Raw genomic sequence first — 1,153,433 nt, forward strand, 5'->3', positions numbered from 1 at the left:
GGCCATCCAGGGAAAGAGGAGAGAACCAGAGAGAGGAGGGTTGGAGAAGAGGGTGCATCCTCCGTTTACATGGATGGAGGCGGGGAGGAAAACCAGAGAGGCTGAAGAAGAACCAGGAGAAAGGTCTCAGAAGCTAAGGAAAGCATTTCAAGAGCAACTGGGAGATCATCAACGCCAAGTGCTGCAAAAGGTCAAGCTGGACAAGACATGAGGAAAGGCTTCGGGATGGCTAGTTAGATGGCAGGTGGGTGAACCCAGGGAAGCAGGGCTGGTTTGGTTGCCAGAGGTGAAAAAGAGAGTGAATGGTGGGAAAACGTCGAAATGGCTGTAGACCACAGATTCTTAGTCTTGACCCTACTGACATGTTGGGGGCTGTCCTGGCTATGGTGGAATGTTTATCAGTGTCTGTGGCCTCAGATCATCAGATATCATTAGCAACCCCGCCCACCTCCAGCTGTGACAATCCCAAAGGTCTGCAAACATTGCACAATGTTCCCTGGGGGCCACATTGCCCCCCAGGGAGAGGTTGAGAATCACTCTATACACCGGCCTTCTTCCAAATTAGTTGCCCTGGAGATGCTCCTGTGAAAAAAGGCTGCATGGTCGTTTCAAACGGGTGGACAATGCTGACTGAAACAGGTTCATCCGCTGTAGGAACGCTCAGAGCCTTACGACACCAAGATGTACCATAGCTCTCTTTCACACTGTGGAAGACTAGCTTGGAAGCAGGGATACCTGAACATTTTTATAGGACAGTGTTACATGGACCACAAGGAGTGTTCTGGCGAGTATACTTTGGGAGACACTACTACAGACAGTATTTAGGGGAAGAAGTGACTTAACATGCCCACTGTCACTCAGGTAGTCAGCCCTGGAAGGCAGGAGGGGACCTAGACTGTTTCTGCAGTCAATCCCAGCGCTTCCCTCTCCACTGTTCACTAGGAGCTTGCAACCCCTGCCGGCCCCCTCTCACAGCACAGGGCAAAGCTGAGATGGTTTCCCTTCACCTCTTCTCAGGCACCCAGAGGGCCTCAGGCTTTCCACAGGTAGGTTACATTCGGGGGTCTCTCCAGCTCATCGAGCCAGGGTGGCACTTACGAGTGGGCTCCAGCGGAACCTGTAGGGTCGAAGGACCCGAGCATCTGAGCAGGAAGGCTGCCTCCCCACAGGGCACTCATTCGGACAGGGCACCAGACAGGGGACTGATGGCATGCTCTGTGAGAGGGCTGTTCTGTTTTCCGCCGAACCAACATTTACTGAAAGCCTTCTCTGTGGGGTCTCTCTAATTCTCTGCCTTTCGATTCTCTCTTCTAGCAAAGAAAGGGGTTCATTTAAGAATCTGTCAGACTCTGCCCAGCAGCACCTTCTGTTTTGTTTTTCCCTCTGCAAGGGCCAGGCAAAGCCTCATCAAGGCAGTGATGGCTGGGAATGGGCACTGACAATGAATGAATGAGTTCTAAGCAAAAATCCTGAAAGAAGAGGATACAGCCTGGATTCTTCTCTCTCTTATCTTGTGGATTAGCTTTTAATGAGGGATTGCTTATTTGCTCTTTGGGAACTTTATTAATTGTGTGTTCTCTGTGGCAAGCACTTTTTGAGGACAGAGGGGAAAGCGAGGAGGATGAGGGTTGAGAGTGAGGCAAGGGAAAGTCAAGGTCTTTTGAAAGCATAGATTACTTCTCAACAGCTACCGGGGATGAGCCCTTGGAGAGCCAGGGTTCACTGCTGTAACTTCACTCCGTTATGGACAGAGAGTCCTCTGAAGGCCTCCGCTCTGTGTAGGGGCACCCCAGGGCGACCAGCTCAGAGCACCTGCTTGACTCTGGGTGATGCAGGGAAGGTGAGTGCCACTCTGCCTTCTGAGGCAGCACCTCCGGGTTCCTGGCCTGCTGATCAGAGCACTCTGCAGGCAGTCCTAGAACAGGCCTTCTCCCCAGTGTCTCTGTCAGATGCAGAGAGGCAGCTTGACAATCCTCTCATCCGTCCGTGACAAGCCATTGGTACCCTGTGCCTGGGGTGGACTTCTGATCTCAGTGTGGGGCTTATTGATGATCCGAAGCCTGCCGTTCTCACCGAGAGCCAGCGGGACACGGTCAGATCACTGTTTGAACATGACAAAGGGATGAACCGTGCTCATGTTTATTCCGTGGTTTCAAAGGCAGCCATCTAATGTTGAAGAGCACAGAGACATTTCAGAGAACAAACGGTCTGGTGGAGAATAGAAGCGATGGGCACCACCATGATTTGCTACCTAGTAGACAGACTTTATTTTCTTTTTTATGGCTCAGGTGCATAGCTTTAAAAGACTCCAAAAGTGTAGGTAAGATTTGGAAAGTCTCAACTGTGCTCCACATTTGTGAAGCAGTCCCTTATGCTGATGACATTTTTGTAAGAAGATGGTCTCCTTGTCATCACCAGATTGTCCCTTAAATTAGTTGAGGCCTGGGGGCCTTAAATTAAAAGCAAAAAATTACAATGCAGCAGATTGAATTTAGGTTCATGTGCTGTGTTTGAAATACATGAGCGGCTGTTGCAAACATAATTTTAAATGAATAGTGGGTTCCTTATGCAGCACCCCTCAAATGTCAGATTATTTGCATTGAAAGCCCAGTTTCCACCCAGTTAGTGCTGTGAAAAGAAGGTCTTCCTGTCCCTTAACCGCTACTATGGCTGTCTGTCCAGGCCAGCTGGAGCTGGCAGGGCCACCCTGGAGCCTTTGCTGATGCCAGTCCACCTTCTGGAAACTATTCCTAAATTCCTAAGTCAGACAAGGCAGAGCTAGGCCCTTGGGGTCCCAACCCCCTCTTGGCCATCAGCAAGAGAGGTGCTCAAGGAGGAGTGAGAACCGGAAATCTTTACCAGCCTAGGGCTCAGCATCCTCCCTTTCTTCCTGGTCTGAGTCTCAGGGTGCTTGGAAGGCAACATTAAAGCCTACCGTTTCATCCTGCATTGTCAGTGAAGCTGTGCTCTCTGGGCAAGGACCCACTCCTTCATGCAGCAATTTTTAACCCTGGATGCATATCAGGGGGCTTCCCAGGTAGTGCCAGTACAGGAGAAAAAGAGATGTGGGTTCAGTCCCTGGGTTGGGAAGATCCTTTGGAGGAGGGCATGGCAACCCACTCCAGTATTCTTGCTTGGAGAATCCTATGGGCCGAGGAGCCTTGCGGGCTACAGTTCATAGCTTTGCAAAGAGTTGGACATGACTGAAATGACTTAGCATGCACACATGTGTATTGGGAACTTTGGAAAAATACTAATGCCCAGGCCCTGACCCCTAGAAAGTTCTATGTAATAGCTCTGGGATGGGTCCTGAGGACTGATTGTGTGTGTATGAGTACATAAGCTTCTCAGTTTATTCTCATGTCCAGCCAGAATTAAGAACTGTTGGTTTGAGGGAAAAGGTTATCCATTTTCACTGTTAGAAGCAGACATATTTTCTTTATTCAGTTTAAGCAATGTGATGGGCAGACAATGCAAAATTGTGCAGAGAGGGATTTCAAGACTCTAGGCACTCATGCAATAGTGAGCCATGACCTTTTCCCACTGTAGTCAAAATAAGAGAGATGAAAAAGCTCAAGCTTACAGAGGACAGGAATAGAGTCTTTAGGGGCTCGAGCAGGACTAGAAAATAAGCAGCTTCAGAGCTAGAGGCTTGTAGAGTTGCACAAATTTCCTCAAAATCAAATTCATTTATTCCTTCAAATTCACTCACTCTAGTCATGCACTGCCTATTTCTTAAGTACTTGTTGGTGTCCAACAGTTTAATAGGTTCCAGGGGGTGCAAAGATGAATATTTTAAAGTTAGGGGCTCTAGAAGTATTGGAAACACAGGAGATTCGGGTTAGTTTTCTTTATCATAGATTCTTGGCTTTTCATCTGGGCAAATGCCAGAACCCAACATCTGCCCTTGAATTTCCCCAGGACGGTGACAACACCCACCAACCCCCTCCCCAACCACCTCCACCTTTCTGCTTCACCACTTGCAACATCTTGCTGCTGACGCTTTCTCCAGGACATTTCCGTATGATGATGAGTGGCATATGGGCACCTCTTTGTCAGACACACATCACCCTCGATCCATCCTCCTCCCCATCCTGCCTGACTCATTCGGTGAGTCCAGAAAACTCATATGAATAGCAAGGGTGTGGGGACAGGGGAAGCATTTAGAATATATCAAGGTTGAATGCTGGAATATATATATATACACACATATTCATTAGATCCAGTACTCAGGCTCCAGCTCATGGTTACTTCACACTTGGGTGCTTGGGCTGGAGTTATTACCCTCATTTTAGGAAACAGGAATCTGAGACTCAGACGCTTGCCGGAAAGGATTTGGATCTGGATTCCTCCCCCTGTGGATGGTGGAGATATATATATATATATATCTAGGATTGGTACCTGAAAGTACTTCCCTCCCCAGCTTGAAGCTCCCCTTTGCAGAGACCCCAGAGCAGCCTTCTCCACCTCCAAAAGCAACAGAAAAGCCTACCTTCTTATGGGCACATCTCAGCCGGCTAACTAGCTGTGACCACAAGGGGGCACCAAAGAGTTTCCATTACTTTCAGCAATTTCACTCGCTCAGTCCTGTCCGACTCTCTGCAACCCTGTGGACTGTAGCCCACCACGCTTCTTTGTCCATGGGATTCTCCCGGCAAGAATGGAGTGGGTTGCCATTTCCTTCTCCAGGGAATCTTCCCGACCCAGGGATCGAACCCAGGTCTCCCATATTGCAGGCAGACGCTTTGACCTCTGAGCCACCAGGGACGTTTCTTCTGGGTTTTCTGCTGCGTATAGTGAATGGGGACACGGTTAGAAAATACCGTGAATTTAGAAAAAGGGATGATGTTGGGAGGTAAGGCTTAAGCCCCAGGTAGAAAACTGTGACTGGAGAGCAGAGACGATGCGCTTAGTTTCTGCTTTGGCTGGATAAGTGGGCAAGTGCTACGGGGCAGTGTAGATGTCTGATCACTATCAGGACGACTGTGAGCACGCGCCCGGAGAATGCTTCCATTTTTCCTTAAGCACAGGAAGTTGGAGAGTAACGCGTAATATATGAAGGAGGCATTTGTTCACGGAGTGCGGTAGGACGTTAAGTGTGAAGGGTGAGCTGAGGATTAGCAGGACCACGTGGATCATGGGAGGGAGTATAGATTTTATCTCAAGTGCTGGGGTAGTCACTGGGGACATTAAGCTAGGGAGGGAGTGGTGTGACTTGTTCTGCTGTCTTCTCTGGAGGAAGGGAAGCTGGGCCATAGGCGTGGACACATCAGAGAGGCCTATTCCAGAGACACTGGGGTGGGGAAGAGAGCACGTGCACAAGGGACCTCTGTGGGAGTCAGAATCTGCAGGATTCACTGGTGGATGGTCACCATGGGGATGAGCGAGGGCAGGGCATCAAAGATGACGCTCCTGTCTGGGTCTGGATCTGTGCCCTGGCTGGGTGGGTGCTTAGTCCCTCAGTCGTGTCCAACTCTTTGTGACCCTATGGACTGTAGCCTGGCAGGCTCCTCAGTGCATGGGATTCTCCAGGCAAGAATACTGAACTGGATTGCCATGCCCTCCTGGAGGGGATCTTCCAAACCCAGGGATCAAACCCAGGTCTCTCGCATTGCAAGCAGGTTCTTTACTGACTGAGCTATCAGTGAAGCCCTGGCTGGGTGGGGGTGAGATTTATCGTGGAGAAGGGCTGTGGGAGGGCGAAGCTAGGTGGAATGCGGGGCTTATGGCTGACCCCTGGGGCAGACAGGGCTGCCAGGTCCTCTGATCAGAGGGTTCTGGGTGGTTGTGGTGCAGGGAATGGGGGCTGGAGTGTGAGTAAAGGCAGGATGGAAGGTCTGAGGGGCTCATTCTCATTAGGGGCTAAATGTCATCATGAGCTGAGGATCAAGAGGCTGAGCGAGGGGTCTTATTGAGAGGAGAGACCTAGCTGGAGGGAAGAGAGGGCTGCCAGACAGAGAATGAGGCAGGTGGGTGTAGACTGACAGGGAGGTCTCCCCAGGGACCTAGATGGGGAACCTAGGGAAACCTTCCTGGGGCCCTTTCTATGGGCAGTGTTCTCTGTCCTCCCCCAAGACTGGCCCTTCTGGGGCAGAATAATCTCACATGTAAGCACTTGACGAGGGGTCAGGAAGTGAAGCTTCACATCTGCATCTGATTTGTTCCGGATGACCAACCAGGCAGCTTCGGACAGAGCAGGGATCCTCTTGGATGGTGATGAATTCTAGCTCAAGTAGGTGCTAAAACGCTGAACCTGCTTGTACTTCAGAAAAACAGGGTGTGAGAACATGAGGCCTAAAAGGAGGAAGCCAGAAGTTATTTCTGGGCCCTGAGATTTACAGAGTGGCTTCAGAAGAAAGAAGGCACAGGGTGGTTCTGTTCAGACAGAAAAAAAAAAAAAAAAGCCTAAAAAGAAAATAGGATGGGAGATTACGTGGAGATGGGCATGTTAAGGCCTCCTTAAACCAGGCCCTGCTAAAACCTGTCCAGTCAGCGGGAAGGACACATCCGTGGGCTGCCCAGGCTCACCCTGTGTGTCTGGTGGAGTCTCTGTTGCTCTCTGTTCTGCAGAAGTCTGCCGGCCTTTGTTCCTTAAGGTCTGTGGGTGAGGAATAAAATCAAGGTCCCCATCAGAGCCTGGGCCCTGAATGGCTCTCTGAGCACTTGGCTATCTTGACCCCCCGTGTCAGTGGTGCTGGCCCTACCACTGCAAGCATGGTTTCAGTCTGCCCATGTCAGCCCCTTTCTTGGGTGGTTATGGGGCTGCTCATTGTGTACTTCCTTTGCCTTACCTTAAATCTGTTGGGGGAAACCACGGTCAGAAATGGGTGACTCAGGCAAGTAAAGAGTCTGTCTGTAATGCAGGAGTCATGGGTTTGGTCCCTGGGTGGGGAAGATCCTCTGGAGAAGGGAATGGCTACCCACTCCAGTATTCTTGCCTGGAGAGTCACAAGGACAGAGGAGCCTGGCAGGCCATAGCCCATAGCATTGCAAAGAGCTGGACATGACTGAGTGACTAACACTTTGACTTATCCTGAGAACACTTGGTAAGATGTGTGCAGGAAGCAGACCCCTGGGAAGTGGGAAGTGGATTTAAGGTGCTGTTTTGAGCAGGGGACAGGGACTGGGATAGGGGCTCCAGAGGAGAAAGCAGAGCCACCAGCAGCTTCCTAAGGGGTCAAAAAGCTGGGGTGTCCTCCCCCTCCTTCTAAGGTCACCTTGAAGCAGGCTGTGTTTTGCCCACCTGAGTGGAACAGAGATGGAGAATGAAGAAGGACAGAGGCATTTTGCACCAGAAGGATGCCCCAGGGACTCTAAATAGCCATCCTGTAGCGATGTCGGCCGCTCCCAGAAGAACGGAATGCACACATCACCGCAAAAGACGTTTTTCAGGAGAATGTCATCTCCGTTCAAGCTAGCTAGGGCCATTGTGTACCCAGAGAGGAAGCAAGATAGATAAATATTTGGGGGAATGAGTGCGTGGGAGAGATGAGCTGTCAGGGCGAGTGAACATTAGGTAGAATGGATTGCGTTTTCTTTCAGCTTTCCCCTAGCTCAGTAACAAGATCGCTCCTGGGTCTGGGTTTCCTGGTACGCATCTCCCCAGTGCCATTCATATTCATTGAGTTCCTTCCAATCAGTGTCACCTGGGGAAGGAAAGGTGGGCAGAGAGCAGGGGAGCACATTTCCTCCGGGGAAGCGGGGAGAGGAGGTGGGTCTTGCCTTAAAGACTCATGATCTGTCAGTTGTCCCAACACTAGACACATAGCAGACAGGTGAAGGGAAAGAGTGTGCAAGTCAGTGAAAGTGTTAGCTGCCCAGTCGTGTCCGACTCGTAGCGACCCCGTGGACTGTAGCTCTCCAGGCTCTTCTGTCCGTGGGATTCTCCAGACAAGAATGCTGGAGTGGGGAGCCAATCCCTTCTCCAGGGGATCTTCCTGACCCAGGGATCAAACCTGGATCTCCCATGTCGTAGGCAGATTCTTTGCTGTCTGAGTCAGCAGGGAAGCCCTGTGCATGTCAGGTGCCCCTTTTATTTAAAGGGCATGAGGAGTCGAGAATGTTTGAGTCAGATCGTAAGCCTCAGACACATGGGGGATTTCAAACCATTTGTTAACCTTTGTCAGGTAACCTTTGGGATCCTTGCTAACCTTCCTGGCCTGGTTGCTTATTTTCTTGTTGCTGGTGTTTGGTCACTAAGCTGTGTCTGGCTCTTCCATGTGCCCCCCCGTGGACTGCAACACACCAGGCTCCTCTCTCCATGGGATTTCCCAGGCAAGAGTACTGGAGTGGTTTCCGCTTCCTTCTCCATTGTTTGTTTTTATTGATGTCTAATTCACACACCAGAAAATTCACTCACTGTGCATGTACAATTCAATGAGTTTGAGTGAATGTAGAGCATTGCACAGCTACCCCTGCAATCCTGTCTCAACACGACGTTGTTTTCATCATCTTGTTTCTCTGAATGATTACCTCCCCAGGTTATTAAAGGAGATTGTAAGGTTTGGGACGAAGCTGCACAGCCAGTCTTGGGAGAAGAGTGAACCTAAGCCGTGGAGGTGGTGGAGCAGCATGGATGGAAAGGTTCCCTCTGGGAAGGAACGATGTGTGTGGACCTCGTCACAGCAATCATCATATCAGCAGTAACTCAGTGAGCTGGGCGGCCTTGTTATTCCCATTTTACAGATGGAGAAAACTGAAGAGGCTGAGTCGCTTGTACAAGGTGTCACTGCCAGGGAGTGGCTGAGCTGGGATTTCAACCCATACCTCTCTGCCTGCAGAGTCCGCACGCTCAAACTATTATAGCGGGGGCATTGAAGACTCCAGTCTAGAGCATAGACTGAACTGTACGATGATGACCTAAGATGCATCAGGTCCTGACTGCACACTCAAAACCTCTAATTCTGTGACTCTTATCCAAGTTGTCTATTAAAGAGGAAAAGGAGCTTCTGCCCCAATTGATTCTAATCCTCCCCCACCCCCGGGTTCACTGTCATTTTGGCTCTGCTTGAAAAGATAAACACTAACCACTGGACTTTGCCCTCTGAGGATCCTGCTCTGCAGGAGAAGGCACCCAATGTCTGGTTCCCTCGCCTGTGCTGAGGAATAAAGGAACCTGAAAGTACACTGCCATTTCAAAAAGAGCCTGCCTGCCACAAAGGTAATAGTGTTTGATGATGCCACTATCTTTCTGTCTCCCTTTCAAAATCAATCTTTAGATTGTAGGCCTGAAAACCAGGAGCCACCATCTTCTAAAGGTATGCCAGGGGTTAGAAACAGGATACTACACAACACTTAGCATGTGAAATATGAGTTATCTGTGCGGGCATATATGAAAAGAAAGAAAAACCTAACAACAACCGTCCTGTTGAGTTTTGAAATGTAAATGTTTGCTAATGGTTTGCCGAAGAAGACAGCTTCACTTGGGCTGAGAGCTGTGTGTAAAGAAGCATTAAAATGCATCATTTGCTCAGGGCTAAAAGTCATCAGCTTGTGATATTAATGCCCTTTAAAAAATAATTTGTCGGCATGAAATCAGAGCATGCCTTGTGCAAAGCATTGGCTCTTGTCAATTTCCTCATGGATCTACTGAATTATAATTGCATTTAGATCTTGCCCAGGATGAAAGAGAGCTCGCTCGCTCGCTCTCTCTTTTTTTTTAATCTCCACCTTGGTGTGTGTGTGCTGGAAGAGAGCCAAGGAGGTTAACTAATTTCATCTAGGGTGAAGGACCCCTGCCCTGCAGGCCGGGAACGTGCTGGTCAATAGATGGTCGCAGGTTTTTACTGCTGCTCCTTCTCCATCCTCAGCCCACAGTTTCCCAGTAGGGCTCATGGGGGTGATTGCTGGGAAAAGATAAAGGCTTAGGGGCTCCTGCGACGGCATCCACACAGATCGGCTAACTTTATTAAGGCTGCTCTGGCTACAAGTGACAAAAACCTTCCTCAAACTGGCTGAGGCAGCAAAAGAGGACATAGGAGTGTGACTCACGGAGGCCAGGGACCCAGGGACGGGAGATGAGCTTCGGCCCCTAATTGATTCACTTCCGAAATAAGTATCACACCTGGAAACAGGCTCAGTGGTACCAAGACTCTTATCTCTCCGGGGAGTGTCTGGATTGGGCTGTGGCCGCAGACTGTTCCTGGGATGGGGGCTGCATGGTGGTGGGGGTGCAAGGAGGAATAGAGGGGCAGATGAAGAGGTTGATTCCACAGAGCGCCGCCTCATCTGAAGCAGCCCCACTCCTCCGGCGGCATGTGGTGGAAAACGCCATCTGAGATAACGGTTCTGTTATGAAGAAGGAAATTGAAAATGACTGGGCCGGTTAATTCCTTGGCCCCCTCACTGATGCTATGGTTTCGATGCATCAGCCTCCAGGAGAAGCCCGTGGAAAGCATTACAGTGACAGAATACGGGCAGCAGACACCTGCCACACCAGACCGTCACCTCTCCACTGTGTGGTCATTCATGCAGCTACCCTGAGCACCTATGAGGTGGTGACCTCCTGGGAAGTGCTGGGGTGACACGGATAAGTCACAGCATCGGCCATCACGGTGCTTCCTGTCCAGCTGTGATTCTGGAAAGCTGAGTGTTCCTAGGGGTGAAGCACCATCACGGTGCTTCCTGTCCAGCTGTGATTCTGGAAAGCTGAGTGTTCCTAGGGGTGAAGCACCATCACGGTGCTTCCTGTCCAGCTGTGATTCTGGAAAGCTGAGTGTTCCTAGGGGTGAAGCACCATCACGGTGCTTCCTGTCCAGTTGTGATTCTGGAAAGCTGAGTGTTCCTAGGGGTGAAGCACCATCACGGTGCTTCCTGTCCAGTTGTGATTCTGGAAAGCTGAGTGTTCCTAGGGGTGAGGTTTATCACCTAGGGCATCTAGGCTTTTCTGTTTTCTTTCTTATTTTTTTTTTAGCAGGTTCCTTAAAATATACCCCGGAGTCAGGGAAGATCCCGTGGAGAAGGGAATGGCTACCCAGTCTGGTGTTCTTGCCTGGAGAATTCCATGGATAGAGGAGCCTGGCCGGCTACAGTCCATGGGGTCGCAAAGAGACACGATTAAGCAACTAACCCTTCACTTCCAAAATAAGTAGACACATGTGTTTATTTTATTCATTCTCTCAACACATGTTTATTGAGTGCCTACCAGAAGTTCTCCTACCTGCGGATGGAGCAGTGAGCAAAACAGAACCCAAGCCTGCCCTCATGGACTGTGTGTTCTTGCTGGGGAGACGGTGGCGACTGCTCTGCTTTTGGTCCCCTTGGTTTGCTGCTTATTCTCCCACTCTTGTCACCAGTGCCAGAGCACCAGGGTCATTTCCCTCACAAGATCAAGTGTTCCTTAGCCAGCTAGTCAGCCCCATACGTACGTCTGGTAGGCTTAAATTAGTGATTCTCAAAGCGTGCTCTGGGAACTCCCATGGGTTTCAGAGACCCTTTCAGAGGGATATGTGAGCTCACATGTGTTCTTGTAACAACAGGGAGGTATTTGTCTTTTTCAGTCTTTGTCATGAATGTGCAATGGAGTTATCCAAAATCTACAAGATATGTGGTATCAAAACAGATTGAAGGGAGAAGCAGAGAGATGATAAGCTGTCTGCTATGAAGCCAGCCATTACCGAGACCTGCAGACTCAGAAAACAGTGCCATTTCATGCCACTAAATTTTTTGGGGGGGAAAATACAGTTTTCATAAAACACCTAATTTATGTTAACATGTTGTACATTTGGAGAAGGAACTGGCAACCCACTCTGGTACTCTTGCCCAGGAAATCCCATGGATGGAGAAGCCTGGTAGGCTACAGTCCATGGGGTCGCAAAGAGTCAGACACGATTGAGTGACTTCACTTTCACTACAAGAACTTAATTATTATTTTTAAATCATTACTATCTTTTAAAAAAGTCTCACTTTTAATTTCTAATGCAGTAAATATCAATAGATGTAATGAAATAAACAAAAGCTCTTGAGGATCCTTAATTTTTAAAGTGTGGAGTGGTCTTGAGCAAAAGTCTGACAACTGCTAGTTTAGAGGCAATGGGTATTGTGTATACACAGTGTAATGATCGTGTAGCAGCAGTGGAAGTTATTAAAAAGATGTTAAAGCGGGAACGATAGGAAGACTGCAGAGTCAGCCTTGGAAAGCCAATATCTCCAGGAAAACTAGGAGACCTGTGGTTTCCAACAGCCTGGTGAGGACATTGCCATGTCTGCTGGACACAGCGGACATGGGGTTTACCCTGCTGCTAGAGACTGCAGTCCCACGGCCATTCTGGAGTCCTTGTGTTCCCAGGTCCTGGGTGAGGTCTGGTGTGCGCACATCTCCTGATGGAGCTGGGGTCACCTGTGCAAGGTCCTGTAGTCTGGAGCCTAGCGGAGTGTGCATGACTCCAGGTTCCTGTAGAGGAAATGGTGCTTTCTTACCCAAGAACCCAGTGTAGAAAGTGATGGGCAGCCAAAACATCTGGCCATTTCCCTTCAGCAGAGCATGTTTCCAAGATTCTGTTTGTTTCCAGAGCGTGTTCCTGGGGCTCTGGGCACCCTCTCTAGATTCTGAGTGGTAGGGAAGCTGCAGATCAGGGCAGTCATGTGTTACCAGTTCTGGTTCCATCTCCCAGGCACTTCTGTCTCTAAGCCTTGGTGGCTTAGTGTTGTCGTCTTTGTGTGTGTGTGTGTGTGTGTGTGTGTGTGTGTGTGTGTGTGACTAGATGACAAGCAAGGTGCATGGAATACAGAAAAAGGTGAGGAGCGTCTTTTATGTTCTTGGGTCTGCCTTCTTTCCTAGGTGAGGAGTGGGGGGAAACCGTGCAGGAATTAGGAGCTATTTCTAGAAAGAGCAGACTAGGTCCCAATCTTGGGTCTGAGCTTTGCTTCCCTAGAGTTTCTGGGCAGGAACCAGGTAGCCATGTCAGGGAGCCCTGAGAGGCAGAAGGGAGACAGAAGAGCTTGCTGGACCAGGGCTCATCCACTTAGCAAAGTGGGCATGTTCTATGCCAGCGGTCCCGAACCTTGTTGGCACCAGGGACCAGTGTCATGGAAGGAAATTTTTCCATGGACTGGGCGGGGTGGGGTGAGGCTGGGATAGTTTGGGGATGATTTAAGTGCATTACATTTGTTGTGTACTTTACTTCTTTTATTATTACACTGTGATAGATAATGAAATAGTGATGGGATTCATCATAGTGCAGAATCAGTGGGAGCCCTGAGGTTGTTTTCGGGCAGCTAGATGGTCCCATCTGGGGTGATGGGAGACAGTGACACCTGAAGTGTGTTGCTATGTCCAGTCTACTCTGGAATCTCATTGCTGTCACTGCAGAAAGCCCTGCTTCACAAAAATCAGATGTTGGAAGTGGAAGCAGGCTTTTCAGTGCTTTTGTGGCAATATCAGGATATTCCGCTTTGACTTTAATCTGTGGAGATTTGAAGCTGTTTCAAACACACCCTAAACCTAACCCTAATCTGCTGTGTGACTCCACCAACTGATATTGGTCCATGCCCTGGGGGTTGGGAACCCCAGTTCCATGCAGCTGTCTCCACAATGCTCTCTCTCATGTGGTTTTTCTGGTTCAGAGCAACAGGTAGGCTTATGTAGGTGTAGGAAGAATTAGCATGTGGCTTAGGAAAAGGAGCACGTCAAGGCTGTATATTGTTGCCCTGCTTATTTAACTTATATGCAGAGTACATCATGAGAAACGCTGGACTGGAAGAAACACAAGCTGGAATCAAGATTGCCAGGAGAATTATCAATAACCTCAGATATGCAGATGACACTACCCTTATGGAAGAAAGTGAAGAGGAACTAAAAAGCCTCTTGATGAAAGTGAAAGTGGAGAGTGAAAAAGTTGGCTTAAAGCTCAACATTCAGAAAACGAAGATCGTGGCATCCGGTCCCATCACTTCATGGGAAATAGATGGGGAAACAGTGGAAACAGTGTCAAACTTCATTTTTTTGGGCTCCAAAATCACTGCAGATGGTGACTGCAGCCATGAAATTAAAAGATGTTTGCTCCTTGGAAGAAAAGTTATGACCAACCTAGATAGCATATTCAAAAGCAGAGACATTACTTTGCCGACTAAGGTCCGTCTAGTCAAGGCTATGGTTTTTCAAGTAGTCATGTACGGATGTGAGAGTTGGACTGTGAAGAAGGCTGAGTGGTGAAGAATTGATGCTTTTGAACTGTGGTGTTGGAGAAAACTCTTGAGAGTCCCTTGGACTGCAAGGAGATCCAACCCGTCCATTCTGAAGGAGATCAGCCCTGGGATTTCTTTGGAAGGAATGATGCTAAGGCTGAAACTCCAGTACTTTGGCCACCTCATGCAAAGAGTTGACTCATTGGAAAAGACTCTGATGCTGGGAGGGATTGGGGGCAGGAGGAGAAGGGGACGACAGAGGATGAGGTGGCTGGATGGCATCACTAACTCGATGGACATGAATCTGAGTGAACTCCAGGAGTTGGTGATGGACAGGGAGGCCTGGCGTGCTGCGATTCGTGGGGTCGCAAAGAGTCGGGACTGAGCGACTGCACTGGACTGGACTTGAGATGAAATGAGCTGTAAGGCTCTCTCCCTTTACTGCCGCCTGCCAGTGCTTCCCAGGGCCAGCACTAAATCCCTCATGGTGATCAGGGAGCTTGGGGTGACCCATTTGTTAGAGTTGGTGATCATGGCGGTTGGAGGTGGGCAGGAAGGTGCAACCCACTCCCCCTCCTACTAGGAAGAGTAGTCACAGAAGAAAATCATGGATGAGAGGGCCTCATGGGTACTGGGACTCGGGGACAGACAGCTCTCAATAGGTGTAGCAAGGCTGTGGGCTGCTAGAGGATGGGCACCTTATATAACTGCTTCCCTGGCATATGGCAGAGGGTCTCACAGGGTGAATGATGGATGAATGGATGGCCACAGCATACAGGGCACCCACCCAGTCAGGCTTCTGGCTGCTGCTTCCCCTCCCAGGACTCTCTCCCTCACCCAGCGGCCTTACGCTAATAATACCTGGTGTTCAACCTGCAGGAAATTGCCTACTCAACCAGGACTCCCATGAAGATGTTCTGCTGAATGTATTTTTTTTCTCAAGGGGGTTTGAGTTTTTAAAGATGATAATGACGAGAGGGCAATGCTTTATCTAGGTTGGTGATTCTCTAATGCAATTTTCTCTACCTGTTTCCTCAAGATTTTAACTAATGTTCTGTAAAACTTTTGATTAAACCTTTTGTCAAGTGAATTTGAAAAACCCTGGCCATATCTGCAGCTCTTTCCTGAAGATTTAAAATGTACATCAGTGTCCCAAAGGCTCTGAAACATCTTGTGGTTTAAAAACAACCTGTTCAATTGAAAAAAAAAACACACACACACAACAGTATTCTTGAAGTAGGGTTTACATGCAATAAAATTTGATCATTTTAAGTTGAATGAGTTTTGATGAATGTATACACTTAGTAACCAGTAGCACAATCAAGGTATAAGACATTTCCATCAGCCCCTGAAGGTCACTCATAACCCTCTGTAGCCAATCTGTTTCCCCAGCTCCCAACCCTTGGCAACCAGTGGTTTATTTTTCTTTAACTATAGCTTTGCCTTTTCTAGAGATTCACATAAGTAGAATTGACAATAAGTAGTCTTTTGTGTCTTTGGTTTCCTCCCCTTAGCATAGTGCTTTTTGAGGTTCAATCCTGTTGCGTTTTGGCAGTTCGTTTATTGCCAAGTAGCAGTCCATTGTATGCAAATATCTTTGTTAATCCACCCACCAGCTGATGGACATTTGGGTTATTTCCAGTTTTAGGTGGTTAAAAAGAAAAGTGCTGTGGATCTTTGTGTACAAGGGCTCCTGTGGACATACATTTGTTTCTCTTCGGTAAACACCCAGGAGGGGAATTGTTTCATTTTATTTGCTCTTCTAAGAGGAAACTCAGCCCCTCCCCATCTCTGGTCTCCCCACAGTCGGGCAGCAGCGACTCCGGTCTGGAGCCAGGCTCCGAGTCCCCTCTCGCTGCTTCAGAGTCCAGACGGGACGGAGCCTCTGTTGCTGAATGCCATCGTTGTCATCAGCAGATGGTGGAGGAGAGAGGCTAACTGAGAACTCCCATAGCATAAAAACCAAAAACCAGCCAGAGGAACCCGCGAGGAAAATGATATCGTTATCAGGCAAAATAAAGGAAACAGCACCTGTCCCTGCCAGAACCGGAGCTGGGCTGCTTGGGAGGTGGCAGCTCCCTGAGGTGAACCTTTGGGGAGGTGTCTTTCATCCCGCTGCGAGGGAGCTGACAGCTCGGCACAGGCTCCCACTGACCTCACCTGAAGAGAAGAAGACTGCAAGGGCTGGGCTGGGGCTAGACTTTAAATGCTTAGTGAGCGACCCAACTTCCTTTTGTTTATTGTTGTCAGACTATCATACCAGGCTCTTGTGATCAAGCTTGTTAATAAACAGAGTAAGAAAAGGCACGTCCCATATCCCACCCTCTGCTTTGTGTGGGGCGTGTACGTGGCACCACCTGGGATAAGCGTATGTGGGCTGCCAGCTTCTCTGATGCGAGGACTGGGGCTGCAGGAGGCACATGTCATTTGCAGTCAGAACCAAGAATTTAGACTCCTTCCCTCCGACTTAGCTCCACTTGGCTCTCAGGCCATGTTAACATCTGGAGAAGAACAGGGAAGAGACAGCTGTGTTTTGCAGCTACCTTTCACAGGCATTCTGGGGTTTTGTGAAAAGAGCAGAAATTTCTGGAATCAGACAGACCCAGGTTCCTGTCCTGACCCTGTCACTGGCCAGCTGAGGCCGGGCCGCTCTCCTGTGACGTAGTTTCTTTGTCTGTAGAGTGGTGTTGGGTGGGGAGTATACCTGCTTTTGTGGTGTTGAGAGCAGTTTATAAGACACAGCATTTCCTGTGGATAAATGAGTGCCCGGGGGATATCAGGTGGAAATAGGACATTGTAATCCTGAACTCCTGGGCCCACCCCTGTACATCCTCCCCCCAGCAACAGTGTGTACCTGGCCAGGAGGCAAGACAAAGCCAGGAAGGAGGAGAGTGTTTGGGGGAAAAGAACCTGTGGTGAACCCCCTCTTCCAAACACCACACGCAAAATCCTGGGATCTGGAAACCCCAGGTTATGAAGTTTCCTCAAAGATCCTTTAGTCAACTGTCCACTAGATGCTGGAAGTGGTTTCTCAAAGTCCGTGCTGAATGGTCCTTTGACTTTCCCTGGACCGTCTTCAAAATACAGCAGTGGGTGAGAGCGAGGTCTCCCTCACTTTCTAATCCTCAACCTTGGGCTAGGTCCTTGCCCCCTCCCTGCCTTGGTTTCCTCATCTGTAAAATAGGAACACTGAGAGTACAGACTTAGACTGCTGTGAGGATGAGGTGGTCTGTATAAAGGGCCAAAAGCGGCCCGTGGTGAGAGGACCCCCTCAATATATCACCTTTAAAGACTTGCCTTACTGTGTAGGGTGTTTTCAGGGATGAAGACTTGATATGGCCAGTGATACCCACACTGTCACCTGGCACCTCAGGGTAGCTTTTGGTCCAGGAGGGGAAGGTCCCCCTGCTCTACTTGAAATTTCCACTTCAGAGAGTCTATTTATTATCCTTCTCCTCAGACTTTCAGTGTTTTGTTTTTATTTTTTCCTCCCTTAGAGAGCGATTATCTCTCCTCAGGGTCTTTTCCTTGGTTACAAGGAACACCTTATACTCAAGAGATTATCATTCAGTTCAGTTCAGTCACTCAGTCATGTCTGACTCTTTGCAGCTCCATGGACTGTAGCACGCCGGCTTCGCTGTCCATCACCAACTCCCAGAGCTTGTTCAAATTCATGTCCATCAAGTTGGTGATGCCATCGAACCATCTCATCCTCTGTTGTCCCCGGCTCCTCCTGCCTTCAATCTTCATCAGGGTCTTTTCAATTGAGTCAGCTCTTCACATCAGGTGGCCAGAGTATTGGAGCTTCAGCTTCAGCGTCAGTTCTTCCAATGAATATTCAGAACTGATTTCCTTGAGGATCGACTGGTTTGATCTCCTTGCAGTCCAAGGGACTCTCAAGACCCCAGTTCGAAAGCATTCATTCTTCGGTGCCCAGCTTTCTTTATGGTCCAACTCTCACATCCATACATTACTGCTGGAAAAATCATAGCCTTGACTAGATGGACCTTTTCCGGCAAAGTAATGTCTCTGCTTTTTAATATGCTGTCTAGGTTGGTCATAGCATTTCTTCCAAGAAGCAAGTATCTTTTAATTTCATGGCTGCAGTCACCATCTGCAGTGATTTTGGAGCCCAAGAAAATAAAGTCTGTCACTGTTTCCATTGTTTCCCCATTTATTTGCCATGAAGTGATGGGACCAGATGCCATGATCTTAGTTTTTTGAATGTTGAGTTTTAAAGCCAACTTTTCCACTTTCCTCTTTCACTTTCATCAAGAGGTCTTTTAATTCCTCTTCACTTTCTGCCATAAGGGTGGTGTCATGTGCATATCTGAGGTTATTGACATTTCTCCCGGTATCTGGATTCCAGCTTGTGCTTTATCTAGCTTGACATTTCACATGATGCATATTATTAGCTCAAAACATATGAAATTGCCATTTTGTATTCAAGAGCTCCTGAATGTCAGCAAGTTCATATGGTCTCACCTAACAGGAAGTTGGGCTTCCCTGGTGGCTCAGTTAGTAAAGAATCTCCTGCAATTCAGGAGACCTGGGTTCTATCCCTGGGTTGGGAACATCCCCTGGAGGAGAGCATGGCAACCCTCTCCAGTATTCTTGCCTGGAGAATCCCCATGGACAGAGGATCCTGGAGGGCTGCTGTCCATGGGGTCGCAAAGAGCTGGACATTACTAAGCAATTAAACACTGCTGCTGCTACTGCTAAGTCGCTTCAGTTGTGTCTGACTCTGTGTGACCCCATAGACAGCAGCCCACCAGGCTCCCCCGTCCCTGGGATTCTCCAGGCAAGAACACTGGAGTGGGTTGCCATTTCCTTCTCCAATGCATGAAAGAGAAAAGTGAAAGTGATGTCGCTCAGTTGTGTCTGACTCTTCGCGACCCCATGGACTGCAGCCTACCAGGCTCCTCTGTCCATGGGATTTTCCAGGCAAGAGTACTGGACTGGGGTGCCATTGCCTTCTCTGAACTAAGCACTGCACAACATCAAGTCACAGAAGCAGCCCTGCCTTTGGGATTTCCTAGTTACTTTGGGCACCTGATTCTGGGCCCTATCCCAGATCTGAGTGGGTGCCCAGGAATCTGCATTCCTAGTGGTCCACTGATACAGCGGAAAAGATCCCAGCCTGGGAAACAGGACATCCAGGTTCGAGGAGCCATCCTGTGTCTGGCTGGTCATGCAACCTTGGGCAGGTCACTTTATGTCTTTTGGTCTTAGCTCTGTTACCTCCACACAGAAATCTCCAGAAGGTGATCTCTAAGATCACTCCCAACCTTGACCTTCTATAGTTTGTAAAATATTTATTGGGTGTCCACTAGGATCCAAAGGTCACCAAAAATTACGTTCCAAACCTGCAAGGGGTTTACACTGGTTGGGGAGATCCAAGGCCATGAGATGGAGCAATATCACATGGAATATAATACAATGCAATGATGGAGGTGATTTCACTCTGGAATCAAGGGTGAACCATAAATGTCAGTTCAGTTCAGTTCAGTCACTCAGTCATGAGTCACGCCAGGCCTCCCTGTCCATCACCATCTCCCAGAGTTCACTCAAACTCATGTCCATCAAGTCGGTGATGCCATCCAGCCATCTCATCCTCTGTTGTCCCCTCTTCCTCCTGCCCCCAATCCCTCCCAACATCAGAGTCTTTTCCAATGAGGAAACTCTGCATGAGGTGGCCAAAGTACTGGAGTTTCAGCTTTAGCATCATTCCTTCCAAAGAACACCCAGGGCTGATCTCCTTTAGAATGGACTGGTTGGATCTCCTTGCAGTCCAAGGGACTCTCAAGAGTCTTCTCCAACACCACAGTTCAAAAGCATCAATTCTTTGGCCCTCACTGATGTAGAAACTCACAGGAAGGTAGGGCAGTCTTCCTAAAGGAAAGGGGGAGGGACTTTGGCAAGAGTTGGAGCTGAGACAAGGAAGATCACCTTGCTTTCATTTCTCTGGGTATTCCCAGCACACCAGCTCCTAAAATTTCAGTAGCCTTGAGTTACTTCTTTTTTTCATTTACTTATTCATCTGTCTATTCATTCACTGTATCCATAGATACATGTTGGATGCTTACATATAGTGAACAAGGTAAATCAGTTCTGGCCTTTATGGATCCTAACCATATAACGGAAGGATCCAACAGAAATGAACACACAACTCAAAGTAGGAGATGCGGCGTGAATGAAGATAATTGAACTAGCAGGAAACAATAGTGACTGTGGTGTCTTGGGTTGGGGGAGGTCAGTAAAGGCTCTCCAAGGACATGGCATTGAAGCGCAGATCTGAATGTCAAAAAGGAGCCAGCAGGATCTTTCAGAGAACAGAGTGCCCTACCTAGAGAGAACTGCTGATGCAAAGGTTCCGTGGTGGGGATTAACTGGAAGAAAGAAAAGCCAGGTAGTGCAGGAGGAGTGAGGTGGGAGATGGGCGGGTGGTACAGATCTATCTGGTGAAGCAGGCAGGGTCAGAATGTAAAGGGTTTCATAAAAAAGGATAAGGATTTTATGGTTTCTTCTAAGTGCAACAGGGAACCACTGACTGGCTCTAAGCAGAGGAACATAATTTGACTTATAGTTTTGAGAGATCTCTGCAGCTACAGAATGAAGAATGATGGGGAAGGAGGCAACAATGAGAATAGGACGCTGGGTGAGGTTAGTGCAGTGGTCCAGATGAGTGAGGGTGGTGGTGTAGACTAGAGCAATAGCTGAAGAGTGGGGTGCAGGTGTTAAATCCTCAGGGCGGGGAGAGTGGGGTAGAGAGAGGCCAGGAGGTAGGGGAAGGTCTCAGTATTTAAAGCAGTATTTCTCCAAGTCTTTTTCCTGTCCTCGAGGGGAATGCTGTGTACTTGCATCAAGAATGTAAACACAGGGTGTCAGTTCAGCAGTGATTCTTGTCTTGGTTGCCCTTGGAAAGTGAACAGCACATTGTTGCTGGAGGAATGTGGGGGACATGCTCTCCTCTACCGATGGACACAGGATTTTTGCGTCCTGATTATTCTACAAATCCTGCCTGTGAGGGAGGGTGGCTGCCCAAGTGATAGGCACCATGTATAACTACAGCCCAATGTGACCTACTCAATGCTCATTCTTGCTATTTTGACCCCCTAAGGACATTTTGATTCCATGTTTATAAATAAGATCATTTTAATTGGAATTAAAAAACAGCTATTTTTGTCCACACTGTGTCTCATATAATCTTTGTTCCATCACCAGAGATCAAACTCAGGCCCTTGACAGTAAGAGCGTGGAGTCCTAACTACTGGACTGCCAGGAAATTCCCCAAATTTAGCTTCTTGATCATGTTTCACGATCTGATAATATCTAAAAATTTCCAATAATTTGGCTTTCATTTCCATTTCATTATGAGAAGTTCTATTCCTTATATATTGTACAATAAATAAATATTTGATTTATTATGCAAGTTTCCTCTTTTGGGACCATTTCAAATGTTAGTTCTCGCCATAATAATTTTATTCTTTTCAGGTCCAGTTTTCTCAGGTTCAATTTTGTAAATCTAAATTTGGTCAAGGAGCTAGGACTCTTAAGTTGTATTTTAATTATAAGGAAATTTATCCTGTGCAGTCTGAGCTACTGTCAGTTTTAGGTTCTGCTCTCTTTTCTCCCAGTCCTAGTTACTATAAATTGAGAAGAGTTAATAGCTGTATTTGTATTCTAGCTTGTCTACGAGGATCTTGCCGGCTATTGTCTCAGGTATATCAGAATTGTTCTTGTACCTCAGCAGCCCCGGTGGGCCACGAGTATCTAGGCTCTGGAGATAGGCTGACGGGTTACAAGCCCCGGCTTCACCACCTTCAAGCTGGGTGGCCCCGGGCCTAGTTTTGTCGCCTAGAAAGGAGAGTGATGGTGGGAGTGTCCACCATGTAGGTTTCTGCTGCGGTGAGATTCGAAATGATGAATGTGCAGCAAGCTCTTGTCACTGCATCAATCAATGAACCCCATTCACTATTCTGGTGAAGGCAGGATCTAACGTGTCAGGAAGGCCAGAGTGTGTGGAGGGTACGTCAGCTGCCCCATGTCCCCTTGGTATTGTTTTCCTCTATTTTACTGTCAGTTTCCATCACCCTCAGAAGCCTCTTGGGCTCTCATTCCCACTGAGTTTTTTCCAAATGGGATCTACAATCTGCAACAGAGTCAAGTGGAAAGTCTTTAAAGTGCGGATTTTCTGTTGAGCTAGAATCTCTTATTTCTGGCCCATGAATCTGCATTTTAACACAGTCCCAGGTGTTTCTGATGCACACTGGGGTATGCAAGAGATTTAGACCCTCATCCCTAGATGTCCTCTATGGCTGAAGAGTAATCTGCTCTACCTGTCAGACCAGGTGTCCCACCTTCAAGGTAACCCTGAATTGCTCTCCGCCTAAGGTTTTTAGCAATAGCTTCCAACTTGGAAGCACTCAAGAAAGGCCAGAAGAACTTGACTACTTTCCAGGGCTCCTAGGGTCTGAAGGCCACCATCTGTGTCAGATCCATAGGCTTCATCTTACCCATAATTTTAATTGCTGCTGAATAGAAGCAGTTCTATCATTGTTAGCTTTCTAAGGTATAGTCCAACAAAATTATCAATGAGTGTTCTGGTTTCACATCAATGGTAGTTTATTGAATGGAAAACAAATCAATGTACACATATCCAGTATCAATGTATCTGAGGTTCACCCTTTCTATTTGCGACCAAATTTACAGTGCTTACAACACAGGAGTTTCTGGTCCCATGACCGACCAAGGACAATGTGGATTCTTTAGAAGGTCAAGTTGGCAGACATGGAGAGAAAATGTTTGACAAGGTGCTGTGTTCTCCTTTGCCTCCTTGTAAGGCTGACACTGCTAATCCATTGCTGCCCAGTTCCCATGAACCTGATGCACAGGCAGAGCTGATACTTTACATGTAATACTTTACCTGTAATCATACTTTATATGTAATCATCTTCTGCGTCAGTTGGTAAATAGCTGCTGCTGAGATTTTTTGCTTGGACCTCCCAAAACTGACCTAGCAACTGAAGAGTTAACATCCAGACTATCAGGGGGCCAAGAAGAGTTGATTGGTGGGTTGTTAAATATTTTGAATACCCCCCTGGGGAACAGTTTTAGACTCTTTCTCAGTAGAATACTCCAGGCGGTCATTACCAATTGATCAAAGTTGGTAGTTAAGATAAAATTTATTTACCATCCAGGGATTAAGGTCTTATCTCCCCCCAGGGTATTTAGTTTTATACAGTCTGCTCTGGAAGTTAAAAAACAAGGCTTCCAGGACTGGACCTCTAATGCTCTAACTTCAAGAGCTGAATGTGAATGGAACTGGGGGCTGACAGCCTCACGTTTCCTTCTCTGACCTAGACTGGTTTTGACCCTTGAGCATGAGATAGGACTATAGAATGTACCTCAAACCCTCAGCCCTACCAAGGCTTCCAGCAGAGCAGAGACATCTCTTCCAGGTCTGCATTCACCCTCAGCACACTCCAGTGTAGAAGCCAGGGCATCAGCAGTTTCTCTGAAATACATTTTGATTTTTAGGGGAATGAAGGGACCTGTGCTGCCTATAGATGGCAAAGGTAGCTTAGCATCTAAACAGTGTAACTTGTGCCCTTAAAAATCCTAAGTAAAAATAATTCTTCCATATTAAATCATTTTTCTTTTCCATAAGTAGCAAAGTGCCCCCTGGTTTTAAAATGAATATGGTCATGTTATCCCCAGTGACAATCTGGGGAAAAGTAGAGCTGCTATGAAGAAAAGAACTGTTAGGGGTATGAGTAGAGAGGACACGTTTATACCTTTGGCATAAACGACCATATATGAATTAGATGGTCCATGGGAGGAACCCCATGAGGGCTGCTGGTACTGTTGCAGTGGAATGGGTGGGAATAGTTACTCTCTCCAGGATCTCTTTGTTTGCATGAAAGACTTAGAGTTGACCCAACCCTCATTTCATCAGTGAGATGACTGAAGTCCAAAGGGGTTCACTGACTTTTCCAAGATCACACTGCCTGGCCAAGACAGATGCAGAATCAATAGCATCCTGACCGTGCATTCTGTTCACTTAGACAACACGGCAAGGTAATTTATCCTTTTCTTGATAACCAAGAGGTATCATTAGAAACACTAATTACCATATAACATTGCAATATAAGACTGACTGGGGTATGTGGGTCTGGTTGCTTCTCTACTAAGGGGGCTTATTTAGTGCTATTTTGGGGTCTTCTCTTGGTACTTCTTAGGTCTGTCTTTATCATCATCAATCAATCTCTGCTTGTGGCTACTTCAAACAAATCATCTAAAGACTACCCCCCCACCCAACGGTGTTGATTGCAAAAGTACAACAGCAATTTAATTTTACATAATGACACTCCCAGCATGGCTGTTGGCGATTTTCCCAGTTCAGTTTGCATTCTTCATGTTCTCAGCACCTCTCTTGGGCAAAGCAGTGTTCTTGGAGGAAGCCTCTCAGCATTATGGAAAGAGCAGGGTTCAGTCCTGCAACTAGCAGTGTGACTGTGGGAAAGTTTCTCAGCTTCACTGAGCCCTGGATACTCCCTTGGTCTTTCAGGAAGAATGTGAGGTTCAAATACCTGCATAGAGTTGTCTTTTAGCAAAGTCTAGTTTCCTTTCTTCATTAGAGGCATGTTCTACCTTGCCTTTTATTAGGGTTGGTTATGGGCATATCTGGAGAAGGCAATGGCACCCCACTCCAGTACTCTTGCCTGGAAAATCCCATGGACGGAGGAGCCTGGTAGGCTGCAGTCCATGGGGTTGCTAAGAGTCGGACATGACTGAGCAACTTCACTTTCATGCATTGGAGAAGGAAATGCCAACCCACCTCAGTGTTCTTGCCTGGAGAATCCCATGGACGGAGGAGCTTGGTGGACTACAGTCCATGGGTTGCAAAGAGTCAGACACGACTGAGCAACTTCACTTCACTTAGTTCTGCAGAAGAACTCAAAGACATTGTTATGTGTATCCCTTGAAGTGGAACCAGGATCTTGTCCTAAGGCTTCTCTATTATCAGATATGCAGATGACACCACTCCTATGGCAGAAAGTGAAGAACTAAAGAGCCTCTTGATGAAAGTGAAAGAGGAGAGTGTAAAAGTTGGCTTAAAACTCAACATTGGAAAACTAAGATCATAGCATCTGGTCCCATCACTTCATGGGAAATAGATGGGAAAACAGTGGAAACAGTGTCAGACTTTATTTGGGGCTCCAAAATCACTGCAGATGGTGACTACAGCCATGAAGTTAAAAGACGCTTACTCCTTGACAGGAAAGTTATGACCAACCTAGACAGCATATTAAAAAGCAGAGACATTACTTTGCTGATAAATGTCTGTTTACTCAAAGCTATGGTTTTTCCAGTAGTCATGTATGGATGTCAGAGTTGGACTGTAAAGAAAGCTGAGTACCAAATAATGGATACTTTTGAACTGTGGTGTTGGAGAAGACTCTTGAGAGTCCCTTGCACAGCAAGGAAACATAACCAGTTCATCCTAAAGGAAATCAGTCCTGAATATTCATTGGAAGGACTGATGGTGAAGCTGAAACTCCAATGCTTTGGGCACCTGATGCGAAGAACTAACTCATTTGAAAAGACCCTGATGCTGGGAAAGATTGAGGGTGAGTGGAGAAGGGGAGGACAGAGGATGAGATGGTTGGATGAGGATGAGCTGGTTGGATGGCATCACCGACTCAAAGGACATGAGTTTGAGTAAACTCTGGGAGTTGGTGATGGACAGAGAGGCCTGGCGTGCTTCAGTCCATGCAGTGGCAAAGAGCTGGACACGACTGACTGAGCGACTGAACTGAACTGAACTCATTGTCTCTTGACTGCCCCTCCCTTGTTTCAGCATCTCCTCTCTTCCTTGATTAGCAACTGTTTGAAACTGCCCTTTGGAACTCTGGGAAGGTCTTGGAGACTGAAGCCTATTTCCTACAATCAAGAAACAGGGGACACAGAAAATTGTCCATGCCCAGGATCCCCACAGGGTCCTGCTTGGTTTTGTTATCATCTCTTTTTGGAAAGTGGCCCCGTTGCAGAGAGTCCTTCTCCTCAGGGAGAATCAGACTCAGAGGACCAACTTCAAAGCCCTTGTAAAATAAGCCAGGCTGCTCCTTCCCCGGGGGCACAGCAAATGGGACAAGGAAGTCTCCAAGGCATTTAGTCCATCCTTCGGAGGTAATGACTTTGAGGACTCTGAGAGTTTCTCAGCCTTCAGCCAGTCTCTCTGTTCCTTAGCAGCAGGTTTAGTTGCCTAATCAAGGGTCTGCCCATTCTACACACTGCTGGTTGTGTGGATGCAGAGGGGGCTGGTGGAGAGGTTAAGATGAGGTAAGAGAAGCCTCAGAAAGAGAGTTGAGAGAGCAAGACTGGGGGGTTCCAGAGAGAGGGAGAGAGAGGAGTCTGCTGTGCTCTCTGCACCCGGGTTCCTCAAGATGCGGCTCTCGACAACAAACCTCCTCTCTCCTCCAGTCATTTCCAGTGGGCTTTCAGTTCAGTTCAGTTACTCAGTCATGTCCGACTCTTTGCAACCCCAAGGACTGCAGCACTCCAGGCCTCCCTGTCCATCACCAACTCCCGGGGCTTGCTCAAATTCATGTCCATTGAGTTGGTGATGCCATCCAACTATCTCATCCTCTATTGTCCCCTTCTCCTCCTGCCTTCAATCTTTCCCAGCATCAGGGTCTTATCTAATGAGTCAGTTCTTTGCATCAGGTGGCCAAAGTATTGGAGTTTCAGCTTCAGCATCAGTCCTTCCAATGAATCTAATGAGTCAGTTCTTTGCATCAGGTGGCCAAAGTATTGGAGTTTCAGCTTCAGCATCAGTCCTTCCAATGAACATTCAGGACTGATCTTTAGGATGTACTGGTTGGATCTCCTTGTGGTGCAAAGGACTCTCAAGAGTCTTCTCCAACACCACAGTTCAAAAGCATCCATTCTTCAGTGCTCAGCTTTCTTTATAGTGCAACTCTCACATCCATACACAACCACTGGAAAAACCATAGCTTTGACGAGACGGACCTGTTTTGGCAAAGTAATGTCTCTGCTTTTTAATACGCTGTCTAGGATGGTCATAACTTTTCTTCCAAGGAACAAGCATCTTTTAATTTCAAGGCTGCAGTCACCATCTGCAGTGATTTTGGAGCCTCCCAAAATAAAGTCTGTCACTGTTTCCACTGTTTCTGCATCTATTTGCTATGAAGTTATGGGACCAGATACCATGATCTTAGGTTTCTGAATGTTGAGTTTTAAGCTAGCTTTTTCACTCTCCTCTTTCACTTTCATCAAGAGGCTCTTTAGTTCTTCTTCATTTTCTGCCATAAGGGTGGTGTCATCTGCATATCTGAGGTTATTGATATTTCTCCTTGCAAGTTTGATTCCAGCTTGTGCTTCATCCAGCCTGGCATTTCACATGATGTACTCTGTATATAAGTTAAATAAACAGGGTGACAATATAAAGACTTGATGTACTCCTTTCCCAGTTTGGAACCAGTCTGTTGTTCCATGTCTGGTTTTAACTGTTGTGTCTTAACCTCCATACAGATTTCTCAGGAGGCAGGTATGGTGATCTGGTATTCCCATCTCTTGGGGAATTTTCCACAGTTTGTTGTGATCTACAGAGTCAAAGTCTTTCGGGACCCATTATAAACAGACCTCAGCTAATTTCTTCTTTGAATAACCTATGGGTCACGTGGTAGATTTCTTGAGAACCAGAAGTCAGTGTTTCCATTCTTATCTCCAGACCTGTGCACACTACAGGGTAGGGCAAGGAAGAGATGCTGGAGGGCTAGTTGCTGGAGGGCTAGTAGGTGATGTTTAATGACTGATGAGCTTGGGTGGCACCAGACTGGGCATGGGGATAGTGTTTGCCCACAGAAATGACAACATTGCTTGGACATTTTAGGGACAAAACACCTGTATATGTGTATATTTATGAGTCTGGTCCCTTAAACATATCATTTATGGCATAGTTTGCAGTGGTTTTGCAAAGGAAAATCCATTTGAATACAGTATTCTCAGATTGCCCTGTTCACTTAGTAATTAAGATATATTACCCTTGTAGATTACTTGAACCTTATAGTTTTTGGGTTTTCAGCCCTCTCCAAAGCTCCTCCAGACCCCTGCCAGTGAGACGTGTGGGGAAGGTTGTAAATGCCTTTGCTGTATCTTTCTGCCTAAGTATTTGCAGCAGATTTTATGGAGCTTGTAAATAGGAACTGATTTTCTTTTACATATGTGAGTCAGCCTTATTTGGGTCTAAAGTGGACTTTATGAACCTGCACGGATTAGAATAAACACTGTGCCCAGCAATCAGTTCTATATTTAGTTCTTAAATAGGCTAGGCTTTTTTGTACGTGTGTATATGTATGTGTGTATATGAGAACTGCATATTAAGAAAAAAAATTAAGTGTGAATACTGCCGGCTTGCGTGAAGCTGACTGATCTAAGGATGGGCCTGGGAGAATTCCTGGCCAGGTGGAGCCACAGCCAACAGCTAAGGGATCTCTTTTTCTCCTGGAAGTCATTGTTTCTTTACCTATAAAATGAATAGGATGGGTCCCCACAAAACCCTAGGATGGTTGTGCAGATCAAAGAAAGCAGGAAAGCCCAAGATTCTAGCAAAGTGGCGGTGTCTAGCTGGGACTCGGTAAGTACCTACTGCTTATGGAATCTCAGCCTGGAAGGGACTGGAAGTTCCTGGAGGAGAACGTTCCCAGGAAGCCCAGGGTCAAAGACATAATAATAGGTTTTTACATTGAATGAAAGTATCAAAGTCCTGCTAAAGAAAAGTTCCCATTGAAAACTGTTGTCCTGGCTCATGATCAGTAATAGAGGAGTGAGATGGGGAGATAGGAGGGATGGTAGAGGACAGGGCCTCTCAAGCTGGACTGCTTGGGTTTGTGTCTCAGCTCAGGCACTTTAGAGGCTGGGTGACCCTGGACATGTCATTTAGCCTCTCTGTGCCTCAATCTCTTCACCTGTAGGATGGGTATAATCAATACCAATGTTCTAGTGATAGCGTATGGACATGTATTATAGTTACAGATGTAAAATGCTTAGTGTGCCTGGCACACAGTGCTTGTTATTATTATCATTATCTTTATCTGTATTAATCGTGGTTACAAAAGGGGATTTTGTTGATAGAGAGACTTGGACTTGAGTCTTAGCATTGCCACTTACCAGCTCCGTGACTTCGGATAATTACTCAACCTTTCTAAGTCTCTGTTCCCTCATCTGTTATTTGGGATGTCTCTTCTCCTGGGGTTATTAGGAGCATCAAATGAGATAAGATGTTTAAAGTATTGAGCCTTGCGCCTGTCATAGAAAAAGCACTTAATCAATGTTATCTATTTTATTATCTCAAGAACTACTTGAATTCAATACCATTCATTCAACAAATATTGGTGAAGCTGGTGTGGAGTGTAGGCCTGGTATGGATTGAGGTTTCTTCCTTCTCTAATGAGGGAATATGGACATCTTTTCTGTTTTGGATGAATATTTGCGTCTTCCATTGTAGTTAGAACATTGTAAGATTGCACGAAAAAACCTGGAGGAGAGACTAAAGGTGGGGCAACTTGAAGCCTCAAAAGGCAGCTTGGCTCTGAGGATTAGTGCTCTGGTGGGGAGATCCAGGTACGAAGCAGTTGCATGTCAGGAACCTGGGACCAGAGCCTGTGGGGACTTCCAGGGTGACCACCCATCCTGGTCTTTGCCACTTACCGGTAACTGTGCCCCCTTTCACTTGAAAACTGTCCTAGGTTAGATGTTAATTTATCTGATTTCTCATACTTGAGCTACTTAAGAGAAACACCCCCCTACATCTCAAAAGGGTGTGGCTGGAAGCACCAAGAGGCCCGTTCTGACTTTGGGAAGGCAGCTTGGCATTTTGTTGGGTCGAGGGGGTGAGGGGGCTTCTCAGGTGTGGTAGGGGAGGCCGCAGGAGGGGAGATCATGGAGAACCCATTTCCTTCCCTCACCTGGAAGCATATGGATGTTTCCTTTTTCCTCTCTTTTTCCAGGTCAGCACACACTTTGGGAACTTTGTCATCTTCCTAGATTCTGAGAGTGAGTGGCTACTTGCCAGAGGGAGCGTGGTACAGAGAGGACAAATTAAAATGACAACGGAGCAACAAAAACCCACATAAAATAAATAAGCCACTGGCTCCAGGGAAGAAACTTCTGGGCTGAATTTGCATCCTGTTCTCTCCTGATTGTTGCCACGGTTGTTATTGGGGGAGGGAAAGCGGTTGGTGGAGGGGTGCTCGCCCGCTCAGCTCTTGAGTTCTCACTTCTGCTTTTCAGCTCAGTGATGAGGACAGCCTGGATGGAGGGGGATGGGACCACAGGAGAGGAGGCATTGACTAAATATTTTAGAGCAGTGCTCACTAAGACTCTTGTTAAAAAATAATTACATATAAATAGCAAACTAGAGATCCCCCAAGATTTCTGCAGTGCTGATGTGTTCCTTTTAGTAGCAGGACAAAAAGATTGTTTTTGAAGACTAATAAGATCCCCTGGAGGAGGACAGGGCAACTCATTCCAGTGTTCTTGCCTGGAGAATCCCATGGACAGAGGAGCCTGGTGGGCTACAGTCCATAGGGTTGCAATGAGTCGGACACGACTGAAGAGACTTAGCATGCACGCAAGACTGATAGTAAAGCTTATATAATGATAACAGTACACCAGATTTTCATCAGAGTGTTTCACATGTGTTTACTTCTCTAATCCTCACAGCAAACCTCCGGTTGGGCATATCATCATCCTCTGTTTCCAGATGTGGACCCCGAGGCACAGAGAGCTTCAGTAACTTGCCCAAAGTCATATGTCTGGTCAGTGGCAGAGAGTCTACCTGGGAAGCCACTCTCCAGAGCTAAGTTCTTAAGCAAACTCTGTATCACCTTCTGGGCTGAAAGTCAGGCTGAGAACAGGAAACTGAGGCACAAAAAGGTGAGGCTTAATTTACACAGCTAGGAGGTGAGAGCAGGACCCAAGCTCAGCTGTGCCACGCTCCAGAAGTGTTAATGCTTAGCAGTTATTAACGCTTTTTCTCTTTCTCCTTGGGTTCCCCAGAGGATTGTCGTGAAGGTCAAGTGAGACACAGTACATGGTATGTGGATGTGTTTGTGTGTCAAGCTGCTTAGTCGTGTTCGACTCTGTGTGACCCCATGGACTGCAGCCCGCCAGGCTCTTCTGTCCATGGGATTCTCCAGGCAAGAATACTGGAGTGGGTTGCCCTGTCCTCCTCCAGGGGATCTTCCCAACCGAGGGACTGAATCCAGGTCTCCCGCATTGCAGAAGGATTCTTTACCAACTGAGCCACCCAGGAAGTCCGTTGTAAAGCACCAAACAAGCTGTCATTCAGACACTAGATCTGAGGACAAGGGGGAAAGACACTTTCCTTGTGTCCAGGGATGGCTTAGGCAGAGGCTGGCAGAGAGAAACCTGCACATTTGCAGCAAGTGGACCCAGCAGTGGGGATATAAGGTGTGAAGGAAAACTGGGTGGGGTCCTAAAACTGGACAGACAGGAGGAGGGGAATGTTCCCCCTCCAGTGCTAGATGATCGGGCCAAGAGATCCAGCCCTCTCTCATCTGTGCCCATGGCTCAGAGAGCCCAAGGATAATAAAGCAACATCACCACCGGGGACAATGACAGCAACTTTCTTTTAGCCAAAGACATTCGATCTTCCTCTCACCAAACTGTCCTTTCTTCAGGCTGTTTCCAAGCCTCTCCCCAGGTTATGAGCTCTTTGCAGGCACCTCTGCAGTGGGGTCCTAACTTGCATCTCATATGGACATCTTTATCTTGAGCTACAGGGCTCCTCTGAGATGCAATTTGCCTACAGAAACACACTTACTGTGGATCTTGAAAGTGGCACGGAGACTGACGGCTCCTTCCCTCCTCCCTTCCAACCTTTACCCCACCCCCCCCACCGCCTAGTTTTCCCAAATCCTGGAGCCTGCTAAAGGCTCAGTTGTTTCCCAGGGGGGCACATATGCCTGTCTTTCTCTTCAGGCTGACTTATTGTACACGCCTTTCATCTGCTCAGAATCTGATTTAAATATGAATCCATAGAGCCCAAACACCCAGCCCTCAGAAGAGCTGTAACTTTGTTATATTTTATTTTGCCCAATCATAGCAGTTATCTTATTCTCCTCTGCTCCGCAAGGTCCTGTCAAAAGAGACTAAATGACAACCTTTGGAAAGAGAGCAACCTTAATCACGTGAAAGTAGTTTATTTTTAATCCGCCACACTGCAGCTGTCCCCTAGTTGTTTGTGAATATGTATCAAGCCCAAACTTTGAAATTTTGATAACTGGCTTCTTGCCGTTTCATTATTTCTCCTTCTCTTCTGTATCTGATATGTGTGAAAAGTTTCCCAAGAATATATCCAGTAAATGCATCCTAGACTGAAAGATAGGCACAGTAAAGTGCAATATAGTAAAGCCTCCGTTATGCACTGATTTAATGAATGTTATTTGAATGTCTTCATTGTTTCAGGTACTGGATGCGGTGCTGGCGACACAGTAATAAGGAAGGCCAGAGTCTCTGGCCTCACAAACATACTGGCTAGTGGAGCAGAAGTCAATGAAAGAGCAAATAAAGGCATTTTACACATTGTGATAAATTCTGGCAGTGAAGCAGGTGGAGATATTATGATCCAATATGGCCGTCCCAGTACCGAGCATGGTGAACGGATCAGTGTCTGTTTTCCAGGAAACATAATTCTCTGAATGCAGCCTAAAACAGCATTTGGGTTGTTTCTTTTTTTAGCAGCCACCTTACACTTTTTATCTGTATTGAGCCAAAATAAAATTTTTATTATACAAAGTATTTTCAGTAAATGCTTTATAATACAAAGTAACTGCAGTAAATATGTAAAACAGAAAGAAGGTGACCTGAATTATCACCACTGAGAATTACTGCTACCTTTTGGATCTTCTTTCTATTAATAACTGTGTTTGTGTATGTGTCTTATAAATTTTATGAACTGGTTTGATCGACTTAAGAAAATGTTACATGTTATTTTCCCCCATGTCAGGAAGTATCCTACATTATCATGCATAGTGGTGACATCATATTGCACTCTGTGGTCAAGCAAAATACCTCATCTCTTTTGGATGCGAAGCAGTTAAACCAGGTCTTCCTCCTTCTGTACTTGTGTAATTTTTTTTTTCTAACCTAAATATAGGACTTTACATTTTTATTAAAAAATCATATTGTTGCTTTTAAGATAAATTATTAGTCTGTTATGATCTTTTAAGTCCTGATTTCATTAACCAATCTCTCCCATGTTGATACAATTTTAAAATCAATAAGGATCAAAATCACTGATACATCATTTTAAGCAGGATAGAGCCTCATAGTATTCCCTTGGAAACCCCCCTACAGTTACTCCATTGATCAAACACTGTTTAGCTCTGATCAATTAATAATTTTAGCTGTACTATCCCGTGGCTTGTTTCTCCACTGGAAAATAAGAGCTTTCAAAAACAAGAAAAAATACTGCCAATCACCTTACCATTTGGATTCATTATATCTGCCATATTCCCTTTTATGCTCATCTTATAATTTTATTAATGACAGGAGATTGGTTTGGTATTCCTTGCTGTTTTTGAATTCATGCTGTTGTTCTGGAGGGAAAGAAATTGGTCAAATACTAAAATCCAATTCAAATTCCTTGTCATTCTTGAATGTACAGATTGGGCTTAAAGGTCTTAATCTTGATACATCCCTCAATTTTGAGATTAAAACTATTTTTTTCAGACTAAGGTGTTATTGTTGTTTCTCTTGTTATGTACAATTGCTGGTGAAACAAAATGGGACTAATTAGTTCCTTTAAAAAATATTTAATTTAAGAAATGAACACATTTTTCTCCTGTGTTAAAAAACCAACTGTTTAATTTTTCCAAGGATTAAATACAACTCACTGGACTGTAAATAATAAAATTCATTAAAAAATCCAGACAATTTTTCAATTCCTCACAGTCCTTCAGAGAGCATTCCCTGTGGCTTGGCATTCTCATCTTAAGTCCTGTAAGCACACTTCAGTGTAGCTCAGGTGGGCCAAGCAATGTGGACTCACTCAAGGCAATGGAGAGCCTTTTTCCATCTTCTCATTTATCTCAGATTTCTGAGCCCTGAAAAAACATTTGTTCTACCCTCTCCATATGATGTTTGCTTTTCTTGAAATGATAGAGGCAAAATACAAGTAGAATAATTAGTTGTGCCTTCTACTTCCTCTTCCAATAATGTCACCAGCTTCAAATAATGGAACCATTTATTTCCTCTCTCAATTGAGAGAGAAGAATTTGCTCATCTTGAGATTCTCCATGGTGCCCAACACAAAGTCTTACTTGTTATGGGTGTATTAGGTAGAACCTTTTTTGGGTGCAAGGGATAGAAATCCAATACAAACTTTCTTAAACCAAAACATAGAAACACACACAAACGTGTGTGTGTGTGTGTGTGTGTGTGTAGGGGGGTTGTTTTCAATGAGGTCTAAATGCTGTGTTTAAAGCAAGGGCTTAGAGTACAGAAATTCTATCATGGAGGTGCTGAACACAGAAAGTTCTATGATGTGTTGGGAGTTATGAGCAAAAGAAGTATTAAACTGAATCCCCAAAATATAAAATGTAGCCAGGTCTAGACACCATGTTGTATCTGAGTAATTTTTGTGCCAATAAATGATATCAAGATTAAAAAAATCAGACTGTTTGTTCGATATATATATATATATATATATATTGAATTGGCTGAAAAGTTTTTGCCATCCCAATGTATTTCAACAGCACACTAACTTAACAGTAACTGGATAAACATATGCAAATTATACCATCAGGACCTGGATTCTCTCTCTCCGTTTTTCCTCAGTGTGTTTCTCTTTGATTTTACTCAGAGTCTCCCTCCAAGTGGGAATTCCAGGCTTGCATCTTCACACCTCTAAGCTGTGAGAAAAAGAAATTCTTTCTTGATTGCTCAAGCAAAAGTCCCAGGATTAGATCTATTTGACCTGATTGGCTTAGATTAGATCATGTGCCCGTTTGGCAGTCAATCAGTCACCTTGGCCATGAGCATTGATGCTGATTGGCCTGACCTGAGTCACATGACTCCCCAGGGTACTTGGGATATAATCTGCTCTATATAAAGGGCAGGCTTCCCAGGAGGCAGAGTGGTAAAGAATCTTCCTGCCAATATAGGAGATGTAGGCTAGGTGGGTTCAATCCCTGAGTCAGGAAGATCCCTTGGAGAAAGAAATGGCAACCCACTCCAGTGTTCTTGCCTGAAAAACCCTATAGACAAAGGAGCCCAGCAGGCTATAGTCCAGTGGGGTCACAAGGAATCAGAACTGAGCACTCGTACAGGCATATAAAGGGCAGTGGGAGAGTGAGGCACTGGCTTCCTCCAGAGGAAAATCTGAGTTATCATTGTCAGAAGAATTAAGGAAGGATGAAGGGTAGGTAAAAAATAACACAGAATCATGACAAGTTTTTCAATTTGATACTTTCTGAAGTAGCTAATTAGTCTTATTTTTTTCTACCAATGATTGTATATGACAAAAAGAAATAACAAAAAACTTTGTCTGAGAAAAATGTTGGTTTTAATCTCCAAGTGGAAGAATATCTCAGGATTAAGACCTTTAGGTCCAACCTGTATATTCACGAATCATAAGGAATTTGAATTGCATTTTGTATTTGACAAATTATTTTTTAGTATCTGATCAATTTTTTTCCAGAATATATGAGTTCATTTTTCATTTTATGAATTTCCTGGAAGCAAATGCAATACTTCCTACCATTTGCCATTTAAACAAAAGATTTCTTACTTTTAACTAAAAGAAAATTTGTTACAAGACTACTGTATACATGGCATCACTGACTTGATGGACGTGAGTTTGAGTGAACTCCGGGAGCTGGTGATGGACAGGGAGGCCTGGAGTGCTGCAATTCATGGGGTTGCAAAGAGTCAGACACGACTGAGAGACTGAACTGAACTGAACTGTATACATCAGAAAAGATAGTCTTCCTAGCTTGTGGCGGCCTTGGTAGAGAGTTGGGGGGTCTCAAGGACGTTATCATATTAATGCATTGCTCCATAGTTTGATACTACCCTCTATGGTGCAATCAAGAAAAGGAGGCTGGTGCTCTGATGATGAGGTCATCTGAGATAGCCAGTATCCAGTCAGAGAAACAGAGTACATACTCGTACTCTGAACAGGTAGTCAACAGAAGGAATCAAATACGAAGAATCGATTATAAAGGTGTTGGGAGAGTTGAGTCAAACAGGACCATGCAGCAACCCAGAGATAAACAGAAGCAAGAAACCTCTGCAAACTTTAAGACATAGGCAGTAAAGGGAGAAGATGGTATGACCAGGGCCAGAGAGCTGGAGTTCAAGCTATTCAGCAGGGTCTGGATCTACAGTAGCCTGCCTGATGGGAGCTGGGACCACAGAGGAAATGCTAAGCACAGCAGAAAGAAGGGGGAGGAATACTCTGACTTCTCCCTCTTTTCTGCCCAGTGATCTCCCAACATTTTCTCTCATTGGCTAACCCAGAAGGCAGCCTGCAAGGAAGCCAGAGAAACGCATTTTTCCTGGGCAAAGGATAGGAATGCACCTGAGACAAGAGGGACAAATGAGTGACGCGTGGCCTGGGGCAAAGGTGTGAAGCTTGAGGCCGTTTTCATGCGGAAAATTAACAGCTTTGTTCTTGATTGATTTCTTTTCTGTAGTAAGAGGATTTGAAGCCTTTCTGCTTAGAGGAAAGAGAAACTCACATTGGCTGATTCTGGGCAAAGGACAACCATGGGCAATGAGGATCAAGGAATAGAAGGAAGTGGGGAGTTTTCAGAGGAAAGAGTTAAAAGAAAATGAAGTGATTCTCTGGTGTAAGCAAAATCTTGGAGAAGCAGTGGGGAGGGTGGAGACTGTCCTTCACAGAGAAAAGGTAGGGGGAGAAAGAGAAGAGAGACCAGATGGGTCCTGCTTGCTACTTCCCAGCATTGCTAAAAGTGTGTGATGTATCTGGACTGTTGAAACCACAGACTGCCTTGCCAAAGGCCCCTGAGCCCCAGGCATAGCACGAGACTGAAAGAAGATCACTAAGAGGGTCCCATTTGGAGGGACCAGGAGTCATCTCACAGGGCAGATAACGATAGCTGACCCTTCTCTGGCTCTGTGGAAGATTTCATTGGTTGGCTCCTCACCCGCCTAGGGCCACTATGGGAGAAGTGCTCAGTAGAATCACTAGATCCTGCTCTCCTCTCCACCTACCAAGTGTGGGCATAGCCACCTTGCCCAAGAAAGTGAGGCTGCAGCTCTGAGTACTTAGTGTGGGTACCGAGTTTGTATAGTGTGAGTTTAGATACTGAGTTCAGATAACATGAATACCGAATTGTCTAAATCTTGTTAGCTTCTGGGCATCGATAACAAGAGTTGAGACAGTGGTAGAATCCTAGTATTTCAATATTTTAACAGCTGGCACACTTGTGTGTCCTAATTGAATAACACCTCTGCCCACCATCCTCTCTTCTCCAGGAAGACTTGGGGTATTATGGTCACTTATAGACATTCTTCCCGATCCCAGGTTGCTCTGTAACACAGTTGGGGCAGAATTCCTTATTGAGATTTCAATTTGTCCTTTCTATTGTAGTTATAACCCACAACACAGCTTCCAAGAACATAAAACATAGACAAAAATTTGTGCTCCTTTGCCTCAGGAGCTTTTGTGCTTGCCAGACTACAGCAGACTTTTCCTTTGTGTTTGAAAGCTCAGGCTTTCTGAGACCATTTGTGTCTTACGCAACTGGTCCAGGGCTGAAACCAGTGAAGAGCTATGTCCCGTATGCCCTGAGCAGAATCATTGTGTATGTGTATCGTGTGTGTGTGTGTGCATGCACACGCATACATGCTCAGTCATGTCCAACTCTTTGCGACCCCATGGACTGCAGCCCGCCAGGCTCCTCTGTCCATGGAACTTTCCAGGCAAGCATACTGAAGTGGGTTGCCATTTCCTACTGCAGGGCATCTTCCTAACCCAGGGATTGAACCTATATCTCCTGAGTCTCTTGCATTGGCATTTCAAATCTGATTGTTTTTAAATTTTTTAAATGAAGAAATTCTGTATACAAACCCAGATTTTAAGCTTTTCCTGGGATATCGAGTGCCCAGTCCCTATTGGCTCTGCATTTTAAGGGCCAGCAATGACCTTGTCTGCTTTAGAAGACCTGGATGGTTAGCTACAATCCCTATCACTCTGTCTTGTCTTCCTCACCCAGACTTGAGAGTCAGTTGCTGTTTTATAATCTCCCAGCTGGTAGATACCACTCATTTGCCCAGGTACCTGCTGGTCATCTTAGGTATTTAAGTTTCTGACTTGAGCTGGAGAAGGGCTTTTGGAGGGGAGAGACAGAGACAGCTGGAGGGGAAGTAGAGCTGAGATTCTTCAAAGTTAGGTGATGACTGACTTTCATGGGTCCTGTGAGGGGAAGAGACTGGCTTCCAACTTTGGTGTGATTGTGAGGTGGGTTTGCAGATGCTTGGAAGTTGAATACTGTGGCTTTGGTCACTGGGTTGGGAGATTTCTGGACTATGCCTCGAATCTACCACCTCAGATGACCAGACTAGCTTAAACCAGGATCACCTTGTCGTAGCCATGGGGACCGGAGACAAGGATTGTCCTTTGAACATTTAGAAGGTACAAGAACCCTGGGACTTCTGAATAGCACTAAAAGGAAGACCCACAGGATTATAGAAATGAACATCCTCTGGCGACATGGGAGAGAGTTCAGAGCAGAGTTCTGACTGAGTGGCAGACAGCAGCAGTTTTGTATCAGCTTTGGGGAGTGTGGCTGTCCCCTCATGTCTCCCTGTACTGAGAGCTGTGATGAATCCCATTCTCCTCTCTGCAGGGCTGGATTAGTGTGGTTTGTTTCCATGCTCTCACCAAGGAGGGCTTTCTCTTTGTTTTGTCATTGTGTGAAGTTGCACATCTGAAATGATGTGGTGATGATTTTTCAAAGAGCTCCAAGCACAGAGCTCAGTAATTTTTTTTTTTCCTTTAAGGCAGCTGTTCTAATAGTCTGTCTCCTGTTTCATGGAATATGAAGGAGATGATGGAGCCACCACAGATTTCTGAGCAGCAGTTAATCTTCCTGTGGGATCTTGTGTTGTTATTCAGTTGCCCAGCTGTGCCCAACTCCTTGCGACCCTATAGCCGGCAGCCCACCAGTCCTTCCCTGTCCTTCACCAGCTCCCCTGTCTAGTTACTTCCTAAGCAGTCTCCCACATTCTGCTTTCCCTGTTGACTCCATCCACTAGCTTCAGGGTCCTTTCCCCAGCTCCTGGGGCTATTCTGGCTACACTCACTCTTTCACAGTCCATTTCTGCTTCCCTATATCTTCATCTGGTGGCACAGCGGTAAAGAATTCCACCTGTCAGTGCAGGAGACTCAAGAGATGTGGGTTCAATCCCTGGGTTAGGAAGATCCCCTGGAGTAGGAAATGGCCAACCACTCTAGTGTATTTGCCTGGAAAATTCCATGGACAGAGGAGCCTGGTAGGCTACATTCCATGGGGTCCCAAAAGAGTCAGACATGACTGAGCATACATGCACACACACACACACACACACACACACACACACTCACACACTCACATACACACACTCTTTAATATGGCTTTCTAGACTCTTCCTGCATAGTCAGCTTCATCCCTCCACCATCATGTGCTCCTCCCAACTCCCCGAATACTCTGTTCTCTGCTCCTCTCTAGACCTCTTGCATATTCTGGTCATTTAACCTGAAGGGCCCCCCCCCCCTTTTTTTCCAACTTTGCTTCTTAAACTTGTGTCAAACTCCTGCATTCACAGCTCCCCTTAAATGCTGCTGCCCCCTTCCAAAGTCAATTCTGGCATTTGCAGAAGCATCACAACATTTTGGATCTCTGTCCCAACACTGTCCCTAAATTACAGTGTTCATGACGCCCCCTCCACCCCTCTAGTCCAGAACTCCATAAGGGCAGAAGTCCAATACCCTTAAGGAGAATTTGGACAGAAGGAAAATCAGGTAAATCTTCTGAGAGTTAAACTATAAAATTGGTCTATCAGGCCAAAAAAGTCGGATAGAAAGACAACTTAAGTAGTCAGAATGATTTCTGGTTCAGAATGTGATTTGATGGAAACTAATTTGAAAACAGCATTCAACAAACTTCGATCTGGGGGTGGGTGGGGACAGAATTCATTGTCTTATTGTATCTTTCTCTGGGTGGTTTGCATCATGATTTGCAAAGTCAATGTTCTGGGAAGTCCTGTAGTAATGAACCCCTTTAAATTTTGCTGAATCTAGTATTTTTGAATTAACATGGCTATTTTATTTTTCATAGAACATTATGAAATGTAATTTCTTTATAGAACACTATTAATATCTGCTAGGCTAAAGAAATACTGTACCAATCACAAGGATAATTGTCTGTATTAAATATGGAAAAGAGAATATCAGATGGCCGGATGCCATCAGTGTCCATCCAAAGGCCACATGAAGGAGCTGATGTCTTGGCCCAAGGTCTGGGCTGTTGGGTTCTGGCAACTGGTGGGTAGTTTCCAGGGAGGTGAAAGCAGTGTGTCCCTTGACCTGATACCATCAAATCATTTGAGTCAGGTAACTACTTTCCCTTATTCTCACTTTATACTCACTAGATACCTGATTATACTTTATTTTCCAAAGTAAATTTCTTACATGGAGGAAATAATCTGGTCTGTGGACAGAATGTTTAACCACTTTGCAGTTTTATTATGATAGTAAATTGTCATTCTGGCTTGCACATCAGTCCTTTGTGACCTCGATTAGTGAGAGTCCATCCCCGATTTACTGAGTCATTCTTAGTGGAATAAAACAAAACCACATTTTAGAACCTGAAAGGCTGTGGATGATATCCTAGCAAAGTCAAGACCTAGCATTTATGAAGCACCATTTCAGTTACCTGTTGTAATAAATCATCACTTAGTGGCTTGAGTCAAGAACAATCATTTTACTGTTTCATACTGTTTTGTGGATCAGAAATCTGGAGAGATTCAGCGAAACAGTTCTGGCCTGGATTGTATTTGAACAATGACCAGAGAAGTTGGGGGTTGACTGGCATTTCTCTCTTTTCCTATCAACTCAGGACCTCCCCACATGTTCTTTCCATGTGAACTGCTCAAGGCTTCCTCACAATATGTTGTTTCCAGGGCTCCAAAAGCAAAGTTCTCAGTGAACCAGGTGGAAGCTCTAACAACTTTAAAATTTTTTTATTTAATTAATTTTTTAAATTGAAGCATAGTTGATCTAATGTAACCTCGAAAGTCACGTCACCTCCAATTGCCTGCCATTTGTTACAAGAGAGTCAGAGGTTCACCTAGCTTCAAAGGGAGGGGAAATAGACTCCTCCTTTGATGAGAAAATGCCAAGTGCAGTGGGAGGAAATATTGTGGCTTTATTTGAAAAAATACAACCTGCCACGAGTACTCTTGCCTGGAAAATCCCATGGACGGAGGAGCCTGGTGGGCTGCAGTCCATGGGGTCGCTAAGAGTCGGACACGACTGATCGTCTTCACTTTCACTTTTCACTTTCATGCATTGGAGAAGGAAATGGCAACCCACTCCAGTGTTCTTGCCTGGAGAATCCTAGGGATGGGGGAGCCTGGCGGGCTGCCATCTATGGGGTCGCGCAGAGTCGGACACGACTGAAGCGGCTTAGCAGCAGCAGCAGTCACAAGCACTTACTATATTCAATGCCACTGCTAAATACCACTCCCATCTCTCTCTTTCTCTCTCACACACACACACATATTTATTCCTCACAATAAATCCATGAGATAGTTCTTACAATTCCACATTTTTATAAATGATGAAACTGAGTCATACCAATGTTAAGTAATCTGTCCAGGGACTTGTCGTTGGTTAGCTGTAGGGTTGCATTCTTAAGCAATATGCTCCCTACTTCCTGAGGCACCAAGGTAAATGCCACCTGGAGAAGTTCCTGGCAGCCTGTCAGCCAGCCTTCCTAGTGACTTCCACTTTGCTGTGAATGCAAAGTGTGGTGGGAGAATTTTTCAACGTGTCGATCAAAATGACTTCTCCCTTAACTGCATTTCTTGACTTGTGCCCTGAGGGTCTTTTCCTTGGTAGAAACCTTATCTACTTCCTACCACCTCTGGTCACCCCCTTTATGAAACCAGAAAATGAAGGCTACAGAGACTTGTCTATAAAGTTTCCAAGCTGCTTGTTGACTAGATAAAAATATCCTAGTGTTACTGACAGTGTTGGTGCTTTGCTCGGATGTCGTCGGATCCTCTTTCACCATTTGTGAAAGTAAAAGTGTTAGTCTCCCAGTCACGTCTGACTCTTCGTGATCCCATGGACTGACTCACCAGGTTCCTCTGTCCATGGGATTATCCAGGCGAGAATACTGGAGTGGGTTCCATGCCCTTCTCCAGGGAATCTTCCTGACCTAGGGATTGAACCTGGGTCTCCCACATTGCAGGCAGATTCTTTACCATCTGAGCCACCAGGGAAGCCCTTTCACCATTTATGGTCCCCCTCAACCCCTCGTCCTTTAGCTCCCAATAGATCCTGTGGCTCTTTTTCAAAGACCTACCCTTGGCCACCCGGCACTCATTCTGCTCAATCATAAAAGAAGGTAGAAGGGCCTGGGAACTTATATATCACCAGTGCATCCTGAGCCAGTGACTGCAGGCTGGGACTATGAACTCCCAGCCTCTCATCCTCTGGTTGGGATAACTCCCAGTGGTGACTTACACTCATGAGCATCCCTCCAGGATCATAATGAAGCTACCTTCCATGGGATTTTTCGTGAAATTGTGCCCTTTTTTGGCTTCTTCCCTGTTTTTCTCCTGTCTCTTCCACTTCTCTGGGAGGATCACCTATAAAAATTACTCAAAAGTTAGCTTCTAGAGAACCTGAACTAAGTCACCTAGGTTGGGAAAGGAGAGAGGAGGGGAGGAGCTGGAGGAACTTCTTTAATACAAACCCTGTGTCTCTCAGGATGCTACAGGGAGGCTGGGCCAGCCTGGCCTTTCTCATTGTCCTTCAGAGAGTACACCTGCCCTTGCTCCCAGCCCAAGTAACAGCAGCTGGCTAGGCTTCCAGCCACAAGTACGTGTTCTGGACTGGAGCCTCTCCTTAGCTCTCCACCTAACTTGCCTTCTCTCACCCCGTTCAATGGGACAAGTCTCTCTGGAATGGAGCTTGAAGCGTGGCCATCTAAGGAAAGTTGCTCCTAACATCCTGTCCCTTATACCTGACCAAGGTGATACTTGATGGGACTTGTTCAAAACCTGCCACCGATCCAGGGTTGGAACCACATTGAACTGTGAGTTAGAATGATTGAACTCTAGCCCTAACTCAGCCCCAAACCAGCTCTGTGACTGGTGTTTTCTCATCTGCAATATAGTCTCTGAGATCCCTCCAGTTCTAAATGTCTATTTGCTCAGTATGACACGTTCGATGCCTCCCAAGAGTTTATAATCTTGTTAGGGAGACCTGACACAATTAGAGGGCTGTATATGACAGACTGTAGTACAAAGCTGAAATCAGTCCAATTAAGGAGGAAAATGTCTGGTGTAGAGAACAAGTGTGGCTGATTAGTACGGGAGGGTTTCTCTGGGGCAGAGTCTTTAGGAAACGGTTGAAGGAAGAGGTTGAGAAGGGCCTTAGAGGTTGACAATGACTTGGATGGGGTCAAGGGGAAACGAAGCCACCATAGTCCTATGCATGTGATTGTTACCTGGCTGTGAAATGAGGATAGAGGCAAGGGAGGGCAGAGAATGCAATCCTGGTTATCATTTAATTGCTATTCCAACTCAAAGTGATTACAATACACACATTGCTCCAGTTATAATATGCTAGTTATTTACAAGACTGTATTTCTATTCTCCCAGGCTTAACAAACATCATTGGAAAGCTGACATTCAGAATTGCCTTTTCCGACCCCCTAAATTTTAATTAAAGTAATTATGTTACTAACAGAAGCTGTAATTTAACTTCTCCTTGCATTTACAAAGAGGAGAGAGGCAACTTTGGCCAAACACATTTCCTCTGTATATTTTGTCTGGTTTGTTCCTTTTGTTGGTGGGGATCGGGAGTGGGTGTATCTCTGGTCTGGGTGGTCCAGAGACTGTATTGCTCATTGCTGTCTCCTCAGTGCTATGTAGAGGGCCCTCTTCAGGCTGTTTGGAGTAACTTTGCCACTAAGGGCCTCAAAATGGTTTGATCTGTGTCATTCAGAAGCAGCATCTGAACTAAAGGACAAACCTATCTTCTGACAAAACCCTTTTAGCACAGGACCCTCTGTGTGTGTGTGTGTGTGTGTGTGTGTGTGTGTGTGTGTGTGTGTGTGTGTAGGTATGTGTTTTAGGCACTGGTGGAAATAAAGACACTCAGTGATTTAGCTGAGAACTTTCCATGCAATTAATTTCCTCCAGACTACAGCAGGTGCTGATGGGAATCACTGGGCAAGTCTGCTTAGTAAGGACCCATCCCCAGATGTAGAGCAATTCAATGGAAATAATTACACCAGGTCAATTAAGCAGAACTCAGACCTCCTCCTGTTAGCCTGTTAGAATTTTTTATTTCTGTGAGCCAGGTTTGCTCAGGATGTAAGCTGCTTTATACCTCTGGAAAAGGCGACCTCTGGGCAAACATCACTGGTTTGTGTGGTGGTTGTTATTACTAAAGAAGGTGGTCCCACTTCTCAGGGAAGAGTTCTTGGCCTCATTCAGGCCTGGGATGGAATGCTGGCCCGAGTACCTAGGAGCTCTGTGACCTTAGGCGAGTTACATAACTCTCTAAACCTTAGTTTTCTCATTTGATAAGGGGGTGTGAGAGGGCCTATATCCCTGTTCTTTCACGAGGATTAATTGAGAACCTGAATATAAAAAATGCCCCATGAGCTGCAGGTACTGTTATTATGATGAATTACTATCAATGGGAAAAAATAGGTATTATTATAACTGTGCCACCTAGGATGATCCCATGGAAAATCTCTATAAAGTGCAGCATGTAAGCACAAGAGTTAATTACGCTCAACTTCCAACATGCAGAATTCAAAGAAGCCAATATGTGAGTCTAGAAAATGGAACAATTAGGGGGTGATGTAAGGGCTTGACAAAAGAAGGAACACCAGAATTCAATGAATTCTAAAGACCTTTGGCTGCACTGACCATCAGTCCATTTATAGATTACCAATGGCCTGTCACAAAGGCTGAGAGGGAGGCTGAGAAACTAAGCTTTGGGAACCATTGTCAGGTTGAAAATGAATCAGAAATGAAATGACATCACCTTTAAAATGATAAGGAGAATCAGTGAGAAGTGCAATCTAACTGACAAAAATTCAGGGTATTTTTTCTTGCCCAGTAATAGTATTTGTTGAGAGCTTACAATTTGACAGAAGCATTTCTTAGTGCTTTGTGTGGATTTCTTATTTAATCCTTACCATAACCTGCAAGGTTGGTTCTATGATTATCTCAATTTTACAGATATATAACCCTTCAGGGACGTACTTGCTACAGAAAACGGAAGGCCACCTACTTCTTGGAGGCCCCTTTATAGCCTGGGCAAGCATGGATCCATAGAAAAGCTCACATGTAGGATGAAGGGCTTACTTAAACACTGGAGAATTTGGATTTGGTTGTATACGTACATTCATTGAAGATCTATTAATCTGTGCTAGGAACTGAGTTTGGTGTTGAACATATGAGTACAGTTACTCAGTCGTGTCCGACTCTTTGCGACCCCATGGAATGTAGCCCTCTAGCTTAGGCTCCTCTCTCCGTGGATTTTTTCCAGTAAAGAATATCGGAGCAGGTTGCCATTTCCTACTCCAGGTATCCTCTCAACTTGGGGATTGAATGTGCATCTCTTGGGTCTCTTGCATTGGCAGGTGGATTCTCTACCACTAGCATCACCTGGGAAGACTGTTGAACACATGATGATGAATAAAATAGGTATGATCAGCTTCTGGGAAGATGAAGTAGCTGTACTTTTCTTATGCTTCCTGCTATGTATTAATACAACAAACCACATGATATTATATGTAAAATAAATATAATAAGACTCTGAAGCATGGAAATAAGGCAGATCAGCCAGGGACCTGGGACTCAAGGAATGATGGGGTGAGATCCCTGAATCTTCTTCATGCCTTATGTGTCCCAGACTTGGAGATGAAGAAACAAGAAACTTGGAAATACCAATAAGCAAAAAAAAAAAAGATTACCAATAGGCAATAAGAAATCCTCCTCTTTCTAGCCAAAGGACCAGGAAAGATGAAGCTTGGCAAGACAGAGAACTTTTAGACAATGATAGATCAACTCTGTCCAAACACCACTAAAGAAATTGTGGCTTCACTTCCACCTAGACTTGCAAAGCCTGACTGAAGATCCTAAAACCACCCTTTTGTGGTTTTAACAGGGTGCTCCAAGCCCCCGCTGCAGTTATGTTAGAGGAAGGCCAAGTATAACAGGAAGCCAAAACTTTGATCTACTCCAGGTGGTCATGAGGCTTCCCCCATCTCCATCTGTGATGTCAGTAGAAGCCATTTCTGCCCTGACCCTGCTGGAGTGGTGTCAGAGTATGCCTAGTGGAGAGTCAGGACTTTAACCTCTGCCCAGGGGTAATGAAGTCATATCTCACCGCCACATTTTTGTGTTAGTAGAGGCCATAGCGAAGCAGTAATGAGCTACAGTCCTACTCCTCCTAGCTAGAGAGGTATCAGTGGAGGTTTGTTTGGGATAGGGAACTCAAACCTTTGCCCAGCCTCATACCCCACTTGGTGTCAACGGAGGTCAAGTAGGGAATGTAGGCTAATACCCTTACCTGGCAGTAATGAAATGATATCCCTTCCCCTTCTGCCAGAGCTATATCAGAAGAAGCCAGTTAAGACATGGCTTTACATAAAATTCAGTCTCATATATAATATTCATAATTCCAGATTTCGGTGAAAAAACCACTTGTCATACTAAGAATCAGGAAGTCTCAAATTGAATGTAAGAGCACAATCGATAGACGCCGGCACTGAGATGACAGGGAAGTTGAGATTCTCTGACAAAAATTGAAAAGCAGCTGTAAAACACTTCAACAAGTAATAATAAACACGTTTGAAAGAAATAAAAACGTAGAAAGTTTCAGCAAGGAAATAGAAGATACAATGAAGAAACAAATGGAAATTTTAGAACTGGAAAGCATAATAATTGAAAAAAAAAAGCTTCCTCAAAGGATAAATTCTACAGCAGAGTAGAGTGGACCAAGAGAAGAATCGTTGAACTCAAAGGTAGAACAGTAGAAATTATCCAACCTGACCAGCAGGGAGAAAATTGACTGAAAGAAAAATGAACAAAATCTCAGAGGCCTGTGGGGCTGTAACAAAAGATTAACATTCACGTCCTGGGACTTAAAGAAAGAGAGAAGGAAAAAACAGGAGGATAGAAAAGTACTCACAGAGATAATGACTGAAAGCTTCTCAAATTTTGCAAAAGACATACCTACGTATTCAAGAAGCTGAGTGAACAGTCAGAAAAACAACACGAAGAAATTCACAGCAAAACACATCATAATCAAACTTCCAAAAACTGAAGACAAAGAAAACTCTTGAAAGTAGCAAGTGAACTACATTAGCTATAGGGGAAAAACACAATTCAAACGACAATAGATTTCTTATCAAAAATCATGGAAGTCAGAAAGAAGTGACATGGCATTTGTTCAACTGCTGAAAGTGAACAAATGTCAACCCAGAAACCCATGGCCAGTGAAACCATCCTTAAAGAATGAAAGGAAAATGAAGTCGTTCTCAGGTGAAGAAACGCTAATAGGATTTATTACTAGCAAACCTACCCTAAATGAATTACTATAGGAAGTACTTTATTTTAGCATTTAAAGAATTAAGACCAATTTTGCATAATGTTTTCCAGAAAATAGAAGAAGAGGGAACATTTCCCAATTCATTTTATTAAGTTAGTATTATCCTGATACTAAAATCAAACAGTAACAAAAAAGGGAGGGGGAGAACCACAGACCAATATTATTCATGGATAGACACAAAAATGTTTAGCAAAATATTAGCAAATAGAATTCAGCAATATACAAAACGAATTATATATTATGATCAAGTGGGGTTTATTGCAGGCTTCTAAGACTGCTTTAACATGAGTACATCAATATCAATAGATTAAAGAAGAAAAATCAACTGATCATACCAATCAATGCAGAAAAAGCATTTAACATGTGAATTCCTGCCTGACAAAAAAAGAAAAAGCATTTAACAAAATTTAACACCTATTTGTGATTAAAAACTCAGTATATTAGATATAGAGGAGAACTTTCTCTTTGATAAAGAGCACTACAAAAAAACAACATGTGAAACTGTATTTAATGGTGAAATACTGAGTGCTTTCCCCCTAAGTTCAGAAACAAGGGAAGGATGTATACTCTTACCACTTTTATTTAGCACAGTTCTACAAGTTTAATCCTGTGCAATAAAGCAAGAAAAGAAAATAAAAGGCATTATGGACTCAGTTCAGTTCAAATGCTCAGTCATGTCTGACTCTTTGGGACCCCATGAACTGCAGCATGGCAGGCCTCCCTGTCCATTACCAACCCCCGGAGTTCACTCAAACCCATGTCCATTGAGTCGGTGATGACATCCAACCATCTCATCCTCTGTCGTCCCCTTCTCTTCCTGCCCTCAATCTTTCCCAGCATCAGGGTCTTTTCAAATGAGTCAGCTGTTTGCATAAGGTGGGCAAAGTACTGGAGTTTCAGCTTCAGTATCAGTCCTTCCAAAGAACACCCAGGACTGATCTCCTTTAGAATGGACTGGTTGGATCTCCTTGCAGTCCAAGGGACTCTCAAGAATCTTCTCCAACACCTTAGTTCTAAAGTATCAATTCTTCGGCACTCAGCTTTCTTCACAGTCCAACTCTCACATCCATACACTACTACTGGAAAAACCAGAGCCTTGACTAGACGGAACTTTGTTGGCAAAGTAATGTTTCTGCTTTTTAATATGCTATCTAGGTTGGTCATAACTTTCCTTCCAAGGAGTAAGTGTCTTTTAATTTCATGGCTGCAATCACCATCTGCAGTGATTTTGGAGCCCCCCAAAATAAAGTCTGCCACTATTTCCACTGTTTCCCCATATATTGGCCATGAAGTGATGGGACCAGATGTCATGATCTTAGTTTTCTGAATGTTAAGTTTTAAGCCAACTTTTTCACTCTCCTCTTTCACTTTCATCAAGAGACTCTTTAGTTCTTCTTCAGTTTCTGCCATAAGAAATATTATTATTTCTCCACTGATCTCCAGTAGCATATTGAGCACCTACTGACCTGGGGAGTTCCTCTTTCAGTATCCTATCATTTTGCCTTTTCATACTGTTCATGGGGTTCTCAAGGCAAGAATACTGAAGTGGTTTGCCATTTCCTTCTCCAGTGGATCACATTGTGTCTGACCTCTCCACCATGCCTGTGTGTCTTGGGTGGCCCCACAGGGCATGGCTTAGTTTCACTGAGTTAGACAAAGCTGTGGTCCTAGTGTGGTTAGATTGACTAGCTTTCTGTGATTATGGTTTCATATGTCTGCCCTCTGATGCTCTCTTGCAACACCTACCATCTTACTTGGGTTTCTTTTACCTTGGACGAGGGGTATCTCCTCATCACCACCCCTCCCGACCTTGAACGTGGAATAGCTCCTCTAGGCCCTCCGACGCCCTCGCAGCCACCGCCCCTTGGACGTGGGGTCACTCCTCCTGGCCACCGCCCCTGGTCTTGGACTCGGGGTCAAGAAACACCTGGAGTAACAGGCAAATTTGGCCTTGGAATACGGAATGAAGCAGGGCAAAGACTAATAGAGTTTTGCCAAGAAAATGCACTGGTCATAGCAAACACCCTCTTCCAACAACACAAGGGAAGACTCTACACATGGACATCACCAGATGGTCAACATCAAAATCAGACTGATTATATTCTTTGCAGCCGAAGATGGAGAAGCTCTATACAGTCAACAAAAACAAGACCAGGAGCGGACTGTGGCTCAGATCATGAACTCTTTATTGCCAAATTCAGACTTAAATTGAAGAAAGTAGGGAAAACCACTAGACCATTCAGGTATGACCTAAATCAAATCCCTTATGATTATACAGTGGAAGTGAGAAATAGATTTAAGGGCCTAGATCTGATAGAGTGCCTGATGAACTATGGACGGAGGTTCGTGACATTGTGCAGGAGACAGGGATCAAGACCATCCCCATGGAAAAGAAATGCAAAAAAGCAAAATAGCTGTCTGAGGAGGCCTTACAAATAGCTGTGAAAAGAAGTGAAGTGAAAAGCAAGGGAGAAAAGGAAAGATATAAGCATCTGAATGCAGAGTTCCAAAGAATAGCAAAAAGAGATAAGAAAGCCTTCCTCAGCGATCAATGCAAAGAAATAGAGGAAAACAACAGAATGGGAAGGACTAGAGATCTCTTCAAGAAAATTGGAGATACCAAGGGAACATTTCATGCAAAGATGGGCTCGATAAAAGATAGAAATGGTATGGACCTAACAGAAGCAGCAGATATTAAGAAGAGGTGGCAAGAATACACAGAAGAACTGTACAAAAAAGTTCTTCACAACCAAGATAATTACGATGGTGTGATCACTCGCCTAGGGCCAGACATCCTGGAATGTGAAGTCAAGTGGGCCTTAGAAAGCATCACTACAAACAAAGCTAGTGGAGGTGATGGAATTCCAGTTGAGCTGTTTCAAATCCTGAAAGATGATGCTGTGAAAGTGCTGCAATCAATATGCCAGCAAATTTGGAAAACTCAGCAGTGGCCACAGGACTGGAAAAGGTCAGTTTTCCTTCCAATCCCAAAGAAAGGCAATGCCAAAGAATGCTCAACCTACCGGACAAGTGCACTCATCTCACATGCTAGAAAAGAAGTAATGCTCAAAATTCTCCAAGCCAGGCTTCAGCAATACGTGAACCGTGAACTTGCTGATGTTCAAGCTGGTTTTATAAAAGGCAGAGGAACCAGAGATCAAATTGCCAATATCTGCTGAATCATGAAAAGTCAAGAGAGTTCCAGAAAAACATCTATTTCTGCTTTATTGACTATGCCAAAGCCTCTGACTGTGTGGACCACAATAAACTGTGAAAAATTCTTCAAGAGATGGGAATACCAGAGCTTCTGACCTGCCTCTTGAGAAACCTATATGCAGGTCAGGAAGCACCAGTTAGAACTGGACATGGAACAACAGACTGGTTCCAAATAGGAAAAGGAGTACATCAAGGCTGTATATTGTCACCCTGCTTATTTAACTTATATGCAGAGTACATCATGAGAAACACTGGGCTGGAGGAAGCACAAGCTGGAATCAAGATTGCCCGGAGAAATATCAATAACCTCACATATGCAGATGACACCACCCTTATGGCAGAAAGTGAAGAGGAACTAAAAAGCCTCTTGATGAAAGTGAAAGAGGAGAGTGAAAAAGTTGGCTTAAAGCTCAACATTCAGAAAACGAAGGATCATGGCATCTGGTCCCATCACTTCATAGGAAATAGTTGGGGAATCAGTGGAAACAGTGTCTGACTTTATTTTTTGGGGCTCCAAAATCACTGCAGATGGTGACTGCAGCCATGAAATTAAAAGACGCTTAGTCCTTGGAAGAAAAGTTATGACCAACCTAGATAGCATATTGAAAAGCAGAGACATTACTTTGCCAACAAAGGTCCGTCTAGTCAAGGCTCTGGTTTTTCCAGTGGTCATGTATGGATGTGAGAGTTGGACTGTGAAGAAAGCTGAGCACCGAAGAATTGATGCTTTTGAACTGTGGTGTTGGAGAAAACTCTTGAGAGTCTCTTGGACTGCAAGGAGATCTAACCAGTCCATTCTGAAGGAGATCAGTCCTGGGATTTCTTTGGAAGGAATGACGCTGAAGCTGAAACTCCAGTACTTTGGCCACCTAATGCGAAGAGTTGACTCATCGGAAAAAACTCTGGTGATGGGAGGGATTTGGGGCCTGAGGAGAAGGGGAACGACAGAGGATGAGATGGCTGAATGGCATCACTGACTCGATGGACGTGAGGCTGAGTGCTGGACAGGGAGGCCTGGCGTACTGCGATTCATGGGGTTGCAAAGAGTCGGACACGACTGAACAACTGAACTGACTGACGAACTGACTGGCAGTCCAGTGGTTAGGACTTGGCACTTTCATAGCCATGGACTGGGTTCAATCCCTCTTCCAGGAACTAAGATCCCGCAGGCTACATGGAATGGCCAAATACACACACACACACACACACACACACACACACACACACATTAAATATTGTTTGCTGCTGCTGCTGCTAAGTCCCTTCAGTTGTGTCCAACTCTGTGTGACCCCATGGACACCAGAGTCCTCCATCCATGGGATTTTTCTAAGCAAGAGGACTGGAGTGGGTTGCCATTGCCTTCTCCGAAATATTGTTTATAGTGACTCAAAAAAGAAATATTTAGGTATAAGTGTAACAAGACCTGTGCTGAAATTTTATGCTAAGAGCTACAAAATGCTGATAAGAGAAAGCAAAGGATATAAATAATTGAAGAGACATACTGTGTCCATGAATGGGAAGACTCAATAATTAATATTAAAGAAGTCTGTTCTTCCTAAAGTGGTATACAGTTTTAATATCAATTCAAAATCCCAGCAATATTTTTGTATATATATACACAAGATTATTCTAAAGTTTATATTAAAAATAACAGTTTACATCAAAAGTTTTGAAAGAGGTAAAACAATTTTGCAAAGAGGAATAAAGTGGAAGATATCAGTCTATCTGATTTCAAGATAATATATAGCTGCCATAATGAGCTCTGTGTGGTACTGGCAGAAGAATAGGCAGATTTGATTTTTCAGTTGAATAGAACAGAGAACTCAGGCCCACACAAATATGCCCTACTTATTTTTGATGGAGGTACAAAAGCAATTCAGTGGCAGAAAGATAGCTTTTCAACAAATTGGAGCAATTGGATATCTATGGCCATACAAATGAACCTCAAAGTATCTCATACCTTATACAAAAGTTAAATAAAAATGAATCATGACACATACATGAGAACTCTAAAATATGATGCAGATGTACTTATCTATAAAACAGAGGACAGACGTGTAGTTGGCACAGGGAAGAAGAGGTGGATTAGCGATGGACTGGGAGTTTGGGATTAGCAGACACAAACTATTATGTGTGGAATAGATAAACAACAATGTCCTACTGTATAGCAGAGGGAATTATATTCAATATCCTGTGACAAACCATAATGGAAAAGAACATGAAAAAGTGTGTTCAGTTCAGTTCAGTTACTTAGTTGTGTCTGACTCTTTGTGACCCCATAGATTGCAGCATGCCGGGCTTCCCTGTCTATCACCAAGTCCTGTAGCTTGCTCACGCTCATGGCCACCGAGTCGGTGATGCCATCCACCCATCTCATCCTCTGTCGTCCCCTTCTCCTCCTACCTTCAATCTTTCCCAGCATCAAGATCTTTCCCAGTGAATCAGAAAAAGCATGCGCATATATGTAAAACTGAATCACTTTGCTGTACAGCAGAAACTAATATAACATTGTAAATCAACTATACTTGAATAAAATAAATTTTAAAAATTGATCATGAACTTAAATGTAAAATGTCAACTGTAAAATGTTTAGAAAAAATCAGAGTAGAAAATCTTCAAAATCTAAGGCTAGGCAAAAAGTACTAATGACATTAAAACTATGATCCATAAAAGAAAAAGTGATAAATTGGACTTCATTACAGTTGAAAAGTTCTGCTCTGTGAAAGATCCTGTTAAGAGGATGAGAAGGCAAGCCATAGACTGGAAGAAAACATTTCCAAGTGACTATCCAGCAAGGACAATCAAGAATACATACAGAACTTTCAAAACTCAACAGGCAAACAAACTAGTCCAATCAGAAAATGGGCAAAAGATAGGAAGAGACATTTCACCTGAGTGAGCACGCAGATGGCAAACAGGACATCAGAAGACGTTCAACAGCATTGCCGCTAGGGAAACGCAAGTTAAAGCCACAGTGTGATTCATTACCCACCCGCCAGCATGGCTAAAACGAGGGAGACTCAGGAGAACACTAAATGCTGGAAAGATTCTGAGAAACTGGATCCCTCACCCATTGCTGCTGGGAATGTAAAACAGTACGGCCACCCTGGAAAACACTTTGGCAGTTTGTTTAAAAAAAACGGAAAAAAACCCCCCAAAACTAAATATGCAATCACTATACTGCTGCTGCTGCTGCTGCTGCTGCTGCTGCTAAGTCACTTCAGTCGTGTCTGACTCTGTGCGACCCCATAGATGGCAGCTTACCAGGCTCCCCTGTCCCTGGCATTCTCCAGGCAAGAACACTGGAGTGGGTTGCCATTTCCTTCTCCAATGCATGAAAGTGAAAAGTGAAAGTGAAGTCGCTTAGTCGTGTCTGACTCTTAGCGACCCCATGGACTGCAGCCTACCAGGCTCCTCCGTCCATGGGATTTTCCAGGCAAGAGTACTGGAGTGGGGTGCCATTGCCTTCTCCGATGCCGCCACCATAGGATTGAGCAATTGTACTTTAGGCATTTATTCCAGAGAAAAGAAAAATTAACCTTCACAGAAAAACCTGTACATGAATATTTATGGCAGCTTTGACCTTAAAACCCAAACCTGGAGAAAACTCAAATGTCCTTCAATAAGTTAAACAGATAATGATACATCCATTCCATAGAATACAACCCAGCTATATAAAAGAATAAACTATTGACACAAACAAATAACAACTTGCATGAAGCTCCAGAGAATTAGGCTAAGTGAGAAAAGCCAATCCCAATATGATTCCATGTATACAGCATTCTTGAAATGACAAAGCTACAGTATTGAGAACAGTTTAATGGTTGCCAGGGGTTAAGGAGAGATTGGAGATAGGATGGAAATGGGTGTGGCTCTCAGATGGCAACTTGAGGACCCTGTGGTGATGGAAATATTCTGCAGCTTGACTGTTTCAGCATCAACATGCTGGTGATGTTACAATGTACTTCTGTAAGATGTTCTGGGGGGACCTGGGATCCCTTTCTGTTATTTCTAACAACTGCATGGAATTCTATAGTTATCTCAAAATTAGAAGTGTAACTAATAATATGTATGATCCCTTTGCTGATGGGGTTTACAGTATTCTGGAAGAGAAAAGCATTAATTTAATCTCTATACAAACACAGCATAAATTCAACTATGCCTGCCTGCTCAGTTGCTTGCAGCAGTGTCCGACTCTCTGTGACCCTGTGGACTATAGCCCGCCAGGCTCCTCTGTCCATGGGATTCTCCAGGCGAGAATACTGGAGTGGGTTGCCATGCCCTCCTCCAGGGGGTCTTCCCAACCCAGGGATGGAACCCAGGTCTCTTGCATTACAGGCAGATTCTTTGCCACTGAGCCACCAGCAGAGCCCAAATTCACTATAATAATGCTTTAAAGAAGAGGCAGATAGTCCTAGGACAGCCTGTAATAGGTAGGGTGGGTGACTTACTGCTCAAACTGGGACACTTCTGAGAGTGAACAGGCGTACTATTACAAATTAGGCTGGGAAAGTGGCCTGAGCTGGGGCATGTGGTCACCGTAAGGAGAAGCAAAGGGGCTCTTGAGGTCAGGGGAGGCTCCCTGAAGGAGGTGAAGGTTGACCTAGGATCTGAAGGAAGATGGAGAGTGGACTAGGTGGGCAGGGAAGGGATGAGTAATATCGGCAGAGAACCTGCGGCAAGAGCGAGCCTGGGCCCCAGGGCGCAGGAGCAGCGCAGGGAACACCCTGCGTGGTTTTCAGTGGGGGAATCTCTGGTTGCTGTGACCTCCCCTGTGGTCTCTCTTCTGGCCGGTGCTGGGTTGGTAACCACGTGTTTGTTTTGAGGCTATATTTAGCTCCAGCTCTGCTCTCTCTGCCACGCTTGAACAATTTCCCCAGAACCGCCAGCTCTCTTAGGGCTCGGGCTGGCTCCTGATTCTGGCTCTGGGATGAGTGAAAGGGTCATGACCCCTGAGTGTGGGGGCGGGAGGACCACAGGCCATCCGCCGTACATCTTCTTCACTTCTCAAGCACCCTCGGGTCATCCTTGAGGGTTTCCTGTCCTTCCCGGTGATGCTTCTGAGCTGCAGCCTCATCTCTCTTTGACTGTTCAAACTCTGGGGGGCTCTTCCCCCTTGGTTTCTCCACCGAGACCACTCTTTTTTCCTTCTCTTGGATCCTAACTTGCTCTGAGAGAAAATCTCCTAGTCCTCCCTCTTCTTAGCTTTGGAGGGTGGGTTTAAGTTCTCTGAGCATTAGGGGGTCTGGATCTGACCACCTCCCAGGACTCTGGGAGGAGGGGCGGTGCACACCATTGTTCAGAGCCACAGCATGGAGGTGGCCCCTGAGGCCTTTGGTAAGAGATGATTTGCCCTCTAATTCTGCAGTCTCATCATGGGAATAAAAGCTTTGACTTCTCAAGAAAGAAATCATCATTGGGCTGATAGAACATATGTTTTTTTGGCGGGGGGGATGAAGAGAGGAATTAGAGAGGGGAGGTTAAGGGGGTCTAATAGTAATTTATAAAGTGCTACTTATGTGTCAGGCACTATTCAGGCATTGTCTCATTGGATCCTCAAAAACTCATTGAGATAGGAACTATTGACATCTACAGATGGAGAAACTCAGAAGGGTTACACACTTTCCCCAGGGTCGCACAGCTAGAAAGGCAGAACTCGGATTTGAACTTGTTTGGATCCAGAATCCTTGCTTGCCCATTGGACTCTCCCAGGAAATCATGTCCCATCTCCAGGACCTGAAAGCTTATTGTTTAGTCTTTTTCTCCCCAGTATTCCACTACCACCATCCAGGGACCTCGTCTCTCTCTCCTTTTCTCGCCCTTCTCTTGTCTTGTCTTTGCTTTTCCATTTCACCTCCAGTCCTATTTTCTTCCCTGCTCTCTGGGCCTGAACCCAACAGTGGTATCCCTGGGAGACAGGACAGCTCTGCTAGGAACCCCCTGTCACTGCTGCCTGGAGTTTCACGTGCTGGTCTATTCCCCTTGTTAAACTTGGTAAACATCTGCTGGTGTCTTTTTAAAGGCAAATATTATACTCCCAGGAAGGGGACATTAAGACATCATCATTGAAGGATGAATTAGATGCTCTTTCTGTATAAAATTCTTTGGAGAGCACAGAACTAGAAGTCATGGGAAAAGAAAGGGAGGCTGAATGCAACAAAGAGTCTCTCTAAGCAAATACTGGGTTCTAGAAATCTGAACTGGGGGTTGTCTTGGATCCAGTCTAAAGAGATGAGCTCTGTAACTATGTGGATGTCACCTACAACAGCAGGCCACACCTTTCCTTTTATGTCACTCTGTAAGTTTGCTTGTTACTTCCTTGTATGTTCTTTCCTTTAATCCTCAAATCCAGTGAAGTGGATTTTCTTTCCTCTGTCATAACCAGGAGACTTGTTAAAATTTCTCAGCTAGCGCTGGGAAAGCCAAGACTACATTTTAAATCCTTTCATATCCTCATCTCCACCTCTCCTAGAAAATTCCCTGCCTTTCTACTGTAAGATATTTTACTTCAAATTACTCAGATCTCCTTTCTATCTTCTGTTCATTCATTCAATTACTCTTTTAGTCATTTGACAAGCATTTAGGAAGAGCCTGTTAGGTTCATCAGGCACTAGGTTAAGCGTTTACATATATTATTCATTGACTTCTCAAAACCACCCTGTGGGGATAATGTGAGAATACCTTCTTTTAGAATGAAAAGCTGAATAATGCCTAATTGACCAATGCCCCAGCAGTGGCGCTCTGAAATCCATTACCACATTAGTGCCCAAGCTGTGTTTCCCAGAGGCCGCTCCAAGCCATGGCCAGGTGTGGTGTGGATACCATGGCAGGCCTGCTTCTGGGAGCTAGAGAACTCCTCAAGGGGTGACTCCGACTTGGGGACTCCCCTCTGTCTTGCCACACTTTATAAGAATGCACAGTAACCAAAGATTCTTTCACCCATCTTTCCTTCTTCCCTTCCCTCTTTCCTCCATGAGAGTCCAGACATGCATCTTGGGCTGGTGGCTTTGTCAGCCACCGCTCCTGGCTCCCTCTCTTTTCCCCTTACAGGGCTTGCAGGTCTAATCCTGTTGTGTCATCTGCTTCTTGTAATACCTAGATTAACACACTTGCCTTAAAAAAAATACATGTCTGGTCTTTGTGGCCAAGGTCAGAACTTGGGTCAGGAGGCTGAGGTGGAAGCAGGTGTCCTCCTCCTGGTCCCCTTGTCTAGGATGGTATTAGATCCAGCAGGATGCAGTCTGTTCAGAGCTTGGGGGCTTGTGAGCTGACCCAGGAGCACTTGGTAACACAGCCTACTCTTTATAAAACTCTCATTTCCCTTGCTTCAGTGATGCCATGCTCTATGGACTCCCCTCCAACCTCTCAAACTGTGCTTTCTCAGGCTCATATGCTTGTTCTCCTGGGTTATCCTCTCACCAGTGCCAAGGGTCTTAGTTGGAAGCTTTCATTTTCCATGTTGTTTTACAGAGACCAATTTTTCTTTAAGAAAGACAGCATTACTTTTAGAGCAATGGGGAGAATAATAATAATAAAAAAATCCCATGTTCCTTCAAACCTTCTTTCCCAGTTGCATTCACCTCCTTAGATTTTTGCCCTTCTTTTCTTTTGGAGGCATGACTTTGGGGAAAATGTTGACAAAGTTGTTGATGACTTTCTGTAGCTTAATGGGTATGTGCTTTCCTGAATGTTCTTCATTTCCCACTTGTTGACTTGACTTCTTCAAATCTGAACTCACTACTTGAATGCACGCCTGGAATTCACTGACTACCATAATCACTTCTTTACTAGGGAGTGCCATTTCAAGAAAAGGACACCACCAACCAAATCACTAACCTCTTCTTAAATTGCTAGGCATGTTATGGGAGCCATATGCTCAGTGAGTATCAGCTACCAGGGTTAGTCCTCATGGTGTGTCCTTAGGTGGGAAGACAGGTGATGCAGCAGAAAGAGCACAAAGCTTTGCAGCCAAATAGACCTGAATACAAGTATTTTCTAGGGCATGTTATGAGATCTGCCTGGGGTAGGAAGACAGTAGAGACCACTGTGCAAGAGCTTAGCCTTTATGCCAAACAGATCTGGATTCAAACCCCTAGTTCTATCGCTTACAAGGTATGCGACCCAACCTGTCTGAATCAAAGTTTCCTCATCTGTAAAATGGGCACAAAATACTGGCCTCCACAAGACTATTAAGAAGAGTAAGGACATTTATAGCCAGACTTAATAAAGCACTGTATTGGTACCGCACTTTGTTTAACTGTTGTATGTACATTAATTCATTTAATCTTCACTAAGGTTCCAAACAGGAAAAGGAGTACATCAAGGCTGTATATTGTCACCCTGCTCATTTAACTTACATGCAGAGTACATCATCGGAGAAGGCAATGGCACCCCACTCCAGTACTCTTGTCTGGAAAATCCCATGGATGGAGAAGCCTGGAAGGCTGCAGTCCATGGGGTCACTAAGGATCGGACACGACTGAGCGACTTCACTTTCACTTTTCACTTTCATGCATTGGAGAAGGAAATGGCAACCCACTCCAGTGTTCTTGCCTGGAGATTCCCAGGGACGAAGCCTGGTAGTCTGCTATGGGGTCGCACAGAGTTGGAGACGACTGAAGTGAATTAGCAGTAGAGTACCTCATGAGAAACGCTGGGCTGGAAGAAGCACAAGCTGGAATCAAGATTGCTGGGAGAAATATCAGTCACCTCAGATATGCAGATGACACCACCCTTACGGCAGAAAGTGAAGACGAACTAAAGACCCTCTTGATGAAAGTGAAAGAGAAGAGTGAAAAAGTTGGCTTAAAGCTCAACATTCAGAAAATGAAGATCATGGCACCTGGTCCCATCAGTTAATGGCAAATAGATGGGGAAACAGTGGAAACAGTGGCAGACTTTATTTTGGGGGCTCCAAAATCACTGCAGATGGTGATTGCAGCCATGAAATTAAAAGACGCTTATTCCTTGGAAGGAAAGTTATGACCGACCTAGATAGCATATTTAAAAGCAGTGACATTACTTTCCCGGAAAAGGTCCATATAGTCAAGGCTATGGCTTTTCCAGTGGTCATGTATGGATGTGAGAGTTGGACTGTGAAGACAGCTGAGTGCTGAAGAATTGATGCTTTTGAACTGTGGTGTTGGAGAAGACTCTTGAGAGTCCCTTGGACTGCAAGGAGATCCAACCAGTCCATCCTAAAGGAGATCAGTCCTGAATGTTCATTGGAAGGACTAATGTTGAAGCTGAAACTCCAATACTTTGGCCACCTCATGTGAAGAGTTGACTCATTGGAAAAGACACTGATGCTGGGAGGGATTGGGGGCAGGAGGAGAAGGGGACAACAGAGGATGAGATGGCTGGATGGCATCACTGACTCGATGGACATGAGTTTGAGTAAACCCCGGGAGTTGGTGATGGACAGGGAGGCCTGGCGTGCTGCAATTCATGGGGTCGCAAAGAGTTGGACACAACTGAGCTACTGAACTGAACTGAACTGAAGATTCTATCAGTAAGAATTTTCACCATCCCTATTTACAGATGAGCAACTGAACAACAACGATAGAGGTGCAAAGAGGTTAAGGCATTTATTTTAAATCGCACCATTGGTGTTTGGTATGGTGGAATGTGAACACAGAAATCTAGCTCCAAAGTCTGAACTCTTAAATCACTCTGCTGGAATGCTGATGGGTCCTTACCACACATCTGGTTCAGAGTTATCTCATCATATGTTAATGCTCATCATTACCATCACCATGACCACTTCCTCATCACTGCTTTACCTGTATACATTTTTGCTTCTCAGTCTGTTGATTGGAACTGAGAAAAATGACTTTGTCAGAATTATATGAAGCAGTGGGCATAGAAGACCTAAAGCCTGCTGTAAAGAAAGCCTTGGCTAAATGTCGGTTTTTAGGTTGTTCTTTCCTGCCTTCTTTCCTCTGCTTTTCTTCTTTCTTTTCCACTTTCCCTCATCATAAAATTTTTGGTGCCTTTTGAGGCAAGATTCCTAATGTACTACCCACACCTGTGACTGCTGGGCAGATGGTCACCTGTGGTAGGGAACAGTGTTAGTCAAATCTCTGAGCTTTTTGCTTCTTTAGAAAGAACGCATATGCTAAAAAGAAAAGATGATCCATAGTTGCAGCAGAAATGTTATTATCTACATTCACCTGTTTTGTCTTTTATTGCACATTTACTGAGGGTCAGTGCTTTGCCAGGTATTGGGCCAGGTGCTTGAAGATAGAGCAGTAAGCAAAACAGGCAGTTCTTGTTTTCTGCACACTTCTTCCTACTACTGTGTGAAGTCCTGATGTCAGTGGTCTTCTAACTGCTTTCATCTGCATTTCAGGTTTTGTTTTATAATCATTTCCTCTGTAGAAATCCAGAGTTACAATGTGAACTGTTGTTTTGATGTTAATCAATTAATTAATTTCCTATTTAGTTCTTAAAAGGATATGAAGTGGCTTATCAACAATGCACAGATATAGTATGACCAAAGGATATCAAACAATAAAAACAAACAGGATTTCATAAAAGGGGAGCAGAGGATAAAGATCTTGTTCTGAAGACTGTTAGAGCAAGTGAACATGATACTCAGCCTGCCTAGTGAGACAAGAGGACAACAGAGTGAGAAGACAAAGCCACTCTAAGGAAACCTTTAGGAGATGGCATGTCAGCTTCACAGGAGAAATCCAATGTTTTCCTGGCTCTGAGTTTTATGAGGAATTTGTCTTTAGATCCTCAAATGAGTGCTGAACATGTTATAAAGTATGAGAAATAGGCATAATTGCGATGCTTCCCTATATGTGCCAGCTGTGGGTGCTGGTGGCAAGATATTTGTTAGATTATTAAGGGGTTGGAAGACTGTGTGTGAGCATGTGCACGTGTGTATATCTGTGATGGGAGAGAAAGTGCAATTTCCCTGAGTGTTATTTCACTGTGATGGTTAAAAAAAAAAAAAAAAAAAAAAAAACCTGAAAGAAGCCATATTAGGGTGATGTTTAAGATACTCTCATGGATAACTTATAGCAAACAATTTATTTTCTCCAGTTGTTTGTAACAGGCTAGAAACCCAGAGGGAAAATATATTCTTCATGAGGGCTTCTTTGCTCTTCCCACTGGGACTGGGTTAGGGCTAATCTTAGCTCCCAACTGGCCTTTCTCAGCTGAAATAGGCATTATGCCAGCAAAGGACATGGGAGCCCTCTCTTTTAAATTCCAGATAAATATTTAACAACTCCCATCTTAGGGCAGGAAGACAAAGAATTTGGTGATGATGACGATGAAGATGACGCAGTAATGATAATGATGGATACAGTATGAGGCATTATGGGATAGTGGGGGCTGGGTTCATGGAAGAGCTGGCATTTAAACCAAACCAGAACAGAAACTGTGGCAGAGGACAGATTACAGGTTTAAGAGAGAGAATAATCAAGTTCCTGGAGGTGAGGGAATGCCTGGAGTGTTGGGCACCATTCTAAAAAGTTTGGACTTCATGGACAATTTTTGAGGAGAGCAATCCGTGACATCATCTTCCTTCTGTTTAAGAGTTTATTTCCGCCAATAGCATGGAGCTTGGAACTGTGCTGTCTAAAACAATAGCCATTAGTCACATGCAGTTACCGAGCACTTGAGATGTAGCTAGTCTGAGCTGGGATGTGCTATAAGTATAAAATGGGACTTCCCTTGTGGCTCAGCTGGTAAAGAATCCATGTGCAATGCAGGAGACCTGGGTTTGATCCTTGGGTTGGGAAGATCCTCTGGAGAAGGGAAAAAGCTACCCACTCCAGTATCCTGGCCTGGAGAATTCCATGGACTGTATCGTCCATGAGGTTGCAAAGAGTTGGACACAACTGATAGACTTTCACTTTCATAAGTGTAAAATACACACTGGATTTTTGAAGACTTAGTACAAAAATATGTAAAAATACTTTAATACTTTTTCTGTTGATTATAAGTTTAAATGAAAATATTTTGGATATATTTAGCTCATTGAAATATACCATTAACATGAATCTCATTCGTTTCTTCTTACTTTTTAAAATGAGGCTACCAGAAAATTTTAAATTACCTTTGTGGCTCAAATGTTTATACTGGACAGCACAGATGGACAGTGGAGAGGTTGGCTTGGAGAAACAAAGTGCTGAAGAGCAGGAAAAGACAGGAAAGTATAGCAGAGTCCTACAAGAGACGATGAAGTTCAGATCTAAGGCAGTGACCCTGGGAACAGACAGAAAAGGACAGGTAAAAAGGTTTTTTAAATAGGACTTTGCAGTGATTTTCCCGGATGTGGGGATTAAAAGAGGGAAGAGCTAAGGTTACATGTTAAATGTCTAGTCTGCATAACTGAGGTACTGGGGATGGTTTTTAGAAATTGATGCAGATGGTTTTCAATGTGGACATGCAAAAGGGAATTTGGATAGGAAGCTCACAGGAGAGGATGGAGTAGGGTTGTATATCCAGGAGTTAATGCACTGGTGATTTTTAAAGTAGCACAGAAATGGATGAGAACGTGGGGCTTATTCATGGAGAGAAGGTGGAATGAGAACCAGGTACAGAGAATTGGGGAGATGATGGAGATTGAGGCTCCACATTTAAGATGTGTAAGGAAGAAGAGAGGCTGGTAAACTTGACTAAGGTTGGTCAGAGAGAACCCAGAAGAACCTGGGTACCATGTAGACCAAGGGAGATCTTTTCAAATGGAACACATTTGCAAATGCGCGAAGCAGAGGCTGCTGGGCCCGCTGTCTCAGGGAGTCACTGGAGGTGTACGTTGGGATAGGGCTTTGATGAGTCACCTGAAGGCAGATGTCAGGTTGCAGAAAGTCCAGCAGAGAGAGGTTGGCGAGGAAGGAGAGACCTGCAGAGGTCTGGACAGTAGAGAAGGCTGATGGGAAATGAGCAGCTGCAGAGGGAGGGGCGGCACAGCGCAGAGGGCAAGGGTTGTTAGGCAAGGGGTGAAGCAGGGAGAGACAGAAGATAGGAGAGGCTGTGCTAATGAGTGGAGAAGGCTAAGAGGAGGGACTGGTGCAGGAAAAGACATGAAAATGTTGTACCTGGAGTCTTTTATCCATTTTTCCCCAAACAAATATTTCATAGCCACATATCCACAAGTCCACCTTGAGGATGGGACCTTTCTGTGGGCTGCATCTGTGTGGGAGAGAAAGAGGAGAGACCCCAGCTTTGCTCTTGCAGACAACTGCCCTCCACGGGACATGCAGGGGGCTTGGACAGCCCACCTCCCCTGTGGGCCTGGGGCTTGGAAGGCCGGACCCTCCCTGGGCTATGTGAGCTTCTGGTCTGGCAGCCCTACCTAACAGTCCAGATCCAGCCCTTCAGCTGCTCTGACATCTACCAGCTTTGCTCAGAGCCCAAGCAGAGGGGAGGCTTCCCGTCCCTCGCCAAGCCCAGAGCTTCGGCTCCGGCTGCAGTGCCAGGCCTTCGCCGGCAGGGGCGCTGGGAACCTGCGGATTGCCGGCTCGGGTCCAGCGCCTGATTCTGAGCCCATCTCAGCCTTCAGCGCCGGAACTTTTCTTGGGGCGGCTGATCGACGTGGTCTTCGGAAACCCACAGACTCCAAGGACCAGTCTCATTCTGAGTGGGACGTACGTGGTCATCGGTGTGGTTTTCTGCCCTAGCCTCCTCCGTTCCCAGTTTCCATTTCAGCTCCTGGCGGGCGGGCGTTAAAGCAAGTTCACAACGGGTCTGGTGGCGGCTCCTGGGAACCGCAGGTTGTCTCCATCCTTGGCAGGCTCTGATCCCAGGCGCCTCTGTCCTCCGCATCCCTCTTGATCCCCCTGTGGCTCTCTTTTGCCTCTTCTTTGCTCGCCCCTTTCTTTTTGCACCAGTATTTCGCCCTCTCTCCACCACTTCGTCACCTCCCCGCTGTCTTTGTCCGCAACCCCCCTGCCCCTCCGCCCTTTTTAAACCTTTCCTTCCACCTTTCCTTCACTCTTTCTTTCCTTCCCTCTCCTTGCAGCCCCCTCCCCCGATAGAGAACTCTTGTATCGATTCCAGAAGTCTCCCTCCATCCTACTCCTTTCTTAATAGCCCCTCCTCCCGTTCCACGCAACTAGGTCTTTTCAACCCGTAGAAATTCCCGGAGCTCCTCGCTGCAGCCGCTGCTATACTTGCCCCAGGGCCTGTAAACTACATCCTCAGATTGTCTTTGGGTCTAGGTTCCTCTCTCCAGCTCACCCCGAGTCTCCCCTTTCCTTCGGTCGGGCAGAGTCCCAGCCAAGGCTGAGTTCCACGCGGCCCGGCTGTGCTTCTGCAACTGGGGACAGTGGGGACTGATCCCCATGCCTGCGCGGCGCTGGCCGGGACCCTCTAATTGGCAGCCCGACACTTTGAGAGAACTGAGCCCTTTTAGTAATGAATCTGGGGAGATGAGGGAGCAATCTCATAATCGCAGGCGGAAAGATGGGCTCTCGTCCTCCGGGTAGGAGCAACCGGTCTGGACGACTGTCTTTCCCCAGCTCCAGCTGGGATCCTGGGAAGAAGAGCTGGCGAATCGGGGAGGAGCTGGCAAACCCCAGACCGGGCTGCCAGCGCCTCCTAGTTCTCTCCTCCAACCCTCCCGGAGGTTCTAGCAACAGTCAGCTTACGTCCGCAGGCGATGGGGGCCTATGGGTGAGCTGGGCGCCTTGGAGGAGCGGGCGGTCCAGAACCACCGGCCTTGCTCTCAATATTGCCTTTCTGATGACTCACAGGTTTATGGAAATGCAAACACAGCCCGTGCCTGATCCACACGTGCCCACAGCCCGAGCGCACCCCTCCCTGCCCCACACTCCATTGCTCACACTAACACGCACAAATACGCGTGCAAACGCGCACGCAGAGAGTCGCGCGCCCCCGCACACCCAGGCACCCCTGATTCAGCCAGGTACCCCCACCCTGGGTGCCCGCCCGCCAGCCTCGGGCGCACTCCTAGCCTCCCCTCACGCACGCGCACGCACGCACTCCCCGCGCCCCCGCACCGGGCGGAGGCACTGGGTAGAAGTGGGGGTGGCGGGAAGAATAGGCTGGGGAGCCCGGAGCGGAGTCCATCCCGCGCTCGGCTTCCGCAGGCTGTCTCTGCACGAAGAGTCCGGGCTCCCCTTAGGCTCCCCAACCTAAACAGTTGGCGCTGAAAACACTTCACTCCTCCTCCTCCCGCGAGACCATCCCCCCCAACTTTCCCTGCGCGCCATCTCCCGCCCCCACAGCATGCCCGAAGAGTAACCCCCCTAAACGCGGCCAGAAGCGGCTCCCAACTCTTCGCCGAGACGAGGTTGGAGGCTGGGTTTCAGAGAGACTCCGGACTAGGGTCCGTCGCCAGCCTCTCCTCCTGGATTGGGGTTGCTTTTCATATTTTAAAAGAGGATTTTCTTATTACCTTTGAATACTCCTTTTGACAAAATTTCTGAAGCAGCTCAGCGGGGAAGATTTTGGGGGAATCTTATTTTAAGAAAATGAAAAAGCACCTACGGGGTATTTATTAATTTTTCTCGGGTTTTGGAATCACCCTGTGGAGGAGAGAGCCAGCGATCGAGAGCCAGGAGCGAAGAGTGGAGAGGACCAGCAAGGCGCACCAGGCCGAGCCACCTCCTTCCCGGCCGCCCCCTCCCCACTCCCCCGACACACACTCATTTTGCTCGCTCGCCGGCGCGCGCAGCGCACACCCCCCGCGCCGGACCCGCACCTCGGCTGGCGCCACACACTTGCCAGCCCGAGCCGTGGCAGCCGCAGCGGGATGGAGGCGGCGCGCACCGAGCGCCCTGCAGGCTGGCCCGGGGCGCCCCTCGCCCGGACCGGGCTCCTGCTCCTGTCGACGTGGGTCCTGGCCGGCGCCGAGATCACTTGGGACACCACGGGCGGTCCTGGGCGCCTAGCGGCTCTGGCTTCGCGGTCCCCGGCGCTGCCTCGTCTCTCACCGCTGGCAATGGCAAGCCAGTGGCCGGAGGAGCTGGCGACTGTACGGAGAGGCGCCGCACTGGAGCGCCGGCCGGGACCAGAGCCGCTGCCCCAGCCAAGCAGTGGCAGCGGCAGAAAGAAGCAAGAAGCCGGAGGGCTGTCTCCAGCAAGCTCGCGGTGGGGACCGGGCATCTCGACTCCTGGCAAGCCTAGCGGCGTGAGGAGGAGTCGTCGGGCGCAGCCCCCCAGTGCCCTGGAACACGGGGATGCCCGGGCTACTGTCTTAGCCGATGGTTCCAAAGGAAGCCGCCCTCTGGCCAAGGGTCTCCGGGAGGAGGTGAAGGCACCACGGACCGGGGGCTCAGCGACTGAAGAGCTCCGGTTACCCAGTACCTCGTTCGCGCTGACCGGGGACTCGGCTCACAACCAAGCCATGGTGCACTGGTCGGGACACAACAGCAGCGTGAGTATCCGCCCGGCTGCGGAGCTCACAGTCTCCCGACAGCAAAGGAAAATGAGGGGTGGGCTGGGGTGGGCTGGGGTGGGGTGCGGTGGGCGGGCGGGAAGGAGGGGCAGATAGTTGCCCTGGGTTGAGGTGAAGGCAGGAGCAGGGGGCTCCTCGACTTTTGGCCTGGTGCATCCCGCTTTCCCCTCGCCCCCAACAGGTTATCGGAGTTTGTTGTAAGACTGTGAATTTGTTTACCGGAGACCCTAGGATTGGGGCAGTCTGGAGGAAAGAGGGGAAAAGAGGTGCCTTATCGGGATCAGTGATCACTTTCTCTGGCACTCGGCTTGGGGAGTCAGTTGTCCTGTCAGGTGTGTGTGCGCGCATGGATTCTTGGGCGGGGAAGTGTACTGATTTGGGGAAAGAACCGCTGGACAGGCTGACTGACTCCTGTGACTGCCCGGGGTTCCCCTCTCTCCTCCAACCACAGGAAAGAACCAGGAGATGGTGCCATTCGGACTACTTCTGCCCGCCCCACTTAGGATGCTGCCCTGGGCCCCAGGCACACTTTGTCCCAGTCTTAGCGGGAGGCTGGGCCAAGTTGGCCCAAGTCTGGGCCTTTCTTGACATCAGTTTTCCCCTTCAAAACCCAGGCAGCTGCCCTGCAGAGCTATAGGAGAGGCAGGGAAAAAAAGTTTACAGTGTGAAGTGAAATTCAACACCCGTCCCGCACCGCTTATTCTCACGCAAGCAGAAGCACACTTAAGTCACTGAGCACAGAATCGCCCCTGCCGCTGCGTCCTGCGACTGCAAACTCGCCGGGGCTTTCTACGCGCCTCTCCACGCCTTTCGGCTGCCAGGTTACCCTGGGAAGCTGCTGTACCGACAGGTGGCGCCCTGGAATCCACTCCGGCGGCTCCAGAGCCTCCGGGCGGCCGCGGGCCGGCCTCAGGGCGCAGAATACGATCTACCCCGGCAGCTGCTGCAGCCCGCAGCGCGTGCCCGGAGGGCTCCCCACCCCGCCCCCAGCTGGCCGCCAGAGCGAGCAGTCCAGCCCAGGAACCGTGGGGGACGGCTCCAGCCATTTACCCCACTCCCCTGCCTTCCTCGGGCCCCACTTCAGCCAATCCTGCAAAAACCCTTTCCTCGTCTCTGGTTCATAGCATCAGCTCAGAACCGGGGCTCTGGGCAGAATCTGGAGGATGGTGGATGTCCCTACCTGCAGCTTTGGGGAACTCACTCGATGGGAAAGCACCGCCGCCGCTCCCTTTGTATTTCTCATGACTGACATTAAAGGTTTCCCTAGGAAATCCTCGCCTTATTTTAACAGCGCCTGGGGGGTGTCGCAGGGGTGACTTGTAACAGGAAAGCGAGGAGTCCTTACAGAGGGGCTCATCAGCAATACCGAGCACAGATTTCCTGGTTCTTATAGACATACAGCACCAAGCAGGCAGCCCAGCCGGGGTTGCAAGCATTTGGGCAGACCAGCTCCTCAGCAGCGTGGTGGTGGCTGCATCTCAGTGAGGGCCCCCCACAGCTTCAAAGTGGTCAGCTCTGGGCTTAGGGGGTGGACATGTACGAGGGATGGGTGATCGAGGACTTGCAGGTGCTGGGAGGATTGTGTGTGTGTGTGGTGGGGGGAGGTGGAGGGAGAGAGACAGGGCGACATGTGGTTCTCTGACAGCAGGGTTTGTGACTCTCAACTTCTCTTGGTTTGAGAATGAGCAATCGCGTGTATGTGCATTATTTTGTTCGTGTTCTTACTCAGTGAGGAGGATGGACTGGATGTGTGGAAGCAAATGTATCCCTAGGAGGAGGAGGAGGAGGAGGTGGAGGAGGTGGAGGTGATGTCCTTCGATTTTAGCGTGCCACACAGGGACGATATAAATTCACTCTGCCGAAAGAGTTCTCTTACGTTTCTGCTTTTAAGGATCATTTCTGTGTGTTGACAGATTCCCTGAAGCTGGGATGTTAGAGCATGCTCTCTGCAGATAGTAGTTACATGTGCATGGCCTTCTCTGACTATCTTCAAGGCAGTTGTACAGCAGAGAAAGTGAGGGGGCAAGTCTAACCCTATACCCTCCTGGGAAATGGCTCTCCGATTAAAAAGGCTGGCCCAAAGGGCCTGAGGAGCGGACCAGTTGGCCTTGGAGTTCTTAGTGATAGCGATAAGAGTTGGGCAGTCCAGGAATAGCCCCCCTTGGGGGTTCATTGGTTGTGCTCCTGGCCAGACTTACTGTCTGAGCAAAGGATATTACGGCAGCACAGGTGAGTGCGGGGACCCCGTGTGTCCACTCTCTCTGCTCCAGAGCGGGACTGCCTTTTTAGACCATGCTTCACAGGCATTTCCAGTGGAAGAGGCTTCCTCAAGTGTCAGTCTGTTTCGCCCTGAGGAAGATGAGCAAACAAGCTAACCCAGCCCTGCCTCTGGGAGACTTTAAGGAAACAACCCCTGGTGAGGGGGAGTAGCTAGAAAAACAGTTTCTGCAACATTACCCAGTTTCTTTCTTTCTTTCTTTTTTTAAAATCTAATCAATTTCTTGCTCCTCTCCTCCTTTCCTGAGGTCAGCAAAAGAAGGTGCTGTTAGGAAAAAAAAAAAGGCAGGGTAAGGATTGATGGAGAGGATGTTCCTTCTGGAAGGTCCCTTTATCATTGGTTGGAGAAGTCCTCAAGGCAGAGAACATGGATCCTTGTTTCAAGCTCTTTTTGCATGAGAAGAAAATTCCATCTTCCCTTCTGACTTGAGTGTTAACTATGTCCTTCTCCAGGAAGGCCACCAGTTAACACATTGTGGGGCTTGCTGCTCTCCCTCAACTGCCTCTGGTGGACCACATTCCTCCTGTGAGTTCCTTCTGGAGGAGAGTTTCCAGTTACTCCGTATATCTGAAAATTGAACTCTACTCTGGCCATTTGTGGTCAGGCATGAGGAGATGGGGCTTCCCAGGTGGCTCAATGAGTAAGGAATCTGCCTGCAATGCAGGAGACGCAGGAGATGTGGGTTCAGTCCTTAGGTTGGGAAGGTCCCCTGGAGGAGGGCATGGCAAACCACTCCAATATCCTTGCCTTGGAGCTACTTGTGGGCTACAGTCCACAGTGTTGCAGAGAGTCAGACAAGACTGCGGCAACTGAGCACATATGCACGCACAGGAGGATATGCAAGTGAAGGTCTCCACCCCCTTCCCCACATGCCCAGCATGTGCCCAGGGGCTGAGAGTCTCATTCCAGGCTTGAATCACATATTCACTTTGGTCCCAGGAGGGGCTGGCATGACTTGGTGGGCAAGAGAGGAAGTGCCCAGCAGGTCTGAGCCAGAAGGAGATGGAGTCCGGGTTCCCCTCTGGCCTTTCTTGCCCTTCCAGGTATTTCGGGGGGAGAGGAGAGTGAGCTTGGGCTTGAAGCCTGTACTCTGGAAGAGCGATTTGCTTTTCTCTTTGGTTGTCTCCAGCTGGGATTCTGGTGATTAATGGGCTAGAAAGTGTTTCACAAACGCCCAGAGGGAGTCCAGACCCTGGGGCTTACAGGGATACAGAAAATCACATCAGCCTGCTCTTCTCTTTTGAAAGAAGAAATACGCCTTCCTGCTTGGTTAGTGAGTTGGCAAAGGACCCTGGAGAGAGGGGAGCTGTGAAGACAGCCCCCTTTCCAGGCCCCCTGAGCATTGTAAAGCGGGATGGGGGAATCCCTCGTGTGTTCACGGCGCTGGCATGCGAGAGTGCTGCCTCCTCCCTTAGACTGATCCCCATGCCTTTCCGGCGGCTCACTGAGTGTGCTGCCCTGCGGTGTGTCTGGTTGGGATGCTTTGCCAGATAGTCTTTAATTCTTGTGCCTAACGCTGCACCTTGGTGAAGAGAAACAGGAAGATGCTGATCACTCGAGGTCCCTATCCTGCCCCGAGCACACCAGCAGGTGGAACACCCAGATGCTCCCAGGCATGAGTTCATGCTCTTAACTAATTCAGCTGGACAACGCTCTAAAATATTTACTCCTAATGTGCAAAATAGTGACAGATTTGATCAGATTAATTGTGTCTCACTCACTGGAACATCTAACTGTGGCTCCCAAACAGATTTTTCAAATAGCTTTTGGCTGGGATGTCTAGCCTTCTCGTCCCCCCTCACCATCCCCGTGTCACAATATCTTAATGCATTTTGTCTTCTCAGAGGCTTAATAAAGAAGCCTGCCACTGGAGCCATTCTTCAGGGGTTTGCCAAAAAGAATCTGTTTTTAATTAATATTACAAGGGAAGCCATCTCGGTGGAGACAGAGCTGGGAAATGCAGTGGGACAGAGCAGCACTAATTGCTCCCGGTCACTCACTGTCAGCCTGGGGGTGGGAGGCGGGGAGTGGAGTGGCCACACACAGGCTGTCTGCTCTGCATTTTCTCTGACGGCCCAGTTGGTTGGTTACAGGGCGTGATTTGCTTCCCAGATCCTGCAGTGATTTCCAAGGTGAGCAGAAGTTGCAAACTCCTTAATTGGGAGGCCTGATTTAATGATTGCAGAAATGCAGCGGTTGGAACTCGCTTTGTAGTTGGCAGAGAAGGCACACAGGAAGTGGCTTCTCTGATTGTGTTGGATTTAAGGGGAGGGGATGGTGAAGGCTCAGGGGGCCGAAGGGAGAACTGCTTCTTCCTAGGGCTAGGTAAATCTCTTACTGTAACTGGGGGAACTTTGGAACTGGATGCTCTGTGGGCCCTGAATCATCCTACAGGGCGCAGAGAAGTGTGACAAAGCTGGATGCTGAAATAGGAGGTTGTGTCCGAAGGGTTTATCCAAGGCCAGGTACTCCAGGGCCTGGGGGCTTCATTTAACTATTGATTTTCTGCTTCCTTTGACCTCTTGGCTCACTTGAAGTGTTAGTTGCTCAGTCATGTCTGACTCTTTGTGATCCCATGGACTGTAGCCCACCAGGCTCCTCCATCCTTGGAATTTTCCAAACAAGATTACTGGATTGGGTTGCTATTTTCTTCTCCAGGGCATCTTCTCCATGCAGGGGCCGAATCTGGGTCTCCCGTGTTGCAGGCAGACTTTACCATCTGAGCCACCAGGAAAGCTCCTGGCTGGCTTGAGACACTTTCCTATGAGGAGAAGATGTCAGAGGATTAGTTTGCAGCAAGTCTGGGGGGAAAGAGGTCTTGTGAAGTTGGAAAGTGAAGCATGCCAGTGCCTGGTGGGCCACTTTGGGTAAGCATCACTGGTACTGTGGGATAGATGGCCTTCAGCTAACCTTGGTTATTCCTCTGGGTGGTGGGTTACTGAAAGGTCTGGATGCTGCTCGGACTTCGTTGGTAGAGAGTGGAGACAAGAGAGCTCTGCCTTGTGTACAGTAGAGAAACTCAACTGGGTTTGACTAAGTCAGTGACTGAGTGAGTCCCAACTCTCATTGAGCAGAGGCTATGAAGGAATTGGAAATCCTTGTCCCTTGGGATAGCAATAATTTTCTCAGGTTGTTCATAACTTGACAGCTGCTGTATCCAGGAGCATTTCATCCAGTAGGTCTCCATTCTAGCTTGAGACCCTTTAGCTTCTTGAATTTGAATTTAAAGTCAGTTAGCCTGGCTTTCACGGAGAGGGTGGTGGCACCCCTCTTGCCTGGAAAGTCCAATACTCTTGCCTGGAAAGTCCCATGGATGGAGGAGCCTGGTGGGCTGCAGTCCATGGGGTCGCGAGGAGTCCGACACTGCTGAGCGACTTCACTTTCACTTTTCACTTTCATGCATTGGAGAAGCAAGTGGCAACCCACTCCAGTATTCTTGTCTGGAGGATCCCAGGGATGGCGGAGCCTGGTGGGCTGCCGTCTATGGGGTCGCACAGAGTCAGACACGACTGAAGTGACTTAGCAGCAGCAGCAGCAGCCTGGCTTTCAAGGCCCCTCACTGCATATGTCCTGGGCCTGCTTCTTCAGCTCTGCATTTGACTGTTCCCTGATAGACCCCTTCACTCTAGCCAAGGCAGCCCCTTCATTGTCCCCATCCCCTTCTTCACTCCAAGCCTTTGCTCTTGAGGTCTTCTCCACTCAGGATACCCCTCTTCCTCTATGGAGACACACACATTCCTTATGGTTCAGTTTAAGATCCAAACAGGATTCTCTTTAGAAGCTTTCCTAGCAGCCTTTATTTTCCTGTTTATAGAATTTACAGTGTGTACCACACTCTTGATTATACTTAGGTTATCACTTGGTTGTTTTATGAGTGTTTCAAAGGTGAGGGATGAGGGCTAAAATACTTGCTACAGCACCCCACGTCCCACACCTCCTGCGAGTTCTGCTTTTCTCATGTGGTCTTTGTGACATGTGGTCCAGTGCTTTACACATAGCTCAGTCCGTACTTGCTGACCTGACCCTGGGAACTGGACGGTGCCCTAGCTGATCCGGGGGGACAGCTGACACTGTTTCTTAACAGTGCGAGTTTATGCACTTGGTTTATTACTTTATGTATGACTTTTAACAGAAGATGTAGAGACCTCTCCACCCCACTTAATGAGAGGATGGAAATAGGTACTAGTCAACCCTCCTGGCTTTTTCCTTATATACTTGAGAGATCAGATGGACTCACATAAGATATTCAACCATTTGCCTAGTGTTCACTGGGTGTGTGGCACGGTTCTGGGGATTGTGGGGTTGGTAGGACTGTGATGGAGAGACAAAGAAGGATAAGATGGCATTTGCTTCATGGTCCTTCTAATATGCTTTGGGTATGAGGCTGGTCTTCTGTAAAGTTTAATAACATATGACAATAAGACAGATGCCACGGGGTGATGTGTGATTATTTGCCAAGTGATCGTTTCAGGATGTGAGCTCAGAGGAGGAGGGTCATTGTGGGAGATGCTGTGGGCACCTTAGACCAACAGGATGTCAAGGCTGGCTGTGCTGTTGGGAACAGTCTTCATCACATCATTCAGCAGAGAGATGAAGGGTATGAGGCTCAGACAGAAGCATGGCAGGCTACAGTGTGGACTCTCTCCTGGTCTTTCTTTCTATAGCTGTCCTCTGCATGCTCCTGCTTGTCTCTTTTGTTTTTTGCTTTTACAGACCATTTTCTGTTATATTCACTCAAGTGAGGTAGGGTGCTGCCCATTTTACAGGTCGGATAGAGTGAGGCATAGCATGAGTACACACAAGGCTAGCCGGAGAGACTGAGGAGTAGATTCCTCCCTCTTGCTCCCTGGCTGTATCCTGTGGCCACCCTGCCTACGCACTGCAGTGACTGCAGACAGTAAGGACCAGCTCCTTACTGGGAAGTCTGTGTCTTACTAACCATTGTTAATGGAGACCTCTTGTGAGACACCTCGTCATTTGAGTTAGTGAGTGAACCAAGTCTGGTTGCATCACCAGGAACATTTTGCTCGTTTGTTTTGATCAGTGTAGTTTGGGTTTAATTATTTATGGAGATGCTGTTCTTTATAGTATGCTAATAAATGTGCTATAGTAAATTTCCAAAAAGTAATGGAGTCTAAGAACTTCAGGATTGCACAAGTAGCTTCCTGGTATGAACTCCTTGCTGGGAGGCAGAGGAAACCATCCCTACCAGGTTGGGGTGAGAGGACCCGGAGCACAGTAGGGCCAGCCGTTCAGGGCTGTTGGTGACCAGATCTGTGCCTGTCGCTAAGCAGGGGCCTGGTACTTGACCTGTGCTGGAAGAAACCTACCTTAGGGGAAAAGCTGACCATCGTTATATAGGATCATCAAGGCTCCTGTTAGGTTGTAGGTTATTTAGCCTGGATATGACTGTGTGACTTGTGTGAATGCATACTTGAGAGTGTTCATCATGAATGCAATCAGGATCATACTTTTCAGTGTATACTAGGAATAGAAGTAAACTAGCTAAGAGTTGGACACGACTGAGCGACTTCACTTTCGCTTTTCACTTTCATGCATTGGAGAAGGAAATGGCAATCCATTCCAGTACTCTTGCCTGGAGAATCTCAGGGATGGCAGAGCCTGATGGGCTGCCATCTATGGGGTCGCACAGAGTCTGACACGACTGAAGTGACTTAGCAGCAGCAGCAGCAGCAGCAGCAGGAGCAAGAAACACAGCCATATAGGAAACAGGAGCATAAGTTCTGAAGCCAGATGCCTAGCTTTGAATCCTGTCTTTGTTTCTCTCTCTTTCTTGGGTTAAGTTCAATTTACTCTTTTTAAAAATTAATATAAAGTTGCTGTACAGTATTATATGTTACATGTATACAATATAGTGATTCACAATTTTTGAAGGTTATTTTCCATTTATAGTTATCATAAAATATTGGCTATCTTCCCTGTGTTGTATAGTATATCCTTATAGCTTATTTTATATCTGATAGCCTGTCTCTCTTACTCCCCTACCCCTATCCTCCTCCTCCCCACTTCCCTCTCCTTATTGGTAGCCACTCGTTTACTCTCTGTATCTGTGAGTCTGGTTCTTTTTTGTTAGAGTTACTAGTTTGTTATCTATTTTTATTTTTTGTTATATATTTTTAAATCCTACATATAAGTGATATCATACACCCTTAGTCTTTCTCTGACTCGTTTCGTTTAGCATAATGCCCTCTAAGTCTGCCCATGTTGCTGCAAATGGCAAACTTTCATTCTTTTTTATGGCTGAGTAGTATTCCATTGTGTGTACACACATACAGACACATACCACCATCACATTTTCTTTATCCATTCATCTGCTGATGAACATTTAGGTTTCTTCCACTTCTTAGCAATTGTAAATAATGCTGCTATGGCCATTGGAGTGCATGTATCTTTTTGAATTAATTTTTTGTTTGGTTTTTGATATATGCCTGTGAGTGCAATTGTTGGGTCAGAAGACGGTTCTATTTTCAGTTTTTTGAGAAAACTCCGTGTTGTTTTCCGGAGCGGCTGTACCGATTTACATTCCCACCAGAAGTGTAAGAGGAGCCCCTTTTCTTCACATATTGCCAACACCTACTTCTATTCTTTTTGATGATAGGCCTTCTGATAGGTGCAAGGTGATATCTCAGTGTGGTTTTGATTTGCATTTCCCTGATGATTAGTGGTGTTGAGCATCTTTTCATGTGTCCGTTAGCCATCTGTCTGTCTTCTTTGAAGAAATGTCTGTTCAGTTCTGCCCATTTTTAAGTTGGGCTGTCTACCTCTGTCTCTTAATAGCTGTGTGACGTTAGGCAAGTTGTCACCCTCTCTTGTCTATTTGTTATATCCATAAAAGGAGTGATAAAATAGTACCTCTCATATTGGGCTGTTTTAAGAATTAAATAAGATGCTGTGCTTAGCAAAGTGTTGAAAAGAAGCACCTGACCTATACTTAGTCCTCCAGACATTTAATTGGTTTAATTGTTATTCTTATAGTGGATGGGGCTTCCTCTTCATTTTCAGAAGGAAACATGGAAGCAGAGAAAGGAGGTGGATGCCCAGTTTCCCAGTGAGCTGATCCCTAAGCCTCGGCTAGAACCTAGTTCTCAGTGAGGCACTTGTTTCAACTGCCAGCCATAGTCCACGTCCTGACCCAGACAAGTCTGTGTTATCTGTCTTCTGTGTTATACTGAAGGAGACAGTGACATACACGGAGAGAGAGAGAGAGGGAGAGAAGTGTGACTGGCTGGGGACTTCGCTGCTTGAAGCTCATGCTCAGAATTTTCTTAGAAATGATTGGAATCAGATGGGTAGGGTCAACTTAACGATTGCACTAATAGCTAACTAACAAGTAGAACTTGTTTTCAGGGCTTTCATTGAGTGGAGTTTTGAGAAAGGCATCCAGAAAGATGCAGAGTAGCTTCTCTTGGCTTGGGCATCCGTGATTGTACCTCACAGCTAATCATGGAAGACTTCTTGAAGGAAGTGAGTGAAACGTGTGGCTTTAAGAAAAGAGGACGCAGGGCTACTGGAACTGGCAGACAAGAAGAGTCTAGAGTACCAAAGACTCATTTCATCCAAGTCATGGGGTGGACCTTGATGCTCTGGGTTTGTTTTTCCTCTCTGTCTCCTATCTCTGCTCTGTGCCTGGCAGGAGATGGGAATATCTGTGGCTGGAACTTGTTGCAGAATATCTGTAGCTTCTTTCTCAGAATTATCCCATTGGCCAAACCATGAATATCTTGTTGTGACCCACACGCATCGAGGTGCAGGCTTGAATTCCCTTTTTTGTCTGCACCCTGCGCAGCAGGAATGGGACCTGAGATCCCTACGCAGACACTAGAGGGAGTGTTGCCCTGGGAAAGAAGTGAAAATCAGTAGAATGAAATAATAAAACAACTACTGCATGAGGAATTGTTTCAAAGGAGTGAGGAAGAGCTGTAGTAACCTGCGAGTTCACTGTGGGAGGGCTTGACCAGTAGATGAACATTTCATTAACAACCAAGGAGTTGAGTCCTGGGGGGCTGAACATTCAGTCCCTTCCTGCAGAAAAAAGGGCACGGATGTTTTGTAAAATGCATCCATTCTGCAGTCCATTCAACCCATAAATGATTCAACTAAAACTCTAGATATAAATTAATCCAGAAGAGATGCTCAGGCTTGGTTCCCCCATCTCTTCTGCATTTTATGACTTGGTGCCCCTCACTTTCTTGTGCACGGTAGTCAGTCAATAGAAGCTTACTGAGCTGAATGACGTGAATAAATTCTTAAATACGTAAAACTACCTGGGTAAAGAATGACTGTCTTGGGCATGGGGAAGGGTCTGATTTCTTCCTGCTGCCTCCAGGCACAGGATCTACCCCCTGGGGGGCATTGCAGTCCTCTCTCCCTGGTTCTCCGGCCCCACACACCTGACTCAGTCCTCTCAAAGCCTTCTTGGCATTTATGGTGAGGGAGGCAGTTTTTCTTCCGGATGGTTAGAATCAGGTTAAAGATCACACTGCTGCATAAGAAATGAACTTTTTCCTTTTAAAATCTGTTCTCAGTGGGAAATGGAGAACAATTACAGAGTAGAAATTTTTTTTTTTTTTTTGCAGTCACTCAAGCTGCCGTATCTGAATGTGATTACACGTATGGAGGGAGCTTGTTATGATTTGGAGGCCCTGGTACTGGAGATGCAGAGAAGCTCGCGTTCTAGGCTAGTGGCAGGTAGAGGAAAGAATCTTTAGAGGCAAAAAGAGTTGCTTACATCACTATGTTGCTTTCAATGTTATTCATGCTCGAAAGAAAACTTTTCACTGGAAGATTTCTCAAAATTCAGATTTTTTTTTTTTTCTCTTATGAGAAGGTACCCAAGCAGCAGTGATTCCAAGTAAGTCTCTGAACCTTAGTTTCACTGGCTGTAAAATGGGGATAATCCTGAACTTGTAGGGATGTTGTGAATCTTATAGGTAATACTGTGAAGGGGGTAGTATTGATAGGTATTACACTGGTTAAAGATGTTAGTCCTCATTATCACTTAGGCAGGAGATGGGGTGGATTGAGTGTCTGTCCTTGTAGCAGATCTGTTGGCACCCTGCTCTCTGCACCTGCCATTAGTCTGCAAATGGGGCTTACTTCTGACCACCAGCACCAGGGACTGTGTGCTGCCTGGAGCTTCGATCACTCAGGCGCAGGTTGGAAGCAGGGAGTTGATTTCTATCAAGAACTAGGGAGCAGCCACCTGATAGTGACTACTGGAAGTTGGTGGATAAATACCCCAGCTCCCTTTCCCTTTGGGGTGGGGTAACTCTGAAGCTTGTTTCCTACACTATCTCCCAGAAGCCATCACTGGGATTAAGTGCCAGATGCCCAAGGTGGTAATTTGCCTGTTTTATTGGCTACCTTCCCATCGCGCTCTACTGTTTCGAGCTCAATCAGTGTTTCCTGGGATCACCTCCCAAATAAGTTACATTTGACCCTTCAGTAATGTGGGGGTTAGGGGCATGGCTCTCCATGCAGTTACAAATCTATGTATAACTTTGCAGCTGGCCCTCCGGTATTCAAAACTCCATGTCTGTGGATTCAACAAAGCACACAGATCCTGTAGTATATGTTTACTGAGAAAAATCCGAGTATAAGTGAACTCACGCTGTTAAAACCTGTATTGTTCAAGGGTCAACTGTACTTGAACTCAAGGCTTTGTTTCAGAGTATGTTTCTGGAGGAAAAGGAACTAATACCTTTGGTTATTTCTGAGTGTGTTAGCCTGGGTCTTCAGTGAAACAGAGCCAATAGGATATATATCTCTCTCAAAGTAAATCTTTTTCTTTATTTGTATATATATCTGAGAGATTTAGGTAAGGAATTGGCTGATACTGTCATGGAAGGTGAGAGTCCACAGCCACCATTAGCAGCTGGAAATCCGGGAGAGCTGATCCTGTAGTTCCCATCTGCATCCATGTCTGAAGGCAGGAGGAGGCCAGTGTCCCAATTTAAAGACAGACAAGGAGGAGGACTCTTCTTACTCAGGCTTGTTGTTCTACTCAGGCCTAGAGGGGGTTGAATGAGGCCCACCCACGCTGGAGGGCAATCTGCTTTACTTAGTCCACCAATTCATATGCGAAGCTCCTCCAGGAACGCCTTCAGGTCATTTCAGTCGCTCAGTCTTGTCCTACTCTTTGTGACCCCATGAACCACAGCACGCCAGGCCTCCCTGTCCATCACCAACTCCCAGAATTTACTCAAATTCATGTCCATTGAGTCGGTGATGCCATCCAACCATCTCATCCTCTGTCATCCCCTTCTCCTCCCGTCTTCAATCTTTCCCAGCATCAGGGTCTTTTCAAATGAGTCCCCTTCACAGACACGTTACTATTTTGTTGTTGTTTTTGTTCAATTGCTCAGTCCTGTCTGGCTTTTTGTGACCCCATGGACTGCAGCATGCCACCCTTCCCTGTCCACCATCTTCTGGAGCTTGCTCAAACTCATGTCTGTTGAGTCGGTGATGCCGTCCACCCACCTCATCCTCTGTCATCCCCTTCTCTTCCTGCTTTCAGTCTTTCCCAGCATCAGGGTCTTTTCTAAGGGGTCGGCTCTTTGCATCAGGTGGCCACATATTGGTGCTTCAGCATCAGTTCTTCTAATGAATATTTAGGGTTGATTTCCTTTAGGATTGACTGGTTTGATCTTGCAGTCCAAGGGACTCTCAAGAGTTTTCTCCAACACCACAGTTCAAAAGCATCAATTCTTTGACACTCAGCCTTTTTATGGTCCAACTCTTACATCCATACTTGACTCCTGAAAAAAACCACAGCTTTGACTAGATGGACTTTCAGTATATTGTTTGTCAAATATCTGGATACCCCACAGCACTGTCAGGTTGACACTTAAGATTATCCTCAAGTATTTCCCTTACCCTTTTAAAGTTCTGCATCCAGCCCCACCATGGTACCGACTCGGTACCGAGGGGGAGATGGAGGCACTGATCGTGGTTCTGAGAGGGTCTCCCTTTTGGGTTGGCTCCTTCCACAGGTAAGGAGCCCAGGTTATATTGAGTGGCACGAATATGGTGTTGGGGGTTTGAGGAGGGGATGCATACCTGCAAATTAGCTTTCGCTGTCACTTCTGAAGCTAAGGAGCCCCACCCCACCCCAGGGCATCGGCTGCTGCTGCTGCTGCTGCTGCTTCTCTGTTTTTTTAAACAACAATGTTGTGATAGTTTCAGGTGAATAGTGAAGGGACTCAGCCTTACATAGACGTGTATGTCATGGCCTTGCCCTTCATGAAATGTAGTTGTTGTTCAGTTGCTCAGGCTGACTCTGTGGCCCCATGGACGGTAGCCTGCCAGGCTAGTCTCCCTCATATTTGGACCCATACCTGCTGGTGTATGGTCTCTGGCCTAGGAGTGAGATGTGATCCTTTTTTTCCTGGACTTTGTCAAGATTTTGCCAGGAAGTAGCTGAGCTTACAGTTGGTATCTCCCCATCTGAGATATCCTTAGTGTGGGGCATCTTGAGAGTCTGGAAAGCACACTGGCCTGGGAGTTGGAATGTGTAGCTGCCTTCTGATTCACATTTACTCTCTTTTGCAAGTCACCTGTTTTTTAGGTGTAAGAGAATGAAGACCCTTCCAGGTGTAGTAGCTTATTTATCTGTGAATAAAACAAATTTTAATGGGTACATTAGTAAGGAAAGGGTCTAGAACTATGATTTTAAAACATTGGAAGATGCTTTTTTTAAACATGTATAAATTTGGTCTTATCCAAAACAGATGTACTTTCATGCATTCATCCATTCAATAACTTGTTTGCTTAGTATGATGGTAATAAGTTACTTGCTTATTCTGGGATCCAGTTTTCTTATCTATAAATGAAAGAGTTATGCAACTCTTGATGCAGACCCATATCACCACAAGCTAGAGGTAGGATCAGCTCAGTCATTTCTTTACGTGTGAAATGGGGACAATGCTGTTTGCTCCGCTATGTCACAGTTAAATAACGAGCTACTGCAGCCTTTTGAAAAGAGTACTTTTCAAAGCGCTGTTAACAGAGGCAATGTGATCTCATGGTGTTAGTTCACATCACCTCTCCTTCATTCTTTGAGTAGCTGGAGGTCCTTATGCAGCAAATTTGAAACCACGCATTTCTTTTGCCTTCTCCCATATCTCCCAGCACAAATGAAACACTTTCATTAGCATGCATACCATGCTGCTAAAAAAAAAACCAAAAACAAAAACACCTTGGTATTCTTATTCCAGGCATGATGTACAATTTATTTCAAGTCACATCTGATATCATAAAATTCTCAGATAGGAGTGTAATTTGATGTCTTTTAAAAAAACAGCATTTGTTCTAGGACTTGACCTGTATTGATTGCTTTATACTTTTCAGATAATATTAAGTGTTTGGGAGAGCATCTACTATATACCTAGTGATGCAGGATGTGCAGAAAAGTGTATGATGCTGACTGGATACCCAAAAGTTATGGTCTTATGTGTGGGACTCACATATTAGACAAATATTGCAAAGAAATATGTGAGATCATGCAAAATATGTGCTAAATTTGAGCATTCTTAGGAAATACACTGAATGTAATCAAGACCACAGTAAATGGAAACTCATAAAATGTTTAAAATATTATGATTGTTTTATTATCTACAAAAAAGTTCAGTAGCATGATTAGAAATAGATGTAGTCCTAATGACTAAATCTGTGTCCCTCAATGAGAATGTTCCTCATAGGAAGACAAAAGAAACATCTATTTTTTCACCATAGTACTAAGATAGTCCAGCTTCTTAATTGTATCATTAATGGATATTCTAATTTGAACTGATTTCCTTCTAGGCCTGCCTCCTTGTTGTCATCTTGATATTTCTATTTATTTCTACTCCTGGATTCGTGCCTCTATTTCTTGAATTCCATTCCTCTTTTTTTTTTTTTTTTGGATTGCATTTCATTTTTCTGTGGTAGATCTTCAAGTGTTCTTTCTCAGAGAATGCAGAGGAATGTCCTGACTTGTTCCTGTGTCCTGACATAAATATTACTAGGTTCCTTTTAACTCTCAAATGATCCCTCCTTGGATGGTATATTATGTAGTCACCCAGTGCTTGAGTGATACTTTTATTTTCATTGTGGATATGTCTAAAGTTTATTTTTATCTCACATGGCTTTGATGGCTCATCTGGACATAGAAATGTAAGGTCAAAAAAACTCCCCCTGGGTCTTTATCATTCTTAGAGTACTTGCTGATTCTGTGTAGTTTGCTGTTTTCCCCCTCAGGGAACAGAGGAGCATGGGGAAAGGGGATGCCTAACATGGGACATCATGGCTTTGTTCCTATTGTTGAGGCCCAACCCTTTAAGGGAACCTCATGCATTAAAACCACATTTATACAAATCAGCAGTGTGGTGTGGGGAAATTAAATTCTCTCTGAAGCAATTTGCCATAGACACACTATCTGAATATCTTTAATGTATAGCACAACCAGATGAGGTACTCTTCAGTTCAGTTCAGTTGCTCAATTGTATCCGACTCTTTGCGACCCCGTGGACTGTAGCACGCCAGGCCTTCCTGTCTATCACCAACTCCCGGAGTTTACTCAGACTCATGTCCGTTGAGTCAGTGATGCCATCCAACCATCTCATCCTCTGTCGTCCCGTTCTCCTCCTGCCTTTAATCTTTCCCAGCATCGAGTCGTTTCAAATGAAAGTTCAAATGAAGTTCTTTGTATCAGGTGGCCAAAGGATTGGAGTTTCAGATTCAGCATCAGTCCTTCCAGTGAATATTCAGTAGTAGTATATATTCAGATATATATCAGCGAATATTCTTTTAGGATAGACTGGTTGGATCTTGCTGCTGTCCAAGGGACTCTCAAGAGTCTTCTCCAACAGCATAGTTCAAAAGCATCAATTCTTCAGCGCTCAGCTTTGTTTATAGTCCAACTCGCATATCCATACATGACTACTGGAAAAACCATAGCCTTGATTAGATGGACCTTTGTTGGCAAAGTAATGTCTCTGCTTTTTAATATGCTGTCTAGGTTGGTCATAACTTTTCTTCCAAGGAGCAAACGTCTTTTAATTTCATGGCTGCAGTAACCATCTGCAGCCATCTTTTATTTAAAAATAATTAAAATAGCTTTAAAAAATGTTGTTGATATTCAGCAGATATTTGTGGTGTGCCGTCTATGTGCCAGGTGCTGCTGGGTTCTGAGTACATAATGGTGAGCTCTGAAGGAGGGGTTCATGATACTGTCAGAGGTTCACCAAGAATGTTTATCTGGGAGAGGGCAGAGAGGCAGAAGCAGATGAGCACAATCAGTTAGATGAGGAGGAACGGGCAGAGTGTCTTGGATACCCAGCTTCTGTGGCATGAGAGACTGGGGTTTCTGAAAGGAACAGGAAGAAGGACAGAGTGACTGGAGCAGAGGGTTTGTGGGCTAAGGGCTGGTGGGAGGTGAATGGAGATAGACAGGCATGGATTGGACCAAGAAAGGCAATATAGGCTCAGTGGAAGGAGTTTATTCTTTATCCTAAGAGCAAAGGGGTAAGCCTTGGGAATGTTCAAAATAGGAGAGTCATATAATTAAATTTGACCACCGTGTGGGTTGGGTTTCCGAGGTAGTTCAAATGGTAAAGAATCTGCCTACCAGTGCAGGAGATACAGGTGGGAGATGCAGATTCATCCCTGGGTTGTAAAAATACCTTGGAGGAGGAAATGGCAACCCACTTCAGTATTCTTTCTTGGAAGATCACATGGACAGAGGGGCCTGGCAGGCTACAGTCCATGGGGATGCAAAGAGTAGGACATGTCTTACCAACTGACTGACTGACTGATGGGTTGGAGGGAGAGAAGGCTGGATTCGAGGAGATCAGAGTGTTGCAATGGCTAAAGAGGATGGTGGCTTGGGTGGTGGCAGAGTAAGTGGTGAGAAGAAACCAACTGAAGAGCTATTTAGCAGGCGTGGTTGGCTGTGTTGTTGGCTTCTCTCTCTAATTCTTCACTCTGTCTCTAACTCCCTTAGTACTGGGCTTTTGCAATGCCCTTTCTCTATGGGTGGGACCTTCTTCCTCATCTCCTAACCCTGAGTTTGGCCTTGTGACTTGCTTTGGCCAATAGAAGTACTGCTAGTTCTAAGCTTAGTTATCAGAAGGCATTGTGTATCTACCTGCTGCCTTGCACCTCTGCAGTAGCCATGAGAAAAACATGCCCAGGTTGGCCCACCAGTCCTGGGTAGAGAACGCGAGACAAGTTGTCTGTAGCTACTTCCATCCAAGCCCAGCCTAGATCAGCCCAGCCCAGCCCTGCCCAGCCCAGCCATGGGCAGCAAGATTGCCCAGCCAAGCCCCAGCTGCCCTGTATACTTATGAGAATAAATGACTGTTGTGAGAATAAATGATTGATTTTTTTTTGAAAAAGATTGATATTTGAGTGATTTGTTCTGCAGCACTTTTGCAGCGAAAGCTGATACAGCAGATAAAATCAAGAACTTGATAGACTGGATGCAGCAAACATGTGGGACCATGATTACAGTGTAAAGGGAGGCTTGCTTGTATTTCAAGGCCATGAGCCTCATACATGTTCAAGGCTATACTTAGGTGTGTCTTTTTGGTGGTTTCCTGCCACTCACCTCTCTTTATAGTTCGTGGCTTATTTTCCTGGAGCTGAATGAAGTAGGTCAGATTCATGGTTCAAAAGAATTCATCTTCCTCTCTCTTTCTTTCTCCTTTCTCACTATCTCTCCAACAGCTTGGGCAGATTCCAGCAGAGTGTGTGAGCTGAGCAGTGCTCAGGTCCTTCCATGAAGGCCTTCCAGTCTTTACACTCAGTGTATTCTTGATAGAGTCAAAGTCAATTTCTCCTCTAGCCAGAGAGATGGGGTTTCACTTAAACAGGGGAGTAATTAGGGCCAGGGATTTACTTGGTCTTGATGGATTATTTAAAATATATTCTGATAAAATATTTAGCTTTTAAACAACAAATTTAATACAGGGAATTGTGTTTTATTTATTAATGGCAGTTGCAAGATTGGTAGGAGTTGTGCTAAAGTGCACTGTTGTGATTTTGCAAAGTATAGTAATTACTGTAATATTTTGTTGAATTATTAATACCTACTATGCCTGCAGGAACATATGCTTCTTCAGTCACGTGGATTTCAAGATTGCCTTTTCCCTCTTCTGGTTTTGTTTTGTGTTTTTCTTTTCTTTTTTTGCACACTTATGAATTTTTAAAGAAATGGAGTTGGGGGTAGAGCTGATGATATGGTATGAAACACCACCAAGGCGACCGTGTAACTGAACATAGGCAGGCAGTAGAGAAGCACTGTTGCTCATTGACGATCCCCTGCCTCAGCCAGCCTCTCCACGGTTTGGACTGGGGGAGACTGAAATCATCATGTCTGGGATAAAATACTTCTCAGTGGGCCTTTTCAGGAGTGGAGAGAAATTGTGGGGAGGTCATGAGTGTGTACATGTGAGTGTTAATGTGCACATGCCTCTAAACAGAGCTGATTTGACCTGGAGATGGAGTTGGCAGATTTTCAGGTTTATGTGTTGAAACAGTACTAGCAATCCTTTATTAGTTATTTCAACAACTATTACTTAGTGTCTGTTATGGCCTCAAAAGAGATTGATGGGGATGACGTTGGTCATAGCTTAGTGGTTGTATGAACAGGCTCAGGCTGCAAGAGGACTCTGGATCCAAGTACAGGGTATACTCAGGAGCATCCCTTTTGCTTGTGACTAAAAACTGGAACTGGAAAGCCAGTCTCTATATCATCTTCTACCAGCTTTATGAAATGGTCCAAATCAGTCAACATGGAGACTCATTTTCTCATCTGTGTAGTAGTGGGAGGGATCAAAATGAAATCATATGTTTGAAAGGGCATTATAAACTATACACTTCCAGACATGTGTGAGGGAGTGCTGTGGCTACCAAATCATAAGAAAAGTTGCTCATACTTGTGATGTGACTTTGGGAGGCAGAAGAAAGGATTTTGTGCTCAATCTTTTTTTTTGGCGGGGGCAGAAACTTGACAGTTCAAGTCATTCCTTTGGGTTAAACATGGTCCTCTCCAAGATTCTCTAAGAATATAAATAGTTCAGAGGTCATATTTTAAAGCTAGAAAGAACACTTAATGACCTAACCATATGCTTTTCCAGGTATGAAAAATATGGCTAAGAGAAACTGCAGAGTGTTTAAATTCACCAAGATAGTGGAGGAGCCCATACTAATGTCTATCTAGCTGATTCCTAATCCACTGATCTTTTTTGGCACCTTGAGGTTCTTGTTTCCCATTAAGTTCTTAATACAGTCTCAGGCTTTTTTCTCCCAGTAGGATGGAATGAATAAATTAGATGACTTATGGGGAGACAGAAGCTGGGGTGCTTTAGGTGGCAGAGTCATGCTTAAGTAGATGGGCCTCACCTTGATTCTTAGCTCCATCCTTGACCAGCTCTGTGACTTTGGGCAGTTTCTTTTCTGAAACCTAGTTGTCTCTTTTATTTAGCTGAATTATAATCCTTATTTTGCACGCCAGTGTGGGGATTTGGTGAATTTGAAATGTTTGACAAGGTGTGTATTTGAAAATGGGGGTGATTATTAGGTAATAAGAGGTCCTGAATATTAGCTTGGTCTGCCTCCTGGTTGGGGCTTCCCGGGTGGCTCAGATGGTAAAGAATCCACCCATAAAGCAGGAGGCCTGCGTTCAATCTCTGGGTCAGGAAGATCCCCTGGAGAAGGGAATAGATATCCACTCCAGGATTCTTGCCTAGAGAATTCCATGGACAGAAGAGCCTGGCGGACTACAATCCATGGGGTCACAAAAAGTAGGACACAACTGAGCGACTTTCACTTTCACTTTCACCTCCTGGTAGATCTGCCTCCTGAGAGCCGTTTTCGCCACTGTAAGGATGTGTGTTTTAAGGGGAGGGGAAAGATGCCACTTCCGTTCCTCAGGGGTGGGGGAGGAGGGACTCATGAAATGCTCCAGCAGAGAAAAGCCCTGCACAGTGGGGAATGATCCTGTAATGGCTAGGGGGGTGAACTAAGACTTATCAATAGCCTTCTCTTTCTCTTTAATCTCAGATTCAACCCTATTTAAATTTCTCCTGAAGGGAGTGGAAGTGGTAAGAGGGTAGAGATAAGTGTCTTTAAAGAGCAGCAGGTGACCCTGAGGATGAAACGCTTGTGTCCACTTGCCACACAGCTCTGTTTTGTGGAACTCTCTCTTACAGCCCCCTCTTCTTGTTTTAAATTTAAGTGGTTTCCTAAAAACAGGCTTTTAGAGAGAATTTATCCTGCTTTTAACAAGTCTATCCTGAATCCTTTGTGAATGGATAGGACCCATTGTTTCCTGTGAATTTTAGTATTTAACGTGGGGTCACCCTATGGGTTAGCACTTGAGTAGAGGATGAAATTTCCAGGGGCAGGAGGAGATCTCAAATGCCCCAGAAAGTGAAGTCGCTCAGTGGTGTCCGACTCTTTGCGACCCCATGGACTGTAGCCTACCAGGCTCCTCCGTCCATGGAATTTTCCAGGCAAGAGTACTGGAGTGGGTTGCCATTTCCTTCTCCAGGGGGTCTTCCCGACCCAGAGCCCCTGTTAGCTCTCAGGCCTGGGGGCTGGACCAGTGTTTATTAAAGAGAAATAAGAAAAGAAAGTGATGCTGGGAAAACCACCCTGGCTCTTACCCTCCCCTCTGCCCAGCACTCTCCATGTTCCTCTCTCTTCTCCTCTGAGAGAACCTTCTGATACTAGTCCTTTATTCTTCCCTTCATTTTCCTGAGATATTTGCATTGTATTGGATTCCCACCCCCCCAGCTTTTTGGAGGTATAATTGATGAATAAAGATTGTACATTTTTAAGGTATGCCGTGTAATGTTTTGATGCACATGTACATTGTGAAATGATTACTACGATCAAGCTAATGAACAAGCCCATCACTTCACATAGCTACTCTTTTTATGTGGTGAAGACATCGAGGATCTATTCTACTAGCAAATTTCAAGTATACACTACAGTATTGTTAACTGTCCTCACCATGCTGTACATTAGAACTCTTAACCGAAACTTTGTATTCTGGCCAACATCTCCCCATTTTTCCCACCTCCTAGCCCTCAACAACTACCACTCTACCCTCTGCTTCTGTGAGTTTGACTTTTTGAGATTCCACATATAAGACAGAGCATACCGTCTGTGTCTTTCTGCGCCTGCCTTATATCACTTAGAAAAAATGTCCCCAGGTTGCAGATGGTAGGATTTACTTTTTTTTTAAAGGCTGAAACATATTGTGTTAAATATAAATACTACATTTTCTTTATCCACTCATCAGTTGACAGACACTTAAATTGGTTATCTTCGCTGAATTCGCTTTGCTGTCTGAGCAGGTGGGCTTCCCTGGTGGCTCAATGGTAAAGAATTCGCCTGTAATGCAGGAGTCTCAGGAGATGCAGGTTCAATCCCTGGGTTGGGAAGATCCCCTGGAGGAGGACATGGCAACCCACTCTAGTATTCTTGCCAGGAGAATCCCACGGACAGAGGAGCCTGGCCAGCTACAGTCCATAGGGTTGCAAAGAGTCAGGCATGACTGAAGCGATTTAACATGCATGCATGCATCTGAGCAAGTGTTGAGACTTGCAGTTTGTTTCTTTTCTGCTTTCTCCTACCCCATCCCTAACTCTTTTCTTTCCTCTCCTCTCACTGCAGGGGCCAGTGGAGCTGAGAGATGGGCTCCAGCAGCTGCTGGCCACCCTCCCTCCTTGCCCTGGGTCTGTTCTCTTCCCAACAGCAGGACTTCTTGCCTGCACCCTCCTCTCTACTGTGAGCTCTGTGCAGGAGCGGCCTCTCCATCATTAGAGGAAGCAGTGGGGTTCTGCTGTAATTAAAGCAAGCCAACGGGAGGAAGCAAAGCAGAGCAGGGAAAAAGCAGCCACCAACAAAACATCTCATTTCCCACACAAATTCCTGAACAACTGCTGTCTATCGGCTTTCATGGGAACCTGATTCCTTTAAACACAGCAAAGGGAAACCGCACAGGATGGTGTGGGGAAAAAAGTTATCCTCAGGCTGCTAGAGTGGAGATTCAGTCCTTTCCCCCACTCCCTACCCTGCAGAGCAAAACTGATCAAATGTTAGAGTCGAAAGAGACCTCAAAGTTTATTTAGTTCAACTTCTCCCCCAAGACTGGGGTTTCCTTCATCACCTACTCCTCCTAAGATAGCATCTCTGACACATTGTTACCTGCCTCCCACTCTTCCCAGCTCCCTAGATTTGCTGGACCAAAGCAGAGGCAAGTATCGAAGGTACTTTACTAGCAGAAAACTGGCCACCCAAGCCTGTCGTCATTTATGGCACTGGCTCTGGAAATGTCTAATTAATTCATTTATCCAATTAGCCCCTTGCTCTCTGAAATGCTTTTTCTTGGTTGCTGAGCAACTAGGAGAGACTTTCAACACATGCCTGCCGCTGGTGAATGAACCATCAGTTTTTCCCTTCACCCTGGCACCCCCAATTTTCTTTCTCCTTTTACTTGTCTGATGCACAGTAATGAAGAACATCTCCACCAATCTCCAGTTTTCTCACCTTCCCCAGGCCTCTGGATATGCTTGCTGTCTGCCTTAACACATTTCTGAAGGTAATTTTTATGCCAGACGTTTGTCATGGACAAGGAGAGTGACAGAATATACAGGTACACAGAGATGTGTTTGCAAAATAATGGAATTAGCCCCGCTCACGCAAGACTTGAGGAGAGCTTAGCTGGTGCCTGGGACCTGGCCAAGGTTATGCTCAGAAGTGTTTGGGCAGAGTGGGGAGACTCTCTTCTGGTGATGTGGCATTAACAAGGGCAGTGGTTCCATTTGTCTTTATGGCCTGCCCTTCCTGGGGAATTGTCATCCGTCTCCAGCCTACAGTGCATTGTGAGCGCTAACCAGGAGTCAGGACTTTAAGAGAGACTGAGAGAGACAACCAGGAGGGCAGTACAGTGCCTTGAGGAATCATCCTTGAAATGTAACATGCTCTTGTTGCAGGATGTGGAAGTGCCACATGCTGCCTCATTGTTAGAGTGTTAGAACTGGACTTTGAGCTGAGGCTTCCACCCTTTTCTGTCTTTACAGATGAGAAAATTAGAGGATAAACCTTCCGGAGGATATACCATCTGGTTGGTGTCTCAGAACCAGAGTATGTGGCTCCAGAGTCCCAGCCCTTCTCATTGGACTACCCTGCTCCTCTTTGATCTTATGGAACTTTGTCCATAAAATTAGTCACTGGAATCACCAAAACTCGATTTTAAAAATCAACTTTTATTTTGAAGTTGGCAGTGAAGATTTGCAGAACTCCAGGGTCTTGGTTCTTGTTCCCCCATCCACCTGGGCATATGTCTATTGCAGAGGCTGGAGCATGTTTTCAGTATGAATAAGGAATGGTTCTTGCCCTCAAGAGCTCCTGCTTGTAGGGGAGGAGATGGCAGTGAAGGAGGGAGGGACTCCTTCTTGGAAGGAAACATTCAGAAAGGAGGATCTGGGCCATTTGACAAGAACCCAGATCTTATAGTTGAGGGGGCTGTGACAGTAGGATGGGGCTGAGGGACATTCTTGGTCAAGAGGGCAGCATGGGCCAAGCTTAGGAGGCATGAGAGATTATGTTTAGGGACTGGAGAGTGGTCTGGAAATGGGGCCCTCAGGCCACTTGACTTTCTCTGAGACAAGATAACTGGCTCGTTGCTGCCCTTACTGACATCTGGAAAGCATGGCCTCCTCCTATCCAGAATAATAAGCAAGCTCTAGTACTCTTGCCTGGAAAATCCCACGGATGGAGGAGCCTGGTAAGCTGCAGTCCATGGGGTCGCAAAGAGTCGGACACGACTAAGCGACTTCACTTTCACTTTTCACTTTCATGCATTGGAGAAGGAAATGGCAACCCACTCCAGTGTTCTGGCCTGGAGAATGCCAGGGACAGGGGAGCCTGGTAGGCTGCCATCTGTGGGGTCGCACAGGGTCAGACACGACTGAAGCGACTTAGCAATAGCAGCAGCAGCAGCAGCAGAGTTATCTGAACTACATGCATATGTGGGTATAGGAAAGCATATGTTAAGTTTCCTGGATAGATACGACTTCCCTTTGAATTTAATTCATAAATAATGATGAAGGTCATAAAAGTACATGCACACGACACATGTATTTAGCTACTGCTGTGGACCAAACTTGCCAGGAGCAGAGCATTCAGGAGAAGCAGCTGCCTAGAGAAGGAGAAGGGGACTCTGCAGTGGCTAAAGCACTGGCTCCCAGAGCCTACTGTGGGACCAAAGGAAACCTTTTACTGAGAAGAGCCCGTTCCTTGTTGTGTCAGTCACTCAATCTGTAATTTCAAGGGATACACACAGAGGGACCTGGCCTTGACAATGAGCACCCTGACCAGGCCTTTCCAATGTGACCAGTGCTTCTGTACTTGCAAGCGTTGCTTTTCTGGGTAAAGGTCTCCTTCCTTCAGCTGTGCAGACAAGACTGGGCTTGCTTTTGCAGAACCTAGAGATGGCATTACAGGATGCTCCTTTGAATAAAATCTCCTCTGAGAATTTTCTTAATAAGATGGCTTGAGTTCCACTTAGGAATTAAGCTGACGTTGGTTGCTGTATTTCTGGTAAGACTTTTTACTTTCAAAATGCATGCTGGGCTGACAATCACCATGGTCTGTCTTCGGAGCAGTCAGACTCACATGACAATTGAAGGCTCCGGCAGGGAATAGTTAGTAGCTTTTTACTCAGTAAACAGTGCAGTGGGCTTTGGTGGATGCAGCCTCTGTGAGCTTGGGTCTTCCTAGACCAGAAGGTGGAGTCTTCGGTAGTTGCTGCCTCTTGTTCGTTCCTTTTGTTTTCTTTGGCGAAACACGATTCTTGTCTTAGTGAGGTCTGTTAAACCCGTTCTTTTCCAAATGGGGCTGCTATTGTGTGGAAGGGATTGGAACTTTCTCTCCCTCTGGTCATCCCTTGCCATCCCTCGGGTGATTCGGTTTCCCATTTTCTGAGAAGTGTCCACGGGCTTGTCCCCCACCCCCCCCTTATATAAGGAGGCAGGGTGCATCTGGTGCCAGATTTCATTCAGCCCTGTAACAATCCCCCCTTTATGACATCACTGCTCATCACCATGGAAACAGTCCGGAGTCACAGAGACTGGATTGTAGCATCATAGCATCAGACAGGACGAGGGGGAGAGGAGAGGAGGGAATTGAGACTGTCTGGAGAGATGAAATTCCAATAAAATACCATGTGATGGCAGGATGTGGGATTTTTCTGTTTGGATTCTTGCACAGAAAGTCTAGCCATGGGTTGCCAGAATAAACCTCATCTAAGATAAGGAGGAAGAACTGTTGTGGCAGGTGGACTCTGGACCCTTTGTTCTTGCTCGGTAATAGTTAGGTGAAGTTGATTAAATTTAATGAGTACTCTGCTATATTTTATATGCATTTCTCATTTGAGCCTCACAAAACCATGTACTACTGGATCAGAGAGGTTCAGTAACAGGACTCAGATTACTTAACTGGAAAAGGCAGAGCTGAGAATTAGAGGCAGAAGTTGTGGTCTGTGCTCTCATGAAGCTTAAGTTTGTGTGTGTGTGTGGATATGTGTGTGTGTGTATTGGAGACAGTTATTAAGCAAATAAAATAGAAATAGTTAAAATTGTGCTACAGGTAACATGAATGCATGGTGCTTCAGTGAGGAGGTTTTGGCGAGTGAGTAGAAACTGACTTATGTTCATATATTATGAGATTTGGAAACATGGTTCTGCATATGAGCGAAAGTGAAAGTCACTCAGTCATGTCTTAACTGTTTGTGACCCCATGAACTGTAGCCTACCAGGCTCCTCTGTCCATGGAATTCTCCAGGCAGGAATACTGGAGTGGACTGCCATTTCCTTTCTCCAGGGGATCTTCCCAACCCAGGGGAGAGAAGACATTCTCCTCTAATATAAAACATCCCTGGCTTGCCCAAGGATCAGGCTAGAGTATCTCCTGCAGAAATAAAGGAGTAGTGGCCTTTTTTTTAATAGGAGAAATAAATAATGGCTAGATTTTGCATGATTAGAAAATATTCTCTTTTAGACTTGTTAAACTCTGGCTGATAAATGAATGAACAAGTAACAAGCGAACATTAAAAGGGGAAATCCCCCAAGGAAATGGTCAGTCATGTTTAATTCAACAGCTTGTTTCTTGTTGTGGTTTGCATGGTTCCCAACAATTGCGATTACCTGTTGTAGTCATGTGGTCTGGCCATATATTCTCTTAGTGAAATTGGTCCAAGTTTGTAGGACTGATTAGCTTAGTCCTTCTCAGTGTTCCAAGGGCTTTGAGGGCTTCATTATGGATCACTTCTGGGTGCTGATGTCTTGGTGCACCTCCCACCCCGGCAGGTGGATAGGTCTAAGGAAGCCCATTCCTCTGCATTCGTGCCACCCTGCTGAGCTGTCAGGAGTGTTGGTGCCCTTCATTGCACCCCTGGGACTTAGAGTGGACAGCTGTCTGTTTGGTCTCCTGAGCTGAGGTTGCCCGTCTCGGCTGAGCACCTCACTGGTCGGAGCTCTGCTGTTATACTTTTGCAGTGGCAGGCCTCTGTGTGTGTCTGTGCGTGTGTATAGATTTTAATTAGTAAGCCAATGAAGTGCAATTACAATCCAAGCTTGTTCTTTCTAAGACCTAGAGGATGCCAGTCTAACTGCTAATGTGGCCCTTCTGGACCTGTGCTGTTGATTCTCTCTGAACCATTTATGACACACTGGCACATACAGAACTAAGTGGCTTTTTTAAAAGTCATGCATGAAGAGTCGTATAATGAATTAGCTAAGATCACAGACTTGGAAAAGACCCTGATTCTGGGAAAGATTGAGAGCAAGAGAAGAAGAGGGTGGGAGAGGATGAGATGGTTAGATAGCATCATTGACTCAGTGGACGTGAGTTTGAGCAAACTCCGGGTGATGGTGAAGGATAAGGAAACCTGGCGCGCTGCAGTTCACGGGGTTGCCAAGAGTTGGATATGACTGAACAATGATAGACTTGGGAGCAGCATACACAGCAGCTTGGCCTCACTTGGTTGGGCCTCTTACTAGCCAGATAATCTTGGGCCATTTGCTTATATTCTTTACATATAATGTCTTCATTTACAATGTCGGTGTGTATCTTAGTTCCTACTTCAGGGTGCTGGGGTTCAGATTCAGTGAGATGTATCTCTAACATCTGATTATGATGTCATTCTCATCAAAATCAACTGTAATTAAGTAGGCCAAATGTACCCTTTATGTTTTCCCCCAATAACTTGTTAAATAAACACTTTTTTGAGCTCAGCACAAAACTTTGCCTGTTACCCAGATCACATCTAGATTTTCTCATATTTTGAGTTTGAAAGATCAGAATAATTGGCATTTTTATTGTTCATCGTTTTCAGGCACCATAAGTGAAGAGGGCCCAGAAGTGTAACTCCTGGTATGGAACTGATTTCTGAGAACTTTGTCAAATAACAGAGATATTTTCTGGAGTGTAACCTTGACCTTAGCGCTGGAGGAGCACATTACACAGTTTAGCCTCTGCCTCTAATTGCGAACAGTTCTCTTCACATGGAACTGCCAGAGGGAAAATCCAGCCAGCGGCACGTGTGAGGTGACATGCACACACTGACCGTATGAGAGAGGCTAACCAGGGTTAACCACTCACAACTGGCTCTCTGACCTCAGGAACTCAGATCACCTTTTAATATCCTCAGATACAGAAGGGAGAAGATAGTGGCTACTAGATCCTTTAATTCTTTTTAATTGATGTGTAATGTACATGCACTGGAGTGCACAGATTTGAATAGTACATCTCAGTGAATTTTTTTTATGTGTGATTACACTGGTGTTACCCCACCATGTAAGTGAGATCAAGATATAGAACATCTTTAGCATCCCAGACAGCTCCTTCATTTCTCCTTCTCCTCAATAGCCTCTCCCCATGGAAATAATCAATATTTTGATTTCTATCAAGATGTGTCTGTTCTTGAAATTCATGTACATGGAATAATGTGTGGCAGGCAGCCTCTAAGAGGGCTCCCAATCATCTCTGCCTCTTGATAATCATGCGTTTGTGTGATGTCCTCCCTTGGATGTGGACTGGACCCTGAAGCCTGCTTCTGATGAATAGGATATGGCAAGAATGATGGGATAGCACTTCCAAGATTAGGTTCCTCAAGGCTGTGACTTGCATTTTGCTTGTACTCTCTCTGGTTCTTCTAGTTTGCTCTGACAAAACCAGCTACCATATTGCGAGCTGTCCTCTGGGTAACAACCGGTGAAGAACTGAGGCTTGTTGCCTAACAGCCGTATAAGTGAGGCTGGAAGCAGATATTCCCCAAGTTGAGGCTTGAGACCACCATAGTCTGACTGACACCCTGATCAGAGCCTTGTGAGCAGCTCTGAGCTGGAGGACTCAGCTAAACTGCACCTGGATTCCCAAACCACAGAGTGGATACAATAAATGTCTGTTATTTTAAGCCACTGAGTTTTGGCCTAATCCATTGCATAGCAGCACATATGTGGTATGTGTAGTATGTTCTGGTTTTTTTTCCACTTAACTTTATGTTTGAAATCTATCCGTATTTGACATATATAGCATTATTATTTAAAAAAATTTTCCAGTATTACAGTGTAGAAATGCACCCAACTTCTTTACTCATTCTATAATTGATGGACATCTGGTTGTTTCTATTTTTTTTTTATTGTATGAACATTCTTGTACATCTTCTTTTTGGTGGATATGTACGCTCATTTCTCTTGAGTGTATGCCCGGGACTGGAATAATTGGATCATAGAATTCAGTTCAGTTCAGTCGCTCAGTTGTGTCTGACTCTTTGCGATACCATGAACTGCAGCACTCCAGGCCTCCCTGTCCATCACCAACTCCCGGAGTCCACCCAAACCCATGTCCATCAAGTTGATGATGCCATCCAACCATCTCATCCTCTGTCGTCCCCTTCTCCTCCTGCCCTCAATCTTTCCCAGCATCAGGGTCTTTTCCAATGAGTCAGCTCTTCACATCAGGTGACCAAAGTATTGGAGTTTCAGCTTCAGCATCAGTCCTTCCAATGAACACCCAGGACTGATCTCCCTTAGGATGGACTGGTTGGATCTCCTTGCAGTCCAGGGGACTCTCAAGAGTCTTCTCCAACACCACAGTTCAAAAGCATCAATTCTTCGGTGCTCAGCCTTCTTCACAGTCCAACTCTCACATCCATACATGACCACTGGAAAAACCGTAGCCTTGACTAGATGGACCTTTGTTGGCAAAGTAATGTCTCTGCTTTTAATATGCTGTCTAGGTCGGTCATAACTTTCCTTCCAAGGAGTAGAATAGACTTTAGTAGATAATATCAGACAACCTCCCAAAGTTATGCCAACTATTCTCCTTTGAGCATTGTTTGATTCACATTTGTGCCACTTCCTTGCAGAGGCTTATGTGGTGATATTAACATATCTCATGTGGTTTTAAATTTGATGATTGATGGATGTTGACCATTTTTTATATGCAGCATGGCCATTGGATATCCTTTTCAGTGAAATGCCTGTTCAAATCTTTTGTCTATTTTATGTTAAATTCTGTATTTTTAAAATGGATTTATGGGAGCTCTTCATATTCTGGATTTAAGTTGTTTGTCCGATATGTTTATTGTAGAATACCTTCTTTCAGTTTGTAGCCTGCTTTGTTATTCTGTTAATGGTGCACTTTTTATAAAGGGATGCTCTTAATTTTAATGAAGTACAATTTATCAGTGTTTTTAAGCTTAAAAATCTTTGCCTGTTCCTGTATCAGGAAGGTTTTAGTCTGTGTTTTCTTTTACATGTTTTACTGTTTTAGCATTCACCTTTAGGCCCATAGTCCATCTGGAATTTCTTGCTTTTTTTTTAATGTGCAGAATTCTGAAGAAGGAGGTCAAATTCATTTCCTTTTCTCATATAGAATTTCAAGTGACCTAACATCATTTACTGAAAATACATCTTTGTTGCAACTCAAGTGTCTTTATTTGTGAATTCTCTATTTGGTTCTGTTGGCCTCTTTTTCTATCCTAATACCAATGCCGCACTGTCTTAATACTGTAGCTTTATAATCCATCATATTATTTGGTAATTTAATTTTGTCAACATTTTGTGTTTTCTTCTTGGCTCTCGGCATTCCCATATATATTTTAGAATCAACTTGCCAATTTCCACCAAAAAAGCCTGCTAGGATTTTTGGCTAGGGTTATCTTATATCAGTTGGTCATTTGGATGAAAATTGACATTATTTGGTTTTCCTTAATTTCTTTCAGCAGTGTTCCACAGTTTTCTGTGAAATTGTCTTGAAAATCTTCAAATACGTTTATTCCTCAGAGTCTGATGCTGTCTGATGCTATTTTAAATGGAAGCTTAAAAAACTTTCCTTTTCTAATAGCTGATTGGTAGTATTATCTTTAGATTCTTTTGAAGTTTCTTTTCACACCATTACATCTTTTGTGAATGGGTGTTTTGTTTCTTGTATTTACATCCTTTAATTCACTTTTTTGTCTTATTAGCCAAATTATAACCTCCCGAAAGTACTGAAAAGAAGTGGTAACAGCTGACATCTTTCTCTTATTTCTGAATATAGGGGAAAAGCTTTCAATATTTCATAGTGAATCACTGTGTTTGCTGTAGGTGGTTATATATACCTTTTATCATATTAGGGGTAAAAAAATATTTTTCAAGTATAACATTTTATGATTGTTTCTGAATGTATCACTTTTTAGTAAAAGCTAATATGTAGAAGGGAATGATAATGATGATAATATGAGTAAGAATAAGAGAGACAAGAGAGAGGAGGAGATGAAGAAGTATGCTGAAAAGGAGAAGAATTTCCTGGATGCTTCCTATGTACCAGGCACTCTGAGGGTTGTAGGAAGTTATGATCAATGGGTCACATGGATAATCAAGGCTGGAGCTGGGTGAGAGTCCAGCTCTCCTGGGAAGCAGGAGAGAGAGCAAACAAAAAGGAAGACCTGTAAGGAAGAGAGCAGTCCTCCTAGGGCCTCTGTCTTTACTGTCTCTTTGTATCTGATTTTTTTTCTGTCTCTTTTTCAATCATTATCTTAAAAATATTTATTTTGGTTATGCTGAGTCTTCATTGCTGTCCTGGGCTTTCTCTAGTTCAGGCGAGCAGGGACTAGTTTTTGTCACAGTGCACTGGTTTCTCATTGCGGTGGCTTCTCTTGCTGTGGGGCACAGGCCCTGGGGGGCATGGGTTTCAGCAGTTGCAACTGGGGGCTCTCGAGCACAGGCTCAGTAGTTGCAACGCACAAGCTTAGCTGCTCTGTGGCGTGTGGAGCCCTCTCGGATCAGGGATCGAACCTGTGTCCCCTGCATTGGGAGGCAGATCCAGGGAAGTCCAATCTATCTCAGCCTTGATCTTAATCTTGGACTCAAGCTCAGTCTCATTCTTCTTCCAGTGGAGAATGGTGGTGGGTACCACCTTTTCTCCTCCATCAGTTGGTATGAAATCTCTTTTTCTAGACTCCCTCTTATTTTAATTCAGTTTTGAGGTGCCCATAACATAATACCAGCTTACCTGGGTCACTCAGATCACAGTGTCAGGCAGGAGATGATGGTGCCTCCTTGGTGTCTCAGCGTCAGCTCTCTGTGAATAATGGCCATCCAACAGTAAGTGGTACACACACAGAGTAAGTGAGATGGCCATACTTCAGGCTGAAATAAAGCTGCAACCACCCTCCTCATCCCAGACAAGCCCAACTCTTGTGGCGACAAGCCGAGCTCATCTCCTGTGGGCTGAGGTCTTTGTCCCAGACTGACCTAGGGGTGTCTGTATGCCACGAAGCTGCTGTGTTGCCTGAGCCCTCTATAGCTGGCCTGGTTCCCCTGTGGGTTTTGCTTTCTGTTTTGCAAAGTCTATCCTATCTTTTGTTTGGTTTGTTTGCTATTGTTTGGGTTTCTGGTCCTGACTGAATTAGGATGGTTTCATTTATGGTGAACACAATAGAAAACAATCACAAAAAAAGTGCTAAAGAAGAAACAGAATACAGAGGGTTTTTTACTCTTTGAAGGACGAATGCAAACATGTTTTGCAGTGTTTTAATACTTTCAAGATGCTCCCTCTCACGTTAGCCAATCTCTCACTACCTACCTGGGGAAAGCTGGTGTATGTATGCGTATTACTTGTTGAGTTGTGTTCAACTCTTTGTCACCCCACAGACGGTAGCCCATCAGACTCCTCTGTCCATGGAATTCTCCATGCAAGAATACTGGAGTGGGTTGCCATTTCCTTCTCCGGGGGATCTTCCCAACCCAGGGACTGAACCCGAGTCTGCCACGTTGCAGGCAGATTTTTTACCATCTGAGCCACTAGGGAAGCCTGATGGTTGTGTGGCAGGAGTTTATTGGGGGAAGAGGCTGAGTTTTGGGCTAAGAAGTTGCCTGCATGCAGGCTCCCGAGCCATCATCATCATCACTGAGACATGAAATACCACTGGTCCCCAGGGATGGTCATGAGGATTTGGTGCAGGGGTGAAATGTGGTGGGAATGAGACCATTGTTATCACCTTGCTTGGTACAGGTAACCCCAGGGCTACAGCCAGTTTCCTAAGAGTGGCCAGTTGTCTCTAAGTGTGTCCTTCTGGGGAAAGTGTGGCTCATTTGATACCATCCGTTCCCCATTCCTGAGGACAAACCATGCAGTGCGTGTGTATTTAGCAAAAAGGACCACTGAAATTGCTTTCATTGCTGAGATTTTCTACTTTTTTCTCTCTTACACAACATTTTCAAGAGGGATGGTTCATGACCAGATATGTGTTTAGAGCAATAGGCACACATGTCCTAGGAACATTCTAGGAGCAATAGAATTGATGTCAACGGTAGACACAACACGTGCATGGTCTGAAAACAGAAAATTGTGAAGATGCCAAAATTAAATCTCTTAACTGAGGATAGAGCCCTTGAGAATAAACACTTTGAGAGTAAACAAGGAGGAACCTCAGCATTTCATGTCTTCTACCTCCTGCCCTCAGGTCGTGATGTGCTACAATGACCTGCTAAGTAGCTTCAGTTGTGTCTGACTCTGTGTGACCCCATAGACGGCAGCCCACCAGGCTCCCCCATCCCTGGGATTCTCCAGGCAAGAACACTGGAGTGGGTTGCCATTTCCGTCTCCAATGCGTGAAAGTGAAAAGTGAAAGTGAAGTCGCTCAGTCGTGTCCGACTCTTAGCCACGCCATGGACTGTAGCTCACCAGGCTCCTCCATCCATGGGATTTTCCAGGCAAGAGTACTGGAGTGGGTTGCCACTGCCTTCTCCAACAGTGACCTGAGGCTTTAGTAATAAGCCTTGTTAAAGTGAGGTGACACCTCATATTTGGAGTTGATTAGTTGGGTGGCCTAGACCTAGTGCACACGGTGACTTCCCAAGGCAGAGAGCAGAGCTGCAAAGGCAGTTAGTAAATGAATTCACACAAGAAAAGCTCTTACACATACCTGGGGCATAGTAAGTATTCCATCAATGTTAGTGTATATAGTTATTATTGCTGGGCCATGTCTACAGTGATGGCTTCAGGTCTGGATGCCCAAGATAAATGAGAATATCATTTGCTGAGAGAGACCAGGATGGGGGAAGGACATTGGAATCCTCTTGTAAAAGAAACTGTGGAAAATATGAGCTTTGTTTAACCTGGAAAAGTGATGACTTGGGGGATGGGAGCACCAAATGTTTGAAGGAATTCTATGCAGAGAAGGAAAAGAATTGTTGTTTAGAACCTTAGAGGGTAGAAAGTAGACTGGAGATGAGAAATTGCAAGGAGGCTGATTTTGTGGCACTTTGAGGAGGAACTTGGCCTGGGAGAAGACATAGGTGGAGTCTAAGGCAGCTGTAGAGGGGTGTGTGGAGGACTTTGAACTGTTTCTTCCAATTTCCTTCTAAGATAGAAATCAAATGAGATGAAACTGGCTTCTCTTGCTTGTGGAGAAGGAAGGAAAAGCTGTTGAAGTGGCCCATTTGGGCCAACCGTGGCTGGTGAGAACTTTATCCATCTTGAAAGAGAAAGGAAGGATCCATCATTTATTGAGCACTGACTATGTATCAGGAGCATTGCCAGCTTCTCTCTTTCTTTTCTTTTTCCCCCTTCCTTCCTTTATTCCTTCATTCCATTATAGGCTATTGTAAGATATTGGGTATAATTCTCTGTGCATGCTAAGTCGCTTCAGCTGCGTCTGACTCTTTGCGACCCTTTGGACTGTAGCCCACCAGACTCCTCTGTCCATGGGACTCTCCAGGCAAGAGTACTGGAGTGGGTAGCCATGCCCCCCTCCCTGAACCAGGGATCGAAGCCAAGTCTCTTATGTTTCCTGCATTGGCAGGCAAGTTCTTAACCACTAGTGCCACCTGGGAAGTTCATAATTCCCTACACAGTAAATCCTTGTTTATGTGTAGTAGTTTGTATCTGTTAATCCCATACCTTCAATTTGTCCCTCCTCCTTCCCCCTGTGGTAACCATAAGTTTGTTTTCTAGCTCTGTGAGTTTGTTTCTGTTTAGTATATACATCCATTTGTATTATTTTTTAGATTCCATTTATAAATGATATAGCATTTGTCTGTGACTAATTTCACCAAGGATAATATTCTCTAGGTCCATCCACATTGCTGCAAATGGCAATATTTCACTTTTTAATGGCTGAATAATATACCTGTGTGTGTGTGTGTGTATGTATCATGTCTTAATCTCACTGTCTGTTGATAGGCACTTGGATTGCTTTCATATCTTAGTTATTGTAAATAGTGCTGATATGAACATTGAGGTGCTTGTATCTTTTTAAATTAGGTTTTTGGTTTTTTCCATATATATGCCCAGTAGTGGAATTTCTGGATCATATAGTAGCTCTGGTTTTAGTTTTTTAAGGAACATTTGCCATACTGTTTGCCATAGTGGCTGAACTAATTTACATTCCCGCCACAGTGCCCGGGGGCGCCCTTTGGCCAGATGCATTCATTACATGACTGACTTGTCTCAGAACACCTTCAGTTCAGTTCAGTTCAGTTCAGTCGCTCAGTTGTGTCCGACTCTTTGTGACCCCATGAACTGCAGCACGCCAGGGCTCCCTGTCCATCACCAACTCCCGGCGTCCACCCAAACCCATGCCCATTTAGTTGGTGATGCCATCCATCTCATCCTCTGTCATCCCCTTCTCCTGACCTCAATCTTTCCCAGCATCAGGGTCTTTTCCAATGAGTCAGCTCTTCGCATCAGGGGGCCAAAGTATTGGAGTTTCAACTTCAACATCAGTCCTTTCAATGAACACCCAGGACTGATCTCCCTTAGGACGGACTGCTTGGATCTCCTTGCAGTTCAAGGGACTCTCAAGAATCTTCTCCAACATCACAGTTCAAAAGGATCAATTCTTCGGCACTCAGCTTTCTTTATAGTCCAACTCTCACATCCATACATGACCACTGGAAAAACAATAGCCTTGACTAGACGGACCTTTGTTGGCAAAGTAATGTATCTGCTTTTGAATATGCTATCTAGGTTGGTCATAACTTTTCTTCCAAGGAGTAAGCATCTTTTAATTTCATGGCTGCAATCACTATCTGCAGTGATTTTGGAGCCCATAAAAATAAAGTCAGCCACTGTTTCCCCTGTTTCTCCGTCTATTTGCCATGAAGTGATGGGACCAGATGCCATGATCTTAGTTTTCTGAATGTTGAGCCTTACGCCAACTTTTTCACTCTCCTCTTTCACTTTCATAAAGAGGCTCTTTAGTTCTTCTTCACTTTCTGCCATAAGAGTGGTGTCATCTGCATATCTGAGGTTATTGATATTTCTCCCGGCAATCTTGATTCCAGCTTGTGCTTCCTCCAGCCCAGAACACGTTCAGGTGAGCGGTAAAGAAGGAAGAAACACTTAGGCAGCTGAAGTGACAGTGCCTTTCTTCATCTTCTCCTGCAACTCTGTGTGCTCAGCTGGGTTCTTTCACACCAAGTCCACTTTTTCCTCATCTAAATAGATGACTTCTGGGTAGAAGAGCCATATTACAAACCCTTTTGGAACTTGCTCTGGGGGCTGGGATGGCCCTCTAAGCACATGCTTTTGCCTTGTCAGCTGAGATCTTCCCTTTCCTGCAGAGTCCTCGCCCAGGGCTCCCCATCAGTGTCTATTCTTCCTCTTCCTTTGATAGAGAATTCCAGAAAGCCTTCTGTTGACCTTCTTTTAATTGCTAATAGTTATCAATAACCTCAGATATGCACATGATAACACCTTTATTGCAGAAAATAAAGAAGAACTAAAAAGCCTCTTGATGAAAGTGAAAGAGGAGAGTGAAAAAGTTGGCGTAAAGCTCAACATTCAGAAAACAAAGATCATGGCATCCGATCCCATCACTTCATGGCAAATAGATGGAGAAACAGGGGAAACAGTTTTCAGACTTACTTTTTTTTGGGCTCCAAAATCACTGCAGATGGTGACTTCAGCCATGAAATTAAAAGATGCCTACTCCTTGGAAGAAAAGTTATGACCAACCTAGATAGCATATTAAAAAGCAGAGACATTACTTTGTCAACAAAGGTCTGTCTAGTCAAGGCTATGGTTTTTCCAGTGGTCATGTATAGATGTGAGAGTTGGACTATAAAGAAAGCTGTGTGCCAGAGAATTGATGCTTTGAACTGTGGTGTTGGAGAAGACTCTTGGGAGTCCCTTGGACTGCAAGGAGATCCAACCAGTCCATTCTAAAGGAGATCAGTCCTGGGTGTTCATTGGAAGGACTGATGTTGAAGCTGAAACTCCAATACTTTGGCCACCTGATGGGAAGAGCTGACTCATTTGAAAAGACCATGATGCTGGGAAAGATTGAAGGTGAGAGGAGAAGGGAATGACAGAGGATGAGATTGTTGGATGGCATCACTGATTCAATGGACATGAGTTTGAGTAAACTCTGGCAGTTGGTGATGGACAGGAGGCCTGGTGGGCTGTAGTCCACGGGGTTGCAAAGAGTCGGACATGACTGAGCAACTGAACTGAACTGATTCAATTTATATAGCCCAGAGTGATAAATATTCATGCATAGCACAGTACATCCAACATTTTAACCTATTTGTTTTTGTTCAATATCTAAGACGTGTTCGAGTCTTTGTGACCCCGTGGACTGCTGCATGCCAGGCTTCCCTGTTCTTCACTATCTCCATGAGTTTTCTTAAACTCATGTCCAGTGAGTCGGTGATGCCATCCAACCATCTTATCCTCTGTCGCCCCCCTCGCCTGTCCTCCATCTTTCCCAGCATCACGGTCTTTTCCGAGAGGTCTTTAACCTTTGTGTTTTTTAAATTAAACTGGAACATTCAGTTAAATTCAATAAAAGGAAAAAAAGGGAGAGCATCTATATGTAGCTATTTTATTCTTGCTGTGGGACTGGAAGGGAGGCAAATAGGAAATGACCCAAGTGTCGCAATATTCTATCTGAAAGTTCCCTAAGGAGACACCTGAGACATCTGGGCCTGCCCACTTTTGTTCATTTCTGCTCATGCCTACTTATTAACCGGAGAAGGCAATGGCACCCCACTCCAGTACTCTTGCCTGGAGAACCCCATGGACGGAGGAGCCTGGTAGGCTGCAGTCCATGGGGTCACTAGGAGTCGGACACAACTGAGCGACTTCACTTTCACTTTTCACTTTCATGCATTGGAGAAGGAAATGGCAACCCACTCCAGTGTTCTTGCCTGGAGAATCCCAGGGACGGGGAAGCCCGGTGGGCTGCAGTCTATGGGGTCGCACAGAGTCGGACACGACTGACACGACTTAGCAGCAGCAGCTACTTATTAACTTCCTCTGCACAGAGTGCCTTTCTGTGGGATGCGAATAGACTAGAAAAGAGCTTCTGCAGCTCACAGCCTAGTCCCGGATGAGACAGACACATGATCAGATGTGCCAGAGTCACCAGGGAAGTGTAAGGAATGTGTGAAATCTGGTGTTCCCAGAGGAGCACAGAGCACTTGCCGGCACAGAGATGGGACCCCCATCAGGACCACGTCATTTCCTGATCCTGCCTCCAAGGCGTCTATTCTCAGTATAGTGAATCTGATCTTGGGGCAGGTCCTTGAAGGACTCGAGTCAGACTGCTGCGGTTCATATCCCAGCTCTGGTTCTTACCATGAATGAACTTCCTGAGTTAGTCATGTAACCTCCCCATGCCTCAGTTTCCTTATCTGTATAGTGAGGATAATCACAGACTGCACCTTGGGGTTGTTGTGATGGAGGCACTGGTGTGTATTTGTGAGGTGCGGAGACACAGCTGAGCTGAACTGCATGACCTTGGCTGCTGTTGCCACTTGCTTACAGGCCCTGATCTGTGAATTCCTGGGGCTTCCTTGTGCTGTCAACCTCTGGGTTCTCAAAGGTTCTTGTGAAGGTTTGCAGTGAGAGGACGCAGGCACACCATGGGTGCTTGGTTGCGAGAACTGAGCCCTTCTGAGGGCTACTTGAGAGCCTTCAGGACACCTTCCAGAAGCCAGCACCCAGGTCAGAGAGGCCAGTAGGGCAGGCACCTTGGCAGTGGAAGGGGAAAATAGCAAACCTTCCTTTGATATCCCTGCCTCTGCTGGATTCCCTCTTTCATGGGGGGAAACCTGCTCACACGTAGGTGTGACTGTGACACACGCTGCACCCTGTGGGTTGTGTCCCTGCTTTACAGTGGGAACTAGGAGCTCTTCCTGTGTAGTGCACACGTGAGAAGATGCTCCTGAGCCTGGTAGGGATTTTCTCCAATAGAGCCCCTTTCTGGAGATGTTTTTTTTTTGATAGCCCGAGGAGAGAGAAAGCTCACCATCACCAGACGTTCCTAGCACCTGGCTCCCTGTCTCTTCCCATTTGAGCCACCAGGGAAGCCCCTAGCCCTGTATGGCTTTTAACAAATCACCAGCCTCTCTGAGCTTAGTTGTGTCATCCATCATGAAGGGATTGATCAGATTCAAGGCCCCATGACTGGTCCTTGTCACTGCCCTCACTTCCTGCTTGCTTCCCTGCTTCACTTGATCCAGCAAACACTGAGTTCTCTGCTCCCCAACACATCAGCAGAGCTCCTGCCTCAGGGCCTTTGCACTGACTCTTCTCTCTGGAAGATGCTGTTTCCAGCTAGCTGCATGGGTCACTGTCTTATCTCCTTCTGGTTTTTGCTTAAAGTTACTTCTGACGGAGGCCTGCCCTTGCCACCCACTCTAAAATTATGCATCTCTCCGATTCAGCTTCCTTCCCTGCTCTAGTTGTCCCCCTTGTAACTGTCTTGCATATTATATGTTTTACAAATTCATCTTATTTATTGTCTCTCGTCATGAGAATGCATGCTCCATTTAAACAGTTTTGCCTGTTTTGTTTCCAGCTCCCACACTGCAGTGGAGGAGGATCCTTGAGGTGGGGAAGCTTAGCAAAGCAAGGTGGGAGAAACACTGTGATTGCAAGCTCTCTGGCTCCCCTTTATCTCCTGAGCTGTGAAAAGAAATGGCCTCTCCAGAAGGCAGTTTGTTTACTTGGAAGAAATTCTATTTGGTGCCTAATAGATATTTGCTGAATGAATGAATCCAAGGCCAGGCCCTGGTGCTATATGGCCTAGACTCCTCCACTTAGCAGCTGTGTGAACTTGGGCCTGTTCCTTAGCCTCCCTGACTTTGGCTTCCTTTCTTGTATAAAGGGGATAATGGTATAATTACCTTGTAGGGTTGTTGTGAGGAGTCCATGTGAGGCTGAAGAATGACTGAATCTAGTGAGTGTTCAACAGGCCAGCTGTTACTTTTTTAATGCACGTTCAGATTTGATATTTTAATTGCAGGCATAGGGACCCCTCCTTGATGGAACTTGGGTCAAGCATTCAAGAAATGACTCTGTAGACATGGATAAGGTGGAGGCATCCTGCCTCCAGCCTGCCCTGGGAAGGAGGGTGGGGGTTACTGGACAGGTTGCATGGGGAAAACAGCATCCAATGTTTTTATGTTTCTTTTGCCTGCCGCCTCCAGCCCTGGCCCACCTTCCACACCTCTGAGCCCTTCTGAGTGAACTGAGTGAGGGAAGTCGCTCAGTTGTGTCTGACTCTTTGCGACCCCATGGACTGTAGCCTACAAGGCTCCTCTGTCCATGAAATTTTCCAGGCAAGAGTACTGGAGTGGGTTGCCATTTCCTTCTCCAGGGGATCTTCCCGACCCAGGGATCAAACTTGGGTCTCCCGCATTGTAGGCAGATGCTTTACCGTCTGAGCCACCAGGAATGCCTGGCAGTTTGGTGTGGCTCTAAGCAATATTTTAAAAATAGTGGGCACATTGGCTTTGGTGGGCAGGGAAAACGTCCTTTCTGGTACCAGACTGTCATGGGCATGGCCAGACTTAGCGTCCCTGCTTCCAGCCCGTCAGATCAATGTCCTTAGTGTTCTCCTTTCCGGCTCCTCATGTCTTCTAAGAGATGGCACCACCCCAAGTGAGACTCACTGGAGTTGAAGCGGAGAAACTTTGTTGATGTTCCTGCCTCTCTGGGATTGGCTGACCCTTCTCTTGGCTGACCTGTTGCTGCTTATGGTTAGGGGCCAGTGAGGTCCAGCAGCCCTGGGGTGAGGAGAGGGGAGGGCAGGGGACTCGGGAAGGCAAAATGGAGTGAAGGGAGGTAAGAGCAGGCAGGGCAGGGGCGCAGGACGCCTCTTCAGGGGCCCTGGGCTCTGACTTCTCTTGTAGACTCTTGTTAGCTTCTCAGTAGTGAGAGGAGTCAGGCAGGAGGCACCGCTGTTTATATGGAAGGCAGGCTCTGAGCAGGGTCTGGGTTCCTAAGGGGCAGGCAGGCAGGGGCTCTGTAGGCATGCTCTCTGAGTCTCAGCTGTTTTAGGGGCATCAGTAGCAGTAGTGACTCCCTTGGGGCTGGCAATGGGAGCGCAGGTGAAAGAGCTGCCAACTGCTGCAGCCTCAGACTGCAGCGATGGCAGCCTTACTCACCCCTTGTACCAGCCTCCTGGGTAAATAAAGTGGCGAGTAACCAATCGTCGTGAGCTCTAGAACACCCACATGCAGTAAATTGCAGAGATGAAAAGCTGAGGTCCCCACAGGGACATCTGTACCTTGGTGTAACAGCCTGGAAGGTTCACGAAGCTTGTGAGGGAGCCAAATGAATTCAAAATGCCACCCACCTTTTCCTTCTCCTCTGTTTTCCTACCCCACTTCCTCCCTCCTTACCTCTTCCTAGCTAGTCTGTCCTCTTCCCTTTCTCCTCTCTCCTTGTGTTTAATCCTTTCACTGTACATTATGGAAAAGACCCAGGCTCCCAGGAGGAGCCCCATGTGGTCAGTGGTCTCTCTAAGAATCACAAACCCACCTCCCTCAGTTCCGCATACATTCAAACATCCATCCACCTATTCATCCATCCTTCATATACCCACCCACACACATGTCCATCCATCTACCCATGTATCAATCCATCTATCCACCCATCTACTCACCATTCCTCCATTCATTCAGTCTCCATCCAGCCTCCAGTTTCGCACTTACCTACCCATGCACTCATCCATCCGTTCATCCATTCAACCAGCCTTGCCGAAAATCTTCCCTCCATCATAAGAGTTTCTTCTCCCTAGCTGGACAGTAAGCTCTCTCAATTAGAGCATGTGACTCAAACTTTTAAAAAATCATCCAGCCAGTCTGGGCTGGAGGATAAGGTACTGCCTGAGACACTTGGAATGTCTCTGGGTCCCTTGCCTCTTCCTGCTGCCTCCAGATAGGGTTTGGCTGGGTGAATGGGAAACCCCTTTCCCAATACCAGATACCAGTGATTGAGCTTCCTTTCATGGTGAAGATCTTTATTATTAATGCTTAATAGAGATGACTCTAAGTTCAAATGTCTGGTAGAGGTCACAGCATATGTAAGTACACACTAAGTGTGAATGACTGCTGAAGTTCTTCCCTGAGTGTGGCTGTGCACTGAGAGCAAGGGCCAGGAGGGAGCCCAGGGTTGTGGGTGGGTGGGTACCGCATAGTAGAGTGTGGAAGGAGAAGTCTCTTGGGATTCTCTGGCTAAGTGATTTCAAACCCAGGTGTAGTAACTGAGCAGCTGAGCACACAAGAACTCTTTGGCTCACTGATATCTCCTGATCTGCTGTGTGTCTCAAGATGTTGGTGGGGAGCTTAGGGCACAGGCTCTGAAGTTTGATTCTGATGTGTCCAATCTTAGCTCCCACTTTTCTGGCTGTGTAGACTCAAGCAAGATCTAAGTCTCAGCTTCTTCATCTGAAAAATGGGGATAATAATCATACTGATCTCATAGGGTGGCTGTGAGGATTTGATGGAATAAGACATCATTTTTCAGAGAAGAATTTGGAGCAAAAGGAAGAGGAGTTTGCTTGCCTGAACCATCAGTCATAGCATTGCCAGATTTAGCAAATATAAGTCCAAATCAATGTGGTGTTTATCTAAAATTCATATTTAACTAGTGTATTTTATCTTTGGATCTTAACCAATTGAACCATTTAGAAGCAGGATCTGGATCCCCTAGGTCAGTCCCAGAAATAGTTAGGGAGTCCTTGGAAGACATGGGGGCCAGAGAGGCAAGGAGACCTGCCCAGGCAGAGGCTGTGTGTGTGTGCGTGTGTGTATACATGTATATGCATGTGTATATGTTTGCATGTGTGTACATATGTGTATATGTCTCTGTATATATACATGTGTGTATATGTGTGCACGTGTATGTATATGTGTATGAGTATATGTGAGTATGTGTGTATAGGTATGTGCGTGTGTGTGTACATGTATGTGCGTGTGTGTGTGTAGGGGGCACTTGGGGGAGGACTCAGATGTGTCACAGAAGCTGCGTGCTTGGTGGATGCGGAGGGCCTTGTGAATCAGAGCGTGCAGACTGGGCGCCTGCCAGCAGGCCGTGGGCAGGGAGAGTAGCAGCGTGTGTGGAGAGACCACGCCGTAGTTCCCAGCACCGGGGACGCAGTGGAGGGGACTGCTTCTGTTTTTTTCTTCAGAGAAACAGCCAGGGCGCTCGGAGCTTTCCCAGCCCAGGGGGTGTGTAGCCCCTGCTCCAAGCCCTCCTGTTCCTGCTCTTTTCGCCTCCTCCCTGTCCTCTTTCCTTTCTCTCTTCTCCTTCTCTCCCTAATCCCCCGCTTACCAGCCTTTCTGAGAGAACTGGTGTGGGTGGGGTGCTGACGCATCCTTATCCTTGGGTACCTGCTGTTCCACACCCACAGGCTTCTGCCCTGCCACGTGCTGACCTGTTACCTCCCCAGCAAGGCGGGCCTTTGGCAGCAGGGCCCTAGATCCCCTGCAGTGAGGAAGTGCCCCATTCTGAGTGTGGCTGGGAGTGACCTGTTACCCAGTGTTACATTTTGTTGCTCCATCTATTGAGGAGTCTCCTCCTCCCTCCTTCCTTCTCCTTGCCTTGGCACACGAGACTCTTCATGATTTAAACTGTTGGATCTGTTTTTTTTTTTTTTTAAATGTGGACTGTTTTTAGACTCTTCATAGAATTTGTTACAGTATTGCTACTGTTGTATGTTTTGGTTTTTTGGCCCCGAGGCATATGGGATCTGATCTCCCTGACCAGGGATCAGACTTCACCCCCTGCACTGGAAGGTGAAGTCTGTTAAGACTGCCAGGGCAGTCCTCTTTATCTGTTTCTTGCTTCATCTTTCGTCTCTCCTTTCCTCCCACCTGAGGCTCCAGGAGCTGCTTGTGGCAAGGGGACCTGCCCAGGCAGAGGCTGTGTGTGTGTATAACTGCTTGTGGTTCAGGGAAGCTCTGTGTCCCTCACCCCTCCAGCTCTTTGAAAATTGTGTTTCTCCTGCCTTGGCAAAATCCGCTCATTTCTCAAGATTCAGATCATATACCTCCTCCTCCAGGAAGCCCTCCTGACCTGCCAGTGCCTGGCCACCTTGGCTTTCAGGGGCTCTTTCCCGTCTCATTTTGGTTCCACTCACTTTGTTCTTATGAACTCATGGTTGTTTGTTTGCATATCTGTCTCTTCATCCAGATAGGAAGTTCCTTGAATTATTCCTTTAATTGTTTCTGCCTTAGGCCCTTTGCACATGCTGTTGGTGTGTCATGAACACTTACATCCTCTCACTGTTCATGAGACTGACCTCACATCATCCTTCATATGTCAACTTAATGTCACTTCATCAGAGAAACCTGCCCTACCTCTCCTTCCCCTTAGAAGATTATTTTGTTTAATACAATGTTTCCTCTCACAAGAGTTTATTACAACTTGGAATATAATTTCTTTCTCTTTCATTAGTCTTCACCACTGGATGATAACACTTGTGAGGCAAGGGCCTTGTTGCTGGTTCTCCATTGCCCCCCACTTCCCAGCCCAGGGCCATCTGTGGATAGGCTGTGGAGTGAGGTGTGTGGAAACAGTGAAGGCCTGGAGCAAAGGAATTATGGATCAGGACTCCCTAGATGTGTTTAACAGAGAGGAAGGGCTGTAGGGGCTGATTCTGCTGTGAACCCTATCTTCCCAGCTTGCATATAGCTGTACTGGTTAAATGTGGAGCAGATACTTTCACTCTGTGACATCATCACATTCCCTTCTTTTGGATGTTTTAGTTTTCAAGTGAGTTTCCTTGGATTTCTTCAGTTTGGTTGCTGTGTGGCCAGTGGAAGGGATCTTTGGACAGTTTGTGTATGTTTGACAGGAGCAGCTACAGTGCCTGGGTCAGCTCTGAGTTCCCACCCTCCAAGGAGGGGCTGGAGTAGCTCTTATCCTTTGCCTGCAGGTGGGAGAGTCCTTTTTGAATGCCTCTGCCCCAGGGTGGCAGTACTACAGAGGCCTGTTCTTAGTGGTGAAGCCCTTCGCTGGCCTTGGGACTCCTTGGGACAGGGGATGGGGCATGAATTCAAGGATCCAGTCCTCTGTGGCCTGGTTTCTGCTGCTTTGCTCCTCTGAGGAGGGCAGACTCAGAAGTCCCATCCCTGGAGCCCCCATTAATAGTGAAGTCTGGCCACTTGGGTGGAGCCCAGGGAGATGATCTGCTCAGGAGTAAAACTCATGGAGAAGAAATTCTTTGCCCAAATCACAGGGTTGAGGCAGGATTAGAACCCAGGTCTCTTAGGTGCTTTGCTGTCATCAGAGCTGGACGGACCCTCACATAACCCATATTAATTCAGAGGTGTGTGCATCCGTGCAACACGAAGTTTATTTTTATTCTCACTGTACAGAGATAGCATACTGAAAAGCAGAGACAGTACTTTGCCAACAAAGGTCCGTCTAGTCAAGGCTATGGTTTTTCCAGTGGTTGTGTACGGATGTGAGAGTTGGACTGTAAAGAAAGCTGAGTGCCAAAGAATTGATGTTTTTAAACTGTGGTGTTGGAGAAGACTCTTGAAAGGTCCTTGGACTGCAAGGAGATCCAACCAGTCCATTCTAAAGGAGATCAGCCCTGGGTGTTCTTTGGAAGGAATGATGCTAAAGCTGAAACTCCAGTACTTTGGCCACCTCATGCAGAGTTGACTCATTGGAAAAGACTCTGATGCTGGAAGGGATTGGGGGCAGGAGGAAGAGGGGACGACAGAGGATGAGATGGCTGGATGGCATCACCAACTCGATGGATATGAGTTTGAGTGAACTCCGGGAGATGGTGATGGACAGGGAGGCCTCAGTTCAGTTCAGTTCAGTTCAGTCAGTCATGTCCGACTCTGCAACCCCATGAATCACAGCACGCCAGGCCTCCCTGTCCATCACCAACTCCTGGAGTTCACTCAGACCCACGTCCATCAAGTTGGTGATGCCATCCAGCCATCTCATCCTCTCTCGTCCCCTTCTCCTCCTGCCCACAATCCCTCCCAGCATCAGAGTCTTTTCCAATGCGTCAATTCTTCGCGCCTGGTGTGCTGCAATTCATGGGGTCACAAAGAGTTGGACAGGACTGAGCGACTGGACTGAACTGAACTGTACAGAGATGAGTCTTTTCTTCTTTCATGTCCCCCCTTCTCCCCCTTCTCACCTTCCTGAGAACACTGAATGAAGGCCAGGTCTTGGGTTCCAGGATAGAGGGTGGACAATAGCTGTTTCCCAGTGATCTGTGATCCAGACAGTTAGTGCCCACCCCTGGGTGTGCCTCTAAGGGCCAGGCAAGATTTGTGCTAAGGGTTCCCCTCTGTTACTGATGACTCCATGGTTCCTTTACAAAACAGAGCTCCACGTGTATTCAGAGCACTTTTTTGTTTTTTGTTTTTTTTTCCAGATACAGATCTTAAAAGGCTGTTTCTGTGTAGCTAATCTTTTGAGGGGTTACACTCTTCTGCAGGTTGCCTTGGTTCAGGTGTGTGATTGCCGCTGGCTCTGACCACTGGGTCCTTTAGAACAATGTCCAGGGAGATGGGCTTGGCCAGCAGCCTGTGGGCAGTTATCCTTCAGTGCTGTTCCCCCCTGACATGCGGTAAAGGATGGAGAAGGAAGGATTCCATGGTAACAAGGCTGGAAAGTCCTAGCTCCATAGTGTCATAGCAACCAAATGGAGGAATTCCGTCTACATAGTGACAGGGGACCCCTGGACCTGTCAGACTGGGCTGGCCCACAGCATTAGCAACCAGGCTATGATGTAGTGGTGGTGGGTGGAGAGTGAAAATGACTAGGGTGGGAGGGTTGGAAGAAATTGTTTTGTGTGGGTTTAGAAAACTAAAAAAATAAAAAGAAACAGAAATAGGGAAGGCTCTGCTGGATCAGTACCAATAAAAGAGAAAAAAATCACATCCCCTAGAAAGTATTTCCTGATTCATCCCCCTCCCCGCTTGGCCTGTTTAGTTTTCCTATTCCTTGTCTGGTCTGGAGCAATTGACCTTCAGCTTTGGGACAACACTCACCTATGGCTTTCCTCTTCTCTCTTGTAACTTCTCTGTTTCTTACTGCTTACTTCAGATATGGAGTAAATGCTACAGTAACAATCGTTGACTGCTCTTTTCCTCACCCTGTATGTCTTCATTGCCTGGCTTATGATGTTATCTCGTAGGTCCATTTTGCAAATTAAATGGTCTGTGGTGTGTGTTGGAGTTCACCTTTAAACTTGACCTCCCATTTTGGACAAGTGTGTGATTTCTCAGCCTGCAGTGTGGACACATGAAGACACTTGTGAGCTGATCATGACTTGATTTAAGGGCAGGTGCTTGGCTTTTGAGGCTGGTGTCTTTTAGTAACCTGGCAATCTTTATGAGGTGGGACCATCTCTATATGGGGCTGGAGGAGGAGTTGAGTCTTCATCCACCTTTCTCATCATTTGGGGAAGAGAAGGGAGAATGGAGGATATGGGAGGCCTTAAGGAGAAAGAAGAGAAGGAGGGATGGATGGCAGAGGACGGTCTGTGTCTGCAGCAGCAGAGAAAAGAAATATGGGCATTGGCCTTCCAGAACCAGGTCTGGATGAAAGGTGCTTCGGGGGTCAAGGGCAGCTTTAGATGCAGAGTGTCTCTGAAGCCTTAGGCCACAAGGTGGATGGAGTTGGGTGTGTATTCACAATGAGCTCCTGAAAGGCTGGCCCATGGCTAGACGTCTCTATATCCTGTGGCACCTGTACATGGATGGGCAGCCATATTTGGATGCCCCGTATTTATTGAATGAGTCCTCTTTCTTATTCTTGTCAAACTTGCACTCTACCAGAGATAACAGAACATCTCTCCATAGATTGCTGAACCCCAGGGACATCAATAGACTACACATTTCCAATAAGGGTTTGCTGACTGCGGAGTGACTATTTGGGACGTATGGAGCCAGGGAATGGGGAAATTAAAAAGAAAAGTCATCATGACCATGGCAGGTGATGTGGACTGTAAAGTGTAACTGTATTTTAGCGGCCTTCAGATTTTCAGTTCAGTTCAGTCTCTCAGTCGTGTCTGACTCTTTGCGACCCCGTGGACTGCAGCATGCCAGGCCTCCCTGTCCATCATCAACTCCCAGAGCTGACTCAGACTCATGTCCATTGAGTCGGTGATGCCATCCAACCATCTCATCCTCTGTCTTCCCCTTCTCCTCCCACCTGCAATCTTTCCCAGCATCAGGGTCTTTTCAAATGAGTTAGTTCTTCGCATCAGGTGGCCAGAGTATTGGAGTTTCAGCTCCGGCATCAGTCCTTCCAATGAATATTCAGGACTGATTTCCTTTAGGATGGACTGGTTGGATCTCCTTGCAGTCCAAGGGACTCTCAAGAATCTTCTCCAACACCACAGTTCATAAGCATCAGTTCTTCAGTGCTCAGCTTTCTTTCCAGTCCAACTCTCACATCCATATGTGACTACTGGAAAAACCATAGCCTTGACTAGACGGACCTTTGTTGGCAAAGTAATGTCTCTGCTTTTTAATATGCTGTCTAGGTTGATCATAGCTTTTCTTCCAAGGAGTAAGTGTCTTTTAATTTCAAGGCTGCAATCACCATCAGCAGTGATTTTGGAGCCCCCCAAATAAAGTCTGTCACTATTTCCACTGTTTCCCCATCTATTTGCCATGAAGTGATGGGACCGGATGCCATGATCTTCGTTTTCTGAATGTTGAGCTTTAAGCCAACTTTTTCACTCTCCCCTTTTACCTTCATCAAGAGGCTCTTTCGTTCTTCACTTTCTGCCATAAGGGTGGTGTCATCTGCATATCTGAGAGTATTGATATTTCTCCCAGCAATCTTGATTCCAGCTTGTGCTTCATCCAGCTGAAAATTTCTCATGATATACTCTGCATATAAATTAAATAAGCAAGGTGACAATATACAGCCTTGATGTACTCCTTTTCCTATTTGGAACCAGTCTGTTGTTTCATGTCCAGTTCAAACTGTTGCTTCCTGACCTGTATACAGATTTCTTAGGAGGCAGGTCATGTGGTCTGGTATTCCCATCTCTTGAAGAATTTTCCACAAATTTATTGTGATCCACATAGTCAAAGGCTTTGACATAGTCAATAAAGCAGAAATAGATGTTTTATAGAACTCTCTTGCTTTTTTAATGAGCCAGTGGATGTTGGCAATTTGATCTCTGGTTCCTCTGCCTTTTCTAAAACCAGCGGGAATTTCACGATTCATGTATCGTTGAAGCCTGGCTTGGAGAATTTTGAGCATTACTTTGCTAGCGTGTGACATGAGTGAAATTGTGTGGTAGTTTGAGCATTCTTTTTCATTGGAATTGGAATGAAAGCTGACCATTTCCAGTCCTGTTTTCCAAATTTGCTGGCATACTGAGTGCAGCACTTTCACAGCATCATCTTTTAGGATCTGAATCATCTTGAGATCTGTTTAAATATGCAGCTTCTCACCCAAACCCTAGAGATTCTGACTCAACAGTCTTGGGAATATGCTTTTTTAAAATTATTTTTATTGAAGTGTAATTGATTTACAGTGTGTGGTAGTTTCAGGTGTACAGCAAAGTGAATCAGTTATACATATACACACTCTTTTTTAGATTCTTTTCCCATATAGGCCATTACAGAGTGTTGAGTGGAGTTCTTTGTGCTATATAGTAGACCCTTACTAGTTATCTATTTTGTACATAGTAGTGTGTACATGTCTATCCCAATCTCCCAATTTTTCCCTCCCCACCCCTTACCCCTGGTAACAATAAGTTTTTTTTTTTTTTTTTCCTATATTTGTAACTCAAAGAATGGAAACCTGCATTTTAAGCAGGTTACCTGCATTTGTGACAGGTGTCTTTGGCTTGGTAGCTTCCTTTTATCATTGAATTCAAGAATTCTTTTCTTCCCTTCCTTTTGGTGGGAAATGGCTTTTCTTACTGTGTAAAAGATCAGATTTGAATGGTGAGCTGCAGACCAGAAACTACCTTTCTCTGAGACCAGAGGCTCCATGTGGGTAGGTGCTTGGTTTGGGGAGGCAGCATGGCATTTGTTCAGTTGCTCAGTCATGTCCGACTTTTTGTGACCCCACGGGCTGTAGCACGCCAGGCTTCCCTGTCCTTCACCGTCTCCTGGAGTTTGCTCAAACTCATGTCCATTGAGTTGATGATGCCACCCAATTCTCTCATCCTCTGTCACCGCCATTAGGGAAGGAGTTTTGGAAGAAGGAATGCCACATTGCCACCCCAAACCATGTCTTGCACTGGTGATTTAATTTCTCTGTTGCCACACACTCATTTCTGGAATGTGGATTTGATCATAGCTTGTGCAGTAGATGCTGGGCTGCATTGTGAAGACGTGCTGTTTCAGGATCAGTCTTCATCCCCTAGCTTCTGGGAGTGTTGGCAGCTGAGTCCTTCTTAGAAATGGCCCTCAGCCTGAGAGCTGCCTAATCCAAGGTCATGCCCGCTCCCTTGAGGTAGGCTGTGTCCATGTCAAAGGTGTAAAGGCCTGCCATCTTGATGCAGGGGGAGATAACTCCAGAGCTCCTGGGGTGGGCTGAGGGAGGCCTCTGTTGTGGCTGCATCGTCCCTCTGTTTTCATGGAGGGGGGGCTTCATTTCCCTCTGCTGAGTCCTGCAGCCTTCCCTTCCCCACGGATGTTCATCTTGAGCTTCCCCTTAACTACCCCCTGCCCCACCAAACCCTCCTGCATGCAAATCTTGGTTTGTAGAGACCTAGGGTCTCAACCTAAGAACACCTGTCTTGCAATAATTACTTGAGATCATTGATATAAGTGCTTAGTGCAATGCTTAAAAAACTGTAGGTCCTCTGTAAATGTAGCTTTCATTTTATTAGCTTTAAAACTTCATAAAATATATAGCTATAAAATTTCAAGGAAGTTTTCTGTATTTGGGGAACATATTGACTACACAGTCATGATCGGGGTTTAATAAATTTCAGTGAAAGTAGGAATGCTTTGAGCTATGAAGGAAGCCCTCTTGGTGATTCATGTCAAACTTTGTTATAAGATGTGGTCTGTGATATTCAGATCTGCTTTGTTTCCTGGAATTTTATCATTGTGGGTCTTTAAAGTTTTGCTAGAAATCATAGGCTCTTTCTCACAGACTTAGAGAATGAATTTATGGTTGCCAGGGGGTGGGGGAAGGATAGGGTAAAGGGATATTTCGGGAGTTTGGGATAGACATGTACACGCTGCTATGTTTAAAATGTATTATCAACAAGGACCTACTGTATAGCACAGGGAACTCTGCTCACTGTTATGTGGCAGCCTGGATGAGAGGGGTGTTTTGGGGAAAATGGATACATGTATATGTATGGCTGAGTCCCTTTGCTGTTCACCTGAAACTATCACATTTTTACTTGGCTATCAGTTCAGTTCAGTTCAATCGCTCAGTCGTGTCCAACTCTTTGCGACCCTGTGAACCGCTGCACGCCAGGCCTCCCTGTCCATCACCAACTCCCGGAATCTACCCAAACCCATGTCCATCGAGTCGGTGATGCCATCCAACCATCTCATCCTCTGTCATCCCCTTCTCCTCCTGCCCTCAATCTTTCCCAGCATCAGGGTCTTTTCCAATGAGTCAGCTCTTCGCATCAGGTGTCCAAAGGATTGGAGTTTCAGCTTCAGCATCAGTCCTTCCAGTGAACACCCAGGACTGATCTCTTTTAGGATGGACTGGTTGGATCTCCTTGCAGTCCAAGGGACTCTCAAGAGTCTTCTCCAACACTTATACCCCAATACAAAATAAAAAGTAAAAAAAAAGAAATCACATGTTCCATGGAGGACCTTCACAAAGATATTTTCACATTTAGGAAGAACTCAGTGTTTTAGTGAGGAATTAATAAGGAAAAGAAGTGTTCTAAATCTAGTAAGGAAGAGGGAAGAGGGAAGAAGGAAGAGGGACAAGGGAAGAGGGAATGTATTATCCTTTAAACCGGGTCTTTCAGTCTTCCAAAGACTGTGTGTGTGTGTGTGTGTGTGTGTGTGTGTGTGTGTGCCTGCACATGTGTGTGTCCCTAAGAGTGTATTTGTGGTTTCTTAGTGCTGGAGTGTTAAGGAGCTTGGGTGATGGTTACCAGTGGGAACGGTTATGATGCTGGAGAAAACAGTTTAGTACACCATTTAAAAAATTGAAATATAATTGACATATAACATTACACTGACCCTCGAACAGTGAGGGTTTGAACTTTCCTGGGTTCACTTATCTGCGGATATTTTTCAGTACTATAATACTATACAGTTATGTGATTGAGTGAATCTGCAGATGCAGAGTAACCATGGATACAGAGTGAAAAGTGAAAGTGTCAGTCACTCAATCATGCCTGACTCTTTTCGACCCCGTGGACTGTAGCCCCTCAGGCTCCTCTGCCTATGGAGTTCTTCGGGCAAGAATACAGAGGACTGACTATAAATTATATTGAGATTAACCCCCACATTGTTCAAAGGTTAACTGTATATTAGTTTCAGGTGTACAACATGATGATTTGTTACTTGAGTATAGTGTACTGATGATCACTACAATAAGTCTAGTTAATGGTGACTAAGCACAGCACAGCACATACATAGTTACAAGCTTTTAGTATCCTGTTTTAAAATAACATCTTTGTTGGATGGTTATAACAGAAGTATAAAAGGAATGGGAAGAAATTCAACATTACTGAAATGTATAATATAAAAAGTGAAAGGCCCTTCTCCATCTCTGGCTCTCAACACAAATTCCACTCCTGCAGGGTAACCACTATCACACATTTAGGACATGTAGCCCTCCACTTTGCTCTATACCTGTATGATCAGGTGCATACATATTTATAGCAACATATGTGTGTGTATACTCATGTATATATACTGAATAAGGTAAGATCCTATTATTGAAATGCTGGGCTGAATGAAGCACAAGCTGGAATCAAGATTGCTGGGAGAAATAACAATAATCTCAGATACACAGATGACACCACCTTTATGGCAGAAAGTGAAGAAGAACTAAAGAGCCTCTTGATGAAAGTGAAAAGGAGAGTGAAAAAGCTGGCTTAAAACTCAACATTCAGAAAACAAAGATGATGGCATCCGGTCCCATCACTTCATGGCAAATAGATGGAGAAACAGTGGAAACAGTGAGAAACTTTATTTTTTGGGGCTCCAAAATCACTGCAGGTGGCGACTGCAGCCATGAAATTAAAAGACTTTTGCTCCTTGGAAGAAAAGCTATGACCAACCTAGTGAAGTGAAGTTGCTCAGTCGTGTCCGACTCTTCGCGACCCCATGGACTGTAGACTACCAGATTTCTCTGTCCATGGAATCTTTCAGGCAAGAATACTGGAGTGGGTTGCCATTTCCTTCTCCAGGATGACCAACCTAGACAGCAGCATATTAAAAAGCAGAAGCATTACTATACCAACAAATGTCCATCTAGTCAAAGCTATGGTTTTTCCAGTAATTGTGTGTAGATGTGAGAGCTGGACTATAAAGAAAGCTGAACACTGAAGAATGGATGCTTTTGAACTGTGGTGTTGGAGAAGACTCTTGAGAGTCCCTTGAACTTCAAGGAGATCCAACCAGTCCATCCTAAAGGAAATCAGTCCTGAACACTTGTTGGGAGGACTGATGCTGAAGCTGAAACTCTACTACTTTGGCCACCTGATGCGAAGAACCGACTCCTTGGAAAAGACCCTGATGCTGGGAAAGATTGCAGGTGGGAGGAGAAGGGACGACAGAGGATGAGATGGTTGAATGGCATCATCAACGTGATGGACATGAGTTTGAGTAAGTTCCTGGAGTTGGTGATGGACAGGGAAGCCTGTCATGCTTCAGTCCCTGGGGTCGCAAAGAGTAGGACATGACTGAGCAACTGAACTGAACTGACTGATTATTAATTCTACTGTGTATTGCCTTTTTGCACTTATGTAGTTGAGTATCTTTTCAGACCTGCACATATAAATCTACTTCATTCTTTTCTGATTGTGCATCATACCCTCCTGGCTTCCCACGTGGCGCCAGTGGTAAAGAACCTGCCTGCCAAGCCAGAGATGTGAGAGATGTGAGTTCAATCCCTGGGTTGGGAAGATCCCCTGGAGAAGGAAACTGGCAACCCAGTATGCTTGTCTGGGAAATCCTATAGACAGAGGAGCCTAGTGGGCTGCAGTCCATGGGGTCGTAAAGAGTCAGAAACGACTGAGCTGTACACGTACACAATACTCTACTGAATGGTTTCAGTAAAATTTATTTAAGATGACTATGATTGGTGGATATCTGTGTTGTTTCAAGATTTTCGATACAGTAAGTAAAACTTCAGTGAATAGCCTTTGTTCAAACACCCATTATACCATTTAAACATGTGATCCTCAACTTGCACCAGTCTGAATACACAATAGGGGCTGAGTTATCAATGGCCGAATGGAACTGAAGGCAAAGTACAGCTTGATGAGAGATTATAGGTGCATGACTCTCCTTGGCACACAATTCGGCACTGATTTTTCAGAAGAGATTGAACATCATGAATACATTTGGACTAGGATTCTTTGATGTCCTTCTTGGTGAAAGTTTGTTCAGGCCAGATTGTCTAGGTCCTGCTGGCCATTCCTTTTTATGTCACGGAGAACTTTTCCTGGTGGTGTGCTTTGCCTGTGTGCTGAAGATAGGGTAATCCTTTTCTTCCTTTGTAGTTTTAGGGTATGGACTTTAACCTGAGCCCATTTGCAGATTATCACAGGGCTACTGCCCAAGTCTGCTAAAATGTTCACAGGTGTTTCAGGCTTCACACAACAAGGGGGCTATTCAAAGAGAAGAGGTGCATCACTGGATGCTAAGCACCCAACATGTAAATAAGCATCAGAAAGGATCCTCTATGAAGAGTTAATTTTCAGATGCATCCAGGACACTGTCCATGACATAGTAGGTGATCTAGCCCTATTAGTGTATCTAGGTGAAGGGCCTAGTTAAATGTTGCTGTTCAGTGTATTCACAGTCCTGTCTGTCGTTTAATTCCTTCACCCAGAAGTCTGAGCGAGCCCAGTGTCTCCAGTATGCTCTAATGGAGGTCAACTTTTAAAGGGTTTAGTGCACTATGTTGCCTCGAGTTCAGGGGACCTCGAGTTCATGAGGACCATTAACTGGAGCAACCCATGGGTCATGCAGTGTGGAGCAGGGCAGGCACTAGTAGCCCCAGTTTAAAGATGGAACTCTGAGGGTCGGAGTTGCCTGGCTTATGCAAAGTCATACTGGACCAGTGATCAGACCAGGATCTCAGACCTAGACTTCCTGTTTTGTATGAAATTTCCTTTCAGTCTCTTTCTACAAATAACCACAGGATATCTCAAAATTGTGTCCACACAGCCTGTGTATGCTTACATACATCACTTTGAGCACCAAACTAAATCTGTATGTGCCGATTTCTGGGTGATAATTTTTAGGATTTTGTTTTGCGTTTGATTGTCAACAGGCCTTGACTGTGTCTCCACCATCACAGTGAACCATTGTTACTCCCGTGGTTCAGACTATTGTTGGTCATTCTCTTTAGCAGAGGTACCCATATACCCTCCTTTGTATCAGCTCTGCCAAATTAGCCACAAGCCTTTTAGGAAGAAAAAGGAGTAGTTTCACTATAAGGCAACATAATTAGACTTCTCACTGAAAAAACGTCTATTGAATGCTTACCTTGTGTGACTCTGGACTGGACAAAGGGAAGGATACCAAGCTATGGAAGGAATTGTCCCTGCCTTGGGGAACCCGCAGTCTAGTTGAGAAGATGGGAAGACAATTAAATAACACAGGGAAACATGGCATTGGTTATCCATCATGGGCCATGAACGTTCTCCTTTCAGTATGATTTTGGAGAAAGTGGGGTCGCTGTGGTATGAAGGAGTCAGGAAACAGCATGGGTCTTTTTATTCTCACAACAGAAAGATTTTGGAGGCTAGGTAGCGCTTGGATGAAGGGAATGGGAAAAGGAACAATCTTCTGGGACCTTTTGAACTCCAAGTGTTTGAGGTTCTGTGAGAAATGTTGGGCCATTGTAAGCAAATGTGATCCATCTTGCTGCTTTGAGTCCTGTTTATTAGTTTCTGCTGCTGCTGTTGTCGCTTCAGTCGCTTCAGTCGTGTCCGACTCTGTGCGACGCCATAGACGGCAGCCCACCAGGCTCCCCCATCCCTGGGATTCTCTAGGCAAGAACACTGGAGTGGGTTGCCATTTCCTTCTGCAATGCATGAAAGTGAAAAGTCAAAGTGAAGTCGCTCAGTCGTGTCCGACTCTTCGTGACCCCGTGGACTGCAGCCTACCAGGCTCCTCCGTCCATGGGATTTTCTAGGCAAGAGTATTGGAGTGGGGTGCCATTGCCTTCTCCATTATTAGTTTCCAGAGTGCTGAAATCACTGGTTACTGGGACCCCTTTGCATAGGAAAGACCCAAGGGTTTAGGTGTAAAAGGATAAAAGCCTGGACTCCCAAATTATCTCATAGGTGGATCGTTTGGGCTTTAGCTTTGGTCTCTGATTACCTGATCATCATCCCTATGTCTTCATCATCATTATCACCACTGGCCATGTGTGCAGAGCTCTTGAGGGAAAGTCTTGGTGGTGTGAAAGGAAGACTTGTACTCAGAAGCCTCCTGAAGACTGTAGAACTAATTATGCATATGGGTCACTGTTCTACCAGATATCTATAAATGTCAGCTAGGAATCAGGTACACACTCGGAGATGAGAGAGTTAACTGGGCTAGGATGTCTAGTACTGTTTCAAAGATGACATAAGACCCAGCTGACTCTTGAAGAGAAGCTAATCTTGGGATCTCTAGATGAATGAGTGGAAGGTGAATGGGTCAAGAGAACTGTCTGTTCAGATTCAAAGCAGCAGGAATGTAATTGTCTGGGATAAAGTGGACTAGTTTTTCTGGAAGGCAGGGCGCTTGTGGATATCAGGTAGGGGGAGCATAAAGGGGCTTTAATATGGGAGTCTTTCATATCAGTTTAAAGGCTTTAAGAATTTGGGTGCAAAGTATTAAGAAGTTACAATCAAGAAAAGCAAATAACAAAGATAATCAGGAAATTGATGATTATCAGAAAAAAGTAAGAACTAATAGATTTTTTAAAACATAATTAAAAATTATTTTAATTGGAGGATAATTACTTTACAATATTGTGGTGGTTTCTGCCATACATCAACATGAATCGTCCACAGGTATACACATGTCCCCTCCCTCTTAAAGGATGAGTGTTTCACTCATTAGGGTAATTTTATCTGAATGCAATATGAGCTTTATTCTAGAACTAATGTATTCTGAGATACTTACAAATTATTTTCTCACTCAGTTCTAAATGAAAGTGTAATAAATACCCATTCAAGAGGCTGTTGACAAATTGCAAATGTAACATGCCGTGAAACAGAATGAAGTGAAAGTACTGCTTTAGGTGTTTCAGATACATGGATGGCTGGGCAGATGCTGAGCTGTGATTTCAGGGGTGGGATGGTTTGCCTGAGCCACCCACAGCCTATACCTTGATCCCTTAGTGAAGGTAAATGAGATGACTTGAAATGTACATTCACCATACTGGTCCGGAAGCTTTGGGTGGAAGCTACATAAACTAAACTCAAAATTAGTTTAATCCAAAGTATTTAACTGGACTAAAAACTTAACCTTAATTAAGGGCTCTGGAGTGGATGTGGCTTTCCGTTGAGGTTAGATCCAGTGGTTTAGCGGGGTTGAGTCTGTCTTTTCCTCTCTCTTCTTCCAAGTCTGCTGTCCTCCTTCTCAGCTTCTTTGCTTTGTAGGAGGCGCTCTCCATGCAGTAGGAAAGATGGAATTTTAGAGCTTGCAGTGACTGAAGGAGAGAGAGCCTCTCTGTTCCTTCCCCTCTTGGTTCTCTTCTCCTTTTTTTAATTTTTGTCTATGAAAAAGTTGCCCATTTGGTTCATGTGTCCCCCACCCCAACTTCTGGACCAATGACTGGTCAGCTTGAAGAGTCAGACTCCTTATTACAATAAAATAGAATGAGAGGAACAGTTTTAAAATGCAAGGGGTGCTGGCCAGACCAGAGAGAGAGAGAGAGAGAGAGACTGGGAGAGGGGGAGGGAGAGGGAGAGGTTCAGATCAAGGTGGTACCAGATGATGCTGGCATCTTGAGGTGGGACTCTTTGATCTTATGGCCTTAGCTGTTCTCTGCTCCACACTGTCAGGCTCAGATTTCATTTTAGCCTGGACTGCAGCGAAGGATGTGGCCATCAGAGACAGGAACCTATTGTATCTCACAGCCAACCACAACCCTAGCCCTTTAAGGCTGGAGAAAGTGACTTAACCCTTTGAATTTCTATCCCAATTTCCAAAAAATGTTATTCATCCTGATAGAAAGCAACAGTTGCTTAGCCTTTGGAGGATGAAGATGCTGAAGTTCCTTCCTTAGAATTTACCGGAAAGCTTTCTTCTTGCGTTTCCACGCTTGGAATAAGGTGGGAGATGAGTTGATAGGTCATTTGCCCTTTAATCTCTGGAAGTTATTCTACTGCTTCATGTTTGTATTTGCTGAGTTCCACCTCCCTGGAAAACAGCCTGGGCTTGGAGAGCATACACGTAGCAGTGGTTTAGCACTTACCTGAGAAAGTCTTTTAAAAAGCTCGTAATGAATGCTGTCTTATGCATCCTTTCTTAAACCACTGGTTAGGAGGAGGCAGATAAGGGGTAGAAGATGGATATCATCTTCTTCATTTAATAGTTGTAGGAAAGTAAGGCATAGGGAGGGTTAAGTGGTTTACAAGGGAATATCAGTGGCAAAGTCTAAAGATAGAAAATCAGTTCAGTTCAATCACACAGTCGTGTCCAACTCTTTGCGACCTCATGGACTGCAGCACACCAGGCTTCCCTGTCCATCACCAACTCCTGGAGTTTACTCAGACTCATGTCCATTGAATCAGTGATGCCATCCAACCATTTCATCCTCTGCCATCCCCTTCTCCTCCTGCCCTCAATCTTTCTCAGCATCAGGGTCTTTTCAAATGAGTCAGTTCTTTGCATCAGGTGGCCAAAGTATTGGAGTTTCAGCTTCAGCATCAGTCTTTCCAATGAATATTCAGGACTTATTTCTTTTACGATTGACTGGTTTGACCTCCTTGCAGTCCAAGGGACTTTCAAGAGTTTTCTCCAACACCACAGTTCAAAAGCATAACTTTTTCAGCAAATTTGAAATCAGTCTTCCTAACAATTGGTCTTCGTCATTTATGGTTCCAATATGCAATTTCCTTTCAAAAGAGTAACATCTTAAACATTCCACTTTCACTGGAGAATCCATTCAGATCCATTGGTGAGCCCAAAGGATAATAGCCAAGGAATCATTTAATGAGACCTAGAGCATTTTACAAGGCACGCTGAGTTTCCATTTATTGTAGCGTTGCATTCAACATGCACTTTTCCTATTTTTTTCTTTTAAAATACAGTAAAAAAGTTTGCTTTCTAAGCTTCTCCACTGATTGCTGATCCTAAATATAGTCAAACTGAAGGGAGTAGGTGTCTGGTTCAAAAGCTCAGGCAAGAGTAGATATTATTGACAAAAGGCTTCTAAGTATCAAGGATGTGAGAATGTGGATTTTATTTTTTGGTGTTGGGTAAAAAAATGATGCTTCCAGCTCTTTGAACATCAGTAATATTTTATTTCAGTTCTTCTGCTGCTGTTGGTTCTCACGTTGTTATTTCTGGAGTCTATACCAGGAGCTGGCAAACTTTTTCTGTAACAAGGTAAATAGTAAAGATTTTTGGTTTTGTGGGATATAGGGTAGACTACTTGACTTTGCTGTTGTAATGTGAAAACCCCCATTTACAATATGTACATGAATGGGCAAGCCTTTGTTCCAATAAAACTGTATTTACAAAAACAGATACCCACTCCAGTATTCTTGCCTGGAGAATCCCATGGACAGAGGAGCTGGGCAGGTTACAGGCTGTGGGATCGCAAGAATTGGACACAACTGAGCGACAGCACACACACATGCACACACACACACACACACACACACACAAACAGATGGAGGTCCAGACTTGGCCCCTGGGAAGTTGTTTGCAGATCCTTTGTGTACACAGTCTGCTGGAGTCTGTGTGGACTCCTCTGCCTGGACACAGCTGAAACACACTGCACTTTCAATATTTCTATAGCCTCCATCATGATCCATTTCCTTTTCTGGCAGAGTTCTGTTACAGGATTCAGTTTTAAGTGGTGTTTCCAAGAACCCCTTTTCCAGTGTCTTAATTTCCTTCTTAAGAGCAGTGGGTCTTGGACTGGACTTGGGGGACTGATTTCAGCTCTGCAGAAGCAAAAATCTTCCTGTTCTATTGGTGGAACATGCTGGAATATGGTCTAGTAAAATGGCACCAGACAAATGTTGATGGGGTCCTCAAATAAGGGAGCCTAAACAAATTGCTTCACTTGAATGAATCTATCCTCAACTTGCCTCAACTTGCTTACCCTGCAGAATGGTTTTGAGGATTACCCTTCATTCAGTTTCTCTGTATTGAGCACCTGCTTCTCACTGTATCTTTTGCTTGGCATTGGAGATGTACTGGGCTTCCCTGGTGGCTCAGGGATGGTAAAGATGGTAAACAATCCACCTGCAATACAGGAGACCTGGGTTTGATCCCTGGGTTGGGGAGATCCCCTGGAAGAGGGCATAGCAACCCACTCCAGTATTCTTGCTTGGAGGATTCTTGTAGATAGAGGAGCCTGGTGGGCCATATTCCATGGGGTTGCAAAGAGTCGGACACAACTGAGTGACTAAGTGCAGCACAGGGGATGTACTGGTAAACCAAATGCTTACCAAGCTTATCTTCAAGTGATCCAATTCACTAGCTCCAATACTTTGGCCACCTGATGTGAAGAGCTGACTCATTAGAAAAGACCCTAATGCTGGGAAAGATTGAGGGCAAGAGGAGAAGGGGGTGACAGAGGATGAGATGGCTGGATGGCATCATTGACTCAATGGATATAGTTTGAGCAAACTCGGGCAGATAGTGAAGGGCTGGCATGCTGCAGTTCATTGAGTTGCAAAGAGTCGGACACGATTTAGGAACTGAACAACCACAGAGAGAAAACTTTGTGTTGATTGATTTTACATGAGTTAGATTTTCCTGACCTTTTAAAACAAAGATTGTCCCAAAGACCGAGGAGAAATTTGGTCTCTTTATTTAGAATTTGAACTCTCAAGAAAGCCAGTGGAATAGTAGCTTAGATCAAATGATAAAGGTTGGGGGTGAGGGCAGGCAGAGAATGAAAACAGAATGTTTAAGAGTAGCCTGATGAAGCTACATTCTACCAAACCTCACTTCTGAAGGAAATCAAAGAGATTTTCTGCTCCATCTGGGCTATAAACCTTACAATTAAAGTCAGCTAGTTGAGGGTAAAAATAAGAGTGTAGGAGGATTCATTTTGAAACGTTGTCAGCAACCAACTGGAAAAAAATAGCAGCTACTCTGATTACTAGGAAAGTTCTTGGAGGGTGTAGAGGTGTATCACATAATCTAATCTGCCACCTATTTCAGTGGTGTTTGGGTGGTTGGATAAGCATTACAATTTAGAAGGAAACAGCACCAGCAGAAAAGAAAATAAGATGGTTATTTTCAATTCTGGCTCCTGTTGGCTAGTGTGAATTTATTGTTGGTCAGATGTGATAGCCTGTCCAGGTTCATTTTGATGGTATTTACTGAGGAATAAGTTTGTGCTCTGCATTGGGTTGGAAGTCAGAGGTGGGGTAGAGGTGTGTGTGTGTGTGTGTGTGTGTGTGTGTGTGTGTGTGTGTATGTGGTGGTGAGAGGGGGGCGAGTAGGACCAAAAGCAGAGGCAGACCGAGTTCTAACCTTCTGAGGGTCAGATTTCTGGAGAGTGTACATAGAGAAGCTTTGTGCAGTGTGATAGATCCGTGTCTCCATAGAGCAACAAGACAGTATGTTGTACGAGCGCAGATCTTAGTACGGTGCCTGGCAAACAGCAAGCGTGGAAAGAATCAACTTTGCTGCACATGTTCAGTGTTCCAGCCACACCAACTCACCTGGGTCCCACACATGCACCACCTGCCTGACGGGTGCTGCTCTGTGGGCTTGGAATACCTTTCGCCTCCGCTTTGCCTTCCGTGCCCTTCTTCTTCAAGACTATACACACATGTTCCTTCTCCTGAAGGTGTTTCCTTTTCCTCTTTCCTTCTTCCCACTGTAAGCCTGGTTGAGATTCTCCATCTTCCCCCCTCCCTCTCCTACTCTGCATGCCTCTCTTACAGCCCACACTCACTGGATTGTGGTTGTTTGTATCTTACAATGGAGACCAGTTGCTAGTAATTGAAACATTTGTCTGGCATTTGGGGGAAATCACACAAAAAAATAAAGTTCATACATCTGCTGAATATATTATTTTACCTGAAAACTGAGAGCTGTATGTTCATTGATCCATTATTTGATATAGGCAGACTCTGTCTTATATTCTGCTGACTAGAGTCCTAGATCACATTTCTCTTTAAAATCATACCTCTAATACGTTATCTGTAATTTCTAGTTTCTGATTTTTGTTTTTTATGATGTGTGAAGACACTGGGAAAGCCATTCAAAGATACTAGGTTCTTCCCCACATCCAGTATTTTATTCTTCTCCTCCTCACATGTAATTAACCTGTATTTTTTAGTGACTCACCTTTATCAAATCTTTGCAAAACATTCAAATAAGTATTTATGGAGACATGGATTTTGTGGTACTCTTTTCTGTTGATTTACATACTATTTAATTAAATAATATAATAACAAGTATGACAGCCATACAGTTTTGAGAACAAGCACAGTTAGCTGTTGCAAACACATATATCGGCTGGTGGGAGAAGCAATGGTTGAGTGATAACATGTGATTCACTTAGTAGGTGGGCATCACAGAATGGAGAATGGCAGTTAATCCAGCAGGTTGGTTAAGCAAAACTCAGTGGAGGGAGCATACACCTGGTTGAGCTGGTCCAGTGGTTGGGTCAAGTATATGTTGAATACTTTGTTAAATGGATGGATATGTGAACAATCCAGTAAGAGAAGGAGAGAACTTTGATGGATATGCATTTTTCAGGATCACTGATGCTTGAACTCATAGTTTGGCATCTCTATCTATAGGGAAAAGTGTGTTAGTCGCTTAGTCCTGTCCGACTCTTTGCCACTTCATGGACTGTGGCCCCCCACGTTCCTCTTTTCATGGGATTTTCCAGGTGATAATACTGGAATGGGTTGCCATTCCCTTCTCCAGGGGATCTTCCCAACCCAGGGATCAAACCCGAGCCTCCTGCATTGCAGGCAGATTCTTTACTGTCTGAGCCACCAGGACAAACTAGCTATAGGGATGCTGGGCTCAGATCAAAAGGCCGGAACTTTCCTACCATTTGCAGAATATTACTGTGAAGAGAAATCTCTCTCCAATGAACAGGGCACAGATTTCTGGATGAGCCTGCCAGCTGGCTCCCCAAACCCCTGCCCTACCTTCTGACACAGCTGCTGTCTTGCTGATGAGCGAACGATAAAATGTCTCCTGCACTCCCTTAGGGGCCCTCCTTGCCATTGCTTCTTATTTCAGCCGCTTCTACTTTGGCTCTGAAACCTGTGAAATGTTCAGGGACTAGAGTTTCTAGAGAGATAGACCACTGAAGGACATCATTTGTATTAAAATTCTGTATATGTAAATCCCTTTAATGAATCTGGCTCCACTGCAGCATATGGTACGCCAGCTGGCAAGGGGTGTAGTGTATACATCAGGGCCCCATTTCTGGTGTAGGCCCTTTTCCCTGTAGATAATTTTACCTTACCTGTATGGAGACAGCCACAAGAAACTGATACACATGCATACGTATGTGCACTTTGTTTTTATATATACGTTATGTATATATATGTATTTACTGTATGTATTTACTATATACCTTGTATATAAAGTGATTTTTTTTCCCTAAACATGAGACAGATTAGTGTGGGCACATGGAAAATTGTTGTGGATATAGGGTCAGCTATTGCAAAGGAAAGGTTATGGAGAGAGAGAGAGACTAAAGCTGTGTGTGTGTGTGTGTGTGTGTGTGTGTGTGTGTGTATGTGTGTGTGTATGTGTATGTGTGTGTGTGTATGTGTGTGTGTAGTGATTAATGAGTTAATAGAAGGAAGATCTGTCTGACCCATGGCCAAGTGAGCCTGGGTCTTGAAGGCTATAGTCTTGAAGAAGAAGTCTTGAGAAGAAGAGCCTGTCTGACCTAGTGGCCAAGACAGGCCACTCAGGGGCTTATCCACTAAGTGATGCAGTCTGAGGTTGGATCTAAGAAGCAGAAAGTTTGCATGATGCAATGGCTAAGAGCATATATTCTAGTTGCAGATGGGTGTTGGGTTCAAGTCCTGGCCCTGGTACTTAACTCAGTATGTGTTCAGGGAATGTACCCTATTGCTTCCTTCTTAGTCCTTAATAAGAGTAATAGGACTGCCTTCACTGAGCTGGTGGGATGATTAGATTTTTATTTGGAAAGTAATTCACACAGTGCCTGCCAAATGGTAAAACACTTTAAAAATGTGATCTTCTCATAAATATTCATTGTATTTCAGGACAGCACACTCTTGTCCTGCTATGGGGGTGTTTCTTTGGATTATTTGGGATCAGTAGGCCTTTTTGAACCAGACTCTTGCTGATTAAGACTGGGTGGTACAAAGTGTAGTGCTGAGTACTTTGGGGGTGGGAGGATCGAAAAAGTAGATTTCAAGATTGCTGTGATAGAGGTTTGTAATATAATAGGACAGAGGGGCCTAATATCCCCAGAGGAAGACAGAGTCACAGTCAGAGAAAACGTATACATGACTGTCCCTGATGAGCTTCCATCCTGAGCAGGGATCGAGATGCTTTGGCCAGTTTGTTCCCTCTGCTTTTAATCACTGAGATTGTTAATACTCAGGGGCTGAGAGCTGCTGAAGATGTAGCCGCTTCGTGTCGATTTCAGAAACCAGACTAGAACGCCTGTTGCTTCCCCTCCCCTCTGCCCAGCCCAGTGCAAGCCTGTTCTGCTTTATCCCTTCTATTAGGAAGGATTCTTCTATGACAGTCCTGAGACCTAACATCAGACACACTTGGGATGCTATTCTTTTATTGCTGACAAGGTTGAGGCTTTCCACGTGAGAGGGGGTTGAGATGAATGAGTTTCCACTGTATTTATAGAAACTCAGTGCAATATCTCCCAAGGTATAAATAGAACAATGAAGTGTTGACAAAAGGGCTGGTTTTTCTGTAACTGTGGAAACCCTGCAATTATTCCTAGAACTATACTTATTGTTTATCTGCATCTAAATTTTAATAAACAGGGCTCTTGCTGCTTATTCATGAATTTTCAAATGGAAATATATCTCCCATTATTATCCCCTCCTTCTGAGTCAGGCCCCAACTTGCAAATTTGCAGCTGAGTAAATAGAGGGAACATTAGCAGCAATTAGATAATTGGCACCCTGGATAAACCCGCCCACAGCTGTGAATGAATATGGACCACGCCAGTGTCACCTGCTGCAGTCTTTGTGTCCCGCCATAGCCTTTGCCCTTGAGCATAGAAGTTTACCAGCTCAAGTCCTGGCCCCTCCTCTTCCCAAGAGGCTCAAGGGAGCAAAGTAAGGGAGTTTCCCTATAGTTCAGGTGAGCCATTGTGCAGTGAAAGATGTATGGCTAGAGAATTTAGTGAAAAGGGGAGAGTGAGTCCATTTATCTTTGCTCCAGTGGTTGCTAAATTGCTTATGATAACTTGTTTGGTGCATACAGCCAGCAAAAATTAATGCTTGGATTCTGAGCTGGAGAAAAAGGGTTTGGTTCTGACTTATGCTTTTTGGTAAATCCCTCCTGCCCACCCCAAACTTGCTAGCTTTGAGATGACCATTTTTTAAACTCCATCATCAGTCCCTGCCCCCCTACCCCCGAATGACTTGGGTTTCCTTTAGTCACCATATTTTCACTGGTTCCCAACCTTTTTGGCACCAGGGGTTGGTTTCATGGAAGACAGTTATTCCACAGACTGGGGGGGCGGAGAATGGTTTTGGGATGATTCAAGCACATTACATTTATGGTACACTTTGTTTCTGTTATTATTGAATTATATATAATGAAATAATTATATAATTCATCATAGTGCAGAATCAGTGGGAGCCCTGAGCTTGTTTTCCGGCAGTGAGATGGTCCCATCTGGGTGATGGGAGACAGTGACACCTGAAGTGTGTTGTTATGCCCAGTCTACTCTGTAATCTCATTGCTGTCACTGCAGAAAGCCCTGCTTCACAAAGATAGGATGTTGGAAAAGGAAGCAGGCTTTCAGTGCTTTTGTGGCCATCTCAGAATATACGTCAAGGCTGTATATTGTCACTCTGCTTATTTAACTTATACACAAAGTACATCATGAGAAATGCTGGGCTGGGGAAAGCACAAGCTGGAATCAAGATTGCTGGGAGAAATAACAATCATCTCAGATACACAGATAACACCACCCTTATGGAAGAAAGCGAAGAAGAACTAAAGAGCCTCTTGATGGAAGTGAAAGAGGAGAGTGAAAAAGTTGGCTTAAAGCTCAACATTCAGAAAACTAAGATCATGGTATCCAGTCCCATCACTTCATGGCAAATAGATGGGGAAACAGTGGAAACAGTGGCTGACTTTATTTTCTGGGCTCCAAAATCACTGCAGATAGTGATTGCAGCCATGAAATTAAAAGAAGCTTACTCCTTGGAAGAAACGTTATGACCAACCTAGACAGCATATTTGGAGAAGGCAATGGCACCCCACTCCAGTACTCTTGCCTGGAAAATCTTATGGACAGCGGAGCCTGGTAGGCTGCAGTCCATGGGGTTGCTAAGAGTCGGGCATGACTGAGCGACTTCACTTTCATTTTTCACTTTCATGCATTGGAGAAGGAAATGGCAACCGACTCCAGTGTTCTTGCCTGGAGAATCCCAGGGATGGGGGAGCCTGGTGGGCTGCCATCTGTGGGGTTGCACAGAGTCGGACATGACTGAAGTGACTTAGTAGCAGTAGCAGACAGCATATTAAAAAGCAGAGACATTGCTTTGTCAACAAAGGTCCATCTAGTCAAGGCTATGGTTTTTCCAGTGGTCATGTATGGATGTGAGAGTTGGACTACAAAGAAAGCTGAGCACCGAAGAACTGATGCTTTGAACTGTGGTGTTGGAGAAGACTCTTGAGAGTCCCTTGAACCACAAGGAGATCCAACTAGTCCATCCTAAACGAGACCAGTTCTGGGTGTTCATTGAAAGGACTGATGTTCAAGCTGAAACTCCAATCCTTTGGCCACCTGATGGCAAGAGCTGTCTCATTTGAAAAGACCCTGATGCTGGGAAAGATTGAGGGCAGGAGGAGAAGAGGACGACAGAGGATGAGATGGTTGGATGGCATCACCGAGTCAATGGACATGAGTTTGGGTAGACTCTGGGAGTTCGTGATGGACAGGGAGGCCTGGCGTGCTGTGGTTCGTGGGGTCACAAAGAGTCAGACGTGACTGAGCCACTGAACTGAACTGAAGAGAATATTGTGCTTTGACTTTAATCCAGAATGTGTGGAGATTTGAAGCTGTTTCAAATACATCCTAAACCTAACCCTGAACACCTGCTACATGGCAGGGACCCCTCCCTGTTTTAATTTTTCTTGATTTGGGAGGATTATATTTCTCCTGGATGGAAAAGGATGCCTTTTCCAGCTCATTCCTTACTCCTGTCCCTCAGGCAATCATGAAGCCCTTTAATTGCTGGTGACTCCAGGGAAACAGAGTCATATCACAAAGGGAGAGTGACAGTAGGGCTTGCCCGTCCCTTTGAATCACCACGAGGGAGACACATTGGAGTGCAGTGGGCTCATCCACCCATCCTCCTCTGTCCCACCCTGTCTGGCCTGGGTCCTCACTTTTACTTTGGGGTTGAGAGCAGTTCTGTCTAGACCTCCAGTCTCTCACTCCTGTCTCCCTGGATGCTTTCATAAATCCCTTCTTTCTTTCTTTCTCTTTTTTTAATTGCATACACCTTCTGTGGGTTTGGAAGGAGGGGGATGGGGTAGGAGTTGGGTGTAACAAGAGTGGGGAGGTTTGGATTGGGTGTGTGGGTCACTGAATGAGTCACATGGAATCCATTAGTCTCTTAGGGATCACTCCAGTCCATCTCACTGTGTCCCACTTAGAACAGGAATGTCACAGTGGGTCTTGAACAAGGCTCTAGGAGAGCTCCAAGAGAACCATAGGCCCCTATGAGATTTCTTGCCAGACCTGTTCTGTGTTTTGATATGTACCATCCCCATTTATAAACTTGAGAGAAATTACCTTTTATGTTTATTATTGCTATCATTATTTTTAGCATTTCTGGCATTAATGGTATTGATATAATGATAAAAATGTATTTTACATTTTGAGCACCTACTTTGCTTTATGTATCTAAAGCATGCTAAATTGCTTCAGTAGTGTGACTCTGGGCGACCCTTAGCCCACCAGGCTCCTCAGTCTGTGGGATTCTCCAGGCAAGAATACTGGAGTGGGTTGCGGTGCCCTCCTCCAGGAGATTTTCCCAACCCAGGGATGGAACCCGAGTCTCTTACATCTCCTGTATTGGCAGGTGGGTTCTTTACCATTTGCCTCACCTGGGAAGCTTCATGTACAATTATACATTATTTAACAATCCAGGAGATTAAGTTTATTATCCCTATTTTATAGGTGAGGAACTCAAGGATCAGAGAAGTTAGTATGTATCCCAAGACCACACTGATAGTCAGAGGCTTATCGGAGAAGGCAATGACACCCCACTCCAGTACTCTTGCCTGGAAAATCCCATGGACGGAGGAGCCTGGAAGGCTACAGTCCATGTGGTCGCTGAGGGTCGGCCATGACTGAGCGACTTCACTTTTCACTTTCATGCATTGGAGAAGGAAATGGCAACCCACTCCAGTGTTCTTGCCTGGAGAATCCCAGGGACAGGGGAGCCTGGTGGGCTGCCGTCTATGGGGTCGCACAGAGTTGGACACGAGGGAAGTGACTTAGCAGCAGTATCTAATTGCAAAACCCATATTCTCAAATACCATGCTAAAATGGTAGAACTCAAGTCATTTGGGGTAACAATTAATGTCTGAATTCTGGTCTTGAGAATGAGATGTTAACTGGATAGCCTGCATTTTAGGTCCTTAAGTCATAATCATTTGCACATTTTGGAGAAGACATTACAAACACAAACTTGGGTGCAGTGGTTGCTGTTGTTGCTTTTGATGGTGATGGTGTATTTTTAGTTTTCCTTATTTTATTTTATTTTTTTTACCTTTCTTAAATCTTCCCTTCCAGCTAGAAACTGGTTTTCCCAATGCTTCCCTCTTGGTTCTCACTGCTGCCAACACATCAGATGTATCAACCACCTGAAACTGGGCTGCAAGGGTAGGATTTATTTGCAGACATTTTAATTTCCCTGGTGATAAGAAATTAATTTTGTTGCAACTCTTTAACTTTCTAATTGAATGATGGAATGTCATGGCATGTGTTTTCCAGATGAAGGCAAAGTCTTATTTTCCACCTGAAAGAACTGAGTTGGGACCTGGGTTTGCAGGTTCCCTTTGCCCTACAACCCAGCTCAGCCCATCCTTCTGGGCTTGAGAAAAGTCATTTGGCAGAAGGGTGTCAACTCTGCAGTCCTGCCCAGACTGCTGGTGGTCATGTCTGCCAGGAGACGACCTCTGCTTCTTTCATTCACTGAGCAAATATTTCTTGAGCACCTCCTGTGTGTGTCAGGCACTGTTCTAAGCTCAGCAGAGAACAAAACAGGTGAGTCTCCCTGCCTTTCCCTTGGGGAGAAGGCAGATGAGAAATTAATCAGCAATTGTCATGTAAAATTCTATGAAGAAAAGCAAAGCAGGATAAAGGATGGAGAATGTTGGAGCACTTAATTCAAAGAGTGTCTCTTGGGAGGTGACAGCTGAGAAAAGCTGGAATGAAGTGGGAAGAGCATTGAGCTGGAGGAAACAGCAGACCCATGAGGTTTATGCTCATCTTTGAGTTCAGTTCAGTCATTCAGTCGTGTCCGACTCTTTGCGACCCCATGAATCACAGCACGCCAGGCCTCCCTGTCCATCACCAGCTCCCGGAGTTCACTCAGACTCACGTCCATTGAGTCAGTGATGCCATCCAGCCATCTCATCCTCTGTTGTCCCCTTCTCCTCCTGCCCCCAATTTCTCCCAGCATCAGAGTCTTTTCCAGTGAGTCAACTCTTCTCATGAGGTGGCCAAAGTACTGGAGTTTCAGCTTTAGCATCATTCCTTCCAAAGAAATCCCAGGGCTGATCTCCTTCAGAATGGATTGGTTGGATCTCCTTGCCGTCCAGGGGACTTTCAAGAGTCTTCTTCAACACCACAGTTCAAAAGCATCAATTCTTCGGTGCTCAGCTTTCTTCACAGTCCAACTCTCACATCCATGGATGGCCACAGGAAAAACCATAGCCTTGACTAGATGGACCTTAGTCGGCAAAGTAATGTAATGTCTCTGCTTTTGAATATGCTATCTAGGTTGGTCATAACTTTTCTTCCAAGGAGTAAGCACCTTTTAATTTCATGGCTGCAATCACCATCTGCAGTGATTTTGGAGCCCCCCAAAATAAAGTCTGACCCTGTTTCCACTGTTTCCCCATCTATCTGCCATGAAGTGATGGGACTGGATGCCATGATCTTCGTTTTCTAAATGTTGAGCTTTAAGCCAACTTTTTCACTCTCCACTTTCACTTTCATCAAGAGGCTTTTTAGTTCCTCTTCACTTTCTGCCATAAGGGTGGTATCATCTGCATATCTGAAGTTATTGATATTTCTCCCAGCAATCTTGATTCCAGTTTGTGTTTCTTTCAGTCCAGTGTTTCTAATGATGTACTCTGCATATAAGTTAAATAAGCAGGGTGACAATATACAGCCTTGACGTACTCCTTTTCCTATTTTGAAACAGTCTGTTGTTCCATGTCCAGTTCTAACTATTGCTTCCTGACCTGCGTACAGATTTCTCAAGAGTCAGGTCAGGTGGTCTGGTATTCCTATCTCTTTCAGAATTTTCCACAATTTATTGTGATCCACACAGTCAGAGGCTTTGGCATATTCAATAAAGCAGAAATAGATGTTTTTCTGGAACTCTCTTGCTTTTTTGATGATCCAGTGGATGTTGGCAACTTGATCTCTGTTTCCTCTGCCTTTTCCAACCTCAGCTTGAACATATAAAGCCTGGCTTGGAGAATTTTGAGCATTACTTTACTAGCGTGTGAGATGAGTGCAATTGTGTGATAGTTTGAGCATTCTTTGGCATTGCCTTTCTTTGGGGTTGGTATGCATACTGACCTTTTCCAGTCCTGTGGTCACTGCTGAGTTTTCCAAATTTGCTGGCATATTGAGTGCAACACTTTCACAGCATCATCTTTTAGGATTTGAAATAGCTCAACTGGAATTCTATCACCTCCACTAGCCATTGGCTTAGAAACAGATTTTATGAGTAGATGGAACACACCAATGTGGGGAGATTAGAAGTCCCCAGAATCATTCCCTGAAAATGTTGATTAATTTCCTATTATATGCTAGTGCGTGTGTGCATGCTAAGTTGCTCCAGTTGTGTCTGCCTCTTTGCGATCCCATGGACTGTAGCCCACCAGGCTCCTTTGTCCATGGGATTCTCCAGGCAAGAATACTGGAGTGGGTGGCCCTGCCCTTCTGCAGAGGATCTTCCCGATCCAGGGATTGAATCCGTATCTATTATATCTCATGCATTGGTAGGAGGGTTCTTTACCACTAGCGCCAGTATGGGCTAAGCCAGGACTGTTTTGGGTTTTAAACACCATCAGCAGTCATTTACTATTATTATCATTTATTTTTATTAAGCAAATATTAGCTGTCACAATTGAGTACTTAGAGTATGCTGGACTCTGTTCTAAGCACTTTACATGGAGTAATTACTTTAATCCTCACAACATGCCTAAGAGGTAGATTCTTTTATTATTCATATTTGATTGAGCAAACACAAGCACAGAGAAACTGATAATTGATATACCCTCTGAGTATCCTGTCTGGGTTTGGAACCTGGGCAGTCTTGGATTAAACACATACAGTTTACCACGACATGGGACAGGCACCATGGGAAGAGTTATAACCAAAGGGTTCTTGCCCATCCTCATAGGAGAAAACGGAGGCTCAGAGAGCCAAGCCTCTAATTCAAGGTGACATAATTGGGCAGCTGTGCAGAGGCCAGAGTTTAACACGGCTATCTCTGACCTGAAATCTGTGTTTTTCAAGCTCTTCTAGGCTGGCCCTCACATGGCAGCCCAACTCAGGCCACACCCACTGCGTAGGGTGCAGATGTGACCTAGGCCAGTGGCAGCCTCGGACAGGTCTCCAGCATCGAGCCGTGCCTCCTCTTCACCCCAGCGATTCTCCGGAAATTGGGATCCCAGGTTAAGGCTGTCCTTGGGGATGACCGTGGACTTGTACTGGAAGCGTTTTGGAAGCATCATGGGCTTCTGAGCTCAGAGAATCTCTCTCAAGTCCAGGTCCTCATGTCTGGCTCTTGGATACTTGATGGTTCAGAGATGAGGGTGTTTGAGTCAGGGTGCTGCCTTTTAAATTCTGGGCTTAGAGGAGATGTGGAGGGAAGTGGGAGGGGGCAAATCTTTGTGTTTCATCTGCTTTCCCAGGCTTGTTGTGATGGGCCTGTCATGCAGTTCAAATTGCCAAGTGACCATTCATGGCTAGGTTTTTGATCTCCCTGCATCTCCAACACCTAAATTCCCCCTCATTCTTACTCTTGTGGCTCTTGCAATAATAACAATCATAAAATAGTAACAAGTCTATTTGGGGAGTGCTTCCCATGCCACCAAGCACTTTTCATAAGCATCATTTCCTTAAAACCAGATAGCAGCCTTGTGAGATAGCATTATGTTACTCCTCTATTAAAGATGAGGACGTGGAAGGTTCAGAGAGGTTGTTTGTCCTGCCAGATGCCACACAGCAAGTACTGTATAACTGTGCCAGAATCCAGTCCTAGGCACTTGACTCTCCCCCACAGCTCTGCTTCACCACCTCTTCAAACAACTTCCTAGTTAGTGTGCTTAATGGCTGTCTGTCAGTCTAGCTTTGGTTGGCCTTAAAAGACAAGCTTCGGTGAAATCAAATGATTTTGCTGCTGAATGAAGACATTTGCACAATGCAGTTTTCTAGGCCACCCTCATGTATGGTTCTCTCAGCTCAGTGAGCCCGGTTGGGAAGGGCTAGAGAGGCTGAGGAGGGAGAGGCTGTCCTTCTGGTCCCAGGCGAGCTGGTAGCAATCCCAGAGCCTGGCGGCATGCTCCTTGCAGGATGAGTGGGTTTAGGGGTGTAGGACACAAAGGAAGCATCTATTGTGCTGTAGGAAACCTTCCTCTCTGAGAAGATGCCCACAGCTGAAAGATGACTGCTGCCCTGCTGCTTTCAGCCCAAGACTTTCACAGTGTTCTTGGCCCATGAGTAACCTAAAATCCCTGGAGGCCCAAATTGATTCATTCATTCAGTGAAAGCAAGCACCATGTGGTGGCAATATGGCAGTTATTAAAACAGCAAAACCCCTGGCCCCGTGGAGTTTACTCTCTAGTGGACAATAGTCAGCTAGAAAGTATATTCATCGTACAGCATGTTAGAAAGCGACAAGGGCTGCGGAGCAAAAACAGAGAAAGGGTGTGGGATGTGTGATGGGTGGGTCTCCAGGGAAGGGTTTTATCATCTCAGCTCCCTTTCCAGCACTGCATGTCAATTATCGTGTTATCATTTCAACATATAGATATAAAATATTAATGATGCTTTTATATTGTTTTCTTCCATACTAAGTCTTCGAAATCTGGTGTGTATTTAACACCTGCAGCCCATCTCAGTGCTGACTAGACACATTTCTTGTGCTCAGTTAATACACACGGCTATTGTATTGAACAGCTCAGATCTAGAAGAGTATCTTTCTCTAAGTCCCCATTCTTTTATTTCTTCATCGATAAAAGTGTCACTTGGTTTTGTGTGCCCTTTGTACTTGAGTGTTTAGTGTATATGTGCCCACATGTGGGCTGGTTAATTTAGGTTTTAGGTTTTGTCAGTGTGGTGGAATGTAAGTAATTTGAGGCTGGAACTACATCCCTTTACTTCTGTATTCCTTGACTCAGGCCCTCTCCACAATGGGGGAGGTTGCGGAGAATGATGGTGGATGCAACACAGGGAAAGTCATTATTATGTATCACTGTCTGGTCTTAGGCTAAATTGCTTCATCTCTCCGTTTCGGTTTCCTTCTCTGTTAAATGGGGGCGGTGGGATCATTTATACCTGCCTCCAGGATTGTCATGAGGATAAAGGACAGCAGATATAAAGGACAGTGGAAAGGGTAAACACACTACACAGGAAAGGGTGAAAAGCTGGGTGTTTTTGTTATTTTAAGTCGGCAGAAATCATCTGGGTCTTCTCCTGGTGTTTGCACGAAGGTAAGCTTGTTGGGAGCAAGAAACCATGGGAATTATACTCATATTGAGATTGGAGGAGTGTGTTTGCATGTGTGTTGGGGTGAGGGAAACCCATGAAATTGGATCTTAGTGTCCTTAGGGCCGGGGAAGTCACGTCTCACAAAAGATCTCTCTTTTCCCCTCTTGTGCATAAGACAGTGTCAGAAAGATAATCAACCAGCCGAGCTCTCTGTGCAGAGAGGTTTTTAGAGTAACCAAGCCTGGCAGTTCAAGCCAGCAGAGGCCAGTTTACCTCCCTCAGTGCTCAGTGGCTCCCAGTTCCAGGAACCCCTGCAGTGTGGAGAGCGCCTTCCTCTTGGGGACTCTCAGAGGACCACCTGGTCGGGTCCTCTCCTGAGCGCTTGTGCCTGGTGTTTCTTCATGACTGTGAAGGCACTTGCTGGCAAATAGAGTTTTACTTTGTTAGACAGTCTGCTTTTGCTGGGAATAAAAACCACACTTATTCATCCAGACTCTTGCTTTCTGCAAATATGGTGAGGTGGTGGAGGGGGGTGGTGGTTTGAGAATGACAGCTGACATGTGCATTAGGAACTGTGGAATCTGATGTAAGTTAGAGCAACTATTTTGCATGTTTTGCATATAAATGACCTTAGTACCATCCTGCCACACACTTCCCCTAAGACAGACTCCCTTGGGCACCTTTCTGAGAACTCACCTTGATTCCTTCTCTCCTCTAGTTTGCCAGGTGGACTCCTGCCCAATTATTATTCCCAAATTGCTACTCCTCTGGTTGCCAGATGGACTAATATCCATCTCCTCTGACTAGACTTTGGAGTCATCCACAGCTTGGCTCCTATTCACCTTTCCTCTAGGTGGGCTGCCTTCCGTCTACTGAGAAAGCTTTGCCTGATCCCTTTCTCCTGCAGAGAGCATTTCCCATTGTGGGTTACCAGTTGTCTCAATTCTTCTGGGCTGTGGGACTTTTAATGCTCAAGCTGGTGAAGTGTTGGTGAACCAGGATGGGTTGGTCATCCACCCCCTACACCATCTTCATCTGTTGGAATTCAGCCCGATTTAAGGGTCCTGCCCAGTTCCCTGCTGGGTCTGTGAGCTCCAGTATTCGTCTGTATATTCATGTGGCACTGGCTGTTTATAGTGTCTTTTGTTATAGGTGTTTGTGTTCACTATTGTCTCTTCATCAAAAGTGTGATGAAGGTAGGTGTTTGGATCTCATTTGCTGATGAATGAATGGAGAATGAATTATATCCTTGAAGTGAGAGGATATGTCATAACTACACTGGTGGGTTTTCATTAATTTCAAAATGATAAACCTCCATTTTGTTTTCACAGAAAAATGTGTAAGAAATAGAAAATCACACTCATGTTCTTGAAAACCCACTATCCAGAAATAGCCACTATTAATATCTTTTTGCCTGTCCCTCCAATGTCTCCTCTCTCTCCTTTTCATCTGTCTCTCCAGTCATCTTCTATCTTTCTGTCTATATATTGCTTTAAGATCTTATGTACATATTATTTTGTAATCTGATATTTCCCTTTACAATATATCATGAACATTTTTTTCTCATGCAATCAAATATGCTATGATCAGAATCCTTAAAGGATATATGCTTATATATCATATATTTATCCTTATATATAATCTGTCTGTCTACATCATTCCATTTGTGGCTGTACGAGTAGTTTTTTTTTTTTTAAATCAATCCCCCATTCTTCAACATGTAGGTTTGTTTCATAAATTTTGTTCATGTGGCTTTGTCTTTTTTTTTAACCATCTTTGATTATTTCCTTGAAATCCTTAGGGAAAGAATTTCTGAGTCAAAGGCTTCTGAGTGATTTTAAAAGTCAGGGTGCAGCTTGTATTTCTCAGGTTACCTCTAAAAGAGAAAGTGAACTCTAGAGGTTAAACCTTGCTTTGATCTCAACTTTAGCCATGACCTTGTGCTTCTAATGGTTTTCTTAGACTTGAACAATGAAAGTTTGAGGGGACTGAGTTCTATTGCAGGACTGAGAAAACCCAGGCAAGGCTGAGAATTCACTCTGTTTATGGTGGATCTGGATGTTGGGAGCATGTGTACCTGAGATGATAATATGAAGATGGCTGAGACCAGAAAAGGATTTGGGACCAGGTTAGAGCAGTGTGAAGAGTCAGACTAGGTCAAATCAGGTCAAAGACCCTTGAATTTTTGGATTATGTTACACTGCATACGAGGACCTTCATACAGTGATAAATACTACCCCAGGCAGAAAGCCTTTTACACCTGTCCTGCCAGAAGTCAAGGACTGGTTTCTGTGATGGGGCTCTCTCGAGGCTTGTAGGCTCAAAGAATGTCTCAATATAAGCCCTGGAAAATCCTAGTATCTGGCTGATCTTTCCTAGCTCCAGCTTGTCTGAGCTTAGCAAGTGACAGCAGAAGTCCAGGCTCAATGGAAGACAAGTCCTGTGGGTCACAAGCCTGGGGGAGATTAGGACTGTTAAGAGTGGGCCACCAGCCCTGATGATTCGATTAGAATAAAGCTCCATCTGCTTTAAATGAGCTCAAGTCTCTCGATCTCAAAAGATCCCATCCCGGGTTAGATGTCAGATTCTGGTGTAATACAAAATTGCTGATGATATTTGAGGAAATCATTGCAGAGTGGGAATGTTCCAGAAGGAGACAAGGAATTATTCAGATTTTCAAAATGGTCTGTATAAGGTAGTTTACAAATTCATGTGCTAGTTGAAAATCCTGGGCAAGAGTCTAAAATTGAGTATTTAAAAGAGGGATTGTGTAACCTTGGAAAAACAAATAGTAATCACTAGGAATAATCATGTGCTGAGGAGTGAGTCTTTTTTAGCTAACCTCTTTCCTTCTTCGCAGTAGGCATGGTATGTCCTGATTTCAACAAGGCATTGGAAAGCCTCTCAGGGTACCTTGGGCTCAAGACAGAGGGCTTTGGGCTGGATCAGTTATTCATGGAATGGTATCCTCAGTGTATTTTTTTTTTAATTTAGTTTTTTAAATTGAAATATAGTTGATTTACAGTGTTGTCCTAATGTCTGCTGTATGGCAAAGTGATTCAGTTATACATGTATATACATTCTTTTTTAAAATATTCTTTCCATTATGGTTATATGTGGAATCTAAAATGTAGCACAAATCAACCTATTTACAAAACAGAAATAGACTTGCAGACATAGAGAACAGACTTGTGGTTACTAAGAGGGAGGGAGAGAAAGAGGGATGGACTGGGATTTTGGATTAGTAGATGCAAATAGTTAACATTTGGAATGGATAAACAAGGTCCTACTGTATAGCATAGGGAAATGTATCCAATCTCTGGAATACTTCGTAATGAAGCAATTCTCAAGCCAGAGGCAGGTTTCTGGAGTTAAGAGGTTCTATTCTTTATCCTGTGTTGTTAACATTTCCTTTAATCAATGACAAAGAAAGATGGGAGAGATAATAGATATGTTGGATGAAAAGATTCAGATCTAAAATGATTAGTTCAGGCTTGGAAAAATGAACTTGATTTAACTTAAAATGATGGTTAATAGGGTCATGTGCTGAGTTTTAACCTTGCATTAAAAAAAGTGAAACAGCTGCACAAGGCCAGGAGGGGGAGGTTTGACTACTCGTATTTCAGAAGATATATTTTCAAGTTCAATGTGTGTCAAGTGGCATGAATGGAACTACAGAACCTGTGATGAGGCTGGAAAAAGTCCTTCCCCGTCACTGGTTCTGGAATGCTTGGAATGAGGTGGCTCCTTCTGGGCATAGCACTTTTGAGAGAGATGAAAGGCTGACAGCATGCTAGAGGGCAAAGAACATGGGGACTTCCCAATCCACCAGTGACAGGCTATGTGGACCTTGGGGAATGTGTTAGTCTCACCGAACCTCAGTTTCCTTATCTGTAAAATGGAGCAGTAAAGAGCTATCTCTATCATGTTTTGTGAGAACAGTATAATTCATGAATATCAGTTAGAACAGGTCTTCATTCAGACTTACTGCTTGGCACATCTTGGACTTCTTTTTGTTGTCCTTGCTATAGGAGAGTGGTCAAGATTCTAACAGTTGAAATTCATGTCAAGCCCAGATTTGCAGTCTGGAGAAGCGTGGACTTGGAGGCATGAGAGATGAACAGGTACTATCTGCCAGACATTGCTCAGGGGGCTTTACTTGGATTATCTTATTTGCCCTTCTGGATAGCCCTGTGAAGGAGGGAACTTTTTTTTTTTTTTTTTTTTTTGGCATTTCACAGATCAGGAAACTGAGGCTTAAGGAAATGTGTTTAGACTGAGGCTCCATAGCTGGGAAGGGACAGAGTTGATCTGGAACCTGACCTTCTGCCTCCCTGTCTAGACTGCCATGGTGCATCTCTTGCATCCTAGAGCACTGACACTTGGCAGGGGGTCAGGGGGGCATGCTTTGTGGTCAGTGGAGAAATCCATCTGAACTGGGTGCCGGGAGAGTCTGAGTCCAAGACCAGCTGCAGACCAGCTAGGTTGTATCTCTCAAGGCACCTCATCGGCTTCCCAGTTTCCTCACCTGTTTTCCTCAGCTGCCCTTTAGGCGTTTTGCTGGACAGTCAATAATATCCTTTCCAGATTAGAAAAAAAAAAAAAGTGGTGAGTCCAGCTATCTGTTCTACCCAGTAAAAGGGTGATCCCAGGGTCAAGGGGCCAAGATTGAGTTGGATGTGGTATGTTTTCATCATGATTGGGATGGCAGTGACTAGATGGGCTTTGAGTGAATGAGTGCATTCCCAGGGCAGCTGGGTGCTGTCTGGCTATCTGGTAGAGCACCTCGTTTATCCCCCTCATTCCTTGGCTCCTGCTGAGCTGACTGCATGGGAAAGAGGCCTGGAGGGGGCTTGGAGAAACATCAACACAATCCGCATATTCACTTCTGCCACCATAATAAGTGGTCCATGGGGGCATCATGGCAACCTTTTCAAAGGGTTTTCTTGGGTCCCAGCCAGAGACAGAGATACTAATTGATGTATCTTCTTAGTCTGTGTCTTCATTTACTGGAGTATTGTTTATTTTGGGAGAAAGAGAAGGGCTTGGGGTCTAATCCTAAACCGCCTCCTTCCCAGGAGTCACTGCTCAGGATTTTTCCAGAAATGGCCACCTAGTCCCTGAGTCTTTCTCAGCTCTGGTACTAGAAGCCTCAGTTTCCCTGTCACCTTTCATCTATGAACATTCCAGCCTCTAGGACTTGGCTCCCACTGTTTCTTCCACTGTGATCCCTTACACTTTTGTAGTTTTCCAAGTCTTACCCTGGAGTCTTCCCTCTTCTGTGGACCTGCCTGGGTCACTAAGCCTGTACAGATTGGCTGAACTGAGTAACCGAAGGGCAGGGATATTGCTTCCTGTGTCTAGAATGTGGCTGGCACTCTGAAGATGCTCAGTAGATATTGTAAAAGAATGAGTGAGAACAAATGAAGGGATGAATGCTGGCTAGCACCATTTAGCCCTTCAGAATTCCCTGGTTGCTTCATGTTGGTGCTTCACTGATGCTGTCTTCAGGATGTGGGCTTAGAAATCAGAGGCCGAATTCAAATCTTAGCCCTTCCACTAATTTGGGTACGTTAGTTAAATTCTCTAAAACAGTTTCTTCAACATTGCAGAATGTCTCATAGGGTTTTAAGGAGGTTTAAATGAGAGAATGAACATAACACTCTTAACTAGTTGCAACAAGTGCTCGAGAATCCTAGCTTGCTCTAGTGTGTATATCAGGAGGGCAGGACCCTGACTTATATTACTACTGCTGACTTGGTGTTGCCTTGTCCCTTGGTGAATCCATCTTGATTGCTTATTGGATAAGGACCCTAGGGGTCATAGACAAAGAGAGCAAGAAGGGACTCTGCATAGGGGTCTGATACACTTGTAATAAAATAGGATATTGTTTTGCTTTAGCAGTATTGTGCTAGCTCAGAGGCTTCATAGCAGACGTTATGGCTACAGAGAGACCCAGAGGAACATGACGTCAGGGCCATTGTTACATCAGTGTTCTCTGCTGTCTCTGAACACAATGTTCCTAAACTGTGGCACTTGTATTTGAAAGGCGAATCACTCACTCCAGGAAGACATTGCTTTTAAAGATGGTATTAGATGCCTGTGAGACAGGAGCACATAGAACCAGCTCCACTGCAGGAAGTTAAACACGCCTAGTGCCAAGTATCTCTGCGGGGGCCCCCAGAGGAAAGAGGGTATCAAATTACTAGAAAGACCAACCCCAGTCTCAGTCGCCTTAACTTCGGACCAACCTCTGCTTTTGCACACACGCTGCTGTTGGCTGCTGTTTAGAAGCCTTTATCTTGGGCTAAAATGTCATATTGTAGAGCAGAGATATTTCTCTGCTTCCCTGAGAATAAATAGCTGTGGAATGAGCAGGACAGACAAGGAAGAAGGGTTGCAGCAGCACTTTGACACCCAAAGGGGCTGTCGAGTTGGGAAGCTTTGTGTAGGCATTCTGTGCACAGCCTGGTGTAATCAGAATGGAGGTGGGTAAGGGGTCGGGGTGATGGACCCCATGCAGGCGGGACCTACAGGGGAGAAGGAGAGGCCCCTCCAAGCCCTATTTCTGGCTCTAGTGTCTGAAGGTTGAGGGGCTGAGCAGCAAACAGCGGAGAAGAGTGCCCTGGAGCCAGAGTGGGGGCAAGTCAGGCTACCATCAGCCTGCAGTAAACAGGCTGATTAATCAGGGATGAATTCAATTTCCCTACAAGAGCAGCTATGGACTGCATGGGCATCTGCAAAAGAATCATAACAGCCCTTGAACTTACAGAGTGCTTTATGCTTCTGAAAATGCTCTGGAGTCCGTGAGCTCCTATGCTGCTCCCAGGGGTCCTGACAGTGGGGAGGGCTGGCACTGCTACTCACTCAGCAGAGATGAGGAGGGCGGAAGGGCTTGCTTAAGACCACGCAACTATACCCTTAAGAACTGGACCCGGTGCCTCCCTGATTTCTACAATTCATTCATTCATTCAGCAAATATCTTGCACATTTCTGGTGTCAGGCATTGATTTAGGTTTAATAAATATGGAGATCTGAGGCTTGCCTGCAGATAATCCTGATAGTTTATGCATTTCAATAAAGCAGCTTTGCAGTGTTTCCCCATCAGTTTCTCTTGGGAGGCACCAACTCGGTGCTTTGCTGTAATGTCCAAAGGTTTCGAGTTTTTCAATCCCTGTTTTGTAGTGGGGGAGGAAGAGAGGAGCCCCCTCTTTTGAGTGAGTTTGCAAAGGTAACACCATTTACATGGGGCTGCTCTTTGTTTTTAGCATCTCCTCAAAACCAAAGGGGGCTTCCCTGATGGCTCAGTGGGTAAAGAATCTGTCTGCAATGCAGGAGACACAGGAGACATGAGTTCAATCCCTGGGTCAGGAAGATCCACTGGAGTAGGAAATGGAAACCCACTCCAGTATTCTTGCCTGGAAAATTCCATGGACAGAGAAGCCTGGCGGGCTAGAGTCCATGGGGTTGCAAAGAGGCAGACGTGACTGAGCGACTAAGCACACAAAACCAGAAGACTGGGGCTGTGATGTCCCCTCAGCGATGCCTAGATGGACGTCTGTCCCCAGACAGATGATAAATTTCTTAAGGATCCTAGTATCTTGCTCATCTGGGCAGCCTACCTTCATGGCTCTCACTACAATAGTAGGCTCTCAGCATATGCTAATTGGATTGAGCTGGAGTACAAACATTAGTGTATTTAAGTTCATATTTCTCTGTGTGCCTGTGCACGTATGTGTGTCTGTATGAATATGCATGTGTTGGGTTGGCTTAATCTGAAGTGTGGAAAAAAAATTGTTTACTGCTGTAGTTTGTTTTTATGGATGCTAGAAAGATCTCTTCCCTAGAAATGTATTTTTTTCCTAGTCCAGCATGCAATGATAATTTTTATCATTAGAAATATACTTGTTTATTATAAGGATGAACATCTGCAGTTCTGTGCACTTGATGTGAGTTGGTCAGTGGTCTTTTCTTTTAGCTCTAGGAGCAATCACAGCCGTGAGCGTATCCTGCAGCCCTTGAAGGTGAAGAGGAGACACGACAAGGCTAAGGGCAGAGGAAGTGGAGAAAGTTGAGGCACAAATGGCAGGCTGGTTTTTCATAGTTCAGTTAAGAGCTGACCGTGGTCCTATCTTCCCAGGTAGATTGAAAGAGCTTCAGAGGCAGAGTATGCATTTCTCCCTAAGAAGCAAAATTCTTAAGAAGCTGGAGCACAGGAGACCCCATGCCTGTGTACAGGACCCCAGGAAGATCTATTGTCCACTGTGTGGGTTGCACCCTTATGCAGGCAATGATGGTCTTAGCAACCATCACTAACGTGATGAATGACACCTGAGGGTCCACATGTGGGCAGAAGAGTTCACCTCTGTTAACTTTCTCCATCGCCTCTACTGATCCCGCTCAGGACCGCTTGACAGGAGAGATGACATTCTGCAATGAAAAGTACATCCATAGGCTTTGAATTGGAGAAGGCAATGGCACCCCACTCCAGTACTCTTGCCTGGAAAATCCCATGGATGGAGGAGCCTGGTAGACTGCAGACCATGGGGTCACTGAGAGTCAGAAACGACTGAGCGACTTCACTTTCACTTTTCACTTTCGTGCATTGGAGAAGGAAATGGCAACCCACTCCAGTGTTCTTGCCTGGAGAATCCCAGGGATGGGGGAGCCTGGTGGGCTGCTGTCTATGGGGTCGCACAGAGTTGGACACGACTGAAGCGACTTAGCAGCAGCAGCAGCAGGCTTTGAATGGAGCTAGCTGGGTTTAATCCCAACACAGGTACTCTTGAGGCTTCCCAAGTGGTGTTTGTGGTAAAGAACCTGCCTGCCAATACAGGTAGATGTAAGAGACGTGAGTTTGATCCCTGGGTTGGGAAGATCCCCTTGAGGAGGGCACAGCAACCAACTCTAGTATTCTTGCGTGGAGGATTCCATGGACAGAGGAGCCTGGTGGGCTGTGGTCCATAGGATCATAAAGAGTTGGACACAACTGAAGCAACTTAGAACACAAGTACACAGATACTTTTGAGCTTTATGACCTTGACTGAATGATTTAACCTCTCATCATCAGAGATAAAAGCATCAGTGACCTTGTACATGTGATAGGAGTGTTAGGTGACATATGTACAGGGTCTGTTACTAACTTATTAATATGCCTGGCAAGTTAGATTTCTCTTTCTTAAGACTTTTTAAAAATATATCTATATAGTTAGTAGAAGAATCTGCCCCTTTAAGGTTGTCAGTTAAAAAAAAGTCTTTCCCCAGAAAGGGTGGAGTACAAATTTAAGAGTTGGTGAAGAGCATCAGGAAAGAGAAGGGCTTCCAGAGGGGGCTGTCCCCCTGCAGCTTGCCTTTCACTCGGCCCTCCTGCCTGGTGAATGTCTGCGGCGGGCAGGGGGCCCGGCAGCTCTGGTGGAAGCTGTGCCACTGCATTGTTCTTGGCACTTATGCCAGCCATTCAGGGCTCTCAAAAAATTGGCTTAGGAAATAGTTTGAAAGTTATTGCTCGGGATTCAGGAAACTCCAGGTGGTTTTTGAGAGCTGCCCCCGAATGCAGCCGGAGATGTATCCTCAGCTGTTCATTTTCAGGACTTACATTATTTTTCATGTTTATTTCTGGCTGGAGCCAGAGCTGGGGTATTCATGAGCTCTCATCGTCTGCTTTTTTTTTTAAAACCCATCCCTTTGTTTCTTTGGGAGAGAATGAAGCTTGCTACCCAAGCCCCTCTGCCCCACTGTAGGGTTCAAGGAAACTGGCCCTTGTAATTTAATTGTAAATTACCTATGAAAAAGACAAAGCCTGCAGCTCCCTCCCTGACTAAAGCTGCAGAGATCAGTGGTGATGGTGGAAATTAATGAAAGCCATAGCTGAGTTTTTGGCCTGTTGATGACTGCTGAGATGAAAAGACAGCAATTGAAGCTGGCTTTGGGGATGAGCATCCCAGTAAGGATTTCTTTTTGGGACACAGTTATTACATGTGCCACAGACTCCAGCAAGGCTCCAAGTTTCTTGAAACCAGTTCTGAAATGCTCCCTAATAATCAGTTTTCTTTTCTTTCGAAGTGTGGCCTCTAATCTGACCACCCCCTCCCTCAAGGAAAAATACAGTCTTTGAAGCACAATACAGTTGTAGCTCAAAGTCAAGTCAAATACATTTGCTCTCTCTGTTTCTTCTTTTTAATAGCAGAATGAGGCTTGGTTGAACTCATTTTCTTTTTCATCTTGGCTTATCCCCTTGGGCTGGTGTTAAACAGCTGTCATACTTGGGCTGCCCAGGAATCCACTTATGAAACAAACCAGTCAGCCTTCCTAATTGTCCTCCTGTGACTGGACTAAATTGTCATCTTAATTTTTCAATGTTGAGTTCCTGGGCCTCGGGCCTGTGAGTGTCATCTCTCACAGGCCAGTCATTTGCCCCCAGCCAGACCCTCCTGTGAATTGATTGGGTGGAGCTGAGACAGCCTGAAGTTGGGGGTCTGACTTCAAATGAAGAAGGAGGAAAAGGAATAAGGCCATGGGAGTGGGGTGAGCTTGTGGAAAACAAAGCCATTTCTTGTTCGTGTGAAAGGTTTGTTTTCTTTATAATGTTCCTTATCTTCCTAAGAGAAGTAAACACCCAGGTATAATGAATACCCTCTAAGTGCGCATGCCTGGGCAGACACATCCTGGCACCTGTACACATGTATTTGGTTGCAAGTGAGGGCTTCATTCTAGAGAGCACACTGATGCTTCATTATTCTGTCAAGATTTAGAAACATATTTCAAATTGACATTGATGAATTCAGCATTCATGTTTTCGGTTATTATTGGTGGCATTCTGAAAGAGCTTTGGCATTATAGTAATTTTTATGACCTTGGTGATTTTGTAGTTTATTCTGTTAAATAGTTGTTATATTCTCTTTTGGGGAATGAGTCCTTCTGAAGACTGTTTCCCTTGTACTGTTTACACGGGAAATTTTTCTTCTAAAATATTCCCCTCTCTTAGTCTTCTTTTGACTTTTTAAATTGGAAACTTGCTTTACTATTTGTTGTCTTGCTTGGTGTTCAGGCTTTTAACATGATGACTTCTTCTTTGTTCACAACTCATCCACACATCTGTAACTCATCCACGCGTCTGTAACCTTTGACAGCGTTTCAGCCCAGGCACTCTCCAGAAGCAGGTTCATCCACCCCACTTGCACTGACAGTGATCCTGGTGTCTGCTGATTTCACTGTGCATTTCTGGCTTGCAGGCTAGGCAGTATCCTTGTGATTGCTTTTCTCCTGTGCTCCGTTCTCGTGGTGTTTTCTTTCCTTACTTTCCAAGTTTTCTTCTTTGATCACTTTTTATTTTCTGTTTCAAGAGCTTCCTTTAGTCCTTCTTTTGTAATAGGTCTACTGGTAAAAAAATTTTTTTTTCTTAGTTTTCTTTTCTTGGAGAATGTTTTCATTTACCCTTTCATTCCTAAAAGATGTTTTTGTTGGATAGAGAATTTGGAGTTGACAGTATTTTATTCTTTCAGCTCTTAGAAAATGTCATGCCATTTTTCCTGATGTCACTCACTTCTCATGAGAAATTCACTGTCATTTAAATGGTTTTTTCCTTGTAGGTAAGGTGTTTCTCTTGCAACTTTCTAGATTTTTTTTTTTCCACTTTTTCTTTAGATTTCAGTAGTTTGTGATATGTCTTGGTATGTGTTTCTTTGGGTTTATCCTGTTAAGAGTTTGCTAAGTTTTTTGAATCTTTATGTTTGTGTCTTTTTGCCAAATTTGGGAAAATTTTCATCCTTATCATTTTTGTGGTTAAAATATATCTTAGATTAAAAAATTAAATGATTATAAAGCAAATACTAATAATCTCCACTATCCCTCATCCACTACATATATACTCTTAGCCAATCCCACCTTCCTTTGGTAACCAGTAGTAGCATTTTGGTACATTTCTTTTTTCCCCCCATCTTTACTGAAGTGCATATAATTCGTATATGAAATACTGCACATAATTAGTTTCTGCAGTTTGGTGAGTTTGGGCATCTGTATATACTTACGGTCCATCACCACAATCCGGGAACTAAACATTCATCACCTGCAAAGGTTTTCTTGCGTCTCTTTTTGTCTCATGATAAGAATGTGGCATGAGATGTGCCCTCTTAACACGTTTCTAGTGCACAGCACCATGCTGGTGACTAAGGTACTGTTGCCCAGCAGGACTCTGGGACTTGTTCCTCTTGTGTAACTAACTTCATACTCATTGAAATGCAGCTGCCGTGTCGTCTTCCCCCATCCATGGGTAATCACCTTCTGTTGTCAGCCTCTCTCTGTTTGACTATTTGAGGTGACTTGGGTAAGAGGAGTCGTGCCGTGTTTCTCCTTCTGTGACTGACCTAGTTCACTTAGCTTCATGTCTTCCCGGTGCATTCCTGCTGTTGCAAATGGTAGGATTTCCTTCTTTTATAAGGCCCAATTCCATTCCACTGTGTGTATAAACCATGTTTTCTTTATCCCATCATCTGCCATTGGACCCTTGAGTTGTTTCCTATCTTGACTATTGTGAATAATGCTGTCTTGAATGTGGGAGTGCAGATATCAGTTTCTAAGATCCTCATTTCAATTCTTTTGGATACAGACTTGGAAGTGGGATTTTCTGGGTTGTACAGTAGTTTTATTTTAATTAGTTTAATGAATTATAATTTTTTGAGGAATCTCTGTACTATTTATCACAGCAGCTGTATCACTTTACATCCCCACTAACAGTGTACAAGTGTTCCAGTTCTTTTTCACGACCTCACCAACCCTTGCAATCTTTTGATATTTTTTTTAATTTTTCAAATTAAGCATCTGCCATATGCCCATAATCAAGGTTGGGTATGGAAAAGCCTTTTTTCTTCAAATGGCCTCTCCACTCAAGGGTGTCCTGCTCTGGGGTGAGGGGGAGGTTAAGCTTAAAGTTTGAATGGTGTAGTGGGAGGCAAGGCAGCGGATGTATTATGAGAGGCATTGACCTTGTGTTGGAGTTCCTTGACCAAGTGCCTCACCATGGGGGTGGGGGAGTCCAGCAGGAGCTGGGTGCCTTATAACCTGTGTCCAAGATGTTCTCTTCAGTAAGTCAGTATTATTGAGAGTGGGCTCTCAGGAAGTGGTGGATTCGATTCTAACTTCCTGAGAGGGGATGAGTTTGTTCTGAGCTGTCTCTGTGCTGTCCTAAGTCCCTTTGCACACATGAGCCTGCTCTGGTGAGGTAGCAGGCTAGGAATGGAAACCACAGGAAGTCTGCCTGGTCCGTACAGATGTAGAAGTGGAGGCTTGGAAGAGAGGTTGGGAACAGGACAGTGAGAAGCATCATTTATTCAGGCATAAAGGCTAGGGCTCCAAGAAAAGGATCTCAGAATGGGCTTGCCTAAACCTTCATTCATTCATGGTGATGACAATGATGCCAATAATAATAGTAATAAACTCTGATCATGATGCTTTCAACATTACCCGTTTCATCACCTCATTTGATCCTCACAGCACTGTGAGATAGATATTATCATCTCCATATTACAAATGAAGAAACCAGCTCTTAAAAGCTTGATGGGCTTGTGCACAGTGGCTGGCAGAGAGTGATGGAGCAACCTCCTCATGCCAGTGAAAAGTGAAGAGAAAGTGAAGTTGCTCAGTCATGTCTGACTTTTTGTGACCCCATGGACTATAGCCCGCCAGGCTCCTCTGTCCATGGGGATTCTCCAGGCAAGAGTACTGGACGGGGTTGCCATTTCCTTCGGTGCTCCCCTTTGCCCATTTCCACCCTGAGCTCTAAACTCAAACCCTAAAACAGTCTTATTCAAAAAACCCCCCAAACAAAAACTGAAAACAGTCAGAGTTATCTTTGCATTCCCTTCCCTATCTCACTCTTAGACCTCTGACATACTGGACCTGCCTGGGGGATATTTATTTATGCCAGTGCTTTCTGTCGAATGAGATTCCTAGCTGTAATAGCAAATTTTCTATTATACTTATGGTGATCGTTATCAATTATAATAACATTGCTTTTCTATTAAAGCACAAACCATTTGCTGAGAATAGTGAAGTATTTACCTTTTCTTATTAATCCTTACAACTATCCTATGTTATCTCTACTGTTACAGATGAAGGAGCTGAACGTTAGAGAGATTGATTGACTTGCCTAAAACAATACACCAGCTAATAAGGGGCAAAACTGGGGCTTCCTTGGTGGTCAGATGGTAAAGAATCTACCTGCAATGCGGGAGACCCAAGTTCAATCCCTGGGTTGGGAAGATCCCCTGGAGAAGGGAATGGCAACCTGCTCCAGTACTCTTGCCTGGAGAATTCCATGGACAGAGGAGCCTCTCAGGTTACAGTCCATGCGGTCACAAAGAGTTGGACAGGACTGAGCAGCTAACAATTTCAAGGGGCAAAGCTAGGATTTGAAACCAGATCAGATTCCAAGCCCAGTCTTTAACCCCCAAATTCAATTTTCTCCCACGCTGATGTGTTCTAATGCTGTGCTTGCAAAACTTGAACTCTGCCTGCACCCCCAGAATGCATCATCCTGAGAAGGGAAAGACACTTAGACTCTTCTTCCCGCAATGCCTCTCTTGACATTTGCCTTCCGCAGGCTGTTACTCTGCCTGGAACCCCTTTTTAAGGCTGTGCTGCCTCAAGATGTGAGTGGTGTATTAAAACTGAAGACTCCATGTTCACTTCACAGGCATTAATCAATGGCAAATTAGAATGGAATTGATATATGCATATGACATGCACATTAATTCCAAATGTGTTTATCGTAATTAGTGCTATTACAATGAATACCAAAGGAATCAGGAAATGATTAGCTACACTTAGTATTTGTTACGGTTTGTTTAAAAAAGTTAAACATAAAATTAGTTGTGGTTTGAAGAGTGATGTTTCATTTGCTCAGTGAACATGGCTACAAGCCTTTGGTTTTTGTGACTTGAGAGGTTTCAAGGGGGCTTCCCATGCAAGATTTTACAGTAAAATAAATTAATGAGTCTATCATCCTCAGTTAATGATGTGGTTTTTCTTTTTAATCATTGTTGTCGCCTAGCTGTTCCCTATTGTCCCCCCTGCATTGAAAAGTCTACTGACTCAGAAAGGTGAAAACGGAGGAGGTAGAAAAATAGATCATAAAACGTCTAAAAGGATCCGTGTATACTTTTAAGAGATATGTTATCTTCACTGGGGGTGGGCTATTCATATTTATTGATCTCTACTGTGTTCTGGCACTTTCATTTGTGTGATAGCCATTTAATCCTCCAGATGATTCCCTAAGGTGAGTATTTAAGTGAGAAAGAAGATCAAGGCTCAGAGAAGTTTGCTTGTTCACAGTTACCCGTGTGCTGGGTGGAGATGCAGGCGTTCACCTCTATGTCTGATGCTTGCTCTGCTGAGTGGGACACTTCACCCTAAGTGACCGAAGACCTAAACTAGTGATGCTAGTGCCATGAGTGTGGTTCACCAGGAACCTTGCTCTGTGGTCCTGTGGTTCAGCTGCACCAGGCATCTGGCTGGCCACGTCCCGGTGGGGAAAGCTGTCAGAAAAGAGACAGGAGGAAAGAGTACAACTGGTTTAGAACAAGCTCAACTCTGCCAAAGGACCAGCTGCTCAGAGCGCTTGTCCTGACATGACTTTTGTTTTCAAAGGATGGCCTTCTGGAGAGGTACTAGTTCACCCTAAGGAGTCCATTCATACAACAAACATTTGCTGAGCACCTCCATATGCTGGGAATTCTTCCCGGCCCTAGTGAGGCAGGTGAATAGCGCAGTCATATGTGTAAATAGCTTATATTGTAGCGGCCTGAACAGACACACAGATATTTCCAAAGCACTGTGGGAAATCTGTGATAGAGACACAAGGTCCCTAGAGAATTTGTGAGGGGTGCTGACATACCTGGAGTTTGTAAGAAGGTGAGAAATGCTTCCCATGTGTGGAGCATAGGTTATTTCTCGAAGATTATTGAATGCCTACTTAGTATAAGATATTGCACTGTATATACTGTGCCCATAAATAGACTGTGCATACATCTTATGACTCTGTGTGTATGTGTGTTTACAGGCTTGGTCATGTCAGACTCTTTATGACCCCAAAGACTGTAGCCCGCCAGGCTCCTCTGTCCATGGAATTTTCCAGGCAAGAATACTAGAGCGGGCTGCCATTTCCTCTTTCAGGGGATTTTCCCCACCCAGGTATCGAACCCACACCTCTTGTGTCTCCTGCATTGGCAGGTGGATTCTTTACCACTGTACCACCTGGGAAGTCCTGTAACCCTGGGCACCATGTTTTATAAGGGAGGTGTCATTGGGACTGTTCTCAGCACCTAGCACAGTGCGTGGCAGGTAGGGAGCATCAGGAAAAGCCTGCTGAATGAATGAACAAGTTCACATGGATAATGTCAGACAGCTCCTGCCAGAGAGTTTCTTCTCTTTGCCTTTACATTTCTGCACCAAAAATGCCAGCATCAGCAAGAATGCAGTCAGCTTGCAAGATGGCCCACTGCCATTGTTAAGAGCATTGGGTTTGAAACCTCCATCTGCCACTTTTTAGTCATGAAACCTTGGGAAGATCCTTTACCTCTCAATCCCTGAGTTTCCTTCTCTTTAGTAGCTCCATGTCAGAGTTGTCATGGGGGTGAGTTTATGCACATAAACCACTTGGGGCAGTGGCTAGCATATAGGAAGCACTCAGCCAGTGTTGGCTCTTATTTTGCCACATAATTTTGATTAATTGTCTAAGAAAAATATCTCTCTCGGAAAATTCTGGCTTTTTTCTGATTTTATGTGATCTGAGTTCTAAAGTCTATGTCTCTTATGGATCTTGAAGATACATTTTGCTCATGTGATTCCATAATCTCTTTCCTAAGTTCTATTCATTCTGTTCTAACACATTAGTAAACTATTAGATCTTGTTTTGGTTGTTTGTATCCATCAAAAGCATCTATAGCCACAGGCAAGGCCAGGCTGATGGTGTAACTGGGATTCTTTCTCTTCATTTTCCTCAGTGTATTGGTTCTGTTTTCATTTTTAAACTAAAGGCAACAGAAACCATCTGAAATTCACTTAAGCAAGAAAATGAAATTCATTGAAAAGATACTATAGTACCACAGGCATTTCAGGGAGTGACCAGACTTGAAAAAAAGGATGGGGATTAAGCAAATCCAAGGCTTCAGAGCCAGGAGTTTGCAGACCCTCCTTCCACATCTCCACCAAGAGTGTAACTAAATTCCTAACAGACCCTCAGGAGAGAGAAGCCAGTTTTCCCAGCTGTCCACTCATGGTGGTCAGGTGTCCACCATGAAACCTGTCTGCTGTGGTCAAAGGGGCAGGGTTATGCAGCAAAAACATGACTGCAGGGAGGCCACCTCCTGATGTGGGCGAGGTGGTTCCCAGGGAAAGGGAACCTGGGTATATAGCATGTCTACTACAGTTGGAAAGCAAGGAAATCAAACCAGTCAATATTAAAAGAAATCAATCCTGAATACTCTGCAGAAGGACTGATGCTGAAGCTCCAGTACTTTGGCCACCTGATGCAAACAGCTGACTCATTAGAAAAGACCCTGATACTGGGTAGGATTGAAGGCAGAAGAAGAGGGTGACAGAGGATGAGATGTTTGGATGGCATCACTGATTCAGTGGGCGTAAACTTGGGTAAACTTCAGGAGATGGTGAAGGGAAGCCTGGCGTGTTGCAGTCCATGGGGTCAGAAAGAGTCAAGACACAACTTGGTGATTTAACAGCAACTGCAGTCGATTTGTATGTAGCCTGAAGTGTTGTAAATTTACGTCTTATTTTCTGATGCTGAGGAGCTCACTGCTCAGTCAAGCATGGTTACTTAGCACTTGCCATGTATCTCACTCTGTGCAAGATGTGGCTGTGTGTATGTGTGTGTGCATGCACGTGCACGCATGGTGGTCACAAAGAAATGTATTTCAGTGACCTTGTCCTTTAGGAAGTTATAGTGCAAGGCCAGAACCGGACAGATATGACTTTATCAATTTGAACATGATTGTGTTTTCTGTGTCAGCTGTTTTCCTAGTTTCTTTTCTCCTAAGCTATTAATATCTACCTCATATTTCATGCTCCTTAAAAAATTGGGGCATCTTTGGCTCAAGTAGTCAATATTAAAAGTGGATTTTAAATGGGAGCATATAATATACTGTGCAGTTAGTGAGTGCTTGTTGTACGTCAATAACTGAACAAATCGGTTATTTCTTCTTTTTCACTGAATCCTCCAAGCCCCTTAAGTGGGAGGCACTAGGATTATCTATATCTCACAAATGAGGAAGATAGGGTCTTGGAAAGAATAAGTAAGTATCTCAAGATTACACACTTAGGGTGAACTGAACAAAAGCAGTTGAACTCAACTTTGTTAACCCCCAAACCAATGCTCTTAAGTATCGATGCTGTGCTATCTTCAGTTCAGTTCAGTCGCTCAGTCATGTCCGACTCTTTGCGACCCCATGAATCGCAGCACGCCAGGCCTCCCTGTCCATCACCAACTCCCGGAGTTCACTCAGACTCACGTCCATCGAGTCAGTGATGCCATCCAGCCATCTCATCCTCTGTCGTCCCCTTCTCCTCTTGCCCCCAATCCCTCCCAGCATCAGAGTCTTTTCCAATGAGTCAAGTCTTCGCATGAGATGGCCAAAGTACTGGAGTTTCAGCTTTAGCATCATTCCTTCCAAAGAAATCCCAGGGCTGATGTCCTTCAGAATGGACTGGTTGGATCTCCTTGTAGTCCAAGGGACTTTCAAGAGTCTTATTGAACACTACAGTTCAAAAGCATCAATTCTTTGGCACTCAGCTTTCTTCACAGTCCAACTCTCACATCCATACATGACCACTGGAAAAACCATAGCCTTGACTAGATGGACCTTTGTTGGCAAAGTAATGTCTCTGCTTTTGAATATGCTATCTAGGTTGGTCATAACTTTTCTTCCAAGGAGTAAGTGTCTTTTAATTTCATGGCTGCAGTCACCATCTGCAGTGATTTTGGAGCCCAGAAAAATAAAGTCTGACACTGTTTCCACTGTTTCCCCATCTATCTGCCGTGAAGTGATGGGACCAGATGCCATGATCTTTGTTTTCTGAATGTTGAGCTTTAGGCCAACTTTTTTGCTCTCCTCTTTCACTTTCATCAAGAGGCTTTTCAGTTCCTCTTCACTTTCTGCCGTAAGGGTGGTGTCATCTGCATATCTGAGGTTATTGATATTTCTCCCGGCAATCTTGATTCCAGCTTGTGCTTCTCCCAGATCTTAGCTTTCATTTTTATAGGATTTAGTAAATTATAAATTATTTTGCTTATTTTTTATATATTTGATACTGTCTGTTGTCTTTCTTTGATTTCCACATGGAAAGATTTTTATTGTTTTTTAAAACATATCTTCACTGATATTTCCTGAGCCTGAACTAAGTATAGGTCCCTTGCAAAGAAATGAGAATGAATATTGTTCTTTGAAAATCATCAAATGACAAAAATTACATTATTACATGGCCATATAACTTTATTTTGTCTTGATCAGCATCAGACATAGTTTTTAAGCAATATGTTTGAAAATGTGTTCAAAGGCCAAGTGTGTGTAATATACACGAGTGGGTGACATGACACTGACCTAAAATAATCATTTGGAAGGCCAAATTTTAGAATATTTTATAGTTAAAAAATACACAAGGGCAAGAGTGAGATTTTTGTAAATATTAGGACATAGATATTAAGGAAGTTATGGATAACAGGGAGAAAGCAGAGTACATCATTTTCCACTTTAATTTTGCCTTCTGGGTCAAGGTAAATGTCTGGACTCAGTGGTGTAGAATGAACATGTGTAAATGAACATGGAAAAATGAGAAAAGCCATGTAAGGTATGTGAAGAGACTGGTAAAATATCATATTGATTTAAATAAATCCAAGTCTTCTATCATGGAGCATTTTTATGTCAGTGCTCTGAAAAACATTACCTTGGAGATCACTGGTAAAGACTGACTAATTTCAAGCATGAGCTAGACAAATGTCAGATGATGGATGTCACACTCTGGAGCAGTGGGCTTGAAAATGACCGTGAGCAAGATTTAGAAGGTTATATTAAAATAATGAGGAGGATTTGATGATAACCAGGATGCTGCGAGGGTCTGAGGCAAGCAGTCAATTTTGCTTATTTTGTAAGGGTCAATAATCTATTATGTGAGGGAAAAAATAACATGAGCAGAAAAGATCTCAGGAACATATTTGAACAGCTTCCTTGTGATATTTTTGTGATTAATACAGATTTTTAAAAATTTGTTTACTTATTTTAATTGGAGGATAATTGCTTTACAATGTTGTGTTGGTTTCTGCCATACAACAACACCAATCAGTCATCAGTTCAGTTCAGTCGCTCAGTCGTGTCTGACTCTTTGTGACCCCATGAACCGCAGCACTCCAGGCCTCACTGTCCATCACCAACTCCTGGAGTTTACCCAAACTCATGTCCATTGAGTCGGTGATGCCATTCAGCCATCTCCTCCTCTGTCATCCCCTTCTCCTGCCTTCAATGTTTTGAATGTCAGGGTCTTTTCAAATGAGTCAGCTTTTCACATCAGGTGGCCAAAATATTGGAGTTTCAGCTTCAACATCAGTCCGTCCAATGAACACCCAGGACTGATCTCCTTTAGGATGGACTGGTTGGATCTCCTTGCAGTCCAAGGGACTCTCAGAGTCCTCTCCAACACCACAGTTCAAAAGCATCAATTCTTCAGCACTCAGCTTTCTTTATAGTCCAACTCTCACATCCATACGTGACTAGTGGAAAGATCATAGCCTTTATCATAACTGTATATATATATATACACACACACACACACCCTCCCTCTTCATCCTCTCTTCCACTACCCCCCATCTCACACCTCTAGGTCATCACAGAGCACCAGGCTGGGCTCTTTGTGTTACATAGCAGCTTCTCACTACTTATCTATTTTACATATGGCAGTGTATATATGTCATTGCTACTTTCTCAATTTGTCCCACTCTCTCCCTCCAGCACTGTGTCCACGAGTCTGCTGTCTATATCAGCATCTCTATTCCTGCTGCAAATAGTTTCATCAGTACCATTTTTCTAGGTTCCATGGGTGTGTGTATGCTAATTAACTACCCTTCAGTCATGTCCAACTATGTGACCCCATGGACTGTAGCCTGCCAGGCTCTTTTGTCCATGGGATTCTCCGGGCAAGAATACTGGAATGGGTTGGTTGCCATGCCTTCCTCAAGGAGATCTGACCCAGGGGTCAAACCCACATCTCATATGTCTTCTGCACTGCAGGCGGGTTCTTTACCACTAGCGCCAACTGGGAAGCCCCTAGGTCCCACATAGATGCATTAATATACATAATTTTTCTCTTTTATGGATTTATATTTGTATCTAATGGAAACTGAATGGAGTAATAACTGTTCAAGCAGTTGTTCTCAAGGGATATTGACCATGGTTGTAAGTTAACCTGGAGATCACCCAGTTAACGGGCTGTAAGCTGCTGTCCTTGGTCTTGCTGTCTACTCTGCCTGAGATGCAGGCATCGTTTCCCTCAGCTTGGGGAAGATACTGGTGGCAAATTCATCCAATGTTCAAATAATACAAAGACAGGAGAGACAGTGAATACTAAGACAGAAACAGGATATAAAATGATATTTATAGACCAGCGATCTGGGCCAACTCTAACAGAACAAAATGTAGCAGGGATAAATGTAAAGTTCTACAAATCCCAAAATTAAACTGCACAAAATCGGATGAGGGAGATGTTTCACAGAATTAGTAGCATGAGTAAAATGTTATCAAGTGGCTTGAAAAACAGTAAGCTCATGGCTCACTATGAGTCAACTCTGATATATAATAAGCCAAAAAGCTCATGAAACCTTAATCTCTGTTATAGATGTATAATCTACAATGAGAATAGGGGTGATTACTTTGTACTGTGCACATTTAAGTTTGGAATATCATGTTTGTAATGGTTCAGTTTAGAATAATTTTCCTGTTTTGGTGGATACATAATAGGACATGGACAAATTGGAGGACGTGTAGGAGGAAAACCCTATGACCAAACTTCAAACCCGTCATATAGGGGATGTTTGAAGAAACAGGGGATTATTTATATAAAAAAGAGAAAGAGAAGGCAAAGAAGAGCCATGATAGCAGCCCTCAGATATTGTAAGAGTATCAAATACAAGAGCTATTAGGGTTGTTTAATATGGTATCAAATTGAAGAATTCATGCTAATCTCTGGCAGCCATAGGGAGACAGATTTGGGTTCAAAACAATGAATACATTCCAAATAGAAATGCCTGGTCATGAGATGAGTTTTCTTGGGAGGTTATGGAATTTCTGTAATGGGAAGTTACCAGTCCTGGGTTGGAAGACCACATGGGGTGAATCTCAAAAGACATTCCTGTAAGATTACTGGTGTGTCCTGCAATGTGGGGACTAAGCATTCGAGTGTCAGAGACTCTCAACCCCCTGTAAGACTTATGCTGCCATGCAATCAGGGAGGCTAATTAGGAGGTTATTTCTGATTTTCCAGGTGATATAAAACATGGCAACTGAATGTAAAGGTTAAGTAGATGCAGAAGAAGTAGGGTGTATCTATTTCTCCAAAGCCCATATAAAGCAGAAAGTAAATAAGATGACTGTAGCTTTCTGTGTGATCTAGGGCAGATCATTAAATGGCTGTGGTCTTTAGCTTCCTCAGCTGTGAAATGAGAGGCAAGAATCAGGATCTCTTCATTCATTACATCCTGGGGTGAGAATAAGCTACAGTAATCCTGTTTTAGGGAAAGTGCATTTATACTTCTATGAATTCCCTCTTAAATAATGTGAGATGAGGAGGGACATGAAGGTGGCTCCTTCCCAGGTAAATTCTCTCATATTCTGGAGTGACTTTATACAAAAATTGGAATTTCACCCTTCAGGTTTTATTCGGTTGAATTAAGTCCTCATCCTCTTTCTTTAAATATGTTCTCATAAAAATGCTAATGGAAGGTCCACATGTTAAACTGCAATTGATAGAGAATTAGGTTTTTCATTAATTTCCTATACAAGTTCCAGCTAAACGCAGGATTTTAAGAAATTGTTGGTGTTAAGGAAAGGAAATATCATTTTCTAGCATGAGGATATTGGGTTGCAAAGTTGAGTAAAGTTCAATAACTGGCAAATCTAGGGGGATGGAGAATTACCATAAGCCTTGTTTTTCTTTTTTAAAAAGTGGAAGGACCTCAAGGACACATTTAAATTGTTTTGCTGTGCTGTGGCCCAGGCCTGCTTTCTGGCAGGATCATAGATTCATTTAGTTACCCTTTTCCATTTATTTTTTTTTTCCCTTTTCCATTTCTTTGAGAATAAGATCTCAACGGTATTCGGTGCGTTCCATTGTGATTATTCTTATATCTGTTCAGTGATTGAAACATATCTTCCTTTCACTAGTATTTGATTCCTTTAGATGGAATTAATTACTTGCATTTGAATATTTCATGTTAAAAATAAAAGCTCATAGTGTGGAATGGGGCAGGGTATAATAATGAAGTTACTCTTGGGTTTCTGATAGTTACTATGGACTTTAGAGAGGTTATGTATTTTACACTGATCTTGAATGCCTATACTGTTCATGGGGTTCTCAAGGCAAGAATATTGAAGTGGTTTGCCCTTCCAACAACACAAGAGAAGACTCTGCACATGGACATTACAGGATGGTCAATACTGAAGTCAGACTGATTATATTCTTTGCAGCCAAAGATGGAGAAGCTCTATACAGTCAACAAAAACAAGACCAGGAGCTGACTGTGGCTCAGATCATGAACTCCTTATTGCCAAATCCAGACTTAAATTGAAGATAGTAGGGAAAACCACTAGACCATTCAGGTATGACCTAAATCAAATCCCTTATGATTATACAGTGGAAGTGAGAAATAGATTCAAGGGATTAGATCTGATAGACAGTGTGTCTGAAGAACTATGGACGGAGGTTCATGACATTGTACAAGAGACAGGGATCGAGACCATCCACAAGAAAAAGAAATGCAGAAAAGCAAAATGGCTGTCTGAGGAGGCCTTACAAATAGCTGTGAAAAGAAGATAGTCAAAAAGCAAAGGAGAAGAGGAAAGATATACCCAAAGAATAGCAAGGAGAGATAAGAAAGTGCAAAGAAATAGAGGAAAACAATAGAATGGGAAAGACTAGAGATATCTTCAAGAAAATTAAAGATACCAAGGAAATAGTTCATGCAAAGATGGGCACAATAAAGGACAGAAATGGTATGGACCTAAAAGAAGGAGAAGATATTTAGAAGAGGTGGCAAAAATACACAGAAGAACTATACAAAAAAGATCTTCATGACCCAGATAATCACAATGATGTAATCACTCACCTAGAGCCAGACATCCTGGAATGCGAAGTCAAGTGAACCTTAGGAACCATCACTACGAACAAAGCTAGTGTAGGTAATGGAATTGCAGTTGAGTTATTTCAAATCCTAAAAGATAATGCTATGAAAGTGCTGCACTCAGTATGCCAGCAAATTTGGAAAATTCAGCAGTGGCCGCAGGACTGGAAAAGGTCAGTTTTCATTCCAATCCCAAAGAAAGGCAATGCCAAAGAATGCTCAAACTACTGCACAATTGTACTCATCTCACACGCTAGTAAAGTAATGCTCCAAATTCTCCAAGCCAGGCTTCAACAGCATGTGAACTGAGAACTTCCAGATGTTCAAGCTGGTTTTAGAAAAGGCAGAGGAACCAGAGATCAAATTGCCAATATCTGCTGGATCATCAGAAAAGCAAAAGAGTTCCAGTAAAACATCTCTTTCTGCTTTATTGACCATGCCAAAGTCTTTGACTGTGTGGATCACAATACTGCTACTGCTACTGCTACTGCTGAGTCACTTCAGTTGTGTCCGACTCTGTGTGACCCCATAGACAGCAGCCCACCAGGCTCCCCCATCCCTGGGATTTTCCAGGCAAGAACACGAGTGGGTTGCCATTTCCTTCTCCAATGCATGAAAGTGAAAAGTGAAAGTGAAGTCACTCAGTTGTGCCCGACTCTTAGCGACCCCATGGACTGCAGCCTACTAGGCTCCTCCATCCATGGGATTTTCCAGGCAAGAGTACTGGAGTGGGGTGCCATTGCCTTCTCCAGTGGATCACAAGAAACTGTGGACAATTCTTCAAGAGATGGGACTACCAGACCACCTGACCTACCTCTTGAGAAATATGTATGCAGGTCAGGAAGCAAGAGTTAGAACTGGACATGAAACAACAGACTGGTTCCAAATCGGGAAAGGAGTACGTCAAGGCTGTATATTGTCACCCTGCTTATTTAACTTATATGCAGAATACATCACGAGAAACGTTGCAGTGGATGAAGCATAAGCTGGAATCAAGATTGCCAGGAGAAATACCAATAACCTTAGATATGCAGATGACACCACCCTTAATGCAGAAAGTGAAGAACTAAAGAGCCTCTTTATGAAAGTGAAAGAGGAGAGTGAAAAAGTTGGCTCAAAGCTCAACATTCAGAAAACTAAGATCATGGCATCTGGTCCCATCACTTTCATGGCCAATAGATGGGGAAACAGTGGAAACAGTGACAGACTTTATTTTTTTGGACTCCAAAATCACTGCAGATGGTGACTGCAGCCATGAAGTTAAAAGATGCTCACTTCTTGGAAGAAAAGTTATGACCAACCTAGACAGCATATTAAAAACAGAGACATTATTTTGCCAACAAATGTCCATCTAGTCAAAGCTATGGTTTTTCTAGTAGTCATGTAGAGATGTGAGAGTTGGACTATAAAGAAAGCTGAGCACCGAAGAAGTGATGCTTTTGAATAGTGGTGTTGGAGAAGACTCTTGAGAGACCCTTGGACTGTAAGGAGATGCAACCAGTCCATCCTACAGGAAATCAGTCCTGAATATTCATTGGAAGGACTGATGCTGAAGCTCCAATACTTTGGCCACCTGATGCAAAGAGCTGACTCATTTGAAAAGACCCTGATGTTGGGAAAGATTGAAGGCAGGAGGAGAAGGGCATGACAGAGGATGAGGTGGTTGGATGGCATCACAGACTCAACGGACATGAGTCTGAGTAAACTCTAGAGTTGGTGACGGACTGGAGGCCTGGTGTGCTGCAGTCCATGAGGTTGCAAAGAGTTGGACATGACTGAGCAACTGAACTGTACTGAATGCCTATGGACAGTGTTTGTCTTTGATTATTAAGCAACCTGGAAAGATCTTGCTAGTGGGATTTAGTGAGGATTTTTTTTTCTTTAAACCTTCATGGAAACAGGGAGTTTGACTCCAAAAATAGTTTATTAAACTCTTTCTAGCAATTAAATGCTCAAGCAGGAGTATGTCCACCCCATTGCCTGACCTTCCTTTAATTAAATGCTGTACCTGGCTAGGTATCTTTTAAGAATCTGGCACGGACTATAGACAACCATGGGGAATCTATCCAAATATGATTTGCTTGGGTCTCTCCCACAGAAAAAGCTTTAGGGCACCTTCTAATATTTTAAATTAAGAGTGAGGAATCTATTTGATGGATGGAACCAGGGCCACCTTCACTATTTGAGAAAGGTTAAATGATATTTACCAGCAAATTTTCTTGCCAAGAAATAAGTGATCTACATTCATGTAGAGTGACTGGGTTGAGTTATGTCAAGAGGAAAATTAAATGCTGAAGTCTTTCACACCTTTCCTTTAAGGCCAAATTCTGAAAGGTACTCTGAATACTGAATGTATGTAAAAAACAAGAACAGAAAGAATATAAGTGTTTGCTGAAGGAATGCAAGTGTTTGCTGATAGCAACACTTAGCTTTAGTGAAGAACCCATTTCCTAATACTATACAAATGATTAACCTTGATAATGCCAAGTATAAGAACCATTGTAATGTGCAACTTCATTGATCTTTTGGTCTTTATCCCCTCTGTTCCCTCTAAATGTGGCTTTTAAAGATACTAACTTTTATTACTCTGTAGTAGACATTTTGAAGGACGATCTTATTTTCAAGTATGACATTGTCCTTGGAGTTTATGTTATGGTCCCATGTTATGAATGAGGTGCATCATTATGACATTCTTCAGAGATCAATGATCTAAAAGTCCAAGGCTGAGGCAGTGGAATTCTGTGCTGTCATTATGGTTGACTGTATTTTCAAAAACCCCAACTGTACTTTACTCTCATTGAGAATTTATGCATGTGAAATGATTAAATCATACTTACATCCTAATACAGAGCTTTAATTTGGTAGACCTAATATGACTTAGTGACATTTGGACTGGCCAGACTGCCCAGCTCTCTTTGTGGGCAGTTTCTATTTACAAAAATTCTGCCACAGGTCTGGCTCTACACTGCTAGTTTGGGGAGTGTTTTGTGCTTAAAAGCCTACAAGCAGCTTTCTGAAGAAGCTTCTCTTACCCAGAAGTTAATTAACTTCTTCCCCACTTTGCAGTATATAGTAGAGGTGAGACTTCAACCTAGACCACCTGACTCAAAAGCACCTTACACAGTGTTTCCATTTGTTTACCAGTCTACCTAATAGGTTGGTTTCTGGGGGCTCTTGTTAAACTTCAGATTGTCAGACTCCACCCAAGACCCACTGAGTCAGAATCTATATAGCTGTTGTTAGCTAACTCTCTAGGTGATTTGAACGTGTGGCCAGATTTGGGTCCTCTGTGCATTATTGCCTGCCTTAGATGTAACCCTGTAGAGCAGCGGTCCCCAACCTTTTTGGCACCAAGGATCAGTTTCATGGAAGACAAATTTTTCTGTGGACTTGGGATGGTGGGGATGGTTTCAGGATGATTCAAGCACATTACATTTATTGTGCCCTTTATTTCTATTATTATTACATCAGTTCCACTTCAGATCATCAAGCATTAGAGCTCAGAGATGGGAGATCCCCTACTGTAGAGAGAAGGATCTTTTCTGTCTCATACCTATCAGCATATTTTAGAGATAGAGTTCAAAATAGTGGGGTGAAACTCTTTTCCTGTGGCATTTCTGGTTTTAGGTGCTGTAAAGGGAGAAGTCAAGAGAGACATCATAAGATCGATAAGCTTCCCTGGGCTTGGTGGTGAGAGCAGTGTTTGGGCTCATGGCCTTGTTCTTGTATGTGGAAATTTACCCAGGAAATGGTTCCCATCCAGACCACTTGTAACTTGGGTTATTCAGAGAGGAATGAAAACTGATTACAGAAATCAATCTCTGCTGGGGCCCCACCAGGCTGGACTCTGACCTCCATGCCCATGTTCTGCCATGTTTATTAGCATCAATAAAGATTTATTCCACTCAGTAGAGGATGGCAATTTGAACCACTAAATTATACTCTTTTCCTGCCAGCTCATTTTCTCCTTTTCCCCAAGCACTAAAAAAAAAATCCAGATGGAGTCAGGGCAGGATGGAGGGGGATGCCAAAGAAAAAATTAAATTAGAAGAGGTACTATTGAAATAATCTGGCTGATCTTAGCAGAGATCTGTGGCTAATGCATTCCAGGTGAACTCATTCTGGCTGACCCAAAAGAGTATCATGCCTCCCCGTGTTTATGTATAATAGGGAGGTGAGAAGACTGCAAGAGGATAGATTTATTTGGAATTCTTGACAAACAATTGAAACCTGACTAGTAATATGACACATTCATTTGCTTGTGCCTTTATTCTGCAAGGAGATATGCTGATTTCTTGCTGTGTATCTGAGAGTTGCCCATATGTGAATTTTCTTCAGAAGAGAACTTGAGACCTACTATTAAGGACTTTTGAAAATTTAGATCAATAATAAGATCGCATGAGAGTTAAGTAAGGACATAAGAATTGGACAGGAAATACTATAGAGACAAAATAAGTGCTGCAAAAAGGAAGTGGTAAGGTAGTTAAGGAGAGCCTGGATGAAAAGACTAATCCTAAAGGTTTAGGATTCAATTTGAAGCTTGGGTTTCTGAGATGTATTAAATTTACAGGGGAAGTGAGGACATTTTGGGTGAGGAGGGTGGGATGGAAGAAAACGTAGAAGCAGAGGTGTGCTGGGGACTTTGGCAGATAGTCAAGCCGTTCCGCCTGTGTTCACAGGGAACATACTGCTGAGTTGAGAGACATATGGAGTTTCGTTTAAGAATCTAGAATGATACTCCTTTGCCTTTTCTCTGTCATCTCACTTTGTCACATGGAGTCATAATGATCTGTGTTCCTGTCTGTCTTCTTCCTTAGATTGAAAGTCAAGAGCAAGGACTGTCTTTTTTGACTTTCAAGTACTGTTACTTTATACACAGCTGGGAAATAGCGTGTACCCTGGTAGTGTGTGGGGACTGAGTAGAGATCTCTCTGGATGAAGGTGAGGAGCCAATCTCTCTTCCCTCTCTTGTTGCCTGCTGCCTTTAGAACAACAGCCAAAGTGGCTTGCTCTTCTATAAAGTTATTAGGTTGTTACATAGCTCCTCATCAGTGGGTTAGAAGAAGCCAAGGTCACTCTGAACCCCATAGTACTCTTCCTGGAGTTAGGTCTTCAGTGGACCACAGAGGAAAAGGACCAGTGTTGGGCAGACATTTATTAAGGATCTACTTCCATGTATTCTTATGTTAAATACTATGTGGTTATATGAAAGACTAATGTATAGGATAATGTAGGAGCTCTGTCTTTAAGATATAGAAAGGCGTATAAGACCCATGAGATTCCCATACATGAATCCAAAATTAACAAAAGGATGTCTAGATTAGCTAGGTTACCTGCTGGGGGTTTGGTTGGTTTATTTAATTATTTTAATTTTGTTTTTCTTTTTTGATTGAGATATAGTTGATATACAAGGCTTTAGTTTATTTTTATCTACAAAGTTGGGCTGGATTATTCTAAATACCCTTTGGGCTTGGAATTGACTGAGGGCTCAAAGAGTTCAGCAGGTAACTCACTGTGAAGGGCAGGTGATGCTTGTTCAGTGCCTTCTTCATAAACAGGGTTTCCTGGTAGATAAGTGGGGTGTGGGGCAGGAATAAGATGGAACTTAGAAGGTACCAGGGGGGGTTTGACTGGAACAGGAGGAAGCATTCCAAGAGTGGAGAGCACCAGTGAAGAGTTGGAGGCTGGAGTGAGCAGGCAGAATGGAGCATGCTGTGAGTCAGAGTGGACCTCACCTGGCACCAACCCTCTGAGTGGGCACAGTGATATAAGTCAGATCCCTTAGGAGCTTAAGCACCTCAGTTTCCCAGGCGGCTGGCAGTGCATTGCCTGAGCCAGGATGTTCATGTCCTGTGCTGGTGCCTGGGGAAACCTTCCTGACTTTCAGATTAGTGATATCTGGAACTCAGTGCTGAGGACTTGACCTCCTAACAGTTCCACCTGCTCTCAGGATCCTTCCTGAGATAGTCTCTTGGTTTCTAAAGCTGGAAGGTCTGAATCCACGTTCAAGAACAACTTTTATACCTTCACACCTCTCACTCACTTCAGCACTGAACAGCTGCTGTTATCCAAGGTGAGGTGTTGGAGCACAATGACATTTCACAAAAGTTTGTGCCTGCTCTGTCCAGGTGGGTCTGCCAAAGGCCCAAATGGTCTGTCCCCACATCACGTGGCAGCAGAGCCCAATTACAAGTGACCAGGGGAGTCACACACTTAATTTTATGCAGTTAACACCTAACCCTTGGTTTTCTTGGCAAAGCAAAGGCATTGGCCTTTTGGCCTCTACTGGTCTGCTCAGCAATTACTCAGTTATTAAAACTCAATAATTGTCATTAGCCCTCGTCCTCTGGGCCTGCAGAGTCCCACTGCAGCCTGCTTTGCATCTCATTTGCAAAGTTCTCTGAGGCAGGACTGGGCACGCTTGTCCTTCAGACACTAAGCAGGTGCAGCAACAGAGCTGGCTTCCGGGGCCCACTTTCTCTGGCTGGTTTTGCTCCCAGAGATTGCGCCTCTTGTTTACACTTCAGCTCTGGCTGCACTGCCTATGTATCTGTGTTCCTGCATGTTTGGAGGGCTGCAGCTCATTGTCGGGAGAATCGACTTTCCTCTTGGTTTTCTGAGCTGGCTCTTGCTTTGTGGTGGTGGTTTGAAATTCAATTTGGTGGGACGCGTGAACTCTCTCCATTTCTTTCTCTTTCCCTTTTTTCTTTCGCGTTCCTCATCTCTGAAGAGATTTCTTCTCTTAAACTCTGGCATTAAAGGGAGGCACTTTCATTTTATGTGGGCAAGGTCTCTCCACACAGGTGTCTGCCTGCTCTCTGCACGGGGAGTTGTTTTTTTCCTGCCGCCTTGATGCTGATCGCGGTTGTCTGAAGTACAAAGGGAAAGTTAAGATTACAGGTTGTCCTTCTCTTTGATTGTATTCTTGGCTGTACCTTCTCAGTCCTTTGCGGGAAGAACTCACATTAGGCTGGGATGTGGAAGCAGGCGAATTCTTGGCCCCAGAAATAATATAATCACTTCTTGGCCTGGATTGTTTGGGAACCTCAGCACTAATGAATCGATTGAGACTAAGCCCCTGAACAGACAGGTCCTGGTTGGGGAGAAAAGGTCTGAGATCTGTGTTTTGAGGCAAAGGAAATTCTGGCTAGACCTATGTGTATATGTATTCAGAAGTCTAATTAGATCCTGGGTGTGATTGCACTGCTCCGTTGCAGTGGCTACAATATTATTTGATTTTTAACTACTTCCAGAGGGCAAGGATCTTTACCCCAGATTTGTTTCTGATCCTTTCTTTTCTTCTTTTTTTTGATTGAGGTTAACCACTGTGATGGCTATTGCACCTTATCCTTATCGTCTTGACTCTGGACTCATTCATTTATTTCTTCTGTCATTCAGCTCTTTGATAAATGTTCATCAAGGGCTGCCAGGTATGAAGTACACTACAGCCTGGAACCATTGACCAAGACAGCAAGAAGGGTCCAACCTTACATTTCGCAGATGAGCAAACAGTGTCAGTTTCCTCATCTGTACAGCCTGTGTCCAAGGTCCAGGCTCTGGGATCTCTTATCTCCTGAGTGTCCTGGACCTCATCACTTTAAAATGACAGCTCAGACCTCAAGGAGCTTTTAAGCTGTTAGGAGAAACAGCCTGGTACTCAGGGGACTGTGGGTGTGAACAGAGCTCACATCAGTCCTCCAGATCTTCTCCCAGGCGGCTCCTCAAAGCCAGGGGCCTGTTGGCTTTGTGCTCCCCGCTTAGTGGCCTTGGTGGCGCTAGTGGTAAAGAATCTGCAGGAGACACAAGAGATGTGAGTTCGATCCCTGGATTGGGAAGATGCCCTGAAAGAGGAAATGGTCATTCACTCCAGTATTCTTGCCTGGAAAATCCCATGGACAGAGGAGCTTGGTGGGCTAATGACCTTAGGGTTGCAAAGAGTTGGACATGACTGAGCACGTGTGTGCATGTGTGTGTGTGTGCATACACGCATATACACACACACACATGCACACACACATGCACATGCACACACACACGCACACGCACACACACACTCTCACACTCTTAGTGGCCTGACAAGGCTAATATGCCTCCACAGGGTTCCTGGTTGGACCCCAGACATGTCTTCATCCTACAGACGCAGACCCTGATAGGGAAGCTGGTTTCCAATCTGAGGTTCTGCCGTGGGTTGAATTGTATCCTCCTAAAAAAATATATATGTTGAAGCCCGAATCCCCAGCACCTTAGAATGTGACCTTATTTGGAAATAGGGTCATTGCCAACATGATTAGTTAATGTAAGGTCATACTGGAGAAGGTGGACCCCTAACCCAGGATGACTGGTGTCCTTGTTGAAAGGCAGCTTTGGACATAGAACTCCATGTGAAGATGAAGGCAGAGATCAGAGTGAAGAAACCCAGAAACACCCAAGGTTGCCAGCAAACCACCAGAAGTGAGGGGAGAGGCATGGGACAGATTCTCCCTCCCAGCCCTCAGATGGAATCAATCGTGTTCACACCTTGATCTTGGTCTTCTAGCCTCTGGAACTGTGAGGCAATATATTTCTATTGTGTAACCATGCAGTCTGTGGGACTTTGTTCTGGCAGCCTGAGCTGACTAATCCAGGCTCCATGTGCAGTGTATGTGTGTGTGTGTGTGTGTGTGTGTGTGTGTGTACACGTGCACTCGCTCCACTTTGAGAAGGGAATGCATCACCCAGAGGGAGATGGTGGTGGAGGGACTTCATCTTCCTCACTGCCCATCCAGCAGTGTGGAGGAGTTTGGGGCAATATTTAAATCATTAGCCTGAGATTTTGTGGAGGGATTATCTTAATACTTATTTTTAGTATGTTTATTACCTATGTTCTTTTTATTAAAAAAACTTTTTATTTTGCATTGGGATATAGCTGATTAACAATGTGATAGTTTCAGGTGAACAGCAAGGGGACTCAGCCAAACATGTTTTTGTATCCATTCTCCCCCAAACTCCCTCCCATCTAGGCTGCCACATAACACTGAGCAGAGTTCCCAGTGCTATACGGTAGGTCTTTGCTGGTTACGCATTTATTTCATGTGTCCTTTGGTCTGGAATACCCTCAGTCCAACTCAGATAGCACCTCCTTGAGCTGTCTTTTCCTCCTTCCAGGCTCAGGTGGGTATTCTCTGCTCTCCTTATCCAGAACTTACCCTGCTGTTGTTTAACCATTTATGCTGCTTAGCTGGGTCACCAGGTGATCCGCAGAGGGCCTGGTGCTATCCCGGGGAGCCTGGGCTGCTGGCTGACACCACGGAGGCCCTTGTGCTGGGGATACTTGTGCAGAAGTGGGACAGGTAGACACACAGGATGTTAGTGGATGGGATCATGTCAGATCATGGAGGGTTCTATGGAGAAGATTGTTTTTGTTGTTTATTCACTAAGTTGTGTCCCCATGTCCCCAAATTGCTAAGTTGTAACCCCATGGACTGCAATGTGGCTGGTTTCTCTGTCCTTCACCATCTCCTGGAGTTTGCTCAAGTTTGTGTCCATTGAATTCATGATGCTATCCAACCAGCTCATCCTCGGCCGCTCTCTTTTCCTCCTGCCTTCAATCTTTCCCAGCATGAGGGTCTTCTCCAAAGACACAGCTGTTTGCATCTTCTTTGTGAAGAAGATAAAACACAGAAATGTACTAGAAGGGAGCAAGAGGCAGTTGGAGATGGGACCGTCAGGGAGGCCTCTCAGACAGAGAGATTGCTGAGTGAGACCTGTGAGCATAGGAGGAGTCAGCTCTGCAAAGACTTGTGGGAAGAGAGCCCCAGGGGAGGAAAGAGCAAAGTCTGGAGACCCACAGGAGGGAACGGTCCTGGTGTGTTCAAGCTGCAGTGGTTGGAGAATGGCTGCAGAGCAGGAGAGTGTGGGTGGGGTTGACGAGAAGTAGTAGACTCCTACTAGCCTGAGTTCATGTGGGGAGGATTCCGTACCTTTGTCAAGACCATACCTAGCAGTCAGTGCTTTATACACGCACACACACACATGCTGAAGGAATGACTAAACACCTGTATGTACACATGCTAATAGAAAAAAATCTCTAAACAGTAACATGTTTATCTAAGTATTGCTTCTCAGGCAAACCCTACTATCCAGGCTGCATCAGGAAGCAATAAATAAGTAATCGTGGTTCACAGATGTCAAGGCAGGATGGCTCAAGGTCATATAACTTACATAGCCAACACTGTCTTTGGCCCTTGCTTGGAGCCTATTAACTCTCTTTTTACATACTATTGTAATGATGTTGGTTGTTAAGTTTCCCAATTCCTAGAAAATTTAGAGCAATGAATTATCTGGGAAGTAAGTAGGGGTGGGGAATTGACACTGGAGGCAAACAGAACTCATCAGTGTGAAGCAGTTATTTTTGGGGCAAGCAGCCCTAAGCGTGACAGTAAGCTGGGACATCACGTATTAGAGCAGAGTGAAGATACAAGCCGTTTACAATGAGGATTCTGAAGTACATTTTGCTTCACGTATTTTGTCTGAGAAAACAGGGAAGTAGGTACCATTCTGAAATTATTTGCATTTGAAATGGTTAAAATTCAAAAACAAATCTAATGCTTAAGGATAAGCTTCATTTATCTGAAAAAAAAAATGTACGTCTATGCAATTCTGCCTCCTTAAATGATGCCACACAATTGAAAATGTGATTGTTTAGCCCTTTGATCTTCAAAAGCCTTAGTACAAGCGGTAGATGATTTCCTGCGACCTCCCAATCAGAGCCAGGAATTATTATTTCTGTTTTTTTCCTCCCTAAGAGTCAGGTAGAAAATGACGAGTGAACAATGACATTATTACAGTGGCACTTTAATAGGTGTTCAGGGAACTAAAAAGTCAGCTGAGGCACCATATGAAATATTCATGAGTATTTTTCCTTTTTCTCGCCTTTCCCTTCTCCAGTCACCAGAGCGAAAACATCCAGGACAAAAGTTCTGAGTACAGGAATCTTGTAGAAATGGCTCCTGCAGGCTTGTCCCTGACCTTTTGGGGGAGGGACAGATAGACAAAGCTCTTCCCCTCCAATTCCAACATTATCCTGTCCCTTATTGGAGATGCTAAATTTTGGCCCACACCCCGGACCTACTGGATAAGCAACAAGGAGGAGGAGAGGTAGACCAGCAAACTGTGGTCTAATAAGCCCTCCAGGTGATTCTGATGCATGGTGACTGTGAGAACCTCTGTCATATGTCTCCTGAATCCTTATTAGAACTATAGACAGTTATAGGCACACAGCTGCACCCAATCAACACTTGTTGATTAAAATCTATTAAGGAGTACATTTTCATGAAGCAGGCTATTTTTTTCCCTCTTTGTGACAGGATTTAGTGCAGAGTACCTTAAAATAGAGTTTCTTCTTGCACACTGAGTCATGTGGCTCACAAATATTCAAGGATCTAACACTTAATGTTCATTCAGCTGTGCAGAAATGTACCGTTTTATGAAAGAAAAGCACAATGACATTTGTTCAGTTGTTCATTCAACAAATATGTATTGATGGCTAGAACCTCATGCTGCTGCTGCTGCTCCTGCTAAGTCGCTTCAGTCGTGTCCGGCTCTGTGCGACGCCATAGACGGCAGCCCACCAGGCTCCCCTGTCCCTGGGATTCTCCAGGCAAGAACACTAGAGTCGCTTGCCATTTCCTTCTTTAATGCATGAAAGTGAAAAGTGAAAGTGAAGTCGCTCAGTCGTGTCCGACCCTCAGCGACCTTATGCACTGCAGCCTTCCAGGCTCCTCCGTCCATGGGATTTTCCAGGCAAGAGTACTGGAGTGGGGTGCCATTGCCTTCTCCGGAACCTCATGCTAGGTGTGAATAATTTTTTATTAGTCTGTCTTTCCGTGTGATGGTGGTCAGCATCGTGACAGCACAGACATGGACATTTCTGCTTAGTCTGTCACTTATGAGCTGGGTCATCTTGTGGGAGACCCAACTTCTCTAGACTTTAATTTTTTCATAGTTTATTAATATTTACATCGAGATTTCTGCTTTAACTGATACTGGATAGCTGTCAAAAACTTCTAATAAGCATCATAAAGTGTTAATTGCTCAGTTGTGTCTGACTCTTTGCAATCCCATGGACTGTAGCCCACTAGGCTCCTCTGTCTTCTCTAGACAAGAATACTGGAGTAAGTTGCCATTTCCTTACTCCAGGGGATCTTCCCAACCTGGGGATCAAACCTGGGTCTCCTGCATTGTGGGTGGATTCTTTACCATCTGAATAGATACCTTCTCATTACAATCAGCAAAAATAAGGAGAGCTTTACAATTTCTGTTTTTTTAGTAGGTGGTAGAGCAATGCTTGGGCTTCCCAGGTGGTGCTAGTGGTAAAGAACTCTCCTGCAATGTAGGAGACATAATGAGACACTGGTTTGATCCCAATGTCAGGAAGATCCCCTGGACGGGGGCATGGCAGTCCACCCCAGTATTTTTGTCTGGAGAATCCCATGGACAGAGGAGCCTCACAGGCTACAGTCCATAGGGTCACAAAGAGTCGAACATGACTGAGATGACTTAGCAGGCACAGAGTAATGTTTCTCTCATTTTAATGTGTGTGTGAATCACCTGAGGATCATGTAACTGCAGATACTGAGAATTTTGAGATGGAGCCTAAAATTTTGCTTTTTCAGCCAGCTTCCAGGGGAGGCCACTGCTGCTGGTTCATAGGCCATACATTGAGTAGCGAGGCTCTGAGAGTCTGGCTGGTGCAACAAAATAGGAAAATAGAAAGGAGGGGCATGAGACTTGTAAAGGAAATTACTTGCAAAAATGATTTCCTACTTAAAAAATTTATGAACCACTAAAACTGCTAAGAATTTAATGCTTTATGCATTTACAAGGTGCCCAGCTGTCTGGTGAGGTAGTTTTGAGAGCAAAGTGATGCTGCTTTGTAAATCATAAAGCATTCTAGAAGTTTAAGCTAAGAAAGCAAGGACTTACTAGTTTCTCAAAGCACAGCTAATTGCCTTCATTGCCTGGCCCCATGGGGTGGGGTGGTCTTTTTTTTCTGTCCAGAATTTTTAACCAAGTTCATCCAGCAGGTTCTAGGAATGTATATTTTCACTTTTTTCCTCTATCCTTGTCATTTCCTTAAGTAGATTGTCCACACTTCAAAGACAGGGGACTTCTTCGACTTCTTTTGATAGCATGGTGAATAGAAGGAATGACAAATAGATTTTATCTAGCAGTCAACTCTCATTGATTGGCAGGGCTTCCTGGAGTCTGAAGGCTGAAACTCTTTCCAGGCCTAAAGGCATGAGTGCTGTGGTCGATTATTGATGTCCTTTGACAGAGGACAGGGTAAGTGGTGGGCTGGTCCTTAAAGCCAGATTGACTGAAGTTTGAATCTCTACCAAGAATCAGAGATCTTTCCAGAAATTCCTCTCATGAAGCTCCAAGACTTCTTTCTAGGCTCCCCAACTCCACCTCTCTTTCCTCATGGCTCCATGGAGCCTAGTCTTTTCTCTCTACCCTAGCCACACTTCCTCCATCTTCTATAATTTCTTTCTCTATAGATTTGGACAGAGAGGAGGGCAGTCTCCCCAGCTCCACTTTTCCTCATAAGCCCCATTCTCTCGTGGACCCGACTCCTACTCTTTCTGTGGAAATAGAGGAACAATGACATGAAGCAGTTAAGAGGTTTATGGACCCTTGCAGAGCTAGAGAGTCATGGAGCTAGGCTCTAGTTCCTCAATAGGTCAGAGGAATTTCTGAACCTCTGTCTCCAGCTCTGTGAAACTGAGGATAATGATTTTGATGTCTCAAGGCTGTTGGGAGATTGAGTGGTATATAATGTATGTGGGAATACCCAGCCCAGCGGGTGGTACACAGCAGGCATTTAGTCAATGCTGGTTCCTTCTAGCTGACACTTTGCATGCAATACATCTTTTCTTTAAACAGTGTTGCCATAGCATGAGGGTTATGACTAGACTTAACATGGAGTTTCCGATAACCTTCATACATGCTATTGGATGGGGAGAAAGAAGGATCTTTTTTAACAAAAACTTCTAAGACTCTTTCTCTGTGCCAGCTGTAATTCAAAGTGTATTATAGATATCAGTTCAGTTAATTTTCATAATAACATTGTGAATTAAGTACTGTTTCCCAGATAAAGAAGTAACCGCTGAGATATTAAGTATGTTGCCCGAGATCCTCCAGCTAGTGTCAGAGCTGGGGTTCCCACCCAGGGAGGATGGCTGTGCAGTCTGTGTTTCAGCCACCATGCCATGCTGCTTCATCTAGCCCTGCGAGGGGGGACACCCTAGTATCCACAGCCATTAACTTCCCATTTGAGTTCACAGATGTTAGAAATTTGCTTTGTTTCCTGGAGGATTCCTTGTCTTCTAGAATTTCTGGAAGCAGTACTTCTCCTCGATTCTGGTGTCATCCTGCTGATTTTAGGAGAAATGACCCAGGAAATAGTCCAGATGGGAGAAAGTGAGTGAGATGAAGCCTGGGGGAGGACCCGCTAATGCTGTGAAGTCAAACCAGAGAGAATCTCAAAGGTGAGGTGTGGTCTGATTGCTGTGGCATCCATGGGTGGAGCTGAGAGTGGTCAGGAGGGTGCCGGTGGAGTAGATGCTTTCCCCAGATCTGGTCAGTATTTGCCTCCTTAAGCCAACGATGGATGCACACCCCAACTCTCATGTGTGGACTGGTGCTTTGTGGGCAGTGAGTGAAGCAGCGTCTTTACATGCCTTTGCTCTAGGACATTACATTCACAGTGCTTGTTCACTTGTTTATGTCCTGTCTGAGCCGTGTGGGAGGAGCTGGGGCTGTGTCATCTTGTCCCCTCTTGCATGTCAAGCACTGGAATAGGGCAGGGCATGTAGCTGCTATATGAACCATGAATGAATGAAAGAATGGTTGCAGGAAGGGCCCTTCATACCTCTGACTGTTGGAGGAGGCTTTCCTCCTTCATGGTGGCAAGTTGAGTGCTCACCTTGACTTTCTCTTGCTGTAAGGGCCATGATGGAGTCAGGATTTGGGGAGGTCATGGATAGAAGGAGGAGTAGATGCTGCACAATGGGATCAAGAAGCTGTGGGGCCGTAGTATATAAAGAACATAACTCTGGATTGTGACTTGAATTATTTGCTGAAAGGTGGCTGCTTCCTTTCTGTACTTTCCTCAGAGGAGGGTCTTTGCTTTCTGTGACACGTTCTCTCATTATTCCATCTACTATGACTGCCTGCATGGGTTTGATGTAATGTAAATACTCCCTATACTCCAGTATTATGGGTAAGACCCATTATTTCCTAGGTAATGACTATCAGGTTTCTAGTTTTTCTGGGTTTAGAGGAAAGATGCAAAAAGTGGCCATTCCTTGGATTCATGTTTTTCAGTATTTTTGGAGAAGAGTGTCCCTGGGTCCTCCCTGACCACTGATGAAATGTGATTCTGACTCTCAACATCTTATTTCCCAACTTAAGTGTAAGTCTGCACAGAGCTGGTTCCATGCCTTGTTCTGACACAACCCAGGATTTCTACAGAGCAAATGATGCGTAAATACTTGCTGAGTTAGTGGGCAATGTTTGTATACTTCCTGTGCTCTGGAGCAGCTAAGAAAATGATCTTCCCCAGAGGCTGACAGGGTTTGCTTTCTGAATCACTGAGTAAATGAAAAACTCTGAGGTGCTTCGGGATCTCAGGCCTATACCCTTGGCATGCTTGATGAAATCCCACCTTGAGGTGCAGGTGAAACCCTATCCGCCAGCCCTGCAGAAATAACACCTTTTGTAATGCTGCATCCAGAGGACTTGCCTGTGGCAAGCTTTTAGGTTCTGCTCTGAAAGCTGAGTGTCACTACTTCTCTTTAGAATGGTGGCCCGAGGGGCGGTCCTAAGATGGCAGAGGAATAGGATGGGGAGACCACTTTCTCCCCCAAAAATTCATCGAAAGAACATTTGAACGCTGAGCAAATTCCACAAAACAGCTTTTGAATGCTGTCAGAGGACATCAGGCACCCAGAAAAGGCAGCCCATTGTCTTCAAAAGAAGGTAGGACGAAATATAAAAGATGAAAAGAGAGACAAAAGTGGTAGGGACGGAGATCCGTCCTGGGAAGGGAGCCTTAAAAAAGAGAGAAGTCTCTTTACAACATTGTAAAGTAAAAATAAATAAATAAATAAATAAAATAAAAAATGAATGAATTAAATTCTTTTTTTTTAAAAGAGAGATGTTTCCAAACACCAGGAAACACTCTCTCTGGCGGTTCTGTGGTGAGCTTTGGAATCTCCAAAGGGCAAAATAACCTGGAGGAAAAATAAATAAATAATTAAACCCCACAGATTATGTGCCTAACAGCAACTCCCAGCGGAGCAGCAGCCCAGAGGCTTGCATCCCCCACTCGCAAGCGGGGCTGGACAGGGAGGCGAGAGCTGCATTGCTTAGGGTAAGGACCGGGCCTGAATGCCCCAAGGGCAATCTGAGGGACCTAGCTTGAGATAGCAATTCAGACTGTGGGATAGCTATCCTGCATAAAGCTCTAACCTAAGACACCGCCAGGCCCGCTCACAGAACAAAGGACTGAGCAGAGCTGGCGGGCTGTGGACGGGCCCATCGCCCGCTGGAGAAGGGCAGGCGAGGGCAGCCACAGCCGGAAGGGGGCAATTGCGGCCCCAGGGAGGCATCCTGTACCAAACTGCAAGCAGGCTTCATTGCTAACCAAGACTTCTTGGGTTTCTGGATGGTCGACACCTGCCGGGAGGGTCGCAGCCAGAGATCAGCTCCCCAGAAGAGACACAGGCACACCTGAGAAGGCGCACCTGCTGTACATCCAGAAAACCGAGCGGCTGGGACGGGGGAGGCGATAAGTCGCAGCCTTCAGCTGGGGGCGACAGCGCTCGCCAAGCACCTGGTCACCTGAGCTCCTTCGACCTGGGACGGGCACAAAACGCAGGCCCAGCAGAGTCTGCACCTTTGTGGAGTACCTGAGAACCTGAACCTGAGCGGCTTAGACCTGGGGAGTTCATGCAACCCAGGGCCAGCATCAGACAGTTCCCGGCAGAGCAGCCTAGAGCCTGAGCAGTGTAGACTGGGAAAGCACACACGCCGTGAGTCGGGGCAAACCCAGTGTGGCCGAGTCACTGCGAGCACATGCCAGGGATATTTGTTTGCAGTGTTCCTCCCTCCCCAAAGCATGCCTGAACAAGCGAGCCTAAAAAAAGTGACCACCACCCCCCCCTTGTGTCAGGGCGGAAGTTAGACACTGGAGAGACCAGCAAATAGAATTGTGGCCCTCTCCTCTTTCATTTTTACAAAAATTATTCACAATAGTAGAGCTTGGCTGTAATATAAAAGATGGTCAGCAGGCGCCGCTCTCTGAATCATTTTACTACTCGTGAGGAGCCCATCAAAGCTCATGGCATTCCAGGGCAGGACAGATTCAGGGAGCTAGCACCCAGGGGTTAAACTGGATGAAGCAGAATTAGCACTTACATCAAATGTTTTCTGAAAATAAACCTCTAAATAATGTTCTCCTCGACCTGGCTCGGAACTGTTATTTGAGGAGAGCTTCTCCAGGTGTGACTCAGAGAACTGCCTCAGAATTACCTGCCTTGCTTGTTATAATTATGGTTGCCTGAGCTCAGAAGCAGAAGCATAGAATCTGAGTCTGTTGGGAAGGCACTCTGAATCCACACTGTTTTACAACCTCCCCAGTTGATTCTTATGTGCATTAAACTTTGAGAGTCATTTAGTGCGGGCGCGCTTCCTTCTTCTAGGGGAGGGAAGTAGGCACATTGGATTGGAGTTAAGTAGTGAGGAGGTGGAGAACAGGCAGTTTTTGAGAACTCTGAGAGTGTTATATTAAAAAGCCCAGCAGCCTACTTTTTCTGTTTGTAAATTATATTTTATAATGCAAAGAATATTTAAAGAGAAGTTGTGCTTGAGATGGGGCTAAGGGAAGTGAAAGGAGGAGAGGAGCTCTTGATACATAGAAAAGAAAAAAATCTTTTTGCCTATTTAATTTTCTGTTTTGTTTGACCGTGTGGTCTCCATGGCCACTAAACAGCATCTATATAATAAGTCATTGGGGCACTTGAAGGCGATGGTGTTTAGTTCTCTTGTGGTGTTTGTTAACCATTCAGTGCTTGTTGAAGCTTCCGGTGATGGAGAATTTGCTATTCAGGAGCTTCATGAATCAGGAGTCACCTCTTGCTCCCTTCAATCCAGTTTTCTATGCAAGAAGCATCTTCTTCTCTGCCTAATTGGAGGCTCTCCTGCTCCTGAGTGACACTGAAGTGACCTGATGTGGAGGCAAAATACGAGTTGCGCAAAGCGTGTAGATAAGTGTGTAAGGACTTGGGCACAGAGGTGAGGGCCGAGGGCAGCTCATAGATTCCTGCTGACTGTGCAGACAGAATCCACACAGCTTGAGAGAGTGTCTCAGCCTAAGGAGACACTCAAGTGTGGAACCTTGACCCTGGGCTTCACTTAGTCGCTTCCTTGCTACTGCATCTCCTGCCTGCCTCCCTGCCCATCTTCCAAGCCTCCCTGCTCTCCCATTTTCCTGAGTGACAGGAGGGTCAGAGAACCACTAATTTACTTGGAGTTAAGGAAGTGGATCTCTCAGGGGGCTTGAGAAACATTGTGGGTTCATCAGGAATGAGGGAGTCACCAGCTGCAGGCTTTTTACTACTCCACCAGGAAGAACAGAGAGAGTGGGAGCAGTGACACCCTGGGGGTCTCTCCATTGCCACCAGCATATAGCTAGAGGGAAAGCCGGGGTGAGGCTAGTTCACAGGACTGGCTCCAGAGGCCTTCCCGGGCACTGTGCCCACAGGGTTGCTGCCGGCTGTCTCTACTTTTGGAAAGATTTTTAGAACATAAATGTCTGGTAGGGTATTTGGAGTGCTGCCACGGACATTCCTACCCCAAGGAGTGATGCCGGCTGTGGTCCTTGCACTGGGGAGTGTGCCCAGGTGTGGTGAGATGCCTGCTGAGGAGTTGAGGCTGGCTGTAAGATTCAGCACCTGATGGGAGAGGCTGGCAGGCATTACCAGGGTTCCAGTCTGGTGCCTAAAGGGAGCTGGGGCACGGGGAGGGGTGGCGTGGTCCTCCAAGACAACTTGCTGGAACTAAGGGAGGTCCACCAGGAACTGGAGCCAGCCTCCAGCAGGGCTGGGATTTCTGGTCAAAGCCAGAGGGGTTTTGGGCTGCAGGGGTCTGAGGCAGGGCTTCGGGAATTAGCCACTGATTCCGAGTTTGATTCTGTCCATGTGTGTGACCTAGCATAGGATTGCCCTTCTGCCGTCTCAGTTCCTTATCTGAAAGACGAAGGGTTTGAGGTTGGAGAGCCCTCAGTCCTCTAGATTTTAAGAGGTACAGTTTGGTCAGATGGCTTTTCTTTGGGGGGCCACTTGGGATAATGATAATGCTGGTAATAATATCACCAGTTGGGGTAAGGATTGTTACAAGAGTATTAGCTGCCCCATAGTGAAGCTGGCTGCCTTATAAGGTGATGAGCTTCTTATTTCTAGGGGTAATCAACAGCAGTCAAAGGATTCTTATTGGCCATTCCAAAGTAATGTTATAAGAACCATCTGATTATTAAAAAATTGATTCCTGGACCCTACTTCCAGAAACTCTAATTTGGCCAGCTTGGGATGGGACCTGGGAGTTTACCTGATAAGTCTGAAGTCATGTGCTTCTACAGAGAGAACAAGTAAGTCTGGGAAATACTGCACACTAGACCCTTTGTTCTCAAGTGGGTCTTGTGAAGTTCACAAAGCAGAGGAACCAAATAAAGGAGGGGTTAAATAAAAAGACCCAAATAAAAGAGGAGCCCAATAAAGGTTTTGGGGAATCTGATGAAGAAGGAAGCAATTTGATTTTGATTAACCTAATGTTTCCAGCAGAGAAGGCAATGGCAACCCACTCCAGTACTCTTGCCTGGAAAATCCCATGGATGGAGGAGCCTGGTAGGCTGCAGTCCATGGAGTTGCTAGGAGTCAGACATGACTGAATGACTTCACTTTCACTTTTCACTTTCATGCATTGGAGAAGGAAATGGCAACCCACTCCAGTGTTCTTGCCTGGAGAATCCCAGGGTCGGGGGAGCTTGGTGGGCTGCCGTCTATGGGGTCGCACAGAGTCGGACATGACTGAAGCGACTTAGCAGCAGCAGCAGCAGGAGCAGTGTTTCCAGAGTGGAGTGTGGGACTTTACTGGACATGGGAGGAGAGGAGTACTCCTCTGATGAAGCTGCAGAAGCACTTCCATGGATGCTGCCTTTGTGGAGTTTCCTGTGTTCACTGGGAGGTTCCGTGACAGCATTGTCCAGTAGAAATACAGCATGAGCACCATAGGGAATGCACAGTTTCCTAGTAATTACGTTCAAAATAGTAAAAAATGGGTGAAATTATTTTTAATAATTTATTTTACTTAACCTAATCTATCCAAAATATTATTTTAATGTGTAATCAACATAAAGTTATTGAGATATTTTTCGTCCTTTTTTCCTACTAAGCCTTCAAACTCTGGTACAGATTTTGGGACTGGTGGGAGCCCTTTGGGACAGTGCACATCTCTGAGATCTGTGTCACTCCACCTATGGTCCAAAGGCCAGCAGCATCAGCAGCACCTGGGGACCTGATAGAGATGCAAAATCTCACACCTGAGGTATGAATCGAAATCTGCATTGAATTATTGGAAGGAGGATATCCCCTGTTCCTATTTACTAATGCCCTATTTCTGGGGATTCTGTACACCTTAAAGTTTGAGAAGCTGTACACCTTAAAGTTTGAGAAGCTGTGTTAGTTGAGTTGTCTTCTAATTCCAAGATTTCCTGTTTTTCAAATTCTGTGAGCATACAGTTAGCTAATAAGCGCTGCTGATGTGAGAAGTGGGGATCCCATGTGCAAACGTGGATACAGTTTGGCTCAGGCAGTGGCCTCTTGGCCCCTGACCCTGTAAAGGAGTCCTGGGATCCCTGGGCAGAGGGCAGACATATCATATCATAATGAACAGGTTGTAGTTTGAATCTTGGTGCTATTGGAATGCTTTCCAGGGAGACCTGGTGTCAGGCAAGGCTTTCTTGAAGAAGCAACGTTTAGAATGAGAATTGAAGGGGCTGCGAGCTAATCAGTAAAACAGCATAGTTGTGAGCCTGGAGGCTTCTGGAAGGAGGTGAGGCCAGAAAGGTGGCAGGGGTCAAGTCCTGCCAGTCCATGGAGGCATAGCTTTTCACCCCAGCACACCTCTCTCCTGCATAGCATCGTGTGTGTTAATCTGTCCACATCTCCTAACCGGGCCGTGGGCTCCTTGCAGGCAGGGGCTGCACCCGGACGCCTCTGATTCCTCCTCAGCAGCAGTGGTTGCTGGTGCCAAGTGGCTTTGTGAGCTGAAAGTTACATTTTGGGAAATTTTGTGAGCTGGTTAATGCACATGGATGGTTTGAAATTGGCCACGATGACAATATTTACACTATGGAAATTGGTGAATGCTATATAAATCAGGGTTCTTATTTTTCCTCTCAGTGAGCCTGTGTTTAAACATTTCCCAGCACACCCCTGCCAGCTGACTCAGGGTTGGGCATAGGCATACACAGCAGGAGGCAGCGGCAGGGGAGAAGCTGGAACTCAGAATTGGAAGATGAACTCCAGCTGTGTGTCGCCAGTCAAGTAGCTTAGCCTCTCTGAGCTCAGTTTCCTTATTGGTCAGATGGAAATTCTGAAACAGATTTGAGAGTATGGCTACCAGAAATGTGTCCCACGAAGTGTCCTCGGTTCAGGGCAGACAAACCAAACCAGGCTGGTTTCTCCTATCTCTCAACAACTGGAAATACCTACTCTCTTTTCCTTTTGCATTGTTTTTGATTATTCTTTAAACTTTTTTTTTTTTTACTCTGTAATGTGATATTCTCTATGGTGGTTAATTTCACAAGCCATTGCCCATCCTTTCGAAAGAAGGTGGGATGTATACCTTCCTGTACAGGGTAAACTCCAGGAATAATTGTTCTGTTGGCTTATGTCATCCCTCCCCCTCCCTACCCTGGCTATCAGTGCTCTCAGCTGGAGATCATTTTTTCCTTTTGACTAGACAGACCGGCCCAGCTTGTCCATCACAGCAGAACAAGGGCTGTCCTTCTCCTCCTTGGAGGCTCTCTGAAACTGATGACTGGATCTTGGAGGCTGCACTGTTACCCCTCAGCCTCTGAGCGGGTGGCAGTGAGCAGCAGCCCCTTCTTTCTCTGCAGGCTGTGCTGATATCAGCGTATCCTCGGGAAAAGAGGAAGGCAGTCTTGTGCCTTGAAGGGTATCTGCTGTGTCTTGATTATTTGAGGATAATATTTCTGGCCATGGGGCAAACGATGTGGGAAATGGCTTTTGCGGGTGATTAAATGCTGGGGTGATGTGGCAGCTTCCATCTGTGGCTGTGAGTCCCAGTCACCTGACCACAGAGAGAAATCTGGCCAAGAGTCCATCTGCGAGCCTGGATACTGAGGGTGGTGGGCAGTGAGCAGTCACACCCAGGATATTTAAAACTTCCCCGTGACTTAGACGGTAAAGTATCTGGCTGCAATGTGGGAGACCCAGGTTTGATCCCTGGGTCCTCACTTCAGTATTCTTGCCTGGAGAATTCCATGGACAGAAGAGCCTTGCAGGCTACAGTCCATGGGGTCATAAAGAGTCAGACACCACTGAGCCATGAATACATTCATTCCCAGGGCACAAAGGGCACCACGAGGGACCATTCAGAATTCTGGTTCTGTCATTGCTTCACTTTGACATGCTTATGACATTGAGCCAGTCATTTTCCATCTCTGCTTCCATGTACCTTTCTTTAAAAGAAGGGTGGATTTGAACTGGGTAATCTAACTGAGGTCCCCCTTAGCTCTGAGGTTCTGTGATTTTATGAACTTCATCAACAAGCAGAGACATTCCTATTTAGGCTTGTTTTATGTTCTAATTCCCAAGGACATATTTCTAATGGACTGTACTCCAGAGACTCTAATTATTTCTTGTTAGCTAAGAATAATTTTAACAAGCAGCAGTAAGCTGTGAGGAGCCTGGTCTGCGTGTGTGTTCCATTTTAGAGTGTTCTGGGAATTGAGTTTAACTCAACAAGCATTTATTGAACGTCCACTCTTGGGATGAAGTATTCTACACTGGAAGCAACATAGGAATTTGAGTCGGAAACCTGGATTTTAATCTACGATTTGCTGTTAGCTGTGGCCTTGGGCGTGTACTTAAACTCTCTGTGTCTCAGTTTCTCCACCTATAAAATGAGGAAATAAAGAGTCCCTTCCTCTTTGAGGAATGCATGAGAGAATGAGTCTAGAGCCTATAACATATCATGCTTGAGACACAGAAATGCCGATAAACGTGCCTCCTTTCCCTGTTAGGTGCCAGGCTTTGATTAGGTATTAGGAACACAAAGATACATGCAGGTCAGGGGTTTCTTGCCTGCAAGACACTGTCTAAGCTTCAGGTAGACAGACATCCAGTCTGTGATGGGGCATCCATCAGCACTTGGGATAGGAATGCAGTCATCAGGACCTCAGCGTAAACATGTTCAACTTCTGGAGTCACGAACTAGAAAGCCAGTGGCTGGTGTGCTCCTGGTGATAGGAAATAGAGACGCAATGAAGCCAGACCAGCTCTGCAAACGCAGGATGACAGGCTTCAGTGCTACCTTGGGCTTGGGCGTGGCATTGAGACCATCTCTCTCTTGGAAGCACTGAACTTGAAGTCTTTTGGACGGAACAGCGTTGGTGTCCATCTTTCCAGTGCTGGGCTGGCACCAAGGTGGTGTGCTGGGCTTCTTTCTACAGGTGAGACTATACAGCCCCTGAAGCCAGGAGTCGCTACTTAACTGGGAGACAAGGTGTGCTCACCTGAATAGCAAGAACCGAGAGGCAGAGATACATCATGGCTTCTCCGACCCCAGCAAGTACACGGTCACTGTAGCGCTTTCCCTCCTGGCAGTCTTTCCTTCCTGTTCTTTCATAGAGTAATTAGATATTGAACACTTGCTAGTGTTGTATGCTACGGGTCTTTGAGTGACTGAACCTGGTTCTTGCCTCTGGAAGCTTCTAGTCTGAAGGGGAAGCAGACATATAAGCTACTGTGCTCAGCAAGGTGTTGTAGGTACTAAGGATGCTGAGACAGAGTATGGGAGCTAGGGTTGGGGGGTAAGAGGTGATAGCATGCTTGGATGTGCAGGGCAGGGGCTGCACCAAGGTGTATGAAGGAGTTCATGGAAGTCCATGGTGGTCGGGGGAGGTTTTCTGCAGGAAGAGAGCTCTGTGCTATTTCTTCAAGCCTTCCTTCAGCCCATAGAGTACTAACACTCCCCAAGGTGGGGGAATTTTCCTGTCTGTTTTTGGATTCTTTCTGTTCATGCTGCTCGCATGTTGACGGAAAATGCAAGGATAGTCGGTGTTGGCATGAAGCCCTCATCTAAAAGTCAATTGCATTTGCCTTTTGAAAATCACACATTTTTGCTTAATAATTTGGGTATTTTTGTTGTTGGCTGCTTTTTAAAACCTTTCTTTCTTTTTCAGGTCACACTCTGCTCATGAAATAAGATTAATTTGAAATGGAATTAACTGTGTTCCATGCAGGACACTCTTGCCAAAAACTTATATCAAATGTAGTTTGCAGGGAAGGTTGTCTTTTTATCTTTTCTTAAAGGGCAGTCCAGGATCCAAACACATGCCCACCTCTAGAACCAGCCTGTTCTTAGGTCTTTCCACAAGATTGCTGTCTTAGCTCATCCCTCTTTGAGATCCTGGAGCAGGCAAAACTGTAATTATCTTACATCTCAGGTCTCAGAACTTTTCTGTATGGTCTTTGCTGAAGGTATCAACTATAATAAAAATAAAAGTACCTGGGCTTATTCCACAGCAAAGGAAAAAAAAAGAGTAAAGCCTCGCAAAGTCCTGCATAGTTCCTGTTTGTTATATGGCGGTGGAGACAGAGAGGCAGAGAGAAAGACTTACAAGGACGGAAAGAAATGGGGGTGGTGGGGAGTGGGGCTGTTTCTGGTTCATTGCACGTGCCCAGGTCATAGTGATGAGCCCTGGGTGGGTCGGTGGGACAAGAACTCTACACTGTTGATGCCCAGGTGATGCACTTCCCAGTGCCTCGTCCTCACCTGAGCTGACCAGTGACCCCAAGTCTCTGCAGGCAATGACTTTGCTGTCGTAACCATTCTTTTTGCCATCACCCTTCCCCTCATCACAGTGGTTTCCAACCAGAGGCAATTTTGCCTCCCAGGGGACTTTCAGAGATGTCTGGAGACATTTGTCGTAACCGAGGGGAGAGTGTTATTGGTATCTAGTGGGTAGAGGCGAAGAATGCTGTTGGGTATCCTGCAGTGCACAGGACAAAATCCCAGAACAAAGAATTATCTGGCCTCAAACATCAGTCGTGCTGTTGTTGAGAAACTCTGTGTATCTGATTTTGTGTGTAAGTGTGTGTGTGTGGCAAGGAGTTGTATTTAAAAGAGATGAGAGCTTCACTGTGACTGCAGGGAGGACCCTGATATTATTTTGGGGGTAAGCTGTTGTTATTGTTTAGTTGCTAAGTCATATATGACTCTTTTGCAACCTCATGGACTGTAGCCCACCAGGCTTCTCTGTCCATGGGATTCTCCAGGCAAGAATACTGGAGTGGGTTGCCCTTTCATTCTTCAAGGGATCTTCTGGACCCAAGGATCAAACCTACATCTGCTGCATTGGCAGGTAAATTCTTTACCACTCAGTCACCATGATAAGGCTCCTATTTCATAAATTTGCCCAAGCATTTAAATTATACATCTAGTTTGTTAAAAGATATATTGCAAGCCCAACTCAATATAGACTTAGTCAGAATCTCCAGGATTGGAAATTTTATTGCTACTCTATTTCAAAGGTGATTCTGACCCAGAACCCATTTTGATACATAGTGGGTTAGGTAACAGTATTGGTCAAATATTTATTTTTGCCCAAATCTGAATCTTAACCTCAGCTCAGCCATTTGTCAGCTGTGTGACCCTGGACATGTCACTTACTCTCTGAGCTGTATTATCTCATCCTCTGAAGAGGGATGACCACATCCATCTCAGGGTTTGCAGTGAGCATGCAGTGAGATGAGGTGCGTCAAAGCTCATGGTTGACAGTGGGTGTTCAGACCTGTCTGACGCGTCGACTGTGTCGGATAATAAGAAGACCTACCAGTCATCAGCAGCTTACCATCCAGACATCATGTTCAATGCTTTTATCATATCTTTTCTATGTAGCTTCATAGCAGCCTCTTTTTTTTTTTTTTTGTTTGTTTGTTTGTTTTAATAGCTGGGGCACTTTCTAGGTACTCTAAGGACAGTAGGCTGAATACTAGCTCCCCTCCAAGATGTTCGTGTCCTTATCTCTGGAACCTTGTAGTGTTACCCTACATGGTGAAAGGGATTGTTGTTGGTGTAATTGGGTAAGGGTCTTGAGGTAGGGAAATTATTCTGGATCATCTCAGGGAGGGTGATATCACAAGAAAGCAAGAGATGAGAGGAACTAGGAGACAGGACTCTGGAAGTCAGAGGTTGGAGTGATTTGAGGAAGGGGTCATGGACTGAGGAGGGCTGCCAGCCTCCTGAAGCTAAAATAGGCAGGGAAGTGCTTTCTCCCCTGGAGCCCCCAGGAACCAGCCCTGCAAGACCCACGTCAGGCTCCTGACTTTCAGAACGTTAAGGGAATACATCTGTGTTATTTTTAAGACTCAAAATGTATGGTCATTTGTTAGAGCAACCATAGGACAGTTATACACTTACCATGGTTTTCTATCCAGAAGTTCTTAAAATTTTTTTATTAAAATAAATTTTTGTTGAATTAGAGTTGATTTACCATTTTATACTAGCTTTGAGTGTGCAACATAGCCATTCAATAGTTTTATAGGTTGTACTCCATTCAACAGAGAAAGCAATGGCAACCCACTCCAGTACTCTTGCCTGGAAAATCCCATGGGCGGAGGAGCCTGGTGGGCTTCAGTCCATGGGGTCACTCAGAGTCGGACACGACTGAGTGACTTCACTTTCACTTTTCACTTTCATGCATTGGAGAAGGAAATGGCAACCCACTCCAGTGTTCTTGCCTGGAGAATCCCAGGGACGGGGGAGCCTGGTGGGCTTCCGTCTATGGGGTCGCACAGAGTCGGACACGACTGAAGTGACTTAGCAGCAGCAACAGCAGCGGCAGCTCCATTCAAAGTTATTACAGATAATGGCTATATTTCTCTGAGCTCTGTCTGTAATATATCCTTATTGCTTGCTTATTAATATTTTCTACACAGTAGTTTGAATGTCTTATCTTAATCCCATATCCCTTTCCCCATCTGATAATATCAGTTTGTTCTGTGAGTTTGGTTCTGTTTTACTATATACATTTGTTTTATTTTTTTAGGTTCCACCTGTAAGTGATAGCATAGAGTATTTGTGTTTCTCTACCTGACTTATTCTACTAAACATTACTGTTTAGGTCCATCCACATTATTTCAAATGTAGAAATTGAGTGGTAAAAGGGAGGTCAGATGTCTGACGTCTAGCTGGTTAGAAGAGAAAAATACACAACTGAAAAAGCAGGGGGATTTGCATCAAGGAGCAAATAATAACACTGGAGAGAAACAGTTGAGAATAAGAAAGGTTCCTTCCCATCTGGTACTGGTAATCTGGGGGAATTCCTGGGAGGAAGCTGGAAGGCAGCTGGGCCCTTGACATTGTGGTATCTTGGAAAAAAAACCATCTCTCTTGCCCAGTGATCCTTTGACCCTTAGACACTGAGCCTTCCATCTGATCTCCTGCCCTCTCCTCTTCCCACATGGCGCAGTGGCTCCTGCTGTTGGCTTTCGTGTTCGGAAGCTGCTTCTGTCTCCCCTATGACTCTGATTAAATAGGATGGCATGTGAGGTCCCTCTTCATTTCCCGTCTGTGCCATGCAAGCCTCTACTCTCCCCAGCCTCCACCTGCACTACCCCACATCAATTGATGGGCTATGTAAGTGCTGACTAACATGGTTATTAGAAGTATGAATTATTTAAGGAGATGTGCACATCATTAACCTGTTGTTCATTGGGGGAAGTCTTGACAGGCATATTAACCTTAAGCACAGTGCAGTTTTACTTGTGGGAAGGCGGAGGGAGGCAGGGGTGGGGGTGGTACAGAGAACTGGCTGTATTGTGCAGCATTGAAAAGAGTTGCCCTGAGAAAAGAGGCAGATTAAAAAAAAAAAAAAAGAAAAGAAAAGCTGAACATCTTCTGAGAGCGGAGTATTTTTGGCTCCGGGACACTATGAATTGGAAATGCAGGAGAATTAGCACGTCACACGTTCAGAGGCATCTGTGAGCGTATGTACCAATATGATCACTGTAATTATAATAATAATAAATGTTCCGTCATGCTGTGACTTATGGAGGTCACCCTGAGATGAGAGAGAGAGAGAGAAGAGGAGGGATGGAAGAGAGGGAAGTTATTAATAAATCTTAGGCCCAGCCCCCCATGTTCTCACCTCTTTCCCACACTGAACCCTTCCCTGCATAGTCCCTTCATCCAGACTGGTGACTTGAGCCTGCCTGGTTTAGAGACTTGAGCCCTCGGTCCCTGACCTTCTTTCCAAAGGGGCTATTTCATTAGATAAGGAGTCCTGTTCTGCTCTGGTCCCTGTTTCGATCTGGAAGGGCTTCTAAGCCCAAAGCAGACTTTCCTTTTGTGGGGTAAGGGGATTTGAAACTGGATCTCTGGGTGCGATGGAGATGAGAACCATCTCTGCTGGAATCTGCTGTGCTCAGGCTCTGAAACCAGTTACCTTTACGGGGAGGCCAGGCCAGAGCCTGCTGAGATGGCATCAACCAGGTTTGCCTGCGGCTTTTGTCAGTCATCAAACGTTTGCCAAATGTCTGCTGGGTGATCCTCATCTTACAGGGACACAGAAATGTCAAATAAGACTTCTGCTCATTAGCTCACTGCCTTCTTAGGGAGAGAATAATAGCACACTATAGAATATAGAATATTCTAGCTATAGACTACTGCTGTTACCAGTGCTGCTAGGAAATATATTGTTCTCCAATACCATAGAGCAGTGTATAATTTTTATGAGGTACATTACATAGCTTTCTCTTATGTGCATACCACTGTTAGCTGGACTTCCCTGGTGCCTCAGTGGTAAAGAATCCTCCTGCCAATGCAGGAGACTTGGGTTCGATCCCTGGGTTAGGAAGAAACCCCTGAGAAGGAAATGGCAACCCACTCCAGTATTCTTGCCTGGAGAACCCGATGGACAGAGGAGACTGGCAGGCTCTAGTTCATGGGATTGCAAGAATCGGGCACAACTTAGCAACTGAACAACAGTAACAACCACTATTAGTAGCAATGAATGGAGAGCACACTTATACCAGTGAGATATGTTTTGGACATAAAATGAGTATCCCTGGGGATTACAGAGCAGAGCGCTCTAGAAGCAGCTGTGGTAATTCTAATATCTAATGCAACGATGTTTTATACTACATGTGTGTTCAGTTGCTCAGTTGTATCCTGATTCTTTGTGACCCCATGAACTCTAGCCAGCCAGGCTCCTCTGTCCAAGGAATTTTCCAGGCAAGAATACTGGAGTGGGTTGGGTTGCCATTTCCTCTCCAGGGCATCTTCCTGACCCAGGGATTGAACCTGAGTCTCTTGCATCTCCTGCATTGACAGGCAGATTCTCTGCCTCTGCACCACCTGGGAAGCCCATTTTTATCTCTCGTGAACTTCACAATGGTCAAGTGCATCCTGGAGAAGTTAACTAGCTTGCTTATATCACGGCTGGTACGTACAAGAGCTGGGGATTGAACCCCTTGTGATGCTGAGCCCAGGACTTTCCCCACCCGCCACAGCTGCCTGCCCTGTGGAATCGTGTATATTCCTGTGCTTCATAGTGCCTTATACTTCAGAGTCCTTCCACATCAGTCGCTTCCTTTGATCCTCACAGAAAGGCAGCATATGAGGAAGAGCTGGGTTTATTCTGGGCCTTTCAGAGGCACCAGCTTGTTGGAGGACATAGCTTTGAGCCACTTGTCAGCTTATGTGTGAGGAGGGCATCGTGACTCCTGGAGAAAATGCAAAAGTCACACACACACACACACACACACACACACACACACCAAAATAAAAAGATGAAAAACATACGGAGCAAACAAGACAATAATAGAAAGTGCAAACCTGAGGAACTTTTGGCTGTCACTGTGCCTCCCACATTGCCGAATATCAGATGTCCTTTCCTACATTCCAAAAAGGCTGAAGCTGAAGCTCCAGTCCTTTGGCCACCTGATGCGACGAGCCGACTCATTAGATGATATCTTGATGCTGGGAAAGATTGAGGGCAGGAGAAGAAGGGGAAGGCAGAGGATGAGATGGTTGGATGGTATCATCGACTCAATGGACATGAGTTTGAACAAACTCCAGGAGATAGTGAAGGACAGGGAAGCCTGGCATGCTGCAATCCACGGGGTCACAAAAAGTTAGACGTGACTGAGCAACTGAACAACAATAAGATATCCTTTCCTAGATTACAGAAAAGCAATAGAAAATGCTGACAGGTTCACTGGGTGCCCCTGTTTCCTCCTGCTAATCATCAGGCCCAGGTTGGCCACCTATCGCTATGCCATGCTTTGGCCTCAATCAGGGCGGGTCTTCCTGCCTCTTTCCTGGTCCACTGGGTCTGTCTCACTTCTCTGCCATCACTTGTCTCCTTCAGGTAGAAGAACTGAGATGGAATAAGGCTACAGTTACTGAGTTTTGCAGACACAATTCCAGCTTTGTTTCTATGTGTATTGTGAGGTGCAGGTGTGTGTATGTGCCTGTGGACCACCCCCCCCCCCTCCCAAATACACTCACAGAGATGCCTCCACACTCAGTAATCTGGAGCAGGGCCTGCCATCTTGTGCATGGATCATTTGTATTAGCAGTTCCAAGGCAGCTCTATTATTTTAAACCTCTTTTATGATATTTCCTGTGATTGACAGTCGCTGTCATATTTCTGCCTGATACACACTGAGCCTGCAGTTGTTGACTTGGTTTAGGGATGTGTCACCTGGCTGTCTAGCACCGCTCACCCGCGCCGAGCCCCACACTGTTCATTTCAGCTGGCCTGCTTCCATCAGGAGGAGGCGGGAGCTCGGGAGCCAGATGGGATGGGCAGTGATCGTGGTCACTCTTTTCTCTGGGGCTGTATCTCTTCTCTAAGAACAGGCTTCCCCATGCACCCTTGTTGCTAATGACAGGGAGGACAGGGCAGGGCTAGTGAGACTTTAAGAAGAGATTGCAAAGATGTCTAATTCATCTTTCACATGAAAGATTCGCAGTGACCTTACAAGTGGTCATCAGCTATTCCTGAATACTTGCAGAAATGAGGTGATCGCTGCATTCCAAGGCAGCTTGTTCTCTGTTAGCACCCAACTCAGCATGCAGGGAGACAGGAGGCATGCTGAGCTCACCCGGGTGTGAACCTGGGTTCCGCTCCTTACTCTCTTACCCGGAAGCTAGGACCTTAGGCAAGTGTCATTGTCTGTCTGGGCCTCAGTTTCCTCTGGCTGTGAAGTGGGAGGGGGAGGGACTATGTTTCAGATGGTGCTCCAAGCAGCTTGGGGTTTCTGGAAGGTTCTTCAGGGGCTGCAAAGAAGGTTGAAATGGGGGTTAAGTGTTGGTGGGGACACAGTCATGCTAAAAAAGAATTGTCATGATTTTGCATTTTGTGTTTTTGGCTTTGAATAAATGACTTTTATAGATAAACACATTAAAAATAAATAGAAATAGAAGATTCAAGGATCTTTCTAGCTCTAATTTTTCATGGTCATGGAAATCTGTAAAAATTACCATGAGATCTGTTTAGTAAAATAATACTACTGTAAATCTATTTTACAAAACAGCTCAACCCCCTCTTACAAGACAGGCTTCCTACTGTCTCCCATCTTTTTAAAGTCCACAAAGGCACGTTGTGATTATTGCATCAGAGAGAGCCCTGGCCAGAACAGTGAACTGAAAGATGTTTGTTCTGATGTCCTCTTTCCTTACTTTCTTTCGTATGTTACTTTCTTTTCTACTCTGAGTCCCTCTGTGGTTTCCCGTTCTCCACAGACCATTGGACCCAGCCAGCTCTCACCATTGGGAGATTCTCTGATAACCTTACCCTGCTTATGAAGCATTAGCTGAGGATGTTTTAATAGCTTCCAAAATATTTGGCACTTCTGAAGCCTGAAAATCTAAACCTGTTCTCAAAAAAATGAATGTCTAATGATGGAGTCTGGGGTTCTAAGATAAATTGCATCCCGAAAGTCATGGTGTGTGCACAGCCTGCTCTCAGCATCTTCAGCTTCCCCATCTCTTCCTCTGGGTGTGTTTGCCTTAGAGGTATATTTCCAATTTTGCCTTACAGAAGTGTTTCCAAAAGTAAATCCCCCAGAATACTAATCCTGAAGGCTCTGAGATAAAAGGATTCTGCAGCCAAATGCCTTTGGGAGAATGCTGGGTATTATGTTTCTCTCTTATAGATTCACGGTGCACCCTGATCTATTTCAGACTCTGAGAAATCCATCGTGGAGGAGTCCTGGTTTATCTTCGTTTAATCCAGGGTTTCCCAGATTGTTTGACCACAGTATCCTGTTTTCCTCTAAGTAACAGCTGTTAACATCCCTCAGATCTGATGTTCCCCAGGACCCAGTGGGAGCACCAGTTCTCACTGTGGATGATGTTGCTCTCTGGGGGACTTTTGATAAAGTCTGGAGACGTCTTGGGGCTATTCCAGCTGGTGGGGAGAGTGCTCCTGGCATCTACTGAGTAAATACCAGGGATGTTGCTGTTACACATCCTAAATGCACAAGGCCAGTCACCCGCAATAAAGAGATATCTGGACTCAAATGTCCATAGGGCCGAGGCGGAGAAACTGTTCTAGAGATACGCAAGGATCAGGTCTGTTTAAATGCAGGGCAAGACGCTGTAAAATCTGATACTCAGCCAGGCATTTTATGAGGAAGGATGTTTACTGGACAATGCAGAAGGAGATGCACCCAGGTAATATTCCCCTAACACCACCGAACAAATCCAGAGCTGAGCACTCCTTCATGCCCAGAGGAAGCACTCAGCTCCCCCAGTACCCCGTGTGGGCAGAGATGAAAAAGACGCCTTCTCACTGCTGAGCTTCTGGGATCTGAGCTGACAGGGCACATCACCTGTTCTTGTCCTCCCTTCCAGAATCAAGCGATTTAGCACCATTATAGGATGAGCCTGTTTTCCAAGCTTGCAGATTGTGGTTTATTTATTTCTTTAATCTTGCTCCAAGCTTCTTTTCTTTTTCGTGAACCAACAGGGCTTGGCTGCACTTTCTGGAGATGTTGACTTGGTGGAAGAAAATGTGCTTGCTGTCAAGCACAAGAGCATTCCTGGGACTGAGCTTCTTTAAGTCCTGGTGATTTATCTGTTTCCATAAAGCAGAGCAATGATGCTTGTTAGTCAGCAGAACTCACACCTGCAGCCTCCCCCGCTCCATTCCCGCCCCCACCCCTCACCTCCACATCAGGGAGGGCAGAAGACTGCTCCGTGCTTTCTGATTCTGTAAGTCAGTGAACAGCAAGCTCTTTGGGGATATGGATCCCTTTGAGATTCTAACTGAAACAAAGGAACTTCTTGCAGAAAAATGCATACAGATGCATATACACAATTTTGCATGTGATTCGAGGTGGTGCATGGTGGTCTGTGTTTACAAACTCAGGATTTGACAGGGTTCATTTTGGGGACACACCTTAGAGATGGTGGCTACTTTTGTGGGTCTGCATTGAGCCTCATCACTGGGGTGTACAAGAAAAGGAGCACCTCAGTTCCTCACCTCAGAGAGCTGTTGTTGTTAGGGAATCATAATTTAACAGAGTAAGTTAGTAACGCCTGTTGTTTTAGCTCATTCATACATTTAACATATATTTATTTTGTTTCCGAGGAACTAAATACCACCTACTGGGAAGTCAAAGATGAAAAAAAAAAGCTCTTCTTTCTCTCAGCAATAGGGGATATAGGGAAGGGCACTGGTCTAAGGTCCAGCTGCTGGGATGGAAGAATTGTGCAGGGTTGGCAGGGTCCGCTTGATGCCTGGTATTTTATTCTGGACTCACGCTTGACCTGAGAAGCACTTTAAGAAATTGTCCCAAACCTTCCAGGGCCCCAGGGCAGCACTGCCCATTTTCTCTTTTCAGTGTCCTCTGCTGAGCTGAATCCACTTGAGTGACTTTCCATAGTTGTTATAGGTAAAGTACAGAGGACACAGGGTCTCACTTTGAAGTTTTAGAAATTGTCTCACTGGTTATAGTCCACAGCCTCACAGCTCCTACCAATATATTTGGTAGGGATTAAGGCTGTCTTTTCTGATCACATGTCCTTATTGATGGAGCTCACTGATGTGTGAGTCTTTGTAGAGGGAGAACTTTGCAGAAAGATGAACATCTTTGCAGTGAATCATGTTAATGCCAGTTACCTCTGTTTCCTATATCGTTTGGGCTCCATAATGAATCTAATAAAATGATTAGCTTCCTTCTTTCTTGCTAGGACACGTACTATAGGCATCCTGGGAGGAAGATGAGTTGATCTGTTTGTTTGAGCCAGTGAGTACTTTGAACTCAGCTACAATGCAGCCTAGCCATCTGACACTCTCACAGGACAGGCAGGTGGGATTTCTTTTTCCAGAAACAATCTGTGTCTGCACAAGGTTGTGATGTTCTCACCTGAAGAGGGGCAGTGAAGTCCATAGCAGTTGGATTCAAAAGAAGAAATCGCTTTTCCATAATTGTTACCTTTTCATTCTCTTTTTCAAAATGCCCAGCACCACTACTGCAGCTCTGAATTCCCAGTGAACCACAGGGTAGGGAAAAAGACCACACAGAAATTACAGTTGTAAGCAGGTAATGAGAAGCAGCTACAAGCAGGCAGCTCTCTGCCTGTGAGAGTAGAGGTTACAATTACAGACTCATATGGCTCCATTTTCTGCTTTCAGTATAGCTGTCGACATCTCAAACTGAGAAGCCCATTGCTGCGGCCTGGGCAGCTTCCTTGCAGCTCTTGTGTCGAAAGAAATTTATTATTCTTACAGGTTCTTCTCATAGTGACTCCCTCCAGATGGGTCTTTGGAGAGAAGATTTTATTTTATTTCATGTTGCTAAGAACCACAGCTCTGCAGAGACTTTGTTCTGTCTCTCGGGTGAGGCTCCTGAATCTGGGTGAAGAAGGTAGAGAAGTTGAATCGGGCAGTAGCTGCATTGAAAGAAATGAAAATGGAGCCAAAAGACCATTTATTGCTGCCTTGTGGGGTCAGAAGACTGGAACAATAACCATAATGTCCATCAGTTGGTAAATGGCTAAGTCAGTTATGGTCCATCCATAAAATAGAATACTATGCAGCTGTTAAAAGGAATGAGGGAGATTTGTTTCCACTGATAAGGACTGGTCTCCATGATACAGTTTTTTTAAAAAAGGTTCAATACGTTGTATATAGCATGCTACCATTTGTATAAGAGTGATCTCTAAATATGTACCTTACATCTACAAGGATGATTTCTGAGATGACTTATAAGAAATTTATAATAATTTTTACCACTAGGGAAGGATTTTATGGAGAGACCAGGGAAGCAAGAAAGCTGGTTGTAGAAAATCCTTTTGTGCTTCTGGATTTTTTCCCCCTATATGCATGTATTACTTTCTCAAAAATCACTTAAGGCTAAAAAATGATTTTCAAATCTAATAATGCCTAGCAAGGTTTGCTTTTGGAAGGATGAGCAAATTGTGGTTTGAATGTGACTAACCAAAGCTACCCAGAAATGAAAAGTTGTCTCCAGGAATTCCCATTATTGTGTGGGATTTATCACTGCTAATGATAAGTAAGAACTAGAACCTGTCAGGTGAGGTACGATTTTACCTTCATTTATGGGAATGAATTGAGTACATTATGGTCCACATAAATTGCATTTATACCACACCAATTTGTTATGTGCCATTTATTAGAAGCTCAAGCTTCCTTCCTAATGACATCATTGTTTCCACCACCCGGGCTCATTGCCTCTTCTGTCCTGCTGTTTTTCAGCAGGTATAGGGTGGGTGGTCTATTTCTTGGGAGCTCTCAGCGTTTCTTTCCTGTGAATCAGGGGTCAAAGGGGAAACACAAATGTTTGGAATGGCCAAGTCGGACGCAGTAGAAGTGGCTAGGTCTTTGGCAACCAGAGTGGCATGCCCCTCTTGGATCAAATTCAGCTTGAAAAAATCTGCAGGTCATATCTTTTCAAGGTCTGGGGGATTCTACATCCCCTTTGCTAATGATTGACAGTAGCCTTTCTAGGGGGATTCTATATTCCCTTTGCTAATGATTGACAGAAGCCTTTCTAGTCAGAAAGCATCCTCCAGGGTGTTGGTGTAGAGTCCATAGAGGAAGGTTGACCAGATAGCCAGGAAACAATCTGATTTCTGCCTGTCTGTGTATTCTGCCCCAAGTTATTGAAGAAGCATCTTGTTCTTGTATTGGACACCAGATTCCTAGAGATTGAGGACTTACTCACCTTTTAATCAGGGCAGAGATGAACATATCTTGCCCTGGGCTGTTCTTCAAAAACTGACATCATACAGGGTTTTACTGGTTTAAAACATTGCAACTGGGATGCTTTCTTCTCAGGGTATATTTCTGTGACAGGAAAAGTGAAAACTAGAACAAAATTGCTGAGAAAATGAAATTAACAAAGGAAATCATTCTTAGTACAACATGTATTCAGAATAAGAACTTGATAATCATTAAGAGCGTAATGATTGCCCTTCGAAAGTGTAGTTGTAAGTGGAAGTGAGTACTTTAGATGGTCCTGCTCTGAGCCTTCTGCTGCCTCCTCCGTGTAGAGAATATCTGGCTCTGTGGCTTTTGGGGTGACGTTTCCTCTGTCTGGCTTCCTTTGACTAGTGGGAACCTTGGCTGTCCCAGTGGTCAACTTTGTCAGATAATTCAGGACTTTCTCCCTTATCCTGTCACTTCTTAATGGTTTGGCGTGACTCAAGGGATTCAGTGCCAATGCTGCCATAACTCTCCTTGGGAACTCACCCATACAGGAGCTTTTCCCTCAGAACAGGAGATCAAGAGTCCATCCAAGTTCCATATAACACTGCTTCTCCCTCCCGCAGAAGACCAGTGTGCAGACTACACCTGAGAACCACACACTGTACTAAATAACACAATGCAGCCGACAGCCGTTCCTATAAATTACTGAAAACAATGCTGAAAAGACAGTGTAAGGTGCATAAATTCAAGTATTTAGCCAGAAGCCCATTAACTTAGGGTGGACAAGAAGAAAATTAACAAACCACTTCCCAGGAGGAGTTTGCAGTGGGTGGGGAAATAGGAGAGGGTAGCAGAAAATAGGTCATACTGGAAAGAAGTCCAGAGAAAAGGAAAAGAAAAAAGGACATAGATCCTTTTCAGGACTGTGTGAGAGGAAACCCTATGGTCTTGAGTTGTAATCCCCAGGTAGACTGATTACCATCGGAGGATCCACCCGTTGCCTTATTGGCACAGCTCTTCCCTATCTTTGCTGTCTAATGGTTTACTCATTCAGTGGCTTATATGCCACCTCCTCCAGAAGCCTTCCCTGATGTTCCAGATGAAAACAGCTTTTTCTCTTAGGAGGTAAGTACTTAGATGAGTGCTCTGTTTCAGTACTCATCTCTTAGTTCTGACCTTTTATGGTGATTAAATAGATGGGGAAACAGTGGAAACAGTGTCAGACTTTATTTTTTGGGGCTCCAAAATCACTGCAAATGGTGATTGCAGCCATGAAATTAAAAGACACTTACTCCTTGGAAGAAAAGTTATGACCAACCTAGACAGCATATTCAAAAGCAGAGACATTACTTTGCTGACTAAGGTCCGTCTAGTCAAGGCTGTGATTTTTCCTGTGGTCATGTATGGATGTGAGAGTTGGACTGTGAAGAAGGCTGAGTGCCAAAGAATTGATACTTTTGAATTGTGGTGTTGGGGAAGACTCTTGAGAGTCCCTTGGACTGCAAGGAGACCCAACCAGTCCATTCTGAAGGAGATCAACCCTGGGATTTCTTTGGAAGGAATGATGCTGAAGCCAAAACTCCAGTACTTTGGCCACCTCATGCAAAATGTTGACTCATTGGAAAAGACTCTGATGCTGGGAGGGATTGGGGGCAGGAGGAGAAGGGGATGACCGAGGATGAGATGGCTAGATGGCATCACGGACTTGATGGACGTGAGTCTGAGTGAACTCCGGGAGTTGGTGATGGACAGGGAGGCCTGGTGTGCTGCGATTCATGGGGTCGCAAAGAGTCGGACACGACTGAGCGATTGAACTGAACTGATCTGATGGTGGTTATTTGTGTCCATGTTAGGGAGGAGCCTGGTGGGCTATAGTCCACAGGGTCGCAAAGAGTCGGACACGATTGAGCGACTTTACTTTCACTTTATATAAGATCTCGGAAGGAAGGGATTATGACTTGGTGAGCAACAGCTTAGCAACTGTTTTACTGAACGCTTATTATATACCACTCCCAGTGCTTGTGGGGAATACTTTACATGAGAAAAATGTGGTCTTAGCACTAAGGCATTTAGCCTTAGGAGAATCATGTGTGGGTCTTTGCACTATGTATGTGCGGTCCCTATTGAGTGAACGAGACTGAACCCTCTCTGACCTGTTTTAAGGATTAGGAAATTGAGGCCCGTGACTACTTGACCTCCATAAGATGACATTCCTAGTTTGCATAAAGATTGAAACTCAGGCAACTGTTTTATTGCTTGATTTTATAGTCTACAAACATCATTCTCTTGGCCGGTCATCTCATAGATGAATAAGTAGGGTTTGGAGAGTCTGGTGGTAGCCCTGGCCCCTCAATATTGGGTATGTAACTCCTACGTGCACTGAGAACTAAAGAAAGAGCATGCACAAACTATTCAAAGCAAAGCCAGTGGAATGGTAGGTATGTCTGAGAAAGGTTAAGAAAGGAAATATTGAGCCTGTGGAAGGAAGGAGGAAGCCCATAATGGAGTGAGAGGAATGAGACTCGGGCTAGGTAGATCTTTTTTAACTGGTTACTTTGCATTTGGAACTGGTCACTGGAGGCAACATGGACTCAGAGCTCTGCAAACAAATCTATGTGCGTCCCTAATTAGTTTAAATCAGTCCCTTGTCAAACTTGAAAGCCAGCCTTTGCTTTTGTTGGTTGCTAAGCTGATGAGTTAGAACTAGAATGTATCTCAGGAAGCTATCTGATCCAGTCCTTTGCCTTCATACCAGTAGGATATTATCTCCATTTCAGTTCAGTTCAGTTGCTGAGTTGTGTCCTACTCTTTGCAACCCCATGGACTGCAGCACGCCAAGCCTCCCTATCCATCACCAGCTCCCAGAGTTTATTCAGACTCGTTTCCATTGAGTTGGTGATGCTTTCCAACCATCTCATCCTTGGTAGTCCCCTTCTCCTCCTGCCTTCAGTCTTTCCTAGCATCAGGATCTTTTCAAATGAGTCAGTTCTTCACATTAGGTAGTCAAAGTATCAGAGTTTCAGCTTCAGCATCAGTCCTTCCAATGAATATTCAGGACTGATTTCCTTTAGGATGGAGTGGCTGGATCTCCTTGCAGTCCAAGGGACTCTCAAGAGTCTTCTCCAACACCACAGTTCAAAAGCATCAATTCTTCGGCACTCAGCTTTCTTTATAGTCCCACCTCTAGCATCTATAACGTGACGACTGGAAAAACCATAGCTTTGACTAGACAGACCTTTGTTAGCAAAGTAATTGTCTCTACTTTTAAATATGCTGTCTAGGTTGGTCATAACTTTTCTTCCAAGGAGCAAGTGTCTTTTAACTTCATGGCTCTACACATGGACATCTCCAGATGGTCAACACCAAAATCAGATTGATTATATTCTTTGCAGCCAAAGATGGAGAAGCTCTATACAGTCACCAAAAACAAGACCAGGAGCTGACTATGGCTAAGATCATGAACTCATTTGCCAAATTCAGATTTAAATTGAAGAAAGTAGGGGAAAGCCACTAGCCCATTCAGGTATGATCTAAATCAAACCCTTTACGATTATACAGTGGAAGTGAGAAACAGATTCAAGAACTATGGATGGAGGTTCATGACATTGTACAGGAGGCAGGGATCAAGACCATCCCCAAGAAAAAGAAATGCAAAAAAGCAAAATGGCTGTCTGAGGAGGCCTTACAAATAGCTGTGAAAAGAAAAGTGAAAGGCAAAGGAGAAAAGGAAAGATATCTCTATTTAACTGGTGACTTAAGAGAGGCTCAGAGGGGCTTAAGGGTCTAAAACCACTCAGAAGAGATTGCTGGTTGATGGTAGCCCAGTGGTGATCCTCAGTGTGCAGAGTGACCATTTCATGAACATTCTTTCTGATGAAGGCGCTTCATTCAGTTGAAACTCAGGTCCTCAGGGACTGACGCTAAAGCCGCCCCTTTGGCCTTCACCTTGGAGCATGGGAATGTTGGTGGCTAAGCCTTTGAATTCTGGCTGCTATGCTTGGGCAATGCAGGAGGACTTAGAGGGGTTGCCTGTGCTGGTCTCAGAGGGTCTGGGGCTGGAGCAACCGCAGACGCACAGACTCCAGAGTGTCTCCTTAGGCCTCCTCTCTTTATTCATCACACGTAAGCTCTTCTGTTGATAGCTAATGGATCATCCAGAGTTCTCTAAAACTCTGGGAAAACTGAAGATCTTTTTGAATTGGGAGTCTTTTGGTGGCTGTGGTCAGAACAGATATTTATATTTTTTACACCTTGTTTCCGTAATACAACCAATGTTGAAAATCTTTTGTTGAGGCCAGAGTGCTATATTTATGTTTGAGAATCAAATAAGAAAGAAGGGAGGGAAATAGATCAGAGGCATAAGTGTAGAGGGAAGCCTGGACTAGTGTCTACATTCCCTGTAAGAAAAAAAAGCTCATGTTTGGGGAATGGTTCTGATGTGAATTCAAAACTCAGGGATCCAGAAAGTCTGAGTTATCCTTAAACATCATGGGCCTGTCCTGTTAGAGTTACCTGGGCAACAGAGCTCAGTGGGAAAAAGAGAGAAAGTGTGATGGAACCGCCACACTCACACTCCTGGGGCTGCCTGTTTATCAGTGTAGCTTGATGTTATTTATAGTCTCATCTTCCTGTGGCATGTGGTTAGTTCTTCTCAACTGCATCCCATTCTGCTTTGCTTCACTGGTTAAGCAGGTTAATTACTTTGTAAGACCGTTTGGTCCTTGAAGGCATTGAGTATTTTATTTCCCTTGGATTGCATATAGCATTTATGCTGTTCCTGGCAGTTAGAAGAAATACAATGGATGTTTAATACTATGGCTTTTGCAACAATTCTTGCTTTGGAAAGTGAACTTCTAAATATTCTTGGTATCAGAATGGCTACAGTTCTTCAGTTCAGTTCAGTCACTCAGTCATGTCCAACTCTTTGCAACCCCATGACTGCAGCATGCCAGGCCTCCCTGTCCATCACCAATTCCCGGAGCTTGCTCAAACTTATATCCATTGAGTCAGTGATGCCATCCAACCATTTTATCCTCTGTTGTCCCCTTCTCTTCCTACCTTCAATCTTTCCCAGCATCAGGGTCTTTTATAATTAGTCAGTTCTTTACATCAGGTGGCTAAAATATTGGAGCTTCAGCTTCAGCATCAGTCCTTCCAATGAATATTCAGGACTGAGTTCCTTTAGGATTGACTGGTTTGATCTCCTTGCAATCCAAGGGACTCTCAAGATTATTCTCCAACACCATAGTTGAAAAGCATCAATTCTTCAGTGCTCAGCTTTCTTTATGGTCCAACTCTACATCCATACATGACTACTGGAAAAACCATAGCTTTGACTAGATGGACATTTATTAGCAAAGTAATGTCTCTGCTTTTTAATATGCTGTCCAAGTTGGTCACAGCTTTTCTTCCAAGGAGTAAGTACCTTTTAATTTCACATCTGCAGTCACCATCTGCAGTGATTTTGGAGCCCAAGAAAATAAAGTTTCTCACTGTTTCCCCATCTATTTGCCATGAAGTGATGGAACCAGATGCCATGGTCTTAGTTTATTGAATGTTGAGCTTTAAGCCAACTTTTTCACTCTCCTCTTTCACTTTCATCCAGAGGTTCTTTAGTTCTTCTTTGCTTTCTGCCATAAGGGTGGTATCATCTGCGTATCTGAGGTTATTGATATTTCTCCTGGCAGTCTTGATTCCAGATTGTGCTTCATTCAGCCTGGCATTTTGCATGATGTACTCTGCATATAAGTTAAATAAGCAGGGTCACAATATACAGCCTTGACGTACTTCTTTCCCAATTTGGAACCGGTCTGTTATTCTATGTCCGGTTTCTAACTGTTGCTTTTTGACCTGCATACAGATTTCTCAGGAGGCAGGTAAGGTCACCTGGTATTCGCATCTCTTAAAAAAATTTCCACAGTTTATTGTGATCCACACAGTCAAAGGCTTTAGCATAGTCAATGAAGAAAAAGTAGATGCTTTTCTGGAATTCTCTTGCTTTTTCTATGATCCAACAGCTATTGGCAATTTGATCTCTGGCTCCTCTGCCTTTTCTAAATCTAGCTTGAACATCTGGAAGTTCTCAGTTCACATACTGTTGAAGCCTAGCTTGGAGAATTTTGAGCATTACTTTGCTAGTGTGTGAGATGAGTGCAATTGTGCAGCAGTTTGAACATCCTTTGGCATTGCCTTTCTTTGGGATTGCAATGAAAACTGACTTTTTTTCCAGTCCTGTGGCCACTGTTGAGTTTTCCAAATCTGCTGGCATATTGAGTGCAGCTCTTTCTCACCATCATCTTTTAGGATCTGAAATAGCTCAGCTGGAATTCCATCACCTCCACTAGTTTTGTTTGTAGTGATGCTTCCTTCTCCAAACTCCTACAGTTTGTAGGTTGTGCATTATCTTTTTTTTTTTTTTCATGTCTTCCAGCTTCAGTAGAATGTAGGATCCTTGGGTCTTCCACAAGGGCTTTGTGGAAGCAAGTGTCCCTGCTTTGGCACTGAATGATTTTTGTATCACTTAAATCCCAAGTTTTATATCTTAAAAAGGAGTTTCAGGGCTTCCCTAGTGGTCCAGTGGTTAAGAATCTGCCTTGCAATGCAAGGGACACCAGTTCAATCCCTGGCCTGGGAAGATCCCACATGCCATGCAGCAACTAAGCCTGTGCTCCATAATTACTTAATCCTGTGTGCCTAGAGCCTGTGCTCTGCAACAGGAGAAGCCACCACAGTGAGAAGCCCGAGCACCATAACAAAGAGCAGCCCCTCCCACTTGCCACAACTAGAGAAAGCCCACACTCAGCAATGAAGACCCAGCACAGCCAAAAATAAATAAATAGATAGATACATCTTTCTTAAAAAAAAAAAAAAGCATTTCATGGTATCAGTATCTTGTTGGGGCAGATGAGGAGAGGAGCCTTGGAACTTGTGCTCTAATATAGATAGATATAAAATGTATATGCATATATGATATGTTTATATAAATGCATATGCATATGAACATATATGTTTATGAATATATGAATAAATGTATTATGTGATATATGTACTCTGTATATATATATTTTCTCTTTTAGTCCTTAAAACAGATTTATAATAACATTGCTATTATCTCTGTTTTTGAGAGAAGAGAGATTCCTATCACTTTAGAAGCAAGTTACTTTGAATATCAGACAACATAACCCCATCACATATGGGTGAATTTTTTTTTTTTAACCTTGAGTGGCTGAATAGGAAGTTGAGCTCCATGTACAATAAACACAGGCTCTACAGTTAGAATAATTAAAATAATGAGTCTGAACTCTCATTCTTGCCCAAGGTCACAGAGCCAGTAATCTGTGAACCTTTTATTCCATCTCAGGTCTGCCTGATTCAAGTGCTTCTAGTCCTTCCTGATTGAAAGGGAACAATAATGGAAGGCTGTGTTTAGGAATTTGGATTCTGCACCACAGGTGACCTCTGAATGCTTGATGAGGGGCCAAGTGTGAGATTTGACAATATATTTTATTAGGACATTCTTGTTGGAAGGTTGAGAGATGGGTGGGAGGCTGTGAGTAGAAAATCTATGGTATTACAGTATTCCAGGTAAAAGATGATAACAATCAGGATGGAAATTGTGGGAACACAGAGGATGTGATAACAAATTATCATCGCCAAGGTAGTGTTGTTAGGACTTAGCAATGATTAAGTAAGTATGGGGAACAATTCGATCAGTAATATGACTTTAAGGTTCCTGCTGACACTGTTAATCCAAACACGAATGCAGATAGAGGAACAGGAATTTTCTTCAGCAAGGGTGAGGGAAGGAGAACATGTATGATTCTGACATGCTATGGTTGAAGAACCAGTGGTTCACCGGGCTTCCCTGGTGGCCCAGTGGGTAAAGAATCTGCCTACAATGAAGGAAACTGCCTGCAATGCAGGAGACCCAGGTGCAATGCTGGAGACCCAGGTTCAATGCCTGAGTCAGGAAGATCCCCTGGAGAAGGAAATGGCAACCCACTCCAGTATTCTTGTATGGAGAATCCCATGGACAGAGGAGCCTGGCAGGCTACAGTCCATGGGGTTGCAAAGAGTTGGACATGACTTAGCAACTAAGCCACCCCCAGTAGTTCAAAAGTTTGGAGGTTTCAAGAAGGCAGTTGGGTTATAGGACCAAAGAGCAGGAGGGCGCTCTGGATGAAAGAGGGAGTTTTTGGATTCATTGGAAGTTAGGTGGTAATGAAGCAGTCAGAGTGGATTCAGTTCCCCAGGAATAGAGTATGGAGAGAAAGAGATGGTTGAAGATAGGACTCTGGCAGTGACAATAATTTAAGGGGGTGGAGTGAGGCAGGTCAGCAGTGACAAAGCTGGAGAAATTGCCCACAGAGTGTTAGAAATGCAAGGACTGGGCCTTTGTCTCATCTCAGTTTCCTGGCCAGAGAAAAGTAACATGCAGTTCTGTCTAAAAACTTCTAAGACTTCCCTGTCAGGATCACTCATCCCTGAATTTCTGAAACAGTCATGATTCCAGATTCTCTGTTCTGTTGTCAGAATTCACGCCCATACTTTTGTCAGATTTTCTGTCCAGGTTTTTGGCCTGGAAAATGTTGTACATGGATTGCTCATCAGCTCTATGGAGTGAAGCATATGATATTCCCCAGTGCCCTGACTTTTCTTCAAAGGCTGATGGTTGGGACATTTTCTTTCACAGGCTGCTGTGGATGGGAAGGACAAATAGAAATACAGGGAGTTCTGGGGCTCAGAGTAGATGCCTGTGGTTTGAGGTGGAGAGTCTTTTAGAAACCCAGAGGGGAAATAGCTACAGGAATCCAAGGGGAAGTTGACATGAAGAGCTTCCATCAGAATGACTTAAGCAAAAGTTTAAGGTGGGATATCAAGATAGATTGTGTGTGTGTGTGTGTGTGTGTGTGTGTGTGTGTGTGTGTGAGAGAGAGAGAGAGAGAGAGAGAGAGAGGTAAGGAGGTGGCGGCGGGGGGAGGCAGAAATTGATTCTTATCCAGCATAGTTGAAGAGGAAAAGATATGGAAAGTTACTTCAATAGACAATATATACCTACATATCTTATTCAGGTTTTTCTGCCAGGACAAGGAGATTCCTGTGGTAACAAGAGGATTCAGGAGGGACCACTCTGATGCTGAATTCCCTGGCAAATACACTGTCCTTCTGGATGTCATAGCCCAACACCCACTTTGGGCTTAGAGAGGATTAAGAGCTTGCTTTTATCTACCCTCAGAAAGGCTCTTGATGGGCTCAGTGGGGGACATGGAGATGCTTAAAACACACCACAGTGGGCCTAATGTCTGAGAACAACATTCTCAGGCATATCAGACCTAGTTTCCCTTTTTGTAAAAAATATTTTGAAATCCTTGCTTTACAGTACTGAAATGAAATTCAGAGAAAATATAAACTGCCTACACACATAATTAAAATCAACACAATTCCCTAACTGTAATGTAAAGGAGAAATAGATGGATAGAAATTTATAACGAAACAGTGTGTGTTTCACTAAATCCTGAGGTATGACTATGCTGGAAAGTTTAATGACATCATCACAGAATCACCATGAATAAGACAGCTACAAAAGCAGTCTGACACAAGTGTGTGGTATTGGAAATTCAAACACTATAAATGATGTTTCCATTTATTATGATGATTTTTTAAAAATGATGCCTAATTTGGGTAAGTTCTTTACAAAACAAAAGGCTATCTTCCCTCAACCTATAAGGTAGTTTTATACCTAGAAAATTTAGTCTATTGATACTGTACAAAAATATTTTCTTCTTATAGACAAAAAGAATTTAGGCTGTGGGCTTGGTTAATAACCAACAGGGTCTTCTCTGCAAGAATGTCCAGTGACTGTTTTCTATTCAGGGATATGGTATAACTTTTCCATGGTACAGTATAGAGTGGTTAGCTTTTGTGCCTCTGTCCACTAAGTCCAGTATTGCCCATCTCCCACCAAATTTTCAAAATGCCTCCTAAGGGTCAGTAGCTCTTCTGTTGGAATCATATTTTAGTCTTGGTGGGATCCAGAAAAGACTCCCATTTCTGCTGGGAACTGAAGAACTCCAGTTATCCCGTATGATTAATGCTTGGTACCACTGAGGAGCTGTCCATGGTCCTGCTTAGTCATTCATTGCTATGAAGTGAAGTTGTTAGTTGCTTTGCGGCCCCATGGACCGTAGCCCATCAGGCTCCTCTGTCCATGGAATTCTCCAGGCAAGATATACTGGAGTGGGTTGCCATTCCTACTCCAGGGAATCTTCCTGACCCAGGGATTGAACCTATGTCTCCTGCACTGGCAGGTGGATTCTTTAACACTGACCCACTAAGGAAACCCTGATTACTATGAATTTGGTTAATTTCAAGTCCTACTTCTGCTATGACCCTTGTTTCATTATGGATTCCTGATCCAAGACTCTAGTTACTAAGTTTAGTTTTACCTGCAATAAGAATTATGTCTGCAACAGCCAGGCTGACAGCTAGATCTGGCCCTGCTTTGAATTGAGAACCAACCTGATCAGTGATGTTGCTTTGGCTGAACCTTATTGGTGTTATCAAAAGGAGGGCAGGATATTTACTTCTAAGATGTTTCACTGAAAAGTCATTAAAGAAGGATTTCACTAGTTGTCTACCCTTTAGCTGGGTAGAATGCAGTTGTTTTCTCAGATTTGGATTTAGCATGGCCTGTGATTTCCATAGCTGGTTCTGTATTTGTGAAAAGCCTGTCAGTGTGATGCTTTCTGTAGCCAAAGTGCTTAACAGTATTTCCCAAAATGTGATGCTTGTAGGAGTTCATCTGGTACATGGATGTGGCAGTAAGTAACATTGGCTCATTTGGTGAGATAATTAATCCTTTCTCAATCTGCTTTCAATCCCTTTAGGATATCAAGAAGAAAATCTCAGTTTGGGGCTGGCATGTCTTTAACACCTTTCTAACACTTGATAATCTCTTATTTTAACAAAGAAAGGGCAAGCTTCAGGCTCAGAGCCCACAGCAGGGGACAGTATTGACTAGACTTTAATGGCCATGCTTTCTCCGCTTTGTAATTATTTTCATGATTACTCCACATTTATGGAAGGTGATACTGATTTTCCATTTTGGTAGTAATACCAAATTTTCTCTCAACATCAATTAATTTTAGTAAAAAGAAGAGCCAGTTTAAAGAAGTACATTTAGCACAGGTGTTACACAGATGTAGTTCGAAAAGAAGGTGGTGTGTGTAGAATTGAATTTTAGGAAGTATTGCCATCTTGTATCAGTTGAGGGTCTGGTGCCTGGGTGTAAAACAAGTTCAGGGGCAGAGGCAAGCCATACTCTCAGGATATTGGCTGGTTGTCAGTTCATTAAATTACTGGTTTCTTTCACAGACTTACTTCAGATTATTTACTATTCTTGTTGGTGTCTTTGTCTCTGGGTAGGGAAGCAGCATGTTAATGCCTCATATAATCGGTGATGGATGGCCCCAGCCTGTCAGTCTCTGACACTTTGAGTGTTCAGTAATTTCATTATCTGCCCATTTCTCTACTCTTTGCAGCCTAGCACTTATGACAGGGTGGCATCCATCCCTAATGACATGGGATGGGCTGAGATTCCCAAGAATCATTCTGGTTTAGTAGAGGTAAATTTCCATGAAAGAAGGCATTTCCCATTCCACAACACCCCCAACCCCCGCAGTCTAGAACAAAGCAAGAAGCTGGACCAAGAGTATTTGCTTCTGTAAGAAATAAAAAGAGAAGAATAAGTAGCCTAGCTAAGAAATCTGTAAATTGAAACCTTTAGTGACTAATGACAATGATTGAGGTAAATGTTTTCTAACTCAGAATGAAGCTAAAAGTGTTTTTCCCACCAAATATGTTTTTGTAAAACAACAAATGTCAATGTAGATCAGATGCCCATCAAATAAATAAGATCAAAGGAGCTGCATTTGCCGTTGGTTTGATGGAGCCAAGCTGTTTGCTAAGCCAACCTTTGCCAACTTTTCTTTTCTGAGAAAGCTTTGAATCAAACCTGATTTAAAAAAATAGAGAGAGAGAATCTAAAAATGTGTTGGCTGTAAACATTTGACTAATTTCTATGTGCCATATGCATTTATCTCACCTAGTCTCAATAGCAAACTGTAACTTCAGAGAACTTAAGCCTCGGAGAGTTTAAGGTTAATTGCTCAAAGTCACACAGCAAGCAAGGTGAGACAAGGATTGGAATTTCATATCTCCAGCTATTCTCTCTACATCCAAAGTCAATGCATTTTGGACTTAGTTGCCTTTTTCTAGCCTGGGTGTAAATATCCCCTTCTCCTTTTAATTGTAAAATTCTCTCAATGACAAGAGAAGATTGTCACTTGGGAGATTGCAAAAAAAAAAATCATCTTAGGTATCAAAAAAAATAAGAGAACAAACATACACAGGTTTCTGAGTCCCAACTCAGATCTTCTGAATCAGCATTTCTAAGGGTCAGGCCTTATTTTTTAAACAAGCTCAGCTAGTGCTTATAGTCATCAGGAATGTTTGGGAAGCAGTGCATAATCTCATGGGGCAATCCCATGGTTGATATTAGTGGATATTAAAAGTATTCAATGACCAGGGAAGGGCTGTGCTCTGCCTAATCAGAAAGGACCTTTGCTATAGCTGAAGTGGAATCTTAGAGATCCTCTCATGCCAAGCCTTAGTGACTTAGTTATAGGATATGAGTAAAGCTGAAAGGTCTAAGCAGCATGTCTGGATGGTAGCTTGGAGCAAAAGCTTTTTAACTAATGGGGCTGAGAGTATGTCAACATTTTAACTGGTGTGGCTATACCAGTGAGTTCCTGTTGAATATCAGCCCTGGTAACCTTCATATAAGAAAGTATAAGCAAATAGTCAGAGCTTCTTTTTCTATAAATTACATATTTCTCAAAACTTTGAGCCATCTGCATGTGAATCGCAGGGAAGCTCTTTTTAAAATGCAACTTTGAAACCACTACACACCTATGAGAATGGCAGAAATCCAACACACTGACAACAGCAAATGCTGGCGAGGATGTGGAGCAACAGGAACTCTCGTTCATGGCTGGTGGGGATGCAAAGTGGTACAGCCACTTTGGAAGACAGTTTGGCAGCTTCTTACGAAGCTAAACATACTCTCACCATATGATTCAGCAATCATGCTTCTTGGTACTTAACCAAATGAGTTCAAAGCATATGTCTACACAAAACCCTGCATATGCACATTTATAGCAGCTTTGTTCATAATTGCCAAAACTTGGAAGCAACCACGATGGCCTTTAGGAGGTAAATGGATCAACAAACTGTGGTACATCCATACAATGGAATATTATTTGACATTAAGAAGAAATGAATTACCAAGCTGTGAAAAGACTTAGAGGAACCTAAAATGCATATTACTAAGTGAAAGAACCCAGTCTCAAAAGGCTGCATACTGTGTGATTCCAACTATATGACGATTTGGAGAAGGCAAAACCGTAGAGACAATAAGTAGATTGGTGGTTGCCAGAGGTTAAGGGGAAGGGAAGAAGAAAAGATTTTTAGGGCAGTGAAAGAATTCTGCATGATATTATCATGGTGGATACAGATCATTACACATTTGTCAAAACCTAGTGAATATACAAAACTAAGAGTAAAGAAAAGCAATGGTTTTGAGGCTAAACTGAGTCAATCACTGAAAGAACCTGACTATGTAAATTTCCTTCATCACTTCTGGTTCCCCTCATGGCTGTGCTAATCATCCCCTCATGCCTTTACTATGAAGCCTTCCCTGATTCAGCTAGCCAGGACTGACTTCTCCCCTAATTTTAGGAATTAGTGACTCTTTTATTACCTCCCTTCACCTCGTGTTCATGTCTTTTTACTTCTTTTAGTATACAGAGGCAGCTTTAATGAGGTGGTGAGGGGCACAGTCAGATGGCCTGGGTTCAAATTTCATTTCAACCACTTGTTGGTGTCAGCTTGGGAAGTCACTCAGCCTGTCTTCCTCATCCCAGACTTCCTCATCTGCAAACATGGGGTTATTAAGAGGGACTGTCTCATGTGGAGCTTTAGTTAGGGCAGATCAGCTTGTATTATTCTTTTTCCACTTTCCCTGCTCCCTTGGAAGAAGATAGAGTAGGACAGAGGATAGGCTCTGCAACCTTGAGGACCTTTGATTTTGATCTTAGAAAAATTAACCTTTTCAAATCATAATTTTCTCATTTGTAAAATGAAAGGAAAAATACCTACTTTGTCATGTAATTCTGAGGGCGAAAAATATCACCCCTGGCTCTGCCAGCACACTTTTTCCTTTTCTATCGTCACTCATGCTGCCGTAAACATGACTGTGTGAATGAATGAATTATGCATTGCCATGCAGCACAGAGGGAATCTTTGAGGGTAAGATACAAATCTGTTGTGAACATAATTTTTACATCTTGGAACTTTCATCTGGTCATGTTTGTTTTGAAGCAGAGCCTGAAAGGAGGAACTAAAACATTAAGGGATGCAGTTAGTTCTAATAGCAACATTGTACACGAATTTACAAATATGTAGAAGTTTACAGAGTCATTGTGATATATGTCAAGGGCAAGCTTCAGACACACTTAAAAAATTCAAAAGTTTTAGCCACTTCTGACAGTCTTAAGTTCACTGATAAGAATAGACTTTACAATGATTTTGAAAGATCCTGGCTGCTTTGATGCTAAAATGGGAATTGTATTCTCTGAGATCTACTTCCCATTGCCAGCGCACTGAAGTAATTGCTCACATTCTCTCTTTTCACTCTATTGTATTTTAAGACATTTTAAATATTTGGGTGAATGATTCTTCTTGGTAATTAGATGTAGTATTAGAATAGCTCTTATATTCCAATGCATTACGTTTCTTTTATATACCTCAACATCATCATTTTCAGTAATGACCTAGTATTTAATGGTGGTTTCACAAAGATTATGGATTCCTGAAGCCAAGAGAGGGTGTTGGAGGACCTCACATCTCCTTATTCTGCCTTTGTTTTACAATTGGATCATCTAAGAGGAGAAAATAGGAAAGAAGAAAAACGAAAACAGCCTCAGCAGAGATAAAACCTTATGGGGTTTCTCAACATCCTGTAATAGTTCTTAGAACTGAGATGGCACTTTTCAGTCAGAGCTGATAGATCACTTTGGGATTTAAAGAACTAGATACTAGGCTGTGGTTTCCTCTAGGAAGTAATAGCTCATCCTGAGACTAGCCTGGAAGCAGCAGTGTCAGGAAATGGAGAGTGAGCAGGACTGTGAAATCCTAGTTCCAGTTCTGAGGCCCTGAGTGAAAGCAAAGGCGGGACAGGAACTCTGTGCTGCCATAGCCCGGTCTAAGGGTCCAGCTGGGATCTGTTGTGCATCTTCAGAATACTTTTCCCCGAACAATGAAGCATAAGCAGAATCTGCTACCATTTAAAGCTGCTGACGACTTCTGAAGGTCAGAGAGGTCACCATTTTGGTCTTAGGGCTGGAAGTCATGTGCTCAGAGAAGATCTTGGAGGTGGATAGGAGGCACCAAATTGAGTTTTTGGTGCGTGGACCTGGTTAGGTCCTGCAGACGTGGTTAGTTAGATCATTGACAGCTGTTACCATGGTACCCAGAGTACTGAGGCTTGGACAAGGTGGAGATTTCTCTCCCATGTCCAGGTGTTGGGTGGTTCAGGGAGGGGAGACGACTCTGACCACAAGGTCATAGAGACCCAGACTTGTTCCATCTTGATGCTCTACTGGCCTCTCTGTCTTTCCCACATGCTCGAAGCTAGCTACTACTATGTCTGTATTGGTGGTGAAGAAGAGAGCTGTCCATTTCTTTTTGAGGAACTAATTCAGAAATTGCACATGTCACTTCCACTCTCATTCTCTTGGCAAAAAAAAAAAAAGAAAAGAAAACAAAAAACTTAGTCTCATGATCACTTCTAGTTGCAAGGGAAGCTGGAAAATGAAGTTTCTAGTAAGATAAAGGCTAAAATGTGGTAAGAGGGTTTCCAGTTCTAAAAGGAAGAAAGGGAAGCACATTGGTGTTGTTACAGATCTCGTCCCTTATTCAGTCAGTGGCCATCTAATTCTGCTGTCATATTCCTCAGGGTTCCTCACATTCCTCACAGAAGCCACCTAAAGGGGAACAGAGAAGCTGTGGGATTGCACCTTCAGGCTCCAAACCCTTCCTCAAATGCCTCATCTTGATTTTACTTTTTTTTAATGCATTGGATTTTCAAATCAGTTTCCTTTAAAGAGAGATTTCCTAGGCTAAAATATTTCTGAAAACCTCTGCAGTAAGCACTTTTCATAATCCTCTGTACTACCCATCACTAGCAGTTTTTCCCCTCTGTCTCATCACCTCTCTCCCTTTCTGGGTGTCTCTGGGTTGCTGTTTGTGAAGAACACATTTCTGTTCCCCTGTGAGTCCCCAGGCTCATTTACTCACTCAAGCACTTACTACAGGTGAGTGACCCCATTTTTGCTTCTGGATTTTCTTGAAAAGCAGTATTTTTTTCCCTTAATCCTTTTCTCCTCCAGCTCTTCCTTGGAGGGTCCTCTGGCTCCTTCAGGACTCAAGGTCTCCCTCCTTGACTAAATTTACTGCTGTCACAGAGATCGTCTCTAACTCCTGGCTAAAGCCTGTTTTAAACTCCAGGGAAAGAGCCATTATATCATTATTTACCACCCAATGCTAGGACCCAAATCAATGCCAAGAAATTGCTTTGGGATTCCAGTCCCTAAGTTTCTGGGTATACATCACCCATTTATTTCTAGTTATCTGGTTACCTTGTAAGGGCAAAGTGTTCTTCTGTTTTAGTAATGATACTTTGAAATTGCTTAGTGCTTTCCAATTTCCACATATTTCCAATTTTTCTCCCCACATAGAGTATCTTGTGTGATTCTAACAAGCACCTGGAAGGTAGGATTTTCACCATCCTCAGTTTAAAGATGAGAATACAGGTGGTAATCAAAGGTCAAGGGACCTGGCCCAAGGCCTCACAACTGCTAAGTGGCAGAATCAAGATTTGATTTCAGTTCTTTCAACCTCACCCTTCATGTATATGAACTCTTGGTAATATGGATTATAGAAAGGATAGAACAGGATGTTGAAAGTTTCTTTCATGGTCCTTGCTCCAAAGGAAGAGTTCAAAGTAAATTTTAGTTTCCCTCCTCTATTATTATACCTGATACTTTTGTCAAGTGACCTCACTTACATTATTTCATATACTGTCACAGCCCTGGCAGTGGACAGGGCATGGTTCTGTGTATTATACAGCTGTGGATACAGAGGCTAAAATAGATGAAGTGACTCTACTGTTGTCGTATAATTAACAACAAAATCTGAAGCTTAGTGCCCTCCCTTCCCATGAACTGCATCATGGAAGGCGGCACATTAATGCATATATTTTAAATGTTGATGTTCAATCTTCAGATTGTAACGGAGATCCAATCTTTTCTCTACTGGAGAGCCCGGTAGAGATAGGATAAGATTTGAACACTGATGTCATTTCCTGAAGCCAGAATAGGGGCCAAATCATATGAACTGGGCAAATGTATTTGATTTCTACCAGAAATGGGCAGAAGGGTAGGTGTGAGCTTCTTGTGTGCCTTAGGAAAGGTCTGAGTCTAGACACTCTGAAGTTTCATCCTTTCATTTGCACATTGATTTATTCATTATTCAGTCATATAAGTAGGGTTTAGATAAGGAGATAGATAGATAGGGAGAGACAAACCCTGAGTATCACCCTTAGCTGGTTCTCAGGTGCTATGTGGAACTGTTTTTCAGGAAGTCCATCCAGATGTAATAAGCACCTACTCTGTGAGTGATCAGGGTGCTACAAACTTTGGTCCTTGCACTTCAGTTTCTTACCCTTGAATATAAGGAAAGTGACACGCATACACAGAACTAATACAACTAGAATGTGACTTCTGTATAGAAGAAGCAGAAATGAAATTGTGCAAAGTCACGGAGGACAATGAGATTAAGGTCAGAAGGAGGGTTTCTGGAATAGGAGCCATATCAAGAGGGAACAGGCGCAAGGCTCAAAAGAGGAAAATGCAAGGAATAGTCAGAAAAATCTCAATTTTCCCAATGTTGTTCCAGAGTGGTTTTGGCTAGAAGACATTAGTACCGAACATGAGTTGGGGTCCATTTCAGGGATTTTGAAGTGGGCTGAAGAGTCACCCTAAGGGGGTAGGGCTTCTCTTGGAGCAGCAGGGAGTAAGGGGTAATGGGAGGTGAGAAGGCTCTAAGATTGAAACCGGTCACAATCACTTTCTTCTGGAGGGTGGAATTTGGGTCAGGGAGTACACAGAAAGGACCTAACGTGATGGGTGAGCACAGTGCCCTTCCTTCTAGCTGACACCCCATTCCCGTCGCCTCCCACCCTCCACATGGCCATCATCCTTCACTTTTAGCAGCCCAGGGCCAACCCCCCCATGCCCTCTGCACCCCTCACCCTCTCTTCCTCCTGGTCCCTATCCCCTCTCACCATGTAGCCTTTTCTTCCTCTCTCTTTTTCATGAGTGCACTTCAGATTATTTTTTAAACCTCTGTCTCAGACGCTTTTCTTACTGCAGATGGTCTCAGTCTCTATTGTAAAGGCCATGGAATGAGGGTGGTAGTTGGGAAAAAGTTAAGAGCATTTGCAGATGACTATGATAATTTTGTTTTAATCACTTTTAAACTTCCTGTAAAGTAGGTCAAGTTGTCTTTAGCTTCTGGGTGAGGGAATTGCGGCACAGAGGGGCCATGAATCCTTGCTAAGATCGCACAGCTAGTTATTAGTAGCATTAGGAATCTAAGCAAAATATTTGTGACTCAGTCTCAGGCTAGGTGTTTCTTCCATTTTGGGCTGTTTCCTCTGAGTCAATTTCCTATGTGCCCAGAGGGTAAGTCTAGGCATAGAGAGGTGGGAAGCTTAGTTACAAGTGAGACAGTAGGATTATGAATAATAACCTCAAAGAACAGCAGCATGATGTCTCTGACTGGCTAACGGTATTGTAAGCTCTAGAACCTCTTCAGTAGCAGTACAACTGGAATGGTCTTGCTGGTGACACTGTAAATCAAACCAACTGTTTTGGAAAGCAGTATGGTAGGATATACCCAAAGCTATAATAAGAATAATGACTTTTGATTATGATTAAGTAATATCACACATTGGAATTTATCCTAAGGATTTGTCTGACAGTGAAAAGATGCTAAATGCATGAAAAAAAAAATCACGTTTTTAAAAAACGAAACATACTAAGGTGTGTTCCCTGATAATAATAGTGATCATTATGAAGACTTCAGGGTTTCCCTGGTGGCTTAATGGTAAAGACTCCATCTGCAATGCAGCAGACCTGGATTTTATCCCTGATCAGGAAGATTCCCTGGAGAAGGGCATGGCAATCCACTCCAGTATTCTTGCCTGGAAAATCCCGTGAACAGAGGAACCTGGTGGGCTACAGTTCCTGGAGTCACCAAGAGTTAGACACGACTGAGCAGCTAACACGTGGAGACTTTGGTTAGGGCGAAGGGGGAGTATGATAGATTAGGTGAAAACGCAAAGAGAGCTGAAAATGCTGCGTGTGCGTGACCACAAGTCTGTGCAAAGGTGTACGTTTCATCCTACCAGAAGAGAAATAGGGATAGAAATAGGAAGGGGCTAGTGTGCTTACGATCCTGGGAAAGAGTGAAGGTGGGAGGAGAAGGGGACGACAGAGGATGAGATGGTTGGGTGGCATCACTGAGTCGATGGACATGAGTTTGAGTAAGCTCCAGGAGTTGGTGATGGACAGGGAAGCCTGGCTTGCTGCAGACCATGGGGTCACAAAGAGTCAGATATGACTGAGCGACGGTATTGAAGTATGCTTATAGATGCTTTTTCTTCTTCCTGAAATTGTCATTGGTGCGCTGTGGTTTTCATAATGAAGCATATGGAAGAAAACTAAGGGTTTAGGGTTTGCTGGGAGCTGTTGAGATGAGCTTAGGTCTCCCTTTCCATGTTGGATGTTGACAAACACTGGAAAAGTCCTCTAAACCTCAGGAGCTTTTTGGACAGATCCACGTTCCACACAGCTGACACCCTACACCTTTTATTCTTCTTGCATTCTGAACACCTCTGTGAAAATCTCATATAATATGCATTCAGAGGAAGCATTTTCAGACACTCTGAATTGTTGCCCTTGAGAAACTATCTCCCACTAATAACCTTTTAGCTAAGTTTCCTCCACAAAGAGTGTGTATGTGTGAAAGAGAGAAAGTGGGATGTGTGTGTCTGTGTCTGTGTGTGTTATGTGTTTGTTGCTCTGCTTGGTGTTTGGAGACTTCATCCTACCACTATTTCTTCTTTCAGTCTCAGCTGATGGCCAATATAGAACAAATTCTATTTTGAAGTTTCTTGGTCCATAGAGAGGCTTTAGGGAATGCACAAATATCCTATTATTGAGTAGAAAATTTTATGTGAAGTATATGTTTCTGTGGAGACAATATTTATCATTTAATCATTTTCTCTAAGAGCTCCTCTTTGAAGCTTTAAATTTAAGAGAACTGACTTGAAGTCATCATGGCAAGGACAGAAAGAGCTGCCTAGACCGGAAGGGGGAGGAGCAACCTTCTGAAAGTTCAAGAATCACGTGTTGGGAGCATCTCCAGTTGTTTTGGTGGGAAGCAGTCCCTGTCCTCCAAGTGCTTTCTCCATCTCTTCTCTCTCTCGCTCTTTTTTTCACTTGAGGTTGATTTTTATAGCTGAACTTTTTAAATATGAGGGTGACAGCCCAGAAGTTAAAAACATTCTGTGGCTCCAAACACTTGCTGCTCTCCCAGCTTGCAACAGATGGATTTATAGCTATTATTCCATAGAATATGATGCATGATGAGGTTGTCCTCACACGAGGAAAAAAGCCTTCATAATTTACCTTCAAATAAGAGTTTGAGTGAGTGCTGGGAGGCCCAGCTCTGCCATGGTGTGAAATGGATTCCTGGGAAGGGGTATGGCTCAGTTGTCTGACCTTTACAGCATATTTAAATACATATTCTGGTGTTTAGGGTAGTAAATGATGCAGCTAAGGTTATGTGCAGAGGAGAGCGGAGGGAAACATTTGCAGCAAAGCTGTGGGCTGCCCTGGCAGGGAGACAGGCACTTGGCTTTGAACTGGAATTTGGAATCTGGGTGGGGGAGTGACAGCAAATATTTTCCACATGGATGCCAGTTACTTTGGCACTGAAAGGACTAAGAATCCCGAGGCAGAAGTTGGTTCTGTTGATTCAGGGTAGGTTTTGCCTTTGTGAGCTGGTGGAGAGTGTACGAGTGGATTTTCATCTATTTATTCATCCATTCAACAAGCATTTATTTAGCACCTACTGTGTTGTTATTGTTCAGATTGCTCAGTTGTGTCTGATTGTTTGTGATCCCATGGATAGCAGCACCACGCCAGTCTTCCCTATCCTTCGCTATCTCCCAGAGTTTGCTCAAACTCAAGTCCATTGAGTCGATGATGCTGTCTAATCATCTTATCCACTGTCACCACCTTCTCCTCCTGCCCTCAATCTTTCCCAGCATCAGAGTTTTAACATATTGTGTATTGGGTACTGTCTTCTGTGCTGAGGATGTGAAGACCTTGACCTCTGCCTTCAACTAGCTTACAGTATAGATGGATGGGAATGAATTAGCTATGATAATGTACAATTCAGTAGAAGCATGTATGGAACAGAGATTACATATAAGAGGGACTAATTAGAGGGACTGACTAACTCTACTGAGGGCTCAGGGAAAGCTGAAAGTATGGGGGTAAAATATGGCTTGGGTTTTAAAGGATGGATAGGAGTTCACTCATGATAAATAGTGGGGTAGGACATTCCAGAAAAAGGGAAAAGCATGTGTAAAGGCCTGGAAGGAAGAGAATTATTAGACATGGGTGAAGATGCTTTGCTGTTGCCTTTGTGTAAGTAAGCTGGTAGGAACTGTCAGTAGATAAGAAGACTGAGGCCCTAAATAAATGGGCACTGTATGATACATTATTAAGGAAAACAGACATTTACTGAACACTTACATTATCCTAGATTTTCTTTTACGTACCTAGATAATCTCGCTTAATACACACAGCAACCTCTGAAGTAGGTACTAACACTATTTTCATTTTATAGTCAAGAAAACAAAGGCTCAGAACAGTAAAGTGACTTGTCAAAGGCCACACAGAAATGAACTGACGGTAACTTGAAAAAGTGTTAATAATAAAGACTGAGAGAAATAAATGGATTTGAGAAGTATTTAGGTGGCAAAATCAACAGAACTTAATGATCAGTTGGATATAGAAGAATGTGGAGGAGGACAAGAAAGGATTTGAGGATGATTTCTAGATTCTTGTCACTTGTAATGAGAAGGCTAGTCATGACATTCAGAGAGTACTAGAGGTCCTGGGAGAAAGAATGTGAATTATTTAAGAATGTGTGCCTTTAAGATACATAAATAGAGATTTAAAAGCAGAAATGAAAGTCCATTTGTCATTCATCTCCTAACACTTCATAGTTTAAGAGAACATTTAATTGCTTTGGGATTCTGTGAGTTGGCAGGCTGGGCTGGGCCAGGTTGTTCTGGTCTTGGTGAGCTGGGTGGCTTTGTTCCTGGTGGGCGGCTGGCCCTGAGTCTCGTCCCCAGGTAACCCAGGATGTTCTCATGGGGGCCAGGCAATGTTCTAAAGGAGCAAATAGAAACAAGCAATGTCGGGAGACCTGGGCCCAGCACTGGAACGCTCTTCTTCTGCCGTGGTCTTCTTGGGCATGCGAATCACAAGCCACCCCAGATCCAAAGGCTGGAGAGGCAGACCCTGACTTGTGATGGGAGAAGCTGCAGGTCACAACTGGAAATGAGCCTGGGTACCGGCAGGTGTGACAGTTGGGTCTGTTGCTGCAGGCGTTTGGCCATAAATGTGTCCTCCAGGGAAGCAGGTTGACTTTATGGTCTCCGATTGCATCTCCACTCCTCCACCTTCAGCTTTCACTCTTGTCTTGCTCATCCTTGTGTAACAAGTGTTATCCTGTTGTCTGTTGCGGAGGCTGCCACTGCTGGATGCTGTGAATACAGAAGTGAATGAAGCATACTCCCAGCTTAACTTGAGCTTAAAGAAAGTTGTGGTTCTTTTAGTGGTGAAGTTACTGCACACGTCCCCAACCCTGCGTGGTGTTCTTTATCTGACATCCTCCTGCTGTAACGACTGCTGAAGCCTCAGCCCTCTGGGACAGAGGCTGCTTCCTGTAGGTGTGCAGGAAGTGTGTCACCCACCAGTGGGACGGGCTATTTCTGAACACGCTTCAGAGAGAAAGCACGTTTCCCTGTAAGCACAGCCATATGCCACATCTTGAATGTTAGAATTTAGCCACCGCTGAATCATCTAGAGATGAAATAAAGGTTATGAGTGTTTTTTAAAGTAGAAATAAAGGCCTTTCAGCTCTATTTTTATAACTTCCTTCTGATTATAAAAGAAATAGGAGTATCTATTGTAACAAATTAGAAAATCTGAAATGTATGATGAAGGAAATAAAAATCACCTATTGCTCATGAATGGTTATATCAACATGCATGTGCATTAATTTTGTAAAATATACTTGACACTATATAAAAATTTTAATTTAACATTGTCATTATATAGACTATACACATATGCATATATTTAAGAAAATTTGTTAGTATTATGTATTATTTTATAGATTGTATTTTGCACTTGACACTATATAGTGATACGTTATATACAATATTATAAAATGATGTTATGGAGATGTGACTTTATCTTATATGGAAATATCACAGCTTAATTAACCTTTCTCTATTGTGCAGTATATACAGTGTTTCAGATGGTTTGCTACTATAAATAATGCTGTTATATCCTTCCTGTGGGCATCTGACTATTTACTCTGGACATAGTCTTAGAATAGAAATACTGGGCTGGAGGGTATAAGCACGTTTTAAAAGATTTGTAATAGATACTAAGAAATAGCTTGCAGAAAAGTGCCATAGCAGTTATAACCTCATTTTCTGAATTTTCTTTGATTCAAAACCTATCTGGGTGGCAATTATGGAAACTTTCCCAGCAAGCATTTGTTCACTGTTTCCTTCCCTCAGTGACTCATTCATTTATTCATTAAACATTTCTAGAGAGATAAAGTACCCAGGAGGAATAGGAGGAATAAAAATGTTTAAGGTACTTACACAACTTTATGCATTTGTCAAAACTCATAGAACTGTGCACCAAAATAAGTTAATTTTACTGTATGTAAATTTAAAAAAGAACTTTAAAAAATGACTAAGACATGCCCATAGCTCCAAGGAACTTAAAATTCAGTGAAAAAGATAAGATATGTGTATGATAATTACAGCATAAGACAACATATTAAGATACCATAGAGGAAGGGAAAATATGTATCAGCATGTTTTATGCCCTAGGAGCTGGGCCAGGTGTTTTACACATTCTTTCATTTGTTCATTTCCTGGGAATACAAAGATGAAGGGCCAGAGTGCCTTTTCTCTAAGAGACCCCAGCAGCACGAGAGTCAGACCTGCAGTTACCACCAACATGGTAATTATTGTAACATGCATACGTAAGAGGAAAGCGTCTGCCTGGGGGAGTTGAGGTTAAGAGAGAGTTTGATGTAAGACATGAAAGAAAAATAGCCTCATTTACTCCTCACAAGTGCCTGGAAAGGCAGGGGCCTCCTGCTTGGTCTACGGGGGAAGAAGTTGAGACTTCCAGAGGTTTGGAAAGTGGCCCGAGGTTATCCAGCTTAGAAGTGGAGTCACAGCATCCATCTAGATCTGTGCTCACTGTCCCAATCACTGGATGTCTGGAGAGGCACTGGAAGTTGGGATGAGCCTTATGGAGTGAGGAGGAGGGAGAACTGGAATGACCGAAGCACAGCATCTCCTGGGAAGAGCTTTGGAAGCAGAGCTCTGGGTAGGAGGCCTGATGTTCATTTGGGGAGTGATGCAGGGAGGTGATGGGGAGCCAGATGTCAGAGGGCCCTGTGTTCTAACCTCAGGACTCCGGGCCTTAGTTGGCTGGTAGAGAAGCCATTGATATTTTGAGAACAAGGGAGTTGCCTGCTGGGAGGTGTGCATCAGAAAGGATTAATCCCAAAGTGACACCTTCAGTGATTAGATGAGGGGTAGGTGGAGACCCCGTTCCCCTTGGAGAGCTGTCCTGCTTCCAAAGATGGCATTTCCATGTTAAAGAAAGGAAGCTGGTGCAGATAGCCTGGTGCTCAGTTCTTGACTCATTAGACCCATTCCTAGTTATTCCAGGGTTTTGTTGGCTCTAGCAATTCTTTGGTCCAGTCAGTCACAATAGAAAAAACTCTGACCTAGATTTTGTTATATTCTTTCAGTTAAAATAGCAAATAAGCAAAACCTCTCTGACTCAAATATTATTTCCTTTCTACTTTCTATCTCTACTCTCAGTTTGCAATTCCAAAAATAAAAGGTCTGTTTTCTTAAAAATAATAGCACTCAATGTTGAAATAATCCAGTGAGTGTTATAGTGGTGCTAGTACAGTAAAGATGGGAAAGAAGGGGACCCGAGAGGCCCAACCCCCAACCAAGGCTGTTCTGGTGGGAAACAGCTTTCTCTCTTTGATGGTCCAGCTTCAGCTCAGGCCCGTAGGTGGCTTGTGGGCAGGGGTCGGGTGAGGTGGTAGCAGGGAGCACTGCAGTGCTCCCTGAGAATCAGCTGGGAAAGGGGAGCTTGTAGAGCCTCCCAGAGAATGAGCAGAGTGGTATTTGGGGGAAGTATGGGCCAGTTCGACTTCCAGTTCCTTTTGATGAGGGTGTCATAGGTGCGTGGTGGGTATCTGAATTTTCTATCTCTGTCTGTCTATCTGGCAACTGAAGGAAGAGCCCATCTCTTTCTTTCCTACAGAACCATGATTATATTCACCTCTAACTCCAGGACACCGATCCTTGGTCTTTAGCTCCAAAATCATCCTTAGGATAGTTTTCTTGCTCCATGTCCTACACGGCCTCTGCCTGCTTCACCACCTTCTTAACTCCAGCTCACACTGATCTGCCATGCTCCAGCCTTGATGACTTCCTTTTTGATTCTTATCCCAAGGCATTGAGTATTTTCAGCCTGAGTCTTCACCACTAGTGTTCCATGTGAGTTCAGTGATTTTCCTTCTTTTCTTCTTCAGATGGCTAGCTACTTCTCATGATTCATTCACCGTTTAGAAAGAACATTTCTGACCTCAAAAAGTGAAAGATATAAAGATTATATTTATTTTATAATTCAGAGAACATCATTATAATTTGTAATTACATATTCATTTCTTTGACAAGGGCAGTATATTTTTTATATATATTAATTATGTATATTTATATAGATATATTTATGCTTCCCTGGTAGCTCAGCTGGTAAAGAATCTGCCTGCAATGTGGGAGACCCCAGTTTGATTCCTAGGTCGGGAAGATCTGCTAGAGAAGGGATAGTCTACTCACTCCAGTATTCTTGGGCTTCTCTGGTGGCTCAGCTGGTAAAGAATTTGCCTGCAATGCAGGAGACCTGGGTTTGAACCCTGGGTTGGGAAGATCCCCTGGAGAAGGGAAAGATACCCACTCCAGTATTCTGGCCTGGAGAATTCCATGGACTGTATAGTCCCCAGTTCCATGGGTTCACAAAGAGTTGCACACGACTGAGCCACTTTCACTTTCACACGTATTTATATATGTGTGCTCAGTTGCTTCGGTCATGTCTGACTCTTTGGACTCTGTGGACTGTAGTCTGCTAGGCTCCTCTGTTAATGGAATTTTCATTAGGCAAGAACATTGGAGTGGGTTGCCAAGCCCTCCTCCAGGGGATCTTCCTGACCCAGGGATCTAACCTACATCTCCTGTATTGCAGGCAGTTTCTTTACTGCTGAGCCCCTGAGGAAGCCTACATATATTTATATGCTTTTGAACTGTGGTGTTGGAGAAGACTCTTGAGAGTCCCTTGGACTGCAAGGAGATCCAACCGGACCATTCTGAAGGAGATCAGCCCTGGGATTTCTTTGGAAGGAATGATGCTAAAGCTGAACTCCAGTACTTTGGCCACCTCATGCAAAGAGTTGACTCATTGGAAAAGACTGATGCTGGGAGGGATTGGGGGCAGGAGGAGAAGGGGACGACAGAGGAGAGATAGCTGGATGGCATCACCTACTCGATGGATGTGAGTCTGAGTGAACTCCAGGAGTTGGTGATGGACAGGGAGGCCTGGCGTGCTGCGATTCATGGGGTGCAAAGAGTTGGACATGACTGAGCGACTGAACTGAACTGAACTGAACATACATTAATATATACATATATAACACACACCTGACTCAGTGGCTGGAACATAGAAGAGGGTTGATTAATATTTACTGAATGGTCAGACCCGAGGCATCCCATTTCTGTGGCCTCATCAACACATTTCCAGGGTGAATTGGGTGTGAGCACACCACATATCCTGGGGGTAGGGAAGCTTTGTCTTCAGGGTTGACCATGTCAGTCCTTTCTATAATCCTTGGCTCTTTCCATGAGTCAAACTAATGGCCCCAAATGAGAATATTTCACTGATGATGCTCTGGGTAGGAAGAGATTTCATTAAAGATAAATAATTCATCTCTGAAACAAAATTAGTAATCAGGACAAAAGCATTTTGATGGGTTTGCTGAGAAGATAATTTTCTTCTATCATTTTCACAAACATTTGGGGAATTTTAAAAGTTATTTCTTCGTACAGGAAAATTCTCTCACTGATAAGGTATATTTGGGGGAGTCAGTTTTTTTTGTTGTTGTTGTTTCTAGAAGTAATTTAAGAAAACTCAAGATTATTTTTCACTGTGTTCCAGAGTAACTTTGCAACTTACCAGGTAGAAATTTGTATGTGTTCTCTCCCATCTTAATCACGTAACACTCCACTAGGACATCTCTTATCTGAATAGCTTCCGAGTTGCTAGTTCTTCACTGCAGGGGAAGTGGTGGTGTTTTGAGTGTCCCAGCATGTTGGGGAAGTGGAATCTACTTTCCTTTAGATTGGAGATGGGGTTCAGAAAGTTCTCTTTCTGCCTAGCTGCAGCGAGGTGTGTCACTTGCTGTATTCCTTTCTTTCCATCTTTCTGCTCTCCTTTCCCATTCCTAGGACACATACTACCCCAGATAATCAAGCAAGACCCTTCTCAAAAGCCAGGCGTTTGTAGTCACGCAGCCTCAGCTGCCCTAGACTCAAACCCTGTGTTTGAGATCTGTTTGTTCTTAATCCTCATGCTTCTCACTTTGCCTGGAATTCTGCCCTCATCCTGCTCTTCCACCACCCTCCTCCCTTCCATATCTTCGTCCTTAATCATCCTCTAGAACTCAACCCAGATGTCACTCCTCCTCCTCCCGGAAGCCTGACCTGACTGCCCTTCTCTGTTCCCTGACAGCACCTCATGCTGAATAACCTCTATTAAAGGCATCCTCTTTTGATTACTATTGTTGTGTTCATGTATCTAACTCACTAGTTGTGAAACACTCTAGAGGAGGGCAGGACTGGGTCTAATTTATCTTTGCACCACTAGGGAATACTAGATGCTGCTTATTGATTAATGGATATGGAAAGCATTTTATTTGTTTCAAGTCCTATGCCAAAATAAAACACAGCAAGTTGCTTATTTGTAGTGAGATCCTATTTTCAAGTTTCTGGAGAAGGCAATGGCACCCCACTCCAGTACTCTTGCCTGGAAAATCCCATGGATGGAGGAGCCTGGAAGGCTGCAGTCCATGGGGTCACTGAGGGTCGGACACGACTGAGCGACTTCGTATTCACTTTCCACTTTCATGCATTGGAGAAGGAAATGGCAACCCACTCCAGTGTTCTTGCTTGGAGAATCCCAGGGACAGGGGAGCCTGGTGGGCTGCTGTCTATGGGGTTGCACAGAGTCGGACACGACTGAAGTGACTTAGCAGCAGCAACATTATTATAGATTTAAATACAGTTGATAATTATGGTTCTCCCTTTCCTCTTCCTCTATATCATTGAATTCTAACTGATAATCCAGTCTGTGAATGAGAACTTCAAAGATGCTCTCTATGGATACACTTGGAAGAAGCGGGAAGACACAATCCTTTTTTATCAAAAGCCTGCAGTTTGAAGGAGGAGGCAGGACAGACAAACAGTGTTAACAGACGAAGGATCTGTGTACATGGTTATTGCTGGCGCGTCTTCTAAGCCTCAGGGATTAATAATAACTAACCACAGTAGCAAACAATAATTAGGAAGTCAGTCATTGGGTATCCTGGAACATAACATACTTGAATACACTAAGCTATAAATAAATAAAGGTTTTAAATTAAGATTCAAAGTACAGTCATCTTGATCCTAATGATCAAGATGTTATTCTGATTATCACTTCTGGCCATGTGTAAAGGGAAATATATTAGCATTTCCCCAGTTACATGTTAGTTAGATCTCAGGCAAATCAATGCATAAAACAAAAACAATTTTTCAGTACATATATGTGTGTGCATGCTAAGTTGCTTCAGTCATGTCTGACTCTGTGTGACCTTGTGGACTGTAGCCCACCAGGCTCCTCTGTGCATGGGATTCTCCAGGCAAGAATACTGGAGTGGGTTGCCATTCCTTCTCCAGGGGATCTTCCTGACCCTTAGATCAAATCCGTGTCTCTCATATCTCCTGCATTGGGAGGTGAGTTCTTTACCACTAGTGCCACCTGAGAAGCCCATATATATGAATGTGTATATGTGTGTATGTGTAATCTCACTGACATCAAACACCAGCATTGGTGGACATACATATCTGCATATAGCTCTAATAACCCTGAATGCACTCTTTGGTCTAATTTGTAATTTAAGTATGTTTCTACCTTTTCCACCTGTTTTAAAGTAGACCATGTAGTTTTAGTTTTTAATTTGTAATAGCAATGTGGAATCCATCATAGAATATGCTATTAATTGCTTGAATATGTCTGTGCTGTGGGGTTAATTGTTGTGTGTGTGTGTGTTTTCCTATGATGGAGAGCAGTGTTGTGAACATTTCCATACAAATAGCTTTTTTTCTTTTTCTTCCTGAATGCGTTCCTTGGAATATGAGTATATTACCCAAAGTGGAATTAGCTGGTTAATGGCATAAATAGCTTTGTCATTTGGCTAGAATGGTCTCTAGCAGGCTGGGCCAGCATCCCCAGGAGGGTTTGTGTGCTCAGTCATGTCCTACTCTTTGTGACCCTGTGGACTGTAGCCCATCAGGCTCCTCTGTCCATGGGATTTCCCAGGCAAGAATACTGGACTGGGTTGCTATTTCCTCCTCCAAGGGATCTTCTTGACCCAAGTATTGAGCCTGTGTCTCCCGCATATCCTGAGTTTGCAGAGACCACAAGACAGCACCTAGTGTGCTGAGTAGCTCTAGGACCACCCACTCTCTCAATTTACTTACAAAGGCCACTCCCAGGGCCTTTAGCCCATCTTCAGGGAGAGCAGGGCGGGAGGTGCTTGAACCCATGTGCCCAGACCCTGCTCCAGCACTGCTTGTCCGAGTGGCCCTCAAGCAAGCGACTCAACCACCTCTCAGCTTCCATTTCCAAATCTGTATGATGGGGGAATGATAACTACTCTCATCCTGAAAGGTTCTTGTGAGTTAACTCATTCCAACTGCTGAGGCCAACCCAGATAGAGACAACTCAGTACTGCTACTGTCAACTGTTATCACTCAGGTTGGTGTGTGTTGAATTTTGTTCTCTGGGCTCAGGAGGATATTCTTTCTTTTTTTTTTTTTTTTCAGTATGTCTTTTTTTTCCTTTTTTTAAAATTTATTATTATTTTTTACTTTACAATATTGTATTGGTTTTGCCACACATCAACATGAATCCGCCACGGGTGTACACGTGTTCCCAATGTAAATTCAGAATTAACTTTCACTAATTCAAGTGGTACCCCAGCTTTTCAGAAGTGAGTTAATTTGCTCTTCTAGAAATTGGCTGAAGATGGTCTGCTGGGCACTTGCTTTTCTCCCCTTCTAAACTACCTCTTCTGTGCTTGCAGCCGTCTCTGTCTCTCTCTGGTGTCCGTAAGCACGGCTTCCAGTCTTGGACCACAGATGGTTATCCTTTCCAATATAAGGAGAAACAGCCAAGCTTCCTTGCTTTGCCAGTCATTTTCCTTGTTCTTGTATTTGCTCTTTCCCTGACAGCATGTTTCCACATTATAGGAATGACAGCTACTCGAAGGCAGGGAATTGGTAAATTTAATGGATTCCCAACTGTGCCCAGGGGGCCAGGCAGGACCTGGTTCTCCTCAGGTCATCTTCCAGACCCACCAGAAACTTTTAAAAACTACACTGAGGAAAGATCTATGGCCTTGAGGTTCCACCTGGACTTGAGTCTTGACTCTGCACTGTGTAACCTGGGGAGATTTCTTAGCTTCTCTGAGCCTGAGCTTCCTCAGCTGGATGATGGGGAGAACAGGCCTGAACTTGGAGGGTTTCTCTGGAATATCTTCTCTCCTCTACCTCTTAAGAGAACTGGGACTTTCTGGGAGCTAATTCTAATGCCAGCTAACATTGCCTAACTTCCTTCTATGTGTTAGATGCTAGGTTCTGATTGACAGTTTTTTTTCTTTATTCCTCACGGCAGCCCTATGAAGGCTGTGTGCCTGTGTGCAGAGGCAGAAAGGGAGGCTCTGGGGATTAAATAACTTGCTCAAGGATATGCAGGAAGTGGTGGTGCTGGATGTAACCCAGGATGTAAGCAAACCCAAGGGTGTTCACTTTCTGTGATTTAGGGCTTGACTACTATGCACTGGGGCTTTCCTGGTGGCTCAGACAGTAAAGCATCTGTATGCAGTGTGGGAGACCTGGGTTTGATCCCTGGGTTGGGAAGATCCTCTGGAGAAGGAAATGGCAGCTCACTCCAATACTCTTGCCTGGAAAGTCCCACAGATAGAGGAGCCTGGTAGGCTATAGTCCATAGGGTTGCAAAGAGTTGGACAGGACTGAGCGACTTCATTTTCACTTTTCACTTTCTAGCATACATTTAGTTTCTTGGGTAATTCTTCTCTGTTAAATAATATCTATCCCAGGAGCTCATTAACCACCTGTGACTTTGCTCCTGCCTTCATTCAGCCAACTTGTTTGTTGAGTATCTCTTTCATGCCAGTCCCTGGTCCAGGAGCCAGGATACAGCTGTGCTGTGATGACGGGCTTGCCTCTTCCATACTGGCTGTGAGAGAGCCTAGGACTTAATCCTGAGAACTCTGTCCTCCTCAGCATGCAGGGGGCCTCAGCATGCAGGCCTTGGCTGCATGGTGGGGGTGAGCTCCTCTGGTGGGGCTGTCCACTCTTCAGCGCAGGATGTATCATAAATGGTGGCTTGTAGGTGTCCTGTGGCTGCATCCTGCCATACTGGTTATCTGATGTGATGCTTCCACTGCTCAGGGCTGGATTAATTAGAGGCTACTGGAGAATTTGAGTGAGGCTTATATGTGAGAAGGGAGGCTCCTGGCTGAACCAGAGATCTTGACTGCATAAAGGCCATTAAAAGGGGGATTCATCTTCCTTGTTCTGGGCCCATTGGGAATAAACATTAAAGTCATTATAAGACTCCCATCACCTTGGCCCTACTCTGGTATTTCCCATACCCCCCAGCCCCAGTATCTTCTGGAAGGACTCCTCATGTATTAATAATTCTTGATTGTCTTGAGTTACTATAGTTCTAGAAACAAATCCAGTTTCCAGAGGCAGTTGTGTCCTCTGGCCTCCTCTGCAGACAGTTTAGGTCTGTGTGGGAACAGAGCCCTGTAACAGCCTGCAGCACAGATAGTTGCTGAGGAAAGGCCTCCCCCAGGTCAGCCCTGGAGGCACTCAGCTGTCAGAGTTGCAGAGCGGCCAAGCCTTCAGCTTGGGTACCAAGATGTCACATTGCCCAGATTCCAGGTGAGCATCTCTGTGTGCGGCTTCATGGACCATTTTCCCTGCCCTTGGGTGCAGTATGAGTCCATTGCTCCCAAGCCCGGAGGAGGTTTGTTATTTCTGCGAGAGTCAGTCCGGTGCTGCCTGGGCTACAGGCACGGCCTGTGAAAGGCAGATGACCAGTCCCAGCTCTCAGAGATGTTACTCAGTGTAGAAAGGGTGGGATCCAGAATCTGTATATTTGTAAGTTGCTCAGATGAGTCTGATTCATATGGTCCACAAGCCACACTTATAGAGGTTCTTACATGTTATGTGTTGTACACAGGTGTGCGCACACACACATACGTACACCTGCTTCTTTCTGACCCTCTCCCACACATTCTCCCATTCCCAGCCTTCCACTCGCTCACCTGTATTAGTGCACTCCCTGCCTCCTAGGCCTACAATACCTGAGAAGCTAGTGGCAAGTTTTAGGTATTGGCACCTGCCAGCTGGTTGAATGACATCTCTGCTGTGATTCTGGGTTAATTTCTGCTTGAAGTGGAGCTGAACACTCTCCACCTGGACCCTTCGGAGTCCTGTACAGTGATAGTAGGCATGCCCCTTTCCTTTCCCCAGGTCACCTCCTACTCACAGGGAACCTATTCTCTTGAGTCAAAGTTCCAACTTTAGAAGAAAAACCAGAGCCTGTGCCCAGGTAGGTGGCCTGGAGGAAGAACCTGAGTGTGGGGTGTGATGCAAAGTTTAGGGTGGAGCTTAGGTTTCAGGAGAGTGGAGAGGTGGCCAGACCTGTGGAAGGAGTGTCAATTCTCACTCCTGAAGAGCTGAGCTTGCTCAAACAGCTCTGGAAGCCCACTTGCCAGTTCCTGTGTCTTCCTGGAGCCCTGAGCTTGGAATAAAGAGTTGGCTTGAGGTTGACTTTGTGGTCCTCTCTTGAGAATTTCATTGGGTTTACTTTGAACTTAGTCTTGCAGAGATTCAGCAGAGGTTCTAATGTACCCCAGCCGCCTTGGGAACTTTAGTGGCACTGATATTGCTGAGTTAATTGATGCTCTTAATCAGGAAGGAGGTGGAATATAAAACATTGGGAGGGAACAGGGCTAGATTTTTCAGAGGAAAGAATATACCAAGCACTACCATTTATATATTGTGGGACTTTACATAGTTATTTAATCTTTTAAAGACTCTGGTTCAGGACTTCCCTGGCAGTCCAGTGGTTGAGACATCACCTTCCAATGCAGGGGGTATGCATTCAATCCTTGGTCATGGAGCCAAAATACCACATGCCTCATGGCCAAAAAACCAAAACATAAAACAGAAGCTACATTGTAACAAATTCAATGAATACTTTTAAAAAAGACTGGTTCATCCTTGAAAAAAAATGACAATAGGGGTGGTCACATTTCATAGGGTTTGGAGGATTAAAGGTGAAAATGGATGTGAATATTGACTTCTATTTCTATTATTATTATTAGTTGAAATTTGTCAGTTGACTACTATTTGTCCTCTATTTACTTGTTAACAGATATTTTAAGCATCTATTATATATCAGGTAGGGTTATGTTAGGGTTTAGTGAGTTTATTTATTTATAATACTCATTAAGAGGCTCAAAACTTGCTCTCACATATTTCATAATATAGAAAGAAAATAAAATATCAGTAATACAATTCAGTGAAACATTGGTGTAATGTTGGGATGCATTGAGGGACATATAAAAGAATGAGTAGCAGAGTCTGCTGAAAGAGTCATGGTAGGCTTTATGCAAAAGATAACTTTGATTTGAGGCTTAAAATATGAGAGTAGTATTTCAAGTATGATAGTTAATGAAATATGTGTGCTGAAACAAAAGGAAGATTTATTGACTGATATAACATAAAAGGTTAGAGGTCAATAGCTTCAGGTCAGGATTGATCCAGCAGCTCAAATGATATTACCAAGGAATTAGGTTCCCTTAGTATTTCTACTGGGTTGTGCGTTGTTGGCTGATTTTACTTTGTCTTCCTTCAGCAACTTCAGAAGCTCCCTTCAAGACAGCAAAATGGTTGTAGTTATTCTGGAACTCATTTCTTTATTCAATGTTATCAAAAGAAGTGGGGTTGTTAGGGTGTTTCCTGAAAGAGGATGGTCCTCTCTACCAGAAGTCCCAGCAAGACTCAAGCTGAATTTCATTTCATTTCGTTCTAGTTAGGTAACATATTTTTTCCCCCTAAGCCAACCACTGTGCCATAGGAGTGAAATAGAGCCAAACAGAGCCTACTCCTTAAACTTAGGATGGATCAGTGCATGGTCCATACCGTCTGAACCACATGTCTTATCATGGGGAGACTTGCTTCCCCAAAGTGATATTGTTCCCATGAGGAGAGAGCATGGATTCTGGGCAGCATAGAGAATCTTATTGTTGCTTAGTTGCCAAGTCATATCTGACTCTTTTGCAACCCCATGAACTGTAGCTGTCCAGGCTCCTCTGCCTTGGGATTTTCCAGGCAAGAATACTGGAGTGGGTTGCCATTCTTTTCTCCAGGGGCTCTTCCAAACCCAAAGATCGAACCCACATCTCCTGCACAGGCAAGTGGGTTCTTTACCTCTGAGCCACCAGGGAAGCCCATAGAGAATCTGGCTATCTATTATACCAGTAATTTGGATGAGAAAAAAAGTGGGGGGCAAGTGAGAACAGACTATAGTTGAAGAACAACTCTTAGCTGAGAATCTCTAGAGCAGCACTATTCAACAGAGCTTTGTGCAATGATAGAGATATTCTGTAATCGACTATTTGTAGTATGGTAGCCACTGGCCACATGTGACTGTTGAGTGTTTGAAATGTGACTAGTGTGACTGAAGAACTGAATTAGTGATAGTTATTTTTAAAATTTAAGTGATTGCTGTGTAGCTAATGCCTATAGTGCTAATTGGAAAGCACAGGTCTAGAGTCTAGATAAGATTATGAAAGATGATTGAGAGAGAGATAAAGAGAGAAACAGAGAGAGAGAGAGAGAGAAATAAATTAAGCCAGAATGCCCTGGTTATATATTATTTGGGAGAACTAACTGAAAAAGTTGCAGAAATAGTTTTCTCCATTCTGTGGTTCAGAGTAATACAGAGAGTAGAAGCCAAAGTAAAGAGCTAGTGACAGAAAATGAGGATAGAGGCCTAGGCTGGGCAAGGTTGAGAAGGCCTTTGTGCCATGCCGGTCACTTTAGATTCTACCCTGTAGGCAGTAGGGGGTCACTGAGGATTTGTAGAAATGACATGGTCTTACTTGCTTGTTGAGAAGGCAGCCTGGCACCTGTGGAAGAAGGACTTGTGCAACTAGAGACAGGGATCCCAGTAAGGAGGCGGATAAAACAGAGCTCATGAGAGAAGATGAGAATTGGAACTTGGGAAGGACTGGTAGCCACACACGGAAGAGTGAGACACAAATAGCAGGGGAAGAGTAACGGAGTGGGTTTGCGTGTGGTGTGCAGAAGAATATAGCAGGATTCACTTTTGGCCTGGACGACAGAGTGGGTGATCATGCCCTCTTTGAGATGTGGCATTCCCAAAGGAGGGGCTAGTCTGAGTGGTTCTTGATGAACATGTTTTAGGGCAGGTGGTATTTAGTGTACCCATTGGAAGTTGGCTGATAGGGTCTTAATCTGTTCTCTCAAGGAGTTTATATTCTATCTATGGAAATTAGATCTACATAACTTAAGTCATTAGAAAACTAATTCCACATGCACAATGACTGGAAGCCTTAAATGGTGCATGTGGTTTATGCATGTGTACCAGGTACTTTTTCTGCATGACAAACCACCCCAAAATTTAGTAGTGCAAAAGGAAAACATGTTCATGAACATACTATGTTCATGATTCTGTGGGTCAAGGGTTTTGACAGGGCACTAGGTAAACCTTGTCTGAAACCTCCACTGGAAGGAGCCAGAACTGAGGCTTACCCAAAAGTGGGGGTTGCAGGCTCTGAAGATGTCCCCCCTCAGAGCTGGTGGCCGATGCCTGCTCCCCACTGGGTTCTCAGCTGGGCTGTGGGCTGAAACACTGTGGCCCCTGTGTGTGGTGTTTCCCACTGTGGACCAGTTTGGGCATCCTCACACATGGCATTGGGACCTTGAGAGCGACCATCCTGAGTGCACAAGCTAGCCTTGGAGGTCACTTAGCACCAGTTCCCCTCTACTCTGTTGGTTAAGGTAATAACAAAGATAGGTCCACTTTCAAGGGAGGGACATGAACTCCCTCTACGTCAATAGGAGTGTCAAGGTCAAATTGTAAGATAAACATGTAGGATGGGAGATCCCAGGAAATATGTTGACCATTGATGGAGAGATGAGTGGGGACTGGGGTAAGGAGGGATGGCTATCTGCTGGGGGTGAGATTGGAGCTGACATTTGAGGGTAGGTAAGGGGGTGCTTGGAAGAAAAGTTACAACCAACCTAGATAGCATATTATAAAGCAGAGACATTACTTTGCCAACAAAGGTCTGTCTAGTCAAGGCTATGGTTTTTCCAGTGGTCATGTATGGATGTGAGAGTTGGACTGTGAATTGACGCTTTTGAACTGTGGTGTTGGAGAAGACTCTTGAGAGTCCCTTGGACTGCAAGGAGATCCAACCAGTCCATTCTAAAGGAGATCAGCCCTGGGTGTTCTTTGGAAGGAATGATGCTAAAGCTGAAACTGCAGTACTTTGGCCACCTCATGCGAAGAGTTGACTCATTGGAAAAGACCCTGATGCTGGGAGGGATTGGGGGCAGGAGGAGAAGGGGATGACAGAGGATGAGATGGCTGGATGGCATCACCGACTCGATGGATGTGAATTTGAGTGAACTCTGGGAGTTGGTGATGGACAGGGAGGCCTGACGTGCTGCAGCTCATGGGATCCCAAAGAGTCAGACATGACTGAGCGACTGAACTGAACTGAACTGAAGAGGGTGCTGGCAGGGAGAGAAGGACACATGCATGTTGTTGGTGACAGCAGAAAGGATTTATGTTTCTTTGGGGGCTACCTAGGGACAGAGGAGCCTAGTGGGCTGCCGTCTATGGGGTCGCACAGAGTCGGACATGACTGATGCGACTTAGCAGCAGCAGCAGCAGTCACTGTTATTAATGCTGAGGGCAGCTGAATAGGCTGAAGAAGAAATCCTACCATGAGATAAAGCCATCTGTAGCAAATGGCTTACTTCTAGATATCCATTCAACATATTCCACATCAAGTTTAAAGATCCTTGTGTCCACCCAGGTTGCTCAACCTTGTTAAAATGCATGCCATTTCTCTTTATTTTTCTCGGGATTTTTTGTTGTATTCTGGAGTAAGAAGAGCCACTGCACCATGAAATTATGAGTCACAGAATTTTTTGAGTTAGTGCAATAGGTAGTACACTAGAAATCACATTAAATAAAATGCTTACTTGCCTTTTTTCCCCCTTCCACTAGATTGAGAGTTTCTGGAGGGAAAAACAACAAACAAACAGCTGTGTGTAAACTTTTCCAGCTTGTGGAGCAGAACCAGGCACATAGTAGATGCTCAGTACAACATTATTTGGAAGGAATAATCTCCCAAAGCAGGGGCTTCCCTGGTGGCTCAGTTGGTAAAGAATCCAGCTGCATTGAAGGAGACTGGGGTTTGATCCCTGGGCCAGGAAGATCCCCTCGAGAAGAAAATGGCAACCCACTCCAGTATTTTGCCCTGGGCAATCCCATGGACAGAGGGGCCTGGAGGTCGCAAAAGAGTTGGACATAACTGAGCAACTAACTAGCATGTGAGATGAGTGCAACTGTGTGGTAATTTGAGCATTCTTTGGCATTGCCTTTCTTTGGGATTGGAATGAAAACTGACCTTTTCCAGTCCTGTGGCCACTGCTGAGTTTCCCAAATGTGCTGGCATATTGAGTGCAGCACTTTCACACCATCATCTTTCAGGATTTGAAACAGCTCCACTGGAATTCCATCACCTCCACTAGCTTTGTTCGTAGTGATGCTTTCTAAGGCCCACTTGACTTCACATTCCAAGATGTCTGGCCCTACATGAGTGATCACATCATCATGATTATCTGGGTCGTGAAGATCTTTTTTGTACAGTTCTCCCATGTATTCTTGCCACCTCTTCTTAATATCTTCTGCTTCTGTTAGGTCCATACCATTTCTGTCCTTAAACTACCGCACAGTTGCACTGATCTCACATGCTAGTAAAGTAATGCTCAAAATTCTCCAAGCCAGGCTTCAGCAATATGTGAACCGTGAACTCCTTGATATTCAAGCTGGTTTTAGAAAAGGCAGAGGAACCAGAGATCAAATTATCAACATCTGCTGGATCCTGGGAAAAGCAAGAGAGTTCCAGAAAAACATCTATTTCTGCTTTATTGAATATGCCAAAGCCTTTGACTGTGTGGATCACAATAAACCGTGGAAAATTCTGAAAGAGATGGGAATACCAGACCACCTGACCTGCCTCTTGAGAAATCTGTATGCAGGTCAGGAAGCAACAGTTAGAACTGGACATGGAACAACAGACTGGTTCCAAATAGGAAAAGGAGTATGTCAAGGCTGTATATTGTCACCCTGCTTATGTAACTCATATGCAGAGTACATCATGAGAAACACTGGACTGGAAGAAACACAAGCTGGAATCAAGATTGCTGGGAGAAATATCAATAACCTCAGATATGCAGATGACACCACCCTTATGGCAGAAAGTGAAGAGGAGCTAAAAAGCCTCTTGATGAAAGTGAAAGAGGAGAGTGAAAAAGTTGGCTTAGAGTTCAACATTCAGAAAACGAAGATCATGGCATCCACTCCCATCACTTCATGGGAAATAGATGGGGAAACAGTGAGAAACTTTATTTTCTTGGGCTCCAAAATCACTGCAGATGGTGACTGCAGACATGAAATTAAAAGGCACTTACTCCTTGGAAGAAAAACTGTGACCAACTTGGACAGCATATTAAAAAGCAGAGACATTACTTTGCTAATAAATGTCCATCTAGTCAAAGCTATGGTTTTTCCAGTAGTCATGTATGGATGTAGAGTCGGACCATAAAGAAAGCTGAGCACTGAAGAATTGATGCTTTTCAACTATGGTGTTGGAGAATAATCTTGACAGTCCCTTGGACTGCAAGGAGATCCAACCAGTCCATTCTGAAGGAGATCAGCCCTGGGATTTCTTTGGAAGGAATGATGCTAAAGCTGAAGCTCCAGTACTTGGCCACCTCATGTGAAGAGTTGACTCATTGGAAAAGACTCTGATGCTGGGAGGGATTAGGGGCAGGAGGAGAAGGGGACGACCGAGGATGAGATGGCTGGATGGCATCACTGACTCGATGGATGTGAGTCTGAGTGAACTCTGGGAGATGGTGATGGACAGGAAGGCCTGGCGTGCTGCGATTCATGGGGTCGCAAAGAGTCGGACACGACTGAGCGACGAACTAAACTGAGCAGCTAACGGAGAAGGCAATGGCAACCCACTCCAGTAAGCAACTAAACCACCACCACAAGATTATCTGGATGAATAACCTTCATTCAAGCTTATGTGAAAGTTGTGCTGAACATCTGGGCACTGAGTCTCACATGGGGTCCAGACCTGTTTCTGCCCCTTATTTTGCATTCCTTCTCTTTGTCTCAAGGTCCAACCCATCCCTCTGTGCTCCTTGTTCTTCTAGAGCAGTAATCTGATCTGGCACTGATTTCTGTTTTTGGATCTGATGGTCCCTGTCCCAGAACTGAAGCTTTAATTTTCAAGCACACCTTGTGTGTGGGAGGGAGATTGTTTAGAACAGGGTCAGCACACAAGGAGGCTGCTGGCTCCTTTCCCCCTTTTCCTTGGCAAGCCTCTCTGACCTGACTCTTCTGCTGTAGCTAAGATATGTGAGGAACTTATTTTTTACAGAGATATTTTGTGAAAGATAAATTTCTAAGGGCTGTGGCCATGGATTCTTAGCCAAAAGAATGACAAAGAGATATGATCAAATGTGTGCTGGTGAATCAATACAAATAAATTGTGTGTTCTTTGTTATTATGTCCTAGGCTACACACAAGAGGGCTCTTAAATCATCCACCATCAGCCGTTGGAGGTTCTGCTCCTTTCCAAGGTGTTATATGGAGACGAAGTCCAGGCTGGTGTTATTTTAGGCAATCCAGATAACTTTCTAGTGGGAATATTGGTTTGGCTGCTAGAGGAATGTTGGCCACTATAGGAGACTGGAGGAGAACAATTCTTCTCTAGGTCTGGCATGGCCCTGATTATACCCTAAATATTTTTTACCTCTAGTGTCTAGGATTTATGAGCATTCTCTTGCCTGAATGGATGGTCCTTTTACTATATGATTTAGAACCTGGGGTTTTGATCAAGTGCTTGTCCAGGAGCTTGAATGGATTAAAATCGGCACCCCCTCCTCATTCCCCACCTCATAAATGCTTCATCTGTTAGGTCTTGGTATTTGATTGCCACGGTCCATTCTCTTGACAACCCATGGGTAAGATCCAGGCAAGCAGTCTGCTAAAGCAGCTCAAGAGGTAACCAGCCGTGTGAGTGAGGCCAGGAAATGTTAATTGAGGGAAGAAGATTCTCAGAAGTTCAAGCATTGAGCAGATAGTAATTAACAAACATGGCCTTCAGTCCCCTAGGCAGATGAACAAGAAAAAGGTGAGGCAGAAGGAACAAATTGGTCATAAACATGTTTCCAACAAAGAGAGAATGCATAGGTGCGGGGAAATAAGCTAAAAACCCATTCAACCAAGCAGGGGCATGAGAGGGTTAGGCCGTGGAAACATATTAGATGGTCCTCCTGAAAGTGTTGGAGCTGGATTTCAAGCCCAAGCCTTTGAATTAAAATGAAGCACATTAACTTCTTGTAAACGTCAGAGGTATCTTCGACTCGATGCTTTTCTATTGTGCTCTGTTTGCAATTTTTAGCAACAATTTTCCTAGGGCTCCCACCCTCTACTTTCCCTCTTTCCTTTTCTGTCACCATTGTCTTAGTTCAATTCTCTTATCTCTTATATTGGGACTATTGTAATATCCTTCTTACCTGACTTCCTGTTTTTCATCTTCACTGATTCACCCTTCATATTCCTGACTGTTTTATTTCCAAAATGCAGGTGCCAACTGATTTTTTCACCTGCTCAAGCACAGTAGACATTTTTGTGTTATTTCCTGAGAAGAGTTGGAACTCTTAAAAACCTGATGTACTAGGCAGAATAGTGTCCTCCCAAAAGATATCCATATCTTAATCCCTGGGACCTTGGATTACATAGCAAAGGGGAGTTAGGATAGTAGATGGAAATAAGGCTGTAATCAGTTGAGTAAAAGATAAAGTGAGATCCTGGGTTATCTGGTTGGGTCTAATGTAATCAGAAGAGTCCTGCAATGAGGGAGAAGGAAGAAGAAGAGTCAGAATTAGAGTGATGCAATGTGAGACTCAACCAGTCATTGCTGGCTTTGAAGATGGATGGGGACCAGGAGCCAAGGAACACATATAACCTCTGGAATCTGGAAAAGGCAAGGAAACAGATTCTCCCTTAGAACCTCCAGAAGGGATATAGGAATACAGCCCTGCAAACACCTTGGTTTTAGTCATTGAAACTCATTTTGGACTTCTGATCTCCCAAGTTGTAAGATAATACATTTATGTTGTTTTAAGCTACTTTATTTGTAATAATCTGTTACATCCAATTGGAAACTTACATACCTAGTAGTTAAAAGAATTGTTGTTTGACTCCAACCTGGTCTCCATCTCCTTCTCCACACACCTGAAGCCCTCAGCAGACACCCTGCCCCACCAATTCCACCCCAAACCTGGAACATGACAGGAAATTTCAGCCCAATTGAAATTTCCCATGCTTATCCTTAGCCTGAACAGCTCATCTCCTTCTTCACCTACTAAATTAAGCCAGTTCAAATAGTACTCTTGTAAACATTTTCACACAGGGTAATCCTCTACATCATCCCTGTTAGGAAATCACTCATTTCTATCACATATCAACCTTGCAGGTTTAGTGTGAGACTCCCAAGAGACAAAAGGTGAAATGACTTACAAGCGGGTGCAAGTCAGAGTGGTTGCAACTTTCTCTGAAGGTGGTTGCATAAATGTATATCTCTGGTTGCACTGAAAGTGTCAGGAACATTGTGTCCTTCATCCTTACATCCTCCACAGCATTTAGTATGGTACACTGCCCATAAGAGGGCTTCCCACGTGGTAAAGAATCTGCCTGCCAATGCAGAAGCCACAGGAGAGGCAAGTTTGATCTCTGGGTTGGGAAGTTCCCCTGAAGGAGGAAAATGGCAACCCACGCCAGTGTTCTTGCCTGGATAATCCCATGGACAGAGGAGCCTGGGGGGCTACAGTCCCTGGGGTCACAAAGTGTTGGACACAACTGAGCGACTGCACATGTACACATTGACCGTGAGAAACTGTGTAGTAATTTGTCAGGTTGAGCAGAGAAATATCAGATCATGGGATTATATGGTAGGTCTTTCATTCCACGCTTCTATACGGAGAATCTGGGACATGTCAGGTACTGTCCCAGGTGCTGAAGATATTGTGAAAAATAGGACAGACCATTGTGTTGCCCTGAGGCATTTTACATTCTAGTCAAGTCCCTACTATGGGTCTCTTGGGGTATTAGCTACTTCCAATCTGAGGACTTGCTTATCCCTTGTAAATCCCCTTTGGTTCAGCAGCTACAATGATTTGGCTGAGAGCTCTTTCAGTTCCTGAGCTCTAAGAGGGAATGATGCCCCTTGACAGGAGTGGTGGAAGGAAGGGGAGTGTGCATTCCTGTAGGCCAGAAAAGCAGAGAAAGACCCTGAAATGAAAAGTGACAAGTGGGTAGGATCACACACTAGTCAAAATGGACTTGATGAGCCTGTGATCTTCCCATTGCTGAGGCTGTCAATGTATGTCCACTCAAAGTAAGCACCAGCACCCAGGGAGCGCTCCAGGCTTTCATCTCTACATCAGTGAGAGGCCTGGTGAAATTGCTCTTTATTTTCTGAGCTTCAAGTTGTCAGCACTAAAGAAGTGACATGCTTCATCTTGTGGCATGCCATTTTCCTACTTGGGTGGTCAAATGACCTGGTTTGCTCAGAGATGAACCTAATGTGTACTGAGGCCTGACCATGTGCCTGGAACATAATTCTAATCCTCACATCAATCCAGTGAAGTGAATGATATTGGCTTCGTTTTCCAGATAAGGACACTGAGACTCCATAGGGCAAGCTACTTGCCTTAGGTCACACAGAGAGTAAATGGCAGAGCCTGAACTCTACACTAAGACTGTCTGGGTCAGAGCATTTGCTCTATTACCAAGGTAACAGATTACTTATATTTTCCTCTGTATTGATGATTATCTCTAGAAGTTTCACACCAGTGGGCTTAGAGCCACAGTTTCATCTTTCATCTGTTTAGACCTGTTACTGCCCTTGGCTTCCCCATGAGAGTGATGCTGGTGGTGGTTGGATGGAAGGAGTGATGGACATGTAGGAAGGTATGGGCTCAGAGTCCTGTTTAATGGTACACTTTGAGCTAATTAACTCTAGTTTTGGTGATCTCTCATCATGGAATATGGACATTGGCAGGGAATTCTGGGGTCATTTGGCCCCACCCCCTTACTGGGCTGCATGCTACCTAAATCATTTCTAAGAGATGGCTGTCTCCTTCCTTTTCAGTGTCCCTTAGGAAATGAAAGTGAATGGATTTTTAATTCATTTTTAATGGCTCGTTACACAAAACCAGGACAACCTCCCACTACTCAACAGCCATTTTTCACAAGCTCCTAGTTTCAACAGAGCTGCATTCTGCTTCCTTGATCTGCCACTTGCCTTGTTCAGCTGCCACATGCTGCAAAGTTCCTTCTTAACAATGGTCCCATTTTAATTAGGGATGACTAATGTCTATTAATTTCTCTATCTCGTATCTCTTTCTTGGATCATATAGGAATAGACAAACCTGTGTTTGGCTGTTGACTCCTACCTCTCTCCAGCAGCATGGCCAGGACAGTCTCTTCATCTGGACTATGTGGATGATGATATCTGCTCTTCACTGTGGTTATGCTTATTACCTGTGTAATGCACACAGAACACCAAGCACAGCGCTTAGCATTTTGTAGGTGCTCAGTATATACCCCACTCTAGTACTCTTGCCTGGAAAATCCCATGGATGGAGGAGCTTGGTAGGCTGCAGTCCGTGGCGTCGCTAAGAGTCGGACACGACTGAGTGACTCACTTTCACTTTTCACTTTCATGCATTGGAGAAGGAAATGGCAACCCACTCCAGTGTTCTTGCCTGGAGAATCCCAGGGATGGGGGAGCCTGGTGGGCTGCTGTCTATGGGGTCACGCAGAGTCGGACACGACTGAAGCCACTTAGCAGTATGTACTAGCATTGCCACCTCTCCCGTTTCTGTGTTTGTTCTTCTCTTGTCTGAATTACCCTACTTAGTCATGTTTCTGACTGTAAACATACTGTTCTGTTTCATCTACATCCAGTCAGGTATAGGTATATATCTTTGTCATCTTTAGAAGTTCCTAGAGAGTAAAATCACGTTAAAACTTATTATGGTCATAACGATATCCCCAGTGGTCCAGTGGTTAAGACTTTGTCTTCCAATGCAGGGGGTGAGTCTTTGATTCATGGTTCAGGTATTAAGATCCCTTATGACTCATGACCAAAGAAACCAAAACATAAAACAGAAGCAGTATTGCAACAAATTCAATAAAGATTTTTAAATGGTCCACATCGAAAAAAATCTAAAAAAAAACAACAACAACAACTTCATGCAGTCGTATAGGAAGGTTGCTTTCACCATCTTCCCTCCTTGGCCTTGTGTTCCTTTTGTTTTATCCTCTGGACCTTCTTGAAGTTCTTTCACAGTCACTTTGAATTCTTCCTTTTGGGGAGACTTAGCAGACTAATTTATCCAGGAAAAAGATACCTTTGAAAAACTACATGAGATACTCCAGAAAGAAGACATCTGGGAATTTCCACTTCCACCCACCTATTATGACCTTACTTACGCCTCTCATCCGTTATGAGGACATCTTGCTCACCCCAGCCCAGACTCATTTTCTCCTCCTTTGAATGTCTGTGGCAACACTTTGAATTCACTGAATGCATCATATCTCTGTTGGCTAATAGGCAGCATGCTAATGGAGAGTGTGATAATAATCTTGTAGTACAATGATGAGAAAAACGACGTCTGTCCTGAAGGAGCACATACCCTTATGGTGGAGATACCTATGCAAATAGACAATTATAATCCACTGTGAGTAGCATAGTTGGAAGTATGTGCCACAAGGCAAGGGAGCATGGATGGGAGGGGGGATCTTTCCTGTCTTGTATTTGAGCTAGGCCTTGAAGAAAAAGATCCTCAGGTGAAGAGTGAGAGAAGAGCTTTCAGAAGATGGAAAAGAGCTTGTGTGAAAGTGTGGGAGCATGGAACAGGGAGAAACATGGATATTCTGATGTGGCTAGAAGCTAGATGTTGTTTTGGGAAAGTGGCTCTAGAGAGGGGTTACAATGTCAATGGGGGCCAAGTTGAGAAAGACCTTTTATGCTGTGCTGGGGAATTTGATCTGAAAGGCAGCCTGGAGCCACTATAGATCGTTTGACAATGTATAGGCAATGGAATTCAGCCTCTGCTTTAGAAAGGTCATTCTGGTGTAAGGATGTAAGAAGGGGGAGAACTTAAGTCAACCAGTTATTTTGAAGGCCCCTGAAGTCAGCTAGTAGCTAATCCAATGGTTCATCTTCCTTGCACATGAGGTGTCAGCAAGATTTCTCATGGCTGATCACTCCTTCCTTCTTGAAACCCATTCTTTTCATGGCTTCCAGAACACACACTCCCCTGAGTTTCCTCTAAGCTCACAGACCATTCTGTCAGTGAGGGTCCCTGACTCTAGGTATTTCTAGAGAGAAGCCATCAAATACAGGAATTGATTGCAAGTGTACCAGCAGGACTGGAGGAACAAGAAGGAGAAAATGTATTTTCTCAACTTTGCAGAAACTATTAACCCCCTTGCCCGGGAGGAAGAAAAGCAGTACAGAAGGCCAAGGGTCTCTCCCACTGCGATTCCTGTGGGTGTGCTGAGCTGCACAAGGAGGGCCCAAGAACCTGCCTCACATGTCACTGGGACCCCGTGTTGCTGCTGGTGATCTGTTGCCTACAGAAGTGTGAAGGGAGTAGCTTCTCCCTTGTCCACATCCCCACAAGTACCCCGAGCCCCACTGGCAGAATCAGATGCCACATGACAGGAGAGTCTTAGAAATACAGTTCTCAGGGTCCTGGTTACCTTCTATAATTAGGCAAGAAAGTGGGCTGAGCCGAGAGTAAACAGCAGCATAGTCCACCCCTTTAGCTACTGTGAGTGTACATCTCCATCCCCTGTTTGTAAGTAGCCTCCTCTTTTCCTGTTGGTTCACTGGTACCACATGGCAAATGTGGGCAAAGGTTCTCTCTCTGCCACAGTAGCCACTGTACACAAGAACCCATGGAGCAGATGGGGGCATTTTGGAAAGAAAGGCTTACCGGCCTCAACAGAAGGCCTTCTTGTTCCATCTACTTATTGAGAGATTCTTCTGTAGTAAGTACCATTTGGTGAATATTCGTACAGGACACAGATATTCACTGTGACAGTTTCAAAAGGTTTAAGCACATACTGGTTTCCCTTCTTCATTTCCCTAATCTCTCCATACTGAAATGCCCCAACTTTCAATCTTCATCTCTCTATTCAAACTCCATGTCCTGGCGATCTAACCTAGTCTCATGTCTTTAAATACCATCTAATCACTGACAACCTAGTTATGACCAACCTAGACAGCATATTGCCGACTAAGGTCCATCTAGTCAAGGCTGTGGCTTTTCCTGTGGTCATGTATGGATGTGAGAGTTGGACTGTGAAGAAAGCTGAGTGCCGAAGAATTGATGCTTTTGAACTGTGGTGTTGGAGAAGACTCTTGAGAGTCCCTTGGACTGCAAGGAGATCCAACCAGTCCATCCTAAAGGAAATCAGTCCTGAATATTCATTGGAAGGACTGATGCTGAAGCTGAAACTCCAATACTTTGGCCACCTGATGTGAAGAACTGACTCACTGGAAAAGACCCTGATGCTGGGAAAGATTGAAGGTGGGAGGAGAAGGGGAAAACAGAGGATGAGATGGTTGGATGGCATCACCGACTCGATGGACATGAGTTTGAGTAAACTCCGGGAGTTGTTGATGTACTGGGAGGCCTGGCGTCCATGGGGTCGCAAAGAGTTGGACACGACTGAGCAACTGAACTGATCTGAACTGAATCACTGACAACTCCCATATTGATATTTTTAGCCTGGACTCTCTGCCCTGAACTCCAGACTCATTAATCCAGCTATTTGACTCATCCACTTAAATTCTCTTAGGCATCTCAAACTTAATGTCCAAAACTATACGTCTCAACTTTCCTCCCGACCTCCTCCTGCTATAGTCTTCATCTCATAAAATGGCACCTCTATGCTTCCAGTTACTTAGTCCCAAATCTGAAGGTCATTTTGGACTCTTCTCTTTTATTCACAGCCCATATCCAAATTTTCACCAAATCTTCCTGGCTTTACCTTCAAAGTATGTTCAGACCATGTTTCTTTTCCTGTCCACGCTTGTTTGGACCATTTTCACCTGGATGCTTACAACACAATACAAATTCGCATTTTTCCCCACTCTGCCTTTCTTAGCACAGCAACTGGAGTCACCCTGTGAACACTGAAGTCCTCTGTTATAATCCTCCAGTAGAAATGGCACCCCACTCCGATATTCTTGCCTGGAGAATCCCAGAGACAGAGGAGCCTAGTGGGCTGCCGTCTACGGGGTCGCACAGAGTCGAACACAACTGAAGCGACTTAGCAGCAGCAGCAGCAGCTCCTCGTCTCACTCAGAAAGAGCCAGGATCTTCACAGTCCTTCACCAGTCCCAGCAAGATCTAAGCCTCCCCAAATCTCCCGGACTTCATCTCCTTCTGCTCTCTCTTGTCTCTCAGCTGCATCCTCATTGGTCCTCATGGTGTTGATTGAATATGAAAGGCCTCAGCATCTTTGCATTTGTTGTCTCTTACATGGCTTCATCCCTCACCTCATTCAGGATTTTGCTCGAGTGTCAGTTTTTCATAGTTTTCCTGGGCTTTTTTTTCTGCTGCAGCTGCATAGCCCCGGACTACCCTGCATGTTAGGACTTGCTCTTCTCCTTTTGTTTATCCGCCTGCCCCTCCCCATCCCTACCCCATAACACTCACCATCATCTGACTACTATGTTACTTACCTACCTGTTTGTTTATCTTCCTTTCCAGAATGTAAGCTCTCTGAGGGCAGAGAAGCTGGTTTGTTTTCTTCACTGCTGAACCCATAGCCCTTGGCCAGTGGGAAACATTCCATACATATTTGCTTAGTGGGTGAATGAAAAAATTATGAGAATCAGAAATTGGATGATTCAGTGGGTTATCGTACATTTCAGAAGATTTTGTGTTTGTTTGCTTATGTGGGATGAGGGTGGGATAAGGAGTCATGCTGAGGTTCTTTCTTAAACCACAGAGTTGACAATCTGCCCTTTAAAACATAGGGAAGGGCGTAGCAGTTTTGTGAAATTTCATGCCCTGGAACAAGGTAATAAAGTTAGTATTTCTTGTACCATTTCTTGTCCTCAGCTAGACTGTAAACTCGTGGTGGGAGCACCATTTATGTTATTCTGAACTTGGCACATACCTAGCACAGTTTGGGATATCAAGTTGGTGCCCAAACATTGTTAGATCGGGGATCAGTTGGGCTGTGGACTTGTTCAGTCACTAAGTTGTGTCTGACCCTTTGTGACCCCATGAACTGCAGCACACCAGGCTTCCCTGTCCTTCACTGTCTCCCAGAGTGTGTTCAAACTCATGTGCATTGAGTCAATGATGCCATTCAACCATCTCATCCTTTGTCACACTCTTTGCCTCCTGCCCTCAATCTTTCCCAGCATCAGCTGTGGACTACAGATGCTCAATTTCTGTTCCCTGGGGGGAGTGCCCCATAAGTTGGGATGAGGGCTCCAGGATTTAGACTCTGCTGAAACTGAAAAATATACTCTTATGTACAGTCCCTGAGGGGTATGTTTTAGCATCCTTACTACATTACCACTGTTAGTCACTTTCAGTAAAGGCCATGGTCCCTATTTTAATTGGCTGGAAACAAAGAACTATCAGGTAGGGGCAGGAATGAGGTGGTGAGACATGACAGGGAACTTCAGGGGGCATGCATAGAACCTGATGGATTTAAAGACATCAGGGCTTCAGGAAGGTTTAATGAACTAAAGTAATTTTCCTTCAGAGTAAAATTTTACAGGCATTACAGGTCCTCACTTCACTGAATGTGCTCACGGGCCAGAGCGTCCCAGTGATTTATGAATTTGCAGATTATGCATTATCCTTTCAGAGGACAGGACTCCCCCAGGGCTTCCTGCCTTCCTTCTGAAGCTGAAGCTGAGTAGAGGAGCCCAGAGAACACATCACGTCTGATTTGTAGCGTCCTGTATCACAACTGGGGTCTAGAACGTGTGGGTATTTTTCAGAGGGAGCTTAGCAACTCTAGTATCTGAATCCTCCTTCCCCCCATCAATAAGGATAACTTGGAAGCCTTGCCTCCTGAAGAATAATTATCATACTAATAACTCATATTTGCATAGTACAGCTTCTAAAGCAGGTCAACTTTCCTTATTTGATTTGATTCAAAAACCCTGTGAGGTTGGCAGGGGAAGGAGAATCATTATCCCCATTTTAGGAAATTGGAACAGATTCTGAAAATGTAAAGAAGTTGCTCAGGCTTGCCCGGTAGCATATGGTGAGACTGGGTTTTGAGTGCAGCCCTCTAGTGGCAAGTGCTCTTTCCATGCTGCCAGGAGAGCCCCATCCAGGAGGCAGACAGCTGGACCCAGTGGGTTCTGTCTTCATGAAATATGCAGTCTTACTAAAGGAGGAGCCATCTCTCTTCTGATCACTTTATCACCAAGAATCTTATGTTGTGTTTGGCATAGGCAGGAATAGAAGAATGAAAGGGAGAGGGCATGTGACGAATAAAGACATTAGTTACTGGCACTATGTGTGTCTAAAGACCAAGTAGTTGGCTGAGGGCTGGTCTGAGCATCTGGGGCAGTAGAAGTCATCAGATTCCTAGAGACAAGGAGATTGGATGGTCAGCAAGGGCAGCACCTCTGATTTTGTCAGAGGCAAGCCATGTTCCTTACGGCCAACTAATTATATGAGTCTCAGTATTCTTGCTTGGAGACTCCTGTGGACAGAGGAGCCTGGCAGGCTACGGTTCACAGGGTCACAAAGAGTTGGACACGACGGAAGCTACTTAGCACACATGCACTTGTTTTTGCTCATAGGCTTCCCTGGTGGCTCAGTGGTAAAGAAGCCACCTGCCAGTGCAGGAGATGTGGGTTCAGTCCCTGGATTGGGAAGCTCCGCTGGAGAAGGAAATGGCAACCCACTCCAGTATTCTTGCCTGCGGAATTCCATGGACAGGGGAGCCTGGCAGGCCACAGTCCATGGTGTCACAAAAAATCAGACATGACTTAGTGACTAAACAACAGCAACACACACATATATATATGTATATGTATATATATAATATATGTGTGTATACACACACACATACACGGTAAGTCCCTTGTTATACTTTAGTCATCTAATATACATTATATATTAATATTATATATGTTATGTGTTTATGCATAGTAAGTCTCTTGTTATAGTATAGTCCCTCTATGTAAACACCCTCTTCATTTTTATCAAACTTTATCAACCCGTAGTTGGCGGTAGGTTGGACTTCCTCTGTCCCTCATGCATGATTCTGTCATCCTTTGTGCCTTCTTTCCCACCTTTGTGCAGCTTGACTGTGTCTCCAAGTGGCTGGTGCCCCCATGACATTGCACTCAATGCATGACTGCTCTTGCCTCTAATGGCCCATTTAGCTCCACCTTCATGCTGTCTTTTCCACCAAGCAGGGTGAAAGTGGCACCTTTCCACCCTGCTTTTTTCTATCTACTGCTGTCCAATTAAAACACGAAGGAAAGAAAGAGAGGGAGGGGGAAATAAAGAGGCCAGACAAGCCAGGGAGAGAGCTTCATTTCTCTATATCCAAATTCTTGATACTTCGAGTTTTGGCTCATATAATCTTTCCCTCATAAAGACTTTGCTGACCACGTTTTTTGATTTAATTGCTTCCTCCTCCTTTCAACTCTTATAGCACATTATCTGTACCTCTCAGATACATTTATCTTCTCACCCCTCCTGTTATTGTCATTCATTTATAATTCATTTGCCGGACCTTGTATAGCACCTGCCATGTGTCAGGTGTTGTGCGAGGCATTGGGGATGCAAAATTGAATGAGACCTGACTTGTGACCTCAAAGAGGTCACAATCTAACAGATGAGACATATGGAGATGTCACATTAATCCAATTTGATAAAAACTATAAGAGATGTATGAGCAAATGTTCTTCCAGAGATTATGTCTGATGCTAATTTAAGGTTATATGTGCCTGTACACAGGAGCTTTTATTTAGGTGGCTTTACTACTCTGTGTGTGTGTCTGTGTGTAGCTTATATTAAGAGAGAGGTGCTATTTACTCATGAATAATTCCAATTTATTTTAATTTCTCATCTGTCTAAAATCCCCCTAGGATTATAGCCTGTTGGTCACAAAGGAAATTTTTTTAATTTATTTTTTTAATTAAAGGATAATTGCTTTACAGAATTTTGTTGTTTTCTGTCAAACCTCAACATGAATCAGCCATAGGTATACATATGTCCCCTCCCTTGACAAAGCATATTTGGCAAACCTGGGTCTCTCAACAATTTGTCTTGTCATTTCATTACACATCTCTGTTTCCTATTTCTTTCTCCAAAAACAAAGAAAACAAAAGTTACTTTCATCTGTGGGCCTTGAGCTCTGGCTCTTTCTCTGATTCCCTGTGTTCAGCAGGTGTCTGATTCACATAAGAGGAGCTCAGTAAATATTTGTGGAATTCATGATTGAGTGATAAACTCTTTGAGGGCAGGAATGTGTTCTCTGCTCAGTTTGCCTGCTCATTGCCTTACACACAAAAAGGTCACATAAACATTTGCTAAATGGAGGATGCATCGTATTAGAGCAGAACAAGCATGGGTGGCAGAGTCTCATAGCCCTGGGTGGGAATGCTGGCTTGGGCCCTTGCTAGTTGTGCACATTGGGGAGCAGACTGCTTAACTCTTAGGACTCACTTTCCTCATCTGTAAAATGGAGTGCTAACTATATTATGTCTTCTCAGTCTCAACAGTTTGTTGTGAGAATTGAGAAGCACCCAGTGTAGTATTTAGCACAGAGCAATGGTTCGGTTAATCTTTGTTCCCTGCTTTTTCTTCTTTGAATTGGACTGGCACCTCTCATCTGGGGACACCTGCTGGAGAGGAGTCATGTCAAGCTTTGCCTTGGACCCCAGGCTAGCTCCTCCATCCTTCTTCATCTATCCACTGGTGATTATTTGGTCACACTCACTTCTTTCTGATCTGAGTCCTCTCCCAGGTAGCCTGGGGCTTGTTAGTGGGTTTTCTGCATCTGCTTTCAGTTTTCTTCCCTGGTGATTCCCTTCTCAGAGCCTTTGGAAGGCTTTGATTGGTGAGAGAAGCAAGGATTTGGTGGGCTTTTTTTCAGTCTTGGTTTTCTTTGCTAGGCACAGGATATGTTGGGCTAAAGGTTACATTATCATCTCTTCATAAGTTTATTCTTGTCCTTCTTTGCTGGCTCCAGGGAAAAGGAAGCTTCCGGTCCTAATTCTCTGTGTTTGGACTTTTCCTCTGGAGGAATGCCTGGGTGATTTTGTTGGGAAGCATCATCCTCATGCATCTCCTATGACCTGTTTTCTTTGTAAAATTCAGCTCAGTTTAAAGGTAGACTGCTTTTCTAGATCAGGAATCCACCACACTGGAAGGCAGTGTCACTGCAGCCCGAACCTGGGAGAGGAATCATGGTGTGATGGAGTCTTTCTCAAAGCTTGGTCCTCTAATAGCCACAGGAAGATTTCTGGGTCCTCCCCAAGACTCACCAAGTCAGACTTGCAGGGAATCTTCATTTAGCAGGCTCCCCAGTGACAGTTAGGCTCCAACTTTGCTCATAATGTGGGAGGAATAGTGCCCTGGGCCCTTGACCAAGGCCACACACTGTTGGAACTTTAACTTGAGTCACTTTGTCTCTCTTTGTCTGTTTCCTCATCTGTAAAACAGGGATAATAGACTGGATTGACACCATCCCCTTCTGAAGACTATGCTTTACAGCTAAGACACCATTATCTTTCACTGACTCAAAAATAATGATCTTTGGGAACCTTTGATGTACTGAGCCTGTCTCTTGGGAGACAGAGTAGAAAACGTGAAACCCGCCTCACGGTGTTCAGAATCGAGCTGGGAAGGCAGATCCTGTGACATCCAGAAACTATCTAGATAGTGTTTAACTCTGTGGCAAATTATGTAATGCAATTTTGAATGTAATAGGACTTCAGGCTACTTGAGGAAGATGGATCCTGAGCTGTTTCTTGAACAAAGGTAGGCACGTTCAGGCAGTAATGAAAGGACTGTTCACAGGCAATGACACAACAAGACAGCAGGAAAGAAGGAAAGCAGAGATGTGAGAATGGGTTTCCTTATCTGCAGCACCTTGGGGACTTGGATTGTTAAAGCAGAGGGCAGTTTCTTGCCATCCATGGAAAAGTGCCTGGAGACAGTATGTGAGTCAGACTGTAGGGTGCCTTACATACCAGGTAAGGAATCCGGATTTCAGCCTTAGGCAGAGGATCCAGTAAAGGCTTCTAACCAAAAAAGTATGTGTATTAAGAGCAAAATTGAAACTATCTATTATGAAGGCAGAAATTAAATTCATGGAGTTGTGGAAGGATGTGTTTATTTGGATCCTCTGAGAAGCAGACACCAAAAAGAAATTAGATATGTAAGAAACATAATAAAGACTGAGAAGATGGTGGGAGGAAAGGAGAGTGGTCTAAGCACTGGGTAAAAATGCTGATAGAATGAGAACAGCTCTGGGTTCTTAGAAGGGTTCTCAGTTGTTTGTTAGACCCTCTATTAAGTAGTAGGACTCTTATCCTCAACATCTCTTTTTTCTCCCCTTATGGGCTTTGCACTTTCTGGAAATTGCTTGGTGCCCCAGAAAGCCTGATATTGGAAGACACTGATGTAGTCTGACTTGCTCCGGCAGACACTAAAGGGGTTCTGACCTGTTTCTAGAAGAACATAGTTTTGGGTTTCTCCAGAATTTGGGATGGTCTACACGTAGCACTCATGTTTTACCTGCTAAGTCACTTCAGTCGTGTCTGACTCTGTATGACCCCAAAGACAGCAGCCCACCAGGCTCCCCCGTCCCTGGGACTCTCCAGGCAAGAACACTGGAGTGGGTTGCCGTTTCCTTCTCCAATGCATGAAAGTGAAAAGTGAAAGGGAAGTCGCTCGGTCGTGTCCGACTCTTCACGACCCCATGGACTCTTCGCAGCCCACCAGGCTCCTCCATCCATGGGATTTTCCAGCCAAGATTACTGGAGTGGGGTACCATTGCCTTCTCCACATGTTTTACCTAGTGACTGTGAAAGAATGATTTCATCAATGCAAGCAGTAAAATGAAGAGAAATCTGGTGTGTATGCATTTGAATTAATTTAACAAATAGGAATTATTGGCACATTGCTAGGCATTTGGTTGGAGAAGGTTTGGACAAATCCTGTCTCCATTAGCCCCTGAATTTAACAGATGAGGAAGCAAATGGGAAGGGCATGGAGTGCAATACTTTGCATAGGATACATGCTCCTTGCTTGTTGGAGAAGACTCTTGAGAGTCCCTTGGACTGCAAGGAGATCCAACCAATCCATTCTGAAGGAGATCAGCTCTGGGATTTCTTTGGAAGGAATGATGCTAAAGCTGAAACTCCAGTACTTTGGCCACCTCATGAGAAGAGTTGACTCATTGGAAAAGACTCTGATGCTGGGAGAGATTGGGGACAGGAGGAGAAGGGGACGACAGAGGATGAGATGGCTGGATGGCATCACTGACTCAATGGACGTGAGTCTGAGTGAACTCCGGGAGTTGGTGATGGACGGGGAGGCCTGGCGTGCTGCGATTCATGGGGTTGCAAAGAGTCGGACACGACTGAGCGACTGAACTGAACTGAACTTAACTGAACTGAATAGTGTAATAGAGTGGGGGCGTGTGCAGCCCTTAGCACAAGGCTGCTGCTGGGTGCCATTACCTCAAGACACATTACCAGGCAACGGTTAGTTATCTAATTACCAGAAGACCTGTGGGAGGTTAGAGTGGCAGTTAGAGGTCCCGCTTAGCCATTGGTCAGCACCACAGTTGGCCCCTCCCCCGAGCAAGCATCTGTCAATGAGCGACTCTTGGTGGTTCTGCTCTGCCATTGGTTAGCACCACAGTGGGCCCCGCCCACAAGTGGCCAGTTGTCAATGAGCGAACTTTAGTGGGTCATTCAGCCAACTGTCAGTGGAATGGTGGTCCTCAGGTGGAGAGTGAGGTAAGAGTTGGATCCAGCCTTCTCCCTTAGAGCCTGCCAGCGCTCCTGGTTGCCGGTCAGCAGGGAAGCTGGGGGGGTCCTAGGGAACAGCCTTGGAGCTGTGTCTTGCAGGGCTCCAGAGCCCTTGCTGGGGACACCCATTGGCCTCATCCCAGGCCTTGAGGTGACCATGAACCCGCTCCCCCGTCTCCACCTTTGTGACATAATGGCAGCCGCTGTCCACATTGGATGCAGTCTACAGGACCTGCCCCCACCATTGGGGTTGCCTGAGGAGCCAGAGGATCAGTTGGGTTATGGGTGCCTGGCTCCTTCAGCAATGAAAGCTGGGCAGGGTCTGGGGACCTGGCCCTGAGGGAGTTGCTAACTGAGGTCTGCCTCTTAGCCAGGACCCGGACCTCAGAGGGCAAAAGCTGTGCCGTTTCTTGTCAGAACAGAGAATAACTTTCATTTGGTAGAGATTTACAGGAACGTCATTACCTGACTGTGACCTGACCTCAAGAACAAAGGATCCAACACCAGAAAGTCTGCCACAGCTAACCACACCCCTCCTTCACCTTTGCTAGAAAAGCTAGGTTTTGCTGAAAGCTTTCGGCGAGTTCAGAGTTTTAAGGGCATAAACCACCTATCTCCTTGCAGGGCCCTGCAGTAAACCTTTCTCTGCTCCAAACTCAGGTTATTTGGTATGTTTGGCCCCATTGTGTGTCGGCCACACAAACTTGCGTTTTTGGTACCAATAGGTAAGGTGATTTGGTAGATTCTACTGTTCTTAAAATAGTTGCATCTTTGATGTTCTTCTTGGCTTGGCTGTTTCTTTCCAACCTACGACTCCTCATCACAGGACAAAATCTGGGAAGAGACATAAAGAACCCTCCAGTCATAACCTTGCAGAGAAGTTGAAGTTTCCAAGTCAGGTTTTACAGGGACTCTCTCTGACCCATAAATGGGACATATCCTTGCCTCTAATTTTTTCTTAGTTTACATAAAAGAGATGGAAATGGTGCTGACCGACCCCATGGGGTGCTGGATGAGAATAAATCTCAAAATGAGTGTCTTGTAGTTGGTTAAATGCCATAAAAATGTTCAATATAATGGCTGATTATTTTTCTTTAATCTTAAACGGATACCTAGCATGCAAGAGTCCCATCTTGGTAGCAGAAATTCATTATCTTGGAAAGAGTTTAATGGCTGCTGTGCAAATGAACTGGAGGAAGTTAAATTGTGGAATGGGAAGGAGTTGAGAAAAGTGAAATGAGTTGTGCATTAAATTTAGATAAACACAATTATGTGTAACTGGATTATCACGTGTGCAGGCAGGCACTGTATATTAGGCACCTGTGTTTTGATTAAAATAGATTCAGGTGCATGCACTTTGCATCCTTGTAGATATGGGATTGTGCCTTAGCCACCGTCCAGGCACATGAGGGGGCAGCAGGGAAATGGCTGAGATCCAAGTCCTCAGCTCTAAACGTTTAAAGGGACTGGGAGTAGTCTGGCCAATAAAAGTTCATTTCAGAAAACTGCTGACCCTTTTACGGGCTGTCCAGCTGTTTGTTGTGTGCAGTTTTCTTCTGGGTTTCTTTTTACTGGAGTCAGGAGAGTGGTCCTGGAGTCCAGTGGAGTCTAATGTCTGCTTGGATGGGACACAGAGAAAGACAGATGGCATCAGAGAGCGTTGGTGGCTGGGCTTGCCTGTTGTTCGAGATTTTATGGTTGTGAGGTGCTAGCGGTGGGGTGGGAACATGAAATCTCTTTGAACCCGTCTGTAGACAGACAGAATCAGGCCCAGTTCTTTCTTACCCTTTTAGGTCCACGTCTGTAAGTCAGAGTCATCTCTAGATCAAAGGCAAGCCCATCCTCTGATCTCTGGGTGGCCATCTGAGTGAACAGAGCTAGCCAGCCTGTGCCTGACCTTGAAGGAGGACAGATGTGGGGAAACAACTGTAGATATCCAGTTAATTCCTGTTGCCACGTTTTATTTCAAGTGCAAAGCACTGTCAGGATTAAAATAAATGCTACCAGTTATGAGGTAGCATTAAGTTAATAATTTTTCCCCCATGCTTGATCCTATAATACCCCTCAACTCAACGGATAAATTCTAAGTTCTCCTCTGGGTGATTTGAGATGCAGTGAATATTGTTGCACAAACTAAAGTTGACTTCCTCTTTTTTTTTTCCCCTTCTCATTCCTCTCCTGTGCCCTTCTCCGCATCCCTCTCTCAGGTTATACTTATCCTGACGAAGCTGTATGACTTCAACCTGGGGAGCGTGACAGAGAGCTCACTTTGGAGGTAAGTGGCTTAGAGGTCCTTCACTAGCTTCTCTGGCTGGGCTCACGTGAGAAACACCAACTGAGCTGCTGGAGAGCATGTTTTGAAAGGAGCAGAAGATGCTCCTCCTGGATGCCCACTTTAATGCCCTGGTGGCAATGATGGCCTCCATCTGTGAATTCCTTAGCACTCTGCTGATCTTGCTTGGGGCCTGTCACACATTCTCCTTGGCGTTGTGTTGCTTCTGCATTCATGCTGTGTCTCCTTTGGCTCAACAAACATGAATGAAAGATAGATCAGAGCATGTCTGATGCAAGAGGAGACTGTGGATAAGGGAGCCTGATATAGGAAGGATGCTAGCCTTGGCGTGAGTCTCGGCCTAAGGACTGTTTCTCATTGTCCTTTGCTGTGACTCTTGAGAAGCCTGTGCTTCTGGGCATAAACACACATGAGAATTGGATCTGTGTGATGACTTTTGTGGTCCCTAGCCTTCCTGGACTTCTTCTTTCATAAAATAATATTAAAAATATATTTTATAACTACATTGGAGTAAAAACAAATATATTAATATTGTATATTAAAACCTGTTTTCAGCCTAACATGCTCATTCTTTGGTTTTGACTTTAAAAGAAATGACAGCATTTTTGTGAACCTTAGGCTCTATGTCTCTGTGCCTGTTGAATAAATCAGCCCTGACAGGAAGCTGGGATGGGGAGAAGGATGTGAGTGGATTAAGTCAGAGAGGGCTTTAAGGAAGCCTTGAACCTGACAGTTTCTCTGGACAGGAGACACCACACACTCACCCTTGCATACATCTCCTCACATGCCAGTTTGCTATTCCAGCCATGCTGCTGGCAGTCACCCAGGGCCCCAGTGAGTTTCATCAGCCTTTCTGAGTCGGCGCTTCATGCTCTGCTTATTACATCCGTGGGCCTCAAGAGGGCTGTGTGTCTATCCTGTTTACTCTGTCATTTGTAAACACTAGAGAGAACATGGTCACAAAAGGCCATTCACTTGGTGGTGTCTTTCATCCCAGCGCCTGTCCTGAGGGTTTCTGAGGTCTTGGAGCAGAGGGCTCTGGGGCATGAGTATCTGTGAACCTGGCTGCTTCTTTATCTAACCTGTTTGCAGAGGACCAGCCAGGAGCCTCTCTCTTGGGAGGGGAGCAGTCGAAGCATCTATTAAATATTTAGGGGTTAATTGCTCATATCGGTGGGGCCTGCCTCCATTTGCACAGGATGTCCAAAACCTAATTTGGTGCTCAGTGGAAATTGGCAGAGGTAGAAGTAACCAGGCTGCCTCTCGTAGATGAAAGCATGCCTGTTTCCACTCACACAGGACTCCTGGGGAACGAGAGCCTCAGAAACCATCCCCTCAGGCCCTATCACAGTGATGCTGTGGTGATCCTTTAAGCCTGACTCCAGTGCTGTCTGCTTGGTGCAAATAATGAAATAAGCCAGAAAATCCTGTCCTTATAGTGAGAGACAGCTATACCTGGCAGCCCATATCATATTTCAGGAAAGGTTTGGTAGTTCTAAGGGTGAACCAGGCAAAGCCAGGAGCCAAGGCCAGATGCTTAATGCTGGAGGCCCAGTAAGTGACAGAGTGTGTGCCCCATGGACATAAGAGTCAGTATATTCACTAATGTGTGTCAAGGACAGCAGATGGCCGAATGGCCCTAAGGGCACCCTGATGTCCCATTGCTAGGATTCAAAATCTAGCTTGTCCTCCCAAAGAGCTCTGTGGCTTTGGGCACTTTATCTAACTTCTCTGGATCAGTTTTTGGGGATGCTGGAATCAAGGACCACAGACTGAGTGGCTGCAAACTGCAGAAATGTGTTCTCTTTCAGTCTGGAGGCCAGAAGTCTGCAATCAAGGTGTCTTTGGGGCCCCCTCCCTCTGGAGGCTCTAGAGAGAATCCTTCATCACCTCCTTCAGCCTCTGGTTCCTGTCAGCATTCCCTGGGCTGCGGTATTCCCCTCTCTGTCTTCTCCTCTTCTGTCCCTTAGAAGGACACTTGCCATTGGATTTAGGGGCCAGCCCCATAATCCAGGATGCTCTCATTTTCAGATTCTTAGCTTAATTACATCTGCAGAGATGCTCTTTCAAGGATAATTCCATTGCAGGTTCTGGGGGTTAGGACATATTTTGATAGGGGCACTGCCATTCCACCCACTTTGCTTATAAATCTCAGTTTCTCTGAATGTAAATTGGAGACAGTACAAATCCCACTTTTGCTCCAGCCACATTGTCCTCGCTGTTCTTCGGACAAGCCAGCATCTTCCTCAGGACCCTTCCACTCGGCTTTTTCCTGGGTCTGAGCTCCTTCCTCTCTGCTCACCTCATCAGTAAGGCCTTAGTCTCAGGACTTGGCATTTCATCACTGGGCTGCATTTTCCTCCCTGGAGCCTGTCACCCTCTAGCTGCTAAATATTTACTTATTGATTTATTTATATTCAACCTAACACCTACTAACATCTAAGCTTGTAAAGATAGAATTTTTTTTTTTCATTTTGCTTTAGTGCTGTATCCTCAATACCTCAAATAGTATCTGGCACAGAGGAGGCACTTAATAAATGTTTGCTTGATGAATAAATTCATGGATGGATTGTAAGGACTAAATGAAATATTAAATGTGCAAACATTTAGGACAGTTACATGTGGAGAGGACTCAGTTAATTGTAATAATTAATGATTATTGTAACCCTGTGTATTTGTATAGTTTTGTTTGTAAGAATCCACTAATGCAGGGATCCATGGGATGGGAACTATAAGTGCATGCACAGGGTTGTATTCTGTGCTGTCTAGGAATTATCACAGACCTTCCAGGGTGTTAATAGGGGGATAGGGAGGGGAGAACCGTGATTTATGATGTTTTTCCTCATGCTGACTAGGGAGGGGGAATTGGAATAGCAGTTTCTACCTAGTTGGAGATGTGATTTTGCAAGAAAGATTCTCTGAATGGCTACTGGAGTGATGGGTGAGCTACAGTTTGGCAAATGGAAGGTGGAAAAATGTCCCTCGCACAGGGCAAAGGCCAGGCAAAGCAAGGCTGTAGGAGATAAGGGGACCAGGAAGGAGGCAGGGAGAGCAGCTGAGTGCTGGACTAGGTAGGGAGGAGCGTCGGAGGACTCATCAGGTTCACAGGAGGGGCCGAACCAAAGAGGGTTACTTAGCATAGGCTGTAGATAACAGGGTATATATGGTGTGACCTTTCAGGGATTTGAAACAAGCTGGTAGATGTTATAGGCATTCCCTATGGGTACGCATTATGTGAGTATGTATTTGTGTTATCCAGAGGGTTCACAGGTCTGATAAAACCCAGCTTAGGAACCCCTGCAGAGAGGACAATTGAGGAAAGGGACTGATCCTAAACTTTGTGGAAACTTTCCAACTTCCTGGGCCCTCACCAGGTGTCTTCTTGCTTCTTATTGTTATCCTTATCCCTAAAGATCCGTGCCCCTATCCTCTTTTCTCTACTGTTAGTGATGTATTTTTCAGTTAGAGCCTAGAGCACTATGATCTTCCTTACTAATACAGTGAGCAGAGAAAAGAAACAAAATTAAACACAAACCTTTTTATTTCTGTGATTTGGTCCAACATGCTTAACTAAGTTGAAATTGAATTTGGTGATTCTTCTTCAATTTTCTGTACAGCAGAGGCGCCTGGAGCAGCAGCTGTCATGACAAGATGACGCGCCCTGCCAGGTTGCAGTATGACATAATTATTTGTCTCACTGAATTAATAATTCAGAAGCCATCTACTTCTGAATAGACAAAAGGCTGTTTAAAAGCAGTCTGTAGCATAGTGGTAGCGTGTGTCCTTGGTGACACCCTTTTTGGAACTCCTAGGTGCCAGTAACTGGGGGTGGTCAAAATATTTTCTCTCCACCAGCACAAGAATGGGTGCATAAATTGGTCATTTAGCACAACCATCTGTTGGCATCCTTTAGTCAAAGGACATTTTACATATGGAGTGTCAAGCCTGTAGAATTAATGAGGCTGGGGAGTGACTTTTTACAAAGACCCAGGGATTTGTTTTTAGGGTGTTTTCAGTCCGCAGTGTGTCAAGCCTGGAGGTTGTCCATCCGTCAGGAGTGATACTAGAGACCTACTCTATCAGACTTTATAGAGGCCAGACCCAAGGAGGAGCAATGAGTCCAGATCAGGAGGCTCAGATCTAATCAGCTTCCTCCTCATCAAGGTAATTAAAAGTGAAGCCCTGGGACTGATGGCCACATTCCTCCACTGAGCCACTGAGTCATCTTGAACACATTCGTTCCTCTCTGTGCCTCTGTTTCCTTATCTGGACCATGAAGGTTGTATCCACACCTACCACATACAGTTGTTTTGAAATTTCATTGAAATGAACTATGTCAACTGCCTTGAAACATACCTGCCCTGCAGCACCTATGCATGGGAGGTGCTCAGAGAGAGTTAGTTGTCATCGTACGATCTGCAACTTGAGCTGCTTCTCTCTATGAGTTCCTATACCTGAGCTGTCTTGTTCTATCTTTCGCGAGAAACTTGAGAGTCGGGTATCACTGGGCTCAATTTGCAGATGGGAACATTGAGCACTGCAGAGGTTAAACAATGTGCCCCAGATTGTGAAACTAAGAAGTAGGGGGAATCCTACTGAACCCTGAGCCTGTGCTTAGTCCACCCTGTGTGCTGGCTCTGGTGCTGGGCAAGAGTGGGTTCATGGACTCCTCCAGAATAAGATAATTTTTTATGAGTAGAAGATTGGGGTGATATGGAAAGTGGAAGAGGGAGAAGTTCCCAGAGTGGGAAAATTGCCCTCGAGTGGTTGGGCTGGGATTTCAACTTCTAGGCTAAAATATTCCTTCTGTAATTGAGATGGATGCTCTCTAGTCCAGCACTGTCTGATTAGAAATATATAGGAGCCACATAATTTCCCAGCAGTCAATAATGTGAAAAGAAACAGTGGAGCTTAATTTTACTAATAAATTTTCTTTAACCTAGTTATATAGAACTGTCATTTCAATAGACAATCAATAAAATTATTAATGGGCAATTTTGCATTAGATTTTTGTAATAAGTCTTTGAAATTGAATGGGCATATCTCAATTTTACATACAAAATGCAGCTACAGTTTGTTTAATAGTTAAATATGGCTGTTGTATACCATAGTGCCCAGTAGAGGTCTAGTAATCTCTCTTTCAAATATTATCAGTTCATTGGGTGAGGTGGGGGAGGGGGGCGGGAAACTTTTTTCACTATAGAAATGCATGTCTGTTTCATCAAAGGACAAAAGGTAAAAACTTCCACCTGTTCTGGAAGGAAATTATTTTATAATGTTATGATACTTGGAATATGGGCAATGTCAAGGGCTAACCTGATCCATATTAAAACTCTGATCATTTAAAATGAAACGAGGGCTGTGGAAACCTGTCCACAGAAACAGAAAACTTGTCACCAGAACTCCTAGGTCTTTGAACTGTGATTCTTGGTAATTCTGAAATAATCATGGCTATTGACCGTAGAGTCGAAGAGACTTGGGGTGAGAAAGGATCATAGCAAACATTCTCCTTGAGCCCCAGAGTCTCATCATTTCAAAGATAAGGACGTGAGTTCAGGGAAAGGAAGACACTTTGGCTGAGTTTCTTGGATAAGAAGTCTAAGAGTGTTCCCTGGCTCCTCTATTATGCAGAGCGAAGTAAGTCAGAAAGAAAAACACCAATACAGTATATTAACGCATATATATGAAATTTAGAAAGATGGTAACGATGACCCTATATGCAAGACAGCAAAGAGACACAGATGTATAGAACAGTCTTTTGGACTCTGTGGGAGAGGCAAGGATGGGATGATTTGAGAGAATAGCATTGAAAGGTGTATATTATCATATGTGAAATAGATCTCCAGACCAGGTTCGATGCATGAGACAGGGTGCTCAGGGCTGGTCCACTGGGATGACCCTGAGGGATGGGATGGGGAGGGAGGTGGGAAGGAGGGTCAGGGTGGGGAACACATGTACACCCATGGCTGATTCATGTGAATGTAAGGCAGAAACCACCACTATATTGTAATTAGCCTCCAATTAAAAATAAAGAGGGTTCCCTGGCTCCTGATCTCCTTCCATGAACACACACATCCCCTAAATGGAAACTCTGGAACTGGATAGACAGCCCTCTTCTTTTTTCTTTCTTTTTTTTTAATTGGAGAAGATTCTTGAGAGTCCCTTGGACTGCAAGGAGATCCAACCAGTCCATTCTGAAGGAGATCAACCCTGGGATTTCTTTGGAAGGAATGATGCTAAAGCTGAAGCTCCAGTACTTTGGCCACCTCATGCGAAGGGTTGACTCATTGGAAAAGACTCTGATGCTGGGAGGGATTAGGGGCAGGAGGAGAAGGGGACGACCGAGGATGAGATGGCTGGATGTCATCACTGACTCGATGGACGTGAGTCTGAGTGAACTCCGGGAGTTGGTTATGGACAAAGAGGCCTGGCGTGCTGCGATTCATGGGGTCGCAAAGAGTTGGACACGACTGAGCGACTGAAATGAACTGAACTGAACTGATAGTTGATTTATAATGTTGTGTTAATTTCTAATGTATAACAAAGTGACTTGGTTTTATGTGTATATGTATATCTCCTTTTTCACACTCTTTTTCATTATGGTGTGTCAAAGGATATTGACTATAATTCCCGTGCTATATATATGACCTTGTTGTTTATTCTATGTATAATAGTTTACATCTGCTAACCTGAAATCCCACTCCATCACTCTCCTCCCTCCTTTTTCTCCCCCTTGGCAACCAAAAGTTTGTTCTCTCAAGTTTGTGAGTCTGTTTAGAGAGTCTTCACGTCTCCTCCATTGTCAACTGAGAATAGACCATTGTTGTATGGTGTGCAGGCATCACACATCCAGAGACTGGTCGTATTCTCACTTATCCCTATGACAGTGGCATGCAGCACATGCTTTGGTGTCTTCTCATGCCCTTCTGCACACGTGGGTCTGTGCATCTGTGCTGAGCTTGGTGGCATTCCTGGTCCTTGATTTGGGAGCAAGGGTGCCACTTTTCTTTGGAAGTGGTCCCTGTGAAAAGACTGATTAAGCCACTGCTTGAGGTTTTTGAGTCTTTAGTTTTGAATATAAGTCATGGTAGGGATTTATGTTTTGGACTGGCAAATTGCTTCTTGGACTCAGTTCTCCATGTCCTAAACATTAACACTTGGATTGATAAACCCATTGCCCTCTCCTCAAACAATTTGCTCTTAAGGTCCCATTTTATGGAGGTAGATGAGCTAGCAGCCAATCCCCCAGCTTCCATTTATCCATCCCAAGCACTAGTCTCTGGCAAAGGTCTGTGAGTGGCCAGCTTCTGATTGGGTGTGAGGTCCCCACATGAGCTTTCATCTAGAATTCCTATTGGATTAGGGGTCCTCACAGAGCTAAACAAATTTGCAGTTTTCTGAGCATAAGAAGAACCAAGAGTCCTTTGCAGTAGATGGTCCCCTGGTATTGCTATTTCCCCTCAGTTTCCTCTTCCCCTCTTACTCCATTTCATCCACCGCCCCCCCCCCCCCCCCGCCCCCCGGCAGTGTGAGAATTAATATGCTCGTGGAAAAGCAGCAAGGATGCTCAGGCCTTCCTCCTATATGCTTGGTCTTGGGGCCCACACAGCAAGGGGACTTCAGATCAAGGGGCTCCTGGTTAGGGGTTTACGTGCCCACTTCCTGGGCACATCCTCCTGGATGCCTTCCCTCTCCTTCCTCCCTGGGCCGGGTGCCTCTCCTCTGCTTCCCACTAATGTCTCATCCTTACACTGTGTTCCCAGCCTGGGAGCCTCTTGAGACCAGGGACCAGTGCCCTTTCTGTTTCTGGATCTACACTGCCAGCACTTGGGCTACACTAAATAAAGGCTGAAAGAACTGAACTGACGTTCCAATTGCCCCAAACCAATCCCAGCCCCAGCCTTGCCTTGTCCTGTTGCTCTCCTTGTATTGAGTTGTCTTATGCCCCCTGCCACTGGGGAATCCTGTGACTCTTCATCTGCTTTGCAAGCTGTTGTCTGGACCATTTATTTCCTCCTCTAATTGTTCTGTCAGTGACCTTTCTGGGGGATGTGTTTTTTTTTTTTTTTAATAGAAAGTGGAGACCTTTGGATTTATTAATTTTTTTGTTTGCCAAGAAAACTCTGATAATAATTGCCACGACTTCCCAGAAGTTATTAGTTTACAAATTTTAATGACACTCATGATTTATTTATGTACTTCCCTCCCTCTACATCTGTTCATCCCAATTCCTTAGTGGAATTCCTGCTGAATCTGAGTGAATTAATGGAAACAAAACTGCAGAGTGGAATGACATTTTTTTTTCTAGGCTGTTAATTAAAAGCTTTCCATCCTATTCGCTAGGCTTTTCATATGTGAGGTCCTGAAGACTGGGTGGATACAGGCTGTGAAATCCTCCCTCTAGAACTGGGGCCTTTTTCTGTTTGTTTTCAGTGGTAATGAATCTGGTGAAAACTCCTGTATTGGTCACAGAGCATTCAACTGAACAGATATTAACTGAGCATTCTTTATGTAAGCAGCCCTCTGCTTATTGCTGGGGGATGCGGAATAAGTATGTTGTGATTGCTATTCTCAAGGAATGTTTAGTTCGGTTGAAAGATAAGATTAATGCATACAGGGAACAGTGTCAGGCATATGCAAGTATATATAGGTACATGCAAAACACATTGTATTCTGTGATGAGTGGCCCTACTGCAGAAGTACTTATATTTTTATTATTATCACACCTCACTGTATGAGGATGTAAAGCAATTCTAGGAATGAATTAGAGGAATGATCAATGCTGTTCATATGTTTTGTTTTGCTGTTTAATATAAAACGTCTTATTTCTCCATTCAGTTCCATTCAGTTCATTTGCTCGGTCATGCCTGACTCTTTGTGACCCCATGAACCACAGCACGCCAGGCCTCCCTGTCCATCACCAACTCCCAGAGTCCACCCAAACCCGTGTCCATTGAGTTGGTGATGCCATCCAACCATCTCATCCTCTCTCATCCCCATCTCTTCCTGCCCTCAATCTTTCCCAGCATCAGGGTCTTTTCAAATGAGTCAGTTCTTCACATCAGGTGGCCAAAGTATTTGAGTTTCAGCTTCAGCATCAGTCCTTCCAATGAACACCCAGGACTGATCTCCTTTAGGATGAACTGGTTGGATCTCCTTGCAGTCTAAGGGACTCTCAAGAGTCTTCTCCAACACCACAGTTCAAAAGCATCAGTTCTTTGGCGCTCAGCTTTCTTTATAGTCCAACTCTCACATCCATACATGGCCACTGGAAAAGCCATAGCCTTGACTAGATGGACCTTTGTGGACAAAGTAATGTCTCTGCTTTTGAATATGCTATCTAGGTTGGTCATAACTTTCCTTCCAAGGAGTGTCTTTTAATTTCATGGTTGCAGTCACCATCTGCAGTGATTTTGGAGCCCATAAAAATAGTCAGCCACTGTTTCCATGGTTTCCCCATCTGTTTGCCATGAAGTGATGGGACTGTATGCCATGATCTTAGTATTCTGAATGTTGAGCTTTAAGCCAATTTTTTCACTCTCCTCTTTCACTTTCATTAAGAGGCCCTTTAGTTCTTCTTCACTTTCAATTAAACTAAACTTCTCCATTAGGATACGAAACTTTTAAGAGGAAAGACTGCTTCATATGAGAACTAGTGATTCCCCTAGTTCTCAGAAACACCTGGTCACAGATGGGATAGTGCATGTGTAGTGGCTAAAGGTTCTGATTTCACATTGCCTGGTTATGAATTTGAGATCTACTGCTTGCTAACTGTACCACCTTGAGCAATGTCTTCATTTCTCTCTGTCTAGGTTTACTTATCTGTATAGTAAGATGACAGTAAGACAGATCTCATGGAAGCTTTGTGAGGATTCAGTGAGATAATGCATGGAATGCAAAAAATGCGTATTATTTAGTTAGTACTTTATGTAGTAATTATTGTTTGTTTGTAGGCCCATATCCTCCTAGCCCAGCAGCTTCTACCAGCTCCAGAGGACAGTTGTGCTAATATTTTTTAGGAGATTGGGGTGCAGGACATGCTTAGAATCCTAAGCATGTGGTGCCTGGAAATGTTACATTTCTTTTGAGAGAATGTTCTGGAGTCTTTTCCTTCAGATATTTATTTGTGCTTGGCACAAGGGGGAAGGTTAATATATTTATTGGTTTTTCTACATCAGCTATTGCTGCTGATTTGGGGTATAGGATGCAAAGCACAATCTGATTTAAGTTCCCTTAACATAGTGTTGAGTTAACTCATCCATTGCTGGTTATTTTTTTTTTACTGCAACTATTGGGGGGATATAAGCCTCTTGAAGCGCTTTCTTACCTCCTACGTAGTTAATATGGAAGGCATTCTGGGGTCATCCGGTTTCTCAATTTGGTGTATCCTCAGCATTACTTGTGGACTGTGTTAAAAATCTAGATTCCTGGCCCCTAACCAAGGGATTCCAGTTTGGTAAAGCTGGAGGTTACTCAGGATGTATACTTTTAAAAGCCCCATGATTGTTTTTGATTTTCAGGTAGGACTGGGAGCCACTGAGCTCAGAGGAAGCTTGGGTTCTAGGACTGTCTCAGTTGCTAATTCAGTTCAGTTCAGTTCAGTCGCTCAGTCGTGTCCGATTCTTTGCGACCCCATAAATCGCAGCACGCCAGGCCTCCCTGTCCATTACCAACTCCTGGAGTTCACTCAGACTCAGTTCCAATGAGTCGGTGATGCCATCCAGCCATCTCATCCACTGTTGTCCCCTTTCCTCCTGCCCCCAATCCCTCCCAGCATCACAGTCTTTTCCAATGAGTCAACTCTTTGCATGAGGTGGCCAAAGTACTGCAGTTTCAGCTTTAGCATCATTCCTTCCAAAGAACACCAGGGCTGATCTCCTTTAGAATGGATTGGTTGGATCTCCTTGCAGTACAAGGGACTCTCAAGAGCCTTCTCCAACACCACAGTTCAAAAGCATCAATTCTTCTGCGCTCACCTTTCTTCACAGTCCAACTCTCACATCCATACATGACCACAGGAAAAACCATAGCCTTGACTAGACGGACCTTTGTTGGCAAAGTAATGTCTCTGATTTTCAATATGCTATCTAGGTTGGTCATAACTTTCCTTCCAAGGAGTAAGCGTCTTTTAATTTCATGGCTGCAGTCACCATCTGCAGTGATTTTGGAGCCCAAAAAGATAAAGTCTGACACTGTTTCCCCATCTATTGCCCATGAAGTGATGGGACCAGATGCCATGATCTTCGTTTTCTGAATGTTGAGCTTTAAGCCAACATTTTTACTCTCCTCTTTCACTTTCATCAAGAGACTTTTTAGCTCCTCTTCACTTTCTGCCATAAGGGTGGTGTCATCTGCATATCTGAGGTGATTGATATTTCTCCCGGCAATCTTGATTCCAGCTTGTGCTTCATCCATCCCAGCGTTTCTCATGATGTACTCTGCATAGAAGTTAAATAAGCAGGGTGACAATATACAGCCTTGACGTACTCGTTTTCTGATTTGGAGCCAGTCTGTTGTTCCATGCCCAGTTCTAACTGTTCCTTCCTGACCTGCATACAGGTTTCTCAAGAGGCAGGTCAGGTGGTCTGGTATTCCCATCTCTTGAAGAATTTCCCACAGTTTATTGTGATACACACAGTCAAAAGCTTTGGCATAGTCAATAAAGCAGAAATAGATGTTTTTCTGGAATTCTCTTGCTTTTTCCAGGATCCAGTGGATGTTGGCAATTTGATCTCTGGTTCGTCTGCCTTTTCTAAAACCAGCTTGAATATCAGGGAGTTCACGGTTCATGTATTGCTGAAGCCTGGCTTGGAGAATTTTGAGCATTACTTTACTAGCATGTGAGATGAGTGCAATTGTGTGGTAGTTTGAGCATTCTTTGGCATTGCCTTTTTTTAGGATTGGAAAGCAAACTGACCTTTTCCAGTCCTGTGGCCACTGCTGAGTTTTTCCAAATTTGCTGGCATATTGAGTGCAGCACTTTGACAGCATCATCTTTCAGGATTTGAAACAGCTCAACTGGAATTCCATCACCTCCACTAGCTTTGTTCATAGTGATGCTTCCTAAGGCCCATTTGACTTCACATTCCAGGATATCTGGCTCTAGATGAGTGATCATACCATCGTGATCATCTTGGTTGTGAGAAGTTGCTAATTAATCATCTGCTAATTAATCAATTCATGCCATCTTCTATTTCCTCATAAATAAAGATATTAGATGAAATGATCTCAAGTCCCTTTCCACTCCAGGTCCACAGATGCTGTCAACCTGGGAATTTAAACAAGAAACACACACAGGATTTTTGATGGCCAACAGGTACCTTTTATGAGCTAACATTGTGAGCACAGCCATCCCCCTTAAGGAAAACTAATGTGCTGTTGTTCATGGACAGATAGTAGCCAGGGGGCAGGTGTTAGCCAGAACACCTGTTCTAACTACTGAATTTAAATTCATTAAGCATAAATAGCATCATCCAAGCTGTAAACTCTTTTCTCCCCCAAAAAACAGAATGAAAAAAGAGTTTGCCCTAAATATTGAAACCTTAGACACCTTAACTTTGCTGGAGAACTGGGCCGTGTGAACACTGGAGAAACAGATCTGGTTTGCAGATTTAATATTTTCCTATTTATTATGGGAAAAAGGTTTCTTTTTATGGCCTAGTCTTTTTTCTTCCATCCTGACATGTATAAATCTTGATTTTTGTCCAGTGGCTGAGAGAACGCAATCCTTTCGTACGGATTGTGCCTGTTGATTGTTATTTTATGTTGCTTTTCCCTTCCTTCCAAATGTGGTGCTGTTTTATCACAATCATAAATAACCTCACCATTGGGAGAAGGGGTGTGAAATTCTGCCCATCCTTCTCACCCTGAGCTCCCTCTCATTTTCTCAGCAGTAGATTCATTAGCCTTCTAATGAAGTTAATAAGTAAACAGGATCAGACAGTTCCTTCTAAAGTAACATTTATAAATGGATTTTCCCCCCAACTCTCTCAGGTAGTGCCTTAATTTTTTTCCTGCCAGATGTCCACGTGTGTAAAACTATGATGGGTGGGCCCTTGGAATGTGATTTGAAGCCCCCCCCCCCCCCCACAAATAAAGGGAAAAATTTCAATACACACAGAGCCTAGCTACTTTCAAGTTTATAGGAGAGTGAATTTTTATATACTCCATTCCTGCTTATATATTGATATATAATGACTATAAAGATTAGGTAGTCAAGCTTTCATAGTTACTTTCTCATCCTTTGGAAGCCAATTACTTTATTGGACATGGACTGTAAATGTCATTAGGAGGCTTCTGGCAACTTCTCCCATGAAGACCACTATCCTAGACTTTATTTGGGGAGCCATAAAGTGGTTAAAAAGACCTCTTCTTTATGTTATGTGTCTGTGAGCTTTCTTTTCAGAAATCACTGAACTTATAAGGGAAACATTTCACTGCTTACTTTTGCTTCCAAATGGTTTGTGCCCAAATTAAAGCTAAAATGTGAAATCAGAAGGAGAAAGACAAATATCTTATATTAATGCATTTATATGGAGTCTAGAAAGATGGTACTGATGAAACTATCTGCAGGGCAGCAGTGGAGACATAAACATAGAGAACAGACTTGTGGGCAAGGAGGGGAAGCAGACGGTGGAATGAACTGAGAGTTCATTGAAACATATACATTACTGTATGTAAAATGAGATAACCAGTGGAAATTTACTGTATGATGCAGGGAGCTCAAATCTGGTGCTCTGTGTTAACCTAGGGGTGAGATGGGGTGGGAAGTGGGAGGGAGTTTCAAGAGGGAGGGGACATGCGTATATCTATGACTAACTCATGATGATGTATGGCAGAAAGCAATACAATATTGTAAGCAATTATCCTCCAACTAAAGACAAATTAAAAAAAAATAAAGCAATACATAGTTATCTTTTAAAAGATCTTCCTTTCAATGGCTCTAATATCTTAAATTGATATAATATTTGTAGTCATTGCCCACATGAATACATAGCATGTCTCATGTTTCGAGGAGGAATGGGAGGCCTGTGTAATTTGACAGGTGGATTAACTCAATTTCTTGAGTAGGTTGGTGGTCAGTGATTTCAAATCTGGTACCCAGATCTAGGCCTTCCAGTTCTCAGCAGCCTCATGATCTTGCTCTTTGATTAGTAATCGCTCTCTCCTGGCCTTTCCAGCTCAGCAACCATTCACATATCATATGAGATCTATGACCAAGGGACTACTTTGGGGACCAGAAATGGGTTTCCTTGGACACTTGTCTCAGTGACTTTCATTTCTGGTTGTTCATGAGAATCACCAGGGAAATAGAAGAATATCCAGTTTCCTGGGCCTTATTCCAAACCTACTGAATCAATTTCTGGGATCAAGATCTAAGAACTTACGGTTTTAAAGAGCTCACCACTTGATTTTGAGATGACCACTGACCTCAGAGACTTCATAGCTATTTTTATTTCTTAAATGCTTGTGAAGACTTATTTTTCAGAATCTTCTCCCTAGCCCTCTTGCCCTCTTACCCATTTTTCCTTCTGGCTGGCTCAGAATGACAAATGCAATCATTCATGCAAAAATACATAGTTGTACCCTCATCTTCATAGATGACAACCATAAAGGTTAGTAATTGGAATGAGCTTTGGCACTTACTAGTTAGCTCACATTCTGTCAGCATCAGGCTTGTTAATTGGGCAATTAACACTGATTTCAGAGACTGGTGCCATAGGAGAATGGTTATAAGGTGCTGCTCTCCATGGAATTGTGTTGAGATAAATCTGTAAGGGTGAGTTGGCAGCTGCAAGTCTAGGCTTTGGATCAAAAAGTGCAGCAAACGGGGATGGTTTTCAGGCAACTTTGAAAGGCTTTTTATTCATATTTTTTGTTTACAAGCAGCAGAAATCATCACTGGCCTTGGGCCACATATAGGATTTATAGGAAACATACTGGTATAGCTCAACATTTGGAGGAAGAAATAACAACAAAACCACAGGAACAGCAAAATCCTAGGCGTCTCCAGAGACCATAGGATATCATGGATCTGTACATTTCCAGGGACCATGACAACTGGTTTTAGCCATTCCAGTAGATGGTCTGCTGCTAAGTCGCTTCAGTTGTGTCTGACTCTGTGCGACCCCATAGATGATAGCCCACCAGGCTCCTCCATCCCTGGGATTCTCCAGGCAAGAATACTGGAGTGGGTTGCCATTTCCTTCTCCAATGCACTTATGCATGCTAGGTCACTTCAGTCGTGTCCGACTCTGTGCGACCCCATGGACAGCAGCCCACCAGGCTCCTCTCCTCACAGGATTCTCTAGGCAGGAATACCGGAGTGGGTTGCCATTTCCTTCTCCGAGTAGATGGGCAATAATAGCTTTTTATGGTTTAAATTTGCATTTCCCTGACAGCCAATGATGTTGTACAAGTTTCCATGTGCTTTTTCCTCCATCTGTGTATTTTCTTTGGTGAAATGTCTGTTTGTATTTTACCCTTTTTTTAAAAAACACATGAGGAAATATGATTGAAAATAGACATATTTAATGTATACAACTTGATGAGTTTGGAAATAAGTGTATATCCACAAAGCCATCTCCATAATCTATGCCATAAACATATAAATGACCTCTGAAATTTTCCTGTACTGCCCTCTTTATTTTTATTTTCTGTGATGACAACATTTAACATAAGATCTACCCTATGCCTTCCTCAGTGATCAGTGCAATGAAATAGAAGAAAACAATAGAATGGGAAAGACTAGAGATCTCTACAAGAAAATTAGAGATGCCAAGGCAACATTTCATGCAAAAATGGGCTCAATAAAGGACAGATATGGAAGCAGAAGATATTTAGAAGAGGTGGCAAGAATACACAGAACTGTACAAAAAAGATCTTCATGACCAAGATAGTCACGATGGTGTGATCACTCAACTAGAGCCAGACATCCTGGAATGTGAAGTCAAATGGGCCTTAGAAAGCATCACTATGAACAAAGCTAGAGGAGGTGATGGAATTCCAGTTGAGCTGTTTCAAATCCTGAAAGATGGTGGTGTGCAAGTGCTGCGCTCAATATGCCAGAAAATTTGGAAAACTCAGCAGTGGCCACAGAACTGGAAAAGGTCAGTTTTCATTCCAATCCCAAAGAAAGGCAATGCCAAAGAATGCTCAGACTACCACACAATTGCACTCATCTCACACGCTAGTGAAGTGATGCTTAAAATTCTCCAAGGCAGGTATCAGCAATACATGAACTGTGAACTCCCAGGTGTTCAAGCTGGTTTTAGAAAAGGCAGAGGAACCAGAGATCAAATTGCCAACATCCGCTGGATCCTGAAAAAAGCAAGAGAGTTCCAGGAAAACATCTATTTTTGCTTTATTGACTATGCTAAAGCGTTTGACTGTGTGTATCACAATAAACTGTGGAAAATTCTTCAAGAGATGGGAATACCAGACCACCTGACCTGCCTCTTGAGAAACCTATGCAGGTCAGGAAGCAACAGTTAGAACTGGACATGGAACAACAGACTGGCTCCAAATAGGAAAAGGAGTACGTCAAGGCTGTATATTGTCACCTTGCTTATTTAACTTATATGCAGAGTACATCATGAGAAACACTGGGTTGGATGAAGCACAAGCTGGAATCAAGATTGCTGGGAGAAATATCAATAACTTCAGATATGCAGATGACACCACTCTTATGGCAGAAAGTGAAGAAGAACTAAAGAGCCTCTTGATGAAGGTGTAAGAGAAGAGTGATAAAGAAGTTGACTTAAAGCTCAACATTCAGAAAACGAAGATCATGGCATTTGGTCCCATCACTTCATGGCAGATAGATGGGAAAACAGTGGAAACAGTGGCTGACTTTATTTTTATGGGCTCTAAAATCACTGCAGATGGTGATTGAAGCCATGAAATTAAATGACACTTACTCTTAGGAAGGAAAGTTATGACCAACCTAGACAGCATATTAAAAAACAAAGATATTACTTTGTCCACAGAGGTCCATTTAGTCAAGGCTATGATTTTTCTAGTGATCACGTATGGATTTGAGACTTGGACTATAAAGAAAGCTGAGTGCCAAAGAATTGATGCTTTTGAACTATGGTGCTGGAGAAGACTCTTGAGAGTCCCTTGGACTGCAAGGAGATCCAGCCACTCCATCCTAAAGGAAATCAGTCCTGAATATTCATTGGAAGGACTGATGGTGAAGTTGAAACTTCAGTCCTTTGGCCACCTGATGCAAAGAGCTGACTCATTTGAAAAGACCCTGATGCTGGGAAAGATTGAGGGCAGGAGGAGAAGGGGATGACAGGGTGAGATGGTTGGATGGCATTCAGTGGACATGGGTTTGGGTGGACTCCGAGAGTTGGTGATGGACAGGGAGGCCTGGTGTGCTGCAGTTTCTAGGGTCACAAAGAGTCAGAAATGACTGAGTGACTGAACTGAACTACCCTCTTAGCGAAATTTTAAGTATACAGTACAATATTGTTAGCTATAGCTCTGTGCTGTAGAGTAGATTTCTATGACATAATCATCTTGTATAATTGAAACTTTGTACCCTTTAATACCTCCCCATTTCTCATCTCCACCAATAACCCTTGACAGTCACCAATGTACTCTCTGCTTCGATGAGTTTCACTAGATTCCTCATGTAAGTTGTATTAATACTATGTAGTATTTATCCTTCTGCGTCTGGCTTATTTCATATAGCATGAAATCCTTCAGTCTCATTCACTTGAAGGCTGGATTATATTTCATTGTACAAAGGGTGCAAAGTTTCACATTTTAAAAATCCATTCTTTTGTTGATAGACAATTAGGTTGCATCCACATTTTCATGGTTGTGAATAATGCTGCAATGAGCTTGGGAGTACAGATATCTCTTTGATCCTTTCAATTCCTTTGGATATATACCCAGAAGTGGTATTGTTGAATATATGGTAGTTCCATTTTAAATTTTTCGAGGAACCTTGTTACTCTTCTCCATAGCGGCCCCAGCGGTTTACATTCCAACCAATAATTTCAGTGTTCCCTTTTCTCTGCATTCTCACAAGCATTTGTTACCTCTTGTCTTTTTGATAACAGCCATCCTAACAGTGTGAGGTGCTATTTCATTATTGTTTTGATTCATATTTCCCTGATGATTTGTGATGCTGAGCATATTTCCCTGTTTAATGTTGTAAATCCTCTTTGGAGAAATATCTATTCAATTCCTTTGCCCATTAAACATTTCTTTTGCTCTTGAATTGTGGAAGTTCCTTATATTTTGAATATTAAGCCTTTATCCTGCTGATCTATGGTTTTAAAGTACTTTCTATCACTCTGTAGGTTGCCTTTTCATTTTGTTGATTGCTTCTTTTGCGGTAAAGAAGGTTTTTGATGTGATGTAATCCTGCTTGTCTGTTTTTGCTTTTGTTGCTTATGCTTTGGTGCCATATGCAAGAAATCATTGCCAAGGCCAACGTCAAGAAGTTTCTCCCATTTTGTTTTCTTCTAGGAGTTTATAGTGGTCTTACATGTAGGCCTTTAATCCATTTTTGAGTGGTTTTTTTATTTTTTATTTTTATTTTTTTGTATTCTTCTGCATGTGCATACCTAGTTTTTGCAACACTATTTGTTGGAGAGACTGTCATTTCCTCGTCGTATGTTTTTGGCACCTTTGTTAAAAGTCAGTTGACTGTGTTTGTGTGGGTTTACTTCTGGACTCTCTATTCTAATTCCATTGGTCTTGTGTTCAGTCGCCAAGTTGTGTCTGACTTTTTGCAACCCTGTGGACTGCAGCGTGCCAGGTCCCCCTGCCCTTCACCATCTCCTGGAATTGGCCCACATTCATGTCCACTGAATCAGTGATGCCATCCAACCATCTCATCCTGTCACCCTCTTTTCCTTCTGCCTTCAATCTTTCCCAGCATCAGGGTCTTTTCCAGTGAGTTGGCTCTGCGCATCAGGTGGCCAAATTATTGGAGCTTCATCTTCAGCATCAGTCCTTCGGTTTAATACATGACTTTTTTTTTTTTTTTTGCCAGTACTTATTGTTTTGAATACTGTAGCTTTGTAATGTATATAGAAATCAGGAATTGTGATTCTTCCAACTTTGTTCTTTTTGTTCAAAATTTTATTGGTATTTCATTGGCTTTTCAGGGTCTTTTATGGTTTTGTATGAACTTCAGAATTTTTTCTTTTGCTATGTAAAATGCCTTTGGGGATTTGATAAGGACAGCAGTGGTCTGTAGATCATTTTGAGTAGTGTGAACATTAACAAAATTTGGGGTTATAGCTGTGTTTTAGAGAGATATGTTTAGAAAATATGATTTAATGTGGGAAAAAAGCTATAGGCAAGGATGATCTATTCTGAGACTGCTGTGACATTCTTACTGCTTTTTACCTCTATCCATCCATCCATACACACGTTTGCTTCTGTGCTTATTTGTTTGCTTACCTTGATAGAATGCCCAATATTCTAATGGTATTTAATGGGTCAGGAATGAGGAAGGTAGGAAACTGAAATTTAAAATCCCTTTGCTTGAAGGAAACTAGAAACTTCCTCTTCACCCCCCTGAGTGTCTGACTGGCTTTCAGATATATAAACATAAGTTCTATACCATTGAGGTTAGAGTCCGATGACTGGCTTATCAAGTTGGACCTGATGAAGAGCCATCAGAAGCTAGACATGCCTTACTGGCTTCCTGTACTCAAACAGAGTTCAAACTTTTGCATTCTGAAAGCATGGGGCAGAGGACAAAGGAAGTGATTGACTTCCTAAGATTATTATTCCATTTCATAACTTGCTGTTGGGGATATGGAAGACTGGATAGTAACAATGCAGACTGCAAAGAATTTGGAATTGGATCAAATTCTGATTTACTCTGGTGCCTTATATTGGCATTCTCTTTAAAAACATCTGTCTGAATTCTCTAGGACTTGAGAATAGAGTTGTTATACAAGATTTTGTGTGGCCAACAAGGAGGTAACAATGAGCCTCCTAAGCTTCTATGGTTTTTTAAAATAGTTTTTACATATTTACATTATCATGCAATAATTTCACTAATAAAATATTTTTCAAAACTTAAAAATGAAGAGTACTATAAAAACTATATACAATCCTGTTTAAAACTATTGTTAAGTTTTAGCAAATATACTTAGCCATTTTTTACCTATACAATTTTACATAATTGTGATTCTCTTGTATAAACAGGTTTGTTTCTTATTTTCTTATAACATTTGACTAAGCATTTTTCTATGTTATTCAAAATGGTTTGCAAACATAATTTTGATGTTTACATAATAGTGTATTGTATTGCTTTTCTGTAATTTACTTAACTATATTTATTCCTCTATTTCTAGAGATTTAGATTGTCATACAGTTCTTCACTATTTAAAAATGTTGCCATGAATATCTAGATACATAAAGCTTTGCCTTTGTCTGCATTTTAGATGATTTTTTTAGGGTAGACTTCTAGAGGAGAAATTATAAGTCTCAGCACACTTGAATTGGTTATGAAAAAGATGCATTTCTGAACCTCTTATGCTGAAAAAGAAGCCTCTGAAATTTAAAGAGAAAAGTTAACACAGTTACCGGGTGCATATATATGTATGTAATACATGAATATTGCGTATATATTTACTTGCCTTAGGATAATTAGTGTGCCTAAATTATTGTAAAATTATTGGAATAAGATTGGATAGTAAGATCCTGGGAAGTGATGTATCCCAGTCTCCAAGAAGAATATACATGTCTCTTGCTCACTGAGCATATTCAGACCCATCTGCATTGATAAGATGAAAATAGTAGCAACCACAGTAAGTAGCTACTCATACTTAGCACTATGTGTCAGGTACTGATTGAAGTGCTTTACTTATGTTTAACTCAGCCTTATAAAAATTTGGTTAGGTAAAGAGTGCTGTCATCCCCATTTTACAGCTCAAGGCCAGAGAATTTAAATGACTTTCCCAAGTCATGCACTTAGCAGATGGTAGAGCTGGGATTTGGATCCAAATGCTTGGATGCTAGAGCCTGGGCACTTCATCCTAGTCTAGACAGCCACTAAGGATGACCTGACTGAGGTTGGAAGTTGTTACAGAGGTTCCACCCAGTCTAAGATTTATAATGCTCTTAATGCAAGATCTTGGTGCAAGATTCATGTGGAGGAGGGAGACTACAGGGAGTTCCAACTGGATTTTACCTACAGCTCCTCCAACTCAGGGCGTGATCTGTGATGGAATCATCAAGGGTGGGAACACTGGAGGGCCTAGTCTCTTCCTTTCTGTAAAGGTTTGAAATAGGTCTCATGTCCACAATTTTCTTAATAACCCTTGAGGGACTTGCTGAGCAGAAACTTATATGTTCTGTTCTGTCTTTCCTATTATCTGTACCTGCTTGCCTCTATATTCTTGAGAATCGCTGTACGCAGAGGTTGAGAGCACAGACTCGAGTGCATACTGCCAAGGTTCACGTCTCAGCTCTTTCCAGTTGTGAGCTTTGGGCAGTAACGTCTCTGGGCCTCACTGGGCCCCACTTCATCATTTCTGAAGTAGGAGTGACGACGGTGCCTACCTCACTGGGCAGCCGAGAGCCACCGTGTCACTCGTGGTGACATGTTTGGAAGAACCCTGGCTCACGGCACATGCGCTCTGTGAGTGTTCAGGCTTGGACCACTCTGCCTTTTGTCCTCATCCCTCAATCCAGTCTCCTGCCTGCCAGGGCTTATTTGCGTGTTTCCCAGACACAGTCAGCAGATACTCGTGCGGAGCGCCGCATACGCGATTCCGTGGGTGGAAAGGGAGCAGAGAGGCCTGCTGCCTGCTCCTTCCCTGCTTTCCTCCAGTGTGGAGGCAGACAGTGACCCAGGATTCTCCACAGAGGGTGAGAGAAAGCACGGGCTTCCTGAGGCACTGCGATGGCGGGAGCTGCTCCAGGGGGAGGGATCATGGAGGGCTTTCCTAGGGCCGCTGAAACAAATATCACAAGGTAGGTGATTTAACCCCAGAAACCTATTGCCTCATCATTCTGGAGGCTGGAAGTCTGAGAACAAGATATGGGCAGGGATGGTTCCCTCTGAGGTCTGTGTGAGGCTCTGCTCCATGCCTCTCCCCTACTTTCTGTGATTTGCTGGCAGTCTTCAGAGCTCTGTGGCTTGTGGGAGCATCACCACCCCGTCCCTTCCATCATGCTCACATGGCCTTCTCCCTGCGTGCATCCAAATTTCCCCTTCTTATAAGAATACTAGTTATAGTGGATTAGTTCCTCTCCCCTGCTCTAATCTGACCTCATCTTAACTAATGACACCAGCAACAAACTTGTTTCCAAATCAGGTCACATTCTGAGGTACTGGGGAGAGGACATGAGTATGTGCATCTTTGTGGGGGATATAAGTCAACCCATAACATCTGGGAGGTGCCCATAGCTGGAGCTGAAAGATGAGACAGAATTAACTGGGAGCTGAGGGCTTGGAGAGGAGAGAGGGGAAACATTCCGGGCAGCCCTGTGCAAAGATTCTGTGGTGGTTGGGGGTTTCCCTTTTCAAGAAGCCAAAGTAAGCCAGTGAGTAAGTGAGGAGTGGCCTATCAACTGCGGGGAGGTGACAAGAGGCACACCTGTGGTGTCTGGTCAGCTGTTGAAAAACACGGGTTTTACTTTGGGCACATGGAAGATACCGAGAAGGCTTTAAGCAGGAGTGCGCCATCATTTAATGAATACTTTGTATGTGTGCTCAATTGCTACATCATGTCCAACTTTGCGACCCCATGGACTGTAGCCCACCAGGCTCCTCTGTCCATAGGATTTTCCAGACAGGAATACTGGAGTGAGTAGCCATTTCCTTCTTCAGGGGATCTTCCCAACCCAGGGATCGAACCCAGGTCTCCTGCACTGCAGGTGGATTCTTTACTACTGAGCCACCAGCGAAGCCTTAATGAATACTATTATTATTGGAATTTTGTTTAATTTTTTAAATTACAGATTCTGTATTATTGTGAGTAGAAGTTTTTTCTTTGTTTTGTTGTTCACTTGTAATCCCTTATGCATTTTTCTTTGTATGCATTTTGTATGTTTATCTATTGTTAGGTTGCTTGCCTTATCATTTATACATCTTTTAATACAATATATAAATGGAAAACTGTTGAATCTTATGCCAATATTTCCCCCATCCTCTTTTTTCCTGTTGTCATAGTTTTGCTTTTCATGAACAAGTTTTACATTTTGTAAATAATCAAATCTGCTAATCTTTATTAAAAAACCACATTCCTTCTTACTTTTATTAAGATTGAAGAGCTCTTACCTTTTTAATCTATTCTTATGAAATAGCACATCTATCTCTTATTTAGGTAATGTGTGCTAAAAATGGTGTGCTAAGCTGTGACGTTCAGTTGGGGAAACATCTGCTTGTTTTGTGTTCAATTATCTCATCCAGTCCTTCATCAAAATTTACGAAGTAGCGACTGTTATTACTTTTCTTTTTCGAAGGTGGGGAAAGTGAGTTTTTAATAAAATGAGTAATCTGCTTAAGTTCACACAGGTAATTTTCACTTTTAACCAAGAAGAACAGACTCATGACTTATTCATAACTAAGGAATTTTTCCACTACAAGCTTCGAGTGGTATCTTGGGTGGCCTTCACCCTATCACTTGAGAGCTTAGTATCCACTTCACAGATGGAAACTAGGAAATTCCCAGCAGAGAAAATGCTTCCATAGATTTTGTTCTAGCCAGGTTACTACCTCATTTCCCAAGAGCCCTGCTTTTATTTATGCCCCATCTGTTCTGGGATTCCCTTTTCTCTCCTGCTAACCACTTTCAGGATGTATGCTCTGTTTTGTTGAGCACCCTAGCCTGGCACTCTTTTCTCTCTTGAGTCTGTCAGAATCTACTTTTCCCCCCACTTACCTGCTACTTGGTCTTACCATGCATGGCTTCCTAAGACCACCCACAGCACTTGGCTATGTGCTCTGAGTGTCTGTGTGCTGAACAGATGTCTTCTGGGTAGTCAGAGGACCAGGACCTACCTGGGTGTGCTTGATATTGGTGCGGGTCTATTGAAAACCTGGCTGCGCCCGGTAGCCTCAGGTCCTGCAGTGACTGCAAGTGCCAGGCAGACCCCAGCAGACATTAGGTTCCTGGTGCCTCTTCTACGGTCACCAGCTTTGTAGTAGCAGTGTTTTCGGCTCTGGAGCCTGTCCTTTGTCACAGTTAGATGGTGTGGGATGGGATAAATGGCTCTTTTGGAGTGACAGCATGTGTTGGAAGCCAGCTGGCTGAAAACTGAGAATGACACGCACAGAATGCCACAGTTATAAAAATTCACTGGCCATTTTGAGGCAGTGGCCAGATTGTTTCATCGGGCTTGACAAAAGGAAAATTTCCAAGAGAGTGGGGGATTAAGTGAGGGCAGTATATGTTTAGGGGCTGTTTCCATATTTGTTAAGATATCTGAATGGCTGCTGTGCACCAGAAATAGGTACTTTCTGATATTATTTACAATCTAAACATCTTGATGGCAAGATGTGTAGAGAAGTGCTGGGTGTAGTATGAGCTGAGCAGGATGCTCTGTGTGTGTGGGAATGGAGTTCTGGGTTTGCTATCTTGCTCAGAGATGTCAGGAATTATTACATGTGTTTAAAAGTCTTAAGTTTAAAATTTTTTAAAAAAAGATTCTCCCCTGCTAGGACTCTGCAGGAGTTGGGAAGTGCTTAGTGCTTACTGCAGCCATGGCCTCAGAGCCCTCACAAGCATGGCCTCCCTGCAGTCACTGGATGGACGCAGCACAGAGGGGCCTGTCCAGCCTCTGGCATCTAAGCAAACCTCAGTGACATTTCATACACATTGGTGCCAAAGCCACATGCAGTCCCTTCAGGGTTCGGCTCACTCCCGTGGCCAAGACATGCTGGAGTGGTGCCTGGTATTAAGCTCCAGGAAGTTTGTTCGTTAGGATCTCACTGGGCTGTACTATCTTTCATGCCCTTTGGTGTGTGTTATGATGGACAGCCTCAGCCAGTGAGGGCTGGACCAGGGTACTCCCAACATCTTTGCATCAGAGATAGTATTGGACCTATGATTTTGCTCCTCATTGTCCACTATTACAGCATCAGTGATAAAATATGAATGCACCAAGTTTTTCTAGACCTTAAGAGCAATTAGTGGAGTGATAGTGAATGCCGCCCCATCTCACCACAGGCAAGCTGGTGCTCTCTCAGATGCTTTAGAACAAAGCGTCCTTCTTCCTGCCTGGGGAGTTCACATCTGTCTGGAAAATACTGTCATTTTCCTTCTGCTTCCAGTTATACTTTTTGCAAGTCTAGTTCTTCTTCACCTTTTTATTTCTTCAATCTGAGCATCTCTTCTCCAGAGAGATGTTACTCGGCCAGCCTCTCTAAAAGAGGTTTCCGGGCTGGCCTGTCTCTTAGTGTCTAACAATTCTAACTATTATACAACTTCATTTTGCACAGCAGAATTTGGTTTTATGTCTTACGTAGCGGTTAATTATTTCACTTTTGTGCTACCTTTCCCACTGAACAGAGCTTCACTGAGAGCAGGAATGTGTTTGTATCATACAACGTTCTCTCTCACTTCCAAGCATTGTGCTTGGCACATGATGGGAACCATGTGAAGGGAGGGAAGCGAGAAGGGAGATGGGAGGCAGAAGCCAAAGCGGACAGGTTGGCGTGAGATTCTCAGCTCCCTGGATGGCAGTTCTTGATGTAACTCCTTGCAGATCTCTTCCTTCGTGCATTCTCTCAACTAGATGGCTGATACTTCCTGTAGGAGAAAAACACATCATTAAGCCTTCCCTCCTAAAAGTGAGGTTCAGAGAAAGGAAGTGACTTACTTCATGTCACTTGGTTGGAGCAAGACATTGGACCAAAGCTGAAACCAGCACACTTTCAGATGGAAGGCAGACATCCCTGTAAGGTCTTAGGAGTCCAGTCTTTAGGGGTTTGTGACTAAACCCTTTGCTTTTGAATAGAAGTGGGAAACTGAAGACATGGAGGTAATCAAACGCTGGGGCTTTCACCCAGGAGAAACCTGTGGGTCTAAAAGGCCTTTCTCTGAGAGGATCTTGGCTTTTTTTCTTTTCCCTGAAGTGAAGCTATAAGCTGAGCACAGTGAACCTAACCATGAAAAAGTCCGGCTCTGTCCCGGAATTGACCAGGTGGCAAGGCTCCTGCGTCTTGTACCTTCTCTGCAGGCCTGTGCTCAACTTAGAGGCTGACTGCGCTGCTCCTGTCCTTGCTCACGAGTCTTCATGGGAGGCCGATGTGTAGCATGAGTGCATGCTTAATTACTCAGCCCCTTCCTACTCTTTGTGACCCCATGGACTGTAGCCTGCTAGGCTCCTCTGTCCATGGGATTTTCCAGGCAAGAATACTGGAGTGGGTTGCCATGCCCTCCTCCAGGGGATCTTCCCTACCCAGGGACTGAACCCATATCTCCTGCATTGCAGACGGATTCTTTATCACTGAGCCACCTGGGAAGCCAACAGATGTGTAGGGATCAGACAATAGTTCTCTGCTCACTTTTGATATTCATCAGCTTGTGGTTGACACCTCATATGTATTATCCGTGAAATTTGAAAAGGGAGGGAGCAAGAAAATACGTTTAAAATACAGCTAAAACAGTGAACAGTGAATTTGAAAAGAGGTCTGAGAAGGAAAAGGGACACAGTTGTTGGTGTTTTCTTTTGAGGGAGTTTGACCTAACTTCATGGTTACTTACTTGAGGCAGAGAGGTCTGATCAAGAAGAAACAGACACAGATTAAGGCAAGGCAGACTTATATAGTAGAAGTTCTTGGAAATTATGGTGGAAAGCAACAGATATTTAAAACATGTAAAAAGATATATACTTCCAAAAAATTTTTTATCTCATCATGCTGACTGCTCTTTCGGGATAGGCTTATTGGATTTATTGATCCAGGAATTCTTTAGAATAACCAGAGTTAGGAACAGTCATGACTAGCTGTGTGTGTGTACTAAGTTGCTTCAGTCCTGTCCAACCCTTTGTGAGCTGATGGACTATAAACCTTCCAGGCTTCTCTGTCTGTGGGATTCTCCAGGCAAGAATACTAGAGTGGGTTGTTATGCCCTCCTCCAGGGAATCTTACAGACCCAGGGATGAAACCCATGTCTCTTACATCTCCTGACTTAGCAGGCAGGTTCTTTACCACTAGGGCCACCTTCGAAGACCATGACCAGCAGAATATGTTATGTTTATACCCTGAGTCCTTGAAGTTAGATCAATCTAGATGCTTTTTGCAGCCATGTGAAGGAATAATTTTGGAAACCTGGATCTGAACACTGGATACCTCAGTTATCCTCTGTAAAATCATGGACAGGTTACGTAACCTCTTTAATCTTCATATTCATGTCCTCAACTGGAAAATGGGAACAAAGTTTATTTCAGAGGGTTAACGTGAGCATTAATTGAAATAATCTTAAAGTGCTTACTATGAGTGACTGTTCATTCATTGTTTATTTTCTTTCCTGTCAACATTTTGGGAAAATGTGACTCTAATGCTTGGGAAGTTCGTATTTTCTGAATTGCTCTTTACTAACTCGGGTGCTTCCCCCACCCTAAGTCCCTTTGGGAGTATTTCAATTTTGTGCATGCACCCACACCACTAGTTCCTTCTGTAAACTTTAATATGAGAAGAAAAAAAAAAGGATTTAGGAGGGTTTTGTTGGGTTGTCTAGAGTCATTGGATACCATTCTCTTAGGAGGCTTTAACATTCTTGTTTTATTCCCATTTAACACATACATTCCCAGCAACCTCCTTACCATGCGCTGGACACAGTGAAGCAATAGGGACTCCTGGCGAGGGTAGAGAAGACAGACAGACCATGTTGCTGCTCTCATGGAGTGGACACAAGAGTGGGGACAATAGGAAGTAGATGCGTAGCAGTGAGAACTGAATACAGTGAGTGCCACAGGGGTGTGTGGTCAGTGGGTAGAGGGGAGGAGAAGTGAGGGGACCAACTAAAGAATGTTGCTCACCATCAGTTTCTCCGAGAATTAGTTGCTAGTGACTGCATCAGCTGATGTTTAACACACCCTGAAAGAAGATCAGGGTGGAGGTCAGGAATGAGGTACTCTGTGTTCTAGAAAAAACTGGCAGAATAGGCTTTCAGATCATTATGAATACTTTCAGGAGAAAATTTTGTGAATTTCATACACGCATTTCATACCTAGAAAAGCTCTAAAATCAGTCAAAGAGACATCTGCTCCTTGTGACTAGCAGTAACCTTCTACCAAGATATGTGCTTGGTTGCATGTATCCTCTTCACTAAACTCATATATATTGGCCTCTCCTCTTACCTCTTTGGAGAACTTCCTCAGAGCTATCTGAGAGGCTGTCTGCCAGGCTGTAGTCCTCAGTAAGCCCCAAATAAAACTGAACTCACAGCGGTCGTAGTGTGTGTGTGTTTTCAGTCAACAAGGGGCACTTTTATTAGAATGGTCAGAGATGACCTCACCTACAAGAGGGGCTGGGACTAGGATGAGACAGAAGAGGCAGGTGAGGTGCCCAGGGTGCTTTATTTAAGGAGGCATTCACTTTTAGGGTCCTGCATGGGCCTCCTTACATTTTGTGCCCTAGACACCCTGTTTGCCTATCTCCTGCTGGTCACAGCCCTGCCTACGGATTGACATTTGAGCTAAGACCTAAAAGCTAACGAGCAGGCAAGCTTTCAAAAAGCTGCATGCTCATCAGCTAAGCATGTGAGTGAAGATTGCTTTTGCTGTGGCTTATTTCAGTGTGGTGCAAAGATAGCCGCGTAAATCCTGTAATTGCCAAAATTGACCCATCAATGTTAAAGACCCTTTTTAAGTGGATCATTTTCTTCCTTTTACACAGCCATCAAATGCAGCACTAATGAGGGGTGGTATTCATCTTGTTTTACAACTCAAGCTTCTCTGCATTCATTAGCTCACAGGGATCTGGCCCTGCGTGGTTCTTAGAAACACCACCCCACTGCCCCCGCCCCATCCTAGTTTCCTCTTTTCATAATATGGTTGCTTTTAATTGCTGAGGAGCCTTGTGGTTCTATCCATTTTTTCCTTTACTCTAACTTCAGAATGCTCCAGGGGCTTGTTCTCTGACCAAAGGAAAATGTCTTGGCTGCTTTCTTGGAGAAATATCTCTTTATAAATAACATGTGCAGCTAGAGATCATTAATTTAAAACATACCAGTGATATTAACACATCATTGAGAAATGCCACATTGCAGTGTTCTAAAACTATGAGGAAAGTTCTAACTCCTGAGCTCTGTCTGATGTCTTACTCTGTCTGATGTGGACTCTGTAGGAGTTCATCCCCCAGTTGAATCTCCTGCTGTTGTAGAGCTGTTTTCTCATGGGACTGCCCACCTCCCATGCTTCATGCAGTTTGCCAGGGATGCTCACTTGCATCTTTCACTTCATACAGAGGTCCCTTTAACCTGGCTAGTCCACGGCCCTGGCTTCCAGGACAGACTTTGCCCAGACAGTCCAGCGATCTTTCCCCTGCCTCTGACTTCCTGATGGATCTCTCAGGCCCTTCTAGGCAGTGCTACCAGCCGTCTTTCCTCAAACCTGAAGCAGAACATACCATGTGTCATGTTTGAATGTGTTAGATTGAATGTCTAAACTCAGAACTCAGTTGGGCTATCAGGAAGCGTGATCACCGCACATGTGGCGTAGTGCTGACTACGCCAAGAGCCGCGGTGCTCTTGCTTGGCCTCCTCATTATTAGCTGCACATCCTTTCCCATTGTTCTATTTTGGTGTCCTCATCTGCACAATGGGCATAATGATAAAGGCATCGACTACATAGAGTTGTTTTCTGGAGTAAATAGGGGGTTCTTGTTAACACTGCCTGGCACATCAAAAGAGCTCTAGTAATGTTATAGATTCTTGTCATTGTTATCGTTGTTGTTAGTATTCCTATTATTATTATGGTTGATGCATAGTAGATGCATGTCCTAAGCTGCAACAACTCTCAAAGGATGGCATAAATTTTACCCTATTTTTATCTTTCAGATAAAATATGTATAAACAAAAGCACTCAATTCAATTTCTATTTATTTTTTTCCATATTGATCCTATCATCTGCAACTCCCCTTGTTGGCCAATCTAAATCCTTGGGAAAGAGAAGTACTGAGCCACCTTTAGTAAGTGGCAATGAATGGGAGCCATTCATTCACTCATGCATGCATGCATTTATTGAACACATTGTTAAACCCCACTATGTGCCAGGCTCTGTGCTATCTCCTTGATGAAACTGATGGATCATTAGTATATCTAATAAATATTTTTGTTCTTCTTTAAAACTATATTAATTCAAAGAAAGTAATACCTATAATTGCTGTCATCTCCTGGCACCTCAGCGTGAGGGAAAGTTTTGAGAGAGACTTTGATGAGGTACCGGGAAAGGTGTGAGGATTCAGGCTACCTTTGTCCTGGGGATAGCAAAGGGCATAGGACAGCTGGCTGAGAGGGCAGAGCTCAGAGTGACCAGAGGAGCAGAGGGAGAAACAAGTTCACGGTGGAGAGGGATAAGCTGGCCATAGTGGGGGTGGTGCCTGCCATGTTGAGAGTGGCCCTGCAGGGCTGTGCCCAGCTTGATTTGGATGAGGCATGCCTGTCCCACACCCATCTGCTCTAGCCACTGCTCCTCTTACCCTCCCTGGATGTCTGACTTGGAAGGAATCTTGTAAGGAGCCCACCTCTAAGGCATCCTTCTAACTCTATTGCCGGCCTGTCTTCTGAGCAGCTTATATAGTGACAGGCCAAAAAATTTAAGGCTGCTAACCCTCACGGAGCCTAGAGACCAACACAAAGCACAGGAGTGAGCAGAGATCAAGGTGACCAAAAACAGCCCTGCATGCTCAAGGGATCCTCTGTGTTCTTAGGGACAGGAGTAGTCAGAAGATGTGAGCCAGTGTTGGCCAGAGGAGTAAGAGGATAAAGCAATAGTCGCATCTGTTGAGAGATGACTATGTGCCATGTGCTGTTCAAAAATTACATGTAGATTAAGTTCTCACAACAGTCTGAGGAGGTGACTACTCTCATGATCCACATTCTGCAGAGAAAGAGATAAAGGCACCGAGATGGCTTCACAGAGAACCCAGCTCCAGTGTGGATTAGGCCTTGCTGGATGGCTAGGATTTAATTATGCAAAGAGATTGGTGAGAGCTTTCCAGGAAGGGAGGGGGAAAGACATGCAGTCTATGTATGTTATCCCCTTAACTAAACTGGTGATGCCAGCTGATGTTCAGAGTCAGGATTCTTCGAAGGTGCAGTGTCTTCAGTAGAGTTCGGTTCCTGTAGAAATGTGGGGTCCCTGCTCTCAGCTCCGCTGTGTGTGCTGGCTGCGGGCCTCTGGCAATACAGGTGGATCCTCAAGTGCAAATCGCCAGGAAGATAAATGAGAATTGGCAGCTGTATTTAATTATGTAGCCTGCTGCAATGTGCCTACAACAGACATTTTTCTTACGGAGAGTAATTATTCTTACCGTGCCCATCTGAGTGAGATTATACTTTGGTAATTGGTTTTGAATCCTTGATCCATTTTTATTTGAGCCATCTTGCTGGAATCCTTTCTATCAGTGTTTGTGAGCTGAAGCCCAGATGCGCCTGCCCCTAAGACACAATTGAACTGGAATCTTGCTTCTGCTCTTCCTGGAAACCTAGGGGAGGGGAGTGTAGGGAGTGCCCAGGGATGCACAGACTCTGGATTGTGGGATATGCTTGCTTGGCACTCTCCCACCCTGCTGAGAGGTCTTAATTTTATTATTTTGCCTCATATTTCTGATTAGAGTCTTAACTGATTGGAACACAGCTGTACTTCAGGCAAGGAGGTGACTTCTGCTCTGTCCCACACTAACTGCTCTGCTCACTGATCATTTGATTCAAATTAAAATCATGTAGCCAGACACTGGTCTATGTGGCTGAATAAAGCAAAGTTTATACACTGGTCAGCCACATCCTTCTCCAAGTCTCTGTACCCAAATGTGTCATATAAATATAACTCCTGCATGAAACTCATAAGATGCCATGAGCAATGCCTGTGATGGTAATTGGCAAAGTGCTCTTAAATTATATGTTAACTTATAAATGGCAGAGATTGTTGCCAACCTGGCTTGAACTCCAGCAATGACGCCTGTGTGACCTTGGGCAAGTTGGTTTTCCTTCCTGGATTTTGGCTTCATTGTCTGGAATATGAGGGGACTGTGTCTGATGACACTCCTACTTAAGTATTTTTGAGAATATATCTGCATATTGGGGTCTTTTGTCTGGACAAGGAAATAGATGATTGCTTTTCAAATTGAGTGTCCATCAGTATCATCGGGCCATGACAGACCACAGTCTTGCTAAGATTTCTACCTTCTGACTCCCATCCTCCAGGGACTCTGGTCCAGGAAGTGTGAAATTGGACCTCAAAATCCTCATACTTTTGCAAAAATCTCAAGGGGTTAGTCCACAAGTCATCATTTGGGAACCCCAGAAATAGGAGAAGAATAATACAGGAGTGAAGGAAACAGCTAATTGCATGGACACCTCCTTTTGGGGTGTCTGGGTTTCTGAGGAGCGTCCTTTCTTTAGCTCCATTTCTTTGTGTGCATCTCATGTGCTTGCCCAAATGTGCAGGCGCACGCCCACTCCCATGCACTATTACAAACAATATGGGTTGAAAAGTTTGTTTTCTGAAAAGCACAATATGCTGGAATCTTGGCAGAAAGAAAATTGTGTTATGCGCTGAAAGCATCATCATTTGCCTTGCGTGAGCGCTTATGGCTCGAATGGCTCGAAGGACTGATATTCTGTTTGCAGAACGTGATTTATAATCACATGCACACACAGGCACACAGACACATACACTTGAGTATGCTCCCACACAACAAATGTGGTAAGAAAAAATCCAAGGAATCTGTGCCCTCTGCAGCAGGGAGCAGGGAGCAGGGGATGCCAACGTGTCAGTCATTTTCTCAAGAAGGACTGTTGCTTCCTCTTTTCAAAACTAAAAGAAAATAGAAAAACATAGCAAGGGCTTCTTCTGAGGCAGAAATGCAGTCAGGGGGGTGGAATGCTAGATGTCTTTTTCTCCTGGACCACTTTCCCTCTGTGGAATAAGACCCCTGGCTTTCCGTTCTTCCTTAGTTGCTGGGAATCCATTCATTCCTAAATTAACTTGACAACCTCCACTTACTCCAGGGTACCCCCCACTGAACAGTGTAGGTTCTGAGCAGTGAGATCCAGTTCTGAGCACAGAGTAGAGACAGTCAAGAGCCCCATTTGACTTTCACCTGACTGTCTTTAGAAGTACTGTTTGGCCTATTCAGAAAGAAAGTGTGCCTGAAAAGTAATTTCCTCCCTTTTTTTCTTTAGAGCAGAAACAATTGCTTTTTGCAGGTAGGGCCCCAGCATTCTCTTTTGGATGCAGTAGTCATACAATCACTGTTTGCAGATGCACAGTCTCTCATTTTTATTATAATTGTGGCATATCTTTTATTTGCGTGGCATAATGCACTTAATCCATAATTATAAAATATGTGACTAGCCCTTGGCCTCATCCTGCTCTCCCACCACAGAGGCAGCTTGGTGTATTTATTAATTTAACTTTGTACACGCTAACAGATTGCCATAAAGGAAAACAGAATTTCTCAACCAGTTCAGCTAATAGCTGTGTTCCGGCAAAGGGCCCTGTGGAACGTGCTGAACAATAACCACCTCTCTCCAGCACTACTTGCAGCTTCTAATTGAATTTCTATCCTGTGGATATCATGTTGCACCTATTCATCTGCTCCACTAAGTCTTCCGATATTAAACAAGTTCTTCCAGGTTATTATTGTAGTACAAATACTGTTGGACAGTTGACTTGCATTAAAAATTCACTGCTGTGGTGAGGTGAACACTGCAATGGGAGTTTGTCCTGAACAAGGCCACGCAAAGAAATCACATTAATAGGGGTGAGGATGCCATGGGCTTATCTGATTTGCTTCCTCCAAACCCTCCTTCTTTGTTTGAGTGAGAGGGTTTGGCCATGCTGACAAATTCTGATAAACGACAGAATGCCAGACATTTCCATATAGTTCCTGGTTTGGCTGTAGGTATCTGCCATTCTGATCTGCCACTGAGAGGCATAGACATCTTGCTGAGTTTCTCTTTTACCTCTGTTTACCCTTTGCTATCTTGTCTCCAGGACACACAGGTCTTTTCTGGTGACTCCGATGGTGGGGAATGTACCTGCAATGCAGGAGACAAGGGTTGGGAGATTGATCCTCTGGGTCAGGAAGATCCTCTGGAGGAGGAAATGGCAACACAATCCAGTATCCTTACCTGGAGAATTGCATGGACAGAGGAACCTGGTGGGCTACAGTCCACAGGGTCACAAAGAGTCAGATATTACTGAGCGACTAACACTCCAGCTCATGTTGCTATTCTGGTTGATGTTGGGAATATGTGCTGCTGAGGGCTATTTTAACTATTATGATTATGAGAAGGATTTTAAAGGTCTTACTGTTCCCTGGACTATGTATCTTGGTCCCTTTCCAATGTTTATTACCTATACTTTTTGATTATTGTAGGCTGGCTAATTCATCAAAGTTTTGGGGCATCAAAACTATGGAGGGCTTCTAAAACTCCCAAGAGGTAATTTTCTTAATAAATGAAAACAGACCTGATATGTAATTCGGATGGGTGATATTAGGAATGGCTACTCATTCCAGTTGAGCTATTTCAAATCCTGAAAGATGATGCTGTGAAAGTGCTGCACTCAATATGCCAGCAAATTTGGAAAACTCAGCAGTGGCCACAGGACTGGAAAAGGTCAGTTTGCATTCCAATCCCAAAGAAAGGCAATGCCAAAGAATACTCAAACTACCACACAATTGCACTCATCTCACATGCGAGTAAAGTAATGCTCAAAATTCTCCAAGGCAGGCTTCAGCAATACGTGAACCGTGAACTCCCTGATGTTCAAGCTGGTTTTAGAAAAGGCAGAGGAACCAGAGATCAAATTGCCAGCATCCGCTGGATCATGGAAAAAGCAAGAGAGTTCCTGAAAAACATCTATTTCTGCTGTATTGACTATGCCAAAGCCTTTGACTGTGTGGATCACAACAAACTGTGGGAAATTCTTCAAGAGATGGGAATACCAGACCACCTGACCTGCCTCTTGAGAAATCTGTATGCAGGTCAGGAAGCACCAGTTAGAACTGGACATGGAACAACATACTGGTTCCAAATAGGAAAAGGAGTACGTCAAGGCTGTATATTGTCACCCTGCTTATTTAACTTCTATGCAGAGTACATCATGAGAAACGCTGGGCTGGAAGAAGCACAAGCTGGATTCAAGATTACCGGGAGAAATATCAATAACCTCAGATATGCAGATGACACCACCCTTATGGCAGAAAGTGAAGAGGAGCTAAAAAGCCTCTTGATGAAAGTGAAAGAGGAGAGTGAAAAAGTTGGCTTAAAGCTCAACATTCAGAAAACGAAGATCACGGCATCTGGTCCCATCACTTCATGGGAAATAGATGGGGAAACAGTGGAAACAGTGTCAGACTTTATTTTTTGGGGCTCCAAAATCACTGCAGATGGTGACTGCAGCCATGAAATTAAAAGACGCTTACTCCTTGGAAGAAACATTATGACCAACCTAGATAGCATACTCAAAAGCAGAGACATTACTTTGCCGACTAAGGTCCGTCTAGTCAAGGCTATGGTTTTTCCTGTGGTCATGTATGGATGTGAGAGTTGGACTGTGAAGAAGGCTGAGTGCCAAAGAATTGATGCGTTTGAACTGTGTTGTTGGAGAAGACTCTTGAGAGTCCCTTGGACTGCAAGGAGATCCAACCAGTCCACTCTGAAGATCAGCCCTGGGATTTCTTTGGAAGGAATGATGCTAAAGCTGAAGCTCCAGTACTTGGCCACCTCATGCGAAGAGTTGACTCATTGGAAAAGACCCTGATGCTGGGAGGGATTGGGGGCAGGAGGAGAAGGGGACAACCGAGGATGAGATGGCTGGATGGCATCACGGACTCGATGGACGTGAGTCTGAGTGAACTCCGGGAGTTGGTGATGGACAGGGAGGCCTGGCGTGCTGTGATTCATGGGGTCGCAAAGAGTCGGACACTACTGAGCGACTGGACTGGACTGGACTGGACTATCTATCCCAACTCTGTGGAAGTGTCGTAATGGAGGACAACTACTGCCTACTGGCCCTTCAGCTTGTAACAACCTCAAGTCTGCTTTGCCATGTTCCTTCCCATGTCCCTGCTTACAACTCTCCTTCTCATCATTGTCCCTTAATATCTATCCTCTGTGATGACTTCTCTGTTTATAATGGAAGTCACTATCAGTGCTTTGACCTCATAGTCATAGTTCTCTTTCAACCATCTACTAGCATTACCAAATCTTGGTTCTCATCATCATTTGGAGCTGCTTTTTTATAATAATGTTAACCCTGAAATTTGCCTCTCTGATCACATTCTCTTTCTTCTACAATTTTCTCATACTTTTATGTCTGCTGAATTTGTGTTTTTATTTGAATACATGATGTCTTTCATTTTTTCAACTCCTCCTTACCTTCAAGTTCTCAAGGCACATGGCCTATCATGCTTAAGACACTGTCTTCTTCAAAGACAAGAATCATGTTTTCTACATACACAGTACTTTGCTTAAAATAAATGATCAATGAGTGTTTGTTAATATGTAAATTTTTCTCCCAGAAAGTCAAGAACATTTGACCAATCAAGAAAATTATACCCTTCCTTGTATTTTAGGATGTACATTGGGTCAAGATGCCATCTTGGCACGTAAACTATTATTTGCACTTTTTTTTCCCCAGCAGTGGTTTACATGAACAGTCAATCTTGAGTTTAAGTCCTGGCTCTGCCACTAAATAGCTGTGTGACCTTGGGCAAGTTACTCCTCTCAGCTTCAACTTTCCCATCTTCAAAACGAGGCATATTTGGAACCTGGATCTCAGAGACCAGGTTTACACATTTGTAACAATTCCAAGATCTCCTCAATCAAAATAATTCCTAATTGCTTTTGAAGTTGGATTTTTGTTTTTTTAGGATAAAATTAGGACAGAAACAGGTATGCCTCTTTGGATACATTTGTGTAATTTAAAAGAATGTCATCAAGCTTTTGGGTTCTCTGTAACACATGATTATCCATAAAGGAGATGCAGTGTCCTTCCTGAAATCATTATGTTTAAAATCTTTTTAAGTGTGTAGAGGGATGGGATGGGGAGAGAGGTGGGAGTGGGGTTCAGGATGGAGAACACATGTACACCCATGGTGGATTCTTGTCAATGTATGGCAAAACCAATACAATATTGTAAAGCAATTAGCCTCTGATTAAAATAAATCTATATAAAAAATAAGAACAAATAAAATCTTTTAAAATGTAGAAATAATACAGAAGCTTTGGTCTTATGTATCTTAAGTACAAATATCTGCACATTTTTTGCACATTGGATTAAAGTTATTTCCATCAGCAACAAACATCAGTCTGTTTTTAACCAATAGTAAAAATTTTCAGACCAAATGTTTATGTTTTTGAAGTATATTTCATCACTGGCTACAGTTTTAAATGGAACTTGACTACATTTTCATAGCCATAAATGAAACTATAAGTGCTGTTCCAATTCTGAGGTATGAAACTTCTTTTTAAATATTTCTTTAAGAATATATTGAAATATTAATACCAACAATAGTTTGAATTATGTCCTATAATAAAGTATTAATTCTTTTAGAATGTACTATCTTCCCAAAATGTCTATTTTTAAAATTTATTTTTTGTTGCTAGGATTTTTTTTTAAGATACATTAATTGCATTTTCCAGCTCATTGCATTAACACTTATTATTATTGTGAGATAACTTTTATTTTTTAAACTAGTGTATGTGTTATGCCCAAGATTGTAGGATGAAGATGGTACCTTTTTAAGAAACTTATTAACTGGTAAATGTTTAATTTAGTTTAAGACTAATTTAATTTCTTTTCTTAAAAGATAATTATTTTCTCCTAGAAGTAGTCCTATCACTGTGTTTATATGCTATTTATAGAAGGGGAACTGATTGTCATTCCTAGACTGTTTTAACCAAAGCAAAGGAAAAATAGTTTAATGTCTTGTGGATGGCTACTTCAGCAAATCATATTTGAGGTCTTCATTTTGTGTATAAAAGAATATATGCTTCTGTCATTCCCGTTTTCATTTTTTCCTAGCAACCTGTCACATACCTAGCTTTCTCCCCAAGTGCATTTTCTATGCTGTCTTCATCATGGTTGCAAGTTCCCCATGTGGCATTAACCCTCATTCAAACCACATAATCACGGTGGTACCCCAAAGAGAAAACTTAATTATCACCACTTTATTTGCATCATGTAAATGTGTGACATTTGTCCTAAGAAATATATTTGTGTTGTAATTAAAAAAAATGAGGCATGATGATAGGGTCCACCTTGTAAATTAATTGTGTTGTTTACATTAATAAATATTTGTAAAGTGGTTAGCATAGCTCTTGGAACTTAGTAAATTCTTTAAAAAATGTTAATTGTTATTACTAGAAGTCACTGACCTGTTCAATTTTCAAATCAGGGTTTGCCTAGATGCACCTCTGAAATTTCAGATTCAGCTCTAAAGTGTTGAAGATGTTTGAGTCTATAAATTGTGACTGAGACCCAGCTGCTCTAATGAAATTCCTAGTTAGTTATTGCGGCTGGCCTGCCCACGTCCATGAAAAAATAGATGGTCTCATGAGCTCAATGGCACATATTAGAAATGCTTCCAAATTGTAAAACCTACATGCCTGTCTGAGTGAATAAGTGCCAGGCTGATGGTCAATGCAGAACTTTACAGTGGACATAATTATTAGTGTTTTTGAATTTCTAGACACTATAACAGTGATGGGAACACTTTAGAATGGCTAGGCTCACATAGCAAAAGGAAAGTGGCTGTTTTTCACACAACACTGCCAAACATAAACTGTAGACTCCTCAAGTTTATTGGGGAATTTTTGAACCATGTCTTTTCTCTCTCATTAGTATTACTCCATACATCAAGGTCAAATGCCAATAAGTAGCAGATTGTATTTCTCACCTTAATGTGGTTGTTAGACCTGACATTTCTTAAGAAAAACAGCAAAGCTGCTGACGAAGGAGGATGTGGCTTCAGTTGTTTTAAGTCACAAAGAGCAGGCAACATTCCTGAAAGGGAGTGTATTCTAAGGATTGTAATCATCTCCTATTGTAACCAGTTTGTCCTGGATAACGTTATCATCAGATGTTAGTTACTTGCTTTGATTTTCCTGGTCAATGGGGAGTGGTGCTTATTTTCATAAGGTTATTCTTTTTCTTTGGGTTTCTGCATTTTCTTGTACCTATTAACAAAGCAAGTCAGGTTCTAAAATATTTTTTTAGTTATGTGCCCTTCAGATTAATCTGTCAAATGATAGAAATTGCATGTCAATTAAAAACCTGTTTCTATGAGCATGATACCAGAGACTCCAAAAGGCCTTCAGGTCCTTTTAGAAAATAGTAATACTTTCAGTTTGCCGTAGAAGAAAGAGCCTGAGTTGGAGGTTAGGAGGCTTGGGTAGAGCTTTCCATGGCTCTGACTCTTGCAGATTGTGGAATGAAAAGAATGCCTCCTCTGTATGCCACCCAACTCTGCATGGCAGTTGAGTGCTGGCATATAAAATGCACACCACACCCTAGTCCAGGTCCAGCTGTTCTGATCACAACATCTACAGTTTCTCAGTAACTCTAACCCCTGCTTCACCACCACCACCCACCCCCACCATCCAGCATGCCCTGTCGTTTCCCACATTATTGTTGACCTTGAAATGTCTCGCATTCCTTTCTTCGTCTTTTTCACTTTCTCCATCTTTCAATGCCTAGCCGCACTTCTTTCCAACCCGTAGTGATATATGTGACCTTGGACAATCTTATTGATCCCTCATTTCCTCATCTATAAAATGGAAACAATTTTATCATACCTTTTATGAGGATTAAGTCAGTAGTCAGTACACAGGTATTTGACTTATTATAGATATTCAATATAAATAATTTCCTGTCACTGTTAATTTAGCTTATTGTCATTTATTCCCTCAAGTCTTGTGTGTAGGGACGTGGACTGGGCACAGGGGATAAATTATGATCTGAACACATCTTCAAGAGTCTCAGAACCAAGGAAAGAAAGATGTTCACAAGTAATTTCAAGGCAAGACCTTATAAAGAAATGCTATATAAGGGGCAGAAAACAGGCTAAGAGAGGAGACGAAGGCTAATTATACAGGGAGAGGGCAAGAAAATCTCCTGGGAAGGAATCAGATACCACACAGGATGCCCTTGCTCTATTGTTATCTACAGTTTCCAGTTTCAAAAGGTAATTTTGTCATTATCATTGACTTTGAAAGTCTTCTATAGTCTCTGTGTTATAAAGTTAGTTTTCTTAAAAAGAGGTCTCTTTGGTAATAACATTTATATTTTGACAAATTTTTGCTTGTTTATAACTTACCATTTTTACAGAAAGGACTTCAGATGACCTGATAGTATGTTGACTGTCATCAAGATAGTCATGTTGATCTAGCTTTTAAAGAAATATCAGGTGCATATATTCATGAAATTCTTTTGTCTTTTTATTGAGCACTAGCTTAGGGACAAGAGTATAGCCTTGGAGATTTCCATGGAGAACTGTATTTCTTTATTTACAAGTATGTTGTGCCTACACTCTGTTGCTGAAACTGGGCTGTGCTCTCGGGATGATGTTGGACAGAACATTCATGGTTTGCCCCTGGCAAGCCAATGTGCTGGTGAGGGAAGCCTGTAAAACTCAGGTAAATTAATAGGCAATGTAAGGAAAGCTGGTAGTAAATGCTGTGAAAGAAATGAAAAGATACTTTGATAAGGAAAGGGATGTGGTGAGGGTAGGGCTGTGGAGAATTCCATTATACAAACATTTTGAGCAAAGGACTTGGTACTTGATGTTCAAGAAGATTTACTTAAAACCTATGAAGAATTTGTGGAGAAGGCACAAATTCCAGTACTCTTGCCTGGAAAATCCCATGGACGGAGGAGCCTGATAGGCTGCAGTCCATGGGGTCGCGAAGAGTCAGACACGACTGAGTGATTTCATTTTCACTTTTCACTTTCATGCATTAGAGGAGGAAATGGCAACCCACTCCAGTGTTCTTGCCTGGAGAATCCCAGGGATGGGGGAGCCTGGTGGGCTGCTGTCTATGGGGTCTCACAGAGTCAGACACGACTGAAGTGACTTAGCAGCAGCAGCAGCAGCATGAAGAATCTGAACTATTGCCTCTTGTGTTTCTTGTCTTTAACTGTAAACATCTATGTGTGTGTGTGTCTGTGAGTGTACACATGTATGCATTATTTAGGAAAAGATGAGAATTCTCGATTAAAATGGTTAAGTAACTTATTTTATATAATGTGATGAAATATTATGAGACCGTTTAAGTGATTTGACAAAGGGCTTTAAATAATGATAAAATACTTGTGTAAAAAAATTGATAAAACCATATGGGTTAGAATGTGAATGCATAAAATTTGCCTTCCTCATTCATATTTTAGTCTTTGTGGAATATACTCTATGTGTTACAAGTATCGACAGTTTTCATACAGAGAATTGGAGGGATTTACACAACCTGTTGGAAGATTTTAGGGCAGGGGGAATTGGTCAGAGATGCTACCATGAAACCCTGACTGCAGCACCATCAGTTCAGTTCAGTTGAATACAACCTTTTGCGACCCCATGGACCCCATACATGCCAGGACTCCCTGTACATCACCAACTCCCAGAGTTGACTCACACTCATGTCCATTGAGTTGGTGATGCCATCCAACCATCTCATCTTCTGCTGTCCCCTTCTCCTTCAATCTTTCCCAGCATCAGGGTCTTCTCCAGTGAGTCAGCTCTTCCCATGAGGTGGCCAAAGTATTGGAGTTTCAGCTTCAGCATCAGTTCTTCCAATGAATATTCAGGACTAATTTCCTTTAGGATGGACTGGTTGGATCTCCTTGCAGTCCAAGGGACTCTCAAGAGTCTTCTCCAATACCACAGTTCAAAAACGTCAATTCTTCAGTGCTCAGCTTTCTTTATAGCCTTAACTCTCACATCCATACATGACTCCTGGGAAAACCATAGCTTTGACTAGGCAGACCTTTGTTGGCAAAGTAATTGTCTCTGCTTTTTAATATGCTGTCTAGGTTGGTCATAACTTTTCTTCCAAGGGGCAAGCGTCTTTTAATTTCATGGCTGTAGTCACCATCTGCCAGTGATTTTGGAGGCCCCAAAATGAAGTCTGTCACTGCTTCCATTGTTTCGCCATCTATTTGCCATGAAGTGATGGGATCAGATGCCATGATCTTAGTTTACTGAATGTTGAGTTTTAAGCCAACTTTTTCACTCTCCCCTTTCGCTTTTATCAAGAGGCTCTTTAGTTCTTCTTCGCTTTCTGCCATAAAGGTGGTGTCATCTGCATATCTGAGGTTATTGATGTTTCTCCCGGCAATCTTGATTCCAGCTTGTGCTTTATTCAGCCCAATGTTTTTCATGATGTACTCTGAGTATAAGTTAAATAAGCATGGTGACAATATACAGCCTTGACATACTCCTTTTCCTTTTTGGAACCAGTCTGTTCCATGTCCTGTTCTAACTGATCCTTCCTGACTTGCATACAGATTTCTCAAGAGTCAGGTCAGGTGGTCTGGTATTCCCATCTCTTGAAGAATTTTCCACAGTTTGTGATCCACACAGTCAAAGGCTTTGGCATAGTCAATAAAGCAGAAATAGATGTTTTTCAGGAACTCTCTTGCTTTTTCCATGATCCATTGGATGTTGGCAATTTGATCTCTGGTTCCTCTGCCTTTTCTAAATCCAGCTTGAACATCTGGAAGTTCTCAGTTCACATACTGTTGAAACCAGGCTTGGAGAAATTTGAGCATTACTTTACTAGCGTGTGAGATGAGTGCAATTGTGTGGTAGTTTGAGCATTCTTTGGCATTGCCTTTCTTTGGGATTGGAATGCAAACTGACCTTTTCCAGTCCTGTGGCCACTGCTGAGTTTTCCAAATTTGCTGGCATATTGAGTGCAGCACTTTCACAGCATCATCTTTTAGGATTTGATATAGCTCAACTGGAATTCTATCACCTCCACTGGATTTGTTTGTAGTGATTCGTCCTAAGGCCCACTTGACTTCACATTCCAGGATGCCTGGTTCTAGGTGAGTGACCACATCATCATGATTATCTGGATCATGAAGATCTTTTGTATAGTTCTGTGTATTCTTGCCACCTCTTCTTAATATCTTCTGCTTCTGTCAGGTCCATACCATTTCTGTCCTTTATTGTGCCCATCTTTGCATTAAATGTTCCCTTGGTATCTCTAATTTTCTTGAAGAGATCTCTAGTCTTTCCCATTCTATTGTTTTCCTCTACTTCTTTGCATTGATCACTGAGGAAGGCTTTCTTATCTTTCCCTGCTATTCTTTGGAACTCTGCATTCAAATGGGTATATCCTTTTCTCCTTTGCCTTTTACTTCTCTTCTTTTCACAGCTATTTGTAAGGCTTCCTCAGACAACCATTTTGCCTTTTTGCATTTCTTTTTCTTGGGGATGGTCTTGATCACAGCCTCCAGTACAGTGTTATGAATCTCTGTCAATAGTTTCAGGCACTCTGTCTGTCAGATCTAATCCCTCTGGCAGGGCACAAGCAGAACCTTGTGTGTACCAGGACCCAGGAGAAAGGAGCAGTGACCCCACAAGAGACTGACCTTGACTTGCCTGTGAGTGTCCAGGAGTCTCTGGCAGAGTCGTTGGTTGGCGGCGGCCTGCTTCAGGTTTGGGAGCACTGACTGTAGCAGTGTGTGCATGGGACGTTTTGAAGGAGGTCACCATTATCTTCATAGCCTCACTGTAGTTTGGCCCCAGATAAATAACAGGGAGGAAACACAGCCCCACCCATCAACAGAAAATTGGATTAAAGTTTTACTGAGCATGGCCCCACCCATCAGAACAAGACCTAGTTGACCCAGTTTCCCTGTCAGTCATTCTCTTCCATCCAGAAGCTTCTATAAACCTCTCATCCTTCCCCCTCAGAAGGCAGAAGAACTGAAAACCACAATCACAGAAAACTAACCAGTTTGATTACATGGACCACAGCCTTGTCTAACTCAGTGAACCTATGAGCCATGCCTTGTAGGACTACTCAAGGCGGATGGGTCATAGTGGAGAGTTCTGACAAAACATGGTCCACTGGAGAAGGGAATGGCAAACCACTTCAGTATTCTGCATCAAGAACCCCATGAACTGTATGAAAAAGCTAAAAGATAAGACACTGAAAGATGAACTCCCCAGGTTGGTAGCTGCCCAATATGCTACTGGAGATCAGTGGAGAAATAACTTCAGAAAGAATGAAGAGATGAAGCCAAAGCAAAAACAACACCCAGATGTGCCTGTGACTGGTGATGGAAGTAAAGTCCAATGCTATAAAGAGCAATATTGGATAGGAACCTGGAATGTTAGGTGCATGAATCAAGGAAAATTGGAAGTGGTCAAACAGGAGATGGCAAGAGTGAACATTGACATTTTTGGAATCAGCAAACTAAAATAGACCGGAATGGGTGAATTTAACTCAGATGATTTTTATATCTACTACTGTGGGCAAGAATCCCTTAGAAGAAATGGAGTAGCCATCATGGTCAACAAAAGAGTCTGAAATGCAGTACTTGAATGCAATCTCGAAAACGACAGAATGATCTCTGTTCGTTTCAAGGCAAACCATTCAATATCACAGTTATCCAAATCTATGCCCCAACCAGTAACACTGAAGAAGCTGAAGTTGAACTTGTAGGTTCTATGGAAACCTACAAGACCTTTTAGAACTAACACCCCCAAAAGATGTCCTTTTCATTATAGGGGACTGGAATGCAAAAGTAGGAAGTCAAGAAACACCTGGAGTAACAGGCAAATTTGGCCTTGGAGTACAGAATGAAGCAGGGCAAAGACTAATAGACTTTTACCAAGAGAATGCACTGGTCATAGCAAACACCCTCTTCCAACAACACAAGAGAAGACTCTACAAATGGACATCACCAGACGGTCAACACCGAAATCAGACTGATTATATTCTTTGCAGCCAAAGATGGAGAAGCTCTATACAGTCAGCAAAAACAAGACCGAGAGCTAACTGTGGCTCAGATCATAAATTCCTGATTGCCAAATTCAGACTTAAATTGAAGAAAGTGGGGAAAACCACTAGATCATTCAGGTATTACCTTAATCAAATCCCTTACGATTATACAGTGGAAGTGAGAAATATGTTCAAGAGATTAGATCTGATAGAGTGCCTGAAGAGCTATGGATGGAGGTTTGTGACATTGTACAGTTCAGTTCAGTTCAGTTCATTTGCTCAGTCGTGTCCAACTCCTTGCGACCCCATGAATCGCAGCACGCCTGGCCTCCCTGTCCATCACCATCTCCCAGAGTTCACTCAAACTCACGTCCATCAAGTCCGTGATGCCATCCAGCCATCTCATCCTCGGTTGTCCCTTTCTCCTCCTACCCCCAATCCCTCCCAGCATCAGAGTCTTTTCCAATGAGTCAACTCTTCGCATGAGGTGGCCAAAATACTGGAGCTTCAGCTTTAGTATCATTCCTTCCAAAGAAATCCCAGGACTGATCTCCTTCAGAATGGACTGATTGGATCTCCTTGCAGTCCAAGGGACTCTCAAGAGTCTTCTCCAACACCACAGTTCAAAAGCATCAATTCTTCGGCGCTCAGCTTTCTTCACAGTCTAACTCTCACATCCATACATGACCACAGGAAAAACCACAGCCTTGACTAGACGGGACCTTACTTGGCAAAGTAATGTCTCTGCTTTTCAATATGCTATCTAGGTTGGTCATACCTTTTCTTCCATCTTTTAATTTCATGGCTGCAGTCACCATCTGCACTGATTTTGGAACCCCCAAAAATAAAGTCTGACACTGTTTCTACTGTTTCCCCATCTATTTGCCATGAAGTGATGGGACCAGATGCCATGATCTTCGTTTTCTGAATGTTGAGCTTTAAGCCAACTTTTTCACTCTCCTCTTTCACTTTCATCAAGAGGTTTTTTAGTTTCTCTTCACTTTCTGCCATAAGGGTGGTGTCATCTGCATATCTGAGGTGATTGATATTTCTCCCGGCAATCTTGATCCCAGCTTGTGTTTCTTCCAGTCCAGAGTTTCTCACAATGTACTCTGCATAGAAGTTAAATAAGCAGGGTGACAATATACAGCCTTGACGTACTCCTTTTCCTATTTGGAACCAGTATGTTGTTCCATGCCCAGTTCTAACTGTTGCTTCCTGACCTGCATACAGATTTCTCAAGAGGCAGGTTAGGTGGTCTGGTATTACCATCTCTTTCAGAATTTTCCAGTTTGTTGTGATCCACACAGTCAAAGGCTTTGGCATAGTCATTAAAGCAGAAATAGATGTTTTTCAGGAACTCTCTTGCTTTTTCCATGATCCAGCGGAATTGGTATTTTGATCTCTGGTTCCTCTGCCTTTTCTAAAACCAGCTTGAACATCAGGGAGTTCACGGTTCACATATTGCTGAAGCCTGGTTTGGAGAATTTTGAGCATTACTTTACTAGCATGTGAGATGAGTGCAATTGTGCGATAGTTTGAGCATTCTTTGGCGTTGCCTTTCTTTGGGATTGGAATGCAAACTGACCTTTTCCAGTCCTGTGGCCACTGCTGAGTTTTCCAAACTTGCTGGCATATGGAGTGCAGCACTTTGACAGCATCATCTTTCAGGATTGAAACAGCTCAACTGGAATTCCATCACTTCCACTAGCTTTGTTCATAGTGATGTTTTCTAAGGCCCACTTGACTTCCCATTCCAAGATGTCTGGCTCTAGATTAGTGATCACATTATCGTAATTATCTGGGTCATGAAGATCTTTTTTTGTACAGTTCTTCCGTGTATTCTTGCCACCTCTTCTTAATATCTTCTGCTTCTGTCAGGTCCATACCATTTCTGTCCTTTATCGAGCCCATCTTTGCATGAAATGTTCCCTTGGTATCTCTAATTTTCTTGAAGTGATCTCTAGTCTTTCCCATTCTGTTGTTTTCCTCTATTTCTTTGCATTGATCGCTGAAGAAGGCATTCTTATCTCTTCTTGCTATTCTTTGGAACTCTGCATTCAGATGCTTATATCTTTCCTTTTCTCCTTTGCTTTTCACCTCTCTTCTTTTCACAGCTATTTGTAAGGCCTCCCCAGACAGCCATTTTGCTTTTTTGCATTTCTTTTCCATGGGGATGATCTTGATCCCTGTCTCCTGTACAATGTTACGAACCTCATTCCAGAGTTCATCAGGCACTCTATCTATCAGATCTAGACCCTTAAATCTATTTCTCACTTCCACTGTATAATCATAAGGGATTTGATTTAGGTCATACCTGAATGGTCCAGTGGTTTTCTGCACTTTCTTCAATTTGAGTCTGAATTTAGTAATAAAGAGTTCATGATCTGAGCCACAGTCAGCTCCCCGTCTTGTTTTTGTTGACTGTATCGAGCTTCTCCATCTTTGGCTGCAAAGAATATAATCAATCTGATTTTGGTGTTGACCATCTGGTAATGTCCATGTGTAGAGTCTTCTCTTGTGTTGTTGGAAGAAGGTGTTTGCTATGACCATTGCATTTTCTTGGCAAAACTCTATTAGTCTTTGCCCTGCTTCATTCCACATTCCAAGGCCAAATTTGCCTGTTACTCCAGGTGTTTCTTGACTTCCTACTTTTGCATTCCAGTCCCCTATAATGAAAAGGACATCTTTTTTGGGTGTTACTTCTAAAAGATCTTGTAGGTCTTCATAAAACCGTTCAACTTCAGTTTCTTCAGCATTACTGGTTGGGGCATAGACTTGGATAACTGTGATATTGAATGGTTTGCCTTGGAGATGAACAGAGTTCATTCTGTCATTTTTGAGATTGCATCCAAGTACTGCATTTCGGACTCTCTTGTTGACCATGATGGCTACTCCATTTCTTCTGAGGGATTTTTGCCCGCAGTAGTAGATGTAATGGTCATCTGAGTTAAATTCACCCATTCCAGTCCATTTTAGTTTGCTGATTCCTAGAATGTTGACGTTCACCCTTGCCACCTCTTGTTTGACCACTTCCAATTTGCCTTGATTCATGGACCTGACATTCCAGGTTCCTATGCAATATTGCTCTTTACAGCATCGGATCTTGCTTCTGTCACCAGTCACATCCACAGCTGGGTAATGTTTTTGCTTTCGCTCCACCCCTTCATTCTTTCTGGAGTTATTTCTCCACTGATCAAGACCATCCCCAAGAAAAAGAAATGCAGCACCATAATGGGTATTTTTAAGGGCTCACTCTGAAATGATGACAGACATTTAGGAACCTCTGGGAAACACCAACCTGTGTCATCAGTTTGCATCGGCAAAGTTGCTGGTTTTCATGGACAGCTGCATGTTGCAAAAGACTGTTTGGGTCATGTTTTCCCCAAGACTTCTGCTGCACATTGGGACTCTGTTTGGGGAGTTTTAGGATAGGTACACTATGATGGATCAAGCCTTTATTAGTTACGTATTGCTGCTATAACAGCTTATCATAAATTTAATGTCTTCAAACAACAGATGTGTATTATTTTCACAGTTCTGTGGGTTAGAAGTTGGAGACAGATCTCACTGGGCTAAAAGCAAGGTCTCCACAGGCTGCGTTCTATTCCAGAGGCTCAACAAGGGCAGCGAGGCATCTGTTTCCTTGCTTTTCCAGCTTCTAGAGGTTGCTTATATTCCTTGGCTAATGATCCTCTTTGCCAGTGTCAAAGGCAAAAATGGCACATCAAGGCTTTCTTGTGCTCCGTTACCCTGAATCTACCACAGCTGGGTAAAGTTCCCCTCTTTTAAGGACTCATCTTAGGTTGGGCCCACCTGAGTAATCCAGGATACTCTCCTTATCTTAAATCTGTAGATGCATCTGCAAAGACCCTTTTGCAGGTGATGAATTCATGGATCCCAGGGATTAGTGCATGGACAATTTATGGACCATTATACTTCCTACCACAATGTACACGCAAGGGATGGTAGGGTTAGGCCACTACTGTCCTATCGTCTAGCATACACATTAGTCTAATGTGCACAGAATTACTTCCTCTAGTTGGACACAGCCCTTTGGTAAAAAAGATAGAGTGTGCACGTGAATTGGAGAAGTTCCTCTAACCTTAACCCCAAGCCTGTTCCACTGAACAGATTCACAGCCTGCCTAGCAGAACATACACTGGGCCCACTCTCCCTTGGCACAGTGTCCTTAAGCTGCTGAACACTATACAAAGACTGTAGGCAAGGTCAAAAGATGGAGACATCCAGAAAAAAGTGTTGAAGTCCAGTGAATTTTACCTACTACCTCTTTCTCAGGACAGCGGTGGTTGTGGCGGTTAGCCAGGGTAATGCCTTGGGGCAGGTGAGGAGTCCACAGCTCAGATCCTTTACCCCAGGGCCCAAGCCACCCTGGATTCACTTGCTCTTAGTTTCATCTATACTTTTAAATAATTTTATATCACCTCTCCAACCAGGCTGGAAGTTCCTGGACGGCAGCATGCCTTCATTCTCTTCTCCTTGCATTCACTGTAGCTCAACCTCATTATTAGATACTTAATGACATGGGGAGCCTAAATGAACCAATGGCTGAGATAAAATGTGGTAGGACTTGGTAAAGACCTTTGAGACTTACCAACACACGCTGTCATTATCTTTTTCTAATGGCAACACAGAGCTTATCTGCCTTCCTTAAACACTCCTTTTCTCCCTGAGGTCTCTCTTCCTCTGGTTTGGCTGCTGCATGCCCTCTGCCTTTCCTTTCCTCTGTCAAAATCTGCTAGCAGTTACTGAGTCTATCGCTGTATCCTTTCAGGATATGTGTCTTTGATGCTGAATTACAGGATTCAAATTTTTGCTTTGTGTTAAAAGATTTGTCAGAGTAGGTAGGAAAAGCATGCTGGGGTCAGGGGCTTCTTGGTGCCTCCAGCACCTATCCTTGTGGTTGTCACCTCCTCCACCAATGCTTCTAGCAGCCTTTCCCCCTCTACACTGCCCCTTCACCCGCCGTGGGGAGAAAAGCCTTCCTCCAGAACACTGAAGCACAGTCTCCAACCCCTTATTAGAAATCCCATTTTCCGCCAGCCTGGCCTCCCTGCTTTGCTCTGTAATATTGTAATGCAGATGAGCTGAGAGGTAGCTCATGTTGATGGGGTCATTACTAAGCGGATCTCCAATTACATGCTGTCCATTTTGCAGTGGTAATGTCAGGATGTGAACCACAATTGGATTTCAAAACCACATGTTTGTCACTCTTCATACAGGGGAGAAAGAGATTAATATTTTAAAATTCTTGACATGGTTCTGTGTATCTGACTTGTTAAAATATATAATCTCTGTAGTCTGAGAGATAATGTCTTGAAGTTGAAACTGTGATTATTTATTTGCTCCACCTTCAGCATCATTTATGCAGCAAAGTATGAAAAAAGTTACACTTCATAATCACATCACTAAACCCATTTTTAATGCAGATTTAAAAGGATAGCTGCTAGTTTACTGGTCCCCCTGATCAGTATAAACACACAGAGGTTTAGCAACTGTGGAGCTGTGTGCAGAGTACAAAAGTGATTTGAATATGGGTGGGTGCATATAGATTGTAGTTTAATCTGCCAAAATATTTCTACTGATCAATTACTATAGCATTGTGATATGTAAAATTTCCCCTTTTAAGCCAAAATGACCTGCCTATTTGTGAACTCCAGCTCTGTTCTTTGCTGAGGGAAAGAAGTGGGAAAGAAACATGTTAAAAATGCATAGAGCAATACTTTGTAATCAGAATATTAACATTTTGATTGAATTGATGGAGCATTTAAATGGAAATATTCAGATGCAGAGACCAAGCTTGGGAGGGAACCTACAACATGCAGACAGATTCTAAGCCTTTTTCTTTGATTGAGGAGAATTCTTTCAATAGGGAAAAAGTAACAGACTAAAGAACTTCATATTAAGAATGGAAGGATGGGCAGTGTTCACTTTTTCAGTTGCTTACATATATATATATATATATATAAGTATAAGTAAGCACATTGACAGCTATAAAGGCAGAAGCTTTGCTTCACTGGTGATTGAGGAAGAGTATTGTAGTTTTGTAAAAAAAAAACCAACAACAAACACACAAGTAGAGTAGCGTAGCAGAAAGGCTATGGAATGGGTTGTATCATCACAATGCATGGTGCTGGATGCACTTGAATGCCAGATCTACCTCCATCCCTAGCTTGCTCTGTGACCTTGGCCGAGCCACCACACTGTTTGGGCTCAAGTTTTCTCATTGGTAAAATGGGAGCATCAATACTTATCTTAAAGAATTCATATGTTTTTCAGGTATACTTAATGTGATAAAAGCTCGTTGCCTCTTCAGCAGTCAGCAGGTATCTCTGTTTCTCATTGGGAAAAAAAGTGAGTTTCCATATGGGATCTGAAGCCACAGGTGATGCACAGTGGATGCACAATGGAATTTGGTAGGTAGATTTCTCTTTGAAAATTTTAGGTTCTCCTTTGAAGAATTTTAACAGATTACTGTCACTGATTAATACCCTAGTTTTGTAGAGTTAAAGGAAAAAAAATCTGAATTTCCATTTGCAATAAATTGTGGATGGAGATCCACCTGATTTACTTTCTATCTCTGCTTTTTCTCAATCTGACCACTTGTGAAATGCCCAGATTTATCATAAAAGTGGTTCCCAAATCACTTTTTTCAGTTTGGCTTTGATACAAGATGGAAAGTGTGACTATGTCCTGAGTCAAAAGAAACCTCCTGTCTTCAGACACTCTTGGGTAAAGCTTAATATTTGGAATGGGAAAGGAGAAATGAGTATGAGAGCATCAGCTAATGAAGCAAGTATCCTCAGAATGCTATGATTTTGAAGGGAAATCCTGATGAATATGACCTCATTGTTTATGATGGTAAAGAGCATGGCCTCCCAGAACTGTAGAATTCTACGGAACCATTTTATGAATCAGTATCCTGAAGCCTGAAGAGAAAAAGCCCACTGGGAAACGTGTTCATGGATCTGACTCAACCCTCCTATTTAGAGAAGGAGCATCCAGATCAAGATCATGCTTGAGATCAAGAGCATCTCCCTTGTCCATAATATACACTGTGATTTGTAAATCTCCTTGGACAACCTTCCAGTTTGATGCTGCCTAGTCCCAAACTATAGTTGCCTATAATAACCTATCCCAGTAGCCCCATCCACTGCCCCCTCCCAGCCTCAGCCTTGAATGAGAGAATCTTTCCCAGTATCACAAAGGCCAGTGAACAGTTGGATTAGAGAAAAGAATGCTAATTCACCATTTCATTGTCAGACATCATTTACCCTGTTGACCCATCTCTTCTACTTCAAAGAGAATGCTGCTGATTTACAGTGAAGTCAAGAAGAAAGCGTCGGGTCCTCAGGAGAGCAACATCACAGAATCACAGGGAGGAAGGGCACACGTTTTAAGTTTACAGGTGGCTGTGCCATCTGCTTGGTTCATTCTCAGCAGAAAAAGGAGAAGCTTCCTTTATCTACCCCAGATCAGAACAGTGAGTGTGGGCAAGTTTCCTGGACCTCACTGAAGTTGCTTGCCATAGGGCCTGGGGAGCCCAAGAGTCTCCACTTTTGGGTGAGTGGGTTTGACAACAGAGGCAGGGTGGGAGTCTACGGGAAAGAGTTACCTAATTAATCATAAGCTATCAGAGCCTGTCGACAGACAAAGTCTCCGAGGTCTTAATGACACCCCTCAGTGATGTTAAAAACCAGCTTGGTATGACTTCATTTTCTTAGAGACACATGATTGATCTGGCTATTGGTGAATGGAGACACAGTGGCTTCTCTCTGTAGACAGTGTCATTAGATGAGAAGATTAAGTGCCTTTGCGCAAAGGCTATGAGAAGCCTGTTAAGGATTCATCGGCAATGAAGGGAAGCTAAGAAAACTCTGAAATATGTATTTTTAAAGGCAAAACCTTAGACTCGACCTCATTTATTAGTATCATAAAAAGCTTGGTGGAGAATCTGAACTGAGAAAAATGGCTCTTTGGGTCGTCTTGCTGAGATGTTGCACAGAGCAGCCAACTGGGGCAGGAATCTATGGGGGACATCTTATTTCTCTTTTTTAACTTTTCATTTTGTATTGGGGTATAGCTGATTAACTAACAATGTTGTGATAGTTTCAGGTTAACAGCCAAGGGATTCAGCCATACATATACATGTATCCATTCTCCCCCAAACTCACCTCCCATCTGGGCTGCCATGTAACACTGAGCAGAGTTCCATGTGCTATATAGCAGGTCCTTGTTAGTTATCCATTTTAAGTATAGTAGTGTGTACATGTTGATCCGAACTCCCAGAAATGTCTTATTTCTTATTGGTGATCCTACTAAGCATTAGAAGACTCTAAAAGGAGGTGGACATCTTTTTACCTGGAGCTTCTCAAGTATTAGAGAGCCAAACTGGGGCAACTTAACTTCTATTCCTCTGAGAAAACTGGGAGTTGGGTTTGTTACTGTTATCCCTGAGACCAGTGCTCCACTATCCCGAGCTTCCCTGAACTTCTTAAAGAAGGCATGCCTTCTTTCCTGTGAGCAGCCAGTAATTATACCTTAAGTTCCTTCTGTATATGAATCACAGCAGGGACCAGCCTCTACTTTTGTTGATCCAGCTGTCCAGTTGGGGATAATGCTAGCACCACTGAATTATTAAATGCCTAACACCAGGCCATTACTGTTGACTTTCAGATTGTTTAAATGCAGTAGTACGTGAAAATCCGTGGAACAAGTTCTGGCACAAGTGAATATCCAATAAAAGTCAGTTGTTGTCATAATTCAAGAGTATATAAACTTGAAGTCAAATATTGCAGAATCAAATATTTGGAGGAGAACAAATGGATAAATCAGAACAGATAATAGAGGAGGGTAGAGCCTGTGGTCAACAGGAGCATTTACATTCCCCCTGAAGTCATTCAGGTTCTGATTTTTAAATACTTCTTGGCAGGCTAGATCAAACACAACCAGGAAGACTTAGGCCATAAGCTTCCAGTTTGCAATTCTACAAGTGATACAGATCTTCAGAAAAGAGAGGATATATTTAACACAAGTATGCTTTGATGACTTAATTATTTAATTCATTCCTCAGACATGGAGGGCTACCACCTGCTAGGTTACCCTGGGGCAGATAAAAAGATAAATAAGATGTAACAAGTGACATAAAGCAATCTAACATCTAGGATCTGCAGTGTAAAAATCAGTATGTTCTATCAGAGACCTTTAAATACTGTGATGTTCAGAGAGAAGCTAGGATGGTGAACTTTGGATAGCAGATTAAGGAAGCACTCATCAGATCTTGGGGGGCTGTTGACATTTTTGAGGGGGTGTAGGAAGATTAGAAATAGAAGTTAGGAAAATAATCAGGTGATACTGTATGAGATGTATGTAATAGGTTGGTCTTAGAAAAGAAGGAGTAGAGTCCATTGGATATAGACAAGAGGTGACCTTTTTGAGAAATAGAATGGAACAAAATCCATCACACTTAATGGGACATTTAGGTATAAGGAAAAGAAGACATTTCCAAAAAGAAGTATTGAACTCCTATAAGTATCAGTTGAGGAGAAAGAAGGTGCCCATCAGTAAAGCTCTCCAGAAAATGGTTCTGTAGACATTTCTGGGTTTTCTTTCTCCCACTTTCCTCCACAGATCCTTGCTACTAATTATAGTAGTCCTGCACTGGGTGCTTTCCCAGCGCATCTCTTGTATTTCTTGTTTGTAGATTTTCTAATTCTATTTCTTCTGTTTCATCAAAGTTGGTGGGAAATCAGGAAATTGTGGATGGACTAGTAGTAAATTTCCAAGTCTGTATTTTAACAGAGCTTCTGAGAATCCCCCAAGTTCTGGGAGCTGGGAATACACTGAATAGGCTAATCTCTGCTTTAAAACCCGGACCATGAAAGGGACCTGAACTGCTGCTTGCCCATGCAGGAAGCATCATGTCCATGTTCCATTGTGGGCGCTCATAGGCACAGCCAATGCACTGCTGTCTCCTATGGCAACAATGTCTATTATTGGACTTTTTGGAACCAAAACCGTTGCCTTTATTAGGATCATGTAAACAAAGATCTCAAGGACAACAGATTTCAGTTTATGCTGCCAAGGAGACCTAGATTTCTGAGGGCACACACTTATGTCTCAAGTGCCCAAGAAGCACTTTAAAGATGTTCAAAACATTTCTTTCTATTCCAGAGACTCTGCTGTATAGGTGGTCCTTGTGGCAATATGGTCTTTAATACTCAAGCAGGATTTTATTTTTTAAATTTTGTTGGCCTTATAAAAAAGGTTAATGGTCATCATCTTTTAAAATGCTTGCAGGTTATTAAGGCTTAGGAGAAAAGGTTCTCCCTCAAAAATAAAACGCATAACCAAGAAATTCCTTTTTGGTTTGTTTCTTTCTATTTCTCTTCCACTTCCATACCAGCCTACTTACATGAAGTGTTTGCTATAAAGCAGATGCTCCATCAAATTTGACAGAACATACATAGGATGGCTATCCTGATATCCTGGGAAGGTTTTGAATGCAACTTAATGCAAAAATATTTCAGCTTTACGATTTCTACTTTTTTTCTCAATATTTCCAAGAATTTTTCTTAGTTTGCATGATATGAAGTGAAATAGCAAAGATAGCAATGTCAGCAGAATAGTGAGAAAAGAGAGAGCATAGCTATAACTAGTCACTGTGACAGGTGATTTGGTAATGTTCACAGTAAAGCAAGAACCTCAGAGTCAGAAAAGACATCACAGTTCTTCCTCCTGTTTAACAGACTGGGAAACTGAGAGTTCAGAAATATCAGGCAATGATCTCATAGATTCCTAGCTAGATAGTACTTGTGTAAGGACGTTTATGTCTCTTGGCTCCCTGTTCCATAGTCTTTAAATACATCGTTATTTTTTTTTTCCCCTAGTAAGGATTACTTGATCCAGAGTTTTATATAATGGATTGGGGGTGGAGGCTTTTATTTTGGGGATTATGATACGTAATGATTGGTCATCCCTGTATGGAGGCAGCAAAGTCTATTTGGATCCCCTCGTTCTCATCAGCAGTCCCAAAATTCTTGTCAAATATGGCTTCTCTCTTTTCAATATTCTTGGAAATTGAATTTAAATATCTTTGTTACAATGATAAATGGTGAATTCATTGCACTTACTTTATGGACTTAATTTTACATAAATTTCCATTTGTTCAGAATAGGCACCTACACAGAATGTGCCCTGGCACCATATAAGTAAAAAATTGCATATATTTATGTATATGTATAGTGTATATTTTATACAATAATGTATGTGTATATGGTGGTGCTGTGTGCTCAGTCATGTTTGACTTTGTGACCTCATGGCTCCTCTATCTGTGGAATTTTCCGGGCAAGAATACTGGAGTGGGTTGCCATTTCCTTCTCCAGGGGACCTTCCCAACTCAGAGATGGAGCCTGGATCTCTTGTGTCTCCTGCACTGCAGGCAGATTTTTTTTACCACTGGTGCCACCTGGGAAGCCCAAAAAGCTGAATTCATTCTGATGGTGGTGTATATATGTACATTTTTTTCTCTAGATATAGATTAGGAATTATAATATTTTTTGCATTAGAACTCAGGGCAGTAGTTAGGTATCAGCTAGAAATGACATGTTAGATAGAGTCTATTTACTATTGCGCTATTTGTTTAAAATAATATATAAAATTTGTAATATAGTGGAGAAAATATTTCTCCCTAGATTTCCTGAATTAAAATGTTTACACTTTTATCTATGGTGATAGCTTTCAGTCTTGCTTAGAAGTTTGTTTTTTTTTTCTTCACAGTTTACCCACCATCTTCTTGGCCCAACTTTTTGAGTAATCTGATTGGTATTTGTAATATATGATTTTTTTAAAATTTTCCTATCTGTGAGCTTAGGAGGTACAGTGCAGGTTGACAGCAGAATTTTCCAAAAGTAATATTTAGGTGGGAACATCTGAGTAATCCTAGATATTCAAGTTTCTTCATTTTGCAAGTAATTTAATGAATATCTCCCTAAACATAGTAGGGAAAATTATTTATTTTAGAGTGTCTGTTTTATAGGAATTTATAATTTAATTGGAGAAGGAAATGGCAACCCACTCCAGTGTTCTTGCCTGGAGAATCCCAGGGACGGGGGAATCTGGTGGGCTTCCGTCTATGGGGTCGCACAGAGTTGGACACGACTGAAGTGACTTAGCAGTAGCAGTAGCAGTAGCAGTGATTTAATTGGGGCAAGCTAAAAAATTCACATAAGCAGTAATTATATGCAAATGGAAAACATCTATGAACAAATGGCATAGACACTTTACTGTTTGTAAATGCTAACGGACTACAGAGTAAGAGGCAGTCATTACAGACTGAAGTGCTTGGGAAAGGGAACTTGTGTGGGAGCAGCTTGAGCTAAGGCAGAAAAGATGGCTAGGAAAGAGCTGGGCATGGAAGTCATGGAGGGTATTCTAGAAAAAGATTTGGCATGAGAAAAAGCTTGGATCAGAAATGAGCATGGCTTTATGGTTACTTGGACTCACTCATTGCTGCTGGTGTAGAGAGGGACTGCAGAGGAATAATCAGAGACATGGTTATAGACATGGAGGTGGGAAGATGTATGACCTAGAGGGCTTTAAAAGCTCCACCAAGGAGCTTAACTTGCTGCTGTAGGCTTGTGACATGGAATACAGCCCCTATACAAGAGTCCAGTGATAGGAAGGGCTAGACTTGCCACTGTGGGTTAGGTGATGGGTGCTTACCTCAGCATCCTCTCTGCCCCAAGATCTCCAAGTGGTAATGGTAATGTTGATGACATGCAGCTTTCATTCAGAAAATTACCTAGATTTCGTGTGAACTGAATTATTTTCAAATGGTACTGCTTTTGAGAGTTGTGCTTATATCTTCTGAATCTGTTACCTGATTGCTTTACTTGTGTTTCTGTGTATGTTTTAAGCTCTGTTGTATCTGTCATGATGTACAGTGGCCAGATCTGCATGGGGTGTACAAGTACAGATGCTTGCACATTTAGTAAAAGCCAGGCTCTCTCTCCCATCTCCTGTGCCCTCCCAGCAACATGGAGAGGAGTGAGCCCATGGAGACAGCCTGAGACCTATATGAGTGCTGTTAAGAGCTGGGAGTTTATGCCAAAATTGGAAAAGACACACGCATCCTATTGTTCACTGCAGCACTATTTGCAGCTACTAGAACATGGAAGCAACGTAGGTGTCCATCAGCAGATAAATAGCTAAAGAAGTTGTGGTACATATACACAATGGAATATAACTCAGCCATAAAAAGGAACATATTTGAGTCAGATCTAAAGAGGGGAATGGACCTAGAATCTATTATGCAGAGTGAAGTAAGTCAGAAAGAGAAAGATAAATATCATATTCTAAAGCATATATATGGAATCTAGAAAAATGGTACTGAAGATCTTATTTACAGGACAGCAGTGGAGAAACAGACATAAAGAACAGACTTATGGACATGCGGAGAGGGGAGGAGAGGGTGAGATGTATGGAGGGAGTAACATGGAAACTTACATTACCATATGTAAAATAGCCAATGGGAATTTGCTGTATGGCTCAGGAAACTCAAACAGGAGCTCTGTATCAACCTAGAGGGGTGGGATGAGGAGGGAGATGGGAGGGAGGTTTAAAAGTGGAGGGGATATATGTATACCTATGGCTGATTCATGTTGAAGTTTGACAGAAAACAACAAAAGTCTGTAAAGCAATTAATCCTTCAATTAAAAAATAAATTAATAAAAAAACAAAAAAAAAGAGTTGCGGGTTTATGGTCACCTTTTCTGAGGTGGTTGGGAAGCTATGCTTTTCCTCAGCCCTCTTTTCTTCTTGCTTACAGCATTGAGACATCATAGATTTCTTTTAGAGAGCACCGTAAAACCGTTCCCCTCACTTTCACTTTTTAGAGTCTCATACAATTGTAACACTTAACCTCTTTTAAACGATTTTACTCTTTCATTCCCTTGGTACTGAGAATAAAACTGAGAATTAAATGTTGAAATCAAATCCATAAATCCCAGAGCAAAATGACAGTCTGGGTGGTTGGGCAAAGAGACTTATGTGCTGGTTGATACCAAGAATTGAGCTGAATTTTATTTTCCTACAGAGCACCAGACCTTGTAGTGTTTAGTGAGAAATGTGAAATGGAGGAGGCCCTTGTTTCATATTTCTCTAAACTTGTATTCTACATTTACCACCAGTGCAAAATAAAGATGCCCATTCTTGTTTCTTTGCTCTAATCACCCCTTCAGCACCTGCTCTTTTCTCTGTATTGAGTCAACTTGAATACCTGGAGTGGTAAAACCTTATAAGAGGCAGGAAATTTGGATACTACCTTTATCTAAGCTCAGAAATTATATTTAAAATACTAAATCAATCAGAGTAGATGCAGGCAATAGGGTTGGAACAGGGTAATGAGGCACCATGTGGTACAGATGTTCCTCTTGTACAGAATTGTGTGAGGATCTTAGGGGAGCAGCAGGGATGGTTGGGGATATTTAGGGGGCTTGGGAAAATCATTAATTTACCAAATTCCATTATTTTAACATATTATGTTTGAATATTAGCCCTGCTTATGCTTTATTATGCTTCATCTATTTTGAAATTCTATTAGGAGGTGCATAAACGTAGGATTCTTATGTCTTCTGGAGAGATTGGCTACTGTACTATGATATAATGGTCCTCTTAATCCATGGTAATATTCTTTACTCCAAAACCTACATTTCATGATAATAGTGTATCCACCCTGGCTTTCTTTTGATTGGTGCATTTTTTTTTTTTTTTGCATCATTTCCCCTATCATTAGCTTTTAATCTATTTGTGTCCTTAAAGTATTGTCAGTCAGTCAGTTCAGTCGCTACGTCTTGTCCAACTCTTTGCAACCCCATGGACACAGCATGCCAGGCCTCCCTGTCAATCACTAACTCCTGGATCTTGCTCAAACTCGTGTCCATTAAGTCAGTGATGCCATCCAACCATCTCATCCTGTCATCCCTTTCTCCTCCTGCCTTCAATCTTTCCCAGTAACAGGGTCTCTTCAAATGAGTCAGCTCTTTGCATCAGGTGGCCAAAGTATTGGAGTTTCAGCTTCAACATCAGTCCTTCCAATGAATATTCAGGACTGATTTCCTTTAGGATGAACTGGTTGGATCTCCTTGCAGTCCAAGGGACTCTCAAGAGTTATCTCCAACACCACAGTTCATAAGCATCCATTCTTTTGCGCTCAGCTTTCTTTATAGTCCAACCTCACATCCATATATGACTACTGGAAAAACCATAGCCTTGACTAGATGGACCTTTGTTGGTGATATCTCTGCCTTTTAATATGCTGTCTAGGTTGGTCATAACTTTTCTTCCAAGGAGCAAGAGTGTTTTAATTTCATGGCTGCAATCACCATCTGTGGTGATTTTGAAGCCCAGAAAAGTAAAGTCAGGCGCTGTGTCCACTGTTTCCCCATCTCTTTGCCATGAAGTGCTGGGACTGGATGCCATGATCTTCGTTTTCTGAATGTTGAGCTTTAAGCCAACTTTTTCACTCTCCTCTTTCACTTTTATCAAGAGGCTGTTTAGTTCTTCTTCACTTTCTGCCATAAGGGTGGTGTCATCTGCATATCTGAGGTTATTGATATAGTCCTGGCAATCTGGATTCCAGCTTGTGCTTCTTCCAGCCCAGCATTTCTCATGATGTACCCTGCATATAAGTTAAATAAGCAGGGTGACAATATACAGCCTGATGTACTCCTTTTCCTATTTGGAACCAGTCTATTGTTCCATATCCAGTTCTAACTGTTGCTTCCTGACCTGCATACAGATTTCTCAAGAGGCAGGTCAAGTGGTCTGGTATTCCCATCTCTTGAAGAATTGTCCACAGTTTGTTGTGATCCACACAGTCAAAGGCTTTGGCATAGTCATTAAAGCAGAAATAGATGTTTTTCAGGAACTCTCTTGCTTTTTCCATGATCCAGCAGATGTTGACAATTTGATCTCTGGTTCCTCTGCCTTTTCTAAATCCAGCTTGAACATCTGGAAGTTCATGGTTCACATACTGTTGAAGCCTGGCTTGGAGAATTTTGAGCATTACTTTACTAGTGTGTGAGATAAGTGCAGTTGTGCAGTAGTGTGAGCATTATTTGACATTGCCTTTCTTTGGGACTGGAATGCAAACTGACCTTTTCCAGTCCTGTGGCCACTGCTGAGTTTTCCAAATTTGCTGGCATATTGAGTGCAGCCCTTTCACAGCATCATCTTTCAGGGTTTAAAACAGCTCAACTGGAATTCCATCACCTCCATGAGCTTTGCTTGTAGTGATTCGTCCTAAGGCCCACCTAACTTTGCATTCCAGGATGTCTGGCTCTAGGTGAGTGATCTTCTTTCTTCTGCTTCTGTTAGGTCCATACCATTTCTGTCCTTTATTGTGCCCATCTTTTCATGAAATAATTTTCTTCAGTCATTTTAGCCATGAATTTTATTTCTTCTGTTATAACCCTCATAATACATTGTTATTATTTTAGCTTTAAGCAATCATTTATCTATCAAAGGTATTTAAATAATGAGAAACACTTATATTTAACCATGCATTTACCATTTCCATGCTCTTCATTCACATAGATCAAGATTTCCATGTGGTATAGCATTTGTTGTTGTTGTTCCCAGTATTTAAAAATATTGCTTCACTTCCTTGTCATTTACATTGTTTCTAACAGAAGATTTGCTAACATCTGTATCTTCATTCCTCTCGCTGTGACATACCCTTTTTCTCTCTTGCCTATGTCTTTATTATTGGTGTTAAGCAATCTGATTATGATGAGCTTTGATATTGTTTTATTCATAACTTGGGATTTTTTGTGTGTCTCTTGGATGTTGCTTTATAGTTTTCATGAATTTTTCAAAATATTCAGCTATTACTTCTTCAAATGTGTTTTGTTCCCTGCCTCTTCAGGAACTCTTTGTCACACCTGATGTCCTCCAGCACACTGATGATGCCTTTCCCCCCCATTTTTCTCTTGTGTTTCATTCATGCAGTTTCTGTTATTATGGTTTTACTTTCACTTGCCTTTTCCTCTGCATTGTCTAATTTGCCATTAATTCCATGTAGCATACTTTAGGGTCAAACATTACAGTTTTTCTCTCTGAAAGTTTGGTTTGTATCTACTTTTTATTTTTTGCATGTATATAATTAACATATATGCTTTTTCTTCTAGCTTCTTGAACATATGGAATATAGTTTTAATAACTGTTCTAATGTCCTTATTTATTCATTCTATAACTTGTATCATTTCTGAGATGGTTTTGAATAATATTTCCAACACTAGTAGTAGTGACACCTTAGATTGGCTAACTTTTTGTTATTGTTGTTGTGGGGGTATTTCCTGTGTATTGTAGGGTATTTAGTGGAATCCCTGTTTTCCATTCACTAGATGCTAGTAGCATCTTCAGTCTTGACAGTTAGATATTTCTCATCATTGACTAATGTTCCTTGATTGCCAAATTGGAGAGTGTAGGAAATCACCCCTAGTTAAGAGTTAGTAGTTTAGATTGGTTAATTTTTCTCCTCATTATGGGCATGCATTTTTTCTGTTTCTAAAAATGCCAGATAATTTTTATTCAATGCCAGATACTAAGATTTTTGTCTCACTGGTTGCTAGATATTTTTGAATTCCAGTGAATATTGTTGAGCCTCGTTCTGGGACACTTGGGGGTGTTTGAATTCTTTCAGGTGTTAATTTTAAGCACTATAAGCTTGGATCAGAACTTCATTTTGTTTAGGATTGATTTTGCCCCACTACTAAGGCAGAACTTCTCTGAGGTATTCATTCCATGATTTATGAGGGTTGCCACCCTGGCTGGTGGGCACAGTGATGGTTATTGATGTTGTGTAAACTTCTGGGGTATCACTAGTGGTAAAGAACCTGTCTGCCAGTGCAGGAGAAGTAAGAGACACAGGCTCAATCCCTAAGTTGGGAAGATCCCCTGGAGGAGGGCATGGCAACCCATTCCAGTACTCTTGCCTGAAGAATCCCATGGAGAGAGGAGCCTGGTGGGCTACAGTGCATAGGGTTGCAGAGTTGGACATGACTAAAGCGACTGAATACAACGAGCTTCTGCGTTTGCTCCTTCTGGTCCTTTTAGGTGATTCTTTCTCCATCCTTTGGTTTGTTCATTTTTGTGAACCAATTAACACTCAGCTGATGACTTGGAGGGGGGTGCTCTGCATTACTCTAGAGTTTTCTCTGCTTCTGTAGCTGTCTCTTCTCTAGTACTATTTCTTGCAAATTCTAGATACATTTGCCTGGCCAGATCCCCCATTTCATCAACTCAACTCAGGGAGATCACTGGGCTTCATATGAATATTTTATTTTGCATATAACCATATAGCCCGGAAACTTTTTCCATGCAGTGATCCAGGGCAATTGTAAGACTAACCTATTTGTTTCCAATCTCTTGGGGATCCCTGGTTTTTGTTGCCTGTTGTCCAGTGACTTGGAAGTAATTGTTTTGTTTATTTATCTTACTTTACAGTCATTTCAAGTGAAAAGGTAGGTTCAGCTCTGGTTCCTCCATCATGTTCAGCACCAGTAGTGCCTATTCCTTGGTTTGGAAAGGCAATGGCAGCCCTCTGCAGTGCTCTTGCCTGGAGAACCCCAGGGACAGGGGAGCCTGGTGGGCTGCCGTCCATGGGGTCGCGAAGAGTTGGACACGACTGAGCAACTTTACTTTCACTTTTCACTTTCACGCATTGGAGAAGGAAATGGCAGCCCTCTCCAGTGTTCTTGCCTGGAGAACCCCAGGGACAGGGGAGCCTGGTGGGCTGCCGTCTATGGGGTCGCACAGAGTAGGACATGACTGAAGCAACTTAGCAGCAGCATCCCTTAGTTTATACTGATAAATCAACGTCTATAGAGGTGAGTGGTACTTAAGGTTTATTCAACTAGTCTAAAGGCAAAGCTGACTTTGGATCCCAGATTTCTTTCTTCCGTATTTCTCCTCTTTTAGTCATTTTATACTCTGCAACTGTTACCTCCAAATGTAATTATTTGGCCACTGGATGTTTAATCGTCTAAGCTTGAAATCCTAGACAGAATCTCATGGAATTCCTACTTCTTTGATTCTTGTTTGTCAAACACATGTTTCTGTAGACAGGGTTGTGATTCTCAGGAAGAATATGCAGACAGTGTGTCAGCATGAATATTTTGTGAAGATTCTTGCTTTAAATTTTACAGCTTTATTTGATGTTGTAAAAATATGTACGTGTTGTTGATGTGTCCCTTCAAAAAATTTCAGTTTGATGTTTAAGATATCCATTCAGGGTTCTGTCCATCACTGTTGCTAAGAAACTTACATTTTAAGTATATAAAAAACGTAGTAAAACTGTGTTTAAGGAGAGGCATCAGGGTAGTTGTGATTGTTATTTTGCCTAAAGGTGCAAAATGAGATTGTGTCTTATCTACAAGTTCTCGCCAAACCAAGACCAATGAAAACATCTCCATTGTGATTGACTGTGTCCTTTCTATAAGCTTGTGCAGGCAAAAACAGAAACCATTGTCTGTTGTCTTCGATCACTGTGGGTTGTCTTCATCCCACATAGAAGACATAGAAGGCAATCAATACATGTTATTTTCTCCAATTTTGTGTCGTCCCAGTGTGGAACATGAGACTGGACAACAAAGGTGCTTCTCTCTCCCTTGCTCACTATGCCCTAGCCTTACTACCTCTCGTTAATTCCTTAAACTGGTCAGCCTCTTTCCTGCCACAGGACCTTTACACATGCCATTCTCATGGTGATGCTTTTTGTTCCACACTTTGCATGCGTGTATGCTTCAGATCCAGCCTAAATGACATTTCCTCTTAGAAGATATTGCACCCTACTGGTCTCTCTCTCTAGTCCCTCTTGATTTCTTCAGCATCCTTCATAATCTTAGCTTTTGAATTTATTATTGCACTGGCTTGTTGTTTTTATTTTAGATAGCGAGATTGATGAGAGCTAGGATCTTATTTGCTTTATCCCTCCTGGAGTGGTTGATTTAGATGATGAGACAATGGGAAAATGTGTGGTTTCCACTTGTTGGGATTTGTGTTTATAAATAATGTCGTAAAGGCTGATGGAGATACTCAGTAGGAACTTGTGGAGTAGAATCTCCATAGGCAGTGAGTCAGTCTTCTGGGCACCACTGGGTACAAAGCGTAACCTCATTCTGGGTATAGAGCACTTGATGGCAATGCCATCCAATCCCCACACTGTCTGCACTGTCAGCTCTGGCAATCAGAACAAGGTAGGGCATAGTTCACTCGAGCTTGATGTCACTCATAGTGTGATTTCCTGGTTATCAGATTTTTTTTTTAATTTTTTGGTTATCAGATTTTATCAGTGCTACCTACCAGATGTTTCCAATGCCTCTGACATGTGACACGCCTTGTGTCCCTCTTGTCCCCTTTTGTGTCTTGTCCCATTTTGGTTGCCCAGTCTCCCTGTGTGAGGCCTTTAACAGGTGCTTCTGTGGAGTCTGTTTCTCTGAATTAGGGGTCCTTTCCTTCCAGGTGCCCAAGACTCCTTGCCATGCCTGCTCTGCATGCCGAGAGGAGCCAGCAGCGTCCGTGGCGGGATGAATAGCTCTGTGCTCCCTCCAGTTATTTCTTTCTCAGGCAGGCCCTGTCAACTTAGTAGTCTGGTCAGCCTTCTGCTCTTCGGAGACACCCCTTCACCCATTCCGATAAGGACTTTGGGTTTTCTCCCATGGCAAATTTATGCCTTTCCTCCCGCACCTGTTCCCTCCTCCCTTCCTGCAACACTCCTCCCCGACAAGTTCATTTCATTGTTTAGCTACATCTACTCCTTATCAATAAATTACTTCTCCTCACTCACCCAGGACCTTTTGTTTTATTCACAGATCTTTTTGGGGTCTTGCTTTTAATTATTTGATCTGCTTACCAACTAGGCTGCCTCCCTGTTATTTGTCATGAACTCTGGTGTATTCTCCTTTTTTCATCCACCCTTTGCTTTCTTGTCATTGTTTTACACACTTGTAACTGTCAAATCAGTTCAGCTTTATAAGCCAACAGATCCTCTCAGTGGCAGCATTTCTCCCAAATGGTCATGGAGGGGAAGAGAGAAAGCATTGCTCTTTTGCGTATTGTCCATTCATCAGACGCCATCAGGCAATTACTGAGATTCAGCTGTGTGGAGCCCCTAGAGTTGGGGTGAACAGTGGTGATTAACAGTGAGACAGAATATGGAACCAGAATTATAGCTTTTAGTAACTAGAAACCATGAGGTTCTTGAGCTGGAAAATGACTGCCTATAGCTATGCTGTAGGAAGGTAGCCTGGACACCACTGTGAACCCCGGGCTGAGGAGAAAGATGTCTAGAGGTGGGACAGCGATCTGGTGGAGCATTATAGCTGCCCAGGCAGCCCATCCTGTTAAACTTCAGTTGTTCAGAAAGAGAGAAAGAAGGACCAGTGCAAGAGAGATTTCTGAAGCACAGTTAACAGGACTTGACAGCGATTAGAGGAGAGTGAGGAGGAGAAACTGTCATGATGACTATACGCTTTCAGACCTGGGAGGGTTCCCATTACAGAAGCGGGCAATGGAAGAGCAAAGGGAGGGAGGAAGTGGGGAGCGGGAACAGTGTTGTGGTGGAGGAGTGCTGAGCTCAGATTTAGTGTCCTGGAACTGAAGTGCCAATGGCTCATTGCACAGCATTTGGAAATGGGAGACTGGAGCTCACAGGAGAGGCTGGAGCAGGATAAGTTTTGGGAATCATCCAAACAGAAGTGGCAGGTGAATCAGGAGAGCAGTTGTATGCATATTAAAAGGTAGCTAGTATTGCAGGCAGCAGAGGTGGAACCCTAGTGTGGTGTGAGTAGGTCCTCTGGGTTGTGGACACTCAGTGGATGGAGCCCCATGGACAGAATCGTCAGGGAGGATTTTCTCAAAAAGGTGAACTTTTCTTTGCCCCACTGGGTCATTTGTATCCTTTTCCATGCTTTTCAATCCCATTTTATATCTGGCCACTATTTTCATTTGTATTAATCATCTTTAGCCTCATTGTTTTCCTTTCTTTCTGTTTGTCATCATTCTGAAAGGGAGGGTAGAGCATGGAGGAGGTGAAGGTGTCCTGTGCAAACTTGTGTTTGTTTGTTCCTTAAAGGCAGTGAGTGATTGCCTTTCTGTAGAGCACGCTGAGCAGCAGAGATGGAATCAGAAATTTCTGCTTATTTCTCACTAACATGGAGAAGGAAAGTGACCAAACAGAAGTGTAGTAGAAAGCTGTGTGTACTTTGCCTTCCCGAGAAACTTTGTGTGCTGTGCGTCCTCTTTACTTATCCAGAAGATTGGTTGCTCCTACGTCTCTTAGCCCTCACCCTCCTTTCCGGTCTGTTTCTCAGTATCCCTTTCTCTGACCTGTGCTGGGATAGAGAAATGAGTCTGTCCTTCTCAGCTGAGCTCATCAGCTGCTCGTATTCCCACTACACTATATTGTGGGTTTTCTGGTGAGGGAAGGCTCCCTCTGCTCTCTGCATGCAGGCTTCCTCGCCTGTACACGCTTACACATGTGTCGGAGGAAGAGTTTGGGATGCTCTCTCTGCCTGCTAGCTTTGCCAAGACCATTGAATTAAGCAGGCAATTCCCTCTCACTTTGTATCTCTGTAAATTTCCCAACCATATGGTATGAGAAGAGTTTTTGGATTATAAATAAACAACACTGCTCATAAATCTCAGGGTTTTTGTTTTTCCCTCCAATGGGAATAAATAGAAACCATTGATTTGTAACTTCAGAAAAATGTGTTGGAGAAGAAGATAATGTCTCTCTCTCTATGGATATAAATATTTTCCCCCCATTTCTCCTTATGCAGAGTCTCTTTTTTATTGAGAATCATCTCTCTGGCTGAGTTCCATTATATTTTTATTGCTGCCATTTTCCAACGTGGAGGTAAACTGTTGCTTTAGGCAACATGAGTTTAGCCACATGGGCCTGGCCAGATTGCACTGACCAGATGGGTTTGGTGCATCTTTTCCCCTGCAGGGGTTGTCACTTCCCCTCCTCACAGGACACATGCTTCATCCCTGGGCTTGTGGCAAAGAAAGGGAAGTGGTGGATGCTTCCCGTTCACTTTTGGAAGAACCCCAGCTTGGGCATCCTGCATGTTGGTCCACTGGGTAAGCTGCAGCTTGGCCACTTTTAAAGTGCAGATCTTTTGAAGGCATGAAGAATCACAGCATTTAGCAGCCCTTTTGTTTGCTTGCCCACTACTAAAGGTAGCATGAGCCAGATGAGCATTCTAGCCACGAAGGACAAAGTCCAGGATGCTGCCCTGGGACTGGGGTGGTTCAGGCAAGGCACAGCTCAGAGAAAGCATGGCTTGAAGTATGAGTGCAGATTTTGGTCTGGGAGGTAAGCTGAGTGTTGGTGCCTCTAGGTCAGTAAGGTGTTAGGGAGCTAATAATGGGGAGGGGGCAAGAAGGCAGGGGCCAAAGGCAGAGGTCAGCAGACTGTAGCCCATGAGCCAAACCCTGCCTCCCTTCTGGTTTATGTGTAGCCTGTGCGCTAAGGACAGCTTTCACGTTTTTAAATGGTTGAAAAACAGAAGAATACCAAATGTTGAGTGGAGTAGCCCCACTCATGCCTGCCAGCTAACCTTTGGGGACACAGATTCAGATACGTGCCGCCTATCCTGACTTCTCACACTCAGTTCAGCTCATTCATTTTCATGGAGGTGGAGAACAGAGGGCAAAATCTCCCTGGTCACACATATGCTCCTCAGCACCATTGAGGAGGAGAGGTAGGATCGGGCTCTAATGGCCTCTTCCAAGTCGTCTGCCGGTCTCTTTGGCTCAGAGAATGACTTGTGTTCTAAAGTCAAGGAGACATGGCTCCAAACGCCCACGCGGCTTGGCAGACACGTGACCTAGAGCAAGCCACTTGGGCTCATCGAGACTAGCTGTTTTTCCCTTTCTTTCTAATGAACATTTTTTTTTAAATCATGGTAGAAATATACATAAAATGTACTACTTTAGACATTTTAAGGGCATAATGCAATAGCATTATGCATATTCACAAAGTTGTACAATAATCACCACAACCTATTCCCAGAACTTACATAGATTTTACAGCGCAGGTTTCTAACTGCATGGGGGATCAAGTTTGTTGAATAATTTTATTATTATTATTGGGTCAGGACACTTAAATTCTACTTTCTTAGCAAATTTAAATTGTATAACACATTATTACCAGTGGCCATAATATTAGATCCTTAGACTTGACCTTTCAGTCTTAAAACTGAAAATTTGTGTCTTTTTGCAAGCCTCTATCTCCTTTACCTATAGCCCCTGACAACCACTATTCTACTCTATTTCTATGAGTTTGATTCTTTTATTTATTTTTACTTTTTAGATTCTACATGAAAGTCATATCATGCAGTATTTGTCCCTGACTAGCTTATTTCACTTAGTATAATACCCTCCAGCTTCATCCATGTTGTCACAAATGGCAGTATTTTTTCTTATTTAAGGCTAAATATTATTTCATTGTTTACTTGTGTGTGTATATATATATATAATCAAATGCTAATGGCTCAGATGGTAAAGAATATGCCTGCAATGCAGGAGACCCGGGTTCAGCCTTCAATCGGAAGATTCCCTGGAGAAGGAAATGACAATCCACTCCAGTATTTTTGCCTGGGAAATCCCATGGACAGAGGAGTCTGGTGGGTTACAGTCCATGGGGTCACAAAGAGTTGGATATGACTGTGTGACTAACACTATATACATATATATATCTGTGTGTGTGTGTGTGTGTACATCTATACATGTATATGTGTGTGTGTGTGTGTGTGTGTTATTGTTGTTGTTTAGTCACTCAGTCATGCAGAGGGTGAGATGGTTAGATGGCATCATTGACTCAATGGATATAAGTTTGAACAAACTCCCGGATGTAGTGAAGAACAGGGCAGAGCTTGGAGTGTTACACCTCAGGGGGTCGCAAAGAGTTGGACATGACTTGTGATTGAGCAGCATTCCTTTCCTTAAACGTAGGCATATGACTGAATCCTGGCCCACACAGAGAGAGGCTGGGAAGGATGGATGCCGCTTCCGTTCATGGAAAAAACAGTTCTCACTCATATCTCTTTCCACCAGTTCAACTGAAAATTCCTAATATATCTAGAAGATAGCAGAATTTTAATATGAGAAGAGCCCGGGTTTCTGAATCATGGTGCAGAACAAGCGCCTCTTCCTGCCCGCGCCTCACTGCTAGTCTGTGATAGACTATGAAGTGGATCAGAAGTACACTAACATAGTGTTAGGTCACGGACATGTTGGTGGTGTTTGCTACTGCAGCTAATGCTTCAATGTATACACTCTCTGGGATGCACATCCAGCCTTTCTCTTCCTATATTCACTTTTGTTCTCTGGCCAGAATGTCTTTTTACTATTCCTAAGGTATACGGTATCTAGCATAGTGCCTGTCACACTATGAGCATTTGATAAACATCTGTTGATTTCTGGGTCAAAGACTGAAGCCCAGCTTCCAATAGAATGCAAGCATGTTTTCTGTTAGATCTTAGTTTCAGAGGAAATACACATTTGGGAGTGATTCTCTACTACAGGATTTAGTATACAGCTCTTAAACAGAGAGTTCAGCTTGACTGGAACATTAAAACTAACTTTAAATGTATGCACAGCCTTTCGGAGAGATTCCTACCACACACAAGGGAAATCCAGTCATATAGAATTCAAGATGTGTTACAGCAGCATTGCGGATGGGCTCCATCCAGAAGAGACGGCTCTAGGCCAGGTATATATGAACTTGAAGAGAATGTTAAGGGCCCAGAGGTTTTCCCATTCATATTCAAGTGCTTAAAATAGAAACAGCCTATCTTTCCTCCACTTTTAGAAAGCCTCACCTAGCTTTTCTTTCATGCTTTTGCACCCGTGATGAATTGTAAGACTAATGTTGAAACTCTGGAGTATGACAGCTACTAGGCTATCTGCTGCTTACACAAAGCAGGTCAGAAAATAAAGGGGAAGTGATATTCTCAGATGGAAGTTGTATAGAGGCAGGGGACTGTAGTTGCCCAGTGTTGTTTCCTTTCATTCATCAGTTTGCTGGATATCTTGCCATCTTCTCAATGCTAATAATCTCAGTAATGATAGAAGGCAATTGCTGAGAGTTACATGCTAATAAGCCTTAGGTTAAATTTAGGTTAACATTCCCTTTAGGCACTCATCAGCTGCAAGATGTGATGACTTCCTCCAGAGGTCACCACTTCCCACATCTGGGATGGCCAATAACTGGCTGGTGTGGAGCACAAAATCCTGGCCCCTTGCCTTAGAGTGGGTCAAGTCTATGGAGAGAGTTACCCATTGGAGCCCCCTGTGGATCAGGCTTTACCTGGAACCTCAACCCCAATGATCTGCTGCCCCTTCCCTGTCTTGCCTCCCTCTCTTTCATTAGGTTTTGCCTACAAGCATTCCCTCAATCAGGGCTTCCCTGATAGCTCAGTTGGTAAAGAATCCGCCTGTATTCTGGGAGACCCTGGTTCAATTCCTGGGTCGGGAAGATCCGCTGGAGAAGGGATAGGCTACCCACTCCAGTGTTCTTGAGCTTCCCTTGTGGCTCAGCTGGTGAAGAATCTGCCTGCAATGCGGGAGACCTGGGTTTGACCCCTGGCTTGGGAGGATCCCCTGGAGGAGGGAAAGGCTACCCACTCCAGCATTCTGGCCTGGAGAATTCCATGGACCGTCTATGGGCTTGCAAAGAGCCGGACACAACTGAAGGACACTCTGGTTTTAGGCAACTGAGCCTAGAATGTTTCCCTGTTTTCTCATAAACCCTTTATAAGCTGCTCCAGAGATGTCAGCTCCACTCTTGTTTCTGTCGGTGGCAACAGCATTCTCTTAGGCACTCAGGCTTGGAATCTTGAAGCTGTCTTTACCTGTTTCTTCTCCTTCATCTCTGCCCCAAGTGAGTAAACACATTATGCTTCTTCTGTGTCCCTCTTCATTTCTTACAACCTACTGTCATCAAGCTAGTGAGATGGATTCCTAATAATTCTTTCTACCTCTAGAAGAACATGGTTCATCAGCCCATCATATCCATCAGCGACCAATTAGTCTTTCCAAATGGACTTCTGTTGTGTCTCTGCCAGATTCTAGAACGTTGGGGGCCCCTGTTGTTTGTAAGATAAAGTTCAAGCTCTTTAGCAGATATTCAAGACCCTCTACCAAATCTTATTCTACTTATAAAAACTTATGTTCATTTATGCCTGTGTAAGAATATTTCTTTCAGATCAGGCTCAATTCCTAATTATTTTCTGAAAATATTAATGTGTTTTAGGTTCCAAGCCTTTGTCTTCCTCTGGACTCCTGATTCTCCATCTTTTCCTTCAAAGCTCACCTCTTCAATAAAATCTTCCTTCCTTTTCTCTGAGCCTGCTAGCACTAATGAATATCATTATCTGCATCATTTTCGTCATCACCATCATATGCCAAAATCAATATTAAAAACCTAAGTAATCATAAGCCTAGGGCTTCCCAGGTGGCACAGTGGTGAAGGCTCTGCCTGCCAGTGCAGGAGCTACAAGAGAAGTGGGTTCAGTCTCTGGGTTGGGAAGATCCCCTGTAGGAAATGTCATCCCACTCTGGTATTCTTGCCTGGAAGATTCCATGGACAGAGGAGCCTGGTGGGCTACAGTCTGTGAGGGTCTCAAGGAGTCAACATGACTGAGTGAGTGTGGGCTACAGTCCATGAGGTCTCAAAGAGTCAACATGACTGAGTGAATGAGCACACACACATGTAATAAGCCTGATGTTGTGATAAATGTTTTATGCGCTTTTCCTCACTGAGTTATTGCTAAGTTCTCAAATAACCCTGTGCAGTACTTAGTTTAGTTTGTTTGCTTCCCCAGTGGCTCAGCAGTAAAGAGTTAACCTGCAACGCAGGAGCCACAGAAGATGCAGGTTCAATCACTGGATTGGGAGGATCCCCTGGACGAGGGCATGGCACCCACTCCAGTATTCTTGCCTGGAGAATCCCAAGGACAGAGGAGCCTGGTGGGCTATAGTCCATAGCGTCACAAAGAGCCAAACATGACTGAAGCAACTGAGCACGCACATTTATAGGTCTCTGTGTGTGTGTGTGTGTGTGTGTGTGTCTTAGTCACATTCGACTCTTTGCTGTGTCTCCGACTCCAAAATGTGTTCATTTAACAACACTGTTATCCTATTGAATTTGTTCTAACTGCTTCCTACTCATTTGTCCTTTATTCATTTATTTATTGAAAATAGTGATTGAGGGCCAGGGAGTGGACACTGGGGACTTAGTAGGACCTTTGTCCTCACAGAGTTTTATCTAATTGCTTTTTTGAATCCCTTTACTAATTGTCCCTCTCTCTGAGCTTCTGCCTCCTCCCTAATCTTTCCAGGAGAGGGCTGTATCAAAATTTCACTGATATGCTATATTATTTTGCCTATCATTTCATGATGGTTCAGATGTTGTGTTTAAAATGACACATATTATCCCTTGGCTTCCAAGACTGACTCATGCCATGCTTCCTAGTTATTTAGTGAGAAATGATCTTGTCTCCCCAAGACCACATGACACTTTCTGAGAGCATTCCTTAGTTGTCTAGATTAGGTGACCCATAGGCTCGTAGACATTTGGGAAGCTGAACACTTATTCTAGGGACATGCCTGACCTCAGGCAGTCTTTTGCAGGACCTCAGTGGCCCTTGGTGATGACAGATTTGCATGCTTAGAGCATAGATCTGCATTTTGAAAGCAGCCAGAAGCCATTTGGAGCTTGATCAGATGCACAGAAGTTTGAAGATGGCAGAATCTTTGAGTTCATTGATTTCAACCCTCTCATTTTACAAAAGAGAAAAGTACTCAAACTGTGGATCATTGTTTTTGGTTAGAAACAAGGAGTGTCGATAACCACAGGATTCTGGAAACCCAGTCAACCATAACTTATGGGACTTGCTGAATGCTGAAGTTTGAGCCGCTGGAGATAGTCAACACACTGTGTTGTTGCCAGTCCTGGTATTTGTTACTGGGCTGGGAGGCACTGTTCCCAACCTGGCCTCTGTCTCCTCTCAGCATCTTGACCTGACCAACTGAGCACTACCTTTTCCCCAGAGAAGCAACCTATGTCCGGAGAGGTACGGAGTTCCAGAGACTCCTAGGGGACATGAGCTTGAGGGGTCTATGTGTATGTTGAGAGGAGTAGGCTGGCTTCCAGAGCTAAGACCCACACAGTCTCTCACATGGGTTGGCAGTGAGTGTCCTTTGGTACAAAACACTGTCCTTTCTTTCCAGTGATGCTTTTGGCCTGGGCTTCTGCAACCTCTATGTTCCAAAGACTCCAGACCCAGGTGTCTGGGATGAAGTATTTTCCTGTTCAATAGATTGCTTAGGCTCTAGGCAGTGCCTATCTTCATTTCATGAAATCCTTGTTTTCCAGAGGGGAAATAAGGGATGATGGTGATGGTTTTAGGAAGGAATGGAAGTGTATCCAAGAACGAAGCTGATTCTTGCACTGTACTTTATGTAGATTTTCTCATTGGGTTCTCTCAACAACTCTGCCTGGTGGCAATTATGCCTATATTAGAGATGGGGAAAGTGAGGCCTAGAAAGCTAAGGAAATGTGCCAGTGTGATATTGCTAGTAGGTGGGAGGATAGGAATTCCAATTTAGTTTTGACTTCAGACACTCTTCTTTTTAATGGTTGTGTAGTACCTCCTCTTAGGAATGTCTTTGGCGTTCCCCTGAAAGGATGAGTCTGTGAAATCTCTACTCTGTGACACTTTGTGGGGCTCAGTCACCACTGCTGCCAGTTAGTAGCCAAGCACTGGGGTAGAGTGCATGGGATTTGGAATCTGTTGACCAAGGTTTAAGTTTCCGTGTTGCCATTTGCTTTAGTCACTTAACCTTTCTGAGTCTCTACTTCCTCATTTTTATGACAAAGATAAAATGTCTATGTCAAAGGGTCCTTGTTAGAATTAAAGAAAATATCTCAAGAGAAAGCGTTTTGTGTAAAGTATCATGCAAATGTTAGTTCCTTAAATGCCGCAGTGACTTAGAGTAGCTCTCTTCTGAGAAATCAGTTATTGAGCCCAAGTGTGTGCCAACGGCTTGATCCCCAACCTCAAGAAGCTTATGGTTTTGGTGGGGACAAGAGGCTATGAACATCAGAGGGTTCTGCACATCAAATTGTTCTGCAGTGATATAAAAGCAGTAAAGAATCAGAGAAAGGGAATATCACTGAAAGGCAGGTTAGATGAGAAGGCCTTATGCAGGAGATGGGATCTGAACTTTACAGGGTCTGGTGGAAGAAGAAAGAAGGGAGAACATTTGCAAGAAGTCCATAGGTTTTATTAAAATTAGAAACGATCTCTTTGTAAGTTGCAGTCCTCTTGGGACCCAGTTTGAGCTGCTGTTGCTACTGCTGCTAAGTCGCTTCAGTTGTGTCCGACTCTGTGCGACCCCATAGACGGCAGCCCACCAGGCTCCCCCGTCCCTGGGATTCTCCAGACGAGAACCCTGGAATGGGTTGCCATTTTCTCAAAGTGTGATCCTGGGAACCCTGGGGAATGTCCATGACCCTATCAGTGGATTAATGAAGTCAAAGCTATTTTTAAATTATAATAAAATGTTATGGGCTTTTAAAAAAATTCTCATTCTCAAATGTACAGTGGAGTTTCTAGAAGTTGTATGACATATGTGATATCATAATGATTAAGCACAGATATAGATATAATCCAACTGTTTTCCGTTAAGTGAGATATTAAGGGACTCGGCAAAAAATGTAAAACAGTGCAGTGCTTTCTCACTAAATTATTTTTGCTTGGGAAACTCTAGTTTCTTTATCATAAAAAACTATTTATTACTTTAAAATAAATTAATATTGTAAAATTTTGCCAGATGTAATTTCTAAAATTGCAAATTTGTGAATGTAATGTATGAATTAATTTTTAAGAGTATGAAGGAGTCCTGAGTCATAAAAGTTTGGGAACCACTGTTAAAGACAAAGCATTTTAGTGTGAAGACACGATTAAGGGCTTATATTTTTGTAATACATTGTTGCCAACACACCTATGTCTGGAGATTTTAAAATAGTTATGCCCAATATTGACCAGTATTCAGTGAAACCAGTACTTCCATGTACTGTTAGTGGAAGTGCAGATTGACCAGCATATTTATGTCATATAGAATATTTTATAACAAGAATGTTAATCTTTACCCTTTGAACTGATAATTACACTTACATGAATGTACTTTAAGGAAACAGATAAAGATGCACATAAAGATTTATGTAGAAGAATACACACTAAAGTTATTTAATGTAAACATTTGGCCAGAAACCAACCATCTGACCAAGAAGGCAGTTAGAGTAATTTATGATATGTTTGTACATTGAGATGCTGTAAGGCTTTGAAAATTATTTTGGAAGGCTATGTAGCAGCATGGGGAGATATTTAAATATTATGTTAAGTGGAAAAGTAGGACAGCAAACTGTATACAGAGAATGACACATACACACAGATTAGAGAAAAAAAATATTAAAATATTAAGTGGATTTCTCTCTGTATAGCATGGCTATAATTGATGTCCATGTTGCAGATTATTCTTTTCTGTATTCTACAATATTTCTATCATTGCTTTTCAGTCCTTTTATATATATTCTAAAAATGCCAGAGTATGGCATTCATTTTCCCTAAAGCCATGGGCACCAGTCTGATGAGGCAGTCCGTGTCACCTGGACTTAATGAGCCCTGCCTCTGGTCTCAGAGGAGCATTTCTTTAAGGGCTGCAGGATGGTTTAAGAAGTACTCTGTGACTTGAGAACAAACCCAACTTCTGGCTAATTACTTATTTTTCTTACTTAACCTTTCTAAGGAAAGCTTTAAAAAACTGAGATTGGTTTTCAAGCCCTACAGCTCTGATCATGTCAAGGGCATGTGGAGTGTAGAATGTGGTGCTCAACAGGGTGATGTTTAAATAATACGTAGGGAGCATAGCCATTAACATATAATTCTTTTAGAGGAAGAGATAAGTGAGATTTCAGATTTCTGGGCCCATGAGGAGATGGAGTGCCTGTGGTTCCTGAGATTCACTCCTGGGTATCTGGGAATTTCCTCTTCTTCCTTGGGCTGGGCAATGTCAGGTGCGGCATAACTTTAGTCTTCTTTCTTCCCCAAATGACCAGTAAGATAAACTGATAGAACCAGCTCTGCCTGAAGCAACATCTGCTTAGCTGTCAGTCTCTCCCAGGAGAACCTTTCACAAGCAGCAGGGAATCTGAGTGTGACTATTTCAGTCCCTGGGACACATTTGCTCAGCCTGAATATCTAAACTGCATGGCATTATTCAGCAGGCAGTAGGGGTTAAAAGAGACAGGCAAGTAGCTCCTTGACCTCAGAGGACTGATTCTTTCTGGAAAAAGGAGCCTCATGCACAAAAAGTTAAATAATGACATAAAACAACAGCAGAGGAGAAAAGAGGTGTATCCCCAGGGAGTAGATACGGTGCTCCCTGACAGTGACGCTGATGCTGAGTGCTAGGAAACCAGAGGCAGGAAAGGTGAGAGGTTTCTCGGAGGAAGATGGAAGCAAGAGGAACCACTGTCTTCTCTACAGGGTTGGTTGTTCAGAGAAGAAATAGACTGTTTTGACTGATTAATTAATGCCTTGAGTGCTTACCACATAGAAGGTATAATGCTTATGACAGAGAAGAAAACGATTTACAAATGAATGAGGCACAGAGTTTAGCTTTTCCAGGGTAGAGGGATGGTCTGAAGGCTCTCCATGAGTTCACATCTCTCCATTAGGCAGCTACCCATTTTATCCTGGGGGTTTCTAGTTGTGCACAGCAGACATAATTGCGTGCATGTCACAGGGACTCAACTGGTTGCATGTAATATTAAAGGGAAATGGTAAACATCTACTCCCCAGATAGAAATGCCTTGCTAAAACTGTCCAGAACCTTCTAGTTTGTGCCTCATTATTTTTTTCCTCAGGAAAACTTGCTGAAAAAAAGTGAAGTCTGTTTTCCCTGGACTTTAATTTCTACCTGCTGGAGGCTATCTTTGATTATGCGTAGCAACCCCTCCATCTTCCCATGTGCCTTATGGTCGCTGATTGCTTATATAGTGGGAATGAGATGGCCTTAGCCTGCCCACTGGTGCTTATGTAACTACAACTTACCTTCTATTTGCTGAGAGATGTATGAGACGATTTCTCCTCCAATGATCACATTATTGTTCCACCATGAGGTCTCCTAACAACTGATAGTGAACTGCATGATATTAGGGCTATTTAAGCTTCATGGTAATCCTGTGAAGGCGATATTTATATTCCCATTGAGCAGATATGAAATAGGAGACTTATGTAATTAGTCTAAGGTTGCACAGGCTGGATTTGAAACCAAATCTGCTTGACTCTGAAACGAATCCTCTTATGGTTATGCCAGGGCTGCCTTTTAGAATGCAAATGCTTATCTATAATAGAGTTTCTCTACAGATGTGTTAATTTACTGATCTGCCTTGGAACTGTTCTGTAACAAATCACTTTATTGTGATTACTTTTAACTGCATGAGTGATACATGGATATATTTTTGTTTTGAAAACATTATAACATTATAAATAAACTCTAGTTCTTATAGCCAACCAACCCACCCTGGACCCCTAATCAGAGGTAACTTCTATTACCATGCATTTGTGTTGTCTTCTAGAAATTTTAAAATGCACTTGTATACGCACTTCTAAACCGAATGGGAATATATCGGTTTGTTTTGTCTGGGTACACTGTTTGTGTCTTTAATGCATTATTGTCCAGCAGCCTTTTTCATTTAGTTATGTCTTAGAGACGTTTCTAGGTCAATAATCTTGATATTACCTGCTTCTTTAATGCTATTGTATAGTGTATGTGTATGTGTGTTGTATAAAATACACTATACCCATGTGAATAAAGGTGCGATCAATGGGACACCACCTCCTCTCAGAGCTCTGCTCATGCGCTTTCCTTTCTCTGGAGGACTTCTTTCCTCCCTTCACCCATATGTCACAAGCAGGCCTCTTGGCTGATAATGTTGAGGTCTGTCATCATTTTCAGTCCTCAGAATAACAATCCAGCCTTATTTTCTGAACTGAGATTCTTCAGTGAGAACTGAAGTGTTCATACTTCAATGGGAAAGACCAAAGATCTGAATGTTTTGTCTAACTCCCCACACCCCATCCTTCCCTCCTAGATCTGAGCTGGAACGGTACTGCTGGTGGGTCTACATTTTGTTTTATATAAACTATGAATTCTGCATGATCTGGTCTGCAGAGTCAGGTAACCTTCAATTCCCTGTACTTGGAACACTATAATGGCTCTCATTCAGATAGCTGGGGCAGGAGAACATTAATTATTTTGTATCATTGTGTCTCTCTTTGTGAAACGAGATAATGAGGCTGTGGAGTCAGATGACATGAAGAATTATGGAGAGCTGTGTGAGCTTCTGCCTGGGCTTCAGCCTGTCTGTGGTTTTTCTGAAGTAGGGGATAGGGCCAATACCCACTTAGGAGGGAAGCTATTTAAATCACTTGCCTTTGGCTTGAAGTCTGGAATTAGTTTTCTGGCTGGTTATTTGTAGTCAGGTTGGGCTTCTGCCACTGCAAAGACATGAATGAATGTGGCTTTAGACACTGGCCCTAAGACTGGGAGTGGAACAGGCTAGAGGGGAACATCAGTGATTTTCCCATTTGGATGGTAAAGACTCTTTGGGAAGCCATGGGTCTGGAGCTGCACTGTGGAAACTCCTGACCTGCCTGCAGAGTGGGCTGAGGTTCACTGCACACTGGAGCCCCTCATTGCCTCTGGTGTTTGATTGTTGACTGTTCTCAGTGTAGTGTAGGTCAGTGGAGCACACTCAGGCGGAATGGTTGTGGGTGGGGCACTTCCCTGGGTCTGGCACTGGGAAGCATGGGCCTGCCTTTTGATTCCCCAGCAGCTGGGCCATAGTGTATTTTCATGGTACAATTGGAAACAGTAGCCAAAAATTCCTTAATGATTAATTGGGCATCCATGTGCCTCACCCCCTAAGAGCAAGGAATTTATAAATCAAGGAAAAAAAACAAGGTGATTGTCCTTGAGAAAAATATAATCTGGGTGAGTAGTCATAAAAATGACAGCCATACACATTTATGCACAGGGTTTATCAGGTGCTAAACTAAGTTTCTCACTATTCTCTACGGAGTGCTTACAATAGCGACCCTATTGTTCAGAGAAGTGAAGAGCGCATGGTCTAGTTTGCCCAGTCCTGTGTAGAGCTGTCTTTGCCCTGCTTCTGTCTTCCTTGTTTTCTCTACTTAGTGCTCTGCACTTTCGGAGTTTCAGAATATATTTATTTTATTTGTTATTTTTCTTTTAAGGAGCTTTTAGTCATTTCTGAAAAGAGCACATATGCGTATTCAGAGAATAAATATGGAACTCCTAATGCTGTTGATATATTCAGGGGAGAGTGTGGGCTGAAGTTGTAGGAAAAGTCTCCACGATGTAGTTAGTACTAGACCTGGGAGTCAGAAAGGAGGAAATCCGGACACTTGCCAGCCGTAATCTCACTGGGAGAGTGGGAAAGGGGAGGAAAGGGGGCAGACTACACACGTCTGAGTGCCAGGCTGAGGCAGACACTTTGACCTGATGGCAGCCAGGCAGGGAATGGTGGGGCAGGGCATCAAATACCTTGGCTGAAATCTTGGGAAGCTGTCTGAGAGACAAAAGTGAGATGGAAGCCTGGCTGTTGGTAGGGATGGTAGGGGTTGATATTGCAGTCAGCTAGACTAGTGCCCGACAAGTTATGCCCTGCATGCTCTTGTAAATATGCTTTATTGCAACACAGCACACCCATTCAATCAGCTATCCTGCTTGGCTTGTTTTGAACTACAAGAGCAGAGCTGAGTAGTTTTGACAGAAATCATCAAAACCTAAAATACTTACACTCTGGCCCTTTTATAGGAAACAGCTCACTGCCTGTGCTAAACTGCCTCATAAGTGCCCCTGACTTGGGTGGAGCAGAGGGCAAGGCCAGTATCTAGCACATAGTCAATGCCATAATACAGATAGATATGCATGAAGAACTAAGCAAAATAAAATAAAATTGCTAACAGGAAAAGGAACTATCAGGACTGAGGTGGTTTACTAATTTTAGATAATATCACAGAGAAGGGAGTCCACTGAGAAGATGAAAGACTTATAAGAGAATCGAAGAGTGAAAAACTTGATATTTCGTAGTTCCTTCTCAGGGACAAGCCTTGGAGGGGGAGGTGGGAACTGAGGAGCACAGGTGGCAAACAGGGGAAGGCAGCTGGCATGATTAGGAAAGCAGTGTGTCCGCCCCATCCTGAACATCTGGTGGCCCCATAAGAACTGGCAGCATGCCCTGCAGAGCTCTCTCACCTCAGGCAGGAACGTGGTGCTGGGAATGCAGAGTGGGCTGGGGTGAGGGCGGGGGTGAGTACTGAGCTCCAGCTCAGTTCTAATGGGAAGCCGACTTGGCTGCGTTGGCCAGAAGTTTTTCTTTTCTGTTCTTTTACTTTTAAAATAGCAGCCCATATGTTTGTTGCCACCAGCCTCTCCACTAGAAGCTCATCAGAGGAATGGGAGCTTGCTGGGTGGATGAAAGTATACTATATTCACAACTCAGCTCTGGAAATTGTCATTGAGAAAGTGGCCTTGGGTAGCTACCTGGGTTATGACAGGTTAGGTTGGTGAGGTAAGAGGCTGCTCCCAGAGCGTATTGGCCCACATGGAAGTCTTCTGGAGGCTTATCAGGATGGGACAGGAGCTCCTAAATAGTTAGAGGAGTCAAACCCCGGAGTCCTGGGGGAGTTGAAGAGGGTGGACGTCTAGTCTACCAGTGAGCCTGGGGTACCTGGGGAGGAGTGTGAGTAGTTGGCAGCTGGGAGGCTCAACCTGACAACAAGCAGGTCCCTGGGCAGGGTGGAGCCACAGAGCAGATGACCAACAGTGATGCAAATGGGAAAACAAGAGATGGTAGAGTCTTGAGGCCAGGACTCAGGGTCCAGCTACTAACTGGATTCAGTTGCTCTGGAATTGAAGATTTTGGACACAGAGAGAGCTGGGACAAGACTGGTCAGGAGCTGTGGACTCAGACCCTGGCAATAAAGAAAGACTCAGTTTCTGGAGCTGGAGACTAAGGGAGTATCTTTTTGAAGGTACAGTCCCCTTAGAGAAAAATCTGTCAATAACCAGCAGAGAAGTTAAGTGTGGGGTATGAGAGTTGTGCATGGGGTATGAGTCGTAATTTCACATCAAGGTGTCTCTCTAGAAAAGACTTGTGTAAAAATGGTGATTGAAATATTTATCATAGCAAATTTTAAGAGACAAAATGTTTATCAGAGTTTGAAACGATAAATAGACAATGGTTTATTGGTAAACTACAATGCTCCATAGCAGTTAAAGTGAATGGATTATGGCTAAGTGTGTCAACATGCATAAAATCCTCCAAACTGAATGTTGGACAAAATAAGCTAGCTGCAGAATATATATCCTGTGGGATAACATTTATGTAAATGTAAAAACACTTGAAAAGATCATCAAATATTTGTGTTGATGGACAACATATATATCTAGTGGTAGATTTATGATTGGCATCTTATAGTTTTCCGTGTGTTGTAAATAATTCATAATGAAAGACAACAGAAGAACAAGAGGCGCACACACACACACACAGAGCAGTGGAATAACCTTCTGGAACTGGAGGAATCTGAGCACAGACACAGAGGCTGGGAGCGCTGTGGCTGGGCACCTCTCACGTGCTGCCTGCCAGGTTAGCTGTGTGTTCTGAGCTGTTCCAAATGGTAACTGGCCCAGGGCCCAGCACATGGCAGGTGCCCAGTGTCTCCAGCTTTCTGGACATTTCAGCTTTAGGAATTTAGCATCAGGATTTGGGAAGTTAGCTTTAAAATAGGGGAAATGAGCCTGCTTCCTCTAAGTGACCCTGCCGGCAGATGTCTCGAGTCATGAGGTGAAGGATGATCTGCTTTTTTGTCAAGGTGACTTCTCCTGGCACTGCTGGCTCTGGCAGTGGTGCAGAGGCTTCTGCCAGCTGCCCCTAGCCCACAGGAAGGAAGCCCACCACACGCTGTGGTCAGTGGAGTGTGCAGTGTCCATGCTAGAAAGGGCAGAGTCTAGGCTTCCTTAGGCCCCAGGGCCCACTGGCTCCTTGAGGGGCCCTCACTGAGTGAGACTTGCGTCTGTGTGCCTGCTTGAGCAGCCGCTGCCCCAGAAGCGAAGGAAGCTGAGCCATGGCATATCATTTGTTGGGAAGCTCCTACCCTCAGCAGCCACTTTTGGAAAAGAGCAAAGACAATGTGAATTGGTTGTGCAGCTTCCAGAAAGACAGACTATGTGTCATGTTAAGTACACTACCTTTGATGAGGGTTATTTGGATTCTGGAAGGAAGTCTGTTGTGACATCAGTCATGAAGGGAGACCTGAGAATTTAGCTCTTACAGGCAAGATGTTTGCTATATATAGCATGAAGAAAAGTCGTTAGTTGGAAGCAGCTTAGCGCTGTGTTGGTGGGATAATAAGATTTAAAGTCCAGAAGAGGCCTTATGATTATCCAAGTTAAACCTCTTGTGTTGAAGATAGAATGAGGCTTGGCAAAGATTCTTTTCTTAACCAAGCTCCAGTCAGGATCCTCTGAGCTCTTTTCACCTAGGGCCAGTCCTTAGATATGTCCTCAAGAGCCCATTTTTTAGCAACAATCCTGCTAAGTGAGTTTAGCCAGAATCCCCACCACCCCTTACAATATCTCATTGTAGTCCATATCTGATCAAAGTCCTCATCCCCAACCATAACCCAGGTGACATCTGATCACCTCAGCCTGCCTTCAGCAAGAATCTTGCCAGTCAGCAAACAATTTCCATACCTTCTTAGTAATGTTCTATCCACTGATCCCCACCCTTCTCTTTGGCTTTGAGTTCCTACGTTTTCTTTGGTGTATTTGAAGTATGGCCTAATCTCCCATCTCTATTTCAAAACCTCATTACTGTGGTCCCTATACCTGTTGCAATAGTCCTGAATTATGTCTGCCTTGCCATTTTAAGAAATGTCAGGATGATTCTTTCTTTAACAGACGTAGAGAAGACTTTTCCAGGGTAACACTTTGAGTACATTTCAGAGTCAGTTCTTTACTCTAGATTCCAAGTTCACTGTTCTTTCCCCACCTGGTGCCGTCTTTGTGCCCTCAAGACTGTAGAATCAAGAAGCAGTTTGTTCTATAAAAATTTTTTATTTGTGTTAAGAAAAATGTACTATTGATAGTCTCTCGAGATTATGATATGTCTTCTCCCCTGCCCTGGGTAGGATAGGAGATCAGAATGACTGGTCATTTAACCTTACTTCTAGTGTCATTTAAGCTGATGCTAGATCCTTCCCTGGTACCAGATGCTAAAAGACTTTAGCATTCTGCAAATTGTGCCAGCATCTGAAGTATCAGGTATGTTTTCTAGGTGTGGCTCGCTGTTGAGTTGTGATTGGACATCAGCAGGTGTTTGAGAACATGTGAGTAGATTTAGACAGATTCATGTATTCATTAACCCTTGCAAATAAAAACAAAGCAAAAGAGTGCAGAAATCAGTAGATTTTCAGCGCTTACTTAGTACCATGTATGGTGCAATGCACTGGGCTGCTATAAGAAATGGCTTTTTGCTCTTGGGGAAGTATAGTTGAGGAAAATGTTACAGAATAAAAATAGTGTGATCACAATAGGATAAACACTAGAACAGTAAAATGCGTGAGGCAGTACAAGAACACAAAGGGAATGATGATTAATTCCCCAGTGAGGAAGTTGGAAGGAGGGTGATAATAGAGTTGAGAATAAAGATTAGAGAGAAATTTACTAAGTAAAGGAAATAGGGGGTAGAGATAGTTCAGATAGAAGGGAATGCTGTGCCAGAAACGTAGGCAATAAAAATTCAGGACATTCAGGAGCTGAATGAGGCTGGAGAGGAAGGGGCAGAGGAGTCAGTGGCTGGAAATGGGTCTAGTAAGGGAAGTTACACCCAGACTTTACAAGACTAAGCTTGAAAGATACAACTTCACTGTGTGTAGGCAGTGGGTGATTACTACCAGGCAGTAAGGTGGACAGATCCGTGTGGTTGATATATAGCCTGATGACAGCATGGAGATTGGTGGGAGGGGGAGAAGGTTGAACAAGAGCATCTGATTGGGGGATTGTTGTAAAAACGATGATGCGCTAGCCACTGCATTGGAATGAGGATGAGACGATCAGAGGTCTCAGTTATTTAGGAGATAGAATCATTAAGACCCAGAGACTAAGCTGGGTTCGAGAGATAAAGGCAATGATTTCTCTCATTGGCAGTGATTCCTAGTGCCTAAGGTAGACAGGAGACAGAAGATAAGAATTCAGTTTTGGGGGGATGCTGATTATTAAAGTTAGCGTAACCAATGACCATGTGGGGCCTGTAGCCTAAGGAAGGATTAGAAATACTGACGTTTTGTTTATTCAGTAAATGTGCCAAGTGTGCACGATGTGTAAGACGTTCTGTACATTTTGGAAGAAGACATGAAGGTCCTTTGTATTTTCATTTATATATATATATATTTTGACATTTCAGAATGCCTGTATCCTGTTAGGAAGTTTCCAACACGTTGTATTTTTTATCCTCGTAAATGCCCTGTAAGATTAGATTATCTGCATTTTTTTGAGTAAGAAATTTGAGGCTCCAGCAGGTGAAGTAACCTGCACTTGGTCATGAAACCAGGGATCTGCCCATCTAAGAATGAACTAGAGTTTGCTGTGCCCCAAGTTCATGTTCTTTCCTCTTCCCATAGCATTCTCTGAATTTCCTCGTCCTTGAGGACCTTATGTTGTGGTGAGGGAAACAGAATATAAGGAAACTAATCATGACGATATCAGAAAATCAAAGAGTACATTTCATGTACAGTATGTGCCTTGGGCGTACAACAGATGGGGAACTTTGTACTTGTGCAGAGAAATGTGCAGCAACTGGGAGAAGGCCAGTGAAGCCTTATCAGAGGTGAGGGTGGGTCTTTAATCCAGGCCTGGGACACTTGGCTTATAAAGCTAAGCTGTGGGCCAAGGCAGAAGCAGATTAAAGTTAGAAGGTGGGAAAATCAAGGGAGATTAGATTAGAAGGTAATCAAGGAAAAGGCAAGGGCAGATAGTTGCTGTTACTAGGAGAGCACAGGGCCGGAGTTGGAATGCAGGCACCCCTGGGGTCACCTGACCATAGAGATGATGAGTAGTCTTCTGTGGCTTTCTGAAGCTCCAGTGGGAGAGATTTCCTGAGTCTAGCTAAGGAAGGTGATGGCAGACAGAATGAGAACCTGATGATACTGGTCCTGAAAAGGGAGGGAGGTGTGTGGGGTGGGGGAGGGGAAGAGAGGCGGGAGCAGCAGGAAGCTTGGCTTCTTGAATCCACTTTTGGGTACTGGCTCTCCCTCCAACATGGGGAGAGAGGCGGGATGGAAAGAAAGGAGCCTGTGGATTGGTTGGCCTGCCTTTGTTCTCAGAGCCCTGGCTCGTGGTTTTGGTGCAAGGTCAGAGCACCCAAAGGAGGAACAGGTAGGCAGCAGGATCACTGGCATGCGGAACGAATGGTAGCCGGTCAGTGTTGCTGGCTCTTCCCCCTGATGCGCCATTGCTCCTGTGGGAAGCATCGGACTCTGCTGGGTGTGGCCGGTTTGGCTGTTGGATCCCATGAGGCTCCTGGATGCGCACTTCCTGCCTCTCTGAGGATCTTCTGGTTTCAGGCTCAGTAGAGGGGTGTGAAGGTGGTTGTACCTCAGGAGAAGGTCTGGCCTTTCTCCCTACTGTTCCCCCGGCAGGGACTCAGGCCTCTCCCCGCAGAGCTCTGGGAGGACAGAGCGCTGAGCACCGGAGGCAGCCTACCTGTCACCGCACCACTTCACAAAGGGCAGGAAAGTAGGTCTCTGAGAAAGACCGGGAACAAAGGGGAGCAAGCTTAGGTAGTAAGCAGATGCATTATTAGTCTAATTGCTGTTCTAAAATCAATGGGGCCTTTTATCTCAGAGGAACACTTTTTAAGCACTCATGTAATTTGGGAACAAAGATGCAGGTCAGGGTAGAGCTGGGCTCCTCTGGAAACACAATCCCCCATTAAAACAGTCTTTTCCTTTCTTTCTTCCTCTCTTACCTGCAGATCAACAGATTATGGCACCACCTATGAAAAGCTGAATGACAAAGTGGGTTTGAAGACTGTCCTCAGTTACCTGTACGTCAACCCCACCAACAAAAGGAAGGTGAGAAGGGGGATCACTGGGTCCTGAGTACTCCCTGTGGAGTGGCAGGGAAGCCAAAGGCCAAGAGTTAAGAAGAAGACAGTAGCCATGGAGTCACTTGCAGAATGTCTATTTTATGTCAAGAACACCATAAGCACTATAGTTCAAACAACTGCCTTGAGATAATAGTGACAATGGTAACAACAACAGCAATGGTAAAACTATGTAACTATTTTAGGAGCTTCTCTGTGCCAAGGAGGGCTTGTGCTGTGTGCTTTACACACTTTATCTCATGCAACCTCACAGTGAATCTCTAGGGTACAAATGATTACTATCCCCATTTTACAGAGGAAGAAACTGAAGCTCAGAGAGTTTAAGTAACTTTCTAGCCTAAAGCCAGACAGTAACAGATAGTATGGTGATTAACAGATCTGGGATTTGAGAATGGGTTGGCTTGACTCTGGACTTCCTAGGTGGTGCAGTGGTAAAGAACCGATCTGCCAGTGCAGGAGACATGTAAGAGATGTGGGTTCTATACCTGGGTCGGGAAAATCCCCTGGGTGAAATTGTATAAGGTCAGACTTTGCTCACAGAGACCTCTTGGAAGAAGGGGGCCTGGGTTCCACAGAATGACGGATGATTATAGAAAATAAGTGCTGTACGATCTGTTGGCTGTGGGGAGATGTGATCTTTCCCCAGCGAGGGGGGCACTCCTATTCAGAAACTTAGGCAGGCCTGGCCCCAGGAGATACCCCACAGTTACGAAAGGCCTTTTCAGGGTTTCTAATTTGCCAACAAAGGTCCGTCTAGTCAAGGCTATGGTTTTTCCATTGGTCATGTATGGATGTGAGAGTTGGACTGTGAAGAAAGCTGAGCGCTGAAGAATTGATGCTTTTGAACTGTGGTGTTGGAGAAGACTCCTGAGAGTCCCTTGGACTGCAAGGAGATCCAACCAGCCCATTCTAAAGGAGATCAGTCCTGAGTGTTCATTGGAGAGACTGATATTGAAGCTGAAACTCCAATCCTTTGGCCACCTCATGTGAAGAGTTGACTCATTGGAAACGACCCTGATGCTGGGAGGGATTGGGGGCAGGAGGAGAAGGGGATGACAGAGGATGAGATGGCTGGATGGCATCACCGACTCGATGGACATGAGTTTGGGTGAACTCCGGGAGTTGGTGATGAACAGGGAGGCCTGGCGTGCTGCGATTCACGGGGTCGCAAAGAGTCGGACACGACTGAGCGACTGACCTGGAAGGACTGGAGATGGCATTGCACTGCCTAGCTCTCCCCTTGTCATCTGATTTTACTCGCCAGTGGTTTCGCAAACCTTTTCTTTAGCGAGGTAGGCACAGGGGTGATCTTCAACCCATTGTTCAGGTGTCCCTGATTTCTGATTCCAACCTGGCAGAGTCCAAGCTGTGACTGAGAGCAATGATTGCCAGTGCTACTCAAAGCAGAGCAACTTGGACTCAAACCCTTAGCATCATAACCCAGGGCCAACCCTTCTCACTCCCACCTAGCTATCCCCAGTGAAGGGAGGAGCAGAATTGGTGACAGCCTCCTGGCTCAGCATTGGTGGCCAGCAGCACCTGGGAGTGTGCCCACCAGCCAGGTGCCAAAAACCTGGTAATCAGGATGACTGCATACATGCCTGTTCCTGGTTTTAGCTGAGTAGTTTCTCTCTCTCTTTTTTTTTAATCACAAAGGGTTGTCATTTTTCCATTTTTCAATATTGTTATTTGAATTATTGAATGTTAGACCTGGGAAGGATCATAGATTTCATCTGAACAAGCAGTTATTGATGGGTTTTGAACTGCAACTCCTCAGCAAATATGTTTAAAGCTCTAGATTTCCTCTTAGACACATACCCACCCCCCCCACACACAAAATTTTGCTAAGAATTTTTGGATGTTAATGAACACCCTTAATCCCATCTCTTGACCCAAGATGTCCATGGAGTCTTGGTTAAGAATCTTTCATGTATAACAATAGTCTTAATTTCCAGATGAGAATCTGAAACCAGAAAAACCCCCAAAGCCAGGTAAAAAAAGGAGCCAGAGTAAGAGCCGAGGGCTCCTGATGCTCAAGTCCAGGTTTTCTGGCTTCAGAGCATGTTTCGCTCCTTTTCCTTCCATACGGTCACAGCCCTGGGCTCTAAAATTAATGGTCTAGTCCTGACCTGGGAGCTTGAGGCAGCTTGCTTCATGATCTGGAATTTAAGCTCAGTGCCATGTCCATGATGGACACGTGATTAAACTTGACTGAATCAAGTCAGCCATGATCCATCTCCACTCTGCCTTATCCTTTTATTAAGAAGGAAGCTGAGTGCAACGGAAGACAAAGGTCCTTCCCATGTCGCTCAGATAGTCAACGGCAGGATGGGCAGTTTGTTTTTGACTCTCAACATAAAGCTCCTCCCACCCACACAGTGACTTGGGGTCAGGTGAAAGCACAAGGAGTGTCTGCACTCTGGGAGAAGAAAGAAGTAAGTGTTTGACACATGGCAGATGTCCTTCAGCAATGATCTCTCACCTATGTCTGGACCACAACAAAAGTAATCATCTCTTCATGGAGATGATAGGTCAGCTATCTTTGTGAGGATTTTCCTAAGGGGCATATGAAGAGTCACGCCTGTTTGCATCCATTCTGGTAGTCATCTGCCACATATGTTTTCCATTAGCCTCCTACTCATAACATATCTTTCAGTCTTCTGCCATTTTTCTCTACTCCTAGTTTATCTCTTCTTAGTGTAACCTACAGGTGGTCAGTCGTGTGGGAGACAAAGAGAGGATGAGACAAATGCTGAGGGTTAGAAAGGACATAAAGCTAGGCTTTGATGCCCACTGGGGCAGAAGGCACCTCCATTTCCCCATCCCAGAGATGATGTTCAGATCATGGGCTCTCTGGAACCATTTCTCAGAGGAATTATTGCCCAGTTAACAAAGGTTAAGCCAATCATGGGCTTCCCAGGTGGTGCTAGTGGTTAAGAACCTGCCTGCCTGCCAATGCAGGAGACATAAGAGATGTGGGTTCAATCCCTGGGTCAGGAAGATCCCCTGGAGAAGGGCATGGCAACCTTCTCCAGTATTCTTGCCTGGAGAATCCCATGGACAGAGGAGCCTGGTGGGCTATCATCTGTACGGTTGCACGGAGTCAGACATGACTGAGTGACTAAGCACGCACACACGCACATATGTTTTAACTTCGTAAGAAACTCCCAAACTCTTTCCAAAAGGCCATTTTGCCTGTGTTTTCAGAGAAACACCACCAAAACGCAGTTAAATCCCACGTAAGAGGCACTGCCACCCAGAAAGCTAAAAGTGCAGATATTTTCTGCACTCAGATCAGGAAGAGACAAAAAATAGGCTAGTGCCATGCATTTGCTGATTTATTTATTTTGGAACCAGAGATAGCAATTGACTTCATAAGGAGACTGGCTGATCCCAAAGTGCTTTCTGAATCATCCAGGGAGGGATGAAACTAAATTCTGTTTCATTTTATTGTTAAGTGTTTTTGATTGTATCCTGAGCCTCAAGATGTTGGCAATGCACAAATATTCTATGTGTTGACTTTCTCTTAACCAGAATGTTTAGGTTTACTAGACCTATGCTTCTCAAGCCACTCAGGAAAAATGATAGATGTAAATGAAAATACCCTTGTATACTTCTTTACTGGTCTAGTGACATGTGGGTCATTATGACCTTGTAATGCAACTTTTTAAAAAGGTTCTGTCTTACATGTATCTCAGAGTTTAAACCAGTGGTCATCTGAATTCTCATCTGTTTCAATTAAGCAAGATTCTTTTGATTCTCTCGGCATTCAAATTATCTGTAGCTCCCGTTGTTCATCAAGCGGCTAATGGCAGTAGTCTCTAGCAGATTTTTCAGTTAATCTTGTTGAAGTAGTGACTTTTCACCTAATGAGTTACTTATGTAACAGATGGCTACTGCTTTCCCTGGAGGCTGTGAGTTCATCAGAGTTCTGTCACCCTTAGCAAGACAGTAAAGTGTGCTCGTATTTATATAGTTGTTCCCAAAGCTAATTGTTGATGTCTTAATATTTTTTTGACAACATAAAATTTCCCAGTGTAGATAGCTAATAAGCTATTATGTTGAAAGTAGAAATATTGATGTGTGTAGAGTCTCCTACTAGTATTAATCTTAGTTAGCATTAATTGAGCATCTACTATGCTCAGATTCTTTTTAGGATCGTTATCTGTATAATTGCCAGTCCTCTCAACCACTTTAGAAAGCAGGCAAGATAAGGAAAGAGCCTTTCTGTAAATCACACCACGCTTGCTATACTTGTAAATGATGAGTCTTCAAGAGTCTTCCCAGGTTTATTTATAAATAAAGGTTTATTTGGGGGACGAATTTGGGGGACGAATTAGGAAACATCTGGCAATGCTGCTGCTGCTGCTAAGTTGCTTCAGTTGTGTTCCGACTCTGTGCGACCCCATAGACTGCAGCCCACCAGGCTCCCCCAGCCCTGGGATTCTCCAGGCAAGAACACTGGAGTGGGTTGCCATTTCCTTCTCCAATGCATGAAAGTGAAAAGTGAAAGTGAAGTTGCTCAGTCATGTCCAACCCTTAGCTATCCCATGGACTGCAGCTACCAGGCTCCTCCGTCCATGGGAATTTCCAGGCAAGAGTACTGGAGTGGGGTGCCATTGCCTTCTCCGTCTGGCAATGCTAGACTCCTTTAAAAGTGAAAGTGAAGTCACTCAGTTGTGTCCAACTCTTTGGGGCCCCATGGACTGTAGCCTACCAGGTTCCTCCGTCCATGGGGTTTTCCAGGCAAGAGTACTGGAGTGGGTTGCTATTTCCTTCTTCAGGGGATCTTCCCGACCCAGGGATCAAACCCAGGTCTCCCACATTGTAGGCAGATGCTTTACCATCTGAACCACCAGGGAAAAATGCTCCCTTAAGGAAGCTGCAATTTGGACTAGTTGTATCTAAATAGAGTATAGATGCGAAATGCTGGGAGCTACTTGAGTTGAAGTTGTTCTAGACCATCCTGTGGTGGCACCAGCATTGTTTTAATGGCATTGATCTGCACTAGTTGCATTTGATGTGATTCTGCATTTCTTGCTGTTTGCCTTTCTCTGATCATTTCCTGGGTGATGTCTGAGCCTGCCACTTTGAGCTTGAAGACCAGTGCATTAGTTTCTGATGCGTGTGTGTGAGGTTTGCCTCTGGAGGAGCCCTCTGTTCTGGTGGCATCTGAGCTCCAGCTCACAGCCTACCCTTCCCTTTGTAGGAGATAAACATCGCTGGGTTCCTGGAACTCATTATTGTCAGCTGACTCTGTCTACAGACCCATGCAGAATGACACATGTCAAGGTTAAAAGCCTGCATTTACCGGCACTGTGCTTTGTAAAGCAGGCTGAAGTCTTTGTGCCTCAACAAGAGAGGGGCTCAGCTATCATGGGTGTCTATTTAAGAACAAATCTTTGAGTGAATGGAGAAATGCAGGCGGGTTATGGCCTAATTGCTCTGGCTCGAAAGCGGCTGCCACCTGCAGATTTGGAAACAGTGTTTTGGAAACGACAGAGAGCACAGAAAGTCCTGACTGCCAGGAAATGTGATCAAATTGCTGCAGGGAAGAGGTGTGTGTGCCTGTGTGTGGGGATGGAGTGAGGGGGTGTGTGGGAAGGTGGCAAGCACTGATATCAGAAGAGAATGAAGACTTTTTTAACCTGAGCTCCTAATAAGTTCTGGGCACTGGGCTAAGCTCATTTCTACATTCAGTTTTTAGTGTTTCTTTTAATCCCCTGAGCCCTGGTAGTTTTATTCCCATTTGGCAGGTGAAGAACCTGAGGCTCAGGCAGATGAGCCATTTTCCTTCTCTAAAGTAGCTGGTAAGAGGGGATTCAGGATCTCTGCTCACCTCTGTCTGACCACACAGGCCATGCTCTCTACTCTGACCTGCTTCAGCTTGGCTGCCCCTGCCACAGGTACAAAGACCAGATTGCTTTCATCCCTGGATGCATAGTAACTCTGTTGCCTGGAGCTTTCTGCCCATTACTGTTAGAGGATTATCAGTTTCTTGGAGGAGGAGAGGAGTATTAGATCCTCCTTTCCTAATTGATTTACCAGTGAGAAGAATAATTACTTCCAGGCTACCCTGCAGAAATACAGTGGGAATCACCACTCAGATTTCTCTGATGAGCCAGCTGTCTCTGTCAAGCTGTTAAGAGGCATTGTATGTCTGATCAGATGCTGGTTATTTCCATGTCAGCTTCTCCATACAGCAGCATAACCCTGAGCTCTCTTTGACACAATGGGAAACCTCTAAACAAAACACAGAATCTTAAAATCTTGGACCCCCTGCTTTCCCTGACCATGTCTCCTGAGATTGCTGGAGGGTCAGGGAAAATCAGTTCTAAGGTAGTATGCTTTCCATTCACAGATATTAAAATCTCTTACACTAAAGCAAAGCAAAAGAGGAATGCGAAAAAAAGGAAGGATAATTTTAGTCTATTAAACCATCTGTTAAGTGTCTTGCTCTGAGCAAAGTATTTTGGCTGGGAGGTTCCACAGCTGCACGCATAGACCTAGGGTCTCAAATGTGAATGCAGACCAGGGCCAGACAGATAGTGCCCAGGAGAGGTGTGGGCCAGGTGGGGGCTGCCGTGGCCACTCGGTAATCTAGGCTCCTGGTGACTGTCCTCATGTGAGGAGAAAGGCTTAGGGCAGCCACACCGTCATTGTCACTGTTTCCTGATTTCCTTAAGAGATTTGTCTCTGCCTATTTGCTTATAAATTTATTTATTTTGAAATGTTTTACATAGGCTAAGATGTGGAGTTCAGTGTGTGGGACCTGGCAGGGTGTCCCAAATTTGCTTGAATCCCTTGGACCCAATTGGCCTCATGTGTCATATTCTGAGTAGTAAGTCTCCAGATAAAAAGCTGGTATTTAGTGTGGTCCTTGGGGCAACAGGATAAGGACGACACATAGAAGCTGCTCTTGTTGGGGCCCTACGGTGCTGCTTTTATGATCTGTGTGAGAGAGAAACTAAGCTGAGCAATGCTCACGGGGCCCTCCCTTTGACTCAAAGGACTCACATAGTAGGTTCGGCAGGGCAGAGGGACTTTTACATCAGGTAAGGGTAAGACCATTAGGACAGATGGAGGAGGCAGACATCTTCTTCAGGGTCCTGGTTCTCCACTTGGGTTACAGAGTGTTCTTGAATAAGTGAGCTTCCTCGCAGAGCATCTGCTGGGGTCCAGCCCCGGTGGATCCAGGGAATTCGAAGGTGGGGACGGAGTCGGCGTCCTGGAAAAAACTTATTTGATTATAGATATGGAGGGAGATTAGGAACAAATAGTGTAGTAGAAAAAGAGGCTGAATTCAGATGGGAAAACGGGGAGCGAGAAAAGACGACACGGGGGAATCAGTCTTTCCGGAAACTGATCCGATTTCTTTATTTTTCAGGTTTGTTTATATACCTTTTTGTTATACATAGGGATGAATACAGAGTCACGTGGGGGTCAGCAGACCTGACCCTTGTCACAATCAGGTGCTTCATATAAAATTATACAAAGGTCTTATGAGTTTCATCATCTTTTGGCCATGAGGTCTGCTGACATTTTATGGCTCTTTCTGATACCGGTCAGTTAACCAGAAAACTTATTTTTCCAGGGGTGATTTTTTCTTAAATTAATCAGGCACCACCCTCCAAATTATAGGGTGAGGGTGTAGTGAGTTACAATCAAGAAAGGAATTTACTTAACCTAAGGTTTAACATGATTAATCTTAAAGGTTAATACTTATTTTTCTTATATGCTAGTTATATTTATTATAAGGGCAGGAATATGGAGATTTAGCAGCAAATATTGGCTCAACAAATGTAAACCCTTCACCAATGTTCCCCTTAAGATCTATTTTGTTTTAAGATAGAGATAAAGTTACATTTTTGCATAGCAAGGACACAGTGATATAGTGATTTATAACAAAATACAGTGATCTTATAACAAAAGAGAAGATTCATTATCTCAGAAAGGCTAGCATTGCTAATATCAAAAACTACTATATTTCCTTTTCTATATTCCAAATACATTGATTAATATATTCCCAGGTGCCTAAGGATATGGAGGCCTGATGGCAATCATTGACTCATCAATGAAAAAAGCCCTATGCTAATACTCCAAACTCTCTGTGCTGTTTATGGCTGAGAGGCTGTCACACAAGCTAGTCTGTCAGCAGAGAGGTTTGACCTGAGACATCCTTGTCACACCCAGGGCAGGGAATCAGCAGTAATTATTGGCAGGACAAATGAAAAAACCCTTCACCAATATAATTCCTAATCATCCTACTAATACTATACTAATGATCTTCTAACTTCTCAAAAGAGTCTGTTTTAGAGAGTTTTAAAACATCCCGTGCCTATCACAGTTGGGAGGCTGTAAACAATCACATGCGGCCGGACGAGCCTGATCAGGCAGGCCAGAGAACCTCCAGAGTTCGTAAGTTGAAACACTCTAAACACGCCCAGGAATTTTTATTAACTGGAGCTGCAAGTTAACTCCTTTTCTGAGAGAAATGGTTATGGGGGAGAGCTCCCCGTAAAGTACTCTGGTTTTGGGGGTAGACGTTCGGGAACAGGGGGTTTCCTGAGGCTTGATAACGCCTTTGCGTATGCCAAGCTTCCTTCCTCATGACCTTTGCCATGGGCGGAGTTCCTCACGCTGGCCCCCAACAAGCATCCATTTCCTTAGTGGCTAGGGTGGGGCCTAAACTTTCTGAGGCTCCTTCCTGCTTAGATGGTCTGGCTGGCCACCAATTGGACTATGCCTCTCAGAGGGCTACATGATGATATGTGACGATCTGTGGACTTTGGGTTTGGTGGCAGTCAGGTGGGTAGTCCTTGGAAGGTGTGATCCCCATAGCTCTTGGATTTATGGCCATGTATTCAGGAAGATGCCCTAGAGAAGGGAATGGCTACCCACTCCTGTATTCTTGCCTGAAGAGTTCCATGGACAGAGGAGCATGGTGGGCTGTAGTCTGTGGGCTCACAAAAAGTCAGACACGACTGAGCGACTAACACTTTCACTTCATTGGCCAGCTAAGCCCTGTCATTCAGGCCAGGTCTTCTGAAGTCAGAGTTCCTTGTTCAGAAGGTGGCTGATTCCCTGCAACCTACTGTCTCTGCTGGTGGAACTCAAAACGGCAGCATCTTCCATGGCACAGTTGAGGAACTCCATCAGCATGAGCTGATGCAATTTTCATGAGCATCACTTTCTCAGCTAGGCATGCACAGCCCTCCTCCAGCAGGAAAGGGAGCTGGAGAAGCTGTCTGCATCTGTTCTGGCAACCCAGGGGCGAGGACACCGCATATCAAAATAGCAGGCAAGGGACGAGCTCTTCTGTGTCATACTTCTTCCTTCATAGCCACCTACTTCCTGCAGTCTCAACCAGGCATCTCATCTCTGTTGACCCTGCTTTCTTCCTTCAGAATAAGAAGCATAATAAGCTATATTTTAAAAGCAAATAAGAGAAATTCCTCTTAGAGCTAATATTTGTTTCTGTTTCGAAAGAATCTAAAAAAGAATGGATATATGTAACTGAATCACTTTGCTATACACCTGAAACTAAAAACACATTGCAAATCAATTGTACTTCAAATAAAATAAAAATTTAACAACAATAATAACTTAAAAACAAAAGTAACAAGTGTTTATGATAGTAATAAAATGGCAATAATAATGACGTTGATGATGATGATAAGAAGGTGAAATACCAGCCAGCAGCTTTTGAGAAGTTTCACTATGTGCCAAAATTATTCTTAGTGCTTTATATAAATTAACCCATTTAATACTTCACCAGGAACTGTATGATGTTGGTACTATCATTAGTCCATTTACAAACGATGAAAGTCTGACACCAAGAGGTCAGTGACCTATTCAGATTTGATTGCTGATGGTCACTTACCTTGGTCTAATGTGCTCATGTAACTCACTTTTACTCATGCTTAATTCTTAGACTCAATGTGTATCAGGGATAAAAGGGCCCTCAGAGACTGTCTAGGAAGGCTGTCACTAAACAGAAGAGACCACTCGGGAACTTGCCCAAGGTCATGAAGTCATTTGCAGCAGAGCCATGTTCTCTGCCAAGCCTGGAAGCTCTTGACAGCTAGAGCGCACAGATCTGATGGAGAACCCCGACTGGGTTCCACGGTGGGTGCAGGTGGGGAGCAGTTGGGAATATGTACTTCCTACCCATCTCAGTCAGTGTGTGTTACAAACTACAGGCTTCATCCAAATATCTATAGCTTGTCACATCTCTGGTCTCGAAGCCTGAGGGATATCTCAGCTGGAATTCTGTCTCAAATGAACCTGAGTGAGAAATCAAGGGTCTGGAATCCAGGCCAGCTCTAGCATGTTGGAAGCACAGAATGGTTGAAAAGTATGCCCAAGGCAAACAGTTATCAGAGAAATTAGACTGGGTCCTTCAGGGCAGAGTGTCAAGAAAAAAACAGATGGGATTTCTGGTTTAGGCCTCTCTCTGCAGTAGCTGGGGAACTTTGACCAAGTCACTTAAATTGCATGAGCCTCTGTTTCTTAAGCTGTAAAGTGGGGATAAAAGACTGTTTACTTGTCCCCTCCTCCTAGGACCATAATTAGAATAAAATGAGAAAGGTAGTATTGTTTTGGAGGAAACCAGCTACAGAAAAGGAGCCCTCAGAAGAAGCTGCCCCCCAGGACCACACCCTGGAATCCAGGTGCCCTGTGAGCTGGCTGTAGGGCTCCTGAACCTCCACTGCTGGGCTGCCTGCTTCTTGGCTTTGGTGGGGAGGAAGCAGATCCCAGAATCCTGGTTTTTTGAAAGCCTTACTTCCTGCCCTGTTCAGGAGGCACACCACCACCTGTGTTTTTCCAATCATCTTCCCTGTCTTTTAAAACCAAATCTGCTGCCTGCCTGAGAGAGATCGATTATTCTGCTGATGGAGAGAAATGGTCCCACTCTTGTTAATTCACAACCAGCTCGTTTTTCTTGCCTCATAAATTAACAGTTACTGAGAGGCTAGAGCAGTGTTTCGGGAGATGAGTTTAGGGGAAAATGTGTGAAAGGAAGGAGTGAAAAAAGGAGAAGAACGGAACTTGGACCAAACTGTCTTCATTTATAACTGATTCCAACTCCAAACCTTTCTTTTCTTGGTATGTTCAGAAAAAGAACCAGAAAGTAAAACCTCAAGAATGAAAGTGTCTAACTTCAGGGACTGAGAAATCAGGATAAAGGAAAGAAGAAATCAAAAGAGAGGTGAATCAATGAGGGGAAAGACACTGGTTTACAGGTTTCCGTTTGCCTTTGCAAGTGTGGCTCAACGACGGGGTGGATGTGAAGTGTGGTTCAATTCAAGCTAATCACTTAAAGGAAAAGAATCGAGAGTGATTCTTGGAAATTCACTCTTTAGTCACAAAGTCCCTTTCTCAGCAAATATATGCATGTGGTCCCCTGTATAAATTTCTGCAGTGTGCTCTAGCCAAAAATTTATTTAAAGGGTCATTAAAATGATTACTAGTTTTTTTTTTTCTTTTGCATTTTACTTGAAAATGGGAAGAATATAAACCTATAGCCTGGCTTCTCTCCAAAGTGCCCTTTGAGGTTTGCATTGAGTATATCATATTTTTAAAAATAAAGATATGATTTACACTAAGATTATTCATGCATTTAAGAGAAATAATAAAAATTAGCTCTTTACTGTACTTCATCATGATTTATGTTTGCCTAACCTGTTTGTTTTTTGTAATTTTGTTTTTGTTGGTTTTGGGTTTCTTTAGATGCATATATGCATCTATGTGTGTATAGACGATGTTCAACAAAGAACATCATGCACACTTTAGAAATAACTGGAAGAATTAATACTGTGCCGAACTTGAAGAAAGATGCTATCCTGTGGTACAGTCTGAGCCAGTGAAAGATAAAGGTGCAAATCAGGTAGACTTCTGGAATAAAGCTTGGGATTTGAAGAGGAGAGAAATTACAATCTCATAGGGGAAAGAGGGTTTGGAGGTCTTGAGAGGCATATTGTGTTTAGCAGTGTGGCAAGTCTGGAGAGGGATGGATGGGGCTAGATGTTGTAGACCCGTCGAAGCTCAGGAATGGAGTCAGAACTCGGTGCAAAAGGGCATGGGGAGCCATAGCAGGCTTCTGAGCTGGGGGCTGATAGTAAGAGAGCTGCGCATGGGAAAGGCTTACAAGAACCTCTTGGGCTGATGAGGTGCCCATGTCGGGCATCCTACTCCATCTCTTCTCCCTGCCCTGTCCTCCCCGGACCTTCTGGGTGTGTTTTCTGAGCATCACGGACAAGAGACAATTTTGCAGAGAGTCTGGGAAGCCAGGACGATATATTCTTCCTAATGTTCTGATGCACAGTTACATAGCAAACGGGTCTCACTGCCCCTAAGGTAGAGATGTCTGTGACAAAAACAGCCATCACCACCAGTGAATGAGATGACTATCGTTTTCTTTCTTGGTGTGCTCAGCCAAGCAGAGAGATTGCTCCTGGCACACATGCCTTGCCCCCAGCCTGTCCCCCCGTTACCAGCCCAAGGTCAGAATGATAGACATCAATGTTCAGCACACGCTCAGCTGGCAGGCATGTCCAGGCATGAGGGGCGAGCATCCTGGGATCCTCTGGCTGCCAAATAACTCCAGGGCAGATTGGGAGGAAGCAAAGCCCGGCCCCTGCAGTTGGGGTCAGACCAGCTAGTGCACGTGAGACACTGACCTCAGTGACAAACGGGCACCCAACTTGTGCTGGCACCTCCATGTGGAGAGCCCTGGGTACAGGAGCAGACAGACAGCCTGTCCCTCTACAGCATGAGCATAACCTGGAGGAATGGCCCAAGATGTCTTATGATGACCAAACTGAGGAAAGAAATGAACCAGAGAGGACAGAGGTGCGAGAAATGTACATGACGATCTCCCAGCTGTCAGAGTGCAGCTTGGTTTAGAAACTTACTCACTGTTCCTATTCCTCCCTAGTGCCCAGCAAGGAGCTCTGATATGGAGAAAAGGGCTTCAGAGTGCACTCCATGCCTGGCTGTGTGACCCTGGATGCACTGTTAACCTTCTCTAAATCATAGCTTTCCCATCTGTAGATGGGGCTCACAGTGGGGTTAAAGAAGCAAACCTCAGAAGGAAATAATTTACATAGAGTGCAAAGAGTAGATGTTCAACACTGCAACCCCCTTCCACCACCACCCTACTTAAAGGAACCTCAGTTTGGCTTCCCCTCTGCTCAGCAATGCCTCCCAGTTTCCAGGTAGCCCATCTCTGATAGCTGATTTTTTCATGGGAAAAGGAATCTCTACCTCTCTCAAGCCAGCATTAGACAAAATCTGTTCAACTTCTAAAACAGCAGTAAATGTCCCCCCTGCATCCCTTCTATTTCTCCCTCTATCCAGCCACCTGTCTTGTGTACTTTCTCACTGATCCATTGATTGCTTCTATCTCTCTTAATGGAGTATAAATTAAAAGTGATGGTTGCCTGCCTTGGGCAGTATGTGCAGAGCAAGTTTCCACCCATTATTACCCAAGCCCCATTAGGCACATAGAGCTGGTGAAACAGGACTTTACATCCAGGTCGGCCTGGCTCCAGAGCCCCAGAGAGCCCTCCAGCGTTGTAACCCCATGGAAGCCATCTCCATCTGTGCAGACGCGCACGCAGTCTCATTGCTCCCTCTTGGTGGTGTACAGATGATCTGTCTCAACACTGTGCGTCTGGGGAGCTCTTTGCTTTGTGGGGGCTCTGTGCCAGGCCCAGGGAGCACACAGGCACTTCAGGCCTGGACCCCACACAGGCAGAGATTGTATTTAAGTGGAACTTTCATTTAGGACTGAGATTTGGGAGAGAAGTGGGTGGTGTAAGACCTCAGGAACTGCAGTTATGGCAGCAACTGCTAGAATGGAAAATTGTCCCCATTTTATGAGAAAGTTGGGAAGGCAACAGAGTGAGAATGAATGTGGGTGTTCACAGGGGGAGAAAGAGAGAGAGAGAGCACATCGAAGCAAAAAGACAAAGGTCTCGCAGCTGCAGAGAGGCCAGTCCAGGCTTCAAACCCAGATTGTCCAAATTGGAAACATGAGCTCTATAATACAATGGCTTATTGGCCCCCCTTGGCTTAGATGGACACTCTGAGCTTCCAGAATCATCTCTTTAACACATCTAAAATAGTGTTGCTATGCAGTGCCATGGCCCTGTGCGAAGAAGTTATGCAAACATTTCCTGTATTGAGGAGAAGTCAGAGGAGTGCAGGGGTGCTGAGTTTCCTTCAAAGTCAGACAGACAACAGAGCAGGGACAATGGAGTGGCATGTCACCCGCAGAAGGTGCCTGAGCATTCAGTAGTTCCCAGGAGGGAGCTGCTCTGGCATCCCAGGGCTCTGCTCTGGCATTCCCACCAGGAACCCCCATAGGGCGAGGCTAGCTGGTCCCCAGGGCACTGTTTGGTCAAGAAGCCACTTTGTGCAAATCCTGGCTCTACCTCTCCAACCATTTCTAAGCTTCTGTTTCCTCGTCTGTGTAATCATGATAATGCAAGTACCTACCTTATAGGCTGAGAGGAGGAATAAATGAAAAATACTTGCAAATGCTTAGCCAGTGACTGGCTCCAGGTGTCAAAGTTAGTAAATCCTACTACTATTACTCATATCATCGCCCTGATGTCAGGACAACTGATGCCTATAAACAAGGGGCAATCCCATGCTGGGGCTGCCCATTAACAAATGGCCCTTGTCCTAGCTGGGTACTCAGGGTCTTCTTGGGCATCATGTGATCAGTTTGGAGCAGTGCAGAGCTAGTAGGTGACTTGAAGGTTCAAGCCTCTCATCAAACTGATGAAGAAACTAAGTCCCTATGAGAAGACTCTCATATACCCAAGGTTACCCATAATGGCAGAACTAAGGACTTTCCTGGTGGCTCAGACGGTAAAGCATCTGCCTGCAATGCAGGAGATGAGGGTTTGATCCCTGCGTTGGGAATATCCCCTGGAGAAGGAAATGGCAACCCACTCCAAATTTCTTGCCTGGAGAATCCCATGGACAGAGGAGCCTGGTGGACTGCAGTCTATGGGGTTGCAAAGAGTTGGACACAGCTGAGCAACTAATGCTTTCACTTGCACGGCTTTGGACCTCAGAGTTCTGGTTTCAAGCCCAGTTCTTTTCTTGTGAAGTGGCACAGAGGCACTGCCCAGTGCTGACAAATCTAGGTAGACGGGTGGCCAAGGAGGGTGCAGACAGCTGGGAGCTCTGAGGTTCTTGTGTGTCCAGTAAACTGAGAGCCTGCAGGGCACTGGGATCAGAAGGGGCCAAGTCAGTCTTTCAGACCAGGGTGACTCAGGTGGGGAGTCTCCCAAGGACATCTGGCTATGGGTAAGGTCCCCAAGGTCATCTTGGATCCAGAGCAGGCCAAAGCAGAAAAATCAGAGAGTCTGAGACAAGGCTGAACCAAGAGGGAAAAGGTCCAAGTTGGAGAAAGAAGGTGTGCTACAGTCCAGAGGGTGAGAAAAGACCCCTAATGGAGAGACCAGCCTGAAGGGAAGAGAGCTGGAGGATAGGGGTGCAAGGCAAGCCTGGGCACAGGCTCCTGAGACTGTGATGGTATTGGCAGCCTGTTTTCATGGGGTCCTTTTCCCTTGTTGGGGGATGGTAGCAGGAGAGGCACTTGACTGATTAAAACAGTCAAGCCAGGCCAGACAAAAAGGACGGGCACAGAAGAAGAGTAGCAGAGAGATAGGCTGCAATTATCCAAAGTGGTCTTTGGCCTGGACCTCGGATCTTTAATCATCCCTGGGGAGACGGTGACAGGAGATATATGCATGGATGATTTCCTGACGCCACTGTGGACCTTTGGAGAGGAGTGAGTTGATGTCAGAGCAGACTCTTAGCACACAGGTTAGCTCCAGAAAGTCGGCTTGGAATGATAAAGCACTGGCTTCCTGGTCTCAGCCGCCCTGCCTTGATCCCAAATCACAGTGCATCAGCATTCCATAGCTCAGAGGAGAGCAGTCTTGGAGACGCAAGGTTGTAAAAAGTTATTTCTTGAAGAAGATTTCCTCAACAATAATAGCTTCATGACGCGGCTGTCTGGAGAGCCCATCTTGCCTCTGCTGGACCCTAAGACAGCTATAAATGGTTTAAAGTACTCTGCATCACCCTCTCCTCTCAAGTAGCTATAAAGATGCTTTCTCTAGAAACCTCCAGCTGCTTGTGTATGAACTCATGCATGCTGAGTTTACCCTGAAACCCTCAGGTGTACTTGGGGTCTGAACCATCAACCTCTAGAAGTGATGGAGGGAGAGGAAGTGATAAGGAAGCAGACCCATACCCCAGTCATCCTTTCAAAAAATGATGCCGGTCAGAATGTGTCATTTATTTTTAGGAATTGTCACCTTGATCATGGCATTCCTTACTCAGAAACGTCCATGATCTGCCCAGTATCACTGGGCAGAAGTCTATACCAACGTGTGATTTACCTTTACAGGTTCTGAGCTCACCTGTCCACGCTTCTCTTTGCCCTGCTCAACTGCATCAGTTCTTTGACCTGGGACAAGTTTTTAAATGCGTCAAGAACCACTGGTCTAGTTGGAAGAAAGAAAAAATCATTTATCTGTCAAATATGTTGGAGTGTCTTTCTTGTGTCCCTGGCCTTTGCTTTCATGGAGGCTTGTCCAGGAGGGTGATAGATGCTCTGGGTCACAGAGGAAGGAGGTGCTGGCTCCAGCTGGCAGGGCAGGAGGGCTCACGGTGAACCTAATATTGAAGCCAGGTCAGTGCATCAGGAAGGGTTTACTGAGGACTCATGGTGGGGGCAGGTTGCAGGGGGTTTCTGGGCAGAGGAAATAACATGCATGAAAGCTGAGTTGTGTGAGTGCATGAAGCATGTTCAGGAAGCCCCAGGAACTTTGCAGGGGGTAGACTGAAAGCCCATGTGGGGAGGTGGCAGAGGAAGAAAGAGAGGTGTTAAAGTGCTGCATAGTAAGGGTCTCCTGTTCTGGGCTAGGCAGTTGAGTGTTTTATTTTGTTCTTAACAGAATACAGAGTAGGGTGTCATTGGATCAGATCTGTTGCTTAGAAAGGTCACTCTGGGAGGTAAGGGTGAAGGATGGTGAGATTGACATCAGAATCCAGTATGACATTGCCTTATAAAAATTATTATTAAAATAATTGCTATTATTTGAAATAATTATCTAAAAGATTAGAAGTCATCTAAATGCCCGACCATGAGAGATGTATTAGTCAATTAAAATGCATTAGTGTGGTAGAATATCATGTAATAATTAAAGATTAGTTTTGTTGATATGAAAAGTTCTTCATTATATATTAGAAAAAAAGAAGTTATAGAACTATGTATTTGAAATAGAGCAAGTGAAACGCTAGTGACTGACGTGGTGCTCTGGGCAAGGGATGCTGAGGGCCTGGACTCCTGCAGTGGTGGAAGGTTGGAGAGGAAGGTTGGCTTTGAGAAGGGCTAAAGACATGGAGTCAACTCAAGTTAGAGTTTATTTGGATGTTGCAATACAAAAGATTTTAGGGTGGTTCTCAGAATTTCAGCTGAGTAGATAAATGAGTGGGGATTGGGGATATTAATTAGACATGGATGAACTACAGAAAAAGAACAGGTTTTGGGCAAAAGATAATCAGTTTGGTTAGGGCATGTTGAGTTTGACCTCATGGAACATCCAGGTATGAAAGTTTTTAGGCAGTTGGATTTATGGGTCTAGATCTTAGGAGACAGGCTTATACTTAAGAGCACATGTAAGTCTTGGCAAACAAAGATGAATTCAACAATAAAGTGTGTTTGCAGTTCTTGTTGTTGAACATAGGATTAAGAGCAAATAAACCCAGTTTGGCATCAAAAAAGCAGACATTTATTAAAAGTTTACTCTGTGGTTAGCACAGTGCCAGGCACAGGAATCACCAAGATGAACAAGACTTGGTCTTTGTTCAGGGAAACACATTATAATAGAGGTGTATTAAATGCTTTGGTAACAAAAGAGGAAGTGATTAAGTCTACTGAGAGTGGTTAGTAGGAGACATGGAACAGGTCATGTTTGACTTAAGTTTTAAAAGATGAGAGAGTTTGTCAAATGGATTAGTGGTTGCAGTTGAATATCACTTTAGAAGGCATGTTGTAGAAAAAAGTAGGTATTAATTTGAATCCCAGGAAGCTGAATATTAAATCCATTCGAAGCTTTCACTATAAAGTTCAAGTTCCATTCTATGTGACTGCTAAAACTGAATACATGTTTTGCAAGCCAGTTTAAGTTCTCTCTGACTGAATAGCTCATGTCCCCTTCACTGACCATGAGGCAAAGCAGCATTGAATACCTGAATATGGATGGTGCCTGTGATATGTTTTCTTTTCCTCCTGTTCATCGCAGCCAAGTCAAGCCTGGGTTTTGGATGGACAGCCCTTCCCTATGCTCCAGGCAGATGCCCCTGGTTGCTTTAATAAGAACAGGTGAATGCACCCTTTTTCTCACTGCCCAGGGGGTTATTGAAGGTCAGTTAGCAAAGTGGTGGCGGAATCCCACTGCTGCATGTACCTTGCCACACCACCAGGCACTTCCAAATGATGCTTCCCACATGTTTGGTCGCTCTCCTTTGGCAGTGCTTGTGTGTACTTCTACCTTGAATTATGAGGCACAGCAGTAAGGACCGGTTCACATTTGAGCACCAGTGGGGATGGAAGCCAGCCAAGTGGTAGATGCTTGACCTGGTTGAGGATGACTGAGTGGCAGAGTTTGGACTCCCATCTTACCCTTTGATTTTGCTACATTTTAGTGTGTTTTCTGTACTCCCGGGGCTTTCTGTGCTCCGGGAACCCACTCAACCTCAGCTTGCCTCTTTCTCTACTGCTATTAGTGCCTTGCATTTTTGACTGGGAAATAAATACAGTGCAGAGACCAAACCTTCTCAAGCTGATATGACTCTCAGTAGTTGGCAGGTAAATTTATAATCCGAGACTAGGCTGTACTTTGACATCTTGCAATCGGATGGTGTTTATTGGGCAGGGAGGTCTGTTTTTCAGGGAAAAATATGATGTAAGTTAATTTGCTTTTATGCAGTCCCCACCCTGCTCAAAATCTGCTAGCCACTGCTCATTGCTTCAGGATTCAGGCTAATGTCCATGCTGCTGCTGCTGCTGCTAAGTTGCTTCAGTTGTGTCCGACTCTGTGCGACCCCAGAGACGGCAGCCCACTAGGCTCCCCCGTCCCTGGGATTCCCCAGGCAAGAACACTGGAGTGGATTGCCATTTCCTTCTCCAATGCGTGAAAGTGAAAATTGAAAGTGAAGTCGCTCAGTTGTGTCCGACCCTCAGCGACCCCATGGACTGCAGCCTTCCAGGCTCCTCTATCCATGGGATTTTCCAGGCAAGAGTACTGGAGTGGGGTACCATTGCCTTCTCCGGCTAATGTCCATAGCAAGGGATTAAAGCTCCTCCCTCACCTGGTGGCTCAGATGGTAAAGACTCCACCTGCAGCGCAGGAGACCTGGGTCAAATCCCTGGGTCAGGAAGATTCCCTGGAGAAGGGAATGGCTACCCACTCCAGTATTCTTGCCTGGAGAATTCCTTGAACAGAGAAGCCTGGAGGGCTACAGTCCATGAGGTCACAAAGAACTGGACACGACTAAGTGACTAACACACTTACCTGCACCAGATATTTCCCCCTGCCCACTCTTCTACCCTTGTAGAATTCAGACATGCTCCATGTTCCCTTTCGTTTCTCCAGCAGATCCTATGCTTGGGCTCACAATGTCTTCTTGGAAGTTCCTCCTCATGCTGCCTCTCTACTTACTTGGATTCTAACCATCTTCAGGGCCCCGTGCAGAGTCATCTCCTCCTTGAGACCTTTACTTATCAACTCACCCAGTGTTTCCTCCTGCATTGACTGGCCTTTCCACTTTACATACTGTTTTTAATGTTTCTCTCTGTAGAAACGTGGCTAGCTCTTTTGGGGCCTGGGCTGAGTTTTCCCATTCCTGTACCCATCAGAATGCCTGACACAAGGTCTCCAGTTCTCAGAAAACAGCATTCTTGTTGCTGCCTTGAACAGAAACCGGGGTGCAGGTGTTGAGGGCATTTCCAGTATAGCTGGATCCCAGTCTTTAGCATGGTTCTGAGCCTTTCCCTGGGCATGGCCTGTGGAGGGTTAACTAAGCAAGAGGTCTTTTGCTTCAGGTTTTATCTCTTCCCTATGTGCTTTCCTGATCCAGATGGCACCTGAGTTTGGCTGCTTCATCCTGGATGCACCTCCTGTGTTCAGCCTTCTGCTGGCCTCTCCTGTCATTGCATCGGGACTAATGGCTTCCAGCTGTTATAGCTTATGATCTTTTACCAGCATCCTCTGCCAGAATCCAGAGCCTAGCACCTTCTGCTGGGGGGAGAGAGATGAGGAAGGCGAGGGGAGCATTTGTGGCGGAATTGATTACTCCCTCCCTAGTGCTTTTACAGCATTCTGTTTATCCTCTCCTAGCATAAATCTCCCTGTAGTTTAGCCATTCACCTGTCTGTCTCCCCTGATAAACATTGAAGACCCCCAGGGCCAGAACCAAGCATTATCTGTCCAGGCTTCCTGGTGCCTAACACAGTGGGTGGCACTGCATTGACATTCATTTTAACTAAGCTGAATTTAATAAGCCATTATGGAGTGAAGATAACCTCAGAAAGTGCCCAAACAAAGCAGATGAACCATCCAACCTCATATCACATTCCTGCTGCCACTCTTGCCAACATACCCTGCAACTTTAGGGGACATCTCTGTCCTTTGGGTGCAAGTACCACTGGGGAAGAAGGAGGTCAAGGCAGGCCAAACCATCTCTGAGGCTCTGTGAAGTGACTGCCCACACCAAAAACCTACTTAGAAAATTAATTTCCTGGTCAGTTTCCACAATGACCCTGTTCCAAAATGTCCAAAGAAATACAGGCATGGATTCCCTTTGTTCCATAACACTTGGAGAGTAAAAGATAGGAAACATTAAACATTTTAAAATTTGTTTTCATTGAAAAATGAAAACAGAAATTGGGGACTAGAGCCCTTATTTACTATAGTTATTGATCTATTTCATATCAGTTATTCTTTCAGGCTCTCTCCCCGCTTGGGTCATGTAAAAATGCTGGCTGTCACACAGCCCAGGGAAGGATGGGAATGGCTTTAACGTCATTTGGTGATGGTCTTCACTACACTTGGCCCTTGACAGGTGTCTGTCTGGCCCATTCAGACGTGGCTCCCTCCAAAGTCATCTTCACTCCCTCTGTTGAATCAAGTTGTGCACACCTTCCCAAGGCTTCGTTCATAGTCTATATACAGTAAGTAGTCACAGACAACCCCGTGTGAGTATTTGCCATTCTGAATGTTGTTTATCTGGCTAAGAGAACAAACAATTCTTCTTACTGTTATTGAAATAGACTCCAGTGATTTGGACTTTTTTCAACCAGAGCACCATAACTTCAACAAATCTGACTAACTTCCCTGGACTGGTCTAGGCCTTGGAGAAACAAGCAAAGATGATTTTAGCACTGACTTCCAAGTACAAGCCTCTTTCACTTCTCACTCTGGCTCTGAAACACAGTAACAAAAAAGCTGTGAAGTCTCCTTTGGGGGAAAGAGAGCCCAGTACTTGGAAACGAAGCCCTGGCTGCCTGTCTGGGAAAGTTTACGTGGGGAATTGGGACCTAGCCTTTGTTCCAGCTTGATGAGTCTGGAGCGTTGAGAAAGAAGACAGTGTTTCTGTCTTAATAGGTTATACTGCTGTGTTAAATTCTCCATAAATCACCCTACTGCAAGGACAGGGATTTTCTTTTCTTTTTTAGCGATAAAAACATTGTATTCATCAGAGAGGCAATGCCGAGATAGGATGAAAGTCAACAAGATCAGACTAGAAGATCAGGACTCAGGAAGGAGAGTCTGACCACTGTGGAGGGAATCTGACCATGGGATGTGTTGGAGCATGTTCTGAGAACTCTTAGGAGTCAAATACCATAGTTTCTTAGAGAAATTGTTGAAATATTTTGGAATACTGAAAATTTGAACAGTCCAGTGTCTATTAGGGAAACTGAATCAGTGATGAAAAGTCTTCTCACCAGAAAGTCACCAGGCCTAGATGGCCTCAGCAGTGAATTCTTCCAGATGTTTGGGAAAAAACAGAAGGAATATTAGAGAAATTCTTCGGGGAATAGAAAAAGGTGGATGTCTTTCCAGCTTATTATGAGGGCAACATAACCTGAATATCAAGACCTGAGAATGACATTAAAATAAATAAAAAATTACAGATTAGTTCCTCTTTTAAACATAGATGCAAACATCTTTAACAAAGCATTAGCTAATTCAAGCCAGCAAAATATAAAGAGGATAATATATTATACCCAAGTTGGGTTTATTTCAGAAATGCAAGGTGACATTAATATTAAAAATGAAACATAATTCACCACACTTACATAATAAAGGAGAAAAATCATATGATAATCTCAGTTGATGCAGAACAAATATTTGATAACCACTCACAGGGTTTCCCTGATCGCTCAGTTGGTAAAGAATCCACCTGCAATGTAGGAGACCCTGGTTCTATTCTTGGGTCAGGAAGCTCTGCTGGAGAAGAGATAGGCTACCTACTCCAGTATTCTTGGGCTTCCCTTGTGGCTCAGCTGGTGAAGAATCTGCCCACAATGCGGGAGACCTGGGTTCGATCCCTGGGTTGGAAGATCCCCTTGAGAAGGGAAAAGCTACTCACTCCAGTATTCTGGCCTGGAGAATTCCATGGACTTTACAGTCCATGAGGTGACAAAGAGTTGGACACAACTGAATGACTTTCACTTTTCAACATTCTCAACACTCATTCATATCAATTACCCTTAGCCAACTAGAAACAAGAATTTCCTTACTATTATGAAGTGTATGTATATATACATACATTTTTTAAAAAAACAGCAATAGCACTTAACGGTGAAATTTTTAATGTTTTTTCCCTTAAGATTAACAATTGAATAGGATGTCCACTTTCACCTCTTTTATTTGGCTTTATAATTGAGGTTCTATCAAGTGCAAAAGATAAGAAAGAAATGAAATGTATGAGGTTTGAAGAGAAGGAAATGATAACATCATTGTCTATGTAGAGTATTCAAGAGAGTCTATAAACAAACCACTGGAATTAATAAGTGAATATGGCAAGGTCACTCAATATAATGTCTTTGTGTGTGTGTATATGCCATATTTCTATATTTTATATATTTATATAAAATTCTATGTGATGGTAAGCACATAGAAAATAAAAATATTAAGAAGGTTCTGTGTAATAACGTCAAATACTATCTGATAAATGAATAGGTAACTATAATGAGGTAGTGAATTAGAGTGTAGTACACAGTGAACAAGATTTTGATACAGAAGACTGTGAAACATTGCTGAGAGAAAATAAAGGAGACTTAAATACATTGGAGATAAAATCATGTTTACGAATAGAAAGACTCAATATTAGAAGCATGTTAATTTTCTCCCAAATTCATCTGTTAATTCAAAACAACCCCAATAAAAACTCCAGTGTACTTTTTCTGTAGAATTTGACAAACTGATTCTAAAATTTACAGAAAAAATAAAATTAAAAAAATAAGAAAAAATAAAATTTACAGAAAAATATAAAGGGCCATGAATATATAAGACAATCTTGAAAAAAACAAAAAAACACTGGAGGAATTACACCACCAGCTATCAAGACTTATTTAAAGTTGCAGTAATTAAGACAATATGATATTAGCACAAAGATAGAAAAATAGACCAATGGACTGGAGCCCAGAAGTAGACATATATACATATATATGTATAGCTTCTTGATGTATAACAAAAATAACAGTGAAATGCTGTGACAAAGAGGATGTTCTTTTTTAAAAAAATGTAACTTGGTCTATTGAATATCCTATTATTTTTAAAAGAAGATTCTGAACTCCTATCTTACTTCTACAAAGAGTCATTCCTGATAGATTACAGATATAAATGTGAATGTTGAAATCATAAAGCTTCCCAACATTATTGTTCACACCAATAAAAGCCACCATCTGGAACCAACTCAGATGTCCACTGACAGACAAATGGACAAGTAGGTTGTGGAATATTTATACAATAGAAAACTGTACAGCAAAGGAAAGGAGAAAGCACCTTGATAAGCAAGCAACACAATGGGTTAATCTCATAGAAGGTGGAGTCACGCAAACAAGTATAGTTCTGTTGATACCGCATTTTTAAAATGGTCAAAACTAGTGAGTGTTTGTAGAAGAGGGAATATGGGCTACTTTGGGAAGAGAGTGGGCACATGTGGTTTTCTGAGTGGCTGCTAAATATTCTTTTTGTTTATGTCGAAAGTGAATATATATAGCACACTCCCCTGTTAAAATTCACCAGGCTGCACCCTAATGATCTGTGAACTCTGTGTATATTGACTTCAATACTTTACATAATATTATTTTGTGATGTTAAGGAGGCATTTTGATTTAAAATGGGGAGCATGGCTGCTCTGTTGAGCAGCACACAGTTTTTTGAAAAAATTTGCCGCACAAATATCCCAACAAAAAGGAAAGGGTGTTTGCTCCATGCTGTGTTTTATCTTCAGACCAGTGAATCCTCAGTCATGTTGGGGAAGTTGTGTGGCTTAGGAGACCCAATCTGGGGCTATGGGAATGGGACATTTTACAGCTATCCAGTGTGGTTTTTAAGACCCCCATGCTGGTTTCAGGCAGACTTGAGTTTTAGGTGCTACAACTTATTATTACCAGTGTTATTTGAATGAGTAGGTTGAGTTCTGAAAACTTCAGTATTTTTATCTATGAAATGGGAATCATATTAATACTTACCCTCTAGAGTGTTGTTATGAAATGAAACAGCTCATGAAAATGCTTCACACAGTGACTGGCATATGATATGTACTCAAGAATTGACAGGTTTGGTGGTGGGGACCACAAGTTCTTTATATACAACTGGCTATGAAGGGAACAGGGGGCTGCGTAAGATGCCTGTAGGGGATTGAGAATAAAGAGTTGCAAACCCTGGACTTCCAGGCTGGTTCCTTCTGCTCTCCTGCTCAAGGCCCCTTTCCCCTGCTCTCTCTCCTTTGGACCACCCCCCCCCCCCCCACCCTGCCCCACTCCTCTACTGTTTTGCATCAGTTTAGTAAATTCCAGCCACACTGCCCCCTGCCTGGGTCACATGGTTCCTCCCTTTCTCTGAGTAGCAGGTATGGTTATAATGGAAGCAGTCTATTTCTCGTTTATCAGCAGAAACCAAAATCATTCGATAAATGCTTTGTGGTATTTAGACAATCACTGGGCTTTGACGTGGAAATGGGACATTCAGAGTTCTTTGTGAATGCTGGGAGCCCTCTTCTGCTCAGAGGTGAAGTTGGCTGCAGATCAGTAGCTTTTCTGACTCCGTGGTTTTTCTGTTTCCCCTAGCAGCGAGCACTCCCACGTCCTGGGATCACACAGCCCATTATCCTTCCCCTCTTCTGCGGGAGAACCAATCACATGTGGCCCAAGCAGGGAAGGCATCAGAGCAGCTTCTCTTTGTTTGGAGTTAATAGTTTTATCCTTTCTTGGTGGGGTTTCTGCATCCTAGAGAAACTGAAGCCCTCTCTCCCTCTGAGCTCTCCGCCTGTCCCTTTTGTGTGGGAACAGGCGAAGGCAGATGTAGAAGGAACGAGGATCGCAGGGAATAGCAGCCTATGTTGAAGCCAAACTCACTTCTTGGGGTGACAGGTTGGGGTTGTCTACAGCACCTGGCATGGGAAGTGGAGAAAGGCGATGGCGGCTCGTGTTTTAGAAAAAGCCACGGTGTGGCCTGTTGAGGTTAGCAGTGATACTTAGTCTAACATGCCACCCCATCCTCACCATCACATTGCTTTTTCTTTTGATCACATGTAAAGAATTCTTCTGTTTCCTCTTCTAGGAGGGAATGTGATTGGCCAAGGAAAGGCTGTTGGAGAGAGGTTCACTTTGAAAAATAAAGGTTCTCTGGCAGAGACGAGAAGTATGATCCGTGCTTGCTGCAGTTTTTGTGGATTGGGGAAAGTTTTTCCTTCTCTATCAATATCTGAAAGAAGAACGGGTACGATTTGGAATCCTGCACTCCAGCTAGGACTGAGGGAGGATTAGGAAATGCTGGGTTTTATTTATTTATTTATTTATTTATTTATTTTATTTTAAAATCTTTAATTCTTACATGTGTTCCCAAACATGAACCCCCCTCCCACCTCCCTCCCCATAACATCTCTGTGGGTCATCCCCATGCACCAGCCCCAAGCATGCTGTATCCTGCGTCAGACATAGACTGGCGATTCAATTCTTACATGATAGTATACATGATAGAATGCCATTCTCCCAAATCATCCCACCCTCTCCCTCTCCCTCTGAGTCCAAAAGTCCGTTATACACAGCTGTGTCTTTTTTCCTGTCTTGCATACAGGGTTGTCATTGCCATCTTTCTAAATTCCATATATATGTGTTAGTATACTGTATTGGTGTTTTTCTTTCTGGCTTACTTCACTCTGTATAATCGGCTCCAGTTTCATCCATCTCATCAGAACTGATTCAAATGAATTCTTTTTAATGGCTGAGTAATACTCCATTGTGTATATGTACCACAGCTTTCTTATCCATTCATCTGCTGATGGACATCTAGTTTGTTTCCATGTCCTGGCTATTATAAACAGTGCTGCGATGAACATTGGGGTACATGTGTCTCTTTCAATTCTGGTTTCCTCGGTGTGTACGCCCAGCAGTGGGATTGCTGGGTCATAAGGGAGTTCTATTTGCAATTTTTTAAGGAATCTCCACACTGTTCTCCATAGTGGCTGTACTAGTTTGCATTCCCACCAACAGTGTAGGAGGGTTCCCTTTTCTCCACACCCTCTCCAGCATTTATTGCTTGCAGATTTTTGGATCGCAGCCATTCTGACTGGTGTGAAGTGGTACCTCATTGTGGTTTTGATTTGCATTTCTCTGATAATGAGTGATGTTGAGCATCTTTTCATGTGTTTGTTAGCCATCCGTATGTCTTCTTTGGAGAAATGTCTGTTTAGTTCTTTGGCCCATTTTTTGATTGGGTCATTTATTTTTCTGGAATTGAGCTGCATAAGTTGCTTGTATATTTTTGAGATTAGTTGTTTGTCAGTTGCTTCATTTGCTATTATCTTCTCCCATTCAGAAGGCTGTCTCTTCACCTTGCTTATATTTTCCTTTATTGTGCAGAAGCTTTTAATTTTAATTAGATCCCATTTGTTTATTTTTGCTTTTATTTCCAGAATTCTGGGAGGTGGATCATAGAGGATCCTGCTGTGATTTATGTCTGAGAGTGTTTTGCCTATGTTCTCCTCTAGGAGTTTTATAGTTTCTGGTCTTACCTTTAGATCTTTAATCCATTTTGAGTTTATTTTTGTGTGCAGTGTTAGAAAGTGATCTAGTTTCATTCTTTTACAAGTGGTTGACCAGTTTTCCCAGCACCACTTGTTAAAGAGATTGTCTTTACTCCATTGTATATTCTTGCCTCCTTTGTCAAAGATAAGGTGTCCATATGTGTGTGGATTTATCTCTGGGCTTTCTATGTTGTTCCATTGATCTATATGTTTGTCTTTGTGCCAGTACCATACTGTCTTGATGACTGTGGCTTTGTAGTAGAGCCTGAAGTCAGGCAAGTTGATTCCTCCAGTTCCATTCTTCTTTCTCAAGATTGCTTTGGCAATTCGAGGTTTTTTGTATTTCCATACAAATCTTGAAATTATTTGTTCTAATTCTGTGAAAAATATGGCTGGTAGCTTGATAGGGATTGCATTGAATTTGTAAATTGCTTTGGGTAGTATACTCATTTTCACTATATTGATTCTTCCGATCCATGAACATGGTATATTTCTCCATCTATTAGTGTCCTCTTTGATTTCTTTCATCAGTGTTTTATAGTTTTCTATATATAGGTCTTTAGTTTCTTTGGGTAGATATATTCCTAAGTATTTTATTCTTTTCGTTGCAATGGTGAATGGAATTGTTTCCTTAATTTCTTTTTCTACTTTCTCATTATTAGTGTATAGGAATGCAAGGGATTTCTGTGTGTTGATTTTATATCCTGCAACTTTACTATATTCATTGATGAGCTCTAGTAATTTTCTGGTGGAGTCTTTAGGGTTTTCCATGTAGAGGATCATGTCATCTGCAAACAGTGAGAGTTTTACTTCTTCTTTTCCAATTTGGATTCCTTTTATTTCTTTTTCTGCTCTGATTGCTGTGGCCAAAACTTCCAGAACTATGTTGAATAGTAGCGGTGAAAGTGGACACCCTTGTCTTGTTCCTGACTTTAGGGGAAATGCTTTCAATTTTTCACCATTGAGGATAATGTTTGCTGTGGGTTTGTCATATATAGCTTTTATTATGTTGAGGTATGTTCCTTCTATTCCTGCTTTCTGGAGAGTTTTTATCATAAATGGATGTTAAATTTTGTCAAAGGCCTTCTCTGCATCTATTGAGATAATCATATGGTTTTTATTTTTCAATTTGTTAATGTGGTGAATTACATTGATTGATTTGCAGATATTGAAGAATCCTTGCATCCCGGGGATAAAGCCCACTTGGTCATGGTGTATGATCTTTTTAATGTGTTGTTGGATTCTGATTGCTAGAATTTTGTTGAGGATTTTTGCATCTATGTTCATCAGTGATATTGGCCTGTAGGTTTCTTTTTTTGTGACATCTTTGTCAGGTTTTGGTATTAGGGTGATGGTGGCCTCGTAGAATGACTTTGGAAGTTTACCTTCCTCTGCAATTTTCTGCAAGAGTTTCAGTAGGATAGGTGTTAGCTCTTCTCGAAATTTTTGGTAGAATTCAGCTGTGAAGCCGTCTGGACCTGGGCTTTTGTTTGCTGGAAGATTTCTGATTACAGTTTCAATTTCCGTGCTTGTGATGGGTCTGTTAAGATTTTCTATTTCTTCCTGATTCAGTTTTGGAAAATTGTACTTTTCTAAGAATTTGTCCATTTCTTCCACGTTGTCCATTTTATTGGCATATAACTGCTGATAGTAGTCTCTTATGATCCTTTGTATTTCTGTGTTGTCTGTTGTGATCTCTCCATTTTCATTTCTAATTTTATTGATTTGATTTTTCTCTCTTTGCTTCTTGATGAGTCTGGCTAGTGGTTTGTCAATTTTATTTATCCTTTCAAAGAACCAGCTTTTGGCCTTGTTGATTTTTGCTATGGTCTCTTTTGTTTCTTTTGCATTTATTTCTGCCCTAATTTTTAAGATTTCTTTCCTTCTACTAACTCTGGGGTTCTCCAATTCTTCCTTTTCTAGTTGCTTTAGTTGTAGAGTTAGGTTATTTATTTGACTTTTTTCTTGTTTCTTGAGGTATGCCTGTATTGCTATGAACTTTCCTCTTAGCACTGCTTTTATAGTGTCCCACAGGTTTTGGGTTGTTGTGTTTTCATTTTCATTAGTTTCTATGCATATTTTGATTTCTTTTTTGATTTCTTCTGTGATTTGTTGGTTATTCAGAAGTGTGTTGTTTAACCTCCATATGTTGGAATTTTTAGTAGTTTTTCTCCTGTAATTGAGTTCTAATCTTAATGCATTATGGTCAGAAAAGATGCTTGGAATGATTTCGATTTTTTTGAATTTATCAAGTTTAGATTTATGGCCCAGGATGTGATCTATCCTGGAGAAGGTTCCATGAGCACTTGAGAAAAAGGTGAAATTCATTGTTTTGGGGTGAAATGTCCTATAGGTATCAATTAGGTCTAATTGATCTAATGTATCATTTAAAGTTTGTGTTTCTTTGTTAATTTTCTGTTTAGTTGATCTGTCCATAGGTGTGAGTGGGGTATTAAAGTCTCCCACTATTATTGTGTTATTGTTGATTTCCCCTTTCATACTTGTTAGCATTTGTCTTACATATTGCAGTGCTCCTATATTGGGTGCATATATATTTATAATTGTTATATCTTCTTCTTGGATTGATCCTTTGATCATTATGTAGTGGCCTTCTTTGTCTCTTTTCACAGCCTTTGTTTTAAAGTCTATTTTATCGGATATGAGTATTGCCATTCCTGCTTTCTTTTGGTCTCTATTTGCGTGGTATATCTTTTTCCAGCCCTTCACTTTCAGTCTGTATGTGTCCCTTGTTTTGAGGTGGGTCTCTTGTAAGCAACATATAGAGGGGTCTTGTTTTTGTATCCATTCGGCCAGTCTTTGCCTTTTGGTTGGGGCGTTCAACCCATTTACGTTTAAGGCAATTATTGATAAGTATGATCCAGTTACCATTTACTTTCTTGTTTTGGGTTCGGGTTTATACACCCTTTTTGTGTTTCCTGTCTAGAGAATATCCTTTAGAATTTGTTGGAGAGCTGGTTTGGTGGTGCTGAATTCTCTCAGCTTTTGCTTGTCTGTAAAGCTTTTGATTTCTCCTTCATATTTGAATGAGATCCTTGCTGGGTACAGTAATCTGGGCTGTAGGTTATTGTCTTTCATCACTTTAAGTATGTCTTGCCATTCCCTCCTGGCCTGAAGAGTTTCTATTGAAAGATCAGCTGTTATCCTTATGGGAATCCCCTTGTGTGTTATTTGTTGTTTTTCCCTTGCTGCTTTTAATATTTGTTCTTTGTGTTTGATCTTTGTTAATTTAATTAATATGTGTCTTGGGGTGTTTCGCCTTGGGTTTATCCTATTTGGAACTCTCTGTGTTTCTTGGACTTGGGTGATTATTTCCTTCCCCATTTTAGGGAAGTTTTCAACTATTATCTCCTCAAGGATTTTCTCACGATCTTTCTTTCTGTCTTCTTCTTCTGGAACTCCTATAATTTGAATGTTGGAGCGTTTCATATTGTCCTGGAGGTCTCTGAGATTGTCCTCATTTCTTTTAATTCGTTTTTCTTTTTTCCTCTCTGATTCATTTATTTCTACCATTCTATCTTTTATTTCACTAATCCTATCTTCTGCCTCCGTTATTCTACTATTTGTTGCCTCCAGAGTGTTTCTGATCTTATTTATTGTGTTATTCAGTATATTTTGACTCTTTTTTATTTCTTCTAGGTCCTTGTTAAACCTTTCTTGCATCTTCTCAATCCTTGTCTCTAGGCTATTTATCTGTGATTCCATTTTGATTTCAAGATTTTGGATCATTTTCACTATCAATATTCGGAATTCCTTCTCAGGTAGATTCCCTACTTCTTCCTCTTTTGTTTGGTTTGGTGGGCAACTCTCCTGTTCCTTTACCTGCTGAGTATTCCTCTGTCTCTTCATCTTGGTTATATTGCTGCGTTTGGGGTGGCCTTTTTATATTCTGGTAGTTTGTGGAGTTCTCTTTATTATGGAGCTTCCTTACTGTGGGTGGGGTTCTATCAGTGGCTTGTCAAGGTTTCCTGGTTAGGGAGGCTTATGTTGGAGTTCTGGTGGGTGGAGCTGGGTTTCTTCTCTCTGGAGTGCAGTGGAGTGACCAGTAATGGGTTATGAGACGTCAAAGGTTTTGGAATAATTTTGAGCTGCCTGTATATTGAAGCTCAGGGGAGTGTTCCTGTGTTGCTGGAGAATTTGAGTGGTATGTCTTGTTTTGGAACTTGTTGGCCCTTGGGTGGAGCTTGGTTTCAGTGTAGGTATGGAGGCATTTGATGAGCTCCTATTGCTTAATGTTCCCTGAATTCAAGAGATCTCTAATGTTTTCAGGCTTTGGATTTAAGCCTCCTGCTTCTGGTCTTCAGTTTTATTTTTACAGTAGCCTCTAGACTTCTCCATCTATACAGCACCGATGATAAAACATATAGGTTAAAGATGAAAAGTTTCTCCACATTGAGGGACACTCAGAGAGGTTCACTGAGTTACAAGGAGAAGAGAAGATGGAGGGGGTAGTTAGAGGTAACTGGAATGAGATGCGGTGAGATCAAAAGAGGAGAGAGCAAGCTAGCCAGTAGTCACTTCCTTATGTGCGCTCCATAGTCTGGACCACTCAGAGGTATTTACGGAGTTATACAGGGAAGAGGAGAGGGAGGAAGTAGACAGAGGTGGCCAGGAGGATAAGAGAGAGGAATGAGAAGGGGAGAGACAAATCCTGCCAGTAACCAGTTCCTTAGGTGTTCTCCGCTGTCTGGAACACACAGAGATTCACAGAGTTGGATAGAGAAGAGATGGGGGAGAAAAGAGACAGAGGCCACCTGGTGGAGAAAAAGGAGAGTCCAAAGGAGAAGAGAGTGGTCAAGCGAGTAATCTCGCTCTCAGGTAAACTTGGGTAGTGAAGTTTGGGTTTTTAAATGTACAAAATTGACAACAAAAACCTAAGAGCAAAGATTAAAAATCTAGAGTAGAGGTTGGATTTTCAAAAATACAATATTAAAGAAAAGAAGCAGAAGGAAAAAGGAGGAAAGAAAGAAAGAAAAAAAAAAAACAAGAATTATTAAAAACAAACAAACAAAAAAAACCCAAAACAAACAAACAAACAAAAAACAAAAAACCACCAACAACCATCCAAAGGCTATATATGGTGTTTGCCTTAAAAAAAAAAAAAAGTCTTTTTTTTTTTTAAATAGTAATAGTAGATTATAGTAATAAAAATTAGAGGAGAAATAGAAGACTTAACAATTAAAAAAAAGTTAGAAAAAAAAGAAAAAAGAAAAAAAAAAGGAATGATTTTAAAAATAGTAAAAATATATCTGGCCCTTCTCTGATGTTTTGGGCCAGGTGGGATCACTTCCAAGGTGGTTCCCTCTGTTTAACTTCTTCCATTTGCTGGTTTTTTAGGCTCACTAGTTCAGTCGCGCTGTGGGGAGGGGGGATGCTGCAAACAAATAGCACTGTCGTGTGCACACAGTGTCTCAGCCCCGCTTGACCTGTCCCTTCTCGCGGCACACAAACCACTCCAGCTCTACGATGCTCAGCCGGGAACCGTCTGGGGCCGGCCCTAGGCTGCGTGCGCTTCCCCGGTCCAAGCCGCTCAGGTTCGGCGCTCAGGCAGCCCTCAGAGGCACAGATTCGGCTGGGACTGCGCTTTGTGCCCTTCCCAGGTCCGAGTAGCTCAGGAGTTTGGCGAGCGCGATCGCCGCGACGTGTCACCTTTTCTGCCGCTGCTGCTCAGCTTTCTGGGTGGACCACTGGCGTCCCCCGTGAGGCAGATTGTGACTGTCCAGCACCCCCAGAAGTCTTAGCAAAGAAGCCTGCTTGCAGTTTGGTAAGTGAAGTCTCTCTGGGTCTGCAATTGCCCCTTTCCAGTCCTTACGGCTCTGGCTGCCTGTCCCCGGCGGGGGATGGTCTGCAGCCAGCTTTTCCCGTTCCATCCTTTGTTCTGTGCTTGGTCCTGGCGGTGCCTTCTGTTCGAGCTTTCCGTGCGGTAGCTATCCCACAGTCTGGTTTGCTAGCCCAAATTAGATCATTCTGGTTGCGCGTGGGGCTTTCCTGCCCGATTCTTACAAAGCACTGCAGCCCGCGCCTCCCGCGCGTCCCTGCCCTGCCCCCACTTCCCAATGGCGGATGCAGGCGTCTGTGCTGCTTTTCCGCTGGGGGAGTTACTGTTGGGCTTGTAATTTCTTGGTTTTAATTATTTCTTTATTTTTCCTTCCTGTTATGTTGCCCTCTGTGTTTCCAAGACTCGCCACAGACTCGGCAGGGAGAGTGTTTCCTGGTGTTTGGAAACCTCTCTTCTTAAAATTCCCTTCCCGGGACGGGCTTCCCTTCCCGGGATGGAGCTCCCTCCCCACCTCCTTTGTCTCCTTTTTCATCTTTTATATTTTTTCCTACCTGTTTTTGAAGACAATGGTCTGCTTCTCTGGTTGCCTGATGTCCTCTGCCAGCCTACCGAAGTTGTTTTGTGGAGTTTGCTCAGCGTTGAAATGTTCTTTGGAGGAATTTGTGAGGGAGAAAGTGGTCTTCCCGTCCTATTCCTCCGCCATCTTTATGCTCGGTCAAATGCTGGGTTTTAGAAAGAAGAGCTCTGTCTCTCTCCTCTTGAGGGAGGCTCAGTGATTCTAGAAATACCAAGGCTCTCTCAGAACAGGGATGCCATCCCTCTATGGACAGTGAGGCTGACGTACGTAGCAACACATCTATCCCATCAACTCAGAGAGTTGTCTGCCCCGTTTTCTTGCTTACCAAGACCCACTTCCTGACCCAATGCTGTCTTTTATGGTTTTTAAACACCTTGAACATAAGCATTTGGAAAATAAAACTGCTTTTGTCTGGAGACCAGATCTATTTTTGTCATTGTAAAAGTGAGTGAGAACGTTTAAAGAACTCCTTATAGAGAACTCCCAGCAGGACCAAAAATGGGCTTGGAATTCAGAAACAAATAACACATATACAAGCTGCATGCTTTTCCCACATGGACATTTTCCACCTCTCTGACTGATCCAGGATCCTGACCCCTGTCCAGCCCTGTACCGAGTGCCCATGGGTTCTGCTTACTTCCAGAGGTCAGCTGTGATCCCCCTTAGCATTTAAGTCCATCCCCAGGGTTCTACTGTGCCTGGTGGAAGTCACAAAGGACAGCATGCAAAGCCCAGGAATGAGGACTTTACCAAATTAGTAGATCATTACCAATAAACCGAGATATGTGTGCATTATATAAGATAAAGAAATGAGCATCAAAGATCTGGGAATCCAAATTCAGATATTATATGACATCCAACTGGACATGAAAATTGAAGAGGATGGGTGGGTATGGAAGTGATTTATATGGAAATGGGCAAGGACTGCGTGTGCAGTTCAGTGGAATAGAAGGAGGGACTTCTCATGAAAGAAGTGATCCAGCTGGGAACTTAGTTGACGTGGATTAATTCACTTATGACCAACCTAGATAGCATATTGAAAAGCAGAGACATTACTTTGCCAACAAAGGTCCGTCTAGTCAAGGCTATGGTTTTTCCAGTGGTCGTGTATAGATGCAAGAGTCAGACTGTGAAGAAAGCTGAGTGCCAAAGAATTGATGCTTTTGAACTGTGGTGCTGGACAAGACTCTTGAGAGTCCCTTGGACTGCAAGGAGATCCAACCAGTCCATTCTAAAGGAGATCAGCCCTGGGTGTTCTTTGGAAGGAATGATGCTAAAGCTGAAACTCCAGTACTTTGGCTACCTCATGCGAAGAGTTGCCTCATTGGAAAAGACTCTGATGCTGTGAGGGATTGGGGGCAAGAGGAAAAGGGGATGACAGAGGATGAGATGGCTGGATGGCATCACCGACTCGATGGACGTGAGTTTGAGTGAACTCCGGGAGATGGCGATGGACAGGGAGGCCCGGCGTGCTGCGATTCATGGGGTTGCAAAGAGTCGGGCACAACTGAGCGACTGAACTGAACTGAACTGAACTGAATTCACTTCATGACGAAGAAAACTAGGCAAGGTGAAAAGGTAGCCTTAAGAATGGGAGAAAATAATAGCAAATGAAACAACTGACAAAGAATTAATCTCTAAAATATGCAAGCAGCTCAATACCAGAAAAATAAGCGACCCAAGTCAAAAAATGGGCCAAGGAACTAAACAGCCATTTCTCCAAAGAAGACATACAGATGGCTAACAAACACATGAAAAGATGCTCAACATCACTCATTATCAGAGAAATGCAAATCAAAACCACAATGAGGTACCATCTCATGCCAGTGAGAATGACTGCCATCAAAATATCTACAAACAATAAATGCCTGAGCGGGTGTGGAAAAAAGGGAACACTCTTACACTGTTGGTGGGAACGCGAACTAGTACAGCTACTATGGAGAACAGTGTGGAGATTCCTTAAAAAACTGGAAATAGAGCTGCCATATGACCCAGCAATCCCACTGCTGGGCATACACACTGAGGAAACCAGAATTGAAAGAGACACACGCACTCCAATGTTCATTGCAGCACTGTTTACAATAGCCAGGGCATGGAAGCAACCTAGATGTCCATCAGCAGATGCGTGGATAAGAGAGTTGTGGTACATATACCCAACGGAATATTACTCAGCTATAAAAAAGGACATGTTTGAGTCAGTTCTAATGAGGTGGATGAAACTAGAGCCTATTATACAGAGTGAAGTGAGTCAGAAAGAGAAACACCGATACAGTACATTGTGCATATATATGGAATTTAGAAAGATGGTAATGGCGACCCTATATGCAAGACAGCAAAAGAGACACAGATGGAAAGAACAGACTTTTGGACTCTGTGGGAGAAGGGTGGGGTGGTAATGAGAGAATAGCACTGAAGCATGTATATTACAATTAGTAAAGTAGATGACCAGTGGAAGTTCTGTGCATGAAGCAGGGCAATCAAAGCCAGTGCTCTGGGACAATGCAGAGGGATGGGGTAGGGAGGGAGGTGGGAATGGGGTTCAGGAAGGGGGGGGCACATGTACACCCGTCACTGATTCATGTTGTATGGCAAAAACCACCACAATACTGTACGATAATCAACCTCTAATTAAAATAAGTTAATTAATTTAAAAAATTCATTTCACAGCATCTTCAGGGTGCCAAGCCTGGGGACACAGTAGTTAAAATCTTAATATAGCCCCGTCCTCATGTTGTTGACTGTCCAGTTTGGTGTCTATCAGTGGCTTTCCTTTTCTTTGACCCGACATGCCTCATGAGTCCAAAGAAAGGGTCTCTAATGAAAGAAACCTCCTCAAGAGGAAGAACACATAGGAAATGAATGAGTGAAGATCAGATTTGCCTCTTAGGAGTTAATAGATGGGACAGACAAGTCCATTATTGTAATGTTGACTGTTCATAGTTGTGTCTCTATGTAAACTATTTAATGATAGGGCACTCTTCACCCTGTCCCATTTGCTACCACCCTCATTCCTGCCAACCACCCACTAAATATTACTTACTTTGTCAAGGAATGCAAATCCATGCTAATAGTAGCCCCAGCTCATTCAGGCTAATTTGTTGCAGAAAGGACCACCATCCAGGATACAAATGCTTTAATAAGTCACCGCTTGGGATTACACCCTTCCAGGTCTTCTTCACATTATGAATAACCAAGCTTTGACAGTTAAAGTCAAGTTTTTTTTTTTTCTTCCATGTTTAAAACATCAGTAGGTTCCTTGAGCACACATAATCTCCGCTCCACTCCAGAGGCAGAAAATTGAGAGTTGGCTTTGTTTAAAATTGCTATGGTCACTTTGTTTCTAAACTTCTATGTTTTCCACAGATACTATATTAGTGTTTGGGCATCAGTGGGGAGACACGGATGGTGGAAGGAGCTTTTTTGCTTACATGCCGTAGGGAAAGTGAAATAGTTTGGAAAGTAATTCAAGCCTGGGAAGTCAGGCTTTTAGTTGGAATTGGCAGTTCAGGCAAATGATAGATGAACTGATTTATTCTTCCCAGTAAGAGAGTGAAACATTTTAACAGAGTAGGCATTCTCTAAGGGGTTCAAAGTATAGCATATTAAGAAAATAAGTTAAGTATGACTTCCATCTTCTACTTCTTAGGGAACTTGATGCTATCTCTTGGAAATTCTTTCAGGCTTTCATAAATACATTCTATTTTTATTCCATATATTTATGTAATAAAGAGAACCTTAGAGCAGTCATCTGGCACGGTCCCGGTTTTGGGCCTTTGTTCATTGTGACTTTTTGAGCAGAACCAAATGTATACTTAAATTCATGTTCCCTTTAAGAAAACCCACAATATAAATATTTTGAATTTTAAAACAGGTGAGGAGAAGGAAATGGCAACCCACTCCAGTACTCTTGCCTCGAGAATCCCATGGAGGGAGGATCCTGGTAGGCTACAGTCCATGGGATTGCAAAGAGTCGGACACGACTGAACGACTTGACTTTAAAAAGTAAAATAAAATAAAATAGGTGGGCTTTGAGTGTGTGTGTGTGGAGGTGGGAGTGGAGGAGCAAATAGTGAGCTTACTGGTCAATGCCTTGGTATAGTTCACTGTTGATTCACAGACCATTAGCTACGTGGCAGAGAACCTAAAAGAAACTTTAAGTCAGTGGAGGAATAAGATTTGATTTATGCATTTAATTTTTTATGATTTTTATTTAGATTGGAGTATGGCTTATAATGCATTAGTTTCAGGTGTACAACAAAGTGATTCAGATATACACATACTATCCTTTTTCAAATTCTTTTCCCATTTAGGTTATTACAGAATATTAAGCAGAGTTCCTTGTGCTATATAGTAGGTCCTTATTGGTTATCTGTTTTGTATATAGCACTACTATATGTCAATTCCAAACTCCCAGTTTATACACAAGTTTAGCTTGTGTGCAGTTTTTGTTCAAGCTGCACGAGACCACCTGTACAGGTGTCAGGTGAGTTATAGTAAACATCAGTATAAGATTTAGAGGGAGAAGCCAGGGCAATAGGAGATGTAAAGACGGAATAAAAATAAAAGCAACAACAAGCAGGGTAGGGAAACCAGGGCTGCTCTGGGCATCCCCCGCCTTTACACACTGCTCTCTTTGCAGCACTCTCTGCTCTTTTTCCTGTTACCTTTCTATCCCATTCAAAACGTCACCTTTTGAAATGAAGCCATGTGGGATCACTACCCACAACCAATGAGATACCACCTATTGCCTTTTTTGACACCCCACCACCACCACCACACACACCAAATACTGATTTTAGACTAGTATACAATAATAAGTTTAAGGGTTAAAAATATCAAATTTTTGTTCCTGCAACATTACCTCCTAGCTGTACAATCTTATACGTTTCCTCAAATTTCTGAACTTTTCTCTGAAAACTGGTCAATAAAGAGTGTTAATTCCTAGAGTCCATGTGAGGGTTAAGTGAATGCTGCATGTAAAAAATTCTTAGCATACAGTTTGGCACATTGCAAGAGCAAGGAATATTAGCTATTATGATTGTGATTAAAATTTTAAGGCTATTTTTATAGATCTGGTTTCGTTACAAAAATGTTTTATAAATCAGTTTTGGAGAAAACCCGCTGGAAATTTCCATTTGAAATAGCAGAGCTTGGGGAAAAGCAACATTTTTCTTCAGCTCAGCCTGGAGAAATGGTGTCTTGGAAAAAAATGGGGTCTTGGGAGGTTTATGTTTTAACCTCAGAACTTCAGAATCAGCATCTCCAGAGCATGTAGCATGGGATGTGGATGGTCTGCCAAAATTTCCAGGTGATTCTTATATACACTAAAGTTAAAATTCAAAATTGATATGTAAATACTGTTCTGTCAGTGGTCTCATAACTGAAAGGTTGGGTCTTAAATATAAACGATTTCAACAAAGTAATAGTGTAATAGGAGTATCTTAAGTGGAATGTGTTTTTGAAGAAAGTCTGCTTTTTGGACCTTCCTGTCTACAAAGGAATAGCTGTTCCTTTACTGAGCCCTTCAGACATCTACAGAGGGCACTAGCAGTATTTCCATTTTCTGGTTATTTTTTATTATTTACAGATAATTTACTTTATAGTCCTCACTAATTCTACTCACTGTATTCCTTGTTTTGCATATTCCCTGTGAAATGTCTTTCCCATAACAGACCAAATTCTTACTACTTAGGACTGAATGTTCCCTGTGAGATTGTACATTTCTTGAGAGTACAAACCATCTAGCTCAGTCCCCAGTTTCAGAGGCATCTTTCACACTGCCTTGCATCAGTTCAGTTCCTTCTCTCAGTCGTGTCTGACTCTTTGTGACGCTCTGGACTGTAGCATGCCAGGCTTCCCTGTCCATCAGCAGCTCCTGGAGCTTGCTCAAACTCATGCCCATTGAGTCGGTGATGCCATCCAACCATCTCATCCTCTGTCATCCCCTTCTCTTCTTGCCTTCAATCTTTCCTAGCATCAGGATCTTTTCCACGGAGTCAGTTCTTTGCATGAGGTGGCCAAAGTATTGGAGCTTCAACTTCAGCATCAGTTCTTCCAGTGAATATTCAGGACTTATTTCCTTTAGGATGGACTGGTTGGATCTCCTTGCAGTCCAAAGGACTCTCAAGCGTCTTCTCAATACCACAGTTCAAAACCATCAATTCTTCAGCACTCAGCTTTCTTTATAGTACAACTCTCACATCCATACATGACTACTGAAAAAGCCATAGCTTTGATTAGACAGACCTTTATCAGCAAAGTAACATCTCTGCTTTTTAATATGCTGTCTAGATGTGTCATAGCTTGTCTTCCCAAGAGTAAGTGTCTTACTTTCATGGCTGCAGTCACCATCTGCAGTGATTTTGGAGCCCAAGAAAATAAAGAACAGTCTACATATCAGAGGTGGAAAGTCAGACATGGGCAAATCAAAGCAGGCACAATATATAGATTCATGATTATCTTGACTCCTGGGCAAAGCTGGCTTTTGATGTGAATTCTTATCTTGGTGAAGCCACATCCCAGGATAGTCTTATCATATAGACATTCCTCCTTCTGTCTAATCTTGACAACCAGAAGGAAGTTCACTGTTGTCCATTGTTGAGGGGCTAACAAATTATGATCAAAATTTTATGTACATTATCTCCTTAGTTTAACACCCACTCAAACCAATGAACCAACCCATAGTTATTATTATCTGCTTTTGCACCAGGTTCTGAGAGCTGAGAGAGTTAGCCCCACAGTGATGTCTGAATCCAGGGCTGCCAGATTCTCTGTCTAGTGTCCTTTTACTACTCCAATGCATCTAAAGTGTGATTCCTGAACCACAGCATCAGCAGCATCTGAGAACTTCTTGGAGATGCAAAATCTCAGACCTCCCCCACTAAGTCCCTGAATCACACTCTGTGGTGCGGGGCGGCAATCTGTGGTTCCACAAGTTCTTTAGGGGAGACTGAGGCACGCTGAAGCCTAAGCACCACCAGACTACACCACTTCTATTTCAGAGCCCTTACTTTCTCTAAGTCCATGTTAGTCAAGGTATGGTTTGTAGACCTGGAAGCATTGGCTTAAGTTAGGAGCTTGTTAGAAGTACAGAGTCTCATACCCATCACTACACCCATTGGACCTGAATGTGTATTTTAATACAATCTTTGGTGATCTATGAACATATTCAAGCTTGAAATTCACTGCTCTCAACTATATCTTTTTCTCCCCTTTGACTTAAATTGGCCCCTCCTAGTCTAGATGTCCAGGATCCTTAGGGTCTGCATTAAACCATGGGGCAGGAACAAAGGCTGAAAGTCCTCTTGCTTTCCACGTTGGGACTGAGTTGAGAGCTGTGCTTACTCTATTCTGATCAAATCCAAGTTTGCATTCCCACATCCTTGCCTCTCTAGCCTAAATGAACACACATAGTGACACCAAATACTATGTGTTTCCCTTTGATGTCACCTTAAGCTAGTCACGACAGCCAGGGAGTAGCTCAAGTTGTGTTAACATGTTGCAAATTAGCAGGGAAGGCAACTATTGCCTATTAATGAGGAGAGAAGCTGGCTAATTCCTGCTCATTTCTAGTCCAGAAACTAAATGTAGAAAGCAGCTCATTGCTACACAGTTGATGCTAATTTCTTTCCAGTTCAATAAATGGGTGATGTTTAGAAAGCCAAAAATGTAGGCTCTTTAGGGAGGAAGACATAGTTATGAGGGGGGCTGTCTGGGGATCCCACCTCTGACAGATGAGTGAGAGTCACTCAGTCGTGTCCAACTCTTTGCAGCCCCGTGAACTATACAGTCCATTGAATTCTCCAGGCCAGAATACTGGAGTGGGTAGCTGTTCTCTTCTCCAGGGCATCTTCCCAATCCAGGGATCAAACCCAGGTCTCCTGCATTACAGGTGGATTCTTTACCAGCTGAGCCACCAGGGAAGGCCTGTGGCAGAGTAATGGGGGTTAAAGACTAGTCAGAGGAGCATATTAATCATCGCTGCCATGATTCCCTTGCTGTGGTTGGTTCTGCCCCTGGACCACCTCCTTCTCATCTGCAGCCCTTGGTTTCCCATTGAGTCCAGAAACTCTAACCCATTGTGCAAAGGATGCCTCAGCATTTCATGCTCCATTTTAATCTGTGTGAGTCCTTAAAACTTTCCATGGCCACCCCCTTAATACAGGGCTATCAGACACTAGCAGTTTACTTCTGTTCTGTAAGAAACTGGAGGAAAATTGATGTTCTTGCTGCAGACACTCTAAAGGGGAGATGCTGACACGTGTATGCATTAGAATAATCTCAGTGTTTGTCATAAGGTCAGTTCAGGGGTCTGCTTCCTGAGTCCAAAATCCCAATTTGGGATATCTGTGGTAGGATGTAGGAAGATGTAGTGTTTAACAGAGGTTTCAGAGGATTCAGATGGTCTTTTCCATGGTGCCATTGTTGGCTAACAATTATATCATTGACAACTGTGGGATTTTAAGAAGATTGCTGTATTTTGCATGTGCTCTCAACTATGTGTTGATATAGTTGTGATTGATGATCATATCTCTAATAGTTTTCTCAGAGTTAGTTAATTATTATTTTACTCAGGTATAGCTATTTGCATCTGCAACATACTAGATACTATGCTGAATGCCAGGGATAGACAGGTAAGTCAGGTGTCACTATTCTCTGCTAAAGACACAAACATACAGAGTTGTAGAAGACCATAAGCAAGCTAACTCATATAATAGCAACAGGACATAGGATTCAGGAGGGTCCAGAGATGGGAACAGTGACAAAAGTTAATTCCCGCTGTGTTCTAACAGTTCTCTCTGTTGAGTTCTATGGGGGTATCTACAGCAAGGGGAGACATGAGTCATAAGGGAATTCTTGGCCAAATGGGAAGGGCAGGGCTATGCTAAAAATGTCCAGTCTGATGGAGAAAGCAGATCTAAATATTCAACTAACTGATTTTCCTCTGACTGATATGAGATTTGGTCTCTACTAAAGTAAAAATAAAAAGAACTGTTAAGAAAATTCATGCTGCCAAATGAGAATCTCAAGGGGGACTCTGGGAATTTGTGTCATTTCCAGGAAATATGGTAGTCCTGTTATTAAAAGCTTAGAAGAGACGTGGTTCATTCCATTGCCTGGCTGTTTGAAGGCTATCTGTCCCATTTTTCATTATCCGATAATAAATATCATAGTGAAAGTCACCTTTAACACTTAAATATTGCTAGGATTTTATGGGATTGAAATGAATGGACTGCCATGGTATAGAAAAGCCATATGGGTGAGGTGGTTTTATAACACATGCTTCATAAAGCTATATAAAGCAAGCACCTGTACACCATCCTCTAAAATGAGAGCATTCAAGCATGGTATTTAGGCATGAAGGAGCCTCTGCTTGTTAATTAAATCTGTTGGTAGTGTTAATTTCAAGAAATAGGAAGAGGAGGCTTGAGACGATTAGAATGGGATTTGTTCCTGGGAGTGGTCGTCAGCCTGGAACTGTTACTTACCTTAGCAGGACACATGAGTTCTTCATGTGGGTTCTTCAGCCTGAGCTGCAGTTGGGCATTGTGGGAAGAAAATAGACCAGTGCTGAGACTCACAAGCCAGTAGTGGGCTTCAGGGTTAGTAGAGCTGTTCAGGCTTTCCTCATGGCAGTGGGCTGTGGGAGCTGTTTAGACCAACTATATTATTATTATTTTTCATCAAGGAGAGGGGTTTGTTAGGAGACTACTTACTTTACAAGCCAGATGGAGTCTGTTTTGTGCTTACTAGTAACTTTGGTTTAATAACGTCATCCTAGTTTTTCTTGGCCTGCCCAGGGGAGACTGGAGACAACCAGTGCTGGCTGTAGCTCTTTTATTGTATTTTTGTTGAGGTGAAATTCACATAACATAAAATTAACTATTTTAAAAAGAACACTTCACTGACATTGAATACCTTCACCATACTGTACAACCACCACCTCTGTCTTGTCCAACACATTTCATCACCATCCCCCAAACCCTGTAACTATTAAATTGTCACTTCCTGTTCCTCCCTAGCCAGTCCTTGGAAACCACCAACTTGCCTATCTTTAGGGACTGGCCTTTTGTGAATATTTCATACCAATTGTGTCATACGATATGTGACCTTTTTTGACCAGCTTCTTTCACTAGCATAATGTCTTTCAGGTTCATCCAGATTGTGACAGGTTATCAGGACTTCTTCCACTCGATGGACGTGAGTTTGAGTGAACTCCGGGAGTTGGTGATGGACAGGGGGGCCTGGCATGCTGCAGTTCATGGGGTCCCAAAGAGTCGGACACGACTGAGCGACTGAACTGAACTGAACTGAATGGTCCACGTATATGTACCAGAATGTGCTTATCCATTCATCTGTTGATGAATGTTTGGACTGTTTCCACATGTTTTAGCTACATTCTGTGCATAGTGCTGCTGTGCGCAGGAATGTACATGTATTTGAGTATCTGGTTTGAATTTGTTTGGATATATACCTGGGAGTGGAATGTAGGTATATTATTTTTACAAGTTTTTCCTTGCCTCAGTGCTGAGGGTGGTCACAGGGTAAGACAGCACAGCTCTGGTGAAGTTGAGGGGGGCTGACTTTATGGGGGTCCTAAATGCAGGGGCTTCACTTAAGAGAATATTCCCATTTATCTCTGGTCCCCTTTCTCCAGACAGACTTCTGGGTGCAGGAAAGCCCTTGGACTGATGCTTTTGAAGTACACTGTTAAGGGCATTTTCTGGTCCTGTGCTGTGGAATTAGAGCTCTTTGAAAACCATAGCTAGAAAAGCGAGCCGAAATGTAATTTCCTCTTTAATACAAACTGTCATTTAATCTAATGTTATAGAAAATGATCAGATCTTAAAAACCTATAAATTACATTTGACAACTCTCCGGTCGGCCTCTGCTCTCGCTTGGCAATTAGACACCACGACAGTGGGCTGCGGCTGAGAGGAGCACTCTTGGTGCAGTTTGTGTATTGGCTCTTAATGAGAAGCGATTAATCTAAATCACCATAGGGGTGGATCCTTTGCAAGCTTTGGAATCTGAGGTGGCAGGTGGACCTTCTGACAAATGTGCTGCTTCATCCTTCACAACAACTTAAAATTTGTGAGGGTGTGTGTGGTGCTTCCTTCCTTGGAGCTATGGGGAGAGAAAACACACACAAGCTCATGCACGTGCACACGCATATGCAGAGTAGCAGTCACTGGGGCAAAATATAAAGTGACAGCCTTTGGACATCTCCATCTCTCCGCTTCAGTTTTCCTCTCTTGCCTTTACCCCCTCTCCCCGACTGCAGCAGGTGGGTCTCCTCACTATGCTGCTCCCTGGAAGACCCTCTTCTCTGTTTATTACTGTTATTGTGGCCCTCTCTCCCCTGCCTGTCTGGGGACTGCCCAGCGCAGCGTGATGGATCATTACAGAGAATACCTGCCTGGCAAAATTGCTGCCTCTTGGTCCGCTCCCTTCCTGCTTCATGTTGGGAAAGAGAGGAAGCCCCACCAAACAACCCAACTCCCTGAAAACCCAAAAGGAAAAGAAAAATACATTCTGCCAAGGGCTCTTTTATTTGGGAAGAAGGGGGTCAAATTTGCAACTGAAGGGGTGGAAACCAAAGCGGGGCAGGGTTGGGGGGTAGATGGTGGACAAAGACCTAAGGAGTCTCTCCAGCTCTGATTCCTTTCTGCTCCTGTGTTTGCACTCACTCTGTTCCCTTGCTGTGTCCTTTCACTTTCCAGAACAGCAAGGACAGAGCTCTCAACTTGGGAAAGCAGGTTCTGAGTTTGAGCCCTGTTTTTACACTCGGTGACCAGATGTGACCTTGGGCAAGTTGCTCATCACAGGCTCCTAGTTTCCTTGCCCCTAGAAAGGAATGTGGTTGTCCGCCTGGAAAAATCCTAATCCCTGGACTGTTTATATGTTAGGTTACATGATAAGGGGGACTCAAATTGTAGGTGGAATTAAGGTTGTTCATCTGCTGGCCTTAAAAGTTTTCACTGTCACTATGGCTTTATTTCCCCTTCTTGTCTGGAAACTGCCTGGCTTAGGATGGTGATGGTTACAGAGAGAAACTGCCTGGCTCAGTTGCCAGGGGAGCACTCTGGAATAGTCCTTAAAAGTGGTGTGGACAGACTGTCCCTGCCATATCAGTAAGTAAATGCGGTTGTGACCATCAAGCTGCTGTTGTCAACCCTGGCTGTGCACCCTGAAAAGATTCAGGCAGGAGAAAAAACAGGATACTGGCCCTGGAAAGGTAGGGTTCATCTCAAAGGAATGATTTCAATGAGCCCAGACTATTGCATCTTCTCATATATAGAATAGTGCTGAATTCATTAAGGTGAGATGTTTGAGTTGTCTTTAATTAACAGTAGTCTTTTGGTGTTCTAACTACCTGGTTTTGCTGCATAAACTCCTTTGCATCCTGGCTCCTGGCTTGCCTCTTCACAGCCATCCCTCAGAGCTATCTGAGAGAATGCCTCCCAGGCTTAAGTCCTCAGCAATTTCACTGAATAAAACAGAATTCCCAGCTTTTAGGTTGTGCTTTTTTTAGTTGATAGTTGGTAAGAGGGAAGGAGTCAGAGTGTTGTGATGTGAGAAAGACTGGACTGGCCATTGCTGGCTTTGCAGATGGAAGGGGGCTTTGAGACCAGGGTTGGGAGTAGCCTGTAAAAGCTGGACAAAACAAGGGAAAAGAGTCTCATCCTAAGCCTCCAGGAGAGAAGGCAGACCTGCTGACACCTTGGCTTTGGCCCAGTGAGACCCATTTTGGGCATCTGACATCCAGGACTGTTCAGTTCAGTTCAGTTCATTTCAGTTGCTCAGTCGTGTCCGACTCTTTGCGACCCCATGAATCGCAGCACGCCAGGCCTCCCTGTCCATCACCATCTCCCAGAGTTCACTCAGACTCACATCCATTGAGTCCGTGATGCCATCCAGCCATCTCATCCTGGGTCGTCCCCTTCTCCTCCTGCCCCCAATCTCTCCCAGCATCAGAGTCTTTTCCAATGAGTCAACTCTTCGCATGAGGTGGCCAAAGTATTGGAGCTTCAGCTTTAGCATCATTCCTTCCAAAGAAATCCCATGGTTGATCTCCTTCAGAATGGACTGGTTGGATCTCCTTGCAGTCCAAGGGACCCTCAAGAGTCTTCTCCAACACCACAGTTCAAAAACATCAATTCTTCGGCACTTAGCCTTCTTCAGAGTCCAACTCTCACATCCATACATGACCACAGGAAAAACCATAGCCTTGACTAGACGGACCTTAGTGGGCAAAGTAATGTCTCTGCTTTTGAATATACTATCTAGGTTGGTCATAACTATTCTTCCTAGGAGTAAGCGTCTTTTAACTTCATGGCTGCAGTCACCATCTGCAGTGATTTTGGAGCCCAAAAAAATAAAGTCTGACACTGTTTCTACTGTTTCCCCATCTATTTCCCATGAAGTGATGGGACCAGAGGCCATGATCTTCGTTTTCTGAATGTTGAGCTTTAAGCCAACTTTTTCACTCTCCTCTTTCACTTTCATCAAGAGGCTTTTAAGCTCCTCTTCACTTTCTGCCATAAGGGTGGTGTCATCTGCATATCTGAGGTGATTGACATTTCTCCCGGCAATCTTGATCCCAGCTTGTGTTTCTTCCAGTCCAGCGTTTCTCATGATGTACTCTGCATATAAGTTAAATAAGCAGGGTGACAATATACAGCCTTGACGTACTGTTAGTTAATAAAACTACGTCATTTTAAGCCATTAAGCTTGTAATTTGTTTCCAGCCACAAAAAGCTAATACAGTGGGTAACAATACCAGCCCTGCCTTCCTCAGGGAGCAGACTGAGGAGAAAACATCTGTGGAAGGACTTGGCAAAATATAAGATGTGATGCCATTCAAAGGCCTTGATACTAACTCTACTTGAAGGTGAAGGAAGGCAGAGCAGATGTCTTGAGCTAGAGGTGGAAATCACAGATCAAGGGCCTCCAGCTCCTTGCAGAGCCTGGTTCTTTTTCATTTTCACTCTCTCTGGAAGCTCAGTGTCTCTGGTCTGAGAGACTAGACTCAGTGCCACCGTTGCCTTTCTTAGGATGGTTCCTGCACTGCTAAGGGATAGTGAGGCTCCACTAGTTGGGACAGACTGGCTTTCAGATGGTCCATTGGCCCAAGGGCTGCTCTTCAGAAAGTCACCTTGCTCCCTGTTGATCACATCCAGCATTTAGCTGTTTGGGAGCCCGTCCTGTCCCTCAGAAGCATAAATGGTGATGGGGTTGAGGAGTTGAGTTCTAACTCGTGTTCATGTGCTTCTCATTCTTGTTAGGTAAAGTAATTAGCCTCCAATTAAAATAAATAAATTAATTTAAAAAAAGGAGGTGCTCTTGGAATGGAGTGATTTGTTCCTGATGCTAATGAAGCTCTCCATAGCATAGTCTCTTCCAATTAGATCAGGACATAGGACATTTCCAAGCCTATTTATTCCCCTAATTGTTTTCCTTGGCATAAGCTAATACTTGTCTTGCCTCTTTTAACAAGAAAAATTATTCCCAAATTGCTAATCCCAGTAGGATTAAGTCCCTGAAAACTGCCTAGGTTTTGAAGGCTCATCATATAAAGAATTCAAGATCTATTGGGAAAAACAGTTTAGCAGGTTTCCATATTTTTTTATAGTGTTCCCAGAATGAAATACGAAAGCTACCATGCTAGATAAATACTGTATCAATGACAATCTGCAATTTTAAAATTAGTCATAATGAGTACTATGCAATTAATTTCCATTTACCATCCCTTGTGCATTAGAGTGTTTTCAGAATCTTTGTCACCCATGGCTTCAACAAGATGGCTTATACATTAGGTTTGTTTTGTGGTAGATGGTAGATAATATACAGGCTGGTGAGCATTTTTTCTTTATCTCTTCATATAGTCATTGCCTTTCTGATTTTAGGATTTTGAACAGTGATTCTTAACTCTGGGGCTCCACTGTGGTCCCAGATGTGCACAGTAGCAAGTTGGAGGCTTGAAACAATAACTAATGTGGATGATCTTAATTCAGCTAGCTTGATATTTCTCAAGATCTTTCCCACTACACCTGGTTATGATTGATGGCTATGTAAACACTGTACCAAATCCTTTGCCTTCTAACCTGTATCTCAGCACTCTCCCTCTGATCTCAGGTATGCATGTCTGGTTTTGCATCTTTCTTTAGTGTTCCTAAAATGAAGAAAGACCAAACAAGCAGACCAAAGACCCTCAAATCAAACCTTAACAAAACGCTAAAGCAGTTTGACAAAAGGAATGAAAATGACTTCCAACCCAGTCTTACAGATTTCAGGTTTGTTTTTTTTTTTAAATCATGAAACTTCTTTCTCCTTCTCTTCCAGGGATAGAATTGCCTTCTTAAAAATATTGGAATTAAACATCTTGCAGAAAAATAACATGGCCATCAGTTTATTAACTAACATGGCCATGCATCTATTTACTGATCTGCATTAAGCTTTGACAAGAGGAACCAGAGTGACAGACCACTGCCCCGAGAAATCATTGCCGCAGGTGGGGCTGGGGCAGGGTGGGCTGCCCGTGGACAGTGCTCTCCGTAAAGATTTGCTGACTGCTTTTACTGAGATGAAGCCGGCTTCTCTGGCCAGGGCACTGGTGAACCACAAATCCGATGTAGTAAACATTTGGTCAAGCAAACTTTGAAACCCTTGAGTGACCTTCACTCACCACACATCAGGTATTTATTGAGTATGTGCTTCCTTGAACCCCAGAAGGACCAGGGCATGTGATATCAGTGACATTCTCTTTCAGGAACTTAACATCCAGATGGCACAGTGCTATGAATACAAGTGAAACAAAATTTAACTAAGTCAAAATATATGAATATATTTATAACTTTTCACATATTTTAAACATGAAGCCATAGTTCACTGTGACAATGAATTTGCCAGTGGAGTTGGTGGAAGGTAGAGATCGTTCTGCTGAAGCATTGGAGAAACTTCATGGAAGGGAGAGAGTTAAAATGGGCCTGGAAGGAAAGTATGGACGAGGGAAGATGCTGGGCTTTCTAGGTCAGAGAAGAACATTAGCAAAGACAGGAATGTTAGAGGAGTGGGCATAGTGATTGTGGAAAAAAAAAAACTTTTAGAGAATTCTTGGGTAGGGTTTATGGCTATGTTGTAGATATCAAGCTTGAGAACAGCACAGGAACCCACTTATACGATGTCTGAGGTGCCAGGCTTGATGTTCATGACCTGTTGAGGGGACTGGAATTTCTTATGGTGAGGAAATGCCATGGTCAGGATCAGAGCTGTGCTGGGGGTGGGGGGGAGCCATCATGCAGTGCAAAGCAGGTGGATGGTTTAGAACATGGGTGGGGTCGGACACCAGGGATTCCTGCTCCAGTGAGGAGATCCACTCTCGGAGCGGCGAGATGCTCTTGTTGCTTCAACAGTGAGGTACCCTCTCTACCTGACTGTCACCCAGGCCTGTTCTGCTCTCAGAACAGAGGTCACACTGTGCAGACATATTTGTCCAGGTTCTCAGGTTTTCCAAGGGCAGACAATGGGTAGCATAACTCTGTTGGGATTCTTGAATGGGCTAGTGGGAAAGAGTGAATGTGTGAGTGTGTGTGAGTGTGTGTGTGTGAATATCTGTGTATGGGGGGAGCATAGAAAGAAACATTTTGTCATTATAAAGGTAATTGCAGAATATTAGAAAAAATAGGGAAGTGTAAAGAAAAAAGTTACTCATGATCATGCTACACAGGAATAGCTACTGTTAAACATGCAGTGAGGTTTTCCTTCCAGTTCTTTTGTGTGTATATATATATATATGGGCATGAGATAGAAACCATTTTTAACAAATTTGAGATTATGCCTTATATGTTTTCACCTCTGTACTGCTTCCACATATGATTATTTTTCATATTTCATAAAGCTATTTGAATTCATACTTAATAGCTGCATAATATTCCATTGAATGGATTTAGCCTACTTTAACTATTCTATCAGATATTTGAGTTGTTTCCAATGCTTTATTGTTATAAATAACACTGAGATGGACACACAGGTGCATAAGCCTTTTATTGGGTCCCTGATGGCTTCCTTGGACAGAGTCCTAGAAGAGAAATTATAGGGTCAAAATTGTGAATATTTATGAGTCCTGTTCCCTATTGCCACATTGCTTTTCGGAACAGTCACTCCAGTTTATACTTGCATCAGCACTGACTGCCCGCTTCACTCTCTGCCTTTGCCATGTTCACCAGCGTCCCCCGCATTGCTAGATTCAGTGGTCAGTTCTCCAGATTTCATTCTACTGAACTGTCAGCTACATTTGACACAGCTGAACAACTGTCTTTTCAGATATACTTTCTTCCCTTGGTTTCAAGGTTTTGAGAGCACAACACTCTCTGGGTTCTCCTCTTTCACGCACTCCATTTCTGGCCTCTCCTTATCTCTTTGACTCTTCCGCAGCATGCTAGAACCCAGTTCTCAGGCTCTTTTGTATCTTTATCATGTCTCCCTGATGTCCAGATTCATATTTTTAAATGCTGTTCAAACACTGATGTCTCCTAAATTCTTATCTGCAGCCCAGCTCCATCTCCTGAAAATAAGACTTGTGTGCTGCTGCTGCTGCTAAGTCGCTTCAGTGTGTCCGACTCTGTGCGACCCCATAGACGGCAGCCCACTAGGCTCCTCCGTCCCTGGGATTCTCCAGGCAAGAACACTGGAGTGGGTTTCCTTCTCCAATGCATGAAAGTGAAAAGTGAAGGTGAAGTCGCCCAGTCGTGCCTGACTCTTAGCGACCCCGTGGGCTGCAGCCCGCCAGCCTTGTATATCTAGTGTCTTCTCCTCGGCCCCTTTGGATGGCTATTAAGCATCTGAAGCCTAGCCGTTTCAAAATCATACTCCTTATTTCTACAGCCTGCAATCTACTCCTCCCATGAGCTTTCCTGCCTCATAAAGGCCAGTTCTGTTTTCCCACTTGTTCAGACCAAAAATCTGCCTGATCATTTGAGTTATTTTGGATTTTTGATCATGATGAGCAACACAGAGATGAACATACGGGTATGAAGCTTCCTAATGCACTCTCCAGCTTCTCTTACTCCCTACAGCTCGTCTGTTTGCTTTTCCTTTATACGCACAGATGGACCACATCTCAGTTACTGAGCTGGCCCTGTGTCGACAGTCTCTCCCGCTTGGATTCAGTGACCTCCTACTGGTCTCTCTGATTCTTTCCTTGCTGTTCCCTCCCTCTCACAGTGCTCTATTCAGCCATGGTGAAAGGATCAAAATACAAGCCATAGGCTCCATTGCCTAGCTGGAAGCCCACCAGTGCTTTCCACATCACTGGGGTAAAGCCAGGGTGCTCGTATCACTTACTGCCCCCACATTCAGCACTTTGCCGCCTTTGTTCTGTTCCAGCTCTCTGGACTCCTGTATCCTTTCTGAAATGTTACCTTCTCAGTGAAGCTTTTCCTGAACCTGCTCTTCACATTTCAGATCCCCCCACCCCCCGCACCGACTTTAGCACTTCCTGTCTCCTTTCCTGATTTATTTTACTCTAAAGTACTCATTACGATCTGATAAGCTATATATTTTACTCATTTATTTACTTATTTTCTGTTCTTCCCTCACTTGGATGCAAGTTTTCTGAGGGCAGAGTTTTCATTTGGTTTGATTACTGCTTTTATCCTGGACTTTATAGTAGAGCCTGGCATAAGGTAAAGACTCTGTAAATAATGGTTGAATGAATAGTCTTTATGTCCGATTAGTGTTTCATCTCATTTCGTATCTAATTTTGTGTTTTAAATTGTGGTAAAATACACGTACTACATAGTTTAACATGACTATTTTAAGATGTGCATTTCAGAATTGTTAGGCAATTTACATTGTTGTGCAGTCAGTCTCCAGAACGCTTTCTATCTGTAAGACTATGCCCATTAAACACCTCCTAATTTTCTGTTTCCCCCCAGCTCCTGGCTGTAATTTTTAAACTTTCTCTCTTTATGAATTTGACTAGTATAATTACTCTAGTGGAAATCATATAGTATTTGTCTTTTTATGACTGGTTTATTCCATTTAACATAATGTCTTTACGTGTAATCCACATTGTAGCATGTGTCAGAATCCCCTTCCTATTTAAGACTGAATAATATTCCAATATAGGTATATACTACATTTTGGTTATTCTTCCATCAGGAGACACGGGTTGCTTCCACATTTTGGCTGTGGTTAATAATAATAATATGAACATAGGTGTACAAATATCTCTCCAAGATCTTGCCTTCAGTTCTTTAGGCTATATATCCAGAAGGGAAAAGCCTGGATCATATGTAATTCCACTTTTTATTTTTTGAGGAACTATGATACTGTTTTCCAGAGCAATTGCACCATTTTAAATTCCCGTCAACAATGCACAAGGATTCCAATTTCCTTAAATCCCCATCAAAAATATATTTTGTATTTTTGGGGGGAAAATGTTTACTGAAGTCCTTTGCTCATTTTTTAGTTGAGTTATTTTTTATTGTTGTTGATTTTGTTATTTTTATATATTTTTTCCTTATTGGCCTCAATGATTGTTGCTTTACTGGTGATGCTTGAGTTAATTTCTGAAGGATAAGTAGAAAGATACTTAATATAATGGGTAGGGCTGAAAAGGTGGGGAGTCTAATCTTGGCAAAGAGAATGGCATGTATAAATGGTAATGAGTGAAAGGGACATGCGCATAAGCATAAATATGCATTGATGTTCTATCTGAAGAATGTATATGTGGTTTACATATTTTCCCCTAAATAGGATATATATAATATATGTGTGCATATGTGTGTATGTATATATATACATACATACACTTATAAATGCACAAATATGGTAACAAGTCTTCTCAATAGCAGCACTATTGACATTTGGGCCTAGATAATTACTGGTTGTCCGGCGTTGTCCTGTGCATCGTAATTATTTAGCAGCATACCTGGCCTCTACCCACTAAATGCCAGTTACTCTCTTCCCTACCCTGCAGTTGTAACAATTAAAATGTCTCCAGGGATGGGGAATGGATGAAATAAGTGAAGGGGATCAGAGGTACAAAGTTTCAGCTATAAAATAATAAGTTATGGAGGAAGTGAAGTACACATAAGGAACGTTGTCAGTAATATTCTAATAACTTTGTATGGTAACAGGTTGGTATCTGGTCTTACTGAAGCAATTTCAGAATGTATAAAAATATAAATCACCATCTTCTACACCTGAAACTAATATAATGTTGTATGTTAATTTTGATTCAATACAAAAAAATGTTTCCATGCATTGTTGAATATCCCCTGGGGGCAACCCCTTTTCCTGCCAGCTATAACCTCTGCTATAAGAGGAAATGTTAGAGAGGTAAAAAGATAGATGGCGGTGGGGGTGAATACTGATAGTATATTGTTATGTTGTGATTAAGAGCCTTATCTGTAACAGGCTCTATTTGTGTGTAAACCAATATTCAACAACATATTGATTATGTCAGTAGGTTTAGAGGTCAGCCTAAAGAATGTCTCTTATACTCTTTGTGAGCTTATATTGATATTATTGTTATTTCTTACTGAGCTCTTAAGAATCTCCCATTAGGACTCAATTATACAGTAAATTATAGCATTTCTCTTTTTCTATTCAGAGGAAGTCTGCTTACTCCTATTCAGAGACTGTTTTCAAAGCATTGAACTACAATTTGTTTCCTTTGCATTTCTGGAAACTCTGGCAGAGTGAGAGGCTGAGAAACCTGTAGCTTTCATCCCATTTTGTAGACCATACACGGGAGAAGCAGAGTATGGCACCGGAATAAAGTAACATAGTCATTAATTTTATAACTTGGGTGCTTTAAGACTTACCCAGCAGCAGGAAGGTAGGCATTCTGGAAAGATTTCTGGGGAGAATTTTATCATTTCCAGTGATGATTTTGATTGATTTAGACACAAACAAGCTTTATAGGCTTTCGAAAATCTAAGTTAGTGAAGCAAAATCTCTGCCTGATTCATGACTTCCACCTGTGTCCCTTGTAATTTGCAACTCAGCATTAAAATTAGGGCCACCATTATTCAACTTTACCAGGAATTTCCTACTAAAAGATAAAAGGACCATATGTATATTGATAAACTCTAAAACTTGTTCATCTCTAATCTGAGGTACAACCCATGTACAGGGAATAATCCAATTCAAAGAGATAGGTTGTATGAGGTTCTTACTCCTAAGGAATGTTCAGTTATGTTCTTACCCCTAAGGTATGTTTAGTTTCTTCACGGCCCTCCCACTGAAGAGATGAGAGTGGTCATTCAAAGTGCAATTGTATTTAATGAGTTGACAATTACTTACTGATTGGTGTTCATTTTGGTGGTGTTTTATATTTGCTAATAGAGTGTGCTTTTCTTAAAATGTTGCCAAGAATGCAAAATGCATGTAAAATAAGTGTAAAATGTAGTTTTGTTTTCCCCGATCCTTTCACATTTTTTTTTAAATTGTGATAATGCACAATGTGAGATTTATACTCTTATCAAACTCTTCCAATTGTACATTGCAGTATTGTTAACTCCAGGTACAATGCTGTTCAGCAGATCTCTAGAACTTGGTTATCTTACAGGCCTAAAACTTTATGCTCATTGAGCAGCATTTCCCCTATACCTATACCCCCCCCCCCCCCACTCATCCGTTAGGTTTTTATCAACAAAATTCTGGAATGAGGGGAATCGTGACAGAGGCAAATAATACCTAAATCTCCAACCTGTTTGGCATTACTTCTGTCTTTAGTTATGTTCTTATTCTGGGTAATTTATAGATAAACATTCATGTTTATTTAGCAGTTGTGGCCTATGCTAACTCTTTAATCATTATTTCATTTAATCCTTTCAATAGCATGGTGAGTTAAACATGATTATTATCAGTATTTTTCTTAGATGAGGTAACTGATTGGAAAAACTGGGTAAAATCCTCATGTTTACACATAAAGTAGCAGACTGGAGATGTGAACCCAGGACAGCTGCCCCAGAGCCTATAGCATTGATAACTCTGTTCATGTTTGAAAGACCCCCTTCTCTTCCAGCATATGTATATACCCAATGCATGCATATCTTGTATCAGGACAAGCTGGATAAAGAATAAAAGCCAAACTGAAGCAAAAGCCAAATAAAACAAAACAAAAAAATCTCTAGTGGGAACTTATTCCTGCTCATTCTATCAAAATCACATAAATACAGAATTCACAGATGTCTGAACCTATATTGCCATAGGCTTTCTACATATATACCTACAATTATGGATTCAAAGGCAAGGGTTGTAAATTTCTTTGTAAGATGAAACTCTCATAACTATGCCAAGAGTCACATGCCTATATCACAAATTTAGTCCACAGACGATATTTAACGTGAGTATAAATGTTTTTGGTAACAATCTCATTTTAAACATTTTAAGGAAATGTGTGCACTCTCTATGTTGACAAAGTACTTACTGCTTCTTGTCTTGCTTTAGCTGCTTTGCTCACTTAGTTTACCTGCTTTGTCCTTGTAGGCCTTTCTTTACCTTTGAAATCCCTGTTTCCCAATAACAATTTGGGTGGATGTGGAGTGATTTTCATTATATATGTAGGTATAGAAGTTCTTATGTAGAGTCATACTGTCATGTGAGTGTATGTTCCTCGATGCTTTGTCTCGTCACAACAAAGATTTGGAGTGACGATACAAAATATACATATTTTACTTTGAGGTTTAATTTCTACTGAGGCTTTGTTTTCTGATTCCATTTATGTTAATATTACGGTTCCCTCTTTTTCTTTTTTTTTCTTTTTCAAGCACTAACATTCTATCGTCCCTTTGGATTCCTATTCATTTAATTCTTCATGTCCTCTTGACCAAAGTTGAATGAGTCAGAGGAGGAAAGGGGGTTTCTTGAAACTGCTTTTTTTGTGTGTAGATTTCTTGTTGTTGTTTAGTTACGAAGTCATGTCCAACTCTTTTGTGACCCCATGGACTGTAGCCCACCAGGTTTCTCTGTCCATGGGATTTCCCAGGCAAGAATACTAGAGTAGGTTACCATTCCCTTCTTCAGGGTATCTTCCTGACCCAAGAATTCAACCCGCGTCTTTTTCGTTGCAGGCGGATTCTTTACCACTGGGCCAATTTCTTAAAGATGCTTAAAAAAAGAATAAAAAGCTGCTTCTTTGACTTCCGCTTGTCCCTTGGTAAAGATGACAAAGTGCTTTTCAAGGTGTAGCAAAGCATTAGCATTAGTATGTGTGTATGTGACTCGAAGTGGTGACATTTGAGTCTGTTAAGAGGGGGTAATAGGCAAGTTACTTTCCTCCTCTGAGCCTGTTCCCTTACGTGTAAAACACAAATAATGATACATCACATAATTTATTTGAGGTTTCAATAAAATATCCTGCAAAGTACCCAGCATAGGTCAGAAATCTAAAACATATAGGTTTCTACATCCCTCCTTCCATTCTTCTCAGACACTAGATTGAATATAGACACTGCCAGTGATATCAAAGTATATAAAAGGATTTCAGAGAAAGATTGCAATAAAAATGTACTCTTGCCAAAAAGGGTCCCCTAAAACCAACTGACAATGTCAATACACCTTATATACAATTGCTTTTCTGTACATGTGCGTGCATAAATGTGCCACAGAGGTGTGTATGTAAGCATATGTGTGTACACATGCATGTAATGTTTGTGTTGTGTGGAGATTAATGTACTTTGTATATGCAAGTGTGGAGTGTGTGCACAGGAAGAAACAGGGCTAGAAAAAGAGAGTACATTGCACTAGATATTTGATGGTAACCCTTATTGTTACTCACGGCGTATAAAATAAAGTTCATTTATGATGTTGGTCTTATCTTCTAATTAAAATCATAGGCATGAAACTTCTTTATACCTGCATAAAAGAAGCAGTTTAATTTCTCTGCACCAGGGGAGAAATGATTTCATTGCCTGTTATGTAGCCCATCAGTACTTGGTGAGAAGTGAGGGAGAGTAGTTATGAAAGCCTCATTTTTTCCCAGTATATTTGTCCTCGCAGTCTTCTAGGAGCATGGATGCATCCTCTGAGGTTTTTTCAAGGTCAGCAGGGGTGCTTTTCCCAGTAGTCCTTACCCTTCACAGTGCCAAGGGAGGAGACGGTTATTCTGTCTACGAATCTAAGAGCTTTTGTCCTAGATTATTCACACATGAATTAAAAAAAAAAAAAAAGAAACTAGACTGCCTATACTGCATCTATTTCTCAAAAATTTGCTGGTAACTAGTAATAACTTATTTCAAGGAAGCCAAAACAACTATTTGAGAAAAAGAAAGTAAGCTTGTCTTGGAAGTTATAAAGGAGCGAAAAAGGAAAATGACTATGAATCTTAGCAGTTAAAGGCATTGAATTTGTGTAAAGCTTACTTTATAATACTGATATATACTATTGGTAAATTTTTTTAACTCTACTCTTCAAGAGTTTCATTTTAGAAGCATATGGAAATGTTTCTTTGACTTTTCTTGGTACTTTGGACCCCATGATACATACTGTGTGTAGCTGTAACCCTAACAACTAGTGGCAGTACAGCCCAAGACAGGACAAATTACAAGAGGAAATAAACTCATTTGCTCATTAAGTCACTTAACAAACAGGAACTCCAGGAGGTTGGGTTGAGCTAGATGATAAAGATCAAAAGAGCTGTGCTAATGATGACTGCTGCTGCTGCTAAGTCGCGTCAGTCATGTCCGACTCTGTGCGACCCCAGAGACAGAAGCCCACCAGGCTCCTCTGTCCCTGGGATTCTCCAGGCAAGAACACTGGAGTGGGTTGCCATTTCCTTCTCCAGTGCTAATGATGGAGCGAAACACAAACACGAGGGCAGATTATGTCAACCCATTTTAAGAATTTTAGGATATAGGAAAATCAAAGATAAGTCATTGAATGGTTTTAGATTATTCTGGCCACAGTATACAAAGTGAATTGGAGGAATACTGGTTGAATCTGTGAGATGGACTAGGGATATCTTACAGGAATCCAGTACAGAAATGGTCACATTTTGGACTAACAGAACCACAATGGGCAGGGAGAGAATGGATCTGATTTTAGAGTTAATTAGTAAGTAAAACATGCAGAGCTTAGAGACTAGTTAATTATAGGAGGTGAATGAGAAAGCAGAGTTAGGGATGAACCTCGGGCATTTAGCTTCACATGGGTGGCTGGTGGAAACACTCACGGAACTAGGAAACACTAGGGGTGGGGACTGGGACTTGGATGAGGTATCCTGGGACATGATGAGTTTTAGGTCTTGTGGGATATTCAAACTGAAGAAAGTGCCAGAACACTTAGTGTTCAAGTCTGAAACTGAGAGGAGACCTTAGATTAACTTTTAATTTATGAATTGTCGCCAGAAAAGTGGTAACGAAAGAATCAGTAAAAATGAGAGTGGAAGAGGTCACTGAGGAACAGTGTATCTAGTGAAAAGAGAAGGTCAAAACTGAGGGTTGAGGAATGGTTATACTATAAGGATAATCAGAGAAAGTGAAGTAATCAAAAGAGGTAGAAAGGAAAACCAAGATAAGTATGGTGTTACAGAAGCCCCTGGAATAAAATGCTTCCAGAAGGATGGAACTGTCAGTGACCACAAAGACTGCCAAGAGTTTAACTAAGGGAAAGATAGGTCTGAGTGTCTATTGGATTTAAATACTGAAAAGTCACTCACACATTTAGTGAGACCAATGCCACTGAGGTCCTATGAGAAGACTTTTGACTCCTGAGAGGTTGATAGTAACCATAGCTATCACTTGTCAAGAATATGCATTATGCCAAGCATTCAAAGCCAGTTCTGGTATCATCAGACTCAGTTATTATTGAGGAAACCAAGGCCTCTAGAAGTTAAGGAATGTTCCAAGGTGACAGTATGCAGAGAAGTGTTGAGACCTGGACTTGCTGTATCAGATGTCTGTTCACTACACCACTCTGTGTGTTCGGCTTGGGAAGGACAGACTTTCTTGAGCGTCAGTATTTCTCCAAAATGGCCTTCAGGGATATGTACTTTGGAAAACAACTAGAGCAAAGGGATCATGAAACCACCTAAATCAATTAAATCTCTAAAACTGTTCAGAAGGAACAAAACAGTGGGATCTTTTTTGTGACTTAAAAGCAAGAGAGTGATGGAGAGTGATGTGGAGAATTGACAGAAGGAAGACGAAAAGACAGAGGTGTGATGGTCCCAAGGTCAAGGGACAGAGGACCATAAGAATAAACTTCCAATATGTACAAGTATAAATATCAAAAATAAAAGTATTTAGAAGATGGACATCAGAAAAATGAAGCCTCATTTGTATGCAGACCTAACCTTGCACAGTATTTTAGCTCAATTCACCAATAAAGGACTGAATCAGGAGAAAAAAAATACCAGTATTTCATCTAGAGACCCAGATGCCCTTTTCTGTGCTGTGATATATAAGTAGAAATGACTTTATATTTATGCTTTAATTTCTTGTATTTATTCTCTGCTAGTGACTCTGTCTATATTTTCTTCTCTTTCCTTTCTTTAGATCATGCTTCTTAGTGATCCTGAGATAGAGAGCAGCATATTGATCAGCTCAGATGAAGGGGCAACCTATCAGAAATACCGGCTCACCTTCTACATCCAGAGTCTGCTCTTTCACCCCAAGCAAGAGGACTGGGTACTGGCCTACAGTCTGGATCAAAAGGTGAACAAATTCTGTTTTCATTCACATCCTGTCACCCAGGTACCACCCCGTGAAAAGCACTTGCCTATTTACTCAGTCCATATATACGAGGGTATTCAATGGCATTGCTTTGTTCCAACTACATTGATTGTGTCTGCAGCATCTAACTTTCCTTTTTAGTCTTTAATATCAAAATATGCAGGTGGGTCTATTTCATTAATGACAATGCCATTTGTCATTTCACAGGTTTAAGATGGCTTTTTGTGTGATTTTACTCATTTAACCTTTAAAACAAACCCTGTGCTATAAATGGGAAATGTGTATTCAAAATAATTTTATGGAGACGGAAGTAAGCAAAGGGGCAGAAAAGCCAAGGTACTTGTTCAAAACCACTCACCTGGTAGCTAGAGGAGCCAGAACTTGGAAGCTTATTGTCAGACTTCAAGTCTAGGCATATCCTATCACACCATGCTGCCTTGAACTGGAATAATATATCATTGTTCTCAGTTTAGCAAAGGGAGGAAAGCCTCAAACATGTCCATTTCATTGTTTTCTAAAAGTACATTCAAGATAGAGTACCCCATGAGTCCTCCCCTTTGAGCTTCAGATCCATACATATATCCAGCTGTGTACTTGGCTTTGTCTACAGTATGTCTCAGAAGCGTTTCAATTCAACATATTCCAAAGATGAACTCTTGATCTTCCCACATCTAAGCTAGTTCTCTTCCAGTATTCCCTAATTATATTCATTCAGTTGCAAAAGTCAGAAACCTAGGAGGTACCCCCTGATAGCTCTTACAGTATATGTTCATCTTATAACTTGAACTATATATTTCCCAAATGTAAATCTTTAGATTTCATGCCTTTGCTTTAATTCCTTCTGCATCTTCTCTTTGCTCACAGATTAGTCCAAAGTCCTCAGTAGGCTGCAATAAATAGCGCCCGCTTGGTCTGGTCCCTCCTTCTCTCTTCTAACTCACTGTTAGTACTTCAGTGACCATCTTCAGTCCCTCCCCACAGCTGTCTCCCTTGCTCCCTTTCCTGGGCCTGGGATCTTCCATACAGTAGACCTCTTCACTGTCAGATCTCAGACATCACTTCCACAGGACATCATCCCTAAGCTCCCTGACAAAGTTAAATCCCCCTCAATGTTCTTTCTTACAAGGCTATGCACACTTCCCATCAGAGTACCTGTCATGGTTGAGATTTTCCTGTTGATTGACGTTCACTTGGCATCATTTGCATTTCTCCCTAGGTTGCGAGTTCCAGGACAGCAGGGTTGTGCCTACTTTCACTCACTGTTGTAGCACCAGTCTCTAGGACAGTGCCTGCCATTTAATAATGATCAGTAAATATTTGTTATAAAGTTTGGACTTCCATGGGGGCTCAGACAGTAAAGAATCAGCCTGCCATGCGGGAGACCTGGGTTCGATCCCTGGGTTGGGAAGAGCCTTGGAGGAGGGCATGGCAACCCACTCCAGTATTCCTGCCTGGAGAATCCCCCATGGACAGAGGAGCCTGGAGAGCTACAGTCCATGGGATTGCAAAGAATCAGACACAACTGAGCTACTAAGCACAGCACAAATATTTGTTAAGCAAATGAATTAGTGGATGGATACATTGCTATGGTAATGAGCCCTTAATAGTTGATCAATTTATATTTATGAGAAGAGAATTTAGATTGTTCTTTGTATTTCCTGCTTTTTCCAGAACCTTAGTACAGTGTGTGATGACAAACTATTATGTCACAATGTTGTGGAATCAATCAGTGAAAGGGGATGGATGCTTATGAGTACTGTCTTACATAGAGTTGTCTACAGAATAATGTTGTTGAAATAGCTTCTTGTCTCTGTTCTCTCAAGTCCTGAAACAGTTGCTCCTCACTATATGTTTGAATCTGTAGTTTGTAAAGGTGAGTGTGTGTGTATGAGGTGTCAGCACCTTTAAACAATAATTTCAACATAACCTTTATATCTCTCATTAATAGAGCCTCAAGGTGGGCATCAGGTGCTAAATGCAATCCCCTAAGGACACCCACATGACATTTGCAGAGCAAAAACCATTGCAAATACGTTTCTTTCATGGCATCAGGTGGATATTGTATGAAAGACTTAGCCAAATGTCAGATAGTCTCTGTTTAAATGCTTAGTATAGCCAGGAATGTTGAATATATGTTGAAAAAAAATAAATCATTTAGATGTTATTAAATGGCTGTATGATAATTTATTTAGATGAAACTCAGAACTCTTAAACCATTTTTTTATTTATGCAGATACAAGCTAGGTTAGACAAGCTAGGCAGCAGACATCTCATGCCAAGAGGTTCATAAACCAAATGCAATATAGAAATACTCCTTTTCTTTAGCTCCAGAGCACTGAGAACATCTACAGCATTGCTCGTGAAGTACCCTTACAGATATAATACATTCAAGATAGTTTCTGACTCGGTGGTTGCTTTTTCACCTGGTGAAAATATTTGCAGATGCAGCAGTGGGCACTGATGGATTTTCCTAACCACAGTGAACATTTCTGGATGCATTCTTCCTTAAGTTCTCTTTCTTGTTGACATCTTTTCTGTGAAGTGGCTGAATGTTCTTTAGGCCCATAAAGTTTCTAACTGGTGCCCTGCTACTCTTTTAAATAAATGGTGTGAGAAGGCTGATGATGCCCCCGGCAGCATTTGTAGAGATGCCATAAAACATCATCGAGGCATTCAGGTTGCAGCAGACTTTTTCTTTATTTGGGGGTAATTTATTGGTTTAGAGTCAAGGAGAGGGATGCTTTGGAGCAGCAAATGAAGATGCAAAGGTAGCCGAGATTGATATACAAATGTCTCGTTTCGGACTGCAGCCTTCTCTGACATGCATACATTGAGGCGCGGGCTTCTTCCAAAGAAAATGAAAAGTGCTTGTATGAAGGTAACTCCTGAATCAAAGGGAGATGTTTGTGGTGAGGAGAGAATCGATGTTTCCATTATTGTGCCTTTGATGAAATGCGCTAGCAATTTCTTTAGGATCTGTAAGGCTATCTCTTTACGTTGTATGTATTACAAAAGACCTAATTGAATGATATTTTAAAAGGACAATATCCAATTGCTCTACCTTCCAAATTGCTACCCCAAAGCTGCAGGAAACTTGCCAGGAGCTCTCACTCAATAAAGGCACTGCTGGAGAATTAAGGAAATACCTTCTGGAGAGAACAAAATTGTGTCTAGAAATTGAGAGTGCACATAATCTTGTGTTCATTGAAATATTGGCTGGCAGCTTGTGAATCCCCTGGGGAACTTGGCTACCTTGTGCTGGTCAGGGCCAGGTTGGCGGTGAAAGAGATCCAAGCCTTCCAGCTTCCAAAGCTATGAAAGGGTGGGGAGATAGGGCAAATGCACCTTGCACTTGACCCTATGGGAGGCTCATGCCTCTCCAATTCTGATGCGTCCCAGTCTCCCAGAGTCTTTCTGTGTCCGTCTCAATGTGTCGTGGGCCTTTGATCAAGTCCTTCTGTTCCGAGTATACTGTGGGTCCTATTACCACCTATGCCAGCTCCCCTCTGCCTTACAGATTCTCCTGCCATCTTGCATTTTAACATTAACTGACTCAGTAAAGATGAGATTCTTTCTTGTGTGGAAGAATCTTGGAGATGTTTTAATAAGAATCTTGGTGGTTTAAAAAATAGCACAACAGAAATAATGTTATGGTTGACCACATTGGAAACAATAAAAGAAAAGCTACTCCTCTCCTCTCAGAACCAAAGCTCTAGAACATCTTAGGACAGCTGTGTATTTACCAGTTATTTAGAAGGCAGGATTCTCTTGCCTCCATCAGACTGTTTCCTTACTAACGACTGAAACAACTCACTTTGTGATATTTTGAATTAGCTGAAGGGCTCAATAATCTTACTGAAACCGAGAAGTTTTGAAAAGATTTTGAGATAGGTTTTGAGGACATTGCAGTCCTTTAAAAAGTTAGGTGTTATTCTCCTAGTTACAGAAAGCTGATGTTTAAAAACAAGCCCTCATTTTGACAAGGAACTCAGTATAGTTTCTTGAATGGGCACATGCTCATGTATTCACAGATGCATACAACCTGGACACAGAGATGCAGAGATGCAGAGTTGGTTAGAGTTGTTTTCCTGCACGAGAGGTGGGATTGCAGGGTTCTCTGTTATCATTTGTCTTCTTGGCAAAATGAAACTTTAACACACTTACCTGGCTTTGGCCATCCGAAATGAGAATCTCAGTGGGATTTCAGACATGATTGTTGTTCAGACGCTTCTGGGCTAGAGTAGTCTAGAGTTGCCTGAAATTTCAATGTAGAAACTACTTTCTGAAACACTGGCACACATAATGAAGGGTTGCTATATGGTAATTGGGAGGGAGGTGGGTGTGCAGCTCTGGGTGTTTTGTTTTTATTGCTGGCCACACACCAAGTTCAGTAGCAGGTGACAGAGTGACAAGCTGGTTAAGAAACTGATGCCATCTTGGGAATTGTTGTTTAGTTGCTACGTCATGTCTGACTCTTTTGTGACCCCATGAGCTGTAGTTCACCAGGCTCCTCTGGGCATGGTCACTGGCAAAACAGGGTCTGCATTGGAGGCAATGGGCTGCCACATGTGAGCAGACACTAGTGAGTTAGGGTGTATCTAGTGTGTGCTGCTGCTAAGTCGCTTCAGTCGTGTCCGACTCTGTGCAACCCCATAGACGGCAGCCTACCAGGCTCCGCCATCCCTGAGATTCTCCAGGCAAGAATACTGGAGTGGGTTGCCATTTCTAGTGTGTAGAAGGCCTGAAAACTCAAAGGGAAGTTTAAATTTGTACTTCTGGAATGCTGGTACAAATGAAGATGTTTCTTTCATTTATATTCTCACGAAAACCCTCTGATTAGAAATGTAATTGTGCTCAGAGCCTTCAGGATTAGCAGGAGATGGTAACTTTCCTCAGTAGCCATGACAGAAAGGCTTCATGGCTCCCCAGCTGGTGGGGACGACGCTGTTGGGAATTACCTTGGGCTGGCTGTGGTGTTGAAGCCTATTCCCTGTGGAATAAGACTGGGACAAAGGGTGCCTTTTATTTAGAGAGAGAGACTGCATTTTCATTGGGTCCTCTTTCATGCCTGTAAAATCACTTGTGTGTCACTGAAGAGGAGAAAGGAAAATCCATAGCCCCACTCACCTAGGGTGAGCTCACACTGCTCTCACAGATGTCTCATCCATACAATAGAAACATGCTGTCTCCATCACCATAGAAACACCAGTTTCCAGGAGGCCACTTTCCTGAAGGTGAACACAAAAACAGTGGACTGAGAGAAAATGGCCCTATTTTGTATTAAAAAAGATGGCACAATCACCGTGTTATTCAAATGTTAGCGTTAACCTATTCGAGCTGAGTTCTGAATGACAAAACTGGTTAAATGCACAGTATTAACTTGCATTCAGTGAGGGTGGTGCAGTAAGGATCTCTAGTCTTCGCAACATTGCTCTAAGGATGCTGGCTCAAAGGAACAGACTTCAGCAAAAGTCTTAATCTTCCCAAGCCTGCCTTTTCTATACCGTGTCCCAGACTTCAGGTCCCTGCCTCTACCTTATAGGTGTCCCTTTTGGTAACCTGACACCTTTCGGTCAGGAAAAGAACATTTGCTAAAATAATTAATGGAAGATGCAACATATATATGTATTAAGAAGGGTATACAGGTATTTCTTCTCAACAACACCTTTCCTGAAGCAGTTATGCCCTCATGATAGAAATTCAGGTGTGGTAATCCTTTGGTGAAAGAGGTGAGTATAGAATAGGTGGGCAAGGGCTTGTGTGATGCAGTCTCTTCTGATTGCATGTAGCCTTCTCTGTGTTCCTCCTCCCCTTCCTGTATGGAGTGACCTTACCTTCACATATGCTCTGGTCCTTTGTGCTCACACTGCTCTCCAGTGTCCCTAACTCTCATCCCTTTGCCTAATTCTGACCCTAGGTTTCCAGTTTTCCAATTGAATCTAGGAGTTCTTCTGCTTATTCCTTCCTTTGCAAGCCTCTCTGGGCTTATGATCTGGCTGATCTGACCTGGCCAAATCTCCTATCCTCCCTCCATTCTCTGCCTCTACCTTGACCCCTCCCTCTGGTACCTGACCTTAAGTCAGGGTCAGTCTTTAAATGTTTTAAATCAAAGTATAATATATATACAGAAAAGTACACATATCATGAGCTTAATGAATTTTCGTAAACTGAATGCACCTATGGAACCAGCACCCTGATCAAGAAGCATAACATGATTGGAATCCCAGCATCATCCCCTTTATGTACTTTTTCAGTTATTACCTTCCCCCCAAGTCCAGCTGCTATCAGTAGGGTCATTTTTAATGGCTGGCTAAACTGGTGAAGAAATAGACTCAAGATGAATTCCTTCGAAGAAAGGTTGGAAGATACCAAGTGAGGTAACTGACAGACAAGGAGACTTGAAAAATATTAGCATTAGAGAATTAGTGTAAGCCAAAGGCAAGAATTCATTGACATTCAGTAAGTCTAGTTAATCCAGAGAATTCATAAGGAAACTTTCAAAAGATGCTCATTTAAAATTAATTTAGTAAGTTTTAATTTAAATATATTTTCCTTTCTGTGCCATAAGGAAGACATCCAGTGTTGACAAAGTTTTGGTGAAACTCATATTCTGAAATTGTATTGATGGTCATGCAAATGAATTTTCCTTCCTGGAAAACATCTTGGCAACGTATCAGAAGACAAACACGTTTTCATAACTTGATTCAGCTACTTCACTTCTGAGACTGAACTAAGAATAATACCAAAAAGATTTAGGCATAATAAGGTTTATCAAAATCACTCATAAAATCTGAATAGAAATTTACTTAGTGTCCAACACTAAGGAATTTTAAATCAGGGTATATACATTTGCCCAAATATTATGCAGCCATTAAAATGGTGATTATGATGACCTTGTAGCAACATGGATACATATTAATATCTATTTAGTACTTATAAATCTCATAGGCATTATATATATATATATATAAATTCTTACACAATTCATAGAAAATTAAGTAGTATGCTTTGAGTATAAGTATGCAACAAATAAAAGATGGAAGGAAGGAAGCAAACAGGGAAGGAAGAAGAAAAAAATTAAAAATGGTAGAAGATATTGCCAAATATCACCTGAGTTCTCTTAAGATGATGGGTTTGTTTTTAGGGTTTTTTTTTTTAATGTCATTTGTTTTTTAGATTTTGTATTATTTCGTTAGATTACTTTTATGATTCAGTTCAGTTCATTTCAGTTGGTTAGTCGTGTCTGACTCTTTGTGACCCCACGGACTGCAGCACACCAGGCCTCCCTGTCCATCACCAACTTCTGGAGTTCACTCAAACTCATGTCCATTGAGTTGGTGATGCCATCTAACCATTTCATCCTCTGTTGTCCCTTTCTCCTCCTGCCTTCAATCTTTCCCAGCATCAGGGTCTTTTCAAATGAGTCAGTTCTTCACATCAGGTGGCCAAAGTATTGGAGTTTCAGCTCCAGCATCAATCCTTCCAATGAATATTCAGAACTGATTTCCTTTAGGATGGACTTGTTGGATCTCCTTGCTGCCTTGAATAACTTATGTTTAGTCCCAAATATAAGACAATGATCTTTAAAAAAAGATTTTAAGTGTGAATAAGGTTAATTTAGGTAAAATCACTTTAAGTTATAATTTAACTACATTTTCAAGAGGTGGTGTGCTATAGAGGAAAATTTCCCTGGACTAGGAATATATCAAGTCTGAGGTTTTTCTCTTTTTTAGCTTTGCTTTTCACTATGGTCCCTTTTTAACTGTGAAAGTCAAGGAACTATGTTTTTTTCTAACAAAAAAATATTCTTTTTGGATATAACCTCAAGCCATGTTATTTACAACTCAGTGATAGATACAGGTTTTATTATTTAGAAGCACCTACTATAGTTAGATATTAAGAAAGTGATTTCTTCTGGTGGTTTTTCAGATGAATTTTGTAACTGTATCCTAAAATTGACTTGGCATTTGGTTATTTGATTTGACAGTTTTAATGGAAACAAATACTCTGGAGCCAAGAGGTATAGACATATGCAGTGAATTGGTATTTGTGCTTAGTAACTCTTATATTCCTCATGTTATGTTACTCGGTATTGAACATGTAAGTGCTTCTTGGAAACAGAGCAAATATGTCCTTAGGTATCCCTGTGTATGGGCACCAGTGGGTGCCTTTATATACATGGTTACATTGAATTCTCATAGGGAGAGTATGTGACTCCTGAAAGCAGTATCCATTTGCTCAAGGTCACCCTGACAGTGAGGGGACCTCTGCATCTGGCTGAGACCCTCAACTGTGACCATCACACCTGACGCTGACTAGAAGATGGACAGACTTTCCGCCTCCTGGGGCAGAATCCCATAGGGGCCAGTTTTCACGGAACCTTAGCCTCAGAGAACACTGTACTAGTGACACAACAAGATCACCCAGGCAGAGACCAGATCTTCAGATGAATCCAGTTACTTCTAGCACATCCCTCAGCTGATGTCACTTGCCAAGGTGGGGGCTTGAATAGGAAAGTCATCAAACTGCTTCCTGATAAGTCATAGGACTGAATAATCTCCCCCCGGCAGAAAATAAACAACAGAGCAGTTTTGTGTGTGTGTGTGTTTCAGGCTTTATGTAGTTTGGCTCACTTTTCCCATCCATTTGCTCCAGTGTTTGAGTTAACGTATAGATTAAATAAGTCTTTGCCATTCAAATAGGTAATACTATAATCTGGGTTTTTTAAGGAAGTTTATAGAGACATCTTTAATATGGTAATGAAGATAGAAGTTGAAATCATTTAACTTCATTTACAAACCATGAATATGTATTATGCTTTAAATGAAAAGAAAGGCTAAAACAGATATAGTGTTTGTTCATTTTGCTAAAGAGAAGACAATTTGTCGAGATTTTTTCCCCAAAACTCAAGCAATATGCAAATATAGGAAAATCAGGCCCCCATGTTAATTCCATGGCATGATGAATATTTTTATAATCCTAATTAGTACCAGTCGTTTAGTCTAGCAATTTCCCCCAATCTAACCAATTTGAAATTAAAATAGATGCCTTGATTACAAAACTCATTAGCAAAGAAGCACCCTTCTCACTAACCAGTTCATTTAAAATGCACAAACTGAATGAAGTGTGGAATACTTGTGTTGTCAATTGGCATAAGTGAAGTGAGTCTTAATTGGGACCATTGTGAAGTATTTGTATTGCTGCATGTTTCATTGCAGTATAATATATCATTCATTAAATGTAACAAAAGCAGCTTTTAAATGGTTTAATTAAGTGAAGTTGGTGTGCTTGGTAATTTTTATAAAGTCTAATGTCACAATTGTTTACATTTGGAGTCCTGATAGGTATTAATGTCAGGAAGATGAAGTCTGACTCTGCATTTATCACTCTGATTACGCGAAGAATGGCAGGTGTAATGTCAGAGGAGAAAATTAAATTATAGAACATTGACTCCTTACTGAAAAGTACCCACATGCATATTGTCCTTGTGCGTTTGGATATGGAACCTCCAGAAAGGCCTGATTTATGGCTGAGAATGGAGAGGAAGGGCTGAGGACTTGGGAGGGAAATGAAAGGAGAAAATAACAGTTGGGGTTTTTTTTTTTTTTTTTGGTAATTTCTTTTTTAATTTTCTTTTTTTAATGAAGGGAGGAAGTAGTAGGTGGAAACTCTATCCAATATATTTTTGTCTACTCAAAAGAGCAATAGAGATGCGCAGCACTGCAGATTGATGTTCTGTCTAAGCCAAGTGTGGGAGTCTGGGGGGGGGGGGGGAGGGAATTGGCTTTGGACCAGGGAAATACTGGAAACAGGGCTCTACAGAAGTCCTGAATGGGGCCAGAAAACAATGAGTTCAAGGCTGGTTTTTTTAGGGACAGAGACTGTACGGTGAGTTGCAGCAGTGGCAGGTTTATAGGTATAAGACAAGCACAGAAGTCACTTTCTGTTGATGTTTCTGCTCTGTGCAGTCCAGGTGTCAGCTGTTATCTCATATTTACGGACTATTTCAACCATATCAATAAGGATGCAAAAGTCAGCCATGTCACTGATTTCCTTGAAAAATCTAATTTTGACAGTCCTGCCCATATCCATTTGGTGTAAAGACAATGGCCCTATTGACTTCTGATTGCAAGATTTGCATTTCTTTGCTGGAGGGCTTTCTCTGAAGCCTTTTGAGGCTGCTCAATCTATTTCTATAGAAGTGCCGTGGAATTAACATGTAGGAGCAGCCCTCAGCCAATGACCAACAGAATTTTGTGTGGAGATAGTTTCTTCTCTTCTCATGTGGAACAACTCCAAAGAGTTTTACACTTTTTTTCCCCCAGAATGTCCCAATGGAATTAAGCTCTAGTTGCCCAGAGATAGCTGACTTTATAACATATCATTTCTACACTCCATTGGCTATAATTTCTCTACTCCCATACTATTTCCCAAATACACTACTTAGTTCTTATCTCAGTGTCTGCTCCTGGGGGAACTCTAACCAACTGTGACAAGCATGTTGTGATTTTGGTAGTGGTTTCTGAAGATTTCTAAAGGGAAGGACAGGGGACACAAGCAAGTCTCCTTTGACATTTCTGTGTTCTTAAGTCCCTTCTGGGCTGTGCCACCCTCTCATTTTCCTCATTGTTGTTAACCAAATAATATCCTCTCCCCCGACATAATGCCCATCTCTGAATCCCTAGACCTGTAAATACATTTCCATAAAGGGCAAAGGGGGACAGGGTGGATATGATGAAATTAAGGATCTTGAGATGAGGAGGGTATCCTGCATTACCAGGTATGCTCAGTGTAATCAGGGGTTTGGTTTTACAAGAAGGAGGCAGAAGAATAAGCATAAGAATAAGAATAAGAATAAGAATAAGCACAGTAGAAGCAGATGTTGAAATTATGCTTTCTGAAGATGGGGCCGCAGGCCAAGGGATGCAGGCAGTCTCTAGAAGCTAGAAAAGACAAGGAAATGGGTTCTCCAAAACCTCTGGAAGGAAGACAGCCCTGCTGACACTTTGGTGTTAACCCTGTCAGACTCATTTGAACTTCTGACTTCCAGAAATATAAGATGATAAACTTGAGTTGTTGTAAGCCCCTACCTTTGTGGTAATTTGTTACAGCTGCGAGAGGAAGCTAACACAATCTCTGACCTTCCCCCAGCTTCAGTGCATCTTCTGTCTGACAGCAGGCAAAATCCTCTAGTTACCTGGCTCTGCTTCCTGGAAGCCCAGGTATCCAGAGTTCCAGACACAGGTCATACGTTTGACTTCTCTTAACATTGATCCATGCCATCTTGAAATAAGAAAAGTTCCTCCAAAGAGGAATTACGGTGAAAAGAAATACAAACCTGTTCCCCATCTTGTCACATACTTCATTCGTTTTAGGTCTGCTGTGGCAAAGTACCACAGACTGGGTGGCTTAAACAGCAGAAATGGAAGGTCTCACAGTTTTGGAAGCTGGAAGTCTTAGATTAAGGTGTCAGTGTGGTTGGTCTCTTCTGAGGATGCTGTCCTTGGCTTCTTGATGGCTGTTCTCTTTGTACTTCACAAAATCTTCCCTCTGTGTCTTTCTGTGTTCTAATTTCCTCTTCCTATAGTAACATATTTCTTTAGGGCTCAATCTAATTAACTCTTTAAAAGCTTCATCTCCATATGTAGTCATATTCTAAGGTACTAGGGATTAGCATTCCACAAATAGATTTGGAGGAGATATAATTCAGCTGATAAATGCATGTCCAGGTTGCTAAGTGATGAAAATCTTGCTGTGCTTTGGGTCTGTGTGGACCTGAAGAGTTTCCTCTGTGTAGCACTGTTACTTCTGAGGCAAGTGGAACGTAACCAGCCACCAGAAATAATGTGTTAGGAGGCTGGGGTGGGCAGTTAAGGAAGTAAGGGTGGGGTTTATCCCTGGAATGAAAACCAAATGCTCATGAGAGTTCCTGAGACTAGTCAGGAAGGTCTCAAACCGGTCTTTGGCTTTGACTCTGAGTTAGGGCATCATAGAAGGTATGAGAGGAAGGATGGTGCTCAGGCCATGGAGAACATAGGGGAACAGTTTGAAAGAAATCTCCGCTAGAAACTTATTTTTGAGAATCATGGATATTTGCTTGTATAAGCTAGATTTGTTGTGTTTGATTTTTGGTTTGATGTCTAAGATTTTCGTTTTCTCTTTGCATTTGAACATGTCAGTAGACCTCAGAGAAAGAGGTTTAAATGACTTGAAGGCATTACACTTGCTGTTTAGTTGCTGAATCGTATCCAACTCTCTGTGACCCCATGGACTGTAGCCTGCCAGACTCCCTGTCCATGGGACTTCGCAGGCAAGAATGCTGGAGTGAATTGTCATACCCTCCTCCAGGGGATCTTCCCAACCCAGGGATCAAACCCACGTTTCCTGCATTGCAGGTGGATTCTTTACCACTGAATCACCAGGCACACCTACACATCTTCTTATAATTCATCATTGTAATATGTTTCTCCATAGCTTAGAAAGATAAAGTCAGCTCAGCAGAGAGATAATTGTAATTTGAAGGCTGTCTCATTTTCTAACCCTTTCCCCAAGTCTTTTGTTCACTCATGTGATAGGGAAATGTATCCTCTTGGTTCAGCCTAGAATACCTTGGCATAGATACTCCCCTCTGGGAGTCCTTTTCTCCTTTTTTATCTAGTTATCTATCTCTATCTTTTACAACTCAGTGCTAATATGACTTCTGAGATAAAGCTTTCCCTAGACAACCTTATCTATGGAAATATAACTATCCCGACTTATAAGAAAAATTTAGAAAAAAAGCTATTTTCATGTTAGCATACTCAAAACGTTTTGATTTTATGGTTTTACATACTTTTAAGTACATGAGGGGTGGAGAGGCCAAAATGTTTCTCAGTATTTAGGACATCCAAAGATCTTAAATTTTAAGTCGCTGGACAAGAGATAAAGAAGACCTGAGTTAAGATAATAACTGTGGAGTTGAAAAGAAAGGAGACAAATTATAGAGGGATTTGAAAATAGGAGCAAACTTGATGATTGTGTAGAAGTTATAGGAAGGAGGGGTGCCTGATAACCCTGACGTGACAGAGATCAAAGGGACATCACTGATCTGATAGTATAATTGCCTTCAAAAATATCTAAGGCCATAGGCTGTGCCCATAGCACATTTCTTTCCTGACCAAGGAGATACTTGTTTCTCAAACACATTGAATGGAGAGGGAAGGCCCTGGTGGGCGTTGCCACCAAGGTGTAGCATGGAAGGGACAAAGACCTTCTTTAGTGGTTGCTTTTCCATTCAGCTGCTTTTCTGACATCTTGCCCGTTGCCCCCCTTGGCTGCACTGAGCACTGAAGGCAGCATCCAGCAGAATCTGTCTGAGAAAGTTATTGAAACAGTCTTTTTAAAATGAGGACTTTCTGATTTGAAGCGCTTGGTAGAGATGGCAGGGATCATCATTCAGAGCTTTGTAATAAGCAGCTGGGGAATGAGTGAAGGAGAAAAGATATATTAACTTTTCTTTCTTCCAGTGTTGTGGTACTAATATTGGACTTGAGTGTTTTCATAATTGAGATGCTGGAAGGTGGCTTAGGTATCTACTCTCTCCTCTTTTTATCTCAGGCAAGGATAGTTTCTGGAACCTTCTAGCCCAGAGGCTCCAGCCCTTTAAGGGAGCTTTCCAGTTTCACTAGTAGATCATTACCCTTGATATAATCTGTTTACCCTCAGGTTTATACAATCTCTTCCCTTTTTTGATGCTGAGAAATACCACTTTAAAAATCAAGTAAACAACTGATAGTATTCATCTAATCACCATTACAGATATCACAACTTAATTATTAAAAATAACTGAAAAGTATGCCATGACGTATGTCTTTTTTTTTTTCTCCCAAGTAACTTATTAACAGATACCAGGGCCTAACAAATTCTTAAAAAGATTCATGTTTTAGAATCTTGAAATAATTTTTTTTTCTCAAATGAATATTGACAGAATAAATGGGAAAATGAAGAAAAGCTTAGAGAGCAAAAACTATCTCATATTTTTTAGTATATTGAAAGTATCAACAACCTCCTCCTTAATCACCCAGATAACAGGTCAGAGATATTATATTCCACAAGTACTTATTGAGCACATACTGTGTACCATGACCTAGGGATGCAATAATGAAGGATACTGATACTATCTCTCCTGTCATGGACAGAGAAGCATTAATGAAATGAGTAATTGATGGCAATGATGATAAGTCTACAAAATAGAGTTCAAGGTATTGAATCTTTTCCCTACCTTCATTGCAGGCAGTTTCACTGCATAACTAATTGACCAGAAGATAATTTTCTGTAAAAGATAAAATAATGAAAATAAAAGAAAAGAAGGGCATTAAAAGAACACAATGAAACATGGAAAAATAATAAAATTAGAAAAATATTTTATTGTGAAAATGAAAATATAAGAAATATTGAATACATTTAAAATGTGTACGCTGATGGTTATCATCATATGTGGGTGTACCTTAGAGAAAACTATGATAATTTGTTTCTCAAAGTTGATTGTTAAGGCTTCAGGATCTAATGTTGGACATAAATTCTTCATGATACAGAAAAATCTGTAAATCTCTTCAGATTTCCCTGGAAGGAAAACAGAGGAGGGATGCTGTTATTTTCCATCAATATGTGTAATGTACATAACTGGCAGAACATATGTGGATTTCAGTTAAATGTTCCATCACATATCCAGTCCTTATATTTCACCAAATCATCAAAGCCAATTTCCATATCAAATGCTGGCATTCTGTGGGCATCATGTTATATACTATCAAATAGCAAAGAATTTTTATCATTTTCAAAAACTTAAGTTCATGAGAAATCATGTAACGTGTCTTTTGGGGGGGAATAGGGGAAGCTTGATTTTTCTTCCTTGCCTTCAGTTTCTCGTGTTGTGTGATAAATTTGGTAAAGATGACATGAGTGAACAAGCTATTGTATCTAAATCAGCCAAAGACTCCATAATTAAAGCTCCCAAAGCCTGTTGTGACTCATAAGCAACATCTTTTTCATTTGCTGTAGCTTGGTTTTGACGAGTGGGAAGGTGGCTGGGTTTCCTGAAAGATTTGCAGACAGTTTTGTTATCATTTTCTAGTAGTGTACAGACTGGCTTTATACTCTCTTGCCTCACACTTCCTGTAAGTTTTCTTAGCACCATATTTCCTAAGACCAGAGTTGTTAACCTCTAATTTAAGGCCATCATGTCCACTCATCACAGTATAGACCATATGAGATCTAAAATTTATATAATATAAAAATAGGAGTAGTATGTCAATGGTGAAATGAAACCAATTTGCCAATCCGTTATTTTATCTTTTATGTCAAAATTGCTTTTCAACTAATTATTGAATAGTTGCACTGTGAAATTGCATGTCCCAAAGGTGTTTATTGTGAAAATACTAGGCATGACAAAAATAGAACTCTAGATCATTATGAAAACGTATTTAGGGAAAAGGTCTGAGCTAACTTCAAAATGGTTTATTTGGCATTTGAAGAGTGATATCTTGAAGATATAGGTATTGAAAAGTTAAGATATTCTTCTGGAGTTAAACATTTTTAAGTGCTCATAAACAGTATTTAAAGTAAAACTAAGGTCACTCTATGAGTTGCTTTCAGATGTGTATAAACAACTTTATTGAGGCATAATTGATGTGCAATAACTGCACACATTAAAGTGTACTAATTTGATGAGTTTTGACACCAGCATGCCCATGTATTCATAACTAGAGTCAAGAGAATCAGCACATTTATCACTCCCTTATGCTCCTTTATAATTCCTTCCTCCCACCCCTCACAGTGTTCACAGTTGGGAGTTTGCTGACAGTAACTATAGGTTAGCATGCATTCTCTAGAATTTTGTATAAGAGGAACAGAATGTACTCTGTTTTTGCATGGCTTTTTTTCTCTTCTCATAGTATTTTGAGATCCATCCACGTTGCATGTATCAGTAGTTTATTATTACTTTGTCTGGGGAGTATTCAATTCTATACCACAATCGGTTTATCCATTCACCTATTAATGGATTAATCTAGGTTTTGGCTATTATGCATAAAGCTGCTATGACCACTCCTGCACAAGTTTTTGCACAGATATATGCTTTTATTTCTCTTGGACAACTACTTAATACTGCAATGATTGGATCATACAATAGATGTAGGTTCAAATTTTGGGGAACATGCCAAACTGTTTTCCAAGGTATGTCATGTTACATTCCCAAGAGTAGAACATGAGTTACAGTTGTGCCACCTCCTCATCAACACTGGTTATAATTAATTTTTAATTAATGGATTAAATTGAAAAATAATTGACAAAATATTATGTTAGTTTCAGGTATACTGTGTAATGATTTAATGATTTGACATTTGCATATGTTATGAATGGACTTTTCAGGTGGCACTGGGGGTTAAGAACCCACTTGCCAATGCAGGAGACATAAAAGACCCAGGTTCGATCCTTGTGTGGGGAAGTTCCCCTGGAGGAGAGCATGGCAATAAGCTCCAGTAGTCTTTCCTGGAAAATCCTATGGACAGAGGAGGCTGGCAGGCTACAGTTCAGTTCAGTTCAGTTGCTCAGTCATGTCCGACTCTTTCCAACCCCATGGATTGCAGCACACCAGGCCTCCCTGTCCATTACCAACTCCTGGAGTTTACGCAAACTCATGCCCATTGAGTCGGTGATGCCATCCAACTATCTGATCCTCTGTCGTCCCCTTCTCCTGCCTTCATCTTTCCCAGCATCAGGGTCTTTTCCAATAAGTCAGCTTTTCACATCAGGTGGCCAAAGTATTGGGGTTTCAGCTTCAGCATCAGTCCTTCCAATGAATATTTAGGACTGATCTCCTTTAGGATTGATTTGTTTGATCTTGCAGTCCAAGGGATTCTCAAGAGTCTTCTCCAACACCACAGTTCAAAAGCATGAATTCTTCGGCACTCATCTTTCATTATAGTCCAACTCTCACATCCATATATGACTACTGGGAAAACCATAGCCTTGACTAGATGGGCCTTTGTTGGCAAAGTAATGTCTCTGCTTTTTAATATGCTGTCTAGGTTGGTCATAACTTTTCTTCCAAGGAGCAAGTGTCTTTTAATTTCACGACTACAGTCACCATCTGCAGTGATTTTGATTTTCGAGCCCCCCAAAATAAAGTCTGCCACTGTTTCCATTGTTTCCCCATCTATTTGCCATGAAGTGATGGGGTCAGATGCCATGATCTTAGTTTTCTGAATGTTGAGCTTTAATCCAACTTTTTCACTCACCTCTTTCACCCTTATCAAGAGGCTCTTTAGTTCTTCTTCACTTTCTGCCATAAGGATGGTGTCATTTGCATATCTGGGGTTATTGATTTTTCTCCTGGCAATCTTGACACCAGCTTGTGCTTCATCCAGCTCAGCATTTCTCATGATGTACTCTGCATATAAGTTAAATAAGCAGGGTGACAATATACAGACTTGATGTATTCTTTTCCCTATTTGGAGCCAGTCTGTTGTTCCATGTCTGGTTCTAACTGCTGCTTCTTGACCTGAATACAGATTTCTCAAGAGGCAGATCAGGTGATCTGCTATTCCCATCTCTTCAAGAGTTTTCCACAGTTTATTGTAATCCACACAGTCAAAGGCTTTTTGGAACTCTCTTGCTTTTTCAATGATCCAAAGTTTGTTGGCAATTTGACCTCTGGTTCCTCTGCCTTTTCTAAGTCCAGCTTAAGCATTTGGAAATTCACGGGTCATGTACTGTTGAAGCCTGGCTTGGAGAATTTTGAGCATTGCTTTGCTAGTGTGTGAGATGAGTGTAATTGTACGGTAGTTTGAACATTCTTTGACATTGCCTTTCTTTGGGATTGGAATGAAAACTGACCTTTTCTACTCCTGTGGCCACTGCTGAGTTTTCCAAATTTGCTGGCATATTGAGCTCAGCACTTTCACAGCATCATCTTTTTGGATTTGAAATAGCTCAACGGAATTCCATCACCTCCACTAGTTTGTTGGTGGTGATGCTTCGTAAGGCCCGTTTGACTTTACTTTCCAGGATGTCTGGCTCTAGGTGAGTGATCACACCATCATGGGTATCTGGGTCATGAAGATCTTTTTTGTATAGTTCTTCTGTGTATCCTTGCCACCTCTTCCTAATATCTTCTCCTTCTATTAGGCCCATACCATTTCTGTCCTTTATCGAGCCCATCTTTGCATGAAATATTCCCTTGGTATCTCAAATTTTATTGAAGAGATCTCTAGTTCTTTGTACACTTTGGATATTAACCCCTTGTTGGATATGTCATTTGTAAATATCTTCTCCCAGTGAGTAGGCTGCCTTTTCATTTGTTGATAGTTTCTTTGCTTTGCAAAGACTTTTTATTATACTCCCGTCTGTTATAATTATTTTTAAAACATTTTGATCATTCTAATAGGTGTGTAGTGATGTAGTGATTTTAGTTTTCATTCTCTCAGTGACTAAGGATATTTTGATCATCTTTTCATGTGCTCTTTTGCTTTCTATATTATTTATTTGATGATATCACTGAGAAAATATTTTGCCTATTTAAAAATTTGGTTGTTTTTGTCTTATTATTGAGTATTGAGAGTCCTTCTGTATTCTGAATGAAAGTCCCTTATCAGATATAGGATTTCCAGATATTTTTGTCCCATACCATAGCTTGTCTTTTAATTCTCTAATGAAGAAACTCTTGTCACTTTAATAAAGTGTAACTTTTCAGTTATTTGTTTTTAGATCATATTTTTGGTATAATATCTAGGAAATCTTTGCCAAAGACAAGTTTACAAAGATTTTCTCCTCTGCCCTTTTGTACATGTTTTATAGTTTTAAGTTTTATATTTAAGCCTTATGGTCTGTTTTGACTTAAATTTGCAGATGATGTGAGGTATAAGTAAAAGTTTATTATTATTGCATGTGGATGCCAAATTATTCCAATGCCACTTATTGAAAAGATCATAACATCTCCATTGAATTGCCTTTGAACTTTTGTCAAGAATCAGTTGTCCATATACATACAATTATATTTCTGGACTCTATTCCATTTCAACCATTTATTTGTCTGTTTGACACCAATGCTACAATATCTTGATTACTGTAACTTTATAATGTCTTGAAGTCAGGGAGTAAGTCTGTTAAAGTTCTTATTTGTCAAAAAGTTGTTGTCATTCTATGTACTTTGAATTTCCATATAAATTTGAAAATCAACTTGTCGATTTTGCCTCTCCAGAAAAAGATTCTGGAATTTTTTATTAAGATTGCAGAAAGTCTATAGGTCAATTTGAGTATAATTGGCATTTTACATATATTAAGTCTTCTGATTCATGACTATATTATCTTTAGTTATTTGGGCTTTCTTTAATCTAACTCAGCAATATTTTATATAAATATTTTATAGGTCTTGCATCTCTTTTGCCAGATTTATTCCTAAGCATTACAGATGTATAGAATAGTCTTTTGGACTCTGTGGGAGAGGGAGAGGGTGGGATGATTTGGGAGAATGGCATTGAAACGTTTAATATCATATAGGAAATGAATCGCCAGTCCAGGTTTGATGCAGGATACAGGATGCTTGGGGCTGGTGCCCTGGGATGACCCAGAGGGATGGTATGGGGAGGGAGGAGGGAGGGGGGTTCAGGATTGGGAACACGTGTACACCCGTGGCAGATTCATGTTGATGTATGGCAAAACCAATACAGTATTGTAAAGTAAAAAAATAATAATAATAAAATAAAATTTAAGTGTTGATTCTTTGTTAGTTTATAGCACAAGTAGAAAGAAAAATCAGTAAGGATGTAGAAGTAAACAACACAGCAACTTAGTCTAACTGATATTGATAGAATACTTCATCCAGCAAAGCAGACTACATTCTTCCCAAGTACACACAGAATACTTAACCAGGATTGGCCATACTGTGTTCCTCTGTGACTGAGCATACTTATTGTACCTCTTCACTTGTATAATAGAACTATTTTAACTGGTTTTAGAAAAGTATGAAAATTACCTAGTGTAAGAGAAGATGCTTTGATGCCATTAAAGGAACTTTGAGAGACAAGAATTAGTAATAGAGAAAAAAAATCCTTACTACTAAAACGTAACTTTAAAATGCCAGATAAGTACAAATTTCTGCCCTCACATCCCAGTGAAGAGATGAAAGTAAATACTTCAGTATTTCAGAGAAGGAAGATGCAGCCAAGGTATATGGAAAATGAAAAACGTGGCTTTTTTCCAGAGATGGTTCCTGGAAACTCAGATTACCGCACAGGGAAGATATTACAGCTAATGCAAAAAGCCTAAGTAATCTTGTGAAGGTGATTTCTTCTTGCCATAGTTCACCTGGAGGTTGGGAACTGTCTATATTAAAATAGCAAAGGCTATTTGAGTGCATCATTTCTTTACCATAAACTATTCAAAACTTAGAGATAATCTTTAGTTTTGCCTTTCATCAGCTTCATGTAGACTTTCAATTACGTTTAGAATTTAGTATGTGTACTTTTCTGTCCAACTCTGTCTCTCTTGGTGTGAGACTTGGACTTTCCATAATCATATCAAGAAATCCAGTCTTGATTAGACAGTGACCTGTCTTTATAGTCATAGGGAACAACCCTTTGTGGATGCTTCCAGTCTCTGGGAGGAGAAAGCACATCTGGAGTTGGAGGGGAGAGAGGTGTATGCATGCTTTTTGTTTTCAGGGGACTGTCCCTTAGGGATTATCTCTGCAGTAATTAAAATCTGGAATACACAGTGTAGCATGTAATGATCTTTTCTTCAATGTCTGTTTCATGTGTACAGCTTGGCTCTGTAACAAGACCCTCATTTTCTTATGCTGGAGGTTGCTTTTCCATTCTACAAAAGTTCACTGAGAACTTCAAAGGTTTAAATAATTGTGTACAGTGCTTATGTGGATATAATGATGAATCAGACTCAGACCTTCCCTGAAGTAGCTCAGTCTAATGAGAGAGAAAAAGCAACGAACTGTTAGTCACAGATGTTGACATAGGAATCTAAGAAACTGATGACTTTCTGAGACCACCAGCAGGGAAGGGACTGCGGAGACTACAGAATATTGAGGGAAGGAGTTAGCTGGACTTTGAAGGATGAGGGAGATTTCACCAAGGAGAGAAACCCACTGGGGTACTTACTAGGTACTTGACACATGCTTGGTGACAGATAGGTTATGGAAAAAGGCTCAGTTAAGGAAACAGTTTAGAGGACAATTCATAGTTAATAGCTGAAAGTTGACCCTCTTGAGGGACACAGAGTTGGGCTCTAGAGAGAATTGGACTTGGACTCAAAAGACCCGGGTTTATAACTCCATGCTTCTCTTTTCTTCCCAGTGGTGTGACCTAGAGTATGTGACTTTACATCTCTGCACTTACTTCATTCTGTGTAGGCGAGAATCCTGATATAAAGCTCGTGGGTGCACCATGAGATTCCTGTAGGTAAAGGATCCTTAGTTGCGCTAAGTCCTTTTCCAGTGTGAGCTCTCTGCTTGGGCCTGCAGTCAACCAGATGATACTGATCTCCATGTGATTTGGCCTCTGTCCTTATCCTTCTTGGCAGGTTTTTTTTTTTTTTCCTGTTTGTTGTCTTATTCTGTGTTTTTTAAAAATTCCTTATTTATTTATTTATTTATTTATTTTTTTAACTATCTTGAGTTTTAACTTTTCTAGGACTTCAGAGGATATTTTCTCTTGAGTGGAGTTACCTCCCAAGGTTCTTTGATCCTTCAATCTCCTTAATGCCCACTTCTCCAGACTCAAAACTAAAAAGGCCAGAAGTCTTAGGCCAAGGGGGCCACTTGGGCAATAGTTGGATAATAGGACCGTATATCAGTAAGGACAGTTTCCCAGGAGAAAGCATCAGCCCTTGATTAGTATGGAGTGTGGATGGCCGTGACTGGGCAATCTTTTGCTCCTTAAACCACAAGCTGGGATTATGACTCTATGCATCAGGGCCCATGTTCCCTAATTACAAGGGTTGAAGACAGCAGAGCTCGATCCAGCTCTTTCTCACGGAGATATACACAGAGGAGGGAAGTGATGACAGCGTGGGAACGATGACATTTTTAGCATTGCAGTTGCGCCAGTGTCACTGGGTGCTGTTCCTTTGGATTGCATATGTGAATGAGTACTCACCTTCTGTTTTGAAACAGGAAAGAGGAAGAGAGGAAAAACACTCCTATTGTCTTTTATTTAAATTCTTTTTGTTTTCATTAATACTTCTAGATATGGAATTTCTTTTATATATTCTCATTGGTAAATATTTTTGCAGGGTGTTTGCTGCTGCTTTTAACCGTTTTTCTTTGCCTTTTATCTTCTTAGGCTCTTCTCATAGAATCTGTGAGCTGGACAGGTCTTTAGTCTAGCTCGCAAATCCTTTGTATATTAGCTCTGACAGCAACCACAGAGCTTCTGTTTACACATTTCCAGTTTCAGGGAGCTCATTTTCTTAAAGCAGCCAATTCTGGTTTTGGAGAATTCTAATTATTAGCTAGGGCCTTATCACATTAAAATAAAAATCTATTTCCTTTACTCTTCTATCTACTGGAAATCATTTTTCTTTTGGTACCACCTCATTCAAACACTGTTTTCCAAAGCTCAGAAGTCCTCTTTCTCTCCTTGTGAAAACCATTCAAATAGGTGGCACAGCTTAGTACTTGCTCCAGTTACTGTTGTCCCCTCCAGGGTGAACGTCTCTTGCTCCATGAGTAACTTCTGAAAACCCTGAACCATCGCCCTGTTATATAATCGGGGATCAGGAGGATTCATTCTTCCATGGTCCAACTCTTGGCCTTTAAAACACACACACAAAGCTTGGAAGGATGTTTTACGCTCCTAAGCTTGGGGACCCAACCCATTAGAACCCACCAGTGGCACTGAAGATTCTTCAAGTGGCTCCCTGCTCTATCCCACTAGCCCCTTCTCTCATATATATTTTTTAACCACATGGCTACTCTCTTGTTGTAGACAGATAGATTGCCTTTCCCTTGAACTACCTGCCTCTGTCTTGGTCCCTGGTTCTCCATTATTGACTTGAATTATTTTATTCCCTTTTTTTTTTTTTTTGCATTGGTGTCTGAGTCAATTTGGTGGTAGCACAAAGGACAGTCTTCCTAAAGCTCAGGTCTGTTCATGGGCAACTTTGCTGAAGGAATGAATGAATAAACTATAACAAATGCAAAACTAAATGTCCCACACAAGGAAACAAGGGCAGACTTTTGGAAGCAATATTTAGGATACAGAAGAGAAGAGGGTGGGGAAATTGAACCTGTTGAATACCTGATATATACTAAGCATTGTGCTGTTTTACTTATACTAATTTTAATATTCTAGCCTCTTTCTGACTCATTCATTCATTCCATTAATTTCAGATATCATAGAGTTTTATTTGTGTGTGTGTATGTGTTTTGGGGGTGGGAATTATGTATGTGTTTTAAGTAATTAGTTCATCTTCACATGGAGTTTTCTATTCTGAATTCTTAGAGGTTCCTTGGCTTATAAAGTATCCCGCATAGGTGGTTTTGCATTTGCCTCTGTTTGATCCCTTAGTATATGAATGGGTGTGCCGTATCTATCTATCTGTATGTCTATCTGTGTATCTCTCATGCAGGTCATATGAATTCAAACTCCAGATCCATAGCAGCAATTGGCCTGGGATTTTGTTATCTTTTGGTGGCTATTCTCACACACCCTAATCCAAGACTTTGATCAGTAGGCAGTTTGTTATTGGTTGTCCAGACACTGACTAACATATTTTAAGGCTCTGTCTCATGTCTGATAACACTGCAGACTTTTTAAATGGGCTGTTTCCAACTATTTACCTTGTAGGATAAAAAGATTTCTCTTTTCCTTGGATAGATCTTAGAACCCACCCTTCAGTTCCAAGAGCCTGTATTTACCGTAGATCATGACTGAGCCAGCTCCTGATTATAACTTTGATTTTGAGTTTTCAGTTTGATTTTGACACCTTGGAATTTCCTTCCAAGCTGGGAAGCTATTTAAGATTCTGAGTTTTATTTTATTTATCACGTCAAAGGTCTTGTTAAGAGATGAAATACCATCTGGTTTAGTTATGGACTGTTTCTCCTATATAATCTTCAAACTAACCTTCTGAGGTAGGTATTGTTACATTGATTTTGTGGATAGTGGTGTCAAGGTTCAGGATGGTTAGGTTAGTTTTCAGAGGTCACATGGGCAGTAAGTAGGAGAACAGAGATAGTAACAGCCAGCCAAGGAGACAAAAGAATAATGTTGGATGTTCCTGAGGCAGGAAGAAAACCAGAAATGCACGATGCCATAAGGCAGGAGAGAGGTTCCAGGTTTCAATGAGAATCAAATGCTGTTAGAGGGATAAGAGCTGAGAAAGCCTTTGGGTTTGGAGATTTTCTGAACAGAACAGATTGTGTCTAAGTGATTTTTTGAAATGTGCCTGGAGGGCAGGACTCTGTGGTCTTGTCCTCTTCCTTCAGTACTACTTATGAAGAGGTGCTTAAGTGCTTTTTGATGGTGATGGTGATTATCCAAAATTTTCCCTGAAATTGCATTTGCCATTTGAAAATTTATGCAAAAATATGGATCGGGTCCAGCATTATGCTCACTCTTTGTATATTCTTTTTCTTTGAAATGTTGCCTGTAGAATCCCCTCAAGGGAAAAGCATTGAAAGGAAGGATGGGCTAGTGACAGGCCAATTAGAGGAGGCGTTTGCCATAACTCCAACCTTGCAGGGAGATGTAGGACATTGTTTCTTGAACAAGTACAACACATTGGGCATTGCACTAAGCTCTTCATACTTAGCCTCTCTTTCCACCCTTTGGGGAAGGGCCCTGTTGTTCCCATTTTAAAGATAAGATGACTAAGGTTTTACAGCATCAATAGACTCAACACACCTAAGCTAGAAACAACAGAACTGGGATTCAAACAGAGGCTGGTCAGACTGCATGCTGAGGTGTCTTAATTTTTCAGGTCCCGAATAGGATATAAGTGCGTTTTGAAAGTTCTCTAGGCACATGGAGAGATATGTCCACCAGAATCAAAATGAGAGATCAGTGCATTCCAAATTCTCCTCCAGACACTCAACTGTATGCCCAGGTAGGAACCAAGTGACCAATAATTCAGGATCATTATGGCCTCTGAATCTGGCCACTTGTTTTTCCTTAAGAGCAGACAAAACCTGACAGGCTGCAAGCTGAGTAAGGGGTCTTCATCATGACAGAGGAGGGGAGACCAGGAGACCCTCCTTGCTTCACATGGAGCCATTTTCGACCTCACTGAGGTGGCAGTTCATTTATTTATTCATCCATTTTACAGACATTTATGGGATCATTTTAGTTATATAACCCTTTATAGAGGACAGCCTTGTGAAGACCCTAATGTCAGGAAGGCGGGGATAAGGGTTTATATGTAAGAGAGTAAATGGAGTGCCTCCCATAGGTCAGGTACTAAGCTAGGTGTAAAGACTCCAAAATGAGTAAAGTAGTGAAGAGGTCAGCTGTTCCATACAGTAGTCATTACTCACACAAGGCTATAAATTACTTACAAATAAATAAGATTGAAAAACCCACTCCCCAGATGCCCTTGCCACATTTCATAGTTCTCAGTAGCGACATGCAGCTGGTACCCAGTGTATGCATTAGCACAGCTGTAGGCCATTTCTACAGAATGTGCTATTGGACAGTATCAGTGAGAAGGAATGTTGGCTCTGGAAACAGAAGGCCTGGGTTGGAACCTGGCCTTGTCCTTTAGCAGCTGGGAATCTGTGTGTGTCCTTGAGCACATTTAAAAAATATCTCTCTGCGTTTCTTCCTTTATCTACAAAATATAGAATATAATTAACAACAAAATAGGGAACATCTTAAGAGTGCTTGCTATGTTTTAGGCACCATGGTAACTGCTTTATTTGATTATTACTTAATCATGCAATCACCCTAGGATATAAATGCCATCATTGCCATTTCATAGATGTAAAAGCAGGGACAGAAGCAGCTCTTTAATAGAGCTGGATGTGAACCTAAGATCTAGAATCTGTGCTCTCAATCTTTTAAATTCCTAACAAGTGCATCAGTCTCATAGTGATGTTGGGAGATTCAGTCATTTTACTCCATGGAGATCTTAGCATCTGACTGGCATAGAGGGAGAGCTGACAGAATGTTAGTTAATATTATTCTGGCCTTCAAAGAAGTTAGAAAAACTCGAATTTGTATTCTCTTTAAGAATTTGGTACTGTGTTCTCCTTGTGAGTGGAAAATAGAAAAAAAAAAAAAAAAGCAGGAAATAGACCTAGTGGAGACTTGGACCCTTACCCCTTGCTCTTCCCCACTATGGACATATCAGTCCCCTTCTCTGCTTTAGTTTCCTCACCTAGAACATGTAGGGTTTACTAGAATGTCCCTGGACCCTTGTTTCCTTTTCTAAATTCTCCGATTCCTTGATAAATGGGGCCTAATTTGCATTGCACAATTACAAGTCATGTATAAATATTAGCTTATGCAGCTGGTTAATCACTTAATGTCAGATAAACGTGCAGAGCAAGGTCTTAATATGTTTACATAAACTGTACAAACCTCTTTGTCATTAATTGCGCTTACCCAGCATCCTAGCATGAGCGGGCGGAGGCGGGAACTCAGGCTGGGCACCTGTCCCCCACACTGTTCCAACTGCCCAGGCTCTATTTGATGCCAAGGGCTCCCTCCCGAGGAATTGTGAGCTGGGGTTTGGAAAATGTTTATGCAAACATTGTGGCCCTCAGAACTGGAGGCCCATGAGGCATTATCTCTATCTTCAGACAGCCAAGCACCTCCAGGGCACTTCATTTCTCATCCAGTCATGGAAAAGATGGGAATTACTGCTTGTTTACACCTGGATGTCAAAACTTCTTCCTTCTTTTTCTTTTATTCATCTCTTTAAGTTTTACCACAGGAGATCCAGGACAATTTCAGGGCAGTTATGGGAAATTTCTCAGATGTGATAAAAATTCTCTGGGCTTTTGTTCCATTGATTTTTATGGGACTGTGGATGGCTGTAAAATCAGAGTGGACATGGTACAGTGGCTGCCTGACAGCCTGGGGTGTGCAGGAAGATGGGAGGGGCTGGGCCAGAGCAAGATGGCACCAAGAAGGGGTGTGCTTTGACCTTGTATCAGCCAAGGTTCAGGCCCAGAGGAGGAGGTTGGCCCTAGCTAGAATTCCAGTGGGAACAGAGTGAAGGGACTCTTCAGAGGGGTGTGCAGCATGAAGGGAACAGTGCAGCACAAGGCTCTCAGAGCCAGTAGTGGGAAGCAGCAGTGGGGAGCTGCCAGACCACAGGGCCTGGAGCAGCAAGCACACTTGAATTCCTGGAGCGAGCTGAGGTGGTCTGGGGCAGCATCCAACAGCTGAAGTCACAGGAGAGGGAGCACCTGCTGAAAATGTGGGGCCACGCAGGCAGGCAGGAAGTGGGAAAGACAAATCCTGCCATCTTCATCTTCCTACCTGCCAAACTCCTGCAAGTGCTTTCCTTTGGCTGAATCCTAGAAGGTGAGGGAGCCAGGTGGGCTGATGCAGTCCACATGGGTGGGCCCTGTGAGATCATAAAACAGGCCAGAGGATGGCAGAAAGTGGCTCCAGAGGAAGGCCAAATGGTGACCTTTCAGCATAGACAGACGTGCAGTGTGTAGTCTTGTGAGGTAGTGAGTAAGTAAAGGTGGAGAACTTGAGGAGAGGTATGGGGTAATGACCTGGGGAGATGAAGCTTGAGCTTAACAAGTCTCCTCACTTCTTCTACCATTTGTAATTGACTACTTTCTAAATGGACCAGCATCATATATTAACTGAACTGCTATGATGTAGGGGCAAAATGGAAAGGGCATCTGCTTGGAATTAGATAGATTTGTGTTTTCTTTTAAATCCTGGTCTAGTTGCTTATTAGCAAGGTGGCTTTCAACCAGTTACTCAACTTTGTTTTCATGCCTGCAAAGTGGGAGTAATTTTGTAAACCTCACAGTATTGCTATTATTAGATAATGAACATAGGACACCTATCAAGGAGTCTGATGTTTGTTCTTGCATTAATTCAACAATTGCACCCTGGGGTGAATGGGATTAGACCATGTGCTTGCATGCAGAGGGTTTCCCTGGTGGCTCAGGTGGTAAAGCATCTGCCTGCAATGCGGTAGGTCCGGGTTCAATCCCTGGGTTGGGAAGATCCCCTAGAGAAGGAAATGGCAACCCACTCCAAAACTCTTGCCTGGACAATTCCAGGAACAGAGGAGCCTGGTAGGCTGCAGTCCATGGGGTTGCAAAGAGTCGGACAAGTCTGAGTGACTTCACTTTTCACTTGCATACAGATAACCAATAGTCCAATAGAAGGAGGATATTCATTGTGGTATACATGTGGTATACCACATGTTTACCATGTGGTAAACAAACATGGAATGGTATAAATCGTCATATCTAATTTAATAAAGAAATATATGCACAGACTCATACCCAAAGTGTTAAGAGGGCAAAGACCAATGTGATGTGATTACTAGAGAAAACTTTATATTGGGGATTAGAGAAGTCCTTTCTGAGAACTTCGTATGAAGGCTGAGATTTGGAAGATGGATTGAAGTTATACAGCAATGCCAGTGAAAAGTGTTCAGTAGGAGGAGGAGTGAGGGGTGGCGGGGAATTATATGGAAGAAGGAACACTGTATCTTCTCCTTCACTGGCTCCTCCTTATCAGAAGCCTTTATTGACGCTACCTCATCTTTCTGACCTCTCAAGATACTTAAGAGCCCTTGGGCACAATTCTTGGACCTCTTCCCATCTCTGTCCTCATTCATTCCCATTATGATCTCATCCAGGCTCATGATTTAAAATATCATTTATTTATCCTAATGATTAGCCCATATCTCTCCTCTGTACCCCAGATTTGTTCATCGCCAACTGCCTACTTAACTTCTCAATATAGGTATCTCATAAATGGGCCAAATATTCCATCCTAAAATAAACATATGGTTTCTATTCATTCCCCTTCACAAATTTGCCACTCTCACCATTTCATTCTTTCAGATTTTCAGGGAAAATAGAGTCTTGGAGCTTCTCTTTATTTCATAGTCCACCATCCATCCCTAAGCAAGTCATCTTGGCTCTGTTTCTGAAACATATCTAGAATCCCAGTGCTGCCCAGGCCCTCCTCCACTGCTCCAGACTGCTCTGTGGCACCATCATCCTGCCCTCACTGTCTCTTCCTTCGTTGTCCACCTACCATCAATTTTGGCTTCATAAAGCAGCCAAATGATCTTCTAAATGTAAGTATTATGTCATCGCTGATTAAAAATCTCCAAAGAATACAAAAATACTGATTCAAAAAAGATACATGCATTATTTACAATAGCTGAGTTATAGAAATGACCTAAGTGCCCCTCAGTGGATGAATGGAAAAAGATGTGGTATTTATACAGAATGGAATGCTACTTATCCATGATGACAGCATGGATGCATCTTGAGGGTATTACGCTAAGTGAAATAAGTCAGATGGAGAAAGACAAACATCTTGTGATTTCATTCATATATGGAATATAAAAAAGCAAATGAACAAACAGGAAAAAGTCATGAATATACTAAACCAAAGAAAAACAAACATTAAGGTATAGATAAGAGAGTAGTAGTTACCAGAGTTGAAGGGGCCAGTGGAGGGAAGGGTGAAATGGGTAAAGGGAATCAACTGTATGTGATGGTGATAGATGGAAATTAAATTTTTAGTGCTGAGCATGCTATACAGTATACAAAAGTAGAAATATAGTATTGTATGCAGAAAGTGAAGAGGAACTGAAAAGCCTCTTGATGAAAGTGAAAGAGGAGAGTGAAAAAGTTGACTTAAAGTTCAACATTCAGAAAACGAAGATCATGGCATCCAGTCCTATCACTTCATGGGAAATAGATGGGGAAACAGTGGAAGCAGTGGCAGACTTTATTTTGGGGGGCTCCAAAATCACTGCAGATGGTGATTGCAGCCATGAAATTAAAAGACGCTTACTCCTTGGAAGGAAAGTTATGACCAACCTAGATAGCGTATTGAAAAGCAGAGACATTACTTTGCCAACAAAGGTCCATCTAGTCAAGGCTATGGTTTTTCCTGTGGTCATGTATGGATGTGAGAGTTGGACTGTGAAGAAAGCTGAGCACTGAAGAAGTTATGCTTTTGAACTGTGGTGTTGGAGAAGACTATTGAGAGTCCCATGGACTGCAAGGAGGTCCAACCAGTCCATCCTAAAGGAGATCAGTCCTGGGTGTTCATTGGAAGGACTGATGCTGAGGCTGAAACTCCAGTACTTTGGCCACCTCATGCGAAGAGTTGACTCATTGGAAAAGACCCTGATGCTGGGAGGGATTGGGGGCAGGAGGAGAAGGGGACGACAGAGGATGAGATGGCTGGATGGCATCACCGACATGATGCACATGAGTTTGAGTGAACTCTGGAAGTTGGTGATGGACAGGGAGGCCTGGCGTGCTGTGATTCATGGGGTCGCAATGAGTTGGACATGACTGAACGACTGAACTGAACTGAACTGAATGCATGAAACATATAATGTGATAAACCAATGTTACTTCAATTAAAAAAAAACAACAACACAAACTCCAGTAGATTCCACTGGTAAAACCCTGAAAGTCTTTCATGGCCTACACACCACATGTAGTCTTCCCTGTGTGCCTGCTCATCCCCTTCCCTGGGCCCATCTCCATCTCTCAGAGCCCCCATGACCCAGGCTTTCATTGCCAAGTACAATCCTAGCTCAACCCTCTTTCCTGTCACTCTGTTTGGGATGTAGGGTATTCACTTGACTTAGGTTCTTGTTGCCTTCAAGTCTCTGTTTAAATCCTATCTTTTAAAAAATGCCTTCCCCAACTGCCTTATGTAAAATTCAGGTTCCTTTTTGGTTTTGCACAGGTACAGCTTCATCTTATAAACATCCTTTTATTTATTTATTTATTTTTTGCATAGACTGTGTACAGTGGAGAAGATCCTTGTCCCTTTGTGAATCACTGCTGGTGCTAAGTCGTTTCAGTCGTGTCCGACTCTGTGCGACCCCATAGATGGCAGTCCACCAGGCTCCCCCGTCCCTGGGATTCTCCAGGCAAGAACACTGGAGTGGGTTGCCATTTCCTTCTCCAGTGCATGAAAGTGAAAAGTGAAAGTGACGCCACTCAGTCGTGTCCAACTCTTCGCGACCCCATGGACTGCAGCCCACCAGGCTCCTCCATCTATGGGATTTTCCAGGCAAGAGTACTGGAGTGGGGTGCCATTGCCTTCTCCACAATCACTAGTGCCCAGCATATACTAAATACCCAGTAATCAGTTCTTGGATGAAGGTCTGTATTTTCCTGATATCCAGTAGAAATTCCCCATGGAGACATTGTTTTTTTTTTTCCCATCAGCAGTCCTGAATTTATTCCAATCTGGATGAACTTGAAGGCTGTAATGATGTTATGGGTGCATTTATGCTTCTGATGTATTTTTGAACTATCCTTTGGTACCTGAAACATGGTTTTTGTTGCATTTGAGTTATCAGAAGAGGCTTGTGGTGAGTACTTTATAGCCAGTGTGTTTTTAGAGGATGTCCATCTTGTTGAATGTTACTAACAGAGTAATGGTGAGTAGTTTTGATCAAGTTGTGACTGCATAGTTTTTCTTTTTTCTTCTTTTTCTTCTTCTCTTTTCCCTTGAACTCTAAGGGGAACTATAAACATAGACACATGTTGTTTTGTATTCTTGTGTCTAACACATGTTTATTGAGTACTTGTTATATACTAGGTATATAAGTGCTTCCATGTACTTTTTATACCACATTTACCTGGTGAATTGGTAATTTTTTAAATTTTGAAATTGTAATTTTTTCAATTTTGAAATTGAAGAATTAAGAATAAGTCATAGAGAAGTATGTGATTTGCCTCTATACTGAAAGCTAGTGAATGCCAGAGCCAAAATGACAAATTGACTTTATTAGGGAAATGGGAAAAAGAAAGAGGAGCTTTAATTGTGGAAAGACAAATTCAAGAAGCAGAAGAACATACTAAAATGTCTATTAACGCTTTTAGTGTTACTAATAATAAATAATAAATACTGAGGCACATGTGAAGACGTGTTACTTAGGATCTCTGCCCTCAAGAAGCTTACAATCCAGGTGGAGAGAAAAAATATTCAAGAGGTGCAATATTTGCCCTAAAGAAGAACAAAAGGATAAACCTTCTTCTTTGTAAAAAATCGCAGTGAGATAATCTATCAGCATGGAAATGTATAGATGTATGTTGAGGAGACCTGTCAGAGATTATGAGGGAATAAAAACAGTTGATCTATTGGGGTTAATTGACTAATAACTGATTTTTAAAGGTCTGATATTTTATGATGCCATTTTTCTCAGTATGTTTGAGAAAAAGGCAGGAGCAACAGTGAAATAAATGCTACCTATTTTCATGCTCTGCTGCTGCAGAGCCCTCACAAGGAAGAAAACTAACTATTCTCCTATAAGCATGAAATAAAACTCCCTTTTCTCTGGTTTCCCATTTCTCAGTTTATGAAAGAATATTTAAGAGACTATTAGAATTTAAGAATTAAATGGATGTTGAAATATCCCCTCTGATCACAGATAAAGAGACTAAAACCCAGAGAGTTTCCAGGATTTGTTCTAAAGCTGGTCATGACTCATGGCAGAATCAGAGCAGCCACCTTAGTGCCAGCTCCGTGGTGGTGGAAAGAGTACCGGCCTTGGAGCCAGAGGCATGGGTCTGGCACATCTCTGCTGTTTTCTGTACCACCTGGGTACCTCATTCACCCTCTGACTTTAGTTTCACAGTCAGAATGGGAGGTAATAACACTTCACAAGCCCTTTAGGAGGAGTTCTCTATAAACCATAAAGTAACATGGATGATGGGAGTGTTAGCAATATCCCTGTCTCATCTTTTGAAGGTTGTAGAAACTGTCTAGCGTCTGCCCTTTCTCTGCCTGGTTCTGTGTTTCTTCTAGGGGTGAAAGATGCAATCTCGGTGAGACAACAAAGTGAACCACATAAGGTTTTTGGAAATAAACACTGTTTTTTTCAGAAGAGACCTATGCAAATTGATAGAGAGCATCTCATTGCAATGAGCCACAAACCCTGAAGATTATCTGCCTCTTAAAAGCTCAAAAGATCAGGGAACTATAGCTTTAAGTTGCATTCTAGCTAATGGGTGAGTTTCCACTGCATTGCCCTGGCTACTCTTGCATTCAATAAACATGAGGAATTGCACTGTAATAGCAACCAATGCACCCAGACACACACTTTAATTAAAGGAATACATCACGCAATAAGGTGCATTTAAATGAAAAATCTTTCTATTGGTAGTACACTTTCTGTTTTTTTTTTTTTTTCTTTCTTTCTTTCTATGGTACTTTCCTGATCTTTAAACACTTTTAAGAGAACAGTCAGGGGAGGTTAGGGTCAGGGTGAATCTCTAGGGAGATGCTGGGGATTATGGCTGCCTTGGTTCAAATGGAGTGTTGCTAAACGTTGTATGGTGACAAGCGGTACAAACAACATCTAGGATGGCCACACAGGTACTGAGATGGATGGAGCAGAACTGTGTATGCTGATATACTTTTTCAGGATTTCTTCATATCAGGAGGAGAAGTGATGGCTAGAAGAGGGGGCAGGGCAAGTGAGAGAAATAATTGAGATTACATAGATATCTGGACTGATGATTATACAGAGGTCTGGTTGCTGTTGTTCTTTGGATGGAAAACCAAGCTAAAGAGCCATCTGCCTCTTCCTCTGCTAGTTATGGTATTATTTTCCCTATCAACTTTATTGGGAAGTATTTTCTGTCTAATAAACCACATTTATTAAAGTACACAGTTCAATGGGGTTTGACAGTCATAAGCTCCTATAAAACCACTTCCAAGATGCAGAACATTTCCATCACCTCTGCCAAAGGTGTCTCGTGCCTCTGTGAAGTCCATTCCTCCCTCCACCTATGGCCCCAGGCCAGCACTACTCTGCTTTTTATCATTGTAGATTAGTTCGCATCTTACACAAATGGGGTCATACAATGCCCACTTCATTTGTGTGCCTGGCTTCTTTCATTAAGCACAGGGATTCTCAGATTCCATCCTGTCACTGTGCATATCAGTAGTATGTTCCTTTCTACTGCTTTCTATTGATTTTGGTGTTTTAAGGTTAACACAGCTCTTAAACCTTTAAATGGCTATTCTTGCTGGTTCTGTACTTGGGAAACTCTCTATGCATATCTGAGCTGAGGTCATTTGTCTCCACATTTTAGGAGTATAGACACTGCTCTAGTGACCAACAGTGGTGGTCAGCATGTCCCAGTCCAGGTTGCACAGTGAGAGATTAAGGCCAACTTCAGACATGTGTGAGCAACTTCACTTTCACTTTCCTCTCCTTACCTCCCTCCATTCCAGTTTCCTTTTCTCTTTCCATTAGTATTCATGGCACAGTGACTCTGTCCCAGGCACTGCTCTAGGCACCTGAGTACATTAAGGAACAAACAAAAAGCAGACAAAAAATTTCTCCCATCATGAAACTTTCCATGTGTGTCAAATTAAAAATAAAGTGCTATAACATTTATTGTTATTGTGGGTTTGTATAGTTGGCCAACTCTTGATATACAGATGACCCTTAAACAATGTGGGGGTCAATCTGTGCATATCTATTGTCAGCCCTCTGTATCCTTGGTTCCTCTTATCTGTGAAATGAACCAGCCACTGATTATGTAGCCCTCCCTGTAGTATTTACTATTGAAAAATATCTGCATGTATGTGGGCCTGGGCAGTTCAAACCTTCATTGTTCAGGGTCAACTGTAGTTGGCTAACTATTGTTGGACTTGGTCTAACAATAACATGTGTTGTTAATTATTGTCATAAGTGCTATAAGGAAAATAGCATAAGAAAGATTAGGGAGAGTCAGGGTGGGAGAGCTGCAACTTAGGGTGGTCAAGAGAGGCCTCATCAAGACAATGTGAGAGAAGCAAAGTTCCAGAGCAGAGATTCCAGTCAGTTCTGTGGATCGCCAGCAGACCATAAATGCCTAGAACATGATCTCTTGAATGTGGGCAGGCTTTTAATAGCACCGAAGGGACAGAGCCTCTTGACACCCATTCTTGAATTTCCCAAAGCATTTTCCTCCCTTGACCTAGGTTCTTTCCAGTTCATTTGGGTTCTCTATGGTGTTTGGCTCTAGTGACTGAATTTAGAAAAGGATGTGGAGTAACTGGAGTAGGTTGAGAAAACATACATGTTCAAAGTGAAGGAAAAACATGGTTAAGAGGAGATCTGAATTAATTTTTGGACATTGAATGGTTTGGTGAAAGCTCGCCATTTTTTTTTTTTTTTTCAGTGAATGTCTTTTGTATTGAATGATTGACAATGGTAAAAGTTCTGATGAGGAAGTGTGTAAGTGCAGGTGGGCTTGGGTAAATAGACTTGATAGATACATAAATCTATTAATACATAAATGGGAAGGAGATGAGGTCCCTCCCTTCCTATTAAGATGGTAACTTGATAAACTTGGAATCATTCCCTTTAACAGACCTAAAAGACATTTGAGTCTGCATTTATAATCTATCCCTCTTGTCTTGGAGCATGTTAATGCCAGAAGTTCAATCATCTTTTCCTCTTTTTACACTCAAACATCTAAAAGGTTGATTTTCAAGGTCCCTCAGTTTAATTGCATCAGCCTGTTGGATCTTACTGTCTCAAGAGGAAAAAACTAGACTAGTGGACACTATGCAAATGTATGTTGATGCACTTTCATGAGTTGTAAACTTCAAAGGATCCAAAGAGCTATAGCAGATGGTTAAAATCTTGGAGTTTGCAACCAGACAGGCTCGAGGGCAAGTTCTACCTTTACCCTTGATCATATCACTACTAAATGACACTCTGTAAGGAGACTGTAAAGCACCTGTTTCATAATGTGAAGATTCAGTGGGATAAACTGAATCCAGCAGCGTATGCAAAAGAAAATGTGTTATTCTCAAATATAATTTATTTTTAGGATGCAATATCATTTAATGTTAGAAAAATGAAATTACCTGCATTAAAGGTTTAAGGAGAAAAATTACGTTAACATTTCAGTTGACTCATGAAGATTCTTGAATAGAATTCAACATCCACTAGTGATTTACAAAACAAAAACAACAAAACAAACAAAACCTTTAGCAAATGAGTAGAAGATGAGTGCTTCTTTAACATGATAAAGATTATCAATGAGAAAATGTAATGAATGTTATTTTAAATTGCTAAATATTAAAAATATTTCTTTTAAAATCAGGACTAAGACAAAAATACCTACTTACTATTCCTTTGAATTAGTGTTGCATTGGGAATCTTAAGGATCATAATAAGATAAGAAAAAAAGTCATCCTTTGATTATATGATTCTCTACATTTAAGACTCAAACTACAGACAATTTATTAAACTTAATAAAGCTTATCAATATCAAATGGATTTTTATTCCTCCACAATAATTAGTTAGAAAACATAATTAAAAACATAATTTACAATTTGTAACATGTTTCACTTTCCAATAAGAGTAAAGTTGTGCAAGACCTTTATGGAGAAAACTTCAAAACTTTAAAAGAAAGCAAACTAAATGGAAAAATATACCATGCACACTTAATAGAAGTCTCAGTAGCATAAAAAAGGCAATTTCTTCAAGTTGTTTTGTTTTAATATACTTTGATCAAAATAACAACATATGCTTGTAGAAACTTATTAAGTTGATTTTCTAATACATGAAAAATAGCAAAGACCTAAAAATAACCCAGATTCACCTAAAGGAGAAAAAAGTGTATGTTGTTGGGTTATCACATATCAACAGTTTCAGTTTTATTCTGTGTCCCTGTTCAGTTTATACATGCGTATACACACACACACAAACACACATACATACATACACATAGAGACATAGGCATATTGACGAGTGGTTACAGAACATAGAGCTCAGAAAAGATTCATGCAAAACATATGGCAAGTTAATAATACCAATGTTGGCAAAACAGAACAGTAGGTGTAGAATGAACTGTTTAATGATTACGGCTCAATTGTTTATTCAGAGGAAATAAATATATTTGGATCTGAACTTCTTAACATACATAAAAGTAAAATTCCAGATGAATCTAAGAATTAAATGTGAAAGAAAATATTAACCTTTAAGAGAAAATTCTGAAAGTCTTATTTTACACTTTATTACAGGAAAGGGCTTCTTAATTAAGACCCTAAAAATGCTAACCTAAAAATAAATACATTCAAATTATATTAATTAAAGTTCATAATAATGAGGAATAGTTTTTCACTAAAAATACCAAAAATGGTATGTGAAAATACAAGCCACAAACTTGGAGGAGATATTTGTAATTTTTGCAATATCTCTATCAAAGGATAAAGATCTATTTTTTATAAAGAAAAAGTGTAAGTTTATAAGTGAACCACAGGCAAATTAACAGAATAATTGCCAGAATAAATGACAAGGCATAACATTTAAGAGGATACACTAATGGAAAATAAACATGAAAAAAATGCTCGACCTCATTAGTAATTGGTGCAATGCTAATTAAGATGACGATAAGATAGCATTTAATACCAACCAAATGGGCAAAATTATGACACCTCATCATTTCAAGTATGAGGGTGGCTGAAGTTCATTGAGAATCCTAGTACATCCTGGGTAAATTTGAATAATCACTTTGGGAAAGAGTCTGGCAGTAGCTTTGACACCAACTACATGCAAATCCATGACTGAACAATCAACTCGTGGAGTAAACCCTGGGGAAACTCTTGCCAGGAGACACACACATGAATGTTCATACATAATTGCTTTTTACAGCAAAAAACACTGAAAATAAGTATCCATTGATAGGCAAATGGACAAATAAATTGTGTTATACTCACACAATAGAATATTATTCAGCCATGAAAATCAACAAACTAAAACTGCATCGAACAACATGCATGGATGGATCTTGGAAAAATATCCTGGGTAGAAAAAAAAATCCTATTAAAGTAGATTGTAAACAGTAACGACTTCATTTTTAAATTTCAGAAAGAAACACTGCCTAACAATGTTGTGTTTAGAGTTACATACTTATGGAATAGAATTACTTCTAAAATCAAGGGGACAATAAAACTCCAATTCTGGTGAGTGCTTACCTTTAGGGTTCAGGGGGAGCACATAGATAGCTTCAGTGCAATAGGTGAGGTTCTAGTTTTTAACTTTTGGTAGTAGGGAATCACAGGTATTTATTCTGTTGTGCTTCAAAACTTACATTTATGTTATATAATTGCATATTATAAATACTACATATTTTATAAAAAGAAAATATTTACAGGACTTTTTAAAAAACTGAGAAATAGCACTGGGAAGAAACTGTAAAGCAAAATAAACTTAGCACCATGTATTTGACTAATCGCTGTCACTTTTATTATTGTAACTATTTTTGTAAGTAGTCATCAGTTTTTTTTGTGCTCCCTCTTACATAAATTATTATCATAAAAGGTAAAACCTTCTGAGGGCTCTATCACGTTGTCTGAAAGGTGGACTCTGACTGCAGCCAGTGATATTCCTGTCTGCCACTCCAGTTTCTTGACATCCCTGGTGAAAGTTGTTTTTTCTCTCCACTCAGCATGTTTGCTCAAAGCTCAAAAAATAAATGTTATTTCAAGTTATGGTGGGGGTGAGGTGGCGAAAGTTGCATAAAACAACATATACACTGTTCTTAATCTTGAAAACTGTCTCAAGGAAGAAATTTTTGAACCAGTTTGACTCTTGGAATCAGGAGAGCAGTGTTCTCATTTGGAGAACAATATTTTGAACAATGAGTTTGATGTGGTCCTAGAAACTCCATTATATCTCATTTAAAGATTAAGTTGCTCGTTTTCTTGCGCTGGTAATATTTTTTTCTGCCACTTCTGGATAATTATCAAGCCATTTGTTGTAATGGAAGGGACTTTTTTTGTGAGAGCCCTCTGCTTCTTCTGCTGGTCTCTGCATGAAATCGTTGCACTGCTAGGATGTTTGTAGCCAGAGGCAGGGTAGGGGCAGTCATGATGGCAGTGGTAGAAAGGTCCTAACTTGGATGAGTATAGGGTTCCAAGAAGCAATCAAGCAATAAGAAGGTAGTTAGTCAGTGCCGTCTATGGGGCCGCACAGAGTCAGACACGACTGAAGCGACTTAGCAGTAGCAGTAGTCACTTCTAACTACCAGAAGTGAAGTGAAGAGTCTCTGCAGACTCAGGGGAGGAAAGAGGATAGATTAACCAGAAAGGCCAGTTGGATCAGCCAGGCAGCAAGAGGTTGCTAGGTAGTATAGCTTACAGGTTAAAGCACGGATTTTAGATTACATAGTCCAGTCTAAAACAAAATAGGGAAAGCAGTCATGGACTTTATGGCTCATATTATTATTATTACTGATGCTTTTGAGAACAGAACTACAGAGATAGTAAATATGAGAAGTTTTAGCACACAGAATGTTGCTCAATAAATGCTTCATTTGAAGAAACACCACAGTCCTCTTTAATTTCACTTGTCTCACAAGGATGGGTCCTTCTCTGTTAGATTCCACTCTTCGTCTACTTAAGCTTTGTTCACTCATTTGTTGAATTTGGCATGCAGCTGTTTCCTACATGAAATCATGAGGCCCCCAATAAGCAAAAGCTGCACTGAGATAATTTTTTATATTCCCTTCAGTGCCATATAAAAATGTCATTAGCCAAAGCACAGCAAACCAACCTCTAAGAACTAGCCTTTTGCACGAAGTATTCACTGACTAGCATAGCCTACAGAGCATACAGACTTAGTTTCTGTATGATGCAGTGTTGCCTATGGATATATATTATATATAGTAAGGAATATTTTGTTTGGAAGCAATGAAATCCCATCTCAAACTGACATAAACAAATGGAATTTGTAGAGTAAGTAGGTATGACATTCAAGAGAAGATCGGATCTCAAGTGTGATTGAGTCTAAGAGATCAAAACATGCTGGCAGTGCTCTCTTTTCCTGTGTCTTTCAGCTCTTCCTTTTTTCTGACTTCATCTTTGTTCTTAAGAAGTAAGCTTGCCCCACAGAGTGGTGGCCAGCAACTCCATGCCTCTGTCCTAGTCTCTCACAACCCTGGTGGAAAAAGTCTTAATATTAGCTCCAGTTGCTTCTGGCTGTGCCACACACCTACCCCAAAACTAATCACCAGGACTATTACATTTGGCTTAGGTCTAGCTCACATGTTGACCCTGATATCAAGGTGAGAATGGGGGAATAGTCACACACAAATCTCACGAACTAGTTGGAGGACAAGTGGTGCCAGGGAATTTCAGGGTTACTGGAAACTGTACAAATGAGCAGAGTAGCAAAGCAACAGACACAAGTCTTATGTTGATTTGGCATTTTTCTCCACTAAATTTGGAGGTTATTACATGTGAGGCTGTATTTTCCTCTTTTATCTCTTCTAATTTTAACAGAATATACAGTTTTGATATAATACAGACTCAACACAGTTGAGTTGAATTGCTTCCCTTGGTAGAGTCTAGAAGAGCCATAGCTGTTCGTCTAGATTCTCCCTTGACTAATTACAGTTACTATAAACTCAGTTTCTCTCTTCTTCTCTCTGTATCTTAAACTTCTGTTCATGAGAGCACCAAGGAACTATTTAATTCTTCCACCTTACCTGTTGAACTACAATCTTAATTTTGTTTCTTTTCTTCCCTTGTTCTACCAATGCCCCATACATTCTTCCTGTCACTTAAGTTTGGGGCTTCTCTCCCATGTCACCCATGTTGAAATCAGTGTATCGTACTGTCTTCTCACTATCTTCACTTCTTTTCTATTCCCACTGTTACCACCTCAATTTTTGTCTTTGTTTTGTAACACCTATAGTGGCTTCCTAATTTTTCAGATGTCTTTCAGTGTCTCTACCTGCTTCCTATGCACTGACCTAAGTTAAAATTCCTACAGAATAACATATTTGATGATTCTGTACAAGTCATCTCTACCCTTTCCTCATTTTACAGGCACTAAAACTGAAAAGAGATCAAGGTAACAGCAGAGTGTCATGCAGTCAGTGTGTGGTATTGTGCAGGGCATATGTCATTCCCACGCAGGAGAATAACCAGTTGTTCTCCATTGCTCATATTTTGAGTTAGCATTCGTGTCTTCCCGTCTAGACTGCACCTTCCATCTCTACTCTTCCTCTTCTTGTACTTCACATTCTAGACACATATGGGTCCTATTCACCTCTGTAAAATTTGCTGTTCTGCCTCTTTCCCTCCCTTCTCTCACCTCTCCAACCCACATGCTAATCCTTGAGCAGATGCCATTTCCCCAAGTGCCTCCTTTAGTCATCCAACAGAAAGTGGTCATGCTACTTCTGAGTTTTGATGTTGCTTCATCCTTTTATATAGTACCAAGGGTAGCTATTTATCAGGTGTGTACTTTGAGCCACATCCTGTGTCAAGCCCTTACTTATTCTGCCTTGCTCAAAGATGCCCACTCCTATGTTGTATCTAATAACCATGCTGGAGTTAATCCATCTTATCATCTTTGTTACTTTTGCATTACTCAGAATAATACCCAGCATGCAGGAGATCATCAGTGGGCATTTGTTGAATGGATGAAAGAGTTAATAAATGAAGGAATGCAATTATTTCTAAATTAAAGGTCAGCTTGATGCAGGAGTCCGTTATTCCTGATGAAAGTGGCAGGTGATCTTTCTGTTCTCTGTCAGAATGGGACTGGTTACCATAGAAAGGCATTCCTTTCTCTTACCTGAATTTTGCAGAAGCACCAGCAACTTGCATTTGAATGTCAAGGCCTTAGAGCTCTAATACTTCTTGACTTCACCTAACTCAGGTGACTAACGTGAAAGTGAAAGTCTCTCAGTCATGTCCAACTTTTTGCAACCCCATAGACTATACAGTCCATGGTGTTCTCTCGGCTAGGATACTTGAGTGGGTAGCCTTTCCCTTCTCCAGGGAATCTTCCCAATCCAGGGAGCGAACCCAGGTCTCCTGCGTTGCAGATGAATTCTTTACCAGCTGAGCCACAAAGGAAGCCCAAGTGACTAAACCAGAGCCCAAATTTGCTCTTGGAAAACCCACTAATTTGTTTTAAATACCTTGTATCCATGGTCTTATTGCTGTACCAGAGAGCTTTCTGGATCTGTTATTAGAATCCACAGGGCTGCTCATATTTACTTGTCACTGGATGTCCATGATATGGGATTTGCTCTTTATGGGATGAGAATTTTTTAAGGCAAGGGGTCTCATAAGTGTTGACCATATAAGCTAGTTTCTTCCAAATGAAATTGCCAAATCTCGAATGGCTCTCCCTTGCTGTCAGGGTGAAGTACAAGTTTGTAACCGCAGAATCCCACCTTTATGCAGCTTATAGCATATATGCATTACCCTCTGCTTCTTTCTGCAAACCCTATTCATTGGATGTGTCCTGGATACACACTAAGTGTGGGAAGATCATAGAAATAACAGTTTTGGACTATAGTAAATTGATGTGAACATGCCCTGCTTAAAGATAATCAAACTCATTAAAGAGCTATCTTAGCAAACAAACAAATAAACCAAAGCAACTCCCTTTCCTCCCCCAAAACTCTCCACATGAAGTTACAAAAGCTGGATTTGGATTACAGAGTTGGGGACAGGGCACCTGATCGTCACCATTTCCCTCATCCTCTTTATGCTGTCCTGTCACTATACCCTTGCTTATGTATGAGTTTCTGCCCTTGCTGAAGAGCTACCAGCTCAGATATCAGTCAGTCAGAGAGCATCTCCCTTGTCTGAGCTCCCACTACACTCATCTGTACCTCTGTTACTCCAGCATGTAATATCCAACATTGTAGTTAATTATTGCAAGCAACGCTCTCCCCCAGGAGATGATATGCTACTAGAGTATAGGGCATGTGTCTTAGACATCCATATGTCCAAAGTGCATTGCACAAAGCCTTGTCATAAATAGAGTCTTGGGTAACACCCATTGGCTGGTACTTGATCCATCAGCGTGTGTGTACACTAAAATAGAATTAACCAACCAGTTGCATGACTTTCTCTTGGTGCTGTTTTATAGAGCTCAAACACTCTTTTATTTTCCCACCTGAACTCTGACACATTCTCATTTTAATAATGAATAATTCTAATAACCGGTAATTGTAATAATGTTCCCTGAGATGGGATAATTTCAGTTGACTCACTTGACATATCTATAAACACACTGGATAATATAAAATGCATCTTTGTGAATTTGCCCTTAATAATGTTAGGAAGCACTAGGCTTTTGTTTGATCAGTTTTTCATGGTGTCCCCAATCTGGTTCAGAGCTTACAGTTAAGAGAAAAGAAAGTTGGGAGACATTTACGTTTTCCAATATGTATAAGCCAATTTGTATAAGCTACAAATCATAATGTACAATTCCAAATATATGAAATTCTGGAAAAGGCAAAGCTATGGAGACAGTAAAAAATCAGTGGTTTCCAAGGACTAGGGACAGAGGAAGGATGAAAAGGTAGAGCATGGAGAATTTTCAAGGGCAGCTGAAACTATTGTGTGCCACCAGTGGATATATATCATTCCTCCTACATTTGTCAAAACTCATAGGATGTACACAAAGAGTGAAATCAATGAGCTTTAGTTAATTATAACCAATCTACCACACTAACGCAAGATGTTAATAATAGTGAGAAACAGAGAGGCTGTCTGGGAATTTCCACCTGTTTTTCAGCAACCTAAAATTACTCCAGAAAATAATCAGTAATCATTAATTTGAATAATTAAGACACTAAAATATCCCAATTGTCAAGAGATGACTTCCTAGATATTTCACCCAAAAAATCCTTTTTGGTCACCGTGGGAAGTTAGAGAAAGGCCATTGCAAGGATTTCTATGGTTAAGAAGATGGAGAATAGACTGCTGCTGCTGCTGCTGCTGCTGCTAAGTTGCTTCAGTCATGTCCGACTCTGGGCGACCCCATAGACGGCAGCCCACCAGGCTCCCCCATCCCTGGGATTCTGCAGGCAAGAACACTGGAGTGGGCTGCCATTTCCTTCTCCAATGCATGAAAGTGAAAGTGAAGTTGTTCAGTCGTGCCCGACTCTTAGCGACCCCATGGACTGCAGCCCACCAGGCTCCTCCGTCTATGGGGTTTTCAGGCAAGAGCACTGGAGTGGGGTGCCATTGCCTTCTCTGGGAGAGTAGACTAGGTAAGCCAAAATGACAGTTAATTCCCTTGAGCACGTTTTCCAAACATAGAACTTTTAAAGCAGTTATTTCTAAGATGTCATGATCATTAAGTCTGTAATAAAAAGTCTTTAGAAGAGACAGGATTAAAGAAAAAATAATAGAGCATCTGTGGGTAGTTAGTCCAAGAATGACCTTGTATTTAAAATGCTCCTTGTTCTACCAACCAATGAAACATATTACAGTTCCCTCTCTCTCCCCCATTCCAGGTTCACTTCTGGTAGGAGCACTGGGATAAGCTATTTATACAAACTCTCCTGTTGAGTGAAACACTATCATGGAGTTGTCACCAGTTTCAAATTGACAGAGTAAAAGTGAAACCAAAGCTAGTAGATAAATGGGTCTATTTGTTTTTATTTCAGTTAGTGGTTTCATTTTTTATTATTATTACTGTGAGTAAACAAGGGCTAGAAATAGAAGTACATATGCCGATTTATTTTTTTATTCTCCTGATTCCTGTCTGCTGGCTGCCATTCCTGAAATTGCTTGGCCCATACTGGTGGCTGCCTCTAAGCTCCTGCCAGAAGAAAAAGCAGAGCGTTCCCAGTGTTGGAGAGAGGACGGTTGTGCTGGGGCCACTTTTCTGACTTAGGAAAACAGCCCCTGGTCTTTCTGTCTTTGAGACTGATGGATTAAGTCTTTGTTTTTTGTGCCACAGCTTTTTTTGTGTGTGTGTGCCTGAGGCTGTCAGCAGAAAGCTGTTTGCGTTGGAGGCTGTGTACCATGCCATCTTGGCAATTCTGTGTTTTCAGCATTTCATCAACGCAAACAGTAAGATAAATTGTAATTGATGCTGCCTTTCTATAAATCATGCCACAGAGAATGAGCACATCCAAGTGATGGGTCCAGTAGGAACTTCTGTCCCTCTCCCGGGGACAGTGGTGGTGGGAGCGCAGTATTGGAAAATCAGTCTGAAGTATTTCAGTAGTTGATGAGGAATGTAGTGGGAAAGAAACTGAAAATAAATTCTAAGTTTCCTGGCAAAATTATGAATGCTGAACACTGATAGGACTGGGAGAGCAGGGGGCAAAGAGCAATAAATTAGCAAACTATAAAATCCAGTTTCAAATGAGAGGAGGAGTTCACGGGCAGGATAGTTTCTGTGTTCTTACCTAGGCAGACAGGAGCTGGGCAATCTCCAATTCAAGGAGTAGCCAGCCTTCCCTTTTCCTCATTATTTTCATTTTTGTAATTTGACCATATCATGACAACACTGTTGGAATTTAGTGTTTTCGGTGCAATAATGTTAAAATCAAAAATAAAACAAAATGGCATCTGTATCTGTATATGGCTATATGATATACAGTGGCACAAAACTAACCTCTGGGTGAGAGCTCATTGCGTAGCCCCTTGTGTTACTGCTTTCCCTCAAAGATTGTATACAGACTTTCTTGTTCTGGTGTCTTCTGATGTAGCTGAGAATGCATTTGACTGTTGGTTGTCCTTCACTATTCTTTGAGTACAAAATGTCAACAATGGAGGGGTGTGGGGCCACTTTACCATCAGACAAAAATATAATATGCCCATCCCTGGGTACATAGGGTACTCCTGCATGGTTCCAGCCCTGAAATGCAAAGTTTTCATGAAACAGGATAGGGGCAGGAGAAATAGAGAAGAGGGGATCAGGTCTTTACCTACCCCCCATCTTAGCTGTCTTATGTTTCAAGGAATCTGAGTTTTGCCTTGTTCACTCCCCTTGAAGGGGGGCTTCAGCATTCTCAATACCCACATATTTTCATGCTTCTGGACTAGAGTAAAAGTTGCACATGTTATCTAGAAAAGAAGTGGTCAAGGAGTATGTATAAAAGTGTATGCGTGTGTGTGGGTGTGTGAGCAATAATAGAGCCATTTTCTAAAGGTAGAACTTTCAGACAGAATGTGTAACAAAACAGCCTGTGTGCCTGGTAACATTCTTAGCTATCATGGAGTTAGGAACCTCTGCTGTGGGAGTGCAACAATTTCATGGCTTTTATATTTTCTTTGTTTATTTCCCTCTTACATTGCTATAGTAAGTTCTTTTTGAAAATGCTGGCCTCTACCAGCTGAACTGCGGGGTCTAAGGGAAAGGATTGTGTCTTTCAGTTTCGTCTCAGTTAGCACGGAGACCAGAGAGAAAGATAGAAACATACTCAGAGGGTAAAGAATATGACTTTCAGCAGAGCTTTTCCTCAAGAGAGCTTTTTTCCCCTTGCTCAAACTTTGGAGGAAACTGTGTTTTGTTTGGTTATGGAGGCATTTCCCTTTCTTGAGGACTTTGAGTTTTGTTGGCATCTCTATCCAAAGGTTGCTCTTGGTTACATATTGAAGGCAACAAGCTCAGCAGGTGAATGAATGAACCTGGGGTTCCAGTTCTGGGAGCTGAGGCTGCCCTCTGAGCAAGGAGACATTTATGTGCCACTTGATGTCATGGCAACTATTGGCCTGCCAGGGTAGAAATTTAATCAGCAGCTGAGCTATAAACTCTTCACTGTATTTATGAGACTAGCAAAGTCATTATTTCTCTGGTCTTTCTTTGGATAACTTGGTGTTTCAGCAGATTAGGATTTTTGAATCGCCAGTGTTCTTTCTGTGTTGCTCTGGGCATTGCCTGTCATTCGCTGGTTTTAGAACCTTTATTGCAAAAAAAATTTATTAACAGAATAATCATCTGTTTACTTGTCTGTTTCCCCCATCAAATTTTGAGCTCCTCCATGGTGGCTATGTTTTGTTTATGCCTATCCCCTGGAGAAGGAAATGGCAACTCACTCCAGTATTCCTGTCTGGGAAATCCAATGAGCAGAGGAGCCTGGCTAGGTACATTCCATGGGGTCATAAAAGTCAGACATGACTTAATAACTAAACCATCACCACCATCCCTAGTAATTAGCAGAGTATTAGTTCAGTTCAGTCGCTCAGTAGTGTCCAACTCTTTGCAACCCCATGAACCGCAGCACACCAGGACTCCCTGTCTATCACCAACTCCTGGAGTCCATCTAAACCCATGTCCATTAAGTCGGTGATGCCATCCAGCCATCTCATCCTCTGTCATCCCCTTGTCCTCCTGCCCCCAATCCCTCCCAGCACCAGGGTCTTTTCCAATGAGTCAGCTCTTTGCATCAGGTGTCCAAAGTATTGGAGTTTCAGCTTCAACATCAGACCTTTCAATGAACACCCAGGACTAATCTCCTTTAGGATGGACTGGTTGGATCTCCTTGCAGTCCAAGGGACTCTCAGGAGTCTTCTCTAACACCACAGTTCAAAAGCATAAATTCTTCAGTGTTAGCTTTCTTTATAGTCCAACTCTCACATCCATACATGACCACTGGAAAAACCATAGCCTTGACTAGACAGACCTTTGTTGGCAAAGTAATGTCTCTGATTTTTAATATGCTGTCTAGGTTGGTCATAACTTTTCTTCCAAGGAGTAAGCATCTTTTAATTTTATGGCTGTGATCACCATCTGCAGTGATTTTGGAGCCCCCAAAAATAGTCAGCCACTGTTTCCACTGTTTCCCCATCTATTTTCCATGAAGTGATGGGACTGGATGCCATGATCTTAGTTTTCTGAATGTGAGCTTTAAGCCAACATTTTCACTCTCCTCTTTTACTTTCATCAATAGGCTCTTTAGTTCTTCTTCGCTTTCTGCCATAAGGGTAGTGTCATCTGCATATCTGAGGTTACTGATATTTCTCCTGGCAATCTTGATTCCAGCTTGTGGTTCCTCCAGCCCAGCGTTTCTCATGATGTACTCTGCATATAAGTTAAATAAGCTGTCGCTGCTGCTAAGTCACTTCAGTCGTGTCCGACTGTGCGACCCCATAGACGGCAGCCTACCAGGCTCCCCCGTACCTGGGATTCTCCAGGCAAGAACACTGGAGTGGATTGCCATTTCCTTCTCCAATGCATGAAAGCAAAAAGTGAAAGTGAAGTCACTTAGTCATATCTGACTCTTAGCGACCCCATGGACTGCAGCCTGCCAGGCTCCTTCATCCACAGGATTTTCCAGGCAAGAGTACTGGAGTGGGGGTGCCATTGCTTTCTCCAGTTAAATAAGCAGGGTGACAATATACAGCCTTGACATACTCCTTTTCCTATTTGGAACCAGTCTGTTGTTCCATGTCCAGTTCTAACTGTTGCTTACTGACCTGCATGAAGATTTCTCAGGAGGCAGGTCAGGTGGTCTGGTATTCCCATCTCTTTAAGAATTTTCCACAGTTTATTGTTATTTACACAATCAAAGACTTTGGCATAGTCAATAAAGCAGAAATAGATGTTTTTCTGGAACTCTCTTGCTTTTTCCATGATCCAGCGGATGTTGGCAATTTGATCTCTGGTTCCTGTGCCTTTTCTAAAACCAGCTTGAACATCAGGAAGTTCATGGTTCACGTATTGGTGAAGCCTGGCTTGGAGAATTTTGAGCATTACTTTACTAGCATGTGAGATGAGTGCAATTGTGCAGTAGTTTGAGCATTCTTTGGCATTGCCTTTCTTTGGGATTGGAATGAAAACTGACCTTTTCCAGTCCTGTGGCCACTGCTGTTTTCCAAATTTGCTGGCATATTGAGTGCAGCACTTTCACAGCATCATCTTTCAGGATTTGAAATAGCTCCACTGGAATTCCATCACCTCCACTAGCTTTGTTCGTAGTGATGCTTTCTAAGGCCCACTTGACTTCACATTCCAGGATGTCTGGCTCTAGGTGAGTGATCACACCATCGTGATTATCTGGGTCATGAAGATCTTTTTTGTACAGTTCTTCTGTGTATTCTTGCCGCCTCTTCCTAATATCTTCTGCTTCTGTGAGGTCCCTACCACATACCATTGGGTATAGCAGAGTATACCCAATAGGTAATTTATACACATTTGATGAGTACCTATTACTTCTTTATTATTTTCACTCTTCTCTCTCTCTCTGTCACACACACACACATAAAAATCCAAATAGTTAAGTTAGTGCATGCAACTCTTGACACCCCCCACATACTCTTTTATTTTCCAGACTGGAATTTTAATAAATGACACTTCTTTCTAAAGGCTCAACATTTCAGAATTGTCTCTTTCTCTCAAGCTTGGCTCTAGTACAACAGCGAATCATGTAATGTCTACTTGCAAAATATATCCTGAATATGATCATTTCACTCATCTTCCTCCACTATTCTATTGGTAGGAGTCCAAATTTTTTGAGTTGTCTGTGATGCCTCTTTTATTCTCAGATCTCACAACCGTACCATTACCAAATCTTATTGGCTTTATCTCCAGAATATTTTGCAAATCTCTCACCTTCCCAATTTCACCACTCACAGGCTAATTCAAGGCAATGTCCCTCTTCCGTGAACCACTTCAATCGTCTCTTCTCTGTGGTTCCTCCACGTTCTGCCAATGATCTTTAAAACTTTAATCAGATTTATGGCAGATTGTTCCTGAAATGCTTCCGTACACTTCCATCATGCATGTAAGACCCCAGATCCTATTAAAGACAGACATGCCTTATACATGAAGTCCTCCCTGCTTCCTCTCACTTTGTCTCCTGAAGCTTCTCTTTCATGCTCACTGTTACAGATACACTGGGCTGGATTGTTCCTCCCACACACCACTACGTTTCCACTTCACGACCTTCACCCTCACTCTTCTTTTATCCTAGGTCATGCTTCAGATGTTCGTATCACCTGCTCCTTCATTTAATTCAGGTTTCTGGTCAAATGTTAACTATTTGGAGTGGTCTTCCTTGACCGCTTTCACAGAAACAGTACCACTTGGCTGGCTTTATCCCCTTATCTGGCTTTGATTTTCTTCTTAGCAGTTATCTTTGCATGATGTTAGACAGCTGATCGTCATTGATTCAGATTGTGAATATGTGAATTTATCTACTCACTAAAATTCATTTCTAAACCCCAAATCAATACTCAGAATTTTGGACATTTGGAAACCTGTGCTGAGTGGCAAAAAAATTGAGTCACCTGATATGCATGTTCCCAACAGAGGTTGAATAAGGCAATGGTCTGCCTTCTTGTTGAACTCTCAGAGTATAAACAACAGTTTTGTGCCATTTTTTGTGTGCATTTTTGTGCTTTTCTTTGGTGGTTTCACTATTTACAATGGAACCCAAGCAGAGTACTAGGGAACTGTCTACTGTTCATAAGTACAAAAGGCTGGTGACCCCTCATATCATGGAGTTTACATGGTAGTGGAAACAAATGGGCAGCAGGTGGGTAAAATATGTTTAAAATACATCTTCGCATGTAGGATCTTATTTCAAGGATTGAATCTACACTCACTGCAGTAGAAATGTGGATTCTTAACCACTAGACCACCAGGGAAGTCCCAGTATTTATTTTTTAACAACTGTGTTTTCCAGCATCTTGTTCTTTGCTGAATCCTTAGAATATAGAACCATGCATGGTTTAGTGAGGAATCACTCACTAAATTACTGAGTGATTCAAAGGTTGAAGGTAATTAATGAAATATTGTCAAGAATGTCTCCAGAAAAATTTTGACAAAAATTAGTTTTGATCTTCCAGACATCATTTTAGCAGGCATGGATCATGCTACCCCTAATCTTACCATAACTCTGTAAGACATGTCTTCTTAGAACTGCCCTGCCTCTGCCCATGGAAGTAACCTGCCCAAGCTCATGCTGCGCTCTGGATCAGAAGCTCCACATTTCCATGTTGTGAATCTTGGCTTGTGTGTTTATTGAGCACACAGGCCATGGAATCAGACAGCCTGGTTTACATCTGACCTCTACACTTTGTGTTTTCAGACCAGTGACTTGGTTCTCTGCAAAGCTCTGTTTTCTGTTCTGTAAGATGATGTTAACCAGAATTCCTCTCAGGGTAGTTTAGGGTTTAAACACACTGATGCAGACCTAATCCCTGACATATAATAAGTGCTTGTTGGACATTAGTTGTTATTTTTATCATCATGTATTTCGGGCTCCTGGTGTTGGAAAAATAAGATTAAAGGGTGTGTAACCAAGGCGAGGGGCACTCAGGATAAAATTTCTTTATTGGGACCTCTTAACCCATGTGGAAGATCAATACCTAAGAGCAGTGGTCAGCAGAGGGTTGAATGGTAAGTATGTTAGACGTTGCCAGCCATGTGATCTCTGTTGCAACACTCAACTATAGACAGATGAGCGTGGCTGGGTTCCAGTCACACTTTCTCTGTGAAAACATGTGGATCATGGTTTGCCAACCTATGCCTTAGACCAGTAGTAGTCAACCCTGTCCGCACATTAGAGTTACTTGGAGAGCTTTAAAAATACCTTTGCCTAGCTAGTCTATTCCTAGAGATCCTGATTTAAGTTTTCCAAGATGGGGCCCAGGTATTAGTATTGTTTAGAACTTTTAGGCAACTCTAATGAAGAGCTGAGAACCACTGACTTGGGTCACTAAAGCCAAGAACAGAAGAGCATTGGAGCAGTTGCTGGCTTCTGGCTCTATCCCAGCTCCCTCCTCACTCATTTTAGGACCCAGGGATCAGGACTTTTCTGTGCACTCTGGGAAAAGGTTGACTAGACTGTGGTAAGTCCCCTTTGCTTAATGCCCAGACTGTATGACTTTTGGATCTAGAAGGAAATCTAATTATCTGTGTAATAAATGCACTGTACTTTCAGGGCACACAGTCCAGCTGTTACTGTGCATTTTAGCTGAGGCTATGCTGTTTGCTGTTTAATTGTGTTCCAACACTGGCAGTTGGACAGAATCATTTTGAGTGGAAACAGTCTGCCCATCTCCTTTTCCAAGGCTCTGGTTTCTAAGATGGCACTAGAAGTGGGTTTCCCAGGAGTCAGAATGTGTCAGACTTTAGGACAAATCACTCTTCTCTAATGGGCCATAGAGTAGTGGTGACATTCCTATTTCTGAGGAGCTCTAAATAGTCAGCTGGGCATCATCTACCTGCAATGAAGGTAGAGGTTGACTGAAGGCAGCCCAATGAGCTTAGTTACAAATGTCCAAGCTCCCATAAGAAAGATCTAGAACAGAGTTTTTCCATGTATCATTCCTCTCATTTATGTTAGAATCATCTAATATCTTGTTAAAATGCTTATTTTGGGGCTCCACTCTTGACTCTCTGAATCAGAATTTTTAGGAGGTGTGCAAAATATGCTTTTTTTAACAAGACATCTGAGTAACTTGATAGCAATTTGAGAGCTGCTATTGTGGAGAAAGCTTTTCATTATATAAGAACACTGACATTGAGAACACTGAGATTGAGAGATTTAAAGTCTTCTTGAAAATAGCTCAGTTAGGCCATTGAGAGAGCCAAGGCCTATATCTAAGGTTTGTGGGTCAGGTAGTTAATGTTGTGTAACCAACTCTCCCTAAACTTAGAAGTTTTCAACAGTAAACCTTCATTATGACTCACAACTCAGTGGATTAGTTGGGTGGATTTTTTTTTTTTTCTTTTGGTCTCAGCTAGATTCATTCATGTGCCCATGGTCCACTGTGGCTAAGTTCATCTTGGGTGGGCTTTCTCTTCTAGTTAGAGCTCAGCTGGCTGTATGCAGGTCTGAGAGGTCTGTAGACTGGGTTCTGTTCTGTATGGTCCTACATCCCCTAGCAGGCCAGCCCAGGTTTGTTCACCTACGGTGGCAGCATTCTGAAAGACTGGAAATGTTCACAGCTTCTTAGGGACCATGCTCAGAACCAGGACCATCATTTCTACTGCATTCTGATGCCAAAACAAGGGGTGAAGAAATAAAGACTAGTTCTTGAAGGGAGGGGCTGAGAATCCTTTTGCAAAGGTTTTAGAAACAGGGAGGCTGAATGAATTCATCAGAGCTGCCACATAGTGTCCTGGCCTTTCCAACATTTGAGTACCTTTGAAAAATGGTCCTCTGTCAGCTTTTACAAATGTTTAGGGAGCATCATAAATGAATATTCCCTTGAGTTCTCTTCCATGATTTTGCTCATGAAATAAGAATCAAAAATCATGAATCCAAAGGGACCTAAGAACTCATTGGCTTAAACCCCATCTGACACTTTAATTTTCTGATGGTATCACTTTAATCCAAGTGCTCATCCATTTTCTACTTAAACACATCCAGTAACTCCCTGGAGAACTTGTTGCCACCCGAGACAGCTTCTTTCAGCACTAGAGAGTTTTTTCAATTAAAATATTATTTCTTATGTCAAGCCAACACTTACTTCTGTCTAGATCACCTTCTGGTCCTGCTTCTGCCCTTTGATACAGCAGGAGAAAGTCTCATTGTCCTTCCACAGAACGACTTTTCCCCATATTTGAAAACAATTATAAACCTCTTTGCTACTTGGTCAGTGTTTTGCATCACAAACCCAAGTTCTGACAACTTTTCTAAGATAGAGTTTGCCTCCTTGGTCAGTTTTTTGTGTTGCAAACCCAAGTTTCTAAAACTTTCTAAGGAAAGAGTTTGAGTTCTCTTACGATTCAGGTTGTTTCCTTGATAACACTCATTTTTTCATTGGCAGTATATGTTTTGGAATGAACACTGGTTTTGGAATCAGATGGCTTGGAATTTACTTTGGGATCTTGAGCAAGTCCATTACACCCATGGGGCATCCATGTTCTCCCCCCAGGAAGTATGGACAGAAATAAACATCAAACAGTATATTTTGAATCAGTCAGGCTGTATACAAAAATGCCTGTCAGGGGCAGATCCTCCATAAGTGTTGGTTTCTTTTTGTCTTTATTATTATTTTTCTGAAAGAACACTTTGAAGTACACACTATTGTTGCCTTTAGTGTCTTGAGTTTTAATGAACTCGTAGATTTTCTGGCCACATGTTAATACTAATATCATGAACATCTTTAAACAGTCCACCTGAAAATATATTTCAAATGGTGTTTCATATGGTAGGTTTAGTGACGTCTTTGTCTCTTTCATGTTGAAAGCAGGTATTATTGTTTTGATACTTAAAGAAAGCAATTTAAATTAAATGACCTGAAACTAAATAATAATAATAATACGTTCTTCCCATCTCTTTTAGATTCAGGTTTTGGGGAAAGAAAAACAAATTTGAACTTGGAAAAGAGTTAAAGACAAATTGAATGCAGTGAATAGCCAGGAAAATAAGTGATAAAGAGGATATTAATTGTAGGATGTGATGTGAGACCAAAGCAGACGAAGGAGAAAGAACATAGGTACAAGAGGAGGGTGGTGGGTCAGAACAAATAAAGTCTGTTAGAGGAGGAATATCAACATTTGTGTTAGAAAGGTACGGCTTAAAATGAGATGTTTCTGAATCATAATGCATAAAAATGAATAGAATCTGATTGCAAAGGAAAATGGTCGAGAGAATAAGACTATGGAGACAAAAGAATAAATTTTGGTAAATAATATGTGAATTGTTTACAAGATTTTCTTATATGACTGTTAGCTCAGAAAGTACTCTTCAGCATAAAAGAGGATAAAATGAATTGTGAAAATGATTTGTAAATAAAAGCGCTGAATAGATTCAAGGCAGTGTCATTCATGCATGGTATACCCAAATGACCCATCATTCCTGTGAGGCTATGTGAACTTGTTTTGCTTTTAGATTAAACAGTCACCGGCCCCCTCCCCCGCTAAAAAAAGATAATACAGCACAGTAATAAGAGCATTGGGTTGGGAGTGAAGACCCTGGGTTCAGATTCCAGCTTCAGACTAGCTAGCTGTGTGGCACTAGACGAGTCCTGTAGGTTTTCTGAGCCTTAGACTCTCCATGTGTAAAAAGAGTTGGCCACTCTCAGCTATAAAAATATTATTCTCTGATTCTCTGTTGTGAAGCAGCTCAGTAGAAGTTTGTTTACAGGGATCATGATATCAGATGGCTTTCTGTCAGCCAAGGGCCTCTAGTTTATTTGAAGAGATTGCCTGAAGTTATGGTGCATTAAGTGAACAAATGACCAGATTAATGGTTGGATGGATTACATAAAAGCAATTTGAAAGCTTATAAGAGAAACCTGTTACTACCATTTCCTTCTCCAGGGGATCTTCCTGACTCAGGGATCAAACCTGTGTCTCTTATGTCTCCTGCACTGGCAGATGGATTTTTTACCACTAGTGCCACCTGGGAAATCCCCAGATTCCTGGTAGGATGCTTTATTCCCTTTGGCCATTAGAAGTGTTCTGATGAAAAACTTTGGAAAGCATTGAGTCTTAAACTGTTTATAGGACATCCTGTGCTTACCTCGCTGACTTCTTAGAGTAATGAAATTTACGAACTTGCTTCTAAAAGTAGTCCTTCATTTTTGCTGTTGTAATCTTACCTCTTTTAAGTTTCAAGGGAGGATGTTTCAAATTTGATAAGAAAAGTGTGTATCTGCTTACATCTCTCTGCTTTCATAGCCTTCACTCTCACAGCCCATCTTCAAGTCTTCATTTTACTCCTCACGCTCACTCTTCTGGAATTGTTTTCTCCTCTTCTTCTTGAATCTTTTACATGACCTTGTTCAGCTCCCCTTCCATCTCTGCTTTCTTCTTTGAGATGTGACAGCTAAACCAATGTACACTGATCCACAGCCAAATGAATTTTACTTTTGTAAGAGGATGAGATAATGTTTGTTTTATTTCCAACATCTTTTCTAATGTCCAGAAATCTTCACCTTTGTTAGCTGCAATGTTTTGGGGGGAACTTATCCTTCAGGCCAACTCCTACTCATCTATTCTGACTCAGCTCCTGGCCTAGTGTCAAGCCCAGCAGAGCTGACCACTCCTTCTTTGAGTTCTTCTAGCTCTCCTCTGCTTCCATTGGCAGGAGTCTCCTTGTGTCATGATGCACTTAGCTGTTGCCACATCCATCATATCTTCCAGGCTTTGAATTTCACAGGATCAGGGAACCCTGGGTTATTCACCTTTGTATTATCATACCTGGCACTGAATTTAGCACATGCTAGAAGGAAATGGCAACCCACTCCAGTGTTCTTGCCTGGAGAATTCCAGGGATGGTGGAGCCTGGTGGGCTGCCATCTATGGGGTCGCACAGAATCGGACACGACTTAAGCGACTTAGCAGCAGCAGCAGCAGCAGTACTCAATTGACATTAAATAGATAAAGTGAAATGGTTTGAACTAGTTGATTACAGAGAATATTTATAATAATTTTGAGATTCTTTTATTCACTTCCCCGTGGTTCAGATGGTAAAGTGTCTGCCTACAATGTGGGAGATTTGAGTTTGATCCCTGGGTCAGGAAGATCCTTTGGAGAAGGAAGTGGCAACTCATTCCAGTACTCTCGCCTGGAAAAATCCCATGGACAGAGGAACCTGGTAGGCTACAGTCCATGGGGTTGCAAAGAGTTAGACATGACTGAGCGACTTCACTCACTTTATTCACTTGGCATCCAGTGTTCAAGAGTAAAGAAGCCCAATGTAAGGGAATGCATCTTATAATCTAGACTTGTAGAAATGGAATGGGAGGGACTTCAAGGTAAGACTGTCAGATAAATTATAGGAAACACAATTAAATTTGATTTTCAGATAAATAACATTAAAAAAATAGGCATATCCTTAATGTTACATGGTGTACAGTTACACAAAATATCTGTTCATTTTTAACTGAAATTCAAATTCTCTGGGCATTCTATATTTTTGTTTGATAAATCTAGCAATCCTACTCCAAGATCAAATAGTCCTACTCTCTCCTGCAGGCCACTCCAGTATTCTTGGGCTTCCCTTGAGGCTCAGCTGGTAAAGAATTTGCCTGCAATGTGGGAGACCTTGATTTGATCCCTGGGTTGTAAAGATACCCTGGAGAAGGGAAAAGCTACCCATTCCAGTATTCTGGCCTGGAGAATCCCATGGACTATAGTCCATGGGGTTGCAAAGAATTGGACACAACTGAGTGGCTTTCACTCCTGCAGGCAGTTGTAAGTCTACATTAAGATTCAATTCACAAATTGGCAGTCCTCAGGCAGCACCTGGTCACTTGGTTTAAAACATATCTTATTTGTCCTGTGGTACACTTTAAATTTTTGCCAAAATTGAAAAAATATGGAAATTTCCCATTAAAAATATCAGAATTTTCAAGTTCTCTTAAATGTTGTACAACCTGAACACATTGGCTCAGCACTCCTGTCCAGCTAGGGAATAACTGAGCCCATTTTCAGATGGAGCATGAGCTCTCAGGACTACCTGCTTCTCCCCAGGATTGTGGGGAAATGTCACCTGCTGAACGTCACATATGGTGTTTTCCTTAGAGTTAAGAGAAAAGTGATAATGCTCAAAATTCTCCAAGCCAGACTTCAACAGTACATGAACTGAACTTCCAGATATTCAAGCTGGATTTAGAAAAGGCAGAGGAACCAGAAATCAAATTGCCAGCATCCACTGGATCATCGAAAAAGCAAGAGAGTTCCAGAAAAACATCTTTTTATTGACTAAGCCAAAGCCTTTGACTGTGTGGATCACAATGAAATGTGGAAAATTCTTATAGAGATGGGAATATCAGCCTACCTTACCTGCCTCCTGAGAAACCTGTGTATAGATCAAGAAGCAACAGTTAGAACTGGGCATGGAACAATAGACTGGTTCCAAATTGGGAAAGGAGTACATCAAGGCTGTATATTGCCACCCTGCTTATTTAAATTCTATGCAAAGTACATCATTCAAAGTGTCGGGCAGGATGAAGCACAAGCTGGAATCGAGATTGTCGGGAGAAATACCAATAACCTCAGATACGCAGATGACACCACCCTTATGGCAGAAAGTGAAGAAGAACTAAAGAGCCTCTTGATGAAAGTAAAAGAGGAGAGTTGAAAAGTTGGCTTAAAACTCAGCATTCAGAAAACTAAGATTATGGCATTCGATCCCATTACTTCATGGCAAATAGATGGGGAAACAATGGTAACAGTGACAGACTTTATTTTGGAGGGCTCCAAAATCACTGGAGATGGTAACTGCAGCCATGAAATTAAAAGACGCTTGCTCCTTGGAAGAAAAGCTATAAACAACCTAGGTAGCATATTAAAATCAGAGATGTTACTTTGCTGACAAAGGTCCATCTAGTCAAAGATATGGTTTTTCCAGTAGTTATGTATGGATGTGAGAGTTGGAGTATAAAAAAGCTGAGCGCCAAAGAATTGATGCTTTTGAACTGTGGTGTTGGAGAAGACTCTTGAGAATCCCTTGGACTACAAGGAGATCCAACCAGTCCATTCTAAAGGAAATCAGTCCTGAATATTCATTGGAAGGACTGAGGCTAAAGCTGAAACTCCAATACTTTGGTCACCTGATGAGAAGAACTGACTCATTGGAAAATACCAATGAGCTGGGAAAGATTGAAGGCAAGAGGAGAGGGGGATGACAGAGGATGAAATGGTTGGATGGCATCACCAACTCAATGGACATGAGTTTGAGAAAGCTCTGGGAGTTAGTGATAGACAGGGAAGCCCCTGGCATGCTGCAGTCCATGGGGTTGCAAAGAGTTGGACATGACTGAGTGACTAAACTGAATGGAAAAGATAGCCTTAAGAGTGTCAAGGGTTTCAATAAAAATGTGAAAAATCTTCTTGGATAAGCAAAGAAATTTCCTTAGTGCCTTAAGTGCCAGCAAAATGAGGCTGCATCTAAAGAATACAAGTAATGGTCCTGTTTCTCTTATACCTCCCCTCACATATTCACACAACATACTTGAGAGCATTTGAGTTCTTGATCTCCACTAGAATGTAAGATTCCTGACAGCAGAGACTTTTTGTCTTTTTGGTTCACTGATATACCTTAAACCCATGGATCAGGGCTGGCTCTTAATAGGTATTTGATCAATATTTGTTAAATGAAGAAATGGATGATGTAAACCATTTGAGAGAGAGAAAACCTTTGTGGCTAGAAGTCTTCAAAAAGTGAAGAGAAATGTTGCCATCTCCAATAGAATGGCATCACTAGGTGACTCTCTCTCTTTCTTTTTTAATAAATACCTCTATGGTGTAGATGTCTTGTACCTCCCAAGGGCAAAGGAAAATGGTTGCTGAGGACAAAAGTTCTTGTCTCTGTTCCCAGAGCTTAAAGGGACATTAGGTGGAATTATCCCACCTAATGTGTGTGCCCTCTCACATTAGGGCACATGTTGGAAAGTGCTATCTCTTGTTATGAGATCCTGGTTTTTCTCCTGTCTACTGCAATTATTGCCACAACCCAGGGGGGTTTTCCTGTAGCCCTTTGTAGCCCAGTTAAGCCCTCCCACTTGCTCTGTGATTACCAAGGAAATAGATTCAGAGAACTTATTTTGAGCAGAAACCAGTTCTCACTTTATTAGAAAGATCAGGCTGTCATGACCACAATTCAGCAGAATGCTATATAAACTATAAGGGTTTTGAAGAAAAAAGTCAGAGCAGTTACACAGTAAGTTTGAGTTTGCCTATAGACTAGAGCTTTTGTGTAAATGTATTCCAAAGCATCCTCCCCTGTATATGGAAGATCTGCTGGCTCTAGGGAATCTGGCTGGAATACCAAAGGCTGCTGTAAAATGTGTGTTTTGTTGCTTCTTCTGATTATGTCTGGTTACTGCCATATGGTCATTATGAATTCAAATATATTCTTAGAAAATACCCTTAAGGGTGTGGTAAAGATACACAGGACAGAGAAATAAAGGGAAATGAGACTTTGGCTTTCAACCACAATTTAAACAATCTGGACCTAAACAAAACTTCTGGCCTTACAACTAAATACCTAGTAGTGGAGACAAGAAAACAACAGAGAAATGTAACATAATCTGTCATCATTACCCCTAGTATCAGCTGTAAGAGGATGCTATAATAAAGTGTCACAAACTGGATGTGCTGGGGCAATAGAAGTCTACCGTACTGCCATCCTGGAGACTAGAAGTCCACAATGAAGTTGGTAGCAGGATCATGGGCCCTCTAAAACCTATAGAGGAGTCTTGATTCTCCCTATCTTTTGGTAATTTGCCAGAAGTTTTTGGCATCCCTTGGCTTGTAGATATATCAATAAAACTCTCTGTCTTTACGTGGTCTTCTCTCTGGGCATCTTCTTGTCTTCCCTCTGTGTCTGTGTGTGTGTCCAGATTTCTCCTTAGGAGAATACTGGATTAAGCCCCATCCAGCCTGACCTCATTTTAACTTGACTGCATCTGCAAAGACCTTATTTCCATATAAGGTCACATTTTGAGATACTGAGGGTGAGAACTTTGACAGACCATTTTGGGGGAGGAGGAGGATGGGGCATAATTCAACCCATAACCTCCTAACACAATCATATTATTCTTCAAACTTAAGCTTTCTATAATACAACATGTTGTTCTTCTTAAGGAACATTCCTTAACATTGCTTAAATTGCCTTTTTAGTTCTTCAGCTATCGGATGCTTTTCCCTGGCAGGCTGATGTAATTAGGAAACGAATAACTGAATCAATAAGGAAAAGAGCGTGCTCTTTCATATTTTCCAGCTGTGCTGATGATTCATTTCAGTTGCTGTGTGTGTTGTTACTGAATATGTGCTTGTTAAGAGAGATGAGACCATGTCATATAGTGAAAGAAGGGAGAGAAGACGATCTGGATTGTTCTCTGGTAAAAGTCAGGAATGACATTGTTGCAGGAAGGGGACATCATAAGGCAAGATATGGAGAACACAGTCTCATATGTAACTTTGTATAAATAAGAATGTTTTAAATATATTTGCTGTTTGGAAAATACATTTTATTTTAATGTTGCATGAAACACTTTGGGTTGAAGCCATGCAGGACTATATAAACACTAATACGTTGCCTGTCCTAGGAAGGATTCACCACTATTTGTGGTAATCTCTCTGAAATACCACTTTATGGAAAATCCCATGTTGCTCTCTCTAATTCCAGTTCCCTAGTGGAAAGATTGCAATTTTAATCCTTGGCCTTTTCAAAAATAGACAAATATATATATTATAGATAGAAAATTACTAGAAAAATAAAATAGAAGAAAGCATAAGTTTATATTACTATTGAAATATAACATATATCTATCTTAAAGAAATTTTAAAATGATGGGAAACTTTAAAATGTATGTAAATTACCCATCATTCCACAATTCAGAGATAACCACAGCTAATATTTTAGCATATTCTCTTCAAATATATTTCAAAGTATGCAATATTTTAAATATAATTAGCATCGATATATGTATGTTTTGTAACATTTTAAATAACATATTATGAGCATTTTTATATTACTAAAAACTCTTTTAGCACCGTCTATTGAATGATTGCCTATGTACTTTGTCTCTCAGTGTTAGAGCTTTTATTCTTTAAATTACTAAAGTAATAGATGTTTGAAATAATTTTTTAAAATCCCAGTAACCAAAAGAAGACAATATCAATTGCTCACAATCTTACCCTTGGAGAGATAATTAGTATTAATATTATGACATATAATTCATAGCAGTGTAATTGTCTGAATTTCTGTCTTCCACTGTCCATAATATTTTTAACCTTTGCAATCCCAGAATTTAGTTCAGTGCTTAAAGCATAGCAATTGTTTGAAACACTTTTAGTGAATGAATGAGTGAATGAATGAATTGGAGAGGCTGCAAAGATCCAGCGTGTGGGAGAATAAAATTCGTTTCAGACTCAGCAACTTACTGTAGATTGCAAGACAAGGTAGATAACCCAAGGCACTTAATGAATAGGAGCCTACTGTTTCTGTTCATTCAAATCAGCCTTGAGACAGAGAATTCAATTTAATTTTTCTCCCATCAATCAAAATGAAGAGCTGAAAAAGCAAAACCAGAGACGGGAAGCAGTAAGTGGAACAGGCTTAGATGAGGAGATCGGCAGCTGAGCTCTTGTTCTTTCTGTTGGGAAGAGCATGGGATAAGAGGAGTCATGCTTCTCCCAAGGGTATGCCTGAGCAGGAGCTGTGGGGGGGTTGCATTCTGCCACGTGCAGGGTCCCCAGTGATGGAAGGGCTGATGATTTTCTGGGGGATTAAGACTCCAGTGGCATCAGTGTGACCTTCAAGGTTTTTCCCTGACTTGTCACTAGATTTTGCAGCTCTGAAGACACAATAATGTTGGGTTTTATTTGAAGGAATTTGGGGTTCTATTTTCTCTGTTTGGACTCTGTTTTGACAGAGAGTCTGATTGATATCTTTGGACAGAAGGCACCAACTGAAGTCTCTTCTAATTTTAATTGAGAAACACCTGTCTTAAGTTTGGGCAATGCCATGAGAAAGAGGGTGATCCCATTTCTTGAAACCCTGGGTGGAATACTCAGTCCTTGCAATAAATTACGTAGGTGTATTATTCCCAATGGGATGGTGGAGTCCTCAAAAACACTCTCCTTCCACCCAAATACCTCTCCAATGTACGGATTAGATCTGATTAGATATGATACATGAGTGGCTGAAGAATTATGGATGGAGGTTTGTAACATGGTAAAATAGGCTGTGATCAAAACAATCCCCAAGAAAAAGAGACACAAAAAGGCAAAATGGTTGTCAGAAGAGGCCTTACAAGTAGCTGAGAAAAGAAGAAAGGCAAAAGTCATAGGAGAAAAGGAAAAATATACCCATTTGAATGCAGAGTTCCGAAGAATAAAAAGGAAAGCCTTCCTAAGTCAACAATGCAAAGAAAAGGAGGAAAACAATAGAATGGGAAAGACTAGAGATCTCTTCAAGAAAATTAGAGATACCACAGGAACATTTCATGCAAAGATGAGCACAATAAAGGACAGAAATGGTATGGACCTAACAGAAGCAGGAGACATTAAGAAGAGGTGGCAAGAATACACAGAAGAACTATACAAAAAATGATCTTCATGACCCAGACAACCATGATGGTGTGATCACTCACCTAGAGCCAGACATCTTGGAATGTGAAGTCAAGTGGGCCTTAGGAAACATCACTATGAACAAAGCTAGTGGAGGTGATGGAATTGCAGTTGAGTTATTTCAAATCCTAAAAGATGATGCTGTGCAAGTGCTGCACTCAGTATGCTAGCAAATTAGGACAATTTAGCAGTGGTCACAAGACTAGAAAAAGTCAGTTTTCATTCCCAAAGAAAGGCAATGCCAGAGAATGTTCAAACTACCACACAATTGCACTCATTTCACATGCTAGCAAAATAATGCTCAAAATTCTCCAAGCTAGGCTTCAACAGTACATCAACCAAGAACTCCCAGATGTTCAAGGTGGATTTAGAAAAGGCAGAGGAACAAGAGATCAAATGGCCAATATCCGTTGGATCATAGAAAAAGCAAGAGAATGCCAGAAAAACATCTACTTCTTCTTCATTGACTAAAATAGTCTTTGACTGTGTGGATCACAACAAACTGGAAAATTCTTAAAGAGACAGGAATACCAGACTACCTTACCTGCCACCTGAGAAACCTGTATGCTGGTCAAGAAGCAGTAGTTAGAACCAGACATGGAACAATGGACTGGTTCCAAATTGGGAAAAGAGTATGTGAAGGCTGTATGTTGTCACTCTGCTTATTTAACTTATATACAAAATGCATCATGTGAAATGCAAGATTGGATGAATCACAAGCTGGAATCAAGATTGCTGGGAGAAATATCAATAACCTCAGATAGGCAGATGATACCACTTTTATGGCAGAAAGCAAAGAGGAACTAAAGAGTCTCTTCATGAAGGTAAGAGAGGAGAGTGAAAAGTTGGCTTAAAGCTCAACATTCAAAAACTAAGATCATGACATCCAGTCCCATCACTTCATGACAAATAGATGGGGAAACAATGGGAACAGTGAGAGACTTTATATTTTGGGGCTCCAAAATCACTGCAGATGTTGACAGCAGCCATGAAATTAAAACACACTTTCTCCTTGGAAGAAAAGCTATAACAAACCTAGCTGCTGCTGCTGCTGCTAAGTCACTTTAGTTGTGTCCGACTCTGTGCGACCCCATAGATGGCAGCCCACCAGGCTCCCCCATCCCTGGGATTCTCCAGGCAAGAACACTGGAGTGGGTTGCCATTTCCTTCTCCAATCCAGAAGTTCATACAAAAGCTAATTCTGTATGCATTGTGAGATTATGGGCTCACAATTTACAGGTGGAAACGTTACCAGATGTGGTACACTAGAGAGCACTGTGGGTCAGCAGCTACCTGGGATTACATGTATGGCCTTCACCTGACCCTATTCCCGTAAACCTGAAGGCCACCTACTTCTGCCTTACTCAGTTTCCACACTTGTAGATGTTTGTGGAAAAGTATAAACATGATGGAATTCTCAGTATAGATTAGACATTGTGATTCCATGGAAGGAGATGTCAGCTAGGGCCTCCAAAAACCTAAATCCTATTAATAGTTCACTTGACTAAAATGTCATTTCTCTAGGACTGTCTCATTAACTGTGAAACAGGTTTGTGTGTTTTTTGGTTATATACCAGGCACTGTGTAACCACAAAGGTGAATGAGGCATGATCACTGTCCCTTTATTGACTCTTCCTCTAGGGAGGGGAGAGCTAACCAGTAATGAACAAGTGTGAACAGCTTCCTGGAGGCAGTTAGTATGTACCCTGGTGACACTGTGACAAAGTGGTTAACTGTGCCTGAGTGGATCAGAGAATGTTTGAGAGTAGGGTTTTCCATTAATAAGAATTGTCTTGCTTTCCCTTCCATGTCCTTGTAAGGCTAAAAGGTATGTGAAAGAGCAACACTGTCAGACATTAATAATAATAATATATAAGTGATGATAAACATCATTATTATTCCATTATCAGTCACATTCAGATATTATGCTTTTAGGTATTCAATTAAAAATAAACTCCATGCTCCTGGTGAGTCTCTTACAGGGATGTGGAGTTTTCCCTTTTGTGTTATAAAGGATCAGACTCTGGATTCATAAAATCAGAGAATGTGCAATCTGAGTCATTTGGCCTTGCAGAGGTGTTTTTTTTTAAATTCCAAAGTCCTGGGGGTCTTCTGTTGTTGCTGTTGTTTTTTCTCATTCCGTGAGTTGACACCTGTCTTCACCTACCTGTTTTAATTACTGATTTAGGCGATACATATTTAGTGAACACTTTGTATGTATTCAAGGAGTATAAATACAATTAAATAATACAACCAAATCTAAAAGACATGCTATATTTTACCCATGATAAGTGCTCAGTGGAAACAAATGATGAGTGCAGTGAATGGAAAGGGAAGAATAGTGAGTGGGCTAAAGATCAGAAAAAGCGTTGGGGAAGAAGCCACACTTACACTGGCCCTGTGTGTACTCTGGGGCACAAGAGTGGTCTTATCCTTGCCATCTTACAAAGACATGAGAGTGTGATTGAGCCTGATATCTTGAGTGGGATTGAAAGGTCCATTTCATTTAGGAAAGATTGATAAAGTAAGAGATAAAGCTGAGAGTACAATATTTTGCATGTAATATTGGCTCAGGTATCAGCTGATGAGCATTTTTACCCATGTGTCTTATTTTTCCTATGAGCACAGAATCTACCTCTTTCTTATCTTCTTATCCATCAGAGTGCCTTTCATGTAAGAGCTGTTCAGTAAATATTTTTAAAATTAGTGTTGCTGAGTTATTTTAGATATAGCTAAAGACTTCATGGAATTTGAAGAAAATAGAAAGATATAATTTTATTAAAGGTTTTACCTCTAAAAGTGGGACATGGGTGGCATCCGAAATAGTTTACACTCAACTTAAAAGCCTCAGTTGATTGGGTATATATTGAGCTAGAAGACCCCATGATAAGCATAGCACAGTCATGTTCATAATATTTTTATCTAGATAGGATGGATGTCTGCTTGAGTGTGTTAGGCACTCTGATGGGTTGGAATGTTCATCTCCAGAAGGATGGCACATATGTTTCTGTTAAACAGCGTCCCTTGATGCTTATGCTCTGCTCACTTCCTTGTTTTGCAGCTCTACAGCTCCATGGACTTTGGAAGACGGTGGCAACTCATGCATGAACGCATCACACCCAACAGGTTTTACTGGTAAGCCCCATCCACAGTCTCACCACTCTCTTGGATAGGAATCAGGCAACATGGCACTCTGGCAATTTCTGGACACCTTCAGCACGTCAGATCATTGTGTGTCCTAGCCCTTTGCTACTCAGTTTAGTTCATGGACTGGTAGCATTAGCATCACTTGGGAAGTTTTAGAAATACAGAATCTCAGGGCCCATTGAAACTTATTAAGCAGAACTCTGCATATATTAAGCAGAACTCTGCATATATTAAGCAGAACTCTGGTGATTTTACGTGCACATTGAAGTGAGAAGCCCTGGGCTAGAGAGCTTCATGGGAAGGTCATGACTGGGTGCTCTTAGCTATGTATTAATCTCCCCTCTTTTAGTAATAAGTAGATATTTTATGAACCTATTCTAAAAAGCAAGCATTTCCTAAAACGTGCTATGAAGAACACTAGTTTCACTCAGTGCTTCTCCTTCCAAAGGCATTTCTACGGTCACATAATTTTAGGTAACAGTTATCCAACTCTGCCCTTGTGGAGACTCAAGATTCACATTAGGATATTAGAGCCTCTGAGAAATGCAGAGTAAAGGAAGCTGCCAAACATGAAGTCACTGATTCCCAAACTCACTTTACTCTAGAATCCCTTTCTCATGTCATACCTGATCATCTTTTAGAACAACTTCTGTGGAGCACATTTTGACTAGTTTTTCAAGGAGTGAATATGTTTCAGCTGGAAAATTAACCCTTTCTTCTATTCAGAAAGTGTTATTAACTGGTATTTTTTATACACGAATTCTATTGTTAATTTAGTTGTAGCAGAGTAAACTTGGTTTGGTATAATGTTTACTTTTTACTCTTCCTAGCTATATGAAATGCTTCTAACATGTATCATGCTTTCATTTCTGCAGAAGCAAAGGCCAAATATATCTAGGAATGTATGTAGGAAGCATATACCAAAGTGTATAGTATGCTTAATTATGTGCTTAATTAGAAACAGAAACAAAATTAACAGTACTTAAAAGTAATACCTATTCCATGTCTCATATTAAATACCTTAGTTCAGCTCTCTTAAAGAGTCATGAGATGACCCTTCATGACTTCCACAAGGTGGGGGTGGTGTGGGGAGGCACTGGGGGGAGGTACATATATGCTTCTTTGAACATATATATATATATATACAACCATGCCAGCATCTTTGGAAGCAACATTTCACCCTATCCCCTCTGCACCTACAGAACTATGTTCAGAATTAAAATGTTGATTGCTGAAGCACACTGTGAAAATCAACTATGTCTTGTTATATACAAAGTACACAGAGGAAAAAGGGAACTGGTAGTACTGCTTTTACCTCAATGCCTGGACTATTCCCAGTCATTTTCCCCTTTGCAGACCATTTATTATTTGTTCTATAACTACTATTTCAATTATTTTTTAGCCTGTATTTAGAATTATATTAAGATTTTTTCAATAGACTGAGACAGAAAAAGGAAATATTTGTTTTTCTGATGTGCTAGTTATATAATTGCTGCCTTTGGCTCAGCTAAGATGGACCAGTTTCTCAGTGTTCCATCACTCAAAAAGAAAGTGAAAAGTGAAAGTGAAAGTTGCTCAGTCATGTCCGACTCTTTGCAACCCCATAGAACAGTGCATGGAATTCTCCAGTCCAGAATACTGTAGTGGCTAGCTGTTTCCTTCTTCCAGGGATCGAACCTAGGTCTCCCACACTGCAGGCGGATTGTTTACCAGCTGAGCCACCAGGGAAGCCCAACCATCACTCAAAAGTCCCTAAAAATAAATAAATAAATGAAAATAAAAAAAAAGCAAAGCCCTCTGCTATTTCTGGAACAAATTCTTGAGATGGTAAGGCAGTTAGCTGACTAGGAAGTCAAGTTGATGCAGAAGGAAAGTACAGTAGACTGGGTAAGCCTTGCCATCACTCCTGAAGGAAATTAAGTGGGTGGAGGGTAGCATTTTCCTATTTGCAGAGGGCAAGAAGGGAATGTTCCAGCTTCTGTCTGCCTTCTCCCTTCCTTTATAGAGCAAAAAGAGTAAATCCCCAGGTCCTGATGATTATGTTCCATTTCGTTTCCACCCTGTGCTTCTTTCACATATGCCCCCATGGGGAAACATAAAAGTTAGTGCCTGCGCTGGCTATCCAAGTAGTAGCTGAAAATTCCATTTTTGTAATTATCACTTCTCTGTTTCTGATATATAATTGCCACAATTGTTCTTTTAGGTGTCACTGGAATTGTAGAGAAAGAACTCATTTTACATAGACCTTTTTTTCTCCCATGGATAGAATCATGATTGGGAAAGCTCTTATGCCGAAAAGACTTGGCTTGTATGGGTTAGGAGTGGAAATATCAACTCGATACCTCCTTGAGGAAAGACAAAGTGTGCATTTGTCAGGGTCTAGAACACAGCTTTGGTTAAGACAGAGCCTCTCAGGGCTCTGGTCTCTGCATCCATATAAATGGGAACAGTATTCTTCCTGTCAACTTCATATAGTTATTGAAAGGACAAGATATCATCCTTTCAGAATTGGACTCTTGGCAATTTTATTTCTCTGTTTCAGATTTATAATTTGTAAGTTATGTCTTTAAGTACTATATTTATTAGTAGTTCTGAATTTATTCAGTTGCTTAGTCATGTCTGACCCTTTGCGACCCCATGGACTGCAGCCCACTAGGCTTCTCTCCTGTCCTTCACCATTTTCCAGAGCTTGTTCAAACTCATGTCCATTGAGTCAGTGGTGCCATCGAACCATCTCATCCTCTGTCGTCCCCTTCTCCTCCTGCCTTCTATCTTTCCCCGCATCATGTTCTGAAGACCATAACATATAATTGATTTGTCATTTTTTCTGGGATCCAGAAAATCCTATGCCCGGTGAGACTTTTCCTGTGCACATCTACTAACAATTGAATGGGTCCGAGAAGCCACATCTCAAGCTAACTTTATTGTCCTCACTCTTTCTTGAGTCTTGATTTTTCTGATGTCATAAAAACAAGACAAATCAACAGCCAAAAGCCTTAAAACTGCTTCTTTTTTGAGGGATGATGCAGAGTGAAGTGGTATTGGGGCTGATAGGGCCACATGGAGGGAAGGGCAGTCATGCCAAAAACAAGAAATTGAAGTAAAAGACTTATCTTGCAGTAAGTAGACAAATAGAGTAAACATGCAACCCAGACAGAATATTGCCCAAATAATGTTGTCTATAATTTAGAGATTTTCAAATTTCTAAGGATAGATCCTTAATGAATGCTAGGTTTCTTCTCCTATACTGCCTTCAGTTGGTGGAAAGTAGCAACCTAGAGGGGACCTGTAGGGAAGAACACTGTGATATAGACATGATTTCTGCCAAGGGTGCAGAAGAATCAACCATCTATGATGATGATCAGTGTAATGGCTGTGAAAATGCATCAAGAACTGTAAGGGGTATCATCATTATTCATTTCCTCCTTTGTGCCCTACAGTGCCTATGAGTTAGACAGGGCATGGGCCATAATTTTCTCATGGGCCATAATATTAACATTAATAATAAAAGATTCATTAGAGGTAAAATTTTCTTTATGAATTCCAGATGTTCTAATGCCATCAAGAGAGGTCCCCTAGGAATCTTGCACTATGGAGTGACTCCACCATCATGCTCTGAGCATCAGTCTGACATGCAAACTCTTTTATGTGTGACCCTTTCACTCATTTGATATGTGGTTAACAGGCAGATTACTAGCCCTGTCTTATGCCCCTATTCATTACCCCAGTTGCTTTAGCAATTTTAGTTTGCAGGGAGAACACACACACCCACAGAAGTCACTCAATCATGTCCAACTCTTTGCCACCCCATGGATTGTAGCCCACCAAGCTCCTCGGTCCATGGGATTTTCCAGGCATGAATACTGGAGTGGGTTGCAACATAGGAGTAGCTAAATATCCTACTGTAATCTTTCTCTAGTCTCTGCTTGGGCGGGGGTATCACAGGGAAAAGTGGTTTTTGGTTTAGTAGCCTACTGAGCTGCAAATGACTAGTACCTCCACTCTTCCATTGGGAGATATTTAACAGGCAGGCATATTCTGCAGTGGGAAGATTGTTTTCATTGCACATCCAATTTGAATACTTGTTATGGTTCACAGCTTTACCTCGGTGGCCCCTCAGTCTCCCTAGGTGTTCACCCTCCTCTGGCTTCTTTTTCAATGAGGGGACAGGCATGCTAGGCCTTGCTGAGTTCTCTGTGTAACTGGGCTGGCCTCTAAGTGCCTCTGATCCCTGAGAGCATTTGTTCGTGTAGTATCATGAACAAGAGAAAGAATGTCTCCTATGTCTCTTTCTTACTGACTTCCCCTTAATTGTTCTCTCTCCTGGAAGACCAAGGTCTCTGTTTTTCCTTGATGTCACTGCAGGAAAATGTTCTGATAAAGTAATATACCCAAAGCTGCCAGGAACTTAAATTCTTACCCCTTTTCTGGGGTCTTTGGGCTGTAAAATGGACTGGTCTTTAGAGTAGAAGAAAAAAGAAAGCCCTATAAGAAGTCAACAGGTGTGGAACAAGCTCTAGATCAGCCGACTTCAGGGCGCTCAAGGAGAGAGGGTTCCTAATGGGTGGCTCTTTGAAGCTGGAACAATGCCTGGCTGCAGGCTGAGAATGGCTGGCATGCAGGGACAGTCAGGATGGGCTTCACACCTCTACTGTGCTTTGGTTTAATTTGGCTTGCTCTTTGTCGATTTCTAATGATGGTTGTGCCAGCAGCTTCTATTTTCTTCTTTCAGAAAGGTCATTAGGGAGGGTAGGAAAAATGTTATAGCAAAACATGTCTCGTCTGGTGTGTAGAGCTAGAATGTCCTAGGAATATACCTTTTAAAGAAGAAAGGAAGGGTGTGGACTAAAAACTCCTTTCATCACAATATTTCCTTTCCAATCTTCCATTGGTCTTGTTTTTTCCAGTTTCTTTGTATGCACATGCTCTTTTATACATAGCTCAAACATTTTGCACATGAATTTGTGTAATCTGCCTTCTCCCCTTTTAATGTTCGATTATAACAATTTTATGATATTATAAAATCTTTACAATCATTTTAATTGTCTATGCAACACTTCATTATGTAAAGAGACATACTTTATAACTGTTTTTATTGAACATTGGAAATTTTCATATTTTTCATTGTCATAAATAATAGTTTAATATTTTATGCATATTCCCTTAATATCTAGGATTTTTTCCTTGGACAAGTGTCCTTGGTAGCCCCAATAAAAACTTGTGTTTTGTCTCAGTCTCAACAGAGTGTCACATTTAAATGGAATGACCAAAATTCAACACTGAAGCATTTTAGGGAAATAAAGTTTTTATTGAACGTTTTCTTAAAAGAGTTGCAAACAAGCATCACATCACACAGCACACAGTGAGTCTTTCTAAAACTTACTTTGTCCATATCTAACAGTCCATGGTCCTGATCATCATGGTAGTTACTGTCTCTTCTTTTCCTTCTCTTTCCATGGGCTCTAAAACTATTCTCAGTCACAGAGGTTCATTGTCCACAGCACGGCCCCTTCCAGAGAATACCTTGTATCCCACACACCTTCCTCCCCAGGTATCATCAGGTTTTCTTATATAGAAAAGCTCATCTCACCATCTGTCACTCTTACCCTTCCCTCCAGGAAATCAATCTTTGCAGCACAGCCCTTAGAAAATGTAGGAGGGGGAGCTGGTGATTGTTAGAGTCCAATAACTTTGGTTTAATCACTACTAAAAGAAGAATAATTACATCAAAATACATACATTTTGAGTATCTTTAATACCTTTCTTTAAAAATGTCAATTGTGTGCTGTTTTATGTTCTCACCTAAAACATATGCAAGTATGAGTCTACTTATAATTAATATTGACTGCATTCTTGGGGCAGGCAGCTTCCAGATGGTCCCCAGTGCCCTCTGTCTTCTGGGAACCTTCTCATTGGGTTGGAGCTCCTTATAGTGACTTGCTTCTGGTGACTAGAGTGCGGCACAAGTGAAAAGATGACACTTCAGAGATTCATCTACAGAAGTTTTTGTCTTAGGGACCTTCTTGTGATTGCTTTGTGAGCTGCCCTATGGAGAGACCTGTATGATAAGGAACTGAGGGAGGTTGCAGTCAGTAGTCAGTGAGGAATTGAGCACCTCAGTCCAACAGCTTGGTTCTAGCGAGAAACGACTGAATCCTGCCAACAATCTTGTGAGTGAGCTGGGAGGCGGGTCCTTCTGCAGTCAGGCCTTCAGGGGAGACTGCAGCTCTGGCCAGCTCATCAAGCCTGCGAGAGACCTTGAGACAGAGGCACCCAGCGGAGTCATGCCCAGACTCCTGACACATAGAACTGTGAAACAATACACACTTGTTTTTAGCTGCTAGGTTTTATAGTGAGATTGTCTGAACTTGTTTCATTCTATTCTATTTTATTCTGTTTTGCATTCTGATGGCATGATTTTGCTTTCTGAGTATACTCTTTGAGGCCTGTGTGTGTATGTGTGAGGGTGAGCCCAGTGTGCACATTCCCATTCAGAGAAGTGTTAATCTCACTTACAAAAATCCCGTTTATCTCAGTCCTAGGCTTACCTAGCTCAGCCTAGTAGTGGCTGTGAGAGTGGACGACATAGAGCAGAGAAGCAGGAGGTGAAAATGGGACATGATCACCTTGAGATAATGTGGCTAGTGAACCCTCTTACATCTTTACTTCAATTTAAACTCTGAGATCTCACCTGTTCTGGAATGTGTTCTGTGTTTTGCTTCAAGGATAATCTCCTAAACTTTGGTTCCTGAGGAACTGCATGGCGAGTCATCCTTTGTCTGTTAATACATTACCCGTGACAGAAGGAGAGTTAAGGGACAGGCAGAATGGCCTGAGATTGCTTCCTGGAAAATCAAGGTCTTTTCAAACAAAGTTACCATTATGAGCGGAATTTTTGAAGCTGCCTCTACAATTTTGCAAACACAGTCATTTGCAATCTCGAATAATGGGATTTAGGCATCGACCTGATAGAATCAGATTTAGAGGCCCTTTGCAAACCAGGGTACAAAACAAATAATATTTAATTCAACTTTCCCTTACATTTTATAAATGGTGCAGCAATTTAAAAATGCATTACATTCAGAATAATACATGCAAGGGCAGAAGGGGAGATGTGAAACCTCAGCTCACAAGGAGAAATCAGTTTCAACTTCGCTGATGGGGCCACCTGTATGCTGTATGTCTGGTTGCATCTTGGCCTTGGAAGAGCTATCTTAGTGCTGAGAGCAAATGCAGCACTTCAAAGCTATTCATGGTTGTCAGCCAGTGCATGGAGGAAAACAGAAAGCTCACCTCTTCTGGTGAAATCAAGGCCTGTTGGACTCATAATAATTATCCTAAGCAAAGATGGGTTCTATGAAGGAGGGTAAACAGGGGGATGTAGGTAGTTATAGACTTTATAGACTTATGAACTCTTTACTGTGAAAAGAAGGTGTCATATTTGACCCCGCCTTGGGAACTCTGAAAAGATTTGTGTGTCAAGCAGAGAAGTCAAACACTGAATTAGGCAATGCATCCACTTACTTAATCCAGTCTAAGAAAAATTCCAAGATACAAATGGGAAACATAATTTCTTTTTTTCCCAGCTTCTTGGATGATTTCTCTGGAATTAGAGACACATGGCTTCCAAATGCTTCTTCCATCCCATGACTATGTGGAAAACACTAGAAATAGTTCTTCAGCTCAGAGACAGGAGGATCTCACTGATAAAATTTCAGAGGGTATGAAATGTGATTGTTCTCACAATGGGTGAGATTTCAGAGGTTACTATCCTTTGAGGAGAGGCCAGGAGAGACCCACATGGAGTAAAGCACTTAGACTGCTCTAATCTGCCTGAAACTCAAATTGTCCATTTAGAGCTTCTTCTCCCTATATGAAGAAGTGGGGACAGTGGAACCACTGATAGATAGATGAACTCTGTTTAGTGGCCTTGACTCGGGAATCTGAGAATTGGAGGGTCAAGGAGAGGGCTAGAGAGAGAAGAAAGAAAAGGATATTGAGCTGAGCAGCCCAAGGAGAAAGCATCCAACTGAAGGGTTCAAAGTGAAAGTGAAGTCGCTCAGTAGAGTTCAGTCAGTTCAATTGCTCAATCATGTCTGATCTTTGCGACCCCATGAATCGCAGCATGCCAGGCTTCCCTGTGCATCACCATCTCCCGGAGTTCACTCAGACTCACATCCATCAAGTCAGTGATGCCATCCAGCCATCTCATCCTCGGTCATCCCCTTCTCCTCCTGCCCCCAATCCCTCCCAGCATCAGAGTCTTTTCCAATGAGTCAACTCTTCGCATGAGGTAGCCAAAATACTGGAGTTTCAGCTTTAGCATCATTCCTTCCAAAGAAATCCCAGGCCTGATCTCCTTCAGAATGGACTGGTTGGATCTCCTTGCAGTCCAAGGGACCCTCAAGAGTCTTCTCCAACACGACAGTTCAAAAGCATCAATTCTTCTGCGCTCAGACTTCTTCACAGTCCAACTCTCACATCCATACATAACTACTGGAAAAACCATAGGCTTGACTAGACGGACCTTAGTTGGCAATGTAATGTCTCTGCTTTTGAATATACTATCTAGGTTGGTCATAACTTTTCTTCCAAGGAGTAAGCATCTTTTAATTTCATGGCTGCAGTCACCATCTGCAGTGATTTTGGAGCCAAAAAAATGAAGTCTGACACTGTTTCTACTGTTTCCCCATCTATTTCCTATGAAGTGATGGGACTGGATGCCGTGATCTTCATTTTCTGAATGTTGAGCTTTAGGCCAACTTTTTCACTCTCCTCTTTCACTTTCATCAAGAGGCTTTTGAGTTCCTCTTCCCTTTCTGCCATAAGGGTGGTGTCATCTGCATATCTGAGGTTATTGATATTTCTCCCGGCAATCTTGATTCCAGCTTGTGTTTCTTCCAGTCCAGCGTTTCTCATGATGTACTCTGCATAGAAGTTAAATAAGCAGGGTGACAATATACAGCCTTGACGTATTCCTTTTCCTATTTGGAACCAGTCTGTTGTTCCATGTCCAGTTCTAACTGTTGCTTCCTGACCTGCATACCGATTTCTCAAGAGGCAGGTCAGGTGGTCTGGTATTCCCATCTCTCTCAGAATTTTCCACAGTTTATTGTGATGCACACAGTCAAAGGGTTTGGCATAATCAATAAAGCAGAAATAGATGTTTTTCTGGAACTCTCTTGCTTTTTTCATGGTCCAGTGGATGTTGGCAATTTGATCTCTGGTTCCTGTGCCTTTTCTAAAACCAGCTTGAACATCAGGGAGTTCACGGTTCACGTATTGCTGAAGCCTGGCTTGGAGAATTTTGAGCATTACTTTACTAGCCTGTGAGATGAGTGCAATTGTGCGGTAGTTTGAGCATTCTTTGGCATTGCCTTTCTTTGGGATTGGAATGAACACTGACCTTTTCCAGTCCTGTGGCCACTGCTGAGGTTTCCAAATTTCCTGGCATATTGAGTGCAGCACTTTCACAGCATCATCTTTCAGGATTTGAAACAGCTCAATTGGAATTCCATCACCTCCAGTAGCTTTGTTCATAGTGATGCTTTCTAAGGCCCACTTGACTTCACACTCCAGGATGTCTGGCTCTGGATGAGTGATCACACCATCGTGATTATCTGGGTCATGAAGATCTTTTGTGTACAGTTCTTCTGTGTATTCTTGCCACCTCTTCTTAATATCTTCTGCTTCTGTTAGGTCCATACCATTTCTGTCCTTTATCGAGCCCATCTTTGCATGAAATGTTCCCTTGGTATCTCTAATTTTCTTGAAGAGATCTCTAGTCTTTCTCATTCTGTTATTTTCCTCTATTTCTTTGCATTGATTGCTGAAGAAGGCTTTCTTATCTCTTCTTGCTATTCTTTGGAACTCCGCATTCAGATGCTTATATCTTTTCCTTTCTCCTTTGCTTTTTGCTTATCTTCTTTTCACAGCTATTTGTAAGCCCTCCCCAGACAGCCATTTTGCTTTTTTGCATTTCTTTTCCATGGGGATGGTCTTGATCCCTGTCTCCTGTACAATGTCACGAACCTCATTCCATAGTTCATCAGGCACTCTATCTATCAGATCAGTCATGTCCAACTCTTTGCGACCCTGTGTATGGTAGCCCACCAGACTCCTCTGTCCATGGGATTCTCCAGGCAAGAATACTGGAGTGGGTTGCCATTTCCTTCTCCAGGGCATCTTCCCAACCCAGGAATCAAACCCGGGTCTCCTGCATTGCTGGCAGACACTTTATCCCCTGAGCCACCAGGGAAGCCCCAACTGAAGGGTTGGAGGTTGTTTAATATGTGGGTTGGAGACAGTGTTACAGGCAGGAGGAATCACCCTTTTCCTCACTGAGGGAATCTGAGCTTGCTCTGTTTCTGATTGGGTTAAGAGTGTGTATTAACCCGAGGCTACCATAGCAAACTGCCATAGAAGTGGGTGGCTTCAACAGTAGACGTGTATTTTCTCCTACTTTGGGGGCTGGGAAGAGATCAGAGTGCCATCATGGTTTCTGGAGAGAGCCCTCTTTCTGGCTTGTAGCCTTCTACCTTCTTGCTGTGTCCTCTCGTGCTATTGCCTTTTATAAGGGCACTAATGCCATGATGAGGACTCTACCCTCATGACTTCATCTAACCCTAATTACCTCCCAAAGGTCTTCTCTTCAGGTAGCAATGCCTAGCATTGCCTTAGGATCTGCCTGCAATGCAGGAGACCCGGGTTCGATCCCTGAGTCAGGAAGATCCCCTGGAGAAGGGAATGGCACCCACTCCAGTATTCTTGCCTGGAAAATCCCATGGACAGAGGAGCCTGATGGGCTATAGTCCATGGGACACAAAGAGTCGGACACGACAGAGCAACTAACACTTTCACTTTTACTTTAAGAGGTTAAAGCTTCAACATGTGAATGAGGATGAGTTGGGGGTGGGGAGCACAGTTCAGTTTACAGGTTGATAAAGCAGGGAAGACATTGAGAAGAAATGCAAAATTTCCAGAGAACTTCTCACTAAGAAGAATCCTGGAGCAGAAGTGCCTCAGGCTTGTAGGAATAGATGGGAAGGCAATATCGAAAATACAAAAACAATTTTTAAAAGATACAAACACAATGTACTACTTTTTTTCTGATTGTAGCATCAACACAATCTTATTGTAGACATTCAAGAAATTGCGGGAAAATAAAAAGAAAATAATTACTTCTAATTTCACTGCCCAGAAGACATCACTTAAAAAAAATCACGTACTTTTTCATAGACTTTTCCCTGTAATGTAGTATAATTTTCAATACACTTTAGTTTGTTTGACAATTGAAATCATGCTGTTTATGAAATTTTATATCTTATTAAAACATACTTGAACATTTTCCTGTACCATTCTGTACTCTCTCTAAACATAATTTAAAATTTCTGTTATTTGAGTTGTATTTTAACTGGTGGCTATATAGTAATTTAATCACTCTACTATTATTTTACATTGTTCTTGCTTCTAAACATTTACTATTAAGGAAGTTACTGGAATGTTATTTTGAAAGCCTTTAAGTAATTATCTTTCCAAGGTTGGTTTATTATGATTTTTAAGGATAGACTACCAAAACAATATATATAAATATTAGCATGCCAAATTGTTCTCTGGAAAGTATATACCAATTTCTACTCAAACTAGTGAAATGCTATTTCAACACCTCATAAAAATTTAATTTAAAAAAAGTAATCTAATTTAATATGCAAAAATGGATTTCCCTTGTTTTAATTTGCATTTCTTATCAGACTGGTGAGCTTAGACAAGTTTTCATATATTTATTAGCCATTGTATTTCTTTTATGTGACCATCTGTTTTTGCTTCTTCTTTATTATAAGTTTTTTAGTCTCTCATTTTGTTTCAGTGTTGTCTCCAGTTTGTTCTTTGTATTTTAATTGGCTTATGATATCAAACATACTTTTAAAAAATTGCTCAAATCTTTTTATTTTTTCTGTTATATCTTCTATTACTTTATGTTTAGATTGCGCCCTCAACTGTGATCATGCAAATATTAGCTGGAGTTTTCTGATTTGCTGTGCTCCTTTATTAAACAGTGTATATAATACATATATATTACACATTCAGTTCAGTTCAGTCACTCAGTCGTGGCCGACTCCTTGTGACCCCATGAATCGCAGCACGCCAGGCCTCCCTGTCCATCACCATCTCCCGGAGTTCACTCAGACTCAAGTCCATCGAGTCTGTGATGCCATCCAGCCATCTCGTCCTCGGTCGTTCCCTTCTCCTCCTGCCCCCAGTCCCTCCCAGCATCAAAGTCTTTTCCAATGAGTCAACTCTTCGCATGAGGTGGCCAAAGTACTGGAGTTTCAGCTTTAGCATCATTCCTTCCAAAGAAATCCCAGGACTGATGTCCTTCTGAATGGACTGGTTGGATCTCCTTGCAATCCAAGGGACTCTCAAGAGTCTTCTCCAACACCACAGTTCAAAAGCATCAATTCTTCAGTGCTTAGCCTTCTTCAGAGTCCAACTCTTACATCCATACATGACCACAGGAAAAACCATAGCCTTGAGTAGACGGACCTTAGTCGGCAATGTAATGTCTCTGCTTTTGAATATACTATCTAGGTTGGTCATAACTTTTCTTCCAAGGAGTAAGCGTCTTTTAATTCATGGCTATGGACACCATCTGCAGTGATTTTGGAACCAAAAAAATAAAGTCTGACACTGTTTCTACTGTTTCCCCATCTATTTCCCATGAAGTGATGGGACCGGATGCCATGATCTTAGTTTTCTGAATGTTGAGCTTTAAGCCAGCTTTTTCACTCTCCACTTTCACTTTCATCAAGAGGCTTTTTAGTTCCTCTTCCCTTTCTGCCACAAGGGTGGTGTCATCTGAGGTTATTGATATTTCTCCCAGCAATCTTGATTCCAGCTTGTGTTTCTTCCAGTCCAGTGTTTCTCATGATGTACTCTGCATAGAAGTTACATAAGCAGGGTGACAATATACAGCCTTGACGTACTCCTTTTCCTCTTTGGAACCAGTCTGTTGTTCCATGTCCATTTCTAACTGTTGCTTCCTGACCTGCATACAGATTTCTCAAGAGGCAGGTCAGGTGGTCTGGTATTCCCATCTCTCTCAGAATTTTCCACAGTTTATTGTGATCCACACAGTCAAAGGCTTTGGCATAGTCAATAAAGCAGAAATAGATGTTTTTCTGGAACTCTCTTGCTTTTTCCATGTCCAATAGATGTTGGCAATTTGATCTCTGGTTCCTCTGCCTTTTCTAAAACCAGCTTGAACATCAGGGAGTTCACGGTTCAAGTATTGCTGAAGCCTGGCTTGGAGAATTTTGAGCATTACTTTTCTAGCATGTGAGATGAGTGCAGTTGTGCAGTAGTTTGAGCATTCTTTTGCATTGCCAGATTTTATATATTAAAAGACTCTGTATTCTCCTATATTATGCTTCAGAAATCTCATACTGATAATTGTCTATTTCATCTTGTGACTGTATTATAATTTAATCATTTTACAATTATTTTATCCATATTTTTAGAGTTTAGATGGATAGGTATTTTTAGAATTTGTAGGATTTTAATTTTTTTTAAGTAATTAAAATCTACTGAACATCTTCCTATTTAATTCTGTGCCCATATTTCTGACTACTTCCTCTGATGGTTTCCTGCAGGAGAAACTCTGATCAGAAGTTAGGGACCACTGAGGTTGGTAACACTTGTCACCAGCCTTTATCCTGCTGGATTGGTCGGTCCTCTGTGCCCTGAGCCAGACCCGACTGTTTGGTGATTGTTTGTAAAACAGCATTGTGCCTAACTGGGCAAGTCTTCTCTCTTGCAAAACGTAGCAAATCATAAAACAAAAATAGAACCTTTTCTTCTTTTCCCAAATATTCTTGGACTTATTTTACTCATCTGTCCATCCGAATAAATTTAGAATCCCTTCATCATGTTTCAAGGTGTCCTGCTTCCCCCCACCACTATAAAGCAGCTATTTAGATTATTGGTTAGAATTGTGGCAAAGCTATAAATTCATTTGGCAAGATCTGAATGGTTTTCAATATCCAGTTTTCATTTTTGGCCATATGGTTTGTCTCTCCTTTTATATTACTTGTTTGTTTCTCAGTAAAATTTGTATAGTTTTCTTTATATCAGCCTTACATATTTCTAGTTAATATTATTTCTGGGAATTTTCACTTTTAGTATTATTATAAGTAAATATATTTTGTATGTAACATCTTTATTCGGATTGGCATGACTGAATTGGGTAACCAATTCGGTTAGAAGTGTATATACAATTTGTATACATATAAGAAGTGTATCTATAATCTATAACCCACAGAGGTATATCTATAATTTGCCTACATGCGTATATAGTTGGTACCCTAAGATTCTTTATATTATAAAGAAAATGTGTTTAAGGGTTTTAAGAGATCAAGAGAGTGTGATATGACTACAGATTCATTCCTGTGGGAGTTTAGGAATTTAAATAGGAGGAGAGCTTTGCCCTTAATAGCTGTATGAGATGGGGCAGTGGTACTTAATCAGCTGGTGTCCTTTCTGACTGCTGGGACATCAGTATACCCTGCTATTGCCTCCTGGCTAAATGTCAGTCTTTTTAGCTTGGAACATCATAAGTGCTCAATAAATATTAGATAGAAAATTAATAATAAAACAACTTATGAGAAGATAATTGGAAGAAATGACCATCCTCATTAATTTAGCGGCAGATAATACTTAGCATCTCTTTGAAACTGAGCAAGGTTGAGTGCATCTGCATATCTTATTTTTCTTCTGTGTTCAAATCCCATTCATTACCTAATAGTCAGTGTTCATATTTCTGATCTGTTTCTCCAGCTATCAGGATATGTCTTATTATTATACTTGTTAAAGCTGTTTTTAGAGAAAAATATTTCTAGTTTGATGTTAATAAAATTCATAAAACCATAAACTAAAGATTGTATTGTATCTTATCCTGTGTACTTTAACAGATGTGATGCAAATGTTGAGACATGTCCAGATTGTGAGTGGAACATGGCTAGAAATGGGAAGCACCAATGGAATATGAGTAAGAAATGTCATGATTGCTCAGAAGTTGAAGGGCCCAGGTTAGCCTGGTATACCAAGTGAAGGTTTCTTAGAGGAAATGGGATGAACCTTGAAGAGTGGGTTTACTTGGCGAGTAAGAAAGGGAGACAGGTTTTCTTGCAAAGGGAAGCTGATTAGAACAAAGCTGAAGTCATGGGATATTTGGAGAGCAGTTAGTATATCTGCTGAAATAGTGTTTCTCAACCTCAGCATTTTTACCATTTTGGTATGGATAATTATCCTGTGCATTGTGAGAGGTTTCGCTGGATCCTTGGTCTTTATTCCGTAAATGCTTACAATATCCCTCTAGTTGTGAAAACCAGAAGTATCTCTAATATTCTGATATTGCCAAATGTTCTCTGAGGGGCATCTTCACCCCTGATTAGGAATCACTGTGCTAGGAATATAGGATTTGTGTTGAGGGACAGTGAGAAATGAAGCTGGACATATAGACTAGATTCAGACTGTGAAGGGCTTCAAATACTGGATAAGTGATTTAGACATATCTCTCTGGCTAATGGAGGGAATTCATCTTTTGTGCAGGGAAATGACATGATATTCATATTTTATGAAGATTTATTAACATTTGGCACTTTCCTTGTGATGCTTAAGTGCATTCTGCACAGCTCTCTGTCAATAGATAAGCTACTGATTTTTCTCAAGACAGATGCAGCTCCTCTAATGTATCTTGATCCCAAGTTTCCTCCTCCGGTGGAAAAAGTATGGAATTGTGGACTTTTAAAAATATAAACCTAGTATATATTCTTAAATAATTCATTTCTGTTTATACTTTAATCAATACAACTGCATTATAGATTTTTATTGAACTAATGATACAATCACTTTAATACACATTTTATGCTTGTCCTCTTCTAATTTTTGTACACATGAAAGTAATTTTTCACAAAAATATAGTTGTAATAGGTTTCCCCGTTTATGTCTTTTTTTCACTTTTTCCTAACTGAAACAATTTTCTGTGTATAGGCAGAGCATTTATAATTATTATATTCATGGTGGCAGAGTATCATACTGACTTAATAAACTCTCTTTTATACTAATGAATTATGGAAAAGTTAGAGTGGAAAGGACCCTAAAAGATCCAGTGATTTTGGTCTAGTGTTCTTGGAAGTTCTAAGAGGTGATTCTATCTCTAAGGTGATTAGACATCTAAGAGGTGATTAGACCAGGACTAATCACCCTGGTCTAGTGATTTCTTCGCTAGTGCTCTTGGAAGTTCTAAGCATGTTCTGATAAATTGCCCCAGTCAGTCAGTTCAGTCGTTCAGTCATGTCCAACTTTTTGAGACCCTGTGAGCTGCAGCACACCAGGCTTCCCTGTCTATCACCAACACCCAGAGCCTACTCAAACTCATGTCCATCGTGTTGGTGATGCCATCCAACCATCTCATCCTCTGTTGTCCCCTTCTCCTCCCACCTTCAATCTTTCCCAGCATCAGGGTCTTTTCAAATGAGTTGGTTCTTTGTATCAGGTGGCCAAAATATTGGAGTTTCAGCTTCAGCATCAGTCCTTCCAATGAACACTCAGGACTGATTTCCTTTAGGATTGACTGGTTGGATCTCCTTGCAGTCCAAGGGACTCTCAAGAGTCTTCTCCAACACCACAGTTCAAAAGCATCAATTCTTCTATGCTCAGCTTTCTTTATAGTCCAACTCTCACATCCGTCCATACATGACTACTGGAAAAAACATAGCTTTGAATACATGGACCTTTGTTGGTAAAATAATGTCTCTGCTTTTTAATATGCTGTCTAGATTTGTCATAGCTTTTCTCCCAAGGAGCAACTGTCTTAATTTCATGGCTGCAATCACCATCTGCAGTGATTTTTAGGCCCCCCAAAATAAAGTCTGTCACTGTTTCCATTGTTTGCCCAGCTATTTGCCATGAAGTGATGGCACTGGATGCCATAATCTTAGTTTTCTGAATGTTGAGCTTTAAGCCAACTTTTCCACTCTCCTCTTTCACTTTCATCAAGAGGCTTTTTAGTTCTTTGCTTTCTGCCATAAGGATGGTGTCATCTGCGTATCTGAGGTTATTGATATTTCTCCCAGCAATCTTGATTCCAGCTTGTGCTTCATCCAGCCTGGCATTTCACATGATGTACTCTGCATATAAGTTAAATGAGAAGGGTGACAAACTGCCCCAGGAACTACCTGATATACAGAGAAACTTTAGGAGTGCTTAGTGATCAGTTCTTTGGCTCCATCATTTTTACTCAGTCAGAACTACTCAGCTTCTTAATGTTTTATATATTAGACTATGCATAAGATTTATTTTGAAGATAGAAGACCATTCAATAAAGAAGCAAAAATATTTATAAAATCACTGATCTAGATTGATCTTTTCATTTTACATAAGCTGCATACTGGTATAATAATCTAAAGGTTATCTTCCTTAGTGCTTGCACTACCCTGAAGTGTTCAGTTCTGTAGTGCAGACACTTATTGAATGGTTAAAATTTTGCCAAAGTACCTAAGTTATTGTGCTAATGAGGATACTGTCTGGTGACCCTCCACTCTATCAATGGGCTCAATGTATTTTGGTGAGAAGATAATGGTCCACATTCACATGGAAATGATTTTGACAAGTTAAGTGATAATTCATAGAGCCAGATGTGAGAGTGGGTAAAAGACTGGTGACTGAATTGGAAAAAATGTCTATTTTCATTTACTTAGTGGTAAATGACACTGAGCCTGGGTGTTGTGAGTACACCCTAGCTTGTTTTGTTCTCAAAGTGAAAGTGAGAGTGAAGTTGCTTACCAGCCTACCAGGCTTCTCCATCCATGGGATTTTCCAGGCAAGAGTACTGGAGTGGGTGGCCACTTCCTTCTTCAGGGGATCTTCCCAACCTAGGGATCGCACCCTGGTCTCCCTATTTGCAGGCAGACGCTTTGCCCTCTGAGTCACCAGGAATGCTTAAAACAGGAAATTTCTTTAGTTAGTTAGGCTTTTTCAGCTGTCAACAAATTGCTTTCCAAAGGCAGCAGTTTTCCTTCCATGTACATGTTTGTGTATTTCTGAATCCAGCAACTAACGTATGCTACCACCTTGATCCCCTTTGTTTGAAAATACAATGAGGGACAGAACTGTCATTCAGTTCCTCAGTTTCTCCCAAATCAGAACACATTCTCCACCTTCGGGCCTCTTACTTGAATCTGCTCTTTCGAAAGGACTGGATGATGAATTAAGGGCGTGCCCCTCCCCTTTTCTTCTCCCCACTGGCCAGCCGTGTCGTGTTCAGACATTCCAACCTTTTCCCTTCACAGTGTTGAAGACAAGCTGTCAAGTAATTTGGGCAGAACCGTGCACAGTGGAGGCAGAGAGAGAGAGCCCCAGGGGGAACTTTGCTCTGCTCACTCAGCATTTCGTATGGATGTGGGGAGACTGAAGCGTTGCAAAGGTCAGACCCTGGAGTGAGTCTGATCTGTAAAAAGCACCAAAGTGTGCAATAATTGCCAAGGAGCTGGGCCAGAAGCACTGGGGGATTTAAAATGGGTGGTCATGCACTTGTCCAAGCGATGCTGGGAATGAGAGGTCCAGGATCCTGAGTCCTAACCTTTCTTAGCATCACCGCCCCCTTGTTTAACACGTGTTGCTAAAAGAAGTGACAGCCGAATAGAACGAATGGAGTTGGGTTTTGTGACTATTTTCTACTTTCATGGAAGCAGAGATTTGGAACATAAATGACATAATAAGGGGAGTGACGCCATGTCTCCTTTTACAATTTCTTTTCTTTTTTATTCTTTTAATATGAGATTTCTTAGGATTTTCCAGAGCTGAGAGAAACTCAATATATTAGGAAAAGCAAATCTCTGACCTGTGAGGTGTAGTGGAAAGAGTCTGAGAAGGAGTCAGCGCTTCTGGATATAATTCTATTTCTGCCACTGGGTAGTGGCCAAGCCTGGGGTGCTCATGGGATTCCTGTCACTTTCTGCATATTCATCTGTAAAATTCAAAGAGCTGAAGGTCCTGAAGGTTTGGTTCAATGCTTTCTTCCTAGGCATCGATGATCCTCTTGCAGCCTGAATGTTGATCTCCAACATTAAGTGGTGGCAGGAGAGGAGATCCTGTCAGTCCTCTGACAGAGATAATTTTGCTTCTCAGATGGTAGTCAAGGGAGAACCTGAAGTGCATTGACCTAAGCTGCTCATTAAAGCACAGATTCTTGGTCCCCACCCTGAAACCCTCAGTTGAAATCAATAGACCCTGGCCTCAGGTACCTCTGTTTCGGCACTCTTTCCCAGCAGTTTCTTTGTATATTAGGTTTAGAAACCAGAGGAGTTAGTTAGGAAGTGGTTTTGAAAACAGAGAGGTTTGGTAGTGGGGTCCCAGGTGTTGTGCTTTGGGTCCTGCAGACTGGGGTTACCAAAGTTCCCTTACCAGACCCTCTTTCCTTTCTCCTCAGTACTTGACATCCACAGTGAAAGAGTAGTTCCAACCAGTGAAGACATTGCCACCTCCAGGCATCTTTTAAAAATGCAAACACTCCCTGCTAAATGAGATAATACATTTAAGTGTGCTTAAAAGCTGTAAGGCAGTATTAAAATGCTTTGTAACTGTTAAGTGCTGTATAGATGTTAGTCATTATTAAAATGATGCCTCTAGTTTTTAATTAACACTGTGGCATAAATGAGATTATGGATTTTATCCACATCCATTGTACTTACTAAGGATTTCTATTCAGGAGACTGTTTGGACTCCCGAACTCTGTGCATCGTGTATTCACACAAAGGACAGTAGATGTGGGTTATTGTTTCAATGCTTAATTATCTCTTAAGTAATAGAATTGTACTTCTAAACTCGCTGCCATTTAACTCTATGATGCCTTTTGACTGCACGCAGCAGGTACTTTCTCAGCCTGGCTATGGCTCTTCTATTTGACATGTGTTGACACGATTTAGCAGATGTAACACAGCAGAAGTTTTAAAGTGCCTTCCTACTTGGGGCGTGTGTCTTTTGCCTCTGCCATCCCCTGGTAGCTGTGATCCTCTCATTCCAGGTTCCATAATGAACAACAAGAGGCACGCCTACCTGTAGCTCTGTGCAGAGCCCAGCTCCGCCCCTGTCGCTAGTTTGGAGCAGAGCCTTCTATGCAGCCCAGGCTAAACAAATTCCCCAGTTATCCCCTGGATGTATGAGCAAAATATATCATTGCTGTTGTAAGCTATTGCATGTTAGCATTGGTTATGATGCAGCAAAAGCTACTGACACAGTAGAGCAAAGAAAAGTTGTGACAAATGGACAAGTGCCTGGTACAAAGGACAGTGGTGAAGTGGCCCAACAGAGGTACCACCTGATATTGCTGTGGCCAGGGGAAGTGGCATCAGGAAAGTCTTCATGGAGGAGGTGGCATTTGAGAGGAGCCTTGACAGTTGTCTTCATAGGCAGACCTATGTTTGTGTTTATGGGCCTTCTAGTATGACATAACGGAGAAGGCAATGGCACCCCACTCCAGTACTCTTGCCTGGAAACTCCCATGGACGGAGGAGCCTGGTAGGCTGCAGTCCATGGGGTCGCTGAGAGTCGGACACGACTGAGCGACTTCACTTTCACTTTTCACTTTCATGCATTGGAGAAGGAAATGGCAACCAGCTCCAGTGTTCTTGCCTGGAGAATCCCAGGGATGGAGGGGCCTGGTGGGAGGCCGTCTATGGGGTCACACAGAGTCGGACACGACTGAAGCGACTTAGCAGCAGCAGCAGCAGCAGTGTAACATAATGTGGCATTTCAGGCAGAGAAAGGATCAGGAGGAAAGTCTGAAAGTAGGAGAGCATAGGGTGTGTTCAGAAAATTGTTAATAGTTCAGTCTATCAGGAGGTTCAAGTTCTATGCTCATAGAAGAGATGCCAATAAGGCTGGGAAAGAAGATTAAAGTGATAACTTGGAGATTTGAAATGCCAGCTTGCAGTTAATACAATTGAAGGGCTCTGCTCAGTGATGGGCATACTCAGATTCAGCCTTTAGGAAGGTCATCCTTGCAGTGGGATGAAGGGCAAATCATAAAAGGGAATGCTGGGGACCAGGTGGCCTATTAAAAGGCTATTACTGGGAGTGGCAAATACTGGAAAGAGGAGATGGACTTCAGGAAATTCTGGAAGATGTGCTTTGCAATTAAAAAAGAAAAAGAACATCGTGAAGAATAGAAAATTAGTCTAACTCCTTCTCCCATTCTAGAATGTTGTTTCCTGTCTTCATAATATCTAAAAACTCAAGTTCTACTTGGAAATAAATCAACAAGTTATAGTGACCACAGATTCAAAGACTTTACAGATACATTTTTAATGAGTATTTAAATTCTGCATGATAGTTGCACGCTTCATGGAAAACCGTACTCTGGACTTGGGTGTAATTTCCCCTACTGTAAAAAGGCACTGAAGCAATATTCTCTGTTGTTTTTGTGTTTGTTGTTTGTGTAGTTTTCTGGGGAGGTGGATGTTATAGGCAGTGCTCCGTTGACAACTAGACTTTGAGTCAGGAATTTGTGGCAGGAGGTTTACTGGAGCTCAGGAATGACACCCCTCTGAGGGGTGAGGGGAGCAGTGTCGGTCAGGGGAGAAGTGTCCTGTGACGCAGGTGCGGTTGCTGATCCCATGAGAGCTGTTGAGCTGGGATGGTCCTTCAGAGATGTCCAGCCTCGAGCCAAGGAACGGAGCCTTCCTACCTCCGCATTGACCGTCCATAGATGTGGGCTACCACTGGGGAAAGTGTGCCCTTGGTGAAGGGTTGTCATCAGCTGTGAATAGTCCAGAGAGCGACTCAGCCATTCACACTTCTAACACTGGGGAGTGAATGCCTGAAGAGAGTGGGGTCTAGATAGCACACCACTGTATCCACTACAGCAGGGGCACAGAAGCTACTTCAAATCCTGTCCTTGTTCCTAAAGGGAAGTGAGTTTTGATAATAATAGCAGTAAATAACAAGGCAGTCATAAACTGCATTGTGAAATAAGTAACAATGATAATCAGAAATTATCATTTATTGAGGGCTTATGCTAGGCCAAGTAATGTGCTTCATCCATGGAACCTATTATTGCAATTTATCTGTTAACAGGCATACCGGCAGAACAATGCAGTGGGTCCACTGACTGCAGACGCCCAGGTTGGAATCATGGTTGTACTATATATTAGCCGTGTGTTCTTGAACACCCAGGGCCTCCGTGTCTTCCTTAGTAAGATGAGATTAGTGCCAGTAGACTGTATGGATGAGTGTTATGAACTAGGAAAGGGTGGGGGGATGATCTTTCTGGGCTAAAATCCCACACTGTCAAGTTTAATTTTTGGTACTTGTGAGAGGATAGGCCAAAGATGGATGCCATAGCTGGGACCTTGCTCAATGGGAGGGTGTTTGGTGTTTGTGGAGCGGGAGGGTCAGGGCCAAGAGGGCTGTGTGGTGGCAGGAGACGGCCGGAGATGGGCAGCTCACAGGGTCTACGTGCCTTTCCCACAAAAGCCCTGCCCCTGAAGAACGAAACCTAGGGAGCCAACACTTTGTTCTTTTGTTTTGAACATTAGCTGTGGTTGTCTGAGGGAGTTCCATGTTTTCTAACTTTTCCCCCATGCCACGGAATGTCTTATTTATTAATAAATGCTTTCATTCAGCCCCACTATGGCTCCGAGCTTCTCTGGACAGTTTTAGATGGAGATGAAAACTTTTTAGGCTCAGAAATCCACCCTGGTTATAGAAAGAGGCTTGTCACTGCTGGTGTGATTGCTGGACTGGCAAGTGGATAAGACCAGAGAGAGACAGCCGTGCAGGGAGGTAACCACGGAGAAACTTACTGTTGTATGTCATTAATCACTAATTGCTGAATGATTTTATTATACAGCAGCCATGAAATATCACTTGAGATTTTACAGCCAGTTCTTGCTTTAAGAAAACAATTTCTTATGTCAAAATGACTATTAAATTAAGTGATTCCATATTAAACATCCTTTGGACTCCAGATGATTGATGGGGGTATGTAATGAATAAGAACCTTTCCTTCCGGCTGCTCAGAACTGATCAGCAGTCATTTCTGAAACAGCCATCGACCTTGGGAACCCAGGTGAGACATACTGGTTTCCAAGATACACCTGGACAATTAAAGCAGAAAGAGAGTCTTGAGAAGGCAGACTTAGCTTACAGATAAGGAAACTGAGGCCCAGAGAGGTAGAGACTCACCAAGAATCATGGTATAGACAGTGGTGCGGTGACCCTGTTATCTCATACCATGGTTACTCTTAATTATATATTGTTCTAATTATTCCCAGTTGGACTAACTGTCCCCATTTTATAATTGTCAAACCGAGTCTTGAAGAACTCCCTTGTCATTACCCCAAGCACAGCCACTTCTGAGATAGATTGTGTTGCCTTCCAATGACACTGACTTGCATTTTGCCCTAAATTTGCTTGTACATGTGCTAGGTGATGGTAGGCTCAGTACAGTGACCTAAAACTAAGTCATTTTGGCCTTTCTCGCTATTTCTACTGAAACATTCACGATTTCAGATTTGAAGCACTCTGGGGACAGTGACTAGATACCAGCCACAATCCCTTCCTTCAAAGAGCTTATGATCAACTGGGGGCCTGACCATCAGGTGTTGAATGCTCCAGGGTTCACCTGTGTGCTCTGCATAATCTGCGTCTCAGGAAACTAAAGGGCGGGGTAGGTCTCACAGGTGGCGGCACTCGAGTTACATCTGGTGAGGTGAGATCTGGCAAAGCCAAACGAGGGAGAGTGTTTCAGCCAGAGCCACAGCAGGAGCTGAGACTTGGAGACAGAAATAGGGTGGTGTTTTGGAGCCTTGCACTTTCAGAAAGCTTTGCACTTTCTGCTGCATGCCAAATACACCTCGGCCAAGTAGTATGCCATCTGATTGCGAAGGGCTCAGAACCTGCGCAGAGGAGTTGAAATTCCTAGAACTCGTGTTGTTTTAATGTTTATCATTCTCATCAGCTGGTCATTTGCCCTTCTTTCTCCCCCCATCTATATTGTAAACTTGCTCGGCAGAGGTCTTGCCAGATAGTTTATCCCTGTATACATTGCCTCACACTGAAATAATTAAAGAAATAATTACAAGGAGGAGAGAAGGAAGAAATGAATTGATATAATGCCACTTGAAATAAGCCTGGAGAAGTTACTAGGCACGAAGAACTCAGCTGCCCTGGAGAAGACTTGGCTAGGCTCCGCTCGGAGCAGTCCTAGCGCCCCTGTGGTGGCAGTTCTGGGCATCCTGCTAGCTCCTGTGGTGCCTGCAGGTGGCCCCAGAGTGCTACCCTAGCATGCTTCGCTACTCCAATGAACTCTCTCAGCAGACGTGTTCATTAGCTGCTCTGAGTCAAGCACTATTCTAGGCACCAGGCTATGATGGTAGGCAAAACAGACATGGCCTTTACCCTCTTAGTCTTCAGAGCCTAACAGAGGAAACAGATGGTAATGAAATAATCAGATAAAGACGTGGTAAAAGCAGTCATAAAAGTAAAAGCAAAGGTTGTAATGTGAGGGTAAAACCGAGGGACCGAAGCTAGTCTGGGAGTCTGAAAAGCCTGCCTTGATCGTGTACATATAACAAGGAACCTGAACTTGTCAGATAAACAAATATATTTAAAATCAAACTATGTCGGGTGCAGGTAATGAGGACTCTTCGTGCAGGGGTCCATCTTTCTGATCTCTGCGTGAGTGAACAGGAGAGGTGCAGTGGTTCTGGCTGGCATCGGTCCTAACCTAGCTCTCCCGCAACGACATTCTGTGTTTGTGGTTAATTGCCTCTTCCTCTTACATTTCGTTATGTACATGAGGAAGTTTTTACCAGCATCACTGCTACTCAAAGGATAGTCCAGGTACCAGCACTAGTCCACAAACTGCTACTGATCTGTGATCAGACAAGTACAGATAAGCACATTCATTGTGAATCTTCAGAGACATACGGCAGTTTGATGTTCTGTGATCTTTTTTAAATTTTTTATTGCATTTATAAAATTATCATTCGGTAATAGTTCAGGAAAATCTATTCATTCACAAGTGGTTTGAAAACCAACTCTGCATGATGACCTCTGAGGACCCTTCTGGCACTGAGAGCCTTTGATTTTAATTGGATGCGGGTAGAAACTTCTAGATCACTGTTATAAAATATCCAATGTGGGTTTTAGAGCCTGGAGTTGAGTGGTTATGAATGAGAAGATGTTATTCCAGAAAGAACTCTGCTGCAGCTAGATCTCTCAGACATTAGCCAGGCCAACTCCAGAGTAAAGAAGACATGATATCTCTGGAGGCGGGAGTTGGTGGTCTAAGAGGACAGTCACAACATGTCCTTCTCTGGCAACGTACTTGATTTCCAAGCCAAAGCTCTGGTCTCAGAGCATCTTCACAGAAGAGGTTAGAAGTAAAAATTTTGAAAAAAATCCAATAAACTCAAATGACCCAGTATGTTTGCTCTTTCTTAATCCATTTCACTCCCATCTAACTGCTCAAAAGCTACTTTGATTTATAAATGGAATTTAGGAAGTGAGTAGTTTGAAACATAAGCAATTTAAACTTTGAAAAGTAGCTCCCATGAAGCAGAGTAAGGGTACTTAAAGGATTTCTATTTCCCAAGACCCTGGAAACACAATGAATTAGAGTGTCTCTGTTTAACCAGTGTTATGGATGGTCCCCTGGGTAAACATTGTGCTTTACAAAAAGCTAATACTCAGAAACGGTTTTTAAAAATTAATATTCAGGGACTCTTCCAGTGGAACCATGCACTGCTGACATTTTGTGACCATGTTGCACAAAAGACCTACATTATTACTAAAAAGCAGCTTCTCCCTGCTGCCCCCTGAAATTTTCCCTGTGAACCTCAATTTCTTGGCTCTCTTCTCCAATGCTTCAGGCCTTAAGGGATCTATTCTAGACTTATGGTCTTGCTAGGAAACAGTGGACTTGAGTAAGTTGAGATGGACAATAGAAGGGTCTAGGTTTAGAGAATGAAAGAGCTGGGGATAGATTAAGGACAGCCTGGGGCTTCATCTCATTGGTCACAGAAGGCTGATTTTCCCTTGCCAGGAGCAGAGCTGGCACGGGGCTGTGGACTTGCCACCTCACGTTCAGATCAGTACTCCTAGAGACCTAACTGGCTTTGTCATTATTGTCTGTCATTCATTTGGTAGGCACCACTGCATGTCACTTCATTCTTGAACAAAGAGAATTACAATAGCTCAACACCAGCCATGACTTGCTTCCTTCCACTCCTATTTGATTAGCCAAACAGCCCTTGCTCTTGCCACAGAGTGCTTTTTAATTTACTGTTCCTGATGTGGATTTGTCCAGCTGTACCATGCCTTCACCACTGGCCTTCATTCCTATCCTTCCCTGTCCCTTACTTTCAGCAATCATTGAGCCTCCTGTTTCACCAAAAGCTAGAGACTACTGCATATAAATGCATTCTACTTTCCTTTGCCCTTCTCCCTGAAAACTTTTCTCTTTCTCTGTATTTCTCTGCTGTGCTGGAAGAGTAATAGTACCTTCTTAGTGAACTTAAATTTCAATTGCACCTTTAATCCTGTCTCTTCCAACGTTTTAGGAGTTTTACTTCACCAGTTACTCTCTGGGTCCAGTATCTTCAAACTCTTTATTCCCTTGCAGAAAGAAGATCATTAATTCTCCTCCATCTAAGAAAAAAAGGAAACAGAACTGTCCTTTCCACTCAAGTGACTTCTCTATTTGTCTCTTTTCTCCATTGCCAAATTTTACAAAACTATGTATAATGAGTGTGGTTCCTCATCTTCAAATCGCCTTTAAACCCACTCAGTCAGGTCTCTGCACCACTACTCCTTGGACCATGATCCTTGGGGAACTCTTAGTGTTGAATCCTGTGCTTTCTTTTCATTCCTCATTCTTCCTCACTTTTGAAATATTCTCACTGGTGTCAGCTTCCTTCTAGAGTTTGTCCTTCCTTGATCACTGTGATTTACTTCTGCTTCTTTTTTTTCTTTCTGTCTTTCTGACCATCCCATTTTTGTATTTTGTTGGTTCCTCTTAATTTGGGGACCCCACAAATGTCAATCTTTCCAGGATGTCCTCACCATTTGATTGTGGGCTTTTAAAAAAGATTCATTTCCCCAGAAAAGCATGCCCACTATCTTCGAGACTGTTGGTTCCTATAACGATCACCAAATCCTTCCCCTACTCTACTCGTTCCAGAATTTTGTGCTTCTCATGCCCCACTTAGACATCTCTACCCTGTCTACTCAGTTCAGACACTGAGGGAGAGCCCTAGTGAGATATTCCTCATAGACCTCAAAGCCCAAAATCTCCATGACAGAACATACTGCCTTCCTCCCTCCCCAAGTTAGTTAAAATCATTCCTCTTGAGTTCTTGGATTATCTTAGTAAGCAATCTCACCACCCATCTTTTGCAACATGGAAATCTCAAATCACCTGGACTCCATTCATTCTCTCAGTAATCCCCAGCCTCTTGAACCCATGACAGTTTATGATACTTGCAAGATATTTTTCAGCTGCGTCTTTATCATCCCTATGGGCATTAAAAAAAAAAAACAAAAACATATCCTCATCATCTTTCGCCTAGCCCAGCTTCCTTTCTGTCCTCTCTGCCTTCCAGTTTTGCTCCTCTTGAGTAAGAATCTTAATGTTGCCTTGTAAGTTTCGAAATGCAGACAAAATGATGTTGTCCTTTTGGTTAACAACTGCTGTTGAAATTAAAAGAGATATGTAAAAGAATTTAAAATATAAGTGTAATGACACCCTGGTGAGTCATGATTACATGCAAAGTGTGTCACAAAAATTTTGTGACCAATAATAAAAACTGATGTTGATGAGTTATCACTTCTTCATTTTTTTTGGTAAATTTGAGGCAATTCAAGGTTACCAGTACCATTATGTCATTCTGACACACTTGCACTCCTAAATGAACAAGAATCAATTGCGTGACAGCCAGTGTGTCCCCAGTCATTTCTGTCTTACTGCCCATAGTAATCTGCCTTTTTGGACAATCCATAAAGAGATGCCATAAACATGAATCATTGTTGGGCAGTATTTTACTAAAGATTATTTGAGATAGTGTCAAAATTAAGGTGTACTCACCAGATTCTGTCTTATGTGATATACATAACCAGGGAGTCAAGATTGAGAAAAACTAGCCTAGAGAATTTTTTATTGAAGTATAGTTGATTTACAACATTGTGTTACCTTCAGGTGTATAGCAAAGTGACTCAGCTATACATATATATATACACACACACACTTGCGTGTGTGTGAGTCGCTTCAGTCGTGTCTGACTCTGCAACCCACTTGACTGCAGCCTGCCAGGCTCCTCCATCCATGGGATTCTCCAGGTAAGAATACGGGAGTGAGTTGCCATGCTCTCCTCCAGGGGATCTTCCAAGCCAGGGATCAAACTCGTGTCTCTTTTGTTTCCTGGATTGGCAGGCAGGTTTTTTTTTTACCACTAGTGCCATCAGTTCATGTCTGACTCTTTGTGACCCCATGGACTACAGCACACCAGGCTTCCCTGTCCATCACCAACTCCTGGAGTTTATTCAAACTCATATCCGTCAAGTCAGCCATGCCAACCAACCATCTCACCCTCTGTCGTCTCCTTCTCCTCCTGCCTTCAATCTTTCCCAGGTCGTTGGTCTTTTCCAATGAGTCCTTTGCAACAGGTGGCCAAAGTACTGGAGCTTCAGCATCAATCCTTCAGCATCAGTCCTTCCAATGAATACTCAGGACTGATTTCCTTCAGGATTGACTGGTTTGATCACCTTGCAGTCCAAGGGACTCTCAATAGTCTTCTCCAACACCACAGTTCAAAAGCATCAAATTCTTCAGCGCTCAGCTTTCTTTATAGTCCAATTCTCACATCCATACATGACTACTGGAAAAACTATAGCTTTGACTAGACAGACCTTTGTTGGCAAAGTAACGTCTCTGCTTTTCAATATTCTGTCTAGGTTGGTCACAGCTTTTCTTCCAAGGAGCAAACATCTTTTAATTTCATGGCTACAGTCACCATCTGCAGTGATTTTGAATCCCAGAGTCTCTCCCTGTTTCCCCATCTATTTGTCATGAAGTGATGGGATTGGATGCCATAATCTAGGTTTTCTGAATGTTGAGCTTTAAGCCAACTTTTTCACTCTCCTCTTTCACTTTCATCAAGGAGCTCTTTAGTTCTTCTTCACTTTTTGCTACAAGGGTGGTGTCATCTGCCTATCTGAGGTTATTGATATTTCTCCCAGCAATCTTGACTCCAGCTTGAGCTTCATCCAGCCTGACATTTCGCATGATGTACTCTGCATATAAGTTAAATAAGTAGGATGACATTATACAGCCTTGACGTACTCCTTTCCCGATTGGGAACCAGTCTGTTGTTCCACGTCCAATTCTAACTGCTTCCTCTTGACCTGCATGCAGATTTATCAGTAGACAGGTCAGGTGGTCTGGTAATCCCATCTCTTGATGAATTTTCCAGTTTGTTGTGATCCACGCAGTCAAAGGCTTTGGTGTATTCAATAAAACAGAAGTAGATGTTTTTCTGGAATTCTCTTGCTTTCTCGATGGTCCAGTGGATGTTGGCAATTTGATCTCTGGTTCCTCTGCCTTTTCTAAATCCAGCTTGAACATCTGGAAGTGCATGGTTCACGTACTGTTGAAGCCTAGCTTGGAGAATTCTGAGCATTACTTTGCTAGCATGTGCTGCTGCTGCTGCTAAGTCACTTCAGTCGTGTCCGACTCTGTGCATCCCCAGAAACGGCAGCCTACCAGGCTCCTCTGTCCCTAGGATTCTCCAGGTAAGAACACTGGAGTGGGTTGCCATTTCCTTCTTCAATGAATGAAAGTGAAAAGTGAAAGTGAAGTTGCTCAGTCGTGTCCAACTTTTCATGACCCCATGGACTTGCAGCCCACCAGGCTCCTCCATCCATGGGATTTTCCAGGCAAGAGTACTGGAGTAGGTTGCTATTTCCTTCTCCATTGCTAGCGTATGAGATGAGTGCAATTGAGTAATTGTGTGGTAGTTCGAACATTCTTTGGTATTATTGCCTTTCTTTGGGATTGAAATGAAAACTGACCTTTTCCAATGTGTGTGTGTGTATATTTATATATATATGTGTATATATATATGTGTGTGTGTGTGTGTGTGTGTGTGTGTGTGTGTATATAGTTTTTCAGGTTATTTTCCCTTATAGGTTATTGCAAAATAATGAATATAGTTCTCTGTGCTATACAGTAAATCTTCATTGGTTATCTACTTTATATTGAGGAGTAAGGATCATAGGTAGCAGAGTTTTAAAGAATCTGCCTGCCATTGCAGGAGATGGAAGAGACGAGGGTTCAATCCCTGGGTCAGGAAGATCCCCTGGAGTAGGAAATGGCAACCAAATACTGGAGAAGGCAAGATAGGCGTCTTGGCTTCTCCACTATTCTTGCCTGGAAAATTCAGTGGACAGAGGAGCCTGGCGAGCTGCAGTCTGTGGAGCTGCAAAGAGTCAGACACGAATGAGCACACACACATGTATATGTTAATCCCAAACGTCTAACTTCCCTGGTGGCTCAGAGGTTAAAGCGTCTGCCTGCAATGCGGGAGACCTGGGTTGTATCCCTGGGTTGGGAAGATCCCCTGGAGAAGGAAATGGCAAACCACTCCAATATTCTTGCCTGGAGAATCCCATGGATGGAGGAGCCTGGTGGGCTAGAGTCCACGGGGTCGCAAAGAGTCGGACACGACTGAGCGACTTCACTTCACTTCACTTCACTTCTAACTTAACCCCCACTTTCATCTCTGGTAACCGTAAGTTTGTTTTCTCTGTGTGTGGATCTATTTCTGTTTTGTGTATGAGTTCATTTGTATCATTTTTTTTTTTTTGAAATCCCAAGTATAAATGATATTCTATGATATTTGTCTTTGGCTTACTTCATTTAGTATGATAATCTCCAGTTCCACCTATGTTGCTGCAAATGGCATTATTTAATTCTTTTAATGGCTGAGTGATATTCCATTGTGTATTTGTACCGTATCTTCTTTATCCATTCATTGTCAATGGACATTTGAGTAGCTTCCATGTCTTGGCTAGCCTACAGATTAAATTCCCAACCCTTTAACATGGTGTAGACTGCCTTCTCACACCAAATACTTGAAACATCTTTCCAAACTCACATTCACCTACTGACTTACATTCTACACCTATCACTCATCTCATACATACCAGGAGATCATTTACCTCCAGGTCTTCAGTCATGCCTTCCCTTTGCCGGGATAGTGGAAGCGGAACATTGCAGTTCCAGACAAACTACTTAATATCTCCTAAAATTCTGCTCAAAATTTACCTAACTTTTGAAACCACCTGAACTCTTTCCCGTTTCATTTTCAGAGATGTTAAGAGCATGTTTCCTAAGATGGACATGTTTCTTGAGATAGGTGTCTTAGCTTCTCCATTAGAAGTGCTAATATTTGGGGCCATTTTTCTAAGCCTAAGTTTCTTCATCAACCTAACGATGATAATCATGCTGTTCTCTAGCTTATAGAGTTACTGTGGAGATGTGTCAGGTAATTAACCATGCCTGGTTGGGGCTGGGTATCTTCTGCAGTCCTTTTACAGCGTCAGGTCCGTTAATGTCTGCAGCTCCTTCAGACAGTACATGGTAATACTATGCTCATCTGGGATCAACCTCACTTTGCATCTCTCCAAAGCACCTCAAGTGTGGAGTAAATTAATTTTCAGCATGTTAGATGCAGTCTCAAGATAATTTTCCATGATACTTCCCAGCAGGGAGGCTTTGAAATAACATCCTTCTTATAATTAGTACTATGTACTGTGCTGTGCTCATCAGAAGATGGGATTTATCCTTGCACATTTGGACTTGACAGAGGTCAGCCCTCATCTCTCTCTCTACATGTCCTTGTGTGTTCCTGACAAGCTGGCCTCTTTCCTTTCCTTCTTTCCCAGCCCTCCTCATCATACCCTACCTCTTAGTCTAGCCAGATCCTTAGCTCATTGGCTGAAATTAATTATGATATCAGCTGGAGTTTTGAGACTTGGAAGGACTTCATTCTCTGTTTAGATTTCATTTCTGATGAGAGTCATCAAGCCATTACAGTATCAAAGATGCCATATTTACTGCTCCCAGACAATGGAGGACATGGAACAGGGACCTTCCCAACCTTTTCTCTGCCCCTTAGAGTCATTCTTGGGTTCAGTTCCATTAAAAAAAAAATGTAATTAGGATTAATAGCATGAACATTTATTATTATCACTAGCATCTTTGCCTTTCATGTCATTATTAGACCTCTTTCACAGAAGAGAAAACTAAGTTGAGAGATTAAGTAAGCAGCCCAAGTTCACACAGTTCCCAAGTGGCAGCATCAGAATCCTACCTAGGCTTTACTCCAGAGCTGAGATATTAACCACAATTCCTTTACCACCTCTGTGTCAGATGGTTATCTCCTTCAAGGCCATTTTCAGATTTAGCAGGAAGGAGATTTCTGGATGAAATAGACCTGAATCAGAAATACCTGACATCTTCACAGGAGGGGAGAAATCCCAGGACCTCTGTCTAAGAGCCGCTTCCCAGCCTGTGATTGAGAAGCTTCACATCATGTCTTTCAATGGAACCTCCATCCCCAGCCCTTTGGAGAACCCTGCATGGGAGGGAGGCAGCCTGTATTTTCTCCACAAACTACAGGACCCTTCCTTGATGGTTACACAGGATGATCTCAGCAAAGCTGACAAGATGTTTCCATATTTGTTAAACAAGAACCATTTGTTTAGCTCAGGAGCATCTGTTGAATAAACAAGATATCTGATGTGCCATTTGCTCATTGGAAATTAACAAACCCTTTAAAAATGGCAATTTGTCAGGAGTTATATGAGGCAGAATTCATTCTCAGCAAGTGCACAAATTGAAACTTCCTTCCTGGGCTTTCTAGAATCCCCCAGAGCTAGCTATACAGAAAAGGTTCCATTTAATTCTGCCATCATTAAGGAAAATATGCAGACATGTTGGGGGAAGTGAGGCAAGTGTCCTGTTAACGAAATGAAGGATCCCGGGGAATGTGTCCTCCAGAACAGTTGGTAGGAGCTAGTCCCCTTCTGGTTTGTTTTTCCATTCAGAGAACGTATGTGCCCTGGTTGGGAGGCACTTTTTTTTTCTTTTTTTCCCCTTTTTCCATGCTGTTTCCAAGAATCATTTGGTAAACTTGTCATCAGCCAGCATTATTCCTGTATGTGGCTACCTGTGGGGAGGGGATGGAGGAGGGGAGGGATTAACTTACTATAATAATAAAGGAGATAGGGAAAATAGTGAAATGAAAAGGCTGTCACATCTTTCAGGGATGTAGTGGCTACTACTAGAACACTGGCTAAAATGAAGTCTGAGTATAATCCTATTTTCCCCATGAAACACAAATGATTCACAGTGTTGGCCCATTTTGAATTCATCCTTGAATGACCACAATGTGCTGGCACCAGGTGCCCCAGGCAGAAGGGACAGTGAGTGATAGTTAGCATTTAGCAAGTGCAGGTGCCACACTAAGCACATTACTGGCATCATTTAGCTATATGCCCACAAACCTGTACTGTTACTCCCATCTACAGGTGAGGAAACCAAGGCTTAGAAAGGGGTAGACATGGGATTTAGACTCATGTAGTCTGAATTCCCATTGATGTGGTCATGATGTTGTATTGTCTCTGTTAGTCTGAAGAATCAGGGTCCCTGGCATGCTAGACATGAAGACTGAGCAGGGCAGGCTCCATGCTCAGGAGCCCTGCTCTGGGCCAGAGCAGAAGCATATTCAGCAAGATCTTCCTGAGATTCCTGGGAAATGTTGGCTGGCTTGAGGCTGATAAGCTGTTCTTGCTGCTTAGTCACTCAGTCATGTCAGACTGTTTGTGACCCCATGGACTGTAGCCACCAGGTTCCTCTATCCATGGGAATTCTCCATGCAAGAATAGTGGAGTGGGTTGCCATGCCCTCCTCCAGGGGATCTTCCCAACCCAGGGATCGAACCTAGGTCTCACACATTGCAGGTGGATTCTTTACTGTTTGAGGCACCAGGGAAGACCAAGAATACTGGAGTGGGTAGCCTATCCCTCCTCCAGGTGATCTTCTCAAGCCAGGAGTTGAACTGGGGTCTCCTGCATTGCAGGCAGATTCTTTACCAGCTGAGGGACCAGGGAAGCCCCAATTTTTGCTGGGTTACAATTCAAATTCTTTATCTAGAGGGGCTTTGTGGGTGGGAGGGGCTACTGAGTCAGGCGAGTTCTCAGGCTTTATATAAGTGAGTCCCTGCGGACTCTAGTTAGAAGCTAAGGAATTAGCTGACTCTGGGCCCAGAGCAACTTGCTGCCTCATCTCCTCACATTAGCCCTCTTAGCAATTGATCTTGTAAACTTTCTGAATCAGAGAAATTAAAGATGAAAAAGGGCCTATTAACTGATGTTGCTCCAGCCCTGGACCAAGCAGAATGGCTCCCAGGAGAGGAATTCGGAGCATCTGGTTCAGTTTAATTGTAATTGTCCCAGAGGGTCTGACTTCTTGCTCTTCCCCCAGGCAGCCCTTCTCCAGGCTGGCAGATGCAGGTGTGAGCGACGTCTCAGAGGAGTACGCTGTCCTGTGCCAGGGCTCCGAGTCCTCACCTCCATCTCAGTTTCGAGGGCTTGGGAGTTTTCATGTGTTGCCTCTGGAATGTTCTGGGGTTTGGGGGGGTAGATGAAATAACTCTAACTCCTAGGTAGAAGCTGGTGATTTTACCTGTTTCTCCTCTTAGCCAGGAGATGTGCCTCCAGCAGTGTCTATGCAGGTAAAAGGGGGGGGGGGGGGGGGGCTTGGAACAGAAGTGGGAGTCAAAGACTGACAATACACTGGGAAGACCTGACATGAGTTGTTGAGTATTCCTAAGCCTAGGAGGGACTTCCCTGGTGGCTCAGATGGTAAAGCGTCTGTCTGCAATGCAGGAGACCTGAGTTCGATCCCTGGGTCGGGAAGATCCCTTGGAGAAGGAAATGGCAATCCACTCCAGTACTATTGCCTAGAAAATCCCATGGACAGAGGAGCCTGGTAGGCTACAGTCCATGGGGTTGCGAAAAGTCGGACATGACTGAGCGACTTCACTTTCACTTTCAAGCCTAGGAATGTCTTACTATCAAAGCCTTACTATCACAAACTTTGATCCTCACAGCAACACTTAGAAGTAAGTATGTTGTTATTCTCTTAACAGAGAAGGGGAGTCTGAGGCTCAGAGAGGTCAGATGAGTGTCAAGGTCACGTAACTTGGTGGGGAAGCTAGAATCAGAGAGATCTTGGACTGCAAAGCCCCCTCTTGTCCCTGCTTCTTAGTGAAATGTACTGAACAAGATAGAAATGCATATTCTAAGAATAGGAAGAGGCAGGAAGGGCTGGTGCTGACTTTGAGGTGAAATGGCTGATCAGCCAGGTTTAGCGTCCTAAACTGGGAAGCCTGGGTGTGTGGCATGAGCTCTCTGTGCAGGTCTCAGGTGCAGAGATCTTACAGTGTTTGCAAATCTGTTAGTACGTAGGCTGTGTTCCCTTCCAGGCCTAGGAAAGGGGGTAATTCAGTCATATACCCTCTGCTTAGAGAATGAGGCAAAGGTGACTGATCCTTGCATCTTAAGTGCAGCTGGTTAGCATTCATTGTCTCTGCTGCTCCTCCCTAGATCTCCTCACTTGTTACTGAAGGAGATCTTTTCATTCTTTCAGTTACTCTTTTGGGGCTACTATTGGCTGAGGGTCTGGATATTGCCATGAGCTGCTGGTGGTTGATTTTAGATCCCAGGATATTATTCAGGAAGGGCAGGCCTAGTTAGATAGATGACTGTCTTGGGTCCTGGCACACATGCAGGGTGAGAAGCATGAGACCTCTTAATGTAGAAATCAGAGAAGTACAGAAAGGGAACTGGGGTTTGGGGATGGGGGTGGGAGGGATCATCAGAGAATTGCCTGTGCCACAGTTTGTCCCCAAGTTGTCCCTGAACGAGTTGTTTGCAGGAACAGGAGACCGTACGCTTTTATTTTCCATGCACCCATGCCTTGTGTTTCTAGGATGAGTTTGATCTGTGTCACTGTGTCACTCTTTGGGACACATGCAGTAAAAGGAAGCTCTGTTGAGGTTGACTTATGGGATCATTTGAATCTTCTCTCATCTCCTTTTCCACCTGAGGAATCTTGGGTAAGCCACTTAAATTCTCAGGATCTCTATTTATGCATTTTTTTTTGATCATGCGGTAGCTCTGTTTTTAATTTTCTGAGGAACCTCCATACTGTTTTCCATAGTGCTGGCAATTTAATTCCCAGCAGCAGCGCAATAAACTTTTCTTGTTCTACATCCTTGCCAACACTTGTTATTTCTTGTCTTGTTGAAAACAGCCATTCTAACAAGTGTGAAGTAACGTCTCATTGTGATTTTGCTTTGTGTTTCCTTGATGATCATTGATGTTGAACATCTTTTTGTATACCTTTTGGCCTTCTTTATACATTGATGCATTTTCAGTGTTGGGCAATACATGCTTCATAGATTTCTTCTTAGAATTAAATGATGTAATGATGTAAAGAAATGAGGTGCCTGGAACATTGTAGCTGATAAACACGTGTTGGTCATTTTCTCACCTCCCTCCTCCTTTTTCCATTGAAGAAAGGCAGGCTCCGTGGTGCATCACAGAATGTCCTCCAGGGCCGAGTCCAGTGGACCTGGGTTTAAATCTGAGAGCTGCCATTTATTAGCTGTGATGACTTAGACAGTCCACCAACCTAGCTCCTCTGAGCCTGTAGTCCCTGGCTAATGAAATGCAGACAAAAATTAGAAGTTTTGATCATTGGTTGAACCTCGTGATTAAGTACCAGCTTTATGCTAGGAAATGGATTCACCATGATGGACAAAGCAGGCAAGGCCCCCTCCCTTTAGGAAACTTACATTCTCGAGGAGAGGCAGGCATTATTCAAATAACCACACCAATTGTTATGAGTCTTAAATAGTATCACACACACTACCTCGTATCACAGGGACCATAACATAGCACACACACTGGCTATCAGTACATGAGCATCAGTGATGCTGTGGTCACCGTCTTCTTCATGAGGGTCCCATGTGATTACAGCCTCTTTCCCCACATAATTTCCGGTTGTCTTCCAGACACATTTATACGCATAAACCCATGTGTACAAAGCAGAGACCCTTTTCTCTAACTATTCCTTTCAGCCCCAGTTAGGTCTGGCACAGCCATTAGTAAGGCTTTCCCATGAAGTGGGCTGTCTTTGAAGGCTCTGAGCAAGCATGTCCATGCTACCATAATGTACCAGAATGTGTGCCCCTAACAGTCCTGAGGCAAAGATCAGGAAATTCTGTTTTTATTCTCTTCAGAGCTAAGATACAATTAAAAATGTTACCACAGTAATTGGCAACATCCATTAACTTGATGAGAATTGCCAGAGGCAGCACATTTTTCCCCCCTTCTGCACATTATTAGTCTATAAATATACCTGGTTCCTTTCTCTTTCTTCTCTAGAATTTCTACAAAATATCTGCCCAAGCTGTCTCCTTAATGCCCTCTGCCTTTTAAAATTAACTCTCTTAGTTCCTCCAGCACTTCCAGTCCATACCACACAATTGTGCATCTAATTGCATGTGTTGATGTACGGAGAAGCAGCTGGGGAAAGCCCATAGCACTGAGAGCTCTGGGCTCAGAATCAGCAGAGTCTGGTGGGAATCCCAGCTCCACCTGGTTATCTTGAGTGACTTTGGCTTGGGGTTTGATTATCTGCAAAATGGGAACAATACCTGCTAGGACTAGAGCAGCGAGATTACAGGAGGATGATGGGAAGGTGCTCTGTAAACTCTTGCATGTGGGGCCCTCCAGATCATTGGTCCCCAGCAGTAACTTTGTCTTCCTGCTTCCCCACTGCCCGCGCCACCCCCCCCCCACCCTCGCCCCAGTCTTCTGGTCCCCGTAGAGGTGCAGGGCAGATGGGATTTGGTGGCACAAGACTGTTGAGAAAAGCCCTCCTCAGCTGCAGCTGCACCCTGCTGGTGGCCAGCAACACATCAGGGACCTTCCCAGCAGGAGGTTCCTCTCCCTTCTGATGCACTCACTTGATTAGAAAGATATCCCACCCCTGCCTCAAAGAAGTAAGGCAGAGCAAGATGGAACAGGGGTGTAAGAATGGTCAGCACAAAGGAAGAGCTCATGTACCTCCATCCTCCACAGCCGCAGAGTCTCTCAGTGCCAGAGAGCAGAAGGGGAGGGAATCCCGGCATCACCCACCCCACACCAGGCAAGCCCTGTGATTTGCAGAGAGAGGAACTGAGCCCAGAGGGGTCAAGTGACATAGCCAAAGCCACAGTGCTAGACTGTGACCAGAACTAAGGTCTTTGCCCCAGCCCAGTGCTTTTTCTCCTACACTCCAATGCAAGTTTTCCTTAGACACTTTTGAAAGGTTGTTGTTGAACCATGTAAAGATGCTGGGATTCTTGGCCTCTGGAGGAGAAGAATTCAATCTGGGGCCAGAGATGAGGCTTGATTGCTTTTGTGTACTAAAGTTTTATTAAAGTATAAAGGAGATAGAGAAAGCTTCTGACACAGACATCAGAAGGGGGCAGAAAGAATACCCCCTTACTAGTGTTAGCAATGGGGTTATATACTCTCTAATGAATCCAAAGAATCTCTGGAGGTTGTAAAGACCTCACCAGACCTACTCCCATAATTTACATTTTCAGTTCAGTTCAGTCGCTCAGTCGGGTCCGACTCTTTGCAACCCCATGAATCGCACCAGGCCAGGCCTCCCTGTCCATCACCATCTCCCGGAGTTCACTCAGACTCACGTCCATTGAGTCAGTGATGCCATCCAGCCATCTCATCCTGGGTCATCCCCTTCTCCTCCTACCCCCAATCCCTCCCAGCATCAGAGTCTTTTCCAATGAGTCAACTCTTTGCATGAGGTGGCCAAAGTACTGGAGTTTCAGCTTTAGCATCATTCCTTCCAAAGAAATCCCAGGCCTGATCTCCTTCAGAACGGACTGATTGGATCTCCTTGCAGTCCAAGGGACTCTCAAGAGTCTTCTCCAACACCACAGTTCAAAAGCATCAATTCTTCAGTGCTCAGCCTTCTTCACAGTCCAACTCTCACATCCATACATGACCACTGGAAAAACCATAGCCTTGAGTAGACGGACCTTAGTCGGCAAAGTAATGTCTCTGCTTTTGAATATACTATCTAGGTTGCTCATAACTTTTCTTCCAAGGAGTAAGTGTCTTTTAATTTCATGGCTGCAGTCACCATCTGCAGTGATTTTGGAGCCCAAAAAAATAAAGTCTGACCCTGTTTCCACTGTTTCCCCATCTATTTCCCATGAAGTGATGGGACCAGATGCCATGATCTTCGTTTTCTGGATGTTGAGCTTTAGGTCAACTTTTTCACTCTCCACTTTCACTTTCATCAAGAGGCTTTTTAGTTCCTCATCACTTTCTGCCATAAGGGTAGTGTCATCTGCATATCTGAGGTTATTGATATTTCTCCTGGCAATCTTGATTCCAGCTTATGTTTCTTCCAGTCCAGCATTTCTCATGATGTACTCTGCATATGAGTTAAATAAGCAGGGTGACAATATACAGAGCTGACAGAATGTGGTCCACTGGAGAAAGGAATGGCAAACCACTTCAGTATTCTTGCCTTGAGAACCCCATGAACAGTATGAAATTTACTTTTTAAGGTAACAGAATTAGCCAGAAGGTTTAATCCAGAGACTGTCCTCAGGCAGGATACATTGTTATATAATCCTTGTAAAGACCAAACCTACTCCCATAATTTGCCCTGGTGGCTCAGACGGTAAAGCATCTGTCTACAATGCAGGAGACCCAAGTTTGATCCCTGGGTCAGGAAGATCCCCTGGAGAAGGAAATGACAATCCACTCTGGTACTATTGACTGGAAAATCCCATGTACAGAGGAGCCTGGTAGGCTACAGTCCATGGGGTCCCAAAGAGTTGGACAACTGAGCAACTTCACTTCACTCCCATAATTTACATTTTAAGATAACAGGATTAGCCAGAAGGTTTAATCCAGAGACTGTCCTCAGGCAGGATACATTATTGTTATATAATCCTAAGGAATGTAGAGGAAAGAAAAGTTTGTCTTTTCTTCCTCCTTGAGAATTCCAGACCCCTCTCTCCTTGGGGACCCCTAGACTTCTTACCAACCTGCCTAGGAAATGACTCTCTCCCTTTCTACACAATCAGTGGTATTCAGATGAGTGTATGTGTGCGTGCACATCTTTGTGTGTGTTTGAATGTAAGATGCCAGGAACCATTGGGCATATCCTCTAAATATGTGCATATGCTATTTCATGTTCATAAAGACAAAACAAGGAAGTTTTGACTCTTATGGAAAATTATAGGTTTAGAGAAGTTAAGTAACTTGCTCAAAGTCACACAGCTAATAGATATAGAGCCAGGATTAGAACCTAGGACTGATGATCCCAAAGCTCCTAACCACTGGAAATAGAAGAGACAAGTTTCTGTCCTAAAAACAGATTATGAGTTAAAAATAATACCTAGTGTAATCAGGCAACCCCAATAAACACTGACTGTGTCATCCCAGACTCCAGTTTAGGAAATGTGGGGCAGTGAGACTTCTTTTTTTAATAAGATAAAGTGATTTTTCTCATTAAAAAAATTATTTACTTTTAATTGAAGGATAATTGCTTTACGATACTGTATTGGTTTCTGCCTTACATCATCCTGTATCAGCCATAGGTATGCATATGTCCCCTCTCTCCTGAACCTTTGTCCCAGCTCCCACCCCATCCCACTCCTCTAGGTTGTCACAGAGCCCTGGTTTGAGTTCCCTAAGTCACACAGCAAATTCTCACCGGCTATCTATTTTACATATGGTAGTCTATATGTTTCCATGCTACTTTCTCTATTTGTCCCACTCTCTCCTTCTCCAGTCCCCCAGCCCGCAGTGAGACTTTTGTTCCTTCCTAATTGTCTCTGAGCTGTTTCAAATCCTAAAAGATGATGCTGTGAAAGTGCTGTACTCAATATGTCAGCAAACTTGGAAGACTCAGCAGTGGCCACAGGACTGGAAAAGGTCAGTTTTCATTTCAATCCCAAAGAAAGGCAATGCCAAAGAATGTTCAAACTACCACACAATTGCACTCATTCACATGCTAGCAAAGTAATGCTCAAAATTCTCCAAGCCAGGCTTCAACAGTATGTGATTGGTGAGCTTCCAGATGTTCAAGCTGGTTTTAGAAAAGGCAGAGGAACCAGAGATCAAATTGCCAACATCCACTGGATCATAAAAAAAGCAAGAGAGTTCCAGAAAAACATCTACTTCTGCTTTATTGACTATGCCAAAGCCTTTGACTGTGTGGGTCACAAAAAACTGTGGAAAATTCTTGAAGAGATGGGAATACCAGATCACCTTACCTGCCTCCCAAGAAATCTATATTCAGGTCAAGAAGCAACAGTTAGAACTGGACATGGAGCAACAGACTGGTTCCAAACTGGGAAAGGAGTACATCAAGGCTGTATATTGTCACCCTGCTTATTTAACTTATATACAGAATACACCATGCAGAATGCCAGGCTGGGTAAACACAAGCTGGAATCAAGAGAGCCTAGAAAAATATCAATAACCTCAGATGCGCAGATGACACCAACCTTATGGCAAAAAGTGAAGAAGAACTAAAGAGCCTCCTGATGAAAGTGAAAGAGGACAATGAAAAAGTTGGCTTAAAACTCAACATTCAAAAACTAAGATTATGGCATCTGATCCCATCACTTCATGGCAAATAGATGGGGAAACAATGGAAACAGTGAATGACTTTATTTTTTTGTGCTTAAAAATCACTGCCTGTGGATGGTGACTGCAGCCATGAAATTAAAAGATGCTTGCTACTTGGAAGGAAAGTTATGACCAAACTCGACAGCATATTAAAAAGCAGAGACATTACTTTGCCAACAAAGATGTGTCTAGTCAAAGTTATGTTTTTTCCAGTAGTCATATATGGATGTGAGAGTTGGACCATAAAGAAAGCTGAGCACCAAAGAATTGATGGTTTTGAACTGTGGTGTTGGAGAAGACTCTTGAGAGTCCCTTGGACTACAAGGTGATCAAACCAGTCAATCCTCTAGGAAATCAGTCCTGAGTATTCATTGGAAGTATTGATGCTGAAGTTGAAACTCCAATACTTTGGCCACCTGATGCGAAGAACTGACACATTGGAAAAGACCTTGATGCTAGGAAAGATTGAAAGCAGGAGGAGAAGAGATGACAGAGGATGAGATGGTTGGATGGCATGGCCAACTCTATGGACATGAGTTTGAGTAAGCTCTGGGAGTTGGTGATGGATAGGGAAGCCTTGCGTGCTGCAGTCCATGGGGTTGCAAAGAGTCAGACATGACTGAGCAACTGAACTGAACTGAATTGTTTTGTTTAACTGATTTCTACATCTTTATTATATATTTATTACCTAGTTCTCTCTCAAATTATATCCTACCCCACTTTCTAACCCCTCCACTACGTCTGGCCCCTGACCCTCATTTTTCTGCTGGGGTCCGTGCTGGACACACAAGAAGCATTTGGGAAGTTTCAGGTATTGGCTCAGGACCTCAGTGAATGAGGACATGAGAGGATCCCCACAATGCACTGCCATTTGGGGGTCACACAACACATGTTGTGATATGTTAAGCATATCCTATAGAAACCAAAAATAAATAAAGATAAAGCAACATTATTAGGTTGTTCTAAGTTTTAAAAAGTTGTATTGGAGTACAGTTGATTCAGTTGTCCCTGGTGGCTCAGATGGTAAAGAATCTGCCTGCAATGTAGGAGCCCCAGGTTCAATTCCTGGGTCAGGAAAATCCCCTAGAGAGGGGGATGGCTACCCACTCCCATATTCTTGCCTGGAGAATCACATGGACAGAGGAGTCCTGCAGACTATAGTCCATGGGGTTGCAGAAAGAGTCAGATGTGACTGAGCGACTAACATTTTACTTACAGTTGATTTGCAATATTGTGTTAGTTCCTGCTGGACAGCAAAGTGGATCAGTCACACATAGACATATATCCCCTTTTTTAAAAGATTCTTTTCTCATATAGGTCATGATAGAGTATTGAGTAGAGTTCCCTGTGATGCATGGCTGGTTCTTATTATCTATTTTATTATACATAGTAGTGTGTATATGTCAGCCCCAATCTCCCAATAAAACATTTTTAAAAAGTATAGACTTTTCTAAGTAACAGTTTATAAAAGATGTTTTAACAGAAATTAACTTCTAAAGAAATAGAGTGAATGTACCTACAGAAAGACAGGGATTTGTCCAGTGTTATGGAATGTCACAGATTTTAGTTTGCAGGAAGCAATTCATAATTCCTGGCATGGTGGCTTTTCACTGACTTCAGATCCTTTCTTATTCTGTCTCCAAAGTGCTCTCTTATGACTGCTGCTCAGTCTTCTCCTCCCCATCATGTCTAGTTGCGCCATCACGCCTTGGGCCATATCATCGCTCTCTTTGGCTTTCCAATCCCACATATTCTTCAAGCCTGCTCCTTTTATCCCCATTGCTGTGAAACCCTACCTGATCCACTGCACCTTTCCAACAAGACTGAAATTCCCTCTGTGTGTTTCCCCATAAATACCTATTGAAGGTGCTCTCAGGAGATAGGTAGTGGGGTCTGAGAATGAACATTCCAAAATCTAAAGGCTGGGAATAAGAGCATTGCCTGTTCTCTGCAGTCCCTCTACAAATGAGGCAATGTGTTTGGTCTGTTTAATAGGCTCAAATCGTTTTCTATGAGCAACCTTTCCTTAAGCTGTGATCATATGACATGATCTTGTTTTCTAGAGCTATGCTAATCTATAGCCCATATGTATGTAGAAAACAAATGGGCTGTGTGGTAGACTGGTTGGCAGCTTCCTAAGTGCTCACACATAGTGAGTATTCAGTACTTGCAAAGGGATTACTGGTTGTATTCCTAGCAGACCAGCTATTCAGTTGTATTCAGGTAAAACCTCATGGATTGTCACTATATTAGCACAAACCCCAGTGACCAAAGCTTAGCTTCAAATCGCTGCTGCCAGCATGAGCGTGATATTAGCTATGGTTCACTGAGATTTTTCAGTTGAGTTCAAACTCCTCATCTGTTGCAAGTGACCTCCTGATGTGTGTATGCCTTGTCCTGAAAATAGTTCATGTGACTGCTGAATTTCATTCTAGCCATTTAGAATTTAGAAAGGTATTACATTAAATTAGACCATGTAGTTTCTCTTTCCTTCCTTCCTCCCTGGCCCCTCCCTTCCTTCCTCCTTCCTTCTCTCTCTCTTTCCCTTCCTACCTCCCTTCCTTCAATACTGCTCTTCTGGTAAGGAATGCTATACTTATGTCCCTGGATAAACCTATATCTTCTTATATATCTTTACATGTTATGAAGAATACTTAGTCTACCACATGAGATGCTCTCTGAGACTTCCATTCCATATTTTATGAAAAATAATTGGGGTTTGATCAGCTAGATGTATTTTACAATCCACCAGTAGAACATAGCCTATTGTTAGAGCGATACTGATACAGTAATCAGTAGCCCTTTTACTTTTCTGGGAGAACCAGAATGCTAAAGGGACAGTAGCTAACCCTTATGTCCAGAAATGGCTCTGCACATGCTGAGCAACTTTTAGAGAGCATATTAATGATGATTCTGGGTATGGGAAACAGTAACTAATTTTGTTGTTGTTCACTTGCTCAGTCACGTCCGACTCTCTGTGGCCCCATGGACTACAACATGCGAAACTTCCCTGTCTTTCACCTCTCACAGAGCTTGCTGAAACTCATGTCCATCGAGTTGGTGATACCATCCAACCACCTTATCCTCTGTCGTCCCCTTCTCCTCCTGTCTCAATCTTTCCCAGCATCAGGGTCTTTCCCAATGAGTTAGTTCTTTACATCAGGTGGCCAAAGTATTGGAGCTTCAGCTTCAGCACCAGTGAAAGTGAAGTGAAGTGAAGTCACTCAGTCGTGTCCGACTCTTAGTGACCCCATGGACTGTAGCCCACCAGGCTCCTCCATCCATGCGATTTTCCAGGCAAGAGTACTGGAGTGGGGTGCCATTGCCTTCTCCACATCCAGTGAATATTTTAGGGTTAATTTCCTTTAGGATTGACTGGTTTGATCTCTGTGCTTATTGAGAGAGAGACAAAGAGAAAGAGAGAGAGAGAGACATTAATAGAATCCCAGAAAGGGAATGCATTTAGACCTCACAAAGGTCCCTATCCCATAACCTCACAAAGTGCCTGCTTTCTTTCTTTCCCTCTCGTCTCTGCTTCTCTCTACTTTCTGGCTAAATAGTTGAAGGTGTCCAAGACAAGTTTCTCTGAGTCTCATGCTACAGTTTCTCAAGGCAGTCCTAGAGTCTGGGAAACGTGTCTTTGAACCAGCTTCAGTGAGGATCTACTCTGGTCTAATCAGCTATAGACAGGGACAGAGCCATATAGTACAACTCGGGCATAGGGTTCTACACCTAGAAATCTGTGGCTCTGGGAGGAGCCAGCAGTTGACCAAGGCAGGGATTATTGTGATGTAGGAGGAGAGCTCCCAGAGTGCCCACTAGAGGAGCCATGTTCATTTGAGCTAGATAAGATCCCTGGATTTTTGTGGCCCTACTGTTTTCAAAGGATGATCGTGCATTTGTCAAGCAAATCACAGATGACTGTATTTGACAGATCCAATATTGCTTTGAGGATAAATGGTGAAAATAACTGCATAATAATGGAAAATGAAGACTTTATTTACTTAATTGCCTAGAGATTAATTAAACAGATGAAATCTGTTCCACTGTATTATGGAACCGTTTTCAACATTTATCCTAAACATACTGTTGGGGTTATTACTACTTTGGTTTTTGTGTTCATCTATCTACTCAGGCAATATTTAATAATACAGAGCAAGAAGGCACAATGCTAGGCACTAGTGGAAAAATAATTTAATCAGATCTAAGTCCTATCTTTAGGGATAGTACAATGAAGAAGGAGAAAAAAATTGAGGTACACAGATAATTGATGGTGGCATAAAGCAAATTATGTATGAATCTAAGATCCATCTCTTTCTCACTCTGTACCAATGATTAGGCAATTTGCATCTCAAAATTTTCATTTCCTCATCTGAAAAAAATTATACTGCCAATTTTAAAAGTTTGTTTAAGAATTGAGAGAGATGACATATTAAATTAATAATAAAAGGGGCCTTTCCTGGAGGTCCAGTGGTTAGCACTCTGTGCTTCCACTACAGGGAGTGTGGGTTCGATTCCTGGTTGGGGAACAAAGATCCCACATGCCACATGGCCAAAAAAAGATGATGATAACATTTTTGGTACATTAGATGCTCAATAAATATTACACTTAAAAATATTAGTTCCACATAATGTGAGCTCTATATTAGTAAGCATTACATAGAGTTAGGTGTTGATGTATGCCTCTATTTGAAATGTTTACGTGCATTTAGTTCTCATAAAAACATTGAAAAGGGTGCTATTATGATATCCCCAGTGTGCAGATTAGAAAAATGCAGCAAGCAGAGATTGAGTTAATTGCCTGTGATCCCACGGCAACTGAGTGATGGAGCCGAGACTCTAACTCGGAGTGTCTGATTCCAGAATGTATGCTTTTGACTACCCCACTGATATATAAAAAGGAAGGGATATTTCAGCTTGGTTTGTGAAGGCTGCATTTCAGTCTCTAATGAGTGATTTTCAACTCTGACTGCACATACTTATCACCCGCGAGCATCTAAAAGCTATTGATTCCTGGATGATACTCCAGGGTAGTGGTTCTCGAGTGTGTTCCCTGACTATCAACATCATATGTTTTATGTGTTTGCTAAGAATGCAAATTATTGAGCCCTACCCCAGACCTCTCAAATACAAAACTCAGAGGGCTGAGCCTAGCATCTGTTTTAATAAAAAGATTCTGATGTAGCTAAAATGTGAGAGGACTATTGCTCCAGACCAGTGAAACCAGAATTTACAGGATTGGGACCTGTGCATTGGTATTCAGTATTTTTAGAAAGTTTCTCATGGCATTATAATGTTTAGTCAAGATCAGGAGGCTTTCATGGAAAGTGGTATTGAGTTGTACCATAAGTGGGGAATATGCAGAGTGGGACAGAAGGAAAATTCCAGGTGGAGGGGCAGTTTGAGCCAAAACATCAAGGAAGAGAATGTTGGTGGTGTGAGCTGGAGAAATGTGTTGAGACAAGATTATCTTGAAATTGAACAGTCTAGCAAATCAGTTTGTCAAGCATTTGTCCTTTGTCCCCTCAATACCTCCCTCATGCACATACCTCCCTCCCTCATGTTCTTATTTCTGGGGAAGATTTTTCTCTAGAATTCACATCCACAAGGAGAGAAAAACACACCAGAGTTTAGCTCTGTCACTTCCTCACGGCAGCCCATGTGCTACAAAGAGGCTGTCCTGAAGTTCTAAACTGGATTTTAGAGCCAAGTAACACTGGCTAACTGTGTGTCTTTGGACAGTTGTATGAAGCTCAGTTTTCTCATCTGCTTAGTGAAGGGGCTGAACGAGATCATGGTTTCACAGTTGTTGCGCCCAGCTCTCTTGGGCATGGTTGTCTGGGTGAGCCATTCCTGGTTCCGGATAAGTTCCTGTTTGATCTATTGCACATGTTAGAACTTGCAGACTGTATATGAATAGAGAATTCGGTTGCTAAAAATAGGTTTGAAAGCTGCTTGGCCTTTTTCAGGTATTTCCATCAGTAGCAACTGCACTTCCATCATAGCACCTGTGAGCACGTGGTTCCAGGCGCCACATGAAGTTTCAGTTTCTTCCCTGGAGGCTTGGCTGTGGCTTCTTATGTCCTTTTGTCCCCTGTGTCCTTGGTCCTTGCTCAGATCAAGAACTCTCAATTTTGAAGAAGAATTCCTATCTTTCCCCTTTAGGGTTTCAAATGATCCTTTTGTGATGATGCTGAGTTTGGTAATTGTTATAAAACTAAATATTCCCAGGAAGAAACCACTTCACACATTATTCAGGTCTGTGTAGACTTTTTTCTGTTTTCTCACCAGTTGAGTAATTTTCTTGATAAAAAATGATCTGGGGCACAGACAGGAAACTGAGATCTTGTTTGAGCCTAAGAAAAGTTTTCTTTAAGACCCACAAGTGAGCTCGGGGCTTACTTGGGGCCTTACTTGTTTTGCCTGAGTGAAAAGTATTGTAATCATTTATTTAAAACATATTTGTTGATGGTCTACCAAGGATGTCACGAAGGATTAAAAAAAAAAAAATAGAATCCTACTTCTTTGAAATTTGTATCTAAGTAATGCACTGGTCATAACAAGCTCTCTCTTCCAACAACACAAGAGAAGACTCTACACATGGACATCACCAGATGGTCACACCGAAATCGGATTGATTATATTCTTTGCAGCTAAAGATGGAGAAGCTCTATACAGTCAGCAAAAACAAGACCGGGAGCTGACTGTGGCTCAGATCATGAACTCCTTACTGCCAAACTGAGACTTAAATTGAAGAAAGTGGGGAAAACCACTAGACCATTCAGGTATGACCTAAATCAAATTCCTTATGATTATACAGTGGAAGTGAGAAATAGATTTAAGGGACTAGATCTGATAGACAGAGTGCCTGATGAACTATGGACAGAGGTTCGTGACATTGTACAGGAGACAGGGATCAAGACCATCCCCATGGAAAATAAATGCAAAAAAGCAAAATGGCTGTCTGGGGAGGGCTTACAAATAGCTGTGAAAAGAAGATAAGCGAAAAGCAAAGGAGAAAAGGAAAGATATAAGCATCTGAATGCAGAATTCCAAAGAATAGCAAGGAGAGATAAAAAAGCCTTCCTCAGCGATCAGTGCAAAGAAATAGAGGAAAAGAACAGAATGGGAAAGACTAGAGATCTCTTCAAGAAAATTGGAGATACCAAGGGAACATTTCATGCAAAGATGGGCTCGATAAAGGACAGAAATGGTATGGACCTAATAGAAGCAGAAGATATTAAGAAGAGGTGGCAAGAATACACAGAAGAACTGTACAAAAAAGATCTTCATGACCCAGATAATTATGAAGGTGTGATCACTCATCTAGAGCCAGACGTCCTGGAACGTGAAGTCAAGTGGGCCTTAGAAAGCATCACTACGAACAAAGCTAGTGGAGGTGATGGAATTCCAGTGGAGCTGTTTCAAATCCTGAAAGATCATGCTGTGAAAGTGCTGCACTCAGTATGGCAGCAAATTTGGAAAACTCAGCAGTGGCCACAGGACTGGAAAAGGTCAGTTTTCATTCCAATCCCAGAAATGCAATGCCAAAGAATGCTCAAACTACCGCACAATTGCACTCATCTCACATGCTAGTAAAGTAATGCTCAAAATTCTCCAAGCCAGGCTTCAGCAATATGTGAACCGTGAACTTTCTGATGTTGAAGCTGGATTTAGAAAAGGCAGAGGAACCAGAGATCAAATTGCCAACATCCAATGGATCATGGAAAAAGCAAGAGAGTTCCAGAAAAACATCTATTTCTGCTTTATTGACTTTGGCAAAGCCTTTGTGTGGATCACAATAAACTGTGGAAAATTCTGAAAGAGATGGGAATACCAGACCACCTAACCTGCCTCTTGAGAAGCCTATATGCAGGTTAGGAAGCAACAGTTAGAATTGGACATGGAACAACAGACTGATTCCAAATAGGAAAAGGAGTACGTCAAGGCTGTATATTGTCACCCTGCTTATGTAACTTCTATGCAGAGTACATCATGAGAAACGCTGGGCTGGAAGAAACACAAGCTGGAATCAAGATTTCTGGGAGAAATATCAATAACCTCAGATATGCAGATGACACCACCCTTATGGCAGAAAGTGAAGAGGAACTCAAAAGCTTCTTGAAGAAAGTGAAAGAGGAGAGTGAAAAAGTTGGCTAAAGTTCAACATTCAGAAAATTAAGATCATGGCATCTGGTCCCATCACTTCATGGCAAATATAAGGGGAAACAGTGGAAACAGTGTCAGGCTTTATTTTTTGGGGCTCCAAAATCACTGCAGATGGTGACTGCAGCCATGAAATTAAAAGACGCTTACTCCTTGGAAGGAAAGTTATGACCAACCTAGATAGTACATTGAAAAGCAGAGACATTACTTTGCCAATAAAGGTCCATCTAGTCCAGGCTATGGTTTTTCCAGTGGTCACGTATGGATGTGAGAATTGGACTGTGAAGAAAGCTGAGCACCGAAGAATTGATGCTTTTGAACTGTGGTGTTGGAGAAGACTCTTGAGAGTCCCTTCGACTGCAAGGAGATCCAACCAGTCCATCCTAAAGGAGATCAGTCCTGGGTGTTCTTTGGAAGGACTGATGTTGAAGCTGAAACTCCAATACTTTGGCCACCTCATGCAAAGGGTTGACTCATTGGAAAAGACCCTGATGCTGGGAGGGATTGGGGGCAGGAGGAGTTGGGGACAACAGAAGATGAGATGGCTGGATGGCATCATCGACTCGATGGACATCAGTTTGAGTGAACTCCGGGAGTTGGTGATGGACAGGGAGGCCTGGCATGCTGTGATTCATGGAGTCGCAAAGAGTCGGACATGACTGAGCAACTGAACTGAACTGAACTGATGGAAGACCTACAAGGGCAACTGCATAAGTGATGTGATTAAACCATGGAAAGCAGTGATTCTAAGACTTTGCTGTGCATGGAAATCATCTCGGAGCTTTAAGACATGCAGATGCCTTGATCCAACCCCAAAGGTTTTGATTTCATTGGTTTGGGGCAGGGCTTCAGGACTCTGGATATTCCAAGGCTCCCCAGTGACTCTTACAAGCAGCCAAGTTTGAGAATCACCAAGGTAAGGAAGCAGAGAAAGTTATTCTTTATCTACTGGAGGGAAGGATGCTGCTGGAGGGAAGAGGCCAACTAAGCAGTGAAGGAATGGTAAGAGGTATCTGGAGAAGAAAAGGGGCAGGGAGAGGGTTGGATACAAGGGCACTGCAGGCAAAAGGGATAGGAGTCAAGACAGCTGGGAGCTGCTCTCGATGGAGAACTAAGTCAGTCAATCTGTCTAATTCTGGCCTAGTTCCTGTGTCATCTTAGACACATGTCCATTGTTCCACAGTTTCCCATTCGCTCAAATATAACTAATGATAACTGTTCTCCTTACCTTAAGTGTTTTGCTTTAAGGTCAAATGAAATGAGGAAAAATTAAAAGATAGTATATTGATGATCATTAAGCAAAAAATAAAGCACTAGAGTAAAAACCTCTTTCATTCAGCTTCTTTGGGGAAAGAACTGTTTCCCATAAGTGCGCCTTCTGTGTTGCTGAGCACAGGCTTTCTCCAGTTGCAGTGAGCGGGGGCTACTCTCTAGGTGCAGTGCTTGCGCTTCTCATTGCAGTGGTTTCTTATGTTGTGGAGCACGGGCCCTAGGGTGTGGGGCTCAGCAGTTGTGGTACACAGGCCTAGCTTCCTGGCAGCGTGTGGGATCCTCCCAGACCAGGGATTGAACTCATGTTCCCCGCACTGACAGGCGGACTGTCAACCACTGGACCACCAGGGAAGCCCACATAAATGAACTTTTTAAGTAACTGAAGTTTAGCCATTCAACACAATGCTGCTGCTGCTAAGTCGCTTCAGTCATGTCCGACACTGTGCGACCCCATAGATGGCAGCCCACCAGGCTCCGCCGTCCCTGGGATTCTCCAGGCAAGAACACTGGAGTGGGTTGCCATTTCCTTCTCCAATGCATGAAAGTGAAAAGTGAAAGTGAAGTCTTTCAGTTGTGTCCAACCCTTTGAGGCCCCATGGACTGCAGCCTACCAGGCTCTTCCGTCCATGGGATTTTCCAGGCAAGAGTACTTCAGTGGGTTGCCATTGCCTTCTCCATTCAACACAATAATCATTAACAAAAATCATTTTATTTTTCCCAACATAGTCATTTGCAGCCCTATTTTCTTAAACTGAGTTAACTGATATCATTAGTCCCCCGCTTCCCATTTTCTCTGCCTGCAGCCTCTTGGTGCAGATGTCAGATAGTGAACTGTGATATAATAACAGTTAGGGCCTTAGGACCAGAAGACGCATAGTAGATTTATGGTGTGGAAGATTGGGTTTTGGGTTCTTTGATCTGTTTTTCATAAGTTTTCTATTTGTCTTGCTATCTGGGTACCAGCTGTTGATTCTTATTATTTTAAATTTGACTTTCCTTTCTAACTTGCTGCCTCTTATCTATTCAGAACTGAAAAAACAGAAAACCAATCTTTGAATGAGATTGAAAATAAGAGTAGAAAGACTAAGTGTCCAATTTTGCTGGAGAGAGTGGGTTATGCAATGTCTTTAGTATGTGAATGTTTTCATGTCTGTGTTGCCTTTCTAAGCTGACTCTCTGGGTCCTACTCTCACCTGGATATCTTATGCAAGACTGGGCTCTATATGTGGAAGGTTGGAGGCCCACAGGAATTAGATTGTAAAGATTCTCAGCCTTCCTTTTTCTGGCTGTTGGCCATAGAATTCTAAGGTTCCCCATTCCTATCACCAGAATTGTGTCCGTGTCAGACCAGATATTGAATATTTGTTACCAAATGTTTATTGTTTACAAGGTAGAGGTAAGAAAAGGTAGATAAGTCCAAACTCAGAAGGGCAGGAGTGTCTGGAAGCAAACAGCCAGAACGGAGGTTTAACTATTTTCCCCAGGGAGAAGAAAGTGGTATGGAATATGGCACCTCAGGTGGAAAGGAAGTCAGAGAAATAGTCAGGTGCGAGATGGTAGAGGGTCAATGACGGAAGTTTAGACCAGCTTTACTATGGGGCACATTATTCTGTGATATTTTTGTTTCTATGTTTTTGAGAGTTTCTGGCTCCCTGGCAGTGCTCCAGGACACCTGAGTTGTAACCATTACAGGTGGCAGCTGCCAGAGGCCACCACTCTGCAGGGCCTGGGAGTCACCATATTCTGTGGGTCCTCAGTACAAGACAGGCCTCCTTTAGAAAGCAGCTTTCTGAGTAATAACCCCGAACGCCTCCCCACATTGTTGTCAGCTGTCCTTGCAGTCACTGAGCTTCTGACTCTCCTTTCCTCCCCAGGTCAGTGGCCGGACTGGATAAGGAGGCAGACCTGGTGCACATGGAGGTGCGGACAGCGGACGGATGTGAGTGCTGTGGCCACCAGCTGGCGGGGAAATCTGCCTGCAGGCCTCTCTCCTCCACCCCCACAATTTGCATTTTAATGACTTGGGAAGATGAAAAGCCCTGAGCTTCCTTACCGCCATACCCATCTTTATTTCCTAGAGTGGGGGAGAGGCCTTCAGTCCCCAGGGAGACGTTTCACTGAAATAAACTCTCAGGAATGAATTTTCTGGGGATGGGAGTTAATGAGATGAATTCTGAGGCTCCTGTTAGTAATTTCCTGGCATCTTCAGTGTAATTCGAATAGGAATGTCCACAGCTCATCGTGGTATTTTGCATTCATGTGGTGAATTGCAGGGATTGCAAGCTTTAAAAAAACTAAACCTTTACATAGTCAAGATTACGAAAAAAATGTAACTGGAAAAATTATTTGCACAACTATTTGTTCATCTGTTCAGCAGATATTTAGGGATGGCCTGCTGTGTGCCAGGCAAATTCCTCAGCCCTGGAAATACCATGCTGAGCAAGACCTCTATTGTCCCTGCAAATTAGCAATGTAATCCAGGATTTCACCCTTTTGTACATTATGCACCTATATGCATCTTAAACAGAATTTGACTGATAAAGTATCATTTTGTACCAGCTTAAGACTAAACTGAAACTGAAAGTATCCATAGGGGGCCTTTCCTGTCCAATAAAAAAAAGATCAACTTAAAATATATTAAATATGTGAATTATATATATGATATACATGAAATATGTAAAATGTATGAAAACTGATTAGCATATTCTAGGTCATAAATAGACCCAATTAATCCATGAAAATAACAGTGACCTAATAGTGCAGCAGATCAAAGTACCATACTGTGAGTTGAGGTCCTGGATTCTGCTACCCATTAGCTATGAGACCGAGACCCCCTAACCTCTCTGTTCTCCAGCTCCCTATTATCTGGGGACACTCATCCTTGCCCTGCTCACCTCAGGGCTATGGGCTGAATGTACAAACATAAGGAGATTGTGTTTGGCCTGTATGATGACATTAGGATATCATTCAGGATACATTAAGTAAAGAAGCTGCATGAGCTGTGTCCTTGGGAAATCTACCACTTTTGAGGCCAAACACAGATGTATGATAGAAACATGCACTTTGGGGAATATATTTTATTTGCTTTGTTTTTATTTTCAAAAGAGTTAGAAGGCAATTGACATGTTACTCTATGCCTGTCAGTCTACTGAGTTCCTTCCTTCCTGCCTTCCTTCCTTTTTCTTTTTTGAATCTTGAGTAAATGTAAGTCTCTGAAGCATCCAAGGATGAGGGATGACCCACACTCTTTGTACATTTTTTTTTTCACAGAAAAGCTTTTTAAGATTTAGGGAGATAATGCCACATATTCAAATTCAGTGATCATAAGTGCGGTGAAACCTGAATTCTAAATTACTCTTACTGCTGAGGAGAAAAACAAAAAAAAAAACAAAACAAAACTGGAACACTGGAGGAAGGATGAGATGGAGGGGTTTGAAGGGGTGAAGTAGAGGAGGCAGAGGGGAGAAGACAGCAGCTCTCAGATGAACCACAGCCCAGTTTTCAGGACAAACCCGGCCCTGACCTTGATTGCATGTCAGCCTTTTTAAGCCATATATGTGATCTGTGGTATCTGCCTGTGTGACCTTCTACCTGATCCAGAAATCCCTTCCCCAGTAACCTCTTACAGTGTGTCCTCAGGTTCCATGAGCTCAGGCTTAACACATATCCTTTTCTGTTGCTGGACAAACAGCAAAGTTTCTGTCCCTTTTTAAAAAAAGTAATTTCTTACATTAAGCTTAAACTTATTTTCCGAAAGTTCAAGAATTCTGGTCCACATTAGAATAAGGCCTATAGTGCAGGATTGCTGTGAAATTTTATAAGATTAAAAATGCAAAACACATAAAGTTCCTGGCCTCTTGTCAAAAATTGAAAAAAGCAGAATCGACTTAAAAAATACTCACAACCTAAAGCTGAGAGTTACGTTTTTTTGGTGGGAAGTTTTAGGACATCATGCCTGGGAGACAGCATCTCAAGTAACTCTGAGAGAGCTGATCTGAGGAGGTGGGGGGAGTAGTCAGGTTATATAGAATTCTGCAACAAAGGGCAGGTAGTCTGAACATCAAAAGTATTTTGTGAATTAAAGAAAAGCCAGATACCCCAAATTAAAGAATATAGCACTTTTCTTCATATGGGAAGATGCAAGAGTCTGGGCTCACTGAAGTCATTCCTTTCATATCTGAGGCCAGTATCCTGTGTTTTTCACATCCTGAGTTCCTCAGTGCTCACCATAGGGAGTGGCTGTAGCCTGGTGCCTGCCAGATCACAGGTATTCTCCTCCATGCTAAGTGCTCTTAGAGCTCAAGAATTCACATTTGGAGGGCTGGAATTGCTGATGATGTGAAATCATTGTGTACTGATATAGCAGAAAACACTCCATTTCTCAGCAGACAGAAATATAAACAGGGATAAACGTCATGTGCCACACTTATGTTAAAGTATGGTATATATTAATTCTGTGTGATTTTTTAGGTTTTTATAAAATCAATTTTTCAACAGTTCAAAGAACCATCTTTCAACCCAGTGAATTGGCTCTAACCCTCCTCCCCCTTTATTTAGAAAGTGCACATAAGACTGAGCTGAACTGGGGATGTTTTATTTTGCGTACACTAATGAAATGCATGATTTCTTTCTCCTTTGGTATGTGGTGAATGCTTTCTTATGCATTCACTCATGCATTCACACTCATGTATACACATACATCTCTATCTTTTTGATTGTTGCAACATGGCACAAAATATATTTTATTTCCTTCTCCCTCACCCTGATGTGGTAGTTTAAACTTTAATTTGACTCAGACTTGAATTTCACCAAATTGACATGGCTAGCCTAGTGAGAGAATAAAAATATGAACACAAAACTCTCAACACACTACAAATGAAAGAAAACTTCTAATAAAGATAAACTAATAAAGATAAGCTCTATACAGTCAACAAAAACAAGAGCAAGAGCTGACTGTGGCTCAGATCATGAACTCCTTGTTACCAAATTCAGACTTAAATTGAAGAAAGTAGGGAAAACCGCTAGACCATTCAGGTATGACCTAATTCAAATCCCTTATGATTATACAGTGGAAGTGAGAAATAGATTTAAGGGACTAGATCTGATAGAGTACCTGATGAACTATGGAATGAAGTTCATGACGTTGTACTGGAGAAAGGGATCAAGACCATCCCCATAGAAAAGAAATGCAAAAAAGCAAAATGGCTGTCTGGGGAGGCCTTACACATAGCTGTGAAAAGAAGAGAGGTGAAAAGCAAAGGAGAAAAGGAAAGATATAAGCATCTGAATGCAGAGTTCCAAAGAATAGCAAGAAGAGATAAGAAAGCCTTCTTCAGCGATCAATGCAAAGAAATAGGGGAAAAGAACAGAATGGGAAAGACTAGAGATCTCTTCAAGAAAATTAGAGATACCAAGGGAACATTTCATGCAAAGATGGGCTCGATAAAGGACAGAAATGGTAAGGACCTAACAGAAGCAGAAGATATTAAGAAGAGGTGGCAAGAATACACAGAAGAACTGTACAAAAAAGATCTTCATGACCCAGATAGATAGTCATGATGATGTGATCACTAATCTAGAGCCAGATATCTTGGAATGTGAAGTTAAGTGGGCCTTAGAAAGCATCACTACGAACAAAGCTAGTGGAGGTGATGGAATTCCAGTAGAGCTATTTCAAATCCTGAAAGATGATGCTGTGAAAGTGCTATACTCAATATGCCAGCAAATTTGGAAAACTCAGCAGTGGCCATAGGACTGGAAAAGGTCAGTTTTCATTCCAATCCCAAAGAAAGGAAATGCCAAAGAATGCTCAAACTACCACACAATTGCACTCATCTCACATGCTAGTAAAGTAATGCTCAAAATTCTCCAAGCCAGGCTTCAGCAATATGTGAACCGTGAACTCCCTGATGTTCAAGCTGGTTTTAGAAAAGGCAGAGGAACCAGAGATCAAATTGCCAACATCCACTGGATCATGGAAAAAGCAAGAGAGTTCCAGAAAAACATCTATTTCTGCTTTATTGATTATGCCAAAGCCTTTGACTGTGTGGATCACAATATACTGTGGAAAATTCTGAAAGAGATGGGAATACCAGACCACCTGACCTGCCTCTTGAGAAATCTGTATGCAGGTCAGGAAGCAGCAGGTAGAACTGGACATGGAACAACAGACTGGTTCCAAATAGGAAAAGGAGTGCGTCAAGGCTGTATATTGTCACCCTGTTTATTTAACTTACATGCAAAGCACATCATGAGAAATGCCAGACTGGAAGAAACACAAGCTGGAATCAAGATTGCCGGGAGAAATATCAATCACCTCAGATATGCAGATGACACCACCCTTATGGCAGAAAGTGAAGAGGAGCTAAAAAGCCTCTTGATGAAAGTGAAAGAGTAGAGTGAAAAAGTTGGCCTAAAGCTCAACATTCAGAAAATAAAGATCATGGCATCCGGTCCCATCACTTCATGCGAAATAGATGGGGAAACAGTGGAAACAGTGTCAGACTTTATTTTTTTGGGCTCCAAAATCACTGCAGATGGTGACTGCAGCCATGAAATTAAAAGAGGCTCACTCCTTGGAAGAAAAGTTATGACCAACCTAGATAGCATATTCAAAAGCAGAGACATTACTTTGCTGACTAAGGTCCACCTAGTCAAGGCTATGGTGTTTCCTGTGGTCATGTATGGATGTGAGAGTTGGACTGTGAAGATGGCTGAGCACCGAAGAATTGATGCTTTTGTGGTGTTGGAGAAGACTCTTGAGAGTCCCTTGGACTGCAAGGAGATCCAACCAGTCCATTCTGAAGGAGATCAGGCCTGGGATTTCTTTGGAAGGAATGATGCTAAAGCTGAAACTCCAGTACTTTGGCCACCTCATGCGAAGAGTTGACTCATTGGAAAAGACTCTGATGCTGGGAGGGATTGGGGGCAGGAGGAGAAGGGTAGGACCAAGGATGAGATGGCTGATGGCATCACGGACTCGATGGACGTGAGTCTGAATGAACTCCGGGAGATGGTGATGAACAGGGAGGCCTGGCGTGCTGCGATTTATGGGGTCGCAAAGAGTCGGACACGACTGAGCAACTGAACTGAACTGTACTGAACTGATGAAATATACAATGCTAACATCATATTTAATAATGAGATGTTGAATGCTTCCCCTCATAAGTGTAGGAAAAAGGCAGGGATGTTTACTATTAACTCCTCTTTTCAACATTATGCTGAAAGTCCAATCAGTGCATGAAAAGTAGGAAAATGAAATGTAATTCATATAGATTACAAAGGAAAAAACTGAACTGTTATCATTCTCATTGACATGATTCTCTTTATAGAATATCACAAGGAAACTGGAGGGGAAAGCTTCTAGAACAAATATGTAAGGCAGGGTTATAGGATACAAAACATTGAGTGGAGAGAGGATAATAATTTTTAATGAATGGCTTTGGAAAAATTTGGGCAACCATATGGGAAAAACAAACCTTTACCTGTTATTTACAACTTATACAAAATTTAATTTAAAATGGGTCATATTTCTAAATGTAGAATATAAAATTATAAAGCTTTTGGAAGAAAATAGAGGAGAATATCTTTTTGACCTTAGATTGACACCAGGAGAAAAATTGATAAAGTAAAAGACTGATAAATTAGACTTCATCAAAATTTTAAAAAAAATTGTTCAGGAGACACAGTAAAGACAGTGGGAGAAACTATTTGTAGGTCGTATAACTCACAGAGGGCTTATACCCAGAACACATAAAGAACTTTTAAAACATAGGAGTAAGAAACAACCCATTAAAAAATGGGAAAAAGTTTGAACAGAACATTTACCAAGGAAAATATAAAGGTGACAAATAAACACAAATATTTGTGTTTGTATATTAAATAATACCGAGATCCCTTGAGTCCTTTTGTAATTCATATATTTAAAAGAACAATAATGTCTCTAACAATGTTAAATCAGATGAATAAGTGGATCTTAGATAATTATTTTTCTTTAATTCCTCAGACATTCCTTCATTATACCACTTCTATTGGCATATTGAAAAGCCTGCTCATTAATCAGCCTGTTTCAGACCCTTAACCCTATGTTATACCTTTGCCAATTGCTGTTTTGAAAATTATAGTCAAAGGGATCTTGAACAGTAAATTCTATTTCTCTTCATCTTCTTTCATCACAGTTCACATGGCCATTTTGCTCAACAGGTAGCATTCATGACTATCCTCTGGTGAGCAGTTTTCATTGCAGATTCCTGGGATCCCCCCAGAGGTTTTGCTTTAGGGGGTCTGACACAGGACCTGGGAGTCTCCATATTATGAAGCACACACTCCCAATGTGATTTTTATCCAGGTGCCTATTCAGGAACACTGCTGTGTGGATTCTGTACCTTGCACGGTACTGAAGTCACAGCCCAGGGGCAGTTGTCCTCAGTAAGCCTGGAGAAGGAGCCTTGGTACTGGGGTCGGGAATTACTCGGCTCTGTAGCACCTGCAGAGCAACACGGCTGAAGTGACTGAGCGTGGCACAGCGTCTCCGCTTGTGTGCGCATTGGACAGCACTGCCCTGGAATGAAGGGACTGCAGGTGTGGCATCAGGGCGTGTGGCTCTTCAGTGCCATGGTGTGGCACTGACAATCCTGTTTCTAAACTTGGCCCCCACACTCCGGAACAAATCCAACATGAATAGGCCCCTTTTCTTCGTTTGCTGTAAGAATCTCCACTCTTCCCCAATCCTGGGCCTCCTCTTTGGCAGTCAGATTTCCAGATTAAACTAAAACCATTGAGTTCTCTCTTGCCTTGGCACAGTTTAAACAGGGCAAAGCCAACCAATTTGGTTAATAACAGTGTGAAGCCTGTTTCTGCTGCGAGATTAAAGATTCTAATGACTTTTCCTCCCATTCTCTTCTGGAAATCATCTCTTTCTGAATGTCATCAATGTCCCCTGTGAATATTCCTATTCATGTTCTTCTTCTCTATCTTTCTCCTTCATGCACGTATTCAGTCACATACACATTCCCCATCCAAGAGATAACTGAGTGTCAATAGAGTATTAATGTGGTGCCGTAAGAGTTAGAGCTTCCCTGGTGGCTCAGCTGGTAAAGAATCTGCCTGCAATGCGGGAGAGCTGGGTTCAGTCCCTGGATTGGGAAGATTCCATCTGGCCTAGAGAATTCCATGGACTGTATAATCCATGGGATTGCAAAGAGTTGGACACAACTGAGTGACTTTCACTGAGTTAAGTTGGGGAATTAACCCTGTCAGTTAGAGTCTGTTAGACCTTAGACAAGCTTTTCTAACCTTTCTGTGATCTTCCAGGGTTTCACATGTTTGAAAAAACAAATATAAGCGATATTTTTTTGGTATCATTTTTTCATCAATTGTCTAACAAGGTTCTTATGTGGAGTAAAATTTCCAATGAGCAGATTTCAATTCAGCGAACAAGTGTGTAACCATTAAACCAACCCCAAAATGATGCTGACTGCTTTGTGAAGTAGTGAGTTTCTCTTCATTGGAAATTCTCAAGCATAAGCTATATGTGTGCCTTGTAGAACTCTGAAATAAGTACACCTGTACATGAGCTCAGTTCAGTTCAGTTCAGTTCAGTCACTCAGTCATGTCCGACTGTTTGAGACCCCATGAATCGCAGCATGCCATGCCTCCCTGTCCATCACCAACTCCCGGCGTTCACTCAGACTTAAGTCCATTGAGTCAGTGATGCCATCCAGCCATCTCATCCTCGGTCATCCCCTTTTCCTCTTGCCCCCAATCCCTCCTAGCATCAAAGTCTTTTCCAATGAGGCAACTCTTCGCATGAGGTGGCCAAAGTACTGGAGTTTCAGCTTTAGCATCATTCCTTCCAAAGAAATCCCAGGGTTGATCTCCTTCAGAATGGACTGGTTGGATCTCCTTGCAGTGCAAGGGACTCTCAAGAGTCTTCTCCAACACCACAGTTCAAATGCATCAATGCTTCAGTGCTCAGCCTTCTTCACAGTCCAACTCTCACATCCATACATGACCACAGGAAAAACCATAGCCTTGACTAGACGGACGTTAGTCAGCAAAGTAATGTCTCTGCTTTTGAATATGCTATCTAGGTTGGTCATAACTTTTCTTCCAAGGAGTAAGCGTCTTTTAATTTCATGACTGCAGTCACCATCTGCGGTGATTTTGGAACCCCCAAAAATAAAGTCTGACACTGTTTCCACTGTTTCCCCATCTATTTCCCATGGAGTGATGGGACCAGATGCCATGATCTTCTTTTTCTGAATATTGAGCTTTAAGCCAACTTTTTCATTCTCCTCTTTCACTTTCATCAAGAGGCTTTTGAGTTCCTCTTCACTTTCTGCCATAAGGGTGGTGTCATCTGCATATCTGAGGTTATTGCTATTTCTCCCGGCAATCTTGATTCCAGCTTGTGTTTCTTCCAGTCTGGCATTTCTCATGATGTACTCTGCACAGAAGTTAAATAAGCAGGGTGACAATATACAGAGCCTTGATGTACTCCTTTTCCTATTTGGAACCAGTCTGTTGTTCCATGTCCAGTTCTAACTGTTGCTTCCTGGCCTGCATACAGATTTCTCAAGAGGCAGGTTAGGTGGTCTGGTATTCCCATCTCTTTCAGAATTTTCCACAGTTTATTGTGATCCTCACAGTCAAAGGCTTTGGCATAGTCAATAAAGCAGAAATAGATATTTTTCTGGAACTCTCTTGCTTTTTCCATGATCCAGCGGATGTTGGCAATTTGATCTCTGGTTCCTCTGCCTTTTCTAAAACCAGCTTGAACATCAGGAAGTTCATGGTTCACGTATTGCTGAAGCCTGGCTTGGAGAATTTTGAGCATTACTTTACTAGCATGTGAGATGAGTGCAATTGTGCAGTAGTTTGAGCACTGTTTGGCATTGCCTTTCTTTGGAATTGGAATGAAAACTGACCTTTTCCAGTCCTATGGCCACTGCTGAGTTTTCCAAATTTGCTCACATGTTGAGTGTAGCACTTTCACAGCATCATCTTTCAGGATTTGAAATAGCTCTACTGGAATTCCATCACCTCCAGTAGCTTTGTTCGTAGTGATGCTCTCCAAGGCCCACTTGACTTCACATTCCAGGATGTCTGGCTCTAGATGAGTGATCACACCATCGTGATTATCTGGGTTGCGAAGATCCTTTTTGTACAGTTCTTCTATGTATTATTGCCATCTCTTCTTAATATCTTCTGCTTCTGTTAGGTCCATACAATTTCTGTCCTTTATCGAGCCCATCTTTGCATGAAATATTCCCTTGTTATCTCTAATTTTCTTGAAGAGATCTCTAGTCTTTCCCATTCTGTTCTTTTCCTCTATTTCTTTGCATTGATCGCTGAAGAAGGCTTTTTTACCTCTCCTTGCTATTTTTTGGAACTCTGCATTCAGATGCTTATATCTTTCCTTTTCTCCTTGGCTTTTCACTTCACTTCACATTTGTAGAATCAAAACCCATAGCATGTGTAGTACCATTCCTTGTCTTGGAACCATTATCAACTCTTCATGAGTTACTGTACTTTCTCACTAAGCCAAGATTAAACCCATTACACCTTAACAGAGCATTCAGGCTTCATTAGTAAGGCAAATAATTTTGCCTTAAAGAATCCACCTGCAATGCGGGAGAGACTGGGTTTGATCCCTGGCTTGGGAGGATTCCCCTGGAGAAGGGAAAGGCTACCCAATCCAGTATTCTGGCCTGGAAAATTCCATGGACTATATAGTCCATGGGGTCACAAAGAGTCAGACACAGCTAAGTGAGTTTCACTTTTACTTGAAAAAGGATCTCAGAATTAAAAAAAAAGAAAATAGTTGGACTGTATTTGAAGTTTTCAAATTGTATCACTTTCCAAAAAGTACCAAGATATGTAACAATTGGCCCAAGATCACAGGTAGATAGTCAGTGACAGGGAAAGAACCAGAATATGGATTCTGGTCTGATTCTCAGCCTGGTTTTCCTTTCACAGTTTAAATACACAATGGTTAGGATTACTGGTTCTGGTGTCCAATTGCCTGGGTGCAAATCCCAGCTCTGTCACCTTCTAGAGCCATGGAATTCAGGTACATTTACTTAATCATTGCTTAAGTTCCCTCATCTGTGAAAAGAAATCATAATAGTTGTGACTTCTTATCTGGGTTGCAATAATTCCTACATGGCTCTTACTTTCTTGTAATAATCAGTTTAGTACATATATTTTTTATTGAACCAGACAACAGAGTGAAGGCTCAAAAATGTTACTTATTATCATCATCATCATTACCACCTACTCATCATATTCACAGTCAGTATATTTAGTGGGTGGAGCAGAAAGAGCCTTGAATGGAGCATTAGGAATCCTAAGGCATTCAGAATTGCTATGATTTCTAAACATCTGTAACTCTGTGAGACTACCCTCATGCCATAGGAAGGAAAAAACTCTAGAATTTTCATGTGGGTACAAAGAAGTTTCACAGAACTCTAAATCCAAAAGCACAATAGGGAGGGATGGTAGCTGTCTTTTCTTTTCTTGCTGCTTTGTAGGACCTACCTTGTCTCGGGTGCTGTATTGGACATTTTTTTGAAAATGTCAGTCTCTGTTGTTTTGCACTGTGCCTACAAATAGGTTAGCCCCACTCCCCAGGTGAGAAAAGGGAGGCTTTTGGAAGCTAAATATTTTTTAAGGGTTTCTTGAAATCTGCTCCATTTCACTTATTTGCATTTGAGAGTTCAGTTCAGTTCAGTTCAGTCGCTCAGTCGTGTCTGACTCTTTGCGACCCCATGAATCGCAGCACGCCAGGCCTCCCTGTCCATCACCAACTCCCGGAGTTCACTCAGACTCACATCCATCGAGTCGGTGATGCCATCCAGCCATCTCATCCTCGGTCATCCCCTTCTCTTCCTACCCCCAATCCCTCCCAGCATCAGAGTCTTTTCCAATGAGTCAACTCTTCGCATGAGGTGGCCAAAGTACTGGAGTTTCAGCTTTAGAATCATTCCTTCCAAAGAACACCCAGGACTAATCTCCTTTAGAATGGACTGGTTGGATCTCCTTGCAGTCCAAGGGACTCTCAAGAGTCTTCCCCAACACAATGCTGTTTATTTAAAATAAATAGCTCCTGAGTATTTCTCTAAGAAAAGACCTGAAGAGCAGAATTTGCTTTCTGTTCACAATTTTAATTCACTTTTTAAAATTTTGACAATATGTGTATACCCAAAGGGATGGAAGTTGAGAGAATCATGGAAAAATTTTTTTTTTTCTTTCCTCTCTGAGATGGAAGGAGGCATGACATTTAGGATAGTTTGAATATTTAACACTCTCAAAAGAAAAACATACTCATAAATCTGAATGTAACAAAAATGTAATGTAATTCAGTTCAGCTTAACTTGCCCTTCAGTTGCCCAGTCGTGTCCAACTCTTTGCGACCTCATGTACTGCAGCACATCAGGCCTGCCTGTCCATTACCAATTCCTGGAGCTTACACAAATTCATGTCTGTTGAGTCAGTGATACCATCCAACCATCTCATCCTCTGTTGTCCCCTTCACCTCCTGCCCTCAATCTTTCCCAGCATCAGAGTCTTTTCCATTGAGTTAGTTCTTTGCATCAGGTGGCCAAAGTATTGGACTTTCAGCTTTAGCATCAGTCCTTCCAATGAACACTTAGGACTGATCTCCTTTAGGATTGACCGGTTGGATCGCCTTGCAGTCCAAGGGACTCTCAAGAATCTTCTCCAACACCACAGTTCAAAAGCATCAATTCTTCAGCATTCAGCTTTCTTTATAGTCCAACTCTCACATCTATACATGGCTACTGGAAAAACCATAGCCTTGACTAGACAGACCTTTGTTGGCAAAGTAATGTCTCTGCTTTGGAATATGCTATCTAGGTTGGTCATAACTTTTCTTCCAAGGAGCAAGAATCTTTAATTTCACGGCTGTAGTCACCATCTGCAGTGATTTTGAAGCCCCCAAAATAAAGTCTGTCACTGTTTCCATTGTTTCCTTGTCTATTTGCCATGAAGTTATGGGACCAGATGCCATGATCTTAGTTTTCAGAATGTTGAGTTTTAAGCCAACTTTTTCATTGTCCCTTTTCACTTTCATCAAGAGGCTCTTTAGTTCTTCGCTTTCTGGCACAAGTGTGGTGTCATCTGCATATCTGAGGTCATTGATATTTCTATCGACAATCTTGATTACAGCTTGTGCTTCTTTCAGCCCAGCATTTCTCATGATGTACTCTGCATATAAGTTTAAGCAGGGTGACAATATACAGCCTTGATGTACTCCTTTCCCTATTTGGAACCAGTCTGTTGTTCCATGTCTAGTTCTAACTGTTGCTTCCTGATCTGCATGTAGTTTTCTCAAGAGGTAGGTCAGGTAGTCTGGTATTCCCATCTCTTTCAGACTTTTCTGGAGTTTGTTGTGGTCCACACAGTCAAAGGCTTTGGCTCAGTCATTAAGCAGAAGTAGATGTTTTTTCCTGGAATTCTCTTGGTTTTTCGGTGATCCAATGGATGTTGGCAATTTGATCTCTGGTTCCTCTGCCTTTTCTAAATCCAGCTTGAATATCTGGAAATTCATGGTTCACGTAATGTTGACGCCTGGCTTGGAGAATTTTGAGCATTATTTTACTAGTGTGTGAGATGAGTGCAGTTGTATGGTAGTTTGGGCATTCTTTGGCATTTTGCATTTACTGAAGCTTTATAAAGTCAGTGCTAGGAGAGAAGCAAAGATGACAAGACTTTAATCCAGGCTTCTAAGGAGGTGATCCTTTTGGAAAGGTTTGACACAGTGAAAAATGCTAGACTTCACTGTGAAACTCATTGATGTAGATGGATGAGAAGCTTGCCTTACAAAACTCCTGGTGGAGATGCAGCCTGTTGGGAAGACTAATGATGCTGGGGTTTCTTCTTCATACTCTTTCAGAATTCCTAGGTTCTCTGATTAGCCTCTGTGCAGCACAGATGCCAGGCATGTTCAGTTATGTAAATATTCTATCTCTGTCACTGGCCTGGGATTCCTCTGAGGGCAAGAATCAGACTTATATTTTCAGGTTTCTGGAACCTCAGGGAGTGTCTGATGCATGCAGCTTCTCTATGCACCTTGACCAAATACAAAAGAAACGAATCAGTGAATGTAAAGTCACTCCTTTCACCAAATAAGACCCTTGGGCCACCATCTACTAGATGGGGAGGCATGAGGCTGGCACAGTGGTGTGATGGTACCACCTTGCTGCTAAGACGCTTCAGTCACGTCCAACTCTGTGCGACTCTGTGTGGCAGCCCACCAGGCTCCCCTGTCCCTGGGATTCTCCAGGCAAGAACACTGGAGTGGGTTGCCATTTCCTTCTCCAATGCATGAAAGTGAAAAGTGAAAGTGAAGTCGCTAAGTCGTGTCGGACTTAGCGACCACATGGACTGCAGCCTACCAGGCTCCTCCATCCATGGGATTTTCCAGGCAAGAGTACTGGAGTGGGATGCCATTGCCTTCTCTGGGTACCACCTTATAACTAATCAATAAAGTTATGAAGCAGATCTCTAGTCACGGGGCAAGGAACAAAGCCTTTGACTTTTATTTTTGTAAGTGGAGGAGTGACTGTACCAAATCCTAGAAATACTTTATTAGGGCATTTGATATTTAGAAATACACTAGTCATGAAGATTATGTTGCTTTCAACCATTTGGGAAATCCCTCTCAGGTTTTACCACAAGAGTAACCAAATGAGAATTTCATTAAGTCTAGTCTTTCTGGTTTTAAGTTCAAAAAATAAGGATGTATCAATGTCCACCAATTATCATGTAATTATATAATACCTTCCAAGGGCTTTCCCTACCTAAACATCCACATACCGTTTTTACTCTCTTTCTTAAAAATTCCCTTCTCTCATAGAACACTTCTCCATCCAGGCTAAACACAAGCACTCTCTCCATCTTCAAGTCCTCCTTGATTATTCCAGCTCAGGTATGCTTTTTCTTGTCTGACCACCTATAGCATTTAGAGAAAATGATCAGTGATGTCAGTCCAGAGTATGACTTTACTAGTAGGACTTGTGCTGTCATGGTCTTTTGATTCCCCACAATAAAGCACAACATTACTTGCTATTAATTGAATGTATGAAAGATACTGAGTGTTAAATCCCCTTCTTTTTCTCTTCATAATAAAAAATGAACTAAAATTTTTGGTTTTTAAAAATGTATTCAACTAAGCATATTTCATACCTAATCTTATTTAATCCCGATGACAGTCCTGAGAGACAAATACGAGCTTGTTTGCACTTCACAGATGAAAAGTGGTACTACTGCTTAACCAAGGATAACCAGCAAGTAGCAAGTTCAGGATTAGAATTTCTCACTTTTCCTTATAGCATGTTAAAAAGCAGAGACATTACTTTGCCAACAAAGGTCCGTCTAGTCAAAGCTATGGTTTTCCCAGTAGTCATGTTTGGATGTGAGAGTTGGGCCATAAAGGAGGCTGAATGCCAAAGAACCAATGCTTTTGAACTGTGGTGTTGGAGAGGACTCTTGAGAGTCCCCTGCACTGCAAGGAGATCAAACCCATCAATACTACAGGAAATCAGTCCTGAATATTCCCTGGGAGGACTGATGCTGATGCTGAAACTCCAATACTTTGGCCACCTAACTCAAAGAGTTGACTTATTAGAAAAAAACCTGATGCTGGGAAAGACTGAAGGCAGGAGAAGAAGGGAACAGTGAAATGGTTGGATGGCATCACCGACTCGATGGACATGAGTTTGAGCAAGCTCCCAGAGTTGGTAAAGGACAGGGAAGCCTGGTGTGCTGCAGTCCATGCGGTTGCAAAACGTCAGACATGACTGAGCAACTTAACAACAACTTTCTACCTTCAGAGGCCTTTCTTTTACACAACAATATCCTTCAGAGACCTGGACCTCTTCCTTTTTATCTGGCATCTTGTGTTATTAAAGCATACAAAAGTGCCACAGGCATAGGCCTTCCCTGGTGTTCCAGTGGTTGAGAATCTTCCTGCCAATGCAGGGGACAGGAGGTCGATCCCTGGTCCAGGAAGATTCCACATGCCATTGGGCATCTAAGCCCTTCTACTGAGCCTGTGCTCTCGAGCTGGAGAGCGACTATTGAAGCCTGCACACCCTAGAGCCCATGCTCTTCAATAAGAGAAGCCACTGCAATAAGCAGCCATCACACCACAGCTAGAGAAAGCCTGCGTATGGAGATGGAGACCAGTCCAGCCAAAAATAAAGTAAATGAGTAAATTATTTTAAAAAGTGTCACAGTCATTAGAAGCCTATTTGGGGATCTCAAGTTATATGATAAATATGTGCTTTCGGTTTCATCACAGAATCGTTATTCAGCCTCATTTGGAGATAATGTTCCGAGTCCAAATTTAAGACCTTTGGCAAATTAGAGGCTTGAGCCAAGTGGTGACCCCTGCTCACCTTATGACACCCACAATGTGCTGTGACCTCCGGTCACTTTCACCTGGTAGCCTGGCCCACCTGACTCATTCCTCTCCCCAGCCTCCCCATTTTGGGTTCTCCCCAGGCAGCAGGTGCAAGCGCTTATTATTGTGTCTCTTTGTTTTGGAAAATAAAAGTATTGAGACTTCTCAGATATGAGTCTGACCAAAAACTACAAGGCCCCTGACTTTTAAAACTCATTTTAGTGCTGCTTTCCTGTTGAATTGGACCTTTTGTTCCATGCTAGGCAGTGGCAATCAGGGTGGGAGCCAGCAAATAGGGTAAGTTTGGCATAATAGCTGACCTACTAGGGGCCAAGGTTTAGGTAGGTTTTGGTTTTGTTTGGGGTGGCCTTGAATGCACCTGATTCTTTTTTCAAAGTGTCCAGGTGTGGGAGTAAATAACGAACAGACAGGGAGGAAATGAGCCTGTGGGAGGGATAAACAGCTGTCCTCCTGTGCACACCTTTGATTACTGGTATAAGGAGCCTTCCAGGGCACTAGCTGGCAGGAAAAAAGCGGGTTGTCATGTCAACACTTGTGGTTTCTTTACATGTATTTACAGCGTTTTGCTGGGTTTCAGTGCTTTATTCTAGGAACAAATTACTCAGGCAGTGTGGGGCCAACAATATTCCTGGTGGACAGGCCATGTGCTCCAAACGGTAGCCTGGGCTTCTTGCCTTCCCTGTCCTCCCAGCCAGTGGTGCAAAGCCAGGCCACTCTTGGCTTCCTGTGTGGACAGAGACAAAGAGGAAGGGGCCTGCAGGCTGCACTCACGGAAATGGGAAGCAAGCTGGTCTTGCTAATGCATCAGGCATAGGGGGATGGGGCAGTGTCTTTGAAGGGTAGGGAGGGACCAAACCACAGAATCAAGATGCCAAAGGAATGGCTCCTGGGCTTGTTTGGGCTGTAGGTTTGTTTTGGTTGGCCTTGTACTGTTTGGCCTGCATCATATTTTAAATTTAAATTAGCTGTCAATTTTTTAAACATTAGGAAATTTCACATTAAACAAGTTGGGACCTTTACCTTTATGTAGAAACTCAGAACATCTTATTCCTGCATCTCAGTGATGACTGATGCAGAGAAGCAGCTCCCCCATAAAGAGGCAAGTGTTGGCCATGTTACTACAGTCCCAGCTGTTCCGCAGTGATCCCAGACACTGAGGCCATGTGCCAGCTGTCATTCATCATCTTTCCCAACTCAGTTTCCTCTTCTGTTATTCACCTGGCCGCTTAGACATTTGATTTCCAAGGCTAGTTGTAAAAGACCTTCTATTTCACAGAAAAATATCTGGGCCTTGTCCCCTGTCAGTCAGAACTGTTGCTGGTTTTTGACCCAGGAGGGATTAGCTGAGGTTAGGGTTGAGAGACGATGCTGGCTCCTTTCCTCAGGTTCAGCCAGTTTCCAATCCATCCTGCACCTGAGTAGCAGTTGTGAAACGGAAGGCCTTGTTGAGGCAAGTGGCAAGGGTCACGGATAGAAGAAGAGAGATTCTAGAAGCACTTTAGGGACAGAATTCAAGGTTTGGACCAGCTGGGTCGCATGTCATGTGGAAGAAAGAAAAGTGAAGAGGCTTGAGCTGCTGGGCAGATGATGAGACTGCTGATAGAGAGAATGAAATCAGTGTTTGATGTGTCTGGGTTTAGGAAACCAAAGAAAATTGACTTTGCCCAGATACAGACATTTAAAAAGTAGGGCTGTCACATGTAATGAATTTATTTCCTACCAAAACACGTTTTTTTTGTCAAATTAGCATCGTGTTCATTAATAAATGTGTGTAATAGCTAGCTACAGTTATGTGTGAACCCCTTCTTAGACAGCAGGGCCTTTCAGAATAGAAAATCTCTGCCTCATTCACTGCCATATTCCTGGTGCTTTTAAAATAATATCCACTACATTATATACACACTAGTACTTGCTGGATCATTCCATCAATCACTTAATTAAAGAACAAGAATTAGGGGTAGTTTAAAGTACCCTCGTTATAAACTCAGTTATTATAAATTTTTGCTCATTTAAAGTGTTGCCTTCATTTGTCTCTGCTGCTTACCACTCCTTCCAATGTCTCCTCCAGTACTCATGCACACCTGTACATATTTAAGTGGGCAAATGCATTAGATGTATGTAGTAATGCATGTCATTTAGGCAATAACAAAGAGTTCTCTGCTTTTAACCCTAAAGTGACCTTTACTTTTTACTTTGACCCATTTATTTTTAAACACCATTATTTTTAAAGCAAGTGTATGCAGAGGTTTCTTTATAGAAATGCACCTGTGGACTCCTGGATTCCTCATTCAGTGTATAGATTTCAGGGGTTGATTGAGGAAGATTTTACAAGTAATTATATAATAAGTACATATATTCTTATTGTAGACAAAATAAAGATGCATATAATATAAAAAGGAAAGGCCCCGCTTCAACTCTGTCTCCTTAAGCCCATTCCTTTTCCCAGAATTAATCATAGCTCATTTGTGTAGGTATTCTTTAAAACACTTTATTTCCATGCAGTTATGGCACAAACCTATATTTATAAAGACATCTTTATTTGATTTTTTTTTCATCAATTGGATCATGCCACGGGTGCTCATGCATGCTCAGTCGCTTCACTGGTATCTGACTCTTTGCAATCCATGGACTATAGCCCACCAGGCTCCTCTGTCCATGAGATTCTCCAGGCAAGAATACTGGAGTGGGTTGCCATGCCCTCCTCCAGGGGATCGTCCTGACCAAGGGATCCAACCTGCGTCACCTGTGTCTCCTACATATCAGGTGGATTCTTTACCGCGGCACCATCTGGGGAGTCTCTTTTATTCGCAGTGTGGTACTTTGTTATATCTGTACCTTTGATTATTTAAGTGTTCCTTAGTTCATGTACATTAGCCAGTTTCCGGTTTTTCATTGCTGTGAACAATACCACAATGAACATTTTTGCCCTTGCCTCTTTGTGAAGATATATGAACATTTCTCTAGAAAACATCACTTGAGTTAGCATTATTGGTACAAGATATGTACATTTAAAATTCTGATAGATATTTCAAATTTGTTCCTCCAGAAATCTGTACCAATTTCTCTTTAACTGGTAGGCTATAAAATTAACTCTTTCCTGCTCCCTTGCCTGAACCACATATTCTTTTTAAAAAAATTATTACAAATTCTGTGGACAAGAAAATGCAATATAATGGTTGTTTTAAATTGCATCATTGTTCCCAGGAGGTAAAGCTCTGTGTGCTGAGAGCTTTGCTGACCATTTTCCCCTGTGTCTAAGTGTTGCTCTTCCCTCCCGTTGCAGATGCTCACTACCTCACCTGCAGGATCCAGGAATGTGCCGAGACTACTCGGAGTGGGCCTTTTGCCCGCTCCATCGACATCAGTTCCCTGGTGGTCCAGGATGAATATATATTCATTCAGGTGAGTCCAGGTACACCATCACCGGTAGAGGGAAGATGCATGGGTGAAGTCCAACTGATCACTAGGAATATGAGGATGGCTTTCCAGAGGCTGTAAAGATGTGGAGCTGGGGTGCTGTCCCTTCTTTGCTTTGGGTACCCAGTCCCCTGGGGAAACCCCAGACTTCTGGGGAAAGATGAAGGTGTTATGGGTCATTATTGTTTACAGGGAACTTTAGTGGCCCTCTGAATCCTGTGGTGGAATTGCCATTTTATTTTGTCAATGGGATGTTGAAATGACCAGGACTTGGGCTGGGGTTTGAGATTACTTGGAATCAAGTCTCATTAGAAATGAGTAATCAGAGATGAGATAAGTAATTTATCAAAGCCACATTCTATTTCTGTCCAAAGTGACTTGTCTAATGTGGAGATGAAAATCTCCAAGAAATTAAGCCTTCTAGGATTTTGTTTCTGTGAAAATCTAGGTCTCACTAAATCTTTCCCTTCCTTTCCAGTGCCTACCACCCCCTCAAATGTGAAGCCCCAAATTGACTCCAAGAACTCCATGACTCTTAGAGAAAACTGGATGTAACTAACATTTTTAGGCAGGCAAGGGAAGCCTTGGTTTAGAGTTTGAGTTTCACTGGAAGGAGATGCAAAATAGATTTTTAAATGAGGGAAAAGAAAAGAAGATGCTCTACTGAGGGATGGACTCTGTGTGTGTGTGTGTGTGTGTGTGTATGTGTGTGTGTGTATGTGTATGTTATTGAGATAAATCATACTTGGATTTGAGGGCAAGTTTGATTCCTCCCAACCCCCGCCTTTCCACCTTTCTCCAGTCCATTGTTTTCCAGACTGCTTCCTTTAGGAACCTTTGACCTTTGAAATTTCCGTAAATTTTCTCTGCCTCACTCCTGGCCTCTCTGTCCAGAGTAGGACTATCTTCTCTGTGAGACCTTCTGGGTATTTCCAAGTTGGGTACGACTCTTCCTTGAAATTGTGAAGCTCTTATTATCTGCTGTTCCTCTAGCACATAGGCTATTATGCATTGTTACTTCAGTCTTAGTGGAGTTGTCTATTTCCAAATTGTATTTTGCACTCTCTGAGAATAGGGACAATGTTTTATACACACATTTTACACTGAACTTTCACCCTAACAAGATGTCTTTGCAAATCCTGCTCAATGACTGCTTGTTTTATTGATTGACTCTACATGTAGCAGTTACTTTTTTTTTCTTTTTTACAAATTAGCTGCATAGATTTTTGAGGTCTAATATGATACAGGAGAGGTTTCACAGGTGGCGCTCATGCTAAAGAACACTCCTGGCAATGCAGGAGACATAAGAGACACCAATTTGATCCCTGGATCAGGAAGATTCCCTGGAGGAGGGCATGGCAACCCACTCCAGTATTCTTGCCTGGAGAATCCCATGGACAGAGAAGCCTGGTGGGCTATGGTCCATAGTGTCGCAAAGAGTCAAACACAACTGAAGTGACTTAGCACACGTGCATGCATGATACAGGAAAAGTAGCCAGCCATTCAAAAGCAAGCTCAAAAGAAGGAGTAAAAGAGAGATTTTTGTGTTTACATAATCACTGGTTTCTCAGCTTGATTAAAAGCCAGAATTTTAGGAACTTTTTTCCTAAATTTTGGCAGGTTGTTGATACTACAATTTTCTTATTCCTAGACATTTATTGAATACATACCATGCACAATCCACAGTAGCAGGCACTACGCTTGGTATTCCCTAACTTTCTGCCTTTGACCTTCTTAACCACCACCAGCTCCACCACCACCCACCCCGTTCCACCCCGCCCGCCACTGCCTGGGAGATCTCATGGTTTTGAGCATCTTCTCCACGTTCTGGTAATGCTCAAGTCAATGTGTTATGACCTCTATCATGTACAGCAGGCCTACATATCTAACAGCCGTCTCAGTGTAGCTATTACATAGGTAAAATATAATTGCCATGTCTCCTTTGAATTTCAGCTACCCTCAGGATAGGGTAGTTGATGGTTGAGTTGAGTTACTCTGCCAGATCATTCAAGGTAGAAACCTGGATGTCATCAGTTAAAATTAAATGAACCCACAGCCTCTGCTAATATCACTGTTAGTTATTTCTCAAGGGTTTCCTTTCATTCTATTCCCAGTGTTATGGCCCCAGTTTAAGGCTTTATTATTGTTTTCTCAGTGTTAATTTTTTAAGGTAAAAGCACAGGGATGATTTATGAATTTACCAATCTGACTGCCCTTTTCTTAATTCTAATAGTGCATAAAATGATGAACATGGCAGAATTGTTTCTGGGAAATATGACTTAGAACTTAAAATGTTCAGGTTTTTTTTTTTTTGGTTTCATTTCCTTTTATTGCATAAAGTTTTCTGTAACTGCAGGCCAATATCTATATTTGTTTTCTAAATGTTCTCAAATACTCTTTTTTTAAAAAAAATATTATTGTTCTGGAAACCAATAGAATTTTTTTCTCTTTGATCAGTATTAAAATTTCTTTTGAAAGAGATATGAGTTCCATTATTCAATAAAGTTTATTGATTCCCTACTACATTGCAGACCCCCTGTTTTACGTGCTGGGGTAAGATATTAAACACAATAGAGTTCCTGTTTACATGCTAATGGGAGACAGGAAAAATATGTAGATGATGTGTATATATATATATATATATATATATACACACACACACACACTGATATGAAAGGCCATGAAGGATAGTGGCTAATGACCTGTAGTTTAGAGCCTGACAGCCAGCATTTATTCTGCTGCTGCTACTGCTAAGTCACTTCAGTCATATCCAACTCTGTGTGACCCCATAGATGGCAGCCCCTTGCCAAACAGCTGAATGATCTTTACCTCATTAGACTCATCTATAAAAAGAGGAAAATTGTAGTATCTACTTCATGGGTTGCTAAGAGGATGACATTTATCAGTTAAATCTATAAAGCACCAAAACAATGTTATATAAATGTTGCTTTCTCTTTATCTATCTTCTATACCATCTATTAATTTAGTTACAGAATATATCAGATAATGGCAGTGCTATGGATCAAAATAAATGAGGGGCCATGAATTGTGGGTGTCTGTAGATACTTCTATTTAGAATGAACTGGGGAGACCTCTTTGGTTGGTGATCAGGGAGAGAATGGCCAGAGTCTGCAGTCAGAGGGGGATGAGGAGCCAGGTCTCTTGTACTCTATGGTTTCTTGAGCCCCTGATACAGATGTGGGGTTGGTAGAAATTTGAGGCTGAGTTTGGAAAGTTAGGGGCTGGGGATATAAATTGGGAGGGTGTCAGTGTATTGATACTTTCGAGCCACAACATTGAAGTCACTAAAGGAGCAAGTGTTGATAGAGAAGAGATCTAAAGACTGGGCCATTGGGCACTCCAATATATAGAGTTCAGGGAGATGAGGGAAGTGGCAAATGAGACTTGGAAAGTTTAGAGGTGATATCAGAAAGGCATAGGCTGGTAGATTCCACAGAGTCTTGAAGGGTTTTAAGGATTTATTATTATTACTAAATAATAAGAAAGAAATGGGAAACAGTAAAATTACAGTGCTCCAAATAATGCAAAAGACCCGTGCTCTTGAGCAAAACATTGAGTTTCATTAATAATGAAGTAAACACGGATTAAATACTGTTATTTCCAACTCTCAATCAGGTAAGATGAAATGAAATAAAGTCAATGGATTGCAGGTAAACAATAATATACACTGCAGGTACAGGTGTAAGTAGGTTGCCCATCAGTACTTAATCAGCGTCCTTTCCTCCTCATAGGTGGGTTTGAGGGTTGATTTTGATCAATGTGAGAGATATCTCTTAGTTCTGACAGTGTATACTTAGTTTTTAGTTATAATTGTTTATTTAAAAAAAATTATATGATCTGTTTAATATCTTACCCCAGCATCTAAAATAGGGGGTCTGCAATGTAATAGGGAATCAATAAACTTTATTGAATAATGGAACTCATATCTCTTTCAAAAGAAGTTTTAATACTGATTAAAGAGTAAAAAATTCTATTGGTTTCCAGAACAATAATATTAAAAAAAAAAAAAAGAGTATATGAGACCATTTAGAAAACAAATATAGATATTGGCCTGCAGTTACAGAAAACTTTATGCAGTACAAGGAAATGAAACAAAAAAACTGCATCTTCTATTTCATATAATCTATTGATTTCCTCCTGTGAGCAGTTTAAAAGTTAGTGCATTGCCATGCCTTTCTAGTTCTTCCACTTTCTCTTTAATTCCTCTACCACCCAGTTTTGATTGGTTATATTATCTTTTAGTGTTTGCTTTCTTATCTTGAAATGCAATTTTCTATTAGTTTAAATATTTTATTAAGCACTGTTGAAAACAGGTAGAAAAAAATAGTATGTGTGTTTATGATCGCCTTTTGTCTCCCTTCTATACAACCTCAGTTTGCTAATTAAATCATTTGGAACATTTATATTCTGCTCAAACCAGAATTCCTGCATTTATTTTTATTTTAGTTTTATAGGTAAATGAATTCAGTGCTCACCATCAGTCCTTTTACTAGAGTTTCCCATTTATTTCTTGGTTGTCTGAAATTTGTCTTTTAGTAAAGTCTTCACGAGAGATGAATTCTTGAATGCCAAAAATATGTTTGTTTATCCCCTTTATGCTTTAATATCATCTTTTAAGTATAAAACTTATGTATTATTTACTTTCCATGAGAACTTTGTTTTGTTAACTTATGGAATGTTACTGTCTGTGGTTAGTCTCACATTTTTGCTTTCTATGCGTCTTCATGTATTTTTTGCCCTTGATATGTAAAGATCATATATATATATATTTGCATGCTATTTTATTTTATTGGTGTATGTTTTATGGTCGGTAATACTATGTTGATTCTTTCCGCTGGAATATATCTCATTTAATTGGCTCAATTTCTCCTTCCTTTTTAATTTCTCAAAAGTTTCTGTGTTTTGGCTGTCTTTCTTCTAGACACTTAGAATGTGTACAGTGGACAGAAAAGCAAAGGCGAGATATCAATTTTTTTTCTTCCGGTATGTTTAACTCCCTGAGCAAAATGAGATTTATACGAACAGTTTTATTCATACTATCCTTGCATGAGTATTTAACCATGTCCAGGTTTCCCTGGTGGAGAAGCCAATGGCAACCTACTCTAGTACTCTTGCCTGGCAAATCCCATGGATGAAGGAGCCTGGTAGGCTGCAGTCCATGGGGTCGCTAGGAGTCAGACACAGCTGAGCGACTTCACTTTCACTTTTCACTTTCATGCATTGAAGAAGGAAATGGCAACCCACTCCAGTGTTCTTGCCTGGAGAATCCCAGGGATGGGGGAGCCTGGTGGGCTGCCGTCTCTGGGGTTGCACAGAGTTGGATACTGTGCGACTTAGCAGCAGCAGCAGCAGCAGGCTTCCCTGGTGGCTTAGATGGTAAAGAATCTGCCTGCAATGCGGGAGACCTGGGTTTGATCACTGGTTTGGGAAGATCCCCTGGAGGAGGGCATGGCAACCCACTCCAGTATTCTTGGCTGAAGAATTCCATGGACGGAAGAGCCTGGAGGGCTACAGTCCATGGGGTCAAAGAGTCAGACACGACTGAGTGACTAGCACACACAAGCTTCTTTCTTCCTTTTTTGCTGTTGTTGTTTTTAAGGTTTTTTCATGCACATTGCCAGCTTATATTTTATCTGTTTTTGTTGTCTCAACATATCTCTCCTGAGCTCTTGTATTTAGGCTTTGACCTCTTCTCTTATAATGGTAATCTCATCATGTGAGTTATTTTGAATCATTAAAATTAACCAATGTGATCACAGTTTTTATTTACTTCATGGAAACATTTTTTTTTCTATATCTGCTCTGTGTTTTTTCTTTTTCCTCTCTTCTTTAATTTTGTTGTTTTATAACCTGTGTTTTCTTCCATCTTTATGTTTTTTTATTGTTACCTATTTTTTTTTTAATGATATGAGCTCTTCCAGCTGAACTATTTGAGGAGGTTCATCTTGGGGATCAGGGCTCTGATCAAGGTTCTTTTTCAGCTTAATAAGAGTCCCCTTTGGTTCTCAGTAAGTTTCTATAAAACTAAATTACTCCCCATGGACTATACAGTCCATGGAATTCTCCAGGCAGAATACTGGAGTGGGTAGCCGTTCCCTTCTTCAGGGGAATCTTCCCGACCAAGGGATCAAACCCAGGTCTACCCACACTGCAAGTGGATTCTTTACCAACTGAGCCATCAAGGAATCCCATAAAAGTGAATAGAATTAGTCTTTTAATGGATTTTTCTTATAAGGTAAAACCACCTGAGTGTTTCTCATCCAGCCATACCTCTCCAGCTTCTTGTCACCAACCAGTTCCAGGAACGTTTCCACTGCCAGTTCCTGGGCTACAATTCCCTTTGTTCCAAATAATAGGTTGTTAGTTTTGCTCCTTTGAAAATATCTTTAGAGAACTCTATTTCTCTAGCTTGATCTAAGATTGTAGCTGCAGGCATTTTTGCTCTGGTGCCTGTCTGTACCTTGTTTGTCCTTCACTGCCTTTGGCTTCATTTCCACGTATAGTGTTTCAGGGTTATATTTTCCTTAAGTATAGAATTTGTGTTTTTCTTTTTGCATGTTTTCCTTGTTGCTCCAGGATGATTTATGAAAGAATAGGGGGAAGCACCATTATTACTTGGCTATTAAAAACCATTAAAAAAACCCTTTTATATTTTCTGAAAGGTTGCAATAAATGATTTTCTTACTCCTAGATCAGCACACCTCCAATCAGTTTACAACACTACTTCCAAAGTAATTTATTTAAAATAAAAATCAATGTCCATGCCTTCAGTGGCTTCTCATCACCTATAGGTTAAAATCCAATTTCCTTAACACTGCCTGTAAGGTATTCTGTGATCTGGATCCTGCCTACTGCATCGGCCTTCTGTGAATTCCTTTTCCACCACTGACCCCCATGTACTTTCTTTTTCATATTTTACACTTCAATAAAAATAAACTATTTTAGTCTCTATTCGTGCACCATGTCATTTTTGCACTATGTCAGTTCTTGCCTAATATGCTTTTCTTGTTTTGTTTTGTTTTTCCCAGCTTGGAATGTTCCTTCATCAGACTAACTCAGTCCTTAAGGTTCAACTTAGGCAATGCCTCCTATGGGGTATCTTCCCTGACACCCTCAGTCAGATCCTATGCTGATTACTTATGTATGTGCATTAAGCCTCTTGCAACAAGTTCTGTAAACTTTAAGAGGAATGAGACTATGTCTTATTCATCATTGCTTTTCCTGCACTTGGCGTAATGACTGGTGCTCAATAAATGTTTGTTAAACTGAACTGAACTGAGAAGATAAGACACCATCCTCATTCCCAGGGAGTGTAGTTAGTTATCTTTTTAAAAAAAACAAGGGAGTCTTGTTTCTCCATCTAACAATAGAACACAACTTAGAGTGATTGGCAATTGCTCACTGCATAAGAAATGACCGTTGGTAGAATGTCTCTGTATCTTTATAGAACTGCTGTCCAGGAATTATCCATTATGTTATTCAGTGTCTTTTTTATATTCATTCATTTAAATGTATTAAAATACATTCAGCCCGGTGGGGAAAACAGACAATGAAACAAATATAATCGAGTGTGATAAGAGATGTATTTGTGGGAAGCACATGTTGCTCTCAGAGTGAGGAAAGAGCTCTTCAGCCTGCCCTGGGTCAGTGCAAGCTTCCTGGCAGCTGGGCTGTAAGTATCAGTTAGACAGGTGAAGGACAAAGGGCACTGCAGGCAGGGGAGGCAGGGGGAAAATGAAGTGAGAGACCATAGTGTATCAGGACCTCTGTCTAAGGACGCTTGTAGGAGGGAATGAAGTGGCTGGAAAATAAACTAGAGGACTGTCCTGGAGAGGCAAACTTTTTCTGTTTCCTGTCATTAGATATCGGTAGTTTTGTTTTTCCCTCTTTACAGCTGCTAAAAACTTCAAAACTAATTTTTGTGTCTGTTTCAGCAGCTTCCAATTAAGCTCTATGATATTGTTTTCCTTACCACTGGTCATTTTTGATGGCTTGGTACCTCTCTTCTATTTATTCAGTTGTTTTTTGTTTTTTATATTTTTGCTTGATAGTTGAATAGATAGGAAGGGCTTTATGGAAAAGGTAAGATTTGCACTTTAGTGAATGAATATCAACCTCCGAGGCAAGGAAAGAGCAAAGATTTTTCATTCTGTTTGTTGAGATAAAGCTGCTTCAGAAGATCTTTGCGTCAGAGCAGCAAACCCTCAGAGACCACCAGCAGCCCCCAAAGTTTGAACCTACAGATTTGTATCTGATCAAACTATCGTGGGTTTGGGATAGGTTGTATTCTTCCTACAGTGGCCAGAAGTCTGCCGAAGAACAGTCTTGGGAGAAACAGCTATAGCTCGCCCAGGCTTGGGTCCAGCCCAGCGCTCACGGGTGCCATCCCCGTGGAGTCTTCCTAAGGCAGAGCTGGACACTGAGGATTATGCTGCCACTGACAGGGTCTGTCCTCCTTCCACATTTGACTTCCGAAGGGGAGATTTGTAAAGGCAGATTATTTACTTCTTTTTTTTAAAATATAAATTTATTTAATTGGAGGCTAATTACTTTACAATATTGTATTGGCTTTGCCATACATCAACATGAATCTGCCATGGGTGTACATGTGTTCCCCATCCTGAACCCCTCTCCCACCTCCCTCCCCATACCATCCCTCTGGGTCATCCCAGTGCACCAGCCCCAAGCATCCTGTATCGTGCATCGAACCTGGACTGGCGATTCGTTTCATATATGATATTATACATGTTTCAATGCCATTCTCCCAAGTCATCCCACCCTCTCCCTCTCCCACAGAGTCCAAAAGACTGTTCTATACATCTGTGTCTCTTTTGCTGTCTTGCATACAGGGTTATCGTCACCATCTTTCTATATTCCATATATATGCGTTAGTATACTGTATTGGTGTTTTTCTTTCTGGCTTACTTCACTCTGTATAATCGGCTCCAGTTTCATCCACCTCATTAGAACTGATCCAATGTATTCTTTTTAATGGCTGAGTAATCCTCCATTGTGTATATGTACCACAGCTTTCTTATCCATTCGTAAGGCAGATTATTTACTTCTATGCCGATGACCTGAGGAGCTAAATAACAGCAGTACCGGTGTTAAGTGGCTTTGGTTTTTCACAATTCCAAGGGACTTACCACCTAAATCTGCTAGCTTTTTAAAGTATTGATATCTTACATTTCGTTTAGTGCCGCCAGAGGTAGAACTCCAAAGGGGGAAAGCAAACAAAGCCTTGACGAAAAGGAGACGAGTCTGTCCCTTCACTCTTTCATGCCTTCATGTGCCCAGGTGTTTCTTGGGAGTCTGTACACTGGCTCTTAGAAGACTTCTCTTGCTCACAAAAATGGAAGCGGTCGTCTGGGAGGGCAGGGTTCCAGGACTCTTTAGTCCCTCCTTAAAAGTGTACTTCTGCTTTGTTTTGCTCTGTGTATCGAGGTTCTTAGTGCTTTTATTTGGCAAAAGGAATCTGCCACTGAGAAATGTTTGAAATCCACTAATGATTTTGTAGCTGCTGACTGTGTAGGTCAAGGTCAGGCACTTTTTGTGTGTGGACAACTGAACCACTAGGAATTCAAGTAATATCCAGGTCTGCATCTGTCTCTTCATACTCATAAATGAGGTGCATGGTTTTGAGGCAAAATTATTTACCCACAAGTGAATCATTATATATATACAAATGTATAGACATTTGAGAGAGTGGGTTGAATAACCCAAAACCTAGCTTACCTCTTCATGATGTACTTCTTATAATATTAATTTTGCATAAAATATTCACCCTCTCTCATTTGCCCCTCTACAGGTAAACTTCCCATGACCTGTATAATTTCCTTTTTGTAGACCCATTATTAGCTTTGATCCTGTATCTTGTATGGAGAAGGGTTCATGTACTTACTCAGCTCCTACAGTTTCGAGAGACCCCAGACATTCTGCCTCATCTTTTACTGTTTCATCAACAAAGAGGTAAAGGTAGCCATCTTGATGGTTTTGCTTGGGGAACCTACTATGTGACCTCCTGCTGCTGGGGAAGCTGAGCTGGAGATGTACAGGAAGCTGTGAAATGTGTTCATCTGTCAATGCCTTTTCTGTGCAGGGGGCCCAGGGCCTAGAGTTTCGTAGTGAAATCAAAAGGAGTTAATCCTTCCCAGAAGAGCCCTTGTTTTAATGGGAAAGTGTCTGCCTGAAATGCCTTCGTTCCACATGGATAAAAGAGAAATCAGTTTTCCTCTGTCAGGGCTGGGTAGAGAGAGATAAGTTGGTTTCTGTGTTCTGAGCCAAGATGGTTGGAAATCCTGTCTTTTCTCCTTATGGAATAGCTTTTCTGGTGATTATCTTGGAGAATAGGTAGCTCAGCAGTGGTTAGCAGTAAAATCCCTTTATTGATATGATTCATACCCTGGCTCTTAGGGAGTGTGTTAAAGAAACAGGAGCCGCACCCTAATAAGTCATCACAAGATATTTGTATGTTTCTTAACTGAGTTATATGAAGCCTGGTCCTTTCCTCTCTTCTGGCACAGGAGGTAGCCTTGAATGTAATATGAATTCAGCCACTCATTGAATGCTTTAATTTTACATGCGATTGAATTTGAAAAAGAATGTATGATATTGACCTATCTTCAAATGTCTAAAGTATAAGAGAAAAAAAATCCATAATTAAGATACAAATAAAGTACTCTAGAGGGGTGGACAAAGCCAAAAATTCAAAGGAAGGAAGGCCACTCCAGCCCTGCCAGGTCCTTCTCCATATCCACAAGCAGACCAGTAATTTAGTGTAGATCTTTCTGCTACTTAATGCCACTTTCATCTGCTGGTGACATTGTGTAGCGAAGACCCCTCTATAGCAAGAGAATCTGAGACTGGAGCAATGCCATACATACAGGTGGTTCTCATATAATTCTAATAGTACAATGAAGCCAGCAGGTAGTTTGGATACAAGTTGCTGTTAGTTTTTAAGAGTTCTGTGTATACATATAGAAAAATAGCACCATTGTATTATTCCCATGTATTATTTGAGACAGTCTAGAAGTATTAGCAATTAACAAGTAGAAGTAGCCAAATCACAGGTGTTTGTTGAGCCGCTAGAAGTAAAAACAGCAGAGCATATAAGAGACAGAAGTTGTTGTCCCTCCTCTCCAGTACTTTGTGATTTGAAAGCTGCTGGTCTGATGTGGGGAAATGAATCCTGAACTCAAAGACCTAGGTTGTAATCAGGAATCTGCCACTTACTAGTCAGAGAACGAACATTGGGCGAATCACTTGGATGATCATAGCTTTAATTTCCTAATCTCTGTAGAATGGAATCATGCCAGTTGCTCTGCCTAAATTGGAAGGTTGTTGTGAGGATCGAGCAAGATAATAATGGCTTTGAAATGCTTTGAAAACAAGCTCTGTAAAATGCAAGGTTCAATAGACTAATCTACGTACAAAAATCAGTGTCACTATTGTGCACGTCCTCGCTGAAAGGATTTTATAAGCCTAGCATATAAAAGATTACTAATCTTTTCCTCTAATTCATCCTGCAATTATTCATGGTTTCAGCTCATATATGGACACGTGTGCATGAGAAGCTCGTCCCACATACCTTCCATACCCTTTTCAAAGAAACCAACTTTTGTGTATAGATAACTGTAGATATTCTGGCACTTAATTGTCTTTCAAGATTCTTGAGTACCTTATTGCAGCATCTTGGTCCCCAGATTGCTTGGGTTTTGATACTTTCTTTAAGAGCCTGCTTTATACACCCACATGAGTGGTAGAAAATCCTCTATAGTATGGCTACTATATCCCCTAATAAATTTTTTATCCTGAGAGAAAAAAAGAGCTCTGAGGCAGAAATTAATAGAGTGTAATCATTCAAAGAGAAACTATTTGGCAATACTTTAAATGATGTTAATTTTGTCTTAATGGGAGAGATTTTGAATGTTAGATAAATAGCAATTTCATCATTACGGATACATTTACAACACAGGAGTTTAAAGAAAAAGAAAAGAGTTTCAGAGATGATCTTCAAAAGAAATCCAATAGACATTGTTCAGTTGCTCAGTCATGTCCGACCCTTTGGACTGCAGCACGTCAGGCCTCCCTGTCCATCACCAACTCCCAGAGCTTATTTGAACTCATGTCCATTGAGTTGGTGATGCCATCCAACCACCTCATCCTCTGTTGTCCCCTTCTCCTCCCACCTTCAATCTCTCCTAGCATCAGGGTGTTTTCCAATGAGTCAGTTCTTTACATCAAGTGGCCAAAGTATTGGAGCTTCAGCTTCAGCATCAATCCTCCCAGTGAATATTCAGGACTGATTTCCTTTAGGATTGACTGATTTGATATCCTTGCAGTCCAAGGGACTCTCAAGAGTCTTCTCCAACACCACAGTTCAAAAGCACCAATTCTTTGGTGCTCAGCTTTCTTTATAATCCGACTCTCACATCCACACATGCCTATTTAGCTTTAACTAGATGGAACTTTGTCGACAAAGCAATGTCTCTGCTTTTTAATATGCTTTCTGGGTTGGTCATAGTTTGTCTTCCAAGGAGTAAGCATCTTTTAATTTCATGGCTGCAGTCACCATCTGCAGTGATTTTGGAGCCTAAGAAAGTAAAGTCTGTCACTATTTCCATTGTTTCCCCTCTATTTGCCACAAAGTGATGGCACTGGATGTCATGATCTTAGTTTCTTGAATGTTGAGTTTTAAGCCAGCTTTTTCACTCTCCTCTTTATCATTAAGAGACTCTTTAGTTCCTCTGTGCTTTCTGCCATAACAGTGGTGTCATCTGCATATCTGAGGTTATTAATATTTATCCCAGCAATCTTGAATCCAGCTTGTACTTCATCCAGCCCAGCATTTCGCATGATGTACTCTGCATGTAAGTTAAATGAATAAGGTGACAATATACAGCCTTGACATACTCCTTTCCCAATTTGGAACCAGTCCATTTTTCCATGTCCAGTTCTAACTGTTGCTTCTTGACTTGCATACAAATTTCTCAGGAGGCAGGTAAGATGGTCTGATATTCCCATCTCTTCAAGAATTTCCCACAGTTTGTTGTGATCCTCACAGTCAAAGGCTTTAGTGTATCCAATCAAAGGCTTTAGCGTATTCAATGAAGTCAAAGGCTTTAGAGGTATTCAATGAAGCCAAAATAGATGTTTTTCTGGAACTCTCTTGCTTTTTCTATGACCCAATGGATGTTGGCAATTTGATCTCTGCTTCTTCTGCCTTTCCTAAATTCAACTTGAACATCTGGAAATTCTTGGTTCACGTATTTCTGAAGCCTGGCTTGGAGAATTTTGAGCATTATTTTACTAGCATGTAAATGAATGCAATTGTCCAATAGTTTGGACATTCATTGGCATTGCCTTTCTTTGGGATTGGAATGAAAACTGACCTTTTCCAGTCCTGTGGCCACTGCTGAGTTTTCCAAATTTGCTGGCATATTGAGTGCAGCACTTTCACAGCATCATCTTTTTGGATTTGAAATAGCTCAACTGAAATTCTGTCACCTCCACTAGCTTTGTTTGTAGTGATGCTTTCTAAGGCCCACTTGACTTCACATTCCAGGATGCCTGGCTGTAAGTGAGTGGTCACACCATCGTGATTATCTGGGTCATGAAGATCTTCTTTGTATAGTTCTTCTGTGTATTCTTGCCACCTCTACTTGCTTCTGTTAGGTCCATACCATTAGTGTCCTTTATTGAGCCCATCTTTGCATGAAATGTTCCCTTGGTATCTCCAATTTTCTTGAAGAGATCTCTAGCCTTTCCCACTGTATTGTTTTCCTCTATTTCTTTTCATTGATCACTTAGGAAGCCTTCTTATCTCTCCTTGCTATTCTTTGGAACTCTGCATTCAGATGGATATATCTTTTCTCCTTTGCCTTTTGCTTCTCTTCTTTTGTCAGCTATTTGCAAGGCCTCCTCAGACAACCATGTTGCCTTTTTGCATTTCTTCTTTTGGGGGATGATTTCGATCATAGTCTCCTGTACAATGTTACAAACATCTGTCCATAGTTCTTCAGGCACTCTGTCAGATCTAATGCCTAGAGTCTATTTGTCACTTCCATTTCCTAATCCTAAGGGATTTGATTTAGGTCATACCTGAATGGTCTAGTGGTTTTCCCTGCTGCTGCTGCTAAGTTGCTTCAGTGTGTCCGACTCTGTGCGACCCCATAGACGGCAGCCCACCAGGCTCCCCCATCCCTGGGATTCTCCAGGCAAGAACACTGGAGTGGGTTGCCATTTCCTTCTCCAGTGGTTTTCCCTACTTTCTTCAATTAAAGTCTGAGTTTTGCAATAAGAAGTTGGTGATCTGAGTCACAGTCAGCTCCCAGTCTCGTTTTTGCTGACTGTATAGAGTTTCTCCATCTTCTACTGCAAAGAATATCACCTTGTCTCAACTGTTCTTTGGACCTCTTGTTTTTTGTCCTAGGGCTGATTTGTTCCTAAGTAGGAGACTAATGAGAGACCCCTTAGTCATTCTGGTGCAGGTGCCTACCTTGAATTGCAAGGGCGTCAAGGTCCTTTGTACTGATTTGACCAAGCAGAGTCATGGGCCAGTGGATAAGCCTCCTCTCTTCCTGCATCAGAAGGGCAATTCTGAGCTTCATCCCCTGAGTCTTTATAGAGTGCACAGTAGAACAGCCCCAGTGGCTTACAGTAATGACCTTGGGATGGCTTCTCTCCCTCCTTGTCTCCTGCTTTCTAGTTCCACCCCTCCTGTTCCCTAGGAAACTTCCTGAAAAACAAAACCCAAACAATCTGCACAAAAGCCTTTGTCTCAGGCTCTAATTTTGGAGAGAACCCAACTCAGGACCACTTGGAAAGACTCTCTTTGAATCCCTGCTATGCATCTAGGTCACAAAGAGTCGGACTTGACTGAGTGACTGAACTGAACTGAACTGAACTATGCATCTAGGATTGCAGATCAGGTGAACAATACAAGACAAATAGAAAGAATCACCCTCATTCCTGTATAAAATGTGTCCATCCAAACACCCATTCCCATCTCTTCTAACTGTTCAGGGACCTGGATTTATTGCTGATTCTTCTGTTCCCTCTAACTATAGCTTATTCAATCCTCTTTCTGATTTTCCATCAGCATTTAAATATTTTAAAGTATCTACCATCCTTAAAACAAAACAGAACAAGGTTGTTTTGAACCGTATACCCCTTTCTATAAATGACCCATCTTTCATTCACAACCAGATTTCTTGAGCTCAGTCTACATTCATTATGCCTTTTTCTCATCTTCTTCTTTCTTAAACCCACTTGAGTCTGACTTCTGCATCTGCCACTTCATTGAAATTACCTTTGCCAAGTTCATCAAAGGTAGTTTGGAATGGAATCTGGACAACACCCCTCAATAATGACATTGGCGGACTCGTCTGCAGCTTTGAAATCCGACTACTCCTTCTTCCTCGAGCCAGCCTCTCTCATTTGCCTCTTTGATAATGTGCAGCCCATCTCTTCCCTGAACCCCTTCAGTCTCTTCTTCCTTTCCTACACAGGTGCCTCCTCCTTTGCCCACCTTTTAAGTGTGGTCTTTTCTCAGGGCCTACACTAGGTTCCTTCTCTCTGCTCGCTTCTTCCCTGTGATCATTCCCTCCCATCTATTCCTATAGCAGAGCATCAATTACCAGCCAGATGCTGATGATTCCCCAGTGTCTCCTGCTGAGACAGAGTGGCTCTGGGGAGGGTTTCTTTATTTTCAGGATGCCCATCAATCTTTTTGGCATGGCGATCTCTTCACTCTATTCAAAGCTTTGCTGTGCCTGTCACTAATAAGTGAATTCAGTTTGCTTCTTCCCAGGAGATCTGCTGAGGCTTCATGGACGTTATTAAATACAAGTGCTTATTGCTTGCTAGGCCGAAATAGCAAGGAGTGTTTTTCCTTAATTTCAGAGAATTGTTCTGTGATTAGCTACGTATTAGAACCTAAGTATTTGCCTTTTTAGTAGTACATGGATGGGATATGTCTGGTTTAGGGGTGTCGTTTTTTTTTTTTTTCATTTTGTGTAATTGGTAATAGCTGCATAGAAAACTAATACTGTGATTCTGTAGGAAAGACTGATTTTGTTAATTAACAGTATCTCCATGGGCATGAGAGGGGGGTGGTGGCATGTCTGTTGGGCAGTATATCTTACAGGGAGAGTGGCAGTCTGTGTCTTGCTAGCCAGGAGCCTCATGTGGCTGCATACAACCTGTGTGTTGTGGTCTGGAAGGTTGGTATACTGTCCAGGGCCACAAACACTTCTAAATTCAGCTCAAAGGAATGAGATCAGCTCCACAACTTTCAAATCTCTTCCGCTATTTGGAAATCTGCAAGTTCCTATTTCCAAAGCAGTGGTTCTTCAGAATGATTTTCCACCGAGCCACCGCACCACTTTTTACCCACCAATCAGAAAACTGAAAGAACTGTTGTCTTTGTTGGAAAAGGACCTCATGTTTATTTAGTGCCAAGTTCCTACCTGGCATGTGTGCATTTTATTTTACTTTATTCTACTTTATCTTCATAATATCTCAGTATGGTACATAGCATCATCTTTATTTTGCAAAGGAGGAAACTGAATTTCAGAAAATTTTAGAGTATCACCCTTTGTTGTATAGCTTAATAAATGGTAGAGTAAGGAGGATCTGACCTCAGGGTTGCCTGGGTTCATAAAGTGTGGCAAAACCAAGCCATGATCCTCTCATTCATGTCTCCAACCTGAAGATCTTCACATTAGCACTGAGTATGCTGGTATTCTCAGTACCTTTTCTGGATGACTGTAAAGGTGAAATAGACAGATGCTGCCCCTGTCTTGGGAGACAGCAGTGGCAGGAAGACTTCATTCTACTACTCCTAGTTCAGTGGCCCGTTTGTCAGGATCTGTTTCAATTTTACTTCAGATCAGAAAATTTCTGCATCATTAACCAAAGAAAGGCTTAATGGAATTCAGTACAAGGTAATCATGCCTGCATCTCTGAGAGTTGTCCCTCAGATACACTTAGAGGATTGTTCAAATACTCATCACTGGGGTGCCAAGGGGGTGAGTGACAACATGGTTGATCATCATTGCCATCCCCAGCTCCACTCTTCTCCAGCCTTCCCCACTTGCCTTGCACCTCTCCGATGCTTGATCCAATTTCCATGGTATATTTCAGGAAGCTGTGTCTTTTGTATTCCATTCCAGGGTGTGGAAGAACTATGGAATCATGACCCGATCAGGTCTCCCTGTTATCCTGCCCTTTCAAGTTCCTGCAGGGCTCTACCACACACTCTGCTAAGCCCAGCTCCCAGGAGGATCCCTTTTCTGGGGCCTTCTATTAAAGATAATTGTACTGTTGTAAAAACAACAGTGTTGATAATGAAGGTAGTCGGACTGTTGACTGAGAAGCAGACTATTAAGTCCAGTTCTCTCCCCATCACCATTCTAACCAGAATATATATTTCAGAGGTTCAGCTTTTAAAAATTGTAATCGCTCTTTGCTTAACTCCTTTGCTAGCTAATGGGGTAAACAGACATTTTGGATTTCTGCAAGTAGCTTTTAAGACTCAGATTCTGAAAATCCTCAGGGTCAGTCAGAATAAGATCTTCTTGGAGTTTTATAGTAGTGGAGCCAGTGGGTAAATAATCAGCTTGATTTGACTGAATGCTTGCTATGTACCCAAGGCTGTGTGAGACTGAAGTGTTGTTTGGTAGATTCATTCATTCATTTTCATTCAGCAGTCATTCACTGAGCACTTAAGATGCTCCTATTACTGTGCTCGATGAAAGGGGTGTAATGGTAGACAAGACTGACAAAGTGGCTGTCTTCAGTTTTGTTGGTTTAGATGAAGAGGTAGGACTGGATGGCCTGACAGTCTCCATGAGCGATGCTCAAAGCAGCTAAGGTATGTAAGGCTCCTTCCCAGAGAGAGAAAGACCCATGAGGCATACTATGATCAGGGGCATTTCCTAGAGAATGCAAGGCTCAAGCCAGTTCCCAAAGAAGGGAATTGATTTGAGGAGTCTATCTACAGGACTAGCCAGTGCTCCAAAGAAAAGAAACGTTTCATGGAAGGAGACAGTGTCCATGGTGTGGAGTAGGTGGCTGGTGAAGGGGTGGCATGTATTCCTGCCTTTAAGTCTGGTCTCACCATAACTCACTCTGTGACCTTGCGCCATTATTTTTCGTCCTTGGAACTCAGTTGCCTTATCACAAAACGGTAAGATGGCATCCAAATAGAGCTTTCAGACTTTTTGTTGTTGCTGTTCTTAACAGTGGGAACCACTTTTCAGACAACAATGTTCAAGGAATTCCGATGTGTAAAACAGATGCAGGTGGAATGGGTCCTGTTCTAAGCGAGTGAAGAGTCAGATCAGCTCTCTCATCCACCCAAGCCTCCCCTTCACCTTTTTACAGACACTCTCAAAGTATCTCTGTAGAATTCTAGAATGCCATAGAATTCAGTTTGGAAGGCAGTGGACTGTATGATATGACTCCAGAAATTCCCTTCTCTTGGTAAAATTCGACAAGACTGCTCACTCTACCAGGTGGTCCATTGATTCAGACACAGAGAAGGACTACTATTAGGAAGTATTTCCCAACTCATTTCTCCAGTGTCAGAAAAAAACTTTTTTAAATTGGGATACAGCTAATTCCTCAACAGAGTTGCTGAATCATTCTTCCTCTCTTTCCTTTCACATCCATTCACTGAGGGCTCAGTATGGAGATAGTGCCGCAGATCAAAAATTAAACAGCAGAAAAGCCCAAAAGTTCCTGCCATGGGAGGGTTTGTGTTTAGTGGGAGAGAGGGTGATAATACATAAGCAAAACAATAAAGAAGAAAAAGAATTGCAAATGTGAGAAATCTGTGCAGAAATGTAAGAGCCAATAATAGCAAGGAGGGGACTTCATTCCTTTTTTCATTCCAACAGTCCCTCAACACATTTTTCGACAGTTACTACTACTCACAAAGCATGGAGCCCCACTGTTGAGATGTTATAGTGAACACAAGACCGACCCTAGTCTTTTCATGGGAGCTTACGATTTAGATGGATTCTCATCTCTGATAGTCATTAGGAGGCAAAAATAAAATAATGTAGAAGTATAAATTAAGAAAAATTGTGTATGTGTGTGCTTGTGTGTGTGTATGAAACATTCCCTGATTTTGCTTTTGAGGCCGGGACATGTGAAGGGTTTTCATGACAGGCGGATTCACGCAGCCTCATTTTTCCCCCTTCCTAAACTGGGAGTCAGAAGGTCTGAACAGAAATCAATTCCTGCAATTTATTTTTAACTTCTTTCTCCTTAGCCAGGATTGATTTTTGTCTTTGTGATCAATGCCAGAGAGAATAGCTCCATGGCCTGAGCAGCTGTTCAAGCCGTCAGTCTGGTCGACCCCACATCTATTGAACGGAACTTTAGAAGCTGATTATGAAAGTAATAGGATAAAGATGTTTAAAGGATGAGCCTGATTACCCCTGCCTTCCTGGTGAAAAATGCCTGCAGGTCGGGGGTGGGTGAGGCAGTGGGACACCCTGTTATTCCCAGTGGGTAAAACCTATCATGGTGAAGCTGGGAAGAGGGGAGGCCTTGGGGATCAGCTTCTTGTTTGCCAACCTGACTGTCTCCCTCCCTTCCTTTTAAGCTCTTTTCTTTTCTTCCTCCTCCTATTTCATCCTTACTACATCAACTGCTGTTAGATTCAGAACTGCAAGCAAAACATCTGTTGTAAAAAAAAAAAAAAGGAAATTGATTGGTTCTTCTCTCACTGTGTTTCTTGGGCTTTAAAATTGTCTGATTCTTTAATCCCCATTCTCTCCTCCTCCTCCCTTGTTTCCTTTTAATCCAGCTTGTGTATAATGGGAGCAGGAAGCTAGACACTTACCCTCTTTCCCTCTAGCCTTGGAACCTCTCGAGGCTGGGCTAGATTGCTTCCACTTTCTTCTATGAAAAATGTTTTTGGAAGGCATGCGTACCTAGTGATCCTGTGTGGTGGCAGTTCCAGCGAATGCAATTAGAATGGAGAGGAAGCCATGCCCAAGGCCTTCTGTCTGGTTCTCCAGAATAAACGCCTGCAGTTTTACTGCCTGCCCCAGGTGGCAACTGCTTCCAGACTGCAGTATGGAGAAATAATCCCAGGGCTCTTAGTATGTTGTGTTTATTATATCAGGGTGCTGTGTAATTGCTTCTTAGGTGTTTGTGGGGGCAGGGAGGGAAGGTGTAGAAGCAGTGACTTTCTTACTTCCTCTGAAATATTTGAGATGAGTCCTGTGAGGCGGACTGAACATACCTCTTCTATGTAAGCATTTTCTCTCTTAAGATTTGTCCTTGCCCTTCCTCCACAAGTTTTATCTCCTATCTAATTTTCTCTCTTATTGGATAATCTATAGTTCTTGGAGAAACAATTGTATATAAAGAATCAGCTACCATTTCCTGAGAGGCTAGTATGAGCTAGGCATATTATTAATGAATTTAATTGTTATGGCATCGTATTTCGAGAGTCCTGCTCTTAATTCTATTTCAGAGAAGAGGCACAGAGCAGTTAAGTCATTTTCCCAAGATCACACAGCCAGCAAAGAGTGGAACAGAGATTTGACCTAGGCAGACTGATACTAGAGCCTTCTTTCTTAATCTCTGCTCTTGTTCTGCTGTTCAAATAAGAGTCACAACTTAAACTTCCTTGTTTGCCTGAAGTAAATTGGGTCAAGAACTGTGTAAGGGGGCATGAGCAGGGGTGGAAAGCTTAACACAGAGTAGATGCTTAAAACAGGTTTATGGCGTCATTGAATGATGACAACAAAAATAAACTGAGATGACCCAGAGGGATTGGATGGGGAGGGAGGTGGAAGGGGGTTCAGGAAGGGGAACACATGTGCACTCATGGCAGATTCAAGTCAACGTATGGCAAAACCAATACAATATTGTAGGTTCAGTTCAGTTCATTTCCGTTCAGTTCAGTCGCTCAGTCATGTCCGACTCTTTGCGACCCCATGAATCGCAGCTCGCCAGGCCTCCCTGTCCATCACCATCTCCCGGAGTTCACTCAGACTTGCGTCCATCGAGTCAGTGATGCCATCCAGCCATCTCATCCTCGGTCGTCCCCTTCTCCTGCCCCCAGTCCCTCCCAGCATCAAAGTCTTTTCCAATGAGTCAACTCTTCGCATGAGGTGGCCAAAGTACTGGAGTTTCAGCTTTAGCATCATTCCTTCCAAAGAAATCCCATGGTTGATCTCCTTCAGAATGGACTGGTTGGATCTCCTTGCAGTCCAAGGGACTCTCAAGAGTCTTCTCCAACACCACAGTTCAAAAGCATCAATTCTTCAGCGCTCAGCTTTCTTCACAGTCCAACTCTCACATCCATACATGACTACTGGAAAAACCATAACCTTGACTAGACGGACCTTAGTCGGCAAAGTAATGTCTCTGCTTTTTAATATGCTATCTAGTTTGATCATAACTTTTCTTCCAAGGAGTAAGCGTCTTTTAATTTTATGGCTGCAATCACCACCTGCAGTGAATTTGGAGCCCCCCAAAATAAAGTCTGACACTGTTTCCACTGTTTGCCATCTATTTCCCATGGAGTGATGGAACTGGATGCCATGATCTTCGTTTTCTGAATATTGAGCTTTAAGCCAACTTTTTCACTCTCCTCTTTCACTTTCATCAAGAGGCTTTTGAGTTCCTCTTCACTTTCTGCCATAAGTGTGGTGTCATCTGCATATCTGAGGTTATTGATATTTCTCCCTGCAATCTTGATTCCAGCTTGTGCTTCATCCAGCCCAGCATTTCACATGATGTACTCTGCATGTAAGTTAAATAAGCAGGGTGACAATATACAGCCTTGACGTACTCCTTTTCCTATTTGGAACCAGTCTGTTTCATGTCCAGTTCTAACTGTTGCTTCCTGGCCTGCACACACATTGTAAAGTAAAATAAATTAATTAAATTAAAAAAAAATAAACTGACAGCAGGGGGCAAGGGTGGGGGAAGGAATAGTAAGGGAGTTAGATCACATGTCCACACTGCTGTATTTGAAACAGATGACCAGCAGGGTCCCCCTGTATTTCACAGGGAACTCTGCTCAATGTTATGTGACAACCTGGACGGGAGAGAGTTTGGGGGAGAATGGCTATACACGTACACGTATGGCTGAGTCCCTTTGCTGTCCACCTGAAACTGTCATAACTTTATTAATTGGCTATATCCAAAATAAAATAAAAAGTTAGAAAGAAAGAAACTGACAGCATAGGATCTTCAGTTCAGTTCAGTTCAGTCGCTCAGTCGTGTCCGACTCTTTGTGACCCCATGAATTGCAGCATGCCAAGCCTCCCTGTTCATCACCAACTCCTGGAGTTCACTCAAACTCACGTCCATTGAGTCGGTGATGCCGTCCAGCCATCTCATCCTCTGTCGTCCCCTTCTCCAATCCCTCCCAGCATCAGGGTCTTTTCCAATGAGTCAGCTCTTCGCATGAGGTGGCCAAAGTACTGGAGTTTCAGCTTTAGCATCATTCCTTCCAGAGAACACCCAAGGCTGATCTCCTTTAGAATGGACGGGTTGGATCTCCTCTTAGGAGATGGAAATTGAAGAAAACATTCATGCTGAGAAAACCAGGACCGGGAAGTGAAACGAGGCGCACAGAGATGTGGCATTTTTGAGTCTCTGCTTTTTGTCAGGTGTGTGTTGGGCCTATATTTTGAGGTTTTTATCTGCTTTGAGGTGAAACTGGGGTGTGGGGCAGTTAAGTGCTTTTTCTTAAGGAGTCCTAATTGCTGATGGGCTGGGGAAAGTTTGGCATCCATGTCTGAGCTTCTGCTCTGATGTTTTTCATAAATTTTCATAACGAAGAACTAAGTCAGTAACCCCAAAAGATGCAGAAAGATAAAATCCCTAATAACCCAGCTGTGACTCTTGGATGCTTCCTTGAAGGGGAATCACATTCCTGACGTGAACCACCTCTGCAGAGATAGACAAATAAAATTTTAATAAGATTATTGAGCAGTGTAGTATAGACTTTTTATTGAAAGTGTCAAGTAAAAATGAAGCAGAGTGTTTATGTCAGATATTGAATGGCAAAAACCCTTAATAAAACCTACACACACCCACTGTTTCTTGCCCGTCTCCCAAAGTGCCTCTTGTGGAACCAGTCAAGCACCACTGATCCACTCATGTGGATCTCCTGTCCTGCTGCCTCTCCAGCTCTTCTGGCCAGGTCCACCCCTGTCTTTACTCTCCCCATCTCACTTTGGTGTGTAGCTCAGTTCAGCTGTGATCTGGTTTCTCTAGTTTTCTGTCCTCAAATCCATCTCCTCATTCAGCAAAGATGTCCCTCAATGTGAGAATCCCCTCTCCTCCTAAGGCAGTGGGAGTGTAAATAACACTTAGACAGTAAAGAATCAGCCTGCAATGCAGGAGACCAGGGTTTGATCCCTAGGTGGGAAAGATCCCCTGGAGAAGGAAATGGCTGCACCCTCCAGTATGCTTGCCTGGAGAATTCCTTGGACAGAGGAGGCTGGTGGGCTATAGTCCGTGGTGCCGCCAAGAGTCAGACATAACTGAGCAACTAACACTTTTACTTTTCATTCACTTATTATTGGTGTGCAGGTACACACATGCACACCACACTGTGGAGGGTGATAAAGAAGGCTTATGCCTCCATCTTTGGAGTCAGGCAGATATGAGCTGCAATTCAAGCTCAGCCCTCTACCAGCTGTCACTCTTCCATCTCCACGTATTAGTCATGTTATGTATAAAATGATATAGGATGAGTATGGACTCCACAGTGCCCAGTATTGATTTATTGTAATTCTAGAAGGATCATGAGAATACGCTGTGGTGTGGTTCCGGGGTAGGGGTGTTGTAGCCACACGTTCTGGGAAACAAACTCACTCAGAAGGACAATGCAGATAGTGGAGTGCAGGCCCAAGGCAGAGTCTCTTCTTAGCCAAGGACCCCGACCAGTTTTTGTGAAAACCTTATATATCCTAAGTGTACGTGTCAAACCCACCTCCCCAAATCGCTGAAACTAGTCTGAATGAAGGAAAAGAAAGATACTATCAAAGTTAACCCATGATTTGTATGCCTTAAACCATGATTTGTATGCCTTAAACCCGTGATTTGTGTGCTTTAAGCCTAGGTAGTTAACAGTGGACAATTATCAATAGGCCTGTGGTCATACCCCAATAAGCGTAATAGAATTTATGATTCTATTTGGTTACACAGATAATTAGGGTGGTATTTTTTTAGGCGGTGGAGAGTCTGGGTACAAGCCCTGGGGCTCTCCCATCTAGGGGGTCTGATTTTCCAGTTTGTATGTCGTCTCCATAGATACAGGGCACATAGCTCAAAGTCCACAGCCCAGCCCAAGATGGAGTCCTGCTTTCAAGATGGAACCTGTTTTGTCTGTTTCCTCCTTCAGGGGTTTCTCTGTTTTATACTTCTTAGCTTTTGCTCTGCTCAGAGTACCATGGCATTGGCATTCATTCTGCATTGCCGTTGGTACGTCTTACATGTTTGGCTTATTTTTACAAAGAAATGGTGAACTCCATGAGGTCACAGCCCATGACTCCTGTGACATCTAACACAGCCTGGGCACAAAAGTGCTGAATAAGTAAATACATTGATTGATTGATTAATGTAACACGTAGTAGAATTGGGGCTGATATCCCTAATGAGGTGTCTGAATGTGATTAATGTTTGAGGAATGATGTGAATTTGGCCAGACCTTTAATTAATCTGTGGTTTCAGCAGTGGATAGGGGAAAACATCTTGTAATCTGCTTCTTCATGTCCCACAGGAAAGCACTCTTTCTTATGGCCCCTGGTTTTCCATGTTGTGGTGTTGCCAACCACTCAAAGGGGTATTTGATGTAAAATCAAGACCCACTTGTAGAAATCCATGCAATTATCTCCGCTTTGTGTTTTTCTAATCTTGATTTAGTGAACACAGAATGATGCAGCCTAGCAACATGAAAAGAGCCTCGGGCTTCAAGTCAGAAGTTCGGAGGTTGGCTGTGAGCCTTACCTTTTAGTAGCAAGGTGACCTAGTGGGGCCTGTCTGGGCCTCAGGGCCCCTGAATTCTAACATGGGAATGTATTGATAATTAGACCTCCCTGGCATGCTTGTGCTCTGGCCAAATGAGATTCAGTCCAGTGATGAAAACGAATGGCACAAAGCAAAATGCTCTACAAATATGAGTTGTGACATGGGTGCCAGCTACCAAGAGGCAGTCAAATGGGAATAGGACATATTATCTCCCCTCTAAGATGATACAAGAGACCCTCTTCTAGTAATCTCCTCAGCAGCTGATAAGTGCGATAAGAGAGCTACAGAGAGCCCTGAGAATCAGAGAAGAAAGGCTGCATTCCAGCTGGGAAATCCAGATGGAGGAGGATTCTTTAAGGAGGTAGCTTTTGACGTAAGCCAGTGTGAATTTCCTTAATGCTGGTATTTCTAAGGATCTGGGTCAGGATGAATCCCTTCAGGAAACTGGTCCTAAAGTAGCTATTCTTTGGAGAGGCTCTGCAGTAGACTCTTTAGACTCATTCAGGGTTGCACAGGGTAGTGGACATTGTCAAAATTTAAAGACCCAAGTTCAAATCCAGGCTCTGCTGCTTTGAAGCTGAGTGACCTTACGCATATCATTAACTTTATCAGTAAAGCTAGTCTGTACAGTATCTCTCCACCAAGGCTGCTGTGCGTGAGGGCAGCCAGGGCGTAACAAGAGGTGAGCACCAAGCCTGACTTTTCAACAGTGATGCTTCTGCTGGTGGAGGACAGGACAAGAATGACATAGACAGTACAATGGGGGAGCTCCAAGAAATAGCAGTTGGCATTTTACAAGTATTCCTGGCTCTCTTGGGGAAGTGGCAATGTTTCCTGAAGAAAACAGGTTGACAGATGGTTTAAATCTATCCACTGCTGTCCACAAATTCACTCATGAGGGATGCAAATCCCATGTCGGAGAAGTTTGGCTGTTATATCCAGCAGCCCACGTATCTCCAAGTCTGCCTAGAAATCCCATATCTCAAAGACACATCCCTGCTTCTCTAGAAAATTAATGGCTTTGTTTGCCTTGCCCTTTTAAGTTCTTTAAAATACTGTGAACATATCAATAAAATTAGTCATTCTGTAAGCAACCATGTGCACCTGCCATTTATGCCATGTAGCTGAAGACACGTCTGTTCTGTAGCTCTGCCCATCCATATTCCATACTGCCTCTAACCTTTCATTCAGTTTGCAGACAACTATAACCCCACAGGGTGTATGCAGCTTCTGCCCCAGTGGCAAATGTTAATGCCCTACACAATCTATAGACTGGGCATGCCTAGACCATCAGCTTGGTTTCTGTATTAATGCTGCCATTAAAGCTGTAGACTGAGTGGTTTATGAAAAACAGAAGTTTATTTCTCACAAGTCTGGAAGCTGGAAAGTCCAAGATTAAGGCGCTGACAGATTTGGTGTCTGCTCGTAGATGACTTGTGTCCTTGTGTCCTGTGTGTAGTATGAGAGTGCTATCTGGGGTCTCTCTGGTAAGAGCACTAGTCTCCTCATGAGGGCTCCACCCCCATGACCTAATCATCTCCCAAAGGCCCCACCTCCAAACCATCACAATGGGGATTCAGTTTCAACATATGAATCACAGAGGGATACAAAAATTCAGTTTATAGCAATTTGTCAGTGAAAATACTTCTAAAATCTTTGGGTTCCTGGATACATAAACAGGTCAATCATTACATCCTATTCACTGTACTCGTAGAGTAATTTACAGATAACATGAAAACATTTTACTATCTTATCTCATTTACTTTCTGTAAGAGAAGAGTAACTATTATTTCCATTTTATAGGAAAATAACCTTGAAACTCCAACAGACTATTTACTATGCCTAAAATTGCATGCCTGATACATGCATGCCTAATACCTGATTGAGCTGAAACTGGAATCACTAATGTTACAGATACTGGTAACTTTTACCTTTCTTCCTCCTTCTCCTCTCCCATTCTTTTGTTTTAATTTTCTGAAATCCTGGAATGTTATATAAAAGACAGAGGCTAGTGTCAATCGGGAATATTTTAGCCAATTAATTGACCTCATAATATCTACCAGTATAAAGGAAATAACCTATGTAATATCTCAAAGAGAAAAACTTTTATATAAGTATAGGAAGACTGTATAAGCTTGACTCCTTGAAATATCTTTTCAAGCCCTTTCTCAGTCTATCTTTTATGAAACCATACTACACTCATGGTGTACAAGGAACATTTGTGAAAACAGAAGTCGGACTCTTTTGACAGTAAGTTGTAATATTTGTCTTTAAGTTTTCCCTAAGTAGTGTTTCCTTTTTCTGTGAAGCTCTGGCATCCTGATTTAGAACACTCAATGTAGACTGACTGAGTTTTAGCTTTGTTTTTTTTTTAACTATTACTATATTAACCGGGAGTTTTCAAATGCTCCCAAATTTTGTACTCCAGGATAACAATTCAAATCCATATCAATTTGTTTTATTGCTGCACTTACCATCTTTGCCTTTTCATCCACCAACAAAACTAGGAGAGGAAAAGCAATGAACTTCTATTTTTATGGGCAAAGGGAACATCCCAAGAACTTCCTTCACTCCTTTTAAATCATAAAAGCCAGAACATGAAGATAAGAGTTGTAACCATTCATGGTCAAATATCTGGCACAAAGCACATTGGGTTGGCAGTCTCTATAAGTGTATTTTCCACAAAGTCATCCTTGCTGACGGCAAGAAGAATTTCAGTCTTCTATACCTGGTTGACTTTGACCGGGAAGCCCACTTGGCTACCTCAGCTCTTCCTGAAGCCCCCAGTTTGCATGTCAACTGTCACCACGGCCAGTCACCATAAACCCTCCAGTATATTAAACTGATACAGGCACCTGTGCCTCTTTTTCAGCAGGGACAGGTAATATGCATTGAGTACTTAGCATGTGCCAGGTTGATTCAATCATCATGATAAAATATCAAAAAAGTTCCAGAAAAACTTCTATTTCTGCTTTATTGACTACACCAAAGGCTTTGTGTGGATTACAGCAAACTGTGGAAAATTCTTCAAGAGATGGTGGTATCAGACCACCTGACCTGCCTCCTGAGAAATCTTTATGCAGGTCAGGAAGCAACAGTTAGAACTGGACATGGAACAACAGACTGGTTCCAAATTGGGAAAGGAGTACGTCAAGGCTGTATATTGTCACCCTGCTTATTTAACTTACATGCAGAGTACATCATGTGAAATGCTGGGCTGGATGAAGCACAAGCTGGAATCAAGATTGCTGGGAGAAATATCAATAACCTCAGATATGCAGATAACACCACCCTTATGGCAGAAAGTGAAGAAGAACTAAAGAGCCTCTTGATGAAAGTAAAAGAGGAGAGTGAAAAAGTTGGCTTAAAGCTCAACATTCAGAAAACGGAGATCATGGCATCTGGTCCCATCACTTCATGGCAAATAGATGGGGGAACAGTGGAAACAGTGTCAGACTTTGTTTTGGGGGGCTCAAAAATCACTGCAGATAGTGACTGTAGCCATGAAATTAAAAGACGCTTACTCCTTGGAAGGAAAGTTGTGACCAACCTAGACAGCATATTGAAAAGCAGAGACTTTACTTTGCCAACAAAGGTCTATCTAGTCAAAGCTATGGTTTTTCTGGTAGTCATTTATGGATATGAGAGTTGGACCATAAGGAAAGCTGAGTGCCAAAGAATTGATGCTTTTGAACTGTGGTGTTGTAGAAGGCTCTTGAGAGTCCCTTGGACTGCAAGACAATCAAATCAGTCAACCCTGAAGGAAATCAGTCCTGAATATTCATTGGAAGGACTGATGCTGAAGCTGAAACTTCAGTACTTTGGCCACCTGATGCAAAGAACCGACTCATTGGAAAAGACCTTGATGCTGGGGAAGATTGATGGCAGGAGGAGAAGGGGACGACAGATGATGAGATGGTTGGATGGCCATCTCAATGGACATGAGTTCGAATAAGTTCTGGGAGTTGGTGATGGACAGGGAAGGCTGGCATGCTGCAGTCCATGGCGTTGCAAAGAGTCAGACACGACTGAGCAGCTGAAATGAACTCAACATTAATATCTCCATTTTCCAGAAGAAGAAATTAGGAACGTTAAATTACCTGTTCAAGGTCACCAAACCAGCATATGACAGAAGCAGGATTCAAACACATGTCCGAGATCCCAACTGATGTACCATAATGCTTAACAATCAGAAGAGTCTTCCTTGAAAATAGATAATTGGAAACTTATCAAGTCTAACCCCTTTATTGTATTTGAAAAACAATCCCAGAGAACTAGGCCTCCTGATTCTTATTGTAGTGTTGTGTGTGGTCTAGACATGGTCTTTGTAACATGCTCTTCTAACCCACCCCTGTTCTGCACCTTGCTAGCATTCCCCATAGCTGAAGGCTCCAGGAAGTCTCTTGGCAGGGCTGGTGACTGTGCAGTTGATTTGTCGTGTTTTTTGACCAGTTGTGTGGTGGACATGCCTCTCCTCCAACACTGCCCCTCTGCATGCGTGTGCACGCACACTCATACACAGAGCAATGCTGGCTTCACATCAGCTGTCTTATCCGAAATCTATTCTTGATGAAGCTATTTTGGGGGGCTACATTAGGGCCCCCATAAAAGTTTTTTGAAACAGAAAATCTGTTTCAAAAAGGTTCAGCCTCAGCAGGAGTGTTGTTAGGCTTTAGACCCACTCCTTCTAGAAACAGGCAGATAAAACTGCATATTTCATTAGTAGACCAGAGCCCCTAGGACATAAAACAAGCAAACACCAGTTTGACAAACATTAAATTCAACATCAAACAGTCTAGCAGGGGAGATGGCTTGCTGATAGATGTCTTGTTGTTCCAAATGCCGTACCCAATTCTGGTTCAGACACACAGTGCAGTGCCTTAGCAGAAAGCTTTCAGAAAATGAGCTCAAGATGACAGAGGTGATGTAACCTACCATGTAGAAGCTCCCAGGCCAGCCTGACACATAGAGCCACATCCTAATGAGACCAGTGGCTGTTTATTGACTCTTGTGACCTGGTAGTCAGAATTTTCTTTGTTCTTGAAGAAGAAATATGATCTTTAAAGGAATTATGTAGGAGGAGAAGAAGAGAAAGGTCTAACAACGTCAAAATGTATTTTAAATAATCTGAATAGAATTAATGAGCAAAGAAATTGGAAAAGTTAATTGTGCATCTTAACAACTCGACTGTCGCCTTTCATTTTCTAAGCAGGAGGAAATAAGGCAAAGGCTGCAAGAGAAATAAGTATTGTCTGCCCATAAAGGTAGTCATTTCTCTTGTCTTACATTCTTCACATCCTCCTGGACCTAGCAAGGTCCTCTAGCTGGAAAAACTTCTAAATGTCAACTCCTGTGAAGGTGACAGCCCTGGTGTAAGCTGAATTTATTTCCATTATCCCTCTTTATTCACCAGTTCCAATAGCAACACCATTGACTCCTATGCAACAATAGAACCTTGATTTCTCAGAGATAGGGAACTGACATGAAAGATCTACCTTGTTGGTGGGTATCTTAACTGGGAAATTGGGAGTTGAGTGACCAGGATTCATTCTTTTCCATGGAGAGGTATGGAAACCCCACATAGTCTGAGAGACCAGAATAAGGTTTGCAGTCACATAAACTTGGGTTCAAATTCCAGTTCCAGCATTTACTTGCTGTGTGTCTTTGAGCATATGGTATAAGTTCCCTATGCCTCCTCTATGCCTCTGTGCCTCAGTTTCTCACCTGATTATAAAATCGGAAAGCTGGTTCATACAGAATAGTGCCTGGCATATAATAAATGCTCAAAAAATTTATCAATAGTTTTACCTTGTAAGGGTACTAATAATAGTTTTAACAATAATAACAGTAATAGTAATATTTATTGTGGATATTGAATAGTAAAATGAATCTGAAGCACTCATTACATGATAGATATTTGAACGTGTTAGTTTCTACTTCTCTTCTCAGAAGCCGTATGTACACTTATGAATTCTAGAGACATTACAAGTTTTCTTCTCTCTGTGACAGAAAAAGGTTCAATATGACTCAAGGCCTTCTGGTTCCAATTTTGAGGGGCAGATTTCTCTCTCTCCTCCAAGACAAGTAATCATCCAGAAACAAGGAGAAATGGAAAAAATAAAGGATATGTCGGTTTAGACTTGGTTACAGAGGCCTGGGAACAAGTCAGAAGAGACAGATGTGTTTAATGGCCAATGCATTTGTCCAAAGGAATCATTTTCACTGGCCAGGAGCCCAATTAAACCTGTAAAATGGAAATCCAGAAAATCAGATTAACGAGCCAGTCATTAGTGAGGAAAAGACCCAGCTAATTCTGTGTTTAGCATGACAGATGGGCCCAGAGCAAATAATTGGATGACATTCATCAAATGTAAAATAAAAGGTGTCACTGAAAGGGAAAGTGGTAATAATCTCTGGGATTTACAGTGCCAGCAAATTTGCTTGTAAGGAAGAGAAAAGTTCATCAAAATAGATTAATAGTTGCTAAACTTTATTCCTTCCTTGTGTGATTGCCAGAGAACCACACAAATAATAGCAGAGAGGCAGCGAATGCACTAGGCTGGCATCACTCAGTGCTGGGAGGACTCTGCTCCCCGCTAGGGCTTCTGTGTGGAGCTGAGTCCCTGGGACCAGCAAGCACTGGGCAGGGATGGCGGGTGCTTCTCTGTAGCCACTGTTCGTTAGCCACTAAACAACAGAGAAAATCGAATCTGAAGGCTCACCAGTTAAGTGAATGAATCACATTTCATTGTTCAGTTAGTCAGTTAAGTATTGACCTCCTGCCCTATGCCTGACATTTTTGGGGATATGTTCATTCCTAGTTATATGTTCAAGCATAGGCTGGAATTGTACATGGCTAGGTCAATGAAGGGCTGTATGTTGTTGGACAAATTAGTGACCTCTTAGCCTCTATTTCCTGACCCATAGAGGCTATATCCTCTATGGGTCAGGAATATATAATATAATGTGTGTGTGTATATGTATATATGTAAGTGAAGTATGGATTAGAAACTGCTTACTGTAGTATCTTCCATGTTAAAAGTTTTCACTGCGTGGTAATTATCGCTCTTCTTGTTTTTATTAACTCACCACTTCTCTTCTAAGAAGGCATCATTTTTAAGCTGTAGCATCAGTGCCATGACAGATTTTCTGGGAATGTAAACATATACACACACATCAATTACAGAAATTTAAAAGAACATGTTTTAAAGACATTGGAATCAAGGAAATATAGTGCTGAAATTATGATACCACTGGTGACATGAATAAGATGAATACAGGGTTTGTCAGTCACAGGAGGAGGAGAGCAGGTTTAGAGCCAAACTTCACTAGGTTCATACTTGTCTTATGAACCTAGTAAAGGTTCATATACTTCTACTTGGGCAAGTCGTTCCATAGACTCAGAAGGGTTGTCAGTGGGGTTAAACTCTTAATAGATAATTTATATAAGGGCTACGTGAAGTTCTGGAACAGGAAAGATGAACCCAATTGATGACAGTTTTATCATTATTTTTATCATCATGCATCCACTGATTGCCTGCCATGAGACCAGCATTATTTAGGAATTAAGAAGTTATAACTTTAAAATAGGACATGGAGGGATCACTATAGGTATATGTACACCACAGGAGTAAATGTTGAAAGTGCTGTAGAAGTGGAAATAACAAAATTCAGGAATTAAGAAGAGGGAGAAGTTAGAATGGTGCTGTCCACACCAAGGCCCGTGAACTCCTGGGCCTTACATGAGGTGTGAAGCCTCAGGTTGGATCCTGCAGTGCAGCCACTGGCATGACTGGGACAGAGGGAGGGCTGCAGGAGCCCCTGCAGCCTCTGGGGGGTGCTGTGATGTCAGAGGCAGCAGAGAGCCTCTGCGTTCCTTGGGCTTTGTGCAGCCATTTAATACATTTAATACTTTTCCATGATATTTCTGAAGTGTAGTTCCATCTTTATGATATACTTAAGTGCAGACTCTCCCGGGTGGTATGTGTGAGCTTAACAGAGAGAGAGAGAGAGAGAAAGAGAAAGGGAGTCTGTGCTTGAATAGCGCTATAACAGGCACAGCTGGACTGAGTTCCAGAGTCAGTGGGACTGAACACACACTCAAGGGGAGCACTTGGCTTTCCTTCAACCCTCGGTAATTTGGAAACCCCGCCGACCTTGCTCTCTGCTACTGGTGAGAAGTCTGGCGGTGCTGTCGTCTTGTTCCCTATGGAGGTGACTGGATCTCCTGGGGAAAGGCATTTTTCGTTGCTGAGTCCTGGTTGGCGTTAGTGCTGAGATTTGTCTCTTCTGATGCTGGGCTCATTCACTAAAGGTGAGCATGGTGAGGTTCAGGGTGTCTTGGAGAGAATTGAGCTTTAAGCATTTGATAGGTAACCAGAGGATGTATTCTGTGCTTTAAAGACTTCATCACTGGGTAAATGGGCTTCCTGTGGGGGCGACAGAAGTGATTTAGAACTAGAAGAGATGTTGGTAGCATAGCGCTGTGAATGTGCTAAATGTCACTGAATTATACACTTTAAAATGGCTAATTTTCTCTTATATGAATCTCCCCTTGGTTAAAAAGATTTTTTTGTCATCACTAAACACAAAATTCAGGAAAGTAGCTGCATCTGAGAGGGAGGCAGGGTTCAAGATAGGTGAGGAGCAGAGAGGCACAGAGCTGTGTGTCAGCTGGCATTTAAGTTCTGCTTCTGTGCTGCTCCAAGTGTGGTCCCCAGACCAGCAGCATCAATATCATCTGGCAACTTATTAGAAAAAGAAATTCTTGGACCCCACCCAGACTGATTGAATCAGAGGCTCCATGGGTGGGGCCCAGCAGTCTGAGTTTTAACAAGCTTTCCAGGTGATGCTGGTGCATCCTGAAACTTCAAAACTACTGATCTGCTTCTTGGGTTTGCAGGTATGTTTGCATGTGTTGGTTTTACAATGAAAAGTAAAACCAAATTAAAGAAGCAAATAAATAGCAAATTAAAGAAGCAAATAATTGCCAGGATTAATGGTGACTGTGTTTAGAACCAAGGGTTACATTTTAACCAGATTCTATGCAATTGAGATTTATTTTAAAAAGAAAAAAAAAAGTTCTCTGGAACTCATTGATCTTAATCTGTCAACATCCCACCTCTAAGCCGACATAGAACAACATAGATTTAGAACAGATGTCTTACCCAGAAAAAAAAAAAAAAAAGGTCTTGGAATACAAGACAAGAGTGATTCTAGTTAGAAAATAGAGATAACAATGACCATCAGGGAGAAAGCTGCTCTCTCCTGTTGGTTTCCAGCCTAAGTCTTTGCACCAGGTTTTTTCACAGCTCTGCCCTCGCACTGACTCGAACATCTGCTCTCCCTGGCAGCTTGTGGTGCCTGCTTTGTGGGCTTCCAATCTGCAGAGGTTAAGGAGGAACCACAGGAGATGCCATGCCTCAGAGTGGGGAGCGATGGGTGGCTTTCACTAGAAATGTAACAACCTCCCAGTCTCAGCAGCCGCTATGGATGGGCACCAGGGTTGGAGCAGATTTAGGGGACTGGCCTGTCTCCAGCAAGTGCTGGGGTCTTAGTGAGCACAGAGCCTGTGGCCCCGGTAATTGCCTCCTCAGCACAGAAGCCTGGTTGCTATTGTCTCCCTCCTATTTTCTCTGAACAGGCTATGTTGTCTTCTCCTGTGAATATTAATCTCCCCTGAGTTAGGGTAATTGGACCAAGAGCAGCCATCTGCAGAGCTGTGCAACTTGGCAGGCTTTCTAGCAAGTGCAGGCCAGAGGACCATTTCTTGCTGTGGTTTCTGGGTTCCTCTAAGAATCCATCTTTCTTCTAGTGAGGTTCCAGACCTTGACGTCGCCAGTCATGAACTAGCAGAACTAAGATTCAGGCTTTGGATTTCTGACTTTCAAATCCACAGTTCTTTCTTTGACTTTTGATGCCTTTAATTAACTTGCATATGGAAAGAATCAACAAGTATCTGTTCAGTGCATGGATTTGTAAAAATAAAGGGGAAAAAATTGTGCTCAGATGGGAAGTGAAATTAATTGCAAAGTAACAAGAGCTTTGAGCAATAGTAATTATCCAGATTCAGAAAAAAAAGTTTCTTTGATAGTCATGTCATCATGGTAATGGAGTAAAAACTGTTTAAGAAAAAAAGAATAGAATACGTAGATCATGAATATAGCCCATATCAATAGCTTCCATCTGTTTTCTGTTGAAAATGTTTGTTGTGTATGAATTCAGAGCATAGCGACCCAGTAGAGAGCCCCTGCTCCCCCAGATATCACCAGCCATGGGGAATGACTTCTGGAATTGCTCACTTATTGTCTAAGTGCTGTGACATGGGAGTGACTTAGGGTGCTGTGGGGTTGGAGGATCAAAGGCAACAGGGAATATTCCCTTTAAGGTTGTCACAAACCTACTGTGGTTACTGATGGAGAGGCTACTACTTTCCACCTTGCACTGGATCTGTATCCCCATCTGACCTTTCTGTGTTTCCCCATGATCCAGGTAACAACTGGTGGAAGAGCCAGCTACTACGTGTCCTACCGAAGAGAGGCCTTCGCTCAGATAAAGCTGCCCAAGTACTCACTGCCCAAGGTATTCATCACCTGCTGCCCTGGGTCCTGCCAGACAAAGCAGCAGGGAGAGGCTGTCTTGTTGGGCTGTGGAAGGTTTGATCCCTTTCTGGGAGACAGCAGGCATTCAGCCTGACTTACCACTGGGGGTTTGGCCTCTGCTCATGTCAGTGAATCTGGGTTCTGTGTTCCCCTCCCAGCAGGATATCCAGGCAAGAGTTTTGATTTCCTATCACTCAAACGTACAGTATAACCTTGGGTCATTTCCCAGGACTGGTAGTGAAAGGAACACTAGCTTTGAAATCTCTTCTGTGGGTCCCTATCTTTCACAAGGGCCTGTTTGATGAATAGAAGGCCAGACTCAGAATGGCCTAGGTAGAAACTTTATATGCACACACACATATGTGTGTGTGTGTGTGTCTGAGAGAGAGAGAGAGAGACTGTAGCTGATGGGTACATCCTGCAACTGTGATCCTATACAATGGTCCTATAAAGTCAATTACAGATGTTACAGAAAATGAGAAATTAATGCCCGTGGCCCCTGGGCCTACATATACTTACATATATGTAAGGTGCGTAGGTGAGTCCCATGTCTTTCATGCTTCTTTCTACATTTTAATGCTAAGTATAAATGCACTGTTTGTACTTCCATTCCCTTCTGCCACAATGAGTAATTAAACAGGAATAATTTACTATAATGTTAATATCGAATCATGGCATCTTAACTCCTGTTTTGGAAAATCATAACACTTATTCTGTGGACCTCATCCCTTATAAACAGTGGATCCTGGGAGAAGATGGGTCTTAGAACCTCAGTGTGAACATGGGCAGGCCTTAATTGCATTAAAGCCTCAGTTGCATTATTGAGTCTGCAAAGAAGCAAAGTCTCAGATTGGACATATATCAAATGTAAAGTTACAAAGACTTAGATCTCCAAGCCAGTGCTAAGAAGCATATCATGAAAAGTAAAGTGAGTACAGAGGTAGAAGGGATTATGAGATAAGAAGAGAGAGAACCATCTACCCCTAGTTGCTTTTATCCATTCATTTATTCATATAATCATGCACATACTCATTCATTTTTTTTCCTTTCTTTATTCACCCATTGATCTTGTCTTTTTTCCGTTTAGATTTTTACTCAGTGCCATGCATTGAACTAAGCTTTGTGGTTAGAGTGGTATAAGACACAGACATTCCCTACCTTCATAAAGCTTGTATTCTGGTAGAGATGGTAAACAAGCAATTGTGGGGATGAGAGGTGTTATAGGCACAGAGTTCAAGGTCCATTGTGACGTAATAGTTTGAGTTCAGTTCAGTTCAGTTACTCAGTCGTGTCCGACTCTTTGCGACCCCATGAATCACAGCACGCCAGGCTTCCCTGTCCATCACCATCTCTCGGAGTTCATTCAGACTCACGTCCATCGAGTCCGTGATGCCATCTAACCATCGCATCCTCAGTCGTCCCCTTCTCCTCCTGCCCCTAATCCCTCCCAGCATCAGGGTCTTTTCCAGTGAGTCAACTCTTCGCATGAGGTGGCCAAAGTACTGGAGTTTCAGCTTTAGCATCATTCCTTAAAAAGAAATCCCAGGGCTGATCTCCTTCAGAATGGACTGGTTGGATCTCCTTGCAGTCCAAGGGACTCTCAAGAGTCTTCTCCAACACCACAGTTCAAAGGCATCAATGCTTCCGCACTCAGCTTTCTTCACAGTCCAACTCTCACATCCATACATGACCACAGGAATAACCATAGCCTTGACTAGCCGGACCTTAGTCGGCAAAGTAATGTCACTGCTTTTGAATATACTGTCTAGGTTGGTCATAACTTTTCTTCCAAGAAGTAAGCGTCTTTTAATTTTATGGCTGCAATCACCATCTGCAGTGATTTTGGAGCCTAAAAAAATAAAGTCTGACACTGTTTCCACTGTTTCCCCATCTATTTCCCATGCAGTGATGGGAGTGGATGCCATGATCTTCGTTTTCTGAATGTTGAACTTGAAGCCAACTTTTTCACTCTACTCTTTCACTTTCATCAAGAGGCTTTTTAGCTCCTCTTCACTTTCTGCCGTAAGGGCGGTGTCATCTGCATATCTGAGGTTATTGATATTTCTCCCGGCAATCTTGATTCCAGCTTGTGTTTCTTCCAGTCCAGCGTTTCTCATGATGTACTCTGCATAGAAGTTAAATAAGCAGGGTGACAATATACAGCCTTGACGTACTCCTTTTCCTATTTGGAACCAGTCTGTTGTTCCATGTCCAGTTCTAACTGGTGCTTCCTGACCTGCATACAGATTTCTCAAGAGGCAGGTTAGGTGGTCTGGTATTCCCATCTCTCTCAGAATTTTCCACAGTTTATTGTGATCCACACAGTCAAAGGCTTTGGCATAATCAATAAAGCAGAAATAGATGTTTTTCTGGAACTCTCTTGCTTTTTCCATGATCCATTGGATGTTGGCAATTTGATCTCTGGTTCCTCTGCCTTTTCTAAGACCAGCTTGAACATCAGGGAGTTCACGGTTCACGTATTGCTGAAGCCTGGCTTGGAGAATTTTGAGCATTACTTTACTAGCATGTGAGATGAGTGCAATTGTGTGGTAGTTTGAGCATTCTTTGGCATTGCCTTTCTTTGGAATTGGAATGAAGACTGACCTTTTCCAGTCCTGTGGCCACTGCTGAGTTTTCCAAATTTGCTGGCATATTGAGTATAGCACTTTCACAGCATCATCTTTCAGGATTTGAAACAGCTCCACTGGAATTCCATCACCTCCATTACTTTTGTTCATAGTGATGCTTTCTAAGGCCCACTTGACTTCACATTCCAAGATATCTGGCTCTAGATTAGTGATCACATCATCATGACTATCTATCTGGGTCATGAAGATCTTTTGTGTACAGTTCTTCTGTGTATTCTTGCCACCTCTTCTTAATATCTTCTGCTTCTGTTAGGTCCATACAATTTCTGTCCTTTATCGAGCCCATCTTTGCATGAAATGTTCCCTTGGTATCTCTAATTTTCTTGAAGAGATCTCTAGTCTTTCCCATTCTGTTCTTTTCCTCTATTTCTTTGCATTGATCGCTGAAGAAGGCTTTCTTATCTCTTCTTGCTATTCTTTGGAACTCTGCATTCAGATGCTTATATCTTTCCTTTTCTCCTTTGCTTTTCACCTCTCTTCTTTTCACAGCTATTTGTAAGGCCTCCCCAGACAGCCATTTTGCTTTTTTGCATTTCTTTTCCATGGGGATGGTCTTGATCCCTGTCTCCTGTACAATGTCACGAACCTCAGTCCATAGTTCATCAGGCACTCTATCTATCAGATCTAGGCCCTTAAATCTATTTCTCACTTTCACTGTATAATCATAAAGTATTTGATTTAGGTCATACCTGAATGGTCTAGTGGTTTTCCCTACTTTCTTCAATTTAAGTCTGAATTTGGTAATAAGGAGTTCATGATCTGAGCCACAGTCAGCTCCTGCTCTTGTTTTTGTTGACTGTATAGAGCTTCTCCATCTTTGGCTGCATACAATATAATCAGTCTGATTTCGGTGTTGACCATCTGGTGATGTCCATGTGTAGAGTCTTCTCTTGTGTTGTCGGAAGAGGGTGTTTGCTATGACTAGTGCATTTTCTTGGCAAAACTCTATTAGCCTTTGCCCTGCTTCATTCCGCATTCCAAGGCCAAATTTGCCTGTTACTCCAGGTGTTTCTTGACTTCCTACTTTTGCATTCCAGTCCCCTATAATGAAAAGGACATATTTTTGGGGTGTTAGTTCTAAAACGTCTTGTAGGTCTTCATAGAACCGTTCAACTTCAGCTTCTTCAGCGTTACTGGTTGGGGCATAGACTTGGATAACTGTGATATTGAATGATTTGCCTTGGAGAAGAACAGAGATCATTCTGTCGTTTTTGAGATTGCATCCAAGTACTGCATTTCGGACTCTCTTGTTGACCATGATGGCTACTCCATTTCTTCTGAGGGATTTTTGCCCGCAGTAGTAGATGTAATGGTCATCTGAGTTAAATTCACCCATTCCAGTCCATTTCAGTTTGCTGATTCCTAGAATGTCGACTTTCACCCTTGCCATCTCTTGTTTGACCACTTCCAATTTGCCTTGATTCATGGACCTGACATTCCAGGTTCCTATGCAATATTGCTCTTTACAGCATCGGATCTTGCTTCTATCACCAGTCCTATCCACAGCTGGGTATTGTTTTTTTTTTTTGGCTCCATCCCTTCATTCTTTCTGGAGTTATTTCTCCACGGATCTCCAGTAGCATATTGGGCACCTAATGACCTGGGGGATTCCTTTTTTGGTATCCTATCATTTTGCCTTTTCATACTGTTCAAGCTCACCAAATATGGATAGTGAGGGCTAGTTTTCTAAAGAAAGTGATGCTTATGATGATTCAAGGAAAATGAGGAGTTAATCCTGCAAATAAATGTTCAGGAAGCTGGTAGAAAATACACACACTGGCCCTATTTTAAGACAAGGCTTCCCAGGTGGCGCTAATGGTAAAGAGCCTGCCTGCCAGTGCAGGAGATGTAAGAGATGTAGGTTCGATCCCTGGTTTGGGAAGATCCCTTGGAGGAGGAAATGGCAACCCACTCCAGTATTCTTGCCTAGAGAATCCCGTGAACAGAGGAGCCTGGTGGGCTACAGTTCATAGGGTTAAAAGAGTCAGACACAACTGAAGTGACTTAGCATGCACACACATGTGCATATGTTTAACAAACTAGAAGGCCATATTAAGGGACAGGGTTCCATAGAAGAGATGGAGACATTGGCAGGGATCATAGTAAGTAGCCCCAGGGGCCACAGGCATTAATCTCTCACTTTCTGTAATGTCTTTGTGATTGACTTTATAGGACCATTTTATAGGATCATGGTTGCAGGATGTACCTATCAGCTATTCTAAACCCAAGCAGGAAACAGATACCCTTCTTGCAGAACATGAAGAAGGGGAAGTTCATGATCATGAGAATGACCTTTAGCAGCAGTCTGGTGATTTCCATGTATTGGCCCAGGAAAAGAGTTTCAGGAACTTTCTGAACCACATTCTCCATGTAGCAGCTATTTTGTTTCTTTATGTATGCCTATTTTATGTATTTTTAACCTTCTCAGGAAAACAAACAGTTTGCTCCCCTGGGCAGTATGGCTGCAGGTGGGAACAAATGAAGCCTGGCATCGATCACAATCCTAGAACACTCCATTAATGACTAGCAGCCCCATGGCAATTTACTGTGATGGAGTACCATCCATGCGGCTCCTCTGATAGAACTTCATCCAGAACAGCTTCTCATTAATATGAGGGCTGCTGTGAAAATAGCTGGATGGTTATTGATCCCCTTTATTAGTCGGCATTGACCCGGATTTTTGTAACCTCGGACTAGGATGTGAGGACAGAGTGGGCGGAAGGAGATTGGTTCTTTCCATTGTTTAAAAATTGAAATGGCTTTTAAGCAAGTTGTTGCCATTCCATGTAGTGCCGCAGCTGCTGCTGGGCATCTTGCTTAAACACAAAAACACAGAAAAGCTCCCTGCCATCATTGCCCTCACACTTCCACTCCCAGTCTGTTCAGAATATGCTCTCCTGGGGCACTCCTTGGCTTTGGAGTGTTTTGCAGAGAAGGAAATGAAGGCCATTAATAATGAGCAGCATTACTAGGGGCAGCAACCTTGTGCTGCGTCCTCCATAACCCAGCCCCTGGGCATCGAGTTGGCGCTCTCAGGCCACTGTCATGAAAAGCACGCACCAGCAGAGGGCTTGGAGCCAGATGATGGGAGCCCTGGCAGCCTCGGGAAAAGACAATGGAGCTCATGAAGAGAATGAACAGAAACCAGGCCTTTCCTTCCAGCTCTGCCACCTGCTCATCTATGAGCCCAGGTCTTCTCATCTGTGAAATGGGCATCATAATACCATGTGGCAAAGTTGCGAGGATGCAGCAAATGACTTGTTTTTGGTAAAGCATAACATGCTGGGCAAGTCTAAGCAACACTTGTGATCAGGGGAAATACTACTGATGCTCTTAACCTGCCAGGTGAGTTCCTGATGGGGTCATATCCCAGGCTTCTCTTGCTTTCAGAGTTGCTTGCCTCACTGGACCACTCTGAATCTCGTAGACCTCCACTTGTCTCTTAGATTCTGGACTTATTCTTGACTTCCTATTCTAACAGTCATTTCTGCAAGAGAAAAAATTGTTTTTTGCTGGTTTATTTTTACGTGGAACATTGATGACAATGTTGAACTTGACTTGAGATCCAGATTCCTGGGAAACAGCAACATTTAGGAAATCCTCCTGCCCTTTTGTGTTCCTGAACATGGTTACCTCAAACCGCCCACCCCTGCCTTCTCTTAAATGTTCCTTTCGTTTACCTTTGGCAAGACCAGATTCCTGTCCTTTTTCTCGTAAGCGATTAGCTGAATCATTTGTCCCCACCGACCAATCTGGATAAAATGCTTGTTAATTCAACTGGACCAAACTAAAGTCTGACTTTTCTTCTGAGAATCACCTGACCTTAAGGAAAACAATTTCCTGTCTACCTATTCACATCACTCCCCACAGTTCATTCCAGCCTTCCTTTACTTCTCCCAATACAATTGATTCTTTTCTGCCCTCCCTCTGGGGGTGCTTGCAGATATTTTGATCAGAGTGCTTTTGCTATTACAATAGTGTTTTCAAATAAAATCTCTCCTTACCTGAGTCTGGGTTTGTTTCTGACAGCAGAAACCCCACTTTTTTTTTTTTTTTTCTGGTTTCCCTTCCTGGATCCCGTTCCCTTGCCATCCTTAAAATGTTGATGTTCCTGAGTTCTGCTTGCATAAATCCCACAGTTAATCCCACTCTGAATAATGAAAGAGGAGGGGGGAAATAAGTTTCAGATAATTTGTTATAATGATAGTGATATTAACCTTTTCCTTAATTTCCTTAGGAATGTTTTCCTTAATGTTCGCATTTTCCCAAATGCTGATTTAGCCTTCCTTGCTGTGTCACAGCCTTACTTCCTAAAGAGTCATCTGTAGTTCTAACCTCTTTTTTCCCTTTCATTCACTCTTGAACTTGCTGCTAGTTTTCCTCAGCTCTCCCACATCCATCTCTCCACTATTCCACTAAAAATCTGTTAGCCATTGTTACTGCCTACGTGCCAAACCCAACCAGACATCTCCATATCTTTATCTTTTTCCATTTTTTTTAACCTCTCTGGAGCATCTGACACTGGTGGGAGAAAAATTAATTTTTGGCGTGTAGATTCCCTTTGGCAGTGTTGTTGCTGTTGCTGTTTTCCTGATTTCCTTTCCTGGATCCCCTTCCCTTGCTGTCCTTAAAATGTTGATGTTCTTAAGTTCTCCTTGCATCCTTCATGGTTCCTGAGTGACCTCATTCCTTCTCTTCATAGCAATGAGTTCTATATCCACAGCTCCTGTGCGCATCTGTGCATTAAATTCTGAACGGCGTTGTTAACTGCCTGTTAGAGGTACCTCCCCTTCATGGTCCCATTTAACAACTGAGCTCAGAGTCTCTCCCTTTGGTCCTTTATGTCTCCTCCTCCTCACACGTTTACTTACTTACTTCATTGATTTACTCAGGAGGCTTGTGTTGGATGTCTACCACATGCTAGATGCGCTGCTGCTGCTGCTGCTGCGAGTCGCATCAGTCCAACTCTGTGCGACCCCATAGACGGCAGCCCACCAGGCTCCCTGGGATTCTCCAGGCAAGAACACTGGAGTGGGTTGCCATTTCCTTCTCCAGTGCATGAAAGTGAAAAGTGAAAGTGAAGTCGCTCAGTCATATCCGACTCTTAGCGTCCCCATGGACTGTAGCCTACTAGGTTCCTCTGTCCATGGGATTCTCCAGGCAAGAGTACTGGAGTGGGGTGCCATTGCCTTCTCCGAGATACTCTGGTAAATGCTAAAAATAGACTAATAAAAAAGAGAGACATAGCTTCTGCTCTCTGGGAGCTTAGTGTCTAGAGAGAGCCAGACATCACACAAATAATTATAGAAGTGACTATTAATCTTGATTGTAATGAATACTCTAAGAAAAAATAGAAAAATTTGCAATTCAGATATCTGAGATCTTAAAGATATGGCCTTCTGCCTTAGCCCCTGTAGATGCCACTTCCTTACTACTTCACCAGTTCATTCCATAGGGTTTTTATAGAGAATCTACTTCCTCAGTTCAGCCCTTGTACACTCCTGCCTAGAAGGTTGCCATGACCTTTTAAGCCTTCTCCTTGCCTCTAGCATTGCCCCATTTAAATCCACTCTTCACAGTGCTTCCACAATGAATATCATCATGTAAAGAATTTGATCATCTTAAACAAAATCTATGCATTGACCAACTCTAATCTTCTCCTTCTGCTTCAAATCTTGTGTCAACTTTGTACCCTCGTCAGGGTAGAACTTCACTGTGCCATGCAGAACCCCTAGTAATGTGCCCACTCTCTGTCTTCATCTTCCGCAGCGAAAAATGGCCTTCAGGCTCTTCTAGGTTCCATACAATCCCCTGAATGCTCCACCCTCTCTCTCACCTCTAAGCCTTTGTACTCCTTTCACCATTTTCCGGATGTCTAGCGTAGTCCTTAGTCAAGTTCACAAAAGGCTACACAAGTTTATGATATCTCCACCACCAAGTGGGCATCTTCTTGAAGTCAGGACCTACGTTTTATTCTTCTCTGTATTTATTATGGTGTTTGGCACAAGAATGAAGTTATATTGGGCCCAGATTAAATAAAATGTTTCAATAACACAGAGGTATTTTTATTATTGTTCATCTAGGAAGCTGAACGGAGAAGGCAATGGCACCCCACTCCAGTACTCTTGCCTGGCAAATCCCATGGGTGGAGGAACCTGGTAGGCTGCAGTCCATGGGGTCGCTAAGAGTCTAGACGTGACTGAGTAACATCACTTTCACTTTTCACTTTCATGCATTGGAGAAGGAAATGGCAACCCACTCCAGTGTTCTTGCCTGGAGAATCCCAGGGACGGTGGAGCCTGGTGGGCTGCCGTCTATGGGGTCACACAGAGTCAGACACGACTGAAGTGACTTAACAGCAGCAGCAGGAAGTTGTAAGCTTAGATTTTTCGAAAAGCAACTATGATTCTTCCTAGTGACTGTATTGACTGTATTGTGTAGGGAGAGTGTTATTCATAATCATTTAAATAAGGAAGTGACACATGCTTTGAAATTAGATTAGGGTAGCAAGATGAAAGAAATGTTTTATTGTCATTCAGATTCCTATTGGGCGAATTTTAAGGAACAATGCTTTTTTGTTGTTGTTTTTCTGGAAGACTTAACATTCTGATTCTTGGTTGACCCCTGTTCAACTCTAAGACCTGTTAGGAGAGGGGACACATCGTTCAGAGTTTTTCAAAAATTGATGCCCCAAAGTGCATACACCAGCATCATCTGGAGGGTTGTTCAGGTGGTAGATCCCAAGGTTCCACACCAGACACACTGAATCTGAATCTCAGGCATTGGGTCGCATGAGTCTGCATGCTATCAGGAGCTCCAGGTCATACCGATGCACACTGCATTATACACCCTTTGGTAAGGAGTTTAACCTCTCTAGGTAGTCTTAGGCTCAAATCTTAGTAATTTACTAATCAAAGCTAAGTGACTTTGATTAGCTAAGGAATTCTCAAGCAGAAATCCCATAACTCTATATAGTAGAGAGTAGTCCCTCATCCTGGAGCCTGGAATTACTGCTCACCAGGTGACACGGTCCCAGTGCAGGTCTAAGATGTACTCACAGCAAATCTGGCTGCTTCTAATCCTGACCATGCCCCAGTGTTTTAAGTTGTTTCCTTGCCCACCCCGCCGCCCAACACTTCTTTTACATTAGTTTAGTCTAAAATAACTTAGCTCATTCATTTTTATGACCAAAACATCTGGGGAAAGCCAAGCATTTCTATTGCATTTTTAACAGGGTAAGTGAATTTAATCCGAATTTCCTGCAGCTGCTATTTCCCCTCCTACTGGGTTCCTGGGCTTTCATTCCACACCAGCACAACATGACTTCATCAGATGGTTTTTAAGAGTAAGCCTCATTTCCATTTTCAAGCACCTCAGCAGGAACCTGCAATTCTACAAGGTGTGTAAACACGAACGAGCAGAACAAGTGAGGTCTTAGTCAAGGTGACCTCGGAAGTCCAAGGCTAGAGGCTGAGATTTCACAGAGGATCTTCAATAAAAAAGATCCAGGACTCCTTTTCTTACTTTCCCCACCTCCCAGCTGTCCAAATCAAATGTTTGCTTCTTTTGAAAATCAGCTTGGAGGAGCTCTCCATGGTTCTGATATTATAGACATGGCTGCTCCTGTTTTTTGTTGAAACCATTTCTGGGAAAGGTGGGTCAAGTAAGGTAAAGGCTAGATCCAGCCTACTTGTTTACTTACTGTTAGTTCACTTGCCTGTGTCCCTGTCACTGTGCTTCCCGCATCAGTGACAAGGATGCCTCTCTTGCTTTTCCAACATGCTATTACTCCTTGGCAGATACACTTGTATATTCATAGTTATTCATTTTAAAAATTACTCTTGTTTTGTCAAATGTTTATCCAGGTCAACATTTCCTTCTGACAGTATGCAAACTGGGTTTTGAAAACTATTTTGAATTCTGAATTATTAGAAATGATTTTAGAAATGACTCAGTCATTTCTAAATACAATTAGAATTAGGAATTAGGAGTACAAATTAAAGTGGCTTCAGGGACCAAGAAGGTAACATTAATATATATATATATATATATATATATATATATATATATATATATATGTAGGCAGATGATAGGAATCTTTGGGTATGCAAGGCTAAGACTTCAATAAGTACTGACTCCATCTAAAATACTACACTTTCAGGTATATGGTAGAGGCTTTGGTCAAACCAAGGGCTTCCCTGGTGGCTGAGAGGTAAAGAAATCCACCTGCCAGTGCAGCAGATGTGGGTTCAATCCCTGGGTCAGGAAGATCTCCTGGTGAAGGAAATGGCAGCCCCCTCCATATTTTTGTCCGTGAAATCCCATGGACAGAGGAGCCTGGTGGGCTTCCATCTATGGAGCTATGGAAAAGTCAGATAGAAGTTAGTGACTGAACAGCAATAACAAGAATAGTCAGACCAAACAATTATGATTCACATTCATTTCATGGGTCATTCATTTGCAACTTCTGGTTTAGCAGTTACGTATACAACTAGTTAGAAGCTGACAATTAGGTTAGAGTCATGTCACAGAGGTTCAAAACATGGTTTGGCTACTTATGAGGTATATAATCCGAAGCAAGTTGGTAAACCTCTGTGTGCCTTATTTAATTTCTTGGTAAAATGGAAATAGTCATACTACCTCCACTGTAGAATTATTTGGATTTTTTAAATTGAAATAATGCATTTAGAGTATGCCCAAATGTTAGCTGTTTTTATTGTTAGCGTAACCTCTTCACTCTGTTCAGTGAGAAATTGGAAGCTCAGGGAAGCTGACATGTTCAGTATCATGCAGCTGACTTATAGTAGAACACTATTGTGACCCAGAACTCTGAATTCAAGGGTAAATATCCTTTCCTCTATACTCTGTGGTTTTCAAATATTATTCTATTAGCAGTAGAACCCTTCCCCTCCCCCCCTCCCCCGCAACCTTTTACTCCTAAAACATTACACAGAACTCCATGATATAACAAATCTAAGTAGTGCTGGTGTGTTTGAAACAGATTTGGAAACCCAGAGCCCCACCCATTGGCTGTGCCTCTGGGCCACCCTTCTTCCAATCCTCATCTGAAGATTCCCAAGAAAGGCATGAAAACCACTATCCCAGAAGTGTTGAAACCATAAATTAAGATGGAGTGAAGGGAGAGGCCCTGTCTTTTTTTCATGTGTGGGTTTCCTCACGCAAGATTGTATGTCTCTGTTAGCGCTAACACCACTTTTCAGTTATAAAAATAAAAAATGAAAGTGGATAAATCCCCTAAAGCCATGGAAAATGATACCCACCAAAGCCCCTTACACCCATCTTACTGTCACTTAGCAAGGAGCAGAAATCACGAAGCTCATAATTTATAGCCTTGGCCCGACACAGAATTGTTTCACATTGCCTGTAACTCAAGCTTTTCCTCAGCCATTTCATAAGTCATGGTAATTACTGTGGGTCCCAGTGGGCATGGTGATATGGAGATCTGCTGCCTTACGGGCTTTCCATCTTCTTCCAGGACATGCACATCATCAGCACCAATGAGAACCAAGTGTTTGCAGCGGTCCAGGAGTGGAACCAGAATGACACGTACAACCTCTACATCTCAGACGCACGCGGAGTCTCCTTCACGCTGGCCATGGAGAGCATTAAGAGCAGCCGAGGTCTGATGGGAAACATCATTATTGAATTGTATGAGGTATGTAGCCAACATTATCCTGCACTTGAATCTGCCTCTCTTTTTCATGAGTTCTAACAATATGAACACAAGCATTGGAGTCATAAAGTTCTGAGTTCAGATATCAGCTGTGTGTGTACTTAGCCGTTGTGATTTGGGGCAAGGGACTTAACTTCTCTGTGCCTCAATTCCCTCACCTGTAAAATGGGGATAAGACATCTATCTAATAAAATTATTGTGAGAATGAGGGGTAATGTTTCTAAAGCACCTTGTGTGGTAGTTGACTCAATAAGCCTTCAACAAATGGTAGCTAGAGTCGATGTCTTAAATATAGCATGATTGTAGCCAGAAGTGAAGGTATTTCACATCAGTGATCTCTTAAGTACCCTTTTCAAATCTGTGCTTCTTTCTATGAAGTCTAGGTGGAGGGATTAGTACTATTTGTATGCTTTAAATTATTTGGAAAATCATGTTTTATGAGCAACTTTATAAGAGAAGAAAGCAAATATCAGTGGTAGGAGTGAAGGTTCCTCTAAAATGCCACCAGATGCCAACACCTATGTATGGGAAAGAACTGATCTTGACTTAACACTGAAATTTTCTTATTTTTAATATGATAACCTTCATTGGGTTTATATCTATCTATCTATAGATATACATATATACACACACACCAGTTAAAGAATAATTTATCTAGGAAACCAAGTGACTCCATTTAGAGACTATATTAAGAAAGCAACCTAATTGTTTCAGTAACCCTAATGATATATTGTGTGTCTGTACTTCTAGTAACAATGTATGTGACCTTTCTCAGTGAAAGTACTTGACTGACTACTTCAACTAGATGGATTGATTTTAGCAAAGTAGGTATGTCTCATTATCTCCAACATTTACTAGTAACTTGTGGTCAGACCCCTAAATACTGTGCTGGTGGAGGTCATTCATTCACAGTTGTCTCTTGGGGGTGGTAGCTGCAGATTGCTTGCAGAAGCTACTTCCATGTGAGTTTTCCCCTTTGAGAAGTGGGAGTGGCTGTCAAAGCAGAGAGGTGGGTGCATGGACTTCTGCTTTACAGTGGTCTCTTCTGAGCTTCTCATGTCAAAGTTCCAGGATCCCCTACTCTGGTGTCTAACTTGGTTGCTCATTTACTAACAGTGATGGAAATATATAAGATCCCAATTATTTTACAAGGTAGAAGGAGGATTGCAAAAAGGCATGGGGTGAATGGAAGTATATAAAAAGAAGGAGAGACATGAATGTCAGGGAAGAAATACCCTGATTTTCTAGGAAGTAGACTGGTGCTGAAATAATTCACTTAACAACAAGATTCCAGCCTGGGAAATGACCTAGATTTCTTCCCAAAGTTGTAAAGACCCCACTAGAGATGACTAAAGAGTGTAAATGGCTTTGAGAAGCTTACATTTTCATGCCTCTAACCACACTAGGAGGCAGAACTATACCTTTGTTATTGTGCAGTAAGTCGCATCTGTGGGAAGGTCTGGATGAATGTTCCCAGGATGGAGGCCATTCCTGTTTGCACAAGTAAGCCTGTAGAGGTAAGAGGATTATTCATGCTCCTGTGGTCAGAGCCCATTCAGAGAGGTAGACGTTGCTGCAGATGACCTTTAGTTGTGAAATCCGTTTCTCAGACTCTGCTGATATGGTATGGAGTGCATTTTGCCTCTGTGCTGTTCCTTTTCCTTAAAAAAAAAAAAAAAAAAAAAAGGGTTCCTGAAATTCCTTGGTCATGTAGAACAATGAGACATTCTGCTCTGGAGTATGAATCAAAATGAAGAATGTGCCAAGATACATGTGATTTTTTTTTTTTTCTTTAATCTTGCTGAAGTTGGTCTTATTGAGGGGGAAAAAATTACATGGTGTCATTGCGTTCACATAGAAGCAAGATATATCAGGCAAGGTAACTTCTCTAGAGCCAATTCTGTTGTCCCTGTTCTTCCTTCATTTTTATCAGGGTTGATTGTATCCCTGTATTGTGTTCAAGTCCATGAGGAAAGCAGGAAAGACAAGGGTCCTTCCCCTCAGGGAGCTTGCAATCTAGTTTTTTGGGCTTTGAAGGGGTCCATAAATGAATTTCCTCTTCTTCCTGCCCAAGAGTGAAAACAATTGAGATAGAAGCAAAAGGTGAGACCAAAGGAGATCAGATACCAGCTTTATTGCCTTTAAAAGCATGAAGGAGGAAGTGTTCTTGGTAATACTGCTCCCCAGAATTGAACTCATCCATCCAGTCTCAGGCAGAAACTGTGAATCAAGAGCTCTCTTATGGAAGCCTGTCTTCATAACACCACAACCTTGTGATACAGAGGATGTGATCTCTGCAAGCAGATTATAAGAACAGTTGAGTTAGGGATGCATTGCGCCTGCCCAGTTCTTTTTCTCAATGTTACTGATCTGACTATCAATACATTTGCTCTCAGGAGGAAGAAAGGAAGAAGTGGAATGTCAAGAATGACAGAAGCCAAGAGTTAGAGAGATGGTATAAATTTTTAAGTCCGTGAGCTGGCCAGTCTAATTGTGTAGAATAGATGGTTGTCAGGTACAAGAATGAATGCTGGATAAGAAGTTGGGGTTCAGATTCTAAAAGGCTTTTAATACCAAGGGAATAAATTGTATCTTGACACTATCTGGACCGTGACCATATTGAAGATTTTTATAGGGTGATCCTGTTTTGCACCTGGATATGCATTCTGTGATTTGGAGATAAAGCTCAATTTAATTGGTCTTTAGGGATCATTAGACTTTAACTTTCTTCACTGGAGATTCTCATAGAAACTGAGATTGTGTACCATATGGCCAGTTAACAAAGAGACTATAATTTTTGTGGACTCTAGATGCCCTTGAGTAATACAGCTGGAAAAAAACAGCATGCTTTTACATTCAATTTCAGTTAAATTAACACACTTTTGTGAAGTGTATTTTGTTTGATGAGGCTGGTGCATGAGACCATCTACTGGAAAGATGTAAGTGACTCTAATAGGGTTGTGATCATGGTCCAATTTGTATTAGAGGTATAATTCCTGTATGTTATAGAATTACTGTAAGAGTAAAACTAATTCTAATTTGATGAATCTGGGGAGTCTTGCAGATGAGTTGGCTTAAATGATGAATTGTTAGAGCATGAGAGTAAGGCATGGCTGAGTCCCAGCATGAGAAGAGAACCAGAGTCTGATGAGTAGAGGTCCATTTTATTAGAATGTGAGATGACCTTGGAAAATAATGGGGATAAAAATTTAAAGATGCTAGGAAAGAGCTTGACTAAAGAGTTGGACATTTATTCTCCAGGCTACTATATCTCTGTTTTCTCTTTACATCTAGCAGATAAATATATGCATGACTTAGTCTCTGTGCCAAGTTTAATTCAAAGATTTATATTCTAGTGTAACAGGGTATCCCATCTGTTCTTCCTTGTCTAAGATGCGCATAGTTAACACAGATGTGAAGTGGCTTGAGCTGCCCATGGCCACTTGGAGCTACTGGTGTATCATTCTGTCTTCTACGTGAACCTCTTCTTGGCATTGGAAAGGGAACAAAGAAAGTAAGAATTTATTTGAGAAATTTACCTTCTAGTCTTTGGAGCTAAGAGACCCTGGAGACCAATGGGGATCAATCTCACCCAACTCCGTAAACTCTAAAGGGAAATATTGTTCATTTCCTGGTCTGTTGGAGCAGTTTACTGCTAAAGAGGGACTCTTGTCCACTCCCTGCCTCAGAGTGCAGTATTGGCATGGCTGTAATTGTACAATCAGGGGAGAAAATGCTTCTTGAAGGCCAAATAATAATCCCTTCTTTAAGATGACAGAGCCCATTCCATCCAAGGTTGATGCTGGCAATCAGTGTAGCTCATTAGGTGTGTTCACCATTACTCTTATGACACTCTTTCCATGTAGAGTTCTGTTGTTGTTTTTTCATTTCTCTAAATATAAACTGTGTTTCTTCTTAGATGTTCTCCATTGATAAATCCAGTTACAAATATTATTTCCAACAGTCTCAATTGTATTATGGAGACATGCTTTGAGCTGCTGCATTTTCTTCAGTATTTTCCAACTTGTAAATCTGTACAGTAATAATGATGGTATACCAAATAATTCCTTAAATGCCCTCGTTGAATGAATATATAACACAAGTTACACAGGCATTTTTACAATCAAGAAAAAAGAAGTAAAAAAGAAACAGGTGAAATTAATTATAATGTTAAATGTTATTTAACTAAAAACCTAAAATACTATCATTTAAGTACATACTTAATATGAAAAATTACTAATGAAATATTTTATATTTTTGTTATACCAAGTCTATAATATCCTGGGTGCATTTTACACTTCCCAAGCATCTCAATTCATATGCTAAATTTTCAGCATAAATACTTCATCAGCATTTTCATGTCATAAAATTTATAGCAGAAAAGGTAGATTCACATACCCTGGTGATTCCAAACATATTTAGAAGTTTGCCAGTAACTGAATCCGATATCAGTTTTAAATTTATATTTAAACTGGTTAAAATTAAATAAAACTAAAAGTCAGTTTCTCAGTCCTACTGGCCACATTTCAAGTGTTCAGGAGCCCTATGGGGCTAGTGGCTATGGTATTGGACAGCATAACTCTTAATTATATATATATATATATATATATATATATATATATATATATATGTATACTTTTTCTTATTTATCTGTTATAGCATCTCCATGTGGTTGATATTATTCCCTGTTGTGCCTGTGAGAGTACAAAGATGTAGAGAACTTGGTAACTTGACTCGGGTCACACAGCTAGTAAAAGGGAGAAGCTATCTGTGAACCAACTTATGTCCATTTGACCCAAAAGTTCAGCCTCTTCCTATTACACATTTTTTTTTCACATTCATTTTTTTAAATTGAGGGATATTTCATGTGCAGTAAAATTTAACCTTTCTGGTTCTATGAGTCTTAACAGAGGTATGTGCATCTACCACCATAATCAAGACATAGAACACTGAATATATGGGATATTGTCCCTAAACATTCCCCCTTATGGCCCTTTTGTGATCACTCTCCCATCCAAAGTCACTGGCAAGCCGATATGATTTCTCTCCCTCCAGTTTTGCCTTTTCTCCATTTTCATATGAATGAAATTGTGCAGTAGGGAGTCTTTTGAGTCTAGCTTCTTTCACTTATTATTTTGAGATCCACCCATGTTATTGAGTATCAGGAGATGTTCCTTTCTTTCTATTGCTGCGTAGCACTGCATTGCCTGCGTGTATTCTTGTTTGTTCATTCATTTGCCAGTTGAATGTTATTTGCCAGTTATTCAGGTTGTTTCCAGATCTGTGTGACTATGAATGAAATGTCTGTAAACACTCATGTGAACATAAGTTTTTGTTCCTCATGGATAAATACCTAGAAGTAGAATTGCTAGGTCCAATGTGTGTGTTTGTTGTTGTTCAGTTGCTAAGTCATGTCTAACTATGGACTCCTCTGTCCTTCGCTGTCTCCCAGAGTTTGCTCAAGTTCATGTCCATTGAGTCGGTGATGATATCTAACCATCTTATCATCTGCTGCTTCCTTCTCCTTTTGCATTCATTCTTTCCCAGCATCAGGCTCTTCCCCAATGAGTCAGCTCTTCACATCAGGTAGCCAAAGTATTGGAGCTTCAACCTTAGCAACCGTTCTTCCAATGAATATTCAGGATTGATTTCTTTTAGGATTGTCTGGTTTGATCTCCAAGGGACTCTCAAAAAATGTGTTTATGTTTATAAAAAGCCACCAAGCCATTTCTTAACTGGCAATGTCATTTTGTTCTCCACCAGAGATGAAAACAAGTTCTAGCTGCTTCACATCTTTACCAATATTTGGTATTATCAGGTGCGTGTGTGCATGTGGGGGCGGGGAGGTGGGGAGTGTGTGGCATACGTGTGTGTTTAGACATTCTTTTAGAGGCCTAGTGGTACTTTGTTAGTTCTGTTTAGATTTCCTAATGACTAATTATATCTTGACCTCACTATACTTGGTTGGATGGATAAAACGAAACTCTGAGCCACCCTTAGTGTTCTGGCCTCTTTGCCCGTATTATTGACATTTCATTGCTTTCCTTGTCCCCAGTGACTGCCTTCCACCCACTGCCTTATCTTGACCTTACATTACCCTTCTTTGGACAGATGGACAACTACTTATAGACTCCATGGGGACACTTTACCCAAACTAATCTTCTTCAGCTCCTCACCACAGGTCCAACTCTAGGGACAGCCCGAGGCACGCCATGATAATTGCTTTTCTCAGCAGAACCCTGATTTCCTTGTCCTGAGGGCCCAGGGGAGTGAGCGACAGATGAGCATGCCACCTGGACTCAGTGCTCTGCCAAGGGGCTGCTGTCAGTGTCCCTTTGCACCTCAGATTGATTCCCAGGGGGAAAGTGGGTCATGCAGGTCTGAGATCTTTTATCAATATGACCCTCTTCTGTGGGGACTACCGCAAGCTGGTACCTTTCTCCTTGAGCTCTCGAGGCCAACAGCAGCAGCTATGCTTCTGATTTCAAACCACAGTGGACTATAGCATGTTTAAGTTTATCAGATTCTAAATGCTTCCTTGAATGGAGAAGCTAAAATGTGTGTCTTATTCTCCAATTTCTTTATACTGCATGTAGTGAAGGCAAGTAGTGTTTCATGGAACTTTTGCTTTGGATATATATATATATATATATGTAGCTACATGTGTACACATATATGCATATATGGTTATGAGTCTACTAGGTGGCAACAAAAATGGATTTTATACTTGGTCTGTGCTTGAAAAGTTTGAAAGCTATTGGCCTAGGATACAGAAAGCAAAGCGCCCTCCAAACTTGCAGCCCATTTATTCAAGAGACGGAGCCTAAAAGCAATTCAGCAGCAATGATGGGGCTTAGAGGAATCCAAATACAAATGGAAAGTGTTCCTTTTTTCCCCAGAAAAGACTGAGATTTCTTGGGCATTATGTGCAGCTGCAGGAGGAACACCCTCAGAGATGCATCTGGGTTCCCTCAAAATCTCTCCTTTCTGTATCTTTTCAGTCTCCATTCTCATGATTTTGCTCCCAGACTAAGTGAGGCACACAGAAAATACCCACCTGAGGGGTGGGGTTCTTAGGGGAGAACTGCTAATGTAATACTGGCGTATATTTCCCGAGCGTGCTTATCCAGAAGAGCACAAGAAGCTGCAGAGTGGCTAGCAATGCATGCTAGAATGCGTCAAACTAGGAGGCAGGGCGTGCAGGTGGCAGACAAGAGGCTGGTTCTGACCTATTGATGTTCTAGAAATTAGACAGCAAGGCCCCCGGTGCACAATGGAGAGGGGCAACTGGCATGAGAGAGAGATGGCGTTATTAACCGGTAATACACCAGAAAAAGTACCAGCCCTGCATCTAAAGGGAATAACAAACGCCTCCACTAGGCAGAAGGTTCTAAGGAAACTCAGATTCGATTCCCTGTGAGGAATTATCAGTAACTGGGTTTGAGACAGACACCTTTGTAGTTGGTTTTAAAGACTGAGGTGATCGCAGAGCCTCACAGACCTTGGATGAGTATATGAGGTACCAGCCTTCCTGAAATGACACTGTCTCTGAGCAGCTAAGGCAGGGAGGGTACCACTGGGAAAGGGCGAAACGCTGACACCACTGTCCCTCACCCCACCCTGGCTTCTGTCCTTTCCCATCCTCTGTTCACAATAGGATTCTAATCAATTCCATCCTTGGCCCTTTGTCAAATTCCCCTAGTGATGTCCTTCCCAGTCTGTTCTCCTCCAGACATGCTCTGTTCATTTTTTGTTATTTATTTATTTTGTGTTTGGGTTGGCATTCTTTATTCTCTTTCAAGGCCAGTCAGGTTACTTTAAAAAAAAAAAAAAAAGCACTTCTCATTTCATCAGCTAAATTATGTCATTAAAAATCAAACAAACAAACAAAAAAACCAGAAGAGCTACTTCTATGAAAGTCTTTCCCTTTGCTCCCACTGGGATCCTCTCAGAACTGCAATACACCTCAATTCACGATGACCCTCAAAGAATGGGGGTAGGTATGAATACAATGAAAATATCGAGATGTCTGAGTGTTATCTAGAGAACATGCTGAAGTGTTGTTTATATGTATCTAAACAATTTGAATTACCTTTCCTTTGGAACTTAAATGGAAAGTCAAGACAACACAGATTGCTGTCATTCTAAATATCTCTTCTTATTGCTCAGATGTGGGCAGAGGAGTAATAAAAGTGAGTCAGATCTGTGCTTACTCTTGAACCATTCTGGATGATAAATCTCACTCTGTAGCTACTTGTGTTGTGGTGATGCTCTTTTTTCTTCAGAATATCAAAGATATGCAAATCCCAACACATGGGGAACTTGGGCAAGAGTGTCTACATTATCTGTGGTATCCTTTGCCAACCAACGGAGGAAAAAAAGAAAGGGAAGGTTTTATTCCACCTTTTTAAAAGTGACAATTGGCTGAGACTGAAGATAAAATAAGAATTATCCAAAGTCCACAGTGAACTGGCATCACAGCCAATGATAGGGGCCAGGTCACCAAGCTGGGTCATCTGAAACAGAAAACATCTCGGTTCAGTTCAGTCACTCAGTCATGTCCAACTCTTTGCAACTCCATGGACCGCAGTACACCAGGCTCCCTGTCCATCACTAACTCCCAGAGTTTACTCAAACTCATGTCCATTGAGTCAGTGATGCCATCCAACCATCTCATCCTCTGTCATCCCCTTCTCCTCCCACCTTCAATCTTTTCCAGCATCAGGGTCTTTTCCAACGAGTCAGTTCTTTGCATCTGGTGGCCGAAGTATTGGAGTTTCAGCTTCAGCATCAGTCCTTCCAATAAATATTCAGGACTGATTTCCTTTAGGATGGACTGGTTGGATCTCCTTGCAGTCCAAGGGATTCTTGAGAGTCTTCTCCAACACCATAGTTCATAAGCATCAATTCTTTAGTGCTCAGCTTTCTTTATAGTCCAACTCTCACATCCATACATGACTATTGGAAAAATCATAGTTTGACTAGATGGACCTTTGTTGGCAAGGTAATGTTTCTGCTTTTTAATATGCTGTCTAGGTTGGTCATAAATTTTCTTCCAAGGAGCAAGTGTCTTTTAATTTCATAGCTGCAATCACCATCTACAGGGATTTTGGAGCCAAAGAATGCTCAAACTGCTGTACGATTGCACTCTTCTCACACACTAGTAAAGCAATGCTCAAAATTCTCCAAGCCAGGCTTCAGCAATATGTGAATTGTGAATTTCCAGATATTCAAGCTGGTTTTAGAAAAGGCAGAGGAACCAGAGATCAAATTGCCAACATCCACTGGATCATGAAAAAGCAAGAAAGTTCCAGAAAAACATCTATTTCTGCTTTATTGACTATGCCAAAGCCTTTGACTGTGTGGATCACAATAAACTGTGGAAAATTCTGAAAGAGACGAGAATACCAGATTACCTGACCTGCCTCTTGAGAAACCTATATGCAGGTCAGGAAGCAACAGTTAGAACTGGACATGGAACAACAGACTGGTTCCAAATAGGAAAAGGAGTACGTCAAGGCTGTATATTGTCACCCTGCTTATTTAACTTCTATGCAGAGTACATCTTGAGAAACGCTGGACTGGAAGAAACACAAGCTGGAATCAAGATTGCCGGGAGAAATATCAATAACCTCAGATATGCAGATGACACCACCCTGATGGCAGAAAGTGAGGCAGAACTGAAGAGCCTCTCTATGAAAGTGAAAGAAGAGTGAAAAGGTTGACTTAAAACTCAACATTCAGAAAACGAAGATCATGGCATCTGTTCGCATCACTTCATGGCAAATAGAAGGGGAAACAGTGGATACAGTTGCTGACTTTAATTTTCTGGGCTCCCAAATCACTGCAGATGGTGACTGCAGCCATGAAATTAAAAGACGCTTACTCCTTGGAAGCAAAGTTATGACCAACCTAGACAGCATATTAAAAAGCAGAGACACTACTTTGCCAATAAAGGTCCGTCTAGTCAAAGGTATGGTTTTTCCAGTAGTCATGAATGGATGTGAGAGTTGGACTATAAAGAAGGCTGAGCGCTAAAGAATTGATGCTTTTGAACTGTGGTGTTGGAGAAGACTCTTGAGAGTCCCTTGGACTGCAAGGAGATCCAACCAGTCCATCCTAAAGGAGATCAGTCTTGGGTGTTCATTGGAGGGACTGATGCTGAAGCTGAAACTCCAATACTTTGGCCACCTGATGAGAAAAGCTGACTCATTGGAAAAGACCCTGATGCTGGGAAAGATTGAGGACAGGAGGAGAAGGGGACGACAGAAGATGAAATGCCTGGATGGCATCACCGACTCGATGGACATGGGTTTGGGTGGACTCCAAGAGTTGGTGATGGACAGGGAGGCCTGGTGTGGTGCAGTTCATGGGGTCACAAAGAGTCAGACACACCTGAGCGACTGAACTGCAGTGAACAATATTTCAGGTGTACATAAAAGTGATTCAATTATATATATATATATGTGTGTGTGTGTATATATATATATAATACACACATATGTATATATATATGAGTGTGTGTGTGTGTATTCTTTTTCAGATTCTTTTCCATTATTATAAGTTATTGTAAGATACTGTATATACTTCTTGGTGCTATGCAGCAGATCTTTCTTTATCTATCTTTCTTTATCTATTTTATATATAGTAGTATATGTTGATTAGCTCAAATGTTCTCTAGGGTAACTACTTCGGTTGTTATCAGCTACTCCCACCCCAGAGGAAATTTTGGTAGTTAATTAAGGATAAATAAATTAATTAAGGGTAAAGTCCTCTGAACAAAGTACAGAGATGTGTAGAGTGGGGCAAAGAAGATGAGTAAGAGGAGGATGGAATATCTGGTTTGTGGCGGGAAGTGGTTGAGGGAATTGGGGGGTTGTGTGGAGGCCAGCAGCTGCTGCTGCTGCCAAGTCGCTTCAGTCGTGTCCGACTCTGTGAAACTCCATAGATGGCAGCCCACCAGGCTCCTCTGTCCCTGGGATTCTCCAGGCAAGAATAATGAGCTTGAACTTCTCCTGTAGACCATGTGGAATATGACGTTTCTCACCGTGCTCCTCCCCTTTTCCTCTTGTGCACTTCAACACACTGTGGACAATCCTGGGGCATTTCTCCCTGCTGCTGCTGCTGCTGCTGCTGCTGCTGCTGCTGTCGCTTCAGTCGTGTCTGATTCTGTGCGATTCCATAGACGGCCTCCCTACGCTTCTCCAAAACTATCAGCATTTTGGCCCAACATGGTTTTCCATCTCTCTCCCTTTTTCCTAGGTAGCCGGTATCAAAGGGATATTCCTGGCAAACAAGAAGGTGGATGACCAGGTGAAGACATACATCACCTACAACAAAGGCAGGGATTGGCGCCTCCTGCAAGCTCCAGATATGGACCTGAGAGGGAACCCAGTACACTGCCTGCTGGTCAGTGTCCTGGTCTCATGTGAGACCACAGGGCAGACTACTTACCTGGGGATGCTCCATCAGGGGCCTTATTCTACCAAAGAGGCCTTAGGAATGTTCCTGGTGCTGGACAGGGATTTCCTACAACTCCTAGGGTATTGATCAGACTGCCATATCATCTGGATGGAAAGTTCAGTTGGATTCTACAAGCTTTTACTTGAGAATATACTATGTGCTACAACTTCTAGTAAGAGAAAGACGCATAAGAGAAAGCCTGTGCCCAAGGGTCCCAGGCAGATCTCAGTAGTGATAAATACCTATTAGCTGATACTGATATGATACCATTTGATAAGTGCTTGAAAATGGGCAAGGTAAGTAAAAGTTGCATTAGAAGCCCAAGAAATGCAGGCTGGTATGTCCACATGGACAAGAGTTAATCTCTCAGCATTCCTAGGGTTCCAGCTCTATGGGATATTGACATAGGCACATAGAGGATCTAATGTATAAGACATTATCTCTGTTCTCAGGGGCTGCAACATCAAATGAGAAGGGAAGACAGATCATTAACAGTGAAATTCACAACCCTCATTGCCCACTTAAAGAGGACATATGTGAGAAACACTTCGACAGTCCCAGAAATGATTATGTTTCCCCTTCGCAAAAAAATTTGCTTTTCACTACTTACTGAATATTCCGGACATGATGTTAAAAACTGGGAGTATGGTGGTAAATAGGATTAACATGGCCTTTTCCTTTTGCAGTTTTCAGTCCAGCTCCATGTTTTTGGCTTGGGGTACTAGGAAGCTCAGAGACATATGCCTGCCTGTGTCCAAGAACTGGTCACAGCAAGAACTCCCCCCTCCCTAAACCTTACCCATGGACTCATCTTATTTTATTAACCTAATTTTCTCCTTTCTCAAATTTCACAATTTTTAAATATATTTTTTTTATTATGTGTCCACATCTCTCTAAATCCCTAATCCTTTTAAAGAAACTCAACTAGGGATAAATAAGTAAAGAAGACAAACTTATACAAGTTTCAGATAATGGCTTCAGACATTTTAAGTGAAATTCAAAGTAAAATTATAAACAGGAACCAAACCCATGAAGCAGAAAGAGGGCCCATCTGATTGAAGAAGAGGGTAGAGAGTCAAGGCTGTCTCTCTTGACTCCCCCTCCACTGCTCCCAGTGGCCCCACAGAGCTCCAAGAAGCAGAGTGTGATGGCCACGGTCAAAGATGGGAGAAGGTCAGCGTCATCCTGTGGGCTGGACGGAATGGTCAGGAGCCTTCATGAGGCTGACCATGAACTGGACCTTGATAGACAGAGTGGGAATGGGAAAGGGAGGGGAAGCATACAATTGTGGTGGGAGCAGGGACAGGAAGGGGCCCATGGATGGTGCTCAGGGCAGGTTCTGATGTGATTCTATCATCTGTTCAAGGAGAGATGACTCCTGCCCCAGGTCATCTCTTGGGGCAGTGAGTCAGTGACTCACACCTAACCCTCGCTGCTCCTGGAAGGTTGGCACCTGTGAGCCCTGTATCTGGTGGGGCAGGGATGCATGTCAGGAGCACCCTGACAGGAATGAAGTTCCCAGGAATGAAACCACTTTCTTCTCCATTTTAGCCTTTCTGCTCCCTACACCTACACTTGCAGATCTCCGAAAATCCATATTCCTCAGGAAGAATCTCCAGCAAGGAGACAGCTCCAGGGCTTGTGGTGGCTACAGGTAAGGAAGACTGAGCTTCTTCCCTGCTGAGGGCTTCTGGCATATGTCATGACCTCTTTGTAATCATTTGAGCATCAGATAAAAGCTGTGGGCATTCATCCCAGAAAACAGGCAGAATTTGTGGAACTGCAAGGCCAATCTAATAACCCAGGCAAAGAGCTCCAGAACCTTGTAACTCTTGGTAAATGCAACATTTCACGTGGTCATAGGGCAGTCCCCCGTGTTAGCTAGAGGCCAGAGTTCCTTTTCAAGTCATCTGACTGATCAGAAAGGTTGTTTATAGGTGTAATAGGGAATTCTCACTTTAAGAAAACGTGATATATGAACTTCTTAGCTCACCAAGTATAAGTTGGGGTAGTTTTCTCTTTGCACAGAGGATTCTTTACAAGAAGTTTCACCCCAGAGCTGTTTTTAATCAGGAGGTCTCTGGTGCGTGTAAAGGTTTGTTTACACATGATTAACCACTTGGCTGAGGGCCTGGGGGAAAGGGCAGAAAAACTCCAGGTTGCATTGTTGGAACCACTGTCCACTGAACATCAATCAGAAATGAAGATAAAACAACTCCGAGATGAAAATAAAAGTCTCCTGGGGAAAATGCTCTGATTAGCATGCATTTGATTTCCATGCACCTTTTCAGGAATACATTAATGGCATAAAGCGAAGCAGGCCTCTAATCTTCGAAGTTAGAGCTGTGGTATGAGGCAGTTTTTTTTTCTAATGAAAGTAGATAAATTCACAGAGACTTGTCGAGATGGTAAACTCATCAACCTGAAGCTCCAGGCCCTGGAGTTACTGCTCTGCTAGCCATGACTTCCTTCTCCAACCCTTCAACTGCATGAAGTTTTAAACACCACCAGTGACCATCCGCTCGAATTGGGGTGACAGCTAGCATAGCCTTCTGAAGATACCTCAGTCAACTCTCCATGCATAGAGACTGGATCCACCATATTTAACACCACTGGCTTCAGGGAGCCCAGCACAGTGAGTGTGGAAGGCAGGCTCTGGTACTATGTTCCTGATAGGGGGAGTGACCCCCACACTCCATCACCCATGCCTGTTAGGCCTCCCAACTGTGGGACTGCTATACCTTGCCTCTCCTCCAGGCCTATAGGAGGCCGTGGACTGGAGTGGAAGGAACACTGGAGAACAGTAATCAATAATAAAAGTTACAGAGCACTGACTTTGGGTTCCCTGTGGGATAGAGTGGAAAGGGAGGTGGCAGGGGGGTTCAGTAGGCAGGGAACACATGTATGCCCATGGCTGATTCATGTTGATGTGTGGCAGAGGCCATCACAATATTGTAAAGTAATTATCCTCCAATGGAAATAAATTGTAAAAAAGGGAAAAAATAATAATAAAAGTGATCATTATGTAAATACTAACTATGTAGCCAGGATTGCCTTATGTGGCTTAACCACTCTAAACATTGGTGTTTTCATTGACAGTGGGAAAAATAGTACTGACATAACGGAACTGGAGTATTAAACAAAGTGATGGGTTTCAAGTGTTCAGAATAGTACCTAGGAGATATTGAATGCTCAATACATGATACCTTTTATAATATCATCATTAATGTTACAGAAATCTAGAACTGCTCTTATGCACCAGAAGAACATGATGTGTGCACCTCTTTCAATAGAATCCACAAATGACGTGCATACAGTGTGCATCTCCAGAATGAATGAACGCACTTAGGAACTCTGTAGGCCTGCTTTCCAAGCTGAGCTGACACCTATGAGCCTTAAGAATTCGGTCAAGTTCTTTAACCTCTGTGCTTCATTTTCCTTATCTGCAAATCAACTTATCTTCCCCTGCCTTGTGAGGGTGTTGTAAGAATTAGAGATTGGAGAGTGTGCCTACAAGATCCTGCTGAGGGCTCAGAGCATAGTCAGGAGGGTTACGTGTGGCCGTTATCACCTACGACCATCTAAATTACTCTAAGTCTTTATGAGCTAACATATAGACAGTCAAGACTGGATTCTGAAACTTCTTTTGCCCATGTGCATGCGAATTTACTAATATCTCCCCTTTATAACTCTTGTAACTTTGCATAGTGCACTGAGAGGGGCATAACACAGCTGACAAGATCCTCATGAAAAGCCGGTACTGGGTCACTGACAGATGCCTCCTTATTCCCAGCTTCTCCTTACCCTGCTTGCCTGTTCTCCCTGAAGGTCGTCTCACTATCGGAAAAATAATGAACTTAGCCGAGGATGCCTTCCGTGGTCTGGATGGACCTGTCTCTCCAGAACCCTCTTCCAGATCCATGCGTGTCCCCTGCCTGCAGGTGTCAGTGGCCCTGGCCCCTCTCATCTTCACTCCTCACTGCCTGCTCCTGTCTCCCACTGAGACCAGGGGGCGGGGAAGCTGCATGGATGACAGTGCCTGCTGGGATTCATCTCTTAGGCCTGTTGAGGCCACCTCTGAAGGCAGATGGAGTTCCAGTCTGGAGAGTTTGGCAATTGTTTTTTAGCAGCAGAAGCACCAGAGTACTAAGTATCCTTACACTGTGGTTTCAAGCTGGTCCTCGAGACCGTACATCCTCCCAGGCCCTTAAGGTGTACAGAGCACTTTCCTGCTGTGACTGCAAATGGCCCTACGATGTAGATTTATGGGTGAAGAAGTGGAGGGCAGGAGGAACAGGTACCTTGCCCTCACTCACACTCCCTCTGCCTCCAACTCTAGTCCATCCAGTAGCCATTCGGCCAGACCTAGTCCCGAGCCCCTTCACCTGCCAGCCCCACAGCCACTCCAGGCTCCCTGCCATGCTTCCTGTACACTGTGAATGTTCATACCCTTATGTTCTCCCCTCCATGGAGGTGCTTTCCTGTATTGTCTGCATCCTCTTCCATTTAATTACCCTGAGTGGACATCAGTGGTGGTGAGAGAAGCGTCTGTAATCTCAGAGCATGTTAAAATTCTCCCCCTGTCTGTGTCTCTGTCTCTCTCTCTCTCTTTTCCGGGAGTGTCTAAATAAAGCCTTGGGAGAAAGGTACCTTGGGAGGACATGAGGCTAAAAGCATGTTGTTGACAGCTGCCCAGATGGGCAACAGAACCCATGTGATTGACCAGCTAAGCTGTTGTTGTGAGGAGCTCCCTGTTTTCCACGGCTCTCCCCGTTTCTCCCTCCTATCACACCACTCCAAGGGGGAGCACCTGCCTCTTCCTCTCACCTGGCCTGGGGGCTCCCTGGGAGCCCTCCTCCAGCTTCACTTTAACCAGTGGGGCACAGCATTCAGATCTTCCTTCTCTTACACCATAATCCAGACTCTCCCTCTCAGAAGTTTCCTTCCTATAGGTCCAGTTGGGGACTGAATGGGTTCAAAGATCAAGCCATCCTGGACGCCCCTTTTCTGTCCTTTCCTCTGGGAACTGACTTTTGGTCTCTGTGATCAGTAACGTTTCTTTCAGGGATCCTTTCAATTGACCCAAGATATTTCTAAAACAAGCTTCACTGGGAGCCTTGGATTCTCATCATCACCATACCTCCAAAATCAATCTCATTGAGCTTTGCTAGAGAGGTTTAAGTTATAGGCAGAACCAGCTCCTAAAGAGGATGTAACAGACGCTAAGCCCTGACAGGGCTGGCAGATTCTAGCTCTTGGGGGACTAGACACCTGCCTCCCTGTGTCTCTACCACCCTCGGTAGATGTTACTAATCAATCGCCAAACTCTATTCTATTGAAACCAAACATGGGCTCAGAATCTTTAGCACAGTGCTCCGGGTGGCCATGATTAAAGGACAAGTTGACATTCTCTGTCGTGTCCCTCTTTACTTTCTTCATTTCTGTGTCTTCCAAAACCTGGATCTGAAGAGCTGAATTCCAGATTCTAGACATAGTTCCTCAGAACTGTTCACCATGCCGCTCCCCACTCCACTGGTACTGACTGCCTGAGCCCTGAGCCCTAGGGTTATTTTTGGAAGTCTGAGTGTCAAAACAAGTTGGCTAGCTGTGTGCTCCCTGATGCTGATGTGAGCTTGACAAGCTGTAGCCTGGGTTTAATTTCTCATTTTGAAGCATTAAATGTCAGGAGCTCAATTAACATTTTCATTATTGCATTTTTATTGTGCTCTTATTTAGGCTACAGATGTGTGGGAGCTAACATTCCCTTCCTGCTATTTTTAAAGAAAAAATATCAGCCTCAATGATAAATTCTTACATGTTTAGGGCACTTTCCTGCTTCTAAAGACCTCCCCAAATGCACATCAGCATCGTGACATAATTCAATCACGTGTTTCCTCATTCATCTGTTGTACAATTATTTGTTCAGCAGCTTCTCTTTAAAGTTTGGGACATTTGTTCTGGGACCAAAGGGTTTGTGGGTAAACTTGGGCAATATGGGTAGGCTAGAAAATCTTAACTACTTTCTTGTTTATACAAATATAACCACAAAGTGATGCAAAGGGAAGAAAAAGAAGGGGGCAGGGAAAAGGTGTGAAGGAATAAGACAGGAATTGTGGTCAGCCCAGGTGTGATCCAGGTGACTTCTCCTACCATGCTTGATGACCATGGCTTAGTTGCTAAGTCGCTAAGTCTTGCGACCCCATGGACTGTAGCCCACCAGGCTCCTCTGTCCATGGGATCCTCCAGGTGAGAATATTGAAATGGGTTGCCATTTCCTTCTCCAGGTACTTGACGACCATGGTCTGCTGAATATTGTCCTCTTCTTCTGGAAACTCTATCACTTTGGTTACATATTCTGTACTATTGGTTTATTCAATGGCCTGGCACACAAGAAATATTTTGACAGGTTTAACTTGGAAACAGATACACATATGGCACACACACACACACACACACACACATATACATACACATACACCAGTTTTTCTTAACATAAAATTACATATGAGAAGGAAGGTGTTCCTAGGCTAGCATAATTGTTTACTCTTCTGATCTTTGCCATCATCAAGATCAATTTTGGAGAGACTAATGATATACAGAATGAATAGTTCAAGAGATCCAAGCTAATCAATATTTGGTCTTTGGGTGTTGCCTTTTAAACAGGCATCCCTCTTGTATTATTTATTTATTTGTTGTTTTCCATGTTAGGTTTTCTTCCTGCTGGGGTTTTGATATGACACCAAGAAAAAACTACATAAATATATTCTAAACATTACTTGGAAAACCTTTACTCTCTGCTACCCCTTTCCTCAACCCCAAGCAGATGTAATCTGTAAAGTGCCTGACATTTTCAAATAATCTGCTTCTGTTTTAGGCAACATTGGTCCGGAGCTCTCATATACTGACATCAGTGTATTCATCTCTTCTGATGGGGGCAACACATGGAGACAGGTAACTGAGAGATTTGGGAACAGAGAAGAGATATTTAGGGCAAATTCTGCCAATATTTCTCTTATCTATGGATTCTCAGGCTCATTGTGACTTTTTATTTGTAAAAAAAAAAAAAAATTAAAGCAGCAATTCTGTTTGGTCAATGTAGCTGGAAGAATCGATGAGCAATGGGGAAAAATGGGAAGAGCTGGGCAAGGAATAAGAAGAACTGGGGTTTCCCTAGTTTGTTCATTCTTTCATTCAGCAAATGGTATGGAACAGTCACCAGATGCTAATTACCATGCCTGTGTGAGGGGATACAGTCAATAAAACCATTTTGTATCATTAATGCACCACAGGATCTTGGCAAGCAGGTCTCTTTACCTTTCTAGGTCTGTTCCTTTATCTACAAGGTTAGTGAAGTGAAGTCACTCAGTCGTGTCCGACTCTGTGACCCCGTGGACCGTAGCCTACCGAGCTCCTCTGTCCATGGGATTCTCCAGGCAAGAATACTGGAGTGGGTTGCCATTTCCTTCTCCAGGGGATCTTCCCGACCCAGGGATCGGGAAGGCATTGGAGGCAGACGCTTTAACCTCTGAGCCACCAGGGAAGCTATCTACAAGGTTAAGGGTATAGAATACTAAGACCAGCAAAGCCACGGAAGTGGCTTAAGCCATCTGTGATGCCTTAAGTAATATGTGGGCCCAACCTTAGTTAAGGATGAGACTGCTTAATAGATATATGACATATGAAAAATTAATTCAATTTTACAAACATTTTTGCTTGTAGTGCTGTCCAATAGAACTTTCAGCAATAAGGAAAATGTTCTGTATATATACTGTCCTTTGTGTTTGTTGCACACTTGAAATATGGCTAGGGTGACAGAGGAGCGAATTTTTAATTTTATTTTAATCAATTTAAATTTAAATTGTCTCTTGTAGCTACTATATTGGACAACTCAGACTTATACAGTGTCAACTAGGTGTCAGGTATAAACCTGATGAGGCCATTGAATACTTTTCAGTCCCTTTTCCCATGGAGCTCAAAATTAAGTAGAGGAAACAGGTTCATAAATAACTGTAGTTAGACTGTGTTATTTTAGTGTCATTGTTAGCTTGCAGAGAAACGGGAGGAATTAATTTTACTTGGGCAAACTGGGAAAGACTTCACGAGAAAAGTTGACATTTTCCTAAACCTTAAAATGAGAAGGTTTCTATCTGAGGAAGAAAGAGGATGAGTATTGAATGTCTTAATGATGAAGATGAAGCAACTATCTGAAATCTACTTGCACAACTTTCTGTTTGGGTCCCTTAGTGAAGATTATTATCACCATCACCAACATCATCATCATTACCACCCCCATTGCCATCACTTCCACTACTACCACTTATCCAAAAAAAAAAAAATTAAAAAAAGTTACCAAGGACATACTAGACACGACCCCTATATTAACTACCATAAGGCCTACTCCAGAGAATAAATTAAGATTCCTGCCCACAAGGGAATCAGCTGGATGAGGAACAGACACATAAATAAGAACGTACTTTCAAAACATAAGATATTCTCTTATAAGTGCCAAATGGGGTAGAAACTGGAACGTAAGTTCTTCTGGTCCAGAAATTCACAACAGACAAAATATTGTCTTTGGATACAAGGACTAGCTCACCTGGCCAGGTGGCCACTGCAACATTCCTTCCTTGTGTTGTCACTACTTGGGTTTCCTTGTCTCTTTTCCCAAACAGCTAAGCATTCCAGCTTCCACTACAGTTCTGAACAGGGCAAGAGTTAGAAGTGGCCAGAAAAATATTTGAGAGAGAATAGTATGAAGAAAAATAACTTTTTTCTTTTCCTCAGTACTGAGAATCGTCTTGTAGTCCTTACTCTCAGACTTTGATCCAGCGCTTCTATTCATAGAGTCCACTTTTCAACTCAGACTCAGAGTCTATGTTTATATCTGGAATATAAAAACCAATAATCTTTAAGTCTTCTGTGCATGAAAGCTCAGCATTAGTGGGGACATTTAAAGGTAAATATGAGAAAGAAAACCAGTTGAAAGGCTTAGGCCCGAGAGTCCATTTCCTTTTCTCTATGGTGTTCTCTGAGTCATATTTACAGGGGACACTATTCCTCCTATCCCCTCCTTTTTAACTCTGCTTATATCTTTTTACCCCTTCTAGTACGTCTCACTTAACCCACCACCCCAGCCTCTCCATCCAGCTTGTAAGAACTGGAGGAATTCTCTAATTCCACTTTTCTCTAGAAGATCTAGAGGAAAGAACTTGTTCTCTGGTGGAGAAAATTTTTTCTGTCTTAGGTTGAAGACTTCAAAGTCATAAATTATAGAAGTGTTGCTGTATGCGGGGTTAGGTCTGAGCTAAGGCTCTGAGACTTGCATCATCTTAGGTGCTTAGTAAATGCTTATGCAGATAGATGGATGGATCACTGAATAAATTGATGAGTGAGTGGAAGGATTGATAGGTAATAGACAAAAGAATGAGTCAAAGAATGAGTAACTCTGCACCTCAGAAAGCATGGTGTCTCATTGAACATTTAGTGTAAGGATCCCCAAGCACTAAACTTAAATCTTCATTCAACTAGCATGAGAACTTAGGATGTGGTGACTAAGTCTGAGAACTCAGTTATCATGTAGACTTTAATGTCTCCATATCTAAAAGGGATTGTCTTTTAAGTTCCTAGAAAGTTTATAACCCTAATATGATACATCACCTACTCAGTGAACATGAGTTTGAGCAAACTCTGGGAGACGGTGAAGTATAGGGAAGCCTGGCGTGCTGCAGTCCATGGGGTCATAAAGAGTCTGACATGACTGAATGAGACACAGACCATTTATAAATTAGCAAATGTCTTATTTGAAAAGATGAGAAAGAGAAAGCTGACTAGTAACATACTCAGATGAAAAAGTTTTTTGAAGCTATGTTTTCCATTGGGTTATCTAGTTGAGCATGGGTCTTGTTGCCTGAATTTCTTGTGGCACACTGACTCACAGTACTAGGGGAAAGAACCCTGGAAATGCCATTTGAGTGGATTTAGGGACAGTTGACAGTTATTTGTTCTCTGCTAGCCCATTTTTTCATCTATTAAATGGGGATGACCTCGCTTGTCACACTTCTTGATAAGATTGTTGGAAGGCTCAGAATCTAGATGAAACAATGTATGTGAAAAACTTTGTAAACTTTCAAGCACCATGCAAATGTAAGGTGTTGCTATGATCGTTATTGTTGTTGTTGTTCCAGATCTTTGATGAAGAGTACAATGTCTGGTTCCTAGACTGGGGTGGCGCCCTCGTGGCCATGAAACACACACCTCTGCCAGTCAGGCATTTGTGGTAAGGACAGCTTCCTACCCTATTAATGAAAAACTCTTCAGTGGAAAATATTAGGACAAGTTGTTATGCATGGTTTTATACCCATTTCTTCATCTATTTCTTTATCCACCCCTTCATTTAATGTACATTACATCATCCAACTCTTAGATAACAGTAGTAGACCAGATGATTTAGATGAGGAAGTATAATGAATAATATTAAAATGCAAACATATTAAATACATTACTCAGCTACACAGCTAGTACCTGGCAGCACCAAGTTGGGTTTCTGTCATCAATATGCTTCTCTTTTACCTGCTAATTTTCCAGATACTTTAATAAGCACACAGAGTGTTATTACATGGTCTTTGTCCTCTGGGAGATCATAATCAAGATATGGAGTTTAGATTGTCCACATATTATCATAAATCTAAGCAATGCCTGCACAAGGATGCTGACTCTGTGCATTGCTGGAATCCTGAGGCTGGATGGAGCCCCCATACCCCCAGTGTGTGAGCAGGGGTGGGGGTCTTCATACCATAGGTGGCATGAGGGCTGATCCTTGAAGAAAGGATGCCATGAGCAGGAGTAGAAGTGATGGGAGGAAAGCCAAGGGACAAGAAAACTCTGACCAAGCCTGGAATTCAGGAGACATAGGGAGTGCTCTGAAGATTGTATTTGGTTGAAATCAAGAAAGTGAGTAAGTAAGGATGGTAGGATTCAGAAGAACTAAAGCACAAGTTTAAGGCATTTGGGTAGAATCCATAGGTAATTCCGTCTAGTACCAAGACCTCTCTCTCTGTAGTAGGAAGAGCTCACTCTGTTGAGGACTGAGGAGGGCTTACACTTCTAGAGAAGACAGCTTGACTCTTAAGTTCATCAAGTTATTTTTTTTAACCAAGAAAAGTAACATCTCTTAGCCCTTATCATTGTATTCTAAGCATTGCTATCCAACTTGGGAAAATTATTTAATGTTCACTCAGGAAAATGTGACAGGATCACATGTTGCTTCTCAAAGTCATTAATGCAAAGTTTGATATTTCCCTTATTCCATGAAATATATTTTTTGTTGGGAAAATATTTATAGAGCTCAGAAAAAAAAATAGCTACATTCCTATTGAATTTTCTCTTATAATAGTAATGATAATATTACCCCAATTTGTTCACTTTGTTCACTTCAATTTACAAAATATTAAAGATGATTGTTCAAACTAAGCTCTTGAAACAAAATCTTTTTCCATTTAGAGGATGTTGATACTGTCGTAAATGCTACAAATATTTCCCTAAAGTTAGTTACCACCCATGGTGTCTGCTTACTTGTCTACTAATGAATGCCCTTCTCTGAAATAGTCCTTGTAATGGTTAAATGCCAGCTACTGAGTGTGTCAGCAGACAACAGTGGCACTTAGCTCGTTCAAGAATTCTTTGCACTCCTCTTTAAAAGCTGAGTGAGTGTTTTGTAAGGGCCTGAGCTTATCATTATCATCAATATTTCCTTATAAACTTCTTGACTTTGTCTCTGGCTGGCTTATGAGTTGCAAGTTTGTGAAACTCAAATGCAATTTCTTCATCACCAGTAGCTTCTAATTAAGTTACAACCTTCAAGGTAAACAAATAGCTTATTTTAAGTGGAAGAAAGGTTAAGTAATCAGTTCATTGTTCTTTTCTGTAGTAGGTCTCAGACTGACATTATTTTTGGCAGCATACACAGATGTATATCTATTTGCATAAGAAAAAGACATTGGCCTACCCACTCTCCTGCAAGGGTATAGTGGCTCTCAAATTTAAATAATAGCTATATCACCTTTCAGAAAAAAATGGAGCAATAATTGAAAAGCTGGGGAAACTTTAGCTCAGCTAACAAGGCATGCTGTTTCCTATAAATTGAAATGATAGGTAGCTAGATATGCATGAAGACAAAACAGCATACAAATGAACCCATCCATTTGTGACTGTGTACACTTAGATCCATTGAGATTAGAATTTAAGTGCTATTTCAGGTAAGCCCTCCATCCGGTATTATTAGTATTACCTTTATACCTTAGAAGCTTTAGAGTGAAATGAATAATAGAGCCCCATGGAATGCAATGCTCTAATGAAAACTTATAATAGAGTTACTTACCAGTGGGTAGACAGCTGCTGCTGCTGCTAAGTTGCTTCAGTCATGTCCGACTCTGTGCGACCCCATAGATGGCAGCCCACCAGGCTCCTCTGTCTCTGGGATTCTCTAGGCAAGAACACTGGAGTGAGTTGCCATTTCCTTCTCCAAGGCATGAAAGTGAAAAGTGAACGTGAAGTTGCTCAGTCATGTCCGATTCTTAGCAACCCCATGGACTGCCGCCTACCAGGCTCCTCCGTCCATGGGATTTTCCAGGCAAGAGTACTGGAGTGGGGTGCCATTGCCTTCTCCAATGGGTAGACAGGGATCCTCCTATTTGCTTAGCCCTGACAAACTGTCAGTGTCTCCTTTCAACAGAATGTTCTTGGAAACTGAAAACAAAACAGCACCTGGCCATTTTTGTTCCTTTGCTCTTCTATAAGTGGTTATGAGCACTGGCGTTTTTGTTCAGAGAAACATTCACACGAAAACAATAGTTCCAACCAGTGTGTGCCTCTGAGAAGTGAAAGTGCATGTGCTGTTCTTAAGGACTCCCGTGTAGCTTCATTGCCATCACCTCAAGCGTTTGGGATAATGTAAAATGGAGCAATACACCTAACCCAAGGGAGGAACATTGATCATCGATGACCATTATAACTCTTTCTCTGTGCTTGAGTATTCAGGGGAGGACTCTGATTGTTGTTGAAAGATTTTATTCCTTTTAGCGGCTCTCATCTCAGTATGATAAAGTCACCAATGCATGGCGTTAGGAAGGGTCTTGAGGAGACATAGTACAGCAGATATCTCTCTGACAACACAGAGCTGACCAGCTTACAGATGGATGCCCACCTTGTACATCAGCTTTAGTTGTTAGAAAGTTAGCTTTGTGCTGAACAGTAATGAATCTACTTGCAATTTCTGTCTGTCAGTCCTTGTTTTGCTGCCCAGACCTATGCAGAGTAACTCTGTTCCAGAAATGGGTGTGAATTTTAGAGTCCTACACTTGGAAAGGACCGAAAGAGATGGCTCTGTCTAGGCTTTCTAAGTTGTGGAAAGTGATCAGATATGCAATTCAAGACTGATTCCAGGCATTTGTTCATTTATTTCTCACATATTCATTGAGCCTATACTATTTCTCCAGGATTAGTGTAGGGGTTGGGATATGCCAAAGGACAAGACAGAATACTCATTTTGTTGTTGTTGTTGTTCATATATTTGACTTTCTTTTTAAGAACAATTATGAGAATACAAGTCTTTTCTACCTTATTCTATCTGTATTTTTAAACTGATATTTTCACACATCTATCCACATTCTAATTTCATTTGCAGACATTACCCCTTTTCTGTAGGCAACAATTATTTTTGTGTGCTGAACTATTTGGATCTTTCTTACTTAAAAAGTTAAAAGGTGATGGTAAATTATTCAGCTCTTATTCTTCTTTCCCTTAAGCTTGATTCAATTCATAGAACCTGTTTCTAGAACAACTTGTTTCTTAACTTTAATCACATTGATTGTCAGTTTTCTACAATGATTGAAACTGAACATAGTGTTTAGGATCTGGTGAAAGGATAATTTCTTCTCTTGCGTATGCTAGCTGTCTGTGAACACATCCTAGACTCACAATGACTTGATTATCACAAAAGTGACCTTGCTGGAAAATATTTATCTTGTGATTGACAATCACCTAAGTTTCTTTCTTTTTTTTTTTCAGCTTGAGCTTCTCATGAGAGTTATTGTTTTTCCTTTCTCTGGCTATGGGAATCTTTGCCTTTTTTTTTTTTTTTTTTAAATGAAGTATTCTGCTTTAAGTTGGTCTTATCTTATAAGTGACAGCCAATTCTACATCCCTGGCTTTGATCTCTCTCCATAAATCTGGATGCATCCATCCAAAGGACTTCTTGACAGTGTTATAGCATGGAAATCCAAAGCACATCTCAGCCTAGGTGGACTGAGCAGAAACAAACAAAACAACAGAAAGCTTTGCTTCTCCTATTCTTCCCATTTCCCTACCTCAGTTGCTTAACCCCCCAAATTCATGTTGTCTGTGATTTCTTTTTGTTCAAGCAAAAGCCTATTGATTTTATCTGTAAAAATATCCTAAAGTCTTATTGACTTTACCTGTAAGAATAGCCTCAATCTCTCCATCTCTTTCTGTATCCACTATTATAACCTCTGTCCAAGCCCCTTCTCTTACTTGGCCTCTTACAATTACCACACCTCCCCTTAGCCCCAACACACCCCCACACACCCCCACCCCCTGCCCACACACACACACTGATTCATCTCCCTACATCCTGTTTGGGCCCTGACAGTCCACTCACCACAAAGGAATCAAAGTTATCTTGTAATGGTTAAATCAGATCCTCTCTTCGCATTTCAATTTGAAAGCAAAGTCATTTGTAATCTGCCCCAGCCTTATTTTCTTGACTCCATTTCCTCCTGTCAAGCCCTCTTCCACTAATCTACAACTACCTACTGGCCTTCTATTCTTCATTTTACACCAGATCTGCCCTCCAGAATGGCTCTCACCTTGATCTTTGCATAGCAAATTCCTTATTATCATTCAGATCTCAGTTTAAATGTCACCTCCTCAGAGAGGACTTTCTTAAATTTTCAATGCAAAGTAGCTTCACTCCCTATCATATCACTCTATTTTAACTGTCTTTATGACACTTATTTTTAACATATTTTTAGCCCATTTATCTACATGTTGTTTGTCTCCTCAAACTAGAATATAATTCCAGTGAAACTAGGGCATTTCTTGTTCACTGCTTATCCCTGCACATAGGCTTCTGCCAGACCAGGCACATAATTAAATATTTATAGGTGAATTCTATGTTTTATAGTCCTGTCTTGTCACTATTTAGAGGTCAGTGGTAACTTTACTCTTTTCTCCCTGGTACTGGTGATCTTATCATTTCAGCTTTACCTGTACGCCTAAAAGAATTCCCAGTTCCTTTGTCTTGCCCATTAATGAGCTACAAATTGGGAAGGAGAAGGTGGGTCCTGTGGGGTTACCATTCAATATAGTTACTTCAGAACATTAAAAGCTCCTAATTATCTGAAAGAATAGCTCTCACAAATGGCAGACCCAAATTTCTGATACTCAAGAGATTAATTTTTATAATGTTGTATTTTGTGGATTTTCTTTAGGAGTTTTGGTTTTAATAATTACCTCAGTTTGAGAAATTTGGGTGCTAGAAATTACTGATCTCAGAAAGTCACTTGAATGGCACAAACTTGGGCTTCCTAGTGATACACAGACTGTAAATTATAGTCACAGCATTCATCCCTCAGCCTGGCCCTGGAGGTTTTCTCCTTGTTTATGCTCAATTTGCATCATCTATAGACTTTGGTTATTGTCTAGGTTAGTCTTCCCACTTGGATGTTGGCATTTCCTAGTTTCTTTGGCTGATCCTATCCTTCCATTTAATCCATGCTTTTGCTCCTTCATGTAGATTCAGTTCACGCAGCATGCTTTTATTTTCCAACAACCTATTTCTTCACCTTGGGCTTAGTTTTTCTTTGGAAGTTCCATCTCAGAACTCAGAGCTCAGAAGGCTGTGAATGGTCCCTCTGTTTCTACTTTGTGGTATCTTATCTTCATGTATAAAGTAAAGATGGCTCTCCTCTGCCCTATTAATGGCAGTGATTTGAAGGCTTCTCCTTCCCTGGGATGCTGGTGGCACTCATGGCAATTTTTTTCTGCTGACCTTCATCATTAAGGAAACTGAGAATGAGACCAGGACAGAGGCCTTTAATAACTACTTTGACGTTTTCCTATCAAGACAATAGTCAATCCAAAGTTGTCAAAATAAAGCAGGAGCTAAATAAATACATTTTTTTTTGACATATTTTGAAGCACCTGTGATTCATTAGGAATCAAACCAAGAGGATACATGGCAAGAAAGGTAAACCCATTCCTAATTATACTCTCCTTTCACTTTTAAAATGAGAAACTCATTTCCATGAGAAGCAGTTCAGATTTGCCCAACTTCCTCTGGTTCCACATCAATGATTATTTAGCCTCAGCCTATTAAAAAAATAAGCAAAGTCCATAAAAGTCAAAATAAGATTAACTACCATCATCGTGCTGTACATTAGATCTCTAAGAACTCATTCATCTTGCATAACTGAAACTTTGTACCTTTGACCATTTCTCCCTCCTGCCCATTCTCCATTCCCACCCCCTCAGAGATCAGCTTCATTGTGACCAACCTTTCACTATATCTCTATCTATCTATCGAAATGTCATTTTACACTTTAAATATGTACAATTTTTTAATGTCAAAGATATCTCAGTAAAGTTGTTTAAGAGAAAATAAAAGTCAAGACTGATGCTGATAATTTAGGAACTACTGAGGATGACATGGTTGAATGATATCACCAGCTCAGTGGACATGAGTTTGAGCAAGCTCCGGGAGTTGGTGATGGACAGAAGCCTGGCATGCTGCAGTCTATGGGGTCACAAAGAATCAGACACAACTGAGCAGCTGAACTGAACTGAAAAATTTTTATGACCGCTGAATGATTTTGTTTATAAGCAGGCCTAGGTATACCAGAAATATAAAACTTGTTTCATGACAGACTAGTTTTTCTAGCTGAGTAAAGAGATTGACTTTCTTATTTTTAAGATCAGTTTATTTGGGAAGAGAGAATAAGATAGAGAACAAATTTGCGGAGACTGGACTGAGTAGGTTGACTAGTAATGGGGACAGAGATTTGTATGGATGTTAGTTCATGGATGTTAGCATAAGTCATGCTTGAAAAGTGCCTAGATAGATTAGGAGAGTTTTCTTAATCATTCCTTTTTTAAAAAATTTATATATTCATTTAACATTTATGGAGTACCTTGTGCCAATGTTTCTGCTAATTACTAGGAATGCAAAAATGAATAGTATGGTCTTTGACCTCAAAAAGATTACAGTTCATTGAGAGAGTCAGACATATGTTTTAAAACTGTATGTAACATCAGGTAAGAAGCATTATAATAAAGGTGATATCAAGTGGATGGGGGTGGTCAGACAATGAACATAACCTATGTGACCCCTGAATTCACACGATTATAATGTTGAACAGAGGGATTCCAGGTGAGTTAAGAATTCATCACTCAGCACTATGATAGGGGAAGGCCTGAATGTTGTAGGAAAGTAGAGTTTCTACAGTTGAACTCAGAGAACTGTGTGTTGTGGAGTCAGAGAAGAATTAAGAACTAACCAGGCAAAAGGATTGCAGAAAATGAAGCAAGTAAAGCTGCTTTTGGGAAGGAGGAGTGTTGAGAAAAGTTTCTCAGAGAAGATGGTCTTTGAACTTTGTCCTGTGGTTAAATCAAGCAACAGTTGGGAACTCCATAATATCAAGAAAGGGATATTATTAAGGAATTGACCGCTCAAGATTGCTCAAATCTTCTTCATTAAGCAGCATCCTTTTAAAGAGTTTCAGATGCTATGTCCACATAGGGCCAGGCCTTCCTTTTCTCACTGGTCAAAAGATGGAACAGTGTTGCCCAGAAGGTCTCAGGCACTCAGTACTTGTTCCTAAAAGCCCCTTAAAGTGACATCAGGGAGGGAAAATGATGCTTCATCCATTCTGAACAAATAGGAAATTGCTATTTTCTGATCTGAAAGGCACACACCTCCCTTCCCATACGGTACACCCCACACTACTCAATTTATCCATGTCAAAAACTCCGAGACTGAATTCATTGTGCTGTAATTGCACCTCAGGTTTCATTCTGAGTACTTGAAACGTGACACTCCATCCACTAAGCCCTCCTGCCTGGCTTGTTTTTTTTTTTTTTTTCCCCAATTCTAAGATGTTGAAATATTTTTGCAGTTCTTGGGGCTGTCTCTGCCTGGGCCAGGAAATGCTGTTTTGATCAAATCTCATAATAATATAGAGAGATGTTGTAGATTAATGCCTATTGATAATCCAGACTGCCATAAAATGAGATAAGAGGAGAATTTAATAACTGAAAAGCAGTTGTGAAAGAGTGTGGTTTTCCCTTCAGCTGTCTCTTCCACGTTCTTGTTTCCAACCCAGGGTGAGTTTTGACGAGGGCCACTCCTGGGACAAGTACGGTTTCACTTCGGTTCCTCTCTTTGTGGATGGGGCCCTGGTGGAGGCAGGCGTGGAGACCCAGATTATGACGTGAGTACTTCTTTGTGGCTGAGAGGAATCCAGGGGCTTGGTTTCTGCTTCCACGGGAGGCTGTGGGTTTTCCCCAGGGAGGCTTACACTGAAGCATTTCAGTCTCTGGGCCAAAGTTTCCTCATCTGTAAGATGCTCACACCCACCAATTCAAACGGCTACTGACGGGATTACAGAAGCTGGGCTTCTAATAGAAAATTTAGGGTTTCTCACAGAATTACAGTATTGTAACAAATTTCCATTTACCCAAAACCTAAGCAAACAGAAAACTTAAGGCTTCAGATGTGTTTTCTCTTTCCAAAACAGCCCAGTAAAGGACTAAAGATGGGGACAGAGAGAATGAAACAGCCAACTTACTGAAAACAGGGAATGTTTAATAGGAACCTCCTGGAGTCTGTGAGACACATACACACAGTTACTGTTGTTCCACTTCAGATTCATTTGCTGTGAAAAATTTTCCATAGTCCTTTACAGTGTGAATAGATGGTGGGGATATACATCTGAAAGCTATATAAAGCCCCAAAGTACTTTCTGAATATTAAACAAGATAACTTGATGTTTTCTAAAAATATATGAAAATCTAATTTTCAAAAAATGGATGACCCATGTGTGTGTGTGCACTTGTGTATGTAGAAGAGCGTGGGGGAATAGTTACGGTAATACTTCACCAGTAATACCAAACCGCACCGCACCTCACCTTCCCCACTCCCAAGAGACTAGAATACTTCACACTTTAATTATTCACTGGACAGAATGAAGGGAGTCTCTGAGCAAGATTAAGGGGAATTTGCTTCACTGTGGAGTTGTCACAGAAAGGCTTACAGAGTGCTTCTGGACTGGTTTGGGGGAAGGTTGTCTTTTTACTCTAAGAGAGACTGCTGTTCTTTTAACCTTTGTGTTCATTAATTTCTTTATAGCTAGAATCAGTCTTCCCGAGGAGACTGATGAGCTTTGAGGAGGAGGCAAATGGCTAATTCCTATGCTTTGCTTTTCCCCCAGAGTGATGTTAAAAAATTATTCATAACTGTGGATATGCAGTTTTGATCAAATGTTATAATCTAGCCTCAGACTGGACCACTTTTACCATGTTCCTCACCTCTACTTCCATCCTCATATCCAGAGAGTAGTCCAGCCACTTCTCTGAGCTTTCAGAAATACAGAAAGAACCCAGCCATGATGGAAAATGGTGCACAAATCGGGGAAAACAAGCAGACAGAACAAATGGACGAAAGTCCAGCCCTAAGAAATTCAGCAGAAACACTACAAAGGGGTTTCTTATCTACAGGATTTGGCTACAGCAAGAGTCTTATAGGATTCTCAATGTTCTCATTATTTCAAAAATGTTCATAACAGAAAATTTGGCTCCACAGTATGTCTTTAAAATTATTTGGAACAAATGCAGCAAAGAGCAATTTTAAATTATCTTTAACTCTCTCTGAATTTTCCAAATTGCCTGCACAGTCCTGTCTCAAACTTCAAGGGTTTGTGAAATGTGTCTTTTAAAGCCTTAACACTCATTATTGAGCATGTTGTTTGTGTTTGGCACATAGACTCTATGGCTGGAAAGTGAAAGACATGATGTCAAAACCCTATGAGGAACTGCTACTATAAATCTTCCCAGTGGATGTATTTCATTTGTAACTGGTGTCGTTAGCTGCAAACCTTTGCCATGACAGGACTTCTCTAGACAATTCTGTTGTACAGTGTGAGGATTTCCTGTAGAATTTGTTACTCAGGAAGTACAGCTTTAACATGAGTTTTACAGCAATTTCTTTTCATTCTCCTAAAATATCCTCTAAAACAGATATCTTACCATCTAAATTTCTGATTAAAGTTTCTATGATAACAAGTAAACTCTGTGGGTAAGCTGGTGAGTCACTTGATTAATTAAGAGTTATCACAAAAAGAAGCACAAGCTGGAATCAAGATTGCCGGGAGAAATATAAATAACCTCAGATATGCAGATGACAACACCCTTATGGCAGAAAGTGAAGAGGAACTAAAAAACCTCTTGATGAAAGTAAAAGAGGAGAGTGAAAAAGTTGGCTTAAAGCTCAACATTCAGAAAACGAAGATCATGGCACCTGGTCCCATCACTTCATGGCAAATAGATGGGGAAACAGTGGAAACAGTATCAGACTTTTTTTTTTTTTTGGCTCCAAAATCACTGCAGATGGTGACTGCAGCCATGAAATTAAAAGATGCTTACTCCCTGGAAGAAAAGTTATGACCAACCTAGATAGTATATTCAAAAGCAGAGACATTACTTTGCCAACAAAGGTCCGTCTAATCAAGGCTATGGTTTTTCCAGTAGTCATGTATGGATGTGAGAGTTGGACTGTGAAGAAAGCTGAGCACTGAAGAATTGATGCTTTTGAACTGTGGTGTTGGAGAAGACTCCTGAGAGTCCCTTGGTGTGCAAGGAGATCCAACCAGTCCATTCTGAAGGAGATCATCCCTGGGTGTTCTTTGGAGGGAATGATGCTAAAGCTGAAACTCCAGTACTTTGGCCACCTCATGCAAAGAGTTGACTCATTGGAAAAGACTCTGATGCTGGGAGGGATTGGGGGCAGGAGGAAAAGGGGATGACAGAGGATGAGATGGCTGGATGGCATCACGGACTTGATGGACGTGAGTCTGAGTGAACTCTGGGAGTTGGTGATGGATAGGGAGGCCTGGCGTGCTGCAATTCATGGGGTTGCAAAGAGTCAGACATGACTGAGCAACTGAACTGAACTGAATTGAACAATATTGTATGCAAGTTTAGCTGTTCAAGCCATAGACAATATTTAAGATATAGATTTTATTAATGCTTAGCATCTAAAGCTTCATCATTTGGTCAATACACAGCAATGATGCATTGCATAAACACAAGGACTAAATATTCAAAGACACTATCATAATACAAATTTTATTTCTAAAATATAAATGATTTGAGAAATATGTAGATATATTTGTATAGTGAATATGTATGTGCAAGTATTTTTGTATATAGACATATGCACACATATACATGTACACATAGATACACATGTATATATGGAGAGATTTAGACAACAGAGATACACAAATGAGAGAGAAATTCCAAGGATCTGGGATTATGGCAAAACTTTTATAAAGTTATACTACTAAAAAACTATTGGTACCTTTTTGCCAGATACTCTTATTGATGAGCAAATCAAGAAGAAACCCCTGTCCTTGTGCACTTTGCATACTTGTGCATTAAATAAACAAATGACTCTGTCATGTTATGCAGAATACTCTGCCAAGAGATTAAAATATTTTCATAGGAACTCCAGGAAGAATATCACAGACTACTAGGAATACCACCTTCTTTTTTTGTAAACTGACTTTTCCAAATTATTTCCCATACTTTGTCACTAGCTATGAAAAGAATGCCTTCCTTTCTAGAACCTCCTGTAATAGAACCACTAAAGAGTTTTAAGTTATGAGTTCCAAGTTCTATAAGGCAAAGGTACTTACACTCAAGAAGATTGTGCAATCTGCTTTGAATTTATCAAGCCAGATGTGGCTTTTCAGCCCTGATGACAAGCCCTAGAAAGTTGATATAGCTCTAGAAGATTGGGCAGTGACAATATAAGTGGTCCTCAGGTTAGCTTTTCCCTGTTTATATAGCAAAGAGATATACTAGTCCTCCTTTTATTCTGTGCTCTCATCTCTTTATGTGATATACCCTGCATTCTCCCCTATGTGGCCACACTGAACTCGCTTCATGCTTCTCTCGGGCATTCCTTTGAATAATAGTGCTTATACACCAATCTGTACATTACCTGGCACTCCTCAGCAACTTTAAGGCCATAGTTTAAATTCTGTATTTATCTAATCATAAACAGTAATTTTTTTTTTTTCTTAACTTCAGATGGGGTTTAGTTGGTCACATGGATATGAAGGAGGTTGACTTCAGGGCTAAATCATTTACTGAAAAGATGTTATAGCCCTTCTGTTTTCCTTTCCTCCCCAATAAGACTCCAAGGAGTGTGGTAGAGTTTTGTCCCCCTTCTACCTTGCTTATCAAGATCTTTTAAATGTTAGTAAGCAGAAAAGGAACTAGAATAGTGCATAAGTTTCTTATATGGGATTTGAGACAGGCAGGTATTTGTCTTTAATGGAATAAGATGAGTTTTGGAAGCAAACACCCAACTGACTATAAACAATTCAAGCTTCCTATTTTGAAGTTTTCATTAAATCAAAGTTTCTGTAGTATGAAAATGACCCAGGGCCCTTTAGATAGCAGAAAGGTAGTCTTTGGAATGATTGCCAAGAGGCAATTTCTGTCTCAATTTTAGGTTTAAAAAGGACTTTAAAACCAAGTGACCCCCTAGGATGACCACTGCTTTTCTTCAAGGAATGGCCATGCAAAGACTGAAGCAGGAGTTCAAAAAATTGTATATATCTCTTACGAATTTCAAGGACAGGAAGTCCATTTGGGGACAAGATTGCTTAATCTTGCCATTTAACCAAAAACTTACTAATGATCTAATTCAAATAATGATGTTGGTTATTTGAATTCTGTATCTTTCCTCTTTCTGTTTAACCCTGACTCTGATGCTCAACTAGAGTCAGGCAGAAAGAAAGGCTAACTCATTCACACTGAGGTTTTATTGCCTTACCCTGTTACATTCATTTAAATATTTATAAGTTTGTGATGATTAATGTTATGTGTCAACTTGACTAGGTCATGAGGTACCTAGATACTTGGTCAGACATTATTGTGGATGCTTCTGTGAAGGTGTTTTTTTGGGTAAGATTAGCATTTAAATCAGTAGACCCAGTAAAACAGATCATTCTCCCTAATGTGGTGGAACTTATCCAATCAGTTGAAAATCTAGATAGAACTAAAAGGAACTAAAAGGCTAACTCTTCCCTGGGCAAGAGAGAATGCTTCTTGCCTGGCTGCATTTGAAATGGGACATGGCTTTTTCTTGCCTTTGATTCCAAGGGAAACTTCCACTTTTCCTGAGGTTCAAGCTTGGGATTCCACCACTGGCCCTCCTGTCTCTCCAGCTTGCTAAACCACTCTGCAGGGCTTGGGACGTGTCAGCCCCCATAACTGTATGAGGCAGTTCCATATAGTAAGTCTCTCTCTCTCTCTCTCTCTCTCTCCAATCCCTGTCTCTGTGTCTTTTTCTATTGCTATCGCCTATTCACTCTGTTTCTCTAGAGAGCCCTGACTACTACATAGTTAATTAATTCGAAAACATTTAATGAGATTCTAATATATTTTAGACTCTTTTAAGGGCTATTAAAGAGGTAAATATAACTCTTTCTACCTTTAAGGAGCTCTCAGTCCAGTGTGTTGCTGTGGGGGGAAATGAGATACACACTCTTCAGGAAACCCTAGTTAGAAAACCAGGATATAAGTAGAAGGAAGTAAAAACTTCACATATACGAAAAGTGACAACTGAATCAGTCTGGAAGTTTCAATAGCAGTTCACCAGTAGAAAACCAATTTATAGGTAGTAGAGTGTACATTCAAAGAAAGCACACATTTGTAATAGTTTTGCTGAGTACCGTAACTGCAGTGCCTAAAATGGGAGTAGGTGCATAGTAGAAACCAACAATTATTGGTTGAGAGAATGAGTGACTTCAAAGCAAAGGAAAGAACCATGAGAGCGTATGCCTGAGATTAAGTGATATTAAGCAGTAGAACCTATGAAGGGTCTTAGGTTATATTTAGAAATTTGACTTATATTCAGAGTGTTCTTAAAATTGGGTTCTCAAAACCCTTCTTCAAAACTTCTTCAAAGTGGAAGGCTTTCCATTGCCTTTCAGATAAAGTCCAAACTCACTGAAGGGTCTACAAATGCCTACACTGAGTCCATGTTGAGAACTCATTTCTGGCCCCCATGCTCTAACCCCCCTTCTCTGATTCACTGGCACCTTCATGCCCTGGGGTCTTTGTCTGTGTATCCTTCTGGAATATACCTGTCTTCCCTACTTGAATAACTAAGCTTCTAATTAAGTATCCTTCAGGTCTCAGCTTATGTATTAGTTTTTCTGGCACATCTTCCTTTAGCCCACCGGAAGAGGTTTAGGCTCCATGTTATATGTAGTCCTACCTCATATATTTTTTCCTTCACAACACTTTAGGCAATACATATTAACAAGAGTGGCAGTTGGTTTAGTAGCTTCTCCTCCCTCTTCATGCTCTTAAGATACAAAGATATGTATATACATGTAAACACACACACAGGCAAATATTCAAACAAGCACACGCACACACACCACAGACTTGAAGTTCCCATGAGGGAAGAGCTCTGTTACCTTATTCTTTGACTGCCATTTACGTCAGTTTTGTACTAGCACTGAGGATTTAACCATATATATGTATTGATTGATTGAGTGCAGAAATGAACATTATAGACCCCAGATATTCTGACGTGCTCTATGTGATCAGAATCCAGGAGTTGCAAATTATGGGAGCCTGGAGTTGGGGAGGAATCTGAGTGGTGCCTGTCTCTGTGCAAATGTGCGTATTGGTGATGATGAAGCAGGGTGGGTAGAATGGCAGTGGGCACAGAAAGGCAGTTAGAGAATAAGGAACATTCTAGAAATTTCTTATTTCCTTCACCATCCACAGACTCTTTCCAGCTTCCACTTCTACCAGAAGCCAAAGCTCAGGAGCATGCAACTTTCTAACACCGTGCTTTTTTAGAGGAATTTGTGTGGGGGAGACAGTCCCCAGCTTGCAGGCATGGGATTTGCTTGCTTTTATTGCTCTTTTTTCCACTGTCTCTTCAAGGTTATTATTTCAACATTCCCGAGGTAACCTTGACAGGAACCATCTAGTCTAGTCTAATTCACAGTGAAATGTGACCATTCTTATTACTTAAGGCTTAGAACAGGGCTGGGTGATTGACAAGCTGGAGGGCCTATTGCCATCTCAGGCAGAGGCTTTCCAGTCGAAGAGATGCCCGTGGCTGTTAGAGCACTTGTGTTTCTTTGGTTCGCGGCTGCTGCTGCTGCTGTCGCTTCAGTCGTGTCTGATTCTTGTGCGACCCCATAGACCGGCAGCCTATCAGCTTCCCTCGTCCCTGGGATTCTCCAGGCGAGAACACTGGAGTGGGTTGCCATTTCCTTCCAATGCATGAAAGTGAAAAGTCAAAGTGAAGTTGCTCAGTTGTGTCCGACTCTTTGTGACCCCATGGACTGCAGCCTACCAGGCTCCTCCACCCATGGGATTTTCCAGGCAAGAGTATTGGAGTGGGTTGCCATTGCCCTCTCTTTGGTTCGCTATTGGCCCCCAAATTAGTGTTTTAAGGAGAGCTCTTTTTTTGCTTGGCTCAGATGTGGCATCAGATGGAAAAACACTGCTTTTCTGCAGTCTCAAAGCAACATTTGAAATTCTTTCTTGATATGAAATATTTTAACCAATTGGTTGTGATTCAGTTGATCCTATACAGGGGCCAAGGAGAACCTGGCAGCCTGTCAGGGGAAAAGAAATCCCCAAAGGGAGGAGTTCAGCTTCCTTGGAAGAAAGCAGATACTCCCTAGCAGGAGCAAGTGTCAGCCAGCCTGCATCTGCTCTACTCCTTCCTTTGTGTCAGCTGTCTGCTGAACTCTCTCTCAAACTTGATTTCACTGACATCTCACAGTAATCCCACCAGGTAGATTGGATTATTGTCCTTGGGCAAGGGAAAACACTGAAGCTCAGAGAAATTAAGTGCTTAGCTCATACATTCAGTAAGAGGAAAGCAGAGCAAGGAATGTGAGTTTCAAACTTTAGGCTCAGAACTGAAATTTGAAGACAGGTACTAGAATTCTCCAAGGATTGTTCACTGAAGGATCACGGTGTTTGGGACAAGACAGGCAGGGATGTTATTCACCAAGAATTTTACTTACTGTGATGCCAGACACAAAGTCATAACAGACCCATTCAAACACAACCTTTCTGAAAAAATATGACAAACACATGAAAACTAGAAAACAAGTAAATGGTAAAGGGGTGGGACAAATTGCAGTTGCCATTAAATATCAAAGAAGTGATTAAAATAGAATAGATACAGCTTTGTGTCTCTGCGGAGATGGGGGAGCAAAGGTATCCAGGTGCAAGGAGAGTATGAGCACACGTGGAGCAATAAGAACTTGTTTGGCCTGAAGAGGGGAAAGCAAGAAATGGGAAGGGCCAGAGATGCTCTCAGCAAATTGTCTAGGGCCAATTGCCTCACTGAGTCCCTGTATAAATCCATTTCTAATTGGCATAAATCTCTGATCCATTGTTCCACCAGCAGAACTAATAGCCGAAGTGAAGGGAAAGAGATAACAGTTTTGTAGAAAATTATGCAAACCCCAAAGCTGCAGAGGTTTTAAAGAAAAAAAAAAAAAAAAAAGCAAAGACCTTCTTTCTACTTAAGGGACTGTGACTGCATGCTTAGCAAGAAACATGTTCTCAAATACAGCCCTGGTGTAACACAGAGACCCAGCCCTGAGCTTAAATGTATTGTTTAGCCTCTAGTAACTGCATCCGATAAAGTCATTGGAAATTAACCAGCACTGCTTCCATTGATCTGTTTTTCAATTCTCTGTTGTTTGCTGGAAGAATCTGATTTTACTTTGCCCAAAGTAAGTTATTCGAGTAATCAGCAAATCCAGTGGAACTCTTAAACCATCGCCTGTCAGGCTGGTTGCTTGATTCAGGTCCTTCAGGTTGTCACCAGACTTGCCATCCATTCAGAGGCCTGCTGAGTAGGAGCCAAGGAATACAAAAGCAGAATTCACACCTACATAGTGGCTTTGGATGATTCTGGGAGATACTGGAAGCTGGCAGTAGCCTGGAAAGCAAAGGCTTATGTTGACCAGTAAATTGCTGTGTGGGATGAGTGGTGGCTGAGAGCATAGATTTTGTAGAGTCACACTCCAGGGACAGGTCTCAGACCGCCACTTACCATCCCTCTGATCTTAAATGTCTTACTTACCTTTCTTAGCTTTGGGTTCTTCATGTGAATGTGAGAATTAAGTGAAATAACTAACACTGAGTGACATTTGAGATGCTTTCATTCTCCATAGCCTAATGATCAAGAAATGGGCCACCTGCAGGAAGAACTTTAGCCAACGAGGGGAGAGGTGAGCAGACTCTCCATGTAAAGATTTTAGACTTTGCAGGGTCTTTCCTGCATCTGCTTGGTTCTCCTGGTCCAGTGTGAAAGCCACCACAGACGATATGCAGTGAATGGACATGCGATACGGAAGATAGCATGCAGTGTCTTCCAATGAAAATTCACTTACAGATGCTGAACTTTGAATTTCATACAATTCTCACATGGTATAAAATGTGATTCTTCATTTGCCTTCCCCTCCAACCATCTAAAGTATAAAAATTATTGTTTGCTCATAGGCCATCCAGAAGAGGCGTTGGGCCAGATTTGCCCCATTGGCTATAGTTTGTTGACTCTGAACAAGAGGGTACATGCAGTTTAATCTTTTGTTACAAATACTGAATTTTTAAAATGATTTATGCAAGCTTCCCCTATCCATAAACTATTTTAGTTGCTTATGAAGGAAGTGATATCTTGGTATCCACTGGTGATTGGTTCCAGGATACTGCTCACCACAGTGGGTACCAAAAATTCATAGACTTTCAAATCCCTTATATAAAATGACATAGCATTTGTATAATATCCTTCTACATATTTTAAATCATCTCTGGATTACTGATATAATATTTAATTCAATATAAAAGCTATTAAATAGTTCCCAGTGTATGGCAAAGTCAGGTTTTGCTTTTTGGAACTTTCTGGATTTTTTTTTTTTTTAATGTTTTGTTCCGTGGTTGGTTGAAATTGTGGATGTGGAACGGGCAGATATGTTGGGCTAACTATAGTGAATTGACAAATCATTGGAAATGATTTCCTCATTTCCTCATTGAGGAAGTTTCCTCATTTCTTATGTTAGCCATACAGACAAATCTCACCTCTTTCAGGAAGCCCTCCACAGTTCCTCCAGCTCTTACTTATTTTCTTTCATTAAATTCCTACCTTAGGCTTCTGGGTTTGGACCACAGATAAATAGTTTGGTCTACATTTTTCTTAATGGAACTAAAATTTTAAATCAGAAGCATCTTGTGGCATTGAGCCCAAATGCCCATCATCCTACAGGCTGCTTGAGCTATGTGGAAGCTGCCTACTTTCCACTGATTGAGCTGTTTCTTGCCCGCCTCTCATCTGATGTGTACATCTTCTCCAGCTGTATCAGCTTACTCATTGTTCATTTAAGTTGATCCCCTGGCTCCTATATGATTTTGGGTTTGTGATTCCCAATATTGACTCTACATTTTATTGACTCCTTAATTTTATACCTTTATTTTTTTCCTAATAGTTCTTTTTGAAAGTTTTTAAAATATAGTAAAGCACAAAGAATAGTATTACAAACACTAGTGTGCCAACCCCTTGGAATTTAATAAATACTAACACGTTACCATTTTAGCTTTATATTTCTAAAATAAATCTGCAGGGTATCCTAGGTACTCTAGCAAAGTAATGCTCAAAATTCTCTAAGCCAGGCCTCGACAGTATGTGAACTGTGAAATTCCAGATGTTCAAGCTTGATTTAGAAAAGGCAGAGGAACAAGAGACCAAACTGCCAACATCCACTGGATCATTGAAAATCAAGAGAGTTCCAGAAAAACATCTACTTTTGCCTTATTGACTACATCAAAGTCTTTGACTGTAGACCACAACAAACTGTGGAAAATTCTTAAAGAGATGGGAATACCAGACCACCTGACCTGCCTCCTGAGAAATCTGTATGCAGGTCGAGAAGCAACAGTTAGAATTGGGCATGGAACAACAGACTGGTTCCAAATTGGGAAAGGAGTACATCAAGGCTGTGTATTCTCACCCTGATTATTTAACTTATATGTGGAGTACATCATGCAAAATGCTGGATTGGATGAAGCACAAGCTGGAATCAAGTTTGCTGGGAGAAATATCAGTGACCTCAGATGAGCAGATGACACCACCCTTATGGCAGAAGTGAAGAACTAAAGAGCCTCTTGATGAAAGTGAAAGAAGATAGTGAAAAAGTTGGCTTAAAACTCAACATCCAGAAAACTAAGATCATGGCATCCAGTCCCATCACTTAGGGCAAATAGATGGGGAAACAGTGGAAACAGTGAGAGACCTTATTTTGAGGGGCTTCAAAATCACTGCAGATGGTAACTGCAGCCATGAAATTAATAGACACTTGCTCCTTGAAAGAAAAGCTATGACCAACCTAGACAGTATATTTCAAAGCAAAGACATTACTTTACCAACAAAGGTCCATCTAGTCAAAGCTATGGTTTTTCCAATAGTCATGTATGGATGTGAGAGTTGGACTGTGAAGAAAGCTTAGTGCCAAAGAACTGATGCTTTTGAACTGTGGTGTTGGAGAAGACTCTCGAGAGTCCCTTGAACTGCAAGGAGATCCAACAGTCCATCCTAAGGGAAATCAGTCCTTAATATTCATTGGAAGGACTGATGCTGAAGCTGAAATCAATACTTTGGCCACCTGATGTGAAGAACCGACTCACTGGAAAAGACACTGATGCTGGGAAAGTTTGAAGGTGTGAGGAGACGGGGACGACAGAGGATGAGATGGTTGAATGGCATCACTGACACAGTGGACATGAGTTTGAGCAAGCTCCAGGAGTTGGTGATGGACAGGGAAGCCTGGCGTGCTGCAGTCCGTGGGATCACAAAGAGTTGGACATGGCTGAGCGACTGAACTGAACTGATCCTAGGTAGAGTTGGTCTCCTTGGAGTTGCCCATTTCCAAACCCCTTCCCATTGCTTCCTACACTAGTCAGCCACTGCTGTATATCCTTCTAGTAAGGGTATTGATACTTTTGGGGCTTCCCTGGTGGCTCAAAGGTTAAAGCGTCTGCCTCCAATGCGGGAGACCTGGGTTCGATCCCTGGGTCAGGAAGATCCCCTGGAGAAGGAAATGGTAACCTACTCTAGTATTCTTGCCTGGAGTATATATTTAATTATCTGTAGAAATACATGTGGTATTCTTTGTTTTTTTTTTTAAATGTCTAATTATCTAAATGCTATTATTCCTCTATGTGTCTGTCACTGAGTATTACCAGACTTGGGACAAATCTGTCTGATACAGACACATAAATGCTGTGGCATTCTATTGTGATATGAATATGCATAGTTTATTTCTCCATTCTCCTATCGATGGATGTTTAGTTTTTTTCCTGTTTTGCACTATTGCAAACAATATTGTCCTATCTTTATATATGTCTCCAAATGCATACACAGAAGTTCTCTGAGCTGCACACCTAAAAATGGAATTGCTGGCTCATGGTGAATTGGTGTGGTCACTTTTATTTTTCACCGTGTTCTAACTGTTTTACATATTGGTCATCTCCGCAGTTATAGTGTTTGGTCTTTTTTAGTCTGAAAGATTCATGAGGTTGGCAACTGTCTTATTTGTCATCCTCCACCGCCCTGAATGTGGATGCCTGTGCATAATTGGGCTCAGCAGATATGTAAAGAGTGAGTAATACTATTATTGAACAGAACTGCAATCTATGTAAGGATAGGAGCTGATTTTTTTCTGATTCTTTTTACCTCTTGGTTCGGGATTTGACACAAAGTAGGAGACTGAGAAATGCCAATGGAAAACCGGTCCCTCCTTACCCTGTTCCCTATGGCTTGTTTGATTCCCAGATATTTCCTCCTCTCTCAAAATTTATCTTGAACACCCATCTTCTCCCTTTTGGTTCCATCTCTTAGGTTCTCCTTCATTACCATCTCCTGACTTATCGCTCACGGGTTCATAGAACACACTTCCAATGTTGTGGACTTTAAACATTCAAGCCCATTGAAGGAGCTTATTAAATTTTGAGAAAAGAGTCAAAGTTGTTTGGACATTGAATTATTTCTTTCAATGCATTTAAAAATCAACCTTCTTTCTTTTGCCTCTTCAGATCCAAAGCCTTTTAGTCTCTTTCTCAATCTCCCCTTCTTCTCTCCCGGTACTTATTTTCAAACCTTTTAATCCCTGCCCCTTTTCACCATCGCACTCATCATCATATTGTGTAACTGACACAGGCTCTGCATGCAGGATTTCTTGCTGCTGATCTGCTGTCTATTTCTATTAAGGCCTAGTTTGTGTCTCACTTTTACTCAGTTCCTCTGTAGCTGCTGACCTCCTTTACCACTAATCCCTTCTGCTCCCTAATGGGAAAAGTATCAGGTGGCATGGAAGCACTCAGAAAGTCAAGGATGTGGCCTGAATTTCGGGAGATCAACAACTGCTGGCCTCCAAGCCTCACCTTTCTAGGGCACTGCTCTTTCTGCTTTGATTTGAAATTGGTCCTTGGCAGCTTCCTCCATGGAAGCAGAGAGGAGGGCTTATGGAGGCAAGGAGGCAAAGGAGGTGAGGGAGCCTAGCTCTTTCAGAGAGAACTGAATTCTCTAGGAACCCCTGAAGAATGGCACAGGAATCCACCTGTATCAAGTTGCTATACAAGAACATTGACTATTTCTTTATTCAGTGGTATGTATTGAGTACCCACTACAAGGTAGACACTGTTCTAAGTGCTCTAGGAGCTGAGCTAAGGCATAAACAGTACAGTCAGGGTCTCTGCTGATGAAAAGGTGCTATGTTCTACAGCCTCTTCTACACCCTATAAAAGAAAACAAATTTGTATGAGGTTTATTTCAGCACTAGTATTTATGGAATATTCTCCATAATAAAATTTTTAATGGTGGTGGTGGTGATGCTGGTGGTAGCGGTGGTGGTGGTGTGTGTGTGTCTGTGTGTTACATAGAGAGAGAGGCAGGTAGGGAGAGAGATTTCAGGATTACTTCTAATTTCCAAAGTCTTTAATTCTAGTTGAGAACTGTGATTATTGCTTATCTCTTAGTCTGAGAAAGAACAACACTGTCAGTGAATGGAAGGGAATATCACAAAATATTAACAGTGGTTTACCTCTAGTGAGGTTTTTATGTTCCCATCTACAGATTTTATAGTTTTCAATTTTTATAATGAGAATGCATTCTTTTTATAATGAGAAAATGGAAATCATTTATCAAAACATACTCATGAAATAAAAAGTAGCTTCCAGATAATGAAAGAATAGAGGCTGCATTTAGGCATGTGTAGATGATTATTTGCATCACACTTACTCTACCTTTGAGGTCATGACCTAAGGGAAGGGAGAGTCTTAACTACCCACTATCACTCCTCAGTGCTAACTAATGCTCTGAGTAAATTAATACTAAGTCATTTCAAATAAGAAAGCTACTAGAATCTATCAAAGACAAGAAGGAAAAAAGATAAATACTATTTGTAAAATAAAAATTTAGGAAATTACTAGATAGTGGCTTTGGATGAAGCAGTGCTCTAAATAATTTTTTCAAGGTCATCTGGTTAATTTATGCTTCATTTATAAGTTATTGTATATTTTAAAAATTAATGAAAGATTTAATTATAGCAGGGTTGCCTGTGACCTTTTGTTAAATGACTTCATCATAAATCTACAGGTATTTCAGAACTGTTTTCCAGGTTTCTAATAATTTGCCCTCAAATTAATGACATCCAGCCAGTGAAAGTCGTCAAGGCAGGGTAAAAGGTTTGAGTTGGGATTTGCGGTTTCCTAGCAATGGCTAATTCTGAATCCTGGACGGAGGTGGCATAGAAGATGGTGTGTGACTCACCGGAATCCATAGCTGGTTTAATTGTTTACTTAGAAGAATGAGAAATAAATCCAGTGTGTCAATAGGGGAAATTGCAAGTAGCCAGACTGTCATTGCAGAGCCTTTGACTTGAAGTGAAATGAAAGTTGTTCGGTCATGTCTGACTCTTTGTGACTCCATAGATACAGGCATGGAATTCTCCAGGCCAGAATACTGGAGTGGGTAGCCATTCCTTTCTCCAGGGGATCTTCCCAACCCAGGGACTGAACCCAGGTCTCCTACATTGCAGATGGATTCTTTACCAGCTGAGTCCCCAGGGAAACCCACCTTTGACTTGGGGCATATTTATCTACATGTCAGTGTGAAGGCAACACCTGGGCCAGTGGAGCACCCTTCTTGCCTAGTACCCACAAGGATTCGCCCTCATTTGTGAACCGAAGGTTTATGTCTTCTTTCTAGCCTGCCGACCATCCATGAAGTCCAATTTAGATTCTGTCACCCTCCCTAGTATCTCTGACCGTCACTCACCTTAGGAGCTTGATGAGAGCAGCTAAACTGTCTCAGCTCATTTCCCAGAGACCAGGATACATCATTGTCTATGTCATTCTGATGACTCATTTGATCTGTTAGACTGTGCAGAGGAATGCCACATCTTAGCACATCAAAGATAATGCTCTCTTAGAAGAACCTAGTAGCTCAGTTTATAGTTCTAGAGTTGCAGGCTAGAGCTTGGGAAACCCAGAACTCTCTAGATGTGAGAGCCTTAAGGAAAAGCCAGCAAAGTGTGAAAAGTGGCTCTTGACTGAAGCCTTGCCTGGTCAACCATAGCTCTGGATGTGATCACCTTCCTCCCCTGTGTTCCTCCAGCAATTACTCATGATACTATTGTCATATATGATGTTCCATGGCTCATCCTGCAAGATGCAGAGGTTTCCCATGAAAAACAGTTAGTCAGCCAGGAGAAAGACTTGGGGTTCAGGTGACTTGGACTCTACTCCTTTATGTTAGTGAGCAGACCACTACCTAGGCTTTGGTTTCCCCAGTTAGCAGGTGAAGGGTTTCAGCCAAAGGTTTATCCCTAAGGACCTTTAGTCTCGAGCACTAAGACTTTATAGCTTGGTTTGTTCATTTTCCTGCCCCAGGGACTTTCAACTGAGGCCAAGCCAATGAAGACTGTCATAGTACTGGTACAGGTATTCTCCATGTAGTAAATGCTTTAGACCTTGAGACAAACTGGACCATAATTGGAGCTCTCTAGATAACACCTTCTCTGCCTATTTCTCTTTTCTTATTTACAACAACTGTGCTTTCAGTTTTATATATTTCATGGTGTTTCTGTCTTTCATTTAAGCAACCTAATAGACCCCCATACCCATACGTCTATGCCAAACAGTGCAGTCAGATGATTGCTAATGAGTCACAAAATGCTTGAAAAGGGATATGAAGTCTTGTTGAAAGCACAGTGCTGAGAACCATATTATAACATCAGCAGCAATCATGTCAATTGGACTCCTGGCTCCAACACCTATTCACTGCGTAACCTTTTAATATGAGCTATTTAGCTTCTTTGAGCCTGAACTTCCCTATCTGTTACATGGGAACAATAAATGAGATAATTCACACAAAGTGGTCAGCACATTCAGTTCAGTTCAGTCGCTCAGTCATGTCCAACTCTTTGCGACCCCATGAATCGCAGCACGCCAGGCCTCCCTGTCCATCACCAACTCGCAGAGTTCACTCAGACTTGCATCCATCGAGTCAATGATGCCATCCAGCCATCTCATCCTCGGTCATCCCCTTCTCCTCCTGCCCCCAATCCCTCCCAGCATCAAAGTCTTTCCCAATGAGTCAACTCTTCGCATGAGGTGGCCAAAGTACTGGAATTTCAGCTTTAGCATCATTCCTTCCAAAGAAATCCCAGGACAGGATGGATCAGGTTGGATCTCCCTGCAGTCCAAGGGACTCTCAAGAGTCTTCTCCAACACCACAGTTCAAAAGCATCAATTCTTTGGCGCTCAGCCTTCTTCACAGTCCAACTCTCACATCCATACATGACTACTGGAAAAACCATAGCCTTGACTAGACGGACCTTAGTCGGCAAAGTAATGTATCTGCTTTTGAATATGCTATCTAGGCTGGTCTATGTTTCAATAAATGATCACTAATATTGGTGTTTTTATTATTATTGCTGTTATTTGACTGACTTCTGCTAGAATACCTACTGTTTGCAACGTCTTAAAGTAGAGATAGTGGGAATATAAAAGCATAAGATGTACGATCTGCCCACAAATCCTCAAGCATCCAACAAAAGATATGAAATGAATTATCATATTTAAGTCCTATTATATAAAATATGAAAGGTAGTTAAAGTACTCATTTCTTAATTTCTACTAAATATTATAAATATACAACACATTTAAACCTCAGAATTCTGCTAGGTCATGCTGTTATCTTCATTTTGCACATGAGAAAACTGAAGTCTAATTAATATGTATACAGAACTTCCCTTTGGTCCAGGACTGGGGCTCACATACTGGCCCATATGAAGTCAGCATCTTTTATGTCGGACCATTTCCCAGACAACACATGGTACTGTGCAAGGCAAAATTTGTGTAAGTTGAAGACTTGTAAGAGTTTAAAATCTAGTGAAGGCAATACTACATATAGGGACATATTTTATGAATTATGATACCTGTTGGAAGTGCTAAGGATGATACTCAAAACAGAAAAAAATGCTACAAAAATTCAAAGTAAAGAGATCATTTTTTTCTTTATAAGAAAGGAATAGAGGAAGAAGAAAGATACAGAGAGCAAAAAGTTAGCCTTAAATTAAAATAAAAAAAGAATAATCCATCAAGAAGACAGAAAAATCTCAAAATCTGTAGAGTGCTATGATTTACACAATATAAAAATCTACAAAGACTAAAGGAGAAATGGAAGATTTAAAATATTATAGAGGGATAGTTTAATAAACTTCACATAGAACAAGCAGTCCAAAAGTTCATGTGATTTTGGATATGAATGACACTATTAAGAAACCTGATTTAAAAGAACTGTATACAACCCTCCATACAACAAATAGAGAATACATTTTTAGAGTAAACAGTTAATATATTTTTTAATTGACTACATACTGGGTCACATAGAAAGGCTGGACTAATTCCAAAGAACTGATATCATTGAGATTATATTCTCTTTAAACATTACAAATTTATCAAAATCTTTAAGTGATTAGAAAATAAATTTTAAAACCTTCATCTGTTTATTTTTGAAAAGAGAAATCAATATGGTCACTACAAAATACTTCAATTTGAACAGTTTTCCTCCCCCTTAATCTCCCTCCCAAGAAACATTGCATATTATTTGCCTTGAGGCTTGCAGAATGGGCAGGAGTTGGACATATAAGATAAGATGCTGGGGGAGGCATCCTAGGCAGAAGAAGAGCAGGCACTAGGAAGTCATGTTTCTTTTACTGGAACAAATGGAATTCTGTCTGAACATGAGGAACGCTGTGAAGTAGCAGGACATAATACCACAATGGTAGATAGGGAGGCTCTTATATCAAATTCACAGTTCTTAGTGTCATATTCATGACTAAATCTTGTAAGAGTCCAGAACAAGAGTAGGTGCCTTGGGAGTTTTCTGCATAGACCTTCAAAAGATGAGTGTTATAGAAGGACATTAGGGGACCTCTTGACCCACATGTGAAGCACAAATGCCAAGTGTAGGGACAGAGAAAAAGAAGGCTTAAGTTACCAGCAGAGATGTGAAGAGGAGGGGCGAGGAGAGAAGTATACTTAGAGAAGAGGGAGGTGGAAAGTATGGTGTTTGAAAAACTGAGGCCCTCTGCCTGGAGGAGAAGATTACCATCTGTTCATACAGGAAGTCAGAAGTTTAGAAGAGAGATCCTTTAGACTTTGAATACATAAGGAACACTTTTAAGAGGAGGTGGCCTTTAAGTCAGAGCTTGTGTTGGTTTTAGAGCAGGCAGAGCCCATAGGAGGATATTTCTAATGAAAAACATGGAAAAAAACAAAGTGTGTAATCAGGAGTATATGTGGGTGTGTGTATGTGTGTATGTTTGTAAGTATATGTGTTTGCTAGAGACTCTGATAAGCATTCCACAGCTATTATTATCAGCACGTGTGTGTACACACAAACACAACTACCTATGTAGAGCAGGCACCTGTAGAAAGGGAAAGAGACCAGTTTGGCTAGGACAGAGAGGGGAGAAGGAAGAAATTTGGAAAGGTATACGATGGAATGGCATAGGATGAAATGCTAGTTCTAGGAATGTGGTCCCTATTCTATAACCTGCGATTTCTGAGTAGGTATGTTCAGTTCAGTTCAGTTCAGTCGCTCAGTCATGTCCAACTCTTTGCGACCCCATCAATCGCAGCACGCCAGGCCTCCCTGTCCATCACCAACTCCCGGGGTTCACTCAAACTCACTGTCCATAGAGTCAGTGATGCCATCCAGCCATCTCATCCTCTGTCATCCCCTTTTCCTCCTGCCCCCAATCCCTCCCAGCATCAGAGTCTTTTCCAATGAGTCAACTCTTTGCATGAGGTGGCCAAAGTACTGGAGTTTCAGCTTTAGCATCATTCCTTCCAAAGAACACCCAGGACTGATCTCCTTCAGAATGGACTGGTTGGATCTCCTTGCAGTCCATGGGACTCTATGTAGTGTCATTGAAATAATGCTCTAAGACAACGGTCTGGGAACAGGTAGGGGATAGCTTTCATGAAGATGTAGGTGTAAACTAGTGAGGCAGAAGGTTCTGAGAGCCTGGAATATGGTCTTCAGCAGGAGGAAGCACAGCCAGTAAAAGCTTTGGCTTCACATGAATGTCAACTTGATTCCCAGCTCAGTCTTAACCTTGAGCATGATCCTAGAGCCACAGTTTTCCTCATCTGAAATGGCTGTGCCTAAGATTCTCAGGTATTCTGTGGAGGATTCAGGATGATAATAGCTGAGGGACGTTCAGCAGAGTCCCTGGAATCTGATAAGCATGCCGTCAGTGGTAGCCGTCAATGGTGGCCGATATTGGTTATCAAGGCATAGGAGTGGAATACAGAAGTTGGTGGGTGTGAGAGATTTTTTTAAAATATAAATTTATTTATTTTAATTGGAGGTTAATTACGATAACCCTGTATGTGAGGCAGCAAAACAGAGATTTTGTAGAAGTGTAAGGAAAGGATGGAGTGCTAGGCTAGAGTTTAAGAGCGAGGACAGGCTGAGGGCTAAGTCTCTGCTAATGCAAAGGTTTCTAGCCTAATATTAACAGAAAGAAGAAAATTAGGAAGAAACTGACAGAGTCAGTTTTGGCCTTGTTCTCTTTCTTGAGGCAGATAACGGATGAGAGAGCTGGTGGTTCCAAGAATTCAAGGCGCTAGTGCTGGGGTCACTGAGGAAGATAAAGGAAGGGAGTCCTGGGGCAGGTTGATGACAGCATAATATTATCTTAGTTGAGTTCGATCAAGTGTTTCCTCAAAAGTCAGTCTGCAGTGACATGCCTGCTAATCTGACTCCCCAAGAACTGTTCTTTTGTTTACATATTTCCAGTGGTTTCCTAATAATGAATTCTTGTCGTTTTCCTCTTGGAAGAATTGTGGTCAACCAGTCTCTTCTTCAAATTTCTTTCAGCTTTCACAACTGTATATAAAGCTGGTGCATTTGGAGGTTGAAAAAAGCACCCAGTTACTGTGCAGGGGAGAATCAGGTGACCCAGAGTTGCTCTCCAGTAAAGAGGAAAACATCCTTACAGAGCCTGCTCCTCTAATTACACTTAGTGTGGCATTGTTTCCACCTAAATTATAGCAATTATATACTAAGATCCCCTTTGAAATCATTTAATTAATGAGTAGCTAACCCTCTGTGTGGATGGAATTCTAATGAAGTCTTTTACTTTTATAAACTACCTCCCTCCCTCAAATTAATCACTTCCCTTCCCACAAGGCCTGCTCAGGTTTGGATAGTGGATTAGACAAGGTGTGTTATTTAGGGTCCCAGCAAATCACAGATGTTTGTGGAAATCCTAGCACAGTCCATGATAACAAGAGGTAGAGATACTGCTGCTATTTTCCCTTAGATTGTTTTTGTTTAAACCCCAAAGGACATACAACTCAACCATGTTCCTCAGCCCAGAAATAAGGCCAGATAAAGCTATCATCCCAGTTTTGGAAGAAGTAGACAATTTTGACAGATTAATTCTACCCATCAATCAACCCAGAACTATTTATTGAGCATCTGTTATATGAAAGAAGTGCCAGTGGAGACAAAGATTAATGGCTCTAATTGTTAAATCCTTTGTGTATGGGGTCACCAGGAGACAATTCATTCACCTGAAAGTAGACATAAGGATTAAAAGAAAATAAACTCTTGGAAATTGTTTTTAACGAGCCATGTTTCATCTAGACAATCTTTGCATCCCACCCTTTCAGTATATGTGTCACTGAATAAAAATGTTGTGTAAGGAAGCTGAAAGCTTGAGAGATGAAGTGATTTGCTCAAAGTCACCTCGCTCATTTAGTAGTAGACAAGGACTAGGAAAAGACACGTCTTCTGTTTCCTTACCTGGTATCGCCATGCCCAGACTACCTGTATGTTAAAAGGTAAGCAACCACACAAGAGCGGAGGAGGACACTTTGTGACCAGAGTCACAGCAGCACAGACATAGCAACAGAGGAGGTTAAAAAAGGACAGAGACACTCTCAGGTTTGTAAAGCCCAAGAGGAAGGTGAGTCTTGAGTGGAGCCATGGGGGGGGGGGGGGGGGGGGCGGGAAAAAAAAACATGTGACAAAGTAAAAAAGAAAAAGAAAAACACAAGTAATACATTTTAATTGATTTTTCCTGAAAATCCATATTGTGAGAAATGGCTCCAAGAATTCATTTATTTTGTTCTGTGGTTGGGAGCAACTTCTTCAGAGGAACTAAAGAGTAGCCTACCCTTTCCAGACAGTCATCTGTATTTTTGTATGAGTTATCTACTTTCTCCAAGGCCATGTAGAAGATGTCTTACACACACACACACACACACACACACACACACACACACACATGCAAGACAAAGAAAGCCCCTGCATTAGAGGTTAGTATTTACCCTGGAAAGGGAATTTTGAGCCAGCCTTACTGAAACCTCTTGATGAGCAGGGCCTTGAGTATGACTCTGTGGGGGTCCCAACAATGAGAATGATGGAGATAGGAATGAACACTTATTATCAACTGGGATTTTCAAGAGATTTCCATACATTATCTCAGGGTTTTGATTATGTTGATGAAAATATGCTTTGAGTTAAGGGGGACTAGGAATACATTTCTGAAAAAAGAGGTCAGAATAGTTTATCTTGATAATGGCAAGAAAGTATGGCTGTGGATGACCGTGGTTTGACTGTGCTAGGAATTGGCTTTTTTTTTGGTCAGACTTGAAAATGAAGCCACACTCTAGAATTGCCTTGATCCACTAGTACTCAGGAGTCAGCCATTCTTTGTCAAGCAACTACAATTGAAAGGCTTTATGTGGTCCAAAGAAGTGCAAGAACCTTCCCAGCTTTATGGAGCTTTCTAACTCATTGAAACAAATTTGACCAAAAATATAAGAAAATTAAATACAATTAAATTAAAGTTTTTGTTTCCCAAAAAGTTACCACAAGTGGGATGAGTATGCTATTCCTAGTTTATTGGTCATAAGCTCAGGGGAATGTTTCCCTAAGGAGATGAGGAGTTTTTATCTGAAAAATTTTGTTCTTGTACTATTATTTAAAAGCAGTCTAGACTTTGTTTTTCTCCAATCCAGGACCAAGTAGATCTAATTAGTGTTTATCACCCCAAAGTGAGGGGCTTGTTTTCTAATCCCTTGGACTGCAAGGAGATCCAACCAGTCCATTCTGAAGGAGATCAGCCCTGGGATTTCTTTGGAAGGAATGATGCTAAAGCTGAAGCTCCAGTACTTTGGCCACCTCATGCGAAGAGTTGACTCAGAAAAGACTCTGGTGCTGGGAGGGATTAGGGGCAGGAGAAGGGGACGACAGAGGATGAGATGGCTGGATGGCATCATTGACTCGATGGACGTGAATTTGAGTGAACTCCGGGAGTTGGTGATGGACAGGGAGGCCTGGCGTGCTGCGATTCATGGGGTTGCAGAGAGTCGGACACGATTGAGTGACTGAACTGAACTGAACTGACTTTTCTACTAGGTTCTCACTTCTACAGATCCCGTTGTGAATATTAACATATGTTCTAAGGTTAGATATGAAAAGGGTTGAGAAATGCTTGAAATTCAGTAAGTCTTTATTTTATCTCCTACTTAGTTTGCTGTGCTTCTGTCATTTCATCTTCCATGACTCTAATCAGAAGATCAGTGAGTGAATTCAGTATTGAACAGAGCTAGGGAAGCCACATCTCTGCAGAAGAGAGACCCTATATCGGAGTCCCTCATGCCCCACAGGAAGGAGTCCACCATAAACTGATAATGGATAGAGAGATGGGAAGTACATCAGTGTCTGAAAGTTGCCAAGAGATTTTACCCTACTAATCTTAGTTGGGGTCCAGTGAGAAAATGCATAAAGCTAGTAATGCTAGCATTAAATGTTTAAAATTTTTCATCTGGCACATGGGAGAAGCAGACTAGCCAACTTTCAAATGGAAATATTAGTGAGTCAATTTAGAGGTTGGGGAAAGACCTAGGAAACATGGGACAGGAAATCTGTCATAGAAATCAAAGAAATGTAGATGAAAGGAAGTGACCTGCTGAGATTGCAGAAGAAAGAATCTGAATTAGTCCCCAAGTCCCAACTGGGCACCTACTGTGTTCAGTTCTGAAATGAGCACCCTGGGATCAGAAACAGATATCCCAAAGTGTTGGGAAGACCAACACCATGGACCTGCTTAGAGGCTCAGTGTCAGTTCAGCTATGTACTTGGATGTTGCCTGCATCCTCCTCAGCATCAGCCCTGGGAAATGATGAAGTCTGAGGGTGAGATTCTCTGGTTACCAACTCTTGAGCTATTCCTTTGCTGTGTGGGCAACTTTGTCTATTAGAACAATCTCTCCTATTTTGTAAACTTCTGAACTTTTATTTTCTGTTATTTTTTAATACTGAAGACATCTCCCCAGAGCACCTGTTTATTGGTCTTCACTCCCCTGACCCTTCCTAAGTCATCTCCAGGTTAACCAGCCATAGTGTTTACACCACTTGGATTGGTAGCTGAAAATTGGCCTCAAATTGTAGCACCTTTTGTATTATTTCTTTTTTTATTATTTAATTTATTATTTTGTTATTTCTTCTATTTGTGCTTCCTGTAACAAATTACTACACACTGGGTGGCATTTAAGAATAAACCTTAGTTTAGATGAAACTGGAAAATAAATAGAATTCATTCTAGGCTTGTTCCGTCTTTTGGTGGCTCCAGGTGTTTCTTAGCTTCTGCCTGTGTAACTCCAGTCTTCACCTCTGTCTTCACGTAGGCGTCACATCTCTGCATGTCCCTCTTCTTTGTATCTCTTATAAGCATACTTGTCATTGGACTTAGGGCCAGGATGATTTTATCTTGAGATTCTTAACCCACATCTGCAAAGACTTTTTTTGCAGTTAACCTGTCACATTCACAGGTTACAGGGAATAGAATGTGGTCATATCTCCCTGGGGATCTCCTGTTTAATGTAGTACATCATCTTAATCCTCTTTTTTTTTCTTCAATGGTCCTCAAACTTTGGGAACTGTGAACCCTTTTGAAAATCTGATAAAAGACATGTAACTTCTCCATAGACAAATAAGCACATCCCAATAAATGCATATTTGTATTTAAAATTTCAAGAGATAAAAACTCCACCACCACCACCACCACCACCACCACCACCACCAAAGCCCCAAAGTATTCTGGAGATACTCAGTCTATTCTCTTCATTAAAGCTGACACCCAACACTAAGTAAAATTTTCCTTTGTGATTTAGTTAATGTAAAACAGACCAGGACATTGCCTCTTTGTTCTAGGCAATATACAAAATTCTTCATTTACTGATGCATTCTAAGATTATCTTAAGTATTTTTGGTCTCTGAAGTGTTTACTTATGTTAATCGCATTGTGTATGAAAATTCTTAAGCTACCATCCTCATTGTCATAATCATCATTATTTATCCTGAGCTGCAACAAGTCGCATTTCTTTTATCCAGTACTTATGTAGTTGCCAGGGAAGGACCTGACAGTTTCTACCCTGTTACATCACATGTTATTAAATTCAGCCTGTCTCTTTAGTCTGTCAAGAGCTTTTCGGTTCCTTATTGTGCCATCAAGCATATTGACTGTTTCTTCCAGTTTTGTGTCATCAGAAAATGCAATTTCCAATGATGACCATTATTTCCATGTCGTAAAGTCATTAATAAAAATGATGAACAAGAAAGAGCAGACAGCTGCAGATAGCAGCTGACTACACACCCCCTCCCTCCTGGCTGATTTTAATGCCTTAATTGGATACTGTTCAGCCACATAATTTTACCAGCATCTGGTTTATATTTTTCACCTTTTCTTCAAGACTGCAGCAGCAGACTCTGTATATGCCTTATTGATATCCAGGTAAATCATATGCCTCATATTTCCTTCTTCTGTCTGTCTAGTTATCTTACCATAGAAAGAAATGTGATTAATCTGACATAATGTATTTTGTGATCCATACAATAACTGTGAACTATTCAGAATAGGCAGAAGTGTTTATTTTTTGTTTAGCATCACTAATATCCTGTTACTCAGGGTACTCCAATCAGGGAAGACTTCCTAGAGGAGGTGGCATTCAAATGTGGGAGGATTTAGATAGGTTGGATAAAGAGGGAAGAAGACATTCGTCAAAGTTTCTTCTACTGTTTGTTTTTTGATGAGCTCTTACCCTTATTCTCCTCTCTTAAAACACATAGAAACTTTTTATAAGAGATAAGTGCTTTGTTAAAGATTGAAATTTGATTGACTCATGACCTTTCCATGAACTGTATCCAATCTATTAGTAAATGGTAGAAATACCTTAATATAGACTTGGCATGGATATATTTGCTACTAAATGTAGCAAGAATGTGATAGAACAGAAGGAATGGCAGAGCAGGTACCCCACATAGTACTGGCCACGCAATCTAGGATATTCTAACCCCTCAGCTCCTGCTAGTGAGGAGTGAGGTAAGGTTCATGCAAAGACCATACAGTTTTACTAAAGAAGAAAACCAGTCTTTCCCTCGAAGTCTGTTTAGTCTTTTTTTTTTTTAGACAGAGCTCTAAAAAGCTTTATTTAATGTGTAGATGATTATTGTTGTTGTTGTTAAGTCTTACCCAGTGGTGTCTGATACTTTGTGACCCCATGGACTACAGCACACCAGGCTTCCTGGTCCTTCACAATCTCGGAGAGTTGGCTTAACTTTATGTCCATTGAGTTGATGATGCCATACAATCATCTCCTCTTCTGTCGCCCCCCTTCTCCTTCTGCCCTCAGTCTTTCCTAGCATCAGGGTCTTTTCCAGTGAGTAGGCATTTTGCATCAGGTGGTTAAAGTATTGGAGCTTCAGCTTCAGCTTCTTGATGCTGAAGCTGAATATTCAGGGTTGATTTCCTTTAGCATCTACTGGTTTGATCTCCTTGCTAGCCAAGGGACTCTCTATAGAGTCTTTCCCAGACCACAGTTTGAAAGCATCAATTCTTTGGCACTCAGCCTTCTCTATGGTCCAATTCTTACGTCCATACATGACTACTGGAAAAACCATAGCTTTGACTATAAGGACCTTTGTTGGCAAAGTAATATCTCTGCTTTTTAATACACAGTCTAGGTTTGTCATAGCTTTAAAACATTAAAAGTCATTTCCTACAGTGTATTTTAAGTTATATAATCTACAAAAAAACTCTTACTGCATTTCACAGGTTTAATCCACTCCACCCCTCCTAAAGCTTCCTCATCTTTCAGATAGCAGAAGGAAATGTTGCTGGAGGGGAGTTAGTATTTTCAGTTCAGTTCAGTTCAGTCGCTCAGTCATGTCCAACTCTTCGTGACCCCATGAATCGCAGCACACCAGGCCTCCATGTCCATCACCAACTTCCAGAGTTATTTTAGGTGTCACCATAAGCATATTTGAACTTGGGAAAAGGAGAATTCAGAGCTAGGACTCTGACTGAGTCTTACTGGGATGGAAGCCATCCAGTTCCTTGAAAGACTTCAGTGGGTTTTGGTTCTGGGCATGACTGGTCTCCCCTTTACATCACTGTGATAGGTGCCTTGCATTGTAATTATAAGACATGCCACCGAGTGGAGTATGGGTGATCAGTCTTTTTTTCTATTTTTCTAGAAACAATTGATCATTCATATTTATAGGGCTATCAACTGCTGGACTTTGAAAAGGTCAGTATTGATTATCTAAGTCATGCAGACAGTGTGATTTACATAAATATGAGTTCCTTTTATGAGATGACTGATTTTTCAGGGAAGAGGGAGAGAAGGTGATATTCATGTGAGTTAAATGATGAGAATTTCAACTAAAACATGCTGAGATTCAGTCAGAATTTTGGAGTTGGCAGGATCATACTTTAGATTAGCTAATCCAACCCCCACCCCTAAAAGAAAAACACACACATCAAGTTTACTTTACAGATGAGGAAACTGAAGCCCTGCCTTTGGACAGCAATGGATATAATAGTAGTGCTTGCATTAAGAAGAAGGCTGGCTATATGTTAAATTAATACTTGTGTAGAAGATTGTAGACAACTGGGAAAGTTTTTCCTTCTGTATACCTTGTTTTACTTCATATTCTTCCTATAAAGCACATATATTAATTTTGCAAATATATACATTTGAAAGCAAAAAATTTGAAATCATATATATATATATGATTTTAAATCCATAGTGAATACTGTGTCAGTTGGCTGGAGTTGTGTGGGCAGTGGACTTTACCGTCAATGGACTGCCAACAGTTGGCTTTAGAAGAATCATTAAAATCCAGGCTGTAATTCAGTCCTCTCTCTCTCTCTCTAGTCTTTGCATTTTAGTGACTGACTATGGGACTCTGCTTGTCTCTCTCCTTCCTCCCATAAACACTTAGAGTTTTTGGCCACTTCAGCCTCCGCTCGGAATGGCAGTTGGTGAAGGTGGACTACAAATCAATCTTCAGCCGACACTGTAGCGAGGAGGACTATCAGACCTGGCACCTGCTCAATCAGGTACAACGCCGGCTGGGGAACCCTGGCTCCTGGAAACAGGGGCCACTGCAAGCCCTGTTTGGTCCCGTGGGTCTTCCTATTTGGAGGAGGGAAGTAGTGGGCCATCTGGGGAAAATGGTGAATGGTGGGGGTGGGATTGGAATTCATACACCAAGTTGAGCAGGGGCATATGATGTTTTGGAACTGCTGTGCACCCTGGAATCCTGATCTAGTCATTGAAATCACCGAGCAGCCTGGAAAAGAGGCAACAGTGATGACCTGAGGTTTTAGTGCTACCCATGGAAAATGAAGCAACCAGCACACCCTCTAATGGTTTGATCATCTTACCTCCTAATGGAAACAGTGGGAGCGTTTCTCAGGCCATCCTGAAGTCAGGGCCCAGGAGCACTGGGAACAGGACCCCAAAGAAAGCTGAGGGTGAGGGACTCTAGCAAGGCAGATATTTAGTGCTATTCAACACAAAAATTCTTTTGTCTTCAGAACCATTGAGTCCTTATAATTTGTACCAATTTCTTCTCTTTTTGTTCTCGACTAGGAATAAGGACTCAGGCATGGTTGTTTATCATAGAGAGGGAACATATTGAGTCCACTTCAGTTTCACTCTGAAGATGATGTGAGAAAGATGCCAACAGTGGATTACTTTCCACTGCAATTTATGGCAATTCAGGCAATTGCCAAGTGGTCTGTGGGGATGACTGGAATGTTTGCATTCTCTGTGGAAGTGGAGAAGCAGACATCACTGGCCAGGTTGGGTGGAGGGACAGTAATAGGCCAGTCTCCCCCAGTGTTCCTCTTGCCTGGTAGTAAAAGATCAGTCGTTTAATCTTGAATACTCCTGAATGGTTCTTGGGAGGTAGATTTCTACATAAAGTGACCAAAAGGGAATGCAAAGGCTAATTTCACTGTCTTTTGTGTTTTTCTGCCTCTCTCACTGCGGACTTTCTTCCTAAGGGGGAGCCTTGCGTCATGGGAGAAAGGAAAATATTCAAGAAACGCAAGCCAGGAGCTCAGTGTGCCCTGGGCCGAGACTCCTCAGGGACAGTGGTCTCAGAACCCTGTGTCTGTGCTGACTGGGACTTTGAATGGTGAGTCTCTTTATGTCTCATCACCAGTTCCAGCTGGACACGGACTGGTTTGGGGGATAAGAGTGAAGATGAAGTTGAGGAGGTAGGCATGACTCAGCTGGCCTGCCAGCCTGGATGCCTCAGGTCCTGGCCAGATGGGATGTCTACAGCCCCAGAAGGAGGAGGGGTAAGCTTTTCACAGGGAAGATCATTGTCCTACCAGAGTGGTGTGCCCAAGGGGACTTCTCGTCTTCAGTCAGCAGCTGTCCTGGAAAGTCCCCAAGAGGAGGGGCTGGGCATGGAGAGCTCAGAGAGCTGCCACCATGGGCAGTCACCTCCACACACATGAGCTCGAACTGTGCTCTTTCCAATGAACTCTCATATCACCATTTCTTTTTCCCTCCCTCTGATGACAACCAGAGAGAATGACTTTGGATCTCACCTCTTAGCTAATGACTCACAAATTTCCAAATATTTACCTCCAGCTCCAGCCTGTCTCTCCTCTTAGATGAAGACATTTGTGTCCATCTGTTTACTCAGCATCCATCTTCCCTTGAATTGGTAACAGGGATTTCAAAGTTTATGTTGCCAAGCAGAGTTCTTCCTGAATGCCCACTATTAGAAGTAGTTTTCCAACTTCTCTTGAGCCCCGCAGCCCAAACCAGGTTTTCCAAATTTGGTAAAACACATAGACATCCATTCAGTCCAAATCCCAAGAGAGCTTAATTTTTCCCTTTACCCTCAGGTGCAGGCCATCCAGAAGTCCTTGCATGTCTCTATTTCCAAAACACATTCTAACACAAAGCATCACTACCCATGTCCATGACAATCTGGATCACCCCAACAATTTATTAATTCACTCTCTGTGTCCATTCTGGTCACCTTGAAATCCATCCTTGTTGTTCAGTCAGTAAGTCATATCCAGTTCTTTGTGAATCCATGGACTGCCGCACAGTAGGCTTCCCTGTCTTTCACTATCTCCTGGAGCTTGCTCAAACTCATGTCCATTGAATCGGTGATGCCATCCAACCATCTCATCCTCTGTCACCCCCTTCTCCTGCCCTCAATCTTTCCCAGCATCAGTCTTTTCCAATTAGTTGGCTCTTTACATCAGGTGGCCAAAGTATTGAAACTTCAGCATCAGTCCTTCCAGTGAATATTCAGGATTGATTTCCTTTAGAATTTACTAGTTTGATCTCCTTGTTGTTCAGTGGACTCTCAAGAGTCTTCTCCAGCACCATCCATCCTTAGAAGAGATAAAATTATATTTTAAAAACCCTAGTCAGATCTTATCATTCCTATGCTTTAAATACTACAGTGGCTTCCCTGCTCCCTTAAAATATAATATAACCTTCTTTCTTTGCTCCACTGTAGATTATTGACGCACTAGCACTGTTCCTTAACTTCTTAACTATTCTCTCTTCGTTCACCGTTTTGCAGCCATACCACTATCTCCTGCACCTTGATTAACCCAGACTCATTGCAAACAAAAGAAACAGCAATACAGATATTTCTTTCAAATCTCAGTATGACTGGCACTGTTGGAGCACTCATACCTCAGCAAAAACTGCAGCTTAGAAATGCCTTCTGAGACCATCTGACCTCACCCCTACCCTAGCACTCTCAGGCATATCACCCTGTTCAGTTGTCATCTTAGTATTAATCACAAATAGAGAGATTGTGTTTTTTGATTGCTTTATAATTTGCCCGTCTTTCCCAAGTAGAATGTAAGTGCTGTGAGTGCAGGAATTTTTGACTTTCTTTATTTTTGTATGCTCAGTGCCTCCCCCCGCCCCCAGTGTAAGGACACACCAGTTGTACAGTATTTCTAAATGTTGTTTCTTTTAGGAGAGGCAACAACCTTCCCAAACGTGGGAATGAGTGATCTCATTAGTAATTGCAGAGTGATTCCATGCTAATCCCAATTGGATGAATTCTTTCTCTGTGTCATATTCAAAAGCTGAAGTTCAGTTTATATATTTTCATTATATTAATTATAGGTTAAAAGACAAAGCTAAGGGCTCAGGTAACAGCCTATAAACATGGAAGGGGCAGGACTATGACAGAGTTGCATTAGGGTTTTGTTATTGTTGTTGTTTGGTCCCTAAGTTGTGTCTGACTCTCTGTGATCCCATTGACAGTGGCCCACCAGACTCCTCCATCCATGGGATTTCCCAGGCAAGAATACTGGAGTGGGTTGCCATTCCCTTCTTCAGGGGATCTTCCCAACCCAGGGATCGGACCTGTGTCTCTTGCATTGTGGGTGGATTCTTTACCACTAAATGGTGTCTAATAGCTAAATTAAGTCCAAATAGGCACAGAACAGCTGCCCCTGCCCAACAGCCTCATGCCCTTCATTCTCATTTCATCCAGCTTGTTTCTTGATTTTGTTTGGGAATCCATCTTTCATTTCCTGCTTTCTACTAGGACTATACTGGTAATAGCAAGCAAAGTAGACAGTTATGACTGCTCCCAACCTGCTCTTCATCCCTGCCTTGAAAAGCTTGACTTTAGGAAGAATCAACCGCATGGATTGTGCTAAGTTGAATTTAATTTGAATGGCAGGATCCTATCTGTGGTATTTTTGACCCTTTGGAAACAAAGGCTATTTTCATACTTGGGAAGAATAATTTTAATTATTAACCATAATCCAGAAGAATAGTCATAGCAGTATATACAGTGGCCCACTCAGATTTATGGTACATGACATATTGATGTCAACCTGAGTATTCAGAATGTCAGCATCAGCCTTCCTTGTGTCCTTCTGCAGACTGACTCCACATCTTTCTGTGTGTCATGCCACATTTTCTCCTGTGTCTCTCTGAGTTGTTAGACACTCACCCATTCTGGGGAAACCTCACAGTTGAAGGAAGAATTGTAACATAAATATTTTTCCTTTAGCAATTACTTTAATGTTTACTAGTCTGAAAAAAAAAAATATTCCAGCTCTGATGCTCAATTTCTGACCTTAGGAAATTTTTTAATCTCTACAACTTCACATCCTGGGCTATAAACTGCAAATGAATAACATGTATCTCATTGGGTCCTAGGGAGGAATAAATGAATTCATATTCATCGTTAATGTGAATAAGGAATTTATCCTAATGGTGTACATAGCTTTTGCTGTTGTGGTTATTGTTAATCTTATACCCCAGGGTTAAGTGGTCCCCAAGGTATTTTTAGCAAGTAAACTAGAGCTTATATATACATATAAGCACTATGTTCGGAGTTGTACCTTTGGGTGTTATCCATTTATTTCAGTGGTGATGGCTTTGCTTAAACTATTTCTAAATGGTTCTTTGGAAACTGCTGTCAAAATGCATCTATAAGTGAAGAAGTGGAGGAAGCGAGCCCTTGCTCTGTGGTTCTCAGCTTGCCAATGCAAGTACCACCTGGACCTAACACCCTATAATGTCAGCGTCATTACTGTGATATTTTAATGGAAGAAAATTAGCATCTTGAATATAAATTACTTGACTAAGATCACATAACCTGGGAGAGAAAGAGATGAGGAGCAAAAGCAAATCTAGCCAAATTCCACATTCTCTTCTCTATATTATGCCATTTCTCATGGTACCATTTCACACCAGTCAGAAGGGCTGCAATCCGAAAGTCTGCAAGCAATAAATGCTGGAGAGGGTGTGGAGAAAAGGGAACCCTCTTGCACTGTTGGTGGGAATGCAAACTAGTACAGCCACTATGGGGAACAGTGTGGAGATTCCTTAAAAAAGTGCAAATAGAACTGCATTATGACTCAGCAATCCCGCTGCTGGGCATACACACCGAGGAAACCAGAATTGAAAGAGACATGTGTACCCCAATGTTCATCGCAGCACTGTTTATAATAGCCAAGACATGGAAGCAACCTAGATGTCCATCAGCAGATGAATGGATAAAAAAGCTGTGGTACATATACACAATGGAGTATTACTCAGCCATTAAAAAGAATGCATTTGAAGCAGTTCTAATGAGATGGATGAAACTGGAGCCGATTATACAGAGTGAAGAAAGCCAGAAAGAAAAACACCAATACAGTATACTAACACATATATATGGAATTTAGAAAGATGGTAATGATAACCTTGTATGCGAGACAGCAAAAGAGACACAGATGTATAGAATGGACTTTTAGACTCTGTGTGAGAGGGAGAGGGTGGGATGATTTGGGAGAATGGCATTGAAACATGTATACTATCATGTAAGAAACGAATCTCTAGTCTAGGTTCGATACAGGATACGGGATGCTTGGGGCTGGTGCACTGGGATGACCCAGAGAGATGATATGGGGAGGGAGGTGGGAGGGGGGTTCAGGATTGGGAACTCATGTACACCTGTGGCAGATTCATGTCAATGTATGGCAAAACCAATACAGTATTGTAAAGTAAAAAAATAAAAATAAATTAAATAAATAAATAAATAAAATTAAAACTCATCTTCAAATGATCTAGGTTAACTGCTGGTGATGATGTTTAATATAGAATGTGCCATTAACTCCAAACCAATGCCAAATCAAACAGTTTAGGCCATTGGTACTAGAATTGTAAAGTCCACAGAGTTGCAAAAGAGTCAGACTTGACTTAGCAATTAAACAACAATAATTAGAATTATAATAAGTATATGGAATTCAAGAAGACTTTATAGAATTCTAAGAGGAGATATATAAGATATGATACATTTGCCTTTCTATAGCCAATCATGCCTCATTTTTAATTTTTTTTTATTGAAGGATAATTGCTTTACAGAATTTTGTTGTTTTCTGTCAAACCTCAACATGAATCAACCATAGGTATACATATAGCCCCTCCCTTTGAACTTCCCTCCCATCCCACCCCTCTAGGTTGATACAGTCCCTATTTGAGTTTCCTGAGCCACACAGCAAATTCCCATTGGCTATCTATTTTATATGTGGTAATATAAGTTTCCATGTTACTCTTTCCATATTTTTCACCCTCTCCTCCCCTCTCCCCATGTCCATAAGTCTATTCTCTATGTTTGTTTCTCCATTGCGGCCCTGAAAATAAGTTCTGCAGTACCATTATTCTAGATTTCATGTAATACAATATTTATCTTTATCTTTTTGACTCACTTCACTCTATATAATAGGTTCTAGGTTCATCCATATCATGAGAACTGACTCAAATGCATTTCTTTTTAAGGCTGAATAATATTCCATTGTGTATATGTATCACAACTTCTTTATCCATTCATCTGTAGATGGACATCTAGGTTTCTTCCATGATCTAGCTATTATAAATAGTGCTGCAGTGAACAATGGGATCATGCCTCATATCATATAAGAAACGAATCGCCAGTTTAGGTTCGATGCAGGGTGCAGAATGCTTGGGGCTGGTGCACTGGGATGACCCGGAGGGATGGTGCTGGGGGAGACATAGGAGGAGGTTTGGGATTGGGAACACGTGTACACCCATGATGGATTCATGTTGATGTGTGGCAAAACCAATATAATATTGTAAAGTAAAAAAAAAATAATAATAATAATTTTTAAAAATGTTTTAAGAGAATAAAAAGAAAATAGAAGAATGAGTCTGAGATAAGACAAACACACAACACTTGAGGCTGGCTTAGTTGTCATAATCTGAGAGAAAAAGCAAAAAAAAAAAAAAATCATGTGACCTAATAAAGTATTTAGGTACTACTTTTGAATATGGCAAAGAGAGTTTGATTTCTGAAATTTCTGGGACATTTTGCTGTTATGATGACATCTTGGACATCTTTGAGTATTTATTTTTTCTTTTTAAGTCAACTTCAGTAAGCATAAGTATTAGTCATAAATACAGTTTTTCCGTCAAAAATAGTTTGTCTGTCAGTAATGATTGTGCTGGAAAATCCATGTATGGCAATAGTTTCATAGTCCTGCTTCCTTCTCAAGGCTCCTTCCTACCAGGAATCATTAGCTAAGAAATATGAAAAGCCCAATTTGGTTAGTATAAGCTGTTATGCACATTCTACCTAGCTGTTTCCCCAAATCAGATCAGGTAATGTCCATTGGACTGGTCCAGGCAACTTCTAAATCTGAGAGACAGCAGGGAGTGGAGACTTGGGAGGATAGATTAAATGCCTTGATTCTGGTGAAAAAGTTAAGGAGTGCAGCCTGGATTCACAAAGCAAAGGTATTTTCCACTTGTATCCCTTTTCTACTTGAAGTAAAAAGGCTTTATAGATTCTCAGATGCAGTTATTTGTAGGGAACCATTACCTGGGTTCGATCCCTGGGTTAGGAAGATCCCCTGGAGAAGGAAATGACTACCCGTTCCAGTATTCTTGCCTGGGAAATTCCATGGACAGGGGAGCCTGGAAGGCTACAGTCCCTGGGATGGCAAAGAGTCAGACATGACTGAGTGACTAATGCATTCACTTTTCATTGACTTTTGCTACTCTCTCTCTTCTATGCAGAGTGGGTGTCCGTAATAACTATGCAGTTTACATAAATACGGATGTTTCTACTTAATAGCCTCATAAATCCCCCAGCCTCAGGTATACTGTAGAGAACCATTCTGAAGCATCCTCCATCGTGGTACTGGTGAGGGGCCAGGGGCAAATCCTCCTTGAGAAGTAAGCAGACTAATGGGTAGTCAGAAAAGGGTGAGTAAGAGGTCTCCTCTCAAGTCTTATGGAGTCTCCTAGGAAGTAGTTGACCCCTGGGAGGTCCAAGTACATTTGTTCAGTGAGAAACCAGTGTGCACTAGAAATTATGCCCAGTTATTCTCTTTTATTACTCACTCATCCAACCACTCTCACAGCAGTAGTTTTGCTGAGCATCTACTATGTGCCAAGATTTTTAGATGGATAATCTCACTTAACCTCTCAATCAGGAGAGTCTGTTATTTTAGGCATTTTTATAGGTGAAGAGATGGAGATACAAAGAATGTTAATATATTTACTCAAAATTATAATAGTCTGACTCCAGAGTCCTAAGTCTCAGTATGTCTTAGTGTTTATCTTCCATGTCCATTATGGCTCAAGATCCACAGAGTGCGTTTATCAAGTGGTAATGTAGACGAGTAAGGGGAAGAGACTTGGATATGCCATTGTGCATAAATTTAGGCATGTCTGAAATCTACTCAACCTTATTATTCTGTGTATAGAGTCCAATCAATTGTATTTTTTCTATAGACAGCACATTGTAGAAAAATCAAAGATGTATAAACCAGAGTTATTGGATGCAAAGAAAGCATGACAGCAAATAATAAAGCGTATAATTGGGTGTTGAATCTCATGATCCAGACCTATGCTGTACAGCATAGTATCCGCTAGCTACATGTGGTTATTTGCATTAAAATTAAAAACAGCAAAGTATTCATTTCTTCAGTTAGTCATGTATTGGGTGCTTAACGGCCACATGTGGCTAGTGGTTACCATATTGGATAGCACAGACAGAAAGTTCTTTAGGACAACATTGGTCCTACCTGAAAGTATTGGGAGTATTCAGAACAAAGAGCCCACCAAGGACTGGAGTAATGATGGAAGGCTTCGTGTAGGTGGTGGTAATGGAGATATGTAGACTTGCTGCTAACTAAGTATGAGGAAAATGAGCAGCATATCTAAGAAAGCAGTTATATGAAGGCTGTTGATGCATAGAGGAATAAGGGCAGACAGGTAGCTTGGTGTTAGATAAGGAGAAATACTCGAGCCATGATTGTTTGGTTTTTTGAACCATTTATGAAATGGTTGGGATATAATTATCTTTCTATCTCTATGGCTAAATTTAGACTTATGCATTACAAAATGATGATTTGTTTATTATTAGTCCATTGTTTTTGTTGTGATTGCTTCTCTTTGCTGAGTGTTCATGCTGTGTCTGCTAAAAACCTCTATCTGATCCCAAATCAACCACACTCTATTGTCTCCTAAAATGAGACAGAGACATCTGTGAAATACTCATCCTAGAGCCTTAAATCCCAAATTGGAGACTGGAAGAACTGGAGAACTGAGTCTTGATGGGACTGTGCATGGTCTGAGAGTAGGATACTCCCTACCCCTGGGCCAGCAGAGACCATGACTTCTTGGCCAGCTCCAGGGGGCTCAGAATGACATTGGGCCTCAAAGCCTGCTTAAAACTCAGCATTCAAAAAACTAAGATCATGGCATCCAGTCCCATCACTTGATGGCAAACAGATGGGGGAACAATGGTAACAGTGACAGACTTTATTTTCTTGGGCTCCAAAATCACTGCAGATGCTGACTGCAGCCATGGAATTAAATACACTTGCTTCTTGGGAGAAAAACTATGGCCAACCTAGACAGCATATAAAAAGCAGAGACATTACTTTACTGACAAAGGTCCATATAGTCAAAGCTATAGTTTTTCCAGTAGTCATGTATGGATGTGAGAGTTGGACTATAAAGAAAGCTGAGTGCGGAAGAATTGATGCTTCTGAACTGTGGTGTTGGAGAAGATTCTTGAGAGTTCGTTGGACAGAAAGGATATCCAACCAGTCCATCCTAAAGGAAATCAGTCCTGAATATTCATTGGAAGGACTGATGCTGAAGCTGAAACTCCAATACTTTGGCCACCTGATGTGGAGAACTGACTCATTGGAAAAGACCCTGATGCTGGGAAAGATTGAAGGCAGGAGGAGAAGGGGGTGACAGAGGATGAGATGGTTGGATGGAGTCACTGACTCGATGGACATGAATCTGAGCAAGCTCTGGGAGTTGATGATGGACAGGGAAGCCTCGCATGCTGTGGTCCAGGGGGTCACAAAGAGTCGGACATGACTGAGCAACTGAACTGAACTGATAATTAAATGCCTAGTTCATGGGCTTATACTAATGCCAGGCCAGGGGTCAGGAGTCTCAGTTATCACCTTTGATTGACATCCCAACAGCTGTGTACAATCTTTAGCAAGTCATTTTTTTCTCTTTTTCTTCTCCTTTCCATTCTGTGAACTGAGGGGATTGGGTCCAAGTAATACTAGTGTCCCTTCCTTTTCTGACATGCAGAAACTTTTTGGTTTCTGAGCCTTTCCTTATCTATCCCCTCTCTGGATTGTTTGAGGCTTCTCTATGGGTGGGATTTTGAGGACACACACACCCCTGGAAATGGACAATTTTCCCCTAAACTTTTAGAAATTCTCACCCCATTTATAGTCAAAGAAGACACAGAGGTGACTTACTTCTTAAAGAAAACTACCTGTGTGTTTGCAGAAGCTGTGGCAGCTTCCTTTCCTGAGGTAAATCGAACTTTCTGGCACATTCTCTCCAAATGTCACAATTCAAGAGAAAAACACCTTTCCCCAGGAAGCTGGAGCAGCAGCTGGCCCTGCTTATTTGCTGAAATCATAAAAACTTCAGAGCTGGGAGGGGACTTGGATAGGATGAGAGATTTTATTCAATAGTATACATTTAGCAGAAGGCAATGAAAGCCACAGCTTGGGGGCAGCTAGTGATGTTTCCATTAATGTTATTAAATATTAATGTGGTGCTTTTTCTCTTTGGGGCAAAGCAGCGTGGCTGATGCACCTTCTTAATTACTGAAGCACTAACAGGTAGCAGAGCTGAACATTACTGCTAAAGATGGTTACACTGAGCAAGGAGCATATGACATTTCCCTCCCTCATAAAGCTGCTTAGGAGAGCACCCTTCCTTCGAAAAAATTACAAATATTTCTGGGATTAACAGGACAGTCGATAGATTTACCATATAAAGCTATCAGGGGATTTTCTAGTAGTGCAGGCCCATCACAGCCCAAATCCTTCTACAGTTAAATAATACTTTGAAATCAGATATTCAGTACTGTGCTGGACAATATTTAACTACTGTCTCTCTGGGCTTCCCTGATAGCTCAGTTGGTAAAGAAGTCACCTGCAATGCAGGAGATTCCGGTTTGATTCCTGGGTCGGGAAGATCCTCTGGAGAAGGGATAGGCTACCCATTCCAGTATTCTTGGGCTTCCCTTGTGGCTCAGCTGGTAAAGAATCCACCTGCAATGCGGAAGACTTGGGTTTGATCCCTGGGTTGGGGAGATCCCCTGAGGATGGCTGAAGAAGGGAATGGCTACCCACTCCAGAATTCTGGAGAATTCCATGGACTGTGTAGTCCATGGAGTCCCAAAGAGTTGAACACAACTGGGCAACTTTCAGTTTTCTCAGGAACAAAGAAGTAAATAAGCCCTTATTAGTAGTGATTGGTGATTGCTGTAAATATTCCCATGATATACGATTTCATGCTGCCAACATGAGATCACTGAATGAAGAATTAGGAAACAAAACATGTATTTCTACTATACACAGGTACACAGACATAAATGATTTCAAGAGCATATAATGATTATATCATGACATTTTATGTGTAGTATTTATTGCATATAGTAATAATAAATGCAGCAAAATAATGGGGTATTTCTGTGTCTTAGGTATTATCTTTTGAATATAAGTAAAATTTTGTATAAATTTTAAATCATTATTTAAACTGTGTTTAACAACCTTAACTAACTCACAAAGTGCCTGGAATTTTAAGTAGGCTCTCATGGGCTGTTAGCAGCTGGCACAATACTGAGTCCATATGAACTCTCAGGGGGAAGATCGTCAGTCATTAATTGGGAGGCATGGCAAAAGATCATCTTGACAAACATGTCCCATTCTCCTTTTCTTCCAGTTTCACTTAAACTCACCTTATTGAAGCTGGTCTTGAGCTTCACCTTTTTGTGTAGCCATCTGCAATGACTCGAGCTCATACTCACTCCACAGACATGTTTTGAGCTCCTGGGATGCTTTGTGGTACATACTGGGAAGTTAACCATAGGCTCACAGTCTCCCTGAAGAAATAGACCAATGCAATCGGATAATTAGTGTGATTATTTAAAAATGCAGTGAGAGTACCATTTACCCACTAAATATTTATTTAAGACAGGAAGAGATAATTTTAAAGAAAAAAAAAATAGTGTCCTATTCTAGACCCTAATATTGCTGAACAAAACCAACAGAAGTAACTGCCTTATTTTAGCCTCAATGTTTCCCAAAATGGTAGAGCCACAAAGATTTGGTTTTAGAAAGCAAGGATGGCTTCATCAGGCATAGCTATTGAAGGATGCTTAGGAGACTGCCTAATACAGAAAAGGGTAGAGTGCTTCAAAAGCTCCAGGGAATACCACATACAAAGACAAAGGAGGTTGAAAGATTGGTCTGAGTTTGGTTTGGAGGGAGGTGGTGAGAAGTAGGGTGGGATCAAACCCAGCAGATATATATATAATCTCATCAGTTAATTGGTACTTCTAAACTGTACTGCTTCAGACTGTATTACACTGTACTCTGCTTCAGACTGTATTCCTCTGTTCTTTTGTTGGATTGGAGGCATGGTGTCTTCCTCTCTCCAAAAGACTGAAAACCCCTTGAGAATAGAAATGATGGCCCTTCTTTCATAGGACAGGGCACATACTGAGTAATGAATAAATGCAGAATTAAACTTTTCTTCCTCTCTGCCTTTCATTCCTATCCCAGTTGCCCACACAGACAATTTGCCTCTATTTTCATTGATCTTTAATTAAATCATGTCTCAAAGAATATGGGAGTAGAAAAAGAAAGGGGGAGTGTGTCAGGAAAGGGTTATTTTCCTGTTGTTGCATGTTTCATTAACATTCAGTGGATCAATATTCAAAGGTCCAGATTGTCTGCCTTGCCTGTGGGTTTCAGGAAACCCTTGGATGCTTGACTCAGAAAGGCATGACTTCTGCCGAGTGAGGCCACCTTCAGTATCCTGGGGTTGGTTGTAAGAGCAATAATGCCTACTTTCTTACTCTCTTTGTACCTTGGCATTTACAATTCTGGGAGTTTTATAAAACCTCAAGAAGTAAGGCAACACCATTTACATTTCCAATGGGAGCCCTCCTCTCACACCACACACTGGCCTTTGACTCCCTCATTTTGGAGTGCTGAGGGAAGAAGAAGGGATCATACCTGACGTTTCTCCATTATATTATGGCTCGGCTTTTACAAAAACATGGAGAAGAGTTACAGTCTAACTTTTGTGGGTTTTTTATTTGTTTGTTTCCTAAAGGACACAGAGGGCTTGTGTTATAAATAGTTGGGGAAAGTTTGAATGTGAATGCAAATGTGTATATGTGTTTGTGAGAGAATTTCCAGAAAAAATGAAGATAAAATCAGTGAAATCCATTTTGGAATAAAGTGTGGAACCATATCACATAAATAGATCTTTACTTTTAAAATCATCTTCTTGATTGACGTCCGTTTATTTCAGTAAATCCACTGTGACCTAAAATACACTTTTAAGCTTATGACATCCCTCACACCCACCCAACCTAGTGTACCTTACACATTCACACCTTTTTAAACCTGGACTCTCCATTGCTAATCCACTATGTCTTCTGTACACTGGACGCCAAATGACTCAGTCTGAAAATCTGTTTTCAAAGCATGAATTTTGCCCCTACTGGGAATATTTAAAGAATGTGTTTGGCTTTGGGGATGGTTAGAGAGATATATTGGAGAAGGCAATGGCACCCCACTCCAGAACTCTTGCCTGGAAAATCCCATGGACAGAGGAGCCTGGTGGGCTGCAGTCCATGGGGTCACTAAGAGTTGGACACGACTGAGTGACTTCACTTTCACTTTTCACTTTCATGCATTGGAGAAGGAAGTGGCAACCCACTCCAGTGTTTTTGCCTAGAGAATCTCAGGGACGGGGGAGCCTGGTAGGCTGCCATCTATGGGGTCGCGCAGAGTTGGACACAACTGAAGCGACTTAGCAGCAGCAGCAGAGAGATATATTTGTGTTTATATGTGTTTGTGGATATTTTCACATTTGTGCATCTACAGCAGTATTCAATGTTTATTTTCCGGACAGTGACTATGGCTATGAGAGACATGGAGAGAGCCAGTGTGTCCCTGCTTTCTGGTACAATCCAGCATCTCCATCAAAGGACTGCAGCCTTGGTCAAAGCTACTTTAACAGTACTGGGTAAGTAATTTACCTGAAGGAACCCCACTCACTGTCTTCCTGTTTCACTATCCACTAAGCTGGGATCAGAGGAACATTGCTAGTGAAGCAAGAAAGAACATAGATAGTCTGTTTACAGCAGGTGGCTTCTGAAGAAAGTCGAGGGGTTCTTTAGCTGAACCTAGGTTTTTTGAACATAGAAGAGATTTCTGATTACCCAGATTTCAATACCTTTTGCTGTTTGCCTCTGAAATATCATAGCTATTATTTTAGTCAGGTCTTCTCTTCTAGAAAGAGATGCCACCATATTTTCCAGACCCTGATGGAAATAAATTAACACAAGTGGTATGCAGATATTATGGTTCTCTTTAGTGATAGATGAGCTGAAGCTCTTGTAGACCAATGATGGAAACGAAATGAAAAGTCAAAGTCCCATCCTGGGAACTCCTGGAATAAGAAGCTCAAGGCACCCTTTCTGTAATTGTCAAATTATGTGTGTTTCTCTTTTTGTTACTTATTACTTCCTCAGATGCTTAAAAAAAAATTTTCCGTGATTTGTTGTCTTTCCTCTTTACTTTGCCACTTCTGTGACCAAGTACAGATTTGGAAAGCAGATTGGTGGTTGAAGACAGTGTTTTTAAAATTTTTATGTGCTATGAATCACCTGGGGATCTTGTTAAAAGGCAGCTCCTAATTTAGGCGATCTGCAGTGGCATTGAGATTCTTTATTTCAACAAACTCCCACACATTGTTGTCTTTCCTGGTCCCAGCACTCATCTTTGAATAACAAGGGACTAGAATCCAGTCTCAACTCTTCCAGTGGATGGATCTTCTAATGTCTCCCACAAGTTACTCCCCATCTCAGTATTTTTACTTTACCTGGTTGTAAAATAGTGGCCAGAGTACTACCTACACGTCTGATGTCTAGAGAGAAGAAAAAACATGATGGAAGAGATGTATCAAGTGATCTGAGATACTCTGAGAAGTATACATTTTATTTTAGCCAAATATTTGGTTCTTAGAGAGTGATTCTTGGGATCTGAGCTGAGGTTTAAGCACTGCTGACGTAATTTTATCGTAGATGACTGTCTTGGGAGTCAAGTCCCTCAAACTACAGATCCTGCAGAGTGAAATTTAAAGACACGAGGTGCTGGAGAATGAAGTGCTCTGAAGTTTGAGGAAGAGAGATGTAACAGGCATATATGACCAGCTAGGCCAGGTCTCAGCCAGAGCACACGTGGACATAGCAAGCAGGTAATTGCGTTAGGGCTTCTCGTATGATCATGTGATCAGTTCAGTTCAGTTCAGTCACTCAATCGTGTCCGACTCTTTGCAACCCCATGAAATGCAGCACGCCAGGCCTCCCTGTCCATCACCAACTCCCGGAGTTCACTCAGACTCACATCCATCGAGTCAGTGATGCCATCCAGCCATCTCATCCTCTGTCATCCCCTTCTCCTCCTACCCTCAATCTTTCCCAGCATCAGGGTATTTTCCAGTGAGTCAGCTCTTCGCATCAGGTGGCCAAAATATTGGAGTTTCAGCTTCTTCAACATCAGTCCTTCCAGTGAACACCCAGGACTGGTCTCCTTTAGGATGGACTGGTTGGATCTCCTTGCAGTGCAAGGGACTCGCAAGAGTCTTCTCCAACACCACAGTTCAAAAGCATTGATTCTTCAGTGCTCACCTTTCTTTACAGTCCAACGTTCACATCCATACATGACCACTGGAAAAACCATAGCCTTGACTAGACGGACCTTTGTTGGCAAAGTAATGTCACTGCTTTCTAATATGCTGTCTAGGTTGGTCATAACTTTCTTTCCAAGGATATATAACTTAATATTTTCTAATTTGCACACTGAAAAATATTTTTAAGTGAAATTAATTTAATAGTATATTTTATTCAACTAAACATTCTTATCATTTCAGCGAACACCACTAACCACATTTTAAGTGCTGAGTAGCCACAGGTAAAAAGTGATTAGCATATTAGACAGGGCAGCTCTAGACCCACTGTGAACTTAGTTGCCAATTAAAATAATATGTGTCTACAAGAGGATATCAGAGAAGGCAATGGCACCCCACTCCAGTACTCTTGCCTGGAAAATCCCATGGACAGAGGAGCCTGGTAGGCTGCAGTCCATGGGGTCACGAAGAGTCAGACACGACTGAGCGACTTCACTTTGAGTTTTCACTTTCATGCATTGGAGAAGGAAATGGCAACCCACTCCAGTGTTCTTGCCTGGAGAATCCCAAGGACGGGGGAGCCTGGTGGACTGCCGTCTATGGGGTCGCACAGAGTCGGACACGTCTGATGCGACTTCGCAGCAGCAGCAGCAGCAGCAGCAAGAGGATATAGTATAAATTCACATTAGCAGTAACTACATATAACATTTGCTTGACATCTTCTTGCGATCCCCTGATGAATATGTTGGGCTATTAGTTCAGCAGTATGTGGGGGTCCGGGAGAGATGAAATTTCAGGTAGAGTGGAGGACCAATATCATTCATATAGAAATTTGCTTTCAAGGCCACCAGAAGAAGGCAACATGGATAGACTGGTTAATTACTCCTGACACACAGAGTGAAAGAAGATGTGATGTGATGATGATGATGGTGGTGGTAGTGGTGTCTATAGTGCATTTATTTTATGTGTTTTTACCAGAACATTGATTTTATGTAATTTTACAGATAGTAATATGCCTGGAAATAAAGTCTGTCATGCAGGTCAGGGCTGTGGGCAAGCTCTTGCCTTGGCTTCACGTGCTTGGATCAGCAGTCAAGAAAGATGACGTGCCACCACCGTGCCCAAAGATGCTCTTATCTTAGAAGGTCACAGTGTTTATGGGGAGATTTTCCCGTGCAGGCTTCTTCTCTGAGACAGTTTTACCACAGCAGGATCAAATAGGAGTCTCACACTTGTGCTCCTGGTCTGGTGTTAGTGATGAATGGGAAATGACATATTAGCAAGGAGAGAAAATCTGCTATGAAAGAATCCAGAGTAAGAACTCTTAGGTGTTAGGGTATGCGGTGGGGTCCTGGTGTCAAAGGAAGACAGGAAGCGGCTTCCTGAGTAATCAGAGTTAGAAGAAGGCTGATCTTCTAGCTGCTTTCTGGCCTCAGGGAGGTAGAAACAAGTCTGTCTCTCACAGGGAGAAGAACCTGCTTTTTCTTGTTTCTTTAGACCAGAGGGTCTGCCACTTCCTGCCTCATGCGTGAGTCAGACATTGATTTTTCTTGGCTGGTTTAGACACTGATCTGATCTGTGGTTCACCGGGTAGGATCGATAATAGTGTTTAAAGAGCTGCTCTTCCTGAGATGAAGGGATAGTGGCTTCTCAGCATTTGTTTAGCTTCCTAAATGGCTGTCTTCTCTGGGACTCAGATGTCAGGTGCGACTGTGTGGAATCTCTGTCTCACTCTTGCTCTTTTGCACACTCTACCATACATGCTTCACACGAGCACACATACATGTGATAAACCACACCACTGACAATGATCAATACCCTTTAGGTACCGGCGAATTGTGTCCAACAACTGCACAGACGGCCTGAGGGAGAAGTATACCGCCAAGGCCCAGATGTGCCCTGGAAAAGCCCCGCATGGCCTCCACGTGGCGACGACCGATGGGCGCCTGGTGGCGGAGCAGGGGCACAATGCAACCTTCATTATCCTCATGGAGGAGGTAGGGGCACCCCTCCTGGGCCTCTGAGGTCAGAACTCACAACCGGGTCATGTCCCACATCCAGATGGGAAGAGAAGAAAGAGCTTGTGTTCCCACTAGTCCTTAAAACAAAGTCAATGGTGAGAAGCACCACTTGTGTGATAAGATGAAAGGGGTGAAAGAGGGCTTGGGATGTTTAGGGACCCTGTTCCCTTCATCCCACAATACAGACCTAGGCCAAACGGGTCCCCTTGTCTCTGAGCAGGCACAGATCTGAATATATTCTTTGAGGTACCCCTTTAGGGCCTGCATCATTAAAGGACTCTTAATTATCATTAGACTGTATACTATAAACATTGCCAGAATGGAATTCACATTTTTCCTGTTTGTTCCAGGATCCTTATTTTTTTCTTTTACCCTTCACCCTACTAATTAGAAAAGCCCACAAGACTTCTAGAGAGTCTTAAAAGTATGAGTGTGAGGATGGGGGAGGGTGATCCCAATCCTCTAAACTGATTTTTCTGAAGAATGCCATATGAGTTGACTTTCCATTAGCTGCCTGCTCCATTAGTTCACTTTTTAGGTCATTTGCAATCTGGGGAGTAAAACCAGACTGTGTTCATTCATTCTGGATAGACTAGCTCTGCTGTATGCTTCTTTGCTTCCTATATGAGTTGTTTCATCTGTTTCCAAACCAGGGAAGTTTTCAGGCACTCCTTGCTGAGGCGCTGGGGCAGGGAAGTTTGCCTGATTTACAAAGCCATCTAAATTTAAACGCAAATTACTGTGTGCTCTTGAGATCTTGGAAAGGAGACCAAAGCAGGCCAGGAGTGTGTCCCCGTTCCACACCCCCTACCCCCTGCCCAACTGTGAATACTTTAGAAATCTTTTAAGTCTGGCCCACATTGGACAAGACAGTGAGGGCTCCTTATCCTGGGTTGGCAGATTCTTTAGCCTTCGTCCATACTGGGTGCTTAAATTAAAGAACTTTAATATTCAGAGGAGGTGACTATCGCATTCCCACTAGGGAGTTTCCAGGATCAGCTCTATTAAAACCTTCTCTTGAATGGATGTGAAGAGCCATGATCTTATCCATTGGAATTGCCTTCAGTTCATTTCCACTTTAATTTATATTCATAAACTCAAGGGTAGTTGACATTGTGTTGGGGGCAAGGTAGCACCTATCAATATTTTACTCACATCTGGGTTGCCATGGCGGGGGGGTGGGGTCGGGGGGAGACAGTGAAACTGTGATGAAAGCGCAGTCACTGGGCAGGAGAATTGAATCATAATTCCGAAATGATGTATTTCTCTTTTTTCTTCTCCATCAACAATCTTTGTAAATAAGCAGAGAAACCTGATTCTTCCTTTTCATCTAGAACCCTTATCTTATGGTTAGGTTCAGTTGAATTTATCCAAACTGTCAGCCCAATAAAGTGGGATGAGGTACAAGAAAGTTCAAGTACAATGTACAAGTACAATGAAGTACAAGAAAGGATGGGGTTCAGTATCAGCTCTTAGGAAGCTAAGGATCAACTTGGGATGGTAAGATACACTCAACTAAACCACTGACATCATCTCTCAGGTGGACCCATGTGGCTCTTGGCGTCCCTCAAGGCAGAAATGCTTGTGAGCTGAGATGGTCAATAAATGCTTCAGGGAAGAGGGGGCTTAGGCAAGTTTAGGGAAAGCCAAGATTAACAGAGCACAGGTGTATTTTCAGCTGGCAGACAGCATTTATCTACAGAATGGAAATAATCATCCTATCTCAGGGTTATTTTGAAGGTGATATTATATAATATGTGTTAAGCGATTAGCATAATGCTTGGAACCTAATGATAGATACTAAAAAATAGGAAAATTGTAATAATAGCATGGTGGTTGAGAGTACTGACACCAGACTACTTGGGTTCAAAACTTGGCTCCTCCACTATTGGCTACAGAGACTTTGGTCTAATTCCTTTATTTGTGTCCTCATTGCTAAAATGGGAACAATAATACTTTCTACATTTCAGAGTTATGAGGGGACTAATTGCTTGGAACTGAAAAGAAGCTTTATCAGTGTTAGCTGTTACTACTACTATTATTATTATCATGAAACAAGAGAGGAACAATTAATGTGCATGAGAGATCGAGGGAGGCCTTTGGCTTCCACACTTCAGAGCTTCAAAGAAGCTCTACCTTCTCCATAACTGATAATATCAGCCACATCAGGCTACCTGAGTTTGGGCATAAAAGGGCAATAGACCCATAGTACCTGTTTGCAGTGCCCAGTAGCTATCAGACAGGAGTCTGATGATTTTGTTGAGAGTGTTTCAGGAGGGTGTTTGGGGAAGATTCAGGCCTCTAGGGGTGATGCCAAAGGCAGAGGACCAAGCATCAGAGAGGAGTCAGGCTGGACCATGCAAATGGGCCCAGACCAGCTTCTATTCGCCTTTTCAGGGTGATCTCCAAAGGACAAACATCCAGCTTGACTTTGGGGACGGGATTGCAGTGTCCTATGCTAATTTCAGTCCCATTGAGGATGGCATCAAGCACGTGTACAAGAGTGCAGGCATCTTCCAGGTGACGGCCTATGCGGAGAACAACCTAGGCTCAGATACAGCGGTCCTCTTCCTGCATGTGGTTTGTAAGTAGCTTGAGCCGCCCCTCCCTTACTCCGCTCCCGGTTGACTACTTCTTCTGTTCAGACTTCCTGAGATCCTTCACTGAGCTGGAATTGGTATGACTACTACCACAAATGATAACCCCAGTCAAAAGACAGATGTGAGTTCATCTGTGTTGGCGTTTCATGATGCTAAAATAGATGGATTATTTTGAAAGTTTGGAAAATGTTACCACCTAGTCTCTCCTTTTCAGCTCCACTCTGTTCTGATATAAGTGTGCACATGCAAACACATTCAGGTAAAAGTCCCTTGCATTGGAGGTTGCTGAAATAGAGGGAGAGAGGAGTCATCTGGTTCACAGCCACAGGCTCATTTTCAAGCTACCCTGAGTGAAGGCGGCACAAATCAAAGTAAATTGTTCTCTCCATTGAAAGAGCCAAAGAAGGATTAAAGAAACACATGACCAAATTGTTTTAAATGTAGAACTGAACACATAAAATAACTTAATTCTTACACCCAAGGTTACTTCAAGTTTATACCAGATGTAAATAATTCTAAGAACTCCCCAGCAGTTTTGTTGTCCTGGAATTTGTTTCATGGCTGTTGGCTGTTGCTTGAAAAGTGAAAGTGTCAGTCACTCAGTCGTATCTGACTCTTTGTTACCCCAGGGGGTGTAGCCCACCAGGCTCTCTGTCCATGAAATTTTCCAGGCAAGAATGCTGGAGTGGGTAGCCATTCCTTTCTTCAGGGGGTCTTCCCGACCCAGGGATTGAACCCCAGTCTCCCACATCACAGGCAGATTCTTTACTGTCTGAGTCACCAGGGAACAAACCAAACAGTTGAAGTTCCAAAGTAGTGTGTTAGTCCTGGATGTATTTTGTGTATTTGATATCCTGGAACTTGACTTAGATAAATTGAAACTTAAATATGATTTAAAAGGTTGGGTTAAGGAAATGTTGTTTGGGGACTTATATTGGTTTCCTATACTTTTTTTTTTTAATTTTTATTTTTACTTTATTTTACTTTACAATACTGTATTGGTTTTGCCATACATTGACATGAATCCACCACGGGAGTACATGCGTTCCCAAACTTGAACCCCCCTCCCACCTCCCTCCCCATAACATCTCTCTGGGTCATCACCGTGCACCAGCCCCAAGCATGCTGTATCCTGCATCAGACATAGACTGGCAATTCGATTCTTACATGATAGTATACCTGCTACAATGCCATTCTCCCAAATCATCCCACCCTCTCCCTCTCCCTCTGAGTCCAAAAGTCCGTTATACATATACTTTATAGTGATAATCATGGGTCTAAGGACTACTGTAATTTTGACTTATATACCCCACAATAGTTTAGAGGCTATGCTATATCTGATGGTCTTCCCAGGTGGCTCAGTGGTAAAGAATCCGCCCGCCAATGGAGAAATCACAGGAGATGCAGTTTTGATCCCTGGGTTGGGAAGATCACCTGGAGGGGCAAATTGCAACAAAACTCCAGTGTTCTTGCCAGAATAATCCTCTGGACAGAGGAGGCTGGCGGACTGCAGCCCATGGCCTCTCAGTTCTGGGCATGACCGAGTGATTGAGCACACACACTCATACATGCTACATACGGTGAAAGTTAAATGCTTTAAAAGAACCTAGGTGAATGTAAGAGACACTTTTTCTATTAACAACTCAGTAAAAATATAAACAACCTACACTTAAAAAGTCCCTGGCAAACAGTGACCTAGCTGGTCTCCTAGCATTCTGGTTACACTAATAGTATAAGGACCAGCAGCGATGAGGGAAGGGCATAGAGAAAGACCTGGATGATATATCCTTAAAGACACCAAGCTACTGGACCATGGGATAAATGATTCCTTCTCTGAATCTTCTGAACTTCAGTTTTAAAATGGCTTAATTCTAACTGGTACCTTGCTCCATAGGTCTCTTGCAACAATAGTAAGTAGGAATTACAAATAACACATCCAGTCATTCACTAATTTATTCAATGACTATTTGTTGAGTTCTTAATATATTGCTAGATACTGGGGATGCAGTAATAGAAAGATGGCCCTGCCCTTGCAGAGTTTACATTCTGGTGAGGGAGGGAAAGCACTGCTAGGAATGGGCTATCAATAGCCCAGTGGTGATAATCACACCACACCATCTATAATCTTTCTGTGCCAGCAGCACCAGGTCATAAACCCAGGTGGGTGGTGTGCAGGGTGTTTACAAGCCAAGATTAGAGCAAAAAAGACCTGTATTTGAATACTGATCATAACCTTTTGTGAAATGTTTAATATCTGTCAACTTTCATAGTCTTTACAAACTTCTAATCCCTCTCCTATAATATTTAGATTATAGTGAGGCTCTGAGAATCAAATTGGATTACGTGTATGTGTCAGGGTCCCCAAGACATCCTTTCCCAGGTTTAGTGATTTGCTGGAAGGACTTGCAAGTCTCAGCATATAGTCATACTTCAGACTTTGATTCATTACACTGATCAGCAGAGAGAGATCAACAAAGAGAAAAGGCCTGTGGGACAAAGTCTATAGGGGACAAAGTCTGTAGGAAACAAAGTGCAAACTTCCAAGAGTCCTGTCCCGTGGAGTCCCACAGAACATGCATAATTCCTCCAGCAATGAGTTAGAGTGACACGTATGAAGGGCTGTTTACCAGAAAAGCTCATTGCAAACTCAGTGGCCCTGGCTTCTACTGGGGACTGATCAAATAGCCATCCTCTGCCTAGTGTGCACAAAATATCCAGACTTCCTGAGAAAAATACTTTTTTCAGAATAAACCATGTATGTATGTGTGCCTAGTCTCTCAGTCATATCCGATTCTTTGCCACTCCATGGACTGTCGTCTATCAGCTCCTCTGTCCACAGAATTCTCCAGGCAAAAATACTGGTATGGGTAGCCATTCCCTTCTCAAGGGGGTCTTGCTGACCCAGGGATGAACCCAGGTCTCCTGCATTACAGGCGGATTCTTTACCATGTGAACCACCAGGGAAGCCCTAGAATAAATCATATTATTGCTTAAAAAAAAAAAAGTTCTAAGCAGAGTGAACCAGTCCTATCAGCTAGTTGCTGACTGGAAACACTCTCAGAACCAAGTTCCCTTATGCCAGAAAAGGGCCAGTCTTGCACATAGGTCTTTTTAAAAAACGAATTTACTTTCCTCTGTTCCAACGACCTGCCCCACCCATGTTCCTAATTCTCCCGAGTGGACCTTGTCTGCTGGGCATAAAGACCAGTGTAATTCAGTGGCAAAAAAAAAAAAAAAAAAACAACAACAACAAGGAACAGGTTTATATTGTGGGTTATGCACATGAAGGAGGAAATGTTCCTTGAAACTTTTATCATGCTCATAATTCCCTCCAAATCAATCATGGCTGCATTTACCAGACAGTTATTATACTGGAAACTGCTCTTGGCCTCACCTTGGGCCATTAGCTAAAAAAAGTAGCTGTTAGCCACCCATAATAACCAATCTCGTGCAGATTATTAGATTTTTATTAAAAAGAACACTCTTTGACAGTGAGGATTTTAGGAGTTTCCTGTATTCCCTTCTGAATCTCCTCAGCTCTCTTCTCTCCCATCCATGGTTTATCTCTAGGTGGAAGCCTGGAGCTTCTGGCTCAGGTTCTTTGCTCTAAAAAGCTGTTTAGTGTTGTTCCTTGAGATTATGTTTACCCCAAAGTACTTGTCCTGAAACTGGCATATATGTGGCTGTGCTTGATGGTGTTCTAATTCATGGAGGCTCCACCCATTTTGTGTTTGGCGTGAATTTGGTGAGAAGAGGGCTTCCCAGGTGATGCTAGTGGTAAAAAACTCACCTGGCAATGCAGGAAACATAAGAGACGCAAGTTCAATCCCTGGATCGGGAAGATGTCCTGGACTAGGAAATGGCACCCCATACCAGTATTCTTGCCTGGAAGATTCCATGGGCAGAGGAGCCTGGCAGGTATAGTCCATAAGGTCACTCACAAAGAGTCAAATAAGACTGAAAGACTGAGCACAGTAGGGAGAAGGAGGTCTCATTTGATATTTGGGGGCATCAAAATACCCAACAATGTAAGTCTTAGATGAGTGGAGATGTCTGAGTAACAGAACACCGAGAAGCCTGTCCAGTGTTGTGAATCATAGCAATGTGGAAAAAGTGCAGGGTTCTCATGAGCTAGCCAGGAGGATGGGCTCTGCACATTTTGAAGGAAAAAGCTAACAATAAGAGTGTTATCTAAAAAATAGCGCAAATGAACTTATTTACAAGACAGAAACAGATTCACAGACATAGAAAACAAATTTATGGTTACCAAAGGGGAATAGGGTGGGGGTAAATTAGAAGTTTACCCCAACCAGTAGCATTAGAATATGTTACTGGAGATCAGTGGAGAAATAACTCCAGAAAGAATGAAGGGATGGAGCCAAAGCAAAAACAATACCCAGCTGTGGATGTGACTGGTGATAGAAGTAAGATCCGATGCTGTAAAGAGCAATATTGTATAGCAAACTGGAATGTTAGGTCCATGAATCAAGGCAAATTGGAAGTGGTCAAACAGGAGATGGCAAGAGTGAACGTTGACATTCTAGGAATCAGCAAAAAAAATAGACTGGAATGGATGAATTTAACTCTGATGACCGTATATTTACTACTGTGGGCAGGAATCCCTTAGAAGAAATGGAGTAGCCATCATGGTCAACAAAGGAGCCTGAAATGCAGTACTTGGATGCAATCTCAAAAACGACAGAATGATTTCTGTTCATTTCCAAGGCAAACCATTCAATATCACAGTTACCCAAGTCTATGCCCCAACCAGTAACGCTGAAGAAGCTGAAGTTGAACGGTTCTATGAAGACCTACAAGACCTTTTAGAACTAATGCCCAAAAAAGATGTCTTTTTCATTATAGGGGACTGGAATGCAAAAGTAGGAAGTCAAGAAACACCTGGAGTAACAGGCAAATTTGGCCATGGACTATGGAATGAAGCAGGGCAAAGACTAATAGAGTTTTGCCAAGAGAACGCACTGGTCATAGCAAACACCCTCTTCCAACAACACAAGAGATGACTCTACACATGGACATCACCAGATGGTCAACACCAAAAGTCAGATTGATTATATTCTTTGCAGCCAAAGATGGAGAAGCTCTATACAGTCAGCAAACACAAGACCAGGAGCTGACTATGGCTCAGATCATGAACTCCTTATTGCCAAATTCAGACTTAAATTGAAGAAAGTAGGAAAAACCACTAGACCATTCAGGTATGACCTAAATCAATCCCTTATGATTATACAGTGGAAGTGAGAAATAGATTTAAGGGCCTAGATCTGATAGATAGAGTGCCTGATGAACTGTGGGTGGAGGTTCGTGACACTGTACAGGAGACAGGGATCAAGACCATCCCCATGGAAAAGAAATACAAAGAAGCAAAATGGCTGTCTGGGGAGGCCTTACAAATAGCTGTGAAAAGAAGAGAAGCAAAAGGCAAAGGAGGAAAGAAAAGATATACCCATTTGAATGCAGAGTTCCAAACAATAGCAAGGAGAGATAAGAAAGCCTTCCTCAGTGATCAGTGCAAAGAAATAGAGGAAAACAATAGAATGGGAAAGACTAAAAGTCTCTTCAAGAAAATTAGAGATACCAAGGGAACATTTCATGCAAAGATGAGCACAATAAAGGACAGAAATGGTATGGACCTAACAGAAGCAGAAGATATTAAGAAGAGGTGGCAAGAATACACAAAAGAACTGTACAAAAAAGCTTCACAACCAAGATAATCACAATGGTGTGATCACTCACCTAGAGCCAGACATCCTGGAATGTGAAGTCAAGTGGGCCTTAGGAAGCATCACTATGAACAAAGCTAGTGGAGGTGATGGAATTCCAATTGAGCTATTTCAAATCCTGAAAGATGATGCTGTGAAAGTGCTGCACTCAATATGCCAGCAAATGTGGAAAACTCAGCAGTGGCCACAGGACTGGAAAAAGGTCAGTTTTCATTCCAATCCCAAAGAAAGACAATGCCAAAGAATGATCAAACTGCCGTACAATTGCACTCATCTCACAGACTAGTAAAGTAATGCTCAAAATTCTCCAAGCCAGCTTCAGCAATATGTGAACGTGAACTTCCAGATATTCAAGCTGGTTTTAGAAAAGGCAGAGGAACCAGAGATCAAATTGCCAACATCCACTGGATCATGGAAAAAGCAAGAGAGTTCCAGAAAAACATCTGTTTCTGCTTTATTGACTATGCCAAAGCCTTTGACTGTGTGGATCACAATAAACTGTGGAAAATTCTGAGAGAGATGGGAATACCAGACCCCCTGACCTGCCTCTTGAGAAACCTATGTGCAGGTCAGGAAGCAACAGTTAGAACTAGACATGGAACAACAGACTGGTTCCAAATAGGAAAAGGAGTCCGTCAAGGCTGTCTATTGTCACTCTGCCTTATTTAACTTATATGCAGAGTACATCTTGAGAAACGCTGGGCTGGAAGAAGCACAAGCTGGAATCAAGATTGCTGGGAGAAATATTAATCACCTCAGATATGCAGATGACACCACCCTTATGGCAGAAAGTGAAGAGGAACTCAAAAGCCTCTTGATGAAAGTGAAAGAAGAGAGTGAAAAGTTGGCTTAAAGCTCAATATTCAGAAAACGAAGATCATGGCATCTGGTTCCATCACTTCATGGGAAATAGATGGGGAAACACTGGAAACAGTGTCAGACTTTATTTTTGGGGGCTCCAAAATCACGGCTTATGGTGATTGCAGCCAAGAAATTAAAAGACGCTTATTCCTTGGAAGGAAAGTTATGACCAACCTAGACAGTATATTCAAAAGCAGAGACATTACTTTGCCAACAAAGGTCTGTCTAATCAAGGCTGTGGTTTTTCCTGTGGTCATGTATGGATGTGAGAGTTGGACTGTGAAGAAGGCTGAGCGCCAAAGAATTGATGCTTTTGAACTGTGGTGTTGGAGAAGACTCTTGAGAGTCCCTTGGTCTGCAAGGAGATCCAACCAGTCCATTCTGAAAATCAGCCCTGGTATTTCTTTGGAAGAAATGATGCTAAAGCTGAAACTCCAGTACTTTGGCCACCTCATGTGAAGAGCTGACTCATTGGAAAAGACTCTGATGCTGGGAGGGATTGGGGGCAGGAGGAAGAGTGGACGACCGAGGATGAGATGGCTGGATGGCATCACTGACTCAATGGACGTGAGTCTGAGTGAACTCCGGGAGTTGGTGATGGACAGGGAGGCCTGGCGTGCTGCAGTTCATGGGGTCGCAAAGAGTCGGACACGACTGAGCGACTGAACTGAACATAAATTAGAAGTATGTGATGCCAGATGCACACTACTGTACATAAGATAAATAAGCAACAAGGATTTACTGTACAACACAGGAATTATGTTCAATATTTTATAATAACCTAGAATAGAAAAAAGAATATATGTATGTATGTAGATATGTGTGTATAACTAAATCACTTTGCTGTACACCTGAAACTAATACGATATTGTAAATCAACTATACTTCAATTAAAAAACAAAACAGAAGCTTTGACCTTGAGGATAAAGGGACTCTATTCCCATCATGGGGAGATTGAAATCTGAATGTGGGCATGAAGAAGGACTCAGAGGTGTTAAAGTAAAACCTTGGTTTCTCATCTCCCTCCCAGGATATGGCCTGGTCAGGGACCCCTGCCCATTGCCGTATTCTCTTCCACAAAGATCAATAAAACACAAACAGCAAAGAGAGTTTAACCAGATAAACTCCTAAAATTGAGTAAAGAAATGAAAACTAGCCAGTATTTTTTCACACCTGTATTTTTAAAATTCTAGCCCACAATCAAACCATACAAAAATAATTAAACAGACTTACTAATTGAAAATAATTAAGCCTTTAGCCAAATGTGTATCTGAAGTGACGGGTTTGAAACTATTTGTTGGAAGAAATCTTGAAATGCTGAATGCCTGGGATCAGCTGAGAGAGCTGTAAGCAGAGAGTGTTTTCGCACTGTAGACACACAGATTCTTGAATACTTTGTTGATTGTTCAGAAAAATACCATCTGGACAGTGGCAAGCAGGTTTGGCTGATCTCCTCATTTGATCTCAGTTCCTATCCAAACACCTTTTCTCCCAATATAAATTTACCTCTGACACGGGAGGTATGAATGAGATTCACAATAATGCCCAGTCTTGTAAGAGAGACTTTAATCCGGTGATAAACAGGAGCCATGATGGTGTGGTAGCGGCAGTGGAAATAGTGTCAGCCCATAACTAATTATATGATACTTTTAATATCCTCATATATTCTTATTACTGTCAGGAAGGCAAAGGACAGTGTAACAGCCTGTGTAGGGTCAAAGTTCTGTAAAATAGAAGAAATGGTCATACAGCCCAAATTAAATAGGAGCAGAAGTAAAAAGTATCTATCTGCTTTCTTCCCTTTAAACCGAGCTATCTCCCAAATAACCAAGGATGTCATTAGTGAAGGCCTGGTGGCCTGGAAAATGCCCCACCCATGAGAAGAACTCAAGGTCCCAAGGATAAAGAGATGTCCTTGCTACAGCGGTGACCTTTAGTTACTTTAGCTCATCAACATTATCATGTTGGAAACCAGAAAATGTGTTCCAGCAAAGTGTGGGCAGATAACTAGAACATTTTAGCTGGATCTGGTGAAGTAGAAAGGATGTAGGAAAGGGAAAGTGGAGGAAGGGAGCAAAAGGAGGAGAGGAAGTGGGTGGGGAAAAAAAGAAAGGAAAAAGAAAGGGGTAAGGGTTGGGGAGAAAATCCCACGGAATTAAAAAATAACATATCTGCCTCACAAATGCAGTGCTGACTCATTAACATTTTTCTTCAGCATTTTCCTCCTCTCATGTTATTTTGAAAATGAATTAAATTAAAAATCTCACCTATCATGCATAGAATGGATTCCAATCTATTCTCTTACTTGCTAGTTTAGAACTTGAGACTGCTTACATCAGTTTTCTGAGGAGCAAAAAATAAAAGTTTGGTCACCTTTTGGCAAACAGCTTTTAAAATTATTATTATTTGGGAACCTGGCATTATTTCTCTTCAATTTAAGGGGACAGGCTTTTTCCTTTTTATAATACAGCCCTGCCAGCTTCTGAGTGACACCCTCTGAGTATTGCAGATGACAGGCACAGTGGCCAATTGTTGAACAAGATGGAACCAATTAACAATCGAGGATAATGGCAGAGCCCTCCATACAATGCACCGACCCCCAATCATGATACAGGCTAATCGGTAGATATGCAAGAGATTGCTCTTTATCTTCCTATTTTTTGGCTAAGTGTCCAGTAAACTAGCTTTGTCCTTAGATTTGAGGTTCATAAGCATATGTGGTGGGATCATCAGATGGAAGTTAAGTTCAGATGTCACTCAATCTGAAGCTCAAATTGAGTTCCCTATTGTTTGCAGTGCTTCATTTCAAGCACATACATACACACACACATGCACACACACACACACACACACACACATCTCAACATCTGTGAGTTTGCGATTGTTGTTTTATTATAGGTGATGGTAAAGATAAAGAATCTGGGAATGTGAGCTTTTGTTTATTTCGGGGATAGAAACACTGACATTGTTTTCCTTGTTCCTTTAGGTCCTGTGGAGCATGTTCATCTCCGAGTTCCATTTGTTGCCATAAGAAATAAGGAGGTCAACATCAGTGCAGTTGTGTGGCCCAGCCAACTGGGGACTCTAACGTATTTCTGGTGGTTCGGCAATAGTACAAAGGTTTGGCCCTTATCAATTAGTATCTGCTTAGATTTGACACTTTCTGATTGGTATCTGCTTAGATGATCCCATGTTCTAACTTCTATTTGATGCTGGGAGCACAGGGGGATGTGGGCAATAACAGATACTCAATGAAGCTTGGAATCCATGTCAATGAATATGACATACATTCCCACACCAAGTTCATTCCTATAATAGGGGAACTTCAAATATCCTAAGGGAGAAAAGATTATACAAACCTGGTTGTTCTTGCTCCTCTGATCAATTTTTCTGATATTCATTTTGCTCTGTTTTGTTTTAATCCTAGCCTTTCTACTCATTAGGTGTATAATATCAAGAAAGTCATTTAATGGTAAATAATCAGCCTGCAATGCCAGGTGACCCCAGTTCAATCCCTGTGTTGGGAAGATCCTCTGGAGAAGGGCATGGAAACACATTCCAGCATTCTTGCCTGGAGAAGCCCATGCAGAGAGGAACATGGAGGCTACAGTCCATGGGTCGCAAAGAGTTGAACATGACTGAGCAACTAACACACACACACACACACACACACACACACACACACATCGAGAAAGTCACTTCAGTCAGTTCAGTCGCTCCATTGTGTCTGACTTTGTGACCCCATAGACTGTAGCACACCAGGCCTCCCTGTCTATTGCCAACTCCCGGAGTTTACTCAAACTCATGTCCATTGAGTCCGTGATGCCATCCAACTATCTCATCCTCGGTCATCCCCTTCTGCTCCTGCCTTCAATCTTTCCCAGCATCAGGGTCTTTTCAAATGAGTCAGTTCTTGGCATCAGGTGGCCAAAGTATTGGACTTTCAGCTTCAGCATCAGTACTTCCAAAGAATATTCAGGACTAATTTCCTTTGGGATGAACTGGTTGGATCTCCTTGCAGTCCAAGGGACTCTCAAGAGTCTTCTCCAACACCACAGTTCAAAAACATCAATTCTTTGGTGCTCAGCTTTCTTTATGGTCCAACTCTCTCATCCATACATGACTGCTGGAAAAATCATAGCTTTGACTAGATGGACCTTTGTTGGCAATGTAATATCCCTGCTTTTTAATATGCTGTCTAGGTTGGTCATAGCTTTTCTTCCAAGGAGCAAGTGTCTTTTAATCTCATGGCTGCAGTCACCATCTGCAGTGATTTTGGAGCCCCCCAAAATAGTCTGTCACTGTTTCCACTGTTTCCCTATGTATTTATCATGAAGTGATTATGATCTTAGTTTTCTGAATGTTGAGTTTTAAGCCAACTTTTTCACTCTCTTCTTTCACTGTTATCAAGAGGCTCTTTAGTTCTTTTTTGCTTTCTGCCATCAGGGTGGTATCATCTGCATATCTGAGTTTATTGATATTACTCCTGAAAATCTTGATTCCAGCTTGTGCTTCATTCAGCCTGGCATTTCGCATGATGTACTCTGCATATAAGTTAAATAAGCTGGGTGACAACATACAGCCTTGACATACTCCTTTACTGATACCAGTCTGTAGTTCCATGTCCAGTTCTAACTGTTGCTTCTCGACCTGCATACAGATTTCTCAGGAGGCAGGTCAGGTGGTCTGGTATTCCCATCTCTTTAAAAATTTTCCACAATTTGTTGTGATCCATAGTCAAAGGCTTTGGCATAATGAATAAGATGCACATAGGCAAAATGGTTGTCTGAGGATGCCTTGCAAATAGCTGTGAAAAGAAGAGAAGCAAAAGGCAAAGGAGGAAAGAAAAGATATACCCATTTGAATGCAGAGTTCCAACAATAGCAAGGAGAGATAAGAAAGCCTTCCTCAGTGATCAGTGCAAAGAAATAGAGGAAAACAATAGAATGGGAAAGACTAAAAATCTCTTCAAGAAAATTAGAGATACCAAGGGAACATTTCATGCAAAGATGAGCACAATAAAGGACAGAAATGGTATGGACCTAACAGAAGCAGAAGATATTAAGAAGAGGTGGCAAGAATACACAGAAGAACTGTACAAAAAAATAAATACTCAGTTGCCATGTAATAATTCCTTTCAAAAAGGAATGGAACAATGCCAGTTTTGTTTGTTTGTTCGAGATGAACAAACAGAACTTCAGCTCTTGCATGATAAGAGTAGGATATGATTCATTCCTGCTCTTATTTTAAAGTAAAAAATGTTTTTTATTGAAGTAGAATTGATTTACAGTATTGTGAGTCCTGCTTTTGTTTAGGGAAGCAGCATTATATGGTGCTAAGTAAAATGAAGCACCATATAATGGTGCTTAGTAAGAAAACTAAGATCATCAAAAAAGCAGGAGAGTTCCAGGAAAACATCTACTTCTGCTTTATTGACTACTCTAAAGCCTAAGCTGTGTGGATCACAACAAACTTGGAAAATTTTCCAAGAGATGGAAATACCAGACCACCTTACCTGCCTCCTGAGAAATTTGTATGCACGTCAGAAAGCAACAGTTAGAACTGGACATGAAACAACAGACTGGTTCCAAATAGGGAAAGGAGTACCCTGCTTATTTAACTTACATGAGGAGTATATCATGCTAAATGTTGAGCTGGATAAAGCATAAGCTGGAATCAAGATTGCTGGTAGAAATATCAATAAGTTCAGATACACAGATGACACCATCCTTATGGCAGAAAGAAAAGAACTAAAGAGCCTCTTGGTGAAAGTGAAAGAGGACAATGAAAAAGTTGGCTTTAAACTCAACATTCAGAAAACTAAGATCATGGCATCTGGTCCTATCACTTCATGGCAAACAGAAGTGGAAACAATGGAAACAGTGAGGGACTTCACTTTTGGGGGCTCCAAAATCACTGCAGATGGTGATTACAGCCATGAAATTAAAAGATGCTTGCTCCTTGGAAGAAAAGTTATGACCAACGTAGACAGCATATTAAAAAGCAGAGACATTACTTTGCCAACAAAGGTCAATCAATAAAAGCTATGGTTTTTCCAGTAGTCATGTATGGATGTGAGAGTTGGACCATAAAGAAAGCTGAGTGCCAAAGAATTGATGCTTTTGAACTGTGGTATTGGAGAAGACTCTTGAGAGTCCCTTGGACTGCAAGGAGATCCAACCAGTCCATCCTAAAGGAAATCAGTCCTGAATATTCATTGGAAGTACTGATGCTAAAGCTGAAACTCCAATATTTGGCCACCTGATGCGAGGAACTGACTCGTTGGCAAAGACCCTGATGCTGGGAAAGACTGAAGGCAGGAGGAGAAGGAGATGACAGAGGATAAGATGGCTGGATGGCGTCACTGACTCAATGGACAAGAGTTTGAGTAAACTCCGGGAGTTGGTGATGGACAGGAAGTCCTGGCGTGCTACGGTCCATGGGGTCGCAAAGATTAGGACATGACTGAGTGACTGAACTGATTATATGGTGGAGAGAATATGTACTGTGGGTTCAGAAAGAAAAGGGTTAAGTTTCTAGCATTGCTGCGTGTTGTTTATGTGAGCTTGAGCAAATGGTTCAACCTAACATTTAATGCACTCAACTGAAAACTGAGAGACTAATGCCTATGTCATCTTGATTTCTGTGAAAACTAAATAAAATTATCTGTGTTTCCCTGGCCTAGATTAGGTACTCACTAAATGATGCTCTTTTTTTTTTTTTTTTTTTTTTTGGTATAAAATATGGCAGTTAGGATGGGTTGATAAAAGACAATTAGATTTATGGGACACCAAGGACCATTTTCTGTTTGTATCATTTGTGCTGTGTACTTTTAATTTCTTAGTATAGGTTATGATGCTTTTGCATTTCTAGTGTTATTGTTCACTGGGACAATAGGTAAGGAGGTTAGTTAATAAGATGCCCGTTTGGTACATTAGAGTCTTGAAGCTCCCTATGTGAGATAAGCATTCTAAGGGCAAACATCTGGTTCACTCTTGAGCCAGAACCCAGGTGTCCTCACTTCCGTCTATACCAGTACCATTCCCAGCCCCAGGATGCTTTCTCTGCATCACTTAGTTTGTCTCTGGGAGCTCACAAAGTGAAGTGAAGTGAAAGTTACTCAGTCATGTCCAACTCTTTGAAACCCCATGGACTATAGAGTCCATGGAATTCTCCAGGCCAGAATACTGGAGTGGGTAGCCATTCCCTTCTCCAGGGGATCTTCCCCACCCAGGGATCGAACCCAGGTCTCCCAAATTGCAGGCAGAGTCTTTACCAGCTGAGACACAGGGGAAGCCCAAGAGCTCATAGACCCTAAAATTCTGCTTCAAACACTAGCAAACGTAAACATGGTGAAAGAAAAAGAAAAAGTTTTCTGGGAGGAGAACATCTGAAAGAGAAGGATTTTAAGTTCATTTCACTTCAGAGGATGTGATGTTTGGGCTGTCCAGCCAGGGAGTTCTTTTCTCATAGAGTTTGTTCACCTGTGGACTTTCCAGGGAGATGACTGTGTACAGAGGGCAGTTCTTGGCCATCATAAACACAATGATTTACTCAACTGCCCACAAGGAACTGAGGACAGTGCTTCTCTGTGGCACCAGTTTTTTCCTTTGTGTGTTGATTCTGTGACCTGAAATACCAGACAGTGTCTAATAAATATTTGATCAACGGAGAAGTGGACAGTGTGATTGGAGGGTCATTTCTATTTCTCAGATAATCATCTGTGTTAGTTTGAAGCTCAATGTACTTTTCTCTAACTCAAGGATAATAACATCTAATCCATGAACATCACTGAGTTATTATTTGAAATTATTTGCCTCTCTAATTTATATTGTGCCATATTATGAGGGGGAAATTTTAAAATTGCAGAATGCCATTATAGTTTTATTTTTTTTTAATGACAATGACCTGAAGTATTCCTTTGGTTAAGAATTCCACCTATAATGAGCATAAAGTGTTGTAAAAATACTTAGATATCAAAGATTCTACTGGTTGGTTTTTGTTTCCAAAGAACCAAGAGAATGAGAGTACATTAGAGGCATTCAGAGTGGTATTGAAATGAGACAAGCCTGGCTTGGGGTCCTGATACAGGTTCTTGTTTGTTCTATGTCTTTGATCAAAGCAGGTAATTTCTCGGTGCCTCAGTTTTGTTCATTGTAATGTCAGAGTAAGGCTAGCAGAGACTGTATTCTAGTATTGCTTTGAAGATTAATAAGGAAAGGTGCTTAAGTGCTTAGAACATATCAGTCACTGTTGTGGTTATCCTTTGTATCAGTGGGATATACCTCTTGGGGGGGCAAATCTGACATGGTTCCACAGATTTCCCTCCCACCTCTAAGCATGGTTATTCTGCCTAGTTAAAAAAGGTGTATTTTCAGTGCTTTTTCCAGCATCAAGATGGAAACACATTAAGATGGCCATAGTGCTGAAAAGTTGATCCAGTGAGAATTTTCCTGGCAAATGAGTTTCTTTGGGTGGTTGGTGAGTGCTCTGAGTGTCAAGCTAGTTGACTGCCCTTGATAAACAAACTGATCTGTGAAAGGAGTGGATATTAATTTTGGGCATTTATTTCTATCATTGTCTTTATATACATTTTTGTATTTAGTCATCAGAATATCACTGATGAAAGAGAAATTGGCTAGCGTGCATATATCTGTGTGTTGTGACCAGGTGAATTGGACAGTTTCACCCCAGTGGTTGAATTAAGTCAACCTCCCAGTAAGAATCTGTTGAGGGTCTTCCCTGGTAGTTCAGTGGCTAAGACTCCTCTCTCCTAATGCAGAGAACCTGGGTTTGATCCCTGGTTGGGAAACTAGATCCCTCATGTACAACTAAGAGTTCACATGCCACAGCTAAGACCTGGTGCAGGCCAAATAAATAAATAAATAAAATTTTATTTAAAAAAGAATCAGTTGACTTCCCCCCAAATATTTATAGTCAACCTTCTGTTTGGTGCCCTTAGGAATAGAAGAGCGCTTTGTTTCCACCTTCAAGGAAATTACATTTCTGATAAGAAGGCACAATGGATACACACACAGTTATTGGTGATCAAGTATGATCATGTATACATAAATGGAAGAGATCAAGTGTTCCTAAAATCCAACTGTAGGCCCGTATACCTTCAAACCTATTAACAGATATGAAATTATGTCAGTAGTTCCATGAATCTTTCTCAAGAACTTGTATTTTGTGCTAGCTGTTATGAGGAACACAAAAACAGTATAAATTTCATTTGTTCCCCTTAGTGAGTGAAGTCGCTCAGTCGAGTCTGACTCTTTGCGACCCCAAGGACTGTAGCCTACCAGGCTCATCCGTCCAGTGGGATTTTACAGGCAAGAATACTGGAGTGGGTTGCCATTTCCTTCTCCAGGAGATCTTCCTGATCTAGGGATCGAACCCGGGTCTCCCACATTATAGGCAGACGCTTTACCGTCTGAGCCACCAGGGAAGTCCTCTATTTGAGAATATGAGGTTAACATCCAAGAATAGATACTATAAGCTATGGTAATAGGAATATAACATTATTGGCCCAGCCAAGCAGCTTAGGGGGTGACGGATGCAAGGCTTCTTGGTCTTAGAGCAAGTCGTGTATGGAGCTGGTCCTAAGCTAGCATTGAAGGAGCAGTAGAATTGGGGCAGAAAGGAGGGAAGGGATTTGTATGCAGTGGCAAGGCTTTGGGTATGTTTTTGTTCTGTGTAGATTTATTCTACCAAAGTGGGATTCATTTGGGATGAATTGCATAACAACAAAAATTGGAGTGGATAGGTGACCAATGGCTTTAAATGACACAAATGAATACATTTTATTTTGTCATAGAAATTCGTATTTAGAAGAGGATATTGTAAGATAGTGGGCTTTCCAGGTGGCTTAGTGGTAAAGAACCCACCTGCCAGTGCAGGAGACTTAAGAAAAGTGGGTTCAATCCCTGGGTTGGAAAGATCCCGTGGAGGAGGGCATGGCAACCCACTCCAGAATTCTTCCCTGGAGAATCCCATGGACAGAGGAGCCTGGCCAGCTGCAGTCCATAGAACTTGCCTGAAGCAACTGAACATACATGCACATGTTATTGTGGAATCTGCTGAAACTTTTAAGGGAGATAAGCGTAGTGACTGCATAGTCTGTCTAATTTGGGAATGGCAAGTTTTTATCAAGGTAGTCGCAAAGAGTCAGACAGGACTGAGCAACTTCACTTTCACACATTTAAACTGTGGATGTTTTATGATATTTTCTGTTGATTTACTGTGTTTGGGGAAATGGTTTATGCTGCATCCACACATTTCCTTGAAGCTCCTGGATCCATTATTCAGGTGGATGTCTTCTAACTACGTAGTCGCTCAAGAGCTTTGCTGATGTCTTGCTGGGTTTACTGGATAGTATGTGACCTGTTGCACATAAGGGACTCTTTGTGGGCAGGGATGTAACCCACAGCCTATGCAGGCTATGAGCCTTGCTGTGGGCTGTCCATGCAGCTTGGACAAAACACAGAGAAGTCAATTGGCCGCATGTTGGATTTGTGGGGCTCGAAAAGGCCAATTTGCTGGGATTAACAGAGGTCTGGCTTAATAAATGTGTCTGCTTGCCTAATAGATTTAGTAAATGAACCTTAAAATACTTGATTTAATTTAGTGTTGTGCGCTAGACATGGGTGGCCAGTGAAGAACTCAAGAATTCCGTGGAGTGTTCCAGCTTTGCAAGGGAGGTGAAATCAGCCATGATGCCATAATAGCTGATGAAAAACAAAAGCAATTTGAAAAACAAAATTAGCTTCTGCCATCTCTCTAGCGTGGAAGCCTGTGGTCTGCTACCCTGGAGGCCAAGTGCGCTCATTTAACACAGTTTGCTGTGGCTCAGAGCCCTGACTGGCTGGTGGGATGGCATGCTCCCTCCCACCTCAGCTGGCATTTCCTTGCTTGGTTCCTGGATCTGCTAGGAAAGCAGCCAGAGGAGAGAAAGTCAGATCTACTGGAACAGGAGGAATCCCTCTCCTTTTAGGTTGCCCAGCCCAGTCACCTAAGTCTAAGACAAGAATAGTGTGCAGAGAAAGAAGAGTGGGGACCACATAGACCCCTGAGTGCTGAGGATGATTTGGGAGTAGTGCAGATTCCTTGGAAAAAAAAAAAAAAGTGAAAGTAGCTCGGTCGTGTCTGACCCTTTGTGACCCCATAGACTATACAGTCCATGGAATTCTCCTGGCCAGAATACTGGAGTGGGTAGCCAGATTCCTTGAAGGGACTGCCATTAGGGGATAAAGGATCCTGATGGTGAGAGGTGGGAAGAGATTAGAAATAGCTGAGGACAGTAACCGAATCAGAGGGGTAATGTGATATAGTTATGGTCAGAGAGAGCAATTTAAAGGAAGAAAAACTAAAAACACATCAGTTATTCCTTTGCTGCTTTGTTTCTCTCCCAACATTTTATTATTAAAAACTTCAAACACAAAGTAAAAAATGAAATAATCTTACAGTGAATATGCATATGCCTACCACCTGTAGTCTATCATCGGAGGAGGGCATGGCAACCCACTCCAGTCTTCTTGCCTGGAGAATCCCATGGACAAAGTACACATAGTCTATCATTAACATCTACTCTGCTTGTTTTATGTCTATTTATCTGTCCATCCTCCTATCCAGCCATCAACTGATCTTAATTTTTTTAAATTCATTTCAGAATAAATTTCAGACACCTGTATGCTTTATCCTAAATGCTTCAGGCTATGAATCATTGGCTAGAGTTCTTTACTTGTTTACACTTTTTCCTCCATGGAGGTATGAAATGTATCAATCATCTGAAGTCTGTACTTCCTGAGTTCTGAGAAATACACATACCTGTAACCCAAACTCCTATCAAGATATATATTATTAGCATTGCTTCCAAAAGTTCTCCATACCCCTTCTCAGTAAATTCCCACCCCAAACCTCAGAACCGACCACTATTTTTTCCCATCATGAATTAGATCTATCTTTTCTATTAATAGAACTTCATATCATACCATATGAATTCTTTTATGTAAGGTTTCTTTAATTTCTTATGGTTTTAAGACGCATCCATACTCTTATGTATATCAATATTTGCTTTTCTATTTTGTTGAGTGCATGAGCTTTGGCTTGCTTATTCATTTTCCTATTGATAAATTCTTCTAGGTTCACTTAGTTTTTGACTACTATGACTGTAACTGCTATGAGCATTTTCTTCTGTTTGTGGATACATGTTTTCTTTGATCTTGACTAAATTCCCCAGACTGCAATTGCTAAGCTATAAATATAAAATAGCATAATTATCTTGGAAAAATTATTACGATTTCTTATAAAAGTGAACTTTTTCCTGCATAGTTGCACCATTGTACATCCCATCAAAAATGTATGAGAGTTCTAGTTGCTCCACATTCTCGACAATATTTGTTATTATTTTTAAAGAACTTTTTGTCATTCTGTTGGGTGTACAGATGTATTTCATTTTCCTTCCAAAGAATATGACTAAGGTAATGAAACAGTTGAAGGCATTCTGACAGACAAGCCCTAACGGGTTGACTAGGTAGGAACTAGAAAATTAGCCAAAAGCCATTCATTAATTCTGTGTGTTCTTACTGCTGAGTAAGTCCTTACAACTTTAAACTAAGGCCCACAGTGGGAACAGACTTTTCCCAAGGCCATTCATTAAAATAGTAACAGAGCCAGAGTTTCAAGTCTCTGTTCTTGTTACACCAACGATGGCAACTCAGTGGCATACGGTTTTCCTTTATTCCATGTCCATGGCCAATATTGCCGTGTTAAGCCTGACTTGACTTCTCAACACAGGACACTAAACAGCCACCGTTGGTCTGTTGGAGTTGATGTCCATCACAGAACCTACTTGTACCTCATTTGTGGTTTAATTAATGAGTTCACATCCTTGTGCATAGCATCACAGAACCATAAGTATGAGGAAGCATGCTTGGACTCTGGGCTTACCCTTAGTTAATAAAAAAGAGTATAACTCTTTCCACACTTCCTTCTTTCATTTAGCAAACAGAAAAGAAAGGGTGTCCGCAAGCTTAGGGCAACGTCTAATCCTGTCCGACTCCAGCCATCAGCTTGGCCATAAAATAGAGCCATAGAATTTTAAAGCCGATAAATCAGATTATTGTTTCAGAGGCCCAGGTGAAGATTCTGAGCTAGAAAGGGATTTCAGTTTTGCAGAAGGGACACTGTAGTCTGAATGCTACATCTGTGAGTCTCTGCAGCATCTAGGTTCACAGATGTGCTGTATGAACACTGGCTGATATCCACATTCTTAAAAGGCAAGTCTACGCATCCTCACAGCTGGTGACATCACTGCTCTATCCTATTGTCATCCTAACCCACAGAGATGAGATGGGGTCTTCTCATCTGCACTTGTGACATCTATTCAAGAGCTGCCTTAGAAAAGCCTCCTACTAGAGTGCCTTACCTTGCAAACACCAGATAGCTTGAGAGGACATGGGCCTCAAGATAACCACTGAATAATGACAGTTTAATCTCAGAATCTGCATTCTCTTCTCTCCAATAAGCCCTTGCTTCTACTGAGATCCTAATTTCTAAGGGAAAGCATATGCTTATTATCTTTCTCTCTTTATCTTTGGCAAGTCCCTATCTGTTATGATCAGGGAAAGAAAACAGGAAAAGAAAAAAGATTAAAAAGTGAGCACAGATATGCATGTTTATCTGTTTCCCAACTTATTTAAATTGGTAGAAATGCCTTGCAATGGAACACACAGATATGATAAAACAAAATGTCAATAAATGATTGTATATACAACTTATCTATGGATTCTGCTGGATGTAAGACAACATGCCAAAAACAGGTAGGTGATTCAGAAATAAATAAAATATGGTCACTTCTCTGAAAAATCTTGCAGCCCAATGGAATGAAAATATAAATCACACAAAATATTAGAGGAAAAAAGAATGTGATCACCTATTCCCAGAGTCACTAGGAATAGATTACAAAAGGTGCTTCTACCTTCCCCCAGGAGAAGTAACAGAATGATGGACAAAATTCATGGTGCCCAGTCTTATCTTCATCTCTTAGAATTAGCATTTTACAGTGCACTTCAAGTATATTAATATGCTTCCTGGATACTCGCTATATAATTTAGAAAGCTGTGCGATTTTTTTTTCCTTCTTCAAGTTAGGATCCCTTGGGGATATGCAAATGCTACGCAGATTGGTGACAGTCTGAGATTTACAGGAAAGGAGGGAATCTGATATTCCCATAAAGGACTAAGTAAGTGTTTTGGCTTCTCTCTTTTAGCCCCTCATCACCTTGGACAGCAGCATTTCCTTCACATTCCTAGCAGAGGGAACTAATACCATCACTGTCCAGGTGGCTGCTGGGAATGCCCTCATCCAAGACACAAAAGATATTGCTGTTCACGGTAAGCCCTATGATGCCCCTTTCTGCCCAGTGATCCCCTCCAGCCACCCAAGTGGCATCCACTGACTGCTTTGGAAGTTGCCTAGGCCATGGGGAAATTATGTAGGTCCACAAAAGGTATCTAAAGGTACTTCTTTACTTGTCCTTGAATAGATACTGAGATTGTTAGAGAAGTAGGTACAGATAAGCATTGTTTGTCTTCTGTGATATGTCTGCATCACAACCTGATGGTCTCATTAGACAGGGATAAATCATAAATTGAAGAGATGCTGAGCTTAAAAGACTATCATCGAAGCATTTTGATCTGTTGAACCACCAAGGTATCTTTAACACACGTGTAGCATCCATTCTTTATGAGGTGCGAATCAGTGATTTCAAAAGCTGGAGGAGTTACAGTACCTGCTCTTGAGGAACTCATAGCTTAGGTATTGAGATGAACTATACATAACCGATGTGTTTTGTTTGTTGATAGAGACTAACATCTTTCACTGAGAAGGATAAGAATAAGGCTAAGAATATAAGGATAAAACAAGGCAGGAGAGTGGTAAACAGAATCACCATTCTGTTCTCTATCCTGGAGAACCATTCTTAAGTTAATTTTCAATCAAACTGTGCTTCTACCACCATTCAGTGAACCTCCCTTAGACCCTAAAAACAGCCACTATAGGAAAAAAAAAAAAAAAAGCTTAGAAGAAAACCCTAGAAAACAGGGTTTTCTGGAAAATTATACTAAGGTATATGATCCTTTGACTCAGTTTATATCTTCCACTTCACCCCAGATGAGCACCTTTTTCTACAACTCTGCAAACTTGAGGTTCAGGCTCTCTTATTGGGCACCTGGAAGACTTTAAACATTTTTGTTGGAGTGTAGCTGGGAGTTTGGGGTTTGTAGATATAAACTATTACATTTTGAAGGGATAGACAATAAGGTCCTACTGTATAGCATAGGGAACTATATCCAGTCTCCTAGGATAAATCATAATGGAAAAGAATATAGAAAAGAATGTATATATGTATAAAACTGGGTCACTTTGCTGTATAGCATAAATGAGCACAACATTGTAAATCAACCATACTTCAACTGAAAAATTAAAATACAGAAGTACACAGATCGTGTTTCAGCTTCATGAATTACCACAAAGTGGACAGACCTGTGTATCTACCAATCAGATCAAGACACCAAATGTTACCCACACCTAGATACAGCATTTTGACCTATTTTCTAACCCCTGAGGCATTTTCTAGCAGTATCGATGGAACAAAGGGAAACACAAGAAAAAGCTCCATTCTAATCTAGCTCAATTTATTAATGCTTAATTGTTGCCTCTGCATGATACTACCTGTAGCAGCAAAAGTCTCCTTTTCCTCGAGTTTCATAATTATCTTGCATTGAGGTACCACTTCACACCAGCCAGAATGGCTGCGATCCAAAAGTCTGCAAGCAATAAATGCTGGAGAGGGTGTGGAGAAAAGGGAACCCTCTTGCACTGTTGGTGGGAATGCAAACTAGTACAGCCACTATGGAGAACAGTGTGGAGATTCCTTAAAAAATTGCAAATAGAACTGCCTTATGACCCAGCAATCCCACTGCTGGGCGTATACACTGAGGAAACCAGAATTGAAAGAGACACATGTACCCCAATGTTCATCGCAGCACTGTTTATAATAGCCAGGACATGGAAACAACCTAGATGTCCATCAGCAGATGAATGGATAAGAAAGCTGTGGTACATATACACAATGGAGTATTACTCAGCCATTAAAAAGAATACATTTGAATCAGTTCTAATGAGATGGATGAAACTGGAGGCGATTATACAGAGTGAAGTAAGCCAGAAAGAAAAACACCAATACAGTATACTAACACATATATATGGAATTTAGAAAGATGGTAATGATAACCCTGTATGCGAGACAGCAAAAGAGACACAGATGTGTAGAGCAGACTTTTGGACTGTGAGGGAGAGGGAGAGGGTGGGATGATTTGGGAGAATGGCATTGAAACATGTATACTATCATGTAAGAAACGAATCGCCAGTCTACGTTCGATGCAGGATACAGGATGCTTGGGGCTGATGCACAGGGATGATCCAGAGAGATGATATGGGGTGGGAGGTGGGAGGGGGGTTCATGTTTGGGAACCCGTGGCAGATTCATGTCAATGTATGGCAAAACCAATATAGTATTGTAAAGTAAAATAAAGTAAAAATAAAAAAAATTAAAAAAAAAAGAAATTCTTAAGATTAAGAAAAAAAGTGGTAGAAGCACAAACCTACCTCCAGTAGGTGACTTCCAGTCACCAAATCCCACTTCATTTAGATGCCAAGAGACAGGCTGAAAAGACAGAATTAGAGATGAGGCCACATGGAAGCCCTTTTCCTAAAGCACAAAAATGGTGCTTTAGGAAAACACCTTATCACATCCTCTCTCAGCCTTACTCACACATGCTCTCTCCTTGCAGAATACTTCCAGTCCCAGCTCTTATCTTTCTCTCCTAATCTGGATTACCACAATCCTGACATTCCAGAGTGGAGGCAAGATATTGCCAATGTGATCAAGCGGGCTTTGGTGAAAGTAAGTTGACTTTATCTTTGCTTAAATCTTCATGAATAAAGAACCAGATGGTGTGGTCCCGGAGGCATTTTCATGGACTCAGACCACCATTCTACAGTTAAATAAAGATTATTGCTCTGTAAAAAGAGAGAGAAGGGTAGAGGAAATGAAGGATGGAAAAGAAAGATGGAGAGATTCAGAAGAGAGAGATAGAGACAGAGAATCAGTCCCATGTTTGAGGATGAGAAATTGGCACCATCTTTCTCCTACATTTTTCTAAGACAGGAGATTGACCCCTTTAATAAAATGATTGATGGACCACTGCTTAAGTATATACTAATGTCATTCACTCGTTTGGCCCATGAAAGTTTAGAGAGTTTTTGTTTGTTGTTTTTGTTGTTTTTTTAAAATTGTGTTTTAATTGAAGGATAATTGCTTTACAGACTTTCGTTGTTTTCTGTCAAACCTAAATATGAATCAGCCATAGGTATACATATATCCCCTCCCTTTTGTTGTTGTTTTTCAACCAGACAGACTTCAAGATTTCCATTGACCATATGTCGCAGTCAGAAGGTGACAAGCTAGGAACTAGGGCATGCCAGCAGACTCTAGGGTGATAGTTAGCACCAAGCCTGGCACGCTGCAGTCTGTGGGGTCACAACGAGTCAGACATGACTTGGCAACTGAACGACAACAGCATATTTTCCTTAGAGCAAGTTGAAATGGTTTTGTTAACCATTTGCTCAGACCTAGGTGCTAGACTATAATGATGGATAAAACATGGTCAATTCAAATTTAAGTCTAATGTGCAACTAGGTGTATGAGAGAGACATGGCCAGCATTTCAAAGGAGCATGGAGAAAAGTGCAATTCACTCTATCCAGAAAAGTTCAGGCTTGACACATATTCATGATTCAGTAAATACTTTTGAACTAGTAGAATAGTCTTTGGAGGGAATACTTGAACTCTGTTTTAAAGGATAAACAGTAGTTAACAGAGAGAGGATGATGTCTCTCAGGTACAATAAAAGCATGTGCAAAGCCATGGTCTATGGTAAGTACAGCATATTTGATAAGTGGCAGTTTATTTTAGCCAATCTATAAGTTATAAGGGCAGGTGTGACTGATGCTATGCTGGGATGGATTGATTATTTTGTGAAAGGTCTGAGCAGCTAAAAGGGGTTTTGCATACATCCTGTAGGTTCTGGGAAGAGTGAAATGTGTTCTTTCTTTATTATTTAGGTAAAAAAAAAAAAAAAAAAACTTTATTTATTTATTTAGCTAACAAAGCAAGAGATTTTATTGGGAAGTGGTGCCTGGGTGGAGAGCAGTAGGGTAAGGGAACTCAGGAGAACTGCTCTGCCACATGGCTCACAGTTTCGGGTTTTATTGTGATGGGATTAGTGGCTTTGTATTTCAGACACCCAATCTTGTGGTAATACAGAGGATGGTCTCTAGAGGTGGGAAGTGAATACGGTAGGGGATGATTTCACAGGAGATGACCTGTTAAAAGACTACTGCACTTGTCTAAACCAGATGTAATAATAAAATCCTGAAAAGGAAAGATCCAAAGGCTAACTTAACCTGCTGAGAAATAGAACTGGTGACTAATAAAATGTAGTGTGAATGAGAAGGAAGGAGAAGCTTTCTGATTATAAGAGTAGGAAGGAGAGGATTTTCCTTGCCATTGATCAAGATGGCAACTGTGTAGGAGAAACATACTTGGGGAGCAGTGATGATTTGGTCTTTTATATGAGTTTGGAGTATCTGAGAAACAACTGGGTAAAGATAACCAAGAGAGTTAAAGATATGATTGGAGATCAAGTGAGGTTTCTGTAGGAGGTAGTGAGGCTGGAACTGAGGCCATGGAGGTCTTTAAGTCTGCCCCCACCCCCCAGCCACCCTGAGAGGGAAAGGGGGCAGGGCAGAGATGGATGCTGATGCTCTCCAAGGTAAAGGAGAAAGATCCAGGGAAGGACACAGAAAAGAAGCTGCCAGAGAGGAAAAATAGATAAAATATAATAATATAAGAGCATTCCAGTGAGGAGCTGTCTATAAGAACCATACTTCATATCTGTTTACAAAAACTTGTTCAAAGAGAGGGATGAAAATGAAATTGATCTTGTATGCCTTTGACTATGAGACATCTAGCATTGTGCTGGATTTGTATGATTGGAGTTAGGTCCTTCCACATTCCCTAACTGAGTGATGCACCCTGCGGCCACTCTTCCCTGGGACACGGGGTCACACCTGCCATGACACTCCTGGGTTTTTCCATTTTCTCCATTGGGTGATTATCTGACCTCAGTCTGTTCTCTGAGAATTACTTCCCCTGCCTAGTTAGAATAAATCCATCTTGCCTCCCAGTAGGGAACTGAGTTCAGTTCAGTCGCTCAGTCGTGTCCGACTCTCTACGACCCCATGAATTGGAGCACACCAGGCCTCCCTGTCCATCACCAACTCCTGGAGTTCATTCAGACTCACGTCCATCAAGTCAGTGATGCCATCCAGCCATCTCATCCTCTGTCATCCTCTTCTCCTCCTGCCCCCAATCCCTCCCAGCATCAGAGTCTTTTCAAATGAGTCAACTCTTTTCATGAGGTGGCCAAAGTACTGGAGTTTCAGCTTTAGCATCATTCCTTCCAAAGAAATCCCGGGGCTGATCTCCAGAATGGACTGGTTGGATCTCCTTGCTGTCCAAGGGACTCTCAAGAGTCTTCTCCAACACCACAGTTCAAAAGCATCAATTCTTTGGTGCTCAGCCTTCTTCACAGTCCAATTCTCACATCCATACATGACGACAGGAAAAACCATAGCCTTGACTAGATGGACCTTAGTTGGCAAAGTAATGTCTCTGCTTTTGAATATGCTATCTAGGTTGGTCATAACTTTTCTTCCAAGGAGTAAGCGTCTTTTAATTTAATGGCTGCAGTCACCATCTGCAGTGATTTTGGAGCCTCCAAAAATAAAGTCTGACACTGTTTCCACTGTTTCCCCATCTATTTCCCATGAAGTGATGGGACCAGATGCCATGATCTTTGTTTTCTGAATGTTGAGCTTTAAGCCAACTTTTTCACTCTCCAATTTAACTTTCATCAAGAGGCTTTTGAGTTCCTCTTCACTTTCTGCCATAAGGGTGTTGTCATCTGCATATCTGAGGTTATTGATATTTCTCCCGGCAATCTTGATTCCAGTTTGTGCTTCTTCCAGTCCAGCGTTTCTCATGATGTACTCTGCATATAAGTTAAATAAGCAGGGTGACAATATACAGCCTTGATGTACTCCTTTTCCTATTTGGAACCAGTCTATTTTTTCATGTCCAGTTCTAACTGTTACTTCCTGACCTGCATACACATTTCTCAATATTTCTCAACAATTTCTCAATACCAGATCACCTGACCGGCAAGTGGTCAGGTGGTCTGGTATTCCCATCTCCTTCAGAATTTTCCACAGTTTATCGTGATCCACACAGTCAAAAGCTTTGGCATAGTCAATAAAGCAGAAATAGATGTTTTCCTGGAAGTCTCTTGCTTTTTCCATGATCCAGCGGATGTTGGCAATTTGATCTCTGGTTCCTCTGCCTTTTCTAAATCCAGCTTGAATATCTGGAAGTTCACGGTTCATGTATTGCTGAAGCCTGGCTTGGAGAATTTTAAGCATTACTTTACTAGCATGTGAGATGAGAGCAGTTGTACGGTAGTCTGAGCATTCTTTGGCATTGCCTTTCTTTGAGATTGGAATGAAAACTGACCTTTTCCAGTCCTGTGGCCACTGCTGAGTTTTCCAAATTTACTGGCATATTGAGTGCAGCACTTTCACAGCATCGTCTTTCAGGATTTAAAACAGCTCAACTGGAACTCCATCACCTCCACTAGCTTTGTTCGTAGTGATGCTTTCTAAGGCCCACTTGACTTCATATTCCAGGATGTCTGGCTCTAGATGAGTGATCACATCATCCTGATTATCTGGGTCGTGAATATCTTTTTTGTACAGTTCTTCTGTGTATTCTTGCCACTTCTTCTTAATATCTTCTGCTTCTATTAGGTCCATACCATTTCTGTCCTTTATTGAGCCCATCTTTGCATGAAATGTTCCCTTGGTATCTCTAATTTTCTTGAAGAGATCTCTAGTCTTTCCCATTCTGTTCTTTTCCTCTATTTCTTTGCATTGATCGCTGAAGAAGGCTTTCTTATCTCTTCTTGCTATTCTCTGGAACTCTGCCTTCAGATGCTTATATTTTTCCTTTTCTCCTTTGCTTTTCACCTCTCTTCTTTTCACAGCTATTTGTAAGGCCTCCTTAGACAGCCATTTTGCTTTTTTGCATTCCTTTTCCATGGGGATAGTCTTGATCCCTGTCTCCTGTACAGTGTCACAAACCTCATTCCATAATTCATCAGGCACTCTATCTATCAGATCTAGTCCCTTAAATCTATTTCTCACTTTCACTGTATAATCATAAGGGATTTGATTTACGTCCTACCTGAATGGTCCCTACTTTCTTCAATTTAAGTCTGAATTTGGTAATAAGGAGTTTATGATCTGAGCCACAGTCAGCTCCTGGTCTTGTGTTTGCTGACTGTATAGAGCTTCTCCATCTTTGGCTGCAAAGAATATAATCAATCTGATTCCAGTGTTGACCATCTGGTGATGTCCATGTGAAGAGTCTTCTCTTGTGTTGTTGGAAGAGGGTATTTGCTATGACCAGTGCGTTCTCTTGGCAAAACTCTATTAGTCTTTGCCCTGCTTCATTCCGCATTCCAAGACCAAATTTGCCTGTTACTCCAGGTGCTTCTTGACTTCCTACTTTTGCATTCCAGTCCCCTATAATGAAAAGGACATCTTTTTTGGGTGTTAGTTCTAAAAGGTCTTGTAGGTCTTCATAGAACCGTTCAACTTCAGCTTCTTCAGCGTTACTGGTTGGGGCATAGACTTGGATTACTGTGATATTGAATGGTTTGCCTTGGAAATGAACAGAGATCATTCTGTCGTTTTTGAGATTGCATCCAAGTACTGCATTTCGGACTCTCTTGTTGACCATGATGGCTACTCCATTTCTTCTGAGTGATTCCTGCTGTAGTAGTAGATATGATGGTCATCTGAGTTAAATTCACCCATTCCAGTCCATTTTAGTTTGCTGATTCCTAGAATGTCGACGTTCACTCTTGCCATCTCTTGTTTGACCACTTATAATTTGCCTTAATCCATGGACCTGACATTCCAGGTTCCTATACAATATTGCTCTTTACAGCATCGGACATTGCTTCTATCACCAGTCACATCCACAGCTGGGTATTGTTTTTGCTTTGGCTCCATCCCTTCATTCTTTCTGGAGTTATTTCTCCACTGATCTCCAGTAGCGTGTTGGGCACCTACTGACCTGGGGAGTTCCTCTTTCAGTGTCCTATCATTTTGCCTTTTCATACTGTTTATGGAATTCTCCAGGCAAGAATACTTAAGTGGTTTTCCATTCCCTTCTCCAGTGGACCACATTCTGTCAGACCTCTCCACCATGACCCGCCTATGTTGGGTTGCCCCTCAGGCATGGCTTAGTTTCATTGAGTTAGACAAGGCTGTGGTTCTAGTGTGATTAGACTGACTGGTTTTCTGTGCGTATGGCTTCAGTGTGTCTGCTCTCTGATGCCCTCTTGCAACATCTACCATCTTACTTGTGTTTCTCTTACCTTGGGCGTGGGGTATCTCTTCACACCTGCTCCAGCAAAGCGCAGCCGCTGCTCCTTACCTTGGATGAACTGAGGCATCTGGCAAAACATCCTCAAGCTCCCTGGAGATGACTCCCAGCTTTGGGGGGCTTTCCAGGCTTCTGACTGCCACTCACTAGTTCTCTGAAGGTTGGCACTGTCTCTCTCTCTTTCCTTCATCACATCCCTAAGAGTTAACACCATCTCTAGTTCCAAATACGAATCGGAGCTGAGCTAATGGGAGACAGCCCCTCCACTCATATTCAGTCCAGTGTCTGTTTATTCTTTCCTCACTGTCAGGCATCATTTGGAACAGTGAGGCAGCCATAGAGACCATCCCCCTCTCCTCTGAATATCTTGGCAGACATAAAATAAGGCCCTACTAAAGAAAAGACTGTATCAGATAAGCATACCTTACTGTGGGCATGATCTGAATTCCTTTCGTGGAAGTCTGAAGTGCTAGGAGCCAGAGGCTGACTTAGAACAGGCCATTGAAGGTGAGATAGTCAGGGGAGACTTCTAGAAGGAGATGGGAATTTCTGCCAAGTCAAAAACTGTATTTATATATGTGTATATCATATTTGAATTGACAAAAGATTAGTTCTGGATAAAAGACTTTCAGGAGACACATAGGAAAGAATAGGACTACTCTTTACAGGGAAAAATTCAGAATTTTATTTTCCTGCGGATTTTACCTTCAGATGGAAGCTTACATTTAGTTTTTATCAAAAGCAATATAATCCTTTTACTCAACCCTCAGGAATAGAAAAATTCATTTAAAATTTCAGCATCTTAACTCAACTTTTAGTGTCTTATTCGTCATATGTATATGTTTTTATTTTTTTAGAGTTGTAGCCGAGGAAATGTAAAGAACTAGATCAAAAAGAATACAGCTCTCATTAAGCGTTTTTCCATGTTGTCTCACTGTGCTAATTACCATCTTTATGGTAGCATAACCATTATTTACTTAACTTTTTTGAATATTTAATATTTTCCCATTTATTGGATATTATAAGTAATGTCATGAGTGTTTCTTCCTCCAAATGGCCTTTCCTATATTTTGGATTATTTCTTTAAGACAAACACTCCAAGTTACAGTTTCTGAATGAAGGGTCTGAATATGTTTATGACTTTACAGTAAGCCTGTTGAAAAATAAATTGGCAACATGTATCATTTTTTAGTGCTGCCAGCAATAGTTGAGGAAACCTCTTAATTGAAGCTGCACCAGTATTAGCTATTTTAACTTAATAAAAAATCCTGCTTTAGTAAGTGAAAACAAGAACTGTTTTGCTCTTTTTTTAATTTGCATTTTCCCGTGTTTGTTTAATAACTTCTTCTTCTTCATTTGCAGCCAGTCTGTTCATGTTTTAGCCAGAAGCTCTAGTCTTCTTGGTGTAGAAAAATGGAAAATATGGGAGGAGCTTTTGCCAATGTTGCCAGCAAACAATATTTTGCAGATCATTCATAGTGGTATTTTCGTTTCATGAAAGATGTATGGAAGAGCAGAGGAGGTAGAGAAACTAATTCTCTGCTTAGCAGTTATAGGGAAAGCAAAAGGGAAGCCTGAATGTGTATTAGAAACTGTGCCTTAAATGCTGCATTAAAAATGCATAGTCAATATCCTTGTTATTGACTTGGGGAAGGCTGGATCCTTCAGGACCCCACTCTTCAGTCAAAACGTCTTTGCAGGTTACCAGTGTCCCGGAAGACCAGATCCTAGTTGCTGTGCTGCCTGGCCTCCCCACTTCTGCAGAGCTCTTCATCCTTCCCCCCAAGAACTTGACGGAGAGGAGGAAAGGCAATGAAGGGGACCTGGAACAAGTAAGTGAGAGCAAACTTGGCTAGGACACTCTCCTGCACCACCCTCTAAGGGAACACAAAGTATTTCTAGCCCAAAAGGTAGACTGAACCCTTTCCTATTTGTCCACCAACCTGTCACTCATTGTCTGGCACCAGGGCTTTGGAGAGCAATCAGCTTTACCCAGAATAAACACAAACACTGGAGCATTCAGCCACACAGGAAAGTAAAGCACTCCTGAAATCATTCATTCCAACAGTTGCCATTCTTGCAACTTGCTCATGTCTCCCAGCTAATGAGTTGTCCTGGCAAAAAGAGATGGGGGTGGGGTGGGGGATGAAGAGAAGAATTTGAGTTTCCCTGTCTATTTCTCAAAAATGTGCTTCCTGTCTTGAAAGATCCTGGTCAACAGAAGTTCTGCTTCTAGGAAGAAAATGAACTGCTTTTAAACACGTGTCTTTGGAGAGAGATGGATTGCCTCATCTTGCTTTGACTAAGGAAGCAGTGTTCCCCAAAGGGATCATGATTTACTGTCTTTATCAAATGGAATATAGCTCTTATGATCTGCATACCTGCCTAGAAGTGAAGGTGGCAGTGGCCCCAAGTCTCCCTCTCTCTCTCTCCCTGCTCTTGCTGGGGTCTTACTTGACTGAGCTTTGCTTTACCTTCCCATGCCTTCCTGTGATGAGTTAGACATAGAAATAAGTGAGAAAGAAGCTGCTAAAAACCAGCAGGAATCAAACACATTTGCTCCCTCTCGAATTAATCAATGTACAGACATCTTCCAAGTCCCTCTGCCACTCACCTAGCTGTCACCCCATCCCACGTTGGGCACAGTCCATCAAGGGCTTCACAGATGCCATCATGGTCAGTTTCTCTGGAAATGAAGTGGATCCTTGCATTACAGGGCTGCATATTGAAATCGGCCAGATATAAATTCAGCTTCTCAATGCATACATCCCTTTTACAAGACCTCTTTATTCTGAAATAGCAAGTGGCATGTGTGAGCTATATTTGGAAGCTACACTATCCATCCATTTAGATAAATAGGTAATTACGGTGATGAATAGCGGCTGTGATATTAAGGCACGGACAGCAAGATAAGAGATGGGACAACAGCCTCAGTCTGCCTCAGCTTTCACGTGGGAATTACACAGTGATTAAATTGATGTTATGGGTTCTGAAGCTTGCTGGGGAAAAGGAAAGAGGAAAAATTATCCCATAAAAAGGAGGCAGCTTCTGCTCTGATGTTTGCCTCCCATTGTCTCTAAAAGAGAAACAGCAGAGGAGTGGGCTGTGGCGTACATGCCTGCTTTAGTCCTGGCAGGGGCCTCTATCCTGTGTGTGTTGCTTGTTCACATTAAAGAACTAATGGTGGGTTGACTTTCTTTCATTGGGACCCATAACACGTCTCTCTATGGAAAGTTATACAGGCTTGGATGAAAAGACACTGAACTGGGAGTTGAATGAAGCATCTATGTCTGTTGTCAACTCAAATTCCCTAGGTGACTGTGGACACACCTCTCTCTCACTCTCCTTTCCAGTAATAGCAAAAAATACCAACTTGTCCTTGGCTTCACAGGGCTCTAGGGGCTGGGAGAACCAAATGGATAAAAATGTTCCAATATGCTGTCCTCAGAATAGGTTATTATTTATTTATTTATTTATTTTGCCTGAAGCCTGGTTTCTTTCTCCATGAGGGGGCACCATCACATGACATTACTTCCCATGCAGCTTCTCTCTTTTTTTTTTTCCTCCAGATTGTAGAGACTCTGTTTAATGCTCTAAACCAAAACTTGGTCCAGTTTGAGCTGAAGCCAGGGGTTCAAGTCATTGTGTATGTGACACAGCTGACCTTAGGTAAGTGCCTGAAGGCATATGGGGTGGGGAGATGGGTATGGTGACCTGATATCCTGAAGATAAAATGGAGGCGATGGTTACCAAATACCTTCTGACAAATGCTCATAAATGGCTTTGTGTAGTGATGGCAAGGAAAGATTAATTACATCTTTCTTGAGGTCTCTGGTTAGGGTGGCAAGAAGACATGTTTAGAAGTGGCTTTGCTATTGAATTCCTGGAGGAACTTCTAAACCTGCAATTTCTTTGGGCCTTTACTTTATTATCTTTCTTATGTATAACAGTTTAGTTCTCAATCTCCTTTAATTTCTACAGTTATCTGATTCAATGAATTTTGATTGGGAGACCAGATCAAATAACTTTAAAACTCCCTTCAATTTATAATGTTTAAATCTAAGTGAAAAGAGGGACTAGCTCTGGGTGGTTGATTTATGAAAGAAATTCTAAAAAGGTATGGCCCATTGGACACCCACCTTTGGCTCTCTGGAAAAGCCTATTTGCTAACTGTTTCTAATTAATGAAAGCTTTTCAGATATAGAGGTTCCACATGTGCCCATCCAGCCACGTTTTACCAGAATTGACTAGAGGAAGAAATGGAAACACTCTATTACCTATAATCATGTTGACAAGCACTCAGGTGTCTAAGAAAAGGAGCATTCATACCCTATTCCTGCTCCCCTTAGCTGAGTACAATTTACAGTAGGAACAGTAGGCTTCCCCAGGCAGAGCAAGGAGTTTACTTTCCCTAAGAAGCTGTGATCAGGGTACCATCCTCACTGAAGCCAAGCTTCCTCTGCCCAGATAGCGTGCAGGGCAATCGGAGGCTGTATATAAGGTTGGAGACCAGCTGGCCTCATTCTCCAATGGAGACTCCCCCCAGCTAATAGCTTCCGAATGACCAAGTCTGTTCTTTCCTCCTAGCTCCGCTGGTGGACTCTAGTGCTGGGCACAGCAGCTCAGCCGTGCTTATGCTCTTGTCAGTAGTGTTTGTCGGCCTGGCTGTGTTTTTGATCTACAAGTTTAAAAGGTATGTGCTGCCATCACGCAATTTTAGGCATGGGGCTAGGTTCCTGGGGGCTGATTCTTCCTGTAACTTACATTGCTAAACTCATCCCAAATATGTGATATTAACTTTCCCTGAAGCTGTATTTGGCCTTGGGAAAGAACAGGACATGTTTTAGGGTCAGAGAGTAAATGGACTTAATATGAATCTCTCAAGTTTATGATTATGTTGAATTGGGAACATGAAGTGGCTTAGATGGTAAAGAATCTGCCTGCAATGGGGGAGACCTGGATTTGATCCCTGGGTCAGAAAGATACCTTGGAGAAGGGAATGGCAACCCACTGCAATATTTTTGCCTGGAGAATTCCATGGACAGAGGAGCCTTGCAGGCATCGTCTATGGGATCACAGAGTCGGAGGTGACTGAGTGACTGACACAACACTAGGGAAATGAGGGGTAGCCTATGAAGTCAGTTTCTTTTCTAGAAGAGAAGTTTGAGGGGTTTTCAGACCTCATTTAAGTGTCTATAGTAGGATCTCAAGTATTTAGGAGATCTTTTTCTACAGCTTACCACTCATCTAAGGTGACTAAGTAGAGAAATGCCTGTGTGTGTGCTCAATTGTATCGGACTCTTTGCTACCCCAAGGGCTGTAACCTGTCAGGCTCCTCCATCCATGGAATTTTCCAGGCAAGAATATTGGAGTGGGTTGTATTTTCTCAGTTCAGTTGAGTTCAGTTGCTCAGTCGTGTCCAGTTCTTTGAACTGCAGCAGGACAGGCCTCTCTGTCCATCACCACCTCCCGGAGCTTACTCAAACTCATGCCCATTGAGTCAGTGATGCCATCCAACCATCTCATCCTCTGTTGTCCCCTTCTCCTCCTGCTCTCAATCTTTCCCAGCATCAAGGTCTTTTCAAATGAGTCAGCTCTTTGCATCAGGTGGCCAAAGTATTGAGTTTCAGCTTGAACGTCAGTCCTTCCAATGAATATTTAGGACTGATTTCCTTTAGGGTGGACTGGTTGGATCTCCTTGCAGGCCAAGGGACTCTCAAGAGTCTTCTCCAACACCACAGTTCAAAAGCATCAATTCTTCGGCACTCAGCTTTCTGTATAGTCCAACTCTCACATCCATACATGACCACTGGAAAAACCATAGCCTTGACTAGATGGACCTTTGTTGATAAAGTAATATCTCTGCCTTTTAATATGCTGTCTAGGTTGGTCATAACTTTTCTTCCAAGGAGCAAGCGTGTTTTACTTTCATGGCTGCAGTCACCATCTGCAGTGATTTTGGAGCCCCAAAAAATAAAGTCAACCACTGTTTCCACTGTTTCCCCATCTATTTGCCATGAAGTGATGGGACCAGATGCCATGATCTTCATTTTCTGAATGTGGAGCTTTAAGCCAACTTTTTCACTCTCCTCTTTCACTTTCATCAAGAGGCTTTTGAGTTCCTCTTCACTTTCTGCCATAAGGGTGCTGTCATCTGCATATCTGAGGTTATTGATATTTCTCCCAGCAAACTTGATTCCAGTTTGTGTTTCTTCCAGTCCAGCGTTTCTCATGATGTACTCTGCATATAAATTAACTAAGCAGGGTGACAATATACAGCCTTGACGCACTCCTTTTCCAATTGGGAATCAGTCTGTTGTTCTATGTTCAGATCTCTGGTTCCTCTGCCTTTTCTAAATCCAGCTTGAATATCTGGAAGTTCACAGTTCATGTATTGTTGAAGCGTGGCTTGGAGAATTTTGAGCATTGCTTTACTAGCGTGTGAGATGAGTGCAATTGTGGGGTAGTTTGAACATTCTTTGGCATTGCCTTTCTTAGGGATTGGAATAAAAACTGACCTTTTCCAGTCCTGTGGCCACTGCTGAGTTTTCCAAATTTACTGGCATATTGAGTGCAGCACTTTCACAGCATCATCTTTCAAGATTTGAAATAGCGCCACTGGAATGACATCATTTCCACTAGCTTTGTTCGTAGTGATGCTTTCTAAGGCCCACTTGACTTCACATTCCAGGATGTCTGGCTCTAGATGAGTGATCACACCATTGTGATTATCTGGGTTGTGAAGATCTTTTGTGTACAGTTCTTCTGTGTATTCTTGCCACCTCTTCTTAATATCTTCTGCTTCTGTTAGGTCCATACCATTTGTGTCCTTTATCAAGCCCATCTTTGCATGAAATGTTCCCTTGGTATCTCTAATTTTCTTGAAGAGATCTCTAGTCTTTCCCATTCTGTTGTTTTCTTCTGTTTCTTTGCACTGATCTCTGAGGAAGGCTTTCTTATCTCTCCTTGATATTCTTTGGAACTCTGCATTCAGTTTGTATATCTTTCCTTTTCTCCTTTGCTTTTCGCCTCTCTTCTTTTCACAGCTATTTATAAGGCCTCCTCAGACAGCCATTTCACTGTTTTGCATTTCTTTTTCTTGGAGATGGTCTTGCTCCCCGTCTTCTGTACAATGTCATGAACCTCCGTCCATACTCCAGGGCATCTTCCTGGCCCAGGGATTGAACCCATGTTTCTTGGACCTCCTGCATTGGCAGGTGGATTCTTTACCACTGCCCCACTTCAGATGTTAAATAGAGAAAATATAGCTGAAATCTGGTTACACACATACACATACATACTTGTATAGTGGTTATTATCCAGTATCTCTGTATAAATTTGCATGCAGAAGTATACATTTTTTAATCCTCCTCCCTATTTTCCCTATTTCTAAAGGTAAATAGATCAGAAAAACCAAACCCCACATATATTCAAAATTTATTTTTGAAGACCAGAGGAGGGGTGATGTAATAGGATACTCATTAAAAACATGAAATTGAAATCAATAATTCTGTACCATTATTTACATAATGTAATGCATCGACAAAGCAAATACTGGTTAAGAGCGTGAACTCAAAATCAGACAGACTCAGTTTTATTTTAGCGCTTGCAGCCTTTGGCAGTTGAATCTGCCTCTCTAACTAAGCCTTCATTTCCTCATGTGTAAAATGGAAAAGCAATAATACTTTATAGGTTTGCTACATGTTTTCAAGGCAAAAATATTTTTCATGAAAAATTTTATAATTTCATGATTTTTTAAAAAAAATCTTGAAAGCTAAGCTATTTTGGATAACAGTGTGCCTCCAGAAGGTGACTCTATGTTGTGACTACTGGCACATAGTAGGCTCATGTGTATCAATGGCATAGAAAGGTGCATCACAGGAAGTCTGCGTAAAGTAAAAGTATCATTATTTATTGTCAGATGAATTTTGAAACTATAGCTTTGGAATTTTTCTAAACTCTGAAGGTAATGCCTTTAGAAGAGATCAGTGGTAAACATGCTTCACTCTACCTTCCCTTCCTCCAGCCCCTGTCAGCTCCCTGCTAGTGGATTTCTCAGGCTTTAAAAATATATATAATAAGTTTTACTCAGTGTACATCTAAGCACTGGCCAAACAGCAGGAATCCTTCCACACTCTCCATTAGAAGGACAAAGTGGGGTTTACCGTCCTTCTCAGTATATAGACTAATGCTTGGGTCCATGTCCTCTTAGATCATGATGTGTCAACCCACCTACCATGTTCCATTTGAAGAAGGGAAAATCCTTCTTATCCAATTAGCAAAGATTCAATATATTAATAGAGATGGTCTGGTCAGAGCAATACCCATTTATGAAGATACTTCAGTTACATACAAAGCACAGTTTCATTCATTCAGAGATTTGGTTTGGGGGATGCCTGGTGGTTGCTGAGGCTTGAGAATCAGCTAAACCAGATTTATCACCTTCTGGCTCCTAGAACTCCACATTTGCTGAGAACAGGGGCCAGTAGAAGTCCTGCAAAGAGTTATTTGAGTCAGGTGTCTCCAAATTAAGGCCAGAGGTATCCTGTGACTTAAGAAAACTTTCTGTTCTCTTGTGAGTGAAGTGAAGTCACTCAGTCGTGTCCAACTCTTTGCGACCCCCTGGACTGTAGCCCACCAGGTTCCTCCGTCCATGGGATTTTCCAAGCAAGAGTACTGGAGTGGGTTGCCATTTCCTTCTCCAGAGGATCTTCCCGACCCAGGGATCAAACCCGGGTCTCCCACATTATAAGCAGATGCTTTACCGTCTGAGCCACCAGACAGCCAACTTATTAATGTAGCTATGTCTTAATGTGCAGACTTTAATACTTGAATCTATGCCAGGTAATAACATTTCTGAATTATTCTGCCTCTGTAGAATAATTAAATACCAGCCAACCCTTTCTTAAATACCAGTCAACCCTTTCTATGTCCCTGGCAGTGAATTAGGATACAGGAAACAAATACTAGTTAAAATGGATAAACAATGAGTCAGTTAAGAGTAACCAATCATCAGTTAACTTTTCTTTTCTAGTCATTTTTCTGGAAGCTTTTCTTCCAGTGCCCAAGCCTGTTGGCTGAGGTCCTATTGGATCTCCTTGTATTTCTTTGTTCTCCTTTCCCTCTCACTACCCACCTGGAACTCCAGTGATGGCTATATGGAGGGTACCTGGCCTGCCAGCAAGTAAAGGTCAGGTTCTTATCCATGGTTCCCAGAGTCTCCTTTGCTTCTTTCATTTCTGTCCAATAGAACTTTCTGCAATGATGAAAATTCTTCATGATCTCTACTGCTCAATACAGTAGCCACTGGTATGGTGAAAAAATGGAATTTTCAGTTTTATTTAACTTTAATTAATTTAAAGTTAAATAGCTATAGCTGACTAGCAGACACTCGGACAGCATAGGCTAGGGGAAGTGTCATTCTCTTTCTGTTTCTAGATCACTCACAGGCTCTGTTTTCAGACCCCAAACTTTCTCTCTGCCATCTCCAACATTAATTCATTAAGCCAATGATTCATTCAGCAAACATTTATTGAATGCCTGCTCTGTACCAGGCATTGTCTACAATCTCAGCATCCTAAGTGGTCACTTAATAAAAGGGGAATTGAATTATTTAAAGGAATCTTGGAGATCATAGTAAATCTTTTCTCCTTCCTCTATTAAGGGACTATATTTGATCTTATTCTTGGATAGTGACTGCTATTTTGTGATATCTTTGGCAATATAATAAAAAATCATTTTGTGATTTTCTAAAAATTCTGCCTAATACCACCTTCTTTCTAGACTGTAGATTTTTTTTTTTCTTATTGTCCAAGAAGACTTTTGGGTTGTTGTATTTTCTAGTCTTTTTTTTTTTTTTTTCCAGGAAGGCTTTCATGATAGTGTGAAGCCTACTCTGCTTCTTCTAAATTCTTCTCACAAGCTTCTAACACTTAATCATAGTTGGAACAAACAAATAAAAGCTGAAATTTATATAGATGATTTGGATTGATCCATCTTACTCCTCTTATTAAGATCCTCTTATTAAAACTTATATGAATGTATAGCTCAGGACGTGCCTCTAAACTTCATTTCCCACCTTTCTTTTCTGCAAAGTGGGATTTAGTCTTGACTTATAGTCTCAAAAGTCTTAGAGGTGGATGTGTTAAAAAATGAACAGCAATTTGAAAAAAAAAATTAAATGCTGCCAATTGTGACATAAAATTCATTCTCTTCCAACCATCTATTAAAAATATTGAAAAAAAGTGTGTTTCCAGAGAGGCAAATAAGGTAAGCGATCTTTATAAGGGCAAGTATATCCAAATTCTCACAGGTATCAAACATTAAAAAAGCGGGAAGGGGGAGACAGTGATCTCTGGCTGAAGCTCTGAAGTACCCAGACTTGTGTGATCAGGAGTGGTTTGACTGCCCCAGCACCTAATAAATATTACAGTTGATCCCAACATTCCATGAGGAATATGTACTTTTATGATTAGAAGAAATCTAAGTCATTTGGCTGCCTTTCTATTTAGATAAGAAGAAAGTAAGGGCTAGCATGAAATTTTAATTACTCACATTAGGAGAGCCTGTGGTTTGCTGCCTCACACATAATCTATTCATTTAAGGTTCTTGTAAATTATATTAAGCTAGTTTAGACCAGTAGGAGTCAAGGGACACCTCCCTTAATGTATGGAAAGCAGCCATTAAAAACATGAAAATTGGATGTCAATGAAAAATAGAAACTGTCCATGTTTCAAACAAATTTTGAGGGCTTTCCAAATTAGCTACAGAAGGCCTTATTAAATGCCCACATTCTACCTTGTGGGGTTGAAGCAGGGAAGGGAACATAGATGCTTAAAAATACAACTGGTTGGCACTAGGGCAATAGAGTGATTCTGCTTCACACTTTCACAGAATGTTCTGTATTCGGATGGGTGTCATATGCCTTGAGTTCTAATAACATCTATGCCAGTAATTAACTTCATGAAAATGTCTGAACTTCAGGCCAATTTCCCCACCATTTAATGAGGTAAGACAGGGCTCTTCTACCTGTAAAATTCTAAGATAGAAGTGTGGTCTTTTTGTTAGAGGGCATAATAAATGAAAATAGAACATTAGCTTTGAGGCCATTTATCTATTTATTCAACAAATACTTACTGAATATAAACCACATCCCAAGCACTATGTTAAATGTATAGCATTGAAAATGGAAAATGTTGACCTTGCAGACATGGGGCTTTAGTGGGAGAGAAAGACAGAAAAGAAGTCCACACACATGGCCTATTCCATCACCCTAAACCAACACCCTATTCATTTCTTTCACAGACACCATCCTGTTATTACACATTTATGGTGGGAGAGTTTGAGTGGTCAGGAGAGTCCTCTCAGAGTGGCCTATAAGCCAAATTCTGACAGCCAAGAAAGACACTATCACAAAAAGACTAGAAGGTGTGTTACAGAGGGCGCAGTTTATTCAAGGTCCCCTAGGTGGGGACGAGCCTGATGTATTAGAATCTTGAAACTCAAAGATTGGGTTTCAGACTAGCGGCATCACCCAGCTGGGAACTAGGCAGAAATGTAGAATTTCAACCCATCCTGTTCAGACCTCTAGAGCAACAAATGCATTTTAATAGGAACCTGGTGAGGCATAAGCACATTGAAGTTTAAGGAGTGTGGGATTAGAAGAAATCAAAGGAGGCTACAGAAGCTGGTACACAGTGGGTCAGGAAATAACAGAGATGAGTCAGGAGATAAGTACTCCTATAAGATTTCAGTCTTAAGCTTCCTGCTTCTTCAAACTCGAGTCTGTCTGCCTTGTTTACAAACCTACTACTTTGGTGTCTTTGAAGGAAGTTACTTCTCTTAATCCTTAGCTTAGATAGCATCACTGACTCAATGGACATGAGTTTGAGCGAACTCTGGGAGATAGTGAAGGACAGGGAACCCTAGTGTGTTGCAGTCCATAGGGTTGCAAGGAGATGGTTATGACTTAGTGACTGAACAGAGAAGAGCAATCCTTGCCTTAATCCTCTCCACAGTCCTAAGAGAAAGCTATTATTATTCCTGTTGAACAGATGAGGAAACTGACTATGGAAGTATTTACGATACTTGGTCCATGGATGGTGTTCTGAAAATGGTAGCAGTGGCTATAAGTCTTTTATCTCCTCTCCTATTTATAAAGGAAACCAATGTGAGTTAACTAAATGGATGTAAACTTAGAAAAAGCTGTCTTTTCACTATGATGCCACCTCACAGTCTCAAAGTTCGGCTCCTTTATAAATGTAATAACTGGTAAATATTTTAAGGGTTTTAATCCACAGCTGGTCAATAGTATTGCCCTTCTTTTTACACTTGCTGGTTTTGCCCCAGAAAAAGGTGAATTCCTTGGGGAGTTCTGTGGTTTACAATTCTCCTGGGCATCTGGGTCCCTCCTTGTGTTCTTTGACTTCGTGAAGACAGTATCTGTGTGGCCAGCCCCTTTCCCTGACTTTGATCCTGTAGCTTCCTCCTCCCTGTTATCACCCAGGATTTCCAACTGCCTCAGTGTGGCACGCCCTGTGATTACAATCTGATTTTGCTCCTGTCCCATGTAGGAAAATACCCTGGATTAACATCTATGCTCAAGTCCAACATGACAAGGAGCAGGAGATGATTGGGTCAGTGAGCCAAAGTGAAAACGCCCCCAAAATCACACTCAGCGACTTCACCGAGCCCGAGGAACTGCTGGACAAAGAGCTGGACACCCGGGTCATAGGTATGTGTACTGGAATCCCCAAGCTCCTGATTCCTCTGTCTTCCAGACACTGAGTCAGCCAGCCCATGTAGCCTGTCCTTCAGGTAGAGTCTAGAGGGTGGGAAAACAAACAGTTGCCTCAGTGACATAAAACCTGACATAATCAGGTTTTAAAGTGTCTGCCTCCTCTGACCACATGAAATTGGCAGAACTTTTTCTCTTAAAAGTCGATCAAGATCCAAAGTGCCGGAGTCTGAGTGGGAGAGGGCTGAGGCCAACTATCTATTACTATTGGACTTTTCTTTTTTTCCTTTAAGGCAAAGATTATGCATCCTAATAATCACACAAATAGGGAGTCTGCCATCAGAGAGCCCTGCATTCATTTTCTTGCTCTGTCAATCTGCTAGTTCTGTGGTCTCTCTGTGCTTCATATTCCTCATCTGTGAAATGGGAATAACGTTACCTGCCTTGTAAGATTGTCGTGATCATAAAGTGGCGTATGTCATTAGCACAGTGCCTGCCACATAACAAGTGTTCAATTCCTATTGGCTAGTGCTGTTGAGTCACAAGAGTGTAAGATGGCAAGGTATTGATGCTACCTTGTGTGCTGGCATGGGAGAGGGCGAACATTAAACACAGATTAGACAGACCACCCAGCTGCCCTGCTTGATAAACACACAGCAAGGTGGCTTGGTATTGGACTTCCCTTGTGGCTCAGACGGTAAAGCATCTGTCTACGATGCAGGAGACCTGGGTTCAGTCCCTGGGTTGGGAAGATCCCTTGGGGAAGGAAACGGCAATCCACTCCAGTACTCTTGCCTGGAAAATCCCATGGACAGAGGAGCCTGGTAGGCTACAGTCCATGGGGTCGCAAAGAGTCGGACACGACTGAGTGACTTCAGGTTCAAAGCAAAGATCCATCCTCCTGTGACATGCATATCCTTACCTTCCTTTGTCTTCTCTCCCCTGCAGGAGGAATTGCCACCATTGCAAACAGTGAAAGCACAAAGGAGATCCCCAACTGCACTAGTGTTTAATACCAACAAGCCGTGTGGTCAACCATCTTTCTGACTTTTTATTTTTGATGATTCCTATTACTCTTATTATGGAAAAATGAAAGTGTCTTTTTTACCTATTGTTTACCAAGGGCCCCATGAATAGCAGGCAGATGCTTAGCTTTGGGAGGCAAAGCATACTTAGCTGATTATGAGCCACAAAGAATAAATGGCTGTTTTTGTGCTAAGGGCAAAGGATGCATCTTCCCATGGCTTTCTCACTTCATTCTGCCATTTATAGTGCAAGAAATCTTGTTTCCCCTGTGGTCTGTCTTTTTATTTTTTTAAGTTGGGTTGGTTTTCCACTAACCTCCCATCCTCTCCCTGCCCCGTACAACACCAAACCACCAGTACCCGGCTCCTCCCTCCCAGCACATCCACCTAAAACAGAAACCATTTCCCAGTTAGATCTGCAGAAGGTAGGTTGGTGGGGAGTGAGCGTGGCTGCAGAAAGTACACACCTGTCAGAAGAGACCCTGCCTCATGCATGTCCATTGCGAAGCTGCAGATGGCTTATTGTATATAATTACAATGTAAATAGCTTTTTATTTCCTAAGAAATAATTTAATGTTTAGTAAAAAAGAAAACTGAAAAAAGAAAGATGCATCTGTTGGCTTATGCACTCAGCTTCGGAGCTGACCCACCCCCAGGCCTGCTTGATGTGTTGGGTTCTGGATGCTCCCCAGTTGTCTGTCGCACTTAACTCTTGCATCTCTGTGTCCCTGCCATCACTGGTTTCTATTTCTATATATAAAGTGGGGAGGGGGAGTACTTCTTTGAAACAAACAACTGGTAAAGGGAGGACAAGAGTGACATCATAGAACATGTGAGTTTTTGGTCCCATTTGTGATGTGGAAGAAGTTGCAAGATGAAGTCCACTAGAGACTTCAAACTGAAACCCAGATGGGCAAACAAGGCTTCCCCTCCAGAAGAATGAGTTTGAGGATAGTTATCAGTCTGAGGTTTTCTCTAAAGAAGCCAGGCAATGGATCTAAAAAAAAAAAAATGGCATCCTGTTTTCTGGTTGGATTCCATGGAATTGTATAATGCTTACAGGGAATTCTCTGGCTATTCATAACTCAGAAAAGTCCCTTGGGCACTAGGTTGAGTCCATGAGTGCCTCAGCCTGGGAGAAGTTAGAGGTGGGAAGGGAGCCAGCACTAGTGGAATCGTGTGACCGTGCAAACGCTGCAGGTAAATAGGGGTCTAGCCTTTAATGACCTTAGTCGAAGTTGATTTTAGCAAAGCTGTGCTACTTGCTTGTCAGATGTACACAACTTCCTTAAAGTCAAATGTCTGCCTTCAGTTCTCTTAAGATAGTTCTTGCATCTGGGGCGAGTAACTTTCAAAGCCAGTGTTCTCCTGCACCCCAGTCCCTTCACACATTTCACATGCCAGTTCTTTTTAGGAGGGTTGCTTGAAACCATGCTGTAGCATTGTTTTATTTTGGACTCAGCTTGAGCACACTTGTTTTAAAGAAAAGGTATACTGTATATATATATGGGAGGAGAGGCTAAATTTTGTACCTGTTCATTTTTGTGGAATATTGTTCACATCCTTCTCTGTGAGACATTGAGAGAATGTGACCTCGAGAAATTGGACTGGCTACAGCATAGAATTAGGACTATTTCTAAAGATCCTGCTTTTTCATTTCAAGGGTTAAATGGGGCAGACAATTGCAATACTTGTACTAAACACTGGAATACAAATGCATGAGTCATATCTATATATACAGTATATGTACATATACTGTTCTTGGTTTTATTGTTCCATTTGAATATTTCTACTGTAAAAAAAAAAAAAAGACAGTGGTTTTGAAATTGTTGAAAATAAATGTATTTTTGTACATCAAAGCTATATACCTGGCTGAGAGTTCTCTCTTTGGGCAGTTGTCTTGATCTATTGTATCAGTCAACTATTGCTGCAATAATTCTCCATGGGTAAAAGAATCTGACAAGTGTATAAGAACAGATGTTGATGCTTTGCTTGTGAGTCTTCAGGTTGGCTGTGATTTGGCTGAGCTCACTTGGGGTTGACCAGGCTCTCCTGAATGCACCCTTCAGTTGGTTCAACTCTGCTTATCATTCTGAGACCAGCAGCCCCCCGCAGGATGTTATTTTCATGGTAGATCACAGAATTCCAAGTAAGACCAGCAGCATACGCTATCCTCTAAGGCCTTGGCTCAAAATGGCCCCTCTATTACTGTCACTGACCTTCCATTAATTAAGGAAACCCATACAGCCATGTTCAATATTAAGAGGCTAGGGAAATAGACACTGGTGCGAGGCATTACTGAATTACATGACAAAAGGTGTGGATATATAATTCCAATCTAGGGAGGGTAAGAAGAATTGAGAACAATAGTTCAATTTAGTCTACCTATTCATTTCCTGTGACCCCATGGGGAGCTTTCACTAGATGGCCCATTTGAATCAGGATCCAAGTTTCCCATCCCAAATATTTGTGGCCAGGACTTTTGAGCAGACGTCTTATAATCCCAAGGCCTTTGAGTCTGACACAGCTCCCAGTAAGTAGTAGAGGTGGGACTCCACCTCAGGTCTGAAAGATTTCAGCACGAGTAATGAAAAGAGGAGAGGCAACCAACAAGCTATATATCCTTTTTATTTTTTAATTTTAAAAAAAAACCGGAGTATAGTTGCTTTTCAATGTTGTACAACAGAACAAATTAGCTATGTATGTCTATATCTATCCCCTCCCTCTTGGCCCTCCCGCCCACCCGTCTAGGTCACCTCAGAACGCAGGCGCCCGTATTCACTGAAGCAGTGTTGACAACAGCCAGGACATGGAAGCAACCTGAATACCCATCAGCAGATGAGTGGATAAAGATGTGGTGCATATATACAATGGAATGTCACTCAGCCATAAAAAGAATGGAATTGGGTCATTTGTAGATATGTGGATGGATCTAGAGTCTGTTATACACAATGAAGTAAGTTATATATCCCTTATTAAAACCTTTTGTATTCTGATTGATGCATCAAACTAGCAACAAATCTCTTTCCCGCACTGAGTGAGGAATTTGGAAGGCGGAATGAGTGGCTCTCCTGCATATTAGGTAGTAAGGAGTGAACCAAAACCTAGAATAAGGGCTATAGTTAGATGTTTTAATGTTTTAGTATTCAAAATACGTGATACATTTCCATGGATCCCAGAAACCCAAAAAACCAGAAGTTTTGGTCAATAGTAGCCCATATTTTGGATATAAGTGACTATCCTGGAATTGTATTTTCTGAACTCACTTGAAGATGTAGGCTAAAACAAAGATGGTTTTCTTTTGCTCTGTGAATGCATTTTAAAATTATGTATTTTCTTGCTATAACTTTTCTTGAGTTATACACACCTTTAAAAAATTACAGATATTGAGAATGTCATTTATGGTACTTCTAAAGAAGTGGTGTTTGGGGGTCTAACTTCAGTGGTTCATAACATAAAGTGGCCCCCATCTTTAAGGGATTTTTAATGGTTTTAAACTTCTCCAATAATGTGGGGTGTCTAATAGTCCTATCCTAAGTCAAAGGAGAATTTACTAAATGAATTGGCTTTTGCTTTCCATGAGATCTGAGTTCTTCCCATGTTAATTTTATGTCCTGGCTGATGAAATTGCCTCACCAGATTAACGAGGATTAAAATGAAATACGGTGGTAAAATGGAATGAGTCAACTGGTTCATCTGAGCAAAGTCATGCTAAAAATATAGCGTCCATACCCACCACCAGCATGGGCCTGGCAGATTGCTCGGTGGTAGACAGAGAAAGGCAGACAGCAGAGAGTGTGACTGGCTTTGTAGCAAGTTCTATGCAGGATGTCTCACTGGTTGGGGGGGTTCTCTGTGAATGGGAACTGTCTTCTCTAAGGCAGCTCCAGACCAGAGAAGTAAGCCTACAGAAGTCTTCTGGAGCCAGAGCCCCAGAATCAGCACCATAAGCCAATTCTCTGAGGATCCTGATGAGCACTGAAGTTCGAGAATCACTGCTCTGTCTACCACTAAAATAGTGAGAGTAAGAGTCACTGGGATAAAAGTCACCTCCCCTAGCCCCTGTTACCATGATACAAGGCATCTTAACCTATAGAAGTGAGAACAGTTTCCAAATTTGCTCATTTTCTCCTGGGCAACAGCTGCAACTATGGGCAAGTTCCCTGATTGAGTTACCTAAAGCAAATCACACTGAGTCAGGGTGGTGATGGATTGTGCCCTGCAACAAATAGTAAGCCAGGAATTAGAAGAGCTCTGACAGTCAGCAAGTCATTCTAGACCACAATTTCTACATTTGTAAAAGGAAAACACCTTATGGTCTGCCTCACTGTATAGTTTTGATTTCCACAGATGTGAAAAGCACACTGCCAATTCCACAGTTATCAAGAGACCGGTGCTTAGGAGTGCTTAGGTGAACTTGCTTCTTCTGTAGAGGGATAAACTGAGACTCAGAGAGGAAAGTGACTGCTCTAAGGCTACACTACAGATTAGCGCAGAGCTGAAGATAGAATCCATGTCCTCCTTATTGTAGGACAGTATTATTTCCATCACATACCTCCTCAGCAAATGCAGAACTGATCCAACTGCCCTTGTCAAGAGTCAGCAGAGTCTAACTGGGTATGCAGTATGGCCCCCATATTCATAATGTACAGAATGCTTTAGAATCTGACTTCCCAGGTGGGCTCATCATTCAAAGGCTCATCTCCACTTGCCATCTCCCTGCTGACCCACCTTTTTAGCAGCCTAAGGCCTGATGTCCTTGCTTCCCTCACTGGACTGAAGTAAGGCTGCTCAACAGACAGCTACCAGGCTCCAGCTTCACACACCCTGCTGCTTGCCTTTCAAAACATTCGGCTTTGTTCAGATTATGCTTGCCAGAGAGCAAATATAAGCAGTGAGAATGCCTCATCCTGACACACATACCAGATCCTGCCAAGTTCTCTTGTCCAGTCCAATGTTACAGCCAAAGGGGACCAGATGTGGCCCAACAATTACCTCCCAAAGTATCTGGATCACCAGGTCCTTAAGCTTAGCTTCTTAACCATTAACTTCACAGTAGCAGAGTTAAATTGCTCTTTGCCTCTGTGTTTTCAGACCATATTATCATTATGAAATATCAGCTCATTCAAAGAGAAACCAATGGGACATTGTATACAAAACAGGAGAGTCTCTGCCAGTGTTCAATTTATTCAGAGACTCAAAATCTAAAAAAAAAAAAAACAAAAACAACAACCCACCGCAAAAACCAACTTGACAGCTCTGCTTTTAAATTATCTCAGACCTGGAGGGGTACAATGACATCATTGGAGTCTGGTTTCCCTGTCTATAAATTGACAATAATGACGTCTACCTAGAAGTGCTAGAACAGTGATCAAATAGAATGGTTGGAGTGCTCAGGCAGAGTCGTTAAGTCATGTCTGACTCTTTACAAACCCCATGAACTATAGCCCTCCAGCCTCCTCTGTCCATAGGATTTTCCAGCAAGAATACTGGAGTGGGTTACCATTTCCTTCTCCAGGGGATCTTACTGACCCAGGGATCAAACCTACATCTCCTGTTTGACAGCAGGGTTCTTTACCACTGAGCCATCAGGGAACCAATAATTGGAGTAAACCCACCTGAAATAACTGGACCTTAGCAGAAAATAATTGAATCTGAGAAGCTCTAGTTGTATTGTGCTAGATCCTTCTCCTCTGTCCTTCCTGGCCTCAAGTTATAAAAGTTAATGACCAGTCTCTTGCCAAGAGCCATTCTGCTAGAGAAAGAATTCAGAATTACTTTGACATGTCATCATCCCCAGCTGAGAGGAAGAGATTTTTGGTTAAAATCCACTATTTATACCTTGATCCCTAAAGTCACTGCTTATTTTATTGCTTTTTGTTATTGCTGTTAATATAACGGATCTAATTTTACTTGGATTATATAGTGGGGACAAGAAATGGACATTTCCTATCAGGACTGTCAGAAATGCCTCATAAAACTGAAGACTGGAGGTTTGCAGGTCCTGAGCCATGCTTAGACTTGCAGAACGCAATGATGCCCTGGAGAGAGCCGCTCTACTGGAGATAAACCGTTTGGCCATGCTTGTTTATGGTTTTGACTCCAACCTTTATAACATAACTTGCTTTTTATTTACATTCTCTTCTCATACAAAGCTTTTGTGATCTACATTTCTAGGTCCTGGTGTCCCTCGAAGCCTCTCTGAGGGTCACTGATTGAGTTTATCTCCATGCATTGAAAAATAATCAGATAAAACAATTATCTGTAAAAAAAAATACCTTTTATATAAATGGAAGTACCAAAGAAATGGTTTCTTGCCTTTGACTCTGGTCACAGCTTAAGAGCTCTTTCAGAGAGTGAGTACAAGAGACAGATTCTTCCCAAAATGTCAGCAAAGATGGAAGAAAATAGATCATGACAGGCACACATGCCATCTGTCATTATAGCTTAGTCTCTGGGGAATGGTGCTGTTTGCAGCCACTGGAAATGAACTAGAGACAGTGGGGCCTCCAGTGATTTGCTCCTGAGAAAGCACGTGGTCCAGTCCACGAAGAACAGAAACTTCCGCTGAAATGTCCGTGGCAGAGTGCCCCGTGTGCTGAAGGCTGCTGGACTCCAGGGGTTTCGCTGCACCAAGAAAGCCCTGGTTCTCCTCCTGGAGCCTATCCTAGAAGCCTCTTCTTACACAACAAGGTCTTTTCTTGCATATTCTCTTTTGCAAAGGGTTGTCGGCTATTAATTGGCACTTGCCCTGGGTGCTTGCCATTTACCTCTACAAGGATTAAATCATGGGCTGCTGCAGCTGCGGGCCTACAACACTCCCTGAAAGGAGTTCAGGATGGAGAGCACAAATGAGGTTGTCTGTGCTCTGGGAAAACCTGGCAGAACAGGTCTTCAGATAGATATTTTCAGGAGCTGATTTTGTGAGCCCAATTCTTATATTGCCTCATATCTAGAAAAGCAACTAAAATCCTTCATGGTAATGACTGATCCTTGTGACGAGCAGAAAACCCTGCAAAAAAAATGTGTGCTTGAGTGCATGTCCTCCTCCTTTGCCAGTCATGTACATACTAACCTTCCCCTGTCTCTTTGGAGAAGTTTCTCAGAGGTATCTGAGATGCTGTCTCCCAGGCTAACATCCTCATTTTACCCCAAATAAAACTTAACTTACAACTTCCATGTTGTGATTTTTTTTTTTTTTTTAAGTTGCAGGGTTATCACTGCCCATGGTCCAGGACTGGCTGCCATTAAGAGTGTGTTCAAGCATGGTGGATATAAGAGAAAGGAGGCTGTGCAGAGGCAACAGAGACAGAACAGAATTGTTTTTCTTGTCACTAATCTGCCTTTCTTGGTTTCCAGGTAGAATCACCTGGGAAGCACATAATTGTCTCCATAAACAACACATCTGGTCCTTGGAACGCCAGAATGGTTTTCTTACACTGACCTTCCGAAATCTTATGGTTCAATTAGAGAATTGCTGGGTGTCTTCCATTGGCAGCTGGGATATTCTGAGGGTGGGGTGCCAAGAGAAGAAGAGGAGAGAGATGAGGTGAGAGAAATAAAGTTAATCTTTGTCAATTACAAAGCTCTCCTTGACACATTCTCATTTCAACCTGTCAATTTCAGATTCTCCTCTGTGAGGGGAGAATACAGATGCTCCCCAGATTTCTAATCTATTTATAATGGTAACAAGACAACTCTAGGCAGCATGTGCTCATCACAAGCTAATCATCCTCTGCTACGCCTCATGCCTCCTAATTAGTGGCATGTTGGTTGCCTACTGATCAAGTCGGAGCCTCATTCAGGCGATAGGGAGGGCAGGTAGGGGGAGGAAAAGCTTCAAGTCCGGTGGAACTCAGATCTTGGTAGGCTTTTTAACAACGGGCGGGCTTCATACCTTCCCTTCAAATGCATCCCTTTGAAAGAGGCAGCCATCACTTCCATGGGTGCTAACAGGTCTCCAAACCCGTGTCTCCTTACGTTCTTGTAAGTATTCAATTTTCTATAGCACTGTCTCATGGGACAAAATGCTCTGATAGTTTAGAGAGAGCTAATAGAGTGATGGAGAGGGGTTATCCTGCCATCCGGAGGAAGGATGGTGGTAAAAACTGAGAAAGAATTAGCAAAGTAAATGGCATTTACACTAGGCATTAAATACGTTGGTCTTTGTTCACATTTTTCTGTATCTAGCATTTTCCTTTCCTTTCTTTCTCTAGCAAAGTGATAGAGCTCTAAAAGTTGGGAAGTAGCAGAACAGGAGGATGAATGGGAATGGGGGAATGGTAGGAAACTGGCTAGAAAAACAACTAGAAAATAACAAGTCAGAAGTTTAGAAAAATGTTGACCTTATTTGCACAGGATAGTTTGTATTTTCTATATGAACTTCAAATGTTTTTGATGAGTGTATGCTCACTTCATAACTTGAAAAAATAAGAAAGTGCAAATCATATTAAATGTTTATAGAAGTTTTCAAGATCTAGTAGATTTCCAGGTATTTCATTACAGTCCTTTTTAATACACTTTTTAAAAAATCATAAGAGATTGTTCTTCAATACTGATTATTAAGCACAATTAAAGTAAGAACATATATAGGTCAAAGATGCACAATAATTTCACGAGACTTGTGGTAGCATAATATCTGTGAGAGAATGGTTTATTGGTCTCTATAAATGGAAAAAGAAACTAATTACTTAGGTCTTTCACAATGAGTATTAAAAAGATACAGGAAATCATTACTCAAGATTCTTGGCAAAAGAAATGGGCTCTTATGTTGCTCTGTGCTACTCTTTTGTCTTATTTCTTTCACAAAAGTAAAAAAAAAAACTTTTTTGTTGAGCAATTTTGCTGGCACCATCCCATCTGTAAGTAATTTGCCGTTGTTAACAAATGTTGGAACCAAACAACACCAATTAAGGTTTTAAGTGGCTATCAAACATGGTGAGAGATTCTGTGTGAACTGTGAGGTGAAGAACTCAGCTTGAGGGAGGCATTACCTAGTGCTAGAAGACATTTTGAAAAGAGGGGAAACTTGGAGCAAAATTCTTCCTTGAGATTTAGCTCCCAGCTGACCATGTGATACAAGGGTGACACTAGAGGTTCAGAATTGAATCTACAGAAGCCATGAACCTGGATGCGGTGACCCACAGGAGACATCAAATGGAAGGTAAGCACGTTCAAACTAGCCCCAGCAGCTTTGGAAGATAGACTGCTCTTTAAACAATTTTTCATTTATAGTATATGTTTTTTATGAGCATTTATCAGTGTATCACATAACTTCCCTTTGTTAAAATGAAGTGAAAGTCACATCAAATATTTATAATGGTTTTCCAAATCTAGTGGATTTCTGAATTCTGAGCTCTCAGAATTCAGAGATCATGTCCCACCACAGACATGGCTAGGGCATTGCCTCCACATTTAGGGGCAGACTCATGATGCTATCAGAAGGATTTAGCCTTTGAAGGGCTTACATGTCGGTTCAATTCCAGCTTCTGCCTTTCCTCCCTGTGTGGTCTTGGGTGAGATGCTTATCTTCCCAAGCCTCAATTTTCTCATTTGTCTTGTGAAGAAAATAAAATAGGAAACATCTAGAGTATAACAGTTTGGGCCTAAGTGAGCACACCCTCTGCCCTCACCCTTCTGTGCTTTCCTAGGACACATGTGCTTTCCTGGTCCCATCACTTCATGGCAAGTAGATGGGGAAACAGTGACAGACTTGTTTTCTTAGGCTCCAAAATCACTGCAGATGGTGACTGGAGCCATGAAATTAAAAGATGTTTGCTCCTTGGAAGAAAAGTTATGACCAACCTAGAATAGCATATTAAAAAGCAGAGACATTACTTTGCTAACAGGGGTCTGTCTAGTCAAAGCTATGGTTTTTCCAGTAGTCATGTATGGATGCAAGAGTTGGACTGTAAAGAAAGCTGAGAACTGAAGAATGGATGCTTTTGAACTGTGGTGTTCGAGAATACTCTTGAGAGTCCCTTGGATGGTGAGGAGATCCAACCAGTCCATCCTAAGGAAATCAGTCCTGGGTGTTCATTGGGGGGACTGATGCTGAAGCTGAAACTCCAATACTTTGGCTACCTGATGCGAAGAACTGACTCGTTTGAAAAGACCCTGATGCTGGGAAAGATTGAAGGCGGGAGGAGAAGGGGATGACAGAGGATGAGATGGTTGGATGGCATCACCGACTCAATGGACATGAGTTTGCGTAAATTCCAAGAGTTGGTGATGGACAGGGAGGCCTGGCGTGCTGCAGTCTATGGGGTTGCAAAGAGTCGGACACAACTGAGTGACTGAACTGAGGACACCTGCATGTCAGGGCGCAAGGGGCTCCTTGCTAAGGTAGAAGCAGTACAGGAAGGCTCAGACCCCCAAGGAGTGTTCCTCAGTCCCCTCAGGCATCGGGTCCCTGCTGCAGCCCATTCGTCATCCCAGAGCTGCCTCTCCTCCCTAGCATAGGGAACAATGGAAAACAATTAGAAAAGACAGCCACTGACCCCACACCCCACCTGTTCTTTTGTCCAGTCTCAGAAAAGAGCCAAGATAGCAATAATTTTGTAGAGGCAAACTGAGGGCTGGGACAGTGAAGGAGACAAGCGGCCCTGCCAGTGAGGAAGCTGGTGGGCTTTTGGAGGATGAATGCTGCATTTCAAATAACAGCCCTGCCCGCCAGCTGAACAGCTCCTTCTCTTTATAAAAAATCTGAGACCAAGCGAGGGCCTTCCAGGAGCCTATCATTAACTTTGTTATTATGGTTATTATCAACAATGTGCCAATTTTCCTGCATCTTTTAGGATCTTTCAATTATGGCATGCTGAGTTTTTTTCCCTCCCCTTCTTTCTCCTGGCCTCTCCCCTCCCCCTCCCTCCCTCCCTCTTCCCCAAATGCCAAGGTTTCTTTTCTTTCCTCCTCCTAAATTGTTCTCCTTAGAAAAGAATGGCAGTGACAGGGCTGAAAATTCAGCAGGATTTGGCATCTCTCTGACTGTGAAGAAAGAAATATTTGTATATTATTCAGCAGTCCTCCAAGTTATTCATCAGAAGTTTCATTTTTCACTAAAGTCTTTTCCTTATCTTAAAGCCACTGACGTGAATATATATCATGAAGTTAAAAAGATTGAATTACGCTTCGCTGGCTACTGCTAAGATTCATGGACGCTCCAAGCCCCAGCTAGTCCCTGGGTGTACCAAGCTGCTGCATTTTACGTCTGCCTTTTTTTTTTTTAACTTGCTCAGCGAACACACACTAACAGGGTTTGTCTCTTCATTGTGATATGAGAATGATGGAAAATACACTCAGTATTGCTTGATGAAAGACCTTTGCCAAAAAGGAGAACGTCTCAGTCATTTGAGTATATTTCCCAGGGGCCCTGAGAAGTGCTTGAGCTGGGTTTAATGGGATATTTTGGAGCCCCAGGGCTACCTAGGGGCCAGAGCCGGAATCTTGTGTGTGGGATGGCTGGCTCCAGAGGAACTATGGAAGGCCCCCCCCCCCCCCCCCCCCCCACCGACCCCGCTTTTGGGTGTAGGTTACAGTGCTGGTTGATGACCTTGTTTTCTGATGGCTGGGGTACCTGAGCAAGTAGCATCCTGGTGGTTCATCCATCCACCCACACCATTGTTACTAAGGATATTCCTACGGAACATCATCCAACTGGCTGTATTCCTCTCCTTAGGGTGCCCTAACAGGTTATCACACACCAGGTAATCGAGGGCAGTGGAAATGGATTCCCTCATGGTTTTAGGGCCAGAAGTCCAAAATCAGAGTGTGGCAAAGTTTGGCTTTTCCTGGAAACCCTGACGAGAACTTCATCTCCTGTTTCTCTCCTGGATTCTGCTGCCTGCTGGCAATTCTTGGCACTCTTTGGCTTGTACCTGGATCTCGCCAGTCTCTTCCTCCATCTTCACATGACTCATTTGTATGTTCTCCCTTCTGTCTCATAAGGACATCCGTCATTGGATTTAGGGTCCATCTGATTAGGGTGATTAATCTCATCCAAAGATCCTTAATTATATCGGCAAAGATTCCTTTTCCAGCTAAGAAACCTGTCACATTCACAGTCTGTGTGGTTATGTCTTTTGGAGGGTCACCACTTCAACTCACTACAAGACCCAGTCCTAAAAATAAAAATGAACAAAGGTGTAGGTAGAAGGATGAAAGTTTGGATAGGCAGAATATCTGTGTAGAAACTCCTAGCACCCAATACCAGGCCTTGTATCCACTTCTTTCCTCTAATGCTTTCTTCCCCATCAAAACTTGCCATCCCAGGGTCCCTTTGGTTTTCTAACAGGAATCCAGGCTGTCCACTTGGGTTTGTTTTTCTGATCTGCATGTTGTGAACTATTATAATTACCTGGTGTCTTAGCTTAGCCTAGTGGTTTCTCATTGGCAGAAACTTCTCATTGATACCCCTGTCCCTACTTCTCTTCAAGGAAGGAGAGGAAAGTGATCTGATTGCTCAGATTCTAGAACACAGGTTGGTTGAACTTCCTTGGTTAATTATTGGGGTCATTGTGCTGCTACAAGGTAGCTGGCCCTCAGCAAAAAGTTTTCTTTTGTATGCATTCTTATGGTTTTCTATATTTTCATAAAATAGATTGAGCCATTATATCCTGTGATTTCACTGGTGCTTACAGGAAAGGTTGATAGAGAGGCTTCATAAATATCGAGGCTAAGTCACAGGTATCACTCAGGTTTCTTAAAACATGCTGCATTTAGAGTTTGTGGCCCAGGTCTTAGGAACAAGAAAGTAGTAATTGGTTTCCCTTTGTCTTTTCCCATGAGACTCTTGGGAACCTCTCAGGAGTGTTTGAGACCAGAGTGGGGCATTTTTGATACACTGTCCTATTTTACACCATCTTATTTCTATAAAATCCTACCATTGCTCCATAGCATCTGTATCTTGAGTTGAAAGAACTTTATTCCTCTTCATCTGGTGGAGGAAAGCAATTTCATGCAACTCTCCACCATGTGGGACCAATTATTCAGGAGTTAATGCAACCAGAAAATACGGCTGAATTTAGAAGCTAGAAAAGGGCGTGCTGTGGGTACATAGATAAGTGAGAGGAAAGACGAGCTACACCACTCTTCCCAACACATACACACAGCTGAACAATGCTTCTGCAAATCTAGCCCTTCTCCAGAATGATCCACATGCCATACCCCAGATGTACCCAGGATTGTTATAGTCTCTGGACTACCTGAGTCTGAGAAGCTCTCAGACTCTCTCCATCCATCTAAATCCAGCCGAGCTGTGACTCCCTCAGCAAGCCTTCCTAGCAAGTCTAGCTCAGTTTTCGTCCATGTTCCCTGTTTCCCATGTGTTTGCTCTACAACCTGGAATTGTACTATCACCACTTTTCTCTCCCTTTTCACCATGAGAGGGGCAAGAGACAGAGATGTAGCAGAAATGGACAAGGAACTGAGGTCAGATGTCCTAGATTCTGGTTCCAAGACTTCTCAAACTCTTTGGTTGTCTTTGGCTAGTTATTCCATCTATCTGGGCATATTTCCTTTTCTATAAAATAGGATTTGATTTTTGAAGAGAAATGATGTCTGCCCTTTCTGTCTTATCAGGCCATTGTTTGTACCAAATGAGATACCCCATCCTGTAATGAATTTAATATACTAGCTGAGAGCTGCTACAGCAGTGAGCTGAGAATGAAAGCAATTTCCTGGCCTTTCCCTGGGCCTGTTTGCACTTCTTTGACTACAGCAGTGCACCCAGCGCCAGCCTCTGTGAGTGCTGGCTGCTAATGCCTCACTGTTGCTCCTGCCCCAGAGGGGTCACTGTCTCTCTCTAACACCCCAACCTCCTCCGGGATGGGGCACACCTGTGGTGTAATGGCCTATCACAGCAACAACCCTGCCTCTATTAGGAGTTGTCTTCTGTGGCTGCTAAGCCCTCAATCTCAGGAATGATTACTGACCACACAAGCTGAGCGTTCTTTTTTTTTCAAGCTGAGCGTTCTTGAAAGTGATTGTTTACTGGGAATGTCTGGTGTGTGAGTGATTGTTTACTGGGAACATCTGGTGTATGAAAGGGACGCTTATATTTTGTCTCTTTCCTCCCTCCAGTCAACAATAACTGATACTTTCAAAGGCTGCCCTGCTCCTCTCCCAAGGACTGGAGACCTGCTTCATTATTTAGCTCCAGATTTTCATCACTGCACAAACTGTTTTTGTGGAGCCCTTGTCTGGAGAGAGGAGGTATGACCCACAACCTCCCACAATGAGAAATTTTCTTGCTAATTAAGTTTCTAACATCTCTGTTTGCCAAAGAAAACACTACCATCTTAGCTTGTTCAATTACTGCTAAGTAGGACCAGCTCATTGTTCCTGACAATAATTGTTATAAGACCTGTGAATTTCTCTATTTTTGCATCAATAGGTCCGAATATATATTCACACATACATACACACCCAGACTCATGTTTTTATTTATATATGTGGGAGGTATTCCCGGGGACACTTGTGTTATAAAGAAATTATCTACTCATACATTATCTTTTACTTACTTAAATCCAGGCTTTTCTAGGTTTTTCTTTGCAACTGTTCTCCCCAAAGCCCATAACTACTAAGAGTGTGATTGGTGAATATGTAACTTGAACTACTGATTGCCTTGCTCTCGCTAGCAGTCTGGATCAGTTTGGGTGGGAGCGGGTCTTCTGTGTTATGTCTCTCTTTGATGTAATGATGAAGACCACAGAAATAGAACTGGGTCTTATCTGTCACCTTTGGCTGCTGACTTTGGCAAGTGAATTCATATCACTAAGCCTTAATTTCTTTTCATCTCAGTGTAAATAATAATAGTAGGTGTTCCATGGTACTATTTGAGGATTATATGAGAGAATTCTTGTACCCCACTTAGCTCCCATTTATCAAATGCTACTCTGAGTGCCTCTGGTCTGTACGTTATCCTTGTGACTTGGTTTGGAACTCTCAATGAAGAAAACCATATTTACATTTTATAGGAATTATCCAGACCAAATCAGTATAATCCCTCTAGTTACAACCCAGAGGTAGTGGACAGACTATGGCTCTGTAGCAGAGAGAGAAACCAGCCTTTCAAGTGGGCTAAAATATGAACACTGCCTATAGTAATGAACCAATGATTAGAAACAGAGGTAAGCTGCAAGCACCCTGTGGTCATCTATGGGAGTCCAAGCTGCCCTTGGTTTGCTAAGGGCAGGAAAATCAGGCTGCCCTTCAATTATGGCAGAAATGCTCTACCCCCAAACTGTGACTTTAGCTGCTGTTTCTAATTCTCCTTTTCTCCCATTTGTAATGAACCCTTAACAAAAGTTTCTCTTTCCCACTCTGAGAATTATTTGGGGACAGTGAAAATAGGGTCTTAATCTCTCTCATCTTGCATCTCTGATTTCCTCTGCCTGCTCTTAGCCCTCTCTATTTTCACTTGCTATACCAGTGCTTGCTCCTCCAAGTGTAAGGGAGAAGAAAGTTTCTAGCTCCTACAAGCTAAGAGCCTTAGAAGAAGTTTCAGATAGAGGGGATCTTATTATTGCAGTTTTTTTTTTTTTTTTTAAACCAGCCAGGTACTGTCTTTGTGCAGATTTTGAGTGATTGTCCAACTCTAGCCTCATCAGCTGAGACCTGGCTAGTGGAGTATTGTGGTACAGAGATGACCATTTCTCCTGGTGTACATAGAGATGAGGCAGTTCTCTGAGAAGGTGGTGGGATGGCTACTGCTAGACAGACCATGTATGTTTCATACTCTTCTTCCTCCCTGCCCCAAGCCTGCTGCATTTTTTATGAGTTAAAAATGAACAGAGGAAATATTCTCTCTTTAAGCATATGTTCGTGGGTAATGGCAAGGTATTCCCTAAGCATGAAATGTAGATTCCCTTCCAAGCCAAGAGCTAGGAAAAAGTCAACATGCAGGAAATGAAATTAGCCATCTGTAGAAAAACCTACCCTAAATGATAAGCAGTTGAACTTCCAGGTTCAATGATCTGGGTCTCATCCATCATCTCAGGAGAGTATGGTTGCTTAGCAGAGCTAAAATTGATGCTTTCTGCATCCTCCATATAAAGATGGAATGTGCTAACAGAGAGTAGTTTCTGCATGAAGACAAGGGAACGAGGGTCCAAGCAGTGTCTTGGAGGAAGATTATCCAGCTCTCCCCTTTCCAGAAGGGAAGGGCTTCTCATCAAACTTGAACTCTCTGGTTCGTTACCCTTGCTATTTGTGCTTCCACCCCCATCAACTTTTGACTTTTATGCATCTAACTTTGTTCCCCATTACTCTTTGAAAGTGCTTTGTCCAAGTGTATCAGTGATTCACCTCAACCCAGGCACCAAAATTCCTGGACACTTTCTAAAGTAAACAATAATTTTAAAAGATTAACAGAGCAAAGTAAAACTCTTCCTTCTGGAAATGCCTTATTACACTTTCCTTTGTAAATCTCCTTCCTGATAACTTCAAACCAATGTGTTCAAATCTCTGCCTTGCCCTTGTTTTTCCCTTTCTCCTCCCCTAATCACCCTGTTGTTTTGTGTGTGTGTTTTAACCTCTTTTCTTAGTCTTCTCCTTTCATCACTCTGCCCTGGGGTAGTGTATTTATCCCAAGACTTTTATTACCATCTGTATTCTACAGGCTCTAGAAAGTTGGGAGGTCACATCCTATCTCTGGTCTGTGTATCCATCCTCTGCTCCTCTACTCAGTGACGTGCCAGTAAATCTTTACCAACCAGCTCTCATGGGGAGAGGAAAGACGTGCTCCAAAGTGAAGTCTGCCAATTTCCATGACATAAATATACTGATCATGGTTGATTTTTAGCTACCAACTGACATCAACCAGCTCACAAAATGACGGAAAAGTAAACAACTGGCTCTCAACTGTTAGACATCTCAAACTCTACCTAGTCAAAGCTAAATGTCCTGTGGCCTGTGTGACTGTTTTCCTCCCAAGCAGCAACCTGGATTATCAGGACTGACACTGTAATCGCCATGACAGCAGTCCCTTTGCTGCTTATATTTTCTGTTTTATCCCTACCATCTAGAACCACTCTGGCACCTAGTACATGATAAATGTTTGTGGAATGGATGAGTCAGTATAGCCAACATTCCTCTCTGCTCTTTGGGTCTGCTTAGCTTTTAAAATAATGAATTAGAAGGCTTACTCATACATCAGATTCCTGTGCGCTTAGAAAATTATTTTCTAATGAAGGATAAAATTGAGCTCTGAACCTAAAGGCTGAGAACCTAAAAATGGACCATGGGGATTCCCTGAAGGCCTGTGCAGCCAGATGTCACCTTACTGTTTTAGTGCCCCAATAAATGTCCTAGAGAAAAATAACACGAACTTGTTTACAGAAGTGCTATAAATCAGGAAACATAACCATATAAAAATCACTTGAAAGAGACTGAGTAACTGACCGAGGTGCCTGATAGAGCGGAAGCTGCATGGATTTGAGATATTTCTAAATCTGTGTCAAATTATTAAACTGAGAGTTTGGATGAATTCCTTAAAACAATTCCTTTGTTTTGCCAACTGTAAAATGCTTATTATAATACCTACCTTGCGTTATGAGGGAGCAAATCATGTCGTAATACAGCTGGTGCATGAAAGTGTTTCAAAGAGAGCAGGTTATAATCTTAATGATGTAAAGAAATCATTGTTTCAATTTCTAGCAGATCTAGATTTTAATTTTGTTGCCTACCAATCATCCAATCATACACAAAGTAGGTATCCATTAACCATTTATTGAATAAATGAATGTGAAAATGATGGGGACAATGATGAAGTGAGAGGTTAATGAGTTATCCTACTTCAGAGGCAATGAGTTGCTTTTTCTGGAAACTAAGGCTTTCTTGAGGCAAACGGGAACAATGTCACATGAGGACCCTTATCTGAGGTACCTGCTGATCTGGCTGCCAAGGACAGAGAAGAGATTAAGTCCTCTTGTTTTCCCAGCTGGTATTGCTTCTGTTAGTGGAGACAGGATCAACATCTCTGCAGCTGGCTGTTCTCTGCGCCAGGGCTGAAGCACTTTGCAGGAAGGATGGAGGCTGGTCTGCCTTGCTCTGCTGCGGTGCTTCTATCGGGGGAGGCAGATTCCCCCTGGCACGGACAGTTCCTCGGTTTCTGTCCAGCAATCAGCTATGCCTTCATGGGACCCCTGAGCTGAGAAACTAGCCCTGCCAGGCAGAAGCAGCAGATACAAAGGCCTCTAAGTAGGCTCTGGCATAAAAATTCAAAAGATGTGATTAGAGCAATTTTGTTTCTTTCCCAGATGTGATAAAGTCCTCTTGTTACTCTGGGGCTGGCTAGAAAATTCCTCAGGGAATTTCCTTTATCTTTTAAATCGAGGGAGTCCCTGAAATGTGACTCTAGCTAATTCTGTCAGCCACCACTAACAAACTCAATGGCAATGCTTAATAACAGCAGGGGCCAAGATATAGTCTTCTAGAATCCTAAGGACTAAGTCCTGTACTTGAGAAATCCCCCTGACTTCGCAGCACCCGGTGCTGATTAAGGTTCAGTGGCTCAGGACAAACTGTGTCGAGGGAACCAGCCAGAGCAAATAGTTTTTTAGGAGGCTAATTTTTCTTGTTACTTATAGAGATGGGGAAGAGGAGATCCCTCTTTTCCCACCTGCTTCTCAGAGCTATCCCAACTTGGATCACTCTGACAAAATCCTAATTATCTCAGTGTCCTTCTGACTTTTATCATGTTCTGAGAATTTAAACTACTGGACCACAGCCAGGCCTCTCTGGCTGGAGGATGTGCTTTGTGGACCATATAATTGTTTAAACTGCTTTATGGAGACATAATTGAAGTACAATAATTGCAAATGTTTAAAGTATACAGTTTGATAAAGTTTGACATATGTATATACCTGTTAAACCAGCATCACAATTAAGGTAATAAATATTTCCGTCACTCTAACATTCTTAATGCTGCTTTATCATCCTTCTCTTTCTCCATCCCCACGCTCAGGCAAGCACTGACCTGCTTCTGTCACTATAGGTCTGTTTGCATATCACAGAATTTCATGTAAATACAGTCTGACATGATGTACTTTTGGGGAAGGTCTGGTTTTCTTAACATCACCCTTTTGAGATTAATCCATTTTGTTGTGTATATCAATAGTCCATTACCTTTTAGTTGCTGAGTAGTACTCCATTGCATAGATATACCATAATTTCAAAATGAAAATCCATTTACCTGTCAATGGGCATTTGGATTTTCCCCCTGGTTTTGACTGTTACCAACAAATCTTCCATGTATGTTTGCAAACAAGTTTTTGTATGAACACTTGTATGTTTTCAATTGTCTTTGGCAAGTATCTGAGAATGGAATAGGCCGGTAGTTCTCTGCAGTGCTTTCTTCTTTTCCACTAGTAATGCATACCTATTCCACTTACATCATGATCTCCAATCCATGGTATGGCTAGTCTTTTTTTTTTTTAATTCAAGGTTAATTACTTTACGACATTGTATTGGTTTTGCCATAGATCAACATGAATCCACCACAGGTATACATGTGTGTTAAACTGTAGCCATTTTAATGCATATTCATCAATATCTCAGGATGTGTTTGATATGAATCTTAATGATTCATGATGTTCAAGGTGTTTCCATGGTTTTGTTGTTCGTTTACATATTGTCTTTCATGAACTCTCTATAAAATATTGTTTCAGTTGCTTTCTAAAATTTTTCACTTATTTATTTGATTTTTCACTCTGCTGGGTCTGCATTGCTGCATGGGGTTTTCTCTAGTTGCAGTGATCAAGGGCTGCTCTCAAATTGTGGTACACAGATTTCTCACTACGGTTGCTTCTCTTGTTGCAGAGTGTGAGCTCCAGGGCACATGGGCCCCAAGTAGTTGTGGTTTGCAGTCTCTAGAGCACAGGCTCAATAGCTGTGGCACACAGGCTTAGTTGTTCTGCAGCATGTGGGATCTTCCCGGACCAGGTATCAAACCCATGTCTCCTGCATTGACAGGCTGATTCTTTACCACTGAGTCAACAGGGAAGCCCAGTTCAAATTTTAAATTGTGTTGCTTGTTTTCTTATTAAGTAATTGCAGGAGTTCTGCATGTATTCTTGATACAGGTCTTTTATTCAATTTATGTCTTGCTAATATTTTCTTCCTTTCTGTGGCTTGTCTTTTCACTTTCTTAATGGTGTCTGTATTAGTTTTCTATTGCTGTGTAGCAAATTGGCATAAACAGTGTGGCCTTAAACATCACCCATTTATTAACTCTCAGATCTGTAGGTTATAAGTTTGGCACTTTGTGGCTGGATTCTCTGCTAAGGGTCTTACAACACCAAAGTGTTGGCAAGGCTGTGTAGCTTTCCAGAAGCCCTGGGGAAGAATCTGTCTCCAAGTTCACTAAGGTTATTCAAATTCAGTTCCTCGTGGTTGTAGGACCAAGTTCCCTGTTTCCTTAACACATGGTCCTATCCATATCTTCTGACCAGCAACATTAAATTATTCTTACACTTCAAATTTCTCTGATTTTTCCCTCTGCTTTGCTCTTCAGCTTTTAAGGGTTCATGTGACTACACTTTGTCTATGCAGAAATTCAAGATAGTCTGCCTATTTTAAGGTATGTTGATTGTTAACCAAATTTAGAAACTGCCAAGTTCCCTTTGTCATATAACGCAGAATATTCACAAACATTCTAGGGATTTAGACATGGGATTTTTTGTTGGGGATTGCAGCATAATTCTGTCTGGCATTAATTATGATGAAGTTCAGTCTAAAAGGATATTAATTATGATGAAGTTCAATCTACCAAAATTATTTTGTTTGTTCTTTTGTGTGCTTTGAAATCTTTTGTGTGCCTGCTTTTGGTTGCAAAGATTTTTCCTTATGTTTCCTTATAGAAGTTTCTTATAGATTTAGGTTTTGCATTTAGGTAGGTCTGTGACTCACTTCAAGTTAATTTTTGCATGTGGTGTAATATAGCAGTCAATTTCCTCCCCTCCCCCGTATAGATATGTGGTTGTTTTGGCACTATTTGTTGAAAATACTCCCCTTTCCCACTTGATTTGAATTGGACTGGTTGTTTACTATTGAGTGGTAATAGTTCTTTACATGTACTTGAAATGGATGAGTTTTTTCAAATATTTTTATCCCAGTCTGTGGCTTATCTTCTAATTTTCTTCATAGTAACTTTCAAAGAGCTTTAATTTTAATTTTATGATGTATAATATAGCTGTTTTTTTCTCTTATGGTTTATGCTTTTTGTGTCTTATCTAAGAAATCTTGATCTAATATAAGGTAACAAAGATTGTCCTCTATGTTATTATGAAAAGGTTTATATTTAAGACTATAATTCACTTTGAGTTAAACTGTGTGTGTGACCTGTGGACTCAGTTTATTTTCTTTCTCTCATTTATTTTAATATGGCTTTCAAGTTGTTCCAACATAATTTCTAAGTTGAATTTTCTTAACTCCTTTGTCAAAAATCAATTGAGCATACAATTGAGCATGTATGGGTGTATTTCTGGACTCTTGTATGTTTGTTTAATCTATGTCTTGATTACTGTAGCTTTGTAATAATCTTGAAACTGGATAGTGTGAAACTTGCAACTTTGTCCTTCTTTATAGAAATTGTTTGGCCTATTTTAGTTCATTTGCTATCTCATATAGATTTTAGCACATTTACTTCTAGGTGACTGCAATTGCTTTAAATCTATTTATCAATTATGGAAAAATTGACACCTTAACAAAATTAACCTTCCAATCCATTATTGTTTAAGTATTCTTTGATTTGTCTTAATAATGTTTTATAGTTTTTAGAATAAAAACATTGTATGTATTTGGCATATTAACACCTAAGTGTGCATGTAAGTCACTTCAGTCATGTCTGACTCTTTGAAACTCTACAGATTTTAGCCTGGCAGGCTCCTCTGTCCATGGGATTCTCCAGGCAAGAATACTGGACTTGGTCCCCTCCTCCAGGAGATCTTCCTGACCCAGGGATCAAACCCACATCTCTTATGTCTCCTACTTTTTATGCTTTTGTAAACATTACTCATTTTAACTACAATTCCCTGATGTTTACCAGTCTAAATGTATATGTAGCTTTTGTGTAGATTCTTTGTAGCTGTCTGAGCATAGCTCCCTCTTCTTTCTCATAGCTCACACTGCATATTTCAGCCTTCTCATCTCCCCCAGACTCTGATCTCTGCCTTTGCAACTCAAAAGGACTGTGACAGCCTGCTTTGGCTCCAACCCTCTGTACATTGTCAGGAAATTATCCCCAGGTAGATGGTTGGACAATTTGCCCCTTACCTTTCTAGTTTCCCTGGCTCAGGAATCCCAAAGTTATACGATCTGTTATCTAGTGCTCAAAAATATTGCCTCCTGTATTTTGTATATCCGTTTAGTATTTATGTTTAGAGAGTTAGCTCATACCAGTTACTCCATCATAGCTGGAGGAAGACGTTCCTCCCATAGTTGATTTAGCCAGGTGCTGTATATATATGTGTGTGTGTGTGTATATATAGTTTCCTACCTTAATTTTACCTATGTTTCAATGAAGGTCTTATGTTGTACATATGTGAGTTTGTCTGTAAGATAAATACATAAGAGTGGAATTGTCAAGAATACTTAATTTTTACTAGATATTGACAGATCACTATATGCATTTGAAATTCCACAATCATCATAAGGAGGCACCCATTTCATAGCTCCCAGCAGAAGTTTGTGGATTTTTGCTTAATGGAACAAACATACTCATAGAAAAAGAAGTGCAAATGATTCTCCAACATTTGAAAGGTGATCTATCTCACTCATATATTTATATGCTCTAAAGATACTATTTCTCACTTATATAAGATTGGTAATATCATGTGAAGCTTTCTTATAAGAAGAAAAGTCTGCATATAGATGTAGAAACAATAAGCCAAAAAAAAAAAAAAAAGCAAAGTCTAGACAGACTGGGGAAATGGCAGTTCCATTTTTCCCCAGCCATGTGCTGCTAAGAGTTATCTGAGAGGAACAGTAACCATAGCCAAAGCACCCCTCAAACCTCTATAGGTTGCTGCCAATCCTTGGCCACCCATTCAGTACCGTTGTCCCTTACTGCATTCCAAAAACTGACTTGTGTCACTGGCATTGCCAAGCGCAAATGACGGATTGCCTGAACTGCTTCCACCAACAAAAAAATCTGCAGAGCAAAAACAGAACCAAGTCCCAGGCCAAATTCTCAGCATACTTCTTAATTACCCCATTAAATCTTGTGCAGGGCTGCGGTGAACTCACTCTGATCCTGGCAGCTGACTACTAGGAGGGAGAAAACCTTCTGGGGATTTAGAAATTGTGTCTTATTTTAGATAAGGGAATTTGGAGTCTTTCCACCTACTGGTTTTCAAGGTCCCTTTTGGCCATTAGACATGTTACGCTCAGTAGAACACAAAGAAGTTTAAACTCATGATCTGCAAGGTAGACGGTCCTTATCCTAAACATAATTACACATCACCAAATATCTATTTAGATTACAGTGTCCAAAAAATATTTTTTTTACAAAAATATTGCTTTTCTTCCTTCAGCCCTTAGTGGAAGATCTCTTATCTCATAGAAACTTGGGAACCAAGGCTACACAATCTAGATTTGGGAGACTCTAGAGTCATCATGCATACATTTGAATCTCAGCTCTATCTCTAATGGGTACATAAGCTTGGGTATTTAGGTATCCTTCTATGCCTCAGTTTCTTTATAAAAGAATGTCAAATATTAATAAGTAAATATAAATAATCAAGATGTTGAATAGTAATAACTTATTTACTTGAAGTTATCATCATTATTTTTGTGATTATTAGTTATGCTTTGATAACTGTGAGTAGATACACCATGGAGAATTGTTGGGAGCCAGCGTGAGGATCTCCGCCCACGGCAAAGGCTATGAGGAAGGAAGCTTGGCATACGCAAAGGCGTGATCAAGCCTCAGGAAACCCCCGTTCCCAAGCATCTACCCCCAAAACCAGAGTACTTTACGGAGAGCTCTCCCCCATAACCATTTCTCTCAGAGAAGGAGTTAACTTGCAGCTCCAGTTAATAAAAATTCCTGGGCGTGACAAGAGTGTTTCAACTTACAAACTCTGAAGGTTCTCTGGCCTGCCTGATCAGGCTCGTCTGGCTGCCTGTGATTGTTTACAGCCTCCCAACTGTGAGAGGCACGGGATGTTTTAAAACTTTCTAAATACAGACTCTTTTGAGAAGTTAAAAGATCATTAGTATAGCATTAGTAGGTTGATTAGGAATTATATTGGTGAAGGGTTTTTTCATTTGTCCTGCCAATAATTACTGCTAATTCCCTGCCCTGGGTGTGACAAGGATGTCTCAGGTCAAACCTCTCTGCTGACAGACTAGCTCGTGTGACAACCTCTCAACCATAAACAGCACAGAGAGTCTGGAGTATTAGCACAGGGCTTTTTTCATTGATGAGTCAATGATTGCCATCAGGTCTCCATATCCTTAGGCACCTGGGAATATATTAATCAATGTATTTGGAATATAGAAAAGGAAATATAGTAGTTTTTTGATGTTAGCAATACTAGACTTTTGAGTTAATGAATCTTCTCTTTTGCTATAGATCACTTTACTTTGTTATAAGTCACTATAAATCACTGTGCCCTTGCTATGCAAAAATGTAACTGTCACTATCTTAAAACAAAATAGATCTTAAGGGGAACATTGGTGAAAGGTTTACATTTGTTGAGCCAATATTTGCTGCTAAATCTCCATATTCCTGTCCTTATAATGAATATAACTAGCATATAGGAGAAATAAGTATTAATCTTTAAGATTAATCATGTTAAACCTTAGGTTAAGTAAATTCCTTTCTTGACTGTAACTCACTACACCCTCACCCTATAGGAATGCAACTTTATTTGGAGGGTGGCGCCGGATTTAAGAAAAAATCACCCCTGGAAAAATAAGTTTTCTGGTTAACTGACCAGTATCAGAAAGGGCCATAAAATGTCAGCAGACCTCATGGCTAAAAGATGATGGAACTCATAAGACCTTTGTATAATTTTATATGAAGCACCTGATTGTGACAAGGGTCAGGTCTGCTGACCCCCGCGTGACTCTGTATTCATCCCTATGTATAACAAAAAGGTATATAAACAAACCTGAAAAATAAAGAAATCGGATCAGTTTCTGGAAAGACTGATTCCCCCGTGTCGTATCTTTCTCGCTCCCCGTTTTCCTGGCTGAATTCCCATCTGAAATGTGGGTACTCACCAAGCCTGCTAATTCTGCCTGGGCTTCTGAGATTGGACAGGAGAGGCCTCAGTGCCTCTTCTCCTTTGGGAGAATGAAAAGACGCCTGTGGCCTACGTAGGTGGTGATTGGTATTCCATGTAAACCAGTTATTCAGCCTCTTTTCTTCACTAATTCTCCTACTACACTATCTGTTTCTAATCTCCCTCTGTATCTGTAATTAAATAAGTTTTTTCCAGGACGCTGACTCCGTCCCTACCTTTGAATCACCCTGGATCCACCGGGGCTGGACCCCAGCAGAGAATGGCTCCAAGAACAGAGGGACAGTGACTGCTTATATATTAGTAAGTTAGCAAGTTAGCCAAACATTTTGAATGGCAACTATATCCTCAGTACATTGCTAGTCTGTGATCCTCAGCTTTGTGTGTTCAGTGGTCCATTTAAAATACAGTGGATAGTATATGTGAAGATCTGATGAAAGGAGGATATCACAAAAATATCACTATTGTTATTAATATGTAATAATTCAAGAACTGCATTCTTAATACAATCAACAAAGAAGTCAAGAGTAGGTTTACACTGAAGTCTGTGTGTTACTTTGCTTTACTTGGACTGTTTCAATAGACTCATAATGTCCTTTGGAAGGAATTAAAAGGGTAAGGCTTAACTCGTATCTTCAGCAAGATCCTACTCCAATCCATCCTACTGCTCAGGCCAACAGATGTGTCCTCTGAAATTCATGTCTAATCTTGTCAACCCACACTAAGCACCTTCAAAAACTTAGCAGTGACTTATATGAGTACATTTAAATTTCATGGCGTATTTTGTGTTTGTCCTGCTGCATTCTTATCCTTCAGGCTCACCTACACCTTTCTCACGTTAAACCAGACTACTCACTGTTCCCCTGGTAAGCTGGTGTCAAATGCCATGAATCTTACGTCAGACGAAGTTATTTTGCTTCTATCTGAACTCTCACAGCTCCTTGCCACTACACATGACATTTTAAAGATAAAAGGTCACCATACCTTTTCCTGCATGACTGTATACACACATATACATGTACACGTAAGTGCCTACATATAACACAATTCAAAATGTTATAACCTAATAGTCGAGGCTTCATTTCTGGAGTTAGTTCTGGGTTTAAATCCTGTTTCTGTCACTTACTAGTAATGTCACGTTTAATGAGTGAAGGAAAGAATATGATTGATTTCTGATAATACGTGTTCCAGACTGTAAAGTTCTTTGAATTCAAGGGAAAGAACGGAATGTGAACTGAAGGAATGGGAGAAGTCTTTCTAGAGCAGTAGAGAGAACAGAGATGAGTGGATGAGAAACCTTAGACAAAAGGGCAAGAATAATGGAGACAACGTGTTTTGCTTATGAAGAGAAAACACAGGACTGGAACGGTCTTGAATCTTTGGCTGTGATTTGGCTAAATGAAGCAAACAACATTCTTTAACCATGCAAGACTCATATGCCACACTTGTAAAAGCAAACTAGCTACAACAGGAGCTGTCGGTCCCAATTTAGATATTTCTCAATGAAAACGGGAATCTCAACTTGAGAATAACTTTGCTCCCTTGCAAAAGCATTGTCATTACAGTGAAGTCAGAAACCTTGAACGTCATCTGGGATTTTTTAGGTTGCAAGTCAAATCTTAACGGGGTGAAAGAATTTGGAGTGAAGTCTTAGATGGAGTCCTGGACTGAGTGGCCCATTCATTACCTGGAGACTTTTTAGCAAATTACCTACCTCTCTATTTCAAGTTCCTCAGCAAAATAAAAGGACAATATCTGACCTATTTTCACTGCAAGTTTTTTGTTTTTGTGGTTTGTTTTTGTTTTTAGTATTTTAGGTATAAATACACTTGAAATAATTAAAACTGTTTGCAAGCTTATTTGAGGTCATAGTGTGGGGGACTGGTACTATATCATTTAGAGAGCAGAAACGAAGTACTGTGGTCAGCACCTCTTACAGATGCTAATGCTGAAGAAATACCTGCATTGGCTGTGTTTCCAAAGGTCTTTCTGGCCATGGTTAAAGCTAAGAGATTGATGCAGAGTCTATTCTTATATCTGAGTGTTTAGTTGTAGAGGTGACCCTTGTGAAAAACTCAGATCTCTTTGAAACCACTATGGAAAAGAATACTATTATTAAAATGGTCAGTGTATTGGATTGAAGGTGCTCATATTTTGTTCACATTCTTTCCCTTAAGAAGTAGACCTATTTTTCTTTCCCTTGAATCTGACCTGGCTTTGCTTTGACCAAGAAAGCACAATAAAATTAAAGTGATATTGAGCTTTACCAGATGCAGCCTTTAAGAGAACTGCCAACTTCTGTCTCAGGCTTTTCAAGTCCGAGGTCTTCACTGAGCATGTTTAAAACAAAAACAAAAGCAAAACATGGCTGTCTCAGATTTTCAGAGCCTTCCAAACACCAGCTGACCCTATTCTGCATCACGTGGAGCACAAGAACTTCCCAGTTGACCTATTACCAAATTCTTGGTCAAAAAATCATAAGATATTATTAAATGATAGTTGTCAAAGCCACTAAATTTGGGGATAGTTTTTTCTTTTTTAAAATGAAGCCTTCTTTCACAAAAAGATGCATGCAAAGAAACTCATATAGCAAAATTAGGAAGTGACGGACCAAACAGATCAACACCCTTGCCCTGTCTGTAATTAGTAATTGAACCATCAGTGAAAAGTTTATTAATGCAGTTTTAAATGAGAAGTTTGCTTTGTTAATTCTGAAGATCATTTAAAGTTATAAAAAGAGGGAACGTATAACTCAATCAATGCCGGTTTCTGACTAGTTTTCTTGTTAAATTTACACCAGATAATATCATAGTATAAGGAACGTATCATGCCCAGATTCCACTTTGAGGCAAAGGTAAGTGCAGAACTCTTTAAAAATGCTTAATAATTAATGTCTACCATCTTTGCTCTAACTTGCCCCTTGGAAGCTGTCCACATCTAAATTAATTAAGCTTCAGAATGCCTCTGTGATGCGGAAAAGGAATAACAAGGAATCATTTTACCCAGCACTGAAACACAGTCACCTCTTGGGTTGAACACAACAACTGTTTAGCAGCTGTAAGGGAATCCTGAACCATCATTCTGGGCAGCCATGCTAAGGAGGATAACGGATCTGATTGAAATTGCAAAGGAAATTTGAGTAGACAGGATGCAATTACCTGAGTTGGAGCCTAGCCAGCTCACCAGGGCTAAGTGGCCAGTGACTGGAGCTGAAGAGCGTGTCTTCTGCATACTTCACCAGGTTACTGGGACCGTTCAGCACCCCGTGTGGACAACAATCAGAGGCTGTGCAAGCCTGTGATCCTGAACCTGCGTTACGGCTCCCCAAAACACATTTCTTTCTAGAACAATATGGCTATTCCGTTAAATCTATCTGGGAACCAAAGTTCATATGGGCACTGAACGTAAACATGGACAGCCAAAATTAAGCAATTGGATGTTAGACTGTTAAATCACTCATCGTAACACAGTTTGATGCACACATTTTAAGGATCTGGAAAATAACAAAGTGGTTTCTACACTGATATACTTACAAATATATCAATATGATGACTATTTTCATAAGCCATAAATATACAAGATAAATGACATTTGTGTTTAAATTCAAGAAGCACTGAGGATCACATTTCCCTTTAAAAATTTGAAGAAAGACTAAAAATAAAGGAACTAACCATAAATTCTAGTTTTTACAGGAAAAACAAGGGTTTTTAGATGATACACATTCTAATAACCTGCTCAACCTAAAATCTTATAAGTCTCCACATCTGAAGAGCAATTGCTGGCTTTTCTTATTTATTTTTTATTTGGACATACATTTGATTTACAGTGTTGGTTTCAGGTGTACAATCATGGTATTTAGTTATATGCATTCTTTTTCAGTTTCTTTTCCCATGTAGATTATTACAGAATATTAAGTACAGTTCCCTGTTCTGTACCGAAGGTCCTTGCTGCTTATCTATTTTATATGTCCATTTCACCCTCCTATTTAATTGCTCCTCTCCACTTTCGCCCTGCCCCATTAACATACATTGTTATCTAAGTCTGTGTCAGTTTCTGTTTTGTAAATAACTTCATTTGTATCATTCTTTTTTTTGTTGTCACATTTAAGTGATATCATATGATAGGTCTCTTTGTATGACTTACTTCAGTTAGCATAATAATACCCATGTCCACCCATGTTGCTACAAATGGCATTTTCATTGTTTTTTATGGCTGAGTAATATTTCCATTGTACATATGTACCACATCTGCTTTGGCCCATTCCTCTGTTGATGGGCATTTAGGTTGCTTCCCTGTCTTGGCTATTGCCTATAATGCTGCAATGAGCATTGGGGTGCATGTATCTTCTTGAAGGATGGTTTCTCCAGATACATGCCTAAGAATGGTATTGCTGGATCATATGGTAGCTCTAAAGGCTCTAGTCCATGGGGTCACAAAGAGTTGGACACAACTGACCATGTGTACACACATACACACGATAGCTCTAGTTTTAGTTTTATAAGGAATTTCCATACTGTTCTCCACAGTGGCTGGCTTTACTCTTGAGTAAAACAACTAGTTTTCTGAAAGCATTTTTAAACTAAGTCACTGATTAAATAGTATTAATGAATTAAAATTAATTTACCTAAAGAAAATACACTACTCAAAAAGTTTTTAAGCCAGCCAATTACAGGACCCCTATGCCAACATCAGAGAACTGGGGTTATGGAATTCTATACTTGACTTCCCATATAATATAATGCACTAATACTGTAATGAAAAAGGCCCCCTGCTGCTGCTGCTGCTAAGTCGCTTCAGTCATGTCTGACTCTGACCCCATGGACCGCAGCCTACCAGGCTCCTCCATCCATGGGATTTTCCAGGCAAGAGTATTGGAGTGGGGAAAGCCCCCCTTCCAAGTGCTTAGAGGAAGTGAGATGAGAAAACAAACAGCAGGGTGGACTTAAAGGGTCATCCTGCTTAGTAAAGGTAAATCATATGTTCAATAAAATAATCTTTGAACTTTTCTCCTTCTTCCTGTAAAAGATGCAAAATCAAAAATGTTTTATTATATCTATTCAGCTTTCTCACATAAAGTTTGCATACACTAAAGCACTTTTTTACTCCAAGTGTGGTCCACAGACCTGCAGCACTGGTATCATATGGAAAATTCAGAATCCCAGGTCCCACCCAGACCTATGGAATCAGAATCCAGATTTTTAACATGATCTACAAGCAATTCATAAGCACATGAAAGTTTGAGATGCTCTGCTTTAGCGTATTCTGTTTTTGAAGACTCCTGCACCCATATACATCATTTAACCTTGTTTGACTCAGTACTTGTCTTTGAATATCATCAAGAACCTAGACCTATATATACAATAATAACTTATCCCTCATCATATTCAGTGGAGGCTTCCCTGGTGGCTCAGATGGTAAAGAATCTGCCTGCAATGCAAGAGACTCAGATTTGACCCTTAGGTCAGGAAGATTCCCTGGAGAATGGAATGGCTACCCACTTCAGTACTGTGTGCTGGAGAAGACTTTGAGAGTCCGTAGGACAACAACTGAGCCATCAGGGAAGCCTCGATATGCAGATGACACCACCCTTAAGGCAGAAAGTGAAGAAGAACTAAAGAGCCTCTTGATGAAAGTGAAAGAGGAGAGTGAAAAAAATGGCTTAAAGCTCAACATTCAGAAAACGAAGATCATGGCATCTGGTTCCATTGTTTCATGGCAAATAGATGGGGAAATGATAGAAACAATGACAGACTTTATTTTCTTGGACTCCAAAATCACTGCAGATGGTGACTGGTGCAATTAAAAGATGCTTGTTCCTTGGAAGAAAAGCTATGACCAACCTAGACAACATATTAAAAAAGCAGAGATATTACTTTGCCAACAAAGATCTGTCTAGTCAAGGCTATGGTTTTTCCAGGAGTCATGTATGGATGTGAGAGTTGGACTATAAAGAAAGCTGAGCGCCGAAGAATTGATGCTTTTGAACTGTGGTGTTGGAGAAGACTCTTGAGAGTCCCTTGGACTGCAAGGAGGTCCAACCAGTCCATCCTAAAGGAAATCAGTCCTAAATATTCACTGGAAGGACTGATGCTGAAGCTGAAGCTCCAATACTTTGGCCACCTGATGTGAAGAACTGGCTCATTTCAAAAGATCCTGATGCTGGGAAAGATGAAGGTGGGAGGAGAAGGGGACAACAGACAATGAGATGGTTGGATGGCATTACCAACTCAGTGGATATGAGTTTGAGTAAACTCCAGGAGTTGGTGATGGACAGGCCAGCCTAGCGTGCTGCAGTCCATGGAGTTGCAAAGAGTCAGACATGACTGAGTGAATGAACTGAACTGAACTGTACAGCAAAGAGATCAATCAATCCTAAAGGAAATCAACTCTGAATATTCATTGGAAAGACTGTTGCTGAAGCTGTAAGTAAAGCTCCAATACTTTGACCACCTGGCTCGAAGAGCCTACTCATTGGAAAAGACCCTGATGTTGGAAAGATTAATGGCAGGGGGTGAAGGAGGCAACTGGGGATGAGATGGTTGGACGCCATCACTGAATTAATGGACATGAGTTTGAGCAAGCTCCTGGAGATAGTGAAGGACAGGGAAGCCTGGTGTGCTGCAGGCCATGGGGTGGCAAAGAGTTGGACACAACTGAGCAACTAAACAATAAATATTCAATATTTTCAACAATTATGTACTGTTCATCTTTTTCAGGTAAATATTGGAATAATTACTTTATTGTTGATTCTTCAGGGTGTTCTATTTAAAGATATATTCAAATTGCAAGTAACAGCTTTGAAAACCAAAAATTCAATAAACTGAAGACCCATTTTGCTCTGCTTTCAATTTTTCTACCACAGCAATTATTTCTCTTATGCTAAAGGACTTCCGTATTTGTGATCCATCACCATGTTATGTAGGCCTATAGTGGGCTGTAATTTTACATAAACTTATTCCATTTAGCTTAATAGAATTCATTTGTAACTCAGTTTATAAAACACTCTTCACTCGAGAGTAATAAAATTGCATTTTGTTAACAAAACATCTGTAATTTGGTTTTGTTACTGAGTCATATTAGCATCATTATTCAAAATTAGTGAGGCTCTACCACGTAAGTCATGGCTGCGGACATCAGCCACAATTGTGTATATAATACAAACACTGATTGTAAGATGTAGAATTTGTTTAGATGTTTCTCTAGGAGTACACAAAGCGTGCTTCTTCAAACCCAAAGGACCTGATGAACTTCTTGGAGCCACTGTGTCCAGAGTATAGAGTACATCTGATTCAAACTCTTCTTTGGGCTGGGCTTCTGCATCAACTGTCACTTTAAGAAAGCATTCTACATGAAGAAGTTTGAAAGTTACTTATTTTCATCTAGTTTATCATTCACCAAGAACACGCCTTGGTGAGCAGAGACAGTGACTAATACAACTCGCAGGAAAACAAAGATTATTCCTCTCAAGTTTGTGACAGACATGTTTTTAAAAAGAAATGCAGTAAGTATGTCACTCCAAGGAAAACAAGTTATAATAGATGTTACCAAAGCAAAGTTTAAGAAAATTGAATCTGGAAAACTTGTTTAAACCACCATGACCTAAAAGATTAACAAAATTTTAAGACTTTTCTGATGAGATATGTGGTGATATTATTGAATGGGATTCATTTGATACTTTTTAATGACATGTGTCTATACTTAGAATATCTTCATTACCCAATGATCTAATATTTTCCATTCAAAGGTATAAAAAGAGCTACCAAAGTGTATGGTAAACTAGTCAGCTGATTTTAATCAGTAGTAAAAGTTCACTAATATAGCATCAGATTCCACATTGTAACTAATTTTTTAATGTGTGTGTGCTCAGTGATGTCCAGCTGTTTGTGGCCCCATGGACTGTAACCTGCCAGGGTCCCCTTTCCATGGAATTTTCTAGACAAGAATACTGGAGCAGATTGCCATTTCCTACTCCAGAGAATATCCCTGACCAGGGATCAAATATGCTATTAAAAAAAAAAAAAAAAAAAAAAAAAAAAACTACCACTTCTCTAGTTTTGATGTAGTATCAGAAAATAATATCCACCATTAGCCAAAGACTATTAAAATACTCCTCCCATCAATATGTGGCCATTTTTTCTTATATTTCAATCTAACAATATATCGCATCAGAAAAAATGCAGAATCAGATATGAGAATCTGGCTGTCTTCTGTTTAGCTGAACATTAAAGTGATTTGCAAACCTGTAAAAATGTCACTTGTCTTACTGCTTTTTGTTCTGATTTGGAGACATATTAAGAAGAGACATAGAGAAAAACAAAACAAAACAAAAACAAGTGTTGTTAGTTATCCTGGAAACGTCAGCTGCTACCCAGTCCATGTTGCCATCTTTGGTTCAGGTCCTGAAGGTTGTCAATTATGAGGCTTCTCAGGGGAGGGGTGGCCCCTGCTCAGAGATACTAAGAGATGGAACCTCTCAGATTTCCTGAGAGGTAGTGTGTTTTCCGTCACTGAAGATGTGCAAGGGTCTGTGGGATGACTTAGACCACAGACCTTAAGAATCAGCTGGGGGTCATCTTAAAATGCAGATTCTAATTCAGTGATCTGCCCTGGGTGCCTGATATTCTGAATTTCTAATAAGTTCCTAGATGCTGCTGCTGCTTCTGGTCCATGGAACACACCTGAGGGCTTTTAAGTAATTAGGAAAGATGAAGCTGAAGCAAGCTTTCTAGGTTATAAGAATCACCTCAGATCCTTGTGAATCCAGCTTTCTAGCTTCCTCCCCAGGAGACTGTGACTTAGTTGATTTTGGTGGAAGTCTGGAAATTGTGTGCTTTAAAAGGAAATTCTCATGATCAGTTCAATCCGAGAACTTAAGTAGGTGATCTTCCATGATCTTTCCACAGTGTAATTCTTCTGTATTTCCCATAGGGCTAGCTATTGATTTTATATCTACATTTTTTGTTAGTTTTTGCCTTTTGCTTTTGTATTTTTCTTGTCTCAGAATCAATAAGATTTCTACTAGAGGGAATCACCCCCTTCTATCTTTAATAATCAAGTACATGCTCTCTGCATGTGAACCTGCTGTCATGGTTTGGTGGTTAAGTGATTTGGGTAAGTGATAGAATTTTATTTGTATAACAACTCTGTGAGTTTCATATTTCGCTCATTTGTGTGGGTTAAAAGTTGATAGAAGCCAAGTGACTTGCTCAAGGTCATACGGATGCAAGAAGTCGTAAAGTCAGGATTTGGCTCTCATCTCACTGTGTAGCCTGGTTACTCAGACCCTAGACCCCTGATCGCCCGCAGTGCCATCTCCCTCTCTGTGCTTGCAAGTCACAGCGCCTGCACACTGCTCACATCCTCTGCTCTCTCCTTACCACGATGTCTCCTTTTAATTTGGCTTTACTTCCGCTCCTCAGGACGTTATGTTCTTACGTTAGTCTTTGCTCTCCCCAGTCTCCCAGCCCTGAATAAACACTAGCCCTGATTTTGGGGGTCAGCGTCACTGTTTCTAATCTCTCTCTCTGGTCTTTGTGAACATCCACATTCACTGGGGTCTGGACAAAAGGCCAAATTGTGATGCGGTGAGGTTCTGATGACAGGCTCCTCAAAACAGCAGTACAATGCATTGTCTGAGCTCTTCTTAAATCAGAACCAACTATCCTGCATAGAGCTATGTGGTGGGCTTGGTAGGATGGGGAAATTAGCCCTCATAGGTGGTTAATAGTGACTTTGGCTTATTTTCTTTTCTGGATCTTGGTGATAATTGGTATAAATTCTATGGAGCTCATTTTTTTAAATTAATTTAATACAGATGTATTGAGCACCTACAATATGTCAGGCACCATCTGGTAGCTGGAGCTACAGTACTGTTCTAAAGCAGACAAGGATGCTATGCTCATGAAGTGATGATCCAATGAGAGTCAGATTTTAAACAAATAATCACGATAATGACCATGTAATTACATGCCAGTAGCAGAACCATGAAGCAAAGGAATCCAGTTCCTTGAGTTATAACTGTGAAAATGGAATTAATTTAAAGGCTCAGAAAATAATAATAGATAAACATATATACCTGGCACTTTACTATGTGTCCTACACTATATTAAGTGGCTTTTAATCAAAATGTATTATTAATATTTTATGCAATTTATAAAGATTACTTTCCATTTGCAGTTTGGACTATGTTCCCTATGTTGTACATTACATCCTTGTGTATCTTCAGTTCAGTTCAGTTGCTCAGTCGTGTCTGACTTTTCGCAACCCCATGAATCGCAGCACACCAGGCCTCCCTGTCCATCACCAACTCCTGGAGTTTACCCAAACTCACGTGCCTCGAGTCCCTGATGCCATCCAGCCATCTCATCCTCGGTTGTCCCCTTCTCCTCCTGCCCCCAATCCCTCCCAGCATCAGAGTGTTTTCCAATGAATCAACTCTTTGCCTGAGGTGGCCAAAGTACTGGAATTTCAGCTTTAGCATCAGTCCTCTCAAAGAAATCCCAGGACTGATCTCCTTCAGAATGGACTGGTTGGATCTCCTTGCAGTCCAAGGGACTCTCAAGAGTCTTCTCCAACACCACAGTTCAAAAGCATCAGTTCTTTGGCACTCAGCTTTCTTCACAGTCCAACTCTCACATCCATATATGACCACTGGAAAAACCATAGCCTTGACTAGATGGACCTTTGTTGGCAAAGTAATGTCTCTGCTTTTCATGCTATCTAGGTTGGTCATAACTTTTCTTCCAGGGAGTAAGCGTCTTTTAATTTCATGGCTGCAGTCACCATCTGCAGTGATTTTGGAGCCCCCAAAAAAGTCTGACACTTTTCCCACTGTTTTCCCATCTATTTCCCAGGTTGTGATGGGACCAGATGCCATGATCTTCGTTTTCTGAATGTTGAGCTTTAAATCAACTTTTCCCTCTCCTCTTTCACTTTCATCAAGAGGCTTTTTAGTTCCTCTTCACTTTCTGCCATAATGGTGGTGTCATCTGCATATCTGAGGTTATTCATATTTCTCCCGGCTATCTTGATTCCAGCTTGTGCTTCTTCCAGCCCAGCGTTTCTCATGAAGTACTCTGCATAGAAGTTAAATAAGCAGGGTGACAATATACAGCCTTGACGTACTCCTTTTCCTATTTGGAACCAGTCTGTTGTTCCATGTCCAGTTCTAACTGTTGCTTCCTGAGCTGCATACAGGTTTCTCAAGAGACAGGGCACGTGGTCTGGTATTCCCATCTCTGTCTTACTACACCCAAAAGTTTGTACCTCTCACTCAACATTGAACGTAAGTGATCTCAGGCTGTCCTGAAAACAGCTATATGAGCAAGTTACGTCATATTGGTGAGAAAGCTGAGGCTCAACCGTAAATGTTTAATCTCAGTATGTGCTTCCACTGACCTCTAAAGCTCCCTGCTGGCTACTCATTCCGTCTGGTCAGAGCAGAGAGAAATCCTGCAGAATTTAGTGCAGAACAGACTGCTCCATCCTGCTCCCATTTGAGGTTCTCTGCCAGGGTTCCCAAGTGCTAGTTCTCCTTGAGGCGAAAGGTTGTTTATCTGAGGTTTTTAAGGCAAGGTTTGCCTGGTTTGAAATTGTGTGTAGGAATTGCTACCTAGGAATTAAGAGGTCAGTAAGATTGAACCATTTTGTGCAAAGGAGGTGGGAAAGGCAATGGGAGCTGGTCTGTAAATCAGTAAAGGCTAAGCCTTGAGGAAATTAAAAGGCAAACTAAAAATGTTTAGCACCTTGATCCCCAAATCCAAAAGTAGTAGCACTACCACTGAACCAAATCACCCCATTTCAGTTTGTGGGGCCTGCTCTGCCTTTGTTGATTCTGAATCATCACAGGAAGATTATAGGTCAAGTCCACTTAATACTAGGTACACTTATATCTTCCTAATTCTTTAGTTAGTTTTCATCAAATGCATAGCTTTTCATTTGTATAAAACTTTCACGTTTTTCTCAGTGGGTTTGCATGCTTGCTCAGTAGCTCAGTCGTGTCCAACTTCTTGACTCCATGGATTGTAGCCCGCCAGGCTTCTCTGCCCATGGGATTGTCCAGGCAAGAATACTGGAGTGGGTTGCCATTTTCTCCTCTGGGGACTTGTCTCGAACCAGGGATCAAACCACTTCAATGGGTTTACTTAGGGTTGAATCTGATACCCTGAGTCTTGTGATTATGACTTTACATATTGTAAACCAAAGCTGCTGAGGACTGAAAACAGTGGATTAACATTCCAAAACTCATACAGCCCATCAGTAACCTAGCTAGGATTGCCACAGACATTGGGAGTTTTGATCCTGTGTACTTCCTTACTAAATAAAAATCATCATTCACTGTAAATTAATGAGACCATTTTATTACCCAGAACTAGCTTATGTTGTAGACTTGCTTCAAAATGCAATAATTGTATATAAGATTTTAGGTTATAAAATATTAATAGAATATGTAACAGAATGATCCATCATCATGTGGATTTCAATGTATGTCAGGGTAAATTGTGTTCACTGATAGAAACAACTGCTATTCATTGACCTTGAAATATCAGACTAGCCAATTTTCCTGTCCTATGAGTAGTACGTATCATGCAGAATATTACCTTAAACGTAAATATGTATGACCATGTGCTTCTATACCATAAAGGTGCCATGTTTTAAAAAATAAGCACAGTTAATGCAACAAAATTAACCATTAATTATTTCATTTTTAACTTAGATTTTTAGAATATCATGCAAGTGAATTGTAGACCCATTAATATCACTGAAAACTCCCTGTGTCACATTTCTACTGAACTACTCTCTGAAAAAACACAGCCCTCCTGCCTTTTCACCTAATTATCCACTACAGATATTGCAAGAATTGATCTGGGGCATCAGAGTTCCCTGTCATATGGTGAAATTAGAAAGATAAAGTCTAAGCTCAAACAACCTAATTCAGGACAGGAAAATGGCTGGATCAGTACAGGCTGTTTGATTTTTTTTTTTTTTTTTTACCATCCCAAGTATAATTCAGGTCTCTCTGAGCATAGTGCACAGCTCTGTCTGATGGACTCCAGGGACTCAGCATGTTGGATAGTGCTCTGGGTGAGAACTGAGGGAGAGCAGGTTGGCCAAGGAAACCCCCTTGCATTCAAGTTCAGAAACATCTAGAAATAGTGACGTTGAAGACCCTTATCAATAATTCATAGCAATGGCAGCATATTTCTCCTGCCTTCTTTCTTCACTTGTTAATTCCCCAAGAATGGATTGTACTCTACAGTAGCGGAAGTTCCTTGTGAGGTACTACTAGGGGTGTCTTGAATAACTGTCTCTACTCCTTGATGTCACTGCCCCAGTCAGTAGAGGGTCTGAGACCCTCTGTGTTTCCCACTGGTCTTCTTGTGGACGCTTCACCAGTCCATGCTCACTAGATAGGGGTGTGCTTTGAGTGGTTTCTTGCTGGAATTTAGTGTTTTCTGAATTACAAGTAGTTAGATTGTCCTCTGTTTTGTTTTTAAGCTGCCTCTTAATTTCTGTTTCTATCCTTGTGACCACTTTTCGATTTATTAGCATATGCTTATCAGAATTCCCAGAGGCAAATGCAGGTTACTGTTTAGAAATGCCACTGTTTAAATTCCAAAGGATGCAATTAAGCAACCAGCCAGAACCTAAGCCCAGGGCTCTTGTCTGGTCAGGAGCCTGTGCCTGTGTGTGTGCTCAGTCGTGTCCAACTTCTTGCGACTTTATGGACTGAGCCTGCCAGGCTCCTTTGCCCATGGGGTTCTCCAGGCAGTACTAGAGTGGGTTGCCTTGCCCTCCTTCAGGGGATTTTCCCAACTCAGGGATTGAACTCGTGTCTCCTGCATTATGGATGGATTCTTTACTGCTGAGCCACTGGGGAAGGCCTGGTCTGAAGTCTTTAAATCTCTGTAAATCATCTAACATGACTGACCATTCTGGTTTGCCCTGGACTGGGCAAGGCAGAGCAGGATTGGGGATGGATAGTCACTGCAGATTGAGGGACTTGCTGTGATAAAACTGGAACAATCCCAGGCAAACTGACTTGATTGGTCAAGATATAATTGGCTGCAGTTATCACGAAGGGCCCTAGGCTAAATTTGCCCCTGCAAAGTTCTCATATTTCTGGGAAGAGGAAGTTGCTTTTTGAAATGTCCTGGTTCTGCTTCCTACTCTGGCATAGTCACTGCAGACCAGAGGGGATCTGCCCTTTAAAACTGTTGGGACTGTAATAGCGGTCCCTGCTCTTTGCTTATTGGTCCGTGAAATTTACCATGTAGATTCTTATTTACACAGAGGAATCCATGAGAGAGAAAAATGCAGGTCAGCTCATGCACCAACTAGTCCAAGAAATCATAGTCCCTACTACAGAATGCAGACCACTGTAGGGACGTTGCTGGAAATCTCAGGGAGAGGTAAGCTCAGCAGATCATAAAGCCCATTTTTCTCATCTTTTTAGACTCGAGATTGAGTGTGAGCCCTCCCTTCCCTAGACACAGTGCAGATGTAGATCTCTCGCACCTAGACAGCTGAATTTTCTTCTTGACTCTGTCACTTTTTATGAAACTTGGAGCAAGTCACTTCTCTTGGGCCCCTGTGTCTTCATTCATCAGATGAGGATGTTAAAGTAGATCATTCGTAGTTTGTCTCAACTCTGGACTTATAGCTAAGACTTTCATGGGATCAGGATCCATCTCAGTGCTTTATATGTTTTCATGTAATCCTTGCAACTGCTTTCAGAGATAGGTACTATTATCATCCCAATTTGATAGATACACATTTGTTTTCAGATCCACCCTCTATAATTTGCCATTGTGTTGGACTACTTGGAAGGCCAACTTCTGTGAATGGCATTCCTTCTTTCTGGCTTCTGTTTCAATTCTGCCACCAGGGAGCAGGAAAGTGTAGGAAAGGGAAAGAGTGAGGTTGGAGTACTTATTCTCCAGCTCCCTCACTCTGGGGTCCCCTTTGGATGGATGCATCTCTTGACTGAAACTTGCATCTTCTGCCAGCCAGCCATCCCCACACAGCTCTCCTCTCTCTTTGTGTTCCACCTTTTCCCTCTTCAGCCCTGGAGAGGGAGCAGATCCTGGCACTGTTAACAGTTGAGATTAACAGTTGAAAAACGCTATTAGTAAACGCTCCTCAAATTCCCTAGTCTTTATCCTAAGTGGTTGAAGTAGGATTCAAAATCCAAGGACGGATTTCAGAACCCATGGGGGTAATGTCCATGTTCTGTTGCCCTATAAAGTCAGTGATTACTTGGTGTAGAACCAGGTTTAATTTATCTCTTAGTCTCTGAAACTCTATGAAAAGTAACATTAACACTTCTGGGGATTATATTAGACCCCGCCTATATATGAATCTTGTACCATTAAGTAATTCATACAGAAAGTGATGAAGAAGGAAATGGCAACCACTCTAGTATTCTTGCCTGGAAAATCCCATGGACAGAGGAGCCTGGCAGGCTGCTGTACAGTCCGTGGGGTTGCAAAGAGTTGGACACAACTGAACACGCACAGAGAGTGAAAAGTGCTATAGGCTTTGGAATCAGACAAACCTACATTCTAATCCCACACTTACCTAAAGGTGAGGTCATGGTAATTTACTTAATGCAATTAAGCTTTTCTGCTCAAAAGATCTGCAGAGTTTAAACTCCTTTCTTAAACAAAAATATGATAATGTTGAAGCATCCAGTTGGACAGGGTAGGGGTTCAGCAGACGTTCATTGCTTTTCTCTTCTCCTAAACTTTTATTCCTGAATTTCTTAGTAAGCCATCATTATGCGCCATTTGAGATTTTTGCTACTGTTCTTTTTGGGTTTCTGCATTTTTCCATCTGAAAGCAAAGACTGAGACGTTTCTCAAACTGCTTGCTGAATAAATACATAAATTGATTTTTACGCAAGGCTTCTTTTTTTTTTTTTTTTAATATTTGTTTATTTGTCTGCCCTGGGTCTTATTTGTGGCATGTGGGATCCCTTTTAGTTGAAGTGTGCAAACTCCTAGTTGCAGCATGTGGGATACAATTCCCTGACCAAGGGTCCAACTCAGACCTCCTGAATTGGGAGCATGGCGTCCTAGCCATTGGCCCACCAGGGAAGTTTCTTGACAAGCTTTCTGACCAGTATCCAGATCTCAAGATTTCCTAGGTCATCTTTGTTTCTAGAAGGGACTTTTTTGAAATGAAGATCACTGACATATTCCTCAATGTATTCGACCCTCCCCCTTTGGATATCTCTACTACAGCAGAGGTAGGAGAAAAAGTAACATGTTCTTACAAATACAAAATGGTCATTTGAAATACAAACTTGTTTGCCTGCTAACATATGTTTCAACAGGCTTCCCTGATGGTGCAGTGGTAAAGAATCCACCTGGCAATGCAGGAGATAAAAAAATGCAGGTTCAGTCCCTGGGTCGGGAAGATCCCCTGGAGAAGGAAATGACAACCCACTCCAATATTCTTGCCTGGGAAATCCCACGGACAGAAAAGCCTGGCAGGCTGCAGTCCATGGGGTTGCAAAAGAGTCAGACACAACTAACTAAACAACAACAACACATGTTTCTACAAACCACTATTTCATACCCTGAGGCTACGGACTGATAAGGAAGAATGAGACAAATTTCAAGTCAGGTCCTCTGGGTGGCTGCCATTTTTCATCTTATCTAGGAAAGGCCTCTATAAGGTTGCAGTTTGGTGGGAAAATTTTCATCTCATATTTGTTGGTATGCTGATGAGAAACCCTTCAAAATCCTTGGCCTTTCCATAACTATTGTCATAAATGGGGACTGCACATCTTGTTTTGTTTCTAAGTAGATTAAATTATTTCAAGAATCAGTGGTGTGTACTCCTAATTTACTCTGTTCATAAATTCCCCAAATTTGTGGTGTTATAAAGGCAAACTGAATTAAAGAAAATTGAAAATTGAAAAAAAAAGTAACTTGTGGGTCACTTGTCTCATTATGGTGACTATGGAATTTATGGACAATAAAAGTATAAAGAAAATCTCTCCCAGTTTACTTACAGTTTGATAATGTGTGGACTGTTACCCTGTTAGAGTGTCAGTTTCCCTTTATAAAATGCGGGAGTTGCGCTGAATGGTCTATAGCAGTGTCCTCAACTCCCATTTGGAGAGCGGATGATTCTTTGAGATGCTGCCCTGAGCAAATTGTTAGAGCAGCATTAAATAAGCACAATGAAGGCCCCCTACCAACTGGCTCTGTAGATTAAAAGAGCCTCAGCAGTAACTTTCCTTGAAAAATGTTAAACATTTAAAATAACCACCCTTGTGAGGAGAGTTGTGTGGCTCTGTGATTAGAGGCTGGAGGGAAGAAATCAGACCCCCTACAAGCATGAAACTGCTCTCTGCAAGAGAAAACCAATGGTTGTTAACCATTACTGTGATCTTCTCTCTTAAGGCACACTTGAGTTTTGAGGCAAGGTTAGGATTTTTAAAGAAACCTTTACTTATTCTTCTTAGGCTTCTTCGCTCCACACCTCCCCGCACCCCCCCCCCCCCCCCGCCCCCCGCCCCCAGCCCGGCCCCGACCTCAAAGCATCTCATACTCGAGCTTCTAATGAGAAAGTTAATGTTTTTGCAAGCTGGTGGCATCTGACATGTAAAGGTTCCACTGAGGATGTATTTCCAAATCCTTTACAACCTTAGGGAGTGGTGTGTAATTGTTGCTATAAAGTAAGGTGTGACAGTAACCTTGGGGATTTAAAATCACTACAGGAAATTGAAGAGTAAATTCCTCTTAATAAAGCAGTGCACAGCAAGATGCCAGGGAGCAAGAAATTAACTCACATGGCAGCTGTTGCTTAGGAGGCAAGAGAGAGTTCTACTACCAGGACCCATCCTGAGAGGCTCAAGATATTTTTTCTACCAACAGCCCCCTGCCCTGTTTCAGAAGTGGCCTTATGACATTCCGGATGAAAAATGCTGAAGGCAAAATGATTCCTCTGGCATAAGTAGCAGAGGCAGCAATCTGGGGAGGTGGGTATGGGGGCAGCAGGGGAGATAACAGCCTTGAGAAGCAGAATCTTAGTTTGGGGCTTTCCTCTATGACTTAGTCTTTGATGTTGAGGACGCAAATCATATCCCACCAGCCTCAACTTCCCCAGGACTAAGTCTAACATTAGAAAACATGGTGACCTTTATTTCCCCAGCTCCTGGAGAGAAAGATAATGTTTGTTGCCTTGAACATGGAGAAGTCTACAAGAAAGAAAATATGAGAAGCTTGGGCAGGGAGGTAGGACATCAACACAAATTACAGTATCAGTATGGTAGCCCTGCTGTTCGAAGCACTTTGCATCGTGTTAGTTGTTAATGATTTCTTTTCATTAAAAACTCATAAATTGAATGTAGACAACCTATCAAGGCAAGAGACAGTGAACACACCACTCAAGACAAGTGATATTGCCCTGAAAGGACAGAGATGTGAGGTCCTGCTGGATACAGGACCTTTGTCAAAAGACTTGACATGGTGAAAGACCCAAACTCAGGGAAGGTTGATATTAACTGGAGTTGGTTGTAGCCATTGCTTTCCAGGGACTGTCACTCTCTTGATTATTCTAGTAACCCATGATTACTCATATTATCACTCCCTATCCAGACCCCTGCATCTTCACCCCAATATCTTACTAGAGTCTGCCAATTGCTCCCCAAGATCCAACACCTCTCTTTTCCTAGCCCTGCTGTCCCTTGCTGTCTTCCCCCAACTTCTTGGTTTTCTCCTGTCCTAAACTATATTAGAAGTAACAAAGGGTTGGGTATTAGTATAGCCTCTGTAGTCTGACCAGATATGGCCGAGTCACAATTCTGCTTTGTATAAGCAAGTTACTTCATCTCCTCCAGCCTCAATCTTCTCATCTTTCAAATGGAAAAAGGATTGCTAGGAATATTAAATGAGTCCAGGTATAGAAATCATTTAATAGAGTGGCTGGTATAAAATCAGAGCTATGCATTTTTACCGATTATTGTTTTTGTTGCCAAGTACTTTTTGTACTGACTCTTGAATTGTTTTTTTGACATTCTCCCTAAAAAGGTTTACCTACTTTATTCTCTGTCTCTCTGGATTTACCCAGCATGTCCTTAACTTGGACTAAAGCTACTGAAACTTTCTTGACCTCAGTTTTCTCATCTGTAAAATGGAGACTAACAGTTATTCTCTGATGGTTTCATCTTCCTGTGCCCAGGGGTCTCATCAATAACCGCCATCCCAAGCCCCAACTTGATGTCATGCCACCTCTTCCAGGAGAATCCAAATGCTACAGACAGCTCGTCAGTTTCCCTGAGTCATATCTGCCCTAGAGTAAACAACCTAGTTTTATTTATTCTTTTGAGTTTTAACTGCTCCTCATATGAAATTATTTCCAAGCTTTTAGCATCCTGGCTTTTCTCTTTTAAATGATATGATTAGTTCATATGTAACCGAAGACATGTGGAATACATTATTCCATAAATGGTCAGCTCGAATAAAGCAATGCTGTCTCTGATGGCCTTTATTTTTCACATTTTTTCTAAACTTTGCACATCTCAGAGTCAAGCACAGATCTCATTAATGTTTTTACATATCACCTTCTATTGTTTCCTCATCTTGAGTACCCTGCCCACAAAAACTGATATCCCTAACTCAAAAGGCAAGACCTCATTTATATTTGCATTAAATATCACATTTATTGTGAGGCACATTTAATGAGATGCAGACCTTCATTTCAGTTGGTGGGAATTTTTGTGAATACTAATTTTGTCAATCAACATATTAACTCCCAGCAGTTTTTCATCCATAAATGTAATGAACCCTCACCTTTCATATGTTAACCTAGATCCAGTGATAAAATATTTTAGGGCCAAGATATTACAGGTGGCACTAGTGGTAAAGAACCTGCCTGCCAATGCAGGAGACATAAGAGACGCAGATTCAATCCCTGGGTCGAGAAGATCCCCTGGAGGAGGACATGACAACCCACTCCAGTATTCTTGCCTGGAGAATCACATGGACAGAGGAGCCTGGCGAGCTACAGTCTACAGGGTCGCAAAGAGTCAAACATCAGTGAAGCAACTTAGCATGCACACAAGATATTACAAACTTTCTTCCTACTTGTTAACCACCAAAAAAAAAAAAAAAAATCATCTTTGGTTCTGTTTTTTCAACCAATGATTCATCTACCTAATTGTTCTTATATCTTGTCATAATCTCTCCATCGTGGATCCAATTACTATATGACACAACTTGTTACTGTTCCTACTGGCTCTCAATACACCACATCATCATGGTTCCTTAAGGCAGTAACTAATCCACAGTTGTTTATAAACTTGAGCACTGGAGTCAGATAGAATCCTGCTGAATTCAGCACCTACTACTTACTAGCTGTATGACTGGGGGCAGGGTATGTAAGCATTCTCTCCAAAAGTCACAAAGGAAGAAACTGAAGTGAGCAGGGAATACCCTATTTTGTAGGGCTAATATGGTATCTGTTTGGATATAATATGATAAAGCATATCAAGTACTTATAAGAAGCTACTTGCATACAATAATGACTCTATAACTGTTAGCTCTTTTTACATCTATAAACATTACAACTTCACTAAAGAGGATAAATAAAAAATGAGGTTAGATCAGATCTTTAGATTATCAGAGATCTGAGATTATCAGATCTTTAGATTAATCTTTAGATCAGATCAGATCTGATCTGATCAGATCTTTGCTGATTTCTACCATGTTTGTAGACTTTATGTCTATATTCCTTTCCTTATTAGCCCTGGTCTCTATTTGGAATCAGGGGCTTCCCTGGTGGCTCAGAGGATAAAGCGTCTGCCTGCAATGCAGGAGACCTGGGTTTGATCCCTGGGTCAGGAAGATGCCCTGGAGAAGGAAATGGCAACCCACTCCAGTATTCTTGCCTGGAGAATCCCATGGACAAAGGAGCCTGGCGGGCTATCGTCCATGGGGTAATAAAGAGTCGGACATGACTGAGCCACTTCACTTTCTTTCACTTTCTATTTGTAGTCGCACATGGATTGTTGTGATTATTAGGCTGTGCCTGGCTTAGTTGCAGCATGCAGGATCTTTAGTTGTGGTGTGTGGGGCTAGTTCCCTGTCCAAGGATCGAATCCTGGGCTCCTGTATCGGGAGCATGGAGTCATACCCACTGGACCACCAGGGAAGTTCCTATTCTGCTTATTTAATTATAATTATCTTCCTCCATGTCAGCTGGGCTCAGCCCTGCATCTCCAAGTACCTTGTACAGTGTCAGGCAGGTGTTCAATGTATATCTGTTAAATGAATGATCACTGTGTAATTTGTACTAATGATGATTGAGGTACAGAGAAGAATCAGCAATAGTCATCATTAGCCACCTATGAGGGCTAATTTCCCCATCCACTAAGCCCACCACATGACTGTGCAGGGTAGCTGGTTCTGATTAAAGAATAGCTCAGACAATGCATTTTACTGCTGTTTTGAAGAGCCTGTCATCAGAACTTCATTGCATCACAATTTGGCTTTTTGTCCAAACCTCATGAATGTGGATCTTCACAAATACCAGCGAGAGAGATTAGAAAGAGTGAATCTGACCCCCAGAATCAAGGCTGGTCTTTATTTAGAGCTGGGAGACCTGGGGAGAGCAGAGGCAAAGGTGGGAACATCAAGTCCTGAGGAGGAGATGTAAGCCAAGGTAACGGGAGACGTTATATTAAAGAGCAGAGCAGAGGATGTGAGCGGTGTGCAGGCTCTGCTCATCGCGAGCAGGCAGAGGGAGACTGGCATTGAGTGTGATTAGGTGTTTAGTGTCTGAGTGTGACCAGCTTCAGACTGAAATGAGAGCCAGATCTTGGCCTCACGAGTTCCTACATCTGTATGATCTTGAGCAAGTCATTTGGTTTCTATCAATTTTTTAATCAAAAATGAGAGAAATAATATAAACCTCACAGCTACACAAATAAAATTGTATCACTGAATGAAATAGCTTACCCATCAAATGATGAAAGTGGATTCACATATTGGTTGCTTATTTTGGTTATTGAAAATAAAAGGTGGTGATCCTTTTGATAGGAATGTGAAGGTCCCTGAAGCAGCACATTGAGAGAAAGACGGAGCCAGGTATCCACTGAAAACTAGTCTAGAGCTAACCCTACGAGGAACATAGAGAAGCAGGATCAGGGAGAGTCACTATTGAAAAACATCTTAAAGATTATTTAGTTATTATTTCCCCCAATTTGCTGATTATAACAATCACAAAGCTGAAACAAAAATTCCAGACTTCTCCTAAAGAACAAGTAAGGCATCATCCCCAGGGCAGGAGCCTAGATATTGATGTTAACAGGAGTACCAGGTGATTCTTATGATAAGATGAACTTGGTAAATCCTGCCTTTGATAAATTACCTTTGATAATTACTTGAATTTCTTTAAGCTTTCTCTAGTCAAGGTATGGCCCTTAAATCAGCAGTATCAGCATCACCTGAAGAGTGTAGAACTTTGTAGAATCTCAGATCCCACCTAGACGTACTTCATAGAAATTTACAGTTTAACAAGCCTCCAGGTGGGTTGTACGTGTGTTAAATTGTGGCTGTGCCTGCCTAAGATACCTCCACCTCGTCTGGGACCCAGTCGGGAGCAGGGGGATCTCTGCCAGGAAGGTTTTTGCAACCTCCTGGCACTTCTAACTGTTTAAAATATAGCAGCCACAACCTTCCCTACAGAGTCAACATCATTGAGAGTGATTTGGAGTCTGAGACAAAGGTTGCACCATGGGCTGATAAAAGCTGACAATTGCAGACACCTAAAATAGGTAGGTAGTAACTCTCTCCTGTAATATTAATCCTGAGGTCAGAAAGGTGTTTGTGTTTCAGTTTGGGAGGGATTTTAAAAATATGGTAAACATATAATGCAAATTCGCCATCTTAACCAATTTTAAGAGTACAGTTGAGTAGTGTTAACTCTGCACATTGTCATGCAACAGAGCTCTAGAACTCTTTGCATCTTGCAAAATTGAAGTGCTAAGCTCACTGAACAGTACTTCCCTTTCCTGCCTCCCCTAGTCCTTTGCTGTCTTTGAATGAGTTGTCCTATTGTGACAGGGGCTGTGACAGGCCAGCTGACAATGACCTGCAGGTATCTTCCAAAGACGTACAGCCCCGCGACAGCTTGATGGCAGTCTCAGGAGGCCCCATGTTGTATATTGTGTGCCATTTTAAGATACTAAGTTTTTGGGAATTCCCTGGTGTTTCAGTGGTTAGAACTTGGCACTTTCACTGCTGAGGCTTTGGGCTCAATCTCTTGTAGGGAACTAAGATCTTGCAAGCTGTACGGTGCAGCAGAAAAAGAAAACAAGACATGTCTGTGGTACGTTGTTATGCAACCACATAAATCATGTACATTTGTGGAGTTTGCTTTTTGGAGTAATACTTAAAAACTGTGTAAACATCCCGTTCTCTATTTTTTTACCTAATGATTTTATTATCTTATTTCATTTACATGAATGTTGAAAAAATATTCCACTTTCTTTTTGGCTTAATTTTGTTGAAGTATAGTTGATTTACAATACTATGTTACTTTGAGGTGTAAGTGATTCAGTTATATATATTTTTTCAGAAAATTTTCCATTATAGCTTATTATAAGTTATTGAATATACTTCCTTGTGCTATACAGCAAATACCTGTTATCTATCTACTGTATGTACAGAAGTTTGTATCTGTTAATCCAAGACTCTTAATTTATCCCTCACCCCTTTCCCCTTTGGTAACCATACATTTGTTTTCTATGTCTATGAGTCTGTCTTTGTGTTGAATATAGATTTATTTGTATTATTTTTAGATTCTACATGGAAGTGATAACATATGTCTTTCTCTGCTGACTTAATTCATTAAGTATAATATTCTCCAGGTCCATCCACGGTGCTGGAAATGACAGTATTTCATTATTTTTATGGCTGAGTAATATTCCATGGAAACCCACTCCAGTATTCTTGCCTGGAAATCCCATGGACAGAAGAGTCTGATGGGCTACAGTCCACGGGGTCACAAGAGTTGGACATGACTTAGTGACTCAACAACAACATTCCATCATATATGTATGTATATATATATGTATACATATATACCACAACCTCTTAGCCAATTGTCTCTTGATGAGTTTTATCTTCTCTGTACCACAATCATTATTACAAATTGCATGGTGATCATTGAGGTCTCAAGGCTCCATTTTCCTTGAGTTCATGCCCTGCCCCAAAGGAGGTCATTCCAGAAGCAAGTGAGGCCCTTGCCATCACAGGGAACCTGTGTATGGGTCCACAGTTCAGCCTAGAAGCAGCCTAATATTGCATCCCTTTCTCTGTTGTGTTCATTCCAGATCTAGTGGAAGCCTGTGGCGTGGAGTAGATGGGGGCTCGGGTGCTGTGGCTGCAAGAATTGAGGTGGCTGTGCTGTCAGCTGGGATCAGGGCTCTCTCTGCCGCAGACTTCTCCCAGGACCTGTCTGCCCCAGGTCCAGCACCAAGCTGTGGTGTGGAGTGGGTGGCTCCAGGGTGCTCTCACTGGGAAAGGGATTGCTGAGGACTGCCCAGGGCCTGTCTGCACTTAGTCCCTGTGCATCCCTGTGGTGCTGTGTCGGTGAGCACATTGCCAATGTCTCCCATGGCTGGACTCACTGCCACCCTGCCTCGTGCACTGACAGTGGGCTCCGGCCCTCCCTGACCACACCCCAGGCCCTCCGGGCTGTCTCTGAGGAGCTGGACTGAGTCCTCTCCTAGGGCCTGTCTGCTTGTGACTCAGCGCTTGGCCACTCCCAGTTCTGTGGTGCCGCCTGCCTGGTAAGCACACTGACAGTGTCTCCCCGACCCCACTCGCTGTCCCCGTGTGTGTACTAACCATGGTCTCCGTGATTCCACCTGGATCACAGTCCAGGTGTCCCTGTCTGTCTCTGTGCAGCTGGGCCAAATCTTTCCCCTGATCTCCCTCCAGGTTGTGATGTGGAATGAGCAGGCTGGGATGTTTGCCTGTTTGGATTGGGAAGTGTGGTGAAGAGGCAGCTTCTAGTGCAAGGCTTTCTCTGCCTTTGTTGGCAAGCCAGCATGGGGACACTCCTTGCAAGCAGAGTCTAGGCTTCTTCAGCCCTTCTGCTGGTCTCACTGGATTTACCAGCAGGCAAGTGGGCTTGCCTTCTCTGTACAGGATCCCTGGACTGGGATGCCCAGACTATGGGTCTATTTGCTCCTTCCCCGAGGTAAGGGTCCACCTGTGTGTATCTTCTGTTTCTTACAGAGTCCTGCCAAGGGTGCCAGTCCTGACCTGATGCCTTTTTTGCTATCCTACCTAGTTATGTGAAGGTCATTCTTTCAGCCTTGGTTGCATAGGGGATCTTCTGCCAGGTTCCAGTTAGTTTTCTGGGAGAATTGTTCTATGTGTACATGTACTTTTGATGTATTTGGTGGGGGAGGTAAACTCCATGCCCTCCTACTCTACTATCTTGACCCCCTCTCCTAGTCTATGTTCTTAACTGCCAATTTTCAGTGTGGAATTCAATTGTAGTAACTGGCTACTTCCTTTTATGGTTACTATGGGCTCATGGCTTTTTAATCCACTAAATATATTGCAAATAGTCATTCTTTTTGTTCCACATAGCTTTTGAAGCATCTTAATTTACATGATACATTTATGTAAAGAAAATGATAATTGTGCATTTTGTAATTGAAGCCAAAGGTCTTGTACTAATTTCTCTTCTTAGAAGAGAATAATATACATTTTCTATTATTTAGGAGCTCCAAGATTCTGGGCTCTGTTTGACTTTCCAGAACTCCTCCAAATACAGGCAGACTTTTGGTTGATTTAGACGTGAATCTGGCTATTTTGCATTTGGTAATGCAATCCTTAGTGTTGTCTTTTGAGGAATGTGAATAACTGTGATCAGATCATCTATAACAAATCTATAGGTCAGAAATTCTTTCAACACTTGTTTCTTACAGCAAAAACATTCCTACCTAGATTTATGAAGCATAGCTTCACTTTCAAACACACAGTAAGTTGAGGATTGATTCCTGTAGTACTGAACTTTCCAGTGTTTTCTTTTCATAGAAGAGCCTCACTCTCAAGCCCTGTGTGGGTGCATGTTTTCTGAAGGATCTTCCTTAGACTCTTAGAAGCACTGCCTTCCTTAAATGCACTCTCACCTGCTCTTTCATGAAACTGATGAACCCTTTTGTTTTTGTGCGTTCTGTCCAAGGAAGTCCTCCGTGCTGGAAAAGGGAGAAACTGGAAAACAGAAAACTCAGCATTTGCCAGTAGACTAGAAAACATCATGAATCACTAATGCTCAAAATGTAGTTGGCGATTTTGCACCAAACACAATTACTACATGCCTTGGGAAGCAAGCCTATTCTATTGTTAAACTAAGAAAGCATTCACTTCTAGTTTCTATGACAGTAGAAAGTAAACACTCTACAGGCTCAGAAGAGAGAAGTCTCCAAAGAGATCTGAGAAATGCTTAGAGAATAGAGGAAGAAAAAAACACATATATATATATACACACACACAGTATCTTCACAAAATGTGAAGTCATTAAGAAAATGGAAAAGGACATTCTTGTGACATTTAAGAGATTTAAAAGTGCAAAGAAGTTTGGAGACCCAAAGAACTCAGCAATGCTTCCACTGTTGACTAACTCTTCTATGAAAGAGTAGAAATTATCCTGGGCTATGATCTAGGGATCTTAGCCTGAGCCTTGGATTCCTATCTCTAGTTTGGTATTCCTCTTTTTATAGAAAAAGATTATTTTTTCTTCCTTGCATTTTCATAAGCCCACATGGAAATTATTTTGATACACCTGTCAAAATAGTAAAGCAAACAGAATTTATTGTGGAATAATAAAGAATTAGAACTAGAAGAGTTCTAATAAATCCATGAGTCAAATACTTGATTGCTATTGGTGTTTTAATAAAAAGTGAGTGAAACAGCTTGGTTTATTTTATGGTGGTCACTTAAATTATATTACTTCATTGCCTACCTACACATATGAAAGTGTTCTCTATTTCAGAGACATGCTGAATCTGACTTTTCTTGAAACATGGTCACTCAGACCTGCTTTAATTTGCTTTCTTTGAATTGACTTCTAGGAAAAGAGCCAAAATACCTTCCCTTGTATTAAATGACCATTGGTGTGGAAGAGTCTAGGAGACAGTCAAGGCACAAGATATGAGAAACCTAGAACAGGAAAAGTAAAGGGAGCAACAGCCTCTTCTTAATTCAGAAAAGTATAAAAATAGAGCCATAAATCCAATATGAATATAAGAAGGCCAGATTTTAAAATGTCGACAAATATCTCACTTTCTTAAAGACACTGGATAGGCTAATACTGCTCAAACTGGATCCCATCCAAGGGCAGTTAACTAGTCATCTGATTTAATTTGTAGGTCATGGTTTCATTTCTGAAAAGGAAATGTGCCAAGCCAGTTAACTACAAAACTTAAAGCAGAACCTGCTTCTCCAAACTCTTCCTGTGAATACAAATGCCCCATCAAAGGAACCAAAGTAAGCTGCATCCCTCTGGACTCTAAATTTTGCTGATGATTTGTTTGTCCACTTTTGTTGTTCTGAGAGATAATCTGGTCAACCATGGAGCAGAGCTTTCATTCTGTTTTTAAACTTTAATGTTGGTTAAAAAATAATAATGCATCTTTAAGGCATGTGTTATGGTGGTAAATATTTAAAGTCTCATAAATCCACCATGATGGAGATTCCCAAGTCAATAAAAATGGAGAGCAACACTGAAATGTGCATATCACCTTTGAGAAGGTTATCTGAGACTGGAATTTACTCTCTCCAAATCCTCCTTTATCTTTGCCTTAGGTCAGAATTCCTCATTTTTCTAGGTAGAAGCAATTTTGAATGTTCATAAAGCCTCCTGCCATTTAGAATTGTCCCCAATTTATGGATGTGTTTTTCATGATGAAACATAGTAGGTGAGGCATCTGAAATATAATCCACAGGAAAGATTAATAGTCATCAATTGCATTTCTCCTTATCCTTTTCATCTGGACTGAAGGACACTCAAAAAACCTTTCTGCCTCTTTTGAAAACATTGATGTATATATAAGTTATGGTTTACTTTCATTATATCTTCGCTTAAGTTAAAATGAATATTGTGTATATATTATCTGATCAGTTTAGTTCAGTCACTCAGTCGTCTCCAACTCTTTGCCACCTCATGAATCGCAGCCCGCCAGGCATCCCTGTCCATAACCACCTCCCGGAGTTCACCCAAACTCATGTGCATCGAGTCGGTGATGCCATCAAGCCATTTCATCCTCTGTCGTCCCCTTCTCCACCTGCCCCCAATTCCTCCCAGCATCAGAGTCTTTTCCAGTGAGTCAACTCTTTGCATGAGGTGGCCAAAGTATTGGAGTTTCAGCCTCAGCATAGGTCCTTCCAATGAACACCCAGGACTGATCTCCTTTAGGATGGACTGGTTGGATCTCCTTGCAGTCCAAAGGACTCGCAAAAGTCTTCTCCAACACCGAAGTTCAAAAGGATCAATTCTTTGGCGCTCAACTTTCTTCACATTCCAACTCTCACATTCATATGTGACCAGTGGAAAAACCATAGCCTTGACTAGACGGACCTTTGTTGGCAAAGTAATATCTCTAGTTTTAAATATGCTATCTAGGTTGGTCATAACTTTCCTTCCAAGGAGTAAGCGTCTTTTAATTTCATGGCTGCAGCCACCATCTGCAGTGATTTTGAAGCCCCCCCCAAAATAAAATCTGACACTGTTTGCACTGTTTCCCCATCTACTTCCCATGAAGTGATGGGACCAGATGCCATGATCTTTGTTTTCTGCATGTTGAGCTTTAAGCCAACTTTTTCACTCTCCTCTTTCACTTTCATCAAGAGACTTTTTAGCTCCTCTTCACTTTGTGCCATAAGAGTGGTGTCATCTGCATATCTGAGGTGATTGATATTTCTCCCGGCAATCTTGATTCCAGCTTGTGCTTCTTCCAGCCCAGCGTTTCTCATGATGTACTTTTCATAGAAGTTAAATAAGCAAGGTGACAATATACAGCCTTGACGTACTCCTTTTCCTATTTGGAACCAGTCTGTTGTTCCATGTCCAGTTCAAACTGTTGCTTCCTAACCTGCATATAGGTTTCTCAAGAGGCAGGTCAGGTGGTCTGGTATTCCCATCTCCTTCAGAATTTTCCACAGTTTATTGTGATCCACACAGTCAAAGGCTTTGGCATAGTCAATAAAGCAGAAATAGATGTTTTTCTGGAACTCTCTTGCTTTTTCCATGATCCAGTGGATGTCGGCAATTTGATCTCTGGTTCCTCTGCCTTTTCTAAAACCAGCTTGAACATCTGGAAGTTCACGGTTCATGTATTGCTGAAGCCTGGCTTGGAGAATTTTGAGCATTACTTTACTAGCATGTGAGATGGGTGCAATTGTGTGATAGTTTGAGCATTCTTTGGCATTGCCTTTCTTTGGGATTGGAATGAAAACTAACCTTTTCCAGTCCTGTGGCCACTGCTGAGTTTTCCAAATTTGCTGGCATGTTGAGTGCAGCACTTGCACAGCATCATTTTTTCAGGATTTGAAACAGCTCCACTGGAATTCCATCACCTCCACTAGCTTTGTTCGCAGTGATGCTTTCTAAGGCCCACTTGACTTTTCATTCCAGGATGTCTGGCTCTAGGTGAGTGATCACACCATGGCTATCTGGGTCATGAAGATCTTTTTTGTACAGTTCCTCTTTTTATTCTTGCCACCTCTTCTTAATATCTTCTGCTTCTGTTAGGTCCATACGATTTCTGTCCTTTATCGAGCTCATCTTTGTATGAAATGTTCCCTTGGTATCTCTAGTTTCCTAGAAGAGATCTCTAGTCTTTCCCACTCTGTTGTTTTCCTCTATTTCTTTGCATTGATCGCTGAGGAAGCCTTACTTATCTCTCCTTGCTATTCTTTGGAACTCTGCATTCAGATGCTTATATCTTTCCTTTTCTCCTTTGCTTTTCTCTTCTCTTCACAGCTATTTGTAAGGCCTCCTCAGACACCATTTTGGTTTTTTGCATTTCTTTTCCATGTGGATGGTCTTGATCCCTGTCTCCTGTACAATGTCACGAACCTCCACCCATAGTTCATCAGGCACTCTATCTATCAGATCTAGGCCTTTAAATCTATTTCTCACTTCCACTGTATAATCATAAGGGATTTGATTTAGGTCATACCTGAATGGTCTAGTGGTTTTCCCTACTTTCTTCAATTTAAGTCTGAATTTGGCAGTAAAGAGTTAATGATCTGAGCCACAGTCAGCTCCCTGTCTTGTTTTTGCTGACTGTATAGATCTTGTCCATCTTTGGCTGCAAAGGATATAATCAATCTGATTTTGGTGTTGACCATCTGGTGATGTCCATGTGTAGAGTCTTCTCTTGTGTTGTTGGAAGAGGGTGTTTGCTATGATCAGTGCATTCTCTTGGCAAAACTCTATTAGCCTTTGCCCTGCTTCATTCCATATTCCAAGACTAAATTTGCCTACTCCAGGTGTTTCTTGACTTCCTGCGTTTGCATTCCAGTTCCCTATAATGAAAAGGACTCTTTTTGGTTGTTAGTTCTAAAAGATCTTGTAGGTCTTCATAGAACCATTCAACTTCAGCTTCTTCAGCATTACTGGTTGGGGCATAGACTTGGATTACCGTGATATTGAATGGTTTGCCTTGGAAATGAACAGAGATCATTCTGTCGTTTTTGAGGTTGCATCCAAGTACTGCATTTCAGGCTCCTTTGTTGACCATGATGGCTACTCCATTTCTTCTAAGGGATTCCTGCCCACAGTAGTAGATATAATGGTCATCTGAGTTAAATTCACCCATTTCCGTCCATTTTAGCTTGCTGATTCCTAGAAAGTTGACGTTCACTCTTGCCATCTCTTGTTTGACATTTCCAATTTGCCTTGACTCATGGACCTGACATTCCAGGTTCCTATGCAGTATTACTCTTTACAGCATTGAACCTTGCTCCTATCACCAGTCCCATCCACAACTGGGTATTGTTCTTGCTTTGGCTCCATCCCTTCATTCTTTCTGGAGTTATTTCTCCACTGACCTCTAGTATCATATTGGGCACCTAATGACCTGGGGAGTTCCTCTTTTGGTATCCTATCATTTTTCCTTTTCATACTGTTCATGGTGTTCTCAAGGCAAGAATACTGAAGTGGTTTGCCATTCCCTTCTCCAGTGGACCACATTCTGTCAGACCTCTCCACCATGACCCATCCATCTTGGGTGGCCCCACATGGCATGGCTTAGTTTCATTGAGTTAGACAAGGCTGTGGTCCATGTGATCAGATTGGCTAGTTTTCTGTGATTATAGTTTCAGTGTGTCTGCCCTCTGATTCCCTCTTGCAACACCTACCGTCTCACTTTGGTTTCTCTTACCTTGGACGTGCAGTATCTCTTCATGGCGCTCCAGCAAAGTGCAGCTGCTGCTCCTTACCTTGGATGAGGTCTCCCCCCTGACCTTGATCATGTTGTACCTCCTCTTGGCCTTCCTGTGCCTGTGCAGCCACTGCTTATTATATAAACATACAAATATGATTTATATATAGCTTATATACTTGCATATGTTATTTGTAAACACATGAGATACTTAATAAAAATTTATATATTTTGCTCTGGTTTTCCTGTATAGAGTGCATGCTGTGTGTCTTTTGCAGCATTTCCTCAGTACCAGTGTGAATTGTCATGGTTGTGTCTTCTGTTCATGGGGATTCTCCAGGCAAGAATACTGGATTGGGTTGCCATGCCTTCCTTCAGGGGACCTTCCCGACCCAGGGAACAAACCCAGGTCTCCCACATTGCAGGCAGTTTCTTTACCAACTGAGCCTTAATCGAAGCCCAAGAATACTTGAGTGGGTAGCTTATCCCTTCTCCAAGGGATCTTACTAACCCAGGAATCAAACTGGGGTCTCCTGAATTGTAGGTGGATTCCTTACCAACTGAGCTACCAGGGAAGCCCAAACATATGAGATATTTAATATATATTTATATCTTTTGCTCTAGTTTACCTGTATAGAGTACATGTCCATGTACCTTAGGTAGTATTTCTCCAGTGTCAGTGTGAACTATGATGGTTGTGGGGTACACTTAAGGAAGGGATATTCCTCTCCAGCTTATTGACTTTCATACATGGTTCTGTACATACTTAGAATCTTCTTGGAAGGTAAAGTTATTAGAAAATATAACAGAAGGAAATATAGTTGTTGCAGAGAACTTTTGAGATATCTGTGAAGCTTATAGAAGCCATCTTCTTAGAAAAACAGTCCTACCACACCCTGAGTCCACCTCATCTACCAACAGGGATGAACAGGTTCAGCCATATACACTGGCCATGAGTGGATATTGAACCAAGTTGTTAGAGAATTTATCACTTTGAAATTCTGAAGTGTGCTTACTTCAATAGTATAATTATATATACTTGGGATCTGTATAACATTATTCTCCACCATGGTAATGGAGGAGAGAGAATAATGAAGCAGAAGCACAGACCACAGACCCAAACGTGAAGCTGAGAAGCTGCTCCAGCTTGGTTAATGATATCTTTTCCTTTCCATGTTTTAGTTATTTGCTTACGCCAGCAGTATTCTTTGTCCTTGGGCTTTGTGAGATAATCCCTTTATCTTTAACACATAAGCACAAAGTCTATTCATTTGCTTAAACTTCCTTGAAATCATTTCTTCATTTGCAACCAAAAATACATTAGGCAGAAATTATTGTAGATACTATATTTTATTTTTTAGGCCATGAAGACTATAGACTGTCATTGCAGGTATTCATATCTGAATTTGAAAAGTATTCAGAATCTTGCCCTTTCAAAAATGTGAGTTTAACAAGAGGTAAAAATATGCTGGGAAAGAACATGATATCAATTTAATATTTATACACCAATGTGTGGCTTAAAAAAAAACTGTGTAACTCTCCCTAAGTCTCCATTCTAACTCTTAAGTGTTCAAAATAGTTGTTTCCATGATATAGTGGAGAACATTATGGCTCAAGGATGTTATGTGAATCCCACTGCATCATAGCTGCCTCTGCGCAAGGTCTGATACAGAGAGAGGGTCAACATACACTGAGCAAATGTCTAGCAAGCATTCTGTATATTAGGTAGTTTATTACCTTTTTCAGGGCTGGGGAGGGTCAGAGGTAAGACGATGTTACTCAATGGATTGATTGGCAGAGAGTCAGTTAGATGCAAGAAATACACAAAGTAGCAAAGAAAGATTTTTCTAAAAAATCCTGTAGTGCATATCTATTTGTAAATCAATAACCAAATAATTAAAGAAAATGTAAAAACTTGTTTTTCAATTACTTGGTACAAGGTCCTGTGTGCAGCAAACCACTTTAATAGTCACAAAAAATAGTAAAACATACATGGCAGCATAGGTTAAACAACATGACTGAAGACAGAAGTAAAAAGTTACCCTATTTCAGATACACATATATCTTTCAGTGCATAGCATAGTGTTGTAAGTGCAAATTCAGGTCTACCCAAACAAAACTTTTCAACATAGTGTTAAGTCTGTGCATTGCAGATGCTTAGATCTGTCCTTACACAGAATTGGCTGGGAAATCCAGTGTTCATGTATCTTTTTATTGTAAGGGATAAATTAACAACTGTGTGCACATGAATGAGGATGGGCCTTTTCTGGCAACATGGCTTTGGCTCTGAGAATCCATGTAAGCTTTTTGGAAGTCTCCTTTTTGATGTGTGGACTCCATGTGGTTCAGCCAGCCAGCCATTCATTTCTCTGAAAATAAGACAAAATATGGAAAGTACCTGGTTATGCTTGAACAGTGTGGAAAATACAGTGGGCACTTAAGTATTCAGTAAGAGCAGGTTTAATCCAAAAGTAATAGGAAAAACAGAAGGAAAGGAAAACAACAACAATTTTTTTAAAAAAGCCCAAAGCACAAGAAGGAATAAATGAGGGGATATTATATAATCTATGTTGTCTTCCGAATAGTAAACACCATCTGAGAGTCCAAGAGTTTGAATTAATGATCTCTGTTTCCCACCACACACACACACACACGCACACGCACACACACACGCACACACGCACGCACACACGCACACACCCACACACCTCTCCCCTAAGAACTCAGTGTGTGTATGAGCGTGTGTGTGTTCTTTGAAACATAGCTAACTTATAAATTGCAGGGGCTCTGATTGTGGGAGATACACAGGAGTAGGAATAAAGGTAGGAATAATGCCCAAGGATCCCATCAAGCTGAATGGATATGGCTTAGAAACATAGATTCTCTTACATGGTGGAGAGTCTGAGTTGGAAATTGATGTCTTTGAAGATATTTTTCTAAAACCAAGCCCTCTACCTATTTGAAGTTGAGAGATTAATGGACTCTAGCAAATGAAGTTAAGGATCCCATTAGATGAAATGATATATCTTGACAATAAAACATCTCTCAGTCAGGATTAATCTTGTCCCATAGGTTTGTGGTACTTTGCACTTATGTTATAAAATTTATCATAATCTACCATGTATTATGGAAAAGGAAATGGCAACCCACTCCAGTATTCTAGCCTAGAGAATCCTGTGGACAGAGGAGCCTGCTGGGCTGCTGTCTATGGGGTCACACAGAGTAGGACACAACTGAAGCAACTTAGCATGCATGCATGCATTGGAGAAGGAAATGGCAACCCACGCCAGTATTCTTGCCTGGAGAATCCCAGGGATGGAGGAGCCTGGTGGGCTGCCGTCTATGGGGTCACATAGAGTCGGATGTGACTGAAGTGACGTAGCAGCAGCCATGTATTATATACATAAATGGAACTGTTATTTGTTTAAGAGACCATGATATATCCTGCACTTTCTTATATTGTCTCATTATAAGTAACTCATAATACCGGATATCCTGTTTTATAAATTGTATTTTACAGAGAAAGAAATTGAAGTGTGAGAGGTTAAATAATTTAATTAGTAAGATTTCCTTCCAAACTTTAATTCAGATGTGTCCATTCCCACCGTTCTGCTAATGCATACCTATCTAGAGAGAGACAATTCACATCTTTGTCAGCTTAAGTGAATTATTGTGCAAAATAAATGCTCAATAAGTTTTGTGAAATTGACTCCAGTGAACACACAGCAACTAAGTGTGCCATTTTTCAAGCTTAAGACTCAAATTATAACCTTTAGAAGCTTTATTCAAATTGCAATGCAGCAATGAACATCAAATTAGGATCAGTTCATTTTTGAAGAATAGAAAAATTTCTGAAAGTTCACAAGAGAAATAATTATTCACAACTTCGTAATATTTAAATCAAGAATGAACTTGCCTTATAGATTAATAGGTGGGATATGTTTCCTAGTCACTGTGACAAATTTTTGAAATGTTTATCTGTCACAAATTCCCTTTATCTCTGACCCTAACACCAGTGGAATGCCTAACATTTCTATTGTCGGAGCTAATGCCTTATGTAAAATTATAGTCATCCAAAGACTTCAATTAAATTGCTCATCTGCACTAGGAATAAATAAAACTTAAGCTTCCATTTTTTTTTTCAGGCAAGGATACTGGAGTGGGTTGCCATTTCCTTCTCCAGGGAATCTTCCTTACCCAGGGATTGAACTTGCATTACAAGTGGATTCTTTACTGTCTAAGCCACCAGGGAAGCTCCACAGTAACACACATTCACATAAATCAAAATATTAATCTACACTAAAGATCCAAGGATCAAAGGAATTCCACATGCAGATTTGGAGGGGAGAAGAATGAAAGGGTTAGACACTGAAGAGAAACTTCTGAACCTCATGATGTTGCCCAAGGCTGGTTCTGAATTAGAAGTACATTTACTATGTCTAAATGATGTAACTAAATAGAATCTAAACCAATATGACTAACATAAATGGTGTTCTGTGCCTCCCATGTAATATAATCAGTGTGCTAGGCTAGGCGTGTCTCAGGGCTGGAAGACCTGTTGGGCTCCTGAGTCATCTTTGGGCTGGAGAGTCTATTGAGAAATAAAGCTTTGAAAGCTAGTAAGAACTGGGGCCCTCAATGTTTGAGTATTTAGCAACTCTACTTTGCAACTGATATCTGCGCAAAGTCATAAACAAAGAAAAATTTTGAAAGTTGTGAGAAAGGAAATAAATGGCGAGACAAGAATAGCCCTGAATTTGAGACATAATCTAATTTGGAACAGAGAGTAAATGAGAAGTGTAAAAAATATTGGGACAGCATCTTAAAATTGCAGAATTCTTTTCTGTTTCTTCATTGGATGTGTTAAAGAACCTCAAGAGAAAACTATTGTTATGGCAGAAAACTAGATCCAGAGGTCAAATTCACCCAAGATGAACAGCTAGAATATGGTAACCCAAAATACTCTTTCCCTTCCTGGGTCTATGTCTCATACTTCTGGTGGCTCATGCTTGCTGCTGCATAGGAATGAAGAACATAGGACATTCTGTAATGCAGGTGTTCATTCCATCATGTGGAACATAGAAAGGACTAAAGTAGTCAAGACTGTCTACCAGGAAAAAGTGAGATTTGAGCTGACTTGTGTGGAAACTGGGGTCAGAGGAGGCAGTGGTTGAGAGTGGGGCTTTAAAACTACCCTGCTTGAATTTTTAACTTCCCCACTGCCAATTTGCAGCTGTATGAACTTGGCAGATTAATTAAGTTCTTTGTACCTCAGATTTCTCATCTGTAAAGTGTGGATAACTACTGTTTGCAAAAATGGCCTAAGATTGGTAAGCGTATAGATTGGTTTCTGACATTGCACACACTCCAAAAATGAAAGCATCATTGCTGACCTTCTCTAAAGAAGGAGGCAACTCCTGAAGGAAAGTGCTTGTTTATCCACCCACCCAATTCTATAGTATTTATTGAGAGTCCCCCTGAAGGATTTCCCAAGTGGTGCTAGTGGTTAAGAACCCACCTGCCCATGCAGAAGACATAAGAGATGCAGGTTCTATCCCTTGATCAGGAAGATCCCCTGGAGGAGAGCATGGCAACCCAATCCAGTGTTCTTGCCTGGAGAATCCCATGGACAGAGAAGCCTGGCGGGCTACAGTCCATAGGGTGTCAAACAGTCAGACACAACTGAAGAGACATAGCATGCATGCACTTGAAGGGTAGAAAAGCACTGTCCATGGTACTTAGTCTAGGTAGGGTTAGTATTGTGTTGTGTGCATGTTCAGTCATGTCTGACTCTTTGCGATCCCATAAACTGTAGCCACACAACAGTACCATAGAGTGTGCATTGGTCTCACAATTTGGAAACCGAGGCACAAGATAATTCAAAAACTTGCCTAAGATCAAACTGCTAATAAGTGAAAATCTAGGACTCAAACCCAGGTTGTCTTGTTCCATAAACTGCACTGCCCATCACTAGATTGCCACAGTCAAAGGACCTCTTGGATATGGTACTAGCTCATAATCAGGCTACCTAATATAGTGTGATTTAAATCTTGATTTTAGTCTTTGGTTTTCTAACTAGACTGCTCCCCATCCCTGCCCTCGTGAGTATTCACCGTAGGACATTTCACTGTCTAGAAGAAGGCAGAGCATGGGTGTGCAACGTCCTAATGGATAAACCAAATTTCGTTTCTTTAGCAATCTGAGAGAAGACACAACTGTCACAAGTGTAAAACCTTGGAATGTCAGGGTGAAAGCGGACTCGGATGATATATAGTCCCTCTTCTTTTAACAAGAGAACTAAGTTCCCAATAGGCAAAGAAACTTATTCAAGTTTATGTGGCAAGCTAATGATACAAATTTGGTGAGAGCCCATGTTTTGTGACTTGTGTACCAAGACATTTCCCCACAGGGTAGAGTCAGATATCCTAGATACTAGTGTAATCCTTAATCCTAAATTTCACTGTTAGAGAAAAAATAACGATATCATCCATCAATTTCACTTCTGGTATGTATTCAAAAGAATTGAAAGCAAGGTCTCAAAGGGATATTTGTTATATCTATTTTTTATAGCAGTGTTATTTTCAATAACCGAAAGATAGAAGCAGTGCAAATATCCATGGATGTATGATGGAAAAAAAAAATGTGGTGTGTACATACAATGGAAGGAAATTCTGACATGTGCTATTGTACAACGTGGCTGAACTCTGAAGGTATTATGCTATGCCAAAGAAGTCAGTCACAGAAGGACAAATATACAGTTCCATTTATATGAGGTACTTAAAGTAGCCAAATTCATAGAGACAGAAAGAATCATGGTTGCCAGGGACAGGAGTGAAGAGGTAATGGGGAACTACTATTTAAAAGATAGAGTTCAAGTTTTGCAAAATGCAAAGTGTTCAGTGGAGAGATGTTGGTAAAACTTGCACAACAATGTGTACATACTAATTGCCACAGAACTATGCATTTAAAAAGGACTGGGATGGTAAGTTTTATGTTACATATGTTTTGCCACAATTTTAAAAAAGAAACATACAAGACTAGGAGCTTCAAAAATGTTAAGGCAGCTTAAAGTTAACACATTTCAAGAGTGTAAGCATAGTCAACAAAAAGAATTCTGGCTTTGTCCTGTTATCTTACCTTGATTGCATTCAATTGCATCACAGAAACAAAGATTCTGTGTTGAAAGAACTGTGGGAAGTAATTCAACATCTGTAGAATACATCTGCCTTTGGTCATCTCTAGCCTGAAAGCTAATATGTTACCTTTTAACAAATATCTACGGGCTTTCAAAGGTAATTTTTTCCATTAACTGGAAGTCACCCCTTCTCTTTTGAAATGCACTCTTGGAAAAACATACAAACAGACATACAAAACCATATTGTCTGTTCAAAACCCTCAAAATGCTACTTAAAGCTTTCCAAATCTCTTCTGAGAAACCAGAAACATTCACAATTACTTGCCCCAGAACAGGGCACTCTCAGCCTGCCCTGTGCCTGCATTAATCTTTTAATTTATTATCGGTGTGTTTGCTTCAATAATTACACTGTGTGCTCTTTCAAAGTAGGTACTATCTTTCATGTCTGTATCTCTTGCTTTTAGAATATTATACCTCATAGAATTAGTCTTAGCAAATTCATTGAGTGACTATATGAAGGAAAATAAATTCTGAGGCTGGGCATTGCATGTCTCCTTAACGTCTGGCACTCACAGGGCTTTAAAAGCTCTTGTCCCTTGAATCAACCCACTCGTGTCAGTTGAAATTGTCTTTGACATCTAATAAACCCAGCACCCTGCCCTGGGCTTACTCAGTGCTGCCTTCAAATATGTAAAAATGTCACAAAAGATGGCTTGCTCTTCTGGAAGAGGATGGCTAAGTGCATAATTAAAAATTGATGCAATTTTTTCTTTGATGCAACAGTATTTTGCTGTTTCTCTCTCTGTAACATATAAATGGAGCTGGACACAGAAAATTGATTGGTTCTCACTTGCTGGCATCCTCTTCCCTCCTTTCCTATGCTGGAGGTAACAGAGACCTTGATTTCTATCTCTCCACTTTTGGAACAAACCGCACAGTTACTGGTTTGCAAGATCTCTGCTCAAACACAGGCTTATTCTGTACATGTGTCATGAGATGTGAGGTTTCTAGACAAGCATTATGTTATTGACAAGCCTCAAAGAGATGGACGAGCTTCTCAATAGGCAAGGTAGAAAAAGTACAGTTTTCTGTCCAAGTAGCCCTAATTTTTTGCAAATAGGTGTTTTTATAGTTTGAAACTGGTCAATCAAATGCTGGAAATGGAAATGCCAATCATATAAAAATGTAGTAAAGGTGGGATCATTTAGGCATAGACATTGTTATTAAGGGGTTTCCCAAGTGGCAGTAGTGATAAGTCATACTCCTTCTGATCACCACTTCTTCAAGACCAGGTTTTTACCTACCAAATTCTTTTAAAAAAGAATATTTTTGGCTCTTGGAATACTCTAAGCTAGGTAGGCAGGGAGATGGAAAATAAGGGGTGGGACCCAATAAATCATTACAGTGAAAAAGTAATATTGGGATTAATTGAAGAGGTTGGAACCTGGCCCATGGGATCCCGCCAGTGAGCTTTACATTCATTGGCAGCATGGGCTTTCCTTCCTTCCTGCCTTCCTTCCTCCTTTTCCTCCTTCCCTTCCTTCCTTCCTTTCGCCTTTTCTCTTGATCAATTTTTTTTTTTGGGGGGGGGGTGCTATGTGTGTTTTAAATATCCTTCAGGCATGAATTATCCTTGCTCATCTCATGCTATTTGTATAAGAAACTACATGAAACACATAAAGTGATAGAAAAATAGACTGATAACTCCAAATCTGGACAGATTGTGTAGGACTCCAGAAAATGTATGTAACCCTTTTAAGCCTCATTTTCCTTCCCTGCCAACTGTTGAATTACATCTTCCTTGCACACATGATGGGTTTTGGTGATAGTCTTTGCCTGAGAACACAGATTCCATGGAAGCTGTGATCAGGTGGCTGTGGCAGAGGAAGGGGCAGCACTTGCAGGTGGGAACCTCAGGAAATGCTTCACAGGGAGACCAGCAGGGGAACAGGGCTTCCTGGGTGGGGCGGGGTGGGGGTTCAGCTTAACAGAGGTGAAGGTAAGATAGGGGAGCACAGTTCAGGCACTGGAAGAGTAACTTAGGACACTGAAAGTAGGCAACCTAGGAGGATGTTTGATCAAGTTTTAAAAAATTCAGAAAAGGATGCTATACATATTTGCATGCCAATTTTTCTTCTCATCTATTAAAAAAAAAACAAAACAATGCTCACTGTAGCTAAGAATATCAGGCAGCTTTGTTATTAGTTCAATGTATAAGGAGGAAAGAAAGAATGCAATTAAATTGTCAATAGAGCCCTCCCTACATTTGGCCTTTCAATACGTCCCTCCCAGGGCCGCCTCCCTTGGCAGCATTGATTGGGTATTGTTAACCTTTATCTATCTCTTGTTTACATTTCTCTATTAGAGTCAAACATCAATAGGAAGCTTTTAGAGAGGACAGCTGCAACCAACAAAGAGACATTGGGAAAAGGTCAAAATCTTGGAGATGAAGTGGGCTGTTCTCAGCCAGGCCTGGGAAAACACACTCGGTCTGAGAGAGCAAGGTCAGGGCTCAGCAGTTGGCAGTACTTTCAGGGAGAAGTACTACAGGCAGTAATTATTAAGGCCTTCTCCATCGGGGCAGGTATCAGAAGTAAATGCCCAGCCTAAAGAAGAGGGCAAGGCAAACAGGATTCATTGTCATGAATGGATGTGAAGGCAGGGAGAGCACTGGATGGGGACTCAGGATTGGGGAGGCACAGCGGGTGAGCCGTGCCTACCCCTGCCTGTTGCCTTACCTCTGCCCCCCTTCATCCTCCACCCAGGCTCCATTCTGCAAGGCTGGAATGCCAGTTGTCATTTCAAACAGGAGGAAACTAAGGCCATGAGAGATTAGGAGACTCCTGTAGGTCCGATGGCAACAATGCTACACTTAGGTTTCTATTTTGATAACAGACATCTGCATCTGAGAAACACAAGAAACACCTCCCCTTCTGCAAAATCTGGTCTATGCAGTGTCTCCCTAGAACTATCTTTTCCTTATGCAACTTTTGTTGCTGTTCAGTTGCTAAATCACGTCCAACTCTTTGAGATTCTGTGACCATATGGACTGAAGCACCCCAGGCTTTCCTGTCCTTCACCATCTCCCAGAGTTTGCTCAAACTCACGTCCATTGAGTTAGTGATGCCATCCAACCATCTCATCCTCTGTTGCCCCTTTCTCCTTCTGCCCTCAAATAATCAACCTTATTAGGGGCAAAAGCATCCCTTTGTTACATGGCCTTTGCTGAGATGTTTGCTGCCATGGGACCATGCCTTTGTCTGCTAAGCCTTCCTGTGCAGCTAATAGCACACAGCCAGACTTGTCTGTCCAGGGTCTAATCTGGTCAGATAAAGGCAGCTTCTTTACCTACACAGAGGTACAGGAGAATCCCATGTCCAAGCCTTTCCAGTAAAGTCTAGATTTCAATTATCCTGCTCATGTGTCCCATAAACCCACTATTTGTCAGAAGGTATGGTCTGATTCTGAATTTGTCTGCATTCAAGGTTGCAGTGATGGCACTTCCTGGTAGGTGGCTTGGGTCATCAGAGGACCATGTGTTTGGTGACCAAAAAAAAAAAAAAGAAAAATTGATCAAGAAGAGCTTTCCCTCCATCCCTCACCTTATATGGACAAATTTCCAAATACATTTCATAGGTGTATATTTCAAGTAGACAGGGGTGTGCTACAGCTTGGTAACTGGCTTCTTGATCAAAGAAGGAATAAAAGAGACTGCTTATAGGCTTTTTATGAATGTTCTGACTTATAAATTGTTTTATCCTTAAATGTCTTGGAGATAGGTGGGGTTATGACTGCTTCATAATCTAGAAAGATACAGATTATAAATGCTGAACCCTGAAAAGCCACCTTCATATACCCATTTTTTTGGCTAAGGCACTGATTAAAATGCAAATATCTCTAAATGGAAAAATGTAATAAACTGTGCTGGTCATTAGCAATTTAATGCTAATATGGCTGTGAGATTGCCTTTTCCTTTCCTTACCTAGACAGCCAGCTGCCATTAGATTTCTATTAGGAATAAGACTTATATCAGGTCGGACGACTGTGAGGAAGAGAAAGTGAGAGACCAGAAATTCAGCCCTGACTGAGAAGCTCTGTCATGAGCATATTGATAGAGTATCCTGAGACAATATTAGGAGGAAGGACTTTCATGTTATTCATGTTTTTATCCAGATTATATTGGTGCTAAAAAATGTACTGGTCTCCCTCACATCCATCTCTACATTCAATCTGTATTTTTTAGTATTCTTAGTTACTATGTTGGTCATAATGCATTACTTCATTTAACCTTCACACTAGTTCTATATGGTAAATTTTTACCCTCATTTTTTTTTTTTTTAACAAATAATGACATGTAGGGCCAGCTAGCATCCATAGTTTTAATACACAGAACTTCCATTGTTTAATTACCAGACCCATACCATGTATCAATGAGATTCCTAAAATTACAAGGCCAATAAGAGAGAAAGTCTAACTTTGAATTAATGACATACTTGCCTCTAAATGAATACTTGATCCTCTCAATCTCTGCTTTGAAGAGGACAGTGAAAGGGAATTAGAGAAAGGAGAGGAGGCTGAACCAGAAAGAAGAAGGGTCACCTAAGGTCATCATCATTCTTTAGTCCTAATGATAATCTTAATGAAAAATATGGACAAAGAGGACTTATCACTACTCATCTTGGTGCAGTGTCTCTTAAACAAAGAACATGACAAGATCACATTTTCAAAATGTCGCCGATTCCCTAACCACCCTCCCTCTGGCAAGAGCTTTGCTATTTTCCTTCATTTGGAAAGCTAATTTCCTGATTGGGGCTGGTTCTCCTGCTCCTTCATCTTCTCTACTAAAGGGGCCAGGGGAACTGCCCTTTTAAAGTCCTTGAGCTAAGGATTGGAAGGAGATATCATTTCTATCCTTGACACGGAAGACATTGCTGCAGTAAAGTGTTCGAGAGTGTTCGCCTGCCCCATGGACTACCCCAGACCAGGCACAGGAAGCTCTATATTAAAGAAGTTTCGCTGAGATCTGCCCAGACATCTTGGAGAAAGCAATGGCACCCCACTCCAGTACTCTTCCCTGGAAAATTCCATGGATGGAGGAGTCTGGTAGGCTGCAGTCCATGGGGTCACTAAGAGTTGGACACGACTGAGCGACTTCACTTTCACTTTTCACTTTCATGCATTGGAGAAGGAAATGGCAACCTACTCCAGTGTTCTTGCCTGGAGAATCCCAGGGATGGCAGAGCCTGGTAGGCTGCCTTCTCTGGGGTCGCACAGAGTTGGACACGACTGAAGTGACTTAGCAGCAGCAGCAGCCCAGACATCTTAAGGATACAATTTTCTCTAGGTTGTCAAGAATCAAGAGTCAGAGGAACAAACAACACAGAATTGCTCTAAGAGGATTTGGGAATTGTAAGGGAAGGAAAACTGGCCTCCCTTCTCTCTGAACTCAAAGGAAGCCCCATCCTTGTAAATAGCCCTGTCTTAATGGCTACTGATGAAGGAAATGGGATCATTAAATCAGTTCTTGCTGACAGAGGTGGGATGGCAATACCAGTCTTTATGTGACATACTGGCTAGTTTCTGTTATGTGCTTCCTCCCCAAACCAGCAGTTTGCCAAGGGTGCAGTTTTGCAAATCACAAGTAAATAAACAGAAGACTTTCATCCAGGAGGCTGAACAAATGGAGCCTGAGGATGGTGACACACGTGACTGTGGACTTGCCGAGCTTGGCCCCGCCCTCCTCATTATAGGCATAGATCAGGACCCAGGCAGGAATATGGGGAAGCTCAGCTCTCATCCCCCTACCCACCTCCACCCTGCCTCACTGTTGCTCCATTGTTCTGTACTGCAAAAAGTCATGAAACAGGGCCAGGAAGCTCATTTTCGTCTTCCTTGAGCCTGGCAAAATCACCTTGATTGCAAACACATCTAATAATTGTTTCAAATCATGGGAAGTCAGTCTGACAACTGCAAAAGCAATTAAATATCAGGGTTGAGGTGTCTTCATGAAATTATGGGAAGCAGCTTTGTGCTACCCCAGGCTGCTGGACATACTTAGGAAGAATGTCACTCTAAGCCTGGTGCTTTCATTAATGATAACATAACAGACAACATCAAATACCATATAGGAGCCTTCAAAAAGGGATAAGTGTGCAGGGTCTTGAGGCAAATGTTTAGACAGATATTGCTCTCTTTGATTTTCTGAGTACCATCCTTCCCTCTTTATTTCCAAATCCAAAATCCAATTAACGGAGAGGCAGAGGCAGCGGTTGGGTGGAAATAATGGAAAAGGCAAGAGCAGGTATACAGGTATGACTAAGGTATACGTAGTTACTTTCTGAAGTCATGTAGAGGCGGGGCTATGTCCACCTGAGAGGAGAGGAAACGTGAAAAGATTGATGATTTGCTAAAAGAGAAAGGGGTTGACTGTTGAGAAGATAAACCATGAAAGAAGCCTGCTTGCCTCTGGTTTCTCCTGATCAGACAAAACCATCTTGCGAATGGGGTTAATACTAGATGTCTCTCCTAGTGCAGAATTAGAAAACAGGAAGTTTTTCAGGCAAAGTCAATGTTTGCAAAAGTTATGACGATAAACACAATCAGATTCATAATGCATTGAATATATATAGCCCTTTTATTTTGAGGTGCTGTATAAAGTCACAGAGAGTGTCTCCTTAATCCTTCCTTCCCTCTTTTATGAGATGAGGTGATTAGCAGACACAGGGCAGAGAATTCAAGATCAAGCTAGTGGAAGTGTCAGAGGAGGAATCATCACTGGCCCCACCTCCATGGCAAAAACAACTAGAAAAGTGGTTATTCTGGGTTTTGCACTTTTGCCCAACACAGGAATCACTTGTATTCATGCCTCAAAATAAATGCATTTGCAGACATACTTCTCCTGTCCTGTCATATTTTCGTCAGACTGTAGAAAATGGAATATATATATTGCCTTATAAACTAAAAAATTCTAGCATTTCATGAATAGGTTCTTAAATATATGCAGTGTTTCTACAATAGCCAAGGAAAATAGTCCATAAGTGTTTCTTGCCATAGGAGAATGACAAATGTACACCTTTCAGAGCTTGGAGGCCTTCTTCCCACCACTTCCTAAAGGAATGTTTTTAAACAACTGTTAAGAATTGGAACTGGTATATCCTGAGAGCCAAGATAAAAAGAGATAGGATTACTTGGCATGAAAGAAAGAAAGGAGAAATTTTATAGTGTAGATCTTATGCAGAGAAAAATCTTACAGAATTAATAGTAATCAGGAATCCTTTATCCTAAAGGGAGAAGAAGAAAGATTTTTTCCATAGCTGTACAAAACAGTCAAATAGTAATGAGTTTTACCACTGTGGTTATTAACATTAAGACTGTCCATTTTGTCCATCACCATTGAGACATCCTGAAGTTCAAACCACTACCATTGCGCTCCTGGATTGCATTAACCTGATAACTGGCCACTAGATTTTCAACTTTTTCCTTTTCCAAGTTGGTTCAGTTGCTCTCATCACACACATACAGACATATGCATGGGTGTGTGCTCCATTTCTGAGTTGTGTCTGACTCTTTGTGACCCCATGGACTGCAGCATGCCAGGCTTCCCTGTCCATCACCAACTCCCTGAGCTTGCTCAAACTCATGTCCATTGAGTTGGTGATAAATAGCAACTGGAGTTGTCTTTTGAAAACTCAGTTCTAATGATTTTCTTTTTCTTAAAATCCTTTAAGTATTCAATTATTTTCAGTGCTTGGGCCAACTTGTTGAGTTACAAATGGCCTGTAAGATCTGATCTGTGCCAGCATCCTCTCCATCTGAACCTAGCACTTTGCTCTACCCTTCTCTGTGCTCTAATCAGATTGTGTTTCAGTTCCTCAAGTATATCATGAAGCTTCCTTTTTCAACTGCTTTTCATATGTTGTTCCTTTTTCATATAACTCTCTCCTATTTTTCAAATGACCCACTGCTGCTCACCCTTCATAATCTAGATAGACTTGATATTCCCATCATATGCTCCCATTATATTCTTCCATAGTATCCTGCCTTTATCTTGTCTAACATTTATCATACTTGTAATTACCTGTCTAATTAAGTATAAGTGACTTGAGGGCATAATTGTCTTATTTGCCCCTATATAGCCTTAGAATTTTGGTTGGTGTCTTGTCTCAAAATATGATTTTAATCATTATTTACTGAATCAAAAGGTGAGTCTAGCTGGTGCCCAATAAATATTTGTGAAATGAGTGAATGGATTAAAAAGTGAGATTAGCAGAGAGAAGACAAAAAATCAGGTTAATTGGATATCCTCCAAATAGGTGAACTTGAGGTCATTCTATCTAGTTCTCAGTCATATATTTCTATCCCAAATTCTGCAGATGGGGTTCAATGTGGGCTGATTACTGGTTATAATACATAATTGAAAAATAAATTTGCAGTGAAGCTACATTTGCAACCAAGTACTGCATTTTGGACTCTCTTGTTGACCATGATGGTTACTCCATTTCTTCTAAGGGATTCCTGCCCACAGTAGTAGATATAATGATCATCTGAGTTAAATTCACCCATTCCAGTCCATCTTAGTTCGCTGATTCCTAGAATGTTGACGTTCACCCTTGCCATCTCCTGTTTGACCACTTCCAATTTACCTTGATTCATGGACCTAACATTCCAAGTTCCTATGGAATATTACTCTTTACAGCATTGGACATTGCTTCTATCACCAATCACATCCACAACTGGGTATTGTTCTTGCTTTGGCTCCATCCCTTCATTCTTTCTGGAGTTATTTCTCCTCTGATCTCCTGTAGCATATTGGGCACCTACCGACCTGGGGAGTTCCTCTTTTGGTATCCTATCATTTTGCCTTTTCATACTGTTCATGGGGTTCTCAAGGCAAGAATACTGAGGTGGTTTGCCATTCCCTTCTCCAGTGGACCACATTCTGTCAGACCTCTCCACCATGACCCGTCCGTCTTGGGTGGCCCCACACAGCATGGCTTAGTTTCATTGAGATAGACAAGGCTGTGGTCCATGTGATCAGATTGCCTAGTTTTCTGTGAGTATGGTTTCAGTGTGTCTGCCTTCTGATGCCCTTTCGCAACACCTATCATCTTACTTGGGTTTCTCTTACCTTGGATGTGGGGTATCTCTTCACGGCTGCTCCAGCAAAGTGCAGCTGCTGCTCCTTACCTTGGACAAGGTCGCCCCTCCTGACCTTGAATGTGGAGAACTCCTCTAGGCCCTCCTTAGCCAGCGCAACCGCCTCTCCTTGGACATGGGATTGATCCTCTCATCCAGCGCCCCTGACCTCGGGTGTGGGATAGTTACTCACAGCCGCTGTCCCTGACCTTGGATGTGGGGTAGGTCCTCTCAGCCACCCTTCTGCACGATCCGTTGCAGCATGCATGCTTCTGCACGGACGGTCGCGCAGAAGAGTTTGACATGCAGTAGTTGGATGCAGTCTCAAAAATGAAAGAATGATCTCTGTTCATTTCCAAGGCAAACCATTCAATATCACAATGATCCAAGCCTATGCCCCCACCAGTAGTGCTGAAGAAGCTGAAGTTGAATGGTTCTATGAAGACCTACAAGACCTTTTAGAACTAACACCCAAAAAAGGTATCTTTTTCAATATAGAGGACTATAATGCAAAAGTAGGAAGTCAAGAAACAGCTGGAGTAACAGGCAAATTTGGCCTTGGAATATGGAATGAAGCAGGGAAAAGGCTAATAGAGTTTTGCCAAGAGAATGAACTGGTCATAGCAAACCCCATCTTCCAATGACACAAGAAAAGACTCTACACATGGACATCACTAGATGGCCAACACCAAAATCAGATTGATTATATTCTTTGCAGCCAAAGATGGACAAGATCTGTATAGTTAGCAAAACAAAGACCGGGAGCTGACTGTGGCACAGATCATGAATTCCTTATTGCCAAATTCAGACTTAAATTGAAGAAAGTAGGGAAAACCACTAGACCATTTAGGTATGACTTAAATCAAATCCCTTATGATTATACAGTGTAAGTGAGAAATAGATTTAAGGGACTAGATGTGATAGATAGAGTGCCTGATGAACTATGGAATGAGGTTCTTGACATTGTACAGGAGACAGGGATCAAGACCATCCCCATGGAAAAGAAATGCAAAAAACCAAAATGGCTGTCTAAGGAGGCCTTAAAATAGCTGTGAAAGGAAGAGAAGTGAAAAGCAAAGGAGAAAAGGAAAGATAGAAGCATCTGAATGCAGAGTTCCAAAGAATAACAAGGAGAGGTAAGAAGGCCTTCCTCAGTGATCAATGCAAAGAAATAGAGAAAAACAACAGAATGAGAAAGACTAGAGATTACTTCAAGAAAATTAGAGATACCAATGGAACATTTCATGCAAAGATGGGTTTGATAAAGGACAGAAATGGTAAGGACCTAACAGAAGCAGAAGATATTAAGAAGAGGTGGCAAGAATACACGGAAGAACTGTACAAAAAATCTTCATGACCCAGATAATCATCATGGTATGATCACTCACCGAGAGCCAGACATCCTGGAATGTGAAGTCAAGTGGACCTTAGAAAGCACCACTACAAGCAAAGCTAGTGGAGGTGATGAAATTCCAGTTGAGCATTTCAAATCCTGGAAGATGATGCCGTGCAAGTGCTGCACTCAACATGCCAGCAAATTTGGAAAACTCAGCAGTGGCCACAAGACTGGAAAAGGTCAGTTTTCATTCCAATCCCAAAGAAAGGCAATGACAAAGAATGCTCAAACTACTGCACAATTGCACTCATCTCACATGCTAATAAAGTAATGCTCAAAATTCTCCAAGCCAGGCTTCAGCAATACGTGAACCATGAACTTCCAGATGTTCAAGCTGGTTTTAGAAAAGGCAGAGGAACCAGAGACCAAATTGCCAACATCCGCTGGATCATGGAAAAAGCAAGAGAGTTCCAGAAAAACACCTACTTCTGCTTTATTGACTATGCCAAGCCTTTGACTGTGTGGATCACAATCAAGTGTGGAAAATCCTGAGAGAGATGGGAATACCAGACCACCTGACCTGCCTCTTGAGAAATCTGTATGCAGGTCAGGAAGCAACAGTTAGAACTGGACATGGAACAACAGACTGGTTCCAAAGAGGAAAAGGAGTACGTCAAGGCTGTATATTGTCACCCTGCTTATTTAACTTCTATGCAGAGTCCATCATGAGAAACGCTGGGCTGGAAGAAGCACAAGCTGGAATCAAGATTGCCAGGAGAAATATCAATAACCTCAGATATGCAGATGAAACCACCATTATGGCAGGAAGTTAAGAGGAACTAAAAAGTCTCTTGATGACAGTGAAAGAGGAGAGCGAAAAATTGGCTTAAAGCTCAACATGCAGAAAACGAAGATCATGGCATCTGGTCCCATCACTTTATGGGAAATAGATGGGGAAACAGTGGAAACAGTGTCAGACTTTATTTTTTTAGGCTCCAAAATCACTGCAGATGGTGATTGCAGCCATGAAATTAAAAGACACTTATTCCTTGGAAGGAAAGTTATGATCAACCTAGATAGCATATTCAAAAGCAGAGATATTACTTTGCCAACAAAGATCCATCTAGGCCCTTTAATAAACTGCTGTTGGGAGTTTGGATTAGGGATATCAACAGCATTAAAGAAGTGGAACCTGATAACCCTATTTTGAGGAAGCTTTCCTCGTAAATATCATAACAATAAAAATGTAGATAAAGATTTTCACATTATTGTGCTCAGTGTAACCATTTTTACAACGACAAAAACGTTGAAACCACTGAAATGTCAAAGAATAGTAGGCTGTTTGAGTAAATTATGGCACACCCACACTGTGACTCTCAATAAAATAATGTGTTTAAGTAATTTTCAAAGATATGGGAATGTTTATGATACAAATATTAAGTGAGATAAGAATGCAGCATTATAATCAGAAAGACTTTGACACTGCAAAAATTATATTTGCAATCATAGAAAATATTTGGAAGGAGATATACCAAAGTGCTTATATTTGTGTGGGAGTGTTTATGGGTGCTTTTGACTTCTTGCTTTTAGATTTTCCTGTCTCCACTTGTCAACTCCCACACCAGCCATTTCCTGACAACAGAAATTTGAAAAACGAATACCCTGTGTCTGACACTGAAGTAAAACCATCTGTGTTAATTTACCTCATCCTGACCACACGCAGCCTGGCGCATACTAAGTGCTCAAAATACAAGTGCTGAACAACATATTAGAATATGTATCATTATTATCCTTCCTTTAAAAATGAGGACCCTAAGCAGAGTTTAGATTAATGATATATAGCAAATGATGAATTTGGAATTCATAGCCAAGCAGTCATATTTAAGAGCCTGCTCTTGGAAAAATGTGGTGGTTAAAGAAGTTATTAATACAGAGGTGAGTATCATTTGGCGAGCATGTTACTACTGCAGATTCAGGAGTCTGCACAGAGGTTCTGATGAATGGATCTAGAATGGAGTGTGATAATTTGTATATTAACTAGTCCCTTCAAGTGACTGAGAATCAGCCAATCTGTAGGACTAACATCTAAAACCAAGAGCACTGGTTTGGGACTTAGACAGATGCAGGTTTAAGGCCTGGACACTTACAGGGTGATGGGGAAAATTGCATAAATTTTCTAATTTTAGATTACTTACCCGTAAAATGGTGACACTAACAAACTCTCCTAGAGAAAGTGTGAGGAGTCAATGAAAATAATATGTTGCTTCCTTAGCAGAGTACCTTGCCAGTAGCAGTAAATAAATGAATTATCATAGAAATAGATGCCATACTTACTAAAATTTGCATTGTTAATACTAATGATAAATTATGATTTGTTTAGGTATAGTTAATGTGCTATATTCTATAAGTTATACAACATGGTGGTTTACAATTTTTAAAGGTCATATGTCATTTATAGTTATTATAAATTTTGGCTATAATCCCTGTGTTGTATATCATTGTAGCTTACTCATTTTATACATAATAGTTTGTACCTCTTAATCCTGTACCTGTGTCCTGCCCGTCCCCCTCTCCTCTACCCACTAATAACCACTAGTTTTTTCTCTGTATCTATGAATCTGATAAGGAGTTCATGATCTGAGCCACAGTCAGCTCCCGGTCTTGTTTTTGTTGACTGTATAGAGCTTCTCCATCTTTGGCTGCAAAGGATATAATCAATCTGATTTTGGTGTTGACCATCAGGTGATGTCCATGTGTAGAGTCTTCTCTTGTGTTGTCGGAAGAGGGTGTTTGCTATGACCAGTGCATTTTCTTGGCAAAACTCTATTAGTCTTTGTCCTGCTTCATTCCGCAATCCAAGGCCAAATTTGCCTGTTACTCCAGGTGTTTCTTGACTTCCTACTTTTGCATTCCAGTCCCCTATAATGAAAAGGACATCTTTTTTGGGTGTTAGTTCTAAAAGGTCTTGTGGGTCTTCATAAAACCGTTCAACTTCAGTTTCTTCAGCGTTACTGGCTGGGGCATAGACTTGGATAACTGTGATATTGAATGGTTTGCCTTGGAGACGAACAGAGATCATTCTGTCGTTTTTGAGATTGCATCCAAGTACTGCATTTCGGACTCTCTTGTTGACCATGATGGCTACTCCATTTCTTCTGAGGGATTCCTGCCCGCAGTAGTAGATATAATGGTCATCTGAGTTAAATTCACCCATTCCAGTCCATCTTAGTTCGCTGATTCCTAGAATGTTGACGTTCACCCTTGCCATCTCTTGTTTGACCACTTCCAATTTTCCTTGATTCATGGACCTGACATTCCAGGTTCCTATGCAATATTGCTCTTTACAGCATTGGATCTTGCTTCTATCACCAGTCCCATCCACAACTGGGTATTGTTTTTGCTTTGGCTCCATCTCTTCATTCTTTCTGGAGTTATTTCTCCTCGGATCTCCAGTAGCATATTGGACACCTAATGACCTGGGGAGTTCCTCTTTTGGTATCCTATTATATTGCTTTTCATACTGTTCATGGGGTTCTCAAGGCAAGAATACTGAAGTGGCTTGCCATTCCCTTCTCCAGTGAACCACATTCTGTCAGACCTCTCCATCATGACCGCCCGTCTTGGGTTGCCCCTCAGGCATAGCTTGGTTTCATTGAGTTAGACAAGGCTGTGGTCCTAGTGTGATTAGATTGACTAGTTTTCTGTGAGTATGGTTTCAGTGTGTCTGCCCTCTGATGCCCTCTTGCAACACCTACCATCTTACTTGGGTTTCTCTTACCTTGGGCGTCTGGTATCTCTTCACGGCTGCTCCAGCAAGGCACAGCCACTGCTCCTTACCTTGGACGAGGGTTATCTCCTTATCGCCTCCGTTCCTGACCTTCAAGGTAGGATAGCTCCTCTAGGCCCTCCTATGCCTGCCCAGCTACCACTCCTCGGGTTGCTCCTCCCTGCTGCCGGCCCTGGCCTCGGGCATGGGTGGCTCCTCCCAGCTGCCGCCCTTGGCCTCAGGCTCAGGGTGGCTCCTCAGGGTCACTGCCCCTGGCCTCCAGCGCCGGGCGGCTTCTCCTGGCCACCCCTGACCTCAGACGTGGGGTGTCTCCTCCCGGCTGCTGCCCCTGACCTCCAACACGAGATACCTCCTCCTGGCTGCCTCCCTGACCTCAGACGTGGGGTGTCTCCTCTGTGACTTAAATCAAATCCCTTATGATTATACAGTGGAAGTGAGAAATAGATTTAAGGGCCTAGATCTGATAGAAAAAGTGCCTGATGAACTATGGAATGAGGTTCATGACATTGTACAGGAGACAGGGATCAAGAACATCCCCATGGAAAAGAAATGCAAAAAAGCAAAATGGCTGTCTGGGGAGGCCTTACAAATAGCTGTGAAAAGAAGAGAGGTGAAAAACCAAGGAGAAAAGGAAAGATATAAGCATCTGAATGCAGAGTTCCAAAGAATAGCAAGAAGAGATAAGAAAGCCTTCTTCAGTGATCAATGCAAAGAAGTAGAGGAAAACCACAGAATGGGAAAGACTAGAGATCTCTTCAAGAAAGTTAGAGATACCAAGGGAACATTTCATGCAAAGATGGGCTCGATAAAGGACAGAAATGGTCCGGACCTAACAGAAGCAGAAGATATTAAGAAGAGGTGGCAAGAATACACGGAAGAACTGTACAAAAAAGATCTTCATGACCCAGATAATCATGATGATGTGATCACTCATCTAGAGCCAGACATCTTGGAATGTGAAGTCAAGTGGGCCTTGGAAAGCATCACTATGAACAAAGCTAGTGGAGGTGATGGAATTCCAGTGGAGCTGTTTCAAATCCTGAAAGATGATGCTGTGAAAGTGCTGAACTCAATATGCCAGCAAATTTGGAAAACTCAGCAGTGGCCACAGGACTGGAAAAGGTTAGTTTTCATTCCAATCCCAAAGAAAGGCAATGCCAAGGAATGCTCAAACTACCGCACAATTGCACTCATCTCACATGCTAGTAAAGTAATGCTCCAAATTCTCCAAGCCAGGCTTCAGCAATACGTGAACAGTGAACTCCCTGATGTTCAAGCTGGTTTTAGAAAAGGCAGAGGAACCAGAGACCAAATTGCCAACATCCGCTGGATCATGGAAAAAGCAAGAGAGTTCCAGAAAAACATCTATTTCTGCTTTATTGATTATGCCAAGCCTTTGACTGTGTGGATCACAATCAAGTGTGGAAAATCCTGAGAGAGATGGGAATACCAGACCACCTGACCTGCCTCTTGAGAAATCTGTATGCAGGTCAGGAAGCAACAGTTAGAACTAGACATGGAACAACAGACTGGTTCCAAATAGGAAAAGGAGTACGTCAAGGCTGTATATTGTCACCCTGCTTATTTAACTTATATGCAGAGTACACCATGAGAAACACTGGCCTGGAAGAAGCACAAGCTGGAATCAAGATTGCCAGGAGAAATATCAATAACCTCAGATACGCAGATGACACCACCCTAATGGCAGAAAGTGAAGAGGAACTAAAAAGTCTCTTGATGAAAGTGAAAGAAGAGAGCGAAAATGTTGGTTAAAGCTCAACATTCAGAAAACGAAGATCATGGCATCCAGTCTCATCACTTCATGGGAAATAGATGGGGAAACAGTAGAAACAGTGTCAGACTTTATTTTTGGGGGCTCCCAAATCACTGCAGATGGTGACTGCAGCCATGAAATTAAGACGCTTACTCCTTGGAAGGAAAGTTATGACCAACCTAGACAGTATATTCAAAAGCAGAGACATTACTTTGCCGACTAAGGTCCGTCTAGTCAAGGCTATGGTTTTTCCAGTGGTCATGTATGGATGTGAGAGTTGGACTGTGAAGAAGGCTGAGCACCAAAGAATTGATGCTTTTGAACTGTGGTGTTGGAGAAGTTGCAAGGAGATCCAACCAGTCCATTCTGAAGGAGATCAGCCCTGGGATTTCATTGGAAGGAATGATGCTAAAGCTGAAACTCCAGTACTTTGGTCACCTCATGCGAAGAGTTGACTTGCTGGAAAAGACTGATGCTGGGAGGGATTGGGGGCAGGAGGAGAAGGGGACGACCAAGGATGAGATGGCTGGATGGCATCACAGACTCGATGGACGTGAGTCTGAGTGAACTCCGGGAGTTGGTGATGGACAGGGAGGCCTGGCATGCTGCGATTCATGGGGTCGCAAAGAGTCGGACACGACTGAGTGACTGGACTGAACTGAACTGATGAATCTGATTCTTTTTTGTTATATTTATTAGTTTATTGTTTTAGATTTTGCATATATGTGATATCATGCAGTTTTTGTCTTTCTCTGTATGACTTATTCCACTTAGCAAGATACCCTTCGAGTCCATCCATGTCATTGCACATGGCAAAATCTCATTCTCTTTTATAGCTGAGTAATATTCCATTTTGTGTATGCGTAGCTTCTCCATCCACTCATCCGACGGACACGTCCATCCTCTGTTGCCTCTGCACCTTGGCAACTATAGGCAATGACACCACAAATATTGGGATGCATATATCTTTTTGAATTAGTGTTTTTGTTTTGCTTTTCTTTTTCAAATATATACCCAGGAGTGGAATTACTGGATCATTTGGAAGTTCTATTCTTAGTTTTTGAGAATCCTCCACATTGCCTTCCACAGTGGCCATACCAATCTGCATTCCCACCAACAAGGTATGAAGTTTCCTTTTCTTCATATCCTGACTGACACCTAATGGTTAGCAGTGTGGATCATCTTTTCATGTGCCTGTCAGCCATGACATGTCTGTGCCAGAAAAACGGCCATCCATGTCCTCTACTCATTCCTTAATCAAGCTCTCTGTCTTCTTGCCCTTGAGTTGTATGAACTGTTTATTTAAATATTTTTAATAGCAATGCTTTTTCAGTCATTTCATTTGCACATATTTTTTCCCATTCAGTAGGTTGCTTTTTCACATTGTCAGTGGTTTCCTCTGCTGTGCAAAAGTTTTCAAGTTTAATTAGGTCCCATTTGTTTGTTTTTCTTTTGTTTGCTTTAGGAGACAGATCCCAAAAATATTGCTATGATTTATGATAAAGCATGTTCTACCTATGATTTTTTCTAGGAGCTTTTTGGTTTCTGGTCTTATGTTTAGGTCTTTAATACCATTTTGAGTTGTTTTTGTATACAGTGTTAGAGAATATTTAACATGCTTTTACATGTAGCTGTCCAATTTTCCCAACATCACTTATTGAAGAAACTGTCTTTCTCCATTGTATATTATCTCATCCTTGTGGTAGATTATTGACCATAAGTGGATGGCTTTATTTCTGGGCTATCTATTCTGCTTTATTGATCTATGAGTCTGTGTTTGTGCCAATACCATACTGTTTTGATTGCTGCAGCTTGTAATATAAGCTGAAGTTAGGGAGCACGATTCCTCCAGCTCTGTTCTTCTTTCTTAAATTTATGTTGGCTATTTGGAGTCTTTCGCATTAATTAGAAGTCTTTTTTTAATTAAAAATTAATTTTAAATTATAAATTAAAATCAAGGTACATACTTTAATAATAAAAATCTATTTTTAAAAATTGTCAAAACAAGTAGTAATAATGATTGCTGATCACAGATCACCATAACAAATATCATAATAATGAACAAGCTTGAAATATCATGAGTTACCAAAATGTGACAATTTAAAAATTATTGTAAATGTAATTTTAAAATATACTAATTTTAAAATTATTTTTTCTACTTCTTTTAAAAATGGCCCCAGTAATCCCACTGCTGGGCATACACATCGAGGAAACCAGAATAGAAAGAGACACATGTACCCCAATGTTCATCACAGCACTGTTTATAATAGCCAGGACATAGAAACAACCTAGATGTCCATCAGCAGATGAATGGATACGAAAGCTGTGGTACATATACACAATGGAGTATTACTCAGCCATTAAAAAGAATACGTTTGAATCAGTTCTAATGAGATGGATGAAACTGGAGCCGATTATACAGAGTGAAGTAAGCCAGAAAGAAAAACACCAATACAGTACACTAACACATATATATGGAATTTAGAAAGATGGCAATGACGACCCTGTATGCAAGACAGCAAAAGAGACACAGATGTGTAGAGCGGACTTTTGGACTCTGAGGGAGAAGGAGGGATGATTTGGGAGAATGGCATTAAAACCTGTATACTATCATGTAAGAAATGGATCGCCAGTCTATGTTCGATGCAGGATACCGGATGCTTGGGGCTGGTGCATGGGGATGATCCAGAGAGATGATATGCGGAGGAGGTGGGAGGAGGGGTTCATGTTTGGGAACTCATGTACACCCGTGGTGGATTCATGTCAATGTATGGCAAAACCAATACAGTATTGTAAAGTAAAATAAAGTAAACCTAAAAATTAAAAAAAAAAAATGCCCTTGGTATTTTGACCGGGATTGCACTGAGTCTGTAGGTTGCCTTAGGTAGTATGGTCATTTTAACAATACTGATTCTACCAATCTATGAACACACTGTATCTTTCCATCTGCTTGTGTCATCTTCAACATCTTTCATTAGTGTCTTATAATTTTCCAAGCACAGGTCTTTTACCTTCTTAAGTAGGTTTGAAAGTGAAAGTGAAAGTGAAAGTGTAGTTGCTCAGTCGTGTTTGACTCTTTGCGACCCCATGTACTGTAGCCTACCAGGCTCCTCCTTCCATGGGATTCTCCAGGCAAGAGTACTGGAGTGGGTTGCCATTTCCTTCTCCAGCAGATCTTCCCAACTCAGGGATCAAACCCAGGTCTCCTGCATTCCAGGCAGACACTTACTAATGATGAATTATTAATCAATACTAATTAACACTATTAGTAATAAAATTTCATTTACTATAGACATACCTCATTTTGTTGCTCTTCATTTAATTGTACTTCTAGATATTGAATTTATTATGAATTGAAAGTGTGGCTTTCTGTGTTGAGCATATCTATCAGAGTCACTTTTCCAATAGCATGTGTTTACTTTGTGTCTCTGTGTCACATTTCGGTAATTCTCATGATATTTTAATGATGGTTCATTCTCATGGTTCATTACTATGATGTTTGTTATGGTGATCAGTGATCTTTGTTACTATTTGTTTTGACAATTTTTAGAAATAGATTTTTATTATTAAAGTATGTACTTTTTTTTAGACAAAAGGCTACTGCACACTTAATAGACTACAGTATGGTATAAACATAACTTTTATATATGCTGGGAAATCAAAAATTTTGTACAATATTTGCTTTACTGTGATGGTCTGCAACAGACCCCAGAGTCTCTGAGGTCTGCCAATATGTTAATTTATCATTATTATCATTGTGATTAGTGTCATTTTTACCTTTTGTGAAAGCCAGCTATTGGCTCCAAGTGTCTGTGGAACAGGATTCTTATAACAGTGGCTTGACCTAGCTTAAGTCCCAAGGAGCACCCCGGAAAATTCAGTCTGCAGCAGAAATAACAGACGAAGCTATTACTTGTTTACTTACAGCCCATGTAGCAGGCTGCCAGTGCAACCTCACCATTATCAATATGGATTTTGAAATCACCCAAGGCTAATAGCCCAAATTAATAGCCCTGGGGTGGCTCCAGAGCAATTGAGAAAGAAAATCCATAACTTCACTAAAGACGCCAGCAGCTGTTCAGGGAGAGAGGTCTATATTAATTAAGAGCTATGAACACTGTAAAAAGTGGTGCATTCATGAGAGAGAGACAGACAGTTATAATTAACCAAACACAAGAATCCCACATGCCATCCAGGTTAGGAAGCAGAGGGAGCCTCCACTGGAGAGCCTGGGCTGGAGGCAGCCCTGCCACACATGGCAGGAAATCCCCCCAGGGAATTAGATGCTTTCTCCTGTTAGTCCTGCATCCCACTGCTCACAGCAACCTCTAGGGTAAGCCTGTCCTTCTAGCATCAGCAATAAACTTTAGGAACATTCAACTTTGGGATGTGTGTAAAACTCTTTGGTCCTTTCTTTCTGCAACAAAATCATTCAGCTGCAATGGCCTCCTTTCTTGAGGTCCCTTCTGGGTACTTTGCAAGGCAGGGGACTTGGTGTGGAAGGAAATGGGCTGAGGATGTTAGAGCAATGATCCTTATCCTTCAGCAGCCTCTATCAGATGCTTTGCACACAGGGGGTTCAGTACCTAAGTACACTTCCCAACTCAGGTGAGAAAATTATACACACTGAGGAGAAGCTGGGGTGTCCAGAGCACACCGTGATCAATGTATTTACACTGGAGGAGTGTGGTCTGAAAGCAGGTGTCTTGGATTTGAGACTCATCTTGTCATTTCCTACTTGAATTAACTTAGATAAGTCACTTGACCTTCCTGTATTTCTCATTTGTAAAATGAGATGCGTATCACTCGCTTTGCAGAGATAATGTAAGATTCCTTAAGCTAATGTATATTAAATACATTATTCACATTTTAATTATATTTTCTTTCAAAGTACATTTCCCCCATGGAATCTTATTTTGTGATAGCTTTAAACACTATTAGTGTTCTAATGAGAAGCTATTTTTATTTCTTGCAAGAACCACTCTCCTAAACGGCAGACTATAAATAACCTTGTCTATTCAACACCTCCTTTTTGATATTTGATAAGCATTTCAAACTTAACATGTCCAAAACTGGGCTCTCAAATTCCATTCCCCATCACAGATGGCTCAGGCCAAAAACTGTTGGATGATCTTTTTTCTCCCCCTTTACATAGAAAATCCACCAGCAAATCCTATCATCTGTCTTCAAAAAATGTCGAGAGCTGACTCTTTTTTACCACATCCATCTCTACCCCTCTGGGCCAGGCCACCTTCATTTCTCATTTGGATCATCACCATCAGTTGTTAACCAGATACCTTGTTTTCTGACTTCACCCCCTCCCAGTTTGGTAGTTTCTTCCCAGCACAGCACCATGATGAGCTTATTGAAATGTTAGATTCTGTGACCACACTGTTCAAAACTTTCTGGTGGTTTCCCAAATGAAAGTAAAGGCTTTGACCTACAAAGCTTCAGGTGATCTCCCTGCTTCCCCTGCCATCACCTCTTTGGCCTCATTTTCTCTTACCTGTTCTCTCTGCCTTCTTTATCTTTCTTGCACAGGATAAATAAGCTTCAGCCTCAGGGCTTTTGCACTTGCTGAAATAGTAATACTTCCTGGAATGTTTTTTATTTGGGTAAGTATATAGGTTAGCCTTTCATTGCTTTCAAATTTCTGCCTAAACATATCAGAGAGATAGGCTTTTCCTGATCCCCTGTTAAAATAGCACCTTGCCGGTCTCCTGCATTTCTTTTTGCACTTGCCTGCTTGCTTTTCTCCATGGCATTCATCATCATTAGCCATATAATTAATTATTGACTCAGGGATTGAACCTGGGTCTCCCACATTGCAGGCAGATTCTTTACCTTCTGAGCCACCAGGGAAGCCCAATTAATTACCTTGTCACCTCCCAACTAGAATATGAGATCCAGGAAAGTGCTACATTTCCTATTTTGTTCCCCCACTGTAATCCCCCACACCCAGAGCAGGCTCTGGTCCCTGAATGATAAACAATCAAAACATAATTCATAATCAATGAATGCAGGAATTAATGACTCTTGTCATTTGAATTGATTTATCCATGAAGTCTTTTGGGAAATTCTTACAAGTCCAGAAGTACTGAGGATGCGTATACTGTGTATTTGTTTTATATGTCTGTGTTTATTCTTGCTTGTTTACCTGCTCACATAGTGAGGGGTCAAGATGAGGGGAGAGAAGTACAAGGCATCTTGTCAGTGTACTGGAGTGAGGAACCTCAGCACAACTCTTGATAGTCATATTCCACTCATTCAGAGTAAGGAGGGAAGCCAGCAGTTTTTTGGCCAGGGCTGGGCCTGGAGAGGATGGAGAAGCCAGCTGTACCATTCACCAGGAGACTTGCTCTGGACCCAGAGGACTTTCTGAGCAGTGTTGTACTCAGACACCCTCACTCCTCACAAGGTGACCTGGGAAGAGGGACATCACTTCACGTCCCTGTGAATTGTACACACAGACTTCATTTCTGCAAATGAAGCTGTGTTACCTCTGGCAAATTATTATACCTAACTCTTTAGGACTTGGGCTTTTATTTGTCAAATGGAGGTAATGCTAGATTATAATAAAGTTAGTTATAAATGGAGATGATGCATGCATAGCGTCTAGTTTTAGGCTAGCCACATAATAACATGCTCAATGTGTTTATTTTTGATCTGATCATCTCCATTGAAAAGATCCCCAAAGTCCTTGATATCGGAATTGACTCCCAGAACTTCCTTGTGAGGCATAATTTAGATTTTTAACCTAATATAATGCCCTTTTTTCTTGAAATGCTGACCTATAAAAGAGATAAGTGATAGAGTTACAATTCTAAATTATTTCACAAGAAAAATTAAAAATATATATATATGCATATACATATATATGCACATATTTCTGCCATAACATCTTTACTAGTTGCCTCTAGTTGCCTCAATAGCACCCTAAATAAATATATCCCAAACTCCATTCTTTCTAAAACAGGGAGTTGCACATGGTGATTGAGAGCCTAGGCTCTGAGAGCTTAAATAGCTTGCCCTGTGTCACACCACTAGCTGCACAAAATTTAATTTCCATGTCTGGAAAATGTGGTGACAATAATGGGCAGGACCAACTACATAATTTATGGAACTTAGCGCAAAATGAATTCAAGGTCCCTTGTTCAAAAAGCAGGATAAACCCTTAAAGGTACTACGATATAAAACTTTCTTTTTTTCCTGCAGTCTGTCTCTTGATCTGTCATGGCAGTGTTTTTGTATGTTTTTTATTTTCTTTTTTGCTCTTCCCTCTCATGTACCCTCAGGGATGGAAGTACATGGATTCTCATACATGGCCTGGGGCCCCACCCTGTGAGGGCAGGAGGCAGCAGGTCAGTCACCTGCCAGACCAAGGCAATATACCCCAGTCAGACACCTGCCCAGGGCCTGCCTTCCCAGCCCTGGGCCAATGATGACCTCCAAAAGTTTTCATTCTCTGCCAGGATGTGCTTGGTGCCTGGGCTGGGGGAGATGAGGGCCTTGTCCCTCACCCTTGAAGAACCCCATGGTGCTGCCAGCCCTGGACAGTGGACAGGGACGGCCACATGTGCCCTGGCTCCGTCCTGTCCTCATGCAGAGGGGAGGTCCCTGCTGGGGGCAAAGATGATGGTGAAAAGCAGACCTTTCCACGTCAACATGACCAGGCCATGGCAGTGGTCATGGGGCAGGGATGGAAAGAGGGAGGGCTGGTGGGACCAGGGTGCCAGGGGGCTGTGAGAAGACAGCTGAGAGCCCATCTCAGAGAGGCAGAGAAGCCAGGGGAGGCAGGACTGTGTGTGAGCTGAGGCTCTAAACTCCAGGCACGTTCCATTGTCCCATCCTTACATCCAGTCACACAACGATCAAATTATTAGGGATTTCAAGACAGACGCCACAGAGCTTTAGACCCCCAGTGCAGGGCTCTTCTGACCTGTTGTCCGAGCTGGTCCTTGCAACATGCTACAAAACTAGTCCATCCCAGCCACAAAGAGTGAGGCAATGTGAGTTCAAAGACATCAAGTGCATTGCCTGTCATATAGAGTGCTCTCAATACAAACCATCACTGTGATTATGTTCCAATAGCCCCTAACCCTGCTCTTCTACTTGTGACCTGTTCTCAAAATAGGGCATCTTTTAAAAAGGCAAATCCTGTTGTGCTATTCCTCAGTTTTGAATGTTGAAGTTGCTTGTCGTTCTCTGATAATAAAGCTTGAATTCTCCATGTAGTCCGTGGATCCTGGTGTGGTCCTCCTGAGACCCACCTCACCCTCTCACCTCAGGCTCTTCCTTCCTGCCTCACTGTCCTCTAAGTTTGCTACTCTTCATTCTGAGGATCAGCCTTCCTCCAACTTAGGTTCTTGGCCATAATAAGTGAAGGGAGGATTTCCAGGCAGAGGGAACAGCCAGTGCATAACCTCACTCATGTTTAGGTTTGAAAATATCACTTTCTCAGGAAGGTTTGCTTTGAAATTTCTGGCTAGCTAAAACGACGTCCACCCCACGACATGCTCTATTAATATCCTGTGGTTTTTCTTTATAGAACTTCTAACAGTTCTAAGTAGAATCAACTATTAAGAGATTATTTAATGTTTCTCTTTCTAATTAAACATTAAGCATGACTCAGGCAGTTCCCATATATCTCTTGTTCACTGCTATATCCTGGTGCCTAGATGAGGGCCAGGCATACTGTAGATTCTCTGTAAATATTTGTTGAACTACTTACATCTAGTGCTTAAAAAGGATGGCTTTGATAAATAATGATCTCTTATACATTAGGTTTTAGAGGGTTATTTTGCTTTCTTTTGATTCTTGCTCTCCTGGACATTCTAGATGTCACTACTTTTGGTATTAAAACCTTGTCTTCAGCTATTTCCCAGTACCATTTTCCCATTTCCCCTGTATTATCTTTCCTCAGCAAAAGAAATGTATGTGTTTCTTCTTCATAATCTTCGAGTCTCAGCTTCTTCCCCCTGTCATTTATCCAGTCACTAACCCCTCCTTATTTATTCAGTTGGTAATGACAGAGGATAAGATGGTTAGATAGCATCACCGACTCAATGGACGTCAATTTGAACAAACTCTGGGAGACAGTGGAGGACAGAGGAGCCTGATGTGCTGCAGTCCATGGAAGTGCAAAGATTTGGACATGACTTAGTGACTGAACGAAGTGTCTTTACAACAACATTTTCTATAATTTTCCTGTAAAGTGTCTCATATTATTTTGAGGTAGAAGGGGTCCCGTGATGCAGCTTGTAGAAGAATCTCTATAGAAGGAAATAGTCTCTTAAAAAAATAAATATACTGTTTTTTTTTTAATAACTATGTTATATAAGCACAGCTGAATTGTGAGTTTCAATTGTCTGTATTACACAGTTTGATAAAGACATAACAGGTGCAGAAAACAAGGCCCAGGATTCACAGCCACTGAGTTTCAGGGGTATTTTGAGATGGGCCAGAATATATTGGTCATCATCTACAGCCTAATAAGAAAATAAGCCTTCATTTTTCACCTCTCATTTTATCACTGTCTATAATAAAGTGATGTATTAATTTCCTCTGTGAATACAGATATGATGGTTTTATCCTATGGCTATGAATGGTGCTTTCAAGTAAAGAACCAAAATGATAAACCAGTATAGTAATTTACCATAATTACAGCCCTGAAATATTACTTGGAATTAGTTATGGCAGTAATACATGGCAAGGGAAGTTTTTGTGAAATCTGAGAAGTGAGAGAGAATCAAAGATGGGAGGAAGTAAGATTTGAGGACATGCAAAGTTTGTAGCCACTAATCCAGACAGTTGGGGGAAATAAATGCATGCTGGAGGGCTCTGGGAAAGCTCTGCCCTGGGAGGAAATGCCCTTGTTTTCTCTGCAAAGCCCGCCAAGTTTAGGAGACTTGCCACAGTTTAATTAAAGTCTGCAGCTGGTGTGAAAGCAAAGGAGAAAAGAAATTAGGGCAGCACAAAAACTAATGAAAGTCTAGGATCTCATTTTAAACTTTTCTCTCCATTATGAAAGAAATATGGCTTGTCAGCGGTGGCCCCATTCACTGTGACAAAGCCCTCAGGGAAGGAACGTTCCGGACAACAGAGAGAAAAGACCTGCAGTCAGGTCTCTTTGGACTTGACTACCACTTCTTTTTTTCAGTAAAAACTCATCAAAATCCTTTGTTTGGTTTTTTGAAAAACAAATTAGTAAAAGAGGACAGTGCAGATTGAACAGCTTTTAATGACAGGCAAGTCCACTGAAACTCTGAAATGAAGAGCTAACCCTAGCAATCAGAGCTCGATTCACATTCAGGCTTTATCAATGGTATTAGTCGGGGTCTCCAAAAAAACAAGACCAATAGGATATATCCTATTATGGGGGTTTATGAGTTCAAAATCCATATGGTAAACCAGTAGGCTGGAAACACAGGTGAGAAGTGACCTAGTCTTGAGTCCAGGCAAGCTGTAAACTCAGGCAAGTTTTTTTTCCCCTGTAAATTATTTTTTAAATCACTTGAATTTATATTGGAAGGATCACTTCAGTTCAGTTGTTCAGTTGTGTCTGACTCTTTGCGACCCCATGCACTGCAGCACTCCAGGCTTCCCTGTCCATCACCAATTCCCAGAGCTTGCTTAAACTCATGTCCATCGAGTCAGTAATGCCATCTAACCATCTCATCCTCTGTCGTTCCCTTCTCCTCCTGCCTTCAATCTTTCCCAGCATCACATTCTTTTCCAATGAGTCAGGTCTTTGCATCAGGTAGCCAAAGTATTGAGTTTCAGCTTCAGCATCAGTCCTTCCAATGAATATTTAGGACTGATTTCCTTTAAGATTGACTGGTTTGATCTCCTTGCAGTAAAGGGACTCTCAAGAATCTTCTCCAACACCACAGTTCAAAAGCATCCATTCCAAACATCTGTGTCTCTTTTGCTGTCTTGCATACAGGGTCATCATTACCATCTTTCTAAATTCCATATATATGTGTTAGTATACTGTATTGGTGTTTTTCTTTCTGGCTTACTTCACTGTGTATAATCAGCTCCAGTTTCATCCACCTCATTAGAACTGATTTAAATGTTTTCTTTTTAATGGCCGAGTAATACTCCATTGTGTATATGTACCACAGCTTTCTTATCCATTCATCTGCTGATGGACATCTAGGTTGCTTCCAGGGGTTCAGGATTGGGAACACGTGTACACCCGTGATGGATTCATGCTGATGTATGGCAAAACCAATACAGTATTGTAAAGTAAAATAAAGTAAATTTTAAAAAAAGAAAAAAGCATCCATTCTTTCTCACTCAGCTTTCTTTATAGTCCAACTCTCACATCCATTCATGACTATTGGAAAACTATAGCTTTGAGTAGATGGACCTTTGCTAGCAAAGTAATGTCTTTGCTTTTTAATATGCTGTTTATGTTGGTCATAGCTTTTCTTCCAAGGAGCAAGTGTTTTTTTAAATTTCATGGCTGCAGTCACCATCTGCAATGATTTTGAAGCCCAATAAAATAGTCTCTCACTGTTTCCATTGTTTCCCCATCTATTTGCTATGAAGTGATGGGACCAGATGCCATGATCTTAGTTTTTTGAATGTTGAGTTTTAAACCACCTTTTTACTCTCCTCTTTCACTTTCATCAAGAGGCTCTTCAGTTCCTCTTCACTTTCTGCCATAAGGGTGGTGTCATCTGCATATCTGAGGTTATTGATATATTGGAGTATAACTGATTTAAAATGTTTTGTCAGTTTCAGGTATATAGCAGTGATTTAGTTACACATATATCCATTCTTTTCCAAATTCTTTTCCCAGTTTGGGTTATTATAGAATATTGAATGAAGTTTCCTGTGCTGTGTAGTGGGTTCTTGTTAGTTATCTGTCAAATATAGTGGTATGTGTATGTCAATCCCAAACTTATAGTTACCAAAGGGGAAAGGTTGGGGAGAATGATGAAAACTGAGTTTCTGTGTTGCAGTCTTGGGGCTGAATCCTTTCTACTTTAGGAAACTTCAGTCCTTGTCTTGGCTTTCAACTGATTGGATGAGCCCACCCACATTATGGAGAGTAATCTGCTTCACTGAAATCCTACTGATGAAGATGTTAATGACTCCACAGCAACATCTGAAAAATAGCCTCCATGGCATCTAAGAAACATTTTCACAGTATCTAGTCTGATGCTTGACCAAACAAATGAGAACCATGGCCTAACCAAGTTGACACATGAAATTAACTATTAAACAACCTAATATTAATAACATACTAATTTAATATTTGTATGACACTTTCATTTGGCCAGGCTCAATGAACTCATTTAACTCTCAAAAAAATCCACTATGATCTGGATAATACCATTGTTCTCATTTAATGGATGAGATAACTAAAGTAAAGGGAAAGTTAAGTAACTTCCCAAGTTCACAGATAATAAGAGGCAGAGATGGAATTTGAGCTCATGTAATCTTGCTCCAGAATTTGGGTTCTTAAGCACCACAATATAATGAATCTGGGCAAGTTAAATAACTTCCTTAAGTCTTTGTTCCTTTATGAGAAAACACATGTAATAGCAGATAATGTGTGGTTTGAGGGGAAGATTAAATTAGAAAATGCATGTAAAGTTTCAACCATAATATCTAATAGAGACTGGCTTCTCATTAAAACTTAGCTTTCTTCCTCTGACCTTAAAGTTGATTGCTTTTATATTGTGTCTTAAGTTTAGAAATCTCTTCATTCTAGAAAGCCCCAATAAGCACTGAGGTCTTAGCATTATTTGTTGTTTTTTAGTTGCTAAATTATGTCTGATTCTTTTGCAACCCTCTGAACTATAGCCCACCGGTCTCCTATGTCCATAGAATTTCCTAGGCAAGAATTCTGGAGTGGGTTGCAACTTCCTTTTCCAGGGATCTTCTCATCCCAGTGATGTTGAACCCACACCTGCTGCATTTGTTGGTGGATTCTTTACCACTGAGCCACCAGGGAAGCCCGTTAGTGTTATTACATGTAATTATTTGTCTAATAGTTTTTCTTGGTAATTCCAAAGATTCATTTAAGCTAGAACCTATGTTATCCCATGCAGTTCTTTAGCACTAACCTTGACACTTGGCATATAGTAAAATCTTCAATTCATGCAGTAAATCACTAGATAGATTTAGAAATTAATGTCTTCCATTGTTAGTTGATAGATAAACTGAGTCACGGGGTGATTGAATGACGTGCTCAAGGTATATGCAATCTATAGATTGGTATATCCAGTTCTCCAGAATTCCATCATTTTTGTTTGTTTCCTTTCAAAAAGCAGTGTTGGATATAATTAGAGGCATATGCAATCTTAAGGGTCATCACCTCCCTGCCCAATTGGCATATGAGAAACTTTAAGTACTCCCATGTCTGCTTTGGGTCATGATCAGTATCTGAGAGTTGTTGACACTGGGGGACCTCATTTGGAGTGGGCTTCTGATCAGGCAGATGAATAGCTTTAGAACTCAGTAATTAAGGCATCAGTGATTCATGCAGAGTGTTCTACAGTTAGACACAGATAATTTGCCCTTCGAAAAAGAGAGAGGAAACCCTCACCTTTAACCAACTTTCATTCCTCTTGTTCTCTCACTTTCCTGGAAAGTGATAAGTACCTCTGTAATTTAAGCCTAATGACAATTAAAATGCAAAGTCATTAGCTACTTTTATTGAATTGTCTTCTCCTTTATGGACTAACTGAAGGAGTGACACGTTGCTACAGAAAGCTGTGTGCTCATCCCCCACCCACCTCAGCTTTATTCTGGCTAAGAGTTGCTGTCTAGGAGACTGATCTTGGACTTGAAACACAGCAAGGGGACCAGTTCTGGCTTGGCCCTTTATACTCCAAGTGGCCTCAAGTACATGACTGAAGCTCTCTCTGCCTCACTTTCCTGACATAGAAAATGTGGGTGATAATTTCCACCCTAATCCCTCCATGGATAAGTGAGATTTCAATAAGGTAATCTATGTAAAAGTCTTTTAAATAAGACAATAAAACCTATAAGTAAAAGCAGAGTATATAAACATAAGCTATTATTATTATCACCATGGATTTTTTTGAAAGGAAAATACATTCTACTTGGTATTATTTCCTTTACACTGTAAATTCAATGTCCAGATTTTAAGTACAAGTAAATAGATGAGCAATTCACAATCCTCAAAGTGTTACTATCTTCTTGTCATTCTGAATTCTTTCAAACTGCTAATATTCCAGTCATTCTTTATTTTTTGATCTTCTGTAGAGTCTTGATTTCTATTTTTTTATACTTTTTTCACATTTCCAGAACAACATCTCAAACCAAAATCTCATTGTTTTCTAATAGATATTTCTTTTTTCCTTCTTTCCTAAAATGATCTTCATAATGGCTTTTCAGTTGCTGGAGAAAATTCCAAACCCCTTCAGTTCAGTTCAGTTCAGTTGCTCAGTTGTGTCTGACTCTTTGTGGCCCCATGAATCGCAGCACGCCAGGCCTCCCTGTCCATCACCAACTCCTGGAGTTTACCCAAACTCACGTCCATTGAGTCAGTGATGCCATTCAGCCATCTCATCCTCTGTCGTCCCCTTCTCCTCCTGCCCCCAATCCCTCCCAGCATCAGACTCTTTTCCAATGAGTCAACTCCTCGCTTAAGGTGGGCAAGGTATTGGAGTTTCAGCTTCAGCATCAGTCCTTCCAATGAACACCCAGGACTGATCTCCTTTAGGATGGACTGGTTGGATCTTCTTGTAGTCCAAGGGACTCTCAAGAGTCTTCTCCAACACTATAGTTCAAAAGCATCAATTCTTCAGCACTCAGCTTTCTTCAAAGTTCAACTCTCACATCCACACATGACCACTGGAAAAACCATAGCCTTGACTAGATGGATCTTTGTTGGGAAAGTAGTCTCTGCTTGTTAATATGCTATCTAGGTTGGTCATAACTTTCCTTCCAAGGAGTAAGCATCTTCTAATTTCGTGGCTGCAGTTACCATCTGCAGTGATTTTTTAGCCCCCCAAATAAAGTCTGACCCCTTAGAACTCTACAGTTCTGAACTGCCATCACTGCTTTACGTTTTCAGTTTTTGTAAACTGCTCTGCCCCCAAATTTGCTAGTTTTAATATTTCCACAAAACTTTGATGTGGCTTCTTAGAGTCCTTCACAGATTCATTCATTTTTAGCCTACAAACTATTCATCACACTGGGGTCTTATTCATCAACTCTAGGGTCATCATTTCTCTCCCTCTCATAAAATTTCTCTAGGACCACACTCTCCTTAAACCAATATCTCTGAGAGGATCTTAAAGGTCTTTCATAATGTTCTTAGTTTGTGAATGCCAACCCACAATTCCTTCCCATACAAGACATTCTTTCCAAATTTGAACATCCTTCATTTCCTGATACTGCTCCTGATCTTTTCCTGATTCAGGTTCTCTTCCTGCCCTTCTCTGTTTATCAAAATTCCAGCAATCTTTATGAAGATAGCTCATGTAAAAATCTCCCCACAAAATTTTCTCTGTAGCTACATGTTTTCTTTCACTGACCTCTAAGAATACAGAGGAGGTAGGATGGTGTAGGAGAGGTAATAAGGTACTCCAGGAGTAGAATAGCATCTGGGGTCACACAGACCTAGGGTTGGAATCCCAGCTTGGTCTTTAATATCGGTGAGTCCTTGGGAAAGTCACATAATTCATTGAGTTTCCTTTTCCTTATCTGTAAAATAGGAATAGTAATTATAACCTTACTTGGATTGTAGTGATCGAATGAGGCAATTTATATAAAACATCTGCCATGTAATAGTTATTCAGGAAGTGGTAGCTACTATCGTTACGAATACTGCCTCTGTCGCTCATTTGGCATCTACCATATGCCACCTTGTGTTATTGCTCAACTACTTTATGAGTTTATATCTGTCTCCTCTTAAAGTGGCTTTCAGAGACATGCTGTGTATTCCACTTACTTTGAATGTCCTGGAGGGGTAAGCAGAGTGATGGTATCCTCTTATTTATTAGAAATCTAAGAAGCCCATCTCTTGAAAAATTCATTTCAACAGTATGCCTTGCAATTTTAAGTACATACAGCTAAATGAATGTTTACCAGTGCTTATAAAGAGTTGCTAGGTGGAAATCCTTTGGGGTTCTTTTGGCATGTTCATTAAGCATCACTTTGTAGTCCTATCATCTAGTTGGGATGCCATCATTTGAAGCTTAAGAAGGGACTCAGATCATCCCTTGGGATGATGACAGATTATTGAGCCCCCTCACCTCAACCATGCTGAAGCAGAATGTTTTATAGTTCATATACATAATGAACACATTGGATGCTTCATAATGACTCTGACCTCTGAGAGCTTTTGATATAGGGGAAGCTGAGCAGTTTTAAGCCACATTCTACCTCTCTGAAACTTAATTTATTTTTTAAATGTAAAGTATCATAGTTCTTCCTCATAGAGCTTGTAACAGAGAAGCTCTTAGCCTATTGTCTGGTATGTAGTAGCTGCCTATATAAAAAAAGCAAGAGAGTTCCAGAAAAACACCCATTTCTGCTTTATTGACTATGCCAAAGCCTTTGACTATGTGGATAATGATAAACTGGAAAATTCTGAAAGAGATGGGAATACCAGACCGTCTGACCTGCCTCTTGAGAAATCTGTATGCAGGTCAGGAAGCAACAGTTAGAACTGGACATGAAACAACAGACTGGTTCCAAATAGGAAAAGGAGTACGTCAAGGCTGTATATTCTCACCCTGTTTATTTAACTTCTATGCAGAGTACATCATGAGAAATGCTGGGCTAGAAGAAGTACAAGCTGGAATCAAGGTTGCCGGGAGAAATATCAATCACCTCAGATATGCAGATGACACCACCCTTATGACAGAAAGTGAAAAGGAACTAAAAAGCCTCTTGATGAAAGTGAAAGAGGAGAGTGAAAGAGTTGGCTTAAAGATCAACATTGAGAAAACTAAGATCATTGCATCTGGTCCCATCACTTCATAGCAAATAGATGGGGAAACAGTGGCAGATTTTATTTTGGGGGGGGGGGGGTGGTCCAAATCACTGCAGATGGTGACTGCAGCCATGAGATTAAAAGATGCTTACTCCTTGGAAGAAAAGTTATGACCAACGTAGACAGCATATTAAAAAGCAGCGACATTACTTTGCCAACAAAAGTCCATCTAGTCAAAGCTATGGTTTTCCCAGTGGTCATGTATGGATGTGAGAATCAGACTATAAAGAAAGCTGAGCGCTGAAGAACTGACGCTTTTGAACTGTGGTGTTGGAGAAGACTCTTGAGAGTCCCTTGGACTGCAAGGAGATCCAACCAGTCCATCCTAAAGGAGATCAGTCCTGAGTGTTGATTGGAAGGACTGATGTTGAAGCTAAATCTCTAATACTTTGGCCACCTGATGTGAAGAGCTGACTCATATGAAAAGACCCTGCTGCTGGGAAAGATTGAAGGCAGGAGGAGAAGGGGACAACAGAGTATGAGATGGTTGGATGGCATCACTGACTTAATGGACATGAGTTTAAGTAAACTCTGGGAGTTGGTGATGGACAGGGAGGCCTGGTGTGTTGCGGTCCATGGAGTCGCAAAGAGTTGGACATGACTGAGAGACTGTGCTGAACTGAACTGAAAAAGATGTAGCTATTATTATCCTTGTTATGTTGGAGGCTGTGATGACTGTGTACCCAGGAATGTGGCTCATGCTGTACCAGCTATATCCTTCTCAAAGACTAGTCTTGAACCAGGACCATGGATGTTCTTTGAGAGTATAGCATCTCAGGCTCTCTGACTAAAGAACTGAATTCAAATCTGCATTTCAAGAACTCCAAAGATCTTGGAAGGTACATTGAAGTTTGGGAAGCCCGGTCTAGATCAGATTCTGAACTGGTACGTGTAGGAAGGGCTCCAGCACTCTGCATTCCTGACAAGCTTCCAGCTAATACAAGTGCTCTTCATTCCACACAAGTTACCCATTTGGATCACTGATCCCAAACTTGGCTTCACCTTAGAACCATCTTGGGAGTGGGCTTTGGAAATATGGATGACAGGTTTTCACTCACAGAGGTTTCACTGGAATGAGATGCAGCCTCATCCCCCAAACTTCTGAAATGAACAAGTATATTCTCATATATGGAAAATTTTGAGAATGATTGCTGTGGATTAATTTCATTGGAACCTTTTTTTCATACATTAATCAAAAGCACCATTTCAACCAAGATACTGCATAAATCAATTATTTTGTGAAAATCCATCACTGAGTTTTTACTAGAGATATTTTTGACATAAAAAATGTAAACATGTATGTGTACTAACAGAAAGACATGTAGATCAATTTAAATCTTTTTGACTTGAAACTTGTTCTTGCATGAAAATAACAAAACAAGGTTGAAAGCCTGTGAAAGATGCTGTTGCAAGACAGAGTTAGGGTGTGGATTGAGTTGGAGGATTTTGGAAGAAAGCATCACAGAACACCTGAAACATTAGAGAATCTGGGCGAGGTATTTCTGCCAGCTTTTCACTTGTCAGTACATCAGAATTAAGGTTGAGCCGCATCACTTGTTAGCAATGTCAACTCTGATGGTTGCAATATGTTCCTAATCATGGCTGCCAAGGGTGGATCTTGCTGACTTTTGCATCTTCCTTCCCAAATCTCGAAGAATGATAGATGGAGACTTTCTTTCCAATGTGTAATTGATACATTTATTTAGAAACAAGTGATACTTTAGTGGGAGGACTTGTGTGAAAATATTCCACCTACTGGTAAGACCTGTGAAAAATCTCACTGGGAGTTTCATCTTTAGAAAAGATTGTAGTATCTCATCAGGCTACATACATTTTCCTATTTTTTTTCCAAAAGTGATATATTTTAAATAAATCTGTTAGATGCATCATGACTCTAGACATTTCAGTGGTTGACAGAACTCCAGCTATGCCTCTCATGTTAAGAAAACCCTGAAGTTAAAAATAAGTCCCTGTATTGTTTTTATTCACATTAACTAATACATCAGAAACAAGAAAGTGAACACTCAGTTGTGTTCGACTCTTTGTGACCCCATGGGCTATAGCCTGCTGTCCATGGGATTCTCCAGGCAAGAATACTGGAGTGAGTTGCTGTTCCTTTCTCCAAATATACTAGAAGACAACTTTGAAAGCATAGAGTATGTTTTCACTTTTTAATAACTTAATTGATGCTTACACTATAAGAAAAAAAATGCAAAATAAGTTGGAAAAATATTTAATCTTTGGGGAAAGCATACCGGAGTGAGGTTTAAGTTGTAATTGGTAAAGAAGTAGTGTTACTCATACAAGGCTGGGGTGGAGGAGGGGTGCTTGGCATTTTGTGGGTTATAAGGCAGACTTATCTTGTTGGCATATATACAAAATTGTAAAGTGACCTTGCTTTCTCTCATTTTGTATTGGTTTCAGAGTTATTTTTCTGATGTTGGTGTTTTGTAAGATTGTTTATATCCAACAGATCACTAACCTGGCCTACCTATGAGCTGGATATCCAGCCAGCTCCCATGGACACAAAGGCCTAGCTGTTTCAGACAGTTCCTGTATGTTAAGGGCTGGTTTGTTGTTGTTGTTGTTTTTTGTTTGTTTTCTCAATAGTGTATTAAGATAGGTATGATCCCTCAGTCCTAGTTCCTGGTATCTTCAGGGCAGCAATGAATTGGGTTGGCTGGAAAGTTTGTTTGGGTTTTTCCATAAAATGGTATGGAGAAACCAGAATGAACTTTCTGGCCAACCCAACGAAATAGAACAGATCATGTGTCTAATTCCATGCCTGGCAGAGAATAGAGAATCATCACTGGGGTGTGTGTGTGTGTGTGGGTGTGTGGGGGTGTGTGTGTGTGTGTGGGTATGTGTGTGTGGGTATGTGTGTGTGTGTGTGTGTGTGTGTGTGTTTGTGTAACCTACTACACTATGGGTATAACTCAGAGAATGAGAGAGAGAATGTCACTTACCAAAGGCAGACGTAGACGAGAGAAGGCCTATTATTTCCAGAAGGACTGAGAATTGTGGACAGTAGTGGTTCAGGAATGCTTCTTAGATCAAGTGGAAAAGACTTGAAACCTTAAAATGGGAAAGAATCTTTGGAAAAAGCACAAACAGATCGATTGCTTAAATTCTTTATCCTTAAGTTTGGTTCTTCAAACGGCTCTACTTCCATCCTCAAAATAAGGGACTGGTTTACCCTTTTCTTTCATGAGCCATTCAGCTAAGCTGGCAACAAGTTCTGCCTCCACTATAACTCTTAATGGATTTAATGATGAAACTATAAAAACATACAGAAATGCACGGGAAGAGTGTAACCAACAAAAAATTCTCCTTGTTTTAGTCCCCCATCTAAATATATCAACCTTCTATACATAAAAATATCTACCACTTTTCCCCCTTCAAGTTTTTTTCACTTTTTCTAAAAATTATTTATAAATATAGAACACATAAATTAAGAATCAAAAATACTATAAAACTGTCACAGAACACTTTCTCTTTACTAACCCCAACTCTGCTTTTTTCCTGGATCTCTTGTTCTGCAGAGTCAATTACTATCAATGATTATATATATATATATATATATACACACACACACACACACACATGCGTCAGTTCATTTCAGTCGCTCAGTCGTGTCTGACTCTGCGACCTCATGAATCGCAGCACGCCAGGCCTCCCTGTCCATCACCAACTCCCGGAGTTCACTCAGGCTCACGTCCATCGAGTTAGTGATGCCATCCAGCCATCTCATCCTCGGTCGTCCCCTTCTCCTCCTGCCCCCAGTCTCTCCCAGCATCAGAGTCTTTTCCAATGAGTCAACTCTTCGCATGAGGTGGCCAAAGTACTGGAGCTTCAGCTTTACCATAATTCCTTTCAAAGAAATCCCAGGGCTGATCTCCTTCAGAATGGACTGGTTGGATCTCCTTGCAGTCCAAGGGACTCTCAAGAGTCTTCTCCAACACCACAGTTCAAATGCATCAATTCTTTGGTGCTCAGCCTTCTTCACAGTCCAACTCTCACATCCATACATGACCATAGCCTTGACTAGACGGACCTTAGTCAGCAAAGTAATGTCTCTGCTTTTGAATATGCTGTCTAGGTTGGTCATAACTTTTCTTCCAAGGAGTAAGCGTCTTTTAATTTCATGGCTGCAGTCACCATCTGCAGTGATTTTGGAGCCCCCCAAAATAAAGTAAACCACTGTTTCCAGTTTCCCCATCTATTTCCCATGAAGTGATGGGACCGGATGCCATGATCTTCGTTTTCTGAATGTTGAGCTTTAAGCCAACTTTTTCACTCTCCACTTTCACTTTCATCAAGAGGCTTTTTAGTTCCTCTTCATTTTCTGCCATAAGGGTGGTGTCATCTGCATATCTGAGGTGACTGATATTTCTTTGATTCCAGTTTGTGCTTCTTCCAGTCCAGCGTTTCTCATGATGTACTCTGCATAGAAGTTAAATAAGCAGGGTGACAACATACAGCCTTGACGCACTCCTTTTCCTATTTGCAACCAGTCTGTTGTTCCATGTCCAGTTCTAACTGTTGCTTCCTGACCTGCACACAGATTTCTCAAGAGGCAGGTCAGGTGGTCTGGTATTCCCATCTCTCTCAGGATTTTCCACAGTTTATTGTGATCCACACAGTCAAAGGCTTTGGCATAGTCAATAAAGCAGAAATAGATGTTTTTTCTGGAATTCTCTTGCTTTTTCCATGATCCAACAGATGTTGGCGATTTGATCTCTGGTTCTTCTGCCTTTCCTAAAACCAGCTTGAACATCTGGAAGTTCACAGTTCACATATTGTTGAAGCCTGGCTTGGAGAATTTTGAGCATTACTTTACTAGCATGGGAGATGAGTGCAATTGTGTGGTAGTTGGAACATTCTTTGGCATTGCCTTTCTTGGGGATTGGAATGAAAACTGACCTTTTCCAGTCCTGTGGCCACTGCTGAGTTTTCCAAATTTGCTGGCATATTGAGTGCAGCACTTTAAAGCATCATCTTTCAGGATTTGAAACAGCTCCACTGGAATTCCATCACCTCCACTAGCTTTGTTCATAGTGATGCTTTCTAAGGCCCACTTTCACATTCCAAGATGTCTGGCTTTAGATGAGTGATCACACCATCGTAATTATCTGGTCATGAAGGTCTTTTTTGTACAGTTCTTCTGTGTATTCTTGCCACCTCTTCTTAATATCTTCTGCTTCTGTTAGGTCCATACCATTTCTGTCCTTTATCGAGCCCATCTTTGCATGAAATGTTCCCTTCGTATCTCTAATTTTCTTGAGGAGATCTCTAGTCTTTCCCATTCTGTTGTTTCCCTCTATTTCTTTGCATTGATCGCTGAAGAAGGCTTTATTATCTGTTCTTGCTATTCTTTGGAACTCTGCATTCAGATGCTTCTATCTTTCCTTTTCGCTTATCTTCTTTTCACAGCTATTTGTAAGCCCTCCCCAGACAGCCATTTTGCTTTTTTGCATTTCTTTTCCATGGGGATGGTCTTGATCCCTGTCTCCTGTACAATGTCATGAACCTCATTCCATAGTTCATCAGGCACTCTATCTATCAGATCTAGTCCCTTAAATCTATTTCTCACTTCCACTGTATAATCATAAGAGATTTGATTTAGGTCATACCTGAATGGTCTAGCGGTTTTCCCAACTTTCTTCAATTTAAGTCTGAATTTGGCAATAAGGAGTTCATGATCTGAGCCACAGTCAGCTCCCAGTCTTGTTTTTGTTGACTGTATAGAGCTTCTCCATCTTTGGCTGCAAAGAATATAATCAATCTGATTTCGGTATTGACTATCTGGTTATGGTCACTATCTTCACTTGATAGTGTAGTAAATAAGGGTTTAACATCCTTAGACCCTGTCTCAGCCCCTCCCACACCTCCCCTTCCCCTTTTCTCTCCCCTCCATCTATAAAATATAATTACAATCCAGTTTTGGTTAAATATATGTTGATGTGTTACATTGTATGATTATGTAAGTATTATTCAATAATAAGGTACTATGATTATATTTTCAGTCTGTTATCACTTTCTAGATTGGAGTTATTGATTACTTTTATGTAAAAAATTGCTTGCTTTTCAACACATAATCATTTTTTTCAAACTCTACAAAAGATGTATAGATTCCTTTAGAATACCTATTCCTACAGCAGCTGAGATAATATTTATTTAATTACTTTTCTTTGAAATAGTCTTCCCTCCTGGGCCCTCCATCCTTCACTTCTACTCCAGAGTGGTTGCATTCTGAACTGCACAACCAACCTCTTGGGACTTTTCTTCACTCACCTTTTGGTTGAACTAATATTTCCTGGATGAAGTGCCTTCGTCTTTCTTGGTCTATTTCCTTGTTTTGGAGAGACACAGCTTCAAGTAATTTTCTGAGAATGATACATGAGAGGAAATCATGAGACTTTGTATTTCTGAAAATGTAATTTGCTTCCCTCATACTTGATTGATACTTTGGCCAGGTATGGTGTCTTATGTCAGAAATACACTTTCCCTTAGAATTTTGAAGACATTGCTTCATTTTCATTCAGCTTCTAATGTTGCTACTAAAAAATCTTATATCATGCTTAGTTTCAGAAAGACAGAAAATCGTGAACAATAGTGGTTAAGGAATGCTTCTTAGGTCAAGTAGAAAAGACTCGAAAACTTAAAATGGGAAAGAAGCTTTCCTGTTCCTTTGTGGGTAATCTTGTTTGCTTGCCGGCTAGGATATTTTAGGAACTTATTTTTATCCCTGGTGTTCTAAAATTTGTATTAGAGAACAGCCACTGAATAGTTGATTAGAAGATCTGGAGTGGACATCATTCAGTGATTTTTTTAGTCTTAGAAATTGCATTGTGGGGATTTCAGTGGCTATATTTTGCATATGTATTTTATGTATTCCTTTCTTGAGAAGAGAAAACAACAGCTTTATCTTTAGCCAAGTCCAGGCTGAGGGTTTGGTGTGGATAGCTGATTGTTACATAGGGGAGTCAGTGTCAGCATTCTTGGGAAAAATTAGTTGTGGGTGGTGGCTGGGGTCACTTCAATTCAACCTTCTTATTCTTCCCACTACATACTGTGCCTCCTGCCCCTATAATGGAAGTTCTCCCGATTATATTCCTTTATAGAATTAAAATGAAGCACTTGCTGGGGTGAAGAAAATGTAGTTGCCTGACTGGGTAGAATAGATCATATATCAGGGTGCTGACTCCTACCAACATCTCCCCCTTTTGTCTCTTCCAGTGCTGCTGTGATTGATGCTGAGTTCTGAGTTCTAACTGGCTCATACCCTACAGGCCTTCCTCTGCTAACGCACTCAGGTTTCTTAGCAAAACTGATTCCTTCATCCACTTGTCTCATTACAAAAACTTCTCAAAATCCCTTCTCCTTGCTGCTCCTTTTATGTGTTTACAATTTATTTTTATTTATTCTCTTACATTTTTATGAAGTTCCCTGGAGGCACAAAGATAATTCATATGTGCAATTAGAAGTCCTCAAGCTTCTCCTATTTCTCAATTGTCGTTTGTTACATAATTGTCCAGCCACATACACAGAGTCCCTTACACTGATGTTAGTTATAGCACATATAACAGGATATATTTTAAGTCAGTAGAGAGAATACTCTGATCATTACCAATAAAAGCCATCTCATCACAGTGCATAAAATTTCACTAATGATAAGCTCAGTTTTTTAAAATCATATAAGCTTTTCTAAAATAGTCTAATACTGGTTTCAAATGTTTTGTGGAATATGTAGTAGGCAATATATAAATAAATATATAAATAGCAAATGAATGTCTGTTATTTATTAATATAATACAGTAACAACAACAACAACAAATCTCCCAATCGGATACAGTGTGGTCTTTGGACAATCTGTTTGAGAAATAAAAGTTTCTGACTCCAAGGCTTTGTGGAGCCTGTATTTTCAGAATGCTCAGATAGCTTTGAACACTGACCAGAATGGAAGACCCACTGGTGTTTTCCACATTTAATACTATGAAATTATCATACAATATTGCAAAAATGAGACCGGATTTCTCAGGCTTCTGGGCACAGTCGAGTTTTGATGGTGGTATGCAGGAAAATGAGAAACGGAATGAAAAATCCCCGTGCACATAGCAAATATTCATCCTGCTCTCATCTGCCACAGGACCTCTGGATTTCTCCAGTATTGATAGCCCTCTTTATACAAGTGAATTCTGAAAGCTGTCTCATTAATGCACTGAATGGATAGTGGTGTTTAACTGATGCCATTTTCCAGGTCTCTCTTATCAATGCATAATGATCCATCACGGAGGTCAATTTCATTCCTTGGCATTTCTCACAGCAGAGTGTTTCTTCTAGAGACCAAAGCTGCCCTTCCATTTCCCTTTATCATCACTCTTCCCCTCTTTCACAGAGGAGTTGCTCCTGCCCTGTCTCTCTTCCTCTCTCCCTCTCTCTGAATTAATGCCCTCTGGACTCATCTTTATATTGCTTATGATGTGTTTGACAATCACCAATTCCTCCCTGGGCTTCAGCTCACAGGGTAAGCGATGGAAGGAATGAGCTTTGCTGACAGATTAGAAGGTGCTTCGTAACAGGGGGAAAATAGAGTCAAATGCCTGTCTTCGGGAATTCCAAGCTATGTTGAAAGGCAGAAAGGGCAAGAGAGAAAAGGAATAGATGGGACAAGGTGAAAATACAGTCTAAATTATAAGAAGCAAATACCTGAAAAATGGCATCAATTGGTAAAACAAAGGAGACACTGCTCTAAGGCTGTTTAAGGATGTTCTCAACTTCTTGGTAACCCACTGAATTCCAGCAAGAGAGCTATGCAGATTTAGAAAATGGAGAAGTGGTTAACAAAATGGCAGGCTCACCAATGACAGTATCACTAGTAGTCATGTATGGATGTGAGGGTTGGACCATAAAGAAGGCTGAACACTGAAAAATTGATACTTTTGAATTGTGGTGCTGGAGAAGATTCTGGAGAATTCCTTGGATTGCAAGGAGGTCAAACCAGTCAATCCTAAAGGAAATCAGTCCTGAATATTCATTGGAAGGCCTGATGCTGAAGCTCCAATACTTTGGCCACCTGATGCAAAGAGCTGACTCAGTGGAAAAGACCTTGATTCTGGAAAAGATTGAGAACAGGAGGAGAAGGGGATGACAGAGAACGATATGGTTGAATAGCATCAACCAACTCAAGAGACATGAGTCTGAGCAAACTCCAGGATATAGTGAGGGACAGGGAAGCTTGGCATGTTGCAATCAAAGGAAGTTTATGCAGCCATTAAAATATTAGCTATGAAAAAGCATCATAGTATGAAAAATGCTTATTAGATTGTGATAAGTGGGAGAGTGGTAAAAAATTACAAAAGCAGTGTGACCACAGCTAGGTAAAACTTCTGTACAGAGAAAAGGATGAATCTATACCAACAAATTCAGTCTAGCATAGTTAATCAGTAGAAATTCCTATATGTTTCTGTTTTAAATTTTTCTATATTTTTCACAGTTATTAAAGTACATGCCACTCTAATTCTTTGGGGGAAAAATGTCTATTTTTCATAAGGAAGAAGTCTAGGCAAGCCTCTGGTCCTAAAGGAAGAAATTCAAACTACAAAAGCATGAAGAAATACAATTGAGTGTGTTAGCTATTCCGGGCTTTCTGTCTGATGAAAATGGAACCAAAGAAAGAGCTAAAATTGATGAGAAGGGCAAAGACCCAGTAGAGGTTTATAGAAATAAAGTCTAAAAGCTAATGGAGTAAGTTAGATGGCAGTTCGTAAAAAATATACATATAAAAGAATTGAGGGGGAAAACCTCTTTGAATGTCAGAAATATATGATCATTTTAGGAAAATCATTTTTCTTTAATTTTCATTTTTATTTTAAAAGGTCATAGGTGCTCCAGAAACATGGAAAGACCATGAAATATATTGAAAAGGGTCTAGGAACCAATTTGGAGTAGGAAGATGTATGGATAATATATCTATCTCTCAAGTAAGAATTAATTAGACTATGATACATGAAACTGTTAGTGGTATACACCCATAAAAATGACAAATACCAAAATTATAGAAGCGTGAAAATGCCTACAAAAGATATAAATAAAAATGCCAAACAACTGTATGTAGACACTGATTGCAATGATGTGAAATTTTATGTGTATATAGAAAAATGTAAATAGTTATGCGAAGGGGGATGGATCTTTAAAAAGTTTTTCTGTACAACTGTTTCATATTTAACAGTTTTCTTTTGTAAAAAATGATTATGGATATAGGCCAGATGCATACAAATCCTGGAGCTCAAATTATTTGCCCCTAGAATGACAAAGGAATCCAAATACAGCATTTTGGAATATTTGGGATTACTTTGAAGATGCTTTAATTGTGGGACATGTAGCAAATGACTTGAGGATATTTGCTTTGTTAGAAGATAAGGGAAAAGAGGGAAAGGAGCATCTTCAAAATACTATGCTATGTCTTGGACAAATCACCTACTTGAATCCATTGGCTGTAACTAGTTTGCCCAGCCTGTATCACTTTCTTAAAATGAACTTTTAGTGGAATATAGTTGCTTTGCAATGTTGTATTAGTTTCTACTGCACAGCATAATGAATCAGCTATACATATACATATGTCTGCTCCCTTCTGGACTTCCTTCCCTTTCAGGTCACCACAATGTACCCTTTGCTATACAGTAGGTTCTAATTAGTTATCTATTTTTATACAAGTATCAACAGTGTAAATGTATCAATACCAGCCTCCCAATTCCTTCTACCTCCCCTTTCCCCCTTGATTTCTCTCCATTTGTTTTCTATGCTTGAGTCTCTATTTCTGCTTTACAAATAAGATCTATACCATTTTTCTAATTTCCACATACGTATGTTAATATACGATATTTGTTTTTCTCTTTCTGACTTACTACACTTTGTAAAACACTCTCTAGGTCCATCCTTAAGAAAGCTCTCTAGCTCCAGTAGGTCCATCCTTAAGAAAGCTCTCTAAGTCCATCCTTAAGAAAACTAAAAATAGATCTGCCATGTGGCCCATCAATCTAACTACTGGACATATACTCAGAAAAAACCATAATTTAAAAGGATACATGCACCCAAATGTTCACAGCAGCACTATGTCACTTTTGAATGCTCTTTCAATACTGCCAGGTGCTGTCCTCCCAACTTGAGAAACGTTCCTCTAACGTTCAATTAAAACATCAGTGTCACACATGAAAATAAACTCAAAATGGATTAAAGATCTAAAGGTAAGACCAGAAACTATAAAACTCCTAGAGGAGAACATAGGCAAAACACTCTCCGACATAAATCACAGCAGGATCCTCTATGATCCACCTCCCAGAATTCTGGAAATAAAAGCAAATATAAACAAATGGGATCTAATTAAAATTAAAAGCTTCTGCACAACAAAGGAAACTATAAGCAAGGTTAAAAGACAGCCTTCTGAATGGGAGAAAATAATAGCAAATGAAGCAACTGACAAACAACTCATCTCAAAAATATACAAGCAACTTATGCAGCTCAATTCCAGAAAAATAAACGACCCAATCAAAAAATGGGCCAAAGAACTAAATAGACATTTCTCCAAAGAAGACTTACGGATGGCTAACAAACACATGAAAAGATGCTCAACATCACTCATTATTAGAGAAATGCAAATCAAAACCACAATGAGGTACCACTTCACACCAGTCAGAATGGATGCGATCCAAAAATCTGCAAGCAATAAATGCTGGAGAGGGTGTGGAGAAAAGGGAACCCTCTTACACTGTTGGTGGGAATGCAAACTAGTACAGCCACTATGGAGAACAGTGTGGAGATTCCTCAAAAAATTGCAAATAGAACTACCTTATGACCCAGCAATCCCACTGCTGGGCATACACACCAAGGAAACCAGAATTGAAAGAGACACATGTACCCCAATGTTCATCGCAGCACTGTTTATAATAGCCAGGACATGGAAACAACCTAGATGTCCATCAGCAGATGAATGGATAAGAAAGCTGTGGTATATATACACAATGGAGTATTACTCAGCCGTTAAAAAGAATTCATTTGATTCAGTTCTGATGAGATGGATGAAACTGGAGCCGATTATACAGAGTGAAGTAAGCCAGAAAGAAAAACACCAATACAGTATACTAACACATATATATGGAATTTAGAAAGATGGCAATGACGACCCTGTATGCAAGACAGCAAAAAAGACACAGATGTGTATAACGGACTTTTGGACTCAGAGGGAGAGGGAGAAGGTGGGATGATTTGGGAGAATGGCATTGAAACATGTATACTGTCATGTAAGAATCGAATTGCCAGTCTATGTCTGACGCAGGATACAGCATGCTTGGGGCTGGTGGACGGTGATGACCCAGAAAGATGTTATGGGGAGGGAGGTGGGAGGGGGGTTCATGTTTGGGAACGCATGTACACCCGTGGTGGATTCATGTCAATGTATGGCAAAACCTATACAGTATTGTAAAGTAAAATAAAGTAAAAATAAAAATTAAAAAAACAAACAAACAAAAAAAAACATCAGTGTCTTCCCATGGACCTTTGAATGACAATCACACTTCATGTCACCAGCTTGCAAGTTCCCACCTGCCGGGGTCCCAGTGGCCTTTTGGCTCATCTGAGGCTCCATCTTCTGCCACCCCCCACTCACTCTCATTCCAAGCTGTCCCCTGCTTCAGAACTTTGCTGTTTCCTCTGCAGGTTTTGTTTCCCCTGGTTCTTCATGGCTAGCTCTTCATCTTTCAACTCTATTCAATGTCATTTCTTCAGAGAGGTTTTCCCCATTACCCTCTCCGAAATATGCCTCTCTCCATCCCCATCCATCTACTTTGCTGTGATATTCCCAGGTACCACTGGGTTTACTCTCTTTACCATACTTATCATGAACAGTACATACTTTATTGTCTGGTATCCATTTATTTATTTATTTGTAGCTTCTACTTTTGTAGCTTGAGTTCTATAAAGTCAGGGATTTCTATGGTTGATAACCATTTCATCTGCAATGCCAAGCAGGAACTCTGGCATATAATAGGCCCTCAATAAATATTTTTAGAATTAATGACTTCCTAATTGACTGATAGATTAAATGAATGAAATGGAACATTTTCTCCCTTCCCTTCCATCTCATGAAGTGTTCGTTAGCGAGTCTTGTGCCTAGAAACACTACAAGCTTTCTGAAACCTTAGAAATGACATCTCTATTATTTGTAAGTTATTTGCATTTTCTGTGGATATCTGAAAGGCCAAGGTAAGACAAGATAACAGGTTTAGGTCATGCAGATATGTATTCAAAGCTTGTGTTAGCTGTATGACTTTTAGTTCTTAAAACATCAACTGGCCTCATTCACCAGTAGTTAATGGATTATCAGTAAGCACACAGTATTGTAATAAATAGTAATATTATATGATCAGTATTATTCTTCCAATACAGCTTCCATTTTAAAGTGACTTCAGGTGATGACTGACATAATTAGTCTATGTGGGGTTACTTTTATTCATATAACTACTTGGTATAGATTATAGCCAGATTTTCTTATATTAGTTATCAAATATACTATAACCCTATCCAACTTTAAATTCCACTTAAGGAGTTTCATTATGTGAAAACTCAAATAATCTCAAATAAATTTTCTCAAGACACAGAACCCAGTAACAAAACTGTTGTTGTTTAGTCGTATCTGATTATTTGTACCCCATAGACTGTAGCCTGCCAAGCTCCTCTGCCCATGGGATTTCCCAGACAAGAATATTAGAGTGGGTTGCCATTTCCCTCTCCAGGGGATCTTCCCCACCCAGGGATTGAATACACATCTCTTGCATTGGCAGGTGGATTCTTTACTGCTGAGCTGCCAGGGCAGCCAAACAAAACTTTTTAAAGTTTTGTTTTAACTTTATGTAAAAGAGTAGGAAATGAGAAACATGGGAAAATAAGAAACCTAAACTGGAATGAACTTGAGTGTTTCTATCTCAGTGACAAGAAATCGCACAAACTTCATGCTAACACAGTATCAGATTTAATTGGCAAGTAGGTCTTAACTTCTGCCTCATCCATTCTTAAACAGGAAAGGTCAAATATTCTCTTATTATGGAGGAGAGGAGGGAAAAGGTAGAAGATAGATGGAGGCCTGACCATCTCAGTTATTCTTGCAAGAATTCAATGCCACATCTGATGTGGAATTTTTTTGGATACCACTTACTGGTGGATGACAGATTATTACTGTATTAATGAGAAAGAATAGCATTCACCTCTCCTGAATATATGTTGCAGGTGAAGCAAAAGCCACACTCCTACATTAGCCCACAGTCTTCTAAGAGAATCATATAAAAAAAATGGTGACTGAGCATCATTTTCTCTGTAGTTGTGGCTCTTTTGTCTGCTCTTAAGAAATGAGAGCTGTTAGCTCTGGCATAGCCATTTGAAGTTTATTGCAATTGGTTTGTGTTAAGATCGTGTGACAATCAGGACAGGCTAGATTATGCTGTGATAACAAGTAATACCCAGACCTCTGTGGTTTTAAACAACAAAGGCTCATTTCTTTCTCTCATGACACAAAGTCAGTTGGGGCTCGGCTACTGCACTGTCATTGCCATCGCTTTGAAGCAGAGGCGGACAGGGCAGCTGTCATGAGAGAGAGAGAAGAAAGAGATCATGGCAAATCGCGCACTGGCTCTTCCCGTTTCACACAGGAGCGTCTCACATCTGTTTCCTTGTATTTCATTGGCCGAGGCAAGTGACACAGTCAAGTCTGACTTCAAGGTGGCAAGAAAGTAAAATCTTCCTGCAGAAAGAAGAACTAGATCATGGTAAATAGTAATACAGTCTACTAGGTGGTTAAATGGGAGTTTAGAATCCTAACTCCTGGGCTTCACTTGTGAAGCCACACATACATACCTACATGAATACATGTATGTTTGTGTATATATAGTATGTATGTGTGTGTGTAAATCCAAGCACATTCCTATGGACCAGTGAACAATTTTGTTGCTATGTATCTTCTTTTTGTGTATCCATATTTTCAGAATTTTCTATAGCATAGCTTTATTGTTTTAAGTCTTGAAAAAATTGATTTTGTTGTTATTTCTAAACAACTGGTTACATAGTTGAACCCAAAGTCTAAGCTTAGGTTCCATTATCCCCATAACTGAAACTGATAGGCCATGCAGTTGCTAAGATACAGCCATGCAGACGAATCAGATCAGCACCTCTCAGGGTCAGCCATCTTTGAAACAGATGTCTTTCCCACGCAGGGCAAGAGGCATTTGTACAAGCTTGGTTTGAATCCGGTCTCTTAATGCAGTTTAAGCTGTGTACTTTGGGGAGTTGCTACTAATGGTTGCTCAGGTTTCCACACCCTCATAATACGCCCGAACAACCAAACAAGTGTAACAAGGAGGAGTAAAGACGACAACTACAAAGTGTTCTCTGGAGAGAGATGATCTCATAAATGGAAAGTGGTCATCACATTACTCATTGTCACTGCAAGCTCTAGATCTCAGGCTCAAGGTCCATCCTGAACTGTGCTAAGTGGAATGAACTTTGGAAATGCGGTTTACATTAACTATTTTTTACTTATCTGTTGATGACAAACTGGGCTTCTGGCAAATCGTCTCCCCTGCAATGCACTGCATGCTAATTGCCAGCTAGGGTTAGAGCTCTCTAGTAAAGAAGGTATGTTTATGACTGTAACTCAATTCTGGCTCATTTTCATAATGATATTTTATGATGATGCACTGGATTAAAAAAAGGTCTGCTGCAGATAGGGAATGTATAAGAAGTGCCAGAGCTGCAATATGTTGTTACCTTGCCACCTTATATTTGTGTAACATATGCACAGAATAACAATAAAAAGTAAATTAAAACTGATGAGACACAAAATGAAGCAAAATGAGGCAAAAGGAAAATAAGTAAAAATGTCAGATGGAGCCACTTATAGGTTCGTCTACCACACACATGCCTTCTGCACATCTGCTAAGCCAGCCTTTGGGCTGGAGCTGTTTGTGCACCAATGGGAAGAGAAAAACAAACCCATTTCATAAAATATAGTCAACAAAGTGGGTTTCCCAAGTGGCTAGTGGTAAAGAACCTGCCTGCCAACGCAGGAGACTTAAGAGATGTGAGTTTCATCCCTGGGTCGGAAGGATCCCCTCGCGGGGGGCAGGGGGGGGCACAGCAACCCACTCCAGTTTTCTTGCTGGACAGAGGAGCCTGGCGGGTTACAATCCATAGGGTCATAAAGGGTAGGACACGGCTGAAGTGACTTAGCATAACACACAGTGAACCAAGCATTAAAAGCATTTAGGAGTCAAGTTATTTCTGGTAGAGGAATACAAAGAAGTATCCATCATGGATTGTTTTAGGCACTGAGTTCATGAAGTGTTTGCAAACATGAGCCCAGGAGTCAAGCTGCTTGGGTTTGAAACTAAACCAAAATTTCTTAGCTGTGTTCTCTTGGGCCAAACTATACAAACTTCTTCAGGCTCTTTTCCTCATTACTAATTGTGAATAATAGCACTAACTCATAGGATTGTTTTGAGGATATGTTGGATAAGGTATAAAAGAAATTCAACATTGTGCCTATTCATAATAGTAGCTAAAAGTTACTGTTTGTCTGTCACTAAATTGTGTCTGACTCTTTGTGACCCCATTGACTACAGCATGCCAGGCTTCCCTGTCCTTCACCATCTCCCAGAGTTTGTTCAAGCTCATGTCCATTGAGTCGGGGATGCCATCCATCCCCTAGGGAGTTTATTTTTAACATAAGCAAACTTTTTCACAATTTCCACAATAATTTTTGCTAACCAAAACAACATGATTCAAAGTGCATGCATATATTGTGATGATATCAAGACAGATTTCAGTTTAGTGACTGTGAAAGTTGCTCAGTCATGTCCAGCTCTTCGCAACCCCATGGACTATACAGTCCATGGGATTCTTTAGGCCTGTAGCTTTATAGAATAGCAGGTGAGTGGGCAACACAGCAGGTAAACTAGGGCGTGTAAACTAGGAGCATATGATAGCTGGGGAAGCATTTCTGTCCTGAGTATCAAACATCAGGTTTGGCTTAAAAAGTTTCCTTACAAAATAGACTGGGAAAATCCTAGGTTAGTAAGTCAAGGTGTTTTTCTTTACTTCACAAAATCTCACATATTTTTGTACACTGCTGTGCACTCTGAATCAATGGAAGGGAATATAATGTAATATTTGCCAAACCTGGTTGACCAAAGAATTCTTTCTTTGCTGGATATCTTGTAGATTTATGTCCCAAAAGACACAGGAAATGCTGATTGAGGGAGGTGACAGATTTGCACTTCATTCAGGCAATGGGTCATAAATACTGTTCTTATAAGCTAAGATTTTGAGCTTGAATTTAAGATTTGGGCACAGCTACCATCTGATTCTAGTTAAACATGTCATTTCTCAGCCTAATTGGAAGAAGTGATTGGCATTCTCCTGTAAATATTGAAGAAACTAAGGAAGATGTGTGATTGATTAATCTATATCATTTTAAACCAGCAAACTGTTTTTGGTTAGATCTATAAATCACTTCTCCTCTCCTTCCCTCTCCACCCCCCTGCCTCTGTGCTCTCTCAGATGTCAGGTAGGATCTTACGGAACTGTGAGATTCATCCATCAGTCAGTTCAGTCACTCAGTTGTGTCTGATTCTTTGCGTCCCCATGGACCCAAAGCACACCAGGCCTCCCTGTCCATCACCAACTCCTGGAGTTTACTCAAACTCATGTCCATTGAGTCAGTGAGTTATTTCTCCACTGATCTCTAGTAGCCTATTGGGCACTTACCAACCTGGGAATTTCATCTTTCAGTGTCCTATCTTTTTGCCTTTTAATACTGTTAATGGGGTTCTCAAGGCAAGAATACTGAAGTGGTTTGCCATGCCCTTTTCCAGTGGACCACATTTTGTCAGAACTCTCTACCATCACCCGTCCGTCTTAGGTGGCCCTACATGGCATGGCTCATAGTTTCACTGAGTTAGACAAGGCTGTGGTCCATGTGATGAGATTCATTACTACTCTTTAATGTTTCTTGTTAATGATATACATCTATATAAGTTTTTGCCATGAATACATGCAACATATGCTAACTGTAAAAAATGATCCCAAATTTTGCAGTATAAGAAAAAAAAAAGCTTAAAAAGGAAACTTTTCTTTCTATTAGGCCTTGTAATTTTTCTGTCCATTCCTTTAACTGAATGAGTATATAAACATGTACTTTAGAAAAAAAAGAAACCAGAATTGTATGGTATATATTTTTCTATACTTGGCTTTTGGACCTTGAAATATTTCCTGTGGATCTTTCTTTGTCTTTGTCTCTTTATTTCCTTTGATCATAGACGAAAGAAGACCCATGGAACTATAAAACATGATTTCATAAGGAGACGTTTGCATAGGGAGGCCTAAATTGAATAAAATTCTGGGTTGAGGATTTGGGGGTTTTATAGGAAATGGGAGTTACCAATAATTCCTAGACTGGCAAAAAGCATTAAGCAGCAGCATTTTAGATCAGTCTGGCAATGAGAGGTGTGATGAAATAGTGTTTGTTATGATACTTGTTCATCCTTTTATGCACTGAGGATTGTAATTTTTAAAAAATAAGTAAACACAGTTGTAAACTGTGATTATGGCCATCAAAGTCACCTTTAAGTTTTGGTTTGTCTCTTGCTATTCTGGGAAAATGCTCTCAGTTTTGAAAAACATCAGAAAGTTACAAACTTTAATGTTCCCTGGAAATTAGCTATCATTTCAGTCTTTTCTATAAAAGAAAGTTCAGCTGGGGAGTTTTCTGGGAAAGATCTTACTCTTCCTGGACCAATGAGTCCCCTGAGATGTCCAGGATGTCTACAGATGTTTACCATCTGAGTTCATGCTTTGGGGAAGTGATACACTTATATTTTGTCTGCTTACTTGGCCTCGTCCAAACATTAGGACGTTTTGTCCTCCCCAATGCTGTTTGTGGCCAATCACATTTTCTGCTTCTCCAGCATCTCTCCATACCTCACTGCCTGTCATTCCTGATGAACATCAATAAAAGTAATGCCTTGTGTTGTGCGTGTCATGTTTGAAGAGGTGCATGTTACTCTGGTTACCTCTAACTGTGAAAAGGAAAGACTTGTGTGCACGCCAGCTAATTGGTGTCAAATCACACCATCTTGCAGTATGGAGACAGGCACAGATCAGAGTGGCCCAGGATTGTCCCAGTCTCCACTCCACCAGGACCCAGCTGGTATTTCAAAGTTGCCACAATTTAGCATTGAGGACCCCCACCCCCAGCTCCATACCAAAACAAATTTTGCTTTAAATTGCCTTAATCTTCAGGTCAAAAACATTTCAGGGACTCAAACAACTGAGTCTATCTAATTACTGCAGATTCCTTCCCCTTTTTGGTAGCTGACTCTAGGAGGAATTATGCTGAATGTCGAACTTAGCATGAAGGTTAATCATGACCCCAGAACAGCTGTGCGCCAACGGAGTCCCTTTCCACTCGCGTTTTTTTTGTTAGGTGCCTTGATCCTCATGCACTCAAGCTACTTGTGTCTTAAACTTATAAGAAAAGAGGATAAATAAGTCACTTTGAAAGCAACCTCTTCGTTTCAGAGTTTCCCTGAGAGAGCCTTGTGAAATTTCTACTTACCACTCTTAGAAAATGCAATTTCTTATTGAAAGGAAAGTCAAAGAATAGAGCTGGTGGTCTCAAGAGACAAATAATTTCCTCTCGAATTCTTGGAGTACCATCTCAGGAGCCTTTCTGCCAGGAACACTCTCTCTAGGTTTCTTGGATCTTTCTTAGGCTGCATGTCTCAGTTTCAGAGCAACTCCAGCATCTCTCCATACCAACATACCAGTTCCTGACCAACTCCACCCTATCTAATGCTCCTTGTCTTATCCTCTGCCACAGGAGAAGATACGAACAAAATAGAGGGTTCTGCTTTGCTGCTTGATAACATGTGTACAATCTTTAATTATTTTTGTTCATTCATTGTTCTAATTGTGTGTGATCTCTTTCCTTCACTAGAATGCAAGGTCCCTACTGGGATGGGGAATTTGCCTGTATTGCTAACCACGGACTGATCAGGGCCAAGCCCATGGTAGGTTGCCAATTAATGTGTAAGTAAAGGGGGAAAAGTAGTATAACTCAGTTCAGGTCCAGAGATCTCAGGCCAGGAGAGCTGGTGGTGTAAGTTCCAGTCCGAATCTGTTAAGTCCGAGAATGAGGAGAGTCAATATTTGAGGGCAGAAAAAGAGGGATGTCCCACCTCAACCAAAAAGAGCAAATCTGCCCCTCCCCTTCCTTTTTATCCTATTCAGTTCCTCAACGAATTGGGTGATGCCCGGCCCTAGCTGGTGATGTGGATCTTCTTTATTCACCTACTGATCCATATGCTACACTCTTTCTGAAACACCCTCTCAGATACACTCAGAAAAAATGTTTTACCACTGCCTGGGGCATCCCTTAGCCCAGTCAAGATGACACATCAAATTAGCCATCATAACTGATGTCCATGGAATCTCAGGACCACTTCCTCTTCTGATGTAGGCAGTCTTCTCTGCTGCCATTGGCCTGAAGACTATGCCTTTATCTGGTTTTGGATGATGAGATTAGCTGCAACTGTTCATGCTGTTAGGCTTATGAGTGGAAAATGGCCAAGCTTCCTTTTTATTACTCATGCATTTGTCATAAGTTTTATATAACAACAGCAACAACAAAAAAGCTAGCTGCAGGACTCAGGGATGATGCATCCAATAAGGAAGGTCTTGGCAGCCAGTCCTGTGTGTGTGTGTGTTGCGAGGTGAAGGAGGGGGCAGAAGAAAAACAGGCTGGCTCTTTTTGGGCAAAATTGTCTAACTTCTGTTCTAATTTCACCATCAATGTGCAGTTTGCTGCATGGCCTCCTGTGTCAGGTTGGCTGCCAGCTTTAAACACCAGCTTTAATTAATTTAGTCAGAGATTTACAAGGAGAAAAATGAAAGAGAACTAAGCCAAGTGCTTAACTTTAATTCAAAATGAATTACCTGATTTCTTTTAAGGAAAAGCTCCTTAAGCTTCACAGAAGCATTGGCAGCTTTTTCTATTTTCAAAGAACATCTTAATATGTGGTTATTTCCATGTGACTTTTAGAAGCTACAATTCCTTCAGTATAAGCCTAAAAAGCTTGCGTGAGGACTTTTTTGTTTTTAACTGCTGTGGAGATAGGAAGTGCTTCTTGGGAATACCAAAAACTCCTGTTCTGAGAAAGTGTTGCTTTAGGGCTGATGCAGCATGTTTCGAATTCTGTGTATGAGATGCTGGAATGCATTCAGATTAGAATCTACCATGGCAACCCGAAGACATGGTCTGAAAGGTACCTATCCAGTTTGCTCTGAGATGATCTGGAGGTACTTTGCTAGTTGTGGCATATAAAACTTGCTTGCGATACTTGTTGAACTGTAGATCACTTGGTCACACTCCAGGAACTCTGATACAGTACGTAAGCAAGGGCTTCCCAGATGGCGCTAGAGGTAAAGAACCCACCCGCCAATGCAGGAGACTTAAGAGATGCTGGCTAAATCCTTGGGTCAGGAAGATCCCCTACAGGAGGGAATGGCAACCCACTACAGTATTCCTACCTGACGAATCCCATGGACAAAGGAGCCTTATGGGCTACAGTCCATGGGTCAGAAAAGCAGGACATGAAGCAACTTGGCATGTGCAGTGTAAATGAGGAAGCCCCCAAATTTTCATTTTTCAATATGTCAGAGCTTCATGTTATCATGTATTTTAGAAACATTGCTCTTGGAGGTTAAAAGAAAACAATATTAAACAATCCTTAGTGCGTTTACATGTAGTAAATGTATTACTGAACCTGCCTTCTAAATCGCCCCCAGTCAGGCAACTTCTTCTCAACAAGTGGACTTTGTCTTTCTTCTACTTAAGACCTTCAATCACTCCCAATATAATTCAAGATTCCTTTCAAATGTCTTTGCTCAGCCTTTGCTCTTCATTGTCCAGAACAATGACAATATTGTCATCCTGTTTATTTAACTTATATTCAGAATACATCATGTGAAATACTGAGCTGGATGAAGCACAAGCTGGAATCAAGATTGCCAGGAGAAATATCAATAACCTCAGATACACAGATGACACTACCCTTATGGCAGAAAGTGAAGAACTAAAAAGCCTCTTAATGAAAGTGAAAAAAGGGAGTGAAAAATTTGACTTAAAACTCAACATTCAAAAAACCAAGATCATGGCATCTGATCCCATCACTTCATGGCAAATAGATGGGGAAACAGTGGAAACAGTGACAGACTTTATTTTGGGGGGCTCCAAAATCACTTCAGATGGTGACTGCAGCCATGAAATTAAAAGCCACTTGCTCCTTGGAAGAAAAGCTATGACCATCCTAGACAGCATGTTAAAAAGCAGAGACATTACTTTACCGACAAAGGTCCATCTAGTCAAAGCTATAGTTTTTCCAGTAGTCATGTTTGGATGTGAAAGTTGGACCATAAGGAAAGCTGAGTGTGGAAGAATTTATGCTTTTGACCTGTGTTGTTGGAGAAGACTCTTAAGAGTTCCTTGCACTGAAAGGAGATCAAACCAGTCAATCCTAAAGGAAATCAGTCCTGAATATTCATTGAAGGGCTGATGCTGAAGCTGAAACTCCAATACTTTGGCCACCTGATGTGAAGAACTGACTCATTGGAAAAGAACCTGATGCTGGGAAAGACTGAAGGCGGGAGGAGAAGGGGATGACAGGATGAGATGGTTGAATGGCATCACTGACTCAATGGCCATGAGTTTGAGTAAGCTCTGGGAGTTGGTGATGGACAGGGAAGCCTGGCGTGTTGCAGTCCATGGGGTCACAAAGAGTCAGACATGACTGAGCAACTGAACTGAAGTGAAATGTCCAGAACACTGCTTTATAAATAGAATGTGCTAAATCTTCAGATTACTGGCTATACTGAATCATATTTCCAGGACTTGGCCAAGAAACTTCCCTAGTAAATTCCCTAGGTGATTTTGATGTATATCAAAGTTTCTATTTGAGATTTTCTCTGGTCTGTTTCCCACAATTGATTGCATGCCTTTTCTGTAGCAACACACTAATTAGCTTAACATTTCTTCAATGTCTCAGACTGTTTCAAGTCTTCTGGGATGTCCCACCATATCTCCCAACCAGGTAACTCTTCATGTCATTCACAAACTTAGCTGAGGCCCCATAACCTCCAGGAAGACGTTTATGCCTCTCCAGTCTGAAACCCATGCATCTCTTCTGTGTTCTCATAGCACCCTCTAAATATCTCCAGCTAAAACTTATCCTGTTGGATAGACATCATCAGTTTACTCAGAATTCCTTGAGATCCAGGGGATATATCATTTACAGCAGATATCATATATCTGCTGCTGCTGCTAAGTTGCTTCAGTCATGTCCGACTCTGTGTGACGCCATAGAAGGCAGCCCACCAGGCTCCTCTGTCCCTGGAATTCTCCAAGCAAGAACACTGGAGTGGGTTGCCATGTCCTTCTCCAGTGCATGAACGTGAAGAGTGAAAGCAAATTCGCTCAGTCGTGTCCGACTCTTAGCGACCCCATGGACTACAGCCTACCAGGCTCCTCCATTCATGGGATTTTCCAGGCAAGAGTACTGGAGTGGGTCGCCATTGCCTTCTCCAACATGTATCTGAATCACCAGTAATCAACACAGAGATTGTATGCATATGCAAATGTTTAATGGCTGTGGATGAATGAACTATAACTATAATGCAGAACAGTAGACCAATAGCTATATATAGAAAGATGTGGTTTTACATATAAAAACTATTCTTGACTAGAAAAGTATTTTAATGGGATGGAATTGATTGGAAATGATTATTTGAAAGGGGTGCCCATCGAGCCTGACCTTGACCAAAGTATATCATGAGAAGAAAAGGACCAATTGGCATAATCAGTGGGAGGAAGGTTGAGGAGTCTAGCATGTGGATATCCCCAGAAGAGCTAAGTTTAAATAAAGTAGAGAGGTCAGAATTTGGAGCAGAGAGTCAAAGGTCTAGAAGAAGATTTATTTAGACCATGGATGCTGAGGATGCTGGTTTGCTTTAGAAGACTTAGTTTCTGCTCTGAGAATGTCATCTGAAGATTAGCCTTATCTGTGCAGCCTTAGCTCACAGGGTACTTCACATGAACTGTATGACTCCTGGGCAGAAATCTGTGACAATGATCTATTATCCTATAAATCTTTCCTTTTCCTGTTGCTCACCTTGAGGCAACTCAGCTTCATGATTTATAGCTGCTTTTTCTGTAGAATGTCAAGGAAAGATGTCAGACTATGAGGATTTCAGTTTGTTTATACTATAAAGAAAGCAATTATCTTGTTCAGAAGAATGAGAGAGGGATTGAAAGGGAGATGGATAGGAGATGCAAAGATAAAAGAAATGAGAGAAAGAGAAGTTTAACAGACTCTCAGCAGTATTTATTTTAAGCATGTTTATTTCTTAAAGAAAATTACAGGTTCGTGTCTTTCACTTTTCATTGAGAAACCCAAAACTTTGCGATGAGAGGTTTTGAGAGGGAAAGAGTAGATTTTGAAGAAAGAAAAGAGAAAAGTATAGTAAAGATGGTCAAGTAAATCAGTAAGTGAATCGATAATTTAAAGGTGGATTCTTTCGCATTTTTCTAATTTCTTCTGTAGATCCACGGTACCATTCTGCATCTTTGATTGTGAACCAACTTAAACTGCGTGATTTCTTTTGCCACCCCCTCAAATTCTTCATATCATTGTTTCTGCCTCATCTGTAGAATTTCTTTTGCCAGGATCTCTCAATCAAAGCTCTCCATCAGACCACTTACGGATCATACCATTCTAAGCAGCACTGATTATTTGGACCTAACCTTACTTTTGGGCTTCCCAGGTGGCTCAGTGGTGAAGAATTGGCCTGCCAGTGCAGGAGACATGGGTTCAATCCCTGGGTTGGGAAGATCCCTTGGAGAAGGAAATGGCAACCCACTCTAGTATTCTTGCCTGGGAAATCCCATGAACAGAGAAGCCTGGGGTCACAAAAGAGTCAGAAATGACTTAGCGACTGAACAGCAACATGAAACAACAACCTTATTTTTAGATTAGATATAGCAAAACTGAGATTTTTGAGGGTCATAAATGTTGAATTTCATGATAATCAGAAAAATAAGAAAAAAAATGAGATATCAACTAGCTTTAGCAAATAATCCTTGAAATTTTGCATGCTGGATAGAAGGCCATCTGGCTTGTAGAATAGACTTACAGTAGGTAATGGGTTAATATTCCTTTTCAAGCCTTCTATATCTTGATTCCAATCTGTCATTCCTCTGTTCATCCAGATCTGAAAACTTGAAATCAATTTTGGTGTTCTGTTAACCTATCCAATTTGTCACTCAGTTTTGTCGCTTTCAGCCTCTCCAAAGCTGTTCAAGTCTCTCCTATTCCCTTTAGACTTTCATTAAGGTCAATGCAGATGCCTTTTGACAGTTCTCCATGCCCTCTATTCCTCTGCCTCCACGTTTTTTCCCCACTGTTCCTAGACTTATATTTATTAATATAAAAGTATGATTATGCTATAGCTTTTAGTATTTTCCCATAATAAGCCATTTTCATGGTCTTAAGTTTTAGTCTTGAGGATCTAGTCTTTGTACCTACTCAGCCTCAAGTTTCTTTTTCCTCCTTATCACATACCCTCCTCTTTGTGGCCAGAACTACCTATAGATCTTCGACTGTCACAGGCTCTCTTGTCTGCAACATTGTCCTCATGCTGTTACAATTATTTGCAATGTGCAAGTCAATCCTCATTTGGCCAATGCCTAGGCATCCTGCAGGACTTAGCTCCTCCAGGAATCCTTTAGGTAAGACCACCTTTGATTGGCTTTCATCTGTGTTCCAAGGGTACCCTGAGCTAAGAATATTCAGAAATTATCACACCAAACTAGAGTTGTCTTTGTCTGCTTCCTTTACTGTCTCCAAGTTCCTTACAGGCCTGTCTTTCACCTCTGTATGCCCTGTGTCTAATAAAATGACTTGCCCGTTTGTAGTGTGTTGCCTAGAATCCTTTCTTTCAGAAATCACGTAGGTATCATTTTATATGATTCTGGTCTGTCTGATCTTGGGCCCTTTAAATTTAGTGATGGACATAAGACCAGGCCAGGTTAATCAGTTGCTTCCCTAAGACTGTTATGAGAGGGCTTTGGGAAAGACATGCTCCTCTTCTAGACTCTAAAGCTTTAAGGACATCTAAGCTGAACCTCTGATGGGTATTTTCCCCTTTTAAATGGAGAAAACCATCTTTAATAAGACAATGTGGCCCATACTCCAAAAGAAATAGAACCTGCAGTCACAGGAGTTGAGAGAAACAGAAAGAGACAGAGAGCATTTGAACTTTATATTCAAGACCCTGTATAGAGCCATAGATGAGATTATCCCATATCCCTATTCTTCTTAGTTGTATAAGCAAATAAACACTTCAAATACTGTAGTTAGAAAGCAAATGAAGAAATCTATTAATTTTTATAGAATGGATGAATTAAAAAACTATCTTTCATAAGGTGAAGGGAGGGGAAAGACAGAGAGGGTTAAGAAAGATGATTAGGGGATCAGAAGGCATATGGTAGTCAATTAGGATAGAATCCATACCCTAGGATAGCTTCTAATACAGGCAGAAAGATGGTGCACACACAGAGGGAAAGGACATGCATAAATCAGTGGCCTATGGACTGAGGATTTATTGCTGAAGAGACCCAGAGCAATCTGCGCGGCATGAGGTTCTGGGCTTGAGGTTCAGTGCTTACAAACTGACAAGTCAATCATTCTTCTGAAAAAGGGAAAATTAGGATTTAGCATCATAAAATGCATTTAGTTAATTTATCTCATAGTTTCATTTATTGCATGCACCTAATTTAGGGTTGAATTTGTAACATCTCTGTAGAAGTGTATCCTGACAGATATATATTCAGAGTTGCACTTTTGGTCAAAGAACAAAACGATGAAACCCACCAGGAGTGGGCTCAGAATACACTGAGCCTAACCAGGTCCCATTTGTCACAGTGAGGAAAACGTTGTAAAAAGGAGCACAGACATTACACTCAGAAGGTAACTTCCGTTTCTGACCCTCTGTGACTGAAAACAGCTGAAGGAAGGCCATAGCCGCAATGCAAGGGACAGCACCAGCTGTGGGAACTGCGTCCTCTGTCTGTCCTCCACATGGCAGTTCTGGGGAATTCATATTCACTTCCTGACTCTGTCAGCTTAGATTTTGCACACACAGAGGATAGGAAAACCCTTTTCCCCCTTTAATAAAGCTGACGCTAGATAATGCAAATAAGTTGGTTCTAGAAGATTCTTACTCCGCATGTGGAAGTCAGTTTCTATCTTAGGACGACGATGTGAAATGTGCTTACAAATCACATCAGTCAGTTCAGTTCAGTCACTCAGTCGTGTCCGACTCTTTTCAACCCCATGAATCGCAGCACGCCAGGCCTCCCTGTCCATCACCAACTCCTGGAGTTCACTCACACTTCCATCGAGTCTGTGATGCCATCCAGCCATCTCATCCTCTGTTGTCCCCTTCTCCTCCTGCCCCCAATCCCTCCCAGCATCAGAGTCTTTTCTAATGAGTCAACTCTTCACATGAGGTGGCCAAAGTACTGGAGTTTCAGCTTCAGCGTCATTCCCTCCAAAGAAATCCCAGGGCTGATCTTCAGAATGGACTGGTTGGATCTCCTTGCAGTCCAAGGGACTCTCAAGAGTCTTCTCCAACACCACAGTTCAAAAGCATCAATTCTTTGGTGCTCAGCTTTCTTGACAGTCCAACTCTCACATCCATACATGACTACTGGAAAAACCATAGCCTTGACTAGACGGACCTTTGTTGGCAAAGTAAAGTCTCTGCTTTTGAATATGCTGTCTAGGTTGGTCATAACTTTTCTTCCAAGGAGTAAGTGTCTTTTAATTTCATGGCTACAGTCACCATCTGCAATGATTTTGGAGCCCCAAAAAATAAAGTCTGACACTGTTTCCACTGTTTCCGCATCTAATAGGGATATTAATTCTAACCATGATTCACTTGGTTACAGAACTAGTTACATGACTAGCAGAAATACATATCTCTTCCACTAAGAACTAATCATTCAAAAAGGGGGTATCTCTGAGGGACCAAAAAAAAAAAAAAAAAAAGGATAGTTCCATAGGTAAAGAGCAAATTAATTTATTTTTAAAAATCATAAAATCTTCCATCATCAGCTTGAAAAACATAGTAAGGAATATAAGCATTTGTTTATTAAAAGGGAAAAGCAATAAGTGAATTTTTCTAATGTATGATCGGTTGAGCTAATGAGGAAGAAGAGGGTCCTGAAACAGAAAAGATATTTGAAATCTGTCAAAGTTTTAAGCCATTCCCTTCTCCAAGAGATCTTCCCAATCCAGGAATGGAACCTGGGTCCTCCATATCTCCTGCATCACAGGCAGATTCTTTACTATCTGATTCACCAAGGAAGGTCCCATTAAGTATCTGACATTTGTCTAATATCACCCATTTCCTGGGGGAGAAAAACAAGCCAAGAGTAACAACCACTACGCCACAGATAAAGTAAAAATAAGCAAAATTTTAGCATACAAAGAGAGCAAGTATTTTATTTTCAAACATATTTTAACTTTTCCCTAAATTTAAAATCTGTTAATATGCATTATTTTCATATTTTCAAGGGAGAAAAACAAAATGTTTTCCCATTTACTAAAATATTCTACAATATATACAGTTGTGAAGATAAAGTTATTTTCTCATCAGACAATCCTTGCGTGTTTTAGAATTTTTAGGATCTTAGCACGAAAGATTCATTTCATTATTAGCATCCATGGGTGTAAATGGTTTCACACAGTTGTCCATCACCCAAATGATAGAATTTTGAGAACCACAATGTTGATATCTGTCTTGTAAACTGAAGGTAATTGTGGGGGTCTCTTGTGATGGTAAAAGGCCCCTACCACTCTCCAAACAGCACCAATTCAGATCTTTTCAAATTCTTTCTCTAATGAGGTACCAATCATTTAACTTGCAATTTGTTCTTCACAAAAATCTATTTATTTTGCAGATGTTTGGAGAGCTCTATGTCATCCTCCTTCAGGGAAATAAGGTTTGGAAATTTACTACTAAGTGTAGGATGAAAAACTCTTGGAGATTTTACTTTGGGATATACTAGTGCTTGGAAAGCCAAGTCTGTCTTGCAGTGGCTGCATTTAGTAAAGCTTCACTTTTTCCAGAAGGTGACTGTGCTCTGAAGGAGACATTAGACAAAATATTTTTATAGCATGACAGTGTGCATGTATTCCTCATACACTGGTCTCTTCCTATCTGCCACCAAGATAAAACAAGATCTGAACCCCACCCAACTGATATAATCTGTTACTCCTCCCTATGAGACTTCCCTCGCAGCTCAGTTGGTAAAGAATCCACCTGCAATGCAGGAGACCTGGGTTCGATTCCTGGGGTGGGAAGATCCCCTGGAGAAGGAAACAGGAACCCACTCCAGTATTCCTGCCTGGGAAATCCCATGGACAGAGGAGCATGGCGTCTGTCCTTGGGTTCCAAGAGTCAGACACAATTTAGCAACCAAACCACCACCACCACCTCCCTACCTGGAGCAGGGCATGGCATCCCACTCCAGTGTTCTTGCCTGGAGAATCCCCAGGAACAGAGAAGCCTGGCAGGCTACAATCCACGGAGACTGGCAGGCTGCAGTCCATGGGGTTGCAAAGAGTTGGACAAGACTGAACAACTAAGCACAGCACAGCACCACTTCCCTATGAAGATTTCTTTCTATCCACTGTTTTGTTAACATGTGAACACCACCACCAATCCTGTCATTTCCAAGCCATGGAGATCTGCCTTGCTTTCTGAAGAGTTCAACATGTGTTAGATGAATGCTAAAACAACCAGAAAATATTTCAAAGCTTTGTGTGTATAGTATATGTGCATGGAGCATGTATGTGTGTGTATGTGGGGGGGCTGCTTCAATTCTCTCTGCCATTTAATCATTGCAACCTTTGGATGACAGAAGTACAACAGAGAACTCTTGCTAGGAGTAAGAGCTGAATCACATTACTTTGTCGGTAGAGTTACAAGGCACAGGACAATCATTGGAAATCACTGCAAGGTATAATTTTTAAGTGTGTACACAGAAGTATACATTGGTTAGCACTGCAGCTAGGTGGCATTGTACCTTTGTTCCATTTGTATGTGTGTTTTGTATGTGGATAGGAAACCTGGAGGACAAAACATTACTGCTAATTTGTTAACACTATTGTGATTTGTGCTGCAATACACAGAGTGAGAGCAAGCTTCAGTGTTGAGGAAAATTCATCATTTGTACACCAGGTGTTTTAATAACAAGTGGTGCTCAAGTTTAAATGCCCAGAGCCATAAGCTGAAGGTAAATCCTTATCTCTGATGTGGGCATAGCCTCTCCCTCACCACATAAAACGACCACTCACTGTGTCCACGGCTTCTTCTCTTTTCATGATCACTTGAACCTAATAAGGGACTGTGTGGCTGGATTATCTACCAAAAAATCCCTTATTGTTTTTTTTTAAGATGTTGTCTTTATGAATAATCCCAATAAATATGCCTTAATAATTAATTTTCAGCCATTTAACATAAAACGATGTCATTAAAATTAAATTAGATGTCTAGCCTCAGATCTTAATGGAGCTTATTACCCCCCAAATGCAAAATCCAGTTTCAATTAGAACTCTTTGCAGCTATAAATGTAATAATAATTGCACCACCAACCCACTTATATTTCTCTCCGATCATCCTGAACATGTCTCTCATCTTGGCACTGTAGGAAGTCTTTGTGTTGGCAGGATATTAGTGAAGCGTGCTGTAGTTAGCACTAATTAATTCATGTTGGTCTCTTCACGATCTAATGAAACAAAATTAAACCTGTATTTTGTTCGTTTGGTTCATAGTTTTCAAATGAGACACCCAATGGAGACTTTGTAAAGGGCATGCAAACTCTGCATAGTTAGTTCTTTGTGGCTTCTCTAATTTTTCCAAAGGGAAAACTCTAAATACCATGCCAAAAGCAGTGGTAGTGATTATATAACAAAAACAGAATGAATTGTCAGAGTGGCTAAGATTTTTCAGAACCTATTTCTAGCTATGAATTTAGAACTAGGCAGTAGTTTCTCCTTAGAACTGACATTTAAGGAATTAAATTAAAGCACACAAATTCTTCAATGATTGTGTCTTTGTATAATATGGGAAGGGTGATATCTACACTGCCAAAATCACTTGGAAAATGGAATAATTATTCAAGTAATTTAAAAATCTGACTTTTATTGTGAGAATTTGCAAAACTCATATACATTTGGACATCATGAAGGCAATATTTGCCATTTTTATTTGCTTCGTTTTTCATTTTTATTTGTTTAAGGGAGAACTTTCTTAAAAATATTATTTCAAATATTCAGAATATTATTGGATATTGTAAAAGTTAAGTTGGTTATAATTTCATAGATTTACATACACATTAAGTCCTGCAAAATGTAGTCAAAAGACAAGTTAAAGTCGATTATTTTTCCTGGTTTATTTTCACCAAGTATAATTGTATACATAGTTTGGAAACTGCTCTGTAATATTTCCCAAGTCACTTCCTGGCTATATTTTTCTGATTTTTCTCATTAAAAATGAGCATGTTGATCATGTGATCTCTTAAGACTAAAGTTCAAAATTATATAATTTAAAATGCAGCCAAATAATAAACAGCCAAAATTTTATTCAGAGGAAAATTCATAATCCTATAGGTTTAGCACTTGTTACTAAAAGGCATAAAAATTGCTAATATTTATATCACATTTATTGTGCACTGATACGAAATTCCTGATTTTATACAGAAATTCCTTTAGACAAGGAGAGTAGTCTGCTTTCTTAAACCACAGGCCGAAGCGCAATGCACAGACAGTGAATCAAGAAGAAAGAAAGGAAAAGATGGATGATGGACTATCATCTGAGCTGGTTGAAAATAGCCAGATTTAAGCAAATAGTGCTGATTTTGAGGCCTTGTCCCTGGACAATTGTCAAAAACTTGTATATAAGATCATTTTTTGCCATCAAAAGCCTTCACAATATAACCACAATAGTGTATAAACATTGACAATTTTCTAGGAATAAGGATGTGTGAGATTCATATTGTGCAGAGAGTTCAGAATATGATTAGGTATTGCCTATCACCTCCAGTCAAGCACAATCCTCCATATTTTTTATAATGAGTCCACTGTCTTATTCAGTGTGATGACATTACTCCCTTCCCATGACTAATGTAGGAAGTCACAACATTATTTTTACTTCTGCTTTTTCTCTAATTTCTCACATCTCATCACTCACCAAGAGCTTTTGTTTGCATAGACATTTTAACTTCTAAATCATTTTTATGACAACTTCTATCCGGTTTTGGTCTCAAAACTTTTCTGTCATATAAGAGATCAGTATTGGTATTGTCAAATATTCAATTGCTGATGAATAAAAATAAGATTCTAAAATGAAGTGATTCGTGTCATATCACACTTGATATCAGATAAGAAATGTGGGTCCAGGCTGCAAATTCCTTATGCATGACCTGAAAATGTTCCTAATGCTTTTTATTTATTTATTTTTAAAAATTTTTATTTTTACTTTATTTTACTTTACAATACTGTATTGGTTTCGACATACATTGACCTGAATCCACCACGGGTGTACATGCGATCCCAACATGAACCCCCCTCCCACCTCCCTCCCCACAACATCCCTCTGGGTCATCCCCATGCACCAGCCCCAAGCATGCTGTATTCTGCATCAGACATAGACTGGTGATTCGATTCTTACATGATAGTGTACATGTTTCAATGCCATTCTCCCAAATCATCCCACCCTCTCCCTCTCCCTCTGAGTCCCAAAGTCCGCTATACACATCTGTGTCTTTTTTGCTGTCTTGCATACAGGGTCATCATTGCCATCTTTCTAAATTCCATACATATGTGTTTTTATTTCTCCCGTCTGCTAACCTACAATTGCTAGTTTTCCTGGGACTCTATTAAGAACTTCAGACGATCTGAGAATAGGAACAAGTATAAGTCCATAAGTAATTCAAACAAAAATAAAACCAAACCATAAAGGTGAAAGAAGGCAAATATAAACCTAAGCTTATCTAGGAAGTTTTAATGCGTAAAATATTGAATATTATATTGTTTTTATCTTTTCCTCATTTATTTTATATTCCTGTTTTACTGGTACTATAAGAACAGGGTTCATCTTTCTATCAATTAACCTATTAATCATACCAGTACATTGGTATACTGTCCCTTTGGACTTGAAGAAAGAGTGATTATATATATATTTACATATAAATACACACACACGTATGTCTTCCCAGGTAGCACAGTGATAAAGAATTTAGCTGCCAAAGAAGGAGATGCAAGAGATGTGGGTTTGATTCCTGGGTTGAGAAGATCCCCTGGAGTAGGAAATGGCAACCCACTCCAGTATTCTTGCCTGGAAAATTCCATGGACAGAGAAGAAGCTTGGTGGGCTACAGTTCATTGGTTTGCAAAGAACCACACATGACTGAACACACACACACACACACAATACATATTAATACCTAATTATTTTATATATTATATGTGTGTATATGTAAGAAGTTTTTACACATATGAACTCCTTTGATATCTTCTGTATTTCTTTCTGACTCTGTCTCTCTTCCCCTTTTTAACACATAAACACAAAAACAGCATGCAATCTACCAGTATGTTTTATCAAATTCTCAGGTGGCATTTTCAAAGCCACTGAATTCCTTTATCATCACTTGTCATATATGTTTAGAAAAAGTCTTAAGTCCCTAGAGAAAGAAGCCTTAGACAGCTGGATTTTCCTAAACAGAAAAGCTCTGTTGGAGGTTGGTCCAATTCAATATTTGTACTGTACACTCTCCAAGAACCTAATTTTCACTTAAAGATAGAAAAGGTTTGGAAATTCCAGTCATAGTTGCTTCATCAAGTGTGTGCTAAGTTGCTTCAGTCGCATTCAACTCTTTGCAACTGTAGGGGCTGTAGCCTGTCAGGCTCCTCTACTCATGTGGTTCTCCCAGCAAGAATACCGGAATGGGTTGCCATTTCCTCCTCCAAGGATCCTCCTGACCCAGGGATCAAACCCCTTGTCTCTTGCCTCTCCTGCATTGCAGGCCGGCTGTTTACCACTAGCGCCTCCTGGAAAGCTTCATCAAGTAGTTGCTGTTAATTTCCAGAGGGAAGGTTAGAACTAATTTCCAAAATTCAGCAGCTCTTTACTGAATGTCTTGGGTATCCAGTACTGTGCCGAACATATTGGTGGATAATGAGACAGGCAAGAGCTCTTTTGGACTTACAGTACAGTCATGGAAACCAGATTTCAAGCAAAATGAAAACAGTAGAAAGCAATGAGAAATAATGATAATCATCATCAAGAAATAAAAAATGATAATGATAAATTTTAATTATATTTACTATTTTACTAATATGAATTCAGAGAAAGAAGATGGTAGGGATTATAGTTAGTAATCAAGGAATCCCTCCAGAAGGACTTTTATAAAGGCAGCCACGCTCACTCTTGTTCCTGCACAGTATACTGTGATTAAGGGCATTTTAAATTGTCTGTTTGTGAAAGTTACTGTGCACACTGGATTTGATCACCATCATTATAGAATCAGTATTACCTACCCACATAAAGCAAATACCAATAGAAAAGTATATCACAAATCATCAAATAAAGAATCTATAAAATTATGGCCTCTAGGTCAAGTGATGTTCCTTGAACCTTCAGGCTAAATGGTTTTCATGACCCATAAAGGTCCTCCTGTATGGCCAGCGAGTGTGCCTGTCTCCCTGGTAGGGGACCAGATAATTACCATTGCTCAGATTTCCATTTACTCTCTGAAGCAGAAGAAGTACAGATGATCAGGCTGGCTACTTCCCATAGAGTGGATTCCATCTCCCCCAATGTCTCTAGCAGCTTGATGGACTGAGTAGATGCTTGAATAGGAGTCTTGGAAACCAATTACATGGGAAACTAATTCAATTCTATTCTATTTGATGGAACTGACTTCACTTATCTATGGAACTCATCTCAGATGTGGAAACAGGAATTGGTCAGTTCTGCCATCTTCAAATAGATGTAAAGTTATTTCATGAAACCAAGTAAAAGAGAGTAGAGGGTTGTGGTGCTGGCCAAATGCTCCAGGGCCTGGATTCCAAGTGCCTCTGGTTTTCACTGTGTGGTTAATCTAAATAGGAGGACGTTTAGCGCTTGAGAACTTACTAGAAGTACAGAAGTTTAGATTCCACTTCACCTCTACTGAAATAGAATTTGCATTTTACAAAGTCCTCAAGGATATTGTATGCACGCTTAGGTTTCAGAAGCCCTGCACTAGTGAACATCTAAACTCATGCCTTCTTGAACTTACTATCTAGTATGGAATATGAACAAGAAAAAGAGTTATAAGAATACTCATAACAATAGCTGACATTTCTTGAGCAATGATTAATTATCAGGCATTTTTCTAAGGGTTAAATTTTTGCTCATTATGTTAACTTGTTTAGCCTTTATTTTAAACTAATGGTGTAGTACTATCATTCTCATTTTACAGGTAAAGAAATTGAGGCACAGTAATTACATTTTAACCAGAGGTAGGGTTAGTAGCAAATGATGATGTCAAGGTTAAAATTGAGGATTATTAGGTACATAGCGACCTTCTGAACTCCTACATTCTATTAATAATTTCCTAGAGAACAAAATCAGGCCTTTGACTGAAAGAACAAATAACTCAGGCTTCCCAGAGAGATAATGAGTAAGGTGAGATACAGGAAGGAGGAATAATTAGCCACAGCAGCAATGTCCATTTGACAGGAACCAGTCCTTGCTTTGTTCTGCTGACTCAGTTGACCAGTTCCAAAGTCTGTCCCTTAGCCACGCCAATGTCATTTCCCTTGCATCTTCTCCTTCATCATCTCTACTTGTGAATAGGACCATCCTTTTCTCAATCTGTCCCTCTTTCCTTCTGTCTTCTCAGCAATGCTTGTTCCCAGCATCAGGATAATGATTTAAATCTCTTAAGCATGTGCAAACTACGTCTGTGAGCTTTCAATTTTACCCTGGCAATATTTACACCTTTGAATGAAAGAACCCTTTCAACTTAAATGTTGGCCCAACAAGGCACGTCTCTAGACAATGATCAATGAAATGTGCTCACTGCTTCTCAGATTAACATGCTTTTCTTGTGACATCTGCCTTTTTTGGAGTACTCAATAGCTTGTTTAAAAAGGAATAAACGGATTTTATATTAGCACTCCCAGAAGGAATGCCTCTGAATGAGAGAACTGAAAAAAAGAGAGCTGTTTGCTGGGATCAGATCCTGGGTCACAATGGCTCAGAGGCCTGTCTTTTACACTCTGGCCTTTCCTCTAACAAGTCTGACGTGCCTCAGCCTCTTCTGATTACAATAATTGAAATTGATTTTGCTTTAAAAATGAGTGATTCCTACAGACATGTGAGAATTGTCCTCAAAATAATTCAGTTACTATGGAAAGGCTACTTTTCTCTATTTACCTTCTCCCCCCACCCAGATCAGAGGAACTCTAAAATGTGCTCACCCAATGCCTATCTTTCTCTTTCAGTATGTTACATTGGGTTTACTGTCCTTCAGAACTTGAGGTATGCAGAACATACCAGGCACATAATCGTACCAAGTGAATGAAAGCTTGTGCTCATCCTCATGCAGCCCAGTAGAACACTCAGCCTTGGTTATCCATGCCAGCCTAAAAGAGTAAACCATCTCCAAGTGACCTTTCCTTGGATTTGCACCACAACTTGTTAATGTTTTTGTTGTCATTACTGTTGGTTCACTTTGTGAATAAAGTTTTCTGTCTTAGAATATAGGCCTATATCCAGGCTCCAAATCCTAATAAAATAGGAAACTGACCTGACAATAAAGATTGGTGAGTTATTTCATATTAGCAGGGAACTAATTTATCAGTAAATATTAATAGGACACTGGATTATCAAATTATAAATATGGTGATTTTTAACTCATAACATAATCTAGAATTATTTTTAAAAGTTAAAAATAGAGCCTCAAATGAACCAGAATAATAAAATACAGATAGCATTTATCTGATTTCTGGGTGGGGAAGATTTTAAAAATAATGTATGCTAAAGGAAGGTATGTGAAGGTAAGGTCCAAGAATAGGGGTTCTGGCTTCAGACAGATCTTCAGAAAGCCAGACCTGCCTCCTACTGACTGCACAACATTTGGAGTAACTGTTTAATATTTGTAATCTTAGTTTTGGAATTAGTAAGATGGGTGCTATAATAATATTTACTTCATATATCTTTTTTTTTTAATTTAATTGACCTACAGTTGATTTATAATGTTGTGCTGGTTTCTAACTTACAGCAAAGTGATTCAGATACACATCCACATATATTCTTTTCCATATTCTTTTCTATCACGATTTATCACAGGATACTGAATATAGTCGCCTGTACTCCAGAGTAGGACTCTGTTGTCCACCCATCCTGTGCATAACATTAGCATCTGCTAATCGCAAACTCCCAGTCTATCCCTTCACCCCCCGCCCCAGCCCCCTTGGCAACGACAAGTCTATTCTCTATGTGTGTGAGTCTGTTTCTGTTTTGTAGATCAGTTCATTTGTTCTATTTTAGATTCCACATATAAGTGATGCCATGCGGTATTTGTCTTTATCTCTCTGACTTAGTGTGCTAATCTCCAGGTCCATCCATGTTGCTGCAAATGGCATTATTTCATTGTTATTTTATGTCTGAGTGACAGTCCATTGTGTGTATATATATTTGTTGTATAACAATCTTCTTTATCCCTTCATCTGTTGATAAACATTTAGGTTGTTTCCATGTTTTTGCTATTGTGAGTAGTGCTGCTATTAACATTGGGATGCATTTACTTTGTGTATTTCTTCAAGTTAAAAAAGTAAAGCATGTAAACAGTTCGGTACATTACCCCACATATAGTAAATGTAAATAAATATCACTGTCCCATCTTACTTTTTAAAATGATTATATGTCAGTTTATCTAAAATTACAAGAATAATTCAAATAATTCAAGAATAACTCAAAAGCAAATGTCAGCTAGGCATGGCATTTGCTTTTGAAATGCAATCAAAATTTACATGAAAAGCAAAGGGTTAATATCCTTACCCTCCAATATCTCTTACAAACAAGAGAAATATACTCTGATTAAAAATGGGCACCAACCATCACAGATAATTCATAAATAACAAACCAAAACCTGCATATACTAGCCAATGATTGTATGTAAATACAGTCAACCTTATAGGTAATCAGGCAAATACAAATCGTATAACAGTTTCAGCTATAACACTGAAAAAGCCCTAGTTAAGTGCACAAAGTAGCAAGTAATCCTATGGTGTGTGGAAAGGACTATAGGGTACATACTTTTCCAGGGTAATTTGCCAAGATACGTCAAAATTCCTAAAAACGTTCATACCCTTTAACTCCTGCAATACTCCAGCTAGGAATTAATCATAAAGAAATCATCAGAGATGTGTCCAAATGCTTAAGATGTTTATCTAAGACAGTTCTTCACTGTGAAAATGTTGAAACAACCTAAATGTTCAATAATAGGGTATCAGTCATTAAGTCATACTATATTTTGTTTCAATAAGTTATATCTATATGAAAAATAATTTTATAAATAATTTTAGTAGAGTAGAAAAAATAGTATTTAGTCACTTCTAAAAGGTTATAAAATGGTACATAAAACATCATACCATTAAAGTATAAAGAAAGTATATGTAACATGTTACCAGTTTGGTTTTACTGAAGTACACAAACATGTTTATAATGAGATATAGTAAACTTACAGATCATTTTTCAATGTATATGCCTTGCATTTTTTCTTTTTATGCTTTAAGTTTTTATACTTTCCAAATTTTACTCAATAGTCTTTTTAATCAAAATATGACTGAAGATTATAGCATAAGCATGTTGCCCTAGACAAGTTTCATGCAGATAAGAGAGGATTGTGCATAATCTTACAGTGGGAGAACCGTTATCTGGAATGAAATTTAGTGATGTTGACCTTGTGTAACACCACCACTCTGTTTGAGGATCTTTCTAGTATAGATCATAGAGTTCTGAGAGAGGCTGGGTTGTGAAATCTCTAGCCTTTGCAGAGCTACAATGTTCGCTCCTCTTGGTGGCGACCTCTAATATAAAAAAGGATTGGAGACTCATATAATGTAGAGCTGGAAGGTATCTGAGAGATCAGCTTTCTCATGACCAGCTTTATTAACAGAAATTTATTTTCAGGACCTCTCATTCTTTATCTGAAACTGCCCCCATGCCTAACACACTGACACAAGAAAGTCACTCAGTAATACTGCTGAATGATTCAATAGAATTCTTTCCTTCAGTGGCATTTGCCTATAGACTATTATATTAATATTTTCCCTGGGCTTCCCAGGTGGCACTAGTGGTAGAGAATCCACCCTTCAATGTAGGAGGCATGAGAGATGTGGGTGCAATCCCTGGGTTGGGAAGATTCCCTGGAGTAGGAAATGGTACCCTAATCAAGTATTCTTGCCTGGAAAATTCCATGGGCAGAGGAGCCTGGCAGGCTACAGTCAACGGGGTCACAAAGAGTTGAGCATGACTGAGCACTGTACTTTCCCCTGAATATGTTGGAATCTGCTTTTCCCAAATGTCGAATGCAGATTTATCTCCTTTAGTTTTTTTCCCTACCTTTTTATGGTACTTTCTCAAAATATCATACCTTTACCTCTGAATCACCAACTTGTTCTTTCCTGTTAGTCAAAATTATGAGGGAAATAGCAGCTAACTCATTTGTTTATGAGATAATTTATTCACTAAATGCATCCCCTGTGTCCTGATACTTTGCAAATGGGTAAGAGATGAGACTAGGTGTTAAGACTAAAGTCTAGGCTAAAATACAAATATTTGCTGCTGCTGCTGCTAAGTTGCTTCTGTCGTGTCCGACTCTGTGCAACCCCAGAGACCGCAGCCCACCAGGCTCCCCCGTCCCTGGGATTCTCCAGGCAAGAACACTGGAGTGGGTTGCCATTTCCTTCTCCAATGCATGAAAGTGAAAAGTGAAAGTGAAGTCGCTCAGTCGTGTCCGACTCTTCACGACCCCTTGGACTGCAGCTCACCAAGCTCCTCCATCCATGGGATTTTCCAGGCAAGAGTACTGGAGTGGGATGCCAGCGCCTTCTCTGATACATATATTTAGTAATTATTAAAATATAGGTGGTAATAGAATATAAATCTTGTACAATTAGAGGAAAGAATGCTAAAGGAAACACAATACCAGAAAAACGAAATGCTCAGAAATATACATTTTCTATAGTACTTGTTCATTCTTAATCATAGAGACTAGAATTGGAAGAAATATATCATATTTTCCAATTTTCTGTTTTGAACAAGTAATGTGGTCTTGTGTCTCTTGGATTCTGTTTCATTTTGTTTCCTTAAGTTTTTAAATATTTGTTTGTTTCTTTCTTTATTATAGGCACTTCCAGGACAAAATCTTGTGATTTATTATAATTTCAACAGTTTTCAATATGGTATTGTACTGATAACAGGTACCCATAAAATAGTTGATTGTTGATTAAATGGATCAATTGCATTATATGTCAGGATTCCTAGAAAATCTGGAACACTTTTGTCTTTACCCATATCTCATACCTATGTGGGCAGACAAACCTTTCCTTGTATATTTTTAAACCAGATTATAAAAGTGAGTTTTCTGTCCAAATGTTTTCCAATGCCTCTACCTCAGAGATAATAGATACTGTAGGAATAGATGAATATTATTACTAGAGGTAAAATAAAAATATTAGGAGTATCTTACATGAAGAATCTGAACAGGTTATTGCTTTGCTTAATTACTAGTGGGTGGGAAATCCAAAGATGAGGATATCATAATTGTAATTGATGCTTTTGAACTGTGGTATTGGAGAAGACTCTTGAGAGTCCCTTGGACTGCAAGAAGATCCAACCAGTCCATTCTGAAGGAGATCAGCCCTGGGATTTCTTTGGAAGGAATGATGCTAAAGCTGAAGCTCCAGTACTTCGGCCACCTCATGCGAAGGGTTGACTCATTGGAAAAGACTGATGCTGGGAGGGATTGGGGGCAGGAGGAGAAGGGGACGACAGAGGATGAGATGGCTGGATGGCATCACTAACTCGATGGACATGAGTCTGAGTGAACTCCGGGAGATGGTGATGGACAGGGAGGCCTGATGTGCTGTGATTCATGGGGTCGCAAAGAGTCGGACACGACTGAGCGACTGAACCGAACTGAATAATCAGTAAGTGGGAGGCACTTAGAAAAAATAGACTAAAAGATTCCACTTTTAGCAGGGAATTAAAACAACAAATGAACCTTTAAGGAATAAGGAACTTAAAAAGCCAGAAATTGTGTCTTTTTATCTTAGACTAATACCTTATTATACATTTACCAAAAGGAGAAAGTCTTCTGGGATATTCTGGAGCACAGTGCCCTAAAGCATTTAGTTTTACTTGTAGTCAAGTCAGTAGAGCTAATTATTGTTCTTTGGTATTTTCAGATGTAGTGGAATTGTTTCTAATACTTTCACTGTTACATAAAGAGAGTAGCATTTAGTGCCATTCAATGCTCTGAAAATAAGGGTTAAAAATGTTTTTAAATGAAGTGGGTTTGAACTAGCCCTCTCAGAGGAGCTGTGCTGTTTACAAATGTTTCAGCTCTCTCTTCACTTTTATTATTAATAATATTTTCTGCTTATATATTTTTAAACCTCTTATAGTATTTTAAAAATGTTAAATTTCTAGCTCCCAATGTCCTTACAAGGTACCATTATATTTATTTAATATGCTTTAACCAGAAGCTGCTGGAAACGAATAGAATAAACACTACAACACTTTAACATAGTAAGGAGAAGGACTAGATGCCAGAGGATGGCATCCTTATCATTGCTGCAGGATTTGACATCACCTTGTTCAGAATCATTCAAAAATGACAGAGAAATTCCAGACAAAACACTAAGCCCAAACTAAGCATGGAAGAATGTTTGGGTACATATATAGGCTGACTCTGGGACAATCTGGAAAAATAAATCCCAAAACCATAATTCTTGTATTTACAAGGAATGTCTTCAGAGTTAAAGGAAGAGTTTTGAGGCAAACAGAAGCCTTGGGTCACTGGATTATTTTATCAGAGGGCTAAGAGTAACCGTGAGCTTCTGAAAATAAGAATGTGTAGTTTTGATAGAGTTCTAATGTTGTCATCTGAAATCAATATGATTGGAAGATGTCTTAGAATAAGGCATTTTTTCCTGACCCATGTGTTGGAGGCAAATGAACTCAGAGCATCAGTGAACGTTTGGTAGCCAATACATTAATGACTGACTGCCTTTATGAGTGCAGGTTATGCAGTGGTAAAGAATCCACCTGCCAAGGCAGGAGACTCGGGAGACACGGGTTTAATTCCTGGATCAGGAAGATCCCCTGGATCAGAAAATGGCAACTCACTCCGGTATTCTTGCCAGGAAAATCCCATGGACAGAGGAGTCTGGTGGCCTATAATATAGCCCATAGGGTTGCAAAAGGGTCAGACATGACTGAGCACACACACACACACACACACACACACACACACACACACACACACACACACACACATTTCTTCCTTCCTATGAGTGCTGGCTCCATTGGCTTGGACATTTAGAAGAATTAGGAAGCTCAGTTATATAAAGCATCTAAAATAAATGCCACCTATTCTGGAGTTTAATTTTATGAACCTTTATTCTTTTGTTCCACAATCTTCCTTGCATCAAAGAACCCATGTATCTGCCCAAAATTTATCTGGAATTTTCTTGAGTTCTCAGCTGACAAGTGGTCTTCCATCATCTCATAAGTTTTTACTTGCCTTCCTTGATAGAGTGCTGCTGTCAGCGTTCATGCTTATGATGAACTTCCCTGACTTCCTGTTCATCATAAATAAAAGGAAGGTGAAATAGCCTTTTAGCTGCTGCCTCCGTATTTCCATTTGGTGAGGATCTTGAGGTGACCTTAAGTACTCTTTTACTACTAAATAAAAGAAAGCCTTCATCTTCATGAAACCATCAGCTACTGTTTCCTCTATTGGAAACATTTTCTCACTGTTTCCTCTTACACTGAAAAATTCCTGCTTATCTGGTAGAGCTCAGTTCTAAAGCTTCCTCTAGGAATACCTGTTGGATCCTCTAGAGTAAGTGGCGTACTTCTGGTCCTTCATCCATATCAAGCCCCATCATCATCCTGATCACGTCTTACTATTACTGACAATTTAATCGATTTGTGTCTCTTCTTGCCTTTGCCTCCTGAAGGCAGCCATATATCTGCATTATCAAGCTCTAAGTCTCTGGTACCTCGTTCTCATCCCTGGGAATATATTTGGCAAACACTTGTTCCAAAAATGAGTGGATGGTTGGAAAGATGGGTGAATACTGGATGACTTAAGATACTTTCACTTAGCAGACAGTATGAACAAAGTAGAAATAATGCCTTGGTTTGTGACCTAAACGTTACATTGTACATTAATTAGCTTCCTAAATCTGCAATTTTCTGGATACTGGGAACTTCTGAATAGTAGGCCCTGAATATCTTAGATATTTATGTTGGACTCAACTGTCTGAATCTACCAGACTGTATTGGTTAGTGAAATTCTCTTTTACAATTACTATTAGATTTTCTTGATTAATCTGGCCACATTGCTTGTATACCTTAGAGGAATAATAAACATATTTCTCCCCAATCCTCACACTTCCTCAAAATATCAACTGTTGATATTTCAAAAATATCTGTGGCTTTTATTTTTTTCTGCAGTGTTTTTCCAGCATATAGTTATCAATTATCTAAAATATTCTAGTCTAAATATTATGAATATATGGTTCTGACCCGGTGAAACTTATGACCAAGATAAAGCAAAATAGATATTATAACTGCTAATCAGTTGTTTTTTAAATCTTATTTTAAAAGTTGTGTATAATATCATTGTGAAAGTACTTGATTTAGCATGAACCAAACTAGAAAGGAAAGAGAAATCCTTTCTTCCCACATGGCTAAGAAATAAGTAAATCACTTTAATGCAATGTGTAGAATTCTAAATTTTATATTATAAAATAATAATCTAAGTCAAACCAACCACTTGATCAATATTATTTAAACTAACTCAGGTGTTATATGCTAGGTTTTACAGTTTTATGAAGCTCAACATTCAGAAAACTAAGATTATGGCATCTGGGCCCATCACTTCATGGGAAATAGATGGGGAAACAATGGAAATAGTGTCAGATTTAATTTTGGGGGCTCGAAAATCACTGCAGATGGTGATTGCAGCCATGAAATTAAAAGACGCTTACTCCTTGGAAGAAAAGTTATGACCAACCTGGATAGCATATTGAAAAGCAGAGACATTACTTTGCCAACAAAGGTCCGTCTAGTCAAGGCTATGGTTTCTCCAGTGGTCGTGTATGGATGTGAGAGTTGGACTGTGAAGAAAGCTGAGCACTGAAGAATTGATGCATTTGAACTGTGGTGTTGGAGAAGACTCTTGAGAGTCCCTTGGACTGCAAGGAGAACCAACCAGTCCATCCTAAAGGAGATCAGGCCTGAGTGTTCATTGGAAGGACTGATACTAAAGCTGAAACTCCAATACTTTGGCCACCTCATACCAAGAGTTGACTCATTGGAAAAGCCTCTGATGCTGGGAGGAATTGGGGGCAGGAGGAGAAGGGGACGATGGAGGATGAGATGGTTGGATGTCATCACTAGCTCAATGGACATGAGTTTGGGTAAACTCCGGGAGTTGGTGATGGACAGGGAGGCCTGGCGTGCTGCAATTCATGGAGTCACAAAGAGTTGAACACGACTGAGCAACTGAACTGAACTGTACTCTTTAGTACAGATTTGGTTGAGAAATTTTTCTCCCCAAGTATAAGCTTTGATTCATTTGAGCCTTCTATCTTCATGCCTTTTCCTTTGTCCTCACACCTTCCACAGAAGTTCACTGCAGACAAATATTTGTTAGACACAAAATATAAATTTCTTTATTAATTCATAGATTTTGGGACCATGATTTTGAAACGTTTAGAGATTTGGGGACCACAAGACTAATTCCTTGAGCCTTTAATATTGCAATACTATGAATTGTGAGACTGCAAATCATGAGATTCCGTGTCTGTGAATCTGCACAAGTGTAAATTTACAAGACAGAAAGACTTTGAAATTATGAGAATTTGAAATTCTAGATGTACAAGTAAGAGCCCTACTTCTACTTTTTAGTTTTGCCTTCACATTTGCTTACCTCTCAAACAAAAAAAAAATTCCCTTGTAGGATAATTACTTGGCAGAGTGAATTTATTTTTGTGTTTGATTGCCAGTTTATAGTTAATACATGTGTTCATCAGAAGTTCTGTCACATATACACTTTCATCTCCCCTGCAGTCCCCCAACATTAGTAACTTGTCCCAAGCATAAAAATGCCCTTTGTCTTGCTCAACCTAGAAAGAGTTCATCATTATAAATTTCAGTTTTTTAGATTCTTTTTGCTCTCTGATCTTCTAGGGTTCTAAAGGAAAGCGTGATTTTTTTTTTTTTCCTCCTGTTGATTTCTTGACAGTTTGGTGAGACTGAAGGTCTTTAATCTTCTATCTCCTAATCAGAATTTAAACTTTCATTGAGTTCTTAATTTCAGTTAGTATGCTTTTTAGCTCCCATGTTATTTGCTTTCATAGTTGCCAGTTATTTGCCAAAATTCTCTCCATTTAAATTCTTGATTAGATATTTTAAAATTCACAAATCACAGTTATTTTAAAATAATCACTTCACAACTTTAATATCGGGATCCCCTTTGATTCTATTCTTTCGTCTGCCTTTTCACTTACTCTTGATCAATCATATTTCTTTGCAAGCTTGTTAAAGCAGTTACTGAAATATAATTTCTCAGTCTCCAAACCCACTATTCTCTACCCTACTCTGAGGTGGGAATCTGAGAAAACTTGGCTGATTTGGCCACTTTCTTCCTATTAGGCTCTGCCTATACAAGACCTTGGGGGGAAATAGTAAGGTTGCAGGGAGAAGGGACTTTCTCCTGCACGTTTGCATCCTGTTTCTAGCAGTATCATCATAACAGTGTTTCTTCAGTTTGGAGTAGGTGTTTCTTAAGTAGAAGCAATTGGTTCCAGTTTCTAACTCTTCAGATGAAGAACCACCCTTAATATTGCTGCTCAGAGGCTCCAGCCCTGGCCAGGCATCGTTACTTCTTAAGAAGTCTGAGTCTCATTTCCACAGGAGTCCTCCTCCAAGCTCAGGGATGATGCTAGCCAAGAAGCATGCATGTGTGTTCAGGCACTCAGTGGTGTCTGACTCTGAGACCCCACGGACTGCACTGCTACAGGCTCCTCTGTCCATGGAATTCTCCAGATAAAAATACTGGAGTGGGAAGTCATTCCCTTCTCCAGAGGATCTACCCAACCTAGGGATCAAACCCAGGTCTGTGCATTGCTGGAAGATTAACATTTCAGCCACCAGGAATTTAACAGCAACCCCCTTCTAATGTCTTGGTTTCTCTCTTTGAGGGGCTTCTCTTCCAAGCTTTGTTGAAATATTTCGAACTTCTTTTTTCTGTTCATCCAGCTGTAAATAAGATGGCACCTTCCATATCTGCTACCTTTGTGACATTTTGAGATCCTCCTTTCTGCCTTCCAGTTCTTACATTTCCATTAAATCATTTCTACTGAATACATTGTACAGTTTCTGCTTCCAGAGTGGACTGTATCATAGATACTCAGTTTGGGGTTTTTTTTTTTTTTTTTTTGGCTTTTTTTTTTAGTGACACTAGACATTTTGCATTGCATGGTTTAGAGATGAAAGATCAAGGAGGCCTTTTGCTGGAGGAGCTCAGTTCAGTTCAGTCACTCAGTTGTGTCTGACTCTTTGCCACCCCATGGACTATGGCACACCAGGCATCCCTGTCCATTACCAACTCCTGGAGCTTACTCAAACTCATGTCCATTGAGTTGGTGATGCCATCCAACCATCTCATCCTCTGTCGTCCCCTTTTCCTCCTGCCTTCAGTCTTTCCCAGCATCCGGTTCTTTTCCAATGAGTCAGTTTTTCACATCAGGTGGCCAAAGTACTGGAGCTTCAGCTTCAGTATCAATCCTTCCAATGAATATTCAGGACTAATTTCCTTTAGGGTGAATTGTCTGGATCTCCCTGCAGTCCAAGGGACTCTTAAGAGTCTTCTCCAACATCACAGTTTAAAAGCATCAATTCTTCAGTGCTTAGCTTTCTTTATGGTTCAAATTTCACATCCATACATGACTACTGGAAAAACTATAGCTTTGACTAGGTGGACCTTTGTTGGTCAAGTAACGTCTCTGGTTTTTAATATGCTGTCTAGGTTGGTCATAGATTTTCTTCCAAGGAGCAAGTGTCTTTTAATTTCATGGCTGCAGTCACCAACTGCAGTGATTTTGGAGCCCAAGAAAATAAAGCTAGAGGAGCTACTTTAATCTAATCAGGGTTTGAGCTGATTCAAAGCTGAACTTCAGTCCTTATAGAGTGGGTCTAAATCTGGTTCACACTTAAATTTACAAGGTGGCTTGACAAATTCCCAATTAAAGTCTCATTTGTGAATAAGAGCCCCTCCTTTCTGATGGCTCCTAGACTCTATTTGTGCCCCAAGACCTGTGAGACTGCCAATCATTTAACTTTAACTTTATGCTCAGATTTTTTAGCTTCTCAGTTGCTGCTTTTTGAATTAGCAAATGCCTCAGAGGAAAGCATTACTGGATGTTGGACTCACCATTCTGGGCTTTCCTGCTTTCTGAATTGTTGGCCTAAAAATTCTGACTTTCTTGGTAGCTCCATTATAACTCTAGAAAGTTAAAACAGATTATTGAAATTGTATATTTTTTCTCAATGGCAAGTTTAGCCTAAAACAAAATGACATTCCTTTCCCCTTTCCAATGCCAAAGGGGATTTCACCAGTCCTTCTGCTTTCTTTTAACTGCCCCCAGTCCTCTGTAATGACATTATTTTTTTCTCAGTGCTTCTAGGTGAAATTTAAAGATTAATCCTCTGGTCTTATCATGATTTCCTGATGTTTCATTTTAAATGATGGTCTCCTTAGAGAAAGCAATCAAAGGAATCCACCTAGATATCAAATTTGAATTGTACTGATAGAATATAGGTTAGTAATTCAAATTCTCTTTATTTTTGGACTAGGGAAGATATCAGGCAAAGATATTGGATTGGCCAAAAGGTTTGTTTGGGGTTTTCTCTAAGATTTTTTTGGAAAAACCAAATGATTAATCCTACACAGCAGCAAACATCATCTTTGTTTTTATGGTGTAATAAATTATCTATTTCAGGTATTTATAGTTATCGCCAAAACTTCAAATTTTAAATCCCAAAGTGACATTGAAACTACAAAGTCTGCATTTATCTATACGATGTGCCAACCTAAGTAGCTTTTTAAAATTATGTTTGAAGAAAATGTTTAAATTGTACCAGCTTAAAATGGAAACATATTTGGGGTAAATGGTAGGAAATGTAATATACCATAAAAATCTCAGATATGTTTTAAAATTGTAGAACAGACTAATTGACTCTGAATAAAGAAGAGAGTATAAGATTTTATTTTTGACATTGCAGTACTTGTCTACAGTTTCCTGATGTCTATAATAAGCATGTATAATTGTGATAATTAGAAAATAGTTTTAAAGGGGAATAAGAAAGAGGCAGAAAATGGAATGGGTAATTGCCAGGATCGGGGGGTGGGCGGGGCAGGAATTGTTATTAATGGACATATAGTTTCCGTCATGCAAATGAAAAGTTCTAGAGATCTACTCTCAACACTGCATTTATAGCTAACAGTACTATTGTTGTTGTTTAGTTGCTAAGTCGTGTCCAGCTCTTTTGCAGCCCCATGGATTGTAACCTACCATGCTCCTCTGTCCATGAGATTTCCCAGGCAAGAATATTGGAGTGGGTTGCTGTTTCCTTCTCTAGGGGATCTTCTTGACAAGAGATTGAACCCACATCCCCTGCATTGGCAGGAGGATTGTTCACCACCGAGCCTCCTGAGAAGTCTCACAGTGCTAAACTGTACTCTTCACAACTGTTTAAGATCTCATGATGCTTGTCTCCTTACCACAATAATGAAAAATGAAAAGCTCTGTGTAAAGACACATGTGCATAGACCAAACAAAACAACTTTTCCAATTTTATTTTCCTCTTTAATGTCATTGTAAAGTAGTTTTTCCATAATCATTTGAAACAGTTGCAATGAACTTATTTTTAATGTGGAAAAATGAGAAAGAGAATGAGACCCTCCTCAACATGTTAATTAACAATCTACTTAGCTTATCTGATTTTCACCAACCTGATTAATAATTATAATATCCTCTCTGCATTCACACATCATACAGCTAACTCTACCCCAATTGCTTCTCACTGATATCTGAGCCTCTCTCAGACCATTTGCATTAAGTGGATTCAACTGCATGTCTGCTGAAAGTGGACAAGGCAAGGGAGTTGTAAAGGTGATATTTGTTGGTGAAAGTAGACAGCACACATTCATTGGGGGGAGAATGTAGAACAGTGTGAGAGCATCATGGCGGTTGCTTCAGTAAATTACATACACAGATAATCTGTGACACTACTGGATCAGTATACTTAGAGTTGGAAGCAATCTACTATTTAAAGAAAGGACAATCGCAATGTGGTGAATGCAAATTGTGGAATATTTTGTGGTCAGTAGAAGAAAAATCATACATACACAATAAAAATGAATTATCTCAAAAACAGGGCTGAGTATAAAAAACTGACAAATAGAAATTATTATATGATATTATAAACATTAAAATACATATGAGAAATATAGAAGTTAAGTATATACATATAAGGATAAAATATTTTAAAATAAATTAAAATTTTAAAATATCTTTTAAGTGAAAGTGAAAGTTGCTGTCTTGTCTGACTCTTTGAAACCCCATGGACTAGAGCCCATGGAATTCTCCAGGCCAGGATAGTGGAGTGGGTAGCCTTTCCTTTCTCCAGGGGATCTTCCCAACCCAGGGATCGAAACCAGGTCTCCTGCATTGCGGGCGGATTCTTTACCAGCTGAGCCACAAGGAAGCCCATACATTTTACAAAGTTACATACAAATTTACAAATATATTTTAAAAACATTAAAATAATTGTCTGTAGCTCAGAGAAAAATGCTATTCACGATGGGAATACATGGGAAAAATAAATGAACAAGTTAAAAATGGAGAAATCCAAAGACGAGAGTGTTCTGGGGTAAGGAATCGGAGTAGCTTTTCATTTGTACTTTTTAAAAAGAAAAAGAAAATAAAACTCAAATGAACAAACCAAAGAGAATATAAATTAAGGGAATTTGGTCACATTACAATTCTCATTAGGCTGAAGGCAAGCTAACTTTTTTTCATGATTTTGTCAGCTCATTTCATATTTGGTTCCAGAGTTTGGTTGTCTTAACTGAAACATGTTCCTGCTATTTTGAATATGTTAGGTAAAGATATGGGGCTTAAATTATACTTTAGTTTTTTTAAGTGACTAGATCCTCTCAATCATTATGAGCAATACCTTCTTTTCCAAATTGCTCTTGGATATGATTTTAAAACAATTTTTCCAAGCAGCAGTCTAAGTCATTGAGCATACTATCCAATAGAGTTTAATTATATTTATTCAGAAGGAAGTTTGATTGTAATTTTCTTTGACCTCTCATTTTCATGACACAGCTGGCACAGAGCAAATACAAGTCGAGACTATACTCATTCTTCAGTATTTATTAAGCTGTAGCCAAACCAGTCCTGCTCTCCCTGATTATCACTGCAACGTCAGGACCGTAGCCCAGAGTTGTTTAGCGTGGGTTGTTTATTGTTTGAATGTGTGCAGCCAAGAGAGTAGTGAGGACTGAAATCCAACCTGCAGACTTCCCTGGTGGTCCAGTGGCTAAGACTCCATGCTTCCAATGAAATCCAACCTGCATCCTGCTCACCTGGTTGAGTGCACACAGACTCATCCTCTCAGAGTGGAAATCCCTTCTCTAGTTCATCAAAAGGAGCCATATGAGCAGCAGCTGTATAAATGCCTTCTGTCACCCCATCTCTTTGTACCCTTGTTCCTTCCCACCATTGTTTAGCTCCTGACTGGGGAAAGGAAAGAACATCTAAAATGCTTTTCTTCTCCATGGAGAATGGAGATATTTCTCTTCATCCAAAATGAAATGAGTGGAGCTTGGGATGGCTACATGAGAGCGCGCTTAGGTCTTACTCCCAGCCTGGTAAGTTGTTCAATTATGGAATTCTAAGGCACTGGGAAGGAGAGGAGAGAGTTTTAAGTTTTTGGTAGAGCCTGACACTTGTTCCCTAGAGTTGGGGAGAATTCCCAAAGAGACAAGGGACTGCTTTTTCCCTGGAGATGCTTGAAAGCTTAATCACCCAGAGCAACAGAACAAGTTGGAATCACTGGATAGTGTGCCTAGCATGAAGGGGACAGGGAGTCACACCCAGCCTAGTTCTCATGGGGAAAAGTTAAAGGTTAATTACCCTAAACCAATCACAGTCCAGTTCTATGGCAGAGATTAAGGAAATCCTGCCCAAACCCAAAGCACCTAGATGCTACACAATGGTGTGAGAGGAGCTGTTTCTTGAAGGAAAACCTGGGTGATGTCAGCAAGAGGATATGGGTGGAAATGAATGCCAGGGGGAGCGCCAGGGCCCTATACTTATAAGGTTTGGGTTGATATATGAGCAGCATCTTGTGCCTTCAAGTGAGTTGAAATAAGTCTTGAATAGAGTCAAGGCTTATGAGTCAAGACCATGTGAGATGGTCTGCTTGGCCACCAAGGTTGGAGGGAACCCACCTAGAAAAAAGAATGGATATGTGGAAATTTCAGGGCTGACAAAAGATACAGCTGTTCTTCTCTGTGCCCTCAGTATTGGAGGAGCCAGACTAAAAGAACATCAGCCTCAAAAAACCACTCGCATATTTGCAGAAATCACTATGTTGGTAGATATGTCAGCAACAAATGGAGTTAGCTGAATCATGGTAAGATCATGGATACCTTCCTGCCCCTTACACCCTTCCTTCTTTTCTACTCTTCCCCATCCCCTGCCCCTGCAAGGAGGGGCTAAACACAGAGGTGGGAGGAGAGGGGAGGGATTCCAGAACCAGCTCTGTATCCTCCATCCCTAAAATATTGGAATCTTGATTCAAAATCAAACCACAGGTTTCATTCACACTCCAAGTCCTCTACAATGAGGCCCATTGAAAGGGAAAGAGGAGATGATATTTGAAAAGTATTTGAGACAAGAGTTTTAAATCTATCCAGGATGAGTGTTTAAGGGGTCAGAAAGAATTGTTTGACAGAATATGGTTGAACAAGGGGAATCAGAAAAGGATAATAATGCTCAATAAAATTGAAAATATTCAGTATCAGGTAAACCTGTAAATATAAATACTTCCTCTTGACCCGTACGAAAAGACACAGAAAAATGAAGGTGCTTTAAATTTGAAGGCTATGTATTACATTGGAGGGTTTTTCTGGCCTTTAAAAGCTTTCCCATCAGCTGTTTCCCTGAAGAAGGTCCTTTACAGGATTGATGTAAGGGGAACATGGACCACTTTTCAATCCTTCTGTCACTTGTTTATCCAACAAGGATTTTTCATTACTGTGTGGGCCCTGGCAATAGATACCCTGTATGTTGAAGTAAGGATGAGATTCAGTATGGCAGAATAAAACTGTCATATAGAGACTGGAGTTCAAAAAGTCAAAACTGAACCAAAAGTCAATACTCAGTTAGTGAGCAATAAACAAGTTCCAAATGGCAAGAGGAGATCATGCCACTCTTGTACTAAAGCTGTTAATAACATCCAAACGCTTTTAGAATAAATGCACCTATGGTGCAATTATCTTGAGTGATCTGGCCCTTCTAGCCAGACATCTAATTTGTGTCCTTTCCTTTCCCTGTGTTCATTCTACAGTGCTCTCACGGCACTTCTTCAGGAATGTTTGATTCTATTCTGCTTTAGCATTTTGTCCTCAAAGTTCACTCTTCCCCAAACCCTCTTTGCTGGCTTCCTCAGATGATCAGTGCAGCTCAAAGTTTACATAGAGTGACCAACTCCTCCTGGTTTGGCTTGGACTGTGCCAGTTTTAGCTCTCAATATCGCCCTCCCTAGAAATGTTTCTTAGTCCAGGGTGGTTGGTCACCATATGTACCTTCAGGTCTGTCAGACCTAATGTTACCTGCCCAGAGACACATTTCCTCAGCACCTTATTTAAAATAGCTTCTAAATAAATCCAAATTGATTTCATCATAATGAAACAAAGTGTCCAATAAAAATTCACAGTAACCAAAGCAATAAAACAGATGATGTAGTGGGGGGGGGGGGGGAAAACATTGGCAACTTTGGTCATAGATAAGAGTTGTTAATATTTAAAGAACTTCAAAAAAGATAAAAGATAGTTTACCCTATAGGATGATGAGCTAAGGAAATAAACAGAGTTTATGGGAAAAAAGCAAACTGAAAATAACTCTTAATCACAAGAAACCATACTCAACCTCACAAAGGAGATGCAAATTAAACTTCAGTCTGATGCAATTTTTCATGTATCGGCTAGTATTCTAAACTTTGCCAGAATACCCTGTTTTTGAGGTTATGCTGATGATGCAAAATGGTATAATGCTTACGGTCAGAAATTTCACAATATCTAGCAAAATAGCATATTTATTTCTTCTTCCTCCTGTTGATGCCACTTTTTGGAATCTATTCCTAAAATAAGATGAACAAAAATATAAATCCTAATTATTGAAGTATTGTCAGTAACAGCAAAATCTTAGATACAAAGGTGGAGCTAGTAATTAAATTGTTGATCCAGTAATTTTTGAAAGTAAGTATCAGATATAATTCCTGAAACATTTTTTAATGTAAACAGCGGTCATTGATTAGGTTAGGATACCAATGCATGTGCAAGCTGTGTGTCCAGTCTTGTCAGACTCTGTGACTCCATTGACTGTAGCCTACCAGGCCCCTCTGTGCATGGAATTTTCCAGGCAAGAATACTGGAGTGAGTTGCCATTTCCTACTCTAGGGAATCATCCTGACCTAGGGATCAAACTGCCCTGTCTTGTGTCCTGCATTGGCGTGCAGAGTCTTTACCATTATACTACCTGAGAAGCCCAATGTTACGGCAAAAACTAAACTGAACAGTGGATAAGAAAGTAGAAATTTATTTGTGTACAATCTTTTGCATGCTACCAGCTGGAAGGAGGAAGACAGGGTCACTTTTAAAACACAAGGAATCTTTTAATTTCCACTGAGTGAAGCAAGACATTCTAATGTATGATAAAATGAGAAATAGAAATTTCTTACCCAAGTCTTCTTCCATTTCTCCCTTATATATGCAGAGTTAAATATAATGTTCAAGCTAAATGAATCCATCTCAAGAGCAGGGGAATTACTGCAATATTAAAACTGGAAGGGAACTTAGATGTTATGAAGTATTTTATAACTATTTTATAAAACCATTAATTGTATAGAAGGGAAAATTGAAGCCCAGAGAAGTCGAATACTTTTTATAAGATCATACAGCTAGGGTTGCAGCCAGATGTATTTAGACTGAATCAACTGTCAGTGAGCATTTTAACTACCACTTCTACCTGATCTTAGGAGAAAACCGAGAAACAGAAATAGAGCAAAATAATGAGAAAGCGGGTGTAGGCAGAGCATGAAAGGTCACCAAAGATGAGACCACTGGCCTCATCAATTTATTTCAAACTACTTCTTGTCTGGTTCCCATTCTCTCTCCCATTTCAAATCTTGAGTTTATAGAGAACTAACGTACATTTACAACCCTCTTAATCCCCAGCTATGGACTGTATCTCCTATGTTCTAGATCTATGTATAGCAGCCTTTAGGCTCTATTCTATTTTTGTTCAATGAATGGCTCATTTGGAGATAGAATAGACATTCATTTGTGACCTTTCCGGGTCACATTTTCATTCACCTCCATTTCCAATAACACTCAGATTTTCCTTTGTGGAATGACTCCTGCTCCTAGCACTTCTAGTTCGTGTTTGGTAAGATTTACTCTGTGCTGACATCAGAACTGGACTCTGATTGCTCTAATGCAGTCAACAATAATTTATTTGCCCTAGTGATTGGTAAAAATAAATGGGCATCACCACTAGTTGAAATTAATCAGTGCATGGTAGTGTCTTAGTCATAGTCCTTGGGTAAGAAAAGTACATTTAAATTACATTGGCCCATTAGAACTAAGCCAAGGACTTGTGTTTGTAACTTTCTCTTTATGTTGTAGTTCCTTTCCTCTCCTATGCTGTGATAAAGTGTGAAACATTCTTAAACAACCCCCCCCCCCAAAAAAAAAAAGAAATTACAAAAAGAAAGTGAAAAGATAGGAAAAAATTAGTATTTCCAAACTACTAGATTAAACCAACCAACCAACCAACCAGCCAACCATCATACCCATCTATCTACAGTTGAACTTAGGATCTACATAAACCAATACATTCTGTCATTGTTTAAGTCCATTTACATTCAAGTTTCATTTATATGAAACTAAAAGTGTTGAAACTGATAGTGGAAGTGATATGCTTTAGGGACAAGAATTCTTATCAGATCCAGATTCCATGCTAGCAACTGACTGTGTGACCTTGGGGTAGTCATCATAGCTTTCTATACAACATTCTCCTTAGCTGTAAATTTGTAATGAAATATTTCTCTTGCCTGATATTATGAAGTATCATGAATACCACATGAAATACTGATTTTGAGTAGGAAACCTGAAAACTGTGCAATTCAATTGTAGGTGATACTATTACCATCAGAAGATCTTGCAACCACAACACGCTTATTATAGAACATTGTTTCTTTTTTCTACATTGCTGGAGACAGGAATAATTTATCAAGATTTGCACTTCTACAAAGCACTTGATGAAAACAAGAGTGGAAGTTTCTAAAGCAAAGCGGATTTCATTAGGCTGCTTAATATGGGTATTTATAGCCAAATTGTTTCCCAATTGACTCTGCAGTCCTCATTTGTGATTCATAATTCTTGGTGAATAATTGCAATTATCATCTGTTTAATGAGACTGATTCCCTTTCTCCCCCATCTTTATTTTCCTTTTGGTAAAAGCTTGCATTCAATGCTGTGTAATGTCATAGAGAGTCAGTCCATTAGGAAACTGAGTCCCTGCCAAATACACAGAACACCAGGCCGAGAGGCAGAAGAAAAGTTCCAAGTATGAAGCAGGACAATGCATATCAATTAATCTATAAGTGATGTTTCTCCTTTCAGATACATACACTAGCAAAATTTTTTATGACTAAACTGAGTACAGAGATGTCTATATTTATGATTGAATATATATGTTCACCCACCCCAAATTCATGTTGAAACCCTAAACCCAATGTGATATTTTTGGAGGTGGGGTGTTTATGAGACAATTAGATCATAAGAGTGGAGCCTTCAAGAGTGGAATTAGAGGTCATGTATATGTACTTCTAGTGGCTTAGATGGTAAAGAATCAGCCTTCAGCGCAGGAGACCCAGGGTTGATCCCTGGGCTGGGGAGATCCCTTGAAAGAGGGGATGGGTACCCAGTTCAGTATCCTTGCCTAGAGAATTCCATGGACAGGAGAGCCTGGCTAGTTATATAGTCCATGCGATCACAAAGAGATGAATACGACAGAGCAACTAACGTAAGCATCTGGCATATAATAGGTTCTAAGTAAATGGTCTACTTTCATTCAACCACAGACAAGTGAGCAGCTCCTGTTTTTAAATACGTAGCCAGGAAAAGGAGATGGAAGAGCTAATCGATGATTCATTTCAGAGACTGATTAAACTGATAACTCATTCAGCTAAGATGATTCAGCATCATTATCATACACAAGCCTTAAGCAAGGTGATTATAGGTTTGTTTGTTTTGCCTTGCCAATGAACAGAAGAATGTCCTAGGCCAGGGAACTAATCTACCAAGGAAACTGGTCGACCACCTTGAAACAGTCAGTGATGAGTCACTTTACTTTGCTTATTGACCTAATAGAGACATACAGTCATAAGTGAAAGAGCTGGATTTTGATCTTCCTCAGTAAGTTTCATAAGTTGTATTTATTCTTAAACAATGTTACTTCCATTACCTTATCTGAGGTTTGGTCTCCATAGACTTTAAGAAAAGCAGTACCCCAAGCTCCTTTTCACAGATAAGGAGACGAGACTCAGACAAGCAAAATGACTGGGTCAATCTCCCAGAGCTGGAATCCTCACTCCCTTTCTTTTTTTAGCTCTGCACTATGCTGTCTTCTTGGAAAAAATTCATGTAGTTCTGCTTAGAACAGGGATTCCTAGGTGGCACTAGTGGTAAAGAAACTGCCTGCCAATGCAGGAGACATGAGACCTGGGTTTGATCCCTAGGTTGGGAAGATCCCCTGGAGGAGGGCATGGCAACCCATGCCAGTATTCTTGCCTGGAGAATCCCATGGACAGAGGAGCCTGGTGGGCTACAGTCCATAGAGTCGCAAAGAGCCAGAAACAACTGATGCAGCTTAGCACATACACATGCTTTTAACAGCCAGAAGGAATTGATTAATAAAACAAAATTATACTAGTGGCATATGGAATGAAATGGCAAAGAAAAACCCACACAAAACCCTGTATTTCATTTGTGAGAAAAGGAAAAAGAGAATCATTGTAAATTCTGACTGTGAGAAATAGTTAAAACAGCTAGCATTTATAGGGAACTTGCTATGTGGCAAATATGTTAAATTTTTTTTTTTGATATTGCTACTTCAATAAAATCATACCACTATATATAAAAAAAGAATCTATTACGATTTCTTTACACTAGGTCACAAAGATGTTAAAGAAGTTATCCTAAGTCACAGGGCTGGTCACTGAAAGAGTGTAAATTTTAACCTGAACTACCCATCTCAAGAACATTCATTCTTAAGCATTCATCCATTGAATCGATGATGCCATGCAACCATCTTATCCTCTGTCACTCCCTTCTCCTCCTGCCTTAATCTTTCTCAGTGTCAGGGTCTTTTCCAATGAGTTGGCGCTTCACATCAAGTGGCCAAAGTATTGGAGCTACAACATCAGAATCAGTCTGAAGAATTCAGGGTTGATCTCCTTTAAGACTGACTGCTTTGACCTCCTTGCTGTCCAAGAGACTCTCAAGAGTCTTCTCCAGCACCACAATTAGAAAACACTAATTCTTTGGCCCTCATCCTTCTTTATGGTCAAACTCTCACATCTGTGGGTTATCCCAGGTGGCACTAGTGATAGAAAACGTGCCTGCCAATGCAGGAGACATGAGACACAGGTTTGATCCCTGGGTCTAGGAAGATCCCCTGGAGGAGGACATGGCAACCCACTCTAGTATTCTTGCCTGGAGAATCCCACAGGCAGAGGAGCCTGGTGGGCTACAGTCCATAGTGTCGCAAAGAGTCAGACATGACTGAAGTGACTAACACATACACCCACACACACTCACATCTGTATATGAATACTGGAAAAATCATAGTTTTGACTGCACAGAATTTTGTCAGCAAAGTGATGTCTCTGCTTTTCAATACACTGGCTAGTTTGTCATAGCTTTACTTCCAAGGAACAAATGGCTTCATTTCATGGCTGTAGTCATTGTCTGCAGTGATTCTGGAACCCAAGAAAATAAAGTTTATCACTGTTTCCAATTTTTTTCCCATTTATTTGCCATGAAGTGATCAGATGATGCCATGATCTTAGTTTTTTGAATTTTGAGTTTCAAACCTGCTTTTTCACTCTTCTCTTTCACCTTCATCAAGAGACTTTTTAGTTCCTCTTCACTTTCTGCCATTAGGGTGGTGTCAGCTGCATGCTGCTGCTGCTGCTAAGTCACATCAGTTGTGTCCAACTCTGTGTGACCCCTAGACAGCAGCCAACCAGACTCCTCTGTTCCTGGGATTCTCCAGGAAAGAATACTGGAGTGGATTGCCATTTCCTTCTCCAGGCAGCTGAATATTAAAGGTTATTTTTATTTCTCAAAGCAAACTTGATTCCAGCTTGTGCTGTATCCAAACTGGCATTTCCCATGATGTACTCTGCATAAAAGTTAAATAAGCAAGGTGACCATATGTAACTTTGACGAACTCCTTTGCCAATTTTGAACCAGTCTGTTGGTCTATGTCTGGTTCTAACTGTTGCAATATGAGGTCACCAAAAATATGCATTGAACCTATACAGACTCACATATATACACCTGACTTCCATGTGGCACAGTGATAAAGAATCCACCTGCCAATGTAGGAGACACAAGAGAAGTGGGTTTAATCCCTGGCTCAGGAAGATCCCCTGGAGTATGTAATGGCAGCCTATTCCAGTATTCTTGCCCGGAAAATTCCGTGGACAGAGGAGCCTGGTGGGCTACAGTCCATGGGATCGACAAGAGTCGGACATGACTGACCACGAGCACAGACGAATGAACTTGAGGTAGCAAGGGCAAGCGCTTAAGGCAGCTCAAACTGTGATCAACTTTCCCTACTGGTTTGGTCAACATTCATCATTAGTTATGACCCAGACTGAACATGGATTTATGAATGTGACTCTACTCTCCCTGTTGATTCCCTTGGGCCTTTGGTAGGCGAAAATCCCTCTCCCGTTATCTATTATTCCACTACTCAAGACAAAAGTTTTATTCACATAAACTGTTTTACAATTAAACTAACTACTGTACTTATTCCCAAACAGTTTCAATTCCAATCTTAGAGGAAAAACCCAGCATTATTTGAGGTATTTTTTTAAATGTTAATTTGAAAGAATTATAGTTTCAGAAGAAGTTACAAAAGTAGTAAGCCCCAACTCTTCACCTAGTTTTTCCCCATGGTTACATCTTACCTAATTATAGCACAGTATCTAAACCATGAAATTGACATTGGTATAATACAAGTGTCATTTTATCACATGTACATTTGTGTAACCACCACTGCAATCAAGATATATAACTCTTCTACAATCACAATGACATCCCTCACTCTTCTCCTTTATAATCAGGTTTTATAGTTTAGGAAAAGGAGTACGACAAGGCTGTATATTGTCACCCTACTTATTTAACTTCTATGCAGAGTACATCGTGAGAAACGCTGGGCTGCAGGAAGCACAAGCTGGAATCAAGATTGCCGGGAGAAATATCAATAACCTCAGATATGCAGATGACACCACCCTTATGGCAGAAAGTGAAGAGGAACTAAAAAGCCTCTTGTTGAAAGTGAAAGAGGAGACTGAGAAAGTTGGCTTAAAGCTCAACATGCAGGAAACTAAGATCATGGCATCTGGTCCCATCACTTCCTGGGAAATAGATGGGGAAACAGTGGAAACAGTGTCAGACTTTATTTTGGGGGGCTTCAAAATCACTGCAGATGGTGACTGCACCCTTGAAATTAAAAGATGCTTACTCCTTGGAAGGAAAGATATGACTAACCTAGATAACATATTCAAAAGCAGAGACATTACTTTGCCAACTAAGGTCCTTCTAGTCAAGGCTATGGTTTTTCCAGTGGTCATGTATGGATGTGAAAGTTGGACTGTGAAGAAAGCTGAGTGCAGAAGAATTGATGCTTTTGAACTGTGGTGTTGGAGAAGACTCTTGAGAGTCCCTTGGACTGCAAAGAGATCCACCCAGTCCATTCTGAAGGAGATCAGTCCTGAGTGTTCTTTGGAAGGACTGATGCTAAAGCTGAAGCTCCAGTACTTTGGCCACCTCATGTTAATAGTTGACTCATTGGAAAAGACTCTGATGCTGGGAGGGTTTGGGGGCAGAAGGAGAAGGGGATGACAGGATGAGTTGGCTGGATGGTATCACCGACTCGATGGACATGAGTTTGGGTTAACTTCGAGAGTTGGTGATGGACAGGGAGGCCTGGCATGCTGCAGTTCATGGGGTTGCAGAGTCAGACACAACTGAGCAACTGAACTTAACTGAACTAAGTCATTTTAGTTGTTTTCAGTTCTGCAAACTGGTTCAAATTTTCTTCATATGTTCATTATTAGTATATAGAGGCAAATGATTTTTGTATGTTTATTTCATATCCTGTGACCTTATTAATTTTAGGACTTTTCTTTTGGTAGATTTCTGGGAAATGTACACCACCTCTGTATTATAATAGAGTGCTTCTTGGCCAGTTAAGCTTATGACTTGGTTGGTCTGAAAGGATTCATTTCATGATGGACAGCTGTGGCCCTGTCATCATTTGACGTCTCATGTTCAAAAGCTCAGTATCTGTCAGGGCCAAGCAGCATGCCTTGTACCTTTTGAGCAGTATGTATTTCTCTGGTGCAGGAGGGGATGATCACCACATTGGACTTGATTAATCCTACAGTAACATCCTTTCCCATCTTATGACCCATCCTGCATTTTGAGAGCCATAGTGGTGAATTAAATGAAGATATGACAGGGACTAATTTCCTTCCTTTATGTCTTTGAGTGTGGCACGATACGGGCCATTTTGCCTATTGAAACCGTGCATAATGATTAGAAAAATCTCTTTCACCTCCCTTTACATATAAGGTTATTTTAAGATCTGCATTTCTGAGAGGCAGGTAACCTAAACAACAGATGTTTGCCAAGTTGTTTTCTATGAACCTGGAGTCAGCCGCCTCTGGTTCAAGCTAAGTTGCTTGAGACTGACTAGGACCACTGACCCTTCAACTGGGCATGCGTCCTCTGGGTGACCTTTTGAATATGCGGATGCCTGTAGATTAGTTACGCCTGCGCAGAACAATTATCGCACCTGTTCCCAATCACCTTTCCCCATGCTCATCGTGCTTCAGACTGCCCTGCTTCTTCCAAGCCCCTTGCCTTCTGGGAGGCAGGTTTGAGGTTGTTCTCCACTCCCTACACTTGGCAGCCTGTGGATAAACATATTCTTTGCTACAAAGCTCGGAGTCGCCGCATTTTCGCTTGCTGTGGATCCAGCATGACGAAACTGGTTCAGGAACACTATTATTTTTGATTTATTGTCTTTTTTGGTGGGTGGGTGGGCGGTGCTACATATCAAAAGTGTTCATTTAGTCTACCCAATACAATACTTCTTACCCTGTCTAAAAACCATTATTAAGATTATTATTTTTTAAATTTTTATTTTTACTTTTTACTTTATTTTGCTTTACAATACTGTATTGGTTTTGCCATACATTGACATGAATCATCCACGGGTGTACATCAGTTCCTAATCCTGAACCCCCCTCCCACCTCCTACCCCATATCATCTCTCTGGATCATCCCCGTGCACCAGCCCCAAGCATCCTGTATCTAGCATAGACTGGCGATTCGTTTCTTACATGATAGTATACATGTTTCAATGCCATTCTCCCAAATCATCCCTAACCCTAACCCTAAGATTATTTTTTTTAATTAATTTTGATTGGAGTATAGTTGCTTTACAATATTGTGTAGGCTCTTCTGTCTGTGAAATTTTCCCGGCAAGAATATTGGAGTGGGTTGCCGTTTCCTTCTCTAGAGGATCTTCCCAACCCAGGGATAGAATTTGTGTCTCTGGTGTCTCTCGCACTGGCAGGTGGATTCTTTACCACGGAACCAGCTGGGAAGTCCTGTTAGTTTCTACTGCACAGTGAAAGGAACCAGCCATACATATACATGCATTCCCTCTCTTTTGGATCTCCTCTCCGTTCAGGTCACCGCAGTGCATTAAGCAGAGCTCCCTGTGCTATACAATGTGTTCTCACTATAGCTGTGGTATTGACGCATGTACACTGTTGACACTATGTACAATCTTAGGATTCTGACAACTACAAGTATTTCCATTCCAAACATACATTTAAAGACCAAGAAAATGATCACCAAGTTTGTGTGTGGGCACAGTGAATCCATTGTGAGTCAGACCTGGCCAGAACTTCATTACCTGCATCCCATATGCTCCCACTCTAACCGGAGGTCATGGGTACTGATCTCCATTCAGATCATGTGTCTAATCCATGTGTCTGAATATTAGTCTCCTATATGTTCATCTGAGAAGTGACCAAAGAGGTATCTGAGAAATTATTACTGCATTAACCTGCAGCACTACTTCTGAGTCTTTAAAAAACGTCCTCTTCTTCAATTCTGTGGGTTCTAAGTATGAAAAATGGCTCAGGTCTGGATACGGGTTAAAACATCATATACGTTTACTTGACGTGTCTACCCTCAGCCTTAAGTTTTCCATTGTGACTTCATTTGATTGTATAAATTAAGCAGTGCCCTTCTTGAATGATCATCCAGGTTGCCTCTAGGTAGATTATATTCTCTAACCATAGCTCTTTGTAGGTTGGACATCTGTGCCACTGATCTTGGTGAGTATTGAGGTCACTGTAACCACTTGATTTAGATGGTAAGGCACTGCTTTGTTGTTTAGTCACTGAGTCATGTCCAACTCTTTTGCTACCCTACGGACTGTAGCATGCCAGGCTCCTCTATCCATGGGATTTCCCAGGCAAGAATACGGGAGTGGATTGCCATTTTTCTACTCCAGGGACTCTTCCTGTCCTAGGAATCAAATTCGTCTCCTCCATCAACAGACAGTTTCTTTACCACTGAGTGCCAGGGAAACCCGAGGCACTTCTACCTGGCCTCTCTTATTTGGGGACTTTATCATGCTTTATTGCTACCGGGGTACCCAGTACTGTGACAGAATATCATACCAGGAGCTCTTCTATCAGGGAGATTCTCAGTATTCTGATGCTCCTCTCATTAACACAATCATTATTACTTTGGTAAATAATGCATCTTCTGAATTTTCTCACAGAATATCATCAGCTGGTGTAGTATACTGTTGGCTCTTTGTATCCATGGTTTCTGCATCTGTTGACCCAGCCAACCACTGATCAAAAATACTAGGAAAACAAAATTCAGAAAGTTTCAAAAAACTAAACTTAGATTTGACACACACTTGAAACTATTTACAAAGCATTTACATTGTATTAACAACTATTTACATAGTATTTACATCTTATTAGGTATTATAAATAACCTAGAGGTGATTTAAAATAGAGGAGAGGATGTGGTTAGGTTATATGCAAATGCTGTGCTATTTTATATAAGGGGCTTTTGGTATTCAATGGCAACCCACTCCAGTGTTCTTGCCTGGAGAATCCCAGGGACGGAGGAGACTGGTGGGTTGCCGTTTCTGGTGTTGCACAGAGTCAGACACGACTGAAGCGACTTAGCAGCAGCAGCAGCAGCAGGATCCTAGAACCAATGCCCTGTGGATACCCAAGAAAGACAGCACATACTGTAGAATGGTCGCTTCTCTGAGAATTTTGCTGTCTTCTGTTGTCAGTGAGGGATTTCTGGTAAAGAATCCTGCCAGTGAAGGAGACTCAGGAGACACAAGTTCATTCCCTGAGTCAGGAAGATCCCCTGGAGGAGGAAATGGCAACTCATTCCAGTATTCTTCCTGAAAAATTCCATGGACAGAGGAGCCTGGTGGGCTAAAGTCCATGGGGTTGCAAAGAATTGGACTTAACTGAACTGACTTGAGCGTGCACTCACCATCAGTGATGGCTTATAAAGTGCCTGGTCTAAATAAAGCCTCTCTTTATTCTTCAAGGAAAGAGAAGCTACTGTCTTTTAAGAAGACATTATAATACATTTACTTTTGTTTTGTAAACAAAAAAAGAGAACCACTTCAGAAGACCCTGCAGATTGAGGGTAATCCTGGAGTTAAAAGCTCTGAACTTCATCTTCTAATGCTTTTAGGGTCCTGATATTGGTATCAGGGACTCTTATTCCTGATTATGGGAGAAAATATTCAGTCTTTGAACATTATAATGTTAGCTGTAGACTATTTTTTGTAGATGTCTTTTATCAAGTTGAGAAAAAAAGAAGAAAGAAAGTGAAGTAGCTCAGTCATGTCCGATTCTTTGTGACCCCATGGACTATGACCAACCAAGCTCCTCTGTCCCTGGGATTCTCCAGGCAAGAGTACTGGAGTGGGTTGCCATTTCCTTCTCCAGAGGATCTTCCTGACGCAGGGATCGAACCTGGGTCTCCCACATTTTAGGCAGACGCTTTTACCATCTGAGCCACCAGGGAAGCCAAATTGAGAAAGGATATTTTAATTCCTAGTTTTCTGAGAATTTTTATCAGAAATGAATGTTGGATTTTACTAAATTGTTTTTCTGAATCTATTGAGATGATCATATGACATTTCTTTATTTTGGTGATAAAGATGAATTGTGTATTAAACCAAACTTGCCTTTCCAGGATAACATCTTGCTTAGTCATGATGTACTATAGTTTTTAAGGTTTCTGATCAGTTGACTTTCATTTTTAAATTTTTATTGGAGTGTAATTTTTGTATATTGTTAGAATTGATTTGCTAGATTTCAAAAGAAAATTACTGAGTCTTAATTCATGAGAGACACTGGTATTAAGTTTTGTTATATCTTTGTAGTATCAGGATAATTCTGGTCTCATTAAATGAAGTGGAAAGTGTTTTAAAATCTAATTTTGAGAATAATTTATCTGGATTGTCATTATTTCTCCTTAAATATTTGTTGTAATTCACCAGTGGCACCATCTGTGCCAGTGTTTTCATTGTGGAAAGATTTTTAGTTACTAATTCGATTTATTTAATAGATATATGGCTATTAGTTTATTTCTACTTGATTGAGTTTCAGTAGTTTATATCTTTCAGTGAACTTGTCCATGTCATCTAAGTTGAGGGCTTCCCTAGTGGCTCAGCAGTTAAGGATCTGTCTGCAATGCAGGAGCCACAGGGGACATAGGTTTGATCCCTGGGTTGGGAAGGTCCTCTGGAGGAGGAAATGGCAACCCACTCCAGTATTCTTGCCTGGAGAATCAGAATCCCATGAGCGGAAGAGCCTGGAGGGCTACAGTCCATGGGGTTGTAGGGTCAGACAGGACTAAAGTGACTTAGCAGGCAACTTGTCCATTTTACAGATGCTAGGTTATTTATAATATTGTTTTATTATCCTTTCTACATCATAAGTCTCTTTAGTAATATCCCCCCTCTTTATGTTCATATTGGTAATTTGTATTGCTTTTTTCCCATTCCTCATAAGTCTGGCTGTACGTTTATCTATTGTATTGATTTTTCTCAAAGACATAGCTTTTGGTTTCTTTATTTGTCTCTGTTTTAATTAATTTTTGCTCTTACCTTCTAATTTGTCTTTATGTTGTTTACTTTGCTATTAATTCTTTTTTTGTCCTAATTTCTTGAAACAGAATACTAGCTCATTTCTCTGCAGTCCTAGTTTATACAATAGGCAATTAGTGTTATAAAATTTTCTCTAATTGCTATTATACTTGGATCTCATAAATTTTGATATATTGTGTTTTCAGTTTCATTCAGTTCAAAATATTATCTATTTTAATTTCCTTTTTGACTCAATGGATATATAGAGATATTTGATTTAGTTCCTGTATTTGATGGATTTTCCAAGTAGTATGCTACTGATTTCTAATTTACTTCCATTACAATCAGAATATACTTTTCTCATTTAGGTTATGGTTATGATTTGATTATGTTTTGGTAGAATCCTGAACATTTTAGATTTTATGTTCAGTTCACTTCAGTCACTCAGTCATGTCCGACTCTTTGCGACCCCATGAACCACAGCACGCCAGGCCTCCCTGTCCATCACCATCTCCCGGAGTTCACTCAGACTCACGTCCATCGAGTCAGGGATGCCATCCAGCCATCTCATCCTCGGTTGTCCCCTTTTCCTCCTGCAACCAATCCCTCAGGGTCTTTTCCAATGAGTCAACCCTTCGCATGAGGTAGCCAGAGTACTGGAGATTCAGCTTTACCATCATTCCTTGCAACGAAATCCCAGGGCTGATCTCCTTCAGAATGGACTGGTTGGATCTCCTTGCAGTCCAAGGGACTCTCGAGTCTTCTCCAACACCACAGTTCAAAAGCATCAATTCTTCGGTGCTCAGCCTTCTTCACAGTCCAACTCTCACATCCATACATGCCTACAGGAAAAACCATAGCCTTGACTAGACAAACCTTAGTCGGCAAAGTAATGTCTCTGCTTTTGCATATGCTATCTAGGGTGGTCATAACTTTTCTTCTAAGGAGTAAGCGTCTTTTAATTTCATGGCTGCAATCACCATCTGCAGTGATTTTGGAGCCCCCCAAAATAAAGTCTGACACTGTTTCCACTGTTTCCCCATCTGCTTCCCGTGAAGTGATGGGACCGGATGCCATGATCTTCGTTTTCTGAATGTTGAGCTTTAAGCCAACTTTTTCAGTCTCCTCTTTCACTTTCCTCAAGAGGCTTCTTATTTCCTCTTCACTTTCTGCCATAAGGGTGGTGTCATTTTATGTTCAGTTCAGTTCAGTCGCTCAGTTGTGTCCGACTCTTTGCGACCCCATGAATTGCAGCACACCAGGCCTCCCTGTCCATCACCAACTCCCAGAGTTCACTCAGACTCACGTCCATTAAGTCAGTGATGCCATCCAGCCGTCTCATCCTCTGTCGTCCCCTTCTCCTCCTGCCCCCAATCCCTCCCAGCATCAGAGTCTTTTCCAATGAGTCAACTCTTCGCATGAGGTGGCCAAAGTACTGGAGTTTCAGCTTTACCATCATTCCTTCCAAAGAAATCCCAGGGTTGATCTCCTTCAGAATGGACTGGTTGGATCTCCTTGCAGTCCAAGGGACTCTCAAGAGTCTTCTCCAACACCACAGTTTGAAAGCATCAATTCTTCGGTGCTCAGCCTTCTTCACAGTCCAACTCTCACATCCATACATGACCAGAGGAAAAACCATAGCCTTGACTAGACGGACCTTAGTCGGCAAAGTAATGTCTCTGCTTTTGAATATGCTATCTAGGTTGCTCATAACTTTCCTTCCAAGGAGTAAGCGTCTTTTAATTTCATGGCTGAAATCACCATCCAGGAGATTCTAAATCTTAAATCTTCTCTTTTAGCAAGTAGGAATTCTGTTTAGTTTTAGCAGATATGATGTCCCACTTTTGTGTTCCACAGTTCCAATTACAATTTGGTTTTGAGCCCTTCCTGTGTTATCACGGTCTGCTTTGTTCTCCTGCTGCCTCTGGGGCTTCTGCTTGATCCCAGCTGATGCTGCCCATAGAGCTGAAGTACACTTACCTGTGCCTGGTGCTGCCTGGTGAGGGGTAGGAGATGCCTCACCTGTGTTTCAGTGGCTGCTTTCTTGTGTCAGCCTGCCTAGTGCTAATGAAATTTGTACTGGATCCCTGCTGGTGTCAACTGCAGGGACAGAAGGTGCTTACTTGGGTCTCTTTTTTCCTTTTAGGGGTGGGGAGCTCAGGTCATCCTCTGCTCTTAGGTAGAGGGCCAGGAGATATCAGTCTTCTGTCTCCTTCTGCCACAATGTGTATGGAAGCGAGACAGGGGTGTCTGCTGTTTACCATGCAGGTATGTGTGCTTAGTCAACTCAGTCCTGTCCGACTCAGTGATCCCATGGACTGCAGCCCGCCAGGCTCCTCTGTCCATGGGGATTCTCCAGGCAAGAATACTGGAGTGGGTTGCCATGCCCTCTTCCAGGGGATCTTCCCAACCCAGAGATTGAACCCAAGTCTCCTGCATTGCAGGCTGATTCTTTACTACTCCCACTTTGAGGAATTTTAGGGAATGCTGTTCTTTCCTGGCAAGTTGTTGCTCCGCTAGTGTAGCTATAGTGGGCCACTAGAAGGGGCTGAGCAGAGGACGGGGAAAAATTAGTTTATGTCATCTTCTCTGAGACCAGACCTCTAGATTTCATTTACTTTTTTATTTATTATGGAACAGTGCATTGTTACTATTTTTGCTTTAGATATTTAATGATATTTAAAAATAAAGAGAAAAGTGATATGTTGTTTAGTTACATATTTACCACTTCTGGTGATCTTTATCCCTTAATATGGATCCAGATTTCTGTCTGAGAGCTCTTTTCTTTTGCCTTAAGGATTTCCTTTAATATTTCTTGTAGTGAAATCTCCTTGTGGCACGAGCGGCAAAGCACCCGCCCGCCAATGCAGGAGACATCAGAGATACAGCTTCGATCCCTGGGTTGAGAAGATCCCCTGGAGGAAGAAATGTCAACCAGCTCCAATATTCTTGCCTGGAAAATTACATGGACTGAGGAGCCTGGAGGGCTAAAAACAGTCTATGGGGTCACAAAGAGTCAGACGCAACTGAAGGGACTTAGCACGTATGTAGTGAAATCTATTAAATTCTTTCGGCGTTTGCGTATCTGGTATAGAAGTCTGAGAATTCTAGGTTCAGAGGGTTTCTTAGTTTCTTTTCCCAGCAGAACTTTAAATTGTTCTCACTGTCTTCTGGTGGGCATTGTTTCCAATGAGAAGTCTGTTGTCATTTGCGTCTTTGTTCTTCGGTGCATATGTATCTTTTCTTCTCTGGATCGGATTAAGATTTTCTCTTCAATACTGGTTTAAAGAAAATAGATTATAATGTTCATAGTTTTCTTTTGCTTGGAGTTTCTTAAGCTTCTTCATTCTGTGGGCTTATATTTTCTATCAGTTTTGGAAAACTTTTGGAATTAAATTTTCTTTCCTAATCCTTCCTATTCTCTCCCTCTTGGATATCAGTTATATAGTTTGGGATGCTTGAAATTGCCCCACACTTTATTGATGTCTTGTACACTTTAAGTGTCTTTTTATTCTGTGTGTTTTAGGTTGGATCATTCCTATTGCTATGTACAAATTCATCTTTTCTTCTTCAGTCTTTTTCTTCTTTGCTTTTCACTTATTCCAATGTACTGGTCGTTTCCGAAATGTATTTTCATCTGTAAAAGTTCAACTTGGTCTTTCTGTTATATATTCATGTATTCATATAGTCCTTTCAGTTCAGTTCAGTTGCTCAGTTGTGTCTGACTCTTTGCGACCCCATGTACTATAGCATGCCAGGCCTCACTGCTGTTGTTGCTGCTGCTGCTGCTTCTAAGTCGCTTCTGTCATGTCCGACTCTGTGTGACCACATAGACAGCAGCCCACCAGCCTCCCTGTCCCTGGGATTCTCCAGGCAAGAACACTGGAGTGGATTGCCATTTCCTTCTCCATTCATGAAAGTGAAAAGTGAAAGTGAAGTTGCTCAGTTGTATCCGACTCTTAGCGACCCCATGGACTGCAGCCTACCAGGCTCCTCTGTCCATGGGATTTTCCAGGCAAGACTACTGGAGTGGGTTGCCATTGCCTTCTCCCAGGCCTTCCTGTCCATCACCATATAGTCCTTTACCTTCTTTTATATACAGTATATAGTTATGTAACTATTTTAATGCACTTCCCCATTAATTTTATCATCTGTGCTATTTCTGGGTTAGTTTTGATTGATATATTTTTCTCCTCATTATGGCTTGTATTCTCCTGCTTCTTTTCATTCCTGTTATTTTTTTTCTAGATAGTATTATGAAGTTTACATTGTTGGATCTGGCTATTTATGCACTTATTCAAATATTTTGAGGTTTATTCTGGAATAAAGTCAAGCTATTTGAAAAATGACTTATGAGATTTGCTTTTAAAGTGGCACCAGAGCAACCTATAGTCTTGAACTTATTATATCTTCATATGAGGATTATATTAAGCATATATATATGAGATTATATTAAGCATATATATGAGATTATATTAAGATATAATAAGTCTTGAACTTATTATATCTTCATATGAGGCAGTATTCTTCTGAGTATTCTGCATAATGCCCACTGTGTTATGAGAATTTGATAATATGGCTGGTTGGAACACCAGTTATTCCTGTCCCTTTGTGAGCACTATAAATTTCTTTGCCATCTTTTAACTGATTGTACTTTCCCAAGCCTTGAGCAGTTGCTTCAGATACATGCTCTGATCAGTACTTACCTGAAGACTTATAAGTGGGAGGTGGGGCATCTGTATATCTCAGAATATGATTTGTTCTCTCTCTCTCTTTGTGTATCTCTCTCTCTGCATCTCTCTCCTGCCTGGTACTCTTCCTTATGATTAGTCTTACTCTATTGACCTACTTGGAAACCCAACATCAGTACTGAACTCAGGGAGGCCAACAGCCTCTGCCCACGTTCCTCTTCCCTGCCCTTCAGCCTAGAAACCCTCTCTAGGTGTAAGCTGAGGTGCAGTTACACGTCTTACTTCATTTGTTGTTCCTCACCTGGGGATCTCAGTCCCGTACTGCCTGTTTTCCAATACTTGAAAATCTTTGTCTAGTTTCCGCCCTGCTCCAGTTTTCATTATTTGGCTAAGACAATTGGGTAAATACAGTTCCAATTACTTTATCTTAGCTAGAAACCAGGATTAAAGTTTATTGTTTTCTTTTGAAAACCGTGAATTTTTTTGGGGTGATGTCTAGTTATTGCATATGTCTTATTTTACTGTGAATAAGAACTCATTTTTCCATTATGCTCCTTGATTTGTTATTACTGGCATAAAGGAAAGGCTATTCATTTTTCATGTTTTACTTATAAGTCTGAGTGTGCTATGCTTAGTCACTCAGTTGTGTCCAACTCTTTCCAACCCTGTGGACTACAGGGGTTGCCAGGCTCTTCTGTCCATGGGGATTCTCTAGGAAATAATACTGGAGTGGGTTGCTGTGCCTGCCTCCAGGGAATCTTCCCAAACCAGGAATCGAATCCAGGTCTCCTGCACTGCAAGAGGATTCTTTACTGACTGAGCCACCAGGCAGGCCCAGGAATACTGAATGGGTAGCCTATTCCTTCTCCAGAGGATTTTCCCGACCCAGAAATCGAACTGGGGTCTCCTGAATTGCAGGCAGATTCCTTACCAGGTGAGTTACCAGGGAAGCCTCTGGGGAGCTTACCAAAATAAACTTCTTCATTACTCACAGAGTTTTTCCAATGATCCTCTTAGGTTTTCTGAAGGAGGATGTGTGCTCATTTATGCCCAACTCTTTACGACCCTGTGGTCTGGAGCCCACCAGGCTCCTCTGTCCATGGAATTTTCCAGGCAAGAATATTGATTTGGATTGCCATTTCCTCCTCCAGGGGATCTTCCCCACCTAGGGTCAAACCTGTGTCTCCTGCATTGGCAGGTATAGTCTACCCTTAAGCCACCTGGGAAGCCCTTAGATTTTCTAGTGCAGTAGTTAGTATTATTTATAGAATATACCTGTTGATACTTTCTAAAAATATTATATTGTCTCACATAGACTTTTGTTTCATTGACAAGATTATTGTTGTTGAATAATAGTAGTTTTGGGCAAAAAAAACTTTTGTTTTTGATTTTAAAAATCCAGTGATTTTTTTTTTTTCATTAAATAGGTTTGCTCTAGATTTAAGGAAGACATTATTAAGTTAATAGTGTTTTTCTGCTCCTAGTTACTAAAAATTGGTGAATTTCATCAAAATATTTTAAACATTATTTGGGTTGTCTTAAGGCAATGGCACCCCACTCTAGTACTCTTGCCTGGAGAATCCCATGGATGGAGGAGCCTGGTGGACTGCAGTCCATGGGATTGCGAAGAGTCGGACACGACTGAGCGACTTCACTTTCACTTTTCACTTTCAAACATTGGAAAAGGAAATGGCAACCCACTCCAGTGTTCTTGCCTGAAGAATCCCAGGGACAGGGGAGCCTGGTGAGCTGCTGTCTATGGGGTCACATAGAGTCAGACACGACTGAAGCAACTTAGCAGCAGCAGCAGCAGATTTGCTAACAGTAGCTTATATTTGCTGTTGTGGTTCAGTCATCCTGCCAGACTCTTTGAGACCCCATGGACTGCAGCACACCAGGCCTCCCTGTCCCTCACCATCTCCCAGAGTTTTGCAAGTTCATGTCCATTGCATCAGTGATGTCATCCAGCCATCTCATCCTCTGATGCCCTCTTCTCCTTCTGCCTTCAATCTTTCCCAGCAACAGGGACTTTTTCAATGAGTCAACTATTCACACAAGGTGACCAAAATCCTGGAGCTTCAGCATCAGTCCTTTCAATGAATATTCAGGGTTGATTTCTTTTAAGATTAATAGTTTTGATCTCCTTTCTGTCCAAGGGATTCTCAGGAGTCTTCTTCAGCACCACAGTTTGAAGGCATCAATTCTTTGATGCTCTGCCATTTTTATGGTCCAGCTCTCACAGCTGTACGTGACCACTGGGAAGACCACCTTGATTATAGGGACTTTGTCGGCAGAGTGATGTCTGTTTTTCAACACACTCTCTAGGTTTGTCATAGCTTTCCTGCCAAGAAGCAATTGCCTTCTGATTTCATGGTTGCAGTCGCCATCTGCAGTGATTTTAGGGCCCAAGAAGAGGAAATCTGTAACTACTTCCACCTTTTTCCCTTCTATTTTCCATGAAATTATGGGGATGGATGCTATGATCTTAGTTTTTAAAATTGTATTTAGTTTTATTCCAGCTTTTTCACTCTCCTCCTTCACCCTTATCAAGAGTTTATTTAGTTCCTCTTCTCTTTCTGCCATTAGAGTGGTGTCATCCATATACCTAAGGTTGTTGATGTTTCTCCCACCTATCTTGATTCCACCCTGTAACTTATCCAGCACAGCATTTCTCATAATATGCTCAACATATAAGTTAAACAAACAGGGTGACAACATATAGCCCTTTTGTACTCCTTTCTCAATCCTGAACCAATCAGTTGTTTCACACAGGGTTCTAACTGTTGCTTCTTGACTTGCATACAGTTTTCTAAGGAGACAAGAAAGATGATCTTATAGTCCCATCTCTTTAAGAGCATTCCACACTGTAGTGTTGGAGAAGACTCTTGAGAGTCCCTTGGGCTGCAAGGAGATCCAACCAGTCTATCCTAAAGGAAATAAGTCCTGAATATTCATTGGAAGGACTGATGCTGAAGCTGAAACTCCAATACTTTGGCCATCTGATGCAAAGAGCTGACTCATTTGAAAAGACCCTGATGCTGGGAAAGATTGAATGCAGGAGGAGAAGGGAACAACAGAGGATGAGATGGTTGGATGGCATCACCAACTCAATGGACATGAGTTTGAGTAAACTCTGGGAATTGGTGATGGACAGGGAGGCCTGGTGTGCTGCAGTCCATGGGGTTGCAAAGAGTAGGACTTGACTGAGTGACTGAACTGAACTGAACTGACAGTTATGATCCACACAGTCAAAGGCTTTAGCATAGTTAATAAAACTGAGGTTGATGTTTTTCTGGAATTCCTTTGCTTTTTCTATGAAGTGAAGTGAAGTGAAGTGAAGTCGCTCAGTCGTGTCCGAGTGATATTTCACTTCTTTGTGAAAAAATCCTTATTAATCATAATATGTCACATTTTTAAAGTATAGTTGGATTCAGTTAGTTATCTAGAATATTTGCATATGTATTTATATGTTACATTGATTTCTAACTGTGTTTCACAAACTGAAACCCAAGGACACCAATATTCTATAGATTTAGTTTCATTGTAAGATACTTACATATAGTGTCCTACTTTGATAGCATTCTAAAAGTATATACATCAATTGAACTGAACTGAAGCATAATGTTATGTGGGTTATGCGAATCAGCACCCTACAACTGAGAACTTTTATCAAGTCCAATGTCCTACTTTGCTTTTGTGCTTAAGATGGCCTTCTCACCAAGGTTGGATTGAAAAATGACAAGGTGTACAGGCATCAAGGGATAGAAAAAGGTGAAGAACTGGGTCATTCTTAAAGAACATATTAATATGGGCATATCACACCCAGAAGAATTTAACCATGACAGTTACTGATATCTTAAAGTTACATGTATATCCATTGTGTGATTAGGAAGCCCCCAGCACTTGCTATACAATCTTGGGCCTGACTCTAGATTAAATCAGAATCCGTAAAGCTGGGGCTAGGACATCAGTTTTGGTGTGTGTGGTTTTTTTTTTTTTTTTTTAATAAATATTTCTAAAGTGCAGCCAAAAATGAGAAGTACAGATATAGTCTTTGCCTCAAACTATTAATTTATAAAAGTAAATGAAGTTATAAATAAGTAATGAAGATTTTATCTACTTCTATTCCAGCAATAAAAGATAAAATAGCCATTTAATGCCTGCTTTCAAAGTACCACAATGCTAATTTATTTTCAAGTGAATTTGGCATATCTACAGACTTGTTGTATGGCACCTGATTAAAATTGATGTTTAAAGAGTGTGAGATTGCTCATTAGCAATTTTTGAAAAATTGTTAATTCTGATGATTTGTAACTAGTAAACTGAACCTTGAACTTTTTAATAATTAAAAAAAATATGTATGTGAACAGACATATTCATTATTGGTTTTATTAAGCTTAATGTCTAAAAACCAGAAAAATAGGCCTTTCCTCTATCAAGTCCTATGCCACTTATTTACCTTAATGTAATAGTTGAAATTGGGTAACTGGAAATACAGTCTATAATCTTTCATTTTTTGTAGGTATGCATTTATTTTATGTGTATTTTTTTAGAGTTTAAGGCAAAAAAAGCTAAAACTAATATGGAATTGGTGACTCAGATGGTAAAGTATCTGCCTGCAGTGTGGGAGACCTGGGTTCAATCCCTGGGTCGGGAAGATCCCCTGGAGAAGGAAATGGCTACCCACTCCAGTACTCTTACCTGGAAAATTCCATGTACAGAGGAGCCTGGTAGGCTACAGTCCATGGGATCACAAAGAGTCAGGCATGACTGAAGGATTTCACTTTTACTTTTCAGCCTACTTTTAACTTGTACATATATAAGTAATATGTGACTCAACATGTGGTCTGTAAGACTTATTTTTCTGAAAAGGGACTCATATATTAGTGTTCATATGATTTTTCTAAGCTTTGACTAAAATTCTTTCTGAATTTTACTCAGTTACTATAATTTTAAATAATACAAAAACCAGGCCATCCTTAATACTATGTGTTGCGTATCTCTGGTAAAACAAACTGGGTTCTTTTGATGGAGTGTGCTGAAACTATCTCTATGACATCCTTATATTTATCGATTCAGGTTTCTATCTCCTATTGCAATATAGCCTCTAGATTTTCTAGATTATAAAATATAATTCAGTATTTACTTAAAATTTTTCAAAGAGCTTATGAATTGGTAGTCACATTTTCTTTATTATTCTTAATGCTATTATTTCAGGTTCTTGTTCCCTTTTTTCTCTTTCTCAAACCATTTTTAGGTGGTGGATCAGATTTCCCAGTTTTATTTTGAAATATATAATCTGTATAACTAGGTCATGCTTTATTTTAAATGATTTTTGTCTTTTAATGAGCATTTTTTGTATGTACATGTTCTATTATATGTTACACAATGAATATAAAGTGATACTTATCTTCTTTTGCTTTAAGTAAGCTCTCTAATTATTAGATTTGTAATATCACTGACTTAATTTTATGAGATTTACAATAGTTACCCTGATACCTGTATTTAAAGAAAAGGAAAAGGATGAAGGAGGCACATACAGATGGAGATGTAATATTATTACTGATCAGGAATGCTTGGTTCAGAGATGTGGAAAGAGAACCTATAGGAATATTAAGTTGTAAAAATGAAGTAAAGCATTAGGAAAAACAATGCACTTATTCTTTATTTGTTCAAGAGAGCCTTCTTAAATGCCTACCCTTGGTGGATGGTTATATCAAAAAGCCTTTAGATGAATCTCTATGATAGTAAGAAATTTATAAAGTAGGATCACTGCAGACAGTAATTGCAGCCATGAAATTAAAAGATGCTTGCTCCTTGGAAGAAGAGCTATGACAAACCTAGACAGCATATTAAAAAGCAAAGACATTACTTTGCTGACAAAAGTCAGTGTAGTCAAAACTATGGTTTTTCCAGTAGTCATGTATGGATGTGAGCTGGACCATAAAGAAGGCTGAGCAGTGAAGAATTGATAGCTTCAAACTGTGGTGCTGGAAAAGACTATTGAATGTCCCTTGAATAACAAGAAGATCAAGCCAGTCAATCCTAAAGGAAATCAGTCTTGAATAGTCATTGGAAGGACTGGTGCTGAAGCTGAAACTCTAATACTTTGGCCACCTGATACAAAGAACGGACTTACTGGAAAAGACCCTGATGCTGGGAAAAATTGAAGGCAAGAGGAGAAGGGGGAGACAGAGGATGAGATGGTTGGATAGCATCACCAACTCAATGGACATGAGTTTGAGCAAGCTCTGGGAGATAGTGAAGGACAGAGAAGCCTGGTGTGCTGCAATCCATGGAGTCACAGAGAGATGGACACTACTGAGTGAACAACAGAAAAATTATTTTATTTGCCAAAGTGCACCAAAATTGGAATACCAGAATGATAGAGTTTTGGAATACAGAAATGGAAAGTCAGTTTGAAAAAAATAATTACAGTTTTCATAGAAAACATTTTGAAAATATTAGGAGTTATAGGTATATATATTTATACATATTTAAAGGAAATACCAGGGTTCAATATAATTTGAATACCAAAATATCCATCTGTGTTTTTCTTTAACAAATTAATTATTATGAATTGATTTACAAATCCTATGTGCCACATGAATACTAAGTGATTAAGCTCAAAAGTAGAAGTAGAAATATCAGTATTTATGTGGTTATATAACTTAGAATATTTATAGGGTTGGAAAAGAAATTAAAAGTGCCAAAATGACAACCATTTGAAAGTTTGTAAATATCTCTTTGGTCTGAAAACAATAGAAAGTTTGGGTGCTGTATTTTTTAAAAAATCATTTTGTTTGTTGGCTTTAAATATCCTGGGAATTTAATAACACTTTAGTGCCCCCAAATGGCCCCACAAGAAGAACTGAAAAACACAAATATATGATCACTCTTGAAGAGGCAAAAACTGACCCGGTTTATTATTACCCTTACAAATACTTGCACCCTCGTGTCCGACTCTGTGCAACCCCATAGATGGCAGCCCACCAGGCTCCCCCGTCCCTGGGTTTCTCCAGGCAAGAACACTGGAGTGGGTTGCCATTTCCTTCTCCAACGCATGAAAGTGAAAAGTGAAAGTGAAGTCGCTCAGCCATGCTCAACTCTTAGCGACCCCATGAACTGCAGGCTACCAGGCTCCTCCGTCCATGGGATTTTCCAGGCAAGAGTACTGCAGTGGGGTGCCATTGCCTTCTCTGACATAACTCTACACTAAGTACTAAACTAATGTTGTTGATTAGATTTTTAATCAGGAAGGAGCAGAGTTCAGACTACCCGAAGGGTCATCTGTGTTTCTAATTTTTTCCCTACAGAGAGTAACCTGCAAGGATTCCTAGGAGTCCCTAATCTTACTTTGAATAAATTGATCAGATTGTGTTTCTCTAGGCTAGGAAAGCCAATTGCTAATACTATGCCTTGCATAAAATAGGCACTTGATATATATTTACTAATAGATGAGTTCATTTTTGCAGACAGTAGGAGAGGTCTATTAGGACAGCCATTGAAGGAACAACAGAGAATACCAATTGCAGGAAGGAATTTCACTCTTTCTGTGCATCCCACAATTGAAGTTTGCTTAAAAAATAAGTTGAGATTTGACTTGAGAATTATTTTCTGCTAGAGTGAGACAAAATTCCTGAGGGTCTATCTCCCAACTTTCCACCACCCTTTGGGTGCTTATACTTATGTTAAAAAAAAAAAAAAATCATAGTAGCTCAGAGCTTCATGGACCCTTTGTACGGTTTCTCCTACCGATGAGGAAACGGGCCCAGAATTGGTGAACTGGCCAAGGTCACATAAATCAAGCTCTGATGTCCTTTCCACTGCACCTATAAACACACTCTGTCAATCCCTGATCTTATCAATGACCCTGTCTCAGCCTAAAATGTTAACGATTTTAATACAAGGACAGCATAAGTATCTAAAGCATAAAATGACTTAAAATTGCCCAGTTAACTCTTTCTCTCCTTATTGTACAGATGAGGAAACTGAGGGCTGGAAAAGAGTGGCAATTTCCCCATGGATATATAATAATTTATATGGGTAATGATGCAGTCATCAATGAAAAGTAAAATCAAGATCCATGTAAACACTTAACTAAGGCTGGGATGTGTTAATACATTTTAGTGTCCCCTGGGTCAGCTATACATTTAGAAGTTTTTATTTTCCTATCATGCAAAGACTTAATTATTCAGATCAAGCTACTCTAAGGGACATGCAACAAATAATAGATGGCTGGCCTATTCACTGAGGAAATTACTGAGCATGAAATTGTTTCTCAACAAATCTACAGTGAAATAGCAATTCAACTTAAAATTACCAGTGAAATAGCCCTAAAAAGCTGAATTTTCCATTTTTTTCATCAAAAGCATTAAACACTGTACACTTTAGACACATTTCTTCTCTAGATAGCAAGTTTTTCCTGAAACCTTTCAGATAACAATAGCAAAACTAGCTCATTGTGTAATTTGTCCACTTTTTTCCAGCTTTATTTCAGTCTCAAGGAATCACTCTTTGACACAGATTCATCAACATCCTTTTTTTTTTTTTTTTACAATATCTTCTTTGTGCCATTAAATGTGTTAATTAACAGTGCTCCATTATTGTCTTCCACATTTTTGCTTTGTTGCTAATATCTAATCATTAAATTCTGGTGCATTATTAGAAAGGGACAGTGTAAGGTTTTTAGACAATAAACATTTGTTGGAAAGCCAACAATATACTCCATCTTCACATGATCCTTAAATAGCTTCTTGACTGACATGTCAAGGGGTCTAGTTACATCGTAAGGAATTTCACCCAAGTCTGTGCATGCCCAGTCAATGACTGCCAGCATTCTGTGACCTCTCACAGCTTATAGAAAATGTAAGATTTCACCCAGAATTTTTAAGATGTTCGTTTTTGAAAGAGGAGAAAATGATCATCTCTGAATTGAGGAAATACCCTGCATTATTTCAGACATCAAACCATCCACTCTCTATCCTCTAGTAAGGAGAAAAACAAATATAGTGAAGGCACAATACGCTCTTTTTCACCCTCCACCCCCTAACATCCCTGGTGCTTGCTGAGTCCAGTGTGTGCCCACTGCTTCAATTTCCATGAATTCAAGCATGGACAGGATTTTGTGTAATTTTCAAGTAGCCCTACATTAGACTTTTCATTTGAATCCAGTTTGATGCACTGCATCAAGGCTTTTACTCCAAATTTTCAGTCATCTCAAGGCCAGTGCTGTGTCTAAAGAAACCACCTGTACATTAACAGTGTAAAGTACTCTTATCCACAGTTCACCAGAGGTGAGGTTCCAGGTAATTCTAAAAAATGGCATGAGTTTTTAAACTTGCAAGCTCCAGCCAATACAATATCCTCCCACTCCCCCTACCCCCTGAAAATTACAGAAAGCTTTTTCAAACCCAAGGTTACTCTGTGCTATAATCCAAATGCACTCTCCCTTCGCCCTTGGAATGGGAGTTCTAGAACCCTCTGACTCCTTCAGATAAGCTGTTGATAGGCCACAGAAGGTTCCCTGAGCTGGGATTGGAATAGGCTTAGTGGTGAGAGGACAGACATATTGACAGACTGTATGTCCAGTGTCTGTTCATTGCACATGGTGCATAGACAGATGAGATTTATAAACCCTATTCTAACCATATATATTCCAAAAAGTGTCTCTTCTCTCTGCCTTCCCGGCTCATTTATTTGGAAACTTTCCTGGCATTCAGCAGGCTCAATTTTACCCTTTTCATTTACAGAATATGGGGGAAGAGATTAGACAACTTAATTCTGTGTAAACAGTACGTAATTCATATATTTTTTTTTCACTGAATCACTGAGTAAGACATTGTTAAATTATTCCATCATCCTTCAATCAGTGGAACATGATTACTGAATCTCCACTAATTAAAATGGCTTTTCAGGAAATGGATCCTAAACACAACGCCCAACTTATATACATTTAGAATAAAAGACAAATGAACATGTGGGAGGATCCTGGGACCAAAAAAGAAGCATCCTTTTGTGGGGACGAATTTCATTCTTCCTCATGGATGCTTTTGTTCTTTGTCCCATTGAACTGCTTACAGCTTTGCAAACTGGCCACATTTCCTCCCTGTGGCTGCCATACCATTTTAAGGTCTATATAACTTCAATTCCCAAATTTACTCTTCCTTGTGATTCACACTTTTAGAAAGTACCAGTGTACCTCCCTGACCATCACTGAAGTGACTTAACACATGGACACCTCACTGACCTCTGTTCTTCCATAACTCTCCCATCTACACTACAGGTTACTTGCATGTCTCAATTCTCTGCTTTGAATCTTTAATCATTTTCAGGTAGAGATCTCTTCTCTATTCACCATCTCCAACCCCCTAGTGATAGGCAAAGTGCTTAGGATCGAAATAGTTTTAGAAGGCACCTGCCCATTCTCAAGTAACTAAAAATACAGATTGTTAAAAACACAGATGCTAAGTTGTATCTGACTCTTTTGACCCCCTGGACTGTAGCATGCCAGGCTTTCCTGTCCTTCACTATCTTCCAGAGTTTGTTGAAACTCATATTCATTCATTTGGTGATGCCATCCAACCATCTCATTCTCTGTCACCCCCTTCTCCTGCCCTCAATCTTTCCCAGCATCAGGGTCTTTCCCAGTCAACTCTTTATATAAGGAACAGAAAAATTGAGGTTGTACCAAGTTGTATTTCTTCAGTTGGATCTACTGAACTGTTTTATTTTAAAAATTTCATGGCTAAGTATATTTTGGAAATACTGCTGCATTATTATATTTTGCTTTTTCACATTCACAGTGTACATTAATGTATCAAAAAAACCTAAGAAATGCTTTCTTATAAACACCAAATTAACTTGAGTTATTATCTAACTTTTGAGTCTGTTTTTAATGTGTCCTGTGCTGTGTTTAGTCTCTCAGTCGTGTCCTACTCCTTGCAACCCCATGGATTGTAGCCCACTAGGCTCCTCTCTCCATGGGGATTCTCCAGGCAAGAATACTGGAGTGGGTTGCCATGCCTTCCTCCAGGGGCTCTTCCCAACCCAGAGATCAAACCCAGGTCTCCCACGTTGCAGGCAGATTCTTTAACAGCTGAGCCACCAGGGAAGCCCATGAATACTGGAATGGGTAGCCTATCCCTTTTCCAGGGGATCTTCCTAACCCAGGAATCAAACCAGGGTCTCCTGCATTGCAGGTGGATTCTTCATCAGCTGAGCTACCAACTGGTAATATTTGAGATAATACTCATATAAGAGATCTTTACAGAAATACTGTGTGTAATATGTGTCTTGTACTTTTACAGAATTATTATAATCTAGGATGCCTCTTTTTCGTAATAGTTAGGTTGCTCCCTATCATTTTCTTGCTGCCAACTACCTTTTCAGGCTCATCTCTTACTCCACCCCTCTCTTTATGTGTGTTGCAATTCATTCTCATTCCTGTACGTCTCCATCATTCCATCCCACTTCAAGACCCAGGGTTCTGATCTATACAGGTGACCCCAGCTGAGCTTCCAACTGGGTTTGGCCAGCAAAGAAATATCAGAGTACTGGAGGCTAGGGTCATTGTTCCATGAACTCTCTGTCTCTGTTAGGCGGTGTTGGCAATGGGGTTATTTCTCTTTCAAAGGCCAAAATTCCTATCAGGTGTTTTTTTCCCCCTTGCCTCTTCCTGTCTTAATTACTTCCTACTATTTCTGTCATGGCATGTTCTATGATTTCATGTAACCCTTCCAAATATCTTGCAAAATACCCATTAGACTCGCTTTAATTATACTTTTTAGCCTATTGAAAGAAACTATAGGCCTTGAATGAAGTCACTTGTGCTGAGCCCTATATTAGCAAACCAATACTTAATACCTAGCATAAGTGCAAACTTCAACTTTTACCAAGAATACAGTGTTAACCCAGTCAGTCTGGAATTTCCTGGTTAGCAGTAATGAGGAAACCCACCTGAGTCACCCCTTCCATCGCCTTTTCTATTTGCTAGGTTGTATCCTATCCAGTTCATGAATCACGGCTGCTGTTGTTCAATCACTCAGTCATACCCAACTCTGTGCCCCCATGGAATACAGCACACCAGGCTTCCCTGTCCTTCACAATTTCCCAGAGTTTGCTCAAACTCATGTCCATTGAATCGGTGGTGCCATCCATCTCATCCTCTGTCATCCCTTTCTCCACCTGCCTTCAATCTTTCCCAGCATCAGCATCTTTTCCAATACGTTGGCTCTTCGCATGAGGCGGCCACAGTATTGGAGTTTCAGCTTGAGCATCAGTTCTTCCAATAAATAGTCAGGGTTGATTTATTTTATGATTGACTGATTTCTCCTTGCTGTCCAAGGGACTCTTAAGAGTCTTGTTAAATAGAGTTAATTCAATCTTAATTTTACTTGGGTGAATTTTGCCTGTTTTTTGTTTCCTTCTAGGGCCATACTTGCAGACTCTCAAACTGTTATGTTATCATTCCAGCAACCACACAGATTTTCACTTCTTTCTTCACACTGGTCTCTGAGGTTGGAATGCCACTTCATTCATCTTCTAATAATAGGCATCCTCATAATCAGTTGAGGTCTACTCTGACTGCTATATTTTTCCTTTCAGTTTTTCCTTCTTTTGAAAATTACATCTACACCTTGTTCCAGATCCCACTTAGACTGAACAGACTGTTGCACTAGCTTGTAACCTCCCTATCAGTTCAATTCAGTTCAGTCACTCAGTCGTGTCCAACTTGTTGCAACCCCATGAACCACAGCACACCAGGCCTTCCTGTACATCACCAACTCCTGGAGTTCACCCAAACTCATGTCCATTGAGTCGGTGATGCCATCCAACCATCTCTTCCTCTGTCATCCCCTTCTCCTCCTGCCCTCAATCTTTCCCAGAAACAGGGTCTTTTCAAATGAGTCAGCTTTTCACATCAGGTGGCCAAAGTATTAGAGTTTCAACTTCAATATTAGTCCTTCCAATGAACACCCAGGACTGATCTCCTTTAGGATAAACTGGTTGGAACTCCTTGCAGTCCAAGGGCCTCTCAAGAGTCTTCTACAACACCACAGTTCAAAAGTATCAATTCTTCTGCACTCAACTGTCTTTAGAGTCCAACTCTCATATCCATACATGACCACTGGAAAAACCATAGCCTTGACTAGATGGACCTTTGTTGACAAAGTAACGTCTCTGCTTTTTAAGATCCTGTCTAGGTTGGTCATAACTTTCCTTCCAAGGAGTAAGCATCTTTTAATTTCATGGCTGCAATCACCATCTGCAGTGATTTTGGAGCCCAAGAAAATAAAGGCAGCTACTGTTTCCACTGTTTCACCATCTCTACCATGAAGTGATGGGGTTGGATCCCATGATCTTAGCTTTCTGAATGTTGAGCTTTAAGCCAACTTTTTCACTCTCTTCTTTCACTTTCATCAAGAGGCTCTTTAGTTCTTCTTCACTTTCTGCCATAAGGGTGATGTCATCTGCATATCTGAGGTTATTGATATTTCTCTCAGCAATCTTGATTCCAGCATATGCTTCTTTCAGCCCAGCATTTCTTATGATGTACTCTGCATAGAAGTTAAATAAGCAGGGTGACAATACAGCCTTGACATACTCCTTTTTCTATTTGGAACAAGTCTGTTGTTCCATGTCCAGTTCTAACTGTTGTTTCCTGACCTGCATACAGGTTTCTCAAGAGGCAGGTCAGGTGATCTGGTATTCCCATCTCTTGAAGAATTTTCCACAGTTTATTGTGATCCACCAGTCAAAGGCTTTGGCATAGTCAATAAAGCAGAAATAGATATTTTTTGGAACTCTCTTGCTTTTTCTATGTTCCAGCAGATGTTGGCAATTTGATCTCTGGTTCCTCTGCCTTTTCTAAAACCAGCTTGAACATCTGGAAGTTCACAGTTCATGTATTGCTGAAGCCTGGCTTGGATAATTCTGAGCATTACTTTACCAGAGTGTGAGATGATTGCAATTGTGCAGTAGTTTGAGCATTCTTTGTCATTGCCTTTCTTTGGAAAAGATCCAGTCCTGTGGGCACTGCTTCATTTTCCAAATTTGCTGGCATATTGAGTGCAGCACTTTCACAGCATCATCTTTCAGGATTTGAAACAGCTCAACTGGAATTCCATCATCTCCACTAACTTTGTTTGTAGTGATGTTTCCCCATCACTGAGCACTATATCTTTGACTCAGCAAAGTCTTTATATGGGTTTGTTGAATTGAATTTGAGATGAGACATTGGATAGAGCTTCTAGAAGGAAATATATTAGTAGATCTAACTCAGGTTTTCTCAGATTTCTTAACTCCCAACCACGTGGGTTCACTTTCTCAGTAAAGTGTTTGATGACAACAAAAGTAAAAAGCCCAAACTGTCTATCGCTTAAGCACTTGAGAGAAGCAAATGTATGACTTTCTCAACAACACTTATTATAGCAAGATGACTACATGTCAGCAAGAGATGGGTCTCAGAAGCTATCAACACCCTGCTGTATAAATACAGTGTACTTTGGAGAACCATTCTTCCATCATCCCATAGTAGTCACTTTTAATCCAGGTGATGATGTTGTGTATGCTACTCTTTTCATCTCTATCTAGGCTGTAGGTTATTACATAGGATGGGACTAGCCAGTTAAATCAATCAATCACAGTGGGCACAGTGATGGTTCAGGAGTGGTCATTTGACTCAAACAGGACTATCCAAGATGTTGCTGAAACTATTGGGGAAAATATTCTCTTGCTTTAGGATTTGCAAGCTAGAAGGCTGGTATTCTTCATTTTAGTTAGGAGAAGAGAGGTTATGTTAAAGTAACAAAACCCACCAAATCACCTGATAAACTAATCAAAGGTTTATTTCTATATAGCTCTTTCTCACTGAGTCCATGGTAGTAGCAAGCAGCTCTCCTCGGGGTGACTCAAGTATTCAGTTGGATTAAACATTCCATCCAAGAGTGGCACCATCCGGGACTCATGACCTTGTCTGTCACTGTTGGAGGTAGAACGAGACTGGGAAGGCTTGAGCATGAACTTCCACTGGGTCACCCTGATAGTGTCATGTCCCCACTCTTCCAGCATGCCATCCAGAGCTAGTGACAGAACACGCTAACTGGAGGAAGAAGGTTGAGGAGTGTTACTACCTCTACCAGAGCTTCTAACTTTGGAACCATCCCAAATCTATGTAGAGATTGTGTGACAAGGAAGCCAAGCTTCAGTTAGCAAAGTCCAGAGTCATAGATTACAATTTCTGATGAAAACAGTTGAAACTCACTCCCACAGAGCATCCCAAACGGCAAAAGCTATGCTTATGTATATGTGTGTGTGCATTTGTGTCCTATACACTTTAAGCATAGAAAATAGACATGCACCCTATGGCAGAAAAGTCATTTAAAAAAAGAACAGAATGACTGAGAAACCTAATTTAAAAAATTGTCGTGGAATTCACACTGCTGCTGAAGAAAGTTAGCTGCTTGTAGCTTTCCGTTCTCTGCCCCATGGGTGAATCAGCAAGGCAGGTGGCAGCAAAAGCAGACCTTTATCGTCAATTAGAAACTGGAAAAGCAAAGCCAGAGTTACCCTTAGCTTACAGTTATGAATCTTCTATGGAAACAAATAGGATGTGGTTTGTTGAGATATACGATAAGCCGTCAAAAGGAATTTATCAACAAGCTGTTCTCTGCCTTTGAAAACAACCATTGTTTGAATCTATGTAGAGTCAATCATGGGCTCCCCTAGTGGCTCAAGTGGTAAAGAATCCGCCTGCAATGAAGGAGTTGTAGGTTCGATCCCTGGGTCCGGAAGATCTCCTGGAGAAGGGAGTGGCTACCCTCTCTTTATTCTTGCCTAGAGAATCCTATGGACAGAGGAACCTGGAGAGCCGTAGTCTGTGGTGTTGAGAAGAGTCAGATACGACTGAATGACTAACACACAAACAGAGTCAATTACAAAAGGAGTTTCTAATCTGTAAACTCCAGAAATAAAATCAGTTGGCTTTTACTGAATACCTGCTGTGTTCTAGGCATGTGCTAAATGCTTTACTTAAATTATATCAGCTTGCATTTACAATAACACCCTGAGTTTGATAAGATTATTGTATTATACAATTCAGAATATGGAGGCATAAAGAGGTTTTATAATTTGTGGAAAACTGATGAGAAATTCTGACTTTACTGAAACAAAGTAAGTATTTGTAGGTAAGATCAAATGATCCCGAAGTATTTATATTTTAAAAGTCTCAGTGTTTATCATGTGTTATCAAGAGCATTTGAAAAATACCTTTTTGAAAAGATTATTCTTGAATTTTAAAATGCAGAGTTCTGATTTTTTGAAATAAGGAAGACAGTGACTAGAAACTGCTAATTTCTTCCCCAGATCCAACCCACTGCTGAAGTCTTATAATAAATTCTAATAGTGAGCAAAATACCAGAAAAGGAAATAAGTAATTTACTGTCTGCTAAACTCTGAGTCTGAGTGAACTCCGGGAGATGGTGATGGACAGGGAGGCCTGGCGTGCTGCGATTCATGGGGTCGCAAAGAGTTGGACATGACTGAGCGACCGAACTAACTAACTAACTAAACTCTGCAAACCTAACAGATTCAAAGACTCCACCAGTATTAAGCTTACTCTGAGAGAGGTTTTCTTTGCCTGAGGTTAAACAGAAGATATTTTGAGTCTAATAACCTGAATTTGAATTCTGGTCTACCCATCAATTAACTACAGGATATTTGGCAAATTAGTTAACAATTTAATCCTCAGTTTTCTCACCCATAAAATAGAAATGATAATAATACTAATAGTATATCTCCTTTGGGCTTACCACAATAAAGAGATAAAATGACCCACATAAAAAGGATTATCAACCTGCCTGGCATACTACAGGAGTTTACAAAATATGAATTATTCTCATCATTAATGTCATCACCATTCATTGTCATCATCAGAATTGTCATTATCAGCCATAATCTATTTTTCAATTAGACACACTGAAACTACTAACTTGGGTCAATGATCGTCTTTTTCAGTGACCTTTTTTCAGTTTCTGGAGGCTGCCTGAATTCAAATTCACTGCGTTGCCAGTTTTTTGTTATCTAATTTTTTTTTTCCTTCCTCAACTTTATAATTAGGGACTGCAAAAACAGTGATTCAAAGTTAAGATACTTAACACTAATAAGATATAATTACCATTTAACAGACAGAAGTTAGGGCTTTTTGAGTTTCAAGCACAGGATAATTGGAACACATGATTCAGAGTTTGGACAGTTCTGTTGCATTGAGTAAAGAATCAAAAAAAAATATGAAGGGGAAAGTTTTGTGTTATTTTCTGTCAACAGAAGGGTATTTAATGTTGTTTACAGGTATGCTTGAAATTTCAACTTTATTCAACTGCAAATCTGCTTATTTGTTTGGAGGAATGAGTTCAGTAGGCAATTAAACACAAGAAGGGAAAAAAAGTAAAACATGGCCATGATAAAATAAGCTAAACAGCAATGAATTTACAGGAATAAAGCTTACTTAGATATCATAAGTCATTTCCCTGGAGATAATCTTATGCTGAGATGTTGTTATAGCATCCTTGCCTTTGTCTTTGGCTTCTTCTACCATTTCTCTTTCTTCCCTCCCTCTTTCCCTTCATTACTGAGCAGGACCCAGTCCAGTGCTGGGAACACATATATGAGCATGAATGATACGGGTCTTCTTTGCTGTCGGTCATGAATATTTATGTAGTGAAGAACACAGAAAGTGAATCAACAGTGACAAAGTAGATGAAGTGAGGCAAGTCGCTGAGCACATAATAGAGTTATAATATCCAAACTTAGCTGTATGGGAGAAGATTTCTGAAGGAAGCAACTTCTGCACCAAAACTGGCAGGATAAGTCACTTACATTGTGTATAAAAGTGAGGAAAGGGAGATTTTAAAAGGTGAGCAAATGGCATGTATGGAAACAGGAGACCCTAGATGTGTGCTGAGTTCTTGACATCATCCATAACAGTGGGAACATGGAGGCTGGAGATAGATCAAGTTTAGAGAGGTGTGGAAAGCATCGACAGGTCTTAAGTGTTGCTCTGTCGTGATCACAGTTATGTTCTAGGAAGATCACCTTAGCTATACTATGGAGAATGATTTTGAAGGATGTGAAGCAAGTTCAGCAATAGCAGAATCAATAAAGAAGCTATTGCAGTGATTCAAGTGACACTATGACCCAAACTAGGATAATAGAAATAGGGAAAAGAAATGTATATGGAGTCAAAAAATGACAACGACTGTAAAATCAACAGAATTTAGTGGTTTCTTGGTGGGAGAAGGGGTCATTTTTGAGTAAGAAGAATAAGACTTTAACGAGGCTGCCGAGGTTACTGGCTTAAGGAAATGGATGGACCTATTTATGGAGATCAGGAACCCTGGAAGAAGCATAACACTTGTAAAGAAAAAAAGTAGAACTTCAAGGATCTCTCATAAGGATGAGAAACAGGAGCTCACAAGAGAGACAGAAGGAACAGTCAAAGAGTCGGGAGGTAAAGCAGAAACCCATTTTGCCATAGCTTCCAGGAAAAGAGGGTGTTTGAGAAAAGAAGATTGGATGTGGGTGTGCATATTGGGAGTCAGGGTTTTAAGACATTTGCTTGTTGAGGAAATGAGTACTAATGTCTCTTTCCTCTCTAATTCTGAGTGATATGTAACAAACAAGAGATGTCTGCCTCTGTAGGCTATAGTCAGAGTTGGGGGCCTGTCCTTGCCAGCAAGACTCAGAGAAACTGCTAGCTCTTTGGAGGAAAGATAAACAGGGATTACTTAAACCTAATATCAAAGTTCCTATTAATAATAAATACCTATGTACCCAGTGTATGATAGAGACAGAGGAAAGGAGAAGAGAGAACAAGTCAGGACTGAGAAACATAGTTGTGAATGTCCATGAAAATATTCTTAATCAAATGACTGACCACCCTACTGGGAAAGTGGCATCTTTTTCCCAGTGGCAGAGTAATGCCACTTGACTTGTTGCTTTAGGACCTCAGCATTGGGATTGGCTAAAACCACTTGAGTGGTTAAGGAAAGCTAGACAAAGATGCTACAGAGATGTCTGTTCTTGTTCTGAAAGCATACAATTGATTATAACAACAGCAATAATAATCATACTCATAATCCTAATAAATTTTAATAATAATATTTATTAAGTGCAGTATTATAAATCAGACTTTGCACTAAGTGTTTTACTTGCATTAGCACTTAATGCTTATAACTGTCCAACAAAGTTACTGTGATTAGCCTAGTTTTAAAGATGAGAAGATAAGAAACTGAGATATCAATGAATGTGCCTGAGCGCACACGTCTGCTGCATGGTAAAACAAGGACTTGAATCCAGTCCGTTCTGCCTTTTCACCTTGAATGGTAATGGGGAAACCTTGATTATTATAATGAGAACACTGAGACAACTCAAAATTGCATAACAATTATTATGCTAAGTGCTTTATCGCTATCATTGCTTTTAATCCCCACAATCACAGCATGAGGCAGGCACTATTGCACACCCATTTTATTATTTTTTGCAATTTTTATTTATCTATTTTGGGGTGCACTATGTTTTCTTTGCTACGTACAGACTACTTTCTCTACAACTTTCTCTAGTTGTGGAGAATGAGGGCTACTCTCTAGCTGCGGTGTGCGAGGTGGTATCTCTTACTGCAGAATGCAGGCTCTAGGATGCATGAGCTTCAGCAGTTGTGGCTCATGGGCTCAGCAGTGGTTGCTGGCGCACAGGCTTTGTTGCCCTGTGGCATGTGGAATCATCCCACACCACAGATTGAACCCATGTGCCCTGCCTTGGCAGACAGATTCTCAACCACTGGACCACTGGGAAAGTCCTGTATACCCATTTCATAAAAGTAGACTCAAGTCAGGAAACTGTTGAATGTTACAGAGTTAGTACACTGCAGAGCAAAGACTTTATCCAAGTTGTCTTTCCTTATTAGGTCGTATGTACTCAACCATCTCCCCGTTGCCTTTTAGCCTGTGATACATATCAAAGATGCCTGGATCTGAACTGGACAGAGGCAGAGTGCAGTAGTAATAAAAAAATCGATTTTGGCCTTCATTTTTGCCTCTCTGAAAGGTGACATACATTTGGTCCACTGTTTACCTCCTTAAAAGAAATAGAGTGTGGTCACAACTCATCTGAGAACCTGCAATCTATTGCTAAGCCTATTGCTATTCTTTTTAAGAAAGATGAATCAGAGAGCTTTGAGGGGAAGAGGGGCATTACACTTTCTAAAAACAATTCAGAATAATTTTCCAGCTGAAGATGTTGTGAAATAAACTTAGCATCTAGCCAAGAGGCTGCCAAATCATATCTGGTTCAGGGTTTGATCCTACAAAGTGAATGTCTGTCTGGATTGGCAATGGGGACCAAGGAAAGGCTTGAGCCATCCTTTCAAGATTATTTTCCTTCACTGAGTTTTGAAGAAGGGCATTGCTCTCTTGATCCTTGATCAGGACATGTTTCCATCATGAAAAATGTTATCTGGCTAGTCCTTACCACTAGAGGAAAAGAAAAGGAAGCTAGAATTCCTCTAAAATCCCCACAGCTTGCTGAGAGCTACTAGAGCCAGGCAAGAAATGCTTTATATCTCAAAGCTGAAACCAGCAGGAAAAGCTTTTAAAAAAGTATCACCATACAATTTATACTAAATAATAAATGTGCAGGGGATTCTGTTAGGGATGCATGTTAGAAATTTCATTAGCTTTGTTACCTGGGATTTCTATGAATATAGCCCATAGATATTCCTTCTATAAACTAATAGTGGCTTCCTGTACCCATTTCTGCTATATTACCACCTCCACATGGTTCACAAGAGACATGGGCATAGGCATTCAACATGAATGTAGACTGATGTTTTCCTTGAACTTCATGCAAATTCACACACACATACACCCACTCCTGCCCCAGGTAAAAGTGAAAAAAATCCAAACAAAAATAACTCTAAGGACATTTTGTCACACTTTCTCTTTGTTTTCTATCATTCATATAAAATTTATTAAGCATATTATTCTCATCAGGTACTCACCAGTGCTGTGGGTGATAAAATGGTGAATAAGGTATGGCACTTAAACTCAAGGAGTTCATAATTTATTGAGGCTAACTGTGGAGTACACACTTTATAATAGTACAAAGCAGACTGTGCTATTTGTTACTATAGTAAAGATACAAACAGCATTCTGAGGGGAGCGCAGAGGAGGAATGCATACAGTTTGAACGGAATAGTTGGTTGCATTAAGCGTTTTGATCCCAAGTCTCTAACCACTTTGCTAGTTCTGTAACTGTGAACACATCCTTGGCTGCACTAAACCTCGGTTTTCTCATTTGTAAATTGAAGATAAGATAATGTTTTCTTGAAGATAATCTGAGGAACAAGCAGTCAATTACTATTAGGCATTGCGCTTATAAAGGGGGTGGTGGGGAAAGCATTTCTGGGGTGGTGACATTTCAGTTGACTTTGGAAAGAGAGTAGCATTTTTAATAAGGAGGCAAGCCTTTCACAGGAGGCTGTGAGAAAGATTTCCCAGCTGAGGGACAACATGAGCAGACTGCCAGTTGTGATCACCTGCAGGTAAACAAGTCAGTACATTCTTTTTTCTCCTGCCCTGCCTGGTATTACTCACTACTAGGATCACCTCTTTGGATTTGTGCAAAGGAGCTGCTACCAGAATCAAACCTGGCATCTACTGTCTAAATGTGTGGGAGGTGTGGCGCTCATTTTTTAATTCATTGCTAACCATTAATGCTCAGTCATTTTATCCAGTTAGCCAACAAGAGCCTTAGGAAGGTGAGTTTGAGGCCAAGTGGAAGCATTCAGGACAGCACTGGGATGCAGGCAGTGCCCTGAGGGCACCTCCAGTGGTGTAAGGCCGCTGCAAACCTGGTGGACTTGGTGGAAGGGCCAATAGTAAATGAGCTGCCTTGACATTCTCCTAAAGGCAAGTTCAGGCTGTGTCTATCAGCCTTGTCTAAGTGGACGGAAAGCGTGAAGAGGAGGGTGAGCTGGGGAGAGCTGGTACTGAAGGCCAAGTCCTTAGCCACAACCACAAATTACTTTCACTGACTTTCAGTTGAATTTCTCTTTTTCTGATGCTGAAAATCAGCCCCAAGGTGACTAATACCCATATTTCCTTCTCATGTTGACTATTTCATCACAGAGCTTTCCAGTCTAGCCGTGGTTATCTAATTGTGCCTTTTGGCTCATGTTACTCCTTGACTTGGCATACTGCACCCCTCTTCTCATCTATGACAAGCTGAATCATCCTTTCTTTCCTCTAGGGCTGAACTTCACAAAACTCTTTCCCTTGTCCCCTCTTTCTCAACTTCTGAACTGAATGTGCTTGTCACTTATTGGGTTTGAGGATACATTACCACCTAATAGAGGATATTACTTGTTTACCTTGGAAGCTCTGTTCCATTTCTAATGTTGGAATCTGAGTCTCTTGAAGAGAAAAAAGGAGCAGAGATCTGTTTTCCTGCTTATAACATCTAGCCTAGAGCCCTAGGTACGTCCTTTGAAGATTTGCCTATTAATTACAAATATAATTAAAAAAAACACAGTAAGCAAAATTCTATATCTTCAAATCCTATATCCTCCCCCTCATTATCCCCAATATATTTTATATTTAAAATATTTTCATGCCAAACTATACCTATCTCCATTAATTTAGAGCTCTTTCCCTCATTTCTCACAAAATCAGAAAATGAAAGAAAATAAATTAACAAGAAAATGCTAAGGTAAATGAGTGCCTAGGTCATGCCTGTCTTCTGCATGTAGAAAGTTGTCCATGTATGAACACCCTGATTTGCTATAGTCCATAAGCTTTTCAACTAGCATGCATCAAATATGTTCCAATATGTATTTCCTCTATTAGGAAGGAGAAAACAAAGTCCAGAGATGCTCATTAAATGATCTAAAACAATTAAATTACCACAGCTGAGCCTGCAACCTAGGCCTTTCCAACTCCCATTTCAGGGTTCAACCCATTATGCCTTTAGTAAGAAAGGATGGCATTGGGGACAATGGCAATGTCACAATTGGCAGAGTAGTTCATCTATTCTGTGAATAAACCTCTCTCTTTCAGCCAGATGAACAGGAACAGGAACACGTGCTCTAACACCAGATTCTCAGAGTAAGTTCTCTCTGATTCCAAAGTCTAAGCCCCAGTGAGCACACGCAGCCTATTCTTTCTTTCCTAAAAAGCCTCACACACACTGGTTGCCAATTAAGGCTTTGTTGCCAATAGGGTAGTCAAGACCTAAAATTAGCCCCTCACTTCTTATGACTCCAGGCGACTCAGCCAAAGTGATATTTTTATGACTGTTAGACCAGTGAGCTAAAGACAGCCATAACACACAGTGAGTCAAAACTGCTCTTTGTTCTGGAGATGCCTCAGTGAAATGAACTCTCTTGAAATAGATGAAGAGGCTCTTCACTCAATTCTTATCTCTGTACACGCAGAGGTCATTATGAAAGACAAGTAATGAAGATAATTATTGGTTTTATACCATATATTAAAACTTCCATACATGGTTCTATAATTCTAAAACAAAGCTAGCATATTTTTTGACATTTATCATATGTCAAGTCCTTAACAAAACAAAAGGTAAATAAGTATGCATTGTTATTTCTATTTTTCTAACAAAAAAAAAGCAACATTAAGTGGTTGAATACTTGGTGAAGGTCATAAAAATTGCTGAGAGGGCCTACACCCAAACCCACCTCTGTCTCCTAATGTTATGCCTTCCCTGCCCCTCTCTATTGCAAAGACTGACAGATTGTCACTCTGGTTTATAAGATCCCAAAAAATTTGGTCAAATTCTGTATTAGAAAGACTAAGATTATTGTATTATTTTCAACCATTCTCTTTGCATAAGTGTCTGCTTCCCTTGAAAACAGTGGAGCTCTAAGTTCTGGCCATGTTACTTATGAGCTTTATAAAGGTGGCCAAATCACTGGATAATTTCGTACCACACTCTTCTTGTCTACAGAAGAGAAATGTAAATTTCTGTATCATAAAGTTTTTGTGAATAACTAAATGAGTACTCAACTTGCTATTCTGTAAGTGCTCAAGCAGTTATCATTATCCAAGGGCCTAAAGAGAATGAGCAACTGATGGCAAATCATGGATGTTCATTGTGGGCAAAGACCATGTCTCTCTTATGCACCACTAGGATTGTACCCAGTTCAGTTCAGTTCAGTCGCTCAGCTGTGTCTGACTCTTTGTGACCACATGAATTGCAGCATGCCAGGCGTGACTTAGCAGCAGCAGCAAGAGCAGGCCTCCCTGTCCATCACCAACTCCCAGAGTTCACTCAAACTCATGTCCATCGGGTCGGTGATGCCATCCAGCCATCTCATCCTCTGGCGTCCCCTTCTCCTCCTGCCCCCAATCCCTCCCAGCATTGGAGTCTTTTCCAATGAGTCAACTCTTCTTATGAGGTGGCCAAAGTACTAGAGTTTCAGCTTTAGTATCATTTCTTCCAAAGAATACCCAGGACCGATCTCCTTGCAGTCCAAGGGACTCTCAAGAGTCTTCTCCAACACCACAATTCAGAAGCATCAATTCTTTGGTGTTCAGCTTTCTTCACAGTCCAACTCTCACATCCATGCATGACCACAGGAAAAACCATAGCCTTGATTAGACTGACCTTTGATGGCAAAGTAATGTCTCTACTTTTGAATATGCTATCTAGGTTGGTCATAACTTTCCGTCCAAGGAGTAAGTGTCTTTTAATTTCATAGCCACAGTCACCATCTGCAGTGATTTTGGAGCCCCAGAAAATAAAATCTGATACTGTTTCCACTGTTTCCCCATCTATTTCCCATGAAGTGATGGGACCAGATGCCATCATCTTCGTTTTATGAATGTTGAGCTTTAAGCCAACTTTTTCACTCTCCTCTCTCACTTTCTTCAAGAGGCTTTTTAGTTCTTCTTCACTTTCTCCTAAAGGGTGGTGTCATCTGCATATCTGAGGTTATTGATATTTCTCCCAGCAATCTTGTTTCCCGCTTGTGCTTCTTCCAGCCCAGTGTTTCTCATGATGTACTCTGCATATAAGTTAAATAAGCAGGGTGACAATATACAGCCTTGACGTACTCCTTTTCCCAGTTGGAACCAGTCTGTTGTTCCATGTCCAGTTCTAACCGTTGCTTCCTGACCTGCATATAGGTTTCTCAAGAGGCAGTTCAGGTGGTCTGGTATTCCCATCTCATTCAGAATTTTCCACAGTTTATTGTGATCCATACAGTAAAAGGCTTTGGCATAATCAATAAAGCAGAAACAGGTGTTTTTCTGGAACTCTCTTGCTTTTTCAATATGTATCCAGCAAAGAGTAAATATATACATACATGTAGATTCACTAAAGAGGTGAGCAAATCATTTAAAGTTCTGAATAAAGTAGATATAGCCTTGTTTGTTGTTGTTTGGTCACTAAATCATGTCCAACTCTTTGCAACCCTCATGGACTGTAGCCTGCAAAGCTCCTCTGCCCATGGGATTTTCTAGTGAAGAATACTGGAGCAGGGTGCCATTCCTTCTCTAAGGCATAGCCTTGATGGTTCTCAACCCATTAACCATGGATCTTGAGGATTAGCAGATCTACTGTGAGAGATCTGTAAAACAGTATCTGCTAACAAATAAGTCCCACACATAGAAGCTTTGTTATTTTCTAACTGTATATAGGTGCTCTTGTGATTTCTGAAATACAAAATTTTTTGAAATATTACTTATATCTTAGTGGTTTCTTATCATTTATTTTTCCATTCAATGGCTAACACAATTATGACACTACAACTGGGGGAGGTGTCCATGATGTTTTGTAAAACAAAGGAGAAAGGACATATACATTAAAGATTAAAAAACATTCTACCAAGACATTCAAAATTTCTTGCCAGTAACAGTTATGGTTGCTTCAAATTGGAACCACACAGAGTGTGTCTACAAAGAATTTGATTTTTTTCTCATAACATAGAATACTCATTTAAACAAGGCCCGAGTAGACAGAACCATCTCCATTTTCTGTTAAACTTGTCCTTATTTGGTACTTTTCTTTATGTCATAACAAAAGAGTATGAATGTGAGCTTGGAAAATACCTTGATACTTAAGAAATAAACATTTCCCCCACATCCATAAGAGTGAATGCCTGTAGTCTTGTTTTGCCTACATGGTCCTTTTCTTTTGGCTGTGATTGATTGGTTGCCTATAAGAGGCTGGGAGCACTTTATCCCAGGCTAGGCCAATCAAATTCTGCCTTTCAGAAATTTGGAGGTTGAGAGAATCTAATGGAGTTCTTGGTGGGAACTGAGGTAATGAAAACTCAGTAATCACACATTGGATCAGTGAACATGAGGCCTCAGAGTTGGGAGGTAAGTGATACAGAAAGAGGACAACAAGATCATGTAGGAGAACCAATGAATCCATACAGGGAAGCTTTATAAGCTGCTATGGTTTTTCCTGTGGTCATGTATGGATGTGAAAGTTGGACTGTGAAGAAAGCTGAGCACCGAAGAATTGATGCTTTTGAATTGTGGTGTTGGAAAAGACTGTTGAAAGTCCCTTGGACTGCAAGGCGATCCAACCAGTCCATCCCGAAGGAGATCAGCCCTGGGATTTCTTTGGAAGGAATGATACTAAAGCTGAAACTCCAGTACTTTGGCCACCTTATGCGAAGAGTTGACTCATTGGAAAAGACTCTGATGCTGGGAGGGATTGGGGGCAAGAGGAGAAGGGGACGATAGAGGATAAGATGGCTGGATGGCATCATTGACTCTACGGATGTGAGTCTGACTGAACTCTGGGAGTTGGTGATGGACAGGGAGGCCTGGCGTGCTGTAGTTGATGGGGTCGCAAAGAGTTGGACACGACTGAGCAACTGAACTGAACTGAAGAGCTTCCTAGACATTTGTGAATCCTGGATTTACATCTTATGTTGAAGTTCCGTGGAACATGATTGTATCTTGATTCTTTAATTCATTGATTACTTACAGAACATTTGCTGTGTTCTTTGGGGCTTCTTTCATAGCTCAGTTGGTAAAGAATCTGCCTGCAGTGCAGGAAACCCAGGTTCAATCCCTGGATTGGGAAGATCCCCTGGAGAAGGAAATGGAAACCCACTTCAGTATTCTTGCCTGGAGAATTCCATGGACAGAGGAGCCTGGCAGGCTACAGTCCATGGGGTCAAAAGTGTTGGACATGACTTAGCGACTAAACCAAACCAGATAATATTCTAAGCAGCACTGTGGATACAACAGTGAAATAAATTAATGAAAATCCCTGCTCTTCTGAAGCTGATATACAAATGTAAGAAATACAAAATAAACAAGGTAAATGGTTGAAATCAACAGTGATATGTACTAGGAGAAAATTAAGTGTGGTAACAGGTGTTATGGGTGGAGATTCACTTTTGGTTATGTAGCTAGTTGAGGCCTCAGAGAAGCTGATATTTGAGTGATGTGAAGGGGATGAATTTCACACTAGGACAAGTTCAGAAGCAAACCTATGAGTATGGAATGGAGTAAGAAGAAAGGGGGATGAATAGGTAATGAGATTTGAGAGATGGTGTTTCAGATTATGTATAATTTTACAATCATACTAAACTTTCCTGCTCTGTTTCATTCTGAAAGTATTAGCCATTGAATCATTTTGAGCAAATGAATGACACAAACTATTTCAGTTTTAACAGGGTCATTTTTAGAAGCCAACATTTTCCTTTTCTTCAGTTAGGTTAACATGTACTGGTCCTTTTTGCTTAGAGTACATCAAAAATTCTTAACTAAGACACCCTTTTTCTGTGCAATTTTTGAGGCAAAAAATTAATAATAATTGGTAAAGAGATCTGATAGAGTGCCTGAAGAACTATGGACTGAAGTTCGTGACATTGTACAGGAGGCAGTGATCAAGACCATCCCAAGGAAAAAGAAATGCAAAAAGGCAGAATGGTTGTCTGAGGAGGTCTTACAAATTGTAAACAGAAGAGAGGAGAAAGGAAAAGGAGAAAAGGAAAGGAGATATATATGCATTTGAATGCAGAGTTCCAGAGAACAACAAGGAGAGATAAGAAAGCTTTCTTCAGTGATCACTGCGAAGAAATAGAAACAATAGAATAGGAAAGACTAGATATCTATTCAAAAAAATTAGAGATTCCAAGGGAACATTTCATGCAAAGATGGGCATAATAAAAGAAAGAAACAGTATGGACCTAAAAAAAGCAGAATATATTAAGAAGAGGTGGAAGGAATACACAGAAGAACTATACAAAAAAAGATCATGACCCAGATAATCATGATGGTGTAATCACTCACCTAGAGCCAGACATCCTAGAATGAGAAGTCAAATGGGCCTTAGGAAGCATCACGATGAACAAAGCTAGGGGAGGTGATGGGATTCCAGTTGAGCTATTTCAAATCCTAAAAGATGATGCTTTAAAGTGCTGCACTCATATGCCAGCAAATTTGGAAAACTCAGCAGTGGCCACAGGATTGGAAAAGGTCAGTTTTCATTCCAAACCCAAAGAAAGGCAATGCCAAAGAATGCTTAAACTACCACACAATTGCATTCATCTCACACACTAGTAAAGTAATGGTCAAAATTCTCCAAGCCAGGCTTCAGCAGTACATGAACCATGAAATTCCAGATGTTCAAGCTGGGTTTAGAAAAGGCACAGGAACCAGAGATCCAATTGCCAACATCCACTGGATCATCAAAAAAGCAAGAGAGTTCCAGGAAAACATCTATTTCTGCTTTATTGACTATGACAAAACCTTTAACTGTGTGGATCACAAGAAACTGTGAAAAATTCTGAATGAGATGGGAATACCAGACCGCCTGACCTGCCTCTTGAGAAACCTATATGCAGGTTAGGAAGCAACATTAGAACTGGACATGGAACAACAGACTGGTTCCAAATAGGAAAAGGAGTACGTCAAGGCTGTATATTGTCACCCAGCTTATTTAACTTATATGCAGAAACTTATATGAGAAATGCTGGGCTGAATGAAGCAGAAGCTGGAATCAAGATTGCTGTGAGAAATATCAATAACCTCAGATATGCAGATGACACCACCCTTTAGGAGAAAGTGAAGAAGAACTAAAGAACCTCTTGATGAAAGTGAAAGAGGAGAGCGAAAAAATTGGTTTAATGCTCAACATTCATAAAACGAAGATGATGGCATCTGGTCCCATCACTTCGTGGGAAATAGATGGGGAAACAGTGGAAACAATGTCAGACTCTATTTTGGGGTGCTCCAAAATCACTGCAGTTGGTGCCTGCAGCCATGAAATTAAAAGACGCTTACTCCTTGGAGGGAAAGTTATGACCAATCTAGATAGTATATTCAAAAGCAGAGATATTACTTTGCCAACAAAGGTCTGTCTAGTCAAGACTATGGTTTTTCCAGTAGTCATGTATGAATATGAGAGTTGGACTGTGAAGAAAGCTGAGCACTGAAGAATTGATGCTTTTGAACTGTGATGTTGGAGAAGACTCTTGAGAGTCCCTTGGACTGCAAGGAGATCCAATCAGTCCATCCTAAAGATCAGTCCTGAGTGTTCACTTGAAGGACTGATGCTGAAGCTGAAACTCCAATACTTTGGCCACCTCATATGAAGGGTTTACACATTGGAAAACACCCTGATGCTGGGAGGGGTTGAGGGCAGGAGGAGAAGGGGATGCCAGAGGATGAGATGGCTGGATGGCATTACCAACTCGATGGACATGAGTTTGAGTAAACTCTGGGAGTTGGTGATGGACAGGGAGGCCTGGTGTGCTGTGATTCATGGGGTCACAAAGAGTCGGACACAACTGAGCGATTGAACTGAACTAAATACACACTAGCAAAATAATGCTCAAAATTCTCCAAGCCAGGCTTCAATAGTACATGTACCATGAACTTCCAGATGTTCAAGTTGGATTTAGAAAAGACAGAGGAACCAGAGATCAAATTACCAACATGGATCATCAAAAAAGTGAGAGAGTTCCAGAAAAACATCTATTTCTGCTTCATTGACTATTCCAAAGCCTTTGACTGTGTGGATCAGAATAAACTGTGGAAAATTTTTCAAGAGGTGGGGTTACCAGACCACCTGACCTGCCTCCTGAGAAATCTGTATGCAGGTCAGGAAGTAACAGTTAGAAATGAACATGGAAAAATGGACTGGTTCCAAATTGGGAAAGCAATATGTCAAGGCTGTATATTGTCACCGTGCTTATTTAACTTGTATTCAGAGTACATCATGAAAATGCTGGGCTGGAAAAAAGCACTAGCTGGAACCAAGATTGCTGGAAGAAATACCAGTAACTTCAGATATGCAGATGACACCACCCTTATGGCAGAAAGTGAAGAGGAACTAAAAAGTCTCTTGATGAAAGTGAAAGAGGAGAGTGAAAAAGTTGACTCGAAACTCAACATTCAGAAAAGTAAGATCATGGCATCTGGTCCCATCACTTTATGGCAAATAGATGGGGAAACAATGGAAACGGTGACAGACTTTATTTTGGGAGGCTCCAAAATCACTGCAGATGGTGACTGCAGCCATGAAATTAAAAGACACTTACTCCTTGGAAGAAAAGTTATGACCAACCTATACAGCCTATTAAAAAGCAGAGACATTACTTTGCCAACAAAGGTCCGTCTATTCAAAGCTATGGTTTTTCCAGTAGTCAGGTATGGATGTGAGTTGGACTATAAAGAAACTGAGTGCTAAAGTATTGATACTTTTGAACTGTGGTGTTGGGGAAGGCTCTTGAGAGTTCCCTGGACAGCAAGAAGATCCAACCAGTCCATCCTGAAGAAAATCAGTCCTGAATATTCATTGGAAGGACTAATGCTGAAGCTGAAACTCCAATACTTTGGCCACCTGATGCAAGGAGCTGATTTGCTGGAAAAGACCCAATACCAGGAAAGATTGAGAGCAGGAGGAGATGAGGATGACAGAGGATGAGATGGTTGGGTGGCATCACTGACTCAATGGACATGAGTTTGAGTAAACTCTGGGAGTTGGTGATGGACAGGGAGCCTAGTGTGCTGCAGTCCATGGGGTTGCGAAGAGTCGGACATGACTGGGTGACTGAACTGAAAGAGAGCTGTGCCTCCACACATTGAACAAACTTCTTTTTTTTTTGATTGGTGTTTTGCACTCTGGTTGTCTTATGCTCCTAATGATACTCAGCAGCACAGAATTTTGGTGTGGGAATTTGAAAAAGATTGAGGAGCAAATGAGTTAACCTTTAACAGCAGTGAGAAGACCATATTTGTAGTCTCCCTCAAAGTCCACTGGGTTCATAGGAAAAGATGATATAGGAAGAAAGTACATTTAAAGATTTACAAATCTTTCAGCAGAACAAACAACTCCAACATGTAGCTATAAAATATCATTAGAGAGCACTAGTTAAGTCACAAGAAAAAAATAGAGTTGACCGTTGAACAACAGGGAGGTAGGCATGCTGATTCTCTACCCAATCAAAAATCCAAGTAAAACCTCACAGTTGGTTTTTGGTATCCAAGTTTCCTCCATAACCTCAGCTCTGCATCCACAGATTCAATCAGTTGCTAATTGTGTGGTTCTATGACACTCATTTCTTGAAAAAAATTATAAAATCCATGTATAAATGGACTCATGCAGTCCAAGCCCATATTGTTCAAGGGTCAACTGTTTACCTTGCTGGAGAAAAATCACAATTCATTTATGGAAACTCGTACTTTCAATTATCTATTAAAAACAAATTCCTGAGTCAAATTTAAATATCCCTGAGCAGTAATAACTCATTTTATGCTGGATAAGATTTTAAACTGGATAAATCTTTAATATTATACATTTGAAGTATTGCAGAGGGATTAACTGCAAGAACAAAATATTCTTTGTTTCTTAACAAATTCCTTTGAAGCACCAATGCACGGATACAAATAACTTATCGATATGACTCTAGCTCATTGACTTTGGGATTAGAAGGCTGAAATAATCTCCCAGTAAAAGGATATGATAGCGTCTTTGAAATTATGATGAATAATTACTAAAGTGTGACATGCGTGTTAAATTGGAAATGGTTTAGGGGCCATCAGATGATTTTGCTTTACAGACAGAAAACCAAGTGAATATTGCAGAAAGGTAGCTGGAGAACAGAGAGGTTGTGACTCTAGTTGCTTTATTATTTTATCCAATTTGATGCCTGCTTCTCTCCTTCTCACCTGGGGCCCTCCACTGTGACGTGTGCAATTTTAAAGAAAACTGAAGGGTAAAATGAATCAAACGAGGCTTTTGCTCCTAGGACCCTGATCCTTTCCAACCGAGAAGTCACAAAGGGAACTTAGTCTTATTAAAGGGCAGTGGGTCAGACCACAGAATCCACAAAGCTGCTCTTAAGGCTCAGTGTTCTTGCTGGGTATCATTACCATCAAAACCAAATAACCGTGCAGCATATCTGTTGCCAGAAAACTGTAGTAAATTGGGTTGCTGGGATGTAGAAAATTTAAAGCTTCCAAAGAGACAGTGCTATTGTCAGAAGCAGGTCTCTTTGCCCTTCTCTATCATCTTCATTTTGTACTTTGTTTAATCTTTTCCTCCCATGAGTTTTGCTACCCCAAACTGAGCTATCATGTAGATGTTTAAAATTTATTCCATTTCCTTAAACCCATGCTCAGGTAGTGACCTTGTTCTAAAGCATAGTGTCTCAGTGTTGGCAGAATTGACATTTGGGGCAGCATAATTTTTTGTTGTCAGGGTCATTCTTCACATGTAGGATGGCTAATAGCATCTCTGAGCTATATACAGTTGATGTTGGTAGTATCCTTGAACTGTGATAGCAAACACATCTCCAGACATTTCCAGATGTCCCCAGGTAGTGGCAAAACCACCCCAGGTAAAGACTCACTGCTTTGGAGGTTGAAACTGCTGGACCCAACAATTCCCTATGCAAGACAGCTCAGGCTTGCCACTGCTCCGAAGCTTTTCTTCAGCAACAGAAGAGGAAACATAACATAACTCGCACAATATCCCAGGCTTAGAGAAACTCCATTAATTAATGTGGAAATTTGACATTGACATGATGGATTTATCTGCTTGGGAAGCATGTGGTTTAGAAGTTGGACCTGCTGTACCAAACTCTCAGTCCATAGTATGGTTGTAGGTGTGGTATATCTGTCCTTGATTCACTGGGTGACTTGACAGGGCCTCAGTCTTCTCTGTGTCAGTGTCTGCAAGATGCCTAATGCCACATAGTGACACAAGAGAATACTCACAAAAGGGAATCAGGTGTCATAGATGCAATCATGGCTAGCCGCCTGCCCAAGCACTTCAACCTGTTAGCAGTAGAGCAAAATGAATTCCAAGGACAATGATGTATTGAACACTTGTAATGCGCTGGACTGTCTTCTGTACACTTTACTTGTATGAACTCATTTTATCCTGATAGCAATACTAGCTGCATTTCTATTTAAAAATAGTATTTGAAACAGTATTAGAAAATTATTATTTACTCCCATTTCACAAGGAAACTGAGACACAGAATGATTAAATAAATTGACAGTGTCACATTGTATTAAGTTGTAGAATCAGGACACAGTCTTGCCAGTTGACTGTTAACCACTACAGTGCAAATGTTAAATCAGCAAAAATGTATTGTACTCTTTCAACATGCCAGGTGGTCTGCTCAGTGTTGGACAATCGCAGATGAATGTCATGTTTCTGCTACCAAGCTGATGACAAGCTAGTGTAGATTCAGTTGCGTAAGTAAAGCATTTCCTACAACAGAGATTAGCATGATGCTCTTAGCACAGCAGCGGATGCAAAGCAAGTAGAGGAACAAAGGAGGGATGATGACCTTAGCCCTAAGAGGAGCAAGGAGACTTCAGAGAGTCAGTGGAGCCAGAGCAATGTTTTAAAGAATAAATGAGAATTCACCTGAAAGAACCGATGTGTGAAAGACCCTTGGGACACGGAAAACAGCCAGGTTACCATCAGTCTGTCTGCCTTTGGGTCCTAAGTGTCCATTGTAAACTAGCCCATTCTTCAAAGTTCAATTGCCTGCTATCCCCTTCAACTGAGGTCTTTTAGAATACACCTATGCTTATTCTTGCTCCAGATCGTGATTTTCATTTCCTACCTTCTGTCCTGTGTTGGTTAGTTGAATTCACATCATTCTCCCCGACTGACTTCAAGCTCCCTGAGGAAAATGCATCTGTTCTTACTCATTGTTATGTAGTCATGGATGCTCAGTGTTGCTTTATGAACAATGAAAATTAAGTGGTGAGATGAATGAAACTTATCTGTACATAATGTAAATGTCATATCAGACAGTTCATCCTAACTATGGGCAATAAATTAAAATTCTTCCCCGAGGATTTTCAGGTCTTCATGAATGGGGTGAATGGGAATGGGGCCACCAATTTCCCTCTGGGTGAGAGAAAAAGCTGGTGTCTGAGAGGAGGTGGTGACTGAGGAAGGGCATGAGCTATTTTCAAGTGAGGGAGGCATTTCTGAAGGCAGAGTCACTGTGGAGGAAATTGCAGCTGTGGCTGAAACTCCAAAACTGGCTGGTTCTTAACTGCTATTTGTGGCTAATCACTTCCAAATAACAAATGAATAGCATAGTAAATGTTAGCAAGATAATTTTCTATTAATCAAGAATAATGAGTGAGTAGACTAATTCCCTCTTCAAACATCCCTAATTTTAATGCTCCTGCATGTTGCTGCTTCAGATTGATTACACGGTGGTTTAGAGGGAGCGAGGAGGTAGGGAGACTCAAAATAAAAGGCAGATTATTATTATTTCCCGCTATGTTCACGAAGAATATCTCCTCTCCCACATGAATCCTTATACAAGATGAACACTGTCTTTCTAAAAATGACCTTAACCTAGAGACATGATGCTCAGATTTAAGCTCATGTGTATGTGTATGTGGGGGTGGGGGTAGGGGAGAGGGGAGGGATGAGAAACAGAGGGAGAGAGGAAGGAAGTGTCCTAACCAGAAACAGACAAAACCTAACTGCATAAAATCTGGAAGACGTCTAAGTGTTTTCTCAACTCCATTCACTGTGAAACTTTGGACAATTTGCTAAATGCTTTTGACATTTCATTTATATACTCAAGGTAAAGAAACATTCAGAGTTTGGTTATTTCACATTACATTAGACTGACCTCAACGGTCTGGGTCTTGATCCTCCACAACAGCAAACTTTCAAAGAAGTTATATAGCTGCAGCCCTTCCAGGAGTGTCTAATGTGGGAAAATCACCTACATATGAAACAAATGTAATGGGTTAGAATATATAATCAACCTGCAACAGAGTGGGGAGAAATGTCTTTCTTGTTACAGTAGTTCAAAGAAAGAGGGACTAGTGATAGTTTACGGTGAATGATGTCGGATTCATGATCTCCGAAGAAGATTTGACTTCAGGACCAGGGACGAGGCTTGATCACTCAAGAGTTTTTGTGTAGCAGAGTTTTTATTAAAGTGAAAAGGGGTAGAGAAAGTTTTTGACAAGACATCAGCAGGGGGATGGAGAATGCCCCCCTCGCTAGTCTAAGCAAGGGATTTCTATAATTTTTTAATTAGTTATTACAATAAATCAAAAGAACGTCTCAAGGTTGTAAACATTTTACCAGACCCACTCCCACGATTTACATTTTAAGGCAACAGGGTTAGGATTTAACAGTAGAAAGATCCTACCAGACCCACTCCCATAATATTTTGCAATAACAGGATGAGTTGGTCAGGAAGGAGACCCTGTTCTCAAGCAGGATACATTGTTGTTGTATAACCCTTAGTACAGGGTTTAAGCTGAGTTGTTTGGTGTGTGGTCATCAGTTCCAGGGCTTAAAGGAAAAAATGTTTTATATGACTAATGAATGTAGAGAGAAAAAAAAAGACATTTGTCCATTCTTCCTCCTTGAGAAAACCAGACCTCTACCTCCTCCTGAAGAGCACCAGACTCCTCTCTTCTCTTTGGGGAACCTGGACTTCTTATTAACTTGCTTAGGAATTGACTCTTTCATCCCCCCCTTTTCTTTTAGGAGAATTATGTTGCCAAGGAAAAAAGGGTGTCATTTTCATTCTGTAACTACTTCCTGCTGCCATGGGGCACTGTCCTTACATTGTTGAAGCAACATTTTCTCCTAAACCTCATATTGAGGGTCTCTGATCCTGGGGCCCTAAATAATAGTTGGAGGAGGTTGTGGTACTCATAGGAGCCTGGACAACCATTTGTAACTTAAAAGCTTTCAGACAGTTAGAAACAAACCCCATTATACAGTCACAGATGTAAGGCAAAATAGTCATTAAACCAAGTTAAAAAATAATAAAAATTAAAAGTTACATTATGCCCATAGTTACATCAATCCATCTTAAGATTGCTAGGTGTCATTAGATCAAGAAGAGGCATCACATATGATTGCTGTTGGTGAGGGTATTCACAGAGCTAAAGAAAGTCCTTTCCTTGAAGCAGAGAAACCCACCATGGGAAGCCTTCAGTTGATGAGCAGGTTGAAAAACTGAAAGCTGAGTCATAGTTAGTTCTAAGGCTCTGGGATCTATGACGATATCTGTGCACAAAAGCGGTCTGTCCCATTTTGCGGGGGGGGGGGGGGGGGGGGGGTAGTTCGAGCCCTCATTAAAGGTACGGGTAAAACTTTAAACCAACTCTCTTGAGTTTCCTGAGTTAGTTTACACAGATGTCTTTTAATACTGTCATTAGCTTTTCAACTTTTTCTGAAGATTGGGGTCTCCAGGAACAGTGTAAGTGATATTCTATTCCTAGAGCTTTCAACACGCCTTGAATTACAGCAGCTTTAAAGATGGAGCATTGTTGCTCTGAACTTTAGAGTTTAAGATCCCACTTACATCACGAGAAGTCAGTAAAGTAAAATTTCATTAGTAAACTTATGAGCTTTAGGCATTAGCAAAACAGTAGTAACAATTACCCTTATGCAATGTGGCCATAGCCTGATTTTTTCTTTTTTTTCAGTAACAAGCAAACTCTGATCCTGTGAGCAAGCTCAAAACAGGAGCCTGCAAGAGAGCAGTTTGAAGAACCTTAAAAGCCTTTTGAGTCTCTGGGGACCAAACCAGGTTGTTGGTTTGCACCTGCTGAGTCTCAGTTATAAGTTTATATAAAGGCCAGGCAAGTCCCCATAACCTGGAATCCAAATGCGGCAATAGCCTAAAATGCCTAAGAATCCTCTCTATTGTCGTAAAGTCATAAGTAGAGGATGATCTAATATGGGTTTAACTCTAGAAAGCATCCTTCAAATCAATGATTGAAAAATATTTGGCTTATTTAGGAATTTCAGACAATAAAGTATAAGGATCAGGCACTTATTATTCATATATCTTGAACTAGTTTCCATTATTTTTTTATTTTTATTTTTTTAAAATTTTTATTTTTACTTTATTTTACTTTACAATACTGTTTTGGTTTTGCCATACATTGACATGAATCCACCACGGGTGTACATGCGTCCCCAAACATGAACCCCCCCTCCCAGCTCCCTCCCCGCATTTATCATTTGATTTCTTTATACTCAAAATAGGTGTGTTGCATGGATTGTTACAGGGCATTAATAGCCCCTACTCTAAATTCTCAATGATAGATTTTAACCCTTCCTTAACCTTGGGTTTTAGTGGGTACTGCTTTTGATGTGGAAATAGGTGAGGAACAGCATTTTGTGCTCAACCCAGAGTTTTTCCATCAGCCCACACTTTAGGATTTACATTTTGTTCAATTAAAAGGGCAAGTTCCATATTCATGAAAACATAAGACTGGACCTTGTTCAGTGTGCTCCTCTCCAGAAGGGGTGAGAGAGACTCTGGCACTAATAGAAACTCATGAGAAAATAGTACAGAGTCCCAGTTGCAGCTTAAAGGATGATTGAAATAATAACATGTGGCTCATCCAGACAGTACCATTATGGTAGTGGATTAGGAGGAAAGTGGGCCAGGGGCTTCAGTTAGGACAGAGAAATTTGCCCCAGTGTCCAAAAGAAAATTGACTGATTGGCCCTCCACAGTTATTAATACCTGGGGTTACTCAGATTGTATTAGGACAGGGGCTTGTGTGGGGACCCCCAGGCACCTTCAGTCCTGATTGTCCTGAGAGTCTGACCCCTGAGGCCTATGCCTCAGAGGGCTGTCTTCTCCAGTGTGGTCCTTTACAGACCAGACATGGAGCTGAGAGTGGCTTAGATGCCTGAGGGCAATCCTGCTTGAGATGCCCCCCACCCCCTTTCCACAGTAATAATAAATCTGTCCCTTTTCACCTGGGTCCCTCTGCGTATTCTTCTCAGGCTGTTTCAGAGCAGATCTAACAGCCATGCTGGGGCTTCAGTCTTTCCCTGGTCTTTTTTTTGCCTCTTATTTTCCTCCTCATATTCTGTACCATAATATACCATCTCGACCAGTTGCAACAGTTTTTTTTAAAGACTGACTTGGTCCAAATGCCTGTTTTCATAACTTATGGCAGATATCTGGAGCTGACTGAGTGAGAAATCTATCTTTTAAGATTATTTCTCCTCTGCACTTTCAGGATCAACATCAGTATCCTTGTCGAGAGCCTCCTGTAGTCTGTCTCGGAATTTACCAGGAGTTTCCTTCTCTCCCTGTTCTATGTCAGCCTACTAAGCATAGTTTAAAGTCTTAGTGTGCACTTGCTTAAATCCTTCAAGAATACATTCAGCAAAACGGCTCTGTTATTGGAACTGCTTGGCTTCCATTCGGAAGGAGGGCTATTTTGTGTTCCCTCTTTCCCCTTGTCTCACGTTCAAGCCATTCATCTTCAAAAAGTAGTAGCTTCCCCCAAAACTCGAGTTCTCAAGTCAGGAGTCAGCATCTGTCCCAAGAGATACATTACATCTCTCCAAGTAAGCTCATAAAGTAAAGTGAGTCCTGTAAAGGCTTCTGTGTACTTTTTGGATCCTCTCAATAGTCTCGACCACAATTGGTACTGGTTGAATTTCTACCAAAACAGAGGCAACTCCTCCTGGAAGGGTGCCCTAATTCTCATCCTGTTCAGTTGGGAGCCCCAGATACAGGGGCAAAGTAAGAGAACAGGAGGCAGCTGAAGGCTTCACACTGAAATCTGCACCCTTAGGACATAAGTCTGGCATGTCTCACAGAGAGATAGAGAACAATCTGTATGGTACTTCTAGCCATTTCTCTTGTTTTCTACAGAACTGGTCTAATTGTAAAACAGTATTATAATTGAGACCCTTCAACTGGCCAGTGTTCCCCAATCTTCCAAAGGATCCTATGGTCACTCAGTATCATAAAGCTGATCAGGCATGTATTTTTAAAATTCTGAGGATCAAACGTGTCCCAGTTTTTTAAAATACATTTTGAAGAAGTGGTCCTGGAACTGTTAGCTCCCATCTGTAAGAGAGAAAAAAATGGCATCTACCCACTGTGGCTTCTTTCCACCAGAGGCTTCCCTCCCTATTCTAGATGGGGGTGTAGATAAACTTTACATCAAAGCTTTCCTTCCCTGGTTGGACTTAGTTTGTCCCTTACTGACACAGGTGCCACACTCATCCTTCCCTGTTCTACCACCAAAACGGGGTGGAGATGCACCAGGGATAGACCTGATGGCATCTCAGATTGATTTTCAGTTCCTTACCAGCAAGACCTTTGTTTGATTTGCCCTTTTCTCTGATGCCCCCCAAGTGTAACAGAGTAGCTTTCCAGAGTGTTTCCCACGCTAGGACTACTAAGGGAAGCAGCAATCTTATGTGTCCCCATGCACATTCCTGAGTACAGTCCTAACCGCAGTAGACCTGGTGAGTTATAAAGGGCTGAACAACAACCTAGATGTCCCTTTAGCGTGTCACCACACCAGTATGGCAAAAGAGGTGGTGGAGGGTTGGCCAGTGAGGAAAAAGTGATTTTTTCCCTCAAGCTACTAGGGCCAATGCTTCCAGTTCATTTCCACAGATTCCACAAAAGGAATATCTAGGGAGTTGAGAAAAAAGCCACCAGGGAGCCTCCTCTGGTCCACAAAGAGCCAGCGCTACCAAAGGAAGAAGTCCACTGCACTTCCAATCTGACCAGATCGTGCAGTTCCCAATGTGTCCTTAAAAACCCTGTGGTCACGAGCAGCGCTTCTATCCACATAGACTGGAGGCATAGCCATGACAAAGACTCGCTTTTAGGACTCTGGCCCCTGAGACAGGCAGCCAAGAGAGTCACCTCTGGCCTGAGAGACGTTCCTGAAGCTAGAGTTCCACCTAGTTCCCAAATGTGCTCTTATAACTTTCGGCTCCTAGCAAGGCTGGGTGCTTCCATACATGGGGTCTAAGTAAAAGTTCATATTAACAGCATGGATCACAAGTCCCTTGAAAGTCTATGATCTGATAGATTAGGTTAGTAGTTCTAATTGCCTGTGAAACTACGAAATGGTCAAAGAGATTAGGAAAAGATGACGGAGAAAGAAAAGATGGGTCCACACACTTCGCCCATTTCTGGCTGCTCCCCTCACAGGGATATTGGGTGTCTCTTGGCATTGGCAGGTCGGTATAAACCCTAACAAGTCTCCCCGTTTTGGGACTGCCTTCAGTTATTACAAGGCACTGTGAAACTGCAGAGCAGGTCACATCACTTGCTTCACACAGGGCGTGTCACTCATTAACACAGGCACACCATACAGTTAGTAAAGTGAAGCAGAAAACATGTATATTGAGAAAGCTAAGAGGCTGCAGCTCTGAGTGTTCTTACCTTGTCCTGAAGATCCCAGAAGAGCCTACAAGATGATAGGTTATGGTTAATGATGTCAGATTTGTGATCTCCAAAGACAAAGATTTAACTTCTGTACCAGGGACCAGGCTTGATTGCTCAAGAGTTTTGTGTAGCAGAGTTTTATTAAAGTAAGAAATGGACAGAGATAGCTTCTGACATAGACATCAGCAGGGGGATGGAGAGTACTCCCCTTGCTAGTCTAAGCAAGGGAGTTCTATAATTTTTTAATTAGTTATTACAATAAATCAAAAGAGCGTCTCAAGGTTGTAACCACTTTACCAGACCCGCTCCCACAATTTACATTTTAAGGTAACAGGATTAGGATTTAACAACAGAAAGATATTACCAGACCCACTTCCATAATATACATTTTACGGTAACAGGATGAGTCAGTCAGAAATAAGAAACTGTCCTCAAGCAGGATACACTTTTGTTATATAATCCTTAGTACAGAGTTTAAACTGAGTTGTTTATTGTGTAATCATCAGTTCCAGGACTTAAAGGAAAAAATGTTTTATATGACTAAGACGAAGGAATGTAGAGGAAAAAAAGACATTTGTCCATTCTTCCTCCTGGAGAATTCCAGACCTCTACCTCCTCCTTGACAGAAGCAGAAGATATTAAGAAGAGGTGGCAAGAATGCACAGAAGAACTGTACAAAAAAGATCTTCACGACCCAGATAATCACCATGGTGTGATTACTCATCTAGAGCCAGACATCCTGGAATGAGAAGTCAAGTGGGCCTCAGGAAGCATCACTACAAACAAAGCTAGTGTAGGTGATGGAATTCCAGTTGAGCTATTTCAAATCCTAAAAGATGATGCTGTGAAAGTGCTGCACTCAATATGCCAGCAAATTTGGAAAACTCAGCAGTGGCCACAGGACTGGAAAAGGTCAGTTTTCATTCTAAACCCAAAGAAAGACAAGCCAAAGAATGCTCAAACTACATCACAATTGCACTCATCTCACATGCTAGCAAAGTAATGCTCAAAATTCTCCAAGCCAGGCTTCAACTGTACATGAACCATGAAATTCCAGATGGTCAAGCTGGATTTAGAAAAGGCAGAGGAACCAGAGATCAAATTGCCAACATCCGCTGGATCACTGAAAAAGCAAGAGTTTCAGAAAAATATCTACTTCTGCTTTATTGACTATGCCAAAGCCTTTGACTGTGTGGATCACAATATACTGTGGAAAATTCTTCAAGAGATGGAAATACCAGACCACCTTACTTGCCTCCTGAGAAATCTGTGTGCAGGTCAGGAAGCAACAGTTAGAACTGGACATGGAAAAACGGACTGCTTCCAGATTGGGAAAGGAATATGTCAAGGCTGTATATTGTCACCCTGCTTATTTAACTTATATGTAGGGTACATCATGAGAAATGCTAGGCTGGAGGAAGCATAAGCTGGAATCAAGATTGACAGGAGAAATATCAATCACCTCAGATATGCAGATGACACCACCCTTATGGTAGAAAGCAAAGAACTAAAGGGCATCTTGATGAAAGTGAAAGAGAAGAGTAAAAAAGTTGGCTTAAAACTCAACATTCAGAAAAGTAAGATCATGGCATCTGGTCCCATCACTTCATGGCAAATAGATGGGGAAACAGTGGAAACAGTGAGAGACTTTATTTTTTTGGGCTCCAAAATCACTGCAGATGGTGATTGCAGCCATGAAATTAAAAGACGCTTGCTCCTTGGAAGAAAAGTTACGACCAACCTAAACAGCCTATTAAAAAAGCAGAGATATTACTTTGCCAACAAATGTCCATCTAGTCAAAGCTATGGTTTTTCCAGTAGTCATGTATGGATATGAGAATTGGACTATAAAGAAAGCTGAGCACGAAAGAATTGATGCTTTTGAACTGTGGTATTGGAGAAGGCTCTTGAGAGTCCTTTGGACTGCAAGGAGATCCTCAATCCATCCTAAAGGAAATCAGTGCTGAATATTCATTGGAAGGACAATGCTGAAGCTGAAACTTCAATACTTTGGCGACCTGTTGTGAAGAAACGACTCATTTGAAAAGACCCTGATGCTGGGAAAGATTGAAGGTGCGAGTAGAAGTGGATGACAGGATGAGATGGTTGGATGGCATCACCACCTCGATGGAAATGACTTTGAGTAAACTCTGGGAGTTGGTGATGGACAGAGAGGCCTGGTGTGCTGCAGTCCATGGGGTTGCAAAGAGTAGGATGTGGCTGATTGACTGAACTGAACTGAACTGATCTCCTCCTTGAGAGCCCCAGACCACTCTCTTCTCCTCAGGGAACATGGACTTCTTATCAACCTGCTTAGGAATTGACTCACTAGAAATGTTCCCTTTTGTATGTGGGTCTGCTAGATATAAATTGATGACAAGGTGTATTGGATATTGTATTTGCCCCTCCCAGATTGGCTCTTCACCCTCCTTTATCTGTCTCTGACCCAAGAGGTTGATCTGTTCTGATCATATTAATGAGCTCCTTTGCCATCCAGCCTCCTATGGCCTTTGCCCAACGAGGAGCTTACGAGGAGATCAGAAGGAGGGGATGTGAATTTGGACACTCATCTTCCCTTTCCTTCTAAAATTTGACTTGGTAGCTTTCTCCCTTGGATGTCACGGCTTCTTTTATAGCTGTTCTCTCCATTCTCTCTTTCTTTTTGGCTTTCAGGACCACTTCCTCCCTTCTCCCTTTTCACCTAGAAATGATGACATAGGTGGGGCACCACTCACACCCTTGGATTTTCCCAAACACTGCCTACATATTTGTAAATAGTCTCTAGCAAATTCTCCTTTAATTATTCCACTGTGAGAGTGTCATCTGTTTCCTTCTGAGTTACTAGCTAAGACACAGACTGAGAAATGGGATGGTGGCCATATCATGCAGTGGGAATAACTGTGAAGACACAGTTAATTACAGCCAGTTTACATAGTAGAAGGTACTAACTCATTCCTATATAGAAAGTCAAATGGCTAACTTGAAGGCAAATAAGATGTAAAAATCAATTCATATGTGGTCACTGAGATGTTACAGATGAAAAGTTGTTAGATTTGAACCTACCTTTGCTCTTTTTTTCCAAAACAAGAAGAGAGGAGATATCCCTGCTTAAAACTTTTGGCTTGAAAAGAGGAGATGGCAGCAAGAATGTTGGAAAAGACCATGAGACCATCATAAAAAAAGAGCCGCATCCTTTTAAAGTTTTCTGTTCACCTAAACAGTCCTACTTGAGCCCAAAGTGTGCTTACCTGCTTACCTTTCAGCAATGTTTATTTGGAAATGAAAGCAAAGGAAATTTTCTGAGGTCCTGATGATGTATTTACTTATTCATTTATTTGTTCCTGTATTTATGCTTTCACTTATGTATTAAGGAACCCATCTAAATAAAGTTGCATGTGGCAGTGATATCTGTTTCCTCAAAGGTCAGGAGGCTGATAAGAGTGTGTTTAGGGGTAGAGAAGTACATGGTTTCCCTCCTGTAGTTCTAACAAATTTGTTTGGCTTGATGGACAGAAGCAGGGTTATAACTCCCTGTCATATTTCTCAATAGAAAAAAGAAATGTTGATGAATGAAAAAAGGAAAGCCCTTGTGTGATGCTAAGCAATAGGAAAATGTGTAAAACTAATTGCAGAAGGAAGGTCAGGTTCAGCAGCCCCAGCATTCTCTAAGTTAACTCATACAAGATATCATTGTGAGTCAGACAGATTTCTCACATGGAAAGGTTCAATTATTTTCTACTTTAATTTTTTTCCCCCAAGTGTTTTGAGAACTTTGATATCTTGATTCAAGAGTTAAATTTTCATTTGAGTAAAATAGATCCAGATTAGAATCCTAGCTTTAAAATGTTCTCAATTAAGAGGCATTTTCCACTCTTTAATTTTTCTCACGTGAAAAATGGGGCAATAAAACAATCCTTCAGGCAAATGCTAAGGACTAAATGTGGTCAGGTTTATAAAGTACTGGGCAAGCCAGGTATAATGAAGCATAGAGGCAACTGCTGATGTCACTGTTTGAAACAGATGTACATGCAGCTTCCAGTGATCTGACCACAGCAATGGTAGCGAAAAGAGAGATAGGAGGCAGATGTGAAAGATTCCGCAGAAGTTCAATCTCCATTCTCTAGGGACTTCTCTGGTCCTGTGGACTCTGGCACCTATTTCTGGTGATAGAAAGATTTTGACTTATTCAGCCACTGATGTAATTTTTTTTTTTTTTTTTTAGCAGTTCTAGGCATGAGAGTGTTCTTAGAGGTTATAGAGATAGAATGATAGGAAGAAAAGAGTGTAAGTTTTACAGTCAGTCATAGACAGATGAATATCTGTTACACTCTTCACTGTCTGAGTGGCCACAGCAAACAAGCCCCATAAACATTTCTGGTGCCCTTCTTTTCCAAGTGTAATATGACAACTTTTAAGGGCAAATCAATGAGATAAAATATCAAAATTTTAAGTACAGCTGTTCATACATAATGGGTACTTAATATTTTTTTTTTCCCTTCCTTCTGTTGAGGCAAAAGCTGCCTTTTTTATTTTTATTTTTTAATTTTACTTTATTTTACTTTACAATACTGGCTTCTTATATCTCAGTCATTTATCTTTCATCTAGCTCTGGATCCATATACGTTATGTTGGGTTCCTCTTTCATAATCAGACAGTTTTTCTAATATTTCTCTCATTAATGGTTACTAGCTTTTGAATTCTATTCCATTCCTGTAGGACATGATTTTGAGAGCTCTAAGGGAAAGAGCCTGGCATGCTGTGATTCATGGGGTCACAAATAGTCAGACAAGACTGAGCGACTGAACTGAACTGAAGGGAAAGAGACGCAGTGTCTGTGTATGATTAAGGCATATGAATGGATTTCAGATAATATTCAAGTATCAAGGTTTAGGAGGCAAAGGACCTTTCAGTACCCTTTTAGCAATTTATCTCTGTGCCCTGTATTCCCAGAACAGTAGATATCACATTAATATGGAAGAGAATATAATTCTAATTCTTATAATAAATCTTTCTTATGTAACTAAAGCTCCTTGGAGCACAGGCTCTAAAAGACAACATATCAGATTATTATTATCTGCCTTACAAATGGTGCAGGCTAATTTTAGTGACCCGTTTTGTCTGTTTTCATCCTCCATTTGTATACTTGGCCTTGCAGATAGAGTAACTGAATAAATATAGCTATATTTCTGGGTATTCTTGCTAAGTGCTTCTCTTGGTGATGCATTACTAGACATTCAAAATAAACCACAGAGAGGGAGTTGTTTATCCTTGTTAGCCAGGCAAACAGATAGTTCTTTTTTACCCACTATCCTGGGCCAGCAAGAGCCTTTATCTAAATCTACGGCAACACAGAAAGAGGAGTCCTCAGCTGATGAACTAGGAAGTTATGCGGAAAAATAATTTACAAACCTGTGTGTGATGGCTCTTAATAGCAATGTTGAGAAGAAACATCTTGGCTGCCAAGATGCTGATGTTTACTGAGTGCCTACACTGTGCCACAGGCTTTCCTGGTGGCTCAATTGGTAAAGAATCTGCCTGCAATGCAGGAGACTCCAGTTCAATTCCTGGGTTGGGAAGACCCTCTAAAGAAGGGATAGGCTACCCACTCTAGTATTCTTGGGCTTCCCTGGTGGCTTAGCTGGTAAAGAATCTGCCAGCGATGTGGGAGACCTGGGTTTGATCCCTGGGTTGTGAAGATCCCCTGGAGAAGGGAATGGCTACCCACTCCAGTATTCAGGCCAGGATAATTCCATGGACCGTATAGTCAATGGGGTCTCAAAGAGTTGGATGTGACTAGGCGACTTTCACTTTACACTAAGCCACAATCTAATTAGATAATTCCATGTATCATATTCTATAGCATATAGATGTATAATGTGATGTTTAATTGAAAGATAAGTGTTACTATGCTTATTTTGTAGATGAGTAAGTGGAGGTTCAGAGATGAAGGGCTTTGTCTAAGGACAGGGAATCCACAGCAAAGTTGAGACTTAATCCTGGATTTGCATGAAACAAAGTCCATCTTTGCTGTATTAGCTAACTTTGCAGTGCCAAGTGGGCAGAGAGAGCAGCATTGGGTAAAAGTGAAGACATCCCTGCATCTGTAGGAAGAACTGTCTCGAGTTAGCAAGGGCCTAGTCTGTAGGCTTCAAGAGAACTTTACCCCTCAAAAAAGGGGATACTTCCCTGGTGGTGCAGAGCTTGAGACTGTGCTTCCAATTCAGGGGGCATAGCTTCGATCCCTGTTCAGGGAACGAAGATTCCACATTCAACACAGTGAGTCAAAGCAAAACCAGAAAACAACAGCATAAAAGGGGAGGGGGGTCTCCTGGTAACCTCTGGGAGTTTATGGGAAGAAATAGAAACTGCCTATGTGTACCACTGGAACCACGACAAGAACAAAGAATGGGAGGATTAATAATCCTTCAGGGGCAAGTAGAGGAAGGAAATGGAGGGTGAGAGTGAGAGAGGAAGATGATATTGAGTGGAATGGGGGGAAAGAATTTATTCTTTTTCCTAGTGTGTCTATGCTTTGTATGCTGTTTGCTCTTGCTCTAGAAAGATGTGAATGATGATTTTTATCTTTGCAACACAAAGTGTTCACAATGCCTCTCTGATCATTTGTAGTATTTTTAAGATCAGTTTTAATGTGAAAGTATGAAAGTGAAAGTATTAGTCACTTAGTCGTGTCTGACTCTTTGTGACCCCCATGGATTGTAGTAGCCTGCCAGGCTCCTCAGTGGAATTCTCCAGGCATGAATACTGGAATGAGTAGCCATTCCGTTTTCTAGGGAATCTTCTTTACCCAAGGATGGAACCCAGGTCCCCTGCATTTCAGACAGATATTTTAATGTAGGCCATGTCTATTAGGAAGGAAGGGAGAGAGGGAAAGAGACAGGTTTAATAGAACACTAAAAGATTGTCTGTGACATCAGAATAATGGCTAAGCTATCTTGTAAAGGCAAGCACGGACCTTTATATACAGCCCTAGTCCTTGTGCCGTGATGAAACCATGCTTTGCTGAAGACCTATGGAAGGTAGAGTCATAGATCTCTGCTTCTTCTGTCTGTAGCTTTGAGCCATTTGTTACCCGTCATCTATTGTTCATGTCTATAGTCAGCACCTCATCATGCCTGAATAGAAAGGAAAATTCCACTTCTGCCTGATCATAATACATCACCAGTAAAATTGGATGTAACTCCAACATTCAAAGAAAAGTAGTCAATAAATCCATGCAGAACTCCTGGTTCAAAAAAATAAAATAGCTTCAGGTTGTTACTTTTTCCTTCTTAAACAAGTCCAGTTTGGTCCATAATGACACTAATTCCAATGTGTTTAATTTTTTAATTCTGTCTATGATTAGTCGTCCCAGGAGATAATCACCAGAAAAGCAGCTTGGGCTTAGGTTTCTCATCAGGCCGTTAATGCATGGTGTGAACTCTGAGAGGCTAATGCCTCCATCTCCAGGTAACCCGCTTTGCTCATGCAACTCTCTTTATGGCCCTGCTAGCCTGTTCGCTAGTGTTGGTGTTGTCGCTGTGTCCCTGATCTACATTGGGCATTTGGGTAGCTGGTTTGAGACTTAGACTGCCTCGTTAACAATTCCCCTATTCAGTCACACTCTATAGCGACTGCCACTTAACATTGCAGTGACTCCACCCCTCTGACTTTTTTTTTTCATGTTCAGACTCCATTATACTTATAATTAATTGGCAGGGATAAGGGTCCACTCATGTTTTTTTCTGAAGTTGTGGTTTTCTCTCATTCTTAACTCATTTGAATCACTGTAACTCATTAAATGTTGCAGAAAGAATTTAATACAAATTTTGGGCGTCTGTCTGTATGTTCGTGCATACACTACTGTAAAAAATATTTGCAACGCTTATTTTACTAAGAATCTATAAAACTACTATAAAAATCTAGTATAATTCACAAGTGGGCAGTGTATTAAATGTTTCTCAACTAGATATATTTAGAAAAATAGAATGTTTTTTGAAACACACTCCTAATTAAAAACATTGAAATTAAAATCAAAATGAGAAACTTTTCATTTATCCAACTGGATTTTTTTAAATTTTATAATATTGATACTGAAAAGATGAGAAATTATGAATTCTCTTCAGAGGAAAATAAAAAGCTTAGTGCTTAAGCTCATTAATTCTGATTTCTTTATACCTAGAAAAGTGGGTTTAGTTACTAGAACTAGAAAGGTCACCATAGCTTTGTTTATGATACAACTGTGCATACCCTACTGACAGATCAAATTTACATATCTGTCTTGGCTCAGGAAGAAGATCCCCTGTCTATGTGTTTGTATGGTATAAGTAATATCAAAGTTTCTTTAGTCTTTATTCTAAAACTAAACCACTATAACTTGATTAACCCACCACATACTGGCTTCTTTCTGTATAATCTAGAGCAGTTTAGTAATTTTGGAGAGACTATTCTGAAAAGCTATTGTTATTTTTCTGGATATTGGGAAGTGTGTGTGTCAGGATTAGTAATATAGCTGCTTCAATAACAAGTAAGCTCTGAAATCTCATGGCTGAACCAAATTAGAGTTATTAATTCTTGTTCCCATAAAGTCCAATGTGAATGTTCTAGATTAGGCAGTTTCCTTGGCAGCCTCAAAAGCAAGAACTCTGAGATCTGGGATCCCTTCATATGCTCTAGGAATTCTGGGCTCCCCTGAATCTTTGGAGTTCTCCCCTGGATCCCTTCACCTGTTTAGCCAAACTGGAGGTGAGAAGGGAGGACAGGAGAATGGAAGAGAAGAATTCTGTAAGAGAATTCTGTTAAGTAGAAGAGAAAGATTCCGTAAGAGATTTTAGAGGCTGTTATTGGAGGAATCATGCCATTATACTGGCATTTCTTAACCCACGCCTGAGTCACATTGCCTCACCACCTGTTAGGCCACTTGCAAAGGTAGTTTAGCTGTGTGCCCAAGAGACAATGAGAAGGTCTGGAGGGTACAGAGCCATGCTTCTGCTATGCTATGCCCATGCATGGGACATATTTAGCACCACCCCAAAGGAGCCACCCCAGAATTCCATCCAGCAGATTCTCTAGGTAATGAGCTACTTTCTCCATCTCACTGGAAGCGGCTCTTTATGGTCTAATAGCTGTGACTTATAGAGACAAGCTATTTCCTTTCTCCCCATACAGTTAATGTACCATGAGAGAGTAGGGACAGGCTAATAATGGTGATACTGGAATTTGGAAAATTAGAGAAGAAGAGCATAGAGAATTTATTGATTCACTTTGCTTTCTTCTCCCTGTATCTTCCCAGGGGCTTCCTTCTATACAGTCTGTCAAAATGTCCTTTTCCTATAAGAACACCCACTGTATTGGATTAGCATTCACCCTAGTGATCTTGGCTCAACTTGATTATTTCTGTATATGCCCCATATCAAATAAGGTCACATTCTGAGGTAGTGGAAGCTAGGATACCAATAGATGAATTTAGGGAGACACAGTCCAGCCTGTAACACTGTAATTTTGTGATTATTATTACTTCCTGATGCCAACATCACCATTCAGATTTCTTTTCTAAACTTAATTTCATATCTGCATCATTTTCCCGTTTCCTCAGACTTAAGGTTTTTTCACCCAAGACGAGAGCTGTTAGGACTTGAGTGAGAAGTCAGGTTAAGATGACTCTAAACTTGATAGTCATCTTTATACATTTTTTTAAAGACATTTTATTAATTTGTTTCATTAGGTCACTGACCCTTCAGTTCAGTTCAGTTGCTCAGTCATGTCTGACTCTTTGCAACCCCATGAATCACAGCACGCCAGGCCTCCCTGTCCATCACCAACTCCCGGAGTTCACTCAGACTCACGTCCATCGAGTCAGTGATGCCATCCAGCCATCTCATCCTGGGTCGTCCCCTTCTCCTCCTGCCTCCAATCCCTCCCAGCATCAGAGTCTTTTCCAATGAGTCAACTCTTCGCATGAGGTGGCCAAAGTACTGGAGTTTCAGCTTCAGCGTCATTCCCTCCAAAGAAATCCCGGGGCTGATCTCCTTCAGAATGGACTGGTTGTATCTCCTTGCAGTCCAAGGAACTCTCAAGAGTCTTCTCCAACACCACAGTTCAAAAGCATCAATTCTTCAGCACTCAGCCTTCTTCACAGTACAACTCTCACATCCATACATGACCACAGGAAAAACCATAACCTTGGCTAGACGGACCTTTGTTGGCAAAGTAATGTCTCTGATTTTCAATATGCTATAACTTTTCTTCCAAGGAGTAAGCACCTTTTAATTTCAAGGCTGTGTCACCATCTGCAGTGATTTTGGAGCCCCCCAAAATAAAGTCTGATCCTTAAAACTTTTTAACATTTCATGTTTTATTGTTTTTATCTAGAAGCAAATAGCTTTTCTGAAAATAAGCTCATTGCTTTCTGACTTTTTCTATTTCCTTTTATTTCTACTTGCAAGCCAGCCAGATTTTTCCTGAGTTTATCTCTTTCTTGCAATGCCTGTCAAAGCAGCCAACAGTATCCAACACACACTAACAGCTCAATGCTTTTAATTGCCAGTGGAGTTGCTGGCTCAGAAGGCATGTGATTGGCCATCTATACTATTGTGGGTGAGAGTATGCCAAGTACACTGAAACTAAATGACATGTGTTCCCATCTCTTGAGCCTCTATTATCAGTCTCCTTACTACCAATTACCCAACTTTAAGACAAATGCTACATCTTTAGACTTTGTATTACAGCAACATCTTTTTTTTTCTAACTAACAACTGCTATATTAGGTTGGTTAAATAATCTTAGCTTCTGCAGCAACAGTAATGAAATCTTAGTCCCTTAGCATTATTTAACTTCGTGTATTCTTCACGTAAAAGTTATCGGTGGATATAATTACCATCAGCCTCCCTGAGTGGCTTTCCTCCATAGAATCCAGGCTGTCTTCATCCAGTGGAGTCAAAAAACTATCCTCTGGATCCTCTCCCTCCACCTAACCAATGGGGAAAGAGTAAGAGAGAGAGCTTACATGTGAGCGTTTTAAGGGTGAGCTCTGAAAATGGCATGCATTATTTCTGCCCACATTTTATTGACCATAATTTAGTCTCATGGTCTGACCTAACTCCAAGAGTGTTGTAAAATACATTTCTCTTAAAAGGAATGATTTGGTGAATGCATAATTCTAAGACACAGGAGAATTACATAAAATAACATGTGTAGAGCCCTTGGCAGGGTGTCTGACACACGTAGGAGGCATTCAATAAATATCGGTTACCAGTAGAGAAGGCATTTTATGTACTGACTGATCTCAATAAACCCGTGAAGAATCTCTATCACATATCTGCATGTCTTAATCAAATACATCATTAGAAGTAGGATGACATTTTCACTTATTGAAATTCTGACAGCTCATAAATCCTAAAATTCAGGATCTGCTGTGAAGAGCAAAGAAAGTAAGATGCATTCTTTTTTATGTGTATCTGCTTGCAGACTTGCATGCAGTTGCACACATATGCTGAGATACCAGGTAAGAAATCACCCTAATTTTCTTTCATTGCACTATGGTGAGCCTCTCTAGAGACATCTTTAGTTAACTGTGTGATGCTGTTCTCCATTTAGACTGCAGACAGATAGATGCGACATTCATGAAACGGCTCTTAATGTTCTCAGATTGAGGAAGACTTGGTGTCCAGAGATGAAGGCATTTCCTCCTCTCCTGTTTTAAAACATTTGTGAGCGGTATAGATTGTCATGGCAAACTCCCTCTGCCTGGGTTTGGAAGAACACACTCTCTTGGCATCTACTTAATCTACAGTAGGTTGTGTTCACATCCTCATGTGGGCTTCCTGTGCGGTAAATATGTGTACAAGAAAAACTTTTTTATATTTGGAACAAAATGCCATCTGATATTTACGGGATGAGGCAGAGAATAGAGTGCCAACCTAAAGCAATAATAACGTTAACGAAACCAATGGTTGTGAATAAATTCCTAGTGAATGTCAGTCGTGAGGGAAAATGTCAGAAAACAATGTTAATTCTTCCCTTACCGAAGAAGCCTCAGATGGATTTGGCATTTGAAACGGCTGGCAAAGGGCCAATTTTTCCTATGATGCGGTTCCATTTAAATCAGATCTGATGGAGGCACACAAGTTATTCTAAAATGTGCAATCGAGTTCCCTACTCATTTCCAAACTGAAGATTCTAGGTTAACATCAGGTGTGCAGAAATTTGTTCTAAATCCCAGGAAAGAAAGAGATGCCAAAGAGTGTTGTTTGCATCTAGAGGTTCTTCCTCGTGTAAATATAAGAACATACTTCTTCTGCTTTCTTAGAATCAAGGGACTTGATTCTGCTTCTTTTGTTTTCATTTGATTCACTTCATCTCCTTCTGTTCTTTGCTTTATTTCTTTTGACCTTCTGATCCTGGTTATAACCCATTCTCTTTCTTCATTTTGACTCCTTTCCTGATGCCCTGAGTTTTATTGATCTCAAGCAGTATTTGTGATTGTCAGTCAAATGGAAAAAAAAAAAAACTATTCAGAGCATTTTTAGTGTGCAACCAAGTTTCTGAATATTGGATGGTCCCTCTGTACTCCTCAAGGCACTGGCTTGATACCAACCATAGTCTTCATTGAATTCAGTTACCCAATTCAACAAATGAAAACATCTCCAGATAGTACCGGATTGCCTCCTAAGAAATAAAATTGCCCTTGTTTGAAAAACACCAACTTAAAGGAATTTTATTTTCCCAAAAGGGGAATTGCTGGACAATTCCTTCCTTTTTCTCAGTGTTTTTATGAAATCCTGTTTTGTCCAAATAGGTTCTCTTAACTCAGTTTGCTACCACAAGTCACCATGAACTAATTTATAATTTTCTTCTCCATTTTTGAATGCCATTTTCATGATTTGTTTCGCCAAAGTTACCCCATATTCTCTCTCCCAACCTTCATTTATGACTAAAATATCTTTGTAGCCATATCCCTCCTATAGTTGTTGTTGCTGTTGTTTTGGTTACAACTAACTAGGCTATTAGTCCTTCTCTACACAAGGGCAGCCAAATCAATATTATATTTGATGGGACCTCTCAGGTGTGTCTGGTCCAGTATAGAAACTGTAACATATCTTTATAGAAACACCAGTCACCTGAGACTGATCGGTTCCCAGACACAGACTCTTGTGTGACTGAACTCTAAGAACCTGAGCAGTCTTCTGAAGAATGCAGTGCCACATTCCGTGTTCCTACACCCAAGTACTTTGTCTTGGCTGAGGTTGTCTTCATGTCATCTTGAGGCTCTAATTGCACATTTTGCCTGATCCACATGCATTTTATACTTAAACCCTCTCTCCACATAATCTCAACCTTTTCCTACACAGGCTTACCTCAGCCCATATTCAGACCTGCTCTTGGTCTTCTAAGTATTAAAGTTGTTGTTGTTGTTTTAATTTATGTAGAATTTTATCAGTATTTTCATTAGCCTTGCTACTTTTAGTTCTCTGCTTACAAAGTTGCCCAGGTTATGCAGTTTCCCCTGTTGGTGCTTGATCCTGCAGAATGTGAGGAATTCTTTCCAGAAATATACTTATCACTTTGTAATAGAAATGTCTGAACCCAGAAAAGACCTAAAAAGTGATTTCATCTAACTCATCTCTGACTCATTTTGTAAATAACAAAACGGAGACCCATGGATTATGATAATGACACAGTTTGTTTCCTGTTTTGCTCTGTAGCCATGGAACTCATAACAGCATTTTTGCTCCATTACAACATATTCTCTTAGCTTAGATTTGCTGCTGTAACTTTTTTTTAATCTCAGGTTATTAACCTCATAAAAGAGTTCTGATACATTAGTGGTTTTTATTGAAAGCCACCTCCAATCTGTTTTGGAAATAGGCAAGGTATAAATAGTAAATAAATAATGAACCTAGGAGCAGAGAGGTTTTTACAGCTTGCTGGCAGCAGCGCCAGACCAGCCCCTCTCCATAGCATTCTGTCTCCCCATACATTGGTGGATCTCCCAATTATGGAGATCTCCCATTTTATGATCACGGCCCTGCAAACTCAGTAAATGATCACCATGTCATTGGCAGATTTACTCCCAAATGTTTCACTTACATATCAAGTTAGGCCAAAGTTTAAAATCAGATATCTGTGTCACCATCTTTTGGTAAACATCATTAGCTAACCTCTTAAGCTAAGGTAACCATCTTAGGTTAATTTTGTCAAAAAGTATAGGTTATATTGGAGAAGGACATGGCAACCCACTCCAGTACTCTTGCCTGGAAAATCCCATGGATGGAGGAGCCTGGTAGGCTACAGTCCCTGGGGTCGTGAAGAGTCGGACACAACTAAGCGACTTCATTTTCACTTTCCACTTTCATGCATTGGAGAAAGAAATGGCAACCCACTCCAGTGTTCTTGCCTGGAGAATCCCGGGGATGGAGGAGCCTGGTGGGCTGCCATCTATGGGGTTGCACAGAGTGGACACGACTGAAGCAACTTAGCAGCAGCAGCAGCATAGGTTATATAATACATGGTGATTCACAATCTTTTCAGTTCTAATTAGAGACACATTTATTCATGAAAATTAATATAAAAATAAAACTTTTAAGCTGGATTTTATTAGCACCAAACTCTAATCTGCCCAAGTAAAGGAACCCCATATAGATTAGTCCACATATAGCTCTCTCCCCATTAATGTTCGTTAGTTCACACTTGCTGGAAAAATATTCAGCAAACAAAATGAAGGATCCAGAAACATCTTTTTTGTTTTTCTTTATAAAGAAATCCAAAATCATAGTAAGGGTCCAAGAAAATAAAATCAATGAGGAACAAATATTGCAGCTTGCCCTGAGCCAAGTTAAACATGACCAAAAAATAGGAGGAAAGTAATAAAAACTGAATAAGCATAGATCAAACTTTGTAAACATGATCACTTCAGGCAGAATGAGGACCCTAGTTGAGCTTTGCTTGGTAGGCATGGACTTGGCCCACAAAGACTTCATAAACTTGAACAACAAATGATATAACAAGAAGATTTCACATAATAATCTAAATTTTTGGCTATTCTTAAAAAGTATGAAAAAATGTACGCAAAAGCCTTCACTTTTGACTGTTAGCTGAAGCTGAATACCTGGGTGCCTTCTTGAAAAAGCACACAATCCAATTTTCACCTGCTTGCTGATGGCTTATTGCCATCCCAGTAATGGTTTTTTTTTTTTTTTGGATCCCAGGTACTCATATGTGTGTACTGGGTAATGGAGGCTTCTTGGATTCATTAGAGATGTGCTTTCCTAGTGTCTTATTCACCTACACAGTATGTCAAATGTTAACCTATAATTATATGTAGAAGTCCAACTTTCAAAGATTAAACCAAAAGTTTTAAGATTTACTCTAGTTCATAAAGGCTTTCAAAATTTTACCTACTACTCCCATACATCTTGTTACTTTCCTTTGATAAATCTCTTACTGGCCCTGAACTGAAACATGGAGTGCCATACAGCACAGGCAAGGCTATAAATTTTTACTCAAGTGATGGGCTTCATTTGAACTTGTCCTGACATCATTGCTACCAACTCCAACTCCACAGCCTGGCTTTCATTTCTTGATATAGGGGGCAAAATTTGAGACTAGTTTAACAGTTATCATTAAAAGGGGGGAAAAGCTATAGAGAATAATTTTAATAAATCATTGGAGATAGATACATTGCTTTTAAAGCCTGTTAAGAAATGATCATTAAATTCCAAACTGACTTTGCCATGTTGGTTATAATACTGCACTTAACAATTTGCAATTTTAATTCTACAGAGGATCCTCTCTGGTTACCTTTGATTCTCAAAACTCTTCACTTTGCTGCTTCTACCACATTTGCTTTAGGTCGCAAAGGTGGTTGATTATTTCAGTTTCTTTCCTTTTTAAAAAATTATCTTTCTGGTCTCTATCATGACTCCTTTTAGATCCTACAAAGATTTTGCTGACTGTTGGTGGAGTCCCTGATCTGTCGCTGTACTGGCATTTTATGCCTAAATTTTTTTCCCCTAAAAATCGTGCTTGTTTTGTTTAACTTTATTACGGAAATTTCAGAAGTATACCAAAGTACAGAGATTAGTATAATAAATCCCTAAGTGCCTATTATCCAGCCTCAACAATGAACAATATATGTAGCCAATCTTAGATTATATATAACCTAGTTTTATTCATCATACAAATATGTGATATTATATTTCCAAGAGACAATGACTCCTACTAATTTTATACCATCATCTGATTGTTAATATTAACAACATAAATTATTGCTAATTTTACTAGGAAGCATTTCAATTAATATCAAAACTAGGTTTATATTTCAATAAGTATCATATAAATGTTCTTAAAAATTAACGTTTTCATTTCTAGTTTTAATCAAGCAGCTTTCAAAACATTGTAAGAACATGTAACATGAAACCTACCCACTTAACAAATTTTTAACTATGAGCTACAATTTCGCTAACTATAGGTACTATGTTGTACAGAAGATCTCTAAACTTTATTTATCTTACAAGACAGAAACTGTACCCATTGAATAGCAACTCATCACCTCCCCTTGCCCTAAATACCTGGCAACCACCATTCTAGTCTTTATCTCTGTGAGCCTGACTATTTTAGACATCTCATATATGTGGAAATATGTATATTTGTCCTTCTGTGGCTGGCTTATTTCACTTAATATGTCAGCCAGGTTCATCCATATTGTTACACATTGCAAACTTTTCTTCTTTGTAAAGGCTGATAAGATTCCGTTGCATGCATATATGATGTGTTCTTTATCTATTCGCCTGTTGATGGACACTGGGATTATTTCTGTCTTGGCTACTGTGATTAATGCCACAGTAAACATAGAAGTACACGTCTCATCAATTCTTGTTATTATATACCCAAGAGCAGGATTGCTGGATCATATGGTAGCTCTATTCTTAATATCTTGAGAAGTTGCCATATTGGTTTTAACAGAGGCTGCACCATTTTATGGAGAAGGCAATGGCACCCCACTCCAGCACTCTTGCCTGGAAAATCCCATGGACAGAGGAGCCTGGTGGGCCGCAGTCCGTGGGGTCACTAAAAGTCGGACACGACTGAGCAACTTCACTTTCACTTTTTACTTTCATGCACTGGAGAAGGAAATGGCAACCCACTCCAGTGTTCTTGCCTGGAGAATCCCAGGGATGGGGGAGCCTGGTGGGCTGCTGTCTATGGGGTCGCACAGAGTCGGACATGACTGACTGTCCTCCTTTTTTTTAAAAAGCTATTTGTAGATATTATGTGGGAGGACCTGAATTCTGTAGAATTTCCTATAGAGAATCTTACAGAATTTCCTACATTCTGAATTTGACTGAACACATTTCTGTGATATTATAAAACACATTTATCTATCTCTGTGTTTTCTGTAAATTATTAATTAGATATAGAGCCTTGATAAGAATAAGGCTTGATTTTGGGGGGGGGGGGGCTGTGGGGTATAATATAGCATAAGCCGTGCTAGTTACTGCCTATTATACCACATTAGTTAAAGCAACAAAGTTTGACCAGACAGGAGATGAGTGGCATCTAGGGGTAAAAGCAATATGCAAAGGTCCTGTGCAGGAAGGAAACTGGTCCATCAAAGGAGAGTAAATAAGGAGAGTGTTGAGGAAATTAAGGGTATATTGGCATAATTACGACAGAACATGTAAGACCGTGCTAAAACTTAAAAAAGAAGAAAAGATTCCTAAGAGAAAAGAGAAGCAAGCAAGAATTTTAGTGAACATGACTTGGTGTGATGAAAACAACCAGAAAAGTCGTACAAAGAATCACTGGGTGTAGAGGGTAGGATGGGGAGGTATTAACTGAGATCAACTAAATGAATAGCAGCCAGGGTATTATTTTGACATCAGACAAAAGGTCACATTGGAATTCTTTGGAAACTTATTTCCTTGTTGGTGAAATCTGCTTTGGACAAATGTAACTCATAACCAATAATGAATTAAGGTAGAAGACATGGTATTAATCAAATAGGAGAGGGCTTATTATAAGAAATATCAGTGAGATTAATTTGAATCTAGTGAGCAAAATAGTATTTCTGAGTCCTAAGCCCTTCTAAACTTTCTCCAGTGCTTCCCAACATGGGAAATTATCTTTTTATGGTACACTGGAATGAACAGAGGAATCTGCTGCCAGGTAGAGAAGATCTACTCCAGGGAACTCAGATTTCCTGGGCCCTCCTGGCAGCTGTAGGAAATCAATACTTTAGCACATCTTTGAACATATGTGGCACCCCACTTACAAGACTAGATTCAGTTGGATCGAACTAGATGCACAAATGAGTGAGTGAGAGTCGCTTTGTCATGTCCGACTTTGCGACCCTATGGACTATACCTGCCAGTTTTCTCTGTCCAAGGAATTCTCCAGGCCTGAATACTGGAGTGGGTAGCCATTCCCTTCTCCAGGGGATCTTCCCAACCCAGGTCTCATGCGCTGCAGGCAGATTCTTTACCATCTGAGCCACCAGGGAAACCTATTATTAAGAAGAGATATTTGTAAGTATAAAGACAGGTCCACTTAAAAAGTATCAGCAGATACAGGCTTGACTTATCTTATAATCTATAGACAATTCATTAGAATATGTAATGAATCTGTATACCTTTCCCAAAGGAATACCCAAGATAGAAGTAGCAATAAAGTTATAAATGACAATCATCAATCAGATGAAATAATTTAGGTGAAGCTTCTCTCTCTCAAAGAGATGGGGACTGGGAAAGTGGTCAGGAAGGAAATACAATGTGCTTTCAGCTACGCATGAAAAGGAGAGAGTAATTTAGGCTAGCTCTCAAAGTGTCCATTAGAGCCCTTTTGCTATCAGTCTCTGGGATTGCCATGGTGAAGCTGACTTGACCCTCCAATTCCCATATAAGCACCATTTCTAATTGGCTGTTTTATTTACTGTGAATCAATATACAAAGCTAGATTTTATGCGAAAAAAAATGATTTAAAAATATAAGCCACTAGTCTTATAGAAAAACCTTAGGTCTGGAATGGGGAGGTTTGATTGCTTCTCTTAATATGCTGTGAAGGATTGGAACATTCAGTAAGTCACTTACCCCCTGGGATTTCAGTTTCTCCATCTGTCCCACTAGGATTGCATATCTATCCTGCATAGCTTGCAGGGTTGTTTTGAGAACCCAGAAGTGTAGCAGTTTCAAAGTGTTTTGTACAACACAGACGCAAGCCTTTTTTCCCCCCTCTTTTAAGTTATAAACATTGCTTATAACACAGAAGCTTAAAGAGGATCAAAAATCACTTAGATATCCCTGGAGAGAGAATGTGCTATTAAGGGCAAAGCTGATATTAGACATTAAAAATATAATGAAAACAAGTTACTTTGCAACTTCAGTACATGATAGCAGCTAAATACATACTTCTGAGGAAATATGTGTGTTAGGCTGAAATCTGTGTATATCTATAAGGATCTAAGGACAAGATAAGACTTTCATCAAGAGGGTGTGGCATATTTCTTTCTAGCTAGTATGTGGCCCTCAGTAAAGAGCTCTGGGTTCCTGAATTGGACAGTGCTTAAGAGCAGATTTTTATAATTGCCTTTACCTGCAAAGTCCAGGAGGCGAGACACTCAGAGCTTCCCTTGCTGTAGGCCACTGGGATGGGAAACTGATAATTTCAATATTATATCATGTAACAGAAGTTTCGTGGGCTTCATGAAGTTTTCAGCTCAATGTATTTCTCTTTCAACTGAGCCCAAACCCTTATCTCCAAAAGTCATGCCCCCCACCAAAAGTTCTCATGGTATTCCAGAATTCATTAGAAAGACCTTATCAACGTCTCTCCCATGGTTTAGCCCATGAGTAGAAAGAGCAAGTCATTCAGGTATTCCATTGTTGTTGTTGTTGCTGTTATTGCTTAGTTGCTAAGTTGTGGTCAACTCTTTTGTGACCTCATTAGCTGTAGCCCACCAGGCTCCTCTCTCCATGGGATTTCCCAGGCAAGATTACTGGAGTGGGTTGCTATTTCCTCCTCTAGGAAATATTCTCAACCCAGGGATCAAACCGAAGTCTGGCAGATTCTTTACTACTGAGTCACCTGGGAAGCCCAGGTATCCCATTACCAAGACAAAAATCCTCTCTTTATCACACAGTAACTATGAGTTTGGCCTCCCTCTCCGTTCTTACCTGTAAAATATTTAGAAATAATAATCGTATTATGTGATTATGAAATAGATTAAAAAACATCATCATCTATCTAAAAGAGTTATTGAAAAGATTAAATAAGATGATTGTTTTAAACTGTAAAGAGCCCTATAATGTAACATACAGTTGAACTTATTTCATATGCTAGCAAGGTAATGCTCAGAATCCTTCATGCTAAGCTTCAACAGTACGTGAATCTAGAACTTCCACATATACAACCTGGATTTAGAAAAGGCAGAGGAACCAGAGATCAAATTTTCAACATCTATTGGATCATAGAAAAGCAAGGGAATTCCAAAATATCATCTACTTCTGCTTCATTGACTACACGAAAGCCTTTCTGTGGACCACAACAGCCTGAAAAATTATTAAAGAGATGGGAATAATAGATCACTGAGAAACCTGTATGCAGGTCAAGAAGCAAGAGTTAGAACCAGACATGGAACAAGGGACTGGTTCAAAATTGGGAATGGAATACTTCAAGGTTATGTATTGTCACCTTGCTTATTTATATGTGTAGCACATCATACAAAATGCTAGGCTGGATGACTCACAAGCTGGAATCAACATTGGGGGAAATATAAACAACCTCAGATATGCAGATGATACCATTCTAATGGCAGAAAGTGAAGAGGAATGAAAAAGCCTATTGATAAGATGTCAGGGGACGTTCTACTTTAAGGGATACAATATGTTGCATTTTCCTTTGTGTGCCATTTCTCAAGGACTCTCTGTTCCTTATCAGTTCCTGGAATACAGGAATGAGTAGAGCTGCACACAGTTCTCAGAACTGAGATCATGAGAAAGGGCACCTTCTTGGATTCCTTTCAGTGACTCCCTTCAGTGACTCTCTTCAGCGACCTTGTATGTATTAGACTATCCATTTTGTTGCAACTGGTGGAATTTCATTCTTTGTAATGTCTGAGTAATCATTTTACTGAAGATACATAAGCATGCAGTTCTGCTAATAAAATACCCTTGTTCTACTAGAGACTTCGGTCCCCCATGTCCTTCTTTCTGTCTCATTCTCTTCGGAGCGTGGAAGCCTACTGAGCTCACTTTCTAGCCTGGGCTTTCAAGACCTCCTTGAGAGGACGCCCTGTGCCTTCATGAGTGGTACAAGTCCTGTGCATGGGCTTTATTGATTTTCCTCGTAACCCGAGAGATACTGCTCTCTCCCTCTCTCCTTTTCTCTCTTTCTTTTCATTGACTCCTGTCCCCAGGTCCCGGCCTATAAAAGATCGCAACAATGAGAGTGAAAGAAGAGAGTGACAAGGCTGGCTTAAAACTTAGCATTCAAAAAACTAAGATCATGGCATCCAGTCCTATCACTACATGGTAAACAGATGGGGAAAAAGTGGAAGCAGTGACAGATTTTATTTTCTTGGGGTCCAAAATCACTGTGAATGGTGACTACAGCCGCAAAATTAAAAGATGCTTGATCATTGGAAGAAAAAATATGACAAACCTAGACAGTGTATTAAAAAGCAAATATATCGCTTCGCTGACAAAAGTCTGTATCGTCAAAGGTATGGTTTTTGTAGTGGTCATGCATGGATTTGAGAGTTGGACCATTAAGAAGGCTGAGTGCTAAAGAATTCATGCTTTTGAATTGTGGTGCTGGAGAAGACCCTTGAGAGTCCCCTGGACAGTTAGGAGATCAAATCAGTCAATCATAAAGGGAATCAACACTGAATATTCACTGGAAGATCTGATGATGAAGCTGAATTTTCGATACTTTGGCCACCTGATGCAAAGAGCCAACTCATTGGAAAAGCCCCTGATGCTGGGAAAGATTGAGGGCAGGAGGAGAAGAGGGTGACAGAGGATGAAATGGTTGGATGGCATTACAGTCTCAATGGACATGAGTCTGAACAAATTCCCGGAGATAGTGAAGGGCAGGGAATCCTGGCATGCTGTAGTCCGTAGGGTTGCAAAGAGTCAGACACAACTTAGCAACTGAACAACAACTACAGTGTTATATACCAAGGCTGTTCCCAGATCATATTGCCCTGCTTTTGGAAGGTGCTAGAATATAATCTGAGTGTGTGTTGCTCTTTTGTTTAGTTGTTCTTCATAATATACTTTTATTATATGAGTGTATGTGATTACAGCTTGACTATCTCATTTTCAGGAAAAGAAATTTATGTGCCAGAATGAATCCATGAGGGAAATGGAAAATATGTAATAAAGGAACAGCTGGAGATTCATTTTACAGTTTGGGGGGAAATGAGCACCAGGAATGCCTTTTTTTTTTTTAAATCAAGGAATACCTTGGAGGGGACTCCTGTAACTTCCTTTTTTCCCAGATGCTTACATTTAATACATTTATTTTGCCTGTTTCTTTCCAGTTACTTTTTTTTAATTAACTTTTATTATAGTATAATTGCTTTACAATGCTGTGTTAGTTTCTACTGTATAGCAAAGTGAGTCAGCTATACATATACACATATCCCCTCCTTTTTGGTTTTCCTTCCCAATTAGGTCACCACAGAGCACTGACTGCTATACAGTAGTTTCTCATTACTTATCTACTTTCTTTAGGGAGTTTATTCTCCACCATGCTAATCAAGTGTCTCCTGGGGCTTCAAATACTGTTCGCAGACTAACTGGTGCTTTGGGGAACCAGCCCTGGCCTATCAAAGACCATACTCAGATCACAGGATCAGTGCAAAATGGGCACATATTTCAAGTCAGCAATTCATGTTTTCCCTGGTTGACTTTGTTTTGGCCTCAAGGAAAGGCACCATGCCTTTAGGACTATGTTATTAGGGATATACAAATAGGGGACTAAACAAAGCAGTATTCCCCACAAGTCAGGGGACCTGTAAAACAAACACACAGAAAGAAGAGGGGGTGAGGATCAACCCTGAGTTTGTACACTGCTGCAGCTGCTGTCACTTCAGTCGTATCCAACTCTTTGTGACCCCATGGGCTGCAGCCCACCAGGCTCCTCTGTCCATGGGATTCTCCAGGCAAGAATACTGGAGTGGGTTGCAATGCCCTCCTCCAGGGGATCTTCCCGACCCAGGGATCAAACCCGTGTCTTCCACAGCTCCTGTATTGCAGTCAGATTCTTTACCACTGAGCCACTGGGGAAGCCCAGTTTGTATACTGCTAAGTCGCTTCAGTCATGTCTGACTGTGCAGCCTCACAGACGGCAGCCCACCAGGCTCCCCTGTCCCTTGGATTCTCCAGGCAAGAACAGTGGAGTGGGTTGCCATTTCCTTCAATGCCTGAAAGTGAAAAGTGAAAGTGAAGTCGCTCAGTTGTGTCCGACTCCTAGTGACCCCATGGACTGCAGTCTACCAGGCTCCTCTGCCCATGGGATTTTCCAGGCAAGAGTAACAAGATTCTGCCTTACATTTTCTGGTTTCACAATATATTAACGCTTCTCTCCTTTCAAGCTGAGCCTTTCTCTTACAACCAAGAGAGTACTGAGTAATCAATTTCTTCTTGATAAGTATCAGTATTAAATGCCAAGAAACATGCTCTTATAATTCTTATACACTGATACTTCTCAATATCTTATATATACACATTGATTTTAACTCCAAGCATCTGATATGAAACGGGGAGGGCAGGAGAGAATAAAGGCAGTTGACAAAAAAACACACCATTAAAAAAGAGAGTCATTATAAATTATAAACCCTCTTTCAGTCATATCTGTAAGAACTTTAGCCTCTATCCGGAAAGAAAAGACCTAATGCTTAAGATACCTGTGCTCATCATAAAATAGAGGTCCAACAACCTGATTTGGAAGCTCTGTTTCCTTAGAGGATATTATTGCATTTTGAAATCAGTCAATACATACACGTATGCTGTGATTCTTCCTTTCAAAAATAGCTAAAGGTCTTTATCATTTCCTAAATAATTTTCAGATACAGTCTCAGATTTTATTTACAGTCCTTATAATTAATTCCCATAAATCTAAAGAGGAAGGGATTTGTTAGATGGCATTAAATAGTTTGTAACATTTTCCAGGATGATGAGGGGATTATGCTTGAATGATATACAGATAAGAAGAATAACTAGGGAAAATGGGATCCTAGGGGAATACCACTGGCCCCAGTCTGTTGCTCAGAGCCTGGGATGCCCTGGATCAGATGACTAGAACCTCTGCTCCAGCCCTAAGAGCATGTGCTGGTACTCCCCTGCCTTGCAAAGAGAAACCATCTGCCTTGTGAAGCCACTGATGCCCACTCCATGCTTCTTCCTTACTAACCTCATATGAGTATACTGTGTGGCAGAATGTAAGCTGTATCTGCAGGCTTATCTGCAAAGGAGTCTCTGAAATAAAGGTTTTTATTTTCCAGCTCTATGGTATCCCCTCATCATCCTGGAAAATGTTATAAACTATTTAATGCCATCTAACAAATCCCTTCCTCTTTAGATTTATGGTATCGGAAGCCTGTTAGAAACCATTTAGATATTGGGTATACCAATCTGCAGGCTTCCCAGGTGGCGTGTGTGGTGAAGAAACCCCCTGCCAATGCAGGAGACATAAGAGATGGGAGGGAGCTTGATCCCTGGGTTGGGAAGATCCCCTCCCCTGGAGTAGGAAATGGCAACCCACTCTAGTATTCCTGCTTGGAGAATTCCATGGACAGAAGAGCCTGGAGAGCTACAGTTCGTAAGACCACAAAGAGTTGGACACAACTAAAGCAACTTAGCATGTACACATACATACCAATCTGCAGTGTCCTCTGCATGTTGTATCTGATTTTTGTCTCATATCAGCCGTGTGACAGAGGTATTTTGATTTCTATCTTAGAGCTAAAAAGGCTAAGACTCTGTGATGGTGGGTTGGAATGAGAAATTCTTTTATTCTTAACTCCTATTGCTTCCACTTGCCCTCCTGCAATACTTTTTCTGATCATTTCTGAAACTTAAGTACGTGTTCTATTAATATTTCTTTCCACTACCACTTCAACATAGACCAAGATAGTTGTCAAAATTGTCACATTTAAAAAAGCACTTATCATCCACATTAGCTGCTGTTCAGATTAATGTTTTAAGAATGGAATCAGCAACTGGGTGAGATCTGTCTCAGCTCTGTGATTTGGGGATTTTCTTAAATGATGTCTTCTAGGACTGTATGCCAGACAAAAATTCTTCATGATTGTCCTTTGAATGAACCCAATTTGACATTTTCAACAGGCTTATTGTCAAAATAGTTAATACCAGCCATATTCTTAAAAAATGTGATGATATATATATATATGTATATATACAGTTAATGGCCTACAGAATATCTTGTAATCATGTCCGATGATTTGGTGCAGGAAAAAGAGCCACAATCTTTTTGCAAAAAGGATAAGTAGAAGGCACATAAGACAGAAAACTGATTTACATGACTGAAAACCAGCTTCTCATACATTTACCCTTTAAATAATCCACCCACAGATGACATAGTCAATACATGATCACAGAAATCTCTAAGAAACTGGGAGAATTACTGGAAGAATTGTCACATAGCAGAATTTCACCAAGATTCAGCCTTAGCACCAAATTCCTTGGGTTTAAAACTGCCCCATGGAAGGTGGGGGAGGGAAATAGGAAAATAAATATCAAACAAAAAGTCTAGGAATCGATGAGCTGTAATCTATATGTCGAAAGTCAAAATTTAGCCTTTAAATAAAGCCGGCAACATTTGTGATCTTAATTTGAACTTTTGTTCCTAAGAATAAAAGATTACTAAAATTTAAGGGAAGGGTTGTGTAAAAGATTCAGCCTGAATCTATTAAAATGCTATCTGTTGGCAGGGATCAGAAGGAAGAAGGCTCCACAATTGTTTCAAAAATCTATCCATTTCTATTCTAAATGTCAGGACGCCAGCCATGACTTTGGAAAGATAGTCTGTCAGCAGAAAAATAGTGGATTTATGGCTCTGAATAGTACAAAATATTTATAACAGGGGTATACACAAGATAAAACGAGAGGAGTTTATGAAGGGATTGACACAAGCTCTGCTAATTGTGTGATGATTGTTTAATTGTCCTGCGTGAGTGCTAATAGGAATACATCATGATAATAGTGAGTTAGACATTTTATATTCTATGGTCTATCTACTTGTCCTCTGCCTGTTGGCTGTAAACTCAACCACTGACCTTCTTCACACCAGAGAACCCACCTAAGGGAGTTTGCTGTTGAGCAAATATCAAGTTCTTTTGGTGGTGGTGATTGAACTCCAGTGTTGGGGAGGGAATGGATTATTATGTCTAATAAAGCAATATGTTGAGCAAATCTCGAATATCCAAACATCCATTAGAAAACTGGCACAAAAATATGACTTGTACTGTATGTCAGCAGTTTCAACTCTCTGCCCTGGCATATGCACCTTGCATAGAGATCTCTTTCCCAAAGTAGACACAATGAACTCTGATGGCAGAATCAGCTCTCATGGTAACAGAGGTAAGTGGTAGTGTCATGGATGAGGCAGAGGGAACTGAAGCCAGGACAACCCCAGAACTCACATTAACTCACATTAACACCCAGTGAACTTTGCTGGTCCTAAACTTCTTAAAGATTGGTAGAGCTCATGCAATCTATCTAACCAAATTCTAGTTTCTAACATCACTAGGCTAATTTTAAAAACTCTCTGGTGTGGATTTGGCAAAGACACATGAAGCACCACGTAACCACATCTGACTGTATCAGTTCCTGCTTGTGGTAGTTCATTTGCTACTTAAAAACCCTTGGAGTTCCTTGAAGTTTGCATTATTGATGAGAGTTCAGGTGTTAACTAACTAGCTCAAGGATATAGATGAACATGCCACAGAGTGCAAACCTGTCTCACTGTTTATACACATTTATTTTTAAAGTAACTTAATGCAGACAATAAGACACAGACTTACATCTTCCTTTGTGGCATTTCTGGAGTTGTTCCTTCATGTCCAGAATACTTGCACTGTCTCTTTCTAGTGTAATAAAGACTGATCATCACCATTAAGGCATTGTTCCCTTGCCCTGGAACTCTCTCTTGAACATCAACCACTGACTACCTTTTATGGACACTCAACACAGTCAAATGTTTAGATCCTGTTTCCCCAGGTAGAGAAGGGCCAGCTATCATTTCTCTGTAGCTCTTTATTCATCTACTATAGGGCCAAATAACTTGGATACATTAAAAGTATACTGAATGGATACCTGCTGAATAAATGAATGAATGATGATATGAAGTAACCACTGAGGAGGGCTCCAATATGCCTTACTATTGTTTCTATATGGAGAAGATGTTGTGGTCATTTTAAATTTGTGATCCAATTTTCTAGGGTAGAAGATGTAAATGATAATATTTGATTCTGGTAGCAGAGTTACTTTGAGGCATCCATTTTGATGGCTAAAAACAGGTGTCTTAACGTTCCCCAGCTGTACCCTGCAGCAAATGCCACCTTGAGAAGGCTGATGGGGACTGCATTATGGAAATGTGTTATGAATCTTATGCTCCAGGTGTCTACCAACCCCCATTTCAACACACACACATGTGCTTGCCACATACACGCCACATACACACCACACACTGCCCTATGATTTACTTTGTGGCTTGGCATTTAGACAGCAGCTGATGTGCTGTAAATAGACATGCACCAACAGGGCTGGCATACCAATGAACCCAGAGGTGAGACATCTGGTAAAACAGATGCAACGTGGCAGGAGGACGCAGACTGCCCAGAAAGCGCTCATCTCCCAAGATCAGTGCCAAGGGTTTGACCAGTGCCTGCATGGGCACTGTGCCTTCCAAACAGATGGGAATAGATTTGAGCAATAAGAGTATATGGAGAAAGTTGTCAGCTCACCTGTAAGTTGGAGAAGGCCAGTGACAGAAAAGTCAGAGCAGCCGTTTTCTTTTAAAAGTCAGCTCTTCACTGTCACCTGGGCCCCACACATTCATCATGCACTGTCAAGCAATTTTTGCCCAAGTTTCATCACAGCAGAGTGAGCCCTTAAATAAATGCCTTACCTTGTTCACGGAGATGACAAGAGGATTAATTAGTTAATGTTAGCTATGCTCCTACAAGATCAATGGATGAAAGAAAACTCACAAAGTGCCTTATTAATAATGGAATGAGGTCACACTCCATGAAAGCCCTGTAAAAAGTCCCATTTTCAGGATAGAGCAGACATTTTGTATTAAAGTCCCATTTTTTATTGAAATATTTAACAAGCATAATGCAGTGTAATTTGTATTCTTAACTAGGAAAAAAAAAGTATATACAGGAGAAATGTTTGGGGAAAAGCGATGAATCCACTTGTTTTTTACTTCTGTGTAGTTTAGAAGCAAGGTCGTTTTTCCCCTGAAAGGATAAGCTCACTTATTTATGGCTTTAATACACTTAATCTTTTGCATCTACAAAGAACTAAAACTAATTGTAAGGAACATTTGAATTTTCAAATATGCAAAAATAAATTGTTAGATGTTTTGCTGTAAAATAAAAGCCATGAATAAATAGAAATCTCTTATTCTCAGGTACATTGGGCACCAGAATGAGGCAAACAAAGTTAAGTCCAAAGTGGCAGTCTCCAAGGGGTCTGTATTCAACAGGAGCAAACGTTGAGACAAAGAGCAATGAACTTAGATATAGGAATTTGAAACTGGCATAATCTCTTCCACTGAAAACTCTCTTTACTTCTAACTTCCTGTCTTGACTTTCTGTCAGTGCTCCTTGAGCTTCATCCCTTCATCTGCCTTTGTGATACAGACCAAATCATGTTAATCTAAAGCTGTCTTGTACCTTACATCCATTACCATATCTTTTAGTGTATTTGCAGTTTTTATCATTGTATTTTATTTAGGTTACATATACTTTGTTTTACCCAGGTGATCATAAATCCATATTCTCGAGAATCTCAACTACATTATGTTAATGTAGCATGTTTTTCAACTAATACCTGTTGATTGTTGCTTAAAAAACTAATAGAGATGATATAAATAAGCACTCTTAAGGTGCCAGCCATTGCTCTAACTGCATTCATGCACTGTCTCATTCTAGTCAAGACTGAGAAAACAGTGGCACCCACCTTGTGGAGTGTTGTGATGACTGGAATGAGACAAAGAAGATGAGTCTCAAACATGTTCAACCTAGTTGCCTAAACAAGTAGAGCTGGGCATGTGAAGGGCCAGGACTTGAATTCAGTTTGGTTGAATACAGCTATCCACTATGTTATATCACCTCTAAAATTATTCCATTCCTTGGAATAATCCCCACCCTGTGACAGTATATCACTGAATGTTCAGTTAGAAAACTTTTTATTGCATAATCAGTTCAGTTCAGTTCAGTTGCTCAATCATGTCCGACTCTGTGACTCCATGAATCATAGCACGCCAGGCCTCCCTGTCCATCACCAACTCACAGAGTTTACTCAAACTCATGTCCATTGAGTCGGTGATGCCATCCAGCCATCTCATCCTCTGTCGTCCCCTTCTCCTCCTGCCCCCAATCCCTCCCAGCATCAGAGTCTTTTCCAATGAGTCAACTCTTCGCATGAGGTGGCAGAAGTATTGGAGTTTCAGCTTCAGCATCAGTCCTTCCAATGAACACCCAGGACCAATCTCCTTCAGAATGGACTGGTTGGATCTCCTTGCAGTCCAAGGGACTCTCAAGAGTCTTCTCCAACACCACAGTTCAAAAGCATCAATTCTTCCCTGCTCAGCCTTCTTCACAATCCGACTCTCACATCCATACATGACCACTGGAAAAACCATAGCCTTGACTAGGTGGACCTTTGTTGGCAAAGTAATATCTCTGCTTTTTAATATGCTGTCTAGGTTGGTCATAACTTTCCTTCCAAGGAGTAAGCATCTTTTAATGTCATCGCTGCAGTCACCATCTGCAGTGATTTTGGAGCCCCCAAAAATAAAGTTTGACACTGTTTCCACTGTTTCCCCATCTATTTCCCATGAAGTGATGGGACCAGATGCCACGATTTTCATTTTCTGAATGTTGAATTTTAAGCCAACCTTTTCACTCTCCTCTTTCACTTTCATCAAGAGGCTCTTTAGCTCCTCTTCCCTTTCTGCCATAAGGGTGGTGTCATCTGAGGTTATTGATATTTCTCCCGGCAATCTTGATTCCAGCTTGTGCTTCTTCCAGCTCAGCATTTCTCATGATGTACTCTGCATAGAAGTTAAATAAGCAGGGTGACAATATACAGCCTTGACGTACTCCTTTTCCTGTTTGGAACCAGTCTGTTGTTCCATGTCCAATTCTAACTGTTGCTTCCTGACCCACATATAAGTTTCTCAAGAGGCAGGTCAGGTCGTCTGATATTCCCATCTCTTTCAGAATTCTCCACAGTTTATTGTGATCCACCAGTCAAAGGCTTTGGCATAATCAATAAAGCAGAAATAGATGTTTTTCTGGAACTCTCTTGCTTTTTCAATGATCCAGCAGATGTTGGCAATTTGATCTCTGGTTCCTCTGCCTTTTCTAAAAAAAGCTTGAACATCTGGAATTTCACGGTTTACTTATTGCTGAAGCCTGGCTTAGAGAATATTGAGCATTACTAGCGTGTGAGATGAGTGCAGTTGTGTGGTAGTCTGAGCATTCTTTGGCATTGCCTTTCTTTGGGATTGGAATGAAAACTGACCTTTTCCAGTCCTGTGGCCACTGCTGAGTTTTCCAAATTTGCTGGCATATTGAGTGCAGCACTTTCACAGCATCATCTTTCAGGATTTGAAATAGCTCTACTGGAATTCCATCACCTCCACTAGCTTTATTCATAGTGATGTTTTCTAAGGCCCGCTTGACTTCACATTCCAGGATGTCTGGCTCTAGGTGAGTGACTACACCATCATGATTTTCTGGGTCTCAAAGATCTTTTTTGTATAGTTCTTCTGTGTATTCTTGCCACCGCTTCTTAATATCTTCTGCTTCTGTTAAGTCCGTACCATTTCTCTTACCGATAAACTCCAGTTTCTAAATTAAGAAATACAAATAGGTGATATATACTCTACTATTTGGCCAGTGAATATAAGCTAGACACACTGAGCTCAAACACACAGAGGTCTAAGAGAGAGAAGATAACCTGCTTTTGTAAAACATAGTCTCACTCATGCCTTAAAGCACCCATGATGATGTCTCTCTCCATGCCTTTTCAGTTGCCTCTGCTCTGAACCTAGAATGCTGTGGGGACTAATTAGATATCGCCTGCAGAGTGTAAAGTAATAATATAATGATGATGGGCCATCTCTGAGCTCTTCTGTGATTATGAGGTTGTTTGAATACGGCCAACTCTATGGTCCAAAAGCAGTAAATAACATGCAGCCAAATGGCTTTGACATTCAAGTTCCAGGCATTCTAATGCATGGGATAATTCAATGCTCTCTAATAGCTTGAACTAGAGACTGGCTTTCTTGATTGACTCTCTATTAATGGTGAATTGCTCAGTTAGTTAACAGGATAAGTGCTGGAGAATGGGACGTAAAATCATAATGGCATATGTTTGAAGAAAATGGCTTCTCTGTAGTAAAGATTTATAACCTTTTGCATTCATTTATTCAATAAATATTTTTTTTCATCACTATCCCTGTACCAGTCATTTTAGGAGCTGCAAGTACTGACATAAACAATACAAATTCCCTGGTTAGTTAGACTCTAGTAAGCAAGACACAAAATGTATATATTTAGCTACCTTATGGCAACCCACTCCAGTATTCTGGCCTGGAGAATCTCATGGATGGAGGAGCCTGGCAGGCTATACAGTCCATGTGGTCACAAAGAGTCAGACATGACTGAGCAACTTCAGCTACCTTATCACCTAACTTCAACTAGTGATAATTTCTGTAAAGAAGGAGTACAATAAGAGTACAGAGAGGAGAAGGAAGGTGATAGATGGCCAGGAAAGGACTCACTGAAACTGACATGAGCAGATAGCTGAAGTTACAAAGGAGCAAAGAATGAAAATCTGGGAGAGGAGCTCCAGGAAAACAGAACATCAAACAGAAAGACACTGGAGTGGGAACAAAATTGATCTGTTTGAAGAATAGTAAACAGCCATGTTGGCTACTGTAAAAGGAGTGAGGAGGAAGTTCCAGAGGAGGAGATTGGAGAGATAAGAAAGGGCAAACCAAACAGAACTTTGGTGGCCATCTTTAAATGTGAATGTGAAGCCATTTAGAAATTTTAACAGAGGAATGACATGGTCAGATTTACAGTTAGAAAGACCACATTCACCGCTATGCAAAAAATCTCTATAGGATGCAACAAAGATGGGAGAGAGACCAGTTAAGGGAGATGACAGTTTTGTTTTGTTTTGTTTTGTTTTAGAGTATTGCATAGGGAGGTAGAAAGAGAATATTCAGATTCAGGATAAATTTTTAAAGCTACAGCTGTCGGGATTGGGAGTTGAATAGATTATAGTATTTGAGAATAAGAGCAGAATCTTATATTCAAGGGTTAAAAAGAGACTTAAAATGCTAAAATACTAGAGACAGTTTTCACAAATTGTTCTTTCTTCTCAGCCACATTTCTGTAGTTTAATGGACTATTCCCAGTAGGAATTCCTCAGAATAGAACAAAAAGCTCTTACTCTTTTAAAGCTCAAAAACTAGTGTGGTGAAAAAGTCCTTGGGTCTAGTCATCTAGTCCAAGTTCTGCTGTTAATTATTACTGGTGACCCAGAACAGGCTGCCCTAACTCTCTGCTCCTCAGTTTCCTTTTATTTGAAAAGAGTAAGTGAGAAGCAAGAAATAGAAAATATCTAAAAATACTTCTATCTACATCCTTTAAGCAAATGTTTAAGCTTAATAGGTTGCAAGTTTAATTTTAACATCAGTGAAAGTGAAAGTTGCTCAGTTGTGTCTGACTACTTGTGACCCCATGGAACAGTCCATGGAGTTCTTCAAGCCAGAAAACTGGAGTGGGTTGCCATGCCCTTCTCCAGGGGATCTTCCCAACCCAAGGATTGAACCCAGGTCTCCCACATTGCAGGTGGATTCTTTACCAGCTGAGCCCCAGGGAAGCCCTTCATATCAATAAGCAGCCTAAAATCACATGTACAGTACTTTCTAAAACAGAAAATTATCATTGATGATAGTCCTATCACTAGAGTTAGAACAGATCCTAGAAGCTGATATGGTTTGGCAAATACAATCTGAAGAATGAAAAGCTATACCTATAAGAGTCCTGGAGAAGAAAATGGCAGCCCACTTCAGTATTATTACCTGAAGAATTCCATGGACACAGGAGCCTGGAGAGCTGCCAACCATAGGATCACAGAGTCAGACATGACTGAGCAACTAACACTACTAATAAAGAGCGGAGTCAGTGAGTCTTTGAATTCTTCTGATGAACATACCTTAATTTGGAATCTTTGCAGTTAAAATATTTCCCTAGAAGTTCATCCACTATAAGTACTAAACCTACAGAACTACTATTCAATCTTCTTCCTCCGTGAAAAAGTGTTGTTGGGATAGAAACATCTCGACACTAAAAATAATTGTCAAATCATACAGTTTTCAGTTAGTATTATAATGGTCAGTGCCTTATATATTTGAAAATCCTTTACTTTTAAAATCAAGAATATGAAAATGAAAATAAGAACAAATATTACAGATGAAAGAATCTCTTAAAAGTTGGAACAGTTCAAATCTAAAATAGAGTAAACTTTTGTTAATGTTAACATTCTCTAATTGATCTTAGAGAATCCCTCAGAAAGCAGAGTCTGAGCCCAAGGCTTATATGTCACTAGTATTTTATTAAAAAATAAAATTAGAGAGACAGAGATGAGCAAAAAGGAGAGGGAGGCCAGCAGGAAAGGAAACCAATTCAAGGTGCTTTATTGAGCTGGTACCATTGAAAACGACTATTTGGTCTTGTGGAACTATGTACAGATAATTGCATAAACTTCATCTTAGGTGATTTATCTGGGGGAAGACTTTATCCATCAGCGCTGGTACCCTATTGGTCAAAATTCATTGCATAAGGTATTAACTCCCTCACATTCCTGACCTGCACAAATAAGGGGACCAAGTGAGACACATCCCTCCATGTCAGTAGGGAAATCCTGGGGGAGAAGGGAGAGACAGGGGCACAGGTGAGATGCCCTTGGGCTCAGCTGACCTTCAGGTGTAAAAACCTCCACAGCAGCAGCTGCAGGCAGTGAATGTCTGATACAGTACATAAAAGTTGTCTGATTCAATATGTTCCCCCATTAACTGTCCAAATGCAAAGTAGAGGGAAGAATGTCTCATTAGCAAAACACACAAGAATGACTTAGAAGACTCAGCCCATAGTAAAAGGAACAGGAGTTAACTATGTGATGCATCTACCAAACAAAATAAAACAAGACAAAAAAACACTTCCCTGTTGAGCAGCATTAATAAGAGCAGAGTGTCTAAAAATTGGTGGAAGCTGATACTATTCTAATCTGTTCTGTTCCTTTTCCACATAAAGCAGAATGTGATCAAAGAAGGTGTATATAATAACTAAGAAAACTATGAATTGTGCTTAGGAAAGAGTCATAGATAAAGGAATAGGAACATTATAGAAGAAATAACAGTGATACTTATTCTATAGCCTAATGCAGTGGCCACAGGACTGGAAAAGGTCAGTTTTCATTCCAATTCCAAAGAAAGGCAATGCCAAAGAATGCTCAAACTACCACACAATTGCACTCATCTCACATGCTACTAAAATAATGCTCAAAATTCTCCAAGCCAGACTTCAGCAATACGTGAACCATGAACTTCCTGATGTTCAAGCTGGTTTTAGAAAAGGCAGAGGAACCAGAGATCAAATTGCCAACATCTGCTGGATCATTGAAAAGGCAAGAGAGTTCCAGAAAAACCTCTATTTCTGCTTTATTGACTATGCCAAAGCCTTTGACTGTGTGGATCACAATCAACTGTGGAAAATTCTGAAAGAGATGGGAATACCAGACCGCCTAACCTGCCTCTTGAGAAATCTGTATGCAGGTCAGGAATCAACAGTTAGAACTGGACATGGAACAACAGCCTGTTTCCAAATAGGAAAAGGAGTACGTCAAGGCTGAATATTGTCACCCTGCTTATTTAACGTATATGCAGAGTGCATCATGAGAAACGCTGGACTGGAAGAAGCACAAGCTGGAATCAAGATTGCTGGGAGAAATATCAATAACCTGAGATATGCAGATGACACCACCCTTATGGCAGAAAGTGAAGAGGAACTAAAAAGCCTCTTGATGAAAGTGAAAGTGGAGAGTGAAAAAGTTGGCTTAAAGCTCAACATTCAGAAAACGAAGATCATGGCATCTGGTCCCATCACTTCATGGGAAATAGATGGGGAAACAGTGGAAACAGTGTCAGACTTCATTTTTTTGGGCTCCAAAATCACTGCAGATGGTGATTGCAGCCATGAAATTAAAAGACGCTTACTCCTTGGAAGGAAAGTTATGACCAACCTAGATAGTATATTCAAAAGCAGAGACATTCTTTGCCGACTAAGGTCTGCCTAGTCAAGGCTATGGTTTTTCCTGTGGTCATGTATGGATGTGAGAGTTGGACTGTGAAGAAGGCTGAGCACCGAAGAATTGATGCATTTGAACTGTGGTGTTGGAGAAGACTCTTGAGGGTTCCTTGGACTGCAAGGAGATCCAACCAGTCCATTCTGAAGGAGATCAACCCTGGGATTTCTTTGGAAGGAATGATGCTAAAGCTGAAGCTCCAGTACTTTGGACATCGCATGTGAAGAGTTGACTCATTGGAAAAGACTGTGATGCTGGGAGGGATTGGGGGCAGGAGAAGAAGGGACGACCGAGGATGAGATGGCTGGATGGCATCACAGACTCGACGGATGTGAATCTGAGCAAACTCCGGGAGGTAGTGATGGACAGGGAGGCCTGGCGTGCTGCGATTCATGGGGTCGCAAAGAGTCGGACACGACTGAGTGACTGAACTGAACTGAACTGAATACTGGAAGCCATTATCTTCATTATCTCCTCCAAAGTTTGGCCTAAGGTCAAATAACAGGAAAGGAATACAGTCCCGCTCTTCAACAGAAAACTGGAGTAACGATTTACTGAGCATGGTCTGCCCACGCCATCAGAACAAGACCCAGTTTCTCCCTCAGTCCGTCTCTCTCATCAGGAAGCTTCCACAAGCCTCTTATCCTTCTCCATTAGAAGGAAGACAGACTGAAAACCACAATCACAGACAACTAACCAATCTGATCACAAGGACGACAGCCCTGTCTAACTCAATGAAACTCTGAGTCATGCCTTGTAGGCCCAGCCAACACAGATGCATCATGGTGCAGAGTTCTGACAAAACATGGTCCACTGGAGAAGGGAATGGCAAACCACTTCAGTATTCTTACCTTGAGAATCCCATGAACAGTATGAAAAGGCAGAAAGATAGGACTCTGAAAGATGAACTCCCCAGGTTGGTAGGTGCATAATATGCTACTGGAGATCAGTGGAGAACTAAATCCAGAAGAATGAAGAGGTGGAACTAAAGCAAAAACAATACCCAGTTGTGGATGTGACTGGTGATGGAAGTAAAGTCTGATGCTATAAAGAGCAATATTGAACAGGAAACTGAAATGGTAGGTCCATGAATCAAGGCAAATTGGAACTGGTCAAACAGGAGATGGCAAGAGTGAACATCAATATTTTAGGAATCAGCAAACTAAAATATACTGGAATGGGTGAACCTAACTCAGATGACCATTATATCTACTACTGTGGGCAAGAATCCCTTAGAAGAAATGTAGTAGCCATCACAGTCAACAAAAGAGTCCAAAATACAGTATTTGGATGCAATCTTAAAAATGACAGAATGATCTCTGTTCAATACCAAGACAAACCATTCAATATCACAGTAATCCAAGTCTATGCTGCAACAATTAATGCTGAAGAAGCTGAAGTTGAACAGTTCTATGAAGACCTACAAGACCTTCTAGAACTAACACACCCCCAAAATGTCCTTTTCTTCATAGGGGCCTGTAATGCAAAAGTAGGAAGTCAAGAAATACCTAGAGTAACATACATATTTGGCCTTGGAATACAGAATTAAGCAGGTCAAAGGCTAACAGAGTTTTGCCAAGAGTGCACTGATCATAGCAAACACCCTCTTCCAACAACAGAAGAGAAGACTCTACACATGGACATCACCAGATAGTCAATACTGAAATCAGATTGATTATATTCTTTGCAGCCAAAGATGGACAAGCTGCATAGCTCAGATCATGAACCATTTATTGCCAATATCAGACTTAAATTGAAGAAAGTAGGGAAAACGAGTAGACCATTCAGGTATCACCTACATCAAATCCCTTATGACTATATAGTGGAAGTGACAAATAAACTCAAGGGATTAGATCTGATAAAGAGAGTGCCTGAAGAGCTATAGATGGAGGTCTGTGACATTTTACAGGAGACAGGAATCAAGACCATCCCCAAGAAAAAGAAATGAAAGAAGGCAAAATGGTTGTCTGAGGAGGCCTTACAAACAGCTATGAAAAGAGAAGCAAAAGGCAAAGAAGAAAGGGAAAGATATACCTATTTGAATGTAGAGTTCCAAAGAACAGCAAGGAGAGATAAAGCCTTCTTCAATGATCAATGCAAAGAATTAGAGGGAAACAATAGAATGGGAAAGACTAGAGACCTTGTCAAGAAAATTAGAGATACCAAAGGAACATTTCATGTAAAGATGAACACAATAAACAAAAGAAACAGTATGGACCAAACAGAATCAGAAGATATTAAGAAGAGGTGGCAAGAATACAGAGAAGAACTATACAAAACAGGTCTTTATGACCCAGATAATCACAATGGTGTGATCACTCACCTACAACCAGATCTCCTGGAATGAGAAGTCCAGTGGGCTTTAGGAATCACCACTATAAACAAAGCTAGTGGAGGTGATAGAATTCCAGTTGAATTATTTAAAATCTTAAAAGATGATGCTGTGAAAGTGCTGCACTCAACATGCCAGCAAATTTGGAAAACTCAGCAGTGGCCACAAAACTGGAAAAGTTCAGTTTTCATTGTAATCCCAAAGAAAGGCAATGCCAAAGAATGCTCAAACTACTGCACAATTGCACTCATCTCACATGCTAGCAAAGCAATGCTCAAAATTCTCCAAGCCAGGCTTCAGCAGTAAATGAACTGTGAACTTGAGATGTTCAAGTCAGTATTAGCAAACGCAGAGGCACTAGAGATCAAATTGCCAACATCCGTTGGATAATTGAAAAAGCAAGAGAGTTCCAGGAAAAAACGTCTACTTTTTCTTTATTGACTATGCCAAAGCCTTTGACTGTGTGGATCACAACAAACTGTGGAAAATACTTCAAGAGATGGGAATACCAGGCCACCTGACCTGCCTCTTGAGAAATCTGTATACAGGTCAGGAAGCAACAGTTAGAACTGGACATGGAACAACACACTGGTTCCAAATAGGAAAAGGAGTATGTCAAGGCTGTATATTGCCACCCTGCTTATTTAACTTATATACAGAGTACATCATGAGAAATGCTGGGCTGGATGAAGCACAAGCTGGATTCAAGATTGCCAGGAGAAATATCAATAACCTCAGATATGCAGAAGGCACCACCTTATGGCAGAAAGCGAAGAAGAACTTAAGAGCCTCTTGATGAATGTGAAAGAGGAGATTTAAAAAGTTGGCTTAAAACTCAGCATTCAGAAAACTAACATCATGGCATCTGGTCCCATTACTTCATGGCAAATAAATGTGGAAACATTGGAAACAGTGACAGATTTTATTTTCTTGGGCTCCAAAATCACTTCAGATGGTGACTGCAGCCATGAATTTAAAAGATGTTTGCTCCTTGGAAGAAAAGTTGTGGCCAACCTAGACAGCATACTAAAAAGCAGAAACATTACTTTGCCAACAAAGGTCTGTCTAGTCAAATCTATGGTTTTTCCAGTAGTCATGTATGGATGTGTGAGTTGGACTATAAAGAAAGCTGAGAACAGAAGAATTGATGCTTTTCAACTGTGGTGTTGGAGAAGACTCTTGAGAGTCCCATGGACTGCAAAGAGATCCAACCAGTCCATCCTAAAGGAAATCAGTGCTGAATATTCATTGGAAGGACTGATGCTGAAGCTGAAATTCCAATACTTTGGCCACCTGATGCGAAGAACTGACTCGTTTGAAAAGACCCTGATGCTAGGAAAGATTGAGGTGGGAGGAGAAGGGAATGACAGAGGATGAGATGGTTGGATGGCATCACCGACTCAATGGACATGAGTTTGAGCAAACTCTTGGAGATAGTGAAGGACACAGAAGTCTGGCATGCTACAGTCCATGGTTTCCCAAAGAGTTGGATATGACTGAATGACTGAACAGAACTAAACACTGGAAACAATTATAATGGAAGATTATTGAGAATTTTTCTGTGAGGTACAGTCTGTAGAAATAAAAAGAATTGGTTAAGTCATTGGAGACACAAATTTTTAGTAGTAATGAAGTGAAGTGAATGTTGCTCAGTCATGTCTGATTCTTTGTGACCCCATGGACTATACAGTCCATGGAATTCTCCACGCCAGGATACTGGAGTGGAGCCTATCCCTTCTCCAGCAGATGTTTTCAACCCAGGGATTGATCTGGGGTTTCCTGCATTGGAGGCAGATTCTTTACCAACTCAGCTATCAGGGAAGTAGTAATAGCTGTTCCCATATTGAATGTTTGCCTTGGAATGAGGTAGAAAAGCACTATAAATGTTAGTGTACCTTAGGGGGGGTTGGAGAAACGAAGGGAGTTTTTCAGTCATGGGGTATATGTTTGGATATAAACTCTCACATTTCCAGTTGGGTGATAACTGACAATTTGCCTGACATCTCTGATCTCAGTTTCCTCAGAAGAATAATAGCAATACTCTCAGGCTTAATACAAAAAATTATAAGATAAAGGCTGGGAAAATGGGGAGAAGTTGCTTAAAGGGTACACAGTTCAGTTATAAGAGGAATAAGTTCCGAAGACCTAATGTACATGAGGGTGACTATATAAAATAATACCATTTGCATACTTGCAATTTACTAAAAAATTAGATTTCAAGTGTTCTCATAAAAAGTAACTATGTGAAGTAAATAAACAGAAGCATTTCACAATGCATAAGTATAGCAAATCACTCCTGTATACTTAATTACTGTATACTTCCTTTTATTTTAAAAAACTTTTTATTGTGACATAGTTGATTTACAATGTGTTAGTTGTGGTTGTACCACTAAATAAGTCACTTATACATATATGTATATACATTCTTTTTTAGATTCTTTCCCATATAGGTCATTATTGAGTACTGAATAGAGTTCTCTGTGCTATACAGTAGGTCCTTATTTGTTCAGTCACTAAGTCATGTCCAACACTTTCTGACCCCCTTTTGCACACCAGGATTCCCTGTCGTTCACTATCTCCTGGAGTTTGCTCAGACACATGTTCATTAAGTCGATGATGGCATCCAACCATATCATCCTCTGTCACCTTCTTCTCCTCCTGCTCTCAATCTTTCCCAGCATCAGGGTCTTTTTCAATGAGTCGGTTCTTCACATCAGGTGACCAAAGTATTGGATCTTTAGCTTGAGCATAAGTCCTTCCAATGAATATTCAGGACTGATTTCCTTTCGGATTGACTGTTTCTAGCTCCTTTCTGTCCAAGGGACTCTCAAGAATCTTCTCCAGCACCACAGTATGAAAGCATCAGTTCTCTGGCCCTCAGCCTTCATTATGGTCCAGCTCTCTCATCTGTACATGATTACTGGAAAAACCATAGCTTTGGCTATATGGACTTTTGTCAGTAAATTAATATCTCTGCTTTTTAATGTGCTGTCTAGGTTTGCCCTAGCTTTTCTCCCAAGGAGCAAGCATCTTTTAGTTGTGTGGCTACGTCATGGTCCGCAGTGATTTTGGAGCCCAAGAAAATAAAACTTGCCATTGTTTCCACTTTTTCCTGATCTATTTGCCATAAAGTGATGGGACTGAATGCCATGATCTTCATTTTTTTAATGTTGAGTTTTAGGCCAGCCTTTTCACTTTCCTCTTTCATCTTCATCAAGAGTCTCTTTAGTTCCTCTTCTCTTTCTCCCAAGGGTGGCATGTCTGAGATTGGTGATATTTCCCCCAGCAATCTTGATTCCAGCCTGTCCTCAATCCAGCCCGGCATTTCACATGATGCACTCTGCTGCATATAAGTGAAATAAAAAGGGTAACACTATTTTGCCTTGACATACTCCTTTCACTGCAGATGGCAATTGCAGCAATGAAATTAAAAGACGCTTACTCCTTGGAAGGAAAGTTATGAACAACCTAAACAGCATACTAAAAAGCAGAGACATTACTTTGCCAACAAAGGTCCATCTAGTCAAGTCTATGATTTTTCCAGTGGCCATGTATGGATGTGAGAGTTGGACTATAAAGAAAGCTGAGCACCAAAGAATTGATGCTTTTGAACTGTGGTGTTGGAGAAGACTCTTGAGAGTCCTTTGGACTGTAAGGAAATCCAACCAGTCCATCCTAAAGGAGATCAGTCCTGGGTGTTCACTGGAAGGATTGATGTTGCAGCTGAAACTCTAATAGTCTGGCCACCTGATACAAAGAGGTGGCTTATTGGAAAAGAGCCTGATGCTGGGAAAGACTGAGGGCAGGAGGAGAAGGGGATGACAGAGGATGATATAGTTGGATGGCATCATCGACTCAAAGACATGGGTTCGGGTGGACTCCAGGAGTTGGTGATAGATGGGGAGGCCTGGCGTGCTGTGGTTCATGGGGTTGCAAAGAGTCGGACACAACTGAATGACTGAAGTGAAGTGAACTGAACTCCTTTCAAAATTTGGAACCAGTCTGTTGTTCCATGTTTGGTTCTAACTATTGGTTCTTGACCTGCATACAAGTTTCTCAGGACACAGGTAATGTAGTCTGGTATTGCCATCCCTTTAAAAATTTTCCAGTTTGTTGTGATCCATACAGTCGAAGGCTTTAGTGTAGTCAATGAAGCAGAAGTAGATGTTTTTCTGAAATTCCCTTGCTTTGTCTGTGATCCAATGGATATGGCAATTTGATCTCTGATTCCTCTGCCTTTTCTAAATCCAGCTTGTACATCTAGAAATTCTCTGTTCTTATACTGCTGAAGCCTAGCTTGAAGGATTTTGAGCATTACCTTTCTAGCATGTGAAGTGAGCATAATTGTATGGTAGTTTGAACTTTTTTTGTCATTGCCTTTTTTTGGGATTGGAATGAAAACTTACTTTTTCCAGTCAGGTTGCCACTGCTGAGTTTTCCAAATTTGCTGCATATTGAGTAGAGCACTTTAACAGCATCATTTTTTAAGATTTGAAATAGCTCAGCTGGAATCCCATTCCATCCACTAGTTTTGTTCATAGTAATGCTTCCTAAGGCCTGCTTGTCATCACACTCCAGAATGTCTGGCCCTGGATGAGTGACCACACCACTGTGGTTATCCTGGTCATTATGACCTTTTTTTGCACAGTTCTGTGTATTCTTACCACCTCCTCTTAATCTCTTCTGCTTCTGTTAAGTTCTTGCTGTTTCTGTCCTTTATTGTGCCTATCTTTGCATGAAATGTTCCCTTGGTATCTCCAATTTTCTTGAAGAGCAAATATCAACCTTTTAGGAATCAGTGAATTAAAATGAATAGGAATGGGCAAATTTAATACAGATGACCATTATATCTACTACTCTGGCCAAGAATCCCTTAAAAGAAATGGGTAGCTCTCATAGTCAAAAAAGAGTCCAAAATGCAGTACATGGGTGCAGTCTCAAAAATGACAGCATGATCTCCATTTGTTTCTAAGGCAAACCATTCAATATCACAGTAATCCAAGTCTATGCCCCAAGCACTAATGATGAAGAACGTGCCGTTGAACGGTTCTATGAAGACCTACAATCCTTCTAGCACTAACACCAAAAAAAGATGTCCTTTTCATCATTGGAGATTGGAATGCAAAACTAGGAAGTCAAGAGATACCTGGGAGAGTAACAGGTAAGTTTGGCCTTGGGAGTACGAAATGAAGCAGGGCAAAGGCTAGCAGAGTTTTGATGAGAGAATGCACTGGTCATAGCAAACACCTTCTTCCAACAACACAAGAGATGACTCTACACACGGACATCACCAGATGGTCAGTACTGAAATCAGATTGATTATATTTTTTGCAGCAAATTTGGAGACGCTGTATACAGTCAACAAACAAGACTTGGAGCTGACTGTGGCTCAGATCATGAGCTTCTTATTGCAAAATTCAGACTGAAATTGAAGAAAGTAGGGAAAACTACTCTACCACTCATGTATGACCTAACTCAAATCTCTTACAATTACACAGTGGAGGTGACAAATAGATTCAAGAGATTACATCTGGTAGATAGAATGCCTAAAGAACTATGGACAGAGGCTTGTAACTTTGTACAGGAGGCAGTGACCAAAACAATCCCAAAGAAAAAGATATGCAAGAAGGCAAAATGGTTGTCTGAGGAGGCCTTACAAGTAGCTGAGAAAAGAAGAGACGTGAAAGGCAAAGGAGAAAGGGAAAGATATGTCTAACTGAATGCAGGGTTCTAGAGAATTGCAAGGAGAGATAAGAAAGCCGTCTTAAGTAAGCAATGCGAATAAATACAGGTCCTTAATAGTTATCTATTTTATATATAGCAGTGCTGGACTTGCCAGATGGCTCAGTGGTAAAAATCCACCTGCTATGCAGGAGACGCAAGAGATATGGGTTTGATCCATGGATCAGGAAGATCCCCTTGGGTAGGAAATGGCGACACACTCAAGAATTCTTACCTGGAAAATTCCATGGATAGAGGAGCCTGGCAGGCTATAGCCCATGGTGTCAAAAAGAGTCAGACACTGCTAGGCAGGCACATCACACATGCAGGTGGTATGTCAATCCCAAGCTCCCAATTTATCCCTCCCTTTTTCCCCCCAGTTATATACTTTAAATATATTATGACTTTTTTGTCAATTATACTTCCACAAACCTAGAAAGAATACAAGAAAGTTGCTCAGTAAAGTAAAAAAAAAAATTTACACTATATAATATATGGCTGCATATGAATCTCTAGGAGTATTAAACATGATATATTAGTATCAATATTTACTTTCACTGTTGAGAGCCGGGAAACATATGAAAAGAAAAGAATGGAAGGAGAGTTTCTTAGGTTAGAAGGGTGAACTTTAGAATCCCACACATGGCTGACACTCCCAGATCCATAAGCGGCATGCACTTGATGAAGAAAAGTTTGTGTTATCCAGAACCAACACTCAATTAATGGCAAGAAATGCAACATTTTTAAATGGGGCTCATTTGAATGGAAAGAAAGAAGCCCAAATTGTAATGAGCCTCCAAGGCATTTTATAAAATTCTCATTCGAAAATAACACAGCCAACAGACTGTACGGGTACCAAATCTAAGAACAAATAACATGAATGAGATGCTAAATACTTTTTTTTTTTGCTGTTGTTTAAAAGCATAAATTCAATTGGTCATATTCCAAATTAAATGTAAGACTAACAAAATATTACCATAGTAGAAAACACTATTAGAAATTAAGCAAATGAATAAGCATCCCCCCTCTGGTGAATATTTGTAGTAATTATTGAAAATTTTTGCAAGCATGTGGTATTTTAACAAACCTTAGCATTATACAGTGTGCAATTGTAAGTGAGCAAGCTCTGAGAATTGGATGGTGCTCTGGCCTTGCTCCTAATGAGAGGTAAATAAATAATGCACAACATCAATTTGGCACACAGATGGTGTAAGGAATGAGCAGGACAAACAGCCAGCTCTTCTAGGTTGGGGCAGGTGACTCCATGTGTAGCAAGTTTCTGGATACTAATGAGAGATTAGGCTGTCTAACAACTTCATGAGGGGTAGACACTTTAGAGGAGACATCACTGGCCTATTTGAGAAAAATCAGTATTTGTTTAACATCATTAAAATCAGCTTGGAACCAAAAAAGTTTTTGAATGCACTGAAACTTGTTTGATATCATCTAAAAACTAACTCTTCTATTTATCCAAAACCATTCATCATCTTATCCAGCCAGCCAGCCAGCCATTCATTGGGCATTTAAAGCAGGGATCCCCAGCCTCCAGGATCTAATGTCTAATCATCTGAGATGGAGCTGATGTAATAATGATAGAAATAAAGTGCACAGTAAATGTATCATGCTTGAATTATCCCAAAATCATTCCCCCACCCCAGTCCATGGAAAATTTGTCTTCCATGAAACTTGGTGCCAAAAAGGTTGGGTCTTTGGAGCTTTTCTGCCTGGTTTCTGAATCCTAAGCCTCAGCTTAATAACAATATAACCTTGGATACATTATTTCACCTTCCTAAGCTTCCTTAGTTTCCTCATGTATAAAATGGATCCCTCATAGATTCCCCATCATGAATTAGAGTTAAAATTTAAAATTCCTGGCACTGGGTCAGGAACATAGTAAGTGCCCGGTTTTTGTTAGAAGTTTTTATTTCATTCAAATTTGAATCACATGCCTGCTGCTGCTGCTGCTACGTCGCTTCAGTCATGTCCGACTCTGTGCAGCCCCATAGGTGGCAGCCCACCAGGCTCGCCCGTCCCTGGGATTCTCCAGGCAAGAACACTGGAGTGAGTTGCCATTTCCTTCTCCAATGCATGAAAGTGAAAAGTGAAAGTGAAGTCGCTCAGTCATGTCTGACTCTTAGTGACCCCATGGACTACAGCCTACCAGGCTCCTCCATCCATCAGATTTTCTAGGCAAGAGTACTGAAGCGGCTTGCCATTGCCTTCTCCGGCATGCCTGCTAGCCACTTGTATTTAAAAACTGTACCCGATAATCTTTCATCTGTTATGCTCTCTTCCTTAGTTATCCTCCATATTAAACAAGAGGAAATCACCCATGCATTGAATAGTGCTCATCTCCAGAAAGCAGGATGATTCTACAAGGCAGGATGGTTCTACAAAACGCAGCCCACAGTTTGAATCAGATTTTATTGTCTTTACTCAGAAAAGCCTTTACACTACTTCCCTTACCTCTATGACATATACGTACTATAGCTATCTCTCTTCTCTGAGATGTACTGTCTCAAGCGAACTAAACCTAGTATCATACTAATTTAATTAATAAAAATAAAATACTATTAGTTTGAAGTAATTAGGGAGATAATTAAGAATGTTGAAAGTTGAAATTACAGGTGGGTTTTAGGGGAAATCAAATTGTTTTTAACCCAGTTAGGTAGTGTTAGTGTTACTTGCTTAGTCGTGTCTGACTCTTTGTGACCCTCATGTACTGTAGCCCACCAGGCTCCTCTGTCCATGAAATTCTCCAGGCAAGAATACTGGAATGGGTTGCCATTTCCTCCTCCAGGGGATCTTCCCGACCCAGGGATCGAACCCAGGTCTCCTGCATTGCGGGCAATTTCCTTACCATCTGAGTCACCAGTCTGTTTTAATTCAGTACCTTAGGCAAATGCAACATTATGTTACTATGGGAAGATTCTTGAATGCAGCTTCTTTAAACAGATTAATATTGACTTTTTAAAAGCATATCAAGTCTATGTAAATGAATATTGATAAAATATTTGAAAAATATTTGTATTGTCCCCAAAACCTTACACAGATTGAGAATAGGGCACAGAAAAAAAACCTCTGTTAGAGTTTTGGAAAAAGTATAGAAAATGACTCAATATAGCTGAGACATCTCTTGTTGTTATTCTACCAAAATACAAAATGAAGATTCATAAGAAGAGAAAATGTGGGAAATGGACCATAAATAAAAAATGAAAAAGGTCATTTATCAAGTTCCAATCAAAGGTTTTATGCTGAGATATATACATTTGAATGTACAACTTAGGTTTAGCAAGACAAGCCCCCCCAGTAAGGAGGAGGAGAGGAGGAAAGGAGAGAGAAAGACACAGGGAAACAAAGAAAGTGAAGAGCAGAGGAAAGGAGGGAGGGTAACAACAACCTTTCAATGATTCAGCATCAAAACCTAAGAATCTTGGAGCCAGGCCTGAATGGGACAGAGAGATAAGTAATGTTCACTTTTTCAGCATATATATATATAACATATATAGTTTTTATTATATTCTTAGTACTGTTGTAACACGAGAAATAAAACCCTAAATGACACAGGCAATTGCACTTTATTTGACATAGAGTTACACTTTGAGGTGGACAGCTAATGCACAAATATTTAATAATTTAGTTTCAAGTAACTAAAAAACTAAGATCATGGCATCTGGTCCCATCACTTTATGGCAAATTGATAGGGAAATGTGGAAACAATGACAGATTTTATTTTCTTGAGCTCCAAAATCACTGCAGATGGTGACTACAGCCACAAAATTAATAGATGCTCGCTCCTTGGAAGAAAAGCTATGACTAATCTAGACAGCATATTAAAAAGCAGAAACATCAGTTTGCCAACAAAGATCTGTATAGTCAAAGTTATGGTTTTACCATTAGTCATGTACAGATGTGAAAGCTAGACCATTAAGAAAGCTGAACACTGAAGAATAGATGCTTTCAAGTTATGGTGCTGGAGAAGACTCCTGAGAGTCCCTTGGACAGCAAGGACATCAAACCAGTCAATCTGTAAGGAAATCAACCGTGAATATTCCTAGGAAGGAGTGATGCTGAAGTTGAAACTCCAATACTTTGGCCACCTGATGTGAAGAACTGACTCATTGGGAAAGAACCTGTTGCTGAGAAAGACTGAAGGCAGGGAGAGAAGTGGGCAATAGAGGATGAGGTGGTTACATGGCATCACCAACTCAATGGACATGAGTTTGAGCAAACTCTAGGAGATAGCAAAGGACACAGAAGTCTGGCATGCTGCAGTCCATGGGATCGCAGAGTCAAACACAACTTAGTGACTGAAGAACAACAATGAATGTCATGTAAAGAATAAAACCGGGTGGTATGTCATATGGGACTGGGGTGGCCTCAGAAATGCTGTCAGAGGTCTGACTTTTGAACGGGGGCTAAGTCACAGTTCAGTTCAGTTCAATTCAGATGCTCAGTCGTGTCTGACTTTTTGCGATCCCATGAATTGCAGCATGCCAGGCCTCCCCGTCCATCACCAACTCATGGAGTTTACCCAAACTCATGTCCATCCAGTTGGTGATGCCATCCAGCCACCTCATCCTCTGTCACCCCCTTCTCCTCCTGCCCCCAATCCCTCCCAGCATCAGGGTCTTTTCCAATGAGTCAACTCTTCACATGAGGTGGCCAAAGTACTGGAGTTTCAGCTTTTTAGCATCATTCCTTACAAAGAAATGCCAGGGCTGATCTCCTTCAGAATGGACTGGTTGGATCTCCTTGCAGTCCAAGGGACTCTCAAGAGTCTTCTCCAAGACCACAGTTCAAAAGCATCAATTCTTCAGCGCTCAGCCTTCTTCACAGTCCAACTCTCACATCCATACATGACCACAGGAAAAACCATAGCCTTGACTTGACGGACCTTAGTAGGGAAAGTAATATCTCTGATTTTGAATATGCTGTCTAGGTTGGTCATAACTTCTCTTCCAAGGAGTAAGCATCTTTTAATTTCATGGCTGCAGTCACAATCTGCAGTGATTTTGGAGCCCCCAAAAATAAAATCTGACACTGTTTCCCCATCTATTTCCCATGAAATGATGGGACCAGATGCCATGATCTTCGTTTTCTGAATGTTGAGCTTTAAGCCAACTTTTTCACTCTCCTCTTTCACTTTCATCAAGAGGCTTTTTAGTTCCTCTTCACTTTCTGCCATAAGGGTGGTGTCATCTGCATATCTCAGGTTATTGATATTTCTCCCAGCAATCTTGATTCCAGCTTGTGCTTCTTCCAGTCCAGCATTTCTCATGATGCACTCTGCATATACGTTAAATAAGCAGGGTGACAATATTCAGCCTTGACGTACTCCTTTTCCTATTTTGAACCAGTCTGTTGTTCCATGTCCAGTTCTAACTGTTGCTTCCTGACCTGCATACAGATTTCTCAAGAGGCAGGTTAGGTGGTCTGGTATTCCCATCTCTTTCAGAATTTTCCACAGTTGATTGTGATCCACACAGTCAAAGGCTTTGGCATAGTCAATAAAGCAGAAGTAGATGTTTTTCTGGAACTCTCTTGTTTTTTCATGATCCAGCGGATATTGGCAATTTGATCTCTGGTTCCTCTGCCTTTTCTAAAACCAGCTTGAACATCAGGAATTTCACGGTTCATGTATTGTTGGAGCCTGTCTTGTAGAATTTTGAGCATTATTTTACTAGCATGTGAGATGATTGCAATTGTGCAGTAGTTTGAGCATTCTTTGGCATTGCCTTTCTTTGGGATTGGAATGAAAACTGACCTTTTCCAGTCCTGTGGCCACTGCTGAGTTTTCCAAATTTGCTGGCATATTGAGTGCAGCACTTTCACAGCATCATCTTTCAGGATTTGAAACACCTCCACTGGAATTCCATCATCTCCACTAGCTTTGTTCATAGTGATGCTTTCTAAAGCCCACTTGACTTCACATTCCATAGCTTTGTTCATAGTGATGCTTTCTAAGGCCCACTTGACTTCACATTCCAGGGTGTCTGGCTCTAGGTGAGTGATCACACCATGGTGATTATCTGGGTCATGAAGATCTTTTCTGTACAGTTCTTCTGTGTACTTTTGCCACCTCTTCTTAATATCTTCTGCTTCTGTTAGTTCCATAGCATTTCTGTCCTTTATCGAGCCCATCTTTGCATGAAATGTTCCCTTGGTATCTCTCATTTTCTTGAAGAGATCTCTAGTCTTTCCCATTCTGTTCTTTTCCTCTATTTCTTTGCATTGGTCACTGAAGAAGGCTTTCTTATCTCTTCTTGCTATTCTTTGAGACTCTGCATTCAGATGCTTATATCTTTCCTTTCTCCTTTTTTTTCTACCTCTCTTCTTTTCACAGCTGTTAGGTCACAAGCTGGGTTAAATCTGGAGATGGCAGGAAGGGGAGGCTGGAGGAGCCAAGGCAGGAACAGATAAGTGGAAGGAAACTGAGTGAGATAATGTGGGGAGGCAGGCAGGAATCAGGTCATTAGAGCTTTATGAGAGGTTGAATTTTATTTAAGTGAGATAAGAAATAATTGGAGGTCTTTACATCTCCCATTTTCTCATTTACCTTATTTTCAATTGTTCATGTAACATTTGTTTTTTAATGATCATATATTAGGCCAAACATCAGCCCTATTAGGTTCCAAATAACACAAATTGTACAGGCCACATTCTCTTCTCATAGTGATGTAAAAATAGCAAATAATAATAATAATAAACTATTACCTGGAAAGTAAAAAAAAAAAATACACTTCTATTATGAAACCATTAGATCATGAGGATGTCAAACTATAATTTTAGGCTGTTTAGAAAATAATGAAAATTTAAATATATTTTCATTTCTAGTATCTTGATTTGGTACCTTGAACATCTCTCCTATTAAAAACAACCAAAACTCCTATATAAAATTTGTGGTAGAAAGTGTCTCCTTTCTTTAATTACACAGCTAAATTACATTTCCCAAACACTCTTGCATCCAGGTGAAATGCTATGTGGTTCTTGCCTATGGAATGTGGAAGTGATATATCACACCCAGTCCAAAGCAGTCGGTGCAGCCTCTCCAAATTCTCCTCCCAACCATCCCCTCCAAACACACATCTATTATCTGAAGTAAATCAGGGTGTCCAGGAAGACACATGTTGAAATGGAAGAGCCATAGCCAAGAAGGACCCTGGATTACTGAACTATTGATCTATGTTAGGCCAATATAAGTGAGACATAAAACCCTGTTGGATTCAGCTATGTATGGAGAGTTGGGGGGTGCTTATTTCAGCACCTGCTACTACTCGTGCTGTATTAACAGAAACTAAGATCTCTATATAGGACATTGGCCTAATGATCATTCAGTGAACAGGAAGGAAACTGACATCAGAGGCTATAAAGGTAAAGTCCATGTGCTACAGTGGCAAAACATTTTTAAAACAGGCTCTGGCACCTGGGAAGTAGATAATATGCTTACTGAATTGAAAGCTCCAGGAGAAGCGGTTGATATTAATCAACTTTGGAGTATGTTGGCCACTATTGTTTCTTTTTGGAAAAGTATTCCAAGATAGGCATTAACTCAGGAAATAAATGATTGATTTGAAAGGGAAAATAAAAGACACTAGAGAAAGTGCAAAAATTGAAGACCTTTAGATTTTGAAGAGAACCTACTATTTATAAACCGCAGAGATAGGCAACAATATTGAGGGAATCTTTGTAGAACAAATAATTAAGGCCCAGTCTTACAGCACATAGCAAATGAAGGATATGGCCTGAGAATGTAGCCACCAATGAGAGAATCAAGAGAATGAGAAAGCAAAGAAAGACAGCTTATCTGTGAAATTAAGAAAGAACTTTCAATTTACGTGTTGGTACAAAGGTCCCTCTAGTCAAATTTATGGTTTTACCAATAGTCATATACAGATGTGAAAGTTGGTCCATGAAGAAGGCCGAGAACTGAAGAACTGATGCATTTGAACTGTAGTGCTAGAGAAGACTCTTGAGAGTCCCTTGGACAGCAAGGAGATCAAACCATTCAATCCTAAAGGAAATCATCCCTGAATATTCATTGGAAGGATGGATGCTGAGGCTGAAGCTCCAATACTTTGGCCACCTGATGTGAAGGGCCAACTCACTGGAGAAGACCCTGATGCTGGAAAAGATTGAGGGCAAGAAGAGAAGGGTGTGGGAGGTGATGAGATGGCTAGAGAGCATCATCCACTCAATTGACATGAATCTGAGCAAAATCCAGGAGATAGAGGAGGACAGAAAACTCTGATGTGCCATAGTTCATGGGGGGTCACAAAGAGTTGGACCTGGCTAAGCAACTGAACAACAAGAAGTTGATTGGAAAGACATAGACTAGAAGCCAGCGAAATGCTAGAGGGCTTTAATTGCCAAAAAGTCAATAAACTCAGATGAAAAATTATTTGACCGGCGTTAAAAGAAGCTTTAGACCACCGTATCTTCATGAATAAGAAACAGACATTATAAAGCAATACTGTCTCAAAAGGAGACCTGCTCTCCCAAAGTCACATCAATATGATCATGAAAAATAATCAGGAAACAATTACATGATGATGAAGCCATAAAGAAAATATTGGCAGAGGTGCCCATCCCAGAGTAGAGAAAGTGAAAGTGAAAGTGAAGTCACTTAGTCGTGTCCGACTTTTTGCGACCCCATGGACTGTAGCCTACCAGGCTTCTCTGTCCGTGGGATTTTCCAGGCAATAGTACTGGAGTGGATTGCCATTTCCTTCTCCAGGGGATCTTCCTGACCCAGGGATCGAACCCAGGTCTCCCGCATTGTAGACAGATGCTTTACCATCTGAGCCATCAGGGAAGTCCTCCAGAGAACTTAAAGGAGGAATGTCTCCCATTTCTAGGCCTTCAGGCTATCTTCCGAGTAGCATTTTAGAATTACTAGACAAGTCAATTTTTTGGTCTCACATTCTTACCTTTTTCAAAAAGAGGCATCTTCTGTGGTTATGTTGACTATAGTCACCACACTGCCTTTTGAGTCTAGAGGGAGCAGCTGACTTGTATTTTTAGTTGGTCACTAGAAAATGAGAAGCCAGGAGTGAACTTGACAGGACTGACTACACAGCTCTGAGAGATCTTGAACCTTGACTTGGATACAATGATGGGTTGGGGCATTAGTAGGGGTTATAGGATGAAGATGGCCATAAATTCTTTGCTACTCCTGGTATTAAGAGGTAGAATTTATCCATCTGCCCTGAATTTTGGCTGATTTAATGATGTTCTCAACCAGTAGAATCTGGCAGAAGTGATACTCTTAGACCTCTGAGGCCAGGCCATAAATGTCTGCGGAGACCACTTACAACACTCACATCTAGAGCCCTGAGCTTCCTTATAAGTCTGCCTACTCTGAGACCACCTCACTATGAGAAGTCCAAGCCTCCTGCAGAGACCATGTTGAGAGGCTCTAAGACTACATGGAAGCGGAGAGGGATCAGGCCAAACTCAGACTTCCAGAGATCGGAAGGCATCAGCACATTAATCAAGTTCTCTGACCAAGACATCTGGTGATCTGAGTGATCCCAGGGGGAGCCGTCAGAAGCACAAAACTGCCTGTGAGCCCCTTCTGAATTTCTGACTCACAAAGTTGTGAAATGTAAAAAATTGATTATTGAGAAAGTAATAATTACTACTGATCAAAAATCAGTAATTAAAAAAGAAACTAGCAAAACCCTGAAGTTTTGAAAATAAAAAGAGCTAATTTCTAAATAATGAATGCCAAAAAGAAATAATAAAATGAATTAGATAACTTAGACTGAACAATAACAGAAATTTTGTACCTACAACATATCTTGAGACGAAACTATAGTAGTTCTCAGAGGGAAACTTATAGGCTTAAACACTTAAATCTATGTTTTGAAAAAGAAGATAGGTTTAAATTAATATACCAAACACTAGATTTATAAAGTTAGAAAATGAATAAAATGAACTAAAATAAAGTAGATGAAAAGAAGTAATAATATTAATAGAAATTAATTTTAGAAAAACTTATGGAAGATCAAAAAAAGACAAATGTTTGCCAGATTGTTGGTTTTGTCTCTGCAGGGGACTGCTCTATTGCAAGACTGAGCAATCAGGGGAAAAAGGGCACAAAGTTGATATTAAAAATGACAAATAGACATACCTAAAAATACTTGAATGGAATGTCAGCTTGTTTTGAAAACAGTTTTACTCCAATAAATTTGAAAACATAGAAAATCAGAAAGTTACTAGAAAAGTATACCTTACTTAACAAAACTGACCCAAGAAGTGATTAAAGATAAAAGCATCTTGCGATAGGAATGTAAATTGGAGTAGTTTAGAAAGCATATTTTTAGAAAGACATACTTTAGAAGGGTGAGGGTGCCCACGCCTCCCATTTTCTTTGGGACAGTTCCAAGTTACAACTGCTGTGTATGCCTAATCAAGATGAGCACTCCCTTTCTAATGTCAAGTGATTCCAGAATTCAAGTCTGATGGCTTTCCTACAGCCTCACAATTCTGCTCTCAGGTATTCACCCTGAACATAATTCTTGACTGGTAAAAAGGAAACGTGTAGAGGAATATCATAGCAACATCATAGGTAGGAGAGAAAAAGAAGAGCACTGGTACCAGATGAACTCTTCCTCTGAGGTATTTTCTGTGGAATATGATGGAAAGCCGTGCAACAGAAAGAATGATTTAGCACTCCATGAGTCAATGTAGCTGAGCTTAAGGAAAACAGTGTTGTGAGGAGGGAAAAAGAAATTCATTGCAGAATAAATCAAGATGATTTCCTGTATATAATGCCACTTGAGGATACACACACATGTAGTTAAAGAAATCTTTAGGGAATATAACGGGGACAGCAACCTCAGGACAACAGTTATCCTTAGGGTACTGGGAGAATGAAGGTTGGGATCAGTGAGAGAGCTTCCGAAGTGCCGATTAGTTTTCTGTTTCTTCAACTCTTGTTATCCTTTGTATCATACGTGAGAAGCTTGCTGGTAGTAATACCAGTTGGGGCTTCCCTGGTGACTCAGTAAAGAATCTGCAAGCAATGCAGGAGACCTGGGTTGGATCCCTAGGTTGGGAAGACCCCTTGGAGAATGGCATGGCAACCCACTCCAGTATTCTTGCCTGGAGAATTCCATACAGCAGCCTAGGCTACAGTCCGTGGGAGGACAAAGAGCAGGACACAACTGAGCAGCTAACACACACACACACACACACACACACACACACACACACACACACACAACCCATTTACTGAGTACTTAATCTGAGCCAGGAATTAGAGCATTATGACTCCTAGGCACAAGAACTTTAGTTTTCATCACAACTCTGTGAAGGAACCATTATTTTCTCTTTTTAGAAATAACAACAACAACAACAACAACAAACCTGATTCATGCACAGGGATGTTGCTTAAAATACAGGTTAAACTCTCATAAATGACAGTGCCAGGGTGTTTTAAATACTATGCTCTAATGCTTCACATAGCCTGGCTCTACAGTTTTACAGTTTTTCTGCAATAACTAGACATAATGCTTATATGCAAAACAAAACAAGCATTATAAAACAATTGTCAGCCTGGCTACAGAGCTTGAATTAATTTAGGCTAAGTTAAAGATGTTTTAAAGTATAACTAGAAGAACTTTGAAGCACATTAACAACTTACAGGGCAATGCTATTTACATTGAGCTTTCAATTTTAAAAGCATGTTGCCATAAGCCTTCATAAATGCCTAGTAAAGTAGGTTTATATCATCATTTGCATTTTATGGGTATGGAACCATGTCATGTGACTGAGTCCTCATCATGGACACAGACATTTTATCTGTTACTTCTAAGTCACAGTTAGTTACATAATATGTTTCACACTGGTCCAGCGTAGTCTTTTATCTCAGTAATGATTATAAGGTATAGTCTCTGGATTATGCTGCCCTGAAGACTTCACTCTTCCTCAAGGAACTGGTTATGAATCAGTGGTGCTCAGAGAAAATTTAAAAGAAAATTAAAGTATTAGACTGTGTCTAGGAGAAGATAGGATCTCAAGGCACATACACTTTTATTAAAATGATGATACTTTGTACATCTATTATTTCCCACAGGCTGGACTTGGTTTAGGTGATGACTCAGTGTGCCAATCTCTTCGCAAAAATGTGAAGTTGGCAAAGTTCATCTCTCCAAATCTGTTCTCTTCCTTTTCATTTATTTTCTTGCTTTTGATTTCATATTGTTCAAGAACCTGGATCCCATTCCTGCCTCATTCTTTTCTTAACTAACAGATCTCTAGATTAATAATAACTGATGAACCTGGTATATTACAAAGGACGCTTATGTAAAAATCATTAGGCAAGACTGGACTAATCCAAGATTGGACCGATCCTTCAGCTAACTCACTTAGAAACTTGAGCGTTTCATCCATGTTCTCTGAGCCTCAATTTCTGTCTTATAGAGGATGAACTAATGAGTTCAATAGAGGAGGTGCTGTCAAAATCTAACAGTTTCGTTTCTAGAGCTACAATGTGGAATTAGAGAACTACTTTAGCTATTACGCCTTCTGGAAATATTTTCAGTTATAAAGAATAAATACTTCAAATCTCATTGGTTTATTCAGTCTCTTATTATCTCTTACAGATGACTCTTAACACTCCAAATTTTCCTTACTTTAGCCATCCTCACCTCCAATCTATTCTAAGTGCTATTGCCAAAATGTGCTTACTAACTAGTGATATACCTGCTCTCTTTCTTTCCTGAATTTCTTCCTCTCATCAGCTTGTTGGACTTTTGGTGAACAACAGAAGTGTAGTTTATATAAGTTAACCAATTTGGCAATGGATACATGTTGACTATAATATCAAGAATTTCCTGCTCATGTTTAGTACATTCATTTGCATTTTTAAAATGAGTCCAAATGGTATTTCTTATTCATTTGTAATGCACCAACCCTTTTCAAAATACTCTAGTCCTTTCCCTAAGGTGGAGTTAACTGGACCACACTTTGCTCTCACCTCGGTCAGTGTTTTTGCTCTGTTTTGTTTCCCTCATTATAGTATTAACGTGAGCAGAAAGCACTGTTGATAAAACAATAAGCATGTGAGCCGTGGGCTGGTTACCTCCTCTGAACCGCTTGCTCTACTTGGTTCAACTTTGAACTCATTTCACTCTTAAGGTCATAAGGATGTAAATATTTTGCATTTTTCCCTTTCTTGTTTTTGACAAGGTCTTTCTGATATAACATGTTCCTCTAAATGTATATGTGGTTTCTAAACTTAAGATATTTCTCTCTACACCGTGGAATTCTCTTCTTTGAAATACAACCCAACTTTAATATATCAAGCCACTCATTAAATTTTAATGGCTTCTCATTGCTCTTAGAATCAAAACACAGACTTTCATAAGCTAGCATTGAAAACTTTTTACAATCTGTCTCCAATTTAGCTTTCATTCTCATCCCACTTTCCCTATCTTCTTGTCATCCAACATCCTGAATTCTATTGAATAATTAAAGCTGGTCACCTCTCATCACTCTCATGAGATAATCTTATTAATAATATTGATCTTTCAGAATTTTTTGGTGATGATTTAAGTAGTTTAAACATGTGAGGGCCTAGAAAATTTTGGACCACTTGTAAATGATTTATCAACAATACTTGAAAACAGAAAAGATACTTGCTACAATGGGCATTTAAAAAATATTTTGGAGCAGTGGTGGGAATGGTCACCTTTCCAAGGTCAGCTATATACATTTGCTCTTTTCAGAACAGCTAGACAAAATTAGAATGTGGGGACACGACAGGAATTAATAATTATATCTATATGCTTATGTTTGCTTATAGTACCATTGCTAGGAATTAAGTAAATATTAAGATGATATGCATTGACAGTCAAAGGAAATTATACTAAAGAGAGGAATGACATGCACAAACTAATTATAATTGAGGACAAAAGGTAATGGCTCTAATAATGATAATAATAATGATAATAATTTTTAATGTTGATTGAATGATTCCTCTGTGTAAGTGTTGTCCGAATAACTTTACATAAATAAACGCATAAAAGTTCACCTAACCCCTCCCAGTTGGCAGATAGTATTGTTTTTCCTGCTTTACATATGAAAAAAAGTAGATGATGAATATGAAGAGTGAAGAAACACTTCGAACTCAGTTTGGGCTGCTTTGTAATAGTAACTTCCTTCTAGAGAGCAAGAGTATGGAAAGAGGATACAAGTTACTCCATAGGTGGACAAATGCCTATCTCAAGCAGGCAGTCAAACTCAGCAAAAGCAATATCATGTTGGTAGTATGCATCCTTGAGTGTTGTAATCAAATAACACTTGTGGTCTTTCAAAGATTCTGTGATCTTCCTCCATAAAACCTATAACTCTGAGAAAATGTCAGGAAAATTTTGATAAAGGAGAATCTTACATTTTTTTCTTACTGATACTCTTCAAAACTATCAAGGTCATCATCCTACTGCTGGGCATACACACCAAGGAAACCAGAATTGAAAGAGACACATGTACCCCAATGTTCATCGCAGCACTGTTTATAATAGCCAGGACATGGAAACAACCTAGATGTCCATCAGCAGATGAATGGGTAAGAAAGCTGTGGTATATTTACACAATGGAGTATTACTCAGCCGTTAAAAAGAATACATTTGAATCAGTTCTGATGAGATGGATGAAACTGGAGCCGATTATACAGAGTGAAGTAAGCCAGAAAGAAAAACACCAATACAGTATACTAACACATATATATGGAATTTAGAAAGATGGCAATGACGACCCTGTATGCAAGACAGCAAAAAAGACACAGATGTGTATAGCGGACTTTTGGATTCAGAGGGAGAGGGAGAGGGTGGGATGATTTGGGAGAATGGCATTGAAACATGTATACTATCATGTAAGAATCGAATTGCCAGTCTATGTCCAATGCAGGATACAGCATGCTTGGGGCTGGTGCACGGGGATGACCCAGAGAGATGTTATAGGGAGGGAGGTGGGAGGGGGGTTCATGTTTGAGAATGCATGTACACCCGTGGTGGATTCATGTCAATGTATGGCAAAACCAATACAGTATTGTAAAGTAAAATAAAGTAAAAATAAAAATTATAAATAAAAAACTATCAAGGTCATCAAACATAACGTCACAATGACATAGTCATAGGCAAGAGGAGCTTGAGAAAATGTGACAATGAAATGTAATGTGATATCCTGGATGGAATCCTAAAACAGGAAAAAAAAAAAAATTAGGAACATTAGGACATCAGGACAAAGGAAATCTGAATAAATGATGGACCTCAGTTAATAATAATGTATTCAGATTTCCTTTGTCCTGATGAAAATTATAGGAGGCACAGACACAGAAAAATGCCGTCTGAAGATGGAAAGAGAAATTGAATCGATGTAGCTATATGCTAAAAAAAATTCCAAGAATTGCCAGTAATTGCCAGTAGCTAGGAAGAGGTTAAGGGATATTTCTTCTCTAGAGTCTTTAGAGGGAGCTTGATGCTGCCCGTACCTTAATTGCAGATTTCAGCCCCTCAGAACCATGAGACAATAAATTTCTATTGTTTTAGGTCACACAATTTGTGAAAATTTGTTGCAGTAGCCCTAGGAAACTAATTTAGTAGCCTACCACTGTAAGACATTAATAATTGAGGAAATGTACGGTCAAGAGGTTAAGAAGGAAATTCTCTATACGAACTGCTCAGTTTTTCTGTACTTCTCAAATAGTTGTAAAACATGAAGTCTGGTAATTGAAAACGAGCAAGCAAACAAAAAGTGATGAGCTATCAGTTCAATTAACAAGGGTGACTATAGTTAAATAAAGAAAAAAGTAATAACAAATGTTAGCGAGGATGTAGATAAATTGTGTGTCTCGTGACTGCAGATGATAAGGGAAAGGGATGTGACTATTTCGGAAACTTTCTCAAGAGATTAAAGAGATAGAACTGGACGGCCTAACATTTCTATTCCTAAGTGTATACCTTCCAATTGGAAACACATGTCCACACGAAAGCTTGCACATGGACGCCCATAGAAGCCAAAAAGTGGAAGCAACCCAAAGTCTGCTGACAAATGGATAAACAAAAAAGTGGCTCAGCAGTCAATTAGCTGCCTGCAATGCAGGACACAGGAGACACGGGTTCAATTCCTGTGTTGGGAAGATCCCCTGGAGGAGGAAGTGGAAACCCACTATAATACTCTTGCTTGGGAAAACCTCACAGACAGAGCAGCCGGGCCAGCCTACGTCCATGGGGTCTCAGAGAGTGGACGCAACTGAGTAAGAATGCACAGTAGACCCTAAATGGACTGTTATTTAGATAATGCTGCAGTATAAATGGAATTTGACAATGTTATACTGAGAGAAAGAAGCCAGTAACAAAGGCATATATATTGAATGATTTCATTTATATGAAATTTTCACAAAAGGCAAATCCATAAAGACAGAAACTATGTGAGTAGTTGCCAGGGACTGGGGGAGGAGTGGGAGGAAATGGCCAGTACTGCTAATGGATACAGAGGAGGGGGCGCAATTGGGTTGGAGGTGATAAAATATTCTAAAATTTATTGTGGCAGTGGTTGTACAGCTATCATATACTAAAGAACATTCACTTATAAACACAAGTGGATAAATTATGCTATGCAAATTATGTCTTGACAAATTGTTTAAAAGTGTATCAGAAATAGAATGATGAACTTGTCCAAGTTCCCATAGCTATAGGATGGCAGTCAGGATTGGAGCCCAAGATGTCTCACACTAAGGGTGTTAAGTCTTAGCTGCTCCATGCATTGCATCTTTTGTAGAGGTTTCAATGATAGTATATAAAAGTATCAAGAATGCTGAGCCTAAGATGAAAGAGAAAACCATCACAAGGGTGACTTTCCTAGGTTGCCTGGCTCAGAATAGCTCCTGGTAACAAACAAGGGCATTTTTGGAGGAGATATGTCATTGAAGTCCTGATTAAATGCACAACCTACTGTAGAGAAAGAGGCATTTCCTCCACTTTCCAATTCTGAGAATTGTTATCTTTAGGGGAGCAAAGAAGACTCATTCCAAGGCATACAGATAAACCCATCCCCAGTATCCACTGAAGTTCTTCAGATGCATGACAAGGAATCATTTAAAACCAACTTAAAATGAGCTCTTCTGAGGCAGTGTTGTCTTCCGTTTCACAGCCTGTTGCACATTTGCTTTTCTTTCCTGAGAGGTGCTGCATGTCTGTCAAGCAAATATGAGAATTTTTCCCCAATTGCTACAAATTTGTGCATATATGATGCTTTGAAGGTATATTCTATATTATCATGATTAAAAAAATAATAATAGAGGGCTGACTACCTTGATCAAACTGCACTGCCAAAGTAGGCTTCCTTAGGCCAGTGTACTATGCGGAGGGTCAAGGCTGTTCACTCTTCTAATTCTTAATGACAGGCTAACCTTCCAGCCACCAAGCCTGGGGCAAACCCCAAAGGCAGCCGAATCCAGAGGAAGACAGAATCTTCAGGGCCTATTTAGTGGAATGAGTGGATGCAGAGGAAGAGGCTGAGGTGTTCAGAGAGGCAGGATCCCAGTAAGTAATTTGTACATTATCTGCAGGCCATGGAGAGACTCTGAAGGGATTTTGGAATGGGGAAAAGGTGTGATATTTGAAAGTTCTTTCTGGTTGTGTTAATGGCATTCTGATTGGAGGGGACAAGAGAACCATATAACCTAAACAGGTTGCTGCTTATCATCACCTTATTTGTTGTAGAGCTGTACAGCCGATTTTTTTTTTAAATTTTTATCTTTAATTGGAGGATAATTGTTTACAGTGTTGTGTTGGTTTCTGCTGTACAACTATGTGAATCAGCCATAAATACACACATATCACCACCCTCTTGAGCCTCCCTCCCAAACCACCATCTCGCCATCCCACCCCCCTAGGTCATCACAGAGCACCAGGCTGAGCTCCCCATGTTGTATAACAACTGCCCACCAACTATCTATTTTACCCTCTCAATTTAGCCCCCCGTCTCCTTCCCCTGCTGTGTCCACAAGTCCCTTCTCTATGTCTGTATCTCTATTCTTCCCTGCAAATAGGTTCATCACTACCATTTTACTAGATTCCATACATATGCGTTAATATAGATTTTTTTTTCTCCTTTTGAGTTACTTCACTCTGTTTAACAAGCTCTAGGTTCATCTACCTCAGTTCAACTCACTCACATTCGTCCTTCTAATGGTGGCTGAGTAATATTCCATTGTATATATGTACCATAACTTCTTTATCCAGTCATCTGTCTATGGACATCTAGGTTGCTTCCATGTCCTGGCTATTGTAAATACTGCTGCCATGTACCGCGGAGTACATGTGTCCTTTTCAATGTGGTTTTTTTCAGGGTATATGCTCTAGTAGTGGGATTGTTGGATCATATGGTAACTTTATTCATAGATTTTTAAGGAATCTCCATGCTATTCTACATAGTGGCTTTATCAATTTACATTCCCAACAATAGTGTAAGAGGGTTCTTTTTTCTCCATATCCTCTCCAGCATTTATTGTTTGCAGATTTCTTGATGATGGCTATTCTGACTATTGTGAGTTGATGCCTCATTGTAATTTTCATTTTAATTTCTCTAATAATGAGTGATATTGAGAATCTTTTCATGTGTTTGTTGACCATCTGTATGTCTTCCTTGGAGAAATGTTTGTTTAGGTCTTCAGCACATTTTTTGATTGGGTAGGTTGTTTGTTTTTCTAATATTGAGCTACACGAGCTCCTTGCACATTTTGGAGATTAATCCTTTGTCAGTTGCTTCATTGGCAATTATTTTATCCCATTCTGAGGGTTGTCTTTTAATCTTGTTTATAGGTTCCTTTGCTATGCAAAAGTTTTAAAGTCTGATTAGGTCCCATTTGTTTATTTTTGCTTTTATTTCTGTTATTCAAGGGGAGGGATCAAAGAGGATCTTGCTGCAATGTTTTCCTGTTTTGTTGTTGTTGTTGTTGTTGTTTTGTTATAGTTTTTGGCCTTACATTTAGGTCTTTAATCCATTTTGAGTTTACTTTTGTGTATGGTGTTAGGAAGTTGATCTAATTTAATTCTTTTACATGTAGCTGTTCAGTTTTTCCAGCACCACTTATTGCAGAAGCTGTCTTTACTCTATTGTATATTCTTGCCTCCTTTGTCAAAGATAAGGTACCCATAGGTGTGTGGGTTTATCACTGGGATTCTATCTTGTTCTGTTGATCTATATGTCTGTTTCTGTGCCAGTACCATACTGTATTGATGACTGTAACTTTGTAGTATAACCTGAAGCCAAGAAGATTGAGTCTTTCAGCTCCTGTACAGTTGTACAAACTGTCAATTACAAAGGCCTGAGTTCTAATTTTGACTCTGCTTCTGACAAGCTATATGAGTTTAAACAATTTTTTTTTAAGATCATCAAGGCTTAATTTTCATATCAGTGGCTCAGATGGTAAAGAATTAGCCTGCAATGCAGGAGACCCAGGTTCAATCCCTGGGTTGGAAAGATTCCCTGGAGAAGAGAATGGCAACCCATTCTAATATTGTTGCCCAGAGAATCCCATGAATAGAGAAGCCTGGCAGGCTACAGTACATGAGGTTGCAAAGAGTTGAACCCAGCTGAGCAACTAATAGGCAAAATAAGAATAAAATTAAACTCCCTTCTCAGGGCTTGAATGAAAGCAAAATTAGATCATGTTTATATAAAGATATGTATTTATTCATTATTGTTATGTATTTTAATAAGAGAGAATTGGGCAGTGGCAAATGTTCTTGTTTGTTCCTAATGAGTTAGGTGCTTGATGATAGAGAATCTAATAAGTTATGGACCTGTGAAATGACAGAATTGAATTCTCCTTGATGACCTTCATGATATCACTGAAGAATTTGTGAGGCACTAGCAGTGTTATAGAAATGCAGTTCTTTATGTTGTTATATCATGATGAACTGGAAAATCCAGAAATTCCCAGCAACCTCAGAAATCCCTAGAATACCAGGAAAGTACACTGAGAAACCTCTTTCAATTCACTCATCAGTCAAATAGGCTTTGGCATCTTATTTGGTCTTTATTCTCACGAATTTTCATGCGATCCCATTTGGTTCTGGGCAGTAGTAACAGATGATGAATAAACAATGAGCAGCCAAGATTAACTTTGGAGAGAAAGTGGGATGCTGGTCAGTGGGGGAGTCTGAGTCAAGACTCTGATGGAAGAAATTATGAGGCATGATCAGGAATAGTGAAAACGTGTGCTGGATAGTAAAGACATACATGCCTAGAAAAATAAACTATGACCCCTTAATGCCAACTTGTAACTTTATCTCATGTGTAACATAGGTCATTGAGAAATATTAGAAAAGTCAAATTTCTAATGGAAAAACTACTTTATTTTTTGCTAAAATATTCAGGATTGGAAGAGGTGATAACCTGAGCCAGGTAGTTAAGCAGTTATTGCAATGTTTCAGGAGTGACACTCTGGGGACATAAACTAATGCAATAGGAATAAAAAGGGAGAATCTGTGAAACTGAATACAAAGGTAAAGAAAAGGAGATGGCAGGATGGTCAAAACTTCACTAGTGATAAAATTATTTTGTAAACTACAAAGGGTTAGGCAAATGTATTAAAGTATACACATTCTTTCATTGTTTCCAGTGAAAAAGACACACTGGTGTAAAACAAAGTACAGTGGATGCAGCTTATCCTTCTTCAGAAATAACATCTCATAGAGGTCAATCAATTTGTCCAAGGCTATACCACAGAATGACAGTTAGAACTTGAATTTGCATCAGTTCCTCTTAATACTATAGTGCAGGTCTCTATACAGGTGTGCTTACACAAGATATAGGTATGAAACAACACTAGTGTTGGTGTCACTGTGCACCACGGAATTTGCCTTTTTGCCAGAGTTCCCTCTGAGCATACATCATGCATTTGTCTTCTTTTGTTGAACATGTAGTGATAATCCAGAATATCTCTTTGTGATTTTAAGAGGTCTCAGTTGCAAGTCTCTTGAAGATATTGACATACTATGTCCCCAAATTTGGAAACATAGAATGTGTTTGCTATCCCTGTGTACCAAAAAGTAGAACCCATTTAGGAGTACTAGTTACTGTAACCTCTCCCATAAAACGTCTTTTTCTTGGCATTTATGTGTTTGACAAAATAAGCTCCCTGAAAGTATATAACTTTATTTTATTCAGTGACATATCTCAAGTGCTAGAATGGGAATTGACATGTAGTACATACTAGATACAGACTTATTTAATGTATGAATCCCTTTCTTCTGAATAACAAAGATGAAAAATACTTAAGGAGTTAGGGGCTTAAAGAAAGTGAAAGTGAACATTGCTCAGTTGTGTCCAGCTCTTTGCAACCCCATGGACTATAGCCTGCCAGGCTCCTCTGTCCATGGAATTTTCCAGGCCAGAATATTTCAGTTATTCTGGAATACAGTTTCCTTCTCCAGAGGATCTTCCCAATCCAGGGATCAAACCCAGGTCTCCTGCATTGTAGGCAGATTCTTTACTGTCTGAGCCACCAGTGAAGACCTAGGGGCTTAAAAAGCAGTGTATTTCCCTGCCAGGAAGCAAACAAAGGCTTCTTCATTACTATATCACTCTGAATCTTTATAACCAGAGAATCACTGCAAGGCTATTCCAAGCATGGCTCTTGACTTTATTTGCAAGGACTTTCTTTACTGCTTGATTCTCTAATGGCAGAAATGGGAACATGAGCAGAAAGACTCTAGGGCTACTTGAAAATGAGGGGAACTCTATTCTCTCCCATTCCTCTCTATTATCATTATCAGCCTGAATGATTCCTGGGGAAGGGCAGCATGGTGTGATGAAAAGAACATGAACCTGGGTCTAGGCAACCAATCCTTTGAGCCCCAGCCAACTCTTTATGAGCTGTATGACCTAGGACAAATGATTATACATCCCTGAGTCTGTTTACAGCATTCTCATCCAGAAATTTTGAGAATAGAAAATTGCTAGAATATCTGCATTAGCTCACTTCTGTTGTGAAAATTTAAGATACAACATAAAGATCAACATAAAGCAGATATCTAATAAGTACTGGTTTAAAATGTTTCTCACATATGTTTATTCTTTCCCTTTGCCCCTGTATCTGTGAAGATAAAGATGAAAGGCTATCTGGGAGGAAGAATCATGTGTCAGCATCTTGTGAACTCAGGGAACCCAGGAGAACAAATGTCTGGTGGTAAAAATAATCTTCTGGTGTTTCTTTGGGTCTGTTTAATGAGTCCTGGACATGGGACCTTCAGGCTGCCTCCCTCTGTTCATTAAAGCCCAGTGGTGTGTAGAATCCAAGGCAGGGGTGAACAGTCAGAAATTCACCTTTAAAAATAAGATTTGCTGTGATTCCCCCCTAGGGATTGTGGCCTGGGGAATAAGCTGCCTGTTCTTGGGGCTGCCTGCTCTGTGGGAGAGTGACTGTCAGTGACTTTCAGCTTGTCAAATACATTTCTTAGCCATCAGTGTTTACTCCTGAGGGAGCCACCACTGGGAGTATCAGAGCGGAGAGAAGTTAAATAGACCACGCTGGTTTTGTAGCATCACGGCTCATGCAGGCCCAGCAGGAAGCTCCCCATGCCTGGAATTCACAGGTGGCATCCTCTGATTCTAAGTGTATCCTCAACTCCTTCCATTTTAAAACCCACTGGATTTAGCTGCTGCTTAATTCATGCCGACTTGGTGGCCTGCACTGGCATGGACACTAATGTTGGCTTTTACAGACATCCAGTGAAGAAAAGATGAATAAGTACTTTGAATTTAAAGATAAAACTGAGGTTCAGAGAAGTTAAATTACTTTCCCATAACCACACAGAGAGTTTTGCAAAACAGGATCCAAACCTACACTGATGTATAGTGCTCTGGGTGAAAATCATCAGCAAGGGAGTATGATCTGAATTTAGGGGTTTGACATGTTCTCAGGCTCATCCTGGTGCTAAGCACATTCACTCTTTCTGCTTCTCTTGGTCTCTATAAAAAGCTTCTCTGATCAAATCTGTTCTGTCCACTTCCCACTAAGTAGATAGGTCTTATTTTGATATTTTTTTAAATTGGAGGGTAATTGCTTTAAAATATTATGTTAGTTTCTTTTGTACAACAAGTGTACACATGTATAGATGCTATATGTATACATGTATCCCCTCCATCCTGGACCTCCTTCTAACCCCTCCATCTTACCCTTCTAGGTCATAACTGAACATTGAGCTGAGCATCCTGTGCTATCCAGCAGGTTCCAACCAACCATCTGTTTTATACATGATAGTGTATATGTGGTGGTTTACTTGCTAGGTTGTGTCCGACTCGTCTGACCCCATGGACTATAGCCCACCAGGCTCCTCTGTCCGTGGGATTTCCCAGGCAAGAATACTGGAGTGGGTTGCCATTTCCTTTTCCAGGGGATCTTCCTGACCCAGGGCTTGAACAGGGGTCTCTTGCATTGCAGGCAGATTCTTTACCAATTGAAGCACCAGGGAGGCCCTAATAGAGCATATATATATTAGTCCTAATCTCCCAATTCTTCCCCCCATCCTTTCCTCCCACAAACAAGACCAAGAAGTGTGCAATGGACAAGTATAACTTGGATCCCATTCACCCATACCCATGGTAATAAGAACCAGAATCTTTGGAACACCTACCCCACATCTGGTACATCTGTTCCCATTCAAAGTTGTTTATTTATACTGACTCCTTAGAGCCTCACAATAGACTCAGGAAGTAGGTATAGTTATCTCATACTTACAGATCAAAAAAGAAAAAAAAAGAAACAGAGATGATACGACTTGCTCAAGATTGTACAGCTAATAAACGGCGGAATGAGGATTTGAGGCCAAGGAGATTGATTCTAGGGGTGTGCCTAATGATGAACCAGACTGGCTATATTTCTATACTGTCTTTTCAGCAACACTAAAAGGAGAAAGGCGCATAAACAATAGCCTTTTTTCAGTTTTTAAGAGAAGACGGTGAGCAAAGATGTAAGTAGGAGGAAAATACCTTAGAAGCTCAAACAATAGCCTTTTTTCAGTTTTTAAGAGAAGACGGTGAGCAAAGATGTAAGTAGGAGGAAAATACCTTAGAAGCTCATTGTGACAATGGAGTGCCCGCCAAGGAAAGGTTATTGAGGCAACATCTCTGGAAATAATTTTAAAATAGATTAGCAAAGCATATTAAGGGAAAAGATAGCGAAAGGGTCTGAAAGAGCTGCCAGGAGTCACGTTGATTATGCCTAGAGGCTTCCATTTTAAAGGCTTAGGATACATTGAATGATGTACCCTATCTCTGATATTGAGTGCATGCCAGGGAAAGAAAAAAAATGCAACGATGGGAATCAGAGCATGTACTAGAGGTACCGAACAGAAGTGTTCATATGCCAAAGAGTGTCCTTGAAGTGCAAACTCTTCTCTGCCATTGGACCAGAGGTCACTGAGCCATTACTCAGATGATGAGCTTATGTTGGTAAAAACCCCGGGGGTAACCAGCATTTCTCTTGCTGAATCACATTTACTCACATCTGTATTTTGGCTCAGGAAGCAGGAAGTCTATAGTTGGGAAGGGAGGTTACATTCCTTTATTTGCTTACATATTGAAAGGATAAATACATTCATGAGAGCTTGAGATAAGCTTTTATGGTTTCAGACAACGTATGTGTGTATAAAGAACCGGGAGGAATTTGTTAAATGTAAATTCCCAGTCCTCCTCTCCAAAAAATATAATCCTGAGGGTCTATAATGAGGCTTAATAAATCTGCACTTAATAGATCTGCTTAAGGCATTTCTTTTGCAAGGGGGTCTTCACATCTCACTTTGAGAAGACCAGTTAGTGGTTCCTAACGAGACTTGGCTTAAAGTTGCAGTTACAAAACTGCTTGTCTGTGGGGTAAAAGCCACTAGGCTCAGAATTCTGTGGAAAGAGGCCAGTTGTCACAGACTGGGTTTCCTAGGAAGCTAACTCTAAGACAGAGATGACCTCTGAAAAGAAAGAGATTGGGCAAAGAAAATGAGCTGCAAGGCATTCTCAAAGGAGGCCTCAACTCCTCTGGGAGAATGAGGTGCTAGGATGCCTCTGCAGTGGTACCCTTATATGGGGTGAGGGAGCTGGGACTTTGTATCCCCAAGGTGCATGATTCTTGGATGCTGGCTGCCCTAGGGGGAAGAAGACCTTAGCCATTAATCTTGGTGTTCCCTATGGGGTTTCAGGGTGGAGAGTCATCTGTCAGCCATCTGGGAAGTGCCTCACAATATCCCCCAGGCTGAGTGGGCATTTGATTTGGTTTGGTTTTCTCTCAGTTCCACGGGTAATGATCACTCACTGCCAAGTTGAGAACTAGGAATGTAGCATGTCACTGGTTATGAAGAGAAGGAAAGTAGATTGCTTTCCCTAAAGGGCAAGCCCTATTGCTACCTCCCAGAGAATTCTGACTCATCCTACAGAATTCTGATCAAGTGTTATCTACTCTTTTGAAGACTTTTTGACTGATTCAGGCAGAGTTAATCACTCAGCTCTCAGAGCTATCACTTATATGAACTTCCATTATAATATATCTTTCCTCCCTGTTAGCCTGTTTATTTCACCATATCATATTCATTTTTATATCCTAGCATCTAACAGGGTCTACACATAGTGGATGGTGAATGAATGAATGGATAAATAAATAATTTGCTTATTAGTAACTGAAAGGTTAGAAGAGGAGGCAATGAGGAGATACCACTCCTAATAAGTATCTCTTGGTAGGGTGGCTCAATGGTAAACAATCAGCTGGCCAATGCATGCAAAATGGGTTTGATTGCTGGCTCAGGAAGTTCCCCTGGAGGCAGAAATGGCAATCCACTCCAGTACTATTGCATGGAAAATTCCATGGACTGAGGAGCCTGGTGGGCTAGAGTCCATGGGGTTGCACAAAGTCGGACATGGCTGAGCATGCAAGCACATGTCTCAAAAATAAACTTTGGGCAGACTCAATAATATTTCCATCTTCTTGTGATATCACAGCACCTCTCAATCTGCTTGGTAATCAGAGATTATTCAGAAAAACTTTTTAGACCAACTTCTAGAGTGAATTTCACTTAAAAAAAATATTTTAAAATGGGACAAATTCTAGTGTGATCTTGTTTACCTTCTTTGTCTCTCTGGGACTCATGGCAGCCTTGTCACCTTCTTGCCGGTTAGAGGATCATGTGTCAAGTGAATGGGATGACATGATGAACTAGCCAGCTGGTAGCAGATTTCACAAAACCTCTGTTTAGCAGATTTTAAAAGACTAAAGACTTTCTTCCCCTTCCCCAGTAATCCGTATTCCTAGTAGGTTCCCTGAGTTATCCAGTATCCTATGATATATATCACCAAGGGCAGTCAGATATACAAAGCCAAGTAAATTCTCAGCCAAGTAGTCCTTAGCTTGATTAGTGTGCAGCCTGTGGTCTCTCCAGTCACTTGCATGAACAACCCTGAGGCGGAACCACCAGTGATCAGCCACAAAAACAGGTCACTGAGGACTCGGAGGGGAAGGAAAACACAATGAGTTTCACAAGTTCCTTATCCATCCTGAGAAATGCCTGGGGACACAAGTTGTTTGAGAGCCCAGTCCCATTACCGGCTCCTGACAGTTTATTTTACATTCGTCCTCAGGGACAGAGTATCAAAATTTCCTACTGATGGCTTGAATAGGTGAGTGATGCTACCAGTTGTTCAAGCAGAAAAGAAGGCTTAGGAATATAATAGGAACTTTGGTTTCCCCTCAGTGCCTCTACAGCCAGAAGTTTTCTCGTGTTTTCTTGCAAAATCCAGTGCTTGAAACCTTCAAGAGGTGGCTCGGGGGGTAGAAAGGCATTCGTCCCGGATCCCCCATCCTACCTGACTTCAGCATAAATGATTGCTTTGCTTCAAGATAGCATTTTAGTACAGCTGATTTTCTGAGAAGAAACCTTAACCCTTTTGGAAGTCCTGTGGATACCTTATAAGTACATCCATAGGAAACCCTTAATTTTTATGAATGTAGGTAACTATGAAGACAACAAAGCTAAATGTTAAATATGAGTAAAATAGTCTAGATAGTTGCACTAATGAGTACTTCAAAGACAAATGATGAACCGGCAATAGGAGAAAGGAAGCTAATGTCTCCTAAATACCGGATGCTATACACCTATCTCCTCACCTTTCCCTGCAGTGGAATCGTGGCCCTCTATGCTTTAGAGACGAGGAAACTGAGGCTCAAAGAATGAAATCAGTTACCTGCTGTTGCACCTTCAGTGAGGAAAGATACCAGGTTCCTGCTCAACCTTCTCATCTCTGATGCTTCCTGGTAGACTTGGGAGGAACAGAAACTAGAGAATAAAGAGGGGGAAGAACACGATGGAAGATGGTAGCAGTAGTATTGGGTTGGCCAAGAAGTTCTTTGGGGGTTTTCTGTTTGAAAAAACTGGAACAAACTTTTTGGCCAACCCAGTGAAATGGACTGATAGATTATATTCTGGAGTAGTGTCATTAGAATCACCCAGGAGCTTGCTGAAGTGGTGACTCTTTCATTCCCTATTGATGCATAACACACCTACTCCACAACCTAGTAGCTTAAATAAAAACAAGGCATTATTTTTTTCTCATGAGTCTGTGACCCAGTGGGGGCAGTTCTTCTTTCTCAGGTGGGTTTGGCAGAGGTCCTGTGTTGTCTAATAGGTCCCCAAATGGCCTCACTCACTTGACATTCTCTGCCAGCGGTAAGCTCAGCTGGGGCTTTCAGCGACAGGTCTCAGGTCTTCCTGTGAGCATCTCCAAGTAGCCACAAGTCTTCTTTACAGTTGGCAGGTGGGTTCCAAGAAGGAGCACTCCCAGATAACAAGCCCCAGCACTTCTCAAACTATTGCTTTGGACTAGCCCCAACTTAGGGGATAGACCTCTACAAGGGCAAGGAGACTACCTACCACAGAGAGGTCTCCTTTCCCTGCTATATAGATTTTTTTTTGCTTGAAAATCAAAAGAGGTTGTACGCAGGCATCTATTTTTAATAAGCTTTCTAAATGATCTCTATACTCTATCTTCCTAACTTTCCTTATCTACCACCTACTTTCTTTCTTTAAAACATGCTTTTTGCTGAAAATTCTTGGTTAATTCATTAATCTGAAAGGCAATAGTTTTATTGATTGTGAGAGAAACAGATCCATTGATCTAGAGAGAAAACAGCAATAACAACAACCACAGAAATTCCACTAAAGAAGCAATTTGTAGTCACCAATGACCTCCATGTCACTATGAAATGAACATTTTTCAATCATCATCTTTCTTAGTTCTTTACCAACTCTCAATAGTGTTGATTGCACCCTCCTTGTTAAAATACTCTCTCCTCTCACCGTTTGTGATGTATCATGCACACCTCCTTTTCTTCTTTTCAGTTTGCTACTTCTAGTCTCTTTCTTGTTCACTTTTTTCTTTCTAACTTCAAATGTTTACATTTTTCAAGGGTTGGTTCCAAGTGCTTTTCCCCTCTCAACCTCTATTCATTCTCTAAGCAATATCACGCCCACCAAATGCTTCCATCATCAACTATCCTGGTGGCTCAGACGGTAAAGCGTCTGTCTACAATGTGGGAGACCTGGGTTCGATCCCTGGGTTGGGAAGTTCCCTGGAGAAGGAAATGACAGCCCACTCCAGTACTCTTGCCCAGAAAATCCCATGGATAGAGGAGCCTGGTGTCCATGGGGTCACAGAGAGTCAGACATGACTGAGCGACTTCACTTTCACTTTCACTTTCCCAAGTTTATGAGACTAGTCGGTATCTTTGCACTGAGTTAGCCTATAGGCAATTTTATACCTCCAACTATTTTTTTTTCTCCCACACTTCTCCTAGGATGTCTCAAAGGAATTCAAATTAAAAATGTCCAAAAATGAATTCAATCCCCTACTCTGTCTAGTGTCAATCTGTTCTTCTATTGTTCATTATATTAGTAAAGCATGCAATCAACTAGGTCATTCTTCAATGAGACTTTGAAGAGTAATTCTGTCACTTCACTCTCCATCAGCCACCCACACACCTCATTCAATCTACCATGACTTTTTCATCTTACCGCCTCTAATATATCAGCTTCTCTCCAGCTTCTTCTACTATAGCATCCTCAGCCAGACTGCCATCCTTTCTCATCCAGAAAGCAAATTTAAAAAAAAAGCTTTCTAAGTGGTCCCCAGAATTATCTCATTCCATTTCCTTCCACCTTTATGACCCACCATTCTTTGTCCATGTGTCAATCACAGTAATCTGTTAAAAAAAAAACACACACACACAACGTCTGATTATGTCATTTCATTTAAAGCATTCATTATTTTCCCAATGCCTTTAGAATAAAAAGCAAAATCTTACCATGATTCCCAAGATCTTGAAAGATCAGTTTCTGCTTCCTATCCAGCCTCTTGTCCCAGTCTCCCTCCTGTTTTCTGTAGTTCTCATGCCCTGGCCTTCTTTCATTTCTCAAATGTAGAAATATCTCCTACCTGACAACTTTGAATGCCTCCTCAACCCCATTTTCTTGCTGATTCTTCAGATCTCAGTTCATACATCTTCTCCTTAGAGAAGCTGGTGAGTATTTACCATACCCAGCAGGCTACATCAGGATTTCTTATCACACTTACAGACCCATGAATTTCTGATAATTAAAATTAATCACAGTTCATGATAATGCATCTGTTTGTGTATTTAATATGTAAATGTCTCACCCATTAGAAAGTAAGGTCTATGACAGCAAAAGTACATTTGTTTAATTCATTATATCTGTAATATCTGTCAAATAAAATACCTTAGCATGTTTTTGGTTGAGTGAGTAAATGGAGGGAGGAAGGAAAGAAAATGCTTTTTAGGACTGTAGTCTTGCCCAAGACTGCCACCTTTAATGTTAATTGCCTGCTTCTTTGAACCATTTTTGTCATACGCCTCTAATTTTCTCTGGTAGACTACCCCTGGCCAGGATTTCTTCATTTTGTGCCATGACTTTTGTGCTGTGGTTAGCCTCCCTCAACACCAGCATCTGGAGCTTCCCTCCCTGGAATGAACCCCGCTTCTTCCAGGCATGTTCTAGTTGAGTATGAACTTGCTAGAATTATCCTGGCTCTGGTGAGCAAAGTCTCAAGATTACATAATATCTCTCAAAGTTGGCTGCATGAGATACATATATATAAAGAAACAAAACCTGTGTGCCAATGCTAAGATGAAATTCACCTTTAACTTGATTGAATTATAGCTGAAGAGTATAGGGGACTGTTGCTAATGGAGACAAATTTCTGCAAGTAAACTGACAATACTAGGAGATATGCATATGCATTGTTTGACATCTGCAAGGTACCTACTTCCTGTTTCCAAACAAAGCTTGCCCTTGAGAAGTATAAGTTTGTTTGATTTCTCCACTCAGTTGAATTTCTGACAAAACAACCTATGGTGCAACCAGTCAGACCAAGCTGCTTTGACCCTGTGGTATGCCTGAAGCATACTGAGGGCAATCGATCAGACCACATTACTGTTCATTCACCTTCAACTAATCCATTCTGCCTTGACCTACTCTAGGGAGGATTACTCAGAAATTTGGTTTCTGCCATTTGTGAGAGTTGAGAGTTAAGTTGTATAGGCTCCTAATCATTATTGCACTTTGCACTTTTAATGGATATTTTCATCTTGGTATTCACTTTTCCTCCCCTCTGCGCACCCTCTGAATTGATTTGTGTATAGACTAGCTTTGCACGTTGATGAATTGGAAAAATGATGCTCAGCAGTTTTGCTTTGGGAAAATTATCTGTATTTTATTAAGGATGAAAATGGTTCAGTTCAGTTCAGTTCAGTTGCTCAGTCGTGTCCGACTCTTTGCGATCCCATGAATCACAGCACGCCAGGCCTCCCTGTCCATCACCATCTCCCGGAATTCACTCAGACTCACGTCCATTGAGTCAGTGATGCCATCCAGCCATCTCATCCTCAGTCGTCCCCTTCTCCTCCTGCCCCCAATCCCTCCCAGCATCACAGTCTTTTCCAATGAGTCAACTCTTCGCATGAGGTGGCCAAAATACTGGAGTTTCAGCTTTAGCATCATTCCTTCCAAGAAATCCCAGGGCTGATCTCCTTCAGAATGGACTGGTTGGACCTCCTTGCAGTCCAAGGGACTCTCAAGAGTCTTCTCCAACACCACAGTTCAAAAGCATCAATTCTTCAGCGCTCAGCCTTCTTCACAGTCCAACTCTCACATCTATACATGACCACAGGAAAAACCATAGCCTTGACTAGATGGACCTTAGTCAGCAAAGTAATGTCTCTGCTTTTCAATATGCTGTCTAGGTTGGTCATAACTTTTCTTCCAAGGAGTAAGCGTCTTTTAATTTTATGGCTGCAATCACCATCTGCAGTGATTTTGGAGCCCCCCAAAGTAAAGCCTGACACTGTTTCCACTGTTTCCCCATCTATTTCCCATGAAGTGATGGGACCAGATGCCATGATCTTCGTTTTCTGAATGTTGAGCTTTAAGCCAACTTTTTCATTCTCCTCTTTCACTTTCATCAAGAGGCTTTTTAGTTCCTCTTCACTTTTCTGCCATGAGGATGGTGTCATCTGCATATCTGAGGTTATTGATATTTCTCCCAGCAATCTTGATTCCCGCTTGTGCTTCTTCCAGCCCAATGGTTATTTAAAGGTGAGAGTTCTTAGAATGTTTTCCATAGGGCCCTAGTGGACATGATTAGTTCGTTTGATAACTGACACATTAACCTGTCTCCAGGAAGGTGCCTTGTTTGCTGAGTTACAGTAACCTCTGGATAATTATACCATCTGCAAAGAAAGACAGATATTTTGCAGACATTTTTGCAATTCATGAACTAGGAATTCAAGTGTTTTGCTTTTTTTTTTTCTTCCTGATTTTGACAATAGAAATGTCCTCAAACATCTCACATTTAACATACACCAAAAAAAGATGACTGGTGATTTTATAAAAATGTATACTCATCCATCCATTAATTAACCTATGTTCCATTCACCTCCTTATACGAGGAATGTGTATTGCACTTGTACCATGTCCTATTTTTGAGTTAGATACTAGGGATATATTGATACATAGCATAAAAAATTAAAAAAACAAAACAATATATAGTTCCTGGCCTGTGGAGCTAATGCTATAATGAAATAGAAATCAAAAAAAATCACAGACCAGATGTGCAATTATTTCTATGACCACTGCCATGAATGAGAGCTATATTCTTTCTATGTAAGCATATAGTATAGGTCTCTTACCTATACATGTACAAGTAAAGAGAAAGATTTGCTTAACCTCTGACCTCTTACTACAGTCTACTATTTATGGAGGGATTAAAAATTTTGAAATAATGCCCATAGCTATAATGCTCATAAGATTTTGCTACAGTGGGTGTATTTTGATAGTTGAAAAAACTTCCTTAACTGTTATATTCCTGGGCTATATCCCCTTTGGTTCTTACAGAAAGTTGCATTACCACTTTAACACCTAGGTCCCTCACGGGCTCACCTTATCTTTAGGTGGAACTTACCAAAAAAAACCCTTATAGTTAACATAATTTGCTCATATTCCGTGAGTGTCTCATGTGTGTTCCTGTCTTGCCTTTGCTCTGTTTTCTTCACCTAAAGGTCCACATTCCTTTAGACATTTATTTCTTCAATAAATTTAAAAGATTAAGAATCATATATAGTACATTCTCAGACCACAGTAGAATAAAATTAGAAATCATTTCAGAGAAGGTGATGGCACCCCACTCCAGTACTCTTGCCTGGAAAATCCCATGGACAGAGGAGCCTGGTAGGCTGCAGTCCATAGGGTCGCAAAGAGTTGGACACGACTGAGCAACTTCATTTTCACTTTTCACTTTCATGCATTGGAGAAGGAAATGGCAACCCACTCCAGTGTTCTTGCCTGGAGAATCCCAGGGACGGAGGAGCCTGGTGGGCTGCCGTCTGTGGGGTCACACAGAGTCGGACACAACTAAAGTGACTTAGCAGCAGTAGCAGCAGCAGAAATCATTTCCAGGAAAAAAATTGGGAAACTCACAAATAAGAGGAAAACAAACACTTCTAATTAACCTATGGATTATAGAAGAAATCAAGACAGAAATTATAAAATACTTTGAGATAAATGAAAAGGAAGATTCAGCATAACAAAACTTGTGAGATATAGCTAAGAACTAAGAATTAAGCAGTTCCTAGAGGGAAATTTATAGTGGAAATGCCTGTATTAGAAAAGAAGAAAGATCTCAAATAAGTAACCTAACCTCTACATTAAGACACTGGAGAAAAAGTAAAACTAAAACTAAAGATGACAAAAGAAAAGAACTAAATATCAGAAATGGAAATTAATGAAATAGAGAATAGAAAAAAAAGAGTACAGAAGAAATAAAGAAAATAAATGAAACCAAAAACTGATTCTTTGAAAAGATCGACTAAAGAAAAATTTTAGTTACATATACCAAAAAAAGAAGACTCAACTAGAATCAGAAATCAAAGAAAGAACATTAGCATTTCATACTAATACCAATCTTCTAGAAACAAAAGGGCTATAAAGTGAGTACAGTGGACAGTTAAAAGGCAACAAACTGTACAACTCAGATAAAGTGAACACATTCTACAAGGACATAGCTAAAACTGACTCGTGAAGAGATTGGCTAAATGGATCCTATAATAAATAAATTGAATTTTTAAAAAATAACACAAATATTATCTAGACCTAGATGTCTTGATTATTAGATTTTATCAAATACTCAAGGAAGAATTAATCTCAATTCTTCACAAACTCTTCTCAAAAATAGTAGGGGAGGAAACACTTCCCAAATTATAAGACCAGGGTTACCCTGATACTGAGACCAGAGAAAGATAACACAGAAGTTACAGAGTTAAACCCTACCTGACAAAATAATGTGGAATATATAATGATGCTTCTATTGGGAAGTGAGTACCCTATGACATTCAGCTCTATAGGTAGGAAAAATGGAAGGGCCATGTTTAACAATATCACAAGAACAATAAGAATCTTCCCAAAGAAAGTCAATTTATTTTGATGCCTCTTTTCCTGAAAGGAAAATATTGTCTCCAGTTCAAAATATGTTTTCATAATTCAAGGAGCTCTAGAGTCTCCTTGTTACATTTTATCATTTGAGATTTGATTAAAATATGAATATTTTTACACTTATATATTCTAATCCTCTAGCCACTGAATAATCTACCTGTATCTTGCTTTCTGTTACAACAGAGAAAGCGCCACTCCATCAACACTCTAATATACACAGTCTTGTATACACACACAATTATTATTTGACCTCTCAGTGGTATGTGTATGTGTGATATCCTATGAATTATATACAGTATATACATAAGTAAAACGCCTGCTCCTCTTTGAAAATTCTTTTGTTGGCTGCAACACTACACTTAATGAGAAAGACATGAGATTTTTCTCTAACCCTTAGTCACTCTTTCTAATGCCAGCATGCCAAAGGCTTTGGTGCCAATATAAATCCACTAAAAATGCTGCTGAGGCTACAGTGCAGTACTGTTAGCACTGTTCTGAGATCAATGATCCATGGATGTTTAGAGAGAGATTCTTTTAGCATTTTCATTTTTCTGCTTTCTTTTCTCTCTAGGCAAATGTCCCCAGTGGCTAGAAAACAGACTATTTACATGAAAAGTAGTATGCTAAACTCAGTGTCACCTGCAATGATAAAAACAGTGTAGTAGCTACAGATCACTTGCCCTAGGAGGAATTCCTTCCAGAAATTTGCCTGGACCTCCTGTAAACAGAGTTCTGGTGATACGACATATACATGGCCAGCTATAACCAAATTCCTGGACCTCCCCTGAATAATCTCAAGAAGGACTCTTGTTAATGACATTAGATCATTTAATTGAAAGGGAGTAGAGCATGCTTCATAAACTTCTGTTTGTTTTTCTAATTAAGATACCATTTTAATTAATTCAGTCACTTTAAAGTTTAGGCATCATTTGCCAGTTTGCCAGGGAGTCAAAACCACATATACCAAAGGACTAATTGGATACATAGGAATCTCACTGAAGCTGAACAAAGACTTGCTCTAAAACCATACCTACCTATTTACCTTAGATATGTGCCACTGCTTATTTGGCAATGCTACAGAATGGCAATAAGGATATCTCTTTGTGGGATTAACCTTTTTCTCCATCAGAATCAAGCTCTCCACTGTAGATCTCTCTTGTTCTGACAGATTCCAACCATACTCATTCACCTGAGAATTTTCAAAATTTCACTTTTGTTCATTAGTGTCACCCCATCTGAATTTTTTATCAAATACTGAACCTGTCTGATGGGCATCTGGCATTTCTTGATCCTTCCCATCTTAGCCAGTCTACTGAAATAGGTTGACCAGCTGTCTGGTTTTTTTTTTTTTTTTCTTGATTAACATTCATTTACATAATTGAATTCAATACCTCTGATCTTTAATAATAGATAAAATCCTCCCACCATACTAGGACCACCTAGTGCTGTCTTTCTCTGTTCCATTAAGGCAGGACATCTTTTCTCCTTATATGGTCTTGGCTCCAAACAATGGGCAAAAGAGATTTGATGACCTCCTGACTTGGTGCAGAAAAATCAACACAGAAGTTCTGGATTCTGTTATACACAATTGCTTATGAGCAAAATACAGTGTATGTTTTTTCCTTTAAAGAAGGCAGCTAAACTCTAATAAGCAAGATTATTAAGTCTGAATATGTGAAGATGAAGTCAATAATTAGAAATTCCTGTATGATGGTATATAAGATAGATGAAGCATCAAATAAAGTATGAGATATAGCAAGTGTAATCAAATGTATTTACTGCTGATAATTTTAATTAAGGAAGTTGTTAATGGAGTTGTGTATACTCAGGAAAGATTTCATGGCTTTATTTTTAGAAGCACACTCTCTCAAATTTACAAGTCATATGAATTAAATGAATCCAATGATCTACATGTAATTGAAAGCCATCCTTCCTCTTTGCGACCCCACGGCCTATATAGTCCCTGGAATTCTCCAGGCCAGAAAACTGGAGTGGGTAGCCTTTCCCTTCTCCAGGGGATCTACCCAACCCAGGGATTGATCCCAGGTCTCTCACTTGCAGTCAGATTCTTTGCCTGATTCTTTACCATAAAGGAAGCCCAAGAATACTGGTGTGGATGGCCTATCCCTTCTCCAGCAGATCTTCCCAACCCAGGAATCCAACTCATGTCTCCTGCATTGCAAGCAGATTTTTTACCAATTGAATTTTATTTGGCTTCCCTAGGTCTTAGTTGCAGCATGTGGGACCTAGTTCCCTGATCAGGGATCAAACCCCAGACCCCCTGCATTGGGAGTGCAGAGTCTTAGCCAGTGGACCACCAGGAAAATACAAGATGGAGGTACTAGGGATTGAACCCAGGGCCTCATACATGCTAAGCACGCACTCTACCACTGAGCTATACCTGCAGCTTGCTATTTCCTTCTCCAGGGGATCTTCCCAACCCAGGGATCGAATCCGGGTCTCCTCCATTGTAGGCAGACGCTTTACCGTCTGAGCTACCAGGGAAGCCCTATATAAAACAGATGAAACATTAAATAAGTTATGATATATAGCAACTGTAATCAAAAGTATTTACTGTTGATAATTTTAATTAAGGAAGTTGTTAATGGAGTTGTGTATATTCAGGAAAGATTTCATGGCTTTATTTTTAGAAGCACAGATTCTCAAATTTACAAGTCATATGAATTAAATGAATCCAATGATCTACATGTAATTGAAAGCCATCCTTCCAGTGCCAGAGGATAATTTTAATTGCAAATGTTATTAAACTGTCCTTGTGAATTTATTTATGTGAACAAAGTCCCCCATAACAGTGTTAGCATTTGGTTGTTTTAATGTGTATCATACAGGCATTAAAGGTCTCCAGAAGTTAAAATAAGTATCTTTCTCTTTCATTTATTTCTTAAAATATTGATATTCACTTCAATTAGTTCCCTGAAAGCTTACAATGTGGGTTGGTGATGGTTTTGTCTTAATGACACCAACATTTATTTTTGTGAGGGTTTAAGTTCTTCAATAAATGGTAATCTGAGATTTTAAAGAAAAATGGATTACCCAAGTTCAACATAGTACCTATGTATAATAGAGAGTAGAGGAACTCTGGTTTTCAGATCCATATATGTCCATCTACTTCATTTTTTCTTTTGGGTAAAATGCAAAATGATACACTGTTTAACTTGAATAATGCAGGTAACATTTTAAGAGGAAAAGTTGGAGAAAAATTTGTAGTTAGCTCTCTTTGAAATCATTTGTTCATTTTCAGAAAGATCAGAGAAGGTATGAATAAAGATTGTAATGCCCAGCTGAAGAAATCAGCCATTTATTTATTTTTTCATTCATGTAATATATACATATTATGTGACTGTATACATCTTGTTTTTCATTTTCTGTCTTTTATGATGCTTTTCATCTTAGGACCTTGGCTGACTGGGAAAAGAGAGGCTCTGCCAAGGCTAGCTAATTCCTAGAGATAGCAAATTAGTCCCTTTTGAACATACCTTTCATGTGCAAACCAATGACCCCAAGTTCATATCTCTCAATCACCTTCTTTATTGAATGTTTACATGTGAAGCCAATATTCCTCTGACCTGACCTGATCAGCCCAGGCCTAGGTTCCAGACAACTCGAGACAGCCCCTACTGAAATTGCAGCCTGATGAAATTATTCAGACTAACCAATTCCCATGCTGTTTACCTTGCTTTACCCATTTCTTGCCTTAAAAACCATAATCATTTTCCCCCCATACTTTTCTCTAATCCCTTCTGCCTCCTGACCAACCTTGGTGCTACCCTGTGTGGCCCTGCATGACATGGCACGTTCAGTTCTCTTAAGAGCTGTAACAAATCATATTTTCAATGGCAATTAGAATACAGAGTTTTCCTCCTCCCACACTGTGGAGCTTATAGTAGTTAAAATGATACGCACTTATCTATATACACAGGTTTCCTTTGGAAAGTTTGTGATAACAGTTGCATAATAAAAAATACACAATGTAGAAATATCCCTTGTTTCAAAGAAAGCAAAAGACCTTTCTGCTCCTATCAGTAATATAACACAATCTTCTCACTCTTAGCAAAAAAAATTTTATAAGAAAACTTGGAAATCATTAAAAATCAATGATCCAGAATTAAAATGGCATATATTTTTAAAAGCTTTGTTTATCTTTCCTCATTAAAAATATCTTTACAAAAAGCAGTAATCCTGATGGTATGAATTAATAACTGCATTTTGGAGTTTCATTGCCGTTCTTGTTTTACTCGTGGTTCACCAGTTTCCTGGGCCTGTTTTGGGTACAATGCTATTTATGTAGCCGCTGGATTATTATCTGTCTTCAAAAGTGACAGCAAAACTCTAGGGCTTCAGGGAGCAGTGAGAAGATTGTTTGTATATAGAAAATGTAATTTTTTTTTAGGAAAACAGATTCCAGATAGTATGAAAATCAGGGTCAAGAAGTAACAAGGACAAAATGATAGAAAAGTACAAGATAGGGGGTATCAAACACAATTTATTTTAAAGTAAAACTGTGAGAAACAAGCCAGTATCAGATTACTTCATTCAAATCACTTCTTCAGTTCTCAAGGAACAAGGAGGATATTTAATAACATATATGCTCAGAAAGGCCACATGACACCTAGGAAATTGGGACCTATGTGGATAAGGGCTGGAATTCCAATTTAGTGCCACAGATCCATAAGCAAGTTATTGTCTTTCATTTTCTCATGCCTAAAATGGAGACTGTAATACCTACCATATTGGGTGAAAGTGAAAAGTGAAGTCGCTCAGTCGTGTCTGACTCTTTGCGACCCCATGGACTGTAGCCTACCAGGCTCCTCCCTCCATGGGATTCTCCAGGCAAGAGTACTGGAGTGGGTTGCCATTTCCTTCTCTAGGGGATCTTCCCAACCCAGGGATCGAACCCGGGTCTCCCGCATTCCAGGCAGACGCTTTAACCTCTGAGCCACCAGTTATTAGAATTAAGTGAATGTGAAAGAACTTAGGTAATAGTTGGAACATGAGAAATGCCCCTTTTCTAAATGGGACATGTAGCCTAATAAGTTTGGGACCTGTCACTGCACTACAACAGATTTCTAGTTTTATAAAACTATGGTATTATGTTTGAGTCAATTAAATGAATAGAAGTCTGGCTGTGGTTTTCAGGAGGGTCTGCATTTTAAGATCTTAGTTGTAAAGTTCAGCTTAGAAATGAATAATGCATATGAAGGAAGCTGCTGTATAACTCTTTCTAGAAGGCAAAACTGTGTATTGTATTTAAGCATGCTTTGAATATTGAAGAGTTTTTGGTTAAGATCTGGGAAGACAATCCCAAGATAAAATATAAGAAAAGCAACTGAAATGGTCTTAAGTTTCTATTGAATCTGGGGTTCTGAACTATATGAAGGATGCTTTTCTCTTTCTTTGGTTCTGCTATAATCACCTGTGTAATGGTCTTGTCATCAATTCAGACCCTGCTATGCTTAGAATCTCTTTCTCTCTGAGAAACCATCACTCTGACATATGCATAAAATGTTTTGGAGGATAATTTTGTTAGCTCATTTGACTTTGTCTAAGATGGGTCTCTTGAAACTTTGTCTAGCACAAGATTCATCTTAGCTGCTGGAAACCATGGTGCTTCATCACAATTCTGACTTGCATTTTCTTTGAAGGCAGACTAAAATTTCCAAATGTGGGATCATCCAAATAAGACCCTGAGATTAAAAATCAAACTCAGTGCTGTATGTGTGTGTCTGTCTGTCTGTGCCTATTTCAGATTACTTTCAACTGCTTCCCAGGTAGCTCAAAGAATTCACATGTTAATGCAGGAGACACAGGAGATATGGGTTCAATCCCTCTGTTGGGAACATCCCCTGGAGGAGGCAATGACAACCCACTCCAGTATTCTCTCCTGGATAATCCCATGGAAAGAGAAGCCTGGCAGGCTACAGTCCATGGGGTCACAAAGAGTCGACATGACTGAGCAACTGAGCATGCAAGCATGTACATCCTGAAAAAAACCTCAACAGTTTTGTGTTGTAGAAGTGTGTAATCTTTTGCAACACAAATTTCTACCAAGAAAGTTCTTCACTAAAGTTCGTTTTCATGATGAGAGAGCCACGTGCTGAATGGAGTAAAGAAAACGACAGGATGGTGGGAATCAGTCAAAGCTTAGAAATAAAACACGTTCAGCCCCTCACTTTCACTTTCAACATGTGAGAGCAAAATCTCTCTGGATTTCTGAGTTTGTTTTAGATTACGTTTCCTCCAGCTAGGGAAAGATGTCAAATAGCAAATGTGTTAGTTAAAATATCAAGTAACTGGTTTCAGTGGTCTGATTCAATGTTATGCTTCTGACCTGTTTCGTATAAAATTCTAGTTCTTGCATTAATGGCTACAGAATATATATTCTGCCAACTTGCAAATTCTAGCTCTAATGTAAAGACTTCTTTTTTTCCTCAAAAAGAAGGATGAGGACAAAGGAGCTGTCACTGAGAACCAACTAAGCCCCCAGGTACCCTGATGTTTAAAAGATGAACCTAACATCTTGCTTAATGCATTCTCAAGAAAGTGTCTGATTTATGGAGCTTAATGTGCACTTAAGATACATCTGATTTGCAAAGCTTTCTTGATTAAAAAGGAGTCTTTTCTTGGTCCATGATGGTAGGTTTATAAAACTCAGATTACCCACTAAGTGCAGGCTTTCTAAGGAAAATGTGTACTCTATGGCACTTAAGAGCCCAGTATCACACAAAACTCATCTCGTGGCCTGTCCCTCATTAGCTGTGTGGTCTTGGACAGGTTCTTACATCCTCCAAGCCTCAGTTTCTGTTTTGTAATATGAGGATAACGATGATAACTACCTAATAGGAAAAATGTGAGGATTCAATGAAATATTGTTGCTGAAAACCTTTGCAGAGGTTCTAAACCATATTGTGGGTTCAATAAATGATAGCAGTGTTTTAGCTGTTATTAATCCAATGATGTTTTATATGCACACAGAGAGCAACCACAGGAAGGGAAGCAACCATTCAAGGAAGGAGAAGACGACCTTCCCACCTCAATTTTCTCTGCCTCAGATTATCCCCAGCTTTTCAGTCTTTCTCCCTCTTTCTTTCCTATCCGTTTCTCTCTTATCTCTTAACTCTTTCATTATAATTCTCTTCTTCTTCATCCTTAATTATTTTTATTTATAATAGCTACAATCTGCTGAGGATCAAATGTTTTACCTGTTATGTATATCCCTTAGAAACAATACAAATGTGGATATTAATTTTCAAATGAGGAAGTTAAACTTTCCCGTAGCCTAGTCACTGGCATGCTACAGCCAGAATGTGAACACCAGCTGATTTAACTCAAAAGCTAATTCTATTTTTATTATTGGACATATTTTGGCTAGTTATTTCTGCATAACAAAGTACCCCCAAACAAAATTGCTTTAAAAAGCTCCCATTTAATTGGCTCATGATTCTGCAGTTTAATGCTTCAAGCATGGCTCAGTGAGCTGGTTCTTTTGGTCTGGGCTGGACTCATTCAGTCCGCTGCTGTAGGCTGTGTGTTGACAAGGCAGCTCTGCTTAGAAGGCCATTCTCGTGTCTCTTCAGGTTGGGTTGTTACAGGATGCTTTGAAATAGGCTTAACTGGAACTGCTAATGTCTCCTCCATACCTTCTCTCACATACCCACAGAAGAACACTGACATGTTTGTGTTACCATGGCCGGGTTCTGGTAGAGTACAGATTTTAGACCATAATACCTGTTGATATCTAGGCTCATCACTGGCTCCCTATATTATTGTTGGCCTCATTCTATTAAAGTAAGTCACAGAACCCACATTCAAGGGTTGAGGAAATAGTCTCCAACCTCTGATGAAAGGAACCATGAAGTTCATATTGCAGAGGAGATGAGTATAGGGAAGGATGAAAAATTGAGGATGTTTTTGCAATCAGTTTCCACACCAGATATTCTGGTACCTTGGTTTCTTCCCTGCACTTTGAGTGCCTAGTTTATTTTCATTTCCCTGAGATTCTGAAAAGCATGATGGAGTATCAAAGTGCTTAGTCACCCACTAATAAAAACATCTTGCCTTTCTTAAGGCAAAGGATGCCAACTGGTTCTCAGGAGAGCAGAAAACTAATGGCAGAATCTCTGCTTAAGATGAGTACAATTGAGTATCTATAATAGTTGCATTGCAAAAAACCCTAAACAGTAAAAAAAAAAAAAAAAATACCCTTCAGGATTATTTCCTTGCCATCTATCTTTATTTTGCTAACTGACTCTGTTGACATCCCCAGGAAAGCCATGCATGAGGTAGCAATGGAAAAAAAAAACAAAACACAAAGCAATTTACAAACACACATTTCTATTTTTTTATGGCCTAAAGAGGAATACAGTTTGGGTTGCATAGCCCTATGGCAACAGAGTGCAAAGCCATAGCAGGTACCCACTTCCAAATTTATCTTTGCCTAGAGCCCCATCTAATTTACTTTTAAGTATATTTCACCAGGATGCCCAAAGTCAAAATGTTATTTACAGCATGAGGCTAGCAACAGAACACACTGCATCAATTTCTGCAGAAGAAGGGAGCCCAGAAATCCATTCTTATGAAGGCAGGAAAACACAGTCCCCTTATTTCCTTATTTACAGCCATCTTCCTCCGGGAAAAGGGCTTAAGGTAGCTTACACAATTGGTTGCAAGTTAAGCCACGTGTGTTTGGAAATGAGAAATCAATTCTTTTGTAACAGTTCTGCTTTGATAGAGCAGCATCTGTATGTTTAGGAAGAAGAAGGAGAAAGATTCAGCATGTATTGATCCCAAAGTCATTATCACCCGTGTTCCATGATAACAAACCAGCTTTCTGTTTCTACTCAACATTTGTTTGAATCAACCAGAGTACACAGATAAAAAGCCTAGTAGTTCCATCTGTGGAGAATCTTAGCCTAGACCATTGAATCTGGATCTTCCAAGAACTCATTTGTTTCTCTAAATTACACTAGGATCCACATACAGACGCAATTAACCAAGGAAATTCTCTTCATCATTGCCAAGTGGGTAGCGCTATATGACAGAGGAATTTCAATCTTGTCAGAGGCAAGGCTCTGAAGTTGCAAAAAGCTGACTCTGAATACCAATTTTTAAATTCTTCATTTTCAGTAGGTATTCAATAAATGTTGATTAAATTCCAGCAGAAACCCGATGGAAGTTTACTGCACACAAAGAGGTGTGTATGATAAGTATTCTTAAATTTTCATACTACGAAATTTGAGAGTAGAGAGAGAGATGAGTCATAATTTTCTCTATAGACTTCATTCTGACCTGCAAGAAAGAACAGGTTATTAATATAAGTTCAATAAATTTCTTATTGAACACCAAAATGCATCAACACAATCCTAGCTGCTATTGATATTGTCAAAATGTAAAATTAGATACTATTCCTGAACTCAAAGACTTCTCAGAGTGGCTTAGAAGATATGGCAACATGAGACATAGTGATGATGGTAAATATTACTAGAGAAGCAGAATCCAGACACAACTGAGCTCAGAAGAGGTAACATTTACTTCTGAGTAGGAAAGCAGAGACATTACTTTGCCAACAAATGTCCATCTAGTCAAAGCTATGGTTTTTCCAGTAGTCATGTACAGATGTGAGAGTCGGACTATACAGAAAGCTGAGCACTGAAGAATCGATGCTTTTGAACTGCGGTGTTGGAGAAGACTCTTGAGAGTCCCTTGGACTGCAAGGAGATCCAACCAGTCCATCCTAAAAGAAATCAGTTCTGAATATTCATTGGAAGGGCTGATGTTGAAGCTGAAACTCCAATACTTTGGCCACCTGTTGAGAAGAACTGACTCATTTGAAAAGACAGTGATGCTGGGAAAGACTTGAAGGCAGGAGGAGAAGGGGAAAATAGAGGATGAGATGGTTGGATGGTGTCACGGACTCAATGGACATGAGTTTGAGTAAGCTCCAGGAGTTGGTGATGGACAGGGAAGCCTGGTGTGCTGCCATCCATGGGGTCACAAAGAGTCAGACATGACTGAGTGACTGAATTGAACTGAACTGAACTGAAATCAGGAAGAACCAAGAAAGACTTCATGAAAGAGGGGTTATTTGAACAAGTCCTCTTCTGGACATGGTTAATATCAGTATTGCCTACACTTGTTGATTGATACGCCTCTTTACATATCATATTGTGGTGTCTTGACCTACCCAAAGTTCTCCTAATATGTAAAGTATGGGTACTATTACTGTCTTTTTTAACTTTGGAATTTCCCTTAACTACCCATTCTTGCTGTGATGCATCTCTTTATAAAAAAGGTCTTAGTGGAATTATACTTAAGTGTTGCCCATCTTAAAACCAAGGTGGGCGGTGATAGGGGCAGGTTAAGTAAAACCCTTTCACCTTTACTCTCCTATATTCAATTACAGACTTATATTTCTCATTTTTTTTCAAATCTCTAGATAGAGCATCTAGATTTGTTCTCTTTACTGTAAGATAAAGTATAAATGCATTTTTATTGTATAAAGTGCTGTTTCAGGTGTTTTTTGTTGGCTTGTTGATTGTTTATTGTATCTAGCTTTTTCTGAGGAACACACCAATATATCAGGCTTTTATCTCCAAATAAAATAAGAGAACTATAAAAATAGAATATAGGCATGTCCCCATCATACTTCTGTCCGTGTGAAGGTACTATAAATATTTTAAAACTCAAATACTTTATGGAATTCAGTATTCTCACAGAAGCTTCCAGGATTGGACTGAAAGCAAAACCCCTTTGTATTTACCACAGCTACCAACCAATCCACAACATTTCCAACCTACAACAAATGTTCTCCTTAACATTTTTAATGGAGGACTAAAAGTTGGATGAGTTATTTCTATACTGTAGCCCAGAAGAGGAAATTCTTCCAAATTTCAATATTTATTCAAAGAGAGTTTAGTAAACTATTATTTCATTTCATAATGCTTCAAACCATCTTCACTAGGTGTTTGTTTTATGGCAGATGCTATGCAGAAAATGGGGTACACACATATGAATAAGACATGAAACCTGCCTTGGAATAATTCAGAGCCTTGGTAGTGACTACAGTAAAGAAGTACAAGAGATTGTGTTTCATGCTATAACAATGAATATAAGTGGAAGTTACAATTAGATCGTAGAGGAGAGAGCTCCCAGTTCTGCATGGGAAGGACAATCAGAGAAGCAATGGTGACTGATTTGCTTGAGACAAAGATAGGAGTTTGATCATGAAAGGCAGAGAAGCTTGTCCATGAAAAAAGAGGGATGCAAGAATGTAGCATATTCCTTGGAGGTTAAATAGTACACTATTACCAGTACACAGGACAGAGAAAGAGCATATCATCAGAAAACATGAAGTTAGAAACTGGGACCCCATTTTGAAATGAGTTACTAAATGTTAGTTTAAAAAATACAGAAATGGAATTAAATACCCAAGGAGAGACTGTTGAGTGATGAGTAGGTGGTGATGGAACTTCATGAATACCCACACTGAAAGAAGAGATACTAGAGAGAACCTTAGGAGGTAAAATGAGAACCATAACAGATGATACCATGAAAATCAAGGATGGAAAGAACTTGACAAAGCAAGTTGTGGTTAATGGGAAAAATATAACAGGGAGAGCAAGAGTATGTGAATTAGATAAAACCCAGAATCAATAGCTTAAAGTCATTAAGCATATTTTGGGTGGCCTTTGAAGGCAGATACCGGGTTGAAGTGGGTTAGCTAGCAGAATAAGTACTCTCCTCCATACGTATTGCAGGAATGTAAGCTTCCTTTATCATGTGACTCTGCCATCATCTCTCGGATCTAGCCCCTTTATCCTCTGAATTCAGGCAAAAGCAATGCAAGAGAGATTATAAGATCAAGCAGGAGGTTTTACAGGAGCAAGGTCTGAAATCATGGACATCATTTACATTCCAATGGCTTGAACCTAGCTGCCTGGCCTCCTTCCTGCAAGGGCCACTAGAAAACAAAACAGAGATGTGCACACAGGAGAGAAAAAGAAGTAGGAATAGCTAACACTGTATGGCAATCATTTTGGAATATATGATTTTATCAGATCAACATGGTATATATTTTAAACTCAGACAGTGTTGTATGTCAATTATATTTCAAAAACCTGGGGAAAACTGGATAATAAAACGAGCCATAGGAGTAGTGAATACATATCAGTCTCTGTTACAGCTGTTTTTTTCTTATTCTTTCATAAAAATACAGAAAAAAAATAATTTCTAAGCTAAAGAGACATTTACCAGAGGATTTTCAGTCTTTGCATTTCTTCCTCCTTATTGCAGCTTATCTCTTGGGAGAGACACAAAAATCTTTCTTCTTAAGAACAGAAACAGTCAGTTTTATAAAAAAATTCCATTTGCTTTCCAGTTTGAGGGAAAATCTTTACATACGGCTGTCAAGAGTCTCAGGCCCTGCACCTGGTATGGTGTTTGGATAAGGTTACAATTAGATATAAATGGACAATGAAATCACTAATGATGATTACTAATGGACATTCTGACCAGCGGAGGAAAAAAGTAAAACAAAAAAATGAACATTTCCAAATACCATGGTACTAGCCGACATCAGTTGTACAGTTATCAGCTGGAAATCTCATCCGAATCAAAGAGAGCATCCGACGGTGTCAGCGGTAGAGAAAGCAGTGAATGTAACTGCCCCTCTGGATACAGTTATGAAAGATGAAGAATGGAACGTGCTGGTGCTCCGGGGGCTCTGGGAGCCCTGGGAGAAAGTGACCACACCAGGGAGGACTTTATAGTAGGTAACAGGGAGAGGTAGACCAGATTTCAAAAGACTCATAGAAAAGAAGGATTTTTAAACTAGTGGCTCAGAAAGGATGTGGCTCAAAAGGGATAGAAGATTAAACACTGAAAATCTGACCATACACTCCTTTGCAAGTATTCCAGAAGGGCAAGGAAAGGGGATATATCAACTAAGGAAACCAGTGTCGCATCTTGGGGTGCTGACAGTGAGCTCCATAAAAAAGGGGTGGGGGAATAATGTGAGATGAAAGAGGCCCAACCTAAACAAAGGGCTAAATCAACTGAGAATTTTGAAACAGGTAGGGCAACTAACTGTGTTTGCAATTCAGTGTTTGCACAGCCTTGGGGTAAATAGTATATTTACTGCAACAGAGACCAACCTGCACTTCTTATTTTTCCAGTCTTTGCCAAGTACTTCTGTCCCCAGTTGAAAAAGACAAAGCCAGCATTGCTTCTCATTACCAAAAACAAAACACAAATTTTAAAAGCCCCAAAGTCCAGTGCAGAAGGAGGAATACATTTTATTTTCACCAATAGTCAAATGAACTTGTATCTCTACACCCAGGCAAAATTAATTCAAGGGTCTAGAGAAAAATTAATAGTTTCATGTTGAAACCATCAGTAACCTTTGAGAAATTTTAGAGACTTAAAGAGAAGCCCCAAAATTTAAAATAGAAAAACAAAAAGATGTTCATTAATAAAGAATCAGAAAAATAGATTGTAAGGGAGAAATACCAGTCAGTTTGCTAACAGCCTACTGCTAAATTGTATAACTTATAAACAGATGTTTATATGTACCTGATAAAGTAAATCACACCCATTTCAATATAGCATAATTGTATTCAGGATAATATGTGCCAAACTACCTTCATTTCAGTTAAGTAGTACTAATAGCTATTGTAGTTGTGTTAACCATACAGAAGTCTAATATGCAAACAGAATTTTCAGAGCAATTTCCACACGTGGAAAATGTGCTCTGTTTTTTGATTTTTAAATTCAAAACAATTTATCAATCAAACAAGGCATGAATATGATTTTGTTGAAAAAATTTACTTTGCACCTAAAGCCAGAGACCACTTAGACTACCTTAAGCAATTCTGTTCTCCTCTGATCCTTCCTGAGGATGACCACTACTGTTACTTTTTTGTGCATTCTTCCAGACCTTTTCCAGTTTGTCTATACATGTATACACATACACACCCCTGCAACGTGCATTTACACAAGTGGAGAAAATAAATATTCATAGTTTGAGTATATTTCCACCATAGAAAACATTCAATTTCCTTAACTACTCTGAATATTATATTCAAAAATACTAACAAATATTTCTCAAGCCATATAAAGATCTATCTTATTCTTTTATTGAGAGCTTCAGAATATTCCACTGTATAAAATACCACAGTTTATTTAGACAGAATACTTTAAAATTTATTTTTTAATTTTCTTTTTATGTGTGGAATTCAAGATTAGATAATTTTCTTCAGGCAAACTAGCCTCAAATAGCCCAGTGTTTATGTTTGCACAATAGTGTTCCATGTTTCCTTTTGGGAGCTATTTAATTGCTCTTCAATACACTTGCTAGGTCCTATTGTTCGATTGATGGTCCTCAGTTTTGAATGTAACTGTCTTCTTTCTCTCTCTTGTAATCTGACACAGATATTATGAGGAATACTGAGACCAAATTTTGAACATAGATCCCTTTGATTCCATGAAGTCTAGGGTGGCCAAAATCTTCCCAAATTCAAAAATTTGGAAATGCAGTTAGTGTTTTCATAGACCAGAGAATGCGAGGGATATGGTAATACTCTGGAGCCTGCCTTTCATTCAGTTGTGCAAGAATCCCTTCATTTAGCTGAGAGTATTGACTGATGATTACTTTGTGCCACAGGCCATTCTAATCAATGGGAATGCAGTCATGTGGAGACAGAAGTGCGTTTTTATGACATTTACTTGTCAGGTTGAATGTTATTGGAAATCAACAAGTAAACAGGGAATGGCAGTGAACAGTACTTTGAGATAATATTATAATAATGCTTTGAAGAAAATAGATAAATTTGTTAGAATGACTGTGAGGAAGGAAAGTAAGTGTTCCAATAATAACAATAATAATAGTGGTAATGATAGATAGTTGACTATGAGAATTTATTGTTCTAAGACTATTATATTTTAAATCATTTAATGCCCAGAAAAGCTGGGAGGTAGTGTTATAGCTTTCTTTCCTAGAGGAGGAAACAGAAGCCCAGAGACATGAAGTTGCTTTCTAAATCCCACAGCTTGTAAGAGACAGAGGAACAGTTCCTTGAGGAGGCAACATTTGAGCAAGACTGGGCAACGGCACCCCACTCTAGTACTCTTGCCTGGAAACTCCCATGGGCAGAGGAGCCTGGTAGGCTGCAGTCCATGGGGTCGCTAAGAGTCGGGCACAACTGAATGACTTCACATTCATGCATTGGAGAAGGAAATGGCAACCCACTCTAGTGTTCTTGCCTGGAGAATCCTAGGGACGGCGGAGCCCAGTGGGCTGCCATCTATGGGGTCGCACAGAGTTAGACACGACTGAAGCGACTTAGCAGCAGCAGCAGCAGCAGAATGCAGTGAAGAAGTCACTTATCGAAGCCCCAGGAAACATCAAGCTCAGATTTCTTATGTTTAACAAGCGTGACCTATTTGTGGAACTGAAAGACCAGTGTGAGAGGTTTCTGATATTTTCTTTATCAAAATGTATTCCATTGAAGCAATTTGCGGACAGTTCTTCTTGTATGAAGTTCGGTGGGAAAATGTTCTGGTTTTCTCCATGAAGGCTTAAAATGCTACAGGACCACAGGTAGGGGAGAAAGATCGATCCTGGAAGCAGTTGTGCTTTGTTCTGAAGATTCAGATGTTAGACTGGAGCACCAGGAAAATTCTGAGTATCCAGACTTCAGCAAAGTACGCTATGCTCAAAGAACAGCTGGGGAAGTTAGGGCACACTTAAGTGATGTCGAGTTAAAAAATAATCACAACCTAAAATTTGAGAGTTATGTTTTATTCAGTGGGAAATTTGAGGACTTCAAGCTCAGGAGATAGCATCTCAAGTAACCCTGAGAGAACTGCTCTGAGGCAGTGAGGGGAGAAGCCAGGTTGTATAGAAGTTTTGTGACCAAAGGCCAATAGCCTGAACATCAAAAGATTATTGTTAAAGAAAACCAGATATCCCAAGTTAAGGAATTAAACCAAATATATATTTCTTATTATAAATCACAATATCACAGATGGTATGCAAGCAAATCTCTCAGCTGGGTCTACTGTAGTTAGGCCAAATGATTGAGGCAGCCCTTTCCATTATTGTATTATTTTATGCAAAGTCAGAAGGAGATGTGGGGAAAGAAGAAAAAAGACGTGAAAGAGACTGAGAGAGAACTCAAGAGTGAGAGAGAGGAGAGCCACCAGGGCATGAAGACAAAAAGAAAATAAGCAAAAAGCATGTAAGTAAAGGAAAGTTACTAAGTGTCCAAGAGATGTTTGGAGCAAACAAGACTCTAAGTGATGGCTCCACATTTCATAAACTTATCAATAACAGTTACAATTAAATGAGGTGTATCCTGTACAGCTGTCTTGATGCATCAGGCAACCAACTGGAAGAATGAAAAGAGTAGATTTCTTCTGTTTTAAAAAACCACCACCAACTCCTAAAAGTTGTTGTCTTAAGGGTCTCAAATCAATTTAGCTGAAGTATTTTATTTAAAAAAAAAAATCGTACCATGTGTGGCCCAGGATGGATTAGTCTGCTCTGTTTCTATGAATTATAATTACGTAACAGTTGTGTGCATCACTTATTCTCCTTAATAATAAAAGCCATGAGGGCAAATAGGTTTAACTCCTTTGTTCCCCTTCTTTGTTTCTTAGGCAGTTCTTAGAGGACTCAGCTCTCTCTTAGAACCAAATTTCACCAAACCGTTTATCTGTGATGTTTAGAAGAAAAAAGCAACAGTTCTGTTTAGAGCCTCTGAGATGATGAAAATCTATGCAGATTCACAGAAGAATGGGAGGAAAAGGGAAGAGATAATTTCCAAAAACTTCAGTTCATTTCCCTCCTGTGTCTTCCTGCTGCACATTTTTGAAAGTTCTTGAGTTGAAAAGCCACAGCTTCTGAGTTTGTTTATTGCCTCTTCTCTTCACCTCTCTAAGATAATCATGTAACAGAGAAATACATTGAATGTTGCTCTTTCTGACATTTTCCTAAATTACAGTTAAGATTTCCTTACATTCTCATCATATGTTGGGGGAACTTGTTAAAAAAAAGATGCACTCCTGGGTTCCCTCCTTAGATCTACAAAAGCAGAATATCATGGGAGTGTAGCCTGAGATGTGTGTCTTAAAATTTAGTAGAAGATTCTAATGTCCATAGATATGTGACAATAATATAGAGCAACCGTTCGTTTCGACAATGTTCCAAGCTTCTGTTAAACAGATTGGAATAATCACAAGTAGCAATGTGCAGGAGAGTTAGAGGATGTCTATTTTTGGTTGGTGATAGCTGCTGAGAGCTCTGAAGGGAATTCCCAGTTTTCAGTGTCCTTGGTAAATAAATTGATTGCAATTTGGTAGGCAGTGGAGAGAGGAAGGTAAAGTTGTTTCAGACTTCGTAGGCAACTTAGTATATTCATGCTCTGCTTGATTGCCAATTATATCTACACTTGTTGGAGAAGCTTGCTCTAAAGCCACCCCAAGGGTGACCTGGGAAAAGCTTACAGCATCTCTAGTCATGCCATTCAGGGAAGAAGAGAAATGTAGGTTTTCTGGGCAGGGAATTGAGTACCATTCAGCAGCACTGAAAATAAGAAAGAATTATGACACAGGTGGTAAAGCATGATGGATGGTTTGGGAAAGGCTGGTTGGCATTTTTATTTACCCTTTCCCATAACAGAACAACAAGGGGGCACTCATTCAATTGGGGAAATCAAAAAGCAGCGCATTTAAAACAAATGAAATTTCACAGCCTATAATGAATTCCAGATACTGTGGCCACAGATTGCCAAGGAAGATTACCAAAGCAATTAAACACTTGTGTGCAAATAATGATAGTGTTTTACAATCTAAATAGGTAGAAAAATAAATCCTGTCCTTTTAGCTAAAGTTAGCTTCTTTTTCTTTAAGAGGTATCTATCTTCCCACTTGCAGAAAAAAAAAGCTGATCTTCAATTGGATACAAAAAGTGCTGTTTCTTTCTTTAACAAGTAATCGGATGCTGTGGCCCAGACTCATTAAATATATGAGAAGAATGGGGCTGTGATGGAGGTCTCTAAGACAGGATGATCCTCAAGTATGGAGGCTAGTTGAAAAGAACTCTTAGACTCAGCATGTTGGTGTACTCATATCTAAGATTTATTACAGCAGTATAGTAGTAGTCAGGATATATAGCTGTATCATAAGGGGGGAAGACACAGGCAGAGTTTGCAGGGATCTCTGTGTAGGCTTCCTTATACTCCAGTCCTTCTATGAAGGGTCACAAAACCACATTCTTTACCAACAGTGTACGTATGTGTGTGACATTTCTGCCCAGAAAACTCATTAAAGAATGAGCACTCAAGGTTTTATTGGGGCTGATCACATAAGCACTGCTTAACACATACCGAAATTCCAGGCTCTAAAATAAAGCAAGTAATTGTCATAAACCATACTGTTTCCAAAAACAATCAGGTGTTGTGATCCACTCTTCTTAGCGACCTTTTGACTTGGAATATTCCAAGAGCTAAGTTCTCAGATCCAGCCAAGGGCCAGCATGACAGGCAAGTGCTTCTAAGAAGAACAGTCTCAGACCCCCTGCATTAAGTCTGCATCACCAGGGCAGATGATGAAGCGGGGGTGACACTGGGGTTAAAAGGACTTTCAGCTTTAAAGTAAACCAATGGCAATTACTATAGATTTCACACCATTGCAAAATGAATCACTGAATGATCTAAGAGCAGAAGTCATTTTTTTGTATTAAGGTATGGATAATCATGTGATCAACCATTTCTACAAAACTTTGCTTTCTTATCTGGCCTTTATCAGTTGGCCAATTCATTTCCCTTCATACAACATTCATAATCTGAATCTAAGATTAATTACACTAAAACAGTTGGAGCAATTTAGAAACTCCAGAAACCTGGGGCTAATATTTGTCCACTTATTTGTTGCTTCCTTATTTTAAAACTAATATGAAATGTGGCCTTTAAAATTGCTTGATATGTTATCAGAAGCACAGAGATAAAAATGCTTCATAAATTTCCACTTTCTAAAAGTATCCCAAATCTTTAGGTCTTAGTATTTAAGTCAACTATATGCTGTACTCCAGACTGGAAGATGAATACAAGGGAACTGGAGAATTGAGGATAGAGGTGATAATGCATTACCTCTAAATATTATTTGAATGGTGACATTGCACATTGAGGAATAATGATTCATTAAATACTTTAAAAATAGCCACATCTCAATATAAGCAGTCACCTATAGTTATAAATATATTTATCTGAATGAAATCAGGAGCACCACTTGGAATGCCTTGTTACCTTGCATCATGACTTAAACATAGTTACTGTACTTCAGAAACTGGTATATTTGAAATCAATGCATGATTTGAAAAAACATTTTTTTTTTTCTATTTTTCACACTTTCATTTCTAATTCAAGATCTGGATGCCTCAAACCTCGACTATTCCAAAAGCCAACTTTATAATCTTCCTTCCTCTAAGATGTACCCATTCAAAACATGTCATTGCCAAATGAGTCTTTCCAAGCATTCTGCTAATGTTATTCTTTGCCCCAGAATCTGATTGATTTCTTTCAGCTTGAGAAGTCTCTAAAACTACCACCATCACTAATTTGGTCCAAATTTAGCTAATTTAAGAATGAATCAATTATATCACTATGGAAGTCATGTTGGAATTGTAGATAGAGTTTGTTCTGTTGTGCCTCCGAGAGAAACAAATAGACTACCTTCTTCACCCTCCATTAAAATCTTACACATCCTAGGTACATAGATGGTTGAGGTCTTCCATCATGAATGCCTGTGTTCTCCCAATTTGATGGTTAATTTTATGCATCAGTGTGACTGGGCAAAGAGATGCCTGCATAGGTAGTAAAACTTATTTTTGAGTGTGTCTGTGAGGGTATTTCTGGAAGAGATTAGCATGTGACTTCAGTAGGCTGAGTAAAGAGATCTGCCCTTACTAACATCTGCAGCATTGCTACTCTGTTTTTTAACTTTTTATTTTGTATAACTGATTAACAAACAATGTTGTGATAGTTTCAGGTGAACAACAAAGGGATTCAGGCAAACATATACATGTATCCATTCTTTTCCAAACTCCCCTCCCATCTAGGCTGCCACATAACATTGAGCAGAGTTCCATGTGCTATGCAGCAGGTCCTTATAGGTTATCCATTATAAATATAGCAGTGTGTACATGTTAATCCCAAATTCCCTAACTATCCCTGCCTACCATCCTTCCTCCACCGGCAACCATAAGCTCATTTTGTGAATCTGTTTCTGTATTTTAAGTGAGTTATTTGTATCATTTTTTTTTAGATCCCACATATCATATGTCATATGTCTCTGCCTGACTTATTTCACTCAGTATGAGACTTTCTAGGTCCATCCATATTGCTGCAAATGGCATTATTTCATTCTTTTTAATGTCTAAGTAATATCCCATTGTATATATGTACCATTTATCCAGTACCCTAGTCTGTTTTCAAAATCCTGAATAGAACAAAAAGGCCATTTCTCTCTTTCTTCTTGAGGTGGGCACATTTTACCTGCCCTTGAATTTTTAGTTTTTGAGCCTTTGAATTCTAGAACTTAATCAACAGCTGCCGTTGTTCTCAAACCTCTGGACTTGGAATGAACTATACCACTAGCTTCCCTCATTCTCCTGTTGGAATTGCAGATTGTGGGACTTCTTGGCCTCAGTAACCAGACGAACCAATTCCTACAATAAATCTCCTCTGTCTCTCTCATCTCTGTCTCTTTTTCTATTTCTCTTTCTATCCATTCTAGTGGTTCTGATTCTCTGGAGAATGCTAATATACCCACCAAGTTTCCCATATGCTTTGATGAAAAATGATGTTTGTAGGATCTTCTAGAGAATCTTGCAAAGTGTTCTTCTCTTCTCAGGTAATCCATTCTAATATTCCCACCCCACTCCCTATGCTTTCTGACCCATTTTTAACACTCTGCTAAGGCTGTTGCAGTGTCTCCGCCCTATCTATCGTACAAACCACTCAACAACAACAATGTTTGGATTGACTCCAGATGTTGTTGCTGTGACATTAAATCCTGAATCATGAAAGAATGTTGCCCTGGAATAGTCTTCCCTCTTCACCCTTGCGACCCACTTCCACACATGTCCCTCTGGTTCCTTCTTGTATACATGAGCCCAGTTCTTCAGTTATTTGGGGGAGCAAACTCTTCCCATTTCAAGTAGAGATTATAATGTCCTATTCAGGTTATATTGAAACTTGTCCATAATTATTGGCCTGAATAAATATCTTGAGTAGCAGCAGCAGAGCAGAATATGTATCATTTTGAAAGCAAAATGCTTCAGGTGTGGTCTTTTGCAAGCCTTCTAAGCAAAGTAAGACCAATTGTCTCGGGCATGTAAATAAAAGCTGTTTCTGCAAGTCTCCTGTTTTCAGAGAAGTCTGTAATTCAAGATTCTCAGGCTTGTCACCCAAATGTTCTCAATTCAGATCTCAGGTAATATGCCCTCCTATTTGATCTCTAACTTTAATATAAGGCCTGTTAAGTTTGTATGTTTAGTATCCTTTGCAGATCGGATACCTTTACAATTAAATCTTGGCTTGAATTTTAGCCCAATCTATCCTCTTGTTGTGGGAGATAAGGGTCACTTTAAATACCATCACAGATGCCTTTTGACTTCCATTGCTTGTCATTTTTTAAACTGAAGATTTCCAAAGCAAGGGCCTTGGAATTAAGTCAGTGCTCTTCACAATTGTTCAGTTATTGGTGGCCTAAAACTGTTTATATACCTGATTTACTAGTACTTCATCTTCCACTGGTATAGCATGCCAGTCCATCATCAATAAGAGTCAATAACTTGGTTTCTCTGGCCCACCAGGAGTTATCATGGTGAGCAGGAACCTGGAGGGCAAAAGTCCATGGAGCTACAAAGAGCTGGACATGACTGAGTCCTCACACACACGCATACAAATATCTAAAATAAATATCTGTGGAAAACTGATTTTACACTAAAACTGATAGTGGGGGAGGAGTTTTATATATAATCTCTGAAACGGGATTCATGAATATTCGTGAATACCAAATATCAACATTGTCTTTGTTGCTACATAACATTAAATGACCCCTTTCCAGAATCCCAGGACTAAATAGACTATAACTTGCAAAATTTAGAAAAATGCAGGAGATATTTTTTGCTCAATCTTGAATCATTGAGTATTTTCTGCAAATAACAGTATCTCCTTTTTTGCACAGTAGATGCTCCATGAAAATTTTATATTAAATAAAATAAGACTCTGTTATTTGCTGTCCACTCTGAATTTTTCATGGGAAAGCAAACTCAATGATTTTATATGAAAGATGATTTGCAAAATAAATATTCATAAAATATTCATGAATTCCCATTTCAGAGATTATATATAAAACTCCTCTCTCCCCCACTATCAGTTTTAATGTAAAGTCGGTCTTCTGCAGATATTTATTTTAGAGTCAGATAAGATTTTCAGAAACAAATCTTAGATAGATATATTTGTGTGTGTGCATGTGTGTGCTCAGTCATGTCCAGCTCTTTGTGACCCCATGGACTGTAGCCTGCCAGATTCCTCTGTCCATGGGATTTTCCAGGCAAGAATTATGGGTGGGTTGCCATTTCCTTCTCTAGAGGATCTTCCTGACCAGGGATTGAATCCCGCATCTCCTACAAGGCAGGCAGATTCTTTACCAGTGACCACTAGGGAAGCCCCAGATATATTTGGAGCCCCTTTCTCCATTATTCCACTCTTGTTCATGAAGTTAGAAGTCTACCTCTATAGGAAATATTGAAAATCTTACTTCTATCCCCTTTTCAATGACTTGCTCATCTCTGCCCAGAAGAGGAAGGGCTTGTGTGGCATGTAAGACAGGGAAAAAAGATCAGAGTACAGGCAGCATATACTTCTTGCTTCTCTATTTGAGGTGGTGGGTTGGAGGATGGGCTGGTTGGGGAGTTGGGGCAATTTCCCACTTTCTGAGCCTGTGACTGAGGGTGACTATGTCACCTAAATAGACCAACTGACTCTTCACTTGAGCTGGTCCCAATATCTAGATTACAATGTGCCAAAGCAGATTGAACTTCCACTTTTTACCAATGAAGTTTTATTTATAAACTGTATTTATAGAAGAGGAAAGTGCCTTTCAACATACTTCCAATTTTATTAAGAGACTACACAGACTTTTTTGCATCTGTTTGAGTTAATGAGACCTGGATGCTGACATTACAGAAATTTAGTTATTACCCAGGTTTTGGTTAGTAAAATCAACTTCTAAAGATGAATATAGAGGAAAAATGTAAATGAATATATAGTTTACTTCATAAACATTTTAATAGACCTTTGAAGAAATTTTTAATCTTAAGTTTATAAATCAGTGGTACAATTTCAGGTGTCTTTTTCTATTCACACAGACCAAGGTCTTTGTGTTTCTTAGTCAACAGTCAGAGAGAAATATGCTTATATTAAGTAAATAGAAATTTATCTGAAACAGACTTGTAAGTATATGCCAACCTTTCCTTAACTGACCTAACAATATACTATACCAGCTGTGTATCTACTTCCCTAAGCAGCTATGTTAACAGACTCCCATTCTTTCCCGGCTTCAGTAACAGCTTCTAAGCCAAGAACTGAATCACTGATTTCAGATATATTTTTCTATCCGGAGATAAATTTTAAAATGTTGAGCTCATAAATTTCTGCTTTTACAAAGGCAGCCTGATTTTATTAGCTATCTTAAATAGCATGTCCCAATCCAGGATTTCGAGCAATAAAGACTATTTCTTAAATGTTAAAAATTTCCTAAGGAATGGGGACCCGATTAGCAATCAGAGAATCTATTAACATGTTTCTCATAATAAAAACACCCAATGCCTCTTTCACTAGAGAGCTATCTCATCATAAGTAATTCTCATTATTGAGGTAGCATCGTTGTATAGGACTTGGAGAGAATTTCAGACGTTTGTGACATTTTTAAATGTGTGAAATTATCTCTGCTATTTTCGCTTTATTGTTCTTCCCCACTATGACTTTTGGAGTGGGAACAAGTTTCTGATTTGTAATGATGTGTCTAGTGATTACATTTTTCTCCATGGGGATTAGAAAAGCTAGTAAAATAGAACTACAGTGTTGTGGATAGATGTCACTAAGTATAGTTAGGGGACAAACCTTGCAGTTATAACTTAGGACTGTAAAATAGAAATTAGACTTCCTTGTACCCTTCATGTACTTCTAAGATTGTACACTGAAGTTATCCTGTTACAAGCAGGATGGTATCTCAAAAGTAACAATGCCTTTGCCGGTAAGTTCAAGGAAACTAAGAATTGAGAGAGTGTGGCCAAAATAGCATAGTGGGAAGACCTCCTTCCACAGGCACAGGAAAATTATAACAATTTTCAGAGCAACTGTCTATGAAAAAGACCTAAGACTAGCAGAAAATATTTTCCACAACTAAAGGCATAAAGAAGGAACCACAGGGAGACTGGTAGGAGGGATGGAGACATAGAATAAACAGGACCCACATACTTGGGCAGCTGACTCACAAGGGAGAGGATGAACACTTTGCAGAAGTCTCTACATGGAACAAGGGTCTGAGCACCACATGGTTGCCTAGACCTAGGGGTCCCACATTGGGAAGACTGGCTTTGAAGACCAATAGGACTTGCATTGAGGAAGGCATGGAAATCCAGCATTCTTGCCTGGAGACTCCCCATGGACAGAGGAGCCTGGCAGGCTAGAGTCCTTGGGGTCGCAAAGAGTCAGACATGACTGAGTGACTCAACATGGCACAGCACAGCACAGGACTTGCATTAGGGGAGCCAAAAGGCTGTGGGAAATAGCTCTTAAATGAAATATCCTGCCTTAAGGGTACTAAGATTACCCACCTTAAATGTTTCCCTGGTGGCTCAGAAAGTAAAGAATCCACCTGAAATGCAAGAGACCTGGGTTTGATCCCAGATCACAAAGATCCTCTGGAAAGGCAAATGGCTACCCACTCCAGTATCTTGCCTGGAGGGCTATAGCCCAAGGCGTTGCAAAGAGCTGGACACGAGTGAGCAACTAAGTAAGCAAGTGGCATACACAAAACCCCAGATGTTCCAAGTCCCAACATAGAGGCAATAATTTGAAAGAGGCCCAAGTCAGAGCCATTGGCTTAACTTGGAGAGCCTCTCAAAGAGACAAGAGGAGATTGGGACTCCCCCTAGGGACACAGATGGCTGGTGGCAGCCGTTTGGGGGGACCCATTTATCACAGGGTCACTCTTTTGGAAATCTTCCTTTAGCTTATTAGTGCCGAGAGCTTACTCATCTACTGGTGGGCCAGCACCAGCCATGGAACACCCTGGGCTCTGCAGTCAGTTGTGCCAGGACTGGCTCTTGTCCACCAGTGGACTAGCAGCCACCACTTGAGGCAGAGTCTGGCAGCCAACTGGACTGGGGGCCAGCCCAGCCAGCCAGTATGACCACAGTAGTCAGTCCTGCCACATCAGAAGCTCCCATTACAACTCACGGTGGGGCGGGGGGGGGGGGGGGGGGAGGGTGGGGGTGGGGTGGTGGGGAGGGCACCTCTGGAGCATGCAGTTCTGGTGACCAGAGTAGAGTACACTGTTGAGTCCCACAGGACATCTCCACATAAGGCCTGTGTTCAATAAATTAGTCTCCTTCTTAATGTTCTTTGCATAATAGGACTCCTTAGTAGCTACCATACTTACAGACTTTGAGAATGAATGTGTAAAGATGTAGAAAACACATAAATGCAACTTTTGTGGGTTTCTGGGTGTGTCTAAATTGAGGACCTAGGATGATTATGTTATTAACAGTGAAGTGAACTCAGGAGGCAAGCTTGGATTGGGAGGGACTATCTTGGTTCTAAGTCCTATGGCCAAAATGTGAATATGAACTGTCTTTCCCAAGGCCACTGCCAGGAAACACATGCTCTGGGCCTGATAATATTGGGTATCTGCTTTCAGTATTTTGACTGAGAATAATAAGCAAGGTTAAATTTCTCATGCAGCTATGATACTTAAACATTAGAGTCCTTGAACGGCATGGGCCCCTTCCAAGACCCTCAGAAGAGTACTGACCACATAGTTACAAGATCATTTACTTCTTTTTATAAAATTTATAAACATAAGATACTTGAACTGATAAGTGAAGACCACTGTATTTCTCCACTCTGATTCCCTTCTCTCATATCCACTTTCTTCTCTCACCAGTTAGTTTGGAATGACCAAATGACAATGAGCCTTTGGGGGATCTAATTAAGCTAAGAAAGTTGAAATGAAAGTAAGTTTAATTTTAGTTTAGTGGGATACATCTATGAGGATTGCAGTTACCTGTCTTTAACTATCTCTTTGGTGGTCATTCTAGTCTAGGAATAGCCCTACCATCTGCTATGCCAATAACTCTATTGCTGTGAAATGACTGTGGATAGCCAGAGGCCATATAGTAATGTAAGAGTGCTTTTGCTATTTGGCCATGGAAACACATATATAGTAAAAGAGAATCAGGACTTGAAATACACAGGTCAGAAACTAGTCTGTGGAACATTCTTCTGATCTTTATACATTTTAAAGTATAAGTGATAAATTCATCTTTCAAATGTTCTCATTTATGAAACATAAACTCAAAAAATGTAGACAATATGCAATTATAAATACGTCTTCCTTGTTACTTTTATTGGAGTCACATGAAATAAAAAATCAAAATTTTGTGTCTATTAGGACACGAATAGTATGAAAGCCAAGTATATTTATATATATTCACAAGTTTTATCCATTCTAACATATAAGACCTTTACTAAGTAATCTGATATATCTTGTCTTGAAGAGAATTCTGGTGGTTTAGGAAGAGGGGCACATGACATCACTAGCAACATGGGGGAAATGTCTGGAAAAAAAAAAACAAACACATGCATCTTTACAAAATTTCCGCATATATTCATCAGTAAGTCAATGTGCGTAGCATAAGGATCATTTGGTTATGCAATTATGTGGTTCAGCACTATGTAATGACAATTTTGAATACATTTGCATTGCTTTTGTGTGCACCTTATAAAGATTAAAAAAGAAGTTTTCAGAATAATTAAATGAATGAATAAGCTCTTGAAGTGTTTGACTGTTCAGTTAATAAAGAGTGAAACATAAAAATACATTTGAAAAAAGCTTACATTTCTTGCTAATTTTAAACAATTATTGATGAAAAGTTAAGATAAAACGTATAATACATTATGTCAACCAGATGTCACTGACAAATTGATTAGAGTGATCATTTTAAAGATTATTTAATATTAGTCACTCATAAGAAAATTTGAAGTGACCTAAAATCTCATAGGTCATATATGAAAGAAGCTTGATAGTAATTATAAAAATGGACATGGGTTTTAAATCTGAAAACACCTTTTTAAGTCTATCAATGATAATATAAAAGTAGGTTGATCAATCATGATAAAGGAAAGAGGAAATTATCTCTCTATTCTTCCTGGAGAAATGATATTATAAAACAATGACCATACAAGAAAAGGTATTGGAAATGCAGCCAAAGTAGAGAAAACTTATTATGCATGCACGAGACAGTCGATTAATGAAAATATTAACGGCTTCAAGGAATACTCCCAGTTAAATGTCAGCTTTGAAAAAGTTGATTGCTATTATTCTGATTTATTTTCTCAACAATCACATTTGTATCAAATATAGTTCAAACTCCATAATCATTCTTTTAAGAAGGGATCCCCAAAGTATTTATTTTAATACTCCTAAAAATTAAATATACAGTATGGCAATGTGTTACTCTTCAACAGATATCCTGGGGAAATTCTCATACAAAGAGAGGCAGAGTGCCAGTCACGTGTGCTAGGGGCCTCACAGCTTCTTGTAAAGCTGATCACGGACACACTCAATCCTGGATCGAATACAAAGCTCTGATCAGATTCTTCATTCCGTATGCTTGTGCTTCATATGTCATCTCAGTCTTTAAAATTTCTATACTTTCATTTGTTTGTAATGTTAGGCTTTTCTTATAAACTCCTTCAATACGCTCACTGCTTTTCCTCTTATCAGACATGATGGTGTTAATAAGATTTATTCTTAAAAGAACCTAAAACTAAGCATAAATTCAGCAAACACCCAATAAATTAACAATAAATTGACTGAAACTAAAATGATTGCATGACATCCAATGCCTCCCATTAATCATAGGCAAAGAGGACACCCTTTAAGCAAAACTTGAACAAATTTTTAATAAATATTAAAAAGTTAAAAAATATGACAAGGAGCTTTTCATTATTTAGATCATGTAAATGAAGCATCTGTACATAAATTCACTCAACCACTGTGGTATCTGCTTTAGGTTATCTGAACCTCTGTTTACTTTCATCATTGACTATGTTCATTTTTTTCCTGTAATAAATACATGCCAGAGAATATCTGGAAGGGTAGAAGGAAATTATTTTGGATTAATGGGGGGTCAATATAATTAGATATCATAGAAGAAGCATTAGCTCCTACAACTTAGTATACATATACATGTATATGTGACATTTCCTCATTTCTCCTTTTAAAAGAAGACTCCTAGATTCTTCTCAAAACCATTTGAAAGAGTTAAACATTAGGTTGTCTTTCATCCTTTTAGAATTTTGTGCAAATACATTTAGTGACAGTTCTTAACTCCTGAGATTGTCAACCCTCTTCATGTAATAATAGGTAGTTGTAGGGAGGGTGATATGCAGGAAGGAGGAAGATGCTATTTTCAAATTTGAAACAGGAGTGCATTCAGATTTAGCATCGCATTAAAGGGATAAGGATACTGGAAATACCTGAAATGGATACAGGGGGTTGACAGTCAAACCAAATTTTATTTAATTTGCCTCTAATTTTACAAAAGGACTTTTCTTGGACTCTACTTCCCCAAATCTTTTTTGCTTGCTTAGTCACATCATCCAAGTCTCTGAACTTTTCTCTACCACCTCCAACTGCAGGACCTCTTCTCTAAGTTTCTTTCACTATATTTTACTTAGGAATGTCCCTTTCTGAAATTTTGTGTTGTTATTGATGTATAGTTAATTTACAATATTATGTTAGTTTCAGGTATACAACATAGTGATGCAGGTATGTACATATTTTTCAGATTATATTCAATTATATATTGAATATAATTCCTTATGGTATATGGTAAATCTTGTTGCTTTTCTAACAGTAGTTCATATCTGTTCATCTCATCCTGTTTATTTTTCCCTCCCTCTCTTTCCCCTTTGGTAACAAGAAGTTCATTTTCTATGTCTGTGAGTCTTTTTCTATTTTATATATCAATTAGTTTGCATTCTTTTTTAGATTCCACATATAAGTAATATCATACTGTATTTGTCCTTCTCTGACTGACTTCTCTCATTATTATGGTCCATCCATATTACTGCAAATGGCAATGTTTAGATTTTTATGGCTGAATAATATTCTGGTGTGTATGTGTATGTATATGTATGTATATAGAGTGTGTATGCGGAGAAGGCAATGGCACCCCACTCCAGTACTCTTGCCTGGAAAACCCCATGGATGGAGGAGCCTGGTAGGCTGCAGTCCATGGGGTCACTAAAAGTCGGACACGACTGAGCGACTTCACTTTCACTTTTCACTTTCATGCATTGGAGAAGGAAATGGCAACCTACTCCACTGTTCTTGCCTGGAGAATCCCAGGGACGGGCGAGACTGGTGGGCTGCCACCTACGGGGCTGCACAGAGTCGGACATGACTGAAGCGACGTAGCAGCAGCAGAGTGTGTATGCACGTATATGTATACACACACACACACACACACACACACACACACCCCATATGTGTATATACACACACACATACACATCTTCTGAGGCCAATCATCTGTTGGTAGCCACTTGGGTTGTTTCCATATCTTGGCTATTACAATAAAAATCTTCAAAAAATGTGTTTATTGCCTATCTCCCTCACTAAAATATAAACTCTCTGAGGACCAGTTTTTTCCTTTTGTTACTCTACTGAGTCCCAGGATTGTGCCCAGAACATAGTAGATGGGTTGGAAATGTTTTTAGTTCTCACAAATTCTTAAAGTTTAACAACATGCTGTTTTAGACACATAGATATGCTAAAGACTCAATATATGTGTTAAATGCTATAGTTCAAAAACATTATCATTTATTGTAGACAGAGGCCAAAAATGCTAAAAATATAAAATCAATATTTTACATACATACGCATTCTATACTCCTTCAACATAAATGCATATTTAATCACTGTCCTAGTTTTAAGTGTGTTTTTCCTAGCATCACTAATCTTCAGGGAAATGCTAATCAAAATCGCAGTGAGATGTCACCTTACATACTGCAGAATGGCTATTATCAAAAAGACAAAAGACAACAAGTATTGGCAAGAATGTAGAGGAAAAGGAACCCTTTTGCATTTTTGGTAAGAATGTCAATTGGTAGAGCAAATAGGAAAAACAGTGTGGATGTTCCTCAAAAAATTATAAATAGAATTACCATGTGACCCAGGAATCTCACTTCTAGGTCCCTATGTGAATGAAACGAAATCACTATCTTATAAAAATATCTGCACAGTCCTCTTCATGCAGCGTTATTCACACTAGCCAAGGCATGGTCACAACTTACGTGTCTCTCTGTAGATAAATGAAAAAAATACATGTGATACATCAAAGCTTTTGCAACAAGAGGATCAACCTTGAAGGCCTTGTACTAAGCAAAATAAGTCAGACAGAGAAAGAAAAGCATTATGTGATCTTCCAAAGCCAAAGTCTTAGAAATAGACTAGAACAGTGATTGCCAGAGGCTGAGAATGGTGAAAATAGGGAGATGTTAGGCGAAGGGTAGAAACTTCAATTTCTAAGGCAAATAACTCCTGGGAATCTAACGTACAGTATGGTGATTATAATTGGCAATGCCATATTTTCTACTTGAAAGTTTCTAGGAATGTAGATCTCAAATGCTATCATCATACACACACAGACATATGCGTGGGTGTGTACTCCGTTTCTCAGTTGTGTCTGACTCTTTGTGACCCCATGGACTGTAGCTCACCAGGCTCCTCTGTACATGGGATTCTCAGGCAAGAATACTAGAGCAGGTTGCCATTTCCTCTTTCAGGGGATCTTCCCAACTCAGGGATGGAACCCACATCTGTGTCTCCTGCATTGGCAGTTGCCACTGAGCCATCTGGGAAGCCCTCATAAGCACACGCGTGCACACATGCACACACACACACACACACACGCACAAATGGTAATTATTTGAGGTGATAGAGATTTTAACCAACTTCCTGTTGGTAATAATTTTGAAATATATATGTATATAAAATCATCTATTTCTACACCTGGAATTAGAACAAGGTTATATGGCATTTATATCTCAATAAGCTGGAAGGGAAAGGATATATTGGCTTGAATTTATGGGTTTAAAAAATAAGACTTTTATATGTTCTATAATAGGAATGAGTTTAAGTGACTTTGCATTGTGTTTTTTATTTTTTAAAGAGAGAATTTAATCCTTATCCTTCTGAGATAAAAGCTACATGTAGCAGCCCCTTACTGATACTCACTTGTACTTGATCCCATATTATGTTATCAATTTAATAAAAATCAGTATTTTGCCAAAATGCTGATACACATTTTTTTTCTATTAAACACAGCTGGATCCTGTAAAATGATTAATATTAATACAGAAAATTAAAACATGAATGAAGTGGAGAAAAGGGAAGCAAATGAAATAAGTGCTGAGAACACAGCATTTACTCAGCTACTAGATTAACTTTTCTTATACCTAGAGGAAAAGAGAAAGAGAAATTTTAGGCAGTCACTGGGGAGTCACCTGACATGGCAGAAAGTGAATTGGAGTAACTACTCAGAGGTTCTAATAGTCCCAGCTATAGCATTAAATAGCTGTGAGATTATTAGCAAGTTTCTTTGGCATTTGGCCTTCAATCTCTCCATTGGAATACTTCTTTCAACTCTGTAGATCTCAAACCTACAAATTATATTTGATTGCTCCATTGTTTTCTTTCTGTCCTACATCAGCCGAGGATTTCCCCTTGGCTTTAATTCCAACACATATTCCTTTTACCAACTCCTCTGCTGTCAACTTAGTCCAAGCCATCGCTGTCTCTCACCTAGACTTCAAAAATAGTATCACGAATGGTTTCCTGCTTCAAATATCACTATTGTCTATAGTTTTTGTCCACATAGAAGCTGGTATACTTAAAAAAAGTGAACCTCTCCAATGTATTTCAATTATAATTGGAATAAAAGCCATGTTCCTTACTTTGCATTCAAAGCCTTTTATGCCTTAGCATCTGTCTGCCTCTGACTCTACCATAACACTTCCATTACTGACAATAACAGATTCACACAGGTCATCTTTCTAACCTCCAAACACACTGGGAATATCCTATCACAAGTACTTTGTTGGCCCATCTGCTAAGAACACTCTTTCCCAGGACTTCAGCTTTTTATTATGTCACTATTACCACCAGGTCACTTTGTCAGGCAGATTTTCCCTGATCACACAATCTTATGTTGCCACTGTTTTACTTCCCATTATATTCTAACCCATAATCTCATTTGAGGCCCCTCATGGCACTTACCAGTATCAGATAATAATCTATGTGTATACAGGTTTATTTTATTCTCCTCAACAAAACAAGAAACTCACTGAGGACAAGAAATTTGCTGTTCACTATTGGCCTCAGTGTCCAGAATGATTGCCACATGACAGACACTGAGTGAAAATGTTCTTGAATGAATAGTCAATGAATCAGTAAAGAAGACTGGTAACAAGTCTTGACTTAGCAAGAGATGAAAATAGATTTCCTTCTAACACTCAGAGACTTTTCTATTATCTAGCAAAATATAACATGTCTTGACAGGATAGTCAAGATTCTTTTCAGTTCAATTCAATCATTCAGTCGTGTCTGACTCTTTGTGAGCCCAAGGACCGCAGCACGCCAGGCCTCCCTGTCCATCACCAACTCCTGGAACTTACCCAAACTCATGTCCATTGAGTCGGTGATGCCATCTAACCATCTCATCCTCTGTCGTCCCCTTCTCCTCCTGCCTTCAATCTTTCCCAGCATCAGGGTCTTTTCAAAGGAGTCAGCTCTTCACATCAACTGGCCAAAATATTGGAGTTTCAGCTTCAACATCAGTCCTTCCAATGAACATTCAGGACTGATCTCCTTTAGAATGGACTGTTGGATCTCCTTGCAGTCCAAGGGACTCTCAAGAGTCTTCTCCAACACCACAGTTCAAAAGCATCAATTCTTTGGAGCTCAGCTTTCTGTATAGTCCAACTTGCACATTCATATATGACCACTGGAAAAATCATAGCTTTGACTACATTGGACTTTGGTGGCAAAGTAATGTCTCTGCTTTTTAATATGCTATCTAGGTTGGTCATAACTTTCCTTCCAAGGAGTAAGCGTCTTTTAATTTTGTGGCTGCAGTCACCATCTGCAGTGATTTTGGAGCCCCCCAAAATAAAGTATGTCACTGTTTCCACTGTTTCCTGTCTATTCGCCATGAAGTGATAGGACCCGATGCCATGATCTTAGTTTTCTAAATGTTGAGCTTTAAGCCAACTCTTTCACTCTCTTCTTTCACTTTCATCGAGAGGTTCTTTAGTTCTTCTTTGCTTTCTGCCATAAGGGTGGTGTCATCTGCATATCTGAGGTTATTGATATTTCTCCCAGGAATTTTGATTCCAGCTTGTGCTTCATCCAGCCAGCATTTCTCATGATGTATTCTGCATATAAGTTAACTAAGCAGGGTGACAATATACAGCCCTGACATACTCCTTTCCTTATTTGGAACCAGTTTCTCATGAGGTACTTTGCATATATAAATATGCAGTTAAATAAGCAGAGGTGACAATATACAGCCTTGATTAACTTCTTTTCTTATTTGGAACCAGTCTGTTGTTTCATATCCAGTTCTAACTGTTGCTTCCTGACCTGCATACAGGTTCCACAGGAGGCATAGTCAGGTGGTCTGGTATTTCCATCTCTTTCAGAATTTTCCACAGTTTATTGTGATCCACACAGTCAAAGACTTTGGCATAGTCATTAAAGCAGAAATACATGTTTTTCTGAAACTCTTGCTTTTGTGATGATCCAGCGGATGTTGGCAATTTGATCTCCAGTCCTCTGCCTTTTCTAAAACCAGATTGAAAATTTGGAAGTTCATGGTTCACGTATTGCTGAAGCCTGGCTTGGAGAATTTTGAGCATTACTTTTCTAGCATGTGAGATGAGTGAAACTGTGCAGTCATTTGAGCATTCTTTGGCATTGCTTTTCTTTGGGATTTAAATGAAAACTGACCTTTTCCAGTCCTGTGGCCACTGCTGAGTTTTCCAAATATGCTGGCATATTGAGTGCAGCACTTACACAGCATCATCTTTTAGGATTTGAAATAGCTCAACTGGAATTCCATCATCTCCACTAGCTTTGTTCGTAGTGATGCTTCTCAAAGCCCACTTGACTTCATATTCCAGGATGTCTGGCTCTAGGTGAGTGATCACACCATTGTGATCTTCTGGATCATGAAGATCTTTTTTGTACAGTTCTTTTGTGTATTCTTGCCACTTCTTCTCAATATCTTCTGCTTCTGTTAGGTCCATACCATTTCTGTCCTTTATTGAGCCCATTTTGCATGAAAAAACCCTGATGCTGGGAAAGATTGAAGGTAGGAGGGGAAGGGGATGACAGAGGATGAGATGGTTGGATGGCATCACTGACTCAATAAGGATGAGTTTGAGTAAACTCTGGGAGTTGATGATGGACAGGGAGGCCTGGCGTGCTGTGGTCCATGGGGTAGCGAAGAGTCAGACATGACTGAGCGACTGAACTGAACTGAACTTCTAAAAATGTTCCCTTGGTATCTCTAATTTTCTTGAAGAGGTCTCTAGCCATTCCCATTCTATCGTTTTCCTCTATTTCTTTGCACTGATCACTGGGGAAGGCTTTCTTATCTCTCCTTGCTATTCTTTGGAACTCTGCATTCAAATGGGTACCTTTCCTTTGCTTTTCACTTTTCTTCTTTTCATAGCTATTTGTAAGGCCTCCTTAGACAGCCATTTTGCTTTTTTGCATTTATTTTTCTTGGGGATGGTCTTGATCCCTGTCTCCTGTGTGATGTCATGAACCTCCATCCATAGTTCATCAGGCACTCCATTAGATATAATCCCTTTTATCTATTTGTCACTTCCACTGTATAATCGTAAGAGATTTGATTTAGGTCATACCTGAATGGTCTAGTGGTTTTCCCTACTTTTTTCAATTTAAGTCTGAATTTGGCAATAAGGAGTTCATGATCTGAGCCACAGTCAGCTCTTGGTCTTGTTTTTGCTGACTGTATGGAGCTTCTCCCCCTTTGGCTGCAAAGAATACAGTCAGTAATTTCGGTGTTGGCCATCTGATGATGTCCATGTGTAGAGTCTTCTCTTGTGTTGTTGGAAGACAGTGTTTGCTATGACCAGTGCGGTCTCTTGGCAAAACTCTATTAGCATTTGCCCTACTTCATTCTGCACTCCAAGGCCAAATTTGCCTGTTACTCCAGGTGTTTCTTGACTTCCTACTTTTGCATTCCAGTCCCCTATAATGAAAAGGGCATCTTTTGGGGGTGTTAATTCTAGAAGGTCTTGTAGATCTTCGTAGAACCGTTCAACTTCAGCTTTTTCAGCATTACTGATTGGGGCATAGACTTGGATTACTGTGATATTGAATGGTTTGCCTTGGAAGCAAACAGAGATCATTCTGTCATTTTTGAGATTGCATCCAAGTACTGCATTTTTGGCTCTTTTGTTGACTATGATGGCTACTCCATTTCTTCTAAGGGATTCTTGCCCACAGTAGTAGATGTAATGGTCATCTGAGTTAAATTCACCCATTCCAGTCCATTTTAGTTTGCTGATTCCTAGAATGTCTACGTTCACTCTTGCCATCTCCTGTTTGACCACTTCTGATTTGCCTAGATTCATGGACCTAACATTCCAGGTTCCTATGCAATATTGCTCTTACAGCATCGGATGTTGCTTCTATCACCAGTCATATCCACAACTGGGTGTTGCTTTTGCTTTGGCTCATCTCTTCATTCTATCTGGAGTTATTCTCCACTCTTCTCCAGTAGCATATTGGGCACCTACCAACTGGGGAGTTCCTCTTTCAGTATCCTATCATTTTGCCTTTTCATACTGTTCATGGGGTTCTCAAGGCAAGAATACTGAAGTGGTTTGCCATTCCCTTTTCCAGTGAACTACAATTTGTCAGAAGATTCTTTTATAAAATAATTAATCCATAATTTATTCCTGAAAATATATCTTTTGAATTGTTTCCTTACATTACAATTTAGATTTTCTTTGTCCCTGTATCACTGCAAGTGTAAAATTATAAAGTTCTAATTACAGTAAGTATTTACAAGTAATCACCTAGATTTTGGGGAGCTCACTCCTTTTTCTCATACTTCTTGCCATTTTCTACAGCATTCAGTGCAATTTTTCCCATTTCTGCTCTTCAGTGACTCACAGTATCCTTCTACCTTAAATTTAATTTAAGGTGGTTACTATTAAAAGAAGATAGAATTTGTTAGTAAGTTCAGGACAGTCTAATAATTGATCTGCTTTCACTTGAAAACTGAGTCTCTCCTTTTATGCAATGAAACGGGTGAGAATTAGGCACAGATTACAAAAAAGGACAAAGTGACCTAGAGTAGAGAGATGGATTATGATCCTAGATATAACAACTTTCAGACCGGCGACTAGAATAAGCTTTAAGACCCAGGGCAAAAGAAATCTCTTTAGATTTCCATCTTTTGGCCTAACTCTAACTTGGGTCTTTGAACAATATGTACTGGTCTTTCTACAGCTCAGGCTAGGCTGTGCTTGGGTATAGAACTTGTGCCTATATTTACAAAAACTGTGAGGATTATTTCTGTATTGAGTATCTACTGGTTTAAGATAAAGGAACTTAGACTTCATTGTGCACTAATGGTCTTCTTATTCTATTTATCCCTGATGCTGCTAAGTCACTTCAGTTGTGTCCGACTCTATGCTACCCCATAGATGGCAGCCCACCAGGCTCTGCCGTCCCTGACATTCTCCAGGCAAGAACACTGGAGTGAGTTGCCATTTCCTTCTCCAATGCATGGAAGTGAAAAGTGAAAGTGAAGTCGCTCAGTCGTGTCTGACTCTTCGTGACCCCATGGACTGCAGCCTACCAGGCTCCTCTGTCCATGGGCAAGAGTACTGGAGTGGGTTGCCATTGCCTTCTCTGCTATTTATCCCTAGAAAAGGGGAATAATTTCAATGTGAAAGCTGTGTATGAAAGGGGCCACCGTGTCTTACTCAAAGAACTGTCAAAATCTAGCCTGCCATGACTAAAACCTACTCGAAAATGAAAACCAAATTGACCGTCTTCTCACTTCCTTACATGGTTTGATAAAATGACAATGTATACTTATGACCAAATTATTTCAGAAATAGTCCTTTGCTAGAGACAGATACTTGAATTTTGTTAGAACAGAGTCCATTAAGGACAAATTTCAGTGAGCTTTCAAGTTATAAGCACCATTTTTCTCACAACAAATATGGAATCTTTCATAAAGATGTTAAGGTATATTGAGTAAATAATGCCTGTTTTACTATGATTTTAACTACATATTCATTTGACAAATAGGAGGATTATACAGGGGCTGAATAACTACATTTTGGTAACAGCTTTCAAAGACATCATTCTTCCAGGAAAAAAATGCATTAAGACAAATGATCCCTTAATATTTAAGTGCTTATCATAAATATTTAAATTCAATGATATTTGGCAAATGAAATCTTTAAGTTAAATAAACTTTAAAATAAATTGAGTGTGCACAGAATGGGTAAGAGTGAGTGGCCTGAATATGTCACGTTCTTATTTTTATATCATTTTTATGTTAAAATATTGATACAATCTTCTAAAATATGTGTCCCCTATGCAGTTAGAGCTAGCCTAGACAAAGCAGTTTTCTACCCTAATTAAAATTAAGAAGGAGTTGATGAACTAAAGAATTCAGAAAGGTGCTAAATGCTGATTTAACTGTAACATCCTTAAACATCTCATATGGTAAACTTATACTTGGAATTATGGAGTTCCCTAATGTAACTGGTATCATATTTGTAGTCATTACTAATTTTCTTATGGAGTTTGGGTGAAAAGTTTAGCTTTCTGCATCTGCTAAAAACTGCACAGTGCTTAGAATGACTCAGTTTCATCTGGATTCACAAATTCCAATTTATTCCTAAGTGACTTTGCTGTGCACAGTCTGCAAATATAAGCATATGAATTCATAGGCACAGTTGAAAAATGTTGGGATAGACTAGCAAGCATATGCACAAACACAAAAACAATCAGGGTCATCTTACTGTGGCCAAAGGTGGCATGCATGAACAAGGGCTACATAAATTTATTAGTGGTTACACATCTCTACAGACACTTAACAAGTAAAATGTCTTGACTGTTTTCTAAACCGTTATTGTATTGCTAGTAGTCTTTGGCAACTAGTCAACTACAGCAATTTCATGAATTAATGCCCCATGTATGCAATATTTCTATCTAGCTTCAGAACTAATAATGAGAAGCATGCCTGATCACAAAACATTGGTTTAAAAACTTTAACGATGGTCATGATTTATTAATGCACTTGTCTACATCTGCTAGAGGGAGCTTTCTGCATGCCTCAATGGAAATCTTGATTTTTTGAATGTGAACTGAGGAGAAAACAGGCATGTAAGTTATTGCTTTCTTATATGTCATCCTTATAATGTCTTAGGGGAGCTATGGCTTTGCTATTCCCAGGTGAATTTGGCCTTTCCATATAACTTAATTAGTGACCAAAGCAAATACTCCTGATGTGATTTACTTGGGATAAATCCAAGGCTTGTATTTTATATGTACAACAGTCTTTACAAATTTATGTAAGGCGTTATCATTGATGAAGGGATACTGGCTTTATTTATGCATCTCCCAATTGCCTGCATAGTGAGCAACAACTGTGACTCAAGGCTCAGCCAAGACTAATTACATTTCCAAATTCACTTGATTTTCTCTTCTTTTTTCACTGTAGTAAAAAATGAATAAAAGGGCACACACCATAGAGATTGTTAATAAGTAACTTCATTAGGTGATATAATCATGAGGTTGTTGCATTTGCAACATATTGACACAGAGAAAACAGAGAATTGACTCTATTTCCCCACAAATGACGATACAAAATTCCATAGCAATTTTTGGTATGTCTATGCAGGAACCATAAAAGGTACCAGAAACCTCCTTGGAACTATTGGGCATAACTGCAACAAAATTTAACAAGACACTTGGACATTTTAATCCAGAAAGAACAGATGTTCACTCAACTAGTAACAACTCAGGAACTGGTTCCTGAGTTCCATTTACAAATAAGACTATTTAATTATTTTAAGAATTTCCAAAAATACTGAGTGGTGTGAAAAATTGATCACAGAAGAAAATTTTTTATTCTTAACATGTGATTTAGTTGTTATTGAGGCACCTGGAACTTCCATTTCTAACGTGAATACCATATAATTAATTGTCTTAGAAGCATATGTCATGAAAATATTTCACCTTGTCACTTTGAAAATTCAAAAATTGACAATAATTATTTCCAAGAAAACATGAGGGCTTTGCCAATTATTTTTGTGGTTGATAATATAATGCATTACCTAGATCTCCTTTTAGTACTGAGGGACTCAGCTTCTGCTGCCAGTTCATTACAGAGACTTCTTCTGATGAAGGAGCTGTCTTACGCAAGATCCTGCTCCATTACTAAGTAGCCCACAATCAATGACTGCATGGCACGGGAGTATAAAAGTGTACTCCTTGTGTCCCACTCTGAATAACTCTGAAGGATAGGCCTTAGAACTCCTTTCAGGATTTGCTGAATCCTCCTTTAATACTTCACCACTTGAACGAAGGCAAAACACTCAAAGACCTTATAAAGATGGGAAGAAGCTCTAAAATAATAATTGCATAGAAATCAAGATGGTGAATTAGGAAGATCTTCTGCTCACTTTCTCCCACACACACTTCAATATGACAACTATTTACAGACTAATTATCTCTGAGAACCTGAAGACTAAGCAGTAAAGATTTTCTACAACAAAAGATACAAGAAGGAACCACAATAAAATGAGTAGAAGGGGCAGACATGTGGTCTACTCAGGACCCGATCCCCAGCACAGGTGGGAAACATTACCCACAGAGATCCCCCCCTAGGAGAGAGGAGACTGATCTGCACATTGGACTTGCCAACCTGAGTGTTCTGTACCAAGAAGATTTAATTCCCAAAACATATGGCTTTGGAAACCAGTGGAAGTTAACTTTTGTGAGAGTCAGAGGACTGTCAGAAACCAAGACTCTACTCTTAAATATGCCTTCAAAAGGTCTCTTGCTCTAAGTCCCAGCACAGAGATGGTAGCTTGAAAGGAACTGGGGTCAGGCCAACTTACTTGTGTTAGAGAGCCTCCAAGAGTCAGCTCTCCAGGAACTGGCAGAATCCACTTTTGTGATCTCATTCTACTGTGCTGACACTAGTACTGGTGGATGCCATTTTGGAACCTTCCCTCTAACCTGTTAGTGCCAGGGGCATGCTCCATCAAACTTCATGCTCATAGCCATCTCACCACCAGGCCTCTTGGTCAGCCATGCCAGAGGTCTGCTCCCACCAGCGCACCCACAGAAATTGCATAAGGTATGGTCTCACAGTCAGCCAGATTTGAAGTCAGCCCTGGATCCCAGAGCACCCACAGCACTCAGCCTTGCCAAAATAAAAAGTTCATGCAGCCTACATAGGAAATATCCCTGAAACATCTGACTCTGATGTCCAAGGGGAGTGTGCTGCTTGGCCCCAAAGCACTTCTCCTCTATAAGGCTAATTCTCCAAAATTTGGAGATGTAATAGACCTATCTAATACAAAGAAATAAACACAGAAAATTTGTCAAAATGAAGGTATAGAGAAATATATTCCAAATAAGACAAAAACCTTAGGGAAAAAGCAACTAAAAGAAACAAAGATAAGCAATTTTCCTGATAATGATATCAAGGTAATCATCATAAAAATGTTCAGAGAACTTAGGAGATGAATGGATGAACACTGTAAAGACTTCAAGAAAGAGTTAGAAAACATACAAAGAATCAATCAGTGCCAAAGAATACAGTAACTAAAATGAAAATACACTAGAGGAATTCAACAGTAGATTAGATGATATAGGAGAATGGATCCATAATCTAAAAGATAGAATAGTGGGAATCACCAAAGATGAATTAAAAAAAAAAAGGAATAAAAAATTAGGATAAAAGAGGATAGTTGAAAAAATCTATGGTACAACACCATGTGCACTAACATTTGCATTTAGGAGTCCCTGAAGGAAAGAAGAGAGAAAGGAGTGGGTAAATTATTTGAAAAAATATAGCTAAAAATTTTCCTGGTCTGGGGAAGAAAATAGACATCCTAGTCTAGAAAAGACAGAGATTCCCCCAAAAGACAAATCAAAAGAAGTTCACATAAAAACACATTAAAATTAAAATGTCAAAATTTAGAGATATGAAGAGACTCTTAAAAGCAGCAAGAGAAAAACAATGAGTTACATACACGGGAACATCCATAACACTGCCAACTCACTTTTCAGCAGAAACTTTGCAAGCTAGGATGGAGTGGTATTCTAAGTGCTAAAAGAAAAAAAAAAAAAATCTGTAAACAAGAATACTCTTGTCTGATAAAGATATCATTCAGACATAAAGGATAGGTAAAAAGCTTTGCAGACAAGCAAAAGCTGAAGGAGTTCATCACCACTAAGTCAGTCTTAAGGAAATGTTAAATGGCATCTCTAAGTGAAAAAGAAAAAGTCATAATCAGAAGCAAGGAAATTATGAAAGAAAAAAAATTACCAGTAAAAGTAAACATATATTAAAGGTAATGGATCAACCACTTATAAAGTTAATAAGAAGATTAAAATACAAAGGTAGCAAAATAATTTGCATCCATAATATGTAGTTAATGGGCTCACAAAATCTAAAAAAAAAAAAAAGATGTAAAATGTGATGCCAAAACCATAAAATTGTACAGGGAGTAAAAATGTAGGGGTTTTAAAATGTCTTTGAACTTAAGCAATCAAGTTAAAATATATAACTATATACTTAGTTTGTTATGTATGAACTTCATGGACATCACAAACTAAGAACAGATGCACAAAATATAAAGAGAAATGAATCTAACATATCGTTAAAGGAATTCATCAAACTACAGTGGAAGAAATCAAAGAAGACAGAAACAGAACTGCAAAAGCAACTAGAAAACAGTTAATAAAATGGCAATAAATACATATCTGTCAATAGTTGCTTTAAGCATAAAATGATTCAAACAAAAGAGATAGGATAGCTTGCTGGATTGGAAAAACAAAAAACAGCAATAGATCATATCCCTGGCGGGTCAGATGGTAAAGAATCTACCTGCAATGGAGGAGACCTGGGTTCAATCACTGGGTTGGGAAGATCCCCTGGAGGATGACATGGCAACCCACTGTAGTATATGTGCCTGGAGAATCCCCATGGACAGGCTACAGTTCATGGTGTTGCAAAGAGTCAGACACAACTGAGTGACTAAGCACAGCACAGAGACTCAATTCAGATGTAAAGACACACAAAAACTGAAAGTGAAGGAATAAAAAAATATTCTCCATGCAAGTGGAAATAAGAAAGTTGAAAATATGCTTTAAAACAAAGACTGTAACAAGTGACAAAAGGCATTGCATAACCATAAAAGGATCAATCAAGAAGCAGGATATAAAACTTGTAAATACAACATGTGTCTGTGTTAGTTGCTCAGTTGTGTCTGACTCTTTGTGACCCCAGGGACTATGTCCCACTACGCTCCTCTGTCCATGGAATTCTCCAGGCAAGAATACTGGAGTGGGTAGCCATTTCATTCTCCAAAACACAACATAGAATACGTAAATATATAAAGCATATATAGGCAGACGTTAAAGGAGAAATCAATGGCAATACAGTGATAATAGGGGCCTTAAAAGAACCAATTGCCTCAATGGATATATTGTCCAGACAGAAAATAAAAAAGAAATAGTAGCCTTAAATGACATATTAGTTCAGACAGACTTTAAAAATAACTATAAATCATTTCATACGTAAACAACAGAATTACACTCTTCAAATGAACACAGGTTTATCTCCAAAATAGACCACATGCTAGGCCACAAAACAATTCTCAATCAATTTTTAAAAGACTGACATAATATCAATCATCTTTTCCAATCACAATAGTATAAGATGAGAAATCAATTACAAGAAATGAAGTGGGAAAAAGACACAAATAGAGGCTAAACAATATGCTACTAAATAATCAGTGGTTCAATGAAAAAAAATCAAAGAAGAAATCAGAAATTACCCGAGACAAATGAAAACAGAAACACAGTATATAAAATCCAAAGGATGGAGCAAAAGCAGTAGTAAGAAGGAAGTTTATAACAAATGCAGGACTGCCTCAAACAACAAGAAATGTCTCATACAGGAGAACGTTATATCTGAAAGAACTAGGAAAATGAGTAAAACAAAGGCCACAGCTAATTAAAAAAAAACACAATAAGTTAGTGTAGTGTAGCACTCTGTCGTTTTCAACTGTTTTCAACCCCATCGACTGTAGCCTACCAGTCTCCTCTATCCATGGAATCTTCCAGGCCAGAATACTGGAGCAGGTTGCCATTTCCTTCTCCATGGGATCTTCCCAACCCAGGGATCAAGACTGCATTTCTTGTGTCTCCTGTATTGGCAGGTGGATTCTTTACCATTAGCCCCACCTGGGAAGACCAATAAAGTTCAAAATGGAAATAAAACAAATGGAGACCAAAAAGGCAAGAGAAAAGGTCAATGAAACTAAGAGCTGGTTCTTTGAAAAAATAAAAAGTGATGAACCTTTAGCTAGACTCATCAAAATAAAAATAGAGCCCAAATAAACAAAATCTGAAATGAATGATGAGTTGTAACTAACAGACGAGGGATGGAGAGGGAGCCAAAAAGAGTGTGTGTTTTATCAGCCAAATACCAGTGTGGGCAATGGGAATTTACTCTTACTAAGGACCTATAGAAGACAGTGTAGAAGATGCATCCAGAGTAGATTTAGTCATTTTTCAAAGGCTTCTACTAGAGGTTTTAATCCCAACTTCCAGCCTGCCGTGTTTATATATGAGTGTGTGTTTAGGGAGTTGGGTGTTGACCAGCTCTGAAGGTCAGAGAAAGACCTTATAGAAAGGACAGATATAGAGCCAGGTGGTTATGGGTGGAATCCCAAGAACTTTTGCCCAATCCTAATACCCAGATGATCAGTTTTTAGGCATATATCTTTACAAATGCAAACATATGTGGACTAAAAGTCATGTGCAAATATATTTATAGCAGCAGTATTTTAATAGCCCCAAACTGAGAAAAATCCAAATTTCTGTAATAGTAGCATAGATACATAAATTGTAGTATTTTATAATAGAATATAAACAAGGAGAATGAATGAACTACTGCCTTATTCAACAATATGGATGAAATCTACAAACATCACATTGAGGGGAAAATAACAGAGAAGAATATATATGTATACATGTATATGAAGGCAAACTCAGGCAAAACTCATTTGTGATACTAGAGCTCAGGATAGCAGTTGTTGCCTTAAAAAGGATGATGTGTGTAATGGTCAGGGGCACCAGGACACCATTTCACAGTGTGTGGAATGTTCTGTTGCTTAATGAGGGAAGTGACTGTACGAATTTCCAATCTTTGTAAAAATTCATTGAATTTTCCATTTACTATTTGTGGCCTTTCAGTATGTGTGTTAGCCTCCAATAAAAAGTTTACCTCAATAAATATAAATCTTAACCCAAGAACTAATGGCAACATTGATTTCATATTTCTTCAGAGAGATTCTAACTCCTTTCAGAAAGTTAATGCTGGGGACTTTAATTCCATTTTCAGCAGTTCTGTTACAGGGTGCTAGAGGATTCAGCACCTCTGTCTGTGATTAGAGGAGAATACTCTGGAGAAATGACTAGGACATGCCAAATGTTAAATCTTCATTATCATATGTTCTCTTTTACAAGTTCCTAGCTTCAAGTCTATTTTTATATTTCCGTTAACAGTTCCATAGTTCTGAGCAATTGGCTGGTTTTTGTGAAATTCATCTCATTATGAGACCAAAAGAAAATGTCTTTATTTCTTCTGATCAGTTCAGTTTTTAGGAATCCTTTGTGCACCCACCCCACTCCCCGACTCACCACACACACACACACACACACACACTTTTTAAACATTAAACCTTTCTCCAAATACTGGTCTACCCAATTATGGCTGCACTTCTCTCTGTTCTTACAGAAACATAATATATGTTTTGTCCACTATCTAATAAATGGATATGTCCTTCATTATCCTCCTTACAGCAACCCTAGACAGGATAAGGAGACTCATCTGGGTGCAAATAAAAATGGAGACAGAGCTTAAGTATTTTTAGAAATGTAGTCAAAGCCAATAGGAGCTGCTTTAGAAATGCAAATGAGAATTGCATTGCCAGAAGGCAGATGTTGTAAGAAAAAAAGTATGGGTGTGTAGCATGTTACCCTGCCAGAGGTCACATTTGTGATTTTTCTCTTTTCTCAGAGAGGGGTCGTGGAAAATCTTTTTAGACTACTGAAAGTGTCCTTTCATCACACTCTTCAAGTCTTTGAGTTTTTAGAGTTGCTTAGTAGTTACATATATAATTTTCAGTCATCCTATGGTCAAGTACAGATTTCCACATTCCTTCCATAACAAAATGGGCTTCCCTGGTGGCTCAGCTGCTAAAGAATCCACCTGCAATGTGGGAGACCTGGGTTCAGTCCCTGTTATGGGAAGATCCCCTGAAGGGAATGGCTACCTGTTCCAATATTCTGGCCTGAAGAATTCTATGGACTGTATAGTCCATAGGGGTAGCAAAAAGTCGGACACAACTGAGTGACTTTCACTTCACTCCATAACAGAATACAATAAGGATTAGCAAGAATATACATATAAAAAGGGAGTAAGGAAAGTAAGATCAACCCATTGATGAGAGAAGATCAGTCAGAATAAATAGTTTGTGTGTATAGTGATAGAAAAACCAGGGCTGCTGGTCTATAAGAATTCTTTGTCTTTAGCTGCTATGAAGAAAATCAAGCACTGAAAATAATGGACAGTCAGCAAGGAAGTCAATATGAAACTGCTTGTTATTTAATCCTGCACAAAGGTACTCAAAGGTCATGAATGTCTGTGAAATTAATGTAGCTTTGTGGTTTGTATTCCAGTATAAGCTAATGATTGACATTGTTAAACATGAAATCATCTTGTTTGTTCTAAATGCTGGAAATTGAGATAAAAGTGAGAAAGTAAATTTCATTGGAGAGACTCGGAGAAATAAGAGGGAGAGGTGGGGAGAAAATTGACTTCAGGGAGTGACTTTTCATGGAGATTGGTTGGATTTTTTCCACTTATGATTTTATCTATTGAGGGATATTTAAATATACAACACTATCTCTTCTTTTATTCTGATGCAGGCTCACTTTAAATTTTTCTTTTAAAGGAAAAAGGAGAGGTAAAATGGGAGCTTTGCAAGAGAGATGAGATGTGGACATTTCCCAAAAACATCCATAAGGTTAGAATAATTTGTGGTAGTGTTAGGGGAAGCACACTGATTGAAACCACCCACCCTGGCCAGGCACCATAGTGACCATCTGCATGAGTTGTTTTATGACAGGAGATCCTGATAAGGAATACGGAACTAATAAGCCACCACCAACTGGAAGATTTCGGGAAAGGTCAAAAGGAGACACCACGTGTCTGTCCAGTTCCCAGAATCCCTCTCGCTAGTATCCATCTTGGCTGGGTGATGCATGCGCCTCCAGTAAAGACTCTGAATTGGAATGATTGGCCAAAGGCCACCTGGAATCTAATCCTCTCACCATAAAACCCTAGACTGCGAGCAGAGCAGTTTTCCATGGTTCCCTTACCCTACTGCTCTTCAGCCGGGTGCCTTTTCCCAATAAAATCTCTTGCTTTGTCAGCACATGTGTCTCCTTGGACAATTCATTTCTGAGTGTTAGACAAGAGCCCAGTTTCGGGCCCTGGAAGGGGTCTCCCTTCCTGCAACAATAGTAGTCCAATAAATGGTATCTTTTAGTTCCTCCCCTGGGCAGTGCTGGGTGTTACCATCTGTCAACTGAGAAAAACCAGAAAACAAAAATACACAGCATAGAAGTTGAGAGTTCTATTTTTTGAAGACCTTACTTAGGACCAAAACCTGGAAGACAGCCCCTCATATAGTTCTGAGGAATTGTTCCAAAGGGGTAAGAGAAGAACCAGGTTATATAGGAGTTTATGCTGAAAAAAAACATGTAAGACAAACCTCAAAATATTACTGTTAATCACAGAAAAACTGGACATCTTCAAGTTAATAACTTGAATGCTTTCCTATATATGGAAAATACAAGAGTCTGGGCTCATTGAAATTGTTGCTTTGACATGCATCTTAACAATCTAGGGCTAGGAATCCTGTTCTTCTCAATTCTAAATTCACCTCAGGGTGCACCTTTGGGGATGGGATGGCTTGAGGGTGGACAAAATTTGTTGTTTGCTAGAATGGCAGGCAACATTCTTTGTTCACACATCTCAGGTGGTGGAAATAAGAAACCAAGACAACCATAAGGGTTGGTCCTCTCAGTTTGATTAAATTTTAAATGGGTTTCTTCCTGACTCTAGGCCCCCACCTCCCTGTTCTTAGAGCAGTTACTTTAGAAACTTGGAAATGTAAATTCTCTCTTTGCTCCTTTGAGATGTAAATCTTCTACCAACTTAGAATGTCAATGTCGTTTTCAAGGGCCTGGGAGCCATCCCTTTGAAATGTAATTATCAAGAAAGATAGCACCCCTATTTTCCAGTCTCTGTGAGAGGGTTGGAGCCTAACTTTGATAAGTGCCAATTAGCAAGTATAGCTGGCTTAATCACATAGACCAACCTCCCTCTAATATCCTCCAGCACTTTTCCACAAGCTCATCTCAATGCTTAAAAATTGGATTTGAGTTCAATCTCCTTTACCTATTGCAATAGTCTCCCTTCCTTTTTGAGTGGTCAGATGCAGTTTGTCTTTTACAGCACCTTAGCAATCACTGCTGTTAGAATGAGTGCATCTAAAGAAAGCAGAGATTTTACAAATTATGCAGTTGCAGTTTATGCTGGTATTGGAAATCTCCTCCCCCACAATGTTTGTACAATGCAGGGCAATGGCACTATGCAATAGTTAGTAACTCCCAGAGCTTCGGAGTGGGAATTCCCTAAAGTTTTGGCCAGAGAGCTGTCTAGAATTTATACTGCTGACTTCAGAAAAATGTACTAAAGAAAGGAGGAGCTGTGTATAACCGAAGTAGGTCGAGAGCAAATTTGGCAAAGGCTTTTTGATTCAATAAATGAAGCCAATTTCAAGAGTTGATTCCTTCTAGAAATTCACATATCTTCCCTACTACTTGCATCAGTATTAACAGCCCATCTTCTAATCAATCGCTTATTTCATGTACATGGAAAGAAGCTGGTTCTTCAGTCTTACTTGGTCTTCCCGTATAACTCAGAGTCCAGCCTTAATCTTTCTCTTTTTTTCACACTAAGAATCCTCAGAAACACTTTTCTATCTATCAAAGAGTAAAAAAAAAAAGAAAAAAAAATGAGCACACAGAAGGTGTCTATTTCACAGTACGTTGGAAATGATCTACAGGTAATGAATATTTATTGAATAAATGAATGAATTCCATATTTGAATATTCTCAAATTGGTTTTATTCCTTTATTATTGGCTAACATAAATGTCAATTCCTTAAATTTCCAATTACTAAAAGCATTTCACTTTAAAAAATGTACTTGTTGGGATTTAAATGAACTGTTACTGCATATTCAAATAGGAAGTTGTCTTTTCAGTAGAGGGTAGGAATCTATTCCATCTCACTCATTTTCTACTCTTCCTTCCATATCTTATTTAAAAACACTGAGAAGAAAGGTCTTTTAAGATTGGTGATGCAACTTTCATCTATAAAAGAGAGAGTTAATGGGCTCATAAGAGATTAAATTGAGTTTAGAGTCTATCACCAATGAGCCTGTAACAACAACAAAAGCATTTAAAAGACTGTTTACTACCTAGTTGTTTTTCTCTCTGGTCATTGAGAATGCTATTATTATGTACAAAAATGTATATATATCACACAAAAATTCTCACAGCCTTAAGGTATGCTGTATTGTATTTTTGTAGCAGTTGGATTTTGTTGGCTCAGTTCACTTGCTCAGCATGTCCAACTCTTTGCAACCCCATGAATTGCAGCACACCAGGCCTCCCTGTCCATCACCAACTCCCAGAGTTCACTCAAACTCATATCCATACAGTTGGTGATGCCATCCAGCCATCTCATCCTCTGTCATCCCATTCTGCTCCTGCCTCCAAGCCCTCCCAACATCAGTCTTTTCCAATGAGTCAACTCTTTGCATGAGGTGGCTAAAGTACTGGAATTTCAGCGTTAGCATCATTCCTTCCAAAGAAATCCCAGGGTTGATCTCCTTTAGGATGGACTGGTTGGATCTCCTTGTAGTCCAAGGGAATCTCAAGAGTCTTCTCCAACACCACAGTTCAAAAGCATCAGTTCTTCAGCACTCAGCTTTCTTCACAGTCCAACTCTCACATCCATACATGATCACTGGAAAAACCATAGCCTTGACTAGATGGACCTTTGTTTGGAAAGTAATGTCTCTGCTTTTGAATATACTATCTAGGTTGGTCATAACTTTCCTTCCAAGGAGTAAACATCTTTTAATTTCATGGCTGCAGTCACCATCTGCAGAGCCCCCAAAAATAAATTCTGACACTGTTTCTACTGTTTCCCCATCTATTTCCCATGAAGTGATGGGACCAGATGCCATGATCTTTGTTTTCTGAATATTGAGCTTTAAGCCAGCTTTTTTACTCTCCTCTTTCACTTTCATCAAGAGGCTTTTTAGTTCCTCTTCACTTTCTGTCATTAGGGTGGTGTCATCTGCATATCTGAGGTTATTGATATTTCTCCCTGCAATGTTGATTCCAGCTTGTGCTTCTTCCAGCCCAGCACTTCTCATGCTGTACTCTGCATAGAAGTTAAATAAGCAAGGTGACAATATAAAGCCTTGATGTACTCCTTTTTCTATTTGGAACCCTCTGTTGTTCCATGTCCAGTTCTAACTGCTGCTTCCTGACCTACATATAGGTTTATCAAGAGGCAGGTCAGGTGGTCAGGTATTCCCATTTCTCTCAGAATTTTCCACAGTTTATTGTGATCCACACAGTCAAAGGCTTTGGCATAGTCAGTAAAGCAGAAATAGATGTTCTGGAACTCTCTTGCTTTTTCCATGATCCAGCAGATGTTGGCAATTTGATCTCTGGTTCCTCTGCCTTTTCTAAAACCAGCTTGAACATCAGGAAGTTCACGGTTCACGTATTGCTGAAGCCTGGCTTGGAGAATTTTGAGTATTACTTTACCAGCTTGTGAGATGAGTGCAATTGTGTGGTAGTTTGAGCATTCTTTGGCATTGCCTTTCTTTGGGATTGGAATGAAAACTGACCTTTTCCAGTCCTGTGGCCACGGCTGAGTTTTCCAAATCTGCTGGTATATTGAGTGCAGCACTTTCACAGCATCATCTTTCAGGATTTGAAATAGCTCAACTGGAATTCTATCACCTCCACTAGCTGTGATCATAGTGATGCTTTCTAAGGCCCACTTGACTTCACATTCCAGGATGTCTGGCTCTAGGTGAGTGATCACACCATCGTGGTAACCTGAGTCATGAAGATCTTTTCTGTACAGTTCTTCTGTGTATTCTTGCCACCTCTTCTTAATATCTTTTGCTTCTGTTAGGTCCATACAATTTCTGTCCTTTATCAAGCCCATTTTTGCATGAAATATTCCCTTGGTATCTCTAATTTTCTTGAAGAGATCTCTAGTCTTTCCCATTCTGCTGTTTTCCTCTATTTCTTTGCATTGATTGCTGAGGAAGGCTTTCTTATCTCTTCTTGCTATTCTTGAGAACTCTGCATTCAGATGCTTGTATCTTTCCTTTTCTCCTTTGCTTTTTGCTTCTCTTCTTTTCACAGCTATTTATAAGGCTTTCCCAGACAGCCATTTTGCTTTTTTGCATTTCTTTTCCAAGGGATGGTCTTTATTCCTGTCTCCTGTACAATGTCACGAACCTCCATCCATAGTTCATCAGGCACTCTATCTATCAGATCTAGTCTCTTAAATCTATTTCTCACTTCCACTGTATAATCATAAGGGATTTGATTTAGGTCATACCTGAATGATCTAGTGGTTTTCCCTACTTTCCTCAATTTAAGTCTGAATTTGGTAATAAGGAGTTCATGACCTGAGCCACAGTCAGCTCCCGGTCTTGTTTTTGCTGACTGTATAGAGCTTCTCCACTTTTGGCTGCAAAGAATATAATCATTCTCATTTTGGTGTTGCCCATGTGGTGATGTCCATGTGTAGAGTCTTCTCCTGTGTTGTTGGAAGAGGGTGTTTGCTATGACTAGTGCATTCTCTTGACAAAACTCTATTAGTCTCTGCCCTGCTTCATTCTATACTCCAAGGCCAAATTTGCCTGTTACTCCAGATGTTTCTTGACTTCCTACTTTTGCATTCCAGTCCCCTATAATGAAAAGGGCATCTTTTGAGGGAGTTAATTCTAGAAGGTCTTGTAGATCTTCATAGAACCGTTCAACTTCAGCTTCTTCAGCGTTACTCGTTGGGGCATAGACTTGGATTACTGTGATATTGAATGGTTTGCCTTGGAAATGAACAGAGATCATTCTGTCGTTTTTGAGATTGCATCCAAGTACTGCATTTCGGACTCTTTTGTTGACCATGATGGCTACTCCATTTCTTCTAAGTGATTTCTGCCCACAGTAGTAGATATAATGGTCATCTGAGTTAAATTCACCCATTCCAGTCCATTTCAGTTCGCTGATTCCTAGAATGTCGACGTTCACTCTTGCATCTCCTGTGTGACCACTTCCAATTTTGTCTTGATTCATGGACCTAACATTCCAGGTTCCTATTCAATATTGCTCTTTACAGCATTGGACCTTGCTTCTATCAGCAGTCATGTCCACAGCTGGGTAATGTTTTTGCTTTGGCTCCATCCCTTCATTCTTTCTGGAGTTATTTCTCCACTGATCTCCAGTAGCATATTGGGCACCTACCAACCTGGGGAGTTCCTCTTTCAGTATCTTATCATTTTGCCTTTTTATACTGTTCATGGGGTTCTCAAGGCAAGAATACCGAAGTGGTTTGCCATTCCCTTCTCCAGTGGACCACATTCTGTCAGACCTCTCCACTATGACCCACCCATCTTGGGTGGCCCCACAGGACATGGCTTAGTTTCATTGAATTAGACTAGGCCGTGGTCCATGTGATTAGGTTGACTAGTTTTCTGTAATTATGTTTTCAGTGTGTTTGCCCTCTGATGCCCCTCGTGACACTTACTGTCTTACTTGGGTTTCTTTTACCTTGGACGTGAGGTATCTCTTCATGGCTGCTCCAGCAAAGTGCAGCTGTGGCTCCTTACCTTCAACGAGGGGTATCTCCTCACCGCTGCCCCTCCTGACCTTGAACATGGAGTGGCTTCTCTTGGCTTCCTGTGCCTGTGCAGCCACCACTCCTTGGACTGTGTGGCTGGGTGTATCAGACAACTCCACTACATTGATTAAATAATAGCAGTATTTTTCACTCATATAGAGATAGATAATCTAGTGTTACTTCAGTAGCTCAATTATCTCATCAAAAACTCAGACTCTTTCAATCTGTCTTCTCTGCCTTTCTTGGTATGCAGACCTCCGTCCTGTTACCTCTTCCTGGTGACTGAAGATGTACTTCTCTTGGCAATATAGGCAGAAAGAAAGAGAAAGGGAAATGAGAGAGATCCAGGCCAGTCATATCTATCCATTTTAATAAATTAGAAAAACCTGTCCTGAATGCCCCACCCAGAGTCTCCCACTGACCATCATTGTCCATTCTGACAACAGTGAAAGGCAAAGTAACAGGGGAGCAACAATTCTGGATTAAAGCATCATGGTTTGTTCCCTGGGTCAGTGATGGAGTCCTACCATCCTGAGATCAAAAGATCTCAGTAACCACCTGAATAAACCTGGATTTTGTTAGAAGAGAAAAATGAAAGTGAGCAAGTTTGGGTCTTGTTTAAGCAGTAGATACTATATATTATGACTTTTCTTTTAAAAACCAACATCAACTGGGAACTTACTTTGTATAAGGTATTATTAACTCTACCTGAATTAATTTGTCTAATGTGCAAAACATTAGACAAATTTATATCTATGAAATAGATACTTGTATCATTTCCACTTTACGTATGAAGAAAATGAGCTGTAAAAGCTCCAGTAACTTGTCCAAGGTCTTACACCTAGAAAAGAACAGAGCTTGGACTTGAACCCTAGCACTTCAGCTTAGTGCCCACCAGTTCTCCATGTCAACTAGTCTTACTCTAAATGTATTTGTGGCTTAATAAAACATGTATAAAGTCTAGGCTAATTTTGTGTTACATGATTTTATTGAAGACTATTTACGGCTTCCCTGGTGGCTCAGTAGTAAAGTATCTGCCTGCCATTGCAGGGGACACAATTTCAATCTCTGGTCCAGGAAGATCCCACAGGCCATGGGACAACTAAGCCCCAGCACCACAACTATTGAGCCTGTGCTCTAGAGCCCATGAGCCACAACTACTGAAATCCATGCAACCCTAGAGACTGTGTTCTGCAACAAGAGAAGCCACTGCATGAAAAGCCTGCACACACTACTAAGAGTAGCCCTATTCCACTCAACTGGAGAAGGTCACATGCAGAAATGAAGACCCAGCACAACCAAATATAAATAACTAAATCTTAAAAAAAAAAAAAAAAGAGTGCTATTTATAACAGAGAACCCAGCATCTTGCCAATATAATTTTGATTTCTGTAGCACCTGATGGAAATTTTAAAATGTCATTATGTATGAAGTGTTCCTTCTTGTTAGTTTCAAGTGTTGAAAAATTCCAGATCTAATATATATCTCTTGGCTAAATTGAATTCTACAAATCTTTATGGACTGCCCACAAAGAAATCATAAGTTTGGAGCTTGATGATAAAAATACTTTGGTCAGAGAGAGAGGTTCATGAACACATAATTACAATTATGACATGATAAATGTTATCAGAAAGAAATGTACAATTACACTAAGGTCGACAGATTTGCCTAAGGCCAAATGTGGGAGTCAGGGAATGCTATAAGAGAAGGTAACTGAATTAAGCTTTGAAGGAACAAATGTATGAAACCCACTGGAATCAGTAAAGATGATCAAGTTTTATAGATACAGAATCTTAAAAAAAATGAAAGCTGTAGTAAGTTTAGATACCTTTTAAAGCATGGGCCTATTCAGTTCACAATCAAAGAAAATTGATGTAAATGTCATGATGTACAATGAATCTTTTGATTTGCAGGAAAATTATCCAAACATGAATCACTATCAGCATCAGAACTTCAGTGCTAAAAGCTACTCCCCTAGAGCTTTAACATTCCAAGCTTTGAATGCAAAATGTATATATAGTTGGATGATCAAATTTTATTTAGCTTGGGAAAAGAGTTGGAGAATAAATGCATTATAAGCTCATGCAAATACAATTGATTTTAGAAATATGTTGAATTTTGGAAACACCATTATTTTATGTGATCTTCAAAAATTATTGCAATGGATAGATAGCTAGATATGTGAAAAAGCATATATAACAAATTGTCAGTTGTGGAAGTACATGATGGATATATGAATGTTCATTATATAATTTTTTCAAATATTCCTCATGTTCGAAAACTGTCATAATGGAATCTTGAAAAGATAAAGCAGTGCAATATGTCTCCTCAGGAAAGCTGTGGGTTACCAGATATATAATTTAGCTATATAGCCCTTGCATTGAGGCAAAGCTAAATGTTTTTCTGGCTCTAGGACTATAGGTCAAGCCACTTGGCTCAGGTTTAAATTGATCAGATAATCCAATCTCTTAGTCATAGTTATTGGCTATGCAGTCAAGGACATGCATACAAAGATGGGGTATTAAAATTTGAGTGAAGTTTGTTGAAGTCCTCTGAGGAAGGAAGCTTCCTCAATCTTTTGAGAAACTTCTGGAACCATCTGTCTCTCTTGGGTCATGAAAGAAGTCCTGCTTAGAATTGTTGAATGTCATTTTTTAATGGCCAGGGTGAAGTTGGCAGAAGAGTAGGTTCTTAGAGCTGCTGAATCAAATCTCTGGTATGTTTTCTGTCCAGTTAAACATACATATGAATCCCTCTTTTATTTATTCCAGTGTACATTCTGTTAAATGGATATAGTTACAGATTTCACATGTAAACACAGTGCTCGAAATAAGGAGGCAGAATAATGATGTTCACATTTTACAGGGATATAGACATGTGTGCATATATGTGTATATTCTAATGTGTTCAAATGCAGAAGTCTTCAACTGTAAGAAGTATCCATACAGAAAATGGGTAACTCCAAGTATATATCATAAGTTAATTTGATTATCAATGACCACTTTTTAAGCTTAGAGCATTACATTTAGGCCTAATTTTTTGGAAATTTCCAGAATTATCTTTCTGATGGCTCTTGCTTTATTGAAAACAAAATAGATAGTATCCATTTATTTCAGAAAACTACTGAAAAATGTCACACAAAACCACACATTCACACACACGTTTATATGTACACACTCATACATACATACATACACATGTGTTTGTGTGTGTGTGTATTACTATACTTGGGTTTCTATATAGAACACCATAGACTGGGTGGCTGAAATAGCAGACGTTCATTTTCTCACAATTCTGGAAACTGAAAGTCCCCAGTTGGGTGTCAGGAAGCTTGGTTTCTGGTGAGACCTCTCTCTCTGATTTGCAGGTGGCTGCCTCCACATTGTGTTTTCAGATGTCCCTTCTGCTGTGTGTGAGGAGAAAGAGCTCTCTGGTGTCTCTTCCTCTAAGGATACCAGTCCTTGTGGGATTAGGGTCCCACCCTTTTCACATCATTTGGCCTTAAATACCTCTTAAAGGTCTTAAACTCAAATACAGTCACGTAGACTGTTCGGACTTAAGCATATGAATTTCGAGGAAAACAGTTCATACACTATACACATATGCATGCACATAAACATTTCTATTGCCATCATCAGCCATGATAAACGTGCGACTTTTGAACTGAAACATTATAAGAGATGAGTGAACCTAGTGTTACTTACTCCTCCACGTGCCCGCTTCCTATACTCCAAGCTCCAAATGGCTAAAAGGAAAATAGTTCAGAAACACCTACGAGGCAGTAAAGAATAAGGTTGCCTGATTTAGCTAGAAAAAAATAGAGGATGCCAATTGTATTTTATTCTTAGACAAACAAGTATTGCATAAACTATATTAAAAGACTATCGCTCATCTAAAAATCAAACTTAACAGGGAATCCTGTGTATTATATGGACAGAAGATTTTTTTTTTTGGTCATTGTTCTTGATGGAAGGACTGTAGCATTACTTTTACACTCAAAAAAGAAGTGCAGTTTTTGATTCTGCTCAGTTCTTTAAGTCTTACATACTGACAAATTCTGGGGGATCCTCTTGCTGACTATATGTCATTAAGTTCCTATTTGATGTTTAAGTTCAGGAATGTCAAATGATGTTCTTGGTATGGTGTCAAATGGGTGGCTGAGTGACAGGATGCAAACACCATACAAGATAAGACACAGGTTCTAGTTTTAATAAGTATATACTTCTGCAAACATCTTGAGAGCAATACATGCTTAGTAGAGACCTCCATTAGTGCTCAACAACTATTTAGCACTGCACTGGCAGTTGATGTCTTTGTACTGTTGATTTTCAATAAAGATTGTGATGTAGTTGATTGTGTCCCCCCCAAAAAGCCATGTCAGGGTCCCAGTTCTCGGTGTCTCAGAATGTGGCTTTGCTTGGAAATAGCATCTTTGCAGATACAATTAGTTGAGATGAGATCATACTGGACTATAACGGTCCCCTACTCCAATGTGACTGGTGTCCTTATAAAAAGATTGCCATGCAGAGACAGACATACACTGAGAAAGCACCATGTAACAACCGAGGCAAAGATTGTAGTTATGCAGCTGCAAGACAAGGAGCATCAAAAATTGCTGGTAAACCCCCAGATACTGGGAATATGCAAGGAAGTGTCTCTTCATATGTCTGAGGGAGCATGACCATGCTATAACCTTGAGTTTGGACTTCTAGCCTCCAGAATTATAAAGCCATACATTTCTGTTGTTTATAACAGATTGTTATAATCACTTGTCATCAGAATAGCAGCATATCCAAGGTTTAAGATGTATCTGGGAGCCTACTTCCATATGTTGGGAGAGAATCATCAATTGGGAGAAAAAGTCTAACCCTATAGAAAAGAGGACACTTAAATATGGACAACTCAGAACTTCTTTTTCTTTCTTTTTTAAGGAAAAAAAAAGCAATTTAGAGAAGAAAAAAATTTTTTTTCATTTTCTTTATAGTACTTCTTATTTCATTTTACTGCAACAATTTCAATGAGAAGTGCGAAAGGCTTTTTATTGTCATATCAGATTTACATGGTAAAATTTAATGTACTTCTTGTCAGTTTTAAACACTGGAAATATCAATAAAATGTCAAATTATATTTGACTTTAAACCCAAGTGGTTATAAAAATGCAATACAAATTTACAATCATTTAGTCTTCTCCTTTTCCCACAATAAAACACCCTGTTTTATTCTTTATGGGAAACTAAACTTATTTTGCTCAAAGCTGGTAATTTATTAGAGCTTACATCAGATCTGAAGTGTGTTTCTCTTAGAAATCAATGGCAGGCCTGGAACTAGGACCAAACTTTTTAATTATGGCTTTGAAGTAATGTAATTGTGGTTTTTAATGTGTCATACATCTGCTTGAAGGATTATATGAGTTTGTTCAAAGTTCTGGAACCAATAATTTTTTGGACGGTGAGCTAGCAAAGGAATACCAGTGATGCTAATTGCAGTGTACAGGATAATATCTCTTAATGCATTTTGTGACCTATCTCACACAAGGAACATCTTGCCCAGGGTGTTAGCAGGAACTACATCAAAGGGACTTGGTTGGCTTTCTGTTCCATCATTTCCTCCCTTTCTTTTTCCAGATTCCTGGCTTTGAAACAACTCATCCTCCCTTCAGTGAAAGATTCACTGGCATGCAGCTGATGTTGTTCAATGTTATTGAGGATTTGCGGTCAAGCCTGTTTTATAGATTTGGGTATGTAGGCAAGGGCTATGTCAGTGATCGGGAAGTGTTGTTATTTGCTTTCAAACCAGCACAGCTAATTACTGGAAATTAATTGTAGGACAGGAAATCCAACAGAAGTTGGAGAATGCTAGAGAGAGCAAAGAAGGAGAAACCCTTCTTTGAGTTTCTGTCCTGGCGCTTTTTCTTGGATTCCCCCCTAAAAAACGTTTATTTACTAGTTCAAGATACTCAGATCTCTGTCTGGATCATAAATTTCTCAGAATTAAAATCAAACTCAAGGCTGTTCCTTTCCCATGCTTTCTTCCCCTGTACACATATATGTGTCTCTTTCTTTTATTTCAATTTTATAATTATGTGGCATCATGTACGTCCCTCTAAAGTCTGTTCAGTTCAGTTCAGTTCAGTTCAGCCGCTCAGTCGGTTATAGCAAGGTTATTGCGACCCAGTGGACTGCAGCATGCCAGGCCTCCCTGTCCATCACCAAAGCTAAAGTCTGTTAGCTTTCTCTAAAAAACTCTCTCTTATCTTAGTGCTTCACAAAGTTAAGGTATACTTTGTGTATAACTTAGGTTGGTCTTGTATTAAAGTAAACATCAGACTTAAAAAATTTGTAAAATTGTTCCTCTGGTTGTGGTGCTTGATTGGAATCAGCTCTTTGACTTTCTGCAAACTTCTGTTTCCTTGTTTGTTTCTCTGCCTCTTGCATTTCTCCCCAGTGATGGCTCCACTCTCCTCGGCCATCTGAGCCCACTCTTCCAATTTCTTTACTTCAATCAATGCCTTGACTTCAAGTTGCATAAAGAAAAGAGACACTATCAAATGACAGCTTCCCCCTACCACGTATGCTTAGAAATTGTATTATGGTAAGCATCATTTTTCAGATGAGGGAGAGCTAGTCTTTGATTATCCTTTTTCTCATGTTTTTCGTTTCTTCCTTTAAATGACTCATCAGCACTTATATTTTTGTACCCAGCACATAAAGATTTTGGTGGTGGGAAGAATTATGCCTTCCCCAATATCTGTATCTTAATTCTTGAAACTTGTGAATATATTAGGTTCTATGGCTATGAGTTTACCTAGCAGATGGAATTGACATTACTAAGTAGCCTACTTTGCAATGGGGAGATTATCCTGGACTATCCAGCAGGCCTAGCACAGTCACAAGGATCATTGAAAAAGAACATAGAAGGCAGAAGGGGTAAGGGTGATACGCTGTGAAAATGACTCAGTATGTGTTTGCTAGCTTTGAAGATGAAGGGAAGGGACTCTGAGCCAAGGGATATGGGCAACCTCTAAAATCAGGAAAGATAAAGAACAGATCATACTCAGAATCTACAAGAAGGAAAGCAGCCCTGTGTTCATCTTAATTTTGGCCTGATGAGACCCGAGTCAGATACCTTACATACAGAACCTAATACATTTGGGCTAAGATGTACTAGTTTGTTAGTTTAAGTTTATGACATTAATTAGTTGATTAAGTATGTGGTAATTTTTCATGGCTGCAAACAGAAATCAGCTATCAAACCAATAAGACCAACTAAATGAAATAAATAAACTCAAATACAGGCAAATGAATGAATGTTCACAAATACCATGTATTGTTTACTCTGCCCTGCCTCAGTCTCTCCCTCAATTGTCTCTTAATCTCAACCTTTCTCATTCCTTCTCTTTTTATAACTAAAGTACTCAAAACAACTGTATGAACACACCCACCCTGTCTTCTCGCTCTCATGCCTGTCTTCCACCTACTCTAAACATGACTTCTGCCCTCAATGGCACAGAGGCAGCCATTGCTAAAATTGCCAATGACACCCAAGTTACCAAGTTCAGGAGACCTTTATTCCTCATCACCATTTAATGCCTTTGCTTCAAATCCCTTATTGAAATAGTGCTTTCTCTCAACTTCCATGACACCAAAACCTTTAGATTTTCATTCTCTTGGACTTTCTCCATGCCTTTTCTGGCTTTCCTCACCTCATCTGATTTGTGTGTATGTGGCAACACCTGTGTGCTCAAACCTAAACCTTTATCATGAGCCCATCATAAACCCAATACCACCATAGCTATCTTGGTCAAAGAAAACGTAGTATATGACTTGATTACACAGAGGATAAATAAAAACAGACGAGCCAAATGGAGGAGGTCAAGGCAACCCAGAAACTAGTAACAGTGAGAAGCTGCAGTCATTCTTCCAAGATCCTAATGTATAAAACACATTGCCTGCCTTCTACCTAGTCTTTATATTTTCCTTGAAAATAATTTTTAAATGTGACAAATTTTCTGGATTCTCACAATGATTATTCTGGTACAAACCACCATCATCTGTTATAGAACCACAGAAATGGATCACCTTTTTCTATTCTTTTGCCAAAGAACTACTTTCTAAATGCAAACCTGATAGGTATACCCTGTTTCCAAATTATAAATTATATTTACATTTAGGCTACAAGAAAAAAAAAATCTTAACCTAAAAGGTACTGGTATGATCTGGTGTAATTCCCCACTTGGCTCTCAAACTACTATTCATCCATCATAACTGACTTTCTCCAAGGAATCTTCTTTTTCTTGCCAGCTCCTCATTTTTCTTTCCCTGGAATGATGTTCTCATTGCTTCTGTTGCCTCACTCATTCTCTCCTTGGAGTGAAAGATGTGTTTATGTGACTGGTAAATTTGAGAGAAAAACCTGGACTTGTGTAGTGTGACTCAGCCATTCTTTTTGCCTTTGTCTTTTGGGATTTACCCTTTAGTAGAGGCCACAGACCTGTTTGGCTCTGTCCATCGAAACACTGAGCTGTAACCATAGTACTGAGGCCTGTTTGTTTAGGATTTTTCTATTATTTAACATGACTTAATTTTTTTTTTTTTCATCTTTCCAACTCTTAACCTCCCTCAATTGCACTTACTCTCAGGCACAGAAGGGAGAGGTTTTTATCTAGGGTGCCCACTAAAGGCACAATGTCCAGTTTAGTTACACCTCTCTCTCACAAGGGTCTCTGTAGCACTCCTCTCTCCCCTTCTCCCTCTGCTGGGGCATTTGTCCCAATGGCCATATATCATTATTTGAGTGTTATCTGTGAATGGTCTCTTGCCCTGCAAAAAACTGTACTCTGTGAAGCAGAAGCTGTATCTTTATCACCATTGTATTTCTAGTGTCTATCATGGAGCCTGACAGAGAATGAGCAGTCTGAAATGACCGTAGATAGAATCCATGGAAAAACTTACTCCTTTATACAAGAATGGCCAGGGAGGTGTCAGAAGGCAGCCACTACAGGCAGGCAGTATCCCAAGAGGAACCCTGATGCTTCAAGGCACAGAATAAAATTCATTTCCCAGCCTTTTACAGAAAAAGAATATATATAAAGACATTATTTTCTAAGAATAGTGATGTGGATTTTATTCATAATATGACAGCAAACTCTCTCAAGTGTATGAGAACAGAAAAAAAAAAAAAAGCCGACAAAATCTGAGTGAGTGAAGTATCTCAGACTGAAAGTGTGGTTTCTGGGCTTTAGTCTGGATTTTCTTTTACTGTATATCTCAGTATTTGATTTACCACTTGTGATATTTAGGAGAGATGTATTCAATCAATGGGCATTTTTAAGCATCTCTGATATATAGTAAACTTTTAATTTTAGAGTCCTCATGGAGTTAGTTTATGGGCTTCCCTGGTGGCTTAGATGGTTAAGAATCTGCCTGCAGTGTGGGAGACCTGGGTTCAATCCCTGGGTTGGGAAGATCCCCTGGGGAAGGAAATGGCTACCCACTCCAATATTTTTGCTTGGAAAATTCCATAGACAGAGGAGCCTGGTGGGCTACAGTCCATGTGGTTTCAAAGAGTCAGACACGACTGAGCAACTAACAGTTTCACATGCAGTTTATGATCATAGCAAATACCTAATAGCAGGCAGTATGCTTTAAATGTTCTGGGCTTTGTTGTTGTAAATGTTTATTTCTTTTATAAATTACTCTGGCTGGGCTTTCCTAGAGTTTTCTAGCATCTATTTTTAAGGTTCAGTGTATGCTTTTAGCCACCTAAAACACTAGGGGCAACATACAAGAAAAATGAGTTCTTCCTTTGGGGACTCTAGCAATGCTATTAGAACCTGCCGATTCTCATGGGAGAATTCTTCACTGGAAAATAGCGCATACATCAGTATTATAATACAATGAGACTGGGCTCAAGTCACAGTTCTGCTCCTCAATTGCTATTTGACCTTGGTTAAGCCTCTCAAACTTTTCAGTCTCTGTTTTCACAACTTTTAGTGAAGGAAATAAAAATGACATGGAGCATTTTTCTGACTTTTTTCCTTAAATAATTTTTTTAAAATTTTGCAATAATTTTAGATTTATAGAAAAATTATAAAGAAAGTATGGAGTCCTATATATTTCTACAGATGGTTCTCCTGTTGTTAACATCTCATATTACTATGGTACATTTGTCACAATAAGTTGGTTAATTACCATTATTAATTACTATTATACATTATATGCTTTATGCATATATACATACATTACTAGTAACTAAAATCTATACATCATTAGTAGTTTCTTAGTTTCTACCTAAAACTCCATTTCTGATCCAGGATCCTATCCAGGACACAGCATTACCTTTAGTCGTCAAGTAGTTCCTCTTGACTGTGATATTTTCACAAATTTTTCATGCATTTTCTGTTTTGTTTGTTTGTTTGTTTACTGTTTTTATGGATTATGGTGAATACTATTGTCTTCCTGTTATCTGTTCTCTCCTTCCTTTAAAAAGGTGGTAGTTTAGAGTAAGGGCTCTTTGTTCTGTATCTTCCTCATTTATGAGATGGGGATAATAGTAGCAACCTCGCAGGATTGTTAAGAGTATTTGGTTCAGTTCAGTCACTCAGTGATGTCCGGCTCTTTGTGACCCCATGAACTGCAGCACGCCAGGCCTCCCTGTCCATCACCAGCTCCTGGAGCTCACCCAAACTCATGTCCATTGAGTTGGTGATGTCATCCAACTATCTCATCTTCTGTCGTCCCCTTCTCCTCCTGCCTTCAAACTTTCCCAAATTTCAGGGTCTTTTCCAATGAGTCAGCTCTTCACATCAGGTGGCCAAAAGATTGGAGTTTCAGCTTCAACATCAGTCCTTCCAATGAACGTCCAGGACTGATTTCCTTTAGGATCAACTGCTTAAATCTCCTTGCAGTCCAAGGGACTCTCAAGAGTCTTCTTCAACACCACAGTTCAAAAGCATCAGTTCTTCTGCACTCAGCTTTCTTTATAGCCCAACTCTCACATCCATACACGACTACTGGAAAAACCATAGCCTTGACTAGATGGACCTTTGTTGACAAAGGAATGTCTCTGCTTTTGAATATGCTGTCTAGGTTGGTCATAACTTGCCTTCCAAGTAGTAAGCGTCTTTTAATTTCATGGCTGCAGCCACCATCTGCAGTGATTTTGGAGCCCAAAAAAATACAGTCTGCCACTGTTTCCACTGTTTCCCCATCTATTTGCCATGAAGTGATGGGACCAGATGCCATGATCTTCGTTTTCTGAATGTTGAGCTTTAAGCCAACTTTTTCACTCTCCTCTTTCACGTTCATCAAGAGGCTCTTTAGTTCTTCTTCACTTTCTGCCATAAGGGTGGTATCATCTGCATATCTGAGGTTATTGATATTTCTCCCAGCAATCTTGACTCTAGTCTGTGCCTCATCCAGCCCAGCATTTCTCATGATGTACTCTGCATGTATGTTAAATAAGCAGGGTGACAATATAAAGCCTTGACGTACTCCTTTTCCTATTTGAACCAGTCTGTTGTTCCATGTCCAGTTCTAACTGTTGCTTCCTGACCTGCATACATGTTTCTCAAGAGGCAGGTCAGGTGGTCTGGTATTCCCATCTTATTCAGAATTTTCCACAGTTTATTGTGATCCATACAGTCAAAGGCTTTGGCATAGTCAATAAAGCAGAAATAGATGTTTTTTTTCTGGAACTCTCTTGCTTTTTTGTTGATCCAGCGAATGTTGGCAATTTGATCTCTGGTTCCTCTGCCTTTTGTAAAACCAGCTTGAACATCTGGAACTTCACTATTAATCAAGGTCATATTTCTAAAGCACCTCAGCAGTGCCTGGAACACAGTCAGAAGTCTATTGTGAAGAATGGGATGTTGGAGGGATAAATACCTTTCCGATTTGTACTCAGGTGCAGTTGTGTGAAAAGGGAATTGGTGAATCAAATATGTCAAACAGGAGTTACTCTAGCGGATACCAGTCTCACAAACTTGAAATCAAGGTGTCACTCAGAGCTATGATCCTTGTACAAGATCCTTGTCCAAGCCTGTTACTTATTAGCAGAATTCATTTTTTAAATTGTTGTAGGAGCTGAGCCCTCACCAGGGACATCCACTTTCCCCTAGAATGTGAACCTTTCCACAACAGGGCAACTCACTCCTTCAAAATGAGCAAATGAATTTCTGATTCTTAAATATCCCCCTTCAGGAAGAGCCCAGGTCTTTTGAAGTATTCACCTGATTAGGCCAGCCCCACTTGGAATAATCACCTCTGATAAACTCAAAATCAATTGATTTGAGACCCTAATATCATTTGAAAAATCCCTTTACTATTGCCATACAATGTAACTTAATCATAGGAGTAAATCTCATCCTTTCTGTTCTGCTTGCCCTTGAAGGGCAGAGACTATACATGGCAAATATATCAGGGAACAAGCATCACTGGGTTCATCTTAGAATTCTGCCTACTGCGGTGTGCTCTTCAGCCCTTGGAGAGCATCACTGCAAGTTGAATAGAGATCCATCTGGCTCTGGCTGTAATGTAAAGGACTTACTGGGCAGTGCGTCAAGCAGGTATAAAAGTTGGAAGGATAATGCCATAGTGAAGAATGCTGATGGCTGACAAAGGTGGTGGCAGAGTTGGTGAAGAAAAGTTCACAGTTTTTAGATATGTTTGGAGAAAAAAAAAATATTCAGGCTTGATGACGGAGAGGTGGTACATGAAGGTTGAAAGAAAGGGTGAGTAATTGATGCTGTTTTATTATTTATTACTGTGTAACGAAGTTTCACCAAATGTGTCAGTTTTAAAAAACAAACGTTTGTTGTTTTGATCTTTGTATGGCTTAGGGATATTTATATAACTTAGCTTGGTTGCTATTAAGATGTCGGCTGAGGTTTCAGACATCTGAAGACTTGACCTATACAGGAAGATCTTTGCTCAGGGTAGCTCACTCACATTCCCATTGGCAGGAAGCTTTCTATTTCTCAGTATATGGACTTTGCTTCAGGGTTGCTTATGTCTCCTCACAACATGACAGCTGCTTTTTCCCGACAAGTTATCTAAGAGAGAAAGCAAATTAGGAGCCATATTTTCTAAACTATTCTCAGATTTCATATGCTGTCACTTTTGCCATATTCTATTCATTAGCAATGAGTCACTGAGTCCAGCATGTACTCAAAGGGATTGGAATTTGGTTCACTATTTGAAGAGAGGAATGTCAAAGATGTGAGTATCCACACCTTTGTGTAAGAGTTTAGAGAAGAGACAGGTGGATATGAGCTGATATGGCCATGAGAGATTTCAATTTGAGCTAGGCATTGACTAAAGAGTAGGATTTTCATAGGGAGATACAGAATAGTTATCCAAGTAGAGAAACCAGAGCAAACAAAAGCATGGACATAGAACAGAGAGAGATCCCACTGAAGCCAGACATTTGATTTGAGGATCATAGGAGAGTGGACAATATACGTTGGAAGTCACTTCATAGAGGGCCTTAGGCAACTTCATGCTAAATAGTTTGCATTGACAGTTTGTGATAGTTTTCAAAGGAAAATAAAATTGTTGACAGCACTTTGCCCCAGCACAAACTTGTCACAGCCAAGTGATATTTCTGCTCCAGATCCAAGGCTAGTTCCTCAAACTCAGTGATACTCAGGAACCTAGCATTTTGTGCATTGAAGGGACTGATTGTGAGTCAAATTATTCATCAGGTTTGGAAGGATTTATTGAGGAATCCTGAAGGAAAAAATCTCCTGTCACCAAAGCAAGATTTAAACCGCTTAAGCGCACATAAGTCAAGCAGAAATTATGGTAATTGGACTTAAACCTGCTTCCCTTTCTGCATCCTGTAAATAAAAGCAGACAGTTTAAACAAAGGAGTAAGATGTAAATACAAGAGTGAGATCAAAGCAAATCTGGAATTTAATTCTGCACAGATAAAACAAAATCCAAGATATACGACCAGCACTTTGTAAAACATTTTGCAGCAGTAAAAACTTAAAACCATAAAATATGATTTGTCAGCATGTCTATACAGAGTTTGCAAAACAATTTAGAATTCACCCTTTTTTGGTATTTCCCAATTATCTTGTATTTAATGAAGTCATTTACTAATTCTTCATTGAAATATGCACAATGACTATTGTATTTGCATACAAATGGACTACCCTCATTCCTAAAGTTTTCTTTATCACTGAAATCACCCATAGTCATGACCTTTATGTGTTATTTTCTTTAGTAATACTGTAATTCTTTTTGAAAGCCAATGAACTAAATGAAGTGAATGGACATTTTTAGGTGTGGAATTAGATGATGATATGATTGCTTATGGAATCACTGTTGCTGCTGCTAAGTTGCTTCAGTCGTGTCCAACTCTGTGCGATTCCATAGATGGCAGCCCACCAGGCTCCCCCGTCCCTGGGATTCTCCAGGCAAGAACACTAGAGTGGGTTGCCATTTCCTTCTCCAATGCATGAAAGTGAAGAGTGAAAGTGAAGTCGCTCAGTCGTGTCCGACTCTCAGCGACCCCATGGACTGCAGTCCACCAGGCTCCTCCATCCATGGGATTTTCCAGGCAAGAGTACTGGAGTGGGGTGCCATTGCCTTTTCCAACGGAATCACTAAACCTTATCAATTTACTCTAATAATGAATAATTTGAAAGTAGGTCTTCAAGTAAATAGAGCTAAGAATAAAGACTTTTTGAATAAGGTAGTAAGAATGATGGGAAAGTTTAAGGCAATATTAGGGCAAAAGAAAAAGGCAAAATCAAGAAATGGGTCAGGAAAATAAATTGTGTAAGGACAGGATGCTAACACAAACATTACTAGTTTATCATTTTTAATCAAGACAGTGACAGATGTGCAGAACTAGTGTTTGCCAAGTCTCCTCCTAGATAAGTTCTGGCCTAAGTTTCTGTTCCTAAATAGAAATTTCTCTTTAGATCACAAGTCCCTACATGAATAGCCTACATTCTCAATGCAAGTTGTCTTGGCTCCAATGGGGTGAAAATTGGGGTGAAATGCCATACTTGTTTTATGTTTAAAACATGGATATACATTCAGCACCTAAACAGATATACAGCTTATCTATGGTATTTAAATTTTATGAAGGGGGCAATTAGGTTTTTTTAAAAGTATCGAAAGGGTTCTATACATGTTTGTTGAAGAGTGTCATGAAAAAAAAGTTGACAAATATTGTTCTATATCGCACTTCCCTAAGTCTCATGTAGAGATCCACTAGAGTTTAAGCTCCTTGAGCATACAGATTTTTAAAAATTAATTAATTTATTTTAATTGGAAGCTAATTACTTTACAATATTGTGGTGGCTTTTGCCATACATTGACATGAATCAGCCATGGGTGTACATGTGTCCCCGATCCCAAACCCCCCTTCCAGCTCTCTCCCCATCCCATCCCTCTGGGTTGTCCCACTGCACCGGCTTTGAGTGCCCTGTTTCATGCATCAAACTTGGACTGACAATCTATTTCACACAGGTAGTATACATGTTTCAATTCTATTTTCTCAAATCATCCTGCCCTTGCCTTCTTCCCACATAGTCAAAAAGTCTGGTCTTTATATCTGTGTCTCTTTTGTTGTCTCGCATATAAGGTCGTCTTTACCATCTTTCTAAATTCCGCATATATGCTTTAATATACTGTATTGGTGTTTTTCTTCCTGACTTACTTCACTCTGAATAATAGGCTCCAGTTTCATCCACCTCATTAGAATTGATTCAAATATGTTCAGGAAAATAAGTTGTGTCGGGACAATTTTATAACAGCTCAGTAACAGTCCATTGTGTATATGTACCACAACTTTCTTATCCATTCGTCTGCAGATGGACATCTAGGTTGCTTCCATGTCCTAGCTATTATAAACAGTGCTGCGATGAACATTGGGGGTACACATGTCTCTTTCAGTTCTGGTTTCCTCAGTGTGTATGTCCAGCAGTGGGATTGCTGAGTCATGAGCATATGAATTTTTAAACATCTCACTGCTACATCCTCAGTGCCTAGAACCATACTTGACACACAGGAGGTATTTATTAAATCTGTATTAAATAAATGATTCTTCTTACTAACAACAGAGATACTCAGAGTGATGATAGCAATACCTGATATCAATTGCTTTTATGATCAAAAAAGAGCAATCTAATACTTGGTCCAGGCCCTGGCTACATGTCCATTTCCATCAGTGACTAGCACCTCCTTTAAGTAACTTGAGTCCTCCAGCCCTTGCCCCACACCAGGCATCTTTTATATTCTCTGTCCTCCCTCCTCCAACAAGACCTTTGTATATAATGTTCTTTCTACTCTATATTGTCTCACTTGCAGCATAATCAACTCCAACTCACCCTTCATGACACTCTTGACAGACTCAAATGCTTTCATAGATCCCTATATATATATATATATATATATATATATATATTTTTTTTTTTTTTTCCCCCACAACATTTAACTTAGGGACACAGTTGCATGCCCCTGTGTAATGTATCAATCATGCCTGTTTTCTTGCCAGACTGTAAGGTCCATCATGTCTGTTTGAGCTTATTGTTTTATCCTCTGCACATAGCACTTTCCCTAGTACAATGCTCAATAAATATTTCCAAATAGCAAAACATTATTAAGTCTTCTGCAAATCCCAGAATTAAATAGACACAAGTGTCTCAGGTGTGTGATCAGGATAAAACAAGAACCATACTAACTTCAGTTAACTTAAGAAGCAGATATTTTATATCAATTAGTCCCTCATGAGCCACTTGGATATGAGAATGATTTAACCAGTGGATAATAATTGAGATACTACCTTCTGCCCAGCATTATACTAGAACCTATATTTAATCAGCTTCTTAGTGTCTATACATATCAGAAACCTGGTTTGGTATTTGTTAGAGTGTGAAGTTCAGCTTAAGAGAATGCTGCTGAGGGTTGGGGCTTCCCTGGTGGTTCAGAGGGTAGAGCGTCTGCCTGCAATGTTGGAGACCCAGCTTCAATCCCTGGGTCAGGAAGATCCCCTGGAGAAGGGAATGGCAACCCATTCTAGTATCCTTGCCTGGAGAAATCCCAAGGACAGAGGAGCCTGGTAGACTACAGTCCATGGGGTCGCAAAGAGTCGGACAGGTTGAACTCTCTGATAAGGATTTTCCATTATCGAGAGAAATCAGATGGGAAGGGTTCAAGCAAAACAAACTCTTTGCTCAGTACTTTGTGACTGTAACATTGACAAGCACGTCACATGCATTCTTATTTGTTGTCATTGTTCCGTCACTAAGCCGTGTCTAACTCTTTGCAGCCCTAAGGACTGCAGCACAACAGGCTTCCCTGTCCTTCCTTGTCTCCTGGAGTTTGCTCAAATTTGTATCCATTGATTCAGTAATGCTATCTAACCATCTTGTCCTCTGCTGCTCTCTTTACTTACTGCCTTCAATCTTTCCCACCAGCAGGGTCTTTTCCTATGAGTCAGCTCTTCCCATCAGGTGGCTAAAATATTCAGAGCTTTACCTTCAGCATCAGTCCTGCCAATGAATATTCAGGGTTGATTTTCTTTGGGATTGACTGGTTTGATCTTGCTGTCCAAGGGACTCTCAAGAGTTTTCTCCAGCCCCACATTTCAAAAGCATCTATTCTTTGGCCCTCAGCCTTCTTTATGGTCCAACTCTCACATCCATACATGGCTATTGGAAAAACCATAGCTTTGACTATATGGACTTTTGTTGACAACGTGATGTCTTTGCTTTTAAATATGCTGTCTAGGTTTGTCATAGCTTTCCTTCCAAGAGCAGGAGTCCTTCAATTTCCTGGCTGCATTTGCTGTCTGCAGTGATTCTGGAGCCCAGGAAAATAAAGTGTGTCAATGCTTCTACTTTTTCACCTTCCATTTGCCATGAAGTGATGGGACTAGATGCCATGATTTTAGTTTTTTGAATGTTGAGTTTTTAAGCCAACTTTTTCACTCTCCTCTTTCTTCACCCTCACCAAGAGGGTGAAGTTCCTCTTTAGTTCCTCTTCACTTTCTGCCATTTAAATCCTCATTAAGTCTACAAGATAGGTATTATTTATTATTATCCCATTTTAAAGGTAAAGAACTTTTGGTTTAGAGTGGTGCTTTGACCTATTTATCCTCTCATGGAACAAGGAGGGCTCCTTTTAAGTAATGTCCATAGCTGAAAATAAATACATAAATAAAGTAAAATTTAAAAAAAACAATATGGCATTGTTGTACTTCTATAGAGAACAAATGAGAGACAGTAAACAGAACTTCTACAGCGAGGATTGGTAATCTATTTCTGTAAATGACCAGATAGTAAATATTTAAGGCTTTATGGGCCATATGGTATCTGTTGCAACTACTCAACTTTGCCATTGCAGCTCAAAAGCAGCCACAGACAATTTCTGAACCAATGAACAGGTTGAAATAAAATGATCTGTGAACACTGAGTCTGAATTTCATATAATTTTAATTGTCTCAAAATATTCTTATTTTCATTTTTTTTCCAATCATTCAAAAATGTTGAATTATTTTTAACTCATGGATTATACCAAAATGAGCAGTGGGACTGTTATGACCCATGGGTCATAATTCATGGCCCCCTGCTTTGTACAGAAGTAGCAGTGTTAGTAGTTATAGCTAATACTTATTGTCTCAGTACTATGTCCCAAGGACTATGCTAAGCAGCTTATGTAAAAAAGTACTTAGTATTAGCATATCTTATCAGACAGATGACAATAATATTGGTCCTACTTGCTCAAGATCACATAGCTATGGATGAGGAAAGAATCAGGATACAAACCCAGGTCTTTTATATTTCAAACTCTAAGTTTATCGTATATTTATGAATAAAAACTTATTTATGCAGGTCAGAAATATGACCGAGTCTGAATTTATGTAGCACCTAGTATACATAATAGGAGTTTGAGGATGAATAAATCCATAGCAGTGGGAACAGAACATGGAAGAACTAAGCCTTAAATTTGGCCTTGACAGAACTACCTCTTACATTTTAGTAAGAAGTAGTGAGTAGGGTAGGGATAGCATAAACAAAGTGAAAAATAAATTCAGTTTAGCTTTCATACAAAGCTTGGTTATTTTATGTATAATTTCACGTGCATTCATATAATGTCTGGAGCTTCACAGTGTATTTTTAAAAGATTTTTGAAAGAAAAAAAAAACTGTTCAAATATATCAATGCTGTTTCTTAGTTCTAACAAATGTTAGGCTAGGATGTTAACTTTAGATGAGAACAGAGCGCATCATTCACCACCAAGTACTACAAAGATTAAGTCATTTTTTAAATGTATTTTATTTTTTAAATTTTTATTGAAGTATAATTTACAATGTTGCATTAGCTTCTGCTGTACAACCAAATGAGTTAGCCATGCTTAAGTCTTAGCTCACTACAGTCTCTGATTAGCAGTGCACTCTGAGAGGAAATTAAGATAACAAAATGAGGTGCCCTGTGCTTTGACAAGCAGGATCCTTAGATATTTAGATGCGTATCTTAAGAATATTAATGACCCCATATTCTTACGTCTTTAGTACATAGAAAAGTACTAAAATTACTAATTTGAGATATCTGTTCTTAGTGATTAGCAGTAGTCTTTTTTTATTATTATTATTTTTTTTAGCAGTAGTCTTTACCAAGAAGTATGCTTGACTGCATCTATTCCCTAGCCAAAAATCATACATAAACTGGCTTCTCCCTAATCTCTTTAGGGCAGTTTCCTTCGAGTTAAGTGGTCTCAACAGCTATAGTTTTCAGCAAGACCAAGAATAAAGCTTCTCACAATACATATGTCACGTGCCTTACTTTAAGTTCACAAGGGAAAACTTGGAGAGGGATTTCTAGAAACTCTATATGATCTTTGCAACTTTTTCTGAATCTAAAATTATTAGAAATTAAAAAAATGACAAAATACTCTGGTAGTTTTCAAATGCAACTTTGAGAAGCTTACCAGTTCAGAATATCTCCCAACTCAAAAAATTTATTCGATTTTCTCTGTTTATGTCCTGGGCTTAATCTGAGGCTTTGAGTTTCCCACAGCTAGCCCCGATTTATTTCCAGAGGAGGAAACCTTAGAGTGATTTAGAGATGAGCATTCAGGATGTAATACTCCATCTGCTCCTGCTGTCATTCCAAAACTTTCTGATATCAGATCCATGGCATGGCAGCTTTTTGATGTTGGATCGATGATATAAACAACAATCTTGAATGACAGCTTAATCAAGTTAAAACTCCAGCAATTGTACTTCAGAGGTACAGAAACATCTGCTACAGATCTACTGAGAATCAAAGAATGAACCTGAAAGAACTTAATTTTATAAAAGAGGCTTCCCAGAGGCCTGTTCTCCAAAGGGTTTCTTTTCCATTAGAGAAGATTGATGATAAATCAACAAAAGAAAAGCCTTTCTCTTTGAACCAGGTGAGTTTGATGGTAGTGAGGTATTGGAAGAGAGTTTTGAAATTATCTCCTACAGTTTCTTTGGCACAATAAATATAGTCAAACATTATTTAACCATACCCAGAATCTACTCAACTGCTTTATAATATTGCAGTGTCCATTGAAAGGAAAGCCATTGAGTAGAGATCCTTCAATTCAAGTGAGTAAATGAAATAATTAATTAAACATTTTCATTGGCTATAATATGTTCATATTTTCACGTGAATTCATTTCTCTGGAATTAGAATGTGTCTTAAAATTAGCAGTAGCTTATAATTGCTGCCTGCCTTCTGCCTGAATTGAAATTGTTTTGCTTTTTTCAGAGAGAATTTTCAGTGGCTTCTGTCAGTCCCTTAGGTTGGCCACTACCCACCTAAGAGATGTCTTTAAATTAGATTCAGTCCTTGGAACTACACTGTTAGTCTTTAGACTTGAATGAATATATTCTTGGCTAGAAAAAAATATTCAGAGGAGATTTTCCTTTCCTACATTTGAGACATGCAGGCTTCCTTGTGGTCTCTTTCTGCATGGTAGCTTCCTTCCAGTTACTCTTTTAAGGAGCATAAAGTCCTTTTATATTATGGCTTTAAGCACCATTTCTTACTAATCTCCCCATGTAGGACAGTTTGGGTTTTCTTCCTCAAATATATGGAACACTGGTGCATCTCAAAATCAATGTCTTCTCTTCAGTGAAATACAAAAACCTCTCAAGCTTGAGTATTATTTTTACTAGCTGCTATGGTAAATGTTTCCACGTATTATATCATCAAATGCTCCCTAGAACTATGAGTAGCATTCCTTGCTTTGTAGTTCATCTTTTCTTGAACGTGACAGTGCAGTATTATGTGTGTATGTGCGTTTTTGTTATTATATGTGTGGCTTCTTTTTAAGCAGCAATTTGGTTTCTTTAATTTCAACAGGAATTCATACTCTCAGAGTACTGAGCTAACCATCTAATCAGGAAGTGCATTACTTCAAGCACTTTTGTTATTCATATTCCAGCAGAAAGCAAATGCTTCACTAATGAACAATTTCAGAAAGAAATTTTATTGATTAAATTGCAAACTTGTTAAAGAACATGACAAATATTAGAAGTGGACTTCTGTTGGTGCCATTAAAGGTTTCCACGTGAGTGATTGTTAAAATATAGAAAGTCTCCCTTCTTTTTCACAGCTGGGTATAGAAACCTCATAGATCCTCCTCCATCCCTGGCGCTGGCACCTGAGAATTCAGGCAGAACTGTGCCATTGGTCTGGAGAATTTCCATCTGCCTGACGCCAAATAATAGGAAAACAGTATCTTGCCTCTAAATATTGCCTTATCCATCTTGAATGAACATTTCATGCAAGGTATGGTTGGAACACATAAAAGAAGAGAGACTAGACAATTGCTTCTGTTTCTCTGGAGAACCCTGATTCATGCATGAGGTTTAGATGAAATCGTGGGGGTGGGGCCCTCATGATGGTAGTAATGCCTATATAAGAAGAGATACCAGAGAGCTTTCTTTTTCTCTTTTCTCCTTCTCCCTCCCTCATGGAATGCCTGGGATCCAACCCAGGCTATACCTCATAACGTCTGTATAATGTTAGCTTAAACTTATTTCCTGATCTGTAAATGCACATAGAAAATTCATTGGTCTCATAGGCTCTTGAGCATTAAAGGCTGAAAAATCATATACAGCACTTAAATGAGTGCCATGAAGAATGTAAGTATGTACTTAATAATGATTATTGTCTTTATCACCATCAACATCATCAAAGGAAGCAGATGACATCCATTTTGAGGATAATCTCACTTCTGATGCCATTTTACCATACTGTATTATATAGCTATATACAGGGCCACATTTTATGTTCACAACATGTTAGCATCACTACCCAAGAAGGAAGGAAATGAGAATATCCCACTGACTTATATAAGGTAACCTTTTTCACTACTTTGGACCAACATGGAAATAAAGGTCACTTCTACATTTACTAAGAGGACCTCATGAGTTGAAGTTCTTTTCCCCAATATTTATTGCAATTTTTATTGGCTCTAATAGGAGATAGATTAAACTTACTTGAGGTATGATAATTATAGAAGGCATAACAGGTGTAGATTTTAGAAGCAAAAGCTCTCTATGTCAATCACAACAGGGTCCTGGAAATATCCAGGACAAAATGAGAGCAGAAAAAGCAGTCAAGCTTCAGAATTTGTGCTTGCTAAATATGAAAATAAAAAATAAATCAAAGTCACTTAGGAAGCAAATAATGATACATTCTCCCTCCTCTCACTGTACCATACTGAGAAATATTAATTTTCCTGCCTCTTCCTAAGTGGTGAGTTATCATTTGACTTAGCTCAGGCTCAAAGTTACTGTAGACTCTTGCTTAGAAGAAAAGTTTTGTTGAGTACTTTAGTATAAGTGATATTGTATAGAGATATATTTAACCCACTAAAAGGAACCAACTATTTTTAAGGATTCAAATTTACTAATTAGTTGTGTACAAAGTACTGTTATTTATAATTAGTTTTCAAGTAATTTGGATCCACCATGCTTTTACCCAGAAATATTTGTTTAAAGTTAGTTACTATAGGTTTTTGAAAGTAATAACTTTATTTTTTATGTTTTTGAAAATAGTTAACTTCAAAATTTATTTTATAGTTATTATTTAAGCCTAGTCACATATATACAAAGCAGTGAAGCTGATACTGATACTTCTTATAAACTGGTGAGTTTCAGTAAATATTGATACTTACAGCAGGGAACATTTGAAGACATCTTGAGCTTTGCATTTAAAGACATCTTGAGCTTTGCATTGAATTCTCTGAAACCACCTTATCTGCATTATTATCTGCATTATTCTTCTAATTTTTCTGTTCACTGAGGATTGCTTAATTTGCTTGTGAAAGCCACATTTTACTTAGTAAAAGTTCAATGATTTTGATTTACATTCAGAGTTTTTACTGAATCTTAAAAAAACTTGATCATTACACCTTTATTTATAATACTGAAAATAAGCAGAAATATATGTAGCAATGCATTTTGGAATACTGTATAACCATTAAAATAACCATTACAAATTTATAACAGACTAATGTCTGCAAGATGGCAGACTGGGAGGTCTAAGCCATTCTACTCCCATAAAAATGACACTTGACTATTCACAGATGAACATAGCTCTGAGAATGCTTCAGAATATGATTAAAGATAAAGCACAAAACCTGAGGTTGACCACACAGAACAGTGTGGGAAGCATTTTACCTATGTCTTTAAGAAGAGGTAGAAGATACTGTGTATCATGCTCTTTTTGCTTAAGCCTTGATGGAAACTCTGCTAGTGGAAAGTTCTCTTTGCTTTTCTATGTTAGGAACAAGTTTTTTCTCTCTCACACACACACATACACACACACATTCAATTATAAGTACCATCTCCAAGTGTTTGACAATAGGCCGAAGGCTTTTGCCTGTTGTCAGCACAGGTTTCAAACTCTCCCCAGGGATGCCCTTTACTGAGCAGAGCATGAGGAGTGAAGAATGACTAGCTGTCTTCCTGCCAGAGGGGTGGGGGCAGCAATCCTCAGCTCAAGTACGAAAGAGCCAGATTGCCCTTCTGGGTCTCAATTTTAACTAAATGTTTCTTCTTTAATACCCCTCAAAACTAAACGAATCCAAAACTTCTAGGAATGGTGCCACAGAATGAATGCTACAGAAGGTCCTGACTGTATTTCATAGTATTCATCAACGTGTGTGAAAGAGCTCTTTTATTAGCTCTTCATCATAATACCCAAGGGATAACAAGATAATTTCATGGGAGTGGGAGAAAGCTAGATTTGGCTTTGAGGAAGGCACAGAATGTGAGGTGTTGCTAAGAAAGACATGCGCGGATCTTTCGGTACATGAATGATGTGGCTACAGGGTTGTGTATGTGCGTGCATGCGATCACACGCTTGCACTATCACAAATGTTGGGTAGAATATATTCCCAGGGAGCATCTCTTGACATGGGAGATAGGATGGGATGGGTGTATTCATGAAAAAGAGGAGGTAACGGAAGATGCTTTCTTGGATTGCCTTCTTCATCTGCTGCTGCTGCTGCTAAGTCGCTTCAGTCGTGTCTGACACTGTGCGACCCCATAGACGGCAGCCCACCAGGCTCCCCCGTCCCTGGGATTCTCCAGGCAATAACACTGGAGTGGGTTGCCATTTCCTTCTCCAATGCATGAAAGTGAAAAGTGAAAAATGAAAGTGAAGTCACTCAGTCATGTCTGACTTCGTGACCCCATGGACTGCAGCCTACCAGGCTCCTCCATCCATGGGATTTTCCAGGCAAGAGTACTGGAGTGGGTTGCTGTTGCCTTCTCCGGCCTTCTTCATCTAGTGCTGCCTTATAGATCAGTGGCCTCAGACCCTAAATACTATACTCTCCCCCACCATGCCATTCCTCCTTTTTACAGAATCCTCTATATCCTTCTTCCTCTGATTGTAGGAGGGAAAAAAACAACTTGTAAGAGTTGCAACTGTATTTTATGTGCATCTTGAGAACAGAAGCCATGACTTTTCACATAGAATGAATTTGCCCTGACACAATGAAATATTGAAAAACAAGTCTTTGAAGCTGTGTGTCTTGGTTTCTAGTTAGTGCATTTGCCACCCAATAATACATTTGTATCCTTCCTATAGGATTATTGGAATAAGAATTACAATAACGCTAACTTAAATACTTGGGGATACACCAAGGTCCTGCTGATCTCAGGAAATAAAAATTTGAGAAAATTTGTAAAAACTAACATTTAAAGGAAGAAAGAAAGGAAATTTAGATAAAGAGATTGTGGCACATTTAGAGTATTCTCCTTGGCCTATCAAAGAGCTTATTTTCCACTTGAGATTTTGGCCATTATCCTTCAACTTGATTATAGCTTAGCAAAGGTGCTAATGATTTCATTCACAAATGGAAAGGTCCATCTGGAATTTGAGGAAGTGACTGAAGGTGGGAAAACACCAATTAGAATTTTTACTGGTGCTGTCTCATAGCCCACATCCCAGGATTGGGGAGTGTGTGCTCCTCCCTGGAGAAGGAACAGCCATCTGGGGCTTTCTTCTCTGATTTTATATGAAAGTCAGAGAGATTAGCAGTGTGGGCAGAGTCACAATAGGCTGGGCTGCTTATACTACTATTAAAAGTCCATTCAGGTCAAACTACAGGGAAGTCCACAGACAGCGAACAGTGGCTACATACAGGTAATGCTCCCCTCCAGTGTATATTGGAATCTGATGACTTAGGTTAAATTTTGATGCAAAGATCCCTAGGAACAATGCATTTGATAATAATCCTGCCCATAGGAGGACATAGGTCATTGGTACTTTATCATCTCAAACTTCCGGGAACATCACAGATACAACAGATTAATGGATTATCCAGCTATTTGAAGCTTCAAAATCTTGTTATTATTATTTTAAAGCTGTTATCTATAATCTTGTTTTTAGTAAGTAGAATTTACTGAATATAGATTTTCCCCCATCTCTATAACCAATCATTTTATGGATATAAAAGAATAACTTTGTCAAGGAATTTTTTCTATCTCTTTTCTTTAGTTCTATCTTTCTCTGCCTCTCTCTATTTCTATCTCTCTGCCATTCAATTCCCTTTCTTCTTTGGACCTAAAAAGGGAGGGATTGTAGAGATGATTCCCCAAGTCCCATTCAGCTCCAGTGTTATATGATTCTCCCATTCAAATCCCACCTCACCCCCACTCCTCAATATATGTACTCCATCCCTGCTTCTGCCCTTAGAAATGCAATGGCAGCTTATTAGATATAATCCCTCAAACAACTCAAAAGCAATACTGTCACATTGGAAGATTTTCTCCCCAGAAAGCTGTTTAATTTGATGGTCATCATTTGTCAAAGCCCACTGTTTGTGCAGATTAATTAAAACCTGTGGTTCCAGCTGCTGCATGGTAGCCCTCCTTGTAACAAAATACAATTTGCAGTCCTGAATTCATCAGTCTACATCTGATCCCCTTGGAAAGTCTCTACCCTACTGTGTAAGACAACATCACTCAACCTGCCCCCAGACGTGTGTCAGTACATGGGAAAACGGAATCCTTTAATACGTGTCTTTTCTTGTTGAAATCTTAGTGCATTAAATTGTTAGAGATGCCTGCCCCCACCAAAATTGAGATCAGTAAATTGAAGGTCCCAGATGAGATCTCAATTAGACAACAGGAAGTGAAACAGAGCTGCTAAATCCAAAACTCATTTAAAATATCATGTTCTAGCAAATGATTTTTTAAAAAGTGTTTTGCTGTTTTGATTATCAAGAGTCCTTATGTGTTATGGATTAGCAGATGCTATCATTTCCCAATAAATAAAGATACTTAATAAGAAATAGCTATTTGATGAAGTGAGCCTAATTTATTTTCGTTTGTAAAATCTGCTGAGACCAAATACTGTTACCTGCAGTCAAGTTTTGCTTATCCAAAGTAATCTCCATATAATTGAAATGCCCAAATTTAAAAGTTTAACCAATTCACATCTATAATATTAAAAATTGGTTTCCAGCAAACACAGACCTGCTGAAGAGAGGAGGAAAATAAAGAAGTTATTTCCCAGCTATGTTTTGAAATGAAAATGCATCTTAAATCCTCTAAAGCAGTTCATTGTTGCACAAATGAACTCAAAATACTCCAGAGAAAACCATGGGCCTCTAACACTTCCAGATATTCACAGCATTCCACCTTTGATGCAAGAGAAGTGTGAAATATATGAATTATATATAATAACCAAAAGCCTTTTCCATTGTGATTACTGTTGGCAACAGTTGGTCCTGTCGTTAAACTACAAGGCTATTTAGAAGAAATTTCTTAGTAAAATCCATGTATATGTTCTAAGGTTGGTTGGTACAGTGCTTTTTTTTTCTTCTTGTTTTAGCTAGCCTGACTAGCTACCTTAACTTTGTATTTGCTTCCATTCTCCTACTTCGGTTTCCAGACTAAATGGACCAATGACTTTACTACCTGAAATGGTGCATTGGTTACAATAACTAAACTAGGTCTATGCCTGGGACCTACTATAGCAAAAAATGTTTAAAGCAAGATCTCAACTATGACCCTAAAAACCCTGGGAAACAAAAATAAACCCACCTAATACATCAGTTATTATTATTATTCTTAATTATTTTTCCTTGTGGGCTTCTTAGATGGCTCAGTGGTAAAGAATCCACCTGCAATGTGGGAGATGCGGGTTTGATCCCTGGGTCAGGAAGATTCCCTGGAGAAGGAAATGGCAACCCACTCTAGTATTCTTGCTTGGATGAAATCCCATGGATAGAGGAGCCTGGTGGGCTGCAGTCCTTGGGGTCCAAAAGAGTTGGATGTGACTTAGTGACTCAACAACACGACAACACCCTTTAATCCGTTGCCCTTCTTCAAGTCTGTTCTTCTAAATGCCACTTCTAACACTATGGCCATTCTCCTGTCCCTACTTCATCTTCGGTTTTTACCTCCAATCTTCCCTCTATAGGGCTTTGGTGTCCTTTACATAATTCATTAGGAAACTAATCTGCAAACACTGACTTTGGGAGGAAATATATGTCAACTGAACATCAACAACAACAAAAGCACAACCTAAGAGGTAAGAATTATGTTTTATTTAGTGGACTTGCTGAGGACTTATGCTCAGGAGGCAGCTTCTCAGATAGCCCTGAGGGACTGCTCAGAAGAGGTAAGGAAGGAGCCAGGATATATAGGAGTTTTCACAACAAAGATCATGTAGTTGGAACATCAACAGATTACCATTAATTAAAGACAACCAGATTTCTCAAGTCAATGAATTTAGTACTTTTCTATTTGGGGGAACATACAAGAGTCTGGGGTCATTGAAACCATTCCTTTGATATGCACCTTTGCCGACTAAGGGCAGTATTCTGTTCTTTCCCGTCCTGAGTCTCCCTGGGGCCGATTATCAGGGTGACTGTAGTTGCTGACTGCTGCAACATGCTTTGTTTACTGATATGGCAGGCAATATTTGTAATTCACATATATAGATTAAACAAACTTAAAATGAGTCCCAGCATGCTTTGATTATCATCTTTTCTTCTAAAGAACACCTAGAATAGCTATCTTTATCATCCCATAAAATTGAATTTATTCTGGGGCTTTATCCTTCTCCCCAGTAATTCTTCTGGGGTTTTGTTGCAGGGGCATCTTTCATCGCTTTCAGTAATACAGAATAAATAAGCAGCATTGTCACTCTGCTCTCTCAAAATAGGGGCAGGCCTTCCTGCCCGACATATATACATCCTCATTTCATGTGGGGAGTTCATTACCGGGAATATTGCACCCAGCCAAGGATGAGAAGCCTGGGGCCCTTTACAAAACAGTACTTTAAAAGAGCAAGGCAAAAGGAATGATTTTTATTTTAAGAGGCTTCCTTTTAACCCAGGCTCTTATTCATCTGTCAGGGGTCACCCCACCTCACACAGCAGGAGAGACCAGTGACAAGTATTTGACCAGTTCAAGAGGCAACTGTTTCACACAGGCAGATTCTCTCAAGAAAACCATTAAAGCACATCAACCCTGACAGCTGCATAGACACCCCGTGGGCTGTGCTGCAGAGACCAAGCTTTAAAATATCTGCAGGCTTTCCAGGGGTCTGTGTGGCTTCTTGTTTCAATGAGATGAGATTTCAGTTCCAGACAGTGATGGGGAGACCATGAGAGTGGGGGAGGGGAGAGTTGAACAGCAGCTGAATACTGTAAGATGACTTGATGATGGTTTTAAAGCCTTAATCTGTGAAAATGCATGCATCTCAATCCAAAATGACCTCAATTCTTTGTTTGTAGCACCAGGTCAATACTTCCAGGAATTGTCTACCATGTTTGCAGAAAATTAGAATGGGTTCTGGTTACCAGCACATCATTCCACCTGTAACTGTCTTACAGCATTTAGCTTGTTGAGAAATAATGCACTGCATCATCCAGTATGGGGATACAAGTGTTAAAAAAAAAAACAATGCTTACATTGCTTAACAGCAAGGAAGCTGTTACAGGAAGGAGGATCCCTTTCAGGGCCCGAGAGCAGGTTCTTATCTAATATTCAGAAATGAATTGTCCGAGGAGACACATGTGTTGACAGAGTAAGAGGTTTTATTGGGAAGGGACTGCCCAGGCAGAGAGCAGCACGGTAAGGGAACCCAAGAGAACTGCTCTTCCACATTGTTGAAAGTATCAGGTTTTGTGGTGATGGGGTTAGTTTCAGGGTTGTTTCTGGTCAATCACTCTGACTCAGGATCCTTCCTGGTGGCGTGCATATTGTTCAGCCAAGATGGATTCCAGAGAGGAAGATTCTGGGAGGTTGGTAGGACATATGGTCTGGTATCTCCTCTCTTCTTTAGACCTTTCTTGAATTCTTCCAGTTGGTGGCAGCTTGTTAGTTCTACGTTCCTTACCAGGATCTGCTACCATAACTCACGCAAGTAGCTACTATAGTGTCTGGCCAAGGCAGACAGTTTCAGTCAATGGTTCCCCTAACAAAGGTGTTAACATTAATGATAGATTTTGGAAGTGGTAAAAGTGTTAGTTGGAAAAGATCTTGCATAAGATGGCGGAGGAATAGGACGGGAAGACCACTTTCTCCCTCACAAATTCCTCAAAAGAACATTTCAACTCCGAGCAAACTCCACAAAACAACTTCGGTAGGCTGGCAGAGGTCATCAGGCATCCAGAAAAGCAGACCATTGTCTTCAAAAACAGGTAGGAAAAAATATAAAAGACGAAAAAGGAGACAAAGGAGGTGGGGAGGGAGCTCCGTCCCGGGAAGGGAAGCCCGTCCTGGGAAGGGAATTTTAAGAAGAGAGGTTTCCAAACACCAGGAAACACTCTCCCTGCCGAGTCAGTGGCGAATCTTGGAAACACAGAGGGCAACATAACAGGAAGAAAAAATAAAGAAATAATTAAGACCAAGAGATTACAAGCCCAACAGTAACTCCCCCAGCGGAAAAGCGGCACAGACGCCTGCATCCGCCACTGGGAAGTGGGGGCAGGGCAGGGACGCGCGGGAGGCGCAGGCTGCAGTGCTTTGTAAGAATCCGGCAGGAACGCCCCACGCGCAAGCAGAACGATCTAACTTGCGCTAGCAAACCAGACTGTGGGATAGCTACCACGCGAAAAGCTCGAACATAAGACACCGCCAGGACCGAGCACAGAACAAAGGACGGAACGGAAAAAGCCGGCTGCAGACCATCCCCCGCCGGGGACAGGCAGCCAGAGCCGTAAGGACTGGAAAGGGGCAATTGCAGACCCGGAGAGACTTTACTTACCTAACTGCAAGCAGGCCTCTTTGCTAAGACTTCTGGGGGTGCTGGACACTCACAATCTGCCTCACGGGGGACGCCAGCGGTCCACCCAGAAAGCTGAGCAGCAGCGGCAGAAAAGGTGACACGCCGCGGCGATCGCGCTCGCCAAACTCCTGAGCTACTCGGACCTGGGAAGGGCACAAAACGCAGTCCCAGCCGAATCTGTGCCTCTGAGGGCGGCCTGAGCGGCTTGGACCGGGGAAGTGCACGCAGCCTAGGGCCGGCCCCAGACGGTTCCCGGCGGAGCATCGTAGAGCCGGAGCGGTTTGTACGCCGCAAGAAGGGACAAGTCAGGCGGGGCTGAGACACTGTGCACACGACAGTGCTATTTGTTTGCAGCATCCCCCCTCCCCACAGCGCGACTGAACTAGTGAGCCTAAAAAACCAGCAAACAGAAGAAGTTAAACAGAGGGAACCACCTTGGAAGTGATCCCACACGGCCCAAAACATCAGAGAATGGCCAGATATATTTTTAATAATTTTAAAATCATTCCTTTTTTTTTTTTTTCCTTTTTTTTCTTCTTTTTTTTTTCTAACTATTTTTTTAATTGTTAAGTCTTCTATTTATCCTCTAATTTTTATTTCTATAACCTACTATTAATATTTTAAAAAAAAAAGACTTTTTTTTTTTTTTTTTTTTTTTTAAGGCAAACACCATATATAGCCTTTGGATGGTTGTTGGTGGTTTTTTGTTTTTTTTTGGTTTGTTTTGTTTTTTTGTTTGTTTGTTTTTTAAATAATTCTTGTGTGTTTTTTTTCTTTCTTCCTTTTTCCTTCTGCTTCTTTTCTTTAATATTGTATTTTTTAAAATCCAACCTCTACTCTAGATTTTTAATCTTTGCTCTTAGGTTTCTATTGTCAATTTTGTACATCTAAAAACCCAAACTTCACTACCCAAATTTACCTGAGAGCGAGATTACTGGCTTGACCACTCTCTCCTCCTTTGGACTCTCCTTTTTCTCCACCAGGTGGCCTCTGCCTCTTTTCTCCCCCATCTCTTCTCTATCCAACTCTGTGAATCTCTGTGTGTTCCAGCCAGTGGAGAACACCTAAGGAACTGGTTACAGGCAGGATTTGTCTCTCTCCTTCTCATTCCTCTCTCTTATCCCCCTGGTCACCTCTGTCTACTTCCTCCCTCTCCTCTTCCCCGTATAACTCCGTAAATACCTCTGAGCGGTCCAGACTATAGAACACACATAAGGAAGTGACTACTGGCTAGCTTGCTCTCTCCTCTTTTGATCTCACCACATCTAATTCCAGTTACCTCTAACTACCCCCTCCATCTTCTCTTCTCCTTGTAACTCAGTGAACCTCTCTGAGTGTCCCTCAATGTGGAGAAACTTTTCATCTTTAACCTAGATGTTTTATCATCGGTGCTGTATAGTTGGAGAAGTCTAGAGGCTACTGTAAAAATAAAACTGAAAACCAGAAGCAGGAGGCTTATGTCCAAAGCCTGAAAACATTAGAGAACTCTTGAATTCAGGGAACATTAAGCAATAGGAGCTCATCAAATGCCTTCATACCTACACTGAAACCAAGCTCCACCCAAGGGCCAACAAGTTCCAAAACAAGACATACCACTCAAATTCTCCAGCAACACAGGAACACTCCCCTGAGCTTCAATATACAGGCAGCTCAAAATTATTCCAAAACCCTTGATGTCTCATAACCCATTACTGGTCACTCCACTGCACTCCAGAGAGAAGAAACCCAGCTCCACCCACCAGAACTCCAACACAAGCCTCCCTAACCAGGAAACCTTGACAAGCCACTGATAGAACCCCATCCACAGTGAGGAAGCTCCATAATAAAGAAAACTCCACAAACTACCAGAATACAAAAAGGCCACCCCAAACCCAGCAATATAACCAAGATGAAGAGACAGAGGAATACTCAGCAGGTAAAGGAACAGGAGAGTTGCCCACCAAACCAAACAAAAGAGGAAGAAGTAGGGAATCTACCTGAGAAGGAATTCCGAATATTGATAGTGAAAATGATCCAAAATCTTGAAATCAAAATAGAATCACAGATAAATAGTCTAGAGACAAGGATTGAGAAGATGCAAGAAAGGTTTAACAAGGACCTAGATGAAATAAAAAAGAGTCAAAATATAATGAATAACGCAATAAATGAGATCAGAAACACTCTGGAGGCAACAAATAGTAGAATAACGGAGGCAGAAGATAGGATTAGTGAAATAGAAGATAGAATGGTAGAAATAAATGAATCAGAGAGGAAACAAGAAAAACGAATTAAAAGAAACGAGGACAATCTCAGAGACCTCCAGAACAATATGAAACGCTCCAACATTCGAATTATAGGAGTCCCAGAAGAAGAAGACAGAAAGAAAGACCATGAGAAAATCCTTGAGGAGATAATAGTTGAAAACTTCCCTAAAATGGGGAAGGAAATAATCACCCAAGTCCAAGAAACACAGAGAGTTCCAAATAGGATAAACCCAAGGCGAAACACCCCAAGACACATATTAATCAAATTAACAAAGATCAAACACAAAGAACAAATATTAAAAGCAGCAAGGGAAAAACAACAAATAACACACAAGGGGATTCCCATAAGGATAACAGCTGATCTTTCAATAGAAACTCTTCAGGCCAGGAGGGAATGGCAAGACATACTTAAAGTGATGAAAGACAATAACCTACATCCCAGATTACTGTACCCAGCAAGGATCTCATTCAAATACGAAGGAGAAATCAAAAGCTTTACAGAGAAGCAAAAGCTGAGAGAATTCAGCACCACCAAACCAGCTCTCCAACAAATTCTAAAGGATATTCTCTAGACAGGAAACACGAAAAGGGTGTATAAACCCGAACCCAAAACAATAAAGTAAATGATAACGGGATCATACTTATCAATAATTACCTTAAACGTAAATGGGTTGAACGCCCCAACCAAAAGGCAAAGACTGGCCGAATGGATACAAAAACAAGACCCCTCTATATGCTGCTTACAAGAGACCCACTTCAAAACAAGGGACACATACAGACTGAAAGTGAAGGGCTGGAAAAAGATATACCACGCAAATAGAGACCAAAAGAAAGCAGGAGTGGCAATACTCATATCCGATAAAATAGACTTTAAAACAAAGGCTGTGAAAAGAGACAAAGAAGGCCACTACATAATGATCAAAGGATCAATCCAAGAAGAAGATATAACAATTATAAATATATATGCACCCAACATAGGAGCACCGCAATATGTAAGACAAATGCTAACAAGTATGAAAGGGGAAATCAACAATAACACAATAATAGTGGGAGACTTTAATACCCCACTCACACCTATGGACAGATCAACTAAACAGAAAATTAACAAAGAAACGCAAACTTTAAATGATACATTAGATCAATTAGACCTAATTGATATCTATAGGACATTTCACCCCAAAACAATGAATTTCACCTTTTTCTCAAGTGCTCATGGAACCTTCTCCAGGATAGATCACATCCTGGGCCATAAATCTAAACTTGATAAATTCAAAAAAATCGAAATCATTCCAAGCATCTTTTCTGACCATAATGCATTAAGATTAGATCTCAATTACAGGAGAAAAACTACTAAAAATTCCAACATATGGAGGTTGAACAACACACTTCTGAATAACCAACAAATCATAGAAGAAATCAAAAAAGAAATCAAAATATGCATAGAAACTAATGAAAATGAAAACACAACAACCCAAAACCTGTGGGACACTATAAAAGCAGTGCTAAGAGGAAAGTTCATAGCAATACAGGCATACCTCAAGAAACAAGAAAAAAGTCAAATAAATAACCTAACTCTACACCTAAAGCAACTAGAAAAGGAAGAATTGGAGAACCCCAGAGTTAGTAGAAGGAAAGAAATCTTAAAAATTAGGGCAGAAATAAATGCAAAAGAAACAAAAGAGACCATAGCAAAAATCAACAAAGCCAAAAGCTGGTTCTTTGAAAGGATAAATAAAATTGACAAACCATTAGCCAGACTCATCAAGAAGCAAAGAGAGAAAAATCAAATCAATAAAATTAGAAATGAAAATGGAGAGATCACAACAGACAACACAGAAATACAAAGGATCATAAGAGACTACTATCAGCAGTTGTATGCCAATAAAATGGACAACATGGAAGAAATGGACAAATTCTTAGAAAAGTACAATTTTCCAAAACTGAACCAGGAAGAAATAGAAAATCTTAACAGACCCATCACAAGCACGGAAATTGAAACTGTAATCAGAAATCTTCCAGGAAACAAAAGCCCAGGTCCAGACGGCTTCACAGCTGAATTCTACCAAAAATTTCGAGAAGAGCTAACACCTATCCTACTCAAACTCTTCCAGAAAATTGCAGAGGAAGGTAAACTTCCAAACTCATTCTATGAGGCCACCATCACTCTAATACCAAAACCTGACAAAGATGTCACAAAAAAAGAAAACTACAGGCCAATATCACTGATGAACATAGATGCAAAAATCCTCAACAAAATTCTAGCAATCAGAATCCAACAACACATTAAAAAGATCATACACCATGACCAAGTGGGCTTTATCCCAGGGATGCAAGGATTCTTCAATATCCGCAAATCAATCAATGTAATTCACCACATTAACAAACTGAAAAATAAAAACCATATGATTATCTCAATAGATGCAGAGAAGGCCTTTGACAAAATTCAACATCCATTTATGATTAAAACTCTCCAGAAAGCAGGAATAGAAGGAACATACCTCAACATAATAAAAGCTATATATGACAAACCCACAGCAAACATTATCCTCAATGGTGAAAAATTGAAAGCATTTCCCCTAAAGTCAGGAACAAGGCAAGGGTGTCCACTTTCACCGCTACTATTCAACATAGTTCTGGAAGTTTTGGCCACAGCAATCAGAGCAGAAAAAGAAATAAAAGGAATCCAAATTGGAAAAGAAGAAGTAAAACTCTCACTGTTTGCAGATGACATGATCCTCTACATAGAAAACCCTAAAGACTCCACCAGAAAATTACTAGAGCTCATCAATGAATATAGTAAAGTTGCAGGATATAAAATCAACACACAGAAATCCCTTGCATTCCTATACACCAATAATGAGAAAGTAGAAAAAGCAATTAAGGAAACAATTCCATTCACCATTGCAACGAAAAGAATAAAATACTTAGGAATATATCTACCCAAAGAAACTAAAGACCTATATACAGAAAACTATAAAACACTGATGAAAGAAATCAAAGAGGACACTAATAGATGGAGAAATATACCATGTTCATGGATCGGAAGAATCAATATAGTGAAAATGAGTATACTACCCAAAGCAATTTACAAATTCAATGCAATCCCTATCAAGCTACCAGCCATATTTTTCACAGAACTAGAACAAATAATTTCAAGATTTGTATGGAAATACAAAAAACCTCGAATTGCCAAAGCAATCTTGAGAAAGAAGAATGGAACTGGAGGAATCAACTTGCCTGACTTCAGGCTCTACTACAAAGCCACAGTCATCAAAACAGTATGGTACTGGCACAAAGACAGACATATAGATCAATGGAACAAAATAGAAAGCCCAGAGATAAATCCACACACATATGGACACCTTATCTTTGACAAAGGAGGCAAGAATATACAATGGAGTAAAGACAATCTCTTTAACAAGTGGTGCTGGGAAAACTGGTCAACCACTTGTAAAAGAATGAAACTAGATCACTTTCTAACACCACACACAAAAATAAACTCAAAATGGATTAAAGATCTAAATGTAAGACCAGAAACTATAAAACTCCTAGAGGAGAACATAGGCAAAACACTCTCAGACATAAATCACAGCAGGATCCTCTATGATCCACCCCCCAGCATGCTGGAAATAAAAGCAAAAATAAACAAATGGGATCTAATTAAAATTAAAAGCTTCTGCACAACAAAGGAAAATATCAGCAAGGTGAAAAGACAGCCTTCTGAATGGGAGAAAATAATAGCAAATGAAGCAACTGACAAACAACTAATCTCAAAAATATACAAGCAACTTATGCAGCTCAATTCCAGAAAAATAAATGACCCAATCAAAAAATGGGCCAAAGAACTAAATAGACACATCTCCAAAGAAGACATACGGATGGCTAACAAACACATGAAAAGATGCTCAACATCACTCATTATCAGAGAAATGCAAATCAAAACCACAATGAGGTACCACTTCACACCAGTCAGAATGGCTGCGATCCAAAAATCTGCAAGCAATAAATGCTGGAGAGGGTGTGGAGAAAAGGGAACCCTCCTACACTGTTGGTGGGAATGCAAACTAGTACAGCCACTATGGAGAACAGTGTGGAGATTCCTTAAAAAATTGCAAATAGAACTCCCTTATGACCCAGCAATCCCACTGCTGGGCATACACACCGAGGAAACCAGAATTGAAAGAGACACATGTACCCCAATGTTCATCGCAGCACTGTTTATAATAGCCAGGACATGGAAACAACCTAGATGTCCATCAGCAGATGAATGGATAAGAAAGCTGTGGTACATATACACAATGGAGTATTACTCAGCCGTTAAAAAGAATTCATTTGAATCAGTTCTGATGAGATGGACGAAACTGGAGCCGATTATACAGAGTGAAGTAAGCCAGAAAGAAAAACACCAATACTGTATACTAACACATATATACGGAATTTAGAAAGATGGCAATGACGACCCTGTATGCAAGACAGGAAAAAGACGCAGCTGTCTATAACGGACTTTTGGACTCAGAGGGAGAGGGAGAGGGTGGGATGATATGGGAGAATGGCATTCTATCATGTATACTATCATGTAAGAATTGAATCGCTAGTCTATGTCTGACGCAGGATACAGCATGCTTGGGGCTGGTGCATGGGGATGACCCACAAAGATGTTATGGGGAGGGAGGTGGGAGGGGGGTTCATGTTTGGGAACACATGTAAGAATTAAAGATTTTAAAATTAAAAAAAATAAAAATAAAATAAAAATAAAATAAAAAAGCATTAAAAAAAAATAAAATAAAATAAAAGTGTTAGTTGCTCACTCATGCCCAACTCTTTGTGATTCCATGGACTGTAGCCTGCCAGGCTTCTCTGTCTGTGGAGATTCTCCAGGCAAGAATTCTGGACTGGGTAGCTCTTCCTTTCTCCATAGGCTCTTCCCAAGCCGGGGACCAAACCCAGATTTCCTGCATTGCAGGCAGATTCTTCACTGTCTGAGCCACAAGAGCAAGCTGTTCCAAATCTTACTCTTTCCCTCTAAGTCCTAACTGTGTATATCTGTTCAGTCTTTGTGAGATATCCTGAAACCCAGGAGGAGAAAAGCCAGTTGTCATGGTCTCAACATTCTGGTGTTAGAATAGGAGCTTTGGCTAATAGGGAAGGCTTCTTCTTGCTGATATAAACTAAGAAACTGTGCACTTCTCAGCCTTCCATCTGACAATGGTTTGAATAAACTCCTAGGAGACAGTGGGGCATGGTGAGCCGTCAAGTCTTCTGAGGAACATGTTAGTCCCTGTTGCAGAGTCCTGCCTACTCGTAATTTAGAAACTTTCCAGCCAGCTAATGGGTAACAATGGAACCTAAGTGATAAGCCCTGGAGATGCCCAAAACTTTTCATAGTAACATATTAAGTTAATCATTATAATAACAATAATTTCATTTCACAGGTGCACAGGTCTAACTGCCATGTATATGTATTGTCTTATTTTACCCTATCATAGCCCTAATTTTCATGCCACTACATAGATTAGGACTCGGGTATCGAAATGAGATGAAAATGGTTTGTCTACAGTCAAATACAGTAGTATGTCAGGGTTATAAATTGTGTTATCATGTTGATTTAATTAAAATTCTGATTTTCTTGCTTATGAACTGTGTGGTCTCCTTCAAGTAACTTACCTTCTGATACATATATTAATGGTTCATCTTATAGTAGGATTATTATAGGGAGTAAAAATAAGATAATAGCTCTAGTTTCAGGTAGATCAGGTAGAAGGCTTGACACAGAGGAAGCACGATGAATCAGATTTAAAAAGTGAGCAGAATGAGATTCTCAATTTAAAGAGAGTAGTTAACGAAATTTAAAGAATCTAAGAAATTTATTCAAGTCCACGCAGAAGTAGATCACAAACCTGAATTAGAGATTAGAATTTCCAGCTAGTTTAGTACTCCTTATACATTATCACAAGTTCACTCTAGTTTTGAGAACATGAAGATAATGTTGTCCGTGGAATACTACTCATTAGAGAAGTCAGATAAAGAAAATTCACTATGCAACTTAAATCTGTTGAGCCAAGAGTAATTAGAATTATTTTCCATTGTTGGATAAATAAAATAAGATGTTAACTTTGTAAGATTAAAAGTCAGTAATCTTCAATTTCATGAGAATAAACTTCGGAGGTCTATTGTCAGGTGGATAGATGCAAAGAATGACCTCTTAAGAGTCTTCAGTTTTCTATGATCAGGACTAATAAGATCTTTAACTCCAGAATCCCACTTCTATCCATCTTTCTCTCTCTCAAGAAAGGCCATGGTAGAGCAGGTCAAACTACAAGTAGAACATCTTAATTACCTCCCTCCAAAATAGTTGTCTGACAAAGTGAATTACATCTCTTCATAGATACTCATTTATTTTCCCAACTCTAAGAAATGTAGTGAAGACATTCTTATAGTCTCAGGGAAATAAAACAGGACAGAAAAGTGCCTTTTTTTTTTTTTTCAAATATTCACAAGAAAAAAAAGAAAAACATAAAGCTTATTTACAGTCTCCATTCCACAATTAGGCTTGAGTGACATCTGAGTCAAATAAGTTGTAGTTATGAATATTTTATCAGATTTTTGACAAGACATCTATCTCACTGTAGAATGAGGCCTGATCTTAAATTACCTTGGACAGTTTTGGTTCCTAATTAGACGATCAGTACACTACCAGTTGGGAGATCTGGATTTTATTTGGCTTCTATGATTGTGTGATGGCTGAGATAATTGAGAACTTGGATCTGGTCCAATTAATTCTTTTGGTAGTTTACTGTCTCTTCAGCTATGCTAGACACTTGGGCACTAACACAGCACACTGGTATTAATTTAAAGTGAAGTTCTAGAAAGGCACAGTTGATAGCATTGTTTCCAGTCTGAACCAATAATCCCATTTAAAATGGTATTGTATCTGTATATATACAAACACTGTAAGCTCAACACAATCCATTCCTTCATTAAGACTGAAGATTTTCTACTATCATCCAACTTCTTCAAGCTTCAGTTTCATCAGAATGATTATCAGTCACTAAGTTTTTGGCTGTATCTTAGAGTTCTAATTAAATTTGAGGCTTTTGTCTTGAAACCAATGGAAAATAGTTAACCACTGATTATATGTGAGTTAATACAAAACAACATGTTTTATAATGCTTTTCAATTAAAAACTCAATATCTTATCTTCTTCAGGAAGCAATTTGGCTGAAACAAGATATACCCTGCCCTGAAATATTTGGGTCAATAAGAATACAACATAGTATATTTTACAGAAAATGTGCTTTTTTTTTTAAAGGATTGGGAAGAAAAGGTATCAATAGAAATGGGCATTTGAGAGCAAAATGTCTTAGAATTCAAAATACTAAATGACTCAGCAAAGTAAAATTTATCCTTTTATTAGCAAAATGTGGAAACGTATGAAGTAATTGAAGGGTAAAATGAGTTATCTTATATTAATACAAGAAGAAAATGGCTAAAAACTCTGCCATGATTCTGGTTAAAATGGTGACTTAAATGAAATGCTTTATATATATATATGTATTCCATTTGATATACCCTCCAAATGACAGTAAAAAACACAAAGGTATTAACACAACAGCACAAGCAGAATGAGAGAGGAGACAAGATAAGAAATATCATCAAGGTTGGGAAAGATGAAAAGAAGAAAAACAACTCATATTGAAGAGAAAACTCCATGTATGAAACTGTGAGAAATGGCTTTCCCATAAAGCCCTGAAAAGCTTAGATTCTAAGTGTTTCCAAGAATCATGCTATGGAAAAATGGGAATGAGGTATTAATTTAATATGAAAAACTTGTGGATGGGCTTAAAATTCATCCCCCAGGTTTTCCTTATCATGTCTTTTCAGTTCAGTTCAGTTCAGTCACTCAGTTGTGTCCAACTCTTTGCAACCCCATGAATCGCAGCACTCCAGGCCTCCCTGTCCATCACCAACTCCCACAGTGAACTCAAACTCATGTCCATCGAGTCGGTGATGCCATCCAGCCATCTCATCCTCTGTCGTCCCCTTCTCCTTCTGCCCTCAATCCCTCCCAGCATCAGAGTCTTTTCCAATGAGTCAGCTCTTTGCATGAGGTGGCCAAAGTACTGGAGTTCAGCTTTAGCATCAGTCCATCCAACGAACACCCAGGACTGATCTCCTTTAGAATGGATTGATTGGATCTCCTTGCAGTCCAAGGGACTCTCAAGAGTCTTCTTCAACATCACAGCTCAAAAGCATCAATTCTTCGGCGCTCAGCTTTCTTTACAGTCCAACTCTCACATCCATACATGACTATTGGAAAAACCATAGCCTGACTAGACGGACCTTAGTCGGCAAAGTAATGTCTCTGCTTTTGAATATGCTATCTAGGTTGGTCATAACTTTTCTTTCAAGGAGTAAGCGCCTTTTAATTTCATGGCTGCAATCACCATCTGCTGTGATTTTGGAAACCCCCAAAATAAAGTCTGACACTGTTTCCACTGTTTCCCCATCTATTTGCCATGAAGTGATGGGACGAGATGCCATGATCTTTGTTTTCTGAATGTTGAGCTTTAAGCCAACTTTTTTACTCTCCACTTTCACTTTCATCAAGAGGCTTTTTAGTTCCTCTTTACTTTCTGCCATAAAGGCGGTGTTATCTGCATGTCTGAGGTGATTGATATTTCTCCAGCAATCTTGATTCCAGCTTTGCTTCTTCCAGCCCAGCGTTTCTCATGATGTACTCTGCATAGAAGTTAAATAAGCAGGGTGACAATATACAGCCTTGACATACTCCTTTTCCTATTTGGAACCAGTCTGTTGTTCCATGTCCAGTTCTAACTGTTGCTTCCTGACCTGCATATAGGTTTCTCAAGAGGCAGGTCAGGTGATCTTTTAGCCAAACAATTACCCTATTCCCACCTGTCAGAAGACAGAATGTTCATTCCTTTCTGGAAAAACTGATCCAGGCAGAGTGGGGGAGAGTGTATGTCTGGATCATGTTCATGACTGTGCAACCTGTATGATAACAGAGAATCCCATACTCACAAGGGCCCCTTACTTGTTTAATGCTTTTCTGCTATAGTACTGAAATTCTTAATAATATTGTGTTTGAACAATGAACCCTATTATTATTTTTTTGTTTTTCTTTTTATTTTTTACTGTGGGTCTCACAACTGATATAACTGGTCCTGGTGTTTTTGGTAGTGCGTTTTGTTGAGGTACCCGAGAGAAAATATGGGCATTTAGGAAAGCATGAAAAGTGGATCATAACTCACCCTAGAAGGCAATGGCACCCCACTCCAGTACTCTTGCCTGGAAAATCCCATGGACGCAGGAGCCTGGTGGGCTGCAGTCCATGGGGTTGCTAAGAGTCGGACACGACTGAGCGACTTCAATTTCGCTCTTCACTTTCATGCACTGGAGAAGGAAATGGCAACCCACTCCAGTATTCTTGCCTTGAGAATCCCAGGGATGAGGGAGCCTGGTGGGCTGCTGTCTATGGGGTCGCACAGTCGGACAAGACTGAAGTGACTTAGCAGCATTAGCAGTAGCAGCAGCAGCAGCCTGTTTCCAGTGTAAGATCAGTGAGATATATTACCCACCCATTTACACCCTCATACACTCAGGCAAAAGACTGAGACATATTCTTATGAGATATCGAACAACTCTAAAGAATGAAGATATTTGTATTTGAAGGAATTACAGTTAAGAATTAAACTGGCTACCCAAACACTCTCCAGTGAAGTCCTCTAGTTAGAAAGAACTCTCCTGGTATCAGCATCTGGAGATTCTATTAGCTATTGTAATGCCTTACTCTACAGTACAAACTGAGAACCAAGCAGTACCAGATACTCCAGATACTCCAGGAGAAACTTCAATAGAAACTGATAAAAAGAAAGTTGAGAAAAATTGATTCAACACAGGGAACACAATGATATGTCAAAAATATTATCAGTTTTTAATTATTTTGGAGAGCTAAGACAACATGCTATAGACTTGAAATTAAAAACAGTGCTGTAAATGGCAGTAGGGATAATGAAAATAAGCTTAAAAAAAAAAAAAAAGGAAGCCCTTCCCCCCAATCAATAAAGGGATTGGAAGGCAGGATTTAAACAAAAATCCCCCAGAAAGAGAGAACCAATGAAATAAAGCCTAAGGAATTATCTAATAAATCATAAAGGAAATTCCCATAATAGGAAGGTATGTGTCTTCATCACTGAAAGAGGTCATTAGGTGAAAAAAAAAAATCCACACCAAGCCCCCTCATCATGCCTTATTGCAATACCAGTAGCTGAATGAAGTTTCCAAATTTTCAAGAATAAGAATGGCATCAGACTTCCCGGATTGCATGCCAGGAGACTGCAGAGTTATGCCTGCCGAATGCTGACAGGAAGTTATTTCCAAACTTGAATTCTTCACCCCACCAGCCACCACTATTGGTTCAAGGTATAACTGATATATTTCTTTATTGTAAAAAGACTCAGAAAGTGTACTTCAGAGCACTGTTTCTTAGAAAGCTACCAGCTAGTGCAATGCAGGAGACCCTATTTCCATTCCTGGGTTGGGAAGTTCCCCTGGAGAAGGGATAGGCTATCCACTCTAGTATTCGTGGGCTTCCCTTGTGACTCAGACAGTAAAGAATCCACCTGCAATGTGGAATACCTGGGTTCAATCCCTGGGTTGGGACGATCCCCTGGAGGAAGCATGGTAACCCACTCCAGTATTCTTGCCTGGAGAATGCCATGGACAAAGGAGCCCGGTGGGCTATAGTCCATGGGGTCGCAAAGACACAATTGAGTGACTAAGAACAGCAGTGTACTCAGCAACACAAAGGAAAAAGAATGGGACTTAGGATCTAGAGAGAGGAAATCTCAACCAAATGAGAGGCGAAAGATTAAACCCCATGTCTACTGAGAAAACAGCCAGTTTAGATCGAAGCAGGAAGTTGAGGAACAGCAAGAGGGTTGACTTAAAGGAAAACAATAAATGTGAACTGAGGCTGTTTTGGGAAATATTGAGCATTTGGACAAAACCATTTATAGGCATTTGATAACTCTCTCAGAATATTTTAAAGAGAAAACAAGGACAAGTCGGTAAGAGAACATAGGAAGTTAAGGGGGAAGATGAACAAAGGAAAGACAGAAAGGATTCCAGAAAGAAAAATGTAATCATATACACTCTGGTTTTGCACTTAAATGTACAAATTATTATAATAATGAAAAAATCCAACATTTGGTTAAATCTCTCCAAAAGTGATGTAATTACATTGGGAGGATTTTAGCAGTGGTGGTACAGGAAAGATTGTAAAAAGTTTTGAGATGTTTGAGGAATAGAACTAAAAATCCTTAGCTGTTTAACTGTAAGAAACCAAATATGTATAAAATTTTAAAAGACACTAAAAAAATCATAGTAAACTATTATTATTTATATAACGATGGGGGAGTGTAAAATAAACAGGATAATTCTACTTTAGATAGGTAAATCATCTTGATAACAAATAAAAATTAACTTAAAACTGTTAGGTGATAGAAACATTTTTGCATCACTCATTGAGGGAGTTCCTTTAACACTGACAAAGACTTGATTGCAGGGTATTTCGTACAGCTTTTAAAAATATAGACTTATTGGCATCATTTTTATCTGTTGGATGGTGTTCAAATGGCCCTAAAAGAAAATGTAGCATATCTCTACTCATAATAATAATCAGATATATGTCTACAATGTTCTGTTCTCCCACAGTTGACCCCTGTCATCATGGAGAGATTGAAACTCAGAAAAAAAAAAAAAGCCCTTCTCTGCATTTTTTTCTCCTTTCATTGTCCTCTTGGTTAATGACTGTTTTGTTCCTCTAGGAGTAAAACGAAGGCTTCCAAAATCTAAGAATATTCAAAGACTTTCTCAGAGAGAGTCAATCATGAAACAAGAGTTGCTGCAATGTGAAAATTGAACACATTATGTCTGCTATGAACTTCAAAAAGAAAGATACTCAAGTTTCTAAAAGTCTTTAAGGTGGATGTTTGCGGCATTTTGTGTTACAGTAAAAGACTTGGAAAAAGACTGATTAAAGTACCGCCCATACAGTGTTTTATTCTATACCACTGAATCAGAGAGCAATAGGTAGGATGGTATGAAATGATGTTCAAGACATATTGTTACGATCAAAACAAAACAACAGCAAAACAAGTATCCAAACAAAGCAACCAGTTGCAGAACATTGTGTATGGCACCCTTATCCCTCCATGAATTTATTATAAAAGCAAATTTTTGCTTGTTTTTAGACAAAGTCACTGAGGTTGGAATCCAAGGATGACTACCAGATATATTATATTGCTTCCTATTTGTCTTCATATTACTTTCAATTTTATAACAACAATAATAATTTTAAAGAAAGAATAATTTTGAAAAAGCCAATAATATATAAATAATGCATTGTATCAGTTCATGCAATCAGCAACCTATACCTTAATTTTAGAAGATTCACTCCTACTTCAGCTCAGGAATGAGAGATAAACTGGAACATTGCCTTAGATATTTAACATGGTAAGAGCAAAGAACATGGGATTTAAGTCAGGAACTCTAGTGTCATTTTCCCATGTAAAATCTGGGCATGTTTCCTTTCATCTTTTAGTCTGTTATATGGTAAAATAGGGACAATAATGCCCTTCCGTTACTTTGCTGGGAAGAAACACTTCCCATATGTATTTACACACACTTCCTCATGTTGTTTTCCAGGTCAGGATACCAAGAAGAGAAGAGCAAGCTCACAGCTCATTCTTGAAATGAATCCCACTTTTGAATTCTCCTGCCTGCATTTATGTGACATTGTATATTTTTGCCACTTATAGGCATTTGCACTTAAAAACGATATTCTGGGATGCTTCGGTGACTTCTAGTAGAAAAATGCAAATAAATGTAGATTTCTGTTATTATCAGCTTCATCAAAGCAAACAGGCAGAAGCAGGAACGTTATTGGAGTTTGATAAGTAGTATTTTTGAATGATTTCCCCAGAGGACTGGGGAAAACACATCTTGTTCCATTTCCTATTATAGATGAGCATCAGTTGCTTCATGCAGAGTTAACTGCATATACCACTCTCAAACCCTCACCCTCACTTTTTTTTTTTTTTTTCCTTTTAGGGTGAGAGCTGCTCTTCTGTTTTCTGAAATGTAACTGCAATAAATGGTAGACTTGAATCAAGACTCTGAGGTAGAAGCAGGTGAGAAAATGCATGAAGAACATAACGGAGCATTGGAAGAATCATTTCAGAAGGCAATGTTTGTATCATAGAAAAAAGAGAACGTACAGTCTAGTTCTCCAATTAGAACCAAGTGAAAATAAGGACTTCTAGGGAGCTCTTGTTGGATTTCCAGTCTAGACCATATCATTTATTTTTGGATATAGTTTGGAATATCTTTTGACATTTTCCCCGAAATAAATCCAAATTTCTTGGAAGACAGAGGTCTTGTGTTTAGTTATGTATAATATCAAGCCCGGCATATTTCTATGCAGATGGAAGGCTCTTAATAAACTAATGCTGATTGAGTGACTGTTAATCCACAGCAGGGTCAAAACTGGAAATGGCCATTTGATAGCAAGCCAGTATATGTGACCAGGCTTGTTCTGAACATCTAATTACTCATTCTAGAAAAATATATCCTTTGCTTTGATGAGACAAAAAATACAAATCAATTAGATGATTGTCTCCAAAAATGTATAAAAGAGTGCATCATTCCTAAGTGCCTACTATTATAGAACACAATGCCTAAAATGAAATGAAATCTCTGTATTTCAAGACTCAGTGGGATTTCAGGAGCAATTCCATAACGAATGGGATGCTTAAGAATGATTCCTCTAATTTTTCTTATGGACAGCCTTCACTTGGTGTTGGATTAGACTCATCAATAGATCACTGGACAGGAAGCAGGAGCCTTGAATTCTGATTTTAACTCTGTATGTAGTTCACTTGCTGGGTTAAGTCTTCGATTTTTCGCGGAGAGAGGAAAAACTCTCAGGGGGCTGAGTTTATTCCCTAAGGCAAGTTCTCCAGCTTTCATTTGCCTCAGAGTCACCTGGAGGTTGGTTAAAACTGATTGCTAGGCTTCACCTCCAGATTTTCTGATTTAGTCGATCTGGAGTTGGGGGAGGAATTTACATTTCTAATAAATTCCCTGGTGAAGCTGCAAATGCTGACCCTGTGGTCTCACTTTGAGAACCTCTGCCTTAGGCGAAAAGACCAGATAGGACCCTGCTAAATCTCCAAGGTTTTTCTCTGCTACGTCTTCTGTTTCTAAGCATTCGTGTTTCTTTCCGGCTGGCTCCATCTGTACAACTGGGCTGTCTCCGAGGGCCTCTTTCCTGCAGGAGCGCCCGGTGATAATAACAATAACAGCAAGCTTCGATTCTTCCTTGCATTCTTTCTAATGACGCCTCAAGTCTCAGGAGCCACCTTACGCTGCTCTGCACAGCTCCACCCGATCATGGCGCAAAGTAAACTGTCAGACCTCGCAAACACAGACTGAGAGTGCAGGGCCAACCCACAGCTGAGTCTTTGCCTCTGGCGCTTCCTCTCTTTACCGCCGTTGGACGGCTCTTTGCTTGCCTGGCAGGTGGTGAGTAAAAGGGCTTGTTAGTTGGGTAACACATTCACTCTAAGGGCAGTTTCACCGATTCGCTCTTATGGGCTTGTGAAAAGCGAATTTTCTCCAGCTCTCCAGGGAGAGAACAAATGTAACGGTATCAAGCAAAGGAAAGGGTAAATCTCTGTACAGGAGAAAACAGAAAAGAAGCAGTGTTCCTCATTAGTGATGTAAGAAGAGACTTAGCTTGCCTGTTCAATAATTTAAGCTAGTTGTCGAACCCATGAAGTATGGTGGAGGATGGTTTGCCAGTGGATGCCTGGTGGATGTGCCCCTTTGGAAGTGAAACGGAATAATTTGAGGATAGATCAGCAAACCTGGCCCTGTCAACCCCTCCCTCTCACCCCTTTCCAGCGTCTTTTCTTCTCTAACCACCATCTTAGGTGGCTTTTACTAGAATCTTCACCACATTGAAACAACTAATAAATGAGGTTTACCTATTGTGACACCAGACTCTACTTTCTTACCTTCCTCCTCCCCCATTTTAGAGACTTTCTGTGGCTCTGAAATTTATGTGGCTTCAAATACAACCCCAGCTGCCTGACTTCCTGCTAATACCTAGATGAAGTCTCTACTTCAACCTTAGTGACTTCTTCCCTGAACCCCAGAGGCGCCGCTGTTTGCTTCTTGATGCAAGGTCTGCATCTATGCTCTTCATTCTATCTGAAACAGCTTTCTAAACCTTCATGGTTTCTTTCAATACTTCCCTCCCCCAGGTATCATCTTTTTCATGAAGTCTTGCTTGACTGCTGCAATCCAGTGATCCAACTTTGGTATTTGCTAGATACCATATATGCAATGCCAATAGTATTTATTTGTCTCTGATTTTGTTGCATGGATCAGACTTGTTTTCTTTTCATAGAAACCTAAGGGCCAAGATTTAATATTATGTGTTTGTAATTTAAAAGTTCTGTCCTGTGTTTGCCTTTTAGTAGTGCCCTATATGCAAATACGGATAGTTAACTTCTTTGAATTCATCTCCCAATAATCTTCTGCCAGTGTGTACATGATGCACAGTAAATGCTGTAATAATAGCTACTCAATCTGTTGCTATACATGTTGCCTCATTAATATTCATTAGACACCCATTATCATCCTACTCACCAATCTATTTATCTAAACTGTATAAACAAAAAAGTGCCAGAGAAGTTAGGCAAATTGCATAAAGGTACTGAGTTATTAATTGATGGAGTGGGGGTTACAAACTCAGGTCCATCTGACTTTAAAGAGTATACCTCCCTGCAGACTCCACCCTAGTTCTATATTATGGGAGTAGGAGTGAACTTACTAAGGATAAACAGCTTGCCCAAGGTCACGTCACAAACTGTTTTCTGAAGAAATAGGTAAAAATGTATAAACTGAATCATTATTCTTTTTTCATGATTATGTTATACAGATGATAAAAACTAGAAAATCACTCTCTCCTGCCTTTGTGTTGGTGAATGCTAATCCTAAATTGAGGGCCCAACTTCTCTGTCGGCTTTTGTTTTCTCTCCCCTCTAAGTCTGTCAAAGAAGATGTGTGGCGTGATGATAGTTTAGCTCCCCTCAGCAGCTGAAATAAATTTACTTTAAATGAACAGAGGGATTTTATAATGCCCACGGCCTATCTGGTCGCCATGGGAGAAATTTCCTGAAACATCCTGTCTGCTGTCATCATGAGAGCCAGGGCTTTATGATTATGTATAAGAAGTTTCTATAACTGCTTTAACTAATAACATTTTCTTTTAATGCGTATCCTATTTTCTTATTTATTGTGTTCCAATCATGTTTTGTGAGGAGACAGAACATGGAAACTGATGTGACTGGTGTTCAGTATTTGTGCATAGTGTACTTTTCCTCAAGAGGTTCCCCTGCTGAGCATAAATGTAAAATAAATACAAATAAACTCTTTGATAGGCTGTGAGAGTGCCCCAGTCTAGCTGATCAAGTCACCCCCTTCCTTCCACTGAAATAATTCTCTGCAGAAATGAATAAACTGATTAGAACCAAATCCCCTTGCAAAATAGGGTTTCCTCTTTTAAGTTGACTAATCTGAATCCACTCAAAGTCACGTTATTTGCCAAACAGAACCTGAAGGATGATTCCAATTCTCCCACCTTCCAGCTGATGAAAAAATCTTTGCTTGGAAGGATAGAGAGGGTGAAGGGAAAGAATGTTGAAATCTCCAATCTGTTTATTATACAGCTGGCATCAGAAAGAATCTGATTTGCAAGGAGAAGGCTCTGGATCTTGTACCACGTCCAGAAAGGGACCATTAGGAAGATGGGAAAGAGAAGATGCTTGAAAGTTCCAAAGACTTCCAATGAAACTGGAGGATGCATTCAGGTAGGATTGTAAATTCTCTGACCAGATTTCACTTTGTGATTACATAAGACAATGATGAGTGAAGTGAATAAAGTGAATACTTTGTACCTGTTAAACTGCAGTGCTGTGTCTTGTAGTCATGTCATAGGTAATACTTTTTTATCTACTCTCATCTCTTAAGAATTAAAATGCATGCTCTTTTTCATTTCCAAAATTTGGATACTTCTGGAAAAGAAAAACAAAAAGGCCTCTTTCTTCCTCTTCATTGAGAATCTTTTCTTGCTAAGAGAGAAAAACAGGTTAGCAGTTTTTTTTAAGTTAAAAAAAATTCAAAATAGTTTTTAGACATTGAAAGTGAAGCACTTTGGGAAATTGAAGTCTTTCATTCTAGATTAAAGCAAATATAGTTTAGAAGCAAGGATGGATATCAATTACTATTAATTCATTACCTTAAAGATATCTGTCTTAAAGAGTAAACATCTGGAACAAAGTTTTTCCAGTGCATCAAAATCTTCAACATTGCCAACAAATTCTGATGCTTCACATGCAGCAGATGGGTGTTTAGGGAGTAAAGGGGCAGGAATATTCTTCTTCCAAGTGTCTCTATGATGAGATATGAAGAAGTCTCAGCTTACAATTCTTTCTGGAGAGTCTTAGGGCTGTGTTCATAGCATCATCATTCTGAAAGCATTTAAGAAAAAAATAAGTGCCCTGGGCTGGAAAGACCTACGGAGATGCTACTCAGGGGCCTGATGATTTTCAAATTTCTTGCTGGTCCTGGGACCCTGTTAATTTACTGCCTAAACAGTTTGCTGTTATCAAAATATATGAATTGTCAGATTCTGTGGTGGTGTATTCTAAGAAGAGAAAGGAAAATGGAAACAAATGTAACTTGTCTGCTGTGTTCTAGGAACTATCCTATTATATCTTGTTTTATTCTGTGCCAAATTGTAAGCATCATCACTTAAGCCATTTTTCATTGATGTGGAATCTAAAGCTCTGAGAAGTTAAGTCACTAAGCTTGTCAGTGGTGCAGGTGGTGTGTGTCAGCATTCTCTGCCTCACAACACAGCACAGTGGAGGTGGATGTTAGGAAGGCCAGAGGGACACTCTAGAATTTAATAAAGGAAGTAGAACTGAAGTTGAACTTGAAAGAGAATGGCACAATGGCCATTAAAAATCCAGGGAAGGCAATTTAATAGGGGAAGGATATGTGCAAATACTTGTACATGTAATGAACTGGCCAAGTAGGTAAACTAGTTTGGTTAGAATAGAAACTCTATAGGAAATATAAGATAAGAAAGACTACAGACCAGATGGTCCTTTTTTGATTCATCTACCTGGGACTCAGAAATGTCCTTCAAAGTCACTTATATCATTTCTCAAGGTTGGTGTCATTGGAGGAAGTCAAATCAGTGCTCTGCTTGCTTGACCCACTTTGGAGAAGGTCAGCATGGAAGGTATCTCTACAGAGGTCATATTTAGATAAAACCTAAACTGAAACCAAGAGTAGCCATGAATGCAGATGCACCAACAAGGTAAGATCAGCATATTCATGAACTCAGGTGAGCTGAGTGGAGAAGTAGCATGAGGGCAGAGTGGGGGGTGTGCAGGTGCTGGATCACACTTGGCCTTGTGGGCCATAGTAAGGAGGCTGATTCTGTATGAAATTGAAGGGGATGCAACCCAGGTTTATACGCAGGGAAATACAATGATTCACTCATAATGAGGAAAAGGTTGAAGAGGGTGTGTGTCCATTCTAGTCAATTGGATTTACCCAGGCCAGAAGTTAGGTGGCAGAGTGGTTAAGAATCCACTTGCCAATGCAGCAGACACGCAGGATGTGGGATTGATCCTGGGGTCAGGAAGATCCTCTGGAATAGGAAGTGGCAACCCATTCCAGTATTGTCTGGAGAATTATTCCACGGTCAGAGGAGCCTGGGGGGCTACGGTCCATGGGGTTGCAAAGGGTCGGACATGACTGAGCATAGCACGTGCAGACCGGAGATCTAGGTGTCCTGAACAACAATGGTGGAAGTGGGGATGGAGAGACATGTAAGGAGCTTGAGATGTATCTTGAGGAAATAGCTCTGTACCCACTTGCTCATGAACTAGATTTTAGCAGCAGGTAGAAGAACGCATCAGGGCAAGATTTCTCACCTGGGTAACTCAGGAGTTCAGTTTTTGATTTAGTAAGAAGAGCCTGTGGGTCATTTAAGAGATGTATAGTTGACAGCTGGATATTTTTCCATCTTGAACTAGAGCTCCAAGTTTTCATCACTTGTCTTGCTCTTAGATCATTCTTAAGATCAGATCCAGTAGTCAGGTATGGGTGTGAGAATTGGATTATAAAGAAAGCTGAGCACCAAAAATTGATGCTTTTGAACTGTGGTGTTGGAGAGGACTCTTGAGAGTCCCTTGGACTGCAAGGAGATGCAACCAGTCCATCCTAAAGGAAATCAGTTCTGAATGTTCATTGGAAGGACTGATGTTGAAGCTGAAATTCCCATACTTTGGCCACCTGATGCAAAGAACTGACTCACTGGAAAAGACCCTGATAGTGGGAAAGATTAAAGGCAGGAGGAAAGGGGATGACAGAGGATGAGATGGTTAGATGGCAATACCGACTCAATGGACATGAGTTTGAGTAAACTGTGGGAGTTGCTGATGGACAGGGAGGCCTGCTATGCTGCAGGCCATGGTGTCGCAAGGAGTCAGACATGACTGAGCAACTGAACTGAACTGAACAGAATTGTCTAATAAAATACTGGATGTCCAGCTACATTTGAATTTCAGGTAAACAATAACTTGAGGGAGGGACTTTTTATTGTTCAGGACATACTTTCACTAAAAATTATCTGTTGCTTATCTGAAATTCATGTATGACTGGGTATCCTATTTTGGTATGTGCTGAATCTGGGACTCTGCATGTGAGCCTCACCACTTATCACTTGCCTGTTTCCCTGTTCCCCTCTCTACCTCTGTTTCCACATCAGCTTTCTTGTCCTTACTTCTTTTTAGAGGAAGAATAGACTTCCATTCTCCTTGGCAAGCCTGATTTTGTTATCTGCGCTGCTTGCTCTTGGGCCCTCTTGTCACAATTACCTTTCTTCCCACTTTGAGATTGTTTGGAGGCATTAAAAAGAGGTGTTTCATGTTCCCCTTTTTGACTTTCATTGGTTGATCTATAGTTTTAATCACTTCAGATTTTTTTCTCTTAATTTCACTGCCAAAATGATTTAAAAATTATTTCCTTACTCTCTTTTATTTTCTCTTTTTCCCCTACAGAAATTTATTTTATTGAAGTGGAGTTGATTTACAATATGATATTAGTTTCAGGTATATAATATAGTGATTACAGATTTTACTCCATTTAAAGTTATTATAAAATATTGGCTATGTTCCCTGTTCGATACAGTATACCCTAGGATATATGCATGTGTGTGTTAGTCGTTGAGTCGTGTCCAACTCTTTACAACCTCATGGACTATAGTTCACCCAGCTCCTCTGTCTGTGGAATATTCCAGGCAAGAATACTGATGTAGATTGGGATTCGCTTCTCCAGGGGATCTTCCCGACTCAGGGACCAAATCCGGGTCTCCTGCACTGCAGGCAGATTCTTTACTGTGTGAGCCGCCAGGGAAGCACGGTGTATCCTGTGCTCAGTCGTTCAGTCGTGTCCGACTCTTTGCGACCCCATGGGCTGCATCCCACCAGGCTCCTCTGTCCATGGAATTCTTGGGCAAGAACCCTGGAGTGGGTTGGCATTTCCTCCTCCAACAATATATCCTAGTAGCTTATTTATCTTGAACGTCTTAATCTTCTACTCCTCTCTTGCCCATCCACCCTTGTCTCTCCCCACTGGCAACTACTAGTTTGTTCTTTAAATCAATGTGCCTATTTTGTTATACTCATTCAACTGTTTTATTTTTTAGATTCCACAATTGATAACTTATAGTAATTGTTTTTCTGTCTGACTTGGGCATCCCTGATGACTCAGATTGTAAAGAATCTGCCTGCAATGCAGGAAACCCATGTTCAGTCCCTGGGTTGGGAAGATCTCCAGGAGAAAGGAATGACAAACCACTCCAGTATTCTTGCCACGGATAGAGGAGCCTGGCGGGCTACTGTTCTTGGGGTCGCAAAGACTTATTTCACTAAGCATAATACCCTGCTAGTCTATCCATGTTGCTGCAAATTGCTAATTTTATTCTTTATCTTGTGGTTGTATTCTGGGTGTGTGTGTGTGTGAGTGTGTGTGTATCTTTATCCATTTGTCAGTTGACAGGCACTTCAGTTACTTCCATTCCCTGGCTTTTGTTAAAAAACGCTGCTATGGACATTGGGGTTCATGTATCTTTTTATTAGTACTTTTGTTTTCTTCAGATATATACCCAGGAGTGGAACTGTTGGATCTTATGGTGGTTCTGTTTTTAGTTTTTTGAGGAACCTCCATACTGTTTTCCATAGTGGCTGAATCAATTTACATTCCTACCAACAGTGTACTAGTATTCCCTTTTCTTCACTTCCCTGTCAACATTTGCTGTTTGTAGATTTTTTGAGATTAACCATTCAGATAGATATGAGGTGGCATCTCATTGCAATTTTGATTTGCATTTCTCTGATAATTAGTGATGTTAATCATCTTTTCATGTGCCTGCTGGTCATCTCTATGTTGTCTTTGAAAAACTGTCTATTCTGCCTCTCAGCTTTGATAGCAAATCAGACACATTAATAAACACTTCTTTACATTCTCTTCTTGTTCAGTAAGTATCAAGAAAGCTGGGTGCTCAAAAAGTAACAATGCCTTCAGTTTTTATATCGTTTATTAAATGCAAAGTGTTCTTTCTGGCTTGTATTCAACATTCAAAACATTTGAAACATAAAATTACGGTAGGAGGAAAACCTAGGACTAAGTCATTTAGGCATTCATCTCACAGATGAGGAAATTGATCTCAAGAGAGTAACTTGCCTGAAGTTTATAACTAATTAGTATCCAGATTGAAATTTGAATCTGAGGCTTCTCATTCAGGCAATATAAAACCAGATAAGTAGAAGACTGGTGGTGGAAAAGGCCAAAGAGTCAAGTAGTGTGAATGTAACTTAGACCTAAACTGCCACAGGTTTGGGCTACACTGATGAGTGTGAGTTCCCATTCCATTCATTCCACAAAACATTTTGTTAATTGGTCTTCTTTCCTTGAAGAAGCAAATTTCTGCTTGGAGGCCAATGTTTATCTTGTAATTACCAGGTAGGCTCTACGCCTGAAGTGACATTGTCAAACATGGGTATGTGCTCCCTCAGTCATGTCTGACTCTTTGAGATCCCATGGACTATAGTCTCCATCCTTGGGATTTTCCCCAGGCAAGAATACTGAAGTGGGGTGCCATTTCCTCCTCTAGGGGATCTTCTTAACCCAGAAATCAAACACACATATCCTGTATTGGCAAGTAGATTCTTCACTGCTGAGCTACCTGGGAAGCCCAGTTGCTACTTCTGGATACTGAAAAGAGTCTATATGCTGAACAAGGCATCCTCTTCAGATCCCTGCCCTCCCTCTAATACCAGTTTTCTCCATATCCTTACATGTCCTGAGTAGTCAATCTACACTGGTGTCCTGAATAGAGATTTTGCTCTACCCCAACACTGCTCTTAGACTCTTGTCAGCTGTCCATCCCATTTTGGAAACCTGGATAACTCCAGCATTATCTTTCTTGAAAAGTTTCTCTTCATCTCTTTAGGAGTGAATAAATCTTCCTTCATCTATTTCCTTGTCATCAGGTTTGCAGTTTTTGCAATGACAATTTAAAAACACTTTTAATACATGAATAAAAATGTGAAAAATGCAAACTGTATATTTTGAAAGAGAGAACATCCATGTATCATTACAAAGTTAAAAACCAAGTGCCGTATTTGCAAAAATATTTGCCATAAAAGTAATATACAAATGTACCAAATATATAAATAATCCTACAATTCAACAGGATAAAAATCAGTGAAACAGAATTTGAAAATTAAAAAAATCTAATATACAATAAGGCATTTCACAAAAAGGCAAATACAAAAGGACAATAAATGTGAAAGATGATTCATTTCCCAATAAGAGAAGTGCAAATAATACCAACAATAAGGTAAGATGCTACTCATTATTTGGCAAAACTTTATTTCGTATGGAGTGTTAATAAACCGCTGGGGAAATAGGAGCTCTCATGCTGTACTGGTAAATATATAAGACACTTTGGAGAGGGATTTGTCATAATTCATTAATATTTTAAATGAACATGCTCTTCACTCTAATAATCTTGCTTTCAGGTATCTGTGTATCCAACAGAAATAAATCATGTGTATGTGAGCATAAAGATACTCACAGTGGCCTAAAATTTAGAAACAGTATAGGGTTTCCCTGGTGGTTCAGATGCTAAAGAATCTGCCTACACTGTGGGAGACCCAGAATTGATACCTGGGTCTGGAAGGTCCTCTGGAGAAGGGAATGGCTACCCATTCCAGTATTCTTGCCTGGAGAATTCCCTGGACAGAGGAGCCTGGTGGGCTACAGTCCATGGGTTCCCAAAGAGTTGGCCATGACTAAGCAACTAACACTTTCACTTTCATTTTAATTGTTCATCAACGGGGAAATAGTAAGATATACAGTAGTATTTTGGGCAATGTGTGTGCATGTGCTCAGTTGTGTCCGACTCTTTGCAGCCCCACAGACTGTCGCCCGCCAGGCTGCTATGTCCATGGGCTTTTCCAGGCAAGAATACCAGAGTAGGTTGACACTTCCTATTCCAGGGACTGTGACTGTTGTGTCTCCTGCATTGGCAGACAGATTCTTTACCAGTAGTGCCACCTGGGAAGTCCCATATTGAGGTGAGGAACAGTTAAATAAAATGAGGTAGGTTTATATCCTGACGTGGAAAGATCTCCAAGTAAGAGATCTTTCACTCCAAGAGTTCAACAACAACAACAACAAAAAGAAGTATGTATATTAATATGTAAACATTTCATTTACATAAATTTAGCCAAACTCAAATAAAGCAAATGAGACAAAATTGTGTATTTTTATAGATCCATTTATTGAATGAATGTGATTTAAAAAATAACATTTAGAAGGATAATACTAAACTCACAGAGTAACTGAGAAAAGACTGGGTTGGAATAGGTGATCAAGGAGAAGCTTTATTTCTGATATTAGATTTTTGTATTTTTTTAAATGAGGGTGGTTCATTTATAACCTGTAAATTCATTTGGAAGTAAAACGTACTTTCTCCACCCTAGAATCCCATTTTCCCCTGGGGATATTTTAAAACAAGTATAATTTTGGATTAATTTCTTCTTACATTTCTACCACTGTTTGCTTTATATATTTTAAATCCACACCGATAGGTCCATTAAACACTCATTTTTGCATCGTTATGACAAATTTAATTTTCATCAAATAGAATAATCTCTCTTTGTTCCATTTAACACATATACCTAAAATTTTGTTTGGTTGGATGTTGATGTTGCTATACTTCCTTTTTTTAACCGTATGAATTTGCCAGATTATGATCCATTCTCTGATTCTTAAACCATTTTTCTCTCACTTTCTTTGTGTGTCATGTGTTACCAGAATGCACCTGTCTGTTTTTAAAATTTGCTCAATGTAAAAGTAAATCAATTTTACTTCGCCTTTTCATTGTGATCACTTTTCTGTGTTGAACTTTCAATACCACTTTCTGGTCACTACATGTTGTTATGGGCTTCCCCCTGGCCCCAGCCTAATCTGGTTTTTGCTGAATTGATTGGCACTTTTTGCAGTTCATTTTTTCTTTACTATTATTTTTCACGTTGTAAATTCTCTTTCTATTACTTGAGTATGGAGTGTCTCACATTTCAGAGTTCATCAGAATTATCTGGAGGGCTTGTTAAAACAGTGGCTGCTAGGCCTTGCTTTCAGAGTTTCTGATTTATTAGTTCTGGGGTAGGACCCAGGAATTTTCATTATTAAAAAATTTCCAGGTGATGTTGCAGGTTAGGGCACATCATTTTAAGAACTACTGTTCTAGTGGTGACTCAATTTTTTAATCGATAATCACTTTATATTTTCTTTCAACAATTACGTGGAATCATTATTTTTACCTTACCTGCAAAAATGATAAGGTTAACCCCGTTAGGGGAGAGTCATTAGTTCAGTTCAGTTCAGTTGTTTAGTCATGTCTGACTCTTTGCAACCCCATGGACTATAGCACACCAGGCTTCCCTGTCCATCATCAACTCCCAGAGCTTGCTCAAACTCATGTCCGTTAAGTCAGTGATGCCATTCAACCATCTCATCTTCTGTCGTCCCCTTCTCCTCCTGCCTTTAATCTTTCCCAGCATCAGGATATTTTCTAATGAGTCTGTTCTTCACATCAGGTGGACAAAGTATTAGAGTTTCAGCTTCAGCATCAGTCCTTCCAATGAATATTCAGGACTGATTTCCTTTAGGATGCACTGGTTGGATCTCTTTGCAGTCCAAGGGACTCTCAAGAGTCTTCTCCAACACCACAGTTCAAAAGCATCAATTCTTCAGTGCTCAGCTTTGTTTATAGTCCAACTCTCACATGCATACATGACTGCTGGAAAAACCGTAGCTTTGACTAGACAGACCTTTGTTGGCAAAGTAATGTCTCTGTATTTTAATATGCTGTCTAGGATGGTCATAGCTTTTCTTCCAAGGAGCAAGGGTCTTTTAATTTCATGGCTGCAGTCACCATCTGCAGTGATTTTGGAGCCCAAAAAAGTAAAGTTTCTCACTGTTTCCATTGTTTCCCAATCTAATTGACGTGAAGTGATGGGACCAGATGCCATGATCTTCGTTTTCTGAATGCTGAGCTTTAAGTCAACTTTTTCCCTCTCCTCTTTCACTTTCATCAAGAGGTCCTTTAGTTCTTCTCCACTTTCTGCCATAAGGGTGGTGTCATCTGCATATCTGAGGTTATTGATATTTCTCCTGGCAATCTTGATTCCAGTCTGTGCTTCATAGAGCCCGGCGTTTCTCATGATGTACTCTGCATATAAGTTAAATAAGCAAGGTGACAATGTACTCCTTTCCTGATTTGGAACAACCTGTTATTCCATGTCCATTTCTAACTGTTGCTTCTATATGAATACAGATTTCTCAGGAGGCAGGTCAGGTGGTCTGGTATTCCCATCTCTTTCAGAATTTTCCATAGCTTTTTGTGATCCACACAGTCAAAGGCTTTGGCCTACTCAATAAAGCAGAAATAGATGTTTTTCTGGAACTCTTGCTTTTTCAATGATCCAAAGGATGTTGGCAATTTAATCTCTGGCTCCTCTGCCTTTTCTAAATCTAGCTTGAACATCTGGAAGCTCGCCATTCATGTACTGCTGAAGCCTGGCTTGGAGAATTTGAGCATTACTTTGCTAGCATATGAGATGAGTGCAATTGTGTAGTAGTTTGAACATTATTTGACATTGCCTTTCTTTGAGATCGCGGATTCCCTGGTGGCTCAGACAGTAAAGCGTCTGCCTGCAATGCAGGAGACCTGGGTTCGATCCCTGGGTCGGGAAGATCCCCTGGAGAAGGAAATGGCAACCTACTCCAGTACTCTTGCCTGGAAAATTCCATGGATGGAGGAGCCTGGTGGGCTATAGTCCATGGGGTCCCAAAGAGTTAGACATGACTGTGTAACTTCACTTCACTTCACTTCACTTCACTTTACTTTCTTTGAGACTGGAACAAAAACTGACCTTTTCCAGTCCTGTGGCCACTGCTGAGTTTTCCAAATTTGCTGGCATACTGAGTGCAGCACTTTCACAGCATCATCTTTTAGGATTTGAAACAGCTCAACTGGAATTCCATCACCTCTGCTAACTTTGTTTGTAGTGAGGCTTCCTAAGACTCACTTGACTTTGCATTCCAGAATGTCTGGCTCTAGGTGAGTGACCACACCATCATGGTCCTCTGGGTCATGATGATCTTTTTTGTACAGTTATTTTGTGTATTCTTGCCACCTCTTCTTAATATCTTCTGCTTCTGTTAGGTCCATACCATTTCTGTCCTTTATTGTGCCCATCTTTGCATGAAATGTTCCTTTGGTATCTCTGATATTCTTGAAGAGATGTCTAGACTTTCCTATTCTGTTGTTTTCCTCTCTTTCTTTGCATTGATCACTGAGGAAGGTTTTCTTTTTCTCCTTGCTATTCTTTGGAACTCTGCATTCAAATGGGTATATCTTTCCTTTCCTCCTTTAACTTTGGCTTCTCTTCTTTTCATGCTATTGGTAAGGCCTCCTCAGAAAACCACTTTGCCTTTTGCATTTCTTTTTTTGGGGATGATGTTGATCACTGCCTCCTGTACAACGTCGTGAACCTCTGTCCATAGTTCTTCAGGTATTCTGTCTATTAGATCTAATCCCTTGAATCTATTTATCACTTCCACTGCAGAGCAGTTATACCAAATAAATTATCAAACTGTTAAGATAGTTCTAGGATCCACAACGTATTTCCCAACCTGGGGATCTGGTGAAGGGACTGAGAATCCCCAGAGGATTTGACTTTGGAGAACAGTGTGATTAGATTACAGAATTTAACACAGGACTGGGGAAACAAACTCTTGGAGGGCACAAATAAAACCTTGTACACACAGAACCCAGGAGAAAAGAGCAGTGACCCAAAAAGAGACTGACCCAGACTTGCCTGTGAGTGTCCAGGAGTCTCCAGTGGAGGTGTGGGTTGGTGGTGGCCTGCTACACAGTGGAGGGCACTGACTGCAGCAGTGTGCCTGGGACCTTTGGAAGGAGGCTATTATCTTCATTACATGCACCAAGGTTTGGTCTCAGGTCAAATAACAGGGAGGGAACACAGCCCCACCTATCAACAGATAATTGGATTAAAGATTTACTGAGCATGGCCCCGCCCATCAGAACAAGATCCAGTTTCCCCCACAGTCAGTCTCTGGAACCAGGATGCTTCCATAGGCCTCTTATCTTCATCTCTCAGAGGCCAGACAGAATGAAAACTACAATCACAGAAAACTAATCAAACTGATCACATGGACCACAGCCTTGTCTAACTAACTCAGTGAAACTATGAGCCATGCTGTGTAGGGTCATGGGAGAGTCATTAGTGCTCTCCCCCAATGCCTTTTCCTATACATTGACTACATATAAGATTTTACTGATGTTATAATATCTTTATATTATTCAGTACAACTGAATCTTTCTTGAATTAATTACAAGTCTTACTTGCTCACCACCATTTTGAGTATCATAAGATACAGTAATACTGAAATACTAATAATCACAATACCACCTGTCTTTTTCATTTTTAAATTCATTTTTTTAAATCTTGTTATAATATCTCCTGGAATATATGTATTTCCCAAATGGACTGATAGGTAATATTCCTTCTGAGGCTTTTGGTGCCCCCAATTACCTTATTATTCTCTCCCATACTAAAACTAATGGTTAGAATTTAGAGTGGCTACAGATTTTATCTTGTATTGCATATTAATGGTGTGGCTACTTTGATGTGTATTGTGTTTGTAATAAATGTTCTTTTTTGTTTGATTATTAATTTTTCTTCTTTGGAAACATTCAGCATGTTTTTGGTCTTTTGGAATATCATTATTATGTTTCTGTGTATTAGCATTTCATACCAACCCGTGGGTATTAGTTCTTCCTCTTGTTGAATGAATTGCCATTCCTTTCAGTTACTGATTCTTTTCATATGTGTGGTTATAATTTCCAGTTGTAATCCCAGCTCTTCTTTATGTGAATGCCAGTTCTGACTGCAGAAGCCTATTTCTGGAATCTTGGGCAGGATATACTCCTAAAGAAGTTGTGCCTAATGCTTTGTATTTGTGGCAAAGAACCTCTCTGTTCCTCCTGGGGTAGTCACCTGAGACACTGCCCTACTTTTCATTCCCAGTGGTACAGTTTCTGTTTAGAAAAGCATAAAACAGAGAAGATTCTAACCAGCCTGCTGCCCTAAGAAGAGTTTTTCAGTTTAAGCACCTTGGTGAAGTCCCCAGAGCCCTCTTATTTTCTCTAATCAAATCTGAACAAACTCTGTAATTATGTCTTCCTTTTGTAACCATCTTTTCCCCTCTATTTTGGTCTGTTCTGTGGTCTCCTTCCTTTGTTCAGTTTATACCCGTCCACCTTTTAGAAAGTCTTCAATATTTTTAGTTTGTTGATTACTCTGTCTTATTTTTCAGTGTTTATAAGTTCCAAAATGACAATGATTACAATTTGAAACTCACCCAGGTAATCTTTCTTAGGCTCTTGTACCACAAACATACATTTATTAGAATCACTTTCTAATTGGACTTTCAACTGCAAGAGAATAGAAATAGTCATCATACCCTATAGCCCCATCAAGGAGAATAGCCTTATACTTAGTGGATATTCATTACATTGCACACCAATTAAAAAAAATTAATGAGATGTATTATAACACTTATGCTGTACCCTGTTTGGGGTTATAATTATTTGGGGATTATATCTGCATAATTAATAGGTCTATACATTTTTATTTGGATTAAATAAATTGGGGGTAGAAAGGAAAGAAAAAGTTTAAAGAAGCAAAGAGGTTTCTATTCCCTGACCACAGTTGTACTGAAGAGAATCTGCCTGTAATGCACCCTCTCCCCCATCACACTGTTCTTATGACTCTGAACTCATTGGCTGTGCACTGTGCAGATATGGCCTAACATTTCTTCTCGCTTTTTTTTTTTTGCTGCCTTACCTTATAAAGGACTTCATTTTTCTTCCTCTGGGTCAAAGGCAGCTATTTTCAATCTGAATAGGCTGACTGCTCATCTAGCCCCACTCACTCATGGGGCTGGTGCAGAGAAAGCAGTGTGTGCACTGCCTTGTGTACCGATTGTCTGATTTATTTCCATACTGGGTTTCTATTCAGTGATCTGCTGGAGTGACCCTCAGTATCATACTCTTTGGCCTGTGGAAAAATAATGGTATATCTAGTAAAAGCCCAAACACTTGTTTCTTTGCTTCTCTCTTTTCCTTCTCCTCCCTCCCTTTCTTCTTTTCTGATCTATATTTCTATTAATTTAAAACGTATACAGCTATTCTACCTTTCAAAGCCTTCTGAAGTGAACCATGAACTTTTATTTGAATAGTCCAAATTATTGAGTAATGTTTATTCATTTTGCTGACTTTCATAAATTTAAGCCATCTTCACCCAATCCTTAAGGACCTTCTCAGAGGCCGTGATATTGTGAGTATGTTTTAACCTAAGACCAGAAGCTTAGCCAATTTTCTTCAAAGACTTTAATATCTGAAAGCATTTAAAAATATAGTAACCAAAATTTCACAAAAATTACTAATAGTACTATTCTTATTATATTTTTAATTAAGATAAAACTTACATTAACCTTAAAAAATAGAACACTGAAGTTCAGAAATTAAAATGTGCTTCTGGCTCTGCTGAATCTTGTTAGAAAAGTTAAGTAATATCTGTAACCCTGTTTTCAACCTATGAAATGGTTATATTAACTGCATATTTTCTAAAGTCTGTATTAGCTCTAAAATTATTTCATCCGTTGCATGTATGCTCCACATATTTAAGGGATCGAAGGTTTAAGTTAAAATAGATTTATATTGCCAAATGTTGGCCATTTAAGAGTAATGAAATGTTGTTACAGTAGGGGCAGGGAGCAAGAAGGTGGATATCCTACTCAGTGAAAGCAGTCATACTGAATAATACAGTAAGTTTCAGCTATTTCGTTAGCTGGTCAATTCAAGAACATGCTTAAAGACAAATGAGAAGGTCATTGCAAATCTCATGTATTTTGCTCTTCTATTTAGACCACCCCACTGAACATATTTTGAAATGGCCACTTCCCCTGTGGCAAGTTTACAAAGTAAACTAGTAATATGTCTTCACTGGCAAAGGTAACCCAGGAACCTGCAGCGAATCAATTTATCATGTTGGGATGTTTTATTTTAGTTAGATGTAACCTGGGGATAATTTTTATAAAAAAAGCAAGAATAAATATTACTGAGTGTGATTGGGATCTGTTTGTCTCTGAGCTACCACCACTGGAATTACCAGGTCTTAAAATTTTCTCCTGCAGTACAAGACTGCAGGGCCCTTATACAATCTCTTTGGGAGCCATCCAAATGGTCCAGTTAGAGCTGGTTGATTGGCCTCCATTGTGACACCTCCTGGCCTTACCCATTAATGCAGCTCAAGAGCCTCTACCATTAGCTGTGTCCTATCTCCAGACTCCAAATCCTAGTCATGATGGATTTGAGGTTTCATTGCCTGCAGCTAGGAGAAGAAGGGACATCTCCCCATCATTGCTATAACTATTAGTGACTTTCCTATGACTTAGTCTTACTGTTGCCTTTTTCCATATCCTTAGTGAACTGAGATTAATCAAAACATTATGTGGGGGTCAGAAGACAGATAACTGTTATAGCCAAAATAATATGTCCTACTAAAAATCAGCCTTCAGAACTAACTTCAAGCATCTTGCCAATCATTTTTCTGAGTAAGTTTCTTTTGTCCCCTTATTTATGTGGAGTCTTTGTTCTTGTGTCCTGGGTACTTCGTTATGAACTCTACTATTTCCCCAGAGGCTCTTTGGGTTGTGTGCAAAACAACCTGAGCAGGACTTAGCAGTGCAAATTTCTGAAGATAGTTATGCAGATCAACCCCCATACCCCCCATCAAGTCCCATCAACTCCACCCCCGCTCTGGAGACCACACTGCACAATAAGGCAACACTTTTTAAGCACAGTATGAGCTTGCTAACAACCTCGCACGGAGCAAGAAAATTGACTCACTGTAATGATTTATGAGCTTGCTGTAAAAGTACTTCAAATAGTTCTTTTTAATCCCTTCACTTCTTCCCCATATTGATTCCTAGAATTAAATGCAACCTTACCTTTGCCTAGTCTCCATACCCATGCCCTGACTCAGAATCCAGTTTCTGTGTTATGGTGATTATTATAAAAGTATGGAGTAGAAGAGTAGATAAAAAGATGCATTGGATATATAGACATGTTTGATATATCTCTTGCCATAGCAAATATCTCTAAGGATAGAAAGATTAGTAGAATTTTAAAATCTGCTTCATTTGCATATCATGGCAGGTAGAACTCTTAGGCCTACAGCCCCCTCTACTGGGTGGATTTTCCATGTTTATTATGCATAGACAGCATTGGAAGTGACAAGTAAATTCAAGGAATTAGATCTCATAGACAGAGTGCCTGAAGAACTATGGACGGAGGTTCGTGACATTTGTACAAGAGGCAGGGATCAAAACCATCCCCAAGAAAAAGAAATGCAAAAAAGCAAAATCGTTGTCTGAGGAGGCCTTACAAATAGCTGAGAAAAGAAGAAAAGCTAAAGGTAAAGGAGAAAAGGAAAGATATACCCATCTGAATGCAGAGTTCCAAAGAATAGCACAGAGAGATAAGAAAGCCTTCCTCAGTGATCAATGCAAAGAAATAGAGGAGAATAACAGAATGGGAAAGACTAAAGATCTCTTCAAGAAAATTAGAGATACAAAGGGAACATTTCATGCAAAGATGGGCTCAATAAAGGACAGAAATGGTATAGACCTAACAGAAGCAGAAGATATTAAGAAGAGGTGGCAAGAATACACAGAACTATACAAAGAAGGTCTTCATGACCCAGATAACCAAGATGGTGTGATCATTCACCTAGAGCAAGATATCCGAGAATACAAAGTCAAATGGGTCTTAGAAAGCATCACTATGAAAAAGCTAATGGAGGTGATGGAATTCCAGTTGAGTTCTTTGAAATCCTGAAAGATGATGCTGAGAAAGTGCTGCACTCAATATGCCAGCAAATTGGGAAAGCTCAGCAGTGGCCAAGGACTGGAAAAGGTCAGTTTTCATTCCAATCCCAAAGAAAGGCAATGCCAAAGAATGTTCAAACTACCACACCCTTGAATTCATTTCACACACACTGGCAAAGTAATGCTCAAAATTCTCCAAGCCAGACTTGAACAGTACATGAACTTCCAGATGTCCAAGCTGGATTTAGAAAAGGCATAGGAACAAGAGATCAAATTACCAACATCCGTTGGATCACTGAAAAAGCAAGAACATTCCAGAAAAACATCTACTTCTGCTTTATTGACTATGCCAAAGCCTTTGACTGTGTAGATCACAGCAAACTGTGGAAAATTCTTCAAGAGATGGGAATACCAGACCACCTTACCTGCTTCCTGAGAAATCTGTATGCAGGTAGAAGCAACAGTTAGAACCAGACACGGAACAACAGACTGGTTCCAAATCAGGAAAGAAGTACATCAAGGCTGTCTATTGTCACCCTGCTTATTTAGCTTACATGCAGGATAAACTATGAGAAATACTGGGCTGGATGAAAGACAAGCTGGAATCAAGATTGCCAGGAGAAATATCATTAACCTCAGATACACAGATGATGCCACCCTTATGACACAAAGGGAAGAGGAGCTAAAGAGCCTCTTGATGAAAGGGAAAGAAGAGAGTGAAAAAGTTGGATTAAAACTCAACATTCAGAAAACTAAGATCATGGCATCTGGTCCCTTTATGGCAAATAGATGGGGAAACAGTGGAAACAGCGAGAGACTTTATTTTGGGGGCTCCAAAATCACTGCAGATTGTGACTGCTGCCATGCAATTAAAAGACGTTTGCTCCTTGGAGGAAAACCTATGACCAACCTAGACAGCATATTAAAATACAGAGACATTACTTTGCCAACAAAGGTCTGTCTAGTCAAAGCTGTGGTTTTTCCAGCAGTCATGTATGGATGTGAGAGTTGGACTATAAAGAAATTTGAGCACTGAAGAATTGATGCTTTTGAACTGTGGTGTTGGAGAAGACTCTTGAGAGTCCCTTGGACTGCAAGGAGATCCAACCAGTCCATCCTAAAGGAAATGAGTCCTCAACGTTCATTGAAAGGACTGATGCTGAAGGTGCAACTCCAATCCTTTGGCTACCTGATGGATTCATTGGAAAATACCCTGATGCTGGGAAAGATTGAAGGCAGAAATAGAAGGGAATGACAGAGCATGAGATGGTTGGATGCATCACTGACTTAATGGACATAAGTCTGAGCAAGCTCCAGGAGTTGGTGATGGACAGGGATGCTTCAGTCCATGGGGTTGCAAAGAGTTGGACTGAGTGACTGAACTAACTAATCAGAAGGTATTTGTCATCCTTTTAGGATTCTGTTGCTTGTAGTCTAATTAACTCAACAATGTCCCTGTTCTGACTTATAGGAGCCATATAGGAACATGAACATGGATTCTGTTTTAAACAAACTCCCCCTTATTTGCTCATAAATCCAGAGTGCATACTATTAAATTAATTAAAGAGGCCAACAGACTGAAGTGGTGCCTATGTAAGCCAACCAAATTCTAACCATGAAGATGCCTCAGGGTTACAAAATTGAAACCTCAGAACAGCTGATCACAAACAACTGAACTGACTGAGTGAACAATTTCCTTATTTTGTCCTGTCTCATCTCTGTAAAAATCTCTCCTGGAGCTTTCCTGGGTGGAGGTCTCCTAACCACTTCCAGTTTGGCATTGCGCAGGTCCCATTAATTTTTGCTGAAATAAACTTAAAATTTTAACATGCCTCAGTTCATCTTTTAATAGTGCTTGCCATAAAGATAAGCAAATGAGATTCTTTGGGGCCAAAAGTTCATTAATTGATGGTTAAACATCAGGTATTGGATGTCTATCATGTAGGCTATACTAGGATCTGCAGATACAGAGAAAGCTGAGAGTTGTTTTGTTTGATGTATTTGTCTAATGGATTTTCCGTATGCTTTTTAAAAAAAGGAATGAAGAACAACACAATGAAACACAGTAGATTGCTTTTTTAAAAAAGCAATAAACAAACAACACAGTGAAACACATAAGCAATAAACAAACAGCAAACACAGTGGAACTCATAAAATATCCCCCTTTTTTTTAAAAAAAGAGTACAGCTAGTTCCCCACAACCACTCCCAGGTACTTAAGCGAACATAGTCTGACTTAAGCCAAGTCTTGGTAGTGATATAGTTTTCTGAGTCTTTGACCTGCCCTAACAATGTGGTTTCTGCTAACTCTCCTAGAAAGGAGAAAAGCATTCCGATCAAGATCCTCATAGGTAAACTTGAGCTTCCTCAGCATGAGAGCACTGTCATATTGGGAGGCCTCTGGTTTGCAGTAGAAAGAGTCTTGGTTGAGTTATGAGATCTGGGGAATACTGATTCTTTAAAGTCAATATTTACTTTTTCTCTTGGTGGTAGAAGGGTAGAAAGGACAAAAAGAAAGTTAAAAGAAGTGATCAACTTTAAGTCTCATGTGTAATATTTAATTGGAAGTATCAAAGCCATAGACTGTGTGTGTGATACACAAACAAATTGTGCACTGACTTTAAAATGAATTAGGCAAAAAGATACACACGCATATGGAAATTATGTCACATAATATGAATTATGTCATTCAGATACTTGTTAGCAACAATGGTTCTGATCATCATTATCAATCATTGCTATCATCATAGTTGACATTTATTGGTCATTTGTTATGTTTACCTTTTCTCAAATTTCTTTTACAGTCGATAGTCATGTTGAAAAATAGTTTTGAATAATGGAGTTTTTAAAGAGACAGAACCCTATTGCTTGAGGGAGTAAATGTCTGTTATATCATTAAGTTGATAGCCATATACAGAAATAGAGAAGTTTCCAATAGGAATATGGAGCTTGAAGTAGGTTTCATCCCAGATCCATGGGTTATATAGGCAGAATAGTTAGAAGTCTCTGGATAGGAAAAAGCCAATCTGCACAATGAAGGAGTTTTAGAGATAAGCTTTTTATTTCTCTCCCTCCTTGCCTCCCTCTGTCACCCCCATTCCCGCTTCCCTGCCTCTTTCTCTTCTTTCACTTTGTTCCCATGAAACAACTGTTAAAAACCAATGGACCGTCTCTACAATTTTTGGCTGATACCTGGTTTACTTCTAGGATGAGTATTTCTTTAGATGTCATACCATAGATCTGTTTGCTCTTGAATTGTTTTTCTATAAACCAGGAGCCACATCTGAAGACAAACATCACACCCTTCGTTAATAATTCTTAAGAAATATATTATATACAAAGGGCCCAAGAACAGGCCATTGTGAAGAAGGCCATGTGTACAGCATTAAACAGATGTCTTAAACATCTCTTTAGCGGTCAGGGATTATGGTTGAAATACACATGGAGGCAGGGCAGAGATGTTTGTCTTTATTCTTTTCTAATTCTTTTTAGGATTAGATTTTCTTAAATTAGTCACACTTCCCCGAAGGCCAGTATGAAAGCATACATTACACAATGCCAGGACCAAAACACCAAAGTAGCTGCCCACCTCCCCTAAGCCTGAGGCTCTTTGTATTGGGTAGTAGCTCCTTCTGGTTCTTATCAAAGTCGACCTTAGGCGGAGAGCCAGATGTAATTGTCCTGAATGTGATGATGACTGAGAGCTGATAATTAATCTTTCTCTTGTTACTGATATTTGTATTTTGATGGAAAAATCTTTTATAGAAAAAATATTTTATAGAAAGGGATCAAAACTTTCATCCTGGGATTTCAAGTCATCTTGGAGAGTTTGTGGGGAGTGTATAGTAGTGGATATAGATGGGACATTGTTTCTGCCCCCCCTTCTTCCCTTTTTCTCTTTCCCGCTGAATTCATATTATAAAGACATCTACTGGTACTGCGAATGACTGAATTTGAATTCTGGATCAGTCATTTGCTTGAAATATGCTTTTGGACAAATTAACTTATCTCTGAACTTCTGTCTATGAATTAGTAAGGATTAAATTGTTTTTGTTTTTTATATATGGTTACAATTGGCCCCTGATGTTATTTCTTTATCATGTGTGGCAAGCATTTGTTTTCCAGAAATGAATTGAGTGACTGTAAACTCTATGCCACAGCCTAAATAAAACCACACATACAACCATTAATTCATTCTCTCACCTGCACGTTCCATCCACTTGCAGCATGTCTTGTGTTAAATATTGCACAGAAATCAAAGTGATGAACATTTGGGATGTTAGTCATGACTTTAAATACTAATACCAGAAAGAGAAGGACCTTGTAATTAGAAGATTATTTTTATACCAAATCATAAAATGTCATTTAGAGGGTTATTAATAAGATGTTGTGATTGAAACAAAAAAAAATATTGAATAGTCAATGACACATGGACATAGGGATAAAATAAGAAAAGTACAAAGATAACAAAGGAAAGCTGAGGATGCTTAAAGACGCCAAGTGTTGAGGACAGAAGCAGATCCATGTGTAACATCATCGATCATGTTTCAGCCTCCAGGTGATAGGCAGAAAGGCCTGGGAAGCTACTCTTGTTATAAAGTAAGGACTTCCACAACTGAGGGGACTGTGAAGAGAGTGACACAACAGACATTGCTCTTCTACTTGCTCAGACTGTTTCAAAGAATGGTCTTCTGAGCACTTCTGACCTAGTTGGTACCAAAGCAAAGCAAAATTACAGCAATGGTTGCACATTTTGATCTGGGAGTATATTTCTGGCATGGAGCACCAGATCATTTTTTGATTTAGTATTGCTTTGATCCAGTATGATTCTTCTTTTCCTTCCCCCTTCCTTTTCTTCCTCTTTCTCCTACCTTTTCCCCTCCCCCCTCCTCCCACTCCTCTTTCTTCTCCTCCTCCTCCTTCAAAAATCCCAGCCTAGTCATCCCATTCTAGGATCTCATCAATAAGTTTTCAGAATCATTTTAACTTATTTTTCTTACAGAAAACATGTAGGTGGTGGGTCTTTGTGGTAAGGCACCATCTCTAGCTTCCTTCAGTGCAGTTCAGCTCAGCTCAGTCGCTCAGTCGTGTCTGACTCATTGTGACCGCATAGTCTGCAGCATGCCAGGCCTCCCTGTCCATCACCAACTCCTAGAGTTTACTCAAACTCATGCCCATTGAGTCGGTGATGCTGGCAAACCATTTCATCCTCTGTCATCCCCATCTCCTTTCACTTTCAATCTTTCCCAACATCAGGGACTTTTCAAATCAGTCAGCTCTTCACATCAAGTGGCCACAGTATTGGAGTTTCAGCTTCAACATCAGTCCTTCCAATGAATATTCAGGACTGATCTCCTTTAGGATGGACTGGTTGGATCTCCTTGCAGTCCAAGGGACTCTTCAAGAGTCTTCTCCAACACCACAGTTCAAAAGCATCAATTCTTCGGTGCTCAGCTTTCTTTGTAGTCCAACTCTCACATAAACACACGACTACTGGAAAAACCATAGCCTTGACTAGATGGACCTTTGTTGGCAAAGAAATGTCTCTGCTTTTGAATATGTGTCTAAGTTGGTCATAACATTTCTTCCAAGAAGTAAGTGTCTTTTAATTTCATGGCTGCAATCACCATCTGCAGTGATTTTGGAGCCCAAAAAATAAAGTCTGTCTCTGTTTCCATTGTTTCCCCATCTATTTGCCATGCAGCGATGGGACCAGATACCATGATCTTAGTTTTCTGAATGTTGAGCTTGAAGCCAACTTTTCACTCTCCTCTTTCACTTTCATCAAGAGGCTTTTTAGTTCTTCTTCGCTTTCTGCAATAAGGGTGGTGTCATCTGCATATCTGAGGTTATTGACACTTCTCCCGGCAATTTTGATTCCAGCTTGTGCTTCTTCCAGCCCAGTGTTTCTCATGATGTACTCTGCATATAAGTTAAATAAGCAGGGTGATAATATACAGCCTTGATGTACTCCTTTTCCTATTTGGAACCATCTGTTGTTCCATGTCCAGTTCTAATTGTTGCATATAGGTTTCTCAAGAGGCATGTCAGGTGGGATGGTATTCCCATCTCTTTCAGAATTTTCCACAGTTTGTTGTGATCCACATAGTCAAGGCTTTGGCCTAGTCAATAAAGCAGAAATAGATGTTTTTCTGGAATGCTCTTGCTTGTTTGATGATCCAGTGGATGTTGACAATTTGATCTCTGGTTCCTCTGCCTTTTCTAAAACCAGCTTGAACATCTAGAAGTTCATGGTTCACATATTGTTGAAGCCTGGCTTGAGAATTTTGAGCATTACTTTACTAGCGTGTGCTGCTGCTGCTAAGTCACTTCAGCCGTGTCCGACTCTATGCGACCCTATGGACAGCAGCCAACCAGGCTCCCCTGTCCACAGGATTCTCCAGGCAAAAATACTGGAGTGGGTTGCCATTTCCTTCTCCATATAGCGTGTGAGATGAGTGCAATTGTGCAGTAGTTTGAACATTCTTTGGCATTGCCTTTCTTGGGGATTGGAATGAAAACTGACCTTTTTCAGTCCTGTGGCTATGGCTGAATTTTCCAAATTTGCTGGCATATTGAGTGCAGCACTTTCATAGCATCATCTTTTAGAATTTGAAATAGCTCAACTGAAATTCCATTACCTCCACTAGCTTTGTTCATAGTGATTCTTCCTAAGGCCCATTGGACTTCACATTCCAGGGTGTCTGGCTCTAGATGAGTGATCACATGATTGTGATCATCTGGGTCATAAAGCTCTTTTTTGTACAGTTCTTCTGCATATTCTTGCCACCACTTCTTAATATCTTCTGCTTCTGTGAGGTCCATATCATTTCTGTCCTTTATTGAGCCCATCTTTGCATGAAATGTTCCCTTGGTATTTCTAATTTTCTTGAAGAGATCTCTAGTCTTTCCCATTCTGTTGTTTTCCTCTGTTTCTTTGCACTGATCACTGAGGAAGACTTTCTTATCTCTTCTTGTTATTCTTTGAACTCTGCATTCAGATGCTTATATCTTTCCTTTGCTACTTTGCTTCTCACTTCTCTTCTTTTCACAGCTATTTGTAAGGCCTCCTCAGACAAGCATTTTGCCTTTTTGCATTTCTTTTTCTTGGGGATGGTCTTGATCCTTGTCTCCTGTACAATGTCATGAACCTCCGTCCATAGTTCATCAGGCCCTCTGTCTATCAGATCTAGTCCCTTAAATCTATTTCTCACTACCACTGTATGATCATAAGGGATTTGATTTGGGTCATACCTGAATGGTCTGGTGCTTTTCCCTACTTTCCTCAATTTAAGTCTGAATTTGGTAATAAGGAGTTCATGATCTGAGCCACAGTCAGCTCCCGGTCTTGTTTTTGCTGACTGTATAGAGCTTCTCCATCTTTGGCTGCAAAGAATATAATCAATCTGATTTCAGTGTTTACCATCTGATGATGTTCATGTATAGAGTCTTCTCTTGTGTTGTTGGAAAAGGGTGTTTGCTATGACCAATGCATTCTCTTGACAAAACTCTATTAGCCTTTGCCCTGCTTCATTCTGTACTCCAAGGCCAAATTTGCCTGTTACTCCAGGTGACAGCTACTCTAGCTTCCTTACTGTTCTCCTTCTTTCATGGGGGAGGAGGGTACATCAAATCATCAGCAGTGTGTACTGTAGATACTTCAGTCCCTTGAATTTGTATTTTCTAATCTTTGGCATACAAAGGAAAAGATAACATGAAACCAGTTCTTTTATCATGGCAAGATTTGCTCAGCTTGCAGTATATCGTTCAGCTAATTGCTTGTTCAGTATGGAAATGGTAGGGTGCGTTACTGCTTGCAAGTTGGGGCAGACGATTGACAGCAAGGTTGTCGCACGCTTTGCTCTAAGTGGAAATCAGATGTGGAATGATTAATTGTTCTTAGGATTGCATTGTCAGTCACTCAGTTTTGTCTTCCTTTGTAGTTAACAGCCTCAGTGTTTGTGCCAAGGAACTGTGTGGTGTATGTAATGAATGGTCTCTAGGAATGAAGTGAATCTGACATAGTATGTAAGGCTTTTCATGGAGACTAGAACAGAGATCTTCATTATCAGAGATCTGCATTTTCAGACAGAGGAACTTCATTCACGAACAGTGAACCCACCTAAAGTATGTTGGGTGAAAGCAGTATGATCTAGCCTGAAAGAATTGCCCCTGCTTTACACTGTGTACACACAGGTATGAGGCTGAGAGATCTCAGCCCAGCTACAGTTAGGACTAGATCCTGATTAGATCTCTGAGCCTTTGCCTCAGTCTAGGCTGAACAACTGAGATTTCACTGCACTAGGCTGACTCCATACAAAAAAAATTATCTTGCTGCCAGATTTCATATTGGGAATTAAGAAAGATCAATAGCAGCACATTTCTGAGTCTTGAGTCTGCAAAATTTTGTAGCCAACAATTTCCTGGAGTCAATGGGTAGTCCTAGGAAATTAGGAGCAAAATTATAGTGTCTTGATCCTGCCTTTACATTTTCTCTGAATTTTCTAGCAACCATTTTGGCAACATTCTTTCATGGTACTTAGTCCTGGCTTCTCCCAGTTTTCCCCTTAGGATTCTATGAAGTTTGAGATTAGATGCTTGCATCTTCCCTCTTTCCTGCTTGCTATTAGGGACGTATTAAATTCTTGTGAAATAATTTAATGAATACATGAATGCCTTCTAGGTCAAAACACAATACTTACTGAATTCCCTCACTGAGAATACACGAAAAAAAAAAAAAAGTGATTTTCTTAGTCAACCAAGGTCTCCTGCCTTGTTGATTCATTTGTTCATTAACCAAACATGTATTAGGCGCCAGAAAGAATGAAAAGATTGATTAATAGATGCTGAGATCTTTGCCATATTCAGTGCATATTTGAAAGGTGGTTTGAAGTAAATACAGTGAAAAATAAAGTATGCTCTCCATTTTTAAAGAATCGTAGTCCAGTGAACTATGCAATGAGGTAAACACAACATTAATTTAAAATGTATTAATTATTATACTGGAGGTGTACCTGTGGTGCTGTTACACACAGAGAGGAAGAGATACCTCAGCCTGAGAGGTTTGGGGAGCTGCTAAGAGAAAGCAAGATAAGAGTTTTAATCTTGCTTTTTAAAGGAAAGCTAACTCAGCAGAGGTGAGGGTTTGAGGTAAGGAGACAAAGTGGGCAGAAAGAGAGAGGCATAGAGGGTCAATGTTCAGTCTGACACAGTCCACCATACTGAATGAATGAATGAGGAAAGATCTGCTTTTCATGGCTAATTAACTTTCCAACGATCCCCTGCTATATTCGCACAGCCATTAGAGAATTCTTTTCAGGGTGTTTCCCTATTATAACCATTCAGAGATGTGAGAAATTACATTCAACAGCCCGGAAAACTACCCTCAGAGCTTTCATTAGCATCTGTGTATCATCTCCTTGTACTGGTAAATATCCAGATTCCTATCTCCAGTCACTGTACCCTGATTTTAATGCTGGCAAAGAAAACCCAAGCACCCATCAGGAAATAAAATATTTATCCTGCACGCTACCATAAACAAAGCTGTTGGAATGGTGCAAATTTTAATGTGATGAGATAAATATCACAAGGGTGGGATAAGATAAATAATGTGTTTTCCCCAGGACATAAAGATGTACTGGCGGTGATCAGAGGACATGTGGGGAGCAGTTTCTCCAGCAGAAATGCCTCACAGGAAGGTGGGTGTGATCTGCTGATGTATTTGGCGGTCCTTTTCCTTCCTTGCTATGTATCAGCAGTGCCTGCTTTCAGGAATGTGGCAATGACTTTATCCCTGTGTGTAGGACCCTGAGGTAGTCATGGGGGTGGGAGGTAATCCTCAGGAAAGAGAAGTTCTGGTCCTTTCCACTCTCATAATGTATATCATTTACTATCTGCTGCTTCTGAAGCCAAAGTGGATACAGAAAGAGAGTAGATACCTTTTTAATTAATTTTGGGCTTTAATCTAGAGCCAGTGAAAAACCTACAGTGAATTCATGCCAAGCTGACTTGCAGTGCTCTGATTTCATGGGATTTTGAAGCACTCCATGAAAGGAGTCTGGGCCACTTTAGCTCTGTTCTTATCTTTGAATCTCATTTACATTTCCTAAAGTAACTCACGTGGTTTCAAAATGTCATACTTTTGTGCATCCTGTTCTTTCCTGGCAAACTCCTTATTCACCCTGTAAAACCTGAATCCCAGAGGCGCAGAGGAAACTAAACTCCTCTCCCATGCATGTGCAGCATTCTTGACTCAGGTATGGATGGTAAATGAGGGCAGGGGCAGTGCTCGCCTTGTGAATGGCTCTAACCTCCTGCACTTAGATGAGCTCTGGCATAGATTAGATGTTCAAGAAGTGCTTGCTGAATTAATGAATTATCTGTGTTAGTGTGCTGAGTCGCTTCAGTCATGTCCAACTGTTTGCATTCCTTTGGACTGTAGACTGCCAGGCTTCTCTGTTCATGGGGAATCTCCAGGCAAAAACACCAGAGTGATTGCCATTTCCTCTTCCAGGGGATCTTCCTGACCCAGGGATCGAATCTGCATCTCTTGTCTCCTGCATTGGTAGGTGGGTTCTTTACCACTAGCTCCACCTGGGAAGCCCTATCAATGCTAAATCTTATCTGAAACATGGAGCTTTTACACTTGCCTTTGTGAATAAGCTGTGTTGCCCTTGATGGTCAGGCTTAGGCCATATCAGAAGCAGGAGTGTTTCATGGAGTTGCCCTGACTTATTCCCAGGTCCCTCATTTATTAAGTTTGCATAGACTCGGGCATCTGAGCTCTCCCCCTGAGATACCGCTGCGGTCTCTAACAACACATGCCCCTAACTTCTCCCCTGCTCCCTCTTCCTGGTTTTGAGGACTACTGGCTGTATGAAATGTTGCAGCTTTCAAAATATTGGGAGTGAAGTATCAAAGCCTCTGAATCATGTGCAAAGGTCTTTCCCCCACAACAGAAAGAAGCAAGAACAGAAACAAAAGCAAAAATAGTACACTCCCTCCAGAAAAGACACTCAACTGCACTCAGGCTCTGCAAAGGGAGCAAGCGGACTGGAGTGTGAGACCGGCCTTGTGCCCAGGTGGGTCATCGTCACCAGTGGTGAGACAAGGTAGGAAAGGAAGGGAGTGAAGCCTGGGGCTGCAGGAAAGATTTATGGAAAAGGAGATGGGACAGAGCCAGGCTTGAAAAGAAAGGAAAGTCTCATCCATAGATTGATGGAATTCTTCTATAGGAAGGAGTAAAGTCTGGGAACAAACTCTGAAGGCAGGCAGGCTGGCATGATTTGTCCCTAGGAGAGGATTGGAGCATGCGTCCTTGCCAGCAGGCAGGAAACAAAGTTAGAGGTGGAGACCAAGGCTTCAAATGCCAAGGTCAGCCTTTGCAACTTTACCCAACACAAACCAGACCCCATTCTGGGCTGCCCTAGGCTCCTGTGCCCTCTCTGAGATGGGCTCTTCCATTGTTTGGGGAAATATTTCCCAAATTTTGGGGAATATATTCATAGTTGCTTTTTTTTTTTTCCCTGAGTCCTTCGTGTATTCTACCCCAGTGTTCCAGGAGGTTAGTGTCCTCAGTTATTTAGCAACAAACACCAGTAACTGCTACAGGCTAAACCTTCACTGTAACAGCCAAAGCCAATTTCTAGTCTTAAGTATCTACAGAAAGCCCATAGTTTTGTTTTTCTTTCTACCAAACCTCAGAAATGACCATGGCAGTTCTGGTCTGGGTCCTGAGAAGAGTGACTGTGCCTTAAGCCCTGTTTTGATGAAAGGAGATAAGCATACAGGTTTATCCGCTCTGAAGGAATTGATAGGAAAATTTCCCTGGCCCAACACTGAGATTCTGTGCTGATAGCAGTGTCCACAGAGCCCCTGCCTGCTAATTCACGGTGAAGCTGAAAAGTGCACGTCGTGAAATGCATTTTCAGATGTGTAGTGTTGTGTGAAACATTATTAAGCACGTATTATTACCTCTGTAGATCTCAGTGGCGGTTTAACTATTAGAGAATTTCACAGCATATATAATATTATCAAAATGAATCAATACCTTCACCTCGAGGCTGATTCCTCAATTACTGGAATTACCAGTTGCTAATTGGAATGCCTTTTACACTCTGCCCTCCTTTCAGACTGTCTGCACTGCCCACGTCAAGGCAGCCAAGGAGCACAAATAAACTGAGTGTGAACAATTAGACGATTCAACTTTGGGTGATCTACAGAGATGCAAGATGCCACTACATGGCATCAAGATTCTGAATCTTTGGGCTGAGGAGTGACTCTGGCTGACTGAATCTCTTCCTGCTAGCAGGAATGCAAGATGGGTTTTTGAAAGACCTGAAGCAGTTCTAAAGCCTCTGATGTTTTCAAATGGCAATGGAGAGTTTCATGAAGATGCTTTACATAGCATAGTTACATAGCACCAAGATGCTTTATATAGCATCAGCCTGGAAGCTACTCGGCAGGACTGCCATTTAATGCTGTTCTCTTTAGGCAGGAAGGATCTGGCTTTGAATGGTGATTGAAGGACCCTAAGCTTTATGTAAGGAGATCCAACCAGTCTATTCTGAAGATCAGCCCTGGGATTTCTTTGGAAGGAATGATGCTAAAGCTGAAACTCCAGTACTTTGGCCACCTCATGCGAAGAGTTGACTCATTGGAAAAGACTCTGATGCTGGGAGGGATTGGGGGCAGGAGGAGAAGGCGATGACAGAGGATGAGATGGCTGGATGGCATCAGTGACTCGATGGACGTGAGTCTGAGTGAACTCAGGGAGTTGGTGTTGGACAGGGAGGCCTGGCATGCTGCGATTCATGGGGTCGCAAAGAGTTGGACATGACTGAGCGACTGAACTGAACTGAACAGAAGCTTTATGACTCCTGGGAGAGATCTCACTTTACACTCTCCTGTGGACCAGTGCTTCTAGCCAGAGGTTGCCCTGTGATCAAACATGGCTGCAGGGACCTGGAGACCCCTCTCTTTTGCTCTGACTTAGCTTTTACATTGAGACCAGTTTCCTGCCCTTTGAGGAGGAGATTACAATTGCAGTCACAAAATAACTGAGCTCCAGTAAACAAATAAATAAATGCGACAGTTTTCAGTGAGTCTCTGAAGCAAAGCAAATCTGGGATCCTTCACTGACTAATAACCAAACGTGTCAATGGCTTTTATTCATCCGCTATTATGAAGTCAATATTTTCTGGCAGGTCACAAAGCAACTAGATACTCAAAATATAATCCAAGCTGGTGAAAACTAAAATTTTGTCTATTAGGATTAATAAACTAGGAATAAAGGTTTAAGTTTTTATTTTTGATGTCCTCATCATATTCCTAAGGTAATTGAAACTCAGGGAAATAGCAGTGTTTGTTGGGCTGGATTAGGTGGCTCAGTGGTAAAGAATTCGCCTGCCAATGCAGGAGACACAGGTTGGATCCCTGTGTTGAGAAGATCCCCTGAAGGAGGAAATGGCAACTCACTCAAATACACTTGCCTGGAAAATATCTTGGACAGAGAAGCCTGGCAGGCTACAGTCCAGGAGACTGCAGAGTCGGATATGACTGATCATAGTATACAGCAGTGCTACTAACTGAAATGTTAACCAAGGTTAAACCAAGAAAAGGAATGAAGGCTTCCCAGGTGGCTCAGTGGTAAAGAATCTGCCTGCCAATGCAGGAGACCCTTGAGACTTGGGTTTGATCCCTGGGTCTGGAAGATTGCCTGGAGAAGGAAATGGCCCCTGAGTTTTATTTTACTTTCTTGTGTGTGTGCTGAGTTGCTTAGTCATGTACAACTATTGCAACCCTACGGACTGTAGCCCACCAGGCCCCTCTGTCCATGGGATTTCCCAGGCAAGAATACTGAAATGGGTTGCCATTTCCTTCTCCAGGGGATCTTCCTGACTCAGGGATTGAACCTGGGTCTCCTGCATTGGCAGGCAGATCCTTTACCACTGAGCCACCTGGGAAGCCTTCATTCTTTTTCTTGGTTCTTTCCCTTTATAAAAGAATAAAACTGCCCAATTCTAAAACCTTGGATAAAAATGTAAACTCTTAGCCATCTGATTATCATAATTGAGAATTCCAAATGGTTCTTTCAAAACTCAAATGGGAGAAAATGCACAGGATTCTTTTCCAGGGAAAGAACACGGTCATTCATACAACATGTGAACAAGGAAGCTGTTCCTTGGTCATTTCCTGGGTGCATCTCAATTAATTACTCTGAACTGAGACCTGGGCTCATTATGGGCATGAATAAGATGTTGACAAATGATGTTGTTGTTTCTCTCTCTCTCTCTTTTTTTTTTTTCTTTGTCTGTCATCAACAGCAAGGCCAATTAGTGCAGTGGGCTACATCAGGAAAGTGTGAGCTGAAAGAGGAGTGACATTCCGAAAAGATTTCTTTTCAAGCTCCGTATCTTTAGGAAGCTTCCGTGCAGTGACCTGATACTTGGAATTCAGCTTTCAGCTGGTATATCCAGCATTAAAGGTGACAGGGAAAATAAAAGTCTTCCTTCGAAAGATTGTGTGTGCCTTTGGCAAAGGTTATAGATGTGATGTCTTTGAACATTCTTCTTCATGATGGCTCTGTTGCTGAAAATGGGCAGAGAAGAGAGGAAGTCTGCAGTGAGCTAAAGCTGTTTTCAGGGTAATGATTGTCAAATCCTGTACCTCTGAAATGCAGAACGATATGGTTTTATATTTACATCTAAATGCCTGGTTTGTTCACTATCTTGTTCCTTCCATCTCCCACCCTGTCAGATCTTTGTCAACATAGGATAAACAGGAGAAAACATGTTAAAAAAGTAAAATACCTCAGTTTCATCTAAGCTGCTGATTTCTGAGACTAGAAGCAACTCATTAAATCTTGCTGGTCCTAGAGTTCACCCCTCTGCTCACCTTTTTTTTTTTTTTTTAGCCAGTAATAGTAGAAGGCAGAGGATGACATGTGCCTCTCTCAGTCCTCCATGCCTATCTGAAGGGATCCAGATGTCTCGAAGCATGACTGGTTACAGATCATTATCATTATTTCAGCAATTATTCATTCGCTATCTGGGGTGGTTTGGGAACTGGAGACAGGGACACGAAATGCTCAAAAAATATATTAAAATTTATTGTCCTTCAAATAATTTGCTGCTCACCAGCGTGACTCAGGCCATTTCTAGAATATTCATAGTGCTCCCATCTTTCCATTGACTAACTCTAGTTGCATCTCCTCCTTGAAGCTTTCCATGTCTACCTAGGCTAACATTCTTGTGTAGTTACATAATTCAATAGAACACACATTAAAATGAGATCTTTGTGAATACATAGGTGACATGTCGGCTAATAATGACTTATTATTAATATATGCCTGCAAGCAAGTTTCTCACACTTATAAACATAGTTCTGAATTTCTGCAGTCAGTTTGGCATCATTACCAACTCATTCTACGTTGTCCTCTTTATAGAAGGAGAATAACATGAGCTAGAAGTCTTTCCCTTATAATATTCCAAGTTCAACTTCACTCCATTTCTAAGATTTGGACACTCAATAATCTCATTCAGGGACTTTCCTGGTGATCCAGGAGTTAAGACTCCAAACTTCCAATGCAGGGGGCACAAGTATGATACCTGGTTGGGAAACTAAGATCCCACATGCTGTGCGGTGCGGCCACAAAAAAAATTAAGACATTGAAAAATCTCATTCAGTGTTCTTATTCTCCAGTGGCAATTACAGGCAGAAACATGGGCAGATGTGAAGGTCATAGCACCCTTATAGGGTGTTAGAAGGAGCCCTTAGAAAGGGATGAGGTAGTGGGTAGCTTCAACAGGCTCTTTCCTGTGATTGCTGATGTTTTTAGCTCCTTTGGAGTGAACATCTTTAATCTCTTGCTTTAGTGTTGCAGATGGTGAGATTCTATGCACAGGTTTTCTGATTTGGGGATTTTGCTAATGATTTCCCTGTTTTTCTTTCCGTTTTTTTTTTTTTTTTCCTGGAATGATATTCTAACGGCCTCTAATTCCTATATACAAATATTTTTGCTTAGAGAAGCTGGAGGGTCTTTAGTTTCTTCACCAAACCTTGAAGGGTACAAAGCCTGGATCCCTCCCTAGCAAAATAGTGATTAAAAACCCACCAAAGCATAAGGCAGTTGTGAGAATGGAATAAAACTGTGCATATGAAGCACCTGGCATGACACCCCAAACTCCACAAACAGCAAATTCCTGTTTTATTTCATAGTATAAAAAGCCCTAGCGCTAGTCTACAAAGACTCAGTTTATTAATACAGTGCTCATTTCAGTTATAGTCAGACCATAGCACTGAATAAATATTTATTGATAGGGTAATTCCTGAGTTTGGCTCAGGTAATTTCTAGCATATCTGCTACTGTCTTTCATGTCACAGGGAAAGAGTCCTGGGGGAGTGTTACAATGACTCATTGTAAAGCACTTTAATAATTCTTAGAGTTTGGACCAAATCATCCTACATTAAGGCTAATAATATGTTTCCTAAAACCAACGGCATAATTGCTTATTGCTATCTTCTAACATAAAATGTGGGATATGTGCTTAGTTGCTCAGTCGTGTCCAACTCTTTGTGACCCCATGGACTGTATGTAGCCCAGCAGGCTCCTCTGTCCATGTGGATTCTTCAGGCAAGACTACTGGAGCTGTTCAGCATACCTTCCTCCAGGGGTCTTCCCAACCCAGGAATCAAACCCAGGTCTCCCACATTGCAGGCAGATTCTTTACAATCTGAGCCACCAGGGAAGTCCCCAAAACATGGGATATAGCTGTGGATTTAAGGTGTGTGCAGGATAAAGGCAGCTGGTCCAACAATCAGTTTCGAGATGGAGGTGGCCTTTTGGGCATGCACAGGCATCACTCTATTATTCTAGTCATTAGTCAATAAAGAGAACGGTAGAAATAAATTGTTACTTTTAATTTCTCTGTAGAAGTGATTCCTTTTTGTTTCATAAAATGTAACAACTATGATTTGAACTAACTTCTTTAAAGGGTCTGCATTTAGGAGTCATTAATAGGGCACATCAAAGCCAAGTGTTAGGGTTAAGGTACCAAGAATAATACCGTCTTTGTTGGGAGTAGACTTTTTGGTTTGTTTCTTTAAGCTGAGGTCAAGTTCCCCTGGAGTAAGCTCTCTGAGGGAGACCCACCTTTCATTTCTTGATATGTGTGTGTGTTGTTTGGCCTTAATGTACTGTCCTGAAAGACATTTTATCTCTGATCAGCATTCTCTGTCGGCTGTCTTGCACAGAAATACCATGTCTAAAACATAGTCTCGGGAGTCAAACTGACTTGGTTTAAATACTGCCTTTGCCAGTTAACAGCTGTGTAACTTTGGGCAAGCAATATAACCTCTCTGTTAGTCATCTAGAAAAAAGAGAATGTGAAGATAAGGATAGCAACCATGTCAGAGGGCTACTGAGAAGAATATAGAAGATATTTATTGAAAGTCTTTAGCAACATCTTTCACATAATAAGTCCTTGAAAAGTATTAGTATGTGTTATTAGGGTAGACACTGCATCTAAGAAATAGCTTATATTCTTTTATAAACATTTGACATGTTCTAGTAACTTGGCCAGTCACGTAGGAAGATAAAATGTGGGTAAGTGTGGTCTGCAGTCTCTGGTCTTCTGGGCTCACATTTACTGGGGAGGGTGTGTGTGTGTGTGTGTGTGTGTGTATGTGTGCACGCGCGCGCCTGCTCATTCAGTTGTGTCCAACTCTTTGTGACCTTGTGGAGTATAGCCCACCAGGATCCTCATCCGGGGGTTTTCCAGGCATGAATACTGGAACAGATTGACATTTCCTACTCCGTAGGATCTTCCTGACACAGGCATTAAACCAACATCTCTTGTGTCTCCTATATTGACAGCCATTTTTTTTTTTAACCACTGCACCGCCTGAGACATCCAGAGAGGATATGAACTGCATGTAAAAACTGAAAATACAAGACAGAAAATGTTAAGTACTTTACATTTTAATAGGGGAACAGAAATTTGGGTGCATGTCAAAAAAAATCAATGCAGGAATGTCTCAAAAGATGGATGTAGTTTAGACATACAGAGATGACCTATGATGCTGAGACAGGAAAAGGCCTTTGGGCAAAGGGTTTGGAAGATTTAAATGCATCAACACATAGATATAGAAGGAGCATTCATCTGGAGAGCCTGATTCCTTCTGAAGGGCAATAGGACAGAAAAAAGCACCAGAAAGATCAAATAAGCAGCAATGGATTTTAAGTGTTAACTTTGGAAGTTAGGGCTTCCCTGGTGGTTCAGATGGTAAAGAATCCACCTGCAGTGCGGGAAACTTGGGTTCGACCCCTGGGTTGGAAAGATCCCCTGGAGAAGGGAACGGATATCCACTCCAGTATTCTGGCCTGGAAAATTCCATGGACAGAGGAGCCCAGCAGGCTACAGTCTGTGAGGTCACAAAGAGTCAGACATGACTGAGTGACTTTCACTTTGGAAGTTAAGGAACAAGCTGCTATTAACGTAACCCAGAAATTATGAATGTTATTGATCAAAAATACAGTGGACACAGTACCTGACACAAATGAGTACTCAATACTGTGTACTTTTCATTACTGGGTCTAACTACTTTACCCTTGGTATACATGAGATGGTTAATCTTATATGTCAACTTGACTGGCTGTGGGAATCCCAGTTTAAACATTATTTCTAGGTGCGTCCTTGAGGGTGTTTCTGGATGAAATTAGCATTTGAATTGGTGGATTCAGCAGAGTAGATCCCTCTCCCAATGTGGATGAACACTGTCCAATCCCTTAAAGGCCAGGATAGAACCCAAAGACAAAGGAGGGATTTTCTTCTCTTTTTTCTCTGCTTGCTGCTTGAGCTGGGACATCTCATCTTCTGACTTGAGTCTGGAATTGAGACTGTTGGCTATCCTGGTTCTTGGACCTTTATACTTGGACTGCTTTTTCTGTGCTTCCAACTTGCAGACAGCAAACTGTGGGAGTTCTCAGCCTTTAAAATGGTATGAGCCCATCCCTCATGATAAATCTCTAGGTAGAAAATAGATGACAGAGACATAGATAGATCTAGACACAAATATAGATTTACATAGAGATCCATAGACATCCTACTGGTTCTCTTACTCTGGAAAACCCTGACTAATACAACCACATTATCTCATTAAGTTATCCTACTTATCCTGTGAAGTAGATATTACATCTGTCTCCATTCTACAAATAGGAAAATGAAACTTAAAGACCTTCCTTACATGCATAGGTAGTAAGTGATGGAGCTGATATTTGAACCCAGAAAGTCAGAAAACATCTCAGGATGCTGTGTATATCATCCCATGATCTCTGTGCTTTGGGAACCAGCAGCCTTGAAAAGGATGGACATGCAGAATATGTTGTGCGCATGTGACAAGAGCTACAAGAAGGCTCTGCAGAAGGGTCCACGAGAGAACACGAGAAGATAACGGGTACATTTCCGAAAAAGGTGAAAGGGGCTTCCCAGGAGCAGTGACACTACAGCTGAATCTTGAGGACTGGTTAGTTCTCGGCAACTGTGAGCATGAAGGAGAAGGATGGGGCCAGAAAAATAAAAAAAATATCAAGGGGCATGCTCATGCATCCTTAGTAGCAAACTCAGTCATCGTGTATCAAAACATACATGATCTGTGCCTTTGGTATGTATAATTTCATAGCTGCAAAAGGGTGAAAGAAAAATGCACAAAATGCTTATCTGAAACATTGTCTTAAATTATGGAAAATAGAAATTATATAAAGGTGCAACATAATTTGTATAAAGTAACACCTGTTGAAGGCAGGAGGAGAAGGGGACAACAGAGGATGAGATGGTTGGGTGGCATCACTGGCTCGATAGATATGAGTCTGAGCAAGTTCTGGGAGCTGGTGATGGACAAGGAAGCCTGGAGTTCTGCAGTCCATGGGGTTGCAAAGAGTCAGATACGACTGAGCAACTGAACTGATCTGATAGTCATTAAAAGGGAAGATGGATACACATCTACAGACCATCACTAAGTGACGAGGAGGTAAAGAATCTTGTGAATGTAACACTGGACACAGACATGCTGTTGGCTCAGAGAATAACCTGAATGTATTTCACCAAAATATCAAAAGTGGTCATCTTCAGATAGTGAAATTGGGGGGGGGGAGGGATTTTAGTTTTCCCTTTCCTTTTCTGAATAGCTTGCAATTTTACAATAGACATAGGTCCCCAGAATTCAAGTATAGAAAAAAAAGAACAAACCAAGAAACTTGAAAGACCAGACAACTTAAATGTTAAATAAAAGAATTACAGAATAGGTCTGTTGGCATGAGGCAAAGAAAGTGGAAAAAACAAAGACTGAAAGAAAAATAGCACTGCTGTGCTCCATCTCCTTTTTATATACATAACTGATGACTTTAGTGACAATGGGATTTAAGGAGTTGAAGTGGTTCAAGGCTGTGAAAGATCATCTGTTGAGGAGATTGCAGAGCTGCACTCCCACCACCTTTTAATTCTTCAAGGCAGTCTTTCTCTCTTGTGGGCCCAGTCATATTGTTGAATCACCGTGTGTTGTAGGGTGGCAGGTGTATCCATCCTTTAGCTTTCAGGTTGAACATGAAACTCCAATACTTTGGCCACCTAATGTGAAGAGCTGACTCATTTGAAAAGACCCTGATGCTGGGAAAGATTGAGGGCAAGAGGAGAAGGGGACGACAGAGGATGAGATGGCTGGATGGCATCACCGACTCAATGGACATGGGTTTGGGTAGACTCCGGGAGTTGGTGATGGACAGGGAGGCCTGGCGTGCTGTGGTTCATGGAGTCGCAGAGTCAGACACAACTGATCAACTGAACTGAACTGAACTGAACATGTAAGGCTTGTGAGAGCAGAAACCCTAGACCAGGAAACACTGGCAATGGATTCCTTGTCTGTTTACCTAAATATGCCATTAAACTATTTTCTTCATTGTAAACTGGGAGGTGAAAAGAAATTGGGAGCCCTACCTAAAGAGTTTATTTTATATAGTCCACTATTTTTTTTGAAAAGAGTAACTGGCACTCAGAGAAGTTTAAAGGTTTCCCAAAGTCATATAGCTCATTGGATAAGTAAACCAATCGCTTATTGAAGTATAAATAAGATGAATAGACGTAGAGATTATTATGCTAAGTGAATTAAGCCAGACAGTGAAAGACAAATATCATATTACTCATATGTGGAATCTAAAAAAAATGATACAAATGAACTTATTTATAAAGCAGAAACAGACTCACAGACTTAGAAAATAAATTTATGGTTACCAGTGGGGAAAGAGGAAAGGAGGGAAGGATAAATTAGGAGGTGAACAGATATATACTACTATGTATAAAATAACAAGAAACTAATGTATAGCATAGGAAGATATATTCAGTGTCTTGTAATAACTTGTAATGGAAAAGAATCTGAAAAAGAATATATATACGTATATACCTTTATATCAAACTGAATCATGTTGCTCTATACCTGAAACTAATGCAACATTATAAATCAGCTATACTTAAATAAAAATAAATTAGAAATAAAAACATGGGCCAAAAAACAAAAATAAAATCCAGACATGGACTTACAATCAAAATAGAAGAGCACAGAGCAAAGAAATTTAATTCTGGAAATGATCTATTCTGACAAAGTATGTCGCCTCACTGCTTTTCAAGGAAACTGTCTCTCTGTATCTGATACAGATTACTAGCAAGAGAATTTTCAGCACCTATAAAATGAATATTTAGAAACTCATAGTGTTAGCCTAGGACATCCAATATGGTAGCTTTTACCTACATGGTCATCTAGGTCTTATTTTTTTGTTTTTGTTCTGTAACAGTCTCTCTGTAAAGAATCTTAATCTTCGTGGCATTGTCCTCTGTTGGAAGATTCAGTTCCAGCTATTGATTAGTTGTGATATTTATGTCTGTGTTTGTCTTCAGAACAGCACTGGGATGTTGCGCTCATGATGGCCTTACTTCGGGCAGAGCTGCCAGTCAGTGACACGGATTAGACCACTCAGGGTGGAGGCAATTTGAGAGATAAAGTGCTCACTTTGAGAGGCAGCTAGTGTGTTTTGTGAGGCTCAAGTTCATTTTCCGCTCTATGACTTATCCATCTTCCACTTCGCAGGGCACTCCAAGTCTCATTGATTAGAGCTAAAGTACACGTTGGCCCTCTGTCTCCCTTTCATCCCACAACTGCTGTGTCCTCTCATTCCTGCAACCCATGTGGCTGGGCTGCATGTTTGCCCACTGTGTTTCTTTGACTAGAATAATGAAGAAACAGGGAAATGGCTCCTGTGGGAAACTGACTGGTGTTCCTCCACATCCTAATCCCTAGAACCTGTGAATGTCACCTTAAATGACACGAGGTTAAACTAAAGGATCTTGAGATGGGGAGATTATTCTGGACTATCTGGACGGGCTCTAAGTGTAATTGTAGCTGTCTTCATAAGAGGAGGTAGCAGATGAAAGTAAGAGGTTGGAGTGATGTGAGGAAGGGTTCATGACAAAGGAATACTGTTGGCCTCCGGAAACTAGAAAAAGCAAGGAGCCGGATCCTCCCCCAGAGCTTCTGGAAGGAACACATGTGCCAATACCTTGGCTTTACCCTGGTGAACTTGAGACCTCTGGCCTCTGTAACTGTAAGAGAAAACAGTTATGTTGTTTCAAGCCTCTCAATTGGTGGTATTTGTTCACAGCAGCAACAATGGGAAACTATCCCAGGTCCTTTATAGGACAGCACTCCCTGTAGTATCTGCATGCACTTCTAACCTGGCAGAAAAGTACATTTGTGGTTAATTTCCATCTTGACACTGGTAGCATATCTTTGTTTTTCTGTCTTTATTTTTATTTATATTTTTTGGTCATGAGATTTTAGTTCCCAGACCAGGGATTGAACCTGTGCCCCCTGCAGTGGAAACACACAGGAGGAGAACATGGAGTCTTAGAAAGCAATGCTATTTTCTCAAGGATGCATCAGTAGTAAGTGATAGGGTATCGGGGGGGAATCCTGTCTTGCTGCTGCCCAAACTGATGGTCTCTCTCTTACACAAAGCCCTTTCCCTAAATCGGAGTGTCCCCCTTTGTGGTGAAGGAAAAGCAAGGAGTCCCAAGACTCCTCTCTCAGTTCAGTCACTCAGTCGTGTCCAACTCTTTGCAACCCCATGAATCGCAGCACTCCAGGCCTCCCTGTCCATCACCAACTCCCAGAGTTCACTCAGACTCATGTCCATTGAGTCCGTGATGCCATCCAGCCACCTCATCCTCTGTCGTCCCCTTCTCCTCCTGCCCCCAATCCCTCCCAGCATCAAAATCTTTTCCAAAGAGTCAACTCTTCGCATGAGGTGGCCAAAGTACTGGAGTTTCAGCTTTAGCATCATTCCTTCCAAAGAAATCCCAGGGCTGATCTCCTTCAGAATGGACTGGTTGGATCTCCTTGCAGTCCAAGGGACTCTCAAGAGTCTTCTCCAACACCACAGTCCAAACGCATCAATTCTTCGGCACTCAGCCTTCTTCACAGTCCAACTCTCACATCCATACATGACCACAGGAAAAACCATAGCCTTGACTAGATGGACCTTAGTCGGCAAAGTAATGTCTCTGCTTTTGAGTATGCTATCTAGGTTGGTCATAACTTTTCTTCCAAGGAGTAAGCGTCTTTTAATTTCATGGCTGCAGTCACCATCTGCAGTGATTTTGGAGCCCAAAAAGATAAAGTCTGACACTGTTTCCACTGTTTCCCCATCTATTACCCATGAAGTGATGGGACTGGATGCCATGATCTTCGTTTTCTGAATGTTGAGCTTTAGGCCAACTTTTTCACTCTCCACTTTCACTTTCATCAAGAGGCTTTTTAGTTCTTCTTCACTTTCTGCCATAAGGGTGGTGTCATCTGCATATCTGAGGTTATTGATATTTCTCCCGGCAGTCTTGATTCCAGCTTGTGTTTCTTCCAGTCTAGCGTTTCTCATGATGTACTCTGCATGTGAGTTAAATAAGCAGGGTGACAATATACAGCCTTGATGTACTCCTTTTCCTATTTGGAACCAGTCTGTTGTTCCATGTCCAGTTCTAACTGCTGCTTCCTGACCTGCATACAGATTTCTCAAGAGGCAGATGAGGTGGTCTGGTATTCCCATCTCTTTCAGAATTTTCCACAGTTTATTGTGATCCACACAGTCAAAGGCTTTGGTATTTAACTGTGTAAAATGTCAATAGGACCATCACTCTAGTAGTGATGAACTGTTTACTTAGAAATGCTGGGAGATGAGGCTGCTTGGAATATGTCAGTGCCCCACTCCCTAATGATGGAAATAAAATCACAAAGACAGAAATAGTATCTGAAAACATTATTTCTCTATGTGACCTCTAAGGTTGCTGAGAACTGGATGCATAAAAGAATCTTTCAAGAGATTTGAGTCAATGCCACATTTTTATAACGTTTGTGGGAATACTTTTGTGTTATTTAACTGCATTTTTTTTCCTTTTTATACTTTTTGTTTCCATTTTAGGTAGAACTATCCTTTTTAATTTCCCTCCTCCATGCCCAGCCACAAAGTAAAGTTGGCATGAATCTATTTTTGGTATTGATACTGATAATGCCTAATATTTATGAAGTGCTTATTATGTACTGGACCTGCTGTTATCTTGCATAAACCCTGTATTTTAAGCTTCACAGCAACCCTATGATTTAAGTACTTGTTTTACTGATTATCATTCTGAAACTCAGAGAGATTAGGTAAATTACTCAAGGCCACAATGCCTAGTAAGAAATAGAACCAATAGTTGATCAGAGTCATCTCATTTTTAAGCTTGTAGGCTTTTTTGAGAGAACTATACTCCATCTCATCCACTTCTAGGAAATACTACCTTCCAGCCATTTTGTTTCTGCTTAAAAGTCATACGAGTTTTCTGGAGATCTATAAACTCCACTGCAACTCTCTAATCTTGGTCACCGTTTTGGACAGAATCAGGTACTTCCCAATTATCCCAACATCTTCTTCCTGTTTTTCTTACTGAGGTATAGTTGATTTATAATACTATGTTAGCTTCAGATGTATAGCGCCATGATTCAGTTATACATACATATTACATATATATAAATGTATATATCTATATTCTTTTTCCCTATTCTTTTCCATTGTGGTTTATTACAAGGTCTTAAATCGAGTTCCCTGTGCTATAAAGTAAATCCTTGTTGTTTATCTATTTTATATATGGTAATATGTGTCTGTCAATCCTATACCCTCGATTTATCCCTTTCCCACCTTTCCCTTTTGGTAACCATAAATGTGTTTCCTGTATTTGTGAATCTGTTATGCTTGTAAATAAATTCATTTGTACTGTATCTTAGATTCCATATATAAGTGACAACATATGAGATTTGCCTTTTTCTGACTCACTTCACTTAGTACAATAATCTCGAGGTCCATCTATATCGCTTCCTGGCCCCAAGTCTATTGGCACTCCCATTTCCTGGCTTAGTGCAGCCTTTCCAAAGAATAAAGGCTCGGTTGCCTCAACCGCATCAGTGTGTAAACTTTCCCTGAAGATCTATAAAGTCAGACTTGACAGTCTCAGGCTAGTGGAGAGGGCTTCATGTGGATAGAGACTTGTGATGTTTCCATCTACAATTACAGCTTTGCTTTATTTTTTAATAACCTCTCAAAACCTATCATCTACTGTTTAATCTCTAACAGTGCACTTCCCTTCTCTCTCCCTCATTCCAACCCCACTGCAAAGGTTGGAACTCACTGGATTAAACAGAATGGGATAAAAACAGTGACTTGATGATTACTGTTTAGAAACTGCATTCTATTCCTCTTAGAAAACAGGCTCAGTTTTCTTACCCTTGGAAACCCAGAATTGCCTGGAAGTGTGATGCGAGAAAAATGCAGGTGAGGTTTTCCTGACGAAGGGCAAAATCAAGACTCAGACTTGCTTGTTCACTTGAGGGGGGTCTTAAAGACCCTATTATCCTCTACAACACATAAAACGTTCTTTTAATTGAGCCCCACATTCACTATCAAGAAGAGTGAGTGAAAGGTGAGAAATAAAATGCTTCTATTCTTTTCCACTGGCTATTACCTCGGTAATGGCACTAATAAAAGTGGCATTAGAAAGAACTGGGAGAAAAATCATCGTTACTCTTGGACCCATAAGAAACGAAGATTCAAAAGGTTATTACAGGTAATAGATTCTCATTTTAGTGTGTGAAATGATGGTGGGCTTAGATCTTGTGCTTTTGGCTTAGAGATGATTTTCTGGTAGGAGTCCCAGGCTCGGTGAATAGAAGAGGAACCTCTGGGTCAGGGAGGGAAACTGGGGGCTTTGTTTCAATCCTGGGCCTTGGAGCAGGGTCATACTATAAACAACAATTCCTCCTCAAATGTGTTCTGAAAAGCCCAGGGAAGATCAGTTTCTGTGCTTGCAGAATCTCACAGGACAGGGAAGAAAGATAGTGTGAGATGAAGATGAGGTGAACAAACGAAATCTGTCTAGCCTGAGTGAACACACTGTCCAAAAGCTGTTTCAGGAGTCTAAGTGCAAGCTCCGTTTAGATGCCTCTGCTCACATCCAGGCTCAGGCTGATGCATTATGTTTCTGCTAAAACCTGAGTTTACCAAGCCATGAGTTTAAGTAAGCAAAATATTTTCATTCTTACCACAGAAATGAAGGGATTTTAAAATGGCTACCACCACTTAACCAAAAACATACATTTCAGTGGTACAATTTATGTATGAAATTGTTATTGCCTCTCTGAGGGTTTTAAGTTTTAATTACCTTTACTCTGAATTCTAAGAGAGGAAGAAAAGTAGGAAAATAGGAATTCCCTCCAATGCCTTTTTTTAAATTTATTTTTTTATGAAGGATAATTGCTTTACAGAACTTTGTTGTTTCTGTCAAACCGCAACATAAATCAGCCATAGGTATACACATATCCCCTCCCTTTTGAACCTCCCTCCCATCTCCCTCCCCATCCCACCCCTCTAGGTTGATACAGAGCTCCTGTTTGAGTTTCCTGAGCCATATAGCAAATTCCTGTTGGCTATCTGTTTTACATATGGTAATGTAAGTTTCCATGTTACTCTTTCCATACATCTCACCCTCTCGTCCCCTCTCCCCTTGTCCATAAGTCTATTCTCTATGTCTGTTTCTCCATTTTTCTAGATTCTGTATATATGTGTTGGAATATGATATTTATCTTTCTCTTTCTGACTCACTTCACTCTGTATAATAGGTTCTAGGTTCATCCCCCTCATCAGAACTGACTCAAATGTGTTCCTTTCTATGGCTGAGTAATATTCCATTGTGTATATGTGCCACAACTTTCTTGATCCATTCATCTGTTGATCGGCAGATTCAATTTTCATGTTTAAAAATATGTGTTCCAGATTTTTAGCTAATCATTTCCTATACAGATTCTAAGAGACATACCAAACAGAAATAATGCAAAAAATAAGCCAAATAAATATTAAGCAAAAATTCAATATATTAGTACTGACATCAGAGAAAATTGATTTGAATATAAAGTTTTCCAATATATGATATGCATTATGAAGTTGTATTTGATGTTGAAATGCACTCTTTGGTCCCAGAGATCCTGATATTAAAATATATGTAGACTTAACGATTCTGATTTTGTTAATTTGATTCTTGATGAATCTGGCTAAAGGTTTGTCAATTTTATCTTCTCAAAGAACTGGGTTTTAGTTTTATTAATCTTTACTATTGTTTCTTTCATTTCTTTTGCATTTATTTCTGCTTGGAACTTTATGATTTATTTCCTTCTACTAATTTTTATTTTTTGTTCTTTTTCCAGTTGTTTCAGGTGTAAAGTTAGGCTGTTTGATGTTTTTCTTGTTTCTTGAGGTAGAGTTGTATTGCTATAACCTTCCCTCTTAAGACTGCTTTTGCTGCATCCCATACGTTTTGAGTTGGCGTGTTTTCATTTTCATTTGTTTCTAGAAGTTTTTTTATTTCCCTTTTGATTTCATCAGTAACCTGTTGGTTATTTAGAAACATGTTGTTTAATCTCCATGTGTTTGTATTTCTTACATTTTTTTTTTCTTACAATTGATATCTAGTCTCATAGTGTGGCCAGAGAAGATGCTTGATACAATTTCAGTTTTCTTAAATTTACTGAGGTTTGATTTGTGACCCAAGATATGGTCTGTCCTGGAGACTGTTCCATGTGCACTTGAGAAGAAGATGAATTCTTCTGCATTTGTATGGAATGTCCTCAAGATAATCAGTGAGATCCATCTTATCTAATGTATCATTTAAGACTTGTATTTCCTTCTTAATTTTCTATTTTGATGATCTGTCCATTGGTGTGAGTGGGGTGTTCTCCTGCTATTATTGTGTTACTGTCAGTTTCTCCTTTTACATCTGTTAGTGGTTGTCTTATGTATTGAGGTGCTCCTATGTGAGTGCATAGATATTTACAATTGTTATGTCTTCCTCTTGGATTGGTCCCTTGATCATTATGTAGTGTTCTTCCTTATCTCTTGTAATCTTCTTTATTTTAAGGTCTATTTTGTCTGATATGAGGATTGCTACTCCAGCTTTCTTTTGTTTCCCATTTGCATGGAATATATTTTTTCATCCTCTCACTTTCAGTCTATATGTGTCTTAAGGTCTAAAGTGGGTTTCTTGTAGACAGCATATATATGAGTCTTGTTTTTGTTTCCATTCAGCCACTCTGTGTCTTTTGGTTGCAGCATTTAACCCATTTACAATAAAAGTAATTAATAATATATATGTTCCTATTGCCATTTTCTTAATTGTTTGGGGTTGATTTTGTAGATCTTTTTTCTTCTCTTGTATTTCTTGACTACATAAGTCCTTTTAACATTTGTTGTAAAGCTGGTTTGGTGGTATTGAATTATCTTAACTTTTGATTGTTTGAAAAGCTTTTGATTTCTCCATCAATTTTGAATGAGATCCTTGCTGGGTATGGTCATCTTGGTTGTAGATTCTTCCCTTTCAGTACTTTAAATATATCCTGCCATTCCCTTCTGGCCTGCAGAGTTTCTGCTGAAAGATTAGCTGTTAATTGTATGGGATTTCCCTTGTATGTTACTTGTTGCTTCTCCCTTACTGCTTTTAATATTCTTTCTTTGTTAGTCTTTGTTAGTTTGATTAGTATGTGTCTGAAGCAGTGTCAGACTTTATTTTTTTGGGCTCCAAAATCACTGCAGATGGTGACTGCAGCCATGAAATTAAAAGACGCTTACTCCTTGGAAGAAAAGTTATGACCAACCTAGATAGCATATTCAAAAGCTGAGACATTGCCGACTAAGGTCCGTCTAGTCAAGGCTATGGTTTTTCCTGTCATGTATGGATGTGAGAGTTGGACTGTGAAGAAGGCTGAGCGCTGAAGAATGGATGCGTTTGAACTGTGGTGTTGGAGAAGTCTCTTGAGAGTCCGTTGGACTGCAAGGAGATCCAACCAGTCCATTCTGAAGGAGATCAGCCCTGGGATTTCTTTGGAAGGAATGATGCTAAAGCTGAAACTCCAGTACTTTGGCCACCTCATGTGAAGAGTTGACTCACTGGAAAAGACTCTGATGCTGGGAGGGATTGGGGGCAGGAGGAGAAGGGGATGACCGAGGATGAGATGGCTGGATGGCATCACTGACTCGATGGACGTGAGTCTGAGTGAACTCCGGGAGTTGGTGATGGAGAGGGAGGCCTGGCGTGCTGCAATTGATGGGGTCGCAAAGAGTCGGACACGACTGAGCGACTGCACTGTAACTGAACAGAACTGGCGTGTTTCTCCTTGGGTTTATGCTGTATGGGACTCTCTGTGCCTCTTGTATTTGACTGACTGTTTTCTTTTCCATATTGGGGAAATTTTCAACTGTAATCTCTTCAAAAATTTTCTCATACCCTTTCTTTTCCTCTTCTTCTTCTGGGACCCCTATAATTCAAATGTTGGTGCCTTTGATATGGTCCCAGAGGTCTCTGAGACTGTCCTCAGCTTTTTTCATTCTTTTTATTTTATTCTGCTCTTCAGAAGTTATTTCCACCATATTATCTTTCAGCTCACTGATTCATTCTGCTTCAGACATTCTGCCATTGATTCCTTCTAGAGTATTTTTAATTTCAGTAATTGTGTTTGTCTCTGTATGTTTATTCTTTAATTCTTCTAGGTCTTTGTTAATTGATTCTTATATTTCTCCTTTTCTTTTTCAAGTTTTTGATCACCTTTACTATCATTATTCTGAAATTTTTTTTCAGGTAGTTTGCCTATTTCCTCTTCATTTATTTGGACTTCTGTGTTTTAATTTGTTCCTTCATTTGTGTGGTATTTATCTGCCTTTTCATTATTATTATTATTCATTACTAATATTATTTTTCATTATTATAATACGTATAATATATTCAATATAATAATATTCATTATTAATATTATTCATTATTTTTATTATTATTTTTAACTTACTGCATCTGAGATCTCTAGGGTCTTGGAGTTAGTGCTTCCACTCCAAAGGCTCAGGGCTTGATCTTCAGTTTTACATGGGTCTATATATTCTTTTCTGTTGGTCAGTTACTCCTGTCTGATCTCAGCTGGTTTTCTGCGTGCACTTCTGTGTCTGAAGGTGTATTCCTGATGTGTCTGTGGAGAGGGATGTATTCCACGTCCACCTACTCCTCTGCCATCTTGTTCCTCTCCTTTTTTTTTTTTTTTTTTGCTTTTAAATTTACTTATTAACCATAAAATTCCACTTCACTATTTTCCCCTGACATTCAATGATAAGAATTCCTTTATGGCCTCTACCTACCATTGAGGAGCAATAGAAAGGTCCCTGTTTAGAGTTAAGGTCTCTCGAATAGATCTATTCTGCTCAAATACCCAGTTATTCAGACCCCGAATCTCAGTATTGCTCTTTACTTCTTTCACTTTAATACTTTTCATCCATCCTTTCAGCAAATCTAACCATGTTTTAGCGTTTCTACTATTATTCTGCCAAAGTCCATGAAATTATCATCTTTTCACATAGCTGCTAGAAGGTCTTTTTAAAAATAAAGGTAAAATCAACTTTCTCCTCTTTCAAGCTCTCTGATGGCTTCCCAACCCACTTAGAACACTCTTTATTTTTTATTATTATTATTTTTTAATTTTTATTTTTACTTTATTTTACTTTAGAGATACTGTATTGGCTTTGCCATACATTGACAGGAATCCACCATGGGTGTACATGAGTTCCCAATCCTGAACCCCCCTCCCACCGCCCACCCCATATCATCTCTCTGGATCATCCCCATGCACCAGCCCCAAGCATCCTGTATCCTGCATCAAACATAGACTGGTGATTCATTTCTTACATGATAGTATACATGTTTCAGTGCCATTCTCCCAAATCATCCCACCCTCTCCCTCTCCCTCAGAGTCCAAAAGTCCGTTCTATATATCTGTATCTCTTTTGCTGTCTCACATACAGGGTTATCATTACCATCTTTCTAAATTCCATATATATGTGTTAGTATACTGTATTTGTGTTTTTCTTTCTGGCTTACTTCACTCTGTATAATCAGCTCCAATTTCATCCACCTCATTAGAATTGATTCAAATGTATTCTTTTTAATGGCTGAGTAATACTCCATTGTGTATATGTACCAC

The 1,153,433-nt window shown here is 41.4% G+C and overlaps 1 protein-coding gene and 1 non-coding gene across 2 annotated transcripts; one reads left to right on the plus strand and one right to left on the minus strand.

The window, feature by feature from the left end:
• Positions 1-67,001: 67,001 nt before the first annotated feature.
• Positions 67,002-717,007, plus strand: SORCS3 (sortilin related VPS10 domain containing receptor 3). Its single transcript, XM_052660938.1, has 27 exons — positions 67,002-67,625; positions 261,746-261,813; positions 349,168-349,267; positions 409,538-409,696; positions 475,723-475,796; positions 528,971-529,035; positions 547,829-547,947; positions 583,489-583,578; positions 595,743-595,922; positions 607,203-607,349; positions 608,955-609,057; positions 614,278-614,354; positions 617,588-617,679; positions 625,799-625,906; positions 653,622-653,739; positions 654,691-654,824; positions 667,625-667,738; positions 671,229-671,400; positions 673,822-674,008; positions 683,613-683,746; positions 694,896-695,019; positions 697,480-697,592; positions 704,959-705,090; positions 706,828-706,927; positions 707,846-707,951; positions 715,831-715,991; positions 716,943-717,007. Exons 1-27 carry the CDS (start codon positions 67,002-67,004, stop codon positions 717,005-717,007), a joined length of 3,666 nt encoding a protein of 1,221 aa, XP_052516898.1.
• Positions 717,008-1,005,663: 288,656 nt separating this feature from the next.
• Positions 1,005,664-1,005,735, minus strand: TRNAA-AGC (transfer RNA alanine (anticodon AGC)). The gene has a single exon. It is a non-coding gene; the product is annotated as a tRNA-Ala (tRNA).
• Between the last annotated feature and the right edge of the window lie 147,698 nt (positions 1,005,736-1,153,433).

This window comes from Budorcas taxicolor, chromosome 23 (genome assembly GCF_023091745.1).
Source record: "Budorcas taxicolor isolate Tak-1 chromosome 23, Takin1.1, whole genome shotgun sequence".
NCBI classification, from domain to species: domain Eukaryota; kingdom Metazoa; phylum Chordata; class Mammalia; order Artiodactyla; family Bovidae; genus Budorcas; species Budorcas taxicolor.

Bases quoted from the DNA above. Each gene is read 5' to 3' on its own strand.
- SORCS3 (XM_052660938.1), top strand. From the start codon at position 67,002: ATGGAGGCGGCGCGCACCGAGCGCCCTGCAGGCTGGCCCGGGGCGCCC. The intron at 547,948-583,488 runs GTGAGTCCAGGT...CCCATGATCCAG, and splicing joins ATGAATATATATTCATTCAG to GTAACAACTGGTGGAAGAGC. The intron at 583,579-595,742 runs GTATTCATCACC...ATCTTCTTCCAG, and splicing joins CCAAGTACTCACTGCCCAAG to GACATGCACATCATCAGCAC.